The sequence below is a fragment of the Prionailurus viverrinus genome, chromosome E1 (genome assembly GCF_022837055.1).
Source record: "Prionailurus viverrinus isolate Anna chromosome E1, UM_Priviv_1.0, whole genome shotgun sequence".
NCBI classification, from domain to species: Eukaryota; Metazoa; Chordata; class Mammalia; order Carnivora; family Felidae; genus Prionailurus; species Prionailurus viverrinus.
Window position 1 is genome coordinate 27,039,416 of NC_062574.1, and position 1,110,052 is coordinate 28,149,467.

Sequence of the window (1,110,052 nt, forward strand, 5' to 3'; positions counted from 1 at the left end):
TACCTTAAGTTAGAGAAGATACATAACCTAATAAATCAGAAAACAAATGCTAAGTTTGGGAGGAGTTTTTTCTAACTATGACAAAGTCTTTACACGTATACTGTATTAATGTGTTATCATCCTGGCTTTTAGTTTCATAAAATTTTAGTAAGTAGCCATATTAATAAAAATAAATGGTCAAGTTCTTCCAATTTGAAGCTATTTTTATCAGTGTATTCAATAGTAGGTCCTCGCTCTGAGTCACAGCAAGCACCATTAGCAAAAACTGCATTGTTCATATGCTATTTTGAGGAGTGTCCATTTCTCAAAACCTATACAAGAAACCTTTATTGTACCCCTAATTTTATATTTTGTGCCAGGAAATATATTTTGTGTGTGTGTGTGTGTGTGTGTGTGTGTGTGTGTGTGTGTGTGTGTGTAAAACATCTAGTGAGTATGATACCTCAGAAAAAAATTCATTTGATTGCTCTATAGGTGCTTATCTTCAAGCAGCCCCCAAATTAAGGCCACTACCTTTTAACTTGACCTTTTAAAAATAGCATGAGCTAGCTGCATTGCAAAAGCCACAACGTAAAGACATTTCTCAAACATTAAGAGATATTTTTGCTTTTTATTTTTTGCTTTTTACAGAGAGAGCATGAGCAGGGAAGAGAGGCAGAGGGAGAGAAAGCGAGAAAGAGAAGCCCAAGCAGGCTCCATACTCAGCACAGAGCCCAAGGTGAGGCTTAATCCTACAGTGGACCCTGGGATCATGAGCCAAGCCTAAATCAAATCCAGAGTTGGACACTCAACCAAGCTACCCAGGTGCCCCTAAGAGATTAAATTTAAAGCAAAACTTAAAATTTTTTTAATGTTTATTTTTTAACATTTTTTTAAATGTTTATTTATTTTTGAGACAGAGACAGACAGAGCATGAACGGGGGAGGGTCAGAGAGAGAGGGAGACACAGAATCTGAAGCAGGCTCCAGGTTCTGAGTTGTCAGCACAGAGCCTGATGCGGGGCTCAAACTCACGGACCATGAGATCATGACCTGAGCCGAAGTCAGACACTTAACCGACGGAGCCACCCAGGTGCCCCAATGTTTATTTATTTTTGAGAGAGACAGAGCATGAGTGGGGGAGGAGCAGAGAGAGAGGGAGACACAGAATCTGAAGCAGGCTCCAGGCCAGATCTGAACTGTTAGCAGGGCTCAAACCCACAACCCGTGAGATCGTGACCTGAGCCAAAGTCGGACACTTAACCAACTGAGCCACACAGGTGCCCCTTAAAGCAAAACTTTAAACCTAACCCACTGTAGCAATTATTTAAAATTCAGATTTTAATGAAACCAAAGGGATATACTTTACCATTACTCAATAAGTGGTTTTGCCATTTAAACAGCTTTCAAACATCTCAGCCCCATAACTTCCTGGATATGAATCCCACAGGATTAGGTAAAGAGCATCATATCAAATGCACTGACTCAGGTATCAGTCAACCTATAGTGCCCACTTTATTTTGGCCCTGTACAAGGCACTGGTTATAGGTGAAGCTCACCTGAAAGGAAACATTTACAAAACCAGAAAAAAAATGTCATGGCCTTTTTAGTATGAGATGGACCTGAATTTATACTCAGTATCATTCACTACTCAGGCTTGTCCTAAATCTGTGTAGACAAGTTTTATAATGTATCATGGATGGCAAATAAGATCTATACTGAATCTTTATTCTGTGTCAGGATTGAGCATGTCCCAAGTGAATAGCCAAGACTAGCCCTGTGGGACTACAATCTGGAATCTAGTCATATTATTTAGGCCCCTCCCATGTTGTCTAAAGGTTAAATCAGTTTCCAACAGAGGAATGAAGTAGCTCATAACATTACCTTAAAAAGTCCTCTCGGGAAAGTTGGTTCAAATATAGTGATACACACAGAACACTATGGACAGAAAAACCTAGAAAAGTTATAACCATGCTGATCAATAGAGAGTTAGATGCATGTCAGTGTCCCCTTCATATCCAAAATTTGAAGTCATAAGAAGCTTGAGGGGGATTTATACAGGAAGGGATAATGAGGATCAAGGTGTTGGAATGATTGTTATGGGCTTTTTATACCTTTCTAAATATGTAGAACTGTCTCTTCACCTCCTAGAGTTATTACTGTCTCCAAAGCAAGGCATGACCCACAAACATATTCTCTCAGCAATCGTAAAATTCTGTTACACTCCAGGGATAGTTCCACTAGTAGCAATGCACATATGCAGCCTTCTGATAGTAGTAAACTCTTTCTCAGAACAGAATGGTTAAAAATTAAGATCTGAGGGCACCTGGGTGGCTCAGTCAGTTAAGCATCCAACTCTTGATTTCGGCCCAGGTCATGATCTCACAGTTCATGAGATCGAGCCCCACGTCAGGCTCTGTACTGACAGCATGGAGCCTGCTTGAGATTCTCTCTCTCTCTCTCTCTCTCTCTCTCTCTCTCTCTCTCAAAAATAAATAAATAACCATTAAAAAAATCTGGTAAGCAAAGTTTCGCTTAACTCAATAATAAAGTTTCAAGAAAGTATAATTTACTTGATCAACAAACACCTTTCAGTACATACAATGAAAAGTTAAACAATGTTAAAAACTCTTGATTAATTAAGACAATATTTTATATGGAGAAAGCAATTCTGACTTTTAAGGTCCTCAGGTTCATCACTGTGAAGTTTTTGTAAGTACACCTACATATGTAGCCTGATCTGAATATATACCAAATTTAGGACACACTACAAATTACTTTTTTAAAAATGACTTACCTGAATAGGTCATGACTGATAAGGGTAGATTATATAAAATGAACCAAAAACCTGCTTATTTACTTTTCCTGGTTGCTTATATTCCAAATAACTGTGAGTTTAATGTTGTATAGTACACAACCATACAACTAGTCATTCCATAACATCCCAGTAATGAAAAATACATAGCATTCATATAAGCTTACCTCATATTCATTGATTTAAATTTATTTTTCTGAGCCAGCCCTGTTAGCATTAAGAGGCATGAAAGTTTCTTTAGGGTGAAAATAAAAACTAACCTGGTAAAGACAGTCCTTTACCATCTCTATACTTTTGGGTTGTCTAGCTAAGCCATCAAATCAGACATAGATACTATACTCCTCATTACTGAAGAGGGCTTAAAAATTCCAGTTCTTGAAAGAGAACTAAATGGAATAGCAGACTGGCACACAATGGCAGTCTCCAAGTACTACATGCTAAAACAGATAACCTGAGTCCAAGAGGACTTTCAGATTTTTCTGTCTCCCAAGAATGAGTGGCACCCAAATTATTCATTTTATCTACTTAGTGTTAGCCCAAGTAACAGACTGGAAACTGAAAAACCCTTCAAAAAAGCTCCTCTCAAAGCGACATAATCTTTCCATTGTTGTGATGGATCTTTCCGTTGTTTAACTTTGATTCCTCTCCCAACCACAAAAATTCTGTCTTTTTAATTCTAGTCCTAGTCTTACTCCTACTCTGCCTTAAAAACTGAGCTTAAAATCTATTTATCCAACTTGTTAAGCTATTATAACATTTACTGACTGTACCCCCTGTTTAATTCAAAACCTAACTTACGTTGTCAATAATCATACCTGGAGCTAGCACAACAATCATTTATAAATATCTGACATATATACAAGGCACCAAACTGGGTGCTAGGCTATTATTTTGGATTAACCCATCTCATTTCCTATGTATTAGCTGAACACCAAGTAATATTAGATTAAGAAACATGTAGCTTTTATCTGGACAAGTAATGTGATCTTTTCTTCAAAAATCTTTAATAGTTTCACAAGTTTTGTATTATTCATATTTTAAGGTAAAGGAACAGCTAACAAGTAATATGGATTACTTTGAAATTTGGGGGGAGAATAAAGACTATAAATTTATTGATACCTAACATTATGCTCATTCCCGTCAACTCTGCTATAAAGAAAAATAAAAGGGGCACCTGAGTGGCTCAGTCAGCTAAATCCACCTTCAGCTCAGGTCATGATCTCACAGTTGGTGAGTTTGAGCCCCGTGTTAGGCTCTGTGCTGACATCTCAGAACTGGGAGCCTGCTTTGAATTCTGTTGTCTCCCTCTCTCTCTGCCCCTCCCCTGCTCATGCTCTCTCTCTCTCTCAAGAATAAATAAACATTATAAAATACTTTTTAATAATAAAGAAAAATAAAAGCCAGAAAAATCTCAGATACTTCACGAAATTAAGATCTCTTCTTACAAATGAAATAATCTGAATTAGAATTGGCATGTGAAAAGTACTTTCCTGGATTAAAGTGTAAGTGGTAAAAAGTGAAATCAAAAGAACGATATTTCCTGATGTGAAAATTATATGAAATCTAAATTTCATTGTCCATAAATAAAGTTTTATTGGAACACAGCCATATCCATTTGTCTATGTATGGCTGCTTTTATACTACAACAGCAGAGTAGTTTCAAGAGAGACTATGTGGCCGGAAAGCCTAAAATATTTACTATCTGCCCTTAATCATTCAAATCAGTTATTTCCTATAGACAGTTTCAACATAAGGAAAAAGATGAGTATCTAAATATGTAAATTAAGATAATAATGAGGCACCTTTTTTTGTTCTATAATTAGAAGAATATTTTTGAGTGACAACAGGCTGCAGTAAGGCAGGCACTTTACTACATTGTTGTTGGGAACATAAACTGGTTCACCTGTTTTGCAAAGCAAACCATCAGGAGTCTCAAAAAATCACTTTCAATGCTATAAAGAATTTGACCATAAGAACATATCACAATTTATTCAACTATTTTCCTATTGATAGATACATATGTATTTCTCAACTGTTTTGCTATTAGAAACACTGGAGGATATATAACATTTTTATGAATGCTGTACTTAACATTTCCATGTATTTAACATCAATCATCAACTGATGCTAAATCTGTGTGAGTCAAACTTTATGAGGAACAGCATATTTTCTATAATCTCAAAGAGTTCCTAGAATCTATATCTAAAAGTGGGCGTGCTGGGTCATAGGTTATGCACATCTTCAACTTTACTACACATTTGCCAAAATGTTCTCTAAAATAAAATCAATTTATTCTATGCCAATACTTTTCAGGCATATTGACTGTTGCCAATCTAATGGAAAAGAATGGCATTTCACTGTTTTCAACTGGATTTCCCTAATTACTAGTAAGATTTAATATCTTACTGACCATGTTTCTTCTTTTGTGAGGAGATATGTCCCTTGGATATTTTTCTATGGTAACATTTATCTTCATTGTCTCTTTTTGTTTTGTTTCATTTAGTAATCTGAAAAAGTGAATCCTCATTCTTTTAAGAACAAACTTGTCCATTATCACCACTGTTGCTCCAAGGCTCCTTCCACCTTCTTAACTAGATCCAGTATTCCTCTCATACTATTTCTCTCACAGTGGAAATCAAATTCTTTTGTTTTTTTAAGAGAGAGAGTGAGTGTGGGCTGGGGAGAGGGGCAGAGGGAGAGAGAAAGAGAATCTTAAGCAGGTTCCACGCTCAGTGTGCAGCCTTAAGTGGGGCTCAATCCCATGACCCTGGGATCATGACCTGAGCCGAAATCAAGAGTCAGACGCTCAACTGACTAAGCCACCCAGGTGCCCTGGAAATCAATTCTTTTTACAGGAACTCTTGTCACAATTACCTTAAAGCTTTAATAAATTCATATAGTACAAAATGAGTCAAAATGCCATAACTTGGTTTCCAAAGCCTTCCATAATCTGTTCTCAACCAACATTTCAGCCTGTTACTTTCCTACATATAATCCATGCACCAAATAAAGAGACTGTTTGCTACCCTTCTCAAATAGCCCCTGGGCTTTTTAAATTCTCTGTCTTGATCTATATACCAACTCCCATCTGTTTATTGGAAATTCTTCAAAGAAAGCTCTTTCTCATAATATAATGCGAACAAATAAATATAGGAAAGAATTTGGGGGCACTTGCATGGCTCTGTCGGTTAAATGTCCAACTCTTGATTTTTGGCTCAGGTCATGATCCCCACCTCAGGCTCAGGTCATGATCCCCACCTCAGGCTCTGTCCTGAGTGTGGAGCCTCCTTGAGATTCTCTCTCTCTCTCTCTCTCTCTCTCTCGCTCTCGCTCTCTCTCTCCCCCCCTCCTTCTGCCCCTCTCCCCAACTTGTGCACACTCTCTAAAATAAAATAAAATAATTTTAAATATATTTTAAAAAAGAATTAGGAAAAATAAATCACCATTTTGCAACCATAAAAATAAAACTGATTCAGCAAGAATCATCAGTTGATGATAAATCCTGAGGATGATAATTTATAAGAAACAGGGTATTTAACATAATTTCAACATATCCCTCCTGAAATTACTTTTTTTTTTTTTAACGTTTATTTATTTTTGAGACAGAGACAGATCATGAACAGGGGAGGGGCAGAGAGAGAGGGAGACACAGAATCCGAAACAGGCTCCAGGCTCTGAGCGGTCAGCACAGAGCCCGACGCGGGGCTCGAACTCACGGACCGCGAGATCGTGACCTGAGCCGAAGTCGGAAGCTCAACCGACCGAGCCACCCAGGCACCCCGTGAAATTACTTATTAATTATAAGAGTAACTACATTGAAGAAATCAATATACTCTAACCAAGTAATCAAAATTAGTATCCCCAGGGCACCTGGGTGGCTCAGTAGACTGAGTGTCTGACTTTGGCTCAGGTTTGTGAGTTTGAGCCCCGTGTCAGGCTCTGTACTAACAGCTAGGAGCCTGGATCCTGCTTTGGATTCTGTGTCTCCCTCTCTCTCTGCTCCTTCCCTGCTCATTCTGTCCTTCTCTCTCTCAAGATTAAATAAACATTAAAAAAAATTTAAAAACATTCATATCACTAATAAGGGGCATATACCATACCTCCAGATTTGATGCTTGAGGAAAGACATTATGCAGTATTCTAATAAAAAATGCATAACCATGAGGAAACATTAGAGAAATCCAAATTGAGGACATTCTATAAAATAACAGCCTGTGAGTGCCTGGGTGGCTCAGGCAGTTGAGTGTCTGGTTCTTGATTTCGGTTCAAGTCATGATCCTGGGGTCATGGGATCGAGCCCCACATCAGGCTCCACACTGACCATGGAGCCTGCTTAAGATTCTCTCCCTCTTTATTTCTGCCCCTCTCCCCCACTTGTGCTCTCTCTAAAATAAAATTTAAAAAGAATTTTAAAAATATATAACTTAGCCTGTATTACTAAAAAGTGTCACAAATGTTATTCAAAATGTTAAATGTGAAAGAACAAGAAAGACTGAGGACATTTTGCAGACTAAAAGAGATTAACAATTTGTGATGGGATCCTGAACTGGGGGAAAATTTATAAAGGACATTATTGGGACAACTGATGAAATTTGAGTATGGACTATAGATTTAGAATGTGTGCGTAACATTTATTAAAATGAAAGAGCTTTCATGCTAAGAATCCACATATACCCCCACATTTAAGAAAATACACTGAGGGGTGCTAGGGTGGCTCAGTTGACAGAGCATCCGACTTCGGCTCAGGTCATGATCTCATGGCTCATGGGTTTGAGTCCTGCGTCGGGCTCTGTGCTGACAGCTCAGAGCCTGGAGCCTGCTTTGGATTCTTTGTCTCCCTCTCTCTCTGTGCCTCCCTGGCTCACACACACTCTCTCTCTGTCTCTCTGTCTCTTTCTCTAATAAAGAAATAAATATTTTTTTAAATATTAAAAAAAAAGAAAAAAGAAAATACATTGATAAATATACCTGAGAAGAGAAACTGGTAAGACTAATGTACTGACAGTGTCAACAGCACTGGAGATTACAATGAACGAATTAACCACACAGGGAATGTTAGAGGAACCATCATCGCTAACCTTACTTTAAGAACAAATACAGAGAGGGGTGCCTGAGTGGCTCAGTCAGTTAAGCATCCGACTTCAGCTCAGTCATGATCTCACGGTTCATGAGTTTGAGCCCCACATCAGGCTCTGTGCTGACAGCTCACAGCCTGGAGCCTGCTTGGGATTCTTTGTCTCTCCCTCTCTCTGCCCCTCCCTGCTGTGCTCTGTTTCTGTCCCTGTCTCTCTCTCTCAAAAGTAAATAAACATTAAAAAAAAAAAAAAAGAACACAGAGATTTGGGTCCTTATGTGATTTTTCAATAAAGGCTCAAGTTTCTAGAATTGAACAGAAAACTGTTTAGACACCAAAGGAAATAACTGCAAAATAGTTACCTATAAAAAATTTAGATTCTTAATTTTTACAAAAAATATCTAAAAACACACATTATACTGCCTTTTGAATTTTAATGACACTAATAGCTTTATTTAACAAACATTGAGAGACTACTATGTGCAAAGCACTGTGCTAGGTGCCATGAAAGATACAGGTATGAAAAAGACATAGTCCCTGCCCACAAGGAGCGTATAATCTAGTGGGGGAGACAGACAAATACACAAATAACTAGAATACAAGGCAGTAAACAACAGAGGGGCAGTGCTGACTGTGGCCTGAGTGTGACATAACTAGCCTCAAGGTTCCAATTTGAAACACTGGTGATCTGGTGTTGGCTGCTTTGAAAAAAATCCCATCTCAAGATCAGCATAACAGATGTTTAAATGGTCATACCCAAGCAGCTGGAGGCAAAAGACTAGGCCAGGTGGAGGGGCTGTTTGCAACTGTCATGCCTACATATGTGGTGCTGATACAAGTATGTAGGGACAGCTAAAAAACAAAAACAAAAACAAAACAAAAAAAATACATATATCATCTGTCCTTTGGTTAATGGCTATAGCTACTGTTTTAAACAATATATTTTTATATAAAAAGGAGTTTGTATAATCCCAGAAAAATCAATTTAAGGATTAATAATAATTCAACAAAGAATCTTGCCATAGGCAATTTTCTTATTTACTAGTTGATTAAGTCTTTTCTCTAAATATCTATAAAGCTCTGTAGCAATTAAACAGTTAGACATCTAAGTATTGCTGAGTAAAAACCTCTTATGTTTAGCCTTCTGAAGGAAATGGTCACATACCTGATAACCTGATATAATACTATTCTAATAGCAACAAGAAGGCTTTAAAGAGATTTAAGGAAAATAATTTTTAATGCTTCAAATGCAAATGGAATACACGCTGATTAAATACAATTCAATGTTCTTTGAAAATACCTCAGTGACAGCATTTGATACCAGTTAAGGCCAGCAAAATTGAAGTGAGGAAAATATCACATGTATTGTCTTTCATTGGTTTCGTATATCATTGCCTAGGACCATGGCAACTCAATCTTTTCTTTGAAAATTCCATTTATTGGTATTGGTGAACTTTGATTTGCTTTTAGCTCATATGCTAATAACAGCTGCTGACCCCTTCCTCTTGGTAGTGCTATTTAATATAAATGTCAAAGTAGAAGCACATTTCCTGGCTGCTTTTCCTACTTCCTGAATTGGAGGATTCACTGCTTAGCCTGTTTCCTTCCGTGTGTCACTGTGATCCTGGGACCTCTGCTGCTTTCGCTCAAGGAAACGAGCACGTGCATCTGATATGGACTTATCATCATTTCTTCTTTGCATTTTCTTTAGGACTTCTTTTGAGATTCCATCTGAAAACATTATAAATTAATCCAGTTAAACTTTAGTTGTGAAACTCAGTACTAGAAATGTTAAGAGAAGGAGATGCCCTGATTTTTCAACGCTAAGGAGGAAAAAAAGAAAACTAAAATTTGCCCTTTCAAAAGAAACAATGTAGCCTATGGTTAAAAAATAAAGAGCATGCCGGGCACTTGGGTGGCTCAATGGGTTGAATTTCCAAATTCAGCTCAGGTCATGGTCTCACATTTTGTGAGTTAGAGCCCTGGACTGGGCTCTGAGCTGGTGGTGTGGGGCCTGCTTGGGATTCTCTCCCTTTTCTTTCTACCCCTCCCCCGCTCTCGTTCTCTCTTTCAAAATAAATAAAATTAAAAAACAAAAAACAAAAAAAATGAGCATGGAGGAGTGCCTGGGTGGTTCAGTTGGTTAAGCATCCAACTCTTGATCTCGGTTCAGGTCACAAGACCAAGTTTGTGAGATCGAGCCCCACAATGTCAGCATGGAGTCTGCTTGGGATTCTCTCTCCTTCTCTCTCTGTCCCTCCCCTGCTCATATTCTCTCTCTCAAAAATAAATAAACTAAAAAAAAAAAAAAAAGAGCATGGAAAAAATAAATAAGTCAATTAAAATAAATAAATGAATGAATGCATGGAGGTCTAAAGAGCCAGAACAACTGACCCTAATTTAATCATGTACTACAGTTACATACTGCAATAGAACACTACATTTCTAAAGACTCTTCCAGATCTATTTTTCATGACATTAAAAAAGGATCATAAAATTTGCTCCATAAATCAGCCTCAGAAAGCTTTACTGAAAAGCTTTTTGTATATGTGAGCTGAGAATTAAACTTTCTGTCCTACTTCATTCAGTACAACTGTTTACACCTCCCAACTAGGGATCTCACATTTCACAGAAAAATCCCCTGGGTGGGGTGGGGGGGAGGGGAAGATGTTCTGAAGTAATAGTCACAAAATTTTATAAACAAAATAAAAACAGCAGTGGACTACTGGGAAACTGTATGGCATTATGGTTAAGAGTTTAGGTCATCACGTCAGTTTCCTTGGATTCAAAATACAGACTCACAAATTATTAGCTATGGGATTTTTCAGCAAATTATTATACACTGCTAAGTATTTCGTCATCTATAAAGGGGGGATGTGTACTTCCCTCATAGATAGGGTTGTTGTGAAAACTCAATGAGGTAATTAATGCAAGTTGTTAGCACATGGTAAAAGCTCAACAGATATTGTTTTTATTAATAATGTTGGACAGAAGGATTAAGGAAAACATGATTAACTGGAAGAAAAGAAGGAAGTCAAAGTATCAAAGTCTGAGACTCATGACAACTCTTTGCTTTCTGAGGAGATAGAGCCAGAATCTAAGCTCTATACAATATTTCCATAATTATATGAGAATTTGGATATTTATGCTCCCTGGACTTAAGTTACTAGAACAAATGACTGACTCACCCTTTAGATGCTTCACATTTTCCTTATTTGTCCATCTCCTTCTTGCATCTTCTCTCACTTCACGTCGGGCCACACTGCTCAAATCATGTGCATTAAATTCATGCAACTTGGGTAACAAGTCTCTCACCCATTCATAACGGATTGGACACACAATTCTTGCGTAGACTTTGGTGGTAACTAATACCTCATGAAAAATGATCCATTCGAGTTTGGTTTCTTGTTCATGAAGCTATACAAAAGAATTTATTTAAGGATGGTTAACTCAGTAACCTGCCTTATTCCACATTAGACCAGCCAAACACTAATAGCCCCAAATCTTCTGAATTAATTCCTATATTTTTCAATCAAACAGAAGGCATGGGCCAAGCAGTGCCTTTACAGCTTTATGTAATAAAGATATATGCTAGGGGTGCCTGGGTGGCTTTATCAGTTAAGCAGCTGACTCTTGATTTCGGCTCAGGTCGTGGTCTCAATGTTGTGAGGTGGGGCTCCACACCGGGCATGGAGCCTGCCTGGGATTCTCTCTCCACCCCCACCCCCCAAATAAATAAGTGGACTTAAAAAAAAATGGACTAAACATAACCACAAAGTGAAAAGTAGAAAACATTTGTGTATTACTTATTCCCATACCTTTACAAATGTCTTCCCTTTATTAAAAAATAAGACACTTAAGGGGCGCCTGGGTGGCGCAGTAGGTTAAGCGTCCGACTTCAGCCAGGTCACGATCTCGCGGTCTGTGAGTTCGAGCCCTGCGTCAGGCTCTGGGCTGATGGCTCAGAGCCTAGAGCCTGTTTCCGATTCTGTGTCTCCCTCTCTCTCTGCCCCTCCCCCGTTCATGCTCTGTCTCTCTCTGTCCCAAAAATAAATAAACGTTGAAAAAAAAAAAATAAGACACTTAAAAAATAATAATAGGCACTTACCGCTGAGGAAGGATGAATGTGGACTGGGCTTCCGCGCCCATCCATTGTGCAAAATGTTCTCCCAACAGATCTAAAAACCAAAAAACCAAATGATAAAGATAAGAACACTAAAATAATTAAATAAGTAGAGCACTAAGTCTAACAATGTACAATTATAATGTGTTCTACCACAAAGAGTTTTATAAACAGAAGTTTAAACTTACTTGTCACTATAACTTCTCTACCAAGCCATCTTAAATAATGATACATCTTAAACAGTCATTTCAGTTAAGTACAAACATTTCTTGTTAATAAGTATTAATGTTAACAATATTGATAATATTTATGCTTTAACATTTCTAAAATGATTTTGTAATAAATCCTCAAAACAACCTATGAGTTTTGAAAGTAAGTTACTTTTATTAAGAGGTCAAAACAGATTCAAACAAATCAACTAGCCTTCCAAAGGTCACAGAGTTAATGTATGGTGAAATCAAGTTCCAAACATAGGTCTTCTGACTTAAATCTTTATATGATGATCTCTTTTTAAAGGGATAATTTTCACTATTCTAAAATCTGATAATTAGAATTTTGCACCTATCCTTTCTGTAATTCATGTTCTTAACTTCAAATTCGTATCCTCTTCTACAGTTCCTTACATAAATGTTATTCCAAAAACTTGTCAAAATATTAGCCCTAGTTCAACCATCACCACAGATGATTTCCTATAATACTTTATATACATTCCCATTATAACCCAGATCAGATTGCATTATAATTATTTATATACTATGCAATATATATATATATATCCGTATATGTATATGTATATACATACATACACACATATATTTATGTGTGTATGTATGTATATACATATATGGATATATATACATATACGTGTATATATATATATACACATACATATATGTGTATTTATATATATATATATTTGTACAGTACAAAAAAATTTTTTTTTTTGAGAGAGAGAGAGTACCCATAACCAGGGGAGGACCAAGGGAGGGAAGAGGGAGAGGGAGAGGGAGAGGTAGGGAGAAGGAGAGGGAGAGGGAGAGGGAGAGGGAGAGGGAGAGGGAGAGGGAGAGGGAGAGGGAGAGGGAGAGGGGGAGAGAGGGGGAGAGAGAGAGAGAGAGAGAGAGAGAGAGAGAGAGAGAGAGAGAATTCCAAGCAGGCTCCACACCTAGCTCAATCCTATGTACTATGAGATCATGACCTAAGCCAAAATCAACAGTGGGATGCTTAATTGACTGAGCTACCCAGGTGCCCCCAAAAAATCTTTTTTACTTGAACCATTTGAATTAGTTACCAACCTTATGCCCCATCATCCCCAAATATCTGAGTGTGCATTTCCCATAATCAAGGACATTCTCTTACATAACCATAATACAACCATCAAAACCAGGGAATTAACACCAATACCATCACTAACATCTAATCCTCAGACCCCACTGAAGTTTTAACCAGATGTCCTAATAAAATCTTTTATAGAAAAAGAATCCAATTCAGAATCGAGTATTAACTTTACGTTTCATGTCCCCTTAGTCTACCTCATTATGGCAATCTTTCTTTAACCTTCATGATCTTGACAGTTGTTTTGTTATCTATCTATCTATCTATCTATTTATTTATTTATTTATTTATTAAGTTTATTTATTTTGAGAGAGAGAGAGAGAGAGAGAGAGAGAGAAAGCAAGCATGTGCGTGGCCAAGGGGCAAATAGAGAATCCCAAACAGGCTCTGTGCTGTCAGTGCAGAGCCCGACTTGGGGTTTGTTCCCACGACTGTGAGATTATGACCTGAGCCGAAATCAACAATCAGGCACTCAATCAACTGAGCCCCTATTTATTTTTTTTGAAAGAGAGAGAGAGCTCATGAGCGTGGAGAGGGGCAGAAGGAGAGAGAGAAAAAGTCCCAAGCAGGCTCCATGCTCAGCATGAAGCCCAACTCGGTGCTCAATCCAATGACCCTGGGATCATGACCTGAGCTAAAATCAAGAGTTGGATGCTTTACGACCCTAGCCACCCAGGCGCCCTTTGACAGCTTTTTGAATAGTAATTTTTTGTACACCCCTCAATTTGAATTTGTCTGTTTCAGGATGATTAGATTTAGGTAATGCATCTTTGCCAGGAACATCACAGAAGTTAAGCTGTGTTTTTCATTATATTCTATCAGGAAGAACATGGTTTCAATCTGTTTTGTTACTAATGGTGTTCACTTTGATGGCTTGATTTGGTCAGCATCTGCCAGGCTTCTCCATGAAAAGTTACTTTTTTCCTTTTTCCCTTAGTAATTAAGAATTTTGTGGAGGGGCGCCTGGGTGGCTCAGTCTGTTAAGTGTCCAACTTTGGCTCAGGTTGTGATCTCACTGTCCGTGAATGAGCCCCATGTTGGGCTCTGTGCTGACAGCTCAGAGCCTGGAGCCTGCTTCAGATTCTGTGTCTCCCTCTCTCTCTCTGCCTCTCCCCTGCTCTCTCTCTCAAAAATAAACAAACATTAAAAAATTAAAAAAAAAAAAAAAGAATTTTATGGAGAGGTGCTCAACTAATTCCATTTGTCATTAAACTTCTAATTTATTCATTTAGTAATTTACATGACTATAGACCCATGATTTCAGATTTTATTTAGTGGGCTATATAATCCATTACTATCATTATTTATTCTGATGCTTAATATGTCCTATATTTGTTCAATTGGAGCCTATTCAAGCTAGCTCCAGTGTACTTCTAACATGGCCTCAACCTTCATTGATCCCTTCTTGCTTGCTGGCAAAATAAGATGTTCTCAGCTCATCTTGTACTTTCCCACCCCTATTTCTCCAAACAGTTCTGAGTCCTTTATGTGGCAGATGGCTGTTTCCAGTCAAGATCAAGGGCACTGAGTATATTTATTGCTATTATGGTGTTACTGCTCCCAGTGCATCTGAGAGCTAGGGTATTTTTGTATGTATGTATTTACACATATACAAACACATATAACATATATATACCATAACATATATTTTCATTCCCACATGTATATATCCATCCATCTAACTATATTGAAAACCATAAGTTCACAATAAAACCCTGAAATTTCAATCCAACACCACAGGGTTTATTCTCATTTTCTCCCGTTCAGTATTTATAACTCCCTTCACCATTCCTTAATATACTGAATTATGTGATTAATTCCTTTCTATATAATGAATCTCCCATCACCACCATTGTTACCCCTTTCCCTAAGAAGATGCCCTCCTTCTCTAACACTCAGACTCTAACACTCAACACCAAACATATCCCACATGAGTGCCTTCTCCATCCTGCTCAATTACTAACATTCCACACCACCCTATCTTTCCTCAGGGATGCCATGCTCAACATGTTTGTCTTTCATACTCCACACAGAGCCTCACTCCTCTGCAAGAAAACCCTTGTCATTCAACTTAGGTGCCGATATCCCATGCTAGACAGCTGTCCTACAAATTCCCTCCTACCAAACTTGAGTTCCAATATCCCACTCTGTGCCACTGCAGTTCCCCCGGCACAAGTGAAAATCATTAAGAGTCATTGTAATTGATGTCATCATAATCACGGAGCTTAAATAAACCACCAATCTTTAATATTAAATAGTTCAACATTGTAGCCAAATACAGTAGTATTCTTTATCCATTTCTCAAGCTCATTATTGCTTACCTTCGAGCTACATTTTTGAAATAGCCTGCACAAAGACATCTCCGTAGTACTTCATGTTTAGGGCCTTCAAAGGTCTCTCTTGGGAAATCACTTTGCTATAGAAAGAATATATATACAGTGGTAATCTCACAGAATAATATGAAATGATCTTTTATTTTGAAAACTACATGTTTCTAAAGACTTGTTTCTGGCCATATGAAGTAAGAGGGATTAGATTTACACTTCTGCTTGAAACAACCAAAAAATGTTTTATATGAAATAATGATTTCCAAAACACTGTATATCACGTAATAAAGGACAGCGATCTCTGAGAAGTAAATGAAGTATGGGAAATAAGTGAAGTAAGTCCAACAACTGCCCCAGGTTACGGTCAACCTTGAGAGAGATTCTAGATGAAGGGTCAGGGAAGGAAAAACCCAGCGGAACCTGAAGAACACCCTGAGCTACAGAGGCAGAGCTGAGAGTCCAGGAAGACCAGGATGGCTAGAGTTCACAGGCCAAGAGTTCAGGAGAGAAGAGAACTCAGATAGAAACAGAACTCCAGAGATCTGCAGGAGGGCCTCTGCCAGTGTTCAACTGAGCACTAAATTAGCATATAAATGTGAGGAAACTACCCAAGGCCAGGGAAAGAACTTCCCCAAAGGATAACAGTGAACAGTGCTTGGTACTCACGCACACAGTTAGGAATGGGGTCTATTCCTACAAACCGGAGATCAGAATACCTCATAATTTGCATAGTTTGGGGTACAGTACTCAGAGAATCTTGCCAAAATTTGACTTAAGAAAAGATCACTATAGCAATCACCTGTTTAAGCTTCCTGATTAGTTCTCGAAGTTGAGCTTCAACACGAAATGCTGAAAATAAGCATCTCCAATGAATCCAGTGTTTTTGGCACCACGAAGCTGGAGCTCCACTGCAAAACAAAAATACTGGTATCTTTAAAATACCCTCTCGAGGGGCGCCTGGGTGGCGCAGTCGGTTAAGTGTCCGACTTCAGCCAGGTCACGATCTCGTGGTCCGGGAGTTCGAGCCCCGCGTCAGGCTCTGGGCTGATGGCTCAGAGCCTGGAGCCTGTTTCCGATTCTGTGTCTCCCTCTCTCTCTGCCCCTCCCCCGTTCATGCTCTGTCTCTCTCTGTCCCAAAAATAAATAAACGTTGAAAAAAAAAATTTTTAAAAATAAATAAATAAAATACCCTCTCGAAGTGAAAGTCTAACAGGTCAGGTGCACCTGTTAGGTGAACCTGCGGGTTCAGTCAGTAGGGCATGTGACTCTTAATCTCAGGGTCATGAGTTGGAACCCCATACTGGACATAGAGTTCACTTAAAAAAAAAAAAAAGGCAGTCTAACATTCTCATTTCTATTACAAAACTAAAAACAAATAAGCATCAGTTAGCCCTTTTATGAGACCTGTCCCATTACTGAGAAAGCCACTTAAGGAATTTGAGGAAACAAATTAATGTAGATGCCTCTGAGTGAATTAAAAATAATTTGTAAATTAATTTCTTTTTATACATATATGGTTTAACAAATATCCAATCATTTTCTCATCTAAGGTACTTCTAGCGAATCAAAATTCTTTAAGGTCATTTTCAAGAAAGAATTAGGAAGAGAAGAAAGAAGAGAACTAATATTATAAAATAAATGTCTACTTAGTAATAGTCACCCAACATAGATAAATCTCACTAATGTTCACAAAAATGCCTTAAGGTCAACAGTATCCCCACTGAACCTTACTGTCTAAAGTCACATAGTAAATACATATTGGAGCTATATTTTAAACTGACACTTTCTAGGGGCATCAGGGTGGCTCAGTCGGTTAAGCTTCCGACTCTTGGTTTCGACCCAGGTCATGATCTCAGGGTTTATGAGTTCCAGCCCCACACTGGGCTCTACCCTGACACCACAGACAGAGCCTGCTTGCAATTCTCTCTCTTCCTGCCCCTCCCCTGCTTGCTCTCTCTCTCTCAAAAAAAAAATAAACTTAAAAAAAAAGTTTAGGGACACCTTGGTCGGCTCAGTCAGTCGAGCATCCGACTTTGTGTCAGGTCATGATACTGCGGTTACTAGGTTTGAGCCCCAGGTCGGGTTCAGTGCTGACAGCTCAGAGCCCAGAGTCAGCTTCAGACATGGTGTTTCCCTCTCTCTCCCTCTGTCCCTCCCCCGCTCGTGCTCTGTCTCTCTCAAAAATAAACATTTAAAAAAAATTTAACCTGACAATTTCTAGTACAAAAACTATTTCACATACCTTGATTTGCACTGTTCAAAGATGACAGCTAAAGTTGCAAAGTCATTAAATCCTCCAGCTTTAGCTGCCAATTCTCGATGTCTTTGTTCTGCTTCCTTCTGGTACTCTGGATCAACTAAAATGACAAGTTGAGAGGCAATTTAGTTATACTTTACATCAAATGCCTACATTCATTTTGTTTATTCAAGGTCAGTAGAATCTGCCTCACCATCTGCAGTGGAATAAGACAGAACTATATTAACTCTTGGGGAAGGGCTCTATTTACTTCCATAACTTCTTTTCTTATTTTTTTAAAAATTATTTTAAAATGTTTATTTATTTTTGCAAAAGAGAGAGTGTGAGTGGGGGAGGGGCAGAGAGAGATGGAGACCAAACTCCAAAGCAGGTTCCAGTCTGAGCTGTCAGCACAGAGCCCAACGCGAGGCTCAAACCCACAAGCCATGAGATCATGACCTGAGTTGAAGTCAGATGCTTAACTGACTGAGCCACCCACTCTTCTTGTTTATTTTATTTATTTTGAGAAAGAGCACGAACGTGCACACACAAATTTGTGCGCACACGAGTGGGGGAGGGGCAGAGAGAGAGGGAGAGGATCTTAAGCAGGCTCTGCATTGTCAGCATAGAGCCCGACTTGGGGCTGGAACTTAAGAACCATGAGATCATGACTTGAGCCGAAACCAAAGGTCAGACGCTTAACTGACTGAGCCACCCAGGCACCCCACTCCTTTCCTTCTTTTAACCATACTTCAGAGATTTAACCAGAACAGTAACATTAATTCTCCCAATACATTTGCCTTTAAAATAGTATTTAGAATTTATTTTTTAAGTTCAGTTTGATCATAAGAGTAACCCATGTTCATGGTAAAAAAATTATGTAAAAGTTCAACATTCCCCACTTTTGTCACATTACCCATAAACCAATCTTCATGGCTAACCACTGTTATGAATGTGTGTCCTTCAAGATATTTTTCTTTTTTTTTTTTTTTTTTAATATTTATTGATTTTGGGGAGAGTGCAAGTGGGAGATGGGCAGAGAGAAGGGGACAGAGGATCCAAAGCCGGCTCTGCACTGACAGGCTGACAGCAGAGAGCCCAATGTGGGGCTCGAATTCATGAACCCTGAGATCATGACCTGAGCTGAAGTTAGACGCTCAACCGACTGAGCCACCCAGGTGTCCTGTTCAAGTTATTTTCTATATGTATACCAGCCAATGAATACAGTGGTTTATTTTTACATAAATCCATTATATGTTTTGAAACTTCATTTAATAATGGGCTTCATGTCAGTACAAGTAGAATTATTCATTCTCAAAATAGCTTCATTGTACTCCCCAGGGATATAAGGAACATTTGAGGAACACAATTTAACCAGTCCCTATTTATCCAGTTCCTATTTGTGGGCAATTAGACCATCATATAAGAGAACTGAACTACTACTAGCCTTTTGGTTTTTTTAACTTTATATTGAAGTAAAACATGCATGCAGAAAACTACCAGATCACAACTGTACAGCTCAACGTTAATAAACATAATATACCAATGTACCCGATACCCAAATCAATAAACAGAATATTACTAACATCCAGAAGCCCTCTTTTTGCTCTCCTTCCAATAACTACCTATTCTCTTCCACAAACCATGTTCTGACTTCTGACCCCACAGAAGGCTTTTGTATAAATTTTGTATAAATGTACTTCATGTGTCTGATTTCTTTTGCTCAACATTTGTTTTTGAGATTTATCTCTTACTGACATTGACCCTATCCCACTCAGGATTGATATGCTCTCTGATTGCCCAAGTTCCCTACATACCACTTTGCCCAAGCTAAATTTCTTTCAGAGTACCACTTTTTTTTTTTTTTTTTTTCAAAATTTCCTAGGGCTCCTTCATTCATTGTACCACATCGTACTGCGGTTTGTTCTCCTTCAGTAAACCCATCACAACTAGATTTAGCATGGGCACCATGTTCCCTGGTATTAGAGAGAAGTACTTATATAGACTATGAAGTGAATCTGCAAAGCAGCAGACCCTGGTCTTAGGAGGAAAGGAATCTGATTAAAGAAAACACCCATGAAGATAAAAAGTGTTTCATCCCAGGCTTTAAGTAGCTTCGACCTTTGTTACCTAGGTGACAACTAAAGGAAGCAGTTAGAAACAAGAGGAGAGAGAATATGATTACGGGCCATACAAACAGCCCTGTCAAGGTGAAGATACAGTTCCCATCTCCTGAACCACTCAGGGAAATTGACTTTTAAGCCAAAACATTTAATTTCAAGCACTGAATCACCATTGCCCTAAAGATATTATGACAAAAGTCAAATTGCACTAGACTCAAGCATCACCCTGACCTGGCTCCCAACACTAGGAGACAAGCCTATCTATCAGACAGGAGCTCCTGGATCAATGAATTGTGTTTCCTGCTATAGAATTGTAGAGTGCCAGTTGCCTTGGACCCCTGGGGTATGAACCTTCAGAGACACTTCCTACCTGGGCTCAGTTCTTCCTTTCTCTGCCTCCAGCTGACCATTCAATTTGGCTGTAATACCTACTAGCACAATTTACACAGGTGGCTTACTATCTCTTATTAAAATGTCAGAATAACTGCAACAAATTTTAGTGTAGATTAAAATTTTAAGCTCAGCTCATATTCTGTGAAGATTAACTCTGTGTAGTTAATGTTGGATCCCTGCTGTTTAGAGCGGTGGCTTGCTCACTCACGTTTTTAAAAATGTAGAGAGCATATCACTTCCCTGGTTGTCCATCCCACATTGCTACCTTCTCTATGTCTCTGTCTCTTTCCTTCATTATTCTCAAAGTCAAGAGAATAGAAACATTTTTTTGTTCCTTTTCCCTGACTCTCCCCCAAAATAGACTAATTAAAATTAAAACACACAGAAGTCCCATAGTAAATTCCAGATATGTACAGGAAAGTCACAATCCATATCATACACAGTTCCTACAATCTCAGCAAGTTTATCCTCTAACTAAACAAAAGTTTGACTAGCCATCTTTACTTTCCAGTAGGCTTGTCATTGTCTTTAATTTATTATCTTTCCCCAGATGAAATTCTATTATCAGTTTTATCTCATGCAAATAGGCAAATATTACTGAGGCAAGAACTGTAAGAAGGTGAAGCAGCAAAACAAGGTTATATCAGCTGAACCTTTCCATTTGGGAAAATAATTTAATACTTTTCTATATAGCAATCAATCAGAAAGCAGAACTATTTCACAGAAGATATCAATAATAATAACTGTCCTCAGAGCTGAAGCAGAAGAATAAAACAATGAGTGTGCCATACACATAAAATACCCTTTATTTCTAAAAATATCACAGTTAAAATGAAAGATTTAGAACCTACCCAGTGTTGTTATTTTAAATTTGTTCCATTTTAAGGCAATGCCTTTAGGTGGTTTAAAAAAAAAAACCTAGAAAATATTTAACAGCCCTCACTCCATTGTCTGACTTCTAAAGTAGTCCCTATACTAGGAGACATTGTATACAGTTCACTACAGCAAAAGAGAGATTACTAAAAATGTTGACAGTATGATCATTTTGATGTTTATAATCTCTGTTTAATGTTAAATCTGAGAATACTACCCAGTTTTACCAGTAAGGATACAGTAAACCAAATTAGATGATCTATAAAGACCCAAGCCAGAAAGTACTGCTTAACTTATAAAGACTACAAATGCAGCTGGAAAGCCAATACACGTTTTGGGTATAACAAGATCTCACCAAGTCACAATCTCAAAACCTGAAGCTACATTTTGCAGCAGCTAAAGTTCTTCATGATCCAGGTTTAAAAATTAGGTGTATATTTATATATAAGCCATAGTATCTAAGTATGAAGAAAAAACTGGTAGCAATTGTTGCCTCTAGGAATCAGACCTAAGGACATGTTTAAGAGAGAAGACCTTACTTTTCATTTAATACTTTGTGTAGTGTCTGAATTTTTAACTATATACATGTATGGGGAATAGTATGAGGAGTTAGGTGAAACCTCTCTTCCAGATAGACATTTGTTAAACTAGTCAAAATTACCAAAGACAATCATTCAAGGTCTCTGGAGATTGACTGAATCTATGGAATTCAGTAAGAACAGTAGGCAGCATCACATCTGAGTAGGAACTACACTCAACCCCCCATAGTTTTGTGTGTGGAAGAGGGCTTAGCAGCCTGAAAGCGGCACCCTTTTCCTCACCTCCAGCTCCTACTCTGTAAGGAGGATCAGGTGCAAATAGCTAATGAATGGGGGAACAGCTAATGGCAGTGCATCACAGCTTTCCATTCCCTTACAGCTCTGTAACGCAGAAAAGCTGTCCTAGTGAGCACGACAGCTGAGTGGTAGCTCCCACTACTCCCAGTTTTCTAGAGCTATTCCAGGTTTCTGGGTTGTTGGGGTTTTTTGGCAGCTGGTAAATATCTGCAGAGGCCATCTCACCAAGCTTTGTGCTGAAGAAGATGTATACTGGGCAGTGGTGGTAAGTGAAGCAACAGTTCCCACCACCTCTCACTTCAAGCTTCTGCTCTATAGAGAGGATCCTGGTGGGGCAGCCAGTGAATAGTAGATTCCCAATCTACTCCCAGCTCCTGCTCCATAGCACAGAGTTTCTTTCCAGGAGAGGATGGAGATAAGCACTGTTAAAAACCAGCAATAATTTGTCCCTGCCAAGGTGGATGGGTAACTTTATCTGGACTAGACTTTGGAGCAATTTATGCCCCAAGAACACTGTCAAAAACAACAGAGCAATCAGCAAGCAATCAGTGGAGACTAATAGCTTAATCTGTTACCATTTGAGGCAGACTAACAAAAAATTAGGCAGATAGGCCAAATCTTAACAGAAAAATCAGAGAACCTACTAAACCCATAGTTGTCCTGATATTCTAAAAGACTATGTAGATGCCCAAGGTTTTACCTTCTGAGAAGCAAAAGGAAAGGCAACATCTGCGCCTCTGGTCTATGGCTGAACACAGGAGAAACTCATTAACTCTCTGAACTATGAAAACAGTCTCCAGACCACACAACACAGATCCAAAAGTAAAGGGTGAAAACATCACTACCTTAAGTCTTAAGGACAACCTCCAACCAACTAGTAGCTGAGTAGCTGACTCTCAATAGCAGTGAGGGCTGGCAGAAGAATCAGCAAAATATACATCAAGAGAGAGTATGCAATCCAAAGAACAGAGAAAAAAAGAATGATGAAAGATGAGCAGTCTCAGAGAAATGATGTATAATGGACTGTCAGAAGGAAAGAAGAGAAAGAGGCAGAAAAAAAGTTAATGAAATGATGGTAGAAAAATCCAAAATCTGATGAAAAACATTAATCTACACACTGAGGAACAGTAACGAACTCCAAGTAGGATAAAAGAAAAAAGATCCACCAACACATAATAGCCAAAATACTGAGAATAGCTAAAGAAAAATGACTTATTATACACAAGAGAAAGCCAATAAAATTAACAAAGGACTTCTCATTAGAAGTGATAGATGCTGGAAGACTGTGGGTTGATATATTCGTAGTGTTGAAAGAAACTGTCAACTAAGAATCCTACATCCAGTAAAACAATCTTTCAAAATGAAGGCAAAATAAAAACATTCCCAGATAACAAAACCTGAAAGAATACATTGTGGTAATACCTGACTTACTGGAAATAATAAAGGAAGGTAATCAGACTGAAAGGAAGTGACACTAGACAATAATTTGAATGACACTGAAAAAGAGCATTGATTAAGTATGTAGGTATGTAAAAAAGAGAATATAATTATTTCTTCTATCATATCCCCTTATGTGATTTAAAAAGAAATTGCATGAAACATTATCTATAAAATTGTGTTGTTTGGGGGCACTTGGGTAGCTCCATCAGTTAAGCACCAGACTTTTGGTTTCAGTGCAGGTCAGGATCTCACGATTTCATAGGTTTGAGCCCTGTGTAAATAAACTTAAAAAAAATTGTGTTGTTGGGCCTATAACATAGAAATATATTTGACAATAACAACTCATGTATATGTATTATCTATTTGTTAAATTTATCTATTTTGAGAGAGAGAGTGCATGTGCGGGGAGTAGGGGCAGAGATAGAGGGCTCTGTGCTGCCAGCATGGAGCCCAATGTAGGGCTCGAACCCACAAACTGCAAGATCATGCTCAACTGACTGAGCCACCCAGGCACCCCTATTTTTGAAAAAAGAGGCCTAGGTCAGTATTTATGGGGAAAAAACCTCAATCCTGTGTCTGACATAACAATAGAAAAGGTCACTGCTTTATAGCTACATTTTCATTCTGTGGAATTTAGAAACACTGATAAATCTCTGAGATACCTTAGTACTTTCAGGGTCATTCGTGTTTCATATCCATTTACATGACCGACATCAAGCGCTTCACAAAGGCAAGACTTAATCAAAAATATCGTACCAAATCAAAGCACAGACTCTAAGACATATTCTTATTGGTTATAATCTCTGAATAGTCTAAAGAGTTAGATTTATGTCCACAGATATCTAAGACCGAGTATTAGGATCACAAAGGGAAGTCTCTCATTTCCTTGAGCGCCTACAAATATAATTCACTTTCAAATAACGTTTTGCTAAAGTGTAGGTCCCAAATGAAGGCCTTTGAGATACCAAAAACGAACTTAAGGACTTGATTAAAAACAAAACAAAACAAAAAACCACACACAAACATAGTTAAAATTTAAGACCTGAAAAACCTAAAAAGCTAAGAACTTGAGTCAACAATCTTCTGAGACAGATTAGAAATAAAAATTTTAAAACCAATACCTGGACTTCTACATCCAGTTCTGGAATAGACTTAATTTTTCATCCTTTCTTGTTTATGTACATTACAAACCCCAAATACAGTATTACAATATTTCCTTTAAAACTTCCTAGGTTTTAATATATATGACAACAATTGCACACACCATGGAGGAGTAAATGGAACTAAATTGTTGCAAGGTTTCCTATATTCACATGAAGCAATATTCATTGAGTAAACTGTGATTAAAGATGTATATTATAATCCCCACAGGAAGGACATGTTAAGCAGAAGAATAAAGATTTCAACATAATCCATATCAAAATTCTAGCACGCTTTTCTTGAAAGAGCTGATACGTTGATTCTGAAGTTTATACAGAAATACAAGGAATACCTCTCTGACCTCAGCCGTAGCAATCTCTTACTCGACACATCCCCAAAGGCAAGGGAATTAAAAGCAAAAGTGAATTACTGGGACCTTATGAAGATAACAAGCTTCTGCACAGCAAAGGAAACAACCAACAAAACTAAAAGGCAACCAACGGAATGGGAAAAGATATTCGCAAATGACATATCGGACAAAGGGCTAGTATCCAAAATCTATAAAGAGCTCACCAAACTCCACACCCAAAAAACAAATAACCCAGTGAAGAAATGGGCAGAAAACATGAATAGACACTTCTCTAAAGAAGACATCCGGATGGCCAACAGGCACATGAAAAGATGTTCAGCGTCGCTCCTTATCAGGGAAATACAAATCAAAACCACACTCAGGTATCACCTCACGCCAGTCAGAGTGGCCAAAATGAACAAATCAGGAGACTATAGATGCTGGAGAGGATGTGGAGAAACAGGAACCCTCTTGCACTGTTGGTGGGAATGCAAATTGGTGCAGCCGCTCTGGAAAGCAGTGTGGAGGTTCCTCAGAAAATTAAAAATAGACCTACCCTATGACCCAGCAATAGCACTGCTAGGAATTTATCCAAGGGATACAGGAGTACTGATGCATAGGGGCACTTGTACCCCAATGTTCATAGCAGCACTCTCAACAATAGCCAAATTATGGAAAGAGCCTAAATGTCCATCAACTGATGAATGGATAAAGAAATTGTGGTTTATATACACAATGGAATATTACGTGGCAATGAGAAAAAATGAAATATGGCCTTTTGTAGCAACGTGGATGGAACTGGAGAGTGTGATGCTAAGTGAAATAAGCCATACAGAGAAAGACAGATACCATATGGTTTCACTCTTATGTGGATCCTGAGAAACTTAACAGGAACCCATGGGGGAGGGGAAGGAAAAAAAAAAAAAAAAAGAGGTTAGAATGGGAGAGAGCCAAAGCATAAGAGACTGTTAAAAACTGAGAACAAACTGAGGGTTGATGGGGGGTGGGAGGGAGGAGAGGGTGGGTGATGGGTATTGAGGAGGGCACCTTTTGGGATGAGCACTGGGTGTTGTATGGAAACCAATTTGTCAATAAATTTCATTAAAAAAAAAAATACAAGGAATATAGAATAACCACAGTGGTATCAAAAAAGAAACACAGTGTCAAAAGACTTATAATACCTGATTTCAAAATGTATCATAAAGCTATGTAGTCAATACAAGGTGGCACTGACATAAGGACAGACAAATCAATGGAATAAAATAAAGTCCAGAAATAGGCTCACATATATACAGTCCATAGATTTTCCACAAAGGTGCCAACGCAGTTCAATGGGGGAAAGAAATCTTCTCAGTAAACGTGCTAGAATAAGTGGATATTCACAGAGAAAAAAAGTAACCTAGACCTCTACCTCATGCCATATATAAAACTTAATTTCAGATGGATCACTGTACTAAAGTTAAAAGCTAGAAACTGTAAAGCTTTTCCAGTTTTTTTCCAGATCTCTTAGCATTCAGAAAGCAATAACTACAAAAATATAGTAATTGATGTATTAAACTTTAACAAAATTCAAAAGCTCCCTCATCAAAACATACTGTTCAGAAAGCAAACAGAAAACCCAGCGAATGGGAAAAACTATGTGCAATTCATACATACCAAATAACTTGTATCCAGAATAAGTTAAAAACTCTCAGATTCCAAAAATAATTTTTAAATTTATTTATTTATTTTGAGGAGATAGGGAGCACAGAAGAAGCAGCGAGAGAGGGAGAGAGAAAGCATCCCAAGCAGACTCCACACCATCAGCACAGAGCCCAATGGTGAACTCACAAACTGTGATATCATGACCCGAGCTGAAGTCAGATGCTTAACCGACTGAGCCACCCAGGCGATCCCAAAAATCTTTTTATAAATTTAAAACATGGATAAAAGATGTTAACAGATAATTCACAGAGGAAGACAGATAAATGGCCAACAATCATGATTAAGTGCTCAAAAATATTAGTTACCAAGAAAATGCAAATTAAACCATAAGGAAGAATCACCAATACATAATAGAATGTAAAAAAATAAAGTGGCAACATCAAACATTGAGGAAGACATGTGGTGCAAATTGCATTATCATTGCTGATGGAATTTTAAAATGGTATAGCCATTTTGGGAAAAGGGTTGGCAATTTTGTTTGTTTTTGTTTCCATGGAGCAAACCTAGAGCTTGAATTCACAACCCTGAGATCAGGACCTGAACTGAGATTAAGAGTCGGATGCCTAGGGGCACCTGGGTGACTCAGTCCGTTAAACATCGAACATCGACTTAGGTCATGATCTCATGGTTCATGAGTTTGAGCCCCGCATCAGGCTCTGTGCTGACAGCTCAGAGCCCAGAGCCTGCTTCAGATTCTGTGTCTCCCTCTCTCTCTGCTCCTCCCCTACTCACACTATGTCCCTATCTCAAAAATAAATAAACATTAAAAAAAAAAAAAAAAAAAGAGAGAGAGAGAGACACTTAAACCAACTGAGCCACCCAGGTGCCCCAGCAATTTCTTTTTTCTTTTTTTATAATTTTTTAAAATGTTTCATTTATTTTTGAGAGAAAGAGAAAGAGAGAACAAGTGTGCAGGGGAGGAACAGAGAGAGAGGGAAACACAGAACCCGAAGCAGGCTCCAGGCTCCGAGCTGTCAGCACAGAGCCGGATGCAGGGCTCAAACCCACAAACTGTGAGATCATGACCTGAGCCAAAGTCGGATGCTTAACCAACTGAGCCACCCAGGCGCCCCTCCAGTAATTCTTAAAGTTAAACACACACCTACTCAATAATGCAGCAATTTGTTCCTAGGTAGTTACCTAAGAGAAATAAAAATATACATCTACAAAAGACCTGCAGAGGAATGTTCAAAACAGTTCTATTTATAAACAGCACCAAATAAGAAACAATTCAAATGTCTATCAATAGGGTAATAGATAAAAACTAATTTTAATACGTTCATACAGTGGAATTACTACTCAATAAAAAGAACAAAGCACTGACTAAATACATGGATGAATCTCACATACATGATGCTGACCAAAAGAAGCCAAACACAGAAAAGTACATATTGTATAATTCTATTTATACAGTTTTACAAAAGCCAAATCTAAACAAAAAAGAAAAAAAAAGAAAAAAAAAGATAGAGGAATGACTCACTGAGGGAAGGTAGGGTAGCATCTGACTGGGAAGGGGCATTGAGGAAGTTTTCTGGAGTGATACATCTGTTCCATACCTTGACAGGGGTGTGGGTTATATGGTATGTGCACTTTGAAAAATTAATTGAATTATACACGTAAGATTTATGTTTCACTACATATAAACTTTACCTTAAAAAAAACACAAAAACTGTAGGGGCACCTGGGTAGCTTAGTCGGTTAAGCATCTGACTCTTGGTTTCAATTCAGGTCATGATGATCTCACAACTCGAGAGTTCGAGCCTCACTGCAGAGCCTGCTTGGGATTCTCTGTCTCCCTCTCTCTCTGTCCCTGCCCCACTCATGCTGTCTGTCTCTCTCTCTCTCTCTCTCTCTCAAAATAAACAAACATTAAAAAAAAAAAACCACAAAAACTGTAAGCAAAGAATGGTATACCTAAAGAATTTTAAAACTACTTTTGTATATTCTAGGGAAAATGGACAATTTGAATATGGACTCTGGACTAGATAATAGTATTATATCACTGTTAAATTTCCTATTTTTGATAAATGTTCTATGGTTAAATAAGAGATTGCCTCTATTCTTAGTAAATATATACATATATATAAATATTTTGTGGTAAGAGAGAGCAATGTTCCCAAATGATTCAAACAAGAAAGAAAGAAAATGCATATATGTATATCAAGAGAGAAAGAGAAAAAGAATAAAGCAAATGCAGCAAAATGTTAAAAACTGCTAAAACTAGGTAAAAGGTATAAAGGAATTCCTCTACTATTCTTTCAACATCTCTGTAAATTTGAAATTGTATTACAATAAAAAAGGTAATAAAAAAGAGCTAACATGAGACTGGTATTATCTATTTAAATATTCCAATGAGGAAAACCAATTCCTTTTTCTGGCCTTAGACTGGATCACCCTAATCTATTCTAATTCCCCGGTTTCACAAATGAAAAATGAAGTCCAAAAAAACTAGGCCAATAGATAATTAGACTGCAGTGGAGTCAAGTTAGAACTCTGATCTCTTGACTCCTACTTCAATACTCCTGCAATAGTTTTTAGGAGTATTTTTAGCTTTGAAAAATAGCCAAACTTATTTATTTATTTACTTATTTTTTAAGTTTATTATTAAAGGATAGTTGACATACAATGTTATATTAGGTTCAGGTGTACAATATAGCGATTCGACAATTTTATATAATACTCAATGTAAGTGTAGTTACTACAAAACATTATTACAGTATTATTGACTATTTTCCCTATGCTGTACTTTTCATCTCCATGACTTATTTATTTGGTAACTACAAGTTCATTTCTCTTAATTCCCTTTACTTATTTCACCCATCCACCGACCCACAACCCAACCTTATTTATTGGATATGGTATTTACCAGAAAAAAACTACTGTAGCTAGGGGTATTACTAGAACCAAAATTCTGACACTTAAGACTACAATCTATTTGGGAGAGGCAGCACACTGATTAAACCAGAGTATTTTTATAGAAAAATATATCCTCCATTACAATCTTGGCAGTAACAAACCAATCTGGACCAAACGCTCACAGTCTATAAAGGGATAACACCAGGATGATAGTACACACTATTGTTAGTCTAGGCTGTAGGCAAGATATACTGTCTACTCAGAAATTCCTTTGAGGGGCGCCTGGGTGGCTCAGTTGGTTAAGTGTCTGACTTCGGCTCAGGTCATGAACTCATGGCTCATGGGTTCGAGCCCTGCATCTGACTCTGTGCTGACAGCTCAGAGCTGAAGTCTGGTTCAGATTCTGGGTCTCCCTCTCTCTCTCTCTCTCTGCCCCTCCCCAGCTCACGCTCTGTCTCTCAAAAATAAACATTAATAAAAAAATTGGGGGTGCCTGGGTGGCTCAGTCGGTTGAGCGTCCGACTTCAGCTCAGGTCATGATCTCTCGTGGTTTGTGGGTTCGAGCCCTGTGTCGGGCTCAGAGCCTGGAGCCTGCTTCGGATTCTGTGTCTCCCCCTCTCTCTGCCCCTGCCATGCTCATGCTCTGTCTCTGTCTCTTAATAATAAATAAACGTTTAAATTTGAAAATAAATTGTGATTTCCCCCCATTAGAAGAAAGTAAAGCTGACATGGGATGAAGTAAGTTGTGTCTCACACCAAGAAAGGAAATAAGCAGAAGTTTAAAGGCATGGAAACTTCAAAACAATTCTCTCAGAGTACAAGGGCTGAACTTCAATTTCTTTTGTTTCTAGAGGGAAAAAAAGTTAATGTATTACTAATGTACTATAACAGGGCAAAGGTCCACCATACTATCTTTCTTTACCAGTGAAAGGACTCTCAGCCAAGAACATTATAACTCTCTATTTCAAACAACTAAGTTAAAGGATAACAAAATGTAAAATTCGTTTATCCTCAGTTTCATGTCTCATAGGGCTAAATATATGGTAATAAAAACCGCCCAGTGAATAACTGGAGAATATAAATAAATAGGAGAAATACTTCATGTACATGGATAAGCAGGCTCAATACTGTCAAGATGTCGGTTCTTTCCAACCTGATGTATAGATTCAACATAATTCCAAATAAAGTCCCAGCAACTTATGTTATGGATATCAACAAACTGGTTGTAAAGTTTATGTAGGAAGGGAAAAGACCCAGTGTTGAAGGGGAGGAGCAAAGGCCAAGAACTGACCCTATCCAACTTTAAGAGTTACTATAAAGCTCTAATAATCAAGACAGTGTGGTATTGACAGAATAGAAAAAGAGATGAATGGAACAGAATACGGGGCCCAGAAATATACCCACACAAGTACAGTTAAATGATCTTTGACGAGGGGGAAAAGCTTTTCAATGGAAAAAGGATAGCCTTTTGAAAAATGGGGCTGGAACAAATGGATATCCAATTCCTAGAAGATAACATAGGAGAAAATCTAAAGGACATTGAGTATAGTGATGACTTTTCAAATGTAACAGCAAAGGCATGACCCATGAAAGAAGTAACTGAAAACTGGACTTCATTAAAATTAAAAGCTTCTGCTCTGTGAAAGACCATGTCAAAAGAATGAGAGGACAAACCACAGAATGGGAGAAAATAGTTGCAAAAGATATACCTGATAAAGGACTGTTTTCCAAAATATACCAAGAACTCTTAAAACTCAACAATAAGAAAATAAACAACCTGATTTAAAAAGACCTGAGGGGGTTGGTGGCGCCTGGGTGGCTCAGTTGGTTAAGCATCCCACTTTGGCTCAGGTCAAATTACTGAGCCAAAGTGAATTACTTAAAAATAAAATTTAAAAATCTAAATGGATACCTCACCAAAAAGATACAAAATGGCAAATAAGCATATAAAAAGATGGTTAACATCATATGTCATCAGGGATCTCCAAGTTAAAATAACAAGATACAGGGGCGCCTGGGTAGCTCAGTCAGTTGAGCGTCCGGCTTTGGCTCAGGTCATGATCTCAGTTTGTGAGTTCGAGCCCCGCATCGGGCTCTGTGCTGACAGCTCAGAGCCTGGAGCCTGTTTCAGATTCTGTGTCTCCCTCTCTCTCTGCTCCTCCCCTGCTCATGCTCTGTCTCTCTCTCTCTCAAAAATAAATAAACATTAAAAAAAATTTTTTTTAATTAAAAAAAAATTAAAAAAATAACAAGATATCACTACACACCTATTAGAATGGCCAAAATCCAAAACACTGACAACACCATATGCTGGTGAGGATGTGAAGAAAGAGCAATTCTCAGACTCATGGCTGGTCAGAATACAAAACGGTACAGACACTTTGGAAGAGAGTTTAGCAGTTTCTTACAGATACAAACATATTATACTATAACTCAGCAGTGAATTGAAATCCAATGTCAACACAAAAACCTGCAGATGGACATTTACAGCAGCTTTGTTCATAACTGCCAAAACTTAAAAGCCACCAAGATGTCCTTCAACACGTGAAAAGATAAACAAATTCCATAAAATGGAACATTGTTCAGCAACAAAGAAATGAGCTATTATGCCACAAAAAGACAAGGAACCTTAAATGCACATTGCTAAGCTACAGAAGACAGTCTGAAAAGGCTACGTACTGTATGATTCCAACTACCTGGCATTCTGGAAAAGGCAAAACTATGGAGATGTAAAAAGATCAGTGACTGCGAGAGTTTGGGGTAAGGTATGTAGGGATGAGCAGGTGGAACACAAGAGATATTTAGGGCAGTAAAATCAGTTAGTATATTATTGTAACGGTGGAAATGTGTCATTACAGATTTGTCAAAACTCAAAGAATATACAATACAGTGATCCTTTTAGTTAATGATAATGTATCAATACTGGTTCATCAATAACAAATGTACCACACTAATGAAAGATGTTAATGAGGAAAATGCCTCTACTTACCCTTAAATTTTCTGTAAACCTAAAACTGGTCTAAAAAATAAAACCTATTAATTTTTTAAAAACTCACCAATAAACTTACCAGGTCTAATGAAGACATTTTCCACAGACAACATTGCTGCTATTGGAAGTAGTAGATCTTCACAATCTAGAGAAGCAGCCTTGATTACTGCACATGTCAGATGTGGAGGGAGAGGAAATTCCACCATAGACAAACCCAATCTGGTCACATGGCCACTCCTTAATAGAAAGAAAAGGTTCTTAAGTCTTTCTACCTTGGGAGAGTACAAATGAAATGTTCATCATTCAGAATAAATCAGATATAATTTATATTACCTTAAATCAACTCCAGAAATTCAATTCAATACAAGAAATATGATACACTGGTCATTGATAAAAGAAACATAAAGATGATAAATTCCCTGCTTTGGAAGGCCAATACATCCAAAAAACTAAACAATGAGACAGAATAAAGTAGTATGATAAAAGACCATACAAATCGGCATAGAGGCATAGAGGATGATGTCCTTAAAGAAATGAGAGAATGATAATTACCAAAAATTTCCCCATTACACAATCATGAGAACAAGGACTCTGGCTCTGTTATTATTTTGATATACCCAGATTAATGCCTGGCACTGAAATGATATTCAAAAATTACCTGTTAAATAATACTAAATATAAACATAATTTTATCATAAAATTTTTATTCATTTGTTTATTTAAGTAGGCTTCACACCCTGCATACAGCCCAGCACGGGACTTGAACTCACAACCCTGAGATCAAGACCTGAGCTGAGATCAAGAATCAGATGCTCAACCGACTGAACCACCCAGAGACCTTTATCATATAATTTTTAAATTCAGAATTGTGGCAAAGAAAAACTGAGGGCAAATTCTAATTTCAGGTAAAACAATCCATTCAATTCAAACAAATCATTTTCTGCTGATAAAAGAAACTATTAGGAACCCTATTTTAAAAGGAGATTGCAGTGCCTGGCTGGCTCAGTCAATAGAGCATATGACTCTTAATCATGGGGTTGTTTGACCTCCATATGTGGCACAGAGTTTACTTAAAATAAAAATTAAAAATTAAGATAAAATAAAGTTTAAAAAAACAGAAAGAGATTAACATCTGTTGTGGTTTAATTTTTGTTGTTGTTGTTTTACCTGTCAATAGCATCACACTGGTAAAGTTGTTTAAGAGCTTCCAAAATAAGCCTCTCATTAGGTGGATCCAAATAGGGAAACCTGTGTGTTTAAATGAGATATGAAATAACAATCCATTCCCTGACCATGATTAAGATTTCATACAGACTCGAAAATTTCTTTATAAGGTTTACTTCTCCTATTTTTCAAGCTCTTTTTCCTAAGCATTTTATGATCATAACCAGCATTCAGCAGAGGAAATTATTTTTTCTGAATCACCTCTTCCTTTAAATTCAAGAAGCACTTCTTTTTGATTCCCCCTTAGCTGGAACACTCACCATTCTTCTCTGTTTATCTTAACCCTGCCCCATTCTTCATTAGTCAATGTCAAATCTACTCTGTTCTGTAGCCCACAATTTTTATTACAGTTTTATAAACCAGTGGAGAAAATTAATTGAAAGTGGCCAAACATTACAAGTTGTTTAAGAGCACTTAAACATGTTTTTTAGTAAAATGGTAAATATATTTGATTAATTTTACTATATTTGCTGTATGTATATTCTTATTTTCTCCTGAACTATCTGAAAACAAGTTGCAAATACAACGCCAATTCACTCCCAAAATACTTCAGCATGCATCCTCTGAAAATAAAAGACAATCTCTTACATAACCACAATACCATTAATGAACATAAGACAATCACATTCACAAGGGTGGCATATAACCAAACATGAATATATGTATTACATATATGTATTTTTTTGTTTTAATTAGAACAATAATTGCTTAATGCTATCTGCACTAGATTACTTTTTCCACTATAAGTCTTGAGATGGTAAATCATCTACTCCAATTTCTCACCTTGAAAAAGGTCCAACAAAGGACAAAAGGTCCAATACCTTACACAAAAGTCCATTCCAGGATTCACAGCTCTATTTAAAAACAAATAAACAAAAATCTTGTAGACTGTTCTACAGTCAGTTTTCCTACAACTTGTACCAACAAGTCCTGGCATCTTCTAGAGCAAGAGTCGGCAAACACTTTCTGTAAAAGGCCAGATAGTAAATATTTTAGGTTCTGCAGGCCATATGGTCTCTGTCACAATTATTCAATTCTGCTATTGTAGTGAAAGCAGCCATACATGAATGAACAGACATGGCTGTGTTCCAATAAAACTTTCTTTACAAAAACAGTCAGTGAGCCTGGACCATAGTTTTCGACCCCTGTCCTAGAGCAGTACCAAACCAGTCATCTGTTTCTTCTGTAGAAGAGCCCTTTCAGATTTGTAAAAACTACCATTATTTCTCTCCCTTGATTATACCAATTACCAATTCTGTCAAGCACTCCTTGTATTATTTGCTTTCCAAGAGACCCACTATACCTAATTACTATCTTTTAGAAACACTCTAGTTTGTCAAACTCCTCATAAAATGTGGTAATATCCAAAACTGAACTCCAAAGGTAGAGCAACCAACACAGAACAGGAATGCTATAATTCCAGTCATTTGAACTTTGCAGTCTATTAACATAACCAAAGTCTATGCCAGCAGAAATTTTTTCTTGTTTTCTAAACAGAATTAATAATTGCAAGCTCATATTGAGTTGTGGTGATCTGATCATTTTAGATCTTTTCCACATGAATTTCCTTAATGTACAACCAAAACACAGGATATAAGATGTAACCTTTCAGACTTTTGCCTTGTTGATTTGACCTGTGAGATCATTCTAAACCTTCCAGTTTTAATCATTGATTAGATATTAAGACATTTTCCAGAAATCTGATAATCATGACTTCAATATCTTTACTTAATACTGGCATTTAAAATGCTTTTGAAGAAAGAGCAAAATTCAGTTTACTATCAGCACATCCTCCATCTAGGATATACTACACAATTAATCAATACTTTCTGAATTTGGCTCTTTGGCAACTACTCTATTCAGCAGTTCTATCACCTTATTCACAAAGATGTCAAATGTAATCTTATTAAATACTGTGTAGAAAACAAGAGACATTAGGTTATCATTTAATAAATACTTATAGTGCACCCATTATGTGGACAGTCCTGTATTCAAACTGAAAAGGAAATGGTTTATTATGACATATTCTTTGTGAAACATTTTGATTCATACTGATTACTATAAATCACCATTAAATTCTCTAAAAACATTTTCTAATAAAAATATGCTAGAATTTGCTAAGACCAATTTCAAGCACACTGGGCAGTTGTTTACAGATTCTGCCCTTTTCCTAAATGAAAAAATCAAGACATTTGTATTTCTCACAATTTTCTGGCAACCTGTTCTGCATAATTTCTCATAGATAACCCAAAACCTACAAGTTATTTTAGTGCCATGGAAATAATTCCTAAAGCCTCAAGACACTCATTTATAGTCATTAGGTTTTATCTCATTTCTTAATCCATCTTGGTCATCAATTCCTTTTTAATTAGACTTGGCGTTCATGTTTTAAAAACATTCTTGATAATGGAGAAAAAAGAAGCAATAAATGAAAAGCTCCATTTTCTTTCTGTCATCTATGAGTACTATAACATCTATCCCAAACTGGTCCTATTTCTATACACATTAAAAAGAGAGAGGAGAGGGGTGCCCGGCTGGCTCAGTCAGTGTAGCATGTGACTTTTGATCTCAGGGTTGTGAGTTTAAACACCAGGTTAGGTGTAGAGATTACTTAAAAACAAAATCTTTTTTTTAAAAAAAGGGAGAGAGGAAAGAGAATTTTTTTTTTTTTTTGTCTCTTGCATTTTGGGGACTTTTAGTACATTCTAGTCTTAAAATTTAAGATGGAAAAATAACTCAGTGCAGAAGTTATTAGGTAATTATTATTCCTATTTTTCTAACATACATTTATTCTTGATTACATGCCACTCTTGATATTATTCCTATCTTTCTAATACATATTTATTCTTGATTGTATGCTGCTTTGTGATTATGTATTATTCACAAAAATAATACTATGAATATTGTTTTTAAATTGGGCTCATCTGAAAGCTTTTTGTTTAGCCATATGGAACTCTTTAGATGATTCTTCTTTCTCGCTGGTATCATTCATGATTACAGTTAGAATTTCATATATTATATACTTTCCTCTTTTTAATTATCTACATTCTCATTTAGAACATCTCTAGTCTTAACACTATCCAAAAAAATTTTTAATTGGTTTTCCAAGAGTATATAACACATATTTGGATATATCTAGTAATTACTTCCCTTCTTATGAACTTACAGAATGCATGGTCACCTCCCAGGGTTCCTGACACTTTCACATTCATAGACAAATAAAACTAAAATTAAGAGCAAGACAGTACTTTCCTTCATTATTTCCTCTATCACATATAATATGAAATTTCAAGCCCCTACAACAATATTTCATCCTATACCAATTGATTATATAGTTTAACATTTGAGTAATTTAACAGTTGTTCTACTGTTTGCTTCATGTGTCTGAATCTTGCTTCCTTAATATAACTTAAGTTTAGTGAAAGCAAAATACTACTACCGAGTATTATTCTGTCTCTCACAATACTTGGTACAATGCTAATCATACAAAAGATGCTATGAGAAAACCACTTTCTGATTGGAATAAGGGTCATTATATACCTTTCATTACAGATAAACAGTGGTCACTAAATGATCCAAATAAACTTCAGCATGAAGCACCCCATTAAGCCAAGGTTAAAATATGAGCAAGGGATCAAATCACAGGAAAGCAATGCAAAGAAGCTTTTTAAAAATTTTTTTTTAATGTTTATTTATTTTTGAGAGAGACAAAGACAGAATGAAAGTGGGTTGGGGCAGAGAGAGAGGGAGGCACAGAATCTGAAGTAGGCTCCAGGCTCCAAGCTGTCAGCACAAAGCCTAACGCAGGGCTTGAACTCACAAGCTGTGAGATCATGACCTGAGCGAAGTCGGACGCTCAACCGACTGAGCCACCCAGGTGCCCCAAAGAAGCCTTTTATTTGGGCTTAGGTAAACCGTGAAAAGCTGTGATATAGGAATCAAATACTTCAAAAGAATTCTGGCTCCACCCTAACAAATTTTTCTTTTTTCAAATTGTCTACATACCTTATAACATCGTGTATGGCAAGGCACTTTAAGGTCAGAACTACAGATGTCAAACTAGTTCTCTTGATCTCAGGGATCACATGGTCAGGCATACACTGGTTCCAAAAATCTTTACTATAGATCCGAAAGCATTTTCCTGAGGAAGTCCTGCCAGCTCGGCCACTTCGCTGTAACGCCTCACTCCTTTAAAAGGAAAAAACAAAACAAAACACAAAAGTCCCCAAAACATACTGCAGGTTTCCTAAGTAGTTAACATCATACCCCCAAGCCAGCTAGAAATGATCTAATAAACTGTTCTCTGAATAAAAAAGCTTTAGAGACTTACTTTGAAATTGGAACCACCTCCAGGATATCCAACCCTAATCTGGGATTGTGATTTAACTGCTTCACAAAGCCACCATCTACCACATATCTAAGAGGAATGAAAAACAGTTATGTTTTTAGAAAATAAGGAAAGACTTGTTGCATTTTGGTCACTTTGTATTCTCCTTTTCTACCAAACTAACGACTACATAATGACTTTTATGTTAAACGTAAAACTTGAAAGTCAAGAAACTGCAACCCTGTACATCACTAATGGGAATATGGTTAAGCCAATGTGCAAAACAGTTTAAAGTTTCCTCTAAAGGTTTAACAGAATTACCACATTATTGAGAAACTGCATTCTTAAGCATATACCCAAAAGAACTGAAACAAGTACTCAACCAATGTTCGTAGACATATTTTCATAGAAGCACTATTCGTAAGAGCCCAAAGGCAGAAATAACCTAAATGTCCATTAGCCATTAAGGGATAAATGGATGAACAAATTATGGTATATACATGTAATGGAATATTATTCAGCCATAAAAATGAATGAAGTGCTGATACATGCTACAATGTGAATGAACCTCTCAAAAGCATATGAGTGAAAGCAAGACATATTGTATGACTCCTTATAGATAAAATATCCAGAATAGGATTTCATAAAAATAGAAAATACACTGGTGGTTGCCAAAGGCTAGAATGGAGGAGGGCATGGGGAGTAATTTGCTTAAAGGGCACAGGGTTTTATTTGGGGGTAATAAAAATGTTTTAGAAGAGAAAGAGTTAGTATTAGTTGTAGTACAACATCATAGAAGTACTAAATACTAACTATTCACTTTTAACTGTTAATTTTATATTATGTGAATTTCTCCTCTAAAAAACAAACCTGAAAGTCACCTCTAGACCAACAATACCATTTAAGTCAATTAAACAGAGAACAAGTCGAGTAAAAAACTAAGTTAGGAGTAATAGCAGGTTTACCATTCACTAATGGAACATTCCAAAACACACTATTTAATGACTTTTGCCATTGCTGGAAACAGAAAATTGCAGAGGTTAACTTACTTCAGACAACTGCTCTCTTAAGCCCTTAGTGAAATCATTATTTTTAAAGTAAAGAAGAAAAGCAAAGAAAATTAAACTGCCTCTCAGATCTGATCATTTTACCCAAAAGAAACATATACAATCTTTGAGATTCACATCCAGCCTTCCTATGGCAAGCAGGACATAAAATATTAGTCAAGGACATAAAATATACGGGATTAAAGATAAATACCCAAAAGGGCTGTGGGTTAACAGTCTACAAGAACTTCACATTAACCATCAGTCTAGATTTAAATTTTCCAAGTGTTTTTCCACTAAATTTACTCAAAAATTTGATGTATTATTGATTACATAAAAAAATAAGAGACTCGCAGGGCACCTGGGTGGCTCAGTTGGTTAAGCGTCCAACTTCGGCTCAGGTCATGATCTTGCGGTTCAGGGGTTCAAGCCCCACGCTGGGCTCTGTGCTGACAGCTCAGAGCCTGGAGCCTGTTTCAGATTCTGTGTCTCCCTCTCTCTCTGCCCCTCCCCTGTTCATGCTCTCTCTCTCTCTCAAAAATAAAAATAAGAAACATTTTAAAAAAAGATAAGAGACTCGCATTGTAGTTCATTTCACAAAAAGGTGAAAAGTGAGAAACAGTACCTTCAGATAAACACTTGGATATACAACACTTACTCCACCAAGTGAAAGTGTCAGATGAGAAAGGAATATCAGATCATCTTAGGTATAGGCTGATAATGAGCAGAGACAAATAAAAATAGCTTTGGTTTTCTATCTAATGAATAATGAAACCTGTGAAACATTACGTATAATCTTAAATTTTGGAAGAGAAAGCTACAAATCGCCAAATAAAAGTAGTTAAAAAGTATACTAAAAGTATACTGTGTACCTCCTACTCTATTTTCTAACCATGGCAATCAATAATTACAAAAACGTGATAGGTGATTACAAGTATGTGAGAAGGAAATTAGTGTATGACACAGAGGAGGAAACACAGAATTAAGTGGCTTCCTTAGCTTTAAAAGAAAACTTAGGGGCACCTGGGTGGCCCAGTCAGTTGGGCACCCAAATTTGGCTCAGGTCATGATCTCGTGGTTCATGAGTTCGAGCCCCACATTGGGCTCTGTGTTGACAGCTCAGAGCCTGGAGCCTCCTTCAGATTCTGTGTCTCCCTCTCTCTCTGCCCCTCCCCTGCTCGCACTCTCTCAAAGATGAATAAAGATTAAAAAAAAATTTTTTTTAAAGAAACCTTAAAAGTTGTACCTGATTCCATCTATTGTCAAAGATGTTGCAGAAATATTGGTGGATATGACACATTTTCTAATTCCAGGTGGAGGTGGCAAAAATATTCTCCTCTGCTGATCTAAAATACACATAAAGAGAAAATGTTAAATTTACAATATGCATTTGTCAAACTCCACTTTTGAGAAACTTACTTCTTTTCATTAAAAGTTACGTTTCCTTCACCTCTTTAATTATCTTGAATTCAAAATAGCAAAACTTATCTTTGCCTCCTCACCTCTTGCTGCTAAGATTTCTAGATCCATTAAATCACAGATTATTATTGCTAAAATAAACTCTACAGCAGGGTCCTTTTATGTAGGTCATAGTTCCCTTTGAGAATATTTTAAAAACTGTGGCCCTCTTCTCCATTAAAAGACACATATATACACACATACAAAAATTTCAAATAATTTCAGCGTGTTCAGGGATTCTCTGAAGCCCATCCATGGATGACACATTAAGGACCTCTCTCTGCCTTACAGACTGATTAGCTAGGTGGTTTTTACTTTTTAGGGAGTCTTTCTGATTACTCATGGCTACCTCTCTAAGCAAGTAACACCATACTCCTTCCCCTTAGCCATACATTCTAAAGGATGAACCCAAGCAGTAATGCTTGTAGTATTGTACCTTGTTCCTCCAGCCATAGTTTATGGCACCAAAGATAAACATCTCCCCCCAAGCTGGGGCAATCTTAATCTCCTGGAATTTGGAATAAGGTCCAAAAGATGCTAATTTGATTAGGCTACTCTCTGGCAAAGATGAAAAATAAACTTGTGAACTATACAGAACTGGTTAATATACATGGAGGAAAGTCTAAAAGGAGAAAAGAATGAATTAGCCACGAGAGTTGACAAGAGAGTACTTCTGGGCTCCTGGCACTTCCCAGGCCTTAAAACGACTGGGTGTAAAATAAGTAGCAGACAGATTTGGCCAGACTTCCTCTCTTGCAAGGTTAAGCACAAAATAAGACAAGAGAGTTAAGTATGTTTGCAAGGGAATGATTATAGTATGGGTGAAAGAAGGTAAGTGACAGTTGATAAAGGACAGGTGTCAAAGCATTCTGAAACCTGTTGGATTAGAAACAGTGGAGTGTCTGGCAAAAATATAGGAAGTAGTCATCAGAAAGATGTTTAAAACTGAGATCAGAAATGATGATAATGATAAAGTCTAGGATAGAAGCTTCTGAATGGGAGGCTGAGGTGGGGTAAAGAAAAAGATCACTTAAGCTATAGAGATCAAGGAACTCTGAAGCAAGGAATCTGAGTAGATCACTGTATTTCAATAATTTCCAAAAATTAGGAGTGATTATGCCAGTGAGTACACAAGTCAATCCACTGGGGTATGAAAAGAAATTATTAGCATTTCTATCTATAGTTTCTATAACATCTTTTTAAACTGTTATATGTATTTACTATTGTACATTATATATTAGAACAAGTACATATACATACACCTTAAGGAAAAAAAATTAAACACCTGGCTGTATTAGTTTTACATGAGATATGCCCATATGTGTTTAGAAAAGTCACCTTTTCTACCTGAGCAATCTCAAATTGTTTTCCTTTCCGTAGCCAAGAAAATCTTACAAAACCTGCTTTGAAATAATAAAGTACAAAACCTGTTCTCAAATAAAATCTTTCAAAGATCCATGTATTCCCAGTATATGTAACAGACCAAAGCTAAACTACTATTATAAGGGAGAAAAGGAGTGCACACACACAAAAAAAGGAGTGGCACAGATGAACAGTTTTAAAAGCATGGAACTAGGCCAGCCATTTCATTTTACAGATGAGAAAACTAAATCCCAGAGAGGTCAAGTGACTTGCCAAGATTTACATACAGACAAACAAATTTGAAACAAGTAATGTTGCTTTTCCTCCACATTATTCAGAATTTAATTTCACGAGTAAAAAAAGTGCTAGAAAGGCAGCTTATAAATCTGTGGGGAAGTTTTGAGGTGAATACAAAAATAATTCCAAAAAGATCTACTTCTTTTAGATTTATAGTTTTTTGGTAAAAAACTTAAGTGTTAAGAATAATTTTTTAGGTATTAATTTAGGTAGCTCATTTCTTCCAGATGGTTCAAACGAGTTGTATACTACTTTGTAGTTCAAGTTATATGTTTATACATTATTTATGGTCTATTTATTCTGCTACAATGTTAGCTCCATAAAAGCAAGGACTTTCTTTTGTTCAAGACATATATCCCCCACTACACAGAACAATGTCTGGACCATAGAAAGTGCTCAAAAAAGTCCAATAAACTGATAAATTAAAAATGCATTATATAAATAATAAATTAAGATCCTTCTACCTTTATAATTCCTCACTACCCTAAAACTTTACACAAATGTTTACATTTTTTTACATGTTTATTTATTTTTGAGAGAAAGAGAGACAAAGCACGAGTAGGGGAGGGGGAGAGAGAAGGAGACACAGAATCTGAAGCAGGCTCCAGGTTCTGGACTGTCAGCACAGAGCCTGACACAGGGCTTGAAATCATGAACCATGAAATCATGACCTGAGCCGAAGTGGACGCTTAACTGACTGAGCCACCCAGGTGCCCCAAAACTTTACATAAATTAAAAACATCCTTTCTGAACATATTTATCTCTAATCAAATCTGTTTTTCAATCAACCCATTTCTAAAAATATCTAATTTTTAAGTCTTCAGTTCAAGCAAAATTTCAGTTTCATTTACCATTTTGTTCACTATAATCAATTAAAAAATCTTGAAACTGCTGTTTTGACAAGACTCACATTTATTTCATTTACATTTCATCCACTTTATTTTCTTTAATTTTTATTAAGCTTATGTATTTATTTTGAGAGAGCATGTGTGTGTACGTGGAACTGGGGGAGGGACACAGAGAGAGAGGGAAGGAGGGAGAGAGAGAAATCCCAAGCAGGGTCTACACTGTCAGCGCAGAGCCCCATGCAGGGCTCGATCTCACAAACTGTTGAGATCATGACCTGAGCCAAAGTTGGACGCTCAACCGAACCCCCCAGGTACGCCTAACCCACACACTTTAATACCATATTCCACAAGGATAAACACATACTAGGTTTTTTTTAAGTTTATTTTTTTTAGTAATCTCTACACCCAATGTGAGGTTTGAACTCATGACCCCAAGATCAAAAGTCACATCCCCTTCCGACTAAGCCAGCCAGGCACCCCAACACATACCACTTTTATGTTGGTTTATAAAGATTTGGAAAAAAGTTAAATACATATATCTTAAAGCACATTCTCACTCTCCAGGAAGGAAAGGGGAAATGGAATACTTTCATTAGGATGTAATAAAGTACTAGGATGTTATTAAGGGGGGAGGGGGGCACTGGCAAAGAGGCAAAAAAGATACTCCAAAGTCTACCAAGAAATGAAGATACCGAGAGATCACTCAATACTCATTATGGAGTAACACTCCTAGAATATGTGCATATGACATATTATATGTCAAGACCAACTGAAACTTCCTCATAGAATTTCTTGTCCCAACTTCCCCCAAAAAGATTCCAAACCAGAACTATTTCTGAGAGTGAGACAGAGAGAGAAGGAGAGAAAGAGAAGGAAAAGAACATAACCTAAAGTAATAAACATAAACCATCAATCAATGGGGGAAAAGATGATGATTCTGGAGAAGAAAGAGGCATAACACGGCTCAGTTCTAACTCTACCCCTCCCCCAAGAAGTCATTTTTGGGTGAGTCAGAAATATCGAGAATTCTCACTAACAGCTGAAAATCAAACTCTCGACACCAAAAAAAGGCCTGAGATAATCAGTAAATGCAACTGAAAAAGTAACTAGGAGGAAGTTAAAAAATATGGATGACAGGCAATCCAACATAAGAATAATTGATATCCCTGAAATACAGAAACCAATAGATAGATAAAAATTATAGTCACAGATACAACGCTATAGAGTCTCTATGAAATAAAGGTTTGAATTTGCAGATTAAAACAACACATCATAAAAGTTCAACTTGTTTATGGTTGGTCGTCATTACATGGGTACATACGTTTGTCAAAATTCATTGAACTGTCTATTTAAAAACCAGCAGTTTATTCTATGTAAATTATACCTCAATAAAGTTGATTTTTTTAAGAAAGCACATCAAATTCCAGGAAATTTTAATATAAAACACTCAACACCAAAAAATATCCTAATTAAAACCATTGAACTTTAAAAATAAAGAGAAATTTCCAGGCAATCAGACAGAAAAAGCAAATGACTTACAAGGAAGGGAAAAAAAATCAGGCTTGGCCTCAGACTTCTCTGCAGCAACATTCAATGCCAGAAGACAACTGGACAACATCTACCAAGTTCTAAAGAAAAGAAAGTGTGACCCAAGAACATAAAACCCAGCCATGCTGTAGTTCAAGTATAAAGGCAAAAGCCGGACATTCTCAAACATAAAAAAATAACAACAAAAAATAACACGTAAGAGCCCTTTTATCTATTAACAAAAAAAAGTTTAAAAAATCCAGGCAATCTAAAATTAACCAAAAGTAACTTGAGAATAGAAAAACCAGGGGCATCTAGGTGGCTCAGTCGGTTAAGCATCTGACTTTGGCTCAGGTCATGATCTTGTGGTTCGTGAGTGCAAGCCCCATGTTGGGCTCCTCACTGCCACCTCAGAGCCTGGAGTCTGCTTTGGAGTCTGTGTCTCCCACTGTCTCTGCCCCTCCCCCCACCTCTCTCTCTCAAAAGTAGATAAACATTAAAAAAAATGGAAAAACCATAGTGAAAGGATTGATGATAAATATTGATACATCTAAACAGAAGTTAGTTAGAATAACTAACAATCAGAAGGGAAGGATACAGAAGAATAAAAGTACTTAAGTCCTTATCTTTCAAATCAGACAATCAACAGGTAAGATCTAAAACGAAGATATTAACTTTAGCTTCTTAATACTTTTCGTCTTTTTAAACTTTAAAGCAATGTTTTTTTTTGTTTTTTTTTTTAATTTTTTTTTCAACATTTATTTATTTTTGGGACAGAGAGAGACAGAGCATGAACGGGGGAAGGGCAGAGAGACAGGGAGACACAGAATCGGAAACAGGCTCCAGGCTCCGAGCCATCAGCCCAGAGCCTGACGCGGGGCTCGAACTCACGGACCGTGAGATCGTGACCTGGCTGAAGTCGGACGCTTAACCGACTGCGCCACCCAGGCGCCCCTAAAGCAATCTTTTATAAAATATTCTCATGTGGTAAAGATTTACTCAAAGTTTAACAATTCCTTCAAGTAAATTCAAGTAAAATTAAATACTTTTTTAAAAAGCAACTAAGAGTATAATATTTCTATCAACCTGCCTATATATTTACTTATCCTTCTGTATGGACACACACACATACACACACACATCTAAATTTTTTCCTAACGTTAAAGATGTTTATTTTTGTATGGACAAACTTGAGATGATTTCTTTACTTTCACCTTTGTAATTTTGTACACTGCTTGAATTCTTTATAATGAAAATCGTATCATTTTTCCTTAATTGACTAATATTTCTTAAGTGAATATTGGAGCAAAAATGCTGAGACATTAAGAGTGTGTTAATTCTGCATAGTGGGAAATAGATTGTTTTTGCACTTTTCTATATTTTAAGAATTTCTACAAAGGGCTGAAGAGAAAAACAAAAGAAAACACATAATATAATGCCACTTTTTGTTAGAAAAAACTAAACAATAAAAATATATTTAAATATATAAAGAAAAAGTTCATATACCTCAAAATATTAATAGTGATTATTACTTAATCATGTTGGTGAGATCTAATCTTAATTACTTTTCTTACTTTTCTGATTCTATTTTACAACTATGCACTCTTTACAAGACAAAAGACAAATTTTCACACTGAGCATGAAGCCTGCTTAAGATTCTCTCTCTTTCCCTCTGTCCCTCTCCATTTGTGCTCTTTCTCTCTCTAAAAAAAGAAGAGAAAATATTGCACACCAATCCAAAGCAAATCTCCTTTCCTTTTCTTCATGTATTCTGGAAACATGTACTCATTTTTTCAGTCCCTACTGAATAGATAACCAGTTATGAAATGCAGTTTTACCCTGTGACCTCAGGAACATCACTTAGTCTCTATCTGTAAAATAAAGAAGTCTGATTATGCAAAAAATAAATACATGGGTATATTTGCATTTTTCTACAGAAAGAAACCATGGCTTTATCTTTTAAAAAGAATCTGAGACTCCATCCTCAAAAAAGGTTAAGAACACTGAATTAGATAACTGCCAAATTCCATGCAAATATTTGTCACTTATGAAATAACAGGTATATTTCAGTATACCTGAAAAACTGCAAAACTTTGAACAGGTTTTGCAAGAGGGAAGTCAGAAGAGCAAAAAGGTTTGAGGGAAACAAGAATAAGGTTCTAGACATAGCTAGCATTTGATGCAAAACATCAACAGAATGTCTAGCAGAAAGTGAAAACTCTGGAACTCAATTTAACAAACATCTGATCAGGACTTTTTCAACATGTAATACTCAAGTAGTTCATAATCTCATAAAGGAGATGAGGCGACCATAACCCAAGGTAAGATGTGTGAAGTGCCACAAGAGGAACAGGAAAGCACAGTGAGGATTAAACGAAGACGAGATCAAAGCCAGTTGTGAGGTGGGAAATCGGGAGGTTTTTATGGAGGTGGTTGCACTCATGAAACAAAATAGCAGGATTTCAGCCAGTAAGAGGGGAGAATAAAAGGCAAAGGAGGAGTTCAAGTTAAGGAAATAGCAGATGCAACCACAAAAAAGATGTGGAAAGAAAAGGAGTAAAAAATACTGCCTACACTTTGAGCTTGAGAGAACATCACAAAGGGTGGGGGGTTAGTTCAGCCCAGGGAGCAGGATCATATAATCTTGCCAGTAGAAGGGATACCACAGCATCTCTTCACATTTGACATTTGAGAATTTTTTGTCAATTAGAGAGATACCTTAAGATGTCCCTTTAAAACAGTAAGCCACCCTCATAGCTAGCCCAGAAATAAAAGCAAATAACATATCCACCTCAAAATCTTCACTTACTCACTAAACCTAGGTATGAGTCATTTTTGAACCCCCTCACAACAGGCCACAGGCAGGAAACCCTTCTTTGCTCTCCTCACTCCCAAGTCCAAGTTTTCTATTCCTAAAGCATAATGGGAAATAAAAGAAATAACATATAGTGTTTCTCTCCATCACCCAAAGTAGCAATAATAAAGAAAATATTATAAGTATTATAATAACCAGGCTTTTAAAAAAAAGAGCCTATGATCCCAGGAATCTGCCACTCTCTCCCAACTTCACGCTACCCATTACTCAGTACCTCATTAGCTCAATTTGAATGCCTCTCTGCATTGTTATAAATTGCTCCAATAAATAGTACTATGCTCATAATGGATCACCAGTAGCTCAACTTTATCGTGCCCTTAGAACCAGAAGGGAAACTAAAATAAACAAACAAAGCCCTTCAGTAATGGTTCTCCTGACACCCAGTTCTATATCTTTACCATTCACACATACACACCAACACAGAAAACCTCATACACTGGGAATTAAGGCTGAAAGTAGGTTGAAATCACACTGGAAGGATAATAAATGCCAAGTTATTAAGTTAATATTTTAATTCAGTTGGTAATAAGGAATGGCTGAAGATACCCAACAAGAAACTGACACAATCAGAGATGTGCTTCTGAAAGATTAAAACAGATTAGCAGATTATGTTAACAATTTAGGAAAGCAAATTGAAGATTCCAACTCTAATGATGACAATGAAAAATGAAAAAGAATGAATGAATGATCTGGACAAGAGACCAACCCCCCCCCCCCCCACACACACACACACACACAACACCTATAGGTGTGGTCACATTTGGATTGAATGATCTAGGATGATATGATGCAGACCAGTAAGCCCCGTTAGGAAAACCAGGAGGTCCAGAGTTCAGGAGTGAGACTGAATTAGAGACAGTCATCCATAGAGAAGTGACAGGTGAGTCCTAGGATCCAACCTCTCCAAAACAAAGAATTCTAAGAAAACAGAAAACTAAGGATAAAACCTTAAGCAATAGTCACATTTAAAGAGAAACAAAGGCTGGGAAGGGTGGGAGGGCAGCACACCTAGAGAAAGAGTGGTCAGGAGAACTAGGTAATTAAATATTATCCCAGATGACAGCATTTCAGGGAGACTTATTATCACAAAACCAAAATACAAACTAATGGAAAAAAAAATAGTCATGAGATTTGAGAAATAGGTCATTAGCAACCTTTAAAAGTATAAAAACTGGATTTCAGGACATTAAACAAGATGCACTAGCAGACTCAGCATGTTATTTTCAATATGACAAAGAATGAAACTATTTATACAGAAAAATGCATTTATGTTATTAATAGTTAATAACAAAGCAACCGTGGGGCGCCTGGGTAGCTCAGTCAGTTAAGCATCTGACTTCAGCTCAGGTCATGACCTCCTGGTTCATGGTTTGAGCCCCGTGTCCAGCTCTGTGCTGACAGTTCAGATTCTGTGTCACCCTCTTTTTCTGTCCCTCTCCCATTCTCACTCTCTCTTTTTCTCTCTCTCTCTTAAAAATAAACATTAAAAAAATAATTTTAAAAAAATAATTAGTTTTGAATTACCTTAGCAGTTAACAAAGTAAATTATAAAGGAGAGGATCAAATCTCCAGAAAACAATGAAAACCTTAAAATATCAAATAATGACCCTAAGAATTCCCTTAAAGATCTAAAAACCTAAAAGAAGATTTCAATATTGAGGGCAAGGGCCTAATATCATCACAAAAGAGATTTCCAAACCAGCATGTGGTCTACAGTTATTTATAAAAATATATATTCCTAAACTTTTTTTGTTAATATATGAGTAAGAACTGGGCAGCCTGGGTGGCTCAGTCGGTTAAGCAGCCGACTTCGGCTCAGGTCATGATCTTGTGCTCTGTGAATTCGAGCCCTGCATCGGGCTCTGTGCTGACAGCTCAGAGCCTGGAGCCTGCTTCCGATTCTGTGTCTCCTTCTCTCTTTGCCCCTTCCCTGCTTTCTGTCTCTGTCTCTCTCAAAAATAATAAACATTAAAAAAAAAATTAAAAAAAAAAAAAGAGAGTAAGAACCACCTCCTCAACAAAACAAAAATACACACATATTATTTTTACATTAAATGCTAATCACAAATTATAAATAACTTCTCTTTAGTTTTACATATCAAATTCCGTAATAAAGTAGTTTTACTAAACAAATCCTAAACCTAATTCATCACTATTTATTATGAACAAATATCAGGGTAAGAGTTTGCATTTGCTCTTTGAAATTACAAAAGAACATCATCATTCTTGAAAATCAGATTAATATGTGCTATTTCAAAAGAAAACCATCTACTGTGTTTATGTCTCAGATGTACCTAGATGTATGTTTCTAGAAATTCTTTGGCACTGGCAAATTAGGTTTGACTTATGGTACTCTTATCAAGAAATTATAGCCCTGGGGCGCCTTGGTGGCTCAGTCAGTTGAGCATCCAACTCTTGTTTTCATCTCGGGTCATGATCTTGCAGTTTCTGGGATGGAGCCCTGCATCAGGCTCTACACTGTCAGTAGAGAGCATGCTTGGCATCCTCTCTCTTCCCCTCCCCGACTTGCACATGTGCACAGGAAAAAAAAGAAAAAGAAAAAAAGAAATAATAGTCCTCATTTCAAAAAAATTACCAACAATATTTTTGTTCTGTTGGGAGAGACACAGTCCACTCTTTTTTTTTTTTTAATTTTTTTTTTTTCAACGTTTATTTATTTTTGGGACAGAGAGAGACAGAGCATGAACAGGGGAGGGGCAGAGAGAGAGGGAGACAAGAATCGGAAACAGGCTCCAGGCTCTGAGCCATCAGCCCAGAGCCCGACGCGGGGCTCGAACTCACGGACCGCGAGATCGTGACCTGGCTGAAGTCGGACGCTTAACCGACTGTGCCACCCAGGCGCCCCGAGACACAGTCCACTCTTAAACAACACCAAGGGTTGTCCAAGGCTCTTGAAAAAATGAATATGAAAAGACTTCAAGGGAAAGTCCCTTCCCTAAGGAAGGCTGGTTCCCTTAACGTTCTGTTTTATGATCTAGGTGCTGGTTACAAAAATGAGTTGTTTGTAAAATTAATTGACCTAAATACTTGGGATCTGTGCACTATTTTGTACATATGTGATTTTTCAATAAAGTTTTTTAAAAAATTAGTCAAATTATCTATTCTAGTGAGGAATTACCTGTTGTCATAGATCCGTAACATGGCAATATTAACAAACCATCCAGAGTTGTATCTTGAACATCATAATCATAGTCAACAGACTCCGCCATCTGAAAAAGTAACTCACAACTTTTTTCAATTTCAAACTGACCTGAAATGAGGGAGGAAAATAACGTCAGCAAATGAACAGCAAATATTATTTAAGAATGGGGGGGGAAAAAGCCTTCTAGATTAAAATTAGTTTTGCATAATAGTTATTTTAAATCTCATTTGATCTAAAGGAGATGAACACATAAACTGTACCAAATCTCAACAATAAAATTAAAAACTGAACACCAGTTCCCAAGCAATTTAAACCTCTTCAGGAATAAAAATGTTTATAATCTTCAAGACTTTCATCTTGTTAACACAGTATTTGAGAAAGACTCAGTAAAGTTAATCATTAATATAGGAGTATCTAGTCCAAGAGATACTGCATTTAGGTGTATTTCAAAATACTTAAAGTAATCTGAAAAAGGCAGCAATTGTTACAATGTCTCACTTCTGACAGTACAAGGCAGAGTAGGAGGAGAGCGATGAAATGACTCATTTCTGTTAGTAGGATGCTGCTAATTGAAGAATCACACTAGTTTAGGATTTAACTAATCTATTTTTGACTTCCAAAAAAGGCCTGTCTATGAGACATGGATTTAACACCTCATGTACTGCTATCACACAGTACCATCCCACCACTCGAAGAAGAAAGGAGCTGGTAGGATGTCTTTTGAAATAATGGAATTAATCATTCAGATCCAGGACTGTTTAGTGTGGTCACACCTCTATATAAGGCAGACTAAGAAAAATATTGATACTTTACCATTTAATATCTTTTTACTAAAAGGTCAGTGTACTTTATGTATGTTTACTAATGAGACTGGCAGTTTTTATGGCAGTATAGAATTCTGTTATATTTCTTATATAAGGCATGACATCTACAACTATTCAGATAAATCATAAAAAGGCAATATGAGTTAAATATGAGCCCAGATTTCCCAACAAAAGTAACACTCTATTGTGTCACATTTGCTTCTCATAAATAGTTAAATTTTTAAACCTGATACTGAATGCTCACCAGTCAGGAAAACCAGTATGTCTCCAGCCATTTCATTCAAATGGATATCCATGGTCACTTTCACAATCTAAAGCAAGAAACACAAGCATAATATGCTATAATATAATATAGTGGAAATAGAGTACCCCACTCCCAATCATTTCCCCTTGTTCCACAGAAAAATTAAATTTGGTTCTCAAAAGTGCAAGGAACTATGAGGGCTGCCATTAAAATAAAAGGGAACAAATGAATTACTAAACTACTTAATCAACTAGAATCAGAATATAAAAAAAAGACATAAAAAGGATGTCAAGTACTACCGCTTGGATATATGCAGTATTTTCTCTGTCTCGTGGGCCAATCAAATTGCAGAATTTTTCTCTGACTGGATAAAGCCTTCCAGGTATATCAAATATTGGACAATTTCCAAAGAATGCAGAGAGCTTGGCTAATTCCATAGTTGCTGACATCACCACAACCTTCAAATGCTCTTTCCTGTTAGGAGACTTCTCCTGAAATAATTTCTTTAATAAGCCAAATAAGATGTCCTGAAAAAAAGTAAATTTCTAATAAGTCACAAGTATACCTAAAAACCAACTTTTTTTTTTTTTTTCAACGTTCTTTTTTATTTATTTTTTTTGGGACAGAGAGAGACAGAGCATGAATGGGGGAGGGGCGGAGAGAGAGGGAGACACAGAATCGGAAACAGGCCCCAGGCTCTGAGCCATCAGCCCAGAGCCCGACGCGGGGCTCAAACTCACGGACCGCGAGATCATGACCTGGCTGAAGTCGGACACTTAACCGACTGCGCCACCCAGGCGCCCCTAAAACCAACTTATTTTAAATATTTTGCTTTCCTAACCAAAGAACTCCTATTTCAACAGATTAAAATGTAAGTAAGACCAGACAATTCTCTACAAGGTAAAAGTTACCCCAAAGAAATAAACTAATAAATAACCATTATATTAAAATACTCACTGTAGTTAGAGTTCTCTCATGGGCTTCATCTAAAATGATGACGCTGAACTTGGTAAGATTTGGATCTCCCAGAATATGTTTCAGTAAACATCCATCAGTCATATATTTGATTGCAGTTTCCTAATGTTCAAACAGCAGAGTATATCAACTTACATATACAGTGTTACAGAAATTCACCCCTACTTTACAGACTAAAATTTCCCCCAAATGTACAGACATTAGGTATTCTAACTAATCTGACTAAATAAAAAAGTACATAAAATAGCCTAACAACAAGGATGGTAAATTATAAAACATGTGACCTACACAGGGACAGAGATAAGGAACTAAGGTGGATATTCTAGGATAAAGCAACAAAAGTGACCAATACGGAGATATAAAGTAGTCAGGGGAAAGTGGTAAGATAATGCGATGCCTTCACATGAGCAAGCTGTAGGAAGCAGCAATGAAATGCAATCCATCTCCGTCTCAGCCACTGTTTTAGAGGACTCAGGAGAAAAGGTAGACGAAATAGGTGCACAATTTCTTTTCACTCTCTTCTTCCCTCACTACTCTCTTATTTTAAAAACTATGTAAGCCGACTAGCATTAAAAACAAGGTGAGAGGGGCGCCTGGGTGGCGCAGTCGGTTAAGCGTCCGACTTCAGCCAGGTCACGATCTCGTGGTCTGTGAGTTCGAGCCCCGCGTCGGGCTCTGGGCTGATGGCTCAGAGCCTGGAGCCTGTTTCCGATTCTGTGTCTCCCTCTCTCTCTGCCCCTCCCCCGTTCATGCTCTGTCTCTCTCTGTCCCAAAAATAAATAAACGTTGAAAAAAAAAAATTAAAAAAAAAACAAACCAAGGTGAGAATAAGAACTAAAGGCTACGAGTTAACAGCAATATAAACATAAAACAAGGGAAGACAAAAGAAAGAAAATTCCCCACTTCCCACTAGGAAGGCAAAAACAGTATTTTGGGAAGTCACTGTGTGCCATAAATGATGGCCATTCCTATTAAGAACCATATTCGAATAGGGATTGTTTTGTATGTGATACAAGATTTAAAAAATCCTGAGGGAATATAAATTGTGACCATTAACTACTAAAAATAAAACAATTTTAAACTTGTTGGTACCATGAATACAGAAGATACTCGATAAATACTTGCTTACTGACTTTTCTAAGTTGTCCATTTTCCATTGACTTTAGCAATACAAATATACAACATGGATGAACCTTGAAAATATTATGATAAATGAAACAATCCAGACACAAAGGACCAAATATTATATGATTCAACTTATAATTGGTACTTAGTAAAGGCAAATTCATAGAGATAGAAAGTAGAATAGAAGTTACCACAAACTGGAGGGAGGGGGGATGGAGGGGCTAATGTTTACTAGATATAGTGTCTGTTTGAGATGATAAAAAAGTTCTGAAAATAAAGAGCGGTGATGGATACATAAGATTGTGAATGTATTTCATGCCAATGAACTGTACACCTAAAAATTATTAAAATGGTAAATTTTACATTATATATATTTTAATACTATAAAAATTGTTTTAGAGAATGCAAATGTAAATTATATATCAAGGATTCTTACAGCTAAAAAATAAGAGAATCTTTAAAAAAACAAACATGTCACTTACAAACTAACTGAGAAGAGAGAAAATAGGAAAGCTAATTCATTCACAATGGGCAACAAATCATTAACAATGGGCAAAAAAAATTAATTCTTTTTTTTTAAGTTTATTTTTGAGAGAGAGTGAGACTGTGAGCAGGGCAGAGGCAGAGAGAGAGAGAGGGAGAAAGAGAATCCCAAGCAGGCTCTAAGCTATCACTGCGGAGCCCAAAATGGGGCTCAAAACCCCAAACCATGAGATCACGACCTGAGCCAAAATCGAGAGTCGGATGCTTAACTGACTGGGCTCAGGTGCACAAACAAGATTAATTCTAATCTGAGGCTTTGTTTCTTAAAATTATAAATGCAGGGGCTGGCTCAATCAGAAGAGCATGCAATTCTTGGATCTCAGGGTTGTGAGATCCAAGGGGAAAAGTGGTAAGATAATGCAAGCCCCATATTGGGTGTAGAGATTACTTAAAAATAAAAACTTTAAAAAATAAATAAAATAAAATACAAGTGCAAATTTGAAGTTAAAATCTTTCATAACTTTCTCCAATCTGTCTATAAGTTTACAGGACTTATAACAATAAAACCTTTGTACCTTAGAGCTGCAATCATCAAAACGAACTTGGTACCCTACTTTGGATCCCAAAGTGCATTTCATTTCTTCAGCAACCCTCTGAGCAACTGATATAGCAGCTACTTTTCGTGGCTGAGTCACCCCAATCATACCATGTTGTGAAAACCCTATCAAAAACAGAGGTAAAAAACACAAAACTGTTAACAACTGCTTCCAATTAGAGCTAAATTGTTTCTGGCCAATCAACACAAACTGTTCAAATGTTTCCAAAAGAAAACCCTGCAAATCAACAACATACCGCTTTACCCAATGTACCACGGAGATTTTAGTAATAAAAAAATAAAAATACATATTCAAAATATACATATTTTAATTAGCTTTTTCCAATTTCAGTCTAATGATTTACACTAAAGAATAAGTCTAAAATTTTTAATCCCTAGGAATCCCATAAATTCCACAGAATTCCTAGATTTACTTTTGCCACAGAAGTTTAAACATACCACCTTTCATATTTTTACCATTTTAGTATTTCTGAAAGATGCATCTTACAATTGATGCTTTTTTCTTTATTAATAGGATGCAAAACTATACTATTGCAAAAATAGTATGCAAAAACAAGACATTCCATGTCTTAAAAAATGGCACATCAGATTTAATGGATTAGAATAAGTTAATATCAGAGAAGAAATTTTCATCTTTTATATGAATAACATCCAATATAATTTTGCTCTATACCAACCTTATGATAGGAAGTTTTACCATATTGAAGTTAAAGACACTTTAAGGGTAGGAAATTTGTTAGTTGGCTTGGTGTTATGGAATCAGGGAATAAATATTTACCTGACAACCCTCTGGAGAAGGAACCAAGAAATACTAATGTCAGCAACAGATATCACTATATCCCTTCCTCCTGAAAATTATTTCAATACCCAGTGGTTAACTGCAAGACAACCTCATTCTATAGCAGAGAATCATTATCTACCTATAATTTTATTTGAGATTATTATGACAATTAAAAATGGAAAAAATATCATCTGAATTAACTCCTGAATGTGAAATAACACCATAAAAAAGCAGGAAAGATGTAGGGAGGGTGTGTAAATAGAAGAATCGGGACTGTAAAACAAATGGTGGGTATTTGTGCAATACAGAGTCCTATTAGCTTTTAAGAGGATTTTTTTTAAGTTTATTTATTTATTTAGAGAGAGAGCACACACTCGCACATGAGAGGGGAAGGGTCAGAGAGAGGGGGAGAGAGAGAATCCCAAGCAGGCTCCACACTCTCAGCAGACCTGGACTAGGGGCTCGATCCCACAACTGTGAGATCATGACTTCAGCCAAAAGCAAGAGTCAGAGGCTTAACCAACTGAGCCACCCAGGTGTCCCAAGAGGTTATTTTTTAAATACTCCCAATATTATCCCAGAATAAAATTACCTGCTTCATATAGATATTTTGGGAGTTGAGTGGTTTTACCACTTCCTGTATTTCCAGTAACAATAAGGAATGAATTGTCCCTCACAGCTTGAATAAGCTTTTTTCTTTGTTTTTGAATAGGAAAAGTTGGAGTAGTTCCTCCCTCCTGTGATGTGCATCCTTTCTCTTCTGTAATAACAGAAAAACAATTGTGCAATTAAAAGGCCTGTAAAGATATCTCTAACTCAATTTCCCAGAACTGAATAGAGAAAGACAACACAATTTGGGGGCTGGAATGGATCGATCCATGACTTCTCAGGTAAGTCACCTTTGTCAAATTGGTATGTAAGGGTTTACAAGCCCAGAACAACTTTTTAGTAAAATCTAACAACGTGAGCATTGCTAATGCACGACTCAGAGTACTTGACAAAGTAGGCCTAGCACAAGGCAATGTACATGCGAGCATACCCATACAGAAGCACAAAGCCCAATTTTATTAAACAATAGACCAAAAGCTAAAACACTGCAGGAAACTCTCGGCTGAATTTTAAAAAGCCACCTGTGTTTGCTTCTGATTCATGGTTCAAGTTAGGTCCCTGTTCAGAGTGACTGATATCCCAGAAGGCCAAGTGGTGGGTAACCATGGAAACTGGCTCCTGGAAACTGGCTCCCTTCATACCATACCCAAAGGCAGGCTGGCGGCCCGACGAGCGGGGCGGGGGGTGGGGGGGGGGCTGGATGGGTAGAGAACAAAGGCTTTAAGAGCCTGTTTAAGAGCAGAACGCGTCTAGGCGTTGGGGTTCACTTTTTTGTCCCCCAGCAGGGTTTTCACCCAACTTGGATCTGGGACCGCCCCCCTCAAAACCAAAGTGCTCACTGGAGGCAAAGTTCGCCTCCGGCTTGGACGGCGAGAAGAACGCTGCAGCCTCCTCTCCACTTTTCTCTGCTCGCCAAAGGCGTACTTTTATCCCCCCAAAAGCCCCCATGCCGAAACTCCCGCTGGCCTCCGCAGCGTCCCGCGGACCGCACCTCTATCAGCGATGGAAACAGCCGAAGGCCGCTCTTCCTGAAGGTCTATTGACCGCTCACCCTCCTCCTGCCGCCTTGGCGCCCTGCCCGCGACGGCGGGAAACCGGGACATAGACCTGGCCCGGAGCGGAGGTGAGCACGTCCACCGATCTGGGGAGATGGGAGGGGAAAGGCGAAGACGCGCCCTGATGACGTCGAGGTGTTTACTTCCGCGCGTGCGACTTGGAGCGAGGGGAGGGGGAGCTGTTAGGTGACGTGGCGCCCTGCCGCCGGAAAGCTTCCCCACACCCGCGACCTGGCCGGGCCCCCAACCGGGAGCCCACCCCCGAGGGTTTCCCTCCATCTTCGGGTGTGTGCTTCGCCTCGGGCCTTGATGCCGCCCCAAGGTCCAGAAGGGCCTTCTCCCACTTGTGCGCAGAAGAGCCAGGTGATACCCCTTTACTAAGCTACTGTGGTCAGTGTAACCCTGTTCTGCCTGCACACACTATTGTGATGTGACCCTTTGCCAGAACTGGAACCTTTCTAGAGTGCAGCGTTTCCAGGACACATTCTCACCTTGCTCAGTCTGTAATCACCTGTTCATTTCAGAACTACTGCGTTGCAGAGCTGAACTTCGAGTTCTGTAGTGTCCAAAACCTACGGCCCACACGCTATGCATTTCCTTCATAGGACCCTGCATTTCAATGTATTTTCTTCCTCTTTCTCACAACTAGACACAAAAGCAGGAACTTTAGAAAACCACAGTACATTTCGGCCCAGCAAAGTAATTCAAAATAAGCCATCAATATTTGTTTAATTTTCTGGATGGATTAATGAATTATTGATTTTCAGAGGATTTAAGCTCACTTAATGGATATGGATTTCTTGGAAACCACAATAGTTGAAAGGATAAACACACAACAGAGGTGGGGCGACTTTTTCAGAAAAGGTACTTTGTGTGTGTGTGGGGGGGGATCTTATTATAGAACCTTCCAATTTTGTAAGTAGTATCAATTGTAACAAAATCAATGCTGGAAGAAGATTGTTTCCTGGGCTTTTCAACTATTCTTACTGTTAGAATTAACCAACACATCCTGCCAAACAAGACAACTCGAAGTTGTCCCTTCACCATTAATTAAAGGCCACTATGCTCCTATCTGATCAGGCTTCAAAAGATGTCATTGGACCCCAAGATTTTTCTGTGCTCATAAAAATGTACCAACTGCTTTTAGGTGGGACTGATTAACATCTCCTAAAATGCAAGCTTATTGGATTTTGAATGGTACCAAATGAAATCCAGCTAACAGCTCTATAGCTCTAAAACCTGGGTGCTACAGGAATAAACCTAGCAATAGGAGAATATGTCAGATTTCTCTCATCCATTAAAGGAATCTCCCAACCTTCTAGATTCTCTTAGAAATTCAAAATATTTACAAGTCAGAAAACAAAGCAAAAAATACATTTGTAGTACAGTCAAAGTATTGGTGAATAACAGGGCATGGTATTTTAGTATATGGCACTATACTATCAAAGTCACTTCATAAGAAAGTGAACAGAATCATTTCAGACCAATGATAGTTACCACTTATTGGGCACTTAATAGTCAAGGATTTAATATAAATTTTTTCATTTATTCCCCACAAAAACTCAGAGAAGTAGATTATTGTTATACCTAATTTTCACATGAGAGAATCAAGGCTCACACACTTGCTCAAGACAATAAAACAAAGAGGTAATAGGACCAAGATTTGCCACATTAATAACTACTATACAGTGATGGGAGATGGAATTCTCTAAATTATCTAAATCTTGGTGCCTAATATGTTTTCTTTCAATGTTTTCAAGTTAACTATTATAGAATGACTCCATTCTTTTTTTTTTTTTATTTTTTTTTTTCAACGTTTATTTATTTTTGGGACAGAGAGAGACAGAGCATGAATGGGGGAGGGGCAGAGAGAGAGGGAGACACAGAATTGGAAACAGGCTCCAGGCTCTGAGCCATCAGCCCAGAGCCCGACGCGGGGCTCGAACTCACGGACCGTGAGATCGTGACCTGGCTGAAGTCGGACGCCTAACCAACTGCGCCACCCAGGCGCCCCTAGAATGACTCCATTCTTGATTGAGAATCACCTAATGAGAGTATCCAGGAAAAACCCCTGCAAACTGAGAATAAGGAAAAGTAAAAGTGAAAAACTCAAATGTTGTTTAACGTTGTTGATTTTAAAATCAAGGACATTTAAAACATGTTACCATTAATAGCCATATGCAATAGCCATATGCTCCAGGCTACTCCAAATTAAAAGAACAATTATTTCCCGTTGAGTTAGTTTACAAATTTCAATGGCAAACAAGATACAAATAGACAATAAAAATAGAAAATGCATGGGTTGAATCTAAGAAGAAAGGTTAGTATTGCAAACAACACTGAATCTATTTCCTGTTATCTTTGGGTCACAAGAAAAACCTGAAATAAGTTATATTTAAAGAAATGTGAGGAGTATAAATTGCACCCTGCTGCCTATTATCTCATAGGCAGTCTTTCAAAATATTCTTGAATCCAAGAAATTTGTTTCTGACCATCCAAAAGACAGGAAGAAACCTCAATATTAGAGATGTACAACAATGGAAAAGAATTTTAAAATCATCTCCAGGAAAGATAGGAGAATATAGAATCAATGTTACAATGTAAAAGAAATAACTGGAGGGGTGCCTGGGTGGCTCAGTTGGTTGAGCGACAGACCGGCTCAGGTCATGATCTCGCAGTCTGTGAGTTCGGGCTCTGTGCTGACAGCTTGGAGCCTGGAGCCTAATTCATATTCTGTGTCTCCCCACCTCTGCCCCTCCCCTGCTCATGCTCTGTGTCTCTCTGTCTCTCAATAATGAACGTTAAAAAAAAGAAAGAAAGAAAGAAAGAAAGAACGAACTGGAGCAGAAAGAAAAATTATCAAAGAAATTAATGCAAAAAAACCCAAAAATTTACAAACGCCAGATAAGTGGTGAGATGTAGAAAATTAATCAAAACAGGAAGTCAGGGAAAGATAGTGAGCAATGGTGTCAAATAAATGGATTTTTTTTAATTCATAAATTTGACCAAAACAATGGTTGTCTTGGTAAAGAGAGGCAGAGAGAAGCCAGATTGTAAGTGGGTGAAAAGAGAATTAGAGAGTCAATTGAAAACATACATAATGTGTTTGGAGATGTTTGGTTAGAATCAACCAAGGTAAATGAAAGGGAAAGAAAAGGATAGCCAGAAAAAGATGCCACTGCTACAGTGTATATATGATGATTTTAAAAAGATGTGGTCAATGAAATCATCGGGGTACCATTAGAAAGTGTGTTTCGAGAGCTGAAACTGATGAAGAGAGGTACTGATGAAGGAGAAAATGCAAGTTCACATTTTGAGAAAAGATGCAGGATTGGAAGAGAGAGAACAAACTTTTAGTCAGGGTAAGTGTTATAAATCTGCATTTGTAGCAGATTTGTATGCCAAGATATGAATCTGATTGTTTCTCTGTATTTTCCTTCTCTGTTTTTATCTTACTTGTAAACCAAGGGCCTTTCTTCCTTTTCAGCCCTCACCCGAGTAGAAACAAAGATTCAAGGACATTGCTGACCTGAGGGCCAAGACTAGAGCCTCCTGTACATGAAGAACTGGTTATTTTCTCTCTCAGGACTGATAGGACTGGGCCTAGAAATAGGGAAGAAAGAAGGAAGAATGTAATGAAAAATAAGGAGCACTAGAAGGCATAGAGCCCTCAAAGTGGGCAAGAGAAACAGGCTTGAAAGTTCTAATAGAAGGAATTCAAGAAGATGAACCATCCTCACATGTGGACCCCTCCTCCTTTAAAAAACCAAAACCTATGACGTTTGTCATTTAGCAGTCTTGGATATGTAGCCCTGAAAGGGAGGGGAGCTTGTACATTCTGGAGGGAGTGGAAGCATGAAGAAGAACCTCACTCCTAAACCAGGTAGAACTAGATAGAAACAGTTGGGAATTTTTCTATGAGTGATGTGATCGACACCATATCAGTTTCTTTGTGTGTGTGTTGGGGGGGGGGGAGTGGGTTTTTTTTTTTTTTAATGTTTTTAAATTTATTTTTGAGAGAGAGAGAGACAGAGTGCAAGCACGGGAGGGGCAGAGAGAGGGAGACACAGAATCCGAAGCAGGCTCCATCCGGGTTCTGAGCTGTCAGCAGGGTCTGAGCTGTCAGCGCAAAGCCCAATGTGGGTCTTGAACCCACCATGAGATCATGACCTGAGCCAAAATCAGACACTTAACCTAATAAGCCACCCAGGCACCACCATGCCACTGTTATGTATTCTATTAACATGTCTGTAAGATATTAGCAACTTGGAGATTTGGAAGAAAAATAGACAGACATATCCTAGAACTTAGCGAAGTACCCATCTTTCAGTTCAAAGGTAAAAGAAACCATCACACTTTCTTCTCTTTTTAATCTTATGTTTCTATTGTCCAGATATTAAGATGTGAGTTAGTATCATAAAGATCCTCACCATGCAGTCATTAATTCACTCTTGAATGTTATAATTTAATCAAAAGATTAATAAAGATTGAGACACTTCTAATCATTGTCAATGAAAATTGATGCTTTATACATATGCATATAATCTTGAATAAATGTGTAGAATTCCATTATTCTATTAGTAAAATAGACCCTCTTTCAAATGAAGGCTCAGTGATGACTCTGACTTCCTATTCATTCATTCATTCATTCATCCATTCATTCATGTATTCATTCAGTAAATATTAGAATACACAACTCTCATATGTACACTTTTTTTTTGTTTTGTTTGGCAGGATACAGTATACTTTATTGATGGTACATGATAAGGTAGGGCTCCCCAAGCCCCTCCCCTTCTTCAGGGGGTCTGGGATGGAAACTGGAGGTCAGGAGATTCTCAGGTGTGTTGGGGGATAAGTTGGGGCAAGGACTCCCCAGCAGCTGAGAGCCTCTCTCTTCTTCCTCTTGCTGGGGCTGGTGGTCCAGGGGGCTCTTACTCTTGGAGGCCATGTGGACCATAAGGTCCATCAACTGGTTGCTGTAGCCAAATTCATTGTCATTCTAGGAAATGAGCTTGACAAAGTGATCATTGAGAGCAATACCAGCCCCAGCATAGAAGGTGGAAGAGTGGGTGTCACTGTTAAAGTCGCAGGAGACGACTTGGTCCTCGGTGTAGCCCAGGATGTCCTTGAGGGGGCCCTCTGGTGCCCGCTTCACCACCTTCTTGATGTCACCGTATTTGGCAGCTTTCTCCAGGTGGCAAGTCAGATCCACAGCAGACACATTGGGGGTGGGGACACAGAAGGCCATGCCAGTAAGCTTCCCATTCAGCTCAGGGATGACCTTGTCCATGGCCTTGGCAGTGCCAGTAGAAGCAGGGATGATGTTCTGGGCAGCCTGTAAGCCATCATGCCACAGCTTCCCAGAGGGGCCGTCCACGATCTTCTGAGTGGCAGTGATGGCATGGACTGTGGTCATGAGTCCCTCCATGATAATGAAGTTGTCATGGATGACCTTGGCCAGAGGGTCCAGGCAGTTGGTGGTGCAGGAGGCATTGCTGACAACCTTGAGGGAGTTGTCATACTTCTCATTGTTCATGCACATCACTAACAAGGGACAGAAGGGCAGAGAGGATGACCCTCTTCGCCCCACCCTTCAAGTGAGCCTTCTCCATGGTGTTGAATACCCCAATGTACTCCACACAACATACTCAGCACCAGCATCACCCCATTTGATGTTGGCGAGATCTCACTTCTGGAAGATGGTGATGGGCTTTCCATTGATGACAAGTTTCCCGTTCTCAGCCTTGACTGTGCCATGGAATTTGCCTTGGGTGGAATCATACTGGAACATGTAGACCATGTAGTTGAGGTCAATGAAGGGGTCATCGATGGCGACAATGTCCACTTTGCCAGAGTTAAAAGCAGCCGTGGTGACCAGGTGCCCAATATGGCCAAATTCGTTGACTCCGACCTTCACCATGGTGTCTTGGGATTCAGCTGGCACTGCACCAGAAGATGCGGCTGTCTGTTGAACAGGGAGGAGCAGAGAACCTTATATGTACCCTTTTTAATAGCCATACAAAGGCATAAAAATATGTGTAAGACATGGTCACTATCTTCAATGACATTACATGTATTTAAGGAGATAAAATATTTAGAGGAAAAACTAGCTAGAGTGATCAGGGAAGGCTTCTTGGAGTTAGTGGCATTTGAACTGAGCTTTGAAAGTTGGGAATATTCCAGTAAATGTCAGGGAAATGTCCTGGATAGAGAAAATTTCACAAAGGCAGTAATAATAGAGTGATCAAAATATGATTGATTATGGATTATTGAGAAATCTACAAAATTTAATGTTCTATCTCTGGTCATGGTCTCTGTAAATCTTTCACTTGCCTGAAGGTGGCAAGCTGGGTTTATTCGAGAAATTTCATCATCAATATTATTTGAAAGAAAAATGAAACGGTAGTATTTCTTTGAAAAACAATTTTTTTCATTTCATAAAATCAAAAAATTTTGAAAAAGATAAAAAATTACAATCTTTTAAATACTGTATATATTTACTATTACTTTATTATTTTTTTTTAGATTTTATTTTTAAGTACTCTCTACACCCAGTGTGGGGCTCGAACTCATAACCCCGAGATCAAGAGTTGTATGCTCCTCTGACTGAGGTAGCCAGCCACCCCTAGTATACTTATTTTAAAGCATATACATTTTATATTGCAGATATTTTTAATTTTGATATTTTAATTTTATATTCCTTATTGATTCCCTGTTATGATACAATTTTTTCATTGGAAAAAAAGGAGACTATATTTGTTATTTTAAGTTAATTTATTTATTTTAAGTAATCTCTCACCCAAAGTTCAAACTCATGACCCTGAGATCAAGTCACACACTCCTCCAACTGAACCAGTGGGGTACCCCTCAAAGGAGCTTATACTTTTAAGTATTACCATTAAAATCTGTGATAAGCATTGTTTATAAGTCTTTTGAGAGTAGTCATGTTTGTTGAAGGATAATTTCCAAATGACAAAACTCATCTTTTTTTTTTTTTAGCGTATAGTTGTGAGTTTTATGAATTTTGACAAGTGCATATGGTTTGTAACCACTGCTATAATAAAGTTATAAAACACTTCATTATTTTAACAAATTCCCTTGAGCTCTTTTGTGATCAACCCCTTTCTTCACCTCTAGGCCCTGGCAACCACTGATTTGTTTTCTATCTCTGTATTTTGCCTCTTCCAAAATGTCATATGAATGGAATCATATAGGTCTTTCATTCAGCATAATTACCTTGAGTTTCATCTAGAGTTGAGTATAGTTATAATGCATATCAGTAACTAAATTCTTTGGGTTATTGAGTCATATTCCATTGTATAAATATACCACAATTTGTTTTTTAGTTCTTTAGTTGAGGGATATTTATATGGTTTCCACTTTTTGGTGATCATGCATAAAGTCACTATAAATATTGACATACAGGTTTTTTGTTTTTTTTTTTAATGACCATTTTCATTTCTCTTGGGTATATACCCAGAAGTGGAATTTCTGGTCAAATGATAAATGTATGTTTATAAGGACTGCAAAACTGTTTTTCCAAGGAGACTGGAGCATTTTGCACTTCTACCAGCCATCTAGAGAATTCCAGTTGCCTTCATCCTTGCTAGGACTTGGTATTAACAGTATTTTTGTTTTGTTTTGTTTTACCCATTCAAATAACGAGTAGTGGTATGTCCTTTATGGTTTTAATCTACATATCCCTATGGCAATGATGTTGAACATCTTTTTACATATTTAGTTATAGTCCATATATCTTGGATTCAAATCTTTTCTCAACTTGTGTGAGAGAGGGAAGGGTTGTTTATTTTCTCATTATTAAGTTTTGAGAGTTACCTATAGATTCTGGATTCAAGTCCTGTATCAGATATATACTTTGCAAATATTTTGGCCTAATCTATGGCTTGTCTTTTAATTTCTTAATTATGTCATCCAAAGAGAAGTTCTTGATTTTGATTAAGTCCAGTCTATCAATATTTTCTCTTTTGATTGTGCTTTTGGTGGTATCTAAGAAATCTTTGCCTAATCAAAGGTCACAAAGATTTTCTCATGTGTTTCCTTCTAGAGTTTTGATAGTTTTGAGTTTGACATTTAGGGTTTAAGCCATTTTGAGTTGACTTTTGGGTATGGGTCAAGGTTCTATTTTTTCACACAGTTGTGCAATTGTTCAAGCACCATCACTTCATAGAAAAATTTAGCAAAGGGACTTGCATTTTTAAATTATACAGTTAAAATCTGTGATAATCTTGTTTGAGAGTTTTCTCAACTTTTGTTTTTAGGTTTTTTTTTTAGCTTTATTTTCCAAATATTACATCCTATTTTTAAAAGAGCAATTTGTGTCTTGGTTCTTCTACCTCTCATTTTATTTCATTTGGCAGTGTTAGGATTTCAACGTATTTTCAAATGACACTATGTATCTCTACACTCTCTAGAATTGTGGAATTTAAAACTGCCAACCCCCTTTTTTAGAGATGAGAAAACTGAGACTTAAAGATCTTCAATGAGTTGCCACAGCCATACAACTAGACAGAAGCAGAGAAAAGCCCATGGTAGTTTTCCAAATCTCCAGGCCAACTGTGTATGTCACGTAACTTTATTTCTACTTATTAAATATGGATATTTGCTATAAAGTAGGCTTTTATCTACAATTGCATTTTCAGTGCTTTTCCATCTAATACACAAAATTTGACTAAGCAAAATTAAACCCAGTTGTTAAAAAATACCACCAGCCTTTATCCAATGCCACTGTGTTTACAAATATCATGACAAGGTAAATAGACACACACCAAGGAAACATAATCTAGGCAAAGGAAACAAATCTAATTTAGTAATCTAAGGATTACTAAAATGCTGACATTCAGTTGATAATTCCAAGACTTTACACTTAGGCATAATTTTTACATTAAATTAGCTGTGTCTCCTTATCCTTGCCTTATGCAACTAAAGATGAGCTCACAACGACAAAAAAATTACACATCAGATGAAGAAATGAACCATCATGAGAGAGATCAGGAAAACAAGCAAATAGGAAAACTGTACCCCAAGAACTAGAAATAATAGGAAAGTCTTGAAGAGACTACCAAATAAGTGTTTTAAAGTATTAAAAAGACAAAAGAATAGAAACCATAAACAAGAGAACATTATAAAAATAAACACGCAGGTGTCCCTGGGTGGCTCAGTTGGTTAAGCATCTGACTTCGGCTCAGGTCACGATCTTGTAGTCTGTGGGTTCAAGCCACGTGTCAGGCTCTGTGCTGACAGCTCAGAGCCTGGAGCTTGCTTCGGATTCTGTGTCTCCTCTCTCTCTCTGCCCCTCCCCTGCTCACACTCTGCCTCTCTCTCTCTCTCTCTTAAAAATAAATAAACATTTAAATAAATAAATAAATAAATAAATAATAAACAGGCAGATTCAAAAAATAATAAAACAGTCAAAAATAAAAACTCATTGAAATTAAAAATTCAGTGGAGGGGGACCTGGTGTCTCAGTCAGTTGAGCATCCAAATCTTGATTTCAGCTCAGGTCATGATCTCGTGATCAAGATCTCATTCCTGAGATGGAGCCTACATTGGGCTCTTGCTGACAACATGGAGTCTGCTTGGGATCCTCTTTCTCCCTCTCTCTCTGCCCTGACCCCAGCTCACTCATGCATGTGTGTGTGCGTGCTCTCTGTCTCAAAATAAATAAATAAAGTTAAAAAAATAAAAATAAAAACTCAATGGCATTTAAATAAATCAAGAGAAAGTAATCAAGTAGAAGACAAAGCTAAGGAAATAACCTAGAATGTAGCACTTAACCATTAAGAGATGGAAAATACGAAAAGGAAATTAACAAATATGGAGAAGGTAATGAAAAGGCCACCTATATGTTCAAATGTTCCAGAGTGATAGAATAGACAGAGTAGGAAAAAAGCAATATTTGAGCAGAGAATCTCTGAGCCCTATTAAAGGAAAAATGAAAATCATGTACACCTAAACAAAGTGAAACACAGCAACAATAGAAAGAAAATCTTTTTTTTTTTAAATGTTCATTTTTTTTTTTAAATTTTTTTTTCAACGTTTATTTATTTTTGGGACAGAGAGAGACAGAGCATGAACGGGGGAGGGGCAGAGAGAGAGGGAGACACAGAATCGGAAACAGGCTCCAGGCTCTGAGCCATCAGCCCAGAGCCCGACGCGGGGCTCGAACTCACGGACCGCGAGATCGTGACCTGGCTGAAGTCGGACACTTAACCGACTGCGCCACCCAGGCGCCCCTAGAAAGAAAATCTTAAAAGCAACAAGATAAAAAAAAATTCCTGCAAAGGAACAATAATACATTATCAGCAGATTTCTCATCAACAAAAATTGAGGAGAAAAGACAATAGAATAATAGGCATGACCACACTGTTAATGGAAAACAATCAAGAAGTCTATACTCAAACTGTCATGCAAGAGTGTGACTGAAATCATGGGGTGCCTGGGTGGCTCAGTCGGTTAAGTGTCTGACTCTTGGTTTCAGCTCAGGTCACAATCCCGTGGTTCGTGGGTTTGAGCCCCACACTGGGCTCTACACTAATGGTGCAGAGTCTGCTTGGTATTCTCTCTCTCCCTCTCTCTGCCCTTCCCCTGCTCACGCTCTCTCTCACACAAAAATAAATAAATAAACTTAAAACAAAGAAGAAAGTGAGACTGAAATCAAGATTTTTTAGGACAAATGCTAAAATCGTTTACCAATAATCAATTGTTGCTTAAAATATACTCAAGTATTTTCTTTAAGTTGAAAGAAATTGGATACAGGAAGCAGGATTTTCAGCGAGCACTAACCATGAACAGAAAAAATAGTAAAAATATGGTAAATCTAATTTAATGTTGAGTATTAAAAAGCAGTAATGATAAATACTTCAAATATAAAAGGATTTTTTAAAGGGTGAAACCAAAATATTAAGTAACATAAATAATGGGAGGGTGAATCTTCTAATATCGTGTATTGTTCAAAAAAGGCTGACAATATCTTCGACCTAGTTGAGTGTGCATGCTATAAATTTAAGAGTAAACATTGCATAAAAAGAAAGTGTATATTTTCATAAATCTAAAAGAGAAGCAAATTCTTAATTTTACCACTATGAAGAAAATATACTTGACAACCATGAACTTCTCAACAAAGGAAAATTCAGAAAGCAAAAAAAAAAAAAAGTTTAAAGTCTAATTATGTTTATTTATTTATTTTTTTATGTTATATGTGTTTTTTTTTAATCTTTAATTATTTTTGAGAGAGAGACAGAGTGTGAGCCCAGGAGGAGCAGAGAGAGAGGGAGACACAGACTCTGAAGCAGGCTCCACGCACTGGGCTGTAAGCACAGGGCCTGACACGGGGCTCGAACTGATGAACCGTGAGATCACGACGTGAGCCGAAGTTGGAAGGTCAACCAACTGAGCCACCCAGGCACCCCAATGTTATATATATTTTTTAATGTCTACTTATTTTTGAAAGAGAAACAGAGACAGAGTGTGAACATGGGAGGGTCAGAGAGAGAAAGACACAGAATCTGAAGCAGGCTCCAGGCCCTGAGCTGTCAGCACAAAGCCCGATGTGGGTCTCAAACTCATGAGCTGTGAGCTGTGAGATCATGACCTGAGCCGAAGTCAGACACTTAACAAACTGAGCCACCCAGGTGTCCCATAATGTTTAAATGTTTAATGGCTAATTACAATGAAGAAAAGACCAACTTTATTTTATTTATTTTTTAAGCTAATTTATTTATTCTGAAGGTGGGAGAGAGGGCATGCGTGTGCATGAGCAGGGAAGGGGCAGAGAGAGAGAGAGAATCCCAAGCAGGCTCTGTGCTGTCAGCACACAGTCCCACATGGGGCTCTAACTTACTAACGGTGAGATCATGGCCTGAGCAGAAATCAAGAGTTGGATGCTTAACCAACTGAGTCAACCAGGCTCCCTGAAAAGACCAATTTTAAAATTGTATAAGCCTATACGAAAATAGCAAGTTTTGGGGCACCTGGGTGGCTCAGTCTGTTGAGCATCCAACTTTGGCTCAGGTCATGATTTCACGGTTCATTGGCTTAGGTCATGATCTCACGGTTCATGAGGTCAAGTCGCACGTCAGGCTCCATGCTGACAACTCAAAGCATGGAGCCTGCTTCAGATTCTGTGTCTCCCTCTCTCTCTGCCCCTCCCCCACTCTCTCTCTCTCTCTCTCTCTCTCTCTCAAAAATAATGTTATAAGCATTGAAAAAAAGAAAGAAAAAGAAAAAAGAAAATAGCAAGTTTTGTTTTCTGATACTTTTTCTATATCACATAAAGCTTTATGTAAATAAACTTGAAGCTGCAACTGTTTACCAGAGAAACTCTTTTTAATCCCATAATAAATAAAGGTTAATATTTTAAAAATATTAATATATATTAATATAACATCCAATGCAGTAAAGATGATAGAAAAACAATTCAATAACTCAGTAGAAGTCAGGAAAGTATACAAAACTAAGTAAAGAAAAACTATGGTGGGGCACCTGGTGGCTCAGTCGGTTAAGCGTTGGACTTTGACTCAGGTCATGATCTTACGGCATGTGAGTTCAAACCCCACATCAGGGGTTTTGCTGACAGCTCAGAGCCTGGAGCTTGCTTTGGATTCTTTGTCTGCCTCTCTCTCTACCCTCCCCAACTTGCTCTGTCTCTGTCTCTCTCTCAGAAATAAATAAAAACATTAAAACATTAAAAAGAAAAAAGAAAAACATTAAACAAACATTAAAACATTAAAAAGAAAAAAAAGAAAAAACATGGTAAATGGAAAACACAAAATAAAATAATAGAAATAAATTGTACTATATTAGTAAAGTTGGAAAAGTGTACTTACAGCATGATATCGTTTAAATAAAAATTTAAACACAAAAAAATAATAGCATGGACCATACCTACATAGTAAAATTATAGAAACATGGGATACATACTAACTTCTGGGTACCTATAGTAAGTAGGAAGGGAATGAGGGAAGGTTGTTTCAAGTACATTTGTAATTTGTATTTCTTTTGAAAGAGTATGAAACAAATATGGCAACATGTTAAGATTTGTTGTCAGATACATAGACAGTTAGCATCATGTCAGTTTCTATACTTTTCCGTGTATCTGAAATATTGACTCTACATTAGAGAATCCCAAAACAGTGGAAAGCCACTGTATTATACCACAGGTCTTCCTAGTTATCTCTATGACCCTCTAGCGGCTTGCAGAAAAGTTGAAGATAGAAGACCCTTGAGATCCAAGACTGTATTCCTGTCCATATGATGCATCCAAAACACTCTCTTTACCAACGCTTGGTATTTTTTAAAGGAAGGAAAGAAATCAAGCCATATAAAAGGCACATACCTCTTATGGTAGCTTTGTTGCTTCCATGTTTTGTTTTTTCTGACTCTCTGTATGTCCAAGGTAATGTGTGTCTTTTGTCATTGGGAGAATTCTCAATGCTGGAGAAGACAGAGAAGAAAGGACAAGGCCAAATAAAAAAGAAATGGGATAGAAGTCCTCCAAGTTATAATTGGAATGTAATTTTCCTCACTGTAACACATCTCAAGCTTTAGACATGAATTTTTTTTGAAACTCATTTTGAAATTTTGTCTTCATATAAGGCCTTAAATAAGGAGCAGCCTAGAATATGAAATCACAAATTTATTTTTTTCTCTCCCTGATGGTCATAATTTTTTTCCATTTTTATTTTATTTTTTTTCTTCCAAGATTTTATTTAAATTCAAGTTAGTTAGCGGGGTGCCTGGGTGGCTCAGTAGGTTAAGTGTCTGACTTCACCTAAGGTCATGATCTCATGGTTTGTGAGTTTGAGTCCCACATCAGGCTCTGCGCACTGACTGCGTGGAGCCTGCTTGCAATTCTCTCTCTCTCTCTCTCTCTCTCTCTCTCTCTCTCCGTCTCTCTTTGCCTCTCCCCTGCTTGTGCTTTCTGATGTTCTCAAAGTAAATAAACTTTAAAAAGTTATTTAAAAAATAATAATAACTTCAAGTCAGTTAACTTGATGGTCATAATTTTTGAGCACCATGGCAAAAAGAGCATTTATTGCTCCCTCAAAAAGAAGCTAGAACACTATTTTTTAAACCCCTGTTCCCAGTTGTCTTGCAGGGGAAGACAGGATGCCCTGTCTGCCATCAAGATGGAGCCATACAGTGCCCACCTCCTAGAGGATGGAGAAGTAGAGGATATGGAGAAAGCCTTATTCAGAAGGAAAGAAGAAGTAGAGGGTGAAGGGCGACCTTGGAAGGGGAAAGAGGTCCCTGTGACTTAAGGATCCTTCCCCAGGGCAACTTTCTAGAGAAGGGAGGTAAGTTAGCATGAGGAGAAAGCTGAAGTTGGAAAGTGGCTTGCTCTGCTTCCATTTGACTTGGTACAACATCCAATTCAGTGATTGTTCAGCAGTGACAAAGAGGAGCGTGTGGATGGATTGGCCTTAAGCAGTGGTCCTGGCTCCTGTGTGGCCTACAGGGCATCCTGGTAAGAAAGGACAGAAATAGAGAAGAGTCTCATAGAAACTAAGAGGCTGCAGTATTTAGAGAGGTTGGCCTAAATCATAGACCCAGCGATTATACCAGCACACTGCCTGAAGGGCAAGTAAGACCTGTCACATCCCAAAGGGGCCCTCAATGGCTACCAGTCCACAGAGATGCCATTCTGCCACAAGGCCAAATTTGCATCCTGAGACCCCACAGGTCTCCTTGACACTATGAGATCACAAGAGATACTTGTGACCTCCTTGACACTATGAGATCAATAAGAGATACTCCTCTTCTCTCCTTGACACTATGAGATCACAAATCCTTCAATACAGCCAGACACTATTTTGAAGAGAAACAAGGGTAAGGAGGAATCAATGTGGAAGATGTTTGCACCTACCCAGAAGAAAATGTATTATTCAACAGTGACTACTGAAACTGAAAAAGGTTGTTGCCTTGAATTGACAAGCTTAAAGTTTAGGGGTTTTTTTTCCTCCCACTGTGGAAGCTTACAAGGAAAATTATGTTCATCGAAGAAAATAAAGAGGAATATATTCTTTGCATATTGGAATCATAATGTGCATAAAATTTTTGACCCCACTATATGAATGTTTATAGGGGTATTTTTCCAGGTTGTTTTTTTCTCCTGATGTTGTTACCCTTTCTCAATTCGCATGTATTACTCCTTCTGAAATGAACTGCAGTCCGAATTGTATTGACCAAGGAGGCTCCAAATGCAAATACCAGCTTTGTCTATTCTGGAATTGGCAGGAGTAAAGCATGAAGCAAGAGGCGGTAAGGTTAAGAATAGATTCAGTTCTTTGTAACCACAAGAAAATGCCCACCCAGCCATTCTGCCCTTTTTAATTTGTTCCTTTCCTCTAAATGCAGTTACTATGATCAGAACCATAGAAAGCCATGTGCACTGAGACCACCATTATTTCACCACTGTGACCATTCCCCTGGGTAACACAAAACATTTAATAGGCTTGTCCCAGCATCTAATAACAGAGGGAAAACACATCGCAGATCACGATAATGATTTTGTGTCTTTCTGTAATGATGAAAGAAAAACCTGATCCCGCATAATAATCTCTTTGTTATTCATGAAACTTACATGGCATTTCCTCATGAATTTTAAAGTGCCATTCTTTCTCTCACTACTTATCCTGCAATTCTATGTGAGCCTTTTCAGAACATCATTCTCTTATCTCTTTCTTTCCTCCAATGATATAATTATTCTATCTAAACCAAAAGGCTTTAGGATGTTGTTTTTTTACTATATTGGCAACAAAGCTGGTCTAAGTTGACATTAAATAACCTGGAAAGATCAAACTGTGCACTTAAGATTTCTGTACTTTTTTTTCTTGTATGTACGTTACTTAATTTTAAAAGTAGTTCACTTTTTTTTTAGGGGCGCCTGGGTGGCTCAGTCGGTTAAGCGTCCGACTTCAACCCAGGTCGTGATCTCACAGTTTCTGAGTTTGAGCCCCGCATAGGGCTCTGTGCTGACGGCTCAGACCCTGGAGCCTGCTTTGGATTCTGTGTCTCATTCTCTCTCTGCCCCTACCCCACTTGTGCTCTGTCTCTCAAAAATAAATAAATGTAAAAAAAAATTTTTTTTAAGTAGTTCACTTTTTGATATTTATCTGGAACATCATGCAATCATAAATTTGTGCCATTTTAAAGAAATCGTAATTAGTAGCATTCATGATGTTACATCATTTTGTTTGGTGTTCTAAAAGTTAGGGAATAGTTTGCAATGCTTTTTCTTTTTATTCCTTGTTAGTAAGCATAATTCACTTTGAAATTTAGTCCCATATTATTTGTAGACAAATAATCTCAAAATTATATAAAACTAGGTTAGATTTTAAGCTATTTAAGGACACAAACTGTCTTACTTATCTTTGCATTCTATGAAGTATCTAATGCAAGGACTTCCAGATAGAAGACCTTCATAAATATTTGCTTAATAAATAAACAATATCTTGTGCAGAAAACAAATCAGTGTTCACTAGGTCTGGGGTGGAAGGATGGAATTATCTGCAAAGGGAGTGTAAGGGAATTTTTACAGTGATGTTAATATTCTACATATTGATTGTGGTGGTGATTACACAACCATATGCATTCGTCAAAGATTGCACAATGATAGTCGATTAATTTTGTTGCATGTAAATTATCTCAGTAATGCTGATTAAAAAAAGAATCTTGTGATAATATCACAGTTTCTTGATAGGAAATAACTAATGGGGTGCCTGGGTGGCTCAGTTAAGCGTTCAACTCTGGAGTTTGGCTTAGGTCATGATCTCACAGTTCGCGAGTTCAAGCCCTGGGTCAGGCTCCACGCTGAAAGCATGGAGCCTGCTTGGGATTCATTGTCTCCCTCTCTCTCTGCCCCTCCCCTTGTTATACTTGCACATGTGTTCACTCTCTCTCTCCAAATTAATAAATAAACTAAAAAAAAATTTTTTAAGAAATAACTAATGACACATGCTGTTAACAAATAACTAGCACATTCTTTACATGATCAAATAACCTGGTTTTATTATTTTTTTTTCAACGTTTATTTATTTTGGGGACAGAAAGAGACAGAGCATGAACGGGGGAGGGGCAGAGAGAGAGGGAGACACAGAATCGGAAACAGGCTCCAGGCTCTGAGCCATCAGCCCAGAGCCTGACGCGGGGCTCGAACTCACGGACCGTGAGATCGTGACCTGGCTGAAGTCGGACGCTTAACCGACTGCGCCACCCAGGCGCCCCAAATAACCTGGTTTTAGATCAACCTTGAAAATTCCTAATTTCTTGATTGAATGACCAATAATTTACTAAATACTACTATATGTCTGGCCCTATACTATGTCATTTTAATTTTAGTCATTTTTTAAATTATTGCGCAAACAAGTACTGCCAAATAAGAATTGTTATTTCTATACTATACTAAGTATAGTTTATTTTTATACTATACTAAGGCTCAGGAAGTTTAGGTAAACTTATCCAAAACCAGATATTTTAGTTTTTAAAAAAATCAGTGCATGCATAAATATAGTTTCAAAGAAGCTAAGCTAAACACTTATTTGTAATTTAGGAATTCTGAGGAGTTAGATGATTTTGTCCAAAAATTAACTATAGTATGGGATGCCTGGGTGGTTCAGTCAGCTGAGTGTCCAACTTCAGCTCAGGTCATGATCTCACAGTCACGAGTTCAAGCCCTGCATCGGGGTCCACACTGACAATGTGGAGCCTACTTAGACTTCTTTTTCTCCCTCTTTCTGTCTGCTCCTTCCCCACTCATGCTCGCTCGCTCTCTCTCTCTCTCTCCCTTGCTCTCGCTCTCTCGCTCTCTCTCACAAATCAATAAGCATTAAAAAAATTAACTCTAAAAATAAAAATGTTAATTCATCAAATAATACTTTGCTTACTCTGACAGACACTGTGCCAGATATTTCAGGGAATGTAATGCTGAGCATATATAGACTTTGCTTTCAAAGTACATACCATATTACATGGATATGAGATGCATGAATAAATGGCAATAATACCAGGCAAAGTGCGGAGCTAATATAAGATAGAAATAACCTTGCACTGAAGAAGGAAGAAATACCTTCAGTTTCTGCTAAGTTGATTAATTTTAAAATGTTTTAATGTGTATTTTTTGAGAGAGAGAGAGAGCTGGAGAGGGCCAGAGGGAGAGGAAGACACAGAATCTGAGCTGTCAGCACAGAGCCTGACACAGGGCTTGAACCCACAAATAGTAAGATCATGACCTGAGCAGACATCATCACCCAGGTGCCCCTAAGTTGATTAATTTTAAAAATGCAACCAGCCACCAGGGGGAATTTAGGAGAGGTTCAGGCTTAGATGGTTTTGAGATGAAAAAGAAATGCAAAAATTTTTCTTCTTCCCTTGCTCTATTTATTTATTCTCAGTTCAAAGCTAATCTGACAAACAACTTATGTGTGTGCATTGTAGGGTGCTAGTCCTTAGACTTTTACTTGAATACCTCTCTGACTTCACGTCTCTGCTTAGGTTTCCTTTACAGGGACACAGAGAGGCCTTTACTGACCATATTACCTAAAAAAGCATTTTATCAATCTCTATCCCCTCCTTTGTTTTTCTTCATCATTTATTGCCATCTGGCATTATGTTAAATATTTTTCTTTCTTTCTTTCTTTCTTTCTTTCTTTCTTTTTTGAGAGCTAGAGAGAGAGAGAGAGAGAAAGAGAGAATCTTAAGCAGGCTCCACAGAGCCCAACGCAGGGCTCCATCCCACAACCCTGGGATCATGACCCGAGCAGAAATAAAGATATAGACTCTTAACTGACTGAGCCACCCAGGCAGGCCTGTTAAATATTTCTTACTTGTTTATCATTTGTCTCCTCCAGTAGTATTTAAGCTCCTGGGGGAGAGTCCATTTGTCTTGTTCACTGTTGTGTCTCCAGCACCTAGGTTAGTGCTTCACATTCTTTGTTGAATGAATGAATGAATGAATGAATGAATTTTAGACAGGTCTTTCTGACTGCAATATCTCCTCTCCATGTCTTTTAGTCTTCACTTGAAAGTCTACCAATTTTTCACTTTATGGTTACTTGACTTTTGCTAGATAATAATATTTTAACTTGTTTGAAGTAGAAACATACTTTTTTTACAGTAAGGCACACAAGAGAAGAGTTTGAACTCAAAAGTATGTCTATGTTTTATGCAATTTTTCTGAAACTGAATTGTGACAACTCTTCTTCTCTATGTGTTAGCCTGGGTTTTCTAGAAAACAAAACCTAAGACAAAGTTTAGAGAACTAATTTTTATTGCGTACTGGAGGTGTGTGGAGAGGGGAGATGAGTGTAATTTCAGAGAAGGAAGAATAAGGAGGAAAGGGCCACAGCTTCCTGGAGAGACACAACTGGTTGCTCAGTCATATGAGATATCTCTGTATGGATCTTAGAACAATCTGTTGGAAGGTAGGGAATAAGGGCAAAAATGCCTCTCCCGTGCATTTCTGAGTTGTGCTAACTGGTTTCTACAAAAAGCCCCTGGGAAAGCCAGAGACTGCATGGGTCCAGTCAGGTGGACCAGGTTCCTGAAACTGCTGTGGAGTCCCCTACTCCTCACTGCCAGCAATTTGCCCCACCCCATTCCCATGGCTATAAAGCCCTTGACTCTGCTATCATCTCTTAATGTGTGTTTGGCAAGGAAGTAAGCCAAGTAGCCAAGACCTGGGGGCAAGCGGAACCAAGCAGAGCCAGTGAACTCCCAGAAATTATTCAGGGCAATTATTTCTAGCAGCCAAGGCTCCAGCCACATGTGTGATATGTAGCTATATCTAGCCTGTCTCCAAGTGCTCACTCCTTGGTGTTATTTCCAGTCTAAATTCCCTAATTCTGCACCTCATTTGTTCCACATGTCTACCTACATCTTCGTCCAAAGTAGTGGGTTGTTTTTTTTTTTTTAACTTTGAGAATTTTGTTCAGCAATTTGAAATGAAGAATTGCTTTAAGCCCTATGCGTGATATAGTTAATCTTGAATGTCCCTTGTTTTTTAGATTGGGAATCATTAATTCTATCAGCAGATATTTATTAAGCACCTACTATGCGTTAAGCACTGTTCTAAGCACTAGGACAATCAATAGTGAATAAAACAGTCAAAAATGACTGCATCATGCAGCATACATTTTAGTGAGGGGAAGGAAACAGACAACAAATCATAGGAACAAATAAAGTATTACGTTGGATGATGATAAATGTTATGGAAAAATAAAGAAGGGAGGTTTTCTTTTTAATTCAGTGATCTTTTGCATAGACAACTATGAACCTTCAGGGAAAAAGAGAAAGAAGAAGTGAATGAAGCAGTTAGGGAACAAAGAGTTCTCTGGGTTTGGAACTCTGGGTTAGGCCTATAGACAGAGAGTAAGGAAATAGCCTAGGGGTTGTAGAGCATCATGGCTTCTCTGTGCAAGACACAGATCTTTTTTTAACTTTTTGATGCATCATTTTAACTTTTTTAAGTTTATTTATTTTTTTTTTGAGAGAGATAGAGAACAAGTGGGGGGAGGGGCAGAGAAAGAGGGAGACAGAGAATCCCAAGCAGACTTCATGCTCAGTGCAGGGCTTGATCCCACAAACTGTGAGATCATGACCTGAGCCAAAATCAAGAGTCGATACTTAACCGACCGAGCCACTCAGGCACTTCTAATTTAATTTTTTAATGTTTATTTAGTTTTGAGAGAGAGACAGAATGCAAGCAGGGGAGGGGCAGAGAGATAGGGAGACACAGAACCTGAAGCAGGCTCCAGGCTCTGAGCTGTCAGCACAGAGCCCCACATGGGGCTCAAACTCATGAACTGCAAGATCATGACCTGAGCCAAAGTTGGATGTTTAACCAACTGAGCCACCCAGGTGCCCCTAATTTTATAATTGAAGTGTAGTTGATATTATGTTAGTTTCTGGTGTATAACATAGTGATTTGACAAATTCTATATATTACACAATGCTCTACCATGGTAAGTGTAGTTACATCTATCACCATACACAGCTACTACAATATTATTGATTATATTCCATATGCTATAATTTTCATCCCTATGACTTATTTATTTCATACCTGGAAGTTTGTACCTCGTAATCCCCTTCACCTATTACATCCACCACTCTCCCCTCTAGCAACCACAAGACACAACTTCTTAAAATAAATTTCTCCACACAAATTATAGACAGGACCCGTTGCACAGAGCATTGTATCCATGCATGGGAGATACAATTGCTATTAACTCAGTTTTGCTTCACAAACATATTACATGAAGTACACACAACAGAGAGCTGACAGTTCCATCTATAGAACTGAGATACAGTTACCCATAACTCCCAATTATTCTTCACTCCTGTAAGAAGTACATGAGCTACAAAACTGAATAAGATACAGAGAAGCAACACTTTATTCTCCGAGAATATTTCAGTGCATGCTGCACAGTTTTATGTTCCTTCTTTGTGCCAGATACAAATACTGGAAAGTAAGCCCTCATCTCCAAGTAGAGTACCTGAACTGTCCTTAACCAGGGGAGGAACTTGGAAAAACTACAAAAGGACTCGGCCAAGAGAGCTTGGGGAAGAATTCTCATGTGGTAAATATTATGTTGAAATTAAATTAAGTGGAGATGGAAGACTTCAGAGAATCAGACAGCAGATGTCAGACAGCAGATTGATGAGTGGTTTGATAAAAATGAGGATCTCCAGGGCACCTGGGTGGCTCAGTCGGTTAAGCATGCAACTCTTGATTTCAGCTCAGGTCATGATCTTATGGTTGGTGAGTTCAAACCCACATCAGGCTTTGCACTGACAGTGTGGAGCCTGCTTGGGTTTCTCTCTCTCTCTCTCTCTCTCTCTCTCTCTCTCTCTCCTTCTCTCTCTGCCCCTCCCCTCCTCAAAAATAAATAAATAAATAAATAACAAGCTTTTTTAAATGTTAAAAAAAATAAAAATGAGGATCTCCAAGTAAAACTTCAATTAAGTTGGACATGTGTTTGATCTCAGAGCTGTAGAGCTCAATGGTCTTAACCAGGTTAGATGGTCAAGTCTCATGATGTCAGGACTCAAAGTAATGTTTGGGTGCCCAGAAACCGAAAAGTACAAATACTAAAGGTTACCCCATTAGACCATTAGGTAGATAATTCACCCTTGCTGAAAGGACTCCTTCATTTTTTTCAACTAATTACAGGTGCTTAGAAATTACTTAAGCCAGGGACTTTGCTAGCTGTTGGAGATACAAAAGTGAGCAAAAATTGAGCTGGGCCTCATGGAGTTTGTAATTACAATTATAACTTTAACACAGGCCATTAAGAAAAACTCAGCTGAGTGCTGAAAGTATGTACCTGGAGGATAGACATGGGAAGTGAGGCTTAGGCTGAGATGTGTAGGCTGGGGTGGGGGGGAAGAGTAAGCAGAAGAGTGAGCACTCAGGAATTTATTGGTTGTTAAGGATTTTGGTCTTTTTTCTAAGACCAGTTGGAAAATCATTGCAAGTGTGTTTGTTTGTTCGTTTGTTAAGTAAACTCTAATCCCAACTTGGAGCTCAAAGTCACAACTCTGAGATCTAGAGTTGCATGCTCTAATGGCTAAACCAACCAAGTGCCCCCCTATTGTAATTTTTTAAGTAGGAGACTTGAATTTTGGAAAAAAAAAATCACTCGATGTTGATGGAGAGCAGATTGTAGATGGATAAGAGACCGTTCAGAAACACCATTTAGGAAGCTATGGTAGCAATTCCAGGCAAGAGACAATAGCTTTGACTAGGTATGTACTTCACTTCCTCCCCTGAATGGCTTAAAAAAACATTTTTTTTTTTTTTTAGTGTTTATTACTTTTGAGAGAGAGAGAGGCAGAGTGAGCAGGGGAGGGGCAGAGAGAGAGGGAGACACAGAATCCAAAGCAAATTCCAGGCTCCGAGCTGTCAGCACAGAGCCCGATGTGGGGCCCAAACTCATGAACCCTGAGATCATGACCTGAGCCTCAGTCGCATGCTTAACCGATTGAGCCACCCAGGCGCCCCAATGAATGGCTTTTTAAAGTGAACTTTATGGGGGCCCCTGAGTGGCTCAGTCAGTTGAGCAGCCGACTTCAGCTCAGGTCATGATCTCACAGCTCATGAGTTCAAACCCTGTGTCCAGCCCTGTGCTGACAGCTTAGACACTGAAGCCTGCTTCAGATTTTGTCTCCCTTTCTCCCTGCCCCTACCCCACTTGTGCTGTCTCTCTCTCTCTCTCTCTCTCACTCTCACAAATAAACACTAAAAAAAAAAAAATATGAAGTGAATTTTATAAGCCTTTCTCCTTCTGTCTCCATCTCCTTTCTTTCCCCTGATCTCTTTTTAAAAGCCTTGTTTATAAGGACATCCAGCCCTTACAACTGTGAGGTCACAACCCCTAAAATGCACATACCTAAATGTTTTTCAATGTCTTTGCCTCCATTCTTACTGATTCCAACAGATGATCTCCACAAGTCTCCAGGCACTCAGTGAGGTCATTTCAGGCTAATATGTGTCCTTTGAATGTTATTTTGTTCTAAATAAAATAATTGAGAAAATGTACCATAAGAGTTTTTGTCAATTAAATGGAAGGTGATCTCTCCTTTTTGAGAGATGCTTTTTAAAAATCTTGCCTTATATGCCATCACATACACCACCTGCTTATTATGGGTACTGTAAGAACTAGGGATGCAATGGTGAAAAGTACGTAGTCCCTGCTGTCACAGAGCTTATATACTAGAAGGGGAGGCAACTAGAATAAAACATAAGAAGTACAGGGGAGTAAAGAGACATGATTAGATGCAGTGTATTATCCTAGACTGGATCCTGAAACAGAAAAAGGACATTAGTGGAAAAATTAGTGAAATCCAAATAAAGAGTATAGTATAGGTAATAGTAGCATATCTATGTTCAGTTTTAGTTTTGACAAATGTGCCACAGTTATGAACATGTTAATATTAGGGGAAGTTGGGTAAAGGATATATGGGAATTCTGTACTATCTTTGCAACTCTCCTGAAAATATAAAATTATCCCAAAATAAAAATTTTACTAAAAATAAGGAGGAGAAAAAGAAGAAGAGCAGAGTGATTTGGGAGCACCCAACCTAATTTGATGGTCAAGGAAAGCTCTCAAAGAAAGGAATATTTAAGCTGAGAGCTGAAGGACAAGTAGAAGTTAACCAAACAGGGATATAGGCATATATCCACAATAGTATGTATGTAGAATGTTTAAAGGTCCAGAAACAAGAGAAAGCATGACAACTTCTAGAAACTGAATACAATTCAGTATGGCTGGAAATTAGAATAGAATGGGGTGGGTGAGAAGGAAGGGAATAGATAAGATAAAGCTAGACTGGTGGACACAAAGGGCCTTAAAAACCATGTGTAGGGGGCGCCTGGGTGTCTCAATTGGTTAAGCGGCTGGCTTTGGCTCAGGTCATGATCTCAGGGTTCATGAGTTTGAGCCCCACATTGGGCTCTGTGCTGACAACTCGGAGCCTGGAACCTGCTTTGGATTCTGTGTCTCCCTCTCTCTCTGCCCCTCCCCCACTTGTGCTCTCTCTCCAAAATAAATAAACATTAAAAAAAATTTTTTTTAAAACATGTTGAGAAGTTTGCATCTTAGGCAATTCCAAGAAGAAATAAAAACTACTAGTAAATATATATTTTAAAAGCTTCCTTTATTTGTAGTCAAAGAAATGCAAATTAACTGGATAATATTTTAGTGTATTCAATTACCAAATACTTTTTAATTAGAATATTCTCTGCTGCTAAGGGTATGAAGAAGGAGTTTCTTATACTCTGCTGGTAATAGTAATCTTTCTGGAAAGCTTTTTGGCAATTTAAATACAAGGTTCCAGCAGTATTCAAATACCTTTATCCCTTCAGTTTTATTTCTGGGATGTTATGTTAAGGAAATAATTAGAAATAGATCTTTAAAATAATATAAAAAGACATCCTCATCATAACAGTATAAAACTTTATACAATCTAGGTGCCAAAATAGAAACATAGGGGCACCTAGGTGGCTCAGTCGGTTAAGTGTCCGAGTTCAGCTCAGGTCATGATCTCACAGCTTGTGAGTTCAAGCCCCATGACAGCTCAGAGCCTGGAGCCTGCCTCAGATTCTTTGTCTTCATCTATCTCTGCCCGTCCCCTGCTCGTGCTCTGTCTCTCTGGCTCTCAAAAATAAATAAATATTAAAAAAATAGAAACATAATTAAATACATGATTGTTTCCATATGATGAAATATTATGCGAGTATTTAAAATAACATTTAAGAAGAATTTTGGAGCTTTAATGACATAGATTATAAACATATATGCATATAATTCATAGATGTGTATATAAGAATGTCTGTAAACAGAACTGGCTACACAATTTGCAGGGCCCAGTGCAAAATGAAAATGCAGGACCTCTTGTCCAAAAATTGTTAATAATTCCAGGGTGCCTGGGTGGCTCAGTCAGTTGAGTGTCTCACTCTTGATTTTGGCTCGGGACCTTGTTCTGTTTGTGTGGCTTGTCATGCATTTCTGCCAGAGTTGCACATACACACTCGTGGATGGCTTAGATGGCTTCTGCTCCGTATCTGGCCTCAGGATCAGAATTGGCTCTTCTGTTCCTGACACCAAGAGGAATCAATTTGCCTCCTTAAACCAGACCAGGCTGGCCCTCTGGAATGGATCAGGGAGGGAAGAGAAATATGCAGACACCCAGGATCCTAACATTGTGAGATGTGATAAGAGAAACAGAGAAAAACACCCAGATTCTCAGGATGGCACTTAGGCAAACTTAATGACTAACCACAGATCACACACAGGGTAATGTTGCCCTGTCAGGAATAGTTAGAAGCCTCACCTGAGGGGAGGATGCTCTGCCCAGGACCCTCAATCGAAACTCCAACTGGGCTGTTATCTGCAGGGCTTCCCCAGCCAGAAGGTTGGATGTTGTGAGTCCCTGATTTGATGTTTATTTATTTTTGAGAGAGAGACAGAGACAGAGTACGAGCAGGGGAGGGACAGAGAGAGAGGAAGACACAGAATCTGAAGCAGGCTCCAGGCTCTGGACTGTCAACACAGAGCCTGATATGGGGCTCGAACCCATGAACTGTGACATCATGACCTGAGCCGAAGTTGGACACCCAGCCGACTGAGCCACCCAGGTGCCCCTGAGTCCCTGATTTAATGTACTAACCCTTTTTTGTTCTTCTCTGTACTTCTCCTCTTTATGTTTACTATAATTGTTTAGTTCCATATATTCCCTTATAATTAATAAAACTTTCCTCCACGAAACAGAAAGTGCAGCTATAGTGAATTACTATTATTTAGAAAAGACCTGATCTCACATTCCTGAAATCGAGCCCCACGTGGGGTTCTGCACTGACAGCATGGCGTCCTCTTGGGATTCTCTTTGTCCCTCTTTCTCTCTGCCCCTCCCCCTTCTTGAAATAAATAAACACTAAAAAAATTATTAATAATTCCAAGATAGCAGTAGTAAAGCCTTAAACCAAATGTAAGGTGCTTCTGAATGAGTCCTGCACAGGTCCCATGCCCTTGAAACTGGCCATCCTTATAGAAAAAATACTGAAAGAAAATATCCCAAACGTTAGTAGTGATTATCTTCGGGTTTTGGCATTATTGATGATATTTTTTTTACTGATGATTTTTATTTCATTTCTTTTAAAAATTTCCACAGCAAACATATATTGCTTTCTTTAAATCTTCAAATGGATCTATTTCATGAAGAAGAAAAAATATTCTATAAGAAGGAACTAGGATACAGGCTTTTAAAGGTGAGCAAATGAATTAGTATAAATGAAAAAACACTTAAACAACTATTTGCTTATAAAACAATTATATTGCTGATTCAGTTATCTGTTGCTGCATAAGATTACCCCAAAACATAAAGACTTAAGCAAAATAACAAATTTTTGTTCTGACTTATTCCGCAATTAGAGCTGGGCACAGATGGCTGTTCTGTTCCCTGTGGTGTCTGATAGGGCTGCAATGTTCAAAATGGCTTCTTCCTTCATGTGTGGAGCCTCACCTGAGGTGGCTGAGACATCTGGGGGCTAACTGAGCATCCTCGTTTTTCCCCGTGGATGCTGCAGCAGAGTTGCTGGACTTCTATACATAGTGGTTCAGAGCTCCAATCTTCTGTTTGTGCCACGTTGGTCAGTCTAAACCACATGGCCAAGCTGAGCTGATGTGACAGTAGATGACACAAGATGAAACAAGACTATACCAAAATATACAGTTTATGAGGGCTACTAATGTCTGCCACAATTGCCTAGCTGTGGAGTTAAAGTTGGATTTATGGTAACAATAATGTATATTAATGATAGTATACAAAAATAGTCATAAATTGAGTTTTATTTCATATATGTATACTTGCAAGAGTTGAGATATACAATATATTTTGAATGTATTGACTTGTTCCTTATTCATTCATTCATATTTTCTAGGTGAAGGGGATTCAGAGTACACTTATTGTGATGAGCACTGAGTAATGTATAGAATTGTTGAATCACCATATTGTACACCTGAAATTAATATAGCATTGTGTGTTAATTATGCTAGAATTAAAATTGCTTTAAATTATGCAGTTGTCTAATAGTAACTTAAAAAAATGTTTTTTAAACTGAGTATAACTGACATGCAATATTACATTAATTTCAGGTGTACAACATGGTGATTCAACTTCTTTATACATTATGCTATAGTCACCACAAACATATATTGCTTTTATAACCAGTGAGAAAGCAGTATGATTCTTTAACATGCTCGCCCTGCCCCCCTCCAAAAGACCTGAAAGCAGATGGATCTACAGTGAATTGCATTCTATTTTGCTTTTAGGCTCTTTTAAAGATCCATTTGGGGCCACTGAGAATAACAGATACTTTTTTTTTAAGTTTCTACACTACATTTTTAAGTCACTGTAGAGAACAGAGCAGTATATAAAAATGAAATCAGTTGCTAAGTCAAAACCGCAAGCCAAGCTGAATCACAAATAACACATTTCCATCTATTTTTGTCCCATATAGAATGAGCCATTTGGTTGGACATTGAACATTTGCTTATGTGGTGCAATGCTGAAAATGTCTTCAGTGTCCTTAGGCCCACATTCATATAACAGCCCCCAGTGGCAAAGGAAGGGAGACCTGCCGGAAGCCTATTGCATCTTGAGCACTTACTCATTCAAAGCAAGATTAAGCAATACATTTTTTTTTTAATCAAAAGGGGCTGCATATGGAAGAGAATAAAAGACACCTTAAGTGAGAGAGCATGAGTGGGTTAAAAGTCACACAGAGAGCATTCACGATGCAGTCTTTTAGAACTTATACAGAGAAGGCTTAACAAGTTGAGCTGTTAGTGACAAAACTACCATTCTGGCACTAATGAAGTATACAAGCCAAGGCAAATCACTTCATTATTTTAGTGCCCCAACAGACACTCTGTCTACGTACAAAGGATTGTCCTTGCAGCCTTCAAATTTTGGTATATTCTGTGCTGTACCGCACACTCAAATAATTTCCCTCCTTGTGCAATTTCAAACAGAAGGAATATGAAGAAAAGAAAATGATTGTATCCCTTTTCTCTCTCATCTTCTATTAATGGTGTATCATGAGAAAAGCCTTTCTTCAGAGTACCAGCTAAGGAGGTGGGGATCTGAACTGAAGAAGCCGGAAGAAGACCACGTGTTCCACTTTAGGAAGGGAACGAGACCTAAAGAGGAAGATCTTGGGGGAGAAAGAGGAAGAGGAGAAGTGAGAGTATCAAAGACAGGGAAGGAAGTTGAATAGATTTGAGACAGAGAAAAGAGAAACATGTAATGCCAATGTTTGAGTATCTTCAGTGAGAGAAAAATGTTCAAGAAAATATTTACAAGATGCTGCTGGGGCACCTGAGTGGCTCACTTGGTTAAGTGTGCAATTTTGGCTCAGGTCATGATCTCACACTCCGTGAGTTCAAAACCCGTTTTGGGCTCTGTGCTAACAGCTCAGAGCCTGGAACCTACTTTGGATTCTGTGTCTCCCTCTCTCTCTGCCCCTCCCCTGCTGGTGCTCTGTCTCTGTCTCTCTCTTTAAAAAATAAACATTAAAAAAAAATTTTTAAAGATGCTGCTAGTGGTGTATTATGACCACTTCTCTGTTTCCCTTGAAAGGTTCAGTAAAAAATAATTACTCACCAATATTTTTGCAGTAAGATTTCTGTTGATTGGGTGAGATGACATTTGACAATGGCCTCTGTGGGGAGTCAAAGAGGGCCAAGGAATGTCAGGTATGTTCATGTTACAGGCTAAAGAGAGCAAAGGGGAATCCTTTCTTTCATGTTTATTTTATACAAGTGTAGGGGACGAAAAAGTTTTCCCTGACCCTCTTAGGGTCCCCGGCTGCATCTGCAATTTAAACTGGCAAAGAGGGGCGCCTGGGTGGCGCAGTCGGTTAAGCGTCTGACTTCAGCCAGGTCATGATCTCACGGTCCGGGAGTTCGAGCCCCGCGTCAGGCTCTGGGCTGATGGCTCAGAGCCTGGAGCCTGTTTCCGATTCTGTGTCTCCCTCTCTCTCTGCCCCTCCCCCGTTCATGCTCTGTCTCTCTCTGTCCCAAATAAATAAATAAACATTGAAAAAAAAAATAAACTGGCAAAGAGACAGAGTAACAGGAGAAAAGTATACAAAATCATTTAATGTAAGTTTTGCGTGATATGGGAGCCTTCATATAAAAATGAAGACCCAAAGAAATAGACCTGAGTACATTTATGCTAGGCTTGATGAAGAGTGGTTATTCCTTTTTGTTGTGAAAAAAGGGGCTGAGATGGAGATCACAGTGCCAATCCTAATTTTTTATTTTATTTATTTATTTATTTATTTATTATTTTTTTTAATATATGAAATTTATTGTCAAATTGGTTTCCATACAACACCCAGTGCTCATCCCAAAAGGTGCCCTCCTCAATACCCATCACCCACCCTCTCCTCCCTCCCACCCCCCATCAACCCTCAGTTTGTTCTCAGTTTTTAAAAAAATTTTTTTTTCAACGTTTATTTATTTTGGGGACAGAAAGAGACAGAGCATGAACGGGGGAGGGGCAGAGAGAGAGGGAGACACAGAATCGGAAACAGGCCCCAGGCTCTGAGCCATCAGCCCAGTGCCTGACGCGGGGCTCGAACTCCCAGACCGCGAGATCATGACCTGGCTGAAGTCGGACGCTTAACCGACTGTGCCACCCAGGCGCCCCTGTTCTCAGTTTTTAACAGTCTCTTATGCTTTGGCTCTCTCCCACTCTAACCTCTTTTTTTTTTTTTTTTTCCCTTCCCCTCCCCCATGGGTTCCTGTTAAGTTTCTCAGGATCCACATAAGAGTGAAACCATATGGTATCTGTCTTTCTCTGTATGGCTTATTTCACTTAGCATCACACTCTCCAGTTCCATCCACGTTGCTACAAAAGGCCATATTTCATTTTTTTCTCATTGCCACGTAGTATTCCATTGTGTATATAAACCACAATTTCTTTATCCATTCATCAGTTGATGGACATTTAGGCTCTTTCCATAATTTGGCTATTGTTGAGAGTGCTGCTATGAACAGTGGGGTACAAGTGCCCCTATGCATCAGTATTCCTGTATCCCTTGGATAAATTCCTAGCAGTGCTACTGCTGGGTCATAGGGTAGGTCTATTTTTAATTTTCTGAGGAACCTCCACACTGCTTTCCAGAGCGGCTGCACCAATTTGCATTCCCACCAACAGTGCAAGAGGGTTCCCGTTTCTCCACATCCTCTCCAGCATCTATAGTCTCCTGATTTGTTCATTTTGGCCACTCTGACTGGCGTGAGGTGATACCTGAGTGTGGTTTTCATTTGTATTTCCCTGATAAGGAGCGACGCTGAACATCTTTTCATGTGCCTGTTGGCCATCCGGATGTCTTCTTTAGAGAAGTGTCTATTCATGTTTTCTGCCCATTTCTTCACTGGGTTATTTGTTTTTCGGGTGTGGAGTTTGGTGAGCTCTTTATAGATTTTGGATACTAGCCCTTTGTCCGATATGTCATTTGCGAATATCTTTTCCCATTCCGTTGGTTGCCTTTTAGTTTTGTTGGTTGTTTCCTTTGCTGTGCAGAAGCTTTTTATCTTCATAAGGTCCCAGTAATTCACTTTTGCTTTTAATTCCCTTGCCTTTGGGGATGTGTTGAGTAAGAGATTGCTACGGCTGAGGTCAGAGAGGTCTTTTCCTGCTTTCTCCTCTAAGGTTTTGATGGTTTCCTGTCTCACATTCAGGTCCTTTATCCATTTTGAGTTTATTTTTGTGAATGGTGTGAGAAAGTGGTCTAGTTTCAACCTTCTGCATGTTGCTGTCCAGTTCTCCCAGCACCATTTGTTAAAGAGGCTGTCTTTTTTCCATTGGATGTTCTTTCCTGCTTTGTCAAAGATGAGTTGGCCATATGTTTGTGGGTCTAGTTCTGAGGTTTCTATTCTATTCCATTGGTCTATGTGTCTGTTTTTGTGCCATGCCAATCCTAGTTTAAATAGAACTGCCAGGGAAGACTTCTCTGAGGAGTTAATATTTAAGTTGAGGAAGTCACATTTGAGGTCTAAGGAAGACAAAATGCTAGTCAAGTGAGATGACAGGGAAAAGCATTCCATCGAGGGGAAGAGCTTATATGATGGGCTTGAGAAAGGAAAGTAGCTTTTTTGAAGATGGCATTACAATAATACCTACTTGTCTGTGGGGATACATTCCAAGACTCCCAATGGATGCCTGAAACCACAGATAGTACTGAACCCTACATATATTGTATTTTTTCTTGTATATACATACATATGATAAAGTTTAATTTATAAATGAGGCACAGTAAAAGATTAACAACAATAACTAATAATAAAATAGAACAATTATAACAATGTACTGTAATAAAAGTTATGTGAATGTGCTCTCTCCCAAAGTATCTTTTTTTTTTTTTTTTTTTTAGAGTGAGAAAGGTGCGAGCCAGGGAGGACAGAGGGAGAGAGAGCAAGAATATCAAGCAGGCTTGAGCCCAATGCAGGGCTCAATCCCACGACCCTAGGATCATGACCTGAGCCGAAATCAAGAGTCAGCCCCTCAACTGACTGAAGTATCAGGTGCCCCTCAAAATATCTTATTGTATTATACTCACCCTTCTTCTCATGATAATGTGAGATGATAACATGCTTACGTGATGAGATCAAGTGAAGTGAATGATGTAGGCACTGTGATGTAATGTTACACTACTACGGACCTTCTGGTTTTCTGTCAGAAGGAGGATCATCTGTTTCTGAGCCTCAAGTTAACCGTGGGTAACTGGAACTGTGGAAAGCAAAACTGTGGATAAGAGGGGACTATTGCACCTGAGAAGTGGGCCATAAGAGGTTGGAATTCAATTCAGAAAGTTGACAGATGGGCTCTGATTGGTCCATTCCGAGCCATAAACCAACCTCTGTCAGTAAGGTACTGTGAATAATATGGGAGAAACTAGGGTGAGGTGCTAAGAAGACAGGACGGGAGATAAGAACCCAGGAAGCAGGGTGACTCTCCTTCACATTCCGTAGAAGAAGGACTTGTAGAAATTGATTTCCTGAGGGTTCTGTGAGGGTACCATCTTTTTCTATACCATCAAGTAAGAGTGACTTGTGATTAGTGACATCAGGACAAACCATTTGAAACAGGAGCAGTGGACTGAAAAAAGGGGTCTAGAGTCTTATACCATCAACTATGGGTGATATGCTCTGCTGACGACAGGGTTTATGAGACAGGTCATGACCCTATGCACTGCTGACTGAGGAAGTATCCTTCGTGCAGATCCCCACTGTCTCTAGAATGGAGTTGGAAGACCTACGTAAGAGGAGACCTGGGAAAGAGACCTTAGTTTAGCCTCAGGCTAAAGCCACTTTACCTCCACACAGTTTACAAGGAAATCCTCCCTAAATCTGTTTTCAAATGGATTGGAACTTGAAGGGGAAGATAGGGGAGAGATCAGCCCCCAGATCTCCAGCAGGTGGATCTTGGTTAGATATGTAAATATCTTGAAATAGAGTTCTATTAGTTCAGACTATTAATTATAAAGACAAAATTCAACTCAAACCAGCTTGAGCAAAAAAAAAAAAAAAGGTTTATTGGCTCACATACTGGAAAGAACAGAAGTATGTGTGAAATCAAAAGTTCCTGCCTCGTACATCTCATCTCTATTTGGCTTGGCTTCATTCTCTCACTTCATATCCTCACTCTTGGTGCTTTTCACCCTTCTCCATGTGGTAGGGAATAGCCCAGTAGCTCAAGCCTATGTCACAGCATATCTACCCCACTTTTCTCTCCAAACTTGTACACATCAAATTCTAAGGAAGATCTCTGGTTGGCCATCCTTGGTCAGTCCTAAACTCTGAACCAATCACTCTGGAGGGACTCTAATTGGCCAGATCCTAGTCATATGACCACCCATGAGGCCAAGGCTATCAGAGTATTGTGACTCAAAGTCCTATGAACTAGCAAGGGTTACTTCTCCAATACCAAGAAAGACAAAAATGACAAAATTCAGAACAGTAAGGAAAGTTAAGGATGAAGTATTTTTATGTGAGCAGCAACAAAAGAAGTGTAAAAATTACTCCAATCCAGAATGGCCTTCCTCTACCAGCATTCAGTTAAATTGCTCTTCTCAAACAGTAACTTTCTCATGAAATAAAACTCAGGGTATTGAGAAAATGCAGCAGGACAGGAAATAATCTTATTCTCCTCAGAAGTGTAAAGAAGGGAAAGAACTGGATGTAGGTTCCCACCTACAAGGCATTGAAAAGGACAGATAAAGCTCTGGATCTTGGGACTAAGTTTACCTCCAGAAGGTAGAGTAAAAGACCGCAAGCTACAATCCAAGAAAGCGTGGGCCCAACACAAAGAAGTTGGAAGGTCTCAGATGGTAGATGTTGAATGTTTCTCCAGGTAGATTTCCAAATAGTGAGAGTCACCTATCTGCGAGGTATTTAGGCTGAGATTATAATGTCTACCTTCAGTCCTTGGTCTGATAAGAACAGGGACTGATAAGAACAAGGCAGTGCCTTCAGGTCTAGGGAGAGTATGGTTCTCAGCAAATTTCTAAGTCAGGGATTCAGGCACAGGGAACAGATAAAGGTGTAATTACAAGAATTGATTACCAGAAAGTCTGGTCTTGGAGACAATTCAGAAACCCGTTGTTGGAGCATGAGGTTAGAGCTGGTCTAAATAGTGTTTGTAACTTCTTGTGCCAAGTTCCTGGGTGATAAGCAGGAGTGCATTTCAGAAGCTGAGATTTATTTTAGGGGCCAGGTTTATTTAGGGAGAGGGAAGATTAGAAGTGGGAAGTCAGGCAGGTTCTGACAGGTACAAGGAAAGATTATTTACTATGCAAGTTTAATTGAACGTGTTTTGATCAGATCAAGTTCCAGAGCTGTATCAAAATATTACAAGGAAGATATTTTTTAAAAGAGGTACGGTCCACATCTGATTTGAAGCACTCAGAGCTATGAGAATATCATGATCAATAAATATTAGGTACAATGTTGGGGCACATTTGGATAAGAATAATTTGAGATCTTATATTCATCTCTAAGATGTGCCTCTCTGTGTGAAGCTGTATGAATAAAAATGTGTCTTCAGTTTTACCTACAAATTAAAAATACAAACATACCTCCAGTAATGTAGATAATGCTGTGGGTTGAATTTTTTTCCTTATTAAATTCTAGTTAAGCGATCCATCACTTCAAGAGACAATTTTCTCAAGTGTGCTTCTCTTAAAACCATTGAATTTTACTTATTCTCCTAGATCATGAAGAATTTTGACTCCTAGGGGAAAATTTCATGCACGTGCCCATCTGTTCCTTTTTTTGGTGGGGGGAAGAGTTTTCTTCCATCCTTTCTATTTGAAAATTATTGCTTTCCTATTCCATGGGATTCTGGTGGGTCTGTCGGTTACATGGGCTTATGACGTAGGCTGTCCAATTGGAGTACTTAATTCCCCTAGACACGCAATTGGTCCAGGATGGAGCAAGTGACATAATATAAGTTCTTTCCAAAGATTGATGTAAATCTGGAGGCAGCAAGAGTCCCCCTTTTTTCTTTGGAATTGCTCACTGTGAAAATACAGTAAACCTGGGCTATTTGGTGGATTATCTTTGCTCCTATATGAAGAAAGCCTGCCTGAAAATGAAGCCACACAGAGTAAAACAGAGAGACAGAGAGAAAAATGTAGGAGAGATCTAATGACATAATTTGCACTCTAGAACCAGTTATGCTCAAAGCAGGCCCTATTCATTGGTCTTCCCATTTCTGGGAACCTATACAATTCTCTTTGTTGCTTAAATTAGACTGTAGAGTTTCTGTCACTTCCCATTGAAAGACTCCAGACATTTAAAAATCAACGATCCAACCACACAGAGTCTCATGGTACTGTTGCTAGCCTGGTCACCACATGAATACTGACCAGAGGTAAGTTTTACTCATTTTTACTCTATTGGAGGAATAATTGAGAACCAATTTTGTGTTGTGTAATTTTTACTTTTGCCTCCATTGTCTACTTATTGGAATTGCATGCAATGAGGGCATATAAAATAGATTGAAAAATTAATGGGCTTAGTTTTAATTTAGCACAAGGGAATTCATATCAAGCCACAAAACTTTAGACATAAACTTGCTTTTCTGATCATCTTTTAAGTTTATTTATTTATTTTGAGAGAGAGAGAGAGAAAGAGAGAGAGAGAGCACACACAGTAGGGGCAGAGAGAGAAGGAGTGAGACAGAATCCCAAGCAGGTTCCACACTATCATCACAGAGCCTGATGCAGGGCTCAAACTCACGAACTGCAAGATGATGACCTGAGCTGAAACCAAGAGTCGGATGCTTAAATGACTGAGCCACTCAGGCGCCCCATTTTCTGATCATCTTGATGACAATGTTTTGACAGAATTTAGTTCATGTACATGCTTGCAAGTAAGGACTAATCTTGCATGATGTTAGAGTAGATTACTTTGGGAATCAGTGAAGTTTCTTTGTATTATCAGGCATTTGAAAGAATGTATAAAAATCACATGACAAGGGGTGCCTGGGTAGCTCAGTCAGTTAAATGTTTAAGTGTCCCACCTTAGCTCAGATTATGATCTTGCAGTTTGTGAGTTTGAGCCCCACATTGGGCTCTGTGCTGACAGCCCAGAGACTGGAGTCTGCTTCAGATCTGTCTCCATCTCTGCCTGCCCCTCCCCTACTCACGCTTTGTCTGTCTCTGAAAAGTGAATAAACCTTAAAAAAATTTTTTTTTAAAATAAAACTTCATTAATTACACAAAATAAAATGAAGCAGTTTTATCTATACAGATTTCAAGATTATCTTTTCAGCGTGAATGAAGACTTATTACAAGGTTTCCTTCTAGAAACTAACCTATTAATATATTCATAGCATTGTCTCTCAAAAAGTAGTTAAAATAAGAAGAGCTATTTCACTAGATAGAATATATATTAAAATGAGGGGCTGTTGCAGAACCCAAAGTGCATATTTTCATAAATATAGATTTATTCAGGAACTTTCTCTCTGGAGATTTTTAAATTAAATGAATATCTTACTATGTGGAGAATTAAATTTTGATGGTGGAGTAAAATTATTACTGTATATTGCATTTATAGTTGGAATAATTTTAATAGACTAGAAATCTAGATGATGATAATAAAAGAAGGTAAGTTTCACTGGGTGCTTTGTATATGGCAGATACCTTCTAAACACTTTGTTTCTCTCATTTAATCTTCACAGCAACCCTATGAGGTAGGTACTATTATTATCCCCATTGGGGTTTTTTTTTCCTTTTTCATTACCATTTATTTATTTACTTTTGAGAGAAAAAGTGTGTACAACCTGAGGAGGGGCAGAGGGAGAGGATCCTAAGCAAGCTCTGTGCCCAGCATGGAGTCCACCACAGGGCTCTGTCTCACCACCTTGAGATCATGGCCTGAGCTGAAATCCAGAGTTGGATGCTTAACCGACTGAGCCACCCAGGCACCCTGTCCCCATTATTAAGATAGGAAACTAGTAATTGGTGGAGATAGGATCAAATTCAGGCAGCTGAGCTCCAGAGTCAGCTCTCTCAATGACTAAGCACCTCCTCTAGGTACAGCCCTAGCACAACAGAGAGAATTTAAAGAAATAACAGACATTTCCCTAACTTCCAATGGTATCTATTTGCATTCTTTGGTTCAAGAAACAGAAACTAACTCTGGCAACTCAAGCAGAAGAGTGTTTATTGGGAGTTAACGTGATGAACTTACAGAACCCATAGAAAGGCTGGAAAAGCAGTCTTGGGTTCAAACTGGAAACAAGGCAGATCTAGAGGGTCAGAGGCACGAACTGCAGGGAAAGCTTGTGGCACAGGTGATATGGTCAGGATCCCTCTCAACTGGGATACACAGACTCCAAATATTTCCAGTCATTTCCCATGGTTTAGGACAGGAATTACAGGAAGGGACTGTTCAATTGGTTTAGGTTGGAACCGCTTGAATCAGGGAAGAGGGTGAGAGCATACTTACTGAGGAGATTATATTCTGTAGAGGAGAGGTTATTGCTATGAGAGCCAGATTTCTGGAGTTTAATATTAGCTTTACCACTTACTTAGTAACATTGGTAATTTATTAATCTGTCTGTGGCTCAGTTTGCATATTTCCTAAAGATAGGGATAAGAGGGGCACCTGGGTGGCTCAGTCAGTTAAGCATCTGACTTTTAATTTCAGCTCAAGACATGATCTCAGGGTCATGAGATGGAGCCCTGAGTCGAGATTTTCTCCCTCCATCTCCTGCTGTCTTTTCCCAGCTTGCGTGCACATGTGCGTATACTCTCTCAAAAAAAATTTTTTTTAATTAAAATAGGGATAAGGATAGTATTAATCTCTTAGCGTTGTTTACTGAATTAACAAGTTAATACTCATGAAGCTCTTTAAAAAAAAATTTTTTTTAATGTTTATTCATATTTGAGAGAGACAGAGCACGAGTAGGGGAGGAGCAAGAGAGAGACACCGAATCCGAAGCAGCCTCCAGGCTCTGAGCTGTCAGCACAGAGCTCCACACAGTGCTGGAACTCACAAACCACGAGATCATGACCTAAACTGAAGTCAGATAATTAAACGACCGAGCCACCCCAGGCGTCCCACTCATGAAACTCTTAAAAGAGAACATGGCACATAGAAAACCTATGATAAATGTTTACTTTGATTATATACAAAATTAAGTATAAATGGATATATTAATGATCAATTAACTAATAAGAAAAGGCAAAACTGGTTTGTTTCTCTTCCTGTAGCTCTCAGAAACTTTTAGACTTTTTGATCAGAATAAAGATATGCCTCAGAAATGCAACAATACAGAGGACACATTGATCTTATTAATATCTTCCACTTGTGTGCACAGGTTTTTATTTATGATAATTTCACTTTCTTTTAAAAAAATTTTTTTTAATGTTTGTTTGAGAGCGAGAGAGTGTGTGAGCAGGCGAGGGGTAGAGAGAGAGGGAGACACAGAATCCGAAGCAGGCTCCAAGCTGTCAGCACAGAACCCAACGTGGGGCTCAAACTCAAGAACGCTGAGATCATGACATGAGCCGAAGTCGGACACTTAACCGACTGAGCCACCCAGGCTCCCCGATAATTTCACTTTCTTTGAACTTGCAAAGATTTTCATATGGGTCCCAACACTGAGAGAAGTGGTAAGCTTCTTGGTATTAAAAAAATCTAATGTTAGTAGGAACATGAAGATATGAAAAATTGAACTGTCTCTGGGGGTCATATTGTATGGGGTTCTGTGCTAAAAACTAAACTGGTTCCTATGCATTCCTTTGAGCTAGTCTGGGAAATGTATTTTCTAGAACTAAAGCTCTGATAAGTTACAAGAGTTTCAACTTCGATTTATTTAGGGAGACATAAAAAAGGATACGCATGACTCTGAAATATTAAATGTAGCTGTAGGAGCTCTCAAAAATCTCATTGGTTGAAATTAATTGAGTTCTCAATAAGTAAAATTTATTTATTAAAAATTTAGGAATTAATATATTTAGTAAAGGAAAACAGTTTATTATTATATAAAGGTCTCATTATATTGGATAAGATAGGTCTTTTCATAATTAGCATTTCTTACATGCTAATGATAATGAGTAATTTAGAGGTCAAGAAAAATGAACACATTTGTTCCTCTAATCTATTTAAAGTATTTTTAAAATTTATTTTCTTTTATTTATGTTTTTTAAACATAATGTTTAAACATTATGTTTTTTTTAATGTTTATTTATTTTTGAAGGAGAGAAAGAGAGAGAGAGAGAGAGAGAGAGAGACAGAACATGAGTGGGGGAGGGGCAGAGAGAGGGAGATACAGAATCCAAAGCAGGCTCCAGGCTGTGAGCTGTTAGCACAGAGCCCGACATACCTGACAAGGAGCTGGAACCCACAAGCCGCAAGATCATGACCTGAGCCGAAACCAAGAGTCAGATGTTCAGCCGGCTGAGCCAGAGCCAACTCTGTCAGCACAGTGCCTGCTTTTGGTATTCTCTCTCTCCCTGTCTCTCTGCCCCTTCCCTTCTCTCTCTGTCTCTCACAAAATAAATACACATTTAAAAAAATAGGGAAGAATGGAATAAAAGAAGTGAAAATATGTGTGTGAACCAAGAAAAGAAGTATATAAAGAGCAAAAAGTGAAGAGAAATGAAGAGATAGAAAACTGACAGAAAGATAAAGGGTATAGTACTTCATTTTGATGTGTAAGCCAAGGAGAAAATTATAGAGGTTTTGAAAGTTTCCCTACCAGTGGAGAAGGGGGCAAAAGAGTTCTATTACTTTATTATTTTTTTTTAATGTTTTTTTTCAACGTTTATTTATTTTTGGGACAGAGAGAGACAGAGCATGAACGGGGGAGGGGCAGAGAGAGAGGGAGACACAGAATCGGAAACAGGCTCCAGGCTCGGAGCCATCAGCCCAGAGCCTGACGCGCGGCTCGAACTCAGGACCGCGAGATCATGACCTGGCTGAAGTCGGACGCTTAACCGACTGCGCCACCCAGGCGCCCCCTATTACTTTAAAGGTACAGTTCTTTCCTTTATTATAAAAGTATTCCATGTTGGGGCACCTGGGTGGCTCAGTCAGTTAAGCGTCCGACTTCATCTCAGGTCACGATCTCACGGTTCACGAGTTCGAGTCCTGCATCAGGCTCTGTGCTGACAGCTTAGAGCCTGGAACCCACTTCAGATTCTGTGTCTCCCTCTCTCTCTGCCCCTCCCCTGCTCACTCTCTGTCTCTCAAAAATAAATGTTAAAAAAAATTTTGTTTTAAAATATTCTGTGTTCATTGCAAATTTTCAGAAAATACAGAAAACAAAATTTTTTCAGCTAAAACCCAGCCATTTCACAGGCACCAATTTGCATAGGAATGTTTTTAAGATTCAGGAGGATGTAGGCAATGAGAGCAGAGTGATCAAGACGGTCTGCCAGGCAAAAGCCACTGATAATACAACTATTGTCAAATAAACTTGGGTTTGTAAGCTTGCTGCAGCAAGGGAGAATGCACACTTGAACACCTGGGGTGTCTAGGTTAAGAACCAGTGGGGAGGGTCTTGTTAGGATTTGGACTTACACTGATTGATTTGGGGAGAAGTGAGGGTTTGTTTTAGATTGTGTTCTGTCAAGACGCAGGGCCAATTCCATGATTGGATATCTAAATTTTACCTAGAGGGCTGGAGTCACTCACATAGCTAGAACAGGGGAGTATTTGCTTATTTTCCTGGCTGCTTAACGTCCTCATTCTGCCCGTGTTCAGATATGATTATTACTGTATTTTTCCTACCATAGTCACAGAAGTGACCTTGTCTAATTATTGTTACTCTGTTTATCTTCAGTGGGGGAACACCATAGCCAGCTATGTGCTGCCAGCTAAAAACTGTCAGGGACCTTTTTTTCACTTTCTTAATCAGTTATTAAGCTTGGATTCAGACTTGTGCTCAAGTTTCCGCATGGAACTCTATGAAACCCAGGTGACAAAGCGTGACCAAAAGTATGGAAGAGGAATACCCCTGTTTCTGTATAGTTGCCATGCAGCACTTGGAGAGTTTTCCATTTTAGAAATGCTATGGGCCTGATGACTGCATCCTCTCCAGGGCTAGGGTCAAAGGTAAGAGGGAACTGCTGCCCTCCAGTGGCTTCCCAAGTAATTACCCCAGTGACTGTACCCAAACTCATAGGGAGACTTCCTGAGAACTTGTAAGAAGGAATACCTCAAGTGGGCCAGAGGAGAAGGAGGATAGATATGCCTAGAAACAAGAGGCAGGAAAATTTCAGATATTACTGGTTTTCAAAAAGAATTTTTAATTTTTATTTATTTTTGAGAGACAGAGAGACGGAGCATGAGCGGGAGAGGGGCAGAGAGAGGGAGACACAGAAATGGAAGCAGGCTCCAGGCTCTGAGCTGTCAGCATAGAGCCCGACAAGAGGCTCAAACTCACGAGCCAGGAGATCATGACCTGAGCCGAAGTTGGATACTTAACCGACTGAGCCACCCAGGAGTCCCCAGATATTACTGTTAATGTGACCCTGTCAGTACTCTCAGCTTGGCGAGACCTGGAAAAATACGGGCGACATGGATTGTAGGTTTTCAATGAGAACATATTTTAATGTTTATTTATTTTTATTTATTTATTTTGAGGGAGAGAGAGGGAGAGAGAGAGAGAGAGGGAGAGAGAGAGAGAGAGCAGCGGCGGGGCAGAGAGAAAAGGAGACAGAATCCCAAGCAGGCTCCACACTGCCAGTGCAGAGCCCAATGTGGGGCTTAAACTCGTGAACCGTGAGATCACGACCTGAGCCAAGATGAAGAGGCAGACGGTTAACCAACTGAGCCACCCAGGCACCCCAGAACATATTTTATAAACACAGAAGGTATATGTTTAAGATTAAGAATTTAAACATTTATGTTGGACTGAGAAAGGACCATGCAACCTAGAAATGCAGAATAATTAAAGGTGAGGGGTTAAAAAACATTTTAATATCAAGAATTATATAATAAAGTTTATATAAATAAGGTTGAAATTTTACTAAAGGTGGGAAGGATATTGAGAAATTGGAATCCTTGCGCATTGCTGGCAGGAATGTAAGATGGTACAGCTCTATGGGAAATAGTATGGCAATTCCTCAAAACGTTAAACATAGAATTACCATATGATACAGCAACTTCACATAGGTATATACACAAAAGAATCAAAAGTAGGGCCTGGAACAGATATTTGTACATCCACATTCATAGCAGCATTTTTTCATAGTAGCCAAAAGGTAGAAACAACAATCAACAAGTAAGTGGATATGGTATGTCCATACAGTGGAATATTATTCAGCCTTAAAAAGGAAGGAAATTCTGACACATGCTACACAACATGGATGAAACTTGATGGCATTATGCTAATGCAATAAGCCAGACAGAAAGAAAATATTGTATGATTCTATTTATAGGAGGTACCTAGAATAGGCAAATTCATAGACAGAAAGTATAAAATGGGTTACCAGGAACTAAGGAGGAGTGGTGAATGGAGAGTTATAATTTAATGGGTACAGAGTTTTGGTTTGGGATGATGAAAAAGCTCTGTAAATACATAGTGGTAATGGTTACACAACACTGTGATGTATGTACTGCCACTGAATTATACACTTAAAAATGGTTAAAATGGTAAATTTTATGTCACATATATTTTATCAGTATATAAAACTTATGTAAATAAAATGAATTCATTATTTTATCTTTAAAGAAATATGAAATGTTCCATTTGTGTACTTAAAAAAATTGTTGGACTTTATTGACTGATTTTTATTACACAAAGGGTATATTTTAAGAGTATTGGTATTATATACTTTAAGGTTATAATTTCATGGCCTTAAGCATAAATTCTTTGGATATGTCCCATGACCAGATGACATTAAATTGAAAGCTCCAGGTTTCCCACCCATCTTTTAGAGAAATAGCATTTTAAGGATTTTCTGCTATGTTTTTATTTACCAGGTACTTCTTGGTATAGAGGGTAAACTTAAAGATACTGTAAATTAGCTGTTCCCAACTAAATTAATAGTTTGGCTTGATTCATGATTACTATATTTAACTTTGATTACAATTAGAGAAAATAAAAGTGATTCTAAATAGAAGTCTACATAAAAGTATATTAAAAATTGGTTCCCCAAGTAGCCCCAGAGAAAATAATATATCTTGCTGCTATTGGGATTTGCAGTTTTTTAAACATAAGGAAAAGAGTGTATTATAGCAAGAGGAACTGTGAAGCTGCCCAAAGACTTCAGATCAGGAGATCTGAGTTCAAATTTACTTGGCCTTGTGTGAGTCTAACTGTACCCAGCACGGTGCCTGGAAACACAGTAGGTGGGCAGTAAATATGTAATGAATAAGTGGATGATAGATAAATGAATGTCACTTCTTCTCTCTGAATCTCAGTTTTCTCATCTGAAAAAGGAGGGAGTTGGACAAGATGAGTAGGTCTCAGCTCTGGTTGTACATTAGAATCACCTGCAGAGCTTTTAAAACTCCTGATACTGGCAGCCTTAAAGAGGAATGAATTCTAACAGGTGCTACAACACAGATGCACCTTGAAGGCAATTACACTACGTGAGCTAAGCCAGTCACAAAAACAAAACAAAACAAAAATTGTATGATTCCATTTACATGAAGTACCTACCATAGTCAAATTGATCAAGACAGAGAGTAGGATGGTGGTTAAAGAGGAGAAAGAGGGAACAGGAAGTTATTTTTTAATAGGTATAGTTTCTGTTTGGGAAGATGAAAAATTTCGGGAGGTCGATTGTGATGATGGCTGCATGACGTTGTGAGTGTACTTAATACTACTGAACTATACACTTTCAAATGGTTAAGAGGGTGAATTTTATGTTTTGTATATTTTAATATACATACACACAAATACTGATGTTGGGCCCCTTGCCAGATGAATTGTGTCAGACTGGGTGGGGTCTGGGGGCAAAGGAATGGGGCCTGAGTAAGGGCTTTTTATTAAAAAGCTTCTCAGGTAATTCTAATGCAAGTCAAGAACTCCTCACCCAGATGATGTCTGAGATTGTGTTTTACTTCAACCACCCATAATTCTAAGTAAGATGACCCAACAAGAGAAAATGAAGACTTCTAGCTAACATTCTTCTCCAATTTCACAAACATAAATAACTGCTTCCTTGGATAAATTGCCTGAATCCAAATTGCTAATGGAGTTACACTAAATCTTTTCTAAATTATTTTTTCTCTGTTTAATAGTTTTACTTCTTTTCCTTCTTTTCATAAAACTTCACTGGGCAGATGTACAATTCTCCACTCAATGAAAATTCGTATAAATAACAATAGATTCTAATATAAATTGTTCTTATAAAGAACACATATGTCCACATTGAGCAAGATACTGCTTTTTCAAAGCCAATTTTTTTCTTTTTTTTAAATTTTTTTTTTTTAACATTTATTTATTTTTGAGACAGAGAGAGACAAAGCATGAACGGGGGAGGGGCAGAGAGAGAGGGAGACACAGAACCGGAAGCAGGCTCCAGGCTCTGAGCCATCAGCCCAGAGCCTGACGCGGGGCTTGAACTCACGGACCGCGAGATCATGACCTGAGCCGAAGTCGGACGCTCAACCGACTGAGCCACCCAGGCGCCCCCAAAGCCAATTTTTTTCTAAAACCTGACATTTTCTGTTTTAGTTGTCACAAATATCCAAATAAGTTTTTAATCCAAGACTTTATTTTAAAGTAATTATTGTAGAATACCTTTTTAGATAAAATCATTTTAAAATAATAGATTTGTAAACATTAAAAGCAATTAGAAAGTTTTCAACAATGAAAACTTAAAGTGACAGAGGAAAAGGAAAACATGGGTTACTTTTCTAAAAACCTAATTGTTTTGTAAAAGGATTGTTGTACAATATTTCATTGTCTTGATGCAATAATCACAGGATATTGGGCCAGACTACAATATCAGAGCTAAAGCAAATTAAAGATGAAGTGGAAAATATTTTTAAATGCTTCCCATCTAAAATGAGAGAATTGATGCATGTGAAATAAAAAGTAATTGCTTTTGATTCTAGATTTTTATGTATTTTTACATATAAATCTTCTAATGAGTTTCGAGTGAAAATTGTTCTTAACCAAACAACAACCTTAAGTGAGTTAAACTTCTAAATTTTTTGTTTTTGTTTTTGTTTTTTAAATAGACTGCACACCTAGCATGGAGCCCAATGTGGAGCTTAAAGTCACAACCTTGAGATCAAGAACTGAGCTGAGATCAAGAGTTAGATGATCGAGGCGCCCCAAGTGAGTTAAACTTCTAGAATTCAGTTATTTTTTTTTTTACCTTTCTTTCCTTTAGAACTTCTGAAATGTCCTCTTTAAAACATATATGATAACATTATATATCTCACTGAGCCATGTAGCTTAAATGTGCTGTATACCAACTGTAGCTATTTAATTACTGAACTAATTTCACACTAACAGAGCAGGATATTTTTTATGCTTTTAAACCACATCAGATAGTGGCTTCTGAGTTGTTGAGACAAGGCATTTATTCTTTAATTCAATTCAGAGTAGTCAAAAGTCCTGATAATAATATGTATGTTTTTAAAAGAGGGAACACAGTATTCTCTCCCTCTCTCTCTTTCTTCCATTCAAAAAACACTAAGCATGGGGCACCTGGGTGCCTCAGTTGGTTAAGTCTCTGACTATGGCTCAGGTTATGATCTCACAGTTCATGAGCTCAAGCCCTGTCTGGCTCTGTGCTGACAGCTCAGAGCCTAGAGCCTGCTTTGGTTCTGTGTCTCCCTCTCTCTCTGCCCCTCCTCCACTCATACTCTGTGTCTCTCTCTTGCTCTCTAAAATAAATAGACATGGGGCGCCTGGGTGCTCAGTCGGTTAAGCGTCCAACCTCAACTCAGGTTATGATCTCGCGGTCCATGAGTTTGAGCCCCGCGTTGGGCTCTGGGCTGATGGCTCAGAGCCTGGAGCCTGCTTCGGATTCTGTGTCTCCCTCTGTCTCTGCCCTTCCCCCGTTCATGCTCTGTCTCTCTCTGTCTCAAAAATAAATCAACGTTAAAAAATAAATAAATAAATAAATAGACACTAAAAACAAACAAACAAAAAAACCACTAAGGACTTATTATGTGCCTTGCTCATTCCTATGGATACAAAAACAATAAATCACATTCTTTGCCTTCAGAGAATAATTCACAATTAAGTGGAGGAGGCAGACAAATAAGCATATAATATGGAATAATAAACATAAAATATACATATGCCTTATGTTAGACACACACAGTATATTAAGGAAGGCCACAGGAGAGGGGCCATGAACTAAGGAGAGAGGAAGGAAAGAAGGCGGTGGAGCAGGGGACATCTGAGCATGTAATATTCCTTTGAATTAATTTATATGGAGAGAGCTCCTTATATTTTGTAAGTAAATACACATTTTTTAAAGTATTTAAATGTCCTAAATTCTTCACATGGCATTCCAGAATCTTCATAATCTGACCACCAACTTTCTCCCCAGCCTAACATTTGCTATTTCCTTTTGCATCTTTTGTGCTCCAGTGGTGTCTAATTGCTATTCTAAATAGGTCAGTGTTGGCTCACACTTTCACACTTTGGAGCACGAGGGTCCCCTTGCTGGAGAATGAAATGGCTCCTGTCCCTACACTCTTATTTAGCTATCACGTCCTCTGTGAAGCCACCCTTAACTCTCCAGCCTGGGTAGACACCTGACCTTTGACCACTAGAAACATTTGGGCACACACCTAAAGTTTCCTGAATAGAAGACTCATCTACAGTGTTTATTAAAAAGCATATTCCAGGACCTCGGAACTTCCATGGAAAAAGCTTGGTGATCTGTTTATTTAACAAGTCACCCAGGGAATTCTCATTTGCAGAAAAGTTTTGGAAACATTACTCTATATTATAGCGCTTCTCATATTACCATTATTTGAATGATACGTCTTTCAATAGCCTGCAAACTGCATTTGTTCATTATTAGATTCCCAGTCCCAAAACAGTGCACAACTCATGGAAGGGAGCAAATCATGAATAAATGAGAAAATCTAATTAAAAATGTTTAATCTACTCTATTTCTTGTAAGAGTCCTAAAAACATTAAGAAAGCAGTTTTCTGACTTCTGCATTCTCTTATTCCATGATAACTATGCTTTAGTCTTGGTTAAGTTGCTCTAAAAGGTGTTTGTGCTTCTTAGTGCCTCAGCTAGCCACTTATTTCCCATTATCCAGGTCTTACTTACCAAGGTCTTACTATGCTGGGATTAAGCCTCAGTTTTCTGTGAATGAAGTGAGAATGTTAATAGTGCCTATCTCATAGGTATTTTCATGAGAAGTAAATGGAATAATATATGTAACACTTAGCACAATGTCTAATATTAAGAAAGTGCTAAATAAATGAGGTAATAATAACAAAGACCAGTTAGGTTTTTTTTAAAGCTTATTTATTTGGGGTGCCTGGGTGGCTTAGTTGGTTAAGCGTCAGACTTTGGTCCAGGTCATGATCTCATGGTCCATGAGTCCAAGCCCCTCATCGGGCTCTGTGCTGACAGCTCAGAGCCGGGAGCTTGCTTCAGATTCTGTATGTGTGCCCCCTCTCAAAAATAAATAAACACTGGGGCACCTGGGTGTTTCAGTCGGTTGAGCATCTGACTTCAGCTCAGGTCATGATCTCATGGTTCATGGGTTCAAACCCCACATCAGGCTCTGTGTGGACAACTCAGAGCCTGGATCCTACTTCGGATTATTCTGTGTCTCCCTCTCTCTCTGCTCTCCCCTGCTCATGCTCTCTCTCTCTCAAAAATAAATAAACATTAAAATTTTTTTCTTAAATAAATACATAAACATTAAAAAAAATTTTTTTAAGGGGTGCCTGAGTGGCTCTGTGGGTAAGCGTCTGACTCTTGCTTTCAGTTCAGGTCATAATCTCACAGCTTGTGAGTTCGAGCCCATGTAGGGCTCTGTGCTGACAGCACAGAGCCTGCTTGGGATTCTCTGTCTCCTCTCTCCCTGCCTTTCCCCTGCTTGCTCTCTCTCTCTCAAAAAATAAATAAATAAACCTTAAATTTTTTTTTTTTTGAGAGAGAGAGAGAGAGAGAGAGAGAGAGAATCCCAAGCAGACTCTGCTCTGTCAGCACAAAGCCTGATGTGGGGCTCGAACTCACAAACTATGAGATCATGACCCAAGTGGAAATCAAGAGTCCAACGCTCAACAGACTGAGCCACTCGGCACCCCCAAGACCAGTTAGATGTAGTGATTATGCCTCTGTGAAGTCCAAGTACAAGTAAGGAATCTACAATGTGATGCTTTGAGCCATTTCCTTGAGGGGTACACTTTAAGACTTTAAAATCCCTTTTCCAGTTGTCTCATTTCAAAATCCTTTCTGATCCAGCCTCTCTTCCCCTATTGTTGTAATAACCCACATGTCATGGCAAAAGATAATTTTATGAAGACAGCTATAAGAGTGGCATACTAATATGAACTTTGTCCCTTTTTGGAAGTCTGTCCTTGGAGGTTTTCTCTAAATATTTGTCTTTCAAATTCTTAGGATCTTATAATGTCTAGTACCTGGGCATGAGACCTGATTTCCAAAGGATCAGAACTTTAATTACCATCTTGCCATCCCCCTCCCCCAAGATGTCCAGTTTTAATACATCAATACCAACGTGTTATTGATTATGGTTATCTATTAAGGGTATGATGATAGCCAAATATTCTGGGTCCAAGGAGATAGCGGGTTATCACCTGTTTACTGTTTAATAGATAAAGAAATGCAAAATGACAGAAGGCTATGCTGTTGCCTAATCCTGGAAAACAAAAGAAAAGAAATATTAACCCAAGAGATTTGGCTACATGCCCAGGGTGCTTAAGTGATAATCCAGAATAATTCTCAACTCCAAGTAATTATCCCATCCCCTTTTAAACCTCCTCACTCAGCACATTTTTCCCCTGCTAAAGGCCAATCTCCTTTAAAATATAATCTTTACCTACTTTAAACCTACCAGATCCTTGAGGAGCTTCCTAGTTAACCTTTTGAGGTTAACACTTTGATCTCAACAAATTTGTAGTTTTTCCAAGCCTTGATATATGCTCCACTGAACTCTGGTGCTTTCTCTAAGGTTCAGATCAGGGTAATCTACAGGAAGGTGTAGGTGTAGGGAAAGTGGTCTCACCAAAGTCTACTCGTCCTAGAACTAGAGGGTATTATGCTAAGTGAAATAAATCAGACTTGAAAAGACAAATATCATGATTTCATTTATACGTGGAATCTAAAACACAAAACAGGGACACCTGGGTGGTTCAGTCAGTTAAGCCTCCAACTTCAGCTCAGGTCAAGATCTCGCAGTTTGTGAGTTTGAACCTCACGTCAGGCTCTGTGCTGGCAGCTCGGAGCCAGGAACCTGCTTCAGATTCTGTGTCTCCCTCTCTCTCTGACCCTCTCCTGCTCTCTCTTTCTCTCTCTCTCTCAACAATAAATAAATATTTAAAAAATTTTAAACAAAACAAATGAATAAACAACCAAACAAAAAGTAGAACCAGACCTATAAACAAACTGATGGTTTATTTATAACAAACTGATGGTTGCCAGAGGGGAGGGAGGTGGGAGAATGGGTAAAATGGGTGAAAGGGAGTGGAAGATCTAGGCTTCAGTTACGTAATGAATAAGTCACAGGAATAGAAGGTATATCATAGGAAATACAGTCAGTGGTATTGTAAGATGACAGATACCTACACTTGTGGTGAGCATAGCATAATGTATAGAGTTGTGGTTTAAAAAAAATTTTAATTCCAGTAGAGTTAACATACAGTGTTCTATTAGTTTTGGGCATACAATATAGTGATTTAACAATTCCATACATCACCCAGTGCTCATCATAACAAGTGCGCTCCTTAATGCCCATCCCCATCCACCTTCCTCGGGTAACCATCAGTTTGTTCTCCATAGTTATGAGTCTGTTTCTTGGTTTGTCTCTCTCCCATTTGTTTTGTTGATTAAATCCCACATGTGAGTGAAATCATGTAGTATTTGTCTTTCTCTGATTTATTTCTCTTAGCATTATACTCTCTCTAGCTTCATCCATGTCATTACAAATGGTAAGATTTCTTTTTTTTTTTTTGTGGCTGAATGATATTCCATTGTGTCTGTATATACCACATCTTCTTTATGCATTCATCTATGAAAGGGCACTTGGGCAGCTTCCATAATTTGGCTATTGTCAATAATGTATAGTCTTGTTGAATCACTATGTTGCACACCTGAAACTAATGTAACATTGTGTGTCAGCTACACTCAAATTAAAAACAAACTTAAAAAAAAATCTATCCATCCTAGATCTATAACGTAATGAGACTTGAACTACAGAATGAATAATAAGACACGAGGTACTAAAAAAGGAAAAAAAAAAGCCCTTTGCACAGTGAAGGAAAGCATCAACAAAACAAAAAGGCAACCTATTAAATTGGAGAAGATATTCGCAAATGATATATCTAATAATGGGTTAATATCCAAAATACATAAAGAACCTATATAACTAAATACAAAAATAACAAATAATCCAATTAAAAATGGGCAAAGAAACTGAATAGATATTTTTACAAAGAAGACATATAGATAGCCAACAGACACATAAAAAATGCTTAACATCGCTAATCATCAGGGAAATGCAAATCAAAACCACAGTAAGATATCACCTTACATCTGTCAGAATAGCTAAAATAAGAAACACAAGAAATAACAAGTTTTGGCGAGGATGTAGAGAAAAAGGAACTCTTGTGCACTGTTGGTGGGAATGCAACTGGTACAGCCACTGTGGAAAACAGTATGAAGTTTCCTCAAAAAAGTTAATAATAGAACTACCATATAATCCAGTAATTCCACTATTGGGTATTTACCCAAAGAAAATGAAAACACTAATTCGAAAAGATATGTGTACACTTTATGTATTGAAGCACTATTTAGAATAGCCAAGATATGGAAGCAACCCAGTTGTCCATGGATAGATGAATGGATAAAGATGATGTGGTATTAAGAAGGAAAAGGAGAAGAGAAAGGACGAGGAGGAGTGGGGGGGAGATGGAGGGAAAGGAGAAGTAGAAGTATACATATACAATGGAATACTACTTAGCCATAAAAAAGAATGACATCTTGGCATTAGGAACAACATTATTAGACCTAAGTGAGATAAGTCAGTCAGAGAAAGGCAACATGATTTCGGTCATATGTGGAATTTAAGAAACAAAACAAATGAATTAACAAAGAAAAAGACACAAACAGTTCCTAAATACAGAGAACAAAACTGGTTGCCAGAGGGGAAGTGGGAGGGGGGATGGGTGAGAAATAAAGAGGATTAAAAGTACATGTGCGCTTACACACACACACACACACACCCCACACACCTCAAAGCTAATGTATTTTAATGTGAAACAACCATAATAGCAACATGAATCTGAATGTGTTATGGCCCTTATTTCACTTTGAGATGCACTCAAGTACCTTTAGTTGGAAATGCAACTTACTTTTCTTTTTCCGACTCACTTCTCAAATCAATGACACCATGTCAAATGATTTATTTATCTGGAATACATTTGCATGCCACTGTGTGGTCTGGCCATCTTTTCCAGATTTATAAAGCATTTATTGAGTACCTACTACGTTCTGGGTACATTCTCAAACATGCCTTATTTTTGTTCAGCTTATTTTATGGATAAGGAAACAAAACCTTGGTGAGGTTAAATCTCTTGCCAAATTTTCAACATAATTCAAAATCTAGTGCTACACAATCACTTCCTCTACCAAAATATAAAATGCAAGATATTTTTTGTAAAAGAGATTGAGAAATATTTTTTTCTTATTTTTCACAATTTTTTCATTCAGGAAATATTTATTGAACACTTACCATATACCAGACACTTTTCTAGATACTAGGAATGCATTCATGAACAAAACAATGATGCAAAGCTTATATCTAAATGGGAGGAGACTGAAAATGATCATGTCAGTTGTCAGTATATAAGACGGCAGTAAGTGCTAAAATAGCTCCACATTGCCCAGTAATAAAATTCCTGCCCTCGTTTTTCTTGTCCTAGAAATCAACACCTTTTGTAATTTTTACATGGCCAATCACTTCCTCCTTAAAGAATTTTTTTCACTATATACAAAATCAACTACCTCAACGGTTGTTCCTTCTCAGTGTTCTTTACTGGTTCCTCTTCATTTCTCTGACCTCTAAATACGGAAGTGTTGCAGGATTCAGCCCTCCTATCTCTTCTTGGTCTATATTCATGTTTTATTCTGTCTCAGAGCTTTAAATACCATCTATGCACCGATGACTCCCCAACATATATCTCTATTCTAGACCTCTCCCCTAAATGTGTGAGTGTCAGATCTTGGCTATCTGATAGAGATCTCAGGCTTAACAGAAAATGACTGCAATTTTATCACAAACTTCCAATCGCTCAGGCCACAGACCTTGGAGTCATCCTTGACTCCTTTCTTTCTCCTATCCCCACATCCAGTTAGTGAGCAAATCCTGTCTGGTCTACCCCATATCAGTCCATTTCTCTCTGATTTCACTGGACACCCTGCCCTGGCCACCATCAACTCTCATCTATATTATTGCAGTTTCCTAACTGGATTCCTTGCTCCTACCTTTGCCCCTTCCATTCAATGATCCAATTAATTCTTTTAAAATAAAAGTTAGGCTGTGTCATTATTTTCCTTAAAACCCGCCAATGGATTCACATGCCACGTTAAGTAAAACTACAAAGCTCAAATGGCTGTCAAGGGCCTCGATGGTTTCAACCTGCTATTTCTCTGACATCATATTCTATTCTCACCTCCTTCCTTGCCATATTGCCAACACTTCGGCCTCATTGCTCTGCAAACATACGTCCACCTCAGAGCCTTTGAACTTGCTGCTCCTTCTTCCTGGAAACTTCCTACTGATTATCTCATGGCTCTTTCCCCTAACATACCTTAAGTCTCTACTCAAAGTCACCGTAGCAGTGAGTCCTTCCCTGAGTATCCTACAACATATCCTTCCTCTTACCCAGCTTTATTTTTTTCCCCACAAAACTAGTCACCAACTGATATACAATGTTTGCATATTTCCTTTTTTCCTTTCTTCTTTTCTTTACCCTAGAATATAAGTTCTGAATATAAGTTGTAGGCCGACAAGGAGATGCCTATTTTGTTCACTGCTATATTTCTACACTGAAACAATGTCTGACACACAGCCAATACTGATTGGATGAATGACTATCAGGAGGCAGTTATTTTCAAGTGATGAAAATCCAAGCCTAAATTATCTAAAAAGACAAAAAAGAAGGTGAGGCGCCTGGGTGGCTCAGTCAGTTAAGCGTCCAACTCTTGATTTCGGCTCAGGTCATAATCTCATCATTCATGAGTTGGAGCCCCTCATCGGGGCTGGCAGTGCAGAACCTGATTGGGATTCTCTCCCTCTGCCCTTCCCCTCTCTCTCAACATATAAATAAATAAATAAATAAATACCAAAAAAGAAGGTATTGGCTTAAGTAGCTAAAAAGTCTGGGAATATACTGGTTTCAGGCACATCTGGAGTCAGGGGGTTAAACGATGGTATCAGGACCACAGCTCTCTGGATGTCTCTGATCTTCCTATCTCTCTGCTGGCTTTATTTCCAGGCATACATTCCTTTCATGGTAGGAAGATGGTGACCAGTAGTGGCAGGTTAATGTCCTTATAGCTCCAAGGACAAAAAGAAACTTCCCATTCCCAACAATCTAAAGTCCTGACATGCACTGGCCTGGATTGCTCACATGTTCCCCACAAAAGAATCACTGTGGCTGAGAATGCAACACTTCGGTTAACCAGGTGCCAGTCATATGGCCCCTCCCAGAGCTGAGGGTGGAGCCAACAGTACAAACTCCAGATTTAATAATTTGTATTGCAGAGCTTCAAACATGTTTGAGTGCTCAGCTGAGTCCATCCCTGGTGTGTGAAACTTGGGACCATGACACATGGGATGGGCCATCTGGCACATGCCCCTATTTTGATGCACTGGGCTCCTCTGAACCCTGAGAGACTGCAGAGGTGCCCCCTCTCTATTAAAGCTAGCGGTCAGGTGTGAAAAGACACCAGAGAAGGCTCAACCTCACAAGGCAACAGGGATCCCCATCAGCATCTGCCTCAGCTCCTCTCCTGGATTCTAGATCAACAACTACATTAAGTGGCAGCATAATTGAGCTGGGTCTGAAAAAGGAGGAAAGGGACTATTCCCAAATGGAGCTGTAAAAATGAGCCAGCATGTTCCAGTAGGAGCCTGAGAGTACTCGTGGGATGAAATTTTGAGGGTGCTTGATCAAGGGAGCCAGAACCTAACACTGGAAAAAGTACAGTTTATTGGAATCTCATATCTTAGATTTAATATTGAGCAAGAACCCCAGGGGATGGTGCAAATTCACTGCTAGGGCAGCTCTTAGAAACATGGAGAAAGTGATGGTCCACTCTGAATGAAGTCAAAACATCTGAATTGCTCTGACAGATGGTAGAGGAAAGAATCAAGAAAGCGAGAGAAGTAAACACATTGGAATAGATATCTTGTGAGGCCGGATGACCTACCAAAGGATACTACATGTATGTATATTACATATACCCAGACAATGCTACATTTGTCAAAGCTATCAGGAATATGCTAGTGAGAGAGGCACCAGCATCAGTTAAAGTTTCAGTGGTGGCTAGGGCTACCAGTAGGAGAGACTGTCATAGGGCTTGGCCCACTGACAAAAATGGGCCTGATGGGGCCCTGAAGCAGTAGAGACTAGGGGGCAGCACCTAACTACCATAAGCCAAGGTGGGGGTGGGTGGGCGGGGATCCCACAGTTATTGCCATGGCCAGCAAAGTGGAATGGCAGCCAAGGGGGCTTGACTCAAAGAAAGCTGTGGAGATGGTTAATAGAATCCTAAGGGGCAAAATAGGCAGCTAATGTGGGTATTGCTTAACATACATCATCCAAAGAGAGCAGGGATGGAGAGAACAAGGCTGAGAGCAGTTGCCCAATAAAAAGCCATGATTGGGGCATCTGGGTGGCTCAGTTGGTTGAGTGGGCGACTCTTGATTTTGGCTCAGGTCATGATCTTGCCGTTCGTGAGATCATGCCCCACATGGGGCTCTGTACTGACAGAAATGATCCTGCTTGGGATTATCTCTCTTCTCTCTCTCTCTCTCGTCTCTCAAAATGAATAAATAAACTTAAAAAAAAAAGTCATGATTGGGGAACCAGCAAGAACTCCACTTGAACTACAAGTTATGGCTCCTGCCTGGACATTTTTAATCCCTGTGTCCACGGATGAGCAAGCAAGACTCACCATCTTGGCAAAAGTAATTGGCTGTTACAAAATGGTGGGAAGGAGGAATATGTATGGGACTCAGGTGATCCACTGAGTGCTTTATATAGTATCTCCTTGCCCAACTAAGAATGTATAGGGACAAGTACAGCAACCAAAGCCTGAGAAAGGTATGGTCACCAGTGGCTCAGACCCATCAGAAATGAAGGTTGTGTTTCACCACCAGGTAAGTCACTGAGACCAATAGAGATAATAGATAAGGGCAAATAAATTTAGAATAGATAGTGGAGAAGGGAGAGAATTAGTACCACTTGTGGCCCCAAGGCCACTGCAGTGACAAGGACTATAGTTCATCCTACTAACCTCCCTCTTCTAAGTTTCTCTGCAAGAAGAAAGACCCACCACAGTCCTGGAGGAGCTGATCCCCAAATGTGAAGTGGTGGATCTGGATGGTGAAAGGGTGGACTGTGACGGTCAGGAAGATGTACTACTTGGATCCCCCTTCAAGAAAGAACTTCCATCCAGCTGCAAGGGGAGCAATTAGCAGATGATCTCCAGCTGCAGTGTCTCAGACTATACTCAATTTTTGAGCTGAGGCCATGCTTTTCCCTGGAAAATAACTGAACATGATGGAAATATGAGAGCCTGACTAGTTCTGCCCAACAGAGATACCCTCTGATTGTCAATCTTTACTCCAGAGCTTCCAAGTGAGTTGGCCAAAACTTTGTTCTAAGCATCTCCTTATTCAATCTTTTTTCCTCCCTACTTTTCTTTCACAAGTGGCAGATCCACACCAGGGTCCAGAGGCTTTACCTGTCCTATCCTGCCTCCTCCCCCTTTTTTTCTATTACAGACATTTCACCAAAATCAACTCCTTACACTCTAAACTCCATCTCAGTGTCTGCTTCCTGGAAGATGCAACTGATACAGAGGATTACAAAAGATGGCTTCCTGCCTGTATGACTTTGGACAAGCCACTCAATCTCTCTATGCTTCAGTTTTCTCAGTATAAATGAGGATATTAGTACCTCTCTCATAGGGTTGTTGGGGGCTTAAATGTGATATTTAAGAGATTTATGAGAATTAAATGAGAGAATGCATGTAAAATGTCCAGCAGTCTTGCACATGTGATAAATGTTAGCTGTTATGCTGATAGAAGAGATAAGGCAGACTATTGGAATTTTTTAGGTTTCTCCCATCCAGGCAGATATGTTCATTTGCCTAGCACTGGAGATTAGTTATTAGTTTTTTCCCCCAGTATGATTAACATCTTCACCTGTAGTGAGAAGTGTTGGTTATGCCAAATCAAGACAGTAACAATAGACCCGAAAGATAAGTAATTATAATTGTTTCTAGAAATGTGATTTTTTATTAATATAATAATGACAATCAAAATTTGAGATAGAAATTGAATTGTGATTTTGTAACTGAATGTAAATTTACATGTTAAAACAGGAAGAACAATATGCATTTTCCATATCTAAAAACAAGGATGATTTATCCTCCTGCAATGAATTTTGATGTAACATGCATGGGGTCACTGCTGTGATACATTTTGGTTTTCAATAATATGTGGTGTCCTTTTTAAATCAAACTTTTCATTTAATCTCATTCTCGTGTATAAACATGTACACATCTATTTTGGTTACAGTTTTCACAAAGGTAGGAAGAGAAATACCAATAGGAACTTTATCCAAAAGGTTAGAAGAGTCTAATTCAGCAAAAAAAAAAAAAAAAAAAAAGTTTATTAGTCCAGTGGCTAAAAGTGCCTATTATGTTATTTGAGCTGACTTTAAGTCTCATCTGAACTACATTTATGGTGAAAGGCATTCATTAAAGTACTTATTGGGGCCCCTGGGTGGCTCAGTCGGTTAAGCATCCAACTTCGGCTCAGGTCATGATTATGCAGTCCGTCAGTTTGAGCCCCACGTCAGGCTCTGTGCTGACAGCTCAGAGCCTAGAGCCTGTTTCAGATTCTGTGTCTCCCTCTCTCTCTGACCCTCCCCCATTCATGCTGTCTCTCCCTGTCTCAAAAATAAATAAACGTTAAAAAAATTATAAAAAAAATAAAATAAAATAAAATAAAATAAAGTACTTATTACTTCCTCTGGTGAGTCCCTCGGCTAGTGGAATTTTATTTTATTTCATTTTTTGAGCCAATTTTTTAAAAATTTAAATACAATGTAACATTGGTTTCAGGAGTAGAATTCAGTGATTCATCACTTACGTACAACACCCAGTGCTCATCACCAGTTCCTTCCTTAGTACCCACCACACTAGCAGAATTTTTTTTTTAATGTTTATTTATTTACTTTGAGAGAGAAGAGTGCAAGTGGGGGAGGGCAGAGAGACAGGGAGAGAGATGAATTCCAAGCAGGCTCTTCGAGGAGAGCCCAACAGGGGCTCAAACTCATGAACTGTGGGGGCGCCTGGGTGGCGCAGTCGGTTAAGCGTCCGACTTCAGCCAGGTCACGATCTCGCGGTCCGTGAGTTCGAGCCCCGCGTCAGGCTCTGGGCTGATGGCTCGGAGCCTGGAGCCTGTTTCCGAATCTGTGTCTCCCTCTCTCTCTGCCCCTCGCCCGTTCATGCTCTGTATCTCTCTGTCCCAAAAATGAATAAACGTTGTAAAAAAAAAATTTAAAAAAAAAAAAACTCATGAACTGTGAGATGATGACCTGAGCCAAAATCAAGAGTTAGACATTTAACCAACTAAGCCACCCAGGCACCCCATGCTAGTGGAATTTTAAAAGACATGTAAGCTGAAGGATTTACTTAATTATGTTCTGCATTTGATTTTAATGGGGAAACCAATCATTACAATGCACTAAGCCATGAGGTAGAATTACCATCCTTTAGGAGAGAAGTTGACACTCTTTTATGTTTAATTTGGTAATTTTTTTTAATCACCATGCCATTTTCTGCATCTGTTGCTGTTCAAATTAATTTTGAAGCAATTTTCTTACTGTAGATGGACACTGTGAGGATGAAAAATTCTCACCCTGGAAGCATCCTGGTACTTTAGTTAGCCTTTCCACCAAGAATTCACCCTGAAAATCAGATTAATAAATTCACAAATGTACACATCATTTCTGAAAAAAAAAACTTTTTTAACTCTGCGGGTCTAGTCAATTAAAACAAGAATGATTGCCTTTTCTGTTTCTTAAAATATTATCCTAAATTTCTGTTTCAACCACTGTCCTAACAATCTCCTTGAAGATCAGTTGAATATAAAATCATACAGATACACCTGGTCCAAAACAACAATTAAATACATCGTCCCTCCTTCTACTTTAAAGACACCGAAGCATAACAGTATATAGTCTACATATGCCATACCTAGTCATTAGTTGCTGTTTCGCAAAAATAAAGCCACTGGCATATCATGTAATGTTTCTTCCTGATTCACTGCTCCTCCCTGTGACTGTTTAGAAGCTCTTTCTATCCCTATATTTGCTTCCAACATTGCACACATTTTCTTCTCGTGCTTAAAAAGAAATGTCAAGTTCCTGATCTTTTGTTAAAGATTCATTGCCAGAAATGGTTTCACAGCAGGAGCCTTCGTAGGGAGAGAGTTGGCTCACATTCCTGCTAAGAACTTAACCTGGGAATGATGGAAAAATAATTATAATCAATGTCAGAGAGCATATGGGTTTCTACCGAGAAGCCTGCCAAATAAGACCCACACTAATCCTTCCCATCTACTATCAGTCAGTTGACTCTAGCAGACAAATTCCTCATATTTGAATAACGAAAGCCCAAATCTCACATATATTTCTCCCACATCTTAGAGGTTTCTGAAAGAAACCAGTAAGCGCCTTGCATATTTCTTAAGCTTAGTTTCCATAAACCTACAGTTACTGTGTTTTCGTGTCTATAAATGTGGTAGTGCCTTATTTCTACTTCATCCTTTAACCTGGGTGATCCATTATGATCAGTCTATAGATAGTGGAAGAAATGAGGCCATTTAAAAATATACACTGAAAAAAAACCCACATTTGAATAGCATTGCACTTTGTGTTGATGTGTCTTTCAGCTGGATACACCTCAACAGTATGTATCATTTCTGAAAGGGGAATAATGCTGAGCTGATTAAATGGAGGCAGAGACACCTGGTGCATATCATTACGGAATAAGGTCCTAGATGATTTAATTAAGATATTTATTGGTAAAGAGTGGCTTTCCAAACATTTTTCCACTGTGTTTATGTTTCACTTTGCCATCTACCCTGCTTTGCTTTTCTTGGGTTATGTGCCAGGTAGTTTATAAATATATATGTGTATATATATATATATATATATATATATATATATATATATAAATGTATATGTATATATGTGTTTGTGTGCATATATATATATATATATATATATATATATATAATTTTAGGAGAGGATTTTCTGTTTGCAGAATCCCAGAACAGAGGGAAATCAGAGGCAGATTTGAATTTTCCTCACAAGCTTCTGTATTTCAAACATTTAAAGCCCTAGAATAATTTGCCTCTTTTCTACACAGTGGAAAGATAAAATCAAGCCTGTCTTAAACCAGCATTCTATTATTTTTGTAAGTGTAAATAAATCAATAAACACAATAAACATATTGCATTCTTTCTGGCTACACAATGCAGAGAGTAGACAAGGTGGGGGGGGGACACTCTTATTAAATATTGGTGGTTCTTATTTCCAATATTTAGAGAATTTTAAGCAAAGAGAGAAATGAATTGGAAATGAGGTTGCTGTTTGCTATTATGGAGCCCCATTTACAGATCTAGCATTTAATTAACAAAGATACAATATATTTGGCAGCTGCCTCTTTATCCTAATGCCCTTCTACTCCTATTGAGATATTCAATATAGCTGTCTGAGCATTCAAGTCATATTGTAAAACAAAGATTTTTAGAGAGGAATTGTATATTGACATGGTTATTCCCCTAGTCATGCAACTCAGCCCCAACTCCCAGTGCTAAATTTACAAAGATGAAATGGCATTTTCCCCAAAGCTGCATTGTCAGCTGTTAGGAAGACTTGCATTTCACTTCTTATTTCCTCCAGCATAGTTTGTAAAACCTTGTGAAAACTCCAAGATGACCAATATCCCTGAAATAAACAGGGTGCAATTCTGTATTTACAGACTAAAATGAACCAGAAACGGACATTCTCACATAGCAACTATTGAGAGCAGGATGAAAACCGGTACTCAAAGACTTTAAGGTTTTTGACTCAGAAAAAAATTCTAGCTATATTTTCTCTGTAACTGGTTTGACAGGACCTAGAAATCTAATTTGCCAGATACTGGTCCCATGTATTTTGCGAGGATACTATGTATATTACCAAAATGCCTCATAATTCAATTTATGAGGTAGCCAAATAAGATTATGGGAGCTTTCTTTCTTTCTTTCTTTGAGCAGGCTGTGCTATGCTTATTAATAATAAAAACACCTCACCCACTCGTTCACTATAAAGGCACTATAAATGCCCTAGTGAATTATGTTCCCAAGTTTATTAGTAAGTTCGTTGCTTAAAAAATCCAAATGGTTTTTCCTTAGGCACAATGGTATAAATGGTAGTTATATTCCAAGCCTAAACCCCAAATTTGATTGACCTCTAAATCATAGGAGTAAGACCAGTCTGAGTTCCGGTTGCTAGGAGTCACATCTCTGCTGATCATTCTCCATTTATCACCTGCTCTGTGCTTTGAAAGGCTGGGCTACAAATGGATTCATTCACCTGCATTTCCTTGCAGGCTGGTTTTTACTTGGTTTTAGCCAAGAAAGGGCATGGATCATCGATGAGAGAGTAAGAGGAGAGTCAGGATGGGGTATTTCTTTGGCTATTCCTATCCTGCTTAGCTGTTGCCAATCTGGCAGTGGCTATGTTTCTCCAGACTACATCTCTAGCTGGGTGGCCCTTCCTCCAAAGCTCCAGCTCTTACTGGGCCATAGGGACACCATTCGTTTGCTTCCTTTGTCCTCACCTTTTGGGGGGTATAATCGCTCCATGCTCATGCCAGTCTTTGGTGTCTCAACATCCTGTGTTGGTTCTCATAACCCTGCCCATGTCTCAGTTAGCAATTCCTTCATTAGGGGCACCTGGGTGGCATCTGACTCTTGATTTTGGCTTAGGGCATGATCTCACGGTTTGTGAGTTTGAGTCCCACATCAGGTTCTGGGCTGACAGTGCAGAGCCTGCTTGAAATCCTCTCTCTTTCTCTCTCTGCCCCTCCCACACTCATGCTCTCTCTCTCACTCAAAACTAAATAAATAAACATTTTTTTTTAAAAAAGAAATAATTCCTTTGGGTGCCTGGATAGCTCAGTTAGTTAAGTGTCCAACTTCTGCTTAGGCTATGATCTCGCTGTTCATGGGCTCGAGCCCCTCATCGGGCTCTGTACTGACAGCTCAGAGCCTGGAACCTGCTTCAGATTCTGTGTCTCCCTGTCTCTCTCTCTCACAACAATAAATAAACATAAAAAAAAATTTTTAAAGAAATAATTGCTTCATTAAAATATCTTCATTTGTATGATCCATCAAGATCCTGACTAGGACAGTGAAGGATGAATGGGAAAAAGAATTTCTTATTTCTTTCCTGGGTGCAGATGTTGCTGCCAGAATTTCAAGCAGGATCATTCATGTATCTAAGAGATACTAATTATGCTCTTCTTATGTGCCATTCAGTGTGAATAAAACAGATCTAGTCCCTGCCTTCAAGGAATTGACATTCCTACTTGGGAAGACAAACTTAGTAAATACACAAACAAGTAAACAAAATGGTTATATATTCTGGGAAATATAGTTTAGGAAATACACAGGATGCACTGATAGAGGATCATTGAGGAGGGAGGGCCATTTTGGATAGGGTGGTCAGGGAAGGGCTTGTTGAGAAGGTGACATTTCACTGAGACCTCAAGGTTGAAGAGGAGACAGCCACTAGGAAAAGAGTTGGCAAAGGGTGGAGAAGACGTGTTCCAGGCAGAAGTTGTTGAAAGTGTAAAGGCATGGGTGGGAGGAACGAACGTGGTCCATAAACCAGGACCTATGGCAGCTATTTGACTTCGAAGGAAATTGATGACAGATATTTGCAAGCCACATGGGGGTTGAGGAATGAAAAGTATGACTGGAGTAGAGGCCAGGTGGAGAATGGTACAAGATGAGGCTTGAAAGTTTGCTCAGAGAGCTCAGGGCAGAGCCCTGTAGGCCAGCATGAAGAATATGGATTTTATTCCAAGTATAATGGGAAGCCATGAAGAGTTTCAAAGTACAAAGTGATACAATCTTGTTGGGATGAGCACTGGGTGTTGTACCTAAGCCAATGTGACAATAAATTACATTTAAAAAAAAACAAAACAAAGAAAGTGTTACAATCTAGCTGCTCTATGGAGAAGGGCTTCAGGGGAAAACAAGTGGAACTGGGGAGAAGAGTCAGAATTCTACTACAATCCAGGACGAAGATGACTATGTTTTGCTGTAAAGAGGTGGGAGTGGAGATGTAGAGAAGCAGACCTCTTCGAGTTTCATGTTGGAGATAGAGCTGACAGGACTTGATAGGGAAGGGTTAGGAATGGGGTGAGGCCAGGGAAAAGGAAGACTCAAGGTGACTCCCAGGTTTCTGGCTTGGGCCACTGGCTGAATGGTGGAGATGTTAACTGAGAGGAGAAAGACTAGGGGAAGAATAGGGATGGAAAGATTGGTACGGTGAACATGTCTAAGAGTCACCCAAAGGTAAATGTCAAGCAGGCAGATGGCTCTCAGAGCCTGGGGCTCTGAGGACAGATTTGAGTTGTTTCTTAGTCAAGTAGATTCCTCAGGCCAACCTGGCTTAGGCCAAAAGTGATCTCCACCAGGCCTGGATGTAGTCACTAGAAAGCCATATGGGGTTTAGGTGTAAAGCATGCCTAGATCTTGCTTTGTCATTAGTGTACATATTTTCTTTGAAAATCTCAAAGAAGGAAATGGCTGGTTGAAAACAAGATTTGAGAATTCCTAGGTCCCTGATTAAACACCATCATAATCGTGCCTCTAGGGTTCCTATTTTAACATGACTTAATGGTATATTTAAAGAAGAGCCTCCAGAGTCCAGTTTGGCAGACGTACAATAATGTCCTTATGGGGAGGCACCCATAATAAAATATAAGGTTCCAAGGCTTTTCATTCCAGTTGTCATGGCAACAGCAGCAAGAGCTCTGGAGGTAGGAAGAAGGAAGAGGGAGGCGAGTGGAGAAACCAGGAGCTGTGGTGTGGTGGCTGTTAGTCTTGGGAAGATAATTAAAGACAGATATTTGTAAGCTGAATGGAGAACATACCCTATAAATTCAGGCAGTTATAAGTATATAGTTTGTAACTGGACAGTTTGTTCATTCTAAGGACCGGAAATACACTTAAAAGCTTTTTCAGACCCGGGGCCTGGGAGTACATCATGCAACTGTTCTATCCCCTGTGCCCATTGCACTGCCTGGAGCTCCATGTACTTGAATGAATGAGCAGATGAGTTCCCAAAAGAAGAAACACTACTTATTTTATTTGGGTTTTAAATTGCTAGGTGGACAGATCCTTTGGGTAAAGATTCTATTTTACATCAAAACCATATACATCTTAACTACAAGTGTTGGTGAGGATATGGAGAAAAAGGAACCCTCATGTGTTGTTGGTGGGGATGCAAACTGGTGCAGCCACTGTGGAAAACAGTATGGAGGTTCCTTAAAAAAGTAAAAATAGAATGACCATATGATCCAGCAATTCCACTACTGGGTATTTACCCAAAGAGCACAAAAACACTAATTCAAAAAGATATATGCATCCTTATGTTTATTGCAGCATTATTTACAGAAGCCAAATTATGGAAACAAGTGCCCAGCGATAGGTGAATGCATAAAGAAGAATATATATATATGATGGAATATCACTCAAACATAAAAAAGAATGAAATCTTGCCATTTGCAACAACATGGATGGAACTAGAAAGTGTAAAGCTAAGTGAAATAAGTCTGTTAGAGAACAACAAATAAACACAATATGATTTCACTCATATGTGGAATTTAAAAAACAATAAAACAAAAAGGAAACAAAGAGACAAACCAAAAAACAGACTCTTAACTCTAGAGAACAGTTACCAGAGTGGAGGTGGGTGGGGGATGGATGAAATAGGTGAAGGAGATTAAGAATACACTTATCATGAAGAACACCAAGTACTGTATAGAATTGTTGAATCATTATATTTTACACCTGAAACTAATATAACACTGTGTGTTAACTATACTGGAATTAAAATTAAAAAAAAAATTTTTTTTAACGTTTATTTATTTTTGAGACAGAGAGAGACAAAGCATGAATGGGGGAGGGTCAGAGAGAGGGAGACACAGAATCTGAAACAGGCTCCAGGCTCTGAGTTGTCAGCACAGAGCCCGACGCGGGGCTCGAACTCACGGACCGCGAGATCATGACCTGAGCTGAAGTCGGCCGCTTAACCGACTGAGCCACCCAGGCGCCCCTAAAAAAATTTTTTTTAAAGCATATTCATATTATGGTCAGTAATTATAGGTGACAAGCCTAAAAGGAAGACTCACCCCCAAACCAAAAGACCAAGTCTGGAAGTCTCACTCTCTAGGACTGATTCTAACAATCATTCACTAACTGTGGATGGGATATTATATAACTACATACTTCTGATGAAGGTCCATTATATAATAGGCTTTGGATTAGATTCTTGAGGTGATTAAATATTGTTTATAAACTGAGGATCCAGGCACTTGGGTGGCTCAGTTGGTTGAGTATTTGACTCTTGGTCTCAGCTCAGGTCTTGAATCTCAAAGTCATTGAGTTCAAGCCCTGCGTTGGGCTCCATGCTGAGTGTGGAGACTACAAAACAAACAAACAAACAAACAAAAGGTTTTAAAAATAAATAAATAAATTGAGGATCCTCAATGTATTGAAAGTTGTGAAAGTGAAGAAAGGTGACAGTGTGGACAAAAGATTCCTGTCAACCCTAAAAATCAAGGCGACCTGGAGAATGAAAATTCATTCAAGAGTATGTAGTACATCAGGTGCTCACAAATATCCAGACATTCAAAAGGGCAAATCCCCAATGGTATGTACCCATCCATAGCCTATGCAAAATATCTCTCAAAACCTTTTGTTTATTTTTGCTCTAATTCTGTGCTCACCAAGCAGCCAATATTGTAATTACTAATTCTGTTTCCTTCAGATGCTGAAGAGAGTACCCTGGATGAGAAACACATATACCCCAATAACTGGAAAAGTATATCCTCCTTCTTCAAGTTGCACTGAGGATAAAATTCAACCCCCACCAAGATCGCACAGGCCTTGTGATCTGGCCACTACTGATTTCTCCAAGCTCAACTCCCAATACTGCCCCCCTTCACCGTAAGTTGTAGTCACACTGGTTCCTTTCCATTTCTGAAACACTCCAAAATTTTCCCTGCCTACAGCCTTTGCCCTTCTAGTTTATCTGAGAGCAGTGCTTTTCCTCAGATCCCCCTATGGCTGGTTACTTCTTACCAATCCTGTCTCAGCTAAATGTCAGCTCCCCACACAGGCTTTCTGTGATCTCTGTGCCTACCATTGCAACCCTTCCCCTTTTATGCCCCCCTCCACCACCACCACCATCCCTAGCTATCCCTTAGCCTGTCTTATCACTATATAATCTCTTGTTTACTTTTTTATTATCTGATTCCCAAACTGGAATAAAAGTCCAACATAGCTGCAGCCCCAGCAATGACCACAGAGTTAATACTCAATAAATACTTGTGAAATCAAGTGAATGGGATGGGGTGAGAAATGACATATGAGCTGCTCTGCACTAGAGAGAAGAGATACAAATAGGGAGTTCGATCTGAGATAAATGGAACCTTCCCTTGTGCCCACAATGTAACTTCTACAAAGCACCATTAAAGTACCAGTCATTGCATATATTTTTGGTTTTGTGTGTCCCTTTACCCCAACTCCAGTGTAGACCATGAACAACTTGAAAACAAGAACCATCTTGTTCTTGTTGGCATCCCCAATGTCCCAATAAATGTTCACCGGATCCCTCAATTCCCTGCTGAGGGAAATCGGCAGTTCAGAGAAAAAAATAGAGATTTCCTGTTAGATGAGCTTTACTTAATTGGCTGGGTAAGCGCCTGCCAGAATGAGCAGTTTCTATAAGAAAACAAAAAGACGGGGCGCCTGGGTGGCTTGGTCGGTTATGCGTCCGACTTCAGCCCAGGCCATGATCTCACGGTCCGTGAGTTTAAGCCCCGCGTCGGGCTCTGTGCTGACAGCTCAGAGCCTGGAGCCTGTTTCAGATTCTGTGTCTCCCTCTCTCTCTGCCCCTCCCCTGTTCATGCTCTGTCTCTCTCTGTCTCAAAAAATAAATAAACGTTAAAAAAAAAAAAATTAAAAAAAAAAAAAAGAAAACAAAAAGATACACCTTATGGTAGTGGCAGCACCAAAAGATAGCCTTAGGTGAATCCTTTAGCCCTCCATCTGTAGTCTCCATCAGCACCCTCCAAGTAACCTCCGAAAAGATTTCAGGCAACCCCCCAGCCAGATGGCCGGCGTGAGCTCTTCCTGCCTAGAAATGCTACCACCATGTCTGTCCATGGAAATCAGACAGAAACAGCGACTACTTGACAAAAGTCCAGAAACAGACTTATAAAAACAGCCTAGCTGAAAGTAAGGGTGCACAAAGGAAGCACCAGTAAAGACCAGCATTCAACAAGGAGTGACTGGAAAGAACTGTTTAATGTTTTGAACACTGCCAAGCTGAGTAACATGAGACCGAACTTGTTATTTTGCTCGACTATATATAGTTTGCATCCTGGAATTCACTCATACTATATATAGTAGAGTTTTATTCATGCACTCCAACTGATTATGTGTGCTGGGCTGAAGTGTTACAGTGGTGCCAGAAATGAAGAGAAAATGGAAATCTTCCACAGACCTATGGGCATGTTCTTTACGCCCACTGCCATTTTCACTAATGCGTGGCGGCGGCAGAAAGCTAATTGAGACCAGCCATGGAATAACAGGCTAGAACCTCTGCTGCAAAGAATGCCTCTTTTCAGTCTTTTCCTTGTGGAGTATTTATTTATTTAAGAACTGGCTATGGTCATCATTCAGAAATACAAAGAGGGTTTAAATGCCCAAATAATTACCCAGCTTTTATAACAAAAGAATAACACAAAAATAGTTTCTTGTCCTGTCTCACTCAAGAAAGCCAGTTCTATTAAACTGCTCATCATTAGCTGTTTCATAAATCTCAGTCTTTGGGATTTAAGTAATTTTTATTTAACTGCTGCTCTTTCTTGATTAAAATAGCAATTGTTCTGACCTGCTTCCTAAAGTAAAATGTTCTCTAAATAGCCTGTTTTAGGCTGGGAAACTCATTTTAATTTCGGAGTCTCAGGTCTCTTTTAAAAAGCTACTTTTGGTCATCTCCTTAAAACTGGAGATGTCTGGTAAAGTTCCTAAAGGGTCTTTACTGAGAGGGTAGTGTGGTAGACATATTTAGTGTTTTTACTGCCCAGCATCTATCATCCCTTATTGACAATATACCCCAGTTTCCCTTTGGGGTATTATTTCTCTCCTTTCTACCAACACACTTCCCATGAAGCACACTTCACTCCTGTACCCACAGCACAGCCAATGGTAGCATGCTATCTCTTTGATTACAGGGATGGATTGGGAGTTGAGCACATGGTTCAAAATAGGCCAATCAAAACCCATAAGACTCGGGCAGCTGGGTGGCTCAGTCAGTTAAACATCTGACTCTTGATTTCAGCTCAGGTCATGATCTCATGGTTCATGAGTTCAAGCCCCACATCAGGCTCCATGCTGACAGTATGGAGTCTGCTTGGGATTCCCTCTCTCTCTCTCTCTATCTCTCTCTCGGCCCCTCCCCCACTCTCTCACTCCTCAAAATAAATAAATAAACTTAAAACCCATAAGACTCAATTCTGGGACTTTTACTGGAGCTCTTTGAGGAAAAGGTGGTCTTTTTTCTGTAATTGGTTGTGGTGGTCTTGATTGCCCATAGCTGCCAGAGACCACTGGCAACTATAGAACAGAACTAACTCAGGAAGTAGAGCTGAGGATCCCAATCCCGATCTTCCAAGTATTTTTTATTTCAACTTAATTTTGTTTTTCATGATTCCAAACTAAAAGGTATACACAAATAGATTCTACTCTTTCTCTTGCCCCACTCCAGCTCTTTTCCTTAATGGGTAATAATTTTTATTGTTTTTGGTTTATTCTTCCAGTGTTTCTTCATGCAAATAAAATAAAATATGAATATATTTTTTACTTCCCCCTTTTTGTTTTGCATGCATTTTATTTCTTCAATATATGTTCATTCAAGGAATACCCTTCTTTGAAATTCTATGGTGCCTTTGATTATTCCTGGTTGCTTTCCATATAATATTTGAAATGGCTCAGAGCCTTATTTAGCATATCCTACCACTTCTCTGCTTTGTTACCCTGGAGACATCATGATTTAATACTGGAGAATCCTATTTCACCAGAATTAGAGAATTCAAATTGAGGAGCTAAAATGAGGGTCCAATGCCAAACTAAAAAAAAGACTTTCTAGAAAGTCTAATCTGAATACTACCAAACAGAGACTATTTCAGGCAGTGGGGGAAAAGTAGAGGGGGATGCCAAGAAGCCTAATTTTTTAGACCAAAAACAGAGATTGGCAGTGACAGGTACCTGAGCAGATAACCCAGAAAGAAGAGTATACATTGCTACCAAATGATCTATTTTGAATAGATGTCAAATTCAGTTCTTTTGGTTGGTCAGAAATCTCTGATCAAAGTAATACACTGACCCACATGATCTCTTTTTTTTTTAATTTTTAAATGTTTTTATTTTATTTTTGAGAGAGAGAGAGAGAGAGAGAGACAAAGAGACAGAGTATGAGTGGGGGAGGGGCAGAGAGGGAAGGAGACAATCTGAAGCAGGCTCCAGGCTCTGAGCTGTCAGCACAGAACCCGACACGGGCTCAAACCCACGAACCTCGAGATCATGACCTGAGCCAAAGTTGGATGCTTAACTGACTGAGCCACCCAGGCACCCCTGTTTGTTTGTCTTTTTAAAGTTTATTTTGGTCACTTTTTCTTTTCTTATATTGCAGAACTGTATATTGATATACCCAGTGAGGGCTGATATTTTCTCTGGCTTGGATAGATTTTAAACGGGTTACATAAACACATTGCCATTTATGGTTTCATGCAGGTCTTTTTCTTTTTTAATGTTTATTTATTTATTTTTTGATAGAGAAAGAAAGACGGTGAGAGAGAGGGGGGCAGAGAGAGAGGGAAACACAGAATCTGAAGCAGGCTCCAGGCTCTGAGCTGTCAGCATAGAGCCTGAGGTGGGGCTCGAGCCCATGAACAGTGAGATCATAATCTGAGCCGAAGTCGGATGCTTAATCAACTGAAGCCAGGTGCCCCCATGTACATCTTAATAGAAGTAAATGAGCTAGGCATTCTGTTCTTTTATCCTTTAAGCATTAAATAAATAAATAAATAAATAGCATTTATCGCTTACTTTCTTTGTGATCTAAAATTCTAATTGGGGAGTTAGAAGAGTCATGAGAAATTTTTTTTTAGGTAAATATATTTGCCAATTGTGTTTTACCAAGCTACAAACCCCAAGGAATGAATGAAATACAAAGCAGATGTTCACAAAGAAAATAGACCTTATAACAATATACTGCAGTAGTCCCCTCTCCCCCACCACCCCCTTCCCCCCACCTTATCCACAGGGATATATTCCAAGACCTCCAGTGAATGCCTGAAACTGCAGATAGTACTGATCCCTATATATACTGTTTTTACCTATACCTTGGAGATATTGTTGGTTTGGTTCCAGACGACCGCAATAAAGCAAATATCACAATAAAGCAAGTCAAATGAATTTTTTGGTTTCCCAGTGTATATAAAAGTTATGTTTACACTATACTGTAGTCTATTAACTGTGAAATAGCATTAAGTCTAAAAAAAACACCAATGTATATACTTTAATTTTAAAATATTGCTAAAAAAATGCTAGTCATTGTCTGAGATTTCAGTGAGTGGTTAATCACTGATCACAGATCACCATAACAAATATAATAATAATGAAAAAGTGTGAAATATTGGAAGAATTACTAAAATGTGACACAGAGCAGAAAGTGAGCAAATGCTATTGGAAAAATGGAACCAATAGATTTGTTCCCTGCAGGGTTGCCACAAACCTTCAATTTATAAAAACACACTATTTATGGAGCGCAATAAAGTGAAGCACAATAAAATGAGCTATGGCCATACATACATACCTATGACACAGTTTAATTTACAAACGAGGCCCAGGGGCACCTGGAGGGCTCAGTTAGTTAAGCGTCTGACTCCTGGTTTTGGCTCAGATCATGATTTCAAGGTTTGTGAGTTGGAGCCCTGAGCCCTGCATCAGGCTTCGTGCTGACGGTGCCGAGCCTGCTTAGGATTCTCTCTCTCTCCCTCTCTCTCTGCCCCTCCTCTGCTTGTGCTCTCTCTCTCTCTCTCTCAAAAATTAATAAATAAACTTAAAACAGCAACAGATGAGGCACAGTAAGAGATTAACAACAAAAACTAATAATAAAATAGAGTAATGATATATTGTAACAAAACTTACGTGAATGTGGTCCTTCTCTCTCTCTCAAAATATTGTACTATATTCACCCTCTTTCTCCTGATGATGTGAGATAACATGCCTATGTGATGAGATGAAGTGCGGTAAATGACCTAGCCTTAGGCTGCTATGGACCTTCTGAGAGTCAGAAGGAACATTTGCTTCCTGACCACAGATGACTGTGGGGGTGGAGGTGGGGGGGGGGGGACTGAAGTGGTAGGAAACAAAACCCCAGATAAGGGAGGGGGCAGGGGATTAATGAATAGTTTTGGTAAAACGTAGCCTTTGTAACTACGGGATAAAGCTTCATCTTTTCTGTCCTAAAAATGAAATATTTGTTTGCTGGTCAGGTGATGTTGTGAATGCATTTCCAGATGCTGGATCTTAGGAAACAATTATTGAACATACTTTATTCTCAAATATGTGCTACTATTAATTAAGATAAATGTTTTATGCTATTGTCAAATTTCAGTAATTTTGTTTTGGGTGCAAGAAAGCCACCAAAAACATTTATTTTGGAGCTAATGCTATTTTTCTAAGAAAGCACATTTTATAAAAGCTAATTCAGCATAAACTTATTCTAGTCATAAATCCATAGACTCAAAATGTGATTTGGCTTCCAGATTTACACTTGTTTCAATTAAAAAAGGTTTCAATTAAAAATCACTAAGTTATGCCTAAGCATCAATTAATTTTTGCCTCAGGGCATGAACCATTTCTATATTAAGTAGCCTAATAGAAAACACTTTACTTTAAAGGTTTTATTTCTTCACTAACACACCATGTGTGAAAATACATTCTTGGCACAATATATTGTACAATAGAGTTTGATTACTTACGCATGTTTCTGACATTTAAAATACCTGTATTGTCTTCAGGAGGTAATACAGAGTATATGAGGCTATAGACTACAAACAATAGAAAAACAAGTTGGTTCACAATTTGAATAGACTGGAATGTGTAACCAAAGAACAATGGAGACACTCCTTGTTTGTGGCTTTCTTAGAATGTAGTAAACAACCGTCCTTCAAGGACCGGGTCAGCAACCAAAAATTGTAACAAAACAAAATCTTAAGGAAGCCTTCCAGAAGAGAAACTAGTGCATTAGATGAGTAATCCGGTGGGGGGGCTGGGGGGGGGGGGGTTGGGGGGGGGGAGAAGGAGACAATGAAATCCACAAGAAGATTTGGCCATCTAGAAACCTGGATTTATAGGGGCACCTGGGTGGCTCATTCGGTTAAGTATCCAACTTCAGCTCAGGTCATGATTTCATGGTTTGTGAGTTTGAGCCCCACATCTGGCTCTGTGCTGACAGCTCAGAGACTGGAGGCTGCTTCAGATTCTGTGTCTCCCTCTCTCTCTGCCCCTCCTCCACTCACCCTCTGTCTCTGTCTCTCTCTTTCTCTCTTGCAAAAATAAATAAACATTTAAAAAAATTTTAAAAAAAAGAAACCTGGATTTATATACATTTATATAATACTAAGGGTATTTGATTCTGCTATGATGCCGACCTAAAAGATAGTGGAATTAAAAACAAAAAACTGCAATAATTAGTACAATCGCTCCTTTGTTTTTCTTCCCTCCTAACCCATCACAGAGCTTCCACTTCCTTTCTTTGCTCACCAAGGACCTTTGATTCACTTTTACTCTTTACAAAATTTAATTGACAATGATGCTGTTATAAATATCAAATTATTCTTCATGAAATTATCTGCTTTATAATGACTAAATGTCACCATTATATTCTAAATCCACTTCCCTTATAAAAATGCCTTTATGGAATGAGTCATTTTTCTTTCAAGGCTTCTCAAGCTGAGAATGTCTTATCAGTCATAATTTTTTAAAATAGTATCAGGGCACAGATCTTCTAGGTCTCAAACCATTTTATAGGGCATTTAGGTCTAATACATTTGTGCCTCTGCTGCATTTGTGTGAGGGCTATTGTTAGCATTGGACCTGAGGTTTTACAAAGTAGTTAGTGAGGGATTAAATTAATTTAGGTCAGACCTTTAGCCACTGTATCATTAAAATACATTTTCTACTATTTGCATGTTTCCATATATTTCCAGAACATCATGGTTTTGCTATTTACTTTGTAGAATTTGCAACTCCTTCAATTACCTCAGTTATTTTTAATTCTTAAAACAAGATTAAATTGCTTACATTTAAAAAATGTAATACTATTTAAAATATATTTATATATTTTATATATGATTCCATATATAATGTGTATATGTATACACGCACGCGCACGCACACACACACACACACACACACACACACACACACATATAATGGTGCCTTTGGAGAAAGAAGGAAAACTCCAAACTAAATGCAAGCGATATGGAAATTTCTTTGCCCTAGATTAATTTACTTAGAACAGAGGACTCTTTGTCCATGTCTGGTGGCAAAAGAGAAGTTCTAATGATCAATATTCTACAGGATTCTATCAAACAAGCCTGAATTGAGTTGCTTTTTTGAATGTTGTTTGCATAATTTAGTTAAAAAAGGAAATGTCTAGAAAGGACGGATGGGGAAAAAATAAATTTCTGTGATGTTAAATTCCTATATGTGCACTCTGACGATTTAAACATTACTCAACACACGTGCTAGTCAGCTTAAGTTGCTAACTGAATATAGGTCCCAAGAGATTAATAAATGTACCTACCACCTTTGGAGAACTCTAGTTACAGATCAGCCATTTCCTCTTCCTGTCCCTGCTTCTCAATAAGTGACTGCTGTTTCACATTATCCAGAGTGGCATAGTCCAACTTAAGTAAAACATCGTGGTTCTTAATGAGAAGTTTCAAATGCATCTTGCCCTCATAGTTAGCTTTTAGTGAACAGCCAGGGCTAAAGAGCTGCTATTAAAAGAACGGTATTTTCTTTATAGCCGGTTCTTGCCCTGAGACTAAAGTATGTTTGGTTAAGGATACTAAGTTGAGACAGGCTCCTTCATAAAAAAGAAGAAGAAGATGAAGAAGAAGGAGAAGAAAAGAAATATTAAGAACAAGTTCTGCGATGTTTTTATAATAATTCAAACTGAAAGCAAACGAATGCTCCACTTTTTAGCATACAAAAAAGAATGAGTATATATTTCATTCTATTTATTTTTTGAGTTATTGCCAAGAAAAGACAGTTCTTTATACAATCCCATGTGGAATGAGTCTTAGGGGTGAAAAAAAATGGATTACGTGCCTTAAGAAGGACAATGCTACAGATTCAAGAAGAGAGGATCCAGAGGGACTGACAAAACTCTTAATTGCTCAGACTTGAGGGGACTGTCCCTGAGATGAGATAAGTGATTTTTAGGATATGCAGTTTTTAAAAAATGGCTGCTTTGGTGGTGTTTACCTTTCATACTTTTCTTCTCTGCAACCACGCATGACCAAATTCAATTATTATTTTTATTCTCACACTTGAACAGGTATAAGTGCCCCTCTCACCACCTTCCACTTCCCCTAATACATGACTTCTCCCTTTTGTCTCCTTTTTTTACCCTCTCTTTGCTCTCTCTTACCCTTCCTCCTGAGGATTTCCTAAGCAGTGTTTACAGGTTGCCTGCCACGCACCAAAAACATCTCTCACCATAATCTCAGGCCTTTTCCTTCTATATACTTCTTATGGGCAGCCCGTGTAAGAACTGCCCAGTCCTGTTATTCTGGAATCGCTCTCCCCTGTTCATTCTTTCTCTAAAGATAAAGCAAGGAACTCTAATGTTGAGAACATGTCTAACCAGAATGAACATGAAAACCAGCCAAAGAAAATGTCCCCATTTCCCCTTCTCAAGTTTATGCGGAAATATATAATGTGGGTCTACATCTGTGTTATCGCACTTAGTTTATACAGTTCATGAGAGAAAGATTTGATTCCTGGCTCTGCTACTTATTGTCTGGGTGATCTTGGACAAGTTACTTAACCAGATGCCTGAAATCCTTTCTGGAACAAGGCAATGGTATAAACAAATAAATGATCTTGCTCAAACTTAATTTCCTAATTTAGAGGAAAGATAGCTTAGAGGTTAAAAGCACAGCCTCTGAACTTAAATATCCTTGGGTGGGAGTCCGGGACTTTCCATTGACTTGAAATAAGGCCTTAGTTTCCTCATTTGTGAAGTAGAGACAATAATAATATCAACCTCATAAGGTTGTGGTAAACACTGAGTGAGATGATGCATAGAAAGCTTTTAACACATGGGAATGCAAGCTGGTGCAGCCACTCTGGAAAACAGTATGGAGGTTCCTCAAAAAAACTAAAAATAGAACTACCCTACGACCCAGCAATTGCACTACTAGGCATTTATCCAGGGATACAGATGTGCTGTTTTGAAGAAACACATGCACCCCCATCCATGTTTACAGCAGCACTATCAACAATAGCCAAAGTATGGAAAGAGCCCAAATTGTCCATCGATGGATGAATGAATAAAGAACATGTGGTATATATATACATTGGAGTATTACTTGTCAATCAAAACGAATGAAATCTTGCCATTTGCAACTACGTGGATGGAACTGGAGGGTATTATGCTAAGTGAAATTAGTCAGAGGAAGACAAAAATCACATGACTTCACTCATATAAGGACTTTAAGAGACAAAACAGATGAACATAAGTGAAGGGAAACAAAAATAATACAAAAACAAGGAGGGGGACAAAACAGAAGAGACTCATAAATATGGAGAACAAACTGAGGGTTACTGGAGGGGTTGTGGGAGGGGGGATGGGCTAAATGGGTAAGGGGCACTAAGGAATCTACTCCTGAAATCATTGTTGCCACTATATGCTAACTACTTTGGATGTAAATTTTAAAAAATAAAAAATAAAATTAAAAAAAAAAGAAAAGAAAGCTTTTTTAAAAAATGTTTATTCATTTTTGAAAGACAGAGAGAGACAGAGCACAAGCAGGGGTGGGGTGGAGAGAGAGGGGGACACAGAATCTGAAACAGGCTCCAGGTTCTGAGCTGTCAGCACAGAGCCTGACGCGGGGCTTGAACCCATGAACTGCGAGATCATGACCCGAGCTAAAGTCAGATGCTCAACTGACTGAGCCACCCAGGTGCCCCAGAAAAGAAAGCTTTTAACACAGTGCCTGGAACTCCATATGATCACTGATGCTGTTATTTTTTTTTTTAATTTTTTAATGTTTATTTATTTTTGAGAGGGGAGGACAGAGAGAGACACACACACAGAATCTGAAGCAGGCTCCAGGCTCTGAGCTGTCAGCACAGGGCCTGAGGCGGGGCTCAAACCCACGAACCGCAAGATCGTGACCTGGGTGGAAGTTGGACACTTAACTGACTGAGTCACCCAGATGCCCCTATACTGTTATTTTTAATAAGGTATCATCATGACAAAATCTTGGAGGCTATATCACAATGTTAAAAGTGAAATACCATTTTATGGAAATAATCTGTGAAATAATAATAGTCATATATATATATGGCTCTGCCCTTGGTTCTTGGCTCAGAACTCCTAATACTCTTGTAAATAGGGAGTGGTAGAAGAATTTTTTGTTCTAACGTGTAGTCTTTGACTCTGGTTCCTGACATAGAGCTCCAAAGATCTTTGTAATTTCCTCCATGATAGGACTGTCTTTTGTTCTAATGAGGTGACTCTTGGTGGGTTCCTAGATGGGAGCTGGTCACTAGAGAGACCAAGCCATGATTCAAAGCTTGGAATTTTCAGCACGCCCTCCCAATTCTCTACTCCAGAGAAGATGCATCATGCCTATGTGATGAAGTCTCCACAAGAGTCCCAAAAATGCACAGTTCAGAGCTTCTAGGTAATTATTTTCACATGCAAGTCAAAAAGATAAGACTTTTTAAGCAATCTGTTCAACCCAAATTAACAACAATCTCTTAATATAATCAAATATTTAGCATTTAAATTTCCAGTGTCTCAATCTCACAGTTCATAGGCTCAGGCCCCACATCAGGCTCTGTGCTAACAGCCCAGAGCCTGGAACCTGCTTTGGATTCTGCATCTCCCTCTCTCTTTACCCCTCCCCCAGTTGCACTCTATCTTTCTCTCTCTTTCAAAAATAAGTAAATATTAAAAACAATTAAGCTTCCAATGTCTCATGTCATAATTTTATTTAATGTGTGTGAATCAGGATCAAAATAATGACCACCTATTGCAACATGCCATTATGTCTTTTAAGTTTAAAAAACTTTTTTTGAGTGCTTATTTATTTTTGAGAGAGAGAGAGAGAGAATGAGTGGGAATGGGGCAGAGAGAGAGGGGGAGAGTAGAATCTGAAGCAGGATCCAGGCTCTGAGCTGTCAGCACAGAGCCCGACGCGGGGCTCAAACTCATGGACTGCAAGATCATGACCTGAGCCAAAGTCGAACACTCAACCAACTAAGCCACCCAGGTGCCCCTATGTCTTCTAAGTTTAAATTCCCTTGCCATCCCATTTTCCTATTTCTTGCAATTTATTAGTTGAATAAATTGGGTTATTTGTCCTAAAATTTCCTATAATCTGGATTTTACTGCCTGCACCCCTGTGGTGCAATTTTACTTACTTTTTTGGTTTTTTTGTTTGTTTGTTTTTCATCTGCATTTCCTGTATATTGGTAATTGGATATCAGTGCTGAATCAGATTCAAGTTTGATTTTTTTTTATCAACACTACTTGATGGGTGGTATTGAGTTCTTTCATTGGGAGGCACATAATATCTAGTTGTCTTTTTGGGACACTGACAGTCATTGATGCTCAATGACTAGATCCATTAATTTGTTAAGAATTACAAAATGGGGGGGGGGGGGGGGCCTGGGTGGCTCAGTCGGTTAAGCGGCCGACTCAGGTCATGATCTTGCAGTCCATGAGTTTGAGCCCCACGTCAGGCTCTGTGCTGACAGCTCGGAGCCTGGAGCCTGTTTCAGATTCTGTGTCTCCCTCTCTCTGACCCTCCCCTGTTCATGCTCTGTCTCTCACTGTCTCAAAAATAAATAAAACGTTAAAAATTTTTTTTTAAAAAAGAATTACAAAATGGGGGAAAAGAGAATTCTAACATGGGGATATTTTGTTTCAAAGATGCATTTATCATTTGTTACCTGGAAGTTCCATAAAGAGAAATTTTCCTCTACCTACCATGTGGTTACCCAAGGATACAATTAGAATAGAAAAAGCAGAATGGCATAATAAATACTTCAGTCATTTCCTTTACTTTCCAGTTTTCAAAACAGTGAGTTATTAGATTACTATTTAAAATTCAAGTAGGGACTTATTATGAAAAAAAAAAAAGAACTTTAGAATGTATAGTGTATAAGCATCAGAGTTTTTGTTTTATTTCTTAAAATTTTAATGACACATAAAAATAAAAGGCTAAGAATTTCAAGGTTGGCAGCTGTGTACAGACCCAGAGAACATTCTGTCTATACAGGAGCACAAAGGAAGATTCTGGAGAGCTCTGGGAAAACTGTGGAAGTGGCATGTGGTAACATTTGGGATACATTGTTAATAGGTACACGACTGGGTACTGAAATGCTTGGGAAAAATTGGGTGGGTTCATGAACAAATAAGCAAATAAAAACACATGGCAATTTTTAACATAGGAAAAATAAAGATTGTTGAAGATAGGCGGTGTGGTTAAGAATGCAACTTGGCTTGTCTGTTAACAGTATTTGTTTGGCCATAATAATGTAAACACAGCCTTTGGTATAACAAAAGTGTTGATATGCTTATGCAGGGAACACAGGAAAAAGGGAAATGGGAAATGTGGTATGGAGATACAAAACCCTCCTCTCTACAGCATGGTGGGGAGTCAGTAGATTTTATCTAAATCATTCAGTCAAGAAGCTACATAAAAGAATATTATTTAGAAAGAGTAATAAATGTTAGGAAAAAAACAGTTAAAAGAGTTGAAGTGATTGCCTCTGGGGAGTAGAACTGGGTGGTATGTGGGGATGTTGCAGGGGACTGATTTTTTATTAGAAATCTTAGGCAACATTCATGCTATTATATACGTGTATTACATGTATAAAAATAGAAATTAACATAAAAATAAAGGGATAAATTGTCCATGCAAGATGAAAAATATAGAAAAAAGAGCTGAAGAGTGAAGTTTACTCTCAGGTCAGAAAAAACAACACACAAAAACGTTTCAGCTTGCATTTAATCTGTAGATTTAACAAAAATCTCTTTCACATACTCGCAGTAGGCTTCTATTCCTAAAAAACTTCTCTACTTCCAGTACATTCTTTTTCTTTTTTCTTTTTTTAACGTTTATTTACTATTGAGACAGAGAGAGAGACAGAGCATGAGCAAGGGAGGGGCAGAGGGAGGGGGAGACACAGAATCTGAGGCAGGCTCCAGGCTCTGAGTTGTCAGCACAGAGCTCGATGCAGGGCTCAGACTCACAAACTGTGAGATCATGACCTGAGCGGAAGTCAGACGACTAACCAACTCAGCCACCCAGGTGCCCCAACTTCCAGTACATTCTTAATCATAACCACCAGCTTGCACTGCAGTCCTTCACAGATTATCCAGTCACTTTTGTCTTATGATCTCATGCCTAAATCTAAACCTGATTTCCAGCTAAATCCTCTTCTGAATCAGCGTATCAACTACATTGATCTCACAAGCAGTATGTGATCAAGCCCCAGTAAACCCTACAAAGGCTTGGGTAAACTTCCCTTTTTGGCAATACTGTGAGCACACGGTCACACACATCATGGTCAGGACTCCATGATCCCATGGCGAGAAGAGGGCCAGAAGTTCTATGTTAGGACCCCTCCTGGACTCTGCCCTTGTGTCTCTGTCTTGTCTGATTTTAATTTGTATTCTTTTGCCATATTAAAACTGAAATCATAAGGGTAGTACTTCCTGAGTTCTGTGTGTTGCTCTAGCAAATTATCGAATTGAGGGTGGTCATAGGAACCTCTGAATTGATAGCCAGCTAGTCTGAAATGAGGATGGCCCTGGTTTTGAAGTCTGGGGTGGTCCAGAGCCAGCGGCCAAGAAAGAACCCGCGGGCAGGAAGAGCTGCACCGGGGTCGTGAGGGGTAACTCATTATATACCCTCAGATTGAGAGGGGGGTCAGGGATAAAGTCTCAAAGGAATTTTGGAAGCAAGGTTTCCAGGACCTTGAGGGACTAGCTGTTGCTAGGGAAACACCATTTATTACTGTTTACTAAAACCTCAGTCATGAGACCCTTTAGATGTATATCAGGGGCCATAAGCTTGAAGTACGATTGCCAGCATATATCTTGGAGGAGTTGAGATAAAGGCAGTTTCCAAAGGAATTTTTATATGTTAAAGTAGACTTACAAGATCCTTCAGGTTGGGATAATGTTAAGCTAAGATTCCCTTTTGCCCCTAGCAAAGTGTCATCATCCAGGCAGCTGAACTCCTAGAGGGAGGTCACTCTACTGGTTTCAAGGACTCGTCAATGGGCTGTAGCCAGTATGGGAATTTAATTTTTCATTTGCCTCAGTTTCCCACAACACCATGGCAAGCATTTAAACCCCTTTCCTTTGTTCTTGGGTAGCCAGGAGTATCCGAGGAAAATCACATACATTCATATCACATACCTGGGAGTGGGGGTGCTGTTAGCCTCCACTTTACCCCCAGCTTGCCCATGCTCCCTCATCACTGGGAACCCACAAACTTGTGACTGGTGTCTAAGTGAGAGAAGTCATGTGGGGACTGTTCCCCAAAATGTACACTTAGCTAAACTCATTGTAGTAGCTGAACATTAGGGAGGTGCCAGTGTAGGAAAGGCCACGTGGGAACTGCAAGTCCTTCTAAGTGAGTATCAGACTCTGCTCACTTCTCTAGTCTGTGCTGCAGCGCCCTCCCCACACCTCCAGCCACTGGACAACCACCTCAGGCTCAGCATGTCTTCCTGTAGCCCCAGATCTCAGAGACCAATCCTGTCCTTAGACTACAGGCGTTTAAGGAGCTCTGGCCCAACACTCTGGGACTCAACACTAGCGCTCTGTCAGAGCACAGGGAGAAACAATCAACAGACCTGGTGTAGCAGCCGGGGTCTTGTTAGAAAGAAGTTGACTAGGGCCTGGGTGGCTCAGTCGATTAAGTGTCCAACTGTTGATCTCAGCTCAGGTCTTGATCTCAGGGTTGTGAGTTTCAAGCCCCAGGTTGGGCTCTGCACTGGGCATGGAGGAAAGGAAGGAAGGAAGGAAGGCAGAAAGAGATGGAGAAGGAGGGAGGGAGGGAAGGAAGGCAGGAAGGCAGGAAGGCAAGAAGGAAGGAAAGAAGGAAAGAAGAAAGCAAAGAAGGATTTAAAGGAATTTCCTACAAAAGGGGGGTCCCAGGCAACCAAAGGGATAGAGCAGTTGGTAGCCAAGAATAGCAGCCCTAGACTCACAGACAGAAGGAGGGAAAATGGAAGAGGATTCTGTAAAGGCAGCTGTTCTGTGCCACAGCCAGTGGCAAGTAACCTGTTTTTTCTTCCCCCTTGTCTGCAGGGCTCTCCAGCAACAGACGCAGCTGGAGTTAGGGGCAAGGGAGGCTGTTGACATAGCCCATGTAGGTCAGCCTATGGGGTGGAGAGAAACAGAAAGCAGATCTGGAGGTATAGAAGGGAGATATTCAGCACCTGGTTTCAGATCCGTTCTCTGTACCTACCAGCTGTGTGATCTTTAACACGTCACGTAAACTCAGTTCCCTCTTTGATAAAACAGAGGGCTTCAGTAACCAAGGACCAAAAGGAAATAATGTACATGATGTATTTAGCATAGCAAGGTCATAGCAGAGGCTCTGTATCCGGCAGACAGTAGTACGAAGTAGGATTGCTGCTCTGCCTCTGCCTTTAAGCCTAGCTCTCACACCTGGGCTTCTGACTTGCTTCTGAGACCCAGATGCCCCCAGTACCCCATTCTGATAATAGGATCCAGGTTATTTTTATTGTGCCAGAGGCCCTGTTATTCACTTTATCCTACAGCCTCCTAGGAATGACACCTTGCTACAGGCTTGTAGGTAACCATGGAAACCCGCTGCCTTCATCAGGTGACTAAAAGCAAATTGGTAACAGTCTGATGAAGGTGAAGGGGAGAGAAGCTGAAAACAAAGACTTTTAGGAGGCAGTTTAAGCAAAAACCATGCTCCTGACTTGGAGTTGAATATTTTGATCCCTAGAGACATTAGCACCCAGCTCCACTCAGTGGACCCCTCCCTTAAGTCACAGTGCACATAGGATAGAGTGTACTCACAGTGCAAGGCAGGGTTGGAGGCCCCCATGCCACTCTGTCAGCTGACTTCCAGTGAGTTCGTAACTTGCAAACTCTGCAGGAGCCATTTTGATTAAAAAGCTCTCGGTTTCAATCAACCTCCTCTGAGAACTTGGTTCAGGAAACCAGGACTAGATTGGCCAGAAGCAGATGGAACACATCTACAATGTTATTTTTTGAAAAATTTTAAAGTTTATTTATTTATTTTGAGAGAGAGAGAGACAGAGAAAGAGCATGAGCAGGGGAGGGGCAAAGAGAGGGAGAGAGAGAATCCCAAGCTGGCTCCTTGCTGCCAGCACAGAGCCTGACGCAGGGCCCTAGCCCACAGACCGCGAGATCATGACCTGAGCCGAAATCAAGAGTCTTGACGTTTAACCGACCGAGCCACCTAGGCACCCCCAGAGCTACAATTTTAGAGAAAGGGAGCATATTAGATTTTTAGGGCTGCTGTGACAAAATACCACAAATTTCTAGGGGCGCCTGGGTGGCTCAGTCGGTTGGGCGTCCAACTTCAGCTCAGGTCACGATCTCGAGGTGTGTGAGTTCAAGCCCCGCGTTGGGCTCTGTGTTGACAGCTCAGAGCCTGGAGCCTGCTTCAGATTGTGTCTCCCTCTCCCTCTCCCTCTGCCCCTCCCCTGCTCACGCTCTGACTCTCTCTGTCTTTTAATAACGAATAAACGTTAAAAAAAAAAAAAAAAAGTACCACAAATTTCTGGTTTTGACAGCAGAAATTTATTGTCTCACAATTCTGGAAGCTAGAAGTCTGAGACTCAGGTGTCAGCTTTCTGAGGACTGTGAAGAAGATTCTGTTCTGTGCCTCTCTCCTAGTTTCTGGGGCTTATCTGTCCTTACTTTGGCATTCGTTGGCTTCTAGAAGCATCACCCTGACCTCTGCCTTCACTTTAACATGACATACTGTGTGTGTGTGTCAAATTATCCCTTTTTGTAAGGACACCAGTCATACTGGATTAACCCCCACCCCTTAATGACCTCATCTTAACTAATTGCATCTGCAAGGACCCTATTTCCAAATAAGATCATATTTTAAGGTGCTAACGCTTAGGACTTCAATGTATGAATTTTGAAGACACAATTCAACCCATAACATAAAGTGGGGAAATTTAATCACGTGACACCTGTCTTGGTTCTTAAATATTGACCCTTCTGGAATTTCTCACCACTGGGCTACCTTCCCATCCACAAGCCTCCGATATTCTGGGTTGTGCCTTTTGCTCTACACAACTAGTCTTGCCCATCTACATGTTCCCCTTCTGCAATCTAGCTCCCTCTGACCCCTGGGTGTACGCCTCTGTATCTCTAATCTTCCACTATTTTTTCTGTCTGCGTGCAAAAATTGAGTGTTTTCTTAGAACTGGCCTCACTTCAGGGGTGTGATTAATCCAGGTCCCTGTTTCTTTAGCTGTGCCCCAGCATCTGTAGACAGTGGGGCCAAACCTAGCTGCCTTCTAAGGGAAACCAGCAGTGTTTGAAGTTCATGAAAATGAGGACATTTAGATCCAAAGTTCAGAACCAAGTAGGAGAACGCTTAGGTAAGCAGAGTTACAGTGTATCTTGGTAGATCTAAGGATGTTTACTACTGGCTGCTTGAATGGATGCCCCAGGCCCATAGGCTGATTATGGCCACGTGGAGGTCTGCAGATGGGTCCTACCTGAGAGTAAAGCAAGAGTAATCTGGCAGTGGTTAGGAACATGAATTTTGCTCACTAAGCCTTAATTTTTGCATCCATAAAATGAGACCCATAAACAAAAGTTATCTTATGGGATTTTTGAGGTGATTAAATGAATAATGAATGAATGGCCTTAACCCAGTGTCTGATAAAAAACTAAACATTCAATGGGGCGCCTGGGTGGCTCAGTCAGTTCAGTGTCCAACTTTGGCAAAGGTCATGATCTCATGGTTCATGGGTTTGAGCCCTGCGTTGGGCTCAGTGCTGACAGCTCAGAGCCTGAAGCCTGCTTCAGATTCTATGTCTCCCCCTCTCTCTGCCTCTCTCCCATTCATCCTCTGTCTCTCTGTCTCTCAAAAATAATAAATAAACATTAAAAAAAATTTTTTAAAAACCAACTAAGCATTTTTGCTACGGTAATCATGATGGCCATTTATAGACATTTTACTGTTTCTACAAAGTTCCATGAGGTTGACAACTAGTTTCTAGTTTCTGGGTATGACAGATTAGAACTGCTGCTCCTTTCTTCTTGAAATTATTCACCCAAACAAAATTCCACAAACTCTTTGGGGGGAAATGTTAGCTATTCTTTGTGGTATTTCTACACAGTACTATAGCTAGGTTGTGACCATTGATCCAGAAGAGAAGCTACCAATTTGTGATCTACTTAGATACTAAGTAGCTCTCTTGGCATGAGCAGGAAAAGAGTAAAAGGTATCTTTTTCTTCCTCTTGAAATTCTATGGGTTCCTGAGATTCCAACACCGGGCTAGAAGTAGATCCTCTGAGTGATAACTATTATCCTACACACTTCCTAACTTAGCTCAAAAATACCCACACTCTTTCTAACAGGGTCAGGAGCACCTGATCATTTTGAAAAGATAATTTCCTCAGATGAGACGTGAACTGCACAAGTAATCATTATGTGCAACCCCTCCTGCCCCTCCACAGTGTGATTTAATGTATTTTAGGAACCTAAAGTTCAAAATGTGAGTTTCCTGGGTAGAAAAAACAATCTGTCAGAAAGCACTTAGGAACAGGCATAGCAGACAGATTAAATATATGCAAAGATCTGTCCTTGGCCCTCTTTTCTGTTTTCCTTGACAACGTCATTCAAATTCCAGTTTGTGATGGAGGTTCAGGTCTCTGCCTGCAGCTGCAGCTGACAGTCTCTGGAAGGCTGGCTTCTCCATCTCTAGTGCCTACTGGAAGATCTACTGACACCATCGTAAAAGCAATAGATCTCAGAGGGAAGTGATCATGTCTACTCTCCCAGCCCTGTGTGTGTGTGTGTGTGTGTGTTTCTGTATTTTTCTCATGACACTCTCTTAGTCCATTCAGGCTGGTAAAAACACAATAGACTGGGTGACTTAAACAACAAAATTTTATTTCTCATGATTCTGGAGGCTGGGAAGTTCAAGATCAAGATGCCAACAGATTCAGGGTCTGGTGAGGTCACTTCCTGGTTCATAGATGGCCACCTTCTCACTGTGTCCTCAAATGGCAAGAAGGAGTGGGAGAGGTCTTTAGGGTCCCTTTTATTAAGCACTAATACCATTCATAAGAGCTCCACCCTCATGACTGAATCACCTCTCAAAGACCCACCTCCTACCATCATCACAATGGGGGTTAGGATTTCAACAAAAGACTTTTAGGGCAACACAAACATTCAGTACATAACGGACATTTACTGCTTTCTATGTTGTATTAATTTCCTTATATACAAGTCTTATCTCCCTTATAAAATTTTCAACTTCTTTTAGATAAGATCTGTTTTTAATTCATTTATATTGTACAGTGTGCCTCTCAAACAGTGAGTGTTGGCTTTAGAGTTGGTTAGTCCTGGCCATATATAGGACCTCAAGGACATTCCCAAAGAGGGCTATGATCTTCTCAGTTGACATAGTTTATACTTACTGGGGAAATGAAACAGGGATGATCTTTGAAAACAGTTTGGCTGGTGAGTGAGCCAAGTGGTTTAAATCTTCCCATTGTTAACTCAATATTAAGAGATACAACACCCCACAGAATTGGGCTCAGTTATAGAGAAGATTTCTGAGTAAACATATTTATTTATTTATTTTTATTTTAAGAGCAAGAGAGAGTGTGAGTAGGGGAAGGGCAGAGAAAGAGGAAGAGAGAGAATCCCAAGCAGGCTCCTCCCCACTGTCAGTGCAGAGCCGGAGATGAAGCTTGATCACATGAACTATGAGATCATTACCTGAACCAAAATCAAGAGCCAGACACTTAACTGACTCAGCCACCCAGGCACCCCTGAACATATTTTTTAAATGACATTAAGATTTGTTAACAAAGAGGCTCACTTTATTGTCAAATTAGTACCAGAGGTGGGAACATCATAAAATGGATATAGGATTGTTGCATGATTTTTTTTAACTGCAATACCTGAGATTTGTTGTCTCACAGCTTTGAAGAATGAAGAGGTGGACACAGAATAAAATGAGCAGCAGGCAAAAGTTTATTAGAATATAAGATTAGAAAGTAAGAATAGTATGAAAGCTCTCTTTGCAGAAAGGGGGCATTTGAAAGTGAATGCTCCCAACTATAGGCAAGGGTCTTCATTTTATAGGGTTTTGGTTGGCCCCTCCTTCCCCCCATTCTTTCTCAGGTTCTATCCTTATTGGCTTGATAACTCTAGGTGTTGGGTTGTCCACTCCTGATTGGCTCGACTCCATTGTGTGATGAGTTAGAATACGGTCATACTGTCCCTCATAAACATAACTTTTATGGTTTACTTACTTTAGTTAGGTATTTTGATTGTCAGATTCCTAAGGGGAACCTGAGGGGCACAGGTAGTGTCTGTTACGTTCTTAAGAGGAGCCTTACCCTCGAGGAAGTTTGCTGTGGCCAACACTCCCAGCATTGTTGCAAAATGTGTGTTTTCCCCATCCAGGGACCTCAGGTCCTAACCATTCCCTCTCTGCCAATCTTATCTTATCTTTCCCCTATCATAGGATGAGAATTTCATTAAATACTAAGCAAAACAACATCTAAGTGCTGGAAAATAGACTATCCATGTGGATTATTGGAATAGTAGTTGGAGAGTAAGAACCTAGTATTTTTTCCTGTGCCCAGTGAAATGAAGAATAAATAATGAGAATGAGAAAGAGGAGGAAAAGAAGAAGAAATATTTACTAAGAAATTGGACAGGGCACCTGGGTGGTTCAGTCAGTTAGGCATCGGACCCTTGATTTCGGCTCAAGTCATGATCTCATGGTTTGTGGGTTCGAACCTTATGTCAGGCTCTGTGCTGACAGCAGGAATCCTGCTTGGGATTCTTTTTCTCCCTCTCTCCCTGCCTCTCTCTCTCTCTCTCTCTCAAAAATAAGTAAATAAACAAAAGAAAGAAAGAAAGAAAGAAAGAAAGAAAGAAAGAAAGGAAGGAAGAAAGAAGGAAAGAAATTGGAATGTGCTGGGTACCTCAGGTACACTATCTCATTAATCCAGAGTGGTAGGTAATATTATTTTGATTACTCAGACATCACTCAGAGTATAAGCCATGGATCTGGGACCAAACTTGGTCCTGTCAATTTCCAGAATCCAACTCTTTTTTGTTGCTGTTTTTTGCTTATGTGAACATTATGTCTAAACAACAATAAAGATTTTAAAAGAAAACAAACACAATCTTATAAATGGTGGATATCTTATGGTAAAGACTTCTTTGTACTTTTCGTAGATGTGTTTAGAAATTTTTTGCTTGGATCAAATCTAAGTTTAGTTAAATACACATAACTGTAGTATATTCAGTTTTCAGTGAATTTTCCTAGATAATCAAACGAGATTTGGTGGCATATTTCATGATTCTCTATCTTCCCCCCACCAGTCCTCATTCCAGAAGTCCTAGAAATGGCTGGGATTTAGAACAGAAACTCTGTGGCATGCTGCCTACCTAGATTCCCTGCTTCAGGACAGAAGCACTCATTCTCCCACCTGCTAGGAGAGTTGGTTGACAGCTCTCAGATAAACATCTTTCCAAGAATTGCCCTTCCTCAACTGAAGAAGGCTACCTTGCTGAGGTCATGCCCTTCTCCCTGGTGGCAGCCACTGCTGATGACTGGCCAATGATGGGAGAGGTTTTTAGGTGCTTAGTAAGCAAACTGCGCTGGGAGAGGATGGGCTCAAGAAGCTCAAGATGCCAGGACAGGTCAAACTCTGTCCTCTTAGTGCCCCCACCAGCAGCTGCAGACATTCTGGCCCCCTTGATAACCCTTCCCCAAAATAGACACTGTGCTCAGGAGCGTGGGAGCCAGGTATGGGGTCACCACCAAGGCTGAGAGGGAGGAAGAGGACCTCACTGACTTTAAAGAATTAGGTGGATACTGGTTAGAGTTGTTTGCCTTCACCTCTCGCTGGAGGAACAGCAGCTGCAGGCAGAGCTATTTTATGATGTGTGGCTGTTTGCCAGGAACAGTACTATTTAGCCATTAAGATGCAAAACAACAGTTTCACAGGATGTTTGAGGCTTTGTTTTTATTGTAGCTTTCTTACTAAGTGCCAGACACTGTGCCAAAATTTATGTGTGCACTATCTCATTTAATCTTTACAATAGCCCTTTGACACCAGGGTTGTATTAACCGATTAAAAAACCGAAGTTTAGAGAGATTAGGGAATTGCCCCTGGAATTCACCATAATAAAGAACATCTAGCAAGCATCAGCCAAGTCTGTCAGGAATTTCAGAGTTTTGACTGCTGTTTTCCACTGACCCCCCATGATGTTGTAGCTCACCATAATCATCCAAAGACCTCATGTGACAAGCTGAAAAACATCCAGCTACCATCTTCCTATCAGCAGCAGTGCCTAACAATGTGTTTTGTAGATAGAAACTGACTTGAATTAAAAGGTGCTGACAGATCTCTTTAAAAATAGATGTCAATATGATAGACCACAAGCATATCAAAAAAGGCAGAGTTGACTTTTTATTCACACTGTGGAAAAGAATTGAAGTCCCATCCTCATTCATCAGAGTCTTCTATTACCTGTAACAAAGCAGAACTCGCAAAATCAGGTCCCAAGGTGATGCGTTTTTCTACAACTAAAAGTAGAAATGAGTGAAATGCTGTCACTGCCCTTCGAGATAAGTGGTGAGGTGGACACATCTACCTGCATGAACAGCTTCCTTCTGAGCAGTTCCCTGCTGCCTGCTTTGGCTCCCCACCCCCACCCCCTGCCCCCCGGGTCCCCAGGTGCTGACACAGTTCCTGGCACATAGGAGCCTTTGGATAAATCTGTATGAAGGTCAATGTGCTGTTCTGAGTGACGTCCCAGGGTTCTGGGACCAGGAAAAAGAATCAACCTTTATCGAACACTCACTGAGCATCAGTACTACGCTAAGTGTTGGGGGTACAAAGGTGGATTCAGACAGCTACGAAATTTGCAGGGTCCAGTGCCAAATGGAAATGAGGGGTGCTGCACCTTGTTCAGAAATTAAGAATTTCAAGACAGTGACAGCAGAGCATTGAACCAAATGTGGGGCTCTTTTGAGTATGGGGTCTTGTGTGACTGCATAGGTTACATGTCCAGGAAACTGGCCCCCAGCGAATTAGAAAGTTTCTGTTATCAAAGGGTTCTCAGTTCAGTGGTCAAGAAAAAGGCACACACAATGATGATTTGGTGTGATAAAAAAGTGTGAGTTGGGGAGAGGGTATGAGTGTTATGAGAGCAAAGATTCATTTAGACCTCACACAGGTATTATAATCTCCTTTTTTTTTTTTAACCTAAACTATTTTTACTGTATTGCCTGTTTAATGGCTTTATTGTGGTATCGGTCACATACCACACAATTCAATCCACCCATTTAAAGTATACAATTCAATGGTTTTTAGTATATTGATAGAGATGTGTAACCATTACCACAATCAATTTTAGAACATTTTCATCCCTCCAAAAAGAAACTCTACTCGCATTAACAGTCACTCCCCAGTTTCCTTCACTCCTCCCAACCCTAGGTAACCAGTAATTTTGTTTCTGTCACTATAGATCTGCCTATTCCTAGGAATGGAATTGTTGGTTATATGGTAACTCTGTGTTCCTGTTTTGTTTTTTTTAAATAACAGCTTTATTGAGATGTAATTCATATACCATAAAATATACACTCTTAAAATGTGCAACTCAGTGGTTTTTTGTGTATTTACAGAGCTATACAATTGCTACTATCTAAAGCTAGAACATTCTCATCACCCCAAAAAGAAATCTCATACCCCTTAGCAGTCATTCCCTATTTCCCCCTCCCTGCAGGTCCTGGCAGCCACTAATCTGCCTTCTGTCTCTATGGATTTGCCTATCCTGGAAATTTCATATAAAACGGAATCGTTATATAATATATGGTGTCGGTGTCTGGCTTCTTTCACTTAGCATAATATTTTCAAGGTTCACCCATTTTGTAGCACATGTATAATCTCCTATTTACAGACGAGGAAACCAAGACTCTGGGAAGCTAAATGATTTGCTCAAGCTCACACAAGTGAAAAGTAGCAATATCAGGGTGAACAACCACACCAGTTTACCCAGGACCATCTCAATTTCAGCAGCGAATGTCCCATTCTTGGGAAATTCCTTAGTCCTAGTCAAACCAGGTGATCACCCCAGGCAGGACTCAGCCTAGTCTGCCTGCAGTACAATTGAGTGGCTTTGTGTGAGAAAGAACTGCAGGACTCTTCAGGTGAAACCAAGCCAGCGTATCCTAGAATAGTAGGAAATTTGGACATTATCTCAATATCCCTTAAGTCAATTTTTGTGCTCCTTTCATTTATTTATCTAAATTTCCATTTTAATATTCCCCAACTTCCCCCCCCACCCCTCCTCCACTATTTTTTTCCATAGCACTACACAATTTACTGATTACTTATTATTATTACTTACTTATTATTATTGTTTCTGTCTGTCTCCACCACTCCCCTCCTTGAATATAAGTTTCATGGGAACAGGAGATTGCTGTCTTGTTCATTTAAGTATCCCGGTTGCCTAAAATAGTGTCTGGCTTGTATTTTACCGAATAATCCTTATCTGACACCTAGACCTTGCATTAGGATGTCTAGCAAGCCTATTTTAATATCTACCAGAAGGTGACTATGACAATTGGTCATGATAATACTCTTAAAATTCCTAGGTATAGTATGAAAGTCCAAGACTTTTTCTCTCTCTCTCTCTTTTTGATAAGTCTTAAACCCCCAAAGAAGTTGAAAGAATAGCTAAATAAACATCCTAAATCCTTACATAGATTTACTAATTATTAACATTTTGCCACAATTGCATCTACACACACACACACACAAACACACACACACTATACATACTCAGTAGAGCACACAATTCTTGATCTCAGGGTTGTAAGTTCAAACTTGGGTGTAGAGATTACTTAAAAATGAAATCTTAAAAAAAAAAAGTAGGATGAAGTTGTATAAACCCTAAATGCCTAAAATATGGATCTTCTTGAAAAAGGAAATTCTACTAAATAACCACAATACCACTACTATCACACCTCAGAAAATTAACATTAGCTCAATGATACAATTTAATATAAATGTCTATATTCAAATTTCTCCAATGGTTTTAAAAATGTCTTTTATAAGCAGGATTTTTTCTCCTCTGCTGCAGAAGACTTATACACTGCATTTGGTTGTTATCCGCTTACTCCCTGTTAGTCTAAAAAATCTCTTTTTGTGACATTGAACTTTTTTAAGAAACCAAGCTAGTTGTCTTACAAGTCTTTTCCAAACGCTGGATTTTCCTATTTCCTTATGTTTAGATTCAGACAAGAATTCTGCATCCTTATGCAGAATATGCAGGTGTTGTGTACCTCTTACTGCATAAGATCAGAAGCTGCACATTGTCTAACTATTGGTGATGCCAAAGTTTGACTGCTTGGTTAAGATGATGTCTACCAGATTGTGCAATGGTAAAGATACATTTTCCTTTTGGAATTATTAACTGATCTCTGAGATGCTACTTTGAAGCCACATGATTATCTTGTTCCCCAATATCCTTTCACTCAATAGCTTTAGCATCTGTTAATGATGGTACCCTGACACAATTATACTGGCAGCTGCAAACTCTAATATTCATCTACATGTACAAGCTGACATGCTTTTGAATCACTGTGAACACAGGTTTTTTACATTTCATTTAGTGTGTTATAATCCACTACCATCATTAATTTTTTTAACTTTATTTATTTATTTATTTATTTTGAGGGAGAGTGCGAGTGGGGAGGGGCAGAGAGAGAGGGAAAGAGAGAGGATCCCAAGCAGGCTCTGTGCTGTCAGTGCAGAGCCCAACACAGGACTCTAACTCACGAACAATGAGATCATGACCTGAGCCAAGATCAAGAGTTGGAAGCTTGGGGCACCCAGGTGGTTCAGTCATTAAGCATCTAACTTTTGGTTTCGGCCCAGGTCATGATCTCACAGTTCATGGGTTCACGCCCTGCATCAGGCTCTGCACTGACAGCATGGAGCTTGCTTGGGATTCTCTCTCTCTCTCCCTCTCTCTCTGCCTCTTCCCTGCTCTCGCTCTCTCTCTCAAAATAAATAAATAAACATTAAAAAAAAAAAAAGAGTTGGATGCTTAACTGACTGAGTCACCCAGGCACCCCTACCATCATTAATTTTTTTGAAGCCCAAATTGCCCCAAATTTGGTAACTGAGTGCTCCTAAAACCCAAGCTTTATAATATTAGCTAATTTTGTGTCACAAAATATAATGATTTGGGGGCCACGAAATGCAAAAAAAATAGACCATATTCATATATTATTAAATGCTTTCTGGATAGTTTGCTGGCACAAAGTGTTTGCTACCTAAAACAAGTATAGAAAGAATCTGTTGACAATACCTTTGATATTCTTAGAAGCTATGTTGTAGAATGTTTTCTTTAAACTTGATGTATTGTAATAGGACTTCTTCCTAAGAATACCAATGAATTTTTATCTTTATATATATTTTTGAGCTTGTAACAAGATTTTAAATATCTTCAAACCAACTTTTCAAAGTGGCACATGAAGAGCTGGAAAATTAATACAACTGTTTTGGGTGCTGGAAATTTCATTTCCTGAGCAATGTTGATGGAGTATAAAAATAGAAGGAAACTCTAAGTAGCACCCAAATAGGTAGAATTGAGTCAGATTGCAAGTTATAGAAAGATAGACAATGGTTTTACCTCATGGGGACTATATTTCTCCTCATGTGATAAAAAAGCCAAGGTGGTCAGTTCAGGGCTAATGAAGCTGCTCAATGATATCATCAAGCTTTCCTCCTTCTTTCTATTCCACCATCCTTAGTCTGTCACTTTTGTCCCATGTTAAAAGATGACTACTGAACCTCTAGGTTGTTGCATTTGTGTCCTAGGTCAGGAAGAAGAGGGAAGGGATAGGAGGCCAAACTGAATGAAGGAACGTTCTCAGAAGCCCCAACCAGATACTTGCGTTTATATCTTGGCCAGAATTGGAACACACGGTCCCCTTCCCTGCAAGGGAGTCTACAGTAGAAGAAAGCAGAGAAGGAAGCTACAAATAGATTTTGGTACTCAGTACACAGTATCTACAAGCATGTAAATAGCTAGGCATCTTTAGTTTTATTTCATAAAAGTGACATCTAAAGATGTTAACATGGCCAAATTCTGTTGCCTTCCATTCATGAAACAAAACATTTTTTTTTTAATTTTTTTTTTTCAACGTTTATTTATTTTTGGGACAGAGAGAGACAGAGCATGAACGGGGGAGGGGCAGAGAGAGAGGGAGACACAGAATCGGAAACAGGCTCCAGGCTCTGAGCCATCAGCCCAGAGCCTGACGCGGGGCTCAAACTCACGGACCGCGAGATCGTGACCTGGCTGAAGTCGGACGCTTAACCGACTGCGCCACCCAGGCGCCCCGAAACAAAACATTTTTTATTATTATTTTTTAAATTTACATCCAAGTTAGTTAGCATATAGTGCAATAATGAGTTCAGGAGTAGAACCCAGTGATTCATCCCCTTTATATAACACCCAGTGCTCAACCCAACAAGTGTCTTCCTTAATGCCCCTTGCCTGTTTAGCCCATGGCCCCACCCATAACCCCTCCAGCAACTCTCAGTTTGTTCTCTATATTTAAGAGTCCCTTATGTTTTGTTCCCCTCCCTGTTTTTTCTATTATTTTTGCTTCCCTTCCCTTATGTTCATCTGTTTTGTATCTTAAATTTCACATGAGTTAAGTCATGATATTTGTCTTTCCCTGACTAATTTCGCTTAGCATAATGCACTCTAGTTCCATCCACATTGTTGCAAACGGCAAGATTTTGTTCTTTTTGATTGCCAAGTAATACTCCATTGTGTGTGTGTATGTATATGTGATATATGGTATATATATATGGTATATATATGGTATATATGGTGTATATATGATATATATATGGTGTATATATATGGTGTGTATATATATAGGGTATATATATATATGGTATATATATTGGTGTGTGTGTGTATATATATATATATGTGTGTGTGTGTGTGTGTATATATATATACACATATGTATATGTATATACCAAATCTTCTTTATCCATTCATCTGTCCATGGACATTTGGACTCTTTCCATACTTTGGCTATTGTCGATAGCACTGCTATAAACATTGCGCTTTTGAAACAGCACACCTGTATCCTTTGGATAAATACCTAGTAGTGAAATTGCTGGGTCATAGGGTAGGTCTATTTTTAATTTTTTGAGGAACCTCCACACTATTTTCCAGAGTGGCTGCACTACCTTGCATTCCCACCAGGAATGCAGAAGAGATCCTCTTTCTCTGCATCCTCCAACATCTGTTGTCTGAGTTGTTCATTTTAGCCATTCTGACAGGTGTGAGGTAGTATCTCATTGTGATTTTGATTTGTATTTCCCTGATGATGAGTGATGTGGAGCACTTTTTCATGTGTCTGTTAGCCATCTGGATGTCTTCTTTGGAAAAGTGTCCATTCATGTCTTTTGCCCATTTCTTCACTAGACTATTTGTCTTTTTGGGTGTAGAGTTTGATAAGTTCTTTATAGATTTTGGATACTCACCCTGTATCTGATATGTTGTTTGCAAATATCTTCTCCCATTCTGTCGGTTGCCTTTTATTCTTGCTGATTGTTTCCTTTGCCGTGCAGAAGCTTTTTATCGTGATGAGGTCCCAATAGTTCACTTTTGCTTTTGTTTCCTGTGCCTCTGGAGACATGTTGAGTAAGAAGTTGCTGTGGCCGAGGTCAAAGAAGTTTTAAAGCAAAAAAATTTTTGAGCATCTTCTATGTACTATTATTTCTTTGAGAATATAAAGATAAAGGCAATATACGACTTCATTTGTTCTCTTTATAACATCATTTTGAAAGTTTCAAGTAGCAGTCCCAGCACTCAGAGGACAAACAGGTGTGCTCAGCTTTATGTTGCTTCTTCATATCAGTTTCAAACCCAATCAAAACAGGAATTGAATCACTCCATTGAGTTAACCAGCTCAGTCAACTATTCAATGTTCTGTCATGTAAACACTTCCCTTTCTGAAAAATTACCCTAAATTACATTCATATTCAGACAGTCTTGCCAAACTAACTGAGCTTGGTTGAACCAGCATTATTTGCAATGTTTATAGCAACTTGTATATGCTTATAGGATAAATATGATAGCTTGTATTATACTAAATTATAATAGAGATCTATTTGGGGTAACCTACCTACAAATGCAACTTAAAAATCCTAGCACTATCACCCTAATTTCTTGTCTGAATAGGCAAAGCATAAACATGTAGATTTCCTTAAAAAAAACTGTTGCATTAGGCTTCAAATTTGCTTAGATTTTCTAGATCAGAGATAGGCATACTATAGCCCATGGGCCAATTCTGGACTGCCTGTTTTAAATAAAGTTTTATTGGAACACAGACATACCCATGTGTTTATGTATTGTCTAAAGCTGCTTTGTAACTACAACTGGCAGTGCTGACTAGTTGTGATAGAGACTGGCCCTTAAAGCCTAAAATATTTGCTACCTGGCCCTTTACAGAAAAAGTTTTATTTATCATGACTTAGCATATATTAGGTGTTCAATAAATGCTTCTTCCTTTATTGAATGAATATATTCAAGGCTTTTTAGTTGGATATGATAAATCAAGAAACCAACAAGTCTAAACACAAAGCATTTTATACATCCCCAATTTATCTAATATTTGCTTGTTTGATGGTAGCTTGCTTCTGTTGACAGACCATATGCCTCACAAAGAACATATTAATACTTTGAGATTCCAGAATGCAAACTGCTCTAGGTCCAAGTTTTCAAAGAGTTGGTCTTTGGGCTAAATATGTCTCATTGACATGTTTTATTTGGCCCACATGATGTTACTGTTGTTTGTTTTTAAAGTAGCATTAGCTGCCAACATTTAAAAATAAGGAGACTTCACACAATAATCGAAATTTCCAGCTTCTCTGGAAGATTTGAAAGATCAGGCAGACAATGGGGGGTACGCAAATGGATAGGGCCATAACCACCTGGGGCCGAGTAGCTGTTGCCTCCCCAGATGGGGTAAATGTTCTCCAGTTCACAGTTCCAACCACTCACTATAGTCTTACGGCTGACCCCAGCCAGGTACCTTATCTGCCTGGCCCTTCTGTAGACAATTGTACTTAGGATCATTACTCTAGGAGTATCATTAGCTACAAAGGCCCCTCAACTATCACACAAGTTGACAGCTATACATTTGCTTCATTCTCTTGGATTGAAAATAGACTGGTACATCTGAAGACAAAACAGGAAATATTGACAATGCTATTAAGACCGTTACCTTCGGGGCACCTGGGTGGCTCAGTAAGTTAAGCGTCTGACTTTGGTCCAGGTCATGATCTAACGGTTTGTGAGTTTGAACCCCGGGTTGGGCTCTGTGCTCACAGCTCAGAGCCTGGAGCCTGCTTTGGATTCTGTGTCTCCCTCTCTCTCTGCCTCTCCCCTGCTTGTGCTCTGTCTCTGTCTCTCTCTCTCAAAAATAAATAAAATGTAAAAAAATATTAAAAAAAAAAAAAAGACCGTTGCCTTCATTCCAACTAGAACACAACTTGATTCCACCCCCTCTTTCCTTTTTCAAACAAGCCTGAGGACTCAACCTGCTTCCCTTCCAGCTATTCAGGTCCTTCCACCCACTCCATCCCCTGGAGTTGTTTACCTCAACCCCTGGAGTGCTGTCTCCCCAGTTCCCTGCTTCCTTGCTGCCCTTGGACACAAACACCTTGGCCTTTTTTGTTTTTAGAGTTTTACTGTTAATCATTACAGGGAAACAGGCAGGAAATAACAAAGGAGGAAATTACAAAGTTTAAAAAAACCCTTACAGTCCATAGTCTCTGATTCTCTTGATGAGGTGGCACCTGGAAGTATCCTGTTTTTATTCTCTCCTGTTAGGTTCTCATTGCTGGTGGATTATATTTTTTTACAAAGGGCCGAGAGATTCTGTATATCCAAATGGTGCTGAAGAATCGCCTTGATGGAACTGGAACCATTAGGTGGCAGCACAGGGCATATCTTTTCAAGTCTTTCTGTATCAGGCTGGTGGATGTGAGGCACCAAATTGTCTAGGAAAGGATAACTTAGTACCATATCAGGGCAAGCATTTGGGCTGAAACCAGCAAGAGGATAAGAGCCTACTCAGAGGCTCCCAGTCACATTGTGCTGTCAGGTAGCCAAGTGTGGATTTCTTGTCTCCTCTGTGCCTTACCCTGATATGTTAAGAATCTTCAAGTCTGACACCTTGATTTTATAGACAGAGGCTTGACTGTCCTCCTGTTGGCTCCAGGCCATGAGACTAGTCAAACATTCTTGCAGTTTCGCTAGACCCCTCTGGTCTGTTCCTTCTGGTTAAAAGTCTGCTTCGTATAGTTAAAGACTAATTTTTCTAGTTTTAAAGGTGAAACTAAGATGGGGTCCTCTGCCTCTGACAGAGCAGGGCTTTTTATAAGAAACAGAGACTTCACTAGACACAGGTAAACAAAAGTAAGCTTTTGTTGTGTCTCAACTGACTTAACCCATCTGAGAGAAAAGTGAGGGCCCCTTCTCCAGAAGGGGAGTTATGGCTCTCAACACTCTATACAGGCTAGTGTGTGCTCACCTTTATGGGACCAGCTAGTATCAATGTGGCTCTTAACAAGGGTGGCCTAGCATATCAGGGCTAGGCCATGCACATCCAAATAATTCACCAATCCTCTTAAATTACATTAGTAAAACCCACTCATACTCCTAGAATTTAAACACAGATTCAAACAACTGCTTTATAATAAAATCATGTCCTCAGGCTTCGATTAGCTTAGAGGACTGTCTCATGACCAAAGGGGAAGAGGCCTTACTGTGAGATAGCATTTGCTTGAAGGGGTCAGATCTCAGAAGAAGAATTTTGTTGGAAACTACCACCACCAATATAGTCTTACTTGCTTATGTTGCACAATTCTGAGTGTTGTAGGGCCTTGCTACTCAAGTTGTGGTCTTCTGACCAGCAGCAATACCTGGGAGCTGGTTAGAAATACAGAATTTCATGTGGTGCCTGGGTGGCCCAGTTGGTTGAGCATCCAACTTTGGCTCAGGCCATGATCTCACAGTTCGTGAGTTCAAGCCCCACATTGAGTTCTGTGCCGACAGCTCAGAGGCTGGAGCCTACTTCAGATTCTGTGTCTCCCTCTCTTTCTGCCCCTCTGCCACTCGTGCTTTGTCTCCCTCAAAAATAAATAAACATTAAAAAAAGAAAAAGAAAAAAAATACAGAATCTCAGGCCCAACCCATTCCTGCTGAATCAGCATTTCCATTTTATCAAGATCCCCTATCAATGCCCATGCACAGTAAAGCTTGAGAAGCACTGCTTTAGAACACCCTAGAGAAATGCACCCTTAAATGGTCCCAACCTCAAAGAACTTATAGACTAGCTTAAGAGCACAAACCACATATGTGAAAAATGTCTTGAGAATGACCAGTAAGAAATGTGTCATTAACACCACGTAGGGTGCCCTAGAACATATAGAACACACACATTTTGAAAGGGTACAAAAGAACTATTATGGTTAAGAGGTGTCTGTGAGGTGTCAGGTGGTGAGATTCTGATAAGCATGTATTAATGGAGAGGGAAAGGACAGGGGAAGGCATTTCAAGTGGAGAGATCAGGATAAAACCTGGGAGGAGGCAAATGAAATTCTAGGCAGGACAGTGGCCTACATATGTTTTATTATCTTATGCATGTCCCCAGACTTTCATGGGGTCCTTATTACATATTGCTTTCTGCTGTGGCCTCACATGCATATGACCTCAACACATGTTAGGTGTTTTGGTTTAGTCAGTGGTTCTTGTGGGAATTCTTCAAAAGCATTCACCAACATGCAAACTTTTTTCCTTTGGATTCAAACAGGCAGGTCCTTACCCTTTCCTTTCTTGTACAGTTGGCTGTGATTTCTAGCTCTTCTTTTATAATCCAGTAAAAGGAAATTCCTTACATGTGCACTCTCATAAATCGCTTGAGCCTTTCTAATGTGGTGCAAATCTTCCCTGTAAAGCTCTTAATCAGATCTCATAAAAGATTAGCCCAAATGTGTTTTCAGTTTCTAGATAAAGTTAATCATCCTGGAGGGCCAGGAATTAACATGAAAACTGGAAACTTGTGGTGTTCCTGTCTTTATGTCTAGGTTTAGTTTGCAAAGCAAAAGTGATTGCACAGGAAATGAAATCCAGAGTTTCAGTGTTTATTTTCCAAATGAGCCAGTGTGATAGTAACCCTCTCCTCTTCATACACGTATTTGATAACCCAGAGTTGACCCCAGGGTGAAACAGTGGGTTTGAAATGGAGAGTGTAAGAGCGCCCCCACTGGATGCCTGAGGGAAAGCACATTAGGAGAGCCTGTCAGGCCTTTCTGAAGCAGCACAGGTAAACTGGAGACTCCAGAAATGAAATATGATCAATTTGAGGAAATAACACCTTTTATACAATTCTTTAGAATAATTCCACCATAAGCTCAGGGACTCTTCCCCTTCTCTGAGCACCGTTGTGGGTCACTGACATGAGGATGGAGCGCTGAATCTGTCCAAGTGGGTGTCACCTTTGGCGTCAGGGCTGCAAATTCCTTTGACCAGCACCACTCTAGTAGGAAGGGCCTCAATTGCCCAGGAGCAGCTCTGTCACCGCCTACCAGCAAGCAGCTTGTCACCAGCTGCCCAGGACACCCAGAAAAAAAAAAAAAAGTTTCCTGTATTCACAGAGATAATTTGAGTTGATAGGAATAGCATCAGGGGAAGAGAATGGCGTCACCAAATCAATACTTGAGCTTCACAAATTAATGTCTTGGCTCTGGCTCTGAGTTTATATTCAGGAGGCCACTGCTCCCAGACAGAGACACTAAACGGAACAGACATTTCATTCCCAACAAGAGCAAATTCCCTTTCCTTAATGAGGAGTCAACTAGAAACCTGATATGTTAAAGAAAATTCATTGAGAACATCCATTAACTGTGAATTTTATGTTTATTGTGGCACACCTCTAGGAAACAATGTGGAGATGCTGGGAGAGGGGAGCTGCATGCCTGATGTGAATGCTGATTATGGAAATGAATCTTTCTACACCCATGTTCACGGCAGCATTATGTGCAATAGCTAAAACAGAAGTAACCCAAGTGTTCATGGATAGATGAATGGTAAAAAAAAAAACAAAAACAAAAAATGTGGTAGATACATACAATGAGATGTCATTCGGCCTTTTTAAAGGAAGGAAACCTTGGTATGAGCCACAATATGGATGAATGCTGAAGACATTATATTAAGTGAAATAGACCAGTCGCAAAAGGACGAATATTATATGATTGCATTTACATGAAGCACATAGCGTAGTTATGTTCGTGGAAACAGAAAGTAGAATGGTGGTTTCCAGGGTCTCAGGTGAGGGGCAATGGGAGTTATTAGTGGACACGGAGTCTCAGTTTAAGAAGATGAGAAAGCTCTGGAGATGGGTGGTGGTGATGGTTGCACAACAATGTGAACGTACTTATTGCTACTGAACTGTAAACTTAAAAATGGTTAAGATGGTAAATTTACGTTATGCATATTTTGTCACAATAGGGGGGAAAATGAATTTTTCATCCATCAGTTAGAGAGCAAGCCCTTTATTTATTTTTTTTTTCGTTTATAGCCTGCATTTTTTTCAATATGTGAAATTTATTGTCAAATTAGTTTCCATACAACACCCAGTGCTCATCCCAAAAGATGCCCTCTTCAATACCCATCACCCTTCAGGTTGTTCTCAGTTTTTAAGAGTCTCTTATGGCAAGCCCTTTATTTAAAGGAATCTCCACATCATTGGTTCCAAGGAGATTTCTTGGAAATGTTCAATGGAGTACAAATAGTTTAACCCCTGATTGAGTTTACTTTTGGACAGAAATTTATAATCATAGAGGTTGACAAACTGATTACATATCAAACAGCCATTTAAAACAACACAGATCGCAACATGGTGACACAAGATTTACCAGCTAAGCAGTTTTTCAGTTTTTGTAAATCAGGGGTTTTCAAACTTGAATGTGAATGGGAATCACGGAGGCATCTTGTTAAAAATGCAGATTCTGATTTAGTAGGCTTGGGCTGAAGTTTAAAATTCCGTTTGTCTAAACAGCTCCAGGTGCTGCTGATTCTGCTGGTCCAGGGACCCATTTTAAGTAGCAAGAGTGTAGATCTCTCTTCAGTTAAGATTCCTGGCCACACCTTGGAGATAATAGCCCCCTCCTTAAAACTGAACATTGGCATGTCCAAGTTTGAATAAAAGAAGAGTTTCTGGGTGTTATTAATTACTTCTGGGATCCTCTTACTTTTCTTCCTACTGCCATCAAAATTCAGGTCTTAGAGAACTACAACTCCTTTTTCTTCAGCTCAAGCACGGACAAAACATAAATAAATCTTTAAGTATAGGCGAGATCACCTGCAATTTCCAAAATCATGCTTGCAGGAAGGATGAAGGAAGGAAGGAAGGAAGAGAAGCAGTCAAAACAGAGAGAGACAGAGGGAGAGTGGGAAATAAGACAAAAACCAAAAGCAAAAGACTTCTGAAGTCCTTTATAAGAATCCTTCAGTGTCTGTCCATTGTTTTCAGGCTAAAAATTCAGACTCCACAGAAGGGCTTATCAGGGCCTGGTGAGGTCCCTGTCCACCTCTCCCAGATCATCTCCTGCCATTCCCCTCCATGTTCAGCCATTAGGAAGTTTATTTTTCCTTGCCTTTACAGTTATTCTCTTCCTGATCTGGAACCTCATCCCCCTCCTTGTATCACCTGGCTGAGGCATTGTCTCTTCTGGAAAGACTTCTCTAACCATGTTTGCCACCCTCATTTCCTCCCCTCTCTGTCTTCAGCTGCACTCAGTGCTTACCTCTATCACAATACTTCACTATATACATACATACATATATATATATATATATACACACATATATATATATACTTTTAAATTTTTTAAATATATTTTTGAGAGAGACAGACACAGCATGAGCAGGGGAGGAGCAGATGGAAAGCGACACACAGAATCTGAAGCAGGCTCCAGGCTCTGAGCTGTCAGCACAGAGCCCAACACAGGGCTCAAACCCACAAACTGCTAGATCATGACCTCAGCCGAAGTCAGACACTTAAGTGACTGAGCCACTCAGGTGTCCCGTACTTCACAATATATTTTAATTGTATTGGACTGTGAGCTCTTTGAGAGGTGGAAGGATGTCTTTCGTCCATAGAACAATGTCTGGAACAAACTCAATTCAATGTTTGTTGAAAGAATGAGCAAGTGCAAAAGAACTGTAACATTGTGTGACGTTTGAGGAAGACATTGCTTAGTTCCTAAAACACCATGAAGCTGCCCTCAGAATGACTTTTCTAAAGGTCAAACACATTGACACCAATTTCGATGTTCCAGCAACTGCAACTGAACTCCCTTATTCTGATAAGCTGTATTACCCCAGCTTCCTCATTTTATAGCATCTTCTCTGGAAGACCAAATGCAAAGAAATACACAAGATGATAACAGTAATTTTTAAAATGGAATTTAGTGGAAGGCTAGAATCTCTTTGAATATTAGTATGCTAGTTGCATTCTTCTTATTGCCAGTGTGGCCCTAAAATAAGTCTTTAGAATTGCAGAGACTCCAAATTGGAGGTCTCAGGACATCTAGCTGTTACTGGCAACCTCCAAATTGGTATATTTATAATGTATCTGTAGAGTTTTACATAGATCCTGCCTGCTTTGTGCAAGGTACAATGCCAGGGCCTGTGGGGATTATCAAACTCCTAATGCCCCCAAAATCTTTGCCCTTTAGTGGTCTGTGCTATTTTATTTCATGGCCTCAGCACCTACCTATCCCCTGGTCAACCTCTAGCCTCCATCTCTCCTGTCAGCTCTAGACAGATGTTTCTACCAGCCAGCGGGGCTCTCACACCTGAATGTCATGCACACATCTTACATGTACAATGTCATCATCCCTCCTCCCAAACCAGTTCTTTTACTCACTACTCTGGTTAATGGAACCCTCATTTCCTCATCTACCCAGACTATTGATTTCTAAGTCATTCTGAACTGCTTCCTTTCCCACATCATCTGCCAACAATCAATTCTCAAGTCTTCCTGTTCAATCTCTCAAGTCTTCCTTGAACCCATTCTTTTTTTTTTTTTTAGTCTTCCTTGAACCCATTCTGTTCCCTCTTTTTCAACTATCAAGACCTTATCACTTCTCATCTAGGTTATTGAAATAACCTTTCTGCTGATTTCTTTGTCTCCAGTCCCTCCCCAGGATAACCCTTCCTGCAGACTACTGCTAGAGCATCTTTCTAAAACCCAAACCTAATATTGCCCTTCCATTACTTAGTCCTTCAACAAATCCCTTTTATCTGTAAAATAAAGTCCAAAGCCCACATCGAGAGCAACAAAGCTCTATGTGACCTACCTTTTACCCCATTTCTCTTCTGACGCTCTCCCTACATACCTTAAGATCCCTCCAAACTCCTTACAGTTTCCTCAGTACACAATGTTGGCTCCTCCTGTAGGGACTTTCCAGATGCTCTACAGTTTCAGCCCAGGAAACTCCTGTTATCTTTAGATCAACTCAAATATCATCTCCTTTGTGAAGACTTCACCTCAAAGCACTTGGTACATGCTTCTATTATAGCACTTCTCATGTTATATTATAATTATTTTTTATATGCCTCCTCCCCTCTAGTTCCTCTAGGAACTGAGCTCCTAGAATATAGTGGCCATGTCTCACACTGTTTTGTATCTTGGCCTTTGATACAGTACTTAGTGCATTTCAAGCCTACCATGGGGACGCCTGGGTGGCTCAGTAGGTTAAGCGTCCAACTCTTGATTTTGGCTCAGGTCATGATCACATAGTTGGTGGGGTTGAGCCCTGTGTCAGGCTCTGCACTGAGGGCATGGAGCCTGCTTGGGATTCTCTCTCTCTTTCTCTCTCTCTCTGTCCCTCCCCCACTCACACACTCTCTCTCAAAATAAATAAATATTTTTTTAAAAAACCTACCATAAGGGGCGCCTGGGTGGCGCAGTCGGTTAAGCGTCCGACTTCAGCCAGGTCACGATCTCGCGGTCCGTGAGTTCGAGCCCCGCGTCAGGCTCTGGGCTGATGGCTCGGAGCCTGGAGCCTGTTTCCGATTCTGTGTCTCCCTCTCTCTCTGCCCCTCCCCCGTTCATGCTCTGTCTCTCTCTGTCCCAAAAATAAATTAAAAAAAAACGTTTGAAAAAAAAAAAAAAAACCTACCATAAATGTTCAATGAATGACTAACTGAATAAGTGAATGAATAAATGATTGACTGTGATAGGAGTCAGAATAATAGCAGTAAGAAAGGTGAAAATAGGGCCTCCTGGGTGGCTCAGTCAGTTAGGTGTCAGACTTTGGCTCAGGTCATGATCTCATGGTTCTTGACTTCAAACCCTTCGTCAGGCTCTGTGCCAACAGCTCAGAGCCTGAAGCCTACTTTGGATTCTGTGTCTCCCTCTCTCTCTCTGCCCTCCCCTGCTCACACTCTGTTTCTCTCTCTGTCTTTCAAAAAATAAATAAACATTAAAAAAAAAGAGAGAGAGGTGCAAATAAAGGTGCAACACTCTGCCATAGTGTTCAGAGGACTGAGTCATATTTATTTGGGAGACCAAAATAAGACTATATAATTGATTGCAATCTTTCAGTTTAATCCTATATATTTGTTTATGCCTTAATGCAAGATTCACCCATGGCCCACTCCTCCAAATTTCACCCCAAAACGACACTAATTTTTAAGAGAGAGAGAGAGAAAGAGAGAGAGCATAAGTAGGAGAGGAGCAAAGGGAGAGAGAGAGAATCTTAAGCAGGCACCATGCCCAGAGCAGAGCCCGAGTCAGGACTTGAGCCCACAATCAAGACCTGAGCCAAAACTAGGAGTTGGATGCTTGACTGACTGAGCCAACCATGTACCCCACAAAATGACACTAATTTTAGCTTCTGTCTCTGGTGTAATAGACCTTTAGTTCATATAAAATATATGATATTTCACATAAGAATCTGGATTCATAATAATTTTCCTATTTGTAAATAGAGATCCCTTCTTTTTTTCTAAAAAGGATTTAAACGACAACCTCCTAATGGCTTATGTGTTCCTACTGTAGCTTCTTGTATAGAAGGTACCTAAATGTTTGCCGAATGAAGATGTAAAGGATTGCTCAGGCCCCACTGATACTTTTGACTTGCTAGGCAAACTCTCATACCTTTAGAGAACTAGCTGTGGTACTTAGCTGAAGCAGCCGTCCCTATCCTGCGTGTCCGACTGCATTTCTGTCCATTTCAATTCACTGGGGTTATATCTTTTTTCACACAGATTTTTTTAACTTAGAACACTGAAGACCTGTGTATCGTCATGGCTCATAGCTCTGTAGTGCTGATCTGCCCCAGTGTGGTTAATGTTTAGCCCCTAAACCATTGCTTGAATGTCCTTAAGTCTAAAAGAATAACAAACACATGCTAATGGATATCTTGCGTTTATTTACTGACAGGTGCTTTGTGGATAGCACCTCAGTTATCCTTTTAGCATCCCTCTCAGGCACATGTCATCCTCCTTTCCAAAAAGTGAAAAGGACACACAGAGCAGGAGAACCCAACACAAGGGCAATTCCTGAGGCACCTGATCAAGAAGCAAAGTCTAGGGGTGCCTGGGTGGCTCAGTCGGTTAAGCAGCCAACTTTGGCTCAGGTCATGATCTCGTGGTTCATGCATTCAAGCCCCACATCAGGCTCTGTGCTGACAGCTCAGAGCATGGAGCCTGCTTCAGATTCTGTCTCCATCTCTTTCTGCCCCTCCCTTGCTAACGCACACACACTCTCTCTCTCTCTCTCTCTCTCAAATATAAATAAACATTTAAAAAAATAGTATTAACGAAAGAAGCAAAGTCTACTAACCTCCAGAACTTTCCTATGGGTCTGTTGTATATTGGGATCCTACACAGAATTGGAACACAAATTTCTGGATTTCCAGACCTGTGCTTGACTCACCAGGTAGTAATGAATGTTTTCTGCAGCCTGAATTGTTCCTTCAGAGCAGAATTATCTACTATTTATTGTCTTTTCCTTCTATCATGGGCAATTATCAGTTGCTGCCCCTTCTCTTTTCCTAATAGGTCTCCAAATTTCTGTGCCCTGTGGGAAGGGCCCAACTTTCTTTCTTTTAGGGATCAGTTCTACCGGCTATAAGCTCATCTGTGTATCCTATCACACTGAGCCCAGTCACAGCTTTAGGGATGGCCTGTGATTTAAAATGGTATAATCAGAGTGGGCTTCGGGAGTTTGCAGGGAATGTTGGGACTTGGACTCTTTTCAGCCTGGTAAATGGTATGTCTTATTTCTGCTGCAGTCATAGTGAAAAGCTTAATGCTGGCAGGAGAGAGGAGCGGGTGCATCATGTGATGACAAGAGAATGAATCCACCCAGAGGAAGCAGAGCCAAGAAATGGATCCCTGTTGTTGGAGTCCTGGATCAAATCATGTGAGCCAATAAATTCTCTTTATTGCTTAAGCCTGTTTGAAGTTGTCTTATTTCACCTGGAACATTAAACTTTCTCATTGATATACTCTAGTTACATTATAAACTATGTGACAGGAGAGACCCTATCTATCTTGATCATTGTACCCCCTGGCATATAGTAGGTGTTCAATAAGTACAGCTGGGAGGAACACCTTCTATAAACTCCCTTTACTCATATGACTACGAAGGAACCCGGCGTTCAGCAGGAAAGTAGTGACATGGAACTAGAAGCCAGGGTCTCACCTCAACACAAAGCTATTTCTAGCTACCAGGAAATCTCCCAGAAAATATGCTGGGATCTGTGTAGAGCCCCCAACAGGGCAGTCTCCCCACTTCTCCTTGAGTTTTGAACTGAATTAGAGGACTGTTGTAAGCTAGGTGAGGACCAAAAATAACCTTTATTATTAATAGAGCTGATATTAGAGAATGTGGCTTATATTGTCAAACAAATGAGCTTCCCAATACTCATCCTCAGAACTAGACAGACTTGGCCACTCAGTGATAGCTGGGCCAGAACGGTCTCCCCTTTGCACCCTGGGGGAGCAGCGCTGACCCGCAGTAAAAAAGAAAGAGAAGAGAGTATAAGACACAGTTTCTCCTTGCAAACTCACCAGTCATATGAAACCACTCCTCCTTCCCAGGGAAGAATAAGGGGTGGAGAGGAGCCAGGAGTGTTATGCTAATTGGGCTCCTCACACAAGGATGAGAACAGCAAGAGTAGGAAGTCTCCCTAACACATGTCAACTATGATTTGGTCAGGTCAGTGGATTCTGCCTTGTTTTTAATCAAAACGGGTTATTTTTCAAAGTAGCAGAATTAGCTACTCCATGGAATAACTCTCACCACAGTAATACCAAGCTCTAGCAGGGGTTAGACATCTTCATTTTAAATCATGCAAAATTCATAGGAAGAAATAAGAATTCGTGTTAAAATGACACAACCAGGGGCACTAGGTGGCAACAACCCTTGTGTGCACTCCCCATGCCCATCAAAGGCATTTCAAGAGCACTGAAACCTCACACACTTCCCACACCGACTGTCAGTTTCTTTCTCGCTGATCTCAGAGCCACATGGTGCCTATTAGTCACCAGGAGAGCAGAGCCAACATTTAACTCTTTGGTGACACAAGGGAAACAGTCCTTCAAAGTGGATTCCAGGAAATCTAGGGAAATACTAGACAGGAAGTCTGTTACCACCTTCCAAATTTCCCCAATGTCAAGGGTGGGGCTGGGAGCATTTTTCAAAACAAATGGTCAGTCTTGCAAATGTGACTGTGTGCCTCATGCTTTTGGTTTCACTCACCAGGGCATTTTTCCTGCTTTAGTGTTTTGGGTTTTTTTTTTATTTTTTTAAGGTAAACATTTACCATCAAGGCTCCAAGGGGATTTCCCCAAAACCATCGTTTGTAAATCTGAAGTTTGGTGGACAAAAGAATTACCAGATCAACTAGATATTTGGTACATAGGGTGCATTTGGTACATAAATATTTAAAATTCAAGTTTTACTGAAAACTGTGCTGTTGGCTGTTTAATGCCACTCTGAGCAGTGAGAACCAGGATGCCCTGAACCCAGCACGAATCTCTTCTGGCTGCTAAGACAAAGCTTTGATCTCATCCTGCACAGCTCCCGGGTGGACTTTTTGCTGGAGGTCACTAAGTAGGTTTTGCTGGCCAGTTCTGGGACAGAACCCAAGCTAACAGTGGAAACCCACAACACAGCAGATTGAGACAATATGTTCCCATCTTCTCTTCTCAAAGGCAAAGCTATTTTCTCCTCTATTACCTGCCCCTATTTTTACCATCAAAAGCTCTCCAATGCCACTTTAGCTATTGATAATTGGCAGTGAGTTTTGCAATTTAACAGCTGCCCAGAATCAATTCCAAGCAGCTGCACAGAAACCACTTCCAAGAAAGCAGATGTGGGGGTTACTCAGCTGCTTACCTGTCCTCTAATCCCTTTCTTACCCCAGACGTCATCTGCGGGAAGAATCTGAAACTTGAGACATGTATCTAAATGCCCAGTTCCGAGTATGCAGTAGATATTTGAGAAAGTCTCTTATTGATTAATGATTGATTGGTGTGTACCCAGAGGAAGGGAATGAGCATTTCCATGAAGAACTGCTGTGTAATTCATAATGAAGGGCATTCCTGCTGACCCATAACTCCTTTCTAATTTCAGTCCAAAAAGGCCCAGGGAAAGATGTGGGTAAAAAAGTTGGCCTCAGGAAAAAGCCAGCGAAGTCTGTTTGTTTCCCAGAAGAGAATCAGTTGAGAATTGCCAACTGTGATGGGCTCACCTCTGTGTTTGTTGTTTTATCCCACTCATCAACAGTACCAATGAGGGGGCGCCTGGGAAGCTGAGCTTCCTACCTCATCCAGGCCAGCTGGAACCATAACCCAAGGCTCTGGTTAGTTTCTCACAGCTTCTGCTCACATGCAGCATGGAGGTAGCGAGTCCCGTTACCATGACCTCTAAATGACACTTTCTCATACTGAAGACAGCGAGGCCTCCAATCACTTGAGAAATGGGAGGCACATATGTTTAGAGGCAGTCTGTCATCTGGACAGCCTTGTAGGTGTTTTTTTTCTGTCTTTCCTCAGCCCCTGATCTGTTGGGTCTGGGGTAAGACACCCTCCAAGGGCAGCAACCTTTTAAGAAGTGCTTGCTAATGCAAGAGGGAGAGCAAGGGCAAGAGCTGCTGTGGCCTAGAGCTGCTCAAGCGCCTGGAACCCTCAGCGTGCTCAGGCAGAGAGATTTCCAGGCCTGCCATTCCCTCGTGACTCTACATGTGCTTCTTTAAATCAGCCTCCGCCGAGGAGGTATCATGGGGCCTGGTATTTACAGCAGTGACAGAGATCACACAACCATTGAGATGCCACCCCTGTTTGTACGCTGACCTAATGGTCATGGGTCATTCCCTGGGCCCGAGAGCAACCTTTGTTCTGTTTCCTTTGTGCAAAATGCTAGGATGCCTCTGCCTTGAAGAGGTTGACTCTGTTGTCAGCTGTGGGAAAAAACAGCCAGAGTTGCTATTTACACCCTGAATTGCAAGCTGGGTAAAAATAGCGCTAGCAGCTTGGTCCAGCTTCAAACCCCACTGCAGAAAGAGATTATTTTTGGAAGAGAAGATTTTCCTCCCCACCCACAGATCTGAAAATGGTCACCTCCCGGGAGGAGAAGAGGAGAGACAATCCCACGCAAAGGTGAAAAATACCCCTTTCTCCACCTGCCTGCCCAAGACAGCACACCAAGAGACAGATTAGAAATGCCTTCCCCTGTCAGCCAGGTCAGGCCTCAGCACAGACCTGCAGGTGACCTAGTTCGAAGTACAGTGGGAATTAATTAACTTTGACTACAGTAAGTAGTCTGAACCTGGATATACGCCACCATCCTGTTGACTGTTATTACTGTTAGGCTATTTGTTTACCTTTTGAAAAAGGAAGAAAAAGGAATTGACCAAAAGAGTACCTAAGACCCCCAAACAATAGCTTAGAATATCTACTGCAGGAGGGCTTGGAAATTACTCTTCAACCCCCTCGAGATGTGCTATAAAATGATGAACAAATTCCTGTAAGCCTGGTCTGGTCCACTTCTGTGTTTAGGGCTCCCTGATAACTGGAAGTTGAAACTCTTCCCTCATGAACTTGCTAGAGCTTAGGAGCTGGTGTCTGGGATCCTGGAGATCTCTTTCAGTTTCAGGAAGTGACCCATATGACAATCAGTGGAGGGGCGCCTGGGTGGCTCAGTCAGTTAAGCGTCTGACTTCAGCTCAGATCATGATCTCATACTTGATGAGTTCAAGCCCTGCATCGGGCCTGGAGCCTGCTTCAGATTCTGTCTCCCTCCCTCTCTGCCCCTCCTTGGCTCATACTCTGTCTCTTTCTCTCTCTCAAAAATAAATAAACATTAAAAATTTTTTTTAAAAAGTCAATCAGTGGAAGAAAAGTCCACCCTATCAGTAAAAAAAGTATTTTATAGATCTAAGTGTCTAAGGTGTCTATTATTATACACATGCGGATGGTTCCTAGTACATGTGAGAAAAATACCAGATCAACATTAAATTGTTCTGTAGTCTGAAAGTGGCCAAGCCACCCAGAGCTGAGCCTAATAGGTGCTTCATAAATATTTTTAGGAGGGACAGGAAAAATCTTCCATATCCTATCTCCATCTGACCCTCTTTCTTCAGAGATCAGGAACCAAGATGAATCCTCCATCTGGAGGAAACATACCCATAGACATACCTAACCAACCAAAAGAATGGTGAGGAGATCACAGCACCTCCCCGCAACCCACACACAGACTGCCATCACCCTGACTCAGTGAGAGCACTGGAGTAGCAGCAGAGGGAGGGACAACTGGGTCTACGTGCCCAGGCACAAAGGCAGCTTGCTACAGCCTGGCCTTTCCTTAGACCACTGACAGACCTAGATTTCAGTCCTATCTTTGTCACCTTCTAGCTCTGTGACTGTCACTTTTCCTCTTTGAATCTCACTTTTTCCCTCTGAGAAGACGGATAATAATAGCCACCTGATGGGGCTGGTGGGACTCAGTGTAGCAGCACAGAGAGCAGGTGTTCCGTGCCTGGTAGAGACTAAGGGATACTATGAACCCAGCATCTGGGAGCAGTTCTGTTTTTCCTGTGGCATAGCATGCGCCAGATTTTAGAATCTATCCTGTTTCCAGCTGCCAGGTGATGGTGAGTCTACCAAATGGCTGAAGCCCTAACTCCCTGAGAAATGCACTGCATTTACAGGAACTGTTGAAAACTTTCTGCCACATTATCAGGCCTTTCTGGACCATGCCCTTCATTCACTGTGGACCTTCACCTCTCTGCTTCCACCTTTCTGTAACAGCCACTTCCCCAAGCCTTATAGAGAAGCCAGAAATAGAATCTCCCTACTCTGACATCTCTGCCAATGGGGAGCTCTGGCCAGTGCAGGGCTGGGTCAGCACTGCCTTCTCGGTTGAGGGAGGCCTCAGAAGGTAGCCCTCCACGGCCCTGCTCCAAGTCACATTGTGAGGGATGAGTTACAGCTCTGTTGCGGCTTAGCTATTTCAGCTATTTGTGCTCAGGGCCCTGAGACTCCCCAAGGACCTGGGAAAGATGGCTACATAGCCCTTTGATCGGGACCGCTTAAGTTTCTATTGCCAAAGTTGAGAAACCCAGATAGTGCTGACTCCGGCCCAGGAACAAAATGAGCTCAGGTCTCTCTCTCTCTCTCTCTTGCTGACCTCTCACTGAGGATTGTAGGCCAAGGTGGCCAGGCTCTCCCGTCCAGCCTAAGTCAGCCTCCTCCTGAGTCAGCTTTCTTCGCCTCCCTATTAATAGCCACTGCTTTGGCTGGCTTCACTCACAGTATGATTACAGTTTAATAATACATCTCAAATAAGGAAGCAGCAAACTTCCTGGAGTTGTGTTGCCGAGGGCCGGTAAGAGCTCACACTTGGTCCCAGAAGGCAGAGTTGTGGGCTTGATTTCTGCAGAAGGAGCAGCTGGATACAGGTCGGGGTAACTAAGTCATTGGCCTCCAGGACAAGTCACTGCTTTGGGGTTTCTGTCTTGCTGAGCTGCCCCCAATTTAGGGTGGGAGGCAAGCATTCGGAATAACTTTCATTTCATTGGAGCCTTGGACAGGGTGGCAAAACTGCGGCTTTTATGCAATAAGAGTAGTCAGTTACCCTGGATGGAAGTTCTGGTCCAAGCTGGGGTTTGTCCTCACCCAGGTCACCTTTCCTCCAACACTATAATAATAAGGTGGCCTATTTAGAGAGGCTCTGATTGTCTGGATGGGACAAGGTGCTGAGAGCAGATTGAACGCCAGCAAAAAAATTGTTTTCATTCCACTCTCCTCTCCCTCCTCCTCTGTCTCTCCCCGGGAAAAGCAGACACACTGAACAACCTTTAGTGATAGATTCATACTATTAAGCAACGTAGTCAGGTCATCCTGTAATGTGTTCCAGCATTTTTGTTCTTTGAGAACCCTAAATTGGAAGAACACACAAGTTTAGGAGTGAGACACCCTGGGTTCAAATTATGACTCAGCCTCTTGGCTAAGAGGGCTTAGTAAATGTATTCTACTTTTCTGAACCTCCAACTTCTCACAAAGGGAATAATAATAATCTCTCCTGAAATAGTTTCAATGCAAATGAACTGAGACAACTGTGGAAAATATGCCTAGTATAGTACCTAGAATACAGAAGGTGATTAATAAACTCTTAATTTTCTTTCCAGAAGATAAAAGGCAGGAAGCATGAGGGCACACCAAGACTGTCCAAGCCTCTCACACTAGTGGAATAAAAAGACCAGCATCTCTAAATGTGCGGACTCATGACGTAAACATCTCTGATAATGAAGGCTCACAAGAACAACTAGAACTTTGTTTCCCTTCTCTAGATTCATACCACTCAGAAGTCCCAAATTGAGGCCTAGTCTGGCCCACAGTGCATCTTGCTGAGGTCACAGTGAGGAGTCTCCTGGCTCCATTTATCTTCCCTAGTAACATTTGTCACAGTTCACAAACAAAGGATGGCATCAGGAAGAATGGGTAGGCGATGGGTAGGGAAGGGCATCTGTCTGTTCCACTACCATGTGCTTATCTATATTTCAGGGTCTCCCTTAAAAGAACCAGGTCAACCAAACCTCAAGCGTGAACTCTGCTATCAGCAAGGCCGAAGGAGAAACAAAATATCATGCATGCCCTGTTTTCCAACCTGCTGAGAAATAAACTTCACCCCTCCCCGCAAAAAACACTTGCTTACTAGATGCCAAATAATGGTCTCTTTAACCTAGCACCAGCTGGCTTCCTTCAACCAACTACTTCAAGTCTGTGGGAGTGGGGAGGCTGGCGGACTTTGTTCCTGCTACAGCTTGCTTCCTTCTTTCTTGCCAACAACCAGCATATATCTGATGGGAAACAGCCAGAGCTCCTGGCAGTGCAAAGTGGGGCAAGCCCTAGCATGACCTGCCCCCATGATCTGCCCCCAAGTGGGCACTGACAGGGGACAGGTGTAGGGGAGGAGAGAGCTGGGGCTAAATTGACTAAGGCTCATTTCCATAAAAGCAGCCCAGAATTCCCTTCACTTCAGTAGGCAGACGAGCAGGGCTTCCCCTGATATCTCTTGGATAATGATCCTTAATTCCTCTTTGAATCTATCCTTGGTATTAATTCTAACCTGATTTTATCTATAGGTACATGTTGAGGGGATGAGTAAACCATAATTTATTCACATGCCACAGAGACCACTCGATTTAAGGATCAGACGCCCAGACACCATTCACTCTTTCCGTTGCTTAACAAATAGTTCTTGAACATTTACCTCACCGTTCTAGAACAGGAGCACCATTCTAGGTGCTGTTCTATACACGTTGGCAAATAAAACAAAGATGGTCTCTGCCCTACGGGGCGAGACAGACAATGTCCATGAAAATTACTAACTATGTAATTATAAATTGTGAGAAATGCTATTGAGAGAAGTATCAGGTACAGTAATAGAGAATTATGGGGGGGGGGTCTCATTTAGATGAGGGAAGGCATCTCTAGGAGGTGACATTTAAGGACTTGGGATTTCAGTGGCAGTTGCCCACGAAGATCTTCCCTCACTGCTCAGCTAAGTTTCCTTGTCTTTTAATGAAAGGCTCTAAGAAGAATGAAAGTGTACCACAGCCAGGGATGCAGTGAAGAACATTCTGGGAGAAGGTCAGGGGCTACAAAACGGTTCTTCTAAATCTCCTGCTGTGGATGCATTTGCTTCTCTTCCCTTTCTCCCCCACCCCCACGCCCATCTGTCTTCTGTCCAGAACCTTTCTGGTACATTTTTTTCTTCCCTACAACCTCTTCCTTGTTCCTGTCCCCCAGCATGTTCTCATCACTATGAGCATACTGCCCTCCCTGATGCAGCTCACAGAAGCCCTTCTTTGTTTTTGAAAACAGTTTTCTCCTTGGTCCCTATAGTCCTGCCCTTGAATCCCCAGATGCCAAATAGCTCTGACCTACAGGAGCTAAAACTCACCATTCTTGCTGGGCCAGCAGGCTAATTAAGAAGTCTTCTTTCTATAACTCTTTATCTCAGGATTGTTTTTCCTAAATTAGCATTAGCTAGTTCTGTATCAACACCATCTACTCCCCACTTTAAGGAGTTGGCTCTCTAGACTGTTGTGGAACCAGCCTAGATATCAGAGCCAGAAGACCTGGGTTTGAATCCCAGCTCCCCCTTTTACCAGCTTTGTGACCTTAGACAAATAAGGATTCTTCTCTGGGCCTCAGGTTCCACATATGCAAGGTGAGAAGGAGGATAACACCTACTCTGCAGAGTTGTTATAAGAATTAGTCAAGAGGTATGCCAGATGAATGGAATGTTACAGTAGATGCACTACAAATAGGGGTCTTTGTTATTCTATCAGCTATAAAATAACCTGTGTAGAATCTTGGCAGTGCCTCTTTCAGGAAAGGAACTGATTGTCCTGTTAAGAATGGTGTCCAGATCTCCATTTCACCAACCACTTGGCCACCGTGGCTTTTTAATCTGTGTATTGCTAAAAACCAGGTGAAAGGATACTTCAGGACATGGTGAAGGGCATGGATCCCAGAATCTCAGACTGGAAGAAATCCTGAGAAAATTCTAGTCCAAGTTCTTTCTATCAGGCAGGACTGAATTTAACTCTCAGACAGATGGAAATCTTTTCCAATACATAGTTGAGCAACTGTCACCCTGCTGCCCCAGTAGTATTGTTCCTGTGATCAAACACGTTGCTGGAATTACCTCAACCAGTCATTTAATCATTGATTTAAACAATATTTATGGAGCACCTACTATGTGCTGAGTACTATTCAAGGCACATAGATATGGAGGCAAGAAGACAAAGTCCTGCCCCTCATGAGACCAGCTATATGTAGAGATTGAAAAAGAAAGAAAAATAGCAAGAAGAGGGATGGTGGGAGAGAGGGAAGGAGGAAGGAAAGAGAAAAAAAGGGATGGAGGGAGGAAGAGGAAGGAAGGAAGGAAGGAAGGAAGGAAGGAAGGAAAGACAGAGAAATGATATAAAGAAAATAAAACAAGGTAAGAGAATAGAGTGATGAGGGGCAGGGGTAATGAGGTAGTGTTGCCAGAGGAGGCCTCTCTGAGATGACATCTGACTAGAGACCTGATGCACAAGGAGCCAGACATGGTGAGATATAGAGAAGAGCATCCTAAGCAGTGGAGACCTCAGTGTAAAGTCCCTAAGCAGAAACAAGCTGGATGCATTCAAGGTACAGAAAGAATTTCCACATGGTTGTGGGTAGTGAAGCTGCAGGTGCCAGAGTATGTAGGGCCTTGAAGGTTGAATTTTATTCTAATTGCAGCATTTAAGCAGAGGACCAGCAAGATCTGATTTATGCTATGTAAGGATTCCTGTGGCTATTCTTAGAAATGTGCTATAAGGGGCATGAGTGAAAGTAAGGAGACCAGTTATGGAAGTTGTTGCAGGAGTCCAGGAAAGGTAGATGAATGCTTGAACCAGGTTGTAGCGTTGGAGATGGTGCAATCTGGCCAGATTTGAGATATATTTTAGGGGTAGAGCTAAAAAGACTTCCCTATGGGTTAGATATGGGGGTGGGGATTGATAGAGGGGAATCAAAGATGTCTTGATTTTGAACCTAGTAAGCTGGGAAGATAGTAGTGCTATATAATGAGATGGGATTGTCTGGGAAAAATTACTTATTTCATGTCTTTCTTTTCCTCTAGAATGAAAGTTCTAGGCGGGCAGCGTTCCTAACTCTCATGTTCCCTGCTGTATGTTCAGTGTCTGGCACAATGCCTGGCGTGCAAAGTAATAAAAGCAGCTACCAGTTGTAGAGTGTTAGTACATGCACAGTGCTGTGCTCCATACTTCATAGTCATTGTCTCATTGAATCCTCACAGGAGAACTGTGAGGAGATACTTGTTCGAATCCTTATTTTACAAACAAGGAACTGGGTTCAGAGAACTGACATAACAGCCTCAAGGCATCACTGTTACTAAGTAGTAATGCTTAACAGTGATGTGTCTGGCTCCAAATTCTTCTCTCTCTCTCTCTCTCTCTCTCTCTTAAAGTAGATTCCACGCCCAGCGTGGAGCCCAGCACGGGACTCAAATTCACAACCCTGAGATCAAGACCCGAGCTGAGATCAAAAGTCGATGTTTAACCAACTGAGCCACCCAGGTGCCCCCGGGCTCCAAATTCTATGCATACCACATGGTGTGTGGGTGGATATAGATGGATGGGTGGGTGGATGGAGGGTTCGTGGGTGGATAGATGGATCAATGGATGTATGGATTGGAGGCAATATACTTACTGAAAATCATTTATAATAAAGTGACTAGAGGAAAAACATATAGTAAGTTCTAGAAAGCTTTAAGATATACACACACACATACACACACACACATATATATATACATATTTGTATATATATGTATACATATATACATATATACATATATATATACACGTATACATATATACATATATATACATATATACACATATATACAAAAAAATATATATATATATATTTGAAGAAATTACCTTTTCAGGGAGTATTTTCTAGTACTTTTTTCAATGATATGGGATTACTTTCAAAGCATTAGGATCACATGAAATATTTTTGATGTTTGAAAAATATCTTTGGGATAACTTGATCAGAATAAAGGCAGAAAATATTGCTGTGAGTCAGGCAGCCCAGAACCTAGAGCTACTCAGCAGTATCACTTTAATGGCTAAACAAGAACAGCAAATCTTAGTTGGGGCCTACTAGGGTACAATCAGTTCCACAGTGTTTCTAGTAGGTGTTCTATTAGACTACAGCTTTCTCAAGGAGAGTATCCTACACCTAGCTCATGTTGGTACAGTGACTCAGGTCAGGAACCTGGGACCCAGCTTAGGTCCCTCACTTTCTATCACTAAAATAATGAAAATACAAAATTTGTTGAGCAGTTACTGTGCCAGATGCTGTTCTAGGCACATAGATCTCATTTGATCTTTACCACAACCCTATGCTGCAAATCCTATTATTATCTTCATTTTACAGATGAGGAGGCTGAGGCAGATGGCTTAAGTAACTTGGCCAAGTCACACTGCTAGGAAGTGTATGGGATCAATGCAATCTGAAACCACATAGCCTGTGTAGGTAGCCCTTATGCCACCTCACTGAACAATCAAGTCCTGTGGATTCTGCCTTATTAATCATACTCTCATTCAGCTCTTCCTCTCTGTCTCCATGGTTACCACCCTCGGTTAGACATTGCATCTTTTCTCATCTGCAATATTACCACATCCTCCTAAAGTATCTCCCTCTCTGCCTTTCTCTACTCCTTCCTTCCATAACTGACCAAGTTGGAATTTGATGCCCATCCGGTCATGTCATGTGTCTGTTCAAAATCTTTAAATGGCTTCTTGCTGCCCATGAGTTAAAACACAACTCCTTGGGGCACATGGGTGGCTCAGTTGGTTAAGCCTCAGCCTTTGGCTCAGGTCATGATATGGTGGCTCATGAGTTTGAGCCCCGTATCAGGCTCTGTGCTGACAGCTCAGAGCCTGGAGCCTGCTTCAGATTCTGTGTCTCCCTCTCTCTCTGACCCTCCCCCACTCGTGCTGTCTTTCTCTCTCTCTCTCTCTCTCTCTCACACACACACACACACACACACACAAATAAACATTAAAAAATATAAACAAACAAACAGAAACAAAACAAAAAACCCAAACTCTTTAAAAGGCATTTCAAGACGTGGCTCCACCCACCTTATGCAGCCTGTTCCTCCTCTCCTGCTGTTTACCTTGAACCCTGTTACAGGCATCACCAAACGTGTGCTCTCTCAAATGTGAATACTGGGGTTGGGTTGCCCTCTCTGCCCACAATGCTTCCTTCTTATCTCATCGGTGCAACACCACACCTTCCCTTACATATGTGCATGTCTGCGCACATACCTTGTCTATCGGTGATCCCTCTATATTCTTTGAGACTCAGCTCCTAAGATGCCTCCTCTATGAAGCATTTTATCACTCTCATAACCAAATTTAGAAACCTCTTCCTCTTCTTTGGCATTGCCCCTTCATAACTCTGATGAAGCATACCATTTTTTTCATTGCAATTTTCTCTTTACAAACTGTCTCTCTTTATGATTGTAAGGTCCACGAGGGCAGGAACCATAGTTACCTTGTTACTGCTGTATCTCCAGCATCTGTACATGTTAAAAAGTCATTGTTAAGTGAATAAATGAGTGACTTGTTGAAACGAATTGATTTTCGAAGTAGAAGTAGATTTCAAAACCTGGGAAACGTTTTTTCTCACACTTTCCCATTGTTAGATTTATCTACCTGGGGATTTTTACTGCAGCGGGGCTCAGATTGTAGTTATAGAGTGGTTAAGAATGGAGACTTTGGGGGCGCCTGGGTGGCTCAGTCGGCTAAGCGTCCGACTTCAGCTCAGGTCACGATCTCACAGTTCGTGGGTTCAAGCCCCGCGTCGGGCTCTGTGCTGACAGCTCAGAGCCTGGAGCCTGTTTCAGATTCTGTGTCTCCCTCTCTCTCTGACCCTCCCCCATTCATGCTCTCTCTCTGTCTCAAAAATGAATAAACGTTAAAAAAAAAAAAAAAGAATGGAGACTTTGGAGTCACATTACCTAGGTTTAAAACTTGGGTCTACCATCTGCTAGCTGTGGGCATGTAGGAAGTCACCATCTCACTAAGCCTAAGGGTTTTGGGGGGGGGGGTTGTTTTGTTTTTGTTTGTTTTTACTTTAAAACTGAATTAATAATAGGGCCTACATTATAGGGTTAATGTGAAGGCTAATGAAAAAAGAACATATGGAGCATTTGATGACTGGCACAGAGCTAGTGCTCAATACATATGAGCTATTATTAGTAACTATTTTCCTGACAGCTTCACTTGACCCCATTATGTCACCATCACTCATGGAACCAAATGTCTAGAGTCTGGTTCTCAAACATAGACACTCAATTTTAGCAGGTTTTGCATTTACCATAGTACTGGGTCACCTTGGACACAGGACCTTGGGGAATATGGATCCAGATGGTAGCAGAAACTGGGAGTGGCTTTCTGCTTCTAAGTCATGATTTATTGCCTAGAAACCAAAAGTAAGCATTGCCAACCAATCAGCAGATTACCTGAATTCTTCAAAACTCCCACCCTTTTACCCCTTTGCTCTCCCTTGCATTTGGAAAAAGGTGATTGGTGTAGGCAGCCTGGATACAAACAGCAAAAGAAGGAAGGAGGAAAAGAAGTGGGATATAGAGACTTTCAGGGTAGACTACAGGCTGTTTTGTTCCTCCTGTTGGCCACACAGGGGTGTACAAGAAGCAACCTGGATAAACGGATCCCCCCAGTGTGTATCCCACACATGGTTGGAAGAAATGCCTTCCTTTCAATTCTCATGCAGAAAGAAGGGGTTGTAGTCTCTGTTTCAGACCTGAGTTTCCTAGATGCTGATTCTAGCAGCCTCTTTAAAAATTTTTTTTTAACGTTTATTTATTTTTGAGACAGAGAGAGACAGAGCATGAATGGGGGAGGTTCAGAGAGAGGGAGACACAGAATCTGAAACAGGCTCCAGGCTCTGAGCTGTCAGCACAGAGCCCGACGCAGGGCTCAAACTCACAGACCGCGAAATCATGACCTGAGCTGAAGTTGGCCGCTTAACTGACTGAGCCACCCAGGCGCCCCTAGCAGCCTCTTTTAGATGTCATAAGAGTATCACAGGGATCTTGAACTAAATGGCCAAGATTATAAATTGTATTCATTGTGTGCCAATGAAGTGAATGAGGAGTAACAAGGTAAAGAACAAGATAATTCCTCAAAAGGTTTCAAAGGCTTCATGGCAAATCACTTTCTAAAAAAGAAAGAAAGAAAGAAAGAAAGAAAGAAAGAAAGAAAGAAAGAAAGAAAGAAAGAAAGAAAACATAATTTGGGGTTAAGGGTGAAGTTTTCTTTTGAATGTGCAATCTTTTATAATTATTTTACATGTAGCTATTTTAACAATACTGTCATGGCAGCCATCCTTCTGCAAAGCTCACCTTTCTGGTTTAAAGGATACTAGGCTAGAAAACAAGAATTAATAGAAAGGGCTTGGTTTTATAATCTATGCCCAGGGAGAGAGAGAGAGTGGGTTTTTCTAAATGGATTAATCAGAAAGCAATCATTTTGGAGAGTTTATGAGCTCCTATACCTGGTCCCTCTTCCCAGTACCTGCTTTCTCACATCTTCATTTTTTCATTCTTTATGTATGTTTTCTTATGAAGCAAAAGATATGTTTGTTCTTATAATGCAAAGTCACTTTTAAATTCTTCCCCACTCTTTACCTTGTTTGGTCAGAAAAGAATTTTTGTACATTTATCCCATGGGAGGAATGTGGCAGCAGAAATCAGGAAAAAAAAAAAAAAGAGAGAGAGAATCTATGTCTCTCAGAATGACTAAATTGAAATATAAACAAACAAACAGACAATTCCAAATGCTGAGAAGCATGTGGAGAAACTGGAACTGTCATGGACTGCTGGTAGAAATGCAAAATGGCACAAACATTTTGGAAAAAGTTTGTTAGTTCCTTCTAAATACAATCACTTGCCATATAACTCAACAATTTGACTTTGAGGGTTTTCCCCAAGAATGGTAAAAATATATACATAATATGCACAAAAACCTATCCACAAATGTTTATAGCAGCTTCTTCCATAATAGCCAGAAACTGGCAACAACACAAGTGCCCATTATGGATAAATATACTGCAGTATATCCATACAAGGGAATACTATTCAGCAATAAGAAGGAATGACCTACTGGGGTTCCTGGGTGGCTCAGTCAGTTACGTGTCCAACTTCGGCTCAGGGCATGATCTCATGGGTCGTGAGTTCGAGCCCTGCATGGGGCTCTGCGCTGACAAGCTCAGAGCCTGGAGCCTGCTTCAGATTCTTTGTCTCCCTCTCTCTTTGCCCCTCCCCCACTCATACTCTGTCTCTCTCAAAAATAAACAAACATTAAAAAATTTTTTTTAAAAATAAGGAATGACCTACTCATGCATGCAATAACAGATGAATCTCTAAAGCATTATGTTAAAGTATTATGACAGATTCAATAGGCTACATACTATAAGGTGTTCTGAACAGGCAAAACTACAGGAACAGAAAATAGATCAGTGGTTGTCGGGGGCTAGAGATAGGAGGGGGATCACTATAAAAGGGACAGGAAGGAACTTTTGGAGGTGATTTAAATATTCTATATCTTAATTGTGATGGTTAGTTACACGACTGTACCCATTTGTTAAAACTCAGGTACACCTCAAGAAGGTGAATTCTGCAATCTGTAAACTATATCTGACTTGAAAAGCTATTTGTATTTCTTTGGCTTTTGAGTTTCGAAATCCTAGGCCATCAAACGTAAGAAAAAAAGATTCCAGGGAAGAACAAAGCATTTGGGAGAAGATACCATAAATGAAAGCAAGATTTCCCCACCTCTCTCACTTGAAAAGGATTCCCTCACCCAAAGAGATTAGGGGTGAGAGAGGGGGAAAGAAAGTAGTCAGAGAGATTAGTGAGGTCTGGAGGTAAAAAGGTTAAACCTAAAGAGACCCCATGGAAAGAATTAGAGTTCATGTTCATTGACTGCCCAACCTATGACTGAATTAGCTCACATGTGGCCTCACCAGGCCATAGTGCTGAGGACTTTCCTTGGGCAGCAGATAGCACATCACTCTCTGACCAACCAGCTGAAATGATCCATGTTTGTGCCTGAAACGTTGCTCAGCTCTTTGTCCAACATACCCCATGTGGAGAAACCCTTTTCCTTGCTATTACATGAGTGACTGCCAGCCCCCATGTCCCCACCCCTTGTACTTTGGTTTGACTGAATGAAACCATTTAAGAACCTTCACTCCCACCATCAGATGTGAAACACATGCCTGCTTTAGTTACCTTTTCTATCTTCTAACATTGTCTCATTTACCTTATTGTTTCCAATGGAATGAAGGTAAAAGCTAAAACAATCTTTCCTTTCTCCCACAACAGTCCATAAATATCACTAGTCTCCTCTTATGTCGAGGTTGAAAGGAATAATTCTTTTATTAGATGACCATCCTTACATCCACATGAATATTTGTTCATCCAACATCACTGAGCTGCTAGTTTTTCAACCGTAATGAGTCCGGGTACCTGAACTCTGGGAGGAGTCCTGGGGAAGGAGACAGACAATCTGGTAAGGACCATAGCACAGGCCTAGGTCAAGAGCTAGAGGGACCCAGTGTTAGACAGGCAGCAAGAAGTCTCTGGGAAGCCTTTCTATAACTATACTTTCCAGTTCAAACCAGTAATTGCAATGGTAGCTCTGATCTTTTCTTCTTTGGGCAACCACCCACTCCCCTTTGTTAAATAAGTACTCCCTGAAGGGATTGAAGAAACTTCCTGAGGGCAGGGACCCTGTCTATTTATCTCTAGCACAATGTCTGGCTCAGAAATACTTGTTGAAAGAATGTGTAAGTTTTGGGGGATATTTACTATTTGCCAAATATCAAGACACATGTAAAGAAATATAAAATAAAATATGCTTAGAAAATGCATGCAAAGAAAAAGAATCATTATAAAACATCCTATTCTAATTCTTATTTGTCTAGTGATTCACATGCATTTTTCCACTTTGAAAACCACACATCCCTGCCTTGCCTTCACCACTACGATAGCAACAATAACCAACATTTCTTCAGCTCTAGGGTGCCAGGCTCCATCTCAGCTCTTGATGTACATTATCACACTTAGTTCTTACCACAACTTGCTTTTAGAGATCGGTCAGCTGAGCCTCAAAAGGTAACCAACCTATCCAAGGTCACACAGCTAAATCTAGCCTGGAAGACTGCTTTTTAGTCCCACATGCCAGTTAGCCTCCTGCCTACAGAAAGGATCTTTACAGGCATGCTCATGTTGAGTTCTGCCTGCCTCATGGCATAGCTTATTAGGGCAAATCACCCGTAGGCTACACCTGGGTCTACCCAAGGCAAGATGAAATATGTGATGCATTAGACACAACAGATCCAAACCAGTTATCTCTGTGGTAACTTTGGCCTTTCCTTTGCAAGATGGCTACCCACACCTCCTTGTTAAACAGAAACTCCCACAGGTCCTTCCTATAGGTAGGGCCCCAGAAGGTCAGTGGCTCTTCCTTTCCTCAATCCTCCTCCCTCAGATGGCTGGCATTCTCGCTGGTGCTATTTCTTTATAATATCATGGAGATATAAAATGAAATGAAACCTGAGTCTTGGGTATGCCCTGTCACCATGGAAACAACTTCAAACCTGGGTGCCTCCAGGAAAAGTGGGTGCTGTTCTTCCAATAGCAGTGGGAAAAAGGGACGGGGAACTGGACAAAGCCAAAACAAGCTCCTGCTGGGCTGGCAGCAGTTTCGGTAATACATATGGCATGTTCCACATTGGATTATGTCATCAGCAGCAACATTATCAACCTATATTCCTAATCTTTGACACTGTGCTGGCCTGGTACAGAACGTACCAACCAAATGAACGACAGGTCAAATTATCTTACTTTTGTGAAGGGACATTTTAAAGTCTATTAAGGTGGCTCAAAGAATGTGGTAGGAAAAAAACAAGCAGTAATAAATTTTAAGAACATACTGTGACTGAATTTTTGTTTCTCGGAATGGGAAACCAAAATTTTCCCAAGAGACTCCATTATTAAAGCCATAAATAAAATATCCCTGCTTGGTTGCTGTGCCTGCATGGCCTTGCTCTGGAGAATGAGCTCAGAATGAGAAGCAGGCAGTCCAGGGGAGGCTGGGGAGGTGAGCAAGATTTGAGACCATTCTGCTTCTTCTGCATGTTGCCTGCATATCAGACCAGGGTGCAAGAATAAAAAGCAAATTATGCTTTATTGAAGACCAATAAAGATGGTTACCATGAAAATTATCAAATAGGATTCTAAAATTCAAGGATGTTTTTTTCTAGCTGATATCCTTCCTTTTTTCTTTCCATAAATGTACATACTCTGGAAGTAAAAGCAAGTGCATGGTGCAGGGACCAACTACTTGCCTGATCACCTAGGTGCTGTGTTCTAGTTTGTCTGCTCATAAAACTCATGACCAAGTGTCGGTGACTTAACTTCCTCTCTTCCTTTGTAGAGGTGGTGTGGAGAGATGAATATTAGATCCTAACTAGCACTATAGTGCTAGCAATACTCAGCCAAAAAAAAAAAAAAAGGTGACACTTGCTAAGTCCTATTTGATTGAGTCAATGTGCTGGACACATTATGGCTACTATTTGATCCTAACAATAACTTGAGTATGGTTGCTGGTATCCCTAAATTCATGGATGATGGAAAATAGTCCCTAGAACTGCAGTTACTTCCTCAGAGTGATCAATACATAAGCATGCAGTCAGGCTTCAAATCCCCATCTGTCCAACTCCAAAGCCAACCTTCTTTCTATTTTATCCTGCTTATTTCTGAGCTTGGAATAAACCATTAGCATGATTTTAATTCAATATAAATATAACAGTTCTGTCATAGTTTTCAAATAATTTTCTAATGCCTTAAAAAATTCAGCTTTCCCAGCTATCCTGTCTCTCATTAAAATGATCCCATGGGGAACCTGGGTGGCTCGGTCGGTTAAGTGGTTAAGCGTCCAACTTCAGCTCAGGTCATGGTCTGATGGTCTGTGAGTTTGAGCCCCATGTTGGGCTCTCTGCTGTCAGCACAGAGCCTGCTTGGATCCTCTGTCCCCCTGTCTCTGCCCCTCCCCCGCTTGTGCGCTTTCTCAAAAAATAAACATTAGGGGGAAAAAAGATCCTGTATCACCTAGAGGGGAATTAGAAGTCTCTTCATGACACACAAACTTTTAATCTTTGGCTTGTTCCAAGCTGGCCTGGAGAGTTAGCCCTGAATGGCCCCACAGAGATGGTGTGGTATGTTAGGGTACTTTAGTCACTTCTACGTAGGCAAGTTTTTTACTTTCATCATTTCTATCAGTCTGAACAACTGAACGCAACAACTTTTTTCCTTAAAATCACAGCCCTACAATCAACAGGCCTGAAATCATATAAAATAAAGGTATAACAATTCTTCCTGAGGTTTGAACTCTTGACTTCCAATGGAAAAGACAGAATTTCTATTTCATTAAAAAAAGGGGGGAGAATACAAGAGGAGAAAAACAAAACCTCCATGATAGTTTGGGTGTGTGCTTGGTCTGATCTGCCAGTAAGTTTCCTATTTGGTAGTTATTCCTGTTTCCTGAATGGCAGGCTGGGGCCACAGATTGGGAGGGGGTGGGGGGCTTCGAATCAGAACAAGAATTTACAAATCCCAGCTCTTCCATGAGCATGTTATTTATGCTCTGAACCTTAGTTTATTCCTCTGTAAAATGGAGTATTTGCTTCATAGGATTGTTGCAAAATTAAGCAAATAATGTACATAAAAATAAAACACAACAGTCCTCTTCATTTCACTCCCAATTCAAATAGCAATCCGCAATCATAACAGCCATTATATTACTGAGTCCTTACTATGTGCCAGGCACTGGGCACATAGATTATCTTTTTACTAAGTGAAACCAGTATTTGAAACCAGGTTCACTGACTCCAGAGAATGCCCTGTGCCCTGCTCTAGGTTCAGATTAAAGGATTTATGAGCAATTACTTCTGCAGGAAACAGCTGCCCATGAGGGTGGTGGTTGATGTGGCTGGATATTTGGCCAACTAGGGAGAGCCACGCATAACCCTTTGTTCTCCCACTCTGCATAATTAGTACCACTGATTTTCTGCTCCCAAGGATTAGTTCCCTGACTAAACTAGGCACATAATAGATGTCCAAAAAATGCTTGTTGAATAAATAAATGCAAATAGTAAACTGATTGCTCCTGATTTAACCATTTACCTACCTTGTGTAGGAAGCATTTAATGCCAACCTCCTCTCCATTCTCCTCTTAGGGATACTAACATATTAAACAGATTTTGAAAGCTGTTAGTTCTCCACCATCCACATTAATTCAATGTTCACCAACCAGTTATTAAGTACGTACTATTAATCAAGGGGCCAAGGATTACACATGGGATCTATTGCAGGGTATTAGAAAACAACAAAGCCCAGCTTACACTCAGCTATGGGATACACAATACCTTTCAGGCAGCAGTGACCTTTGTGGCTTTGCTTAAATTAATTTTTAACTCACATTCCCTGAACCCCTACTTATTAAGCAGTCATGACAGGCAGGCTAAGAAAGCATCCTGTGAAGAAGCCATACAAGAATTAAGAAGGCTGAAGGAAAAGAGGTGCTAAAATTTGGAACACAGTGTAGGGAAAGACCATAGGGCTGGGAAGCCAGGCTATGATTCCTGACCCTGTCATTCCCATGAAAACTTCCTAACCTCAATTTCATCATCTATAAAATGGGAATGATCAGCATTTGTCATTACTTTCCCATAGGGTGGTGAGGACTCCTGGGATGATGTGAGGAAATGCCTCACTGTGAGGATCTTAAATGAGGTCATGTAGGCAAAGTGCCCGATTCAAGGTGTGGCGCAAGCCAAGCACTCCATGAACATCAGTGATCTCCCCTCACTTTCCCCAGCCTGATCTCCTGGACAGCCCCTGAGGTGTAAGAGCTTGAAGTGTGAGGATTGCTGGTTTGAAACTGGTTGTATCTAGCACACATTATCTTTTCTCTCCTCCTGGTCTGCCAAAGGCAAACAAGAATGAAATGATAACAGACACATCCACTGAAGCAAAACAGGTCACAGGAATAAGATAATATACTCAAGGACAAATAAAAGTCAATTGCAGCTCAGCCCAGAATGCATAAGTAAAAATTCATGGGAAGTAGATAAGGTATTTCTTATTTTATACAGAACAGACTTTTAAAATAATTTCACCAATACGAAAACACACGAATATGTACACACTTGTGTGGTTTTAATATCTTCTTTCTTCCCTATTTAAATTGCCTAACCAAGGTGAGAACTCTCTAAGCCATGGAGAAAAGCTTTTGGAAAAGTTATGGTATAAAATCAAGTGTAGGCAAAAATATTTACTGTGTTAAATGAAGGCACCAGAACACAAAATTACTTACACTGACTGGTTATGCAAAGCTATGCATGTGGATGATCCTGGAGGCAAACAAAAACAGCTGATTTATTAGAATGGTTGAACCGTCACCCAGCGCCTAGAATCTAATATATGTTTCATAGTTGTTCAGTGAGTGAGAAGACTTGATTCTCCGTATACTATAACTGAATACTCATTTCCCTTTGTTAGCCAGTTATTCAGAGATAATGCTGCCTCTTTGTGACATAATTTTGTTTTTTTACAATTCTTTTATCTCTTCACTTAATGCAATCCAATTTCCCCCAAAGAAATTTGTATAAGCAGAAAAGTTTGGAGAGTCTAATATGGGGGTTAGTAGACAGAAATCCTAAAGGTCACTCATGCATTTCTGATACCAAAGATAAGAGAAACATTTGTAGATAAGCAGGAGACATGATTTTTATTCATTAACTGGCCAAATATCCTTGGAGAAAACAATCCCACAGGGTCTCAGTTGACAGCTCTGTGAATGGGGTTAGACAGATGACCTCCTGCAGGCTTTTCAGTTACTTTAAATGTTAAAAGTCAAGATAAAACTTGCTGGGTCAATTAAGACTAGATGAGCCTTCCAAATATTTGAAAACTTTATTTTCTCAAATGAGCACCAACACAGATTGAAATATGACAGAAACAATGCACTTTTCTCTAATACTGAATAACTATGTACAAATACAGGAAAAAGTGAGGACAAATTATTTGAAAATAATTATCTTTGTTATTGAAGCAAAGTGACCTGAAAAATGCCACCAAAAAAAAAAAAAAAAAGATAAAGAAAATAACAAAACCCAAACCCAACAAATACAGTTTGTAAACACAAGCATAAATAGACAGATTCTATTCTATCGAAAGATCGTCTCTGCAGGTTGGAAAAGGGAACCGACTCTCACTTTCACCAAAATGTTATATAAAAACATATAGGCAGATCCAATTTGGTGATGATTATAGCTTGTTTCTTCTTGGCTTTACCTTTCACTGCTGGCAGATTTCATGACTGTATTTTGCTTAAAAAGATTAAACATCTCTTTCCTCCACCTTGACCACTAGGACGTTTTCTGTTAAGAGTCAGACTCTTTCTTAAAATATATAAGTTGATTGGGTTTAAGATTTCCTAGCCTCTTCCTGAACCTGAGGCAATCTGATCTTGAAATAAAATAAGCTGTTTACCTACAAGGTATCGTGTATGATTTTACTGATGTTCCTTTAACCCAAACCAGTTAATGAGGTGGCTTTTACAACAAAGGGAACCCTATGGTACATAAGGAGTACACTCACATCTCAGAAATACAGATTTGACTCTGATCTTCACAAAACAACAGATTTCCTTTACAATCTGTGAAAGTTGAGCACACAACGAAAGAGGAGCAAACTGGCAATAGCTCCATGCTCAGAAAAACAAAATCCTCATGGTTTGCACTGTTGGTCCACTCAGAAACAAAACCACCAGAGAGAAAGAGAAGAAAAGTCTTATGTGCCGAAGGTGTAAACTGTAGATATAGTGTCCCCAATTAAAAAAAAAAAAAAAAGAAAAAGAAAAAAACAGGAGGCACAATCCAAAGTGCTTTTTACACACATGTGTGCGTGAGTGTGCGCGTGTGTGCGCACACACACACACACACTAAAAACAAGATCCCAATTTGTTGGAAATTCTTCTAACAAAAGGAATCACTAAGTTGTTACTAAATTTGATTTTATTTATTTTCTTTTCTAGCCAATATTGGTACAAGAAAATATTTCAATTCTCAACCTGGTAATGTAGCGCAGAGTCTGTTCCTTCGGGAAAGAAATGCAGAGAGGCATTGCTTTACTGCCTCAGTCCAGACTAACGTGATACAGATCTTTTTTTAAAAAGAGTATATTGATGATCACTATTTCCCTTAAAATATACTTCAAGAAATGCAGAGGAAACCATAGAATTTAAAAATGAAAATAAAAAGTGCTCTCAGGGGATCTGAGAAAACAGCACCAAATATATTATTTAAAAAATTAAATATTATTTACAAAAGTTTATTTCACAAGCAACTTTTTAAATATATATATCCACTTGAAAATCTTTTTATAAAGGGGACACCTCTTTTTCACACAATGACCCACCAGTAAAGATTTACTCTATCCTATCTCCATGATCTTGCTGTCATAGGAGTTGGGGCAGCACTCAGTCAGGCCCAGCTGACAATCTGTGGCCATCAAGTTTGGCTGTATTTGATTCATATCAAATCAACCCATCAGCAGCCTGAGACTAACATCCTGGGGGTTTGGGTGTAACCCAGGGCTGCCAATGCCACATGACCTAGGGCAGCATAGGGGAGATGGAACTAGAGGGTCGGCTGGCTAGATTTCAGTTGCAAATGAAGGCAGCTGCTGGCTGAGGTATAGAACTTCATGCCTTTCCTTTCTCACTCCTCCCTCTCCCTGCCCTGCTACTCCCTGCACCCTGCCTAGGCTTTACCATCAAACTCCAATTCCCTGAACCTGCCAGGGGTGAATGGATGAGGTCTTTGGTTATGCTCTGAGTCAATAATTTGGTGAGGAAATTAAAGAATGAACTGACTGAGGCCATGAGTTGATGTGTCCCCATCACTCAGCTGCGGTCTCTCCAATACTGCTAGACATTAGGTAGACAAGCCATGAATGGAGATAAAGTTATAAGAAGCACTTTTGGTTTCATTGACACAAAGGGATAGCCTAATGAGTTGTGTTTTTTTCCCCTGTAGTTACAGAAAAACCAACATTCTACTCAGATCTTTCGCACCAAGTACGGCGCCATGCACCCACTGGATGCTCAATGGGTAATAGCTAAAGAAAGAAAGAAAGAAAGAAAGAAAGAAAGAAAGAAAGAAAGAAAGACCAGAACCTGGGTCTAACTGAAGCCTGCTCTGATCCATGCAACAGTCAGAGGCCTCATCCCCAAGGAGCAACAGTGGCACATGGGTCTCTTCTCCCTGTTGAAAATTCTAGGGCACCCCATGTCTGGTTTCTATATCACCACACTCCATTTTTAGTTTCACAGACAAAACACCTACCCATGTTTAACCCCCATTTTCTTTCTATGAAAAGGAGTATCAATAGTCAGGACTTTCCCCAAGCAAAGGAGCTTATCAAAATCCATAAATGAAGGCCACTACCTTCAAGGGAGACAGAAAGAGGGATCTATAACTTTTGTGCTGGCAAGCCAGCTTAGGAATGTGAAAGTAGAAAATGGTTTTTATTGAGATCTTGGCCCTGGGAGCCAGAAGACCTTTTTCTCTGGGAGTGGAAATGAAATACTCCTTCTGAACCTCATTCCGCTTTTTAGCAATGTGGGGAAACCTTAACCTCCCCAGGATACTAAAATACTGAAAGATGTGGACTAAAAGCCTTTGGGAACAAGATTCAATTTCTAAGAATCTTTTTTTTTTTTTTTTTTTTTTTTAATTGTCTTACAGAGGTGGTCTACAGCTAAACCTGGAGCCACCTGGTTTCCTGTCAGTCCCACAGTTCACTACCTCCAGGGCATGACCACGCCTACCTCAGGTCCCCCTTCTGCAATCAGCACACAGAGACAGAAAAAAGCATTTCCACCATGGATCACTCCCTAGAGGAATTTGTTTGAATTCTGGAAATGTTCTGGGTTGGCTGCTTGAATCTTGATTATTCAATTTTATAGATTCTTGCCTCTATGAACTCATTCTTTTTGTGACTTTTTAGGTGAATTTTTTCTATAGGATCAGCCCCCTTTCAAGAATGAGATACTCTAACATAACCTGCACATATCTTAACAATAATTACATTTTCAGTCTAAGCAATAAAATTAACTCAGTTAAATGAGTTTCGGTCATGCACCATGTACTGGCTGAAGTGCTGTAGAAAACACTTCATAGTGTTGGTTAACTATAACAAACTCCTTTCTCTCATGAGCCTTATAGGGATTTGTTCCCCACTTCCCTAACATAATCAACTTTGGTTTGGGAGATGGGAGGCGGGGGCTAATATCAGAACTTATAACTTGATGTTTGACATCATATCTAAGCCCTCCCCACTGCTGGACCACTCTGACAATTTCTCTCCACACAAAGCATTCAAGTCCAAGGAGAATAGCTAGGGGCATGAGGAATCTACTGGCTGGGTTATCACTAAGCTCAAAGCCTTGGGACTTTGTTTTCCACAATCTACAATGATAGAACTGGAGAAAAACAACCAAAACTCTATGTACAAAGAATTGCTGATCTCACTGAAGCCATTGCATACCAAAGTGGAAATATACACTAACCTGTAATGGCTCAAACCTAAACTATTCCCAGCATTTCCCCACCCCACCCCCTTCCTTGCCACAATGCTCTTCTCTTATTAAGGGTCAGGAAAAAAAAGGTCAGACAGAACTGCTAGCTGGTTCTACTTTTTTTTTTTTCTGGCCCAATATCTGAGCCATTTCTGTAGGAGCTCCCAAACTACAGCCTCCTTTGTTCCCTGTTCTCCTCAATTACTGATTTTACTTGGTTGGTGGTCAAAGCCTTTGGGATGTTTGGATCTTGCACCCATTGCAAAAGGCAGTCTCCCATCCTCTCACCAACAGTGGCTGAAGAGGCAAAGAAGATTACCTGAAGGGGCACTGAGGCATCAGAGTTATCAAAACCATCTGGGCTTTGCACTCTCTGCTGCCAGGACACCCCCAGATGGACCCAGGAGGACCAGGCCCCTGTCCCACTAGTTAGGGTGCATTCTTGTGCTCACATGCTAACTGGACACAGCTGGTTCAGGAACAGAGCTTCTGATCAGAGAGAATGCAGTCATGAGGTATTTTTTTTCTTTGTCCTTTTAGACAAGTCGATTATTTCAAGCCTAAGTTACCAGGACTCCAGGAGCAGCACAACTTTGTTCCTACCTCTAACATCCCGTCCCCTGACCAGCCCTGGGACCCTCACGGCTCCCCATTCCCTTCTTCCTTGCACCCCCGTGCTGTGCCACTGCTCTCCTGACAAGAGGCCATCAAGCAGCTCTTAATGAGCCCCAGGGCCCTTATCAAGGTGGGCTGCCCCATGCGGTCAGGCATCTGTTCCTTTCGTTGTTTTGTTTTCAGCCAACACTAGAACAGAGAGAAGCCAGGATCAACTCACAAACAGATACAAAGCAAAGAGACAGAGAGACAGCGATTTAGAGGCCGGTCACCAGAAAGACGGCTTCAGTGTGGGAGAATGCCCCAGATGGCAAGGCCCCTAAATGGATGGAACCAAGTGTTCAGTCACTCTCTCACGCTTGGGTAGAATGTTTGGTTGGATGGCGTTCACGTGGACACTGGGGTAGGTGGATACCCTCCAATCAGTCCCAGCCATTGTCCTTGATCATGTGTGCTAGCTCAATGATGTATTTGCCTTCTTTATATTTCTGGCTGCTTTCAAAGGCATGTTCCTAGGAGACACAAAGGAAGAGAAAAGACACCAAATGACCAAAGACAAGTAGGTGACTTTTTTTTTTTTTTTTTTTTTTGGTAGCACAGGAGCAAAGGCAGGTCAATGACAGGGATCAGGACGAGCTTCAGCCAGACTCACTGGGAGAATTCCCACCATGCAAACGTGCCAGGTCGCCTTCACTTAATATAGTTCTGAGGCAGCACCAGGACCTTCTCAACATTTACAATGGAGTTTAAATATTTTGCAATTTAAATGTTGTAAGTATTTTCTCAATATTTACCATAGAATTTCTTCAAGATCTATGCTCATTTAAATCTTTGCCCAGGGGCACCTGGGTGGCTCAGTCGGTTACTTGACTCCTGATTTTGGTTCAGGTCATGAGATCAAGCCCCATGTTGGGCTCCACAGTGACAGTGAGGAGGCTGCTTGGGATTCTCTCTCTCTGCCCCTCCCCTGCTCGCACTCTCTCTCTGTCTCTCAAAATAAATAAATAAACTTAAAAAAAAAAAAGTCTTTGCCCAAATGTCACCATCTTAGTAAAATCTTTCCTGAATATTCTACTTTAAAAGCACAACTTCCACCCCAGAACTCTCTCTTCCCCCTCTCTTCCTGTTTCATTTTTCTCTATAGCACTTATCATTCTCAAATATACAATATAACCTCCAGGTCTATTTTACATATTATCTCCCATTACTACAACATAAATTACATGGAAGACAGATACTTTCATTTATTTTGTTCAATGCTGTGTCCCTTGTGTTTAGAAGACTGCTTGCCATATAATAGGTCTTCAGTAAGTAACTATGGAGTGTGTGTGTGTGTGCGTGTGTGTGTGTGTGTAAAATCTGAGGGGAACTTGGTTTCAGATGCTAATCGGAAATCTGCTCTAAGGATGATGTATCTATGAAGTTTATGTGTTATAATTCTCAATTGTACTTTGTTACACTTAGAGAAAAGACACTCAGGGAGAGACCAAAGTATGGTGAAGTCAAATAGGTCTCTTTTTTATTTATCTTTCTGTTTCTGTGTCATGTGTGTTAAGTCTGTTTTTCCTTCACTGCCTTTCTCTAGGGAGAAAGGAGCTATGTGAACTCCAGGTTGAAGAACCCAGCAGCCCTCAAGCCCCCACTCCCACCCCACCCCACCCCCACCCCAGCTGCCAGGCTTCCGGAGGAAAAACTCAATATAAACCACCTGGCCAATTACCATCCTAAATTTACGGCACTGTGGGTGGGCTCCCAGGCTAGTAAGCCCCATAGGAAGAAAAAAAAAGCCCTGCATAGGTATAGGATCAAAGAGATATTTTATTGACAGGCATAGATGAATAAAAATATCTCAATGTATTATCAGAAAAACACTGGTCATCACGGTCATTATGGCTAAGTTTGGTGTACAGAAACAGTGGATATCAGCTGCTGTTCTGAGTATTCCAAATTAGTAAGTAGCTAAACCCTACTGTCCATAGGTTCTGGGCAGCATGTATATGAACTATATCTTCTGTCCTAGAGCTCCAGGGATTTGGGTCCCAGAATGAGAGCTCAGACTTGAGTCTCTTGCTGAGAGAGGAATCATTCTACAAAGTGGAGAGGGGAGAGGCCCTGAGAGAGAAAGTGCAAACACATCACACACATGCAAGAGCTGTGGGCTCAGCAGTAATTTCCCTGACACTTCATTATTCCTTGACTCCGTGTGTGTGTGTGTGTGTGTGTGCGCGCGCGCGCGCGCGCGCTGTGTGATGTGTACACAATAGAGGAATGTGGTTCGAGAATACGACCTATTGTTCCATGGTAGCATGTTCAGGGTAGGCGGGAGGTAGAAAGAAAACTAGGAAAGTAAGACTATATCTCTATTGAACAACAACAAAAAAGCCAAAAGAAAAAAACATTTAATAGCCCCCAAGCCACAGGGCACTTGCAAAATGTCATAACTGGATTCCAGGGGACAGAGTACTAGATCTGAAGTCTACAGAAACCCCCAGACCTAACCCCATTTCTGTTTCCTGGCACCAGAAGCATCACTTAACCACTTTTGTTTATGACTGAGAACTTTCCATTTATAAGACTGGGATAAGTGAAAGTACTTCACAGGATTACTGTGAGGGTGAGAAGAAATAATGGAATGAAAGCTTGGAGCACCAGCCTGGGACATGAGAGGTAATCAATAAATATTTGGGGAGATGAATGCTTCTCTATATCGTCCTGTGATATCACGATACTTGTCAAGCTGTTTTATGTCTACCTGTAGCTTTCCTCTCTCATATGATGACTGTAAACACCCCTGAGGGTAAGGATTAGATCTCATTTACTTTTGTATCCAACACAAAGGCTTTTAATAAACCTTTGTCAAAGGAGTGAATCATTTTATGCGAAGTAAAGAGCAAAACCAACTAACTCAGATTTATCTTCCGTCGATAATCCTGCACATCTTTAATGGAATAAGATGACAAAAAAGGTTGGGAAAACAGAAGGGCAGAAAATTTCTAGATCCTCAAAACCAGAACTGTGGCTCCCAGATCACCCAGAGAGGGCCAGTGGCCATGCAGGGGTAACAGAATAGCCAGGACCAGTTTTTCCCACAAGGAGCAAATCAAGGCAACTGTAGGGATCTGTGACCATCTTGCCATCATGAAACATACCATCTAGGATCTTTCTTTCTAATTCTGAACATTTCAAGGGAGATGTGAAAGATGGAATCTAGGGGTGCCTGGGTGGCTGAGTCAGTTAAGTGTCTGACTCTTCATTTTGGCTCAGGTCATGATCTCACAATTGGTGAGATCAAGCCCTGAGTCAGGCTCTGTACTGACAGTGTGGAGCCTGCTTAGGATTCTCCACCCCCCCTACCCCCCCCCCCCCCGCCTCTCCCCTGCTCATGCTCTCTCTCTCAAAATAAACTTAAAAAAAATTTTTTTTAAAGTAAATAGACTTCATATTTTTAGAGCAGTTTTAGATTCACCGGAGAAGGCAAGGAGGCTTTCCCTGTATTCCCGGCTCCCCCTAATGCACAGCCTTCCCCAAAGTCCTGCAACCTACAACTGCACTCTGTGGGAACTTCTGACCACTCCTCCAGGCTCTTCCAAAGCTAACTATTGTCTAACTAACTGCAGGTCATATGAGCCAGCTTCACACTGACCCTGTGCAATTGACAGTACAGGGAATTTATGGCATTTTACATGGAATAAATTGTCCTCCCAAAGACAGGAAGACTCATTTCTCAATATTCCCACAATGATAGGGCAGAAAAAAGCACATGAACATATTTGCCAATAATAAAAACATCTGCCAAAAATAGCAATAGCACAAGTTTATTTTCATTGAACATCTATACCTCCTCTCACCCCGGTGAAGTGCTCATCCTAAGTACCAACAAGACGTTAAAAATATTTGTTGAGGGGCACCTGGGTGGCTCAGTCAGTTGAGCATCATCTGATTTCAGCTCAGGTCATGATCTCATGGTTCATTAGTTCAAGCCCCACCACTTTGGCTCAGATCATGAGTTCATGGTTCATGGGTTCAAGTCCCATATTGGGTACACTCCTGTCAGCAGGGAGCCTGCTTCAGATCTTCTGTCTGCACCCCCCACTCCAACTCTGTCCCTCCCCGACTTGCACTCTCTCGCTCTCAAAAATACATATTTAAAAAAATACTTGTTGAGTTAAACAGCAAAGGAATGAACGTCTAGTAGGAAAAGTCCATCCATGACTATATTTGACAGTGGACATTAATTAACATGTTTGAGGATACCTAGCATAGAGCCTAGGGCCTGGGTAACATGTTCTGAGAACATTTACTGGAGCAAAGAGCATGGGCTCCACAGTCAGACTCCTGGACACCTATATCCTGGTTTGGCCACGTAACGGCTAGGTAACATTAGATATACCATTAACTTCTCTAAGCCTCAGTTTCCTCATCCATAAAATGGGGATTAAAATATGAACTACTTTCTAAGGATGCTGTGAATATAAATAGAATAATGTATGTCTGGAACACAGTAAACTGTCAGGAAATGGTATATGCTGCTATTATTATTATTATTATTAATTAAATTGAAAAGCAGGTGTGTGTGTGTGCGCGCGCGCACGTGTGTGTGTTTGTCTCAGGGGCAGGTGTGAAGGAATGAGTAGAAGGGGACTATCAGAGAAAAGGGAAGAAGAGTGTGGTAGACAAGAGTGTGCCAGGAGTTGCTCTTTGGGCCCAGTTTCCTGTCCTGGACTAAGATAATCCCACAAGGCCGTAGGAAGACAGTGGAAGAAAGAAATCTTTTAGCATGAGGCTCTCCCTTCCTCCCTCTCACTGCCAACCAGACTCCTCAGTACTTACATATTTCCAGCCCAGAGTGGTTTTGCAGTTTTCACAGTAAATGTCTGCAACTGCATGCAATCCTGTTAGCAACACTCGCTCTTCTGCAGGCCCGCAGCCCACATTAACTCTGTGCCAAGGGACAGAGAGAACGGGTAGTTAGTCACACATTCATCATCAGTCATTCAAGCTGAGCTTGCAGCAAAAAAAGAAAAAAAACAACTGAGCACAGATGCCTCAAGAGAAGCCAACACCAAGAAGGGCATCATTTAAGACTGAGAGTGGTAACAACCCTGAAAAGGTAACCACGTGGAAACATCACCATTGAAATGATTTTGAGATCTGCAAGTTCTGATTCAGTGAGTCTATGAAAAATAGTCTTCATGGTTGAGACTTTGCTTGGAATGTTTCTAACTAATGCTTCTAACCCAAGGGGACAAACAGACGGCCACACTGTGAAGACCATGAGCTGAGTCCTCAGCTCAGAGCTTACTGAGGACTGAATGCAGCCAAACATGGCAACATGACATCAGCACCATGTTGTCCCAATTACAAGGATGAACGAGCCCCATATTATCTCAAGCTGAACATGCTAGATTTCCATTCTCACAGTTTATCAGGCTTGTGTGAGCTTCACCCTCCTTTCCCAAGTAAGAGGCTATGAATGATGTGCCCAGCAATGATGGAAGGCCCTACAGGCTGCAGTCAAGGAGACTCTTCACTAACCGGGCCTTTCCTCTAGCCTGAGCTCCTGCAGCAGACATCGGGGTCTGTTGTTTGACCTCCCCTCTTCTCCAATGACTCATGGTTATGACCCGGTTATGACCATGGTTTAGACCTGGTTATGAAGCCTCCATGATGAGGCTCTCAGAATCACTTCAACTTCTTCTCTGTGAGACTATATAGCCCTCCGATCCTCTTATGTGCTTACTATGGGTAGTAAATGTATACTTTTTAGCCAAAGATGCTGAAAAAAAAAAAAAAAAAAAAAAAAAATATATATATATATATATATATATATATATATATATATATATCTCCACAAAGATAACTGGCTTCTAATTGTAGAGAATAATGTTCCACAGGGCTTTTATTGTGGCAGAGAAGGCAGGGCCCGGTGTTGAATTAACACTGAGGGCTGCATTTCCCCTACCCTGCAAAATTTGCACCAAACAACAGATGTACCATTCAGAGACACTTACACTGAGTTAAAGAGGTATGCTCGTCCTTGACTTCCTTGGAACGACTGAAATGCAAGAAAACAAATCGATAGTTAGATATCCATTTCACCCACCCATTTGGGAAACCAGCCCCAAATCACAACAATCATGACCTTCCAGGATTGACACAGCAAAAAAAGAGCACTGAGCCATTTAATAGTCCAGCTGGCAGACAGCATGGGGGAGGACATGAGGGCAGAATAAACAGAGCTAAGAGTTTGGGCCAGCCCACACTTGGACTGTTTTCACTAGCCCAGGTGAGGAGATACAAAAACCAAGCTCCACAATAGAATTGAAAACTTCTTCCCTCCTGACACCATCTGTTTTATTAATACCCCCGAGATAATCCACATTGGCCTTTCCTGGATCTTGGTTTCAGGCATCTGTGCTGGCCACAGCTTTCCTCTGAGTTGGCTAGGGAAATCAGTGTGTGCACTCTTGCTTGCCCTCTTGGTCTAACCCTGCAGAAGACAGCAAAGAATCCCCAAGGCAAGAAAGAATAAACCACTAAACCTTCACTCCTCACTTCTGGGAGATTCTAACTGCTATGACAGTTACAATCCTCCTAAATTCCTTTTGAGGTGTAAGCAATTTGATCTCTAGATCACAGGAATGCTCATCAAGCAGCAATCCCATTTTAAATTCTAGCTTAAATATGAGCTTCTTTCTTCCAACTGAAGGGGTAGCAGGCAATAGGAGAAACATGAGCCAGAACTTGCCACACAGTTTGGCATCTACTTCCATTAACACAGGCCCTATCTGTGTTTTCCTCCTCTGGTTACATTGAAATGTCTGGCTGACATGAGCCATCCGTGTTCTGCATTGCTGCCTGCATTTTTAATGCGGTCTGACAATCGTACTCTGCATCAAACATCCCAGTCTTCTCTGAAAACCACTCTAAAAACAAACAAATAAGGGACTCTCTCATGACCTCTACTGCTCAGTGGCTGGAGAAATCCGGTGGTGGCTGGTTAATAGATGACCAGAGGGTAGGAGAGAACCAGACAGGACACAGATCACTGCACACCAGACAGCCATTGTCAGAAATGCAGGACTACAGGGATCAGTGCTGCCAGCCAGAAAGAAAGACAAAATTTTTGACTTGTGGAAAAACTGCCTTTGGGGCAGCTAGATTGCTGGTTGCCCAACAGAAAAATGTACCAGAAGCCTTTGCTCTCAGGTGGAGCTCCAAGCAGCATGCAGATGTTCCCCAGCTGCTGCTCAGACCCAAACCAGCTTTCTTTCCTTTGGGTTTTGGGACATTCCTGAGGAACATAAGAGCTCCAGACTGGAACTAAGCATGAATATGAGTGTCCCAGCCTCAAAATCTGGAGGTCTGTGCCATGTGTTTGGAAGAGACATGTCCCTGTGACACAGATTATGGATTTGCACAACCTGTTAGTTCAGCCTTGGAGCACTAGGCACCCAAGCACTGCCAGGGTAGCAAAAGCCTCACAATCTGGCCCCACCAACCTCTGCGGTCTCTTCTCTTGCTGGAGCGTCCTTTGCTCTAGTCAGGCCGAACCACGTGCAATTCCTGGAATTTTGCGTTTCAACAACTTTGCCCACGATATTCCTTCAGATGGGGAGGCTCTTCCACCTGACCTATGCTAGGCCTGGGCTCAGCTTCCTCTCTTTCGTAAGGCTTTCCCCGACCCCTCCCCCGAGAAGAGGCACGTGTTGGCACCCATGTACTGGACACCTCTTGTTCCTTGTCTGTTCCTCTTTCTTAGTCCTTCACATATTGGATCTAATTTATCCGCTTATTTTCTAACTCCTTCACTAGATCGTGAGCTGCCTGAAGGTACAGGCCATGTCTTCACTGTCTCTCTGAACCCCTACCACACAGCACATGATCTGACATACTGTAGGTTTTATTATTTATCCCACAGCTAAATTGCCTCTATTTGCCTTTTTTTCTCTAAACGGTTTTATTGATGTACAACTGACATAATAAAGTGTGCATATTTTTTTAAATATTTATTTTTGAGAGAGAGAGACAGAGCATGAGCAAGGGAAGGACAGAGAGAGAGAGGGAGACACAGAATCTGAAGCAGGCTCCAGGCTCTCTCTCGGCTGACAGCACAGAGCCCAATGTGGAGCTCGAACTCATGAATCATGAGATCATGATCTGAGTCAAAATAGGACTCAACCTACTGAGCCACCCAGGCACCCCTAAACTGTACATATTTAATGTGTACTATCTATATGTACCTGTGAAAACATCACCACAATCAAGATTATGGACCCAATGGGGCACCTGGGTGGCGCAGTCGGTTAAGCGTCCGACTTCAGCCAGGTCACGATCTCGCGGTCCATGAGTTCGAGCCCCGCGTCAGGCTCTGGGCTGATGGCTCGGAGCCTGGAGCCTGTTTCCGATTCTGTGTCTCCCTCTCTCTCTGCCCCTCCCCCGTTCATGCTCTCTCTCTGTCCCAAAAATAAAAATAAAAACGTTGAAAAAAAAATTAAAAAAAAAAAAAAAAAAGATTATGGACCCAAAAGTTTCCTCTTGTCCGTCTTCATCGGACATAGCCTTTTCCTCCCCTCCTTGTCCCTTTCCCCACTCATCCACAGGCAGCTGCTGCTGTCACTACAGTTTGTATTTTCTGTTTTCTTATAAATGAAAATCACACCCTATGTAGGGTTTTTTGGTCTGGCTTCTCTCATGCAGCGTAATTCTTTTAAGATTCATCCATGTTGTTGCATTTTATCAAAAGATGCTTCCTTTTTTATTGCTGAGTTATTCCATTCTATGGATTTATAAAATTCCTTTATATTTGGTTTTTGATAAAGGATTTAGACTAGTCCACCTCCAAGTCCCCTCCCAGCTCCAAAATTATACTTCGTATGATTCCATGGTTCTAAGTTATGGATAATCAGGAGAATCATCCTCTAAGAAACATTTGTTATGAACTTCAAGTTCAGTGCTTAGAAAAATGGGGCTATGGAAAAACAAATGCTAGAAGAAAGCAGACAGGAAAATGACAACACAAAGCAACACAGCTCCACCATCTGTAACCAGACAGATGGATTTGTTTATCAAAGAAATCTGTTTATCAAATTTATCAAATTTGTTTATCAAAGAAATATAGATTATCTACTATGCCTAGGCATAGGCAGGAATGCAGGGAGAGAGGCAGCATTGTAAGACTTTCCAGGGTAGTAGTATTCCCAGAACATATACAAGACAATCAGGGTAAAGAAAAAACACTAAATTTTTAAACTATTTTTATCTCTAAAAACAAACAAACAAACAAACAAAACCAGAGTTTCAACAAACAGCCATAGAGATTGCCACTGGGATCTTCCCTGGGCTAGTATGTGCCATCTGTGTACAGAAATCTACAAGGAGGTGTGGGGCTCTCACTGAATGTGTGTGTGGCACTGACAATGGCACCCTTCAGCCTGTGCTTTTAGCATATTGTGAATACTGTTGTTTCTGTGCAATAGGATGACAATAGTGAGACTTAGCTTGTAAAAACAGGATATTTGAACAGTAGGATCCTTGCAGGTTTTTTTGTAATAGGATAGAGCACCACAAAGAGGTTCACGCTTATATCAAAGTACTTAAAAATGTAAAGATAAGTTATGTGTTTTTCTTTTGCAAAAAGATGAGCATTCCAAGCTGGGCTTTGCAGTAAAAAGTAGCTGCCAGTAGTACGGTACTCTGCAATATTTTCCAAAGAATAAATTCGCTAAATCTGCCCCTTCAAAGTAAAGGTGACATTTTAACAGGGAATGGGAATGTAACTTGTTTTCAAAGGGAATTTGTGCTATGGAGAGAACTGGTATTTGGCAATGTTTTCATTTAATATGCTCTTTGTAGTTGAGAATTGATATGACTATACAAAAATTGATTCAAAACGAATGATATTGAGAAGAAAATGCAGGTGGAAATCTTTGTGTTAGAAAAGATGCTACCCCAGAAACAATTTATAAAAGAAAAAGACTGCTAAACGAACTTCATCAAAATTTTTAAACTTTTACTCTGAAAAATAGTTAAAGAGGAAAAGTTAAGCCATAGACTAGGAGAAAATATCCGGAAATCACATATATGACAAAGTGTTTGTATCTGAAATATATAAAGAACTCTTAAAACTCAACAATAAGAAAGAAAAACCCCAATTTTTAAAATGAGCAAAAGAGACATGGCTGGCTCACTTGGTTTAAGTGTCCAACTTGGGCTCAGGTCATGATCTCACAGTTAGTGAGTTCGAGCTCTTTGTCGGGCTCTGTGCTGACAGCTCAGAGACTAGAGCTTGCTTCAGATCCTGTGTCTCCCTCACTCTCTGCCCCTCCCCCGCTCATGCTCTGTTTCTCTCTCTCTCTCTCTCTCTCTCTCTGTCTCTCAAAAATGAATGTTAATTTTTTTTTTTTAATGAGCAAAAGAAACTCTCTGCTTCTCCCCATTCGACAGACATTGGCATCTTCTGGTACAGTGCCAGCAACATTCGAGACAGGATGGTGAAGGCTGGAATACATAGATTTGGCCATATTGGGTGCCTGGTCACCAGGGCTGCTTTTACCTCTGGCAAAGTGGATACTGTCACCATCAATGCCCCTTTCATTGATCTTGACTACATGGTCTACATGTTCTAGTATGATTCCACCCATGGCAAATTCCCTGGCACAGTCAAAGCTGAGAATAGGAAACTTGTCATGAATGGAAAGCCCATCTCCATCTTCCAGGAGCAAGACCCAGCCAGTATCAAATATGGTGATGCTGATGCTGAGTATGTTGTGGAGTCCACTGGGGTCTTCACCACCATGAAGGAGGCTGGGGCCAAGAGGGTCATCATCTCTGCCCCTTCTGCTAATGCCCCATGTCTGATGGATATGAACCATGAGAAGTATGACAACTCCCTCAACCTTGTCAGCAATGCCCCCTGCACCACCAAAGGCTTGGCCCCTCTGGCCAAGGTCATCCATGACAACTTTGGCATTGTGGAGGGACTCATGACCAGTCCATGCCATCACTTCCAACCAGAAAACTATGGACAGCCCCTCTGGGAAGCAGTGGCATGATGGCCAAAAGGTTGCCCAGAACATCATCTTTGCTTCCAGTGGTACTGCCAAGGCTGTAGGCAAGGTCATCCTTATGCTAAACGAGAAGCTCACTGGCATGGACTTCCTATCCCCACTTACAACATGTCAATAATGGATCTGACCTGCTGCCTGGAGAAAGCTGCCAAATATGATGACATCAAGAAGGTGATAAAGCAGGCATCAGAGGGCTCCCTCAAGGGTATTCTGGGTTACAGTGAGGAACAGGTTGTCTCCTGAAACTTTAACAGTGACACCCACCCTTCCATCTTTGATGCTGGGGCTGGCATTTCCCTTAATGACCACTGTGTCAATCTCATTTCCTGGTATGACAATGAATTTGGCTATAGCCACCAGATGGTGAGCCTTATGGTCCACAAGGCCTCCAAGGAGTAAGAGCCCAATGGACCACCAGCCCCAGCAAGAGGAAGAAGAGAGAGGCTCTCAGCTGCTGAGGAGTCCTTGCCCCAACTCATCCCCCAACACACTTGAGAATCTCCTGACTTCCAGGTTCCATCCCAGACCCTCTGAAAAAGGTGAGGGACTTGGAGAGCCCTACTTTATCGTGTACCATCAATAAAGTATACTGTACCCAGTCAAAAATATTAAACGTTTTAAAATTTTTTAAATAAGGGGCGCATGGGTGGCTCAGTTGGTTGAGCGTCTGACTTCGGCCCAGGTTATGATCCCACGCTTCGTGGGTTCAAGCCCCACGTCAGGCTCTGTGTTGACAGCTCAGAGCTTGGAGGCTGCTTCAGATTCTGTGTCTCCATCTGCTTCTGCCCCTCCCCACTCTGTCTCCCAAAAATAAACATTTAAAAAAATTTTTTTTAATTTTTTAAATAAAATATAAAATGAGCAAAAGATCTGAGCAGAATTCCCCCAAAATAAACAGATGGTAAACAGTCACATGAAAAGATGCTCAGCATCATTAGTCATTGGGGAAAGTGCAAATTAAAAATACAATGAGAAATCACTACACACCTATTAGAATGGTTAAAACTTTTTAAGCTGACAAAAACAAGTGCTGTCAAAAATGTGTAGGGGCGCCTGGGTGGCCCAGTTGGTTAAGAGGCTGACTTCAGCTCAGGTCATGATCTTACTTTTGTGGGTGGGTTCAAGCCCCATGTCTGTGCTGACAGCTCAGAGCCTGGAACCTGCTTCAGATTCTGTGTTTCCCTCTCTTTCTGCTTCTCACCTGCTCACGCTCTGTCTCTCTCTCCTTCAAAAATAAATAAACATAAAAAAAAAAAAAAAAAGAATGTGTAGCAACTGGAATTCTTTTATCCATTGCAAACAGCATAGCCACTATGGACAAGAATTTTGTGGTTTCATTTACCCAGGTTAATTGAAAATCTATGTTCATGTAAAAACCTGGAGGAGAATTTTTCAGAGCAGCTTTATTCATAATTGTCCCAAACTGGAAACAACCTAAATGTCTCTCAGTTGGTGAATGGATAAACTGATACCTCCCATTTAATAGTAGTCTGTAATAAAAGGGGACAACCTGTTGATATACATAACAACATGGATGAATTTGAAATGTATCAGACTAAGATCAGTGGTTGCCAAAGGTTATGGGTAAAGGGAGAGTTTCACTATAAGGAGTAACATGGGAGATGGAATTGTGGTCTTCATTATGGGGGTTACAAGACCATATATTTGTCAAAAGTCATAAGACTGTATACCAAAGAGTGAACTTTACTTTGCAAAATTAAAAAAAAAATTTAAGCCAATAAAAGTAAGTCATCTCTGAAATCTCCCATCTGTACACTGTTTTTTTTTTTTTTTTTTTTAGTGTTTATTTATTTTTGAGACAGAGACAGAGCATGAACAGGGGAGGGGCAGAGAGAGAGAGGGAGACACAGAAACTGAAACAGGCTCCATGCTCTGAGCTGTCAGCACAGAGCCCGACGCGGGGCTCAAACCCACGAACTGTGAGATCATGACCTGAGCCGAAGTCGGACACTTAACCGACTGAGCCACCCAGGCGCCCCTACACTGTGTTTCTATATTTGTACAATTAGGAATTATAAACAATTTCCTAATACTCGACTTAAAAGTATTCCAAACAAAGAGTCTCAGAGGGGTTTGAAGCCTTGTTAAAAAATACTTTTCTGCAAGTTTGCAAGAGCAAGCACGAAGTTCAGCAAAAACCTTTGTGTGATTGGATAAAATGGGTTGGATTGCAGGAATCATGATTTTCATAAGCACAGACATGCTAATGTTGCATTTGAATCTACCTTTCTTTGTAAGGGACTTTTTGACAAGGGAAATTGTTTAACTGAAGCACTGAAATATACTCTCATTAAGACATACCTTAGAATTAACTGTATCAGAAAGTGATTAACGGTAATTTTTTTTAAAAAAGAGCATGTTAAAACATACCTTCAATAAATAAGATTTGAAAACATATTTGTAATTGTTTTTTCTTCCTTTTAAATTATATTATTTAACATGTCTTTGAATATATGTTTCTAATGTATATATTACATAGAAGTACATGATACCACTTATAAGCTAAATATCCATATATTAGGAGTATATACTCAAACATTTTACTAATAGTGGTATGTGATTTTTAAAGTTTTGGGGGTGCCTGGGTGGCTCAGTCGGTTAAGCGTCTGACTTTGGGTCAGGTCATGATCTCACTGTTTGTGGGTTCGAGCCCCCCGCGTCGGGCTCTATGCTGACAGCTCGGAATCTGGAGCCTGCTTTGAATTCTGTCTCCTTGCTTTCTGCCCCTCCCCTGCTTACATTCTGTCTCTGTCTGTCTGTCTGTCTGTCTCTCTCTCTCTCTCTCTCAAAAATAAATAAACACTAAAAAAACTTTTTTTAAAGTTTGGAGACCACTGCTCCGGGGGTTTCTGTCTACTTCAGGGCAGGACCTACGAGTAATTTCCTCTAGCCTGGCATAGCTTAGAATTCCTAGAGAGTAGGGGTGGGAGAGGACACAGGGCATAGAAAAGAATGACAGCCAGGCCCAGAGGTGCCTCTCAGGGCCATTCTGGTTCCTCCAGGCCTGTTCTACGAAAGTCAGCTTGCAGAGGCCCACACTCTGCAATGAGCTGTCTTGGAGGCAATATCTACTCAGGTACCCCCTGAATAACTGTGAACCTGTTTCCTCAGCCTGGTACTCAGAACCAGCTGAATTTCCTGGGGCAAGACTTGGGAAGCTCTTCTACCATGGCTTCCACTCTGGGCCTCTGCCAAGTCAACATTTATGATGGGAAAAACAGCCATTGAGAACAACAGGCATCTTGCAAATAGACAGAGACAAGAATAGCCCCGGCTGGGTCACTGTATCCTGTGGGGCCCAGCCCAGCCTGGCATAACCAGGCACAGCCTGGCACTCCCTTGAGGGAGGGTGGTACCAAAGGTGGGGAGACTGAAAGGAAGTTAAGGAAGCAATTAGAATGAAGCAAACAGAATTTCAGCCCAGGAGATCCCAAACAGACTGTCAGACACATTTGTTTGCTGTCATTACTGCTAGGCAACAAGACAGCTCTTTTCCATGTTGTGTATCAACCAAGGCTGGTATTCAGGACTCCAGGAAAGGTTTTCTGTTGTTGTTGGTGGTGGTGGTGGTGGTGGTGGTGGTGGTGGTGGTGTGTGTGTGTGTTTAAATTACACAACGCTTTTCTTCTGTCCTTTAAAGGAAAGTAATAGTTCTAGGCCCAGCCCTTCCAGCCAGCTCAAAGGAACGGAAAGCACTTTGAGTTTCCTGTTTAGTATCCATAACCACTGATTTCTGGCCCCTTTGAAAGTCTGGAAGGCAGCAATTCCTTCCAAAAGTAGGAGGACCACTGAAAATGAATACTTTTGGAGGGGGAGCAGGAATGGCAAAAGAGCAAACATGTGGGTTCCTTCCCCTTGGTACAGGCGCAAGTCCTCATGCTTGAGCACACTCAAGCACGAAGTCCTCCTAGCATGAAGCAGAGGCTCTCCAACATAGGCCCTCTTCTCTCACTGGGAAGGCCAACCGTTTTCAACTGAGCATGTGTTGTCTCAGGAGATGAAGGACACAGATGTCCACCCAACTGCAATATCTGGGAGTGAGGAGCAAATGGGCATTCGTAAGAGGATCTGGTCCTGGCATCAGAAAATCAGGATCAAATCTTGGTTTTACAACTACAACTTATTAGCTACTTGACCTTGGGAGAATTATTCAGCCTCTCTCAACTTCCACATCTTTTACATCAGTGGATGGAAACAATGCCTATTTCATAAGGGTTCTGAGGATAATAAGTAAAACAAGGTAAATGAAGTCCAGAGTAAAAGGAAGTTCAGTTCTCTATCTTTCCTCTTTGGCCTGTTCAGAAGCCTAGAAAAGAGAGATGAAAAGGCCGATTCTAATCTACTTGGGTTTAGAAAATCCTTTTCTTTGGTAACTATGATCTCCCCCTTTCTCTATTATGACAAAAGGCAAATGTTCCACTCTTTGCAACTCAATGTCTCCATAAAAATGGAGGGATAAGACTGAAGCTCCCTATGATCCTTTCCAGTCATGTTCTGTGAATTCTTTAAAGCACTTAGCGCTTGCTTCTCCATCCTACCATCCACAGGCAGTGTGAATTACATGGGCTTCAAAGAAGTAGAGTGCTAGAGTTTGAACGCTGGCTTTGCCATGTACCAGCTACGGCCACTAACTTGAGCAAGCCAATTAACTACTCTGAGACCGGATTTCCTAATCTGTAAAATGGGCACAATAAAATCGTATTCACACTCACACCAGCTTTCTATGAGAAATAAATGATACTGTGTATTAAAAAAAGTTCTCCATAAACTTCAAGGCTTTATATATATTTTGTTGTTGCTGTTACAATTTCTTTTTATTAGATAGCTATAAAAGAACTTATTAGTACAAACATAAAGTTGAGTTCATTTTAACTGAAATATAATTCACATTACCATAAAAGTCATCCTTTTTATATGATTCAGTGGCTCTTGATATATTCATAAGGTTGTGCAATCATCACCACTATCTAATTCCAGAACATTTCCACACTCCAAAAAGAAATCTCATATTGTACCAGTCAACTTCCATGTCCCCTGCCCCAACCCTGACAACCACAAATCTACCCTCTGTCTCCACGTATTTGCTGAAGGCACTATATGCCACACTATATACTATCTCAGCAAGAAGGTAGCAGAAGTATTAGGTAGAGATACAAAGGAGGGTTAGTAAACCCCCTGTCCTTGGGGTGTTGGTTAAACATCCCACCTCAGCAGGTCTGACACTCTGTTGGGGAAGGCCAGGTCAGTCTTTTCTCCTCTCTCATTCTTTTTCCATCCATCGTCAAGCCCAGTGGAGCTTACCATTTAGGGTCAGGGTAAGCCATAGGCTCCATTCCAAAGAGCTGAAACCCAAGGCGAATAATACTGGGTCCTATTTGGATTTCACTCTTGAGGAAGCACATGGAGAAAGCACATAATAAAGAATAATGAAAATGATGAAAACTTCCAGAATTAGAACCCAAGTGCAACTTAAAGAGATTAGGAGAGTTTAGCTAAGAGGGAAGAAGATTAAAGGGGATTTCTTCCATTTTCTCTGAAAGAAACAGACAAGGAAATGGACGCAGATGGAAGTAAGAGAGACTTGGGTTAATTATAAGGGAAGAATTTCCTGACTCTGTATGATTTCAACACTAGGACACAGGTCACTAGGAAAGATGAGGAAAGAACAAAGCCATTTATATGTGTTTATCGTTTACCAAAAGCTTTCACATATCTGTCTAGAAACGTTGACATGGGGTAGAAAGTCATGTGCGCTGACTAGGGGCAGAAGCATGGCCTCCTACAGGCCTCCTCCCCTGGCTCTGAGTTTTGTAGGTCTCCGTTCACTCTCACATTCCCTAAACAGATGGAGGGAGGGGTTGGGAAAGGACTGGCTCTAAAGGAGGAAATATCTGCTGTGTGGAGTCATAAAATTCCAAGGGCATGGGAGCATACATGATGCAAATGATGCAAGCAACTAACGGCAGACACAAAAGGTGCTGAGCGGTCTGGGTGCCACGTTTTATTGCTTAACGGGGGATATTCTGGGATCTAAGTCATTTAACGATCAGACCATTTACATTCACCTTCCTGTTGGCCTATATGAAACAGACTGCTTTTAGGGATGGACCTAGAATAGAGAAATGGAATGGAAACAGAATGGCATAAAGAGCCTGCAAAGTCAGCTCCCTCATGGTGTCATGTCTGCCTGATGTTCAGTGGAAAGGATGCAGGCTTGGGAGCAAGCTGTGTAACCTTGAGCAAGTCATTCTGAGCCTCAGGGCCCCATCTACAAAAGGGAGAAACACAACGCCCTATTCCAAAAGGATGTTGTATTAAATGAATGCCTGTACGTACAGCACAGTGCCTAGCTCGTGAAACAGCATTTAATAAATGTTTGTTTCCTTTCACACCACCACGGGCCTTCTGGATGTAACACGGGATTTGCTGGACCAGTCTGGAAGAGCTGGGCTGTCTCACCAGTGCTTCCCCAGACTCTCTACCAAACCCCCTACAGCCACAGACCCTCACAGCTCCTCTCCCACACCTCTCCAAGTTGTTCTAAGGGCCTCAGATGTGGTTTGGGGCCGTGGGGCTGTTCTTTGTTGAACCAAGAGCAGATAAGACTCCCTAGTTTGTGGCAAAGGGTTAGGACAGTAGATGCCAATATAAACATGCAGCCAGTGGGAAAACAGATGCCGCCAGCTCTCAACATCCTGCATTGGCTCCTTGCTCTCCATAGAGAAGTCACAGAAAACATGCATTCTTCAGAAAGACAAAGAGCAGGGGATTCCCATAATCAGACAAACTCCATTCTCTACAGAAGAAAGCTGGACATGTCACCCTCACTAGGTCTGTTTGGGGAGACTGGCCTCTGAGTTAAGAGAGTAGAGGTAGTGGAATCAGAATGTAATAGCAGGCAGTCATTAGTACTGGGGACTCTGCAGTTCACTTCAAATATAAAACTAAAACTTTTAAGGGGGCTGAAATAATGGAACTTAAATTTCTCTCAAAACCATCAGGTCTCTGAAAATAATTCACTATGAGCTGCTAAAATTAAGAAGATAATGCAAGTTGGGGGTGCCTGGGTGGCTCAGTCGGTTGAGCATCCGACTTTGGCTCAGGTCATGATCTCGTGGTTTGTCAGTTTGAGCCCCGCGTTGGGCTCTGTGCTGACAGCTCGGAGCCTGAAGCCTGCTTCGGATTCTGTGTGTCTCTCTCTGCCCCTTCCCTGCTCATGCTCTGTCTCCATCTCTCAAAAATAAACAAACATTAAAAAAGAAGAAGATGATGATAATGCAAGTTAATATACCTAGGAAGGACAAATACCAATTTTTGGATTTATGTTTCAATCTACACTTCTGTTTCCAAAGCCAACTAGACACCAGAAAATGAAATGTCCTCACACTACAAAAGATATCTGATGTCAGTGGGTAAAACCTCAGACTCTCAAGGTAAGTCTTCCCCTGCAACCAATCCAGGCAAAAAGACCAGAAAAGGCTTCAGAAACTGAAGCCACACACTATGGTGGGGGTGCTCCAAAAACCCTTTCTAACAAGCAATCACTGTAGTGAAATTGGAGAGTTTATAGAAGAAATTAAGCAGGCTCATGCAATTGGAAATTGTGAAATAGTAACAGTACAGTTGTATACGGTGCTTACTATGTATATAGTGCTTACCATATGCCAGGCAAGATTCAAATTGTTTTACATAAACCAAGTAACTTAATCTGCTACTGATCTGATGAAGTAGGTACAATCGTTGTCCCCATTTTACAGATGAGAAAATTAAGTCCATGGTCAAACAACAAATAGATGACAGAGACCAGGGAGTCTGGTTCCAAAGTCTAAGGGAGAATGAAGATGGGATAACAAGGGTGTTGTCCAGGTGACTCACTAAAAGAAAGGGGCCTAACAGAATTAGACTAATACTGACATCAGAATGCACAAAGCACTTTCACACACATTAACTAATTCAATCTGTAAAATAGCAGAGGAAACTGAAACCCAGGGCTGTTCAAGTGACTTTCCCAGTTTCACATAGCTTGTAAGTCAAGGTCAGAACACAAATCTACAGCTTTTGATTCCAAGTCCCAAGATTTTTCTAGAGTGTGTTCACCTGGAAAATCTGTCTCTTTGATGAAGAAGGATGGATCAAGTTGTCAAAATTGATGAAAATCTCTTAGGCTATTCAACTTCCTCTGCTCTGATTCCATATTTACTTAGCAACTGCCTAAATCTAATTCTCTCGCTCAAGTGGGTTTACCTTCAAGGAAGATAACACATAGTCTGAGCTTTCAGGATTATCTGTTCCACTGTAAATTAACAAATCAGAATTCTGGTCTACCAATTAGCTTCCTGTGAGTTGTGCTAGATGAACTGCTTCACCACAACTTGGCCATTCTTCAGTACATAGGTAAAATTAAATGTGTAAACCTACAATGCTTAAGGCTGACTGAAGACCACCAAAGGAATGTTCTTTGCAACCCAACATGAAAACAGCCTTCCGCACTCACTACTGAGTGAATGATTCTCATTTCATAAGCTGTGAGAACAAATAATTAAAAGCAAAGAGGCCCATTAAAATCCTTTCTTTGGCACCTGGACTTCACAACAAGGAAAGAGCAGAGAACCCAGAAAAATGCTTGGGGAGTTAGCTAAAAAAAAAGAAAGAGAAAGAAAGACTTAACTAATAGCATTCTATAGGAATCTCCTGCAGTGGATTGCAGTTTTGGTATAGCAAAAGATCTCAAAACAAAACAAAATATACACATGACCGTATCCAGTTTTAATGTCATAGACCATTGGGATATGAAGGATCTCCAAAGGTCAGCCACTCATCTGATGCATGGCTGTCACCCACGTTTCTATCAAACCTCGTCCAGGGATAGGGAACTCTTTACCTCCCCAGGAAGCCCATTCTTCTGCCAGTCACTCTGCCTGTCCCTAATTCCTCGTATGAGTTGAACTCTTATCTCCTGAGAGTTCCCAGAATGCTCCATCTTTATATCTTCTGGTGCCAAATAACACTTGGAGTGATATCTTTAAAGCTATAATCTTGCTTGCATCAAGGTTTCTTTGTATGGGCTGAACTTCTCCCAGCTTAGTAGCCTGGTATAATGGAAGAATTATATAGTTGTATGAACTAGATTCAATTCCCAGTTCTGGCACTTTCTTTACCATGTGCTCTTGGATGTGTTCACCTCTCTGGTCTCAAGTTCCTCATCTGCCAAATGGCAGAACAATACCCACCTCACAAACAGTGAAACGCCCGGCACAGAACAGGCTTTCTATAAATGGCAGTACCCTTCCTTCTACCAGTTCCTTCAAATTTCTGTATGTGGTGTGGTTTTAACCCTCACCAAGTTTTCCACTATCTTCTGAACCTCATTTTTCGTTCCATCCTAGTTGTTCTCTAAATACCTTCAACACTTTGCTCTCCTGGAAATGCTAATCATAGCCCAAGGCTTTAAACAATTGGACTTCAGGTTGCATACACTATAAAGTAGACTGACTAACGTGTTCTTCCCACTGTGGCAGGAACTCTGTCCAACGTCAGGCTTTCCTCCAGTGAGCACAGTAGCATGCATCTACATTTAATCCCTATGTACACACACACACACACACATACACACACACATGGACTAGGTTTAGGAGTAGAGTTATAAGAAATAGTTACAAAGGAAGAGACAATCATGGTGGGCTTGAAGAAATCACAGCCAAAGGGCTCTTACGAAAGAGACAAGAGCATATAAATGAGGATAGGGTGCTGGCCAAAGTGTTAATGCCGGGCACTGGTGATTCTAGGTATTCCTTCTAGAAACAGAACACGACACTGGGTCACAACAACCATCCTACACACTCATGCCCCTGTCAGGCAAGGCTAGATCATCTGCCTCCAACTGCATGATGTCCTTGGGCAGATCCATGATCCTCTGAACTGGGAGTTGCATCATCTGTGAAATGAGGGGGTTGAGTAAGGTCTCTTTCAAGGGTGAACATTGTGTGAATCCACTTTCTCAAGAGAGTAAACGCCTCACACATTAAATGAGCATTTCTGACTCAGAGTTAGACCTCTTCTCTCATGTTTTTAAACTTCCTGTTTATCTGCATAAAAAGTCTTTTCTGTTCATCAGCTGGCCTATCTTATCTGACAATTCCTATTTTAGGACTCTCATCCTCAAGACATAGAAACTTAAAACCTTTTCACATACTCTGGTGCTCAACCTTCTTCCCTAGCCAAAACCAAAGCCCCAGACACATTGTGAGATATCAGGCATTGGAAAATCATCTCCTGGGCAAAACAGTTTTGTGTCGCATGAATGTAGTCTATGATTTAAAAACTGGGGGGAAATCTAGGGGCACCTGGCTAGCTCAGTCAGTTAAGCATCTGACTTTGGCTGAGGTCATGATCTCACAGTCTGTGAGTTCGGGCCCTGCGCTGGGCTCTGTGCTGACAGCTTGGAGCTTGGAGCCTGCTTCAAATTCTGCATCTCTCTCTCTCTCTGCCTCTTCCCTGCTCATGCTGTGTGTCTCTCTCTCAAAAATAAATAAAAACATTAAAAAATAAAATAAAATAAAAACTGGGGGGAAATCTAAATGTCCAATAGTAAGGGTATGGCTTAGAATCTTGTGATATGATCCTAATGAGGAATACTGTGCCTCCATAATTATAAATCAACAAATATTTAATGAGCAGCTGTGCCCCAGACCTGGCTGGGCACAAAGAAGAATGTAGCAAGCTAGCTCTGCCCTGAAGGTGCTTATAATCTAGCTAACTAGAAAACAGGACTAAAATACACAAAATATGTATAAAACAATGTGTATCCTTTTGACACATTATGGACATTAAAGGAGTTTTTGAGAACATGAATAGAACTGAAGAAGATGAGATCATTTGGAGGGGGGGAGATTTAGCAGGGGCATTCTTTGGAGAGGAAGTAAGATTTGAAGAAACATGAGCACTTAGCACAGCCTCAGCACAACCCATGTACATATATCCCCATCCCCTTCCTAGGAGAGGGTAATAACTCCTTGAGAAGCCAGCAGAGGTCCCTAGATGTTTGCAATCATATCTTGTGTCTTCCATAGTTTGATACCACCTAAGGGCATTGTCTCAAGTATTATCAGTGTTTTATAAGTGAGGAAAGATAGCTGAGTGGGATAGAACCACTCCTGAAAGCCAGATCTCAAGAAGTCCCTGCCTTTCTTTTGGGCATCTACTTTGTTTTGAAGTGAGTGTAAGCATTGTCTATTGTGTACACATCTAACATAGGACATTCTTACCACTCCCCTTTCCACTAATTTTTTCTTATTGATGGGGGTGGAGAGGGTGTGGGATCCTTAACAGCATTGGGCAGCAAATTTGAAAGCAGAACTTGTTAGTTTTTAAACAAGGACCAGCCAGTTGGACCACAGAGTGGGTGTTTCCATGCGAATTCCAGCACTTTCAAGTTGCTCCATGAACTGAGCCCAGCCAGGACAGCAAACCTTGTTGGGGTTTTTTTGGTTTTGGTTTTTTTTTTTTTTTTTTTTTTTTTTTTTTGCAGCCAGCTCTTTGCTTAGGTCTAGAGAGGGACTCAATTAGCATCATGGAAACACAGAGCAGATTTCAGAAAGGAAAGGTCAGCTAGCTGCAAGCCCTAGCATTTGCTATCAGCCATCTGCCAGGCAGGAAGTGCTACTCAGATCTATTTTTAATCATCTTCCCTAGGCGAGGGCTCCTGGGAGAATGCAGAGGCCAGGCTTATTCCAAGACAAACATTTAATTGCTACCTTTCTGTACACATTCTTAAACAGTCTCTGGATACTCAAGACCAACTTATACATAGATGCCCAGTTCTTGGGTTCTGTCATGCTGGCACCTACCTACAGGGTTGTATTTGGAGGCCCTAGTTGAGGACCTCTTCTTGAGGAAATTTCCTGACTGATAGATCAACTCCACATAACATAACAATCCCTATAACCAGGTTCCAGGGATTTGCTCTGGTTGCAAGTGACAGAGAAGAGAGAAGTTGTGGAAGTCCAGGAGCACATGTTCACTCCCAACAGCGGTGAGACTGGCAATGCTAACTGTGCAAACTTCCTGCTCATTTTTATTTTAAGTGCATCTATCTCTTCAAAAAGGTAAATTAAAACCAGTTCGTCTGGCAGTAACTCATCTGTTACTCAAGATATGGGTTGGCTAAAGAAAGAGGAAAGGTTTCATCTCAATTCCCAGGGACCCAGGCTGTGCTGTGGCTGGTTGTCCAGGCACAGGAACATTTTGTCCGCTGGCTTCATCCCCCTCCTGACTAGGAGCAGTACTCACGTCTCAGTTCCACCCAGCCCAAGGAATGAAACATCTCTGCAAGGTCTGGACAGGGAGTCTGCAGGCCATGGCCATAGCAGATTATGCAGAAACGGAGCCTGGCTCAGAAGCTCCTGCATTCTTCCAGCCCACACACTGAATACAGAGTTTCCTTGTCTCTTGACACTTAAAAACTTTCAGCCTCCAATTTCCACCCTTAGGTAAAGCCTAAGCATATGTACAGTTGTACCAATAAAAGATGAAAGCTAGGCAGCTAGCCACCACCCAGGGCCTGCCCCATCAAACACAATAGCAGGGAGCCGCAGCACCCATGCTTTGTGCAGAATGACAAAAGGACAAAGGGGTCTGCTCCAGGTGTTACCCACCTCTCCTCCCTCCCCCTTGCCTCCTCTTAGGAGCTTATCTGTCAGTGAGCAGCCAATGGGAAAGCTAAGCCGAAAGGGCACCTTGGCTGTGGGATCTTTGCCTGGCGATGTGAAATAAGAGACTGAGTATTTGGGGCAACTTAACACCAGCAGGAGCCCAGCCAGAGGGTCAGGGAGGAAGGGACTGAATAGGCAGACATGTGCTTCACAGGAGATCTAACTCCCAGGGGTGGGGGGCGGGGGGGTGGAATCCCTCCCCTCAGTGCTATGGAACTCTGCCCTGGTGAGCTGGGGCACACATGTCCCTGAAAAGAAAAAAGCCACTGCACAGGGTCACTCTCCCTGACCCAGTTGGACCACAAATTAATTAGGGCTTCTGAGCCGTGCTGACTCTTGAGTTCTTCTTTTTGGTTTCAGGAGCAAAAGGAGCTAATTAGTAAACAGCTTAAGAAATAATAACTTCTTCCCCTGCTGAGAATCACCTGTGCTCTTCCTTCATCCCTTCCCCTGCTTGCCATGGCTCTATGGGTCAAAAAACTCTATTTTAAAAAATCCAGAGGGGCACCTGGGTGGCTCAGTCAGTTAAGCAGCCGACTTTGGCTCAGGTCATGATCTCATGGTTCATGAGTTTGAGTCCTACATCGGGCTCTGTGCTGACAGCTCAGAACCTCGAGCCTGCTTCAGATTCTGTGTCTCCCCCACATCTCTCTCTCTCTCTCTCTCTCTCTCTCTCTCTCTCTCTCTGCCCCTCCCCCACTTGTGTGTGCGCTCGTGCTCTCTCTCTCTCTCAAAAATAAATAAACATTAAAAAAAGGAAAAAAAACAACAGAGACCATAGGGTATTATGTTCCATAGGGTGTCATGTTTGGTTCAAGTTCAAGACCCCAGGAATAGGGGTTTACCTGGAGATTTCTGAGCCAGGCAGACAGCCTGGGAAGCACCAAGAGAGTAGGCTGGGCTGGGTTTCTCTGCTAATTTAGAGCAAGAAACAGTGTGGTGGAGCACTGAAGGGTATGAACTGGGAGTCATGCCTGAATTCCAATTTTGGTTCCACCCTTTCCTAACTGGGTCCCCTTGATCAATTCAATTTGTCTAAGCCTCACTTTCTTCATCCCAAAATGGTAACAATGGTAGTACATCTCTCTCTGGGTCGGTATGAGAGAAAAGATGTGAGACAAAAGATGTAAATACCAGCACTGCACTGGTATTTAGTTAACACTCAGTAAAATGATAACTACTGTCATCATTATTAGAGGAAGATCTCCAAAGAGTTCTCTTCTTTTTCAAACAAATGTTAGTCAAAACCACCAATTGTGCCTTCAGGGAGTGGAAAGTGCTAGAAGGTAGACAGTGAACACTAGGGCCAGCATGCCCTGGCTACCTTCAAAGCAAGGAGAAGGCTGGGACTAGGGTGAGGCAAGCCAGGAAGCCAGCACCTAGCATCTTTAAGGAGGCCCTTGCTCTGAGGTGCTGCCTTTGTACAGCCCCAAGAGTGAATGCTTTTCAAGTCCTGTATCCTAGGTGACTTGTTTCCTTCCCTTAGGCAGGGCCTTCATTCCCAGTCACATTCAGACCTACAGAATAGGAATTTCTGGAAGTAGGTCCTGAAGATCAGTCTTTTTATCCCAGGTTATTCTGATGTGCTGTCAGATTTGGGGATCTCTGCTCAGAATCCCCATTTTCTAAGGCCAGTTTCAACTACATTCAGGCATATGCTAAAACACTGGAAAGTACAGAAGCCATCTATTTCTCCCCTTCACTTTGCCCTGTCCCAAACCCCATGACTACACCAAAAGCCACATGAATTCTGAAACTCAGTTCTCACTTTAACATAATAGAAAAACTCATAAATGTGGGGGTGCAATTGCCACCTTATAATGACTCAGTGAGCTTCAAGAAGCCATACAAGAAAGTCGAGCTAAAGGGAGTACCTGGCCCAGCAAACCAGGGAACTCTGAAAGGCCCTCTTCTCAAAGTTATGAAGGTTTGGTGTTCGCCAATGATTTATCTGACTTCTGATTAACTGAAGGCATCACAAGGAGGAAATGAGCCTGACTGTGAATTACAGCACTGGCTTAATTATCAGGGTTTATTAACTTTATACAATATCAACATTCCTGTTCACACAGAGCTCATGGATATACAGTTTATAGAAGCTGGAGGAGTTGACTTTATGAACTAGGCTATATTATAATATTCTAGTCCAATCTCAATCAAATGCTATCATTTCCTTGCTTTAAAAGCGCTTTCAGTGGCTCCCTACACATACAAAACTGAATCTAAATTCCTTAGCTGGGCCTTCTGAGCCTTATGCAATCCACACCTCCTGACCTTCTGCTTCCCTCTCTCACCCTCTCCATCTCTTCCTGTGATTCCTTAGGCTTGATCTCCTCTAGAGGATTTCTCTGCCTCTGCTCAGAATGGACCTGCCCCCTCCACCGACTTTTCCTGTTCACTTAGGAAAAACTCATCCTGCTCTTTGCCCCTAGAGCATCCTGAATAACCACTCCCCAAAGCCTGTATTTCAGTACATCTTATAATAATTTACCTGTTGGTCTTCCCCACTAGATCACGAGCTACTTAAGGGCAAACATTTTCATGTGTCCATTGCAGTTTTCCCAGTGCCTCATATTCAATATGTGCTGAGTGGTCAGAGAGGTTATGCGACTTACTCAATGCCACGCTGAAGAGTTAGTGGTAGAGCCAGGCCTAGAACAGAGGTGGCTTGACCATTCAGGACTTGAAAGTGACGCCACTGACTCTGTCTGCAGGGCCCCACTTTGTGTTCCCATTACAGTGATGACGTTGTGTGAAAATATGTGCTCTGTCTGGCTTGGTCAGCTTGTAACCTTTGGTGGGAACCTGCAGGTGCTAGATGGCTGGGCTGAAGTTTGGCCTATGCAGTTGACACCACAGTGTCAAACGGAACTACTCAATGAACACAGTGTGTCAGCTCCTACACTATCTATAGCAAATGTAAGCACTGTGTTGGCTTTAGATTCCTCCTGAAATCACATAAACATATTTCTCCAACATGCATTTCACAACTGGTTCCCATCTTGTAGCCTAGGAATCAGCAAATGTGCAAGGGCCAAACTGAGCTTCTTACCTGTTTCAGAAGTATTTAACTGGAACACGGCTATGCTCATTTGTTTATGTATTCTCTATGGCTGCAGAGTTGGATGGTTGAGACCATATGGCCAGCAGCACCTAAAAATTTACTATCTGGCCTTTGCAGAAAATTTTGCCAACCATTTAGCTGCAGGAAGAGGGAATGAAGACTCCAAAGAGGCCCCTCCCTTCTACCAAGAGACTGGTTGCCCCCACCCTGGAAGGTAGTGGACCAAGTGGCTTTTGCATGATGTCATTTCTTTTTTTAGCACTGGTTACAGGCCTGGGATTCAGGAGATTTTGCCTGACAGAGACACAGAGGGGCCTGAAACACCTAGCGCATGGCCTAACATATAATGGTGCTTAGGAAATGTTTTTTAAATAAATAAACAAAGGCATGGGAGGTCAGCCTGTCTGTGTCCATCCTCCCCCCTGTCAGTTTCAAGGTGACCAGTCATACAGGTGCCTGGCAGCAGCCTGGTGACCTAGATTTGTCAGCCCTTATCTTATCGGCTTTCCTTCCCTGTGTGTTTACCCAGTACCTGCCCCCACAGTGCCCAGGGCAGACTGGCCTGTTGTTTTTACACAGAAGGAGACAGACAGGGAGGACCTTTCCTCTCCCACAGATACACTTTGCTTTTTCTCTCTCCTGCTGAAGCCAGGATCAAGAAATATGGGGACTTGGAACTTAAGGAGCTCCAATAAGTCTGGTTTCTCCAACTTCCTCTCTCCTTTGGTTTCCTGGGTGAATTTGTCTGGGCGAGGGGGAGGTGGGAAGAGGGGTCTTTAAAGGGCTCCTCAGAGCCCTACCTGTCATTTAGAACATTCTGCATCAAGAGGGGAGGGACTGAGGGTAAAATTGTGCAGCTTTCAGAAGTAAACAAAGCAACCAGCACCCAATGGTTAGAGGCCTGTTCCTGAGAACAGACATTCCTCCAAAGCCACATCAGAGAACAGTGGGTCTAATTCTCTGGCCACCTCGAGCTGCAAGAGCCTAGCTGGCAGTTTTACCAGTCTGGGAGAGCCTAGGCTGACATTGCAGCAGAGGACAGGGACGGTGAAGAAAAAAGTTCTGCACAGTTGGGAATCTCATGGAAATTAGGCAAATTGGATGGAAAGCAATATGGAAATGTTGGTTTCTTGGCTGCCCCAGACAGCCCTGGGTACCAGGTACAGATGGGGATCCCTTCTACTGCCACCAGCTGCTTCTGCAGATAATGGGCTTTCCAGTGACCAAAGGGTCCTGGGCACAAGGTGGCTGAGGGCAAAGCATACATCTGTTTGCCACTATATTACCAATACCTAATTTGTGAGAGGAGTCGCTAAATGTGGAACAAATGGTAGGGTTCAGTGCAGGAGGTTTCATTCTGGGATCTTTTGTTTGGGCAAGGAAAAACTTTTCTGTCCCCTCCGGTATCTGTTGGAGAGTTAAAGGAAATGCTGTTGTTGGGACCAGCCCTAACAGGGAGGAAAAGGAGTTTCCTGGGCCCCCAAAGTTAGATCATTTTCCTTCTGACAATATAAGTTGTCCCTTCAAAGGCCCAAAGGTGTTGGAGGCAGAAGGGAGGGGAGAGCCAGCGCCACCTGCTCAGCCTCTCTCACCACTGGTCTGGGAGGGGAGGGAGTTCATGGACTGATTAGATGTTGTTGTTTTTAGCAGCAGCTGGTGGAGCCATCTCCTCCTCTCTTCCTCTCCTCCCCCCTCCTTCCCTGAGTCACACTCCAGCCACTAGCAATAAGCAAGGGAAGGGAGGGGAGGGGAGGGAAGCGGAGAGCTAAAGCTCCCCGGGTTAGGCAGCCCTGACCTCAGAGACAATGCTCTGGGTCACCAGGTCAAACCCTCCCTTCAGGAGCTGGCTGAGTGCTTTGCAAACAAAGGTATCAGAGATTCTTTTGGGGTTTGTTTTTTTAAAGATAATGAAAATAGCTTCTTTCAAAAGAACCTCTCCACACACACACACACCCCCCCCCCCCCCATGAAGCATCCCAGGGTGAACCAGACTGACTAGCAATTCTCAGCTATGGCTCCAACACCCAGGTTGCCTGGGTTGCTGTTGTCACAGTAGTCTAAGGTCTCTGTAACTGGTTGAAGTGTGGGTCAGAGGAAAACTCGCCATCTGACAGCTTAGATGGGAAGGGGGCAGGGGCAGATTTTTCCATTTAAATTTTGGAGAGGCTTGACAGCTGTTTGCAGGTAAGCCCAACCCCACCTGTCCAAGAGCAGAGGCTGCCACTGTTATTTAATCACCTCCAGAAACCTGCTAGTCCCTTTGGAATTATAAGGAGCAAGAGATTCAATGTTTATAGAGGTCTCAGAAGACCACTGGTAATTGTATAGCTAAAGGGGTAATAGCTGAGACTCAGACAAAAGGAAGGAACTGTTTACCAGGACTATTAGGGGTGCCAGGATCTGGGCATGTTTGCTACTTTGGTTTTGCTTAATGAGTATTCATAGATAACAAGTATCAGCCTTTATGGAACATTTACTATTATGTCAGGCACTCTGAGAAGTACCTTATATTGATCACCTCACTTCATTTCCACAAAAACCTTACAGGTATCTAATATTAATAGTAATCCCATTTTCCCAATGAGGATATTAAGACACAGAGAGGTTATTCAACTTGCATAACCACTAAGTGAAGAAAGAAGTCAGGGTTTGAACCCAGGTAGTCTGGCTCAGAGATTGCATTGTTAACCACTAAGTTATGTTGCCTTGCATTATCTTCTGATAATGATGTACTAGAATCAGAAAAAGGGAGAGATGGAACACTTCAATGACAGTCTAATCTAATGCCTCATTTGGATGGATGAAGAAAAAGGAAAGCTACAGAGCACAGTCTTGCCCAAGATCATACACCTTGATGCTTCTGTTTTAGCCATCAGCCCTCTCCCCTAGACCTGCCTCCAGCATCTACAAGCACGAGTTATATGTAAGGCAGTAGGTGGTATGGCAGAGAGGAGGTGGCAAAGTACAAAGTCAAGAGGCACTCAGTTTCTCTGGTCTTTGGTTTCCTAACCTGTAAAATGAGGAGCTGAAGGGGAACATCTAGGTTCAAAGGCCCCTCTAGCTCTAATGTTCTGAGAGTCTATGACTCCAGGTCATTTAGAATCTTATTAGGAAGCAAGACAATTATATGTAAAAAGTGCCCATAACCACAATAACACAGACCACATTATTACAAGACAGTCATTATTAACTACCAAATGAACAACGAGACAGTGAACTTCTATAGGCGTTCAGTGGAGGGAGGGACTCCTACAGTCCAGCAAGACAACCTAGAAAATACTTAAACCAGTCTTCAGAAATGGGTAGAGAGTGAATAGAGAGAAAGGAAGAAGGACTTTTCAGACAAGGCAAATGATAGAAGGGAATACAGGGTAGGATTTACCACCAATATTAATGAGACCAGAAGACAGTTGATGCCAAATGGAGCCACTTAGGTCATGACTGTCAAGCTATGGTAAAGAAGGCATAGACCTATCTAGACCTGTATCCCACACAGCTTCTTGGTAACCTACGACCTTAGAAAAGTCGCTTAATTCCCACCTTGAGGGGAGGTGGTAAAGTAAGTGATGGAGTAATAAGGAAAATGTCTAAAGGGCCCCCTAGCACACAGTAGATGTTCAATAAATAGTAGTAAAGCAACAATGTAGATTTTTCATCCTCTTTTTTTTTTAGGTTACCAACACAACCTCATCTGTAACACTCTTTTGCCCCCACAGTGAGGCTTACACTCCCAAGTACCTCAAAGATAACACTCTAAGTACAGGAATCATGTTGGCTTCATCTCTCTATCCCTAGCACCCAGCCCAGAGCCTGGCAAGTTGTTTGAAATACAAAAAATATTATTGAACTGAACAATCAGCATATGACGGTAGATTCTGGTCAGGCCCCAAAAAACAAAACAGCCAAACCAGCATTGGTGCAGCTTTACTATTCCAGAGACAGAGGGAGTTGCCAATGCTCAAAAAAAAAAACACAGGGCAGGGGTCCTGTACCTACTTCTTGTTTCTCAGGAAAGACACCCTGTTGAAAAGAGTTTCTTTGGATCTTAAGTACACAAGCTTGCAATCATCAGCCTCCTTATTGAATGCCAAAACACTAATGTACAAACCAATCTTATGATTGGAACCTTACAGGCATTTGCAAACCACAGAGTTAATTTTCAGGGTACGCCTCATAGCTCAAGTCAACATTTCCTTTTGGTATTTAAAGCAACCACATAGAAAGGATCACATTTGAGCAGATTCATGCTCCAGCTGCCTGCAGTCTGTAGCAAAAAAAAAAAAAAAAAAAAAAAAAATATCCACAGATGATTCACCAGACTTGGTCGCTAGCAGCTCCTCTACAATAAATTGGTGAGCAATTCTACTCGTGCCTAGATCATTAATTTTCACAGGGAGCAGGTATGACTATGGGACAGGTCTGTCTCCCATCCAGAATATGACCTCCTAAACTCAATTCCTCTTGTTCATGACTACAAGTGATAGAATATTTTAAACCTTAGAATGCTTATATTTCTTTCCTAAGCAATGCTCAACAAAACTTCACTGAATAACTTCCATGTGCCCCAAACACCTGTAGATCACTGCAATGCATACACACTGGTTCCTCCATCTCTGGTCTCTTCTTTAGTAGTTCACCTACCACACTGTGACAACATTTGCCATCTCAAAGCAAAGCTCTTTCTGGCTGTGTCATTACTTGCTCAAAAGTTTCAGTGGCACCCAACTGCCAGCAGCATAAAGCCAGGACTTCTATTCTCCCAACAGTCTGGCTTCAACTCCTTCGACCTGTTTTCACACAGCTCCTCAACATCTAACCTATGGGAATGGCTGCTCCCTCATGCTTCCTGCCTGCACTTCTTTGTTCACGCTGCTCTTTTTACTGGTCCCTCCCCATCCATTTCCTCATGTCCAGGTTCTTGCTTCAAGGCACACCTCACTGTCACTTCTTCTACCAAGTCTTCCCAGAACTTCAATTCCTAGACAGATGGATTTTAATGGTGTCTTTTTTGGGTTTTTTTGATCAACAACTTTTGAGAGCCTGCAGAAAGCTATGGAACCCTCTCTTGAAAAACAGATATGCACATAGAATTGAACATACAGTTTCAGAGATTCCCTGAAGCCAGTCCATGAGCTCCAAATTAAGACCCTCTTATGTCTGTCTCTATTTTGGAATAATAATTGTCATTTGTTCATATATTCACTGAAAATCTACCAGTCTTTGGGAGCTGTGCAGAGTGCTGGAGAAACAAAGATGGTATCGCAATTATCTCCTCAAGCATTTCACAAGCTAATGGAGATATGTGCTGTTACACTGTGATAAGTGCCCTAAGATAAACATAAGGTGAAATACAAATTTCAAGAAGGGATAACTTATGAACCTATTATCTCCCAGCTAGAGTCCAAGTTCCTTGAGGATAAAATCCTTGAGGGTGATATTATAATATCTACTAGAGTGCTACACAGAGTACATATTTAGTACATGTGTAATTACAGAACAGTGCCCATGAGACAAAACTGCATGTACAGGCAGAGCCCCCACTGCCCTCCACCCCCACCTCCCAGTGGCCTCTGAGATCCAGTGAAGGTGGTTCTATGTTCGAACAATCATGCTATACAATTTAACCTAGCAATAATTTATGACTTATCCTACGCTGAAGTGATTCATTCTCTGTCCCAATGGAGAAAAGATACCATAATATACTACCCCTTACATGCTTCAAATGGTTTCTTTTCACCAAGGAACACTGTAATCTAACCATATCCCTTTGTTTGGAGGTTTTCTGTATAAGATCTGTCACCCCTTCCCAAGTGATCAACAGACAGCCCTTTTGCACTCCTCCAGAACTATCACTTCATCAGAAAATTAGGGCTTTCAAAGGTCAGATAGTTGGGAAAAAGAAGTCAGTGATTTAAGGTTTTACAAAAGCTAAATTGATTGAATGTGTTTTTAAACGGGGCTTATTGGTTTATGTTGGAACTCTTCCATAATTTATCACTTCTGCCTTTGCTGTACCTCAGAAATGCTGTTTAGGAAACCAACAAACACTGCAAAAGAAGCAAAGGTACCCACTATGGTATGGGTCCTACCAACATGGTTGTTACTGACATCTTTTTTCTTAAAGCCCATCGGCAACTCTGGTACAATCATAGGTCACGTTATTTCAGAAACAAAAATTTCACTTTTTATGCTATAGACATCTATAGGTTTACATATAATCTAGTTTTCCCCTCCTGCTAGAATAGAAATACTAATTTTACTGCATTACAGTTTTTTTAAGAGTCATCGTCACATATCCATTGGACACCAAAAACCTTTCAATTAATAAAATTGGAATTCAACATATATTTTGCTAGTTAGGAAAGCTCAGAATTATCTTCAAGAGCCACATCTTATCGTATATATTCTTTATGAATTATACTGCTTGCTGTGACACAGCTGTCATTAACACTACTAAATACAATCCAAAGCTCACTATAACATTTTCTTTTTTTTTTTTTAATTTTTTTTTAACATTTATTTATTTTTGAGACAGGGAGAGACAGCATGAATGGGGGAGGATCAGAGAGAGAGGGAGACACAGAATCTGAAACAGGCTCCAGGCTCTGAGCTGTCAGCACAGAGCCTGACGCGGGGTTCGAACTCACGGACCGCGAGATCATGACCTGAGCCGAAGTCGGATGCTTAACTGACTGAGCCACCCAGGTGCCCCTCACTATAACATTTTCAAGACACTTAGAGGAAAAGAAATGAGTGGATTTTTAGAAATTCTATTCTTATATTTATTTTTAACATCGAACTTTCCAGGATATTTATTATACATTAAAGACAAGCTGGTGGGTGGTGTAAATGAAGAGAAACGCATCCCAGACGAGTAGAATGGAAAGGATAGAATAGATCTCTGGACTTCCACATCAGCACCCCTCTATGTCCACTACCTATAAGCCACTGTGTTATGGGTACTAGTCTTTTTGAGAATCACTGGTGTTGAACACTAGTGCTCAGAAGCAGAGGTTCAGAAGCCACGGTGGGCAGAGGGGGCCTCTCAGTAGCCACTAGACCAATACATGGCCTCAGAACACCCTCCTCCCCACCACTTTTCTCAAAGCAATGCTGTACCTTACATCTAAGCAGGCAAGGAAAACCAAAATGCTACTGCTGTAAGGCAAATGGAACCCTACAGGGAACAAAAAGAACTGGCCTCCTAAAACCTCCCAGCCTCACAAGGAGGCCCAGTGCTTGAAAAGAGCCAGAGCTCTTCACACAGAGCACAGCTGAAGGAGCACGAAATACAGATGTGTGGTTCTGAGGCTGTGGAACCTCAGGCCAGTCACTAAGTTGCCCACAGCCTGTTTCCTCATGAAGAGAGGCTGGGCTAGATGATCTGCAATTCTAGGAGTTCTGTATTTGCCACCAGAAGATAATCTGACCTGAAGATTGGACATAGCAATAAACAGCTTTCTACCTTCCCCCTGCACTGGACACCTACTCTGCAGCCTCCTACAACAGCTTCCCTCCAAGGACCAGAGCAAACTGGGTCTTGGAATGAAGCCATCATCCCCAAAGTGAGTTTGTGAGAGGTTAATCCAACTCACCATTCCCAAATATCCTGCTCCACGATGCCATCAAACGGTGATAGGTCGGCAGGAGAGAAACAAAGGAAGGATCTCAGAAAATTTTCATGAAAAAAATTTGTGAAGATCCAGGCTTCCATAATAGCTAGTTTCCACTGCAATGAGCATTCGATTGTTCCCGCTTGGGGCAACTAGCTGTTCCAACTGAAACTATTATTATTTGATAACCACAGTATATTTTTATAATGGGGCTTGCACCGTGAAGTGAGAAACAACAATGTGAGCAATTCTTCATGCCAACTTAAAATACCTCTGCATGCAAACACTCCAGCATTTAGACCACAACACCCCCTAAGAAAATGTAGGATGTCTCAGCACATTCCCTAGATAGTTCTGTCATCGATTCAAAGAGCACCCCCACCCCCATCCTACAGAGCAATGCTGTTACCTTTGTGCAGACACACACAAACTTTACTGTCGTCCTCTTCTATGGCCTTTTCCTCTTAAATCAAACTCCTGGGCTCCAGGTTCTAAAGTGAAACTACCTTAGCTAGACTAAATTTGCTTGGCATCAGGCAAGAACAATCCCCTCCGTCACCCCCAATCCCGCTTTGGACCAAGAGAAGCAAAGGGACTACACTATGTATTTGCATAGGAGCTTTGTGATTTGCCAACCACCCCCACACCCATGATCTCATCCAGCCTCGTAACAACCCAATGAGGTAAACCTCCTCACTGAACCTTCAAATATGGTTATATCTACTTTCCAGGACTGTTATGGAGATGGCACATAGTAAGCACACAGGAAGTGCTAGCTACTGGGCATTACACACAGCAAATATTACTTCACTCCTTTTATTAGTGAGAAACTGAGGGGCGCCTGGGTGGCTCAGTCGGTTAAGCATCTGACTTCGGCTCAGGTCGTGATCTCACGGTTCGTGGGTTAGAGCCCCTGCGTCGGGCTCTGTGCTGACAGCTTGGAGCCTGGAGCCTGCTTCGGATTCTGTGTCTCCCTCTTTCTCTGCCCCTCCCCTGTTCATGCTGTCTCTGTCTCTCAAAAATAAACAGATGTAAAAAAAAAATTATTAGTGAGAAACTGAGACTCAGAGGTTGGACAGTTGATTCCAGGCGATGAGGCCTCTGGGGATTTACAGCAAGCCAGGACGGTGGAAAGCCTGGTGCAGGATTCTTTCCACCACCTCAGTATAGACCCTAATTGTTCAAAACTTTGCAACTACACATTTCCACGGGAGCCCAAGGTCCTGACACTGTTCCCAGTTCTCTACCAGCCACATACTCCGAGCTTTAGTTCTCTGGACCTTTGTGTTCACTTCTCCATAAGGAAGTCAGACTCACTTTTTTTTTTTTTTTTTTAAACCAAACAACGGAATGTCAGGCTTCCAGATGAAAGGCTCTATTACAAGTACAAAGTATCATTTAATTACACTGCTGCTCCAGTTATCTGCTTCCCAGCTCCTAACTCCCACTGGGCAGATTCTGAAACCGCATAGGAGATTATGTCAAGAGGGGAGAACAGGAGAAACATTCTCTCCCTGAACTTTCTTAAATGGAAGAGAGAAACAAAATGAAAAGAAAGGCCCATTTTCCAAGGAGGGGGCTGGGGCAGTGATCTTTCCGTTAAGTGGACCTGCATAAGAATCTATAGATTATTTAATGCTGGGGGTGGCTGCGGAATGAAATAAAGGAATCTTTGTGCCGTGCCAGCCACAGTTCCCTCACCCTCTCCCCACAGCCAGGCATTTAACCCAACTTTTTAAATCATCAAGCTCTAATGCACCCCATCTGTGCACCGGTTGTGGCCAGTGAAACTGAAGCCTGTGCTGACTTTGGCCTGGACTTGTGAATGAGCCTTTCTGCCCCAGAAGGGGCAGGAAGGAGGACATGAGGCCAACAAAGACATTTTTTGCTCATCACTGGTCTTCTCCTAAGGCTCAGGCTCCACCCATCTGTTTATCTGTTCATTTACTGAGCTCTTGCCATGGGTCAGGTTCTAACCCAGAGACACCAAACTAGTAGATATGGTCCCAGATGAAGGAGAATGTATAAAAGTTCCTGGGAGAGAGGAAAGAGGTGAGGAAGAAGGGATGCTGTTGGCTGAGGCACAGAGGACTGAAATACCCCCATCTGCATATTCAGGGATGTTGCTTAGTTCCAAGTGGTTGGAAAATAAAGCAACGAACTGGCAAGAAATCAAACTCAAAAGGCCAGATTGTCCAAGGCCCTGAATACCAGGCTCCAAACATCAATGTGGAAGGCCACTACCATCTCCACACGTTCCTTTCTGCACATCTCACAAGATCCAGCTCAAATACCACCCCTTCCAGAAATCCTTCTTGAACACACTCAAAGTAATTGCTCTCTCTCCTTTAAGCCTCCAATTTGCATTCTTGGACAGCCTGTATGAGTCTCAACTTCTCCATCCATAAAATGATTACTATAGCCTACCTTAAAGTCTTCTTATGAGGGTTAAGTGAGGTAACATTTACAAAGTGTCAAGTAGCAGTTTTTAATACATAGAAGGTGCTAAAATACAGTTTATTGTTACCTCAATTTCTTATGATACATAGCACTTTCTCGTGGTATTAAAAGGATGTCTTGACTTCCATTTTTCCCTGGAGATTTCCAGAAATAGGACAGCTCACATTTTCCCTCCAAGCTTGTAGGCCCCCTTCCAAAGCAAAGAGGACTGATCCTCTCTTTCCTCACTGACACAGCCTCCCCATATCCAAAATTCCAGACTTGAGGGGTTCCCAAAAGATTCAAGCTGAATCTGAGACAAGATGAGTCTATTGACAGAGAAGGGAGCTACAGGCTGGCTGGAACATAAATGGCATAAAGGAAAGTAATTAGCAGAAACCTAGAGAAGTAAAAGCGGGCCAGAGGTCAAGACTCTGAGGGCTCCAGGATTCAAACTCTGTAGTAACCCTAGATCTTGGAATAGGCCTAGAAGGAGGACTTCCATTCTTAGTCCTGATTTGAGAAGCCCCACAACAACACATGGTTGTTCTAGAACAACAGTCTAGGGACTGTTCTAGAACTACTGACCCTTCATCTCCCAGCCTTCTCTCTGGCTGGGCTATCGAGCCAGAGCCAGGGAAAAGTGATGCCACCTTTTCTAGAAGTTCTTGTAAACAGATCAAGAGCACTTTTTTTTTTTTTTTAATTTAGTCTGGGTATGATTACAGGTTGGCTTGTTTTTTTATTTAATGGCATGAAGTCCAGGTTCTGAGGAAGGATGGTTTTTAGAGGGAAAAGGTCCCCATGATCTTTATCCTTTTTGTGCAGCCTAGTAAAACCCATTTCTCCTCTCATGGGAATTTAGGGCCAGGAGGGAGGTAGCTACCACCCTGAGAATGCTGCCTGAAGGAGCCAGTTCCTGGATTGAACAACTGGGATGTTTATTGATTTATTAATAATCTCCCTGCCCCAACTTTAGGAAGCAGTTGCTAATGCTTTTCCAGGAAAATAGGGTTCCATTATTTCTTCTAATTTTGATCAGGTGTCACACCATATTATCTCATGTAGAAGCCCTAAAGATCCCCACAGGACAGGGTCAGCTCTTTACCAAGCCACTTTTGGTCCTCCCCAAAGGACACCCATTTTAGTAACTCAGTCATCTTGTAACCTTCCCAGGGGGCTTAGCAGGCAATATCCTTTCTTATGTCAGCTAAGAAGTGCCTCCTCTAAGATATCCTGCCCCTACCACCTTTCTTAGAGCTCACTTTCCAGGCATGCAGCCCTCTACATGGCATTCACCTGCCAACCTGAGTTAAGCCAGCCTAGCGAAAGGCTCCAATCACTCTTCAGCCCCTCTCCCCTCTGGCTTGTGAGCCACCAGCTCCCCCAGCCACCAACAGGGATGACATTTAATTTCCAAAATTACATACTAAACTAGTACACTCTCCCTCCAACTCAGAGTTATTTCTCAGTTGAGTGAGACAGCCAGGAAGGGAACCTGTAAAAACAAAACACAAAACAAAACAAAACAAAAACCCACAAATATCCCGGGCTCTTTGGGAGAGTTTATAAACCTGTGCAACCTTATGAGCCAGAAATGCCCCCCACACCTGGGGTGGGCAAGCAAGGCCTGCAGGGAACATGTACCTTGGAAATGAGTTCATCATGATTGGCCAAGTGGGCTCTGCAGTGAATGCAGCTGTAGGTCCGGTGGCAGGAAGGCAAATATGCCTGGAAAGTCTTGGATCTTGTCATCTTCACCATTGGCGCCGTAGAGCGTGGAGTGAACTCTGGAGTGGCCCACGAGGCACTCCCACAGGATGGGTCGCACGGGAAACACCGGAAGACACAGGTAAAGGCCGTGGTTTGGCAGGGGGTGGGTGTGGGGCACGCTCCACACACTGGTGATGTCTTCAGAGGAAGGACCCTCAAGCAGAGGTCTAGGGCTGGTTCTCAGCAGCCTGCAGTGCCAAGATAAGGGGAATATCATTAACTGATGGAACAGGGCTTCCTGCAAAGCAAGTAGAGTCCAAATGCCACCCAAGAGAGAGGGCAACATTTATAGGAAAAAATGACCCCTTCTCTGTCTCTTGTCATCATTGCCAAGATGCCCAATGAATGAGAAAGAAACTACTGGAGATCCCAGTGTTGCTGCTTTTCTAGAGTTGGAGGTTCAGTATCAACTCAGGGTACTCAACAGCCACCCCACCTACCCTCCACCAACATTCAGAAATGGGCATGATCACCATTCTTAGGGGACCCTATAAGAGGCCAGGTTTAAGGATGCGCCACCTGTAGCCCCAGGGAGAAGACTCCTAAGGGCCTCCTCTTCTGAGCCAACCAAGATATATGGCTAAAGGAAAAGGCAAAGTTCAGCCTCTACAAAGTCACTACATCAACAGTCACAGATACATGTCTCATCCATTTCCAGATACCTGGAGTCTTCCAACACTTGAAACCACTACCAGCAGAAACCACCATGCTCCATCCCACCCTTTGCTTTATGGATCAAGCATGGGATACAAAGGATCAAGTTCCCAACCAGCAGGGTCCCTTATGGTTAGCAAGCTCTTTTGCCATACCTTGCCCAGAAATAGATGCTTAGTACTTTTTTTGTTTGTTTGTTTGAAAAGCAAGCAAGGAAATGAATGAAACAAATGGCACAATCAGACCCCTGCATCTAAAATTCACAATGACAGTGAATTTTACCAGAATCTCTCCTCAACCCTCAAAGTTCCCATTAGTCATCCCACAGTGCCAAACATCTCTTCTGCCACTGCCTCAGCAATTTTATTCTACTAGGAACCAAGGACACTGAGAAAGTGGGTGGCTTCCAGGCTATGTCCAAGTAAAGGTCTGAGGGCAAAACCTCAATACATACCCTGCTTCTCTGGCTCCCCCACCTAAAGTTTCTGAACCTGCCTACTCCTTGGGCTTCACTAACAGGGGTGGTGTTCCCACTTGCCTACCTCCCAGGAGAGCCACAGTGTTAATTAATGCCTGCATCATGCTTTGAAGATAAAATTATTTAGAGAGCCGGGGGAGGAAGACAAATAAAATCAGATCTTCTGGGTTGTGTCTGGGATCCATCTGGATGTTTAGAGAAAGTTGCAAATCATAGTCCTCTTTTTCCTCTAAACCTCACTAACCAAATCTTCCAAAGGGATGCTGCCCTCCTCCCTGATATCTTTCCCACCACAGCAGTCACTGAGAGCCACTATACCCTCACTATACCTCTAGGACTCTGTATATCTTCCTGAATGGCCAACAGCATGGGCCAGCATTAGGCTGAAGGACAACAGTGGCTCCACATTCAGGATGACCAATTACACATGAGGTGTCCAACTATTGAAGGGATTCAGACTTACAGGGGCCCAGGTATAGTGTTTTCCCTGCTTGGTCTCCCCACCACTATTTTTAAAGATGTGAAATCAGGGTAAACTGAACAGTACAGAAATACTTGGAAGAATTTGGAAGTGAGAATTAGTTTCCCTAGCTTTACCTCAGAGTTAGGCCTGGCCATAATAGGAGATGAGGAAGGAAGATCATGACCCCTTGGACCCAGAGCCCCTCCTTCTCACCATGGACATCTTTTGATAGCAGGTAAGGTGAGTCTGGTCAAAACAAAAACCCATGGTAGACCAATGGTGTTGGCTGTTGAGGTGTTACAGGTGGTAGAAAGAGACAAGTACCCTGCCTAGGGTTTCCTGAAATACCCTTGAACTTTCCAATACCTCTGTTTCACTCGCAGGAAGGGCAGTTATCTCCAGGAAAGAAAGGGGTGGTAGGTCAGGGTAGAAAATAGGAAAGGCAAGCAGGGAAATGAGCTCAAGGCTTTCCCCAGGCCAGCTTCTGAAGTCCACAGCCTTAGCTGCCCAGTGGGGAGCACTAGGAGCGTGGGTCCCATCAGTCTTATACAAACACTGAAGGAAGAAAAGGAAACAACGAGCCCTGGCTGCCAGTCTGGGTTTATAGAGCAGCCACAGAGTCTGTTTTCTTATACATGCAGACAGCTTCTAAATTATGCATTTCCCCAGAGTAGAATTATTTCTTCTCTCACTTCTCTTCTGTAGGAAACGAGAGGGGAAGAAAAAAAAAAAAAAGTTTGTACACAGGGGTTTCTGGTTATGCTCAGCTTCAAATCTGAATTCCAAAACTTGTTCAAAGCTCCTTCTGAGGAATAAGCATTTATAGTCTGTACTCAATGTGAACATGTCACATACAAACACATACCCATGCACACACATTCACTGCATACCATAGTTCTGAACTTAAAAAGACAAAAGAAAAATTGACCCCATAAGCAATATCTCAGGCTGCTTGGTACTAGAGAAACCCCGGGGAGCTTAAACAGCAGGCATGAGACTTTGCTGTTCATTCTGCTCCTCTCCCTCTTTTCATAGGAATTCACAGCCATCTAAAGGAAAAGCAAGGAAAGAAAAAGTGGCTTGCTAAAATATGCATCTTGTCCAAGCACTACAGGGCAAGCTGGAAGTAATGAGAGGGGGTAAGTAGAAAGCAAGCTGAAGCAGAATCAAGAGAGGGTCCTTGTGTCCAAAAAGAGAAACAGTAGGCTGTCACAGAAAAAAAAAAAAAAAAAAAAAGGATGACAGCTAGGTCCAAAAAGTAATCATCTATTACTGTCTTCTTCCCTCTTAAGCGAAAATTTTAAAAGCTGCGTCTTTGAATCAATTCTTAGGAAGGAAGGTAAAATAGATGGATTTTTTTTTTCTTTAAGGGAAGAAACTAGGGTATGAGGCTGCAGAACTCACCACATTTTGATTGTTGGACTTTGGTACCTGTAATGGGGCCATAAGCTCCATGGGACTTCACGAGTCCAACTCGTTGAACATACTGGAGTCCAAATTGATTTCCAACAATAATCAAATGAGCTCGATATTTAAAAGCCTCAGGGCACATGTACAAATTAAACACCATTTTAAGTGAAGCAATAATCCATCACAGTGGAAATTAAAGGAAGATTTGCTACCAGCCCCAGCTGGCTCCTGCTGATCAGCATGGAAAGAAAAGATGTGAACTATTATGATTAAAAACAAAGACCCCAGATACTGCACTTTGAGAGCCAAATGCACAGGGAGCACACAGCAAACCTGGCTGTCCCACCTGACAGGCCTTTTCCACCAGGAGCCACAACCGCAGCTGGAACTCAGAAGAAAAATTTCTGAATGTCCCCAGGATGGAGGGGCAGAAGGGACAGACTCTCCAGGTGGGAGACAAGGGACCACACAAACTGAGAAGGTGGAACTCACTAGGGGAAGTAACACCTCCAGCCACAGGACAGCACCAGTCTGTTGTTTTTGTGGGGTACTTTGGTGGAGGGTAGGCAAAGACTGCCCGGAAAAGAAGTGGGCTGTGGAATCACAAACCATTCCTTCTCCTCTCTAGCTCAATGACCTTTAGCAATTTATTCAACCACTGGACCCTCAGCTTCCCCAACTCAAATACCAACATACACAGGGTCATGAGCAGCAAATGACATGTCAGAACATACACAGTGTTGGCATACAATTATACCAAATTATAGCTATTATTTTTAGTGGTCAATTAGAAAAAGATGCTGCTACTTAGAAAGAAAGAAGAAAGAAAGAAAGAAAGAAAGAAAGAAAGAAAGAAAGAAAGAAAGAAAGAAAGAAAAAGAAAGAAAGAAAGAAAGAAAGAAAGAAAGAAAGAAAGAAAAAAGAGGCTTGAGGATTATATCGCCACTTCCATTAGGACCCTCTCACTTGTCCTTGGGCAGCACAGGAGATGGCACTTTTGGGGTGACATTTCTCCAAACCTAGACTTTTCAAGGCAACAAGGAGGTGATGGATGACACTGGAGGAGCCATAGAAGTGCTTCCCTAATTGCTACTGAGGTCCTTCTAAGAGGTGGCTTCTTCAGTGGCCATGCTCCTACATGCCTTAAAGGACTGCCAAGAACACATCTCTGATTTATACAGCCCTAGCAGGCCCCTGAGCCTCTTTTCCCTTTCAAATCCATCCTCTGTATTGCAGCCATTGTTACCTATTTAAAAAGCAGATTTGACCGTTTTGTCACTCCCATGGCCTTCAGAAAGGCAATAGAGGGGGTGCCTGGATGGCTCAGTCGGTTAAGCGTCCAGTGTCCAACTTTGGCTCAGGTCATGATCTCATGGCTCGTGCATTTGTGGGTTCAAGCCCCACATCGGGCACTCTGCTGTCAGTGCAGAACCTGCTTCATACCTTCTGTCCCTCTCTCTCTCTTTCTGCCCCTCCCCTGCTCACACTCTCAAAAATAAACATTTTATAAAAATTTTTAAAAGTTAAAAAAAAAAAGAAAAAGAAAAGCAACACAGAGCAGTAGTTAAGATGGGTTCTAGAACCATACTCAGGGTTTTTAAATCTGTTTTAACCTTTACAGGCTGTGTGACCTTGGGGAAATTTACTTAACCTCTCTGAACCATGCTACCATCCTCATTAGAAAACAGGAATAATAATATCAGCTTCATAAGGCTCTGTGAAGATTAACTAATACTCAGCTTGTGCACCTGTAAGTACACAATAAATTCCTAGTGTGTACTACCACTGATAACCATCTACCATTGACACCCACAAACTGCTTCAGATTCATCTCTACCACACCTCATACTCTATACTCCCATTTTTTAAACTGACATTTAAGGGTCTACCATGTGTCAGGGACTCTCCTAAGTGCTCAGATTTGGCTATCAAACTCTTAGCTCCCTCTAATACACTATACTTGCATTTCACCCTTCCACAATTTTGTTGATGCCACTCCCTCAGCCTGACACATTCTTCCCACCTCTTCTTACTAGGCCCTTTAACTTGTCCATTAAGATTCAGCTAAGGGGCTCCTGGGTGGCTTAGTCAGTTGAGCATCCAACTCTTGATTTTGACTCAGATTGTGATCCCAGGGTCTTGGGATTGAGCCTTGTGTTGGGGTTCCCACTGGGTGTGGAGCCTGCTTGGGATTCTCTCTCTCTCTCTCTCTCTCTCTCTCTCTCTCTCTCTCTCCCTCCCTCCCTCCATCCCCCCTCCCTCCCTCTCTGCACCCTCCCTCTCCTGCTCATGCTCTTAAAAAAAAAAAAAAAAAGACTCCACTCAAGTGCCACCCCCAACATGGGGCTTATTTGTTCTTCCTCTGTGCTCACCTCCATCTTAAGGAACCAAAATTATCCTTTTCTACCTCTGTATCCTCCATGAGAGGTAAGTTCCAAGGACAAGGACCATATTTTTGTGCTCCCTGGACTCAGCAGCAGAGAGCACACAGTAGCAGCCATTATTGAACTGAACTCCCTCTGCTTCCCATTGGGCTGCTGACTAGACCAGTCCACCCCTGTGTGGATAGCAGACATGATTGAGGTCCCTCCCTTCCCCCTCAAAGTAATGAGGTAGTAGGCAAAGATACTCTGGGTTCCCAGGGCCCATGAAATACTACTCTCCTCTGACAGCCCCCACTTAGATCCTGTGCTGAGATGCTCAGAACTATGGTCCTTAGCTACAGAAGATGTTCTAAGTCCTGGGCATTAATCAAAGGCCTGTCATTGGCATCCAACTCTATTCTTTGCCTTTGTGGGGGCTAGGTTAAATTACACACATATTGAGGAAGAGAGAAACCCTTAATAGAGGGGGGAAAAAAAGGTGGCAGTGGAAAAGGACCAGGTGAGCCATTTCTGGAACTGGGAGGGAGGAAAAAGAGATAATGGCTGTGGAAGGCCTCTATCCCAGGAGGAAGGTCCTGAACCCAGACCGGGGAGTAGAGAGACCCAGTTTTCCTGGACCATCAAATAAGAGAAGTGGCTGGTGGTGTTAGTCCACTGGTGAGGGATTACAGGATCTAGAGGCCAACAGACTTGGGTCCAGTCTCGGGTTTTCTCACCACCTGCATCACCACTGGGCAAATTGCCTGAAAGGGAAGAACAACAGTGCCTACCTTGTGGAGGAGACAAAAGAATCAAATGAGATATTGCAAGTGAAGCATTCAAGCATAGCACCTGGATAAGTTAGCATTCGATAACCCTAATTAGCTGTAATCATCCTTACCAGCAAGGGAGAAAAAGTGCGGGAACTGTTTCTATTCACAAGACCCAAATGGGCAGTGTTCCTATCTCCCACATTGACTCAAAGTGGTTACAGGGTTAGGGCCTAAATTAATCCACTTAAAGGTACACTGCTTTAAGTAGATTTTTGTGGCTTAGCTGGGGATCTAACATTAGTGCTATATCATTCCAAACAGACCATTCTATCACTTAGTGCTGTGGAAAAGTTACCTCTGTAGCCCACCCTGATTCAACTAACCCCACAATGGGGCCACTAGTGAAAACTTTACTGAAATACCCCTATTACAACTACCATGGAGCTGATGAGCAAGGCACACAGGAAAATCAATGTCATCATTCCTAGTTACCCACTGTGTAGAACTGGACCCAGGCAGCACTTCAAATTCATTCAGATGATAATAAAAGCCAGCTTGGATCTTCAAGGAACCATTCTTTATTTCTTTTTCTTTTTTCTTTCTTTCTTTCTTTCCTTTTTTTTGGAATTTGAAAGTTTACTTTTTTATTTTGGGAGAGAGAGAGAGCAGGGGAGAGGTGGGGAGAGACACAGAAGAGAGAGGGAGGGAGAGAATCCCAAGCAGGCTCCACACTGCCAGTGCAGAGTCCAAAGTGGGGCTGAATCTCACAAACCAGTAGATCATGACGTGAGCTGAAATCAAGAGTCAGACGCTTAACGGACTGAGTCACCCAGGCACCCAGAACCACTCTCATAAACAAAGTTAACCATTCATCTCTACCCTGGACATAGGGCTGAGGCTTGATTTCACAAGGATTATCTGTCAGATGATAATCCTACATGATCTCTAGGATTTCTTTGTCTCTTGAAGTCCTGATTCCATATTGTAATGATGTCTCTGCCAGATGAATCCTGCGCCAGAGCACAGAATCCATCCACCATCCTTTATTCTGCTAAGACCTTGATTTCAGCGAGGTCACAGAACATACCATACCAGTCGTGCAGAGTCCACTCAGAAATGGCTGTTGGATGGTGTCTTTGCAACATCTGTTAGCGAAGCATTGTATTACTACAAGGCCCTTAGTTTAGCACTCTATCTACCTGGGGAGGTGGCCACATGAGGCTTACATCTGTTAGAACATCTGCATAGGAAAAAGGTAGTTCCCCTTGAACATCCTGAAACCTGCATGTAATTCACTAGACACTAGATAGAGGTAGCTGTTACTAGCTATGAAGAGATCAGATACTACTTGTTTCTACAATTTAGATAATAATACAAAAAGCCCAAACAATCTGTCTGAAGATTCATTACCAAGGACACTTGGCTAATGTTCACCAATGGCTTCCTTCTTTTTCTTACACAACTCACATCTCCAAAAAGGATTAAAGGTAACTTACAAAAGCATATACTTTTAACATAGATTACTGGGGCACCTGGGTGGCTCAGTGGGTTAAGCATCTGACCTCAGCTCAGGTCATGATCTCATGGTTCGCAAGTTCAAGCCCCACATTGGGCTCTGTGCTGATAGCTCAGAGCCTGGAGCCTGCTTCGGATTCTGTGTCTCCCTCTCTCTCTGGTCCTCCCTGGCTCGTGCTCAGTCTCTCTCAAAACTAAATAAACATTAAAAATTTTTTTTAAAAAATAAAAAAAAATTAGGGTAGGAGGAATATAAGAACACAAGGAGAGTTAAGACAGAGAAATGCATGCTGTTACATTGCTAAATATTTACTAAATTTCAATTGCAAATTTGGCTTTGAGCTCCCTAGTAAGCAAGGCAGAAGAAAAATATCAGTACTTATAAGGTTTACATTTCCTACAAAATAAAAGCATTTTGGTTGTTCAGGCTATAGATTTTCTGAGAGCTTTCTCCTGTGGGTGGTTGCAGAGATGATGAGCAGTGAACACAGTGGACAAGATCCTCAGCATACAGCAACAGTTCCCACCATGAAACTCTTGCAAGACTATTTCTTAGAGGTCCCTCCATGAAAATGCACAGCAAAACAAACACCAAAGGGCAATTCAGTAAAAGGGATTCTACATGGGGGTCAAATCAGGGCAGCCCAAGAACATGGCTTTCTGATGGTCTGGCTGGATCCAGTGATGTAGACTCTCCAGAGGAATGGAAGAGTTACAGAGCTTTCTGGCAAAGCTCCATGAATATCATTTATCACAACCAGGCTTTTGAGTAACAAAAACATGGGCAGCCTCCAACGTGCCAAGTCCAAACACTAATACTTTTTAATGCTAACACTATTTGGCCTGGTGTTGCATTCAGTTAGTTCTCTTGTGGGCTACTTTTTCCTTAAACTCTCCCCTTATGGCCTATCATGCCTCTCCTGGCTCTTCTCTCTCACTGAGCCTCAATCTCCCTGGCTGCTCTTCTTCCTTCCTCCTCCTCCTTGGAGGTGCTTCTACCATGTCCCTGACTGCTTGCTCCCCATAGACATTCTCATCCATATCCAAGTCTTCTAAACCTCTGCCTTCTGGTCATGAAGCCTGGGTCCCTTTCTATAGGATGCCTCTAACTGGTTCTAGGAAGGCACTTCAAATTAAATGCATCCAAAGCCAGCACCATCTTTCCCCTTCTCCTGGCTCCTACCACCTTCACCCTAATTCTGCTCCCTTCTCCTGAAGGCCCATATACCGAAGCAGGAAAGACCCTTTATTCTCTCTTGCTTCTATGTCATACTCCATCGGTCCCCTAGACAATTGGCTCTGGCTCTGCAAACCAGCCTCCCATAGCCATCTTCACAGCTACAGCCAGCAGCACTGTGTGAGCCCTACCCTCCCTCACCCTGAACTCACGTGACAGCATCCTAAACTGGTCTCCCTGACTCAGCTCTTACCTCTCCAGCCCATTCTAGAATTCTATTTATACAACACAATCTGATCACATCTCTCTCATGTTTCAAAACCTCTAGTGGTTTCCTAGCAGCCTATAGGATGAGGTCCAACCCCTCAGGTGGCACCAAGAAACTGGGCTGATTCTCCTTATCTTCACCATCACCTTCCCACCTCCTCCAAACCTGTTTCCCCAGAAGACTAAGCTTGTTCACTACCTTTTCCCAAGTTGTTTTAGATTCCTGAAAAGCCTTAACCTGTATTCGATGTCTGGAAGATGCCTACTCATCCCTTAATACCTAGATAAGACCCTAAGCATTGGCGGTGGCCCCCTTTTCCCAGCATGCAAAAGACTTTTCTCCTGAATGGTACTCTATCACACTGTGTGTCTTCCAGACTGGGAACTTCCTACAGTCACAAGCCCAGTCTTTACTGTCCCTTGGTTTCCCTAGGACTCCTACTCTCGGGCACATCAGAGAGTCTTTTATTCTTTTTTCCAGAGGGACTTGATAGATGGTAATTAACTGAGTGAAATGAGTGACCATCAGTGAAGCTGTGCTGCCCTGTAAAGCTGATATTTTTAATCTTATTTAAAATACTATCCAGTGCATTTAAAATATCTAATTCTGGCCATTACATGGGACTCAAATACCATTAATGCTCCACAAAGTTAAAAAGCCAGCAAACTCTTGTGACATCAACCCACATGGACTGGCAGATGGTGCATGATACTCAGTCCCATGGAGCCATATCTCCAATGCAACACACAAGACAGACCCTCTGATGGTTTTATCCAGCTTCTGTCTGATGGCAGAAGTGTTCCCCATTCTGCCTCCCCTGGCCATTCACACCATCTGTGCACCACCCTGGGTAGCTTCCCAAGGGACCCTCCCCACACTGGCATTGACTTCTGACCCCTGGAGAAACCCTCAGACTTCCAACCCAGGAAGTTATTTCTCCCAGAGTGGTCCCCACAAAAGCCCCAGGGCAATCTGAGTCTGAGAAAAATTAAGCATCAGATTTGGTTCAGGCCAGCAAGGAAAGCGGTCCCTCCACCCTGCCTCTAGTCCATGCACAAAAGAGGGCCACATCTGCCCTTTTCCTTCAGCTCCCAGAGATTGCCACCCTCAGCATCAGTCCTTCATTTGGTATTTGGCCATGCTCAGAGAAGATAATCCTGGTTAAAACAAAACCAATAGATTTTTCTCATGATCTGGGATCCAGAGAGGGATCGTGTCCATTGCTTCGCCCCCATGACAGGGCTACACTTGAACTACAATGTAAAACAGTCATTTAGAAGATCTATCAAGAAAACATTTTGGAAAGTAGGATAAGAGATGTGGCCCATCTTTAAAAGTTACTTCGCCAGGGAACCCTCCCCTTGTCTCCACCAACCCCTACTACACAGATTCCTCCTCCCAGCACTCTTCACAGCTACAGTTGTACTTTTACTGAGGTGATTATTTGATTTTCATCTGTAGCTCACACTCTCAAAGATCAAATATTATTTACTGAATAAATGAATGTCTTTGGACCCCAGGCAATGTATAACCTTGATTTCTCTTTAACTGCTACTCCCCCAGGGCACAGCTGGGGCCCCAATTAGTTACAAACCATCCATCTCAAATCTGCCAATACAATTCTGTTGTTCAGCTCTCAGCATGCCTTTGGCTTCCTCACTTTAATCTCCCAATTCAAATAAATCCAAAACTCTAGACTCTGACATCTGTGGCTGGGCTCCCCGCCTTTCCACAATTGGAATTTGGAAATTGAACTTCAAACTCAAGAGAAAAAAAAAGGGCAGAAGCATTTTCAAAAGGATGCCTGTGTGTCTAAAGTCCCAACCACCACTAGCTCGAAGATGGATGTATTTTGTCCAGGAATTATTAAACTGTCATCTCATATTGCCATCTATTGAAGAAGAAAAGAGACAGTAGGGTGGGAGAGAGAAACTGATTCTAGAGCAAATTTCTGGATCTCTCCTGTTATGGGACTGGCAGATAGGTTTTAGTAAGAATTACAGCTTCTTTTCCTTTCAGTTCTAGCCTATCAAGGGGCACCATGCACGTTGCCAGTGCAGTTTTTTCATATAATTTAAGAAACATCCTCCACAAAGCTAGTTGTTTATGGATCAGTCTTCCCACTAGATTGTGAGCCATTCCTGGCCAAAGAGCACATCTGGTTAATCATCCTTCATACCCAGCCCAAAGCCTGGCTTGCTGGAAGAGCTCAGAAAGGTTGGTTGAAAATGTGGGAAGTGAGGGGAGGAGGTAAGAAGGAGTCATCTGAGGCCATGCACAACTATCAGTAAGACTCCAGGACTCTATAGTTTATTAATTTCCTATTATGAGCCTATGATGGGCCAAGTACTTGATATGCATTATCTCAATTAATCCTAACAACCCAGGGAGGCAGGCATTATTATGATTACCCTTGTTTAAAAGATGAGGAAAAAGCTCAAGAAGTTAAACAATTTGCCCAAGGTCATTCTACTAGAAAGTACCAGAACCTTGGCACAAAAACAGATACTCAGATCAATGGAACAGAATAGAGAACCCAGAAATGGACCCACAAATGTATGGCCAACTAATCTTTGACAAAGCAGGAAAGAATTATCAAATGGAATACAGATAGTCTCTTCAGCAAGTGGTGCTGGGAAAACTGGACAGTGACATGCAGGAAAATGAACCTGGACCACTTCCTTACACAATACACAAAAATAAACTCAAAATGGATGAAAGACCTAAATATAAGACAGGAAGCCATCAAAATCCTTGGTAAGAAAGCAGGCAAAAACCTCTCTGCCCTCAGCCTCAGCAACTTCTTACTTAACACGTCTCCGGAGGCAAGGGAAACTAAAGCAAAAATGAACTCTTGGGACCTCATCAAAATAAAAAGCTTCTGCACAGTGAAGGAAACAATCATCAAAACTAAAAGGCAACAGAAGGAATGGAAAAAGATATTTGCAAACAACATATCATTTAAAGGGTTAGTATACAAAATCTATAAAGAACTTATCAAACTCAACACCCAAAAAACAAATATTCAGTGAAGAAATGGGCAAAAGACATGAATAGAAACTTCTCCAAAGAAGACATCCAGATAGCCAACCGACACATGAAAAAATGCTCCACATCACTCATCATCAGGGAAATACAAATCAAAACCACAATGAGATACCACCTCGCACCTATCAGAATGGCTAACATTAACCACTCAGGCAACAACAGATGTTGGAGAGGATGCAGAGAGAGGATTCCTTTTGCACTGCTGGTGGGAATGCAAACTAGTACAGCCACTCTGGAAAACAGTATGGAGGTTCCTCAAAAAATTAAAAATAAAACTACCCTACGACCCAGCAGTTGCACTACTAGGTATTTATCCAAGGGATATAGGTATGCTGTTTCAAAGGGACACATGCACCCCCATGTTTATAGCAGCACTATCAGCAATAGCCAAAGTATGGAAAGAGCCCAAATGTCCATTGATGGATGAATGGATAAAGAAAATGTGGTGTATATATATACAATGGAGTACTACTCAGCAATCAAAAAGAATGAAATATTGCCATTTCTAACTACATGGATGGAACTAGAGGGTACTATGCTAAGCAAAATTAGAGAAAGACAAATATCATATGACTTCACTCATATGAGGACTTGAAGATACAAAAGAGATGAACATAAGGGAAGGGAAGCAAAAATAATATAAAAACAGGGAGGGGGGACAAAACATAAGAGGCTCTTAAATACAGAGAACAAACAGGGTTACTGGAGGGGTTGTGGGAGAAGGGATGGGCTAAATTGGTAAGGGGCAGTAAGGAATCTACTCTTGAAATCATTGTTGCACTATATGCTAACTAACCTGGATGTAAATTTTAAAAATAAATTAAATAAATAAATAAATAAATAGTACCAGAACCAAGATTTGAATCCTGGGACAACCCCCACCAAGGATGTTTTAATCCTGACAAGTTAGAGAAGAGTCCAAAGATGGGTATCCTTGGCCCTTGAGCTCATTAGAGCCACAAGCAGAACATCTTCCAGAGGGAGAGTCTAAATCAATTAGTTATAATGCAAACAAAAATGTCAAGTTCTCTTAAAACATCTTCAGACTCTCAGGGTTGGTTCACTGCTTCAACTTTTAATTACAGAAATACAAGAAAACAAATGAAGGAAGGAAATAACCTCAACCAGAAGATAGGACAACAGATCAGACACAATAGCTAGTTTTCAGTTCCTATCAAATCTTCCTGCTCATGGATTTTTAGCTTTAACGCTGCAGTTATATAGGGATACTTTTTTCCTCAAGTCCTAAGGAAACAAAGAATCTTGTAAGTCAAAATAACCGAAAGCCCCATTTAATTTGCATTTATACATAATACATATGTTTATACCTTTAATACAGCAAATACTGGGGCGCCTGGGTGGCGCAGTCGGTTAAGCGTCCGACTTCAGCCAGGTCACGATCTCGCGGTCCGTGAGTTCGAGCCCCGCGTCAGGCTCTGGGCTGATGGCTCAGAGCCTGGAGCCTGTTTCCGCTTCTGTGTCTCCCTCTCTCTCTGCCCCTCCCCCATTCATGCTCTGTCTCTCTCTGTCCCAAAAATAAATAAACGTTGGAAAAAAAAAAATTTAATACAGCAAATACTGAAAGAGAATTCATTTCTACCTATGGTCCTCTTGGTGGTGGATCAACTTAGGGAGGGACCCCACACACACAAAGGACCAAAGTGGTAAAAGAAGAGATAAACAGGAGGCAAATATAATGGAGGACACACACAGGAGCCATAGGAACAAAAGAAAAGGAAGTGGTAAAAATACAGTAAGGGAAAGGAGGCTAAAGGTCAAAGATGCTTAGTAGTTGTTTTCTACTAGGGATATCTACTACATCTGTGATTTCCAGACCTCAGAAATGTGTGTGGGGCTGGGCTCCATTACAAAAATGGGAAATTGAGGGGAGGGGGAGGGTTATCATTTGCTTGCTTTTATTAGATTCCCTATCCTGAAAATTCTGATTTTGTAGGCCTTTGGTTTGCCTAGAAATCCTTATGGCACCCAGGTTTGACACTCTCTAGGGATAGTCCCATTTTTGGAGAATGCCTATTATCTGTATCAACTAACCACTGTTCACAGAGTTCTTCTGTGAATGGAAGCCACAGTCCATTTCCATGAACTTACTCTAAACTGTAACAATAGTAGCCCAAGCAAAATCCCAATGTTCTCTTTCCAACATCTCATGTGCCTACTGAACATTCCCCATACATTACCTCTTAATGTTCACACCTCTGTGCCTTTGCACACACTGTTCCCCCTGGAGTGTTTCTGCATGTTTAAATCCTCATCATTCTTCACAGCCCCATCTCCAAAATGCCTATACTTTTTGTATCTTCAAACTCTTGGTACCTTATTGACACATACACCTTAATCACCCTATTAGAGTACATGCTTAAGAGTATATGTGGCAGGGGCCATATCTTAACTCATCTTTATCTCCCAAAGGTCCCATATTATCTGTTGACTTATTATTAGCCAGGAAAACAAAGTAAAACCAAGGTTCAGTTTCAGCCCTAGGCCAGAGGTTCCTCTTCTGTAGCTCAAAATAGGAATCAAAATTTTCCTGACTCAGGCAGGATGTGCTCAAAGCCTACCCTCTCTTGCCCCAGGTACTCACAACCAGAACAGCATGGGAAAGCAAAACAAAACAAATCATTAGGAAGGTCAATATTTCCTATGATTAAATTTCCTATCAGATAAAATAATGCCACTTTCTTCAGTCAAACCAAACTCAACTACTGTTCACTCCCAGAAGACCCTGTTTGGGCCTCAGTGGAACACATGTGCCATATGGATATCAAGCCTTCCTTTCCTAACAAAAAATAGGCAAGGGAACTTGAGCCACTAGAGACTAATTTCATTCTGAGCTGGCAATCTAGTTTCAGATCAAAACCACTAAATCTGGATATACCACATTCTCAAGACCACAGGGGAAGGCTGTAGCTCAGGAAACAGGAGAGCACAGTGCTGCTGACCCAACCAGGAATGTGAGTGGCAGTGTTGCACCTCTCTGGCAGAATGCTCCTTTGCCCCATCACAGAGAGGAGGTAGGCTTTGCCTGGGACCAAGACATTATGGGGCAGGGGCACCTGGGTGGCTCAGTCGGTTGAGCGTCTGACTTCGGCTCAGATCATGATCTCACGGTTCGTGGGTTTGAGCCCCGCGTCAGGCTCCGTGCTGACTGCTTGCTCAGAGCCTGGAGGCCGCTTCAGATTCTGTGTCTCCTTCTCTCTCTGTCCCTCCCCTGCTCGTGCTCTGTCTCACTCTGTCTCTCAAAAATAAATAAATGTAAAAAATAAATAAATAAAAAGACACTATGGGGTATTTGGTATTTTATTCAAGAGTTGGTATTTTTCCAGAAATATACAGGAGTAGAAACAACCCTGGGCCTGAGAAACAAAATGTATGGTTTATAGTCTCTGCTTTGCCCTAATTAGCTCTGTGTCTTAAACAAGTCCTTTTTGCCTATTTGAGCCTCAATGTTTACATCTCTAAAATGTAAAATCTAAAATGATTTTAATACCCAAACCAGCATATATCCAATTTAAAAAGAAATATAAATCATTAACTTGAAATTAGAGAAAATAAAAATTACAAGTTTAACACTGGAAAAAATTAGGATGTAGGGCCCTATAGTTACTAAAGTCAGGCCACAAATTTGGCTCTGTGCCTCCTGGCACCCAGAACAAAAAGAGAAACATGATAAGTTATACATTTCCAATTGCCCAAAAAGAAATATCATGCCCGTTCCTCAGGAGAGGAAAGTTTTTTCTGGCACTCATTCCTGAAAGAAATTTCTTCCTATTAACTTTTTAAAGGGGACACTAAGTGAAATTGTAGCTTAAGATTTCAACTACATCAACCCTTATAAGAAATGTAGTAGCAAGTTATATAAAGCTGTTTAGGACAACGTCCTCCAGGAAAGCAAAGGGCAGTGAAAGTTCATTTCAGTGAAAATAACTCAAGGGGCTGAGGTAATATGGCCCAAATATGCACCTTTCAGTAAGCCAGCTTAATCCAAGGATAAAACTAAGAATGGCCAGAGGAACAGGTAGACAACATGTCCTTCCAAAAACTTGCATAAATATGACTTCTTACACATGGGTGTTATTAAAAGTTGGGCAGTAGGGGGCCCCTGGGTGACTCAGTCAGTTAAGTGTCCAACTTTGGCTCAGTTCATGATCTTGTGGTTGGTGAGTTCAAACCCTGCATCTGGCTCTGTGCTGATAGCCTGGAGCCTGCTTCATATTCTTTGTCTCCCTCTCTCTCTGCCCCTCCGTCACTTGCTGTGTGTGTGTGTGTGTGTGTGTGTGTGTGTGTGTGTGTGTGTTGTGTCCGTGCGTGCACTCTCTCTCAAAAACAAACATTTAAAAAAAATTTTTTTTTTTAAGTTGGGCAGCAATTTGCAATGAGATGATTTCGAACTTCTGTTCTGGTTCTGATAGATCTAAGTGACATGTTTGGTCTTCATTTATTGGCACTAATTAAAGATCTGGCGGTTTTCTCCCTCTTATTGCACATTCCCAAATCAATGGATTGGGAATTCCTGCCAAAGACAGGAGGGAAACCTATTGATATGAGTGTTATTAAAAGCTAACAGCAGGTGCCTGGGTGGCTCAGTTGGTTAAGTGTCCTGTTTTCAGTTCAGGTCATGATCTCATAGTTGTGAGATCAAGCCCCCAGTCAGGATCTGAGCTGGCCCTGGAGAGCCATGGGATTCTCTCTCCCCCTCCCCTGTGCACAGGTATGCACACACTCAAGCTCTTTCTCAAAAGTAAATAAATAAATAAAAGCTAACAGCAAGTGTGTATGTGCCCAGTTTCCCATACATTCTCTCATTTAATCTTCCCATCAATTCTGTGATAGTAACTGGTATTAGACCTTTTTTACAAAAGGAACAGAGATTTAGAGTTTAGCAAATTGCCCAAGGTCACAGAGCTAATTATCCCAATCTTCCTGGTTCCTCTAGTCCTACTTACAGTGCCTCCTACTATCAATGAAATGTGATTACTGGTAGAAATGCTTATTTGTCAGGAGAACAGTAAAAACAAAATAAAGCTACTAGGGGAGGCAAGAGCTGTTTATTAACAACAAAATGACAACAGAGCTTTTAGAGACCTATAAAAAGTATAAAAGGGTGAAAAATATTGTGAAAAGCAGAAGTCCTAAGATATATTCCAAGAGAACAGTAGTCCACCCCAGGAAAAGGAAGAAAAAAATTATTTTTCTCTTCTCTTAAAAATAAAAGTATTGGGGCGCCTGGGTGGCTCAGTCAATTGAGCGTCCAACTCTTGACTTCGGTTGTCATGATCACGCAGTTGGTGGGATCAAGCCTGCATTGAGATCCGTGCTGACAGTGCACCTAGCCTGCTAGGGAGGCACCTAGCCTCTCTCTCTGCCTCTCCCCCTGCTTGCACGTGCTCTCTCTCTCTCAAAATAAGTAAACATTTTTTTAAGTATTATTTATATTCTTAAAGACTCAAACCATTGACTCTCTTTAGTCATTCACCCATTCCACCAACCGATATTTATCCAATGCTACCCACACCAGGTACTGTCAATAGTGAGCAAGACAGAGAAACTCCCAAGCTTCCAATCTAGCCATCAAGTAGGCAATGTATTTCCATATGGTATTAAAGTTCTTTGAAAAAAACAAAGTTAAGGAGATTCAATAAAGTTGAGGGGCAGGGAAGGGAGGAGCTGTTCTGAGAGGAGCTCTCTGAGACCCAAGTGAGAGAAGCCAATCATGTAAAAAATTATAGAAAGGCATTCCGGAAAGAGGAACTACCAGTATAAAGGCCCAATGACAAAAACAAACCTTCCAGATTTTAGAAACCTGAGGAAAGCTGGTGCAGTTGGAGCAGAGTGGACCAGCCACATAGGAGAGGAGGAGAGAGAAGTTGGGGGAAGGAGATAGGCTGTGCAATGCCTACAGGGAAAGGAGTTGGATTATGTCTGAAGGGCAATACGAAACCACTGGAAAACTATAAACAGGGGAGTAGCATAATCCAATTTATTTTTAAACTCTCAGGGGCCATATTCACAAATCTCAGGGAAATTCAGGTAGGTGTGGTCCTTCAAAGAAGCAAGTAAGAGGCACCGGCCTGGGTGTCTCAGTTAGGCCCAGGACTCTCGGTTTGGGCTCAGGTTATGATCTGAGTTTGAGGGTTCACGACTCCTGCACTGTCAGTGCAGAGCCTACTTGGGATTCTCTCTCTCTCTCTCTCTCTCTCTCTCTCTCTCTCTCAAAATAAATAAGTAAACTTAAAAAATATATAAAGATGCAAGTAAATATCATTTTTTGTTAAGGATGACATCATTGAAAACTATCAACTCTAATAAAATACCTTTAGCCGGAAGGCCCTGACTTCCCATAACAGGAGGCTACATTTTAAAACGATGCTTCCTTTTCCAGAGCTTTATACCCTTTCATGCTAAATAATGCAATTGTCAGAGCACCCAGTGGTTTGTTGATGGACCCTAGGGAAATGCCAAGATAATTTACAAAGGAAACTGATCCTGAACCTCCATTTGAGTCCCACCTGGACATCTCTTCCCTCTGCTTTTCTATACTAGGATATCCTATCTTTTGCCATGCATTTGTTGTTTTCTTTTTTATTACTGGCTCAAAACTAAATATTCCAAATGTAAGCTGTTTGACCAAACTGAACATTATCAATTTCAACAATCCTACAGTTAGTGTTCCCATATAAACCATATCTTTGGCAGGAAGGACCATAGTTGAATTTGAATTTGGATAGGGTTCTATTTGAAGCTAAATGCAGCTTTGATTAATTCAAGGAAATTTCTTTTACCAACATGTTTGGACACAATAAAGGAAAACATCTAACATGTGGATACATCAGGTTTGTGCTTGACGGTTGAGATAGAGGTAACAGCATCAGAAACTGGGTAACTAACAAGGTTCACCTGCACACAGAAGCCAAGCTATCATCACAGGAAAGAACCAGGGCTGAGGTAGGTAGGCAAGGAGGTCAGGGGAACTTATGTCCCTTCTTATTAACAACTGTTGACAGATAAGGCCCTGACTCTCCCAGACCCCCCTCCAAAAATCACCAACCTGCCCTTCCCCCAGGCCACATAGCCTAGAATACCCAGCTATTAAACAGCATCAACATTTTCTGCTGGCCAATTGTTAACATCCCAGGCATAATAACTATGTCACTGTCTCAAAACTATTAAAATCATTAAAACAGTAAAAATTCACATAATCTATGAATAGTAGAGCAGATTCATCAGAACTACTCACAACCCCAATCCCACGCACCTAGAAACATCCAGGGGTACAGAACACAGCAGCCCTCAAATGGATTGGGCAGGGTGGTGTGGATGCGATGGGGGGGTCTTATGGCCAAGGCTTCATGACAGTTGAAAGCAAACTACACTATGCCCTTAGACTTCTCAAAGCCTAAGCTAGTGCTGTCAGATGAGTGATCTTGGGTTTGCATAGAGTGGGTCACACACTTGACTAAGGCTTTGCACACTTCATATCCAGTTTATGCCATTTCTTATTGACCACCTATATCACAATCTCATGACCCACTGAGAAAAATATCTCCAGAGTGTACTGACAGACTGCAGTTTTTAAATACTTTTTTTAATGTTTATTTATATTTGAAAGAGAGAGACACGGTGCATGAATGGGGGAGGGGCAAAGAGAGACAGAGGCACTATCCAAAGCAGGCTCCAGGCTCTGAGCTATCAGCACAGAGCCTTAAGCGGGGCTCAAATTCACAAGCCAGGAGATCATGACCTAAGCCAAAGTCGGACGCCTAACCAACTGAGCCACCCAGGTGCCCCCAGACTGCATTTTTTAATACTACTCAGCTCATCTTTATATACATTTAAGTTTGAGGACCTCTGTCCTACAGCAATGTTTCTTAAACTGTGGGTCATCACCCATTCACCCATTTGGTCAAGAAATCAAGTTAACAGGCCATGACCAACAGTTGAGTTTTTGTTTTTGTTTTTTAATTAAGAAGAAAAAACTATATATGGAGCACACTGTAGGTAGTGAGGGCAATTATTTCCTAGAACTTAATGCAGGTGTGGACCTCAGTGCAGAGATGCAAAAGGTATTCCTTATTTTGGACCCCAAAGTTTGAAAACCACTCTCCTAGAGGAAAGAAGGAAAATAACACTCTTGTGCATGTTTATTTTCCATTTTCCATCCCTAACTCCAAGCTTTCTTATTTTAGTTCAAACACAAGATATCAAGACAGATCCCAGAAATTCTATTATTAAATTCTAAACCAATATAAGCTAAGGAGGGGGATGAGCCCAAGGCCCCCACCCCTGCCTGAGACCTTTACCACGAAGATGGGGATAAGGGATGGTGCCAAAGGGAAGTTTGCACAACTCTCCTCAGGCTGGACCTTTTCCTTGGTAAAGAACTTATAGCCATTCATGTCACAATTCAGAAGAATTAAAATGTTCCTCATCAGGGGCAAGACTCAGCCTTAGTATTGAGTGCTAAGGAGATGAGGGGAGAATAGACAACTGAGATTTGGCCCATCTTTGCATCCTGTGGCAATGATGAAGTCAAAGGAAAGCCAACCCCACTGATGGCAAGGCCTGAAGTTCTCACAACGAGGAGACTACTGAAGAGCGTCAAGCATGCGAGGTCAAGTCCTACTGCAGAGCCAGTGACAGGAGTTACCTTGGGCAAGGCACTTAACTTCTAAACCCCCTGAGTTCCTTGCTCTGCCAGCGTTCCCTCACCAAATGAGATACAGAGAAGCGGCTTGCCTAATGCTCTGGGTCAGGGAAACCCATCTTGCTGGGCCAGAAGACAGGAACAAGAGAGGAAGGGCAAAGAAAGGAGGATGAGTAGCTAGATTAGCCTTTAGACTCACCAGAAGCAAGTACCCAGTTAAAAGAGCCAAGACTCCAAGACAACAAGTTGACAAGAAGGCCAGAAAGCAAAGCCCCATAAAACCCAGAAACAGTTTGGTGTGCCATTCACGGCGGTGAGACTGTGGGAGGGTCCGCTACTTGCAGAAAAAACAAAACAAAACAAAACCAAAAAAAAAAAAACAAACAAACGGAGGGCACTCACTCACTTGGCTTTTTAAGTGCTTGTATGCTGAGAGTGAAGCCAGAGGTGGCAGTCTCCTGGGCTGGGTCCAAAAGAACAGGTGGTTACCCCAACCCCCAACGGGAGAAAAGCCACCACTTGACTAAAGACACCCAGGAGGTCGGCGGCCAAGGAGGGTGAACTTGAAGCAGTGAGAGGTCAGGGCTGCCCCTCAGCGCCAGTTCCTGGGAGGTATTCGCTGGAGAGGCCCCTGCATTCCGTCGGGCAGGAGAGAACTCAGCGCCCACCCCCTTGGCAAGGGCAGTGGGGAGGCTCCGGGAAGCGGCCAGGCAGGAACTCGGCTGCGGTTACCTCGGCCCAGAGCCGGCCAAGCGCTCCTGGGAGTTTCGAGGGCGGCCAGTCCCCCACAGGCGGGAGCCCCGGGGGCGACGCCCCCGGACCCAGTGTCTCCAGCGGAGACCCAGCGTCACCGGGGACAGAGAGCGTCCGAAGCCCACCCTCCGCCGACCCCCCACGGAGCCCGAACGCACAGAAACTGTGCTAAGAAGCAGCGACCCGGTGTCCAAGTCCCGTCCGCCAAACTGCGCACCCTAGACTTACTTGCCCGGCTTCTCGCACAGCTCCTCCGCCCCGACCCGGGGACCCGCGCCACCAAGGGTCCCGCCGCGGGCAGCTGCCCGGGCCCTGCAGTGTTTGTAAACAAACCGGTCACGTGGCCCCGGCGGCCCGCTTCCCGCCCCTCGCGCCCGCGGCCTCCACGGGCACCCCACGCCGGACCTCGCCTCGGGGGCGCAGCGCACCTCGCGGGAGCCGGGCCGGACGGGCCACCGGACCGGTGCCCACTGCCGGGTGCCCCGCGCCCGCGCTGACAGCGCGCCCCACGCCCACGCGCGCCCGGCCCGCGCCGCGCTCCAGGCGCGCTTACCCGGCAGCAAGCTGCCCCGTCCGGCCAGCGCGGGGCTCGGCTCCGCGGGGGTGCGCAGCAGCAGAGGGCCGCCCGGCTGGCTCCCGGGCTCCGGGCGCGCTCTTAAAGCCACAGTCTCCGCCACTGCCGCCGCCGCCACCCCGCATCCCTCCGGGTCGGGGCCGGGGGCTGCCCTGTGACGGACGCGCCCCCGCGCCTATCCCCTCGCCTTAGCACATAGCAACACGCCGCGGGTTGGCCCGGCTCGGCCGCAGCCCATCCTCCCCGAGCCAATCAGCGAAGGACGGAACTCCGCCCCCCGCTTCCCCAGCCTCCCACCCCCACCCCTCGGCGCTGGCCGGGCTGGGGTGCGGGGAGTGCGGAGTGCCGGGTCTGAGCAGGGTGGGCTTTCAGTGCCTGAGGGGAGACCTTTTATTTGTGTTTGGGGTTTGTCCGCAGGTCAAGGCTGGGATTCCTAGAACCTAGGAATAGGAGTGGGGAAGCTGTAATGGTGCTTGTAGGGTCAAGACAGTAACCCGCTCCTTACACCTTAGCCATCTCTAACTCAGAGCCTAAGTTACCTTAAGAGGTTCTCAGGATCCGGTCCAATTGAATTTAATAAAATAATGCCAACCCAGCCCAGGCCCTACTCAGAAGCAAGCCATTTCTCCACTTCTCCCTGCTCTGCTAGTAATTTCATCGAGTTACAAGTAGGAAAGACGTGGTAGGGGAATTGGAAGGCGCCCAGCCCCCTATTGCTGCCGATTTTCCAAAGCTTTTGAAGGGAAATGCGGATGGCTAGCCCAGAAAAGTGGAATGGCCAGTGAACAGAGGGAGAAGCCCACGTTCTGGGTCAGTGAAATGGTGCTTTTCAAGTAAGAGAAGGTTAAAAAATAAGCCCAGGCAGTCAGGAAATCCAGGAAGGCACCAGGTGGGTGGAGTGGGGCAGTCTCCCTGCAGGAAAACAGGTCAGTTTGAGAAAGAATGCTGGCAGGGGTCAGGGGAAGAGAGCAGCCCAGCCTGTTCACTTCACCACTAAAGTTCTGCAATTCCCCAGAGAGCAGTAGGAAACCCCATGTTTTATTGAGCAGGTCTCAGGATGTGAGATGCCTCTGGAGATACCGCTGACTTCAACTCCCTTTCATATACTGGTTTGGACATAAACTAAGAATGTTACTGAGGTAGATCCCCAGGTGGCTGTAGCTTCACCTGCAACTCCATCCAGCTGTCTTTAAAATATATTTGATTCAGATACTATACATTGCATTCATACTGTGTTCAGTTAATATACCTTGTATGGTTGGATGTGAATCCAGTCCTAATGTCAGTAAAAAGTTTGTAAAAAACAACACAAATACCTCAAATTCATCAGCATCATACATATGTATCAGTCTCAAATTTGCAGTTTGGGTGTGTAATCCGGAGCACCAGGTCACTATCACTGTTCACATTTGACAAACCTGGAAAGCCTAAAGCTGAAAAAAAAAGAAAAGAAAAGAAAAGAAAAGAAACCTTTTCAGATAAGAAAGAATCACAAACAAGAAAGGTTTAACACTTAATCCTTTATCTAAAATGTGATGGATTCTTTAGATTATCAAGAGCTTGATTTCTAGCCCCGATGTGCCCCCTGGGCAAATTTCTTTGTCTCTCTAGGCCTTAGTTTTCACAGTTGAAAACAAAGATCCAGATAACCTGATCTCTAAAGTCCCTTCCCCTCCAAAATTCTAAGTAAAGCCAGGAAGTCAAACTTGTTACAACATTTCAGCAATATTCTAGAGAGTTTTTGTGTTGCCAGATCAACACTCCCCAACAGTAGATGCTGCATTAGTTTAACACCCTAGGATACTGGGATGTTATGTAACAAGATTGGTGGCTACTGTTTCTGTTTAAATAAAAGATAACATTAGCTTAGGAGGACAAGCTTGGTGCAGTGGTTCAGAGGGAGATCTGAGGACCCCTGCAGGCCTGCTGTGTGTATGCAGGGGACTGGAGAAGGGAATCAGACAGTAGGACCAGGAGACAATAGAACCAGCCAGCCAGCCAGCCAATGGCAACAACAAAAAATATTTACTAAGCCTGATCATACCTCTTCCCAGTCAAAAGGGCCAAGCATGGTGAGTTGCTAAGCATGAAGGTAGAAGTGGAACAAGTAGTAGAAGCGACTTCTGTCCCTCACTGAAAGCAAACACTTCTGACTGCCCCTCTGTACACACATACTCAGTGCCTATTACATGCAGAACTTCCTGCTTCACTTGGATGGTAGAATTCTGAAGACTACCCAGGAGAGAAGCTGGGGCCAATGGACAGTGTATGAGAATAGACAGATATTTATCCTGTAGGGCAAAAAAATGAGATGGAGAGAATGTAGGGAAAGTCAAAAAGTTGTTCAGATTTTACCAAAGAGCTCTTTAAAAAAAAAAAAAAAAAAAAAATCCTGGACAGTAAAAGTTTGAGATGTTCCTGGCTTCCCAGACAGGTTATCAGTATGGCTTTGTCAATAGCCCAGCACCCTTGTCTCCTCTGCATAAGGCCAAATTCATTCATTCCCAAAGCCTTAACAGCCATTCTTTTCCAGCAACCTCTCCAGTCCCATGTTCCCACTGTTGCCACATTCACATCGTTGTATTTCATATGTTTACATGTTCCTTTCCCCCATCCCCACACCAATCCATCAGCAGATCTTGTCAGCTCTACTTCAAAAATATATATTTGCTCTGTTCTACCACCCTGGGTGAAACCACCCACATCTCTTGCCTAGAGTAACCAACAGCTGATCTCCCTTCTTCCAATCCATTCTCTGTACAACACCAAATGGTACTTTTTCAAAACAAACTCCTTAAGTTGGTCCATAAGGCCCTACTAACCAGCTCTGCCAAACCTCTCTGGTCTTCCCCTGCCGCTCCTTTGCTCATACTGCTACAGTCAAGATGGCTGCCTTTCTGTTCCTCAAATAACACCAGGCCTAGTCCTGTTAATAGTATTTTTCTTTGCTGTTCCTTCCACCGGAAACACTTTGCCACAGAAGACTGCCTCCTTGCTACTTGGTTCTCAGGTCAAATGCCTCTTCCAACTACCCAATCTTCATTCTGCTCCCCCTCCCAGAGTACTCTCTATCATACTCTCTCCCACCTTATTTTCTTCATGACACATATAACTCTCTGAAATTACCTTGTTTGTTTATTTATTCATCTTCTGTTTCTGTCCCATCCAGCTCTAAAGTGTAAACTCCATGAAAGCATCAGGGACCTTGGTCTGTCTTGCTTCCTGTTGTATTCCTAGTGCCAAGAAGAGTGTCTGATTCTCAACCAATATTTGTTTGTTCAGTAACTAACTGAACAAACGAATGAACATGTCCACAGCCCCACATCTTTGTCTCCACAGTTTCTTTCACTTAGAACATTATTCTCTCCTTAACCCCCCACCTTCCCCCTCTGCTTTTTCTTCTCATCATTCCATCTCAAAGCCTTTTTGCTTAATGACTCAGTCCAAAGATCAGATCAAATGTCACTCCTTTGGAGGAATTTCCCTTAACCTCCCTAGAAGAATTCATTCTTTTTCTCCTCAGTACCTTCACAGCACTTTATTCATAGCTCTATTATATCACTCAACACTCTGCATTCCCTAGTAGGAGTTATCAGTTATCCACCCTTCTGCCAGTGCCTCTTGGGCTGGAACCTTATCAGATGTCTTTGTATTTTCAGCACCTGGCACATGGTAGGCCCTCTCTTGAGGTTTATATCTGAATTGAATCCAGTAGGGATGCAAGCAGGAATGGATAGCATCGGTCCTCAGAGTATGCTGATCAACAGATATCAGTCTTACTTTGTAGTATGACAACATTAAACCTGAAATGTCAGGGTATCCTATAGTAATAGAGGCAACCTACATTTTAAAATCACAGTACAATAGAAAGTTCCTGGAGGTTAAAGGCTACAAGCTTTCACACTACCATATCACCTGGGAAAACACTGCCCTCTGCCTGTGTGGGGAGGGGAAGTTGCTCATCCCAGGCTTCATTATATCCCCTCCTCCCCACCCCCTCACCCCCAAAGTCCCATGACATTACATCACAGAGGAAGGCTTGGTGCCATCTTCCTGTGAACAGATCATGGTAACAGTGCTTTGTTTCTTTATGTACAATAAATGCTTTCTCTGATCCTTGTCCAACTCCTTCATTTTCAGTCATGAAAGTGGCTGATTATATGCTTTGCAGACTGCAAATGGGTTAAGTGTTGTACCTCGGCCCTCCTGAACATACCCTAACAAAAAACTGCCATTATTTATTGAGCACATATTGTGTACAGAGCAGTTTCTATTCTATCTCGCTGTATTTAATCCTCAAAGCAACCTGGAAGATAGGTAATTTTCTCACTCTTTTTTTTTAAAGCTGATCGTGTGGAATTTGAACCCTGACCTATCTGGCTTCAAAGTCCAGTCATTCTCTTTATTCCCTACCATCAAAGAATAAAAATGCTTCTCTCCTCTTCTCTTCAAATATCTCAGTCACCTTTACAAGGAAACGTATCTGAACATCAAGCAAAGCAAAACCCTTTGCCAAGCTAAAGGGCCTGGAAACAAGAGTTATAAGGGCTTAGCACTTCCATCTTAAAAACAACAGTAACAATAATATTTATCTTGCTCTTCCTATGTTCTAGGAGCTGGTATAGACACTTTACATGCATTGTTTAATTTAATCCAATCTTCACAACAACCTTATGGAGGAAGATACCACAGGTCTACATACCCTAAGCACAGTTCGAAATCTAAAAAACTCTGAAAATCAAAAGTGAGTTTGACAGAGCTCATGTGGAACAAAAGCAGAGCAGTAGTATTCAATAATTAAAATCTTTAGGGTAAAAAAAAAATGACAGAATACAAGCAATTATATTTTCCTTACTTTATTTTCACAAACTTCTAATAGCATCCTCATGGAGTATCTTTTCTTACCCAGTCCTTCCCATGTGGGCTAGTCTCAATATTTGTCTGATCAGTAGATATATCTCCCAATCAGTTACAATACCATTGAGGATGTCTCTCTTCTGCACAAAATTTTTTAACTTTCAACAAACCAATATAATAAACCATGGCAGATTTTTCCCATGCTCCACTTTCCAAGAAAAAAACAAAACAAAACAAAACATATGCAGCTCATTTGATGGCAAACTTCAACTAACATGAGGTCATTCACAGGCTTTATTAATCCCATCTAGTATATTCATATGTTTCCTATAGGAATATTAATGCTTGAAGAGCTCCCATTCCCTGGGATTTTACGTTACATACAGTGCATGCACACTGAAACCTCTTAGAATTTAAAACATCTCTATCCCTGGATGCCTGGGGGGCTCAGTCAGTTAAGCATCTGACTTAGGCTCAGGTCATGGTCTCTTGGTTCATGAGTTTGAGCCTGGCATCAGGTTCTGTGCTGACCGTGCAGAGCCTGGAGCCTGCTTCAGATTCTGTGTCTCGATCTCTCTCTGCCCTTCCCCCCACTCTCACTCTCTCAAAACTAAACATTAAAAAAAAAATTATTTTTTTATTATTTAAAAAAACTTTTTAAGTGTTTATTTTTGAGAGAGAGACAGAGTGCAAGTGGGGAGGGACAGAAAGAGAGGGAGACACAGAATCTGAAGCAGGCGCCAGGCTCTGAGGTGTCAGCACAGAGCCTGATACAGGGCTTGAACTCACAGACCAGACCGTGAGACCGTGACCTGAGCTGAAGTCGGATGCTCAACCGACTGAGCTACCCAGGCGCCCCACATTAAAAAAAATTATTAAAATCTGTATCCCAGAACTTCAAATATGGGATTGAGGACTATGTTATTATCCCTATTTTACAAATGAGTAAACTTAAGCTCTGAGATGTTAATTAATTTGCCCAAGGTCACACAGCTAGTAAATAGTAAATAGCTCGAAAATAGGATTAAAAATATGTCTGAAACTGTGAAAAAAAATTTTGGAACACATATGACAGATAAGGGCTCATTTTTCTGAAGGCAAAGATAATAAAGTGACAGTTCATGGTAGAGGAAAAAGAAATAACTTATAAAGATATGAAAAAATATTCAATCATAGTAATAGTAAGAAAAAATTTAAATTAAAATCATAATGAGGAGCTATTTTTATTCTATCAGATTGGCAGCTAGCAAAAGTTTCGATAACATTGTGTAGAAAAGATATGAAGAAACAGCCATTCATATGTTGTTTGAAATAAGGTAAATTGGTATGATTTCTATGAAGGGCAATTTGGTAACCTCTCTCAAAAGTAGAAATGAATATACTCAGAAATTTCACTTCTAGAAACTTTTCCTTAAAATATGCTCACACATGCACACAAAAATGAGTATAAAAGGATATTGTAGCATTGTTAGTATTAGCAAAAACTGTCTCTGGAGAATGTAATTTTACCGTTGATTAAAGCCCAGACATTTTACAACTCTCTGAAACTGACAATGGGGAATGATTATTTCTTCTGTCCAGTAGAAGAAAACCTCAAAAATTATTTTTACCCTATAGGCCATTAGCCAGTTTTGTATCAAAATTAACAATTTTATTTCAGAATTTCTTTTTATCCATTGACTACATTATTCAACTTTCATATTCTCTTTCAAACCAACTTTGTCATCCTGGTGGGTTCTTCATTATAAGTTAAATTAAGACTTGATATGTGCTTTCTATGCATTTATGTTGGAAATATGCTTTTCAACTTTTGAGACTGATGCTTTGAGATAACCTAAATCCATCAGTAAAGGTCTGGTTGAGGGGCACCTGGGTGGCTCAGTTGATGAAGTGTCCTACTCTTGATTTTGGCTCAGGTCATGATCTCATGGTGTGTGACTTCGGGCTCCAGGTCCTGCTCCGTACTAATAGCAAGGAGCCTGCTTGGGATTTTCTTCTCCCTCTCAGACTCTGCCCCGCCCCCACTCTCAAAATAAATAAATAAAATAAAATTTTAAAAAAAAGACTGGTTGAATAAATCACAATGCCTCTATACAAAGGAATACTATGCAGCCATTAAACAGTCAGGTCCATATGTAGGTCCTCCATGAGGGTGAGGATTTTTGTTTGATTCCTAATGAACTTAAGCACCTAGAATACTGTTTGAGCACATAATAGCCTTAATTTGCTCCTGGCTGTGATAACAAGCAACCCCAAAATATCAATGCCTTATACAAAAACATGTTTTTTTTTTTCCCTCATGGATATGTAGGGCAGCTATGGTGGCAGTGCTCTTGGCTGAGGGTCACAGCTTAGGTTTAGATTGGCTTCTAGTATCTGCTCATTTATGGACCACTGTAGTTTCAACAAGTACATGAAAGCATATGATGTCCCTTAAAGCCTCTACTTAGAATGACACACTGTCACTTCTACCCACAATCCATTGGCCAGAAAACATGGCCAAAACCAAAGTCAAGAGAGAAGTATATTATACCTTCTCTAACTGGAAGAGTCTCCAAAGTCAAAGGGCAGAGAGCAGGATGTATAACCCTATCATGAGGAGTAGAGAACAATATTCCAGTCTATCACAGTGCTTAATAAATATGCGTTGAATGAATGAAGAGTGAACCAATTACAAGAATTAAATGGAAAGAAAAAAAAGCACAGTAAAGAGCAATTGTACAAAGTATGCCACCATTTGTTTTTGGGTTTTTTTTTGGGGGGGGTGTTTTGTTTTATTTTTTAAGTTTTATTTATTTATTTTGAGAGAGAGCGCACACATGCACGAGCAGGGGAGGGACAGAGAGAGAGAGGGAAAGAGAGAATCCCAAGCAGGCTCTGCACTGTCAGCACAGTGCCAGATGCGGGGCTCAAATCCATGATCCATGAGTTCGTGACCTAAACCGAAATCAAAAGCCGGATGTCCAACTGAATGACTGAGCCCTGCCACCATTTGTTTTAAAATATATATTTACATGCAGTATATATACAAGTATGCTTGAATATGCCTTTACCACCTCTAGAAAAATGCTCAAGTAGCTTGTATCTGCGGTTGCTGCTGGGGAGAAGAACTAGGGGAGGGAGGGTTAGGAATGGGAGGGAGCCTTACCGTATAGTATCACATGTATGTATTAATCTATTAAAAAATAAAATTGGGGTGCCTGGATGGCTCTGTCAGTCAAGCATCAGACCTCAGCACAGGTCATGATCTCACAGTTCCTGAGTTCAAGCCCCACATCAGGCTCTCTGCTGTCAGTGTGGAGGCTGCTTCAGATTCTCTCTGTCCCTCCCTCGGTCTCACTTATGCTCTCTCTCTCTCTCTTTCTCTCTCTCAAAAATAAATAATTTTAAAAAAATTAAAAAAAAACTAAATAGAATTAAGTTCTCTATGGAGGAAATGAAAAGAATAACACACACTGTCTGACTATAGAGTCCAAATTCTAAAACTCTAGGCTATAATATCTTTAGGATAAAACATGGATCAGAATTTTTTTTATTCTTAATTCATTGCAGACAAACTGTACATGGGATCCCCCTTGTCTCTAGTTCCTGCAGACTTACCTATAACACAGCACTAATTATAGCAAAATTCCATCTCAACCAATTTTTTAATGTTCTAGGGCTGTCATTTTCAAACTCTGCAGAAGGCTTCCCATTCCTGGGAAACCCTGTAGGTGAAGTCTCTGAAGAGAGAGGTTTGAAACTAGTTCATCCTGATCCCTTCAACCAAATTAACTCTGTGTTTAGCTGTTTTGCTTCTGAATTTAAATAAAACCATTCTCCTAATAGTAAAATATGGTAACTATGGCTCCCTCATTCTCATTTTATGGTTCTTATAGAGCAGTATAGTCCTTAGGCACCCCCAAAACTTCAGATAAAGTTCCCCTCAAGACATATCAATAAAGAGAATCAAAATATGATGAAACAGATTGAACATCTACATAAAAGACTCACCTACTCAGCAAACAGCGAGACAGAGACTAAGGACTGCCCATGTCCAATTAAGGATTAAGGGCCTAATTTCTAAGAACTATAGTATTGTATTGTATTGTATTGTATTGTATTGTATTGTATTGTACTGTATTGCATTGTGTTGTATTGTATCCAAAGCTGTAAAATATTCTAGGCTCTGAGTGAATGCATTGTATTATACATTGTCTGAAGAACTGCCTCATTCATTACTGAAGTATCCCAGTGAAGAATGGGAATTCCACAACTGGAGGTTGACCATGGCCTCACTCATGCTTGCCTCTCAGCACAGGGTATGGAATCTTGCAGTTTGCTAAGCCCTTTTCAATGGACTTATAGATTATATTATGGTACAGTATTCAGTTTTCACTTAGTTAACTCTCACAAAGTGGACAAGGGCTTAACAAAATTCCTTCAACGAAACCACAAGTTAAAGATGATACTAATAATTAAAACACAAGCAAATAAAATGGTAGGGCTGACATTTCTCTTACCTTTAATATAAGCTGTCAGATATGTTATTCAGTAAAAGCAATAACATTCTTGTCAGGTCTGACAAGAAGATGATACCAAAAAAAAATTCAAAATTATCTGCAGATGATTTGAAAAATGGATTTACAATTTTTTAAATTTTTATTTGTGTTTTCCTGCTAAGAAAAACACAACCAGAAAAATTTGGAGACCCCTGGTTTTTTGTTTTTTTTTTTTTTAATTTTTTTTTTTTCAACGTTTATTTATTTTTGGGACAGAGAGAGACAGAGCATGAACGGGGGAGGGGCAGAGAGAGAGGGAGACACAGAATCAGAAACAGGCTCCAGGCTCTGAGCCATCAGCCCAGAGCCCGACGCGGGGCTCGAACTCACGGACCGCGAGATCGTGACCTGGCTGAAGTCGGATGCTTAACCGACTGCGCCACCCAGGCGCCCCGGAGACCCCTGGTTTGAAAAAGTGACCCCTGAATAGCAAGAATTTGTCAATGACTCTCCAACGTAATCCAGACAGAAGGTGCCAGCATTTCATTCTACCTAACTGGTCACCTCTACAGAGAGATTGAATGAATCCAGTACAATAGCTTGAAGATACTATCTTTGATGATCACCTAATATCTTAATTGTATCCTTGATTTTAAGGTTTAATTTATGATTCAAATGTGTTGTCTTTCCTACAAGTAGAGAATGTACCATCCAATATTAACGTCTAATCATTGTGTAATTCAGGATTGGACTTCTTATGAGCTTGGTTAATGTGGGTTTATCCCTAAGAGACTGCTCACCTCTGAGCGTTATGACACAATGAGTTCCTGGATTTGTCAAGATGTAGCCCAGACCCTAGACAACAGGGACCCTCAGTTCCCCCAGATGACTTCTCCATCTTGGTACTCTCTCATGGTGGTGCTGTAATCAAAATTCTTTCACTGGAGGTCCCATGGAGCAATACATTTAGGAAACTGGGCCTGTTTCTAAAAGAAGGGCGTTTCTAGCTCTGAATTACATTAACTCCGTAGCACACCTAATGTTATTCTTGCTCAAGAGCTTTTTCTTCTATGGCCTCAGATTTTGAACTGTTGATACACTAATTTGTAAGCTGATTGTTGCTTTGGTTTGATAGGCAGCAAGGCCCAGGATCCCAACAAGGGCTCTTCAGAGAACATGATAGCCAAGATAAACTAACCTGCAGAGCCAAGTTTACAAAGGCTCAGAGCAGACCCTCTGCTATCCTGGCTGGTGATTGTGGCAGAGCCCTAAATAATTGCTTAGCCAGCCTCTGTGGCACTCTCCCCCCCAGACTGGACACTTCCTTCTTTGAATGAAACTGAAATAGATCCATTTCCTTTAGTCAAACGACAATATCATTAGCTGTCCTAGCAGCTTGGCTGACCAGACTTTTATATTAGCCTCACTGCCTGATGGCAATATTCCAACTCTAGCAATTTCCAGGAGTGAGGAACAGCCTGTGCAGAAAGGGTATGGTGGGCCCCATGGAACTGGGCTGACTTTAGATCAATTAGGATGGCAGTTCTCGGCCTTCATGGCATATTAGAATCACTGGGAGAGTTTTTTAAACATAACACTGACAGCGCCCCACCCCTAGCAATTGTAATTTAATTGGTCTGGGGCAGAACAACGTAGGCATGGATGCCTTTGAAAGCTCCCCAGGTGAGAAGTGCAGTCAGTGATGAGGACCACAGACTTAAGATCTTGCATTCAAAAGGAGTATTTGAACCTGACACAATTCTCTTGTAAGCCTTCTGTTCTGAAACTCCACTCAATCATCTGCTCACATTCCATTTTGCAATTAGCTCACAGACATATTTGCAAAAAGCTGCAAAAGTAAAAAACGTGTTAATGATACAAGGCCACACTTCACAGGTTGCAAGACATTTTCTCATAGATTCTTTCATTCGACTCTTAAAATAACCCAATGAGGTAAGCAGGACAGGTATTATTATCCATAATTTTTTGGTAAGGAAATTGATATTCTGAGCTGAGGACCCAGACTTATGTTTTTTGCTCAGCACTCTTTTAAGTATGCAATACTTACTCTACAGTGATGGTTAATAACCTCAGCTGCCAAATATAGGCAGAAAAGAATGCACAGGAGTCAAAGGCAAAAACTTTAACATCAGATGTAAAAATTTGAATTTTAGTTTTGCTACTTACTAGCTCTATGATCTTGAGCAAAGGTATAATCTCTTTGAGACTCAGTCTTCCTCAGTTGAATACAGCACTGGAATATAGTACAAACTTCAAAGGGGTATCAATGAGATACAACATAATGAGAATTGATATTCTCATTATATGATTGTGCCACATTTATCTACTTGTTAGTATAGAAATAATCTCCAAGAATTTTATTAAGTATTTGGGCTCCTTTATTCCATTAAGTTGTCTTTGGTACCAATCTTTGCCTTTCTTACCTGATACTCCTGCATAAAGTGAGGGGCTTGATTGCTTCATGATGGTGGCATTTCTAATTAGATCGGACATCAGAATCCTAGCAAACACACCATTTTCAAAACTTTCTCGTTTCTTTTACCAAAACAGTGCTTGATCAGATGCTTTTTAAAAAATTAAAAGATTTAATTTTGAGCAGTTTTAGATTTACAGAAAAATTAAGCTCAGTACAGAGCTTAATCCTGCTCCTGCACACAATTTCCCTTTATTAACATTTCATATTAGTATGGTACATTCATTACAATTTAATGAGCCAATATTATTAACTTAAGTTCATAGTTATTCAGATTTCCTTACTTTTTACCTAATGTCTTTTTCTATCCCAGAATCTCATCCAGGAGACTATCTTATGTTTAGTTGTCATGTCTCCAAGCTCCTCTTGACTATGAGTTTCTCAGACTTTCCTTGTTTTTAATGACCTTGACAACTTTGAGGAGTTCTGATCAGGTATTTTGTAGGATGCCCTTCTATTTGAATTTGTCTGATATTTTTCTCATGATCAGACTGAGATTATGGGGTTTGGGGAAGAAGGTCATAGAGGTAAAGTGCCATTTTTATCACATCATATCAAAGGACATACTATCAATATAATTTATCAGTGTTGATGTTGACCTCAAACACCTGGTTGAGGTCATGTTTGTCAGGTCTCTCCACTGCTATTACTCCCCACTACCCTTTCAATACTATATTCTTTGGCAGGAAGTCACTGCATATAGCCCACACTTTGGGGATTTATGCTCCCCTCCTTTAGAATGGAATATCTATATTATTTATTTGGAATTCTTCTGCACAGGAGATTGATCAAATGCTTTTGTTTGTAAACCTTTTGCTGTCATCACCCATCTGGTCATGAAATCAACGTATTTGGTGGTAGCCATAGCCCTAGATTTTCCAGATTAGAACCATAATAGGGTCTAGGGAGACCTCTGGTGGTGAAATAAGGGCATAACTGGCCAACTACAGGTTCTCACCTTAAGCCTCTTCAGTCCAGTGGTTCTCATCCAGGATTTTGTCCCCCAGCCTCAGGGATCATTTGGCAATATCTGGAGATGTCTTTGTCACACTTTTGGGGGGAAATGCTACTGACATCTAGTAATAAGAGGCCAGAGATTCTGCTAAACATCCTATAATGCACAAGACACAGCAAAAAGTTATCTGAGCCCACTTGTCAATAATGCTGACATTGAGAAACCCTGTGACCGATGGCAGCATACAGGTGTATAAAGGTTACAGCTATGCTCAAATACTGTTATAGTGGGGTGGAGGGAGACCCTTTTTTGCAAAGAAAAAAAAGGAGGACAAATTATTCAATAAAATGTGCAGCTCAACATTGTCACAGCACAGATAGAAGAAATGGTCAAGTGACTTTTAGGAATGTGCAATTTCTATTTGGGTCAACCTTGTTCACATGAATATGAATGGCAAGAGATCATGCTGTGGAGCTGAACAGAAGCAAACACTAAATGGAAAGCTGTTCTGAGCAGAAGAGGTGCTGGTAAAGAAAGAAACTGGCCTGGGGGCCAGTGTTTTGAGAAGGTGATTATTTGAAAAAACTCTTCTCAGATAATTTTTTTTATTTTTTTAAATTTTTATTTATTTTGAGAGAAAGGGAGGGAGGGACAGGGGCAGAGAGAGAGGGAGAGAGAGAATCCCAAGCAGACTCTTGGGATCCCAATGTGGGGCTCGAACTCACAAACCAGGAGATCATGACCTGAGCTGAAATCGGACACTCAACCAACTGAGCCACTGAGGAACCCCTCAGATAATTTTTAAAAAACTAACCTATTCTGAGGGAAAAAAAATTGTATCCAATCTATTACAACCATTCTATAACTACTTTCAATTGCATTCCTATACATACATATTTTTATGTTTGTGCAATCAATGAATATAACCACTTTGTATTCTGCTTTTCTTATACTGAATATTGTATCTGAAATATTTTTTCATATCCATAGGGTCTCCATTATCTTTTATAAAGTCTAAGGTAATCCATTATGAAGGTGAACCATACTATAGTCATTTCTTCTATTGTTAGAAAATTATATTGTTTCAAATTATTCTCTTTTCTAACATTGCACTATATATTGTTGGCTTTTTTTTTTTTTTTTTTTTTTTTAGTATGTCTTTAGGGTAGGGGCGCCTGGGTGGCTCAATTGGTTGAGCATCTGACTTCAGCCTAGGTCATGATCTCGCCATTATGAGTTTGAGCACCGCATCATGCTCTGTGCTGACAGCTCAGAGCCTGGAGCCTGTTTCAGATTCTGTGTCTCCCTCTTTCTCTGCTGCTCCCCCACTCTCAGTCTGTCTCTCTCTCAAAAATAAATAAACATTAAAAAAAAATTTTTTTTAAGTATGTCTGTAGGGTACCTTTCTAGGAATCCAATTCTAGGGTCAAAAATGTGAATAGTATATGGCAACATAGAATGGATAATAAATAACACAGAATTTGGAATTAGGCAGCCTGGGTACATAACTCAATTCTGTCCATTACTACTGATGTGACTAGAATGATTTGCTTAAGCAAATAAAAATTAAACAAAATTGTGTATGCCGAGTACATTGTACGGATCCTGGTAAATAGGCAAATTACTATTGTTATTCTTTTTCTTTGCCCCTGAGACCATCACATTTATATAGACTGTCTCTTTTTTTTCTGACATTTCTAACATCTATACTTTGCTATAACTGTAGAAATTATAGACAAAAATCTAACCTTTAGAGAATTTACCACCAGCTTTTTTTTTTAAGATTTCATTTTTAAGTAATCTCTACTCCTAATATGGGGCTTGAACTTACTACCCTGAGATCAAGAGTCACATGTTCTACCAACTGAGCCAGCCAGGTGCCCTTACCACCAGCTTTTTTTCCCTATAAACATGTAATTTATGAGTTTTATTTTTATTTTTTAGTTATTTATTATTATTATTTTTAAGTAGGTGCCACGTGCAGCACAGAGCTCAGTGTGGAGCCCAATGTGGGGTTTGAACCCATAATCCAGAAATCAATACCTGAGCTGAGATTAAGAGTCAGACACTTGAGGCACCTGGGTGGCTTGGTCGGTTGGGCGTCCGACTTCGGCTCAGGTCATGATCTCACGGTCCGTGAGTTCGAGCCCTGCGTCGGGCTCTGTGCTGACAGCTCAGAGCCTGGGGCCTGTTTCGGATTCTGTGTCTCCCTCTCTCTCTGCCCCTCCCCTGTTCATGCTCTGTCTCTCTCTGTCCCAAAAATAAATAAACGTTAAAAAACAAATTAAAAAAAAAAAGAGTCAGACACTTAACCAACTGAGCCACCCAGAGACTCCTGTAATTTATGATTTTTTTTTAAATAAAATTTGAGGGGCACCTGGGTGACTCAGTCAGTTAAGCATCAGCCTCTTGATTTCAGCCTAGGTCATGATCTCATGGTTCAGGAGTTCAAGCCCCGTGTCAGGAGCTGACAGTGCAGAGCCTGCTTGGAATCTTCTCTCTTCCTCTCTCTCTCTCTGCCCCTCCCCTGCGTGCATGCTCTCTCTCTCAAAAATAAATAGATGGACTTTTTAAAAAGTTTAAAATGAAATTTGAGTCATATGGAATATACTGTTATTTCTTGCCCTTTCTCACTATTATATCATAAAACATTTACCTAGACTTTCAAAAATATGATTTTTATTGTCACCATAATATTCTACCTTATAAATTATTATTTCATTTAATAATGCCAGTATTGTTTATACATTATGATCACTTCTAAATTTTTGCAATTATGAATAATTCAATAAGTACTCTTGAACATATATTTTTATTCATATTAATTATTCCCCAAGGATAGTGCATTACTTTCCTAGGGCTTCCAAAATAGACTACCACTAACTGGGTAGTTTAAAATAAGAAATTTACTGTCTCACAGTCCAAAATCAGCAGGGCCCTGCTCCTTCTGAAAACTGTAGAGGAAAACTCTTTCTTGCCTTTTTAATTTTATCTTGTGTTGTTTGCTGGCAATCCTTGGCATTCCTTGGCTGATACAGTACTTTTATAAGCCCCTTATCCATAGTTTCACTTTCTGTGGTTTCAGTTACCCCAGGTCAACCACCTGCAGGAAGCAGATGATCCTCCTGATGGATCCTGGGAAAGTCCATAGCGGCCTAGCACTGCGTCACATGCCTGAGTCATTCACCTCACTTTGTCTCATCACATAGGCATTTGATCATCTCACATCATCACAGGAAGAAGGGTGAGTACAGTACAATAAGATATTTTGAGAGAAACCACATTCATGTAACTTTTATTACAGTACATTATTATAATTATTCTATTTTGTTATTAATCTTTGTTGTTAATCTCTTACTGTGCCTAGCCTGTAAATTAAACTTTGTTATAGGTATGCACAGGAAAAAACATCGTTTTTATGGGATTTGATACTATCTGCCATGTCAGGCATGCACAGAGGATCTTGGAACATACCCCCCCACACACAAGGGGGCACTATTGTAGATAAACAACTCCAATCTCTGCCTCCATAGCCACACAGTCGTCTTCTCTCTGTGCATTTGTCTTCACGCGGTATGCTCCTTTCTTATAAGACACTGATCCTATTGAATTAATAATTCTTCCTATTCCAGCATGACTTCATCTTACTAATAACATCTGCAATGACCCTATTTCTAAATAAAGTTACATTCTGAAGTACAAGGGGTTAGGACCTCAACTTATCTCTTGGATGGAAACAATTCAACTCATAACAAATAGATCACAGGATCAACACGTATGAACAGTTTCAAAATCAATGAATTTTTCTAAAATGCTCTTCAAAATATACCAAATTTAGGGGCGCCAGAGCGGCTCAGTCAGTTAAATGTCTGACTTCAGCTCAGGTCATAATCACACTGCTCGTGAGTTCAAGCCCTGCGTTGGGCTCTGTGCTGGCAGAGCCTGCTTCAGATTCTGTCTCCGTCTCTCTGCCCCTTCCCTGCTTGCGCTCTGTCTCTCTCTCTCTCAAATATAAATAAACATTTAAAAATATATATTTTTTAAGATCATACCAAATTTATTCTTTACAGGAGTGCCTTCTTGTGATACATTTGTTGACATTAAGCATTCTATTTATTTATTTTTAATGTTTATTTATTTATTTTGAGCGAGAAAGAGCACGAACAAGGAAGGGGCAGAGGGAGAGGGAGAGAGAGAATCCCAAGCAGGTTCCACACTCAACGCAAGGCCTAACAGGGGGTTTGATCCCATGACCATGAATGAGATCATGACCTGAGCCAAAATCAAGAGTTTAATGCTCAGCAAATTGAGCCACCCAGGTACCCCAAGCATTTCTATGTTTCAATCCTAACCATATTTATTAGTTTAAAATAATACATCATTGGTTTAAATGGCCTTCCTTTGTGAGATTGAACATTTTTCTACATAATTGTAGCCATTAGACTATTTGTATTTTTCTTCTGTAAATTGTTTATGTAATTTTCCTCTTTTCTATAATACTTCCCTGATTTATAAAAGTTGAGATAAAAGTATATTCTACCCGTCATTTATCCCATTTATTCTATTTCTAAGTCTTTTCTTTTTTTAACTTGTTCATTTTAAACTTTTAATTTTTATGATATATTATTTCTTTTTCCCTTTCTACTTAGAAAGTCATCAATTTTTAAAATTAGTTAAATATGCATATGTGTTTTCTTCTAAATATTTTATGCTTCCTTTTTTTTTTTTGACATATTTCTTTAAATCCTGGAATTTATTTTCAGTATCTTATATGAGGCAAAACTCCAACTAGGTACTTTTATCCAGTTTTCTTACACCATTGATGATATTGCTTCTTACCTATTGTGATGCATCCTTTATAAAATATTAACTTAATCTCTTAAAAATTATATGAGATTGGTAAATTATTATCTACATTTTGTACCTAAGGAAACAGAGAAGTTTAGTAACTTTTTCAAGGTCACACAGCTAGTAAATGGCAGGGACAGAATCTGAACACAGGCAGTCTGGCTCCAGAGACCGATTTTTAGTTAAATTAGTTAAAGTATCAATGAGTAGGTATATGTAAGTAAAGAATCTAGAACAGTAAGCTTTGTATAAATGTTTGTTTAACAAATATAATGAAAGTGTCATAGACTTATCTATCCTAAGATCTGTTTCAAGAATATCTATTTGTATTCCATTGATTTGTCTCGCTTCTGTTCTAGTTTTGTTTTTGTTTTTGTTTTTTGTTTTTTTTGTTTCTTTTTTTGTTTTTGTTTTTTTTTGAGAGAGACAGCGCAAGCAGGGGAGAGGCAGAGAGAGAGGGAGACACGGAATCCGAAGCAGGTTCTAGGCACTGAGCTGTCAGCACAGAGCCTGACGCGGGGCTTGAACCGACGAACTATGAGAGCATGAAGTTGGATGCCCAACCGACTGAGCCACCCAGGCGCCCCCTTCTGTTCTAGTTTTGATTACTGAAATAACATTTTAAAATGTGATGGAGCAAGCCCACACCCACATTCACTATCCTTTTGTAATACTTTCCTTGCTGGTGTGCCTACACATTCTTCCAAATTGACTGTTTTTACACATAATAATGAAAATTCTCAGATATTAAAAAAGTTGAAATAATTGCACAATAAACACTCCACATAAACTTTTTTTCTTTATTTTTTTAAGTTTATTTATTTTTTGAGAGAGAGCGTGAGTGGGGAAGGAGCAGAAAGAGGAGAGAAAGGATCTGAAGCAGGCTCTGTGCTGATAGCAGAGAGTCCACTGTGGGGCTCCAACCCCCAAACAATGAGATCATGACCAAGCCGAAGTCAGACACTTAACCGACTGAGCTGCCCAGGCGCCCCAAACTTTTTCTTTTTTTTTTTCTTTTTTAAGTAAACTCTACAGCCAACACAGAGCTCAAACTCAGGGCCCCTGGGATCAACAGATGTATGCTCTATCAACAAAGCCAGCCAGGCACCCCTCCAGATGAGCTTTTCAAACCTTGGTCTTAGAACTCAAATGAAAACAAACAAACAATAACAACAACAAAAAACCCGAAACCTCTTTTGAGAATTGGATGGAAACTAATCCACACTAAGAATTTATTTGATAATATCAGTATATTTATACAAATTAGTATTCTCCTTCAGAAATATGATTTATTTCTCCACTTATTCGGGTATTTCTTTGTGCTTCTTAGTAATATATTCATCACCCAAATTTCTTATTAATATTAACCTGAGATACCAGAGATATTTTTCTTTTGTTTGCCTTGGTGGGAAGAGTACAGAGCAAAGTCTTTTTTCTTTTTATAACATTGTCGGTGGTTATTGTCAGTCATTGAGGAATAAATTAATGTAAAAAGTGTGTAATCTAGTGGAGGGATGTACTAGCCTTGTAGAAGAATTGTTAGGTAATTCACTGTTCACAACATCTATTGAGTATATATTGTATGCCAGGCTCTGAAGACATAGATGAATATGTCTGTTTCCTTGCCCTTGGGGAGCTCATAGACTTTTGGGAAAATAAATAGATGGTCAAAATAATACAAAGCTGGGTAGTAAAACACCCCAGGAAAGGCTCCATCAAGGAGGTAGTATTTGGCATACCATGTAAACAAATATTGATACTATGTAAGCAAAAGTTCACCAGCCAAAGAAAGGAGAAAGTGCATTTCAAGGAGCAGAAAGAACTTGTGTGAAGGTACAGGAAAGTGGGATAGCTGGGGAGGAGTTGAGGAAAGGCAACAAATGGGGATTACTGAGGAGGTGCTGAATAGTGCTGCACAGAGAACAGTGCACTTGTTGGGTGTAACTGAAGTTCTGGTTATTTGGAATGGGTATGGAGTCTGGAATGGTAAGTCGAAACATAATATGTTAAGGAGTTTAAACTTTATCAGAAAAGTAACAAGTTAAGCGAAGGTTTTGAAGCAGCAGTTTTGATCAGAACTAGCTTTGGACAAAACTGATTCTGTCACCAAGGATGGCTTAGAATGGGAAGAGAGAAAGAAGACTGGAAAGATAGTGGGAGTCAGATTGGGAAGGGTGTTGCATGCCCTAGGGAGCTAAACCTGCAGGCAGTGGAGTGATGAGACCAAATAAATAACAAAGGAGTAAAATACTGTGATGATGAATGGCACAGATGGTAATAACTGTAAGCATTCCAGGAGAGGGAGTTATCACCTCATTGGAAGATGATCTTGTCCTTGAAGCCAGAACTGGGTAGGAATTCCATCTGTGAATACATTTTGTGCCCTTTGAAAGTCAATTTCCTGATCTCTAATAAAATAATAAAGCTAATAATACCTATTTAAATACCTATTGTGGGGGTGCTCCTGGGTGGCTCAGTCAGTTAAGTGTCCAACTTCAGCTCAGGTCCTGACCTCATGGTTTGTGGGTTCAAGCCCCGCATCAGGCTTTGTGCTGACAGCTCAGAGCCTGGAGTCTGCTTCGGAGTCAGTGTCTCCCTCTCTCTCTGCCCCTCCCCCCCCCCCAAATGAATAAACATTGAAAAATCAAAAAAAAAAAAATCTGTGTGGGGATTAAATGAGAAAAACCTGTTAAATGCTAAATACATAATAACTATTCAATAAATGTTATTTATTGAATAAATGTTATGCCAGTTCCTACCTTGATTAAGCTTATAGTTGAAAAGTTTGCACTTTTACTTATCACCGTTTTCATGGTCCTGTACTTCTCAAAATCTTCTACCCATTTCGTGTTTCTTGTCTCCATTCTTGTACTTCTACCTTAAGACAAATATCTTTTAGTTATATGTTCCTTATCCTTTCCCTGCATTTTACCTTTCAAATCAACAAGAGCATTCTAGGTCTGGAGGGACCATCTCCTCCATTCTGTCCATTTCACTATATCACATTTCTTAAAATTTGCTTTGCTAGGGGCAAAGCAAAAAAAATTTGCTTTGCTGGGTGGCTCAGTTAAGCGTCCAACTTTGCCTCGGGTCATGATCTCATGGTTTGTAGGTTCGAGCCCCACCTTGGGCTCTGCACTGACATTGCAGAGCTTGCTTCAAATCTTTTGTCTCCCACTCTCTCTGTCCCTCCTCTGCTTGCACTCTCTCTCTCAAAGATAAAATAAGCGTTAAAAAAAAAAAAAAAAAAGATTTGCTTTGCTAATTCTTCCTATCTGACTCCAAGGTCAAAGATTTCAACTATAGCAGAAGCAATTTTGCTTAGGGAGACAATGGCTTATTTATTTTCCTTTTCTGGCTTCTGACAAAATAATATGAACAACTCAACAATCTTGGGAGAGTGAGAAATATGAACTGATATCCCCCAACTGATATCCTTCCTAGCTTTGGGCTCAGAAGTCAACCAACTAATGTTTGTCAATAAAATCTTTGTCAATAAAATCTGTAACTCAACCCAAAGGTTGACATCATTGTCCCCAAGCCCATTTCACAATTTGTAAGCAGTTGGTAAATTAGTCATAGTGCTGATTATAGGGAAAGAGGAGTCTCTCATGTTCCAGACAAAAACTGATTTGTAAGTACATCCAGAGCTGAAGCTACAATATAGCAATTCATTATTTAACAAATCGTCGTGGAGATTTATGTGCTTAAGCATTGTTCTAAGCTCTAATATACAGCAGTAAATGAAACCCAGACATCCCTTTCGTGGAGCTTACGTCCTCGTGGGAAAGAGGCATAATAAATAAAATGATATATAATTATATAAATATATATATAATTATAAAAATAAAATGATATAAAATTAAATAAAATGATATAAAATTATATAAAATACGCCAGCTGGTGATATGTGCTATGGATAAAAATAGAATGAGGGTGATGAGAAAGTAGAAAGGGCTGCTTTAGATAAGTGAATTTGTTTTGTTTTTTTTTTTTAATTATCAAGGTAAAGACACATACTCTATGTAAACTATACAACTGCATAAGAATTTGATGAATTTCTACATAAACTCATATAACCACTGCCCGGGTCAAGAAACAGAACAGAAAAAGAGTATCAAGCATGATTCCAGGTTGTCAGACTTGAACACAATGGGATTGAGCCTAGGTCTTTTGTACTAACTTTTTGGTGTAATTGATCACACCGAATCCAACAGGGGTCACTCCTTCAAACCTCAGCGTAGTAACATCAAGTTTAGGAAACAAGCCATGTGACAGAGCCCTGCTGGAATAGCACACTTTACAAATGCCCCATGGCCAGTAGCTTCACCTCAAGAATGAAGCCATTTCAAAAGCAGAGGATTAAGAGATGTCAAAGAGGCAAGAGAATCTAGCTCAGGAAAACAAATGTCTTTTCATAAGAAAATAGCACAAAGCTATCTGAAGTGCTTAGGTTAACAGGGTTCTAGGTCTTACAAAAGTGCTTAGAAATGACCTAAACAGGAAGCAAAAATACTCCTCTTCTTTCCGGGTACAAGAGCAAACCTAAGGGAATGGCTTAGAGAATTCCTAAGGGAATTGCTTGATTTACAGAATGAAATGATCCTGGTCACTAAAAAGTTCAAAATTAATATTGAATATGCACAGCACAGCTGTTCTGCTTTCTCAGAGAATTATCCAAAATGCTTATGTGACTCGTTTTGTTTCATGACAACAAAATAGATTTCTGCCTTACCTGCCTTAATAAGAGGGTGAGAAGAATACACTACAATTAGTGTCACCTTGGTTTGAAAAAGTGGAATTCAGAAACTTTCAAGTGACAGAGAAAGTGTGACTAATCATCAGTAAGCTCTGCTAGGAACGAAAGCACAGAAAGTGGCATTGTTTACTGGTTTCTCCTCATGACAACCTATAGCCCGTATCTTCAAGCCACTCGCCAGAACTGAGTGGACCTTGAAACTGCAACAGGTTCACCAGTGCAACATTGATTCGGTCATCCACATGAGGATTAAATCCACAGCCTGTGCCACATCACCAAGTCCTTCATATGAGGGATTGCCCAACTATGACTCATGGGCCAAATCTCACCTTTTATATGGCCCAGAAGCGAAGAATGGTTTTTACGTTTTTTTAATTTTTCAATTTGTTTTTGAGAGAGAGAGAGAGAGAGAGAGAGGATTTCAAGTAGGCTCCATGTTCAGTGTGGAGCCCAATGTGAGGCCTGATCCACAACCTGGGGATCATGACCTGAGCCAAATCAAGAGTCAGACGCTCAACCAAGCCACCTAGGCACCCTGGTTTTTACCTTTTTAGATGGTTGGGGGGAAAAGGAGAAATAATATATTATGATATGTGAAAATTATATGAGATGCCAATTTCAGAGTCCCTAGATAAATTATTAGAGCATAGTCCCGCTCAACAATTAAGGTAGATCTATGATTGCTTTTGCATTGTAACTGCAGAATTGAGTAGTTGTGACAGAAACCCTATAGCCTAAAAAGCCGAAAATATTTACTGTCTAGTCTTTCCCAGACAAAATTTTTCAACTCCCTGCTGATGTCACACAGAAGTGTAAAAGATAGAAATAAGAGTTGAAGGAACTTATATTTCCAAAATGCAATTGAGGGCACATCCTGGAAATGGCAAAGCACACAAACAAAACTGATTAACGTTGCATGTATATAGCTTTTGCCTGTAGCACTTGGCATTGCTTCTTTCCAGGCAATAGAAATGAGGGGCACCTTGGCGGCTCAGTCGATTAAGCATCTGACTTCAGCTCAGGTCATGGTCCCACGGTTTATGAGTTTGAGCCCTGTGCTGACAGCTCAGAGCTGGGAGCCTGCTTCAGATTCTGTCTCTCTCTCCTTCTCTCTCTCTGCTCCTCCCCCACTCATGCTCTCTCTCCCTCTCTCTCTCAAAAATAAACATTAAAGGGGCGCCTGGGTGGCTCAGTTGGTTGGGCGTCCGACTTCAGCTCAGGTCACGATCTCGCGGTCTGTGAGTTTGAGCCCCGCGTCAGGCTCTGGGCTGATGGCTCAGAGCCTGGAGCCTGCTTCTGATTCTGTGTCTCCCTCTCTCTCTGCCCCTCCCCCGTTCATGCTCTGTCTCTCTCTGTCTCAAAAATAAATAATAAACGTTAAAAAAAATTTAAAAAAAAAAATAAAAATAAACATTAAAAAAAAAAAAAAAAAGAAATGAGAATGGTCACTTTTCCAAGAAGGGAAAGGGATACTAAACCCTTTAATCAGCTAGAATGAGACACTACTCATGTTTTCTGTGCTTAGATTGTTCTTTTCCACGGAGAGTTAGCAAAAGAGAAAAGGGTGCTTAGAGTCGGATAATACACCATGGCGATTCAGTCAACCCCCACTCGTTTGGATTAAAACTTTCAGAATGGATTTTCAGAACAGAAACCTTGCCTGCCTTTTTTGCTACTATATTCCTAGAGTCTCCGCAATGTGAACATTCAAATATTTGTTGAGTGACCACATCATAATAAACTCTCCAGGCACCTGAACAGCTCAGTTGGTTAAACGTCCAACTCTTATGTTGAATTTCGGCTTAGGTTATGATCTTATGGTTCATGGGATTGAGCCCTGGTACTGGGCTCTGCACTGACAGCACGGAGCTTGTTTGGGATTCTCTCTCCCTCTCTGTCCTTCCCCCACTCATTCTCTCTCCCTCAAAATACATATTTAAAATAATAACAACAAACTCTGCGTACACTTAGGAAGAAACTTGGCTACCACATGTCATATTTTCTTCAAGCTGTGGTATTGAACAAAATCTTGTGGCGCTGTAGCCGGGGCACAAGGGTGAAGAGCACCGGGCTCCAGGGATCCCAGACAGACCAAGTTTGGCTACCTGCCGCTGACAAAATCCAAAGACAAAAACTTGCCGCTGACAAAATCCAAAGAAAGATAAGCGGTGGTAAAACAAGAAAGGGATTTATTTCAGTGAGGCCAACACAGGGATGACAGAGGACTAGCGTCTCAAAGACTGTCTCCAAAGTGCCGGGAACACTTCCAGGTTTATATAAGGGAAATGTGGGACAAAGGTCGGTGTGTACGTGCAGTTGGACAGTAAAAGTCAGGTCATCATTGCCTTGGGATCAATCCTGGGTGAGGTCTTGCTGGCCCCGGGGCAGTCTTTAGTGCTTGAAGGGGTAAGGATGCTTTGCCCACAGGGTCTTTTGTGTGAGATAAGAGATAAGATGGAAAGAAAAACTTAAATCGATTATAGAGTTTGAGGTCAAAATGGAGGGAGATGAAGTCCTCTTTCAGGTTGACCAACATCAGACAAGTAAGGGCAAAGTCAATGTTAATAACCTTGTTCAACCTCCATATCACCTCCTTCTGCAGTCAAAACTCTTTTCCTCCTTGAAGTGTTTTTCAGACTGCTGATTATGTGAGAAGAAAATGCTAACCAAAACAAATCAAAACCCAAACCAGAATGTGCTTATTTACACAAAGAAAGTTATATTATCTTAATTTACTAAATACTGAAAGAAGTTCATAGATCCCTTAACTGGTTTTTGTAATTGCAAATATGGGATTAACTAAATTATCTGAAATATGATATACCCTGAAGAATGTTGCTGTTATCCATCCAAAAAGAATTTTATAACTCAGTTTCTCTTTTCTTGCTCTTTTCAACTTGAAGTTTTAATGAGGATATATTGTGTACCTCATATGCATTTTGCCAAGATGGGAAAGAGGGAAACAGCGGAGGTGAATAAGACGAGCTTCCTGCACAACAGAAGCACAGTGTAATAAAAGGTTTTTTGTATGTGACTGAAACACCCAAGGGAAAGTGACATTTAGATACCTACAATACACATTGCAGACACAAAGAAAAATGTAAGACATCTCTGCTCTACTGGAAATTATTTAGTTTTATAACAACAACAAAAATTCTAATAAAAGCATGTTGGAGTTGTTACACTATCATTTAAGATCCTTTACAGATTATTGCCTAAGTAGGCTCAAGAGATAAATAGTCAGAACATAAATGCTTCTCCAAAATATTAAGTACAGGGGCACCTAAGTGGTTCAGTCAGTTAAACTTCTGATTTCAGCTCAGGTCATGATCTCATGGTATGAGTTCGAGCCCCTCGTGGGGCTTGCTCTGTGCTGACAGCTCAGAGCCTGGAGCCTGCTTCAGATTTTGTGTCTCCTGTGTCTTCTGTGTCTCTGTGTCTCTCTCTGCCCTCCCCCGCTCATTCTCTGTCTCTCTCTCTCTCTCTCAAAATCAATTAAACATAAAAAAAAATAAAAACATGGGGCGCCTGGGTGGCGCAGTCGGTTGAGCGTCCGACTTCAGCCAGGTCACGATCTCGCGGTCCGTGAGTTCGAGCCCCGCGTCAGGCTCTGGGCTGATGGCTCAGAGCCTGGAGCCTGTTTCTGATTCTGTGTCTCCCTCTCTCTCTGCCCCTCCCCCGTTCATGCTCTGTCTCTCTCTGTCCCCAAAATAAATAAACGTTGAAAAAAAAAATTAAAAAAAAAAAAAAAACCAAAATATTAAGTACAAATGCACTATTGGCTAAGAATGAAAATTTTGTTTTGCCTAAAGGCAAAGAAAGGAAAGGAAAAAGAAAGGAAATACAGAGAAATAAGTCAGATCTCCAGGTTCTCTCCAAGGTCAGATACTAACTGTTACTCCTTGTTGTGTATCATGAGCTCTGCCTCAGAAAACCTGTTTGGAGACTCTGTGACTTACTTGATCATCAAGCCTGGGCAATTCTTGGAACTCTCTGAGCTTCTGTCTTCTCATGACTATTTCACAGGACTTCTATAAAAGTCAATTTATGCCTTGTAAATTATAATTTCCTGAAAGAGGACTTCAGCTGCCTCCATTTTGACCTCAGCCTGTACTTTCTAATTGATTAAGTTCTTCTTTCCTGCTTATCTCTAAACTCAGACAAAAGCCCCTGTGGGCAAAGCATCCCAGGAGGGGAACTGAAACTATCCCCTCAAGCAACAAGGACTGCCCTAAATCAGCATGACCCCACGTGACTGACCTCAAGTCAATGATGACCTGACCTTTACCACCCACCTTGCATGTATCCACTGACCTTCATTCCACATTTTCCTTATATAAACCCGGAGCTTTGGAGACAGTCTTTGAGAGACCGGTCCTCTGTCTTCCCTGTACTGGCCTCACTGAAATAAATTCCTTTCTTGTTTCACTACCTTTGGATTTTGTCAGCGGCGAGTGGCCAAACCTGGTCCATTTGGGATCCCAGGAGCCAGGTGCTCTTGCACGCCTGAGCCTGGGTTATATTTCCAGCTATCTCTTGAGAGTAGGGACTGTATCTTATTCCTTATTAAATCCCCAGCATCTAGGACAATGCCTGGTACATAGATGACACTTAATTTTGATTGAAGGAGTATTTCACTATAGAAATATTAGCTGTTTTATAGCAACTTATACAAAATTTATAGATTAATACTAGGGTAGTAACTGAGTATAAGATGCCAAGTTACAGGGGCGCCTGGGTGGTTCAGTCGGTTAAGCGTCTGACTTGGGCTCAGGTCATGATCTTGCGGTTTGTGAGTTCGAGCCCCGTGTCGGGCTCTGTGCTGACAGCCTGGAGCCTGCTTCGGATTTTGTGTCTCCGTCTCTCTCTGCCCCTCCCCCACTTGTGCTCTGTCTATCAAAAATAAATAAAATGTAAAAAAAAAAAAAGATGCCAAGTTAGAAACTGTCCTTGGACCTTTACACTCTTATTGTGTCTTTCTCTAAAATATGATTTTCCTTGATGCTAGGGTCCAACCAAAGAGTCTATCTGGTATACACACTAGATACTCCACATGTGTGTGTTAACTAAAGAAAATCAAATATGCACATTAAGTAAAAACATCACTCCAAGGCTGATAGTGTTGATGCCTTTTATTTTGAAGATAATTTTAGTAACACCTTCAGTTGGATATTGTGCTTCAAGTATTGTCAACAGTTTGCAATGAACCAGCCACACCATTTCTCTCAGCTTTTCTGAGAATAATGGCACACATCTGTGAGGCAGGTTGCCAGCGTTCAGGGGTATGAAACAGTTCCCCTCAGCAAGAAGTGACATATTCTAATGAGGGTCAAAAGTCACACTGATATCTCATTAACTCAGGTTCCAATTAATTAAACTAACCAGACTCTAAAGTACAAAGATATCAGGCAATTCAAAGGCCAAGTAGGATCAGAGGCTCTGGGAAAGAGAAGCAACACATATAAATTCTAAAGATCAGATGCCCTCAAAACTTTTCGTTCAAAGCAACAACAAAAAATTATTTTCAAAATTTTTTGCTTTTCTCTAATTTGCCTACTTATATTTTTTGCCTCTCTTTTTTTTGGATTGTTCATCTTTTCTTTCTTCATTTGTGTGAACTCTACATAAAATAAAGAGCTTAATCTTTCAACTATCCTATGTGCTGTAAATACTTTTCCCAGTTTTTTTCACTTTAGAATATTTTTGGATATATAGGAGATTTAAATTTTCAATAGCTCATCGGGATATAATTTATATATCATACATCCAGAAGATTTCATTTTTATGTAATCAAATGTATATGTATTTTCCTTCTTTGCTTTTGGATTTTATTTTCAGGAAAGGCTTTTACAATGTAACATTAATTTAGCCTATTTTTATAAAAAAGTTTTTATGGTTTCATTTTATGGCATTTAAATCTTTACTTCGTTTGAATTTATTTATGAAATTATCTCATAATAAGATATGAGGCAGGGATTCTTTCTTATTTTTTTATTTCCCAGGTGATTAGCAGATGTCACAATACCATATGTAAACCCCATTCTCTAACTGCTTTGAATTACTATCTTTTGGGGCAGGTTTGTCTGGGTGGTTGAGTTGGTTAAGTGTCTGACTTTGGCTCAGGTCATGATCTCACAGTTGACGAGTTCGAGCCCTGAGTCAGGTTCTGTGCTGACAGCTCAGACCCTGGAACCTGCTTCTGATTCTGTGTCTCCCTCTCTCTCTGCCCCTCCCCCACTCATTCTCTCTCTCTCTCTCTCTCTCAAAAATAAACATAAAAAGTAAGAAAAAAGAAATACTATCTTTATAAGAAGCTTAATTCAAACTTTATTTTTCTAGAAACTATGGTTTTTATGTTTAAGTGTTTACTTATTTATTTTGAGAGAACACGTGTGCACGAGTGGGGCAGAGTAAAAGAGAGAGTATTCAAGTATTCTCAAGACCCTGAGATCAAGTGTCACTTAACCGACTTAGTCACCCATGTGCCCCTGACCCTCTGATATTTCCTGAAGACCAGAAGAAAAAGTAGTTTAAGTTAGAAACAGACACTAAAAGCACACTCATTAACAATGTGTAATCATTTTAATGGTGATATCAGGGTAGGACTGACTCTGGTGCAGTAAGATGACTATTTCATTGGGCTTTCCTTGTAGATTAAAGGTGGCAAAGCAGCAAAGTAGAGAGAATTTGAGTTGCAAACCAAAGTAGACATCAAAGAGCTGAAATGGCCTGCTCTCTGTGGTTATGAGAGCTCCCAATCATTGGAAGAGCACAATTAGAGAGTATGTATTCTTCTATTGGGGATAGAAGTATTTCTTTTTTAAGTTTGTTTATTTATTTTGAGGGGGTGGGAAGGGGCAGAGAGAGAGAGAGAGACGGAGAGAGAGAATCCCAAGCAGGCTCCACACCATCAGTGCAGATGCTCAATGAGGGGCTCAAACTCATGAAACTTGAGATCATGACCTGAGCCAAGGGATAGAAGTTTTTCTATTTGGGTATGTTTATTTTATGTGTTTATTTAACGTTTACTCATCTTTTTGAGAAAGAGAGAGAGAGAGTGAGTCGAGGAGTGGCAGAGAGAGAGGGAGACACAGAATCCAAAGCAGGGTCCAGGCTCTGAGGCATCAGCACAGTGTCCGACTTGGGGCTCAATTCCATGAAACATGAGGTCATGACCTGAGCCAAAATAGGACATTTAACCGGCTGAGCCACGGAGGCGCCCCTATTTGGCTATGTTTAGAATAGACAGTTGTGGTGCCTGGGTGGCTCAGTTGGCTGAGTGTCTGACTCGATTTTAGCCTGGATCATGGTCCCAGGGTTGTGAGATCACATCCCAGGCTTGCCCTGCGTCTGCACTGAGTATGGAGCCTGTTTGGAATTCTCTCTCCCTCTGCCCCTCTCCCCTGCACTCTGTCTCTCTCTAAAAAAAAAAAAAAAAAAAAAAAAAAAAATCGGGGCCCCTGGGTGGTTCATTCAGTTAAGCCTCCAACTTTGACTCAGGTCATGATCTCAGGGTTCGTGAGTCAGAGCCAAGTCGGGCTCTGTGCTGACAGCTCAGAGCCTGGAACCTGCTTCAGATTCTGTCTCCCTCTCTGTCTACCCCTCCCCCTCTCATTCTCTGTCTCTCTCTCTCTCAAAAATACATAAACATTTAATAAATAAATAAATAAACATTAGAAAAAAATCACTACAACAGAGGATCAATAAATGCTAAAATTCTAACAATATAAAAAATCCAAAATACTTCCATTCGCTCAAATTCTATCTAAAAGACAAGTGAAATAAGGGGTTTCTGGGAGGCTCAGTGGGTTAAGCATCTAACTCTTGATCTCAGTCCAGGTCTTGATTTCAGGGTGAGTTCAAGCCCCAGGTTGGGCCTCTGCACTGGGTGCACTTACAGAAAAAACAAAGAAACAAACACATAGTTAAAAGACAAGTGAAATAAACATTTATCTTTACAAATAGTCAGGTCTTATTAGGTCTTCCAAATAATTAAAAAAAGAAATTTTAAAAAATTTAACTGTGGCAAATTACACATAAGGTAAAATTTACCATCTTAATTTTTGTTTTGTTTTGTTTTTTTTATTTGGGTGGAGTTTTAGTAAAATGTCAGCTGACCAGTTTTACACAGATAAACTTTCACGTCTATTCCATAAAAATAAGCTTTCACATTTTTTACATTTTAGATGTGTAAGGTAACATGCTTTGGCAGAAATTAGAGGCCCTCTTGTAACCTCTGGAATGACTCTATAGCTGGAAAACTAATTATCCACCACCCAAAATTTACTAAAAATTTATTTTGAACTTATTTTTAAAACTTATCCTTATTTAACCCACCCTAGACATTAAAGAATTGTTTCTTAATTTTATGTAGGCTCCACATGTAATGTGGCGCTTGAACTCACGACCCCCTGAAATCAAGAGTTGCATACCCCAGAGGTGCCTGGATGGCTCAGTGGGTTGGGCATCTGACTCTTGATTTCGGCTTAGGTCATGATGTCAGGATTCATGGGTTCAAGCCCTGCTTCGGGCTCTGCACTGACAGTACAGAGTCTGTTTGGGATTCTCTCTCTCTCCCTCTGTCTCTCTGCCCTTCCCCCACTAGTGTGCTCTGAGTTTCTCTCTCAAAATAAATAAATAAACTTTAAAAACAAAGTTGCATACTCTACCTACTGAGCCAGTCAGGTATCCCTCCATCCTAACCATTTTTAAATGTACAGTTCAGTGGCATTAAACATATTCACATTGTTGTGCAGCCATCACTATCATTCATTTCCAGAACCCTTTTACTCTTACAAAACTGAAATTCTATCCATTAAACAAACTCCTCATTCCCCTCTGCTCCAGTCCCTGACATCCACCATTTTACTTTCTACCTGTATGAATTTCACTATTCCAGGTATGTCATATAAGTGAAATCATACAATATTTGTATTTTTTGTAACTGCCGTATTTCACCTAATATAATGTCCTCGAAGGTCATCCATGTTGTAGCATATTGCTGAATTTCTTTCCTTTTTAAGGCTGAATGATATTTTGTTATATGTTTACCATGCTTTGTTTATTCATCTGTCAATGGACACTTGGGTTGTCCCTTGACTGTTGTGAATAATGCTCCTATTAACATGGGTGTACAAATATGTCAAAAAGTCTCTGTTTTGGGGGCGCCTGGGTGGCTCAGTCGGTTAAGAATCCAACTTCGGCTCAGGTCATGATCTCGCAGTCAGTGAGTTCAAGGCCCGCGTCCGACTCTGTGCTGACAGCTCGGAGCCTGGACCCTGCTTCGGATTCTGTCACCCCGTCTCTCTGCTCCTCCCCAGCTCACTCTCTGTTTCTCAAAAATGAATAAACGTTAAAAAAAATAAAAAAAATAAAAGTCTCTGTTTTCAATTCTTTTGTATACATACCCAGAAGTGGAATTGCTAGAGCATAGGACAATTCTTTTTTTGTTTGTTTTGTTTTTTGTTTTTTAGGAATTGTCCTACTATTTTTCCATAGCAGCTGTACTGTTTTATATTCCCACCAACAGCGCACAAGGGTTCCAGTTTCTCCACAATCTTGCCAACACTTATTTTCTGAAAAAAATTTTATAGTAGCCATTCCAATGATTGTGAGCTTGGTTCTCATAACTTTTCAAAACAAGTTATTTGGGAAAAGTTATTCCAAAACCCGATGAATTTAGAAAAAAGACAACTTTTTTCCTGAGAAAAATGTTGCTATATTTCTTCTCAGCATTTCCCACCTGAGCTAAGGGGTATTTTTCTTCCAAGATGGTATCATCTATCTAAGTTTTAGATAGGTTAAATTCAGATTGCTCTAAGTTATTAATAAGGCCAGGTGTATCTTGTTTGATTTTGCAAACCGCCTACATCTTTCTTATTTCATAGTCATATGACCTAAAAATGATGACTGTAGTAATATATCCAATGAAAAGGGAAATGAGTCAGCTACAGAGGAGAAGGGTCTGATTGGGAAAGAACGTGTGAAGAGTTACATAGCTCATCTGAATTTTACTTAAGCATATAAAACTATAGCTTCATCATTGATAAGCTTTAATACCTGACCTCAGAGACCAAAGAAGACAGAAAAGGTGAAACTCTTGGATTTTTTAATGTTTTTTTGTTTTTGTTTTTTATTTATTTTTGAGAGTGTGTGAGCAAGGGAGGGGCGCAGAGAGAGAGAAGGTTAGAGGATCCAAAGCAGGCTCCCCACTGACAGCCAGCAAGCCCATGTGGAGCTTGAACTCACGAACCTCGAGATGACCTGACCTGAAGTCAGATGCTCAACCAACTGAGCCACCCAGGCACCCCTACTCTTGGACTTTTTAAAACTCAAATTCCTTAATTTCATAATATGGTGAAGATGGTTAGAATGAGGAATTGGGAAAAAAAATCCTCAGTGTAACATGTACAAGTTGGGAGAGGCTCAGCAATGATGTATATTAAATATTAATTTGTTTACTCAAAAGCCTTGAAGAGAAAAGAAAACAATGACATGAGAGCTAATTTGATTCCTTTCACCACACCCTTCCTAGTTCAGTGATGGGGTGCCTGGGTGGCTCTGTGGGTTAAGAGTCCAACTCTGGATTTCAGCTCAGGTCATGAGCCCTACCCTCAGCTCTGGGCTGACAGCTCAGAACCTGCTTGGGATTCTCTCTCTCTCCCTCTCTGCTCCTCCCTGACCAGTGTGTGCATGCACTCTCTCTCCTAAAATAAATAAATAAACATTTAAAAAAAAATTTTAAAAGTCTGTGACTTATGGTTATGGAGAAAAAGCCAGCCTGTGAACACCTTGTTGTGTGGTGAAAACAGATTTTGAACCTGGTTTCTGAGGAACTAGTTTCGCATATCAGGTTTGTCCCTTTAATAGCTGTGCAATCTTGCATGAGTCACTCAAACCATCGGAGCTTCTGTTTCCTCATCTATAAATCAGAGATGATATCACTTACTTCACAGAACTGTGGTAAAGATTAATAAGAAAGCAGGTGTGATAGCACCTGGCACGCAAAAGATACTGGATAAATGTTAATTTCATTCCTTTTTCCAAAAGAGGGTTAGAGTTGTCTAGTTATGTTGTACAGCTTATAGCATATCATACCTGGGTTCTAGATCGTGTTTCTCACAGTCATTTGAATCAGAATTTCTCATATTCCCTCCAGAAGTATGTTTCTTTCCCATCTTAGTAAATGCATCTGCCATCCAACTATCCAGTTATATAAGCCAAGCTTACCAATCAACCTAGAGTTTTTCCCTTTCCTCTTTACCCACTGAATCTCTTGGTTCTACCTCCAAAACAGATCTCAAATCCAGCCGTATCTCACCATCTCCATTCCCACTGCCGCATCTCTGCTTTTTCCAATTTATTTCTACCCATAAGTAAGAATAATCTTTACAAATATACTACATCACTCCTCTGCTTAAAACCTTTTAATGGCTCCTCAACTGCACTTAGAATAAAATGCAAATTCTTTACCATGGCCTGTGGGAAAATCCTATTCGATCTGATTCCTGACTAGCTCTCTAGCACTTTCTCAAATTTTGCACTTGCAGTTTCTTTTGCCTTAAACACTCTTCCCTGAGGTTTTATCTCATACTTCAGGCTGAAATGTCATCTTCTCAGAGATGCCTTTCCTGGCCACTGAATCTAAAGTTGCCCCCTGACCCCTTAACCTTCTATCACAATTAGCCGCATATAAGTCACTTCCTTGTTTATTGTTAGGCTCCTCCCAAACACAGCAACTGTGTTTTGTTACCATTGTACCCATAGCAGCTTGCCTGGTGCCTGGCACATGGGGCATTCAAGTATTTATTCGTTCCTTTGTTTGTTTGTTTGTTTGTTTGTTTTAGAGAGGGAGGGCACAAGTGATCAAGGGGTGGGGGGGATGGAGAAGTAGGGCTCACCTGGGGCTCGTATTTTTACCCAAAGCAGGGCTCATACTCCATGGGGCTCGAAGTCAACAACTGTGAGATCATGACCTGAGCTGAAATCAGATGCTTAATGACTGAGCCATCCAGGCACCTTCAAATATTTGTTGAATATTCGATTGAATGAATATTAAGTAAATTAACAAAAAGAATGAGGGAAAAAAGGCTTGAAAATATGCATTTTGCCTAGCTTCCCAGGTGGATCGGTCAGGGAAGAAGCAGAAAACAAGTGTACTCTCAAATTAGAATAATTTGAGTGTTGTTTAATAAGAGCTTGTTTACAAAAGATATGAGGAAATAAGGACAGTAAATACCCAAGGCTCTTCATCCCACAGAATGTAGAACGATTGGGAGCTGTTACTGGAACCTAAAAGAAGAGAGTCATAGAGAGAGAACCAACTTGAAATAAGCTTGTCATTAAGTCAAGGGACTCAGTCAGCCCAAAGCAATTTTATACAGAGAGACCTTAGAGAATCAATACAAATCTTTCTCTCCTCTCTCTCTCTCTCATCTCATACTGGGGTTCCCATCAGCCAAACTGGAAGCAGAATGGGACTAGTGGAAAAAACAAAGGCTCATATAATAATAAATGAATATTTGTCAATTCTGGATGTTAGACTCACAAATGTGTAGTATTATTTTTTGTTTTTTATCCGGGAATCCTTAATTTCTCAAAAAAATGGTGGTACAGTTTTCCACCTACTCCCACTGTTGATAGTTCCAGTTACTGACAGGAATACCACCCACTGATTCCCTTCTCCACGGTGCTACCCATATTGTCAAAGCCACATCAAAGGACAGTAAATGCATTTGACATATAGAGATTTTCTCCTTTTACTTAGAAAGTTCACATTTTAACCTTCTCTTCTACCTGTTTTTTTTTTTTTTATATTTCTCTCAGGATTGAATGGTGAATTGAAGACAGATTACAAAAATCAGAGTGGCGCCTGGGTGGCTCAGTCAGGTGGCTGAGCATCTGACTCTTGATTTCAGCCCAGGTCATGATCTCACAGTTCGTGGGTTCAAGCCCCACAACAGACTCTGCCCTGACTGTGCACACCCTGCTTGGGATTCTCTCTCCCTCTCTCTCTGCCTCTCCCCAACTTGTGTATGCCCATGCAAATATGCACACATTCTTTCTCTCGAAATAAATATATAAACTTTAGAAAAACCAGTGGCACCTGGGTGGCTCAGTTGGTTAAGCGACTGATTTCAGCTCAGGTCATGATCTCACGGTTCATGAGTTAAAGCCCCACATCAGGCTCTGAGCTGACAGCAGACTGGAGCCTGCTTTGGATTCTGTGTCTCCCTCCCTCTTTTCCCCTCTCCCACTCATGCTCTGTCGCTCTCCCTTAAAAATAAAACAAACATTAAAAAAATATTTAACTTTAGAAAAATCAGAGTGGGAAGGAGGGTTAAGTCCCAGTGCTAGACAGGTGACCATGTCCTTAATTTCAATTTCATCTAATAAATAGGAATGTGATAATATCATCCAGGTTGATATCAACCTACCCTACCAGATTGTTGTAAAAAAATACTTGAGAATGTATGTAAAAATGAGCAAAATCTAAATACGTATAATATGAATATATTACCATTATTGCAATACTAAAACTTTCTTTTTTTTTTTTAAGTTTATTTATGTATGTTGAGAGAGAGACAGACAGCACAGAAGGGGCAGAGAGAGAGAGAATCCCAAGCAGGCTCTGACAGTGCAGAGCCCAGTAAAGGGCTCGAACTCACAAACTGTGAGATCATGACGTGAGCCAAAATCAAGAGTTGAGGCTCAACTGACTGAGACACCCAGGTGCCCTGCAACACCCAAACTTTCAAACTCACTGTTACTTGAAGCCTATTTTGAATTTAAATGTTTGAAAAAGTGTTTTTTGTTTGTTTGTTTGCTTTGTTTTGTTTTTTTTATTCTCTAGCTATCTATGGGCTTGTTTGGTATCAGCTGTCTGTAACTCTCCACCTAGTTATCCTTGGAAACTAAGAAATAAACATCAGATCCATTCTGACACTTCTGGACCACACTAGATTTTCTGTCTACCCTAGCCCCACCACAGGTGGCTAAAGTGTTTTCTTCTCCAACTCTCTCAGATTTCCTCAATTTACCCTTCCCATCTCCACCTTGTCCCACACATAATCTCCAGCTCTCCCACTTTGCCCCCATCCCCACCCGTTATGGACTCTCCTGAATTTTAGGGGGAATGAATTGTGTCCTCAATATTCATATGTTGAAGCCCTAACTCTCAGTGTGACTGTATTTGGAGATAGAACCCTTAAGGAAGTAATTAAGGTAAGTTAAATGGGGTCCTAATGGTAGGGCCCCAATCTGATATAGGACTAATGTCCCTTTTCTTTTTCTTTTTAAATGTTTATTCATTTGGGGGGGGGGGCAGAGACAGAGCATGTGCACACTCAAGTGGGGAAGGGGCAGAGAGGGAGGGAGAGAAAGAGAATCCCAAGCAGGCTCCACGCTGAGTGTGGCTCAGTCTCATGACCGTGGGATTGTGACCTGAGCCACAATCAAGAGTTGGATGCTTAACCAAGTGAGCCACCCAGGTGCCCTGGGTGCATTCTACTTTTTTATACTCTCATTCTATGCTGGAGTATAACAAAAAGATAACCTCTTCCTCCTTTTCTCTTAGTTCTCAATTACCTACTAACTAGACCATGAGCACCCAGGAGGGCAGGAATTGTTCTGTATGGCTCACAACTTACACCAGGTGTCTAGCATGGCAGGGGATTCATCAAAATTTATTGAAAAAGTTAAAACCCATTCACTCTTGAAAGAGATCTTGGCTCACATGTTCTCTCTCTCCAATATCTCCCATTCTTTCACTATCTCCTTCTTGTTGTCACACATTTATAAACCTCCCCATTCAGAACACAACCCACTTGATGTCACTGACTTTTAAAATGTGCTGGTTCTCCAATTTCTTTGAATAAATGGCTGGTTTTTACTAGCTTCATTTAGTGCCATTCAGTGCTCTTCATTCCTTTACAATCTGCTATCAGTTCCATCACTTCTAGAGATAAGTGAACCATAGTTAAGGAGGCCTCCTTTTAACCAAATGCTCTCATCCTCTCCCAGCCCCTGCCTCCCTCAATCTCAGTGTCCTATTTTGGACACTGCTGATAACCACCTTCTGTATTAAATTCTCTACTTTCATGAGATCGAGGACATTGTACTTTCTTACGTCTATTTCTCAGACCACACCTTCTCTGTCTCCTTTGGGCATATTCTAAGGCTTAACTCTGCTCACTCTTTTTTCCTAATCACTTCCTTCAAGAGTTTTTTCATTCTCTTAATTTAAATTATCAACTCTTTTAATGACTCGAGAATTCACAGCCAACTTGATTGGTTTCATTTCAAATACAGAATCTCAAGCCTCAAGTCAGCACAGAACAGCCCAGGGGCCCCAGTACATTTCTCTAACAGGATACACATTCTCACTCCTTAAGATGACTATGACAGAAAGCTTTCACTTTCCTCAAAACTTTTATAACTCTTTCTCCATTTTCAGTTTTAGTAAAGACCTCAGCTCAGCTGTCATGGAGAAATTGTAAACCATTGAATGAAAACTCACCATTCAAACTACAAAGCCCTGTTTTTATTTGTACTTTTTTTTTTTTTTGTAATTTACAATGGAGGAAAGGTCCTTCCCATCAAAAGCTAATCTCTTCACTTATGTTCTCCCTCTCCTCCTCTTCTTCTAAAAAGTCTATTTGTTTGTTTATTTATTTTGAGAGAGAGGAAAACATGAGCAGGGTAGGGGCAGAGAGAGAGAAAAGAGGTAGAATCACAAGCAGGCTTCACACTGCTCACTTGGAGCCTGATGTGGGCCTCAAACTCACATACTGTGAGATCATGACCTAAGCTGATGTCAGATGCTTAATGGTCTGAGCCACCTGGGTGTCCTCTCTCCTCTTCTTTTTATTCTTGTTACCCTCCAAGCTCTTTACTGCCTCAGGGCCTTTGCATAAACTCTTCTAGCTGTTAGAGCACTCTTCCTCATTTTCTTTGCATGGTTCATTCCTCTTGCTTTAGATCCCAGTGTAAATGCCACCTCCTCAAAGAGGCCTACTTGACCGTTTTACCTGAAATAAGCTTGACTTTATTATTTATCGCAATCCCTTGTTTACGTCCTTCAGAATATTTGCTTCAATTTGAAGCTATCATGTTTGTTCACTCTATGTTTGTATTCCCAAGTGAAATGTAAGATCCATAAGCCTATACTATTTTTCTCTTGCTTACCATTATAGCATACCTCCAGATCTAATAAGTGACTAACTATAGGAGGTGCTCAATAAATACTTACTGCATAAATGAATAACATCAATTTCCTATTTCTTCCAGAGAGGGAATTCAGTTATTGGAGGATAGGAAGGAGAAATGTCACTGTGTACCCTTTTGTACTCTATGAACCAGTGACTATATTACCTATTCAAAACTAAATTATATTAAACTCATAAAAAAGAAAGCAGTTGTATGGTTTCAGTCTAGAGATGATGATGACTTGTACTAGGATGGTGGCACTGCGGTGGGAAAAAAGCAAATAGATTAGATATCTAGGATTTTATGATGGTTTGGGTCTGACAGAATGAGGTATACCTAATAATGTCCATCACAACATTATTCATACTTATAAACAATTAGAAACAACTTAAATTTCCATTGTCAGAGTACTAGTTAAGTAAATCATGGCACATCTACTTGATTAAACAGCATACCGTATTTTTATTTTTTATTTTTTTTTATGTTTATTTATTTTTGAGAGAGACAGAGTGAGAGCAGGAGAGGGGCAAAGAGAGAGGGAGGAATCCAAAGCAGGATCCAGGCTCTGAGCTGTCAGCACAGAGCCCAACATGGGTCTTGAACTCACAGACTGCAAGACCATGACCTGAGCTGAAGTCAGATGCCTAACTGACTCCGTCACCCAGGTGCCCCAGAAAGGCTTTTATTTTTAAGTGATTTTTTATTAATTTTGATTAATTAAAATTGATGTCTATTCATTGTAGAAAAGCTAGAAAATCTAGACAACTAAAAATAAGTCACTTGTAATTCCATCAGCATAAAAAACCACAACTGAAACTTTTATATCATTTCAGCTTTATTTATTTATTTTTAAAGTTGATTTATTTATTTTGAGAGAGAGAGAGTGTGCACAAGCAGCAGAGGGGCAGAGAGAGAGAGAATTCCAAGTAGGCTGTGTGCTGAACCCAACATGGGGCTCAATCTCATGACTGTGAGATCATGACCTAAGCTAAAATCAAGAGTCAGACTTTTAACTGACTGAGCCACCCAAGCACCCAAGTATTTCAGTTTTAAAATGTATATGAAGGGCTGCCTGGGTGGCTCAGTTAAGTGTCTGACCGGCTCGGGTCATGATCTCCCAGTTCGTGGGTTCTAGCCCCACATTTGGCTCTGTGCTGACAGCCCAGCCTGGAGCCTGCTTCAGATTCTGTGTGTTCCTCTGTCTCTGCCCCTCCCATTTGCACTCTGTCTCTCCCTCTCTCAAAAATAAACATTTAAAAATATAAAACGAACATGTGTATTTTTGTTTACACAGTATACAGTTTTATGACCTAATCTTTCCACTTAATAATATCTCATATCAGTAGATATAGAACAGTAATATGATATCATTGTATCTATCTATAATTTATTTAACTAGTTCCTTAATGTTGCATGTTTAGATTGTTTCTAATTTTTCACTCTGCAGATGTACTGTTAGGGCACTTACCCTGTTATTTTCTTAGGATGTTATTCTTAAGAAATGTATTTAAAGATAGTGTCAAGTCGATTCTCAAAGTGTTCTGCCAATTTATATTTCCGCCAACAACTCATGAGTGCCTGTTTCTCCATGCCTTTTCATCAAAGCTTTGACTCTTGCCCATCTAAAGAGTTGGAAATTGGTATTTCACTCAATGTTGTTTTATTTTTTATTATCTTAACATATTTTGGGGGTGCCTGGGTGGCTCAGTCAGTTGAATGTCTGACTTGGCTCAACTCATGATCTCATCGTTTACAGGTTTGAGCCCCACGTCGGGCTCTGTGCTGACAGCTCCGAGCCTGGAGACTGCTTCGGATTCTGTGTCTCCCTCTCTCTCTGCCCCTCCCTGACTCATGTTCTGTCTTTCTCTTTCTCTCTCTCTCAAAAGTAAACATTAAAAAATAAAAAATAAAAATTTTGCTGGTGCCTGGGTGGCTCAGGTCATGATCTCCCGGTTCATGAGTTGGAGCCCCACATAGGGCTCTGTGCTGACACCTCAGAGCCTAGAACCTGATTCAGATTCTGTGTGTTGCTCTTTCTCTGCCCCTCCTCTGCCCATGCTCTTTCTCTCTCAAAAATAAAAACATTTAAAAACTATTTTTTAAAGTTTTATTTATTTAAGTAATCTCTACAGCCCACGTGGGGCTTGAAATCACAACCTTGAGATCAAGAGTCATGTGCTCTTCTCACTGAACCATCCAGATGCCTCTTGCTCAATGTTTTATTTATTTATAATTTTTATTTTTTAATTTTTTCCCGAATTTTAATTTAAATTCTAGTTAATTAACATATAGTGTAATATTGGTTCCTGAGTAGAATTTAGTGATTCATCACTTACCTATAACACCCAGTGTTCATCATAACAACTGCTCTCCTTAATACCCATCACTCATTTAGCCCATCCACTACCCACCTCCCTCCATCAATCCCCAGTTTGTTCTCTACCATTAAGTCTCTTAGGATTTGCTTTCCTTTCTTTTTCCCTTCCCATATGTTCATCTGTTTTGTTTCCTAAATTCAACATATGAGTGAAATTGTATGGTATTTGTCTTTCCCTGACTCACTTATTTTGCTTAGCATAATACACTCTAGCTGTATCCATGTCGTTGCAAATGGCAAGGTTTCTTTCTTTTTGATGGCTGAGTAATATTCCATTGTGTGTATGTATGTATGTATGTATGTATTATGTATGTATATGTATACTTCTTCTTTATGCATTCATCAATTAATGGATATCTGGGCTCTTTCCATAGTTTGGGTATTGTTGATAATGCTGCTATATACATCAGAGTGCACTGTACCCCCTTTGAACCTATTTTTGTATTCTTTGGGTAAATACCTAGTAGTGCAACTGCTAGATCATAGGATGGTTCTATTTTTAACCTTTTGAGGAACCTCCATACTCTTTTCCAGAGTGGCTGTACCAGTTTGCATTCCCACCAGGAATATAAGAAGGTTTCCTTTCTCCACATCCTTGCCAACATCTGTTGTTTTCTGTTGTTAATTTTAGGCATTCGACAGGCATGAGGTGGTATCTCATTGTGGTTTTGATTTGTATTTCCCTGATGATGAGTGATATTGAGCATCTCTTCATGTGTCTGTTAGCCATCTGGATGTCTTCTTTGGAAAAATGTCCATTCATGTCTTCTGCCCATTTCTTAACCAGATTATTTGTTTTTGGGGTATTGAGTTTGATAAGTTCTTTACAGATTTTGGATACTCTATCAGATATGTCATTTGCGAACATCTCCCATTCTGTAGGCTGCCTTTTAGTTTTGTTGATTGTTTCCTTCACTGTGCAAAAGCTTTTATCTTGATGAAGTCCCAATAGTTCATTTTTGCTTTTGTCCCTTGCTTCTGGTGATGTGACCGGTAAGAAGTTGCCAAAGTCAAAGAGGTTGCTGCCTGTGTACTCTAGGATTTTTATGGTTTCAGGTCTCACGTTTAGGTCTTTAATCCATTTTGAATTTATTTTTGTGTATGGTGTAAGAAAGTGGTCATTCTTCATTCTTCTACATGTTGCTGTCCGGTTTTCCCAACACCATTTGTTGAAGAGACTGTCTTTTTTCCATTGGATATTCTTACCTGCTTTGTCGAATCAATGTTTTAATTGATAGGTCATTGACTACTAGGGAGGTTAGACATTTTTGTTGCCTGTTTATATTTGTGGATTACATGTTTATGTCTTATGTTCTTCCCCCACCCACTGATTTTTCTTGAAAAGTTTTTGACCATTAACGCTTAAGGACTTGATTAAATGAAAAAGGCTTAAAGTGGGTTAGGAAGTAAGGGAGGGAAGGAGAAAGGAAAGGAGGAAGGAAAGAGAGGTTCTATTCAAGCCTGACAGGGAAAAAGACCTTAGATCAAAGATTATAAAAGCCAATTTTTTCCCCCAGAAAACTCCTATTTTAAATCAAACCTTATATGGAACTCATATGTGAAACAGAAAGAAAAGTAGAGCAGTTCTAGTCAAATTGGGAATGTGTAACACAAAGCTATACCTGCCTCAGCCTCCTCTTAGCATAACCATCCCCATTCACCCAGCAGAAGCTGTCTAGGTCCGATCTTGTTATCTTACGATGAAGCCCTATTTCTAAATTTTAAAACGACTAGACAAATAAGATCAATACAGAGCTACTCACAACATAAGCATTCGTTTGAATAGCAACCTATTCAAACTGCTAGTAGAATACCGAACAGGAGGGGTCCCTGGGTGGCTAAGTGATGCTTTGGACTCTTGATTTCAGCTCAGGTCACGATCTTGTGGTTCATGGGATCAAGCCCCTCATTGGGCTCTTGTGCTCACAGCACAGACCTGCTTGGGATTCTCACTTTCCTCTCTCTCTGCCCCTCCTCTGCTCACACATCCATGCTCTCTCTCAAAAGAAATATTTTAAAAAATATATTGAGGGACACCTGGGTGGCTCAGTCAGCTAAGTATCTGACTCTTGATTTCAGGTCCTGATCTCATGGTTCATGGGATCGAGCCCCATGTCAGGCTCTGTGCTTGGGATTCTCTCTCTCTCTCCCCTTCATGTGCCCTCTCTCTCTAAATAAATAAGTAAATAAGCATTAAATTATAAAATAAAATAAAATAAAATAAAATAAAATAAAATAAAATAAATACTGAGAAGGAACTAACATCTCTAAAGTACTAGTTTTGCAATTTCATACCTACAAAGTATACAAAACTCCTAATCTATTCCTCCAGGACTAGACTTTCCTCCAAGGACTAATGTACTTAAAGCACTGTCACTCAAATGTCTTTCTGTCATTTCAAACTTTCTGTCATTTAAAGAGCACAACATAGTCATCAATTTTACCACCCAACTGATTCCCCTCTTCAACTTCCCCATTTTTTTGCAGCTTTGGAATTAGTACTGACTTTCCCTTCTCCTTTTAAGCTCTAGTCACTAATGCTCAATAATTCTTCCCTTCAGAGACACATAGATTCATTGTTTCCCTACTTACATTGTCATTACTTTCTTTTGGACGCTTATTGCCTCAGGCCTGGATTGCTGCAAGAAGTCTCCCATTCTGTAGACTATGACCAAATTAATTACTAATTTTTGTGCAATCTAGTATCAACTGGATCTGGTTAGCCTTCTGACCTGGTTTCAGGATTTTCTCTAGTTTAGGCTTATACCTTTCCTTCATATAATAGGATGTTCCCACTTTCCAAATAGTGTGTCTGCTGCATAGGAGTTAGAAAAGCTAAGTATCACCAGTGGCTTTATGAATTGTATGCTCTCACCATTCTGATCTCTTTAGTTCCTAGATCTGACTGCTTTAGTTCTGATGTTGCTTTGGTGCCTGGTCTGACTGCTATTTCCATTTTCCTTTTGGTACAGAAATTATTATGTCATATTACTGCCTAGCAGTTTTGGTTCTTACTTTTAAGGTCTTGAGTTCAGCCATCTACTTAAGAGATAAGACTTTTATTCAGAACAAACTCTTCAAGATGGCATTCATGATTTTCCTTTATTTGGAACTCTTATCTATGGCAGTTCCTTGTGTATTTTTTATTTTTATTTTTGAGAGACAGGGGGAAGGGGCAGAGAAAAAGGGGGACACAGAATCTGAAGCAGGCTCTGCCATTTTTTTAATATTTATTTTTGAGGGGAAAAGAGGAAAAGAGAGAGGGGGACAGAGGATCTGAAGCAGGCTCTGCACTGACAGCAGAGAGCCCAATGCAGGGCTTGAACTCACAAACTGTGAGATCATGACCTGAGCTGAAGTCAACTGCCTAACCAACTGAGCCACTCAAGAGCCCCCTTGTATGTTTTTTAAATGTACCTGTCCATCCCTACTATGTTGCACACCTCTAAGCAGAATTATTCAAGTTATGAATCATTCCATGTTAATGGTTTCCCATATGTACAACTGTTCTTCAGTTCTATTACATGAGCTTCTTTCCAAGAATTGGGTCCTAGTTCTGGTACCTTGTGTTCTGTTTTGCCTTGGTAACATGCCCCATACTTAAGTCCTACAGGGAAGCTCTCACTACTTCAATTTTTTTTTTTTTAATTTTTTTTCAATATTTTTATTTATTTTTTTGGGACAGAGAGAGACAGAGCATAAACGGGGGAGGGGCAGAGAGAGAGGGACACACAGAATCAGAAACAGGCTCCAGGCTCCGAGCCATCAGCCCAGAGCCTGATGCGGGGCTCGAACTCACGGACCGCGAGACCGTGACCTGGCTGAAGTCGGATGCTTAACCGACTGCGCCACCCAGGCGCCCCACTACTTCAATTTTTAAGAAAATTTTTTTTTTAAGTTTATTCATCTATTTTGAAAGAGAGCAGTGGGGGAGAGACAGAGAGAGAGTGGGAGAGAGGGAGAGAATCCCAAGCAGGCTCCACACCGCCAATGCAGAGCACAATTCAGGGTTCAAACTCATGAACCATGAGATCATGACCTGAGCCAAAGCCCGATGTTTAACTGACTAAGCCATCCAGGCACCCCTCACACTACTTCATATTAAAACTCCCTCATGCCAATTACTTACTAAAATGCCTGCCAACTTTTTTTAAATGTTTTATTTATTTTTGAGAGAGAGAGAGAGAGCAGGGGAAGGACAGAGAGAGACACACACACAGAATCCGAAGCAGGCTCCACGCTCCGAGCTGTCAGCACAGAGCCCAATGTGGGGCTTGAACTCATGGACCGTGAGATCATGACCTAAGTCGAAGTCAGATGTCCAACCAACTGAGCCACCCAGGCGCCCCTCATACTACTTCATATTAAAATTCCCTCATGCCAACTACTTACTAAAATGCCTGCCAACTCTTGCCCATTGCCACATACTTGGGCTACTAATGGCATACTGGACTCGACCTATAGGTGAGCCTGTCACATCTAGTGCCAGCCTTATCCCAGTAGAAGGGTCTAATCACATCTTGTGACCACTTCTCTACCTTCCCCACTATGCTGTTCACTATGCCTAGCAATATCTACCTCAAAATGAAAGGGTATTTAAGCTTGTTTAAAATGTGATGCTCCAGGGGTGCCTGGCTGGCTCCAGTTGGTAGAGCATGTGACTCTTGATCTTGGAGTCTTGGAGTTGGAGTCCCACAATGGGCACAGAGATTATTTTAAATAAATAAACAGGTAGGGGTGCCTGGGTGGCTTAGTTGGTTAAGTGCCTGGCTCTTGATTTTGGCATAGGTTTGTGGGTTCAAGCCCGCATCGGGCCCCATACTGACACAGCCAGAGCCTGCTTGGGATACTTTCTCCCTCTCTCTCTGCCCCTCTCCCACTCATGCTCTCTCTCTCTCAAAAATAAATAAACATGAAAAAAAAATAGGGGCACCTGGGAGGCTCAGTTGGTTAAGTGTCCGATTTCAGCTCAGGTCATGATCTCACGGTTTGTGAGTTGGAGCCCCATGTTGGGCTCTGTGCTGTCAGCTTAGAGCCTGGAGCCTATTTCAGATTCTGCGTCTCCCTCTCTCTCTGCCCCTGCCTCACTCACACTCTGTCTCTCTCAAAAATAAAATAAACATGGGGTGCCTGGGTGGCTCAGTCAGTTGAACGTCTGACTTCAGCTCAGGTCATGATCGCGGTCTGTGAGTTCGAGCCCCGTGTCAGGCTCTGTGCTGACAGCTCAGAGCCTGGAGACTGCTTCGGATTCTGTGTCTCCCTCTCTCTCTGCCCCTCCCCGGCTCATGCTCTGTCTCTCTGTCTCTCTCTCTGTCAGAAATAAACAATTAAATAAATAAATAAATAAATATTTAAAAATAAATAAATAATGAATAAAATAAACATTAAAAAAAGAATTAAATAAATAAATATAAATAAATAGGTAGGTAGATAAATAAATAAATAAATAAAATGTGATGCTCCAATCAGAAAAGCAGTATTGAGATGTTATAATGAATACAAAGTCTCTTATTATAGAGACTATATACTTATATTAAGTGACTTAAGGTCACCTTGACTATAAAATTAGCAAACGTTCTTTTTTTAAAGTAAACTCTACCCCCAACATGGGGCTTGAACTCATAACCCTGAGATCAAGAGTCACATGCTTTACCAACTAAGCCAACCAGGTACCCCCAAATTAGCAAACTTTTAAAACATAACTTTCTAAACATCTTTAACATATTGGGTACTTTATCTTCTACTGGTTGACACAAAATATATGCTCGCCCTATAATATGAGCTGCTCGGAATCATAACAAAGCAAAATTCAGAACGAAAAAATAACAAAAAGAATCATATCTAAACAATCAAAATGATCCCTAGCAACCATAACCATAAATTATAGTAAGCACAAGTAAAAATGACTGATTTATTGGATTACCTGCCCAAGTTATTGTTCAAATGCCAAGAAGCAACTTTTTACCATAGAGTGTTTCCATATTTTCTTTTGTTTTCCTTATTCTAGAGAGAAATATCAGGTGTGTTTACTTATATTATCAATTTATCACTTCATTAAATTCTGCCCCCCCAGAACCTATAAAATCTATAAAGCACATTTAGAATTACAACTGCAAAAAAAGCAATGAAGAACCCTTATTTTGTTCTTGTAAACTTTTATTCCAGTTTAAACAAAAAAGCAAAATGTTAATTATGTCATCCAGAGACTGATGGGAGTATAATCATCCTTCATAGCTGCTGACAACTCCAAATGAGAGATGTAACCTAGGTAAAAGGCCCTTATTATTCCAGATTATATTTACCTCCCAAAGAGGTCATGAAAATTAGTCAAAAAGATTAGAAACAGATGTACATGAAGTCATATCAGAAAAGCTGAGAAAGTGATGCCTAATGCTTTGAGAAATTGTTTCCACTTAATATTCAGAAGACTAAATCCTTAAAGGTCAGGAACAGGTGGTTTATACCATAAGTATTAAATCAATGATGTGTACTTTCATCAGTTTTATAGGTTTATTAAGATTCAAGATGTTATTTAAAATCTAGATGTAGGATCAAACAGTTAGTCATTGCCAAAAATGGGAAATTTACACTTCTTTAGAGGAAACATAAATATATGACTATTTGGATCTTGTCTTAATTTACATTTAATAATTCCTATTTTAATGGTTACCAAAAAGAAAGGACATGGTAGCGCTGCTACACTGAAGAAGATTCCGAGATTCCATTAACAACAGCAGCCAAGAAATGTAATTGTCTACAGTTTTTACTTCTGATCAGGTAATAAAATTTCAGTTCTTTGAGCTTGCCTTCTGTTAACAATGGACAGCTTGTCAAATAGCTATATTACTGATTTCTAAGCTCTCCTCCCACTGTATTTTCTTTTCTCTTTATTCAAGATGTACCTGGAAATAATGAGACAACTCAGAATAGCTGTAGTGGCCTTCAGTAATTTTGCTTTACTAATTAGTTGATCTTATTCCAGTGAAGGCTAATGTCAAATTTATCCAAAAGTCTTTGATTTTGGAATTACTTATAATAGTAGAACAATGCATCATATACAGAACTCTTGATTAATAATCTTCTACTTCCAACTCATAACCAGTTATCTTTCTAAACAAACTATTTACAAATGTAAAATATGTAATATTGTTTAAAATAAATATACAATATATAGTTTCTACATTCTCAGACAAGCTTAAAAATGAGGTAATAAAAACTTAACTGATTAAACCTTTACCATTCTGGAAATGGCTTAGGGAAATGATGGCAAACTTGTTTGTTTTTTTTTTTTCCTTAGGTCTCTTCAGGTTTTCTTTGAATGCTTCTGAGTACCTCCTTTTCTATGCTGAAAAATTATGTAAAAAATCCTTAAGTTTTGTTGGATAGTCTGTCATCACCCCAGTTGCTCCCAAATCAAAAGCTCGTTTGTATTCTTGTTCTTCATTTAATACCCAAATATACACCTGAAAATTAGAAGCGTGAGAAGTATGAGAAGAAATGTTAAAATAGAAAATTATTTTTATAATAGCATTTATACACTACAATCTCAGCAGACCTAGAAACAACCTATTAAACCTGTAATTTTAAAAAGTTATTGAACCCTTTAAAAAAGCTTTACTTTACTCATTAAATATATACTGTCCCGCCCTTTAGCTTCAGCTAATCTCACCTATATACATAAGTGGACTCCAGTTATTAAAATGCCAATGCTGGGGCGCCTGGGTGGCGCAGTCGGTTAAGCGTCCGACTTCAGCCAGGTCATGATCTCGCGGTCCGTGAGTTCGAGCCCCGCGTCGGGCTCTGGGCTGATGGCTCAGAGCCTGGAGCCTGTTTCTGGTTCTGTGTCTCCCTCTCTCTCTGCCCCTCCCCTGTTCATGCTCTGTCTCTCTCTGTCCCAAAAATAAATAAAAAAAAAAAAAAAAAAAAAAAAATGCCAATGCTTTCTTGTTAAACATAAGGCAGAGCTTAAGGTTTTCATATGTGAACCAGTAAAGCAGCAGCAGCAGCAGCAGCAGCAGCAGCAGCAGCAGCAGCAGAGCTGGGCCCAAATTAAGTCAGTTAAAAGATCCTGTCCTTTACACTTGTGTTACACTGATGAGACATATTGTTTCCAAAATGCATCATTCCAGAAACTTACCTGAATGCCTCTGGCAGTGAGGTGGTCAAACAAGGCTTTTCTCATTAGTAAGCTAGAAAAGAAAAGCAGAACAAATTTAGTTATTTCTTAGTTCTAATGAAAGACCATAATTAGTCTTTAGAACTAAATTAGCCTAACATTTAGAATTTATAATTCTGATTTAAAGCAATGGCCTCAAGTAATAACTACTGTGGATATATTCATGTCCTAACTGCTGGATCTCCTTTCACTGTTGGCTGCTTGCTGGTGGACAACCAGAACCTCCTTTCTATTCCTTCTGTAACTAGATCCTCAGGAGACCCATTCTTATTGAAGCCGCTTAGGAGAGAAGAGGCTTCTTCACTTTCCCTGTTGACACCATAATGAGAGTCAGAAAGAGCTTGGAAGTCTGTTTATAACTTTCCAAGTTAAAACAAGATAGTGAATTTGGGCCAAGTTCTATAATATCATTATTTATTTACATAATGGATTGGTCTTTCATGTGCAATCTTAGAAACCTACTGTTCCTTATTTACACTATATATACTGTATATATATCATTTTTTAGAGTTTGAAATAATTAACTTAAAAGTGAACTTTTAGAATACAAATCACTTGAGCATGATGGGAATGAACTATATGGGAAAGTTATACATATTATTTCTACTCTGTTCATGTCTATTAGAATGATTAAATAACAGAAACTAAACATAACAGCAACATTGTGGTATTTATCTAAAATTAAACTCAACATGTCTTAGAAATTAAAGTATCTTTTTTGAAGTAGATGCCCACCCTACAGGTGGGGCTTCCTTTCTGCTATTAAACATTGGTGCAGATTTTTCTGGAGAAATGTGCCAGTAGTCAATGTATACTTTTACCTATACTGTATTGCTATACACTTCTTTCACCATATCTTTCTTTGACTGCAGGTTACTGAAAACAGCAAACAGGTGGAAGAGAGTGGTTATATATACCAGCTCTATATACTAACTAGCTAGATCACCCTAAGCTAATCATTTACCTTTGGGTAGGAGGGCACTCAGTTTTCTCTTGAAGCTGGCTGAAACTGTCTCTCAAGATTCCTCTTACAGTTTTGCAGCTGGTAGTTAAAGTAGTTCTAAATGATTCATATACATCCACCTATGGAGTAGGTGCTCAATATGTCCTTGTTACAAATCATATGCAGAAAGCTTGCTCTAAATTATAAACATAGGACGTAATACATATAGCTAAAGCAATAACTTGTATATCAAGAAACTAAAATTCTTACATATCAGAAAGCCAGATGAGAAACTTTTGACTTCTGGACATAGTGTGTGGTTCTTTTAGCCTGAAGCAAAATAAAATTTGAAACATACATTAGAAACACAGGAAGGTATCAGTGTGATAAAATAAAATGAGTCCAAAAACAAACACAGTGCCTTGAACTTAGTATGTGCTCAAAAAAATTTTATAAAAAAACCACAACAAACCAAAAGTAAATTAAAATAAAGCCCATTTGGGTCTCTGTTTCTATTGATTTCAAGCTATTTTTTTGCTACCACTACTGAAAGGTAAAATAATAATAATAATAATAAAAGTTATCTTTCCAGACCCTGCGTGCCTAGAGCTCATGTGTCTTCTCTTTTTTGGTGAAGCGTCTTTCTCTCACTTTGCTATAACTGAGTACATGGTAGATTTAGTATATGTACTGTCAAAGCAAGCACACATAGTATATAGTAGATGTAAACATACAACCAAACTTTACTACAAATTAAAAGACATATGGGGTAAAAATGAGACTAAAAAGACCCTGAAAGCATGTTTTTTTCTTCCCCTTTCAATATTTGAAGACCTGGGCCCTGTTCTTCTTCTTCTTCTTTTTTTTTTTTTTTTTAGTTTTCATTTAGTTTCCAGTTAGTTAACATACAGTGTAATATTAGTTTTCAGGTGTACAATATAGTGATTCAACAACTCCACATATCACCCAGTGCTCATCACAACAAGTGCTCTTTAATCCCCATCACCTATTTAACCCATCCCTCCCTACCATCCTCCCTTCTGGTAACCATCAATTTGTTCTCTATAGTTAATAATCTGTTTCTTGGTTTGTCTCTCTTTTTTTCCCTTTGTTTGTTTTGTTTCTTTTTTCCCCCTCAAATGTTTAAATATTTATTTATTTTTGAAAGAGAGAGAGAGAGAGAGAGAGGGCATGAGTGGGGTAGGGGCAGAGAGTGAGGGAGAGAGAGAAACCCAAGCAGATTCCCCACTGTCAGCACAGAGCTAGATGTAGGGCTCAAACTTACGAACCATGAGATCACAACCTGAGCCGAAATCAAGAGTCAATCGCTTAACCAACTGGGCCACCCAGGTGCCCTGTTTGTTTTATTTCTTAAATTCCACATATGAGTGAAATCATATGGTATTTGTCTTTCTCTGATGGACTTTTTCATTTAGCATAATAGTAATATGTCACCTTCTTTATCCATTCATCAGTGTATGGACATTTGGGCTGTTTTCCATAATTTGGCTATTGTGGATAACGCTGCTATCAATGTCAGGGTGCGTGTATGCCTTTGAATTAGTATTTTTGTATTCGCTGGGTAAATACCTAGTAGTATGATGGCTGGATCACAGGGTAGTTCTATTTTTAATTTTTTGAGGAATCTCCATGTTTACCACAGTGGCTTCACTGTGCATGGCTTCACCAATAGTGCATGAAGGTTAGCTCCTTTCTCCACATCCTCACCAACACCTGTTGTTCCCTGAGATTTTATTTTAGCCATTCTGAAGGGTGTCAGGTGATATCTCATTGTAGTTTTGATTTTCATTTCCTTGATGATAATTGATGACGAGCATCTTTTTTTTTAATTTTTTATTTTTTAAAATTTACCTCCAAATTAGTTAGGCATATAGTGCAACAATGATTTCAGGAATAGATTCCTTAGTGCCCCTTACCCATTTAGCCATCTGCCCTCCCACAATCCCTCCAGTAACCCTTAGTTTGTTCTCCATATTTATGAGTCTCTTCTGTTTTGTCCCCCTCGTTTTTATATTATTTTTGTTTCCCTTCACTTATGTTTATCTGTTTTGTCTCTTAAAGTCCTCATATGAGTGAAGTCATATGATTTTTGTCTTTCTCTGACTAATTTCACTTAGCATAATACCCTCCAGTTCCATCCCCGTAGTTGCAAATGGCAAGATTTCATTCTTTTTGATTGCCAAGTAATACTCCATTGTATATATATATATATATATATATATATATATATATATATATATACACCACATCTTCTTTATTCGTTCATCCATCGATGGACACTTGGGCTGTTTCCATACTTTGGCTACTGTTGATAGAGCTGCTGTAAACATGGATGGGGGTGCATGTGTCCCTTCGAAACAGCATACCTGTATCCCTTGGATAAATGTCTAGTCATGCAATTGCTGGGTCGTAGGATAGTTCTATTTTTAGTTTTTCGAGGAACCTCCATGCTGTTTTCCAGAGTGGCTGCACCAGCTTGCATTCCCATCGAGCATCTTTTTCATGTGTCTGTTGGCTGTCTGTATGTCTCCTATGAAAAATTTCTATTTATGTCTTCTGCCTATTTTTTAATTGGATTATTCATTTTGGGGGTGCTGCATTTTATAAGTTCTTTATAGATTTTGGATACTAACCCTTTATCAGATAGGTCATTTGCAAATATTTCCTCCCATTCTGTAGACTGCCTTTTAGTTTTGCTAATTGCTTCCTTCGCAGTGCAAAAACTTTTATTTTGACGAAGTCTCAATAGTTTATTTTTGTTTTTGTTTCCCTTGCCTCAGGAGACATATCTAGAAAGAAATTGTTATGGCCAATGTCAAAGAAGTTACTGCCTGTGTTCTCTTCTAGAATTTTTATGGTTTCAAGTTTCACATTTAGGTGTAAAAACCCTTTTGAATTTATTTTTTGTGTATGGTGTAAGAAAGTGGTCCAGTTTCATTCTTTTGCATGTTGCTATCCAGTTTTCCCAGCACCATTTGTTGAAGAGACATCTTTTTTCCCTTTGGATATTCTTTCCTGCTTTGTCAACCATTAATTGACCATATACATGTAGGCTCATTTCTGGATTTTTTATTCTGTTCCATTGATTCATGTGTCTATTTCTGTGCCAGTACCATACTGTTTTGATTACTATAGCTTTGTAATATAACTTGAAGTCCAGAATTGTGATGCCTCCAGCTTTGTTTTTCTTTTTCAAGGTTGCTTTGACTATTGAGGGTCTTTTGTGGTTCCACAGAAATTTCAGGTTTGTTTGTTTTAGCTCTATGAAAAATGCTGTTGGTATTTTGATATGGATTACATTAAATGTATTGATCGCTTTGGATAGTATAAGCATTTTAACAATATTTGTTCTTCCAATCCTTGAGCCTAGGATGTCTTTCCATTTGTTTGTGTCCTCTTCAATTTCTTTCACCAGTGTTTATAGTTTTCAGAATACAGGTCTTTCACCTCTTTGGTTAGATTTATTTCTAGGTACCTAACTGGTTTTGGGGCAATTATAAATGGGATTGATTCCTTAACTTCTCTTTCTGTTGCTTCATTATTGGTGTATAGAAATGCAACAGATTTCTGTACATTGATTTTGTATCCTGTGACTTTGCTGAATTCATTTATCAATTCTAGCAATTTTTTGGTGGAGTCTTTCAGGTTTTCTATATAGAGTATCATGTGATCTGCAAATAGTGAAAGTTTTACTTCTTCCTTACCAGTTTTATTTCCTTTTGTTGTCCGATTCCTTCCGGTACTATGTTGAATAAAAGTGGCCAAAGTTCACATGCCTGTGTGTTATTCCTGACCATAAAGGAAAAGCTCTCAGTTTTTCCTCATTTAGGATGATATTAGCTGTGGGTTTTTCATATATGGCCTTTATTATGTTGAGGTATGTTCCCTCTAAACCTACTTTGTTGAGGGTTTTTATTAAGAATGGATGTTGTGGGGCGCCTGGGTGGCGCAGTCGGTTAAGCGTCCGACTTCAGCCAGGTCACGATCTCGCGGTCCGGGAGTTCGAGCCCCGCGTCAGGCTCTGGGCTGATGGCTCAGAGCCTGGAGCCTCTTTCCGATTCTGTGTCTCCCTCTCACTCTGCCCCTTCCCCGTTCATGCTCTGTCTCTCTCTGTCCCAAAAATAAATAAACGTTGAAAAAAAAAAAATTAAAAAAAAAAAAAAAAAAAGAATGGATGTTGTACTTTGTTAAATGCTTTTTCCATCTATTGAAATGATATGATTCTTATCCTTTCTTTTATTAATGTGATGTATCACGTTGTTTGATTTGCGAATATTGAATGTAGGCCCTGTTTTTTTCAATTATCTTTTCTACTGAAAAAGTGTACTTGACCTTTAGACCTACACTGAGTTCCTTCTTCAATTTCCTCAATGCCTAGAGCAGCACAACTACCTGTATCATTAATTTGGCATTGTGCCCATAGCAAATCTCTGGTTAGCCTCTCTCTACTATGAAGACTTCCCAGCTTCTAAGTTTAACAGCACACAGTGATTTTCATTCTCCCCAGATCTTCACTTCTTGTTTCCTTTTTAACTCCTCCTGACTATACTGTTAGAATGTTTGAGTCTCCACGCTTAAATTCACTTTTTTCTTTCTCTCTGAATTCAGTTTTTATTAGAAGCTCTCCAAATAAAATCCTCTTTTCTTTAACTCTAGCCTAGGTGGGAAGAACTTGTTGCAGTTTTAGGAATCTCTGTTTTTTAGTATCTCAAACATTAATCAGCTCATTAAACAAATTATTATGTTGTCTTAGAAAGCACCCACTGTCATCCATCAAAGAAAAATTAAAACACACACACACACACACACACACACACACACACAATATTCTACTTTGTCTTAACCCACAATTAGTTTTTAGAGAAAAGATTAATTCTATGAGTTTGTTCATATGTCTGTATTTCAGTAATACCTACTTCTAAAAGGAGCATGTGCACATAATTTAGAGAGCACAATAGTTCATGCCAGGCCAGAGGAAAACCTAAGTACTTTAGGAATAAATGGTTAGGAATCATTTTAACCCAGCAAATTAAAATGGTTTCTTTGTAGGCAAGAAGTGGTTTCTGTTTTCTCTGATAAATAGCTACAAAGACTGCCCAAAAATATAACTGGGAACAGATAAAATAAACATGCTCATCACAAAGAAACTCAAATTGGAAAACAAGCATGAAACATAGATGCTAAATACAAAGGTACCAACCAAACTGTTTTTCTTACCAGTATTTCCCAATCACTGTTGCACTAATGTTCAGTTTGACTTTTTAAAGTTCTGTTTGGGGATGAAAAAAGTTTCCATGCAGGTGAGATCACATTTAATTTTTTTTTTTTAAGTAATCTCTAGGCCAAATGTGGGGCTCAAACTCACAACCCTGAGATCAAGAGTTGCATGCTCTACTGACTGAGCCAGCCACGTATCCCAGGTGACATCACATTTAAATGATCTCCCCAGGAGTTCCAAATTCCTTTGTCATGACTCTGATTATTAGAAATTTACAGCTAGAAATCACATTCTATTGGTGCAGGATAATGAGATGAAGCTGTCTTTCTCTGATACTGATGATAAAGATAATGGAACAATAAAAGCTATCATTTATTAAGTGCTTATTATCTGTCAGGAGGTGCTAAGTGTTTTACATATTTTTATCTTTACAGTAAATGAGTTCGTGACAAGCAAGGCTTTGTACCCAGGAGAAAGATTATGTAAATATAGCAGTATCTATTATAAACAAACACTATCCTTTTCTTTCTCCTATTTCCCAGAGGTTTTTTTTGGTTGTTGTTATGGTGGTAGTAGTTGTTTTTCTTCCTCAGTGTATTAATACTAATGGTGAATTTGGAGTTTAATGGAATTTCCACTTCCTATTGTGATGAAGTATAAATACATTAGGGAAGTTGGAGGGCAATTGCTATTATAGGTTAACATAAAAGCTTCAACAATTAAGCTCAATTCTTTGTGTCTGACTTCTGGGTACACAGGCCCATAAAGTTATTGATACCTGAAAAGGGTCCAGATTAAATATTTATAATCCTAAATTGTTCATTTTAGAAAAATATGTCTTAATTATTTCAAAAGGCATTATTAATATAGGCCAGTTTATCAAACATGTAAATAACTACAGCAGTCTATTCTTTTTTTTTTTTTTTTTTGAGATTTTATTTTTTAAAGTAATCTCCATACCCAATGTGGAACTCAAACTTACAATACCAATATCAAGAGTCACATGCTTAGGGCACCTGGGTGGCTCAGTTGGTTGAGACTGTGATCTCAGGTCGTGATCTTGCAGTTTGTGAGTTTGAGCCCCGAATTCGGCTCATTACTATCAGCGCAGAACGTGCTTCAGATCCTCTCTCCCCTTCTCTCTCTGCCCCTCCCCCACTCATGCTCACTCTTGCTCTCTCTCTCTCTCTCTCAAAAATAAATAAAACATTAAAAAACAAAAAAGAGTCACCCGCTCTGCCAACTGAGCCAGCCAGGTGCCCCTACAGCAATCTTTTATTTCACTGATATTGATATTAATGAGCCTTGATCTTAGTCCTCCTATAATAATTGATGCAAACAGAGTAACCACTTACTTCAATATGATAGAAGGCATTGGGATTTCAAAAAACTGTTCTCGAATGGGCACAAAGGGCAAGAGACCAGTGAAGAACAGGCCAAGAATGAGCAGAACACGTTGTAGACTGAAGAGTATAGGAATATCTGAATTCTAAAAGACACAAACAATATGTTACTTTACAACTGCTCAATAAAGAAGATTATTTCACATCCTCAAAATTTCCAAGACTGTATCTGGACACTTGTTAAAAGTACTCCCTGAGTTATCAATATCCATCTCTAAACACACCACATTTTGGGCGCCTGGGTGGCGCAGTCGGTTAAGCGGCCGACTTCAGCCAGGTCACGATCTCGCGGTCCGTGAGTTCGAGCCCCGCGTCAGGGCTCTGGGCTGATGGCTCGGAGCCTGGAGCCTGTTTCCGATTCTGTGTCTCCCTCTCTCTCTGCCCCTCCCTTGTTCATGCTCTGTCTCTCTCTGTCCCAAAAATAAATAAACGTTGAAAAAAAAATTTTTTAAAAAAAATAAACACACCACATTTAAAAATAGTTAGTCCTTGACAAATGGGTTAGATCTATCTTGGAGCCCTATACCATCAACTGATGATATTAAAGTTTCTCTATTCCCTAATGTCTGCGTTTGCAACACCACTTCTGTCTGTTGGTGACAGTACTTATTATTAGAGATTAAACACACTGAATCTAACAGAACAAGATAAAGAAATGAAAATATGAAACATTCAGTAACCTTACTGCCAGTTAAAAAATATGTAACTGAAGATCAACATATATTCATATATATCTATATATAGATATATATGTATTCTTATCTATAGATATAGTTATACATTATTTAAGTAAGATATGACATTGATATGAATATCTATAGATAAAATATATTAGCACTGTTGCAAATATGTCATCTTTCAGTTACATTATGGATCAAATATAGATAAGATTTTGTAAGCTAGTCCAAGAATCAAGCCATCATTTTAGGTTTCTACTGGAAAATATGTTCAAGATCTCAAAACTCTTAGAATGTAAGTGCATATAGATATGCACTCTTTTTATCTTGCAAAACTGAAACTCTATGCCTAGTATACAATTCCCCGTATCCTCCTCTCCCTAGCCCCTCCTATATTTCTCTTTAAAACATAGAAATTATAGTAGAGTTGATTTTTTCTATACAAAAATAATATATTGAAAAAGTTATGCAAAAAAGTAATTTATTTTATTATTTTATTTTATTTTTTAGCAGGCTATACACCAGCACAGAGCTCAATGCGGTACTTGAACTCACGACCCTGAGATCAAGACCTGAATGAGATCAAGTTGGATACTTAACCTACTGAGCCACCCAAGTGCCCCACAAGTAATTTATTTTACATATTAGCTTTAAATTACTCACTTCTTTATTTAAAAAAAAAAAGAATAAAAAAGAATAAATAAGTTTGAGCATTTCTTCTCTCTCTGTTCATATGTCTCTCTGTAATATTTTAGGCTTATTTATATACAGGTGTTTCAGCTGTAACACAATGTACAAGTCCCTGAAAAACTTGATTTCTGCAAATTCATGCACTGAAAATAACAGAGCTTATGGGAAAAATAGGGTTAGGAGCTGACCCTCAAAACTTACACAACTTTGGACCCAGAGAACTAAAAAAAAAAACTGGTATTTCTGGGAGCCATGCAAGGCTGCTGGTGGTGGGAGAGGGTGGGGTTTGGTATGCTGGCACACCACTGACATAACAGCTGGTGCCACTCTGTATCTTCTAAATTAGAATATCTGGAGATCTTGCCATTTGCGACAACATGGATGGACTGAGAGGGTATTACACGAAGTGAAATAAGTTAGAGAAAGACAAATACCGTATGATTTCCCTTACATGTGGAATCTAAAAAACAAAATGAATAAACAAACAAAAAGCAGAAACAGACCCATAAATACAGACAACAAACTGGTGGTTGCCAGAGGGGAGGAGAGTGGGAGAAATGTGTGAAGAGAAGTAAGAGATACAGGCTTCCAGCTATGGAATGAACAGCTCATGGGGATAAAAGGTACAGCATAGGGAGTGGAGTTAGTGGTATTGTAATAGTGTTATATGGTTGACAGATGGTGGCTACACTTGTGGTGAGCACAGCATAAAGTACTGATTTGTCCAGTCACTGTGTTGTACGCCTGAAACTAATATAACATTATGTCAACTATATTTGAACAAAATAAATAGAATTTAGGGAATGGGACCTAAGCATTAGTATCTTTATTTAGGATTTAGGATTCCAACATCCAGCCAACTTTAAGAACCACTGCATTAAGTGGGGCACCTGGGTGGCTCAGTTGGGTAAGCATCTGACTTCAGCTCAGGTCATGACCTCACGGTTCGTGAGTTCGAGTACACTTGGGTGAACTGGTGCCCTGCATCGGGTAAACACGAGCCCCGCCTTGGGTAAGTTCCACTTTCTCTCTCTCTCTCTGTCCCTCGTGGGATTCTCTTTCTCCCTCTCTCTCAACACCCTCGTTCACTTGTGCCCTTTCTCTCTCAAAAAAGAAAAAAAAAAATTCTCTCTCTCTACCCCTCTCCCCTCCCCACGCGCTCCCTCTCTCTCTCAAAAAACAAAACAAAACAAACAAACAAACAAAAGAACCACTGCATTAAGTTAGAATGAATTAAAAGCCATTAAGTGGAGGGACGCCTGGGTGGCTCAGTCGGTTAAGCTGCCGACTTCAGCTCAGGTCATGATCTCGCGGTTTGGGAGTTCAAGCCCCGCGTCGGGCTCAGTGCTGACAGCTCAGAGCCTGGAGCCTGTTTCAGAATCTGTGTCTCCCTCTCTCTGACCCTCCCCCGTTCATGCTCTGTCTCTCTCTGTCTCAAAAATAAATAAACGTTAAAAAAAAAAAAAGTTAAAAAAAAAAAAAAAAGCCATTAAGTGGAAATAAGCTCTACATGTTTTCCTCTTACCACGGTGTGCCGCTTTTTTTTTTTATTTTTATATTTTTAGTTGCTAGCATTTGGGAATTAAAGGACTAATGTAAAATTCTTATAAATCGTATTTTAAGAATTGTAAAAGAGGGGTGCCTGGGTAGCTTAGTCGGTCAAGCTTCCGACTTGGGCTCAGGTCATGGTCTCATGGCTTGTGAGTTCGAGCCCCACATTGGGCTCTGTGCTGACAGCTCAGAGCCTGGAGCCTGCTTTGGATTCTGTGTCTCCCTCTCTCTTTGCCCCTCCCCTGCTCACACTCTGTCTCTCTCTCTCTTTCTCAAAAATAAACAAACATTAATTAAAAAAAAAAGAATTGTAAAAGATGTATGACTTAATTATATGGTATGTTCATGATATGAATGACAAATATTTTGAGACATGTTTACTATGATGTCTGAAAATGACTGCTGGAAGTTTGGAGTTTTTAAATTCTAAAATGACAGAAAGCCAGAGGCTTCTAAAAAAAATTGGTGAATCAAAGGAAAAGTTCTATAATTCTGGGTCAAAAGTGGACTTTTTATTTCGAAATAATAGATTCACAGGAAGTTGAGTCTCATGTGCCCTTAGCCCAGCTTCCTCAAATGGTAACATTTGACATAACTGTAGTATAATATCACTATACTGGTATATCATTTAGACCATAGACCTTATGCAGTTTTCACCTTTTTTAAAATCTCCATTCACTTGTGCATGTGTTTGGTTTAGTGCAGTTTTAACAATGCACTGATTCGTGTAACCACCACCACAGTCAAAAGCCAGAGCAGCTCCATCACAAATGAGAACTCCCTCCTGCTACCTCTCTGTATTTGCCCCCAGTCCCTGTCCCCTGACAGCCATTTATCTGCTCTGTGTGTATAGTTTTGAGAATGTTACATAAATTGAATCATACAGTATGCAACCTTTTTGTTTTGGTTTTTGTTTCTTTAGGTTTTTATTTTAATTTTAATTCCAGACAATTAACATACAGTGTTATATATGTGAGTTTCAGGTGTGCAGTGTAGGTGATTCCAGTATGTAACCTTTTGAGGTTCATTTTTTCCAAGTGAAATGACATCAAGGATGAGGGCAGCCCAGGTTGTTGCATGTATCAGTAGTTCCTTTCCCTTTATGGCTGAATAGTATTACATCATGTTTAGCCATCTACCCACTTAAGGTCATTTTGGTTGGTTTCTAGTACTTTGCTATTATAAATAAAGCTGCTATAAACATTCATAGACAGGTTTTTTGTGCGTAAGTTTTCACTTTTCTGAGATAAACGTCCAAGAGTGAGATTGCTGGTTAATATGGTAAGTGTATGTTTAGTTTGGGTACACTATCCAACTAATTAAGAGAGTGGTTGTCGTATTTTACATTCCCACTAACAATGTAGGAGAGATCCAGCTTCTCCAAATCTTCTTCAACATTTGCTGTTATCACTATTTATTATTTTAAGAATTTTTAAAAATTTTTATTTATTTATTTTGAGAGAGAGAGAGAGCACACATGAGCAGGGAAGGCGCAGAGAGACAGGGAAAGAGAGAATCCCAGACAGGTTCTGTGCTGTCAGAGCTTAATCTCATGAACTGTGAAATCATGACCTGAGCCAAAACCAAGAGTCAGAGACTTAACCAACTGAGCCATTCAGGCGCTCCTATTTTTTATTTAAAAAAATTTTGAGTGGCTCAGTCAGTTAAGCCTCTGATTCCTGGTTTCAGTTCATGATCTTGCAGTTCATGGGATCAAGCCCCACATCAGGCTCTGCACTGACAGCACCTCCCCTACTTGCTCTTTGTCTCAAATAAGTAAGTAAGTAAATAAATAAAAATGTAAAACTTCAATAATACATTCACTTTTAATGACATGTGAAAATACCATTAGACAATGATGAATTATGGAAATATATTAGTCCTAAATTCTCAGGAATCTGAAGCCATTTGTCCCAATGACTACTTTGTTTTCTCCTTTTGTACACAAGCTACCTTGGGATCTCAGAGAACCTGTGGCACATAAATAAAACTTACTTGCCTTAATGAGGCCTTCAACTGTACTTTTAATTGTAGTGGTGACAATTCTGGATCTATGTTTTTACCTTTTTTGTGAGGAAGGAGGGCCCTCCCCAAAGAAAACTTTGTATTTTAAATTGCTACTTATGTCACAATATTTCTTCTGCACTATCACTTGTATTTTGAAAGAGAGTCTTCAATGCTTAAGGTTTTTTAACATTTTGAATTTCATATTCTCCTAGTTATACTTGCTATAGTATATAACTATATAAGCTATACTTATAGAAGCTATAGTACAGAGCTAAACTTGCTTATAGAGGCTTAGCAACCATGTCAAGATATATCAAAATAACTTTTTATAGATATATTTTCTTTAAAAAAATTTTTTTTCAACGTTTATTTATTTTTGGGACAGAGAGAGACAGAGCATGAACGGGGGAGGGGCAGAGAGAGAGGGAGACACAGAATCGGAAACAGGCTCCAGCCTCTGAGCCATCAGCCCAGAGCCTGACGCGGGGCTCGAACTCACGGACCACGAGGTCGTGACCTGGCTGAAGTCGGACGCTTAACCGACTGTGCCACCCAGGCGCCCCTAGATATATTTTCTTTAAACAGAAAGATCTCAGTAGGTGGATGGCCCTACTTTTATATACCACCTGATAATTATGATGCTGGATTAATTTGATTAATTCTGTTTGGGAGGCAGGGAACAGAGAAGCTTGAGCTATAGAGTTGAATGACTAAATACTTTCCTCAATTCAAAATTACACAGAAAATTTCAATAACCGAACCAAAAAAACAGACATTAAAAGATAGGAATCATATTTTGTTTCATAATGTACATAATAAAGTGTTGGCAAACAACTAATATTAGCATGTGAAAATAAATTCTGTGAGCCAGCCCAAGTACATAGAACTTAAACTGTAAGGTCCATTATTTCTATTAAATCCATTATCTCTATTAGTAAACTTCTGGTTAGGTGCCTCTACCCAGTACCATCTGTCTTTGTATGAGGCTTTGAAATAAGGTAATTTAAAAAATTATTACTGTAAGACCATGTATAGATATACAACAACAGCAAGAAAGATCTTTCTGTATCATTTTTGAAGCTTACCTCTTTGTAGCACTTGTCTACAATTTCATAACTGGCATTGCCCCACACTGTTATGTGTTCTCGTCTGTACTGCTTCACCAACTCTGAAACCTACATGTGAAAATTCAAAAGTTGATGCATGTGCCTATTTGTAAATCCATTTACATTATTTCACTTTACAAATGGGTTACAACTGACTTTCTGCTAGTGAGTCATATAAACTTTTGGATGAATATATGAATCCAGATTATTTTATAAAATATAAGCAATTACTTACAGTTTACCATTATATATCTAAGAGAGTACCACTATTTAGTCATTTGATATAAACTACCAACAAAGCAAGTTAAATCTGAAGAAGTTAATTGCCAGAACAATTGGTTCTCAGGAGCTCACTTTTATGCATGACTGAGACAAGACAACTCACTCTGAAAATAGGCTTTCCTACAGTAAAGTGATCTCTTCTACCAGGGCATTATTTAAAACAATACTGATCCCTAGAGTATCACATTTCCTTAAATAGTAGCAATCTATGAAGTCACTTACTCTAGCCTCATTTAGTTTGTGAAATACAATACAGTCAGAAGAGGCAATGCCTTAAGTACCTTCTTAATCAGCACATTGTTGTTGACTTTGATATCGATGTTAATGGGAGTATTAGGAAAGGCCTCAAAAACTTCCTTCAGTAATGGGATTCGGTTATCTTTTCCTTCACATTGGCATGCTGAGAAAGCAAGATTTTTAAAAGTATTTTTAAAAGATAACTTTCACTTTTTTTGATGATTAGGAAAAAAAGATAAAGTATTGTTTTCACAATAGTATGTATTCATAATAAGGCATTTACAAAATGATGAAAAGTATGAAGAAAGAAAAATCATCTAAAATCCAACAACTTAGATATAAGCATTGTGACCATTTTTATCCTATGCATAATTTTTAAAGGTTTTATTTTTAAGTAATCTCTACACCCAACATGGGGCTTGAACTCACAACCCCAAGATCAAGAGTCACATGCTCTACTGACTGAACCAGCCAGGTGCCCCTTCTATGAGTAATTTAATAAGAGTTATAATAGCATACCTACAGACCTTAATCTGATCTTTTACATAAGTAAAAAAATAAATGTTGCATGTTCATACACTACATTTAGAATTATGATTTAAAATTTTTTTCATTAAACTTTTTGAAATAACTATAGATTCACTTGAAGTTATAAGAAAAATAGAGATCTGTGCACCTTTTACCCAGATCTCCCAATGATAACCTCTTGTAAAACTATACTACAATATCATAACCATGACATTGATAGTGTTAATCCACCAATCTTATTCTGTTATTTTGAGAGAGACAGAGAGGGTGCGAGCGGAGAAGGGGCAGAGAGAGACAGAGAGAATCCCAAGCAGGCTCTGTGCTGATAGCCCGTGCGGCTCAATCTCAAGAAACTGAGAGATCACGATTCAAGCCAAAATCAAGAGTTGGGCACTTAACTGACTGCGCCACCCAGATGCTCCTTAATTATTTTTTTTAAGTTTTATTTATTTATTTTGAGAGAGAGATAGCATGAGCAAAGGAGGGGCAGAGAGACAGGGAGAGAGAATCCCAAGCAGGCTCCGCATTGTCAGCACACAGCTCAATGTGGGGCTCAAACCTACAAACCGTGAGATCATGACCTGAGCTAAAATCAGGAGTCAGGGGGCGCCTGGGTGGCTCAGTTGGTTAAGCGTCCGACTTCGGCTCAGGTCACGATCTCGCGGTCCGTGAGTTCGAGCCCCGCGTCGGGCTCTGCGCTGACTGCTCAGAGCCTGGAGCCTGTTTCACATTCTGTGTTCCCTCTCTCTCTGACCCTCCCCCATTCATGCTCTGTCTCTCTCTGTCTCAAAAATAAATAAACCTTAAAAAAAAAAATTTTTTTAAATAAATAAATAAATAAAATCAGGAGTCAGAAGCTCAACCGACTGAGCTACCCAGGCGCCCTGTCCCTTAATTATTTTAATTTAACCATTCCCCCAGAAAGGTAACAGAGTTTACCACTTCCAAAATATGGCAGTTTGGCATTAGGATTATTTTGAACGTAAGGCAACTGAGATGAAACAGATATGAGAAAATCTCGGTCCTTTCCCATCTGCCTAGAAACAAGACTTAAATTTTTCCAAAACGTAATCACCAACAACCTTAGACCCTTATCAGCACCACAGGACTCCACAATACAAACTGTTGACTAGCCTTTATCTTCCTTATTCACCTTTATATCCACCTTCCCACAATTTGCCACCCTAGAAACTCAAAATCCCTTTTGTCTTGTCATTTCTCTGAAAATGTATTGGATTTGTTTAAGATGCTATATAAACTCAAGTTCTAGCCACCTTTGAGTTACTCATCTCTGAGGTTCTCCATGACACACACATATTAATAAACTTCTGTCTTTCTCTTGTTAATCTCTCTTTTGTTACAGAGCCTTGCTGAGAACCTAGAGAGCAGAAGGGGAAAAAAATGTTTCCTTCCCTATACCCTGCTAGTGGACACTGAGGTTGTTTGGAAAGTTTTGCTAAGCTATCACCACTGAAATTTTCAGAGATTGAGAATATATATATATATGTTCAGGCAAGGGAAATACATGCTAATTCAGTAATAAAGAACTGTATAAATACAGCTACTCAAAGAAAATTGAGTCACAACAAAAATAAGAAGAGGATTTTTTTAATCATTTTTTACATTTCCTGAGGGTTATTTTCTTAATTTTTTCCTTAATCTCTTTTGCCTTGAATCATTTACATAATATACTATACATGCTATATAAGTAATTTTTAAGTTTATTTATTTTTGAGAGAGACAAAGACAGCACGCAAGAGGGGGAGGGGCAGAGAGAGATGGGGTAGGGGATTAGAGAGAGAGAATCCCAGGCAGGCTCTGCACTGTCAGTGTGGAGCCCAGTGCATGAAATCATGACCTGAGCTGAAGTCAGACGCCCCTTTGCTATGCAAGTCTTATAAAATTTCCCCTTCCCTCTGAAACTGCAATTCCACTACCATGTGAATAACAAAATGGTAAAAGAGCTTTTATTTCATCTTTATTGTTCAAAGAAGTATATCAACAAAGTAAATTAAATCTATGCCAAAAAGTGAAAAAATTATCCATAATAAAGGCTCATATGAAAAGGCAGCATGTAAATGAGGAAAAAAAGGAAAATGTGTTACTGTTTTGTCTGTTCTGTATTCCATTCTTTTTGTCTTTTTACTACTCCTTGTAATTCAGATGGTGGGACTCTGGGTCATACTAACTAGCCTCTCAATCATTTGGCTCTGCCTCCTTGGCCACAAAGAGAGCACATGAGCTTTAAGCATAACAATATGAACACGGGGAGAGGTCTCCTGAAATCCTCAGCTGGATGGATCATGTGCTTTTGATGTTGTCAGAGTCCATCCTCATGTGTAGAAGGTGTGCCTTAAGGGGGGCCTGGGATGAGCACTGGGTGTTATACATAGGGGATGAATCACTGGAATCTACTCCTGATTGCACTATATGCTAACTATCTTGGATGTAAAGTAAAATAAATAAATAAATAAATAGATAGATAGATAGATAGATAGATAAAATAGTCACGTGATTAACTGTCTATTGTAACAGTGCAAATATAGAGCATTTCTATTGCTACATTCCATTTAAACAGTACTGTTTTTTAGTTAAGTAAAATTTTTCATAGCTTGTTAAGGGTGAAAAAATTAATTTAGCAGTCAAAAGAATTGCCATGGGCATTAGCTATTCACATGAAGGTAAAGTTGCAAGGATCAACTTAGAAGTCAAACAGACAAAACTAACTTTGGAACATTATACAATAAGAATAATATTGCATCTAATAGTGGAAGAAACAAGGAAATTAGGGGAGCCTGGGTGGTATAGTCAGTTAAGTGTCTGACTCTTGATTTCGGCTCAAGTCATTATCTCACGGTTTGTGGGTTCCAGCCCCACAATGGGCTCTGTGTTGACAGTGCAGAGTCTGCTTGGGATTCCTTCTCTCTCTCCTCTCTCTTTGCCCCTACCCCACTTGCTCTCTTTCTCTCAAAATAAATAAATAAACTTAAAAAAAAAAAGAAAGAAAGAAACAAGGGGATTTAAGTTACATTAATAACTAAAAAAGGGGGGGCACCTGGGTGGCTCAGTCAGTTAAGCATCTGACTTTGGTTCATTCAGGTCATGATCTCATGGTCCGTGAGTTCAAGCGCCGTGTTGGGCTCTGTGCTGACAGCTCAGAGCCTGGAGCCTGCTTTGGATTCTGTGTCTCCCTCTCTCTCTGACCCTGCCCTATTCATGCTCTGTCTCTCTCTGTCTCAAAAATAAATAAACATTAAAAAAGATTTTTTTTAAACTAAAAAAAAAAACGAAGTATGTTAAAGTGATGTGAAAATATTTAAATTAATGCCTCAGCTAACACAGAATATAGAAAATGAGTTGGGGAAAGAAGTTTGTCCCCAGTATTGTTCTGGGCAGAAGATAACCACCTAGGAAATACTACAAAAAGGGAAAGAGGAAAACTAGAGTGACAGGCAAGGAGTAAGCGATAGGATGTGCTGGGTGATGGGATGAGTGAAGTAGCCTCTTATAAGCATGCAAGAACTTTTAAAGTGATCATTCTGACCAACCTAGACTATCCAGAATGTGTATTTTCCATGAAAAAAAATCCACTTTCAAGTTAGCAGGATAGATAAGAACAAACCCTTTGGTTAACACATTTTTATATTCTTTCTTTACATTTATTTTTTAATGTAGCCTGTGGTAGACCAAAGCACCTTTACCATCTCTGGTAAAATCGTGAATCACAAAGAAAGCAAGAGGCCTAAAATCTGTATTCCTCTGAGAGTTGACAGTCTCTCTCTCTCTCTTTCTCTCTCTCTCTCTCTCTCTCTCATATTTAAAGAAAAGTAAGCCAGAATTCTGAGGAGGGGAATAGGACGCACACGCACACACACAAAGGAACAACTATCTACCTAATCTGAATCAAGTACTGTATATTAGCCTAAATGCAGTAAATTTCACATGTAAGGCATTCTTAATTGTAATATGAACTGAATGTAATATGAATGAAAATTATCCTTTTTAGCTGTCTGAAACTTGAATGTACATGGCATTGCTATTAATAAGGCATTAGAAAAGACTTTTAGGGCACCTGGGTGGCTCAGTCAGTTAAGCATCTGACTCTTGATTTCAGCACAGGTCATGACCTCCCCATTTGTAAGTTTGAGCCCCACATCTGGCTCTGTGCTGACAGCACTGGAGCCTGCTTGGGATTCTCTTTCTCCCTCTCTCTGCCCCTCCCCTGCTCATTCTCTCTCTTAAAATAAATAAATAAACATTAAAAAAGAGAGAGAGAGAGAGATACTCTTTAGGAATGCCTGGGTGGCTCAGTCGGTTGAGTGTCTGACTTTGGCTCAGGTCATTATCTTGTACTTCATGAGTTCAAGCCCTGTGTGGTGCTCTGTGATGACAGCTCAAAGCCTGGAGCCTGTTTCAGTTTCTGTATCTCCCTCTCTCTCTGCCCGCTTGTGCTTTATCAGTCTGTCTCTCTCTCTCAAAAAAATAAAATAAATAAAATAAATAAATATTTTTTAAAATTAAGAAAAAAAAAAAAAAGATTTTTTTAGATGGCGAGGCCAGATAGTACAGCTGAACACTGACCTGGTTAGATGAAGGCCTAGTTTCAAGTCCTAGCTCTGTCATTTATTTGTTGTATGCCTGCCCTTAATCGAGTTAATTTACATCTTTATGCCTCGGTTTCCTTATTTATAACAGGAGGAGATAGAATTATATAGTCTCAAAGGTCACTGCATATTCAAATATTTTATGACTTTATGAGAAAGGTATATAAATAAAAACTTAAAAAAAAGAAAGAAAGGAATAAAACCTAAAAAAAAAGTAAAAACATTTTTCCTCTCAAAGGATCTTTTAATCTTCGTGAGGTTTTGCCTTTGCTCTATAAACATAAAAAAAGAAACAAAAACAAAACAAAACAAAACAAAACACTTCACTTACGAAATGTTTTTAACCTTCACAAATCCACAATGGACACAAATATTATAATAGCTTGGCAAGTATAATCCTGTTAAATTACAAGAATGAAAAAAGTGTTTCCTCAAACCAACCCAGCTTAATGATACTTGGAAAGTAAAATCAAACCATTTTCAGATCGAAACATCCTTTAGAGATAGCTAATTTAAGCAATTTTCTGATTTTTACTTGGCTTTCTTAAATTTTCTAACCAAACGGAAATTACACTGGCCAGTTTTAAATCTAGGTCACAAAGTAGTTACATTTCTTTTTTAATATTATTATCAATAGATCCTTGACATTTAACCAAGGTTTTAACTAAATGCAAGCCATTCCAGGGGCACCTGGGTGGCTCAGTCGGTTAAGCGTCCGACTTCGGCTCAGGTCATGATCTCACGGCTCGTGAGTTCGAGCCCCGCGTCATGCTCTGTGCTGACAGCTCAGAGCCTGGAGCCTGCTTCATGTCTAGGTCTCCCTCTCTCTCTGCCCCTCCCCTGCTGATGCTGTCTCTCAAAAATAAATAAACATTAAAAAAAAATTTTTTTTTTAAATAAATGCAAGCCATTCCATACAAAGGACCATAATATGTACCATCTTGTAGTTTTACTGAGTTACATTTGAATCATTCAAAACATGAGGCTGAATTGTGATAGTGTGGGTCCCTGTACCTGCTCAGCAACCTTTATCTCCAGGTGGTCTATTTTCCACTCTAACAAATCTAACAAACTGGGCCAAGGGACATGTTCCTTTGTGAGAAATATTCCCTCAAAAGAGAGAAAACTGCTATGCTTGTGATTAAAAAGTGACAATGACCAGGAAATGGGTGGTTTATTTGAGTAATAGAATTCTCTTTAATAATTTAATATAGGGAGCAGTGAAATGACATAAAATCAAATGTTACAGAATCAGTAATGATCTGAAAGGGGTCCTTTTCAATGTCTTTTCACTTATTGTTTTTGCTTATGAAGGATTATTACTGCAAGTTATAGTAATCGTCTACAATTTGAAGCTTTAGAAATGCAAAGCATCCCTAATAGTATCTGGGTTCCTTATAATTAGTATTCAGGCTTTTTTTTTTAAGTATACAGGCTTAAATTACCTGTACATAAATTTAAATAGAATGAGCCAGTTAAATCTCTAGCCTTTATCATCTTAGGGTCCAGATTTCAGATCTGTAGGTCTGAAAGAGTAGGTACTGAGGGCAGTACTTTTAGCTGGAATTTATTATGACAAGAGAACAAACATGTATATCTAATGCTCAGTATAAACAAATACCAAATACACTTTAATGTAAATGTTTAAGCTGCAAATGGGAAATATTACCTCTTTGAAATGTGACATCCAGTTTGCCAAGGTAAGGTGGGAGTTCCTTTAAAAGATATGATTTAAAAAAAAAAGTTAGCTCTCAAAATTTAAAAGTATTTAAAAAAATTTTTTAAGTATTTTGGTGTCTTACATTAAGATAAAGATATGCTTCTTCAAAAAATAAAAGAATAAAACATTACCTATGTTTACATAGGGCACTCTTTAGCAGAATATCCCAAACAGCAAATCAATCATAGAACTACTTTCTTTCACAACTTATAAGAAAAGAAATCTGTACTATTTAATATGGACCTTTTCTCAATAATAAATATACAAATATCTCAGTAGATAAGTGTCAAGAATAGACAATTTTAAACAATGACAATCAAACAGAAAAATCTTTAAACTCACAAATAAATAAATGCTAATTAAAATTAAAATTTAGGAAATTTTTGTTATAATATTCAATACTGGTAAGGGTACAGAAAAATGGGAATTCCTCTATTATCACATTTTAGAACTCTCTTTTTTTTTTGTTTTTTCTTTTTTTTAATTCTTACTTTGTTCTTAGATAAACTCTACGACCAACATGGGGCTTGAACTTATGACCCTGAGATCAAGAGTCACATGCTCCACCAACTGAGCCAGACAGGAGTCCCAGATTTTAGAATCCTTAAAACACTTTTTTTAAGTGGCATTTTATTTTATTCTTAATTAATTAAATTAAAAAAAAAAACTTAGAACAAATTCAAATGCCCAACAACAGAAGAGGAATGGTTAAAAATAACTCCATATCCAATCAATGGAGTAACTGCAGTCATTTAAAATGCTTATGAAAAATAAGCATGGAATCTGAAAAGGCTAAATACCAAAAAATTCCAACAATATGACATTCTGGAAAAGGTAAAACTATGAAGACGATAAAAAGATCAATGGTTGCCAGGGGTTGGGGGGCAGGAAGGATGAACAGGCCAAGGATTTTTAGGGCAGTGAAATTATTATGTATGACACTTGTAATAGTTGATACATATTATTATACATTAAAACGTACATGTCATTATATGTTAAAACCTACAGAATGTACAACATTAAGAATAAACCCTACTGGGGTGCCTGTCTGGCTCAGTTCGTTAAGCGTCTGACTTCAGCTCAGGTAATGATCTCGCGGTTTGTGAGTTTGAGCCCCACGTCAGGCTCTGTGCAAACAGCTCTGAGCCTAGAGCCTGCTTCAGATTCTGTGTCTCCCTCTCTCTGTCCCTCTTCCACTCAAAAATAAATAAACTCTCTCTCTTTCTCTCAAAAATAAATAAACATTAAAAAAATAAAAATAAACCTACTGTTACCTATGGATTTGGGGTGACAATGATGTGTTAATGTAGGTTCATAGATTGTACCAAATGTAACACTCTGGTGCAGGATGTTGATGGGGGGTTGGGGGGAAGGGATGGCTGTACATGTACAGGTTCAGAAGTTAGTGGAAACTCTGTACTTTCTGCTCAATTTTGCTGATAACTGCTCTAAAAACTAAAGTCTATTAAATGAGAAAGCATGGAAAAATGTGTATCATGCCATAATGTTAAAGTGTTTAAAAACACAATATACATAATATACAGTAGGATCATAACCATGTAAAAAACATACAAGATATACATACAGATAGTATCCTGTTAACATAAGTTTTCTTTAGGTGGTAAAATAAAGCATTTATTTTCCCCATCCATTTATCAGTCTTTACTATAATGGCACGTAAACCACTAAAATCAGATTTCCTATCCTTGAAGACTAAAATTAATTCATATATTTAATCTGAATCAAATAAATTGTAGAATACTTCAAGCAAGTTGAATTTTAGTAGTTTTACATTTGAAGACTTTGGTAATTTTGTTAAAATATTTATAAAAATAAGTCTCCAAGATGTATCCACAGGTGTCTGTAGTAAGTACAAATCCTCACTGGAAATTAGAATAGTTTTCTTCTTCTTTTTTTTTAATGTTTATTTATTTTTGAGAGAGAAGGAGAGAGAGAGAGAGAGGGAGAGAGAGCATAAGCAGGGGAGGGGCAGACACACACACACACACACACACACACACACACACACACAGAATCCAAAGCAGGCTTCAGGCTCTGAGTTGTCAGCGCAGAGCCCAACACAGGGTTTGAACCCATGAACCGTGAAATCATGACCTGAGCTGAAGTTGGATGCTTAACGAACTGAGCTACACAAGTGCCCCTAGAATAGTTTTTAAAATTTTCTTTGACATTCATTATTTAATCACTATCATTTATTTTTTATTATTTATTGAAACACTATCTGGCATTCATTGTTTTTAATGATCTTACAGGCTCTAGTATCTATTAGATAGTAGTTTATCATGCATTGTTACTTACACAGTACTTGAGATCAGAGATGTTTACATTGACTCCAGTTGATCTCTTTAGATTCTCATCATGTGACACTACAACTTGTTCATCTTTTGTGATATGGCAGTCCAATTCCAGCATATCAGTTCCAATTGTAACTGCACTGAAGAAATGCAAAGAATAATGACATTCTGAAAGTTAAGTAAACTTAACTTTGTCAGATGTAAAAATTTGGAGTTATAAATCAAATAGCAAAAAAATCTCTTAACGCTAAAATTTCTCTACATTGTCATCTACTAGATTTATTGATGTGAAAATATTCTAAAGTAAACACGTAACAAGAGAATCATGTTACCCCTTTCCATAACCCGCTATCCATATTCCTGACAACCCAGTATAATGGAAAGAACACTGGATCAGGGGGCACTTGGCTGGCTCAATCAGAAGAGCATGCAACTCTTTTTTTTTTTTTTTTAAGTTTATTTATTTATTTTGAAAGAGAGAGAGTGGGGGAAGGGCAGAGAGAGAAGGAGAGATAGAAACCAAAGAAGGCTCCATGCTGTCAATGCAGAACCTGATGCAGGGCTCAAACTGACAAACCGTGAGATCATGACCTGAGCCAAAGTCAAGAGTTTGAGCCCCACATTAGGTGTAGAGATTACTTAAATAAAAACTAAAAAACAATAAAAATAATAAAACACTGGATCAGAAGTTAAAAAAAGTCTGGATATCAGTTCCTGCTTTGCTATGAACTTGTTGTATAGGGGTACCTGGGTGGCTCAGTCGGTTAAGTGTCCAACTCTTGATTTCCACTCAGGTCATGATTTCAAGTCCCATGTTGGACTCAGCACTGACAGTGAGGAACCTACTTGGGATTCTCTCTCTCCCTCTGTCTCTGCCCCTCCCCTGCTCATGCACTCTCTCTCTCTAAACAAATAAATAAACTTAAAAAAAATCAACACACAGGGGCGCCTGGGTGGCGCAGTCGGTTAAGCGTCCGACTTCAGCCAGGTCACGATCTTGCGGTCCGTGGGTTCGAGCCCCGCGTCAGGCTCTGGGCTGATGGCTCAGAGCCTGGAGCCTGCTTCCGATTCTGTGTCTCCCTCTCTCTCTGCCCCTCCCCCGTTCATGCTCTGTCTCTCTCTGTCCCAAAAATAAATAAACGTTGAAAAAAAAAAATCAACACACAAAAATCAGTTATGTTTCTGTATACTAACAATGAACAATCTGAAAAGGAAATAACAGAACAATCCATTTACAATAGCATCAAAAAGAACAAAAAAATTCTTAGAAATTAACTTAACCAAGGAAATAAGAGACTTGTACAATGAAAACTACAACACACTGCTGAAAGAAATTAAATAAGATACACATACATGGAAAGACATCCCATATTCATGGATTAGAATGCTTATTATTAAGATACATTGATCTACACATTCAATGAAATTCTTATAAAAATCCCAATGATTTTGCAAAAATAGAAAGATCCATCCTAAAATGCATATGAGAAGCACCTGGGTGACTCAGTCAGAAGAGCATGCAACTCTTGATTTCAGGGTTGTAAGTTTCAACCTCACTATGGGTGCAGTGATTACTAAAAATAAATAAATAAACTATAAAATGCATATGAAATCTCAAGGAAACTCAAAGAGTCAAAACAATCTTGAAAAAGAACAAAGTTGGAAGACTCACACTTCCTGATTTCAATATTTACTACAAAGCTACAGTTATCAAAGCAATATGGTGCTGGCATAAAGACAGACATATAAATCAATGAAATAGAATAGAGTCCAGAAATAAACCCTCTCATATACTGTCAAATGATTTTCAACAAGGGTACAAAAGACAATTCAATGAGGAAAGGATAGTCTTTTCAACAAATGGTGCTGGGAAAACTGGATATCCACACGTAAAAGAATGAAGTTGGATCCTTACCTAACACCACATTGAAAAATAAACTCAAAATTGATCAAAGACCTAACCATAACTCCTAAGAAGAAAAAAACCTTTAGAAGACAACATACAGGAAAAGCTTTACCACACTGGATTTGGCAATAATTTCTTGGCTGTAACAACAAAAGCACAGGAAACAAAAGAACAACAACAACAAAAAAGACAAACTGTACTTCATCAAAATTAAAAATTTTTGTGTACCGAGGATGGTATCAACAAAGTAAAAAGGTAGCCCACAGAATGAGAGAAAATATGTGCAAATCATCTACCTGATAAAGGATTAATATCTACAGTATATAAAGAACTCCTTAAAAAAACCTCAACAACAAGAAAATAACCCAATTCAAAAATGAGGAAAGGAACTGAATAGATATTTCTATAAAGAAGACATGCCAATAAGCACATGGAACGAAGATAAACATCACTAATCATTAGGGAAATCCAGTCAAAACCACAATCAGAGGGGCACCTGTCTGGCTCCACTGGAAGAGTATGTAATTCTTGATCTCGTGGTCATAAGTTCAAGCCCCATGTTGGGTTAGAGATTACTTAAACTTTAAAAAAGAAAAAAAATCCCACTATTTCGCATACTTTTGGAAGGAAGGGAGGAAGGGAGGAAGGGAGGAAGGAAGGGAGGAAGAAGGGAAGGGAAAAAGAAAAAAAAAAGTATTGGCCAGGATGTGGAAAAATTGGAACCCTGTATACTGTTGGTGGAAATATAAAATGGCAGTTCCTCAAGACAGCTAAACATAGATTTACTATATGATCCAGCAATTTCACTTCTGAATACACAAAGAAAAAACTGAAAGCAGGTACCTGAAATATTTATACAACCATGTTCATAGAAGCATTGTTCATAATAGTGAAAATTAGGAACAACTTAATTGTCTATCAGTTGATGAATGGATAAACAAAATGTGATATACCTACAAAGAAATATTATTCAGCCTTTAAAAATGAAGGGAATTCTGGGTAGCCTGGCTGGCTCAGTCGGTAGAGCATGAACTCTTGATCTTGGGGCTTGAGGCCTATGTTGCATGAAGAGATTATTTAAAAATAAAAAAAAAAAAAAACTTAAAAATAGGAAGGAATTCTGATATATGCCACAACATGAGTGAATCTTTAAGGTACTATGCAAGGTGAAAAAAGCCAAAAATAAAAATACAAATATTAAATGATTCCACTTATATAAAGGTACTTAGAATAGTCAAATTAATAGAAATAGAAAGTAGAATGGTGATTACCAGGGCCTGGGGGGAGAAGGTAAGGGAGTTATTAATTGAATGGGTCCAGAGTTTTGATATGGAAAGATGAAAAAGTTCTGGAGATTAACAGTGGTGATGGTTGCATAGTAATGTGAAGATTAAATGATACTGAACTGTACACTTAAAAATAATTAAATGGCAAGTTTTATGTTGTGTATATTTTATCATGATAAAATAAAATTTTAAAAATTGGGGAAAAAAAAGTGAAAGGATCAGATCAGACAATCTCTAAGTTTCCTTTCACATCTAAGATCCTATCACTTTTATAAAGGGTATATCACAGTGGTTAAGAGCACAAACACTGAGCAAAAACAGGGTAACTATGTGAGGTGATGGATGTGTTAATTAACTTGATTGTAAGAATCCCTTCACAATATATATACATATCAAATCATCACATTGTATATTTTTTTGATGTTTATTTTTGAGGGAGAGAGCAGGGGAGGGGCAGAAAGAGAGGGAGACACAGAATCTGAAGCAGGCTCCAGGCTCTGAGCTGTCAGCACAGACCCCGAACGGATCGAACTCACAAACTGGGAGATCATGACCTGAGCTGAAGTCAGATGCTTAACCAACTGAGCCACTCAGGCACAGTGGTTAAATACCTTAAATATATTATAATTTGTCAATTATACCTCAATAAAGTGGGGGGGGGGGGAGTATAGACACTAGAGTCTGTGTTCAAATACTGGGTCTGCCACTTACTTGGGCAAGTTATTTAGCTTCTTTATGCTTCAGTTTCCTTGTTCCCAAAGCCGTGATGACACTATTAGCTCTCTGTACCTCCTTACAACGTACCTTACCTTCCAAGCAGCCCCACACTCTTTCAATACTCCCTTTGCCTGGAATGCCTGGGTGGCTCAGTCGGTTAAGCATCTGACTCTTGGGTTTTGACTCGGTCATGATCTCACGATTCATGGGTTCACATCTGGCTCTGCACTGACAGCGCAGAAACTGCTTGTGATTCTCTCTGTGTCTCTCTCTGTCCATCCCCCATGCTCACTCTCTCTCTCTCAAAAATAAGTAAATAAACAACAAAAAAGAATACTCCCTTTGCCTGAAATGCCTTTTGCAGAAAGACAATATACAATAAAATAATAGACACAAAGTTGAACAGGCACTTCACAGCTGAGGATTTCCAAATGGCCAATAAGTGTATGAATAGATGTCCAAAATCAAGTGTCAAACAGGGAAATGTAAATTAAAACCACAATGAGATAGTATTACATATCCACTAGAATGGCTAAAATTAAACAGCCTGACAATAAATTAGGAAGACAGTGGAGCACTGGAATCCTCATGTATTGCTGGTGTGAATATAAATTGGTACAATCACTTTGGAAGGTATAAATATAGACTACCATGTGATCCTGCAATTCCACTTCTGCTAAGTATATATCTGAGAGGGATGAATGCATTTGGCTATTAAAAAACAGATAACGTTACTTCACACATCATGGGTGAATCTTACAGATATAAACTGAAAAAAGAAAAACCTGACACAGAAGTATAAATACTGTATGATTACATTTATGTTTTCAGGAACTAGCAAAATCAACTTATCATAAAATAATAGACATATAGAATAACAGAAATTGAGTAATGGCTATCTAGGGGCAACAAGTTGGACAAGTGTCCAACAAGTGTGGACTGGGAAAGGTCACAAGGACACCTTTAAGGGTGCTATAAATGTTCTGTATCTTTATCTGGGTGGTGGTTACAAAGGTACATACATACTAAAATTCACTGGGCCAGGGGCTCCTCGGTGGCTCAGTCGGTTAAGCATCCAACTTGGGCTCAGGTCGTGATCTCACGGTTCGTGAGTTCAAGCCCCATGTCAGGCTTCGGATTCTGTCTCCCTCTCTCTCTGACCCTCCTCTGCTTGCTCTCTCTCTCTCAAAAATAAACATTAAAAAAATTCTTCAGACTATATACTTAGATTTTGCATTTTATGGGATGTATATTTTATACAACACAAAACAGTTTTTTAAATGTTTATTTATTCCTTTTTGAAAGAGGGAGAGAAAGAGAGAGAGCAGGGGAGGGCCAAAGAGAGAGGGAGACCAGAGACAGAGAATCCCAAGCAGGCCCTGTCCTTCAGCCCAGAGCCCAATATGGGGCTCCAACTCATGAACCGTGAAATCATAACCTAGATCTAGTTTACTACTGTATTCCTAGTGCCTGAACACAAGACCTTGCACAGCTGGTACTCTGTAAGTTACTTGTTAAAAAACCTCTGAATGTGTAAAATGCCCACATAGCACTTTATGCACTAATCATCGCCGGTGACACTTCAAGATGAAGAAAAAGTAAACATGGGTGAAACAGGGAGAAAATTCTAGAAACACTTTTTTAAAATTCAAGAATGGAAAGAGTAGAGCTGTGGTGAGCAGAGGAGGTGAGAAGACACGAAAGTAGATAAATTATGTTTGTGCAATATATTCCCATGCACTTAAACCACAAATACCAGTGGTTCATAAGAGGTCAGGTCTCTACAACTGTATATTAAATTCCTAGAGGAAAGGCCTATGTCTGTTACATATTTTCTAATGTTCATGATGTGGGGCATATTGTAGGTATCCAACACATTTCTTTCTTTCTTTTTTTTGATAGAGAGAGAGAGATAGTATGAGTGGGGTAAAGGCAGAGAGACAGCGAGACATAGAATCTGAAGCAGGCTCCAGGCTGCCAGATGTCAGCACAGAGTGCACCCGACACAGCGTTCAAACTCACGAACCACGAGATCATGACTTGAGCTGAAAGTGGACACTTAATGGACTGAGCCACCAAGGCATCCCATTTCTTAATTTTTTTTAAATGTGTGTTAATTCACTTGGTTAAAAAAGAAAGAATGAGGGACACCTAGTTGGCTCAGTCAGTTGAGTGTTGGACTCCTAATTTTGGCTCACGTCATGATCTGTAGGTTCAGGAGTTTGAGCCCTGCATTGGGCTCTGTGCTGACATCATGGAGCCTGCTTGGGGTACTCTCCCTCTCTGCCCCTGCCCCACTCATGCTCTCTCAAAAGAAAGAAAGAAAGAAAGAAAGAAAGAAAGAAAGAAAGAAAGAAAGAAAGAAAGAAAGAAAAGAAAAGAAAGAATGAAGTCATGGTAAGTGGAATCCAGTGGACCCTAGATCCTTGACCATCCCAGATCTAATGATTCTAAAATTATATAGCTGCCAAAATTTGCCTTTGGAGTCAACCACTTACCCATTTTCTCTGACTTCACCTACCTCTGATGATCCACTCCAATTAGGATCCCATTCCCAATTCCCATCCTAGGGGCGCCTGGGTGGCTCAGTCTGTTAAGCATCCGACATTTGATTTCAGCTCAGGTCATGATCTCTCGGTTTCTGGGTTTGAGCCCTGCATTGGCCTCTGGGCTGACAGCCTGCAGAGCCTGCTTGAGATTCTCTCTCCCTCCCTCTCTGCTCCTGATTGTATGCACGTGCTCTCTCTCTCTCAAAATAAATAAATAAACTTAAAAAAAAAAAAACAAACACCAATTCCCATCCCAAAGGCCACGTGATGCCTTATGCCAAAATCTCATACTGCTCCCCTACTCCTCCCTAATTAACACTCTTTTTCAGTGTCCTAATTACTACTAGTTGTTAGGAGAAAAACAAACCTGGCTCCTTAATGTAATTCTTACTAAGATGTAAATAATTACCTTTATGTGTCCTCTTCTAAAGGATATCCACCTTTAAAAGAGAATATTTGTTTGTCAATTGTGTTTGCTAGAACCACAAATGGATAAAAATAAAATCCAAAAAGAAATAAGCAAACAAAAACAGATTTTAGGTTCATAGAATTACTTTTCTGTATTTTTAAATTTCCTTAAATGTTGTTGTTATTGTGTTCAGTTTTTTTAAAAAAGAATAAAAAATGTAGAAACTGTAAGCAATATATACAGCCAGCAAACAGTTTTGAAATAAAACCCTAAAATCCTTTATATAACTAAAAAAAAGTGCTACTACTAATTTTTGGGCTTGTGCATATCTTCCTTTCTTTTTCTTTTCTTTTGTTATTTTTTTCTATGAGTATGTGAAGGGAGAGTAAGAGCAGAGACTATATTTTCCTGTATTAAAAAAAAAATTATACCTTCTACCTAAGAAATCTAAGTATTAAGCTTGCCATTAGCTGAAATGTTGGCTATTTTTAGAAATGTTTAGGAATTTGTATAAAAAATATTTTCCACTTATTGTATGCTTATCTCTTATTAATAAGCTAATAAAAATTCAGAGCAATAGTAAGTGCATCCAGGACAATTTGTAAATTATCCTAATAAAATTATCCCAAATTTGATACAGAAATAGCTAGAAAATAGCAAGAAAAAGGAAATTTTTTTTATTACTTTGGCCTTCAAAATTTTCCATAAATAACAATATGCATCTACTTCAATTGAAGCACTAGATATTTTATAGCTGAATTTCTTTCTTTTTATAATATAGCTGAATTTCTAACAAGCTGATTACAAACACAGAAAAAGGGAAGCCAAGGCTTCAATACTACCAGAAAAAGAAATAAAAACTCTAGCTCTAAAAGATATGAAATTACTTGAAATTCCAGAGAAACAATACATAACAACTTAAAACAGACCCTATATTAAGGAATTTATTTGAATCTCTTTAATTCCTCACAACATTGAGGTTTATTATTATTTCCATTTCATAGATGAGAAATTAGTACTGTATTAATTAGATATTCTGAAAAACATAGCATGAGAACCAGGTCACTGATTAATTACTTTGACTGCCTGCCAACTTACACTTCCAGCTATTGCTAAAACAATTTGTTTCTTACTTTTACCATTCATGTTAATACCATGGGGATCAAATTGTCCCATGGGTATTTACAAAGGCGGCCTGGTTTAATAACCTAGTTTTATTACCTCTTAGGAGCCAGATTTTATATACTCAAGGGCTTAGTAACTGTGTGTGTGTGTGTGTGTGTGTGTGTGTGTGCGTGTGTGTGTGTGTGTATTACAGTTCCTTAGTTTTTGGTTCTATGCTTATTATGGATGGGGTTCTGTCTCCTTCATCTGTCTTCTGTTAATATTCTGCTTTGTTCTTAAGTTCCCCATTCCATGTATCATTTGGTAAGCAACTGGTGAGACTGTTAGCACCAGAACTAGGTGTTAGGGACTGAGAGATCAATATGGAAGGATTCTTGCTACCAAAGGAATCACAGAGGAGCTATATTCATAACCTAAGGTGTTTGTGAAAGCATTTTATAAACCACATTACAGGACATTTTGGAAATTGTGAGATGCAAAAAATAAAGAAAGAAAGAAAAAGCAAGCAAGCAAGCAAGGAAGCAATTGTGAGATGCAATTATTTCTTTGTCAGTCCTAATTACTTCTTTAGCCCCACTATTGAATTAATTTTCCATACATTCTTAAAGGTCCTTTCAGTTTCCTAGACATATTTTGTCTGCATAGCCTCACATCTTAATCTGAAATATTGCACATTTTTTCCGCTTTCTTTCTTTCTTTCTTTCTTTTTTTTTTTTTTTTTTTTTTTTTTTGACTAATCTTTGCACCCAGTGTGGGGCTCAAACTCACAGCCAGAGATCAAGAGTTGCATGCTCTACCAACTAAGCCAGCCAGGCACCCAAACACTTCACATTTTAAAAATAGCTTCTTCCTCTGTACCAAATGATAACTCTTCTAGTCCTGGTATCTTTTCAATTTTCTGGTGAATCTTAACCAGGCTTCCCCGACCAACTATTTATATTTTCTTTAATATCTTCTTCTCTTTACTTCTGTGTCATAATATATATGCTCTGTAAAGTGTATATCTACACATGCACATAAATAAGATCTAAATTTTAGCTGTTCATTATATTTTTACTATCTCTCTCTCAACTACTTATCCTATCAAAGATATACCGTACTTAAGCACAGTATCTATCTTTTGCCAGTTATGTATTATAACTCCTTTTAAATATACTGTACCTTGAAAATAGTATGTTTGCATGATTTTTTCTTGCTGCTCATGAAGCAGCTATTTAAAAAAAAAAACTCCTAGAAGTTAAGAATTAATAGAATATTAGTTAAGGAACTTACAGAATATTTCTAAATGAAAACAAAAGTATTCATTGATAGCAAGAGCATTGATATATACATAAGATAAAACAAAACACAAAAACCACTACCAACAACAAATCTTATAAAAGAGGTTAAAATTAAGCTTATTGGGGAAAAGACAGTCTCTTCAACAAATGGTACAGAAAAAAGTGGACAGCTACATGCAAAAGAATGAAACTGGGCCACTTTATTACATCATACACAAAAAATAAAGTCAAAATGGATTGAAGACTAAATGTGAGGCCTGAAGCCATAAAACTAGGAGAAAAACCTAGGCAATAATTTTTTTTGACATTAGCCTTAGAAACATTTTTTCTAGATATGTCTCCTCATACAAGAGAAACAAGAACAAAATTAATCTATTGGGACTACACCAAAATAAAAAGCTTCTGCACAGCTAAGTAAATAATCAACGAATCTAAAAGGCAACCTACTGAATGGGAGAAGATTTGCAAGTGTCATATCCAATAAAGGGCTAGTATCCAAAATATATAAAATATGATACAACTCAACACCCCCAAACCCAAATAATGCAATTTAAAAATGGGCAGAAAAGGGGCGCCTGGATGGCTCAGTCGGTTAAGCATACAACTTTGGCTCAGGTCATGATCTCGTGGTTCATGAGTTCGAGCCCCAGATAAGGCTCTCTGTTGTCAGTGCGGAGTCCACTTCAGATTCTCTATTTCCCTCTCTCTCTGCCCATCGCTCACTCATGCTCTGTCTCTCTCTCCCAAAAATAAATAAAACATTTTTTAAAAAATGAGCAGAAGATATGAAAAGACATTTCTCCAAAGGAGACATACAGATAGCCAAGAGACCCACGAAAAGATGCTCAACATCACTCATCATCAGGAAAATACAAATAAAAACTACAATGAGATATCACCTCACACCTGTCAGAAGACAAGTCACACAAGAAATGGGGTACCTGGGTGGTTCAGTGGATTGAGCATAAGACTCTTGGTTTCAACTCAAGTCATGATCCCAGGGTTGTAGGATTAAGCCCTGCATCAGGCTGCATGCTGAGTGTGGAGCCTGATTAAGATTTTCTCTCTCTCTCTCTCTCTCTCTCTCTCTGTCTCTCTCTCTCTCTTTCTCTCACTGCTTCTGCCCCTCTTCTCCACTTGCTCTCTCTCTCTCTCTAAAATAAAAAAACAAAACAAAACAAAAACCCCACAAGAAACAAGTGTTGGCAAAGATGTAGAGAAAAAGCAACCATTGTGCACTGTGGGTAGGAATGCAAATTGGCACAGCCACTGTGGAAAACAATATGGAGGTTCCTTAAAAAGTTAAAAATTACAAATAAAATTACCATATGATCCAGTAATTCCACTACTGGATATTTACCCAAATAAAATGGGTAATTCAAAAAGATATATGCACTCCTATGTTTATTACAGCATCATTCACAATAGCCAAGATATAGAAGCTACCCAAATGTCCATCAACAGATGACTGAATAAAGATGTGATACACACACACACACACACACACACACACACACACACACACAGTGGAATATTACTCAGCCATAAAAAATAATGAGCTCTTGCCACTTACAACATGGATGGACCTAGAGGGTATAATGCTAAGTGAACTAAGTCAGACTGAGAAAGACAAATACCATATGATTTCACTCATATGTGGAATTTAAGAAATAAGACAAATGAACAAAGAAAATAAAAAGACAAACAACAACTAAACATAGTAAATGTAATGTTGTATCTATCAAGTAAAAACCACCTAAATCAGACATTCTTTGAACATCAAAAAACTTATCAGACAATCACAGTCTTCAAAGATAAAATTATTTACATTCCATCCTTATAAATAACTTATACAAATACAGTATCCTTAGGAATAGTTTATTCTAACCAAGTATTTTAATGTTATAAATAAGGGTGGTTGGTAAAAATTTAACCAAAAATATGGAGAAAAACTTACAAAATAATATACTTTAAACATAAAGAATGCTTAGAATCACTCAAAGTTATAAGCATTTATCCCCCAGATATTATATATATCACTACATCCCAGGCATCAAATATTTGATAAATCATAGTATATTGGGTACATACCCAATATGCGTCTCAGTGTAAACTGTACAAATAAAGTGATTCGTTGATTTTTTTTTTTAACTTAGAGTAATTTAAATGAGTCTGGAAAGGTTTTTCCACAGACAGGAGGAAAGTTTTTGCATTTTTAGAGATGTAAGAGAATTTGGGGATTATAGCCAAATGCACTGTGTTATAGAACAGGAAGAATAAACAATGACAAACACAGGAAGACAGGATTTAGATGAAACTAGAATATGGAAAACCAGTACATTTGGACCTGATAACAGGAAAAACAAACTCTAAGGTGTTTTTTGTTATTTTTATTTTTAAGTTATCTCTATGCCTAAAGTGGGGCTCGAATTTACAGCCCCAAGATAAAAAGTCACATGCTCTATTGAGTCAGCCAGCCACATCTACATTTTAAGGTGTCTTTGAATGATGAGAAACAGAAACAGAAGAAAAACTTAAGCCAAATTCTCCTGCTTTCTTAGCCCCAATTGTATGCATAAACATGGCTGAATAAATATATAAGAAAATATTTTTCTTACTAAATATGGAAAGGTAATGTCTTCCATGGGGTTTAACTTTTCATATTCCCTGCCTTATTTTCCAGAGAAAATAAAACAGTGTTTTCACCATTACCACAGACTGATGATGATCATTTACTCTAAGACAAAGAACAAGGTATCAATCAGCTTTCATTCCTGTCTCTCCTGCTGCTTCTCTGTGAGGTGCCCTAAAAGAGATCTATGTGAAATATGAATAATTGAAACACCGAAAAAAGTTTATCTAATTCAGAAAAATAAGATCAGCACTCATAAAGCTTCAAACAAGAAAGACCAGATTACACGTTCAGGTCTGTAGAAGAATTACAGGGTAGACACATAACCCTATTCATAAGCAGCAATCAGTGTTAACAGTTGTTTCATTTTCTCCTCTTTCTCTCCAAGACTAATTAGCATTACACACAGTATGTTCCTTGTTACAAATGTCTTCTTTCAGCTTTAGAACTATGGTATCTTTTGATTACCCACAACTCTGATCTAGTTTTTCAGTTATGCAGAAGCCAAACACTCTTTGTAACACTTCAGACTAGCTAAATTTAAAAAAAAAAAAAAAAAGCGATTTTAATAAAATAGAAACGACTGTCACAAGTGGATGCTATGTGTATACTATCTTCACTTTGTGAATCTTTATCATAAAGATAAACTGTAAAAGAATACCTTTTTATATACTTACTGCTGAAAGGCTGCCATTGTATTCTCCAAATTTTCTCCAGCACCTGTGAAAACATTCCATTTAAACTTCATTTACTTAGCTAATTTGAACTTTTTATTTTTCTAGAAATTCACTTTAATAAGATACATCTAGTGAATCTTGATGTCTATATACTATGAAGACATCATAAGTGTTTTAAAGAATGTAATGGTATTTTTAATTTTTTTTTTTTTTTGGCTGCACCAGGACGAATGAAAGATTAAAACAAAGCCACAGCAACACAGAAAGGTTAGAAGAACCTAAACATGATTTTTAAGCTACAATATCTTGACAAAAGAGGACTCAGTACATATACACCTCCTCAGAAAGGGTTAAACTATCTCTCCTCTGCACGCGCATACTTTATTATGCATCTCTCTAATAAAGACATTTATTATACTACAGCATAAATTATTAACCTGGCTCCTCCTTTTCCTCAGAATTAACTGAAAAGAAGTGACTGGTTTAATCACCCTGGCTGAAGGCAGTATAGGGTAGTAGTTGAGGGTGGAGTTAGGATCTTTGTTCTCAAATTATTTGATATTTGCATGACCTTGGTAAAAGCTACATAACCTCTCAGTGGCTGAGCTTCTTTATAAAAATGAAGGGCGCCTGGCTGGCTTAGTCAGTGGAGCATTGACTCTTGATCTCAGCGTTGTGTGTTTGAGCCCCACATTGGGGGTAGAGATTACTTTAAAAATATATAATTAAAAGATTTTTTTTTTAATTAAGTAAATTTACCCTCAACGTGGGGCTCAAACTCAAGACCTAGATCAAGACTCACATGCTCTACTGACTGAGCCAGCCAGGTGCAGCCTCCCTCGCCGCACTCCCTCCTGCCAAATAAAATCTTAAAAAAAAAAAAAAAAAGAATGAGGTTAATGATGGCACCTGTCTCATAGGATTGCTGTAATTAAATGAATTAACATTGTCAAATGCCTATGTCAACAATTTTAAAACATGATAGTTTTTCCCTTTTTAATATCTCTGAAGCTAGGGTGATTTTACAATGGATGGTATGTACTCGTTTATTTGACAAGATTTTTTCTTAGCAGCACATTAAAAATGTGCATTTTATAACTAATGGCATTAGGTTCAATGAAATACAGTAAAACCCTGGTTTGCAAGCATAATTCATTCGGGAAACATGCTTATAATCCAAAACACTCATATGTCAAAGTAAATTTCAAAGACCACTAGCTCAATTGTGACATTCAGTGTCATGTACTACTCGTATTGCAAGACATTGCTCATTTATCAAACTAAAATTTATTATAAATGTTTGCTTGTCTTGCAGAACACTTGCAGAACAAGTTGCTCACAATCCAAGATTTTACTATAGTGAAAATTCAGTAAAAGTAAAGGATTACTGCTATTATTATTACTAGTAATTAGTGCTTGGTGAATGTCCATTGACGAATGAATAATATTGCAATAACAAAAAGGACACAGTATATTATATATACTAGGCAGAATCAATTAACATAACATGCTAGCCACAAGTTTTAAAATATTTTAAAACTAAAAGATTTCAGTATTACTAATTAATGGAATGCACAGGTCAAATACTTAGGAAATATTTTTCCAAATACTTCAGAAAACAATTTCTTCTTAACAAAAAGAAACACTTCAAGATTAGGGTACTGTTCAAGTATTACCATTAACATGTTTTACATACAATACCATCTGGACATATTTGTGAGAGTATTAAAATATTCTTCTTCTTTTATACTGCTAGATTGTATTTTTTTGACAACCTAATAATCAATGGAAACACAAGGTATGAAGAAATGAATATATTAACCTAATGTTCTAAAGCTCCATAGTTTAGCAGACAGAAAAGGATATCCATATGAAAAAAGCTACTTTGATTTTAGGTTCTCTTAGTTACTAGAGTTGATGCAGATGAAGTAAATAGGAAGATTAGGTTTTTTTCAAAAGTAAGTGCTCTTTTGGGGTGCCTGAGTGGCTCAGCTGGTTAAGCGACGGACTTGTGGTCATGATCTCATGGTCTGTGGGTTTCAGCCTTCTATCGGGCTCTGTGCTAACAGCAAGATGCCTGCTTGAGATTCTGTCTTTCCCTCTCTCTCTGCCCCTCCTCACTCGTGCACACAAGCTCTCTCTCTTTCTCAAAATAAATAAATAAACTTAAAAAAAAAAAGTAAGTGCTCTATTGAGGTTAAATGACTTTTATTTTCTTTGATAGATTAAATGACTTTTAAAAATCTAGCTGGTGTGGGGCGCCTGGGTGGCTCAGTCGGTTAAGCGTCTGACTTCAGCTCAGGTCATGATCTCACAGTTTGTGAGTTTGAGCCCCCGTCAGGGTCTGTGCCCACAGCTCAGAGCCTGGATCCTGCTTTGGATTCTGTGTCTCCCTCTCTCTGCCTCTCCTAGCTTGTGCTCTATGTCTCTCTCTCTCTCAAAAATAAACATTTAAAAATAAATAAAAATCTAGCTGGTGTTTGTTTTTAAAAACTATAGAAATATGTTATATTTGGATAATCAATATTCAAGAACAAAGCACTCTAGAATATGACCAAAAAAGACAAGAGTGCTCTAAAATGGTTATTAGTAGGTTAAATAAGTTAAACTACTGACTGCTTTTTGTGCCAAAAAGCAAGGAATTTAAAAGGATACAGAAGCCAGTTTGAAAAAGCTCTCATTGGCCAAACCAGGGAAAATGTTATCACCAAAAAATGACAATAATCATCAAATAAAACAGAATATGTTGAACCCACTCCCAAAAAAGAAAGAAAACATTGAGCCCATTTTACTAAGTACACTGAAAGTCTGATGAAGAATGGGATACACACGTAGTTTCAAAGAACCTCCCTACAAAAATACTTATCCATTACAAAGAAAAAAGGAGTAATTTCAAATGGAAAAGTTTGGCAGACACCAGCTTCCCTCTTCATCAAGAGATCGAAGTAAATAAATATCATTAGCCTTCAAGCTGACTTCTTGTGTCTTTCCATTTTCTTTGCTTTTTGGCACAATAAAGCAGTTGGTAGTTTAACTTAACAAATCAAATAGCAGTCATCTCCAGGTGGCTGGAATACAAGTGATTTCTTTTCTAATATGCATTCTTTTAATCTTACAATCCCTCTACAATGAAAATGCATTACTTTTAAAATAGTTGGGAGAATCAAAATCTTAAGCACATGGCATATATGCTGAAACTTGGAAAATTCTCTTCACCACAGCCTCCCAATATTTCTTAACCTTAATACCAGAATGAATTCAATTCTCAACTCCTCCACGAAGTAGTACTTTCTTACCACTTCAGATTACAATGATTCTTTTTACAGTCCAGAGTTATTGCCTTAAACTGTTCCCTACCATTTCAGTCTCAGGATTCTTTTACTGAGTACCTCAAAGAGCTTTTAATTATGTGGATTATATCCATTAATAATTACATATTAGAAATTGAATATTAAAAAATTGTTTAAACTTTTTTGAAAACAGTAATCTCTATGACCAAAATGCGGCTCAAACTCACGACTCCGAGATCAAGTCACATACTCTACCGACTGAGTCAGCAAGGGGCCCATACTATAAAATGTTTAAATTTGTTTACCTGAAATAACAATAATAAACCCACTACATGTTAACAAAACATTTGTTAACATAACATTTTATGAAAATGAACTCTCTTCCAAAAAAAAAATGTAATGATAAGAGTGACATTGTTTTACATTTTTGCAAATCTCTTTAATGCCTGGCTTTATAGACGGCAGATGCTCATATCTGCTTCATACATGTATATCAACCTTCACCCAGATAGGCAGTTGGAAAAGAAATATTCTTTTTTTTTCTTTTTTTTTTTTAATTTTTTTTACATGTATTTATTTTTGAGAAACAGAGTGAGACAAAGCATGAGCGGGGGAGGGGCAGAGAGAGAAGGAGACACAGAATCTGAAGCAGGCTCCAGGCTCTAAGCGGTCAGCACAGAGCCTGACGCGGGGCTCGAACCCAAAAACTGTGAGATCATGACCTGAGCCGAAGTCAGATGCTCAACCAAGTGAGCCACCCAGGCACCCCAAGAAATATTCTTTTTTGATACTGCACCAAACTTTAACAAGTGGTAGTTTCTTAAAAGTTAGCTGCAATATGGAATCTGAACCATATGAATGACGTTTTCATACTCTATTACATGAAAATCCATTGGTCCGTCTTGAACTTTGAATGGATCTTTCACCCATGCATACTTTTATATCATGCATTGGTCTTTTGGAATATACGAATTTACTGAATCATGCTGCTCTTCTAAATGTTCACATGTTTTATTATACAATAGGTTTTAATTTTTTTTAATGTTTGTTTATTTTTGAGAGAGAGAGAGACAGAGCACTAGTGGGAGAGGGGCAGAGAGAGAGGGAAACACAGAATCCGAAGTAGGCTCCAGGCTCTGAGCTGTCAGCACAGAGCCCTATGTGGGGCTCGAACTCACAAACCGTTGAGATCATGACTTGAGCCAAAGTCAGACGCTTAACCCGACTGAGCCACCAGGGCACCCCTATACAACAGATTTTAAAGACACATTTGTTAATACCTCATTTCATCAGGAAAATCTTTAAGAAAGCTATGAAGCTTGCAGTGGAGGATACAAGTTCGCTAAATTTCTAATTTTTGCTTGAAAACTCAAATGTAATCATTGGCACTGCCTTCAGACAAGGCAGCTAGCTTATTTTTTTTCTAATGACAGACTCATTTTATAATTTTCAAGAACACATCTGTCAAATACTCAAGTCTGAATAACCAGTTTTAGTTTTTCAAGGCTAATTCAGCTCAAAATTCAAATGATTGCACAAGTAAGTGCTTTTCCTCAAGACAACCACCATCATACTTTGATATGCAACAAAAGTGTTTTGTGTGTGTACTTCCAATTTGTCACACAAAATATTAAAAGTTATGTGTACTTGAGGTGCCTGGCTGGCTCAGTTGGTACAGCATGTGACTCTTGATCTCAGGGTCATGAGTGCAAGCTCCACACTGGATGTAGAGTTACTTAAAATAAAATTAAATTTAAAAAAAAAAGATATTTGCTTTAAAAAAAGTCATGTGTACTCAAGGGTTGAAATTTAATAACATAATTTTTATTAATGCATGAAAGATATTAAGTGAAGTTGCTTTTAAAAAAATAACTGTGAGTCATTGTATTTGGGTGATGGGTTCGTGGAGTCTTAATATGTTTGTATGTTTGACTTGAAATTATCTTTTGGTTTGGGGTTAGGAAAAGATAGGATAGCGATTCGGTACTCTGAAATACATTTTCCCACAGTTAATTGTTACTAATATTTACATTCAAAGTCTGCATGTTTGTCTTTTATGTCTTCTTTCCATATTAATTTTAATTGTAATTCACTAAAACCTAACAGTCTAAGCATGAAAACATTGTTACTTAAGATCTTTGATTTTGTAAGTTGCTGAAATAGCTAAAACTAAATAAAATATTGAAAAGTCAATCAAGATATTAATAATTAGTAGAAGCTATCTATACACGGTGCTTAGCACTTTACATATTATTTCATTAAAACGCCACAACCAGAAAAAAATTGGATATGGTCACATAGCCAACAAGGGGAACTACAACTCAAGCATAAGCCATGATTTCAGATCCCATCCTTTTTACCACTATGTGGCAGCTTCTATGCTGCCATTCATAGAACACCTTTATTTCAGTTTTACAGATAAGTTGTTCATATTGATCCTTACTCCCATATTCTTCTATTTGGTATTTGTTTGTAAAGCTTGAAGATAAATTCCACAGTGATAATACCCACAAATTACTTGTTAGATTCATATGGTGAAAGCCTGGAAGAGTAACTAAGGGACTAATTAAAAAGCATGACATTCCTCTCCAAGGAATTATTTGGTGGTAGCTCTTCTTTCATGAAATTTTTGAATTCCTTTTGTTTCCAGTTAGCATCTCATTTATGGAAGCACACTTGCCAGTAATTTTTCTTTTCCTTCAACAATCAGTTTAAACAATGCCTGGTTTGTGGGGTGCCTGGGTGGTTCAGTCAGTTAAGTGACCAACTTGGGCTCAGGTCATGATCTCATGGTTCGTGAGTTCGAGTCTCACGTCGGAGATTGGAGCCTGCTTTGGATTCTGTGTCTCTCCCTCTTTCCGCCCTCTGCACTTGCGCTCTCTCTCTCTAAGTAGATAAATGTTAAAAAAAATTACAGGGTGCCTGGGTTGCTCATTTGGTTAAGCGTCAAACTTCAGCTCAGGTCATGATCTTGCAGTTCATGGGTTCCAGCTCCATGTTGGGCTCCGTGCTGACAGCTCAGAGCCTGGAGCCTGTTCCAGATTCTGTCTCCCTCTCTCTCTGCCCCTCTCCCACTCTCTCTCTTTCTCTCTCAAAAATAAGTGAACATTAAAAAAAAGTAAAAAAAAAAATGTGACTTCAGCTCAGGTCATGATCTCACAGTTCGTGAGTTTGAGCCCCACATCAAGCTCTCTGTTATCAGCACGGAGCCCACCTCCAGATCCTCTATCTCCCTCTCTCTCTGCCCCTTTCCCCCCCCCCCCCCTCACTCTCTCTCCCTTTAAAAAAAGAATAAACATTAAAAATAAAGGAAATAGCATACTGCAGTTGTACCCTGAAACATGTTTCACATCAGGATATCAATTCTTTCTCTTCACCTCTTGTTCCCTCATTCCCTTGTTCCTATTTCCAGGGAATCTCCTTCACCTTTCAATGAGGTGTTTTTTTTGTTTTGTTTTTGTTTTTTGAAGTTTATTTTTTTAGTAATCTACACCCAACATGGGGCTTGAACTCACAACCCCGAGATCAAGAGTCGTATGTTTTAACTAAGCCAGCCAGGTGCCCTTTCAACAAGAACTTCTTTCTCACTCATTTACTCAACTGGCTCACTCATTCCTACTGATGCCTTATTAATAATGGAGTCATTTATCATTTACTTAATAGTACTTTCCTGTTTAACAAAGCAAACTAAAATATACTTATTATTGGCAATGGCTGAATGATCTGAATACAATACCAAATTTTCTATAATGATATTTTTTATATTTAATTTTTCTAAATCTGAATACAATTTAAGATATATATATTATATATATCTTAACAATTTAAGATATTTATCTATTATATGTATCTTAAGATATATATCTTACATATATATATCTTAAATTGTATTCAGATTTAGAAAAATTAAATATAAAAAATATCATTATAGAAAAATTATCGGTTACTGGTTGGCTCAGTCGGTTGAGCATCCGACTTCGGCTCAAGTCATGATCTCGAGGTCCGTGAGCTCAAGCCCCGAGAATGACTCTATGCTGACAGCCTTGAGCCTGCTTCAGATTCAGTGTCTCCCTCTCTCTCTGCCCCTCCCCCATTCTCTCTCTCTCTCTCTCTCTCTCTCTCAGAAATAAACATTAAAAATGTTTAAATAAAAAAAGGAAAATTATTGAAATTATGACGAGATACACAACAAAAACCACTTATAATTAAAGAGAGCATACATGTGGTAGTTAGTTGGCAAATGCTGCCTATCAATATACAATTTGAATATCAATATACAGATTTGAATATCTTATGCTTTTGTGCTATTGATGTGTTTAATTTTTCTTATATCTGTAAATACACATTTCACTAGGTTTTTTTGTACACTAGTTTTGTATCCTTGAGATACAGAAACAGTTCTGCAGTGTTCCAGGGAACCCCTATTGAGAAATGCTCTTAGTATATGCCATCTCTAGTCCTTACAAGCTCTTTATGCTCTTATGTAAGTCATATATACTGTTTCCAAGGTGAACTGTAAATGTTGAATGAACAAATGAATTTAGAAATGGAGAAGGAACTTACTTTGTTGTTTGATTTACCGAATAATTTCATTTTTTAAAATGTTTATTTATTTTTGATAGAGAGAGAGATACAGTGTGATTGGGGGGGGGGTGGTACGGGGAGAGAGAGAAGGAGACACGGAATCCAAGCTGTCAGCACAGAGCCCAACGCAGGGCTCAAACTCATGAACCATGATATCATAACCTGAACCGAAGTTGGAGGCTTAACAGACTGAGCCACCTAAGTGCCCCCTGAAGTGAGACTCTTAACCAACTAAGCCACCCAGGCACGACCAGAACGCTATTTCCAACGACACTTTTGAGACTCAAATCCATGCTTCAATTTCTTCCTTGAATAACCAATTAAAGTTTAGGACCCAGCAGCAGCCAGTGCCCAAGGGCAAACTAATCACTTGCCAAATCATTCTGTGGCAGGATACCCAGATAGTGACAGTACTCTGCCTCAAGATCAAGGGTAAAAGATTAGGAAGGTGGAGATTTGATGGGTTGGTCATTTTTTTTTTTTTAATTATCTGGCCATTGAACCATAATAAATAGACTTTTTAAAATGGGCTGTTGCTTAATTCAGTTGACTCACAGAGATAGATTAAGGAGTATTAAAGCAAGTTATCTCCCTACTTTCCTACAATCGTATCTCTATCCAACTCAGTCGGCATCTGAAATAAATGTAAATACATTATGATTCAGAAAACATGTATTTAAAGGATATACTTCAAAATGTTAACAGAGATTGTGTTTTGATAGTAAAGTCTGAGGAATTATTTTTTCTTTTTTCATTTCTAAATTTTCCAAATTTTCTACAATGAACGAGTTACTTATGCAATTGCAAAGAACATGAATAAAATTCATATTTTTATGGAGAAATTAAGAAAATGAACTTTGAGAGTATTTCTTGCTCTCCATTTAATCCGAAGGGTGTATCTTTGATCTTATTGGTTTTTCATCAATACATTGTAGTTATAAAAGGTGTTCTTTGGTCAAAAACTTAGTAAACACATGGGAGGGATCTAGCATGCAGTAGATAATTAGCAAACAATAAGCTATTATTTTGATTGTATTAAAATCTGTACTAGCAGTGAGAGACAGAAGCACTAATAAAATCTGAAACCTGCCCTTGAAGAACTCAGTCTAGAAAAGAAACCAGATGTATTAACATATCCTATTACAATATAATGTAATACAATGTATGCTTTAAAGAGGCAAGAATAAAATAAGCCTATAGCATTTAATTTTTGAAACCTTAATTTCCTCTTTCAAGGACAATCAATCTTAGTAAAAGGCAGTATGTTCATTAAAACTTTGAAAACATAAGTATAGGGTGAGTTTATTCCTTCCCAATCAACTCAGTTACTGCAAAATACATATGTGGATCTCTCGTATCTGTATTGGTATTTCTAAACAATTTCACAGTTTTCAAAGTGCATTTTATTTATTTTTAATTTTTTTTTAAGTTTATTTATTTACTTTTGAGAGAGAGACAGAGACAGAGACAGAAAGAGACAGAATGAGCGCGCAGGGCCAGGGGCAGGTTAGAGAGACAGGGGGAGAGAGGATCCCAAGTAGGCTCTGCATCATCAGCACAGTGTCTGATGCAGAACTCGAACTCACCAACCATGAGATCGTGACCTGAGCCGAAATCAAGAGCTGGCAGCTTAACCAACTGAGCCACCCAGGTGTCCCAAGTACATTTTATATACCTAATCCTCATAACAACCTAAAGACAAGCAAAGCAAACAGTCCCCATTTGTAAATAAGTAAACTAAGTCTTCTTCCCAAAGCTAACTAGTGGTATAAATTCAGAATCTGACCCAGGTGATAATGCTTTTACAGCAAACAACATAGAACACATTAAGGGTTTCAAGGTATGGCAATCACGGTGTATATATTTTGTACACATATTTTGATCAATGTTTTTATTTAACTTTGAGAGAGAGAACGAGTGGGGAGGGACAGGGAGAGAGGGACAGGGAAGGAGGGAGGGAGGGAGGGAGAAAGAGAGAAAGAGAGAAAGAGAGAGAGAGAGAGAGAGAGAGAGAGAGAGAGAATCCCAAGCAGGCTCCAAACCGTAAGTGCAGAGCCCGATGCGGGGCTGGAACTAACTAACCATGAGATTATGACCTGAGCTGAAACCAATAGTTGGATGCTTAACTGACTGAGCCACCCAGGTGCCCCTTGATCAATGTTTCAATCTTGGAATGGTCATACATCTAGTTTACATGAAATATCAGGTATTTGAAGTTAGGGTAAGAGAGAATTAGCCTAAATGTTAGTAATACACACAAGGAGACTAGTGATAGCTATTAGCAGTGTCCAAGACAAAATTTCAGAGTAAGCAAGGAGAGGACTCCTTCCTCGTCTATTATTTTCCAGAAATTTAGTATCTTGAGTTACAAAGTATTTTTTAGTAAATATCTCCTCTATTCACTCTAGATTCAATTGTATTACTTGGTGCACATACTCAACAAAAGCACTAACAACACAGGAACTTACCACATTGCGTTAGGACCGTCATATAAGCAAACAGATTAAAGTCTGCAGATATTTAACAAGATTCTCATGACAGTTTCAGCTATATGTCTTTGAATATACAAATACTGATGCCATATTTACATATAATGAATGGAAAATTCTATATAAAGGGTGAAATTTAAATAACTGAAATGACTTAATATCTAGAGAAAAATATTTTTAAAGTATTTCCAACAGTAAATGAGCATTGGAAATCCAGCTTATCCTGGTTTTGATACTGGTTTTGCTCATCTAGCACATTTTAACCTCAATAGAGTACTGATTTTTTTCACCTGTAGAATGTCACAAAAATTCAAAGATTAACATGTATTCTAAAATAAAATTTAGACCATCCATAATGACAGTTTAGATAGCTTTTTAGAGGATCTAGTTTTGTTTTTGGTTTGGGTTTTTAGTAAGCACAGTTTCCTTTTTTTTTTTTTTTTTAAATCAGTAAACATGGTGTACCTGGCTGGCTCAGTCAGAAGAGGGTGCAACTCTTGATCTTGCTGTCATGAGTTCAGGTCCCACACTGGGTGTAGAAATTACATACATACATACATACATACATACATACATACATACACAAACTTAAAAGAGAACAAGCAACTATTTTAAAAAATTATATCAGTAAACACAACTGTAGTATGTGTACTGCCTATCTCCAAAATAAAAGGACTACTACCATTGAAAATTGCTTCTACGGCAACAATTTAAACACTAAAAGCTGGTTTGGGGTTTTAATGAGTGAAGGTACATTAGTGGTCATGTCATCCTATAGTTTAACTATGTATCTAATTAAAACACAGATAAACCAAATAAGCAATAACATGGCATTTTGCTGGTGAGCGCTTAAAACCTCTGATGCTTTTCATGAGTAAGGAGACTAGCATAACTATTGAAGTCATTCTTTAGAACTGTTTTTAACATAAAATTGTACAGATTATACAGAAGAATGATAATGTATTTCTGTGATATTTAAAACTGTATTCCTGGCCAATTCTTGTTAAAAAAGGTGTTATGATACTACATCAAGTTTTAGACTGTAAACTCCTAGAATTTACCATTTCAAGTTATTAGCCTGTAAATTCCAAGCAGTTTTAACCTAGTTTAACATTCAGCTCTTAACAGTTAAAATTAATTGACTTAATCCAATTTCACAACATTTTACACATCATGCTTGAAATGAAATAAAGACACATTATTCTACAATAACGAAGAAGCAAAGATTTGGCCTGCTGTTTGGTAAACTACAGGGTGGACTATCTAGGCTCCTTTGTAAGATACTTTTCCAAGAAACAACTTCTTTTTCTTTAAACAAATACAGTCCTATCATAAACGACATCATCTTTTCGTCTTTAGGAAATCCAGGTGTCATTGCTGAGGTGCAGGGTGGGGCTAAAAAAAAAACAAAAACAAAAACAAAAACAAAAAACCCAAAACTGGTGGAAGGCTTGCAGCCTTGGGAACCAGGATGCTCCAGTTTCTGTCCCAGTCCAGCCCAAGCTCGAATTGTGACCTTGGGAAGCGTCCCCAGGTCAGTGACTCGGTTTCCCTCTTTTCTTAATTATCAGTGCTCTGAGACGGGGGTAGGGGTGGGACCAGCCCCAAGGACTGCAGACAACTGGCTGCAGCACGGTCCAGGTTCACGCAGTTCCTCAAACCTTGAAGCATGTCGCCCCGGATCTCCCTACAAGCTCAGCCACTGGTTCCGCTCAGAGCAGTCCATTCAGGTGCCCCAGCTGGGTACCCCTGGCTCTGCCCGGCGCTCCCCCCACCCTCCTGGTGCCTCGCTGATAGGAAGGGACCTTGCGATCATCCTTCCATCTGCCGAGAAACGCTCCAACTGCCCTTAATTCTCACCCTAGTCCTTCCTCCTTCACAGAATCCCTGACACCGCTGCACTCGAGAGATCCCCCACCTTGGTCTAAAGACCCCTTATCTTTCCTAAGAAGACCTCCCCGTCACATCGCCTTCACCTCCAGAAAACCCTCTTTCACACACCCCGTTCTTCCTCAAACTCTCACGTATTTCCACCCGCCTGCCTTTTGCGGAGCTCCAAAGGACCCTAAGCTCTAGTGGGGAAAAGAGCCTCCCCCACCTCCGCCATCGGGATCTGGGGACCCCTCTCACCTCCACGGTGAGAGATGTGTTTACTGAGGAATCGCTGCTTCTTTCTCGGGTGCAGCAAGGTCGGGTATTTGAGCAACAAGAATGAGGTCACCAAGTACCCTCCTAGGGTGGAGAGAAGGTAAAAAGCCGCGGTGGACGACATTTCAGCCACCGTGTGGGAAGTCTCCCACCTCCGGGCCCTCTGAACTCCGCTGCGGCGGTCGCAACGGCTGCGGCGGCGGCGGCAGCTTCTCGAGGTCTGCTCGCCCCCAGCCGGTGCCAGCGGTGCAGCGCACTTGGAGGCGCCAGCCCTCCACGCAGGCGCAGCCGGACCCCAGCGCCGGAGCAACAAAGGGGCTGCGGTACGCAGGCGCGCTCCGGCTGCTGGGTAGGAGCCTGCAGAGTCCGGTAGTGAGTATTTGTCACCTAGCTCTGTGGTAGACCCAGAGCACTTCAGAAAAGCTCCAAACTGAGGCGAAAGCTTGGAAACCTGCCAGTGTCTTTGCCATCACTCATGCCGAAAAGGCTAGTCAAAGATAGCCTTCAGGAAGGCCTGACATAATTAGAAAATACGCATCAAAAAAGGAAAGTTTCCAGGACACATCTTAGCCCCTACTCTAGGAAGTACAAAGAACTGTTACCAATGGAGGAGTTAAAGCTTGCTAAAATACATAATAAACTCACCTATTTATCTAGCCGAGATAGAGCTTTCCCTATTGTCACACTTACATAAGTTTATCAGTCAAATATTTGAGGGACAGACTCCTCTCATTTCACTGAATATGCAGTCCCCATGCTTTATACAGGATAGGCAGTCAAGAAATATTTGCTGACTTGCAAGTCTATTCACAATAAGACAATGTTGACAAGGTTATAGGTTATTACTTAAAAGTTTTACAAAGACAGGAAACTCAATTCCAGAAGGCCCAACTAGTTTTCCTCTCACCCATACTTCCAGGTTTATATAAGGAAAATGTGGGACAAAGGTCTGTGGCCTCATGCCAGAGGGCAGTGAAGGTCAAGTTGATCACAGTCTTAGAGTCAATCCTGGGTGGGGTCTAGTTGGCTCAGAACTGTAGCTGAAAAAAAGATTTCTGCATCAGTTTACCACCACACTAGTCTATTCCTTTTTTTTTTTTTTTTTTAACTTTTTAAAATACTTATTTTTGAGAGAAAGAGTGAGACAGGGTGAGCTGGGGAGAGCCAGAGAGGGAGACACAGAATCAGAAGCAGTCTCCAGGCTCTGAGCTGTAAGCACAGAGCCTGTCGAGGGGCTTGAACCATGAGCCTTGAGAACATGACCTGAGCCGAAGTCAGAGGCTTAACCGACTGAGCCACCTAGGCGCCCCTATTTCTTGATGTAATATCAAAATATCCTGAGACGTGATAAAGCCTTTATGGAAAAAAAAGAACTAAGTATAAAAATTTCCAAATATAACCACACTTTTTAAGTTAAAACGTTTTAGGGGTGCCTGGGTTGAGCTCAGTTGGTTGAGCTTCGGACTCCTGGCTTCGGCTCAGGTCATGATCTCGGGGTTTCATGGGTTTGGGCCACGCATAGGGCTCCGCACTGACAGTATGGAGCCTGCTTAGGATTCTCTGTCTCCCTCTCTTTCTGCCCCTCCTTTCCCACTATACATATAATTAAAACACTTTAAGGAAATTCATGAGTTGAAAAGTACTGCCTTGTTAAGAATTAAGGGGAGTACTTAGGGCTGCCAAATTCTATCCTACAGAGCATATACACTGGTTGCATATATATATTTGCATAATCTCACCTGAAAGCAACTTTTCTCTAAATTCGATTATTACTATTTTTGATGAGTATAGATCCATGTATATGATAAATATTTTCTGGAAATAATATGTAACTAAGAATATTTAACCTTCAAGTATAGAGTTATCTATGGCTTAGTAGCTAGAGCTCTGGACTTAAAACCCATATACATAGCTATACCATTTGCAAGCTGAGTGACTTTGGGCATAGCTGACTGACTTTGGGCATATTATTTAGTTTAAGCCTCAGTTTCTACATCTGTAAAATGAGGATAGTAGTATCTAACTTCACAGGGGCATTTTGAGGATCTAATGAAGTAAAATGAAAGCATTGAAAGTATCCTGTATAAGTAAAGCATTATGTCAGAAGTAAAAATAGTTTTCTCTAAAATATTACCAAAAAATTTAGGAAAAGTACATAGAAATATCAAAATAAGTAGCCAAGCAGGACCACATATACTTCATTGGAGGCCCAAGAAAATTAAAATTAATTAAAGAACAGGCAAGCAATAATAATAGAAAAACCTCTTTTTTAAAAAAAATTGCACCAATATGACCAGAGATGTCTTTTAGGATAAAGGAGTCAAATTTACAAGAGACACCAAAGTTAATAAGACATTATTTAAATCAAGAATGTAAGGGGTGCCTGGATGGCTCAGTTGGTTAAATGTCTGACTCTTGATTTCAACTTGGGATTTTCTCTGTCCCTCTCTCTCTGCCCCTCTCCCTTGCTCTCTCTCTCTCTCTCTCTCTCTCTCACTCAAAATAATTAAATAAACTTAAAAAAGAATGGAAATTAGTACAATCAGTTGTCATGGGGAGAAAATGTTAAAAAATAAAGCATATCAGAAATCGCTGACCTGTTTCATCATAAAGAAAAAACTGATGTCTGTAGAGGTTAAGTAGTTTGCCTAAGACTACACACCTAGTGACTGACGTTATAAAGGTCACCAATCTTAATTAACTTCAAGGGGTTGGTTGGAGAAGATAGTATTGATCTTCTGAAAAATAAAAGATTAATGAATGATTCCTTAGGTTGTCATTTCAATCCCAACTCCAATTGCACTGCCCAAATCATTAGTGCACTAGATAGCAGATGCAATTGCCTAGGAATATATATCACTGGGATCAGAGGGCATTTACCCGAGTTCTGAAGGAACCCATAAATTACGTTGTGATACTATTCAAAATAAGAAAACTGGTGATTAGATTGGTAGACTGCCGTCAAGATTCCCAGCTATGACAATGGGAATGTGATACTAGGCTAGAACATGGTTCAACTTTCTGTAGGGCAATTTAGCAATATGTATCAAAATGCAAAATGTGTATATCCCTTGCCCCAACAATCCAAGGTCTAACAGTTTATTCTGCAAAGAAAGCTTCACAAGTATTATTAAACAGGGTATGAATGCATCATGATGTTCCATCATTGTTTGTAGGAGCCCTAAGTCAGAAAGAACCTAAATATCAAATAACAAAAGACAGACTGTAAATCATTTGGGAAAATGATGCAGCCATTAATGACATACTTTCATTTATTGACAGGAAAAATGGCTGCCACATGTTGTTGAGTGAAAAAAAGTACATTACAAAAGAAGATGTACTCTGCAATTATTTAAAATTGAATACATATTTGCATGTGCATAAATGCATAGAGATGCCTAGAAGGATATTCACTAAAATGTTGCAAGTGGTTGACAGAGTACTAGCAGAGCAACAGAATTTCAAGTAATTTATTCTTACCTTTAAACATTTTTAAAATAAGGGATATAGTGACTGCATACTGGTTTTACAAAAACATCTAAGATATATTCAAAAACAAAACAAAAAACAATGTTTTAAATGGGATTATAAATTAGGTAGTCTTACTTTTATATTGAGAAAACAGCTAGGATAAAATCAAAGATAAAAATCACTGGAAATTCAAGTACTGTACATATAACTTAGTAGGAAAAAGGGAGTAATAATGAACTGTTGTAACATAGTCCTCTAAGAGTGGAATAAAAAGGAAGTATAGGATATAATTTACACCTTAGAAATTTGTCTTATACCTATTCAAGTAGAAAATGATTTTTAGGGTGCCTGGGTGGCTCAGTTGGTTAAGCTTCCAGCTCTTGATTTTGGCTCAGGTCATGATCTCAGGGTTCATGGGATTGAGCCCTGGGTCAGGCTGATAGCACAGAGTCTGCTTGGGATTCTCTCTCTCCCTCTCTCTCTGTCTCTCTCTCTGCCCCTCCCTCATGCTTTCTCTCTCTCAAAATAAACACTAAAATAAGTAAATAAATGAATAAATAAACCACAGAAAGATACAAGAGGAAAGGTACAAATCAAGTCTACAAAACTGCTATACATCATGGTGCTTACTGCAGTGTTTTGCAGGCACTAGGCACTGTTTACCTGATTATAAAAGGTAGGACTAAAACTAACCAAAATTTATTCACCATCTCCAAAACTATTAGAATTATGGTATACCTTTAAAAAGTAAATTCAAGATAAATTATAGTTATTATCAACGATATTTATGTGCCAGAGCACCTGGGTGGCTCAGTCAGTTGAGCGTCAGACTTCAGTTCAGGTCATGATCTCACTGCTTATGGGTTTGAGCCCCCTGTTCAGGCTCTGTGCAGACTGCTGGGAGCCTGGAGCCTGCTTTGGATCTGTGTCTCCTTCTTTCTCTGCCCCTCCCCCACTCACACTCTGTCTGTCTCTCTCTCTCTCTCTCTCAAAAATAAATAAACATTTTAAAAAATTTATGTATGTGCCCCTCTATTACTCCTCACAAATATCCATTGTGATAAATAATAATTATCTTTTTCATTTTAGAGAAAACAATACTTAAGAATTAAGTAAATTGTCCAGGTTTCTTAAGTGGTAGATTTTTTCTTTTTCTTTTTTTTTTGCTTCAATTTACTATAGTACTATTTTATACAGGAGAAAATCTGGAACAAAAGATGGTATAATATAAAGACTCAGGGGATGCCTAGGTGGCTCAGTTGGTTAAGTGTCCAACTTCAGCTCAGGTCATGATCTCGTGGTCCATGGGTTCGAGCCCCGCATCGGGCTCTGTGCTGACAGCTCAGAGCCTGGAGCCTGCTTCGGATTCTGTGTGTCTCTCTCTCTGCTCCTCCCCTGCTCACACTCTGTCTCTTTCTCTCAAAAATAAATAAACATTAAAAAATTTTAAAGATTCAGTTCAGTTTTAGACAGAATCAAGATTCATAGTCTTAAAAGAAACTACGAAGCTTTGGTGGTATCATGCCAAATGTTTTTCTGACATTAAAAACTCATCCATTCATATGTCTTAAGACCAGAGTCATATATTCAGTTGGAGGAATTGGCAGTTTTCATTCTTATATTTTTTTGAAAAGGAAGAGCACAGCTTTAAAATTAGAGTTCTCAATTTAAATTCTGACTTTGCTACTCCCTAGGTATGTGACCTTGAACAAATTATTTAACCACTTCAACCTTCAATTTCTTGGTCTATAAAATAGGGGTAATATTTATCTTGCAATATTTTGAGGATTAGAGGCAATGTAGACAAAACATGTAGTAATATCCTAACAAGTGGATATTCATAAATAGCTATTATTGTGTGCCATTCAATAAAGAGTAGCTATTTTATTCTTGTAAATCAGGCTTTCCTAGTCCCACTTTTCTAATTTCTTTGTTTTACTTTTTCTTGGAACTTGTTTGCTTTTCAACTAAGATACAGATTTCCTGTTTAAGTAGTACAGAGGAACCTAACTTTAATCCAACATGTGAAGCCATTTTAAAAAATCAGAATAACATAATACACATGACAGAAAGATTTATCATATTAGTTCTTTAAATAATAAGCACTCCTTGAATAAAATATAATTTACTTCCTAAAATTCTATGCAACTTTTCATAGACACATCACAGGATATCCTGTGAAGTCCCTCCTGACCTAGTGATTCTTTAAAAAAAAAAAAACCAAAAACAAAGACGAAACAATTTAGGGGTACCTGGGTGGTTCAGCTGGTTAAGCGTGGGACTTTGGCTCAGGTCATGATCTCTGGTTTGTGGGTTCCAGCCCCACGGCAGGCTCTGTGCTGACAGCTAGGAGCCTGGAGCCTGCTTCAGATTCGTTGTGTGTGTCTCTCTCTCAAAAATAAACATTAAAACATTTTTTCAAAAATCAATTTCAGGGCAACTGGGTAGCTCAGTTGTTTAAGTATCTGACTCCAGCTCAGGTCATGATCTTGCCATCTGTGAGTTCAAGCCCCCCTGACACTTGTGTCAGGCTCTGTGCTGAGAGCTCAGAGCCTCGAGCCTGCTTCAGATTCTGTCTCCCTTTCTTCTGCCCCTCCCCCACTCGAGCTTTCTTTCTCTCTCTCTCTCAAAAATAAACATTAAAAAAAAACTTTTTAAATCAAAAAATTTGAATCATCTGCTTATATTTCCATAAAAAAAGAAACATCTGCTAAGCAAAGGACAATGCAAGAGCTGCTACAGAATAAACATAATTTCTTTAATAAAATCATCATTTTTGAAGTTTGCTGACTAAGGTTTGTATCAGTAATGAGAAAAGCAGTAAGCGATACAAACTGCATAGTCCACATTTCTCTAATGCAACACTCTATGAGCCAATTTATGGATAAAAACAAACATGCAGAAGTTCTGCAACTGTTTTTTAAGCAGGCTATAAATAGAAATAGCATACAAAGTTTGTTTCAGAAGTTCAAATTAGGGTGGCTTCTGCAATCAAAAAACATTAAGGAAAATCACTAATTTAAGCAGGAATATAAAGTTTTTCCATATAGAATGACATCAAAGAAACAAAGGAAGGAAAAGGCACGAGTTTGCTCTTTTGACACCTAATTTTTCTTACAAACTAATTTGTTACGGTTTCTTTAATCTACCAGTTTATACAACTTGTTATTCAAGTCTTAGATGCTACTAAAAAAACAAAACCATTATTAATACAGGTCCTACAAAGCAATCTAGTTATATTTCCAAATGCAGTAGCCTATTTAATAAAACCAACCAAGAACCATGCTTAATACAAAAGCAATTGTGATTGTTAAAACTGATATACAAGGAATTATAAATTAAAAGGATGAAAAATAAAGATGGGATGCAAGAAAAATGTAGGTTAATTTTCATATTGGCTCACATTCTCCTTTAAAAAAAGTTTTTTTAATGTTATTTTTTTGAGAGAAGAGCGTGAGAGGAGGAGGGGCAGAGAGAGAGACACAGAATCTGAAGCTGACTTCAGTCTCTGAGCTGTCAGCACAGACCACAAAATCATGGCCTGAGTCAAAGTCAGATGCTTAACTGACTGGGCCACCCTCACAGACTCCTTCTCTTAATTGAACTATAATAAAATTGGCATAAAAATATAGTCACAGTTCTAAATTGGCTATTACATTTTCTCCCCTAACATCAAAATCTAAACTGCTTTACGTTGGTAGCAAGATGTATTAAGCAAATGCTGTATTTCATACATATTGAGACTAAAATCTCCAGTTCTTTTTACCCAGTATTTCAAAATCAATGTTTCCAGGAAAATATAATCAATTACACTACAATTTTGGTGTGTTCACTTATTCCGTGTATTTATTTAATTGGTGATAAATTAGCATCATGTTGATGCTGGTGAAAGTTAACCATAGATTGATAGACTCTCTATCATTTAGTGGTTGTTTCACATACAGAAATTCTTACAGGGTAACTTTTTATTTTTTTTTTAACGTTTATTTTTGAGACAGAGACAGAGCATGAACGGCGGAGGGTCAGAGAGAGGGAGACACAGAATCCAAAACAGGCTCCAGGCTCTGAGCTGTCAGCACAGAGCCCGACACGGGGCTCGAACTCACGGGCTGAGAGATCATGACCTGAGCCAAAGTCGGCCGCCCAACCGACTGAGCCACCCAGGCGCTCCCCTGGGTAACTTTTTAAAGGGTAAAGTGTGTATTAATATTTTGGATTAAAAAGTTTTACTTCAGGGGCACCTGGCTCAGTTGGTAGAGTAAGCAATTCTGATCTCGGGGTTGTGAGTTCAAGCCCCAGGCTGTGTGTAGAGATTACTTAAAAAAAAAAGAAAAAAGGCCTTAGTGCACCTGAGTAGCTCAGTTGGTTAAGCAGCCAACTCTTGGTTTCAGCTCACATCATGATCTGATGTTTTGTGGGTTCAAGCCCCATATCAGGCTCCAAGCTGGCAGCATAGAGTCTGTTTGGGATTCTCTCTCTCTCCTCCTCTCTTTCTTTTGCTCTCACTCTTGCTCTCTCAAAATAAATAAATAAACTTAAAAAAATAATAAAGCCTTAAAAAAAAGTATTATTTCAGATAGCATTCCTTTAAAATATGCTATCGCATCAGTCCAGGAATAAAATGGCAAAAACAAAACAATTTGACTCAGGTACTAGAATTGTGAGCCAAACAATAGGGCTTTTTTTGCAATTAATCCTCATACTTTTGCCAGATAACCTACTGGATCATCTTGTTTTGAAAATAATTTCAGAAGCAGCATCTTAAGGAAAATCCCAGCTAAAACATCATTTTTTAACCAAAACAAAATTTTGGTTCAACATGATTAGGCAACATTCAGTTATGATAGAAACATGTTTTATTATGGACAGTGAAACAGAAACAAAAAAAAACCCCAAAGGTATCAACCAGATATTTATGTCCTTTCCTGCAAGAACCAATGTTTATTAAGAAGGTACAGGCCCATTTACAATAAATATCAATAACATCATGAAAGAGTGGAACTATTGTATCAATACTGAACTCCTGTAACCAAAGCACATTCTGTATTTAAGGAAACACAGCATACACGTACCAAAACAAAAACAAAGAAACAAAATGAAAAAAAAACCAAACCCATACACAGCAAAATCAAACATCAGCCTTAAAATGGAACCAGCTATAGGGGCACCTGCGTGGCTTAGTCAGTTGAGCATCGACTTCGGCTCAGGTCATGATCTCACGGGTTGGGTTCAAGGCCCACGTCAGGCTCTGTATTGACTCAGAGCCTGGAGCCTGCTTCAGATTCTGTGTCTCCCTCTCTCTCTGCCCTCCCCTCCCCACACTGTCTGTCTCTCCTTCAAAAATAAATAAACATTAGAAAAAAAATATTTTTTTAATTAAAAAAAAAAGATGGAACTGGCTATAAAACACTTATTGTGTTACTGCTTTAAGAACTCCACGGAGCACCTTGTAACTCATTAACTGCACGTTTTCCTTAGGAGGGAAACAAGGTCCTCTCTCAGTCACATATGCATAAGGAAATCTCAAAACCCAGAGGCCATCTGGTGGAAGAGTGATTTCTTGTTTTTCTGGGTAGAATACTGGACATGGTGGTGGGCCTGGTTGAACCTGAAAAGTAAAGGCAATATACTTATTTTTGCATTTTTCATTAAGAAATACCTGAAAGATAAGTGCCTAAACAAACAGTAAGTTCAAAGAGCATATAAGATTAAGCAGGTAATAGGCAAACTAATCATATCCAAAATTACATTATTGAGTCTCAAATATTATCCTATTTTTCTACAGATTTTTCTTTTTTTTTCCTACAGATTTTTAAGTTCTGCCTTTGATCTAAACAATGTGAATTGATGGTGTGAACTGAGAAATACACCCGCAATTTATTTTTCAAGAACTAGATTAGGTATAAAAGGTAATTAAGATTAAGACCTATTTAATGAAATATTAGATATTATCCTGCACTTTTTAAAAAACAATCAAAACAAGCATCAGCATTTTTTGTCTGAAAACAGAAAAGAGTCATATTTCTTACCTGGGGCATTAGTATTATCTGCAAAGGAGCATCAGGAACTACAACAAAAAGCCTCATAAGTTGAGCATAATGTGGTTTTAGCCCTCTACCCTGAGATGATGACAGAATATATAAGGGCATATCACTATTCAGGGCTTTTAAAGCGGACTCCTTTGGCCCACTTCCCATTACTTTCATTACTTTGTCAGGTCCTGAACACATAAACCTCCGACCTCTAGAGTCTTCATATTCAAAGCCCACAAATGCTCGAGCTATGTCATCTCTCCGTCTTCCTCTTCCCATTACTACTGCACTTCTCTTTCCAGGAATAGCTTTATTTGGAGCAGGCCAAGAATTTGTGTCTAAGTCTCCTTCATCTTCAGCTCTAGTCCTGATGACAATGTCCCAAGGCATAAGATAGTTTGTTCCTGGAATGAAGCCTTGTTGGTCTAAACCTGTATGAAAGTTATAAGACTTAGCAGGGCCTAATTTAACCAATGACCAGCTGGAGAATTTGGGTAGTAGACCTTTAGGGCAATTTGAATGTAACATGCCTGGGAGATACTCAACTGTGGATGCCTGTCTATCAACCAAGTTTGGTCTCTTCTCAGTTTTTACTTCTCCTTGACCATGAACTTCTGGATTATCTCCTCCTGCTTGTGGATCAGCTGGATAGGTACCTAAACTATCTGTGGACTGGCCTAAACTCAAAGCTAAACTCAGGCTTGTGCTCTCTCCTTGGGTTTGAGGTTCTTTTTCTTTAAGTTTATCAGCATCTGCATCTGGAGGGGCAGGAGAAGATTCATTTTTGGCAGGAGCAGGATCTGGAGTACTTGGTTCAAATACTGGGAAATTGATATGATCCAATTTTCCACAACATTTTTCTTCCAGAAGCTATGGAGGAAGAAACAAAACAAAACAACTCTGTGACCTTTTCATTTAAAATAACAGATTCTTCACTCTAAAAAGCAAGATTAACAATTAATGGGTAAGGGGTGCCTAGGTGGCTCAGTCGGTTAAGCGTCTGGCTTCGGCTCAGGTCACAATCTCACCATTTGTGAGCCTGAGCCCTGCGTCAGGATCTGTGCTGATGGCTCAGAGCCTGGAGCCTGCTTCAGATTCTATGTCTTCCTCTCTCTCTGCCCTTCCCCTGCTCATGCTGTCCCTGTCTCTCTCAAAAATAAATAAACATTAAAAAAAAAAGTTAATGGGTAAGCAAATAAGTTCATATAAAGAACTTTCCCTTGTCTATATATCACACTCAAGTCACATTTACTTTTCTAGATTTTTTTCTAACATTAAAATAAAAATGTTTATTTATTTGAGGAGCCTGGGTTGCTCAGTCAGTTAAGCATCTGACTCTTGGTTTTGGCTCAGGTCATGATCCCACAGTTGGTGAGATCGAACAGCCGCATTGGGCTCTGTGCTGAAAGCACGGAACCTGCTTGGGATTCTTTCTCGCCCCTCTCTCTGCTTCTCCCCCCACTCATGCTCTCTCCCTCAAAATAAATAAACTTAAAAAACTTTTTTTAATTAAAATTTTTAAAAATGTTTATTTATTTATTTTGAGAGGGAGAGAGCGAGTGTGAGTGGGGGAGAGGCAGAGAGAGAGGAGAGAGAGGATCCTAAGCAGGCTCAACTCTGTCAGCGTAGACCCTGTTGCGGGGCTTGATCTCATAAACCATGGGATCATGACCTGAGCTGAAATCAAGAGCCAGATGCTTAACTGAGAGAGCCTCCCAGGTGCCCCTACTTTTCTAAATATTTTGCTTCTGAAAATATGTACTTGTACTTAGATGGTAGTTAAAAAGAAAAAAAAAGAAAGGAAGAAAGAAAGAAAGAAAGAAAGAAAGAAAGAAAAGGGAGGAAGATGAAAAAATCAGAGTCTACCTGATAAAAGTCATAGTTAGCTGCCTTGATATCAAAGGGATCATCTCGAGGTGCTTGTTTCCTTCCACAGTTACAGGCACCAGTAGATCGAGCTCGGCTGTTGTGATACAGCACAGGAGGATTTCTATCAGCCTCTGGTTTTTCTCCTGGAAAACGTAACACTTACTGTTAATTTCACACACACAATGCAGAGTCAAAGTTATTTTATATTCTATTGCATCTAACCCCAAAATTTCTCCAAACAGTACTTTGGAAATGAGATTATAAAAACAAACAAACACCAAAAACACAAAACCTTGAGGATATACACATAACAGAAGAAGCACTGAAAATTCTTAAAATGATACACATTTTCAATCTAAAGTTTTAGATGTTTAGGGTTTCTTTTTTTTTTTTAAGATGTTTAGGGGTTCTAAGTACATTTTATCATCATCATGGTGACCTTACATTTTCAATGAATTCATTTTAGTTCAATAAAAACTCCAAAATAAAAATGTTAATATGAAATTTCTGAAACTTTATACTCTTTAATAATTCTAATTTAATAATCCCCTATGGATCATCCTTTAAATACAAGAAAATAATTAGTAGTCATAGTTGTTATTTTCTTTCTACAACAGGAGAGAAAACTTAAATTTGATTCAACTAAATTTCTGTGGGGCTTTTTATAATTATCAATACATAGTGAAAAGCCTCCCTTAAAACAAGAATAAATGGCACCTGGCTGGCTCAGTCAATAGAGTATGCGACTCTTCATCTTGGGGTTGTGTGTTTGAGCCCCACATTAGGCATAGAGATTACTTACAAAAATAAATAAAATAATAATAATAATCTTTAAAAAAAAAGAATAAAAACACAGCTCAGTTTTGATTTCAAAATGCTGAGAAAATTTTAGCTACCTGATTTAGGTAATGAGTGAAACTTATGTACACAGTGTTGATCAGTTAAACTCCTTTCCTCACAGAGCTGATGGCCATTGCTCCAAAACTTGTAGCAGTCCTCATGTAACTGCATGGCATACTTGTGAAAGGCTGGACCCCTAGCATGTTGACTGTATACTCGAAGAGCCTGGGCAAGCTGATTCTTATGGACAGTCATTGTGTAGTTATGAGGCAAGTTTGACTGATAGGCACTATGGGCCATGGGTAAAGCTTTTTGGCACCGGTTTTCTGAGAATTTGGTGTCAATATCCAAAAACCCTTCCAAGACTTTAATACTGCTTAAAATCTTAGATGTTAGCTCCCCAGTAGGAGATCCCAGGTCCTCCTCTTTCCCATCTATAGCTACTTCATACAGTTTTGAAGCTGCTGAGATCCACTTCTGATAAGTGGGAAGTTCAAAATGGGAAGGCTGTGGGTTCCTGCCCACACTGTCATCAAAACCTTTCTTGCTTAGGACTAACTCCACATGCTGCCATAGAAACTCCCGAAGAGTGAAATCCACTAGCTGCCCTGAAGAACTGGAACTGCTGCTGTCAATGTGAAAAGAAAGCTGCTGTCGGCTATGCTGCCTCATCACCTGGTATCGCCTGGGCCCAGAAAGGGGTGCAGGCACCAGCAAAGATTCTGGGTCCTTCACAGTACAATGACTCCTAAGTTGGTCCAGCAACATGCCTACTGGGTCCTCCTCTTGGCTTCCGGGAACTATGTACACAAAAGCCTGGTTGGCAGGCACAGTAAAGAGGCAATTGATACTCTGATTAGTTAAGACTCGACTCTTCCTAAAGATTCTATAGATCTGGTCCTCCAGGGCATGCTGCAGTCTCCTTTTGGGAGAATGTTTCTTGGGCTTGTCTGGATGAGTTGGGTCTTGGCTCCGAGGGGGTTCCACTTTGAGGGCTCCATTGAGTTGAAAGAGGAAAAGGAGTCTAGGAGGGCAAGGTCGGCAGTTTAGTTTCCAGTCTTTGCCAACCGGACAATCCTTAATGGCTGTTTTGAGGAGGGGCAGTACCTTCTGTCTCAGTCCATCAAGGGCTCTGAATACTCGATCATACGTGATGTCAAAAGAGCAAGTGGGATGGACCAGAAGCAGGATGTGACAAACGGAGAAAAGGTAAAGGAGACTGAGACACTGCAGCTTCTCTTGGTGCTTCCAGAACTCGTGCGCTTCTGCATGAGGTAAAGAGAGGCCACCTCCTGCTTCCCCACTCTGAAGGGCACGACAAGCCCGCAGAAGCTGGGAATTGTCACAGATGGAAGTGAGAAGAAGATAAAGAACTTTGCTTTCTTGATTGTAATAGGCCTGCAGAAGACTGTAATCCTGGGAGCCTGGCTCAGTTCGGTTCCCTTCAGCGGTAGCTACACCTCCCCGAACTGAATCCCCCGCCCCAGCCCCAGCCCCAGCCCCAGTGTCTCCGGCTCCACCAGCCTCCCCGACGGCGCCAGCCTCGGTCCTGATTCCAGGCCCTGAGTCCCCAGGATCTTGGTGGCGAAAGAGGGGAAAGACCTGTCGGTCGCAAACCGTATTCACAAGTGAGAACTTCTCGGAATTCAGTCGCAGAGCCGTCTTGCCGAAGATTCCTACCACGCAGATCTCATCCTCTCGCCAAGGAGGCTCGGGTCCACCAGCCACGCTCCCTCCGCCCTCTGTAGGGGACCCCTCGGGACTTTCAGAGCCGGTCCAGGATGAAGCGCCCATTAGAAGCTCTCGCAAGCTGACAGGACCCGCCATGGTGCAGAGACTTCTTTGGACTCTTTCCGGTCCGCCCTGAAAACCTAACCGGCTTTCGTCCAACTTTAAAATCCCTCCTCCGCTTCTTCAGTTCCTGCTTTCCTCTCATTTTTAGGTTCCGCACCTCGCTCATCCTCTCCTGGTTTTTGCGGTTTTCCCTACTCCTCTACCACGGTTTAAGATTTTCCTCAACCGGGGACTGTGGGAATTGAGAGATTAAAAAAAAAAAAAAGTGGAAACAGCTGGTTTGCATTTCAAGGAGTACAAAAACACTGCAAAAGAAGCTTGTCAAGTGACTTGCAAAAATGGAAAAATGGTTCAGTTTAAGCTCTAAAATCTTGATATAGAAGGCGTAGTCTTCAGGACGAAGGGGGAGTTAGAAATGCAGAATCTCAGGCTCCAATCCAGACCTACCGAATCAGAGCATGCATTTCAACTAAATGCTAACGAATAGTTTCACTGCCCTAAAAATCCTCTGTGTGCCAACTATTCATTCTGCCAACCCCTAGCAACCACTGATATTTTTCCTGTCTCCATAGTTTGGCCTTTTCTGCAGTGTCATATAGTTGGAATAATACAGTATATAACCTTTTCAGATTGGCTTCTTTCACTTAGTAATATGCATTTAAGTTTCCTCCATGTCTTTTCATGCTTTGATAGCTCATTTCTCTTTAGTGTTGAATAATATTCTGTTACCTAGATGTACCACGGTTTATTTATCCATTTGCATACTAGAATACATCTTAATTGCTTCCAAGTTTTGGAAAATATTAATAAAGCTGCTACAAACATCTATGTGCAGGTTTTGGGTAGATATCCTTTGTATTTTCTTTTAAAGATTTTTTATTTTTAAGTAATCTCCACACCCAATATGAGGCTTGAACTCACAATTCTGAGATCAAGAGTTGCACACTCTACTAGCTGAGCTAGCCAGGTGCCTCCCTCTTTATTTTTTAAAATTAATTTTTTTTATTGAAGTAGAGTTGACATTACATTACAACAGAGTGATTCAAAATATATTATGAAATGTTCACTGTGATAATTATAGTTACCTTCTGTCACCATAGTTATTACAATATTATTTTTTTAAGTAATCTCTACACCCAACATGGGACTCAAACCCACAACCCCGAGATCAGGTCACATCCTTCACTAACTGAGCCAGCCAGGCACCCCTACAATATTATTCACTATACTTCCTATGCTGTACTTTTCATCTTTTATTTTTATCGATTTTCTAATTTTCTACAATGAACACTTTTGTCAACTTGTAATATTGAACAATGCTTCCTTGAAAAAAAATGTGGAAAGCCTTAACTCAATATTTGATTTAGTTGATTGGAGGTTTGAATGGTTAGATTCATTTTTTTTTAAATACTCTTAGCTTTAAGATATAGAAATGGAATTGGATAATTTGTTTTTAATGAGTTCTTACTTGTGATGTCAAATAATGACAAAATAATAATAAGCACAGATCATTTACTTTGTGTATGGCTCTGTGTTAAATCCTTATCAAGAATTGTCTCATTTAGGTATGATCTTACTTATATATGGAATCTAAAAGAACCTAGGTCATAGAAATGGAGAACAGGGGCACCTGGGTGGCTCAGTAGTTGCTTAAGTGTCCAACTCTTGATTTTGACTCAAGTCATGATCTCACAGCTCATGGGTCTGAGCCCCCCTGTTGGGTTCTGCACTGACAGCATGGAGCCTGATTGGGATTCTCTTTCTCTTCCTCTCTCTCTACCCTCCCCCTGCTCACGTGCTCTCTCTCTCTGTCTCTGTCTCTCAAAATAAATACATAGACTTGGGGTTCCTGGGTGGCTCAGTTGGTTGAACATCCAAATTTGGCTCAGGTCATGATCTCATGGTTCATCAGTTCAAGCTCCACATTGGGCTCATGGCTGTCAGTGCAGAGCCCTCTTCAGATCCTCTGTCCCCCACCCCCCTCCTGCTCGCTCTCTCTCTCTCTCTCTCTCTCTCTCTCTCAAAAATAAATAAACATTAAAAAAAAACAAGATAAATAAATAGACCTAAAAAGGAGGAAGAACATGAATTAAAAAAAAAAATAAATGGAGAACAGACTGGTGGTTGCTGGGCCAGGGTGGGGGGTGCAGATATTGGTGAAGGTGGTCAAAAGGTATATACTTCCAGTATTAAGGTAAGTAAGGTCTGGGGATGCAATGTACAGCATAGTGACTATACTTAACAATACTGTATTGTATATTTGAAAGTTGCTAAGAGAATACATCTTAAAAAGGGCACCTGGCTGGCTCAGACAGTAAAGCTTGAGACTCTTGATTTCAGGATGTTTAGTTTGAGCCCCGTATTTGGGTAGAATTTACTTAAAAAAAAAAAAGTTCTCATCACAAAAAATTGTAACTATATGAGGTGATGGATGTAACTAAATTTACTGTGGAAATAATTTTGCAATATATGCATATATCAAATCATGATGTTGTATGTCTTAAACTAATACAATGCTATATGTTAATTATATCTAAATAAAATTTGGGTGGGGGAAAGAATTATCTCATTTAATTCTCAAAGGAAAGATGGAACCCTAAGTCATGGTGATGGTGTTTTAATAAATTAAGCTATATTAGGCTTCTCAACCAACTTTTATTTACTAACAAGAATTCAGAAAGGAGTAGGAGTGGGTTTTTTAATGTTGTTTTTTTTTTTTTTAATTTTTTAGGGGCACCTGGGTGGCTCAGTCGATTAAGCATTCAGCTTCAGCTCAGGTCATGATCTCATGGTTTGTGAGTTCAAGCCCTGCATTGGGCTATGTGTAGACAGCTCAGAGCCTGGAGCCTACTTCAAATTCTGTGTCTCCCTCTCTCTCTCTCTGCCATCTCCCCTCTTCTCTATCAAAAATAAATAAACATTACAAAATTAAATTTTTAGGGGCACCTGGGTGGCTCAGTCGGTTGAGCGTCCGACTTTGGCTCAGGTCATGATCTCACAGCTCTGTGAGTTCAAGCCCCACACCGGGCTCTGTGCTGACAGCTCAGAGCCTGGAGCCTGCTTTAGATTCTGTGTCTCCCTCTCTCTCTGCCCCTTCCCCACTCTCATTTGTCTCCATCTCTCTCAAAAATCGATAAACATTACAAAAATTTTTTAAATTAAATTTTTGTAATGTTTATCGATTTTTGAGAGAGAGCATGTGAGAGAGCAGGGGAAGGGCAGAGAGAGAGAGAGAGAGAGAGAGAGAGAGAGAGAGAGAGTCTCAAACAGGTTCCGCACTGTCAGTGCAGAGCCCAATGTGCGGCTCAGACTCACAGACTGTGAGATTATGATGTGAGCCAAAACCAAGAGCCCAACGCTTAGCCCACTGAGCCACCCAGGAGCTCCGACAAAAAGAATTTTTAACAATACATTTAGTGACGCCTGAGTGGCTCAGCCAGTTAAGTGTCTGACTCTTGATTTCTGCTCAGGTCATAGTCTCAGGGTTAGTGAGTTTAAGTGCTAAGTTGGGCTCTGTGCAGAGCCTTCTTGGGATTCTGTCTCCCTCTCTCTGCCCTGCTCCTGCTTGCTCTCCCACCCCCTCTCAAAGTAAATAAACTTAAAAATATTTTGCTTGCTTATTTGCCTTTTACTTATTCCCTTCCCTACTTCTACACGTCCAGATCCTACCTCTCTTTGAAAAGCCAAGTAAAATGAGAAAGTCCACGTTTATCAACATAAATTATATTGTGATCCTCACCATGTAGATTATATGCTATGTTTAGTATGTGATTTTGTTGATTTAAAATCATCTCAACAATTCTTTGACTTATAAATCCAGGAAAAATAGTATATATTAACTGTAAACATTGTACAGATTTCCCACGTAAACAAAATTTTGAAAAGTCAATTATTTAAGAGTCCCTTGGGGCACCTGGGTGGCTCAGTAGGTTAAGCGTCTGACTTCAAATCGGGTTCAAACCCCGCATTGGGCTCCACACTCGATGCCCGCTTGGGATTCTTTCTCTCTCCTTCTTGTGCTTGCTCTCTCTCTCTCTCAAAATAAATAAATAAACTTAAAAAAAAAAAAAGAGTCCCTTGAAGAAAACGGGAGCAACAAGAACTCTCCTACTTTGCTGAAGGGACCATGAATTGATTGGTACAACCACCTGGGAACCAATTTGACACGTTCTGGAAAATAGGCATGTTTATTTAATTTTATTTTACTTTATTTTAATGTTTATTAATTTTTGAGAGACAGAGTGCAAGCAGCGGCAAAGAGAGGAGGACACAGGATCCAAAGTGGGCTGTGTGCTGACAGCAGAGAGCCCAACATGGGGCTCTGACTCACTAACCATATCATGCCCTGAGCCAAAGTCAGAAGCTTAACCCACTGAGCCACCCAGATGCCCCTAGGCATGTTTTAAAATCTAGCAGTTCCACTCTTAGGTATACACACTAGAGTAATTCTTGCGCATGTGTACATGTTCAAGAATATTCATAATGGCATGCATGATTTATAGTAGCCAGAAACTACAAACAATCCAAATGTCCACTAACAATAGGATGAATAACTATATTTACACAACAAAAATAAGTGATCTATTGCATTACACAGTAACATGGTTGAATCTTAAAAATAAATGTTGATTAGGGGCACCTGGGTGGCTCAGTCTGTTGAGAGTCTGACTTCGGCTTAGGTCATGATCTCACAGTTTGTGGGTTCGAGCCCTGTGTCGGGTTCTGTGCTGACAGCTCAGAGCCTGGAGCCTGCTTCGCATTGTGTCTCCCTCTCTCTCTGCCCCTCCCCTGCTCGCACTCTGTCTCTCAACAATAAATAAATGTTAAAGAAAAAAATTAAAAAAATATATTGATTGAAAGAAGGCAGAAACAAAATATATAGTGTATGATTCTATTTATATAGTTCAAAAACAAGGAAAATAAACCATAGCATTTAGGGATGTATACTTAGAGGGTAAAAACAAGGAAATATTATTCTTAATTTTATTATTTTTTTAAGTTTATTTATTTTGAGAGAGACAGAGACAGTGTGAGTGGGGCAGGGGTAGAGAGAGAGGGAGACAGAGAATCAAAAGCAGGATCCAACTCACAAAACTGTGAGATAATGACCTGAGCCAAAACCAGGAGTTGGATACTTAACCGACTAAACCACGCAGATGCCCCATGGAAATATTTATAACAAGCATACCAGTAGTTTCTTCTTGAAGAGAGGGATTATGTTAGGGGGAGGGAGACAAGCAGGGTTTCTACAGACATTTATAATGTACCTTTCTTGGTGGTTATATGAGCATTTGCATTATGATTTGTTAATTTATGTATTGATGTTTTATGCATTTTTCTGTGTTATATGTCTAGTAAAAACCATTAAACAGAGAAAAACCAAAGGTTTCTTATTGCTCTTTATTTAAAAACATAATCAGATGTACCTTGGTGTTTATATTGTCTCGTTGTTATTCAGCTGAAAATAAGCATTGAAAGTGTATAATTAGCAACAGTTTAATGAAACCATAGCATTTATAGGATTCTCATATGGATACAAAATAAAACCTGTCATAAAAATTAGTAAAAGATACAAGGTAGAGCACATTTTAATACTGGTACAATGGCAACAGCAGCTTTACAAATGTTTATTATATAGGATTTCTATAGCATTTTTTTATGACCCTTTATTCCACAAGAATAATCAAATCATCAAAAAAATTTTTTTAATTTGAGAGAGGGAGAGAGCATAAGCTGGGGAGAGGGGCAGAGGGACAGAGAGAGAATCTTAAGCAGGCTCCATGCTCAGTGCCAAGCTTGACAGGGGGTGTGATCCCCTGACCCAGGGATCATGACCTGAGCTGAAATCAAGAGTTGGATCCTCACAGACTGAGCCACCCAGGTGCCCCATCAAGTCATTTCAATTAAATTGAGACAGTACATGCTGGTTTATCAATATAGGCATTATAAATGCCCCATAAAATACTTGTTACAAATACTCAAATGTTTTATTCTCAGTGATCATTCCCTTTATTCTTATATAATATAAATGTAGCTAGCAGATTTATTTTCTAACTAGAAGCAGGTATGTGTCTTAACTTTATTACCTGCTTCATTTTCATTTATAAATGTGTTATAAACATAAACATGGGTCTCATAAGAATAAAACATCACCCTCAGATTGGCTTTCTAGTCTGGTGACACAACACTCTATTTGGCATCTGAAAGCAATCTTTATCTGTGGAAATATAGGCATTTCTGAGGAATAACTAACATATCTTTTTTAGCCTATGCTAACCAGGATATATTTCAAGGGTATCATCTATGCAGCTGCTCCCTGTCAGGCTACAAAGTTCAGGGACGATCTAAAACCCCTTGTTTCCTATCCATGAGCAGCTGCTACCATTATTCTTGGAGCTGCAGGGGAGGTTATCATCATCAAAGCTAATCCTCACCTTCAGTCACAAGAACTTACCCTAATGAAAGTTCCCCTTTCTCTGTGATACTTAACACATTAATTATGGGGATCCTGGCTGAAGCTACAGTTGTGTCCAATGCTAAGTAGACATGTCTGACAAGCTAGGGGCTCCCAGAAATACCTGGCAACTTTGCAGGGTTACCAGATAAAATATAGAATGCCCAGTTAAATCTGAATTTCAGATAAACAGTGAATACTTTTTGTAGTAGAAATATCTCCCATGAAATATCTGGGACTTCCTTATGTTAAAATAAACAATTCATTGTTTAACAGGACATATTTATATTTATTTATTTAAAAATTTTTTTAATGTTTGTTTATTTTTGAGAGCAAGAGAGAGAGAGAGGGAGAGAGAGACAGAGGATGAGCTGGGGAGGGGCAGAGAGAGTGGGAGACACAGAATTCGAAGCAGGCTCCAGGTTCCGAGCTGTCAGCACAGAGCCCGATGCAGGGCTCGAACTCATGAACACTGAGATCATGACCTGAGCTGTAGTCAGACACTTAACCGACTGAGCCACTCAGGTGCTCCTGGACATATGTATATTTAAAGGTTGTTACTTGTTTATCTGAAATTCAAATTTGTTATATATTTGTTTTGTTAAATCTGGCAACCCTGGACTGGTGGGAAAGAACAAAAATCCAGTGAGGTGTGCATTATTACTGGTATTGAAACAATAGGCTGATGAGGACAGGAATTAGGTCTCAAAGTGAATCTGCTATGGACTTCAAATAATCCTTGGCAGGCCACTGGGGAAAATACAAGTGTCATGTTGAGGTCCTTGTAAAACTTATATTTAGCTGCATGAATGTGGACAGCAAATATCAACGAAAGGAATATCTCAGACTTCAGTGAGCCAGATAGAACTACCTAGATATCATTTCTAAATGCTAGAAATGATATGTTCTAAATTTTAAGGTTATTTTGGACATTTTGCTTCACATCCTTTTGGAAAATAACTGGGTTGGGAGGGGGAAAGGTCTTACCTCTTAACTGTTTATAGTAAACAGAAAACTGTTTATAGTAAATAGAATACATTTATTTGATCAAATAAATGATTTCTGTTTACAATCAGACTTTTTTACTGATCAAGTCTGTAGCACTTAGAGAATTCATTAGCGTTACAGGATGAAATAACTTTTCTTTTTAATTACCTGAGGATACGCAAGATGAATGGGGATCAGTTTACTTTAATGTCATAACTCTACCTATTGAATACAAATCTGTTATCTAGTTAAATGTGAACAACCTCTCCAACCTAATTGGGTAATTCCAGGATAAACATCACTTTGGGGATTGCATTTTCCTATCTGTTCTCTTATTGATCATGCAAACTAAAAAATATCCAAATACTCACTTTGTATTATAGTATGTATGGGGGCTCCACACATACTTTAATTCTTTAGATGGAATTATATATTAGTATAATTACTTATACCTACTCTACTATATTAAAAAAAAGGATTGGGGTGATTTTATCTGTGTATTTTATGGATCATCACACGGAGTCAGGCTGAGTTGACATCAGTTTTGTTCATCAAAGCTGTTTGTAGAAAGTGGCAGAGTTTGAGTTGGGCTTCTAGGGTGAGCCATCTATGGAAAAAAAAAAAAAAGGTCCCAGTTATAATATGAATTATGTTCCTGTGGCCAACACAGTTCTCCTTCCTCACTAACAGAATCCAATGCAGCCAGACTCTAAAAACCACTTTTCCCACTTTCTTTCATATAGTCAGAAGTTCCTGGATAGCACCTTCTGATGAGGGGTAGCTTAGCTAGCACACCCTTTTGCTCTTTGCCTTTCACCTGTCTTGCCTAGAATGTGGACACCAGGCTTCAGGAGGTATAGGCATTCTTCACCATGAGGATAAAAGCCACACCTTAAGGATGGAAGAGCAGTCGGGGCACCTGGGTGGCTCAGTTACTTAAGCATCCCACTCTTGATTTCAGCTCAGGTCATGATCTCATGGTTCGTGGGTTTGAGCCCTGTGTGAGATTCTGCACTGACAGTGCGGAGCCTGCTTGGGATTCTCTCTCTCCCTCTTTGCCCCTCCCCCACTCATTACACGCACTCTCTTTCTCTCAAAATAAATAAATAAAAATCCTTTAGACGGGCGCCTGGGTGACTCAGTTGGTTAAGCATCTGACTTTGACTCAGGTCATGATCTCATAGCTCGTGGGTTCAAGCCCCATGTCAGGTTTGAGCCCGACGTTGGGTTCTGTGCTGACAGCTTAGAGCCTGAAGCCTGCTTCTGGTTCTATGTCTCCCTCTCTCTCTCTGCCCCTCCCCCTGCTCATGCTCTGTCTGTCTCTCTCTCTCAAAAATAAATAAACATTAAAAAAATTAAAAAAAAAATCCTTTAGAATACGATTCTAAATAAATGATTTTGAAGAAAAGGAAAAATTTTATTTTTTTCCTAAAGGTTTACCTGAAACTTTCTCCTCAAGGCCCGGGTCATTACTGGAGTCAGTCCAGTTCCTGTATCCATATTTTCTTTATTCGTAAGTGGGGTTCCACCTGGGCTCCTGCAAAGATAATGAAAATATTACAAACTGTGTTATATGCCAATTTTTCAAGTGGGTTTAGAAAGCATAAAGATAAGGGAGCGTATTACCTCTCTACGTCAACTTTTCTAAGTAGTTTCCGCAGATCTATCTGGCTTTTACCAGGAGTACTGACGAAATAAAAATATAAAAGTTAGAGCTTACCAGATTTTATCATTTTTCCCAAAGCAAAGCAGTCATTTCTACAGGCAACATCCTAGAAAGTAGTTCTATTTGTTACATTAAAAAATAGCAGTAGAGGGGCGCCTGGCTGGCTCAGTTGGTAGAGTGTGTAACTCTTGTTCTTGGGATCGTGAGTTCAAGGCCCACTTTGGGAATGGAAACTACTCAAAAAAAAAAAAAAAGCAGTAGATGCTGATAGGAACATAAGGCAATATAATCATCCTAATAAGTAATACTTCTTGCCTCAGTAATTATACATTTATGATTCCATCTTAGGGAGGAACTCAGCTATGCACACAGATTATGGACAAGAATGTTCACTGAAGAGGTGGAAATAAATCATAAACAACCTAAATGTCTCAAAACAGGAGTTTATCTATAAAACTTACATATAATGAACTGCATATATTAAAGAAGTAAAAATGATGATTTAAACTGATTTTTAGGGTGCTTGGGTGGCTCAGTTGGTTGATTGTCTGACTCTTGATTTCAGCTCAGGTCATGATCTCGCGGTTCATTAGATCAAGCCCCATGTCAGCCTCTATGCTGACAGCATGGAGCCTGCGTGGGATTCTCCTTCTCTCTCTCTCTGCCTTGCCCTACTAGCCCCAACTCTTTCTTCCTTTTTTTTTTTTATTAAAAAAAATTTTTTTTTTAACGTTTATTTATTTTTGAGACAGAGAGAGACAGAGCATGAATGGGGGAGGGGCAGAGAGAGAGGGAGACACAGAATCGGAAGCAGGCTCCAGGCTCTGAGCCATCAGCCCAGAGCCCGACGCGGGGCTCGAACTCACGGACCATGAGATAGTGACCTGAGCTGAAGTCGGCCGCCCAACCGACTGAGCCACCCGGGCGCCCCGCTCCAACTCTTTCTAAATAAACAAACAAACAAATAAACAAACTAAAAAACAAAAAACCCAAAACAAAAAAAACCCCAAAACTTTAAACTGATTTTTAATGAGATGAGGAAAGTTCTTGACACATTAAATGGGAAAAGCCTTAAATTGTATGTACAATATGATCATATACAGGTACACAAACAAGTACATGCACACACACACTTTTCATTCATTCTAAGATATACTAGTTATCATATCTTATTATTTCTGAAATTGGACTGCTCTTAAAATTCTTGATAATATTTTGGGGCACCTGGGTGGCTCGGTCATTTAAGTGTCCAACTTCAGCTCAGGTCACGATCTCATGGTTCGTGAGTTCGAGCCCCCATCTGGCTCTGTGCTGACAGCTCAGAACCTGGAGCCTACTTCAGATCCTGTGTCCCCCTCTCTCTCTGCCCCTATCCCACTTGTGCTCTGTCTCCATCTATTAAAAATGAATAAACATTAAAAAAAATTAAAATTCTTGATAATATTTCAAGAAAAATATATTCAAGAATAATAAAAAAAATTCTTGATAATATTTCTTTCCCCCATCCACTATTTTTTTTTTAGTAATCTTCTGTGCCCAACGTGGGCCTTGAACTCATGACCCCGAGATCTAGACTTGTAAAACTCTACCAACTGAGCAAGCCAGGTGCTCCCTCACAAACCCACTATTAAATCAATGGTGTATCTTAACAATAAACAGCATCATGAAATGGAAATAATAGAGTAGATACCTATTCAAAGATTACAATGCTAAACAATAATATGTTAACAGTGACTATCTTCAATCATACGGTTATTTGAATGATTGTTTTCTTCTTTAAACTTTTCTGTGGATTTCCATTTTTCTACAATGAGCATATATAACTTTTAAAGTTAGAGATAAGCAAAAAATCATTCTTTTAAGTAACAGTAGAGCACAACACAGTACAGTTCCTTACATTAAGACATTTGTAACTCGAGTTGATAGCACTTTGGAGTTGGGTTTCAGGGTGACATGCTGCAGGTCAGAGACAGTAACTAGTGGATTCCGTGTCTTTGGTGATGATACAAGCTTTAAATAAAAAAATGAGACAGTATCAAAACACACTTAAAAATGTCATTCAAAATATAAATATGCTGAAACAATGAATATTTGGATGCTGAGTATGTGTAAGATATATCTTACTATTCTACTCAACTTGTATTCCAAAACTTCAGAGTATGTCTCTACCTCTTTAGACTAATGGTTGGTAGATAAAATTGAGGTTTCATCTCATGGAAACCTCTGCTCCAAGAGAGCCAAGTGTAGGAAGAAGCAAATGTGCTGGCTGAAGCATAAAAGAAGAAAGATGAGGCAGAGGTCCAAGTAAACCACTAGCTTGTACACCCGTGGAGCCACAGGCGTAGACATAAGGAAAGCCAGAGGCCAGGAATGCTGGTACCAATTGTTGCACTGCATGCCTACTTTCTAGAGCTTGATTCAATGGATCTAGAACATTCATCACCATTTGGTTGCAGTGACCACTTTTGAGAGACTCGCCTTGCTCATACCAAAATAGTGTCTTTTGGTCCTTTGCTCTGAACCTGTGACTTTTGGGACTAATTCTGTTTTCATTTGTGGCTGAATGTAACATATGTACAATAAATCCTCTCTTCTGCTGTCTTAGCTGAACCAAAAAACCCCCAAAACATCAAATACTTACCACAGAATGGCTTCTATACATAAGACTTATAATTATTTTCCAGAAAGAGACAACCAGGTTAAAAGCTGAAAGACCATGTGTATGGTCAGTGACATCTTACCTTCTTCCTTTCATCAAAACACTGTGTCTTCTTTAATTTCACAGTCAGTAGATCTTCAACTGTTATTTGCATGGGTCCATCTTTTTTTAATGGTCCAGCCTTAAAATACATAGAGAGGTTACAATTCAGATTGTAACCAGGATATCTAGTCAAATACAAATCCAAACCTAGTTTTTAAAGGCTCATTTAATGGGGCGCCTGGGTGGCTCAGTTGGTTACGTGTCCGACTTCAGCTCATGGGTCATGAGTTCGAGCCCTGCGTCGGGCTCTGTGCTGACAGCTCAGAGCCTGGAACCTGCTGCGGATTCTGTGTCTCCTCTTTTTCTGCCCTTCCCCACTTGCACTCTGTCTCCTTCTTTCTCTCAAAAATAAATAAACATTAAAAAAAAGTTTTTAAAGACTCATTTAAATATTAATGCTTATTTACACTAGGAGCCTATTAAATTCTTTCCATTCAATAAAAAATGATGCCGTTTTCAGTACCCATGGATGCTAATGCTATTGCAAAGTATTTATCAAAATGTAAGGCTTTGATAGTACATAAGAGATGGGCTAGTTCCCTGCAGCTATACATCTTCCTCAGGAGTCACTATAATAAGACAGGGGTTGAAGGAGTTCCTTAGGGGCACCACGGTGACTCAGTTGGTTAAGCATCCAGCTCTTGATTTCAGCTCAGATCAGGATCTCATGATTTGTGGGATTGAGCCCCACCTCTGGCTCTATGCTGACAGTGCGGAGCCTGCTTGGGATTCTCTCCCTCCCCCCTCTCTGCCCCTCTCCAGCTCACGAGCTCTCTCTCTCTCTCTCTCTCTCTCTCTCTCTCTCTCTCTCTGAAAATAAATAAAAAAATATACATTAAAAAAAAAAAGGAGTTCCTCAAATCAAAGTGAAATTTTGCTTGAATTACCTAAAAAGATGATTCAGTTCCCACAGAACAAGAATGTGTAGCCAGAGAGGTATACATTATGGCAAACATAACAATAGGGTCTGGATTTATTTAACTCAGCCATTTTAAACCAAATGCATCTGTAGTGAAAATCCAGCAGATTTGAAAACAGGGTCATGTTTATCTTAGTGATACACAAATATTCTGATCCCCTTGGCAGATAACTAATTAATGGAGACTGGTCTTCCAGTCTAATGACATTATACTTGAGGATCCATCACTTCTCTTTATTCTGACTTTACTCACTAAGCCATCTTCTTTTCTTACTTTGGTTTCCCAGGGTGGCTTTGCTTTTGGTAAAAAGATATTATGACAATCCATTAGGAATATTCCAGTCTACTGGGTTTCATTCATTTATCCTTAAAAAAAAAAATCACTTTTATTTCTAAATCCAGCTTTTGTGAGTTCCTATGGGTCTGAGTTTTTTTTTTTTTAAATTTTTTTTTTTCAACGTTTATTTATTTTTGGGACAGAAAGAGACAGAGCATGAATGGGGGAGGGGCAGAGAGAGAGGGAGACACAGAATAGGAAACAGGCTCCAGGCTCTGAGCCATCAGCCCAGAGCCCGATGCGGGGCTCGAACTCATGGACCGCGAGATCGTGACCTGGCTGAAGTCGGACGCTTAACCGACTGCGCCACCCAGGCGCCCCGGGTCTGAGTTTTTAAAAACATAATAATTGACATAATTAAGATATGGAATCAGAAAAAAAATGTGGCTTTCCTCTTAAGGGCCTTAGCCTAGTCTTAAAAGTCTGCCTTGCTTAAAAAAAATTTAAAATTTTAAAAATTAAAAAAAAAAAAAAAAGGGCGGAGGTGGCACCTGGGTGGCTAAGTTCGGTTAAGTGCCAGACTTGGGCTCAGATCATGATCTCACGGTTCCTGGGTTCCAGCCCTGCATCAGGCTCTGTGCTGACAGCTCAGAGCCTGGAGCCTGCTTCAGATTCTGTGTCTCCCTCTCTCTCTCTCTCTGCCCTGCCCCAACTTGCACTCTCTCTGTCTCACAAATAAATAAACATTAAAAAAAATTTTTTTTTAAAGGCTGCCTTGTTTTACTCCTACATTATACACTGACCAAAACACATCATTACTGGATTGTTTCCTACCTGAAGTGCTTTAGTGCGACTGGATTTTCTGAGCAGCAAAGGTGCTATAGGTGGTGGAGGTGGAGGTAGAGGAGGAGGTGGAGGGGGTGGAGGCGGAGGTGGAAGAGGAGGAAGATGGGTGGCTGGCTGTGGCAGCGTGGGAGGAAGTACAGCTCTAGATTCTCCAGGGGTGGTTGGAGCACAGGCAGGAACATTTGTAAGTTTACCACTTATGTGACATGTCTGACCACAGTTTGGGCAGGAAGAATTTTCCAAGATAGCCTGTAAGAAAACATTACATTTGGCAAATAAATAACAGATTAATTTGGTTCTTGAGGCTCAGAGTCATCAAGATAATAGCTACCATGTACTGAATGCTTTCTCAGCACACTATGTGTTTTATAATGTTTTCTCATTTATCACAAGCTCATTCACTCATTCATTCATCTATTCATTCATGTATTTGTTTTGTGTGTGCTATATGCCAGGCACTATGGGAATGTGAATTCTGTTTGTCATATCATGGAGCTGACAGTCTGGTAAGGAAGACAGACATTAAACACACACATACTCAGAACAAAACAAAATAATGCTTCAGTGAAAACAGTGAATTGTGCTGTGATCATGAATAGTGAGAAACCTGGGGAGTGATATTTAGCCATAATCTCAAGGATGAATTGTGACTTACCAGGTCTCAAGGGAGATAAGGTCTGGGGAAGGAAAGTTCTTGGCAGAGGCAAAAGTACTTAATGCAGCCAAGACTACAGTATACTCAAGGAACTGATAAAAAGGCCAAGGGGATGGAACATGAATGCTATGAGCTGAATTGTATCCCCTACTCCCCTCCCAACTCATATGTTGAAGCCCTAATCCAAGTACCTCAGAATGACTTTGGAGATAGAGCCTTTAAAATGATTAAGTTAGGGGTGCCTGGTGGCTCACTGGGTTAAGTGTCTGACTTCGGCTCAGGTCATGATCTCACAGTTTGTGAGTTTGAGCCCCATGTCAGGCTCTGTGTTGACACCTTGGAGCCTGGAGCCTGCTTCGGATTCTGTGTGTCTCTCTCTCTGCCCCTCTCCCATTGTTCTTGCTCTGTCTCTCTCTCTCTCTCTCAAAAATAAATAAATCACATTAAAAGAAAAGAAGTGATTGAGTTAAAATGAGGCTATTAGGGTAGGCTCTCATCCAATTTGACAGATGTCCTTATAAAAAGAAGAAATTTGAACACACAGGAGAAACACCAGGCATGTGTGTGCACAGAGAAAAGACCATTTGAGGACACAGTGAGAAGGCAAGCCAAAAGAGAGAGGCCTAAGAAGAAACCAACTCTGCCAACACTTTGGTGTTAACTTCTGGCCTCTAGAACTGTGAGAAAATAAATTTCTGTTATATAGGCCACCTGGACCATGCTACTTTATCATGGCAGCCCTGGCAAATGAAATTAGTTTCCTATGGCTGCTGTATTGAATTATCACAAACTTTTTCTCTTAACACAATTGAAATTTAGTGTTTTAAAGTTTTATTTATTTAAGTAATCACTACACCCCATGTGGGGATTGAACTCACAACCCTGAGAACAAGAGTTGCATGCTCTTCTGACTGAGCCTGCCAGGTGCCCCTGAGATTCATTTTCTTCAGTGCTAGAGGCTAGAATTCCAAAATCAAGGCATCAGCAGGGCTGTGCTACCTCCCAATGCTCTAGGGAAGAATCTGTTCCTTGCCTCTTCCAGTTTTGGGTAGCTGGGGCCATTCCTGGGCTTGGGGCTGTATCATTCCAATCTCTGCCTGTGGTCCCACTGCTCCTCCTTTCCTCTGTGCATGCTCTACTCTGTCTCTTTTATAAGGACATTCATCATTGGATTTAGGGTCCACCCAGATACCAGTTTATGATCTCCTCATCTCCAAATCATTAACTTCAGGGGTGCCTGTCTGGCTTAGTTGGCAAAGTATATAACTCTTGATCTTGTGATCATGAGTTCGAGCCCCATGGTGGGTGTAGAGATTTCTTAAAAATAAAAGTCCTTAATTTAATTACATGAGTAAAGATCTTTTCCTCAAATAAGGTAACATTTACAGGTTCCAGTGATTAAGACTTGGACAGATCTTTTGGAGGCCATCAATTCAGCCCGCTATAGATGATATCATCCTCATTTTTATAGCTGAGGAAACTGAGGCCCAGAGGAATGAGGTGATTTGCCTTTCTTCTTCTATCTAATTCATTTTGAGGTATAAATTCTGGGAGAAGGGTTGGAATCCCAGAAGTTTCACTCCAAAACAGTAAGTGCAATGTTTATTTTTTGAGTTTTAGATGTTGAAAGTAAGGGCCTTGTTTAGGGGAGTTTGGAGAGAGTGGATATTTATAATTTTTTTCTGCCTATATCAGTCAAGGAAATAGAATCATCCCGAGTATTTAAAAGCAGGGTGGGGGGGGGGGGAATAAATAAAAATAAATAAATAAAAGAGGAAGAATATAATGTAGGCAGTTGGTTACATTGATGATAAATGAGCTGAAAAGCACACAGGGGACACTGAGGCAGCCCAGAGATTAGCAACAGTAGAAAGCCATTGAATACCCTGAGGCTGGAGGGACAAAGGGAAGAGCAGTATAACCAGATCTCTGGAGGTGGGTTAATCCAGAGAATCAAGAAACAGGTAGATTTACCTGGAGCAAGCTAGAGTGAGAGAGACAACATCAACCATCACTGGAGAAATTGCCCAGTGCAGAGAATGAAGAGGCAAAACACCCCACCTCCCCTCCAGCTCTAGTCTCTCATCAATGTCTCCCATTAGCCCAGCACAACCAGGAACCAGGTGACATGGAGCTTGGGAAATACAGCCTGTGCGGTTAGCCCCCTGCAGTACAGAACAGAGCCTTGAAGCCTAAGGAATGGATCTGAGGACAAACAGGCCCAAGATTAGCACTTACCTGTACCCATCTCTCCTTCTGGTAAAAGCATAATGGAATTTCTATGGGGGATAACGCCTGCCCTCCTTCCCTAATTCTGGATTGCTTTTTTATTTAACAGTACCAACCTTCAGGGGCCCCTGGGTGGCTCAGTCGATTAAGTGGCTGAGTCTTGATTTCAGCTCAGGTCATGGTATCACGGTTTGTGGGTTCGAGCCCCACATCAGGCTCTGTACCAACAGCATGGAGCCTGCTTGGGATTTTCCCTCTCTCCCTCTCTCTCTGCCCCTCCCCAGCTCTCTCTCTCTCTCTCAAAATAAATAAATAAAACTTAAAAACAAAATAAAACAAAACAAAACCCAATACCAACCTTCAGAGTTTCCTGGAGCTTGCATAATTGATTTTCCAAAATGCAAAACCGTTGTTTCAGACTGTGAAGTTCTCGGTGGCAGAAACGGGATGGAAAGATGGTGTCTTTCAATACTTCTAAACTCTGAAATTAAAAAAATAAACAAGGCTGAATTCTATAAGCAGCATGATAAAGACAGGAAAAAAGAGACAAGAAAGTGGTTTGATGTATGTTTTACAGAAGCAAAGGCATACATGACCTCATAATTTCATCTTACCTGAGCTTGGCCTGAGTGTTGTGCTGACCTGAGCACACACACATGTGAACATACACACCAAATATGTAGAAAAACCATATTGCTGAAAATAGGTATGTCAAACCCATACCTGGGCCATGCAGTTCTGGCACCAGTTGTATATAGACCACACTCTATTTGTCCAAAGTTTTACTGTATCTTTGATATTGGGAAATTTGAAGTTCCAGGATGATCTTAGCCAGCTTCTGCTAAGGGGTATATCTGCTGAAGGAGTAACCACTCTGTAGGAAAAACAAAACCAAACAAATAAAAAACTCCTGAGTTGGAGTAACAGCTTCTGTTTAAATAACAAGCTAGTTTTATAGTATGACTCAGGAGCAGAGCCCACCTACCTAAAGCCAAATTCTGCATTAAATTCTAGAGTTTTGAGATCCACAAATTATTTTGTAAAGCAAATAGATTGTAATAAATAAAATAAATAGCAAATAAAGAGGCATCATTGGGGGGACACCTGGGGGTTCAGTCGGTTAAGTGTCCGACTTCAGCTCAGGTCATGATCTCATGGTTCATCATGGTTCATGAGTTCAAGCCCTGCATCAGGCTCTATGCTGACAGCTCAGAGCCTGGGGCCTGCTTCAAATTCTGTGTCTCCCTCTCTCTCTCTGCCCCTTCCCTGCTCATGGTCTGTCTCTCTCTTTCAAAAATAAATACGCATTAAAAAAAAAAAGAGAGAGGCATCAGGGATTCAGTAATGAACAAAATAGATAGAAACCCTGCCTTCACTGAACTTACATGTCATGAAAGAAAGGTAAAAGTAAGTAAATAATATATATGGGTTGCTATTTAGTGAATACTAAGGAAAAGGATATATTAAGAGAGAAACATTGGGTGGAGGTGAAATTGTAGGTAGGGTGGGCATTGAAGTCTCACTGAGAAGGTGACTTTTGAGAAAAAAAACCTTAAAGTAAAGAAGCTAGCAACACGGGTGTCTGGCTGGATCAGTGGCAGAGCATACAACTCTGTTTTTTTTAACTTTATTTATTTATTTTGAGAGAGAGAGGAGAGGGAGAATCCCCAGCAAGCTAGGAGTTGTCAGCTGTCATTAGGGAGCCTGACACAGGGCTTGATCTCACAAACCATGAGATCATGACCTGAGCTGAAACCAAGAGTCAGCCGCTGAGCCAACTGAGCCACCCAGGTGCCCTGAGCATGCGACTCTTGATCAATGGATCAATGGTTATGAGTTCAAGCCCCACTTTGGGCATGGAGCCTATTTAAAAAAAAAAAAAAAAGAAAAATTAGAGGGGCACCTGGGTGGCTCAGTCGGTTGAGCGTCCGACTTTGGCTCAGGTCATGATCTCGCGGTTTGTGGGTTCGAGCCCCACGTTGGGCTCTGTGCTGACAGCTCAGAGCCTGGATCCTGCTTCGGATTCTGTGTCTCCCTCTCTCTCTGCCCCTAACCCACTCGCGTTCTGTCTCTGTCTCTCTCAAAGATAAATAAACATTTTTTTTAAATTAAAAAAAAAATTGGAGAAGTCAGCAATACAAATATCTGGGAGAAGAGCATTCCAGGCAAGGGTAAGAGTAAGGGCAAAGGCCCTGAGATGGCAGCTTGTCTGAGGTGTCTAGGGAACAGCAAGGAGGCCAGGATGACTAGGGTGGAGAAACTGAAGGTAGGGGATTAGGAAATAATGTCAAAGTCAGATCATAAAGGTCTAGTAGGTCAAACAAAGGATTTTAATTTTTACTCTGAGAGAGGAAGACATTGGAGAGTATGTATATTTGTATGTATGTATATATGATTTACTGAAATGTAATCTCTATGTCTAAGGTGGGGCTTGCACTCAGGACCCCAAGATCAGGAGTCACATGCTCTTCCAACTAAGCCAGGAAAAGCCGCTGGAGAGTTTTAAGCAGAGGGGCAATCTGACATGATTTTTAACAGACTCACTCTGACTACTGTGTTGAAATATGCTGCAGAGGGCAAGGACAGAAGCAGGAAGACCAGTTAGGGGCTGTTTTTAATATTCAAGAGAGATAGAGAAGAGTTAGGATAATATCATGATTAACGCTTTTTGAGGGCCTGTTTATTTAAAAATTTTTTATGTAAAGAGAGTTATAACAACAAAATGTATAAAGTGTTTTATTTTGAAACTCAGTATCCTAGGATTCCTATGACTTAAGAGCCTCTTTCAATAGCACATCTAAACCTAAGGCCCAGAGAATAATTGACAAAACCAAAACTAAGATTTAAATTCTAGTCCTATACCCCTCTTTCATCACTTAGCAGATTTATACAATTAAATTGACTAGGGAAGAAGAAAATAGTCAATCTGTGCATCTCCAATACAATTCTGTGATTTTTACTCTTGAACTATGTTCACCACATAAAATCCAGGATGCTCAGTGAAAATTTTATTTCAGATGAAGGATGAATAATTTTGTAATATAAGTATATTGCAAATGTTGCATGGTACAATATTAAAAAAATTATTGTTTATCTGAAATTCAAATTTAATTGGGCATTTTGTGTTTTTATTTGCTAAATCTGGTAATTCTGATATGGGAAACAAAGGCAAATGAAAAATTAGATTTTCTTCTTGCCTACAGCCCATTGACAAGTTCTTGAAATACAGTGACCTTTCTCTGGGAGCTCAGCTGCTTCGATATTGACACTTTGGGCAAAAAGCAATTTTAGCTTAATATTATCCTGACCTCCCAGGATCCTATAAATCTTCTTTAGCATATGAAAATCCCTTTGGAAACTTCCTTTATCTCTACTCCCCCAAGATATATGTTAGCAATCATTCTCCAAACATATTGCCCACCGATAAACATCTAAAGGTCTCACGACTAAGGTTTTACTAGATAGTTAGTAAATGACTTTATCCTAACAGCAGCTAGCCCCTCAAGGTCCTGGAAACCTTGCCTCCAAATTCCTTAGAGACTTATGCTATCCCTAACTCCCTCCCCACTTGAAAGTATACAATCTGTCACCCAACACAACCTCAGTGCAGCTCTTTCTGCCCATGGGTCCTGTCCTGTGCTTTAATTAAACCATCTTTTTGCACTTAAGAGGTCTCAAGAATTCTTTCTTGGCGATTGGCTCTGAACCCCAACATTTTCAACATCAACCCTATCCTTAATAGATTAGATTTTTAATATTTTTTCTGTTCTTTATTTAAACCTTACCTTTCTGGTGAGGGTAGCTGAGGAGGAGGTATAATTAGCTTGGGCTGAAAGTGAGAGACTTCTCTTTTTTTGAATAATCTTTTGGCTTTGGCTTTTAGCTTTCTTCTTCGTTGCTTGAACTTGGGCATGATTTCTGTAGAGAAAAATTTTTTTTTACATTTTTTATTTTAGAATTATATATACATATAGAAAATGCACAAATCTTAACAGTACAGTTCAATGAATTATCACAAAGTGAACACATCCTTGTAACCAACCACCATGGTTAGGAAATACATTGCTACTAGCATCCTGGAAGTCCCCTGAAGTGAAGAAAAATTTAAACCCAGATTTGAAGTATCTTTAGAGAGACTCAGCTTTGGCATTATATTACTCTCTAATTTTGTTTTGCTTGTCTTGCTTTTCTTCATTAAGTCAAGTGTATTTCCCTTTCTTATAACAGAGAAAACGGCTCGAGTTGGTATTAAAAGAAGTTTCTTTACCAGTAACATTTACTGAGCATCCACTGTGATAGGTAGAGTAGGTAGTGGAAGAAACAAATTTAACCATTGAATGTCTACTTACTTTTATGCACCTTCACATACATTTTTTCAGTGACTCTTCACTGAATAAATCCTGCAAGATTTTATCCCTGGGGAAGAAGATTTTTATTCCTATTTTTACATAAAAGTAAACTGAGACATAGAAAGATTAGATGATTTGCCCAATGTAAAGCAGTATATAAGTAAGTCTACAAAGACCATGTTGTTTCTAACACTCTATCATGCAACAGTAGATTAAATAGGAGATATACAATGTAGTAAGTTACCCCAAATCTAAGACATGGGTGCTTCAAAACATTTATTTTAAAGCATTTTAAAACACCATCTAGTGGTAGATTTTAATCTAGATTCTTTTCTGAGGAAAATTAAGTCAGAGCTAGTTTGATGAGAAGAAGGGCTTTGCTGGTTTCAGTTGTTGCTACCTGAAGAACAAAGATGTCTTTATTCAAGTAGCAGAAATAAAAATGGTCTCAAGGGCTGGGCCTCCTTCCTTTCAAACTTACATTTGAATAGGAACAATTGGCCTTTAAAATACACATTCATTCCACTTTTGTTCACCCAGTAACCTTTCAATAATTGGTATGCAGTTGTAGGCTTGCTCAGCTCTCAGATTGCACTGGTTGAAGAAACCCAGCCTTTTACCCACTGTGGATTGTAAAAACCCAGAAGCGGCTTACTGTAGTTTCAAGAGCTTTGGACTTGCAGAGGGCACCCCTAATGGCAATGGGTGACAGTGCATATTATCAACAGCTCTTCCAGGAGTAAAGTTTCCTTACAGCATCTTAATTGAATTGATGCCAGGTCTCAAACTAACAGTGTTTCCTTAATTGTTCTTAGAGGCTTGGGAGACACACTGAAAAATACTTAGCTGACTTCACCTTTATTATATCACTTCTCCTTCCTGCTGAAATAATAAAAGAAGGCCAAGCAAGGATTGTTAAATACAAAGGATGGCTAAAGGATTGATTGATTTTTTTCTAAACAAACTTAAAATAACACAAAACCGAAATACTCTGAATGAAGAAGTTTAGGGAAGCCTCAGAGGAAGCAGCAATCTTATGGTTGCCTGAAAAGAAGATTAAACCTCATCAAACTCATGCCCACAACTTTCTATGGAGAAATGTCACTGGGAACCTCTCTCTAAGGTGCAGAGTTCACTGGTTGAAATCCCCAGAACCTGAGACTTCCATGGTAAACTCCTCTTCCTTGTCTTCTATCTGCCCTCCTCTACACAGCCCTCCCCCTTCTGTTCCCTCTCTCCCTTTGATGTCTTTTGTTAGACATCAAACTGACACAGAGAACTGGCCTCCTGCCTCTTTTTTCCCTTATTCTCACCAATCCCTTAGTTATAAAAATAGATTTTAAAGAAAGGAGCTGGACATTCTAATTTAAACTTGGCTCTATACCTTTATCTCCACTCCAGTGGTATGCTGGGATTGGCATCAACTGTTACCTTTTCAGGAAATCTGCGAGTTAGTTGTTAAACACATCCACCATTAAGATTAAGTTATATAAGCTTATAATTAGATAATTTATATTTAAAATGGTAATAAATATGATGCAAAACTCATCACTTTCTAATGATTTTACTATTATCTATGCTTTTGAGGTTATTCACCTTATTGTATCTATATAGTGAAAATGCTATAGAATGTTCATTTCTGTCCAACCCCATATTCAATGACTTCATATTGAAAACCTGAAATTGCCTATGATGGGAGTATTTACACAATGAATATTAAAAAAACACTACAGGGACACCTGGGTGGCTCAGTCAGTTAAGCAACCAACTTAGGCTCAGGTCAGGTCAGGTCATGATCTCAAGGTTTGTGAGTTATAGCCCCATATAAGGCTCTCTCTTGTCAGTGCAGAGCTGCTTTGGATCTTCTGTCTCCCCCTCTCTGATTCTTCCCCCCCCCCCCCCACCCCCACCTCAAAAATAAACACTAAAAATTTTTAAAAAACAACAACATTACAAATCAGGGCTTGATTCATTATGTTGTTGACTGTTAAGAAAGTGATAAAGAAAATGTTAATAATGCAGATTAAATTTAAAATCATATCTTGTCTGTAGTTGTTACGTTGTGAATAGCATTAAAAAATTGAGAAATGTTCCAGTATTTGAAAACTAGTATTTGATTCATCAAAGTTGCTTATACAACTGAAGTGAAGTTCCAAAGAAATCTTTGTGATTCACTTTATCTTATTCTATAGAATAATAAATGAAAATATCAACTGACATTCCTATTAGGACTATACTTGTTTATAAATTGCAACCATAGGTTGGCTACTGATACAAGAAATCGGTAAAAATCAACAATAGTATTCTCTGAAAATCAGCTGTATATGAAATTTACAAGAAAGAATATTATAGGGGTACCTGGCTGGCTCAATAAGTTGAGCATATGATGATTGATCTCAGGGTCAGAAGTTCAAGCCTCACGTTGGGTGTAGAGGTTACTTAAAAATAAAATCTTAAAAAAAACAAAAAGTCAGTAAAGAAATAAAAAAAAAATTATAAACCCATGAAGCAAAGAATGGGAGCAGACTATCACAGATGATGAATGTTGACTAAATTATGGAAAATGGAAAGGAGATGGATGAATGGTAAATGACTTGGCAGAGTAGAAGAGAGCTGAGGCTTGAAGGCCGGTGGTAGGGAAGCCAACTGGAAGCAAGATAATTTGTAGAAACTTTAAGAAGATTCTGGACTTAAAGGTACTTAGCACCTTTTAAAGTGTAGGGTGGGGTTAAAATAGGTTTAGTTAAGTCATTATAAGGATTGGATAGGCTTCTGGAGTCTGTCTTCCAGTTCTGGTGGCCAGGCAGCTCCTGGCATTTATGTTCTCTCCTGTAAAGATGGATAGGTTTATTCTCTGGAGAAGTTGAACCATAGGGGTGTTGAATTGTGGGCCATCAGCCATAGCAATAGCAGAGTCATGTGTGTATTATCATACAGGGGACAAACCTGAACTCAAAAGTGAGACTTTTAATTCCCTTCCTCAGCTCAGCTCCCAGAACACAGGCCACTGATTTTAGTTTCGTGACTCAAACCCTCATGCCTTTCATTTCCCTTGCAGGAGGTGAGAAGATTCCTCTCCAGGGAAATTGGCTACCCCCCAAAAAAGGACCTACAGATACTGACATTTAGGGTCTCCCCAAAATGGCTAAGTGGTTGATCATTTACCCACTGTGGTATCACACAAGTTGATAATATCTACCTCCTGTACTTTGAGCTTCCAATTTTTTTTGTGTGTGACTTCCTCTGACATACAACAGCCAAAGATCATGAATCACTTTAGGAAAGTCTCTAACATGAAAGACAAAGACCAAAATAAACAGAGGGGAAATAAAAGTGTTTCCATTTCAGAGGAAATGGAAAGGATATAGGAAGCAGAAGAAAACATAAAAATTTTCAGAAAGTGGGATATTGCAGGGACACCTGGGTGGCTCAGTCAGTTAAGTGTCTGACTCTTGATTTCGGCTCTAGTCATGATCTCATGGTTCATGAGATTGAGACTGGCGTTGGGCTCTGCACTGACAGCATGGAGCCTGCTTGGGATTCTCTCTTCCTCTGCCTCTCTCTCTCCAAATAAATAAATAAACTTAAAAAAAAAAGAAAGAGAGAAACTGTATTCATGAAACAAGAAAGATGAAAAAAACTCTTAAAAATTAAAAGCAGTAGAAATTTTAAAAATGTAATACAACAGTTGGAAGATAAAAGTGTTAGGAGAGAACAGAGGAATGGAGAGGATTTTATCAAATAAACAATACAGAAATATTCCCTAGAACTGAAAGGCTTGAATTTTCTGTTTGAAATGGTCCATTCAGTATAACAAAAGAAGATCCACACTGAGGCATATCATCACAGAAATAAAGAGGAGATTCTAAAGGCTTCATGAGGGGCGCCTGGGTGGCTCAGCTGGTTGAGCGGCTGAGCATCTGACTTCAGTTCAGGTCATGATCTCATAGTTTGTGAGTTCGAGCCGGGTGTCGGACTCTGTGCTGACAGCTCAGAGCCTGGAGCCTGCTTCAGATTCTGTGTGTGTGTGTGTGTGTCTCTCTCTCTGCCCCTCCCCCACTCACGCTCTGTCCCTCTCTCTCTCTCTTTCTGCCCCTCCTCCACTCACGCTCTCTCTCCCCTTCAGAAATAAACATTAAAAAAAAAATTAAAGGCTTTATGAGATAAAAAAAACAGTATAGATACAGAGGTCTGAGAATAGAATGGCATCAGACTTCAACAGCCACACTTCTGAAGGAAATGTTTTCCATCCTGGAATTTTATACCTGGTCACACTTTTAGTCAAGTGTGAGGACAGCATTAAGATAAACAGTGGCAATTTCCAGGGTAATAGTGGCCAGAAGTCATTGGAAGACAGCTTTGAAGCAGGCCTAGGGCAGGAGTCAGCAAACCTTTTCTGTAAAGGGCCAGATAATAAATATTTTGCGCTTTGTAAGCCACCTATTCTCTACCATAACCACTCAACTCTGCCACTGTAGCATCCAAACAGCCATGGACAGTACTTAAAACAAATGAGTATGGCTGTGTACCAATACATTTTTTCAATAAATTTTATTTATTGCCACTGAAATGTGAATTTCATATAATTTTCAGGTGTCACAAAATATTCTTCTTTTGATTTTTCTTCAACTATTACAAATTGTAAAAAAAAACATTCTTAGCTCATGGGATCTACAAAAACTGTAGTTTGCTAATTCCTGTCTTAGAGCACCCACAGCCAGTGAAGTGAGCAAGACCAATAGCAGGCTTCAGTAACATTGTCTCTAAGGAAAAAAAAGGGAAACCAATAAATTACCTAGTGTATTGACCTTTCTGAGCTGAGTTTACTGTTCTTCTGTAAAATTGGGGCCAAATTATCAATAAATGCTTTTAAAAAAGCATTTAAAAATGAGTAGGAAAAAAGTTATAAAAGAAAAAAATGTAATCATAGTAACACTTATATGTTCAGCTGTTACACAGTATTTAGTAGCAAAGCCACTGATTGTTTATTTAGCCAAAAACATGGTATAGGTATATTGTGAAGATAGGAGAGAAAGTGGAAATCAGTAGTTTTCTAATTTATATAAGTGCCTAATACTGAAGAGAAAGAAGGAAAGGAAGGAAGGAAGGAAGGAAGGAAGGAAGGAAGGAAGGAAAATAGGAAAGAAGGAAGGAAGGAAAGAAAAAAGTTAGAAAAGAAATAGTATTATAAGCATGTCTTTTAGAATCATGGAGGTAAACAACAGAAACAATTATAAGAATGGATAGTAATTGCCTTTGGCAAGTGGGAGTCAGGATTATAAAGAGATGATTCAGAGGACTGCTATTTGTTTCTAACTATAATAAGTCTTGGATTCGACAGTTAATCTCTGGTATATATTATATTTGTATTAAAAAATAAAAAAAACTTTAATGTTTATTTATTTTTGAGAGACAAAGAGAGTGCAAGTGGGGAGGGACAAAGAGAGAGGGAAACAGAATCTAAAGCAGACCCAAGTCTCTGAGCTGTCAGCACTGAGCCTGATGTGGGGCTTGAACCCACAAATCATGTGATCATGACGTAAGTGGAAGCTGGACGCTTAACTGACTGAGCCACCCAGGTGCCCCCCTGCCAAAAATGTTTTTAATGTTTATTTATTTTTGAGAGACAGAGAAGAGAGCATGAACAGGGGAGGGACAGAGAGAGGGAGACACAGAATCCAAAGCAGACTCTGGGCTCTGAGCTGTTAGCACAGAGCCCGAAGCAGGCCTCTAACCCACCAACCATGAAATCATGACCTGAGCCAAAGTTGGCTGCTTAACCGACTGAGCCACCCAGGCTCCCCTCTGGTATATATTATTAGCTAGAAAAATAGAGTACCACCATTCTGAAACTGAGCCATCTCTTTCTAGCCCTTTTCTGGTGGTTTTACCAATGCCCATTCATTCAAATTTCTAAAGAGTCCTATATAAGCTGATGTATGTTATTTTGGAGATAATTTTTCAATGAAAAAAAAATCTAGGAACTAAATCATATTTTCTCCTTTCTCTTCTGTGTGTGTGTGTGTGTGTGTGTGTGTGTGTGTGTCCCCTGGGCTCTGAGTCATTGTTACTCTAATAACCTTTTAATTAAACACAGTAATTGGCACATGCAGAGAATTGAGAGAATATGTCAAATCTGTCAAGGTAAAAAGGTTCAGTCTGAGATAATTCCTAGATTAGTGTTCCATTCAAAAGTGATAACTGTTCTTTCAAAAAATGAAAGTTAAAGAATTCCTAAATCAAACAAGACAGAGAACTCACGCTAAAGTTTGTTTTATTATCATTGCTTTAATAAAAGCATTAGTAGATGTTCTGTAGAGGATAATTGCCTGAAATAATCTGCAACAGTCTTCCTAGGTTAAAACACATATACTTGTCCCTTTCCAGAAAAGTAATGAGACATACAAATTCTTTTTGCTGGACTAAGCAGGATTCCAACTACTAACACTAGATAGAAGCTCATTTTTTTTTTTTTAAGATTACTCAAAGCATTTTTCCTACTTTTTTATTGAAAAGTACTATTCCTTCCTTTTTACCTGCCTTGTTTTGAAAAGACTTTAAGGTTGATTAAAAACAATATGTACTACCACCCACAAAAAAAAGGTAGATGAGGAAATGAGATCTATTATAGAATAAAATATTTAATATGTATAATATATACTTATATACATGAATTTGAAATATTTATGTGATTCATTCATCCTGTCCTTCCTTTTTCTGTCTTCTAAGTTCAGTTGCTTTTGCCATCTTTCCCATTTTAGATTTTTGCTGTAGTCTTTTTTCTCTTACTTTTTTTATTTTGAAAAATTTCAAACCCTGACAAATTTATGATAGTATAATTAATACGCATATGTCAGCACCTGAAACAAATGTAACATTGTGTGTCAACTATACTTCAATAAAAAAATAAATTGAAAATATAAAAAGAAAAAATAAAAGATCATATTTATTCTGGAAAAATATACTCGTATACTATTCACCTAAATTTGCTAATTGTTATCTGTTATCTTTTTTTTTAAATTTTTAAACATTTTTGTTTATTTTTGAGAGGCAGAGAGAGACAGAGTGCAAGCGGGAAGGAGCAGAGAGGAGACACAGAATCTGAAGCAGGCTCCAGGCTCTGAGCTCTCAGCACAGAGCCTGATGAGGGGCTCAAACCCATCAACTGTGAGAGCATGACCTGAGCTGAAATCGGATGCTTAACTGACTTGAGCCACCCCGGCGCCCCCATCCCTTTTTTTTAGTAAAAAAAAAAAAAATTTGTTTAAAATTTATTCGTTTTTGAGAGAGAGAGAGACTGTGTGTGAGCTGGGAAGAGACACAGAGAGAGAGGGAGACACAGAATCCAAAGCAGGCTCCAGAGTCTGAGCTGTCAGCAGAGCCCCATGCAGGGCTGGAACTCACTAACCATGAGATCCTGACTTAAGCTGAAGTCGGATGCCTAACCAACTGAGCCACCCAGGGGCCCTGCCCACCCCCTCCTTTTTTAAGTAGGCTTCTTGCCCAGTGTAGAGCCCAAAGCGGGCTTTGAACTCACGACCTTGAGATCAAAACCTGAGCTGAGGGGGCTCTGGGTGGCTCATTCAGGTGAAGGACACACTTCTGGTTTTGTCTCAGGTCGTGATCTTACCGTTCTTGAGTTCAAGCCTTGCATTGGGCTCTGTGCTGACACTGTGAGGTCTGCTTGGGATTCTCTCTCTGCTCCTCACGTGCTCTCTCTCTCTCAAAATAAAGAAATAAACTAAAAAAAGAAAAAGAAAAAAAAAAAAAGACCTGAGCTGAGATGAAGTGCTGGTCGCTTAACTGACTGAACCACCTAAGTGCCCCTCCCAGTGCAGATGGAGATCCCAGGAATGGTGAGATCATGACCTGAGCTGGGATTAAGAGTATCCACACTTAACCAACTGAGCCACCCAGGTTCCTTACCATACTTTTTTTTCCCCTTAACATACTTTTTAAAGATTGTCACAATTTAGGGGCGCCTGGGTGGCTCAGTCAGTTAAGCGTCAGACTTTGGCCGAGGTCATGATCTTGCAGTTTGTGGGTTAGAGCGTTTGCCCCATCCCCTGCGTGGGGCTCTGTGCTGACAGCCTGGAGCCTGGAGCCTGCTTTGGATTCTGTGTCTCCCTCTCTCTGCTCCTCCACCACTCATGCTCTGTCTGTCTCTCTCGAAAGTAAATAAACATTAAAAAAAAAAAAAAAGATTGTCACAATTTAGTCTGATGGCCCTTTGCAGCTTCATCTCTTCTAGTGGTTAGGAAACAGTTTGTACTTCAGGTATGGCAAACACCAAATACTTTCTATAATATACTTTCTATAGCCCTTCCCCCTGCTTGGGGTATCCTCCTTCAAGTCAACTTATATAACCTTCAAGATGCTGTTATTTTTACTCACAGATATTTCTTGAGTGCTAATAATCCACCATGGTAGATAGGTGTGGTAGGTGTTGGGATACAATTCCAAACAAGGCCAACATAGTCTCTATCCGTAAGGAATTTATACTGGCTGAAAATGTCATCTCTTTTCTGCTTCCATAGCATTTTATACACATTCTTATTATAGCATTTATTATATTGCATTGTAATTTGTGTTTGCATGCTTGCCACCCAGCTGGACTGTGAGCTTTTTAAGGTTAGGATAAATTTTACTCAACTTTGTTTCCCCAGGACCAAGAATGCAGCAGGCACTAAATAATTTCAACAAATGAATGAAATAAATCATTCCTGCTAAGTGTTCGCTAACAAGTGGTCTCTTTTTTAGTTAAGGAATATGCTTTAATACAATTAAATTTTGAAAAATCTCTCAGTGAGGGAGGTTTTTAAGTTCTTCAAATCATGCCACTCCTATATATGGTTAAAGGCTGGCTCCAAAACTATTTCCAGTAGGAAGGTGAAATAAATAATAGGCTAAGAATTATAGTATTCTGCGGGATTTGACACTGCTGCTTCTATTAAAACTTCATCCTATGATACGAGAAGTGCTTTTGGTCAGGGGGTACTTCCAAAACTGTGACAGCAACGAAAATAAAAATTGCATTTCTTTACCCTCTTCATAAAAACACATTTTTATGGAGGTTTCTTACACTTTTCCGTAAGCAGCTTTCAGTCAATTTATCAATTTCCTTTACCAGTTCATTACTCTTGAACATTCATAGGGCTATTTCTGGTACTTGGTTATATTAAATTTCGTTTTACACTGTGCAACATTGCTTTTTTAGTTTTTGTCTTGTTTCTCTACCGAGATTGTAGCTCCCTAAAATGTAGCCAGCACAGTATTATTAGGCACAAACAAACAGGGCACACTTTTAAAATTGACACTCTCACAAAACGTTAGACAACATTAAGAGCTTATCAAGGAACACAGTAATACTCGCTATCAAGAAATGTACATTCTCAAACTTTAACGTGCATAAGAATCACTAGGGGTGGGGGATCTTGTTAAAATGCATATTCTGATTCAGTGGGTCTGGGTGGAGCCCGATAATTTGCATTGTTAACAAGAGCCCAAGTTATGCAGATACTGTTGGTCTCCGGACAACAGTGAACAGCAAGATCTAAACGAACGTGCAAAAGGAAGGTTGACGCTTTGCTCCAAAACATATTTTGCAGAGCGTTAATTAAATGCAAGTATGGTTAGGATGGAGCCAAGCCGAGCACTTCTTACCCACCCTCAAACGTCCTCTTCCCAGCTGTATCTCCCCGAGTACAGCCAAAATCCCCACCTCCGTAAATTGTAAGAACACAAGCAGCAACAGGCCCAGCTACCGAAGGAAGATCTCCCTGCACTTACTAGTCTAAGAGCTCGGGATTAGATGGAGTCCGGGTAGTGGCCTCTCCCTCGCCATGTAGAACAATTCAAAATTAAAACCTTATCACGCAGGGACCAATCGTAGCCAAGGTCTCTTCACGATTCGCGCTCTGGGTACTGTAGGAGCACAGTCTGGTTTGTGATTGGTTAAGATGTTACCACGCACTGGCCAATGAAAGCTGAGGCGCTTCTTGTATGAATAAGTGGAAGGCGGGAGCGAAGGGGAGGGGAAGCAGGAGACCTAAGAAGGTGTGACAGATTCCTTCTGCTGTTTGTGGAAGCTTTTCTGTAATTGGTTGGCTCTTCCTCCGATTATACCAATCGCAGTCTCTTCTCTGCGGAGCCCTAGCTATGAAATTGAAAGTAGAGATGAGCGTGCAGCCAATGGAAAAAATATATATATACAGCAGCCAATCCTCCTGCGGCGTTTTGTGTCTTTGTCCAACTGGAGAGGGTGTTTCATGTGGAGGGGCGTTACTTAGTCGCCAATGGGCGGGCGCCAGTGAAGCAGGGGAACCAATGAGTGTGAGACGTTGAGTGACAGCTGTCCAATAGGCACTCTCAGTGCTAGCACGGTTTGCGGCTTAAGCACTGCCGCGGTCTGAGGAATGTCAACTATTCAACATGGAGGCGGAGGTCGATAAGCTGGAACTGATGGTGAGTGTAAAGTAAAGGAGATCTACTGGGTAGCTTATTTCTCTCGGATGGCCTCCAAGGTGGGATGCAATTTCGAGTCGCCTGAAACCCTGGGCGGCAGAAGCTGGACCAGATTCAAGTTCCCTCCTCTTGTATCGAAGGGAGTTGCAGCCGCCTGGTCTCTTTTAACCGCCGCGGGGGAAGGGGTTACATCCGGGAAACTCGTGAGGGAAATGGCGGGAGATGCTGAGGTAGCTGGGCCTTTGGAATTCCTTGTTCCGTGCCCTAACCTTTCCGCCCCTCAAGGAACTGTGGCTTGTGCAGGCAGCGTTTTTTGCATTTCTCCCCAAAAGACCCTAACCGCTCCAAGAAGGGGAGAGGTCGTTCACACTCAAAGAAAGGGGGATGGAAGGTGAGGTGGGGAATAAACCGAGGGGGGCGGAGAGAAATCCCATTAGGGCAGAGCCGTTCACGTTCTTCAAGGCGGGTTGAGAAAGTCTGAGAAAGGTTCTAGACTCGCGTGCACAACTTCTTAGCGGTCGAGGAAGCTCCAAGGCCAACATATGTTTGGATCGAAGGTGGTAGCCCTTGGGTGGGGGGAAGGTGTGAGCGATGGGGACCTGAACCTCGAGCTCCTTTCTTGGAGCGCGGGAGGAATTGGGACAAGGAAGGTACCCTGCTTTCGAGTTGCCGAGTTTCATTCATTTATGAAAGTAGGGGGCGCGGGCGAATAATTGGAAAGGATTCAGGCGGCTGCTTGGCCTCCTCCGGGGCGCCAAGCTGAAGGGCTGTCCTAGTTTTTTTCTATGGATCCTTTACCGACTTGTTCTCTTTATTCCCTCTCTCCCATTCTTAGACTACCAGCTAGATCGCCCGCGCTTTTTTCTTCTTAGTTCCCCTTGTTCTATCTTCAGTCCTTACCCCCTCCCTGCATTACTATGTTTGAATTGGGCTGGCTTTCTTTAAAATGAGGAATTTGGAGGACGCGCCCACCATTGAGCTCCTGTCGGTTTTTTGTTAAAGAAAAATAACAATTAATTCAAAAAGCTCAAATCTTTCCTGTCCGTCTCAAACCGCCCGTCCCCCCTCCCCCGCCCTCCCATACCCTGGCCTTACAATTTAGATATCATTTGTGTCAGCGTTGCTCTCTCCAAGTTGAACCTTAGGTCATTTAGCATCTACACTTGTAGTGATCCTGGAAGAAACTGAGTACCATACCCTGATTCCCACCTCCAGAAAACGTGAGAGCTTGATACATCTTATTATTTTCTCCTGATGTATTAATGAATTGTAGCGGCTCTCCCATACAAATTCGACTTGAAGTTTTCCAGTTGATTCTAACAATTTTGAGTTATAATTTTCTTTGTGGGAGTAGGGGGAAATGGGGTGGGAGGGAATGGCAGTGAAGAAGGAAGTTTTTGCCGCTTTCCAAACCTGTAATAATGAACTTTCAGTTCAGTTTTGGTTTTTTTAAATCATGAAATGCCTTTAAACCAACAGAAGAACCAAAAATATGTCAAGTATCCTAGTTTGATTCTGTCAACCGGCATAAATGTTTAACACCATCTTGCCCTTTTACCCGTTCTGAATTTCTCCCTCCAGATGGAGATTTCTGCCTAATTGTAAGATGCTAAATGATACTAATTCTGCTTTTAACAGTTTTCCTCCCCCCTTAAGTTGACTGTTTATTTTTGAGGTACCAATTAAGGTTTTTTTGACTGCATGAGAGTCAGTATTCTCACAGGACTTTTTTTTTTTAGATTGAACACAATTTTTATTTATTTAATTTTTTTTTTTTTTTTGAGAGCGAGAGAGAGAGAGAGAGAGAGAGAGAAAGAGACAGAGAAAGAGACAGAGAATGATCGGGGGAGGGGCAGAGAGGGAGGGAGACAGAATCCCAAGCAGGCTCCAGGCTCCAGGCTCCGAGCTGTCAGCACTTGGGGCTCTAACTCTCAAACTGTGACATCGTGACTTCAGCTGAAGTCCGACGCTTATCCCACTGAGCCACCCGGGCGCCCCCTCTTTTTCCTTTTTAAATGTTTAGATTGAACACAATTTAAGGGGAAAATGATTAAGTGTACATCTTGAAAAAAGTAGGCTTTAGAAAACTTTGAGGTAGCCAGGCTCTTAAACTTGTAAGTGTTTGAATGATTGGGTAGTTTTTAAAAATTCTTTTTAAGAGGTGAAGAGGAGAAAGCAGGTCTTCTTAAATTACTTGCAAGTAACCTAGTGGTAGCCTTCCCCTCCCCCCACTTCCAGTTATTAGTTTGTTTCCATAATCGTTAGAGTTTAAAAAATGTATTTGAACTATTACAGTTTTGTTATCACTGCTTTTTATTGATTGAATAGTAAAAGATGGTGAATCTCATCTTCAGATTTGCCATGTGCTATATCTATGAACTGGTTTATTTTCTAAGATTAGAAAGAAATGATTTCCTGTACAATCCTCTGAGTTTTGGTTCTACCTTACTTGAATAAAGGATTTGTTGAGGAACTAATTTTGAAAATTTATTAAATCAGGGGCCCCTGGGTGGCTCAGGTTTGAGCCACCTGAGTTTGGCTCAGGTCATGATCTAATGGTTCTGGGTTGGAGCCCCACCTCTGGCTCTGTGCTGACAGCGAAGGAGCCTGGAGCCTGCTTCAGATTCTGTATCTCCCTCTCTCTCTGCCCCTCCCCCACTCACTCTTTCTCTTTCAAAAAATAAATATTAAAAAAAATTATAAAAAGAAAAGAAAATTTAGTAAGTGAAAGAGAATGCGTATTATTGAATTTTGAAAATAAAGTATTCTCACTTTGTAGATAGCCTGATCCTCTTATTTTAAAAATATTTCATATTTTTCTCATTTGGATTAATTTCTAATTCAGAAAATTAAACATTTCACTCTTAAATACTTCTATTTATTTATTTATGAATACTTTCCTTAAAACTTGATCCTTGGCTAGCAGAGTTGAACTGTTCTAATACGTGAGTTGTATGGCCTAGGATTTGAGGTCTAGTCATTCATGTTCCAGTTGTCCTGAATTTGAGTTCATTTCTAAATCAAATTAGGAGGTTCAATCTAACCAAGTAGCTGATTTAAAGAACGATTAGTGAAAATGGAAAGTATTTTTGCATCAATCAACATTATTAATGGGGGAATAAACTCATTGTAGTGTTATCTTTGTTCTCTTTTTCCCTTTCACGTACTGATTGAGTGATATTTGTCCACTGTTCTCTTGTGGTACCACAAGTGATTGTGCACAAAAGTACAATGTTATACTATCATAATATTTCTATTTCTGGGCTTACATCTGACTTTTGAATGGTGTCTTACCAGTTAAAAGGTTAGGATGGTGATAATTGGCTTGAATCCAAGAAGACCGGATCCTTAAAATTTCAGAACCTCCTCCTGTACCATATATTATTTTCTCCTTGATTTTTCTGTTGGAAGGAAATGGAGATGATTTCCTGTATTTAAGATCTTTAGGGTTAACTGAAATTTTATTTATTGATTGATTGATTTATAAAAATACGTTATTTTTAATTTTACGGACAGAGAGTGCAGGGGAGAGGGGCAGAGGGGGTGGGGAGAAAGAGAGAGAAAATCTCAAACATGCTCCATGCTCAGCATAGAACCTGACAGGCTTGATCCCATGACCCCAGGCTCATGACCTGAGCTGAAATCAAGAGTTGGACACTCAACTGACTGAGCCACCCAGATGGCCCTATTTATATATTTTTTAAAGTTTATTTATTGCTTTAGAAAGACAGAGCATGTGTGTACATGTGCACAAGTGGGGAAGGGGCAGAGAGAGAGAGAGAGAGAGAGAGAATTGCCAACAGGCTCTGTGCTTTCAGGGTGCAGCCCAACTCCAGGCTTGATTCCATGAACTGTGAGATCATGACTTAAGCTGAAATTAAGATTCAGATGCTTAACTGGCTGAGCCACCCAGGCGCCCCAGGGGTTAACTGAAATTTTAAAATCCCCTTCCATAGTATTCTATTAAGAAGTCTTGTTTAGGAGACGTTAATTCTCTGGAAATCTGTAAACTCTTGAGATAAAAAGCCATAAGATGGTTATAACTTTTTATTTCTTTTTTTTTTATTAAAAAAAATTTTTTTTTAACGTTTATTTATTTTTCAGACAGAGAGAGACAGAGCATGAACAGGGGAGGGTCAGAGAGAGGGAGACACAGAATCTGAAATAGGCTCCAGGCTCTGAGTTGTCAGCACAGAGCCCGATGCGGGGCTCGAGCTCATGGATCACGAGATCATGACCTGAGCTGAAGTTGGCCGCTTAACTGACTGAGCCACCTAGGCGCTCCAGTTATAGCTTTTTAGTATGTAATGTAGTTTAGATTCAAGAAACATAGATTGGGTATTTAGAGATTGAGAAACTTATTTTACTTTTCATTTGTTTTCTCTGATATTCTTTTTTTTTTAAGTTTGTTTGTTTGTTTATTTAGAGAGAGAGAGAGCACATGAGCAGGACTGGGGCAGAGAGAGGGAGAAAGAGAGACTCCCAAGCAGGCTCCACACTGCCAGCACAAAGCCCAATGTGGCTTTGAACCCACAGTGAGATCATGACCCAAGCCAAAGTTAAAAGCTGGACGCTCAACTGATTGAGCCACCCAGGTGCCCCTGTTTTCTCTGATATTCTTAATCATTTGCTGTGGGGAGCTAACCAACAGGTCTCAAGAACAGTAATCTTTTTCACAACTTTGCTTTGGTAGTAATTATAACTGGTTTTGTTAATACCAGTCCTAACGTTTCAACAATACCCATGTTAATAACTTCTAAAGCTTAGGACGTATTTACACAATTCCTTTCTACAGATTTCTGTTGAATATTAATCATAGGTCAGTCATCAGAAAACTAGTATTTTGATATTTAAATTCAATTCTTTTTAACATTGATATACATATTCTTAGGTTTGGGGTGTCTTCTGTACAAAATGGCAGCCCTTCTTTAAATTCTTTTCACACTGAAGCTTCAACTGATGCAAGATGCTTTTGTGTTCCTTTCCTACCAATTTCTGCTAACGAATGCTCTGACTTTATTGCACTACTGTACTTTACAGCTAGCAGTGCAATAGTATTGTCAAAGCATCTGAAAGCAGAATGCACACCAGAATTTTGATTCTTGCCTTACATCTTTCTTCATTATCTGTGAGTAATTTATTACAACCTTTGTTACTAAAAAGTATATAATTTTATTACCCAAAGTGTATGTTTTAGAAAGTCATAACTTGAAGAAAAAAAAATTTTTTAACTAAAAGCTCACTGTCATAATGCATTATGAAACACACTGACATAATACTTATTATAGCTAGAGTTGTTATGGCTTGTTTAAATGAGTAGTGCTTTGTATTTTGCTTCTTTCTATCACAGATTTGGATAGGTTCTGGCAAATCTTTTTTTTTTTTTTTTTGAGTTTTAAGGTGAATTAGTAAGTGATGAAAACAATCTCTGCTGTATATTTCATATGATAACTTGCCCCGAATCTTATTTGGTATTAATTTTGTGTACTATGTAGTTTGTACTTGAATTTAAAACTTAAGAATGCTTGTTTTAAAGTTCTTTTTTGTAATAATGAAATATAATAAAGTATACATTCATTACTTTTTTTGTAATTGATTTTGAGATATAACTTACATACAATAAAACTTACCAAATTTAGTTGTACAATTTGATGAGTTTTGACAAATGTGAACAGTCATGTAACCACCACCACAGACATAGTATAGAAAGAACATTTCTATCACCTAACGTTTCCTGCCCCTTTGTAGTCAACCTCCTCCCCTCAAACTTTCTGACAATCATTGATCTCTAGTTTTGCCTCTTCTAGAAGTTCACATAAATTGAATCATTTATAACTTGCAGTTTTTTGTGCCTGGCTTCTTGCACTTAACACAATAAGATTCATCCATGTTGTTGTACATATTAGTAGTTGGATCATTTTCATTGCTGCGTAGTATTCCATTGCTGTAGACTTACAAATTGTTTATCCATTTACTAGATTATGGATTTTGGGATGTTTGTAGGTTTTGCCTATTATGAATAAAGTTGTTGTGGTATTTATACATTGTGGTATAAGTCTTTGGACATAATGTTTTTTGTAATGTTTGGATGTAATGTTTTTGTTTCTCTGGGGTAATGTGATAAAATATATGCTTCATCTCATAAGAAATTGCTGAAATCTTTACCAAAGCTGTGATTTAGGGTTCCAGTTTCACCACATCTTTACCAACATTTGGTATCTTTGTATTGTCAGTCTTCTTCATTTTAGCTATTCTAGTAGATGTGTAGTGGTATCTCATTAGTTTAAATTTGCATTTCCAGAATGGCTAATGATATTGGACATCTTTTCATGTGCTTGTTTGCAGTTGATATGTCTTCTCTAGTGAAATATCTGTTGAAATTTTTGAATCAGTTTTCAAATTGAAATGTTTGTCTTTTTAATTATTATGAGAGCCCTTTAATTTTCTCTGTTATTTACCCTCTCACATAAAAAATTTTGATGAAGTCCAATTTACACATTTATTCTTCTATGGATTATGGTTTCTGTGTTCTATCTCACAAATCTTTGCCTAACTCAAGGTCACAAATGTTTCTTTTATATCTGTAGTTTTAGTTTTTACATTTAACTATTTGTATTTATTTATTAATGTTTACCTGTCTTTTTGAGAGAAAGAGAGAGAGACAGAGTGTGAGTGGGGGAGGGGCAGAGAGAGAAGGAGACACAGAATCCAAAGCAGGCTCCAGGCTCTGAGCTGTCAGCACAGGGCCCAACATGGGGCTCGAACACACAAGCCATAAGATCATGACCTGAGCCGAAGTCAGACGCTTAACCGACTGAGCCACCCCGGTGCTCCTATTTACTTTTTTTAAAAGTTTATTTTGAGAGAGAGAGAGACAGAGTTCCTGAGTGGGGGATGGGCAGTAAGGAACTGAGATAGAATCCCAAGCAGCCTCCACACTGTCAGCACAGAGCAGGATATGGGGCTTGAACCCACAAACTGTGAGATCGTGACCTGAGCCAAAGTGAAGAGCGGGACATTTAACCAACTGAGCCATCCAGGTGCCCCTAGGTTTCACATTTAGATCTCTGTCCATTTAGAGTTAATTTTTGTATGTGGTATAAAGTGAGAGTAGAAGTTCTTTTTATTTATTTATTTTTCCATATGGATATTCCCTTGTTCTTTGTTGAAAAGATTATCATTTCTCCATTGAATTACCTTAGCTCCTTTGTAATAAATCAGTTGAACAAGTGTGTATGGGTTGGTTTACTTATTTTTGAACTATTTTGTTCCTTAATGTCATATCATACTGTCATGATTGCTGTAGCTTTATAGTAAGTCTTGAAATCATCTAATATAATGCCTCAGACTTTGCTCTTGTTTTCTAAAAATTTTAAATTATTTTGCATTTCAAATAAGTTTTTTGTTTTGTTTTGTTTTGTTTTTTGTCAATTTCTACCAAAAAAGCCTGCTGGGATTTTGATTATGTTGAATTTAAAGAATAATTTGGGGAGATTTGATATTTTAAGAATAATGAATTTTCTGATTAATTAACATTATCTCTCCATTTATTAGATCTTTTTTTTTTTTTTTCAACGTTTATTTATTTTTGGGACAGAGAGAGACAGAGCATGAACAGGGGAGGGGCAGAAAGAGAGGGAGACACAGAATCGGAAACAGGCTCCAGGCTCTGAGCCATCAGCCCAGAGCCTGACGTGGGGCTCGAACTCACGGACCGCGAGATCGTGACCTGGCTAAAGTTGGACGCTTAACCGACTGCGCCACCCAGGCGCCCCTCCATTTATTAGGTCTTTTAAAATTTCTCTCTGGGGTACCTGGTTGACTTGGTCAGCTGGGCATCTATCTGACTCCTGATTTTGGGTCAGGTCATGAACTCATGGTCATGAGATTGAGCCTGGTTGGGCTCTGCACTGCCAGTGCAGAGCCTGCTTGGGAATCTTGCTCTTCGTCTCCCTCTGCACCTCCCCTGTTTGCACCTGCACGTGCTCTCTCTCTCTCTCTCTCTCTCTCATTCTCTAAAAAATAATTCTCAACAGTGTTTTTTAGTTTTCAGTGTATAGATCTTGTTTATAAGTTTTTCATAACCTGTGGAGTGTGACTTCTATTAGTGCTCTAGATCATAAAAATAGACCAAAACTGTTATAATGTGTATTGCAAATAAATTGAATTTCAGAAAAAAGTAAGCTATTTGTTAAACAAATGTCCTTAAAAGCTGGAAGAATGGATGCAAGAGGGAAGAAAGATAGTTGAGATATTATTAGGCATCATTTGGACATCATTTGGTAGGGGATGAAGAACATGACTGTTTTTGATAAAACCATTTTATTCCCAAATTTTGTATATAAAGTCTTTGAGTTACCTCCCTTGCCTCCAGTGTGGCTGTTTTCTTCTTTGGCATTCATTCATTCATTCATTCATTTATTTAAAATGTTTATTCATTAAAAAATTTTATTTTAATGTTTTTATTTATTTTTGAGAGAGAGAGAGAGAGAGAGCAAGCAGGGTAGGGGCAGACAGAGACAGAGACACAGAATCTGAATCTGAAGCAGGCTCCAGGCTCTGAACTGTCAGCACAGAGCCTGACATGGGGCTGGAACCCATGAGCCATGAGATCATGACCTGAGCCAAAGTCAGACGCTTAACCAACTGAGCCACCAGGCATCCCCATTTTTTTTGTTTGTTTGTTTGTTTGTTTTTGAGAGAGAGAGGGTGAAAGTGAGCAAGGGGCAGAGAGAGAGGGAAAGACAGAATCCCATGAGGGGCAGAGGGAGAGAGAGCGAGAAAGAGAAGTGGGGCTCACCCTAAGTGGGACTCATGTTCACCTGAAGCAGGGCTCAAGCTCACCTGAAGCTGGGCTCAAGCTCAGTTGAGTTCACCCAATGCATGACTTGAACTCATGAATGGCGAGATCATGACCGAGCTGAAATCTAGAGTTGGGCTCTTAACCAACTGAGCCACTCAGACGCCTCTTAAACTGTATTTTTGATGTGAACACATCTTTGATTTAAAGAATAGGGTATGAGAGGCCATACATATGAACCCATTTAAAATCAAGTGGGAAGTTTTCTTCTTCCTTGGAGCAAAGTAAAAGTTTTAAAACAAAAAAATCTTACATTTGTTACCCAAATATAATACAAAGTTTCAATATTAATATCTCTGATAATTAAAATTTATTCTTTAAAAAAACATTTTTTTGTTTATTTATTTTTGAGAGAGAGGGAGACACAGAATCCGAAGCAGGCTCCAGGCTCTGAGCTGTCAGCACAGAGCCTGGCATGGGGCTCGAACCCGTGAACCGCAAGATCATGACCTTGAATGGTGAGATATCATGACCTGAGTAGAAGCTGGACACTTAACTGACTGAGCCACCCAGGAGCCACCAAATTTATTCTTAATTAGGCTTTTTTTTTTTTTTTTAAGTTTATGTATTTTGAGAGAGAGAGAGAGAGAGAGAATCCCAAGCAGGCTCCTTGATGTCAGCTCAGAGCCCAACTTGGCTCTTGAACCCATGAACTGTGAAATCATAACTTGAGCTGTGATCAAGAGTAGGATGCTTAATTGAGCATTAATTGATTAATGATTAAGCATTAATTGATGCTTAACTGAGCCACCCAGGCGCCCCTTCAATTAGATTTTAAAAAGGTTATACTTCTAATTTGTCTCAATATATAACATTTTAGAATTTTTTTCAAGTTTATTCATTTAGAGAGAGAGAAAAAGAGAGAGCAGGAGGAGCAGAGAAAAAGGGAGAGTGAGAGAATTCAATATATAACATTTTATTTATGTATTTATTTGTTTTTTATTTTTTTAAAGATTTCTTTTTTTTTAAAAAAAGTTTATTTTCGAGAGAGACAGTGTAAGTGAGCTTGGGCACGCAAGCAGGGGAGGGGCAGAGAGAGAGAGATAAAGAGAGAGAGAGACAGAGGATCCAAAGCAGGCTCTGTGCTGACAGCAGCGAGCCTGATGTGGGGCTCGAACTCACGAATTAGAGATCATGACGTGAACCGAAGTTGGATGTTCAGCCGACTGAGCCACCCAGGTGCCCCAGTATGTAACACTTTAAAACTTTGAATAAGTCAATCCTTGATTCTTTGACTCAATGTTTTTGTCTCATTTTATCAATGAGGAAATAATCTCAGTTTTTGCTAAGATTTTCATTTAGTAAGGAGTGGCTGGCTGGCTCAGTCCCAGGAATGGGTGAGTCTTGATGATTGAGCCCCATTTTGCGTGCAGAGATTACTTAAATAAAAACTTAAAAAAAAAAAGATTTTCATGTAGTGACTGATTGTAAAATATGCCTACATTATTAGAACAATTTATTTTTGTTAGGAAATGTGAGAGTTTTGTAACTTTTATAAATTCCTCCTTTCTCCACTTAATCTGCCTAATTGTAAATGATAGTACTTCATACTTTCAGTAAGTGTTACTAGGGCAGGCTAGTACTAAAGTATAACATATTAACATGTTATGAAACTTATCTGAGAGACAGAGAAATTAAATACATTGAGACAGATGCCATGATGGGATAAGTAAATACCAGGTTCTATGGGGGGCACATTGGAAGGAGGTACCTAAGGGCACCTGGCTGTCTCAGTCAGAGGAGCCTGCAACACTTAATCTTGGGGGTGTGAGTTTGAGCTCCACGTTGTTGGTTGTAGAGATTACATAAATAAATAAAATTAAAAAAAAAAAAAGGAAAGAAAGCAGAGGAGAAAATTTATTAAAAAAAAAAAAAGAAAAGAAAAGAGGCACTTAATCTGGGGAAGGCTTCTTGTTAGAGGTGAAATTTAATCTGAGACTTCAACGATGAGCTGGTATTAGCCAGTGAAGGAAATGGTAAATGTTCCAGGCAAAGGAAGCAGTGCATGTGAAAGGCTAGAGATGAGAGGTGTTACCCGACTGGGGGAAACTACCAGTGGGTCAGCAGTGTTGAGAAGGGGAGCAGTAAGGTTGAGGTGAAGAACCCATTATATCAATATTGTAGCTAATTTAAGTTGAAAACTTCTACCACACTGTTTTTCTTTATTATGTTCCTAAACATTTTATATATTTATGTTCTGTGGTAATCATGAACATATGTTATTTTATTAAAAAAATCTTTATATACACACATTTCAGGTTTTGGGTAAACTATAGGGAAATTTAACTTTTTTTTTTTGAAATTTAACTTCTGATTCTGTCATTGTGTATTGATTTTTGTGTTCTACATGCTTCATTGCCCTGTTTATTTCATGTAAGATAGCATAAACGAGAAGTCTAAAAAAAATAACCGAAAGGAATGTTTATCTGAATATTCTTGTAATAATACCATGTCTATCATTTACATGTACCACAGTAACCTACTCTGGTTTTTTCTTTCCCCCAAAGAAAATAGTAGTATTCTAGTAAAGTGAATGATTCACCCCAATTCTTTACTCTTCTGTGGATCCATATTCTATTGTGGTTTTTGTTGAGATATAATTGGCATATATCATTATATTAACTTCAGATGTACAAAATAGTGATTCAGTATGTGTATATATTGTGAAATGATCACACTAAGTCTAGTTAAACTCCATTACCACACATAGTTATATATTTTTCTACTTTTTTTACTTATTTAAATTTTTCACAAGGCTTTAAGATCTACTCTCATCAACTTTAGAACATACGATACAATATTAACTATAGTCACCATACTGTACATTACTACCCCTAACTTACTTATTTTGTAACTGGAAGATTGTACCTGTGATGGGCAAAGTACATTTCCCTGCTTCTGGATGTGCTGTGGCCAGTGACATATGGATAGAGTGGACAGTGTGCCAACTCTGAATTTGAAAGGCTTTGTGTATTTCTGCTAACCCTGTTATCTCCATGAGAAGAATTATCTTCTGGTTCAAAGAGTATGAGAGACACCTGGCAATAGAACTGCAATGAGAGCTACCAAACTCAGCCTAACCTAGAGCACCAGATTCCAGCCAAGTTACACTTGAAATCAGGAGTTGGACGCTTGAATGACTGAGCCACCCAGGCACCCCAGAAATCAGTGATTTTAAAAAACAGCGTGGATATTTGGCACGATGAATTCAGTGTGGCTGAGGTTGTAAGATGTGAGGCACTGATGAAGAGCATGTATTGTCATCTTGTGAAAAATTATACTAAAAGTTGGGATCAATTCTACAGGCATTGGAGACCCCAATGATCTTTTCTTTTTTTAAATAAAGATTTTATTTTTAAGTAATCTCTATCCAACATGGAGCTCAAACCTATAACCCCGAGATCAAGAGTCACACCCTACCAACTGATCTAGCCAGGTGCCCCAACCCCGATGATTTTTTTTTTACCATTTAATTTGATTTATTATTATTTTTTAATTTACATCCAAGTTAGCATATAGGGCAACAATGATTTCAGGAGTAGATTCCTTTTTTTTTTTTTAATGTTTGTTTATTTATTTATTTATTTATTTATTTATTTATTTATTTATTTTATTTTTGAGACAGAGGGAGACAGCATGAGTGGTGGAGGGTCAGAGAGAGAGAGGGAGACATAGAATCCAAAACAGGCTCCAAGCTTTGAGCTGTCAGCACAGAGCCCGATGTGGGGTTCGGACCCACGAACCGTGAGATCATAACCTGAGCTGAAGTTGGATGCTCAACTGGCTGAGCCACCCAGGCGCCCCAGGAGTAGATTCCTTAATGTCCCTTATCCATTTAGCCCATCCCCCCCCCCAACCCCTCCAGTACCCTCTGTTTTCCATATTTAAGAGTCTCTTATGTTTTTGTCCCCCTTCCTGTTTTTATATTATTTTTACTTCCCTTCCCTTATGTTCATCTGTTTTGTATCTTCAAGTCCTCATATGAGTGAAGTCATATATTTGTCTTTCTCTGACTGACTAATTTCATTTAGCATAATACCCTCTAGTTCCATCCAGGTAGTTGTGAATGGCAGGATTTCATTCTTTTTCATTGTTGAGTAATACTCCATTTTGTGTGTGTGTGTGTGTGTGTGTGTGTGTGTGTGTGTGTACCTCATTTTCTTTATCCATTCATCCATCAATGGACATTTGGGTTCTTTCCATACTTTGGCTATTATTGATAGAGCTGCTATAAACATTGGAATGTATGTGTCCCTTTGAAACAGCATACCTGTATCCCTTGGATAAATACCTAGTAGTGCAATTGCTGGGTTGTAGGGTAGTTCTATTTTTAATTTTTTGAGGAACCTCCATACTGTTTTCCAGAGTGGCTGCACCAGTTTGCATTCCCACCAGCAGTGCAAAAGAAATCCTCTTTCTCTGCATCCTCACCAGCATCTGTTGTTGCCTGAGTGGTTAATGTTAGCCATTCTGACAGGTGTGAGGTGGTACCTCAGTGTGGTTTTGATTTGTATTCCCCTGACGATGAGTGATGTGGAGCATTTTTTTCATGTGTAAGTTGGCCATCTGGATGTCTTCTTTGGAGAAGTGTCTATTCATGTCTTTTGCCCATTTCTTCACTGGATTATTTGCTTTTTGGGTGTTGAGTTTGATAAGTTTTCTAGATTTTGGATACTAACCCTTTATCTGATATGTCGTTTGTAAATATCCTCTCCCATTCCATCAGTTGCCTTTTAGTTTTGCTTGTTGTTTCCTTTGCTGTGCAGAAGTTTTTATTTTGATGAGGTCCCAAGAGTTCATTTTTGTTTTAGTTGTCCCTTGCCTCTGGAGACCTGTTGAGTAAGAAGTTGCTGAGGCCAGGTCAAAGACGTTTTTGCCTGCTTTCTCCTCTAGGATTTTAATGGCTTCCTGTCTTAGGTTTAAGTTTATTTTTGTGTATGGTGTAAGAAAGTGGTCCAGGTTTATTTTTCTGCATGTCATTGTCCAGTTTTCCCAGCACCACTTGCTGAAGAGACTGTCTTTATTCTATTGGATATTCTTTCCTGCTTTGTCAAAGTTGAGTTGGCCATATGTTTGTGGGTCCATTTTTGGGTTCTCTATTCTGTTCCATTGATCTGAGTGCCTTTTCTTGTGCCAGTACCATACTGTCTTGATGATTACAGCTTTGTAATACAGCTTGAAGTCCGCAACCCAATGATTTTTTTTTTTAAACGTTTATTTATTATTGAGAGATAGAGAGACAGAGCATGAACATGGGAGGGGCAGAGAGAGGGGGAGACATAGAGTCTGAAGCAGGCTCCAGGCTCTGAGCAAGCTGTCAGCACAGAGCCTAACGCAGGACTCAAACTCACAAACTGAGATCATGACCTGAGCTGAAGTTGGATGCTCAACCAACTGTGCCACCCAGGTACCTCACCCCAATGATCTTTAAGTAAAGAGTGACTTAGTACAGAATGCCCTTAAACGCAAAAAAAATTTGCTTTTGGGGCACCTGGGTGGCTCAGTTGGTTGTGTCCAAGTCTTGATTTAGGCTCAGGTCATGATCACAGGGTCATAGGATTGAGCCCTGCATTAGGCTCCCCACTCAGCATGGAGCCTGCTTAAAGATTCTCTCTCTCTCTCTCTCTCTCTCTCTCTCTCTCTCTCTCCCTCTCTCTCTCTCCCTCTCTCTCTCTCTCCCTCTGCCCCCTCCCCTGCTCATGTGCATGCTCTCTCTCTAAAAAAAACTGCTTTAAATAATTTTTATGCATGTAATATATGTTCATTGTAATTTATTAGAAGACAGATATGTGAAATGAAAAACACCCTTCAATTCTATGACTATTAAGACATAGGTAAAATAGGTATTTTTTTGTAGGTATATCTTTTGGACTATTGTTTTTCTAAACCAAGTTTGTTAAATATATTTTGAAAATCTGGCCCTGTAGTCCATTATGTGTCCATAGGACACTTAACACAAATAATCTAGGATTCTGAAAGCTTTAAAAAAGTTAAATAGACTACCTTCAACTGATAAAACCAATCTTTTATAGGCAAGGGCTTGCGTATGTGTACTACCCTAATAATTGTAGGGTAGTACAATAACAGTAGTAGTAATAATAATAATAATAATAATAATAATAATGGTAATCATTATAAGCCTACATATTAGAACCTGATGAACTTGGAGCTTCTGCTCACTTTCTTCTGCTTTGATGTTACTATTTGCTGGAAATAACATGTCTGCAACCTGGCGCTTGTGCATATTAGTGCTTATCAGTTTTAGACATGCATTGGCATGTGTTTGTTCTATTTGGAAGAGACGGGATAATCAAGTCTCTAGCAGAAATATACAAAAAACAATTGTGATTTTGTATACATTAGAGGTGGCCCTCAACTTGTTGAGAACTTCAAATATTTCTTCTTAAAATAGGCTTTAGATGGTGGTTGGGTTCCCACGCTGTTTGTTCTTTCAAAGTAATGAATGTTCTTTCATCTTCCTTTTTGTCATTGAACATTTGGTTGTATATTAAAAACTCAGGGATATAAAAAGGAAGACAGGGCTTTTTCCATGAAGACATTTGAAATCAAGTGGTGATGCTACTGAGCAAATGATTATAATATAATAAATGAAATGGTAAGCTGGAGCCATGAATAAAAGAAAATGAGGGTAGATAAAGGTGTTTCAAAATCTGCATTGGAGAGAGGGGTGCATTCATTAAGTATTAGATTCTTTGGGGGAAAAAAAAAAAACAACCCAAAACAAAATATATTGGATTCTTTGGCTGATAATATAACCTAGATCTGGAAGTATTACAATGCCCAGTTCTCCCATTAAATAATGTTTCTAAGTTAAATGTATTTCTTTTTTAAAAATTTTTAATGTTTGTTTTTGAGAGAGAGACAGAGAGAGTGAGTGGGGGGGAGGGGCAGAGAGAGAGAGGGAGACAGAATCTGAAGCAGGCTCCAGGCTCTGAGCTGTCAGCACAGAGCCTGATGCCGGGCTTGAACTCATGAACCATGAGCTCATGACCCGAGCTGAAGTCAGATGCTCAACTGACTGCACTACCCAGGTGCCCCTGTAAAATGTATTTTTAAATTTTTTTTTTCAACATGTATTTATTTTTGGGACAGAGAGAGACAGAGCATGAACGGGGGAGGGGCAGAGAGAGAGGGAGACACAGAATAGGAAACAGGCTCCAGGCTCTGAGCCATCAGCCCAGAGCCTGACGCAGGGCTCGAACTCACGGACTGCGAGATCGTGACCTGGCTGAAGTCGGACGCTTAACTGCGCCACCCAGGCGCCCCTGTAAAATGTATTTTTAAGCCTAGCTACTGAGTCTAGAATGTACCTCTACCAACTCCTCTCATCTCAGACAAGACTGCCGTATTTCTTCCTTTTCCTGTGATTTGATGCTGTTGAGACAAACTCATAAGCCGATGTGTTTGCTTTTTTACAGCACTGGTCCTTTTAAAAGGGAGCTCTATTGTGGCAGTGAGAATCTATAGGTTGTTTGTAAAAGGAAGTTTTTTTAACTTGGTCTGCAGTTCTTTCCTCCTTGCAGTTGAGTGGTATGTAATACAGTGTGCCATTTAGTTTAAAGCCTTAAGCCAATTATAATAAAACTAGTATAACAATATTATATGTTTATGAAATTTGTAGCATATTGTAAAATTCAAAGTTATTTCCTAAACTATTCCTTTTTCCATTTTTTAAGTATCTTCCTTACAGTCCCAGTCTGTTTCCAAGGATATTCAAATGGCAGAATGTAATTTGGCTGTCTTTGGGGCTTTAATATTGATCTCAATGGACTTTTCCCAGCTAAATTGCATATTTTATTTATCACTCTCAGGATGGGCATAAAAATTTCCATTTATTTTTGTTTCTGATTTAGAAGAAAACTGGCTTCTGAAAATATGAATGTCTTGTGTGTTTTTTCTTTAAAGCACTAGTGTTTTATTTTAAATATTATAATGTTCCTAAGAATAACGTCACTTAAAGGTAAATAAAGAGTAACCTCACATTGCTTCTCAGCCTTTTGGCTAAGGTGGAGTGTAAAGAGTAACCTCACTGTTTACAAGGCTTTAAGAGACTAATTTAAAACTGACAAGGGCTAGTGAATGATGTTTAGCAGTATCAATTTGCTCCATTAATCAGACACTAATGAATTTTGGAGACTATATTAATTGGTCAGGAAATTTCCTACCATGTGACTAAAAAGTTTTCCTTTTATGACCAGATCCTAGAACCCTATCGATATTGTCTCTGCTGTGTAAATAGCTCTGAGTAGTGCAATATTGCTTATAGGGTTTTGGTGTTTGGGAAGAACAATGGGCAGGTTGCAGAAACTATGTAGCTGAAACTGAAGCAACATTCATCTTTGTTTAGGAAGAAAACAAATAGTAGAAGCTAATTCTTAATATAAACCTTAAATCTGAAACTCAAATGTTGATTTTTAATGTCTTAGGAGGAAATTTATCTTCTAAATTTTAACATTTTGATAAATTAAAAGGGTTTATTTGTAGAATTATGAAATAATAGAATGATAGTGTTGAAAGGGACCTTAGATTTCCAACTCTCTCATTTAATAGAAGAGACCCAGAGAGATGGAAGACTTACTTAGGGCCACATAGCTTGTTAGGGATAACAGGGTTAGAACTTTTACCATGTATCTCAATCCTTTTCTTTTTCCTGGACCATACGACTAGATTGTGTTCAGAGGGAATTTTTATAAATTTATTTTATTTATTTATTATTTTTTTTAAGTTTATTTATTTTGAGAGAGCAAGTGAGCATGAGCAGGGCAGGGGCGGAGAGAGGGAGAGAGAGAATCCCAAGCAGGCTCTGTGCTGTCAGGGTGGGGCCCACGAACTGTGAGATCATGACCTGAACCAAAATCAAGAGTACTGACACTTAATTAACTGAGCCACCCAGGTGCCTCCAGAGGGAGTTTTTTAATAGGCTAACCAGTGATAGATTTGAACCTGAAAAAAACCCAAACTTTAAACTTTAACTTTAGGTAAAGTCTTTACATTTGTCCCCCATCTATGTGACTTTTATTGGCTTTAATGTTATGTATATCACATATAGACTTTGGTTCAACTGCTTAAAAAACATACTAATGAAAATACAACTAGAGGCAAATCACTTAGATTTTTTTATTTTTAAATGTTTATTTTTGAGAGAGAGAGAGCACACATATGTGCGCACCTGAGCAGGGGAGGGGCAGAGAGATTGGGGGATAGAGGATCTGAAGCAGGCTCTGTGCTGACAGCTGAGATCCCCATCCTGGGGCTCGGACTCACAAAAAGAACTGTGAGATCATCACCTGAGCCAAAGTTGGGCGATAACCCACTGAGCCACCCAGGCGCCCCTAGACTATTTCTTCATTTATAAAATGAAGAGTTCAAATCAGTGAATCTTGAACAATTGCATTAGTATCCTTTTCTTTTTTGTTCCCTGCTTATTCCCTAGCCCACTGATTCACTAATGAGTAAATACTTGCCCTGTGTATTATCACAAAATATTCTGTTCAGTTCTTCATAGAGGATTACATTCTACTTTCAAGCTGTTTTCCCATTCTACTTTCAAGCTTCTTCTTTTAAAAAGTTTTTAATTGTGATAAAATATATATAACAAAATTTACCATTTTATCAATTTTAAGGTTACAGTTCGGTGGTATTAAGTACATTCTTATTGTTGCATAACCATTACCACCATGCATTTCCAGAACTTCTTCATTTTTCCTAACTGAAACTCTGTACCCATTGAACGATAACTCCCCATTCCCTCCTCCCCCTGTCTTTGAAAGTCTGTTTACAATTCTGTGTAACTTCTGAAATATTTTTCAAATAGAAATGTGGGTACATTACTCAAGGTGGGGGTGGGAATTTTAAAAAATCTTTTTAAAGCAGAAGTAAGTATACATAGCAGCTAGGGGGAAGAAGAGGTGGGAAATCCTGATTTTTAGCATTTGCCAGTTTCCCTGGTGTAAATATTTACACCTTGACCGATTTCAAACTACCAGCATGATGTCATTGAAAGTGGATTTGGGAGGACATGCACAGTAGTAGCACATGATACAGTATTTTCACTATGTACATGATAGATCTCAAGAGCATATATAATAGTAATATATAGTAAAATAACTAGGAAGTTATGGTTTTTTAGTATGTATTTATTTTTAATAATTTATTTAGTGGTACATTTATAGAATTTAAATTTTAGTTATACCTGTGTTTAACAATTGTGGTTTGCAAACAGTTTTGAAAATTTAGCTGAGTTTATCATATCATTGATTGGAAGCACCCTCTTTGGTATCTTATTAAAATGTAAGTTACTTAAAAGCAGGAACCACTTATTGTTGATACAGTTCGATGATTTTATTTTATATTTTTAAAAAGTTTATTTATTTATTTTGAGAGAGGGAAAGTGCAATAGAGAGAGAATCCCTAGCAGCCTCCATGCTGTCAGCACAGAGCCCGACTTGGGACTCCATCTCACAAATGGAGAGATCATGACTTGAGCTGAAATCAAGAGTTGCACACTTAACCAACTAAGCCACCCAGGTGCCCCATTTTGATGATTTTAATAAATAGTGGACCTCAAGGTATAACAGGAAGCCATAGCTAAAACTGCTGTCTTGAAAAGAAAACATTGTTAAATGGTCTTTGAGATTATGCTGGTTAAACTTTAAGCAGAACTAAAATATCAAATTAAAAACCACCACATCTGTTTAAGAATTTCCATTTCATAAACAAGTTAAAAGTCTCCTAGAGTAAAGATTTTTTTTTTTTTTTTTTAGTTCCAGTGTAGTTAACATATAGTTTTATATTACTTTCAGGTGTAAAATACAGTGATTCAACAGTTCCATATATTACTCAGTGCTCATAAAGATAAGGGTACTCTTAATCCCCTTCACGTATTTCACCTATCCCCCCACATCCCCTCTGTTTGCTCTCTGTGGTTAAGTGTTTTTTGGTTTCTCTCTGTCTTCCTTTTTCCTTTGTTCATTTTTTTGTTTCTTAAATAATACATATGAGTGAAATTATATGGTATTTGTCTTTCTCTGACTGGCTTATTTCACTAGATACTCTCTAGCTCTATCTATATTGTTGGAAATGGCTAGATTTCATTCTTTTTAATTGCCCAATAGTAATCCATTATGTATGTGTGTGTATGTGTATATATATCACATATTCTTTATTCATTTATCAATGGACACTTGGGCTGATTCCATAGTTTGGCTATTGTAAATAATGCTACAATAAACATCGGGGTGAATATATCTCCTTGAATTAATGTTTTGTATTCTTTGGGTAAATATTCAGTAGTGCAATTACTGGATCGTAAGGTAGTTCTAGTTTTAACTTGTTGAGGAACCTCTATACTATTTTCCACAGTGGCTGCACCAGTTTGCATTCCCACCAAGACTGCATAAGCGTTCCTTTTTCTCTATGTCCTTACCAAACTTGCTGTTTCTTGAGTTTTTTATTTTAGCTATTCTGACAGGTGTGAACTGATCTCTCACTGTGGTTTTGATTTGCATTTCCCTGATGATGAGTGATGTTGAACATCTTTTCATGTGTCTGTTGGCCATCTATATATCTTTGGAGAAATATCTGTTCATGTCTTCTGCCCATTTTTTGATTGGATTATTTGTTTTTTGGGGGTGTTGAGGTGTGGCAGTTCTTTACATATTTTGGATATTAACCCTTTATCAGATATGTCTTTTGCAATATCTTCTCCCATTCAGTAGGTTGAAAGATTCTGCCTTGAGGTGACCCTGGAGCCACAGATCCCATAATTCTTAGAATTCTGTGATAACTTAAAAGTTTTAGAAACTTTTATTTAAAATTATGCTTTAAGGGTATCTGGCTGGCTCAGTTGGTGGAACATGTGACTCTTGGTCTCAGGGTTGTGAGTTTGAGCCCCACATTGGGTGTAGAGATTACTTTAAAATCTTTAAAAAAATAAAATTATGCTTTAGACTGTTATATAATGCCTTGAACTATATATAAAACCATGGGAGTGTAGTCTTTTTCAATCATTAAACAAATCAGGTCTTGAATGCTTTGAGTCTTTGTTAATTGGATTTGCCCTCTTCCTTGTCCCTTTCCCTTTCCCCATATTTTCCATCCACATGTTATATAGGTTAGTAAGTTTTTTTTTTTTTTTAATGTAAAGGAAAAGTTAATCCCCAAGCATATTTCAGTATGGGAAATTATGCCAACAGGAATTTTCTTTATATACATACACATATGCATATGTAGTAATTAGTAATCTGCTTAATGAAATCTAATCATTGTACAATTTAATCATGACATCTAATCTGGCAAGTGTATAAGCAAATAAAAAGCCTTCATTTTTGGAAAACACTTAAAAATTTTTTTTCAACATTTATTTATTTTTGAGAGACGGAGACAGAGTGTGAGTGGGGGAGGGTCAGAGAGAGAAGGAGACACAGAATCTGAAGCAGGATTCAGACTCTGAGCTGTCAGCACAGAGCCCAATGTGGGGCTTGAACTCATGAACCATGAGATCATGACTTGAGCCGAAGTCTGACACTTAACTGGTGGACACTTAACCACCCAGGTGCCCCTGAAAAACATTTTAAGTATAGGTTTTAATTAACAACTTCTATATTTGTTTTTCTGATTCATAGCAACTCCCTGCTGTTAGAGATGGAAATCAGATACAGATTCTTAGAAAAAAATTAAAAACAAAAACTGACTTTCTCTTTTTCTTCTATTTCTATTCCAAAAGGTTTCGTTATAAAGATAGAATTTTGGTAATTACAAAGTACTCCATTCAAATTTAGGCCAATAATGAGAGAAATTATTAGTGATAGAAGCTTTAGTGTATTTCTGATACTCTGTTCAATTTGACAGTTCTGACCTTAGAAGCATTTTAACTTCTGAGACCCATTTTATTTTACTCCACATTCCAAAGTAGAAGTCTCAGTTTACCTTTTTTTTTTTATAACAAAAATATCTGTACATCATTTCTCATTAGACCTGATGACTACTTTTAACAGTTTTTGTTGGCTTTTGTTCTTTCCACTAAGGCTTCAAAATATGAAGAATCAATCTTTAGTCCAGAGCCTAACCCCTTGGTAAGGTCTGAACCTTCTCCCCAAAGCAGTCTTCTTGGTTGTGGCCTAGGAATGGGAGACTATTCCTGAAAAAAACATGTTTTGCCTTTCATAGTAAACTCAAAGGATCCTGGTTGTTTCCCTGATAAATTCAAGACAGCACATGCTTTAAGATTATGTAAAAGAAGCACAATTTCCAAAAATTAAGAATACTTTATATTTATATCACATTTAGAGATAGACCACTTTTAACACTCTGATCTATATGCTTCCCAACTTTTCTATATGAACACACACATGTATTTTACAGCCTGTGCTAGTTTTCCCCTTTTTTCTCTCCCTTAGAGATTTACTGCAGATCAAGGACCCATGCTTGGACTCAGGTTCAGTAAACTGGGGTTATTCAGACTACTACTCCTGTACTATATGTAGCCTTTTCTTGTATAATTTATGTCTCTTTAAGGTGTCTAATTTTGGTCTGTGTGGCAAACACTCGTAGTTCATTGTTTAATGGGGTTGCAGATGATGGTAACATTGCAGGTATCCCTGAAAATAAATTTGTTGTGTGTTTTAACTTGAACATTTCCTACCAGAGTTAGAAAAACAGTACCTAACTGATGAGAGTGTCACTCATCTTGGGAATTTTGGAAACTGTTGTTAGTTCTTGTGTTAATATGTGACAGTGGTTACTTAGTGTCTTAATTTTAGCTCTAAATCTAAGAGAGATGCATAGAGAAACAACTTTCAAAATGTTAACTAGTTTTTAAATTTTTAATAGAAGCATGGGTATTATAAATGATGGAGGTTTTATATACTTATTTCCATATTTCTAAAATTAGTATATTTCATATTGAAATGCTAAAAAAATGTAAATATAAAAGAATAGTTAACAGTTATCATGTTTATTAGTATGTCTTTTGGTTCACAAAAAATGATTTATGCTGATCTCTAGTTCCAGAAAGCTGACTCTGATCTGGATTACATTCAATACAGGCTGGAATATGAAATCAAGACTAATCATCCTGATACAGCAGGCAAGGTAATCTGCAAAAGAAATATATTTTTAACAGATTATTTTGTTAAAAGATTTTCTGATAGTATTTCTAATAGCAGTATAATTTAAATTATTAAGTAATAAATTTATAGAACCTTAAAATATTTTTGTGTTGGAAACTTGATCACAGCATACCAGAGAGATTATACCCATAGTCAAGGAAATTTGTGGCTCTTATTTATTTATTTATTTATTTATTTATTTATTTATTTATTTATTTTGAGAGAGAGAGAGAGAGAGAGAATCCCACGAGGGCAGAGAGAGTGAAAGAGAGAGAGAGAGAGAGGGAGAGAGAGAAACCCGAAGCGGGGCTCAAGCTTACCTGGTGCAGGACTCGAGCTCACCTGATATGGGGCTCAAACTCAAGAACTGTGAGACCATGACCTGAGCCAAAGTTGGATGCTTAACTGACTGAGCCACGCAGGTGCCCTGGCTACTTTTTTTTAACCCTTAACCAAGAATTATTGAATCCAAAGGTACCAACTACTGTGGAAGCCTCTGAAATTCTGAGAGTATAGTTATCTCTAGAGTAGTGGTTAAATAAGAAAGGAGAAACCATGGCAGTCACGATACTCTCTGAGGAAGATGATGATGTACTATAAATTTGTTATATGAACTGTGATTTTTGCATAAAATTATGTACTTAGTCATTCTAAGTTTAGATTGATTAGAAATATTAACTCTGTTTATATACCATAAAATTATAACTATGTGTCCACATGCCCATGGAGATATAAACAATTATTTTAAAGTAGTTTTTTTTTTTTAAGTTTATATTTGAGAGAGAGAGAGAGAGAGAGAGCACAAGTGGGGAATGGGCAGAGAGGGAGAGAGAGAGAATCCCAACCAGGCTTCGTACTACCAGTCAGAGCCCCATGCAGGGCTGGAACCCATGAACCCCGAGATCATGACCTGAGCTGAAGTTGGACGCTTAACCCACTGAGCCACCCAGGCACCCTAAGGAGATAGTTTTTAAGCATTGTCTGTTAACATTAATTGACCACTTATAATGTTTCTTTCTGACAGCACTTGCCAACAGACAAGAAATATCATATAATTTTGAAAAAAAATTTTATACAATTAGGAATTATTTTGAATTGGGTGGAAGTGCAAATTAAAATAACACTTCTTTTTATTCCCCTCCCCCCCCCCCCAAAAAAAAACCCACTGTTTTATTGAAGTTAGTTGACACAGAATGTTACGTTAGTTTCAGGTGTACAACATAGTGAGTGGACAACTCTATACATTATGCTATCTATGCTCAACACAACTGTAGTTACTACCATCTCTTACCATACAACACTATAACAGTATCATTGATTTATATTCCCTATGCTGTACATTTCATCCTGTGACTTATTCATTCCATAACTAGAAGCTTCTACCACCCACTCCCTTCATCCGTTTTGTCCATCCCATCATCCTTCTCCCCTCTGGCAACTGCCAGTTTGTTCTCTGTATTTATGATGGTTTCTGCTTTGTTTGTTTGTTCATTTGTTTTGTTTTTTGGTTTCTACATATAAGCAAAATCATATGGTATTTGTCTTTCTCTGTCTGACTTATTTTCACTTAGCATAATACCTTTTTGTCCCAACATGTTGTTCCAAATGACAAGCTCTCATTCGTTTTTATGATTGGGTAATATTCCATCATACATAGATACCACATTTTCTTTATATTCATCTAACACATAGGTTGCTTCTATATTTTTGCTATTGTAAAGTAATGCTGTAATAAACATAGGTGTGCATGTATCTTTTCCAATTAGCCTTTTTGTTTTCTTTAGTGTGTGTGTGTGTGTGTCTGTGTCTGTGTGTGTATTCTCTTTGGGTAAATACTAAATACTAGTGGAATTAACTGGATCATATGGTATTTTCATTTTCAATTTTCTGAGGAACCTCCATACTATTTTCCACAGTGGCTGCACCAATTTGCATTCCCACTGACAGTGCATAAAAGTTCCGTTTTCTCTACATTCTCATCAACACTTATTATTTCTTGTCTTTTTTGGTACTAGCCATTTGATAGGTATAAGGTGTTATTTTGTTGCAGTTTTGATTTGCATTTCTCTGATGATTAGTGATATAGAGCATCTTTTCATGTATCTGTTGGCCATCTGTATGTCTTCTTTGGAAAACTATCTATTTAGGTCCTCTGCCCATTTTTTTGTTTTTGTTTTTGTTTTTGTTATCAAGTTTCTTTATTGCCTTTTTATTTATACCTGTCCCCTGTCTTACCTGTTTTTATCATTAATGACATTGACTTTTTAATTAAAGAATCTAGGCCTGTTGTCTTATAAATTAGTCTGTAATTTTGATTTTTCTGATTATTTACTTGTGAATAGCTTCCGTTTGGATATTTTCATCAGAATACAATAGGTAATGTTGTTAACATCACATTGTATCATATCCAGAGAGATGTTAAGTTTGATAATTTGATTAAGATGTCTCCTGTCATGTTTATACATTATTAAAAAATACTTTGAGAGTTTGTTGATATCCTGTTCATCCATTGGCTATAGAACCCAGTGATGATATCTGCCTGAATAAATTACATCAGTGGTTGCAAAAAAGTGATTTTGTAATTCTCTCACTAATTGTGTATTTTTTACCCAGTATTCTTCTGTGAAAATAAATTTTCACTGTCCCCTCCTTTCTTTCCTTTCCTATGGACTTGGAAACTTGTTTTTGTTCAATATATCAATAACTATTGTAAACACCATTGCTTTTAATACTTCATCTCCTCAAAGTTGTCCAGTGGGGAGGACCCCTCAGTGCCTCCTCAATCAGTCTTTGTGCACTTTTTTGCTTTCTGGTGCATTAAGTCACATTGTACCTTCTATCCAAACCATTACCAATACTTCCTTCAAAGAAATTAGTTCCTTTTACAGGGAAATGATGTTTAGAAACCAAGAATTGTCCAATTCTCTTGCATATTGGAAAAATCATTTTCCTTATGTGAATTTTTCATTTGTCATTTACTTCCCGCACTTCTTTTCTGCTGTTTTGTAGTATCTAAAGAAAGGTCATGTGTTAGGCCTTTTTGAATATCATGTTTTTTAATGAGGCTGTTATATTTGGTTATGCAATTTGCTCAAGAATATTGTGTAGGAGGCACTGGTGCTAGTAAATTATAGCTTTAATTCCAGCAATCACTTTGAGAATTTTTTAAGCCTGCTGTGTTCCTGTGCCAGTGGGTTATCTTCTTGCAACTTCTGTTGTTTCCTCTTCAGAGGAAGAAGATGCTTCAGGCAACAGATGGACATGGCTCAAAGAGAAAGCATGTAGCTAATAAGTCTTCATGTATTTATTGATCTCTGTTCTTCCAACTTTGTTTAGCAGCCTGTTTGTCTGGATTAAGAGTCTATATCAGACAAAATAAAGATGACACCTCTAACTTTTCCTTGCTCTTCTGTAGCAAAGAAGAGGCCCCAACATAGGCATTACCAGCTTTCCCTGTGGCTACCCTCACTCCATTTCTCAGTCTTTCTTTTTATTATTATTATTATTATTATTATTATTTTTTAATATGAAATTTATTGTCAAATTGGTTTCCATACAACACCCAGTGCTCCTCCCAACAAGGTGCCCTCCTCAGTACCCCTCACCCACCCTCCCCTCCCTCCCATCCCCCATCAACCATCGGTTTGTTCACAGTTTTTAAGAGTCTCTTATGTTTTGGCTCCCTCCCTCTCTAACCTTTTTTTTTTTTCCTTCCCCTCCACCATGGTGTTCAGTTAAGTTTCTCAGGATCCACATAAGAGTGAAAACATATGGTATCTGTCTTTCTCTGTATGGCTTATTTCACTTAGCATAACACTCTCCAGTTCTGTCCACGTTGCTACAAAAGGCCATATTTCATTCTTTCTCATTGCCAACTAGTATTCCATTGTGTATATAAACCACAATTTCTTTATCCATTCATGAATTGATGGACATTTAGGCTCTTTCCATAATTTGGCTATTGTTGAGAGTGCTGCTATAAACATTGGGGTACAAGTGCCCCTATGCATCAGCACTCCTGTATCCCTTGGGTAAATTCCTAGCAGTGCTATTGCTATCATAGGGTAGATCTGTTTTTAATTTTTTGAGGAACCTCCACACTGTTTTCCAGAGCGGCTGCACCAGTTTGCATTCCCACCAACAGTGCAAGAGGGTTCCCGTTTTTCCACATCCTCTCCAGCATCTATAGTCTCCTGATTTGTTCATTTTAGCCACTCTGACTGGCATGGAGTGGTATCTGAGTGTGGTATTGATTTGCATTTCCCTGATGAGGAGTGATGTTGAGCATCTCTTCATGTGCCTGTTGGCCATCTGGATATCTTCTTGAGAGAAGTGTCTATTCATGTTTTCTGCCTATTTCTTCACTGGATTATTTGTTTTTTGGGTGTGGAGTTTGGTGAGTTCTTTTTGATTTTGGATACTAGCCCTTTGTCCAATATGTCATTTGCAAATATATTTTCCCATTCCGTTGGTTGCCTTTTAGTTTTGTTGATTGTTTCCTTTGCATTGCAGGAGCTTTTTATCTTCATGAGGTCCTAATAGTTCATTTTTCTTTCAATTCTCTTGCCTTTGGGGATGTGTCAAGTAAGAAATTGCTGCGGCTGAGGTCAGAGAGGTTTTTTTTCTGCTTTCTCCTCTAGGGTTTTGATGGTTTCCTGTCTCACATTCAGGTCCTTTATCCATTTTGAGTGTTGTCCAGCTCTCCCAGCACCATTTGTTAAAGAGACTGTCTTTTTTCTATTAGATATTCTTTCCTGCTTTGTCAAAGATTAGTTGGCCATACTTTTGTGGGTCTAGTTCTGGGGTTTCTATTCTATTCCATTGGTGTATGTGTCTGTTTTTGTGCCAATACCATGCTGTCTTGATGATTACAGCTTTGTAGCAGAGGCTAAAGTCTGGGATTGTGATGCCTCCCGCTTTGGTCTTCTTCTTCAAAATTACTTTGGCTATTTGGGGTCTTTTGTGGTTCCATACAAATTTTAAGATTGCTTGTTCTAGCTTTGAGAAGAATGCTGGTGCAATTTTGATTGGGACTACATTGAATGTGTAAATAGCTTTAGGTAGTATTAACATTTTAACAATATTTATTCTTCCAATCCACAAGCATGGAATGTTTTTCCATTTCTTTATATCTTCTTCAGTTTCCTTCATAAGCTTTCTATAGTTTTCAGCATACAGTTCTTTTACATCTTTGGTTAGGTTTATTCCTAGGTATTTTATGATTCTTGGTGCAATTGTGAATGGGATCAGTTTCTTTGTCTTTCTGTTGCTTCATTATTAGTGTATAAGAATGTAACTGATTTCTGTACATTGATTTTGTATCCTGCGACTTTGCTGAATTCTTGTATCAGTTCTAGCAGACTTTTGGTGGAGTCTATTGGATTTTCCATGTATAATGTCATGTCATCTGCAAAAAGTGAAAGCTTGACTTCATCTTTGCCAATTTGGATGCATTTGATTTCCTTTTGTTGTCTGCTTGCTGATGCTAGCACTTCCAACACTATGTGAAACAACAGCAGTGAGAGTGGACATCCCTGTCTTGCTCCTGATCTCAGGGGGAAAGCTCTCAGTTTTTCCCCATTGAGGATGATATTAGCTGTGGGCTTTTCATAAATTGCTTTTATGACGTTTAAGTATGTTCCTTCTATCCCGACTTTCTCGAGGGTTTTTATTAAGAAAGGATGCTGAATTTTGTCAAATGCTTTTTCTGCATCGATTGACAGGATCATATGTTTCTTATCTTTTCTTTCATTAATGTGATGTATCACATTGATTGATTTGCGAATGTTGAACCAGCCCTGCAGTCCAGGAATGAATCCCACTTGATTGGTGAATAATTCTTTTTACATGGTGTTGAATTCGATTTACTGGTATCTTGTTGAGAATTTTTGCATCCATATTCATCAGGGATGTTGGCCTGTAGTTCTATTTTTTTGCTGGGTCTCTGTCTGGTTTGGGAGTCAAAGCAATGCTAGCTTCACAGAATGAGTGGAAGTTTTCCTTCCCTTTCTATTTTTTTGGAACAGCTTGAGAAGGATAGGTATTATCTCTGCTTTAAATGTCTGGTAGAATTCCCCAAGGAAGGCATCTTATTTGTCCTGGACTCTTATTTGTTGGGAGATTTTTGTTAACTGATTCAATTTCTTTGCTGGTTATGGGTCTGTTCAAGTTTTCTATTTCTTCCTGTTTGAGTTTTAGAAGCGTGTGGGTGCTTAGGAATTTGTTCATTTCTTCCAGGTTGTCCAGTTTGTTGGCATATAATTTTTTATAGTATTCCCTGATAATTGCTTGTATTTCTGAGGGATTGGTTGTAATAATTCCATTTTCATTCATGATTTTATCTATTTGGGTCATCTCCCTTTTCTTTTTGAGAAGCCTGGCTAGAGGTTTATCAATTTTGTTTATTTTTTCAGAAAACCAACTCTTGGTTTCATTGATCTGCTCTACAGTTTTTTTGATTCTGTATTGTTTATTTCTGCTCTGATCTTTATTATTTCTCTTCTTCTGCTGGGTTTGTGGTGTCTTTACTGTTCTGCTTCTATTTCCTTTAGGTGTGCTGTTAGATTTTGCATTTGGGATTTTTCTTGTTTCTTGAGATAGGCCTGGATTGCAATGTATTTTCCTCTCAGGACTGCCTTTGCTGCATCCCAAAGCATTTGGATTGTTGTATTTTCATCTTCGTTTGTTTCCATATATTTTTTAATTTCTTCTCTAATTGCCTGGTTGACCCATTCATTGTTTAGTAGGGTGTTCTTTAACCTCCATGCTTTTGGAGGTTTTCCAGACTTTTTCCTGTGGTTGATTTCAACTTTCATAGCATTGTGGTCTGAAAGTGTGCATGGTATGATCTCAGTTCTTTTATACTTATGAAGGGCTGTTTTGTGACCCAGTATGTGATCTATCTTGGAGAATGTTCCATGTACACTTGAGAAGAAAGTGTATTCTGTTGCTTTGGGATTCAGAGTTCTAAATATATCTGTCAAGTCCATCTGATTCAATGTATCATTCAGGGCCCTTGCTTCTTTATTGATCCTGTGTCTAGATGATCTATCTATTGTTGTAAGTGGAGTATTAAAGTCCCCTGCAATTACCATATTCTTATCAATAAAGTTGCTTATGTTTGTGATTAATTGTTTTATATATTTGGGGGCTCCGGTATTTGGCGCATAGACATTTATAATTGTTAGCTCTTCGTGATGGATAGACCCTGTAATTATTATTTAATGCCCTCCTTCATCTCTTGTTACAGCCTTTAATTTAAAGTCTAGTTTGTGTGATATAAGTATGGCTACTCCAGCTTTCTTTTGACTTCCAGTAGCATGATAGATATTTCTCCATCCCCTCACTTTCAATCTGAAGGTGTCCTGAGGTCTAAAATGAGTCTCTTGTAGACAGCAAATAGATGGGTCTTGTTTTTTCATCCATTCTGATACCCTATGTCTTTTGGTTGGTGCATTTGGTCCATTTACGTTCAGTGTTATTATAGAAAGATACGGGTTTAGAGTCATTGTGATGTCTGTAGGTTTCATGCTTGTAGTGATGTCTCTGGTACTTTGTGGTCATTGCAACATTTCACTCACAGAATCCCTCTTAGGATCTCTTGTAGGGCTGACTTAGTGGTGATGAATTCCTTCAGTTTTTGTTTGTTTGGGAAGACCTTTATCTCTTCTATTCTGAATGACAGACTTGCTGGATAAAGGATTCTCGGCTGCGTATTTTCTCTGTTCATCACATTGAAGATTTCCTGCCAGTTGTTTCTGGCCTGCCAAGTTTCAGTAGATAGGTCTGCCACTAGTCTTATGGGTCTCCCTTTATATGTTAGAGCGTGTTTATCCCTCTCTGCTTTCAGAATTTTCTCTTTATCCTTGTATTTTGCCGGTTTCACTATGAAATGTCATGCAGAAGATCGATTCAAGTTGACGTCTGAAGGGAGTTCTGTGTGCCTCTTGGATTTCAATGCCTTTTTCCTTCCCCAGATCAGGGAAGTTCTCAACTGATTTGTTCAAGTACATCTTCAGCCCCTTTCTGTCTCTCTTCCTCTTCTGGAATTCCTATTATATGGTTATTATTCTGTTTGATTGCATCACTTAGTTCTCTAATTCTCCCCTCATACTCCTAGATTTTTTAATCTCTCTTTTTCTCAGCTTCCTCTTTTTCCATAATTTTATCTTCTAATTCACCTATTCTCTCCTCTGCCTCTTCAATCCGAGCTGTGGTCGCCTCCATTTTATTTTGCATCTCATTTTTATAGCATTTTTTAGCTCCTCATGACTATTAATTAGGTCTTGATCTATGTAGCAATAGATTCTCTGCTGTCCTCTATGCTTTTTTCAAGCCCAGTGATTAATTTTATGACTATTATTCCAAATTCTTGTTCCGTTGTATTGCTTAAATTGTTTTTGATCAATTCATTAGCTGTCGCTACTTCCTGGAGTTTCTTTTGAGGAGAGTTCTTCCATTTCATCATTTTGGGTATTCCCTGGGGTGGCGCAGAACTGCAGGGCACTTCCCCTGTGCTGTTTGGAGTAACTTGTGTTGGTGGGCGGGGCTGCGGTCACACCTGATGTCTGTCCCCAGCCCACCGCTGAGGCCACAGTCAGACTGGTGTGTACCTTATATTCCCCTCTCCCAGGGGCAGGACTCACTGTGGAGTGGTGTGGCCCCTGTCAGGCTACTTGCACACTACCAGGCTTGTGGTGCTGCTTTAATGGGATCTGGCGTATTAGCTGGAGTGGATCCACAAGGTGCACAGGGGCGGGAGGGGCAGGCTTAGCTAGCTTTGCTGTCGGTGGTCCCCTGCGGTGGTCCCCTGCGGGAGGGGCCCTGCAGCTCGGGGAGGGAGGAAGACCCATCAGAGGGATGTATCCAAGCACAGCATTGGGTGCTTGTGCGGTGCAGGCAAGATCGGTGATGGGAACTGGTTCCCTTTGGGATTATGACTGAGGGATGGGAGAGGGAGATGGTGCTGGCCAGTGCCTTTGTTCCCCGCTGAGCTGAGCTCTGTCTTCCGGGGTTCAACAGTTCTCCCTCCTGGTGTCCTCGCCTTCCCGCTCTCCGAGCAGAGCTGTTGACTTTTAACATTCCAGATGTTAAGTCCTGCTGGCTGTCAGAACTCACGGTATCCGGCCCCTCCCCTTTTGCAAGCCAGACTTCAGGGGCTCTGCCTTGCCCGGTGGGGCTGCCCCTCTGCTGCCCTGGCTCCCTCCCGCCAGTCCGTGCAGCATGCACCATCTCTCCGCCCTTCCTACCCTCTTCTCTGGGCGTTTTGTCTGTGCTTGGCTTTGGAGAGTCCGTTCTGCTAGTCTTCTGGAGGTTTTCTGGATTATTTAGGCAGGTGTGGGTGGAATCTAAGTGATCAGCAGAACGAGGTGAGCCCAGCACCCTCCTGTGCCGCCATCTTTATCCCTAGTCTTCTTTGCCCATTTTTTAATCTGATTTTCTGTGGGGTTTTTTGGTATTGAGTTGTGGGAGTTCTTGTAATATTTTGGATATTAATCCATTATTTGATATATCATTTGCAAATATCTTCTCCCATTGAGTAGGTTGCTTTTTTGTTTTGTTGGCAGTTTGCTGTGCAATTTGGTATAGTTTTTTTTTTTTTAATTTTTAAAAATGTTTTATTACTTTTGAGAGACAGAGCCAGAACATGAGTGGGGGAGCAGCAGAGAGAGAGGGAGACATAGAATCTGAAGCAGGCTCCAGGCTCTGAGTTGTCAGTGCAGCAACTGATGCAGGGGTTGATCCCACAAACTGTGAGACCCATGACCTGAGCTGATGTCAGATGCTTAACTGATTGAGCCACCCAGGCACCCCATAATGTAGTCTTAATATTTTATTTTTGCTTTTATTTCTCTTGTCTGAGGAAACATATCTAGAAAAATATTTCTATAGCCAATGTCAAAGAAATTACTGCCTAGGTTTTTTTATAGGGGTTTTATGGTGTCAGGGCTCACATTTAGGTCCCAAATCCATTTTGAGTTTATTTTTGTCTGTGGTGTAAGAAAAGTAGTCCAGTTTCATTCTTTTGCATGTAGCTGTCCAGTTTCCCCAGCATCATTTATTGAAGAGACTGTTTTTCCCCATTGTGTATTCTTGCCTCCTTTATTTATTATAGATTAATTGAGCATATAAGTGTGGATTTATTTCTGGGCTGTTTTATTCCTTTTATCTATGTATCTATTTTTGTGCCAGTACTGTACTGTTTTACTACAGCTTTGTAGTATATCTTGAGATCTGGGGTTGTGATACCTTCAGCTTTTTTCTTTCTCAAGATTGCTTTGGCTATTTGGGATCTTTGTGGTTCCATAAAAATTCTAGAATTATTTGTTTTAGTTCAGTGAAAATGCTATTGGTATTTTGATAGGGATTGCATTGAATCTATAGATTGCTTTGGGTAGTATGGACATTTTAACAATATTCATTCTTCCAATTCATAAGCATGGACCATCAACATTTCTTCATGTTGTCTTCAATTTCTTTCATTAGTGTTTTTTAGTTTTCAGAGTATAAGTCTTTCACCTCTTTGGTCAAGTTTATTCCCAGGTATTTTACTCTTTTTGGTGCAAATAAAAATGGAATTGTTTTCTTAATTTCTCTTTCTGCTACTTAATTATTAGTGTATAGAAATGCAGCCAATTTCTCTGTATTAATTTTGGGTCCTTCAACTTTATTGTATTCATTTATTACTTCTTTATTTTGAATTACATTTTTTTAAGTAGGCTTCATGCCTAACATGGAGCCCAACATGAGGTTTGAACTCATTACCCTGAGATTAAGCCCTGAGCTGAGATCAAGAGTTGGAGGCTTAACTGACTGAGCCATCCAGGCACCCAGTAAAAATAAAATCTTAAGGGGTGCCTGGATGGCGTCTGACTTCAGCTCAGGTCATGACCTCATGGTACATGGGTTTGGGCCCCATGTCGGTTTCTGTGCTGACAGCTTGCTGAGTCTGGAGCCTGCTTCAGATTCTATGTCTCCTCTCTCTGCCCTTCCCCCATTCACGTTCTGTCTCTCTCTGTCTCTCAAAAATAAATAAATGTAAAACAAAAAAAAAATCTTAAAAAAAAAAAACCCAAGAAGTTTTTGTGTGGGTATTTCCTTTTATTTCTCTTTGGTTTATACCTAAGAGTGGAATTGATGGCCGTATAGTAACTCTACGTTTAATATTTTCAGGAACCGCCAAATTGTTTTCCAAAGCCGTTGTACCATTTTACATTCTTTTTTCTCCATTGTGGTAAAATATGTATAGCTTAAAATCTATCATTTTAACCATTTTTGAGTGCAAGTTTCAATTGTATTAATTATATTCACATTTTTGTGCAACCATCATCACTACCCATCTCCAGAATTTTTTCATCTTTTTAAACTGAAACTCTGCACCCATTAAACAATAACCTTCCATTCCCCCCTCCCTTCAGTCCCTGGCAACCACCATTCTACTCTTTGTCTTTATGAACTTGACTTTGTCCATTTGTAGCTGGGTCATTTCACTTAGTGTAATGTCTTTGATGTTCATCCATGGTATAGCATATATCATGATTTCCCTCCTTTTTAAGGCTGAATAATATTCCATTGTATGTATATACCATGTTTAAAAAATCCATTTATCTGTCAGTGGACACTTAGGTTGCTTCCATCTTTTGGGTATTGTGAATAATACTCATATGTACATTTATTTATCTTTCTGGGTCTTTGTTTTCTTTTTTTGTTTTTGAGAGAGAGAGAGCATACGCACAGGTGCAAGCAAGGGAGGGACAGGGAGAGGGGCAGGGAGAGGGAGAGAGAGAGTTTTTAGCAGACTCCACATCCGGCATGGAGCCCAACATGGGGCTTCATCTCCCGACCATGAGATCATGACCTGAGTGAAATCAACAGTTGGATGCTTACCTGACTGAACCACCCAGGTGCCCCTGGGTCCTTGTTTTCACTTCTTTTCTATATATACCTAGAGGTAGAATTGCTGGATCATATGGTAATTCTCTGTCATGTTTTGAGGTCCTATAACTTTTTATTTATTTACTTATTTTATTTCATTAAAATTTTTTTTTAATGTTTATTTTTTGAGAGAGAGAGTGACAGAACATGAGCAGGAGGGGGCAGAGAGAGAGGGAGACACAGAATCTGAAGCAGGCTCCAGGCTCTGAACTGTCAGCACAGAGCCTGATGCAGGGCTTGAACTCAAAAACCAGAAGATCATGACATGAGCTGAAGTCAGATGCCTAACCGACTGAGCCACCTAGGTGCCCCATTTGTTTATTTATTTTAAAGATTTTATTTTTAAGTAATCTCCACACACAACGCGGGGCTCAAACTCACAACCCTGAGGTCAAAAATCGAATGCTTTACCAACTGAGCCAGCTAGGTGCCCTGAGCAACTATAACTTTAAATACTCATAATATTTATCTAATAACTCCCCCTTTATTTGTGTTATATTTGGGAAGAAAACCATGATCTTAATGTTTGTTGAGTTCACTGACATTAGTTCAAATGATTATATATATATATATATATATATATATATATATATATATCAAGGAACAAGAAAGTAACCAGTTAGACTTACTTCTAATATCTCTACATGATGATAGTGCAATAAACATTCATTGAACATTACTATGTACCAACCTCTATGATTGTGTGTGTGTGTGTGTTCATATCCACATACATACATATAATTTTGTTTAGCTGCATTATCCTTATTCTAGTCTACTGTGATTTGGAGTCTGTCGGTAATTGTGCATAAATAAAAGTCAACACTTTTCAATAGAATCCACTTAAATATAAAGATATAGTAAACTACAAACTCCTGTTACCATGTTCCTCACCTATATTTGTTTCAGAAAGATAATTTTGTTTTCTTTTGAGCATTTTCTTTGCAGATCTTTCTTTCTTTTTTTGCCCATAATCAAAACTTTATTGAAAAACTGATACCAAAATAGGAGATCACTGCTATATACCTTACAAAATTAAACATAATTACATTATCTTGGTAGATTAACTGGAATTACTGAGTTGATAAGGCTTTCTGCAATATAACACAAATTCAAGACGTTGTGTGGATTATTAGTGTTGCTTTCTTCTCAATGAACACCCTTCTGTGAGTCTGGCCTTTCCTTCTGTTGGGTGGCACAACACTGTTGAACAGCCTACCCAAAGAGCCACTGTCTAAGCATGGCTGCAAACCATGGTAATCTTGTAGCAACTTGGATGTTTTACATCCATAAAATTGGAATTTAGGCTTTTAGCTAGCTGTTTCTCTGTATGTTTTTTGTTTTTCTAAGGACGGGTATAGTAAATCTCTAGCCAATGAGGACAGGTCTCAATATCATTGGGGTATATACTGAGAAGACACCTGGAAAGGCATCATAATATACACATTCCTTTATATACCAGACTATACATTTGGTGTTATCTATTATTTCTTTGCTCCTATCAAACATACCACTAAGTTCTCTTAAGTGTTTCCTTTTTTTTGTTTGTTTTTAAATTTTTTTTTTCAACGTTTATTCATTTTTGGGACAGAGAGAGACAGAGCATGAACGGGCGAGGGGCAGAGAGAGAGGGAGACACAGAATCGGAAACAGGCTCCAGGCTCTGAGCCATCAGCCCAGAGCCCGACGTGGGGCTCGAACTCATGGACCGCGAGATCGTGACCTGGCTGAAGTCGGACGCTTAACCGACTGCGCCACCCAGGCACCCCTGTTTTTAAAAACCCAATGTATTTACTTAATATAGTCATCACAAGGGCTCAACCAGAGACTTAATTTAAAAAACAGAAACAAAACAAAAATAACACCACAGTTTAAGATACAGAATTCTAGGCAGAAATGAAGGAAAGGACAGATGATCTAAGGAGAAAATAAAAAGACAACACAAGGAAAGAGGGTAGACAGCCAGGGATCTTGGCTGGAGACCTGCTTTGAATAGGTTTCTTGCAGATACTTCTTATATGCTATAGGGTTTTTCTAGAGCTCAGCAGCAAGTGTGTTTAAAGGGCTATTGATGTTAGGTTCTAGCAGGCTCTGGATGGACAGTAGGATGGTCCTGACGTCATACAGTGCAGACCACTTATCTTTCAGGATGTCCAGGCAGATGTTACCCTGGGTGTCCACGTTGGGGTGGTAGCAGGGCGTGAGGAACTTTACTGTAGGCATATTGTAAGGGTAGCCCCTGGGCAACTCCAGGGAGAGCTTATACCTCAGGTCCTCATATACTGTGCCAGCTGCTTCATGGATGGTCCCACCCATTTGAAAAGGTTGTCTGATTCAGGGAAGGCAGAAATTCCTTTGTCACCAGACATCATAAGGATCATTAGCTTCTGCTATAGCCTCTTGCCCACGGGGCCATGGGTGGCATCCCCGCTGGGCTCAGCTCCTTTGCTGGCAGTGGCTGGGGTGCAGTTCTGGGAGGCCATCTGGACGGCGAGACAGAGAGACAGAAACTCAGAGAGCACAACTGCAACTGCCTCGTAATGGCTCTTTTGTCCCTTTCCTACTTCTTTTTTTTTTTTTTTAAGTTTTTATTTATTTATTTTTTTAGTCATTTGTACATGAGGCTCAAACTCACAACCCTGAGATCAGGAGTCGCGTGCTCCTCCAACTGAGCCAGCCAGGCGCCCCTGTCCCTTTCCTACTTCCATTGCTCATTCTATAGGTCTTGATCACTACCTGAAGGATTATTTTAACAGTTTTAAGTTAGAGTTTCTCTTCTTTTTCCTTCTTGTGAGAATCATCTTTATTTACTATTAATATCATCAAAAGCTTAGAGAAAAATCTCCAAGGAAACAAGGAGTAGAGGGCCATAAACTGAGTCTCTGTCACAGCCAGGAGATAAAGTCCATGAAGGAGATATCTGAAGAGTAGGAAGATAACCAAGATAGTATATATAGTTTTATAGAAATCAAGAGTTCATTTTAAGAAGATAGGAACAAGAAGAAAACATGAGAAAGGGTATCCAAATTATATGCTATTGGACAAGCTTATCTTTTGCTTGTTTGCAAAAATTTGGCAAAGGATGTTCGTCTATGGGATGTTATTATTATAGGACCTGGACAGTTGGTGGGAATGGAGTGAGAAGAATGAAACTGGTTTTAAAGCGACAACAGAGTCAGGAGAAGGAGTTAATTTCCCCCCAGGAGTTCATTTCTCCCCAATATAGGGAAGTTCTATATATATATTTGAAGTCTGTACAAAGGAAGATATTGAAAAGGTTATAGAAATATAGGAAACTTAAGGCTGTGGAGGATGTGGGGAGGAAACAATAATAGTGGTAGTGCTAGGGGCTGAGTAGGGATGAGAATACCCATTGATGTTTTCCTTCTCAGATGAAAAGGCAGGAAGATGGTGTTTCTACTAGATATTTTCTATTTTCTTCGTATAATAGTTGGTGAGGTCTTGTGCCAAGAAGGAGTAGATGCTAACTGGAGGGAGTGGAGAAAGTTTGGAATAGTTAGTATTGCAGGGTTTGCTAAGGAGCCATCAGGGAATGAAAAGAATTACCAAGTGTCAGAAAGGACCCTTTTGAAATGCATTTATGGAATACTGTTTATATTCTGAAATGAATTTGAGGGGCGCCTGGATATCACATTCAGGTAAGCATCTTGATTAACCGACTCTTGATTTTGGCTTAGGTCATGATCTCACAGTCGTGGGATTGAGCCCCCCCTGTTGGGCTCCTTGCTGGGCATGGGGTCTGCTTGGGATTCTCTCCCCCACCCTCCTTCTTTGCCCCTCCCCAGCTCAGTTGCGCATGTGCTCTCTCTCTCAAAATAAAGAAACATTTAGAATGAATTTGAACGGGCTCCTGGGTAGTTCAGTCGGTTAAGTGTCCATCTTCGGCTCAGGTCATGATCTCCTGGTTCATGGGTTTGAGCCTCGCATCAGGCTCTGCACTGACAGTTCAGAGCCTGGAGCCTGCTTTGGATTCTGTGTCTCCCTCTCTCTCTGTGCCTCCCTCGCTTGCACTCTATCTCTGTTTGTCAAACATAAATAAACGTTAAAATGAATTTGAAAAACCAACGTAACCTATAGTCTCTTGAGTTGGTGTGAATTTGTATAGGAAAGTCAATTAATTGGTACTTATACATACTTTAGCCTCATGACAGTATGTTTAAGAATTTTATGATATGTAGTTTTAAATTTTCTTACTCATTAAGAACAAAATAGTTCCTTTAATCACCTTCTGAATAGTATTTAGAATTGTATTTTAAAAATAATATGTAATTAATTATGGTGAACTATGTATTAAATGTTATTTATCTAATGTCACCTTAATTGCTTATTTTAATATTGCTATTTTGTGTTCATCTGTGGGTTATTTCTGGACCTAAGCTTTAAATTACTTGAGAATAGGATTTAGGTCTTATGCTTCTTTATTCCTCTCCTCCCATCCTCTATTACACAGTTGTGTAATTAAATACAGTGTTCAATTAAATGGATGGTAGAATGTGTTGTACATACTCTAATTCTTAAAAGAAGCTTAACTTTTCCTTTTAACAATTTAATATATTATTTTTTTCCCTGATATAGAGAAATCCAGTTACACTCTTAAAGGAATTGTCAGCAATAAAGTCTCGATATCAAACTTTGTATGCCCGCTTTAAACCGATTGGTATAGAACAGAAAGAGAGTAAGAACCGCATTTGTGCTACTGTCAGTAAGACGATGACCATGATACAAGAACTACAAAAGCAAACAGATGTGGAGGTAATGCTTCCAATTGACAAGTTGGATTTATAGAGTTTTAATTCTGAGTGTCTCTTTGAAAGATGAGCCCCCATTTTCATTTTGAGATTCAGCATTCAGTTTGAACTGTTGATAGAAATGAGATTTTCCTGATTCCTGAAGTATAATAGTTCTTATCTCCTTTTGTTTTAAAATAAGCATGTGGACTTGACGTGGTTGCTAAAGAGGTGTGCTATCTTTGATTATACAGCCATGGCAGAAGAGAAACATTTCTAATGCTTATTAAATCTACCAGCTTGTAGTTTGTTTTAGAACTAGTGAGACTGAGAAATCTGGAAAGCATCTATACCAGTGACTTGTTTTAGTTCTCCTTTTCTACAGTTGGGTTGGTGGGCTTGGGGAATCCTGACCTTCATTCTCTTTCTCCATTCCTCATTGCCCTCTGATTTCTTGTAAAAATCCTTGTAATTGTGAACCTTTATCACTGATTATGTAAAACTCTTCAGATATAATGGAGTAAAAAAAAAACCAATATGAACTGCTGACCTAGGCAGTATCATCTTAAATAGCCAACTGAAGGATTTGGTAGAATTTTCATTTACTATTAAGGCAAAGTTGAAAGCTTTCTTTTTTTCTTTCTTTCTTTCTTTTTTTTTTTTTTTCAGAGAGAGAGAGAGAGTGCGTACAAACACAGGGGAGGAGCATTGGGAGAGAGTGAGAATCCCAAGCAGGCTCCATACTCAGTGTGGATCCTGACATGGGTCTCTATCTCATGACCATGAGATCATGACCTGAGCCAAAATCAACCCTGGTGTCCCCAAAGTTGAGGGCTTTCAAAAGAAAAGATAGTTTGTATGTAGTTGGAATCATAGAGTAGAACTTAATTATATGGACAAAAGACATCTATATAATTTTTTTTATCTCTGGTGTCAACTCCAACCAGTTAACTGGTAATACCTGCTTAGAGTGCTGTATTAAGGAACTGTGTTTGGGTGTTGCACAAAAGCTATCGTTACGGGCATGCGGCTAGGGGCAGAATACATGGGGTTTTATTTGTTTGTTTGTTTATATTTTTTTTACCAACCCTGAACTAAATTTGGTTTAAGATACTTGAATTACAGGCTGGTAGTGAGAATAAATCTCAAAGGTTGATTACCAAGGTTAATTTGGTCAATAATTCTTTATATTACCAATGGCAGAAAAGAGAATAGTACATGATTAAATTTTTCAAATGGTACCTTCAGTGGCACCTGGGTGGCTCAGTTGGTTAAGCGTCCGACTTCAGCTCAGGTCATGATCTCACTGTCTGTGAGTTCGAACCCCGTGTCAGGTTCTGTGCTGACAGCTTAGAGCCTGGAGCCTGCTTCTGATTCTGTGTCTCCTCTCTCTGCCTCTCCCCAGACGCTCACTCTCTATGTCAAAAACAAAATAAAAACATTGTAAAAATTTAAAAAATAATGAAATGATACCTTTGATGTATTTCAGATGGTTGTTTTGTTTTGTTTTATTTTTTTGGTGCAAAAAGGTGATTTTATTAAAGCACGGGACAGGATCCCTGGGCAGGAAGAGCTGCCTTTAATTTTTTTTTTAAATATGTATTTATTTTTAAGAGAGAGAGATTGTACATGTGTGCATGAAAGCAGGGGAGGGGGAGGGACAGTCGTTCTGAAGCAGGCTCTGTGCTGACAGCAGAGAGCCTAATGCTGGGTTCGAACTCACAAACTGAGATCATGATCTAACACCGAAGTTGGATGCTTAACTGACTGAGCCACCCAGGTGCCCCGGATGTACCTCAGGTGTTATATACCTCAGATATTATGTCATGGGGAGAATGAATAGTGGCGGAGGAAAGAGTGATTAGAAAGGACATAGAGAGAGGAGTGCCTGGGTGGCTCAGTAGGTTGATCATCCAACTCTTGATTTCAGCTCAGGTCATGATTCCAGGATCATGGCATCAAGCCCCACATCAGGCTCTGTGCTGAGTGTGTAGCCTGCTTAAGATTCTCTCTCTGTTTGCCCCTTTCCCCAACTCATGCTCTCTCTCTAAAATTTGGGGAAAAAAGAGGGGGTCACAGAGGGAATAGGAAGTAGGAGTTTAAAACAGGAAGGGTGTGGCAGATATCTCCTCTGCTGTCCTGCCCACTGCTCCCTTGTGGTATATTCAATAAACTTCTATCTCCTTAAAACAAACAAACAATAAAAAACAAACAAACAAAAAACAGTAAGGGTCATGACACATACTAATAAGTAAAATGCAAAAACAGTATATTTATGATAGCAGTATATATATATATATATATATATATATATATATACATACACACACACACACACAACTCAAGGCATATTCTTCATTGTTGGTGATCAGAGTGTGAAAATAGAAGCATATAAACTTGTTCTAAGGAAACATCTTGAGGAGAGATTAAATGTAGTTCTAAATGTACATATCAACATATATGTAGAAATCCATAAATTTATTGAAGCACAGGATAAATTTAGGTGGGTGAAATAAAAGTCACTATTTTGGGTTTTTTTGTTTGTTTTAAATGTTTATTTTTGAGAGAGAGAGAGAGCACACACACAAGAAGAGGAGGCGCAGAGAGAGAGTGAGACAGAATGTGAAGCAGGCTTCAGGCTGTCAGCACAGAGCCTGACACAGTGTTCAGACTCTCAAACTGTGAGTTCATGACCTGAGCCGAAGTCGGATGTTTAACCAATACAGATGCCCTGAAAAGTGATATTTTGAATGCTGTGGTAATAAAAATTGTCCCCACTGGGTACAGTCAGTAAAAACTATATTTCTGACTAAGATTAAAAAGTGGCATAGAAAATAGTTATAATAGTGATAGAGGATTTCAGTCATCTAATTATTTGTAAAGTTCTTCATTCACTTAAAAGATGTACCTGCAGGGGCACCTGTGTGGCTCAGTCAGTTGAACATTTGCCTGTTGCTTTTGGGTAAGGTCATGATCCTAGGGATGTGGGATTGAGCCCTGTACTGGGCTCCATGGTGAGTGGGGATCCTACTTGAGATTCTCTCTCTCTCCCTTTGCCCCTCTCCCCCACTGGTGCTCTCTCTGTCTCTGAAAAAAAAAAATAAAAAAGAAGTATCAGCAATGAGAAATAATTATATTTAAGGTAGAAAACTAATGGAGCTTTTACTTTGGATTACATTACAAATAATGAGAGATGACTGAAAGGTTGGTTATAAACCTTGAAGAAGGAGATAATATTTTCGATTCAATGATGGCCATGTTGGGAAATGTCAGATGTGGTGGGACTTGTATCTACTACTTTAAAAATGAGATAGTAGAAAGTTTAGAGAAAATTTTCATGATCAAAATGTGGAAGAAAAGAAAATGGCGTCTGTAGAGAGTTGTATAAACAAAAATAGTTCTATGAGCCCAGAATTTAAAAGACATGTAAGGTAGACCTTATAAAGGAAGTGTAGAAAGAGGTGTGTCAGTCATAGGGACAGAACTGTGAGAATACTTATGAAAGCCAAAGGCTAGATTAAGTTGAGGCTTCGGAAATTTTCTAAAATAACCAACAGGGCCTTTAAGATTATTTTGGGAACATGAAGAAAGATATAGGGATAAACTTACTTAAGGCAAATGTTGCTTTTTTATAGACAACAGAAAGCAAATAGAAAGTAAAACTGTTCAGGTATTATCTTGCTATATCTTTTTTTTTTTTTCATTCTACTTCTTTTAGAGAGAGAGAGAGAGCATGAGTGGGAGAGAGGGGCAGAGAGAGACAGGGAGAGAGAGGGGATCCCAAGCAGGTTCCGCTCTCAGCGAGGAGCCGACAAGGGGCTCAATCCTACCACCCTGGGATCACCACCCGAGCCGAAATCAAGAGTTGGAAGCTCAACCAACTGAGCCACGCAGGCACTCCCCTTGTTATAGTCTTCATAAGAGTGCAAGGATAGAAAATATGTTTGAATTGATGATATTAAAAAATGGGACTTGAATTTATAATATTAAAAAATAAATAGGGAGGTGAGAACAGAAAAGGAGGTGAAAGGAATACTTTTTAGTTAATATAAGGACATTAAGGCTTAAATACACTTAATTATAAAGGTGACCACCAAGACACACACACACACACACACACACACACACACACACACACACACACACAGGACTAGATTGGTTCCAAAATAAAAATGACCAAAACAAACCCCAAAACAAATATAATTAAAAAGGTATTAAAAACAGAATGTGTGGTATTCCACTGAGCTCTGAAACATTTGTATTAAGGAAGAAAATTTTCTACAAGTTTTAGATTGGTTAATTCCTGGAAAAATTCTTTGAAAATTTATGAAACAGGTCGTCTGAAATCTCTTGAACAGTTATCACAACAAGAAACATGGACTCATGGAGAACAAAGTCCTTTCAGAATAATACCATTTCCTGTTTTTGAGATAGAAGAGGGAAATTCTGTAATTATTTGGGTTGCAGAAAGGCATATGATTGTTTTTCATTTTATCTATGTGAATATTTTTGGTAAATGTTGGCTTGATCAGCCAAACCAGCTGGGCAGCCCAATAGCCAAATGTGGCCGTACAAATTAAAATGTATTATTATTTTTAAAATTTTTTAATGTTTTTTATTCATTTTCTGAGAGAGAGAGAGAGAGAGAGAGAGAGAGAGAGAGAGAGCAGGGAAGGGGCAGAGAGAGAGAGGAAGACACAGAATCCGAAGTAGGCTCCATGGCCCGGAGCCTGATGTGGGGCTTGAACTCATGAACCATAAGATCATGACCTGAGCTGTAGTCAGACATTTAACTGACTGAACCATCCAGGTGCCCCTAAATTAAAATTTAAAGTAATTAAATAAAATAAAAAAATCAGTTCTTCATCTACTGATTAGACAGCACAGATATAGAATATTTTCAGCATCACAGAAAGTTCTGGTGGACAGCACTGCTCTAGAGATTCTTATTCTGTAGGTATAGTGTGTTCCAGATTCAGCAGTCTCTCTAGAGATGACCTATATAGTTAGGCGGAGTTGTAACTATTTGATTCTTCACGTTGTACTTTGTATAATTTCCCCATTAACCCTGTTTTAGCTAGCCCATTGGTTAGTGCCCTATGAAAGTCCTTTACATTTCCATTTGGCTTCTATTCTTCCTTTTGCTGTTTGCTCCTACCTGCTTTAGGCAGATACTGTTTGCTGGGTTGTTTTCTCAGCATCTATTTGCCCTTGCTGCCTAATAGAACACTGACTTTCTTGAGATGTGTGCCATCATCCCTAGCTCGTGTCTGGGGCAAAGTTGGTGCTTTCCTCAGCTTCAGGGCGTGCATCTCATTGGCAAGGGAAATGGATTTTCTTTTAACTAAATTCACTCAGGAATGGGTTTGTAACCCATGTGACATGTGAGAAGGGAAAGTCTAGACGTAGGAAATTAGAGTTTCCTCACTGCTGAGAGACCTCTAGGAAGAGAAAACTTCTTTTCTTCTTCTAAACATTATGTATAGATGTGATGCCTAGAACTGCTAGAGCCATTTTTCCTTTCAGATTGAGGATAAACCACCACCAAGGATATTAGATAAGGTGGAAAAACCCAGTCTTTATGTTGAGCTGCGGAATAAACCAGTCCTGAAGTCTGACCTTTTTCTGTAGTTATTGTGCAGTGATAATAAATTTTCTTATTATTTATCCATTTTTAAATGTATTCCTGTTACTTGCAGCTAAAAACATCTCAATTATCCTTCAAAATTTAGTTCAATTTAGTTCTCCACTTCTGAGGAAACTTCCAGACTATTTTATTCACATTTCTTTCTCAAAATGCTTTTAGAATATAGCAGTCAAATGTGACTTATTTAGTTTTGTTAAATTACAGTCCTTAAACTGTTTATTGGTTTTGTTTCTTAAACTTAATTGCAAGTTCTTTGAAAGCTCAAACATTAAAAGTACCTTGTATTTGGATAGCCAAATATCTATTTTATCCTGCCTTCCTAATTTGTGATTATAGACATAGTATGAGCTTATGGAAACATAAAAAAAAAAAAAGCAGAAATTAACTAAATTACATGGTTTTTACAGATTTTGAAATAAAGATTTTCTCATTTGTTTTTTTAGCTGTCACCACTGACTAAAGAAGAGAAAACTGCAGCAGAGCAATTAAAATCTTTTGTTCAGACTTATGAAGAAGTGGACTTGCAAAACGGAATTCTAATGGAGAGGAGATCCATTCCAGAAAGATTTAAGAAGATGTCTTGTTAGCACTCGATGACTAGAGGTGGGGGGATGGAGAAGGAGATTTGGCTTGGGTAACTGGATAGTGATGCCTTTCACAAGAGAAGGTCCTATAAGAAGGGCAGATATTATATGAATAAAGTTCAGCCAAAAACATGGAATGGGAATAAAGGGATTTAAATGTATGTATGTACACACAGTCTTATTATTTCAGACAAGGAAGTCACGTAACACTATTTTGCATTTGTTTTTGTATAATTGGGAGAAAATGGATGTCCTGGCCTATCATAAAAGGATATTTATGTACTATTGGTCAGTAGATATGAATGAGCATGCTTTGGAAATTAACGGATAGAAAAAATATTTGTATTATATTATATATTATATGTATATAATTTTATTTTTGAAAAGTTTTGATTATAGGTAATGGTCACATTATTGGAGACTGCTAATATGTGACCTAAAATCCTCCACAAAAGCTAACATTAGTAATAATAAATCGGCTTTTCTGTGACAGCCTCACTTTTCTTATTCCTTCTTGCTGCTAATGTTTAACAACATGAACTTTGCTTTCAAATGCTGTTTTAGAGTGTCTCTGTTGTATATCAACACTACCTTTGTTCTCCTTCAGCCTATATTATTATAATTGTACATTCTATATGAAAGCTAAGAAACTGAAAACAGGATTACTGGCAACTGTTACTTGCCAATTGTGTGTGTATTTCCTTATTTTACTTATTTATTAATTTATTTTATTAAAATTTTTTTTGAGTTTTTTAAAAAAAATATTTATTTATTATTATTTAAAAAAAAATTTTTTTTTCAACATTTATTTATTTTTGGGACAGAGAGAGACAGAGCATGAACCGGGGAGGGGCAGAGAGAGAGGGAGACACAGAATCGGAAACAGGCTCCAGGCTCCGAGCCATCAGCCCAGAGCCTGACACGGGGCTCGAACTCACGGACCGCGAGATCGTGACCTGGCTGAAGTCGGACGCTTAACCGACTGCGCCACCCAGGCGCCCCAAAAAATATTTATTTTTGAGAGAGAGAGAGTGTGAGCAGGGAAGAGGCAGTCACAGAATCTGAAGCAGGCTCCAGGCTCTGAGCTGTCAGCACAGAGCCTCATGCGGGCCTCATAACTCACAAGCTGTGAGATCATGTTCTGAACTGAAGTGGGACGCTTAACTGACTGAGCCACCCAGGCACCCTAATGTTTATTTAGTTTTAGACAGAGAAAGAGATACATAGAGTGTGAGCAAGTGAGGGGCAGAGAGAGAGAGAGAGAGGGAGACAGAATCCAAAGCAGGCTCCAGGTTCCGAGCTGTCATCATAGAGCCCCACGTGGGGCTTGAACCCATGAACCACAAGATCATGACCTGAGCCAAAATTGGCTGCTCAACAGACTGCTACCCAGGTGCCCCTCGTTATTTATTTGTAAAAAAATTTTTTTAAAGTTTATTTATTTATATTGTTGGGGGGTGGTGCAGAGGATAGGGAGAAAGAATTCCAAGCAGGCTCTACATTGTCAGCATGGAGCTCTGTGCAGGACTCAAACTCAAACCCTGAGATCATGACCTAAGCCAAAATCAGATGCTTAACTGACTGAGGCACTCGGGTGCCTATTTGTTTTTAAATAACTATTGGCAATAAGGTAATCATAGGGACAGATTTTGATGCAAAGATGTTAATCCCAGGGTTATTTATACTAGCAAAACACAAATACATCTGGCTAATGGAAGGTAAATAGGTGTATTCACATAATAAGAGGTCAAGCTGCCAATAAATTACTACTGTTAACCTTCTGGGAAATGCTGAAGCTGTGTTAAATGGGGGATAGGGGAAACAGATTGCAGTTTTGTAGTTAAGATTGGGCTTTGGAGTCTGCAATGTAAATACAGGTTTTTTGTTTTTTTGATTTAGTTAATTTACTTAGAGTGAGCTGGGGAGGGGCAGAGAGCATGGGGCAGGCTCCATGCTGTCAGTGCAGAAGTTGACTTGGGGCTTGCACTCACAAACTGTGAGATCATGATGTGAGCCTTAATCTAGAGCCAGACCCTTAACTGACTGAGCCACCCAGGCCCCTGTAAATAGCAGGTTTTAAATTCTAGTTATGTGATCCTAACCAAATAACTTCTGTGTGTCAGGATGGCTGGAAGCACAATGAGATGGTAAAGTGTTTGGGTTTGATAATTAGAAATTGTTCTGTAAATATTTCCATATATGTAATAAGAGGCATTGAAAAGACTAGGAAAGATGCATCAATATTAGTTCTGCAGGTGATAGAATTATACGTTCATCTAATTTAAAAAATTGGTTATGAGCATTTATTTGTCCATTAACAAACTTGTAATAGGTGACAAACAGGGTTGGGAGAGTAGCTTCAGTTAAAATTGTACTGTGTAGTTGAGTATTTGAAGAACAGAACCACGCCTTAAAATTTTTTTTTAAATGTTTACTTTTGAGAGAGAGAGAGAGTGAGCATACAAGTGGGGGAGGGACAGAGAGGGGGACAGAGGATCTGAAGGGGGCTCTAAGCTAACAGCAGTGAGCCTGATGTGGGGCTCCAACTCATGAACTCATGAATTCAGATCATGCCCTGAGCCAAAGTCGGACACTCAACTAAGCTACCCAGGCACCCCCTCCCCTTTAGATTACAGAGAAATAAGTCACACTTCAGTAACATTTTCTTCAGTATTGTTAATATTTAGGAAGTTTTTGCCATGGAATGGCTCTGGGATGTGATGTTGATTGGTGGGATTGAAAAATGGTAGTATCACAAAGAAGTCATGACAAGTTCCTGTTGTTTTTCCTCTATGATTTCCTTCATAGTCATCCTGTAAATATTGGTTCTTCCCCCACACCCCCTTAAAATAGTTCTCTCTGCACTTCTTTATATATTCATTTATGATTCCCAAATACAACTTCTTCCATTAGATCTAGATGCATAGATCCATATGTCCAATAAAAAAATTCTGAGTATTCAAATTGATCACTTCCAGAGTACTTACTGACTTTATTTTGTCCATGGGCACTATTCTGTTACCTAGAATTAAGAAGTTTGTATCTTTATCTTCTTAGCCAATAAAATCTATAATTCTTTCTCTGAAATGTTCATGGTATCCAACCTCCACTTTATTTTCACTCTTACTACCCTAATTTAGGTTTTTTATTTCTCATTTGGATAATTATTTTTTATGTGACTATAGTGTTTTTATGTCTTAAGTTGTAAGTAATACAAATTAATTTTAATACAAATTTAGGTTTTAGGAAATTAAAACATACGAGTATGTCCATTCTCCAGAAATTATCTTGAATCTCTTCAGATGTTTCATTTATCATTATCTATTTATTTATGTATGTATGTATGGTTTTTTTGTTTTTTGTTTTTTTTTTTAGATAGAGTGCAAGTGAGAGAGAGGGGCTGAGGGAGAAAGAATCATATACAGCTCCATGCTCAGCACAGAGCACCATGTAGGGCTTGATCCCATGACCCTGGAATCATGACCTGAGCTGATATCTACAGTTGGACACTAAACCGACTGAGCCACTCAGATGTTTCTACATATATACACAAATTACAAATATTTTTTTACAAAAATAGGCTGATACCATATATTATACTGCAGCTGCATTTAGGTTTTTTTTTTTTTAATTCATTTATTTTGAGACAGGCGCGAGTGGGAGAGGGGCAGAGAAAGAGAGACAGAGAGAGAGGGAGAGAATACCAAGCAGGCTCTGTGCTGTCACTGCTGAGCCCGATTCAGGGCTTGAACCAATGAACCGAGAGATCATGGCCTGAGCTGAAGTCATACCCTTAACCAAATGAGCCACCGAGATGCCCAGTGTTTTTCATTGTAAATATATTTTGGATATTTTCATCACACACTTCTGCTATTGTTTTGAACAGTTGTAATCCAATATATGGATGTACCATGATTTTTTTCAGTTCTGTACTGATAGGCATTGATAAGCTGTATAATAGACAAGTTAGATTTGTTGGAGTTGGGAAAGGCAGCTAGGTCCTCCTTTAAGGAATTCTGAGGTCCCAGGTTTCCTACCTCCATGTGGTAGCTAGGCATCCTGCCAACTAAATTCTTTTTTACTTAAATTAACCATAATCTGTGGCTACAACCATTGACCCCTAATTAATTGTATAGATTTTCCAATTTTTCACTATTATGAACTATTGCAATAAATCTTTACACATTTTTGGGTTCTTGGACAAATATATTAGCATAAGAACTTATTTTAATATTTATATGTTGTAATTTGTCTTATTTTTTTCACTTTGAATCCCAAGAACAGTACTGTGTTTCACAGATAACTTTTTTGAGGTAAGATTCACTTAGCAAAATTAAACATTAACCATTACTACAATGTACAATTCAGGGCGTTTTATTATAAATGGTGGCGTGCAAACATCAAGACCATAAATAAGTTTTGGTTAAAGAATTTCCAGTAACAGATTAATCTTACTAAATTATCCCTGTCCATGGCTCACGTATTAAAAAATTGTTGTCCACTACTTATAAGAAAGTCCAAATCCCTTGATACTCAAGAGCTTCTTTCTAGGTTATTGTTGATTCTTTACGTGTGCACTGTAGATTGGGTTAAGTGTAATAGTGGTTTGCAATAAATCAGAAAGGAAAAAGTAAATTCAGATTAAGAATTTGATGTAAGACCTTTGTCTCACACCCTCAATTCCTGCCATCTGTAGACTTCATGACAAAATTGTATGAAGACGCCAACATAGGAAAGCTGAACACAGCTGACGCTTGCACTTTCCATAGTCCCATAGCGACGGCTCACCTCAAGTGGCAAGACAGCAGGATGGAGTGGTGTAGATCAAATCTCTACAGTCTGTGGTCCCATTCTTCCTGAAACGACATCGCTGTAGGCTTCACAATATGAGTAGGTGGGGCAGAAGTCTCAAAACCCGAGAATCTGGGGTTCCTTCCAAAGAAAGAATCACTAGCCACCAATTCTACACCATGGTTTCTCAAAAAGTGCGGGCCAAAGGCTACCTGCAGCCAAATCAGCGGAGAGTGGCTGTTGACGATTTTGTGGAGCCTTATCTTAGAATCAAGTCCGAATACCTAGGGGTGTGGCTTCAGAGTCGGTTTCACTCAAGCACTCCAGGTGGTTGTTCCAGTCTTTGGCGCGCCAAAGTTTGAGACTGGTGGAGCGCCGCCCTTCCCTAAGGGCGCAGAGGCGTGGAGACCAGCAAGCGCCAAACTCTCATCCGCTTGCGCGCTAGACTGTGGCCAAAGACACGCAGCCCTGCGGCTGCTAGCAGCCAAATCTCGTGTGCGCCCCCGCACCGCGGGAACTAGTCGCCCGCCTCTCTCCTCCCGGCTCCCTTAACGCCGCGTTCTGCGCGCATGCGCACCGCGCCTTTCCTCTTCGCCGCTCCTTCAGCTGCCCTGGTTACCGTTGGTGTTTGCGAATTCCCTGCAGCACCTTCTTTGCTGGAGACCAGCGCCGCCGGGCTCTAGCAGCAGTTCGATACGCGCGCGCCCGCGTCACGTGGTGCGAGTCTCCCTCGCGGTCGCTGGCGGGCGGCTTAGCGGTGAAGAAGCAGCTGCGGCCACCGCTCGCCCTCCCACTGCGCCCTAGGGCGGGTGCGCGGATAAATATGGCGAAGTGGGGGTAGCTGGCGCCGAACCCGACGCGATGGGGCGAGCAGGTGGGGCGGTCGTCGGAGCCTCCTGAGCCACACGCCGGCGTGGTTTTCGTCGGCGATTTGACCTGGCGACCTCGGGCCGGCGCCCGATAGGTCAGACCACGGACTCCGCGGGTCGCCGAGGGCCCCGCCGAGAGCCGGAGGCAATGGATGAACAGAGCGTAGAGGTGAGGGGGGTTGAGAAGGGTGGTGGTTACTCTCCCTCCGCTACCCCCTGAGCCTTCTTTATTTGGGGCGCCCTGCCCTAGCCCTCCCTGTAGTGGAGCACCCCCACTCCGCCGCTGCGGGTGTAGTGAAGGCTGGCCCAGTGCGAAGGACGCCGTGCTAGGTCCGCAGCTCTTCGGGTGCCTTGTCAGGTGGTGGTATCCTGGCGTTTTCTGGGTATCTTGGCACCGGTACTCATTCTCAGGGTTTTTGCAAACTACAGTCTGGGAAGAGCAAAACTGCAAATTCATTAGATAGACGTGCCGTGCACTCGCTACCTGTTCTTGGGAGTTCAAGTGCAGATCCAAAACTCTCTCCAACTGGAATCATTCCTCCCCGACCCGTACATTTTGCAGACTTCTGCCTTTCCTAAATTGATTGAGGATATACTTTTATTATCCTATTTGTAGTTTTCTGGAACAACCTATTCTTTTATATTTGGCTCTTGTGAGCTGTGATTCCAAATGGTTGAGATATTTACTTAAAGGCCAGTAACATTAAAAAAAAAAGATTGCTTATTGGACCTAATTATTTAACAGTTGTCGAATTTTGAACTTTCCATTACCTTGGTCCTTAGTAAGTTGCAACTGTATTACAGGCACTCCAGTTGAAAGTAGTTCACCCAATGGTCTTATTGTCCACCCAACCCTCCCCCAGCGTCTGCATCTCACAGGTTCTTTCTGGTTCTGCAGAGTCATGATTGGACTAATGAATAATTTTCTCCTTAGTTCCTCCTGCGAAAGTGTTATAAAGGTTTTGTAACGTTTTCTTGGTTTGGGAGCGTTTAATTCTCCTGGGATGGAGTAAATAAATGTGAGTACGGTAAAAATAAAATATACAATAAGTTGCTTTATTTATGTCTGTTTTCTTGTTAGTTACTTCCTAAAATGATTTATCTGAGGCTTGCAAACTATCGTTTCTTCTATTTATTCTTCTTTTTTTCTTTTCAAAGCCTTCATGGGGCGACCACTAAAATTTTCCATAGGAACAAAATCTAAGGCTCCAATAAAAAGCTAGTTGGTTGGAGTATCAGGGCAAATTCAGATTTCTGGATTCTGAATTAGTTTCTTTCTTGATCAAAGTACACTCTGTTAGTATATGTATCTTTTTTAAAGGTTTTTTGTTTTGTTTTGTTTTGTTTTGTTTTAATTTTAAAAGCAGTCCATCCCCTTGGGGAAATTGCAGAAAAAGTTCATATAGTTCATTCAGTCAGTCCATCTTTTTTTTTTTTTTTTTAGCTGTTCTGCATCATAATAAGGATATTTTTTTCTATATCCTCAAATCAAGAAGTTTCTAGTGACTGTCATAATCTGTGTTAACTGTCCTAATTTTTCTTATTAACTGTCATAATTTAATATTTTGAAATTTGGGTTATAGCCACATTCTTGTGATTACAATTTATGCTTCAGTGATAATATTTGTGCACAAGTGTGTTTGCATTTCATGTTCTTTCCTTAGAATAGAGCCACTGTGAAGCTTAGGAAAGAAAAAGCACTTTTTCCAGATGTTCTGAGGTACACTGGGCCTTGACCAACCAAGTACTGATAAGACTTATTAAAACAGGTTATATCAGCCCAAAATTAATGTCAATGTTGAGTGAGTTGTTTTAAGCATGCTTTTTACTTTTGATTCAGTAGTCTAAATCTGGTGTACCTTACATTTTTTATTATTTTCAGAGCATTGCGGAGGTTTTCAGATGTTTCATTTGTATGGAGAAGTTGCGGGATGCACGCCTGTGTCCTCATTGCTCTAAGCTTTGTTGTTTTAGCTGTATCAGGGTAAGTTGCATTTCCTTCTACATGCCCTTAGTGTATATACGATGTGTTGTAAAAATCAACCATATTGTTTTAAAATTCTTTTTTTAAATGTTTATTTATTTTTGAGAAAGAGAGCATGAGCAGGGGAGAGGCAGAGAGAAAGGGAGACACAGAATCTCTAGTAGGCTTCAGGCTGTGAGCTGCCAGCAGAGCCCGATGTGGGGCTTGAACCCATGAACCATGACATCATGACCTGAGCCGGAGTAGGATGCTCAACCGATTGAAGCACCCCAAAATCGACCATATTTTTTATCTTTTTTTTTTTTTAAGTTTATTTATTGTGAGATAGAGAGTGAAAGAGAATCCTAAACAGGCTCCGTGCTATTAGTGTGAAACCTGATGTGGGGCTTGAACCCATGAACCTGTGAGATCATGACCTGAGCTGAAACCAAGAGTCAGACACTTAATCAACTGAGCTATCCAGACACCCCAGTTTTGTTATCTTTTTAATTTTTACATTTTGTCTCCTTTTAAAAAATGTTTTAAATGAATGTTCCTTAATAGGGAGACCATCACCATATATTACTTAGTACTGTGGAGGTGAGATAACTACCATGAAATGTCTAGAAATCAAAACCCATTATAATTTTAATATATTTATTAAATCATTGCACATTTAACAAGTACTGGTAAAGTGGTTGCCTGCATTGTGTTTGGGGTTGAAGACTTCTAAGATAAATGATGGAGTACTTGCCCTGAAGGAGCTTAAATCTAAGTGACTTAATGGGCTCCGTTTATACTGAAGAATGTATGTATAGTGTCATAAAGAGGCACTAACAAAGTGCTGTGAGACTCAGAGCTTATACTGTTGGATGGGTAGGATGGAGAAAAAGCTAATAATGGGTTCAGAGGTTTAGATTAAAATCGTATAATCTTACAGGTACAAGAGACTTTAGAGATTAATATAGTCCATTGGCTTTAAAACGAATGTAGGTGAACCCCTCAAAGAACATTATGAGGAAGCCTAAGATGTGAAGCAGAAGAACTTCTTTTTTGTGTGGAGGGATTCAGTAGCACATCCGCAAATCATAGTTAAAAACTGCCCTGCCCACATTACTTGCAGTAGGTTTTGTCTTTTACTGGGAAAATCAAAGCCATCTAACATGCTCTTCACCTCAGAATTTCTCTGTGGTTCCTTATTTCTGCCTTAGGAAGATAAATAAACCTTTGTCGAGAGTAATGGTTGTAACACTTAAATCACTTGCTTCCGGTCACACAGCTAACAAATAATAGAGCTGGATTTGAATCCAGGAAGTCTCGCTTTAGAGCCTGTGTTCTTTGCTTCTACACCATGTGGAGAAGACCAAGGTTATATATCATGCTAGTTCTTCCATTCATAAGCTGAGAAACTCAATTTTTCCTAGTCTTGTTTCTTCAGCTATAGAATGAGGTAACAAGATTTGCCTCACAGAATGGTTGTGGCATTAAATGAGATAAGCTAAAAAGCAATTTAGAAACTGTAAAGTACTGTCCCATTGTAAGGTGTTAATATTTTATTGTTAAAATAGCAATTAATAAATTTGGCATTATTTTTTATAAATGGTGAAACAGAAGCTGTGGAAATTAGGTAATTGGCCTGTATCACTCTCTCAAAATTAAAAAGAAGTGGGAAAATTTCATCTACCTTGGGAAATTTGATTTATTCTTGCAGGTTTAACTATCATTTCTCAGTGTATGGCTTTTAAATCTATTCCTTTGGCTTTGACTTTCCAGCACCTTGAACTTTGTTCCCGATCAAATTCTGTTTTTTTAAACTGATTCTTTTTGACTTCTTTTTGTTCTGTTCCGCCAGTCACTCAAACTTGAAACCTTTTACACCAATGATATTTTTTTTTTTTTTTTCAACATTTATTTATTTTTGGGACAGAGAGAGACAGAGCATGAACGGGGGAGGGGCAGAGAGAGAGGGAGACACAGAATCGGAAACAGGCTCCAGGCTCTGAGCCATCAGCCCAGAGCCTGACGCGGGGCTCGAACTCGCAGACCGCGAGATCGTGACCTGGCTGAAGTCGGACGCTTAACTGACTGCGCCACCCAGGCGCCCCTACACCAATGATATTTTTTAGGTTTATTTAGAGAGAGCACATGTACATAAATGAGTGGGGAAGGGACAGAGCAAGAGGGAGAGGCTCCCAAGCAGGCTTTGCACTGTCAGTGAGAACCTGATACAGGGCTTGATCTCCTGAATCGTGAGATCATGACCTGAGCTGACATCCAAAGTCTAAGGCTTAACCAACTGATCCCTGGCACCAGTAATTTTTAAGTCCTGTCAGTTATTATCTTTTGCTTTCACTTACATCTGTCCTACTTTTCCATTCCATTATCATCCTAGCAGAGAAATATATACCTTTATTACCTCATACTTAGATAATTATAATTTTTTTATTAAAAGAATTTTTTAATTGTTTATTCTTGAGAGAGAGAGAGAGAGAGAGAGAGAGAGAGAATGAGTGGGGGATGGGCAGAGAGTGGGAGACACAGAATCTGGAGCAGGCTCCAGGTTCTGAGCTGTCAGCACAGAGCTGGAGGCGGGCTCAAACTCGCAGACTGTGAGATCATGACCTGGGCCAAAGTTGGTTGCTTAACTGAGCCACCCAGGTGCTCCAATCGTTTTTTTTTTTTTCTTTCCCCAGAGAGAGAGAGAGAGAGAAAGAGAGAGAGAGAGAGAGAGCGAGCTTGTAAGTGAGCAGGGGAGGGGCAAAGAGGAGAAAGAGAGAATCCCAAGTAGGCTCTCCGCTCAGTGCGGAACCTGACGTGGGAATTGATCCCAGGACCCTGAGATCATGACCTGAGCCGAAATCAAGAGTTGGATGCTCAACTGACTGAGCCACCCAGGCACCCCTAGTTAGCTTTTAACTGATCTATCTTGAGTCTTTTTTAAAGTTTATATATTTATTTTGAGAGCTAGAGTGTGTTTGCTAGCTGGGGAGGGGCATAGGGAGAAGAGAGAGAGAATCCCATGCAAGATCCTCATTGCCAGTGTGGGGCCCTAGGTGGGGCTCGATCTCACGAACCATGAGATCATGACCTGAGCTGAAACCAAGAGTTGGGTGCCTAACCGACGGAGCTACCCAGGCACTCCAAGTCTTTTCTTATCTGTGGTTCATTTTATATCCTGCTGCCATATTGATGTTTTCCAGAAATGTCATTTTTTTTTCCTTATCAGAAGGATAAGGAATTTTTTTTTCCTTATCAGATTCATTGCCTTAATTCCTTAGAATATTATGTTTATATTCAGACCACTTGGATAATCTGGTTCTATTCTTTCTTTCTTTCTTTCTTTTTAATGTTTTATTCATTTGTGAGAGACAGAGAGTGAGTGAGGGAAGTGCAGAGAGAGAGAAGGAGACACAATTCAAAGCAGGCTCCAGGCTCTGAGCTGTTAGCACAGAGCCTGACGTGGGGCTTGAACTCACTAACTGTGAGATCATGACCTGACCTGAAGCCAGACGCTTAACCAACTGAGCCACCCAGGCACCCCTCTATTCTTTCTTTCTAAAGCTGTCTTTGTTCCTGAATGTACCATTCATGTGTTTATTCATTCAACAAATACTAATTACACATCTACTTGGAGTTAAGCATCGACTTCCCAGGGAGTTGACTTATTTACTACTTGGGATATGGACAAAAAGGTAAATAGACATATGTTAGATACCAGAAAGTGCTATGAAGAAAATGAAACTGAATAAGGTATAGATAGAGTGGGGACTTTGAGGAGGGTATGAGCAGGTTGTTAGTTATTTTAGATAGTCTGTGAAGGGCTCTGAGAAGTGATATTTGAGCCAAGACCAGAATGAAATGTGGTAGTGATGTATTTACAGGAAGAAAGTCCCAGGCAGAGAAATCAGAAGGAGCAAAGCCCCTGAGAGAAAGAACAAAGAAGCCAGTGTGGCTGGAGCAAAGAGAGAAAGAGGGAAAGGAGATGAATTTGGAGATGGAGCTTAGGGCCTTGGTAAAGACCTTGGCTTTTATTTTAACTGTAATGGTACCATTGAAAGCTTTTGAATGATACGCAGTAATTTTTAAAAACTCACTTTTGCTGCTATGTAGAAAGTGGATTATAGGCACCATAGGTGAGAGAGGAAGTGAGGAGACCAATTTGGTTTAGACTCGAATGGTAACAGTGGAGGTGGTGAAAAATAGGGCAGTTCTGGATATGTTTTGAAGGTAGAGCCAGTGGATTTACTTACAGATGGGACATGAGAGTTTTATACAACATTTAGATGAATGGTTTTCTATTCTGAGAAAGAAGAAATTTGGGGAGGAAGAGTTGGGTAGGCTATAGATGTACAAGTTTTGTTTTTAAATATGTCAAGTTTAAGATTTTATACATCTAACTGGAGAGGTTGGCAGTTGGAAATATGAATCTGGAGTTGAGGAAGGGGATGTTAGTGATATCGAATTAATAGCATATGGATAGTATTTAAGGCGTTTGATGAGATCACCAGATTACCTGATAGGGAAAAGACTTTTTGCTTTGAACTCTGGGTCAGTCAACATTTAGAGGTCAGGAGGAGGAGGAGGATTAAGCAGGAGATAACAAGAAGGAGCCATGAGTGAGGCATCACAGAATTCAAGTGAAAAACATGTTTCAAAGAGGAGTAGGTTAACTGTGTTTTGTATTTCTGGTTCGGGATTTAACCATTGGATTTGAGAATGTGTAGGACATTGGTAACCTTGATGAGGTTTTAGTGGAATAATGAATATTCCACTATTCCATTATTTAGTGGAATAATGAAGACAAAATCTTGATGTCTGGGAGAGGGAGGCAAATAAGACAGCAAGTATAAAAACTCTAAAAATTTTGATGTAAAGGGGAAAAAAAAGGAGTGGGTTGAAAAGGTTTATATCTCATTGAAAGTGAACCAGTAGAGAAAGATTAATTAATGATGCTGGGGAGAGGGGATAATTACAGGAGCAAAGTCCTTGAGACCTGGGCATTCCACCCAACCAAATTGTATTATTTATTTGAATGCCTCTCCCTTCTCTTCCATCCCATCTCTGTTCCTTTGACCATGGAAATTTAATTATCCATGACAGGCCAGATGCTTGTGTCACTGAATAAAACAGACTAAGGTCCAGACCCATGAATAGACTTGTCCAAAGTTATCTAGTGGTTTGGGACAGACCAAAACTGGACTCACTCCCAGGCCAGCACTCTACCTATGACTCTCTTGTGCTTCTATACGCATATACCAAAAAGTGGGAACATTGGCTGTATTTTCAGGCCAGGTCTCTTTTCATTCTTCCAGTTACTCTCAGTTGATTCTCCATCATTACCTGTTCTTATTTTTGTATTTTCACCCATTTTTTTGCCCCAGTCTTTTTCATCAAGTAGTTTTGGTTTTGTTTTTGACTCCTTGATTTTCAGCATTGGTAGCATTTTATGATTTCCTGTAAATATCGACTTTGTTTTCTTTTTAATATTGGAGTTTTAAAAAATTAGATATAATTGACATACAGTAAGCTGCACATATTTAAAGTGTATAGTGTGGTAAGTTTGATAAATGTATATACTGGAGAAACCATCACTACAAGATAGTGAACATACTTATAATCCTCAAAAGTTTCTTTGTACCTCTTGGTAATCCTTCCCTCCACTTGTCTTATTCCTAGGAAACCACTGATCTGCTTTCTGTCACTGTAGATAAGTTTGCATTTTTTGGACTTTTATAGAAATGGAATCTTATGATATGTTCTCTCATGTGTCCAGCTTTTTTCACTCAACAAAATTATTAAGAGATGTATCTATGTTGTGTGGATCAATAGTATTCCTTTTTATTGCCAAGTGGTAGCATCCCATTGTATGCATATGCCATAATATGTTTATCCATTCACCTGTTGATGGACATATCTGTGTCTACTTTTTGGTATTTACATAGAAAACTGCTATGAACATTTATATACAAGTATTTGAATGGGCTTAAACTTTCTTTTCTCTTAGGTAAGTAAATAGGAATGGAAGAGCTAGATTACATGGTAGATGTATATCTGTTTAACAAATTGTACAACTATTTTCTAAAATAGTATCATTTTAAATTCTTACCAGCAATGTGTGAGAGTTCTAATTCTTCCACATTAATGCCCACACTTGGTATGTTCAGTCTTGAATTTTAGCCATTCTCATAGATATGGAGCAGTACCTTAACATTTTCCTTTAAGATCAGGATAAAGATAGAGATGCCTACTTTCCTTACGTTTATCCATTACCCTTTTCCCCAGTCCCGGTAACCACTATTCTTTCTGTCTCTGAACTAAGTACTTCATATAAATGTAATCATATAACATTCGTCTTCATATATTTTTTATTTAAAAAAAAATTTTTTTTAACGTTTTATTTATTTTTGAGACAGAGAGACAGAGCATGAATGGGGGAGGGGCAGAGAGAGAGGGAGACACAGAATCGGAAACAGGCTCCAGGCTCTGAGCCATCAGCCCAGAGCCCGACGTGGGGCTCGAACTCACGGACCGCGAGATCGTGACCTGAGCTGAAGTCGGCCGCTTAACCGACTGAGCCACCCAGGCGCCCCTTTATATATTTATTTTTAAAGTTTTATTCCTTTTTTTTTTTAATTTCTTTTTTGTGTTTATTTGTTTATTTTGAGAGAGAGAGAGAGAGAGAGACAGAGCACGAGCAGGGGAGGGACAGAGAGAGAGGGAGAGAGAATCCCAAGCAGGCTCTATCCAGTCAGCTCAGAGCCCGACACAGGGCCTAGTATCACAAATGGCGAGATCATGACCTGAGCTGAAATCAGTAGTAGGACAGTTAACTGATGGAGCCACTCAGGTGCCCCTCCGTTTGAATTTTAGAATGGGTTTTTCTACTTCTGTAAAAAGCACCATTGTGGTTTTGATAAGAATTACATTGATACTGTAGATTGCTTTGGGTGGTATTGGGATTTTAACAGTATTAAATCTTCCAATACATGAACATGGGATGTCTGTTTATTTAGGACTTTCTTTCAGTGGTGTTTTGTAGTTTTCCATGTATAAATCTTCCAACTCCTTGGTTAAGTTTATTCCTAGGTATTTTACTTTTTTCTTTGATGTTGTAGATGTATTTTCTTAATTTCCTCTTTGAATTCTTCATTGCTAGCATATAGAAACATGTTTTTTTTGTGTGTGGGTTGATATTGTATTCTTCAACTTTGGTGAATTTGTTCATTTTGTTCATTAATACTAACAGTTTTTTGTGGAACCTTTAGGGTTTCCTACATACAAGATTATGTTATTGCAAACAATTAATTTTACTACTTTTCCAGTTGGGATGCTTTTGTATTTTTTTTCCTTGGTTAAATTGCTCTCGGTGAAATTTTTAGTATTGCGTTGGATAGAAGTGGTGAAAATGAGCATCTTTGTCTTTTTCCTGATCTTAAAGAAAAAGTTTTCAGTGTTTACCATTGAGTATGATGTTCACTCTGGATCTTTTATGTATGGACTTTATCAAATTGAGGAAGTTCTCTTTTGTTCCTTTTTCTTGAGTGTTTTTATCATGAAAGGATATTAGATTTTGTCAGAGACCTTTTATGCATCAGTTGAGATGATCATGTGGGTTTTTTCCTTCATTTTATTAATGTGATGTGTTATATTGAATGATTTTTGTATGTTGAACTATCTCAGCATTCCGGGTAGTAAATCCCACCTGGTCATGCTGTATAGTCTTTTTAATATACTGTTGAATTCGATTTGCTGGGCTCTTGTTGAGAATTTCCCTAGTCCAGTCTTGCAGAGTTAGGTATGTTGATTCTCTTGTTACCTGTGAGGAAACTTGAGCCCAGTCACATGTCTGGTGTCTTGCAGTCAGTAAGTGCCAGAGCTAGGAGTCAGACTCAGGTCTGAATACTGTCTAAAGCTGTGATTCTTCCATTTTACTGGAGAGAAATTCTTAAATTGAATGTGGGGAATTGCTCTACTATAATTTTTATTTTCTTCAATTTTTCTTGTGCATTAATAATGTATTGCTCGTTCTTACCTTTGGTTTTGGTTTGGGAGAAATCTTGTTTTTCCCAAAGTATGAAAATTACCATATTTATTTTGTGATTAAGTTAGATTATGGAATACAAGGTAAAAATGCCATAAATATTCAGAGATGGGAAAGATTACTAGCTTGTTATAGTTAGGAAAGTTTTATGGACCTAATTACTGGACATTCCCATGGGACAGCACATGGTGGGGGGGACATACTAGTAAATACACAAATATACCAAGTGTGGTGTATAGTGTAGCAATAAGCCTGTTTTGACTGGAACGGAGAGACATATTTAAAAATATGGACTGGTCACTCCCTGTCATGGTCCCAACCTTTAGAGAGCTTATAGTCTGGCAGGGCAGAGGAGACCGATAAATAAGTCAGTGTAATAAAGTATTATAAGCACAATAAAGGAAGAAGTACAGGTTGCTGTGGTAGTCTGTAGAGAGTCAGGGCAAGCTTTCTGGAGGAAGTGACATAAACTGAAATCTAAAGAATGAGTAGGAATGATATAGTTGAAGAATATCCTGGGGAGAGAGAGGAAATAAATATACCTAAAGCCTTAACCTTGTTGGGTTCCCTAGAGTGAGGTAGAAGGTGAGGCAAGAGAGGTGTGGGCTGAAACCAGCCCTAGAAGAGTGCTATGGATTTAAGCAGAGCATTGTTTGAGAGGAAGAAACCTGACCCAAATCTTACTTTTGCTGAGGGACCAAAGAAATAATCTTCGAGGTTATTAATAGAGGAATCCTTTTGTGTCTGTTTTCTTTTTCTTCCAGCTTTATATGGTTTGCTGTGAAGTACCTTTGTCCTTATTATCTCTTACCTTTTGTTGTCCTTTAAGGTTTCCTTGGGAATTTCATTTCTGAGTTATTTGACTTTAAAAAGCTTAACCATGATCCTATTGTTTTTGGAAAGGTGTTCAAATAATCTTCACATCTCCTTTGTGTATGGTGTAAAACTACTCCCTATCCAGTAATAATTAAAACAATTAACTCAATAGAATTTGAAGTTTAGTGGAGATATTCTCTTATAAAAGCTTTTTATAGGGGCGCCTGGGTGGCGCAGTCGGTTAAGCGTCCGACTTCAGCCAGGTCACGATCTCGCGGTCCGTGAGTTCGAGCCCCGCGTCAGGCTCTGGGCTGATGGCTCAGAGCCTGGAGCCTGTTTCCGATTCTGTGTCTCCCTCTCTCTCTGCCCCTCCCCCGTTCAGGCTCTGTCTCTCTCTGTCCCAAAAAAATAAATAAGCGTTGAAGACACCACCTAAAAAAAAAAAAAAAGCTTTTTATAATTACATTACTGGACTGTAGAGCTCTTAAGATGTAAAGTTCTGTTGTATTGCTTATTCATATTTTAGGTCTAATGTATATATCCATAATTCATAATCCATATTCAAAATTAGTTAGCTTTTCAGAAAGGAATTTAGTAGTACCTTAGACTTTCTGAGGGATTTTATGAGAGATTAGATGGAAGTAAATCATCACTGTGGTTTATTTTCAGGGGTGGTGTATTATTACTGATTTTGTGAAGATTATCAACATCTTCCTTGGGATAATCACATATTCTTAAGATCACTTTCTTTCCTATGAGAGAAAAGCTTCTTAACCGTTTTGGAATTAGTTCTGTCCCTTTGAAAATTTGTCCCCATCATAATGATAATGAGAGGGAGATAGTAGATTGAATGCTATTTCTGTACGTATCTCTGTAATTAATATAAGCACTAGAGAGTTAAACTCATTAAATTTTGTATTTAAGTATTCAGTATGTACAAATTAAAGTAATAATTTTTCTATAATCAAAATCTAATTTTTTGCCTCCTTAGCGCTGGCTGACAGAGCAGAGAGCTCAATGTCCTCATTGCCGGTAAGTGTTTTGCTATGATTATTTGTGAATTTGGAAAATAGCAAGGTGATGGGATTAAAGTGTGCCTTAATATTCAGAGTTTTTTTTGCATTCTGTCACATTTCTCCTCTTTGTAAATACAGTTGAAAAGAAAATAAGCAATCTGTCTAGATAAATGCGAACTAATTTATCTGACTTAGAATTATGTAGAGTGCAGGGGCACCTGAGTGACTCAGTTGGTTAGGTGTCTGACTTTGGCTCAGGTTACGATCTCATGGTTCGTGGGTTCAAGCCCCACATCAGGCTCTGTGCTGACAACTCGGAACCTAGAGCCTGCTTCGGATTCTGTGTCTCCCTCTCTGACTCTCCCCTGCTCGAACTCTGTCTCTCTCTCTCTCTCTCAAAAATAAATAGACATTAAAAAAATAAAATAAAAGAATTATGTAGAGTGCATTAAGTACATTATTTACCATCTTTTATTTTTATTTTTTTAAAGTTCTTACTCATTTTTGAGAGAGAGAGAGAGCCAGAGAGTGTGAGTGAGCTGGGGAGGGGCAGAGAGAGAGGGAAACACAGAATCTAAAGCAGTCTCCAGGCTCAGAGCTGTTAGCACAGAGCCTGATGCCAGGCTCAAACTCACGAACGGTGAGATCATGACCCAAGCCGAAGCCAGATGCCCAACCGACTGAGCCACCCAGGTGCCCCTGTTTACCATCTTTTAGAGAAGCATTGTTTAACTTCTTGATTTTTATAATTAAAATACAACTGAAAAGTTCTCCAACTTTCTAATTAATACAGATAAATAAAATAAAAAGACTTCTATTTCTGATACTCCCTGCCTAATCTTTTCATTAAATAACACTTTGAAAAGAGATAGTTAGATTTTATTATGTATTCTAGACATTTTTCTAAGAGTATACTGATATGTATACATTTTTCTCAAAATACCCAAATGTGATATAATTCTATTCTGGGTTTTTTTTTTTTTCATGTAAAATATGGTGGGACCTTCCTTGAAGATAGGTACATATATGTCATTTTTTTAAAAAGTGTGAATATTTAATATGCTTATATTCAGACACATTTAGATAATTTCCACTCTTGTTTTTTTCATATAATTGTGCCAGATTACATTGAAAGAAAGGTTTTTACCACTTACCGTTCCTAATAATAGATATAAAAGTGCCTTTTCCTCTGCCAATACTGGTTATCAATCTATCGTTTTTTTTTTTTTTTTGTCATTCCATTCAATGAAAAATAGTATCTCATTTTTAATATGCTTTTTTATTTTTTAAAGTTTATTTATTTATTTTGAGAGCAAGAGTGTGTGTGTGAGCTGGGGAGGGGCAGAGAGGAGAGAGAATCCCAATCAGGCTCTGCACTATCAGTGCAGAATCTGATGGGGGCTTGAACCCATGAACCATGAGATCATGACCTGAGCCAAAACCAAGAGTCAGATGCTTAATTGAATGAGCCACCCAGGGGCCCAATTAATTATGCTTTTCTAAAAAATGATTGAAACTGAACATTTTTTGAGGCATATTTAGTTATATTTGTTTTGCTTAAACTACTTCTTCATCTCATTTGTTGCCCATTTTCATCATGTATTGTTTACTTTTTTTATATTAACTTTTAAGAAAGCCAGCACTATCAAACAGAAACTTTCTGTAATGATGGAAACGTTCTGTAACTTTGCTGTTTAATTCCACTGGGTACAGTTCAACAGTGGCAGTTCAACACTTGAAATATATTTAGTTTGACTATATAATGAAATTTTATTTTTTTTTAATAAATTGTTTTTTAATATTTATTTTATTTTTGAGAGAGAGAGACAGAGCACAAGCAGGGGAGGGACACAGAGAGAGGGAGACATAGAATCTGAAGCAGGCTCCAGGCTGAGCTGTCAGCACAGAGCCCAATGTGGGGCTCAAACCCATGAACTAACTGTAAGACCATGACCTGAGCTGAGGTTGGTTGCTTAACCGACTGAGCACCTGGGAAACAGAAGCCCCATGAAATTTTATTCTTATTTAATTTTAATTAAATTTTAGGGGTGCCTGGGTGGCTTAGTCAGTTGAGCGTTGACTCTTGGTTTCAGCTCAGGTTATGGTTTCATGGTTGTGAGATTGAACCCCATGTTGGGTTCTGTGTGCTGAGCGTGGAGCCTGCTTGGGATTCTCTCTCCCTCCCTTTCTGCCCTTCCCCTGCTTGTGCGTGCTTGCAGTCCCTCAAAAAAATAAAAAAACTTAAAAAAATAATTAAAATTTTAAATAGTCACTTGTGACTAGTGGCTGTCATTTTGGATAGTACAACTTTAAGGTATTGAGAATTCAATCTGTAATTGGAATTTTTTTTTGTAAATGACATTAATGTAAAAATAAGTTGCAAACCATACTTCTCATTCAGTCTGTTATTATTTTAATAGTAATATGGTATGAGTATGTTGTGAACTCTGTTTTGAGTATGTTTTTATTTGATAATTTTTTTTTGTAACTGTCTTCCTTCGCTTTGTATGTCATAGTTCATGCATGTTGTAGCATATGTTAGAGTTTCATTCCTTTTTTAAATTTTTAATGTTTATTTATTTTTTAATGTTTTTACTTATTTTTGAGACAGAGACAGAGCATGAGCAGGGGAGGGGCAGAGAGAAAGGGAGACACAGAATCTGAAGTAGGCTCCAGGCTCTGAGCTGTCAAACACAGAGCCCGACGCGGGGCTTGAACTCATGGACTGTGAGATCATGACCTGAGCTGAAGTCGGATGCTTAACCAACTGAGCCACCCAGGCGCCCCCTTTTAATGTTTATTTTTTAGAGAGATAGATACAGAGTGTGAGCAGGGGAAAGGCAGAGAGAGAGGGAGAGACAGAATCTGAAGCAGGCTCCAGGTTCCGAGCTGTCAGCACAGAGCTTGATGTGGGGCTCAAACTCATGAAATGTGAGATCATGACCTGAGCCAAAGTCGGATGGTTAACCCACTGAGCCACGCAGGAGCCTCAGAGTTTCATTCCTTTTTAAGGCTGATTATTACTCCATCATATATATGTATCACATTCCATTTATTCATTAATCTGGTAATGGACATTTGGATTGCTTCCACTTTGGGGCTAAGATAAATAATGCTGCTGTGGTCATGGGTGTTCATCTTTTCAAGACCTGCCTTCAGTTTTTTTTGATATATACCCAGAAGTGGTATTGCTGGATTATATGGTAATTCTGTTTTTTAATATTTTGAGGTATAGTTGGCCGATAAAATTGTAAGACATTTAAAGTGTACCTTGTGATGATTTGATATGTGTATGTATGTATTGTGAAAGGATTCTCCCCATTGATAGCACTTTCATCATCTCACATATTTACCTTTGGAATGTGTTTATGTTAGAAAATAATCTCAAATTCCTGAATTGGAGTATATGTACATATTTTTTCTCCAGTGCTCCACTCCAGCTACGAGAACTAGTAAACTGTCGTTGGGCAGAAGAAGTAACCCAGCAGCTTGATACTCTTCAACTCTGCAGTCTCACCAAACATGAAGAAAATGAAAAGGACAAGTATGCCCTCAACTTGTGTTTGAGTATTTCATAGATGTTGATAGGTGTTATTTTAACGACACTATTGAAAATTTTTTTCGTTTTATAGGTGAACACTTAAGTATTTTTCTCTTGGCATTGTATCAGTATCACTATTTTGAAAGACCCTTCTAACTCTTGATTGGGCTTCTTTTATTAGAGCCTCTGATAAAAGGAGTGGAACTGCTAGTGTTTGCTAAGTCTCTCTTCTTTGTTCTTGATGTCAGCTGGCCCCTCTTCCCCTTGGTCTGCTGAAGATGCATATAGGCCATTGATAAAGAATTGTTCTGATAAATTTCCTTTATTATAAAAGCTATGTTAAACTTGGTACTATGGAAATATGCTAAATATGCTAAATGAGCTTACAGATAGTATCTAATATGCCGTTTTTTTATACTTTCATTAATTTCTTTTTGGTATTCAGATTACTTACAAATGAGAAAATAAAATGTAGACGCATTTAGGTATTTTCTCTAAGCTCAGTGTACTCCATTAGTGAGAAGCTTTTTCTTTTTTTTTTTAATGTGTATTTATTTTTGAGAGAGCAAGCATGAGCAAAGGAGGGGCAGAGAGAAAGGGGGGACAGAGGTTCAGAAGCAGCCTTTGTGCTGACAGCAGAGAGCCCAGTGCAGGGCTCAAACTCAAAACCTGCTAAGATCATGACCTGAGCCAAAGTCGGATGCTTAACTGACTGAGCTACCCAGGGGCCCCAGTGAGAATCTTTTTAAGAAATGCAACAGTATGTCTCTTTTATAGGCAATAGACACTTAAAAAAATTTTTTTTGTTATTGTAGTAAAATACGCTTATATAAAATATAAAATTTACTGTTGTAATTATTTTTAAGCATATAGTTCCATAGTGTTTAATATATTCACATTGTACAACCAATCTCCAGAACTTTTTCATCTTGGAAATCTGAAACTCTCCACCCATCAACCAATAATTCCCCATTCTCCTACCAGCCCTGGCAACCATCATTTCACTTTGTTTCTTTGAGTTTGACTACTCTGGATTACTCATGTTAGCAAAATTACGCAGTATTTGTCTTTTTGCTACTACCATCCTTGACTTTGCATAATGTAGCATATGTCAGAATTTCATTCCTTTTTAAGTCTGATTAATTTTCCACCATGTATTTGTATCACATTTTGTATATCTGTTTATGTGTTGGATATTTGGATTGCTTTCACTTTTGGGCTGTTGTGAACAATGCTCATAATGTGTTCATCTTTTCTAAACCTTGCCTTCAAGTTTTTTGGTTTGTTTGTTTGTTTGTTTTAAGGATTTTTAAGTAATCTCTACACCCAATGTGAGGCTTGTACTCACAACTCTGAGATCAAGAGTTGCATGCTGGGTGTGCCTGGGTGACTCAGTAGGTTAAGCATCCATCTCGGCTCAGGTCATGATCTCGCAGTTTGTAAGTTCTAGCCCTGCATCAGGCTCTGTGCTGACAGTTCGGAGCCTGGAGCCTGCTTCAGATTCTGTGTCTCCCCCTGTCTCTCTGCCCCTCCCCTGCTAGTGCTCTGTCTCTCTGTCTCTCTGTCTGTCTCTCTCTCTCTAAAAAATAAATAAACCTAAGAGTTGCATGCTGTATTGACTTAGCCAGCCAGGCACCCCTTTTTTGGATATATACTTGGCAGTGGTATTGTTAGATTATATGGAATTTTGTTTTTAATACATTGAGGAACCTCCATAGTGTTTTCCATGGCAGCTGTACCATCTTATATTCCTACCAACAATATACAGGATTCCAATTTTTCCACATCCTTCCCAAAACTTGTTTTGTTTTTTAATAATAGCCATCTTAATGAGTATGAAGAAATATCTTGTGGTTTTGATTTGCACTTATCTGATGATTAGGATGTTGAACATCTTTTTATATGCTTGTTGGTTATTTGTATATCTGTGGAGAAAAGTGTCTGTTAAAGTCCTTTGCCCATATTTTAATCAGGTTTTTTTGTTTTTGTTTTTGCTTTTGTTTTTTACTGTTGAGTTGTAGTAATTCTTTATGTATTTTGGGTATTAACTCCTTTATTAGGTACAGGATTTCCAAATATAGTCTCCTATTCCATGGATTGGCCTTTCTCTTTATTTCTTGTATCCTTTGATGTACAGAAGTTTTAAATTTTTAAAAAAAAATTTTTTTTTTCAACGTTTATTTATTTTTGGGACAGAGAGAGACAGAGCATGAATGGGGGAGGGGCAGAGAGAGAGGGAGACACAGAATCGGAAACAGGCTCCAGGCTCCGAGCCATCAGCCCAGAGCCCGACGCGGGGCTCGAACTCACGGACCGCGAGATCGTGACCTGGCTGAAGTTGGACGCTTAACCGACTGCGCCACCCAGGCGCCCCCAGAAGTTTTAAATTTTGATGTAGTCTAATTTATTTATTTTTTACCTCTGTTGCGTGTGCTTTTGGTGTCATATTTAAGAAGTAATTTCCAAATCCAATATTGTGGATTTTCCTTTATGTTTTCCTTTATGAAGCTTTTCCTTAATGTTTTCTTATAAGAGTTACATAGTTTTAGGTCTTATGTTTAGGTCTTTGATCTACTTTGATTTAAATTTTGCATATGATATAAGCTAAAGGTGTTTGTCTGCTAAGGTTGCCATAACAGAATACCACAGGTTGGCTTACATAACAGAAATTTATTTTCTAATGGTTTTGGAGGCTGAAAGTTTAAGGTCAAGGTATTATCAAGGTTGTTTCTGGTGAAGCCTTTCTCTTTGACTTGGATAAGGCTCCTCCTCACATACTCCTGGTGTCTTTCTCTTCTTGTATAGACAGCAGTTTTGTGGGGTGAGGGTTCTCCCCTTATGACCTCATTTGACCTTCATCACCTCCTTAAAGGCTGTATCTCCAAATACATTTACATTAGGCCTCCAAAAGGAATTTGGGGAGGATGAAGTTCAGTTCGCAAACAGCTCCAAATTCATGTTTTGTATGTGGATATCCAACTTAAGGGGAAACTCATTTTTTAAAATTGAGCTGTTCATTTCTCATGAGAATATGGCATTACATTATACAATTGCATGTGTCTTGATTATTTTTAGCATTGGCCACATGTGGGGGACACGCATACATGTTTGGGTAGGTATAGACTCATAATGTGATCTGCCCAAAATGTGAACCTATCTTCTACAGTGATGCTAGGAAATGATGTTGTATTTATACTTTATTTAGAAATTAGTCTGCGTTTTTCATATGATTTTAAAGTCTTTATCAATTAATGAAAACAGTACTTAAAATTTGCGTCCACATGTGATTCTTTAGCTTAATTTATGAAAGCTATGGAATGTATTTTATATTGTTTGCTGAGATATTGTTTAAAATTGATTGACCTGTTTCCCAAATGTAGGAATTTGTTGAGGTAATTATGTTTTAGTTTTAATTTATTTAATTTAAATGGTATTTTCTTTTCATAACATATAGATGTGAAAATCACCATGAAAAACTTAGTGTATTTTGCTGGACTTGTAAGAAGTGTATCTGCCATCAGTGTGCACTTTGGGGAGGAATGGTGAGTAGAACAAATTTAGCACATTACTTTTAGTTAGAGACTGGAAAGCACTGAAATACTTGTTTGATTTAGATAGAAAATAATATTTTACTCTTGTTTATGAAGTTGAAAATTAAATATGTTTGATTTTAGCAGAAGGTGTCATACCACAGACTTCTTTTGTGGGAGATGTTGATGTGGGATGTTTACCTCTTACATAAATATATATTTTAATGGAAAACCTATAAAATTTGGGGCACCTGGGTGACCCAGTTGAGTGTCCGACTTCGGCACAGGTCATGGTCTCATGGCTTGTGAGTTCGAGCCCCTGCGTTGGGTTCTGTGCTGACAGCTCAGAGCCTGGAGCCTAGTTCAGATTCTGTCTCCTCCTCTCTCTGCCCCTCCCCCGCTTGCCCCATGTCTGTGTCTGTCTGTCTGTCTGTCTGTCTTTCTCTTTCTCAAATATAAAGAAACATTTAAAAAAATGTATAAAATTTATATTCATTAGCAAATCTTTTATTGTAGGATCAAGGTCTTATCTTTGATTAAAGGTCAGTTGATCTGATGTCCTGGGCACAATTTCCAATTTTGGTTTCTTTAAAATGGAACAATAACTTGGGGCGCCTGGGTGGATCAGTCGGTTGAGCGTCTGACTTTGGCTCAGGTCATGATCTCGCGGTTTGTGAGTTTGAGCCCCGTGTCGGGCTCTGTGCTGACAGCTCAGAGCCTGGAGCCTGCTTCTGATTCTGTGTCCCCCTTTCTCTCTGCCCCACCCCTGCTTGTGCTCTGTCCCTGTCTTTCAAAAATGAATAAACATTAAAGAAAATTAAAAAAAAAAATGGAACAATAACTTTAGGTATTTGTGAAACAATACGAATGCAGACATCTGGATCTTATAATTTTTTTTCTTTTCCAATCTAATTCAAAAGTAGTTTTTTAAGGTATTGTACCTTTTATCAAGTCTAAAACATTCAAGTTAGTTTTCCTGGAAATAGCTTTTATTTCATAGTTGTCTTATTGGCTGATTAATATTTAATTAAAAGTGTACTTATGTAATAGGTACAATTAATGTAAATAGGCTTGAAAATTAAAACAATAGGTTATTGGGGCTCTGGGGTGGCTCAGTCAGTTTGGCGACCGACTTCGGCTCAGGTCATGATCTTGCAATTTGTGAGTTCAAGCCCTACGTCAGGCTCTGTGCTGATAGCTCGGAGCCTGGAGCCTGCTTTGGATTCTGTGTCTCCCTCTCTTCCTCGTGCTCGGTGTCTGTCTCTCAAAAATAAATAAACGTTAAAAAAAAAGAAAACGATAGGTTCTTGGTGGGGAGAGTTAGTTATAGTAGGAGTAGAAAGTTGTTAGACAACTAGACATATCTGTCATCAATGAGAATTGATCACTCTTTGGGCATTAGCATATTTTAGGGAGAGAATGACAGGCAACTTGGTTGAGTAGAGCTCAATATAGAATTTTCTGTTAGGATTTGAATAATGTGTTTCTAATTTGATGAATAGAAAAATTGAATTCTTACAATTTAGTTCTTAAATGCATGGGTTTGGTAAGAAGCAATGGAAACATTCTTTTCTATACTTTAAGTGGACATGCAAAAATCTACATCTTTTTTATCTTACAGACTATGTTTAGGTGCTTTGGTTGGATAAGACAATGCTAGTGAGGACTTTTCCATTAATAGGTAGTTTCTTACAATATAAATTCAAGTTCTATATATTAAGAGAGTTATAAGTTATAGTACTAAAATTGGACAGAAAATTGGTTTAAGGGGGCACCTGGGTGGCTCAGTTGGTTAAGTGTCCGACTTTGGCTCAAGTCGTGATCTTGCCGTTCATGAGTTTGAGATCTGTATCTGAGCCGTCGGCACAGAGCTCTGACCTGCTTTGAATTCTGTGTCTCCCCCTCTCTATCTGCCCCTCTCCTGCTCACACTCTGTCTCTCTCTCTAAAAAATAAACATTAAAAAAAAAAGAAAATTGGTTGTTAGCTCTCAAAAATTATTTGAATACAAATGGATTAATGAGTCTTCTGTCTCTACAGTAATTCTTTGTGGAGTAAGGAATGAGTGTATTGCTTTGCTAATAGTGTCCTTTCGGTGTCTTACTAATTAATTCAGTTGTGCTAGAGACTGGTGGTTTAGTGATAAACAATATAGATATCAAACAGTTCTGTATATTTAATCGTCATAATAGGTATTAGGGATGTTTATGCAGTGCTGATAACTGTGAATAACTTTGGGACCTGACCCTGTAAGACTGAGCTAAGCTCCCAAGGATGAGTAGTAATTAAAAGGTGAAGAGTTTGGGGAGGGAAGATGAAGGAAAATTGTTTTTGAGTAAGAAGGAGTTACTTTCGCAAAGGCCTACTGAAAAGAAGTTTGAGAACTTGAAAAGGCTAGTGCTGGGGCGCCTGGGTGGCGCAGTCGGTTGAGCGTCCGACTTCAGCCAGGTCACGATCTCACGGTCTGTGAGTTCGAGCCCCACGTCGGGCTCTGGGCTGATGGCTCAGAGCCTGGAGCCTCTTTCCGATTCTGTGTCTCCCTCTCTCTCTGCCCCTCCCCCGTTCATGCTCTGTCTCTCTCTGTCCCAAAAATAAATAAACGTTAAAAAAAAAAAAAAAATTAAAAAAAAAAAAAAGAAAAGGCTAGTGCTGATGAAGAAGAAAGTGGCAATTAAAGTTGTGTCAGGTGGTTGGAACCATGGTTAAAGATTTTGGTTCTTTTTAATGAGTAAAGATTTCTAGATAAATGTAAACACTTTGCTACAGTTCTTTAAAAAAATTTTTTTTTAATGTTTATTTTTGAGAGAGAGAGTGCGCAAGCAGGGGAGGGGCAGAGAGATGGAGACACAGAATCTGAAGCTCGCTCTAGGTTTTGACTGTCAGCACAGAGCCCGACGTAGGGCTTGAACTCATGGACAGTGAGATCATGACCTGCGCCGAAGTTGGATGCTTGACTGACTGAGCCACCCAAGCCACCCCTATGCTACAATCTTTAAGGATTTCCTATATGGGCCAAGTGATTTTAAGGAAGCTCTGGTTGATTTTAACAAAGTAAAGACAGCCAAAAAAGTAAACTACTAACCAGTTTATTAGCATCCATAGAGTGTTAATAAAGAAATGTAAATGAATAAGGTAAAAGAAAATGTTCTAAAATTATTCTTATTACTTCAAATAGCATGGTGGACATACCTTTAAACCTTTGGCAGAAATTTATGAGCAGCATGTTACTAAAGTGAATGAAGAAGTAGCCAAACTTCGTCGGCGTCTCATGGAACTGATCAGCTTAGTTCAAGAAGTGGTAAGACTACTACTGAAAGATCATTATCCGTTTTATAGTTTATCATATATAATATATATGTTTTTGCAGTACAAATCAATTATATTGAAATTGATACTTGAAAATTTGATAAAGTATATTTATAGTCAGTTTTACCAACTTCAAACAGCTAAGGAATTTGCATCTAAACCCCTGGCCTGTTCCACAGTTGGAGCCAGAGAATTGCCTTATGCAGAATTAAGAGAATCAATGAATGAGTTAAATAAGCCTGTTTGATACAGAGTCAATAATTGACTCTTAAACAATCAATACTGACTTTTAAAAAGTCATTAAGTCATTCATTCTTTGGACTCCCAGGTTTTGGGAGAGTTTCTGCTACCAATAAATGAACTGTTTCCGATGTCTTGAATTAGAACTCTGCAGAATTGAAAGAGTAATATTTAACACTACTCTTTAGATACCTTATGGGTCAAACAGCTTTGGTAAGCTATTTACCATTTGAAATATTATTTGGGGAAATGTGTTAAGTTTCAAACATTTAAGTACTGAATGTACTTTTGAAATATATTTTGTTTAATGTTGCCAGAAGGCCAGTTGTAACTAGTGAGTTTTACAGACCATTCCTAACTTAAGATATCTTTGTTTTACCCTTTCAGGAATGAAGATTCAAACCATTGTTTATAGTAGTGTTTCTGAGTTGTGTGTATGCTACCTACAAAGTAGTTTTGGAATATAAACAAGTTGAAAGACTTCTCTTTGGACTTCATCTAACTACCTTTCTTTTCTTTTCTCTTGGCAACATTATTTGGTTGTTAAGGAGGGTGTTCTAGGTTGATTTTCTTATTGTTTGTATTTATAATAACAATAAGTATAGGAAAGATTGCTTTTTTAATTTTGGTAGCATCCTATTATGAAATCTACAATGTACTCTGGAGTCTTTGAAAATTCTATTTTTTTTTCCTCTGTTCTGAAAAAAATTAAAAACTATGTAAACTAGAATAGATATGTTTTCTTTTTATGTGTATTTTTTAGAGACAGAGTGAGAGAGCACGCGCTCATGTTCACGCAAGTTGGGGAGGGGCAGAGAGAGGGACAGAGGATGAAAAGCAGGCTCTGTGCTGACAGCAGAGAGCTTGATGCAGGGCTCAAACTCATGAACTGTAAGATCACGACCTGAGCCCAAGTGGGACACTTAACCAATGGAGCCACCCAGGCGCCCGAAGAATAGATAATGGTTTTTGAGTTTTTATTTGTTCTAGGGTTTTGCATGATGTGAACCTGGTATTAGTATATATTTTTATTTTTGTATAGTGGTTTTCTATCAGAGATATGATTGGGGCTTTGAGTATGTATGTATTTTGTATATGGTACCTGAAGCATTTATTTTTTAAGATTTTATTTTACTTTTAAGTAATCTCTATACCCAGCTGGGGCTCAAACTCACAACCCAGAGATCAAGAGTTTCACACTCCACTGACTGAGCCAGCCAGACTCCCCAAACAATTTTTTTGTAATTGTCTTACACTGTTAAAATAGCATGTACTTTATTATGTTTTGTTTATTTTTAAGAATATCATTCCTGATTTGGTTCAGTACACAGTTTTTTAAAACAGTGAGTTTCCTATGATATGTAAACAATTAAAAAGTATTATTGGCTTGGGGCACCTGGGTGGCTCAGTTGGTTGAGCCTCTGATTCTTGATTTTAGCTCAGATCATGATCTCACAGTTCATGTGATCGAGCCTTGTGTCAGTCTCTGCACTGACAGCAAGGGGCCTGCTTTGGATTCTCTCTCCCTCTCTCTCTGTCCCTCTTCTGCTCACGTTATCTCCCCCCTGCCCCCCAAATAAGTAAACATTTTTTTTCTTCCAGTATGGCCTTTATTAGGTAATGCTGATATTTTGATACTTTATTAGGTAATGCTGATGTTTTGATCCCTATTTAATATACTCCTTTATTTTTTTATTTTTATGTATTTAATTTTATTTTTTAATTTAAATCCAAGGCAGTTAACATACAGTGTAATAATGATTTTAGGAATAGAATTTAGTGATTCATCACTAAATGTACATGTAATATCCAGTGCTCATCCCAACAAGTGCTCTCAATGCCCATCGCCCATGTAGCCCTTCCCCCCACCCAACTCCTTGCCAGCCACCCTCTGTTCTCTGTATTTAAGAGTCTCTTATTGTTTGTCTCCCTCTTTGTTTTTATCTTATTTTTCTTCACTTTCCCTTTTTTGTTTCTTAAATTGCACATATGAGTGAAATCATATGGTATTTGTCTTTCTCTGACTGACTTATTTTGCTTAGCATAATACCCTCCATTTCCACCCATGTTGTTGCAAATGGCAAGATTTCATTCTTTTTCATCATTGAGCAATATTCCATTGTTATATATATGTGTGTATATACACACATACACACACCACATCTTCTTTATCCATCCATCAGTCTGTGGACATTTAGGCTCTTTCCATACTTTGGCTGTTGTTGAAAGCGCTGCTATAAACATTGGGGTGCATGTGTCCCTTCAAATCAGCATTTTTTATCCTCTGGATAAATACCTAGTAGTGCAACTCCTGGGTTGTAGGGTAGTTCTATTTTTAATTTTTTGAGGAACCTCCATACTGTTTTCCAGAGTGGCTGCACCAGTTTGCATTCCCAACAGTGCAAAAGGGTTCCCCTTTCTCCACATCCTCGCCAACATCTTTGTTGCCTGAATTGTTCATTTTAGCCACTCTGACCAGTGTGAGGTGGTATCTCATTGTGGTTATGATTTGTATTTCCCTGATGGTACGTGATGTTGAGCATCTTTTCATGTGTCTGTTAGCCATCTGGATGTTAGCTACTTATTTGGAAGAGTGTCTATTCATGTCTTTTGCCCATTTCTTCAGTAGATTATTTGTTTTTTGGGTATTGAGTTCTTCATGGGTTTTGGATACTCTTTATCAGATGTGTCATTTGCAAATACCTTCTCCCATTTTGTAGGCTGCCTTTTAGTTTTCTTGGTTGTTTCCTTCGCCATGCAGAAGCTTTTTATCTTGATGAAGTCCCAATAGTTCACTTTTGCTTTTGTTTCCCTTGTAAGAAGTTGCTATGGCCAACGTCAAAGAGGTTGCTGCCTGCCTTCTCTAGGATTTTAATGGCTTCCTGTCTTACGTTTAGGTCTTTCATCCATTTTTAGTTTATTTTTGTGTATGGTGTAAGAAATTGGTCCAGGTTTATTCTTCTGCATGTTGCTATCCAGTTTTCCCAATACCTTTGCTGAAGAGACTTTTTTCCATTGGATATTCTTTACTACTTTGTCAAAGATTAGTTGGCCATATGTTTATGGGTCCATTTCTGGGTTCTCTATTCTGTTCACTGATTTGTGTGTCTGTTTTTGTGCCAGTACTGTACTGTCTTGATGATTACAGCTTTGCAATATAGCTTGAGGTCTGGAATTGGGATGCCTCCAGCTTTGGTTCTTTTTCTTTTTTTTCTTTTTAATTTTTTTGTTTTAATTTTTTCTTTTTAAGTTTATTAATTTTGAGAGAGAGAGAGCATGAGCAGGGGAGGGGCAGAGAGAGAATCCCAAGCAGGATCCATGCCATCCATGCCTGATGTGGATGTGGGGCTTGAACCCACAAACGTGAGATCATGTCCTAAGCTGAAATCAGGGGCCAGATGCTTAACCACCTGAGTCACTCAGGCGCCCCTGGTTTTCTTTTTCTACATTACTTTGGCTATTCAGGGTCTTTTCTGGTTCCATACAGATTTTAGAATTATTTGTTCTAGCTCTGTGAATAATGCTGGTATTAATTTGATAGGGATTGCATTGAATATGTAGATTGCTTTGGGTAGTGTCAACATTTTAACAATATTTGTTCTTCCAATCCATGAGCATGGAATGTTTTTCCATTTCTTTGTGTCTTCAATTTCTTTCATAAACTTTCTGTACTTCTTAGTGCATAGATCTTTCATTTTGGTTAGGTTTATTCCTATGTATTTTATGGTTTTTGGTGCAATTGTAAATGGGATTGATTCCTTGATTTCTCTTTCTGCTGCTTCATTATTGGTGTATAGAAATGCAGCCGATTTGTGTACATTGATTTTATATCCTGCAACTTTGCTGAATTCATGGGTCAGTTTTAGTGGTTTTTTTGGTAGAGTCTTTTGGGTGTTCCAGTCATGTTGTCTGTGAAGTGTGAGAGTTTGACTTCCTCCTTGCAGATTTGGATGCCTTTTATTTCTTTTTGTTGTTTGATTGGTGAGGCTATCTAACACTATGTTGAATAACATTGGTGAGAGTGGATATCCCTGTCGTGTTCCTGAACTTTGGGGGAAAGGTCTGTTTTTCTCAAGGATGGTATTAATTGTGGGTGTTTCATATACGGCCTTTATGATCTTGAGGTATGTTCATTCTGTCTCTACTTCCTTGAGGATTTTTATCAGGAAAGTATGTTGTATTTTGTCAAAATTAAATGAACATTTTTAAAAAAGTATTATTGGCTTACATAAAAGAGGAAATCAACTGACTTTAAGAATAATTGCAGTGATTGCATTAATGTATGTTTGCTTCTATTTTAAAAATTCTTCAATCAAATTTTTTTTACTTGTTCACCTTCTAGGAAAGAAATGTAGAAGCTGTACGAAATGCAAAAGATGAGCGTGTTCGGGAAATTAGGAATGCAGTGGAGATGATGATTGCACGATTAGACACACAGCTGAAGAATAAGCTTATAACACTAATGGGTGAGTGGTTTTCTATGCTGTTCGGATATTTGATGCTTTGAGCCAATCTAGAAAGAATCAAATAGGCTAGGGAGGAAAAGATTGGTTTCAAAACTAAAAGTTCCTTGGGGCGCCTGGGTGGCGCAGTCGGTTAAGCGCCCGACTTCAGCCAGGTCACGATCTCACGGTCCGTGAGTTTGAGCCCCGCGTCAGGCTCTGGGCTGATGGCTCAGAGCCTGGAGCCTGTTTCCGATTCTGTGTCTCCCTCTCTCTCTGCCCCTCCCCCGTTCATGCTCTGTCTCTCTCTGTCCCCCCCAAAAAAAAAGAAAAAAAAAAAAAGAGAAAAAAAAAGTTCCAGTTATTAAATGTCTCTTTATCAAATAATATTATACCTAATTAATATAACTCCTGCTAACCTCTTGGGTATGTATGCTTCTAGAAATGGCCTGATTTGGCAAACATGCCTGCCTTTCATCATCTTTTTTTTCCCCCCCAACATGCAAAGTGGTTTCTTCTTTTTCTTTTTTATTTCTACCTTTTTTAAAAGTTTTTTCTTTTTTTTTTTTCCTACTTTTTTAATAGTAATTCTATAATGATAATTCGTTTATTCTTGTGTGTTTCAGCTTCTTAAGACTGTTCCTGTCTGGGCATTGTTTTTTGTTTTCACATGTTTTTATGTTTAAAGAACATATCTTTTGTTGACATGTAATGTAACATCTGGCCAACTTACTATATTCTTCTTTTTAAGCCACAGTTAAATTTTGCAGGGGGGAATTACTTCAGAAGAGTTGATTGAGTAAAAAATTTACTTTGCTAGATCTTTTATATTCCTTTAGAAGAAACAATAACCTTAATGTCTTTCCAGAGTATAGTATTATGTATTCTTTTATGAATTTAATTGACCTTAATTGCAGTTTGTCTAGAACTATAGTTATGGTTGATTCTGAAATCCCCTTGTCAAAGCTACTACAATATTAGATCGAACCTTTTTCTTTTTTTTTTTTTTTAAATGTTTACTTATTTTAGAGAGTATGTGCACGAGCAGGGGAGGGGCGGAGGGAGAGGGAGAGAGAAGCCCAAGCAGGCTCCGCACTATTAGTTCAGAGCCCAATGCAGGACTTGTTCCCACAACTGTGAGATCATGACGTGAGCCAGAATCAAGAGTGAGATGCTCAACCAACTGAGTCACCCAGGTACCCCTAAATGGAACCTTTTGAAGTTCTGGTGAAATTTTTTAGGGTAGCTATAGTGAAGTTTCAGGTAATTGAAATTGATTCTTTGTTATTGACTATGTTCAGTGAAAGTTAATTTTATTCTTAAACCAGTGTTGGTGTTTTGCTGTTTTTAAATAGGTCAGAAGACCTCTCTAACACAAGAAACAGAGCTGTTGGAATCCCTACTTCAGGAGGTAGAGCACCAGGTGATGAAATAATAAATGAAATTTAATAAAATCTGTCCACAGGCTTTAAAAATTATTTATTATGGCTTTAGTTTGCATTTGTCTTATAACTAATGTTGTTAAGCATCCTTTCGTGAACTTACTTGCCATCCCTTTATCTTCTTTATTGAAGTGTCTTTTGAGGTCATAGCTAAGAAATTTTTACCTAATGCAACATTGCAAAAAGTTTTTCTTAACGTTTTCTTGCAGCGGTTTTGTAGTTTTTGGTTTTATATTTAGTTTTATGGTTGTCTTTGAATTTTATGTTATTATTATTTTTTTTAATGTTTATTTATTTATTTTGAGAGAAAGGCAGGGACTCCCTGAGAGGAAGAGAGGGAATCCCAAGTAGGCTCCACACTGTCAGTGCAGAGCCCGACATGGGTCTCGATCTCATGAACCATGAGATTATCACCTGAACTGAAACCAAGAGTTGGATGCTTAACCAGCTGAGCCATCCAGGCACGCTATTGTGTTTTTTTAATGTGAGGTGTGGATCCAATGTAGTTTTTTGTTTTTGTTACTTGTTTGTGGCTGTTTTTTCTAGCACCATTTGTTGAAGACCAGCCTTTCTGCACTGAATTGTCCTTGTATCTTTTTAAAAAACTAGTTGTCCATATATACATTGGTCTATTTTTAGACTCTGTTTTGTTCCACTGATTTATTTTTATGCCAATACCACACTATTTTCATTACTGTAGCTTTATTTATTTATTTATTTATTTATTTGTCATTCTATGGCCAAATCTGGTCACCAGGGTTGTTTTATTTGACTCATATGCTAACACATATATTTTTAAAACAGACATTTTAAAGCAGATGATTTTACATGAAAACCTAGATTCCTAACTAAATTTGAATGAAATCAACTTAGATCAAATATTTGATTATGAAAAAAAATTAAAGTACTAGAAGAAAACATGAATTGATATTTGTATACTCTTGGGACTATCAAATGGCTTTCTAATAAATACCTGAAGTCCAAAGGTCATAAACCTTTGGCAAAAGAATTATAAACATCTATATGGCAGAGAGAGTGACAGAAAGAGATAAGAGGAGAAGGAGGAGAAAGAAATGGAGGAAGAAAGAGCAGGAGGAGGAGAAGAAAAATTTGTCAAAAGACAAATTAGGAAACCAAATTTGTAATATATATGTAGTAGACAAATGCTAAAATATCCCTAATATCTGTAAACTTCATCAAAATTAATAAGAAAATTATTAAATTACCATTAGAAAAAGAAGATAGAATTGGGAATTCACAGAAAAAATATAAGTGGCCAAATAAACAAATGAAAAGATGCTTAGTAACTTAACAGTTAAATAAAAAATAATAAGATACAATTCATTCTTCACACTGGCAAATGTTAAAAAGATTAATAATACCCAGTATTGGCAAAAATATTAAGGGAATAGGCACTTTTGTACAGTGATGGGTCAGAAATAGAAAACACAGGGTATTTGACATTAGTCCTTAAAAATTTAAATATGCCTTTCCTTTGACTTGCACAGTTGCACTTCTACATTTATTTTATACACATTGAAAAATGTTTACATAAAAATGTTTATTGTAGAATATTTGTTATAATGAAAAATTTAAAACTAATTTAAATGTCCAAATCAATAGAAATATTAGATAAATTATTGTAGATTCAGACAATGTAACACCAAGAACTCCCAGGAAAAAATAAAGACATTAAAAAATTTATGTAACATATTATTAGATGAAAAGTATGTGTGTACCTAATGATCTTATTTAACATTTTGTTTTAATGTTTATTTTTGAGAGAGAGAGAGAGAGAGAGAGAGAGAGAGAGACTGCGCGGGGGAGGGGCAGAGAGAGAGGAAGGCACAGAATCTGAAGCAGGCTCCAGGCTCTGAGCTGTTAGCACAGAGCCCGATGTGGGGCTCAAACTCACGAACTATGAGATCATGGCCTGAGCTGAAGTTGGATGCTTAACGGACTGAGCCACCGAGGTACCCCTATAATGATCTTATTTTAAAAGAATTATATGTGGGAGAAATCCTGGAAAGTATACACAAACTATTAATAGCAATCTTCTCTGGTGGGATTATTTTATACATTTCTCTGTTCAGTTTTTAACTAGAGTATATTTCTTCTGTAAACTTTGCTCACCTGGGGATAAAAAAAGCTATATAGATATTTTATGTTTCCTTTAGTATCTGCTTTCTCCTTATTTCTTTCTAGGAAACTAGTATCTTGGGCTATCTGAAGAAAAGATTTTTTTATTTTCTCTAATTCCCCCTCCATCCAAGGACCCCATGCACTTAACACATTTACAGTCGAGAAAATAAATGGGAAGAGGCTGTCTCCAGTCCTATATGCTCAATCTTTACTTAGGCTTAAGAAGAATACAGTTTAGTAGTGTGTACTTCAGAGACCAGGACAGTGCATGTGTGCAGCCATGGGCACACTGCTTAATTCAGTTTCCCTCTCCATAAACCAGTCACAATAATATCTAATTATTAGAATGGCTATAGGGATTGAATGAGAATATAAATGCCTGGCATATGGTAATTACTTGCCAAGTAGTTATCACTATTTTTTTTTTAATTTTTAATTTTATTTATTTTTTTAAAAATTTACATCCAAATTAGTTCAACCATGATTTCAGGAGTAGATTCCTTAGTGCCCCTTACCCATTTAGCCCATCCCCCTTCCCACAACCCCTCCTGTAACCCTGTTTGTTCTCCATATTTATGAGTCTCTTATGTTTTGTCCCTCTCCCTGTTTTTATATTATTTTTGTTTCCCTTCCCTTATGTTCATCTGTTTTGTCTCTTAAAGTCCTCATATGAGTGAAGTCATATAATACTTGTCTTTCTCTGACTAATTTCACTTAGCATAATACCCTCCAGTTCATCCATGAAGCTGCAGATGGCAAGACTTCATTCTTTTTGATTGTTGAGTAATACTCCATTGTATATGTATATATACACCACATCTTTATCCATCCATCCATCGATGGACATTAGGGCTCTTTCCATACTTTGGCTCTTGTTGATAGTGCTGCTATAAACATTGGGGTGCATGTGTCCCTTGGAAACAGCATACCTGTATCCCTTGGATAAATACCTACTAGTGCAATTGCTGGGTTGTAGGGTAGTTCTATTTTTAGTTTTTTGAGGAATCTCCATACTGTTTTCCACAGTGGCTGCACCAGCTTGCATTCCCATCATTACTGCAGCTTTATAATGAAAGTGTTAACTCTCCAACTTCACTCTTCTCTTTTTTAGAGTTGTTTTAGCTATTCCAGGTCCTTTGCATTTCTATATGAATTTTAGCATCAGCTTATTAATTTCTTTTTTTATTATTATTTATTTATTTTTAGAGAAAAAGAGAGCCCGCATGTGCGAGCCAGGGAGAGGCAGGGAGAGAGGGACAGAGAGAATCCCAATCCCAATCTATGACAACAGTGGGAAGTCTAACTCAGGGCTTGATCCTGAGAACCATGAGATCACATCCTGAGCCGAGATCAACAGTCAGATGTTCAACCAGCTGAGCCACCCAGGTGCCCCATCAGCTTGTTAACTTCTACCACAAAGAGTTTTGGGGTTTTATTTAAATTGCGTTGGATCTATAAATTAGTTTAGGTAGATGTGACATCTTAATATTGAATCTTTGTTCATGAAGACTCTTTATTTAGGTCTTTTATAATTTCTCTCAGCAGTGTTTTGTAGTTTTCAGGATAGAAGTGTTTCACATCTTACGTCTGATTTATTCAGTATTTCAGAATTCTTAATGTTACAGTAAATAGTGTCTTTAAAAATTGTTCATTTCTGATTTTTTGTGCTTATACAGTTGGTTTTTGTATATTAGTCTTTTTTTTTTTTTTTTAACGTTTATTCATTTTTGAGAGACAGAGGGAGACACATTGTGAGTGGGGGAGGAGCAGAGAGAGAGGGAAACACAGAATCGGAAGCAGGTTCCAGGCTCTGAGCTGTCAGCACTGAGCCTGATGAGGGGCTCAAACTCACGAACCCTGAGATCATGACCTGAGCTGAAGTCGGCTGCTCAACTGACTGAGCCACTCAGTCGCCCCTGTATATTGGTCTTGTATGCTTCAATCTTGGCTAGATTTAGTTTAGTTCTAGTAACTATTTTGTAGATTTCTGGGTTTGCCTGCAGATAATCATGTTATCTCTGAATACACACAATTTTCTTTTTGATCTGCTTTTTATGTAGTTCCTGTCAGGATTTTACTGACCAGAACTTCTAGTATAATGTTGATTTAAGTATGATGTTAGCTGGATGTTTAATGTAGATATTCTTTATCAGGTTTTGGAATTCTGTTCCTATTTGATGAGAATTTTCATTAGGAATGAATGTGGGATTTTGTCAAATTCTTTTTCTACATGTATCAAGGTTATATGGTTTTCCTTTTTCTTAATATGGATTATTACTATTTTTAGTATTAAATGAACTTTGTACTTCTGGGTTAAAAACCTTGGTTTGGTCAATGTACTGTCCTTTTAATGAATTATTGGATTTGATTAGAAAAGATTTTGTGTATAATTTTTGCATTTTTATGCCTTAGAGATATTAGATGATAGTTTTCTTTTCTCAGAGTATCTTGTCTGGTATTGTTATTAGAGTAATGATGGTCTCAAAGAATTTTAAAGTATGCCCTCTTCAGTTTTCTGGAATAAGTTCTGTAGAGTCGGTGTTCCTTTAGAAGTTCGATAGAATTCACCAGTGAAGACATTTGGGCCTTGTTTTCTTTTTTTTATTGGGTTCGTCTCCCCACACCCACTTCCCGCCAACCCTCCCCGCTCACTCCTCCCACCACCACCCCGGGGCCTTCTTTGTGGAGTGGTTTTCAACTACAAATTCAATTCCTTTAATAGACATAGAGCAGTTTATATTACTTATTTCTTGAGTAGGCTTTGGTGGTTTCGGTCTTTAAGGAATTATTTCATTTGAATTTGCCAGATTTATTGGCACATAGTTCTTAATATTCACTTATCCTTTTTTTTTTTAATTTGTTTTTATTTTAGAGCTCATGAGCAGGGGAGAGGGCTAGAGGTAGAGAGAGAATCTTATGCAGACCCCATGCTCAGCGTGGATAGAGCGTGACATGGGGCTCTATCCCTCGACCCTGAGATCATGACCTGAGCAGAAATCAAGAGTCGGCTATCCACTTACAGAGCCACCCAGGCACCCCCTCTTGTTATCCTTTTAAATTTGTAGAATGCAGTGATATTACGTCTTCTTTTTCCTGGTATTGGTAGTTTGTGTCTTTTTTGCCTGATCAGTTTGGCTAGAGGATATCTATTTTTCCTGATGTTTTCAAAGAACCTGGGTTTTTGTTTTTCTCTGTTGTTTTTGTTTTCTATTTCCTTGATTTTTGTTTTGATCTAATTGTTTTCTTTCTTTTGATTAGTTTGAGTTTAATTTGCTCTTTTTCTGAAATCTTAAGATGGAACCTGGGGTTAGTAATCTGAGACATTTCTGTTCAAAATATTTTCTTCCTTTGTGAGTTATTCTTTGAGCCATATTAGTTTCCAAATGTTTGGTTTTTTTCTGATTGCAGTGTCTTGAGATCAGGTTTGTTGGTGATGTTGTTCAAGTCTACTATATTGTAGATTTTCTTTCTACCTGTTTGATTATTGAGAGAGGGTTGTTGACATTTTCAGCAATAATTGTGTATTTATTTGTCTTTTCTTCTGGCAGTTCAATCGGTTTTTGCTTCATGTATTTTGAAGCCATACTATTAAGGTCCTAAATGTCTAGGATTGTTACATTCTCTTAATTGTTTCCAACATCACTATGAAATGCCTTTTTTTTTTTTTTTTTTTTTTTTTTTTTAGTTTATTTATTTGAAAGAGAGAGAGAGAGGGAGAGAGAAAGGGAATCCAGGCAGGCTCTGCACTATCAGCCCAGAGCTGGACATGGGCTTGATCTCATGAACCATGAGATCATGACCTGAACCTAAATCAAGGGTCAGATGCTTAACTGACTGAGCCACCCTGAAGGCATCCCTGAAATGACTTTATCATAAATTTTTTGCTTTGAAATCTATTTAAGAAAGCCACATCATCTTCCTTTTAACTCATGTTACCATGACATATCTTATTCTGTCTTTTTATTTTTAATATATTTGTTTTTAAATATTTAAAGTCTGTGTCTTAAAGGCTGCATGCAGTTGGGTCTAATGTTTTAATCTGATTGAACAATCTTCGACTTTTTTTTTTTTTTTTTTTTTTTTTAAGTAGTCTCAGGCTCCATGCTCAGCATGAAGCTCAATGCAGGGCTTGAATTGAGTAATTGTTTCTGGATTTTGAGTATTATTGTCAGTGAATGACACTAATATCAGTAACAAAAAAATAAATGTAAAGGATTAATTTGAATTAAAAAAATCACACAATGATCTACTTAATAAGAGATAGATCTAGAGAATGGTGAGGAATTTAAAATGGGGAAAAAAGCATTACTAGTGTAAAAAGGACTACTGACAAAGAGGGAACTGTCTACCTTAAGAATAAGAAGAGGGGCACCTGAATGGCTCAGTTGGTTAAGCATCCGACTTCGGCTCAGGTCATGATCTCATGGTTTATGGGTTTGAGCCACACATCAGGCTTTGTGCTGACAGCTCAGTTCCTGGAGTCTGCTTTGGATTCTGTGTCTCCCTCTCTCTCTGCCCTTCCCCCACTTATGCTCTGTCTCTCTGTCTCTCTCAAAAATAAATAAAACCTAAAAAATTTTTAAAACAGAGTATGAAGATAGGACAGTTATGATTTTGTATTCTAGGATAAACTCAGAATGTAGAAAGAGAATTAAATGATTTTGATAAAATCACTATAGTGAGTTTTTAAATACTTAATAAACTGATAGCACCAACTAAAAGAAGTTTGTAAGAATACAGGGTATTTGAAAAAAAAATAAATTAAGATGCTTTATCTAAAAGGTATGTGGAAAAAAAAAAAATAAAAGGTATATAGGGAGCCCTGCATCCCCAAATGAAGAATACATGCTCTGTATCAGTTCATATGAAACTGCTCCAGGGTGCCTGGGTGGCTCAGTTGTTTAATTGTCTGACTCTTGATTTCAGCTCAGGTCATGATCTCACAGTTCATGGGATCGAGCCCCTCATTGGGCTCTGCACTGACAGCACAGAGCCTGCTTAGGATTCTCTCTCTTCCTGTCTCTGCTTCCCCCCCCACCCCCCATGTGCACGTGCTCTCTCTCTTTCTCTCTCTGTCTCTCAAAATAAATAAATAAACATTTTTTAAAAATCCATAAAAAGGAGTTTACAAAATTATTTGCAAACCCAGTATTAAAAAAATCATTTTGCAGTGCCTGGGTGGCTTGTCTGTCCAACTCCTGGTTTTGGCCAAGGTCATGATCTCACAATTTTGTGGGTTCAAGCCCCACATCGGGCTCTGCAGTGACAGTATGGAGCCTCCTTGGGATTGTGTCTCTCTCTCTGCCTGTTTCTGTCTCTCTCAAAATAAATAAATAAACTTAAGAAAAAAAAGTTTCAATACCTAGCCAAGTACTAAGTTATATAGAAGTCTGAAGAAATTTCAGAAACTTATGTAAAGAACATGTTCTGTGACCACAGTATAGTTAAGGTAGACATCAAAAACCAATATTATTTTAAAAATCATATGTATTCAAATATACATTGAAATATGTTAAATATCTACATTGTTCTTGAGCTTAAGAGGAATTGCAATTGAAATGATAAATTATTGGGGTGCCTGGGTGGCTCAGTCACTTGAGTCTGACTTTGGCTCAGGTCATGACCTCATGGTTTATGAGTTTGAGCCCCACATCACTCTCTGTGCTGTCAGCACAGAGCCGGCTTCAGATCCTCTGTCCCCTCCTACCCTCTACCCCACCCCTGCATGTGGGCTCGCTTGCTCTCTCTCAAATAAACATTTAAGAAAATTTCTAAGAAAATAAAAAAATGATAAATTATTAAAATACCAGACCTCGCTAATGGATATTTAGAAGAAGACATAGTCTAAAGTGCGATTTAAGAAAATTATGAATGAATGAGTTGTGTTCAACTAAAGAGGCTAATAAAGGAACAATAGTGTAGAAGCATAAAATGGAAAGAAATCATGAAGATAGTGATGTAATTCACAAAAAAGAGAGCCATGAAATAGTTGGGAGTATCAGCATACCCAATATTGGATCTTTGAAAAGCATGCATTAAATAGAAGATAATTCTAGCACGGTTATCAAGAAAATTGAAGGAAGTGTTCAATATTGTATTGGGAAGAAGAATTGGGATATAACTACAGATGCAGTAGAAATTTAAATAATAATCATTTTTAAAAGTAAATATTTATACCAGTGTTCTGTGTGCTTTACAAATATGAGCAACATTATTGAGGTAGAATCTACATGACGAGGATAATTTTTAGGAAATTGTAATTGTCTAGAGTCACTTAAGAAAGTATATAACTTAAACAAGAAACATTAAGTAAATTATATTGTTGATAAGTCTCCTTCTAAAGACATCAAATTCAGACTAATGGAAAATTTTTACATGTCTTTTGCCTATCAAGTAATTTTTTCTTAGAGAATACCAAAGTACTAGATCTCATTCAAGACTGTATAACACTAATATTAATAACCAGTTGTCATAAGAATAATGTAAGAAAATTAAAGCTCAATATTTTATTTTTAAAGTTTATTTACTTGAGAGAGAGAACATGGGGGAGGGATAGAGAGGGAGAGAGAGAGAGAAACCCAAGCTGGCTTGGTGCTGTCAGCGCAGAGCTTGAGGCAGGGCTCGAACTCATGAACTGTGAGATCATGACCTGAGCTGAAGTCAGATGCTTAACTGACTGAGCCACTCAGGCACCCCAAAGCTCAATTTTATTTTAACATAAATGCCAAAATCTTAAATATATACTGGCAGTTAAAAATCAGTAGGATATGTACAAAAACAAATGAGCGCAAGACCAGTGGGATGGCTCAGTGGAGTATGCGACAGTTGATCTCAGGATTTTGAGTTCAAGTCCCAGGTTGGATGTAGAGATTACTAAAAAATAAAATCATAATAAAGAACGAAAAAGCCAGGTCAAGTAGGGTTACTCAAAGGAATGAAAGGAATGTTTCACTATCAGAAAAATCTTCTTGATTATAACTCAAGAGATTACAGAGCAAAACTATATGAACATTTAAATAAAGATGAACAGGATAATACTAATTTTTAAAGTAACATTATTATATTTGATCTTCATTCATGGCTAAATTACTTAGCAAACTAAGACTAAAAAGGAACAAGTTTGAGCCCTGCATCAGGCTCTGTCCTGACAGCTTGGAGTCTGGAGACTGCTTCGAATTCTGTGTCTCCCTCTCTCTCTGCCTGTCCCCACTCGCTCTCTGTGTCTCTCTCAAAAATAAATAAACATTAAAAAAATAAAAGGTAACTACATTAACTTTATTTTATTCTTTTAATCTTTATTTTTGAGAGAGAGAGAGAGCTCAAGCAGGGGAGGAACAGAGTGAGAGAGAGACATGGAATCTAAAACAGGCTCCAGGCTCCGAGCTGTCAGCACAGAGCCTGATGTGGGGCTTGAACCCATGAACCGCGAATTCATGACCTGACCTGAAATCGGACACTTAACCAACTGAGCTACCCAGGCACCTATACATTTAACTTTATTTATTTTTTTTATTAAAAAAAAAATTTTTTTTAACGTTTATTTATTTTTGGGACAGAGAGAGACAGAGCATGAACTGGGGAGGGGCAGAGAGAGAGGGAGACACAGAATCGGAAGCAGGCTCCAGGCTCTGAGCCATCAGCCCAGAGCCTGACGCGGGGCTCGAACTCACGGACCACGAGATTGTGACCTGAGCTGAAGTCGGACGCTTAACCGACTGAGCCACCCAGGTGCCCCCATTTAACTTTATTTTATAGGAAACAGTCTAAATGGTAAAAATTGTGAAGCTCTGATAAAGAATCCAGGGTTGCTTCATATTGTCGTTTCACTTCTGAGTGTGCTACTCCTGTGTATTAAATTAAAACAGTAAATATGGTACAACTATATATATATATAAATTAAAAAATTTTTTTCTAATGTTTACTTTTGAGAGAGAGAGTGTGAGCAGGGTTGGGGCAGAGAGAGAGGGAGACACAGACTCTGAAGCAGGCTTAACTCATTTGTTCATAATGAGCCACCCAGGGGCCTCAAGACAATAAATGTGGTAGAAATATATTAAAAGGAAGATATAAAATTGGTTATTTGTAGAGGATATGGTCATCTACGTAGAAAATATGTAACTTACACCTTTTTAGTGAGCTTATCTTGGTTACTGGATATGTAATCAAGACAGAAATCAAATATCGGAAATAATCGGCTAGAAAACTTAATTGAAAATAATCCTGTTTGGGGCGACTGGGTGACTTAGTCGGTTAAGCAACTGACTGGTTCAGGTCATGATCTCGCAGTTCATGAGTTCAAGCCCCACGTCAGGCTCTGTGCTAACAGTTCAGAAAATAATCCTGTTCATAATATAACAAAAACTAAGGATTTTGAGTAAATCTAATAAAAAGTGTTGGAGACCTTTGTAAACACTAGAGTTGAATGAAGAAACATCCTGTATCTCATTGATTCTCAGATGTACATTATGCTATTTTCATATGGGATATGTCTTGGGCGCCTGGGTGGCCCGGTCAGGTTAAGTGTCCAACTTTGGCTCAAGTCATGATCTTGCAGTTCGTGGGTTCAAGCCTGGCATGGGGCTTTGTGCTGACAGCTCAGAGCCTGGAGCCTGCTTCAGATTCTGTGTGTCTCTCTTTCTCTCTGCCTCTCCCCCACTTGCGCGTTTGCGCTCTCTCTTCATCTCTCTCTCTCAAAAATAAACATTAAAAAAAATTAAATTTGAAATGGGATATGTCTTAACAGTTAATACAGCCATAATTTAGTGAAGATTTTTTTTCATACTAGCACATAAAATAGTTAATGTTTAATAATTTATAGCCTACTACATTTTATGGAATATGGTGTATTTATGTAGGGGAAAATTCAATGTTATAAAGGTGCTATTGATACCGTTCTACAAGTGCAATTCAGCCTTTATTTCAACATAAATTTTCTAAGAATTTGGTAAAATTCCAATATTAATGTGAAAGAGCAAGGGGCCCCATATAGCCAGCATAGTCTTAGATTAAAAAAATAAGTTAAAATTCCTGTCATATATCAAGACATAATGTGAAAACATAGTAATTATGACACAAGTTTCAGCACAAGGACAGTTCGAGAAGATAACAGAATAAAAAGCCCAGAAACAGAACCCCAGGTGTGTGTGGAGACTTGATACATTACATGACAGAAATGGAGAAGGATGGGCCTTTCAACAAATATTGGCATTTGTACATGTGGGAAATAAAATTTGATCTTCATTTTATACACAAGACTTAGTTCCAGGTGGACTAAAGACCTAAACATCAGTAGCAAAATTTGATTATTTTTAGAGGAGAATACCTTTGATGTGGGATAGAGGAAGATTTCTTAAGGTACAGTAGGTACAAAATAGAAAGATTTGAATGCATTAAAATTCAAACTTTAAAAAAGAAATTCAACAGCTTGGATGACAGGCCATAGACTTGGAAAAATACTTGTTACTCCTAACCTGAACAGGAATTGCTATCCAGAATTTATAAAGAAATACAGTTTAAATCTAAATAACTAAAGCAATCTCAAAAAGTAGGCAAGGCAGATGAACAGATAGTTTACAGAAGTGTACAGAGACCAGTAAATGTGAAGTTTCATTGCTAGTCTGGTAAATATAAACTAAAACCACAACAAAATGCCATTTTACACCCATTAGTTGGCAGAAATTAATAGGTAAAAATGTAAATGTTGACAATATACAGCAGAGGGAACTTGTGTAGTACTGATGTAAACTATGTTGGAGAGGAGTTTGCTAATATCTGCTAAAGTTGTCGTATGTTTCAACCAGTAATTCAAATCCTAGAGAAACTTGCATATGTGTACAAGGAACTGCACAAGGGTCTTCTCTCCAGAGTTTTAATAATGAAGAATGGGAATCAACCTGAATGTTCATTGACAGAGAAAAATAACATATTATATTCATGCAATGATATTCTTTAAAACTGCTGAAATGAGTAGATCTGTAGATACCAATAAACAAATCTCAGAAGCAATGTTAAGTGAAAAATGTAGGCTACATGGTGATGTAGCTTGGTCGTATTTATGTAAAGTCTAAAAACATTCAGAACATTGCTGAACACGTAATACATGTGGAAACACATGGTAGTGATATAAACTTGAGTGAGTTACCTTTGGAGGAAATGGGGTCAAGGAAGGACACTCATCATAGGCATTAAATATTTATTTATAATTTTTTTGAGTTTATTTTGAGAGCAAGAACATGTGAGTGAGAATGGGGGAGGTGCAGAGAGCAAAGGAGAGAGAAAATCCGTAGTAGGCTCCTTGCTGCTAGCGCAGAGCCCCGTGTGGGGCTCCATCCCCTGAACCATGAGATTATGACCTGAGCCAAAAGCAAGTGTCAGATGCTCAACTGACTGAGCCATCCAGGCGCCCCACATTCAATAAATATTTTATAAAAGCTGTAGGTTTTGATATTTGTCGTATGATACCAGTCATATCGTATCATATTATTCTTCACGAGTTATAAGCAACTGTCATTTAAAAAATATAAACCTAACTGTAGTGAGTATTATGAATATCATCTGTATGGCATTTGATAGTGTATTACTTTGCTAGGGCATCCCTAACAAAATAACACAGACTAGGAGGCTTAAACAATAGAAATTAATTTTCTTATAGTTCTGGTGACTGGGAGTCTTAAGATCAAAGTGTCAGAAGTTTTGTTTTCCCCTGAGTTGTCTCTTGTAGACACTGCTTTCTCTTTGTATCCTCTGAAGACCTTATTTCCAAATATAGTTAACATTCTGAGTTACTTACTAGGGGTTAGGACCAACAGGAATTTGGTGGAGGCACTGTTTAGCCTGTAACAGTTTATAAAGCTGTCTCACATATGGCTTCATACTTGTTACAACAGTCCTAGTGAAGTAAGCAGTGGTAGATATGATTCCAGTTTTACAGATAAACAGACTCTGAAAGTCATATGATTAGTGTGTGGCAGAATTAGGACTTCAAATTGATTGTCTGGAGTAGAAAGTCTTTTAACTATTATGCTTATTTTACTGGAGTTGAATTTCTCAGTTTTTAACCTTTGGCACTACATAATGTAGTGTTTTCCAAATTGATAGAAGTTGAGACTTCTCTGGGTCTGTTACATCCTAACATTTCTCTCTCTCGGAATGCAGTTTGAGAAATCCTTGTTTGATGGCTATTGACCTATAGAGTTTTGTTCATTAGTATATATAATAACTTCTCTATGCCAGTTGTGTTTGCTTATAGTTGGATTTATGCTAACGTGCAAGGTGAGAAAAATGCATTAAAATCAAATACATTTCTTGGGGCGCCTGGATGGCTCAGTCGGTTAAGTGTCTGACTTCGGCTCAGGTCATGATCTCGTGGTCTGTGAGTTCGAGCCCTGCGCTGGGCTCTGTGCTGACAGCTCAGAGCCTGAAGCCTGCTTCGGATTCTGTGTTGCCCCCTCTCTCTGCCCCTCCCATGCTCATGTTCTGTCTGTCTCTGTCTCTCAATAATAAATAAATGCTAAAAAAAAAAAAAAAAAATCAAATACATTTCCTCAGTGACTTTACTGTTAGAATGGAAATAACTTAGATCCTTTGTAGATTCTTAACTCTCAAAACCACTTTGAAAGAGTCATTCTATTTTTATCTCATTTTTTTTCTAGAATATGACCAAAATAATTCCTATTTTTATTCTTTATTGAGGATTTTGTGATGCCAGTGAATATTACTTTTGTTTATTTGATTGCTTTCCTCACACAGCTGCGGTCTTGTAGTAAGAGTGAGTTGATATCTAAGAGCTCAGAGATCCTCATGATGTTTCAGCAAGTTCATCGGAAGCCCATGGCGTCCTTTGTTACCACTCCTGTTCCACCAGACTTTACCAGGTGCGACATAGTTTTTTAACTTGATTTTCATTTAACGTTTATGTGCATATGCACATGCTTGTTTCAAAAGAATGTTAGTTTTCTTAATTAACTCTATGTTTTTTAAGGTGTTATTTATAATGATGTGGTTTAGTAAACTTTATATACATGTAAATCTGGTTAAAAATTCTGTTGGAGTTACACTTTTGACTGTAAAGAGATGATCTTGAATTAGGAGTTAGTTTCTTCCTGGAGTATCACCTTCTGTAGAAAAAGTAACTGATCCCAATTTAATCACTATCTGTTCATTTTTTTTTTTTTTTGTAAATTTTTTTTTTTTCAACGTTTATTTATTTTTTGGGACAGAGAGAGACAGAGCATGAACGGGGGAGGGGCAGAGAGAGAGGGAGACACAGAATCGGAAACAGGCTCCAGGCTCTGAGCCATCAGCCCAGAGCCTGACGCGGGGCTCGAACTCACGGACCGCAAGATCGTGACCTGGCTGAAGTCGGACGCTTAACCGACTGCGCCACCCAGGCGCCCCTCTGTTCATTTTTTTAAATTGATATATAATTGACATGTAACATATTAGTTCCAAGTGTACAACATAATGATTTGACCTTTTCAAGTGTTGCAGAACGATCACAGTAAGTCTAGTTAACATCTGTCACCGTAAACAGTTAAAAAACTTTTCTTATAATGAGAACTTTTAAGATCTGTTTTCTTAGCAACTTTAAAATTTGCAGTACAGTTTTGACTATAGTCACCATGCTATCTAGTTTATCTCCATGACTTACTTTATAACTAGAAGTGTATACCTTCTGACTCTTTTTTTTTTTTTTTTTTGGTATGTGTCTTTCTCTGACTTATGTAGCATAATGCCCTCAAGGTCCATCCATGATGCAGTATGGTCATTCTTTTATTTACCTTTTGAATTTAATTTATATCTCATTGTTTACATATATGTTGCCAGAAACAAAACTCAGAATATGGATGAAATGCCAGAAGATTCTGAAGGTGACATGATGTTACCTCCAGATCCTAAAAGGTGGTGGGAGGAAACAGCTGGTTGTGTTCTATGCATCTTTTAGTTTTTGTCTTGGGCAGTCTTAGAATCCTTTTGAACCAGCATATTCTTTCAAGCATGTTTGCACTGTGGTATTAGACCAGTGGTTCTTGGCATTAGTTGTATGTTAGACTCAGTTGGGATTCTATTGAAAATTACCAATGCTGGTTCATACCTCAGGTCATTTGAAATAAAATCTCTGCAGATAGATTAGTCTGCTTGAACAGCCATAACAAAATAACACAGATTGGGTGGTTTCTACTACAGAAGTTTATTCCCTTATAGTTCTGGATGCAAGAAGTATGAGATCAAGGTGCTAGGAAATCTGATTTCTGATGAGGCTTCTTGCTTGCTTACAGACAGCCTTCTCCCTGTGTCCTCACAAGACCTTTTCTCTCAAGCACAGAGATCAGTGTCTGGTATCTTTTTCTCTTCTGAGGACACGAGCTTTATTGAGTTAGGGTCCTTCCCACCCTTATGACCTCAGGTAATCTTAATTACCTCCTTTTAATTTTTATCTTGGGTAGTCTTAGAATTCTTTTGAACAGCATATTCTTTCAAGCATTTTTGCCCTGTAGTGTTAGAGTAATGGTTTCTTGCATTAGCTGTATATTAGATTCATTTCAGATTCTTTTGGAAAGGTCCTGTCTCCAAATACATTGGGGATTAGAGCCTCCACATACAAATTTTGGGGGACACAGATGGTCCATAACATTGGGTGCAACTAGGCATTTGTATTTTGTTCATTTAAAATCTCCTTAGTTGGTTCCTAAGAAGAGAGGTTAAACCACTGCCTCAGATTAAAATGTTGGTATAGCAGATTTTAGTCCATCTTAGACTTTAAAGATGGCTTTGAAGTACTGCCACATGTTTAGTATGTTGAAGGCTGTGTTACCTAAAGGAAATAGCCTTTGTTTTAAAAATGTATAATTGTCTTTTTTTTTTTCTCTGATATGTGGTGCCCTCTGATGGCCACAGGGCATTGATGGTACTCAAGTGAATAGTGCAAGCCAGGGTTTTTCAACCTTGACATTGTTGATCAGGATAATTTTCTGTGGGGTTGAGGGAGCTTTGTTGTTTATTGTGGGATGTTTAGCAGTGTCCCAGTAGCACGTTTTCCTTTATAGTTGTGATGAAAATATTTCCAGACATTGCCAAATGCTTCCTAGGAGTAAAACTGCCCCTGGTTTAGAATTTCTGGTGTAAGCCCTTGTTCCTCATCACAGATGCATTCCTAAGGATTATCACCACCCATAGTCCTATAAACAGAAGGGTAAAGTTCTTTTGACAGCCAGAACTCAGGTAGATCTCACTGACTATTAAGTCTTCATTTCTCTCTGAATTAACAAGCCAGATATAATATTCCTATTTTAATCAAGAACTGAATATTACTAAAAGTACTTGGTATTTGCTATCCTTAAGTAGATTAGGTAAACTAAGGATGTTCACCAATATCGAAAGGCTGCCTCTTTGATAACATGGTCAGTCATTTCAGTTTTGAAGAATACCTTTTTGGAACCATCCATCACCGCGGAATGAAACGTAAGTTTTGATGTAAATACCATATATAAAGGTAAATGTTTTTCAATTCAAAGTATAGTGCATGGATCACATATCAACGCCAGCTCTGGAGTGTTTGTCCATAATGCAAATTCCCAAGCCTATTGCCTGGCAATATTTGGAGGTGATGTCTAGATAATGAATCTTGGGCATCCTGAGTAATTCTGTCCTCAATTTTGGGAACCACAAATATAGGTAAACTCCTATGCTGATACTACTTGCAGTGTCTCATTAGGCAGGCACCTCTGCTTTAGATTTCTTGTCAGTCTCTCTTACATCCAGTGATTGTTTTGCTTTCTGTTCCGTAACTGCCTAAGTGGCTCAGAACCCCAACAGTCCCTTTTCATTATCTTGTTTTTTTTGGTGTAGATAGAAGGGACTGAAATTGGGAGGGCAGGGAGCAAGGGAGGCAGGTAGGAGGGACATCAAAGAGGAAATGACCAAAAACAATTTTTTTAAGTATGACAAATTAAGGAGCTTTCCATAGATAAAGTTCACCTTAGGACCCTTTCTCTCCCAAATAATGCTTATTTACTGCCTTACTGGACATTTTGGCTTGTAGCTTTGTTGACGTTAAGTTACAGATCAAATTTAGATGTACAAAGGCAGTGGTGAATGTTTCTAAGCTTTGAGATCTTAGGACTGGATTGCCTTAAGTTCCATCAGTTGATTTGTGATGGAGCCACAATGGAGAATAAAAAGTCATTGAACAAGTGTGGTGTTATTTATTAAAGACTGTATGTTCAGCACTATTGTGCTACACAGGGGAGAAGAAAAACTAGTAATCTTACTGGGTGTATATTCCATATTAAATAGTATAGAATTATATATTAAAATCTAGTATTTCATAATCAATTACAATTGATCTTTGAACAGTGTGGGTCAGCTGTATAATGCATCCTGTTTAATGCTGCCACATAGCACTAATTTGTTAACAATGTTATTTTTCAAAAAGTTTCCCTAAAAATTATACATGTATAGGAGTACATCACAATACCCTGGGATTGATAGAGGTTTTCTGTGCTCTGAATGTGATCATTTTCTCTTGCAAGTGACAGCTTGGGCACATCATACTATACTCTCTTGGTCAGTGAGCTTTAGTGATCTATTTTAGCTCTTTAGCTCCTAAGCTTTCCACTCTACTGTTCTGAGTTAAACGTATCATCTCCTTCTCTTATTTATTTTGTGTTTTGGTATTTATGTATGTATGTATGTATGTACGTATGTATGTATGTATGTATGTATGTATGTATGTTTGGTTATTTATTTATTTAACCTCCAAGTTTGTTAGCATATAGTGCAATAATGATTTCAAGAGTAGAGTCCAATGATTCATCCCCTATGTATAACACCCAGTGCTCATTCCAAAAAGTGTCTTCCTTAATGCCCCTTACCCATTTAGCTCATCCCCGCCCCTACCTACAACCCTCCAGCAACCTTCAGTTTGTTCTCTGTATTTGAGTGTCTTATGTTTTGTCCCCCTTCTTGTTTTTATATGATTTTTGCTTCCCTTCCCTTATGTTCATCTGTTTTGTATCTTAAATTCCACATATGGGTGAAGTCATACAATACTTGTCTTTGACTAATTTCGCTTAGCATAATACCCTCTAGTTCCTCCATGTTGTTGCAAATAGCAAGATTTCATTCTTTTTGATTGCTGAGTAATTAATACTCCATTGTGTATATATACCATATATACCGTATCTTCTTTATCCCTTCCTCTGTTGATGGACATTTGGGCTCTTTCCATACTTTGGCTATTGTTGATAGTGCTGCTATAAACATTGGGGTGCATGTGCCCCACTGAAACAGCACACCTATATCCCTTGGATAAATAGTAGTGCAATTGCTGGGTCATAAGGTAGTTCCATTTTTAACTTTTTGAAGAACCTCCAGACTGTTTTCCAGAGGGCTGCACCAGTTTGCATTCCCACTCACAGTGCAAAAGAGATCCTCTTTCTCCACATCCTCGCCAACCTCTGTTGTTGCCTGAGTTGTTAATTTTAGCCATTCTGACAGATGTGAGGTGGTATCTCTGTGGTTTTAATTTGTGTTTCCCTGATGATGAGTGATGTTGAACATCTTTTCATGTGTCTGTTAGCCATCTGGATGTCTTCTTTGGAAAAGTGTCTGTTCATGTCTTTTGTCTATTTCTGCACTGAATTATTCGTATTTTGGGTGTTGAGTTTGATAAGTTCTTTATTGATTTTGGATACTAACCCGCTATCCGAAATGTCATTTGCAAATATCTTCTGCCATTCTAGCAGTGGCCTTTTAGTTTTGTGGTGAACTCTTTTGACCCTTAATGGCTAACAAAAATATGACAAAATAATAGTTTGGTCTTCCAGCCAAAACAACAAAGGAAATGTATAGCACTGGATGTTAAGGATATGGTGGAAAAAACGTTATGAAAGATGTTATGAATTTGGTGGGAGAACGAACCAACGCTGGTATGATTGGAACTTGCATGAAATTATAAACAAAAGCATGTCATGACTTGACCAAATTTGGAAACTGTCCTGGAGACATTTCCTTGAAGCTCTGATTAGGTTTGTGGTTCCAGGTAGGCTTTCTAGGTACTGCTTACATTCATTCTACTAATTGGGGTTTGGTATACTGAATGTGCGGAAACATAATGGAGAGAAGTTAGAGCAGACGTTCAATGGACCATGACTTCTAATCTGTTACTTGAAAGAATAGTAAAGATTAACGAGGCAAACATCTGGGAGTGAGGAATATGAGTGTTTTAAGAAAAGGTAACAGCTGCCTTGGAATATGGTTAGGGGTGTTTGATGGTAGGATAGTAGCTATATAGTTAACTATTGCAGGGCAAACCCCATACTTACGTGAAAAAGATATGAGCTATTTAGCTATACATACTTACCATAAAATAAAAAATAATATATTTTTAAATCTATGCTGTGTTTTCACTGGCAAACCACTAATTTCTTTAGGCACTATCACAGTGTGAAAGTGCTGTAGATGTTATCATATATTTTATTTTGATAATAATGAATTTTCATGAATTAAACTTTAGAAGATATATCTGAGGATACAGTGAAATGGCTTGCAGTTTATCTTTTCGGTAAATTTATAATTTTATTAATTTTATTTATTAAAAACATTTTTTTAAATGTTTATTTAGTTTTGAGACAGAGAGACAGAGCATGAGTGGGGGAGGGACAGAGAGAGAGGGAGACACAAAATCAGAAGCAGGCTCCAGGCTCTGAGCTGTCAGCACAGAGTCCGACGCGGGGCTCAAACTCACAAACCATGAGATTATGACCTGAGCCAAGGTCGGTTGCTCAACCTGAGCCACCCAGGCGCCTCTATAATTTTATTTATTAAATACAGAATATTTTATGTTATAATACTGTATATGATAGTGTCTTTATCATAAATGTTTTATTGACTGACTTTTGAAGTGTTTGAATGACAGTACTGTAGACTGTTCACATATCTAAGGGTATATCCTGTGGTTGTGTTGTAGTTCAGTTCTCTTTAGAGAAGAATTTATGGAACTAAAGTTAAGTTGCCTGAGGTAATCTTGCCTTGCCAAGAAATTGTTGCTTATCCACTCTATTTGCCCCTAGGTGATTATGTATTCTTATTCCATAAAATGGTATTTCCAAGTTAATATTCTTAAAATATTCCTCATAATTTGTTTTAGAGACTGAAGTTGGGGATTTATTGTGATGTCTTTTGCTCTTTCTTTTGTTTTTTTCTAAACTTCCTTATATCTGTTTCATATTTTAGGTTCCCGACTTAAGCACCCTTCCTTTTCCTATTTCCATGAGTAGTTTTGAGAGTCTCTTATGCTTATTTTAATGCTTACTTTTTGCTTCTCAAAAAGCCCAACTATTTTATAAACTATTTGTTGAGTTCCAATTTAATTGAAAACTTTTGATGTTAGCTTTTGATGGTTTTACAAATTCATTTGGTTTAATATCCGTATTTAGTAAGGATTGAAAAATATTTCTTAGAGACTTAGTTTAAAAACATTTTAAAGATATTACTGAGGGACTTTGTTTTTTAATTAAATGAAATTTTAAACTTAAATAATTATTTTACCTTTTGCTTCTTTTTAGTGAATTAGTACCATCTTATGATTCAGCTACTTTTGTTTTAGAGAATTTCAGGTAAGAGTTTTTGACTACTGAGATTTGTTTTGTATGTCTACCTAAGTAAGAGCCAGGAAGTATCATTCTTGGGTAGAATACAGAACAAGGATCTGTGTCACTCAGTGTGTAATCTTAGAAGAAGCAAGTTTCATATTAGAAACATATAGGTCATTTGTCTGGATTGTATTTTATCTTCAGGACAGATTGCTTCTCTATCTAGTCTGGGAAAAGAAACCATTTTTTTTAAAGAAGAGGGTCCACTTAACTTTTGCTAAGGTGGGGCGAATGGGATTATTAAGGTCAATGACCATCCCCCATCCTTGGAAATAAGAGTGGTGGGAAGAAGTCGATTTGAGTCCATTTATCTTAGCTGGAAGTGAGAAATTGTGAATGAGAGGCCATTGTCATAAGAAATTTTATGCTTTGTAACTTGCATGTTACTTTGTTAGCTTTTACTACTTTTTCTTGAAGATTGGAAACAAAGATCTTAAAACGCTGAGGTCTTAAAGGGACTTGTTTTCAAAGACAGTTTGGAAATGGGGAACCATGAAATAAAAGGCCTTGCCTTGGGAAGAGAAATTCTAGGAGGTGATAACCATCACCAAAGGCCAAAGTTTGAGGATTAATACTTCTTTCTTTCCTTTCTTTCTCTCTCTCTCTCTCTCTTTTTTCTCTTTCTCTCTTTGTCTCTCTTTCTTTTGAGAGATATAGAGAGAGAGCACGTGAGCACCTAAGCAGGGGAGAAGCAGAGAGAGAGAATCTTAAGCAGGCTCCATGCTCAGTGTAGAGCCTGACGCAGGGCTTGATCTCACGTCCTTGAGATCCTGGCCCGAGTCAAATTCAAGAATTGGATGCCTAACCGACTGGGCCACGCAGTGGCACAGTGGGGGCTGGAGCGCCCTCCTCCATCTGCCTTTTCTTATGGGATAATTTTTTGGCTAAAATACAAACTTTCTGAGGATATCCCCACATATGTTAAGATTAAGCATATTTCTTAAGTTTTTCCATAGTAGAAAAGGATAATTGTACTACAGCTATGTGAGGAAGAAGCCCATTGGGTTTTTTCTTTAATGGTAAAAGATTGCTTGTTGAAGTGGTAATTAAATTCAGGACACTTAGTTTTATTTTTCTTTATATTTTCCTTTTCCCTTGAATGTCCTAATTTTGAAACTGAAAAGATACTGCTGAATATTTCAGTATCATTAAACCTTATTTCAGAATGTAAGTATATATAAATTTATGCAGTGGAGTCTTGACTTGTTCAGCACCTTCATTTACTTGTTTAGGACTGCAAATAAGTAACATAAGTAAAGTGCTTAGAGTTTGGTTTTGCTTGTTGATATTTCACAACAGTTTTGATCTTGGGATTTGGTTGGTTTTCTTTTACTTCAGCACTTTGCGCCAGCGAGCAGACCCTGTTTACAGTCCACCTCTTCAAGTTTCAGGACTTTGTTGGAGGTTAAAAGTTTACCCAGTAAGTTTTTCATATTTCTAATGAATTTTGAAACCAGGGTCTTTCTTTCAGTGTTCTGTAGCACAGTGGTTCACTTTTATGTTTAATTTGACAATTTCATTTACTTTATTAAGCAATTCATGAATCAGGCAGTATCCCATCTAACAGATAGAAAGATGCTCCCTGGTTCACTTTTCTTAGTGGAGTAAAGAGTTAAAGTAATGACAATATTACGGTTTTTTTATAGGGTAGATTACTAAGCATACCAAAAAAATGAGTTAAAATGAACAGTATAAACCTTGACATTACATGAATTTTATTTCTTATTTCTAGGAAGATATTTATCTTTAGACGAAATATTTAAAATTCTTATTTTAGATAACATTTTTTAAATAAAAATAAATTATTGATACAGAAAGCCATAAAAAAATACATGTATGCTGATTGCATACTCATGGTGCATTTCAGTGTGTTCCTTTGACCTAGGAATTTTCTGCAAATTGGCAGCTGGATGCAGTGACATGATGAGAGATATATAGTTGCTTCCTATGGCAACAGTATAAGTAGTAGTGTGTTCTTTTATCACACCATGTCTAGTTGCATCTCTTATTGTGATATTGGCAGCTATCGATGTTCATTGCCTACATCTGTTAATTCATTGGAAGTTGTGAAATAGTGATATTTTATTGTTTTTCATTTATTTGTAATAACTTTTATAAAGATACGCTTCTAAGAGATGCTTCCCGTTATCTGTTATTTGGGTACCCATGGTTATAGTTCATAAAGAACAAACAATTTTTTCCTGTTATTTACTAGTTATCCTTAGTATTTTCTGGAAGTGATCAATTAGGTTTTTAAAAATGTCATTATGAATTCATGGATTTATACATATGTAATGTCTTTAAGTTAGCTTCTGTGTCACTTTGCTCTGACTCTAAAAGTCCCTAGTAGTGATTCTTAGGAGTTAGCTTTCTTATTCTCATATTTATGGCAAGATGTTCTAGGCTCATTATGTACATTTCCTACTCCATATCTGGAGTCAGCCATTTTATTCAAAGAGTCCTGATTCCTTTTAGTGGGAAGTGATATTTCAAGACCAAACTGGGTGCTAGGGATGCTTATTTTTATGAGGTTGGTCACAGTTTCTAACCTCCTTGGTGAAGGGAGCTAGGAAATACAGTGATAAATATGTTAGATGTTTGGAGAGGGGGAAATCTGTATTTATTTATTTATTTAAAATTTATTAATAGACTTTATTTTTTAGAGCAGTTTTGAGTTAAACATCAAAATTGAGTAAAAAGTAAAGAGAGTTTCATATGCCCCCTGACCCCATACGTGTACATGCTCCTCCATTATCAACATACCTTGTCCCAGAGTGGTACATTTGTTACAGTTGATGAACTCCTATTGACACATTATTACCCAAAGTTCTAGTTTACATTAGAGTTCATTATTGATACATATTATAGGGGTTTTTTGTTGTTGTTGTTATGTTGTTTTTAGGCCAAAGAATATAATTCGAGAAAACTGGGTAGGAGTATGGATAAAATTGAATTGGATAAGCTCCAGGGATCTCAGTAGACAAAATATATTTATGAACGCTTTAAAATTGCTATATAATTAAATACTGGGTTTTTTTTTGATATGTGTATTTTTTTAAAGATAAAATAACTCATGAGTCAGTGCTTACATTTATAATTCAAGTTCAAGACTGTGGAGTGTTTTTACTTAATCTCTTTATATTACACCTGTGTCTCCTTCCATTTTAGTAATCCCTTTTTTAAAAATTATGTATGTATATTTTTTTAAATTTACATCTAAGTTAGTGTATAGTGCAGTAATGATTTCAGGAGTAGAATCCAGTGATTCATCCCCTACTTATAATACCCAGTGCTTATCCCAGGTGTCTTCCTTAATGGCCCTTGTACATTTAGCCCATCTCCCCACCCACAACCCCACCAAGTGAGCACAGTTTGTTCTCTGTATTTAAGAGTCTCTTATGTTTTGCTCTCCTCCCTGCTTTTATATTATTTTTGCTTTTCTTCCTTTATGTTCATCTGTTTTGTGTCTTAAATTCCATGTATGAGTGAAGTCATATATTTGTCTTTCTCTAATTTTGCTTAGCATAATACACTCTAGTTCCATCCACGTTGTTGCAAATGGCAAGATTTCATTCTTTTTGATTGTTGAGTAATACTCCACTACATACACACACACACACACACACACACACACACACACACACACACACACACGCCCGCATCTTCTTTATCCATTTATCTGTCGATGGACATTTGGGCTCTTTCCATGCTTTGGCTATTGTCGATAGCACTGCTGTAAACATTGGGGGTGCATGTGCTCCTTCAAAACAGCATACCTGAATCCTTTGTATAAATACCTAGAGGAATCCTACCTCTTGAAGCCTTTGGAAATTATATAACCAATCACTCATCTGCTTTATTTCATCTTATAGACAGAAATATTTCAGGATAGGAAGTCTTAATTCTACCATCAATTTGATCACAGAGAACTACTTTTGTTCATATTTTTTTGTTTATACTCCATGTTCCCCACACCCCTTCCCCACTTTCTGCCATATTAAGTAGGAGTTTTGATGTCCGAATCTTATTCTCTAGTAGATTCTACTGGAACAGCTAGTGGAAACAATATTCCCTGACTTTATATTTTGAAAAGTTTGTATTTATATACTTTAAAGCCAGTATTGCTGGGTATAAAATCCATAGCTTATATTTTCTATCATTGGGTATCTTAAATGTTTAATTCCATTTTCCATTAGGTAAAATCTGATTATAAACTAATTCTTAAAAGCATTGAGTGATATGGACTAAATGCCCAAATAATCTTTTTGTTTGTTTAAGTCCAGTAATTTACTATTATGTGTTTGGTTGTTTTGAGTCATTATATGCTGGTGTCTTTCAGTATGTAGATTTAGATCTTTTTTGTTTTTCTTTTTTAATGTTTTTTATTTATTTTTGAGAGGCAGAGAGAGACAGAGCATGAGCAGGGGAGGGGCAGAGAGAGAGGGATTCACAGAATCTGAAGCAGGCTCCAGGCTCAGAGCTGTCAGCACAGAGCCCAGTGTGGGGCTTGAACCCACAAACCGAGAGATGATGACCTGAGTCAAAGTTGACACTTAACCAACTGAACCACCTAGGCGTCCCATCTTTTTTTCCCGCTAAGAAAATATTTCCTGAATTCTAGTTTTAAGTATTTATTATGTTTTTTTCTCTGTTTTTTTTTCTTGGGACTTGGTGTATTATCTGTATTTTGAGATTTCTTTTCCTGTCTTCAGTATTTATCACTTTCTACTCTTATGAGCTTTTCATTTCTTATTCATTCATTCATTCATTCACTCATTTATTTTTTTCTATTTTTATTTATTTATTAAAAATTTTTTTTTTTTTTACATTTATTCATTTTTGAGAGACAGAGACAGAGCATGAACGGGGAAGGGGCAGAGAGAGGGAGACACAGAATCTGAAGCAGGCTCCAGGCTCTGAGCTGTCAGCACAGAGTCCGACATGGGGCTCGAACTCATGAACCGTGAGATCATGACCTGAGCTGAAGTCGGATGCTCAACCAACTGAGCCATCCAAGCGCCCCTCGTTCATTTATTTTAAAGTTTATTTATTTTGAGTGAGTGAGTGCACAATTGGGGGGGAAGGGTAGACAGAGGGAGAGACAGAATCCCAAGTAAGCCCTATGTTGTCAGCACAGAGCCTGACACAGGGCTCAAACTCATGAACCATGAGAACATGACTTGAGCCAAGATCAAGAATCAGACGCTTAACTGACTGAGCCACCCAGATGCTCCTCTTTTTCATTTAAAAAATTTTCCTTAGTTCACTTACAAGATCTGTTTTGTTTATTTGCTCTCATGTTCTTTTTAGTTCAGTGATTATTTCTTAAATAACGTTTTCTTTTATTTCTAATTCTTTCCTTAGTTTTATCACCTGATTTCTGAGTGTTTCTAATTCTGGTATGTTATTCTTTTATGTCCTATTCTTATTTGTTTATTTTTTTTTTCCTTCTGTAGGTTGTCATACTGTTTTCTTAGTGTCATGGATTGTTTTGAAATGGGTTACAATTTTGATCTATTCTTTGAGTATGTTTTTCAAGAATGTTTTCATTATAAGGATGTTATTCTCTTTTTTTACTTTGGCAAATAATGCTTAACACTGAATTTGCCATCTTAATCATTTCTAGGTGTACATGTAGTATTGTTAAGTGTATACACGTGTTGTGCAGCAAATCTCCAGAACTTTTTTTACATCTTTCAGAACTGAAGCTCTCTGCTCATTAAATGATAACTCCCCCTTTCTCCTTCCCCTCAGTTTGGTAACCACCATTAAACCTTTTGTTTCTGTGAATTTGACTGCTCTAGAGATATCATATATGTGGAATCATATAGTATTTGTCTTTTTGTGACTGGCTTCTTACATAATGTCCTCAAAGTTGATCCATTTTGTGGCTTGTGTCTGAATTCTCTTTTTAAGGCTGAACAACATCCAGTGTGTATACCACACATCGTTTATACCACACATCATTTATACCACACATTGTTTATCCATTCATCTGTTGATTGGCACTTGGGTTGCTTCTACCTCTTGGCTCTAGTGAATAGTGCTACTGTGAACATGGGTGTGCAAATATCTTCTCAAGATGTTGCTTTCAGTTCTTTCGGCTATGTACCTAGAAGTGGTATTGCTAAATCAAATGATAATTCTGTTTTTAATTTTTTGAGGAACCTCTACACTGTTTTCTGCAGGAGCTACCCCATTTTATACTCTCAGTGATGCACAAGGGTTCCAATTTCTCCCTATCTTTGTTAGTACTTGTTTTCTGCTTTGATAGTAGCCATCCTGATGAGAATGAGGTAGTAGTTTGGTTTCAGTTTGCATTTCTTTAATGACTAGTAATATTGAGCATCTTATGCCTATTGACCATTTGTACATCCTGTTCAGAGAAATGTGTACTCAAGTCCTTTGCCCATTTGAAAATTTTGTTGTTGGTGTTGAGTTGTAGGAATTTATATATTCTGGATATTAACCCCTTATTAGGGGTTATGATTACACATATTTATTAGATGTATAATTTATACATATTATCTCCTATTCTGTAAGTTTCTTTTTATTCTTTTAACATTTCATGTGCAGAAGTTTTAAATTTTGATGTGGTTAAATTTATGTTTTTGCTTTTGGTTTCACAGCCAGGAAATCTTTACCAAATTTAATGTCATAAAGCTTTTTTCTTATGTTTTATTTTAATAGTTTTATAGTTTTAGAATTTACGTTTACAACTTTAATCTATTTTGAGTTAATTTTTGTACATGAAGTAGGGACCCGATTTCATTTGTATGTGGATATCCAGTGTCATAAGGCAATCAAAAATAAATATGGTGCCTTGCTTTCTGAGAGATGTCCTGGCTCTGCCCTTCTCCTTCCTTTGTTTTTATTATTTCTCCGCTGTTTATTTTTTATTTCACTCCTAGCACTTTCTATGTAATCTCTGGAGTTATCATGAAAGGCCCTATACATTCGTTTATAATAAGAATAAGAACTTATAAGTGTATAAAATTTAGAGTGACTTAACTGCATTTAATTCTCAGACTTGTTAATGTTAGGCATCCTTGTACTCAGTTCATAATCTGTTGAGCAGCTCATTCCATTTTCAGTTGTCTGTATTTGGCTTGTGAGGCTTTTCAGTGGCCAACTCTTTGTCATTTTGTGCTTTTTCCTGTTTTTTGTTTCATTAGATGTCCTACAGCTTCCCTCTCTTTTCTCCCATAAAGATGTATATATCATACAGGTCTTAATGGTTGTAACTGATATATCTTTATTTGCTTATATTTTTGGGGTTGTGGAGATAACCTTTTATCTAGTTTTGTTGTAAATATTGTTTGTGAGCTTTTGGATTTTCTGTCCAATTATGTGTTTTGTTTTCTGTTTGGATTTAGAGAGTTGCATAAACTGTGTTGCCATTGCTGCAATCTTTCCAGAATCCTGTGTTGAAAAATCTTAAAGCTAGTATTTTGTTGGAAGTGCAGCTGGCATGTACTTAAGATACTAAAACATTTTCCTTAAAATTATGATTAAAATTAAAAAGATTTCTAATATTATTAGCTGATAAAGATCAGGAGTAAAAAATATTCCTTTTTATTAAAAATTTTTTTTAACATTTATTTATTATTGAGAGACAAAGAGACACAGAGCATGAGCAGGGGAGGGGTGGAGAGAGGGGAGACACAGAATCCGAAGTAGGCTCCAGGCTCTGAGCTATCAGCACAGAGCCTGACTTGGGCTTGAAGTCACGAACTGTGAGATCATGACCTGAGCCCAAGCCAGTTGCCTAACCATCTGAGCCACCCAGGCGCCCCTATTCCTTTTTATTAATTTATTCCAGGGAAATAGTTCTAGGAGCATAATTTAAAGATTTTTAAAAAAATGTTTATTCATTTTTGAGAGAAAGAGATACAGACCAAGCAGGGGAGAGTGAGAGAGAGAGAGAGAGAGAGAGAACGAGAACCCCAAGCAGGCTCCATACTGTCAGCACAGAGCCCTATGCAGGGCCCAAACTCACAAACTGTGAGATCATGACCTGAACCAAAACCAAGAGTCATGCTTCATTGACTGAGCCACCCAGGTGCCCCTCTTGGGGCATAATTTAAAAAAAGAAAAGAATCTGGCCATTTGAACAAGGATATTGATAGATTTTTTAAAATAAATATAATTTGAGATAAATTTATATTCAATAAAATTTACTAATTTTAGCAAGTTTCCACAAATATATATAGTCAAATAATTATTACCACACCGTGATTTTTATTAACCCCCCAGTTTTCTCATTTGTTTTTTAAGCTGATCCCTTCTTTCTTCCTTCCTGGCCCCTCTGCAACCACTGATGTGTTTTTTTCACTATAGTTTTACTTTGCATAATTTCATATAATGGGATCATACAATACATAATTTTTTGTATCTCATTTTTTTCACTTAACTGATAATTCATTTATTCTTTACTGTGTATTGAGCATTTACCTCCTTTAACCCTGAAAGTTTCCTCAGGATCTTTTGAAGCGTAGTAGCCTAGAAATGAAGGGGTTAGTAAGTACTTGTACTCCTCCATAGTCATATCCCAATAGACACTGGAGATGAATAATAAGAATCCTTCCTGCAATCCTCACAGTCTGGTTGGGAAAACATGTTTATATATGTAATTACAACAGTGATAGTCATTTAGAAAGGTAGACACGTGAGCAAAATACTGGAGAAATAGAGAAGGAAGTTATTATCTTTGTAATCTCTGTAATACAAATTTAAACAACTTCTTAGTCTTCAGACAGACTGTTATATGGAATGCTAACATATAAACATTATATAAAAATTATATTTAATTACTTTCAACATCAAGTGTTATCTTTTTCTGTTTTACTCACTTTTGGTTTTAAATATTTTTTGTCTCCTACCCAGTAAAGTTGAGGTTTTTTTCGTATTTGGTGTGTTCATTTTTCATGGAGGCTGATATTTAAGAGTTTTGTGTATGTTAGAACTCCTTCTTTTTGTATGTTAGAATTCTTAACTCTTTTTTAAAAACTTTTTTTAATGTTTTATTTATTTTTGAGGGAGAGAGACAGAGTGTGAGTTGGGGTTGGGGCAGAGAGAGAGGGAAACACAGAATCCGAAGCAGGCTACAGGCTCTGAGCTGTCAGCACAGAGCCCTACATGGGGCTTGAACTCACGAACGGCAAGATTGTGACCCGAGCTGAAATCGTTCACTTAACCAACTGCGCCACCCAGGTGCCCCTAGAATTCTTAACTTTTATCATAGTTGTTGACATTTTCCTTAGTTTGAATGCCTATATATTTTCCATTTTCTTTTTTAATGTACAAAAGATTTAAATTATTAGAGATTTAAATCTGTTGGTCTTTTTATCTGTGTTACTGCTTTTATCGTAGAAGTATTTCCCAATCCAAATATGAGATATTAATGTTTGCTTCGTTGTTGCTTAAATTTTTACACTTAAGTTATCTAGAGTTTGTATTTGTATAACATCTCTCTCTCTTTCTCTTTAATTATTGATGTATAGTTGACTCTTCTTCCTTTTTTTAAGGATGGAAATGGAGTCGTTCGTGGTTACTACTTATCTGTGTTTCTGGAACTGTCAGCTGGCTTGCCTGAAACTTCCAAGTAAGACATGCAATTAAATAACAAACTTTATTTATTTATTTTTTCAACGTTTTTATTTATTTTTGGGACAGAGAGAGACAGAGCATGAACGGGGGAGGGGCAGAGAGAGAGGGAGACACAGAATCGGAAACAGGCTCCAGGCTCCGAGCCATCAGCCCAGAGCCTGACGCGGGGCTCGAACTCACGGACTGCGAGATCGTGACCTGGCTGAAGTCAGACACTTAACCGACTGCGCCACCCAGGCGCCCCAAATAACAAACTTTAATGTGTGTTTATATGCATTCCTCTTAGGATTTTTTAACTTTTGTTAGTTACTGTATTGTTGTGTCTGTTAAGATGTGTACTAGTATGGAATCCCTGGCATAGTATAGCACACACTGGCAGTTCTTTCTTTTTTTTTTTTAATGTTTATTTATTTTTGAGAGTGAGGGAGAGCACACATGAAGGGGGAGGGGCAGAGAGAGGTGGACAGAGGATCTGAAGTGGGCTCTGCACTGACAGCAGTGGGGCTCATACTCATGAACTGTGGGATCACAAACTGGCAGTTCTAAAACTGCCTCAGGACTATTCCTCTTTTTTTTTTTTAACCCAATTTTTTTTAATTAAAAAAATTTCTAACTTTCTTTTTTGAGGGAGAGAGAGAGAAAAGTGGGGCTCATCCCAAGCAGAGCTCATGTTTGTTTGTTTTTTACGTGAAGTGGGGCTTGAGCTCACCCGGTGTGGGTCTTAAACTCACAAACCTTGAGATCATGACCTGAGCCAAAGTCAGATGCTTAATGACAACCACCCAGGCACCTGGACTCTTTATACTCTTAAATTTTATTGCAAACCCCAAAGAGGTTTTTTAGCTTTTGGTTTTTGTTCTTAATTTTTTTAAATTCAGTGTACGTTGGAAGGCCAGGTGTTCTTTTTTCTGTTTTGTGTTTGAGAGAGAGAGAGGATCCTGAGCAGGCTCTGTGTTGTGCAGGGCCTGACCTGGGGCTTGAACTCATGAACCAGGAGATCATGACACGAGCCAAAATCAACTGGAAGCTTAACTGACTGAGCCACCCACATGGCCCAAGAGTTTTTTGTTTGTTTGTTTGTTTGAATGTGGGTTATATCTGTTATTTTCTGAGTTAGAAATTAAAACTGAGAAAACCTTAAAAAAATGTTATAAGTTCGCTTTAAAATAATAATAAACCTATTGTATACTAACATAAATAATATTCTTGTGAAAGATAACTATTTTTCTAAAGCAAAATAATATTTGGTGAGAAAACTTGTACTATTTTGCATTTTTTGAAATGTCTTAATGTATAGCTTTAAAAAAGACAAATGGAACCTCACATTGGCTTCTATATTCACTTTGTTGCAATAAGTTCTTTGGTTGAAGTATATGTTTAAAATCTGGTCTCAGAGATTTTGAATATCATGGGTAGTTGGGAAAAGTCGTGTTTTTTTGTTTTGTTTTTGATGAGATACAAACAATTCATATACCATAAAATTGACCTTATAAATAAGTGTACAGTTCAGTAGATTTTAGTATATTCAGTGAGTGCTGTAACTATCACTGATAACTAATTTCAGAACTTTTATATCACCCTATGAAAAAACCCATTAGCAGTAACTTCCCTTCCCCCTTTTCCCCATTTCTTGGGAACCACTAATCTACTTTTTTTAAGGAGGAATATTTAGAAAAGCAGTTTTAGATAATTGTGAATTTTGGTATTACACCAAAGTTGAACAAGTTGTAGTTTGTTGAATGTAGTTTGTAATGGGGAATCTAGAACCATATCAGTGAATTTTATTTTACTCTACTGCAGTAAAATTTGTTGATGTGGTATGAGATGTCTGTTTCTAGCTATGATGGGGTAATAAGGAGATAACCCTTTCTCCTACAAAAATCAATAAAAAGAAAGAAAGAAAAACAACACTTTCTGGACATGAGGCAACAAATGAAAGCAATCCTTTAGAAATAAGAAACAGATAAGCTGTATGATTGCCTCACCTTATATAGCCTTGAGAGAATTTTCAGTCTGTAACATAGGGAGGAGGAGCTGAGGTAGAGTCTGGCAGACTCTTTGTGTTTGAGTGTCCAGGAAGACCAGTTTAGCTAGAATGTGTTGGACAGAATTCCAGAGAGGGGAGAGCTCCACAGAGAACTCTGGAGATCTGTAGAGGGTTCCCTTAAATTTAGTGTTCTGCAGAGTACTGATCAGGGCACATGTATGAGGAAACTATCTGAGGTCGGGAAAGAACCATCTGAAAGATTAGAGGGAGTGGTGCCTGGTGCCCATAAGAGGTAGTAATGTGTCTGTTCTTACAACTGTAGTGGAGAAGCTTGTAATTCATGGGCACTAAATACAATAGTCAGGAAATTGTTGCTTCAGTAATGGAGAACTATTAGTACTAGACTGAACACTGCTCCCAACCCACCTAACAAAGAAAAAGCAAGGCCTGAAAGATCTTGTAACTAAATTGTGTCCCAGAACAAAGTTCAAGAAAATTTATAGGATCACAAAATGTCTAGCACCTGAACAGGTCAAATTTACAATATCTGATGTTCAATCAAAGATTAATTGACATGTGAAAGAAACTAGAATATGTATATATGATTGCACTAATGTAAAAACTCTAGAAAAATGCAAACTAATCTGTAGTGACAGAATGCATGTATATAGTTGTTTGGAGATGGAGGGACAGACAGGGCTGGGGTTAGGTGGAGGAAAATGGTAAGGAAGGGAGCACAAAAGGCAGAGGAAACTGGGAAAGGATGTGTTTTGTATCTTGGTTGTAGTAATGGTTTAATGGGTATGTATTTATGTGTATGTGTGTATACATATAAAAATTACCAGATTGTGTAACTTTCTTTGTTATACTTCATTAAAGCTATTTACTCAAAAAACAAACAACAATGAGAACTTAATTGGTCTGTCTTGTACTTTGGGTTTTTTTTGTGGGTGTGTGTTTTAAATTTTAGAGAGCAAGTGTGAGGAGGGGAGAGGGATAGGGAGGGAGGGAGGGAGAGAGAGAGAGAGAGAGAGAGAGAATGAATCTTAAGCAGGCTCCGTGCTGAACCCAACAAAGGGCTCGATCCCACAACCCTGGGAACATGAGCTGAGCCAAAATCAAGGGTTAGATGCTTAACCAACTGAGCCACACAGGGGCCCCTAATCTGTCTTATACTTGGAATGAATGTTTTACTCATGTGTTGATCATTTAGAAAATAATAATTTACAGGGGCACCTGGGTGGCTCAGTCGCTTAAGCGTCTGACTTCGACTCAGGTCATGATCTCACAGTTCTTGAGTTTGAGCCCTGCATTGGGCTTTGTGCTGACAGCTCAGAGCCTAGAGCCTGCTTCGGATTCTGTGTCTCCCTCTCTCTCTGCTTGCACTCTCTCTCAAAAATAATAAACATTGGGGCGCCTGGGTGGCGCAGTCGGTTGAGCGTCCGACTTCAGCCAGGTCACGATCTCGCGGTCCGTGAGTTTGAGCCCCGCGTCAGGCTCTGGGCTGATGGCTCAGAGCCTGGAGCCTGTTTCCGATTCTGTGTCTCCCTCTCTCTCTGCCCCTCCCCCGTTCATGCTCTGTCTCTCTCTGTCCCCCCAAAAAAATAAAATAAACGTTGAAAAAAAATTAAAAAAAAAAAAAAAAAAGGGGGCGCCTGGGTGGCTCAGTCGGTTGAGCGTCCGACTTCAGCCCAGGTCATGATCTCACGATCCGTGAGTTCGAGCCCCGCGTCGGGCTCTGTGCTGACAGCTCAGAGCCTGGAGCCTGTTTCAGATTCTGTGTCTCCCCCTCTCTGACCCTCCCCTGTTCATGCTCTGTCTCTGTCTCAAATATAAATAAACATTAAAAAAAAATTTTTTTTTAAATAATAAACATTAAAAAAAAGAAAATAATAATTTGCTAAATATACAGTTGACACATTTCATCATGTGATATTAAAGAATTACATTCATTTATATTACCATTTTTTATCAGGAGAGTCTTCAAGTATTAGAAAACTTTTTTTTTCTTTTTAACGTTTATTTATTTTGAGAGAGCTGGGGAGGAGCAAAGGGACAGGGAGAGAGAATCCCAAGCAGGCTTTGCACCGTCAGTGCAGAGCCTGACACGGGCTCGAATTCACAACTGTGAGATTATGACCTGAGCTGAAATCTAGAGTCAGACCCTTAACTGACTGAGCCATGCAGGTGCCTCTGTTAGAAAGCTTTTAAGCTCATGTAGCACCTCCAGATTTTCCAGAGTTAGGACTTTTTTATTTCAAAGCTTGTGTTTTGTCTTTGGCAACCAATATTGGAAGTTTTTTTCTTTAGATGTTTTGGTCCAGAAAATGTCTGCAGATATCCACAACTGAATAACCATTGTTTATTGTTGTTCTTTTAATTTGATATTACACAAAAAAAGTGACTAGTGAATTTGCAACTAAGTTACAGTTATTTACCCAAGACAACCATTGTACATGACTATACAGCAAAAGTACTTTATGTATGTGTCCCATTTTGTGACACCAAGAAGTGAGATTTAATAAACTATCAATTTTACTACTTCATCAGAAACATTCCTGAGAGACACTGGCATTTTGTTTCACTGTCTGAAAGTGTGTAGTACTGAATAATTTAATGACTTTAGTGGTACATTAAAAACAAATTTTTTTTAATGTTTATTTTTGAGAGAGAGACCAAGAGACAGAGCATGAGCAGGGAAGGGGCAGAGAGAGGGAGACACAGAATCTGAAGCAGGCTCCAGGCTCTGTGCTGTCAGCACAGAGCCCGACACAGGGCACAAACCCACAAACTGCGAGATCATGACCTGAGCCAAAGTTGGAAGCTTAACTGACTGAGCCACCCAGGTGCCCCTTTACTGGTACATTTTTAACTACTGTTCTTCTGCACCATTATTCCGAATGTCCTCACAATGAAAGAGGCACACAACTTAATATTACAATAATTGTTTGACATTTTGGATCTCTAATAGGACCATTTAGGAGCTGACCCTTGGGCACACAGATTACATTTTAACAACTTCTGACATAGGCTAACCTTAATGCAGAATATTCTTGCCCCTACTGGGGAGTCAAACTATGAATAATGCTAGTGATATGCAAAGGATTCTGCCTTTGAATTATAAGTATGTTTTAGCTGTTGGCTTTGCTTCAAATCTCCTGTGTGATCTTTAGCAGTGGACTCACCTGTATTTTCTTTTTTTAATGTTTATTCATTTAGAGAAAGAAAGAAAGCACCTGCATGTGCCTGAGTGAGTGTGGGAGGGGCAGAGAGAGAATCCCAAGCAGGCTCTGTGCTGTCAGCGCAGAGCCTGACTCGGGGCTTGATCTTACTAGCTGTGAGATTATGACTTGAGCCAGAATCAATAGTTGGCGCTTAAATGACAGAACCACATAGGCGTGTCTCTAACTTGTGTTGTTATTATAACAGCTAACATCTGCTATGTATTTACTTTATGCCAAGCACTGTGCTTTATAGTACCATTTTTTTTTTACTATCCCCTTGTGAGCTGTAGGTTATATTATTAGTCCCATTTCACAGATGGTAATACAGTGATGGCTCAAATTATTCACTCAAGATCGGCATTGTTTAACAGCAATCGGTTTAACACAGACTCTTTGGTTTCTGTATTGTTGTTGTTAACGACCAAGCTGTTTTGATTCTCTGAAATGAGCCATTTTGGTTGGAAAGTGGTTGATCGAGGGCAGAATTATAAGAATCTCAGTGATTACAGGATTTTGTTTGTGTCCCTGTTGCTACCATTAAATCTTGGGCCTCTCCTCATCTCTTGATTAAGCTATTTCTTGATCTATCTCTATTTCTTGCATTGGAAAGTTTCCTTTCTCTGTTACTGATAGGTAGATTTTGTGACATTTCTATTGCCTTTGGTACTGATTTTATTTCTGTGCTTTTATTGTTGATCATATACACTTCAGGAACCTAAAGTTCACATTGTCTTATAAACAGCAATAAATGTTATCAGTGATAATGAAACATTCAGGATACTGAGGTTGAAAAAGATTATGATTCATATATTTGTTAAATATTATCTAAATACTTTAGCGAGACCTTTCTATTCTGATAAAATGACATCTTATTATCTGTTAATTCTCTTAACACTTCAATATACCTAGAGGAGAGTTTTGAATACTTTTTCATTAATATTAAAATGTCATTCAGTTATGGAATTCAGAGTTGAACAGTGAAGTAGTTTAACTGCCAAAATATGAAATAAAAACTTAAATCTTTGTGTCATTATCTAGTATATTTTAGTATCATCTGGGATGCTGCAGAAGTACTATCATAATTTCATTATGCTTAAGTATCTCTCTAAAGGTGTGTTGGCATACACTTGTATAGACTTTCAGAGAATATTTGCATATGAGTGACATCCTGAAATTGACTCTACAGTCCTTGCTGAGTGCCTTGTTTTAGAGAAGGGAATTTCTTTGAGTTGCTTAAGGAAAGAGTTGAATTTTTCCTGGAGGAGTAATTAAATAATTCTAAAATTTTTAAGTGAACAGTTATTGTATTTATTGAGAGCCTTCAGTTTGGTAGAAGGAATATTCAAATTTAAGGTTTTAGTTTTATCTAAGATTGGGGTTTAGATGCTAAGTTAAGTATTTTAATTTGGATTAATTCCCACATTTGTTAGAAATACAAGTATGTATTTGTCATGATTTTAAAGAACTAAAGCTGGTAAAGGAACTTCTTTCATACAGTTTTTCATACAGTGTGAGTTTTTACTTTTTTCTGTTCTTTGTGCTCGCTTTGGCAGCACATATACTATTGATCTTAAACTTTTATCTGTTTTGAACCCAGATGTATTTGACTATCTGCATTAATGTATTCTCCCCCAGATTTTCAATATTCTTGATTGTTTTTCTATGTATTTTGAGTTTTTCACTACTCATTTTAAAAATAGAAGTAACAAGTTAATATTGTAGAGGTGAAATTCATGTAACATATAATTAACCATTTTATTTTATTTTATTTATTTGTAATATGAAATTTATTGTCAAATTGGTTTCCATACAACACCCAGTGTTCATCCCAACAGGTGCCCTCCTTAATGCCCATCACCCACCGGGAGCTCCCCCTCCCTCCCACTCCCTATCAACCCTCAGATTATTCTCTGTTTTTAAGAGTCTCTTATGGTTTGGCTGCCTCCCTCTCTATCTTTTTTTTTTTTCCCTTCATCTCCCCCATGGTCTTCTGTTAAGTTTCTCAGTTTCACACATAAGAGTGAAAACATGGTATCTGTCTTTCTCTGTAGGACTTACTTCACTTAGCATAACACTCTCCAGTTCCATCCACATTGCTACAAAAGGCCATATGTCATTCTTTCTCATTGCCACGTAGTATTCCATTGTATATATAAACCACAACTTCTTTATCCATTCATCAGTTGATGGACACTTAGGCTCTTTCCATGATTTGGCTATTGTTGAAAGTGCTGCTATAAACATTGGGGTACAAGTGCCCCTATGCATCAGCACTCCTGTATCCCTTGGGTAAATTCCAAGCAGTGCTATTGCTGGGTCATAGGGTAGATCTATTTTTAATTTTTTGAGCAACCTCCACACTGTTTCCAGAAGTCAAGCTTTCACTTTTTGCAGATGACATGATATTATACATGGAAGACCCAACAGACTCCACCAAAAGTCTGCTAGAACTGATACATGAATTCAGCTATTCTCAGAATACAAAATCAATGTACAGAAATCAGTTGCATTCTTATACACTAATAATGAAGCAACAGAAAGACAAAGAAACTGATCCCATTCACAGTTGCACCAAGAATCATAAAATACCTAGGAATAAACCTAACCAAAGATGTAAAAGATCTGTATGCTGAAAACTATAAAAAGCTTATGAAGGAAATTGAAGAAGATGTAAAGAAATGGAAAAACATTCCATGCTCATGGATTGGAAGCATAAGTAACCATTTTAAAATATACAATTTAGTGGAATTCAGTGCATGTAGAGTGTTGTAAACCATCACCTCTTTCTAATTTCAGAGTGTTTTCATCACCCCAGAACACCCCATACCTATTAAGTAAACACTCCATATTCCTTTCTTCCCCTATACCTAGATAAATATAATTTTGCTTTGTCTGTCTCCGTGTATTTGCCTATTGTGGCTATTTCATATAGAAGATCCTGTAGTCGGACCTTTTGTGTTTGGCGTCTGTTCACTTAGCATGGTGTTTTCAAGGTTTGCTCATGTTGAAGCATATACCAGAACATCATTCCTTTATATGACTGAATAATATCCAGTTTTAAGTATATACTTCAATTTGTTTATCCATTCATCTGCTGATGGATATTTGGGTTGTATGCAACTTTTGGCTATTATGAGTAATCCTGTACAGTTTCTATATGGACATATGTTTTTGTTTCTTTTGAATATACACCTAGTATAGAATTGCAGGATTATATGGTAATTCAGTGTTTATAACATCTTTGGGGACTTGCCAAGCTTTTCCACAGTGACTGCACAATTCTATGTTTTCTACCAGCAGTGTATGAGAGTTCATATTTTTCTACATCCTCACCAATATTTAATAATTTGTCATTTTTAATTATATTTTATTAGAATCCCTGTAAGTACCTTTGTTAAAGCAAAAGTAACTTTGAAAGTACTATTTTATACAAAATTTATTTATTTTTTGAGGTGCTGTTTTATACCTGCTATATTGGTAAACATGTTTTTTAAATTTTTGTTACGTTTTTAGTTATTTCTTTTAAGAGAGAACACAAGTAGGGGAGGAACAGAGAGAGAGGGAGAGAGAGAATCCCAAGCAGGCTCTGCAATGTCAGCACAGAGTACAATGCAGGGCTCAAACCTACAAGCCATGAGATCATGACCTGAGCTGAGTTGGATGCTCAACCAACTGAGCCACCCAGGCGCCTCTATTGGTAAACATTTTTAAGAGGGAAAAAGGACCTGGTGTCAATCATTTTGTCAGAGCCCATTACAAAACTGGTGTCTTTATAAATGATAGTCATTTCTGAAAGAAATGTAAGTGTCAATAAGTTTTTTCTCAGGTAATTAATAACCTACTTAGTGTTTCAGTATGTTTGTCTTCTATTCTTGTTTATTAACTCTGTATTAATAGTCTGTTTTTCAAATTTAGGTATGAGTATCGTGTAGAGATGGTTCATCAGTCCTGCAATGATCCTACCAAAAATATCATTCGAGAATTTGCATCTGACTTTGAAGTTGGAGAATGCTGGGGTTATAATAGATTTTTCCGTTTGGACTTACTTGCCAATGAAGGATATTTGAATCGGCAAAATGATACAGTGATTTTAAGGTAATAGGAAACATTTGATATTGTTTTTATCATGGGGGAATAATGTCATCAGAACTTTATTTTGAAATTTATTCATTTAACAAACATGAATACTGAAATTCATACTAACTATAATCCTATTATGTTTTTAAGTGTTTCTTTTCAGAAGTCCTGTATAGTGAGTAATATAACTCAGAAATGTGCTTGACATCTAGTTAGTAATTCCATAGAAAGGAAACTACTACTTTTTTTTTTTTTAATATTTATTATTTTTGAAAGAGAGAGACAGAGTGCAAGTGGGACAGGGGCAGAGAGAGAGAGAGAGAGGGACACAGAATCTAAAACAGGCTTTGGGCTCAACACGGGGCTTGAACTCAGGTACAGTGAGATCATGACCTAAGCCGAAGTTGGACACTTAACCAACTGAGCCACCCAGGCACCCCAGGAAACTACTGCTTCTTATAAGTAATGTTCCATTTACTTACCTATTGAACATCTAGCAACCTCCCCATTTGGAAATACAAAAATATTGAGGAATCAAGTGCTTATTTTTTTCAATTGACATTGTATATTATATGTGGGTGACTGGTTTTACAAGCTTAAATTCACAAAATAATTTTCAGTTTCTTCCAGATAACACCAAATTAAAAGTAAGGAAATAGAAATGAAAATTCTTGAAAACAAATTAAGTGATAAGTAGTTGGTGTGTTATTTGTAAGAAAGGACAACATAAACTGACTATAAAACCGCACAGCCCTGTTTAATATTGGGGAACCCTGTATAAGTCAGACATTTTGGAGCATCATTACATGATGTTTTAATTTGATGATGACAGTGAGAGCTTGAGTATTAAAAAAGTAGATTCAATTATGGTTTTTTGTTTTTTTTTAAGTTTATTTATTTTGTGAGAGACAGCAACTGGGGGAGGGGCACAGAGAGCCCAGTGTGGGACTCAAATTCATGAACTGTGAGATCATGACCTGAGCTGAAGTCAGACACTTAAGTGATTAAGCCACCCAAGTGTCCTGATTCAATTATGTTTTGAACAATGTTTAACAGTTTAAGGAGTTTCCATGAAAACCATTTTCAGAGCATTTTCCTTGGGATTGATTTGGTATACTCTTAATTTCCACTTATTCTGAGCTCTTTGATTCAGAGCATGCTGCAGGAGTTGCTGTTGTATGAACCTTTACTCGTATGTGTTCTTCATAACCCTTTTGGGAGAATGAATAAGTGATAAAAGAGTATTGCATTTTCAGTGTAGGAAAAAAGATTCTTGTTTTTGCCTTCATTTGGGGAATTATTTTAGTTCCATTTTATAACCTTTCAGGGTTTTGTTATTACTATTATTATTTGCCAAAACAAATAGTTTGTTGCTATTCCATACTTTACCATAGGGAAGATAGCAAAATTATTCAGCCATCAATTTGACCAGCCTACAAAAGGGCCTTTAAAAAAAAAATGTTTATTTATTTTGAGAGAGAGAGAGAGACAGACAGACAGAGAGAGGACAGGAGAGGGGCAAAGAGAGGGAGAGAGAATCCCATGCTGTCAACGTGGAGCCTAATGTGGGGTTCTGTCCCACAACCCTGGGATCATGACCTGACCTGAAATCAGGCATCAGACACTTAACTAAGTCACCCAAGTGCCCCAAGAGCTTTTTTTTTTTTTTTTTTTAAATCCTTAGTCCTCTCCTTATTGGAGTCATAGTAATGTTGAATCTTTCTGGTGGAAATCTGTGTAATAGTTTCTTTTTTTTTTTAAATGCAGTTTAGCCCAAATTCTAATTCTTTATTTAGGCCATCCCTATTTATAACAAAACTTTTACTTACAGGCTTGAATATTAGTGCAGGAACAGATTCCTATTGTAATATCTTATTATCATTTATACAGCAATGTTTACTGAGTGGCAGTGGGTTAATATTAAGAAAGAATAAGATGGATTTTGTCCTCAGGAAAATCAAGATGAAATGGGTAGATAAAAACAATTTTTTCTAAAAGATAGTGCTATAATAGCAGTATAAATAAATTGCTGTAGGATTCGTGGAGAGGAGGCTTTTAATTATCTTATTGCTCATAATATTTAATGGGAGATCGCTGAAAATTTGAACCTCAATTCAAAATTCTGAAGGAATTTTAAATGTACATATCAGAAAGTTACTTTAAGGCTTTTCTACAACTACATATGAATAAATATGTATTTTATTCTCTTTTTGTTAAATGAGAAAGTTAAGGAATTTTACCTGTTGCTTGCTTTTGTTTTGATGATACATATACTAACTAATGATAATGTGTGGGCTTGGCTGTAGTTCATTAGGTATTCAAAGGTAATAGTCTTTTGAAAGTCTTACCAGTGTATACTGAGTAGGCAGTATCCACTTAAGCTAGTGATTGAGTGAATAATCTCTGACCTCTAATGCCTGAGTATGCTTGACTAGAAATAGTTATCTGCTGCAGATAATTCTAGATGGTCAGTAGATTCCTATACTAGCTTTAAAATGTTACGAAAAATGGAATAGTATTTAACATAAAGGTGACAAGACTGGAAAGAGGATTTGCAGGCTTCCAAGTTAGTCTTTTCTCTTGGGACTCTTCCTTTCTTTAGAAACATCTTTACATGTTACTGAAAATTTTTTCAGTATAGACTCATTTTCATTCATCTGACGTAGGTAGAGATTCTTTGCATTAGTAGGTATTAGTGTTTTAAAAGTACAGATAACTCTGAAAAGATTGAGGTCCTATCACTTACCCATTAAAATCCTTTATTATACTTGTTTTTTTCCCTAACCCTCCTGAAATATGCTGTATTGTGATATATGGAGGGTTGATTTAAGCTGCTATCTGGAGGGGTTTAGAATATAGGTTATTTAGAGGATGCAACTCTTTGGGGGACAGTAAAGCAGTCCTGGATAGTTGATCCTTTAAATTATTTTTTTATTGAGGAGTAAGAAAAATGGGGACATGAGATGGAGGCAGGAAAGAAAAAAAACAGAGTCTAAAACAAACTTTGCCTATTTTTGTAGTGCCTGACCTAAGCAAGAAAGGGGAAGGAAAGCATTAGCTTCTTTCTTCCTGCATAGCATGGTCTTCCCATCTCATGATCAACAATGTATTTGAACTAGTAGTTTGGGAGCTTTAACCATGATATGTAATGTTATTTCTTTACAAAAGTGTAGTTTGAATTTAGACAACTGACTTGAAGATAACTTTTTTCTTCCAAGTTTTTATTTAAATTCAAGTTAGTTAACATATAGTGTATTGGTTTCAGGAGCAGAGCTTAGTGATTCATCACTTACATATAACACCCAGTGCTCATCACAACAAGTGCCCTTCTTAATACCCGTTGCCCATTTAGCGCTCTAACCGCCCCCCCCCCCCCCCCACGCCAGCAACCCTCAGTTTCTTCTCTATTGTTAAGAGTCTGTTATGGTTTGCCTCCCTCTTGAAGAGAACTTCTCAGAACATTATGTCATTCTAATTTGTAAACTGTATGTATAAATGGTTGATACCAGCAGCTCTGAATTCAATTTGAATTTTAGCTTTGTGGTAATGTAATCAAGTAAACTTAAAATTACAGAATTTATAGTTATAGATTCAAGGCTTGGTTGATAATATTTTACTGTTTGTATCACGTTTCATGTGCAGTTCTTCTTTTAAGGTTTCAGGTTCGTTCTCCAACTTTCTTTCAAAAATGCCGGGACCAGCATTGGTATATTACTCAATTAGAAGCTGCACAAACTAGCTATATCCAACAAATAAATAACCTTAAAGAGGTAAGGAAAAAATGTATTTTGGGTTTAGTGTTTCATATTGTGTTTTTGGCCTGATACATTTGTAATTAGATTTTGTAATTTTGTAGAAAAGTCCAATTATCTTATTCTCCCATCTCCTTCCCACCTTTGAGCCTCTAATTTTACACTCTTCACAGTTTGTTAGCCATTAGCCACATATGGCTATGCAAACTTAATTAAAATAAAAAATTCAGTTCTTTAGTTGTACTGGCCGCATTTCAAGTGCTTCTATTGGGCATTGCACATATAGAACATTTCCGTACTGTATTGGACAGTGCTGCTCTCATTGAGGTAAACATTTTGTGTTTTTCTCAATGACTTGAGTATTTCTGTTTTCCATGCTGTCATGAAGTCAAAGGATTCTAAGTTATAGAATAATTGAAAATTGCCACATCTTGAATTTTCACTATTCTTGAATGAGCATTATGGAGGATCAGTTAAGGAATTTTTATCTTACAGTGGTAAATTACATTATGTAAGGGATTCTTCTTTCTGCCAGTGGAAATTGAGATGGGGTAATAGGATTGAAGTGCTGAGAATGGTTAATAGAAAAGGGAGGAAATATGAATGAATACATGCTTTGAGAGATTTTCATGTTAAGTGTACTATTTAAAATTGCTTATATTTATTGACTTTACAGTTTGCTAATTGTATGTGCAGCTTGGGCTGCATATAAGAAGAATGAGGGTAAATTGGGCAGATTTTTTTTTTTTTTTTTGCCATAGATTTTTCCATAAGCAAAACCTGGAGGGAGTGAGAGAAATGGTTCAAAAATGTTTTTAGGAACATCTGGATATATCTTTTTACTGAAAATATTTTTACTGTACCAGGGAACTCTTCTTTTGACTCATGTTTATGTGTGCTGTTATTGTTTTAAAAGAGACTTACTATTGAGTTATCTCGAAGTCAGAAATCAAGAGATTTGTCACCACCAGATAATCATCTGAGCCCCCAAAATGATGACACTCCTGAGACACGTGCTAAGAAGCCTATGCCGTGCACCGATATGCTTCTCCAGGATGGTCCTACTACAGCTTCTATAAGAGATGTCAAAGAGGATGAAGAAGAGGAAAAGATTCAGAATGAAGATTATCATGTAATAATTAGACTTGTTTTAGATTCATTTTGTGCTTTGTAAGAGAAATGATAAGACCATGGTTTCCAGCATATATAGAGGAATCAATATACTGAAAAACTTCTCCATTTATTTTCTTTAGTAAAGTATGCCCTTCTGTAAATATTAAGTCAGAAGTTGAATCAAAGTGTTACAAGGCTCTAAAGTTAATTTATTATAGAAAACGTATGTTCTACCAAACAAACTGACACACATTCCGGAAAATATACAACTATACAAATTGTGGAATTAACAAATCTGATCTATTTCCATTCACTAAAACTAGTACAGTACCTTATTTTTGCATATGTAGGTAGAATCATTTAGGATTTGGGAGATAGCCAGGTTTTATGCTAGATAAACAACAACCAGAATGAGAATTTGAGAAGTGATTGTTACTGTTTAAAGTTATGGGTACCTGGGTGGCTCACTTAAGTTAAACATCCAACTCTTGATTTCGGCTCACTTCATGATCTCGTGGTTCATGGGATTGAGCCCTCGCTGTCAGCGCATAGCCTGCTTAGGATTCTCTCTCTGCCCCTCCCCCGCTCTCCCACTCTTTCTGTCAAAATAAATAAACATAAAAAAGAATAGAGTTGAAAGGTAAGACAGTGATGTGGAGACCAGCTTTTGTTGTTATAGTTGTTATTTGTAAGATAGGACACTTCAAGTATGTACTAAAATGAAGGAGCCAGGGGGGAGAGAGGTAAGTTAAGGTATTGACAAAACAAACTATTTAAGGAGATAATGGAGCACTCAGGTGAAGCAATTAACCTGTGAAAGGGGTGTTAATGGAATTAATGATGGGGTTTGGAGGTAGGGCAGGTAAAATTTGGGGGTATTTACACATAATAACCAGTGTGTTTTTCTATGCAGATAGGTGACAAGAGTTTTATGATGTCCTTGATGTTAGAGATTAGGTCGGACTACAGGATGATGGTTTGAAATGTTACCCTGTGAAGAGCCTCATTGGCATCTGCAGTGGAGTATATGAAGCATCTCTAGTCACATTGAAGGCCTAACTGAAAATGGCAGCAATAAGTTATTAGTGGAACCAGATAATGTGGTTGTGTGCTGTTCTCTAATGGGCTCAACTGCCTATGCACAGGAGAGAGAATTCTGATCATTTCATTATTCTTTGGTGCTTGGTCCATTGGCTGGATCAGATGATCAATGAGTAAAAACATTTGAGATAGAAGTCTTGTTTCTTTGCCTTGATCTAGCATGAACTTTCAGATGGAGATCTGGATCTGGATCTTGTTGGTGAAGATGAAGTGAATCACCTCGATGGCAGCAGTTCCTCTGCCAGCTCCACAGCAACAAGTAACACAGAAGAAAATGACATTGATGAAGAAACTATGTGAGTGTCTCACATTAACTGCCATAAAGCATCTAAGTAGTAATTATTAGAAGCATATTAACTAAATTTGGGCCTAAAAGTGGAGATACTCAGCATGTTTACTTGCTGTAGAGTATCTTATATAAATGAAGGAACTTGAAGGAAAGATAGTTTTCCTTCTTCACACCTCTGGGTTCCAAACTTAGCTTTAGTTTTTCTTTTTAATTTTTCAATTATTCAATTTAAGAAAAATGGAGAAAATGCTAGATAACAATTCCCATATTCCCTTTGTCCAGATTAATTCCCCAAATGTTAATATTTTGCTTAGTTCCTCTTTTCTGTATTTTATAAAAATATTTTTTGGTGAGACTTTCGAGTTAGGTGAATATACTTTTCGTTGTGTACTATGTTTCCTATGTAACTACAGTATAGTTATCAAACTCAGGATTTAACATTGATGTAATACTATAATCTGTTACCTTTTAAAAATTTGCCATTGATGTCCTTTGGTCTAGGATCCAAAGCAGTATTACATTACTTTTAGTTAAGTTTCTTTAGTCTTTAATTTGGATCACCTGATCTTTTTTGTTTGTTTGTTTGCTTGTTTATGACTTTGACACTTCAGAGAAAGAGCATTTCTTTCCTAGCAAGCTTCAATTTGGGAGTTGTCCAAATGTTTCTTCACAATTAAATTAAGATTGTGCACTTTAGGCAGGAGTACTAAAGAAATTATGATACCTTTTCAGGACCTCATATGATGGAGTAGTGGGAAAGCACATGTCTTTTATCTCTGTACCATTAATTTAGATTATTTGGTTTAAAAAATAATTTTTTTAAATATTTGTTTATTTTTGAGAGAGAGAGAGAGGCAGAACGTGAGCAGGGGAGGAGCAGAGAGAGAGGGAGACACAGAATCCGAAGCAGGCTCCAGGCTCTGAGCTGTCAGCACAGAGCCCGAGGCGGGGCTCGAACTCACAAACCGCGAGATCATGACCTGAGCCAAAGTCGGACACTCAACTGACTGAGCCACACAGGCACCCCTAGATCACTTGGTTAACGTGATGTCTGTCAGGTTTCTCCAATACTAATTTTTCCCCTTTGTAGTTAATAAATACCCTATAGGGACATATTCTGAGGCTGTAAATGCCTTCCCACCCTATCACCTGTTCCCCCCATTCCCCCACCCACCTTCCCTATGGTAATCCTTAGTTTGTTCTCTATAGTTAAGAGTCTGTTTCCTGGTTCCCCCCCCTTACCCCCGTCTCTCTGTCTCTCTGTCTCGCGTGCACCCACACACATTTTCTCTCTTTGCTCATTTCTTTTGTTTCTTTAATTCTACGTAGGATTGAAATCATATTTGTCCTTCTCTGACTTCATTTAGTGTTCATTATACCCTCTAGCTCCATCCATGTTGTTGAAAATTGCAAAATTTCATTCTTTTTGATGGATGAATGATATTCCTCTGTGTGTGTGTGTGTGTACACCAAATATTCTTTATCCATTCATCAGTCAATGGACACTCGGGCTTCCATATCTTGGCTGTTGTAAATAGCACTGCTATAAATATAGAGGTGCCTATATCCCTTTGAATTAATGTTTTTATATTCTTTGGGTAACTAGTAGTGCAGTTGCTGGATCATAGAGTAGTTCTATTTTTAACTTTTTAAGGAAACTTCATACGGTTTTCCAGGGTTTACCAATTTGCATTCTCACCAACAGTGTAAGAGGGTACCCCTTTCTCTGTATCCTCCCCGACATCTGTTGTTTTCTGTTGTTAATTTTAGTCATTCTGACAGCTGTGAGATGGTATCTCATCGTGGTTTTGATTTGTATTTCCCTGATGATAAGTGATGTTGAGCATCTCTTCTTGTGTTTGTGTCTTCTTTGGAAAAATGTCTATTCATGTGTTCTTCCCATTTCTTCACTGGATTGTTTTTTGTGTGTTGAGTTTGATAAATTCTTTATAGATTTTGGATTCTAACCTATTATCTGACATGTCATTTGCAAATTATCTCCCATTCTGTCAGTTGCCTTTTAGTAGTTTTTTTTTTTTTTAATGTTTATTTATTTTTGAGAGAGAGAGAGAGCATGAGCAGGGGAAAGGCAGAGAGAGAGAGGGAGTCACAGAATCCAAAGCAGTCTCCAGGTCTGAGCTGTCGGCACAGAGTCCGACATGGGGTTCGAACCCATGAACCATGAGATCATGACCTGAGCTGAAGCCAGCGGTTAACCAACTGAGCCACCCAGGCACCGCTAGTTTTTTTTATTGTTTTCTTTGCTGTGCAGAAGCTTTTTATCTTAGGTCACAGTAGTTCATTTTGCTTTCATTTCCCTTGTGAGTTCCTTAAATATCCCAAACTAGCATTGGTTAGTGTTGTTCCATATAGCACTCTCATTATAATAAGTGGGGCATCTGGATGTCTCAGTTGGTAGAATATGTGACTCTTGATCTTGGGGTTGTGAATTTAAGCCCCATTTTGGACATAGAGCTTACTTAAAATCAATCACTAAGTAAATAAGGAAATTAAAAGAAATTTTTTAATTAAAAAATAAAGCAATAGTAGTTTTTTTGATAGGAAAGATTTTGTGAGGACTTTGGCAGGAGGCAACATCCTTTTTCTGAAATACCATCTTAAGAAAACAGTATTGATGGGGTACCTGGGTGGCTCTGTTGGTTGAGCAGCTGACTGACTCTTGATTTCGGCTTAGGTCATGATTCCAGAGTTGTGGGATTTAGCCCCGCATTGAGCTCCACACTGTATGTCAAGCCTGCTTGGGATTCTCTGTCTCTCCCCCACTCGCATGTACACTCTCTCTCTTTAAAAAAAAAAAAAAAAAAAAAAGTAATCATATATGTTAATTTGATCTTTTTTTAACCTTAAAGGTAGTGTTTTAAGCCTAATTTCTTACCATTAAGTTATAAATTCTTTAAAGCTATATAGTTCCTTCTGCTTACAATGGTTCTCATATTTTCTATTTTAAAAATTAAACATTGGGGTACTTGGGTGGCTTAGTCAGTTAAGCGTCCGACTCCCGATTTCAGCTCAGAAAATGATCTCATGGTTTGTGAGTTCAAGCCCTGCACTGGGCTCTGTTCTGATAGGGAGGAGCCTGCTTGGGATTCTCTCTCTGCCCCTCCCATGCTCACACTCTGTCTCTCAAAATAAATAAGTAAATTTTACAAAAGAAAAATGTTGCCAACCATCTCGGTGTTTTTGAAAGGTAGTTTGAACATTAACACTACCATGATAATATTAAAAGTCCTTTTCCTCATTTCCGTATTGAGAAATAGCATGTCTTACTTTGTAGGAGAAAGCTATGCACTACTGTTTTAAAATTCATCGAGGTGTGACAAATGTTAATTGTCCTTACTGTATAGGAATGATGAATTTTGTATATTCTTAGGTCGGGAGAAAATGATGTGGAATACAACAACATGGAATTGGAAGAGGGAGAACTTATGGAAGATGCAGCTGCTGCAGGACCACCAGGTACAGAGGCTAAGATGCACAAGCTGTTCTGTCTTCTCTTTCCTCTTCTCTATCATATTTTAATATATGGCAGCCACTGCTCTATATAGCTTGTGGTATTGGAAGTGCTATATATGTATATACTATTGTATATTGGAAGTGTCAATATATATTATATATCTTAGAGTGTATACTAATGGTATTTAAAACAGCAATAATAGCTAACATTTGGTAAGTGTTCTTACATACCAAGGATTGTGCACAAGCACTTTTATATGTACCTTTTCTCATTAATTTCTCACATTCTGTGAGATAGATTTTAATATTATCTACTTTTTATAGCTGTACAAACTGGTATGTAGAGAATTTAAGCAACTTGCTCTCATTCACAATTTAGTAAATGAAAGAGGGATTTGAGTTTTGGGTTTGTCTGAATCCATAGTTCTTGGTCTTCTCTACAGTTATGTATTAATTATCCTTTTATGATATTTGTCTTGTTTGTAAATCTAATTTAACTATAGAATAATCTGAATAGATTCATGGACTGTGACTTACAAAGGACTTTTTGAGAGCTCATCTTATACATTGAAAAAACTTGAGATTTAATTGCTTAGGTCACATAGGTAGCTGTTGGTAGAACTAGTCTAGAGCTCCATATCATCTTTTTCTTAGATTCCGATTTTTGCCAGACCACACTGTTCTTGTTGGGATGAAGTGGCTCAAATGCTGAGTTTTTCTCTTGTGTTCTTGGACCTGTTTAATTAAGCATGCAAATCTTGGCTAAAATAATTATAAGCTAGCTTTGTATTGCTATTTATTGATGTTGCCCTTGGTACAAACACGGGCATATTCTGTGGCGTGTTTGGATCTCTGAAGACCTCTTAAACATTGGAAGCCTTGCAACTTCCACCCATGCTTTGTACTCTTCCCACTTCTCACATTTTTCTAGGTGATTTCAGTTCCACTTGTACTTCAATTCTATTTATATGCTGATTACTCTCTAAGTTCTAGCTCTAGCTTTTATTTTTCTCATAACTTCCAGTTCCATGTAGCTGTGTGGTTTTGATGTTAACAGATTCAGTGTCTCCCAAACAAATCATTGTCTTTTTATCTGTCAGCCTGCCTATCAGTAATAGCTCATCATCTTAGTGATTGATGGTGCTATACATTCTTCATCTTTTCCTCTTGCTTAAATTCTGCTTGTAATACATTACCAAAATCTGTTGATTCTACCTAAATAGTGCATGAATTCATTTGTACTTTCCTTTGACATTCCTAGTCTAGGCCACTGTCTTTCAAAATAGTCTCTTGTCTGGGTTCCTTGTATCCATTATTCTTCCTTTCATATGCTCAAAATGAGTTCTTTTTCCCCCTTCAAATTTATATCTGATCAGGTCACTTCTCTACTCTAAAACCCTTTATTGAATTCCATTTACTTACAGGATAAAATCCAAACTTGCTTAATGGTACAGAAGACCTTTCATATGCTGACTCCTACTCACTTCTGTAGCCTTACGTCTCTCACACTTGCCTCTGTCATTTTTTTAGTCTAGAGGAACTTCTTTCATCCCCCCAAATGTGCTTCCCACCATGTTCCTTGTGTCTCTCCTCATGCTGGGCGGAGCTCCTATTCCTTCTTAATTTTAGCTTGTATTCTATTCCTGGAAGCCCTCCTCAATTGTGTGCCCTGGGTCTTTTTCTGCTCCCTCAAATTAACCTATTAGAATAAATATTAAACCTGATTATAATTGCTTATTTAGCTGCCCATTATCCCTTTTGGCTCTGAGCTCCACAAAGCTGTATGCCAAGAAATAATGCACATCTTAATTTTGTATCCCTGAGATTTAAAAATGTAATAAGTGATCATTTAATATTTTTCAGATAAATATTGAGTGAATATATTTATTTTTACTAAGTGTTGAATGTAATTTTTAAAGTTTTAAATAGTATAGAAAAATTCAGAGGCTATCTTGGTATAAAATGGAAGATGGATATATTAAATCAAGGTTACTGAATATTTTTCAGCCTTCTGGGATACTTTTTCTTAGGTAAATCTGTCATTTCCTCTCTTAAACTATATAACAGGGAAATACTTATGTAAAACATTTTTATACATACTGGGTAATGGGTAAATAAGAGGTTATATTTTTCAATTCATTCGTTCACCAAATACTTACTGGACACTTGCCTAGAACTATGTACTGTTTTACTATCTGGAGCTATAGTACTGAATAAAAAGACTTCTCTGTTCCATGCTGCTTATGTTCTATAATTATGAAATTGTAATTCATTTATTTACTTTAAAAAATTTTTTTAATGTTTATTTGTTTTTGAGAGACAGACAGGGCACAAGCAGGGGAGGGGCAGAGAGAGGGAGACACAGAATGAAGCAGGCTCCAGGCTCCACACTGTCAGCACAGAGCCTGATGCAGGGCTCAAACTCACAAACTGCAAGATCATGACCTGAGCTGAAGTCAGACGCTAAACCTACTGAGCCACCCAGGCACCCCCGAAATTGTAATTTATTAATTCAATAAATAGTTTTGGGGACCTGTTATACCTCAGACACTAAATTGTGGGTGCTGAGGATACAATAGTGAATCATACCCAGATAATTTTTATTGTATGCTTTTGGGAATTTTAAATACTTGGCATTTGTCAAATGCCTTTCCTATATCAAGATTTTTGGGAAATACAATGAAAATTACTTACTCTTAACATAATTGATAATCTAAAGGTGAATAGATGTATGAAAAGATAGCTAAGATACGTAAGATAGTACACCTACAAAAGAATCCCAGTTTCTTTAGATATTGCCTCCTCAGGAGGTAGAACATAACTCCCTACCCTTAAATGTGGGCTATGCTTAGTGACTTGCTTAGATGAAAATATAGTGGAAAGGGAGAAATAATTTTATGCCAAAGAAACAGGGCAAACATTATTGTAGCCAAATTATCAAATTTAACATCATCCATGTTGTCATGTTGATAGCATAGGTACCCTTGTTATGATGTGTTGAGAATTGTACTTTACATCTGTGGTGTTGTCCTCCCCAAAACCCATAAACACGATCTAACCACGAGAAAAACACCACATGAACCCTTGTTGGAGGAACATTTTATAAAATATATGACCAGTACTTTTCAAAACTGTCAAAAGCAAGAAAATTCTGAGGAATCACCCCAGACCAGAGGAACCTAAGGAGAAATGACCATCTAGGTGTAATTTGGTATTCTAGATGGAACCCTGAGACACAAGAAGTACATTAGAGAAAGATTAATGAAATCTGAATAAAGTACAGATTTTATTAGTTAATAATAGCATATCAGTATTAGTTCATTAGTTGTGATAAATGTACCATGATGATGAAAGTTGTTGACAGTGGGAAAAATGGATTATGGGATTTATAGGAATACAGTGAATTATCTTTGCACCTTTTATAGAAATCTAAAACTATTTTAAAATAAAGCATTTTAATATATAAAGAGAATAAAAGCTGAATTAAGGGTGAGGTGGGGCTGAGTGTGGAATGTATTATTGTTATAATTTAATTATGGAAAGTCCATTTTAGGCTTGAGTTTCATATTTCAGAACCACACAATCATCTAAAGAATTATATCAGTTAAGATGTTAAGTTATCCACTAACTAGAAGATCTTCGTTACACAGAAGCTAGGTATGAGGTAAAATAACATTTACTTAATTTCAATGTGTAGATAGTATTAAATAAGGTTATAGCTTGAAATAAATATTTAATGACTCAGGTGGCCTCATTCCATCAAGAATGCTTTTAGTTTATTCAGTTATTTTCATTAGTTACAAGAGAACTTCCGCTTATATTAAGTACTGAAAATGTAAATAAAAAGTTTCATTGTGAAAGTATTCTTTTTATGAAAAAAACTTTTAAATGTTCAGTTTTGAGAGAGAGAGAGAGAACGAGCAGGAAAGGGGCAGAGAGAGAGACACACAATCTGAAGCAGGCTCCAGCCTCCAAGCTGTCAGGACAGAGCCTGATTGCGGGGCTGGAACTCACAAAATGCGATATCATGAACTGAGCGGAAGTCGGACACTTAACCAACTGAGCCATCCAGGTGCCCCTTGTAAAAGTATTCTAATCTAGAACATTAGCTAGTTGAATCTTGTTTGAGAACTAAAAGATTCTAGTAATATAACGCACTTGTATAACAAATTGATGTTATGTAGGTTATTACTTAAGACATTTGTTACTTATTTTGGTTAAAGACCTTTAAGGTTACTTGTTCACAGGTATTTAATGATTGCCCACTTGGCATCAGGCATTGTGTTGTTCATTGGGATAATAAGATGAATGAGCATTATCTTTCTAAAATGAGAATCTAGCACTAGTGATTACAGAACTTTGTGATTGTAAATACAGATATAGGGTGATACTAAAAATAGAACAGGTAATTAGGAATGAGTGAAAAAGGCTTTAGAAAGGGAGTGGTGCTTGCTTTTGTTCTTGAAAGATGAGCTAAAAGTTCATTAGAGGAGCAGGGAAATAATGAGATTAAGAGTGGAAAGGCATTCCAAGCAAAAGATGCAGCATTGTTCTTTTTAGAAACTTGAAATATTGAGACTTGATATGGGGGCAGGCCAGTGGAGATTGGTAAGCAGGAACCCAGATCAGGTAATGGAAAGTTTCATTTGCTAGGCTAAGGATTTGGGGCTTTATTCTGTGGAACCATTAAAGGTCTTTAAAAAGAAGTATGATCAGATTTGGTTACATAGTGGAAGATGAGTTAAAGGACAAGATTAATTAGAAACTACTGAAATGTTCCAGAAGGGAAAATTATGAGGGCCTAACATAGGGCAGTAGTAGTAGGGATGGAGACAATTTTTTGAAAGATGTTAAATAGTAGAATCAATAGGACTTGGGAATCTTAACTGGATGAGATGGATTTGGTGGATATGTGGGGATGATTCCTTAAGGTTTCTGGGTTAGGCTGTGCCATTACCTAAGACAGTGAGTCCAGCAGCAGAAGATACTATATTCAGTTTGATCTTTGTTGATTTTGAGAAACCTGTGGGACAATTATGTGTTGATCTCCAGACCCAAATATCTAACTGTTCAGAAGGTCTCAGCTATGTAATCTGGTCTAGAAAGGCACAGTGTTTGTTTGTTTGTTTATTTATTATTACAAACAATATAGATTTTATTAATTGGAATAAATAAATAAATTAAAAATTTCCAAAAGATTTGTCTATAACATATAAAGAACTTCTACAAATCAACAAGAAAAAGGTAAGACTACCTCCCAGTAAAAAAGGACAAAAGATTGGAATACACCCTTCATGAGGGAGGCTATTGAGATGACCAATGCACGTTTTAAAAAGTACTTAGCCTCTTTCATCAGAGAAATGCAAATTGATATTATGTCTTAGTATGGATCTCTTGGGTATTTATCCTACATGGAGTTTGTTGAGCTAAGCTCCTTGAATGTGATAGACTAATATTTTTCATCATGTTGGAAGTTTTCAGCCATATTTCTTTGAACATTCTTTCTCTTTGCTCTTGTGTTACCCCCATTGTATGTATGTTGGTACATTTGATGAGATCCCACAGATCTCTGAGACTCTTCATTTTTCTTTATTTTTTTCAGGAAGTGTGAAGTAAAAATCAATAAGATACTGTTGGCACGCCCACTGTAGCAACTAATATATGATAATATTTTTTAAACTGGCAATACTAAGTATTGAAGGCATGTAGAGAGGTGGAAACTCTGATACCTTGTCAGTAGGAATGAAAATTGGTAGCACTACTTTGGAAACGTGTTAGGCAATATGTTTTAAAGATGAACATACACATTCCTTTGTATGAGCCAGGGCTTGCCAGTAGATTTTTAGAAGAGTATTTAGAGCAGCATCATTCTTTTTTAGGTGTTGTCATTGTGTGTGTGTGTGTGTGTGTGTGTGTGTGTGTGTGTGTGTGTGTATGCATGTATGTGTTTTAATTAAGAAAAATAAGCGTAATTTACGGGGCGCCTAGGTGGCTCATTTGGTTGAGTGTCCAACTTCGGCTCAGGTCATGATCTCATTTGTGGGTTTGAGCCCCGTATTAGGCTATGTGCTGTCAGCTCAGAATCTGGAGCCTGCTTCGAATTCTGTGTCTCCCTCCTTCTCTCTACCCCTCCCCTGCTCGTGCTCTGTCTGTCTCTCTCTCAAAAATAAATAAACATTAAAAAAATTTAAGAAGAAAAATAAACAGAATTTATAACAGTAAAAGATGTGAATAAGCTGGTTTAAGACTAGACTGTATAAGACCTTGAATGTCATGCTGCTGCACACAAGAACTTAGATTAGTGTGACATTTTATTTTGTTTTATTTTATTTATTTATTTTTAGTGTGACATTTTAGTAGGGGGTTGGCTCAGGAGGTGGGGGAACCTGTCACTGATTGATTTGCTTTTTTATGAGGTATTTTATATTTTCTTCATGTGACCTTCAAAAGCAGTTTATGTATTTAGAATTTTAGTAGCTTTATTCTTAGCAGCTAAAAACTAGAAGCAACCCAAATTCTTTCCAAATAGAATAAAGAAAGAAATTGGGGTATATTCATATACTGAGATGCCACACAGCAATAATGAAAATGAATAAACTGCTACATATAACAATGTAGATGAATCTCTTGTATATAATGTTGAACAAAGAAGCAGGATATTAGAGCACATTATCATTTCATTCATATAAAATTTAAAAACAGGCAAAAGTAATCTATGGTTTTAACCATAGGATGGAGGTTACTTTTGGAGAGGAAGGTAGTAAGCAATTTTAGGAGGCATGGGAAGGTCTGGGGGTACTGATACTTTGTGAACATTTATTAAGCTGAATACTTATGTATAAGACAGATATGCATATACAACACACCCAGTACAATGGCAATATTAGCTCTGAGAGAGGGAAACTGAAATAGATGCTACAGTCTTTGATGTCCTGTGGATAGTTAGTAGAAAGATGGGAACAGGGGAGGGAGGGAGTCGCCAAAGAGCATAAACCACGAAGGAAGGGAGTTTTTGTTTATTGGTGAAAGTAAGGCCTGGAAGAGCACTGAGAAACAGGAGAGGGCTACTGTTAAATAAGTCCATTTAACATGGAAAAATGGGCAACTTCTACTTTTAAAGAAGAACTAGATACCAGGGCAGTAGATAAAATATACAGGGCTGCTGAGTTACTTATTATCCAGTCAGTACCACCTGGGCAGCTTTTAAGAAAAAGATCCTGGATCCCACTCCAGTATTCTTTTTCAGACATCTGTAGTGGAGGTAGGGATCTGTAATTCTTTTTTTTTCTTTTTTTAACATTTATTTTTGAGAGACAGAGTGAGACAGAGCACGAGTAGGGGAGGGGCAGAGGGGCAGGGTGGACACAGAATCTGAAGCAGGCTCCAGGCTCTGAGCTGTCAGCACAGAGTCCAACACGGGGCTCGAACTCACAGACTGTGAGATCATGACCTGAGCCGAAGTCGGATGCTTAACAGATTGAATCACCCAGGTGCTCCAAGGAAACTGTAATTCTTTATTTTTTTTTAATTTTTTTTTTTTCAACGTTTATTTATTTTTGGGACAGAGAGAGACAGAGCATGAACGGGGGAGGGGCAGAGAGAGGGAGACACAGAATCGGAAACAGGCTCCAGGCTCTGAGCCATCAGCCCAGAGCCCGACGCGGGGCTCGAACTCACGTACCGCGAGATCGTGACCTGGCTGAAGTTGGACGCTTAACCGACTGCGCCACCCAGGCGCCCCTTAATTTTTTTTTTAATGTTTATTTATTTTTGAGACAGAGAGAGACAGAGCATGAACGGGGGAGGGGCAGAGAGAGAGGGAGACACAGAATCGGAAGCAGGCTCCAGGCTCTGAGCCATCAGCCCAGAGCCTGACGCAGGGCTCAAACTCACGGACCACGAGATCGTGACCTGAGCTGAAGTCGGATGCTTAACCGACTGAGCCACCCAGGCGCCCCAAGAAACTGTAATTCTTAAAACTCCTCAAATGCAGCCTGATTTGGAAACTTCCTAGTAAAGGAAAAGAGTTAAGATGTGTTCTTTTTTTTTTTTATTTGTTTGTTTGTTTGTTTAAAATTCGCATCCAAGTTAGTTAGGATACAGTGCAATAATGATTTCAGGATGAGAATCCAGTGATTCATCACCTATGTATAACATCCAGTGCTCATCCCAACAGTGTCTTCCTAATAATGCCCCTTGCCTATTTAGCCCATCCCCGCACTCAAAACCCCTTCAGCAACCCTCAGTTTGTTCTCTGTATTTAAGAGTTTCTTATGTTTTTGTCCCCCTTACTGTTTTTATATTATTTTTGCTTCCCTTCCCTTATGTTCATCTGTTTTGTATCTTAAATTCCACGTATGAGTGAAGTCATACGATATTTGTCTTTCTCTAATTTCGCTTAGCATAATACCCTCTAGCCGAGCAATATTCCATTGTGTATACACACACACACACCCTACATCTTTATCCATTCATCAGTAAGATGCAGTTTTAAGGTGGAGAGGGGATAGTTTTCTGCTTTTTTCTTTTTCTTTTTCTTAAGAGTTCAGCTTTTTCTTGAGTATGTCACAAAGGTTTAATCAAAAAGACCAAAGCCCGTATCATCATCAGACTCCTCAGATTCTCCTTTCTTTGCTTTCACTTTCTTTTTTTTTTTTTCCCTTCTATCCGCATTTCTATTTTATTCCTGTTGCAGATAGGTGTGTGTGGTTTTTTTAAGTAATTATTTAATTTAATTTTTTTTTAATTGCAGTTCTTTGCTTCCACTTTCTTTTCCTCAGCGGGGGCAGCAGCATTAGAGGAGCCCAGACCTCCTGCTGGTGTAGCACCAGCTTCTGGGACAGGTCCACCAGCCCCTGCATTACAAATGAGGCTCCTAATGTTGGCATTGACCAGGGCCTTTGCAAACAAGCCTGGTCAGAAAGTTTTAACATTTATACTGACCGCCTTGATGAGGAGATTCCTCTTATCCTCCATGGTGTCATTGCAGGATGAGGGCCAAGTAGATCCAAGTGAGCTCCTGAGATAGAGGCCATGGTACAGGTGAATGCTGAGTGGTGCTGCCAGGCATGGTGCTAGTCACCAAATGAAGTGAGAGCCTTCCTACAAAGAACCAAGCAGTTGTAGCAGTTTGAGGAAAAGGGGAGTTTTCTGCTCTTTTTTTTTAATTTTTTTTTTTTCAACGTTTATTTATTTTGGGGACAGAGAGAGACAGAGCATGAACGGGGGAGGGGCAGAGAGAGAGGGAGACACAGAATCTGAAACAGGCTCCAGGCTCTGAGCCATCAGCCCAGAGCCTGACGCGGGGCTCGAACTCGCGGACCGCGAGATCGTGACCTGGCTGAAGTCGGATGCTTAACCGACTGCGCCACCCAGGCGCCCCTCTGCTCTTTTTAATAGGAGTTGCAGGGGGTACCAAGGCTGGGAAGAAAAATTTGCAGTAGGATGATAACCTCATAAAGAGGAAGAGGAAGAAGTTGGAAAAGGTGAGGATGTGAATATAGATGGAATATATATAAGTAGATAATTAGCTTGAAGCTTGTGAATAATTGGAACTTTTCTCCTAAGTTATTTCCTTCCAGATCTCTTTGAAAAACTCATGAATAGTTGGAACCTGGTTATTTTATGTTATTTTTATATTATCTATTTTAAGACTTTGTTGAATGTAACACTTTAAAATTTTAAGTTTCTTTAGAACATATTTAAATAGTTTTATTGAAGGAGGTCAGTTTAAACCACCATTTCTGTACCTGATATTTGCTAGGTATTTTACTAGGCACTAGATACAAGTCCAGTGGTTTCTTTAGCTTAAGGAGCTTAGTCCAATATAGGTGATACAGATATCACATTGCTCATAGGTGTCCATACTGTGCATCAGTCATTAACAAGTTCAGTCTAGGGGTGTGTGGGTGGCTCAGTTGGTTAAGTGTCCTACTCTTGGTTTTGGCTCTAGTCATCATCTCACGGTTCAAGAATTTGAGCCCTGCGTTGGGCTCTGTGCTGTCAGCACAGAATATGCTTTGGATTCTCTCTCTCTCTCTCTCTCTCTCTCTCTCTATTTCTATCTATCTCTTTATCTCTCTCTCTCTGACCCTACCACTCCCCTGCTCACTGTGTCTCTCTGTCTCTCTCTTTCAAAATAAATAAATAAACTTAAAAAGTTCAGTCTGGGGGCGCCTGGGTGGCGCAGTCGGTTAAGCGTCCGACTTCAGCCAGGTCACGATCTCGCGCTCCGTGAGTTCGAGCCCCGCGTCGGCCTCCGGGCTGATGGCTCGGAGCCTGGAGCCTGCTTCCGATTCTGTGTCTCCCTCTCTCTCTGCCCCTCCCCCGTTCATGCTCTGTCTCTCTCTGTCCCCAAAATAAATAAAAACGTTGAAAAAAAAAAAAAAAGTTCAGTCTAAAAACTCCTCAAGAAGAGTACTGTTTTGGTGTCTAGTTTCTTGGGATCTGTGATACTGTGGGGATTTGTCTTTCTTTGAAGACCACTGGGTTATGGGATATATTCTCCTTTTCCTCACCCTTATCTCCCTTATTGTGTATATTATATATGTTATCACCTTTTTATTTCTAGGCCTAAGGATGGGGTTGAGGGTTCCTCCAGAATTCTGGATAGTAATAAGGCCAGTGCTTAGTCACTGTGCTTCTGTATACTTCTCTGGCAATCTGGTTTCTCCTTTCTGCTTCTCACCATGTTCTTACACACCAACTCCTAAAAGACAGGTCCATAGACAAGTATTCAAACCACACTAACCAATTTACTTTTTCTTTTAATGATAATTAAATTCGTGCAAATTTATAGCATGCATTTTCTTCATCTCTGTTTCTTTTGCAGGTAGTAACCATGGCTATCTGGGCGCCAGTAGCAGAATGTCAAGAAGAGCACATTTATGTTCTGCTGCTACCAGTAGTTTATTAGACATTGATCCGTTAATCTTAATACATTTGTTGGACCTTAAGGACCGGAGTAGTATGGAAAATTTGTGGAGCTTACAGCCTCGCCCTCCTGCTTCACTTTTGCAGCCCACAGGTAAAATATTAATAGTAATTTCCCTTTTTTCTGTGATTCTACAAACAAACTCTTCATTTTAATCCAAGTGTCTTATTTAAGTGTTGGAACACAGTATGTTTCTGTAGCAAGTTGATTTTTCTTTTTTTTTTTTTTTTTAATTTTTTTTTTTTTTAACGTTTATTTATTTTTGACACAGAGAGAGACAGAGCATGAACGGGGGAGGGTCAGAGAGAGGGAGACACAGAACCCGAAACAGGCTCCAGGCTCTGAGCTGTCAGCACAGAGCCCGACGTGGGGCTTGAACTCACAGACCGCGAGATCATGACCTGAGCCGAAGTCGGCCACTTAACCGACTGAGCCACCCAGGCGCCCCTGATTTTTCATTATGTATTATAAAACACGACATTTAAAAAGAATAAATGAATTATCAGTTAAGTGAGATACAAAAAATTTTATATTGTATGATCCCATTATATGAAATTCTGAAAAAGTAAAACTGGTGAAAAAAACACATCAGTGGTTGCAGAGGGGCCAGGAAGGGAGAAAGAAGGGATCAGCTTAAATAACAAATGAGAATACCGGGGGGGGGGGGTTAATAAAAATCACGGAGTGGTAATAATTATTTGACTATATATATTTGTGGAAACTTGCCAAAATTAGTAAATTTTATTGAATACAAATTAATCACAAATTACAGTCATTTTAAAAATCAATCATATCCTTGTTCAAGTAGCCGGATGTTTTCTTCTTTTAAAAAATGACATTTAGTGGCGCCTGGGTGGCTCAGTCGGTTAGGTGTCCAACTTCAGCGCAGATCATGATCTCACAGTTTGTTGGTTTGAGCCCCTTGTTGGGCTCTGTGCTGACAGCTCAGAGCCTGGAGTCTGCTTCACATTCTGTGTCCTGCTCTCTGTCTCCCTCTCTCTCTGCCTCTCTCTCAAAAATGAATAAACATTAAAAAATTTTTAAAAAAGGACATTAATATAAATCAGGTTAAGTTTTTGGTTGTTATTGTTCCATGATGTTTTTGCACAATAATGTCAAAATGTCTATTAGAATGTTTGTATATGATCTGGCATTTAGATTGTGTATGATTGACAGTTTGATTTATATGAAGTACTGTTGTCCTCTTTGTGAATGACTTAATAAGAGTTTTGCAGGACTCATTAATACCTTTTTTTTTTTTTTAACGTTTATTTATTATTGAGAGACAGAGAGAGACAGAGCATGAGCATGGGAGGGGCAGAGAGAGGAGTAGACACAGAATCTGAAGCAGGTTCCAGGCTCTAAGCTGTTAGCACAGAGCCCACCTCAGGTCTTGAATCCACAAACTGCGAGATCATGACCTGAGCTGAAGTCAGATGTTTAACCAACTGAGCCACTCAGGTGCCCCATAATACCCTAACTTGTAAGTGGAACTGTGTCTGAATTGAATATAAAAAAGATGGTTTTGTGCTTTGATGTTCAATAGCCTAAAAATGCATACCAACTAGCATCAGTGTTTTATTTGCCTCAAAACGTATACCAACTAGCATCAGTGTTTTATTTGCAGAGGTTATTTGTTAAAGAGAAGTTACATCTGTATTACTGTAATGTGATGTATACCCACACATATTAGATGTGTTGTCAAACCTGGAGGTTTTGAAACTCTCAGGCCTACTTATTTTGAACAGCTAAGGATTTACCTTTCAATGCCATGTTTTAAAAACCATTTTTGTTAGCTTTCTAAAATATACTCAGTATTTTCCTGCCTTTTTAAACAGTAGTAGTATACAAATCAAATATCAGTGATTTAGAACAGTGATTTTGATGCTTCTTTAAAACAACAGAACTCATTTTTCAAAGTGTGAGGCAGAGCTTTGATGTAGAAAACACCTAGAACTGCTCTAGTTGGAGGGTGAACTCAGAGACTGGATTATTTAGGCCTCTTTTTTTTTTTTTTTTTTTTTTTTTTTAAACGTGTATTCATTTTTGAGAGATGGGTGTGGGCAGAGAGAGAGGGAGACACAGAATCTGAAGCTCTGAGGTGTCAATACAGAACCTGACGCAGGGCTTGAACTCAGGACCATGAGATCATGACCTGAGCTGAAGTTGAATGCTTAACTGACTGAACCACCCAGGCACCCCTAGGCCTCTTTCTTTCTAAGGTATACTCTGGGAAGTCTGGATCCTCAATTTGAAAGATTGTCTCTAGTTATGTTATGAAATACTTGTCTTTTATCTGTTATCCAAGTACATTTTGTATTATACTTGCATTTTTATAAAGCTTAATCACACTGTATATAATTTTACATTTTTTTCTGTGATATTTTATTGTAGAAAATTTGGAAAATACAGAAAATTGCAAAGAAAATAAAAATCACATATAGTTCTTGTGATCAAAGAAATAGCTTTAAAAAAAAAAAGAAAAGAAAACACCTTGACAAGGGTTTTGCTTAAATTACAGCCAGTGTTACTTGCAATGACCTAGTGGAACAGACAAGTTATGATTCTGCAGGTAGATGTAACTTTTTTGAAGGTAGGTAACTTTTTTGCAGGAAACTGCAGGTTACTGCAGGTAACTTTTTTGAAGGAAATTTTAGTACTAGGTTTAAAATACCTCTATCCTTTGGGACTCCTGGATGGCTCAGTTGGTTAAGCTTCCGACTCTTGATTATGACTAAGGTCATGATCTCATGGTTTGTGAGTTCAAGCCCGCATCGCGCTCCACACTGACAGTACCAGCCTGCTTGGGATTCTCTCTCTCTGTGTCTCTCTCTCTCTCTTCCTCCCTCCCTCCCTCTATCTGCCCCCCCCCCCAATAAATACATACAATGATACATACATACATAAATAAATAAAATACCTCTATCCTTCAATGCTTATTTTCACTTCTGGGAGTATGTCTGAAATAGAAAACAGTCAGAGTTGTTTGAAAATATCCAACAATGTAGTTATGTCTGAAAAATTATAGCTTAACCGTGTGTATTTTATAGACAGGTAAAATCATGTTTTTGAAAAACATTCAACATCAATGGAAAAATGAATATACACTATTAACAGAATAAGATCTTCGTTATCCAAAAATAAGTTTTCTATGTAAAATTAATACTATAAATGAAATGATCTGAGTTTCCAATCCAGGTGATCAAAATGCTGATGATGAGGAAGGAGGAACAGTAGAGAGGAAGAGCAAATCTTTAAATATCTACATGCCAGTGGGTATCAAAATAGAGATGCCTATTAGATACCTAAAAATTAAGAAGCGGAATATAGGCAGTTATTTGCCTAGAGGTGATACTGGATAATTAAAACTAAATGAGTTAGATTGTAGAAGAGGGAGTTTTAAGAAAATTTTAACAGGAAGAGGGCCTGGGATGATTATGGTGAACATCTGTTTTTACTAAGTGTGTGGAAGATGAACCAGATTAAAGAACCTTTGGAAAGGAAAGAAACCAAGAAAATAGAAGTCATAGAAACTAACTGAAGATAACCTATATGAGAGGATATGAAAAGCTAACATTGCAGATAGATCCAGCCTTCTTTTTAATTAAAATGCTTGTTTCGGTTTCCGTGTTTATTTTGTTTATTCAGTTATTTCTTTGTTTATTTTCTTCTCTTTTTTAAAAATTAATTAATTAATTTTTTAATTTACATCCAAGTTAGCATATAATGCAGCAAGGATTTCAGGAGTAGATTCCAGTGATTTATTCTTTCTTTCTTAATCTGTGTACCTTTCATTTTCTTTCTTTCTTTTTCTTTCTCTCTCTTTCTTTCCCCTTCCTTCCTTCCTTCCTTCCTTCCTTCCTTCCTTCCTTCATCTCACTGCATTAGCTAGGACTTCCAGTAAAGTGGTGAAAAGGAGTGGTGAAGGGGAACATCCTTACCTTGTTCCAGATTTTGGTGGGAAAGCTTTGAGGTTTCACCATTAAGTATGATGTTAGCTATAGGTTTTTCATAGCTATTCTTTATCAAATTGAGAACACTTTCCTCTATTCTGGTTTACTAGGAGTTTTGTTTCTTTAAAAAAATTTTTTTTTAATGTTTATTTTTGAGAGAGAGAGAGCGGGAGCGAGCATGAGTGGGGGAAGGGCAGAAAGAGGGGGAGACATAGAATCTGAAGCAGGCTCCAGGCTCTGAGATGTCAGGACAGAGCCCGATTCAGGGCTCGAACTCATGAACTGCGAGATCATGACCTGAGCTGAAGTCAGATGCTCACCGACTAAGCCACCCAGGCACCCCTGTTTGTTTTTTTATTTTTATTTTTTTATTTAAAAAAAAATTTTTTTTTTCAACTTTATTTATTTTTGGGACAGAGAGAGACAGAGCATGAACGGGGGGAGGGGCAGGGAGACAGGGAGACACAGAATCGGAAACAGGCTCCAGGCTCTGAGCCATCAGCCCAGAGCCTGACGCGGGGCTCGAACTCACGGACCGTGAGATCGTGACCTGGCTGAAGTCGGACGCTTAACCGACTGCGCCACCCAGGCGCCCCCCCTGTTTGTTTTTTTAAAGTTTATTTATTTTTGAGAGAGACAGAGACATCGTGAGTGGGGGAGGGGCAGGGGGGAATCCCAAGCAGGCTCCGTGCTGTCAGCACAGAGCCCAATGTGAAGCTTGAAGTCGAAACTGTGAGATGACCTGAGCCAAAACCAAGAGTTGGTTACTTAACTGACTGAGCCACCCAAGTGCCCAAAGAGTTGTTTTTTGTTTTTGTTTTTGTTTTTAAATTCATCAATGGGTATTGGATTTTGTCAAATGCTTTTTCTGCATCTATTGATACGATGTGATGCTTTACATTATTTGATTTTCGAACGTCAAACCAGCATATCTGGGATAAATCCCACTTAATTGTGGTATATAATCCTTTTTATATACACTGTAAGATTTAATTTGCTAATGTTTTGTTGATGGTTTTTTTTTTTTTTTTGTCTCTATTCATGAAAGATACTGGTCTGTAGTTTTCTTGTAATGTCTTTGATTTTGATATTAGAGTAATGCCTCGTAGATTGGGTTTGGAAGTATTCCCTCTTCCTTGGAAGTATTCCCTACTTATATTCTTGGAGATAATAGAAGGTGGATGTAGGCCTCTTCAGATTATCTATTTCTTCTTCGGTTTTTGGCAGATTGTCTTTCAAGGTATTGGTCCATTACATCTAAGTTATCAAAAATTTGTTGGCATAAAGTTGTCCATAGTATTCCCTTATTTTCCTTTCATTCTTTCAGTACATATTGAGTGAACCTATTATGTATCAGACTCGCTGCAGGTTCATGTTCTTAAAAACATCATACTGTACTGTAAAAGCATTTTAAGAGGTATCAATCAGGGTATGAATTACAGATAATATATTTGAACCAGATTTTATGGTACATGTAGTAGTGAGTAGAAATAGAAAGTCAAACAGGGTTATTCCATGGAAGGTGTTGCATGCCTAGTCTGAGGAATGATGCATAGTGGGCTTTGAGAAGCCAGTTGCAGTTTAGGAGTGGTTTGATTCAAGCTGCTTTTTAGAAGGCTGGCAATGCCCAGAAAACTATCAGAAATGGAAGCTTAATGAGGGTATTATTGTAGAAGTTTATTTCAGTGGTTCCTAGTATGAGAGGGCAAATTCATACATTTCTGGATATTTTCTCAGTCATCGTATACGCAAAAATACGTAGATCTGAGATCTTCAGAATCTTTTGACATTATAAAAGTTCTACTTAACTTCTAAGGAATACATCAATCTACTCTCTATATAATTAAGATTTTATTTGTAGCATGGCAATGGTAGTATGTGGAATCTTGTGAAGTTACAATTACAGGGCTTGGCAATTGAGTGGAATGTGCTAATGATTCTGAAAAAGCTTAGGTGAGCAGAATGGTGGTAGCATTGATTGATGCTGAAATCTGGAGGAGAAGCTTTAAAGAACTATCAATCTTGAAGGCCATAACTGAATGACATGAAAGAATGGTTACAGATGAGATTCTCAATTCTAATTAACCTTGTAACTTGGCACATTCAGGAAAGCTTCTTATTTTCAGCGCAGTAACTTTCTTTAAATTGTCAGGTTCCTGTGGTATAAGATCCCATTACACTTTCCTGTCTTGGCAGTTATCACATGGTACTGAAATAGATTATTTTTCATTTTTCCAGCTGGACTGAGAGCTTTGTGAGAGCAAAGACTGAGGGTTTGTCTTGTTCACTGTTGTATGTCCTGCCCAGCACAGTGCCTAGCATTTCAAACAATCTTGGTAGTTGTTTATCAGCTGATGGAGGTTTGTTTAATTTTTTTTTTATATTTTCCCATTTGGGATTTTTACTTTTTTTTATTTATTTTATTTATTTTTTTTTTTATTTAAAAAAAAATTTTTTTTTTCAACGTTTATTTATTTTTGGGACAGAGAGAGACAGAGCATGAACGGGGGAGGGGCAGAGAGAGAGGGAGACACAGAATCGGAAACAGGCTCCAGGCTCTGAGCCATCAGCCCAGAGCCTGACGCGGGGCTCGAACCCACGGACCGCGAGATCGTGACCTGGCTGAAGTCGGACGCTTAACCGACTGCGCCACCCAGGCGCCCCGGGATTTTTACTTTTTAAAGTTCTTGTCAGTTTCTAGTAATAATAAACTGGGCCATGTGGGTTAATACAGATTTTCATATTTAAGTCCATGTAGATGTGGGGTACTAGATTTTGTTTAGGAAAACATTTTGAAATATCTTGTGGAGCTCTTGGGTGGCTCAGTTGGGTAAGCTGACTTGGTTAATTGTCTGACTTTTGATTTTGACTCAGGTCATGATCTCACGGTTCTTGAGATCAAGCCCTAAGTCATGGGCTCTGTGCTGACAGTGTGGAGCCTTCTTGGGATTCTCTCTCTCTCTCCCCCTCTCTCTGCCCTTCCTCTGTGTGCTCTCTCTCTCTCTCTCTCTCTCTCTCTCTCTCAGGATCCTCTGTCCCCCTCTCTGCCCCTCCTTTGCTTGCTCTCTCAAAAATAAATAAATAAAAATTGTGAATATCTTGTGCCATAAGCTGTTCGGCCTGGAATACAAAGATCACTAAGATGTTATCTCTACCCTTTGGTTTTTCAGTCTGTATGTTTGTCTTTCTTACTATAATGTGTAAAGTGCTGTAGTAGAAGTATACTCTTAAGTATTATACAAAATTGGGTCAGAATTGATTTGGAAGAAGTGAGGCAATTGGTGGTTTAGGTGCCTAAAGAAGTAGACATTTCAGATTTCATCTGATGGGCTTGAGTTAACAGAGGGAGCACCGGAAATAGGACATGTGAAAAGCATAAGGGGATATAGCATTGCCTATGTATTACAGAGTTGCAGGTAATACCAAAACATTGGAATATGTTTGGGGTAGAGGTAGAAGATAAAACCACTGAGAGGTAGGGTAGAATCAGATAATGGGCCTCGTGTTCCACGCTGGTGCTTTCGTGAATGATTGTCAGCAGGAAAGCAATAGAAAATAATAACTGATTTGGGTTTTAGAAAACATTTCTGACATCCTGGTGGAAAGGGGTTGGATGGAGGATTACACCACAGAGTGCTTTCACAAACATTGTGTCTTCTGAGCCTCATGACAGCCCTGTTATGTGTATATTACTGTCTTCATTTTACAAGTAAATAATGGACTCAGAAGTTGGTGGACTTAGAGAAAGTTACAGCAACTAAATGGTAGATTTGAGACTAAATCCTAGATTTCTAAAATCTGTCCTTACTTAGCTCATTTATAAAATGGAGATAATAATAGTATTTAGTTACCTCAGAGGATTGATATGAGAGGATTAAATGACTTAATTTCCTTAAAATATCTGACATTCAGTAAGCTCTTTATGGATGTTTCTTAAATAAACAAAGACAGTAAAATCTCCCTATCAAGATAGAAAATCTTTCTCAGAAGCACTTCCACCCCAGACTTTTGGCTGGCTGAGTGATGTACCCACCCTAAACACTGTCAGAAGAATGAACCAGTTCTAGACTCTCGTATGTCCTGGGGCCAAAGGAGGGATCTAACCTCCCTGAGCACATTGCTGCCTACTGCCTGATACCTGAACACAATCTGAGTCCTTTCTGCGAGGTAGAAGTGGGGGATTGGCTGTCGAACACATTACAGTGTTTACTTTCTACAGCACTTCATCTTCTATACTAGAAGGCAGGCTGTTTCAGCTGTCATTCCTGCTAATAAAGGACTTGTTCTTTTCTATTTAGTGGCTATTGGTCCCCCATTTTTGTTTTTTTAGGTGGGGGGTAAGGCTTGGTTTCTTTTTGCTTTGAGTCTGTCATAACATTCTTTGATTTTCAAAATATTGATATCTTTTTCCTTTCTGCAGTAGAAAGTCTGTAGTTTCCTTACTTATACCTCTATTTTAATATTTGAGGAGTGGGATGGGTGAAAAACAACTACTTTCTCTGGGAAGAGAGAAAACATTGTTACTTTAGAAGCTGCAAAGACTGATGGGGAAGTATTTTATGTTGTTCTATGGCACTTAATAGCTGTAACTACACTGGAAACCTTCTTAGACTTAGATGGAATATATATTTTTTATATACTATGTATAGCAGATTTGACTACTTAATTTGGATTCTAGGTTTTTGGGTTCTTTTTTTTTTTCATTTTTGTCAGTTATGAAGATGATAAAAGCTCAGCATAGGAAATTTGAGAAAAATGGAGAAGTATAAAGAAGAAAGCACAGGCAGGCAATAAGGCAGCTTTTTTAAACTTTTAGAATTAGGTAACTATTCTGATTTGAGTGATTATATTGTGATCCAGACTCTAACTTTGAAGGTATGGATAAAATTAGGATACTTGGATCTATCTTTATTTTCATTAATGGAATTTAATGCATGCTTTTAATTGTTGATTCCACCAAAGCACCTTAGCTTTTTACACCTCAAGTTTGCATATATTGACTGTATGATAGAACGATTTAATAGAAGTCTCTATTAACATGACTTACAACTTTCTGTCTAAAGCATCATATTCTCGAAAAGATAAAGACCAAAGGAAGCAGCAGGCAATGTGGCGAGTTCCCTCTGATTTAAAGATGCTAAAAAGACTCAAAACTCAAATGGCTGAAGTTCGATGTATGAAAACTGATGTAAAGAATACACTTTCAGAAATCAAAGGCAGCAATGCTGCTTCCGGAGACATGCAGGCAAGCCTTTTTTCTGCTGACCAGGCAGCTCTGGCTGCATGTGGAACCGAAAACTCTGGCAGATTACAGGATTTGGGAATGGAGCTCTTGGCAAAGTCATCAATTGCTGGTTGTTACATACGAAACTGTAAGTGGAAAAGATCCTATTAGTGTCATTTCTCTGTGTGTCATTTGGGAAGCTAGAGGATGGGTTATTTTTAGAATAATAATATTTAAACACCTCTCTTATAATGACTTAAGACTACAAATACATATAGCCTTTTTTCCCATTCAGAACTGACTGTAGATTTTCTATATAGAGCTAATATTTCTTTTTTTTTTTTAATGTTCATTTATTTTTGACAGAGAGACAGAGCATGAGCGGGGGAGGGGCAGAGAGAGAGGGAGACACAGAATCAGAAGCAGGCTCCAGGCTCTGAGCTGTCAGCACAGAGCCCGACGCGGGGCTCGAACTCACAGACTGTGAGATCGTGACCTGAGCTGAAGTCAGACGCTCAACCAACTGAGCCACCCAGGTGCCCCAAGAGCTAATATTTCTTGATTGAATATTCTGTGCTGGACAGCAAACAAGACAGAATACTTAACCTCTTGGATCTTACATTCATAAATTCATGTGGTGGAAATTGGACATTAAAACGTGTAGACAAGTAAAGATAATTTCAGTTAGTAAAAAGTGCTGTGAAGGAAACAGGAATGGGATAGGAAGATGAGGAGTGTGCTGCTTAGGTTAGGGAAGTAAGGGAAAGTCTCTGAGGAGGCAGCTTTTGAACTGAGACCTAAAGGTTGAGAAGGTGGCAGCCATGCAAAGATCTGTGGGAAGCATTTTTCAGGGTAAACAGAACAGAAGATGCGGATTCACTGATACAGGATTTGCTCCGCATATTTGAATACTTGAAGGAAGACCAGTATGGTTGAATATGATAAACAAAGCAGAAGGGAGAATACTAGGGGATAAGTCAGAGAGGTAGGCAGGATCTCGATCAGATAGGGCCTTTAAGACCTAGATAGGAGTTTTATTCTGATTTTAGAAGCAAGTCTCTAGAGAATGAAAATCCAGGTGGTGGGGGGATGGCAGTGGCATTTATGATCTGATTTACCTTTTACAAAGATTACTTTGCTTGTTGTATGGAGAAAGGTCTAAAAGGGGTTGAGAGTATATATGAAATATGGTGACCTATTCTGGAGTTACTGCAGTGGAGAAGTGGACTTGCTCATTTTCTAGCAGCCCTTCTTGACTGGGGTTCCTATCTTTCTTAATTCTCCGAAGGGTGGTACATAACTATTACTATTCTAGATACATAGGAGAGAAATTAGTTCATTACATACAATGGATATTTTAGACCAAGAAGACTCTGTTCTCCACTCACAACCCTGGTGTGGAAAGGCTGGATAGTTTGTAGGGAAAGAAAAAAAACTAAGAATGATATTTAAGTTTTTGTCCTAAGCAACTTAGTGACTGATGCTATCATTAATTTAGGAAATAAGGAAAAAGCTGATGTAGGAGTTGGGGGAGGTGGTGGCAGGAAATTTGGAATTCTTGTTTAAACATTCTAGGTTTAATGGGGTACCTGGGTGGCTCAGTTGGTTAAGTGCCTGACTCTTGATTTTGGCTCAGGTCTTGATCTCATAGTGATAATATCAAGCCACACAATGGACTCCACTCTGGACATGGAGTCTGCTTGGGGTTTTCTCTCTCTTTCTCCCTCTCTCTCTACACCTCTCCCCTACTCACTCTCTCCCACCTACCTCCCACACGTACTCTGTCTCTCTCTCAAAAAAACCCAAAAAAACAAAACTAAACTTGTTAGGATTGAGATGTCTATTAGTTACCCTAGTATAATGTCTTGTAGGTAGATGGATGGTAAATAAGTATGAAGCTTATGAGGTCAAAGCTGGATATAAACAGTTAGGCGTCAACAGTGGCAGGTATTGTTTAAAGTCAGGGAGTGAATTAGATCAGTATGGAAGGAGTTTAAATGGCAAAGAGAAATTTTGGCTCTGGGGCACTTTAACATTTAAAGACATGGTAATGAAGGGTGTCCAATAAAGGAAATTGAGAAGCAAAAGAAGTGGGAGTGGTTATACCATTGAGAGGTGTCAAGTTGAAGTGTGGGTGGCCCTTTTAAGAACCATTCCCATTGAGGAGTGTAGCAGGGTAGATCCAGTGAGAAACTGAAGCATTATTGCACAGCTCCTTCAAGAAGTTGCATAATGAATCAGGTTGTATCTGGAAGGGGTGTGAAGTCAAGAAAGAGTTTTCTGTTATCTGTCTGTGTTTTCACTTTCTAAGCCTATATGCTTTTTTTTAATACCTGTTTCTTTTTTACTGTGGTAAAATGTACATAACACAAAATTTACCATTTTAGCTATTTTTAAGTGTATAGTTCAGTAGCATTAAGTCCTTTCATACTGTTGTACAACCATCACCACTGTCCATTCACAGAACTTTTTTCGTCTAGTAAAATTGAAACTTTGTACCAATTAAATAATAACTCCCCATGTCCATCACCCACCCAACCCCTAGCAACCACCATTCCACTTTCTGTTTCTATGAACTTGACTATTTTAGATATCTCATATAAGTGGAACTCATACAGTATTTGTCTTTTTGTGTCTGGCTTATTTCACTTTCACGTAATGTCTTCAGGGTTCATCAATATTATATCATGTGTCAGAATGTCATTCCTTTTTAAGCCTGGAAAAAATATTTGATTGTATATATATATATACCACATTTCATTTATCCATTCATCCTCTGATGGACAGGGGTTGACACCTACTTTTTGGCTGTTTCAAATAATGCAACTCTGAGGATGGGTGTTCATCTCTTCAAGACCCTGCTTTCTATTTTTCTGGACATATATACCCAAAAGTAGAATTGCTGGATCATATGGTAATTTGCTTTTTAATTTTTTGAGGAACTGCCATAGTGTTTTCCATAGAGGTTGCACCATTTTACATTCCTACCTAATAAATAGTGCACAAGCATTCTAGTTTGTTCACATCTTCCCCATCATTTACTGTTTTCTGTTTTTTGTTTTGTTTTTGATAATAGCCATGTTAATGGGTGTGAAATGGTATCTTGTTGTCTTACTGTGCTTTTGATTCACATTTATTAATGATGTTGAACATTTTTAAAAGTGTTTATTAGCCATTTATATATTTTTTCATTTCATTAAAGAAATGTCTGTTCAGATCCTTTGCCCATTTTTGAAATGAGTTTTTGTTTTGGGGGGGGGGTGTTGTTTTTTTAAAGATTTTATTTTTAAGTAATCTCTATACCTAATGTGGGGCTCAAACTTAAAACCTGAGATCAAGAGTTGCATGCTTTACCAGCTGAGCCAGCCAGGCACCCTGGGTTGGCTTTTTAGTTTTGAGTTTCAAGAGTTCTCCGTATTCTGGATATTAATCTCTGATCCCATAATATAATTTGCAAATATTTTTTCCTAAACTGTGGGTTCCTTTTTCACTTTGTTGATGGTATCCTTTGACAGTAAAAGTTTTTAATTTTGCTCAAGTCCAATTTATCTTTTTCTTTCTCTTTTGTTGCCTGTGCTTTTGGTGTCATATTTCAAAAAAGCATTGCAGAAAAGAAAAAAAGCATTGCTGAACCTGATGTTAAGCTTTCCCCTATGTTTTCTTGTAAGAGTTTTATAGTTTTAGATCTTACATTTATAAGTGTCTTTGATCTATTGTTAATTAATTTTGTATATGGTATTAGGTAAGAGTCCAAATGTATCAGCTTTCCTAGCACCATTTGCTGAAAAGATTTTCATCTCATCACTGAATGATGTTGATACCCTTGTTGAAAATCATTAGAGGGGCACTGGCTGGCTCAGTCAATAAAGCATGTGATTCTTTTTTTTTTTTTTTTTAATGTTTATTTATTTTTGAGAGAGAGACAGTGTGAGCGGGAGAAGGGCAAAGAGAGAGAGATAGAGACACAGAATCTGAAGCAGGCTCCAGACTCTGAGCTGTCAACACAGAGCCTAAAGCGGGGCTCGAACCCATGAACCATGAGATCATGACCTAAGCTGAAGTCGGATGCTCAACCGGCTGAGCCACCTAGTCCCCCCCCCCTTTCTGTTTTTTTATTAAAAAAATTTTTTTTTATGTTTATTTTTGAGAGAGAGAGAGAGAGAGAGCGAGCATGAGTGGGGAGGAGCAGAGAGAGAGGGAGACACAGAATCCAAAGCAGGCTCCAGGCTCTGAGCGGTCAGCACAGAGCCCGACATAGGGCTCAAACTCACAAACTGGGAGATTATGACATGAGCCAAAGTTGGATGCTTAGCCAACTGAGCCACCCAGGTGCCCCAGTAGAGCATGTGATTCTTGATCTCAGGTTTTAAGTTTGAGCCCCACATTGGGTGCAGAGATTACATTAAAAAAAAAGAAAGACAAAATCATTTGACCATATATGTGAGCATTTATTTCTGGGCTGTGTGTGTTTATTAAAATGGGGTATATTAATGCTAGATACTGATGGCAGTAATCCAGTAGAGATGAGTAGGAGAGAGGATGATTGCCAAATGCATAGAATTCTCCTAAAATAATCATGACAGTTCAATAGAAAAAGGATTGTAAAAGGGGGCATCTGGGTGGCTCAGTTGGTTAAGCATCTAGCTTCAGTTCAGGTCATGATCTCACAGTTTGTGGGTTTGAGCCCCACATTGGGCTCTGTGCTGACAGCTTGGAGCCTAGAGGCTGTGTCTCCCTCTCTCTCTGCCCCTCCCCTGCTTTCACCGTCTCAGTCTCTGTCAAAAAATAAATAAAACATTAAAAAACTAAAAAAAAATATCTTGAAAAATGAGTAAAAGTTATGATTAGGCTGTTAACATAAGAAAAAATACAAATGGACACTATACATCTCAACGGATACTCAGTCTCATCTAGTTGTCGAGGAAATGACAATCTAAAACCAACAGAAGAAATAATGCTTTTTGGATAGAGTTTTGCAAAAAGTTTTTGTTATATTTTTGCAAATACTTCCCTCCTGTTGTCACTGTTTTGTCTTTTTCTGCTAAACAAAAGTTTTACATTTTTAATTTTAGGTCTGTTAATAGTATTTATGGGTTTGGGGCTTAATGTTTTTATTTGGAAGGCCGTTTCAACTCCAGGTTTATAAAAATGACCCTTGTTTTCTTATGGTGTTTTTTTTTTTTTTAACTTTTCAATGTTTGTATCATTATAACAAATATAATTTGTTTTTCATGATGATGTGTGAGGTAAGTTCATTGATTCCCCCCCAAAAAAACCATGTTTTTTGAAGAATCTAGTTCATCCAATAATATTTAGTGCATCCTTTATTAACAGACCCAAATTCCCATATTTGCATGATTCTGTTTTTAAATTCATTCATAGGGGTTGAGTCATATGAAATTGCCAACATGCAACTGTTTTTGACCTGCAAGAACAGCAGTTTGATATTGTTCAACTGAATATTTGTTGTGTTATTAACTACTGTAGTTTCACAGTTTGTAGTACAGTAATTATTTGCCTTCATTTTGGTTTTGTTTTCAAAATATTCTTGATGGTTCTTGCACATTTACTCTTCCAGAAAAAGATTTTGACTGAAATTGCATTATTTCGTGCATTTAATAACACTTAATTTGGAAAATTGACATCTTTTCAGTTTTAAAACATTAACATCTGGGAATGTGGTATTTCTCCTATTTATTTTGGTCATTTCATAGTTTTAGTTTTCTTCGTGTAAGTTCTGTATCTGTCTTGTTTTATTTATTTCCAGATAGGTTATAACTTAGGTTGCTATTGGGAATGGGATCTCTTTCCCCTCCATAATCTTTTCTAATTATTTGTCATAGTAGGAGGACTATTGTTTTTACATGTTTGTCTTGTATTTAGCCCACTTAGTGAAAATTTTAAAGCCGTAAGGTTTGCAGTCAATTATCTAGAATTTTTAAGTAGATGATTGTATTATCAGCAAATAATCAGTTTATTCCTTTATTGCTTATTTACTTTTCATTTTGTACCATCTAGGTAGGCTAGGACCTCAACTATGTTAACTAATAGCAGTAGTAGAAATTTTTATTATGTTTTGAATTCTGTTTAGAAATTCCTTTCATTTTTTACTCAAGTACAAACTTTGCTATTTGTTTTAATAAGTAGTTTTTACTAAATTAAAAGACATCCTTCAGGGTTGCCTGGATGGCTCAGTTGGTTGAACACCCAGCTCTTGACTGCGGCCCAGGCCATAAGCTCACGGGTTCATGGGATCAGGCCTGCATCAGGCTCTGCACTGACTTGCTTGGGATTCTGTCTCCCCACTTCTCTCTGCTCCTCCCTTGCTTGTGCTCACTCCCTCTCTCTCAAAATAAATAAACTTTTTTTTTTTTTTTTTTTTAAAGATACATCTGGGCACCTAGATGGGTCAGTCAGTTTAGCTTCTGACTTCGGCTCAGGTCATGATCTCATGGTGCATGAGTTTGAGCCCTGTGTTGGGCTTTGTGCTGACAACTCAGAGCCTGGAGCCTGCTTCAGATTCTGTGTCTCTCTTTCTCTGCCCCTCCCCTGCTCACATTCTGTCTCTCTCTCTCTCTCAAAAATAAATAAGCATTAAAAAAATTTTTGTAAATGATACATCCTTCTATTGTTAATAATTACTATGTACAGTAAGTACCACTGTTTATTGTGTGCCGGATATCATTCATAAGTCACATCCCAACAGCAACTCTGAGGCAAGTTGTTTTTATCCTCAATTTACAGATAGATAAACAGAGGCACAGGGCATTAAACAGTATTGTCAGAATTTCAGTGGTAATTGGCAGAGCAAAGAGCTTAAACCTCAGAGACTATGACTTTGACCATTATACCAAACTACCCCTTTTTCTCCTTACTAAGAGGTTGTTTTTTGTTTATGAAGAAGTTGTATAGAATTATGCTTTTTTGGGCATCTGGCAAAATGATCATACTGTTTTTCCCATTACTTTGTTAACTTAGAGAATTACATTCTGTATCTAATGTTGACCATTCTTGAAATAGTAGATGAATCCTACTAGGTTTTGGTTATTTGTAATTGTTCTTAATATACTGAATATCAGTATTCAGTTCACTAATATTTTACTTAGGATTCTTGACTATGGTAGCCATAAGTAAAATCGAGTTGTATTTTTGTTACATTATCCTTAACCAATTTGAATTCCAGTTTTATGCCACTGAAGAAATTCAGAAGCTTTTGTCCTTTTCTGTTCTGTGAAATTGTTAAAATAACAATCTTATCTGCTCCTTAAAAGTTTAATGAAACTCATTCATAAAACCATTTAGTAGTTCTTTCAGGGAAACAACTTTAAGAGCCTTTTTAATTTCTCTGTATTTATTGGTCTCATATTTCTCCTTCTTAAACCAGTTTCCATAATTAATTTTCCTAGAAAATTACTCATTTTATTAAATACTTAAATTTGTTGGTATATTTCACTTATTCTGATCTCTTAAATTGTAAAGAGTTCTCTGAATACAGGGTGTTAACTTTTTCACTTATATGTGTTTCCTTATTTTGTCCTTTGATTTGACTTGCTAGAGATTTGCCCATTTTATTTGTCTCTTCAAAGCCCTAGTTCTGGGGTTCCTGTGTGGCTTAGTCAGTTAAGCATCTGACTCTTGATCTTGGCTCAGGACATGATCTCACGGTTGAGTTTGAGCCCTGAGCCCTGCTTTGGGCTCCACACTGGGAGTGGAGCCTGCTTAAGATTCTCTCTCCCTCTCAGAAAAGACAAAACAAAACAAAAAAGACCAAAAGCAACAAAGACTAGAAAGGACCAGAGAACACACCAAAAACTCCCAACTCTACAGGCAACACAATGGCAATAAATTTGTATCTTTCAGTACTCACTCTATATGTCAATGGACTAAACGTTCCAATCAAAAGACATAGGGTGTCAGAATGGATAAGAAGACAAGATCCACCTGTATGCTGTTTACAAGAGACCCATTTTAGACCTAAAGACATCTTCAGATTGAAAGTAAGGGGACAGAGAACCATCTATCATGCTAATGGTCGTCAAAAGAAAGCTGGAGTAGCCATACTTGTATCAGATGATCTAGATTTTAAAATTAAGACTGTGACAAGAGATAAAGAAGGGTATTATATCATAATTAAGGGGTCTATACACTAAGAAGATCTAACAGTTTTAAACATTTATGCCTCCAAGGTGGGAGCACCCAAATATATAAATCAATTAATCACAAACATAAAGAAACTCATTGATAATAATACCATCATAGTAGGGGACTTCAACACCCCACTTACAGCAGCGGACAGATCATCTAAGCAGAAAATCAACAAGGAAACAATGGTTTTGAATGACATACTGGACTGGATGGACTTAACAGATATGTTCGGAATATTTCATTCTAAAGCAGCAGAATACACATTCTTCTCGAGTGCACATGGAACATTCTCCAGAATAGATCGCATATTGGGACACAAATCAGCCCTCAGTAAGTACAAAAAAATCAAGATCATACTGTTCAGATCACAACACTGTGAAACTCAAAATCAGCTATAAGAAAAAAATTGGAAAGACAATACTTGGAGATTAACGAACCTCCTACTAAAGAGTGAATGGGTTAACCAAGAAGTTAAAGAGGAGATTAAAAAGTACATGGAAGCCAATGAAAATGATAACACCATAGCCCAAAACCTCTGGGATGCAATAAAGGTAGTCATAAGAGGGAAGTATATAGCAATCCAGGCCTTCCTAAAGAAGGGAGAAAGGTCTCAGATACATAACCTAACCTAACACCTTAAAGAGCTGTAAAAAGAATAGCAAGTAAAACCCTAAAACAGCAGAAGACAGGAAATAATACAGATTACAGCAGAAATCAATGCTTTCGAAATTAAAAACAAACAAACAAAAAACCAGATCAATGAAACCAGGAGCTGATTCTTTGAAAGAATTAACAAAATTGATAAACCCTTAGCCAGTTTGATCAAAAAGAAAAGGGAAAGGACCCAAATAAATAAAATCAAGAATGAAAGAGAAGAGATCACAGCTAGCACTGCAGAAATACAAACAATAAGAATATAATGAACAATTACATGCCAATAAATTAGGCAGTCTGGATGAAATGGACAAATTCCTAGAAACATATGAAGTACCAAAACTGAAACAGAAAGAAATAGAAAATTTGAACAGACCCATAACCAGTAAAGAAATTGAATTAGTAATCAAAACTCTTCCAGAAAATAAGAGTCCAGGGCCGGATGGCTTTCCAGGGGAATTCTACCAAATATTTAAAGAAGAGTTATACCTATCCTTTTGAAGCTGTTCCAAAAAATAGAAATGGGAGGAAAACTTGCAAACTCATTCTATAAGGCCAACATTATGTTGATTCCAAAACCAGACCCCACTAAAAAGAACTACAGAAGAACTACAGACCCAATTTCTCTGATGAACATGGATGCAAAATCCTCAACAAGATAGTAGCCAACTGGATCCAACTGTACATTAAAAGAATTATTCACCACAGTCAAGTGGGATTTATACCTGGGGTGTAGGGCTGGTTCAGTATCCGCAAAACAATCAATGTGATACATTACATAAATAAAAGAAAGAATAAGAACCACATGATCCTCTCAATAGATGCAGAGAAGGCATTTGACAAAATACAGTATCCTTTCTTGATAAAAACCTCCAAGAAAGTACAGATAAAAGGGTCATACTTCAAGATCATAAAAGCCATATATGAAACACCCACTGCTAATATCATCCTCAATGGGGAAAAACTGAGACTTTCCCCCTATGGCCAGGAACACGACAAGGATGTCCACTCTCACCACTACTATTCAGCACAGTATTGGAAGTCCTAGCTCCAGCAGTCTGACCACACAAAGAAATAAAAGGCATATAAATCAGCAAGGAGGAAGTCAAACTTTCACTCTTCACAGATATTATATGGAAAATTCAAAAGATTCCACCAAAAAACTGCTAGAACTGATCCATGAATTTAGCAAAGTCGCAGGATATAAAATCAGTGCACAGAAATCAGTTGAATTTATAATCACCAATATGGAGAAGCAGCAGAAAGAGAAATCAAAGAATTGATCCCATTTACAATTGCACCAAAACCCATAAAATACCTAGGAATAAACCTAACCAAAGAGGTGAAAAATCTGTACACTAAAACATAAAAACCTAAGAAAGAAATTGAAGATGACACATAAAAAATTGAAAAATATTCCCTGCTCATGGATTAGAATATAAATATTGTTAAGATGTCAATACTACACAAAGCAATCTACATGTTTAATGCAATCCTTATCAAAATAACAACATGCTTCACAGAGCTAGAACAAACAATCGTAAAATTTGTATGGAACCAGAAAAGACTCCAAATAACCAAAGCAATCCTGAAAAAGAAAACCAAAGCTGGAGGCATCATAATTCCAGACTTCAAGATGTATTAAAAAGCTGTAATCATCAAGACCGTATGGTACTGGCACAAAAACAGACACATAAATCAGTGGAACAGACTAAGGAATCCAGAAATGGACTCCTAAATGTATGGCCAGCTAATCTTTGACAAAGCAGGAAAGAATATCCAATGGAATAAAGACAATCTCTTCAGCAAATGGTGTTGGGAAAACTGGGCAACGACATGCAGAAAAATGACCCTGGACCACTTTCTTACACCACACACAAAAATAAACTCAAAATGGATGAAAGACTTAAACGCTAGACAGAAAGCCATCAAAATCCTGGAGGAGAAGACAGGCAATAACCTCTCTGACCTCAGCCAGAGCAACTTCTTACTCAACATGTCTCTGGAGGCAAGGGAAACAAATACAAAAATGAACTACTGGGACCACCTCATCAAGATAAAAAGCTTCTGCACAGCAAAGGAAACAGTCAGCAAAACTAAAAGGCAGCTGACAGAATAGGAGAAGATGTTTGCATATGACATATCAGATAAAGGATTAGTATCCAAAAATCTATAAAGAACTTACCAAACTCAACACCCAAAAAAAAATCCAATGAAGAAATGGGCAAAAGACATGAATAGAAACTTTTCCAAAGAAAACACCAAGATGGCTAACAGACACATGAAAAGATGCTCACAGCACCACTCACCACTCACCATCAGGGAAATACAAATCAAAACCACAATTAGATACCACTTCACACCTGTCAGAATGGCCAAAATTAACAACTTGGGCAATAACAGATGTTGGTGAGGATGTGGAGAAAGAGGCACCCTTTTGAACTGCTGGTGGGAATGCAAACTGGTGCAGCCACTCTGGAAAACAGTATGGAGGTTCCTCAAAAAAATTAAAACTAGAACTGCCCTACAACCCAGCAATTGCACTACTAGGTATTTATCCAGGGGATACAGGTGTGCTGTTTTGAAGGGGCACATGCACCCCAATGTTTATAGCAGCACTAGCGACAATAGCCAAAGTATGGAAAGAGCCCAAATGTCCACCAGTGGATGAATGGATAAAGAAGATATGGTGTGTGTATACACACACACACACACACACACACACACACACACACACATATACATATATATACATACACACACACACACGATGGAGTATTATTTGGCAGTCAAGAAGAATGAAATCCTGCCATTTGCAACAACGTGGATGGAAATAGAGTGTATTATGTTAAGCAAAATGAAAGAAAGACAAATATATGACTTCTCACGTGTGGAATTTAAGATACAAAACAGATGAACATAAGGGAAGGGAAGCGAAAATAATATAAAAACAGGGAGGGGGACAAAACACAAGAGACTCTTAAATACAGAGAACAAACAGGGTTGCTGGAGGGGTTTTGGGTGGGGAGGGATGGGCTAAATGGGCAAGGGACATTAAGGAAGACACCTGCTGGGATGAGCACTGGGTGTTTTATGTAGAGGATGAATCACTGGGTCCTACTCTTGAAATCATTATTGCATTATATGCTGACTAATTTGGATGTAAATTAAAAAAAAAAAAAATTCCCTCTCTCTGCCCCTCCCGCACTGGCACAGTCTCTTATTAAAAAAAAAAAAAAAAGGCCTAGTTCTTAGATTGATTTCATCTGTTATCTTCTGCCTTTTTATTACATTAAATTCTACCTTTGTTTCTATTAATGCATTAATATAATGCATTATTGGTTAAGGATCATATTATAATTTGTATATACATTGTAGAGGAAAAATTTGTCTTAATATTTTCTCACATCTTCTTCTTCAAGTGTACAATTCAACAGTTTTTAATATAGACACAAGGTTGTGTGATGATCACCATTATCTAGAACACTGTCTAGAACATTTCATCACCTTTCTCCCCAAAAACTCCATTCCCATAAACACTCTATTTTTCCCTCTCACTGAACCCTGGTAACCTCTAGTATATTTTCTCTGCATGGTTTTACTTCTTCTGGAGTTTCACGTAAATAGAATCATATAATATGAGGCCTTTTGTGTCTGGCTTCTTTCACTTAGCATAACATTTTCAAGGGTCATCAGTGTTGTAGCATGTATTATTTCATTCCTTTTTATTGCTGAATCACAACTTCATTGTATGTGTGCTGTTTTGTTTACCTACTTATCAGTTGATAGGCATCATGTAATGTTTTTCCACTTTTTGGCTCTTATGAATAATAGTCCTATGAACCTTCATGAACATGTTTTTGTGTGGGCGTATGTATTTTTATTTATCTTGCATATATGCTTAGGAGTAGAATTGGGTTATATGGGAACTTTTTGAGGCATTACCATAACTGTTTCCAAAGCAGCTGCACCATTTTAAATTCCCATTCAGTTTCTAATTGGAACCCAGTTGAAGGTTCCAATTTCTCCATCCTTGCCAACTGTTGTTATTGTCCATGTTTTTCTTTCTTTCTTTTCTTTTCTTGTCTTGTCTTGTCTTGTCTTGTCTTTTCTCTTTCTTTCTTTCTTTCTTTCTTTCTTTCTTTGCCTTTGTCCAGTGTATTGTCAAAAATTAATTGACTATAAATACAAGGGTTTATTTCTGGACTCTCAATTCTGTTCCAATGATCTATATTTCTGTCTTTACACCAGTATACCATATAGTTTGGGTTAATGTAATTTTACAGCAAGTTTTGAAATCAGAAGTGTGAATACTCCATTCAAGATGTTTTTGGGTATTCTGGATTTTTTCATATGAATTTAGAATCAGCACACCAATTTGTGCAATGAGAAAGAAAGACTGGTGATAGGTATTAAAGAGGGTGCTTTTTGGGATGAGCACTGGATGTTATATGTAAGAGGTGAATCACTGGGTTCTACTCCTGAAGCCAAGACTGCACTCTGTGTTAACTAACTTGAATTTAAATTGAAAAAAACAACTAAATTGAATTTAAATTGTATAACCCCAAAGGAGAAGGAGAAGAAAAAAGACCATTGGAATTTTTATAGGGATTGTGTTAAATTTGTAGATCAATTTTGGAAGTGTTGCTGTGTTAACAATATTAAGTCTTCCCATCAATGAACACAATATTTTTCCCATCTTTCTTTTTTTCTTTTTTTTAAAAAAATTTTTTTTTCTTTTTTAAATTTTACCTCCAAATTAGTTAGCATATAGTGCAACAATGATTTCAGGAGTAGATTCCTTAGTGCCCCTTATCCATTTAGCCCATCCCCCTCCCACAATCCCTCCAGTAACCCTCAGTTTGTTCTCCATATTTATGAGTCTCTTCGGTTCTGTCCCCCTCCCTGTTTTTATATTAGTTTTGTTTCCCTTCCCTTATGTTCATCTGTTTTGTCTCTTAAAGTCCTCATATGAATGACGTCATATGATTTTTGTCTTTCTCTGACTAATTTCACTTAGCATAATACCCTCCAGTTCCATCCACGTAGTTGCAAATAGCAAGATTTCATTCTTTTTGATTGCTGAGTAATACTCCATTATATATATATATATACACCACATTTTCTTTATTCATCCATCGATGGACATTTGGGCTCTTACCATACTTTGGCTATTGTTGATAGTGTTGCTATAAACATGGGGGTGCATGTGTCCCTTCGAAACAGCACACCTGTATCCTGTGGATAAATGCCTAGTAGTGCGATTGCTGGGTCGTAGGGTAGTTCTATTTTTAGTTTTTTGAGGAACCTTCATACTGTTTTCCAGAGTGGCTGCACCAGCTTGCATTCCCACCATCTTTATTTTTTTTTTTTAATTTTCTTCCTTTATTTATTTTGAGAGAGAGAGAGTGCAAGCAGGGGAGGGGCAAAGAGAGAGGGAGAGAGAGAATCTGAAGCAGGCTCTGCACCATCAGCACAGAGCCTGACATAGGGCTCAGTCCCACAAACCGCGAGATATGACCTGAACCCAAATCAAGAGTCAGATGCTTAACCAACTGAACCACCCAGGTGCCCCTGATTAAGTAAGATGCAAATTTTTCCATCTTTTTTGTCTCTTAACAGTGTTTGATAGTTTCCAGTGTACGAGTCTTAATGTTTATTAAATTTTTTTCCTAAGTGTTTTATTCTGTTTGATGGTATTGTAAATAAAGTTGTTTACTTAATTTCATTCTTGGGTTGTTCTTTGCTGATCTATAAAAAGACAATCAGTTTTTGGTCTTACATTCTACTACCTTGCTGATCTCGTTTATTACCTTTAAATGCATGTCTTCTGCTTACTCTTTATTTTTATTCTTCTTCTAGTTTTTTGAGTGCATATTAGGTCACTTAGTTTCATTTTTTCCTAATTCATTATAAGGCTATATACATTTTCCCCAATTATTGTCTTAGCCACAAACATCTTGAAATATTTGTGGTTCATTTTTAATTCATTGATTTTCTTTTTAATCCAATAATTTACAATTTTCAAGTGTTTGGAGAGTTATCTTTTTGTTGTTAATACTTTGGCATTGAGATTGGAGTTCATATCTGGTAGGATTTTTCTTTTGGAGTTTACTGATATTTTTCTGGTCTTGCTTCATGAGTAGCAAAATAGGAATGCTTTTTGTGTATAACCCCAAATAAACCATTTGGGACCACAGTGTCCTGGGTTTTTTGGACACAGTAGATAGAATACCTTCCATAAGATTAGTCTTCCCCTAAGTCCCTGCATAGTGAGTCTTATGCTATTTTACCTTATTCAAAGATATTTTTAAATGTCTTTGCAGCCACAAATAAGAAGAGTAATTCACCCAAGCCAGCTCGGTCCAGTATAGCAGGTAGTCTGTCACTTCGAAGAGCAATAGACTCTGGGGAAAATAGCCGTTCAAAGGGAGACTGTCAAACTCTGTCTGAAGGTAAATTTGGAGAGTTCAGAATGTAATTTCAGTGTGTAGATGTTTGTTATTTGAAATTGATGTTATGGTATAGGTAGATTTAGATGTTTAAAGGCACCAGCAGTGCTGAAACTTGATTTGAAAGTTCTTGATCTCCCAAAAACAGACCCGTCAGTAATAAAATGCAATCATTAGACTCATATTCTGGACTCCTTAATTTTAAATACCTGGCATCAAAAAAAACCTGGGATATGTCTTTAAATTGGCTTTGAGTCTTCCGGCAGTTTAAAAATGTGTATGTAGTGAGACATTCTAAAGTGGAAACTAGAGAACTTTTGTTTGCCTTCTTTCAGAGTATCCCATTTCTTTTCTGTAGGTTCCCCAGGAAGCTCTCAGTCTGGGAGCAGGCATAGTTCTCCCCGAGCCTTAACACATGGCAGTATCGGTGATATTCTGCCCAAATCCGAAGACCGGCAGTGTCAGGCTTTGGATTCAGATGCTGTTGTGCTTGCAGTTTTCAATGGTTTACCTGCTGTTGAGAAAAGGAGGAAAATGGTCACCTTGGGGTAAGTTCTTTTGTTTATGTAGTGGAATAGTTGCCAATAGCTTTATTCAATAGCACTTCTTAAGTCTATATCATAATGAATAAAATAAATTTCTACTTCGTTAATTTTTTGGCAGATATAAAGTTTATTTGTTGTATTAAAATCTAAAGTACCAGAGACCCTACTTTCTTTTCTTAGTGGAATGAAATGAGATGTTATTAGAAGTTCTGTTATGTTAGAAATCACTGAAGTTAAGAGAATAATATTGTGTAACCTTGTGTGAATTCTGCCTTGTGAGTTTTTGTTGTGTGTGTCAGCTCTTTAAAAATTTATTTTACTTTATTTTTTTATTTTTTCTATCTGCTCCACATTTTTTTTAATTAAAAAAAAATTTTTTTTTAACCTTTATTTATTATTGACAGACAGAGAGACACAGAGCATGAGCAGGGGAGGGGCAGAGAGAGGGGGAGACACAGAATCCAAAGCGGGGCTCGAACTCACAAACTGTGAGATCATAACCTGGGCCAAAGTCGGTCGCTTAACCGACTGAGCCATCCAGGCGCCCCTGCTCCACATTTTTTAAGACACTTGTGCTAGGCTACATTATGTCATAGATCTTCTATGCATGTTTTGTACAGAACAAAGCAATTCTAGCGTTTTTATTTTTAACACTGCTTTTGTACTTTCACTTTTTTCCTCTTCTCTTATGAAAATGTCTGCAAAACTCATAGTTGGAATTTCTCAAAAGGATATACTATCTGGTAGTCATCACCTTTATCTCTCACCCGGGAAACAAAAACTCACATCCCAGCCACGTCAATTAAACTTTTACCAATTAAAAAAATTAAGTGATTATGGGATATATTGTCTGTTAACGTGCTAGATGAGCCCTTAATACCCATGTGCTGATCTATTTTATGGATATTAAATATATTTCTAAATTTAAACAATGGAATAGTTCTACCTTGGAGACTTTGAAAATGATTTTGAATTAGAGAGAGAATAACATCCCTTAAGTTTACTTAATTTTATATAGTTTTAAGGTCTGGATAATTACCAAATGTAAAGAACAGTTGGTGTGATTTAGTTTTCTGATTTAGCTCCAGTTTAAGCAGTGGAAAGGTGTTATAATTATTAGATGTTATCTTGTCCTCCCCATTACCTAGCCTGATTTTATACGTATTCCATATTCACGTTGCAGCTACAACCGGCTTTTTTATTTTGTTTGTTATGGAGATATTTATATCTGCCTTGAGTCATAACAATTAAATATTTATGAACGTAGGCTTTTTTCTAGACTGTAAAATCCTTTATAAATATCTGCAGCCCTTAGCTTTAACCCTCACTTTACAGTTAATTGTATCACTAGCCTGGCTTATGTGATGTTTTCTAGTTTGTGTCTTTTTTTTCCCTTCCCTAATTTATAGTAGTTTGTAAGCAAAAACTTTAAATACTAATAATAAGTGGTTAAAAATGGAAGTAAGAAAAGAATATTAAGTGAAAATTTCCCCATCTTTGTTTCCCATATGCTTAGTTTTCCAACCCCCTGCCCACACACTTCCCTGCTGTTTTTAATTTTTTATATATGCTGTGTTTTTTCAGTTCTTATGCATATTTAAGCAACTGTGACTATATAGCTTTTTTAGTACATAAAGCACACCTTATTTTCTCAGTAATATATCTCAAAAGTCTTTCTATATTAGTAAGAACTTATTATTTAGGACTTCTGTTTTTATATTTTAATCAGAATTATTATTGAGATAATTATATGTTCACATGCAGTTCTAAGAAATAAAACAGAGAGATCCTATATACACCTTACGTACTTCCCTCTAATGATAACATTTTGCAAAACTGATACAATATCACAACCAGGATATGACATTGATACAGTCCATCATTTTCTAATCTTTTATTGTGAATCTTCTATTGGATTTTTTAAAAAATAAAGCACTAGTGCCATATACCCTACTTAGTTTCATGCTCAGTTTCAGGACAAGAAGAAAATGTAGATTATTGTATCGCTGACTAGTTACACAAAAATATCAGGTTGTTTTCTCCCTCTTTGAGGGCTACTGCTAAAGGTGGTCGTCTGGAAGGAATGCAGATGACTGATTTGGAAAATAATTCTGAAACTGGGGAATTACAGCCTGTCCTACCTGAAGGAGCTTCAGCTGCACCTGAGGAAGGTATGGAATGATAAAGTCATAATTAGGTGGAAGGTGAGAATAATGATCTTTTTTTGGTGTTGGTGTTGGGGGGTAGTTAAGTTATTGAGACATTGCTATCCAACATGGTTGATCTGAATACAGCATTTATTGTGCCACTGAATTTAATTTACTAGGACATCGAGCACACAGGAAGGCAAAATGGATAATTGGGTACATAAAAGGACACATCTTACTTAGATGGGACATTTGCAGGAGGGTGAGGGGAATCTATAGACAGTTCATCTACTCATTCACATCTCATTCAATTAATGTGTTAAGCCATCTATATGATAGGAATTGAGTTTTCTAGATATGCAAAGAAGAGATTAGATATGTTCACAGGCTTAGGGGAAGGCATGCACAAAATTATAGATTATTATATATAATATAATTATAATGTTAATTGTTAAGTACTTTGTCGGGTTTGTCCTTCCTTCCTTCCTTCCTTCCTTCCTTCCTTCCTTCCTTTTGTTTTTTGAGAGAGAGAGAGAGAAAGCATCTAAGCGAGAGAGGGGGGCAAAGGTAGAGGAAGAGAGAATCTCAGGCAGGCTCCACGCTTAGCACAGAGCCTGGTGTGACACTCAATCCCATGACCCTGGGATCATGACTAGAGCTGAAATCAAGAGTTGGATACTCAACTGATTGAGCCACCCAGGTGCCCCAGTACTTTGTCTTTTAAAGACAGTCTTAAAAAAAGAAGGGGTACCTGGGTGGCTCAGTTGGTTAAGTGCACGACTCTTGATCTTGGCTCAAGTCATGACCTTCACAGTTCATCGGATCAAGCCCTGTGTTGGGCTCTGTGCTGAGTGTGGAGCCTGCTTGAGATCCTTTCTCCCTCTCCCCCACTTGCTCACTCTCTCATAAAAAGTAAAATAAAATAAACTTAAAAAATAATAAAAGGCAGTCTTGATTAAATGTTTGTATTCCAAACTTTAACCATTTAAAAACTCCTTTGGGGCTTTTGAGTGGCTCAGTTGATTGAGCCTTTGACTCTTGGTTTTGGCTTAGGTCATGATCCCAGGGTTGTGGGATCGAGCCCCACATGGCCTCAATCAATCAAATCAATCTCTCTCTCTCTCTCTCTCTCTCTCTCTCTCTCTCTCCCTCTCCCTCCCTCCCTCCTCTCTCAAAATAAGTAAATAAAAATTAAAAATCTTAAAAAAAAATCCATGGGGCGCCTGGGTGGCGCAGTCGGTTAAGTGTCCAACTTCAGCCAGGTCACGATCTCGCGGTCCGTGAGTTCGAGCCCCGCGTCAGGCTCTGGGCTGATGGCTCAGAGCCTGGAGCCTGTTTCCGATTCTGTGTCTCCCTCTCTCTCTGCCCCTCCCCCGTTCATGCTCTGTCTCTCTCTGTCCCAAAAATAAATAAACGTTGAAAAAAAAAAATTAAAAAAAAAAATCCATTATGGTAACTGATTTCAACTCTGCCAGTTCATTCTCAGTTACATTACTAGTATTCTTCTACATGTTCTTCCAGGTTCATTATTCTTTATTTAAAAGCATAGAAGACATTTTGCAATTTTGAGTAACAGAAGGTGTTCTGTGTGTTTTTACCATTGCTGTGTCCTTTATATGTCAGCGAAAAGGATGTCAACTTTGACATTGATTTTTTTCCCCCCATTTCTTACTTAAACTCTGCCGCCTTCCACCTCTGCACTTATTTGAATTTCAATGATTGATGAATTGCTGTAGCGTGCAGGTGCCACCATATACCTCTGGCTGCCCTGTGAGAGGGTGTAGGAGTGGTGGCATTTCAGGTTTTTCCCTTTTAGTTGGTGGAGCACAGCATTATTTGCGTTTTGGCAGCAGCATTATTTCAATAGAAGAGACTAAATGAAAAGGATTTTTATTATTTTTTTCTTTTTATATTAAGTTTATTTTGAGAGCTACAAAGGCAGCATGAGTAGGAGAGGGACAGAGAGAGAGGGCAAGAGAGCAGATCCCAAGCAAGCTTTGCATTGCCTGCGCAGAGCCCGATGTGGGGTTCAAACTCATGAAACTGCGAGATCATGACTTGAGTTGAAGCCGAGTCGGATGCTTAACCGACTGAAACACCCAGGCAGCCAAAAGAAATTTTTTAACGTTTATTTATTCTTTTTTTTTTTAATTTTTTTTTTCAACGTTTTTTTATTTATTTTTGGGACAGAGAGAGACAGAGCATGAACGGGGGAGAGGCAGAGAGAGAGGGAGACACAGAATCGGAAACAGGCTCCAGGCTCTGAGCCATCAGCCCAGAGCCCGATGCGGGGCTCGAACTCAAGGACCGCGAGATCGTGACCTGGCTGAAGTCGGACGCTTAACCGACTGCGCCACCCAGGCGCCCCAACGTTTATTTATTCTTGAGAGACAGAGCATGAGCATGAGAGGGGCAGAGAGAGAGGGAGACACAGAATCTGAAGCAGGCTCCAGGCTCTGAGCTATCAGCACAGAGCCTGACGCGGGGCTCGAACCCACAAATGGTGAGATCATGACCTGAGCTGACGTCGAATGCTTAGCCGGCTAAACCACCCAGGCGCCCCAGCCAGGCACCTGAAAAGGATTTTTAAAGTGAAGTATTGATTGTTAAAATGTTAAGAAATAATAATCATTTCTTGACCTTTTGGCTTGGATCAAGTATAAAAAAAACATTAAATAAATATTTTGATTAAAAATCTTTATAGAAAGGACCTGTAGGTATTAGCTAGGTACTGTGCATGGATGGATGGATGGATAGTTTATAAATTGCAGTGACTTAGGGGCGCCTGGGTGGCGCAGTCGGTTAAGCGTCCGACTTCAGCCAGGTCACGATCTCGCGGTCCGTGAGTTCGAGCCCCGTGTCGGGCTCTGGGCTGATGGCTCAGAGCCTGGAGCCTGTTTCCGATTCTGTGTCTCCCTCTCTCTCTGCCCCTCCCCCATTCATGCTCTGTCTCTCTCTGTCCCAAAAATAAATAAACGTTAAAAAAAAAAAAAAATTGCAGTGACTTAAATTTTTATAGCATGTACTGGAATTATAGGCCCCTTTTATTCATTCAGCATATGAAATTTCTAATTTGCCTATCATACATTTGATGCTGGTGAAAAAGTTATTCTTCCTGAACCTGCTGTTTAGTTCAGGATTTCTTTAACTTGTCACCATCGACATTTCGGGCCAGATGATTCTGTGTTGTAGAGGGTTGCCCTGTGCATTGCAGCATCCTTGGTTTTTAACCATTAGGTGCCAGTAGTACCTCCTCTGACTTACAATAACCAAAAATGTCCCCTGGGAGGCAAAATCATCCCCAGTTGAGAACCAGTGGTTGAGTTGAATGACTCAACTAGGGATGACCACTTTCTAAGAATCATTTGCCAGAGTAGATCATAGTTTCCTATGGGTACAAGGTATAGTTCTCAAGTATGCTGGTGGGTATTGTGTTAGTGGTGGTAGGAGGAGGGCAGGGAGGGCAATTGAAAACTGGTCAGGTGTCAGACCAGTTAATAGCCAAGAAAGAATGACGGGTGCTGTGATAAAAGTATATAGGGAGCTCAAAGAACAGGTGTGTAATAATAAGAACAACATAATATTTACTAAGTCCTCATTATCATTAGAGACTGCTAAAGGCTACCAGATTTACCTTGTTTTTTCAGTACATGCCTACATGATAGTTACTTTATTATCTTGATTTTATAGGTGAGTAAGCTCTAGTCTGGAGATGTAACTAAAGGGAGCCAAGATGGCAGAACAGCATGGAAGTTTTTTTGTGTGTCTCGCATCCATGAAATAGAGATGTAACTTACCTAACCCAAAGTCACAGAGTTAATAAATGGAAGGGCCAGAATTTGAACCCAGAGCCAGTGCTTTTTAGTAACCTAGTTCACCTTCAGAAAGATGATCCTAAGGGATGAGTACAAGTTAGTCAGGTGAAGATTAGTGAAAGACAGGGCCAGGATGGAGACAGATGACAGAACTTGAAGCATTACATTGTATGTCCTAGTTACAATTCGGAATTTGCATTTTGGGGTCTAAGCAAGAAGTAAGATAATAAAATTATGTTTTAAAATTTCTGTTCTAGGCACATTGTGGGGAATGGATTTGGGGTGGGGAAATGGATGTGGAATTAGGGGCAGGAAAACTGGTAAGAAGCAATGTTAAATTAATGTAGGTGCGAAGATGACTTTTACTTAATTTCAGCCTTAAACTCGTAAGTTAACATTACCTTAGCAATTTTTCTATGTAAATAGCTACTTGGCACCAAAAACCCTGAAACTTTTTGACAACAGTTTCATTTCTTATTTAAAGATAATTATTGATAGCTTATCATAAACTAGAGAAAGGCATTTAATTGTCCACCTTTAGGGTCTACCATGCACTTTCAAGTCTTTCAAATTCTGATATTTAGAGTAAAGTAGTCATGTGACCCAGTGATATATAAGGAGCGATATGATATAAAGAGCTCAGCACTGAGTAAGAAAAGCTGCTGTAAACATGCCAATCAACAGTGCCACAGAAGTACATCGTTGCAGTTTGTTGGGACCTAAACAGCTTGTTTACCGCTGGAGTTCCAGGATAGGCAGTGAGAAGAAAACTAATGGATGAGGCTGGAAAAAGGGAATACAGTGGACAAAAGGAGCTCTGAGCCTTTTGGAATCTACTTTGTGAGAGGAGGAGAGTGGGGCCTTGCTGCTGTGGTAATATTCTATCAGCAGAAGCAATTCTCAAGAAACCTTTATTCTTTATACTTATAAGCCTTGGTAGGAAGTCAGCAAATGGGTTTGTCTTGTATCCATGCTTAGGAGACACAAGGCTCTTATTTGAGCAGAATACCTAAGACAATTTTCTGTGTCAGATTACTGTGGGTAAGTCATTCAGTCTGTCTGTCTATCTGTCTGTCTGTCTCTCTCTCAAATCTTCCTAAAGAAACTTTAAGGGGTGCCTGGGTGGTTCAGTCGGTTAAGCATCTGATTTTGGCTCAGGTCATGATATCACGGTCCATGAGTTCAAGCCCCGCGTCAGGCTTTGTGCTGATGGCTCAGAGCCTGGAGCCTGCTTCAGATTCTGTGTCTCCCTCTGTCTCTGACCCTCCCCCATTCATGCTCTATCTCTCTGTGTCTCAAAAATAAATAAACATTAAAAAAAAAATTAAAAAAAAAAAGAAACTTTAAAATAAAGCATTGTTTGTGTTACTGGCTGGGAATTTGGGACTACTAAGGAGGTCTGTTAAATATATTTGCCCATCAATGATATGGTCTTCTTAGACATGACAGGCATTAGAGCTTTTTCTAAGTGGGACCATATGGGACAACCTTACATTAATCTTGTCTTTAATGGCCTGATACTGAAAAGGTTGACACTACCCATATCCCTGTCAATGCTGCTGCCAGTTGATACCCTCCCTGCAGAATTCTTGTAGGTAGACCAGTGTCTTCCTTGTGCAGTTTAAGACTGGAGAGAATATGCTCTGATTGAGCTCCTATTGAAGTAGCACTAATCTCTTTCAGTTAAGTCAAGGCTGTCAATATATCCATCCCAGGGAAAAGCCATGACATGCCTGTTACAAATCTTACTGGCAACCTGTCTAAGAGAGAAATACAGTTTGCTACTCCAGCATAACTGATCCCTTTTGGGATATCGGTTAAGAGATTTTTATGTAAGTTAACAAAAACTCAATTCGCTTAAACAAAAAGGAAGGTATACTCTCATATTAACATGAAGTCTCACATAACTGTGGTAGGGCAGTTTCAGGGTTGGAAAACTTAGATGTTCAGTGTTCTCAAGAACTCATTTTTTCCCCATCTTCCCCATCAGAGCACCTTAACATCCTCTTATATCTCATTAATCACTGGCAGAAAAAGGAAACTTGGCAAAGTCTATAAACATTTGGTTCTCCTCCTTGACCCATTCCATGTGGCCATATGGAAGAGGGAAGATACCAAACAGCAGTGAGGTTCTGTATTAGAAAGGAGTGAGGCAGTGGTGCCCAGTGGCTTAGTCGGTTAAGCATCCGGTTCTTGATATTGGCTCAGGTCATGATCTCATGGTTCATAGGTTCAAGTCTGTTTTGGGCTCTGCACTGACAGCGTTGGAGCCTGCTTGGGATCCTCTGTGCCCCTCTCTTGCTTACTCTCTTTCAAAAAATAAATAAACATTAAGAAAAAAGAAAAGAGTGAGGCAGGTAAAACATTAGTGTCAGTTGCACCAAGTGGTTAATATATTTCCTAAGCATCTGAAATTTGAGCACCCATCAATAAGGGAGTTAGAACTAAAAGTACAGTACTAACAGTACTAAGCATATAGTGGATGCTCAAAAAATGTGGTAGGTGATATAAAAATATCCTACTTCAAATTTCACTGTAAGATGCAGATTTTGTTTTCTGCATTTAACATCTCTGTGGCATCTTACATTTAATGGTATCTTATAATTACTATCAATGAAAGCCAGTTGTCTGAAACCCTATAAACACCTGGTAAGATTAAGAAAGGTCAAGTATTCCGACTTCTTAGAGTTGGTAAAATATCACTAATTTGCTTAGGTAGGCAGTGGGTAGACATTGCAATATACGGGGCAAGGCACAGCATATAGCTTGTGGTCTGTTGACTGACAGCAGCTAATTTCATTTTTAAAAACAATGAAAGTGTTTGACCTTATGTTCACTCCCTCTCACTTATTTAAAAAATTTTTTTCTTAAGTTTACTTACTTATTTTTGAGAGGGGTGGTGGGGGAGAGAATCCCAAGCGGGCTCCACACTGTCAGCAAGGAGCCCAATGCAGGGCTCAAACCCACAAACCATGAGATACCAAGAGTTAGGCGCTTAATTGGCTGAGCCACCCAGGTGCCCCTCCCTCTCACTTATTTAAAAAAAAAAAATTTTTTTTAATGTTTATTTAGTTTTGAGAGAGAGAGAGAGAGAGAGAGACAGAACTTGAGTGGGGAAGGGGCAAAGAGAGAGGGAGACACAGAATCTGAAGCAGGCTCCAGGCTCTGAGCTGTCAGCACAGAGCCTGACGTGGGGCTGAACCCACCAACCATGAGATCATGACCCAAGCCGAAGTCGGATGCTTAACCGACTGAGCCACCCAGGTGCCCCCCTTCCCTCTCACTGATTACAATAATTTATGCAGGACCTGTTGACCCAGTGTTGGGTATGGCCAACTATTAAACTAGAGGTCAGGAGACCAATTTTGCTTTCTCATTACATTCACAAAGCTAGGGAACTTTCTTAAGTATGTGTTCGTGGCCCTGTTTGGTACTATATAAATAAATAATAAGTTTATACTACACTTCATAGGAATCCAGTGAGTGGTATTCTAAGAAATAGGAAGTTTGGGGACCAAAATAATTCCCAACTTTTAAAGATATATAATGAATAAAGAGTTTGAAAGATTTGGGGAATTCCTGAGAATCCAGAGAATGATTTCCTTGTTTGTGAATCTGTCAGGAATTCAGAAACACTAGTTCTAGATCAAATTTATGCCTTTGCCTGGAATTTCAACCCACTTGTATAGTGGGTTTTAGTATTTTCAGCAACAGTTCCGTGAAGGGCCACAAGGTGGAGGTGGTGCTTCATGGAAGTAGCTGGTTTGGTCTCTAAGGAAGAAGTATCGTACTTTGCTTTTTATAGCAGGAAAGTTTTAGTTCTCTTTGCTGAACAAGGAGATTTCAAAAATGTCCATACACCCAGCCTATGTCTTCTAAATATTTAAGGGAGAAATAGTACTACACAAAACTCTTCTTGGAAACAGAAGAGGAAGAATTCACTGGTAAAGCCATTTGGGGCTATAGTTTTCTTTGTTGGAAGTTGTTTTAACTACAAGTTGTATTTCTTTAGTAGATAAAATACTTATTCAGGTGATCTGTTTTTACCTGAGTGACCTTTGGTAGTTTGTGTCTATCAAAGAATTTCTTCATCTATGTTCTTAATTTCATGAGCATAAAGTTATTATTTTAATGTCTGTAGAATCTGTTGTGATGTCCCCTGTTTTATTCCTGATATTAGTAATTTTGTTCTCTTTTTCCTTAGTCTCCTTAGAAGCTTTTCAATTTTATTGATGTTTTTAAAGAACTAACTTCTTGTGTCACTGATTTCTTTTTCTGTTGTTTCCTGCAAATTTTATTTTTGTTCTGTATTTCCTTTCTTTTATTTGCTTTAAGTTTATTTACTCTTTTTTCTGGTTTCTTAAAATAGATGCTTAGATCATTGAGACCTTTTACTTCTCTAATGTAAGCATTTAATGGTATAAATTTCCCTGTAAGCACTGCTATAGCCACATCTCCCAAATTTTGATATGTTGAATTTTTATTTTCATTCAATTTAGAATGTTTCATTAATTTTGGAAAAATTTCTGCTATTTTCTCTTAATGCATTGTCTGTCCTTTGTTATTCTTGCTATCTGTGGCAGTCTGTTTGACACCAGTGGAATTATTACCATTTATCCCCTTATATTTTAACTGCTTTTTAATGATATTCATTTTTCTATTTCTTTAATATTCTGTTTAATTTCCTTAGTTCTGTCTTTAAGTTTGCTAACCTCTTTTCCAACTTTGCTTAAATCTATTAATATTTTAATTTTAATGACTATATCTTTCATTTCTGGAAAGTCTGTTTAGTAATTTTTTAAGTTTCCTTTCTCATATTAAACAGGTCCTTATTTTAATTTATGAAAAAATCATGGTATTGTCCTTCTATTTGTGTATTTCGCTTGACTCATTTCAGGTGGATTGCCCGCCTTTTTTGTTTTGTAAATTTTAATTAGAACACACCTTTCTAAGAATCTTTTTCTGCCTCATCTACCCCTCCCCTGAAAAAAATTCATCCCCCCCTGTGATAATTTATGACCTGGATTGTGGAAGCTTCCCTCCAGAGAAGCTTTTTTTTTTTTTTTTATTTTAAGAGTATTCACAAGCACTTCTATATCTGCTCTAAAGTCTTTGTTAGTTAGATACTTCCAGCATCTCATTCATTTCAGCATTGATGTTTGTTGATTGTCTTTTCCTAGGTCTTCATATGCTGAACTCATTTTGGATTGTATCCTGGATTCTTTTTTTTCTTTTTTAATTTGAAAGAGAGAGAGAGAGAGAGAGAGAGAGGAAACATGAGCAAGTGGGAGAGAGGGGCAGAGGGAGAGGGAAAGAGAGTCTTAAGCAGGCTCCACACTGGGCTCCCAACACAGGGCTCCATCCCATGACTCTGGGATCATGACCTGAGCCAAAATCAAGAGTCAGACACTCAACTGACTGAGTCACCCAGGCACCCCGTATCCTGGATATTTTTAATATGTTATGAGATTCTGGATCTTATTTAAATCTGACAGTTTGGGGCACCTGGGTAGCTCAGTCAGTTAAGCGTCCGACTTAGCTCAGGTCATGATCTCACGGTTTGTTAGTTCGACCCTGTATCGAGCTCTGTGCTGACAGTTCGGAGCCTACAGCCTGCTTCAGATTCTGTGTCTCCCTCTCTCTGCCCCTCCCTCGCTCCCTCTCTCTCTCAAACATAAATAAACATTAAAAAAAATTTTTTTTATGTTAAATCTGACAGTTTGGTGGTACTTCAAATTCTGGTCTACACCAATATACCTGTTCCTATTTACTTTTCAGTACCCTTAAAGAGCTGCTTCATGGATTCTGTCCAGGTTTTATAGCTTCATTTAGTGGGAAAGATGGAATGGAATGTGCTTATTACTCCATCTTACCTAGAACCTTTACTCCAGAAGATTTTCCATTTGCTTTATTCAAATAGCACTAGCTCCTGACCAATTTTTATATTAATTTCCTGAGACTTAAACCTCAACTTTAAATCCCAAACCTAAATTAGGCACATAGGCCTTAGTTTGAATTCTGAGATCAGCTGAGCCCAGCAGAAACAGACAGGAGACTGTATTCCTATACCAGTAGGCAGACTTTTTCTAGTCCATTCTTTCAATAAGAACTTTAGCTTTATGCAGGGAAATAAGTTTTAGTCATTCAACTCCCTTTCTGTGGTGGGTCCAAGGGAATATTAAAGATGTTCACATCTAAATCTTGGGTTTCTGTGGCATCTGACCTGTTAGTTTTCCTTACCTGTTTGTTTTGGTACCTGTGTATTTCTCTTCTTCTTCTTTTTTTTTTTTTTAACATTCATTTATTTTTGAGAGGGAGATACAGTGCAAGTGGGGGAGGGGCAGAGAGAGGGAGACACAGAATCTGAAGCAGGCTCCAGGCTGTGAGCTGTCAGCGCAGAGTCCGATGTGGGGCCCGAACCTACAAGCCGTGAGATAATGACCTGACCTGAAGTTGGAGGCTTAACCAACTGAGCCACTCAGGCACCTCTCTCCTCTTTCTTTTAAATGGGCTGTTCATTAACATATATTTTTTTTATATTTTCTTTAGCATGTATAAGGGTTTATAGCAGGAAGATTTCCAGATTTTCTTGGTCACTATCTTGTTGAAAGAGAAGCACTTTCTATAGAAATCTTCTTTTTCTTTTATCTTGTTTTAAGTTTATTTATTTATTTATTTTGAGACAGAGAAAGGGAGAGCACAAGTAGGGGAGGGGGTAGAGAGAGGAGGAGAGAGAATCCCAAGCAGGCTCCACACTGTCAGCTCAGAGCCCAACAGGGTGCTCAAACTCACAAATTGTGAGATTACGACCTGGACTGAAATCAAGAGTCAGATGCCTAACTGACTAAGCCACCTGGGTGCACTTAGAATATTTCATTTAAGAGTCAGTTGATGTATATAAAAACAAAATTGGAGGCCGAAATGGGATAGTAACTCATTTATTGCTAAGAGTTTTTGGAATTTCTTATATACACGCATATGTGTAAGTATAACCATGTATTTATATAACATTTATATGTTTTAGGCTAGAAACGATTACATCTATATTGAATCAGGATTAAAAGTTTCTATTATCTCTTATGACTCTCGAAAAAACTGTTTGCTTTGGAAAAAATATTCTCAATATAATGAAATTAATGCTGGTTTCAAATTACTACTTGCAGATACTTTCCACTACTTGTGGAAAGGGCAATTTTAATCTTTGAGAACAAAAATAAAACCACTGCTCTAAATAACTAATGAGAACTGAGGTTTGTGTGGTTACTTTTTATTTGTTTTGTTTGGTGTCTTCCACTGTCTTGGGATCTAGGGTAAAATTCAGTAGGAATCTCAGTTTAGTGGGCGAGGAGACTTTGTTTTCCTTTCACTAGCAGTGGTTTCATTTCAGAAACATGTTCTCCCCTTCTTTCATGCCAGGAATGAGCAGTGACAGTGATATTGAATGTGACACTGAGAATGAGGAGCAGGAAGAGCACACCAGCATGGGAGGATTTAACGACTCTTTCATGGCACAGCCCCCAGATGAAGGTGTGGCACATGATCTCATTTCACAGAGATTAATAAAACCGTCTCTTCTGCTGCTATTGCTGCTGCTTCTTTTGCTTCTGCTGCTGCTTCTCTGCTGTTTCTGCTTCTTTTTCTTTTTTAATTATTGTCTTTTGTGAAACAATATTCTATGGGGTAAATTAAATGGTGAGTACTGAAAAAATGTGCTAGGTACTGTTTGGTCAGATACCTGCTGGATACTACTTAATGGAGCGGGCTCAGCAACCTGCTCTGGTATATAGCCTGTAACCTAAGAATAGCATTTATGTTGTACAGAGCTTTTAAAAACAAAAACAAAACTGAGAAGACTTTTCCATAGAGGCAGTCTGTAGCCTACAATACCTAAATATTTTCTATCTGCTCTTTTGTAATAAGAAAATGCTTATCAACCCCTGGGGAGGGTTCAGATGTTATTAGATGTTAGGAGCCTAGCTTAATAAGGAAACTTTTTAAAAGATTTTTTTTCTGACTTCTTAGAAATGCATTTAGTTTATGGAAGCATCATTTTTTAAATTTCCTCTTCCTCCCAAAATAGTTTTAGGAATAAAACCCACTGAGATAAAGTCATTGTTAGTATTTTTGTTTTGTTTTAGGAGTACCACATAATGATTTGATAGTATGTATGTATTGGGAAATGATTAACACAGTAAGTTTAGTTAGCATCCATCACCCATTACTAATATTTTATCCAGAGACTTTAATGATCAGTCTTAGCATTCCTCTGCAAGATTTCCTGGATGGCAACATTGTTAGGCTTATGCCAGTTTTCGGCATTACAATTTTACAGATTTCCCTGAAGTTCTAGGTTTTTTTTTGTTTTTTGTTTTTTGTTTTTTGTTTCCAAAATAGAGCTGAGCAGTTGATGGTTTTTAGGTATTATGACACTGTTAGTAATTTTCTTTTTCTGAAAGAAGCAGCTAGATTTTGGGCACGTTATTTTGAGTGCTGATGGATTTTTTAGTGATATTTGCATGTGCAATTTAATTTGCCTTAAGATACATTTTAATGTTTACAAAGTCAGTCTTCAAAGTATATACATCATCATCATTTCCTGTTCCTTTCTTCAGCTGCTCCCACAGTGTCCCCAGGAGAACAAAGTTAGGCAGTGACTTTCATCTTCTAATTATGGGTATTACACATTTTACTTTTTCCTGTTTTTTTTTTTCCCTTTGTGCTTGCTTATACCTGATTCAGATAACAAATTTTCTATGAAGACAGAGGTTTGTCTACAACCCACTAATCTTTATCACTTAACTAACATGCTTAGGAAGATCACTTAAAGACATGGAAAAGAAAATACTGGTCTTTAAAAACTGTTATCTGCTTTTAATTTTTTATCTTAGATACGCATTCCAGTTTTCCTGATGGTGAACAAATAGGCCCTGAAGACCTCAGCTTTAATACTGATGGAAACAGCGGAAGGTAATTTTCAAATCCAGAGAACTGACTTGCAAGCTACCTTGACCCTGAGATTTGCTGTAGTCGGTGCTCAATTTGTCATCGGTCAGATAATCAGATTTGGTCTTATTTTTTTTCATCATCTCTACCTGAAATAGTATTTCTGAAACTTTAGAAAGTAGCACAAGTGTAGTATATGACATTAGTACACAGGACAAAATTAGCAGTGTGGGAAGAATTTTGTGTAATGTAATGAATTAACAGTGTAGTCCTCAACTAATTTAGTAAATCAGTATATTCCTAAAAGGCAGTTTGTCTCCTGCAATAGAAAGGTGGTTAACTGCCGGACAGTGTACGTAGAGACCGTGCATGCGCTCAGTAACTTGCTCAGTCTCGGTACTCCTCTATCCTTGGCTAGATTCTCAGTTGTGTTTAAATGACCACCTTTATAGTTTGGGTTTTAATCATAGTTTATAGCTTCATTAATGCCTGTAAATTAGGGAAGAGAAAAATTACTTATGTATAGATTCTGCCCTGTAGATACTTTATGTGAATAAATAAAGCAAAAGTAGACTGAATCTCCTCTTTGGAGTATGTTGGCTGACTACAAGTTAATTTATTTATCTTTTCTTGTTTGTTCAGGTGTAGACACACTGATTAATGGCATAATCTTTCTATTATATGACTTTTACATACAGAATTTTAAATGAGTTAAGTTCATGTGAATTGGTCATGTTCCATATGAACACACGGAAGATCATTTACAATTATTTCAGTTTTTCCTGCCTTTTATTAAACAGCTGTAGTGCAACAAGTATTTTACAGCCCTCTTGTCTCTTTTATTTTCATTAGTTGGACATTGTTTTCAGTGTCAATATGTTTAAAGATTCCTACACATTGCACAGTGGTTTACATGAAACTGTGGTATAATGTTTACTTTCATACTTAATTAGCCCAAAATAATTGCCAAACTTTCCATTGTGCTCCTGGATTTGTGTTTGAGCTGCTATAGCATTTGTGAAAAAATACACTGAAAGTTGGCAAGAGACTATTGAAGAAGCATGAATATAATACATGTGAGAGGCATCTCCTCTACTTATATTTTACTTAATGAAGATTGTTTGCTTTTCCATGTCTACTGTCTTGCCAAATTCTGTGATTCATGGTTGGCTTTTGTTCAAAACAGGTCGCACTTTTTGTTAATAAAATGAACTTGAGAAAATATTATGCCTCTGCAATTTATTAAAAGTGGGACAGGAAGCCCCTCACCCTTTTTTTTCCTATTCACATTGCCTGTGTACAGTTGAGGCTGTTAAGCTCTATAGACTGTTAGTAGTAAATGCATGAGGAAATTAACACTTACTTATATTTTATACTCTTACACTCTTGGTAATATATATGGTTGCTTTTTCTCCTTAAAAGCTAGTTGGAGGGGCGCCTGGGTGGCTCAGTTAAGCATCTGACTTCAGCTCAGGTCATGATCTCACGGTTCATGAGTTTGAGCCCCACGTCAGGCCCAGTGCTGACAGCTCGGAGCCTGGAGCCTGCTTCAGATTCTGTGTCTCCTTCTCTCTCTCTGCCCCTTCCCCATTCATGCTCTGTCTCTCTCTCCCTCTCTCAAAAATAAATAAACATTAAAAAAAAATTTTAAAGTTAGTTGGAAATATTTAAGTACTATAATCATATGAGAAGTAAAAATTTAGCATTCACTTACTAACATGATAGTGTTGGTGTAGTGTCATGTAGTTATTAGGTAGTTTATCATGCAGTGCTCTAAAACATAACTAATACATTCTTTAACACATTTCAGTATTTCTTAGATAGAAATGTTTTTCGGTTTATCACGTTTTGTTGACATTTTTTTAATCCTACTTTTTGTTAACCTCTATACTGCATTGTAATAGATGAAGATATAAAGCAACAATTTTGCACCGTTAGTGTTGAGGGCAAACCATTGTACGGATTGATTAGTAGATTTTTTTTTTTAATGAGGTTCATTAGTTGGAACCCGCAAACACAAATATGTTTGACTACGTTGAATCTCTCACTGTTAGCAGCTCTTTCTTCACTTTTATTTGATATAGAACTCAGTGCTTTCCTGTGTATCTTTATAATTTTATTTATTTTTAAAATATGGGAAACTACATGTGGTTAAGAACTAAGAGAAGCCTGAGAGTAGACTGCTCATTTGGGAAAATTTACTTGTAAAGCTTCTAGCACACATGATTTAATCATGAGATTCTCTTAGGTCATTAACCTACAGGGTAGCATTTTGAGGTATCTCTCTTTCATTTATTGGGAGGATGTATACTTTTTTTTTTTTAAGTAGGCTTCATGCCCATTGCAGAGCCTAAAGTGAGGCTTGAACTCACAACCCTGAGATCAAGACCTGAGCTGAGAACAAAAGCCAGATGTCTAATTTACTGAGCCACCCAGGTGTCTGGATATACTTTTTAAAATCATAGATGTTCTTAACCTTTGCTCTTAATTTTCATGACCTTGCAGTTTTTTTAGTGAGTGGATTCCCTAGAATAACATAGTGATATTTGGATCGTGGTACATTTTTGTCTTAAGTATTTTTCTAGCTCTTCTGATGCTTTCAGGCTACGTATAAAAACAATCAGGAGTGCTCTCCTTATTTTGGATGAGTTGAGAGCTGGTTTAGACCATTTTATTTAAAAAAAAATTTTTTTTAATTTATATTTTGAGAGAGTGCAGGTGCTAGTGGGGGAGGGGCAGAGAGAGGGAGAGAGAGAATCTCAAGCAGAGCCTCACATGGGGCTTGATCTCACAAACCCAAAGATCATGATCTGAGCTGAAGTTGAGTTAGATGCTTAGCTCACTGAGCCACCCAGTTTCCCCATAATTTTTTTTTCTTTTTTTTTCATTTTTTTTTTAAATATGGGGCTTCAACTCATGACCCTGTGATCAAGATCTGAACTGAGATCAAGAGTCAGACACTTGAAGTGCCTGGGTGGCTCAGTTGGTTAAGTGTCCAATTCTTGATTTCTGCTTAGGTCATGATCTCACAGTTCACGGGATCAAGCCCTGCATCAGGCTCCACAGCTGGTGGCACAAAGCCTGCACGGGATTTGCTCTCTCCCTATCTCTCTGCCCCTATCCCACTCATGCTGTCTCTTTCTGGGAAAAAAAAAAAAAAATGAGTCAGGGTGTTTGGGTGGCTCAGTCAGTTAAGCATCTGACTTCAACTCAGGTCATGATCTCGTGGTTTGTGAGTTTGAGCCCCAGGTCGGGCTCTGTGCTGACAGCTCAGAGCCTGGAGCCTGCTTCAGATTCTGCGTCTCCCTCTCTCTGCCCCTACCCCACTCGCACTGTGTCACTCTCAAAAGTAAACATTGGAAGAGGAAAAAAAGTCAGATATTTAACCCACTGAGCCACCCGGGCAACTGAAACCCTTTTAAATTAGTAGGATTTAGTTTACTTTGATAGCACGATTATTTTCAGTTGTTACAGCTGTAGGAAAATTGGAAAGTATTTGGTTCTTTACACTTGCACAAAAACTTTGTAGGGAAAATATTTGAGCTTAATTGTATTCTCATGTATTTTAGGAAGCTAACTTATTCGTATATTCTGAGTCCATATTTAAGAATAAAGTCTATCTCTTGAAAAGCAAAAAATGCAAGGTTCTAAAGAAATGATATTGAACCTGCCCTCCTGGTATAAAATTCTCTGTTTTGTAATTAAAGTCGGAAACATGTTGTACCAAAAACCAAGAACAAACTGGTAGGTAACTAAAGGACAGAATGAGTACTCAAAAGCAGTTCCATTATGGTGAAGAAAATGATGCCTATTTTGTTGGGCTCCAGTTCACTTCAAGTAATTTTGTTTGTGAATTATAAAATGGTAAGAAATAGGCAGCATATATAAATTTTCAGTCCATTGAGAAAAATGGGATTCAGTTAACAAGTGTCTGCCATTCTCTCTAGGTAGACAACTACCGTCCTTGAGCCAAATCCCTACGGCTGTTTATTTTTGGAAACAAAGTGGTTTTGGAACATATTAATATCCATTCATTTATAGTTTGTCAGTGACTGCTTTTGCCGTACAAAGGCAGAGCTGAGTAGCCGCTAAGGAAACCTGTTGGCTCCAGAGCCTCAAATATTTACTCTCACACCCTTTACAGATAACAATTGCTGGCTTCTGGTCTGTTGATATTAATGGGAACCTCATGGTTTTTTTAGAATAGAACGTTTCGGTTTGAAAAAGCATGATTTTTAAGTCAAAAAGGTGAACAATTTGATTAGTTTTGTGTTTACTTTTGTATGGGGTACTGTCCTGTTCTAGAATCATAAGAAGGCTGAAAGGGGCACCTGGGTGGCTCAGTTGGTTTAAACATCTAACTTTTGGTCTCGGCTCCAGTTATGATCTAATAATGGTTTATGAATCTGAGTCCCACTTCACGCTTTGCGCCGTCAGTGCAGAGTCTGCTTGGGATGCTCTCTCATTCCATTGCTCTTGAAGACCAAACAATTTCAAAGGTGAAGGACCTGTTAGCATTTAGTAGTGCTGGATCTTTTTTTTTTTTTTTTAAATGTTTGTTTATTTTTGAGAGAATACGAGCGGGGGAGGTGCAGAGATGGTGGGAGACAGAAATGGAAGCAGGCTCCAGCCTCTGAGCTATCAGCATAGAGCCTGACACAGGGCTCGAACTCACCAACCACAAGATCATGACCTGAACCAAAATCAGACGCTTAACCACCTGAGCCTTCCAGGCACCCCAGTAGTGGGATCTTTGAAAAATATAATTACTTTCCCAAATTCTAGTTGTGTTATATATAGTAAGTCTGCACTCAATTCCTCAGTGGTGCCAGGAAATCTTCCCTCTTCCTTGGGGTGATATGCCTGCTTTGGCTATGCTAGACTTTAGGTAGCAGTAAGAGGAGGAGAAGGCATAGGAGAAGGTACCAGTTCCTTTTCCCTCTTCTCATTGGTTGTTCATGATCTGGTCTGCAAGAGCAGACCCCCCCTTTCACTCCCATTCTCCTACATGTAGCTGTCATCACCTACAGTCTGTGCAAATCATGAGTAGTGGACATAAATTTCCAATGAGTTCCTCTACTGTGCTTCTACTTTCTGGCACTTTGTGTATCTTTTAAGTCTTTTCCTTCCACCATTACCTTGTTTCACTATTTTTTTTTTTAAGTAAACTCTACCACCAACTTGGGGCTTGAACTCATGACCCCAGATCAAGAATCCCTTGCTCTACCATATGAGCTAGCAAGTGCCCCCAGTATTTAGTATTTTTATTTCATGTTTCTTTCCTAGAAAATTTCTTCTTAATGAATATTTTCTCTTAAGCCAAAGGATATAGCAGTTAATGCTTGCAGTGTGCACAAACGTGGTTTCTGGACAGCTTTGACCAACTGTGTCATTGAATCCTTAAGTAACCTTTGAGGTAGATGATTTGTGTGTCCTACCCATTTGTCAGAGAAACATGCAGTTTAGGGAGGTTAGGTGATTCTCTGAAGGTTCCACACCAATGGCAAGGATGGAATGAATTGCTGGTCTGGTACTTTTTTTAGTTCTTCACACTTGAACCAAATCCAGCATTTTTATACCTAATAATTTTAAAGCTCCAGATTTTCCTATTTTTTTAACTTTTATTTTGAGGTAATTTTAGATTTACAAAGAGATGCAAAAGTCCTGACAGAGTTCCCATATACCCATCATGCAGCTTACTCAGCTTCTGCTTTTGTTAACATCTTCTATAATGTTTATTTTGGGAGAGAAAATGCACACATGTGAGCAGGGAGGTGAAAGGCAGAGATAAAGGGAGAGAGAGAATCCCAAGCGGCTCTGTGCTATCAGCGCAGAGCCCGAAGCAGGGCTCGATCCCACAAACCACGAGATCATGACCATAGCTGGTATCAAGAGTCGGCTGCTTAACTGATTAAGCCACCCAGACACCCCACCAGTTATTGTATTAATTTCCTTTTTCTGTTCCAGGATCCAGTCTAGCATCCCACATTGCATTTAGTTGTCATGTTTCTTTAGTATCCTCTGGTCAGTGACAGTTCTCAAGTCTTTCCAGTTTTTCATGACCTTGATATTTTCGAAGAGGACCAATTATTTTATAGAATGTTCCCTTATTTGGGTTTGTTTGATATTTTCTCATATTTAACTGAGATTAAGCATTATTGGGAAAACTACCACAGATGTGATATGCCCTTCTCATTGCAGTGTATCAGGGGCTATATATAGTGCAGGTATTTATTATTGATGACACTAATCTTGATTAGGTGGTCAAGTTGGTGTCTGCCAGGATTCACACTATTTATTTACAGTTTTTCCCTTTGTAATTACTAAATATTTGAGGCAAATACTCTTTCTGCTTAAACTCTTACTACCTTTAGCACCTACTGGTGGATCTTGCCTACAACAATTATGACTGCAGTGTTCTAATTGTTTTCTATTTCCCTGTTCCTTATACATTTATTATTAGAATTTTGTAAGGAAAAGTCCCTTCTTTCCCATTTAGCTTTTTACTCGACCACTTATTTATATCAGTGTGCACTCATGGATATTATTTTATTCTTTATGATCCAGTATGTCATTATTTTAAAGTTCAGTTCTAGTTTTGGCTATTGGAAGCTCTTTCAGGTTAGCTTTTGTGTCCTTTTGGTATGTTTCTTCCTCCTCCTTTCCCTCTTCTCCCCCCACAAGATGCTCCAGGTTCATCTTGTCTTTCCTCTGCCTCTTTTTATGGACAGTGGTATTTAAAAAGTAAGATTGGAGTGTTAAGGTGTGCATGTTGTTTCTGGAGTGCTTCTGGAGTGTCACTGCTTCTAGTCCTTATCAATGGAGAGAATAGGAAACCACCTGTATACTTAGTCATGCGAACATCTCTATGTCTTTGTATATGTATGTATATGCAGATATGTTTTAAGAAGATAAATCATGAGTCTGTAATTGATGCCTACAACACCAGTCCCAACTCCATAGTGTTCATTATAGCCTTCCCTTTTATTATAGCTTTCTCTAACAGCCTGTCTCTCATTGGCTATAGTATATTTATTTTTTAAATGTTTATTTATTGGTTTTGAGAGAGGGTGTGTGTGTGAGCAGGAGAGGGGCAGAGAGAGAATCCCAAGCAGACTCTGCACTGTCAGCACAGAGCCCCATGTGGGGCTTGATCCCACCAATCACAAGATCTCGACCTGAGCTCTGAAATCAAGAATTGGACATTCAACCGACTGAGCCACCCAGGCGGCCCAGCTACACTATATATACTTGTTTAACTGTAATATATAAACCAAGTAGTTTCAGAACTGTTGACCTACCTATGCCTTTGTGAGGAACAAGTTTACCAACTACAGGGCAGTGCTGATTTACAGTTTTTTGTTTTTAGCCTTCAGTATCCTGTCACTTTCCCAAAGTTATTTAGGTCCTAAGATTCAGAGTTACATTCATTCTTTTCTGCACCATCCTCTTCAGTGTGATTAAATGATTCATTTGTGATAAAGTAAGATTCATCTGTTATAGTCTGCATTTTGTCCTCCCCACATATCCTGGTTGATTTCTAAATTTACATACATTAAAATTTAGTCTTTGTGGTACAGTGCAGTTCTGTGGGTTTTGACAAATACAGAGTTGTGTATCTGCCACCATAATAACTGCATACAACAGTTCAGTTACCCTCAGAGTTCCCTTGTGTTAAGTAAATCCTTCCCACTGCCCCCCACAACTCCTGGCAACCATGATCTGTTCTCTGTTCTTTTAATTTTCCCTTTACCAGAGTGTCATAGCCTTTCACTTAGCAAAATGCATTGGGTTTCATCCATGTTGTATGAATCAGCACTTCCTTTATTGCTGAGTAGTAGTTCACTGTATGGGTGTACCACTGTTTACCCATTGAAGGACATTTGGGTTATTTCCAGTTTAGGGTGATTATGAATCTTATAAACATTTGTGTGTAGATTTTTGTGTGAACATGAGTTTTCATCCTCTAGAGTAATATATGCCTTGGAATGGGATTGCTGGGTGTGTGATAAAGATCTGGCTGGTCTTTGTCTCTGGTTCCTGGGGTGCATACTCCATGGAATGTCCTGAATGATAGAATTGTCTTTGTTGTTTATGGTGGGTCCTGATAGCTTATGCTAATGAGATAATTCAGGATGGGGGCTGGCATGTTAGAAAGACTGATCATGTGATTAGAGGATTGGGGTTCATAGTCACTTGATATCAGCCTGAATAGTTCAGGCTCATTGCCAGTGAGTCTGTCATGCTTACTTTATGAAATCCCAATAAAATCTCTGCATACTGAAGCTCAGATGAGCTTCCCCAGTAGGCAGTACTCTGTATTGTCATCCATAGTTGTTTCGGGAAGATAAAATGCTCTGGTGGGGCGCCTGGGTGGCTCAGTCGGTTGAGCGTCCGACTTCGGCTCAGGTCATGATCTCACAGTTCATGAGTCTGAGCCTTGCGTCGGGCTCTGTGCTGACAGCTCAGAGCCTGGAGCCTGCTTGGGATTCTGTGTCTCCCTCCCTCTCTCTCTGCCCCTCCCCTGCTCATGCTCTGTCTCTCTCTGTCTCAAAAATAAATAAAAACATTTAAAAAAAGATTTTTTTAAATGCTCTGGTCACAAGGAAGCTTCACATTGGGACTCTCCTAGACCTGACTGTATGCATCTTTTCTTTTGCCTGGTTTTGATCTTTTGTATAATAAAACTGTAAGTATTTCCCTAAGTTCTATGAGTTGTTCTAGCAATTGTCAAACCTGAGGGTCATTCAGGACCTTCCAAAGAGTATGTATCCTTGGATACCTACTTTTCCAGAAGTGGCACTGCCATTTTACATTACTAACATGTGAGAGTTCTAGTTGGATCTTACAGACACTTGGTACTGTCAGCACTTTTTAATTTTAGCCATTCTAATAAGTGATACTGGTTTTGCTAATATTTTGCTGAGGATTTTTTCATCTATATGCAAGAAGGATATTGGTATGTATAGTTTTTCTGTCTTCATCCTATTTGGTATCAGAGTAATGCTGACCTTAAAAAATTAATCTTTTCTGGAAGAGAATTATAGAATTGGTGTTATTTATTCCTTAAATGTTTGGTAGAATTTACCAGTGAGGGCATCTGGAAGAGATTTGTTTTTCCTAGGTGTGTGTTTCGAGTATTTATCCTGCTATGTATTCTGTGAGCTTCCTGGATCTACGGTTTGATGTCTGTGATTTAAATTTTTGGAAGTTTTCTTGCTATTATTCAGATATTTCTTCTGCCCTATCTTTCTCTTCTCCTTTTAGGATTCCAATTATATGCATATGTTAGACTGATACTGTCCCACAGCTCTTATATGTTCTCTTCTGGGATTATTTTGTTTTCATTTTTCCTTCACTCTGTGTGTGTGTGTGTGTGTGTGTGTGTGTGTGTGTGTGTATGTGTGTGTATGTGTTTCAGTTAGGGTAATTTACGTTGATTTATCTTTAAGTTTACTGATCTCTCCTCAGCACTGTTCAATCCACTGATGAGCCAGTCAAAAGCATTCATCATCTCTATTACAGTACTTTTCATTTCTAGCATTTTTATTTATAGTTTCTCTTTGCTAAAACCACCTATAAGATCTTGCATATGTTGTCCACCATTTCCATAACATATTAACCATAGTTTAAAATTTTTTTTAACGTTTATTTATTTTTGAGAGACAGAGAACACAAGTGGGAGAGGGGCAGAGAGAGAGGCAGACACAGAATCCGAAGCAGGCTCCAGGCTCCGAGCTATCAGCACAGAGCCCAACACGGGGCTTGAATTCATGAGCTGTGAGATCATGACCTGAGCCAATGCTTAGCTGACTGAGCCATGCAGTCACCCCTAGCCTTAATTATTTTGAATTCTCTGTCCCAAAATCTTTGTCCTATCAGTCTGCTTCTTCTTTCCTTTCCTTTTTTATTTTTTAATGTTTGTTTATTTTGAGAGAGTGCAAGGGTAGGGAGGTGCAGAGAGAGAGAGGGAGAGAGAAAATCCCAAGCAAGCTCCATGCTGCCACTGCAGAGCCTGATGCAGGGCTTGATCCTACAAACCCATGAGATCATGATGTGAGTCAAAATCAAGAGTTGGATGCTTAACCTGCCCGCAGAAGTCAGTGCTTCTTTTTTGTTTTTGTTTCAGAGTTGTGTATTTTTTAAATTGATATATAGTCGATACACAGTGTACCACATAGTAATTCAACATCTCCATACATTATGCTGTATGTTCACAAGTGACAGAGCTACCATCTGTCCCCCTACAACACTATTACAATACCACCAATTGCATTCCTTACGCTGTACCTTTTATCCCTGTGACCTATTTATTCCATAACTGGAAACCTAGATCTCCCACTCCCCTTCATTGATGGCCATACTACCCTCTTCTCTGGCAACCGTCAGTTCTCTGTATTTATGGGTCTGTTTCTGCTTTCTGATTTTTAGATTGCACATATAAATGAAATCATATGGTATTTGTTCTCTGGCTTACTTCATTTAACATGATATCCGTTGTACATCCATGTTATTGCAGATGGCAAGACTGCAACCCTTTTTATATCTGTGTAGTATTCCTGTGTGTGTGTGTGTCTGTCACATCTTTTTTATCCAATCATCTGTCAATGGACAGACACTTGGGTTGCTTCCCTATCTTGGCTATTGTAAATACTGCTGCAGCAAACAGGAGTGTATGTATCTTCTTGAATTAGTGTTTCATTTCTTTTGGGTAAATACCCAATAGTGGAATTACTGGATCACATGGTAATTCTATTTTACATATTTTATTTTTTTTAAGTAATCTCTACACCCACTATGGGGCTTGAACTCATGACCCCAAGATCAAGAGTCACACACTTCTCCCAACTGAGCCAGCGAGGCACCCCAGTAATTCAATTTTTAGTTTTTTCTTAAAGTTGATTTTTGAGAGAGCGTGCAAGTGTGCGCACACGAACAGGGAAGGGTGAGACAGAGAGGGAGACAGAGAATCCCATGCAGGCTCCACATGACGCAGAGCCCAGTGCAGGGCTCAAACCCACCGTGAAATCATGACCCGAGCCAAAATCAAGTCAGACACTTAACTGATTGATGGAGCCACCAGGCACCAAATTTTTCATTTTGGGGGGAATTTCCATTTTGTTTTCCACAGTGGCTATACCAGTTTACATCCCACCAAGCGTGCATGAGGGATCCTTTTTCTCCACATACTTGCCAATATTTGTTATTTCTTGTCTGTTTGATACTAGCTGTTCTGATGTCATATATCTCATTGTGGTTTTGATTTGCATTTCCCTGATGATGAGTGATAACGGAGTATCTTCTCATGTGTCTTTGCCATCTGTATGTCATCTTTGTAATGTGTTTGGGTACTCTGCCAATTTTTTATTCAGAGTGTTTTCTTGTTTAGTTGTATATGTTCATTATATATTTTGAATATTATCCCTTTATCAGATATGTCATTTGTGAATATCTTCTCCCATTCAGGTTACCTTTTCATTTTGTTGATAGTTTCCTTCAATGTGCAAGTGCTTTTTATTTTAGTGAAGTCCCCGTAGTTCACTTTTGCTTTTGTTCACCTTGCCTGAGGAGACAGATCTAGAAAAATGTTGCTAAGGCTCATGTTAAAGACATTATTATTGCCTATGTTTTCTTCTAGGTTTTTGGTGTGGTTTTGTTTTTGGTTTCAGGTGTCACATTTAGGTATTTAATCCATTTTGAATTTATTTTTACGTACCATGTAAGAGTGACTGTGGTCCAGTTTTCTTACCACCATTTACTGAAGAGACTGATGTTTCCCTCATGTGTAGTTTTACACCTCCTTTGTCACACATCGACTGGGTTTCTGGGCTTGCTCTGTTCTCTTCCACTGATCACTAGGTCTATTTTTATGCCAGTATCAGTACGGTACTGGTTTTGGTTACTGCACCTTTGTAGTATAGCTTGAAATCTGGGATTGTGATACTTCCAGCTTTGTTCTTTCTCAAGACTGCTTTGGCTGTTAAGGGTGGCTGGTTCTGATGATTGCTTCACTCTTCAGAATACATTTTTTTTTCATATGGTTCTGTATAGTTTGTTGAAAGTGGCATATCATATGTAGGGCAGTAGATAGTTTGGAGAATTGTTTTTACACCTAAACACAGCAGGCCTTTCCTCCTGCTTATTAGACTTGTATAGCAGAGTCTGAATTAATCTAGGTTAGGAGTATGTGCTTGGTTTGAGGTTCTTCGTTGCTATGATTAACCTTAGCAATAAATAACTTATCTTTCCTTTGAATAAAAAGACAAATGACTAGTGGTTTTAAATTGTTGGGTTTTATTAAGGTATTGGCAATATTTCCACATATGTCTTAACCTGAATGAATAGTTTTAATAAAATATGAAGGATCACTCATGATTACAACTGAACTCAAAAGTGAGCTGTAGAGCAGGTTTGTAAATTGTTAAATTTACTTGGTAAGAAATGATTCACTTCATTCGCTTCACTCCATAGAGAATTCTTTGCAGAGTAATGTCATGAACAAGGGAACAAAGCCTGTCTCTCATCAAAGAGCACCTAGAGTAAGAGTTAACAATGATGTATCTGTGGATTATCTAATACATCAGAGTTTATTAAAGTATTTCCTTTTCCAGAACAACTGCTGTGTCAATCTGGAGTTCCCTATTTCCTATTTTCTAATTAATACAATAAATAGTCTTCAAAATAGAAGATAAAAAATACTGCTAAGATGAAGTAACAATTACTTTTCAACACAGTACCATTTGGAAAATAGTCATGTGATAATACTGGTGGTATCTTGTTTTGAAGAAAAACATTTAAGCTATTCACAGGTTAGAACAGAAGAGTGGGTAATTTATCCTTTAATATATCACATGGTTTTACAAGGTGAAAAAAGTATGTTCTTTTGCTAATTTAAGACTCAAAGAAAAAGTGTCCAAAATTACGATGTGACCAAAACTATATAGTATCCCCCTTCGTGGCCTTGCGTAGGCGAGAATGGTCATTGAGTGAATAAATTATGTTTAAACACTAAAGTAATAATTTACAAATCACTTTCTCACAAAGCCTTGGCAAGCCTTTGATGGAGAAGTACTTGAACCACAGCAGTTTTATCTGTAAACACTGAACTTCTTTATGCATCATTTTCATCTGCCCATCGGATGTTGCACTTTTTACTGGCACAGTGTTCCAACAATGGAGTATGGTTGTCATGAAGATACAGCGTGACACTATACCACCACGTTGACATTATACCACTATAAATGTGGTCAGAATCAGACTCAGTGTTGACATTGACATTGTTGACACTGTCCTTGGAAAAGGTGTTACTTTCAAGGATCCTCCTACTTAAATGCAATAGTAACTTTAATCTTACTACTTCAAGGACAGTGGATGGCACTTCTAGGTAAAGTAAAGGTATATACATGTGTGTTTCCACCATCCCCTTTAGCACAGATATAAGTGGGATTAATAGCCCCAGTGTTTGGTGCTGTAATGTTGCTAAACCTCAGATATCCCTCAAAAGTACACATCTAGAAAGTGAACAAAGGAAACCCTAAATTTAGGGACTGATTCCCTTTGAAACTCACAGTGAATGTACAAAGAGTTTGTAAGGACTTCATTTGGTAACCTGAAGTCTGTTTCCCTAACAAGTACTACACTTTCTTGTTTATATGTGTTTTACTATTTCCTATTCTAACAAGACTTTAGCAGGCAAACAAATTGATGCATATCATGTTAAATTGAAAAAGGGATACTGTCACTCTGAAGGACTGAGTGTAGAATTTTCACCACCACTAAATTACACAGTTAAAAGTACAAAACACATAATTCACAGACTATTACCTCAGCATTAACAGTTAATATATATTATATATACTTTTATATCTAATATTTTTACAGTCACCAGATACACCATCATTAAATACAAGTTACAGAATGTGTAGATACCATTAGTTAGAGGGGTACTTATTGCTTACATTAGCAAGCAGCAAATAAGGGCACAGGATTTGAACTGAAGGGAACTACTTTCTATCACCAGTGGCATTAAGATATAACACTGCATTTCACAAAGCACTGCTTTTTACCTAGTTTATAGAATCAAGAGCAGCATATATCATACCAATAACCACTACTTTAATGTAGAATTTTAAAGGATTTACCTTACAAATGTCACCTAACTACTCTATAAATATGCATGTTGTGAACAAATGAAGAGTTGCTGTTTTTCACAATATTGGTTTATAACTTGACCACACTAGAACTACTCTGCTTTATTTTCTAGAGGGCTACTGGTATGAAAAATGGAACTGCTTATATAGTCAGATCTACAAAATTCAGACCCTTAAAAGTGTGGTCTATTCATCCGAGTTTCATCCATTTTTCCCCACTGAAAAAAAATCTATCATTTGTATCTTCTTTCCTTTCACCTTCTTTATTCTGATCAAACACAGTAGCAATGGACAACTACAGAAAATCTTTAAAAATTATTTTTAATTTAGGTAAGTGCTTTGGACTATAATGTGTACCAATACTCTGCTGCCTGTTTTCTTGTTTCCTTAATTTGATTTGAAACTGACTCTTCACCTGATGGGTTGTTAACAAGATCTAGGCTTCAGAAAGTGACAGATGTGAGTGAGGTCCGTATATGGGGGTAAACATCAGGTTAGTGAAAATTCTGGTACTATAGTTGGAGCCATGTTTACTTCCTCCTTTTTAGCCACGTGTCAGAAGACTTGAGAAAAGAATAAATGACTTCAAGAGAAATACTGAAAATCTTATAAATTCTTAAAAATAAAATGTATAGATTAACAATCTGATCATTGCTGAAGTTTTTATGTATTTGATATAGCTATACTGGCATCCAAAATACGCTGCAGTCCTTTGTTTTTAAAATCTAGGAATCTGAGTCCTCCATTATGGGTCTGGGGAACATAAAGTAACAGTATTATTCTATAAAAAACACAGGCAGTGGACATTTTTCAGCAAGAACATTTGGTGCCTCCCAGTGTTATATGTGAGTGGGCAGCTCCTGTCCATGGTATGGCTGGTCCACGGTTGACTAGGGGAAGGTAAAAGGTCATGTGGTATTATTCATGATTCTCAAGAGAATCAGAGGCAGCTTCACAGAATGAATCTGCTTATTAGTTTATTTGCTGTCTTTAAAGATATGCTTCTAGCTTGAAACTACAGAAATGGCAAAACAGACAAATTATCAAATATAAGTAACTATACTGAAATGAGAAAGACGTCCTCTCTGCAGTCTGAAGTTGCATGTAGCAGGACTCTGGAGCATTCTCCATTCGTAACTAGATAGACCTCAGTCTCCGTTCTCTGCCTTCTCCTTTGCACTTGGCCTCTCTGGGCTGACTTTGGGCAGTGCTTTCAACCTCTTTCATACCAATTATTTCATTCCCTTGGGGAAAACAATTTTAGAGAAGTTAAAACCAGTATTTTTCATTCACCAAAACCAGTTTTTATTTTTGTAGTAGTGTATGCTTTTGCTGTCTGTGAACTTAAAAAAAGGCAGAAAAAATAGAAATACTGTTTTTCTTTTTTAAATGGTAACTTGATTCTAGTATATTTGTACCTAACATCATCTCCATTAAATCAGTTTTATTCCTGAGATGAAGGTACAGTGAAAAACATATTAGCATCATAGGTTAAAACCAGTTGACAGCAGTCTAAAATGACAAATAATAAAAATTCTGCCAAAAGCACCATAACAGGTTATGAAACTCCCAAATAGCTACACAGCCCTAGGAAATACTTTTTAATTCAGAAAATTTTCATAATCTTTTATGTTACAGGAAAAAAAATCAGTATATCTTTTTGACTGTATACCACCTCACAAGTCTGAAAATATGACACTTTTATACTAGTTTTCTGCTTTCACTGTAACCAATTAAAACCCATATGGCTTTTAGTCTTTTACCAACCAAAAAAAAGAGGGGAGGGGTTCCCTCACAGTCCCCAGTCTTAAGGAACATCCCCCAGTTAAATCTAATTCTGCATTAGGTTTCCCATAGATATATTAGGCACATCAAACCAGATATCACCTGCGTTCAGATTTCAACATTAGATATCCTGACTAAAATAACTCACAAGCTTCCACTAGTGATGTGAAGGGTAGTAAAGTGGGGATTGTATGTAGGTGTGGAGACACATCACAGGGACCAGTTGTATAATTTTGCTAGTGAAACCGCCAATACTTTTTTTTTTTTTAGATTGAAAACACTTTTGGGTTTTCTAGAGATCTATTTACATTTAAGAATTGAGCCATCCATGGTTTCATAATGAAGCACATATATTTCAGAAATGTCTACCTTGTTTCTACTCTGATAGTGGTGTTTTTATTGGGGGAGAGCTAGCTAGCCTACTTTAAAGAGAGAAAGTATTATATTTTATAGCTCCAAGGAAGACCTGGGTCTGGAATATCATTACTCTTTCTGAGCTTCCTCATCATGTTGGCACTGTATCCTTTCCAAATATTTTGCCTCCATGGCAGAAAACTTCTTAACATCCTATTTCTCTTCCCACTTCGAATAAGTGAGGACAGACCAGTGCCTATTTTGTGGGAAGGCTCTTGAGTAGACATAAATGAATACAACTTTGTATTAAACCTGAATCCATACCATCTCTTTGAATAATGATAGCGTAAATGAGACAATCTGGAAACTCTCTTTCCCAGGAATTTGAACTGTTCATTTTCCAACCTAGGACAGACAGGAGATAAGCTCTCCATTCTGTATATCTGCTGCCCTGTTGAACCCAAATTAAAAGAGGGAAACTCTCCAGCACCACTTTGTTCAGGCAGTGATGATTGAACTGATTTTTTCTCCATTATTAGCTCATTAGTAAGATTTGCCTTCTTTGGTGCACCAGAACCAAACATCTCAATTGGTGGCAAAAACTGGGCACTGTGAGGTTTGTTTGCTTCTATTTGTGTGAGATCTAGGTAGCCTGGGTCTTCCAGCACGTTGATTTGGGACCCTGGGCTCAGGCTAGTTCTATCAGTGAATGAATCCACACGCCCATCATAGCCTAGATCGGCTGGTGCTGAGCACTGGTGCTGAGGCCAAGGGCGTTTGCACTCTCCATGATTCTCCTTATCATCCCCACCATCTTCTTGCCCTCCTTGAAAAGAGTTCTCTGTCCAATCTGATTCCTCACTAACATTTACAGCTTTGTTCATGTCCCTCAGGAATACCACAATAACAGTGATGTTATCACTTGACCCAGCATCACGAGCTGATGCAACTAATTTGTGGGCAACCATGCTACTGTCTCCATTATTCTCCTTCAGGTGGTCAGACACAACTTTCACTGCCTCATCAGGGTTCACGGTGTCATAGAAGCCATCACAGGCCAGAATGAGGTAGTCTTCAGTTCCATCCAAAACAGTAGAGGCAGAATCTGCATCCCCACAGATATATGGCTTATGTTCAGCATCTCCTGTGGGAATTAAAAAGTAGGTCAAATTTACCTTGTATGTTTATAGGAATGTTTATGGTCAATGCTGTGACTGATCATAATTTACTGGATTGTGATCTGAATACACTGGAAAGAATTTATAAACTAGTTTCAGATAAAATATAGTACTTGGAATTCTTTGTTAATCAAATGCTGCTCACTCCTTACTCTCTGTTAAATAATTGCCATTCACTGGGCTTACTTACTTAGCTAGCTTATTATACTCTGAATCTTGTGCCTCTAGCTATGATTTAGGCTTAGCTGAGCATGGCAACAAATGTCAAATCTAAATTTTTTGCTGCATTGAAAAATTTCAGTCTTAACACAGGAACATTTTGTTTATTGAGAGATCTGCCTTTTTTTTTTTTATTAGTGGTTAAATTTGACTTAACAGACTTGAGAACAAGTCCACATTAAAAAAAAAAAAAAGTTGTGATCAGTCTTCATTAAACACATTTTCTGTCTTTGTTTTCAAAGTAATAGCTTTATGCTGCTAGCACAGAGAAAGGTTTGAGTTACAAGGGATTTTTAAAAATCAAGTCTACTCCCTTAAGACAGGAAAAGTCATCCCAAGATTCAGATGAGAACTAGAATGTCAGCCTCTTGGTTGCCAATCTGGTTTGCTTTCTGCTATTTATTTATTTACTTAGTTACTTTCTGCTTTTTTTTTTTTTTTAAGTTTTTTAAACATTTATTTTTGAAGAGACAGAGACAGAGTGCGAGCAGGGGAGGGACAGAGAGAGAGGGAGACACAGAATCTGAAACAGGCTCCAGGCTCTGAGCTGTCAGCACAGAGCCCAACGCGGGGCTCGAACCCACGAACCATGAGATCATTGAGCTGAAGATAACTGCCTAACCGACTAAGCCACTCAGATGCCCTACTTTTTGCTTTTTAAAGCTGCTTTACTTGCAACTTCTAGAGAACTGGAAAACATAATCATATTTCTCTCATCTTCAGGGACTACCGTATTTTTGCTTTCTTCATTTGTCTTTGATCGAACCCCCTCCCCCTGCCACCTTTATTGCTATTGTTCATTCTCTACTTATGAACACTGTGAGAACCCCCAAAGCCCTACTGGGCCATTATTTCTCTCTTATTTAATAGTTCATCCACTTACAGAATGACATTTGAACTGGGCCTTGAAGTTAGTTATCACCAGGCATAGAAGAGCCCTTGATTGAAGGAATAGCATTAACAAAGACAGACAACTGTTAAGGAATGATGCATAGCTATATATGGAGTGCTTGGAGTGGAGACCAAAACTTAGCTTAATGTGGGCTCATGGTCTCCAGTCTATCACCAGACTACTGAGAAAATTAATCATCTACAATGCACATTGGATCTTTCAGATCTAGAGCACTTCCAGATCCATTCTCTCTATATTTATTGTTTTCCTCTAGGTACTTGGAGGGAGCCTAGCCAAAGGGTCCTTAGCCTATTAAGTATAACACAGGATCGCTTATTAGTACAACAAGGGATACTCATTTTCTACTGTACATAGGAAACAGTATTTAGCAATAACTGCTATATTAGGAAACAGTTAAAATTTTAAAATTTACAAAACATTTTATCATTTGTAAAGTACAGCTTGGTGGAGTCAGACTGCCTGGGTCCCAACCCTACCTTTGTTACTTACAAACCCTCATTAGGTACTGATGAAGTACTAAAATGACTTTGTAACTAGGGGATGGTAAAATGAAATTATACTTAAGTGATCTGGCTCTGTCATTACCCTTTCTCATAATTTGTTGTAGGTTCTCTCCTATAAGTAAGTAAGGTCCTCTCCAACATTTCACATCCCTGTTTAATCCTCACATAGGCCCAGAAAGCTCAGTAGGAACCCTAGCGATAACCACTAGGACCAGTGTGGGCCACATGCCCTCTCAGCAGGTCTCGTGATGGGATACCTTGAAAAACAGATAAAAGATAAGAAACTAGTCTTTTTCATACAGTAGCCAGAACCATCTTCCCTCAAACATGGTTTTGATTCCATCAACTTCAATTTCACTTCTATACTATGATGCCTCCCAGTAGCCTGAGAAAGCTAATCAAAACTTCCAATCACAGGATTCAGTGTTCTCCACCAATCCACTTTACTAAATTTCCCCATCCCCTATTCCACCTATTATTATCATCATTATTATTTTCTGAATTCCAGCTCTAAAAATAAATGTGATCTGAGTCATACTGTTCCCAAAAATCTTGTTTTAGTGCTTCAATTAAAAGGCTACTGCAACTGTTAGTTTGGAACAGAACATACAAAAGATTTGCACAGAGAAAATGCTGCCAAAATTCTGGCTTTTCACCTGCTCTACTGTTGGATGTCAAATTCATGACATTTCGCCCCCAAATTTGTGATTATCCATTTCATGGTAGAAATGGCAACATCCTTTTATCTTCAACCTCCTCTCTCCATGTGCTAGGAAACATCATGCCTCTGTCAACTTTGGATCATAAATCTGAAGGGCTCAGGAGGAGAAACTGTTGAAAGCTGTTCATTTTTAAAGCTTTAAAAGTGTCCCTTATTTCCTAAGTAGAGTTGAACTCAGCTCAGGAGTCCTTTTTCTTGTCCCCATTTAGCCCCCTGTTTTATTCTGTGAGCTTTCCAAATCTTTCCCACATTCTTCACCTCTCTCTTCCAATTAAGCTACTGGATTTTGGTAGAGGGCCTGATTTCCTACGTCAAAGAAAATGAAGTTTATCAAAAATGAGTTCCCTCAATTCCTTCCCCTACCCCCTCCCTTTTTATTTTAATTTGAAGAGATTCACCTTATGAGTTACCAGTCTCAGGTAAGAGGTCTCCTTTTCCTTCTCAAAGCTAACCTGTGCTCTTGGACCTGACTCTCTAGGACTCATTTCTGTCTCATCTTCAGTTTCTCTTCTACTTGCTCTCATCTTTTATCCTACAAATCTGATCTAAACTCCTTATCCTAAAAACAAAAACAATAAAAACAACCCTTTCCCAAATCAGCTTTTCCCACAAGCCACCACATTATTTCCTTTACCACTAACTTGCCCAAGAAACTAAATCTACACACATTCTTTTGTTGTTGCTCATTCTCCCTCTCCTGATTTTTTTTTCCCACCTACTAATCCAAAACATTTCTCTCCTATATTACCAATTATTTCCTATTTTCAGAATTCCAGGTCTTTTTTTTTTTTTTTTTATCCCACATCTCACTTCACCTCTCTAGCACTTGACCCTGTGACTACTTAACTCCTAGAAACCCTATTCTCTTACTTAGTATCTGTGGTAGCCCACTTGTATATTTCTGATCCCTCCTTGATTTTCTTCACTGGCTCTTTCCCTTAATAACAGCACTAACGATCATTTTGTGCTAAAACTCTGCCAGGCAGGGTTTTAAGTATGGTGCATGTATTATACTATTTAATACAAAAACTCCATGAGCCAGTCACTGTTACTATTCCTGCTTTACAAAGGAACAACAGACACAAGGAAGTTAATTTCCCAAGGCCCATAGCTTGTAAAGTGACAGAGCCAAGATACAAACCTAGAGAGCAGGAACCTTCAGTAATGAGTCTCATCTTTGGGTCTCTCATCACACTACATGTTCTTCCTGGGCAATGCCTATAGTGTCAACTAACATATACAATATCACTTCACAGACTGCTAATATTATTGCCAAAATGGGATGAGTTCCCACATTTCTATCTGCAACTCAGAACTCTGCTAAGCTCAGATTTGTATTTCCAACTACACATAAATTATCTCTTCTAAGATACCACACAGGTAAGGTACCTAGAATATAAAATATGTCCAAAATGAACTCATTACCCGCCCTTTTCCCCACCCCACAAACTGCTGCTGCTTTTTTACAGATGCTTTATCATCTCAGTCACACAAGTCAAAAACCTGGAAGCCAGCTTTCCTCCACCCCCACAAACTGTCACTTCCATCCAATCAATTTCTGCCTCCTCTGTATCCTTTCTGAGCTGCCCTCATAGCTGTAACAAACTGTATCAACAGCCCCTGAAAGATCCCATCTAGTCTTTGTACTCTAGTCCATCTTCTATACCATCATCCCAAACAAATACCTTTATAAGGGATTATAAATGATCATGTGGCCTCTATGCTTATTCACCTGGGAGAGTCTAGACTACTTAGCCTGTCATATAAACCCCTTCACAATCTGGCAGCAACACTTACTTTTACCACGCCCACCCTCTGCCCTAGTCTCTTGTATGTGCTGCTGTTCCTAAAACATGGCATGCCCTTTCAGGCGCCCACGTATTTGTATGCCCCTACCCCTGGAATTTCCTCCCCTACACACTGTCTTCCACATCCAACCTAAAAGTCACTTCGTCTATGAAGTTTGCCTTATTCTCTCTTAGACTGTCTCTTACTCAAGGACAGTCTTCCCTTGCTTTTGGTTTCTCCTTGTGTTATATTTTAGAAGCAAGAAAAGGCAAGTATTCTCTAGTAAAGTTGGTTCTATTACCAGTATGAAAGGTACGTTTCAGTACTGTGACAAAGACAGTAAGATCAAGAGGAACTGTCAGAAATAATTTTACATGAGGGTGTGTTTTAGTAATGAGAAGTTTCTCCTCGGTGGTCTTATTCCAGAGCTCCTAATAACTCTCTCAGTCTAAGATAAAACTAACTCTTATTTTTTCAGAAGCACTTGCAGGATCTTTCAGTTTTCACTTTCTGTCTCAGCCTTCTGCTGCTCACATTTGGGCCACTTCACAGCTTGCCAGCACCTTCCCAAAGAGTGGGAGGAACTCACATCACTGGTGAAACTGAATCAATCCTTTGAGATTTTGTTAATGTTCTAGAATGTTTTGGTAATGATAAGCAAAATTGGGGGGTTGGATGTGAATGCCGTTTATCCATTTTATCCCTATGTCAAATCACTTCATTTTTTCTTTAGGAGCAGGGTCTAAGAACTGCAGTATGCATGCATATCACCTATAAAGATACACACAAATTTATTCTTTTTAAAAAACCAGAGGGGCGCCTGGGTGGCTCAGTCGGTTGAGCGTCCGACTTCAGCTCAGGTCACAATCTCGTGGTCCATGAGTTCGAGCCCCATGTTGGGCTCTGGGCTGACGGCTCAGAGCCTGGAGCCTGCTTCGAATTCTGTGTCTCCCTCTCTCTCTGCCCCTCCCCCGTTCATGCTCTGTCTCTCTCTGTCTCAAAAATAAATAAATGTTAAAAAAAAAAAAATTCTTAAAACCAGAAAATGAAGCTAAGACATGAAGCCTAAAATATAATAAACCCAGGTGCCAAAGTAAAACAATAGAAACAGGACTATCTTTGAACTTACGCCCTTGCATTTTGTCATTCCGTCCAATAAGCTTAGCTGTTTACTCTCTAAGTTTTAGATAGTTTCATTGACTTCCCCTTCTGAAGAACTTATGTACCAGGGAGCCAGATTCTTTAAAACCTAGGGTTACCTGGCAAATCAGTATATTCCACATAAAGAAAATTGTTTTCATCTAAAAAGTACAATGTTGATGTCATTTTATAATTCAATGAAAAACAAGTAAAGACATAAGAAAGGTAAAATATAGAGAGGGAAGCCTTCCTGTTCTCTTGAAAATACCGAGTCAAGCTAAATATGACCCAAAATGGAATGAAATGAGGATCACTATGGTTTTAAGCAAATTTGTGTCCCAAAGATTAAGGGCTTCCGTTCAAAAAAAAAAAAAGAAAAAAAGGATAGAAACTAAGAAGTTCTGCATTTAATATAGTTCCCTTTTAATAATGGTATTTAAGCATATAGATGAAATGGTTGATTAAATCAAATAATTAAGAGGCATTATCCAATCATTATTTTAAATAATAATAACCAGTCTCATAATATAAATTACCATCTCAGGTTTTCTTATTGTAGTTAATATAATATGGAGTTAATATAAGACAATGATCTGGAAGAGGACAGTTTGGAGAAACAAAAATTAATTGGTTTTTCCTACCAATAGCTCTGGAGACCGACAGACTTCCATTCACCCTCCAGGCACCAAACCAGACTACACAACCTCCAAGAGCCTCAATTCGCTGCTTTTCATCCTAAACAGCAATGCAATAGAGAGAAGCAAATAATTGGATTCAGGATTTATTTTTCTACCTTACATAGTAAACAAGAGATATAATATTCGTCAGCTTCCTGGAGAGGTTCTCTTTATTACTCCTTTGTAAGGTGGACATGGTTGCTCAGCGAGTCGTGGTAATTATAATAATCAAATGAATCTTAGTAACTAGAAAACTGCCTCTGTGGCATGTGCTTTAACAGAGCACACTTACCTCCCTGTCCGGTTTGTGTGGCTTCATTAGTTCAACAGCTTGGCCTTTTCTCACAAGCATAACCTGGGAATCCCCAACCCAGGCCACATGGAGCATGTTACCTCTGATAAAAGTCACCACTCCTGTGGTCCCACATCTTAAGCTCTGAAAATAATTTAAATAAAACTAGAGTCAGTAAAAAATAAATAGAAATCAAATTCTCATTGAGAAGCAGTTTATAGTTAATATAAACTTTTAGTTGGGGGCTAGATTATTAATAACTTGATTTCACAATAAATAGTAATTCCTATTTTTCAATGCATTTTTATGTGCATGTCCACACACATAGATGCAAACTGTGATATGCAAGGCAGGGATGATCATTTCATTTCATTTCATTTCATTTCATTTCATGTATAGGTAAGAAAAACTATGGCAGGTTATGTGATTTTCCAAGGCCAGGTAATTCATTAGTACACAAAACAACTGAAATTCTTTTTCCTCCTAGTCCAGTTGTCAGTCCACTATAGTAATCTTTAAAGATTTCCATATTCTGGTCTCTATTTTGTTACTGATGTGTGTTCACAGGGAGGATCCTAGATTACACAAAACATATAAAATATCTGATTAATATACAACAAATGCTCCCATACTCTGAATATTAACTAGGAGCCAAGAGATACATGTTTCCTGGCATGCTAAGTTGCTTATAGTTTAAAAAAAATCTATAATAATTTTAGGGGCCTTTGCTTGTGGAACACTGCATAAAGAACAGCCTGGAATTTCACCTCAATAGCTCAGTACCACTGTACTTAATGCTCCCGATATTACTATACTAAAATGACATCTCCAATTTGACATGAGTCACCACGAAATAAGCATGACTTTCTGTTACCAAGGACTTGGCCTAAATTAGAACCAATGCGTCAGGGATGGTAAAAGGCCCCTTGTATCCAATGAGAAAAACAACTTCTCATTTTCCCTATATAGGGAAAGTTTGTTATAAATCCTCACCCACCAATAAAATGCCTTCCCACACAGAGTGTTCAAAAACTCAGCCCCCTGGAACACATGATAAAGACACTTGAGTGCATATGCCCTGGAGAGAACAGGAGGCAGGGCTGCTTCACAACAGGAATAGCTACTTTCTTCCCAGCAGTTAGCAGCACATGGATGCACAAGAAGGAGAAAAGTAACTGCTGAGACAAACCTAAATTATTCAAGAGAACTGTTGGCAAGACTGAGAGACATCAGGATCACTGGCAAAGCAAATGAGGTGAACATGGTCAGAAAAGTCCTGATTTTGAGGGCACAGAGGAAAAAGGATAAAACAAGATGAAGAAGACAAAGCAAGTCTCTTAGTTTCACGTTGGTGATTACACATCACCTCTCAAGGGCCAGTCTTGTCCTCAGAGTGAGGACAGCCAGCAGCTCCAAGGCAGGCAGAGCCACGCAGCACCAGCCCTCAAAAGCCTCTGAGAAGGTTTGAGGTCAACAAGTATTTTGTTGTCTTGCCCCACCTCTACATGTAGACCCTAGTGGTTCCTGTTGTTGGATTTGCATATTAATCTAAACCTGGGATGCAGGTGGAGAGATAACAGAATATTTTCATTGCTTAATACCAAATAGTTCTGAATTAGTCTCATTAATTCCAAGCACCACTATTGCTATAAACCAATAACAATGAGATCGAAAAAATGGATTAAATGGTGACCCTGCTCTTTCCAAGTCCATTTCAAAAATAGTTAATGTTTAATTCATAGGGCAGGAGTCTAATTTTCTGTATGTATAATTCTGTAATTACTTTTAAAAATTAAAAATTATTATCTTGCTATTGTTCCCCAGTTAGAAATGAATAGAGTACTGTAGTTAATCATATACCAATGCCCCGAATGATAATTAGATTAAAATTTTTACTTTTAGATCTTAATATAGAGCCCCTGTCATTCATGTAGAGTAAAAACCTTAGGTCTGATTAACCTTAAGAAATTAGGACATGAGCTCTGACTTTTCTTCCTATTAAGAGAAAATCAGTTCAAGAATCATCTAAGGATTCACTCTTTCCAAGCAAATTTTCCCTCAAGAGATACACAGTAAAACACTGCCAACCCATTTAGAACCAAGTGTATGGGAGTAATCTAGCTTCTGTTTCCTTTTTAGTCCATTGTTTTAATCACCATACCCAGATCTTGTCAGCAAAAGTCTGCTTATAGAGATGGTCCTAGTGTGAACCTGACAGGCGCTGGTAAATAAGAAAGATAAAACTCACCTGCCAAATCCAGCAATGGACTGGCTTTCTGGAAAACTATAGCTTTGGAGTTTCTGTACAGTACATCATATCACCCCCTAAAGCCCTAAAGAGGGAATTAGAACTACTATAGAATCCAATACTGTGGGTCAAGAATACAGTTTGAAAGAGAACTTTAAATAATGCCTGCCCAAAAAGACAAAATCCAAAGTAGCCCTTGAACCACAGACCAAGCTGAGCTCAGCCAGTGCATTCATGGCTGGAATTTATGAGAAAAAGGCATACCTCCCTGGCTGCTTTCTGCACAAACCGCTCATCAGTAACCCGGAAGGCCCGGCACAGGGCCTCAGCAGGATCATGGGGGAACATTTCCTGGCGCACTAAATTAACATGCAGGTGAATGGAGGCATAAATGGCAGCATCCACTCCTCCATGGCCATCAAACACTGCAAAGTAAGCCTGTTCTTCCTGGTCCTGTCAATAAGAAAAACAGAAACAGTTAAGTGAGTTAGGTACAGTGTGACTCACGTGAACCAATCCCCTGTACTGGTGCCCATTGTCCTCCTCTACTACACTTGTCACCCAGATAATGAGACTAAATGCTTCCCTTTTTTGACATGCATGATCAGCTGCTAAAATACCTGCAATATGAGGGCATCTGTGTTTATACACATAACACTGGAACACATCATGGCCAATTAGCTCAGGCTGAAGCACCCTCTTTGTGAAAGTTGTTGTCTTATACCATGGAAACCACCCACATACAGTTGCTTCAAAACTGCTGTTACAAGTTGTGGGAAGGGGGAGGAAAGAGAAGGTATAAGGACGAATTGAGCAAAAGCTGTTCTGGACTGAGCATTTTTCTCAAAATGAAAGTATTCTTATAAAATTAGAAACCGAGAACAATAGAAAATAATTGGCCTTCAGCACAGGGCCAATTATGTTAGGTTGTTTAAAATACAGAGATAATGAAAGTATACACATACTTCTTAACTATAATATCTTCTTCATAAATCATTCAGTCACACTGAATACCCACCATATATAACACAGTCTCTAAACTGGTTAGCCAAACTTGAACCATATTAGATGTCCAAATGTCCTGTAACCATTATGCCTTGTCCTCTAATCCAAGATTGAGCCTCGCACTTCCTGGCTCACCCACTGCTTGAAGCATAAAGGCAACTGCCAGAGGAGGGTCTTCCAAACCTGTGCTTTGTGTTGACAAAGGAAGCCTAATCACAATATTACATTTAAACATTAAGTAGTTTGCTTCTTTATCTTCAACAGCAGTGTTCACATCTCTGATCTAGCTTACTAAGGAGATTTCTAACTCCCTGAACTCTCACTTGAGTCCTGGGCTCCCTTTAGGCAACAGTATGTAATCATTTTCTTTTGCAAACTTTGACTTCATCCTTGGGATCAGGGAGCTCAGATGAGTCTAGGCCCTGTCATTCAAAGGAAATCAAATATACAAAGTAAACCATCTAATTTTCTTGTGCTTATTTTCTCATCTATTTTAAGTAAGGATGAGTTGCTATCTCATGGGGATTTGGAAGAACTACTAAAACAACAGATATGTCTGTGCTTTGAAAAAATTCTTTTTAGGGAAACCTGGCTGGCTCAGTCACAGGAGCATGCAACTCTTGATGTTGGGGTTGTGAGTTCAAGCCCCATGTTAGATGTAGAGATTACTTAAAATCTTTAAAAAAAAAAAAAAAGAAAGAAAGAAAGAAAAGTTCTTTTTAAAGTGCATACTACATTTACAAAAGCACCAAATATAAATAGAATAAAAACACCCAAATATTATGATATCAATATCTAATACAGACATTACAACCAGTTAATAGTTTAATAAGTACCATCTACAATGCCATTGAAGATTAACTGATTAAACAGAACTATCTTCAGAAAAGTATTGACTGACATGTACTAAATGTACTAAATGACATGTACTAAAGCAGTACTTATAAACAACTCAGTTGGCAGGATAAGGGTAAAACTGAAAAACAGCTTTTACAAGCAGTTTTTAAATGAGTGAGCTGATGTGGGGTCATCACAAAGAGGGAGGAGACAAGAATACTTTTATGAGGACATGAGAATAGAACTTTAGTGTGTGATTGGTGGGAGATTTATTTTTTAAGTTTATTTATTTTGAGAGACTGAAAGAGCACAAGTGGAAGAGGGGCAGAAGGAGAGAGAGACTCCCAAGCAGACTCCACACTATCAGCGTGGAGCCCAACGCAGGGCTTAAACTCATGAAACTGTGAGATCATGACCTGAGCCCAAATCAAGAGTCAGACGCTTAACTGACTGAGCCACCCACGTGCCATAGTGGGGAGATTCAATATAGCATCTGAAGAAACAGAAGAGAGCCAAGTGGATCTCTTTAAAAAATTAGTTTTAAATTTTTTAATTTAAATTTAATTTTTAACTTTTTTAAAAAATTTTAATTTAAAATCTTTAAATTAAAGATTAAATTAAAGATTAAAATCTTAAAATCTTTAAATTAAAAAATTTTTAATTAAAAAAATTTTTAATTAAAAAATAGTGTTTCCCCTGGTATAAAGATGATGTATTGTTTATTGGGACTAATAAAGAAGTATAAAGAAAGAAAGAAATCTATATTATCTCACCATTCACAGATAACCAGTCATATATATGTGCTGCTTTTGAGGCAAATATATCACATATATATGAGCTGCTTTTGAGGCAAAATGAAAACCAACCAGATCAGAAAAAAAACAATAATGCCCTCAAACCTGAGTATAATCTTCAAATGGGTATAGTGATAGAAGGGTTGTTTATCATACAATATAGCTTTTTAGGTTATATTTGCACAGGCATGGTAACATTTGGAAACAGAGATATCCAGATAGTCTAAAGATATTTGGAAACAAAGCTGATCTATCTTTGTAACATAAGCACCAATTATCAACCTACTATCACTGCTTAGCAGACCCTGACAGTCAGCTAAAATTTAAATTTAGCTGCCAAATGAAGGAAATATTGTGCTTTGTATAAATTACTACATTGTAATTTTTAAGTTATGGACTTGAGTGAAGAAAAGAGGCAAGTGACAGGCAAAGGAAACAAACCTACCTCTGTTTGCACTAACCTAACACATTTAATAGAAAAAGAAGAGGAAGGTAACAAGAAAATGGTTATTAAGCTGACAAGGCTCATATGATCCAATTTGTCAGTCACAGAGATTCACGAAATGTAATTCCAGCTACTTTCCTGTATCAGAAACCAAGATTTTAAAAAGAAAATCACATGAAATCAGAAAACGGTCTCAGTCTCACATTCTTTTATGTTTGTGTTTTATGTTGCTTCAACAACACAGTAATGTGGGAACTTAATCAACAGCTTTATTGAGGTATGAGAGTTTTTCTTTTTGCTTATATGTTTATAGAATAACTCTGAAAGTTTACACAAAAATTTGGTACTTCCCTTGTCTTCATGGAAGAGCACTGTCTGTGAGACAAGAGATTTTTTTTTTCCAATTCTGAACCACGTGGATATATTATTTATTCAAAATAACATAAAATAGGGGCATCTAGCTGATTCAGTCAGTGGAGTATGCGACTCTTGATCTGGGGTTTACATTGAGCGTAAAGCATACTTTAAATAAAACAAAACCCCAAAATAACATAAAATAGTTACTTTTCTGTTGTCTAATGCAAGCAAATTTGTGTCACTCTGCCTTTAGTCCTCCAACCCATCAGAGATACTATCAGAAAATAGGACCATGAAGGTGTTTGTTTTGTTTTTTAAATCTCATGGATTCTTGAGAAGTGCCCTTTACCTCTAAATTGAAGAGCATATTAAAGTCAGGAATGCAGACATGTTTGTCTTCCATTTTCCTGCGCATGTTTTTGATGGCATGGATTGATGTTTCATAATAAAGCTGGGGTCTCCTGCGGAGAGGGAAGTCTTTCACCCAGCTGCAGCAAATCTCATGTAGTTTGCTGAAGACAGAACGCGCCAATTTCATTGTCTCAATCTCTGTGAAAGAAACACAGACACCCCCAGTGAAGAGCCATTTAAAGCTGCTTTTCACTAGCCTGCTTGGTAAAGACAGAAGTAGGTCACCTTAGTCAAACTCCTTAATAGAAGAAATTCCTCTTCTCAAGAAAAATGAAATGTTGCTTCTGAAGAGAGAAAATGACAACCAATCTAGTAGAAAATCATCAGCCAGCAGCTGCCACTGATATCCTTATGTCATAAGGAGAAAACCTCTGGCCAGGGTTGGATCTACTCCTAGACTGGATTTCTTCCAACCCTCAAAGTGCTCTGACCACTGCTATCTAGTTCAGCTCCACAGCAGTGGCTCCCTTTTGGTTGGCTGCCATGGTTATTATCTGGAGAGCCAGCACCCCCTGCTTAGAAGAATGACTGAAATATGAACAGTAGTTATTCAGCAATTGAAATATGAAAGGCCTATGAAAAAAACATCATTCATTTGCAAACTACAGGAATGAGCATTTATTTTGATTACCATTTTGCTTTTGTCTTTTTCTTCCTGACCTCTTCCTTTACCTCCCTCCAGTTCCCTAACTTTTCTCTCTTGTAACTGATCATAATTTGGAACTAAATGATACACATTTTTCTTATTTGATGAATTTTTTAATTAAAGTTTTTGGCAATGGCTTCAATAGTTTAGCTAGAAGGTTAACAAATGAAGTAAAGTTTTTAAAGTTTTAAAAGTCTCTAAGGGAAAAAGTACTTAAACTCTGTCTGTATGTGTAACCCTGGATAGAAAAAGACCAACCAGAGGATTCTTTACCCTAGATCATTAAGTCTACTACCTATCAAGTGGAACAGATGAGCTGACTTCTGAGTCGGACTCGAATCCTTCAATGGATGACAGATGTGTAAGCCTTTTAGGCCACAATGAATAGTGTCTCACACCATCTCAGCTCCAGCTGTCCTCTACTCAAGTGCAGCTGTTAAATAACCAGGGGGAGATTAGGTTTTCTCAGGCCAGCATTTTAGATTACTATATCCCAGGTAAACCGGTAAAAAAAAATTCAGAATTCTCCAAAAACCTTTTTTTTTTAACTTTACATAAATCAGATATTACCTGACAGCCTGTGAAAATGTGTACCAGATGGGCAGTGGCTGCACATGACTCCTCTGATCTAGAACACAGATCCCCAGAAGAGAGACTTTGTGTTCTAGAATGGCCTAGGAACTTAGATTCCCATTTTTTTATCCCCTTCCCTGCTGCTGCTTTAATCTGTGACTACCTTTACCTGTTTTCTTACTCAAAATCCTTCCAACAATGATTATATTCAGAAAGCTTATCTCAAGGTTTTTGTTGCCTTTTTTTTTTTTCTAACATAGTACAGGGTGGTAACCTATGTTTTGTGGCTCTGCCCCCCCCTTGACATTTTTATTTAATTGAAAATCAAGGGTACATTTGAAAAAGAAACCAAGTTCAAAGAGCCAATACAACCTGAGGAGGTGTGTATAAGAGAGGAACTGAAGCTAATAGACAAGCCAATATTTTTACTGTTTTGACAAAACTCCAATCTTTATTTTTTTAAAGCACCAGTTGCCTAGAGATTCTTTCAACCAGCAATTACCTATTTGTATCACTCCAACCCATTTGGTCTTTGCAGCAGCATAGATGTGAGTTTGACTCAATCACAACAGAGGACTGCAAAACAATAAGTGAATTTGGAAACACTTAGGGAGAATGGAGTCGGGTGAAACAAATAACTGATGTTAACTATCGGGATAGTTTCCAGATAATGTTCCAAATAGAAACCATTATTTTTTGACTTGTATATTACTCTTCTTATATAGACCCGCACTGTCCAGTAAGGTTGCTTACTAGCTACATGTGGCCATTTAACTTTAAGTAAAATTTAGAATTCAGTTTTTTGGTTACATTGGCTATATTTCAAATGCTCAGTAACTGCATATAGCCAGTTGCTACCACATTAGACAACATAGGCAGAGAACATTTCCATACCTGTGCTGTCTATTGGACAGTAAATTGGTTAGGCGGAGGCAATACCAGCTTCCTCTAGTATTTAGTAAACCAGTAGATCTGTTCCTACCCCCTCCTAGTTGCTTCTTCCATTACATTCCCATTACACCATCTTCTATAGCTCTTGCCATATTTTATACCAATAGATAATATTTATTAAGTACTTGTTATATCCTCTTTCTCTAGAACATTTCACAAATAAGTAAAACCATTTTTAATCACAGGTCTGACTCCAACACCCGTGCTCTACATTTCCCAAATTAGACTATACATACAGACTGTGTCTCAATTATACTTGATTCATCATAGTACAGTAACTGGCAGATAGCAGGGGCTCACTAGATGTTTACTGAATAAATGAATATGCAAACTTAAATTAGCTACTAAAATATTAAAATATTTGTATGCTTTTTGATTGTCCATTCTGCTTCACTCCGATTTTAACTTTTTTTTTTAATGTTTATTTATTTTTGAGACAGAGAGAGCATGAGTGAGGGAGAGGCAGAGAGAGAGGGAGACACAGAATCCGAAGCAGGCTCCAGGCTCTGAGCTGTCAGCACAGAGCCCAACATGGGGCTCGAACCCACGGACCTTGAGATCACTACCTGAGCTGAAGTCAGATGCTCAACCGACTGAGCCACCCAGGTGCCCCTTCACTCCATCAATTTCTACAGTGGTGCCATTATTTTATAATTACTGTAACTTTGGGGCACCTGGGTGGCTCAGTTGGTTGAGCGACCGACTTCGGCTCAGGTCGTGATCTCGCAGTTTGTGAGTTCGAGCCCCACGTTGGGCTCTGTGCTGACAGCTCAGGGCCTGGAGCCTGCTTCGATTCTGTGTCTCCCCCTCTCTCTACATCTCCCCTGCCTGCTCACATTCTGCCTCTCTCTGTCTCTCAATAAATGTTAAAAAAAATTTATAATTACTGTAACTTTGTAACATGTTTTCATATCAGAACTAGTTTTCCTACCTAATACTAACTTTAAAAGGCTATCACTATGGTAGTTTGACATGTTTATTCTTCCAGATGATTTTTCTAATTATTTTGCCAAGTTTGAAGGGGAAAATTTGTTGCCCTTGTGTTTGGGGTTACCTTGAATTTATAGAGTAACCTGCAAAAGAAAAAAAAATTAATGTATTTTTCATATTGAGTCTTATCTAGAAACAAGTTGTTTCATTATTGAAACATTATTGTTTCATTAATTAAATCCTTTTTATGTTGCTCACTAGTTTTAACATAGGATTAAAAAAATTTTTTTTAATGTTTATTTTTATTTTTGAGAGAAAGCATGAGTGAGGGAGGGGCAGAGAAAGAGGGAGACACAGAATCTGAAGCAGGCTCCAGGCTCTGAGCTCTCAGCACACAGCCCAATGCAAGGCTGTAACTCACAGGCCATGAGATCATGACCTGAGCTGAAGTCAACACTTAACCAACTGAGCTACCCAGGCGCCCCTCATAGGATTTTTTTTTTTTTTCTGAAATTTATTGACAAATTGGTTTCCATACAACACCCAGTGCTCATCCCAAAAGGTGCCCTCCTCAATACCCATCACCCACCCTCTCCTCCCTCCCACCCCCCATCAACCCTCAGTTTGTTCTCAGTTTTTAACAGTCTCTTATGCTTTGGCTCTCTCCCATTCTAACCTCTTTTTTTTTTTTTCTTCCCCTCCCCCATGGGTTCCTGTTAAGTTTCTCAGGATCCACATAAGAGTGAAACCATATGGTATCTGTCTTTCTCTGTATGGCTTATTTCACTTAGCATCACACTCTCCAGTTCCATCCACGTTGCTACAAAAGGCCATATTTCTTTTTTTCTCATTGCCACGTAATATTCCATTGTGTATATAAACCACAATTTCTTTATCCATTCATCAGTTGATGGACATTTAGGCTCTTTCCATAATTTGGCTATTGTTGAGAGTGCTGCTATGAACATTGGGGTACAAGTGGCCCTATGCATCAGTGCTCCTGTACTCATAGGATTTTTTTTAAAGTAATTTTCTATCCCCAAAGTAGGGCTCGAACTCATGACCCAGAGTTCACATGCTCTTCCAACTGAGCCCGCCAGGCACCCCAGGAGCTTCATATTTCTTAAAGAATATATTCCTAGTTATTTTACTTTATTTCCTATTTTGAGTCAGAACTTTGCTTTAATGTGATTTGGGTTTTTTTTTTTTTTTTTGGCCACCTAGCAAACATTCCTCTTTCTACCAGAGACATTTCCTTCTCTCAGTTCCTGTGTATCTAGGGGTAAAACATGTGATTCAGGTCTAGCTAATTAGAGAATCACATTCCTCTGGCCACAGTGATGGATTCAGGAATTGGAAATAACCCAAGCTGGGCTGGTTAGAGTGAATCTGTGATTTATGTAAGAGCAACTGAGTAGTTAGTTACTCTTATTTTCCTGCTTGATTTGCACCTGGGCAGTTGAAGACCTGGTGGCCTAGCAGTGATCTTGCCTGAAAATGGAGCCTGAAAATAAAATCAAAATTAAAGAGGGGTGCCTGGCTCATTTGGTAGAGCATGCAACTGCTGATCTCAGGGTTATGAGTTCAAGCCCCATGTTGGGTGTGGAGCCTACTTAAAAAAAAAAAAAAAAAAGAATACAGCTGAGATTTGGAGAAATGCCAGGTTCTGATGAATCATGTGAAGCTTGCATCTAGCCGTGTAGCCCATACATTGAAGGTAGCCAATAAATTCTGTTTTGCTGAAGCCAGTCTGAGTTGTTAGTGGTCACTTGCAACTAAAAAAAAAATTTTTTTTTTTAAGATTTTATTTTTAAATAATCTCTACACCCAACATGGAGCTCAAACTTACAACCCCGAGATAAAGAATCACATGATCATCCAACTGAGACAGCCAGGCACCCTGCAACCAAAAAATTCTTAAGCATACATTATGCACAAATGCTAGATTTTGCTCTGAGTCAAATTTTGTCCTACAGTGTCCAAGAGGTACCCATCTAGTTCTACTTTATTAAGTATATTTTTAAAATTAGGAATGGATAATTGAATTTAATCAAATGCTTCTTTGGGCATCTTTTGAGATTATTCTGCTGTTTTTCTTCTTTTGACCTTTTAATATACAAATTATGCTAACAGGCTTCCTATTATTTTTGTTTTATGGTCTCCTCAGCACATGCTAAGCATATGGTCAGCCCTCAAGAAAATACACATTGAATGAATTAACTATTGTACTCAATATACAAGTATTTTACTTAAGATTTTTTACATTGATTGCTAAGACTGACCCCTCATATTTTTTAGTTTTGTTTCAGGCAAGTTTTGGTATCGGTGTTATGGTTTACAAATTTTCCTTCTTTGTGCAATTGGATAATTCATTCTAAGAAACATTGGAATTATCTGTCTTTGATCATTTGAAAATGTTCACTTGTAGAATCACCTATTCTTTCTCCTTTTTGGAAGACTGCTCCTGGGCAATCTTCTCAATCTCTTTCTTCTTAGGTAAAGTCTGTTAACTTGTATTTTTCTAGAAAATACCCAGCTTTTCAGATTTATTTACACAAAATTTTCATAATTCTTTTAATTTCCTCAGTATTAGTGATCATTTTCCCCTTCTTGTTTTTAATTTTTACACTGGGATATTTTAAATAGATTTTAGGTTGTCTGGATAGGTGTTACATCCGCCAAACTAAATTTGTACCAAGAGACACAAGGTCATTTAGCAAACATTTTGCTATGGGTGACATAAACTTTTAGGTTAAGGATTTTTATTAAGTCTGTTTTTGGAAACAACTAAGAGGAGAGACAATGGCATTTCATTGGGGACTTGAGTGCCTGTAATCCAGTGACAGCAGACCTTACTCAGTAAGCTCATTTCCCACTCTAATGTGTGGATAAACACAATATGCCCTGTAGAGATTCTCCTCAGCAGCAGTTCACACTGAGTGATTTGGGTTAAAAGGATTAAGGACTTGCAAATAGTTAGATTACAACAGATCATTCCGAATCACAGCCATGGCCTGGAGACATTACTGGGTAATCTATTGAAAAAACATAAAATCAGAACTACCAATGATACCACCATTTCACTTTTGCTATCTTATGGGGGTTCCAAATATTCTTCCAAAATAGGCATGCAGGGCAACACTTCAATCTTGCTACGTTAAGTATTTTCCTTCTGCAGGGAGTGTAGAACATCAGTATGTATAATTGCTGCTTGAAATGGAAAAATGAAATAAAAAAGGGTGTGAAAAAGAGAAAATTGTCCAAAGTAGCAATCCACCCCCTCGCAGCTGTAAATTACTCATTAGTCGTTAATGTCACTGTACTGAGCTGGAACTGAGTCAGCCATCACCCAGGCTGCAGTGAAGCAGAATTTAATCTCCCTCATCTTTTCATTACAGGGCTTTTACTTCATGCATCAGTAACAGAGGAAAGACCAATGCTTTGTAACAGGAATTCCATCCAAGTTGTCTCTGGAACAATTTGGTTCCAAGTGAATCAATTACTCTCAGTAAAAACAAGAAGAGGAATTCCTTTCTTGCCAATTTTCTGTCAAAAATGATCTAGAGAGATAAAGGAAGAACAGAAATGTTTACTTTTATATCTGCCTCAAGTTCTCTGGGATTAGTTACTCTGATTCATTAATATATGCTTTGCTCCTTATGCACCATGTTTAAAGGCAAATGCTTAAGTTGGAATAAAATGAAATATTAAAATTCCTTAAAAAAAAAAGTTAAAAGGGGGGTGGCGCCTAGGTGGCTCAGTCAGTTAAGCATCCAACTTCAGCTCAGGTCATGATCTCCTGGTTTGTGAGTTCGCATCAGGCTATGTGGGGACAGCTCAGAGCCTGGAACCTGCTTCAGATTCTGTGTCTCCCTGTCTCTGTTCCTCCCCTGCTTGTGCTCCCTCTCTCTCAAAAATGAATAAACGTTAAAAAAAATAAAATTCCTTAATGAATTTGAGTAGTAATTCCTAATTTATAAGAGAATAGGTATTTCTTTAGAGCCTGGCAAATATGTATAAGCATAATATGTTAATAAAATAGGCCTTCCTTCAAAAATAAAACCTCTTAATTTGCCTGGAAAAAAGATGTCCAGTGATCCATACAATTAAGTCACGTTACATAGTTGTCATAAAGAACTCTGTTTATTTACTGGTAGAAATAAAATTTAATATAATGAATGAGAAGTTACGTTACAACTGATTTCTTGAATTTTTATATGATTTTTCACTTGGATTCTTAAAGGTAAGTGAAAAGTTTTAAATAGGTTTTGCTCAAACTCTCTCTCCCCTCACTCACTCATCTTTTCTGTTGTGTCTTCACACCTCTCACTTTACTCTTTCCATTTACCCAGGCATTATTTATGATAATATTTTGTTAGGGCAGTCTCTTGCTCCAATTATTGTCACATATTTTCAAAATACACCTGTATTTTTTCTTTTTCCCTCCTTTTATTGACTAGTTTGAAATATATATAATTTTGCATTTTTTTTCTCCTTCTTCTGCTAAAATCAGTAAGTGCATAAAGAATTAGATTTCATGTTGTGTAGACATTTTCTGTGTGTCACTACACATGAGAAGATTTTAATATATATATAAAGTTTATTTTGAGAGAGAGAGTACACATGTGAGCACAGGATGGGCAGAGAGGGAGACAGAATCTCTAGCAGGCTCCATGTTCAGCACAAAGCCTGACATGGGGCTTCATCCCATGACCATGAAACCATGAGCTGAGCTGAAATCGAGAGTTGGACACTCAACTGACTGAGCCACCCAGGCGCCCCATATTTTAATATTTTTAAGCGAATAATGTAGAAAGGTACTCACCCACAGTTCCTTCTGTGCCATCTGTTTCCTTTGGGATATAATGTGCAGAAAGATCACTCTGAAGGACTTCGTCTGATGTGGCTCTGGCTAAAGCAGCAGCCAAAAAGGAAGGGCAATTACTGAAAGAGAAAGGGCTATTTCAGTAAGAATTAGGAAATAATCCATTTAACATTAATAATTACTTAGTATTAATATATTTATCTCAAAACAAAATTATATCTTTAAACACTGTTCAACACATATTTATTGGGTGTATATTATGTGCTAGGCATTCTGCCTTGGAATTGGGTATACAATGGTGAATAGCACAGACATGACCTCTGACTCAGTAGGGCTTATAATCTAGTTAGGGAGACATGATAAATAGGTAAACAAATAGTTGAAATTGGGATAAGTTTTATAAAAGAAACAAACAGGTTACGGTGATAGAAAATAAAGAGGGGGATACCTACTTAGAATGGTCAGGAATCTGTACCTTGGATTCCTGGATTCCAATAGATTCAGGAATCTATTCCTAAAGAACAGGAAAGATTCAGTTTTGTGGGTGTGGGAAGTTGGGAGAGAATATTCCAGGCACAGAAAGTACCATGTGTACAGATCCCTTCTGAGAGCTTGGGATGTTTGAGGAACTGAAAAAAGCCCAGAGAAGATGAAGATAGTGGAAAAGGAGGAAAGATGGCAGGGAATAAGGTCAGAGGGACAGGCAATGGCCAGTTATATGAACCTTTTGGACCATGGAAAGGAATTCAGATCTTACTCAAAGTGCAGTGGGAAGTCACTGAAGACTGTGAGCAAGGGCATGCCATAACCAGACATATTAATTAAAATATGACTTTGACTACCAATGGAAATCCGAAAGGAGGAAGAATAAAGAAGGGTGTCCAATAACAAGATTGTTGTAATCCAGGTGAGATTGAAAAAAAGAGTGTAATCTGGAGAAAGAAAATACAGAACCTACTGATTACTGGAATACAGAGGTCAGAGAAAAGAATTGAGACTGAGTCCTGGGTTTTGGACCGAGCAACTAGGTGAATGTGGCATCATTCCCCTAGATGGAGAAACCAGGAAAAGAACAGGTTTGTGGGAGGAAAGGGTGAAGAAGAAAATAAGAGTTAATTTTATCATGTTAAATTGGAAATATCTGTGAGATATCCTAGTTAAAGGTATCAAATAGTTATTAGATATTCTAGCATGGAACTCAGAGATGTCAGGAAATTCAGAAGCCATGAATGTACGGATGGTATGTTGTTTTTTTTAAGTTGCTTTTTATTCTTTTTTTTTTTTTTTTTGAGAGAGAGAGAGAGAGAGAGCGTGAGTGTACATGTGTACAAGCAGGAAATGGACGGGGTAGTGGGGGGGAGAATCCCAAACAGGCTCCACACTGTCAGTGCAGAGCCCAATGCCAGGCTCTAACTCATGAACCATGGCATGAGCTCATGACCTGAGCCAAAATCAAGAGTCAGACACTTAACCAACTGAGCCAGCCAGGCGCCCTTGTATGGATGGTATTTAAAATTGTAGAAGAACATACCACATAGGAAGAGATTATAAAAAGAGTATTGCCTCTCGTGGAATAGGAAGGGTATCTCAAGCCTCACCATTGTATTTGGGTAGTTATGGGAAGGTTGTATAGTTTGCTTCTTTTTTTAATTTTTTTTTTTTAGATTTGCTTGTTTTAAGAGAGAGAGAAACTGGGACAGGCAGAAACAGGGAGAGAGAGAGAATCCCAGGTAGGTTCTGCACCATCAGCACAGAACCCTATGCAGGGTTTGAACTCACAAACCGTGAGATCATGACCTGAGCCAATGTCAGACACTTAACTGACTGAGCAACCAGGCGCCCCTAGTTTGCTTCTTTAGTCACCATGTTTTCATATCAAGTGGAACTATACTCCAGGAGCTGTCATCAAGAAATTGTACCCAAGGAATCTCATCTGCACCTGACCTCACTGAGTTTCTAAACTTCAAGCCTGAGCCTGATGCCATTAAGAAATGGAACTTTGGGAGACTTTCTTGGGAGGGGGCAAGTGTATTTTTCATGTGTGAAGGATGTGAATTGTGTGGCCAGAACAGACTATGGCAGATTGTTTTTCTAAAACAAGCTACAACAGGGGCACCTGGGTGGCGCAGTCGGTTAAAGCATCCGACTTCAGCCAGGTCACGATCTCGCGGTCCGTGAGTTCGAGCCCCGCATCAGGCTCTGGGCTGATGGCTCAGAGCCTGGAGCCTGTTTCCGATTCTGTGTCTCCCTCTCTCTCTGCCCCTCCCCCGTTCATGCTCTGTCTCTCTCTGTCCCAAAAATAAATAAACGTTGAAAAAAAAATAAATTAAAAAAATTAAAAAAAATAAAACAAGCTACAACAATATTTCTGGTATCTAGTACGGCTGCTTTAGCAGTTCCTTAAAATGCTTAATTATTATATAGCCCAGCAATTCCACTTATAGGTATATAGCCAAGAGAAGTAACCACGCAAAAACTTGTATATGTTCATAGCACCATTATTCATAATAGCCAAAGAGCATAAACAACCGTCCATCAACTGATTATGCATAAATAAAATACAGTATATTCATACAATGGATTATTATTCAGCCATAAAAGGAATAAAGTATGCATACATGCTACAATGTGGATAAACCTTGGAAACATTAGGGTGATGGAAGCCAGTCACAAAAGACCACACACTCTATGATTCCATTCAAAGGAAAAGTCCAGAATAGGCAAATCTATAGAAACAGAGTACAGTAGCGGTAGCCTAGGGCAGAGGGGTGAGGTGTGTAGGGAGTAACTGCTGATGGGTGGGAAGTTTCTCTTGGGAGTGATGAAAATATTCTAAATCTTGGATTGTAGTGATGATTAAACACTTCTGAATGTATGAAACCATTGAATTGTACACTTTAAATGGGTAACTTTTATGGTATGTGAATTATATCTCAATAAAGATGTTTAAAAAATTACTGACTTTGTTAAGAACCACTGAATAGTGGAGGTGAAAATAGGATTAGAAATGGAAGGCAAGGAAGTGTGGCAGTGAAGGCAAACAGAAATGGGACAGTAACTGAAAGGGCATATGAGGAGAGGGAGTCTGTTCTTATTTTAGAATGGTGTAGAATCTGATTGTATATTAAAGGAAATGATCTAGTAGAGAAAGGCTGATAGATAATGTAGGACACAGGGGATGACCAAAGGAGCAAAGTTCCTGAGAAGGCAAGAAGAGATGAGATCTAATTCATATCTGATAATGCTGACCTTTGCTAGCATGAGGCACATTTCACCAGTTGGAGAAGGAAGGAAGAAAATGGGTACAGATGCAGGTAGGCTTCTAGACTTCTTAGTAGGAAATAAGAGTATTCCCATCTAAAGGTATGATTCAACAGTAACTTATTGAGGCTTACAGTGTTCCAGGAACCATTCTGGCACTCAGAATATAAATGACCAAAAAAGACAACTCCTGCCTTTGTAACCCTCATACACTGTTGGCGGGAATGTAAGTTGGTGTAGCCACTATGAAAAACAGCATTAAGGTTCCTCAAAAAATTAAAACAGAGATACCATACAACTAAGTAATTCCGCCTCTGGTTATTTACCCAAAGAAAACAAAAACACTAATTCAAAAAGATATATGCCTTCCTATGTTTATTGCAGCACTATTTATAATAGCCAAGGTAAGGGAACAACCTAAATGTCCATCCACAGAGGGATGAAGAATTATGTAGTTTATATACAATTGAATACTAGCTATAAAAAATAATGAAATCTTGCCTTCAAGATAACATGAATGAACCTAAGTGAAATAAGTCAGAAAAAAAGACCATATGATTTCACTTATATGTGGAATCCAAAAATCAAATGAATGAACAAAGAACAGAAATAAACTAATACAGAGAACAAACTAGTGGTTGCCAGACAGGAAGGTGTGGAAAATAAATGAAGGGGATTAAGGGGGACAGACTTCCAGTTATAAAATAAATAAGTCATGGGGAGGAAAAGTACAGCATAGGGAATACAGTCAATAATAGTGTAGTAGCTTTGTATAGTGTTTCATAGTGTATATAATTGTTGGATCACTGTGTGGTTTACCTTAAACTAATATTGTATGTCAATTATATTTTTTTTAAAAAATGGGTACCTGGGTGGCTCAGTCGTTTAAGTGTCTGACTTTTGATTTCAGTTCGGGTCATGATCTCACAGTTTGTGGGATTGAGCCCCATGTCAGGCTCTGTGCCTGTCTGACAGCACAGAACCTGCTTCGGATTCTCTTTCTTCTTCCTACTCTGCCTCTCCCCAACTAATGCATTTTCTCTCTCAAAATAAATAAACATTAAAAACAAAACAAAAATAACCTCTCCTCTGGAGCTTAAATTCTAGAGCATGGCTTCTCAACGAAGTATGGTAGGTTAGATCAGCAGTTCTCAAACTTTTGCAGACATCAGAGTTACCTTGCAAGGCTTGTTAAAACACAGATTGCTGGGTCTCATCCCTAGAGTTTCCGACTCAGTAGATCTGAAGACTTGAAAATTTTCATGTCTAGCAAGTTCCCAGATGAGGTTCATGCTGCTGGTCTAGGGACAACACTTTGAGAATCATTGGGGTAGATTATCAGCTGGGTGGTAAGGGTAGAAAGAAAGTACATGCAGCAGGAGGGATGAGAATGTAGTATGAAAAAGAGAGTAGGACTGTCAGTGCTAAGAGACTGTTGGAAGCTTGAGACAATTTTTAAATGAAACCAGTCTTTTTGGTTGTACGATTTTCTCCATCTATGTTCATGTGTTGGAATATGTGTAGGTAAAAAGAATTGTCTAGTTTGTCAAGATTTGGGATTTTGCAAAGTAAGTATTAAGTGAAGAAGAGACATGGAAATTTATTATCTTTTAAGCATGTGATTACGACGTTATACCTTGGACTTTAAAGTGGCTAAGAAAGAAGAGACACAAGTGGCAAATCAGTGTGATCTATACGTAATGAAACAACTGTAGTTGGGAGCACTTGGGCACATAACCTGGAAGAACGAAATATTGTAGCCTGAAAGCAGGATGCCTGTGGATAGGATTTTGGAGCTAGTGCAATTTTTGTGATAGCAAGGTTTAGGTGAGACCAAGAAAGTATGTAGTTGAGTGGTTTAGAAACAGATAAAATGACAATGTTTACATTCTAAGTCTTGAAGGGAAAAAAATCATAAAATTAGCTATCATTATTCATCAGTATTTTTCAAATTATAGGTTGTGATCCATTAGTGGTGAATGAAATGAATTTATGAATTGTGACCAGAATTTTTTTTTAAAAAAAGGAAATAGGTACAAAATCTATAAAGAACTTACCAAACTCAACACCCAAAAAACAAATAATCCAGTGAAGGAATGGTCAAAAGACATGAATAGACATGTCTTCCAAAGAAGACATCTAGATGGCCAACTAACACATGAAAAAATGCCCAACATCACTCATCATCAGGGGAATACAAATCAAAACCACACTGAGATACCACCTCACACCTGTCAGAATGGCCAAAATTAACAACTCAGGCAACAACAGATATTGGCAAGGATGCAGAGAAAGAGGATCGCTTTTGTACTGCTGGTGGGAATGCAAACTGGTGCAGCCACTCTGGAAAATAGTATGGAGGTTCCTAAAAAAATTAAAAATAGAACTACCTTACAACCCAGCAATTGCACTACTAGGTATATATCCAAGGGATACAGGTATGCTGTTTTGAAGGGACACATGCACCCCAATGTTTACAGCAGTGCTATCCACAACAGCCAAAGTATGGAAAGAGCCCAAATGTCCATCGATGGATGAATGGATAAAGAAGATGTGGTATATATATTCAATGGAATATTACTCAGCAATCAAAAAGAATGAAATCTTACCATTTGCAACTATGTGGATGGAACTAGAGAGTATTATGCTAAGCGAAATTAGAGAAAGACAAATACCATAGGACTTCACTCATATGAGGACTTTAAGAGACAAAACAGATGAACATAAGGGAAGGGAAGCAAAAATAATATAAAAACAGAGGGGGACAAAACATAAGAGACTCTTAAATATGGAGACTAAACAGAGGGTTACTGGAGGGGTTGTGGGAGGGGGGATGGGCCAAATGGGTAAGGGGCATTAAGGAATCTACTGAAATCATTGTTGCACTATATGCTAACTAACTTGGGTGTAAATTTTAAAAAATAAAATAAAAAAATAATCTAAAAATTAAAAAAGGAGATAGGGTACATGAGGTAAGGCTGAGTATATTCTGGAAACATACATAAGTATATACTGAATCCTGATTGTGATAAAAAAAATTTTTTTGGAAGCCACTGCCCTTTAACAATTATGAAATAAACTGATGGCATCCCTTGAAATCCAAATGTTTTATAAACCATATTACCATTTCTTCTTTCATGCCAAGTTAACTGAATTTTTCTTGATAAGTCAAAATTTTTCTCCATAGGCCTAAATAAACTCTTTGTCAGCATTGCTTGACTTTACTTTTCTATCATGCTTTATTTTAACCAGTCACATCCAAATATTTTGCATAAGTGGTATTTTAATATATACTTACAAGATTTACTTGGTCCTTTTGTTTCCAATTTATATTAAAATTACCTTAAAACTTTTATTGTAATCTTATTCCCTATAATTCCTCCCCTGCCAAGAAAAAAGATATCTTTTGTCTAATTATTAAAATATCTAGGATCTAGTAGGCTCACCAAAGGTAAGAATATGAAAACTTTAAAGAATAAGGCAAGAACCATTAGTCTCATTAATGTGTCATCTGCAATACATTTTTAGTCCCAGTTAATGTAATTTTTTACTTTTTGTCAGACAGAATGAAAATATTTTCAGTGAAGTAGGAAGGAGGATTAGCTGACTAATAGCTAGATATAAAACATCAAGCTAGACGCTTCACCCACATCAGCTACTTCTACCTGTCAAAAAGCTATAACACTTAGCATGAATAAGTTCTTATGATTTTGACTCTGAAGTGAAAGTGATTATTTCTGAAAAATCAGAATTGCAAATATATTTTAAAACATAGTCACATCAAAGAATATTTGATACAAGTCAAATAAAAACTTATCATTAGAGCTTGTCATTTTTAAGAGAATTATCCAGAGTGACTAACATGATAATAACATAGCAAAACTGCTTTCTTTTACCATTTCTCATACAACCCTTGAAAGAAACATATACAATGCTCATACAGGTCTCAAAGTTTGGCAAATGTATTGCATAGCAAATATCAGAGGAAGGCCAGTACTCAAGGCAGTTTAGGGAACTGAGATTACAAATGTTATTATCTTGAGAGCATTGCTGAAGTAGAGTATTGCTGAAGTAGAACATTTTTAACTTTTGCAGTGTGTGTCATTTTGGGAGACTGACTCTTTTATTTAAAAAAATTTTTTTAAGTTTATTTTTTTTGAGAGAGAGTGAATGGGAGAGGTGCAGAGCGAGGGAAACAGAGAATCCCAAGCAGGTTTCGCCTGATGCAGGGCTCGAACTCACAAACCGTGAGATCATGACCTGAGCTGAAACCAAAAGTTGGACACTTAACTGACTAAGCCACCCAGGCGCCCCAGGAGACTGGCTCACTTAAAGTCAAATACCAATTTATTACTTTCTTGTTTGCTTTAGGCATCAAAGTACATACTTTTTGTATTCACAGATAAAAATAAAATCTTTGTCTAGTTTTTATCTAAGTCATATATAAACTATACACAAGCCTTTGAACAATGCTGAAACATCATTAATTAGGGGTCCATTTAATTTTAATTTTTAAGTGTAGTCACATAAATAAAACAAGCCACTTCATTAAAGCTCTTTATGTTAGTTATGCTACATGGATGCAGATTTGAATTTCTGTGTATATTGACTTTCTCAATGTTACATATTGTAAGGCAGAAATCCAGACTGTATTAAGCTTCATAAACTGTACTGTATAATCAATTCTTGCAGTGAATCCACTAGTTATGAAAGAATCCATCAGATTTTGTATAGCTTGTTTTCTTAGAGACACATCTATACTGTAAACATAATATAACATAATATTGTCACCAACTGGTTATGAAGCTTAATATTTCAGACAAGAGAATACTATTTCTACCTCTTTAAAAATATTTATTTACGGGGTGCCCTGCATGGCTCAGTTGATTAAGTTGGTTAAGATCCCACTCGCAATCTCAGCTCAGGTAATGATCTCACATTTTGTGAGTTTGAGCCCCTCACTGATGGTGCAGAGCTTGCTTGGGATCTGTCTCTCCTTCTCTCCGCTCCTCCCCTGCTTGTTCTCACGTGCTCTCTCTCAAAATAAATAAACTTAAAAAATTTTTTTTAAATATTTATTTACAAGAGGGGCGCCAGGTGGCTCAGTCTGTTTAGCTCAGGTCATGATCTCATTTAGCTCAGGTCATTTAGCTCAGATCTGACTTCAGCTCAGGTCATGATCTCATGGTTTGTGAGTTCGAGCGCCATGTCTTCCTGTCAGCGCAGAGCCTGCTTCAGATCGTCTGTTCCCCTCTCTCTCTGTCCCTCCTCTGCTCCTGCTCATGCTCTCTCTCTCTCAAAAATAAATTTAAAAAATTTTAAATATATTTATTTACAAGAGCTTTTCATTATACCTCCATTCTATAGGTTGATGAGTCCAATTCACATTTTCCATTAGAGAAAAGAAAAGGAGTCAGATTGGAATTGAATCTGAAAGGTAGCTCCCTTCTAGCACTGTGTATTGCCATCTTGGTATAGAACAGAACCCACAAAAAGTTACTGTGGCATAAAAACATTTAATTTGCATTCATTTTCAAATATTATGGGTAGATAAATCCTGTTAGATGGACAGGGCAGTATTTTAGTCAGATCTTTTTCTAAGTTGATTTGTTAGTACCTTCCACATGCATGTTAAGACAATATACATTTTAAGGCTGCAAACTGAATTCTCATTATAAACCAGGCTAGGAAGCATTTTCATCACAATGCCAAACCTACACAAATCACTAAAGACATTATTAGATAAATTAGAGGTTTAAAAGTACATCCTTCCTGACACTGGCAACGTGGGCGTTGGCATAGCACCCACAGCTGTGTTCCAGCAGTCGTGGCATAGCATTGCTAAGGTAATAAACATTCTGGAAAGTGGGAAGTTTCCATCAATTAACTTTGAGAGACTCGTCTAGAACAGCCTCATCCCAGCCCACATGTTATGATGATTCTATCTACTGAGTATACCCTTGCTAGGGTGACAGCACTTAAATGTTGAATTTCTGATCACCGCCACCACCCCCCACAAGTTAATCATATGTATTCTAAATCTAGAATAACACATTAAACTAAAAATGTTTAAAGGCAAAGTTTCCACCTGACTTGGTATTCTTTTTCTTAGTGGACCAAACAATTAAAATCAGGGCTGAATTTTTCCCTCTTTAAAGCTATTTTCTTTCTTTCTATAGCAACCTCAAGGAATGCCACCTGGAGTCAACGGACTGTAATGCCCACACATCACAGATTCTCTAGTTAGCTTTTCTGAATCTAAATAATGTTACCTTCCAAATGACTAGTTCCTGCAGTTCTGAGTATGGGGTTCTCACAAGAGAAATTTCATTCCCTACTGCTGCTATTAGTGTAATCTTAACAACCACTTATTCACATTGACCAGGTTGACATTCAAGCAAAAACAACAGTATCCTAAGTTTTCTGTGAAAAGCAATCTAGATGCTACATACTTACACAAGGTCAAACTACTACTAGTTCCACAAAACCACAAAAAGAAGAGAGTTTAGCATTAACTATCTTTCTTGTCAATCCTTTCTCCATGACCAAAAGGAATTAAATAGCACAAGTTTACTGAAAAGCTTGAAAATACCACCAATGTGACCTTCCTGTTGCTAAATCCTATACTCTCTTCTCAGGTCCGACCCATTTAGCAGCTGCTAAGTGACTGCTGCCATCTAAATGTTAATCATTCCCTCTTTGATATACTTTCTTCTCTAGTCTTCTAGATCATCATACTCTCTTATGTAACTTTTAGGGTTCTGTCTTCTCAGTCTCCTTTGATGGTTCTTCCTCTCCTCCTTGCACTTGTAATTCCTCACTATTATAAATCTTTTCCTTTTTGCATAGCCTTTTACTTTTCTAGTATTTTACATGCGTTTCTTATTATGTCTATTGTTTATGTCTCCACTCCTCTTCCCACTTAACTGCAGACATTTTTATCTGTTTTTGGTGATTGATGCCCAATGCCCAGATAAGTGCCCAACACACAGTGATCAACTTTTGCTGAATGAATAAACTTCTCTTTTTCTGATTTATATATGTTTAAGCCATTCCCTAACTCCTTACAATGAATGTTCCATAAGACTAGGAAATCAGTATATTTATGAAAGAGTATTCCACATAACAATATTGAAACCTTACATGTAGGCTATGAAACAGTCTAGCATCAGTAAATGGGTGATAACCATTGGCAAACAGGAATTATGGTCATATTTACACTTTTGTTGCCAACTCAAATAAATTGTGCATGCTGAAATAAATGTTTGTATTAGAGACTTTAGCTCTTCTCACTAAAAAATAATGTATTTAAATTTCAAAAGCATGTATGGCTTTTTTTTTTTTTTTTTGGTAGGCTTCATGCCCCATGTGGAGCCCAGTGTGAGCCTTGAACTCACAACCCTGAGATCAAGACCTGAGATGAGATCAAGAGTCTGACACTCAACCACCTGAGCTACCCAGGCGCCCCTGTATGGCTTGTTTTTTTGTTTTTGTTTTTGTTTTTAACTTTTTGAGCCTCACTTTTTAAAAATAAATAATGTATTTACTTTTTAATTTACACTCGAGTTAGTCAGCATATAGAACAACAATATCAGGAGTAGATTCCTTAGTGCCCCTTACCCAGTTGGCCCATCCCCCCTCCCACAACCCCTCCAGTAACCCTCTGTTTGTTCTTTATATTTGAGTCTCTTATGTTTTGTCCCCCTCCCTGTTTTTATATTATTTTTGCTTCCCTTCCCTTATGTTCATCTGTTTTGTCTCTTAAAGTCCTCATATGAGTGAAGTCCTATGGTATTTGTCTTTCTCTAATTTCGCTTAGCATAATACTCTCTAGTTCCATCCACATAGTTGCAAATGGTAAGATTTCATTCTTTTTGATTGCTGAGTAATATTCCATTGAATATATATACCACATCTTCTTTATCCATTCATCCATCGATGGACATTTGGGCTCTTTCCATACTTTGGCTGTTGTGGATAGCACTGCTGTAAACATTGGGGTGCATGTGTCCCTTCAAAACAGCATACCTGTATCCCTTGGATATATACCTAGTAGTGCAATTGCTGGGTTGTAAGGTAGTTCTATTTTTAATCGCAGTACAAAAGTGATCCTCTTTCTCTGCATCCTTGCCAACATCTGTTGTTGCCTGAGTTGTTAATTTTGGCCATTCTGACAGGTGTGAGGTGGTATCTCAGTGTGGTTTTGATTTGTATTCCCCTGACGATGAGTGATGTTGAACATTTTTTTCATGTTGGCCATCTGGATGTCTTCTTTGGAGAAGTGTCTATTCATGTCTTTTGACCATTCCTTCACTGGATTATTTGTTTTTTGGGTGTTGAGCTTGGTAAGTTCTTTGCAGATTTTGGATACTAACCCTTTATCTGATATGTCGTTTGCCAGTATCTTCTCCCATTCCATCGGTTGCTGATTGTTTCCTTTGCTGTGCAGAAGCTTTTTATTTTGATGAGGTCCCAAGAGTTCATTTTTGCTTTTGTGTCCCTTGCCTCCGGAGACGTGTTGAGTAAGAAGTTGCTGGGGCCGAGGTCAAAGAGGTTTTTGCCTGCTTTCTCCTCTAGGATTTTGATGGCTTCCTGTCTTACGTTTAGGTCTTTCATCCACTTTGAGTTTATTTTTTGTGTATGGTGTAAGAAAGTGGTCCAGGATCATTCTTCTGCATGTTACTGTCCAGTTTTCCCAGCACCATTTGCTCAAGAGACTGTATTCTATTGGATATTCTTTGCTGCTTTGTCAAAGATTAATTGGCCGTATGTTTGTGGATCCATTTCTGGGTTCTCTTCTGTCCCACTCATCTGAGGGTCTGTTTTTGTGCCAGTACCATACTGTCTTGATGATTACAGCTTTATAATACGTCTTGGAGTCTGGGAGTGTGATGCCTCCAGCTTTGGTTTTCTTTTTCAGGATTGCTTTGGCTATTCGGGGTCTTTTCTGGTTCCCATACAAATTTTAGGATTGTTGGTTCTAGCTCTGTGAAGAATGCTGGTGTTATTTTGATAGAGACTGCCCTGTATGGCTTCTTAATAGGAATTCTACCTCGATCAATATTTTAGGTTTTTTGTTTTTCTGTTTTATTTTTTTTAATGTTTTTTTTTTTTATTTTTGAGGAGTGAGACATGGCATGAACAGTGGAGGGGCAGAGGGAGAGGGAAACACAGAATCTGAAGCAGGCTCCAGGCTCTGAGCTGTCAGCACAGATCCTGATGTGGGGCTTAAACCCACAAATTGTGAGATCATGACCTGAATCAAGGTCGGAGGCTTAACCGACTGAGCTACCCAGGCACCCCAACAAATATTTTGTAATAATCAACCAGTCTTAAGAAAGCAGGGACTTACTAAAATTACGCACAATTATCCCTTGAAACACAACCAGAGGTAGAACCGTCTTAAATGGTTCTAGTAATCCATATTACTATTTCTGGATATTAATTAGGTCAAAAGCTGTTGCATATACATTCTGAATACAATAATATCAATATAACAAAATTATATCTCCTTTTCAGGAAAAATAATAAGAATACCTATAATTTTTGGAGTTCTTAATATATGCTAGCTAATGTACTAAGTTCTTTACATCTTTAATTCTTACAATAACACTGTGAAATAGGATATATCTACTATGAATATCTTAGAGAGGTTAATAGTGGAGTCACATTTTAAACCCAGGTTTTTAAGTCCTGAAAGCTATATTGTAAACCTCTAGCAGTATAATTGTTTATCCCCAAAACACATATAATAATAATTCTTCAGAATTTACTGATTGAGAAAACAAGACATAACAATAATCTGCTAAAAGTAGTGTAGTTTGTCAACAATGTGGTGGCTACAGGAGCTGGGCCCTGCTTCTCGTGTCTCCATGAACATAGCCTATGTAGTTACTCATTAAAAAAAAATTTTTTTTGTTAATGGTTTTATTTATTTTTGAGAGAGAGAGAGAGCGAGAGAGAGAGAGAGAGAGCATGAGCAGGGGAGGGGCAGAGAGAGAGGGAGACACAGAATCCGAAGCAGGCTCCAGGCTCTGAGCTGTCAACACAGAGCCTGACTCAGGGCTCGAACCCACAAGCTGTGAGATCATGACTGAGCCGAAGTCGGATGTTTAACCGATTGAGCCACCCAGATGCCCCTATAGTTATTCATTTTAATTAAAAAGTAATACATGCCACATATTTCTTGAAAAAAAAAAAAAAGAGTACAAAAGTATTTAAGGTAAAAAGTAAAGGTAAAAGTTATCAGTTTGTTATATCCTTCCAGACTTTTTTCTACACAGAAAAATATAGCTTTGTCTTTACTGTAATATAAATGAAATGCCATATGTGTTATTATAACATAAACTTTTCCCTAATATGTTTTAAAGAGCTTTCCATTTCTTTTTTTTTTTTTAATTTTTTTTTTATTTATTTTTGGGACAGAGAGAGACAGAGCATGAACGGGGAAGGGGCAGAGAGAGAGGGAGACACAGAATCGGAAACAGGCTCCAGGCTCTGAGCCATCAGCCCAGAGCCCGACGCGGGGCTCGAACTCACGGACCGCGAGATCGTGACCTGGCTGAAGTCGGACGCTTAACCGACTGCGCCACCCAGGCGCCCCAAAGAGCTTTCCATTTCAACACACACACACACACATTGTTATTTTAAGCGCTACATAGTTCCTCTATCAATGGACATTTAGATTTATAATTTTTAAATACCATTAACAATGGTTCAGTGAATATCTTTACATGCCTTTCTGTGCACACTGCAGAAGCTATATAATCCATTATGTTATTTTTTTAAAAATTGTTTACGTTTATTTATTTTTGAGGGCAGAGAGAGAGGGAGACAGAGGATCTGATGTGGGGCTCAAACTCACAAACCTTGTGATCATGACCTGAGTTGAAGCTGGATGCTTAACCAACTGAGCCACCCAGGCACCCCAAATATTTTTTTTTTTAATTTTTTTTTCAACGTTTATTTATTTTTGGGACAGAGAGAGACAGAGCATGAATGGGGGAGGGGCAGAGAGAGAGGGAGACACAGAATCGGAAACAGGCTCCAGGCTCTGAGCCATCAGCCCAGAGCCTGACGCGGGGCTCGAACTCCCGGACCGCGAGATCGTGACCTGGCTGAAGTCGGACGCTTAACCGACTGCGCCACCCAGGCGCCCCCCAAATATTTTTATTTTTATCAAAATATCGCAATGTTAAATATACTGGAATTAAAATAAAAATATAACAAAAATATTGCAATTGTATACTTTTTTTTTAATGTTTATTTTTGAGAAAGAGAGCAAGAGAGCACAAGCAGTGAAGGATGGAAAGCGAGAAGGGAGAGAGATTCCCAAGCAGGTTCAGTGTTGTCAGCACAGAGCCTGAGGTGATGCGGGGCTTGATCTCACTAACGGTGAGATCATGACATGAGCCGAAATCAAGAGTTAGGGGCTTAACTGACTGAGCCACCCAGGCACCCCTGCAATTGTATACTTTTAAAAGTCAAATTGAACTAAAATAAGATTCACAGCGAAAGACAGAAAACCCCTATTTTTCTCTATGCCCTAGAGGCTACCATCTTCAATTTTTTTTTTTTACCATTTTCTTCTGTTTCCATCCTACTAAATAAAATGTTTATATGCATATTTTTTTAAGTAAGCTGTACGCTCAACATGGGGCTTGAACTCACAACCCCGAAATCCAGAGTCATATGCTCTAGTGACTGAGCCATCCAGGTGCCCCTATACTGGTGCTTAACATATCAATATTAGATATCAAATATATTATCTTCTCTTTATGGTAGAAGAGGTGTTAGTTCTTCTTGACTTACCAATATTAACCATATTTTTCACCATAATGAAGATTTTAGTGATTCTTCTCACACATACAACTTTCCTCCCCTCCAACATTTGGTTAAATCAATAAGTTCAAAATATTAGAGCCATACAATAAGTATCAATTTCTAAGCAAATAGTAAGATCACAATTCCTTTTGGTTAGCTAAAAAGTCTGTCTTCTAGTAATTTCTCAAGAAGGCATCAGAAAAATTCTATTTTCTAAGTTTCTTGTTCAAAAATGTCTGTTGCCTTTTCACTTGAACAACAGTTTGGCTAGATATACAATTCTTGGGTCATACTTTTTGTCCTTGAGGACTTTACAAATACCGCTCTCCACTGTCTTCTGGTACTTTTCTGAGAAAAAGTCTGAAGCCAATATTTCTCTCCCTCATATGTTGGGTTTTTGTTTTTTCAGTCCAATAACATTAGTAGATTATGTATTCATTCATTCATTCATTCATTCATTTTTTGGATTGTGTCTTCATGTTAATTGTTCCATGCAAATTTTTCCTGGCTCACTGATGTGCCTCTCAATCTGCAGATTCAAGTCTGCATTTGTTTCTGAACAGCTTCCTTGAAAAACATCCTTAAATATTACATTCAACTATGTGAATTTTATTCTTCAACAACAATTACTCCCTTTCATCCATGTGTCACATCTAACATTGGCTCTCCATTCCTTTTAAACACTTGGTTAGTTTCCATTTCCTTTTGTTCATTTTTTCTCAATTTTCCCCTCCTGCACCTTACTATGTTTTTCAGAAATGTATATTCTCCTTTTTGCTGCTTCCAATATGCCCTACTGTGGGTAAAATGCATTATTAAACGGCATCACATGCTATAGAGCAATCATTCATGAAAGGAAGAGTCAATCAATGTGGCAAACTTCACTGTTGTCTTAAGAAATTGCATAGGCACCCCAACTCTCAACCACTACCACCCTGGTCGGTCAGCAGCCATCAATATCAAGGCAAGACCTTCCACCACCAAAAGGATGACAACTCGCTGAAAGTTAGACGATGGTTGGCATTTTTTAGCAATAAAGTATTTTTTATTAAGGTATGTACCTAGGTTTTTTTTTTTTTAGACATAATGCTATTGCACACTTAAGAGATTACAGTATATTGTAAACATAATTTTATATGCACTTGGAAACAAAAAAAAATTTGGCTTACTTTATTGTGATATTGCTTTATTGTGGTGGTCTGGAGCCAAACCCACAATATCTCCAAGGTATACCTGTATTTTATTCTTAATTTCCTCCAAGCCAACAGACGGACAACCAGAAGTTGCTAATAATACAGGGTCTCTTTCCTCACATTGCTTTTTCTTCATATTAAAAAAAATACAGTATATTTCCAATTCCTCATTCAGCTTCTCCTCTCCTCTTTTGTGGTACCAAATTAGGTATTAAGAAGTTTCTGCTGGTAGCCCATGAATGGTTCCAAAATTGTTTATTTTTGCCCCACGGGGCATACCACTTTCTTTGGAACATATATCCTATTGGCTTTTATGGAGATGTGCAAATGTAGGCAACCTGTCTCATCATTTTCTCAAACTCATCTGGCCTTTTTTGCATTTGACAGCCCTTACTCAATTTTGTCATTTGGTGTTGGAGATATTTCCTACTCCTGCTAAAGATGGAGTTTGCATTTTTCCTTTTCATCCTCCTTTATTATTTTTTTCCCTAGTGATTTCTGAGAGAAACAGACAATGCCATTGTTATTCTACTATTTAAAAACCTTTAGTGAGCCCTTACTTTTTTTTTTTTTTAAACTAGGGATCAAACTGCTTTTCAGAGATAGTGATAATTATTCTCATAATACAGACACCTGCATTAACTCTGTTTTTATTCTTTAAAACATTTTTTTTAAGTTTATTTATTTATTTTGAGAGACAGAAAGTGAGAGAAACTCCCAAGCAGACTCTGCACTGTCAGTGTGGACAGGGACCCCGGGCTCAAGCTCATGAACCGCAAGATCATGATCTGAGTGGAAATCAAGCGCCAGATGCTCAAACAACTGAGCCCCCCCCAGGTACCCCAACTTTATCTTGATTCTTGAGTAAATAAGATAAAATGATACTTTCTTGAAGGAGCACATATTCAATGAGTTGAATCAAATACATTCAACTATGAAGCCTACTAATTAGGGAAAGAAGTGATCCTGGAATCAGGAAAACTGATGTATGATAAAGCAGTTTGAAACTTGGATTCTATGCTATTTAATTCATAGTATGACCCTGTATTAGGCATTTTGCCCTCTGTAAACTTAAAGTCTTTGTTTGTAGCATGGATTTTGTGTAGAATTTAGAAATCTTGTTTATATATAAATTCATAACAACTAATTTTGAGAGTTAGTATCAAATCACCAAAAATTTATGAAGTGTTTATAATTACCTTCCATTCGCCTTCCTGCCCTCTAAATTATTCCAGTAAGCCTAAGAAAGATTCAAGCCAGGCAAAATCCATAGCAGGTTTTACAGCCCTTTCTAGTTTACACAGCTAACATAATGTGCAAAACCAACTACGTTCGCCAAATTTAAATAAATCACTAAGGAGGAAAAGCTGTGATTTATTTTCCTACTTTTATTTTATTTTAAAGGTTTTATTTTTTAAGTAATCTCTATACCCAATGTGGAGCTGGAACTCACGTCCCCAAGATCAAGAGTCATATGCTCCACCGACTGAGCCAGCCAGCGACCCTTGCCCTCATTATTGTAACCACACATGAGTACACAGAAGTTCCAACAAATGGTCTGGAAAATACTTGCATCTTATAAAATGTGATAAAACCTCAATTAAATTCTCAGGATAGAGGTAGAAGGAATAATGTCTGATATTGAAAATAATGACAATTTATCCCAGACCTCCCAAACTTAACAGAATTTAAAATGGTGAGTTAAGATTAGATAAACAAGCTAACTTCTCAGTGGTGTATATAAACAAAATACTAAAAACATAAGCAAAATAACATGATAACATAAAGAAATCCAGCAGTGTTCTATGTATAGCTCCCTAGACCTTTCACTTTGTTTAAAAACATATTTTGTGTAGAAAATAAGGAATATGAATCTTTTTATTTTGCATTCCTGGGCCAGCTAGAGACTGGAAGCTGATTGACCTTTTAACTTTTTTCAGTGGCCACATTTTGGTTCTTGATGTACCTATAAGTTTGTAAATTAGATTAAACTTCTCTTCTGGAAACACACACACATACGAAATCTAGCAGGGTTTCATGGGAGTTCTGTGAAAACTTACATCCAGCCAGAAACATCATAGATGTTATCACTTACTTTGCTTTACTCCTTGGAGTAAGTAAGAAAGAAATTGCTTTTGGGTATCAAATGCTTTGTTCCCTTCTTAGTATTCTATTATGAAAATTTTCAAATGTACAAAAAAGTTGAAAGAATTTTACAGTGAACATTCATATACCCATCACTTAGACTCTTCCATTAATACTTTGATACCCACCTATCCACTGATCAAGCCACCTCATTTTTTACATTTTAAAGTAGCATACAGGTTATCAGTATACCTCCCTTTAAATACTTTAATCTGCATACAATTAACTAGAATTCAATATTTATTTACAAGTTTTAGTAAAATTCACATGTAATAAAACACAAAAATCTTATATTTACTTTCACTGAATTTTGACAAGTCCCTGTCAAGATACAGGATATCATCATTATTCAAGAAATTCCTTCATTCCTTTCTAATCAATCTCTATTCCCAGCTTTTCACTGTTCTTACCTTTTACCACCATAGATTAGTTGTACTTCTTTTTTTCTTTTTTTAAAGGCTTAATTATTTATTTTGAGAGAGAGAGAGAAAGTAAAAGAGGCAGAGAGGGAGAGAGAATCCCAAGCAAATTCCTCCTCACTGTCTGCACAGAGCCCATCACAGGGCTTAATCTCACAAACAGTGAGATCATTACCTGAGCCAAAACCAAGAGTCAGATGCCCAACTGACTGAACTACCCAGGTGCCCCTAGCTGTACTTCTTCTTCTTTTTTTAATGTTTATTTATTTTTGAGAGAGAGAGAGAGACATAGCATGAGTGGGAAAGGGGCAGAATGAGAGGGAGACACAGAATCCAAAGCAGGCTTCAGGCTCTGAGCTGTCAGCACAGAACCCAACGTGGGGCTCGAACCCACAACCCGTGAGATCACGACCTGAGCCAAAGTTGGACACTTGACCAACTGAGCCACTCAGGCGCCCTGCAGTTGTATTTCTTCTTGAACTTTATATAAACAGATTCATATAGAATGTGCTCTTTTAAGCCTTCTTTCACTTAGCAAAATGTTTTTGAGAGGCAGTCATACTACTGTACATCAACAATCCATTCCTTTTTTATTACTAAGTGCTTTCCATTGTGTTAATATACTACAGTTTATTTATTCTCCTGTTGGTGGACATATGGGCTATATCCAGTTTGGGGCTATGATGAATAAAGCTGCTATAAACATTCTTGTGTGAGTCATTTTGTAGACATATGTTTTTATTTCTCTCGGTAAACACCTAAGAAGTGGAATTACTGGGTCATAGGGTAAGTGATATTTATTTTTTTTTTTAACATTTATTTATTATTGAGAGACAGAGACAGAGCATGAGCATGGGAGGGGCAGAGAGGGGGGAAGACGCAGAATCCGAAGCAGGCTCCAGGCTCCAAGCTGTCAGAGCCCGACGTAGGGCTCAAATCCACAAACCGCGAGATCATGACCTGAGCGGAAGTCAGACCTTTACCAACTGAGCCACCCAGGCACCCCATGTATATTTAGTTTTATAAGAAACTACAGACCTTCCCCCAAAGTGACTGTATCATTGTTATATGCCCACTGACAATGTAGAGTTCTGGTTGTTCCACACCTTCATCAGCATTTGGTATTGTCAGTCTTTTTAATTTTAGTAATTCTGGCGCATTTTTAGTCATATCTTGTTGAAATTTTACTTTGCAATAAAATCCTTTTTTAAGACTTAATATAACAGGGATGCCTGGGTGGCTCAGTCAGTTGAGTGACTGACTCTTGATTTTGGCTCAGGTCACACTGTCACAGTCATGAGATTGAGCCCCACATCAGGCTCCACGTTGGGCATGGAACCTGTTTAAGATTCATTCTCTCTCTCTCTCTTTCTCTCTTTCTATCTCTCCCTCCCTCCCTCCCTCTGCCCCTCCCCTGCTTGTTTGCTCATATACTCTCTCAAAAAACTAAAAAACAAAACAAAAATAATAAAAAAATAAAAATAAAATAAGAAAAATTTTAAAAGACTTAATATAATAAATAATAATAAACATAATAATTTCTTTCAAATGTCAAATAGTCCTAATAACAGTATCAGAATGCTTCTAATCTGAATAGCAAATTTTTTCATACTAGAATTTTTTGTTTCTGGTTGTTTTTTTTGCCAAACAAAGAAATTCTATTTTAAAAAGCAAACACAGAGTAAACTGACAATTTTTTTATTACATCTACATTAATGGACATGGTCATATAAATTTGATATCTCCAAGTAAGCAGAAAAACAAATGTCACACATTAACTAATTAATATCTGATAACCCTGATAATACCTTGATACTCAATATCCTAATAATCTTAGATTTAAAGCAGAAACAGCCATTTAAGTAATGAATGGATGCTAAGGACAGAGACAGAAATGAAAAGAGAGGCTATCATTTCATGAAAAATGCTTCAGGTAGTCACATGAGGAGAAAATGACATAAACAGGGAAAAGGTTTGATCATGGAACTTAGCAAAAGCAATACAGGCAAGAAATGTTGTAACATTGCCAATCTATAGGGGCTCCTGGGTGGCTCAGTCGGTTAAGCAACTGACTCTTGATATTGGCTCAGGTTGTGATTTCATAGTCGTGAAATTAGGCTCAATGATAAGCAGAGACTGCTTGTGTTCTCTCTCCCTCTCTGTCCCTCCCCTGTTTGTTTTCTCTCTCTTCCCTCCGTCCCTCCCTCCCTCTCTCTCATAAATAAAAAAAAAGTGTGAATACTTAAAACTGTTTACACCAAAAAGATGTTATTATTTTCATCATCATAGCCTTACAAAGATGGCATACTTTATATGACCTTCCATTAAAAGATGACCTTTTGTCTTTTTTTTTTAACACACACAGTCTATTCTTAAAAACACTTTCTACAAAGTTATATTTATAGTAAGACAATGGAACAGCCCCCAAACACCTTTAGAAATTTTTACTTTTAGTTCCTTGAGCACAGCAAGCACTATATAATGGCTTAAAAATAAAGAAAAAATTGGGCCTCCATATTTTACCTAAAGAGCTAGTATCAGTAGTAGTATATGTTATGAGCTGAACTGTGTTGCCCCAATATTCATATGTTGAAGTCCTAACCTCCAGTAGCTTATAATGTGACTGTATTTGGTGACAGAGTCTTTAAAGAGGTAACGACTTAATTTTAACTTTATTAAGGTGGACCTAATTTGACTTGTGTCCTTATAAGAAAGAGGACATTTGGACACATATAGGTACAAAGAGAACACAATATGAACACACAAGGAGATGACAGCCACCTATCCAAGCCAAGGAGAAAAGGTCTCAGTAGAAACCAATTCTGCTGACACCTTGGTCTTGGACTTCTAGCCTACAAAACTGTGAGAAAATAAATTTCTGTTGACTGGCCACCAAATCTGTGACACTTGGCTATCATAGCCCTAGAAAACTAATACAGTATAACACTATGGTGTGGATGTTTTCATATTAAGATCTGGTATTCATCAAACCTTTTTTCTTTCAGTTCCAGACTAATTTCTTTAAAATCCTGGCCTTTGCTAATTTTTAAAAAATGTTTATTTAGGGGCTCAGTCAGTTAAGCATCTGACTTTGGTTCAGGTCAGGATCTCGGATTTCCTGAGTTCCAGACCCTCATTAGGTTCTGTGCTGACAGCTCAGAGCCTGGAGCCTGCTTCAGATTCTGTGTCTCCTTCTCTATCTGTCCCACCCCTGCTCACACTCTCTCTCTCTCTCTCTCCCCAAAATAGATAAACATTAAAATCCTTCTTTCACTTTCACAATTAAATGTTTATTTATTTTGGAGACAGAGAGAGAGAGAGAGAGAGAGAGAGAGAGCGCGCGAGCACGTGTGCTAGTGGGGGAGGGGCAGAGAGGGAGGGAGATACAGGATCTGAAGTGAGTTCTGCACTGACAGCAGAGAGCCTGATATAGGCCTGAACCAACCAACCGTGAAATCATGATCTGAGTCAAAGTCAGAAGCTTAACAGACTGAGCCACCCAGGAGCCCCTGGCTTTTGCTAATTTTAATGACTGCTCTAGTCGGAAAGCAATATGAAAGTAGGAACTATTCAGGTTAGAAAGAATACTGGCCTTAGACTTAAGAGGTCTTTTAATCATACTGTACTTCACTTACACATTCAATGAAGTGTGGAATTATGATACCCTTAACATTCTTTTCTAGTGTCTATATATCTCTGTTCCATACTTTTAACGTTAGTTGTTTACCATCCAACTATAAAATGATCCTTCAAAGTGTAATCTTGATAAATGAGATGTGAGAGACTTCTAAAGACAGAGAAAAAGTCAATGAGAAACCAAGATGTAAATGAATTTACTTGAGGTGACATACTTCACCAAAGACTCCATTACCTATTTTTGTAAAGGTAGTATAGGAGGCCGAAAGACTAAAAATGCTGTATAGCTAATTTAAAAGTCAGTAAGTAATACATCTCTATAGTATAAAAATAAATATATTTGAAAGAAATGCTATTTATTACAAGTCCATATATTCTGACAAATCTAGATCAGGTTAAAAAAACTAAATTGTGACTTAAGACCTCAAAAAGAAAGCACAAAAATCTCTGACTGGATGTTAGTCAAAATTGTAAAATCAAGAGTTTTATTTTTCATGTTATAATTAAACTAACTTGCTTTTAAATATACATTCATCTTATACATTTAAGTTCATAACATTTATATATTATAAAGTCAATTGTATTAGAAAATGAGGTTGTTTGTAAACACTTTAAATCTGAAATTGTAGACAGTGTTGCAATCTTCTATCAGCCTTAACACCTAGATGTTTTTCTCTATTTTGTTTTTGTTATGTTATATGGAAGACAATCCAATTTCCAAATGATATGTAAATGGTAACAGTTGTTCAAAAATCCACTTCTCCTAAAATCTCAAGCTATTCTTCAACTAAATAGCAACAGCAAAGTTTATTAGATGAGCACAAACACACAAAATAATCTAGCAGCACAATTAATTGGTTGTAGTCTCTAAGGGTATTGTATTAATATTTTATTGTATTTCTCTATTATAAATTTTAGATAGTATATATAAAAACCAAAACATATATATATATATAGTATATATAATGTGTATAGACATATGTAAATATATTTTTAAAGTATATAAAAAATAAAAAGACATAAAAGTTTTAAAAATATTTATGTGTTTTTGGGAAAGAGAGAGAGTGAGCAGGGGAGGGGCAGAGAGAGAGGGGGACAGAGGAACTAAAGCAGGCTCTACGCTGATAGAGAGCTCGATGCAGGGCTCAAACTCATGAACCAAAAGTTGAGTTGACCTGGGCCAAAGTTGGATGCTTAACCAACTGCACCATTCAAGTGCCCCAAAAGGACTTATAATATAGAGTAGCAATATTCTTCCTTCCTCTTTTAGTTCTGTTTACTAGAGACAACCAGTAAGTCAGTTACAATACTTTGAATTTAGATTAACGCAAACGTTTAAATAACATTACTATACAATACCTGGTTGGGGGGAGGGAGGAAGAGTATAGAGAAATTGCTACTCCATATATTGTTGATGAGAATATAAAGTGACAAAAATGTTTTGAACAGCAATTTGGGTACATCTATTTTTTAAATATATAATATTTATAAAATACACATAACTTTCAACTTAGCATTAGAAATTTATCATACTGGGGTGCCTGGGTGGCTCAGTAGGTTAAGCGCCCAACTTCGGCTCAAGTCATATCTTGCAGTTTGTGAGTTCTAGCCCTGTGTTGGGCTCTGCACTGCCAGCTTGGAACCTGGAGCCTGCTTCAGATTCTGTGTCTCTCTTTCCCTTTCCCCCACTCACATTCTGTCTCTCTCTCAAAAAAAAACATTAAAAAAATTTTTTAAAGAAATTTATCATACTAATACAGGTATAAAAGTACTCCAAAAATATATTTAATGATATTCACTGTGGTGAACACCTAAAAATAATCCAAATGTTGCACCAATAGGTCACTGGTTAAATACAATAAAACACAATGCAGCCATTAAAAAGATTAAGTTAAATCTATATATTCTGCTACAGAGAAAGAAGAAAATTACATTAGTATTTTAAAAAGGGATTTAGGGGGCGCCTGGGTGGCGCAGTCGGTTAAGCGTCCGACTTCAGCCAGGTCACGATCTCGCGGTCCGGGAGTTCGAGCCCCGCGTTGGGCTCTGGGCTGATGACTCAGAGCCTGGAGCCTGTTTCCAATTCTGTGTCTCCCTCTCTCTCTGCCCCTCCCCCGTTCATGCTCTGTCTCTCTCTGTCCCAAAAATAAAAATAAACATTGAAAAAAAAAATTAAAAAAAAAAAAAGGGATTTAGATGTTGACACACACAGTTCTAAATAAGTGGACAGTTACTTTGGGGTAGTAGGAATGAAAAGTTAGGGGACTTTTCATTTTCTGTATTTGTTTAATCATAACACAGTATTACTCTTATAAATAAAGTAAATAAATCAATGGCACAACCAGGAAGCCTAACAACTTTTATTATATGAACTATTTAGAAATCCTACCTAACCATGTGGCTAGGATTGAGAATCATCTGCTTTAAGAATCTATCCAATCACGCCCTATAGCTCAGTCACCACAAGAAGCCAACATCTCCCAGATAATCCCTTATATCACTGTCTCTCATTTCCATTAAACTCTGTATGTTCCTTAAAATGAACCAGACTCCTAAAACTCCTCTCCAATCTCCCTAACCGTTTACTGTGCTCTCTGGAACTCAAGGTCTGTCATCAGCAAATCTACCTCCAGCCTCTTCTCTGAGCATTCTATTCCTTTCGCCTTCTTACACTAATCCATACTTGACTCCCCTGAATATACTGTTTTCCTTGGAGCCTTCTCAGGCAGTGCCAGTCTTCTCTTTCATCTCTCATATAAAGTAGGTTAAGTGTCTTCCTTGTTCCTCATTGCCACCTACCTTCACCCTAAAAACCTTTAAAATTTATGTTATCAGGCTATTTTATTGATTATACACTACCATTAGAGTTTTCAGACCTCCATATCATATGACCTCATTATTTGAATATTTTAGCACATATCTTTGCTGTCTCTTTCCACAATTCTTACACACTTTTAGTGATTTCAATATCTATACAGATGATCCTTCCAACACTCAGACATCTCAGTTTCTTGACTTCCTCACCTCCAATGATCATGTCCTCAACTTCAACTCAGTCCCATTACCATCCCATAGGCCTTGTCTTTACTAACAACTAAATAACCTCTATAATTACCAGTTCCTATCTTTCCAAATCACTCAGGGGAGTGAATTCACTCAGTGAATTGATTCAGGGGAGGGCAGTGGGGCCTCTGAACAAGAAGGCTGGGTCCCTTCCCTCCACCCACGGTGGGAGAGAGAGAAAGCAAAAGGCGGTTGTTTTGGCCCTCCTGAGTCTCAAGGAAAAGGGGAAAGCCACTGTTTTGATGTCAGGAATTTTGGGAAGGGGGAAGGGGGGAGGGGGTGCTGGGTGGGGTACAGGGCAGTTGGAAAAACTGGCAGATAACCAGATGGTAGCTCTATGTGTCCTTCGAGTTGGGGTCACTCCAGTATGGTGGTGGGGGGCTCCCCACTGTTGATGGGGGCTGAGGTCTCCGGGGCTGTGGGCTGCCTGGGTCCGGGCAGCTGCTGCCGCCACCGCTGGAAGTAGGGGCGGTTTCGTGGGCGCTGGGGCTCGGGCTGGGACACTTCAACAATTTTAACTCCACCAGGGCCTTTAATCCATGTTCCCTGCAATCTCTACTACTCTCTTCCCTTGGTCCCTCATTAAAATCAAACTTTCAAATCTCTTACTCTTCTGCCAAACTCACTTTGTAAAATCCTGTTTAACTCCAACTCTCTCCTTATTGCAGCCACCACCCAAACAGCTGAATGTGACCAAAATAAAATTCAAACATACTACCTTGTCTGCCTTTAATTCATGATCACTAACTTTAAGTTAGTGTTGTCTAATAACTTACTGTATTTTGTCTTAATCATTTCATTCTCCTCCTTCCCTCTCCTCATTTTTGAGAAAACATAAATGATTAGAACTCATATAAGCTCCCACCAACAAATCTACCAAACTATGTGCACCCATAACCATAAACTCTTCCATTACAATGGTAAAACTGTCCATGCTCCTAAGCCCATCTCTTCCATTTACCTAATTAGATTCCATCCCCTATCAACAACCAAGGATATTACTCCTGAAATTATCTTCTCTCTCCAGTATTAACATTTCTACTCTATAAGTCATTTCCAACAGTGCAAAGTATCTCCAATGTTAAAATATAAGCTTCTTTAAAAAAAAATGCTTATTTTGAGAGTGTGCATGCATGAGTAGAGGCAGGGGGCAGGGGCAGGCAGAGAGAGAGAGGGAGAGAGAATCCAAAGCAGGATCCGTCCTCAATGCAGAGCCCAACATGGGCCTCAATCCCATGAACCGTGAGATCATGACCTGAGACAAAATCAAAAGTCAGACACCTAACTGACTGAGCCACCAAGGCACCCCTAAAATATAAGTTTCTTGACCAACATCTCACTCCCCCAGCCAAAATCACATTTCTGTGCTGTTCACTACAACCAAACTTAAAAGAGCAATCTACTTGCTGTCTTAACTTTCTCTACTCCCACTGTCCCTTAAAAAAATCATTTTTTATTACAGTAAAAACACAAACATAAATTTTACCATCTGTATCATTTTAAGTAAACAATTCAGTGGTGTTAAATACATTACCACCATCCATCTCCAGAATTCTTCACACCTGGTAAAACTGAAACTCCATATTCATTAAATAATAATTCCCCATTTCCCTCTCTCCTAGCCCTTGCCAACCACCATTCTACTTTCTGTCTCTATGATTTTAACTGCTCTAAGTTCCTCTAAGTGAAATCATGTAGTATTTGTCTTTTTGAGACTAGCTTATTTCATAATGTCCTCAAGGTTCATCCATGTTATAGAATGGATTAGAATTTCATTCCTTTTTAAGATTGAACAATATACCACATTTGTTTATCCATTCATTTGTCAATGGACACTTGGGTTACTTCCACATGAAAAATGCTGCCATAAGGTGCACAAATATCTCTTTGAGATCTTGCTTTTAATTCTTGTGAGTATATACCCAGAGGTGGAATTGCTGGTTCATATGGTAATTCTATTTTTAATTCTTTGAGGAAATTCTACACTGTTTTCTACAATAGTTGTACCATATTGCATTCCCATGAACAGTGCACAGGGTTCCAATTTCTCTATAGCCTCCACCAATCTTGTTATTTTCTGGTTTTTTTTTGACAGTAGCCATTCTTATGAGTGTGAGGTGATATCTCATTGTAGTCTTGATTTATATTTACCTGATTATTAATGATGTTGAGCATCTTTTCATGTGCTTATTGGCCATTTGTAGATCTTCTCTGAAGAAATGTTTATTCAAATTCTTTGCCCATTTTTGAACTGGATGTTTTTTGTTGAGTTTTAAGTGTTCTCAATATATCCTAGATATTAATATGTTATCAGATATATGATTTACAAATATTTTCTTCCATTCTATGGGTTGCCTTTTTACTCTGTTGATAATGTATCTATATGCAAAGTTTTTTATTATCATTAAGTCAAATTCGTCTACTGTTTTATTTTTTAAGTTTTTATTATTTTAATTTTTGAGAAAGAAAGAGACAGGACATGTTGGGGAGGGGCAGAGAGAGAGGGAGACACAGAATCTGAAGCAAGCTCCAGGCTCTGAGCTGTCAGCACAGAGCCTGATGCTGGGCTTGAACCCATGAACTGCAAGATCATGACCTAAGTTGAAGTCATAGGCTTAACCAATGGAGCCACACACGCACCCCTGTCTACTGTTTTCTTATGTTGCCTGTGTTGTTTGGGCCATACCCAAGAAATCACTGTAAAATCCGACATCATGAAGCTTTTGTCCTAGGGTTTTTTTAGGAGTTTTACTGTTGTAGGTCTTACCTCTAGGTCTTTGATCCATTTTGAGTAAATTTTTATATACGCTATTAGGTGTGGGTCCAATGTTATTCCTTTGTAGGTAGATATCCAGTTTTCCCAGCACCATCTGTTGACAAGATTGTTCATTGCCTATTGAAATCTTGGCACTTTGTCAAAAATAATCTGACCATACAGGCAAGCATCTCACTCTCTATTCTATTCCACTCGCTATTCTTTTTTTTTTTAATATGAAATTTATTGTCAAATTGGTTTCCATACAACACCCTGTGCTAATCCCAACAGGTGGCCTCCTCAATACCCATCACCCACCCCCCCCCTCCCTCCCACCCCCCATCAACCCTCAGTTTGTTCTCAGTTTTTAAGAGTATCTTATGTTTTGGCTCCCTCTCTCTCTCTTTTTTTTTTCCTTCCCTTCCCCCATGGTCTTCTGTTAAGTTTCTCAGGAGCCACATAAGAGTGAAAACATATGGTATTTGTCCAGTTCCATCCACATTGCTACAAAAGGCCGTATTTCATTCTTTCTCATTGCCAACTAGTATTCCATTGTGCATATAAACTACGATTTCTTTATCCATTCATCAGTTGATGGACATGGCTCTTTCCATAATTTGGCTATTGTTGAAAGTGCTGCTATAAACATTGGGGTACAAGTGCCCCTATGCATCAGCACTCCTGTACCCCTTGGGTAAATTCCTAGCAGTGCTATTGCTGGGTCATAGGGTAGATCTATTTTTAATTTTTTGAGGAACCGCCACACTGTTTTCCAGAGCGGCTGCACCAGTTTGCATTCCCACCAACAGTGCAAGAGGGTTCCTGATTCTCCACATCCTCACCAGCATCTATAGTGTCCTCATTTGTTCATTTTAGCCACTCTGAGTGGCGTGAGACCCCGAATAAGCCAAAGTAATATTGAAGAAGAAGACCAAAGTGGGAAGCATTCAATCCCAGACTTTAGCCTCTACTACAAAGCTGTAATCATCAAGACAGCATGGTATTGGCACAAAAACAGACACACAGACCAATGGAATAGAGACTCCAGAATTGGACCCACAAAAGTATGGCCAACTAATCTTTGACAAAGCAGGAAAGAATATCCAATGGAAAAAAGACAGTCTCTTTAACAAATGGTGCTGGGAGAACTGGACAGCAACATGCAGAAGGTTGAAACTAGACCACTTTCTCACACCATTCACAAAAATAAACTCAAAATGGATAAAGGACTTGAATATGAGACAGGAAACCATCAAAACCCTAGAGGAGAAAGCAGGAAAAGACCTCTCTGACCTCAGCTGCAGCAATTTCTTACTTGACACATCTCCAAAGGCAAGGGAATTAAAAGCAAAAATGAACTACTGGGACCTCATGAAGATAAAAAGCTTCTGCACTGCAAAGGAAACAATCAACAAAACTAAAAGGCAATCGACAGAATGGGAAAAGATATTTGCAAATGACATATTGGACAAAGGGCTAGTATCCAAAATCTATAAAGAACTCACCAAACTCCACACCCAAAAAACAAATAATCCAGTGAAGAAATGGGCAGAAAACATGAATAGACACTTCTCTAAAGAAGACATCCAGATGGCCAACAGGCACAAGAAAAGATGTTCAACGTCACTCCTCATCAGGGAAATACAAATTAAAACCACATTCAGATACCACCCACCTCACATTCACTCTCTATTCTATTCCGAGCTCTCTATCCTATTCCACTGGTCTGTCTTCATGCCAGTCATATTGTTTTGATTACTGTGCCATTATAGTAAGGTTTTAAATCAGCAGTGTGAGTCCTCTAATTTTCTTCTTCTTTTTCAAGATTGTTTTTGGCTCTTTGGGGTCCCTTGAGATTCGATATAAATTTTATGATAGATTTTTCTACTTCTGCAAAAACCATCATTGGGGTTTTGATAGGGATTGCACTGAATATGTATTTCGCTTTAGGTAGTATTGACATCTTAACAATATTATATACTCCAATCCACGAACATGGGATGTTTTCTCATTTATAGGTCTTCTTTTTTCCAACAATGTCTTTTTTATTTTTTATTTTTTGACAGCGTGCATACACACACAAGTTGGGGAGAGACAGAGGGAGAGGGAGGTAGAGAGTCTTAAGCAGACTCCATACCCAGAGTGGAGCCCGAGTCAAACCTCAGCCAAAATCAAGAGTTGGACACTTAACAGAATGAGTCACCCAGGCCCCACAACAATGTTTTATAGTTCATTATGCAAGTCTTTAACCTCTTTGATTAAATAATTCCTAAGTATTTTATTCTTTTTGATATTATTGTGAATAGAATTGTTTTTGTAATTTCCCTTTCAGATTGTTCACGTTTTTGTATAGAAATGCAACTGATTTTTGTGTGTTGACTTTGTATCCTGCTACTCTGCAGAATTCATTTATTAGTTCTAACAGTTTTGGGGGGGGGGGACTTTAGGTTTTCTAAATATAAACTCATTTCATCTGCAAACAGAGCATTTTACTTCTTCATTCCAATTTGGATTCCTTTTATTTCCTTTTCTTAGCTAACTGTTCTGATTAGAATGTCCAGTACTATGTTGACCAGAAGTGATGACAACTGTGTTCTCCTTATGGTTCAATTAGAATGTTTGGGTCTTAAAGATAACAACATCCCAGTTTACTCAGATAAAATTTTAGACCTCATAACTGTAACTCATAAAAACAGTGTCTTTTCTGTATTTTATCTAGATTTAGATTTGGGGCTCAAGAAGATCATGGCTGAATCTGAATATTTAAAAGTATCTAAATAAATGTTCCTTCAGTTTTTTAGAAGCCTGCATTTTTTTAAAGTATGTATTATTTAGGGGATAAAAAAGCACTCCATTAAAGATTATAAATAAAACACCATAAATCATAATGAGATAATAGAATATTAATTCTAGCCGCATATAAAAGAGGGTTTTCTTCTACTTGACACAAATCCCAGTCATCTAAGTAGTCTCTATCTGATAAAGGAATGTGCCCTTAGGAATTCTACTGATTAAATAGTTTGATTTCTGAAGAAACTATTTTTAAATAAGCCTTAAAAACGCTCCAAAACCCAATACAGTTGGCAGCTCCAGAAAAGCTTAATTACCCTCTCATTCTTTTAACCATCCAAAGAAACCAATCCACAGTACTTATTACCTGCTGTGAGCATAGTCAAATGGATTCCCCACTGTTAAATTCAGAAAATAAACTAGGGAAGAAGAAAAAAAGAAAGAAAAGAAATAGGAATGCTTGAAAGGGTAAGTAACAAAATACAGCAACCAGGGACAAAATGAGAATCTCAGCCTGGCTTTTGATACTGAGAAAGATCTGAGAAACTATTTCCAGGAATTATATGAAAAATATCTAGGAAAATGTCTTTACTCATAGTGGTAATAATAAAAATCAGACTAAGGATAGAGTAATTAGCTACAATTTTCTTTCAATGCTACTCCATAGGGAACAGAAAATTACAATTTGACTTTGAAATGATCTGGTAGGATCAGTAAGTGAAAACTGAAAAAACGTTAAAAAAAAAAAGATGAGTGGTAAAACGTTTTTTGCAGCAGCAGCAGTAGCAGAACAGTACAAAGAACGTATTATTCTCATAATGAAAAGAAATAATTGGCAGTAGACATTAAAGCAGGGTTCAAAATAATTTTACTTTCTAGCTCTTAGATTCTCATTTGAAGTCACCATAAACTTGGCTCTGTACTGCCGAAGTTAAACCTATAGTAGTGGCATCAAGCTGAGTGAATCTGACGGCAAAGAGCTACTATTTTTGGTTTGTTTGTTTGTTTGTTTGTTTGTTTTGAGATAGAGTGAGAGTTGGGGAGAGGGGTGGAGAGAGAGGAAAAAACCCCAACCAGGTTCCACACTCCACATGGAGCCCCACAGTGGGCTTCATCCCAGGACCCTGGGATCACGACTGAGCTGAAATTAAGAGTCAGATGCTCAACCAACTTAGCCACTTTTAATTTTTTTTTTAACATTTATTATTGAGAGACAGACAGAGACAGAGCATGAGCAGGGGAGGGGCTGAGAGATGGGGAAACACAGAATCCGAAGCAGGCTCCAGGCTCTGAGCTGTCAGCACAGAGCCCGACGCGGGGCTCGAACTCACAAACCGTGAGACATTACCTTACATTACCTCACTGCTTATTCATTACCATCTGCTACAATTCTACTTTTCTTCAGTCCATCCAGTCATACTGGTCTCCTTGTTAGTCTTCAAACATACCAATCATGCTGTCATATCAACCTCTTTGTTCTTTTCATCATTTCCTCTGCCTGGAATAATCTTTCTTCATATATTCAGATGGCTCATACCCTCACTTCCTTCAAAGCTCTATCAAATGTAACATTATTAAAGAGCTCTGTCTAAAAACAGCTTCTCATCGTCTTTCTTATAACTTATTTGTGAATGTATTATGTATCCCCCTCTTGTCCTCCACAGAGATACAGCCAGTTTTGTTCACTGCTTTATCTCCAGCACCTAGAACAGCACCTGGTATACAGTAGGCACTCAGTAAATATTTGTTAAATGAATGGATGACTCATAATAAAAACATATTTTTTAATCCTTCAAGGATCTGTATCCTAACAAGAATAAAATCTTAAACCAAAGGAATAAACCTCTGGTGTTATAATTTTAGATAGCATTATCAACTAGTAGAAGTACTTAAAAATACAACAGAACAGCCTTCAAACCACCCTTGAAATCATGTGTAGATTATTACTTATTTCATTTGGTTCTAAGGCCCACTCCATTCTTAGTAAGGCCTATACTATTCTCCAGTACACAGGAAGGTGGTTAAAGGTTATCCTCTAATTACTGTGTTTCAGTGAAAGCAGAGGGAAGAAATATAAAGAAAATTATTTAAGTTAATGTGATCAGAGCCAAAGCAGGAAACTGAAGGTTCTTTTTTAAAAAAATTTTTTTAATGTCCATTTATTTTTGAGAAAGAGACAGAGTGTGAGTGGGGGAGGGGCAGAGAGAGAAGGAGACACAGAATCTAAAACAGGCTACAGGCTCTGAGCTGTCAGCACAGAGGCCAATGTGGGGCTTGAACTCATGAACCACGAGATCAGAACCTGAGCTGAAGCTGGATGCTTAACTGACTGAGCCACCCAGGCAACCCTACAGCTTCTTTTTCAATATGTACATTATGGAGAGGACACTCTCAAACAAACAACTTTAAAATTGTGATTTTTTAAATATGAAGGGCTCTATATCTAAAACTAATTTCTCAGATTTGGTAGCATATGTTATTCAGTCAATGATGGTGCCAAATCAAATGATATTCTTTAACTTTAGATTTTAACTTGGAAGACTAAAGAGTAAAAGCTAGTTTTAATTCTGATGGTCATATTAAAATCTACCTGTTTCTAACAAATATTGTATAGCATCTGGCATAACATCTCATCTATACCTACAGCTAAGCATCACAAACTCAAAGTATTCTTGTTTCAGCAAGCCACATGCTTCCAACCAGATCATATTCCCACTCTCTGCCAAACTGTTTAAGCATCAGGCAAGATTGCTAAAAATGAAATAAAATGGGTTCTCAGAAACAAAAAATTATTTTATTATGATTGAGATCCAAGATACAGGTGAACTCAAAAGTAGCAGATAACTGGAATTACTAACAAAGCTGTGCCAGTTTACATGTTATTGCCACAGGTTATTACATTAGCTAAAAAGCTTGATGAATCATCATTCATTTATTCAACTAATATTTATTAAGTACCTGCAAACATACACCACAAGGTGATAACCCTTTTTGTGCTGTGGAGCATAGAAAGATATATAACCCAGTGACCACCCTCAAGTGGTCATTAAATAATTAAATAATGAAATTTATTAAATAATAGTTATTTAATAATTAAAACATCATTCCAATTTACAATTCTTTCTTATACAGTATTTTACTTGATCAGGTTTGGCAACCATTATCCTCTCAATTTGCCTGATAAATTTTTGTTGAAAGAAGTTAAGAGTTTTGCCCAATTATATAGAACAAATGGTAGAACAGTATAGTCCTAATTTATAAGAGATTGGGGGAGGGAGAAATTACTCCTAGCAAGGCTGGTAATGTTCTTCCTACTGGCTGGTATTTTTACACTTTGAATCTGCTTTACAGGCTTAATCTTCAACAGACTTAATTCCGTCCCAAATCCAAAAGGTCTTTCTCACAGGCATACCACTAACTTTCTCCCAAATTAGGTGCTTGTCTAGAATTTACCAGCTCTTATATCATAATTAAAAGCACTGGCTTCCAGTTATAAAAAAAAAAAGTCACAAAGATGAAGAGTACAGCATAGGGAATACAGCCAATAACACCATAATAACGCTGTATGGTGACAGACGGTGACCATACAATCTGTGGTGAGCACTGAGTAATGTATAGAACTGTTAAGTCAATATGTTATACACCTGAAGCTAATATAACATTGTATGTTAATTATACTTCAATAAAATAAATGCATTAGCTTTGAATCCGGATTAAAATCTGTGTTCTGATGCTTAACTACCTGTGACCTTGAACAAGTCACATAAACTCCTGGGCCTTTAATTCATCTGTAAAATGGGTCTTTTGGGGCTATTGTGAGAATTAAATGGCATAATTAATATGTAGTACTTAATGTACAGAGATACAGTATTAGTACGATGGATATGCTTAGCTTATAATGGTTACATTATTTCATTTAGAGAATTTCCTATGGTGGTAATTGTGTGGGATTTTACTCTTTATCAACCATTAACTCATTCTTTCTTATTCTCTATACTTCTATATAAGAAGAAATGTTACTGAAGATCTAATTGTACCTGCCATCCCATCAACCTAACCTCCACTCCAGCATAACTTTTTCTTTTTTTAAATGTTTATTCTTGAGAGAGGAAGAGAGTACAAGTTGGGGAGGGGCAGAGAGAGGAGAGAGAAAGTAAGTATCTCAAGCAGGTTCTGCGCTGTCAGCACAGAGCCCAACGTGGGGCTCAGTCCAACGAACCCCAAGATCATGACCTGAGCCAAAATCAAGAGTCAGAGGCTTAACCAACTGAGCCACCCAGGCGCCCCTAGCATAGCTTTATCAAAATATATAATCACCCTATTTGTTTGGGTTTGTTTCCTGACTTCCTCCTTTAGAATGCAAACTCAGTGAAAGCAGGGACTTTATCTTTCTAGTGCCTAAAATGGTACTGAAATATTAGTTGACTGACTGAATGAATGAGTGAGTGAATGAATAGGACAGAATTTCTCCTCTTGAGAATGTTAGTCTTTTGCGGAGGATATACTAGTTAAACAGACAAAGTGTAAGATTTATGCACTGGATACAACAGAAATACCAAAGACAGCTAAGAAAGTCTCCTCTAAGAGATACCTCTTATCTCTTTACTTTTTACTTTTTATATTTTTTAAATTTAAAATTTTTATTTTGTTTAATGTTTGTTTATTTTAGAGAGAGGGAGCAAGCCAGTAGGGGAGGGGCAGAGGGAGAGGGAGGCATAAGAATCTGAAGCAAGCTCCAGGCTCCGAGCTGTCAGCACAGAGCCCGACATGGGGCTTGAACTCACGAACCGCAAGAACGTGACCTGAGCTGAAGTTGGATGCTTAACCAACTGAGCCACCCAGGTGCCCCTACTTTTTAAATTTTTAAATTGAAGTAGGCTTCATGCCCAGTGCAGGGCCCAATGTGGGGCCTGAACTCATGACCCTGAGATTAAGACCCGAGCTGAGATCAAGAGTTGGACCCATTCTAACCAACTGATCCACCCAAGTGCCCCTACCTCTTAGCTCTTTAAAATAAGTTTTGCTTTGTTTCTTAAGTTCAGTTTGCCCTTTCCTTCCATGGGGGTGGGGGGGGGTGGTGGGGGAGCCAACTAGCATTCATTAAACTTATACAATGTTCCACTAAATTTTCAACTAACAGTTGACACTATTTTTAGTGCTTCCCATTTAACGATTCAATAATCTTCAAAACAATTCTATGAGATAAATACTACTATAGCTGAGGAAACTAAAGAACAGAAAGTATAAGCAACTTGCCAAAAGATCACATGATTTAAAATTGGGCATTTGAAAAATCCTGAATGAAGAGTACAGGCGGTAATTTCTCTGCCATCGGCAGCAGCAACATTTTTCTAGATATATCTCCTGAGGCAAAGGAAACGAAAGCAACAAAAATAAACTACTGGGACTACATCAAAATAAAAAGCCTCTGCACAACAAAGGAAACAATCAACAAAACAAAAAGACAACCCACCGAATGAGAAAATGTACTTGCAAATGATATATCCAATAAGAGGTTAGTACTCAAAATATACTGGGGTGCCTGGATGGCTCAGTCGGTTAGGTGTCCGGCTCTAGATTTCAGCTCAGGTCATGATCTCACAGTCTGAGGGATCGAGCCCTGAGTGGCCTATGCTCTGAGACAGTGTGGAACCTGCTTGGGATTCTCTGCCCTTTCTCCACTCACGTGCCCCTCTCTCTCTCAAAATAAATAAATAAACATTAAAAAAATTTTTAGCCTAGGTGTGCCTAGGTGGCTCAGTCAGTTAAGCATCCAACTTTGGCTCAAGTCATGATCTTATAGTTTGTGAGTTCGAGCCTGGCCTCGGGTTCTGTGCTGACAGCTCAGAGCCTGCAGCCTGCTTGGGATTCTGTGTCTCCCTCTCTCTCTGCCCCTCCCCCACTTGTGCTCTGTTCTGTCTCTCCAAAATAAATAAATGTTAAAAATTTTTTTTTTAATTCTTAGCCTAAACCTTTTCAAACTTTACAGATGATATGAATACAGGTTGCAATCCTTTGTATGAGCCACACTGAGATTATGAATCCACAAGTGGATTTTTTTCCTAAATTTAACATGACATGTATTAGAAATATATTTAGGGTGCATATATCTTTTTGAATTAGTGTTTTTATATTCTTTGGGTAAATAGTAGTGGAATTACTGAATCATATGGTAATTCTATTTTTATTTATTTTTTTAAGTTTATTTATTTTTGACAGAGAGAGAGAGAGAGAGAGAGCGAGCGAGCATGAGGGGGACACAGAATCCGAAGCAGGCTCCAGGCTCTGAGCTGTCAGCACAGAGCCCAACATGGGACTTGAACCCATGAGCCATGAAATCATTGAGCTGAAGTTGGCTGCTTAACCGACTAAGCCACACAGATGCCCCACTTTCTGCTTTTAAAATATATATATATGTATATTTTTAATTTTTTTAATATATTTTTGAGAGAGACAGACACAGCATGAGCAGGGGAGGAGCAGATGGAAAGGAAGACACAGAATCCAAAGCAGGCACCAGGCTCTGAGCTGTCAGCACAGAGCCCCATGCAGGGCTCAAGCTCACGGATCGTGAGATCATGACCTGAGCCAAAGTCGGGTGCTTAACCGACTGAGCCACCCAGGTGCACCCGGTAATTCTATTTTTAATTTTTGAGGAACCTTCATACTGTTTTCTACAGTGGCTGACCAATTTTGCCTTCCCACCAACAATGCATGAGGGTTCTTTTTTCTCTACATGCTTGCCAACACTTATTTCTTGTGGTTTTGATTTTAGCCATTTTGACAGGTGTGAGGTGGTATCTCATTGTGGTTTTGATATGCATTTCCTTGATGATGAGTGATGTTGAGCATCTTTTCAGGTGTCTTTTGGCCATCTGGATGTCTTCTTTGGAGAAATGTCTGTTCATGTCTTTTGCCCATTTTGTAACTGCATTATTTGTTTTTTGTGTGTGTTGAGTTGTATAGCTTCTTTATATACATATTTTGTTTTTGTTTTTGTTTAGTTTTTTCCATGTTTATTTATTTATTTTGAGAGAGAGAAAGAGAACATGCATGCACATGCACATGTAAGGGACAGGCAGCCATGTCCCATGTGGGGGTTTGATCTCACTGCAAGATTATAACATAAGCCAAAATCAAGAGTCAGACACTGAACTGACTCAGCCACCCAGGCATCCCTGGGCTAAGAATTTAGTTGAAAGTTGTCCTACACTGGAAATGTCGCTAGAGCACCCAAAAGAAGCAAACTCTAAATCCTGTCTGGATAAATCCAGTTCTTATCCTAGGCCTCAAATGATTTCACACATAAAGTTTCAAGGAAAATTAGACCTCACAGTCAAAATTATAAAGCACACAAAGAAAAAAGTCACCACGAGTGACAATCAGTGGAAACAAAAAAGAGCAGAACTACAAGGTCCAATATATGAATTACTAGGTTCAGGCTATAAAAGAGTTATGTTTATTATGTTTTAAAAAATGAAAGATCTGGGGCGCCTGGGTGGCACAGTCGGTTGGGCGTCCGACTTCAGCCAGGTCACGATCTCGCGGTCCGGGAGTTCGAGCCCCGCGTCAGGCTCTGGGCTGATGGCTCGGAGCCTGGAGCCTGTTTCCGTTTCTGTGTCTCCCTCTCTCTCTGCCCCTCCCCCGTTCATGCTCTGTCTCTCTCTGTCCCAAAAATAAATAAACGTTGAAAAAAAAAATTAAAAAAAATAAATAAAAAATGAAAGATCTAACAAAACAAACAAACAACAACAACAACAAAAATGACACAAACCAAGAAACAGACTCTTAACTATAAAGAACAAAGTGATGGTTACCAGAGGGTGAGTGGGGGGATGGGTGAAGAGGATTAACAGTGTATTTAACATATAACAGTATACTTAACAATAATGAATTGTTGAATCACTCTATTATACACATGAAACTAATACAATACTACCTGTTAACTATATTGGAATTTTAAAAATTTAAATAATAATTAAAAATAAATTAAAAATTAAAGATCTAAAAATTTCAGAACACGCAGATCAGAAAAAGAATCAAACTAAACTCCTAGAAATCAAAAATATAAACTCAATGGATCAATCTAAGAGTAGAATAAATCCAGTTGAAATAAATACTACTATATTGGAATATAAATCTGAAAGAACATGCTCCATAATGTGACACAAAGAAGCAACAGATGAAAAATGTAAGAGAGCTAAAAGACATGGATGATATAAAAAGCAGGTCTAACATTTATATTTTTTAAGACTATATTAATCATTTTATTCTCTTTTTGTGTGGAAAGGTATCTGGATTTTATTCTTTTTTTAAATCTCAAGTTAGTTAACATACAGCATAGTCTTGGCTTCAGGAGTAGAACCCAGTGATTCATCACTTACATGTAACACCCAGTGGAGCAGGTCTAACATTTAATCAGACTTGCAGAAGGAGAGAGGAAACACTGAGCAAGAGGCAATATTTGAAGATATAAAAGCTGAGTATTGGTTAGGGTGTGTGTGTGTGTGTGTGTGTGTGTGTGTGTGTGTGTATGATTAATTTTACAAGAATCTGCCTGATCTTTTTTTTCAAAATGGCTGTTTCTGTCTTTTAGACATGTTTCCATTATTCTTTGAGCACTTTCTTACTTTTAGGCACAAGATATTACTGGATCATCTTATATACCCTCACCTCAGCTTGGAATCAGCAACACTTCCAGAGAACTACAGTTCCTTTCAGTGGATAATAGTATTTAGAAACTCATATTTTGCCAATAGTTATGCTCACTGATATTGGACAGAACTACCACCAGGCCTTCTCAGTAGACAGAGCCAAAGAATACATGAATGATAGGGCACCTGGGTGGCTCAGTCAGTTGAATGTCTGACTTCAGGCTCAGGTCATGATCTCATGGTTCCTGAGTTTGAGCCCCATATCAGGTTCTGTGCTGATAGCTCACAGCCTGGAGCCTGCTTTGGATTCTGTGTTTCCTTCTTTCTCTGCCCCCACCTACAGCTTGCACTCTGCCTCTCAAATATGAATAAACATTTTTTTAAAAAATTTAAAAAAAGAATACATGAATGAAAATATGTTATATAGGTGTGTGCACACAAACACACATGTATATATACACACATTTCCATCTCTCTTTCTGTATATACCTCTTTAGATATAAAAACTATGTGTTTGGGGGCACCTGGGTGGCTCAGTCGGTTGAATGTCCGACTTCAGCTCAGGTCATGATCTCACAGTTTGTGGATTTGAGCCTTGCATCACGCTCTGTGCTGACAGCTTGCTCAGAGCCTGCAGCCTGCTTCAGATTCTGTGTCTCCTTCTCTCTCTCTGCCCCTCCCTCACTCATGCTCTGTCTCTCTCTGTCTCTCAAATAATAAATAAATGTTAAAAAAAAATTAAAAAAAAACAACTATGTGCTTGGGGCAACTGGCTGGCTTAGTCAGTGGAGCATGCAACTCTTGATCTCGGGGTCTTAAGTTCAAGCCCCCTTTTGGGCACAGGGCCTACTTAAAAAATAAAAAAAGAAGAAAGAAAATTATGTTCTCACATTTATATCTCTAATTCCAATTTAAGACTACAAAGCCCATGCTAGGTTTCTTTCTTTCCATATCTTTTACTTCCTATTCCAACAATTAAAAAACTTGGCTCCTGCTATCCTTAATATTATATATACCTATTTGAACAATCCTCCTATATGTAATGAATTCCCCATTACCATCATCCCACCCCACTCTGCATCAGTGTTCTCCTCACCCTGCTCGACCAATGCTGCCTCCACCCTCTATAAATACTCTCCTCATCCTAGTTTAGCTACTAATACCTATGTGATAATACTACCAACTTCCCACATGGACTCCCTCCTCACCACACTCAGGCTCTGATACCCCTCACCAGACCAGCGCCACCATTGGACACTCCTTACCCTACTCAGGCTCTGATGCTCTGATAATCAATGCCAGAATGACCTCTTGTATGAACATCTTCTTCATCTAATTCAAGTTTTCACAATCTGTGCCAAGATGTCCTCTGTGTGGACACCTTCCTCATCCTGTTTGGGCTCTGACATCCCACAACGAAACAGAGATACTGCTTCTATGACCTTAAACAAATACCTTTCCCCCTATGCCAGATGCTTCTACACAGATGCTCTCCTTACTCTACTGGAGTCACCTCTCTACATGGATACCCACCTATGCAGATACCCTGGCATCAAATTGTCTCTCTACATGGATATTCTCCTTACCTCACTAAGGCTCCAGCAGTTGGAAATCACACAGAATATGTTTTCATACCATAGTGAATTTAAGCTAAAAATCAATATTTAGGAGATAACTAGAAAATCATTTGTTTGAAAATTATATAATTTGCTTACAAATGACCCATGATTCAAAATGTAATCATAGTGGAAAATAGAAAATAGTTTGAATTAATGGTAATTAAAACACTATATACTGGGGCACTTGGCTGGCTCAGACGGTATAGCTTGTGACCCTTGATCTCTCAGGTTTGTGAATTTGAACCCCACATTGGGTGTAGATATTATTTAAAAAAATAAAACACTATATACCAAAATTTGTGGTACATAGTTAAAGCCATACCAAAAGAAATTTATAGTTTTAAATATATAGATTTAAAAAAGGCTAAAATATCAATGTTCTAAGCATTTATTTCAAAAAGTAAGACGAAGAACAGAAAATTAAACCTAAAAAGGCAGAAGGAAGGAAATAATAAAGAATAAATGAAAAAGTAAATGTACAACAATGAAGATCAACAGTCTACAAAAAGACTAATAAAAAAAGACTAATAAGTTTTATGAACCCTGGAGTAGAAAAAAAGAGAACACGTAAATTATCAATATCAGGAATGAAAAATGTTATAGCATTACAAATTATATAAATATCCAAAAGGATTAAAAAAAAACTTTTGCCAATAACTTTGAAAACTGATGGCAAATAAACTGTCAGAACTATAAGAAGAAATAGAATAGAAATTCTGACTTTATTTATTAAAGAAATTGAATCCATGGGGCACCTGGCTGGCTCAGTCTGTAGACCATGTGACTCTTAATCTTGGGGTCATAAGTTCGAGCCCCATGTTGGTGGCAGAGTGTACTTAAAAATAAATAAATAAAATCTTATTTTAAAAAAGAAAGAAATTGAATCCATAATTAAAAATCTTTCTACAAAAGAAGTCCAAGTCTGGTGGCTTTAACAATTAAGTCTACCATTTAAGAAAAAAAGAACACCAATCTCCTACAAACTATCCTAGAGAATAGAAAAAGAACAGGTCTCGATTCCCCTCATAAAAGCAACCATAACTAAGAAACCAAAATTCCAACAAAATTAAGACAAAGGAAAACACAAGCTTATCTCAATAAGTAACATAGATGTAAAAATCCAAAGGACAATATTAGCAAACTGAATAATACATCACAACTAAGTTAAAATTATTCCAGAACACAATATTAATTTAAAATTAGAAATCAAGGGCTGCCTGAGTGGCTCAATAGTTGAGCATCCAACTCTTGATTTTGGCTCAGGTCATGAACCCAGGGTCGTGGGATATAGCCCATCGGGCTCTGTGCTGAGTATGGAGCCTGCTTAAGATCTCTCTCTCTCTCCTTCTGCCCCTCTCCCCAGCTTGTACATTCTCTCTCTCTAAAAATCAAATAAAAATAGAAAAAAATTTTTCATAACTTTGGACTAGACAAAGTTTCCTTTTTTTTTTTTTTTAAGATTTTATTTTTTTAAGTAATCTCTACACCCAATGTGGGGCTTGAATTTACAATCCCTAGATTTGGAGTTGCAAGCTCTACCAACTGAGCCAGCCAGGAGTAGTCGCTACACAAAGTTTTCTTTTTCTTTTTTTTTTTTTTTTAATGCTTATTTATTTTTGACAGAGATAGCGTGAGCAGGGTAGAAGCAGAGAGACAGAGAGACAGAAAGACAGAATCTGAAGCAGGCTCCAGGCTCTGAGCTGTTAGCACAGAGCTGGACATGGGGCTCGAACTCACGAACCGTGAGATCATGAACTGAGCCAAAGTTGGACACTTAACCGACTCAGCCACCCAGGTGCCCCTAACAAAATTTTCTTAAATAGGACACAAAAAAACTCTAACCTTAAAGGAAACTAATGACACATCTGACTATATTAAAGTTAAAATTTTCTGTTCATCAAAATAAAACTTATAAAATTATTTATAAATAATTAAAAAGAGACTGAGAAGTAAAGATATGGAGACATATCTTTTAATTTGTCAAATGTTTTAGAAGTTTGCCTCTAAAGGAGAATAAAGTATGATGGATACTAATTGGAAGAGATTATTTTACGATGGGAGAGACTAGAGGAATATTTTTGCATGCTGATAATACAGATCCTGTTTAAGAGGAGGAGGTAGAGGAGGAGGAGGGAAGAAGAAGAAGAAACTAAAAATGCAGAAGAAGCACTAACCAATACAATTAGTTACCTAAGCATAAAATGATGGGAGTTTAGGTCATACATGGAGGGGGTCAGTCTTTGAGAGGAAGACAGAAGAAGATGGACGCAGATACAGGAGAGCCTGTAGAACTGGTACCTGTAAGAAGAGGAAATTTTCATTTGATAGCTCCTTATATTCTCTATGAATTATGAAGCAAGCTGCAATAAGGAAAGAGGAGATGGCATCCAGAGGTCTGAGCAAAGAAAGTCTTAAATAGAAATTATGGGGTGCAAAAGAGTGAACTTACTAGAGAAAATGAGTTAGAGGCTACTCAGTTGAGGTTGTTTATCATGATTTTATAGTGACCCTATAAACCTGTTATGAGATATTTCTTTAGTAATGCTCAATTGTTTGCATGTGGTACCAGAGAAAGCAGGGGGCCTGGGGTTTTGCTAGGCAGAAAGAGAAGGGCAAAGGACCTGATGGTATTTACAAGAGCATGACTAGAAGGAAGAATGGTAAAATCTAAGTTGAATAAATCTGTAAGTAAAAATAAAAGAACCAACAGAATGAAGGTATTAATGAAATCAAAGAACAGTTGCAGTAGTGTACCTGAACACATGTATTTGGAAGAGGAGAATGTGGCTAATGAATGCGATATATGAATTAGTAATTTTGGAGGCAGAGCAATTTCTAGGAATGACAAGATTTGGGGGCAGGCTAAGAGACAGAAAATGGTAAGAATTAGAACTAAGATCATCTTTGCTCATTAACAATTACCTAACTGCTATTTTTCATTTAAGTGCCTGAAGGAAGGTAAATGCATATATTAAGCATAGTTAAGCAATTACATTCCTATAGAAGCAAATTCAGGTTGATCTTAAATATATACCAGACCAGTTAATGCCATGCAACACACAATAGTAGAAGATACAAAAAGGGGAAATGGGGGGACCTGGCTGGTTCAGTCAGTGGAGCATGTGACCTTGGGGTTGTGGGTTCAAGCTCATGTTGGGTATAGAGATTACTTAAAAATAAAATCTTAAGAAAAAAACAAAGGAAAGGGGTGCCTAGGAGGCTCAGTCAGTTAAGCATCTTACTGTTAATTACAGCTCAGGTCATGATCTCATGGTTCATGGGACTGAGCCCTGTACTGGGCTCTGCCCTACCAGCATGGAGCTTGCTTAGGATTCTCTCTCCCTCTCTCTCTGCACCCTCCCAGCTTGTGCATACTTGCACACACTCTCTCTCTCAAAATAAATATTTAAAGTAATAAAGGGAAATAAAATCATCTCATTATATATGAATTCTAATCACATGCATGATTATTTTTCTCACCGTAAAATAATTGAAAGTTGATAATCAACTTCTTCCAGATTGATATATATAAGAATAAAAACAAACCATGTTATATTTGATGTTTCAAACACTGTAAGTTTAAGTGATCATTATTTGCTCCTTACCATGTGGCAAAAAGCGTTTGCTAGCTAACAAGTCATTGCCACCAATGTCATTTTAAAAAAAGATACTAGGATTTTTGGCAATGCAAATTTTATATCTACTTGCTTAACAAGTGAGAAATGTCTCAATCTCAAATTATCTTACTGTACTTCAACAATTTTAATTAAAGTTTTTATGTATATATGGAATTGAAAAGAAAAGTTTTGCCAGCTTAAACTGTCATCTCTTTTGGAGTACTCAGGTGGCTCAGATGGTTGAGTGTCCAACTCCTAATTTTGGCTCAGGTTGTGATCCCAGGGGTCTCGGGATTGAACTCTATGTTGGGCTCTGTGCTAAAGTGGAGCCTGCTTGAGATATTCTCTCTCCCTCTGCCCCTCTCCCCCACTCACATGCATGCTCTCTCTCAAATAACAGAAGTTAAAAATTAAAAATAAACTGTCTTTTTCAAAATGGAAATATCTTGTTTTAGTTCAAAAGCATTAATATGTTCATTATAAAAATAATAGTAATAAAAACTAGCTGTCGGTGTCGTTATACCTAGCATAAAATACACATAGTAAGACATAAAAAATGTAAAATGAAGAACATGAGCATTTTCAAATTTAGCCAAGTTATCAATTTTTATTCTGTTCCCTAGGGATTTTAATAGTTTCTCACTATATCTAATTTGTCTGCCACTTTATCTAGTAAGGAGTAGCTATGGTCTCCCTTATCTTCTTACTAGCTACAATCAGAAAAGTAGGCACACTATTTGTTAATTAATTAAGCCAAAGACATTAACTCTGCTTGTTTTACACAAGAACAAAGGCTAAATATTAGCCATCTTGGTAAACAGAATTATACCAGCTTTTCCTGTGGCTGAAGTTCTAAAATACTTCCTAGTTGTAACTGATTTTTATCATATGACATTTGTCTATACCTGGTTGCTACAGCTATCTTTAAAATAATCAGCCAAGTCTAAGGGAAAATGTATAATATTTAGAAGAAAACAACAGAGGGTAGGAGACTCAAGCAGACAATATAAAAGAATGTCATCCAGAGATCAGTTGGAGGTGGCATAGAAGCATATGCAGTTTCAAAACATTAGAGAGGCATTACCTACACAATTTGGTTTTTTTACATAATCTCCTAACCCACTGAGATACATGGTAAAGAATTCCCCTTGTGTTTCTCTCTTTACGTTTTTTTTTGTGCTACTGCTGTCTTCTGCTGGTGTGGAAAGCAAAAGGTATGTTCTATTATTCTTATAAGTTCCTCTGTTGATTAAAAACTATCTGAAGGCACTTCAAGAAGGTCAAGAGAATATTAGTGATTTCTCTCTGCTTGGTACTCAGTTAACCTGGAAAGCTGAGATAATCTGATATCTTTCTAACAACACCATTAACTATGAAAGAAGTCTATTTTTCAGTTCTCAATGACACTTACTGAAAACTCTAACATAAAATCATTTCTACTAGACTGAGTTTTGTTTAAAAAAATTTATCCTGAGCAAACTGGTGCAGGCACTCTGGAGAACAGTATGGAGGTTGCTCAAAAAGTTAAAAATTGAACTACCTTACAACTGCACTACTAGTACCCAAAGAATCCAAAAATACAGATTTGAAGGGGTATGTGCACCCTGATGTTTATATTTATGGTGGCATTATCAAAAATAGCCCAAATGTCCATCGACTGATGAATGGGTAAAGAAGATGTGGTGTACACACACACACACACACACACACACACACACACACACGCTGGAATATTACTCAGCCATCAAAATGAGTGAAAAATCTTGCCATTTACAATGATGTGGATGAAACTAGAGTATATTATGCTAAGTGAAATAAGTCAGACAGAGAAAGACAAATACCACCTGATTTCACTCATCTGTGGAATTTAAAAAACAAAACAGATGAGGGGCGCCTGGGTGGCGCAGTCGGTTGAGCGTCCGACTTCAGCCAGGTCACGATCTCGCGGTCCGTGAGTTCGAGCCCCGAGCCCCGCGTCGGGCTCTGGGCTGATGGCTCAGAGCCTGGAGCCTGTTTCCGATTCTGTGTCTCCCTCTCTCTCTGCCCCTCCCCCGTTCATGCTCTGTCTCTCTCTGTCCCAAAAATAAATAAAACGTTGAAAAAAAAAATTTTTTTAAAAAAAGAAACAAAACAGATGAACCTATGGAAGGGATGGAAAAAAGAGAGAAAGGGAAACAAACCAGAGGAGACTCTTAAAGATAGAGAACAAACTGAGGGTTGACAGAGGGAAGGGGGTAGAATGGGCTGGATGCATGATGGGTATTAAGGAGGGCACTTGTTATGTTGAGCACTGGGTGTTGTATACAAGTGATGAAACACTGAATTCTACTCTGAAACCAATACTGCACTAGAATTTAAATAAAAATTTGAGGAGAATAAATAAATTTTTAAAAATTGCTCCTGAATATCAAGAAATCATTTCTCTCTATATATCTACATATTGTTTTAAAATACAGGGGCGCCTGGGTGGCGCAGTCGGTTAAGCGTCCGACTTCAGCCAGGTCACAATCTTGCGGTCGGTGAGTTCGAGCCCCGCGTCAGGCTCTGGGCTGATGGCTCAGAGCCTGGAGCCTGTTTCTGATTCTGTGTCTCCCTCTCTCTCTGCCCCTCCCCCGTTCATGCTCTGTCTCTCTCTGTCCCAAAAATAAATAAAAACGTTGGAAAAAAAAAAATAAATAAAATACTCTACAGCACTCAAGATGTTTTGGTATTTGTTTAGCTGTAGAATCCTATATTACCTAACACACAAAGGGTAAACAAATGATTAGGGTAGAATGATTATTCAAAATAATTCTCGTATTCACATAAATTTTGTAGTGTAGGTTTATAATTGATCTTGCTGTTTAATACAAAAAATCATTCTTTTAACTGCTTTTCTTCACTTTTTCCTCTCAATGTATTCCATTCTATTGACTAACAACACCATTACTTCAATTACTTTATAACACATTTGTCAGTAGTCCGATAAAATTATGTACAATAAAAATAATAGATACAGGTGCCTGGGTGGCTCAGTTGGTTAAGCATCAGACTCTTGATTTTTGGCGCAGGTCATGATCTCACGGTTCATGAGTTTGAGCTCCACATCAGGATCTATGCTGATGGCACGGAGCCTGTTTCAGAGTCTCTCTCGCTCTGTCTCAAAATAAATAAACTTTTAAAAAAAAGTGATAGATAAATTAGCAACAAGATGATAATATATCAGGAAAGCTCTTCTTTGAATGCCACTATGGTGCTAACAGTCCCTTCATGTGATACCACTATCGGAACTTAAAATCAGTTACGTAAGAGTCAAGGTAAATTTAATAAAATAGTAAAGGCTGACATTATAATAAATTTCTTCCAGCTTTTATTTCTCTAAGGAGGTCTTAAGTGGTAAGATTATTGAAGCAGAAGGCATGAGGCCCCCAAATACCTTAACTTGGCGTATCTGGATCTGGCCCATGCTGTCTCTCTGCCTTCAACTGATTCCTCCTGTGCACCCTTTGCTCCAGGCATACAGAGCCACTTACACAGTAGAGGTATAGCCACAACAATGTGTTATGTTGTTTATGCTAACACAAACTCAGAAATGCCATTTCCTCATCTTGAACTACTCTTCTTCACTTAGTCAACAACCCTTCCTAGGCTCTAAGATCTCATTTAAAGCATTACCTTCTTCAAGAAGCCTTCTTTGACTCCTTTCCTCCCACTTGTATACTTTCATAGCAGCTTTTGTTTTTAATTTTTTATGTTAATTTATGTTAAAGAGAGAGAGACTGAATGCAGACTGTGAGCAGGAAAGGGGCAGAAAGAGAGGGAGACACAGAATCTGAAGCAGGCTCCAGGCTCCAAGCTGACAGCACACAGCCCAACGCAGGGCTCAAAGTTGTGAACTACAAGACCATGACCTGAGCCAAAGTCAGACACTCAACCAACTGAGCCACGCAGGTGCCCCTAATAACATCTTTTTCATTTATTATAACATAATTATTGATTTACTCATATATTTTACATTATTCTTCAAGATCCTTGAGGGTAAAGACATATCATATTCAACTTTATTCTTTTTCTCCGCTCTCAGTAGTATAGGATTCAGTAATGATTGTTCAGTGTAGTGTTCTTGAAGTGATTTCAAATTCAAGTAAAAGTCATAATAACTGTATGATCTGGTTTTTAGGACTCGTTATAGGTCTGTGGTACTATTACTTAATGCCCACTGAAAATACATAATAATAATATATTTTATTTGGGAGATATTAGATTACCTTTTAAGTAATTGAGAGGGGAAAAAGCCTACATAACAGGATGCTTTATTCTGATTTTTACAACAAATAAGAGATACATTTAATATCCAAGTTGCTCATTTAATCAGTCATATTTCAATTACTCATAAATATAGATTCTTCTATAATAATCTAGGTTCTCTTCCTACCAAGTGCTTAAAAAAAACAACTGAGGGGCATCTGGGTGGCTCAGTCAGTTAAGCATCTGACTTCGACTTAGGTGATGATCTCATGGTTTGTGAGTCTGAGCCTTGCATTGGGCTCTGCACTGTCAGCTTCAGATCCTCTGTCTCCCTCTCTCTGCCCCTACTCCACTTGCCCATGTGTGTTCTCTCTCTCTCTCAAAAATAAACATTTTAAAAAAGTTAAAAAAAACTGAACTCGGTAGTCCTAGGCATAAAGATGGGGTCACATGTGTATGTCTACAGGTGTACATGTTGCAGGGTGATTTATTAAGATTTCCATTTGCATTTTGATCTCCACTAATTTTTTTCTCCCTTCCCCCATTTTAAAGGGGTAACCAGGCCTCTGGGCTCCACCATTTATGGGAGACCTGAGCTACTGGGTAGAATACAGAAGTTATTCATGAATAATCTGCCTTGTTTTATTTTTGGAAGCTTGAGTTAAAGGCAACGTCTTTGAGGGCTGTCAGGAAGTAGGAAAGAGCTTCCTAAACTCAACTTCAAAGGATTGGAAACAGTTCAGCAATATCAGAAACACCAGAGACCTGAATTCTACTCCTGGGCTGTGCTTCAAGGAAATGGCAAGACCATAGAAGAAAATGGCTACATGGAACACCTTGGGAGGTTCCATTCTGGGTCCTGGTAGCTCAAAATCTCAGAGACTCTCATGAACAACCTTAGCCAAAAAGCAGTAATGTCATCTTACTTTAAGAAACACATGGGCTTATTTAATAAAGATATCAGATGTGACCATGAAAAACTTCAGAGAAGTGGGCCCAACCTACTTTGGTTTTCTTTTGATAGATTCTTGAATTGCAGAGGAGAATGAAAGGAAAGGAAGAAAAACCTCATTCTTCTCCATGTGCTCCCATAATGACTGACAGGAATCCCCATCTTACCAGGTTGGGCAATTCAAAGTCATATTTAATTTAGGGGAAAGAAAATAATTTTATGTTTCTCAAATATATGAATCTGCACACAACCAAACACAATATGGATCTGTATGTTTCTAACAGATTTTAATATACGTTTTTCATTATTCATTATTTGTATTATTTGTACTTCACAACCCCTCTACCACAATGATTGAAACAATTGCATTTTGAAATATAAAGTTCTTCTTTGGAAGCAAAACAGTGATGGCTTCATGGGCAGAACTGATTGTGGCCGTCAAAAAGAAGTTCATCATCATAAGAAGTGTAATACTAAAAGATACTTGTATAATTTGGATTCAGGGACTGCAAACAAAACACCCAAAGGAGTGGGAGAGAAAAAGCAATCTCATTAGGTGTTCCCTAGAAAGGCCTAGACAGAGATGGAGACTGATGACTCCTTTCAGAAATGCTTCATATCCCACATGCTAGGCTAAATGAATGGTATTTATTAACAAAACAAAACACTGAAGGTTCCCTAGCATCCTTAAATCCACCCATTTAAGGCATAGCTGGGAAGGACAGATACCAAATTCAGAGAAGTGGCTATAATAAGAGGGAACAGGCAGATGTAAGATTCAAGAAAGGTTATGTAGGGGGCCTTCAGCTTAGGTCAATAATACTGTTTAAAAAAAAATCTTTAAATAAAATCAGTCAAACATTACATATGGCAAATCGGGTCGTGGGTATATGAGTGTCTGCTTTGTTATTTCTTCAATACTAAATATTTGGGGAATATTTCAAAATAAAAATCTAGCATAAACATGTATCCTAATTTTTACCTGAGTACAAACTTTCTCCTCTGTGGTTTAGAATCAGGATAGTTTGATACAGAGCCTAGTGTATTACTGTGCTCAGTAAGTCTTTACAAAGAACAATTAAAAAGGTAATGGAAAAACTGATTATCAGGTTCATTATTCATTCCTTTCCAAATTAAGGAAGCTTCATCCAAATGAAAAAAGAATCAACATAAACAGAGGTAACAAGAGATGTTCACTGGTATAAAATGTATAATATTTCCATTTCATATAGTCTAAAATTTTTAATTAAGACAGATTCATATATATCCATTGGCAGAGAGGCTAAATGATTCATTCATTTAAAATTTATTTAATTTCAGGACACCTGGGTGGCTCAGTTGGGTAAGTGTCCAATTCTTTATCTCAGCTCAGGTCATGATCTCATGGTTCATGGGATCAAGCTCATATCAAGCTTTGTGCTGATGATGCAGAGCCTGCTTGGGATTCTCTCTCTCCTTCTCTCTCTCTGCCCCTCCCCTGTGTGCACATGTGCTTTCTCTCAAAATAAGTAACCTTTTTTTAAAAGTTTAAAAAAATAATTTTTTAAAAAAATTTCAACTATGTGACAGAACCTGTATTAAGGATACAGAAATGGATGAGAAAAGATCCTTGTTCTTAAGGAGCTCACAGTCTAAAAAACCCTGACAAAGAATTGACATAAAATGTGATAAATGCTATAAAAAGGAATATACAAAGCGATATGAGATCAATCAGTGAGTATTGGAGGGAATGCTAATTCTGTCTAAGGTGAGAAAGGTTTCAAAGATAGGGTAACATTTGAGCTAGGACTTGAATAATAAGTAGAAGGTCAACAGATACAAAGAGGAAAATGCATTTAAGGCAGGAATGAAAAAATATATATGTAAACAGTTAGTCTCATTATTCACCCATCTACTCACTAAAATTTATTTATAATCCTAAAGTCATTACTTTTGCATCATTCATGGACATACACAGATTAACAATTTGAATTACCTTGAAGCACACATTCTTAGCTGAGGTCAAACAAGGCAACGTTCACTCTGCCTTCTTGTTTTAGCCTTTCATAATGTACACAAGTGTCCTTTCTATTTAATGCTACGTTTTTCTCCTTTTTTGGTGATTTCCGTTGATGACCTTGTTGTTTAAAATGGCCCCTGAGTATAGTGCTGCCTGTGTTCCTAAGCATATGAAGGTTGTGTGTATTTTATAGAGAAAATACATGTATTTGGTAACCTTTATTCAGGCATAAATTATAGTGCTATGCATCCTATGCTAATGAATCAACCATATATATTAAATAAGGACCTTTAAGCAGAAACAAACATAAAACAAAGTTGTACTGACTGGTTGACAAAAATGCTGTCACCAGAGGCTCACAGGAATCTAACTCTGTATTTCCCCTAGGAAAAAGAGTTCAGTACGAATTCAGCGTTTGATGACTTTATAGAACATAACCACTGTGAATAATGCGAATCAACTGTGTTCGATTCAACTGTGTGCATGTGTGTGTATTCACTAGTTAACAAAATGTTTCTTTGAATAAGATTTATTTATAGGAACCACTGTTTTGATTAGATATGCACAGCAGAGTACCTTGTCTTGAATAAGTAATGAATGATCAACTATAATGAAAATAACTGACAGCTTATTATGAATACTTATAGTCTTTAAAGATTTTAAACAGCATGGTATTATGAGGTATTTCGAGGTTTTATGGTAGGGCAAAGAAGACCTCACAGATAAGCTAATACACTTGTAACCACTTAAAAGATGGAATACAAATTTACAGAAGCAGACGTGGCATAATTTTACTGATTTAGTTATTTCTTCAAGGCATTATTCTGGATCATGGCAAAAGCAGTGTGGTGAAAACTGTGTAGAAGAAAAAATTCTAAGATGATTTAAAAAAATTTTTAATGTTTTATTTATTTTTGAGAGAGTGCAAGTCAGGGAGAGGCAGAGAGAGAGGGACAGAGGATCTGAAGCAGGCTCTGGGCTGACAGCAGCGAGACCGATATGGGGCTCAAACTCACAAACGTGAGATTATGATGCGAGTTGCAGTCGGATGCTCAACCAATCGAGCCACCCAGGTGCCCCTAAGATGACTTTAAAAGGTTTCCTCACTCAATCAGTTAATAGAAATAAGCTGTTACTCACCCAAAGTGATTCCAATGAGCAAAAAACCACAACATCACACACATAGATTAGCTCATTATAATGAAAAAAAAAAAAAAAAAAAGCAGGTAATATCCTTAAATAGTCATTTTGCTATAAGGTTAATCTCTGGAGAAAAGCAGGACAAGCAAAGTGTACTATTTAGTATTTCATAATGACTTTTTAAATGTTTATTTATTTTTGAGAGAGAGAGAGCCCACAAGAGAGAGGGAGACACAGAATCCGAAGCAGGCTCCAGGCTCTGCACAGGGCTTGAACTCACAGACCGTGAGATCATGACCTGAGCCGAAGTCAGATACTTAAATGACTGAACCACCCAGGCACCCCATGACGATTTTTTTAACATTACTATTTCCTTTAATAAAGATTCCCATAACTTTAGGAAGTATGTAATTCAAAAATTGACATGTCCATTCACTAGAGAAAATGAAAAACCTAAAAGAACATATAGACATTACTAAGGTAATGACTGAGAATAATGCCAGAAATTCTCCATATCTGTCTATAATGTTACATTTTAAATTCACAATGCCACCTTTTCCAGTTTCACTGAATGGCCTGCACCACTTAAATTACACTCAATGGTCTAACAATTAAGTTACATATTGCACATTTTAAATATCCATTTGTAGTCTGGGAAGATAGTTTTCAAAAGCTATTGAAACTGACAATGCTAATAGATAAAAGTCTTCTAATAATTAAATAAATTCTATTTAAAAATACAGGAAAGAAATGAGGATGAAAATTATTGCTTAAAACAAGTTTTCACTGTATATATAAGACAGAAAGTACAAAGTCAGTTCCATGGATATCGTTTATTTATAGATAATGCTTAAATCTGCATCTCCAGTCATACCACTCTTCTGAGCTTCAGATTCTTATATCCAACCACACATACTCAATATTTCTACTTCAGTAAATGCCATAATCTTAATTTGTCCAAAACCAATTTCTTGACTTGCCCTTTAAGTCTGCTCTTCCTCAAGCCTTCATCTTAGTAAATGGCAATTTCAGTCTTCCAACTGCTAAAGCCAAAAACCTTGGATTTATCCTTGACTCTATTTTTCTCATACACCACATAAACAAATCCTATTATTCCTTCCTTTGAAGTGTATCTGGAACCTAACCACTTATTACTGCTCCCAAGATTACCTCCCAGGTCTAAGCCACAATTATTTCTCACTTGGACAACTGAATTGGCCTACTAACTGCTCTCCTTTTTTCTACATACTCTAGTTTCCACAAAGCAACCAGAACAATCTGTTAAAAACGTAAATCAGATCATGTACTTCCTCTGCTCATAACCCTCTGTTACGTTCCCATCTCATTCAGGGAAAAAGTCAAAACCCTGACTATGGTTTATAAGGCCCTACTTGAGGGGTGCCTGGGTGGCTCAGGTGGTTAAGCATCCGACTTCGGCTCAGGTCATGATCTCCCAGTTCATGGGTTCAAGCCCCACTTCCGGCTCTGTGTTGACTGCTCAGAACCTGCACCCTGCTTCCGATTCTGAGTCTCCCTCTCTCTCTGCCCCTTCTCTGCTTGCGCTGTCTCTCTCTCTCTCACAAACATTAAAAACATTAAAAAAAAATTTATAAGGCCCTACTTGATTTAATTCCCTGCCACCTTTCTGACTCTGTTGCCTTCTTCTTTGTTTAATGTTTATTTTGAGAGGGGGGCAGAGTGAGAGAATCCCAAGAAGGCTCCATGCTCAGAGCTGAAGGCAGGGCTCAATCTCATGGCCAGAAGATCATGACCTGAGCTGGATCAAGAGCTGGACATTCAATGGACTGATCCACCCAGGCACCCCACTGACCCAGTCTTACATTTTCATTCTTTCACTTCACTCCAAGTCACACAAATCTCTGCTGTTCCTCAAACATGTTAAGCATTCTCTCTCCTAACCATCTCTGCATTTTTTAATTCCTCTGTCTAGGAAGCTTTTCACCCAGATATCATTTACTCCTTCACTCATTTCAGATTTGTATTTAACCTTATCAGAGAGGCCTTCCCTGATCACTTCATAAAAAATAGCAAACTCCCTATGCATCCTTACTTCATCATTTTTTTAAATGTTTTTATTTATTTTTGAGAGAGTGAGAGAGCGAGTGGAGGAAGGGCAGAGAAAGAGAGGGAAACAGAGAATCTGAAATAGGCTCCAGGCTCTGAGCTGTCAGCACCAAGTCCGATGTGGGGCTGGAACCCACAAGCCATGAGATCATGACCTGAGCCAAAGTCAGACGCTCAATGGACTGAACCACCCAGGCACCCTACTTCATCATTTTCTACTCCCTTATCCTGCTTTTTTTCACAACAGTTATCAAAACTATCTGACTTACATATTTAGTGTTTATTTTCTGTCTTCACTCACTAGAATCAACATAATTTCCCTGAAAGAAGAGATTTTCTTCTTTTTACTCACTACTCTATCCTTATAATCTAAAATAGTACTGGGCACAGCAAACGTACTCAATAAACATTTGGTGAATTATGACTGAATGAAACGAACCCAAATAATTATTTTTTTTTAATTTTTTTTTCAACGTTTATTTATTTCTGGGACAGAGAGAGAGCATGAACGGGGGAGGGGCAGAGAGAGAGGGAGACACAGAATCGGAAACAGGCTCTGAGCCATCAGCCCAGAGCCTGACGCGGGGCTCGAACCCACGGACCGCGAGATCATGACCTGGCTGAAGTCGGACGCTTAACCGACTGTGCCACCCAGGCACCTCCCAAATAATTATTTTAAAAGGTCTGAATTATGGGGCGTCTGGATGTTTGAGTCGGTTAAATGTCCAACTCCTGCTTTCAGCTCAGGTCATGATCTCATGGTTCATGGGTTCAAGCCCTGTGTTGGGCTCTCTTTGCTTGCAGTGCAGAGCCTATTTGTGATTCTCTCTCCCTCTCTCTCTGCCCCTCTCCTGCTCTCTCTTTCTCTCTCAAAATAAAATTTAAAAAAAATTTATACATAAATAAATGGTCTGACTTATAAGGTCAATAAAACTGAAACCCTGTAGGTTCATCTAAAAACTGATAATTTAGGGGTGCTTGGGTGGCTCAGTTGGTTAAGCATTCAACTTCAGCTCAGGTCATGATCTCGCAGTTCACGAGTTGGAGCCCCACATCGGCTCTGTGCTAACAGCTCAGAGCCTGGCGCCTGCTTCAGATTCTGTGTCTCCCTCTCTCTCTGTCCCTCACCAGCTGGTTCTCTCTCTCTCTCTCTCTCTCTCTCTCTCTCTCTCTCTCTGTCTCTCAAAAATAAACAAACATTTAAAAAAAAGTAAAGTATTGCAAATGACATATCAAAGGGTTAGTATCCAAAATCTACAAAGAACTTATCAAACTCAACACCCAAAAAACAAATAATCCAGTGAAGAAATGGGAAAAAGACATGAATAAACACTTCTTCAAGGAAGACATCCAGATGGCCAACCGACACATGAAAAAATGCTCCACATCACTCATCATCAGGGAAATACAAATCAAAACCATAATGAGATACTACCTTACACCTGTCAGAATGGCTAACATTAACAACTCAGGCAAAAACAGATTTGGCAAGGGTGTGGAGAAAGAGGATTTCTTTTGCATTGTTGGTGGCAATGCAAGCTGGTGCAGCCACTCTGGAAAATAGTATGGAGGTTTCTCAAAAAACTAAAAATAGAACTACCCTATGACCCAGCAATTGCACTATTAGGCATTTATCCAAGGGATACAGGTGTGCTGTTTCGAAGGGACACATGCACCCACATGTTTATAGCAGCACTATCAACAACAGCCAAAGTATGGAAAGAGCCCAAATGTCCATCGATGGATGAATGGATAAAGAAAATGTGGTGTGTATACACACACACACACACACACACACACACACACACACACATAATGAAGTATTACTCAACAATCAAAAAGAATGAAATCTTGCCATTTGCAACTACATGGATGGAACTGGAGGGTATTTATGCTAAGTGAAATTAGTCAGAGAAAGACAAAGATCATATGACTTCACTCATATGAGGACTTTAAGAGACAAAACAGATGAACATAAGGGAAGGGAAACAAAAATAATATAAAAACAGGGATGGGGACAAAACAGAAGAGACTCATAAATATGGAGAACAAACTGAGGGTTGCTGGAGGGTTTGTGGGTGGGGGGATGGGCTAAATGGGGAAGGGGCATTAAGGAATCTACTGAAATCATTGCTTCACTATATACTAATTTGGATGTAAATTTTAAAAAATAAAAAATAAAGTTAAAAAGAAAGTAAAGTAAAAACTGATAATTTAATGCTATAACAATTGTACCTAAATTTGCCATACCTATACTGATATAAAAATTGTATCTGGGGAGGGGCCAAGATGCCACAACGGTATGAAAGGGGTTTTTTTTGCATCTCTCATCCCTGAAATACAGCCAGATCAATACAGAACCATCCTGCACACCTAGAAAACTGATTTGAGGATTAACACAACAATTCGCACAACCTGAACCACAGAACTCAGCAGGTACGTGGCACAGAGAGGTGAACTGGTGGAGAAAGCCATGGAGGGCAGGGAGCTGTTTTTACTTGTGAACAGAGGATGGAGACAGGGAGAGAGTATGGAAAACATCCCCCCCCACCACCCAAAGGCTGGAGAGAAAGAAAGAGTATGCAGGGGACTGAACAAAAAAGGGAGAAAGGAGAAAGAAGAGGGTTTAAATTCCAGTAAGACTCTATAAACAGGGGGAGTGCAGAGTATGCAACTCCACAGCTCAATACGTGGTGGTGCTCTGGTGGGAAGGGCAAATTCCCAGGAGCAGACAGCGAGGTCCTGGGAGTCCTCGGGCCAAACAGGGAGAGGTGGTTCCCCTGCTGGGAGGGTATTTGGTAGAAACTGTGCAGCCTCCCCACAGGCAAAGGTCACAATGGACCCCAGAGAACGACCACATTCGCTGATGCAGGAACAAGGACGTTAAGGGGGAAAGCCTGGTGTCAGACGTGTTGTAATTTTCCAGAATTCCTGAAACGCTGCTGCTATACGATTGCATGAACTTTTTGGGGGGGGGCTGGCACCCAGCCGTAGTCTCTGGGCATTAGCAGCAGCATGGTCTCCAGAATGTTCCTGGGGGCGGGCCAGAACCTGGACATTGTTCAGTGAGACCTTCTGCCAGAAGGTCTGAGCAGGTCAAAGCTGCAGTCCTCAGAAGTGAGGGGATGGGAAACACAGTCACATTGGAGACAAAACTCAGGAGGGAGGTGCCGCCTGGAAACCTGACAGCTTGGTCACAGGCAGTGTAAAAGCGGGGAGTGAAAAGAAGACAGAGACAAAGGAGGGGTGCGCAACTGCTATTCAGGGAGAGTACAGAGTTCCAATACTAGAGACTGGGTAGCTGGGTAACACCATTTTCACCCCTCCTGAGCATGCGCATACACACCTACAAGCACGACAACAATCCACTCCAGTAAGCTAAGCAGCACCATGTAGTGGAGAACGGAGCTGTTACACTAAGCTCTGCCCAACTGGGCCAGCCTTGCTCTTCAGGAACAACACAAGTCTCTCTGCCTACTTAGTTTACAGACTATAAACTGCCTCATAGTTCGACTTCTAGGGAAAACCAATGTAATTTCAATCCTACCTCAGTCTGTTTGCTGGCCCACCTGTTCAATTTTTTTTTCTTTTCTTATTCTTGAATACAGAAAGAGAAAAAATTTATTTTTATTTTCCATTTTTATTTAAAATGTTTTTAATATTTTCTATTAAATTTTTTAACTTTTGTAAATTTTTCAAATTCTGGTTTTTTTACTTCCATCATTTCATTTTATTCTATTTCATTATATTCATTTTTTCAAATTTTCAAACATTTTCCTTTTTTTCTTTTCTTATCTTTCCCTTTTTTCTTTAATCATCAAGCTCCTTTAAACAACCAGACCTGAACAAACCTAGAAGCTAGCATCCTTTGATTTTTTTGTGTGTTGTTTTAAATTTTTTAATTTTAATTTTTTTACCTTATTAATTCCTTTTCTTCCTTCAAAATGATGACACAAAGGAATTCACTCCAAAAGATAGAACAGGAAGAAATGACAGCCAGGGACTTACTCAACACAGATACAAGCAAGATGTCTGAACAAGAATTTAGAATCATGATAATAAGAATACTAGCTGGGGTTGAAAACAGGTTAGAATCCCTTTCTGCAGAGATAAAAGCTAGTCAGGATGAAATAAAAAATTCTATAACTGAGCTGCAATCTCGAATGGATACTACAGCGGCAAGGATATAAGAGGCAGAGCAGCAAATCAGCAACATAGAGGACAAACTTATGGCAAACAATGAAGCAGAAAAGCAAGGCAAAAAGAGCACGCTTTAAGAGTTAGAGAAATCGGTGACTCATTCAAAAGGAACAACATCAGAATCATAGGCGTCCCAGAAGATGAAGAGAGAGAAAAAGGGGTAGAAGGGTTATGTGAGCAAATCATACCAGAAAACTTTCCTAACCTGGGGAAAGACACAGACATCAAAATCCAGGAAGCACAGAAGACTCCCATCAGATTCAACAAAAACCGACCATCAACAAGGCATATCATAGTCACATTCACAGAATACTCAGGCAAGGAAAGAATCATGAAAGCAGCAAGGGACAAAAAGTCCTTAACCTACAAGATCAGATTTACAGCAGACCTATCCACAGAAACTTAGCAAGCCAGAAAGGAGTGGCAGGATATATTCAATGTGCTGAATGGGAAAAATAGGCGGCCAAGAATTCTTTATCCAGCAAGGCTGCCATTCAAAATAGAAGGAGCGATTAAAAGTTTCCCAGACAAACAAAAATTAAAGGAGTTCCTGACCAACCCTGCAAGAAATTTTAAGGGGGATTCTCTGAGGGGAGAAAAGATGGGGGCGGGCAGAGACCAAAAGCAACAAAGACTAGAAAGGACCAGAGACCACCACCAGAAACTCCAATTCTACAAGAAACATAATGGCAATAAATTCCTATCTTTCAGTACTCACTCTAAACATCAATGGACTAAATACTCTAATCAAAAGACATAGGGTAACAGAATGGATAAGAAAACAAGATCCATCTATATGCTGTTTACAAGAGACCCACTTTAGACATAAAGACACCTGCAGATTGAAAGTAAGGGGATGGAGAACCATCTATCATGCTAATGGTCAACAAAAGAAAGCTGGAGTAGCCATACTTGCATCAGACTATCTAGACTTTAAAATAAAGATTATAAAGAGATGAAGAAGGGCATTATATCATAATTAAGGGGCCTATCCACCAAGAAGGTCTAACAATTGTAAACATTTATGCTACAAATGTGGAGGCACCCAAATATGTAAATCAATTAATCACAAACATAAAGAAACATAACAGTAAGGAACTTCAACACCCTACTTACAGCAATGGACAGATCATCTAAACAGAAAATCAACAAGGAAACAATGGCTTTGAATGATACACTGGGCCAGATGGACTTAACAGATATATTCAGAACATTTCATCCAAAAGCAGTGGAATACACATTCTTCTCAAGTGCACATGGAACATTCTCCAGAATAGATCACATACTAGGACACAAATCAGCCCTCAACAAGTACAAAAAGATAGAGACCATACCATGCATATTTTCAGACCACAACACTGTGAAACTCAAAATCAACCACAAGAAAAAATTTGCAAAGATAACAAATACTTGGAGACTAAAGACCATCCTACTAAAGAATGAATGGGCTAACCAACAAGTAAAAGAAGAAGTTAAAAAGTACATGGAAGCCAGTGTTCTCGGGGCACCTGGGTGGCTCAGGCAGTTGAGCGTCCAACTTCAGCTCAGGTCATGATCTCGCAGCTCATGAGTTTGAGCCCCGTGTCGGGCTCTGTGCTGACAGCTCAGAGCCTGGAGCCTGTTTCAGATTCTGTGTCTCCTTCTCTCTCTGTCCCAACCCACTCACATTCTGTCTCTGTCTCTCTCAAAAATAAATAAACATTAAAAAAAATTTTTTTAAAAGTACATGGAAGCCAAAGAAAATGATAATACCACAGCCCAAAAACTCTGGGACACAGGAATGGTGGTCATAAGAGGGAGGTATATAGCAATCCAGACCTTCCTAAAGAAGGAAGAAAGTTCACAGATACACACCTAATCTTACACCTTAAAGAGCTGGAAAAAGAACAGCAAATAAAACTCAAAATCAGCAGAAGACAGAAAATAATAAAGATGAGAGCAGAAATCAATGCTTCAAAACCAAAAAAAAAAAAAACCAAAAAAAACCCCCAAAACAGTAGAACAGATCAATGAAACCAGAAGCTGTTTCTTTGAAAGAATTAACAAAATTGATAAACCCCTAGCCACTTTGATGAAAAAGAAAAAAGAAAGAACCCAAATAAATAAAATCAAGAATGAAAGAGGACAGATCATAACCAACACAGCAGAAATACAAATAATAAGAGAATATTACGAGAAACTATATGCCAGTAAAATAGGTAATATGGAAGCAATGGACAAATTCCTAGAGACATATAAACTACCAAAACTGAAACAGGAAGATCTAGAAAATTTCAACAGACCCATAACCAGTAAAGATATCCAATTAGTAACCAAAATCTCCCAAAAAAACAAGAGTCCAAGGGGGTGACTGGGTGGCTCAGTTAGTTGAGCATCCGACTTTGGCTCAGGTCTGATCTCACAGTTCGTGAGTTCGAGCCCTGCATCGGGCTCTGTGCTGATAGCTTGGAGCCTGGAGCCTGCTTCAGATTCTGCATCTTCCTCTCTCTCTCTCTCTCTCTCCCTCTCTAGCTCACACTCTCTTTCTCTCTCTCAAAAATAAATAAACAACAAATATTAAAAAAAAAAAAAAAAAGAGTCCAGGGCCAGATGGCTTTACAGGGGAATGTTACCAAACATTTAAGGAAGAGTTAACACCTATTCCCTTGAAGCTGTTCCAAAAAAGACATGGAAGGAAAACTTCCAACTCTTTTTATGAAGCTAGCATTACCTTGATTCCAAAACCAGACAAAGACCCTGCTAAAAAGGAGAACTATATACCAATTTCCCTGATGAACATGGATGCAAAAATTCTCAACAAGATACTAGACAACCGGAATCAACAATACATTTAAAAAATTATTCACCACGACCAAGTGGGATTTATACCTGGGAGGCAGGGCTGGTTCAATATCCACAAAACAATCAATGTGATACATCACATCAATGAAAGAAAGGACAAGAACCACATGATCCTCTCAACAGATACAGAGAAACTACTTGACAAAATACAGCATCCTTTCTTCATAAAATCCCTGAAGAAAGTAGGGATAGAAGGATCATACCTCAATATCATAAAATCCATATATGAAAGACCCACTGCTAATATCATCCTCAATGGGGAAAAACTGAGAGCTTTCCCCCTAAGGTCAGGGACAAGACAGGGATGTCCACCCTTGCCACTGTTATTCAACACACTATTAGAAGCCTTAGCCTCTGCCATCAGACAACACAAAGAAATAAAAGGCATCCAAATTTGCGAGGAAGAGGTCAAACTTTCACTCTTTGCAAATGACATGAATCTCTATATGGAAAACCCAAAAGATTCCACCAAAACACTGCCAGAACTGATCCATGAATTCAGCAAAGTTGCAGGATATAAAATCAATGCACAGAATCAGTTGCATTCCTATACACCAATAATGAAGCAACAGAAAGAGAAATCAAGGAATCAGTCCCATTTACAATGCACCAAAAACCATAAAATACCTACGAATAAATCTAAGCAAAGAAGTGAAACATCTATACACTGAAAACTATAGAAAGCTTATGAAAGAAATGTAAGAAGACACAAAAACTGGAAAAATATTCCATGCTCCGGGATAGGAAGAACAAATATTGTTAAAATGTCAATATTATCCAAAGCAATCTACCTACTCAATGTAATACTGATCAAAATACCAGCGTTCTTCACAGAGCTAGAACCAACAATCCTAAAATGTGTATGGAACCAGAAAAGACTCCGAATAGCCAAAGCTATCTTGAAAAAGAAAACCAAAGCAGGAGGCATCACAATCCTGGACTTCAAGCTATATTACAAAGCTATAACCATTAAGACAGTATGGTACTAGCACAAGAACCGACACTCAGATCAATGGAACAGAATAGAGAACCCAGAAATGGACCCACAAACATATGGCCAACTAATCTTTGACAAAGCAGAAAAGAATATCCAATGGAATAAAGACAGTCTCTTCAACAAGTCTTGCTGGGAAAACTGGACAGCTATAGGCAAAAGAATAAACTGGACCACTTTCTTACACCATACATGAAAATAAACTCAAAATGGATTAACGACCTAAATGTGAGACCTGAAACCATAAAATTCCTAGAAGAAAACATAGGCAGTAATTTCTCTGACACTGCCCTAAAAACATTTTCCTAGATATGCCTCCTCAGACAAGGGAAGCAAAAGCAAAAATAAAATATTTGGTCTGTACCAAAATACAAAGCCTTTGCACAGTGAAGGAAGCCATCAGCAAAATGAAAAGGCAACCTATTGAATGAGAGAAGATATTTGTAAATTATTCATCCAATAAAGTATTAATATCCAAAACATAAAAAGAACAACTCAACACTAAAATAATAATAGTAATAATATGTAATAACCCAATTAACAAATGGGCAGAGGACCTGAAAAGAAAGTTTTCCAAAGAAGACCTAATTTCTAAAGCAATCATAAGATATTTAAAAAATAACATTCATCTGGGGCACTTGGGTGGCTCAGTGAGTTGAGGATCTGACTCTTCATTTAGGCTCAGGTCATGATCCCAGAATTGTGGGTGCAAGCCTGTCAGGCTCCACACTGATCATGGGGCCTGCTTAAGATTCTCTCTTTCCCTCTGCCTATCTCCACTGCTCGCTCTCTCACGTGCGCACGCTCTCTCAAATAAATAAATAAATAACATTCATCTGATGATTTCTGGTTTAAAAAAATGCAGATTAGGCATATGCATTTACCTCTCCCCTTATAAAATAACAGCAAAATAAGCTACAGGGTTTATTTATTTATTTTTTTAATTTTTTTTTCAACGTTTATTTATTTTTGGGACAGAGAGAGACAGAGCATGAACGGGGGAGGGGCAGAGAGAGAGGGAGACACAGAATCAGAAACAGGCTCCAGGCTCTGAGCCATCAGCCCAGAGCCCGACGCAGGGCTCGAACTCACGGACCACGAGATCGTGACCTGGCTGAAGTCGGACGCTTAACCGACTGCGCCACCCAGGCGCCCCAAGCTACAGGGTTTAAATACACAAGGAAAAAGAAAACAGAATAGAAGGCAACAATGGGTAAAATATTTCAATATGTTTTTAGAAAAGGGAGAGCAATTGGAAGAGTGGTACCTGATTTATCAGGGTGAGAGAAGCTATAACCTTGGGGAATACTTGATGAAAACAGTCAATTCACCTTGCAAAGAACCTGGGAAACTCTCATACTTTGGAAGTACCAAGTAGGTGGAGAGGAAGAACAAAGTGAAAAACAGGATGACAGTCCATTGTGGGGAATAAGCTTAGGAATCTCTCGGGTTTACATCAATGAGTTAACAAGACATAAAGATATACAAAGTCACAGAATGCTACCCAAGTTTGGGTAAACCAGATTGCCATCCCAAGAACAGGGGGGTGCAAAGGCACCAAGAATAGGGAGGTACAAAGGCACCCCAAAATACAGAGGGGGTGCAGAGCCCCCCAAATAGAGAGGGAGGGGCAAAGGCCCAAAATAGGAACGGGTGCAAAGGTGCCCAGTACATACGTATATGAAATAAACAAGATTAGATATTCAGGGTGGAAGCACCCCCAATTTGGTACTATAGCAGAAAAGCTGCTTTCACAGGAAGATAGGGCCAAGTTAGGTAAATTGGTGAACTGCTGGACTACGGACTGCTGCACTGCAGGCAAAGCAGCCCAGAGTGGAGAGGTTAACAAAAGAAAAGGTGCCTTGTTAACCCCGAGGTTATTCCCCCTATTTGTCTCATCTGCTAGACTAGCTAAGTTAAACAGACACGGTGCCTCCTGTCTGCCATTAACAACCATCTGCCTGGCACCAGGATTTTGTCTTATATTGATCCTAACCTCAAACACTGTATATCTCCAAAACCCCCATCTTCCCTCACGTCCCCAAGTTAATGTTCCCAGTTTCTTTGTCTCTTTGTACGCCCATCATGTTTGTAAGTCTTCTGATCTGAATAAATACAGGGCAAGGACCCTTATTCGGCTCTTGTCTTTTCCCAGACATTAGCTATCTCTCACTTTAATCCTGCATCCGCTCTTTTGATGGCCAAAAGAGAACTTTAGAGTCTACGACAGTCCATGTGGGTGAAATGTTGATTCCCCTTCACCGTCCTACATACAGAATGGCGGCGGCTAAGTGCACACACTCCAGCCCTGGTGGGAGAATGGAAATTTATCCTCTAGAGATATTGAAAAGGAACATCTAGACTTGGAGACACCAGGCAGCATAGCGAGTAGAGATGATATGGACTGAAAAGAAAAACATTTATTGAAATACTAAATCTTAGGATTAATTCCTCTAACCATTCTTCTACTCTATCCCACCCCTAATCCCAACTCCACCCCAGAACACTTGCATTTAATGCCCCAGGGAAAAAATGGAAAGGTCTTTTCTGGAGGAAATGAACAATCCCAGAGAAAAATCCTCCTCATAGTGACATATGGTCATGTCTCTATCCTAACATCCGAAAGTGAGGCTTACCTAAAATAAGTCTTCTTATTTCTAAAGAGTTTTTAATCGATCAGTTTAAAATATATACAAACCATCAAGGGTCATCAACTTGTGAGGAAATCATGAAAGATTAAAAGCAGGTATCATAAAAGCTATTTGGTATTTAAAATGATTGATGAAATAAGGCATTAAATGGAGATTACAAAAATCTTCAAGAAAGTAGAATTAAACAAGAAATGGAAAATCAAAGAAAAGGTAAGATAGTTCAAGCATCAGTGTAGTGAGATTAACTTTTGACTAATAGGAGAATATCCAATGGAATAAAGACAGTCTCTTCAGCAAGTGGTGCTGGGAAAACTGGACAGCGACATACAGAAGAATGAACCTGGACCACTTTCTTACACCATACACAAAAGGAAACTCAAAATGGAAGAAAGACCTCAATGTAAGACAGGAAGCCATCAAAATCCTCCTGGAGAAAGCAGGCAAAAACCTCTTTGATCTTGCCCGCAGCAACTTCTTACTCAACACGTCTCAGGAGGCAAGGGAAACAAAAGCAAAAATGAACTACTGGAACCTCATCAGAATAAAAAGCTTCTGCACAGCAAAGGAAACAATCAGCAAAACTAAAAGGCAAACGACAGAAAGGAAGAAGATATTTGCAAATGACATATCCGATAAAGGGTTAGTATCCAAAATCTAGAAAGAACTTATCAAACTCAACACCCAAAAAACAAATAACCCAGTGAAGAAATGGGAAAAAGACATGAATAAACACTTCTTCAAGGAAGACATCCAGATGGCCAACCGACACATGAAAAAATGCTCCACATCACTCATCATCAGGGAAATACAAATCAAAACCACAATGAGATACCACCTCACACCTGTCAGAATGGCCAACATTAACCACTCAGGCAACAACAAATGTTGGAGAGGATGCGGAGAAAGAGGATCTCTTTTGCACTGCTGGTGGGAATGCAAACTGGTGCAGCCACTCTGGAAAGAAGTATGGAGGTCCCTCAAAAAACTAAAAATAGAACTACCCTATGACTCAGCAATTGCACTACTGGGCATTTATCTACAGGATACAGGTGTGCTGTTTCAAAGGGACACATGCACCCCCATGTTTATAGCAGCACTATCAACAATAGCCAAAGTATGGAAAGAGCCCAAATGTCCATCGATGGATGAATGGATAAAGAAGATATGGTATATATATATATATATATATATATATATATATATATATATATACATACATGCAACAACATGGATGGAACTGGAGGTTATTATGCTAAGTGAAATTAGTCAGAGAAAGACAAAAATTATATGACTTCACTCATATGAGGACTTTAAGAGACAAAACAGATGAATATAAGGGAAGGGAAACAAAAGTAATATAAAAACAGGGAGGGGGACAAAACAGAAGAGACTCATAAATATGGAGAACAAACTGAGGATTACAGGAGGGTTTATGGGAAGGGGAATGGGCTAAATGGGTAAGGGCACTAAGGAATCCACTCCTGAAATCACTGTTGCACTATATGCTAACCAATTTGGATGTAAATTTTAAAAAATAAAAAACAAGCTAAACAAGAACAACAAAAAATTTTGACTAATAGGAATTCCAGGAAAAGAGGACAGAAAAAAGAGAGGGGGAAAAAATAAGAGCAAATACTTATTAAGGGCATACTATATGTGATAGACATTATTCTAAGTGCTTCAGATAATTTAAAATATTTTTAAGTTTAGTTATTTATTTTGAGAGAGAGAGAGCAGGGGAGGGGCAGAGAGAGAGACAGAGAGAACCCCAAGCAGGCTCTGTGCCGTTATTGCACAGAGCCTGATGTGGGGCTCAATTCCATGAACCAGGAGATCATGACCTGAGCTGAAATCAAGAGTTGGTTGCTTAACCGAATGAGTCATCCAGGCACCCAGTGCTTTAAATAATTTTAATTAACTAATTAATTCTCTGGTTACTCTATGAGGTAGGTATTATTATATCCCCATCTTAAAGATGAAGAAAATTAGGACTGTAGAGGTTAATTGAATAGCTAGTAGGTGGCAGAGCCAGAGTTCAAACCCAAGCAGTCTGGTGCCATAACTCACACTCTCAACAACTATATACTGCTATCAAAGAAATAATATGAGGCAGTGCATCCTGGGTCAGTGTAGCCATGGCAGCTTTTGTCCTTTCTGCCATGTCTGTGACTGCCTGTAGCCTTCATGCCACCACCCTGGGTCCCCACACTGGCAGCAGCCCAGCCATTCAATATCACCCTGTGCCCCCCAGGGGCCTGTATGAGGCCTGGGGCTTCGTGTTTGGCCTCGGTGGTCATGCAGGTTCCAGTTACACAGTTATACCACCAGTACCGTGATGAACCCCGTTGGTCATTAGAGGCAATCAAGGACTGTGTTCTTTACATCTTAAAACTCTATGACAAGATTGATCCTGAAAAGCTCTCAATAAATTCCCACTTTATGAGAGAGTTGGGCCTAGACAGTTTGGACCAAGTGGAGATTATCATGGTCATGGAGGACAAATTTGGGTTTGAAATTCCTGATACAGATGTTGAGAAGTTAGTATGTCCACAAGAAACTGAGATCACATTGCGGATAAGGAGGATGTACAGTAAAACCTTGGATTTTGAGTAACTTGTTTTGCGAGTGTTCTGCAAGACAAAGAAAACATATCTAATAAATGTCTTGCAATACGAGTAGTATGTGATGCCAAATGTCACATGATCACCCCTGAGCCAATTGTTCTTCTCTCTCTCTCTCTCTCTCTCTCTCTCTCTCTCTCTCACTGCAGGATTGGGGGTAATCCCATGTTCTGATGCTTGGTCTGAGGCTGCAGTGTTTGGCAGAAATCAGTGATTTTTCAGAAGTTGCAAAGTGCCCACAACTGACACTAGTGTATTTTTTGTCACTTCAAAGCACCTATGGACAGTCCTTTGCTTTTCCATACCAGAGCAGGTTTAGAAATCCTTTGCTTCATTCTAGGTCAGGCTGCCTGCAGGTAATGATCCTTTCCTCTGCTGCCTTATTGCCAGTTACATTAAATACAGCATATGACAGGAGTTTATTAATACTGTATTGTAGTAAACATCCATGTGAGCATATATAATGGCCCCTATGTAGAAAAAGATTCCACTGAGCCAATAGATAGCAGTGGTTCCATTAGTGATAGTGAAAGTCATCCTACACAATAACCCTCCTCTCTCCTGTCTCCCTCACACCAGCCACGAAGGTTTTCAAAGCTAACTGCAGGTTAATTTATTTTTCTTTATATTTTTTATTTTTTATTATACTACATACAGTATTTTAATCATTTTTATAGGAATATTTTTGAGTTGGCAACGAATCATCTGAGTTTCCATGATTTCTTATGGGGAAATTTGCTTTGATATATAAGTGCTTTGGATTAAAAACATGTTTAAAGAACGAATTATGCTAGCAAACCGAAATTATTTTCGGTTATGAATAAAATATCAGATGTCTTTTTTCTCTTAGAGAAGACTCAAAAGATGCTAGCAAGTGTCTGGAACTGAGAATGTGTTTTGGCATTATTGTTGCCTTTGACAGAGAAATTCTGTTTTGACTTGTATTTTATTTTATTTTACTTCTTAAATTTTACTTAAATTCAAATTAGTTAACATACAGTGTAGTCGTGGCTTCAGGAGTAGAACCCAGTTATTCATCCCTTACATCTGAACTCAGTGCTCTTTCAGAAAAGTATCTTCCTAAATCCCCATCACCCATTTAAGCCATACTCCCACCCCCACCCCTCCAGCAACCCTTAGTTTGTTCTCTGTATTTAAGAGTCTCTTATGGTTTACCTCCCTCTCTGTTTTTATCTTATTTTTCCTTCCCTTCCCCTATGTTCATCTGTTGAGTTTCTCAAGGAAAGCTTCCAAACTCATTCTATGAAGCCAGCATTACCTTGATTCCAAAACCAGAAAAAGACCCCACTACAAAGGAGAATTACAAGCCAATTTCCCTGATGAACATGGATGCAAAAATTCTCAACAAGATACCAGCAAATCAAATTCAACAGTACATTAAAAATAATTCTTCACCATAATCAAGCGGGATTCATTCCTGGGTTTCAGGGTTGGTTCAATATTCTCAAATCAATTAACATGATATATCACATTAATAAAAGAAAGGATAAGAACCATATGATCCTTTCAATAGATGGAGAAAAAGCATTTGACAAAATACAGCATCCTTTCTTGATAAAAACCCTCAAGAAAATAGAGATAGAAGGAACATATCTTAACATCATAAAAGTCTTATATGAAAGGCCCATAGCTAATATCATCCTCAATGGGGAAAAACTGAGGGCTTTCCTCCTACAGTCAGAACACAACAAGGATGTCCACCCTCACCATTGTTGTTCAACATAGTGTTGGAAGTCCTAGCCTCAGCAATCAGACAACAAAAAGGAAGAAGTCAAACTTTCACTCTACATGTATCATGTCATCTGATACTCTACAGGGAAAACCTGAAAGACACCAAAAAACTGCTAGAGCTGATACATGAATTCAGCAAAGTCGCAGGATATAAAATCAATGGACATAAATTAGTTGCATTTCTATACACCAATAATGAAGCAACAGAAAGTGGTATCAAGGAATCGATCCCAATTACAATTATACCAAAACCCATAAAATACTTAGGAATAAACCTAACCAAACAGGTAATAGATCTGTACATTGAAAACTATAGAAAGCCTATGAAAGAAATTGAAGAAGACACAAAAAAATGGAAAAACATTCCATGCTAATGGATTTGAAGAACAAATATGGTTAAAATGTCAATACTACCCAAGCAATCTACACATTCAATGCAATCCCAATCAAAATAACACCATCCTAAACAATCCTAAAATTTGTACGGAACCACAAAAAAACCTGAATAGCCAAAGAAATGTTGAAAAAGATAACCAAAGCTGGAGGCATCACAATCCTGGACTTTAACTTGTATTACAAAGCTGTAACCATCAAGACAGTATGGTATTGGCAGAAAAACAGACACATAGATCAACAAAATAGAATAGAGAACCCAGAAATAGGCCTACACAAATATGGCCAATTGATCTTCAACAAAGCAGAAAAGAGTATCCAATGGGCAAAATAGACTTGTATTTAAATTGTCTGTTTTACCCTTTGAAAATAAATCTATAAAACCAGAAAAGAGAAAGAGAGAGAGAGACAGAGAGAGAGAGAGAGAGAGAGAGAGAGAAAGAAAGGAAGAAAGAAAGAAAGAAAGAAAGAAAGAAAGAAAGAAAGAAAGAAAAAGAAAGAAAGAAAGAAAGAAAGAAAGAAAGAAAGAAAGAAAGAATAAGTGAGACTTCCAGGTTTAGAGGGCAAATTGAACACATTTAACTTGCTCCCTCCAGAAACCCTGCCAGGCAATGGTAAAGGGAATGTTTTAAAATAATAACTGAAAGAGAGGAAGAAAAAAGGCGACACAAAGTAGATGATGGAGTGGCAACTGAAGTAGCAGGACACAGAAAGCCAAGTCTTAAACCAACAGTGAGGAAAGCTGAGAACAAACCCAATATATACAAAAGAATGCTCTAAATAAACAAAAACTGGCCACACTAAGTACCTGTAGAACTGGGGGTAAGTGGCAAATGGAATTCATAAAATAAGAAAAACTGAGTGAAAGCTGTTTAAGAAGCTGGTGCATCCCTAGATGCCCCATTCCACACCTAGATGACTACCTTCCCTAACTTCCCAATTTTGGCAGAAGTCTGCAGCTTTTTCCGTCAAGAGGATAAAACAGGCATCTCTTGATGAAGAGACACCAGAAACTGTTGAGGGCATAAGTACTATAGTAAAAAACAAGGGGATTAAGTGATTTTATACATAGGTTAATGCTGAATTCACAGATTAGCAGTTCTCCTCCCTGATTCTATTGAACCAGACAGATGAAATGGAGTTAGGGTCAGAAGGTCCCATAAATAAATAAATAAATAAATAAATAAATAAATAATAAATAATAAATAAATAAATAAAAAATAAATAAATACAATACAGAAGAAAAAGAAGACGAAGACAATGACAACAGAGTAGAAATAGTAGCAGTAGTAGTAGTTTCCCTAACAAATGGCTCAACCAGATTATCCTATGATAAAAGTCAAATTTGACTTAAGGGGTGCCTGCGTGGCTCAATCAGTTAAGCGTCTGACTTCGGCTCAGGTCACGATCTCACAGTTTGTGAGTTCGAGCTCCACATCGGGCCCTGTGCTGACAGTGTGGAGTCCATTTAAGATCCTGTCTCCCTTTCTCTCTGGCCCTCCTCCACTCATGCTCTGGCTCTCTCAAAAATAAAAATAAACAGGGGCGCCTGGGTGGCTCAGTCGGTTGAGCGTCCGACTTCGGCTCAGGTCATGATCTCACAGTCTGTGAGTTTGAGCCCCGCGTCGGGCTCTGTGCTGACAGCTCAGAGCCTGGAGCCTGCTTCGGATTCTGTGTCTCCCTCTCTCTCTGACCCTCCCCCGTTCATGCTCTGTCTCTGTCTCAAAAATAAATAAACATTAAAAAAATAATAAAAATAAAAAATAAAAATAAAAATAAACATTAAAAAAAATCTTTTAAAAAATCCTCAAGGGGTGCCAGGGTGGCTCAGTGGGTTAAGCATCCAACTTCAGCTCGGGTCATGATCTGCCAGTTCGTGAGTTTGAGACATGTGTCGGGCTCTGTGCTGACAGCTCGGAGCCTGAAGTCTTCTTCGGATTCTGTGTCTCCCTCTTTCTCTGCCCCTAACCCACTCACACTCTGTCTCTGTCTCTCTCAAAAATAAATAAACATTAAAAAACAATTTAAAATAAAAAAAATAAATCCTCAATATCTAAAACAGTATGTAAATATACAAAAATAGATTTGGAATGAAACATACCAAAATGGTGATTTCTTGATAGGGGAGTAAGTTGGGGGGGAGAGGGAAGCTTTTGCTTTTTATTGTATATATTTCCATTTTAAAACATTTTACAATGGGGGTGCTGGGTGGCTCAGTCAGTTAAGCGACTGACTTCAACTCAGGTCATGATCTCACAGTTAGTGGATTTAAGCCAGGAGTCGGGCTCTGTGTTGACAGCGAAGAGCCTGGAGCCTGCTTCAAGTTCTGTGTCTCCCTCTCTCTGCCCTTCCCCTGCTCATGCTCTCTCTCTCTCTCAAAAATAAAATATTAAAAAAATTTTTTAAAAAGCGTAACAATGAACATATTTTCATCTATTACATTCGTGCAATTTTTAAAAATATTTTATTCATCTAGGAGCAGCTGGCATGGTTCAGTTGGTTGAGCACCCGGTCAACTCTTGATTTTGACTCAGGTCATAATCCCAGGGTCATGGGATCCAGCCCCATGTCCTGTTCTGCACTGCGTCCTGAGCATGGAGCCTACTTAAGATTTTTCTCTCTCTCTCAAAATAAAAATTTTTGTAAATGCTTTAAAGATTTTATTTTTCTACACCCAACACAGGGTTCGAATTCACAACCCCAAAATCAAGAGTCACATGCTCCACCAACTGAGACAGTGAGGTGCCTCCATTTGTGTAATTTTTTAAAAATGTTTATTTATTTTGAGAGAGAGAAACTGAGTAGGGAAGGGTTGAGAGAGAGAGACAGAGACAGAGACAGAGACAGAGAGAATCCCAAGCAGGCTCTGCACTGACAGCATGGGGTTCCATGCTGATGAGCTCGAAGCCACAAACCATGAGATCATGACCTGACCTGAAATCAAGAGTCAGTCGCCCAACATACTGAGCCACCTAGGTGCCCCAGTGTTAATTTTTTAAAGAGAGAAAAGAAAGGGAAGAAGTGAAAGGAAAATAAAAAAGGACTGGTATAATACTTAGTAGGTGGGGAATATTTTCTTTAATTAATTAGAATCTCAAAAACAAGACTAAATAATAATGATTTTACTTGCTGTGTAATATTCTACTTGATGAGGACATTAAAGTCACCACCAAAGCACTTAAGACAATAAAATCTACAGAAAGTGAAATATGTATCTTATATATATTACATATATATTTCTTAATAACCAAAAACAATAGACTATTACCAACTTAAAAAAAAAACTCTTGCACAACAGAATCAGGAGAGAAATTTTCTCTTAACAATTATGCTTTTAAGAAGTCTGCAATTCTAGCCAAAAGATTACATATTCAGGAGATATCACCAGATTCTTTCCTAAAAAATTATTACAGACTCTCACTGCTCTATTCTGGCAAAGTACTTATGTTTACACTTCTTTTGTGTAAAACCCTGCAGGAATCTTCATATTCCTGATCCTGTTGATTAAGAAAACACTAACCTCCCATTTAAGTCCAAGACTACTGAAAATGTTGAAACCCAAATCTTTTTAAAAGTTAATTTATTCAGTGCCTAACTTTGTTTTCTTAAATGATAACCTAATTTTAGATTTTAAACATATGGTCAAAAATTAAAGGTAACAGTAAAACATTACAAGTAGTATTTTGTTTCAAAGATATTAAAAATAATAAGTGCATTAAAATATTTTCTGGTGTGCCTAGGTGGCTCAGTCAGTTGAGTGTCTGATTCCTGGTTTTGGCTCAGGTCATGATCTCAGAGTCATGGGATTGAGCCTCGAGTTGAGCTCCATACTGAGTGTGGAGCCTGCTTAAGATTCTCTCTCTGTCTCTCTCTTCCTCTCTCTCTCTCTCTCTCCCTCTGCCCCTTTCTTCTGCTCATGCTCTGCTCTAAAATAAAAACAAAATAATCATAAAATAAATTCTTTCAAAGTGTGTTTCTAATTCTGTAAGTCCTTGGATGCACCTTTTGCAACATAATCAGAATATTCAGTTAAGATCTCCCACTAAAAATTTGTACAAAGAGTAAAACTAAGTAGTTGAAAAGCATTTTAGTTCCTAGCTGCCAAATTCCAGAGTCTAGATTATTGTAGGAACACCCTGCTGTCATCTCTATCTAGCAAGAGTTCTGAAGGAAAAAAGAGAAAAATATGTTGAAAGATGGGGAAAATAAAATCATTATAGTTTGGCACCTTTTTTGGATAACTCATCAGTTTCATGTCACCATTTCTTCATTTAGCAGCGATTGAATTACTAAAATTCGACTGAATTACTAAAAAGAAGAAATAAATATCATCTGTAACTTTGTTCCCCAACTTTGAGCAGCAAAAGTCAGTTTTCATAAATATTTTCAAAACTATACTTGAGGGGCACCTGGGTGGCTCAGCCGGTTAAGCCGCCGACTTCGGCTCAGGTCATGATCTCGCGGTCCGTGAGTTCGAGCCCCGCGTCGGGCTCTGTGCTGACCCTCAGAGCCTGGAGCCTGTTTCAGATTCTGTGTCTCCCTCTCTCTCTGACCCTCCCCGTTCATGCTCTGTCTCTCTCTGTCTCAAAAATAAATAAACGTTAAAAAATTTAAAAAAACAAAAACAAAAACTATACTTGATGACTCTCTAAACGGATCTTAAACTCCTAAAATATTCTTAGTTTCCAAATGATTACTTGATCTGTGTTTTCCATTTCTATTTTCCCCCTAGGTAGCAGATTAAGATCTTTTACTGAATTTATTAAATTGACGACTTGCTTGGCATATTTCTCATAACAAATACAAATAAGTAAGTAATCTAAAGTCACTCTTTCCTTATTTGGAAGTTTGGCCACAAGAAATGATTCCCCCTTTCAAACTTTTATTTCTTATTTTACTTTTGATAATAGCTTCACTGATATATATATAATTCACATATCAAACTCTTTTATTATTTATAGTTCTACTTACTATAATCTTTCAATGACCATCTAACCATTAATAACAAAATCTCTCAATTTTTCTGTTTGTAAACTGTTACCCCTAAGAAAACTAGGAGTTAAAGAAAAATGTTTATTTATTTTTATGGGGGGCAGAGAGAGAGGGAGAGAGAGAATCTTAAGCATCTTAATTAAGTTGAGAATCTTAATCTTAAAAATCCTAAAATATGGATGCCTGGGTGGCTCAGTCATTTAAGTGTCTGATTTCAGCATAGGTCATGGGTCATGATTCATAGCCACGATCTCACAGTTCATGAGTTTGAGCCCCACATCGGGCTCTATGTTGACAGCTCAGAGCCTGGAACCTGCTCTGGATTCTGTGTCTCCCTCTCTCTCTGCCCCTCCCCTACACTCACTGTATCTCTCTCTCCCTCAAAAATAAACATTAAAAAAAATCCTAAAATAAATTTAAAAAGAAACTTTTAAAATACAATTTGTTGAAAAATTGAGGTTTCCTATAATATAGACCAAAGAACTCCCAGCAATCTGTAAAATCATTGTGAAGATGTATTTATCTCTTTGGTAGGGAAGTGATAAGTTTAGAAATATAACATGTGAACCAGCTATTTATTCCTTGAAAAACAGGAATTAGAAAATTTAAAAAGCAGTATCTTGATTTTCCATTTTTCTTTTCCTTTAGAAAAATCTCACCCTTTTCATTAACAATGGAGAATATGCTTCACATTCCCTAATGATGTCCCAAAGCTACTTGTGTTGGTTATGCAAATAGTTTTACTATATGGTCAAATTTTAAAAAGCAAAACATAACTATTTAAAATATCTTAAGTTCAAATACTATAGATTTTACAATAATGTGTAGTAATTTAATTCAACATGCACATATTTCATTTAGGAGATATATTTTAACCAACCACTGTTAAAATCTAATAATTTAGGTTAAAATCTAAAATTTTACAAACTGTCTTCAGCTTTCTCAATCATTATAATGTCCTAATTATCTTCAATCTTTTGATTTAGTATCAGTTTCTGACTTATTCTATAAGTAAAAAATTTAAATTTTAATTCCTTACATTTCAGGAAGAAGACTAGAAATAACAACCTACCCATTAATGAATAAATATTTTAAGTTTGCCAGTATTTCACAATTTTCTGTGAAAAGATCAAGAAATATATCACTATATCATTATAGCAGATTTCAAAATACTAGTCTCAGATTACAGAACTCCCTACCTACTGACATTTTGGTTATCTGCAGAAAAGCCAAAACCTGCAAGCAACATGGCAATTAAATACAGGAAAATGTTTCTGAACGAAAGAAAGGAAGGAAGAAAAAAGTTTCCTAATTTTCTGATAAAATAAAGACCATAGTCTTTGTTTATAAATACAAGGAAAATGTTCTGAAACTCAATTAAAAAGTTAAGGATAATAAAAATAACATTCCTTCAAAAATTAATCAAGATTGTAGAAATTTTACCTTATACAAATTGTCTCTACATACAAATATGAAATTTTATTCTTGGAGATGAAACTTTTTTTATATATATATAAGTAGGATCCATGCCCAACATGGGGCTTGGACTCACAACTTTAAGATTGAGAGTCTCATGCTCTACCAACTGAGCCAACCAGATATCCCCTATTCTTGGAGATGAAATCTTATAGAACATGCTATAAACTACAATACACTTGCTAGTAAATGAATAGCATTTTGAGTGCTTCCCAAAGGCAAAAACAAAACTTCTGAAGCAAAATAAAAACTCATGTTCATAATATATTTTTTCCAACTTTTAAAAGCTGCTTAGTTTTTGCCATCAACCTTATTTCCATTTTGTTTAAGAGTTTGTGGAAGAACAGCTTAAGACCACTCAGTTGTTGTTCTTGCCCATTTAGTGGCCTGAGCAGTGGAAGCTGCAGATCAGTCTTCAGTGGCAGGCTGAACACTCCAGTCTTTAGTAGAGAACTGTTCTATGGGCAGAGAGGGCACCTCTACACCTTCATACCAGTCAACTGCTTCCAAGTCCAGGAGCAGTCCATTCACCTTTAAGTTCCTCCTTGGTCACAGCCTCTTCAGCAGCAGGGTGCTCTTTGTTTTCAGTCTCTTTAGGATCTCTGGAGAAGTAGAGATTAGGCATGACTTCCCACGGGTGTTCATGGGAGACAGTGCCACACATGCACACAATTTCCCAGGCCAGTATCTACCATATCACACCCAATGAGTGAGCTCCCTTGTTGCAAGGGAAGTCAGTATCTACACAGCACAGAAGAAAGTCTGTGTTACACCAAGCAATGGTAGGCATATTAACAAAAGACACCGTGGCAGAGGCTGGTGGTCAGCCTTGGGATCAATAACCTCTGGAAGTCTTGGCTCCCAGAAGGCTATCTGGATCTGATTAATGGAAGTTCTAGGAGTGAAGTGGCCAGCAACAGCAATGGCTCCAATGGCAGCAGCAAACTTCACCACAGCTTGCTGGCCAGTATTCCAGAATGACAGGACACTGACATCGGCCGAGTTTTCAACTGTACCAAAGGCATGAGCTGCCAGTGGAAGCCATCACTTTTCCTTTTGTAGATGTATTGTTCCACTTGGAAGTCGAGGTTCCTACTGCAAGGAATTTGAGGACATTCTTCTTTACTTGCAGAATATCAAGGACTCCAAACATTGTGAAATTTTCCCTTTAAGTTATGAATGGAACCCAGAACATTATATGGGTAGTGCAGAAAGGGCATAATACATTTAAATCACAAGCCATAGCACTCATTATGCAGTTTAACAAAATATAACCTCTCAATAAATGAAAAACATATACTCTTTATTTTTTGTAGAGATGTAAAGTCATCGGTACTCCATGGAGTCACTCTATTCAGGTGAGGTCTTTGTACAACAGTTCTCATTAATGACAGTGCAAATGTGCTGGCATCCTAGGAATTTTTCATTAAGATTCAAACTAGCTGCATCCTATCTCATGGGTCTCTTCTTTGATGAGCTGCATTTTTCTCCTTGCTTGTACTATCGATGGTATTAGTAATAATTAGAACTAAATCAGATTTAATTACAGTAACTTTCAAATAAGGTACTAAATATAGTTCTTTGTTCAGTCAACTGTGTCCATAAAAATCACAGGCATGTTTAAAACAAGATACACAGAATTCTATTAAATTATGTTCTGGGAGAATTGATTATAATTTTAGCAAAATGAACTTTGTTCTGCCACATGGGTCTCAAAATGGAAATACCTGAAACACTGATTTACAAGTATAGTGTATACAGTACCTGTTCATTTTGAAACCAGAAAAAAGTATTGCTTCTATTAGTACCAAGCAAAGAAAGATCAAAGTAAATTTGATCAGGTTCAGCCAAGTGCAAGAAAGAAAAACCCTCTGACTCACGTTTTTACACAGTCCTCAATGTGTCAATTTAAAGCTTACTTTCTTCTTTTTTAAATTTTAATTCCAGTATAGTTAACATATAGTGTTCTATTAGTTTCAGGGTATACAATACAGTGATTCAACAATTCTATGTATCACCTAGTGCTTATCATGATGTGTGCACTCCCTAATCCCCATCACCTATTTCACCCATCCCCCCCCCCCTCCACTCTGGTAAACATCATTTTGTTCTCTATAGTTGTCAGTTTCTCAGTTTGACTCTCTATGTCCTTTGTTTGTTTTCTTAAATTCCACATATGAGTGAAATCATATGGTATTTGTCATTATATTCTCTAGCTCCATCTATGTCATTGCAAATGGAAGATTTCATTCTTTTTATAGCTAAATAATATTCCATTGTGTGTGTGTATATATACAATAAGATGTGGTGTGTGTATATATATCTTATTTATCAATTTATCACACACCTTATTTATCAATTAATGTATCATTGCACACTTGGGCTGCTTCCATAGTTTGGCTATTATAAATAATGTTGATATAGGGGCACCTGGGTGGTCAGTTGGTTATGCATCCCACTCTTAACATCAGCTCAGGTCATGATCTCAAGTTTCATGAATTCAAGCCTTGCATTGGGCTCTGCACTGACAGTGTGGAGCCTGCTTGGGATTCTCTATCTTTCTCCCCCTCTCTCTCTGTTCCTCCCCAACTTGTGTGCTCTCTTTTTCTCAAAATAAATAAATAAACCTTATAAATAAATAAACTTTATAAATAAATAAATAAATAAATAAATAAATAAATAAATAAATAAATACTCTGCTATAAATTGCAGGGTATATGTAACCCTTTGAACTAGTGTTTTTGTATTTTTAGGTAAATATCCAGTAGTGCAATTACTGGATCATATGGTAATTCTATTTTTAACTTTTTGGGAAACTTCCATACTGTTTTCCAGAGTGGCTGCACCAGTTTGCATTCTCATCAGCAGTGCAAGAGGGCTCCTTTTTCTCCACAACCTCATCAACACTTGGTGTTTCTTATGTTTTTGATTTTAGCCATTCTGACAGGTATGAGGTGATATCTCATTGTGTGTATTTTATGTGTATTTCCCTGATGATGAATGATGTTGAGCAGCTTTTCGTGTGTCTGTTGGCTATCTGCATGTCTTCTTTGGAGAAATGTCTGTTCATGCTTCTGTCCCCCCTCCCCCCCCCTTTTTTTTTAGTTATCAGAATATAATGTTATTAGACTTGGGAGATAAAAATGTTACAAACATTTCTGAGTTGGAGATAAAATCTTAGTAAAATGAACAAAAATAATGATACATTCCATGCCTCATTCTTAATTCTATTGCTTCTTTCATTTGGGGCGGGAGAGTGGGGGGGGTGAAGAGGAAGTATTGGCAAAAGCATACACTTCAGTAAAAGAATCAAAAATTCATATAATGAATGCCACCATTGTATCACTACAGTTTCCATGTAAAAATGTCCCTCCACCCCACAAAACATAAAAATGTGGTTTTTTTAAAGGTATTTTTCCTCTTTTGGCACAAGAAAGCTACAAAGAATAAATGACATGTTTCATGTAATTGTTTAGTTAATTGTAATACTATGTAAAAATATGATAATAAACATTACTGCTCAAGAAAAAAAACCCAAACATTTAGTGTTACTTCTTGTTTCTTCTATCTGGGACCTCAGCACTCAGATCACACGACTCCTTTCTCAAGACCCACCCAAAGCTTCTCATCCAACTTTGAATAAAGCACAAACTGTTCAGATCTCCCTAGCCAGCTTCTCCAACATCAACCCTACTCTCCTCCATCCTTTGTTCCTGTCCTCATACTTACTAAATTCTAGAACCTAATTTAGATGAGTCAAGCATGCTGAAAAATGTAACAAATGGATAAACAAAAAGTAAATATGCTGGAGGTAGTCAAAGTATGCACACTGATTATTTTCAATAGACAGGTTTCCTATTAGCTTTTGCCTGGATCCATTCAGGTTTTGTCTCGTGTTATAGCCTCCAGTTCATTCTGTCAAATGACCGAATATAATTGAGGACTTAGTGTGGGAAGCAGATTAACCCAGCCTTCTTTGCCATTACTCTCCAAGGTGAGTGAAAATGGCCTGTTTGGCTTTTGACTAATCTTTTTTTTTTAATTTTATTTTTTATTTTTTAAAATTTACATCCAAAATTAGTTAGTATATAGTGAAACAATGATTTCAGGAGTAGATTCCATAATGCCCCTTACCCATTTAGTCCATCCCCCCTCCCACAAACCCTCCAGTAACCCTCAGTTTGTTCTCCATATTTATGAGTCTCTTCTGTTTTGTCCCCCTCCCTGTTTTTATATTAGTTTTGTTTCCCTTCCCTTATGTTCATCTGTTTTGTCTCTTAAAGTCCTCATATGAGTGAAGTCATATGATTTTTGTCTTTCTCTGACTAATTTCACTTAGCATAATACCGGTACTCCAGTTCCATCCATGTTGTTGCAAATGGCAAGATTTCATTCTTTTCAATTGCCAAGTGATACTCCATTGTGTGTGTGTGTGTGTGTGTGTGTGTGTGTGTGTGTGTGTGTGTGTATATATATATATATATATATATATATATATATATATATATATATATATATACCACATCTTCTTTATCCATTCATCCATCAATGGACATTTGGGCTCTTTCCATACTTTGGCTATGGTTGAATAGTGCTGCTATAAACGTGGGGGTGCATGTGTCCCTTCGAAACAGCACACCTATATCCCGTGGATAAATGCCTAAAAGTGCAATTGCTGGGTCATAGGGTAGTTCTATTTTTAATTTTTTGAGGAACCTCCATACTGTTTACAAGAGTGGCTGTACCAGCTTGCATTCCCGTTCTGCCCACTTTTTAATCAGATTATTTGCTTTTTGGGTACTGAGTTTTGTAAGTTCTTCATAGATTTTGGATACTCTTTATCAGATATGTCATTTGCAAATATCTCCCCCCATTCTGTAGGTTGTCTTTTAGGCTTTTTTAAAATTGTTTCCTTCGCTGTGCAGAATTAAAGCCTACTTTCTTGCATAGGCTCTTTTCCTCAATTTTTTTTTCAAAGCTGCCTGCTGCTACTTAGACAAATTAATATGGATACAAAGAGTGTACATTATTTAACACAATAAGGCTAGTTACTGACCTACTTGGTGAAAAATGTTGTTTCTCAAGTTCATCACGCTATGTTAATTTACTAATCTAAAAGAAATCTACAGAGAAGTCTTTCAGACCTCCTATTTTTATGTTTATAATTAGATAAGTTAAAGGCAGTTCTATTGTTTTTAGAAATAATAATTTTATGAGTTAGAAGGACACACACCAAATTCAAAAGAAGTTGCCTCTTATGAACAGAAGGGACTGTGACAAAGATAGGCAGAGGGAAGATAAAGGGTACTTTAGCCTTATCTATTCATGCTTTATTACTTTTATACAAAATATTTAAAATTTGAAATTTCTCAAAATAAAAATTTAATTAAAAAAAAGTAGGAACTGGGGCACCTGGGTGGCTCAGTTGGTTAAGCATCTGACTTTGGCTCAGGTCATGATCTCACTGCTTGTGAGTTTGAGCCAGCATGGAGCTCTGTGCTGACAGCTCAGAGCCTGGAGCCTGCTTTGGATTCTGTGTCTTCCTCTCTCTCTGCCCATCCCCGGTTCATGCTCTCTCTCTCTCTCTCTCAAAAATAAATAAAACATTAAAAAATTTTTTTAATGTAGAAACTCAAAATAATTCCTTATCATAGCCATCTAATCTCCTCTACATAGGCTATCTAAGAAATTGCAATGTACAGAGCTTCCAATAGTGAAAGGCCAGTTATTTTCTCTTCTACATCTTTAAAAGTCCCAATTATCCAATAAGTCACTAAGAAAATACCCAAAGGCTCTCTCAGGTAGTCCAAATCAGGTGATTGTAACTGTATCTCTGAGGTCCAGAATCCACTTCTACCTAAACTAATGACATGTTCATATAAATGTCTTATGGAATGAACACTTTGGCACAATTCACCTTAAACTCTCAGACATAAATTATTAAGATTTCTGTAACTATTAGAATCTTGACAGAACTCTCAAAGCTACATAATCAGTCATAAAATTATAAAACATAAATCTATTTGTTCTTCAATAATGGGAGACAGTATACAAATGGACAATGACCATACAAAATAACAGAACTCTGTCCTACAATCTCTTCAGCAACCAGTCGGAAAAGCCGATCACAACCTCTGCAGCAATCAGCCTAGAAGAGTCAGGATTTTGCTAATGACTGCCAGCTCTTCCCTACCACCCCCCCCCCCTTTTTTTTTGTCACCAGCCCACACACCAACCCCACATGATTTCAACTTGGAGACCAACCAGAGAAATACAAATATGTTCCCCAAACCACTTACCTAAGATGCCTGGCTTCTACTTATCCCATCGTACTGAGCTTACCCAAGCTAAAAATCTCCAATCCGTCTCCTTTTTTCACCATAAAACTGCCCGCTCCCCTTTCAATCTGCCAAATGCAATGAACGCTAACAACTGACTTTCTTGTTATTGCAAACTCTGAATATATAGCCAGTGTGTTCTCATTTTGGATGATTTTTATTTATACAGCAAGTGTAAAAACTGTGCAAAAACAAAGAAAAAACTGTAACACTATGAGTACTTTATTCTAATCCAACCAAGATCACACCTCAGTTTGGCTGTTTCTACCTTAGTTATTGTTCTGTTTTTCAGTCAGTATACCAGTACCAATTTACTATTTTTGATAATTTTTTCCATCACTTTGAAAACAAATCTTGTATTCTCCTTTAACATTTGGTATTTCTAACATAAGTTGGGAAAGTTTCTTTCTAGGGAACTATGAAAACAATAACCAAAGAAAAGACTGCTATATTCTAGAAAAACAGTAATACTGATGATATAAATTGTAACTAAATAGTGCAGTAAAATATCTGCTATCCATCTATGACTACATCCACAGAAAATGTCAGAAGGTGATTGCTAAATTTTCTTGATATTGAAGAGAAAGTAGACCAACCTACAAAGAATTATGAAAATTTATCCGTAGTAAATTGGAATTGTTTTGCATAAAATGTGAGTTTAGTTCTATGATAGCATAACTAATGTGAAAGGAAAATTTAATGGTTTTATAAGAAAGGTTAAGAAGAGGAATAGGGAGTATTAAATTCTCCATCACATCACATCTTTTGGATTTGGTAATAATAAAGATTCTTAAGGAAGTTTTAAAAAAGACCAATAAGTTCTCAATTCTTTGTGTGACATTATTTATATATCGAAGAAAGGAATGAAAAAAATTTATAAATATTGTTGGAGGCACATGTAACATGTAGAAAGCAGCATCTATACTAAACACATTGGATGAGGTTTTACTATAAGTTATTTGTTATGATAGTGGAACTTCCAGAAATTATTAAAACAATTGAAGTTTATGGCCCACTAATCTTTGACAAAGAAAAGAATATCCAATAGAAAAAAGACAGTCTCTTCTTTAGCAATGGTGTTGGGAAAACTGGACAGTGACATCCACTTTCTTACACCATACACAAAAATAAACTCAAAATGTATGAAACACCTAAACACAGGACAGGAAGCCATCAAAATTCTAGAGGAGAAAACAAGTAACAACTACTTTGACCTTGGCCGCAGCAACTTCTTACGTGACATGTCTCCAGAGGCAAGGGACACAAAAGCAAAAATGAACTATTAGTATCTCATCAAGATAAAAAGCTTCTGCACAGTGAAGGAAACAATCAGCAAAACTAAAAGGCAACCAATGGAATGGGAAAAGATACGTGCAAACGAAATATCACATAAGGGTTAGTATCCAAAATCCAGAAAGAACTTATCAAACTCAACACCCCAAATACAAATAATCCAGTGAAGCAATGGGCAAGAGACATGAAATAGACACTTTTCCAAAGAAAACATCCAGATGGCTAACAGACACATGAATAGATGCTCACATTACTCATCATCAGGGAAATAAAAATCAAAACCACAATGAGATACCACCTCACACCACCTGTCAGAACAGCTAAAATGAACAACAACTCAGGCAACAACAGGTGTTGGCGAGGATGCGGAGAAAGAAGAACCCTTTCACTCCTGGTGGGAATGTAAACTGGTGCAGCCACTCTGGAAAACAATATGGAGAGTCCTCAAAAAAATAAAAATAGAACTGCCCTATGACCCAGCAATTGCACTACTAGGCATTTATCCAAAGGATACAAAAATGCTGATTCGAAAGGGCACGTGCACCCAATGTTTACAGCAGTACTATCAACTATAGCCAAAGTATGGAAAGAGCCCAAATGTCCATCAACTGACAAATGGATAAAGAAGATGTGGTATGTACGTACAATGGAATATTATCTGGTGATCAAAAAGAATGAAATTGTGCCATTTGCAACAGTGTGGATGGAATTAGAATGTATTATGCTAAGCGAAATAAGTCAGTCAGAAAGACAAATATCATATGATTTCACTCATACATGGAATTTAAGAAACAAAACAGATGAACAAAGGGGAAGAAAAGCAAAAATAAGATAAAAACAAAGAGAGAGACAAACTACAAGAGACTCTTAAATACAGAGAACAAACTGAGGGTTGCTGGTGGGGTGTTGGGTGGGGGGATGGGTTAAATGGATGATGGGCATTAAGAAGGGCACTTGTTGGGATGAGCACTGGCTGTTATATGTAAGTGATGAATCACTAAATTCTATTCCTGAAATCATTATTATGCTATATGCTAACTAACTTGGATTTAAATAAAATTAAAAAAAATTAGGGGTGCCTGGGTGGCTCAGTTGGTTAAGAATCTGACTTCAGTTCAGGTCATGATCTCAAGGTTCATGGGTTCAAGCCCAGTGTCGGGCTCTGTACTGACGGCTCAGATCCTAGAGCCTGCTTCAGAGTCTGTGTCTCCTGCTCTCTCTGCCCATCCTCTGCTCGCACTCTGTCTCTCTCTCTCTCTCTCAAAATGAATAAACGTTAAAAAAAATAATTTAAATAAAATTTTAAACAATTTAAAAAGCTGTTGTAACCTCCCCCCCAAAAATAAAAATAAATAATGAAACAACTGAAAGTTTTATAATTGATTTTTTTAAACCACAAGTGGCCAGAGCATTGAATGATTTGCCGACATTTTAAATTTTTTATCTTTTTAAAAAAACATCTATTATGTGCTGTCCCAGGAAATATTACAAAAGAGCTTCAGAACAGAACTCCAGGCATTCACCTGTATAGTTTACAATTTGAATCTTTAGGTCCTAATTTATAAGTATTTCCTAAAACTTGTCACTAGGGATGTCTGGGTGGCTCAGTCAATTAAGAAGCCAGCTTTGGTTCAGGGCATGATCTCATAGTTCATGAGTTCGAGCCCTGCACAGGCTCTGCACTGGCAGTATGGAGCCTGCTTGGGATTCTCTCTCTCTCTCCCTCTCTTTCTGCTCCTCCCTGACTTGTTCGCTCTCAAAATAAGTAAACTAAAAAAAAAAAAAAAAAACACACAAAACTTGTCACTAGGATTATTGTCCTTTCTTCACATAGCAGCCAGAGTTGTCCTCTTAAAATGTAAATCAGATCATATTACTTCCTTGCTTAAAAAAAAAACAACTCCAAACTCTTTATGGAAGTCACAAAGGCCCTATGAGCGTCTGAAATGGCTCCTGCCTAACTTCTCCAGCTTTATATCTGGTTACCCTCTTCCCCATCTTTGAAGCTTCAACCACAATAGCAGTTCTCTATTACCTCAGAGCTTTTATCCTTCTTTTTTTTTAAATTATTTTTTTTTTCAACGTTTATTTATTTTTGGGGCAGAGAGAGACAGAGCATGGACGGGGGAGGGGCAGAGAGAGAGGGAGACACAGAATCGGAAACAGGCTCCAGGCTCTGAGCCATCAGCCCAGAGCCTGATGCGGGGCTCGAACTCACGGACCGCGAGATCGTGACCTGGCTGAAGTCGGACGCTTAACCGACTGCGCCACCCAGGCGCCCCAGAGCTTTTATCCTTCTGTCTGGACCCTTGTCCCCACACTCTTTATGTGGCTGGATCCTTCTCAACTCCTTTAGGTCTAATCTTAAATATTTAATATACATTGGTGTGAGGAGAATCAGCTCTCTGGTAACTGCAGTTATAGACACTGATACTTAGGAAAGAAAAACATATTATTTCCTACTAATATTTCAATTTAAAAAGTGTTAGGGCACCTGGGTAGCTCAGTTGGCTAAGCACCCGACTCTTGATTTCAGCTCAGGTCGTGAGTCCAAGCTCCACATCAGGCTCTGTGCTGACAGCTTGGAGTCTGCTTCAGATTCTGTGTCTTTCTCTCTCTCTTCCCCACCCCAGCTCATGCTCTGTTTTTCTCTCTCAAAAATAATAAATAAACATTAAAAAATTTAATGAATTAAAAAATAAGGTAATTAATTAAAAATTAATTTAAAAACTGTTAAGTGAAAAAAATAAGACCCATCTATATACTACCTAAAGAGACTAATTTCAGACCTAAAGACCTGTAGCTTGAAAGTGAGGGGATAGAGAAACATTTATCACACAAACAGATGTCAAAAGAAAGTCAGAGCAGCAATAATTACATTGGACAATATATATAGAGTTTAAAACAAAGACTATAACAAGAGACAAAGAAAGACACTACATGAAAATAAAAGGGACAATCCAACAAGAAGATATAACAATTGTAAGTATTTATGTACCAAATATGCGAGAATGCAAATACATAAAACAGTTAATAACAAATATAAAGTAACTACTCAATAGTAATACAATAATAGTTGGGGGCTTACCCTACTTGTATCAATGGACAAACCATCCAAATAGAAAATCAAGAAGGAAACAGTGGCTTTGAATGACACACTGGACCAGATGGATTTAACAGATATATTCAGAAGATTCCATCCTAAAATAGCAGAATACGCATTCTTTTCAAGGGCACATGGAACATTCTCAGAATAGATAACATATTAGGCCACAAAACAAGTCTCAACAAATTCAAAAAGATCAAAGTCATACCAAGCATCTTTTCTGACCATAACACTATAAAACTAGAAACTGACCACATGAAAAAATCTGGAAAGAGCACAGATACATGGAGACTGAATAACATGCTACTAAACAATGAATGGGTGGACCAAGAAATCAAAGAAGAAATAAAAAATTACATGGAAACAAATGAAAATGAAAACACAATAGAACAAAATCTTTGGGCTGCAACAAAAGCAGTTCTAACAGGGAAGTTTATAGCAATATAGGCCTACTTCAAGAAGCACAGGAAAAACCTCAAAAAAACAACCTAACCTTACACCTGAAGAATCTAGAAAAAGAAGAAACAACAAAACCTCAAACCAGCAGTAGGAAAAAATAATAAAGATTAGAGCAGAAATAAACAATACAGAAACTAGGGGTGGCTGGGTGGCTCATTAAGCATCTGACTCTTGGTTTCAGCTCAGGTCATGATCTCATGGTTTGTGAGTTCAAGACCCACATCCGGCTTCATGCTGACAGTGAAGAGCCTACTAGGATTCTTTCTCACTTTCTCTCTCTGTCCCTCCTCCACTCACTCTCTAAAAATAAATAAACTTTAAAAATTAATAATAATATAGAAACTAAAAACAAACAAACAAACCAGAACAGATCAATGAAACTAGAAGCTGTGTCTTTGAATAGATCAACAAAATTGATAAACTTCTGGCCAGACTCATCAAAACACACACACACACACACACACACAGACAAGACTCAACCAAAATCACAAATGGAAGATAAGAAATAACAAGAACATATAAGAAAGACAAACAATTATAAAAGAATATTATGAAAAATTGTATGTCAACAAATTGGGCAACCTAGAAGAAATGGATAAATTCCCAGAAACACAGAACTTACCAAAACAAAAACAGGAAGAAATAGAAAATTTGAACAGGTCAATTACCAGCAATGAAATTGAATCAGTAATCAAAAAACTACCACCACCACCACCACCACCAACAACAACAAAAACCCAGGACCAGACAGCTTCATGGGCAAATTCTACCAAACATTTAAAAAAGAGTTAATACCTAGTCTTCTCAAACTATTCAAAAAAAAAAGGGAGGGGGGAAGAAAGAAAACTTCCAAATCCATTGTATAAAGCTAGCATTACCCTGATAATAAGATAAAGACACCACAAAAAGCAAAAAAACAAGAGAGAGAGAGAACGAAAGGACAACATTTCTGATGAATGTAGATACAAAAATCCTCAACAAAATACTAGCAAACCAAATCCAATAATACATTAAAAAAATCATTCACCATGATCAAGTGGGATTTTTTCCTGGAATGCAAGTGTGGTTCAATATTTGCAAATCAAATAATGTTGATACATCTATTAATAAGAGAAAGGATAAAAACCATATGATCATTTCAACAGATGTAGAAAAAGTATTTGACAAAGTACATCTTATTCATAATAAAAATCTTCAGTAAAGCGAATGGAATATACCTCAACATAATAAAGGCCTTATTTGGAAAGCCTACAGTGAATATCATACTCAATATGGGAAAAACTTGAGAGCTTTTCCCTTAAGATCAGGAACAAGACAAGGATATCCACTCTCACCACTTTTACTCAACATAGTACTATGAGACCCAGCTACAGCAATCAGACAACAGAAAGAAATAAAAGACATCCAAATTGGCAAAGAAGAAGTAAAACTTTCACTTATGTGAAGATGAGATGATATTACATATAGAAAACCTAAAAGACTCCACCAAAAAACTACTAGAACTGATAAATGAATTCAGCAAAGTTGTAGGATACAAAATAAATGTACAGAATTTGTTGCATTTCTACACACTAATAATGAAGCCGCAGAAAGAGAAATTAAGAAAACACTCCCATTTATACTTGCACCAAAAAGAATAAAATACCTAGGAATAAACTTAACGAGAGAGGTCAAAGATCTATACTCTGAAAACTATAAAACAGTGATGAAAGAAATTGAAGACAACAAAAAGAAATGTTAAAGACATTCCACGCTCATGGATTTGAAGAACAAATATTGTTAAAATGTCCATACTACCCAAAGTAATCTACACATTTAATGCAATCCCTATCAAAATATCAATGGCATTTATTTCATAGAACTAGAACAAACAATCCTAAAATTTGTATGGAACTACACACACACAAAAAAAAACCCGAATAGCCAAAGCAATCGTGAAAAAGAAAAACATGGGGTGTCTTGGTGGCTCAGTCAGTTGAGTGTCCAACTCTTGATTTCAGCTCAGGTCATGATCTGGACCTCCACAATTCTGGATGTCCTTGTACTCCTTCAAGCAATTTGAAAATTCTTTCATATGAAAGAACTGTCGAATTTCCCTCTTTAATTGATATATTATTTCAGTGCTGATTTCCATTGGTATTGGCAGTTTATCTGGCACTTCTTCCAACACGGACATTGCTATGACTTTGGGGTCATCATTTTCCAAGAACAAGGCTGAACACCCAGGATGGGATGTTCCCTCTCCTTCCTGTTTCAATGACAGCAGCGCCATGCACATCCTTCTCTTAGATGGAGGAGGACTCTTGGGTTCTTCATGATGTTTCCTTTGGCCTTTGACAGCAGACTCCTCTGCTTTATCAGTCATCATTTCCAGGGTCTTGGGTGGGCCTACAAGTAGATCTGCCCTTTTTTTTTTTAGCTTATTTTTGAGAGAGAGAGAGAGAGAGAGAGAGAGAGAAAGCGTGAGTGGGGAAGGGGCAGAGAAAGAAAGGGAGAGGAAGAATCACAAGCAGGCTCTGCAATGCCAGTCCAGAGCCAGATGCAGGGCTTGAACTCACTAACCGTGAGATCAGGACCTGAGCCAAAGGCAGATGCTTAACTGACTGAGCCCTTGCCTTATTTTTTTAATAAGTTTTTATTTAAATTCCAGTTAGTTAGGGGCGCCTGGGTGGCTCAGTCACTTAAGTGGCTGACTTCAGCTCAGGTCATGATCTCGCAGTCTGTGAGTTCGAGCTCTGTGTCGGGCTCTGTGCTGACAGCTCAGAGTCTGGAGCCTGTTTCAGATTCTATGTCTCCCTCTCTCTGACCCTCCGCTGTTCATGCTCTGTCTCTCCCTGTCTCAAAAATAAAGAAAACGTTAAAATAAATAAATAAATAAATAAATAAATAAATAAATTCCAGTTCATTAACATACAGTGTATTATAAGTTTCAGGTGTACAATATAGTGATCCAACACTTCCATACAACACCCAGTACTCATGTGAACAATGTTTTTCAAAAATTAATAGAAATGTCAAAGTTCATCACATGTATTAAGTTTCATAAAACTTTTATTTCAGTTGTATTTATGTATGTATATGCATGCATGTGTGTATACTAAATCACACTATATTACTTACTATGGATTAAAATTAAAAACAAAAAGATTAAAAGACATTGCTATATATAGGTCTATCTGAGGAATAATCAAATCACGTCACTCACATGCCAAAAACTGTTCAGTGACTTCCTAATTTGCTTAAAATAAAACCTAACCTTATCATGGTCATAAAGGTCCTGTATAGGTCTGAACTCTCCCTCTCTCTTCAGTCTTACTGTGTGATACCTTCCTCTTAACCCACTAGTCACATCAGTCTCCTTTCAGGTCCTCAAGATGACAAGCTATTTTGTTCTCAGGACCTTTACATATGTTCTTTTCCTCCTTGTTATATTATAATTTACCTTGAAATATTTCAGTGTACAGTGAGATAGTTTATTTAAATCTTCTCTACTGCTTTTCAGTAAGGTGGGGGGTTATACTGGATGGTAATAGGGTAGGTGGTATGCTCCCACAAGGGGCATTTGGAAATGTCTACATGGAGGGATAGTTTGTGTTACTGAATACAGCTGGGGGGTGAGGGTAGGGGAGTGTCACTGGTATTTACAGGCAGAATTCAGGGATACTAAATATCCTATAACATATAAGACAGTCATGCCTAATGAAGAACTGTCCTACTCAAATACAAATAAAATAGCACACTGTCCTCACTCCCTATTATGAAAAACATGGATCCATGCTCTAAGGGCAATCACTTAATATTTGAAGCACCATAATTCAGGAATACCCATTCCAGGGTATTTGAATGACTTTATTTTTTTTTAAGTCTATTTCTTTATTCTGAGAGAGAACCAGTGGGGGAGGGGCAGAGAGAGTGGGGGACGGAGGATCCAAGCGGGCTCCACACTGACAGCAGACAGTCTGATGCGGGGCTTGAACTCATGAACTGAGAGATCATGACTTGAGCTAAAGATGGGATGCTTAACCAACTGAGCCATCCAGTCACCCCTGAATGCCTTTAATTAAAAAAGCAAAAACAAAAACATAAACACCCATCTACCTTCTAAATTTTAGAGTTTGGTCTATTCACATGTAATGTAATTACTGATATGGGTGGACTTATGTCTGCTATTTTGATATCTGTTTTCTATATGTCTTACAGCTTTTTAGTTCTCTGTTCCTCCATTACTACTTTTTAAAAATTTTTAATATACTATGTTATCTGATTTTTAAACTATAATTTTGAGTTATTTTTCTTCTTTATTTTCCTTAATTTGTTGTTCTAGAGGGGCGCCTGGGTGGGTCAGTTAGTTGGGCATCTGACTTCGGCCTAGGTCATGATCTTGCCATTCCCGAGTTCGAGCCCCAGGTCAGGCTCTGTGCTGACAGCTCAGAGCCTGGAGCCTCTTTCAGATTCTGTGTCTCCCTCTCTCTCTCTGCTCCTCCCCGCCCCACCCCCCACCACACTCACACACACTCTGTCTCTCTCAAAAATAAACATTCAAAAAATTTTTTTAATTTGTTGTTCTAGAGATTTCAATATGTATCTTCTCACAATTTACTTAATGTTAATACTAACTTAATTCTGGCAAAATATAGGAACTTGGCTATAATGCAGCTCCATTTGCTCCACCCTCCTTTGTCCTACTATTGTCATATATACAACATCTATATACATTATAAACACAGCAAACAATGTAATTCTTGTTTTATACAATCTTATATTTTTAAAAGACACTAAGAAAAGAAAAAAAATTACACCATCTTTCACGTTTACCTAAATATTTACCATGTTTGTATTCCTGTGGATTTGAGTTGTGGTCTGATATCATTTCCCTCTAGCCTAAAGTACTTCTTTTTGGTATTTCTTGTAATTCTCACAGTCTTTATCTGGGAATGCCTTTATTTTTTTTTTTTTTAATTTTTTTTTCAAAGTTTATTTTTATTTTTGGGACAGAGAGAGGCAGAGCATGAACGGGGGAGGGGCAGAGAGAGAGGGAGACACAGAATCAGAAACAGGCTCCAGGCTCCGAGCCATCAGCCCAGAGCCTGATGCGGGGCTCGAACTCACAGACTGCGAGATCGTGACCTGGCTGAAGTCGGACGCTCAACCGACTGCGCCACCCAGGCGCCCCCTGGGAATGCCTTTATTCTGTAATTTTGCTGGATATGAAAATCTTGGTTGACAGTGTTTTTCCTCCAGTATTTTGAAGATTTTTTAAAAATGTTTATTTTGAGAAAGAGAGCAAGCAAGCACACAACCAGGGGAGAGGCAGATAGAGAGGGTGAGAGAGAATCCCAAGCAAGCTCTGCACTGTCAGCATGGAGCCTGATGTGGGGCTCGATCCTACAAACTGTGAGATCATGACCTTTTCCCCAGTACTTTGAATATGTCATCCTAATGAGAAGTCGGTTATTATATATTATATATTTTGTTGTTCCTTTCTACATGATTCATTCTTCTCTTGTTGCTGTCAAGATTTTCTGTCTTTGTCTCTCAGTAGTTTGACTATGGAGCATCTAGGTATGGATTTCTCTGTGTTTATCTTATCTGGGATTTGGGGGCTTACTGAGCTCCTTAGATCTACAGATTAATGTTTTTCACCAAATTTAAGAAGTGGTCAGCTAGTGTGTCTTTAAACACTCATTCTGTTCTGCCTCCTCTTCTCTCCTTATGGGACACTCCTTTTACACTTGTATGGGCACACACTTGATGTTGTCTCAAGTCTCTAAGATTCCGTTCAGTGTGCTTTAGTCTTCTGTTCTCTGACAGATTGGAAAATTTCTCTTGATCTTTATTTCAATTCACCAATTCATTCTACAAGCTCAAATCCTCTCTTAGCCCATCTACTGAACTTCATTTCAATTACTATAATCTTCGAATCTAGAATTTCCATTTGGTTCTTTTTAAAAAAATTTTTTTTAACATTTAATTTTTTTTTGAGAGACAGTGAGAGACAGAGTGTGAGCAGAGGAGGGGCAGAGCGAGAGGGAGACAGAGAATCAGAAGCAGGCTCCAGGCTCTAAACTGTCAGCACAGAGCCTCATGTGGGGCTCAAACTCACGAACCGTGAGATCATGACCTGAGCTGAAGTCGGACACAACAAACTGAGCCACCCAGGCACCCCTCCATTTGGTTCATTTAATTATTTTCTATTTGTTTAATGATTTGAACATATCTATAATAAAGGTTTCAAAATCTTTATCTACTAAATACAACATCTGGGATTATTCAGAGTTAATTTCTGTTGATTGCCTTTTCCCTGAGTATGGCTCACACTGTCCTGTTTCTTTGCATAGCTTATGTAACTATGTTCGCTTGCTCTCTCTCTCTCTCTCTCTATATATATATACATGTGTGTGTGTGTGTGTGTGTGTATAACTTTTTTGTTGAAAACTGGAAATTTAAATAATATTTTGTGGCAATTCTGAATTCTGAACTCTTATTTTCTTTCTTGATAGTTGTTGTCATTGCCTGGACTTCTGTAGAAACTGTCTTCCCCATGATGTGCATCTGCTAATTTATCTGTCCCTCGCCTACCACTCCCCTTCATTTGCTAAGCTCCAGTCACACAAATCTTATTTCTGACTCTTAAACACACCTAGTTTATTCCCTTTGCACTTTAGTTCCTTCAGCTTAGAATGTTCTTCTCCCCAACATTTACATAGCTGGCTTCTTCTTAAATGCCATCTCCACAGAAACACTCTCCCTGTTATTCAAGTTAAAGTAACTCTACCCCCAGTAACTCTCTATTACTTTTCATTTTGCTCAAGAAACTTATCATGACCTGTAATTATCTGTCTATTGCCTGCCTCTCCCACTAGAATATACATTCCCTGAGGGTAGGAACTATATCTGTCTTGTTAACTCTTGTATCTTCAGTGCCTCACAGGACATGACATATACTAGGTACGCAATGAATATTTTTTAAAGTAAATTAAAGAAGTAAGGTGGAATTAAAGGAGTGCCAAGCAATAATAAAAATTAAGCCAAATGTGTTTGAGTGTCTAATTCTAGGCATTGGACTTTGTGTCTTCAGTTACATTATCTCACAAAAGCATTTAGAATCTTAACATACACATTCTATATGCTAACCAACAGTACATTTTGCTTGTTTTTCTATTCTTATATTTTTATATCATTTTATCTCACTTCTTTTATTGCTTTGATGTATTTTATGAACTTTGTAAGCCACTTCTAAGACCTTATAAGTGTATAATTTCATCTAATAAAGATGTAATTATGTATCCAAGTAAGTAGAGCATTTCAAAGACTTGAAGTAAAAATAAAAATGCAAGGAAAAATTTATTCATACACTGGAAAAGTGAAAGTTCCAATGATAAGAGTTGGCCAAATATACTTAGGTAATCTGAGAAACCATGGGGGAAAACAATAAACATTTCACTGATTCTTCTCACCTAAGTCTCATCTACACTTTCTTTCCTTTTTTAATGTTTATTTATTTTTGAGAGCATGAGTTGGGGAGGGGCAGAGAGAAAGGGAAACAGAGAATTCAAAGCAGGCTCTGTGCTGTCAGCACAAAGCCCAACATGGGGCTTGAACTCATGAACCCTGATATCATGACCTGAGCTGAAGTCAGACACTCAACTGACTGAGCCACCCAGGTGCCCATCTTTTTTTTTTTTTTTTTTTAAGTTTACTGATTTATTTTGAGAGAGAGTGCATGCATGTGGGGGAGGGGCAGAGAAAGAGGGAGAGAGAGAATCCCAAGCAGGCTCCATGCAGTTAGTGCAGAGCCTGATGTAGGGGTCAATCTCAAAAACCGTGAGATCATGACCTGGGCCAAGATCAAGAGTCAGAAACTTAACAAACTGAGCTACTGAGGCGCCCCTACACTGTTTTTATATTTTAATTACTGAATATGAATATCCTATAATTCATAGAATTCTATGTGTAGGTGTGGTAAATCATCTTCAAGTCACTCTTTTAGTAGGATTCAAGTATTTTAGGGTCATCAGCGGGATATTAAGAGCAATTTAAATTCAACTGGGGCAACTTACCATAAAGATTGTTTTTGGTGAAGTATTTAGAGACATTTTCTAAAATCTATATGGTTATTGTATAACAAGCCAGGAAAAGCATTTTGTATAAAAGTGCTTGTCTGTCAACAGGATATTAAAACAGCCTGTTTAAATAAATATCAAAATATTTAGAAAATGATATGCCATTCCTTTATATTGCCTTTATGTATTTGGGACCTATTTTTTGGATTCTCTGTGTTTAAAGCAGGAAAAAATAGTTCATTTCCCAGAAAGGTGATTGAAGAGGTAGACCTATCCTACATTTGAAGTAATTGCAATATTTATGAAGTGCTAGAGAAAAAAAAATCATTGAAATTTTTTTTAATTTCTTTTGAAGCTAAGTAGGGTCAGAATATACGACCATCTTGGGTAGGAAGTTTGAACTAAAAGCTGGATTGAAAGCAAGTGACTGTGAGGGAATCATGTGAGCACTAAGACAGGATCTCCTTATTGTCTTTATAATGAGGAATGGGGCTTATATGTTTTAGTTCAAATATGAGTTCAGGTAATAAAGTCAAGACTTTCTCACAATTTTGCAATGCTTTGGAAGCTACCTTTAACATTTCTGATTTTTAAATTAAACAGATAAGCATACTATAGATCTAGACATATGATACACCTGACATGTAGAATTAAGTGTTTGTTAAAATATATACTAAAGTGTTACAGATTAAAATATTAAATTATTGGGGAACCTGGGTGGCATAGTCAGTTGAGCGTCCAACTCTTGATTTTGGCTCAGGTCATAATCTCATGGTTAATGGGTTTGAGCCCCACATCAGGCTCTGTGCTGACAGTGTACAGTCTGCTTGGGATTCTCTCTCTCTGCCCCTCCCCTGGCTCACCCCATCCGTCCCTCTCTCTCTCAAAACAAATAAACAAGAGAGCATGCAGGGGAGAGGTGGGGGGGGGGGCGCGTACAGAGGATCCAAGGCAGGCTCTGCACTGCAGCTGCAAGTCTGATGTGGGGCTCAAACTCACAAACTGTGAGATCATGACCTCAGCCAAAGTCAGACACTCAACCTAACTGAGCCACCCAGGTGCCCTCAAAATAAGAATTAAATAAAATTATTACATATTGAATGATTTATTAATACTTGTTTTTATTCAGAACAAAATTTGTCCATGGGACAAATGGGAAAATATTACATTTTTGAAAACAAAATATAAATGCAACAAAACTACAGTAGAGGAAGAAAGTCCATAATTCCATGCTTAAGAGTTTCATTTAGGGGCGCCTGGGTGGCGCAGTCGGTTAAGCATCCGACTTCAGCCAGGTCACGATCTCGCGGTCTGTGAGTTCGAGCCCCGCGTCGGGCTCTGGGCAGATGGCTCAGAGCCTGGAGCCTGTTTCTGATTCTGTGTCTCCCTCTCTCTCTACCCCTCCCCCGTTCATGCTCTGTCTCTCTCTGTCCCAAAAATAAATAAACGTTGAAAAAAAAAAAGAGTTTCATTTATAAATTGTCTAGTGTCTCACTTTGGATGCCAAAGCTACTCATGAAAAACTTTACACAAAGTTTATTTTAAACTAATGTGAATGAATAGCACATTTCTGTAAAACGTTTTCTAAATCTGTTGTTATTGTTACCTTTATGCATTATAAAAGGTCAGAAGAGGCATGGTCAGGGAAGGACATCATAAATTCATATTTTTGTGCCAAAAACCTTAGATGTGCTAAAAAATAATAAATGCTAAAGGCTGAAGTTTGCTACATATCTAACAAAAAACTGAATGAATAGGACAGTAACTAAATCTTAAGTACATGCCCAAATTGTTACTCATTTCCATTTGTCCAGCTTCCTAATCCAAGGCTACACCAAGTTTCTTGTTTATACCATACACTAAATGCAGACACCACTGTAGAAATTGAATGATGGTCACACAACCCCTTATCCAAAGTTCTTGGGGTTACACTGGTAATGAAATTTCTAATCATTTGTCAACTAACCTCCAAGACCAGTTTTTTTCTAAAATGGTAAATGTAAAAAACTAAAACTGCCACAGAATCATTGAGCATTCAGGCAGACTAAGGGATAGGATTTATTTGGTGATATTTGAAGTTAAAAAAATGGATTATTGTTCTATCACTTTCAAATTCATCCAGCTGTCACTAATTTTGTAATACAGACTAGCTAGTATATAGCTATTATACTTCAGTAATGAATTTTTCAATTAGGGAATGACTAAATTTCAAAGATGGCAATAAACAATAAAATAATGTTGAAAATATTTTTAGAAAACATAAAAGATTATAGGCAATGGAGGAATTGTATAAAGTGTCTTTCACTGAAAGCATCTGTCTTTACTGGGGAGTTGGGTTCTAAACCAAATCTATTAGTGTGATTCTTATCATACTTAACTATAATTTCAAATTTTTATATTTCCACATACTTAAAAAATATAAAAACCTAAAGTTAAAATAGCTTTAAATTTTTTTACATCATAAAAATAAAACATGTTAAACAATTTAGATTTCTTTTTTTTAATTTTTTTTTAATGTTTATTTATTTTTGAGACAGAGAGAGACACAGCATGAATGGGGGAGGGGCAGAGAGAGAGGGAGACACAGAATGGGAAGCAGGCTCCAGGCTCTGAGCCATCAGCCCAGACTCCAACGCGGGGCTCGAACTCACGGACCGCGTGACCTGAGCTGAAGTCGGACGCTTAACCGACTGAGCCACTCAGGTGCCCCAACAATTTAGATTTCTAAAAACTTTCAAAATCAAAGTGCCCGGATGGCTCAGTCGGTTAGGCTTACAACTTCAGCTCAGGTCATGATCTCATGGTTCATGAGTTCAACCCCTGCATTGGGCTCTGCAATAACAGCGCAGAGCCTGCCTGGGATTCTCTCTCTCCCTCTCTCTCTGCCCCTCCCTCACTCGTGTGCACTCGCTCACTCTCTCCCTCTCTCTCTCTCAAAATAAATAAATAAACTTTTAAAAAAGCTAAAAGAAAAACTTTTGAAATCAATGAATTCTTAAACCAGACCATCAAAATTGCTCTAATACTCAAATAACTGTATTTCTGAATATAAAAATTCTAAATGCATTAAGCATATCAACAATTAAGCTCAAATATCTCATCTTTAATTGCTACATGGGACTCAGAACATCCAAGAACCCAGATTTATAATAAAAACAGAGCAAAGATTAAAACACATGAAACGATGTGCAAACAATGTACAACAAAACTAAGCATTATGTAGTATAGTTATAGGTGCTCAGAGGACAAAAAAGAATTAAAGATAACTAATCTTAAATACAGGTTGTGAATCCCTCAGTGTTAGGCCTAATGCAAGTGCTCAGCAATTGTTTATCAAGTAAATGAGCCAAGAGATCACAAAAGAAAACCAATTTAAAAAAGACAAATACCATATGATTTCACTCATATGGAATTTAAGAAACAAAACAGATGAGCAAAGAGGAAAACCAAGAAACAGATGGTTGGTTACCCGAGGGGAAGTGAGCAGGGATGGGTTAAATGGCTGATGGGGATTAAGGAGGACACTTATTGTGATCAGCACTCGATGTTGTATTTAAGTGTTGGATTATTAAATTCTACACCTGAAACTAATGTTATGCTATATGTAGGCTAACTGGAACTTAAATTAAAAACCTGGAAAAAAAAAAAGAAAAGAAGAAACTGTAGTAGAAAAACCTGGCTAACACCAAATTAAATAATTGATCAAGATAAACATCACCAGTAGTAAGAAGACATATCAATATTATGAATCCTCTGATATGCTGTATTGAAGACAGAACATCATTGAAAGTCATGAAAGGAAAAGAAAGGCTGAACAACTGTTACAGACAACAAGAGACTAAGGAGAAATAAGAACTAAATGAAATGGGAGGCTGGACAAGACCCTAGGGCAGAAAAAAAATTAGTGGAAAATCTGATCAAATTTGAACAAGTAATAAACCTTCTTTAATAATATTGCACCAGGGCTCATTTTCTGTTCTTGAAAATTATACTAGGGTTATATGAAATGTTCATGGTGGGGAAAGCAAGGTTAAGGAATACAAGGAAATGCTACACTATTTTTGCAACTTTTCTGTAAGTCTAAAATTTGTTGAAAATAAAAATATTAAAAAAATAAAATTAAATTAAAAACCACAATAGGGTTGTACATTAAGGTGCCAACAATACCATAGGTAATAACATTTCCAAGCCCATTTACAATAATGCAAAAAAACTGAAATACTTAGTTATAAATCTAACAAAATACATATATAGGATATGTGTACTGACTACTACAAAATACTGATGAAAGAAATAAAAGATGACCTAAATAACTGGAGAGGCATGGCATGTTCATGAAGTACAAGACAACATAGGAAAGATGTCAATTCTCTCAAAATCGATCGGAAATTGGCTTAATACAATTCATCTCAAAATCCTAAGAAGATATTTTGTAGATATAGGCTACTGATTCTAAAACATATATCAAGAATTTAAATAAAAACTTGAAATAAAAAAAACATTTCTAGATTCAACATAAATCAGAGTGGAAAGACTAACTCTTTCTTTTCAGTTACTCTCCTAGTGAAATAGTGGATCAAGTATTATCGATAAAAAATACATTATGTGGGCACCTGGGTGGCTCAGTTGGTTAAGCCTCTGACCCTTGATCTCAGCTCAGGTCTTGATCTTAGGGTCATGAGTTCAAGCCTCACATTAGGCTCCACGCTAGGCATGGAGCCTACTTTTTTAAAAGTACATTATGTAAAGCTAACACTTACTATAAATTGAAGTGTATTTAAACTAATAGCCCTGTATTTTAAAATATGGAAGTACAACTGTCTCTCCACTGAAAAAAATAATTTAAGAAAAAAAAATATATATATATATGGGGGTGCCTGGGTGGCTCAGTTGGTTGAGTGTCTGACTCTTGATCTTGGCTCAGGTCATGATCTCATGGTTCGTGGGTTCGAGCTGGGCTCTGCACTGACAGCCCAGAGCCTGCTTGGGATTCTGTCTCTCCCTCTCTCTGATCCTCCCATGCATGCATGTGCTCTCTTTCTCTCTCAAGATAAATAAATAAACTTTAAAAATAAAGTAAAATATGTATGGAAAGACAAAGAAACTGGATAGCTAAAAGAATTTTGAAAAAAAGAAAATGAGAAAAATCACACTATCCTTTTTAAGACTTATTATGTAGACAAAAGTAATGGAAGATAGTGGTACTGGAAGAGAGATTGACACAGAGGTGAATAAAATAGAATAAAGAGTCCAGAAACAGACTCACACATATATAGGGAACTAATTTTTGACAAAGGCATAAAAGCAATTGAAGAAAGGAAGTTTTTAAAATTTTTTTAGAAGTTTATTTATTTGAGAGACAGAGAGAGCGAGCAGGGGAGGGGCAGAGAGAGAGGGAGAGAGAAAATCCCAAGCATGCTCTGTGCTGTCAGTGCAGAGCACAACATGGGTTCAGTATCATGAACAGTGAGATCGTGACATGAGCCGAAATCAAGAGATGTACGCTTAACTGACTGAGCCACCCAGGCACTGCAAGGATTTTTTTTTTTTTAATGATGTTGGAATGATTAATCATCTATAGGCAATAAAGTGAACCTTGATCTAAAGCTCACAATTTATACAAAAATTAACTCCAAATAGATCTTTGATCTAAATACTATCCAACTTTTAGAAGAAAATACAGGAGAAATTACTTACGACCTAAGTTTAGGCAAGAAGTTCTTACATATGACACCAAAAGTAGAATCCATAAAAGAAAAAAAGTTGGATTTCATGAAGATTACAAATTTTTACCCTGTGAAAGATACCTCCACAGATGAGGAGAAAATATTTGCAAATCATATGTGTGATAAAGTACTTATATCCACAACACATAAAGAACTCTATAAACTTAACAGTAAATAAACATCCTAATTAGAAAATGGGAAAAAAATAAAATAAAAAAATAAAAAAAAGAAAATGGGCAAAAACTTTACCAATGAAAATATATGCATGGCAAATAGGCACACAAAAATATGTTCAAGAACATTAGCCATCACAAAAATGCAAATTAAAGCCACCATGAGATACAACTATACACCTATTAGGATGTCTAAAATAAAAAATGCTGACAATACTGTACTGGGTTCAATAGTAACGTCTGAAAATTCATGTCTATCTGGAACTTTAAAATGTTGATCTTATTTAGGGGTGCCTGGGTGGCTCAGTTGGTTAAGCGTCTGACTTCAGCTCAGGTCATGATCTCACGGTTTGGGAGTTCAAGCCCTACATCAGGCTCTGTGCTAAAAGCCCAGAGCCTGGGGCCTGCTTTGGATTCCATGTTTTTCTCTCTCTCTCTGTGCCCTTCTCCCACTCATGCTCTCTCAGTCTCTCAAAAATAAATAAATGCTAAAAAAAATGTTTTTAATTGATCTTATTTAGAGAGTCTTTGCAGATATAATTAATATGAGGTTATAGTGGATTATAGTAGGTCCTAAATCCAATGACTGGTGTCCTTATAAGAAAACCATGTGAACACACAGAAACAAAGGGCAGATAGGTACACAAAGGAAGACAGGCATATTAAGACAGAGGCAGAGATTGAAGTTATGCTGCCACAACACAAAGAACACCAAGGATTTCCAGCAACTGTCAGAAGGTAGTACAAACAGGTGGGATGGTTTCTTTCTCAGAGGCTGGTCCTGCCAATATCTTGAATTCTGACTTCTAGCCTACATAACTATAAAAACACCCAGTTTGTAGTAATTTGTTATGGCAGCCCTAGGAAATAAATACAAATACCAAATACCAGTTAAGGACACAGAGCAATAGCAACTGTCATGCATTACTGGTATGAATGTAAAATGGTACAATCACTCTGGAAAATTGTTTGGTAGTTTCTCATAATGTTAAACACACATGACACAACTCGGCAATTACATTATCCTAAAGATTATGAACTAATGTTCACACAGAAACCTGTACATCAATGTTCATAGTAGCTTTATTTGTAATAGTCAGAAGCCGGAAACAACCCAAAAACCTTCAACAGATGAATGGATAAACAAGCTATTGTGTATCTTTACAATGGAATACTATTCAGCAATAAAAAGAAATGAACTACTGATACACATACAACAGTCTAGATGGATCTTAAGGGCTTACGCTGAGTTAAAAAAAAAAAAAATCCCAAAGGTCACATATTACATGATCCCATTTATATAAGTCTTTTTTTTTTAAAGAACAGTATATGATTCCTCTTTTTAAATTTTTTTTAATGTTTATTTATTTTTGAGACAGAGAGAGACAGAACATGAATGAGGGAGGGTCAGAGAGAGGGAGACACAGAATCTGAAGCAGGCTCCAGGCTCCGAGCTGTCAGCACAGAGCTGGACGCGTCGCTCAAACTCACAGACTGTGAGATCATGACCTGAGCCGAAGTCGGATGCTTAACCGACTGAGCCACCCAGGCATCCCTATATAATAGTTTTAAAATGACAAATTACAGTGACAAAAAACAGACCAGTGGTTGCCAGGTTGACTATAAAAGGATAACATGTGGGAGTTTCTTCGGGAATTTCTGTATCCCAGTTGTGGCAATGGTATATGAATTTATACATGTGATTAAATTTCATAGAACTATATAGCAGGAAAAAATTTTAAAGGAGTGTATGTTGAAAAAAAAGAAGTGTGTGTAAAATTTAATGAAATCCAAATAAAGTCTGTAGTTTAGTTAATAAATAGCACTGTACTACTGTCTGTTTTCTGGTTTTTATACGGATATTTATTTGTACTGGTTTTATTCTGGTATTATGGTTATATAGTTTATTCAGTCTACAGTTTTCTCTTTCAGTATCTTAACAAAATGTATTCACACAGATGTAGGCAGTAATAAATTTGCATCCATTTGTACTCATATATGAATTTGGCTTTTTTTTCCCATTATTCCCATTATTACATTTACTTTTTGACAGAAATGTAGGTTTATGGGACACCTGGGTGGCTCCAGTCAGTTAATCGTCAGACCCTTGGTTTCCGCTCAGGTCATGTTCTCGTGGTTGGTGAGATCAAGCCCTACATCATGCTCTGTGCTGACAGAGCAGGACCTGCTTGGGATTTTCCCTCTCCCTCCCTCTCTCTCTGCCCCTCCCCCACTGTGTGTGTGTGTGTGTGTGTGTGTGAGAGACAGTGTGTGCATGTGCACACACGCGCACCTTCTCTCTCAAAAATAAATGTTTAAAACAAAAAAGGAAATGTAGGCTTTAGCAGAGACCTTGTCTTTTTCACACCTGTACTGATGACATCTAATCTGTTGTTGTCATTAGGGGAAGCTCCATAAAGGGTACGTGTGAGATATCTGTAGTATTTTTGCAACTTCTATATGAGTCTAAAATTATTTCCAAATAAAAGTTTTTGAAAATTAAATTTTATTTATTATGCATAGATTTAACTCTCAACCTACAACCCAAAGTTGTGGTATGATTATACTGGGATTGGGGGTAATAGTAGTTGTATGAAATTATTAAATCTTCACTTTCTAGAGTAGAAAACTAAGAGTTAATGCCTAAAACTGAAAAAGCAAGAAACAGCAATAGAAACATTCTTTAAAGACATAGAGGTAAATCCCAAAAGAAATGACTTAAAGAGTTAAAAATAGTTACCTCTAAGGATTTGGGTATAGACAATAGGGTAAAAGACAGCTCTTTTTTATTATAAGTTTTACATATACAATAGTATACCATTTCACTTCACCAAAAATTTTTTTGCCTATATACTATAATGAATAAAAATTAAAATATTTAAAAAATCTACAGATTCTAATGTTCTACTCCCAGACCCACTGTGTAACAATCTCTGAATAGATCTACTTGTTTCAATGGCCTTAAAATATTTGAACGTGTTAGTTCATGGTTGAATAATGCTTTATTAGTATATTAGAATAATATACTAATATACTAATATTAGTATGTGCTTTATTAGTATATTGGAATAATAAAGCACATATATAAATATATATAATAGTGTATTTGTATAATAAAGCATTAGTTCATGACTTGAAGCCCAATGCAAGCTTTGCCATATTCTATGGACTCAAAAATGCACTCTCAATCCTAGTCAGCAGACTTAAACATTTAACTCATCACAAAGAGAACCAAGACAGAGAGTTTATTTTTTTTTTAATTTTTTTTTCAACGTTTATTTATTTTTGGGGGGACAGAGAGAGGCAGAGCATGAACGGGGGAGGGGCAGAGAGAGAGGGAGACACAGAATCGGAAACAGGCTCCAGGCTCTGAGCCATCAGCCCAGAGCCTGACGCGGGGCTCGAACTCCCGGACCGCAAGATCGTGACCTGGCTGAAGTCAGACGCTTAACCGACTGTGCCACCCAGGCGCCCCAAGACAGAGAGTTTAAATGGGTCAGCACAATCCATCACCACTACAAGAAAACCTCATTAAAAGTACACAAAAACAGACAATAAATTAGTAACAGAATCTTTGATACATTAAGGAAAGTTACATTGACAAGTTGAAACTAATTTCTCTTGCAATCTAGAATGATAGATAGTAAGCAATAATTCTTATTGTATAATTGGATTACATGTAGCTTTAATATTTTCTCTCCTTCAAAATAGCTGATCTTTGAGGTTCTGCTGAATTTTAGTTGCCATAACAACCTGAGTAAACCCTTTATTGCTACAGACATCTGTAGCTATTTATAAATGCAACAGCTGGATCTGTCCAACTACATTTCTTTTATAAAACACTAAAGCAGTTTTCTTTTTTCCTTTCCAAGTTTTTGTTTACATTCCACTTATTATTCCACTTATTATACAGTGTAATATTACTTTTAAAGAAGTTTCCATTTGTTCTGGATAATGTCAGGATCATGGAAAGTAAAGCATTTCTATATTTAAATTTTTTTTTAAGTTTATTCATCTATTTTGAGAGAGAGCATGCATGGGTGGGGCAGACAGAGGGCGAGAGAGAGAATCCCAAGCAGGCTCCACATTGTCAACCAGAGCCCAACTCAAGGTTCAAACTCACGAAACGTTGAGATCATGACCTGAGCCGAAATCAAGAGTTGGACGATTAACCAATTCAGCCACCCAGGTGTGCCAAAACATTTCTATATTTTAAATATAGAAATTTACTATAAACTAGGTGGAATAAATCAAGATGGAAAATTCCTGCATTGCCATTGCATTCTTTTCTGAAGAAACATCAATGTCAACACAAAGCTTTCTAAACTGTCAACCTTTTTCTAAATTGAAATTGATTATTTTAAATAAATTTCTTCTCTCCACAGTTGAAAAATACAAAACAATACACAAAGAAATAACACTGGCATTTATATAAAACATTTCATCAGCAGCTAAAACAACCAAAATTCACTGAGAAAAGATGAACAATTATTTTACAACAGAATCCTTTCTGTTTTCAAAATGAATGTATTGCTTCTATTAAAATGACTAATAATAATTAGATTGGAAAAATATATATCTTCACTGGTATGTGTTTTTGAAGATTTAAAAATAAGAGCTTTGGAGGCACTTGGTTGGCTCAGGTGGTAAGTGTCAGCTCAGGTCTTGATCTCAGGATCCTGAGTCCAAACCCATGTTGGGTTCCACACTGGGCATGAAGCCTACTTAAATAATAATAATAATAATAATAATAATAATAATAATAACAACAATAACAAATAATTTAAAAAATAAAAAGTTTATTCTGTAGCATGTAACAGTTGATTAGAAGCTTCTGAGATATGATCTGTGCCTATGCTACAGTCTCATAAAGCATTGGCTCAACAGATCACTCAGATTAAGAGTGCATTTAGGGGCACCTGGGTGGCTCAGTAGGTTAAGCATCTGACTTGGATTTTGCCTCAGGTCATGATGGTTCGTGAGATCAAGCCCCACTGTCAGGCTCTTCACTGACAGTGTGCAGTCTGCTTGGGATTCTCTCTCACTGACCCTCTGCCACTCACCACATGCTCGCTTGCTCTCTCTGTGTCTCTCTTTCAAAAAAAATAACCATTTTTTTAAAGACTGCTATATTTAGAACAACCTATAATTTTTATCTATAAGAAAAAAAGTTTTAAATTATGTATTAATAAATTTATTGGATGATAACTGTTACAAACCTTTTCTGCCCTGGATTGAGATTTTCATTTATGTGTTCTTCTCCTTTTAAACCTCTTTCCCCAACTATAATTCATATGTTTTAAAAGCATATACAGCCTCTTATGCATCAGATATGATTTATGTCTATAAATTTGTATGAAAATTAAATTTCATACCCTGTCTATATTTAATCTAGTCTATGCTTAATTTTACAATAATTTTTACAATAATTAAACAAACACATAAAATATAATTTCCTAAAGAGAAAAAAAAGAACCAAACAAGCAATAGGAAATCCAAATAGTAGTGGCAATATTATTTCCAAATTTCAGAAGATAACTACAAATGCATAAGAAAGAACCATTCTCCTATATTCATTACTGTTGTATTTTGATATAAAGCATATCTAATTCTTAAATGAGGTCTTTTCCCTTTCACCTAAATCATTCAGAGAATAGCATAATCACAATCCTAAGAAACCATTTCTGTGCCTGGAATTTCAAGTAAGTCTGCCTTTCAAACAAGTACCCACATGATTATTTTCCCATTACTTTTATAGTTCCTTTCCTGCTCATTCCATTTCTTGAACAATTTATCAGAAGTGCTTACAGGACAGGAATATGACCATTTCAGCTTATCTTTTAACTAGAAACAATTCTCCTTGGGTTAACAGAAATGAGGATAAGACTTCATTTTTATATATTGCCCTTAGAGTTTAAAAAGTCCTCACATACACTATATTATGTGATATACAAATAATGCTTTGACATAGGTAACAGAAATATTATCCTCATTTTGAAAATCAGAAAAAATTAGGCTAGAACAATTTGCCCTAGGTCAAACAAGAGCAAGAATAATCAGACCTCACTCCTAACATACTTTTCCACAACATTCTGATGCCCCACTATTTTAGAAGCGACAAAGAGAATAGAGTAGGGCAACTGACCTTGACAGCCTGCAGTTGTTACAGACCCTGAACAACAGAATCAATTACAATCTATATTTTCCAACAGCAAGTCCTGGTACTGTGGCAGACCTGTCTGATATAGTTTTGATTATCAACCAGAGGCTTAAACTTATGCTTGTTAGAATTTACCTACAGAAAAAAAAAAGCACACTTATTCCAGAAAATAATCATCTATAAAGATCCAAATTTTCACATTTTCTATTCATGACCAATCGGTATTTAAAATATGAATTATCTTAATCAAAGAGCAATTATACAAATGCCTATGGGCATACCTTTAGGAATGTGAACACACTGTCTTTTTGGGAAACACTTAATCATAGTATAAGGCCAGAACAGAAGGGAATAGAAACAGGCTCCAACTTGATGTTCTTCCTACCAGTTAACAATATGGTTAGTATCTGTAAGTTGTTCTAACCATAATTATCAGGTAAACCCATAACAAAATAAGAAGCAGGTTCATATTCACTCCTGCTTTGAAGAACGAGAGAGAGAGGGAGAGAGAAAGTGATTGTTTTGGAACTCTCTTTCCAAAAAAAAATCAGATTTAGCAGCTATACTTCTAAGTAAACAACCCACATTGCTGCTCGTTTTATAATGCCTGCTCCTAGTCACATACTTGTTTATTTTACTCAGTGCCGTGTTTCAGTGCCTCATTTCTTTGATCTATTTTTCACTTTCACTGCTCTTGTTACTGATCCACCTCCATTATCATATCTTTCTTTCCATCTTTTTCATAATCTCCATCTCTATCTGGGCTGTTTGTTTTCTGCCTGCCAGACTCTTCCTGACACTGCCACTCAACTCCCACTAAAGCCTTGCCGTCATCAACAACTTATGATGCAAATCCTTTATTCCTTACTTTTCCCTTAACCTCCTTTCAAAAGCTCATTACCTTGATGCATTTTAGTTAGTTATTAGAAATGCTAGCTGATTAAACTAGTTCATAGTAAAAGGTACCTAACTTAAATAATTGGTGTCATTTCAAAAGAATGAGGGAGTGGTTTGGAAAAGGACAGTTTAACACAGTTCAACCCACTCCCATCCCTGCCTCTAGTGAACAATAACAGAGTTAGTAAGCCCAGGAAAATACTTTCACCAATTCCACCGACTCTCCAAAAAAGTTCCCTTCAGTGTTAAAGAAAACTTCAGTTATGATTCTAGTTGCATGTCTTCTACTAGTTTCCTGAGGCCCTAATATTTACTCTTTAATCAAGAGAGTCCATTTCTGTTACACTGGGAAAGTACTCGCCTTGTCCTAAACTAAGTTAAATCAAGCACCTAAAGCGTGTATACCTATATCAAAGATGCATGATATTCTGGTCCCTGAGTGGCACCTACTAGAAAGGGAGCTTGAATGTAGGAATCAGATACAGAAAGACAAATACTGTATTATTTCACTTAGATGTGTAATCTGAAACACAAAACAAACAAACAAGATACAAACAGACTCACAAATACAGAGAACAAACTGATGTTTGCCAGAAGGGAGAAGGATGAGGAGATGGATGAAATAGGTCAAGAGGATTAAGAGGTACAACCTTAATCGTCCAGTTTACAAAGTAAATAAGACAGGGGGATATAATATACAGCACAGGAAATATACTCAATAATACAACAACGTTTCATGGTGACAGATGGTAACTAGACTTATTATAACGACCATTTTGTAAAATATATAAATAAAAATCACTATATTGTGCATCCAAAACAAATCCAAAATTGCATGCCAATTATTCTTCAGTTAAAAAAAACTTACTCCTCCCTGACTCTAAAAATACAAAGTTTAGCTAAAGGACCCTAACATAAATTATACATAATGTGATCATTTATATGAATTGCTTAACATTTATACTTTAAAAATCGTATGTTACAATTAGATTTAACCACAATATTAAGTATTTCAGACCAAGCTATACTTTATTTTATTGTCACACAAAATTTGGTATCTATTCAGTCCTCATAGTTTGCTGTTCGTATAGCACAGTAATTTGTTTATTTAAAATTAGTGGAACTACTGCTACTAACCCTTAATTATGACTTACTCAAAGTAATTTCCTTTATTCATGATATACTTTAAATGTATTTTTTAAATATTTGTTTGTATACCTAAATGAGATAACTTAGCCCATAGACAATAATCCTGTTGAGCTTCTAGCACAATTTGGACACTAGGATGAAATAACAGTCATTGATGGGAAATCAAAGACTTAAATGTAAGACTTAGAACCATAAAATTCCTAAAGAAAATACAGAGGAGGGCACCTGGGTGGCTCAGTTGGTTAAGCGTCCGACTTCAGCTTAGGTCATGATCTCATGGTTCATGAGTTCAAACCCCGCATGGGGCTCTGTGCTAACAGCTCAGAGTCTGGAGCCTGCTTCAGATTCTGGTCTCCTTCTCTGTTCTCTCCCTGTCTCTCAAAAATGAATAAATGTCTAAAGAAAAAAAAATTTTAAAAGAAAGGAAAACACAGAGGAAAACTCATTTGACATTGGTCCTAGCAATTATTTTTTTGGACACCAAAAATGCAGACAATGAAAGCAAAAATGAACAGTGGGACTACATCAAACTAAACGATTTCTGCACAGCAAAGGAAACTATCAACAAAATTAACAGCTAACCTACAGACTGTGAGAAAATATTTGCAATTCATATATCTGATAAGAGGTTAATATCCAAAATATATAAGGAATTCATACAACTTAATGGCAAAAAACCCAAACTGATTAAAAATGGGCAAAAGACATGAATAGACATTCTTCTAAAGAAGACATACAGATGACCAACAGGTATACAAGACATCACTAATCATCAGGAAAATGCAAATCAAAACTGCAAAGAAATATCATCTTTTGCACGGTTCGTGAGCTCAAGTCCCACGTTGGGCTCTGTACTGACAATGCAGAGCCTGCTTGGGATTCTCTGTCTCCCTCTCTCTCTGTCCCACTCATGCTCACTTGTGCTCTCTGTCTCTCTCTCTCAAAATAAATAAATACCTTTTTAATTTAAAAAAAGTCAAAAGATAACAAGTATTGGTGAGGATGTGAAGAAAAGGGAATGCTTGTGTACAGTTGGTGGGAATACACATTGGTATAGCCATTATGGATAAAAGTATGAAAGTTCCTCAAAAAATTAGAATCTAAACTTCATGAAAATAAGAATTTGCTCTGCAAATCTATGTTAAAAGGATGAAAAGGTGAGGTGCCTGTTCAGTTCAGTGCGTGGAGCATGCGACTCTTAATCTCAGAGTTGTGAGTACGAGTCCCATGCTGGGTGGAGAGATTTTTTTTTTTTAAGATTTTATTTATTTATTTAAGTCATCTCTCCACCCTACATGGAGCTCAACTTTACAACTCCGAAATAAAGAGTTGTATGCTCTAACAACTAAGACATTCAGGTGTCCCAAGATTACTTTAAAAATTAAAATCTTGGGGCACCTGGGTGGCTCATTTGGTGGAGCATCTGACTCTTGATTTCAGCTCAGCTCATGATCCCAGGGTTGTGGGATCAAGCTCCATGTAGAGCTCTGTGCTGAGCATGGAGTCTGCTCAAGATTCTCTCTCTCTCCTTCTATCCCTCTCCCTCACTCGCTTGCTCGCTCTCTCTCTCTAGAATAAAATAATTTTTAAAAGAAAATCTTTAAAAAAGAGGATGAAAAGATAACCAACAGTCTAGGAGAAAATATTCATAAACCACATAGAGTTAATCTGACTTGGAAGGGTCTGCACTCTATTATAAAGGTTTGGTTACTTTTATTTTTATGTATTATCTCCAGAGGTATTTATTCTAATTTTGTATTAAACTATGCTTTTTACTTAAAAGTATGAAAAAAATCAGGCAGAGGGGATTCCAAGATGGTGGCATAGGAAAATTCTGAACTCACCTCCTCCTATGGGCACACCAAATCTATAGCTACATATGGGACAATTCTCTCTCAAAAATAATTGAAAACTAGCTAAGCTGCCCCACTATAAAAAAGAATAAAAGAACCACATCAAGACAGATAGGAGAAGCAGAGACAAAATGTCTCCAAAAACCCTACCCCTGGCCAGGCAACCTAAAATAGGGAAGCATCTCTGGATGCCAAGAGATTCTCTCAGAGGGATGAGAAATTTGTACCCCACAAGATATTCTAACCCTTGGGAACTACACCAGAGAGACAAGCCCCCAAAATGTCTAGCTTAGAAAATCAATGGGGCTTACATCTAAGGGACCCAAAGAGCTATAGGAAACTGAGATTCTCTTTTTTTAAATGTTTTTTAAAAATAATTTATTTTTGAGAGACAAGAAACAGAGCACGAGTTGGGGGCGGGGGGGCAGAGAGAGAGAGGGAGACACAGAATCCGAAGCAGGCTCTAGACTCTGAGCTGTCCGCACACAGCCAGACATGGGGCTTGAACCCATGAACAGTGAGATCATGACCTGAGCAGAAGGAGAACATTTCCATCTGAGGCACTCAGATGCCCCAGATTCTCTTTTTAAAGAGCTTGTGTGTGGATGCACTCACCATGGCACCCAGCACAAAAGCAACAGTTTGAAAAGCACCTACACTATATGTGAAGGAGATTAATCTTCTAGTCTTTAAGATTTTATTTATTAAAAAAATTTTTTTTGTATTTTAGAGAGAGACAGAGCACGCGAGTGGAGAAGAGGGGCAGAGGGAAAGAGAGAGAGAATCCTAAGCAGGCTTCACATCCAGCATGGATGGAGCCTGATGAGGGCTCAATCCCACAACCCTGGGATCATGACCTGAGCTGAAATCAGAGGAGTCAGACAGATGTTCAACCAACTGAGCTACTTTAAGTAGCCCCTTTAAGATTTTATTTATATAATTTTTTTAATTTTTAAAAATATTTATTTATTTCTGAGAGAGCACGAACAGGGGAGGGGCAGAGAGAGAGGGAGACAGAATCCCAAGCAGGCTCCACGTTCTGAGCTGTCAGCACAGAGCCCAATGTGGGGCTCAAACCCACAAACTGTAAGATCATGACCTGAGCCGAAGTCAGACACTTAACCGATTGAGCCACACAGGCACCCCAGATTTTATTTTTAAGTAATCCCTACACCCAACATGGGGTTCAAACTTACAACCCCAAGATCAAGAGTTTTATACTTTACTGAGCCAGCCAAGCACCCCTCGTGTGCTAATCTTAACACATCTGCTGGAAGGGCAAGGGAAACTGGGCCTCTTTTCAAAAATAGAGGCCTTAGTGGACTCCATTTTTGTACTTGCCCTCTACCCTGCTAGAGCAGGTGGACAGGCACAGATGCAGCACCCTCCCGCTGCCTTTGCAAGGCAGGCAAAAGCAATTAGTCAGGCACTAACCTGCTGCCTAGCTGAAGCTGTCAAGGGCAGGCAGTTGCAGCACTCCGCTGCTTCCTGGCTGGGCCAAGGAGCATGAGTGATGACACCATTTTTCGGCAACATTGGTAAAGCAGGTGCACGCATGTTGACAAGACACTCTCCCACTACATCACTGAAACCAGTGAGCATGCCCCGCACCCGATGTTCTGCAGTGGTCTCACCAAAGCTGGTGGGAACACATGATCCACACAGGGAAATAATTTATTAAAGGAAATACAAAATAAAAAATGTAAAATGTGCCACCAAAAACATAAAATGTTTTGGAGCTAAAGTGCATTATGCTATGCAAAATAAGTCAGAGAGACACAAATACCATATGATTTCACTCATATGTAGAATTTAAGAAAGAAAGCAGATGAACATAGGGGAAGGGGAAAAAAGAGAGACAGTGAGGGAAACAAAACATAAGAGACTCTTAATGATAGAGAAAAAACTAAGGGTTGATGGAGGGATGGGGGTAGATGGGGTGGGCTAAGTGGGTGATGGGTATTAAGGAGAGCACTTGTTATTCAGAGCACTAGGTGTTATATGTAAATAATTAATCACTAAATTCTACTACTGAAACCAATATTACACTATATGTTAACTAACTAAAATCTAAATAAAAATTTGAATAAAAAAACAAAACACTGGAGAAGGTGGTAAAAATATAGAGTTTTAGAATAAGTTCAAGTTGCTATCAACTTAAAATAAACTGTTATATACATAGGATGTTATAGGTGAACTTCATGTTAACCACAAAGCAAAAACCTAAAATAGATACACAAAAGAAAACAAGAAAGGAATCTAAACATAACATTAAAGAGAAAGCTATCAAACCAAAAAGGAAGAGAGCAGAAAAATAAACAAAAAATTACAAAAACAGAAAATAATTAACAAAATGTCATTAAGTGCATACCTAACAATAATTTTAAGTATATATGGATTAAATTCCCCAATCAAAACACATGCTGTGACTAAATGGATTAAAAACCAAGACTCATGTATATCCTGCTACAAGATATTCACTTCAGATGTTAAGGACACCCACAGACTGAAAGTGAAGGCATGGAAAAAAGATGTCTGACACAAATAAAAATGAAAACTACTGTAGCTATACTCTATCAGAAAAAATAAACTTTAAAACAAAGATGGTAATAAAAGGCAAAGAAGGGCATTACATAATGATAAAGGGACCAATCCAACAAGATGTTATAATATTTAAATTGATGCACAGCAAACATAGGAACACTACAATATATGAAGCAAATATTAACAGACCTAACAGGTGAAAAGGACAATACAATAATAGTAGGGAACTCTGATACGGATGTATATCAATGGGTAAATCAACCAGACAGAAAAACAATAAGGAAACATTGGCCTTAAACAATACATTAGAGCAGATGGACTTAATAGATATGTACAAAACATTCCACCCCAAAGCATCAGAATACACGTTATTCTCAACTGCACATGGAACATTCTCCAGGATAGATCACAAAACATGTATGAATACATTTAAGAAGACAAATACTTTCAAACATCTTTCCACCACAATGGTATGAAAATACAAATCAGGAGAGGAGCCAAGATGGTGGAACAGCATGGAAGTTTTTTTTGCATCTCATGTCCATGAAATACAGCCAGATCAACATTAAACCATCCTGCACACCTAGAAAACTGACTTTAGGATTAACACAACAATCTGCACTACCTAAAACCAAGAACTCAGGAGGTATGCGGCATCGAGAGGTGAACTGGGAGAGAGAGAAGCTGCGGAGGGTAGGGATCTGTTTTTGTTTGCGGAGAGAGGACACAGACAGGGGGAGAGTACAGGAAATGCACCCCCCCCCCGCCCAAAGCAGCTGGAGAGAAAGTGGAGTGGTGGAAACAGCCACAGTGACTGAACTATAAAGGGAGAAAGGACAAAGGAGAGGGTTTCAATTCCACTAAGACTCTATAAACAGGGGGAGCGCAGTCTGAAATTCCACAGTTCAATAACTGGCGGTGCTCTGGTGGGAATGGTGAAACCCAAGAGCAGAGTGAGGTCTGGGCGGTCCTCGGGCCGTAAGGGGAAAGGCGGTTCCCCTGCTGGGAGGACATTTGATAGAGGCTGTGCGGGCCCCCAACAAGCAAAGCTACCAGCAGACACTAGAAAACAACCACATTTGCGGGTGATGGAAAATAATTCTAATGGTGAAGCCTGGAACGAGATGTGTGTTCTGATTTTTCCATAATGTGTGAAACACTGCTGCTACACGATCGTGTGAACTTTTTCTGGGGCGGGCTGGCACCCAGTTGTAGTCTCTGGGCATCAGTAGCAGCACAGTCCCGTGAACGCTCCTGGGTGTGGCCAGCACCTGGCCCTTGCTCAGTGAGACCCTCTGCCAGAAGGTCTGAGCAGGTCAACGCCACACTCCCTCAGAAGTGAGGAGTTGGGAAACACAGCCACATCTGAGATAAAACTCAGGAGGGAGGTGCCACCTGGATACCTGATGGCTTGGTCACAGACAGTGTAAAAGTGGGGAGTGGACAGAAGCTGGAGACAAAGGACGGGTGCACAATTGCTGGTCAGGGAGAGCACAGAGTTCTGATATTAGAGACTGGGTAGCTGGGTGACGCCATTTCCACCTCTCCCACGCATGCACATACACGCCTACAAGTGCCACAACAATACACCCCAGTGAGCTAAGCAGCGCCATCTACTGGAGAACAGAGCCGTTACTCTAAGCCCACCAAACTGGACCAAACTCACTCTTAAGGAACACCACAAATCTCTCTGCCTGCTTAGTTTACGGACTATAAGTGCTTCACAATATGACTTCTAGGGGAAACCGACATAATTTCAATTGTATTTCATTCTGTTCGCTGATCCATCTATTCAATTCTTTTTTGTCATTGTTTATTTTCTTTTTCTATAATACAGATAGAAAAAATTCTATTTTCATTTTCCATTACTATTAAAATATTCTTATTTTTTTCAACTATATTCTTAACTTTTTTGAAAAATTTTCAAATTCTATTTTACTTCCATCATTGCATTTTATCCTATTTCATTGTATTCATTTTCTCAAATTTTCAAACATTTTCCTCTTTTTTTTTCCTTTATTCTCTAATCAAGCTCCTTTCAACAACCAGACCAAAACACACCTAGAATCTAGCATCATTTATTTGATTTTGTGTGTGTGTATGTTTGTTTTTTTTTTTAATTTTTAAATTTTAATTTGTTTTTTACCTTATCAATTTGTTTTCTCCCGTCAAAATGACAAAACAAAGGAATTCACCCCCAAAGAAAGAGCAAGAAGAAATGACAGCCAGGGACTTAACACAGATACAAGCAAGATGTCTGAACCAAAATTTAGAGTCACAGTAATAAAACTACTAGCTGGGGTCGAAAAGAGATTAGAATCCTTCTCTGCGGAGATAAAAGAAGTAAAAACTAGTCAGGATGAAATAAAAAAAAAAAATGCTGTAACTGAGCTGCAATCTTGAATGGATGCCACACCGGTTAGGATGGATGAGGCAGAACGGCGAATCAGCAATAGAGAGGACAAACTTATGGCAAACAATGAAGCAGAAAAAAAAGAGGGAGACTAAAGCAAAAGAGCACAATTTAAGAATTAGAAAAATCAGGGGCGCCTGGGTGGCACAGTCGGTTAAGCGTCCAACTTCAGCCAGGTCATGATCTCACGGTCCGTGAGTTCGAGCCCCGCGTCAGGCTCTGGGCTGATGGCTCAAAGCCTGGAGCCTGTTTCCGATTCTGTGTCTCCCTCTCTCTCTGCCCCTCCCCCGTTCATGCTCTGTCACTCTCTGTCCAAAAAATAAATAAATGTTGAAAAAAAAAATTAAAAAAAAAAAAAAATTAGAGAAATCAGTGACTCATTAAAAAGGAACAACATCAGAATCATAGGGGTCCCAGAAGATGGAGAGAGAGAGAAAAAGGAGTAGAAGGGTTATATGAGCAAATCATACCAGAAAACTTTTCTTAACCTGGGGAAAGACACAGACATCAAAATCCAGGAAGCACAGAGGACTCCCATAAGATTCAACAAAAACCGACCATCAACAAGACATATCATAGTCAAATTCACAGAATACTCAGGCAAGGAAAGAATCATGAAAGCAGCAAGGGACAAAAAGTCCTTAACCTACAAGGGAAGACAGATCAGGTTTGCAGCAGACCTATCCACAGAAACTTGGCAGGCCAGAAAGGAGTGGCAGGATATATTCAATGTGCTGAATGGGAAAAATATGCAGCCAAGAATTCTTTACCCAGCAAGGCTGTCATTCAAAATAGAAGGAGAGATTAAAAGTTTCCCAGACAAACAAAAATTAAAGGAGTTTGTGACCACTAAATGAGCCCTGCAAGAAATTTTAAGGGGGACTCTCTGAGGGGAGAAAAGATGGGGGCGGGGGGGAGACCAAAAGCAACAAAGACTAGAAAGGACCAGAGACCGCCACCAGAAACTCCAACTCTACAAGAAACATAATGACAATAAATTCCTATCTTTCAGTACTCACTCTAAACGTCAAGGGACTAAATGCTCCAATCAAAAGGCCTAGGGCAACAGAATGGATAAGAAAACAAGATCCGGGTGCCTGGGTGGCTCAAGTCAGTTAAGCATACGACTTTGGCTCAGGTCATGAACTCACAGCCCGTGGGTTTGAGCCCCACATCGGGCTCTGTGCTGACAGCTCAGAGCCTGGAACCTGCTTCAGATTCTGTGTCTCTCTCTTTTTCTGCCCTTCCCCCACTTGTGCTCTCTTGCTTTCTGTCAATAATAAACATTTTTAAAAATTAAAAAAAAAGAGAGAAAACAAGATCCATCTATATGCTGTTTACAAGAGACCCACTTTAGACCTAAAGACACCTTCACATTGAAGGTAAGGGGATGGATAACCATCTATCATGCTAACGGTCAACAGAAGAAAGCCAGAGTAGTCATACTTATATCAGACAATCCAGTCTTTAAAATAAAGACTGTAACAAGAGATGAAGAATGGCATTGCGTCATAATTAAGGGATCTATCCACCAAGAAGACTTAACTGTTACAAATATTTATGCTCTAAATGTCGAAGCACCCAAATATATAAATCAATTAATCACAAACATAAACTCATTGACAATAATATCATAATAGTAGGGGACTTCAGCACCCCACTTACAGCAATGGACAGAGCATCTAAAACAGAAAATCAACAAGGAAACAATGGCTTTGAATGACACACTGGACCAGATGGACTTAACAGATATATTCAGAACATTTCATCCTAAGCAGCGGAATACACATTCTTCTCGAGTGCACAGGGAACATTCTCTAGAACAGATCACATACTGGGATACAAATCAGCCCTCAACAAGTACAAAAAGATAGAGATCTTACCGTGCATATTTTCAGACCACAATGCTGTGAAACTCAAAATCAACCACAAGAAAAAATTTGCAAAGATAGCAAATACTTGGAGACTAAAGACCATCTTACTAAAGAATGAACGGGCTAACCAAGAAGTTAAAGAGGAAATTAAAAAGTACATGGAAGCCAATGAAAATGATAACACCACAGCCCAAAACCTCTGGAACGCAGCAAAGGCAGTCCTAAGAGGAACCTATACAGCAATCCAAACCCTTCTAAAGAAGGAAGAAAGCTCTCAGATACACAACCTAACCTTACACCTTAAACAGCCGGAAAAAGAACAGCAAATAAAACCCAAAACCAGGAGAAGACAGGAAATAATAAAGATTAGAGCAGAAAATAATGCTATCAAAACCAAAACCAAAACAAACAAACAAACAAAAAACACCAGTAGGACAGATCAACGAAACCAGAAGCTGATTCTTTGAAAGAAGTAACAAAATTGATAAACCAGCAACCAGTTTGGTCAAAAAGAAAAAGGAAAGGACCCAAATAGATAAAATCAAGAAGGAAAGAGGAGAGATCACAACCAACACAGCAGAAATAAAAACAATAATAAGAGAATATTATGAGCAGTTATATGCCAATAAAGTGGACAATCTGGAAGAAATGGACAAATTCCTAAGAACATATACTACCAAAACTGAAACAGGAAGAAATAGAAAATTTGAACAGAACCATAGCCAGTAAAGAAATCCAATTAGCCATCAAAAATCTCCCCAAAAAACAAGAGTCCAGGGCCAGATGGCTTTCCAGAGGAATTCTACCAAACGTTTAAGAAACAGTTAACACCTATTCTCTTGAAGCTGTTCCAAAAAATAGAAATGGAAGGAAAACTTCCAAACCCTTTCTATGAAGCCAGCATTACCTTGATTCCAAAACCACACAAAGACCCCACTAAAAAGGAGAACTATAAACCAATTTCCCTGATGGACATAGATCCAAAAATCATCAACAAGATATTAGCCAACCAGATCCAACAACATATTTAAAAAATCATCCACAGGGCGCCTGGGTGGCTCGGTCGGTTGAGTGTCCGACTTCGGTTCAGGTCATGATCTCGCGGTCTGTGAGTTCGAGCCCCGTGTCGGACTCTGTGCTGACAGCTCACAGCCTGGAGCCTGTTTTGGATTCTGTGTCTCCCCTTCTCTCTGCCCCTCCCCCACTCATGCGCGTGCTCTCTCTCTCTCTCTCTCTCTCTCTCTCTGTCAAAAATAAACAAACATTAAAAAAATATTACTCACCATGACCAAGTGGGATTTATATCTGGGAAGCAGGGCTGGTTCAATATCCACAAAACAATCAATGTGATTTATCACGTCAATAGAAGAAAAGGACAAGAACCACATGATCCTCTCGATAGATGCAGAGAAAGCATTTGACAAAATACAGCATCCTTTCTTGATAAAAACCCTCAAGAAAGTAGGAATAGAAGGATCATACCTCCAGAATAAAAGCCATATATGAAAGACCCAATGCCAATATCATCCTCCATGGGGAAAAACTGACAGCTCTCCCCCTAAGGTCAGGAACTAAAAAGGGATGTCCACTCTTGCCACTGTTATTCAACATAGCATTGTTACCCTCAACCATCAGACGACACAAAGAAAAGGTATCCAAATCAGCCAGGAGGAGGTCAAACTTTCACTCTTCGCAGATGACATGATACTCTATCCATATAGATTCCACCCAAAAGATTCCACCAAAAAACTGCTGGAACTGATTCATGAATTCAGCAATGTGCCAGGATGTAAAATCAATGTACAAAAATCGGTTGCATTCCTATACACCAACAATCAAGAGAAAGAAAGAGAAATCAAGAAATCGATCCCATTTACATATGCATCAAAAACATAAAATACCTAGAATAAATCTAACCAAAGAGGTGAAAAATCTATACACTGAAAACTATAGAAAGCTTATGACAGAAACTGAAGACACACAAAAAAAGGAAAAATATTCCATGCTCCTGGATAGGAAGAACAAATATTGTTAAAATGTCAATACTACCCAAAGCAATCTACATATTCCATGCAATCCCTATCAAAGTAACACCAGCATTCTTCACAGAGCTAGAACCAACAATCCTAAAATGTGTATGGAACCAGAAAAGACCCCGAATAGCCAAAGCAATCTTGAAAAACAAAACCAAGCAGGAGGAATCACAATCCCAGACTTCAAGCTGTATTACAAAGCTATAATCATTAAGACAGTATGGTACTGGCACAAGAACAGACACTCAGATCAATGGAACAGAATAGAGAACCCAGAAATGGACCCACAAACGTATGGCCAACTAATCTCTGACCAAAGCAGGAAAGAATATCCAATGGAATAAAGACAGTCTCTTCAGCAAGCAGTGCTGGGAAAACTGGACAGCGACATGCAGAAGAATGAACCTGGACCACTTTCTTACACTACACACAAAAATAAACTCAAAATGGATGAAAGACCTAAATGTAAGACAGGAAGCCATCAAAATCCTCCTGGAGAAAGCAGGCAAAACCGTCTTTGACCTCACCTCAGCAACTTTACTCAACAGGTCTCTGGAGGCAAGGGACACAAAAGCAAAAATGAACTCTTGGGACCTCATCAAAATAAAAAGCTTCTGCACAGCGAAGGAAACAGTCAACAAAACTAAAAGGCAACTGATGGAATGGGAGAAGACATTTGCAAATGACATATCCGATAAAGGGTTAGTATCCAAAATCTAGAAAGAACTTATCAAACTCAACACCCAAAAATCAAATAATCCAGTGAAGAAATGAGCAAAAGACATGAATAGACACTTCTCCAAAGAAGACATCCAGATGGCCAACCGACACATGTAGAGAACATACTTCAACATAATAAAGGCCATAAATGACAAGCCTACAGCTAACATAATACTCATCGGTAAAAATCTGAAAGCTTCTCCTTTACAATCAGGACAAGACAAGGATGTCATTCTCACTACTTCTATTCAACATTCATCTTGTACATTGAAGTAGTTGTAGTTAGAAGTCCTAGCTATAGCAATCAGACAAGAAAAAGGCATAAAAAGTTTCCAAATTGGTAAGGAAAAAGCAAAACCCTCACTATGTGCATATGACATGATTTTATATATATAGATGATATAGATATATCTTCCTATCTTTTTTTTTAATGTTTATTTTGAGTGAGAGAGAGAGAGAGAGAGCGCACAAGCAGGGGAGGGGCAGAGAGACTAGAGAGACACACAGAATCCCAAGCAAGCTCCAGGCTCTGAGCTGTCATCACAGAGCCCAATGAGGGGCTCAAACCCACACACTGTGAGATCATGACCTGAGCTGAAGTCAGACACTTCACCGACTAGGCCACCCAGGTGTCCTGGCATGATTTTATATATAGAAAACACTAAAGACTCCACCAAAAAACTATTAGAGCTAATAAGTGAATTCAGTAAAGTTGTAGGATACAAAATCAATATACAGAAATCTGTTGCATTTCTATACACTAACAATGAACTAGCAGAAAGAGAAATTAAGAAAACAATACCATTTACAATTGTAACAATAATAAAATACATAGGAACAAATTTTTTAAATTTTTAGAAAAATGTTTAAGAGAGAGAGAGGGAGACATAGAGTGTGAGTGGGGGAGGGGCAGAGAAAGAGGGGGACACAGAATCCAAAGCAGGCTCCAGGCTCTGAGTTGTCAGCACAGAGCCCAATGCAGGGCTCAAACCCACAAACTGTGAGATCATGACCTGAGCTGAAGTTGGACGCTCAACCAACTGAGCCACCCAGGAGCCCCAGGAACAAATTTAATCAAGGAAGTGAAAGAGCTATGCTATGAAAATTAGAGGACACTGATGAAATAACTTGAAGACAAAACAAAGAAATGAAAATATATACCATTCTCATGCATTGATTAAAATGTCCATGTTATCCAAAGCAATCTTCAGCTTCAATGCAAATGCCTATGAAAATACCCATAGAAATTTCACAAAACTAGAACAAATAATACTAAAATACATATGGAACCACAAAAATCCCTGAATAGCCAAAGCAATCTTGAGAAAGAACAAAGCTGGAGGTAACGCAATCCCAGATTTCAAACTGGACTAAAAGCTACAGTAATCAAAACAGTGTGATACGGGAGGAAAAAAAAAAAAAAAGGATACATAGATCAATGGAACAGAAAGAAACCCACACATATATGGTCAATTAATCTACAAAAATGGAGTCTATACAATGGGGAAAGGACAGTCTCTTCAATAAATGGTGCTGGGAAAACTAGGCATCCATATGCAAAAGAATGAAACGGGACCATTTTTTTATACCATACACAAAAATAAACTCAAAATGTATTAAAGACCTAAATGTAAGACCCGAAACCATACAATTCCTTAAAGAAAACACAGTCAGTAATCTCTTGGACAAATATTTTTCTGGATCTGTCTCCTCAGGCAAATGAAACAAAAGCAAAACAAACCTACTAGAACTACATCAAACTAAAAAGGTTTTCACACTGTGAAAGAAACCATCAACAAAATGAAAAGGCAACCTACTGAATGGGAGAAGATATTTGCAAATGACATATCTGATAAGGGGTTAATATCCAAAACATATAAAGAAATAATACAACTCAACACCAAAAACCACCACCATTCGAAAATAATAAAACCCAAATAATCCAATTAAAAATTGGGCAGAGGTCCTGAATAGGATCTGACTCTTACTCAGCTTCCACCTCCAAAAAAGAAATCTTGCCATTCATGATAACATGGGCAGACCTAGAAGTTATAATGCTAGGTGAAATAAGTCAGAGAAAGACTAATACCATATTTCACTAATCTTGAAAACAAAACAAACACCAACAAAAACAAGAACAGACTGACAAATACAGAGAACAAACTGGTACTTGCCAGAGAGGAGCGGAGTGGGGGGAGTAGGTGAAATAGGTGAAGGGGATTTAAAAGGTACAAACTTCCAGTTACAAAATAAGTCACAGGGAATTAAAAATATGGCATGGAGAATATAGTCAATAATATTATAGATAGTATTTACCTGTATCTGCTTACATATATATGAAGAAACAATGGAAGGATACAAAGAAACCATAGGGATGGGGGAGTAGAAGGAGAATAGACACATCACTGAGAGCAAGACTTGTCCATGTATGCCTTTAAATATTTAATTATAAAATGATATATTAAAATGATTTCTTTCCAATGGAAAAATATTATAGTAATTGCATATGATGACAGAGGGTAATTATACCTATCATGGTGAATAGTTCATTATGTATATAATCACTGAATTAACTATATTGTACACCTGAAACTAATATTATATGTCAACTAAAATTAATAATTTTCTTAAAAATATCATATAACATTGGCATAAATACAGACACATAGATCAATGGAACTAAATAGAGAACCCAGAAATAAATCCATGCATATATGATCAATTTATGACAAAGCAAGCAAGAATATACAATGAGGAAAGGATAGTCTCTTCAGTAAATGGTTTTAGGAAAACTGAATGGCTGCATGCAAAAGAATGAAACTAGAGGGGCATCTGACTGGCTCAGTCCATAGAGCATGCAAGTCTTGATCTCAGAACTGTGAGAGTTTATGAGTGCAGAGTTTACCGGGGGGCGGGGAGAACAAAACTACAGCACTATCTCACACCACCCACAAATATTAACTCAAAATGGATTACACACTTGAATGTAAGACCTGAAACCATAAAATGCCTAGAAGAAAACCTAGGCAGTAAGCTCCTTGACCTTTTTCTTGGCAATTAATTTTTCGATCTGACTCCACAAGCAAAAATAAACAAGTGGGACTACATGGAACTAAAAAGCTTCTTCATAGCAAAGGAAACCATCAACAAATGAAGACAACCTAATGAATGGGAGACAATACTTGCAAATCATATACCCAATAAGGCTTTAATATCCAAAAATATATAAAGAACTCATACAACTTAATAGCAAAAAAAACAAACAACACAACTGAAAAATGGGCAGAGGATATGAATAGACATTTTTCCAAAGAAGACATATAGATGGCCTACAGGCACATGAAAAGATGCTCAACATCACTGATCATCAAGGAAATGCATATCAAAACTACAATGAGATATCACCTCACACCAGTTGGAATGACTGGTATCAAAAAGACAAGAAATAACAAGTGTTGGAAAGGATGTGGAGAAAAGCAGACCCTCATGCACTGTTGGTGGGACTGTAAATTGGCATAGCCACTATGGAATACCATAGTGCAGCATTATTCATAGTAGCAAAAATATTCAAACAATCTAAGTGCCCACGGAAAGATGAATGGATAAAGAAAATGTGTACGTATACACACACACACACACACACACACACACACACACACACACAGAATATTATTCAGCCTTAAAAAAGAAAGAATTCCTGCCATTTGTAACAACATATATGAACTTGGAGGGCATTATGCTCAGTGAAATAAGCCAGACACAGAAAGACATATATTGTATTATCTCATTTACATGTGAAATATTTTTTTTTAAGTTGATATTATAGTAACAGAGCGTAGAATGGTGGGTTACCAGAGGCTGTGGGTAGGGGGAAGGGGGAAATACTCATCAAAGGGTCTAAGCTTTCAGCTATAAGAAGAATAAATTTGAGAGACCTACTGTGTAGCATATTGACTATTGTTAATGATAATGTATTATATACTTGAAATTTGATGAAAGTAAGTCTCAGATGTTCTTATATCACACAAAGATAGTAACTATGGGAGGGGATGGATATGTTAGCTTGATTGTGGTAATTATTTTACAATGTATATGTATATCAAAACATGACACATACCTTAAATATATACAATTTTCATTTGTCAGAAATAATTTAAAGTCACTAATGTGTATTCACTCTATTTTATTCATTTTAACTTATTCAGATATTTTAGCAATATTTTAAAGTCATGTATATACGTATTTCCTATCGTAGCCCAATAAGTACTTTCCTTTAGGACACTGATCATGTCTCATACAGTTGAATCCTTAGTATGGTGACACAGAAAAAAAAAAACATTAAGCCACATTAAATCAAGTCTTGTGCTTAGTTTAGCACATCACATGTATTATCCTCTTTAATCTTCCCACCAATCCTGTGAGGTTGGCACTATTATCTAACTCCATTTTCCTGATGAGAAACTTGAGGTGTTAGAGAGTAAGGACTTTACTCAAGGTCACATAAATTAGTAAGTGGAGCCAGAATTAATTCTAAATCTGACACCAAAATCCATGTCCTTTATCATTGTATTATATCGTTTCTCACATATTCAAGAAAAAACATGTAATTAGAAGAATGCCTATGGAAAATTGGGCACAGATCAGTAACTTTAACAATTGTTACAGTATAAGGATTTATAGAGAAAACAGAATTTTACATATTTATTCACCAAAGATTTAATAAACATGTACCCGGCAATGTTCAAAGATTCCTGTCCTTACGGTGCTTACATAAGAGGTCTTACCAGGAAGAAAGTTGCAAGGAAGTAGGAAAAGCCACTACAGAATGACAACATATAAAATGGAGATGGTAGCAGCACCTGGGTGACTCAGACGGTTGAATGTCTGTCTGACTCTTGATTTTGGTTCAAGTCATGATTTCACAATTGTGAGAATGAGCCCCATGTCAGGCTCTGCACTGATGAAGTGGAGCCTGCTTGGGATTGTCTCTCTCCCTCTCTCTCTCTGCTCCCCTTCCCCACTTGTGTGCTCGTTCTCTCTCTCTCTCTCTCTCTCTCTCTCTCTCTCTCTCTCTCAAAATTAACAAAAATAAACTTAAAAAATAAAATAAAATAAAACGAAGATGGTAACCACCAGTATAAATCTTACCTAGGATCTAGGTGGCCTAATTATCATTGGCTCTTATGTGGGTTGCAGTGCATGAAATACCAAGAAAATAGTGAACTTGGGGACTATATTAAAAGCTTACACTAATTAAAGGCTGTATATGAAAATAGGTAGCCTTCAAATCTCTGTAATTAAAATCCAATTATCTTTTTCTCCTGTATCCCTACAATGTTAAGTGGTTTGGGCTCATCTTTTTTTATAAACTCCTTAAGACAGAAATGAAGATATATTTATTATCTTTGTCAGTGCCAACAAGTAGTCATTAAATATGCTTTTGGTTAAAGATGTTCTGAATTAAATATAAATCTACTAGTTACTTGTGTGACTTTAGGCAACTTATTTAACCTCTCTGTACGCCTCAAGTTTCCATCTGTAAAATAAAGATTATAAGAGTCCCTACCCCATATAGGTTGTTGTGGGTGTCAGACAATGTGTTCAAAGTACTTAGCACAAGGTCTCAATAACTTAACTGTTATTACGTTTTGTCTCTTTTTTCCTGATTAATATTATTTATTTTATTTTTTTTATTAACATTTATTTATTTTTTGAGAGTCAGAGGGAGACGGAGCACGAGCAGGGGAGGTGCAGAGAGAGGGAGACACAGAATCAGAAGCAGGCTCCAGGTTTTGAGCTGTCAGCAAAGAGCCCAATGCGGGGCTGGAACCCATGAACCGTGAGATCATGACCCAAGCTGAAGTCAGTCGCCCAACTGATTGAGCCACCCAGGCACCCATTCCTGATTAATATTATTACTTTTTAAAATAAGGTACTGATAACGAACTAGATCTAGTACAGATTTAACCTTGGAAAAAAACTAGAGTCTATTATTCTCAGGAAATTTAAGTATTTTCCAGGAAATTTAAGTATTTTCCAGGAAATAAGCAAAATAGAGTGTTTTATTATCATACAAATTTTTAAATGTTTGTGAATCCTTAGTGTTAATTTGTTTGAGAAGTGGCATGTTTTAGTTGTAGCATCTTTTGCTTGCTTGAATGTAAGAATTTTTCTAGCTTCTCAGTGAATGCAGGACAAAGAAATCAGTATAATACTCCAAATTCTGAGAAATGGAAGAGAAAAATACTAAAAAGGCAAGTGTAGAAATGTAAATTGCCCCCAAATGATAACACATTTGTAAAATTCCAAGACATTTTCATATGTTAAAATGAAAATGGTAAACATTTTCACAATAAGGTAATAATAAACCTTCCAAAACTATCTGTAAAAACATAATGCACGATACAATCACCGAAAAAGGTCTGGTCATTCCTCAAAAAGTTAAACATAGAATTACCATACGATTCAGCGATTCCAATCCTAGGTACATGCCCAAAAGAATTGAAAGCAGGGACTCAAAGAGATAATTTGTACATCAAGCTCCATAGCAGCATTATTCACAATAACCAAAGGATAGAAACAATGCAAGTATCCATTAACAGATGAATGGATAAACGATATGTGGCATATACATAAAATGGAATATTTGGCCATTAAAAAATGAAAGTCTAATACCTAGTACAACATGGATAACCTTCAAAACATGTCAAGTGAAATAAAACACAAAAAACACATTGTAGGATTCCACTTACACGAATGAGGTACCCAAAATAGGCAAATTCATAAAGATGGAAAGTAGAATAGAGATTACCAGGGGCAAGGTGAAAAGGGGGAATGGACAATAATTGTTCAATGGGTATAGAGTTTCAGTTTGGGATGGTGAAAAGGTACTGGAGATAGATGGTGGTGACGGTTACGCAACATTATAAATGTATTTACTGCCACTGAATTTGTACACTTAAAAGTAATTAAAATGGTAAATTTAATGTTATATGTATTTTACCCAAAGGAAAGTGTTAAAAAAAATAAGGCAGGTAGAATATATATAATATTATTGCAAAGAGTAAAGAGGAGGAAATATTTTCAAATGTAGAAATATTAAATCCTTTATTCCATAGTTAAAATGACAACTTCAAAAAATGTCTTTTAACATTGAGAGTGGGAGAACAAAATTACGTATGGCAATTCAACATCATTATCTTCTCACAACAATGATTAATATATATCCTGTAAAGAGCAATTAACTTGTTATTCCTAAACCAAGACCCAAAATCAATGTCAAAATCAGCCCTAGTAGATAATCAACATTTGATTTACATAATCTGATACAAAAACCCTTCAAAAGACTGGGAGAATAAAAAATCAAAAAATATCTTTTGAAGGGTACCTGGGTGGCTCAGTCAGTTAAGCACCCGACTTTTGATCTCAGCTCAGGTCATGGTCTCACAGTTTGTGAGACATAGCTCTGCATCAGGCTCTGCACTGACAGTGTAGTGCCTACTTGGGATTCTGTCCCCTCTCCGTTCATCCCCTTTAAATAAACTTTAATAAATAAACTTTAAAATACATATTATTTGAAAAGAATAGCATTAACAAAACTACAACTAAGTAAAAGCAAAAGAAAATCCGTATTCTCCCTGTCCCTTCTGGGTATCTCTAGAAGAACATATGGTTTCTCTCAATTATTAACTTTATTTCAACAATGGTAGTCTGACAAAAACTATGAGATGGGATCAAAATCAGGGCAGTAACCCTACCATATGCTAATTTCAGGAATCTCCAAAGCAATATATATTTTCCAGGTAAAAATTCTAGTTTACACAAAATAACACAAAGCACATGAGATGCTGAATTCGTACCATCAATTTAGGCTTCAAGACTCTTGGATAGGAGCACCTGGGTGGCTTAGTCGATTAAGAATCTGATTCCGGCTCAGGTCATATCTCATGGTTTGTGAGTTTGAGCCCCACATCAGGCCCTCTGCTGTTGGCCCAGAGTCCACTTCAGATCCTCTGTCCCCTCTCTCTCTGCCCCTCCCCCACTCATTCTCTCTAAATAAATAAACTTATACAAAAAGACTCTTGGGATACAGTAGCACTTATTTACAACAAGTCTTGGCCATAATTTTCAGTTAACACTGATTTTAAGGAATTCAAAACAATACATATTATCACTTTAACTCACAGATATAATTATAGTTAATATGGTGGAAGGGTAGTTTTATTTTCCTACTGAGAATTCTGAAGTTGAGGGCAAAGGTTTAAGTGGTTTATCCAAGAAATCAATGGCAATAACTTTAAAAGGGAAGAGACGAGGGGTGCTTGGCTGGCTCAGTTGGTGGAACATGCAACTCTTGATCTTGAGGTTCTGAGTTTAAGCCCCACGAGGGGTATAGAGATTACTTAAAAAAATAAAATAAAATATTTACGGGCCTGGGTGGCTCAGTCAGTTAAGCGTCCTACTCTTGGTTTTGGCTCAGGTCATGATCTCACAGTTCTTGGGCCTAAGCCCCACATCGTGCACTGTCAGTGCAGAGCCTACTTGGGACTCTCTCTCCCTCTCTCTGTCCCTCACCAGCTCACTTGCACACACTCTCTCCCAAAATAAGTAAACTTAAAAAAATAAATAAAACCTTTAAATAGATAGGAAGAAAGGAAAGGGGATGGATTTTTATCACTGAGCATTCACATGCACTAAGCTAAAAATATTTCTGCACCTATAAATAAATTTTTCTTATAGCTCATGTAATTTTTTCCTGAAAACATCTGTACCACATAATTTCACAAGTCAAGGGTGCACCGTTCACATCCTGGTCTATGTCAGGGGTGAGCAACCTTTGGACTGCGGAGTCAAGTCTAGCCCACTATTTGTTTTGTAAGTGAAATTTTATTAGAATACAGTCACACCCATTTGTTTACATGGGTGTAAACATGTGTACTACACATGTTGCTGTGTACTATAACAGCAGGGTTGACAAGTTATGACAAATACCTTATGGCCCGCAAACCCTAAAATTTTACTTTCTGGCTCTTTATGGAAAAGTATCACTAATCTTTGGCCTGTATGAAGGCTACTCTGGAATAATGCAGTGCACAACCTATGAAGCAGCCCTGAAACAAGTTAATTCTTTATTTGATAGATGTGAAAACGAATACTCAGTAATATCAAGTAATGTGTCTAGGATCATGCAGCTTTTTTTTTAACTTTTTTTTTTTTTAATTTTAGAGAGAGAAAGAGTATGAGCTGGGGAGAGGGGCAGAGGGAGAGAGAGAATCTTAAGCAGGCTCCATGCTCAGGACGGAACCCAACACGGGGCTTGATCCCTGACTCCCTGACTTGATCATGACCTGAGCCAAAATGAAGAGTTGGGACACTCAACTGACTGAGCCACGTAGGCACCCCTAAGGTCATGTAGCTTTTAAGTGACAAAGTCAACTTTCAGATCCAGATCGTCCCACTAAATCAGATAAGACCACGTATACAGGGGGTAGTAATAATACCTCCCACAGTTGTTACTTTCTCAGATAAGTGCGTAAAAATATTGGGGAAATGCTAGTTGTTGTTTTTATTATTATTATTACTACAGAATCAAAAGTAAACACTCATGCCATTTGGCCTTATATTCTCCTTTAACCTTCCATAAAATTGGGCTTCAACTCTGTATGCCTCCATATTTACCAATCCCTCAAAATGTGATCCTCACACTCCTATTCCCAACATATTCCATCTGTCCAAATACTACTCTTTTTCTAGAATCAACTTAAATGTCATATTCTTAGTGACACTTTCTCTGAGACTCTAATCAATCTCCATTGCTCTTTCCTACATCCCCCTATTATTACACCTTAACTGGAAATGCTATCTATCATTTGTTTCATTTTATATTCTATTATTCACTGATCTATTTCTCCTTCTGGATTTTACATTATTAAGAAGTTGTTTCTCACTCATTCTTATATCCACCTCAATCTCCTTCCCCACCTAGAGAGTCTATCAAAGTTCTTTGTACAGAGTGAATACATACATTGGACTCCATGACACTGTTCACCTAGTTCTGCTCTATGTTCCAATCTGCTGCTTATCACACTAAACTAGGTTGCCTCCAGTACATCTGTCCACCGCTCAAAAAAGCAAGAGGGCGGGGGTCGCCTGGGGTGGCTCAGTTGGTTGAGCATCTGACTTCGGCTCAGGTCATGATCTCATGGTTCAAGGGTTCGAGCCCCGCGGCGGACTCTGTGCTGACAGCTCGGAGCCTGGAGCCTGCTTTGGATTCTGGGTCTCCCCCCCTCTCTCTATGCCCCTTCCCAGCTTGCACTCTGTCTCTCCCTCTCTCAAAAATAAATAAACATTAATTTTTTTTTTTTTTAAGCAAGAGCCTAGGTGACTCATTCGGTAAGTCTCCGACTTCAGCTCAGGTCATGATCTCATGGCTCGTGAGTTTGAGCCCTGGGTTGGGCTCTGTGCTGACAGCTCAGAGCCTGGAGCCTGTTTCGGATTCTGTGTCTCTCTCTCTCTGCCCCTCCCCCACTCACACTCGCTCTCTCAAAAATAAACAAACATTAAAAATTAAAAAAAAAAAAAGCAAGAGGAAAGCTGGAAAATTCTTGTAAATGAAATACAGAATTTTCTATTTCTACAATGTTTAGTAGGATATTCAATATTTTAAATGTGAATTCCTCCCTATAATTTAAGATTAATGATTCCATCAGGTTTATCAACAGAATCATTCCCTCATTTAATCTTTAGATCAAATTGTTCATACTCAAATCCTCTCACAAATAAACACAATGTTCCAACTCAGCTGTTGGCAGCAGAATATGTTCACAATGAACAGCCCCTACTATGCTGGTAAGAAAGACAGGATTAGCTAATTATAGTATAATCTTCTATATCTGTTTTCATTCGGATAAGGAACAATCTGGACATATCAAAAAGCAAACAGCCCAGGAAGAATCTTAGGGTTTTTCCACAAACATGGAGGTTTCATTAAGCCAACTTAATGTGGGCTTTTCTCTACCACGTACACAATTTTTCTATGAAAGTAAGAGAAATGCCAAGGTTCAAGGTTTTCATGAGAAATGGGCTAAAAAGATCCCATTGTACAAGCTAGCTAAAACAAAAGTACTTCGAGTAAGTTGGAGATTTATATAGGCCTGAAGTTTGACAAAAAGAAGATAGATAACATGTAAACAAAACAGAAGGCAGTCTCTGCCATAAAAGAGCTAGGTTACCTTTGGGGAAGGATAAAATAAATATATGAAATAACTTGAGGATAATAATGAACATTATATTCCTACAGGCAGTGATTCAAAGTATTTCATCTTACTGTTACATAACAAATTATTATAACTTGTATCCTAAAAAAAAATAAAAATAAAAAAAGTCCTTAAGATTGAGTCACAGAAATTGAAGGGAAGAAAGATTATTTTTCATTTTTCATTAATTGTGTTTCACTAGATTCTGAAAGGACTTGAGGAAACCTTCAGAGTAAAACAATCTGTGCTATTTATCCTTCAAACATGTAGGAAAGTAAATAAATCACCTGAGGTGAGCATATTACATGCAGACGAAAACAATGAAACATCAATTTTCTACCATTGTCTTACAACAAAATGTAAAACTAATATGAAACATATCTTTTGTTATGAATTCAGCATCATAAACATGCTGAACAGACAATATTAGAAATTCTCATTCTGAGGGAATTTAGAGATTAAAAAAGTAAAATGGATTTCTGCAACACCTGTCCTGCCTTTATCTTGAGTTCCTCACCTTTTAATGACAAAGGATGATAATGTTAATGAGTATTAATAAGGCCTTTCTTTTTCTTCTCCAGCTAATGATAATGAACTGGATAATGAACATGGTATGACAGGAACAGCATAAATCCATTCACCTTACTGACTAATCAATAATTAGTAACATCTTACAGAAACATTTCACTTATAGGACACTTCACAGATACCCACAGTTTTTAAAGTCTCCATTTTTTACTATTAATTTTACTGATTGCACAATGTATAAACAGTAATAACAGATTTTGAAGACATAAAGCAATTTGCCAAGAAAATCCACTTCTGATGTGACAGTGCAAAGAATAAATTCTAAAATTTCTATTTCAAAAGACGAAGTCCCATTTTATGTTGCTATAGATACATTATGTTCCCTATTTTTTCCCAATTGATTAGCTAAAATATTTGCAACCTTCCATTTCAGGCAAATAGAACACTACCCTGAAAAAACCCCTCTTAACATGTCACCTAAAATGCTGCTGGCTAAACTATGAAAATCATCTTGAGATAAATGGACATAAATTCGCAATGAAAATCACATATATGAAGCAAGCTACTATGATTAAGGGTTAGCAGAAATAATATATGTGAGACTCTGACCCACAAAGACAGTGGAATTACTGTCTACACAATAACATTTAATGAAACAAGAAAAGCTATAAAAATACGACGAGACCCTATTAAATTACCAGGCAGATCTGAAAAGACACCAAAGAGAATTTCTAGAAACTGGACATATAATAATTAAAATCAGAAACTTAGCTGGGGGCACCTGAGTGGTTCAGTCAGTGAAGCATCCAACTTCAGCTCCGTTTATGATCTCACAGTTTGTGGGTTCGAGCCCCTGTGTCTGGCTCTGTGCTAACAGCTCAGAGGCTGGAGCCTGCTTCAGATTCTGTGTCTCCCTCTCTCTGTCCTTCCCCCACTCATGCTCTGTCTCTCTCTGTCTCTCAAAAATGAATAAACGTTTAAAAAAAACTTTGTTTAATTAGAAACTTGGTGGACAGGTTGAACAGCAGGGTAGATGAATCAAGTGAGAATTTACAGTTTGAACTGGAACAGGGATCTGAAGAATTTACTCAAATACAAAATGGAGACATAAAAGAATGAAGGGACAAGGGGGACAGAGTAATAACTCTTAATACATCTACTTAGAGTAGAAGAATAAAACAGAATAATCAGGAAGCAATATTTGAAGAAATAATGGCTAAGAATTTTTCAAGCTTGATGAAAACCATGCTTTCTCAGATTCAGGGAGCCTAACAAAGCAGAAGCTTGATAAATATAAAGAAGAGCACCCTATATAGATTGTAGTGAAACTAGAAAGACCCATAAAACATGGAAGATATTTTAGAGGGGCACCTGGGTGGCTCGGTCAGTTAAGCGTCTGACTTCAGCTCAGGTCATGATCTCATGACTCATGAGTTTGAGCCCCCAGTCGGGCTCTGTGCTGACAGCTCAGAGCCTGGAGCCTGCTTGGGATTCTGTGTCTCCCTCTCTCTCTGCCTCTCCTCCACTTGCACTCTGTTTCTCTCTCCTTCAAAAATAAATAAACATTAAAATAATTTAAAAAAATATATTTTAGAGGCCATAAAAGACACTGATAAATACACTGACAATTGATTTCTTAATAGCAACAATAAAACTCAGAAGACAGAAGAATAGATTTCTTAAAAAACTAAAAGAGAGGCACTTGAGTGACTCAGATGGTTAAGGGTCCAACACTTGATCTCGGCTCAGGTCATTATCTCACAGTTTGTGAGTTCAAGCCTGGCAGCAAGTTTTACGCTGACAGTGCAGAGCCTGCTTGGGATTCTGTCTCTCCCTCTCTCTGCCCCTTTCTCACTCTCTCTCTCAAAATAAATAAATAAACTTAAAAAAAAAAAAGAATTCATGAATGCTTTCATATCATGGAAATTTCTTGAAAAAAAAACTATAATTAGATATCACCTCATACCTGTCAGAATGTCTAAAATCCAAAACATGAGATACAACAAGTGTTGGTGAGGATGTGAAGAAAAAGGAACTCTTATGTGCTCCTGGCAGGAATGCAAATGTGTGCAGCCACTGCAGAAAACCGTACGAAAGTTCCTCAAAAAGTTAAAAATAGGGGCGCCTGGGTGGCTCAGTCATTACATGTCCAACTTTGGCTCAGATCATGATCTCATGGCTCATGAGTTCAAGCCCCGTGTCAGGCTCTGTGCTGACAGCTCAGAGCCTGGAGTCTGCTTTGGATTCTGAATCTCCCTCTCTCTGTGTCCCTCCCTCACGCGCTCTCTCTCTCTCTCTCTCTCAAAAATAAATATTTAAAAAAATTTTTTTAAGTCAAAAATAGAATTACTATATGTTCCAGTAATTCCACTACTGGGTATTTACCCAAAGAACACAAAAACACTAATTCAAAAAAATATATGCATCCCTAAGTTTATTGCAGCATTATTTACGATACCCAAATTATGGAAACACCCCAAGTGTACATTGATAGATGAACAAAAAAGAAGAGGTGGGCATGTATGTACACACACACACACACACACACACACACACACACACACACAGTGGAATATTACTCAGCTATGAAAAAGAATGAAATCTTGCCATTTGCAACAAAATGGATAGAGTCAGAGGGTATAACACTAAGTGAAATAAGTCAGTCAGAGAAAGACAAATACCATATGATTTCACTCATATGTGGAGTTTAGAAACAAAATAAACAAAGAAAAAAACAGACAAAAAAACCCGGCTTCTTAAATCCAGAGAACTGATGGTTACCAGAGGGGCAGTGTGGGGTGGGGGATGGGTGAAATAGGTGAAGGGGATTAAGAGTACACTTACTGTGATTAGCACTGAGTAATGTATAGAAATGTTCAATCACTACACTGTACATCTGAAACTAATATAACACTAGGTTAGTTACACTGGAATTATAATTTAAAAATTGAAACTAAGAATAAAATGAAAATTTATAACACAGTCTCCATATAAATAAAAAAACCTTTGTGGTAAACAGATCACATTTTCCTATCACTATTCAACTAAGTTAAAAAGAATTACTATAGGAATTCTCTCTCTGGCCCTCCCCTGCTTGCTCATGCACATGTACACACACACATGCATTCTCTCTCAAAATAAATAAATTAATTAAAAAATAATAAGTATAACTATGATGTAAATTTCTTTAATAGAAAGTAAACAACTGTTGAGGGAAAATTATTTTTTACATAACAGTTCAGCTATTAGATGCGTAAGTAATGACAGAGTTAGACAATCACCCTTACCAATCATCAATGAAAAACAAATGTAGGCAATGATCATCAATGGCAGCTAAAGCCATTAGGGTGAAAGGCCTGGTGAGGTGGCTGAACTATCAATACTTGAACCTTTGTATAAACCTTAACATCACAAAAAAGAACAAGATATTATTTGCTCCCCAGTTGTAATACAATATAAAATGCACAGCACCACCTATGAACTATTCTTGACAAAGACTCAAACCTAAGTCAGATCAAGTCTGTAGGTTTGCACTGTCCAGTCTAGTAGCCACCAGTCACATGTGGCTACTGACCATCTGAAATGTACCCACTCTGAACTGAGATATGCTGTAAGTGTAAAATACACAACAGATTTAAATTTTTTTTTTTTTAAAGTAAGCTTCACGCCCAGCATGGAGCCCAACGCAGGGCTCAAACTCACAACCCTGAGATGGAGACCTGAGTTAAGACCAAGAGTCAGACACTTAGCCAACTAAGCCACCCAGGTGCTCCTAAAATTTTTTTAATTAAAATCTTATTAATAATTATTTGTACCGAGTATACGTTAAAACAATATTTTTGAAATCTTGGGTTGAATAAAATGTGTCATTAAAATAAATTTCATCCTTTTACTCTTTTTAATCCAGCTACTAAAAGTTTTAAAGTGTATGTATGTATGATCAAGAGTCACATGCTCCTCTGACTGAGCCAGCCAAGTGCCCCTAGAAAGTTTTAGATTACTTGGGGTACCTGGGTGGCTCAGTAGGTTAAGCGTCCGACTTGGGCTCAGGTCATGATCTCATGGTTCATGGTTGGAGCCCCGCATTGGGATCTGTACTGACAGTTCAGAGCCTGGAGCCTGCTTTGGATTCTGTGTCTCCCTCTCTCTCTCTGCCCCTCCCCCACTCATGCTCTGTCTTTCTGCTTCTCAAGAATGAATAAACTAAACGTTAAAAGAAGTTTTTAATTACTTATATGGCTTGCAGTTGTGGTTCACATTAGATTTCTACCAAACAGTATGCACTGCTCTAGAACTAAATGTAGTAGTTGTCCCCACATCCATGGGAAATACTATTCCAAGGTCCCCACTGCATACCTGAACTACAGATATTACCGAATCCTATATGTACTATGTTTTTTCCTATAAAAACATATCTATGATAGTTTAATCTATAAATTATGCACAGTAAGAGATTAACAATAAAAAATTAGAACCACTGTAACAATATACTATAATAAAAGTTGTGTGATTGTAATACTCTCTTAATGCACTATACTCACCTTTCTTCTTGTGATGATGTGAGATGATAAAATCCCTATGTGATAAAATGAAGCGAGGTAAATGATGCAGGCATTGTGATGTAGCATTAGGGTACTACCGACCTACCGACAAGTCAGAATTAGCATCATCTGCTTCCTCCCAACCATGGTTGACTATCAGTAAATGAAACCATAGAAAGCAAAGCCACAAATAAGAGGGGACTACTGTACCATTTTACAAAAAATATGACAGATACAAAAACATATTAAGTGAGGGAAACCTGGGTGGCTCAGTTGGCTAAGCGTCCCAATCTTGATTTTGGTTTAGGATGTGATCTCAAGGTTGTGAGATCGAGTCCCACACTAAGCTCACTGCTGAGCATGGAATCTGCTTAGGATTCTCTCTCTCCCTGCCCCTCCCCCACTTGTGGTCTGTCTCTCTCTCAAAAAAATAAATAAACATTAAAAAAAAAACATATTAGGGGCGCCTGGGTGGCGCAGTCGGTTAAGCGTCCGACTTCAGCCAGGTCACGATCTCGCGGTCCGTGAGTTCAAGCCCCGCATCAGGCTCTGGGCTGATGGCTCAGAGCCTGGAGCCTGTTCCCGATTCTGTGTCTCCCTCTCTCTCTCTGCCCCTCGCCCGTTCATGCTCTGTCTCTCTCTGTCCCAAAAATAAATAAACGTTGAAAAAAAATTTTTTTTAAAAACATATTAAATGACATCACAGAAATGCAATTAGCCAAATCCAAAATGTGAGAAAATGTACTAACAAATTATCTGGTTTCTTTAACAAATAAGTGGCAAGAAAAAAATGGAACGAAATTGTTATAGATTAAATGAGATTTAAGAGACATCAAACTAATATAATGTATGGATTGCGTTGAATACTGATTGGATATTAGAAGATACCTGAAAAATTGTTAATCTTTTTAGGTATGACAATGGTACTGCAGTTCATTTTTTTTTCTTTTATTTGAGAGAGACAGAATGCACATGTGAGTGAGGGAGAGGGGCAGAGGGAGAGAAAGAAAGACTCAGGCAGGTTCCGTGCTCAGCATGGAGCCCAACATGGGGCTAGATCCCCACAAGCCTGGGATCATGACTTGAGCTGAAATCAAGAGTCAGATGCTCAACCGATTGAGTCACCCAGGCACCCCATAAAAGAGCCTTTACACCTTGGAGACACACACTGACATACTTACAGAAGAAATAAAATTATGTCTAAAATTTGTTTTAAAATAATCCAGGGATGGGGCACCTGGGTGGCTCAGTCAGTTGAGCATCCAAGTTTGGCCTGGGTCATGATCTCACAGTTCCCGAGTTCAAGTTCCGCATCAGGCTCACTGCTGTCAGCACAGAGCCTGCTTCAGATCCTCGGTCTCCTTCTCTCTCTGCCCCTCTGCTGCTCATGCTCTCTCTCTGTCTCTCTCTCAAAAACAAACAAAAAACAAAACAAAAAAAACTTAAAAAAAAAAATAACCCAGGAGCCCCTGGGTGGCTCAGTTGGTGATTTCGGCTCAGGTCATGATCTCATGGTTCGTGGGATTGGGCCCCACTTCAGACTTGTGCTGACAGTGTGGAGCAGGCTTGGGATTCTCTCTCCCTCTCTCTCTCTGCCCTTCCCTCACTCATGCCCTTTCTCTCTGTCAAAAATAAATAAACAACAAAAAAAACCAATCCAGATGAAAGGGTTTGGTTTTTTTTTATTTTTTTTTATGTTTATTTATTTTTGAGAGGGAGAGACAGAGCATGAGCAGGAGAGGTACAGAGAGAGAGGGAGACCCAGAATCCAAAGCAGGCTCCAGGCTCTGAGCTGTCAGCACAGAGCCGGATGCAGATCTCAAATTCAGCGACTGTGAGATCGTGACCTGAGCCGAAGTCAGCTCAACCGACTGAGCCACCCAGGCACCCCAGACAAAAGTTTAGATAAAAGTTGGAAGAAACACAAAACAAGATTAACTTTGTTAGTTGTTCTGGAGATACTGTTCTATTCTCTTGACTTTTTGCGTGATCCCTAAATGTCCATAATAAAAAGGTGTGGGGGGTGTGTGTGTGTGTGTGAATGTTTAATAGATTAGTAGTTGCCTGAGGCCAGGATACTAGTGGGCACAAAGTTTCTTTTTTGGAGTGATAGAAATGTTCTAAAATTAGATTGTGATGATGATGGTTGTGCGACTCTGAAAATTAACTAAAAATCACTCAAATGTCAATATATATTATGGTAAATTGGACTTCAATAGCGCTGTTTTGAAAATAAACATTAATAAACTAAAAATCACTCAAATGTCAATATATATTATGTAAATTGGACTTCAATAGCGCTATTTTGAAAATAAACATTAATAGGGGCACCTGCGTGGCTCAGTCGGTTAAGCATCCTACTTTAGCTCAGGCCATGATCTCACAGTTTGTGAGTTCGAGCCCCGCGTCAGGCTCTGTGCTGACAGCTCAGAGCCTGGAGCCTGCTTCAGATTCTGTGTCTCCCTCTCTCTCTGACTCTCCCTCACTCACACTCTGTTTCTGTCTGTCTCTCTCTCAAGAATAAATAAACATTAAAAAAATTAAAATAAACATTAATTATCCTCCCTCCCTCTCTCTTTACTTCTCTTGCTTACACACACAAACACACCTAGGAATAAATCTAACAAGAGTGTGAGATCTTTTTTTTGAATGTTTATTAATTCATTTTGAGAGAGAACAAGCAGGGGAGGGGTAGAGAGGGAGAGAGGAAATCCCAAACAGGCTCCGCAATGTCAGTGCAGAGCCTGATGCAGGGCTTGAACTCATGAACCATCAGATCATGACCTGAGCTGAAATCAAGAGTCAGATACTCAACCAACTGAGCTACCCAGGTGCCCCAAGAGTATGAGATCTATACAGAGAAAATTACAAAATTTGATTGAAAGATATTTTAAAAGCCCTAAATAAAGAGAGATCCCATCTTCTTGAAATTCTTTTCAAAATTATCTATCAGTTCAAAGTAATTCAATCTAATAAGAATCCAGAATCTCATAAGACTTGACAGGCTGATCCCAAGGTTTACATGGAAGAGCAAAGGATCATGAAAAGCCAAAACACTCCTAAAGAACATTCCTAAAGCAGTTGACCCTACTAGACATTAAGACTTATTTTAAAACTATAGTAATTTAGCCAGAACAAAATTTATATAAACAAATTTAAATTAAGAGCCCAGAAATAGGCCCATGAAAATATGAAAATTTGATAAAGGTGGCATTACAAATCAATGAAGACTGTCAGAATAAACATATGTAAGTAGATGTACACACACATACTTCTAGAGGCAGAATTGCTGGATCATTAAGTACGTACATCTTCAATTTTACCAGATAATACCAAAATATTTTCCAGTTAACATTCTCACTTGTTCCACTACATCCTTGCAATACTTGGGATGATCCAACTCTCTAATTTCTGCAAATCTAGTAAGTGTAAAAACTTTGTTTCACTGAGTTTATAATTTGTATCTCTTTGATCACTAATGAAGCTGAGTGTCTTTTTACTAGTTTCTTGGCTATTCTTGTTTTCTCTTTGTGAAATGCCTATTCCTGCTACTTTTCTATTTTCCTATTGATTTGTCTTTTTATTATTGGATTGTGGGATTTTTTTCTTTCATCAGTTATATATGTTACAAATATTTTCTTCCAATATATGGCTTCTCTTTGCATTTTTCTTACATTCTTTTTAAAATTGAGATATAATTCACATACTATAAAACTTACTCATTTAAAGTATACATTTCAGGGGCGCCTGGGTGGCTCAGTTGGTTAAGGTCATGATCTCACAGTTCATGAGTATGAACCCCACATTGGGCTCTGTGCTAACAGCTCAGAGCTTGCAGCCTGCTTCGGATTCTGGGTCTCTGTCTCTCTCTGCACCTCCTCCCACTAAAGCGCTCTCTCTCTCTCTCTCTCTCTCTCTCTCAAAAATGAATAAACATTAAAAAAAATAATTTAAAAAATAAAGTATACATTTCATGTGTGCTTGGGTGGCTCAGTCAGTTGAGCATCCAACTCTTGATTTCGGCTCAGGTCATGATCCCATGGTCATGGGATAGAGCCCCAAGTAGTGGAGTCGGCTTGGGATTCTCTCTCTCTCTCTCTCTCTCTCTCTCTCTCTCTCTGCCCCTTCCCCTGTTCTCACTCTCTCTCTAAAATAAATCTTTAAAAATATATATATACACAATTCAATGGTTTTTAGTATATTCAGAATTCTGCAACTATCACAGCTACCTAATTCCAGAACATTTTCTCACCTTGACAGAATTAGCCAAAAAGCGTATTTTCACTGCATATACTGCTGCTTAGTGCTTGCTTCAGCAGCATATATATTATATACTGCGCTTAAACATTATTTACATTTAAAATAGTGCAACTAGGGGCCCCTGGGTGGCTCAGTCAGTTGAGCATCCAACTTTGGCTCAGGTAATGATCTCACAGTTCGTGGGTTCCAGCCCTGTGTCAGGCTCTGTGCTGACAGCTCAAAGCCTGGAGTCTGCTTGGGATTCTGCATCTCCCTCTCTCTCTGCCCCTCCCCAACTCACATGCAATCTCTCTCTCTCTCTCAAAAATAAACATTAATAAATGAATAAATAAATAAAATTGTGCAACTAAATATTACTTTCAGTTCAACTAAGATGCTTATTTATTCAGCACCTACTATGTGTAAAACACTCTGAAATATAAAACAAGAATATCCAAGATATAATTCTAACTTCCAGAATTAGAGAGGGAACCTAAAAATCAAGTATGTTCACTAAAACACTTTCCTTAAAAAATTTTTTTAATTATAAAAATATCAAACATATATAAAAGTAGAGAGAATAACATAGTAAATCCCTTTGTATCCAACATTAGCAATTATCAACATAAAACATTTTCTAATGCTACTATAATATCAAGCTACCAACACTCACTGTAAGATCTGAAGACCTCCACTTGAAAACCTTTTTTTCTGTAATACAACCATGACAGGGTACAAACTGGGAAACATGAAATAATATAGACTATCCTGCAATAGCTACTTTCATATTCTTTCTATCTCACCCATCTCTTAATTGTATATCAGAAATCCCCCAAAACTTAGGCTGAGAAATGCTGAGCCTAAAGAAAGGGAAAAAATTGAATTAGTTAATTGAAAAAGGCAGAACTGTCATTAGCATGCAGAGGAAGAATAGAAGGCTAGAAACTCACACACTGAATTTTTTTCTCATTGTATTTTTTACTATTTATTAGTTTAAAAGGGGATCAATTACTCTTTCAACTCAATGCCTATATTGTCAACAACTAACTTTTCCATCTATAGCTCTGTTTCTACGTAGTTTCCATTTTTGATCATATTAATTTTCTCAGCAAAACTACAGAAATATAAACAGATTTTGGAGTCAGTTGGTATGAATCCCAAGTCTGCTGCTATAAGCTGTGTGATTCAGCAAGTTATATTAATTCCTAATGCTTGTGTGCTTATCTGCAACATTGAGATACTTCTTACTTTCAGAGGGCTGTTAAATACAGTACTTGATATGTACTAATTGATACTTGATATATGTTATCGATTCTCTTTTTCCATCATGTCCTGTCAGGTGGCACTTACTTTGACCAATTTACATAAAAGTTCTTCCTGCTTGGTATGAACAATTTACCTTGCTTCAACCATACATACATATATAAATGAAAAAAGCAGGGGCACCTAAGTTAGGCATCCCATGAGGTCATGATCTCACCGGTCAGAGTTTGAGCCCTGCGTTGGGCTCTGTGTTGACAGCCCAGAGCTTGGAGCCTGTTTCAGATTCTGTGTCTCTGTTTCTCTCTTTGCCCCTCCCCCACTTGCATGCGCGTGTTTGTGTGTGTGCGTGTGCGCTCTCTTTAATATAAATATTAAAAAAATTTTTAAGAAAAAAGCATCATCTTTACATTTTCTATGCTTTATTAACATAAAGCACATCAAAGAAATCCAACTAAAGTCATGGACTAATATTGAAAACACAGCAACTTTCTTATTTTTAGTTTTCAACCAATAAAGTATGGTATATTTTAATTCTTTAATGATAATAAGCACTTGCCATATGTCAGGCAATGCACTAAGTATGCTTCACATATAATTTGATACCTGATGTTCACAATTACCCTATCATTATTTCACAGACGAAGATACTGAGGTTTAAAGAAGTTAGGTAACTGGTCCAATGTCATCTTGTACCAGGACCAAGGCTACCTTGATAGAGCTGACATGTCTATCTCATATCAGGCTCTTATTCATGATTATTCATGAGTATTCCATTCTAATTGCTCTTATCACTATCTAATATTTCCTTTTGGAGGCTACAGAGAAACTCTGAACAACTAAAAGTTTTAAAATTAGACACACACAACAATTTCTTTATTTAAAAAAAAATGACAAAAATATGGGTGGCTTTTCTCAAAAATAGAAAACTGCCTAGGAAAACCACTCCTGATTTTCCACCTTTTCTTGTTAAAAATTAAGATAAAACCATATGATTGTCTCAATACAGGCAGAAAAAAATTTTGACAAAGTACAACATGGTTTCATGATAAAAACTGTCAACAAAGCAGGTTTAGAGGAAACAGACTTCAACATAATAAAGCCCATATATGAAAAATCCATAGCTAACATAATACTCAATGATGAAAAACTGAGCTTTTTTTCTAAGATCAAAAACAAGACAAGGAAAAAAAGGAAACACGGATGTCACTCTCACCACTTTTATTCAACATAGTACTGAAATTCCTAGCCACAGCAATCAGACAAGAAAAAGAAGTAAAAGGCATCCAAATTGGTAAGGAAGAAGTAAAACTTTCACTGTATGTAGAAGACATCATACAATACACAGAAATCCATAAAGACTCCACCAAAAAATTAAACTGATAAAACTAAACTGATAAATGAATTCAGTAAAGTCACAGGATACAAATTTAATACATAGAAATCTGTTACATTTCTATACACTAATAATGAAGTAGCAGAAAGAGAAATTACGAAAACAATTCCATTTATAATTGCATCAAAAATAGTAAAATAAATGGGTGATGAACATTAAGGAGGGCACTTGTTGGGATGAGCACTGGGTATTATATGTAAGTGATGAATCACTGGGTTCTACTCCTGAGACCAATACTACACTGTATGTTAACTTGAATGTAAAAATTTTTTTAAAAATTTTAAATAGAATACCTATAAGTAAATTGACCAAGGAGGTTAAATACCTGTACTCTGAAAACTATAAAACACTGATGAAAGAAATTCAAGATGACACAAACAAATGGAAAGATATTCCATGCTCATTGACTGGAAGAACCAATACTGTTAAAATATCCAAGCAGTGCCTAGGTGACTCAGTCAGTTAAGAAGCATCCAACTCCTGGATTTGGCTCAGGTCATTATCTCACAGTTTGTGGGATCAAACCCCACATGGGGCTCTGAGCTGACAGTGCAGAGCCTACTTGGGATTCTCTCTGTCCCTTTCTCTCTCTGCCCCTCCCCCACTCACATGCGCTCTCTCTCAAAATAAATATTCAATAAATAAATAAAAGAGTTAAAAAATGAAATAAAATATCCATACTACCCAAAGCAATCTACAGATTTAATGCAATCCCTAGAAAAATACCCAAAAAATTTTCAAAGAGCTAGAACTAGAACACATAACTACTAAAATCTGTATGAAATTACAAAAGACCTTGAGGAACCAAAGCAATCTTGAGAAAAAAAAACAAAGCTGGAGGTATCATAATCCCAGATGTCAAAATACACTACAAAGCTGTAGTAATCAAAACTGTATAGTACCAGCACAAAAAGAGACACATAGATCAACAGAACAGAATAGAAAGCCCAGAAATAAACCCATGCATATGCGATCAATTTAAAAAAAAAAAACAAAAAAACCCAAAAAAAACCCAGAGAATCCCAAGTAGGCTCCATACTCTCAGCATGGAGCTCTATTCAGGGCTCGAACCCATGAAACATGAGATCATGACCTGAGCTGAAACCAAGAGTCAGAGGCTTAACTGACTGAGCCACCCAGGTTCCCCTCATTTGACAATTTGAATTTGTTTTTATAAGAAGACTATGGTCAAGATCAATATGTTAATTTATTTGAACAGAATTGAGGTGAATCTGAGCCTCATCCTAAAAAGTTAACAGAACTGGTCTAGATCTATATTTAAATAAGTCCTGTTCCTTTAGGTTACCTTTTTTTTTCCTTTTTTTTTCTTTTTTTTTTTTTGAGAGAGACTGAGAGAAGAAGCAGTGGAAAGAGGCAGAAGGAAGGAGGGGGGAGACGGAGGGAGAGAGAGAGAAAGAGAGAGAATGCCAAGCAGACTCCACACTCAGCTTAGAGCCTAACACAGGGCTCTATCCCATGACCCTGGAATCATGACCTAAGCTGAAATGCTTGATGCTCAACCAATCGGGCCACCCAGATGCCCCTAGGTTACCTATTCTTAAATATAAGTGCAATGATTTTACATATACACAAGGATATTTGCTTTCTTTGTATTAAAAGAAAAAAATATTTCCAGATCCCAAATGATTGGAAAATGTGAGTGCACATTGTTTTCTGATACCTGTAACACTACTAGTAAGTCAACTTTCCTTCCCTCCATTCAGGGGTATTTTGATGAAGTCACATATTAGCAGAGAATATCTGGAACAAAATTATACTAATACATACAAGTATATCTGTGTCTTTATGAAGGATGATGGCACCATATGAAAGCAATGGCAAAAAAAAAAATCTGTAACAGTGTATTTTAATATTTTCTCGGGGGGCTTGGGTGGCTCAGTTGGTTAAACATGTGACTTTGCCTCAGGTCATGATATCACAGCTTGTGGGTTTCAGCCCCACATTGGGCACTATGCTGACAGCTCAAAGCCTGAAGCCTGCCTCAGATTCTGTCTCCCTCTCTCTGCCCCTCCCCCACTCACACTCTGTGTGTGTGTGTGTGTGTGTGTCTCAAAAATAAACAAACATTTAAAAAATTTATTTTCTCAAATAATTTTTGAGTATCAAAAAATTATTATACCTGATCATAATATTTGTAATCCGTAAAAGGTAGGTGGCCTATCTTTAAAAGATCAAATTTATTATAATACTAATGAAACTTAAGTAAATGACAACATGCAAAGTCGAAACTACTCTTGGGGTGCCTGGGTGGCTCAGTTGGTTGAGCGTCCGACTTTGGCTCAGGTCATGATCTCGCTGTTCGTGGGTTTGAGCCCCGCGTCTGGCTCTGTGCAGACAGCTCAGAGCCTGCAGCCTGCTTCGGATTCTGTGTCTCCCTCTCTCTATGCTCCTCCCCTCCTCACCCCTCGTCTCTCTCTCTCTCTCAAAAATAAAGAAAGATTTAAAAAAACAAAGTTAAAAAAAAAAAACTATTCTTATGCACTTGAAATGCCTTCCCCCTTCTCTTTTACCTCCATGTCATGCAAAGATCTATGAAAATATTGAGAAACTATATATATAATTCACTAAAAGCTGGCTGACAATTAAATCTAGTTAGAGAAAAATATTTGGTAAGAAGAAAATATAACAGGAAGTCAGAGGGTATCTCCCCTGTGACTAGTGAGCTAATATAATAGCAAAAGGTATAAAACACACCTAATTAGTTACCCAAAAAGAGAGAACAGAAAGATAGGGCAGATAAATATTAAAGGAAATAATGAATAAAAATTTCCCAAATTTGATAAAGGACATAAATTTAAGATTCAAAATGAAAGAGGATATCACCCTAAATCCTACAGACATTAAAAGTATAATAAAGGAATATTATGAACAACTTTATGCCAATAAGTTTGACAATATATATGAAATAGACAAGTTCCTGGACAAATACTACTTATCAGAACTTACGTAACATGAAATAGAAAACCTGAATAGCCCTATATCTATTAAAGAAATTGGATTTCTTATCAAAAATCTCCCCCAAGGGGCACCTGGCTGACTCAGTCAGTAGAGCCAGTAACTCTTAATCTCAGGATTGTGAGTTTAAGCCCCACACTGAGCATAGAACCTACTTTAAAATTTTTTAATTAAAACACAAAAACCTCCCCCAAAAGAAAGCTCCACACTAAGACGGTTTAATTGGTAAATTCTATCAAACACAAAGAACACTGATCTTAATACAAACTCCTTCAGAAAATGGAACAGAACACTTTTCAACATTTCATAGGGTCAATATAACCCACCAATCAAACCAGAGATGTTATCAAAAAAATAAGAGCAGGGAGGGGGGAGGGAGGGAGGGAAACAGGCATAGGGAGCAAGCAGGGTGAGAGAAAGAAAGAAAAAAAGAAAAAATTATAGGCTGACATTCTGAACACAGATGTAGATGTAAATATTTTGTCTAAGACAAAATATTAGCAAAATAAATCTACCAATATATATAAAGGGTAATATATCATCAGTAAGGGAGGTTTACCCCAGGAATACAAGGTTGGTTTAAAAAAAATTTTAGGAGCGCCTGAGTGACTCAGGTGATTAAGCACCTAACTTTGGCTCAGGTCATGGTTGCATGGTTGGTGGGTTCAAGCCCCACGTTGGGCTCTGCACTGACAGCTCAGAGCCTGGAGCTTGCTTCAGATTCTATGTCTCCATCTCTCTGCCCCTCCCCTGCTTGTTCTCTCCCTCCCTCCCTCTCTCTCTCTCTCTCTCTCAAAAATAAATATTAAAAAAAAAATTTAAGAATGTAGTTCACTGTATTAGAATAAAAGACAAAAAAATACAAGCATTTAAGACAAAAAAATACAATCATTTAAATAGATGAATAAAAAACATTTGACAACATTCAATATCCATTAATGATAAAAACTCAGAAAATTAAAAACAGAATGGAACTTTCTCAGTCTGACAAAGGACATGTAAAATATCTACAGCTAGCTGGGCACTTGGGAGGCTCACCTGAGCATCTGACTTTGGCTCAAGTCATGATCTTCACAGTTCATGGGCTCAAGCCCCACATCAGGCTCACTGCTGTCAGCCTGTCAGTAAAGAGCCTGCTTCAGATCCTCTGTCCCCCTCTCTCTGCCCCTTCCACACTTATGCTGTCTCAAAAAATAAAGAAAACATTTTTAAAAAATCTACAGGGGCGCCTTGGTGGCTCAGTCGGTTAAGCGTCCGACTTCAGCTCAGGTCACGATCTCGCGGTCCGTGAGTTCGAGCCCCGCGTCAGGCTCTGGGCTGATGGCTCAGAGCCTGTAGCCTGCTTCCGATTCTGTATCTCCCTCTCTCTCTGCCCCTCCCCTGTTCATGCTCTGTCTCTCTCTGTCTCAAAAATAAATAAAAAACGTTAAAAAAATTTTTTTAAAAATCTACAGCTAGCGTCATACTTAATGGTGACATATTGATATTCTCCCCCTAAAATCAAGTACAAAGCAAGCATGTTCATTTTTACACTTCTATGCAGTACTGCACTGGTAGTTCTAAACAATGCAACAAGGCAAGGAAGGGTGGGGGGGAAGCATAAAGGAAGAAGTAAAGTTGTACCTGGTCACAAATGACATAATTTGTTTACAAAGAAAATCCTGAAGAACATAAAACAATTACAAAAACTTACAGTTGTATGTTGCAGGTTACAAAGTCAACATATAAAAATAAATTGCGGGGCGCCTGGGTGGCTCAGTCAGTTAAGCAGCCGACTTCAGCTCAGGTCATGATCTCACGGTCCATGAGTTCAAGTCCCGCGTCAGGCTCTGTGCTGACAGCTCAGAGCTTGGAGCCTGTTTCAGATTCTGTGTCTCCCTCTCTCTGACCCTCCCCCATTCATGCTCTGTCTCTCTCTGTCTCAAAAGTAAATAAACGTTAAAAAAAAATTTTTTTTTAATAAATTACATTTAAAAAAATTTTTTTAATGTTCATTTATTTTTGAGAGAGAGAGAACACGTGGGTACAAGCAGGGGAGGGGCCGGGAGACAGGGGGCAGAGGATCCCGAGGAGGCTCTGTGCTGACAGCAGAGAGCCCGATGTGGGGCTTGAACTCAGGAACCTTGAGATCATAATCTGAGTCAAAGGCAGACATTTAACCAACTGAGCCACCAAGGCACTCAATTACTTTTTTAGATACTAGTAAACAATTAAGAAAATAGAATCTTTTTAATAAAATGTTTTAATGTTTACTTATTATTGAGAAACAGAGCATGAGCATGGGAGGGGCAGAGAAAAGGGAAGACACAGAATCCAAAGCAGGCTCCAGGTTCTGAGCTGTCAGCACAGAGCCCAACCTGGGGCTCAAACTCACAAACTGCGAGATCATGACCTACAAAAAGTCTTGCACAAGAATGTTCATAGTAGCTTTATTCATAACAGCAAAAACCTGGGAATAGCTCAGATGCCCATCAACAAGAGAATAAATGAAAAAATGGGGTACATTCATTAATGGAGTAATAAAGAGAAATAAACCCAGTAATAAAGAGAAATAAACTACCAATATACAGCAAAATGGATGAATCTCGAAAAACATGCTGACTGAAAGAAGCCTTACCAAAAAGAGTGTATATTTTTTTAAGTAATCACTTCACTCAACATGGAGCTCAAACCCGCAAAACCGAGACCAAGAGTTGCATGCTCCACTGACTGAGCCAACAAGGCACCTCCAAAGAGTATATATTGTATGATTCCTTTTATATGAGATTTTAGAAGAGGCAAAATTGTATCTGTGGAGGAAAAAATTGTGGTTCCTTTGGGAGATGTGGGTGGGGACTGACTGAGAAAGGACATGAGGAAACCTTCTGGAATCAGTAATGTTCTAATCCTGATAAGGGTTTTGAGCTACCAAATACATATACATATTTGTCAAAATTCATCAAATGGTACAATTAAGATTTATGCATTATAATGTATGTAAATTTTACTTTACACAAACTAAATATTGAACAGTGGTAAATTACTTATTTAGATATTTAGGAGGATGGTCTACAACTTACTTTAAAATACAATCAAACTACAAAGGATAGAAGGATCATAAATGGATAAAACATGTGAAAAAGCAAATACTAAAACATTAATAGTAGAATCAAAGCTGTGGGTGTTCACTGTTGAATTCTTTTGGCTTTTCTGTATGTTTGGAAAATTTTATATATGTTGCAGGAAAAAAAGTAAATAACACTGAATCAAAAGATAAAGTCAACATCAAGTTAAAGTACTACAGAAAATCAAAATGTAAGTTACTAAAAGTATTCAATCATTTAACATTTTAAACATTCCAAACTTTAACACAGCTGAAAGACTATATCTGCCCAATTTAAAATTGACTTACACTTGGCCTTAGGTGATGTTTATAAAATGTGTTTATAGCAGGGCACCTGGGTGGTTCAGTGGGTTGAGCATCTGATTCCAGCTCAAGTCATGATCTCACAGTTCATAGATTTAAGCCCCCCATCAGGCTTTGTGCTGACAGTGCACAACCTACCTCAGATTCTCTGTCTCCCTCTCTCTCTGCCCCTCCATGCTCACACACTCTCTCTCTCAAAAATAAACATTAAAAAAAGTATTTATAGCATAAATATAGAATAAGAAACTCAAGAATAACCATGTTGAAAAATAACATTTTGTTATCAACCCAAGTGATAATAGTTCAAATTTCAACTGTGATAATTCAAGGTATTATAATACGACAGAAAATCTTAGATATATTTAAAATGTAATATATAGTCAGGTTAAATGGACAAAATGGATACAGACCTTGTAATTGCAGAACTGTACATATATAAGCAAATAATATTATAATGTATTTAATATAAAATTTAAACTCCATATCTCAGGTGTAGTTTGCTTAACTTTATTATTCTATAAAATTAAACATAGTATTTTACAAAAGCATTTAAAATACATTTTAAAATGTGAGATGTTGCTCCTCATCAGGGAAATACGAATCAAAACCACACTCAGATATCACCTCACGCCAGTCAGAGTGGCCAAAATGAACCAATCAGGAGACTATACATGCTGGAGAGGATGTGGAGAAATGGGAACCCTCTTGCACTGTTGGTGGGAATGCAAACTGGTGCAGCCGCTCTGGAACACAGTGTGGATGTTCCTCAAAAAATTAAAAATAGACCTACCCTATGACCCAGCAATAGCACTGCTAGGAATTTACCCAAGAGATACAGGAGTGCTGATGCATAGGGGCACTTGTACCCCAATGTTTATAGCAGCACTCTCAACAATAGCCAAATTGTGGAAAGAGCCTAAATGTCCATCAACTGATGAATGGATAAAGAAATTGTAGTTTATATACACAATGGAGTACTACGTGGCAATGAGAAAGAATGAAATATGGCCCTTTGTAGCAACATGGATGGAACTGGAGAGTGTGATGCTAAGTGAAATAAGCCATACAGAGAAAGACAGATACCATATATTTTCACTCTTATGTGGATCCTGAGAAACTTAACAGAAACCCATGGGGGAGGGGAAGGAAAAAAAAAAAAGAGGTTAGAGTGGGAAAGAACCAAAGCATAAGAGACTCTTAAAAACTGAGAACAAACTGAGGGTTGATGGGGGGGTGGGAGAGAGGGGAGGGTAGGTGATGGGTATTGAAGAGGGCATCTTTTGGGATGAGCACTGGGTGTTGTATGGAAACCAATTTGACAATAAATTTCATATATTAAAATAAATAAATAAATAAATAAATATAAATAAATAAAATAAAAAATAAATAAAATAAAATGTGAGATGTTAAAAAATAAAATACAAGATGTTAGTGGATTATATGCAATGGTGTACACATGTACATGATTATATTTATATCTATAAAGAGGGATCAATCATAGGAAACAGCAAAGAGAGAGAGAACAGTAAGGACAGGGAGTTAAATCAGTAAAGTTGAGGAGGAAGAAATATGAGAACCAAGTTCAAATGGAATAAGAAAAAAAGAAAACAAAGAGTATCTGCCAAGCCAACATAATTATTAAAAAGCCACTAAAAAGGTAGTAAAATTCATGTACAGTAAAATAATCACTGCTCAAGGCATTTATATAACCCTAAAACATAGGGAAGACCAAAGTTGTAAACAATCATGGTAGAAAACAGGATATAGTGTCATGTCCTCAAAAGAAAAAAGCAAATAAAAGCTCACAGAGAGAGATATACTTAAATTGGAATCTTCCAGGAACGTTTCAGAGAGGAAATGGACTTATAATGGCTCCCTGGGAATATCCACGGGTAGAAAGGAGAGGGAAGGCTAATCAAGGGAAAGGAACAGACATTCAAAGAAAGACGCAAAGGTGGGAATAAAAATGGTATGGGGGAAGAAGTAGGCAAAAAAGAAAACTGTTAAATATAACCTGAGTGGAGAATTACTTCCTAGACCACATTAATATGAAATTAGGCAGAAAGTTCATGTGGGGAGTAATGGAAAATAAAATGGGTAAGGATGACAGGATATTGATAGAATAAGAGACTTCAGCTGAGCCTTAGCTTTCAGTAAGTAGGTCCACCTCTATTGTATGCTCCTTGGCATCAGTCCCTTTCATCACCTGCCTAACCTCTATGTATGTGATGTGGCCCATTATGATTAAGTTCCCAAAGCTTACCCATCATATCCTCTTGAAGGAAAATCCTGCCACACTCACATAGGTCCTGAGAGTACATATTAAGTCAATCCAGAAAACCTGGAATTTTGTGCTTAAATAGAATGAAACATTCCTATACAAAGTGGAATGCTTTCCAGCTAATGAAGTAATTCTTATGTTTTTTTGAGTTATAAACTTCTTTGAGAATCTAATAAAAGTTCTTCATCCTTAATACAGCAGATACTAAGCACATACGCCATGTACTGGGGAAAGAGCTAAGGACAGGACAGTTATAGTCTCTGCATTCGTGAAATGTATAGTTGAGCAGAAAAGACAAAACATTATTAAACAATTACAGACTGCCTTCTCTGGTCATCTAAAATAGGTTTTCTTGGGCACCTGGGTGGCTTAGTTGGTTGAGCATCCCACTCTTGATTTCCGCTCAGGTCTTGATCTCGTGGTTTGTGAGATTGAGCCCCGTGTCTGGCTCTGTGCTGACAGTGAGGAGCCTACTTGGAATTCATTCATTCATTCTCTCTCTCTCTCTCTCTCACTCTCTCTCTCTCCCCATCCCCTGCTTGTGCTTGCTCTCAAAATAAATAAATAACATTTAAAAAAATAAACTAGGTTTTCCCTTCATTCCTGTTTGTGTTCTTTATAGTATTTATCATAATCTGTGATACTTTCTGTTCTGGTTATCTATCTATCTATCTTGTTATCTGTATAACAAGTTACTCCTAAATTTAGTAGCTTAAAATCATTCTCTCCCTCTCTCTCCCTCCCTCCATCTCACATGGGCAATGCCCAGCTGTGTAGCTCTCACTTTACCTTCTCATATGTGGTTGCAGTCAAATGGTACTGGAGGATAAAGTCATCTAAAGGCTCAACTGGAGTGGATATTCAACATGACTCACTCATCAGTTGATGCTATCAAAACTCCACTGAGGCTGTGCAGTGCATACACAAGACCTATTCATGTGGCTTGAGCTTCTCACAATATAGTGGTTGGATGTTGAGAGGGATCATCTCAAGAGAAAATATTCTAAGACTCCCGTGGAAGCTGCAGAGCTTCTTTTAACTTTTTAATGTTTATTTACTTTGAGAGAGAGAGAGAGCAAGCATGCACATGAGCAGGAGGGGCAGAGAGAGGGAGAGAATGCCAAGCAGGCTCCATGCTGTCAGCACAAAGCCTAATGCAGGGCTTAATTTCATGAACCGTGAGACTATGATCTGAGCCAAAATCAAGAGACGGATGCTCAACCAACTGCCACACAGGCACCCCAAAGCTGCAGAGCTTCTTAAGATTTGGCCTCAGAAGTTCCAAAACAAATTTCTGCCATATTCTTTTGGTCAAGGTATTAAAGTCATCCCATATTCAAAAAGAGAATTAGACCCTACTTTTTGACATGAAAAATAGTATGCATGACTACAAGAGAAGGAATTGATGGTATCCATCAGAGACTACCATAATTGAGTATTTGTCTGGTATATGCCTTTCCTACTAGACAATAAACTGTTTTAATTTTTTTAATGCTTATTTTTGAGAGAGAGAGAGAGAGAGAGAGAGAGAATGTACACTCAGCACAGAGCCTGATGTGGAGTGCCAACTCACAAACTGTGAGATCTTGACCTGAGCCGAAGTCAGACACTTAACCAACTGAGCCATCCAGGTGCCCTTTTTTTTTTTTTAATATAATTTGTTTTAATGTTTCGATCACAAACCTTTTAAAGCAGAAACAGTATCTGCCTTTTTCAGTGCCATGTACACCAGAGTATCTGGCACAAAGTAAGCCCTCAACAGGGGCGCCTGGGTGGCTCAGTCCATTAAACGAAGTAAGCCCTCAATAAATGTTTGCTGAATATCTTGTTTACTCAATAAAAATTTCCCAAGTACCCAAGAACCACCACGTACTGTGCTAGAATGAAAATTGTATAGAATTTAAGAAATTTACTTTCTGGTAGCAAAAACAAAATAAACACACAAAACTCTGAAATTGGAGCACTATCTTATCCTACAAACAGACCTGAATCCACAAAACTCCTAGAAAAAAACACAAGTGGTTAGTTAGTTCTCTGACATGAGCCTTGGAAATAAATTTTTGGATTTGACACCAAAAGCAAAAGCAACAAAAGCAAAAATAAACAAGTGGGGCTACATCAAACCAAAAAGCTTCTGCACTGCAAAGGAAACCATCAAGAAAAAGGCAACCTACCAATAAGAGGAAATATTTGCAAATCATATATCTGATAAGGTGTTAATATCCAAAGTACATAAGGAACTCATATAAGAGTTTTAAAAAAAATCCAATTTGAAGACAGGCAGAGGATCTGAACATTTTTTCAAAGAAGACACATGGCCAACAGGTACATCAAAACCACAATATATCACCTCACATTTGCAAGAAAGGCTATTACCAAAAAGACAAGTAGTAACAAGTGTTAATGAGGATGTGGAGAAAAGGGAATTGTGCACTGTCAGTGGGAAGGTAAACTGGTGCAACCACATTGGAAAATAGGCTGGAGGTTCCTCAAAATATTAAAAGTAGAACTACCATATGATCCAGCAGTTGCACTTCCGGGTATTTATCCTAAGTAAATAAAAACACTAACTTAAAAAGGAATCTGCACACTTGTGTTCACTGCAGCCTGAGTTAGGAAGGCCAAGACTTGTTGCAACTTTAAGTATCCACTGATGAAGGAATTTTCTTAAAAATATGGCCCATACACACACTCACACGCCAGAATATTATTCCACCATAAAAAAAGGTATCTTGCCACCTGAAATAATATGAATGGACCTTAAGGGCATTGTTTTAAGTTAAAATAACTCAGATAAACACTGTGTGATCTCTCCTATATATGCAATCTAAAAACAAGAACAAGGAGAAGCCAAGATGGTGGAATAGCATGGAAGTTTTTTTGTGTCTTGTGTCCATGAAATACAGCCAGATCAACACTAAACCATCCTGCACACCTAGAAAACTGATTTGAGGATTAACACAACAATCTGCACAATCTGAACCACAAAACTCAGCAGGTACATGGCATGGAGAGGTGAACTGGGAGAGAGAGAGGCCGTGGAGGGCAGGGAGCTGTTTTTGCCTGCAGAGAGAGGACAGAGATGGGGGGAAAGTTCATGAAAAGCAACCCCCCCCCACAAAAGCAGCTGGAGGGAAGTAGGGAAGTGGAAAAGTGGAAACAGCCACAGAGACTGAACTAAAAAGGGAAAAAGGGGAAGGTTTAAATTCCATTAAGACTCAATAAACACAGGGAGTGCACAGTTTGAAACTCCACAGCTAAATACCAGGTGGTGATCTGATGGGACGGGTGAATCCCAAGGACCAGAGTGGGGCCTGGGAGGTTCTTGTATCACATGGGGAGAAGCTGTTCCACTGCTAGAAGGCTATTTGGTAGAGGCTGTGTGACCACCTGGTCCCAGCAGACCTCAGAGAACAACCAAATTCGCTGGTGATGGAACAAGGTCATTAAGGGTGAGGCCTGGTGCCAAATGTGTGTTATGATTTTCCATAATCCCTGAAACTTTTCGGCTACACAATCACTTGAACTTTTTGTGGGGCTGGCTGGCACCCAGCCACAGTCTCTGAAAATCGACAGCAGCACAGTCCCGTGAATGCTCCTGGGTGTGGCCAGCACCTGGCCCTTGCTCAGTGAGACCCTCTGCCAGAAGGTCTGAGCAGGTCAACGCCACACTCCCTCAGAAGTGAGGAGTTGGGAAACACAGCCACATCTGAGATAAAACTCAGGAGGGAGGTGCCACCTGGAAACCTGATGGCTTGGTCACAGTGTAAAAGTGGGGAGTGGACAGAAGCTGGAGACAAAGGACGGGTGCACAATTGCTGGTCAGGGAGAGCACAGAGTTCCGATACTAGAGACTGGGTAGCTGGGTGACGCCATTTCCACCTCTCCCACGCATGCACATACACACCTACAAGTGCCACAACAATACACCCCAGTGAGCTAAGCAGCGCCATCTACTGGAGAACAGAGCCATTACTCTAAGCCCCACCAAACTGGACCAAACTCACTCTTAAGGAACACCACAAATCTCTCTGCCTGCTTAGTTTACGGACTATAAAGTGCTTCACAGTGTGACTTCTAGGGGAAACCGACATAATTTCAATTGTATTTCATTCTGTTCGCTGATCCATCTATTCAATTCTTTTTTGTCGTTGTTTATTTTCTTTTTCTATAATACAGATAGAAAAAATTCTATTTTCATTTTCCATTACTATTAAAATAATTTATTTTTTAACTATATTCTTAACTTTTTTGAAAATTTTTCAAATTCTATTTTACTTCCATCATTTCATTTTATTCTATTTCATTGTATTCATTTTCTCAAATTTTCAAACATCTTCCTCTTTTTTTTCCCCTTTATTCTCTAATCAAGCTCCTTTCAACAACCAGACCAAAACACACCTAGAATCTAGCATCATTTATTTGATTTTGTGTGTGTGTATGTTTGGTTTTTTTAATTTTTTAATTTTAATTTGTTTTTTACCTTATCAATTTGTTTTCTCCCGTCAAAATGACAAAACAAAGGAATTCACCCCCAAAGAAAGAGCAAGAAGAAATGACAGCCAGGGACTTAACACAGATACAAGCAAGATGTCTGAACCAAAATTTAGAGTCACAGTAATAAAACTACTAGCTGGGGTCGAAAAGAGATTAGAATCCTTCTCTGCGGAGATAAAAGAAGTAAAAACTAGTCAGGATGAAATTAAAAAAAAATGCTGTAACTGAGCTGCAATCTCGAATGGATGCCACACCGGTTAGGATGGATGAGGCAGAACGGCGAATCAGCAATACAGAGGACAAACTTATGGCAAACAATGAAGCAGAAAAAAAAGAGGGAGACTAAAGCAAAAGAGCACAATTTAAGAATTAGAGAAATCAGTGACTCATTAAAAAGGAACAACATCAGGGGGCGCCTGGGTGGCGCAGTCGGTTAAGCGTCCGACTTCAGCCAGGTCACGATCTCGCAGTCCGTGAGTTTGAGCCCCGTGTCAGGCTCTGGGCTGATGGCTCAGAGCCTGGAGCCTGTTTCCGATTCTGTGTCTCCCTCTCTCTCTGCCCCTCCCCCGTTCATGCTCTGTCTCTCTCTGTCCCAAAAATAAACATTGAAAAAAAAATTAAAAAAAAAAAAAGCAACAACATCAGAATCATAGGGGTCCCAGAAGATGGAGAGAGAGAGAAAAAGGAGTAGAAGGGTTATATGAGCAAATCATACCAGAAAACTTTTCTTAACCTGGGGAAAGACACAGACATCAAAATCCAGGAAGCACAGAGGACTCCCATAAGATTCAACAAAACCAACCATCAACAAGACATATCATAGTCAAATTCACAGAATACTCAGGCAAGGAAAGAATCATGAAAGCAGCAAGGGACAAAAAGTCCTTAACCTACAAGGGAAGACAGATCAGGTTTGCAGCAGACCTATCCACAGAAACTTGGCAGGCCAGAAAGGAGTGGCAGGATATATTCAATGCGCTGAATGGGGAAAATATGCAGCCAAGAATTCTTTATCCAGCAAGGCTGTCATTCAAAATAGAAGGAGAGATTAAAAGTTTCCCAGACAAACAAAAATTAAAGGAGTTTGTGACCACTAAATGAGCCCTGCAAGAAATTTTAAGGGGGACTCTCTGAGGGGAGAAAAGATGGGGGCGGGGGGGAGACCAAAAGCAACAAAGACTAGAAAGGACCAGAGACCGCCACCAGAAACTCCAACTCTACAAGAAACATAATGACAATAAATTCCTATCTTTCAGTACTCACTCTAAACGTCAAGGGACTAAATGCTCCAATCAAAAGGCCTAGGGCAACAGAATGGATAAGAAAACAAGATCCGGGTGCCTGGGTGGCTCAAGTCAGTTAAGCATACGACTTTGGCTCAGGTCATGAACTCACAGCCCGTGGGTTTGAGCCCCACATCGGGCTCTGTGCTGACAGCTCAGAGCCTGGAACCTGCTTCAGATTCTGTGTCTCTCTCTTTTTCTGCCCTTCCCCCACTTGTGCTCTCTTGCTTTCTGTCAATAATAAACATTTTTAAAAATTAAAAAAAAAGAGAGAAAACAAGATCCATCTATATGCTGTTTACAAGAGACCCACTTTAGACCTAAAGACACCTTCACATTGAAGGTAAGGGGATGGATAACCATCTATCATGCTAACGGTCAACAGAAGAAAGCCAGAGTAGTCATACTTATATCAGACAATCCAGTCTTTAAAATAAAGACTGTAACAAGAGATGAAGAATGGCATTGCGTCATAATTAAGGGATCTATCCACCAAGAAGACTTAACTGTTACAAACATTTATGCTCTAAATGTCGAAGCACCCAAATATATAAATCAATTAATCACAAACATAAACTCATTGACAATAATATCATAATAGTAGGGGACTTCAGCACCCCACTTACAGCAATGGACAGAGCATCTAAAACAGAAAATCAACAAGGAAACAATGGCTTTGAATGACACACTGGACCAGATGGACTTAACAGATATATTCAGAACATTTCATCCTAAGCAGCGGAATACACATTCTTCTCGAGTGCACAGGGAACATTCTCTAGAACAGATCACATACTGGGATACAAATCAGCCCTCAACAAGTACAAAAAGATAGAGATCTTACCGTGCATATTTTCAGACCACAATGCTGTGAAACTCAAAATCAACCACAAGAAAAAATTTGCAAAGATAGCAAATACTTGGAGACTAAAGACCATCTTACTAAAGAATGAACGGGCTAACCAAGAAGTTAAAGAGGAAATTAAAAAGTACATGGAAGCCAATGAAAATGATAACACCACAGCCCAAAACCTCTGGAACGCAGCAAAGGCAGTCCTAAGAGGAACCTATACAGCAATCCAAACCCTTCTAAAGAAGGAAGAAAGCTCTCAGATATACAACCTAACCTTACACCTTAAACAGCCGGAAAAAGAACAGCAAATAAAACCCAAAACCAGGAGAAGACAGGAAATAATAAAGATTAGAGCAGAAAATAATGCTATCAAAACCAAAACCAAAACAAACAAACAAACAAAAAACACCAGTAGGACAGATCAACGAAACCAGAAGCTGATTCTTTGAAAGAAGTAACAAAATTGATAAACCAGCAACCAGTTTGGTCAAAAAGAAAAAGGAAAGGACCCAAATAGATAAAATCAAGAAGGAAAGAGGAGAGATCACAACCAACACAGCAGAAATAAAAACAATAATAAGAGAATATTATGAGCAGTTATATGCCAATAAAGTGGACAATCTGGAAGAAATGGACAAATTCCTAAGAACATATACTACCAAAACTGAAACAGGAAGAAATAGAAAATTTGAACAGAACCATAGCCAGTAAAGAAATCCAATTAGCCATCAAAAATCTCCCCAAAAAACAAGAGTCCAGGGCCAGATGGCTTTCCAGAGGAATTCTACCAAACGTTTAAGAAACAGTTAACACCTATTCTCTTGAAGCTGTTCCAAAAAATAGAAATGGAAGGAAAACTTCCAAACCCTTTCTATGAAGCCAGCATTACCTTGATTCCAAAACCACACAAAGACCCCACTAAAAAGGAGAACTATAAACCAATTTCCCTGATGGACATAGATCCAAAAATCATCAACAAGATATTAGCCAACCAGATCCAACAACATATTTAAAAAATCATCCACAGGGCGCCTGGGTGGCTCGGTCGGTTGAGTGTCCGACTTCGGTTCAGGTCATGATCTCGCGGTCTGTGAGTTCGAGCCCCGTGTCGGACTCTGTGCTGACAGCTCACAGCCTGGAGCCTGTTTTGGATTCTGTGTCTCCCCTTCTCTCTGCCCCTCCCCCACTCATGCGCGTGCTCTCTCTCTCTCTCTCTCTCTCTCTCTCTCTGTCAAAAATAAACAAACATTAAAAAAATATTACTCACCATGACCAAGTGGGATTTATATCTGGGAAGCAGGGCTGGTTCAATATCCACAAAACAATCAATGTGATTTATCACGTCAATAGAAGAAAAGGACAAGAACCACATGATCCTCTCGATAGATGCAGAGAAAGCATTTGACAAAATACAGCATCCTTTCTTGATAAAAACCCTCAAGAAAGTAGGAATAGAAGGATCATACCTCCAGAATAAAAGCCATATATGAAAGACCCAATGCCAATATCATCCTCCATGGGGAAAAACTGACAGCTCTCCCCCTAAGGTCAGGAACTAAAAAGGGATGTCCACTCTTGCCACTGTTATTCAACATAGCATTGTTACCCTCAACCATCAGACGACACAAAGAAAAGGTATCCAAATCAGCCAGGAGGAGGTCAAACTTTCACTCTTCGCAGATGACATGATACTCTATCCATATAGATTCCACCCAAAAGATTCCACCAAAAAACTGCTGGAACTGATTCATGAATTCAGCAATGTGCCAGGATGTAAAATCAATGTACAAAAATCGGTTGCATTCCTATACACCAACAATCAAGAGAAAGAAAGAGAAATCAAGAAATCGATCCCATTTACATATGCATCAAAAACATAAAATACCTAGAATAAATCTAACCAAAGAGGTGAAAAATCTATACACTGAAAACTATAGAAAGCTTATGACAGAAACTGAAGACACACAAAAAAAGGAAAAATATTCCATGCTCCTGGATAGGAAGAACAAATATTGTTAAAATGTCAATACTACCCAAAGCAATCTACATATTCCATGCAATCCCTATCAAAGTAACACCAGCATTCTTCACAGAGCTAGAACCAACAATCCTAAAATGTGTATGGAACCAGAAAAGACCCCGAATAGCCAAAGCAATCTTGAAAAACAAAACCAAGCAGGAGGAATCACAATCCCAGACTTCAAGCTGTATTACAAAGCTATAATCATTAAGACAGTATGGTACTGGCACAAGAACAGACACTCAGATCAATGGAACAGAATAGAGAACCCAGAAATGGACCCACAAACGTATGGCCAACTAATCTCTGACCAAAGCAGGAAAGAATATCCAATGGAATAAAGACAGTCTCTTCAGCAAGCAGTGCTGGGAAAACTGGACAGCGACATGCAGAAGAATGAACCTGGACCACTTTCTTACACTACACACAAAAATAAACTCAAAATGGATGAAAGACCTAAATGTAAGACAGGAAGCCATCAAAATCCTCCTGGAGAAAGCAGGCAAAACCGTCTTTGACCTCACCTCAGCAACTTTACTCAACAGGTCTCTGGAGGCAAGGGACACAAAAGCAAAAATGAACTCTTGGGACCTCATCAAAATAAAAAGCTTCTGCACAGCGAAGGAAACAGTCAACAAAACTAAAAGGCAACTGATGGAATGGGAGAAGACATTTGCAAATGACATATCCGATAAAGGGTTAGTATCCAAAATCTAGAAAGAACTTATCAAACTCAACACCCAAAAATCAAATAATCCAGTGAAGAAATGAGCAAAAGACATGAATAGACACTTCTCCAAAGATGACATCCAGATGGCCAACCGACACATGAAATAATGCTCCACATCACTCATCATCAGGGAAATACAAATCAACACCACAATGAGACACCACCTCATACCTGTCAGAATGGCTAACATTAACCACTCAGGCAACAATAGATGTTGCTGAGGATGTGGAGAAAGAGGATCTCTTTTGCACTGCTGGTGGGAATGCAAACTGGTGCACCCACTCTGGAAAACAGTATGGAGGTTCCTCAAAAAATTAAAAATAGAACTACCCTACGACCCAGCAATTGCACTACTAGGTATTTATCCAAGGGATACAGGTGTGCTGTTTCGAAGGGACACATGCACTCCAATGTTTATAGCAGCACTATCAACAATAGGCAAAGTATGGAAAGAGTCCAAATGTCCACCGATGGATGAATGGATAAAGAAGATATGGTGTATATATATACAATGGAGTATTACTCAGCAATGTAAGAATGAAATCTTGCTATTTGCAACTAACTATGTGGATGGACAAGAGGGTATTATGCTCAGTGAAATTAGTCAGAGAAAGACAAAAATCATATGACTTCACTCATATGAGGACTTTTTTGTTTGAGAAACAAAACAGATGGACATAGGGGAAGCAAAGCAAAAATAATATAAAAACAGGGAGGGGGACAAAACATGAGACTCTAAAATATGGAGAACAAACAGAGGGTTACTGGAGGGGTTGTGGGAGGGGGGATGGGCTAAATGGGTAAGGGGCATTAAAGAATCTACTCCTGAAATCATTGTTGCAGTATATGCTAACAAACTTGAGTGTAAATTTAAAAAATAAATTAAATAAAAATTAAAAAAATAAAAAACAAAAACAAAAACCATACTTATACAGAGAACTGATTGGTGGTTGCCAGAGTTGGGGTAGGGGGGCACTATAGGATCATAGTTGATTCTTTTTTTGATACAACATTGTACATTGAGACAGAGAAGTCAGCTAGTGAATTTGTGCAGTTCCTGAGATTATCTCAGAGAGACACATAGTGAAAGCAGTGCAAATTTAAACCACTAAGAGAGAAGAATGTAAGTAGAAAAACAACTAGAAGGTAAAGAACCCCTGAACTAAGGTGGTTCCAGTAAGACTAGAAAGAAAATCTGGGACACATTTCATAAAAGTGTCAGAATGGAAGAAGATAACTGAATCGAAATGGGGATGGAAAAGAATGAGATAATTATGAGAAATACTAAAGAGGTGCTATTTGATGAGGAAAGAGGCAGAATCTTGATTTGTATAAACTGAAATGAAATGTATGTCAGGGCACCTGGTCTGACTTTTGGTTTCAGCTCTCGTCATAATTTCATGGTTCATAAGATTGAGCCCCGTGTTGGGCTCCGGGCCAACAGTGCAAAGCCTGCTTGGGATTCTCTCTCTCCCTTGCTCTGCTCTGTCACCATATGCTCTCTGTCTCTGTCTCTCTCTCTTTCTCAAAATAAATAAACTTAAAAAAATTAAAAAAGGAAAAAGAAAAGTGAGTATGTCTACTCTGCTCTCATGGAAATAACAGGCTTGAGCTCCAGTGAGACCGAGGTTAGAAATGTAAAAGTCTACAGTCATAAAAGAGGAAAAGTCATTTAATTGCATTTACCAGGCAATCTTTAAGTACAAAACAGAGGTACATTTTATATGATAGGTTTGAGATAGTCCATTTTGTGGAATGTTATTACAAAAATTCTACATTTTGAAGATACAAAGGCAACATAACAAGCATCTCCCACCTCACTGTCAGGATTAATTCAGCTTGTTGGGTAAGCTCTGGTCATTGGCCATAAGCAAATTTACTAAAATTCATTTTATCTAAAGGCTGAATTCATTTTAACTCTTACTTGCTAGGATTTGCCTTCATAGTAGCATACAAAGGAGTGTTCAATTTGCTTGCCCTAACCCCCTGCTATGTCACCAGAGAGTGAGAGACAGAGAAAGGAAGAACGAGGCTTAAAATCTTCAAAGCCTCCCTGATAATACATTCATTGCAATTGTATCCTTAAATATGAAAAATTCTCAACACTAGCAAGGAATCAGAGTAAAAACAAACTGAACATTCTTTTAAATGTTACTAAGAACATGGAAACTGGTCAACTGACTCTAACTAAAAAGAAGCAATTCAGGGAATTGGCATTTGGTGAAATGGACTGCTTCTGCTAAGTAAATGTACCATTATTTCCTCACAATTACATATGAATCCCTCTTGAAGCTACACCTTGATGAAAGAGTACTATTCTACCAAATTGAAGAGGCTCATTTTTCTGTCTAGGGCACACAAATAACTCCAGTCGCCTTGTTAATCTTGAGGAAATAGTCTCTTTGGATGAAAATCAAGGAAAAGACTTTACCCAGTTAGATGTGCTGAAAGACTACAAAAATAGAAACCTGGAATAAGTTTGTATAAAGAACTGGCATTTACATGCTTTAAAGAAAACTGCTATCTCTGAATGTGACAGAAGCATTTTTTTTCAGACTAGTAGCATTTCTAAATTACTGTTTCCTTTTAAGCATCATTTTATTCTCATAATCGTGATTTTCCTCTATTTCAGGCTATAATAATGAGTTGTAGATAATTATTTCAAATACTAAACACATTCAATAATTCTACAATTGAAATAGCTATGATAGCTGGACACTACTAACTAAATATATACATAAGACCACGATGTCTTGATCAGATATGCTAGTGTGTAGGGGCACCTGGCTGCCTCAGTCGGTTAAGCATCGGACTCTTGATATCACTCAGATCATCATCTCGAGGTCATGAGACGGAGTTCTGCATCAGACTCAGCACTGGGCATGGAGCCTGCTTGGTATTCTCTCCACCGCCGCCGCCCCCCCCAGCCCCCCTCCACGCCCCTCCGCCCCCCCCCCCCCACCTCTTGCACTCTCTCTTTCAAAATAAATCAACATGAAAAAAAGGCTATTGTGGAGGCACCTGGGTGGCTCAGTAGGTTAAGCAGCCAACTTCAGCTGAGGTCATGATCTTGCAGTTCGTGGAGTTGGAGCCCCACGCCCGCCTCTGTGCTGACAGCTCAGAGCCTGGAGCCAGCTTCACATTCTGTGTCTTCCCCTCTCTCTGCCTCTCCCCCAAGTGCCCGTGCGCACACGCGCTCAGTGCTCTCTCAAAAATAAACATAAACAAAAAAAATTTTAATGCTATTGTGTATGTTCTCCCCAAAATACTAAAATGAATATCTTTACATAAAGAAATTTTGTATTAAAAATTTCTAATTCATTTTCCATTTTCTTTCTTTTTTTCAGATTTTTTTAAATTTTTTTTAAGGTTTATTTTTGGAAGAGAGAGAGAAGGGCAGGGGCAGAGATAGAAGCAAAGCAAGAATTCCAAGCAGGCTCCATCCACACTGTCAGCACAGAGCCCAATGCAGGGCTCGATCCCACAAACCATAAGATCACTACCTGAGCAGAAATCAAGAGTCTGATCTTAACCAACTGCCCCTCCATTTTTTTCTTAATACAGAGAGCATTTATTCATTGAGTGAAACAGTTTCTGTATTGGTTATGTATGTTCTCTAGACCCTTAGGAATAGCAATGCCACACAAAGTGAATAATGTAAAATGATTAGTTCAAGGGCTCCAAGAATAATAAATTATTAAATCTACAGGGAAAAGTTAATTTCTGGATTCTCATTTTTTTAAAAACATATCTTGGGGGCGCCTGGGTGGCGCAGTCGGTTAAGCGTCCGACTTCAGCCAGGTCACGATCTCACGGTCCGTGAGTTCGAGCCCCGCGTCGGGCTCTGGGCTGATGGCTCGGAGCCTGGAGCCTGTTTCCGATTCTGTGTCTCCCTCTCTCTCTGGCCCACCCCCGTTCATGCTCTGTCTCTCTCTGTCCCAAAAATAAATAAACGTTGAAAAAAAAAAATTTTTTTTTAAATAAAAAAAAAACATATCTTGGGCCAGTAATGCATTGGTACTTAACAACTCATACGTATTCAGAGAACTTCTGCACAAAACACCTAATCTAATACAGTTCACTACTGAAGGAACCTTGCCATTATAATTGTTTATGCCCAATATGGGAGTCAATGGAGTTTGGAGTCACAGCCCTGTTTGCCCTCTTTGCCATTTATTAATTATACAACTTTCACCAAGTTACCAAACTTCTCTAAGTCTTGAATCTCTCATGTAACAGAATTTGTAGGAAAATTAAATACAACCATGCACACAAACTATTTGGCACATTTTCTGACCCACAGTCAGAGGTATTAGCTGCTATTGTTATATTCAGTGAGCCAACAGCAACACATACACCCCCCAGAACTCCCCAAATCAAAATTATGTAACTAGCCTCTAGACAATTTTCAGTATATGTTCAGAAGAAATTCTCCCAGAAATCTAAGATTATCCAATGTAAGGCTAATAGTTCATGCACAGAGATTATAACTGTGGTTATTCAAATATAAAAAATTAAAGTAAACCCAAATATCAAAATAAGGGACTGATTAAATATAGCCTGCAGATGGAACATTAGGCAACCAAAAAAAAAATTGGAAATCCATATAGCAGTATGGAAAGTGTGTATCATATACTCACATATTAAGTGAAAAAGGCAAAATATATCATTGGTACACTATAACTGCAGTTCTACAAAAGTTGTATGTTTATAGAGGGGGAACTAACAGGGGGCAGTGCCCAGTTGGCTCAGTAGGAGGAGCATGGGACTCTTGATCTCAGGGTTGTGAGTTCGAGTCCCACACTGGGTGTAGAAATTACTTAAAAATAAAGTCTTTGAAAAAATAAAAAAGAGAATACACAAATTAGTGAAATTGTAGAAGAATGGTAGGATCATGCATTACTTTATCTTACATAGATTTCATATTTTTTATTAAAAATAAACATTATGCTATTTCTTTAAAAATCTGAGTGCTAAGGTAACTCAATGGGGAAAGGAAGTCTCTTTCAACAAATGGTGCTGGGACAACTGGATATCTACATGTGAAAGAATGAACTAGGACTCTTACCCTTATCATACATGAAAATTCAAAATGGATCATAGATCTACAGATAAGGGCTAAAACTATAAAACTCTTAGATGAAAACACAGGAGTAAATCCTCATGACCTTAAATTAGACAACACCAAAATCACAAGTGATAAAAGAAAAAATATATAAATTGGACTACAGAAAATTTTAAAACATTTATGCTGCAAATGACACCATCAATAAAATGAAAACAACTCACATAATGGGAGAAAATATTTGCAGATCATATATCTGCTAAGAGACTTCTATCCAGAGGTACTCAGCTGGAAGAACATGCAATTCTTGACCTCAAGATCATGAGTTCATGCCCCATGTTGGGTGTAGAGATTACTAAAAGAGAGATTTATATCCAAAATATATAAAGAACTCTTACAATTCAATAATAAAAGAAACCCAAGTAAAACATGGTAAAGGATATGAATAGCTATTTCTCCAAGGAAGATGTATAGACATGGTCAATAAGTATATAAAAAGTTGCAAAACCAATACATTCAAAACTCATTTGAACTAAAAACTCTCTCTAGCATCCTAAGGTAGTAAGTCAGCCTTGCTCAAATACTACAAACTACTGCCTCTCAAGGCAGCCTGTTATTTTGAAGACACTAGAAATTCATCTTTCCATCTACAGTCTCTGGTCCCAGAGCTGCTTTATGGCTCAGATTAAGTCTAATCACTTTTCTACATGACAAAAAGCTGATACTACTATCATTTGGACATATGCCAATCTCCCCACATGGGGTACCTAAATCTGGATGCATGGCAGGTATTAGCCTAACCAACCTTCATTGTTTAGAAAACTGTAATAATCAAATTTTGGCAGGAAAATCATGCTCCTGATTCATACTAAGTTCACCAATAGTAACATTCCCTTTGTCATAAATGCTCCCATTAGATTATCTTTCATCAATTCTTTCAACTGATATTTTTCAACCCAAATGCAAGATTATGTATTTAATTATACTACATTTTTTATTAAACCAATCTATGAAGTCCCTGTTAATACAGACTTCCAAATTATATTCATTGCTTGCATAAAAATCAAGCTTTGTGTCATTTGGTTAATATATCGTCAATGTCCTTACTTGATGCTCACTTCCATTCTTCCTAATATCAATAATTCCTCAACGTTTGGCTTTCCCACCTACAAATTCTCATGGCATCTTCAGATACAATTAGTTCAGGTTAAGGAATAAAGTCATTATTGAACAGTTAGATGCTTTCTTAATTTCATCTATATTGGACTTGAATTCTCCTTTACCAAATGATTTTTTTTTATTAGAGCATACAGAATGCTCTCCTTGACAGAAAATATGGAAATGAAACAGGAGCTGTTAATATTAAGTAGGCATATATCTTCTTTATTCTTGTTTCTGAATTGAATTATAAAATCTTAAAATTATCTTTCACATATTCCCTAAATCTGTAAATTCTGGATTTGAGCTGTTCCGACACTTAAATGTTTGCGTCACTTTTCTATATTCTAATCTTCTATAAGTATCCTTTTAAAACCTGAACTAAGATTGTTCCAAGTGGAGTCAACGTAGTTTTAGTTGCTTCTGCCTTTTAAAAAATCATAACCATAATCTATACTTGTACAATTTCACAATTATTTTTGAGTGTTTCCCAACTTTCCTAGTCTCAGGTCATAAGGTCACAACTGTATTTTTTATTCACTTCTTTAAAGTTTTCTTCCTACAGGGGTACCTGGGTGGCTCAGTTGGGTTAAACTCATGGCTCATGAGTTCAAGCCCCATGTCAGGATCTGTGCTGACAGCTCAGAGCCTGGAGCCTGCTTCGGATTCTGTGTCTCCGGTTCTCTCTGTCCCTCCCCTGCTCATGCTCTGTCTCTGTCTGTGTCTCTCAAAATAAACTTAAAAAAAAGTTTTCTTCCTACATCTAGATTATGTATGTATGCAACTACTTCTAGAATTCTCCACCTTAGCTATAACAAACTCTATAATGATATGGTCACTCTGTCTCCAAAAGTTTCTTTCATTCCTACCCACCAAGCAACTTCTTCATTGACGACTATAAATAGACCAGAGCAGTAGCATCCTTCATTGTATCCTTTACTTCCTCCTAAATTATTTTTACTGAATAACATTTTTTGATTAAAAAAAATTAACTGTAAATAGAAAAAGTTCTAAAATATATCTGAAATCTCACCACCGAAAGAAAAGCGTTACTAATAATTTGGTGTACAGTTTTCAAGACTTTTTCTCAAACATATACATATTTCCTCCTTGCATTCTAATGAGTTGTTCTTGTTTTTTTTTTTTTTAAACAGGCTTCACGCCCAATGTGGGCCTTGAACTCACAACCCTGAGATCAAGACCTCAGTTGTGCAAGAGTCAGATGCTTAAACGACTGAGCCACCCAGGCCAGGAACCCCTTTCCCCTTTGCATTCTAAAAGAGAAAATGTCAACAAGGCAAGAATTTGTCAAACATCTAATACTATGTTTCAAATTAATCGGGTTGGCCATGAAGTCGGCTGAGAAATCTTCACTTTTGTTCAAATGTTTTCCTACCCAAAAAACATCTACCCTTACTCCAACTTACAAATCTTATGGTCATGCTCTAGCCAACTATATTTATTATCACTGCAAGCATTTTAACAAAATTAGAATCCCATCAGAAACTCACTAATCTTGTTAATTATGAGTTATTATCAGAAGTATGATTAGATGTATCAATTTTAAGTAGCTTAATGGAACAGTATCCAATACAAAAATTAACTCTCAAAGAATAAACATAAAAAGCTATCAATATCCTGATAAAAACGTTAATAGATGGGGAAGGTTAATTATACATTTTAAAACATGGCTCAAATCCCAGAAGTCATAGAGAAAAAAAATAGCTGATTTCATCAAGTAGATTCCATAGTAAAGGTTCAAAAGATATTTTGTACACTGGAAGAAGCCATTTGCAACACATAACACTCAAGAGACTAATATCCATAATACATAAAGATTTCCTACAAATCAGGGATGCCTGGGCGGCTCAGTTAGTTAAACGTCTGACTCTTGATCTCAGTTCAGGTCATGATCTCACAATTTGTGAGATTGAGCCCCACGTTGGACTCTGCACTGACAGTGCAGAGCCTGCTTGGGATTCTCTCTCTTTCTCTCTACCCTTCCCCCACTAATGCTCTCTCTTTCAAAATAAATAAGTAAACATTAAAAAAAATTTCCTACAAATCAATCATACAGAGGCATATAAATAAGTATTCATAGAATACAAATCACAATAAGCATATGAAAAGATTCCAAACCCATACATTCAAATTGAACAGATAAGTTTTCTTCATCAGATTGGCAAAAATTGAGGTTGAAAATATCCGTGTTACCAACAAAACGAAAAGTCAAACTAGTGAATGGGAGAAGAGATTTGTAAATGATGTCAGTAAGGGGCTAATAACCAAAACATATAAAGAACTCAAAAAACTTAACACCAAAAAAACAAGCCAATTAAAAAATGGGCAAAGGAACAGAATAGACATTTTTCCAGAGACATACATATGGCCCAAAGACACATGAAAAAATGTTTAATATCACAAATCATCAGGGAAATTCAAATAAAAAATATAATAAATGGGGCACCTGGGTGGCTAAGTTGGTTAAGTGTATGACTCTTGATTTCAGCTCAGGTTATGATCTCATGGTTCATGAGATTGAACCCCACGTTGGGCCGTTGGGCTCTATGCTGACAGTGTGGAGACTGCTTGGGATTCTCTCTCTCCCCCTCTATCTGCCCCTCTCTCCCAATCGTGCATGTGCACATGCTCTCAAAAAAAACAAAAAACAAAAAACAAACCAGTACAGAACAAACTCTCACATTTGTCAGAGTAGCTAAAAAAAAAAAAAAAAAAAAAAAAAAAAAAAAAAAATATATATATATATATATATATATATATATATCTCACAAGTGTTGACAAAAATACTGGATAAAAGGGAACCTTCATGCACTGTTAGTGAGAATGTAAACTGGTGCAGCAACTATGGAAAACAATATGGATTAAAATTGAAAATAGAACTACCATATGATCTGTCAATTCCACTTCTGAGTATTTATCCCCCTCCAAAAAAATAAAAACACTAACTTGAAAAGATATATGCATCCCTATGTTCACTGCAGAATTAGCACTAAATTTACTGTTGACTGCAGAATTAGCCAAAAAAGGGAAGCAACCTAAGTGTCCACAGATGAATGGACAAAAATGTGTGTGTGTGTGTGTGTGTGTGTGTGTGTACACACACAATGGGATTATTCTTCAGCCATAAAAGTTATGAAATCTTGCCATTTGCAACATGGATGGACCTAGAGAGTATTATGCTAAGTGAAATAAGTCAGAGAAAGAAAATACATGATTTCCCTTACATGTGGAATGGAAAAACAGGAAAGAGACTAATACAGAGAACTGGAGTTATCAGAAGGGAAGGGGTAGGGGGATGGGTAAAAAAGGTGAAAGGGATTAAGAGGCACAAATTTCCAATTATGAAATAAATAAATCACAAGGATATAAAGTATAGCACAGGAGATATAGTCAATGATATCGTAACTATGTATGTGCAAATGGTAACTAGATTTAATGTGGTAATCATTTTGTAATATATATAAATGACAAATCACTATGTTATACATCTGAAACTAATATTGTATGTCAACTATACTACTTTAAAAAAAAAAGAAAAAAGAAAATATCTAGTGTTAACAGCAGGGGAAAATCTTTTCCCTCATAAACTATCAGATATAGTGCAAACTGATATAAATTTTCTGAAGGATAATTTGAAGAATTAAATGACATTTTTAACATGCATACCCTATATTCCAACAGTCTTAATTCCAAGAATTTATTCTACAATAGTATATGTAGATGTGCACAAAGATCTATGTATAAGAATGGCCACTGCATGGACATGTAATGTACAACATGAAGAATACAGTCAATAATATCATACTGACTTTGTGTGGTGGCAGAGGGTAACCAGATTTACTATGGTGATTATGAATGAATGCATAGAAAAATCTGAAAGTCATTTTACAATATATAAATATATCAAATCAACATGTTGTACACCCTAAACTTACACAATATTGTGTCAACTATATCTCAATAAAGCTGGGTAAAAAGTTAACAAAAATATGAAATACCCAGGACCAATGTAAAGAAAGTTATTAAACTCTACTGAGGGGCATAAAAATAACTTTAATAATTTAAGAATGCATCTCATCTTTGCATAGAAAAAAATCTGAAAGGACATATATTAAAATGATAAAGAAGACTTTTTACATTGTATCACTTTAGCAATAATTTGTTACAGCCAGCATGAGTTACTTGGTAAATATGCTCTCATATGCTTTTAAATACTTATACCTACTGGCCCCAAATTGGAAAGAATCAAATCTGTCCAATAAAGAGGGGCACTACTGAATTACAGCGTACTCATACAAGAGAACAGTATTTTTCCAACTTCAGGCTGCAACTCATTACTGAAATGCAAAATCAGTTTTGGAGGGAGGGATGTGACAAGTATATTTCAAAAATTAAATTATAAAAAAAATATCAGAATGCATCACACTTAGTAACTACTGCTCTACAACTTTTTAATACAATTAAATACTTATGTGTAGCCTTAATCACAAAGTAAAATGTATTTACTACTGTGGACTTTGACCAAAACAACACTTAGATCTTTTGCAACCTTATACATTATGTTTTCAAGGAACATTTAATGAAAATGCTCACTTGAAAGTGTTAAATGAAAAAAAGCAGGACATAAAGATTTACATATATGTAAGTATGATCTCCATTTAGTTATAAATATATTTGCATAAAAAAGGAATGGGAGTGCCTGGGTGGTTCAGTTGGTTGAACAGCCAACTTTTGCTCAGGTCATGATCTCATGGTTTGTGAGTTTGAGCCCAGAGCTGGGCTCTCAGCTGTCAGCATGGAGCCCACTTCAGATCCTCTGTCCCCCTCTCTCTCTGCACTGCTCATGCTCTCTCTCCCTCCCTCAAAAATAAACAAACATTTAAAAAAATTGAGAAGGGGCGCCTCGGTGGCGCAGTCGGTTAAGCGTCCGACTTCAGCCAGGTCACGATCTCGCGGTCCGTGAGTTCGAGCCCCGCGTCAGGCTCTGGGCTGATGGCTCGGAGCCTGGAGCCTGTTTCCGATTCTTGTCTCCCTCTCTCTCTGCCCCTCCCCCGTTCATGCTCTATCTCTCTCTGTCCCAAAAATAAATAATAAAAAAAAAAAAAAACGTTGAAAAAAAATTGAGAAAAATATTCCTAAAGAATGGCTATTTGAAGTGGCAAAATACAAGTAATTTTTCTGTTCTTGCATGCAGTTTCAAACATTCCTACAATGAGCATGTGTCTTTAATCAGAAATAAAAATACTATTCAAAACATGTTAATTGTTATGTTTTACCACAATTTAAAAAATGTGTAAGCATATATTCAATTAGTCATCATGTACTTATTAAATGAAAACCTACTACGTACTAAGCATTCAGTATTCTAGGTATTAAAGATAGGACGGTGAGCAAAACAAAGTCCCTGCCTTCATGAAGCTTATATTCTAGTAGAAAACTCTATATAGAATAAAATTCTGTTTGATAAATAGGACATTATCATTCTTTCAACAGTTATTAAATCTCTAAAGGTACTTATTAGGCACTCCACTTAACTATACTTAACGACCCCTAGCCATCAGGTAAATGGTACTTTAGTAGCACAATCAAGTCTTTGATGTACATTTTTAAAACTTGTGTAAAGTAAGTTTCATACTTGTGTCAAATTTAGAAAATAAAAACATCTTGTGCATAAAAAAATGATGTTCATTCTTTTTCCACTATTAACAAAAAAATATATAGAGATCAAAAGATAAAAGTATAAGAAACATCTTTTCCCATGTAAAATGAGGGACCCTTCAAGAGCCTAATATATAGCATTCATAAGTTAGATATTTTTACAAGGTTAAATCATCTTCAGCATTTATTGAAGCAAAGCAATTAATGACACCTAAAATGATCAATTTATATAATTAAAAATAAGGAAATCACACAAATCAGGAATATTTTATTCATGTGTACCACAAAAACATCAATAAAAATGCACTTTTTATAGAGAAAAACCTTATAATAACCTTTATCAGAAAGAATATATATTATTGAAGAATATATATTATGGAATATCTTTTATATATAAATTTCAAATCATCACTATGCAAATTTATCTAGATTTTTTATTTCACAAAAATCTGTTAAGTGTTCCAATAGCTTCCAAAAATTAAAGTTACTGGACTTTCACTTGGATCAGTCAGTGCTTAAGTATTCCCCCAACACATTTTTTTTTAATTTTACTACAAATGATCATCTACTACTATCACAAACACCAAAATGACACGCTAAAAGAATCCTTTGACATCCAACTAATTTTAAGAAACCTCAATATTACTATATACAATAAGTAAAAGCAAGAATAGCATTAACACAATTTTAAAAAGATAATGCTTAGATGTAGGCTGAATTTGTTTAAAATTTTTACTTGGAAACATTTGTCATCTTATTTCTGTAAAATGCTCCTAATAATGACTAACAACGTCGAAGTAATTGCTAGTTTAAAAAAACAACATTATTGTAAAAGTGGTTGAGTGTTGACCATGAAGCTACCCCATATGAATTCATATCTTAGCCACTTACCAGTGTGAATTTGGGACAAATTTCTTACTTAGTACCTCAGATTCCTTACCTGTATTAAATGCCTATTTCTTTTGGTTGTTGTGAGAATTAAGTGAATTAATATATGCAAATTACCAGGATCAGTGCCCTACATTACAAGCATTACTTAAGCATTTTTTATTTTTACTCCCACTATAAAAACAGTTTAAGTTTATAAAACCATTGTATATCACATTAGGAAAAAAAAGAACTACCTGGATGAAAATCTATAGTGAACTTCTTTCCTACAACTTATCCTAGCCTTTATCAATTTTAATAATGCATATTTATTCCAAGATAACTGGCATTCTATCAATAGTTCCATATTTTTCAAAATCACAGATAAAAACACTCTATGACAAGTAAATCTAAAACACAATGTGTTGTTAAGGAAAAATATGTATTGTTAAATGTTATCTAAACCACACTATTTCTTTTTTTTTTAATGTTTTTATTTATTTTTGAGACAGAGATACAGAGCATGAGCAGGGGAGGGGCAGAGAGAGGGGGAGACACAGAATCTGAAGCAGGCTCCAGGCTCTGAGCTGTCAGCACAGAGCCTGAAGCAGGGCTTGAACCCACAAGCTCTGAGATCATGACCTGAGCTGAAGTCAGATGCTTAACTGACTGAGCCACCCAGACACCCCTAAACCACACTATTTCTTACAATAAAACTATTAGTCCCAAACTATAGTATATGAAATCATACCTTAAAAGACTTCTATGCAGATTAGAACATTCAACACATCTTTTCTTAGTCTTTAGTTATAAAACCATGGTGCTTTACTTCAAATGTATCCACAAAACATGGTCATTAATATTCAAATCATTTACATCTATATATGCTTTTTAAAACTTAAAGTTCCAAAACACAACATCAATCTTGACAGAAAAACTACATTGAAAATATCTTCCTATTCATTTTTTCTTCTATTTTATGCTCCGCTTTGTATGAAATGTTAATTTATTATTTTAACATTAGGCACATTTTCAATTTCATGTAACCTCAATTTTATTTATTTTTTAGGCTCCACATCCAATATGAGACTTGAACTCAAGACCCCAAGACCAAGAGTCGCATGCTCTATTGACTGAGTCACCCAGGCACCCCTCCTGTAACCTAAATTTTAATTTGGATTTTTACATTCTCCCTAATGCAGTGGGTTCTCAAACTCTGGTGTGCATCATAATTACCTAGGGCTTTTACTCAAAACAAGATTCTTGGAAACCAAAGAAATTCTCATTCGGAAGGTGTGGACAGAAGCACAAGAACCTGCATTTTTAACAAAACATCCCAGATGATTCTGAAGTAAGTCATGTCCCACACTGTACAAAACACTGCTCTAATGATTTAGTTTATGATATGGATGCTGTCCTTTAATTCATTAAGTATTAGCTCAATGCCTTATACATACAAAGCTTAGTGCTATGGATCAAACATGAATTTTGCTGCAAGGAAGGTACATACAGTTTAACAGAGGAGATACAATACGTATATATGACATATAAAAAGGAAGGAATTATTGAATGTTTTCTAAAAAGATACAGATAAAATACTTGGGAGTTCAGGGAAGGGGATAATTACAACCAGCTGACCTCTGGGAAATTCTAGTTGAAGATAACATTGAATTTGAAATAAGTGTTGAAGTCTATGTCTTTAGATTGTAAAGAAGAAAGTAAATTAAAAATTCTCTCACTGAATAAATGTGTCTAATAATAAACATCACTCCTTCTGACTCAGAAAAACCATTCCTAACTTCCTAAAGTTTATATTTCTAATCTGGGTTTTGGTCTTGTGTTGTCTTGTATATCCATCCGGCAGTTTGATTTGCTTCTATCTCTCCAAATATGTCTTTGCTTTGAAAGCATCGGTTTTAGTACTTTTAGTATATTTATCCTCTGAAAGATAAGTTCACACGGTAGATACTGATACACAGAAACATACTTATCCTTTCATAAAGCTTTAGGAAGAAAATAAGATTTAAGTATAGTTAAAATGAGAACACTTAGGCAGTCTTCAGTTCTAAAATCTCCACACAGGTTGGCATCAGGTAGCATGACGAGAGGAAATGATAAGAAAGAAAAGAAGAGAAAAGAAAAGAAAATTTTACAATTTAGAAGCCATTGTTCTAAAAGCCAAATAAAACACAAATTATAGAGCAGAAGAAAGAACATAAAGCTCTTCTGTTTCCTGATTATGGGGCATTTTGTTTAACATTACTGGCATTAAACAACTTGTGACTTTAAAAATTCCAGTATCAAAAAAAAAAGAAAGAAAAGAAAAGAAAAGAAAATAATAAAAATTCCAGTATCTTCCCAGAGATGTGTGAATACAAAACCTACAATGCCCGATACTGACTGAACAAATGAACGAGTGAATGACTTCTGGGTTATTTCTCTGGTCTTTCTTGAGGTTTACCCTTCTTTATTCAGAGAAGTAAGAATCAGCCAGACAAGTCCCAAATGGAATATGCTTTCTCATCTCCATGATTTTGTACATGGTAGTCTCTCTGTTGGAATGCTTTTCCTGCTCCTCTTGGCTAATTCCTATTTAATCTTCTAAACTCTAAAAATGTAAACATCCCCTTCCACAATCTAATGTCCTACATTAGCACACCTGCCTCAGTGTCCCCATAAAATCCTCTTCATCACTGTGTCCTTAACGCTTTTCAGTCAGTACACAGCAAGAAAACAAACTTTGGAGTCAGACACACCTGAGTTTAAATTCTGATTATACCATTTACCATTTACTAGGTTACCTGGGAGGAGTTACCTAATGTTACTAAACATTAATTTCCTGATTAAAAAATAGAAAACAATAGCCTATAATGTGCTTAATATATCACCTCATATGTAACAGAGTTCATAATTTTTATTATACTCACATTGTACTGTACTTGCTGGTTAACCTGTCTGATTTTTCCTCTAAACCGCACACTTCTTGAGGAAAGGAACATATATTTTATTTCTGTATAAGCAGCATATAGCACAGTGCTTGGCATATGGTAGGTACTTAATGTCTTTTGATGACTAAATAAATATTACTCCCATTATAGGAAAATTAATTTGCCACTTGAAATCCTTTCTGTAATGAGGTGGAAAACAAGTAAAGAAAATAAACTCCATTAATATCAGTTTCACAAAAGGATGCTGCCTTTAATCATACTGTTTTTAGAATTTACTGTTACTTATACATATTGCAAAATACCAAATGATTCAATATCTTGCCTGAATATTGCTGGTGACATATGCCTCAGGAACTAAATACCTATTTTTTGGCATATATTAACCACAAAATTACCAAGCCATACATAAGGCTATCTTTATTTAGATAACCACTTAGAAAAGTTATAGTAAAATAAGCTTTTTAAAACCAAGGAAATTCTTAATATAGCAAAGCTTAATTAAAATCTCCTTTTGTAGTCCTTAGGGAAAAGAGAAGACTTAGTTTCACGGTTTGGTAATTTTAACCTATGGAAGAGTATAAAGATATACTAATTAGTTAATGTAATATTTAATAAACTTTTTCCATTTAATGTTTAATTAGTTGGTTTGAATAAGAGTATAAGGCCTCATTTTGAGAAAATGCTTTTGTATTTGACCTTCGATATATTTTAACTTCAAAACATTTTTAGAGAACTACACTAGATGATATCACTTGTTCTACTTTCTCCTCCTTTCCTTGACAGTCAAGGATAGTTTTGTTTTGGTATTATATGTTGAATATAAACTGGATATTTTAATATATAAAATGACTCTGAAGGACATGTTTTACTTTGAGCCATTTTTTAATGCATTACACAAAAGAATAATGATTTTACGATGATAATGATTCCAAAACCATGTTATAGCATACAGACCCATCCATGACACTTCTAGAATACAAGCAGTCATTGCTTTCTGTAGTCACTGCTTATTAATGACTACTATGTATTTTACTGGCTTCTAAAAGATTATGTACTGAATATCTGACATTAATACAGACTATAAACTGAGCAAAACTATTTCTCTTCTTGGGGCATCTGGGTGGCTCAGTCAGTTGAGCATCCAACTCTTGATTTTGGCTCAGGTCATGATCTCACAGTTCATGAGATGGAGCCCTGCACTGGGCTCCATGCTAACAGTGTGGAGCCTGCTTGGGATTTTCTCTCTCCTTCTTTTTCCATCCCTCCCCCGTTCACACTCTCTCCGTTTTCAAAATAAATTTTTTTTTTTTTCAACGTTTTTTATTTATTTTTGGGACAGAGAGAGACAGAGCATGAATGGGGGAGGGGCAGAGAGAGAGGGAGACACAGAATCGGAAGCAGGCTCCAGGCTCTGAGCCATCAGCCCAGAGCCCGACGCGGGGCTAGAACTCACGGACTGCAAGATCGTGACCTGGCTGAAGTCGGACGCTTAACCGACTGCGCCACCCAGGCGCCCCTCTCCGTTTTCAAAATAAATTAACATTTAAAAATCTATTTCTCTTCTTACTTAATTAAAAAAAAATGTTTTTAAGATTTCTTTCCCAAAATAACTACTACATTGAGTAGATGACTACTACATTAGACATTAAAACTGTATAGAAAATATGTGCCTTTGGCTACTTCAACAATATTGAAATTAAAAGATCTAAAAGGGCAGGTTTAGTCAAGTATAAAATGGAATAGTGACATGTTTGTTTGCCACTGTTATGAACTATACACCAAGCTGTATTTTTAATAAACAGCACTAATTGTTAGTCTTTTCTTTCATTAGAAGCAAGAGTTCAGGAAAATATTAGGTGCAAACATTTTAGACTGCTCCTTATCAGTAAAACCTTAGCAAGATGGACTTTCAAGGTAGAGGATGAAATGAAAATCCAACTGCACTCTCTCCCTCAAAAGAGAGGTTATAGTTAGCCGGGAAAGCAGATGTTCCATGAAGAAGTAACAGCACCTACAAAGGCAAACAGCCAAGAAATAACATGATATCTTTAGAGAAATACAGAGAATTCAATTGTGTTAGAAAATCCAGTAAGGCTAGATTAGAGGGAGGAGACTAATGGCTGGGAGGCTACTAAAGTAATCAAGGCAAGAAAAGGTAAGCAGAGTGAATTAAGCAAAAACATTGGTCAAAATTCAAACAACTGAATTGTATCTTCACTGAGATTCTTCCCTACAAAAGTATGTTTGTAACACACCATGAAAAATCATAAAACAAACTTCAAAGCTCTCAAGTGAGTCTCCCTGATTTCTTAGTGATAACCACTAATAGTGAACACTTGAGAAAGTTCTTTAAACTGTGACTTGGCTTTCACATCTGCAAAATGGGTTAATAATAGAACCTAATATCAAATAAAATAGTCCTTGGACAAGCTCTCAATAAATGTAGTAGCAACAAAAGAAACAGGAGCAACTTATAACTACAACTAGTTCCACACTTATTATTTCAGGTGCAGACAATGCCGATTCTCTGCAGGTTTACACTGTTAACTAGTCTTATAGAAAGATATTTATATTTACCAATCCAAGATTAGAGAATATCCTGGCAAAGAGCATTTAAATGCAAATTCATATTTATGTTTTAAAAGACTGAAAATTGTTTCTAAATGCAGTTAACTTTCCATGACCTTGAAAAGTTGAAGATATTTTTTATTCTTCTAATTGCATATAAGTAGATTGTGAATATGACAAATCCAAGTAACAGATGACACTGTATTTATAAGCTGCCTTAAACGAAGGCTCTAAGAACTAATAAATATTCACAATTGCCAGAAATCAAATCTCAAAACTTCAGAGGTCATTTCTATTGCAAAATCAGTGACAGCCTGATTTAATGATGGTCACCTCTCATATTTATGTGATAACTTATAGGTTCAATAAGAACATGTTCACAACCTGATTCCTGCCCTCTAGAGTTTTGGCCTAAGAAAGAATTTTATGTATCACATACCTCAAACACAATTTTGCAAACACTATACATATCACCTTAAAGGCATTACATTTTATTTTTTGTTGCTTGTTTTTTTAATGCAAAGGTAAATATTAGCTGTAGCACAATATAATTATCAAAAAACAGGCTAATTAAAAAGCAATTTTTTGTTTTAGTTTTTATTTTTAGATTCACAGCGTAGAGAAATGTGAATAAGAAATTCCTATGTAAGATCAAAGATGAGAGGTTCTATCTTGTGGTAAGTAGGTCAAATACTTCAAATTCATACCAAACAATAACTATAACGTTTCTGTCGGAATTGTATACATCATTATGGAATCAAGTCACCAGGAAGAAAACTATGTTTGATATTTCTAACCAGCAGATTGGTTCTTTGATTCTTTTTCCTTGATGACTTAAAACTAAAACAAGAAGTAATGGACTGGTCCTCCTCAGACCTTTACACCAGAAGGTAAAACCTTAAGTGAAAACACACACAAAGAATTAAAAATCTTCTCAATCTTTTAACTAGCTCTTTTTTTTTAATGTTTGTTTATTTTTGAGACAGAGCGCGAGTGGGGGAGGGGCAGAGAGAGAGGGAGACAGAATCTGAAGCAGGCTCCCGGCTCCTGGCTCCTGGCTCCTGGCTCCCGGCTCCCGGCTGTCAACACAGAGCCCGATGCGGGGCTCGAACCCACGAACCATGAGATCATGACCCGAGCCGAAGTTGGAAGCTTAACTGACTGAGCCACCCAGGCGCCCCTTTTAACTAGCTCTTTTAACTAGCTTCCTCTCTCCACAGTAGTATTATCATTATTATTCGAACTTTTCATTGTTCACAATATTCTCAAAGAATTTACATGAAAACTCTTTTAAGCCACTGAAAATGTTCATTTTGCAAAAATGTGGAGTGCTAAAGATGAGAACTGTAAACATTGCTATAGCTAGTTGAAAATGTTAACATACGAAAAATAACATACAATAGGAAACCAAGCTCCTCTACCATTCAGAGAGCCACAGAAGAAAATAATAACAAAGAGAAAGAAGAGAATGAGAATAGGCCTATAAAAATCTGGAAAGGAAACAACATGGTAGATCAAACACAAAATAAGTTGACTATTCATTCATTTATTCAGCAAATAACTGCCTACTATGGGCCAGGACTTGTACTAGATGCTGGATACACAAAGAACAACAAAACATTCTTTATCTCTGGCCTGCATTTGGGAGAAGATACATTAAACAACTAATGCATGCATATATATAAATTGTGATAAATGGATCTAAAGAAAAAAGGATGCTACGAAAACCAAAAACAAAAATTTAGACCACAGCTAAGGAAACACCTCTATGAGAAAGAGATACTTTAAACCTAATGGTTGAGTTGGGTAGTTGGAAAGAAGGGGAAAAGCTGCTTGGGCAAAGAAAACAAAAGCTCGGAGGCCCTCTGACAGAGCAGGGCAGATTCTGGGAACTAAAGGAAGACCACTGTGATTGAAACATAATAACTGAGCACAGAGCCAGATCAAGATGAGGTCAGACAACTGCTAAATGGAAAACCAGTGGACGGGAGGGAAATGTGGAAGAATAGTTTATAGAGTACTGCTGAAAGGGCGGGCCTACGCCGGCCGACTCCATCTTGTTCTGTGTCCTTCACCTTGACCACACCTCCTCCCCTTGAGTCCTAACAGGACTCGGACCCTTCCCCAGGACCCTTCCCCAGCCAATCGGCTGAGGCCATAGCCATTACCTCACCAACTGCCCCTAGGCCCCAATAAAACCTTTGTCCTTTTGAAACTCGCTCTCTTTCCCTCGTATCTCACCACTGTGTCGGTGCAGGTAGGGGACTGAGCTCGAGCTAGCTCGAATAAAGGCTCTTTGCTTTTGCATCGGACTTGGCTCCCTAGTGGTCTTTGGGGATCACGAATTCTGGGCATAACATTTGGGGGCTCATCCGGGATCCCCAAGACCCCCGAGGGACCCCTGACCCAGAGAGCCTGACTGGCCACAGTTAGTGTCTGTTTGTTCTGTCTTTTCTGTGTGAGCTCATTTCTGGAATTCTGGTAGTGCCCGACGCGGTCTAAGTGGACGCACTGGAGGACCACGGGCCGGGAGTTTCGGATGACGTTCCGATTCTCCCTTCTGGAGGGACGTGGAATCCCCTCAAAGGTCTGAGACGAGGCGGGTCGCTCCCGCTGGTCGGCGTGAGGCCGTCGTCTTTGGAGGGACGTGGAATCCCCTCAAAGGTCTAAGCTAGCTTGCAGTTTTGCTTCCATGGAGTTGGAAGACTTTCTAGGGGCCCTCTGTTTGTCTGTTTTTGTGTTTCTCTGTTTTGTTCTGTGGACTTACTGGACGGACGTTATGGGACAGACTCAGACTACTCCTCTAAGTATTATGATTGATCACTTTAAGGATGTGAGGGGAAGAGCTAACAACCTCAGTGTGGAAGTCCGAAAGGGTCAGTTGCAGTTTTTTTGTTCTAGCGAGTGGCCAACTTTCAATGTCGGATGGCCACCAGAGGGGACCTTTGACCTCCCTACCATCCACCGAGTCAGGAGTATCATCTCTCAGCCTAAGACGGGCCATCTTGATCAGCTCCCTTACATTATCACTTGGCAGGACCTTGTAGAAGACCCACCCTCTTGGCTTAAGCCCTTCCTAACCCTGCTCCCTCCGGAGCCAAAACCCATTCTTGCTTTGCAGGAGACAGAGAAGAGGAAAAGTCTTACCCAGCCTTCAGCACCCCTCTACCCTGTCCTACAGGGGGGTACTGAAGAATTAATTTTTCCTCCCCCGTATAACCCCTCTAGGATGCCAGAAGAACACCATCCTCCCCCTCCGGGGGGAGGCAGACGCTGTTCCGAGAGTGGGAGGCAGAAACGCTCCAGGGGGAAGCCCGCCCTTTACCAGACCAAGGGCTCAGAGGGAGCAATCCGCCTCCGCCGCCAACTCCACTATTCTGCCCCTGTGAGCCACCGGACCCCCAGACGCGGAGGGGAATCAGCCCCATCACTATTGGCCTTTCGCCACTAGTGACCTCTACAATTGGAAAGCTCAGAATCCTAAGTTTTCCAAGAAACCGGCAGGGCTTATTGATTTATTAGACTCTGTGCTTTTTACCCATCAGCCCACGTGGGATGATTGCCAGCAGCTTTTGCAGGTCCTGTTCACGACTGAAGAAAGAGAAAGAATCCTCAGTGGGGCCTGAAAACTAGTTCCGGGCGCAGACGGGAATCCCACCACCAACCAGGCTCAGATAGATGCCTCCTTCCCCTTAACTCGGCCCCAGTGGGATTTCAACACGGCAGAAGGTAAGGAGAGGCTCCGGGTCTACCGCCAGACTCTAATGGGGGGTCTCCGAATGGCTGCTAGAAAGCCAACCAATTTGGCCAAGGTAGGAAATGTACAACAGGGAAAAGATGAATCTCCAGCTGCCTTTTTAGAACGGATCATGGAGGCATTCCGTACCTATACCCCCATGGATCCAGAGGCTCCGGAAAGCAAGGCAGCTGTTATCATGGCCTTTGTAAACCAGTCGGCCAAAGACATTAGGAGAAAATTACAGAAAATAGACTAGGAGAAAAAAGTCTGCAGGACTTACTGGTGGTAGCCGAAAAGGTATATAATAACCGGGAGCCTCCTGAGGACAAGCAGGCTCGCGCCATGGCGGCTGCCAGCAGTAAGCAGACTCAAGACCTGGCCAGAATACTACTAGCTACCACTGCTGACTTCCCCGAGGAACGAGACCGCCGTCTCCAGCAGCTGGCAGACGACGCAAGAAAAGGTAAAGGAACCACCAAGGGGGGGAAGCAGAGGCTGCAGAAGGATCAGTGTGCATACTGCAAGGAGATAGGGCATTGGGCCCGAGACTGTCCAAAAAGGGCCGGCGGGAAGGGAAGCAAGACTGATCAAGTAAAAGTCCTAGAGCTAGATAAACTAAGTGATTAGGGGAGTCGGGGTTCGGACCCTCTCCCCGAACCCAGGGTAACTCTTAAAGTGGAGGGGACCCCTATTGACTTCCTTGTCAACACCGGAGCACAACATTCGGTCCTCCGCACCCCACAAGGAAAACTAGCCAACAAGAAGTCCTGGGTACAAGGGGCAACTGGTATGAGCCAGTATTCATGGACTACCCGAAGAACAGTAGATTTGGGAACAGGCCGGGTATCCCACTCCTTTATGGTAATACCAGAATGCCCCTACCCGCTGTTAGGACGGTGCTTACTGGCCAAGATTGGAGCTCAGATAACTTTCAGACAAGGGGGGGCCTCAGGTCACCGATGGCAAGGGCCACCCCATCCAGGTCCTGACCATGAAACTGGAGGATGAATACCTCCTCCACCAGGGGGCGCTCCCGAGAGAGGATAATATAGACAGATGGCTACAAGAATTCCCCTCGGTTCGGGCAGAGACAGGGGGGATGGGACTAGCCGCTCATAGGACCCCAGTCCCGGTAGAGCTCAAGCCAGGAGAGAGTCCGGTAAGGATCAAACAATACCCCATGTCTCAGAGGCCCGGAAGGGGATCCAGCCACACATCCGGAGACTACGAAGCCTAGGGGTACTAGTTCCTTGCCAGTCTGCCTGGAACACCCCCTTACTGCCGGTCAAAAAGCCTCACACAAATGACTACCAACCGGTACAAGACCTCCGGGAAGTAAATAAGAGGGTCGCGGACATACACCCAACTGTTCCCAACCCATATACTCTCTTGAGCTCCTTGGCACCCTCCAGGGTCTGGTATACTGTACTAGATTTAAAGGACGCCTTCTTCAGTCTGCCGTTGGCACCCCAGAGCCAACCCTTGTTCGCCTTTGAGTGGCATGATCCGGAGGAGGGCTACAGTGGGCAACTCACCTGGACACGGCTACCTCAGGGATTCAAAAATTCACCCACTATCTTCGACGAGGCACTACACAAGGACCTGGTATTTACAGACACCTTCTCTGGCTGGGTGGAGGCATACCCAACCAAGCATGAAACGGCTCAGACGGTGGCTAAGAAGCTACTAGAAGACATCTTACCCAGGTATGGTTTTCCTGCCATGGTAGGATCAGACAATGGACCAGCTTTTATCTCGCAGGTAACACAGGCAGTAGCCAAGGCGGTGGGGGCAAACTGGAAATTACATTGTGCTTATAGGCTCCAGAGCTCAGGACAGGTGGAAAGAATGAATAAAACCCTAAAAGAGACCCTTACCAAATTAACCATGGAGACTGGCGGGGACTGGGTGACTCTCCTACTGTACGCCCTTTACCGGGTTAGAAACACTCCTTACACTCTGGGTTCTACTCCCTACGAGATCATGTTTGGCAGGCCACCCCCTGTTATTCCCAGCCTTCGAGCTGAACTTATTGCTGAGTTTAAAGATCAAGAACTTTTTCTTTCCTTGAGAGGGCTCCAGAGGGCGCACGAGGACATTTGGCCGCATCTCCGTGCCATCTACGAGGCTGGCCCGATCCCGACACCTCATCAGTACAGGCTGGGAGACTGGGTCTACGTCAAGAGGCACCACCGAGAGACTCTCGAGCCGCGCTGGAAGGGACCCTACATCGTGGTGTTGACAACCCCCACCGCTCTCAAGGTAGATGGCATCGCGACCTGGGTCCATCACACCCACGCTCAGCCAGCAGACCCCTCCTCTATCTGGAAGGATGTTGTCACGCAATGGGCCATCAGTCGGGACCAACACAACCCGCTCAAGCTCAAGCTACAGCGCATTCGACCTACCTAATATTGGTAACTCTGTTAACTCTGCTTGTCATTGCTCATGCTGCTGGGAGTCCCCATGCCCCCCAAAACATCACCTGGCAGATCATAGACACCAGCTCGGGGACAATACTTAATCAGACGTCCTAGAGCCACCCCAGGGACACTTGGTTCCCAGAACTTTGCGTAAACCTCCAAACTCTGTTCCCCTTGTCACCATAAATGCAGCCGGTCCCATGATTGGGTCCCTAAGCTACATGACAAGGGGGGAATAAAAGGGCGGGCCTACGCCAGCCGACTCCATCTTGTTCTGTGTCCTTCACCTTGACCACACCTCCTCCCCTTGAGTAACTCCCCCCTCACCTGCCTAACAGGACTCGGACCCTTCCCCAGGACCCTTCCCCAGCCAATCGGCTGAGGCCATAGCCATTACCTCACCAACTGCCCCTAGGCCCCAATAAAACCTTTGTCCTTTTGAAACTCAAGCTCTCTTTCCCTGGTATCTCACTGCTGTGTCGGTGCAGGTAGGGGACTGAGCTCGAGCTAGCTCGAATAAAGGCTCTTTGCTTTTGCATCGGACTCGGCTCCCTAGTGGTCTTTGGGGATCACGAATTCTGGGCATAACACTGCTACAGGAAGCTAAGTAAGAGTTGATGAAAACTTGGTCCAAGCTGGTGGAAATGAAGACAAAAAGAAATGGGCAGACTATTTTTCTTTCATTTACAAGTGGAATTAAAAGACTTTGAAACAAAATAATTAAAATGCTCTGCCATCTTGCTTCTCTATTGCGGTATGAAAAATTACTAAAATGGTCCCCCAAAGATGCCTCACTCTTAACCGCTAAAATCTGTGGATACTAATGAAATATCACTCCTATGATTGTGTTATATTGTACAGCAAGTTGATCTGAAAATAGGGAGATTATCTCAGTGGATCTGACCTAATCAAATGAAGTCTTAAAAGCAGACAGCAAGAGAAGCCAAAGAAATTTGAAGAATGAGAAGGATTTTGATGTGCCATTAGTGGTTTGAAAATGAAGAGGGCTCTGTGAGAAGGAATGTGGGTGGCTTCTAGGAATGATAATCAGCTCCCACCTGACAATTACCAAGGAAATAGAGACCTCAGATCTGTCATGAGGATCTAGATTCTGTTAACAACCGGAATAGGCTTGGGAAGTGGAGCCTTCTCCTGAGCCTCCAGATATCCAGTCGGCCAACACTTTGGTCTTAACTTGAGACCTTAAGCAGAGAACCTAGTGGAACATTCCTGGACTTAACTGTAAGAAAACAATAGGCATTGTTTCAAGCCACTAAGTTTGGGTAACACATTACACAACAACAGAAAAGTAACTGAAAACTATCACCCCCTATTCTCCGTGAAAAGTTAATAATTCAGTAATCTAAATCAGATTATTCTCTTGTCAAGAAAGAAATCTAAGAAAAATAAATTCAGCTTGCTATTCCTCCAAAAACTGAATAAAGATGTAGATGGTGACTGGAGGACCCGTTTAAATGTGACTTTGAAATTAAATGTCAGATACGCGTTATAGAATTAAAGTTTTTGTTATTTAACGAAACCCGTGTGATTCAATACAGTCACTAGCCTGATATGGTACCTAAATATTTGAAGTATGATATTCTAAAGTCAGATGTGCTATAAGTGCAAAAGATACACAGGATTTTTGAAAACTCGGTATAAAAAATTGTAATGTCTTTGGACACCTGGGTGGCTCAGTCAGTTAAGTGTCTGACTCTTGATTTCAGTTCAGGTCATGATCCCAGAGTCATGGGATCAAGCTCCACTTCAGGATCCATGTTGAGCATGGAGCCTGCTTAAGATTTACTCTCTCTCTCTCTCTCTCTCTCTCTCTCTCTCTCTCTGCACCCCTCTCCCCTGCTCACATTCTCTCTCTAAAATAATTTTTTAAAATTAAAATTAAAAATAATATTTTAATATTGATTACATGTTTAAATGGTAATATGTTTTGATATATGATATTTGGATATACTGTATTTGGTTAACTAAATTATTAAAACTAAATTCACCTGTCTTTCAATTTTTAAAATGTGGTTACCAGATTTTCAATTATATATGCAGTTCAATTATATTCCTTTTGGATAGCACTGGTCTAGACTTCTAGGTGAGTGTCCTCTTCCAAAATGCCAGCCAACTAGAAGTATTCTCTTTCCATTATAGTTCAGTGACATTACTGGCATACAGCTATGTAAAAATACTAGCTGACTGGTATAGCAGTTCAAATATTAGTGAGAACACTGACAAACCAAACCTCTTATACAATGAAGTTGGACAAAGTAATCTGGCAATGTCTAACAAAGTAAAAGTGTAAGTAACTTCAATCTGACAATCCCACTTTTAGATATATACCCAAGAAATCTATAAAGACATGCACAAGGAGACATGACCAAACTGTAGAATTATCTGAAGGGCAGAGAATGCCAGCTCTCCATCAAAGTTCTGTGTTCTTTTTTCCATGGTGTAGAGTTGTTCTCGGTTCTGTTTGCTGTGAAAGGTGGGCCATGGGTGGTGCCAACATGACTTGCATTCTATTCAATGAAAAGTGAGAAGAATTATATATGTCCTTTGTCCTTTCTAAAGACTGCTCCTAGGGGCGCCTGGGTGGCGCAGTCGGTTAAGCGTCCGACTTCAACCAGGTCACGATCTCACGGTCCGTGAGTTCGAGCCCCGCGTCGGGCTCTGGGCTGATGGCTCAGAGCCTGGAGCCTGCTTCCGATTCTGTGTTTCCCTCTCTCTCTGCCCCTCCCCCGTTCATACTCTGTCTCTCTCTGTCCCAAAAATAAATTAAAAAAAAAAAAAAAACGTTGGAAGAAAAATAAAGACTGCTCCTAAAAACTTCCAACACCATTCTCTACTCTTCTTATGCTTGCTTGCTGCATGGATGTTGATGCCTAAAGCAACCTTGGAAACTACAGGTTGAAGGTGACATACCCTCTATTAGCCTGAATCCCTTAATCACTCTATAGAACACAGCCCTTTCTTCTCCATTGAGGGTTACTCTGTGAGCAAGCAATTAAAACTATGTTAAGCTTTTGAGATTTTAGGATTTACCCATTACAGTAGCTATTATTAAACTAATAGAGTGCATAATATGCAAAAATTAGAAACAACCCAAATGTCTGTCAATAGATTGGATAAATAAGTCATAATACAATCAGACAATGGAATGCTATATAGTAGCTAAAATGAAAAAAAAACACAAAAACCTAGATCTCTATGTATCAACACAAATCTTTTTTAAAGTCTCAAGATAGCTATTTATAAAAACAAAAGCAAATTAAAAGCCCAGCATACATTGAGACCATACAAATTCATATGTAGTAAAAATATAAAAATACAGAAGGATACATTACAAGAATCCTCAGATTACCTTTGAGAAAAAGGAAATGGGTTTAGAGAAGAGAGTGAAAACAAAATCTTCAATTCCATATGAAATGTTTCATTTCTTTAAAATGATCCTAATTATGACAATTTGTTGAAACTGATGGGTATATGGATATTTGCTTTATTATTCTATTTGGTAAATATTTAAAATATTTCATAATACAAAAAAATCTTTTTTTTTTTAAATTTTTTTTTAATGTCTATTTATTATTGAGAGACAGAGAGAGACAGAGTATGAGCATGGGAGGGGCAGAGAGAGGAGGAGACACAGAATCTGAAGCAGGCTCCAGGCTCTGAGCTGTCAGCACAGAGCCCGATGCAGGGCTTGAACTCACAAACCGCAAGATCATGACCTGAGCCCAAGTTGGCCGCTTAACCAACTGAGCCATCCAGGTGCCCCCAAAAATATTCTTTTTAAACATATATCTGCTAGAGGGTAAACTAATAAAACCTTGTTAGAGGACATTTTAAAACTGTGAATGAAAAGTCTTAAATATGTAAATATGTTTTAACACAGTCCCAACAATAGAACTACACACTAAGAAAATTAAAAGTTTGCTCAAAGTATGAGCATCACAGTATTCTTAGAGTAACCAAAAGTTGGTTAACACCTAAAAGTCCAATAGAATTGTGATTACATTACTGAGTGTTCATTTTAAAGTTACAAAGGATATAATGGGAGGTGGGGTGAGATGTCTGGAGGTTAGGATGAAACAAGATTGGCCACAAATTGATCATTGCTAAGGGTGGGTGATGAGTGCATTATTTTATTTTCCATACACTTAAAAGTTCAAAATGTAATAAGTTTTTTATTTTTACTAAGTTTTTAAAAAAGCAGTTTAAAATTGTAAGAACTACATTTTTTAAATCTTTATTTTTAATTTACTTATTTTCATTTTTAATGTTTATTTTTGAGAGAGAGACGGAGAGCCAGGTGGACAGGGCAGAGAGAGAATGAAACAGAATCTGAAGCAGGCTCCGGGCTCTGAGCTGTCAGCGCAGAGTCCAATACAGGGCTCAAACCCACAAACTGTGAGATCATGACCTGAGTCGAAGTCAGACCCTCAACAGACGGAGCCACCCAGGCACCCCAGAACTATCTTTTTTAAAAATCTCAGCTCATTCACTGGATCAGCAAATATTTATTGTGTGTTGTACATGTCCCTCTCAATATTAACCTAGGGATATGATGGCAAACATGTAGCTAATAAATCTAATGCAAATGGCTCCAAACACTTGCTCAGACACCCTACCAAAATATTTGGAGCACCACGAACCTCCTCCCCAATGTGTGTATACTTTTTGCTCTCTCTCTCCCCTACCATGTATGTGTATGTATATGTGTGTAAATATATATATATATATATATATATATATATATATATATATATAATGTATATATATATATCTGTATACATATGGAATATCTGTATATGTATACAGATATTTATAAATTACATACATACATGCACATTTGCACACAACTCTCACAGGTAATTTTTTTTTTAAAGTAGGCTGCATGCCCAATGTGGGGCTTGAACTCACGACCCTCAAGTTAAGAGTCACATACTCTACCAACTGAGCTAGCCAGGCACCCCTCACAAATAATATTTGGGTATTTCTTTGAATAACCTGTATTTCATTATTTCACATAATCTACTTAATAAATCCATTCTTGTTGATTTCTAATCAGATAGGATATTCTCTTTTTTAAAAAAAATCTTATGTAACTAAGTATGGGAGAAGCACAGGCAATCGAGTTTTGTTGTTTCTTACACTTACAAATATTATATTAAACCTATGATTTCTTTGCAGGAATTTTTGTTTTGTTTTGCAGGAATTTTTAAAGCCAAACATCCATTTTGTGAGGGTTAATTTTGTTAAAACCAGGAAATATAATAAATCCATTTCATCAGTGTAGGTAAACAGCAATACTTCATAACATTCTGAAAAATGGGAGGGAGGGTGCCAGTGTTGATTCTTCTAACCTGTGAAACTTGCATTTCATCAGTATACCTCATTTACCATGCTTGACATAAAATCAGTTGTCACACGGAACTGCCCATCTAAATCAACACATCATGCATTAACAGCACTTACACTTGCATTTTGTATACAAGTAAATAGATTTCAGTATTTTCTTCTTTTGCCCTAATGGATTGTTTTGGGTACACCTCACTTTGAAAACCACTGCTCTAGTAAAAAACACATATTTGTTGACAAAAAAAATAATGAATCAAACAAGTGCTACAACAGGAAAAGGCATTGGGTATTCTAGAGGGGCACATGGAAGAGACACTTAACTCATGAGTGTGGGGATGGTGAATAAGCTGTTAAATGGAGACCTAAAGAATGGGTAAGAGATTGGACTGGGAAGGGTGGTAATGGGGGTGCATAGTATTCTAGGTAGAAGGAATACTGTGTTATATGCAAAAGTGCAGAGGTAAGACCAAACATGGCATGTTCAAACTAATATATTAGTAGTCTAAAATAGCCGTAGTTTCTAGAGCTGTAGAGGTGGGATGGAGTCAGCAGACAGTGATTCAGAAATGAGGCTGATGGGATAAGATTATAAGGCCTTCTTTGAATTTTATCTGAAGAGCAATGGAGAGATAAGTAATGAAGGTATACAGTAAAGGACTTGGCTTTGCCCGGAGAGAGGTCTGGCCTTTGTCTGTGGCTCCCAGGAGGTAGCCTCTAAACTTTGGAATTTCTGGAGTAATGGGAATGCCTTCATTAATTATGATGGGCCCCTGGGACCACATGGTATCAGCCTGACCTCCAGTTCAACCAATCAATCTCAATAAAAACTCTGGACACTGGGGCCCCTGGCTGGCTCAGTTGGAAGAAGGTTGTTTTTTGTTTTTGTTTTTGTTTTTTTTAGAATGTGCGACTGTTGAACTTAGGGTCATGAATTGAAGTCCCACACTGGGTATAGAATTTACTTAAATAAAATTTAAAAATGAAACAAAACAAAAAACCTCTGGACGCTGAAGCTCGAGTGAGCTTCTTGGGCTGGAATACTCTAGGTGTTATTATCACACATCAATCCTGGAGAGGGGAGCACATCCCTGAAGACAATAGAAGTTTCACATTTGAAACTCTCCTAGATTGTGTCCATGCATGTCTTCTGTTGGCTGGTCCTAATTTGTTTTCTGGGTTTTATATATATATATATATATATATATATATATATATATATATATATATTTTTTTTTTTTTTTTTTTTTGAGAGAGAGAGAGAGAGAGAGAGACAGGAAAGGAGGGAGGGAGGGAGGGTCAAAGAGAGAGAGAGAGAGAGGGAGAATTCCAAACAGGCTCCACACCATCAGCAGAGTTGGGTGCAGGGCTCCAACTCACGAACCAGGAGATCATGACCTGAGCTGAAATCAAGTGTCAGGTGCTTGGGGTGCCTGGGTGGCTCAGCTGGTTAAGTGTCTGACTTCGACCCAGGTCATGATCTCACAGTTTGTGAATTCGAGCCCTGCCTGGGTTCAGTGCTGATAGCTTGGAACCTGGAGCCTGCTTTGGATTCCGTGTCTCCCTCACTCTCTGCCCCTCTCCTGCTCGGGCTCTGTCTTTCTCTCTCTCTCAAAAATAAACATTTTTTAAAAAGAGCCAGATGCTTAACCACTAAGCCACCTAGGCACCCCCTTGCTTTTTGTTTAAAGATTTTTAAGCAATCTCTACACCCAACCATGGGGCTGAAATTTACAATCCCGAGATCAAAAGTCGAATGCTCCACCGACTAAGCCAGCCAGGTGCCTCTGGCTGGTTGTAATTTGTAACTTTTCTCTATAATGAACAATATCCATTAGTACAATAGCCTTCAGGGAGTTCTGTGAGTCTTTCCAGTAGGTGACCAAATCTAGGGGGCGTTTTGAGAAATCCCTAAACTTACAGTTGATGTCAGAAGTGAGGGTGGTCTTGTGTGGTCTCTTCCATCTAACTCTGTAGTTGAACCCTAACTCCTTGCAGCTGGGGTCAGAAGTCTTGGGCAGACTTAGTGGTTTGGAGTACTGTGCCTTAAACCGCACAGTCTGGCTAGCTGAGAAAAGAATAAAAATGTTTAAGCAGTAGGTGACAATTAGACAATCTACATAATCTAGATTCTAGAGGAATCACTTATACTGGGGAGAATATACTGGAGAAGAGTAAGATTGGCAAAAGATGACAATGACAATGGGAATGGAGTGAGACATATCTATGAGATGTTTACAAGGCAAAATTTATTGAATGTGAAGGGTGAGAAAAAGAGAAATCAGAAATGGACCCACCAGAAAGAGAATCAGATTTTAGTTTTGTTTGTTTTGAGGGAGACAGAGGGAGTTGGAAGATTGAATTAGGTTCTGAACAGTTTGAGAAGCCTTTTGGATATCTAGGTAGGGCTGTTTCCAAGCAGAGATGGAAACAGAGTTGGGAATCAAATAACCAAAGCCATGGGAGAAATTGGTATCAACTACAAACAAGTAAGACATCAGAGTTGAAAAGGCTAAGGACCAAACATCAATATTCAAGGGATAGGCAGAGTACTAAAAGCTCACAGAAAAGCAGCAGCCTGAGAGGCAGGAATAAAACTTGAAAACTATGGTTAACAATGAATGCTTGATATCTTTCTTCTTCTTGCTAATGTGAATTTTCTCTGCTTCTTATAGTGAACATTTATTACTTCTTTTTTTTTTTTTATGTTCATTTACTTATTTTGAGCCAGAGAGAGCACAAATGAGTAACGGAGGGGCAGAGAGCAGAGAAGAGATTCCCAAGCAGGCTCTGCGATGTCAGCACAGAGCCTAACACAGGGCTCAATCCCACAACCATGGGATCACATCAAGAGTCGGACACTTAACCAACTGAGCCACCCAAGCACCCCTACTTATTACTTACTAATAAGAAAAAAGGTGTAGTTTTAAATGAATGATATTATAAAACTTGCATGCAGTTATTTTTTATTTATATATGTAAAAGTGAGACAAAGTTTAGTAATTTCTGAACTATCTGAAACTTATTAAATGTTTCACATAATTCAATATAACTGAATTACTAGTGTCTATAACCGAAGATTTTCTTTTCAAAGCCATTTTAAAATTCCCCTGCACCCCTCATTACTATATGGAACTGCTTAACTTTGCCAGGGTGCTGGAATATGTCTCCCCATCAAGAAGTCCAATGAGTAACTGAGGAAACAACTGCTCTAAAAATGTAATGACATATACCTCTAGTAAAGACTTCAGAGCATGTGCTTCTTCTGGATGAAAACAAATAGATTTATCCCCAGTATAGTGTAGACAAATACACAGTATTGACCCATGTAACCTATACATGTAGCCTCATATTCACATCTGCTCTAAGATCAGTTGTAAACTTTTTATTTATTTATTTGCAAACTATTTCAAAGCTATAATCCTCATTTCCACCTTTTCAAAGCAAGTCCCTCATTAACCTCAGAAACCCTAATATTGTCATTAGAAAAAGGTTCTAAATCACTGGAATTTTTTATGACAATAGATCAACTCAGTAAAAGTTCTAAAATATCGCATGCTTTTATTATTGATTCTTAAAGTTTAATAAACTGGAAAAAAATGTTTAAATGGTCCTTAAAAAGGTATTTAATAGCCCACAACAGAGGTCTTTCCCATCCAAGGAGACTTTTGCTATTTTCAAATTGTTGTTCTTATTCTTTCAAAATGTTACATGTTGTTTTTATCTAGTAGAGGATATCTAAATATATATTTCCCATTTTGAAAGCAAAAACTTCATCCCAAATACTACTCTGAAAAACTTTTAAGTTGCTAATTATAACTATATTTTGTTTATTTAAACATTGATCCTTTACTTACCTAAATAAGTGCTTATCTCAAGGTAGTCCTGACTTTATCAAAATGAAGAATGTTTAACTCTATCTGCTGTTCCTATTCTAAAATTCTTGAGAAGCAAAATATTGAGAAAAACATTCACTATGTTTGTTTTTTTTTTTTTACTTTCAACCAGTCTATACATAAAATAGTAATGAGAAGATAAGCACCTTTACTTCTTTTCTTCAGAGAAGCTTAGTCTGTTTAGCAGCTACATATTGTATAGTTATAAAATCCTGACAGAAAACACACACTACAGACTTATAAAACTGGTATTAAAGGGGCACCTAGGTGGCTCAGTCGGTTGGGCGTCGGACTTCAGCTCAGGTCATGATCTCGCAGTCAGTGAGTTTGAGCCCCGCATCCGGCTCTGTGCTGACAGCTCAGAGCCTGCTTTGGATTGTCTCCTTCTCTCTCCGCCCCTCCCCAGCTCACACTCCGTTCTCTCTGTCTCTCAAAAATGAATAAACATTAAAAAACAAAAACAAAAACAAAACTGGTATTAAATGCAGTGTGATTTTCTTCTTACACTAGTCCCAACTATCAAATTGGTGAATATATAGTTCAGGTAGCTCTATTTAAGAATTTTAGCACCATTTGACCAGTATGACAGAGTTTTTAAAGCATATTAAGAATTCCCAAAATAAGGAGTGGGTGGTTGAGAAAATATTTTGGAAAAAAAAATAACCTTCCCCAAGTAAGCAATTTCAACATCTTTTTATTTCTTTCTTTCTTTTTTAAGTTTATTTATTTATTTTAAAGAGAGAGGGAAAGAGGGAGGGAATCCCAAGTAGGCTCTGCATTGTCAGCCCAGAGCCCAATTCCGGACCCCATCTCACCAACTGGGAGACCATGACCTAAAGGTGGACGCTTAACCAACTGAGCCACCAGGCGCCTCTCAACATATTTCTAATCAGAATCATTTCAAAATATTTCCTAGGAAACTTGAGGACCCATCATTTCAAATATGTAAAGCAGAGTTGTGCAGTTCAGAGTTTATGTTGAGAAAAGTCAAAACTATTTGTACATAATTTGTCATTTGTTAGTTCAGATCCACTTTTCTCATCTGTAAAATAAAGTGCTTAGACAGAAACATGATCTACCTCTACTGTGTCTTCCAGTATTGACTCTGGTGACTGATATGATTTTCTTTTATTAAAAAAAAAAATTAAAAGTGTTAACTTAAAAGTATGTGTTTTAAACAGTGAAGATTTTTTTGTTTTTAATCTGTTAAGGAGTTTGAAGATACTTTACATAAACAAGCCAGCCATTTTATATCCGAGTAAAAACAGGTTAATAGTTTTTGCACAAAACACAGTAAAAACCATGAAATCTTTAACTTAAGGTGAAATAATATTTTCTAACTTTGCTAGTTACTTCAAATCCAAACTTCTGTTCTCAAATGGTCATTTTAGCATTTGAATACTTTTTCTAGTTTTATGTATGTTGAAATTAATCTTGCTTCCTTTCCATATGGAAAAACACGTCTACTTAACCATCTTAGCATCTTTATATAGATTTCAGTTTTTCAAAATCTTCTTGAATGGTAAATGTTCATGGTTGTTTTAAATTAATGACTCTCTTTTTAATGAACCTTCTCTACTGTTTGTGTTTCTTTAATTCTGTCACTGCATTTGTAAAGGTAAGAGCTGTCAAAATAAAATTAGTCTGATGCTGAGATAAATTCCTCCACTTTGGTAAACATTTCCATTTTATTTTAAGCAGGAAGTTTCAAGTGTCTATTTAGTGTTTGAAAATGACATTTCATAAGCCCTTTTCTATGACAGTTTTCAAACACTAGGAAGAAATACTCTAAAATGTTAATACTGTTTATCCTTGGTGGTGGTATTACACGCCATTTTATTTTTTACATTTCCCAGAAAGCATTATTACTTTGGTAACCGGATAGTATTTCAAAATTAAATTTTAAAAAGCTTATAAAGTGTAGGACATCAACACAGTCCACTTCTACAGCACATACGTTAAATGCTTTTTCCCTATTGATAAACTTCTGCTTTAACAGGAAGAATGATTTGGTCAGATGTCTGTTAGATTGGATGAAGACCTGACATTTACTTTCCAGGCCCTTCTTTCAAGTCAGGCTTTTGAGAAAATCCAAGAAGTGAGTTTGAATTTAATTGCAGTGAATCTTGCAGCAGTAAACTTTTAGGGAGACAGAATAACACCTTTCATCACAACTATCAGCAGAATGCCAAGACACTCTCAGGTTTACCAATGTTTTCAGAGATTTGTCAGTATTCTTCTCTGTCATTATTTCAGAACAATTCCATTTAGAAAGAAACGCAATTGTAAACCGTTTCTATTTCAAGCCCATAAAAACCAGAACTGGGATGAAAGGCAAAGCCTCGACCTTTCTATTTTAGACTTTGATCTGTGTAGCTAAGCCATCTGCTTTCTCTCCCCTACCCCATCTACTTACTTAATGGACTGAAAATACTGCACGTAATTGCAATGTTATCAAACCAGCCTGACTTTTCCACTTTAACGAATTATGACTCTGTGTCTTTCACCTGAAGATTCGCTGGTAAAAATGTGCTTACCCTTCCCTCTCAATTCCTTCCCACCTCCCTCAATTACAAGTTATCAAAAATCTTTAAAACACTCGGCTTCCGCGGATTAAGCCCATCTAAACACCGCTTCACTTTCAACGCTGAGCGCCTGAAGGAAAATCAACCCCAGTCTCTCCTGTGGCTCTAAGGCCGGTATTATTATCACTGTTCTTGCGGTTACGCAGAAGGCACCTCGCAGCTCAGCCTAGAAAAGAGTCGCGTCTCTCCGCCGCCAAACAACAAGGGACTCAGACTGGGAAAAGACAGACCCGGGTGGGAGGAAACCTCCCAAGAAGAGGAAGGGAGCCGGGAAGAAGAGGGAGCTCATAAGACGGGAAGAAAGGACCTTCCGAAGCATGAAGGAAAAGGGGGTTCGTGAAGTGGAACAAGAAGTGGGCAGCCGAGGTGCAGCGGGAAGAAGGGGCCGAGGCCGGCGGGAGGGCGCCGGGGGCGGCTCCCCGGTCAGGCAGGAGACGCGGAGGCCGAGGCGGGCGTGGGCAGCTCGCAGAGACCGCCCGAGTCGGAGCAGCTGGGGCGATTCCAACGGCGCGAGGCGCGGGAGTGGGGGTGAAGAGAGGAAAGGAGAGCAGTTGAGGGGCCGAAAGCCGCGTCGAGGCCGATGCGGCGGAGACAGCGGGCCCACCCCCAGCCAAGCCCCGCTACTTAACTATTTGTAGAGCTGCTGCAGGCACAGGTCCAGGCTCTCGCCCTCCACCTCCTCACGGGTGATGCGCTCCGACAGCGGCCGCGGGAGCGGGGGCAGAGGCGGCAGCTGGGGCTGCGGCGGCGGCGGTGGCACGGCCGACTGCCCCCGGGCTGCCGCCGCCTCCTCCTCCTCGCCCTCTGCTGCCGCCGCCGCCTCTTCCTCCACCGCCTCCTCTTCGGGCTCGGGGTCTTGCTGGTGCTCTTGCTCCCCCTCCTCCGTCGCGGCTACGGCGGCCGCCTCCTCCCCGGGGTCCTCGACCGAAGCCTCGGCCGCTTCAGCCACTACCAGTTCGGGCTCGGGCTCCAACTCGGGTTCGGGTTCCGGTTCAGGCTCGCCGCCGCCGCACGGTCCGCGAAACTCGCCCAGGAATAGCTCCAGGAAGCGCCGGTAAGTTTTCTCCTCAGGGCTGCAGCCGGCCATCGCTACTCATGCCCCGGGGCCGACCGGGAAAGTGGGGGGGGGGGGGGAGTCCAGGAAGGGGAGGGGGCTGCTCTCGAGCCTCAGGCTCCCGCAAAGGCTGTTAACGGCCACACCGGCACGAGCGATCAGCACTAGGTTGCCTGGAGAGGGCTCCCGCAGGCGTGCGCGCCGCCGAGCGCGGACGTGCGCGGCCCGGGGGCGGGGGCGGAGCGCGCTGCCCCCTCCCGGGTCTGTAGGGAAAGTTGGTGACGGGCGCGCGCTCAGGGTCCAGCGGCAGCCCACCCTCCAGCCCTCCTGAGAGCTCAGCCCACGCTGCCTAGAGACTGTCGCCATGGCAACCGGCTCTAATTAAGAATTTCAGGGTCCCTCCCGTCGAGCCCGCGGAGTCCAAAGGACACTCGAATCGACCGCTCTCCAACTCTGCCTGTCTTTATTGTGCGGATACCCTAGCCTCAAGAGGATGAGAGTGAACTAAGACATCTCCAAGTCTAGCTGTTGGTTACCACTTGGATTAGATTTACCTCAGTTTTTTTTTTTTTTATCTGTCCCGGCCTTGCCTTGGCGTAGGTATCTGTTGAAAGATACTACAGTGTTAACACCTTTTGTTGTTGATGACATTAATTTAATAAGTAGTTTGGGGGAGGGGGTTATCAAACACCTACCAAGTGATAGGTTGCTTTGCATATATTCTCTCACTTGATTCTATCAAGAAAGTGGTGTTATCCTCATTTCTCAAAGACAGGAACCAAGATAAGGTACTTTACTTGCTTCAAGGTTTCACAACTACCAGCCATGGCATTGTCATTAGAACCCAGTTTGTCAGCTTCCGAAGCCTTCTAGAACCTTTTCCTTTACTCTTCCTTGCTTCTGAAGATTCAACACTGCAATATGTCTATAAAGCCTTATTTTTATAGGACTTTATAGTTTACAAGTTTTCATCCCTTTAATCCTTACAATAGCACCTAAGGTAGAAGATAGCATTATCATTATAGTTCCATTTTACAGATGAGAAAATTGAGCCATAAAGACATGGTGACTTTGGTCAAGGTCACACACAAGTGATACAACAAGGACTAAAATCCTGGTCTTTTTGCTGCAAAGCCATTAGTTTTCCAGCATACCAAGAAACCCCTCTGTAGTCTCTGCATAATACATATTACACTTTATTACATAATATGTACTTTTTGTACATTGTCTTTGCTCTTCTTCCCCATCCCTGGAGCCTCTTTCTTTCTTAGATTGAAACTGAAACGACTTCAAATGATCCTAATTTTCTTACCAAACTACACGCAAACCTATTATTTTCAAGCCTTACTGAGGGGGGTGAGGGAGGGAGAAGCTGTGTTATACAGCTGTATAGATGATAGCATCATTACTGCATACTGCCATGTCCATGGCAACATATAATTCAGCAAAAACACAGTGATTCTTTCTCTACTTTGAAAAACGTGTTCACAAATTATCTACCCCGTAACTGAAACTGGGTCTGAAATACCATTTCTAGTCAGTTATTAATGGCAGAAGAAGGAGTCTCCCTGCCAACTGTTTCATATAATACTGTATTCTAAATCCCTGACCTGATACTGTTATTTTAAGATTAAGTGGGTTGAGCTCACTAATGTACAGGCATCATGTAATAGCATCATGTAATATAGCATCATGTAATATAGCATCATAGTAAAATAGACATCCATTCTTTCTGCTGGTTTGAGATTAAATAATACATGATAGAAAGTGTACAGTGGGTAATGCACATGAGTCCTCTATAACTATTTATTTTTGTCTCAAAAGTAAATAGAAAGACCCAATAAATAAGTCTGTTTCCAGACAAGGTAAATGTATTTATATGTGTTTTGTTTAAAATATCACCAGCATAGACAACTTTCCTATGAAATGCCAAGACAGCTTTTAAACTCCTCATTTGTCTTTGTTTTCAATCCACCTGTTCATTTCCTTTTCAGAATGTCTGGAAAAGATTGACAAAACTTTTAAGGCTGCAAACCTAAATGTCCACAACTTTACATTCCAACTACTGTTTAATATCTCAGAATTTGACATGATGTCATTTAGTTCAAGAGCTGTCAACTGTAACAATTCATATCAAGCTACACCTTCCTACTTTGTAATGTAGTTGCCTCCCTCATCTAGATGACATTTATTTGTGACATTAATTTATGACTCACCTCACATATCAAAGGGAAGTGTTATATGTTGGGGAAACATTACCACTAAGAGTAAAGGAAAAAGCCCACACCTCTATATTACTATAAATGAAGGTGTATTTGCTTATATTAATAAAGATATTCTTTCACAAATATGGTTCCTATTGCATTCATTGGACAAAATAGCTTTGACAGAAGGTTGCTGACAGCAGTGCTGGGATCTCAGAGCAGCTGTGTAGGATGACTTTACCATTGTCAAGAAGTCTTTTTAGTCATTATTTTGCATTGCTTTACTTTCCTTTTCAGTTCCTCTTCTACACTTCCCCAATCCCTTTCTTACTATGTATTTAAAAATATTGAGCTATGGAAGCATATATATCAAGGGTATTTAAATTCTCTGAGGGTTTGTTTTTTTTTTTCTCATAAGAATTGCCCTCCCTCTAACCTTAGCTCTTTGGAGGAAATGCACAATGTCCTTTCATGGACATTCACAGTAATGATCATATCTATAAAATTAAAAAGAATTGTTGAGTTTGGCAATTTTTTATTATATGACCCAGCAATTCCTCTCCCAGATATTTATCCACAAGAAATGAAAACATGCCCACCAAACACATATACACACCACAAAAAACCTTGTACATAAATGTTAACAATAGTTTTATTCATAATAGCTCAAATTTGGAAATAACCCAGATGTCCATCAATAGGTGAATGGATAAACAAATTGTGGTATATTCATGCAATAGGCTACTACTTAGCAGTAAAAAGAAGCTGATAAACACAACATAGATGAATCTCAAAAACATGCTGAGTGAAAAAAAAAATCTAGGCACAAAAGAAGACATACTATATGATTCCATTTCCATGAAATTCTAGAAGAGGCAAAAAATCTATAATGACAGGACAGTCCAAACTAATCTATAGTGGTTGCCAGGAACTAAGGTGGATGGGAGATTCATGGCAAAGGAGTGAAAAGGAACTTGGAGGGAATAGGGGATTAAAATGTTCTATATCTTAACTGGGTGGTCACATATGTATATTCATTTTGTCAAAAATTATTAAAGCCACTTGGGTGGCTTAGTTAGTTAAGCTTCTGACTCTTGATCTTGGCTCAGGTCAGGATCTCTCGGTTCATGAGATGGAGCCCAGTGTCTGCACTAACAGCACAGATCCTGCTTAGGATTCTCTCTCTCCCTCTCTCTCTCTGTTCCTCCCCTGCTTGCTTGCTCTCTATTTCTCTCTCTCAAAATAAGTAAACTTAAAAAATAAAAACAAAAATTTTTTAATGTTTTATTTATTTGTTTTTATTTTATTTATCTCATTATTTTCAAGAGAGAGAGTGTGTGTGAGCAGGGGAGGGGCAGAGAGAGAAAGGGAAACAGAGAATCCCAAGCAGACTCTGCGTTGTCAGCCCAGAACCCAATGCAGGGCTTGAACCTATGAATTGTGAGATCATGACCTGAGCTGAAATCAAGAGCTGGATGCTCAACCAACTGGACCACCCAAACACCCCAAAAATAAAAATAAACTTAAAAATAAACTTAAAAAAATTATTAAAGTGTACATTTTATATAAAGGCATTGCAAGTAAATTATACCTCAATAAAATTTATTTTAAAAGTTAAAAAGAATTGGGGTCACCTGGTTGGCTTGGTTGGTTAAGCGGCATGATCTCATGGTTCATGAGTTCGAGCCCAACATCAGGCTCTCCGTACAGAACACGCTTTGGATTCTCTCTCTCTCTCTCTCTCTCTCTCTCTGCCCCTCCCCCATGCTCTTCTCTCAAAAATAAACATTAAAAAAAATTTAAAAAGAACTGATTAATTTGTTAGTCCCTGTCCTTTTTGCTTTTATATCCATTCCTTCTCCCTTCTTCGGTCTGTATTGTAGGGAGGCTGAACCTTTCAGGCTGTATTCACCAGGTTCCTTGACATTCGACTTCCAGCTGAAATTTGATCAGTGGGAGGTATTGGCAGGAAATTGGAAGGTAGGAAGAAAGGTGAAAAACCAGGATATTTATTCCCTGTTGCCTATTTCAGATCTAATGTCTACTGCATCTCTTTGATAGCTTTGCTCCCCTGGAACATGTCTGTTGATATTCCAACTTTTGCCTATGACACCAGTCTCTGAGCTGCAGAAACAGCATCTTCCATTTGTCCATCAGCCAAATGGCAGTGGCTTCTAGCTTCCTAATCTTGCCTACTATAGACTCAATGTTTGTGTTCTCCCAAAATTCATATGTTGAAATCCTAACCCCCAAGGTGACGGTATTATTAGATGGGGTCTTTGGGAAGTGGTTACATCATGCAGGGTTGGTCTTGGGATTAGTGTTTTTAAAAAAAGAGGCTCGGGAAGGAAAGGACACGTGGGTGGTTTAGTCAGTTAAGCTTCCAACTTCAGCTCAGGTCATGATCTCATGGTTCATGAATTGGAGCCATGCATTGGAATCTGTGCTGACAGCTTGGAGCCTGGAACTTGCTTTGGATTCTGTGTCTCCCTCTCTCTTTCTCTCTCTCTGCCCCTCCTCCTCTTGTGTGAACACACTCTCTCTCTTTCTCTCTCTCTCTCTCAAACATTTAAAAAAAGAGACACTTCTCTCCTACCCTCAGCAATCAGACAACAAAAAGAAATAAAAGGCATCCAAATCAGCAAGGAATAAGTCAAACTTTCATTATTTGCAGACAACATGATACTCTATGTAGAAAACCAAAAAAAAACTCCACCAAAAAAAATTGCAGAACTGATACACAAATTCAGCAAAGTCACAGGATACAAAATCAACAGAAATCTGTTGCATTTCTGTACACCAATAATAAAGCAGCAGAAAGAGAAATCAAGGAGTCAATCTCATTTATAATGACACCAAAAACCATAAGATACCTAGGAATAAACCTAACCAAAGAGGTAGAAGATTTGTACCCCGAAAACTAAAGAACACTTATGAAAGATATTGAAGATGACGCAAAGAAATGGAAAAACATTCCATGCTCCTGGGTTGGAATAAAAAATTTTGTTAAAATGTCTATGCTACCCAAAGCAATCTACATATTTAATACAATCCCTATCAAAATACCACCAGCGTTCTTCACAGAGCTAGAACAAACAATCTTAAAATTTGTGTGGAACCACAAAAGACCCTGAATAGCAATCTTGAAGAAGAAAAGCAAAGCTGGAGGCATCACAATTCAGGACTTCAAGCTATATTACAAAGCTTTAGTTATCAAAACAGTATGATATTGGCAAACACAGACACATAGATCAATGGAACAAAATAGAAAACCCAGAAATGGACCCACAATTATATGGTCAGCTAATCTTTTACAAAGCTGGAAAGAATATCCAATGGAAAAAAGACAGTCTCTTCAACAAGTGGTGTTTGAAAAACTGGACAGCAACATGGAGAAGAATGAACCTGGACCACTTTCTTATACCATTCTCAAAAATAAATTTAAAATGGATGAAAGACCTAAATGTGAGATGGAAACCATCAAAATCCTAGAGGAAAACATAAGCAGCAACCTCTTTGACCTCAGCTATAGCAACTTCTTACTAGACACATTGCTGGAGGAAAGGGAAACAAAAGCAAAAATGAACTATTGAAACTTCATCAGCATAAAAAGCTTCTGCACAATGAAGCAAACAATCAACAAAACTAAGAGGCAACCTAAAGAATGGGAGAAAATATTTACAAATAACATCTGATAAAGGGTTAGTATCCAAAAATCTGTCAATAACTTATCAAACTCAACACTCAAAAAAACAAATAATCCAGTTATGAGATGGGCAGAAGTGGGGCACCTGGGTGGGTTGGTTGGTTGGGCATCTGGCTCTTGATTTCAGCTCAGGTCATGACCTCACAGTTCGTGGGATCGAGCCCCACATTGAGCTCTGCACTGACAGTGTGAAGCCTGCTTAGGATTCTCTCTCTCCCTCGTTCACTGCCCCCCCCCACTCTCTCTCTCTTTCTCTCTCAAAATAAACACTTAAAAAAAAGAAATGAGCAGAAGACATGAACAGACATTTTTTCAAAGAAGACATACAGATGGCTAACAGACATAGGAAAAGATGCTCAACATCACTTATCAGGGAAATACAAATCAAAACCATGATGCGATACCACCTCACATCTGTCAGAATGGCTAAAATTAACAACAAAGGAAACAACAGATGTTGGCGAGGATGGGGGAAAAGCCTCTTAAACTGTTGGTGGGAATCCAAACTGGTGCAGCCCCTCTGGAAAACAGAATGGAGGTTCCTCAAAAAGTTAAAAATAAAACTACTCTATTACCCAGCAATTGCACTACTAAGTATTTACCTAAAGGATATGAAAATACTGATTCATTCTTTTTTTTTTTAATTTTATTTAATGTTTACTTATTTTTGGGAGAGAGACAGCATGAGTGGGGGAGGGACAGGGAAAGGGAGACCCAGAATCCGAAATAGGCTCCAGGCTTTGAGCTGTCAGCACAGAGCCTGACGCGGGGCTTGAACTCCCAAACCACACGATCATGACCTGAGCTGAAGCCGGATGCTTAACCAACTGAGCCACCCAGGCACACCTGAAAATACTGATTCAAAGGGGCACATGCACCCCAATGTTTATGGCGGCATTATTAACAATAGCCAAATCATGGAAAGAGCCTAAACATCTATCAACAGATGAATGAATAGAGAAGTAGTGTGTGTATGTGTGTATATATTTATATATACATATATATACTATGTACTACACACACACACACACACACACACACACACACACACACAGTGGAATATTACTCAGCCATCAAAAAGAATGAAATCTTGCCATTTGCAACGACATAGATGGAGCTAGAGTGTATTTTCCTAAGTGAAATAAGTCAGTCAGAGGAAGACAAATACCATATGATTTCACTCATATGTGGAATTTAAGAAACGAACAGATGAACATAGGGGAAGGAAAAAAAAAAGAGAGGGAGGCAAACCATAAGAGACTCTTAACTACAGAGAACAAATTAAGGGTTGCTGGAGGGGAGGTGGTCAGAGGATGGGCTAAATGGGTGATGGGTATTAAGGAGGGCACTTGTGATGAGCACTGGGTTTATATGTAAGTGATGAATCACATAATATCATGTAATATCACCAACATTACACTACATATTAACTAAATAGAATTTAAATTAAAACTTAAAAAAAAGAGATACCATTCTCCCTTTTCACCATATGAGGACACAGTAAAAAGATAGCTTTCTGGGGGCACGTGGGTGGCTCAGTTGGTTAAGCATCCAACTTTGGCTCAAGTCATGATCTTGCAGTTCATGACTTCAAGCCACACGTCAGGCTCTGTGCTGACAGCTCAGAGCCTGGAACCTGCTTCCAATTCTGTGTCTTCCTCTCTCTCTGCCCCTCCCTTCTTGTGCTCTGTCTCTCTCTGTCTCAAAAATAAATAAACACTAAAAAATTTTTTTTTAATTACAAAGGTGGCTTTCTGTAACCAGACACTGAATTTGCCAGAACTCTGATCTTAGATCTTCCAGCCTCCAGAACTGTGAGGAATACATTTTTGTTGATTATAAGCCACCCAGTTTATGATATTTTTGTTATAGCAGCCCAAACAAGACTGCCTCACCTTCCCTTTTGACTTTTCAATTCTTCTGTTACTTGTACAACCAGTTCCCTGTATTCTATTCCCTCTGATTTCTTAACTGAATCACAACTGATACAATAACAAACACAACTTTAAAGAACTATAAAATGGATTATATACATATATACATATATATAATAACTATAAGTGGATTAAGCAGGCATTAAAGCAAGTTTAGGTCTTCAAAGGTGCTTCTGGAACATTGGGCTTACTTGAAATTAGCAGTAAATTATGACCTAGAATTAAAAGTTGCCAAGGTTTCCAAGGGTTCAAGGGAAGTAGGGAAGGATGAATAGGTAGAACACAGAGGATTTTCAGGACAGCAAAAACTATTCTGTATGATACTATAATGGTGGATACATATCATTAGACATTTTTGAAAATCCACAGGATGGGGCGCCTGGGTGGCGCAGTCGGTTAAGCGTCCGACTTCAGCCAGGTCACGATCTCGTGGTCTGCGAGTTTGAGCCCCGCGTCAGGCTCTGGGCTGATGGCTCAGAGCCTGGAGCCTGTTTCCGATTCTGTGTCTCCCTCTCTCTGCCCCTCCCCCGTTCATGCTCTGTCTCTCTCTGTCCCCAAAATAAATAAACTTTGAAAAAAAAAATTTTTTTTAAAAAGAAAATCCAGGGGCGCCTGGGTGGCGCAGTCGGTTAAGCGTCCGACTTCAGCCAGGTCACGATCTTGCACTCCGTGAGTTCGAGCCCCGCGTCGGGCTCTGGGCTGATGGCTCAGAGCCTGGAGCCTGTTTCTGATTCTGTGTCTCCCTCTCTCTCTGCCCCTCCCCCGTTCATGCTCTGTCTCTCTCTGTCCCAAAAATAAATAAACGTTGAAAAAAAAAAATTAAAAATAAATAAATAAATAAATAAATAAATAAAAAGAAAATCCACAGGATGTACAACAACAACAGTAAAACCCTAATCTAAACTATGTATTTTAGTTAATAATGAATTGACTCCACTAACAACTACCTAACTAATGTAAGATGTTAAATAATTGGGGAAACTGGGGGTCGGGGAGAGGGTATATATGGGAATTCTCCATCCTTTCCACTCCTTTTTTTGGTAAATCTAAAACTTGAAAAAATAAAGTCTATTAATTTTTAAACGTTAATAAAATGTTTGACATATGGTAAATAATTGGTACTTGTAACTAATAAAAATCTATTAATTTCTTGATTTATCTCCAGTTAACATTTTCTTGGTTGTGCAAATCTACACTATTCTGTCTATTCTAAAGTATGCCTGTTTTATCTCTTTATAGGGAAAAAATAGAAATACTATTTCCAGAAAAGCCTCAATTTTATTATGGCTAACTATAAAAATCCAGCAATTTGAAGTTGATGCTATATCCCAAATGATAAAACAAATATTTTTATATTTTTGAAAAAAGTATAATAACAATAAAATGTATAATCTCATATCTACTGCGTAGGAAAATGGTTAAGGCCAGGCCTAATGATGAATGTTAAAATGTAAATATAAGAACGTGTAAATTTTCACTCATATTTTAAAAATTGAATGGAAATATGGCTAATATATAAGTACTTGTTAAGATATTAATTCAGTTGTGTTGTCAAACTGACCAGTAGGGAGCAATAGAATACCTGACAAATGAAAAAACTAAGCACATGGAAATGTTTTCAAATAAGAATTTTTCCTCCTTTCTCCTCAATATACCCTAGCTACATCTTTTCCATTCTAGTTCAATAGCTTTATTTTTTTTATTTTTTTTACATTTATTTATTTTTTGAGAGACATAGAGAGACAGAGCACAAGTTGGGGAGGGGCAGAGAGGAGACACAGTATCTGAAGCAGGCTCCAGGCTCCCAGCTGTCAGCACAGAACTCAACATGGGGCTCGAACTCACAAACCGTGAGATCGTGACCTGAGCTGAAGTCAGATGCTTAACCAACTGAGCCATCCAAGCACCCCTCAATAACTTTAAAATAATCTCCATTTGCTGCCAAAAATATGACTGCTATATTAATTTTTACTACTTATTTGCTAGCTAATATGGTCATATAGCTGCAACAGTCCAAAACTGTCAAAGTCAATATTCACATCAGGTAATAATAGGCCTATATGCACTATTTCATTGGTTTTAACAAGCAAAGAAGTTCCCCACACAGACTCTTTTTTCTTAGTGTTTTAACCACTACTGATAACAATCTTTGTTTTTATCTAGTATAGCTTTTTGAGGAAGCAAAATTATTTGTGAATTTCTTATGACATGCTTATGAAAGAGGAAGAGGGCAGGGGTTCGTGGTAATTTCTGATGAATGTATTAAAAATGGCTAACGTGGTGTATTCCTTCTGTAATTAATGGTTCTTCAAAAATGAATGGACTCTATTACAAAAAAATCCACTTCAATATTTTGCTACAAGTTTTCACTTTACAGAAACTAAAAAGTGCTTTATAGTAGTAAGTCTATCTTTATTATCATCATCTAATTTCTAATTCCCTTTTTATATTTACTTAGAGTAAATACATGCAATAATTGAGAGTGATATTGATCATGTTCTATTTTAGTCAGCAGATGCCCATTACTCACTCTGGAACATTCATCAAAAAAATCCAACTGCTTTTTAAAATAAAAATGAAGCAGGCAACTAAATATGAAAACTTCACAAAGGTGTCTTCTATGCTCAGTGTTCTGAACACTTTATTCTTTGTGGAGTGTGGATCTGATGGAATTGAGCCACAATGACATTTGTGACTAGAAGGGAAGATGGAAATGATTCCATTAACCTAGAGTGCTGTAACATATGGTAATCATAGGTGGTAGAATAGCTGTGTTGGACAAGGGTAGAAGTAAGCCATGTGGCACAGACATTATCAATTACCACACATGGTAACCATGCTGACATAATGTATCTTCTCCAGAAAGGAAACGATTTGGGCATATGAAGCCGTTTGTTGCCTTATGAAAGAGTGATCTATAAATGACATATCTGGCACCAGTATAGCACACGTGGTTTTTAGTAATCCTGCATGTTGAGGACTATTAAGATTTGATGAACCTCCATCTACCTAAATAACAGCACAATACATTGCAGTTATTTGCACAAAGGCAAATCAAAATATGTATGCAAAATAAACTTGGGTCCTTCGTGTATAAAATTATTTTTCAAATACCTTTTTAAATTCTCATATAAAATTTTGGAACTTTGTATCTCTGGAAATATATGCCAATAATTTCATGAGTCTTTAATGTATAAAGCCTATGGACATAGGCAAAAGGTCAAGATTAAATCTAAGCTGTTTTGGGAGAAGGAATTTGTTCCCAGTTTTGGCAAAAATACTGAATTTGAAAGAAACATGATAAAAACCATGTTCTAAGAAAATTTAATATATAAATATTCTTTCAGATAAGTGCAGGGTAGATTGAAAAAGAGAAATTGAAGGCTTAAAGATCAGTGGGGCAATGGGAAAGAATGAGAACACAGAAGAGAATGATGTCAGTGGGAATGAAAAGGAACAGAGGAAGCTAAAAGACACTGTACAGGAAAATATGAAATTCTAAGAAGGCACCTGAAGACACAAATTGGAAAGATCTGACACCCTACCCAGGGAGACTCTCAAGAGGCTATTCTGGATATCTGTTGCTGCATAACAAACTACCTCAAAACTTGGTGGCTAAAACAAAAACCATTTTATAGTATTCCACAGCTCTGTAGGTTGACTGGGCTCGGCTAGGTGGTTCTCACTTGTAGGTCTCATGAGGTTGCAGTCAGATAGCAGTTGGTTGGGGATAAAGTCATCTGAAGGTTCAAATGGGCTAGATGTCCAAGAGGACTCACTCACATATACTTTTTTCCTTTATATGGGAAAAATTGAGTAAAAAATTACTAATATGTACATTGTTTTCAAGATACTAATTTGACTATGTTTCCAAACTGGAAGTTGAAGCTGGCTGTTAACTGGGTGCTCAGCTGGGCCTATGAATGCCTACACAAAATGTGTCTAACTTGATGGCCTTAGAGTAGTTTGACTTTTTACATGGTGGCTCAGGTTTCCAAGAGTGAGTGTTCCAGTGAGTATGACAGAAGGTGCATAGCCTTTTATAATCTCCTGTCATAAGTTAATAGCATCACTTCTGTGGTACACTATTGGTCAAAGCAGTAATAGGCCCATTCAGATTCAAGAGAAAGGGACAAAATACATCCTACCTCCTGATGAGAGGAGTGTCAAAGAATGTTCTAAAACTACCATCCTGACAATTATCTGCCTAAATTTATGACAAAATATAGCAGTTTGAACTTGGAGGCTCAGAAGTGTGAGTGTTTCAACCTTAACAACATGGAGGAATATTAATTAACAAATCTCACAAGAAACTGGTGTATAAAAATCAAAATAACATACAAATTTACAATGAGAATATTACTTATATTGAAACCAGACATTTGCATTGATCTGGCTGTAACTAAAGTGACTGGGACCCAATTTATCAACAGGTTGAGAACTGATAGGCAGAGAATCAGATAAGAGTTCACTATGTTTCAAATATTTAATAGCATCAGACTGGGATAGCCTGATGCAGCCATTTCTAAAATAAGGATAAGGTATCAAGACCAATCTAAGAAGGATCCTCAACCTTTTGAATAGGGCTTGAGTATTTATACAGAAGTTTGCTCCATTTTGACCTTCCCTTTTCTACCATACTGTGTTGTTTATTAAGACTTCTCAATGACACATTTTAAGAATATGGCCCCATGCCATATTTTCTCAGGTTAGAGTTACCAACCTTAGCATTATTGACGTTTGGGGCCAAATAATTCTTTATTGGAAAGCTGTAGTATATATTTTAGGACGTTTAGCAGCACACTTTGACATTTACCTGGTAAATGCCAATGGCACCTGTCCCAACAGTTGTGATGAGTATCTCCACACTGCCAAATGTCCCCTGGGAGGTAAAATCATCCCCAAAAGCATAGGCTCTGGAGTTACACTTTGAATTTCTGATAGGCTGTTTCCTAATGGTATTACCTTGAGCAAGCTTTAATTTACAATGTGCATTCCTTGTTTTTGGTTGCCCAGCAGCTATAACACTTTCCTAGCAGCATCTCAATCTCTTTGAGGGAGTTACTTCTCCATTTTATGTAGTTTGGATAGGATTCCTGGCCTCCTCTTACACAAGCTAAAGATAATTCTAGTGATTTTCTCACAGATTCTATTACATTCTGGGGTCAGACACTGACCTAAATTAAGTCAACAGAATGCTCTCTCCCCAGACTTTGAATCTTGAGCAAGAAACAAGGATAGAAGAAGAGTGATAGTTCATACATCTCAGTGGGACTTCTACCGTGAGACCACTCTCATGGTCTTTGCTATGTGGTGCTCTGGAATTAACTAGATCATGCATTTCCAAGCTGGTTTCCTCTGCCTTCCTATCATTTCTGTAAGTTTTTTATGTCGTTCCAATGAATTCTTTTTGGTTTAAATCGCCAGTGAGTTTCCATTATTTACAACTGAAGGATCCTAATAGATGCAACTTATGTGAGGCTAAAAATACCTACCCCGTAACAAAGTTGCTGAATGGGCTATTTTACAATAATACATGTAAAGAACTTAGCATAGTCCCTGGCATATGGTAATCATACAATAAACGTTAGCTACTATTAGTAAGGGTCTTGAAGATTTTATAGTTTAACTCTGAAGACAAACTTAGTTCTCTAAATTTCAAGTTCTTAGAATACAACTCACTTACACTTGAGTGTACCTCTTATAGAATTAATAATTTGGCAACTGATGTGTAGTGATTATGAGAGTAGATCTTTGAGAAAGATTCTGAAATTAAGAGAAGTGAAATAGAGAACAAACTGGTGGTTATCAGAGGGGAGATGGGTAGGGGGGTGGGTGAAACAGGTGATGGGGATTAAGGAATGCACTTATGATGAGCACTGGGTGATATATGAATCACTATATTGAATCAGTACATTGTACATGTGAAACTAATACAACACTGTACATTAACTATACCAGAATTAAAATAAATGAGATGAAATTACAAGAGAGAGAGAGAGAGAGAAGCAGCGGTGCCTGGATGGCTCAGTTGGCTAAGCATCCAATTATTGATTTCGCATGATCTCAGGGTTTGCAGGATCAAGCCCTGAATCAAGCCCTGTACTGACAGGCGGAGGCTGCTTGGGATTCTCTCTCTTCCTCTCTCTCTGCCCCTCCCCTGCTCCTGTTTTCTCTCTCTCAAAAATAAATAAGTTTTAAATAAATAAAAACAAATTTTAAAAAAGAGAAGTTGGGACAGCTGGGTGGCTCAGTAGATTACGCATCTGACTCTTGATTTAGGCTCAGGTCATGCTCTTACAGTTAGTGAGATCAAGCCCTGTGTTGGACTCCACACTGACAGCTTGGAGTCTGCTTGGGATTCTCTCTCTCCCTCTTGCACAGCCCCTTCCTCCTCTCAAAATAAATAGACTTAAAAAAAAAGATAGAGAAGGGAAGTAGAAAAAAGAGAACCAGTTTTGGGAAAAACAGGGTTGGTGTTTTTTTTAATATTTTATTTTTTTAGTAATCTCTACACTCGATGTGAAGTTCAAACTCACAACCCTTGAGATCAAGAGTCACATGCTCCAGCAACTGAGCCAGCCTTTTATACATTAAATATACATTAATTATATTTGTCTTATATACATTAAATATTTGATAGGGGTGCCTGTGTGGCTCAGTCAGTTAGGTGTCCAACTTTGTCTCAGGTCATGATCTCATGGCTCGTGAGTTCCAGCCCTTTATTGGGATCTGTGCTGACAGCTCAGAGCCTGGAGCCTGCTTCAGATTCTGTGTTTCCTTCTCTCTCTTTCTCTGCCCTTCTCCGATTCATGCCCTGTCTCTCTAAAAAATAAATAAACATTAAAAAAATTTTTTTTAATTTGATAGAATTATGACACAGTAAATTGAAAATTGACTGCAGTGGGTTTGGAGCATGAGTGATTAAACTTAATGTTGATTTGGGATACAAAAAAGGATTAACATGACAATTGCAACAAGCAAATAGGATAATTCTTCCAAGGTTGGAGGGAAAAGTGGCCATCTTAAGGTATTCTTTTATTATAAACAGAAGCCAATTTTGGATGATTTAAACAAAGAAACAATTTATGAGAGGGCTAATAAAGTAGGAGAAATAGGGTCACTTCAGCTATCTAGTTAGTAGAAACTACTCAACTATCTCCTCCAATTATTACTGCTAAAATAAATGCATTTCAATCACTTTTTTCCCAGTCCTGGTATTCCACTCAAGTTTCAAGGTGCAGGGGCAGGAACATGATTGGCTTGGCTTGAGTTCGCTGCCTTCATTTCACTAATGAGGGGGCAAGACACCAGAATTTACAGTCCCACTAAGACTGCATACATTGAAGAATGGGAAACACAACTATACAAAAGGAAAATGGTGAACAACTATACAAAAGGAATTAAGGAGACATGTATGTTGATTATCAAAACACTCCCTGTGAGTGTACATTAAAGGGGTCTCCAAATCAGGGAGAGGAGCAGGATGGTCTTATCAGAGATGCTAAGGGAAGAGAGTTTCAAAGTGTCAAATGTTGCTTAAAGGATGAGGATTGTAAAGTAAAAGGCCTGTAACTCAATCAATTTTATTGAACTTTGGAGAATACAATTTTGGTAGAATAGTGAACAAGTGAATATAAAAGTCAGATTAGAAAAGGAAAGGAATGATGAGAGGTCCAGTTTTTAGTAAGTTCATAAACTGCTTCTTCCTCCATAGTGTACTTTATCTTGATTAAGCAACTCCAGGCACCCTTGAAAGCATAGCCAAGTCTATAAAATTTTTCACTTCCATTTTCATTAAATATTTGAAAGACAGTTTTGTGCCAGGGATAGATATTGTTCTAGTGAGTAAGGTCCCTGCTTTCATGGGGCTTACAGTCCAGTAGGAGAATTAGATAATAGATCAATAAACAATGCCTTTGCATGAAGCCTACTGAGCAAAATAACAACAACAACAACAAAACCCAACAACAATGCCTTCAGATAGTGGTAAATGCAATGAATAAAATTAGACTATTGTGACAGAGATAGGAGAAGAGAGGTCAACATTGTGTAGGATGGTCAGGGAAGGCCTCTACAGGAAGGTAAAATCTGAGCTAATCTGGAAAAACAAGGAGTGAACCACATGAAAACCCAGAAAAACTGGTATAAAGATTCTAAATCAGGAATGAACTTGTGTATACTTGAAGAACAAAGTTCCGTATGACTGAAGTCTCAAAGCAAAGTAGCAGATGATATCATATGAGCATGGGAAGAATAGCAAAAGTCAGGTCATGTAGAGCCTCAGTAAAGAGTTTGGTTTTTTGGGAAGGCTAACTGCTGCAGCCACTCTGGAAAACAGTATGGAAGCTCCTCAAAAAAACTAAAAATAGAACTACCCTACAACCCAGCAATTGCACTACTAGGCATTTATCCACGGGATACAGATGTGCTGTTTCGAAGGGACACATGCACCCCCATATTTATAGCAGCACTATTGACAATAGTCAAAGTATGGAAAGAGCCCAAATGTCCATCAGTGGATGAATAGATAAAGAAGATGTGGTATATATGTACAATGGATTATTGCTCGGCAATCAAAAAGAACTAAGTCTTGCTATTTGCAACTATGTGGATGGAACCGGAGGTCATTACGCTAAGTGAAATTAGTCAGTCAGAGAAAGACAAAAACCATATGACTTCACTCATATGAGAACTTTAAGAGACAAACAGATGAACATAAGGGAAGGGAAACAAAACTAATATAAAAACAGGGAGGGGGACAAAACAGAAGAGACTCATAAATATGGAGAACAAACTGAGGGTTACAGGAGGGGGTGTGGGAGGGAGTGTGGGAGGGAGTGTGAGAGGGGATGTGGGAGGGGGTGTGGGAGGGGGTATGGGCTAAGTGGGTAAGGGGCACTAAGGAATCTACTCCTGAAATCATTGTTGCACTATATGCTAACTAATTTGGATGTAAATTAAAAAAAAAATTTTTGGCTTTTATTCTAAGCGCAACAGGAAGACACTGGACAGTTGTAAGTAGAGAAGTAACGTGAAGTGGTATACCTATCTTTCTAAAAGATCCCTCTGGGGGCACCTGGCTGGCTCAGCCGGTTAGGTGTTTGGCTTCGGCTCAGGTCATGATCTCGTGTTTCATGAGTTCGAGCCTGCATAGGGCTCTGTGTGGACAGCTCAGAGCCTGGAGCCTGCTTCAGACTCTGTCTCCCTCTCTCTCTGCCCCTCCTCTGCTCACTTTCTGTCTCTCAAAAATAAATAAATGATAAAAAAATTAAAAAACAAATAAATAAATAAAAGATCCCTCTAGCTGCTACTGTAGAAAATAGATTATAGGGGAGGTATGTGAAAGTAGGGAGACTAATTGGGAGGCTATTGCTGTTATCCATGTGAGAAAAGACTGGCTTACAGTATGGATAGTAAATGGCAATGGAAGGATTATATTTAAGATATATTTTGTGTATAAGTGAAAGGACTTGCTGTTATGGAATGTGGGATTGAGGATATTAAAGAAATCAAGTATCTTCAATTTTTGGTTTGAACAAAACTGGATGGATGGTGGTACATACTGAAATAAAGGATATACTTCTTTTGGGAGGTGATTTGGGGAGTTAAGCTTGAAATATTTATTACACAAGTAAGTCAAGATGTCAGGTTGATGGTTGGTTATACCAATCTGGAGCTGAGAAGAAAAATCGGGATTGCATATACATATAAGTATCCTTTTCATCAATTTTAAATAATTCCTTATCTGCCGTTTTCTAATCTAACCAACATATTACCCATGGAAAAAAATACTTGTTAAAGATAAATGAATCAAGGGGCACCCGGCTGGCTCAGCCAATGGAGCATGTGACTTGATCTCAGGGTCTTGAGTTGGAGCCCTATGTTGGGTATAGAGTGTTTATAAATAAATAATACATACAAATATTAATAAATATAAACAAATCAAGAAAACCCAAAATTCACAAAGAAAAATGCATTAGCCAAACTACTACTATATTCTACTAACTGTCCTCTATAGAACTTGCCTTTAGAGTTTGGCTGTCATAAGATAGAATACACTGGCATTTTTCATAAAACTGCCTTCTAAGATATCATTTAATGCCCCATAATCAGAAATCCTCTGTCAAATTCAGGACCCAAGGCCACAGCTAACATACAAATAAATTCCAAATGGAAAGTAAAAATTGGAGCATTTAATAATCATGGAGTAAGAGTTTCTAATTAGAACACTCAGAAACAAAATAATGGTAAAAAATGACTATATAAAAATCATATTTCTGGGGTGCTTGGGTGGCTCAGTCGGTTGAGTGTCCGACTTCAGCTCAGGTCATGGTCTTGCAGTTCATGGGTTCAAGCCCCGTGTCGGGCTGTGTGCTGACAGCTCGGAGCCTGGAGCCTGCTTCATATTCTGTGTCTCCCTCTCTCCCTGCCTCTAACCCACTCGCATTCTGTCTCTGTCTCTCTCAAAATTAAATAAACATTAAAAAAAAAAAAAAAGAACTCTTGCTGACTCATAAGACCAACCACGCAATAGAAAAATGGACAAAAAATATGAACAGCCACTTCATAGAAAAAGAAATAGAGTAACTATGGGCACCTGGCTGGCTCATTTGGTAGAGCATGCAACTCTTGATCTCTAGGTCTTGAGTTCAAGCCCCACGTTGGGCATAGAGCTTACTTTAAAAAAAAAAAAAAAGGGGCATCTGGGTGGCTCAGTCAGACAAGTGTCCAACTCTTGACTTCGGCTTAGGTCATGATCTCACAGTTCGTGGGTACTAGCTCTGTGTCGGGCGCTGTGCTGACAATGCGGAGCCTGCTTGGGGATTCTCTCTCTCTCTCTGTCTCTACCCCTCCCCTTCTCTCTCTCTCTCTCAAAAATAAATAAACTTAAAAAAAAAAGGAGTAACATTAAAGTAGATGAAAAGATGGATGTCCAACCTCACCTATAAAAAAAAGAACAAGAAAAATGTAGTATCACACTACAAGATGTCATTTTTTAAAGTTTATTTATTTTGGGAGAGAGAGAGAGCTCATGAAAGTGGGGAAAGGGTGGGGAAGAGGCAGAAAGAGAATCCCAAGCAGGCTCCACTCTGTCAGCACAGAGCCCCAATATGTGGCTCGAACTCACAAATCCATGAGACCATGACCTGAGCCAAAACCAAGAGTTAAAGTTTAACCGACTGAGCCACCCAGGTGACCCTCGTCTTTCTTTTCTGTTTTTCAATTAATTTTTAAAGTAATATTTGCACAAGATTTTATTTTATTTTATTTTATTTTATTTTATTTTATTTTAATTTATTTTATATAGAGAGAGACACATGAACAGGGGAGAGGGGCAGAGTGAAAGGAGAGAATCGTAAGCAGGCTCCATGCTCAGCATGGATTCCGACACAGGACTCTATCTGTGCCAGTGTCAATACAGAGCCTGCTTGGGATTCTGTCTCTCCCCATCTCTGTGCCCCTCCCCCCTCTCAAAAATAAATAAACATTAAAAAAATGATTAAAAATAGAAGCACCCTACAGCACAACAATTGCACTACTAGATAATTATCCGGAGGATACAGGTATGCTGTTTTGAAGGGGCACATGCACCCTAATCTATAGCAGCGCTATTGACAATAGCCAAAGTATGGAAAGAGCCCAAATGTCCATTGACTGATGAATGGATAAAGATGTGGTATACATATACAATGGAGTATTACTTGGCAATCAAAAAGAATGAAATCTTGCCATTTGCAACAGTGTGGATGTAACTAGAGTGTATTAAGCTAAGCAAAATTAGTCAGAGAAAGACAAGTATCATATGACTTCACTCATATGTGTAATTTAAGATGCAACACAGATGAACATAAGGGAAGGAAAACAAAAATAATATAAAAACAGGGAGGGGGACAAAACATAAGAGACTCTTAAATACAGAGAACAAACTGAGGGTTGTTGGAGGGGTTCTGGGTGAGCGAGGTGGGCTAAATGGGCAAGGAGCATTAAGGAGGACACTTGTTGGGATGAGTAGTGGGTGTTATATGTAGGAGATGGATCACTGGATTCTACTCCTAAAGTCATTATATGGTAACTAATTTGGATGTAAATTACAAAAAAAAAAAAACACAAAAACTCCAGAAAAACATTTTTTTCTCTTAAAGAACTGGTATACTTCTTATCATTAGACCAAAAGTTTATGTAATCAATTATGTTTTTCTCTTTGCCTTGGCTTATATGACTTCTTAATACAAATTCTCTTTGCTACTTTTATCTGTATTAATTTTTAAATTTTAAAATTGGTAGGACATGTTTCCATGAGTTCTCAAGCCCTTCTTTTTTTTTTTTTTTTAAGTTTTTATTTATTCTTTGCACAAGTGCTGGAGTGGTAGAGAGACAGAGAGAATCTCAAGCAGGCTCCCCACCATCAGCACAGAGCCCAATACGAGGACTGAACTAACGAACTGCAAGATCATGATCTGAGCAAAATCAAGAGTTGGATGCTTAACAGTTTGAACCATCCAGACACCCCTCAAGCCCTTCTTAGAGAACCCAAGTTTTATATTCTCATAAAACAGGCTACACATAAAATCATTATCAGAGTAACGGTGTTTAAAAACGCACATCTTCAGTGCGCCTGGGTGGCTCAGTTGGTTAAGCCTCCAACTTTGGCTCAGGTCATGATCTTGCAGTTTGTGAGGTTGAAGCATGTGTGGGACTCAGTGCTGACAACTCAGAGTCTAGATAGAGCCTGCCTTAGATTCTGTGTCTCCCTCTGTCTCTCTGCCCCTCCCCCACTCACACTCTGTCTCTGTCTCTCTATCTCTCAAAAATAAGCACTAAAATTTTTTTTAATAATAAAAAAATAAAAATTCACATCTTCTATACATAACGATTGTCAAATGGATAATGGGAGTCACATGCATAGTTGAAGCACAGAAAGGCCAATGTCAATGGTGAACTAAATCTGAAAACAAAGGATTACACCATGGTCAAAAATACACAAACTCTTGTCAACATGTTTTATGCCAAAATCATTTCTGAGGGAGCAAAATGTTCTGTAAATTTTTAACAGTAACAGTAAATTTAGGCACTGACGTTAACTAAAAATACATATTATGAACAGCCAGCCTCTCTTCTGCAACTCCATGTTTTTTTTTAAAGCAATAGAACATTTCAACATTATGTCTCAAAACTGAAATGCAGTGTATTAGAATAAAAATCTTAGTATTATTGATTTTGAAAATTAAAAAAATGTGCAAATGTCAGTATTTTTCATATTTTTAATATTGCTCATTTAAGTGAATTTTAATAATGCCTCTACAAAAGGAGAAACCACAAAATATCCAACAATGAATTTACCATCATTTAGACCTGTCTTGTTTTATAAATAAGAGAAAGGCATAAGAAAATAAAGGTGCCAATATTGATACAGCTTATTAATGTCTCAGATGAAATTAGAATGCAGGTCTTCTGACTCTCGGCCTATGTTTTCTCTACCACACTATAACTTATCACTGGTAACTAGATGTAAACATTTTAGTAGGAACATTAACAACAAAAACAGAAATTAGAAAATAAAAATAGTTGATCTAAGAAATGAAAGTTAAATTTATTAGGGTTAGAATTTAAGCTAGTAGGAATAGTTTGAAAATATTCCAAAGACAAATCAACTGTCCCAAACTTGATAAGCAATAAAAGTCAATAAAACAAAAAGTGTTAACTCGTATAAATTTATAAACCATTCAATCACTATTAGAAATAACCCAAATGTCCATCAAGAGTTGAATGAATAAACAAAATGTGGTATATACATACAATAGAATATTGTTCAGCCATAAAAATGAAGTTATTACACATGCTACAACATGGATGAACCTTGAAAACATTATGCCAAGTGAACTAAACCAGGCATAAAAGGCAAAATGTTGCATGATTCCACTTATATAAAATACAGGGATGCCTGGATAGCTCAGTCAGTTGAGCCACCAACTCTTGATTTCAGCTCAGGTTGTGATCCCAGGGTCATGGGATCAAGCCCTGAGTCAGGGTTCATGCTGAGCATGGAGCCTAATTAATACTCTTTCTGTCTCTTTCCTCTTTCCCTCACCCCACCTCTCTCTCAAATAAAAATACATAAATTAATAAAAAATAAAAATAAAATGCATACAATAGGCAAATTAGAAATGGAGTAGATTAGAGATTACCAGGAGCTTGGGGGGAGGCAGTGTGTGGAATGGAAAATTATTGCTTCAAGGGTACAGAGTTTCTGTTTGGGTGATAAAAAGTTTTAGAAATAGGGATGACTATACAACACTGTGCATGCAGTTAATGTCATTGAATTGCACACTTAAAAATGATTAAAATAGCAAATTTTATATCTATTTTATCACAATTTTTAAAAGTAAAAAAAAATTGAGTGTGCCTGGCTGGCTCAGTCCACCCAGGCGCCCTAGAAAAACAGAATTTATTCTAAATTTTATTTGAAATACTTATTCATTCAACAAGTAGTTGTTAAATGTGTACATGTGTTAAGGCTTTGGATGAATAGAAGAAGGAATTAAAACAGAAAAACCATCCTATCCCATCTACCTTACAGAGTTGCTGTGAGGATCAAATTAAATTATGTAAAGGTGTTTCAAAATCATAAGGCACTATGCAAATTCAAGCTAAAAGTTATAATACTTTGGGAAAAAGATACTTTAAAAAAGGATAAATTGTTATAAAATCAGGAAAGAATTAATTTAGAAAAAACCTACTCCATCTTTGAAATATTGCAGATTTATGAATTAAAGATATTACTGGGATTATCTCTATGGTTTCCTCTAGCAATAAAAGTCTATAATCATTGCATTGAAATGTTAAGCTTCTATCCTGAAAACAAAACAACAAAAGTCATGAGTTAGGGTGTCTGAGCTTTTAATTCTATACCTTATTATATTTTATACCTTTAATAACTTTTTTGAAATAAAATTTATTTTCCAAGTCCATTAGCATGGAAAAAGTTTCTCAAAAAAGAACAAATTCTGAGTTGCTACTATTTTTTTACTTTCCCCAGAATGAGTACTTTTTAAAGTAGACTATTAATGGCCTGTGTTGTACTAACTGTGGCCAGGGCATTGCAAAACATGGAATTGCCTTAACAAATATTTTGGAAATAAATGTTTTGTATGTGTGTGTGCAAATATATCAATGTGTATATATGAATTACCAGAAAGAGTGATCAAAGCAATGGCATTTAAATGGAGTAAAAGCCGGAGCACCTGGGTGGCTCAGTCCATTGAGTGTCTGACTCTGGATTCCAGCTCAGGACATGATCTCTTGCACCATGAGTGCAAAGCCTGCTTGGGATTCTCTCTCTCTCTCTCTCTGCCCCTCCCCTGCTCACCTGCTCTCTCTCTCTCTCAAAATAAAGAGACTTAAAAAAAAAAATCAAAATAAAAAGAGTAAAAGGCAATATACAATCTTTTGGATTTACCACACTGCCTAACCTCAAAATGAAAGATGGATGGTGAGACTTTTAACTAATTTACTGGTAGCATTGGGTGGCAAATACACATATAAATTGTGGAATGATAGATATTCTATCACATCATGAGTTAAAACAGAAAAGACCGGGGGAAAATTTTATACTTCTGTATATTTTATAATTAAGAAAGAATAATAGTCTTTAAAAAAAAGCTTTCAAAAAGCTAAGGAACTGTTAGGGTCAGGTGTAAGGCAGGGTAAAGATAAGAGTCAGAAGCTAAAAAATTTTAGCAGTCAAAGGCTTTATTGGGAACTAAGGTCTCGGGCGAGGTTCTGGGACTCAGGGAGAGAGAGAGAGAGGAGTCAGGGAAGTGGAGCCTGGGTGTGGTGGGGTGGGGTGGAGTTTTTAAGCTGCAGAGGTTCCAGGTTTAGGTCCAGGTGGGCCTTTTTCGTGGCAGGTCATGCCGTCGCTTAGTGATTGGTTGACCTTCAATTCTTTCTGGTGCCCCGCTAGGGGCTTTTCGTTGGGTTGCGCTGGCAAGATGGCCATCCCCTCTACTGTGGTTCCAAGGACATCCTAACAGGAACTATCTTTTTATATCCTTTTATATATTGATTATATATTTATATATAAATTATATATTTATATATGAATATAGTATAAATATATATTAATATATAATATATTGAATATATTAATATATATTATATATAATATATAAATATATTATAAATATAATTATATATAAATATATGTAAATATATAATTTATATATAATATATATGTACATATATTATATATCCTTCATTCCCATGGGAATGACTATGAAAACAGTTAAAAAATGGCAATGTCTGTCTCCGTGCTTTTCAAACTTCAGTGTGTTTATCACCCAAGGACCATTATTTCTTGAATGTTACCAGATGAAGTGAGAGGCTGAATAATGGCTCCCCCAAAACATTTACAACCTAATTCTAAAATTTGTGAATGCTAATTTACATGCCAAAAGGGACTTTGCAGATGTGATTAAGGGTCTTGAGATAGGGAAATTATCCTGGATTATCTGACTGGGCTCTAAATGTAATCACAAGTGTCCTTATAAAAGGAAGGCAGGACACAGAGTTGGAAAAAGGCAATTGAGACAGACTGGAAACAGAGAGATTGGAAGATGCTACACTGCTGTCTTTGAAGATGGGCTATGAGCCAAAGAATGCAGGCAGCCTCTAGAAGCTAGAAAAGGCAAGAAAATCGATTTTCCTTAGACCCTCCAGAAGGAACGCAGGCTTGCTGACACCTTGGTTTTAGCCCTGTGAAACTGATTACAGCTTCCAGAACTGTAAAATAATAAATCTGTGTTCTTTTAAGGACTTAACCTGTGGTAATTTTTTACAGCAGCAATGAAAAATTAATTCAAATCCTAATTTCAATTTCTTTTTTTAAAATGTTTATTCATTTATTTTTGAGTCAGAGAGAGAGAGAGAGCGAGCAGGGGGAGAGGGCAGAGAGAGAATCCCAAACAGGCGTGACACTGTCAGTGTCCCATGGGGGGCTCTTTAAACGCACGAACTGAGAGATCATGACCTGAGCTGAAACCATGAGTCAGACACTTAACCGACTGAACCACTCAGGCACCCCCATAATTTCAATTTCTTTAAAAAAGGAACTTGTATGCTTATTAGAAGCATTGTTTATAACTCTAAAACTACAGTAGTAAAACTCCAAAAAGAACTTTAAAATTATGCACAACCATTAAAAACTATCATAGAAAAATTATGTGGAACACATGAGTGTATATTAGGCTCTTTAAATTTTTTTTTAAATACTTATTTATTTTTGACAGAGAGAGACAAAGAATGAGCGGGGGAGGGACAGAGAGAGAGAGAGACAGACAGACAGACAGACGGAATCCAAAGCAGGCTCCAGGCTCTGAGCTGTCAGCAAAGCCCAGCACAGGGCACGAACTCACAGACTGTGAGATCATGACCTGAGCTAAAGTTGGATGCTCAGCCAACTGAGCCACCCAGCTGCCCCCATATTAGGCTCTTTAAAAAGCAGGTAAAAATTTTTTAAAAAATTTTACGTGTACATATTTTAAATTTCCTAGATTTCTACAGACCGAGTCGTCATCCCAAAATTAATGTGTCAAAGCCCAGACCTCTGTGTGACTATATTTGGAGCTTTGGGAAGGCAACTAATGTTAAATGAGGCCATACAGGTGAAGTCCTAATCTGATAGGACTGGTGGGCTTATAAGAAGATGAAGAGAGTTGGGAATGCAAGCTGGCGCAGCCACTCTGGAAAACAGTATGGAGGTTCCTCAAAAAACTAAAAATAGAACTACCCTACGACCCAGCAATTATACTACTAGGCATTTATCCAAGGGATACAGATGTGCTGTTTCAAAGGGACACATGCACCCCCATGTTTATAGCAGCACTATTGACAATAGCCAAAGTATGGAAAGAGCCCAAATGTCCGATCGATGGATGAATGGATAAAGATGACGTGGTGTATATATATACAATGAAGTATTACTTGGCAATCAATAAGAATGAAATCTTGCCATTTGCAACTACATGGATGGAACTGGAGGGTATTATGCTAAGTGAAATTAGTCAGAGAAAGACAAAAATCATGACTTCACTCATGAGGACTTTAAGAGACAAAACAGATGAACATAAGGGAAGGGAAACAAAAATAATATAAAAACCGGGGGGCGGGACAAAACAGAAGAGACTCATAAATATGGAGAACAAACTGAGGGTTACTGGAGGGGTTGTGGGAGGGGGGATGGGCTAAATGGGTAAGGGGCACTAAGGAATCTACTCCTGAAATCATTGTTTCACTATATGCTAACTAATTTGGGTGTAAATTTTAAAAAATAAAAAATAAAACAAGTTAAAAAAAAATATAGATATTAATTAAAAATAAAAAAAAAGAAGATGAAGAGAAAAAGATCTCTCTCTCCATGCACATTCACCAAGGAAAGGTCCTGTGAGCACTCAGTAAGTAGATGGTTGTCTACAACCAAGGAAGAGAAGCTTCACCAGAACCAGATATCCGGGCACACTGATCTTGGACTACCAGCCTCTAAATCTGTGAGAGAATTCTGTTGCTTAAGTTTATGGCATTTTGTTATTGTGGCCCAAACAGACTAAGATTTAAGTATATTATAACTAGAAGAACAGTGATCTTTTTAGCAAAAACAACTTTGAAAGGATATTTACATAAAGTTTATTTATAAAGAGTTGCACACACACAAAAAAGTTACAACCAAAAAGAAATACACGTGGCTTTGTCTATATCCTGGGTTCTATAGTTCTTTACAGTGTTATGATGCTTTACAAAATGAGATTCCTATAGTTCTGCTCCCTAGTAACACTGATATTTATCACTAATAACCCCCTGTCTTGATTTTGTGATTGGAGCATAGAGAATATAAAATGATGGGTAATTTTTTATAATGACTGCATTAATAAAAATATATGCCTTAAAGACCTCAAAAATAATTATAATCAGTCATCCTACACTCAAATAGTCATTTGAAATTAGTCTTCTATAATTAGGACGACCATATGCCCGATTTGCCTGGGATGGTCCTGGTTTATGTCCAGTGTCCTGATGTGATTGTTAGCAGTGTCTAATTTCATTCTCAAAAAAGTCCTGGCAAACCCTAGTTATTCTATGAATAATCAATTACAGAATAACTGTGTTTTTTAAAACTTTATAAATTTAGTATTCACTCTGGGAGAGGAGGAAATACCAATTGCCTCTAAAATGTGGAGACCATGGTTGTCACAGTATATAATATTCAATTATTTAAATAATTTTCTTCCATTGGGAACCAGAGTAAATTTTGTGAATGAATTGAGAAGTACTAAAAAGAATCAGGTGCCAAAACACTTTTAGATGATTTTAAAACCATTCAAGAATCCAAATTTTTAACTCATTCAAACAGTGTTAAGATTATTCAAAGGAAAATGTCAATACATCTAGAATTCTAGAATGGATCACACCGTGTTTCAAAAATATAGAGATAAATAACTGTAAATTTATCAACTTGACTATTCTGGAAGATGTATGTTATAGACAATTTCTAGATAGGGTAACAGCTCCAAAGTCCTTCCCTTAACATTATAAAATAACATTAAAAAAATACACAAATGGGTTAAATTTTAGGATTGGGGTGACTAAAATCACACTGGTCATGTAAAGTTTATATCCTACCATTAAAACTGAATACAATAATATGCTGACTCATGGTGCTGGCTTTTAATTACAATAATAAAAACAAGTCATTTTTAAGAATTATGAAAACTACACTTAAAGAGGAGAACAAAATAGGAATGTGAAAAAAATATCTTCTTCCAAGGGTTTTCTACGCAATTAGCAAAAGAGGAAAAAACAGTCTGAATGGTAAATTCACACTGGCCACATGAGATCAGCTTTCCACATCTGCAAAAATACAATACCTGTATCATTTCTGCTGAATGTTACTAAAAAAGAAAATGGGGCAAAATATAATTGTAAAACTGCTTTTGAAAAATTCAGAGAATCATACTAATTAAATGTTTTTCACATTCGGTTCCTATGCTCTTGATTCAAACATCCCATAGTGTGTGTTTACATTTTATAATGAGTCTACTACTTTGTATACATTACATCTTACAGCATCAATACATATGTATACTTTAAGATTAGTCTTTGGATTCCTGTTCTTCTTCTCATTCTCGTGACCGTTTCCGGGTATTCAATGAACCTTCTGTTTGCCAAGAACATGCAGGAGCAACAACAGCATCTCTAAATCCCTGAGGCTGGAAGATGAAAAAATATACAAGTATGCTTTAAGAACATCTAAAATAACAACTGGTCTTCCAAATATTTTTAATTGATAAGAGAGCTACTTTACTGAGACAGAAGTTACCAACCACTGTGAATGAAGAAGTTAAACCTCATGAGTACGTGTCCAAACCAGAGCTGTACTAAAGTATTTTATATCTAGAGTATTTTTTATATGTATGCGTGTATTTATTTATACATATATACATATATACACACATACATACAAATTTCAGTGCATTATAAACATATACTCTAAAAGACAATCCTTTTATTTATTTATGTTTATTTTTTAGAGAGAGAGAGACAGAGCGTGAGCAGGGGAGGGGCAGAGAGAGAGGGAGACACAGAATCTGAAGCAAGCTCCAGGCTCTGAACTATCAGCACAGAGTCTGATGCAGGGCTCGAACTCATGAACCACGAGATTATAACCTGAGCGGGTGGGATGCTTAACCAACTGAGCCACCCAAGTGTCCCTAAAAGACAATCCTAACAAACTTTATGGTGGCTCTATTGGAAGAGGTAAAAGGAAGTAACAGGTATTAATTACTTAGGTGCTTTACAAATTATTTTCACAACTAAATAAAATTTTCCAGTTAGGATACTTTACTTTAAATTTTAGTGTTTTATTTATTTTTGAGAGAGAGAGAGAGAGAGACAAAGAGAAAGAGCACACATGAGTAGGGGAGAGGCAGAGACAGAGGGAGACAGAATCAGAAGCAGGCTCCAGACTCTGAGCTGTAAGCACAGAGCCTTATGCAGGGCTTGAACCCACGAACTGCGAGATCATGACCTGAACTAAAGTTAGATGCTTAACCAATTGAACCACCCAGGTGCCCCTCCAGTTAGGATATTTTAAATGCACCTAGGCAGTACAAAGACTAAATCGATGATTCAATTTCAGAATCTCTATTTCTGTTTTTGTCCTTAAAAATGAGACGCCAAGAATATATTTGGCTCAACACTACTGATAAATATGCATATTTCAGCCAAAAAGAGTGTGTTCTATGATTTTAAATTATAGGAAAATTAACATTTTAAAGTAGGATATATTTGGTGGCTATGATAGATCTATAATATCTACAGACTAAAATGAGTAGTGTTAGTATTTTTTCTTGGAAAATCTTTTAACAACTTTCACTTAAAAATTTTTTAATATCCTGACATTACATATGGCATGGAACACACTAGCCTACAAATAAGTATTTCCTCTGTTCTTAAGAATAAATTTCAGTCCAATTGTGACTAGAATATTCTGCATATATACTACTATTTTGGGGATAATGTTCTAAGCATCAAAAGCTGTCCTCAAATATGCTTGCTGCCTACAGGAGTTAACAGAAACAATTTGTAAATGCTCTCTTCAGATAATTACTGCCCACCAACACCAAAATCCCACTCTAATCAAATGATACTGACTGTGATTTGAAACAGTACTGTAGATTCCTTCTGGCTTGGTGATTTGCACAATGTTGCCAACCTGCTTAGAGAAAAAGAATAAATATACACAAATACATGATCTTAATTAATTAGTTCAGATGACTGATTTAATAATTTAAATTTAGTTTTTTCCTACAATTCTATTGCTTTGTTCTCTAAGGACACAGAAAGTAGAAAGCAAAGAAATATCAAAAGTACTCCCTTTAATCAATAGCTATATGTATGCACATAATAATTATTTTATATAATAATAGACTTGTTTACCTAAGTGGAATTTTAAGTAATCTAAAAGTCCAATGACTAATTCAAATAATTTTCGATGTGACAAAATACCATTGATGTTTAAGAAAATAATCTGGAAGAAAATATTTAATTAGATGGGAAAACATTAATAATATATTAAGTAAAAGTTATGCTGTATGATCCCACCTTTATGAGTAAGTATGTAAATACACATAGACAGGAAAATTAGTAGAAGACCACAGTCAAAAAGTTAAGCTGTTATTACAGGATAAAAGGAGTTTTTTTGTTTATACTTTTCCAACTTTTTGCAGTCATCATGTATTTTTTGTTACGATAGAAGTATTAAGACAATTTCTTGGGATATAAATGAGGAATACATACTCATACTAATACAAATAAGCAAGGAAGACACATTCTTTCAAAATGATTACGTCCAGAAGAATCACTGTCATGACAAGAACAAGGTCTGTTTAGGCAGAATTCAAAAAATTTTTTAGTGTTTATTTTTGAGAGAGAGAGAGAAAGCAGGGGAGGGGCAGAGAGAGAGGGAGACACAGAATCTGAAGCACCTGAAACAGCCTCCAGGCTCTGAGCTTCAGCACAGAGCCTGACGCGGAATTCAAACCCACAGACCATGAGATCATGACCTGAGCTGAGGTCGGACACTTAACTGACTGAGCCACCCAGACACCCCTGTTTAGGTAGAATTTTATCATGTACTATGCAAAGTAATATAAAACTAAAAGCTGAAAGTAGTTAGAAATAAAATTCTAAGTTCTTATTAACTTTGCTCAAATATTGTAACAGCAAACAAATACAAGAAAAGCTTTTATTTTATTATTTAAAAAATTTTTTTTAAACTTTTTTTTTTTTTAATTTTTTTTTTCAACATTTATTTATTTTTGGGACAGAGAGAGACAGAGCATGAACGGCGGAGGGGCAGAGAGAGAGGGAGACACAGAATCGGAAACAGGCTCCAGGCTCTGAGCCATCAGCCCAGAGCCCGACGCGGGGCTCGAACCCACGGACCGTGAGATCGTGACCTGGCTGAAGTCGGACGCTCAACCGACTGCGCCACCCAGGCGCCCCTTATTTAAAAAATTTTTTAATTAAGTAAGCTCTCTATGCCCAACTTGGGACTCAAACTCATGACCCCAAGATCAAGAAGCACGGCTCTACAGACTGAGCCAGCCAGGTGCCCTAAGCAAAAACTTTTAAAGTTCCTTTTAAAATCACTTTAAAACTGATATAACTTATTCACAATAGACAAAAGATAGAAGCAACCCAAGTGTCTGACAGATGAATGGAAACATAAAAAGTGGTTTCCATGCATAATGGAGTATTATTTAGTCTTAAAAAGGAAAGTAATTCTTGTCACGTGTTATGATGAACATTGAAAACTATGCTATGTGAAAAAAGGCCAGTCATAATAGGACAAATATTGTATCATTTTACTTATATGAGGTGCCTAGAGTAGTCAAATTCATAGACAGAATGTAGAATAGTGGTTGCCACAAGCTGATGGGAGGGAAGAATAGGGAGTCAGTGTTTAATGGGAAGAGTTTCAGTTGGGGAAGAAGGAAAAGCTATGGAGATGGATGGTGGTGATGACTGCACAATAATGTGAGTGTACTTCATGTCACTAAACCGTACACTTAAATGAAAAAAATGATGAATTTTATCATATGTACAATTTACCACAATTTTATTAAAAAAATTTTTTTAAGTAAGCTCTGCGTCCAACATGGGGCTTGAACTCACAACCCCAAAATCAAGACTGGCATGCTCTACTGACTGAGCCAGGTAGATTTACCACAATTTTTAAAAATGGATAAAACTGCACAAATAGCAGTTTCTAACAGAGAAAGATCACAAACTCTCAGAGTTAAAAGGTTCATTAATTTCCATACAATATAATGTTGATTTTTCTTTCTTTTTTTTTTTATTGGCTGCTTGGAGTTTATTTTCCACTTGGTGCAAGGCACAAGGTTACAAGGTATGTCAAGATGCCTTGCGTGTGGCTTAGAAAGTAAAGAGTGGGGTTCTCTCAACTTCCTTTTTGGTGTTTTGCCGTTTTGATATAAAAGAACCCAACTGCTTCTGCTTGCTGCAGCCTACCTAGTCTATGAGGAGGGGAAAGATGGGTAGGGGTTGTGATATGAGCTTAGGGTCTCCTAAAGCCTAGTGGCTGGTAGTGGCCACTCAGGGCTGTGTTGGCTTTGCCAGGCTGGCCACCAGGCTGCTTCCTCATGGTTTCCAGAGCCAAGTCACAGGTGATCGTGCCATTGGAGGCCTGGAGATTCCAACACTGTAGCCATGAACAGGAGAGTAGACTTCCTGAAAAAAGAAGCTTGCTTACCACTGACCCAAGTCAGCCTTGGGGAGACCAGGGTGGTAAGGGATGGCTTCCCCAGGATACTCTGCACTTATGCAGGACCTGTTACTGGAAGTGGAACCCTGGAGGCACCAGTATTAGTCATGGGTGGCCACGAGCGAGCCACTGGAGAGGATGATTGCCATGCTGTTGCTTGTAGGCTGATGGAAACTTTGGCACCAATCCCTTACGGGCCTTGGTGTGTGATCACAGGTGGTAGAGACAGGGACGCTAGGCCACACAGCCCACGGCAGAGGAAGCCACAGAAGGCCACTCCCTGACCAAGATGCAAGCAAAGTCCAATTTGTTTTCAAAGAAAATTCAAAAAGGACATCTTGGTTTATGATCTGTTACTCTTCAAATTTTGAAATTGCCCCTCCACACAGGCACAATTCAAAAGAGAAGCAATCAGAGATCACAGTCCATTAGCTTAATGTCTTAGGTTTGTACTTTTAGGACAAAAATGGCAGAATCCAAAATGTCATATACTCTGTAACTGCAACTGTATACAAAAATGAAATAATTGATGGGGCGCCTGGGTGGCGCAGTCGGTTAAGCGTCCGACTTCAGCCAGGTCACGATCTCGCGGTCTGTGAGTTCGAGCCCCGCGTCGGGCTCTGGGCTGATGGCTCAGAGCCTGGAACCTGCTTCTGATTCTGTGTCTCCCTCTCTCTCTGCCCCTCCCCCGTTCATGCTCTGTCTCTCTCTGTCCCAAAAAATAAATAAATGTTGAAAAAAAAATTAAAAAAAAAAAAAAAGAAATAATTGCTGAGTAATATGTAATATAAGAATGGCATCAGGGACTGAGATTATAAGGTTTTACAATGCTTTAGAGTTGATAATTCTAACTTTAATACAAAATATAACAGAAAAATTGGGGCATCTGGCTGGCTCAGTTGGTACAGCATGGGATTCTTTTTTCAATTTTTTAAAACATTTATTTATTTTCGAAAGACCAAAAGATGGCATAAGAACAGACACTCAGATCAATGGAACAGAATAGAGAACCCAGAAATTGACCCACAAACGTATGGCCAACTAATCTTTGACAAAGCAGGAAAGAATCCAATGGAATAAAGATGGTCTCTTCAGCAAGTGGTGCTGGGAAAACTGAACAGCAACATGCAGAAGAATGAACCTGGACCACTTTCTTACACCATACACAAAAAGAAACTCAAAATGGATGAAAGACCTAAACGTAAGACAAGAAGCCATCAAAATCCTCGAGGAGAAAGCAGGCAAAAACCTCTTTGATCTTGCCCACAGCAACTTCTTACTCAATACGTCTCAGGAGGCAAGGGACACAAAAGCAAAAATGAACTCTTGGGACCTCATCAAAATAAAAAGCTTCTGCACAGTGAAGGAAACAATCAGCAAAACTAAAAGGCAACCGACAGAAAGGGAGAAGATATTTGCAAATGATATATCAGATAAAGGGTTAGTATCCAAAATCTAGAAAGAACTTATCAAACTCAACACCCAAAAAACAAACAATCCGGTGAAGAAATGGGCAAAAGACATGAATACACACTTCTTCAAGGAAGACATCCAGATGGCCAACTGACACATGAAAAAATGCTCCACATCACTCATCATCGGGAAAATACAAATCAAAACCACAATGAGATACCACCTCACACCTGTCATGAACAACTCAGGCAACAACAGATGTTGGCAAGGATGTGGAGAAAGAGGATCTCTTTTGCATTGCTGGTGGCAATGCAGGCTGGTGCAGCCACTCTGGAAAACAGTATGGAAGTTCCTCAAAAAACTAAAAATAGAACTACCCTATGACCCAGCAATTGCACTACTAGGCATTTATCCAAGGGATACAGGTGTGCTGTTTCAAAGGGACACATGCACCCCCACGTTTATAGCAGCACTATTGACAATAGCCAAAGTATGGAAAGAGCCCAAATGTCCATCGACGGATGAATGGATAAAGAAGATGTGGTATATATATACAATGAAGTATTACTCGGCAATCAAAAAGAATGAAATCTTGCCATTTGCAACTACATGGATGGAACTGGAGGGTATTATGCTAATTGAAATTAGTCAGTCAGAGAAAGACAAAAATCATATGGCTTCACTCATATAAGGACTTTAAGAGACAAAACAGATGAACATAAGGGAAGGGAAACAAAACTAATATAAAAACAGGGAGGGGGACAAAACAGAAGAGACTCATAAATATGGAGAACAAACTGAGGGTTACTGGAGGGGTTGTGGGAGGGGGGATGGGCTAAATGGGTTAAGGGGCACTAAGGAATCTACCCCTGAAATCATTGTTTCACTATATGCTAACTAATTTGGATGTAAATTTTAAAAAATAAAATTAAAAAAAAAAAAAAAAAAAAGACCGAGAGAAACAGAGCATGAGTGGGGGAGGGGCAGAGAGAGAGAGAGACACCGAATCCGAAGCAGGCTCCAGGCTCTGAGTTGTCAACACAGAGCCCAATGCAGGGCTCAAACCCATAAACCGTGAGATCGTGACCTGAGCTAAGTCAGACACTTAACCAACTGAGCCACCCAGCCCCCTGAGCATGGGATTCTTGACCTCTGAGTCATGAGTTAGAGGCCCACTTTGGGTACTGAGATTACTTAAAAAAATAAAAATAAAAGTAAAAAAAAAAAATACATATATATATAGACACATATATGTACACACACATATGTATATATATGTATACATATGTGTGTGTACATATATGTGTCTATATATTTTTTTACTTTTATTTTTATTTTTTAAGTATATGTATATATACTTTTTACTTTATAAGTATAAAAGTATATATAAGTATACTTTTTACTTTTATTTTTATATGTACATATAAATACATATACACATAAATACATAAAATACATACACATAAATACATGTACACATACATATATGTGTGTGTACATATATGTATATATACATGTACATATACATATATATGTATATATACATACGTGTGTGTGTGTATATATATATATATATATATATATAAAAATATATATATATATATATATATATAAAGAGAGGTATGGTGTATTTTAACCTGTCTTGTTAAAAAATCATTCTTTTTGGGGCGCCTGGGTGGCGCAGTCGGTTAAGCGTCCGACTTCAGCCAGGTCACGATCTCGCGGTCCGTGAGTTCGAGCCCCGCGTCAGGCTCTGGGCTGATGGCTCAGAGCCTGGAGCCTGTTTCCGATTCTGTGTCTCCCTCTCTCTCTGCCCCTCCCCCGTTCATGCTCTGTCTCTCTCTGTCCCAAAAATAAATAAACGTTGAAAAAAAAAAAAAAAAAACTTTTAAAAAAAAAATCATTCTTTTTGATTCAATAAAAATTAGCTAACCTTCTGAAAAATTATCTAAATCACGTCATATCACAATATGTCCAAAAAGATACCCAATACATCTGAATTTTCTGAGAAAATTATTAAAAAGTAAATGAGCTTTTCAGAAGCATTTACATGTTTATTAAAAATCCTAAAATCAAGTAGGCATTAAATATTCAGGGTGAAAATTTTCCTCTAATTTCTAGGTAAAAATAAAATTTTATATTTCATATCTGCATCTCAAGAGATCTTTTTAAACAACAAACTAAACCAAAGAATCACTTGGCTCATGGCCCCAGCTAAGATGAAGCTTAACATATGGCTGAACTACACAGTTTGGGTCAGGAAGAAATAAGACAGAAGCACAATTTGTGCTCTAAAGCTGAGCACACATATGAAACACTATGTGGGGGTGTTGATGTATTACTCCACTCTACCACCAGATCTTTCTGGCAAAAAGTGATATAATTCTGAAAAATCTCAGCCTCATATTATCATGAATATGAAATTTGGAGGAAATCCCACACAATATACAGGACAGAGATAAAAGTATTTATTTGAATAACTGTTGGAATGTTATTTCATTGTTAGAGGGTAAAAGGGGTTTCTGGTTAAAAGATGGGGACTGAAGCATAAGATAGGACACTTAAGTTCAATTCTCAATATAAATTTGGCTAGTCAAGGTTTTTAGTTTTCTACTTTAACTGGAAGTGTTCATTTTTATAACTATTTTTCCCCAGTGTGAATTTCTATTTTCATCCTTTCAAGATAAACTAAATGTTAAAACACATACAAGACTTCATGCAACTTTAATGACTTAAAGATAACTGGTTTTAAACAATGAAGAACAAAACTATTTTAATTCTACTAAATGAGGTCAACTTATTCTGATCATAATAAAGTATGCAAATTACTTATATATCTCTAGCTGGGGAGAAAAAAACAGTTTGGAGAAAAAGGATTTTATCTAAAAAGGAGGATAAGAGCTATACTTTCAGATTTGTTGGCAATCAACACAATACTATAATTACATTCTAGAAACAGCAATTATAGGAAAAGAGACTATTATAGAGTCAGCTATAAACTTTGGATACTACTACTTATTTCATAGAGTTATTTGGAAAATAAAATGAAGTATTATATATACATACACATAATGCTTAGTAAAGGATAGTTAATAAATATTCAATAAGTGGTAGCTATTATTTACTACTTAATTAATCTTTCTGGGCAGCCTTGGTATTCTCACTTCTATGTAAGTATAGATCCCTCAAAAAATTATCGAAGGGATTATTGAAGGAAATGTTGTATACAAAAACTGCCCAGTTAAATACCTAGTATCAGCAAGTAGTCACTAAAATAATAGTCTGGGATATAGAAAAAACTTATGGAACAGATTTCCCCTAAATCCATCTAATTAATTGTCAAGTGTTCTACACCATTCTCCAATTTCTTGGAAAGGATCAGTAAGAAGCTGGAAGTCATAAAATGGCTAACTCCTAAAAAGTAAGCATAATCTTCTGATCTCATGGGTACCTAACCAATGCTAACTTCTACAATTTGACAAAGAAGGCAAACATCTCCTTCCAATGAGTGCATTAAAAGAGGAAACATCTTTGGGGCACCTGGGTGTCTCAGCCAGTTAAGCATCCGACTTCAGCTCAGGTCATTATCTCACAGTGAGTTTGAGCCCCGCGTTGGGCTCTGTGCTACAGAGCCCGGAGCCTGCTTTGGATCCTGTGTCTCTCTCTCTTTTTGCCCCTCCTCTGCTCTCTCTCTCAAAAATAAATAAACATTAAAGAAAAAAAAAAAAGATGGAGCATCTTAAAAAACAAAAAGACCCCAAACAAAAAGACTGAAACATCTTGCTTTGCTTGTATTATTTTTATTTTTTAGATGTATTCTATTAGTGAATATTTAATAGTAGAATAAAAGTGGCCATTTAAAATGGGAATTCCTAAAAACATTTAACAGTGGGATGTACTTTACAGAAAACCTAAATCTGAGAAAATACAAGTAATATGTTCATAAGATTCTCATCTGCAGAACTGTTGCCAAATGTTTACAATAGAGTTTGTTGCCAAGGAAAGAATTCCTTTTGTGATCCAGAATACAATGACTTATTTACAGAACTGGGGGATGGAAGTTAATTGTAAAGCACTATGTATTATGGGGGATGGGGGGGGAGAGTTACCTGAGCTCTTTGGAAATGCCATTTTTTTTTTATTTAAAAAAAAAATTTTTTTTTCAACGTTTATTTATTTTTGGGACAGAGAGAGACAGAGCATGAACGGGGGAGGGGCAGAGAGAGAGGGAGACACAGAATCGGAAACAGGCTCCAGGCTCTGAGCCATCAGCCCAGAGCCTGATGCGGGGCTCGAACTCACGGACCGCGAGATCGTGACCTGGCTGAAGTCGGACGCTTAACCGACTGCGCCACCCAGGCGCCCCTGGAAATGCCATTTTTAAAAGGGACACAAACCATGTGAATTAGTTTCAAAAGATGTATATAAAAGTAATAAATTCTGCTATGAGTTCAGAGTTAAGTAAAACCTAATTTGGTCAGGCATGATTTTTTTCAGTTTGGAGAACAGAGAAATGTAGATAAAGAACTAGACAATATCATTGACCAGACCTGATTTATATTTAAGCAACTCTTTTTTTTCATCTTTGCCCACCTGCTGTCTCACTCTCCCCCCATTCATTAGAGCACTTCCAAACGAAGTTCTCTCAGTTATACCAATTAATCTCAAAGCAGAGAAGCTGCATAAATCTGACATTTCTAGAAGTGTATAATAAAAGACTCCACAGCTTTCATTTGCCTATTTTAAAGAAAATGAAAGCTGGTTTGTTCACTTGCTCAGCAGCTTTAAAAACAAATACAAAGGTTTCACGCTGCCATAGTTTTATTTTAAACAATACTTGTGAAAGGCAGGTAAGTAACTGGATAACAAAAGTAGGATAGCAAAATACAAAAGAAAACAAAAATAAACACAATTTCATACCCAAAATATATTAAGCAACTAAGAAAAACCATCCTATTTTCCACATAAATTGGCCTAAAGCTAACCTCAAAGTTTTCCTTTTGTCCTGGTTTTATTCTTCTTTCAATCCCTTCTAGGAACAGAGAGTACCCACCTCCTTCTGCAAGACTAATAAATGGTACTTGGTTTCAAAGAGCTTTAGAAGGTAGCATTCCTTGGCCACCTACTCATTTCAGGTGCACCCCATCATTTAAATATTCCAAAGCATTTCCTATGTTAGCTAAATGTGTAGTTTAACAATATGTTTCTATGATTTCTCAAGGTGATAGAGAACAAGGCAACAAAAGCTTTAGTTCATGGGGGCACTGTAGATTTCATCCACTGGAGTAGATCTAAGAAAACATAACTGTTCGTGTAATTAACCCAATATTCAAAATTATTAACTTGTTTCTATACTGACCTTTGATTTTGGTCCCAATGAAAGATTAGCCGTATTGTAGCAGCATGTCCCCAGCTTTCCCCTAGTGGGAACAAGAACAGAACAACTGTATATTACCTTACTGACAAGGTTATAAGTCTTTCAGAATGCCTCTGACCAAAACAGTTTTATTTTACCTAATTTAACACAAGAATATACTTACACTTTCAAAATCCCTTGTATATGGGTGGCAACTTGAGAGTAATAGATTTTTACCTATCTATGGAAATACTGCAGATCATTATCCTTTATTTGCTTTCAGAAAACTTTATAGTTTGAGTCAACATATTTGTCAATCTTCCTTATCACACTTACTAACATATTTCCGGCTACCAGAAGAAAAGCAAAAACTCGGACAGAATATTCTTAAAGAATTTAGTACAAAACAATCTCGAAACACTGTGTCCTAACAAAACCATGACTGAGGTTAGGAAAAATCATAAGTCTATTCACTGTAGTGTGATCAGTATTTAAATGGATTTACCCTTCTTACTGCCTAAGACTTTCTGAGGGCAAGAGTCATCTTATGAATACTGATATGCTCAGTACCTGACACAATGGTTGCCGAATAGTAGATGCTCAATAAATGTCTGTTAAATAACTGAAAGGATGAGTCAGTGTCTAAGGACACTGTGCTCCATGCTCACTTGTCAGTGAGGAAGACAGATACAATCTCTGCTTTCATGGAACCTACAGTACTCAACAAGCATCAAATGAAAGAGGGAGAAAAAACTGTGTTAAATTAAAAATGCGGGGTGCCTGGGTGGTTTAGTTGGTTAAGTATCTGACTCTTGATTTTGGCTCAGGTCACGATCTCACAGCTCTTAAGACTGAGCCCCATGTCAGACTCTGCACTGAGTGGAGCCTGCTTGGGATTCTCTCTCTGGCCCTCCCCTACTCACACACACTCTTTCTCTCTCAAAATAAATAAATAAACTTTAAAAAATTAAAAATTCTTATCTGATTAATTACCCACCCAATGCAGGAACCAGCAAGGCCTGATTTCTATCAATTTTTGTTGTCATCTGATTAGTTAAAAGTACCTAAAAAAGGTGAGAAAATTAGGTGAGTCTCTCCCCCAAATTATCAAATAGTCCTGTGACTTTACTATTCTGAATACAATTTAAAGAAAAACATATTTAGGTAATGAAAACTTTTCTGATAAATTCTTAAAAATTTACCCATTAAAATGACTAATTATCTGAAAACAGGTTCTATTGAGCATAAACATTTTTAACAGACAAGAACAAAGTTCTAATTGTGAAAATGGAAGAATAAAAATAGATAATACATAATACATAAAGGTCTAAAGAGACCATGTATAAAAACTTCCTAAATGGGAGTACTGGAAAAACCTCACTTTTAAAAATTAAGTTTTGGATAAGCCAATAGAATCCACCAGACCAACAGTAGCAATATCAGTAGTGGTAATAAACATTTATTGAGTACTTAATAAATATCAGAAGCTATGCTAAGTGCTTTACCTTCATTACCTTATTTAGCCTTCACAACTACTACATGAATGAAGTATTATTATTATTCCAGTTTAACACATGAGAAATCAGAAGCTTACAAAGATTGAGTCTTTTTTTTTTTTTAACCACTGTTGCCTCTCTAGAATATATTTAATCAAAAGAGTGTGACATACTTAATAAATACTCACTGTTTCCTCTTCAGGAAAGAGACAAATACAGTTATTACCATTTCTGGTTTTATAGGAAAAAAAAAACTGAAGCAAAAATTATGAGAAAAGACCTAAAATCATAAAGAAAATACAGAAGAAGTGGGAAAAAAATGAAACCCAGTAATCAGGTCAAATGACTCCAAATTATGACTATACTCGTCTGCTGATAATAGATATAGGTGTTACTTTATTCAAAGATGGCCCTCAAGGCTAAAAATATTACTAATTCTTTTGGATTAAATAGTGACTTACAGAAAAGATTCCATGGTTTGAAGGAGAGCAATTTTATTCTTTTTGGTATTTTAAATTAAATTTATTTATTTAATTAAAAATTTTTGTTAATGTTTATTTTTGAGAAAGAGAGAATATGAGCTGGGGAGGGGCAGAGAGAGAGGGAAAGATGGGGGTTCAAAGTGGTCTCTGCACTGGGGCACCTAGGTGGCTCAGTCGGTTGAGCATTCAACTTCAGTTCAGGTCATGATCTTACGGTTTATGAATCTGAGCTCTGCATTGGGCTCTGTGCTGACGGGTCAGAGCCTAGAGCCTGCTTCAGATTCTGTGTCTCCCTCTCTCTGCCCCTCCTCTGCTCATGCTCTCTCTGTCAAATGTAAATAAACATTAAAACATTTTAAGAGAAACAAAACAAAACAAAGCGGGCTCTGTACTAATAGTGGAGAGCCTGATGCCAGGCTCAAACTCATGAACTGTGAGATCATGACCTGAGCTGAAGTCACTTAACCGACTGAGCCACCCAGGCACCCCTCTATTTTTTAATTCCAGTATAGTTAACATAGTATTATATTAGCTTCAGGTGTACAATATAGTCATTCAACAATTATATACATACACACACACACACACACACACACATCTTCCTTATCAATTCATCTGTTGATAGATACTTGGGTTGCTTCCGTATCTTGGCTATTGTAAATAATACTGCAATAAACATGGGGGTGCATATATCCTTTTGAATTAGTGTTTTCTTATTCTTTGGGTAAATACCCAGTAGTGTGATTACTGGATCACATTACTTCTATTTTTAATTTTTCAGGAACCTCCATACTGTTTTTCATAGCGGCCACACCAATTTGCATTCCCACCAATAGTGCTTGAGGACTCCTTTCTCTTTACAACCTCACCAACACTTGCTGTTTCTTGTGTTTTTGATTTTAGTCATTCTGACAGGTATGAGGTGATATCTCACTGTGGTTTTGATTTGCATTTCCGTGATGACTGGTGATGCTGAGCATCTTTTCATGTGTCTGTTGGCAATTTGTATGTCTTCTTTGGAGAAATATGTGTTCAGGTCTTCTGCCTATTTTTTAATTGGATTATTCAGTGTTTTTTGGTATTGAGTTGTATAAATTTTTTAATTTTCTTTATACTGCCCTAACCCAAAAGACATTTATTCTGCCCTGTAAGCAGTGAGTTGTATAAATTCTTTATATATTTTGGATAACTCCTTATTGGTTATATCATTCACAAGTATCTTTTCCCACTCAGTAGGCTGTCTTTTAGTTTCATTGGTTTCCTTTGCTGGGCAGAAGTTTTTTACTTTGATGTAGTTTCAATAATTTATTTTTGTTTTTGTTTCCCTTACCTCAAAATGAAGGACAGTAATTTTAAAGTAGAGAAAATGAGTGTTTAAAGCTGACTTAATGCAGTAAAAGATTATCTGGCACTTCCCAGCCCCAAATTCTCCAGAAAGAGTTCTTTTAAATTTTTTTTTTTTAATGTTTTTATTTTATTTTTTGAGACAGAGAGACAGAGCATGAATGGGGGAGGGGCAGAGAGAGAGGGAGACACAGAATCGGAAGCAGGCTCCAGGCTCTGAACCATCAGCCCAGAGCCTGACCCGGGGCTCGAACTCCCGGACCACGAGATCGTGACCTGGCTGAAGTCGGACGCTCAACCGACTGAGCCACCCAGGCGCCCCAGAAAGAGTTCTTTTAAATATCCTTCCAATACAGACCTTCCCACCAGAAATATGACAGATACAATTGCAAGCTGAAACTGATAAAGAACTTCTATGAAAAGCAATGAAAAAAGGTACCTGTTCTGAAAAAGTCATCAGTTCCATAAGAAAATGGAGAAAGAAAAGGCTGTTTGGCTATTCCCACTGCAGTGGTATTTTTATTTGTCTACAAAGGAGAAATCTGTGCTCCATCTAGATTTCAATTAGCCACCAACTGGACGACACATTTTCTTCTAGCTCCTCTTCCCTTTAGTGCCACAATGGCTTCCCCATGTACTACCTCATGCCATGCATCTTAGAACAAGCTAAGCGGAATGTAAACTGATAATTACCTGAAATATAGGATTAACTGGCATCCCCAACATGCTGAATAATACCCTTTACAGACTACCAAGTGTTTAAACTCTAGTAACTGGGATATTTATTTATACCACCACTTTTTGGTTAGAGGTGCACCATTCAATTCTGCAGCCATTAGCTACCCATAGAGCTTTTAAAAATTAAATTAAAATCTGGGACCCCTGGATGGCTCAGTCAGTTAAGCATCTGACTCTTGATTTCGGCTCATATCATGATCTCACAGTTTCTGGGTTCAAGCCCCACACCAGGCTCTATGGTTGATAGCTCAGAGCCTGTTGGGATTCTCTGTCTCCCTCTCTGTCTCTCCCCTTCCCCTGCTCGTGCTCTCTCTGAAAAATAATAAACATTTTTTTTAAAAACACTCTTTAAAAAATTAAATTAAAATTAGACATTCAGTTCCTTAGTAGCACTAACCATTTTTCAAGTGCTCAATAGCTATGCAACTGCTATATTACACCGAGCATTTTCATCTTCGCAGAAAAGTACTATCAGACAGCACTGGTTTACAGAGTACAGGTATCTCCTGATTTTCAAAAGTTCCTGTTATGCCATTTCACTTTTATGAAAGACCTATATTAGTACCTGTTTTTGCTGACCAAAATAAATCCAAAGAGGATTCGCACTTTTATGGAAAAAAAAAAAAGCAAAAAGCAAATACAGCATTCAGCATTTGTTTTGCAGTGAACCATTATAGAGGCAGAGAGCACCCAGACAGGGAGAGCAGCATCACCAAGCTCCTTCCCCTAGGAACAATACTCAGCGTCTTAGCATCAAGCTGCCATAGCTTTGAACTGTGTCTGTAAGCATCTGTGCTTTATCTTGATTTACTTCGTGCACCAAATTAATCTGTCCTAAGGTATCAGAAAAGCCTAAGAAAAGTTACTTTTTTGGGGCACCTGGGTGGCTCAGTCCCTTCAGTGTCTGACTCTTGATTTCAGTTCAACGCATGATCTCATGGTCATTGAGACTGAGCCCCACATTGGGCTCTGTGCTGGGCCTGGAGCCTGCTTGGGATTTTCTCTCTCCCTTTTATTTGTCCCTCTCCTGTTTGCACACATGGGCGCTCTCTTTCTCTCTCTCTCAAAATAAATAAATAAACTTAAAAAAAATAGTGAAAGTTAAAAAAAAACACCAAACGTCTATATAAAGGTGTTTGGTTGGCTCAGTTGGTAGAGCATGCAACTCTTTTTTTTTCAATATATGAAATTTATTGTCAAAATGGTTTCCATACAACACCCAGTGCTCATCCCAAAAGGTGCCCTCCTCAATACCCATCACTCACCCTCCCCACCCTCCCACCCCCCATCAACCCTCAGTTTGCTCTCAGTTTTTAAGAGTCTCTTATGCTTTGGCTTTCTCCCACTCTAACCTCTTTTTTTTTTTTCCCTTCCCCTCCCCCATGGGTTTCTGTTAAGTTTCTCAGGATCCACATAAGAGTGAAAACATATGGTATCTGTCTTTCTCTGTATGGCTTATTTCACTTAGCATCACACTCTCCAGTTCCATCCACATTGCTACAAAGGGCCATATTTCGTTCTTTCTCATTGCCCTGTAGTACTCCATTGTGTATATAAATCACAATTTCTTTATCCATTCATCAGTTGATGGACATTTAGGCTCTTTCCATAGAGCATGCAACTCTTGATACAGGGGTTGTGAGTCTGAGCCCCACTTTTAAAAAAAATCTTAGGGGCACATGGGTGGCTCAATCGGTTAAGTGGCCAATTATAGCTCAGGTCATGATCTCACTGTTCGTGAGTTCAAGCCCCATGTAGGGATCTGTGCTGACAGCTCAGAGCCTGGAGCCTGTTTCAAATTCTGTGTCTCCCTCTCTCTCTGCTCCTCCCTCACTCATGCTCTGTCTCTCTCTCAAAAATAAACATTAAAAACTAAATTTTAAAAAACCTTAAAATAAAAAAAATATGTCCATATACATATATAGAGAAAGGGTAAGTTTGGAAAAATATGTATACCAAACTCAACAATAATCATCTCTGGGTAATAGATAATTTACTTACTTTCTACTTAGAAAGTTTAAAACTTTTTATAGAAAACATATATAACTTAAAACTGTGAAATGTAGGGGTGCCTGGGGGGCTCAATCAGTTATGCATTCGACTCTTGATCTTGGCTTAGGTCATGATCTTGTGGTTTGTCAGTTTGAGGCCCGCGTCAGGCTCCATGCTGACAGTGCACAGCCTGCTTGGTATTCCCTCTCTCCCTCTCTGTCTGCCCTTCCCCTGCTCATGCTCTTGCTCTCTCGCTCTCAAAAATAAAAATAAACTTAAAAAAAATTGTGAAATAGGGGCGCCTGGGTGGCGCAGTCGGTTAAGCATCCGACTTCAACCAGGTCACGATCTCGCGGTCTGTGAGTTCGAGCCCCGCGTCGGGCTCTGGGCTGATGGCTCGGAGCCTAGAGCCTGTTTCCGATTCTGTGTCTCCCTCTCTCTCTGCCCCTCCCCCGTTCATGCTCTGTCTCTCTCTGTCCCAAAAATAAATAAACGTTGAAAAAAAAATTAAAAAAAAAAAAATTGTGAAATATATTAAAAAAATTTTTTTTAATGTTTTTGAGAGAGAGAGAGAGAGAGAGAGAGCAAGCACACACAAGGAAAGAGAGGGGCAGAAAGAGAGACAGAGGATCCGAGGTGGGCTCTGTGCTAATGTGGGGCTCAAACTCACCAACTGCAAGATCATGATTTTCAAACACATGAACTGCAAGATCATGACCTGGGCTGAAGTCGGACGCTCAACCAACTAAGCCACCCAGGTGCCCCTTAAATTTTTTTGTGATGTTTATTTTTGAGAGAGAGAAAGAGAGCGTACTCCTGCGAGAGTGAGGAAGGGGCAGAGAGAAAGGGACAAGGAGAATCTGAAGCAGGCTCTGTACCATCAGCACAAAGCCCGACTGGGGCTCAAACCCATGAACCTTGAGATCATGACCTGAGCCGAAGTCACTCAACCACCTGAGCCACCCAGGCGCACAGTGAAATGTATTTATTGTCAAGGGTCACACATGATTCTATACATAGAAACTTGGAAATTAAAAATCAAGCAAAGAAGAATTTATAAAGTAAGAGGGGAAAGTATGTCCTCAGCCCTACAAAATTCTACTTCTAGAAGTAGTCATTATGACCATTTTGATCCTTTCAGATCTTTTTGTCCATGTAAATATAAATGCACATATATAATTTTTATTTTTCTCAAAAGTGGGATCATTATAACGTGACTTGAATGTTTTCACTTAATCATATATCTGGATATATCTTGTTCTGTGCTAGTATGTCTACATTTACATTACTACATTACATTATATATTTTCATTACTCTTCTTAAGCACTGCATAGTATTCCACTGTTTAGATTATTTAATCAGAAAATCAAAAATATTTCTGTTAAAAAAACAAAAATAGGGGCGCCTGGGTGGCACAGTCGGTTAAGCATCCGACTTCAGCCAGGTCACGATCTCGCGGTCCATGAGTTCGAGCCCCGCATCAGGCTCTGGGCTGACGGCTCAGAGCCTGGAGCCTGCTTCCGATTCTGTGTCTCCCTCTCTCTCTGCCCCTCCCCCGTTCATGCTCTGTCTCTCTCTGTCCCAAAAAAATAAATAAACGTTGAAAAAAAAAAAAATTAAAAAACAAAAAAAAACAAAAATAAAAAACCCTAAGGAACTATGCAACCCAATAGTCTTGAGTGCCCCCTACTGCACGCTCTTCACTGATATTAACAGAATGCTAAATTACAAATTAATGACAATAATTCAAACACAGGACACTATGCTTTTTGGTATATGGCAAAAAAAAATAAATAAAAACTCCAAAAAAAAAAAAAAAAGATGTTTTGAAATGATGTCATCAAGGAGTTCTTTATCTACTTGCATCATGGATATGTGCTAAAGACTCTCTAATTAGGGTAAGTACAAAAAAATTAAGCAGTTTACTCTTTTCCCATCTCCCTCCTGGACAAGTGTGTGTATTTGTGTGAGAAAGTGGCATGGGGTTGCAGAAGTGGAAAGTGATGGCAAATAGTCAAAAAAAAAAAAAAAAAAAAAAAAGATTGTTACCTCACTCCTTTTTATGTCTTCACTTCTGAACTTATGTTTGTCTAACCTCATATTTGAAATCTAGAAGAGTTAGCTCCATCTCCAATCATCCAGGTTATTCACACTACGTAAATTTTCTATTGGTCTGGGTCTGTGATTATACAACACGTACTAATAAAAAGGCCCAGAGTAAAAGAAAACTGGGGATGTTGAAAGAACTTACCTGAAAAACATCAAGCATATTTATTTAAAAATATTTTTTTTAGGGGTGCCTGGGTGGCTTGGTCAGTTAAATGTCCAACGGGCTCAGGTCATGATCTCACAGTTTGTGAGCTCAAGCCCCACGTCAGGCTCTGTGCTGACAGCCCGGAGCCTGGAGCCTGCTTCAGATTCTGTGTCTCCCTCTCTTAGCCCCTCCCCCACTCATGCTCTGTCTCTCAAAAAAACATTTTTTTATATGTTTATTTTTTTGAGAGAGAGAGAGAGAAGACGGGGGTGGGGGTGGGGACAGAGGATTCGAAGAGGGCTCTGCACTGACAGCAGCAAGCCTGATGCAGGGCTCGAACTCATGAACCATGAGATTCTGACCTGAACTGAAGTTGGACATTCAACTGACTCAGCCACTCAGCTGCCTCCCAAAAAATCAAGTATATTTAGACAAGAAAAACCCAACATTGCAATTACCAAAGGTAGTATTTCTTTATCAAACAAGTCCATTTTAAAACATGGCATCTTCAAGACAGTATGGTACTGGCACAAAAACAGGCACTCAGATCAATGGAACAGAATAGAGAACCCAGAAATTGACCCACAAACATATGGCCAACTAATCTTTGACAAAGCAGGAAAGAATATCCAATGGAATAAAGATAGTCTCTTCAGCAAGCGGTGCTGGGAAAACTGGACAGCAACATGCAGAAAAATGAACCTGGAACACTTTCTTACACCATACACAAAAATAAACTGAAAATGGGTGAAAGATCTAAATGTAAGATAGGAATCCATCAAAATCCTAGAGGAGAAGGCAGGCAAAAACCTTTTGACCTCACCTCAGCAACTTTACTCAACATGTCTCTGGAGGCAAGGGACACAAAAGCAAAAATGAACTCTTGGGACCTCATCAAAATAAAAAGCTTCTGGGGCGCCTGGGTGGCGCAGTCGGTTAAGCGTCCGACTTCAGCCAGGTCACGATCTCACGGTCCGTGGGTTTGAGCCCCGCGTCAGGCTCTGGGCTGATGGCTCAGAGCCTGGAGCCTGTTTCTGATTCTGTCTCCCTTTCTCTCTGCCCCTCCCTCGTTCATGCTCTGTCTCTCTCTGTCCCAAAAGTAAAAAAAAAAATAAACGTGGAAAAAAAAAATTAAAAAAATAAATAAATAAATAAAAACCTTCTGCACAGTGAAGGAAACAATCAGCAAAACTAAAAGGCAATCGATGGAATGGGAGAAGATATTTGCAAATGATATATCAGATAAAGGGTTAGTATCCAAAATCTAGAAAGAACTTATCAAACTCAACACCCAAAAAACAAATAATCCAGTGAAGAAATGGGCAAAAGACATGAATACACACTTCTCCAAAGATGACATCCAGATGGCCAACCGACACATGAAAAAATGCTCCACATCACTCATCATCAGGGGAATACAAATCAAAACCACAATGAGATACCACCTCACACCTGTCAGAATGGCTAACATTAACCACTCAGGCAACAACAGATGTTGGCAAGGATGTGGAGAAAAAGGATCTCTTTTGCATTGTTGGTAGCAATGCAAGCTGGTGCAGCCACTCTGGAAAACAGTATGGAGGTTCCTCAAAAAACTAAAAATAGAACTACCCTATGGACCCAGCAATTGCACTACTAGGCATTTATCCATGGGATACAGGTGTGGTGTTTTGAAGGGACACATGCACCCCCATGTTTATAGCAGCACCATCGACAATAGCCAAAGTATGGAAAGAGCCCAAATGTCCATCGATGGATGAATGGATAAAGAAGATGTGGTATATATATACAATGGATTATTACTCGGCAAACAGAAAGAATGAAAGCTTGCCATTTGCAACTACGGGGATGGAACTGGAGGGTATTATGTTAAGTGAAATTAGTTAGAGAAAGACAAATATATGACTTCACTCATATAAGGACTTTAAGAGACAAAACAGATGAACACAAGGGAAGGGAAGCAAAAATAATATAAAAACAGGGAGGGGGACAAAACCATAAGAGACTCTTAAATATGGAGAACAAACAGAGGGTTACTGGAGGGATTGTGGGGGGGTGGGTGGGCTAAATGGGTAAGGGGCATTAAGGGATCTATTCCTGAAATCATCATAGCACTATATGCTAACTAACTTGGATGTAAATTTAAAAAATAAAACAAAAATAAATAAATAAATAATAAATAAATAAAAATAAAATACAGCATCTTGATTATGCTTATTATTCTCTAGGAAAACTGATAGAAACATTTATGTCTAGAATTAATTTTTTCCAGAAATCAAACCAAAACTACATTCAAAACTGTGTCTGCATTATTTGCTTTTAGTCAAATTCTATTTTGCTATTTCTAGACATTGCTATGTTATACAATCTTGACTTCATTATAAAGTTCTCTTGACTAATAATACTTACAGCTAATCTGTGGTTATTTGCAAGGCTGATCATTTGCTGGGCTAGACCATTTAGTAATCGACTACGAAGGGAGAGGTCATCTAGGTCATGACGAAAAGGAAAAGCAATACCATCCACTATCACTAATCGAACCTAAATGTGGAAGAGATAAGGATATTAGGTTTGGTGTTAAAATTTTAAAAATGACATCCAAAAAGCATAGTTCATTGCAGGAAAAAAATTCTTCTATTTCTATTTTTAACTCTCCAAAAGCTTTATTTTGGAGAGTTATAAATCTATTCACCCAATGCTTTCTGCATTAATCATTGAAAGTTAAAATGTACTCTGGTATGATAATTTATCAACTTGGGGCACCTGGGCAGCTCAGTCAGTTAAGTATCCAACTGGATTTTAGCTCAGGTCATAATCTCATGGTTTGCAAGTCTGAGCCCCACACTGAGCGTGGAGCCTGCTTAAGATTGAGTTCAGAGTCCTGGGTCTCACTGCCCCTACCCCATGCTCATGCTCTCATATGCATGCTCTCTCTCTTTCAAAAATAAATAAACTTTAAAAACAAAAGATAATTTATCAATTTAAAAAGGTAATTCAACAAAAGAAAAAGAAACAATTTTCTTATACTTTGCCACTATAACACAATCGTTACAGAGGCATTTTACACTGATAAAAAGCACTTCTAAAGTCTTAGTAAAACAAATTCTTCGATTCAATGTCATTTTACCTTCAAGATTTTTTGGTTAAAAAAATCATCAAATATTAAATTATCATACCTTCTTCAAAACCTAATTCTTAGCATACTTTCTCCCCTTAATTTTAAATATACTATAAGGCAATTAATCATTACAGAATCTGTTATAATATAGAATTCAGCATGAGACAGGTTTGTGTTCAAGTTCTAATCAAGAAGGTTCACTTATAGATGATAAATATTTTCATCATGACAGTTACAATATAGTCCAAGATCTAAAATCCAAGAACAAACAGAATTTGCGAACTAATCCAAATATAAACAAGTTTTAAAAACCTGTAAGATTATATATTTTTCTATCTAATAAGGATTACACTAAAGAAGACAATTTGATAAAGCCATGTGTAAGGAAGCCATTTTTATCTTTTATTTAGAGTATTCATTCTTTCATTCAGCAAATATTTATTGATACCTACTATATGTTAGTCACTGTTCCAGGCAGTGGGGAACAAGAGACAAGGTCCCTGTTCTCTTGGAGTTTATGGTCTAGTGGAGTAAAGGACAATTAACATGCAAGCAAATACATGAATAATTTCTGATAATACTAGGAGTTATGAAGAAACTACACTGGATGAAATGATGATGAATAAGTAGGTGATAAAGTAGAGGGAAGTTAACTCAGACCAGATGTGAGAGAAGGCATCAATGAAACAGGAGGCAACAGAACTGAGTTCTGGATAAGAACCTCCAGGAGGGAAAGACAGCCCACATATAAAGACATACACACATACCTTTGTGTATGGTGACAGATGGTAACTAGACATATTGTGGGGATTATTTCATAATGTGTAAAAATACCAAAATACTATAATGTACACCTGTAACTAACAGGATATTTTACATTAATTATACTTCAATTTAAAAAATATGCCTTTGTTGTTTCATTTTCATCACACTTGTTAACATAAGCAAAAATATCAATCAGCATTCATGTTAAAATAGTACTTGTTCACCACGAGGTTAGCAACTTCTTTTGAACTGGATAGCAATCAAATAAATGCTAATTGGTAGTGTGATTTTGCCAAACAATTCCATAGGTTAGATAAGGATACATAAGTTTAGCAAAATTAAAATAACGAAAAACCTCATATGTTGGTGGTAAGAATGTAAAATGGTTCTGCAACTATGAAGAAACAGTTCGGTGGTTCCTCAAAAAATTAAACACAGGGGGCGCCTGGGTGGCTCAGTCGGTTGGGCGGCCGACTTCGGCTCAGGTCATGATCTCGCGGTCTGTGAGTTCGAGCCCCGCGTGGGGCTCTGTGCTGACCGCTCAGAGCCTGGAGCCTGTTTCGGATTCTGTGTCTCCCTCTCTCTGCCCCTTCCCCGTTCATGCTCTGTCTCTCTCTGTCTCAAAAATAAATAAACGTTAAAAAAATAAAAATTAAAAAAAAAAAAACTTAAACACAGTATTACCACATGACCCAGCAATTTCATTTCTAGATATATGCCCCAAAAAACTGAAAACTGGTACAAAAAAAAAAAAAAAGTACGGATATACATGTTCATAGCAGCACAATTTACAATAATCAAAAGGTAGAAACTGCCCAAATGTCCACCAACAGATAAAAGGATAAACAGATTGTGGTGTATACATACAACAGAATATTACTCCACCATGAAAAGGAATGAAGTACAGATACATGCTACAAAGCAGATGAACTTTGAACCTATTATGCTAAGTGAAAAAGCCAGACCAAAAAGATCATGTATCATATGATTCCATTTTATATGCAATATCCAAAATAGGTAAATCGATAGAGACAGAACACAGATTGGTGGTTGCCAGGGTCTTTGCAGGGGGAGAGGAAAGGGAGCAACTCTTTAATGAGTTTCCTTTTAGGGTAGTAAAAATGTTTTGGAACTAAATACAAGTAGTGGTTGACAACATTGTGAATGTCCTAACTGCACTGAATTGTTCACTTTTATTATTTTTATTTATTTATTTATTTTTAGAAAGAGAGAAAGAGCAGGGGAGAGAGACAGAAGGAGAGAGAAAAAGAATCCCAAGCAGGCTCCATGCTCAGCATGGAGCCCAATGCGAGGTTCGATCACACAACTCTGGGATCATGACCTGAAGCCAAAATCAAGAGTTGGATGCTCAACCAACTGAGCCACCCAGGTGCCCCTGAATTGTTCACTTTTAAATGGTGAATTTTATTATGTGAAATTAATCTCCATAAAAAAATCAAATCAATGAAAGCTTTCTGTAAGACTTAGTTGGCTACAGATTTACTATAAAGAGTACCATTTGGGGGAACCTGCCTGGCTGAGTTGGAAAAGCATGCAACACCTGATCTCCAGATTATGAGTTTGAGCCCTCCACTGGGTGTAGAGATTAGTTAAATAAATAAAACTGAAAAAAAAAAAAGACTATTCTACATTTTATTATTATTTATAAATGGTGTACTATACATCCTTTATATCAGCAACTTTATAATAAATATGTATGCATATATGTGCATACATTTTCTTTCCTGGAAAGCCAGTCACTAAACATTTACCAGCATACCAATGGAGAGGTAAAAATGAGATTTTACACACACACACACACACACACACACACACACACACACACGCATGTTTGTGTGTATTTATTCATTTACTCATTCATTCATTGGTTCTCAAGGGCCAGAAAGTGATAGGATAACATATACAAATTGCTGAAAGAAAAAATACTGCAAACCAAGAACTGTGAATTTGGCGAAAGTATTCTTCAAAAATGAAGCAGAAATTAAGATATTCCCAGATAAACAGAATTCATTGCTAGATCTATTCTACAAGAAATACTATACAGAGTCCTTCTGGCTGAAAATGAAAGAACACCAGACAGAAACTCAAATCCATATAGAAATAATATAAAAAAAAAATTATAACTCTATGTTGACGGGCACGCAATGTATAAAGAAGCAATTTGTGACAATGACAACATAAAGGGGGGGTAAATGGAGCTATACAGCAGCAAGATTTTTATATACTGTTGCAACTAATCTGGCATTAATTTAAACTAGACTGCTATGAATTAGGATGTTAATTATAATCCCCAGAGCAACTAAGAAAATAACTAAAAAATACATGATAAAAAAAATGAGAAGGGAATCAACACGGTACACTGGAAAATATCTAACAAAAAAGAAGACAGTAATGCAGAATTTGAGAAATAAAATAGAAATGTTCCTCAACTCACAATGGGGTTACATCCCAATAAACCTATACCAAGTTGAAAATACTGTTAAGCCAAAAATGCATTTAATACACTTAACTTGCTGAACATCATAGCTTAGTCTAGCCTACCTTAAATGTGCTCAGAACACTTATATTAGCCTACAGTTGGCCAAAATTATCTAACACAAAGCTTATTTTACAGTAAAGCACTGAATATCTCATAATTTACTGAATACTACATTGAAATTGAAAAACAGAATGGTAATATGGGTATAGAATGGTTGTAAGCGTATTGGTTGTTTACCCTTGTGATTGTATGCTGACTGAAAACTGTGGCTCACTGCCACTATCCAGCAACACAAGAGGGTATTGGACCAAGTATCACCAGCCCAGAAAAGATCAAAATTTGAGGTAGTTTTTACTGAATGTGTACCACTTCTGTACCATTGTAAAAGAAAAAAAATTTTAAGTTGAACCACCCTAAGTCAGAGACTTAGGCACAGATTGGCAGATGGATTTTTAAAAAAATGATCTAACTACAGACTTTCTACAAAAGACTCACTTTAGATTCAAAAATACATATAAGTTAAAAGTGGAAGGATAGAAAAAGATATTGCCTGAAAACAGTAACCAAAAGAGAGCCGTAGCAGCTATACTAATATCAGACAAAAGAGACTTTAAGAGAAAACTTGTTACAAGAGACAAAGAAGAATAATGATAAATAATAATTTACATAAAATAATTGTATAATAATAAAAGAGTCAATTCATCAAGAAGATATAGCAATTATATACTGTGATGGCAACTGCAGAACCCTCTCCTCAGCTGCTCCCCAGCATCCTGACTTGCCTACCACCTGCCTGCTTACCAATAAAGAAAAACTGACCTACTTTTTTAAAGAAAGAAACAATCATGGGGCGCCTGGGTGGCGCAGTCGGTTAAGTGTCCGACTTCAGCCAGGTCACGATCTCACGGTCCGTGAGTTCGAGCCCCGCATCAGGCTCTGGGCTGATGGCCCAGAGCCTGGAGCCTGTTTCCGATTCTGTGTCTCCCTCTCTCTCTGCCCCTCCCCCGTTCATACTCTGTCTCTCTCTGTCCCAAAAATAAATAAACGTTGAAAAAAAAAAATTAAAAAAAAAAAAAAAGAAACAATCATCAATACATATACACAATAGGGCTAACAACAGAACCTTAAAATATCTAAAGCAAAAACTGACAAAACTAAAGAAAGAAATGAGACAATTCTACAATAACAATTGGAGATTTCAACACCCTACATTCAGTGATGGAGAGAACTGGACAAAAGATAAACAAGGAAAGAAAAAACCTAACACTAGAAGCCAACTAAAATGAACATATAAATATATATAAAACGTTCCATTCAAACAGCAGAATGAATACACATTCTTCTAAAATGCACATGGAACATTCTCCTGGATAGACCTGGATGCTGGGTCACAAAATAAGTCTCAATAAATATAGAAAGATGGAATCACATAAAGTTACCTTCTCTAACCAGAATGGAATGGAATTAGAAACCAGCATCAGGGGTGCCTGGGTGGCTCAGTCAACTAGTGCCTGACTTCGGCTCAAGTCATGATCTCACAGCTCATTGGGTTCAAGCCCCACATCGGGCTCTGTGCTGACAGCTCAGAGCCTGGAGCCTGCTTCTGAGTCTGTGTGTGTGTGTGTGTGTGTGTGTGTGTGTGTGTGTGTCTGCCTCTCCCCCGCTCATGCTCTGTCTCCCTCTCTCTCAAAAATAAATAAACATTAAAAAACAATTAAAAAAAAAAAGAAACCAACATCAGAAAGAAATTTGGAAAATTCACAGATATGTGGAAATTAAACAACACACTTTTTTTTTTTTTTTAAGTAATCTCTACGGGCACCTGGGTGGCTCAGTCAGTTAAGCATCCAACTCTTTTTTTTTTTTTTTTTTAATTTTTTTTTTCAACGTTTATTTATTTTTGGGACAGAGAGAGACAGAGCATGAACGGGGGAGGGGCAGAGAGAGAGGGAGACACAGAATCAGAAACAGGCTCCAGGCTCTGAGCCATCAGCCCAGAGCCTGACGCGGGGCTCGAACTCCCGGACCGCGAGATCGTGACCTGGCTGAAGTCGGATGCTTAACCGACTGCGCCACCCAGGCGCCCCTAAGCATCCAACTCTTGATTTCAGCTCAGGTCATGATCTCACATTTGCCAGGTGGAGCCCTGCATTGGACTCTGTGCTGACAGTGCAGAGCCTGCTTGAGATTCTTGCTCTCCCTCTCTCTCTGCTTCTCTACCGCTTGCGTGTGTGCTTGCTCTCTCAAAATAAATAAAAATGAAAAATAAATAAGTAATCTCTACATCCAACATGGGGCTCAAACTCATGACCCCAAGGTTAAAAGTCACATGCTCCACCAACTGAGCCAGCCAGGGGCCCCTATTTCCCCTTTTTGTATCTTCTATTACGTGTTGCATGGCATTAACTGGTCTAATGTATATTTATAGATCAACCTGTATTTCAGGCATGCTACCCCCAAATTTGGCACCTTGGCATACTGAATATCTTAAATTGAAGTTTGAGAAAACAGAAGCAGGAAGCAGAAGCAGGAAGGTCAAACAGAAGCAGGAAGGTCACTTTGACCTCCTACTCTCTCCCTTCTTCCCTGAAAGGAGATAAATCTCCTGTATGAAAGGTATCAGAAGAAAAGGAGATGCCCTTATCACCAGACACAGGGTATTTAGGGCTGAGAAGGCATATAAACAAACCTTGTTAAACTAATTTTTTTAATGTTTATTTCATTTCTGAGGGAGGGAGGGAGGGAGGGAGAGAGAGAGAACGAACGTGAGTGGGGGAAGGGTGTGTGGGGGGAACAGAGGATCTGAAGGGGGCTCTGCACTGACAACAGTGAGCCTGATGTGGGACTCAAACTCATGAACCTTGAGATCATGACCTGAGCTAAAGTCAGATGCTCAACAGACTGAACCACCCAGGTGCCCCTGTTAAACTAATTCTTATTTTCAAAATTATTTCTTCACAAATTACCACCTCTAGCCCAAATCCCTTCATCAATTCTTCACATATTTACATGTTTTTGCCTAAAAGGTATAAAAGTTTCTTGTTCTGGTCATTTCTTTGGGTTGTCTTGTAGAAGGCTGCCATGTACACATAAAAATTCAGTAAAATTTGTGTGCTTTTCTCCTGTTATGCTGCCTTTGTCGTTTTTTTCAGATCCATCCATGGACTTTCAGAGGGTTGAAGAAAACTTCTTCCTCCCCTACTTAGAGAAGTAAATTTTCATGATCATCGATTTGGCAATAGATTCTTATACATGACACCAAAAACCTAACAACAACTAATAAATAATTGGACTTCACCAAAATTTAACACTTTTGTGTATCAAAGAGCACTATCAAGGGACACCCGGGTGGCTCAGTCAGTTGAGTGTCCGACTCTTGATTTCTCTCTGGTCACAATCTCAAGGTACGCAGGACTGAGCCCTGTGTCAGGCTCCGTGCTGACAGTGTGGAGTCTGCTTGGGATTGTCTCTCTCCCTCTCTCTCTCTGCCACCCCCCGCCCCTGCTGTCTCTTTCCCTCAAAAAAATAAAAATAAACTTAAAAAAAAAAAAAGGCACTATCAAGAAAGTGAAAAGAAAATTCACAGAATGGAGAAAGGATATTTACAGGAAAGATAAACGGGCCCTTAGAAGAATAGGCAGGAAATGTAATAGATTATGAAAATGTCTATTTTGGTGAAAGTTCCACATGAACTGAGAAGAACATGTATTCTGCTGTTGTTGAAGTAGTCTACGGATATCCACTATATTCAATTGACTGATGGTGTTATTGAGTTCATCTATGTCTTTACTGGTTTTCCATCCATTTCTAGGAGGTGCTGAAGTCTCCAAATATAATAGTGAAGTCATCTATTTCTCCTTGCACTTCTATCAGTTTTTGCCTCATGTAGTTTGATGTTCTGTTGTCAGACACATACATGTTAGAAACTGTTATGTCTTTCTGGGGAACTGACCGTTTTATCATTATGTAATGTCCCTCTGTATCCCTGATAACTTTCCTTAGTTTGACGTCTGTTCTCTAAAATAAATACAGCTACTCTTGCTTTCTTTTGATTAGTGTTGGCATGATAGAACTTTCTCTGATCATTTACTTTTAATCTACGAGTATCTTTATATCTAAAATGTTTTTTTTAAGATTTTATTTTTTTTTTTAAATTTTTTTTTTTTCAACGTTTTTATTTATTTTTGGGACAGAGAGAGACAGAGCATGAACGGGGGAGGGGCAGAGAGAGAGGGAGACACAGAATCAGAAACAGGCTCCAGGCTCTGAGCCATCAGCCCAGAGCCCGACTCGGGGCTCGAACTCACGGACCGCGAGATCGTGACCTGGCTGAAGTCGGACGCTCAACCGACTGCGCCACCCAGGCGCCCCAAAGATTTTATTTTTTTTAAGTAATCTCTACACCCAACATGGGGCTCAAACGCACAACCCCAAGATCAAAAGTCACAAGCTCCAGTGACCAAGCCAGCAAGGCAATCCTAAAGTGGGCTTCTTGTAGTCAACATATAGTTCAGTCTTGTTTTTTTGATCCACTGGTACAACCTTTTTAAAGGGCAATTTGTGTAAAAAAAAAAAAAAAAAAAAAAAAAAAAAATTCTGGGGCACCAGAAAATAAAATGTCGGACTTGATCTCAGCTCAGGTCTTGATTCAAGCCCCACGTTAGGCTCCATGCTGGGAGTGGAGTCTTCTTAAGAATAAAAAAAAAATTTTTTTTAACTAAAAAAGTTATTCTGACGCTTGTTAAAACAGTAATGAAGAATTTATTCAAGAAGATATCAACAGGGTGGCGCCTGGGTGGCTCGATCAGTTAAGTATCTCACTCTTGGTTTCAGCTCAGGTCATGATCTCATGGTCTTGAGATCGAGCCCTGCTCTGAGTTGGCAGTGTGGAGCCTACTTAGGACTCTTTCTCTCCCCCTGTCTGTCCCTCCCCCACTTGTGCTCTCTCTCAAAATAAACATTTAAAATTTTTGAAAAATTTTGCAATAGGGGTTTTGCAATAGGAGAGAGAGACTGGGTTTAAACCCAAATACAACAAGGACAAGTGGGGATTTATAGCCAAGAACAGGGTGAGTGTCAGAAAATGGAAAATTACTAAGAGGAGACATCAGGGGTAGTAGGATTCTTGTTAGGCCTATTGAAAAAGAAGGCTCAGAGGAGGCTGACTAAAGTTTGGTCAAAGAGAATCTTTCTCATGCGTAATATTTATCAAAATTAAATATGCGTATACTCTTTAATGTAATTCTAATACTTAGAATTTATCCTATAAACATACTTACAAATGTATCCCAAGATGGTATGTATAAGGATTATCTTCAAACAATTATTAATAATAGCATCTAAAAGATCACCAATAATAGGATTGGTTAAATAAATTAAGGTACTTAATTTTTCCCCAATTTTTTTTATATAGTAAAATACAAATATTCGTCTTGTAAAACTGAAACTCTATACCCATTAAACAATAACTGCCCATTCTCCTCCTCCCCCTAGGCCCTAATAACTACCATTCTACTTTATGTCTCCATGAGTTTGACTACTCTTGACACCACATATAAGTAGAATACAGCATATCTTTTTTTTTTTGTGACTGGCTTATTTCACCAACAAAATCAACATTTCAACATAACGTCCACAAGATTCATCCAAGTTGTAGCATATGTCAAAATTAGATTGTATGTATATACCACATTTTGCTGATCTATTCATCCATCAATGGACACTTGGGTTGCTACCATGTTTTAGGTAATATTAATATTGTTGCTATGGACACAGGTGTATAAATATCTCTTCAAGACCCTGCTTTCAATCCTTTTGGTTATATACACAGAAGTGGAATTGCTGGGTCATATGGTAATTCTATTTTCAATTTTTGAGGAATTGCCATACTGTTTTCTGAGGCAATTGTATCATTTTATGTTCCCACCAAGAGCAAAAAGCACCTTCTTAAAATGAAATAATATGTAGCTACAAAAAGAATGAGGTCTATCCACATGTGGTGATATAGAAAGATAGGCAAAACTCTCAACCAAAATGGAAGGTGCAGAACCATATTACAGTCTTATCCCATTAACAAATATTAAAATACTGCAAAATATATAAATTTTTTGGGAAGACACAAAAAACAATAGTGGTCAACTTTAGGGAGAGGTATTAGGAAACAATAGAAGGGTAGCTTTATTTTCCATTTTATACCTTTCTACAGAGTTTGTTAGAAACTATTCCACCATTACTGGAGGCAGAACCTCTTTCTATATTATTTCAATTTCTTACTTTGGGCATAAAATATATATATGCTAAATATATGAAAATACAAATAAACTGTAGAACAAGGAAGAGATTTTTGAATGGGCTTATGCCACTATACTATTTACTTATTTTTCATGTTACTCAAACACCTCCAAAGATACTCCAAAGGTTAACTATATTTCAATAGTTTGAGCCATACCTTTGAGTGTTCTGAAAGGAAGTCTGGGAGGAGATAAACTTGTGCCAATAGCTCTGTGTAGTCACGACAACGAAAATAGTAAATATGGGAAAGAATATTTTCAAGAGTGAAATCCTCCAAAGCTTTTGGGTGCTCTAAAATAAACAAAACAATCTTAAAATAATTAGTTTTATTTGTTTTGATATATTGGTGATAGTAGGAAAACAATACCTTTGAAAAACAAAATGCTTCACCGCGAATAACCAACTCTCCACTTGAATTGAAAGATAACAAAATTGTAACAAAATTACTATAAACTATCATTGCATAATTCCTGGCCTCTTATTTTCACCTTCTCCACTGTTTCCTTACATACTAGGCTATTGAGAAACTGTTTATACACATATACAACTACAGTCTTAATGCCTGCCTTTTCGTATTTCTAGTTATTACTTTCATTGAATAGAAGTAACATAACGGAATTTCTCTTTGTTTTTTTCATATGACTGCAAATTAAGGGGTGCCTGGGTGGCTCAGCTGGTTAAGCGACCAACTCTTGATTTCAGCTCAGGTCATGATCTCACAGTTGGTGAGATGGAGCCTGCTTGGGATTCTGTCTCTGTCTCTGCCTCTCCCCTGCTCACGCTTTCTCTCTCTCAATCTCTCTCTCTCTCTCCCTCTAAATAAATAAATAAATAAATAAATAAATAAATAAATAAATATTTTTAAAAAGTCAGATGCTTAACGGACTGAACCACCCAGGTATCCCATCTTTAAATGTTTTTTAAAAAATCAAACACTCTTTCTACATCACAAGCTTAAAAAAAACTTCCCAAACACTTTAATGATACAATTAAACAGCCATGAAGTCAATTACATTCTACTCAGAGCCCCCTAAAGTCAATCAGCTTAATATTCCAAACATTTCCAACATGGTTTTTCAAAGCTACCTTTGGTTTATTAAAAAAGCCAGTATGGCAGTCAATATAAACTGAATGCATTGAATATACTGAATGCACTGGGACAACATTTACTTACGTTAAGTGTCCAACAACATTAATTTACACCTGGCAGGTCAGAGCATGATGATTTGAAATCATACACTGAAACACACACAAGTTATGTGGCCCAGAAGCAAGGGTCATAAAAGGAAAAGAAAAAGCCAGTCTAGGTTGTGGCATTTCTAATTCTGTAAAAGAGATCTGAAGGTTGAACACTAGGACACTGTCAAGTCATTAAGCTTCATTCTAAATGGTTTCTTGCTGAGGCCTGAAAGGTACAATTGAAAATTACTTTTATTATACAGAAGAAAGAGGATCACTTGCTAACTTACCCTCTCCCATATGTGCTTCTGCTATAAGGTGAAGGTGCTGAATGCAGGCAGTAGCAAGGTCTACCACTCTATCAACCATAAAACTTCCTTCAGTATCAATAAAAACTGCTTCACCTTCCACTCCTCCAAAACATTCTGGTATCTGCACATCTACTGCCAACTGCATACTGTCAAGAGAAAGCTGAATGACCAAATCATAATCATCATCATAATCATAATCCTCTAAGGCAATGGTTTTCAATGCCACATCACCATCCATTAGGTACCACCATTAGGCTACAGATGTGGCCAGCTCTCTGCTCCAAATATATGTATATCAATTGATATCTGGATTAGTGGGGCAGGGGGTGTACTCATAAAACCATGACTAAGGATTTTTTCGTGGTTTTTAGGCCTCTGGGAAGGAAACCCTTTCTTATACATAAATGTACTTTCAAATATTTGACTTTCAAATATACTCCCAGGAATTAATTATATAATAAAATAGAAGACTGCCTATTTACCCTAATGAACACATTACAATGCTGCAAAAGAAACGTTTTTGGATGTCAAAATAATCCATATCAATTTATCAAAATGGGGTGCTGATGTAACACAAATGGCAAATTGATTTTTGTCTGATGCATGTACACACACACACACACACACACAAAATTAAGAGCACATTTTTGGTCTAAAATTTTGGTCAAAATTAAGAGTCATTTTTGGTCTCCTGAATATAGAACCACAGCACCATATTCTATTACTTACATAAAATGTTATTAAGCCTACCCTTAAGAGGGGAACATTTAACTTTACCATAATTGTGTTTTTCCAACACCTGGTACTCCACAAATTTCTGTTGTTTTGGTTAAGGGTATTCCACCCCCAAGAATATTATCTAGTGCTGAACAGAAGGTAATTATGAAGCTCTGGGTATGCTCCTGCTCAAGAAGTTCCAGTGCTGTACACTTCTTGCCTGACTCAGCTACAGCAGCATATCTTGGTTTATTCGTGAGACATTCTCTTCTTATAATTTGCAGAGTTTCTAATGCTTCCTCTTTAGATATCCCAACTTCTGAAAGTAAAATAAGGAAAAAAAAAACCAAAACACCCTGATTTTAGAAATTTAAAAGTCTAACGTGTTATTGGATTGTCTTCATTAATTCTAATTTTACATAATAAGAGGGATGCCAAGAGTAAAGAAACATAAAAACATAACATTCCACTAACTATTGAATTTTTCAAGTTAATAAAGGCAAGTATCTGTATTTTTTACTCTTTACATACTTTATGATTTACTTATTACCTCAAAAATAGAATTCAGAAACCTAAACCTTTAAAGCATCTGAATACTTACAAGAGTATCTAGAGGTAGAAATAAAAATGTACCCACAGTCCCTTTTGGTCCCATGAAGTCATAGTTATCTTGCTCTAATAAGGTATCTAAATTATTTTCAGAAGAGAACAAAATGGCCTCCAACTGCCTAAAACAAGATTTAACTTTAAGAAGTATATGTGCATTGGGTGCCTGGGTGGCTCAGTCGGTTGGGCGTCGGACTTTGGCTCAGGTCATGATCTCACAGTTCATGGGTTCGAGCCCCACGTCAGGCTCTGTGCTGACAGCTCAGAGCCTGGAGCCTGTTTCAGATTCTGTCTCCCTCTCTCTCTGACCCTCCCCTGTTCAGGCTCTGTCTCTGTCTCAAGAATAAATAAACATTAAAGAAAAAAAATTGAAAAAAAAAGAAATATATGTGCATGTATTATTCATAATAAAAATTTTTATGGAAACACTGTCATGAAAAATTCATATATCACTTCAAAATTATTTACTGAGAATAATTTTAATGCACAAATATTTTAAACAATACACTCATGCTTCCTTATCTACACAATTTCATTCCTATCAGACAATATGGCTTAAGGAAATGGCAATTACAAAAGAAGCTGCTGGGGCATCTGGGTGGCTCAGTCAGTTAAGCACCAGATTTCAGCTGACGTCATGATCTCATGCCTTGTGAGTTCAAGCCCGACATCGGGCTCACTGCTGTCACTGTGGAGCCCGCTTTGGATCCTCTGTCCTTCTCTTTTTCTCTCTCTCTCTTCCTCTCTGCTCCTTTGCTCATGGTCTCTCTCTCAAAAAGGAATAAACAGGGGCACCTGTGTGGCTCAGGCAGTTAAGCTTCCGACTTTGGCACAGGTCATGGTCTCACGGTTCATGAGTTCAAGCCCCGCATCGGGCTCTGCACTGACAGCTCTCTCTGCCCCTCCCCTGCTCACACTCTTGTCTCTTTCTCTCTGCCCCTCCCCTGCTTGCACTCTCTCTCTCTATCAAAAATAAACATTAAAAAAATTTTTTTTAAAGGAATAAACATTAAAAAAGCAAAAACAAGCTGCTAATGAAAGAAATAATGGTGAAGGTGACATCACTTATGAATTTGATATGTCAGTGCTTGATTTAGTTAGGATATGAATGTAAATTTGGTGCTAACAAAAGACAACAATGGTGATAAGGAAATGAAAATCATGCTCAACTAAAGAGTCTAAACTCTGGAGTCAGCTTTCTTGGGTTTGTAAACCCTGACTGAACCACTTACTATGTAGTTACTTAGTATGGGCAAGTTACTTTTTTTGCCTCAGATTTTTTCTTTTGTAAAAGGCTCTTAAATTTTTTTTTTTTATGTTTATTCATTTTTGAAAGACAGAGACAGAGCACAAGCAGGGGTGGGGCGGAGAGAGAGGGAGACACAGAATCTGAAGCAGGCTCCAGGCTCTGAGCTGTCAGCACAGAGCCCGACGCGGGGCTCGAACTCACCAACTGCAAGATCATGACCTGAGCCAAAGTTGGACGCTCAACTGACTGAGCCACCCAGGCGCCCCATCAGATTTTTTCTTTTGTGAAACGGGAATAACACAATACATGTTGAAAAGTTTGATAGAATACAGAAGCCATCCAAAATGCTCAATAACTGTTAGCTATTATCATGCAGATTCTCTCATTTCTTTTTTGTAAAATCAATATATTGAAAGAGCCCATTAAAATTTGGGAGGCAATGTGCAGCTTAAATTTAAAAGTTAACTTGGGTCTACATTTATTCTTGAATGACAAGTTGAAACTTCCTTATTTTCCATTGTTGAGGGCCAGGATTTAAAATTTTGTTCTATCTTCAGAGGACAGTTCTGAGCACACCACAATATAGCATGTGGAGTGGGACTGACAGCATACAGCTTCATTTTTGTATACCTCATGACAGTGGTTCCCACCAATGTATCATTTACAGTGTTCTGGAATAAGAGGTTTGGGGGGGGGGCGTTTTGTTTTGTTTTCCAGTGAATGACATAAAAGAGGCAATGTCTTCTTTGTATTGCTTTCTCCAGGTTCTGGGGATTCTGCTCCCTTTCTCGCTCAGTGTCTCAAATCCTCTCACGAATCCTCCATTTCTCAAATGTAATCCCTTGCCCCTTGGATTTTGGAACAGCGAAAACTAGATAAGCTGTCTGGGTACCAATCCTGGCTCCACGATATCCTAGCCCAGTTATCATAAAAAGTTACTTAACCTCTCAAGCATCTGTTCCTTCATCAACATATTGTACATAATAATCCACGTTAAAAGGGCTCTTCTTGAGTAATAAATGAGATTATGAGTAAATGTTTTCAAGGCCACAGTTCTAACCGTTCAAACCATGTTTAACTGGAGTCAAGGAGCGGTTTCACCTTACAAACGCAGCGTTGGGCGGAGGAAACTGACGGACACTGGGCTGAAGCCTGAAGGCGGAAGAACCGAGATGGAGGCGGCACAGACGGGGGTCCGTGTACCTCAACTTGCCATCAGGAGTCATTACCTTTGCTGAGCTCGGATGGTTTCATCTCTAGGAGTTCCTCAGCAGTCTGGAAACCTGCAGACACCAGCTTCACCCGCACCGCTGGGGACAGCGGGAAACTCACTAAATCCCGCTGCATTTCAAAGCCCGACACCCACGCGCGCAGCGGCGCCAACCCAAAGTTGCTAAACCCCTGCCACAGCGCCGCACGCTCGCGCCGGCCCGCGCCGTGTGACGTCACGCGTAAGCGGAAGGGGCGGGATCTGCGGCCTGACTGCTCGAGGCCTAGGACTTGGCCTTACTGAGGAGGAATGCCAGGTTTTCAAGCACCCGCACCATTTTAGTCATGGTTCTTCCAAATCCCATCATGTAAGGTTTTCCCATAAAATGCACATCCTGACAGTAAAAAGATGGATGAAGACCGCAAGACAGAGACCAGGCCCTACACACGACATCTCACCTCAGCCCTGCCGCTTGAGTGGAAACCTCAGAGTTATTAATAGGAATGAGCTCCCTGAATGGGGGTAACGCACACCCTGGCTAGTTACCGGTTTGGGATATAGAATGGCCATATAAGGATTAATCGGTGTTTCCATTATAGGGTTCCACTTTCTTGGCTTTTCTTGTCGGGTGTCCCCCTTGCCTTCCCCCTTCTCCTTTCCGGCCCTCGCCTGCGCGAGGGATTGTGGGCCAGCCCCCCAACGCCGCGGGGAGCACTGGGCGCCCAATCCCCGCACACACCCACGCTTTCTCCGCGAGTCCAGTGTGAAGCATGGTGGTTTTCGAGACCGTTGGTTCAGCGCCTACCTGGCTTAAGAAGTAGCTGGAAAAGTAAGCAAGTAATGTCCCTGTGGTGGGCTGGGCTCCCCGTTCTTAAGAGGAAATAGTTGGGCTACGCAAGATCTCCTACTCTGGTACAGAGTTGAGAAGGGCCCGATTCTGAAAGAGAACTTTGAGGGAATTGAGGCGGTTTGGAAGGTGGTTTACGCAGTCTTTCCTTGGCTAGGTGAGTATGATTTCTTTAGGGGAGTAACTCGTTCACTACCTTTTGGTAAGATTCTTAGCCTTGATTTTTTTTTCCCCTAGCTTAAAGGAACTGCCTAAATATTTCAAATCAGAGCTCCCTAACTACTTAAGATCTAAGGAAGGAAACACGTTGAGCACTTTAGCAAATCCCACACATTTTAAGTGCTCACAATCATACCACGAGGTGTAAAACAAGGACATAGAAGCTTAGACAGTTTTCTTGAAACAAAAATTAAAACCTAGTACCCTTTCTTCTACCCTGAACTACCTCCAAATTGTGAGCCCATCTTGGGGTGGGGGTTGGGAAGTAGAAAGGAAGAAGTGTTTGTCCCCCATTTGGTAAGGCGGGGAAAGTCTGGTAGGACAAATCAAAATAAGGCTTGTTTGCCACTCAGTGCTACTAGTATGAGTCACATCTGGGCACACAGTGGGCATTGCATAAACGTAAGGAGAATTCATGATTATAAAGCAACCAGTCTTGGGTGAAGAAGAGGTGGTGTTAACATATTCAGGGTTAGTCCTTCAGTTAGTTTGCTCAAACTCAGTGGAATCGGTCGTGTTTAGAACTTAGTTTCATTGACAGTGGAGAGTTAAAAGTAGACTCTATTTGTAGTCCTACAATTAAGCGTTATTAATATCTTATTTTGACCCTTGAGTTGCCTATAATTATTGTCAGAAAATGTTTAAGATTTCTTTAATGCATTTTGCTCTATAGTTAGGCTTTCAAAGTAGGATCCAGGTTTATGAGGCCAGGCACTAGGAACTAAACAAAGCTATGAGATTTTTATGTACCTTCCTATGCTGTCAGAGTCTCAAAAAAAAAAAAATTTTTTTTTTTTTGAGAGGGAAGAATTGAATGATTTAACTGGTAAGCTACTTAAAACACATTAAATAAACCAATATATTGTAAAGTAATATGCAAACATAAATTTTCGGATAAATATAAGAAGAAAGATCCAGTTCAAACTGGATACCTCTGTAATCATCCAAAGCCTCCTGGGAATATGGGTGTTTTTTCCTTTGCAATTTGTGGTCACTTGATGAAAAAGTTTGAGAGGCATTGCTATGGACAAATGAGCATGAGCTTTGGAGTCGTACAAATTTGAGTTTCTATCACATCTCAGGAAATTACCATCTGTGAGACTTGCAGCAAGTTACTCAGTTTCATCTCCTTCAGGTGGAAAGTAATATTTCCTGGGGTTATTGGAAAGATCAAATTAACAAATATAAAGTCTTTAGCACAGAAAAAGTACATAATAAATTTTAGCTTCTTCATTTTAAAATACTCTAATATGTGTATTCAGCTGAATAAAGCTTTGTTACACACTAGCTCAACAGAGTGCTAATGCTGTGAAACATGTTTTTTAAATGCCTACAATTGTAAAGTGCCAGAGAAAGGTGCTTTTATATATATTTAATTGAACTTGATGCTTACAATAATTCTGTGATGCTTACAATAATTCAGTTTACTGGGCCATTTTCTAGAGATACTAGAGAGGAGTAATCTGAATATTTCTGTTATGGTTGAGGAGAAATTTATTTTCTTTTAACCTAAAAATATAGAACTTCTAAAAATGGTGACCTTGCATGTTCAAGTGGATTTGGGAATGGTGAGAGAAATGAGTGCTGTTTGGACTGAGAAAAAACTTTGAATCCAGGCTTAGCTTTAGAGGTGGTTATGATAAGGGTACTTGGGTGGCTCAGTCGGTAAAGCGTCTGACTTCAGCCTAGGTCATGATCTCGTGGTTTTCGACTTTAAGTCCCAAGTCAGGCTCTGAGCTGAAAGCTCAGAGCCTGGATCCCGTTTCAGATTCTGGGTCTCCCTCTCTTTCTCTGCCCTTCTCCCACTCATGCTCTGTCTCTCTGTCTCTCTCAAAAATAAACATTAAAAAAAAGGTGTTTATAATAAAGCCTGTAGCCTCAGACACATATTTGGAACATCACTGTCAATTGCACAAAGCCTTATACATGGTAGGAGCTCCATATATATTTGTCCTCCATAAACTCTTGAAACATTCTTCTCATTTCTGTGATGCTACACTCCTCCTTCCTACCCAGCTAGCTGGCTTTTCTGTCACCCTTGGAAACTCCTCTTCCATAACCTGGCCCTGAAATGTTACAGTTCTTTTAAAGCCTCATAGCAGACCTGTTGCTAACTATTCTGTCTCTCTCCTCTCTTGTTCCCTCTCATTCTCTCTTTCTCTGTCTCTCTCTGTCTCTCTCCTCTCTTGTTCCCTCTCATTCTCTCTCTCTCTCTGTCTCTCTGTCTCCCTCTCCCTCCCCCTTTCTTTGCTATCTTACTCACATTCACAGTTTAGTGACTATATATGCCAGTGATTCTTAAATTTATATTTCTAGCCCTGCCCTGTTCTCTGACCTACAGAAGCAAATATCTGATAGCGTTCTGAGCAGTGCAAAGTCTCTCAACTCAGCCTGTCTTAAACCTAACTTATCTTTGGGGTGCCTGGGTGGCGCAGTCGGTTAAGCATCCGACTTCAGCCAGGTCACGATCTCGTGGTCCGTGAGTTCGGGCCCCGCGTCAGGCTCTGTGCTGACAGCCTGGAGCCTGCTTCAGATTCTGTGTCTCCCTCTCTCTCTGCCCCTCCCCCGTTCATGCTCTGTCTCTCTCTGTCCCAAAAATAAATAAACGTTGAAAAAAAAAAAAACCAAAAACCTAACTTATCTTCTTCAGCCCACTCCCAAAACCTTGTCCTTTTCCTGCATTTCCTGCCTCCAGAATTGAATCTCCATCCTTCCATGTGCACAGACCACTTCCCTTCCATTCCCCATGTTTGATGCACATGCAAGTACTATCAATTTTCTCTTTGACATATCTTGATGATATTCATGTCTCTACCTCTAGGCCAAGCTGCCACCATTTTGCTTGCAGGTACATAAGATCATTTTAGTTGGTCTCTCTGCATCTTCTCTTCCTCTCTAGTTTGTTCACCCATGCTGCAGCCAAAATGTTCTTTCTACAGTACATTTCAGTTCAGGTCACTTCCTATTTTGCTCTTAGGATACAGACCAAATTTCTTAGACTCCCTTTTAAGGCTATCATAGCACCAAATGCCTCTGTGTGATCGTTTACTTAACATATGTCTCCCCAACTAGATTGAAAACTTCAGTAGAGCAGGACCATATGGATTTTACTCACTGTTGTTTTCCTAGAGCCCCTAGCCCAGTGTATGACTTTAGTAGGTACTCAGTAGATACCTGTTAAAAGAAAGGATGATTAGATGATTGACCTGCACCTCTCTCCCTATACTTTTGTATTTTGTACCTTGGTGGAAAATATATGGTAGAAAATACATACTTACAGGAAATATATACTTGTAGAAAACAAAATGTAGGAAATATAAAGAAGAAAATAAAATTGATTCACATTCTGTTTACCTCAGATAAATTTTGGTTTATTTTATTTTTTTGGTTTATTTTAATCTTTCTACAAGTTCACATAAAAGTGTTTATTTTACATATTTGTGGTTAAATTATGAAGAAATTTGTATATCTTTTATTTTACACTTAATATTTTGTCAGAAGCTTTCTCCCGTGTAATTACAAATTATTTGAAAATTAAGTTTAGTGGTTGCATACTGTTCTGTCCTGAGGGCCATCTTTCTAATCAGTGGCCTATATATATTTCAATGTACAGTTGAATTATTTCCAGTTGTTTTGCTGTGATGAAATAGCATTCTGTCTCTCTCTTTCTCTCTCTGGATACATTTCTGGAAGAATTCCTGGGTCCTCTAGAGAGTATGTACATTTTCATTTTGGATCATACTGCCAAATATTTGTACCACTGATACTCCTATTGACAGCATATGAGGGCAAGTTTTCCCACCTCCACCCCAGCACTGGCCCTTAGCAGTCTTTAAGTGCTTTTTCCCCCCTTCTTTGTTATTGAGGTATAATTAATTTTATTTTTTTATTTTTTTTAATTTTTAAAATATTTTTGAGAGAGAGACAGAGTGTGAGTAGGGGAGGGGAAGAGAGAGAGGGAGACACAGAATGCTTGATTTTAAATTGTTACCTTTTATTACTAAGAGAGGTTAAAAATTTTTTTCATATAGTTTTCATGGATAAATATACCTTATCATTGTAACTATCTCATTTATATCCTTTGCCCACTTTTAATTTGTAAAAATGGTAAAACACACATAACATAAAATTTACCATATTAACCATTTTTAAGTGTACAGTTCAATAATGTTAATTATATTCACAATATTGTGCAACCAATCTCCAGAACATTTTTATCTTTCAAACCTGAAACTCTGTACCTATTAAACAATAACTCCTCAGTCCCCCTTCTCTCAGCCTGTTCTACTTTCTGTTTCTGTGACTACTCTTGATACCTTACAGAGGTGGAATCATGTAGTATTTGTCTTTTGTGACTGATTTATTTCACTTAGCATAATGTCCTGAAGGTTTATCCACGTTGTAGGATGTGTCAGAGTTTATTTTCTTTTTAAGTCTGAATAATATTCAATTGTATATCCATACCACACTTTGTGCATTCATCTGTGAATGGACACCTTTTGGCTATTGTGAATAATGGTGCAATGAACATCTGTGTACATTCTTTCCTACTTTATAACTGAAGTACTTTAATTTAAAAAACATATTTGTGGGCACCTAGGTGGCTCAATTGGTTAAGCATCTGACTTTGGCTCAGGTCATAATCTCAGGGTTTGTGAGTTCCAGCCCCACATTGGGTAAGCTTGAGCCCCGTATCAGGTGAGCTCAAGCCCCACTTCAGGTGAGTTCAAGCCATGCTTCAGGTGAGCCCTGCTTGTCTCTCTCTCTCTCTCTCTCTCTCTCTCTCTCAAAAATAAATAAATTAATTACATTAAATATATATTTGTAACAGGCCTGTTTTTTTTAATTATCAGAAACAGTAACTAATATTTATTGTGCTTAGTGTAGGCCAAGCATTCTGCTCATCTTTGACATTAAAACCCATATTCGTAATGCGTATGCTGCCTACCCTGTCTGATACGCATATTGCGTTATATGGGCTATTTGCCTAATCTGTACATCACAAATATCTTCCTACTTTGTCATGTGTATTTAAACTTTGAGGTTTTTGGGATGCCTGAGTGGCTCATTCGGTTAAGCATCTGACTCTTGGTTTTGGCTCAGGTCACAATCTCATGGTTTGTGGTTTCAAGCCCCTCATCGGGCTCTGCACTGCGTGGGATTCACTCTCTCCTGCTGTCTCTCTCTGCCCCTCCCCTGTTTGCACGTGCTTGCTCTCTCTCAAAATAAATAAACTTTAAAAAAAAAGATTTTAGGGGCACCTGGGTGGGTCAGTCGGTTAAGTGTCTGACTTCAGCTCAGGTCGTGATCTCATGGTTTGTGGGTTCAAGCCCTGCATCGCGCTGTGCATTGATAGCTCAGAGCCTGGAGCCTGCTTCAGATTCTGTGTCTCCCTCTCTCTCTCTGCCCCTCCCCTGCTCACACTCAGTCTCTCTCTCTCTCTAAATAAATAAACATAATAATTTTTAAAAATTAAAAAAAAAGATTTTAAACTTTCAGATTTTCTACTTTGTTCATGTTTTTTGTATGCGAATATAGTCAAAGTTTGTATTTAATTCTGACTTTGATAACATGCTTAGGAAGTCTTTTCTTTGGGGCCTCTGGCTGGCTCAGTTGAAAGAGCATGTGACTCTTGATCTTGGGATTGTGAATTTGAGCACCACATTGGGTGTAGAGATTACTTTAAGTAAGAAAATATTTTAAAAAGTCTCAGGATGCCTGTCTGGCTAAGTTGGAAGAGTGTGAGTGTCTTGATCTTGGGGTTGTGAGTTCGAGCCCCACGTTGGGGGTAGAGATTACTTAAATAAACTTTAGGGGTGTTTGGGTGGCTCAGTCAGTTAAGCATCTGACTCTTGATCTCAGGGTTGTGAGATCAAGCCCTGCGTTGGGCTCTGTGTTGGGCTCTGTGCTGGGCATGGAGCCTACTTAGAAAAAAAAAAAAGACTATTCTGAAATAAATAAACTTTAAAAAATAAATCATAGGGGCGCCTGGGTGGCTCAGTCAGTTGGGTGGCCGACTACAGCTCAGGTCATGATCTCATGGTCTGTGAGTTCAAGCCTTGCATCTCTGTGCTGACAGCTCAGAGCCTGGAGCCTGCTTCCAATTCTGTGTCTTCCTCTCTTTCTGCCCCTTCCCTGCTTGTTCTCTCTCTCTCTCTCTCTCCCTCTCTCTCAAAAATAATAAACATTTAGGGCGCCTGGGTGGCACAGTCGGTTAAGCATCCGACTTCAGCCAGGTCACGATCTTGCGGTCCGTGAGTTCGAGCCCCGCGTCGGGCTCTGGGCTGATGGCTCAGAGCCTGGAGCCTGTTTCCGATTCTGTGTCTCCCTCTCTCTCTGCCCTTCCCCCGTTCATGCTCTGTCTCTCTCTGTCCCAAAAATAAATAAACGTTGAAAAAAAAAATTTAAAAATAATAAACATTTAAATAAATAAATAAATAATCATAAATAAATAAAAATTAATTTTAAATTTTGCCTTCAAAATTATAAACATAATTACCTGTATTTTTTCTACATATGATTTATAATTTAATTTGGATATTTTAGCCTATCTATTTTTAAATGTAAAGTAGGAGGAAGAAAGTAATTTTTTCCTTATTTCCAGTGGTGAGCTAAATTTCTAAGCACTCTTTTTTTTTTTTAAGTTTATTTATTTATTTTGAGAGACAGAGAGAGTGAGTGCATACACACTAGCAGGGAAGGGGCAGAGAAAGAATCCCAAGCAAGTTCTGTGCTGTCAGCGCAGAGCCCAACATGGGGTTCAATATCACCAACCATGAGATCATGACCTGCAAGTCAGAGGCATAACAGCCTGAGCCACACTAGCACCCCTCTAAGCACTCTTTATGAGGTAATCTTTCCCCCCATATGACACGCTACTTTTATACTTTATAAATATAAATACATACATATATACACACACACACTCACACACACACACACTTTTATACATATACTTTTATGTACTTAGGTCCTATATTCCTGGTATAAAACCTATTTAATTTACTGTGTATGTTATGTTAATACTCTACAAGATGTTAATACTCATAAAGATGTTATCAATTTGGTTAAGAGTTTTGCATTTTTATTTGTGAGATTAATTTGTGAAGTTATTATGTCTACTTTGTCTGGTTTTGGCAATAAAGTTTTGCAACCTTTGAAAAATGAACTAAGAAGATTCTTTAGTTTTTCTATGTTAACATGTTATTATTTAACAAACACCTGTATTTCCTTATATTTTTCCAGTCAAAGAAATATGGCTCTCCTCCGGGGATACTGAGTTCTATAGGGCTTCTGTGAGGATTATAGCACTAATGTCTTTTTTTCTTCTTTTTTTTTAAATGTTTATTGTTTAGAGAGAGAGAGACAGAGCATGAGTAGGGAAGGGGCAGAGAGAGAGGAAGACACAGAATCCAGAGCAGGCTCCAGGCTCTGAGCTGTCAGCACAGAGCTCAATGTGGGGCTTGAACTCACGAACCGTGGGATCATGACCCAAGCCAAAGTCGGATGCTTAATTGTCTGAGCCACCCAGGTGCTCCAGCACTAATGTCTTCCTTAACCTACTTGAGCTACAAGAAAGTGAGAGAAAGTTACCTTTTTTGCCATAAGGCACACTGTGTCAGATGAATGTTTTGATAACTAGGCCGATAGCAATAAGTTCTTGTGAAATATTGGAATTAGTCTCGTGAAGGGTATGGGTGGTTTAAGAGCTGTGTGTTATTTGATTAAGAAATCTTCTGAAAATGGCATTTTGAATTTAAGAGTTGTTTGGTGGTAACAGTAGTTTAGTTCTTAGACATCATCTTTCTCCCTTACATGAGTGGTTCCTGCCAGATTTCAAGGTATCTTAACTTTTATTTCACAAAACAAAACGTAGATATTTTGTTTATAGATTAGACTGTGTATACATATATATGTTTATGTGTATATATGGATATATATTACATAGTTGTTCTTTGGGGGAGAAAATCTATAAAAATCAAACTGGTTATTGTCAAAAGGCCAGATTTGAGGAATAGTTGCAGCTCACATCACAGAGTCTCCTCCCTACTCTGCCCCAGAATGTTTTTCTCTCTCCATGTCAGACACCTGTATGTTCTCAGTTATTACTTGTTAATCTTTAATAAGATTTTTAAACAGCATTTTTTCTTCCTGTTTTAACGATACGAAACTCTGGCTAATTTGTTTTGGCAGAGGACAGAACACCAGAAGAGTTTTGTATAATAAAATGACTTGGGAAATAAGGTGATTCTGGTGTGGTCTTGGAGAAACAATTGAAGAACAGTAGGAACTTGTAAACTCCAATTTTAATTTACAGTGAAGAAGGCAGGAGAGGATTAAGACTATTTATATGTCGATGTGAAATATTTGAATCATTAACCATTGCCTGAGACAGGATTTACTCCTTTTGAAGAGTCTAATATGAATCAATGAAGGCTGGGTGGCTTCTTGTAGGATGGAATCGCCAGTAGTATTGTTTTGGGTTTCAGAGATATCCGTTCAGGGAAGAGTGGAGGGTTAAGGATATTTGGAAGCACAACTTATTTTTGCTTGGGAAGACACCCTGGTCAGTCAGGCTTCCAGTCCTATAGACCATCATCAGTGCTACCTGAGCTGTTCTCTAATTAACTCAGCTCAGAATTAGAACTAGTGTTTATACAACTGCTCTTTTTTTTTTTAAGAGTTTCTTTTAAAAAGTCACCTCTACCCCAAACGTGGGGCTCAAACTCACCCTGAGGTCAAGAGTTAGCATGACCTACTGAGCCAGCCAGCTGCCCTCCTATACACCTGCTCTTTTAAGTAAGGGTGATCATTTGCTGCATATTTGAAAGAGCATAGTTTGTACTTGTGCTGGAAGCCTTGGACAACCTATTTAGCAGTCTTAGGACTGGATTTTCTTTTCTTTTTTTTTTTCATGTTTATTTATTTTTGAGAGAGAAAGAGAGAGGAGTGCATGCAAGCGGGGGAGGAGAGAGTGAGGGAGACAGGATCCAAAGAGGGCTCTGTGCTGACAGGAGAGAGCCCGAAGTGGGGCTTGATCTCATGAACTTTGATATCATGACCTGAGCTGAAGTCAGACACTTTACTGACTGAGCAACCCAGGCGCCCCACTAAGACTGGATTTTCATACGCAGTTTTGCCAAATTTAATCTTTTTAGTCTTGGTATTTCAGTCATGTGGATAGTGGCTTACTGAACTGTGCCAGACATCAGTGATGTCATCAGCTCCAAAACCTTAAAAGAAGGAACTCATTTATGTCGTTTATCTTTAAATCTGTAGAGCATCTTTACCTTTAAATGTTATTTTAACAGCACCACTAACTATATAGTAGAAATAGGATGTGCTAAATGAGATCAACAAAAGGGATGTGGAATATGTAGATGAGCGCAGTGACTGCTGGTCATGGTTACATTTAGGCATATATTTTCCAAGATTTTGGCAATATTCAGATGTACAAAATATTTCTGCATAGTAACTGTAGTTTGGAAACTCTTTATTTCAGAAGCAGTGGGGTGGATAGAATGCATGAGGAAAGTGATCCTACCTGTAGAATGACTTGAATCTGAGGGTGAGGTGCTGGGCAAGGCATGAAGACCCTTACTGGTAGGAGACATCCATGATCATGAGGGTGGCTTTCCCAAGGTGAGGCTTACCCATTGAATCCAGGATGTGCTGACCACAAAGATTTCCCCAAATGTGTGAAGCTCAGCTGTATAACTTGTGATAGTAGGGGATTGCATTTGTGCTTTACCCTGGTCTTCCCTTAAAAAGAAGAAAAAAAAAAAAGAGTATGTCTTGCACATTCCAGGCCACATTAAGATGGAGAGCTTTTCTTAGGGTCTAGTAGTGAGCTGTTTCATTTACCTATAAGGGTATGGCTTGTTCTGTATAATTTTGTGTAAGTGTTTTCTATTACAATTTTTATATACTTTCTTCATACAATAGCCTTATGGTTACATTAGGTATGTGTGGATGATTAGGGATGTCCTACCCTTTGCAGATCTTTTGGCCACACCGTCAACATCATGCCTCACAAAGTAAGAGAATACTCTCACAGGTTTTTCGGATTAGGAGAGCAGTATTTTTTTGTAGGCAATTATTTAGCGTACCACATCATCGAAACCAAGCATACAGCAGTGTCACCCAGAGGGACTTAGAATATGTAAATGAGCAGTGTCTGTTGGTTTATGTTGTACATACATTTGTCTGTTTTGCAAGTATTATGGTACCCAAAATGTTACTGTCTGGCTTTTACAGTTTGGAGAAGTCTTCATTTCCTAAGTGACAATCTAGAGTTTGCATGAAGAGTGAAGAGAATGACCACATGTCTAGTGCTTGGAATGAGGATGAGATACCAACAATGCCATTTGCTTATACTTACCTGGTAGAGGAGAGATACCAGGATTGCAAAGGTGATATTTTTCTCTGGGCACATCTTACCCGTTGCACTCCAGGTGCACTGGCCTCTGTGATTTTTCTCAACTATGGGAAACTAGACTGCATGATTTGTGGTAGAGAGGGATTATGTCTGTGCTCTCCACTTGTATCTTGCATTTTGAAAAGACAGTTGATGATTGACTTATTATTGCTTGGCTTTTAAGCCATCAATATTTTTGGTAATCATTCTTTTTTTAAAAAAATGTTTATTTTTGAGAGAGAGAGAGAGAGAGACCGAGTGCGAGTGGGGGAGGGGCAGAGACAGAGGGAGACACAGAATCCAAAGCAGACTCCAGGCTCTGAGCTGTCAGCACACAGCCTGATGCGGGCTCGAACCCCGGAACCGCTAGATTGTGAGCTGAGCCGTGGTGGGTCGCTTAACCGACTGAGCCACCCCAGACGCCCCTTTGTAGTCATTTTTCACAGGTTTTTTTTTAAATGTATATTTATTTTTGAAAGAGAGTGTGAGCGGGGGAGGGGCAGAGAGAGGGGGACAAAGGATTCTAGGACTGAGCCATCCAGGCGTCCCTGTAATCATTTTGTATAACTTGATGTGTGCGGCCGTTATTGCTTGCGTGGGTGTTCACTTTCGTACCAAGTTGTCTAGCCAAATGGAGTGTGCTCTTCTGTCGACCACTAGAGGGCTCACTTTGCACCACCTCAAGCTACCTGCATCTGTTTCTGCTCTTGATTGTTCCCTAGGTGTTTACAATAAAATAGGAAGAAGAGGTTTCTAGGAAAGTTTGAGCACCTAGAAATGCACCTAGGACAGGGGATAAAGGGTGTAAATAATTTAAAGGACTGTCTTCACTTTGTTGATTAACAGTGTGATGTGATGGCTGGCAGTCTCAGTCAGTGGAACATGCAACTCTTGATCTTGGGGTTGTGAGTTTGAGCCCCACACTGGGCGTAAAGATTACTTAAAAATAAAATCTTTTAAAAAAGTGCAATAGGACAGATTACTTTGAAGAAAGCTGGGAGTTTATAATTTACCACTTATATTCTTAACTGAGTAGTTATAATTTCAGAGGGGTTTTTCACTCCTTTTCAGGTATGTCTCATGAGCAGTATCCTTAGATTTTCCCCAAAATGAGAAACTGGACTACAGTATAATCTCTGCTAGTGACAGTGTTTTATGTTTTCTCCTAGACCTTGATTTTTGCCCCCAAATAATTTTACTAAAGTAATGTTATGCAAGTGAAAAGCATTATACAGAAAGACTCCATCTGAATAGTAACACTCCCTTGATCCACCCTTTCACACTCTGCCCCCACTCCTCTCCCCAGAGCATTACTTTTTTTTTATTTTTAAAGTAAGCTAGAGGTCCAACATGGGGTTTGAACTCAGGATCCCAAGATCAAGAGTCACATGCTCTACCTACTGAGCTAGGCGACTCCCAGAATACTACTTTTAAAACTTGTTTAGCTGTTTTTTATAGTCAACTACAATAAATGATTGTGCTAGTGTTTATATGAAGGATTTGGCTGATCTTCCCCACCCTAGTACATTCCTTCCTCTATCCTGTCATTTATATTCCTGGAATAATCTTTTAACTTCTTTAGTCGGTTCCCTTGGTAGCTTTAAGTCATGTATCTTTATTATTTGTTAGGTCTTCACTAAGAAAGACAAGGATATTAGCAAGACTTTGGGGTTTTAAAACAAAGTGTTATGATTTTTCCCCTTCCAATCATAAAAAGAAATTTATTAATAATATTTTTGTAAAAAAATAACATTTTTGTAGACTATGTACAGTCTACAGGAAGAAATGTGAGTGGTAGGAAAATGTGAAGTTTTTACCACTTGTAAATAGTATTGATTTTGAAATTTCATTTCCTTTTTATTTTATTTATTGAGATATAATTGACATACAATATTATGTTAGTTTCAGGTGCACAGCATAATGATTGGACATTTGTATACATTGTGAAAAAGTTACCATAGTAAGTCTAGTTACCATCTGTCACCTTACAAAGTTAATACAATACTACTGACCAAATTCCCCATACTGTATATTATATCCCCATGACTTCTTTATTATATAGCTGGAAGTTTGTACTTCTTAATCCCCTTCAGCCATTAAACACCACCACCACCCCCGCCCCCGACAATCAACCATCAATCTGTTCTCTCTATTGATGAGTCTAACAAACATTTTGTTTTTATAGATTCTACATATAAATGAAATCATGTGGGATTTGTCTTTCTTTAACTTAAAACCTTCATTTTTTAAGTATTCATTGCTGGAGGGTGCCTGGGTGACTCAGGCAGTTAAGTATCCGACTTTAGCTCAGGTCATGATCTCACAGTTCGTGAGTTTGAGCCCCGCATCAGGCTCTGTGCCAACAGCTCAGAGCCTAGAGCCTGCTTCAGATTCTGTGTCTCCCTCTCTCTCTGCCCCTCCCCTGCTTGCACTCTGTCTCTCTCTCAAAAATAAACATTAAAAATATTTTTTAAGTGTTCATTGCTGGTATGTAGAAATACAGTTGATTTTTGTGTATTAATCTTGTATCCTGTGACTTTGCTAAATTCAATTATGAATTTTAGTAGGTTTTTTTGATGTAAATGCTTTAGGATTTTCAACATAAACTGTCATGTCATATGTGAATAGAAACTGTTTTCCTTCTTTCTTTCCAAACTAAGGCTTTTAATTTATTTTCCTTGCATTAACCTCTAGCTGGAATAAAAGTGGCTAAAGTAATCATGCTTGTTTTGTTCCTTATCATCTGGAAGAAAAATACTTTCACCATAAAGTGTATTAGCTGTAGGATTTTCGTAGATACCATTTATCAGTCTAGTGGTGCTTTGCTAAGTTTTTTGAAATCATAAATGGATATTGAATTTTGTTAACTACTTTTTCTGCAACTACTTCTTAATCTGTTGATATGATGAATTATATGGCTTGATTTTCTAATGTTAAACCAACTTTGCATTCCTGGGATAAACCCTACTTGATCATGATGTACTATTACTCTTTTTGTTTATTGCTGGATTTGGTTTGCAGTTTTAAAGGAATTAAAGTAATTTTGTATCTATGTCCATGAGGGATAATATTCTGTACTTTTCTTACATGGTCTTCATCTGGTTTAGGTATCAGAGTAATGCTGCTTCATAAAATAAGTTGGCTCCATCCCTTGGGTGCGCCATTGAAGGTCCTTGGTGTCACATGGGGCAGAAAAAGGCAAAAATGGTTGGGTTCCCACTCTGGCCAAATGGTGTTGGATGAATGTGAGCAGCTCTCCTCCCAAGTCCGGGTATTTGTGCCAACGAGTATATGGTGAAAAGCTGCGGCAAAGATGGCTTTCATATTTGTGTGTGGCTCCACTCCTTCCTATCATCCACATCAACAAGATGTTGTCCTGCACTGAGGCTGAGGGGTGTCTTCAGAAAGCTGCAGGGCACATTGGTCCACGTTGGCCAAATTAGCATGTCCATCCACACCAAACTGCAGAACAAGAATCATGTGATAGAGGTCCTATGCAGGGTTGAGTTCAAGTTCCTTGGCTGACAGAACATCTACATCTCCAAGAAGTAGTACTTTACCAAGGTTAATGTGGGTGAATTTGAAGACATTATGGCTGAAAGGCAGCTCATCTCTGGTGGCTGTGGGATCAGATATATCCCTAATTGTGTCCCCCTGGATAAATGTCAGGCCCTGCACTCATGAGGGTTTCAGTGCTGCCCCTCCTTACTCATACCCACCAATAAAACCTACTTGTTGTCCAAAAAAATTGGGGGGGGGGTAGGTAAGGAGGTAGGAAATGTTTCCTTCTCTTCTGTTTTCTCAGATTAGTTTTGTGCAGAAGAGTGACATGATTGAATTTAGGCTTTAGCAGGATACTTGGCTACTGTGTTAATAGACTGGGAGTGGTGAAAGGATGGAAGAAGGGAGATTACTTAGAATGTTACTGCACTCTTCTAGGCAGGAGATGAGAATGGCTTGTACCAAAGTGGTAGCACTGGAGGTGGTGAGAAGGGGTCAGATTCTGAACATATTTTTAAAGGAAAAATGATAAAGACTTGCTGTGGATTGAATGTGTTATATAAGAGGAAAGAAAGGAGAAAAATATGACCCCTAAGTTTTATCTGTACCTTTAATTTTTTTTCACCTATTAAATGTAGAATCCACGAGGCTGTACCTCCTGCTCCTCCTCTCCATCATTCTTATTCACAGATGGGGAGGCCAGGGTATCAACATCTCAAGGTACTTAAAATCATGTGGGAAAGGATGGTCTCCTTCTTTACATTGTAAAAAAACTTTTTTGCGTGAAAAACTTCTAATGTAAACTAAAATAGATTAATAATAATAGTATTCTCCTATTTAGCAACACTAAGTTAAGTTTCAGCAATGAACAACTCAGGGCCAATCTTGTTTCATCTATACCTCTACACTTTAAACCTCCAAACCTATCTTGAAATAAACCCATACATCATGGTGTTTTAGGCATGATTATTTCAGTATGTATCTCTAAATATAATGGCTGTACTTTTTCTTGACATTTTTCGCTACTTTATTGAAGTATGATATAAAATAACATTCACCCATTATTTGGTTTAATGATTAGTATTTTATACAGTTGTCAAACCATTACCACAATCCAGTTTTAGCACATTTTTATGACCCTCCCCACCCAAATTCTCCTGTGCCCATTTGCAGTTGCCCTGGTTCCCATGCCCCAACCCTAGCCATGGGCAACAATGGATCTATCTCTTATAGATTTGCCTTATCTAGAAATTTCATATAAAATGGAATCACATAGTGTATAGTGTGTCTGACTTCTTTCATGTAGCATAATGTTTTTGAGTTCATTCATACTGATAAATTTATCATTATTTGATTCCTTTTTATTGCTAAATAGTATTCTGTTGTTCTGCTTATTTTTCTATTCTGTATTTTTATCAAGCAGGTAAGCCTGTACCACCTAATTTGTGGCACTGGAATGCTAACTTTATTTGTTGTTTTTCCTGATTTTATCTCTTGTGAAAAAGGAGGTTTAAGATTTATTTCTGGCTGGTTTGTTTTTCTCTAGGTCAGTTTGAATTCTGGACTCTTGAGGCTGTTAAAATAACCAGGTATATTACCCTTTTTTTTTTTAAATGTTTATTTGTTTTTGAAAGAGAGACAGAGCATGAGCAGAGGAGGGGCAGAGAGAGAGGGAGACACAGAATCCGAAGCAGGCTCCAGACTCTGAGCTGTCAGCACAGAGCCCAACATGGGGCTCAAACCCCCAAACTGTGAGATCATGACCTGAGCTGAAGTCAGACGCTTAACTGACTGAGCCACCCAGGCACCCTATTGGCTTTTTTGTTTATTTATTTACTTCTGAGAGAGAGGGAGAGCATGACCAGGGGAGAGGTGCAGAGAGAGAGAGAGAGAGAGAGAGAGAGAGAGAGAGAGAATCCCAAGCAGGCTCCCTGCTGTCAGCATAGAGCCAATCCCATGAACCATGAGATCTTGACCTAAGCCAAAAGCGGAGTCAGACCTCAACCAACCCAGCCACACAGTTACCCCGAGCATCCAACTCTTGATTTTGGCTCAGGTCATGATCCCAAGGTCGTGGGATCGAACCCTGCGATGGGCTCGCGTCAGGCTTATATCAGGCTCTGTGCTGAGCATGGAGCCTGCTTGGGATTCTCTTTCTCTCTCTCTCTCTCCCTCTGCCCCTGTCCCCCACTTGAACTCTCTCTCTCTCTCTCTCTCTAAAAAGAAAAAATAAAAAAACATTTTTTCCACCTACATGTTTTTTCCCAACCTGTATATTCAATTTTTTATTTCTACAATCATATATTTAAGATCTTTATTTGTTTTTCTTTCCTATCCATATACTTTCTTATACTTGTTTTTCAGGTGCAAGGTGTTTTAGCTGAGGATTTTTTTAAAATTTTTGTTAATGTTTATTTATTTTGAGGGAGAGAGAGACAGAGTGCAAACTGGGGAGGGGCAGAGAGAGAGGGAGATACAGAATCTGAAGAAGGCTCCAGACTCCGTGCTGTCAGCACAGAGCCCCATGTGGGTTCAAAAATCACAAGCTGCGAGATCATGACCTGAGCAGAAGTCGGACGCTTAACCGACTGAGCCACCCAGGTGTCCCAGCTCTCTAATGATAGTTTTTATTTTCATTTTTAGTTTTCTTCCCTTTGCATAATCTGCCTTCTCCAAACTGTCTTCTTGTGGTTGGTTTGTTTAACTTCTTTCATGTTAGAGGCTTTTGTCTGACCAGATGTCTGGTCATCCTTGGTGGTTCAGTGTTCCTTGATTATTTATAAATGTTCAATATACCATCTCTACCCATTACCCAGAATTACTTACAGTGGTGAAAAATTGAACCAACCTAAGTGTCCAGCATTAGGGGAATGATTATATAAATTATGGGCCATCCATAAGATGGACTGTCATGCCGAAATTAAAAAAAAATTTTTAAGTTCATTCATTTTTGGGAAAAGTTTTCAATTAGCAATAATCGCGCCTCAGATAAACCTCATTGGCTACGATACTGCCACTGTGCAAAGCTTAAGTTTATTCATTTTTGAGAGAGAGACAGTGTGAGTGGGAGAGGGGCAGAGAGAGAGAGGGAGACACAGAGTCCGAAGCAGGCTCCAGGCTCTGTTGAGCTGTCAGCACAGAGCCCGACACGGGGCTTGAACTTGGGAATGGTGAGATCATGACCTAGGCTGAAGTCGGGTGCTTAACCAGCTGAGCCACCCAGGTGCCCCAGAAATTTAAAATTATATTAACAAGTAGGGAGTTAATTGGAAGCACTTAGGGCCAAGGCAAGGGCTTCCCTGTAGAGTAATCTGCATAGGCCCTTGTAGCAGAGAAAGCCCATGGCTGACATCTTTGGGACTTTGTTTTAGGGTGTTCACATTTTTCAGAGGAAACTTCCAATATCCTAGAAGGTAAAGGTTTGTTGCCAGTGTCCTGGAAATCAAATGGAAGTTGAGAGGGAGGTCTCAGCATTCAGCCTTTGGAATGTATATGTACATTTTCTTTTCAGTAAAAGTTTGAGTTTTCATCTGAGCTTCTCCAGAGAGCTCCAGAGATGCAGAAATTTAAAGTCATGCTTCCTGTATATTTTTAATGAGAGAGAATGAAGTTAGTTGGTAAAATAATGTATGCATTAATTATATGTTATAATTATATGTTGTATTGTCTTCACTATTTTGTTTTTTTAATTTTTTAAAGTTTGTTTCTTTTGAGAGAGAGAACACATGCAGCCCAATTCAGGGCTTGAACTCAGGTACCATGATATCAGTACCTGAGCCGACATCCAGAGTCAGCCTAATCGATGCTTAACTGACTGAGCCACCCAGGTGCCCCTGTCTTGACTATTTGAAAAAAAACAAACAAAAACCCTGCTCTAGAGACCCACAGTCTAGTGAGTAAGGGAATTGAATGCCAGGCAGAGAGAAAGTAAAGAAGCAATATAGGCACAGGCTAAACTGCTCTCAAGGAAAGCAGTCCATCCTTAGGGGGCTAGGTGTTAACAGACCATGGGCAGGAGTAGGAGACAAAGCTTGGAGCCTGAGCTGGATGGGAGAGCTGGCTCAATAGTTCTTCCCCCTTCTGTACAAACTGAGGAACAGATTCAGAGGCTAAAAGCTTATCTAGAATTGTGCAGTGTGTACGCTGAATTGCATTCAAGATCTTGGATTCCAAAACCCTCACTCTGCAATACACCCTGCCAGCATGTAGCCCCAACATTCTCCATTCCTTGCTCTTCCACCTCCTGGAATAGGAGAAAATGGTATGGAGCATTGATATCCCTAGAAACCCTGAAGCTAAACTGGCTTGTGGCTAAAGGCTCATTTGTGTTGGTTTGCTGAAGGGTACTTCACACAGGGAGATCTGAAGACCAGCTACACCAAAATTCGGGAGAGGGATGGATGGATTTTTGTCGAGAAAATAGCCTGTAGACATCAGTTAGGTTGGGGCAAATAGGAGGAGGAGCTGGTCTGAAGAGGCAGCCTCAAGGGGACTCACTCAGGTGTAGGCTTAACCCGCCCAGTGTGTATGACGTTATAGTTGGAAGTGGAGTATGTAGACTCAAGACTCAGGGCATTTTGGAACTGTGTTTTCTGGAGAGATGTGCATGATTATTTGCCATTACCAACTAAGGTACGTAGTAAGAAAATCAGGCTTTGAGTGTCGCTATATAGATAAAAGCCAATTAGAGTTGTTTCAGGAGTGACCCCAACCTCAAAGTGGTGTGCGCAGCAGTGGGTATCACTGTGATCACTTCCATCTCATACTTACCTAACAGGGGAAATACCATGATTACAAAGGTAGCTGCTCAGGGTGAGGTTTATCCATTGTACTCTAGGTGTGCTGCTGGTCCCTGTGATTTCTCCAAATGTGGGAAGCTAAGCTGCATGACTTCTGGTAGTGGGGAACTGTGTTCTGGTTTCCCCTATGTACTGTGTTCTGGTTTCCCCTATGTGGTTGTGTCCCAAGAACAGTTACTATAGTTGTTTTTTGGTGCGTTACTAAGGCATTTTGGAGGAGATTGGCCTGAAATTCTTGCTACTAAGATTGCTCTGTTTTAGCCTATTCAGTTGGTAATGCTTTTTGGTGGTAGTGAATTGCTTATGTTTGGGTAAGTTAATTCTATAATTACTAAGCTTGTTTCTTTATACCGTGTTAAACTTGTTTTATATCCTATTGGACAGCACTGCTACCCTTACCTAAAAAGTTCCCACATTCAGCTTTCTTTTGTGAAAGCTGCGGGATGCGGGGTGGGCCTAGAGTTCTAGAGAGTGAGCCAGTGTGGAGCCTCTCCCCTGCTTGCTCAAGGACCCGTGCATGCGCGTGTGCTCTCTCTCTCTCTCTCTCAAGATAAATGAAGTTTAAAAATATATGTTAAAAAGAAAAAGAGCTACCTGGGATCCACAGAAGCCACTATTGAATTCAGGGTTGGTTTAAACATTTAGGTACTGTAGGCAGGGTGCCTAAAACAGTTTTAAAATCAAAGAAAAAAGGTGAATTTTTAGGTGGAAGAAAATGTCATATATGGGAATGCTTGGCTGGCTCAGTCGGTAGAGCATGCAACTTTTGCTCTCAGGTTCATTATGAGTTCGAGCCCATGTTGGGGGTAGAGGTTACTTTCAAAAAAAAGAAAAGAAATGTCATGTATAATAATATATTTATCTTCTTATAAATGCAGTCACATAATTTTAATGTGTATGGTTTTTTTAATGGAGGAAGGGTCCATGAAGGCAAAAGTGTGTAGGGCCCTTTAAAATCATAACATGGTCCTGACTGAAGCTGATTCTTACTTTCATTAGTTCTCACCACTTTTCATATAGTTCTGGCAGGCAGGTCTATTTTCCTTACAGGTTGTGATCTTATTATTGAAGGCAGAATCTATCTCTGCATTGTTTCTTTTAGTATCTCTAGTGCTTAGGCTGGTAGCTGGCACCTTAAAAGTTTAGGTGGCTTGGGGTGCCTGGGTGGCTCGGTGGGTTGAATGTCCGACTTCAGCTCAGGTCATGATCTTATGGTTCGTGGGTTCGAGCCCCATATTGGGCTTTGTGCTGGCAGCATGGAGCGTGCTTGGGATTCTGTGTCTCCTTCTCTGTCACTGCCCCTCCCCCACTCGTGCGCAGGTGCTCACTCTCTGTCTCTCTCTCTCAAAAATAAATATTTTTTAAAAAGCTTAGGTAGCTGTGAGAAGTGTGTACTACATACATTTAAGTAATGACTTGAGAACAGTTTTTCATTTTGCTTAATCATTAGCAGTACTGATAGAAATTCAAGAATACTTTGTGAATACTGAAGATACTAGAGTAGACGGTGTGGCCCTCGGAATAGCAAAAAGTCTCTGAGTACTTACGAAGTCAAATCTGTGGGGGACACAAATAGTCCTAGAGGTCTCAGGGCTATAGCTAGCCTGGCATTCATGGATACCATGGAAACAGCCGAAGTTTTACCTTCCTTCTGTGAAATCAAATCTCCCGGAATGAAATTAGGAAGGTAGTTCAATAATGAAATGATACTTTATATAACTGAAGTGGGCTGGGTCACACTTTGTAGATGAAGTTATCTAGCAAATGTCTAACTAGCGTGACTGAAGCCAGGGCCGATGTGTGAATGGGATCAGCTACCTGCAACCCAGGGTAGAGTGGCTGTAGAGTGTTACTCATGCTTTCCTGGTAGTGGATTAGATTCCGTTTGTTTGTGCTGTGGGCAACTTCTTGACAGTTACACCTGCTTTATAAGCTTACATAACAAAACTCAGCTTTTAAAAATTGAATATACATGCCACCCTCATTATATTTCTACATATCACTCCTTCTCTGGTCCCATGAGTCTAAGGAATGGATGGAGATTGAGAGATGGAGATGAGACTCACAGACTGAGGGGCTTGTCAATTGGAACAGAACATCTGAATTGGCAGGGAAGCCATGATCTAGGAACTCTCCAAATACTCACTGTACTGAGGGAGGGGCTGTGTTTCTCCATCTTGGCTTATTTGGGGCCTTTGATTTAGTTGGTCATTGTAGTTGGTTGTTTTATTCTCTATGTATATACAAATTATTACTGATAATTATCATTGTTTCTGGAAGGTATATTCAAGCACTGATACCTAAAATATGGTTAAATCACAATTTCAACCTAAGACTATTTGATGTTAAACCCAGTATTCAAAACTCTTTATTTTTAAAACAAATTTTTAATGTTTATTTATTTTTGAGAGAGAGAGAGAGAGCATGAGTGGGAGAGGGGCAGAGAGAGAGAGAGTCAGACACAGAATCTGAAGCAGGCTCCAGGCTCTGAGCTGTCAGCACAGAGCCAGATGTGGGGCCCGAACCCATGAACTGTGAGATCATGACCGATGCTTAACAGACTGAGCCACCCAGGCACTCTGCGTTCAAAACTCTTTAAATACTATGCAATACTCCTGCAGTGATTCAACTAGGATTTGGTGGTCCCCATATTTTTTTAAGTTAATTTATTTGTTTATTTTGAGAGAGAGTGAGAGTGCATGGGAGGGACAGAGAGAGAGGTGGGGGGAGAGAGAGAGAGAACCCCAAGCAGGCTCCACACAGCTCGGAGCCCAATGCCGGGCTCAAACCCACAAACCACAAGATCATGACCTGAGCCAAAATCATGACCTGATGCTTAATGGACTGAGCCACCCAGGCACCCCTGGTATTTCCTTATTATTCATAATCTCCTTATTATAAAGAAAAAACAGTCTAACAATATTATTGAAATTCTGTAACCTGTATTTCACAACTAATGAAATTTATGTCTTTTGCATTTCCTTTTCAGTAATTTTCATTAAGGATACACATTTTTACAAAATTGTAGTCATGGTATACATACCATTTCATATTCTGTTTCCTCCTAACCTTTTATATAATTTTTTCATGTTGTTAATTGTTATTATTTACCATTACTTTTTTTAATATTTCCCCTATTGTTTTGACGTCAAAGGTTTTTGGGCTACTTTGGTTTTTGCAATGGTAAATAAATCTATGATGAAGACCTTTGTACATTGTCTTTCTCTAGAATTACTTCCTTCAGGTAAATTAAAAGAAATTTCTGGGTCAAAAAGTATGAGCATTTTTTGGCATGAGATGTATATAATTAGGGTTATTTCTTTCTTTCTTTCTTTATTTTGCTATAAGTAATATTACAGTCATGTTACAGAATATTTAGGGGAAAAAATATTAGTCCATAGTTCTTTGATGACACTAACATAATTATATTAGTTTGCATTTTGGTGTATTTCCCTTAAGTCTCTTAAACTTAGAAATAGCTTTAGAAATAGCTTTTTTTTTTTTTTTGAGAGAGAGAGAGAGACAGAGGAGAGAGAATCCCAAGCAGACTCTGCACTGTTAGCACGAAGCCCAACAAGGGGGCTTGAACTCACAAACAGTGAGATTATGACCTGAGCCAAAATCAAGACTCAGATGCTTAACTGACTGAGCCACCCAGGTTCCCAGAAATAGTTTTAATCATATTATATATTCAATTTTGTATGCTGCTTTTATGGCATGCAACATTATATAATTTAGACTTTCTTCTCATTCTTAACAAACTTGAAGTTAGTTTTATAATTAGCTATGAACCCTGAAATTAGAGATCTAGACTTTGAAAGATAAAAGTTGTTTCTAAAGAACTTGAAAATATTTATCACATGTCACCTCTTCTCCCCACACCCACCCCCAATAATTTAAGGCACTTCTTAAGATGACTGTAAAATAACAGGGAAAAAAACTATTAAAAATTACCCCAAGAGGTATGCCTGGCTGGCTCAGTTGGTAGCATATGTGACTCTTGATCTCAGGGTCGTGTTTTTGAGCTCCACTTTGGGTATGCAGTATACGTAAAAATTTATTTAATTAAATAAGTAAACAAATAAAATTAAAATTACCTCAAAAATCATCATTAATTACTTACAAAGATGTATCTACAATGCTGTTCATATATATATGAACAGTGGCAATAAACTAGAAGCAACAGAATACTGATTATACAGTTATCTGTGACCCAGTATATATAGCAAAAGGAATGGAAAACATAAAGCAGCACATGAAGTATAATTCTATTAAAATATATATTTATATTGAAATTAACCATGTTTAGTATCAAAGTGTTAACAGTAATAATTTTGTAGTGTAATTGTGGGTTTTTAAAATTTAATGTTTATTTTTGAGAGAGAGAGAGACAGAGTGCGAGTGGGGGAGGGTCGGAGAGAGAGGGAGACAGAATCTGAAGCAGCTTCCAGGCTCTCAGCTGTCAGCACAGAGCCCCAAACGGGGCTCAAACTCATAAACCACCAGATCATGACCTGATCTGATCATGACCTGATCTGACCTGACCCGATCTGATCTGACCTGATCAGTTTGGACGCCTAACCGACTGAGCCAGCCTTTTTTTTTTTTTTTTTTTTTCTCCTCCAGCATCTAAATAGACTTTTATTTTTTCTTTTACTTATTTGGACAGAAAAGAAAATCCATCAGCTTTCATTATAGTCTCCCTAAGTGTTGGAAACACATTAAACTCACCAATAGTGGACATTGTAGAAAAGCATCACAAATTAAAAATATATTTCTCCATGTGGTAAAAGTACTTTCAATCCAATTAAAGGACACGGCGAAGGTGTTTTGAAACACAGTTTTAAAATTTGGCCTACAATCCGTGGCATCGAATTCAAACCATAGGGCAAGGGGGGTCATCACGAACGCAGGCTACAGGAATGGCATGGAGTTCAGGAGCATGCTGCCAGCAACACGTTTAATTAACTGAGTGTGAACAAGGAAAAAAGTCCCAAAGCCTGAGTAGAATAGATTTTGCATTTCTAAAAAAAAAAAAAAAATGAGGGGGCTATGTAAACCAGGCTGGAGGGGGATCATGTAACTCCAGGAATCACTCATTTCTTGTCTGTGGGAGATGGTCAGACCAGTGGACCACCCTGGTAGAGGTCTCCCCTGGAGACACGCAGACCTGGGCTAAGAAGGAGCCCCAGATGTCATGGGAAATAATGGAGCCCTTGCTCCCTGTGGTTTAATTTTTTAAAAACACTTTTCTGCCTTTGGGGCGCCTGGGTGGCTCAGTCAGTTAAGTGTCTGACTCTTGATTTTGGCTCAGGTCATGATCTCATGGTTCCTGAGATCACAACCCTCATCCGGCTCTATTGCAGACAGCGCAAGGCCTACTTGGGATTCTCTCCGTCTCTTTGCCCTTTGCCTGCTCAAGCAGTCTGTCTGTCTCTCTCTCTGCCTCTAAATAAGTAAATAAATAAATAAAATTTAATAACACTTTTCTGCCTTTTCCAAATTATCTACAAGGGACATTTATCACAATTGTAATAGTTTAAAATACACTCAGGGTGCCTGGGTGGCTCAGTTGGTTAAGCATCTGACTTCGGCTCAGGTCATGATCTTGCGGTTTGTAAGGTCAAGCCCTGTATCGGGCTCTGTGCTGACAGCTCAGAGAATTGGATTCTGTGTCTGCCTCTCCCCTACTCACGCTCTGTCTCTCTCTCAAAAATAAATAAACATTAAAAGAAATTTTGTTTAATGCCCTCAAAAATTTTAAACAAAGGAAAGCTTTTTACTTATTTTTTTTAATGTTTATTTTTGAGCAAGTGCTTGTGCCTGTGCACAAGAGGGGGAGGGGGAGAGAGAAAGGGAGACAGAGAATTCCAAGCAGGCTCCCACAGTCAGAGCAGAGCCCCATGCAGGGCTCAGACTGTGAGATCATGACCTGAGCCGAAATCAAGAGTTGGCTGCTTAATGAACTGAGCCACCCAGGTGCCCCAAAGCAAAGCTGTTTTAAAAAAATCACATGTACTGGGGTTCCTGGCTAGCTCAGTTGGTAGAGCATGCAACTGTTGCTTTCGGAGTTGTGAATTCAAGTTGCACGTTGGGTATAGAGACTGCTTTTAAAAAAAATGAAGGGTAGCAGAATATGCCACCCCCAAATATGCCCACCTTGGCATAAGGATTCTTTTGAGCTAAAAGCACTTGAAAAACAGCATATAAGAAGAGGGTCTTGACCTACCCTTTTCTTCCTGAGATCAGGAAATAAAACTCCCATGTAAATGATGTCTTCCCTATACCAGGGGATAAGAAATGTTCTCAGAAAAGGGGAGTCAGACCTGAGAGAATTTTGTACAAACCTTGTTAAAAAGAATTCGTGTCTATCTATAACCTCCTCATTTATGTTACTTTTGCACAATTGCCTCTCCTTGTTCAATCTAATATGAAAGCATTTAGTTTTGCCATTTCTTTATTTCCTTATAAGAACTTCTGTGTCAGGTAAATTTCTGTTAAATTTCTAATGCCTTAATCCTGCTGACCTGTCTATGCCAATCTAATTCTCAGGCCCAGCCAGAGACGCTAACAGGGCAGAGGTAAAGTTTTGCCTCTCTACACCATGAAAGCCTTCAATACTATAGTTGTTGCAAACATGATGGTTTTGCCCAGAGCACCTGGTCAGCAGGGGCAGAAAGGATAACCTAATGTGCTATTTATTTTTGTTCTCTAAAAAGAAGGAGGCGCACTTGGTTTGTTATCAAATCCAGGCTGGTTGCTTTTTCCCTTTGTGTGGAAAATTGCAGGCTCAAATCATGGCGAAGCCATCTTTGGGTCCCCAACTACACAGGGCACCTAACCCTGGAATGTGGCCAGGGTGGAGGTGGAGAGGCTTGAGGCTGCATTTCACATGTATTCTCTTACTCCGTCCTCACAGAAACCTTGTGAGGTAAAGGTAGGCAGGCAGTATTATTTCTTTACAATTTTGGGAAATGGAGGCTGAGGGAGACTGGGAGTATGACCTAGGCCCTCAGTGGAACAGCAATTCAGACCAACGTAACGGACCGTGCGATTTTCCCTCCCGGTGGCAAGTCACTGCCTCCCAAACTGCTCTGTCCTGCAGTACAGAATTTAGACTCGTGACAGATGCAAGGCCGGAACCTTTGCGTACGTGCTTGGGAAGGCAAGGATTTTAAAATCTAACCAGCTACACCCGTGGGTGACAGTCTTTTGAATCGCTTCGAGGAATAGCTAAAATGAATTTTTCCGTTTCTCTAACAAGTGGAGTGACGTCAATAGTGACGACAAGTGACAAGAGGCGGGCATATGGAGATGAAGGGTGAGGTGACTGCGTGTTGGAGCTCATTTTTCACGAGGCAGAATTTCCACTAAATATCCACTGGTGTGTTCTGGTCAGTGTCATGTGAATCATGCCATAGTTTCGAACCAAGGGCCTAAAGAACTTGGAATATAATTGACCATGACTGTATAGTGTGTTGAGGACGAGGGTGAAGTACCAGGCAACTGCCAGAATTCATACTTACCTGGCAGGGGAGATACCATGATCATGAAGGTGGTTTTCCCAGGGCGAGGCTCACCCATTGCACTCCGGATGTGCTGACCCCTGCGATTTCCCCAAATGTGGGAAACTCGACTGCATAATTTGTGGTAGTGGGGGACTGCGTTCGCGCTTTCCCCTGGCAAAAGTCCTAAAAGCAGAATTGTCATCTGGGCTATAGTTTCTCTTTCTTGCCTGCTGTGTATGGCTTGGTGGTGTGTTACATGTCAGTTTTAGGAGTATCTGGGTGAAGTCAGTAGTTTAGGTTTCCATTTCAAGTCATGATATTATGGAAATGACACGGTACAAAAAGATGCCTGAAATAAGTTTTATCCTGTTCATTCACGCATGCGAATTTCAGTGATTAGTGTTGGGATGTTGATTGTTCTGCAGAGGAACGTGGACAGCAAGGTTAAAGAGCTGGATAAAAGCTGCCTTACCTTGCTCCTGGAGTGCTGATTCCACACCTTGTTATAGGCTTTAAGGTCCACAACTTCCTAGAGACTATTTTTTGACAGTAAGCTCTGGTGGTTACTGGAAAAAAAGGAAGACTAGAAATACTAAGGGAATGAATGTCAATCCATGCTTCAGTTCTCAAGGGATGTATGTGTTCTGGAGTTTTAAGAAAAAATAATCCTGTGACACTGAAGTGGGTCTCAGGGTTTTTACTTATGTTTTATTTGAACTTATTATGTTAAGAATGTAGTCATGTATTTGTGTAAGTGCAATTATATAAAAAATAACTTTAGAGAGATCAAAAACCATTAAGATGACTATTATTAAGCGGCACCTGGTTGGCTCAGTGGGTTAAGCATTCAATTCTTGATCTCACCTCAGGTCTTTGTTATTGTTGTTGTTTGTTTTGTTTTTAATGTTTTTTATTTATTTTAGAGAGAGAGCACGAACAGGGGAGAGGCAGAGAGAGGGAGACACAATCTAAAGCAGGCTTGGGGCTCTGAGCTGTCAGCACAGAGCCTGATGCAGGGCTCAAACCCATGAACCGTGAGATCATAACCTGAGCCGGTCAGACGCTTAACCGACTGAGCCACCCAGGTGCCCCGAGCTCGGGTCTTGATCAGGGTCATGAGTTCAAGCCCCATGTTGGGCTCCCCAGTGTGGAGCCTACTTAAAAAAAAAAAAAAAAAAAAAAGGCTACTAAAGAAAAGGAAAAAAAACAAAACAAAACAGGAAATAACACCTATTGATGAGGATCTGGAAAAACCAGACCCCTTGTATAACTGTGGTGAGAATGTAAAATGGTATAGCCAGTATAGAAAACAGTTCCTCAGAAAATTAAACATAGAGTTACCACGTGATCTAGCCATCCCACTTCTTTGGTATATACCCAAAAGAATTGAAAACAGGGGTGCCTGGCTGGCTCAGAAGAGCATGCGACTTTTGATTTTGGGGTCATGAGTTTGAGCCCCACAGTGAGTGTAGAGATTACTAGAAAAATAAGTTTAGAGTTAAAAGAAAAAGAATTGAAAATGGGATTTGAAGAGAGATTTGTACACCCATGTTCATAGCAGCGTTATTTACAATAGCCAACAGTAGAATCGACCCAAATGTCCATTGATGGATAAATAAGCAAAACATTGTATATACACACAGTGGAATATTATTCACCCTTGAAAAGGAAAGAAATTCTTAGATAAGCTTCCTGGATGGTGAAAACCTACTGAATGTGTTAGCCTTCTTGGCTTTTTCTTTTGCTTTACCTCTTTTACACCCTCTATGTCTCTCCATACAAGAAACAGTTATGCCCCTGATGTGCATGTTGTCAATTCACATAGTTGCGGATTCCCTCTCTAATCCACTGTCCATGGAGCATCAACATGATACCTCTTGTCTGGCCCCTGCTAGACCAAGCATTTGTGATGGCAGAGATCCAATTTTAGGTGTCTTACACAGTACCTGTCACGTTTGAGACACATGGTAGGTATACCACAAACTTGATTGTATATGATGGTCAGGTGTGGTTGCAACACATGGAAACTTATAATTTCTCTGCACGGATCTTATTGTGCGTACTAACAGCTAACAACTACACAGAGCTAGCTTGGTGCCAGGCACATTTCTAAGCACTTTACACATATTAGCTCATTTAAACCTCTCAGCAACCCTCTGGTTATTATTATCTCCATTTACAGCTGAAGAAATTGAGGCCTATCAGGGTTAAATAATTTCTTCAAGGTTACAGTTAAGGAGGTGACAGGGCCAGGACCAGAGCTTCGGAGTCTGAACTGTGAACTTAACCCACTACAGTATACTCTCTACATCCCCACACAGTAACTGCATTTGTGTACTAACCTTTCAAAGTTAATAGGCTCTTAGTTAATGATACAACAAACATATATATTTCTAATTTTACTTCCTAGGAGTCATCACTTTTTAGTTCTGGGAATTAGTGCTAAATATATTGTTTTTCAATTTCACCAGTAATACTGAGAATAAAATTAATCTTGTAGGGTTTCAGTAATTGTTTCCCTAATCCTGTTAATTATAAATGAAAGTGGACAAAAAGTGAAAGAAATGTGAAAGAATCTAAGTTGCGTGCTTGCATTTCTGATTCAGTTAAAATAGCATGTTGCTTTCTTTTGAAACAGGATGTCTAGGGCTGTTCATCTTCCAGTCCCCTGTCCTGTTCAACTTGGTTCCTTAAGAAATGACTCCTTGGAAGCTCAGCTTCATGAGTATGTCAAACAAGGGAACTATGTGAAAGTGAAGAAGATTCTTAAGAAAGGTAAGCACTGTACTGAAATTGCAGCACATTTCTCTCTCTCTCTCTCTCTCTCTTTTTTTTTTTTTTTTTTTTTTTGTTTATTTTTGAGAGAGACAGCAGGAGCTGGGGGAAAGGTAGAGAAAGAGAGGGACAGAGGATCTGAAGGGGTCTCTGCGCTGATAGCAGAGTCTGATCGGAGCTCAAATTCACAAACAGTGAGATCATGATCTGAGCCAAAGTTGGACGCTTAACCGACTGAGCCACCCAGGTGCCTTGGTCCACATTTCTGAATAGTGTTGGAAGGAAAATCATAAAACTTGGAGTTCTTGGAGAAATAGAAAGTTAAATTTAGAGATGAGATGTTCTCTACCAGTGCAATCATATTGCTCAGTAGAGGTTTTAAATTGTGTTTGGAGACTGTTTTGTTTTGTACTAGGGAACCATAAGTCTTCCAACTATTAGACTCCTAAGATTTCTCCTCAGGCCCCAGCCACCCGCTTTTTTTTTTCAATAAAGTTTGTTTATTTATTTATTTTGTATTTTTTAAGCTATTGCCACACACAACACACCCACTTTTAATTCTACCTGATTAACTTTTCTTCTTCTTAAAAAAATTTTTTTTAACGTTTATTTATTTTCTTGAGGGACAGATAGAGTACGAGTGGGGGAGAGGCAGAGAGAAAGGGAGACACAGAATCAGAAGTGGGCTTCAGGTTCTGAGCTGTCAGCACAGAGCCCAATGCAGGGCTCGAACTCATGGACAGAGAGATCATGACCTGAGCCAAAGTTGGACACCAAACCGACTGAGCCACCTAGGTGCCCCAACTTTTCTTTAATCTACACCATCTGATGGAGTCTTCTGAAGCCTGTGGTGGAGTGAGGAGACCGGCTTTCACAGTTCTCTTCCCCCTTTGCTCCTCCAAGGCTCTTGGTGCTTTTGGTTTCCAGGGTTTTTTGTTTGTTTGTTTGTTTTGCTGGATGATATAGGCAGCTCTGCCTACAAGGGAGATGGAAATAGCAGATGTAGCTCAGGCAATCTTCAAAAGAACAAACACACACTAAACCATACATGGACAAAACCACTGCTGGTATTTGTCCTCTATCTACAGATCCAGACCTGCTTTTTTTAGAGTAACTAGAAGTCCTGCTGAATTCCCCCCTCTCCCTACTTAGTATAAAGGGAGAGGTTTATGAAGGTTCTCTCAGCTGGTTTGTGAGACAGTCAGGATGACCTAATTTCCCTGCAGTGTTTCTCCTATTTGCTTTAACGGCATTCCTGAGGACTTCCAGAAAGGTAACTCCCAATTTTTGCAGGATCCAACTATCCCACAAAATAATTCACCCAGAAGGTTCTCAAATATTTCCATGTATCAGCCCTGGAGTCTACAGATGACATAGCTGACAGTGAATTCAATAATTTATTTGAAAGGTCCTGTTGGTTTTCCCCGTCAAAATTTTGCATTTTATTCCATAACACATTCATGTGTTTGTTAACATAAAAATGGATGTTTAGGATAGGTATGCTATGACTCCTAGTGTCTGTCTATCCACACTCTCCAGTGTGGGAAGCAGAATATTAGAACATTTATTATATCTTAGACATCGGAACGTCCTGCATCTTCAAATTCATGACACTACAGCAGGAGATGGGGTTGACAGGTATAACTGGATATGAAACAGGACTTCATCTGTGTCTGGGAATTTCATCTAAAGCCTCAGAGTAGAGAACAAGGGGTGACAAGTTCCTCCACAGTCTCAAGCAGGGCTTCTTAGGAGATAGCCAAAATAGTCCTTGGACCTTAAACTCCATCACCCACCTCGGGCCTATCTAGGAGAAGGCAGTGGGGTAGTGGTGGGGTATCAGTGGAAAAGATTCCCTAAAAGGCATTCATAGGAATAGAAAACTGTGGTTTTTTCCCCTCCTTCCCAGCTTCAAGCCAGTAAGAGGCCCTTCAGGTGAATCTCATGCAGAGAACTGTAGCACTTGCAAGCAGGATAGCTGGGAGCCTTTGTCTCAGCCTCCTGAACAGTTTAGACGTCAGCCCACACCAGCTGTCACCAAGGTGGTGTGAAGAGAACCTGGCATGTGACCTGGAATTTAGGGGTCAGGAGGATTGTCATCTGCCTCCTTCCTGGAGCTGCTCTTGATGGTTGGGTAAGCATGAGAAGCCAGCAGTTGGATTAGCTACACTACAGAGCATTCTGTTAGAAGTGGTTAGATGAGGGGCGCCTGGGTGGCACAGTCGGTTAAGTGTCCGACTTCAGCCAGGTCACAATCTCACGGTCCGTGAGTTCGAGCCCCGCATCAGGCTCTGGGCTGATGGCTCAGAGCCTGGAGCCTGTTTCCGATTCTATGTCTCCCTCTCTCTCTGCCCCTCCCCCATTCATGCTCTGTCTCTCTCTGTCCCAAAAATAAAAATAAAACGTTGAAAAAAAAGAAGTGGTTAGATGAGATAAACCTGATGGTCATATTAGTCATATTAGTATGAAGCAACTGAAAAATGTGGTTCATTAAGAAAGCCATGGGCATGGCCACATGGCACTGTGCTTCCTAGCATCCTGGAAGATACGGGGCAGAAGCATTTTTACAACAGAGTTAAGTAATAAAAACAGTTAACACACATTCGTATATAAGGTGTGTTCTTTGAGGAGAAACTGGGAGTAACTTTTGCCACAGTAAATGGGTAGGCTGTTTCTGAGATTTACATACAAATCAGGAATACAAATCATTCACTACTGAACTACTTTGAGGGACGATGTACTCAGTGCTTTATTAGAGAAATTGATTTGATTGGAGACTAGACTTCCTGAGGAAGACCACTATGGCTTACCAGGAAGAATCCAGACTTAATTTAGTACCAGACATACCTAGGTTCCAACAACAGTGGTTCGTTCCCCCAGCTGTGTAACTGATGTTATAGCCTGCATCTGTAAGAACGAGAAAATAATGACACCTTTCTTCAGTTGTTTAGAGGATGAAATGAAACAACGGATTAAAGTGCCTGTCATCAAGTAGGCATTCAATAAATCATCATGGTTATGATTACTATTATGTGGTAGTAGAAGTGTACACTGGTTCTTAATTCTGCTTCTATCTCCTCGCTGCCTCTTCCCCCCTCTTCTCTCTTTCGAGTCAAAGGAAACCTGGCCTCCTCAAGTCAGCGGGACTGTAGCAAGCAAGAGGCAGTGCAACGCTAACCAGTGGCCGAAACACCGTTTTCTTAGCCTGTAGTGGGGCGGCGCGACCTGACTGGGACCCATTTGGTGCCTAGTGCGGTGGGCGGGGTAATACAGTTCCCTCTGGGCTGGAGTCGGCAGCATGCAGCGTGTGATTGGCTGCTAGGAAGCCGCATGTTAATAAGGCTTGTTACTGTTTTAAGTGTTTCTGGAAGATTTCCAGGAAAAAACTGGTATTTTGAACTTTGTCATTTGCCTGAATTGTTATGAAATAGAAAATAAAACGTATTTAAATAGGCAAATGAATTGACAAAAATGTCGCCATGACTAGAAAGTATGTGACTGTCGTAGACCTGCAAGAGGCAGCAGAGTAGAGGGTAAGACTATACTTTCAGGGATCATTTCTATAGTTTGCTACTAGAGAAGTTTCTCTGAATGTGTAGAGTACTCGGAACCACGAGGAGGAGGTGTAGTATCCTTTCCTGAGCGTGAAGTTGACTCTGGGTATTGCTCTTACAGCTGCCTTTTGTCGTTGATGATCGTTCTTCTCTCCTTTTTTAGAGAGAGAAAGAGGGAAGGGATACTGTCTGAGTGGTTCTCTATTAGTTAGGTATTTTCAGAGGTGAGTTTTGCTGTGTTTCTAGCTGTGGTTGTTGGTAACTGGCCTAGTGGTTGTGCAGAGCTTTTTGAGATTGGGCCTTTTTTTTGTGGTTGTTTTTTTTTTTAACGCATGTATGGCTGTGTGTATTTGTTTTTTTTTTTTTTAATATTTTTTTTTCAACGTGTATTTATTTTTTTTAAACAGAGAGAGACAGAGCATGAACGGGGGAGAGGCAGAGAGAGAGGGAGACACAGAATCAGAAACAGGCTCCAGGCTCTGAGCCATCAGCCCAGAACCTGACGCGGGGCTCGAACTCACGGACCGCGAGATTGAGACCTGGCTGAAGTCGGACGCTTAACCGACTGCGCCACCCAGGCGCCCCTGGCTGTGTGTTTTTAGAGAGCGTTTATTTTTTTCTTAGGTATGGTTGTACTTTGTATTTGTTTTTCTACACCTTTGCCGCACAGGTCTTAAAACTTTCTTGAGGTAGGTATTAAGCCTTACAAACTAGTTTCTGGAGTACCCAACTTTTAATTTTCTTAGTTTGTGTTACTTTCTGGGTCTTTTGGTTTTCATTACTAAATTTTGTATTAAATCCTTTGTGTGTTTTAGTTTTCAAGAGTATTTTTTAAAGATTTGTTATAATTGACATGAACGTTTGTTTCTATACAACATGATTGTGCATTTGCCTATATTGCAAAATGATAACCACAGTGTTTAACATCTGTCACTATACATACAGAAATTTTTCTTGTGGTGAGCATTTTTTTTTTTAAAGATTTTAAGTAATCTCTATGCCCAAGGTGGGGCTCAGACTCAGGACACTGAAGGATCAAGAGGCACATACTGTACCCGCTCTACCCAGGGCCAGCCAGGTACCACATGATGAGCACTTTTAAGATATACTCTGTTAAGGGCGCTTTGATGGCTTGATTTTGGCTCGGGTCATGATCTTGCGGTTTGTGAGTTCCAGCCCCACCCCCCACCCCCCCCCACCAGGTTCCACGCTGAATGAGGAGCCCTGATTGGGATTCTGTTTCTCCCTTTCTCTGCCTGTTCTGCTTGTTCTCTCTCTCCCCAAATAAGTAAACTTTTTTTTTTTTTTTTTAAGTAAAGTAAGAAAAAAACAACCCTTCCTGGGGCACCTGGCTGGCTCAGTTGGAGGAGCAGGTGACTCTTGATCTCAGAGTCTCAAGTTCGAGCCCCATGTGGAATGTAGAAAATAAATAAATAAAACTTTAAAATGATCTGGCAGTTTGTGAGTTCGAGCCCTGCACAGAGCCTGCTTGGGATTCTTTCCCTCTCCTCTCTCTCTGCCCTTCCCTCACTCCTGCTCTCTCTCTCAAAATAAACTTTACTTTTTTTTTTTTTTTTAAGTTATTTATTTTGAGAGAGAGGGAGAAAGAGCTCGGAAGGGGCAGAAAGAAAGGGAGAGAGAATCCCAAGCAGGCTCTGCACCATCAGCATGGAGCCTGATGGTGGGGCTCAAACTCATGAACCCTGAGGTCATGAGCTGAGCCGAAGTCCGACGCTTGAACAACTGAGCCACCTAGGCACCTCAACTTAAAAAAATGTAAAAAAAAAAAAAAAAAAGTTTGAAAGGGAACTTGGTCTCTGCTTGGGGAATGGATTAGATAGAGAAGGGCAATGGTGAGTATAGGCTAAGCTCTGTCCATCTGAAAGATGATCACTTGACCAGCCAGGGAGGTGGTAGTGGTGAAGAAAAGTGGAGGAAGCTGAGAGGTATTTGGGGGATAAATCATCAGCCTTATGACAGATTGGTGTGAAGGAAGCTGTCAGAGATGACCCTTGTTTTCTGGTTTGTGCTTCTGGTGGGGTAGACAGTGATACCATCACCAAGGCAGGGAACTGGAAGAGGCCTGGTTTTAGGAAGCAGACGAGTAGTTTAGTCATGTTGAGTTCAAGGTGCTTTTGAGACATTCAATTCAAGATGTCAGTCAACTAGATGTCAGGTAAGCAGATCTACAGCTGGGGTCTGGTGTCTGCTATGTGCTGCATGTGAGTCAGACCTCTTGGATTGAAACCTGGTCTGGCATTGTCTCTCAGCAAACAGAAGTTTCTTAAGTTCAGTGTGCCTCCATTTCTTTGTAGAACAGAAGTAATAACAATAACACCCCTCATACAGGTATTGTAGATAATAAATAAAGTACTTTGAAATTATCAGTTAGAAGGGACTATCAAAGCAGGTCATTTAGTCCAATTCCTTATTTCAACATTTTATAAAGGTTATGTTCCTTTTTCTCCTCCCACTACCTTTATCTCACTCTTGTACTCAGAAGTGGGGTGTTTCTGTGTGTGTGTGTGTGTGTGTGTGTGTGTGTGTGTGTGTGTATCACATGGGTGTGAGATATGCAGGGCGAAGTCTCAGCTTCCTCCAGGGAGGCCTACCTTGTCTGAGTACCCAGTTGATGACTCGCTAAGTCTACTGAAGACAAACTGCCGTTAGTTAGTAATCTCCTTGAGAAGGACAGGAGTTTGGGGTGTCATTTTCTTTTTGATCTGTCACAGAGTTGCCCAGTACTGTTCACTGGGCAAACAATACATGGCTGTTGTCTGTCAGGAAATGACCAGAGGGCCTTCAGGTCAGGATATCCTGTATCCTTAGCCTTTTTCTTTTTGTAGCACTTCTGACCAGTAAGCCAACTCCCATCAGTGGTTCATTCCCAGCCACCCTTTCTCAGGAATGACAGCCCTATGATTTGCTTCCTTAGCATCTGTAAGAAATGCCTAAAAATGATGTGTCACTGCTCCTCAGTGCACCTGGATTCCCCCTTTTTTTCCCTTTGCAACTTCTGCACCCCCTACGCCACCCCCCAGTAGTTCTGCCTATTTCTCTCCTTATGGGTTTACTTTAGCTAGGTCAGTTTATTGAGTTTACCTAGTTCTTAGGCAAAACACAAAGAGCCTCTCATGTGAATTACTGGAAGGAGATAAGGATTTACAAGATACAGAAAGGTACAATGTCAGTGCTGAAGGCAGCAGGAGACAGCCTTCTGGCCTTGGTGAGCCACTTAACATTTTAAGTTTGTTTCCTTAAACTCTTAGGGTTATTTCCAAGATTAAATCGGATGATCTATGTAAAAGGGTTTAGTAGAAGGTCTGGAACATCGTAAAGTAGTGGAGAAATGATAGGGTTTTTTTGTTTTGTTTTGTTTTTGTGTTTTTGTTTCTTTTTTTAACAAATAAGAAATCACATTTAAGTCTGGGTTTTTTGGAGGGGAAGGGTAGAGGTTTGTAACCTGTCAAGACTCACCTGGCAACTTATTTAAAAAAAAAAAAAATCTAAGGGGCGCCTGGGTGGCTCAGTCGGTTAATCGTCTGACTTCAGCTCAGGTCATGATCTCATGGTTTGTGAGTTCAAGCCCGCATTGAGCTCTGTGCTGACAGCTCGGAGCCTGGAGCCTACTTTGGATTCTGTGTCTCCCTCTCTCTCTCTGCCCCTCCCCCACTCATGCTCTGTCTCTCTCTCTCAAAAATAAATAAACATTAAAAAAAAAAATCTAAGACTTACTTAGGTTGAGAGGTGTAACGCCCCCAATTTCAAATCCGAGAGACCACCAAAGAGCCGATACCGATGCAAACGCACGAGGGTTTATTTGCAAGCTCGAGCTTGGGCCCAAGTATACCCCACACAGCGGAGCAGGGACTTGGCCTCCTAGGTTAAGAGGCGTAGCAGTTTTATGGGGGCCAGTGGCCAATGAGATTGTAACACACACAGAAGGTTGCACATTCATGTCAGTCCACACGCAGGTGGCCAGTTGAATTACAATTTACCCTATAGTAACTGTTTGAACTAGCCTATCACTCTGGTCAGAATTGGCGCACAAGTTTGGCGAGTAAAAGGCGGGATTTACGTTCTTTGGCGGTTAGGGGTTCCACATTCCTAAATGAGCCGGTTTCCAGTAAGGGTGTGCTCAGCGGCTTGACTAGGGTGGGGGAGTGTCTTAAGCAATAAGTAGGTCATATGGGGGTTATACATGAGATGGTGGGTGTAGCACAAAATGGAGTTAGTCTTGCTCTGCTTGTCCAGGGGTAGGGGATTTTTGTTAAATTTCTTGGGTCCCACAAGGGGCAGTTGGGTAGCTCAGTTGGTTAGGTTAGCTCAGTTGGTTAAGCGTCCCACTCTTGATCTGAGCTCAGGTCTTGATCTCAGTGTGGTGAGTTCAAGTCCTGCATTTGTGCTCCCCACTAGACCTGGAGCCTGCTTAAAAAAAAAAAATTATTTAGGTGGATTTATTTATTAATACTGAGCTGCACCGGGAAGAAAGCTAAAAATAGGCTGTGATCTGTCTAGACAGACCTGATGATATAAAGGTGATACAATTTAAGATTTAAAAAAATTCAAACAATACAAAAATATACAAAATTACTAATTAAAGCAGACCTCTCCTTCCCTAAAGTCCCCAAAGTAACCACACTACAGTCGTTACTTTTTTCCTAATTAAAAAAAAAATGGGAGGAAAAAACGTTTTTCAAAATAAACTAATACGTTCCCCGTTTAAGACTGGCCTGGATACATTGTTTTGAAAAGCTACCCAGGTGAATCTGATAAGTGCCCCTCAGGTACACACTCAAGTGAGTAACCAGTAGCCCGTCTCAAAGTAAAAATGTCAAATTAACCTACCTATTAGCTCTCGAAATTTCGGATCTTAGAGGCTTAAAAAATAAAAAAAAGTAATAAAAAAAATCCCACCCACAGACGCTGCGTGTCGTACTTGAGATGCAAATATTAATTGGCGCCGCCAAGCGCACCTAGTCTCCAACTAGTCCGGAAGTGCTTGTGTTTAATTTAGAGTCAGAAAGACAAGAGCTTCTGATTGGCTGTCAATCCGTAATAGGTTAATTACAAACTAAAAGGCTTAACATCTTAAAGAAAAAGCCTCATAAGAGTATTCAGAATTTTTTTTAAAGGTGGCATATGAAACAATACTTTGGAAATATGTTTATGTGGTATTTCTCGAGCAGGAGGAATGTGGAAAAATGTCGCCATCAGCGTAAAGTGGACGGCTGCTATAGACCCAGCAAAGGTTGGCGGCCGGAAGCTAAGACTATACTTTCAGGGATCATTTCTATAGTTTGTTACTAGAGAAGTTTCTCTGAACGTGTAGAGTACCCGAAACCACGAGGAGGAAATGCAGTGTCCTTTTCTGAGCGTGAAGTTGATACTGGGCGTTGTTCTTTGCAGCTGCCCTTTGTCGTTGATGATCGTTCTTCCTCTCTTTGGAGAAGGAAGAGGGAAAGGATGCAGTCTGAGTGGTTTCTACTAGTGTAGTTAATTGAGTACATGCAACATTTATTAACTTACGTGCTTGAGTTTTTTTTTTTTTTTTGAGTCGGTAGTCGTAAGTTTCCAGCCAGGTTGTTTAATTTTTAAGTGAAGTCGCTTCTTCCTGTTACAGATTTTCAAGTTGGTTTTTTTTCCTTTTTTTTTTAACAGCTCACTTTATATTTTTAAGGCAGGTGGGCGGATGTAGAACCCGAAGCAGGCTTGAGCTGCCAGCACAGGTCCCGTGGTGGGGTTTAAATTCAGGAAGGGTGATCTGAGCTCGCGACCTGAGCCAAAGTTGAATGTCTAGGCGACTGAGCCATCCAGGCACCACTCTTTGTTTGTGTGTGATTGTGTTAGATTAAATGGAAAGATTTGGCCTTAAGCCTTTGTGAGAACTCAGTTTTCCTTGTCATCCTAAAGTTAGTAGTATGCTATTAAAAGAATGACTTAGTGCCCTGTGTAGCTTAAAGTCACTAACACCGCGTTGGCAATTAGCGGCAGGAGTTGAGGTGCAAATGTAAGGCCAGGTTAGGCACCTACCTTCTGCATTCATCAACATGGAAGGAGGATGGTGGTGGTGATGGAGAAAGAGAAATTGTTCAGATCTGAAAGATATTTGAATAATATTGGCAGAATTGGGGGGATTGGTTCTATGTAGGTATGAGTGAGAGGGGCTATTAAGGATAATTATCAGGGGCGCCTGGGTGACTCAGTCAATAAAGCATCCGACTTCGGCTCAGGTTATGGTCTCGCAGTTTGTGAGTTCAAGCCCTGCGTTGTTGGCCTTGGTGCTGGTAGCTCAGAGCCTGGAGCCTGCTTTGGATTCTGTTTCCCTCTTTCTCTCCCCCTACCCCCTCTCTCAAAAATAAACATTTAAAAAATAAAAAATAAAAAAAAAAAAGGATAATTGTCAGGATTTATGACTTGTGCAAATGGGTTCCTTGTGTTAAGATGGGGAGAGTGGAAGAAGAACTGAATTAGGTAGGGCAGTGGGGTGGGAAGTGATGATAGAATTCAGTTTAGGGCGCATTTAGGAGAGATTTCTGACCTTTAACACATGAATGGCATAAGGGACAGCCAGACAGGTAGAAGGGAAACCACATGAGCCGTGCTTGACCAAAGCCAAGGAAGGGGAGTGGAGACAGAGAAATGTGTAGAAAGCAGATGAGAGATTAAGAGGCAGTTAGAAAGGTATCCATGGCATTTAATGGTGACTTTCTTGGTCTTGTGATAGAGAAATTGTTTTGGGATGAGCTGATCAGTGAAGGGGTGGGAGGGCTTGCCACTAAATGGGTGTAAAGAGCTCCCAGAAGAAAATCAAGCTGTGATGGAGAGTATAGAGGTAGATGTGCATTTAGCTGGGGGGTGAAGGGGTGGTGAGGGGGGCGGTAGGTAGGGGTGAGGGGGTTGGGGAGTGAGGGAGGTGGGGGTGGGGGTGGGGGTATATGGGATATAGATGGGTTTTAATTAAAGATGGGAGAACACGTCTGAGTGCAGATGGAAGGATTGGGTAGAGCAGCAGAAATTGAGATTTAGGAGAGAGCCACTCCCAGTGGGCAGCCAGAGTTGATGGGGAGTGCAGGTGTAGGTGGTTTGTCCCTGTAGTGAGACCACACTGAGGGTTTTCAACTGCTAGCTTCAAGTTCTGGGCCAAGTGTGAGGCAAAATCATTGCTGAGGTAGGCTGATGAGGAGGGTTGAGAATAGAGTTGAGAAAAAAGAAGGAATGAAGGGTATTTGGCTGGCTCAGTCGGTAGAACATGAGACTCTTGATCTCAGGATTGTGAGTTCAAGCCCCACTTTGGGTGTAGAGATTACTCAAAAATAAAATCTTAAATTTTTGTTTTAATGTTTATTTATTTTTGAGAGAGAGAGAGAGAGAGCGCACGCAGCAAAGGGGCAGAAAGAGGAAACACAGAATCTGAAGCAGGCTCCAGGCTCTGAACTGTCAGCACAGAGCCCGACTCAGGGCTCAGACTCACGAACTGTGAGTCTACCTCTTTCTCTTTTTAGAGTAGAATCAGAAATGGGGCAAATATCTTGCCATCAGTCCAAAGTGCATGGCAGCCATAGACCCAGCAAAGGTGGGGAGCTGAAAATTAAAACTAGTTTGTTACTAGAGAAGTTTCTCTGAACGTGTAGAGTACTTGAAGCCACGAGGAGGAGATGCAGTGTCCCTTCCTGAGCGTGAAGTGATGATCGTTCTTCTCCTCTTGGAAGAGGAAGAGGGAAGGGACACCGTCTGAGTGGTTTTTCTCTTCCTCTTTTGTGTATGTTAATCTTGCTGGGTAGCTAGTGACTTATTTGTTTGGAGCTTTGTGGCATTTTACTTTCAGTCTGTGTTTTTTTTGTTTTTTTGCATGTGGAGGCTTTTTTCCTAAAAAAAAAAAAAAAAAGAAAGAAACATGTTAGGTGTTTGGGGCACCTGGGTGGCTCAGTTAATCATCTGTTGGTTTTGGCTCAGGTCATGATCTCACACATGGTGAGTTATAGCCCTACGTCGGGCCCTACTTCCCTCTCTCTGTGCCTCTCTCCTGCTTGTGCTGTTTCTGTCTCTCTCAAAATAAGTAAATAAATTTAAAAAAATGTTAAGTGTTTATTTTTGAGTGTGGGGGAGAGACAGGGAGACAGAATATCCAAACCGGCTCTGCACTGATAGCAGAGCTAATGGGGGCTCCAGATTGGAGCTGAAGTCAGCTGCTTAACTGACTGAGCCACCCAGGAGCCCCTGTTTTTTGTTTTTTGTTTTTTTTCCTTATTCAAATAGTTCATTGAGTGTAGTTTGAGCTTTTTATGCTGTTTGAGTTTGGGCCTTGTTTGTGTTTTGAGCAATGGCATATCATCTTAAGCTGTTCCTTTTTTTATTGTTTTTGTTGAATGAATGAATGAGTTCATGCATGAATGCATGAATGAATGAAGAAAGGGAGGGAGAAGAATTAAAGATGCTTTCTCACTGACTGTATTCCCATTCCTTTTCCATCTTTATTTTTACATGCTCCACAAAATGCCCAGGTGAATGTGAGTATAATCACATCCCCGCCTAAATAATTTGGTCATTTCCAGGTAAAACTATTTACACCCACTCTCAGTATCATTGCACTGGACTTTGTTCAGAGCTCCAGGGTTCTCATGCTTGCAGATTTTGAGAGAGAGAGAGATGAATGCTTTGGTGCAGCACCTCTACTGTTAACAACTGGGAAAGAGGACCCAGGAGTTTCTACTGCCTTGAGAGATGAAAAAGGTAGTCAGAGTCCCTGGGAGCTGAAGTCTTAGGCTCAAAGTCTGAAAAATCTCTCCTTTAACAAGCAGACAACTCACAGGAACTGCAAAGTCAGCAAACCTAATTTCAGACTACCTAGAGTTAAAATTGACTCCTTTTTATTGCTCGGTTTTATGAATCAATGAACTCTTACCATACATTCCTGACTCTTCAGAACACTTTCAATACATGTTTTTTTGTCAAATTTATAATCTGTTGGTTTCAATATTTTCTTGATAATTCTCCACTGTTCTGCTCCAAGCTGGACCACTGTCTCTCTAGCACAACTTGAACCCCTGGTTTTCTTAGCCACCATTTTGGGAATTCCCATAGCTGGATTACAGCTCATCTTTTCTGGATTCCATTTCTCTATCTTAGTCCATTCTTACATTTAACTAAACACAGAAAAAGAGTGCACTGAACATACTTACTTTGAAATATGAAAAAAAAAGAAATATGAAAATCTGAAAAGTGTTTTTTCCTCCCATCCTCATACATTTAAAAATTTTTTTTCAATGTTTATTTATTTTTGAGAGAGAGAGAGAGAGAGAGAGCACAAGCTGGGGAGGAGCAGAGATAGAGGGAGACACAGAATCCAAAGCAGGCTCCAAACAGCTCTGAGCTGTCAGCACAGAGACCAAGGCGGGGCCCGAACTCACGAACCCTGAGATCATGACCTGAACCGAAGTCAGATGCTCAACCAACTGAGCCACCCAGGTGCCCCTCTCTCATCCTCATATTTGATTGATAGTTTGGAAGGCACAAAATTCTAGGTTGAAATAATTTTCTCCTAGAATTTGAAGCTATTTTTTCATTGTCTCTTAGCTTTCAGTCTTGTTATTGAGAACCCTGATGCCATTCAGATTACTGATTTTTTTTTTTTTATATGAAGTGGTCTCCTACTCACTCTGAAGAATTTTAGTTCTCTTTGTTCCTGAAATGTTATGATGATGTTTCAGCATAGATCTGTTTATCTTCATTGTGATGTGTACTTAGGGAGGTCTTTGAACCTGGACACTCATGTTTTTAAGTCCTTAAAAATGTCATAAAATTCTTGGGGTGCCTGGGTGGCTTAGTCAGTTAAGCATCTGACTCTTGACTTCAGCTTAAGTCATGATCTCACGGTTTGTGAATTTGAGCCCTGCTTCCGGGTCTGTGCTTACAGCACGGGGCCTGCCTGGAATTCTGTCTCCCTCTTTCTCTGCCCCTACCCCTATTGCTCTTTGTCTCTCTCTCAAAATAAGTTTAAAAAATAAACTTAAGAAAATATATATAGAAAATTTTCATAAAATTCTTTTTTTTTATTGCCAAAACTTTAGACAGTGGATTCTATACTTTTTTTAAAGTTTTATTTATTTTGAGAGAGAGAGAAAGAGAGAGCATGTTCATGCTCATGCATGAGCAGGGGAGAGGCAGAGAGAGAGAGAGAGAGAGAGAGAGAGAGAGAGAGGAGCCCAACTGAGGGGCCAGACTCACAAACCATGAGATCATGACCTGAGCCAAAATCAAGAGTCAAAAGCTTAACCGACTGAGCCACCCAAGCGCCCTTTGGATTCTATACTTTAATTGATCATTATATTGCTTATTGCTTTGTACCACACTTTAATTGTTGTGTATGTGTCACCACACTATAAGCTTCCTCACTGTAAGCACTGTATTAGAATATCTTTTATTTTTATTTTTAAGTTTTTAATCCCAGTTAACATACAGTGTTACATTAGTTTCAGGTGTATAATGTAGTCTTTCCACAATGCCATACATCACCCTGTTTTCATCACAAGAAGTGCACCTCTTGATCCCCATCACCTATTTTGCCCCACCCTTCTTCCCTCTGGTAACCATCAGGTTGTTCTTTATAGTTAAGAGTCTGTTTCTTGGTTTGTTTCTCTCATTTTTTCTCCTTTGCTCATTTTTTTTTAAGTTTATTTATTTTGAGAGAGAGAGAGAGAGAGCACAAGAGTATGCATGTGAGCGGAGAAGGGGCGGGGGGGGGGGGAGAGAGAGAGAGAGAGAGAGAGAGAGAGAGAGAGAATCCCAAACAGGTTCCATGCTTTCAGCGAAGTGCAGTGTGGGGCTAGAACTCACAAACCCTGAGATCATGACCTGAGCCGAACCTAGAGTTGGATGTTCAACTGAGTGAGGCACGCAGGCACCCTCATTTGTTTTGCTTCTTAAATTCCACTTATGAGTGAAAACATACGGTATTTGTCTTTCTCTGACTGACTTATTTTGCTTAGCATTATACTCTTTAGCTCCATCCATGCTGTTGCAAATGGCAAAGTTTCATTCTTTTTTATGACTGAATAATATTCCATTGTGTATATACTACATCTTTGGTTGTTTTTTGAGAGAGTGTGAAAGTGGGAGAGAGGGGCAGAGGGAAAGAGAGTCTTTTTTTTTTTTTAACATTTATTTATTTTTTGAGAGGCAGAATGTGAGCAGGGGAGGGGCAGAGAGAGGGAATCACAGAATCCAAAGCAGGTTCCAGGCTCTGAGCTGTCAGCACAGAGCCCAACACAGGGCTCGAGCTCACGAATTGTGAGATCATGACCTGAGCCGAAGTCAGACGCTTAACTGACTGAGCCACCCAGGCGCCCCAGGAGAGAGTCTTAAGCAGGCTCCATGCTCAGTGTGGAGCTTGATGTGGGGCTCAGTCCTACAGCCCAGGGATCATGACCTGAGCTGAAATCAAGAGTTGGACACTCAATGGACTGAGCCACCCAGGCAACCCAGGAGCTTGTTCTTTGAAAAGAAAAAAATCAATAAAGTTGATAAACCTCTAGCCAGATTTTTCAAGAAAAAAAAGGGCGAAAGGATTCAAATAAATAAAATCACAAATGAGAGAGGAGAAATAACAACCAACATCACAGAGATACAAACAATTATAAGAGAATATTATGAAAAACTATATGCCAACAAATTGGACAACCTAGAAGAAATAGATAAATTCCTAGAAATATATAAACTACCAAACTAAAACAAGAAGTAATAGAAAATTTGAACAGACTGATAACCAGCAAAGAAACTGAATCAGTAATCACAAAACTCCTAACAGGGGTGCCTGGCTGGCTCAGTCAGTAGAGCATGCAACTCTTGATCTTGAGGTTGTGAGTTTGAATCCCATGTTGGGTGTAGAGATTACTTAAAAATAAAATTTAAAAAATGTTTATTTATTTATTTTGAGAGAGAGTGTGCCATATGAGTGAACGAGGGGAGAGAGAGAGAGAGAGAGAGAGAGAGAGAGAGAGAGAATCCCAACCAGTCTCCTCACTGTCAGCGCAGAGCCCAACGTGGGGCTCTTTGAGGGAGAGAACGAGAGCACACACGTGAGCTTGGAAGGGACAGAGAGAGAGGGAGAGAGAGAATCCCAAGCAGGCTCAGCACTGTCTGTGCAGAGCCCGAGGTGGGGCTGTATCTCACCAAGTGTGAGACCATGACCTGAGCCCAAATCAAGAGTCTGACACTTAACTGACTGAGCCATGTGGACACCCCCTTAAAAATAAAATTTTTAAAAAACAAACAAACAAACAAACAAACAAACAAAAACTCCCAACAAACAAAAGTCCAGGACCAGATCGCTTCACAGGCAAATTCTACCAAACATTTAAAGAGTTAGTACCTTTTCTCTTCAAACTATTCCAAAAAATAGAAAAGGAAGGAAAAGTTCCAAATTCTTTCTGAGGCCAGCATTATCCTGATACCAAAACCAGATAAAGACACCAGTATCCTGATGAACATATATGCAAAAATCCTCAATAAGATACTAGCAACCGAAATCAACAATACATTAAAAAAATCATGCACCATGATCAAGTGGGATTTATTCCTGGCTTGCAAGGGTGGTTCAATATTCGCAAGTCAATCAAGTTGGTACATCACATCAATAGGAGAAAGGACAAGAACCATATGATCATGTCAGTAGATGCAGAAAAAGCATTTAACAAAGTACAACATCTATTCATGATAAAAACCTTCAATGGGACACCTGGCTGACTCAGTCAGTGGAGCATGTGACTCAATTTCAAGACCGATGTTGGGGCATAGAGCCTACTGAATTAAAAAAAAAAAACACCCTTAAGAAAATAGGTTTAGAGGGAACATATGAAAAACCCACAGCCAACATCATACTCAGTGGGGAAAAACTGAGCTTTTCCCCTAAGGTTAGGAACAAGACGAGGATGTCCAATCTCACCACTTCTATTCAACATAGTATTGGAAATCCTAGCCACAGCAATCAGACAACAAAAATAAATAAGTAAAGCATGCACTATTTGCAGATGATGATACTATATACAGAAAACCTGAAATACTCCACCTAAAAACCACTGGAACTCATAAACAAATTCAGTAAAGTTGCAGGATACAAAATCAGTGTACAGAAATATGTTGCATTTCTACATGCCAATAATGAAGCAGCAGAGAGAAATTAATAAAACAATCTCATTTCTAATTGCACCAAAAGTAATAAAATACCTAGGAATAAACTTAACCAATGAGTGATAGCTCTTTACAAGTTAAAAAGAACAGCCATTTAAAGTAGTTTTAAATGTGCTTCTGATATTTTCTTAAGATGATTTTTTCTTTTTTTTGCCTTTCAGTGTTATGATTTATTTCTTTTAACTATTTTCTCAGCCAAATACAATTTTATCTATCTATCTATCTATTTATTTATTTATTTATTTATTTAATTTTATTAAATTTTTTTTTAAAACTCTTTTTTTTGTTGTTGTTTATTTATTTTTGACAGAGACAGAGTGTGGGCATGAGCTGGGGAGGGGCACAGAGAGAGGGAGACACAGAATCCGAAGCAGGCTTCAGGCTCCAAGCTGTCAGCACAGAGCCTGACGCGAGGCTCGAACTCACGAACTGTGAGATCATGACCTGGGCTGAAGTCGGACGCTCAACTGACTGAGCCACCCAGGTGCCCCTATTTATTTATTTTAATGTTCATTTATTTTTGAGATAGAGACACAGAGTGTAGTGGGGGAGGGGCAGAGAGAGAGGGGAAGACACAGAATCCAAAGCAGGCTCCAGGCTCTGAGCTGTCAGCACAGAGCCCAACACAGGGCTCGAACCCATGAACCATGAGATCATGACCTGAGCCGAAGTTGGACGCTTAACCGACTGAGCCACCCAGGCGCCCCAGGACCACCTGATTTTAGCTTTGATGCTAAAGCTTTTATATTTTCATTTTAGAACTCTTCTTTTATTTTTGAATCTCACTTTTAAATTACTCCAGATTAATCAGATCTTTTTCCTAACTTCTGCTTTAGGGAACTATTCCTGGTCTACACTGGGGCTGTTAATGCACCATGCTTGTTGCACACTGGAGTAGAAAAATCAACAGTCTCCTAATTCTACTGACTGTTACGTGATATAGTTGTACAAGCAGTCTTCATTTTATTTTATTTTATTTTATTTTATTATTTATTTATTTGAGAGAGAGAGAGAGAGAAGGGGAGGTGCAAAGAGAGAATCCTAAGCAGACTTTGTGCTGTCAGTGCGGAGCCTGACACAGGACTTGAACTCACCAACCAGGAGATCATGACCTGAGCCAAAATCAAGAGTTGGATGCTTAACCGACTAAGCCACCTAGGCACCCCAGCAGTCTTCATTTCTTGTTGGAGGTAGCATTGCCTTTCATAGTGCCCTGTTACACCAAGACGGCAACATATATTCAGCTGATTCAATTCTTAGGCCAGTGAGTAAAGCCACTGCAGTTTCACTTGTTTCTCTGCAGTTTCACTTGTTTGTCACTAGCCCTATTTCTGTTCTTAAATCTGGATTATCACTCTTCTGTTCTCACTGTTCCACCTGAGTTCATGGCTGTAAGAAGCCACTGCAAACTCCGTTCTTCTCAGGAAATGTGTAGAACATGCTTCCTTTGGTGATCCTTATAAGAATTTTTTTTTTAATTAAGTAGGCTTCATTACCAACACAGGGGGCTTGAATTCAAGACCCTGGGATCAAGAGTTGCACACTGTACGAACTAAGCCAGCCAGTTCCCCACCACCCTTGAAAATGTTTTTATTGGGGCACCTGGGTGGTTCAGTAGACTTTTGGTTTCAGCTCAGGTCATGATCTCACAGTTCATGAATTCAAGCCCTGCGTCAGGCTCCGTGCCGACAGCACAGAGCCTGCTTGGGATTCACTTTCTTCTCCCTCTCTCTGTGTCTCTCCCCGGCTGTCTCTCTGTCAAAATAAATAAATGAACTTTAAAAAATGTTTTTATTACAAAAGTAATGTGAAGTTATTTTAACCAGTGGAATCAAAAGTAGATGGATGGATGGATAGGTAGATGGAAGATAGATGGATAGACATAACTAATCTGCCTTTACAAAAGTGGTATACTATATGCATTCTGAAACTTGCATTTAACATTACATCTTATCCATCTCTAGTCCAATTGATACAGAACTAACTCATCCATTTTAATAATTGCTTAATATTTAACTGTATGTACCATAATTTATTCAGCTATACCCTTTTTGATGGTTATTAAGATTCTTTTTTTACAGTTTGTATCATTGGAGGCAAGCTTTGATAAAATACTTTGTAATATATCTTTACATAATGGGTTTTTAATATTCAAAGTGGGATTTCTGGATCCAGCTTTTAATAGATATTTAATAGATATTGCCATATTGCTTTCCACAAGCATTATAACACTTCATACTCCTAACTGCATTTAGGAAAGTGTCAACTTTCCCACCTCTTCTCCAACTGTGAATGTTTTCTCATTTTTAAATTTTTTTCAGGCTTCACAGGAAGTTTTATGTTTTTTTCCTCTATTTCAGCCCAGGCACCATTTTATATTGGTTCATGGACTATTGCAGAGTAGAGTGAAATATCTATCCTTCCTATACACCCATTATTTGTTTTATCCTCTCATTCCCTTTACCCTCCATCATCCTACTTCCACCCAAAGCTGTCGAGGTTTCCTGCTCTCAGAAATTAACACTTTCTCTCCCCTTTGTGTTTAACGCCATGGACAGCATTGTTTAGTTACTAAAGGCTTCTGTAATACTGAGCAGCAAGGCTGAGAAATTAGGATGAGAGGAAGACAATATGTTGCAGTGCAGGGACTTTGGAGCCAGATTGTTTTGTGATCCCTGGAAAATTGCTGAACCTCTCTAAACCTTGTTTTTTCAATCCATAAAACAGTGATAATAGTATCTTCCTCCCATTGTACTGTTGTGAGGATCGAGTTAGAATGGTGCCTGGCACACATGGTTATTAATATCAGGTCTTGGGGCGCCTGGGTGGCTCAGTTGGTTAAGCGTCTGCCTTCAGCTCAGATCATGATCTCAGGGTTCGTGAGTTCAGGTCCTGCATTAGGCTGTATGCTGACAGCTCGGAGCCTGAGGTCTGCTTTGGATTCTGTATCTCCCTCTCTCTCTCTCTGCCCTTTCCCTGCCCATGCTCTCTCTCTCATTCTCTGTTTCTCTCAAAAATACATAAACATTAAATTAAAAAAGTTAAAAAAATAATATCAGGTCTTGCTTCCTAGGAGGCCCAGAAATTAGGTCACTGACCCATCTGGAGGCCCCAGGCTAAAAAAGTTGTCATTAGGACTTCAACACTTGAACCCAGTTCTTTTGACCTTTTTAGTCAGTCTTTGTGAAAGCTGCCTTTGGCCACTTGTTGGGGGGGTTACTTTGGTCACCTTTATATCAGTCCCAACATGGCTATAGTGGGACTGGCCTGAAATAAATATTTGTTGAATGAATGAATTAATGAGTAAATGAATAAATGTTTTCTACTAGGAAATCACCGAAAAGCCGTTGTTTGTGTAAGTTGTGGGGACGCTGGTTTTCAACCTATTTTTCTCTGCAGCTATCTGTATATTCTCAAGACTTTGTTGCTCATTGCCTCCCTAAGTGTTTCTCTAAGCCTTCAGAGGCCCTGGTTGGTTTAATTTGTTACTTCATAAGCCCCAGGGATTAACCAGTCTGCTTCCCTAAACTGTAGTTCCTTCCTGTCAAGAATTATGAATAGTCTGCAGTTTTACAAATTAGCCTGCTACAGGTTTATCAATTCAGGCAGCAAACATGAGATTCCTGGGTAGAGAATTGAATGATAATTTATTACTCATAGCAGCAGCAATAGCTACACTTTTAGTTTTTTTGGTCCTGGTTCCTCAGGCCCTAATACCCTCAGAGCCATGCAAAGAGCTATATAATATTGCACACGTAGTGGGTTGCTTTACAGCAGAAGTATCCTGAGCTTGGGGAATCCAAATCTTCTATAATAGACAGTATGCCCTTTGCTCCACAAAGAGCCATTATCTTTATTACACTGGGCAGTAAGCATGAATGCACTTTGCTCTAAAGGAGATACTGTGTCTTCCGAAGTTTGGTATACAGACATCTTCAAAAAGATAGTCTGGGGAGCCTTGGCTCACTCATGGGTAGAGCATGTGACTCTCAATCTCAGGGTCATGAGTTCAAGCCCCACGTTGGGCATGGAGCCTACTTTAAAAAAAGTCTAGAACACAGGGTAGTTAGTGCCTCACTCTCATGACATGTAGACACAGGAGCCATCCACGGAGAATGTGGGAGAATTGTCTTCCCACATTGTTCTTTGCTGCTCTTCTCTACCCTTAGGCTTGCTTTTGTTGGTCAGATAAGTTTACTTGGAACCAAAGGACTAATTTGGCAGTTTCTGCCCTCAAGGTTAGGGGAGAAGGTTTGGTAAAGAAGACAGACATGGCACAAATACTTGTAACACGGTGAGACCTGAGCAATAAGAAATATGAACCCCACTAGTACTGCTCTCACCAAGAACATTGATCCTTCTTACTAGATTTCTCCAGCTCTGATGCTGTTGACTGATCCTCCTTATCTCCCTGGAGCATCTGGGTGGCTCAGTCATTTGAGGGCTCAGATCATGATCTCATAATTCCTGAGTTCCAGCCCCATATTGGGCTTTGCATTGCCTGTGTGGAGTCTGCTTGGGATTCTCTCTCTCACCCCCTCTTTCTCTCTCTCAAAATAAATAAATAAGCTTTTTAAAAAAGTTAAATGAAACTCTTATTTCCCTTGTCACTGTGACCCACTTGTTGTAGGTTTTCTCTTACTTCTTTTGGTTTCCTTCTCCCTACTTTTTGGCTTTGTCCTCTCGGCTTGCCCCTTAGATGTTAGTGGGCCTCAGGGCTCCATACTCAACTCTTTGTTATTTAGGTAGGATATTTTGTGACTCGTTTTCACCCATGGCTTAAAATGGCCAATTACAATGTTTACAACCCCTATCTTGCCCAGTTCTCTGCACTGACACCTTTGCTTGGATTCATTATTCGATACTAGGTGTTTGGGATATTGTTGGTATACAAGGGCAGTTCATAGTCTCTGCTCTTCTGAGACACAGTCTTGTGCAAAGAGCAGGCATTAATCAAAGAAACACACAGAGAAGATGTTTGATGTAGTTAAGGGGACACTTGGACAGATGTCTTAATGATGAATTGAAGTTAAGTTGAGAAGGGGTTTGGAGAGAATTCCTGTAAGAGAACAGCTTGTGCAAAGGCTCTGTGGCAGAAGGTAAAATGGTGAGCCTAAGAGCTGTTAAGTTCAGTACGGCTTAAGTGAGAGGGAATTTGGTGCAAAATAAGGCTGGAGAGCTGATTGTGGGCCAGACCGTGAACGGCCTAGTAAGCTATGTGTATTGTCCTTAGCCCAAGAGCTGAGAGCTCCTGAAACTTTAAGCAGGAGAATTATGTATTGTGTTTATTTAAACACAACTTTTATGTAAATAAAAATTCCTTCATTTGTTAAAAAAAATCTCCAAAAGAACATTTATGTCTGGTATTTTGATCACAGGATTAAGTTTAAAAACAGGGAGTGGTAGGGCGCCTGGGTGGGTCAGCCTGATAAGCCTCCAATTTAGGTCATGATCTCACGGTTATGAGTTCCAGCTGCATGGGGTCTCTGCTGTCAGCACGGAGCCCACTTAAGATTTTCCGTCCCCTCTGCCCCTCCTCAGTTTACACTGCCTCTCAAAAATAAATAAACATCAAAAAATAAAAATAAAAACGGAGTGCTTTGCAAATGCAAGTCTTTGGCTTTGGGCTTAAGTTTCATCATCTACTTCTTAACATATTTCTCGCAAAAGGATTCCTCACTTACACGGTTGGTCTAAACTGAGGCGCATCCTGGACTTCCGGCGCGCTTTGTAGTCGTCATCATTCACCTAAACCTGACGCTGCGGCAACGGGGGTGGAGGTTGCAAAAAAATGGCGTGTGATTGGCTGCTTGTCAACTGTATGGTAATCAAAGTGATGACTTGAATTGTCTTCTGAAATGCAGTTTATTTAAAAACGCTTTGTCGAACTTTGGTAATGAATAATTCTTTGGTAAACACATACCAGTGTACACCTGAAAAATTATTGACGTTTAAATAAAGAAAAAAAACCTTCACCATCAGTGTAATGTAGGTGGGTTTCTTTCACTCTGGAAAGTTGGGGTGTTTGTTGTTAAGACTATACTTTCAGGGATCATTTCTATAGTTCGTTACTAGAGAAGATTCTCTGAATGTGTAGAGTACCCGAAACCACGAGGAGGAGGCGAAGTGTTCTCTCTTGAGCGTGAAACTGGCTTTTAGTGCTGTCGTTACAGTTGCTGATTGCCGTTGATGATCGTTCTTTCTCTTCTTTATGGAAGAGTAAGAGGGAGAGAGCACAGTCTGAGTGGTTTTGTTTCTTTTCAGTCGTTATAGATTAGGGTGCTTTTTACGGTAAGTTAAGGCTTTTGGCCGCTTGGGCTCTTGTGTTTTTAAGGCCGTAGTTGGTTTGGGGATATTTTGTAGGGTTGTTTTTTGGTATGTACTTTTTAATGGTTGCGTTCGTGTATTAGCTGGTGTTTTTTTGTTTGGGGATTTTTTTTCTTTTTTTCTTTATGACATTTCTTGAGTGTTAAGCTAGTTTTGTAGTTTAGCGCTGGTTTGTGTGTTTTTGAATTAACTAGGTCGTTGATCATGTGAACCTCATAGTGGTTTACACCCATTTCATAGTAAGAAAGGGAAAGCACAGGTGCGAGAGACTGGGAGGCTGCGGAGGGAATCTGAAGTAGGCTCCTCAAGAGTCAGATGCTCAAATTATTTAGCCACCCAGGTGCCCCATAACCTGGAAATAATTTTAATTGGGCTTTTAGAGTGCTGGGGTGGGATGCTTTCATACAACCTTCTGTAAGTAGTATTTTCGATGAATGGAATGCTGGTTGCCTTTAGCTAATTTTTGAGGTTTTTTTTTTTATGTTTAAAAAAAAGCTTACAGTAGTAAAACAAAAATACTGTATAAGGGCATTAAAATTTTCTCCTGGTAGGAACTTCTCTAGTTTTAGGGGATTTCGTGATGTTTGTATTGACCTTTGCATTTGTTTTGCAGGAATTTATGTTGATGCAGTTAACTCCCTGGGCCAGACTGCACTTTTTGTTGCGGCATTACTAGGCCTTACGAAGGTAGTTGATGTTCTGGTGGATTATGGATCAGATCCAAATCAGTAAGTACAATAACATCGCTGTCTAGAAAATGAGTAGTATGCTTTTATTTAAAATTTTTTTTAATGATTATTTTTTGAGAGAGAGAGAGAGAGAGAGAGAGAGAGAGAGAGCGCGCGCAGGGGAGGAGTAGAGAGAGGGAGACACAGAAACCAAAGCAGGCTCCAGGCTCTGAGCCATCAGCAGAACAGAGCCTGATGTGGGGCTCGAACTCACGAACCATGAGATCATGACCTGAGCCGAAGTTCAGCGTTTAACCGACTGGGCCATCCAGGCGACCCCCCTCCAAAATTTTTTTTAATGTTTATTTTATTTTTGAGAGAGAGGGTGTGAGTGAGTGAGTGAGGGAGGGGCAGAGAGTGTAGGAAACACGGAATCTGAAGCAGGCTCCAGGCTCTGAGCTGTCAGCACAGAGCCCAATGTGAGGGCTTGAACGTGAGATGTACTCAGGTGGCCCAGTAGTATGTTTTTAAAATGAGTTGGGGCATTTAGGAAATTATTTGGGAAGATATTAAAAGAGCCTTACTAATTTATATCAGTGAAAAATAGTTGTATTAGCTATGTTGAGACATACTTTTAACTGCTAATAAAAAGCTTTCTAAGCAGTTTTACTAGGCCCAGTGAAATAATTCGATCTTAATTAATTAGTTATTAACAGCACAATTGCCATATTTCCACCCCAGGTTACAATTTGTATGATTCACTTAAGCAGTTTAATATACCCACCAACCAAGTTCTTCTTTAATATACTTGGCATCAGTTTCTCAGGATGACTTGTAATTGTGGTCTAAAAGAATCTGAGTTTAATCGTTGGCCCAACTTATAATATGGTACAGCAGTGTAATGTAATCAATAAGCTACGCTTGAACATCTCTTCTCTGTGTAGCACTTTTGCTTTTCCCAGGGCTTTCCCAGGCACCAGCTCACTTGATCTTTACAACCACCTTCTCAAGAGGGAGGGGACAGTAGGTATTTTTACAGTTCCTATTGGACAGAACCAGAAACAGATTTTGAATACTTACTTGATTCTGGCTGATTTTCTCAGGAATTCCAGAATACAATAATAAAAGTCATAAAATAGCCATCTCACATGAGGAGGCCCTGTTTAATGTACTTTAAAAAGTATTGATGTCAGAGGCGCCTGGGTGGCTCAGTCGGTTGAGTGTCCGACTTCAGCTCAGGTCATGATCTCATGTTTCATGGGTTCGAGCCCCGCATAGGGCTCTGTGCTGACAGCTCAGAGCCAGGAGCCTGCTTCAGATTCTGTCTCCCTTGTTCTCTCCTCCACTCATGATCTCTTTCTTTCTCAAAAATAAATAAACATTAAAAAAAATTATTGATGTCAGAAGATTTGGGGGGGGGAGGTTTTGTTTGTTTTTTGTTATAAGATTGCTTGCTTAGTGGGAGAAAACTTGGAAGCTTGCAAAAGTATAATGAAAAAATGCCAATTGACAAGTATTAGGTTTGTATAACCCAGATATAACTTAATACAGTGAACATTTTGCTGTTTCCTTCTAGACTCACATACACTCTCCTGTCCTGTATTAATGTTTAATTTCAAAGCTCAGGGGCTCAGGGTTTAATTTCAAAGCCTGAATGGCTCAGTCTGTTAAGTGTCTGATTTAGGCTCAGTTCGTGATCTCGCAGTCCATGAGTTCAAGCCCTGTGTGGGGCTTTGTGCTGACAGCTCAGAGCCTGGAGCCTGCTTCAGATTCTGATTCTTCCTCTCTCTTTCTCTCTCTCTGCCTCTCCCCTGCTCATGCTCATGCGCTCTCTCTCTCTCTCTCTCTCTCTCTCTCTCTCAAAAATGAATAAATGTTAAAAAGATAATAATAATTTCAAAGCTCAGAAAGGAAAGGCTGTCTCACCTGTTTGTAGGTAAGAGCATTGTAGGAAGCCACACTGGGGAATCCCTGGAGTTCTCAGCAAAAATGCAGTATTTTCCAGTCATCTTCAATTACATCTGTTTTGTGCAGGCTTAGAGTTGGGCTCTTTAAAGATCAAATCATTCAAACATTTAATATTCCAGTTTAGGGAACTGAGGCCCAGAAAATTTAAGTGACTGGCCCATAATGGTGCATTAATGATAGAGATGAGACCAGGAGCCCAGGCCTTAAGAACTCAGTTTGACTTTCCTTTTTTAGAAGTCCCCATGGTACCAGGGGGAGGTAGGAAAGGATGTTGTCAAAGGGAGGAAGGCAAACCACATGGGTTTGTATTTTGTGATAGGACCATTTTCACATTTATCTTCTTCTGATCTTCTGATCAAGGTGAAGTAAAATTTCTGGGGGGAAGCTGTATTCTTAAGTACTCAAAGGAAATGCTGTGGTGGCTGGAGCCTACTGAATGCCCAGGGTCAGATGCCTGTGGGACCAAGTGGAGTCAATGAGTACAGACTCTAAGAAGGGTTAGGAATTTGTTGCTGGGCAGGAAAGGGAGCCAGGGAGACCAGATCTTCCAAATTTCCAAGTGGCTGAAAATTCCAGTTTTTAATGTGAAGTCTCCCAGTATTAAATATTGTCTGTTGTTAGGGCACCTGGGTGGCTCAATCCAACCTTGGCTCAGGTCATGATCTCACAGTGTGAGTTCGAGCCCTACATCGGGCTCTGTGCTGACAGCTCAGAACCTGGAGCCTGCTTGGGATTCTGTGTCTCCCTCTCTCTCTGCCCCTCCCCTACTTGTGCTCTGTCTCTCAAAAATAAATAAAATGTAAATATTGTCTGTTGTTTTAAATTCCTTTTTATTATTTATTAATTTTTTTTAAGTTTATTTATTTACATTGAGAGAGTGAACACAAGCTGGGGAGGAGCAGAGAGAAGGAGAGACAGAATCCCAGAGAGGCTCTGTGCCATCAGTGCACAGCCTGATGCAGGGCTTGAACTCATGAACCATGAGAACATGACCTGAGCCGAAATCAAGAGTTGGAGGCTTAACCAACTGAGCCACCCAGACACTCCTAAAGATTTTGTTTTATTTTTTATTTTTCTAAATACTTTGTCTTTCTTTCTTTTTCTTTTCTTTTTTTTTTTTTTTTTTTTTTTAGTTCATATAATTTTGAGAGAGAAAGAGACTGTGAGCAGGTGAGAGAGAGAGAGAGAGAGAGAGTCCCAAGCAGTCTCAGTGCTGTCAGCGCAAGCCCAATGTGGGACTTGAACCCATGAACTGTGAGATCATGACCTGAGCTGAAATCAAGAGTCAGACACTTAACTGACTGAGCCACCTATGTGCCCCAAGATTTTATTTTTAAGTAATCTGTCTACCTAACATGGAACTCAAACTTACAACCCTGAGATCAAGAATCATATGCTTTACAGACTAAGCCATCCAGGGAGACTTTTTCTTTTTCCTTTTTTTTTTTTTTTTTTTTTTAATTTTTAAAGTAGGCTCCACACCCAGTGTGGGGCTTGAACTCATGACCTCAAGATTCACATCACCTCAAGAGTCACATGCTCTACTAACTGAGCCAGTCATGCACTACCACCTTCAGACTCCTTTCTTTCTTCTCAACTTCCTCCTCCGTTTTCATTTTGTTTCTTCTTCTCCTTCTCTTTTCCCTCTGCCTTCTCCTGTTTGTGTTTCTTTTTCACAAGAACCACAGTAAGCTTCCTGTGTGGTCCTAATGTGCAGCCAGGTTAAGAAACCACAGCTATATATCACATATCACTGTATTCTGAACACAATAAATGCCACCCTCTTATGCTTCAGATTGTTAATTGGCTTTGGTGACGTTTTCCTGAGTTGCAGATTTTTTTTGTTAAGTTTATTTATTTATTTTGAGAGAGAGAGAACACAAGCAAGGAAGGGTCAGAGATGGAGAGAATCTCAAGCAGGCTCAGTACCCTCAGCACAGAGCCCCATGTGGGGCTCGAACTCACAAACCATGAGATCATGAATTGAGCCAAAACCAAGAGTCAATACTTAACCAACTGAGCCACCCAGCTGCCCTGTAGATTCTTTTTTTTTTTTTAATTTTCTTTCTTTTTTTTAATGTTTATTTTTGAGAGAGAGAGTATGAGCGGAGTACGGGCAGAGAGAGGGAGACACAGAATCAGAAGCAGGCTCCAGGCTCTGAGCTGTCAAGCACAGAGTCCGACACGATGTTCGAACTCACGAATCATGAGATCATGACCTGAGCCAAAGTCGGACGCTCAACCCTACTGAGCCACCCAGGCGTCCCTGGGCCCTGTAGATTCTTGATCAGATTGCTGGTGCCAAGGTTTTGCGGGCCTCTACTGGGGGATTTGGGAGATAGAGACATTCTCACAAGAGAGGGATGGTGTCTGGTTAGGTTGTGCTTCACCAGCCTGACCTCGAGACCCTACACACATGAAGAAATTGTTCCAGAGCAGCCAGTATCAAAGGGCAATGGGAAAAGGGGTACCAGATTTGGAACCAGACCCATACTTGGGTATGAATTTCAGCTTTGCCCTTTTGTTTCCTTATCTGTATATTGGAAAATGATACCACCTTGAAGGGTAGAGGTAAGGGTGGAAAAAGAGGATGTGTATAAAGCTCCTGTTGGCAAAGCCTCACAAATGATATTATTATAATCCTCCCAAAGGTTTCCTTTGTAAAAAGAGAGCTTTTTGTGTCACCCATTGAATCCCCCCCACCTTATACTGCTACTTTCCCCTCCAGCCGCTGCTTTGATGGGAGCACCCCTGTTCACGCAGCAGCATTTTCAGGGAATCAGTGGATCCTCAGTAAACTGCTGGATGCAGGGGGTGATCTTCGACTCCACGACGAGAAGGGTCAAAATCCGCAGACCTGGGCCCTGACAGCAGGGAAGGAGCGCAGCACCGTGGTAAGGTTGGGCCCACTCTGTAGCCACAGCCAAGGCAGAGCACTGGGCTGGGAGCCAGGAGCCCAGGGATCAGGGGCTGATCCTGGGGACAGCACAGGGCTTGTAGTGGTCTTGCTTTCGGCACTGGACACACAGGCCTGAGTTGAAGCAAGTTACCCAGCTATAAAACCTCAGGCAAGATTAGTGAACTTTTCTTTCCTGGCCATCCATTCAGTGAGAAGGAAGAAGAGTTTTTTTTGAGAGACCATGTGCGACAGGGGAGGGACAGAGGGAGAAGGAGACACAATCCAAATCATCCTCCAGGCTCTGAGCTGTCAGCACAGAGCCTGATGCGGGGCTTGAACCCACAAACTGTGAGTGAGATCATGACCTGAGCTGAAGTTGGCCGCTTAACTGACTGAGCCTCCCAGGCACCTGAGGAGGGAGAACAGTTGTAATTTTGACCCTTGACTAGCACTTAACTACACATCAGAGGTTCTGAATTAAATTAGCTCAGTATTAAGTCATTTAATCTTCACAATAAATCGATCTTGTAGATGCCGTTATTGTCCCCATTTAACAGATGAGGAAACTGAGGCCCACTGACATTATATAACGTGTTGAGGCCGCACACTGGCAGGTGTGATGCGTTTGAATGAGGTCTAAATAACATAACAGATGTAAAGCATAAAGTGCATGCACAATACTTGGCATGTGGAGGGAGGAGGGAGGTGGGCAGAGGCCTCCCTTCCCTCCCCCTGGTTCTCCAACTCATTAACTTTTCGCCTTAGACAAGTAATTTTGCTCCTTCTGCTTCAGTTTCCTCATCTGTTAATGGAGGGAGTTGGAGGAAATGATTGCCAAATCACCTCTCTGGAAACATTCTGTAAAAAAAAAAAAATCACTTGAGCCCTTCCCTTTCCAGAGATTTCCCTGTCAGGGGCTCCTGGCTCCTCAGCTCCATTTATGTCAGACTCTTCCAGTTGCACTGAAAGCCAGGGTAGCCACTAGTTGCCTCAGCACTGAGCATCTTCACGCTGTGTTGCAGATGGTGGAGTTCATGCAGCGCTGTGCCTCGCATATGCAGGCCATCATACAGGGCTTCTCCTGTGACCTCCTAAAGAAGATTGACTCCCCTCAGCGGCTCATCAGTGGCCCACCCCGGCTTGGTGGCCTCATACAGGGGTGAGTGCTGCCTTGAGCTGAGCCAAGTGGAATATTCGGCGGGCATCATCCCAGCCTTTCTTGTAGGAGTCCTGCACCGTGAGCCACCATGGTCCCCTCCATATTGGTCCCCTCCAGGATCTGGCCCACCCTAAGTGGTGAGCTCTGAAGGAGAGGATGTGGCTGCTTAAAAATGTACCCAGAGGAGCACCTTCAGCTGTTGTGCCCCTATCCAGGAATGTCCAGGGGAAATGAGTTCTGGGCTCTAGTGGGCACCACCCTGTGGTTAGCAAAGAAAGAACTTTTCAGGTCTGAGGAGCCCTGCAGAAAACTCCTTCCCAGCAGAGCAGCCAACTGGATTTTTTGTCCTCTCCCAAACCATGGAAAGAGTGTTCCTTTATCTCTAAGACTACAAAAGAATACAAATGCTTAACCTAGCATCCTCAGGCTGTGTTAAGCTGGCGTGATTTGCTGCCAGCTAGTGGGCAGCCCACCTAACCCCATCACAGCTGCAGGAGGTGGGCCTCAGGTTTATCTCCATGCTCAACTGCCTAGCTATTTGAAATTCTTAGGGCTTAAAATAAAACAAAATAAAATAAAGTTCTTAGGGCTTTATTAATTCAGGGTTTGTATCCAGAGAATCCTTTCCATCTTGATTTTCTCTGATGGCATCACTTTCTGTAGTCAGAGTTGCAAGACTTGTCACACCCTCGCAGGCTTCCTTGTCCTGTCCTTCCCTGCACAAGTCCTGGTTTTCTTTCTGGGTGCTGTTGGCTTCTTAGGAAAAATGAGTTAATTCCCTTGAGGTCTAGTTACTTCTAACTGCTCCCCCCATGCCCCCCTGCCACTCTTGCCAGTCTCTTCCAAAAACCCTTTAGGTCATTCCCCATAGCTATCAGAATAAACTCCTACTTCCTCATCTGACCTTGGAGGCCCTGCTGAGCTCGGCTCCTTGCCTGTCCTTGCCCTCCCCCTTGTGTGGAGTTCCCTCCTTCAGAGTTTGGAGAGACTTGTCCCAGTTTGTAATGATTTTATTTATATATGTTCTTGCCTGTTTCTAATAAGACTGAACACTGCTAACTGAGAAAAGGAGGCAAAACTGAACAAGACACAAAGACCTTTTATTTGGGGTCTCAGAATTGCAATTCAGGGAGCACAGATTCTGGTACCAAGCAGAAAAGTGGGGGAAAGTGAGTCTTTTTTGTGAGAAAGAAGGGGGCTAATTATAGAACTTAGATAAAGAAGAGAAGAGGAAAAAGCCTATTAACTGGTACTAAGTAACTGCTTGAGCTGGTTTTTTTTTTTTTTTAACCTTTCTTTATTTTTGAGAGAGAGAGAAAGTAGGGGAGCAACAGAGAGAGAAGGAGACACAGGGTTCAAAGCAGGCTCCAGGCTCTGAGCTGTCAGCACAGAGCCCAACGCCGGGCTCGAACTCATGATCAGTGGGTTCATGACCTGAGCTGAAGTCAGCTCAACCAGCTGAGCCACCCAGGCACCCCTTGAGCTATTTTTGATTACTACTCTCTGTTTTTTTTGGTGCCGTCAAATAAAACTATTCTTGGTGTGCATTAGTAAACTATTCTGTCTTAAAGTTCATACCAACAGTTTTATGGCGTGAATGCCATTTGTTCTGTTGAATTTTATGGGCAACTGCTTTGTGAAACCATTGCTGCTTCTGGCCCAGTTCAGGAGTTCATTAGTTGGAAAGGAAGATGGAACTTCAAAATGGAGTCTGTCACATTCAGAAATTTTATACAGTTCCACAACCCCAAGAGGGCAAGGCCTGTGTGTGTCTTGCTCACCATCACCAGCCCTTCACTGCTTGTTGTATGGTAGGGCTGAGTACAAGGTGAGGGGGTACAAGGGCCAGCCTAAAGGAAAATCCAAGTTAAGTGTTAAAAAACCTAACAAATTTCAGATACTAATCTAGATGTAGCATTTATTTTATAGTTAGATGAAACATTATTTTTTTAATGGGGTTGGACCATGCAGTACTTAATGGAAAGTAGAGTGGAAGTACATACATCCCCCTTTTTAATGTGAAGAAAACACATGAATCCTTGAGATAAGAACTGGCTTCTCAGATCTATGAGTGAGGCCCATGTCGGTAAGATTCCTCTCAGGTACGCGTTTACGTAGAGCCTGGTTGGGGGGAAAGAAAAAGCACTGAATTGAGAAGAACAGATGGTTGTATTGTTATAGATAACGGAAGTCAGGTTTCCCCCTTCCACCCAGCTGAATTTACTTAAATAGACATGGCCCGAGAAATTCAGGTAAAAGAGCAAGGAATGTCGGTCTGATTGTAGTTATAGTCCAGGTCCCTGCTGGAGAACAGCCAGTTCCTCTGCTTAAACGGAGCTCATACCCTTTAAAAAGCCACTCACATACCTGAGAAGCCCCAGATGGGAAGGGGGAGTAGTGTCAATGGTATCCTCCTGTTCTGGTGCTGCTGGGGAGGCATGCCGTTGCTGCCACCTCAAAATCTGTTCCCCTGGGCAGGAAACAGTTGTTGTCCCCTGGATATTTGAGGCCTGAGCATGTAGCCTCTGTTTCTAGAGGAGATTAAGAATTTGGTGTAAGAAGGGGGCATGTCCACTCAGATTACGTTGACCAGATAGCTTATCCTCCATGCTGGGCTGCTTTTCGAGTGAAGGGGATGCTACCACGAATGATACTGGAACATTATGTATAAATTGGGATGTCCAGTTTATCTCAGTCCAAACTGTGGAGTCTTCATTTAAACCTCACAGCAGCTAAAAGTGAGGAAGGGACAGCCTGGCCTAAGTTGCTAATGAGATAGAGCCTAAAAGTATCTCTGAAAGCAGAGTAAAGAATTTGCTTCTGTGCATGAAGAGTGGGCACATGGAGCCTCACAGAGCTGATGTGGGGTGAGGATGAGTACACACTGTTACCTGCAGCTCCTTTGCCATTTGCTGAGGGAGGGAAAATGGCTCCAGCACTAGCAGAATGTTTTGTCCTTCAATCTGAGCCTAAACTACTCATTTGGAAAGCATTAAGTAAGCACCTACTACATGCATGCCACCATGCCAGCCTTGGGGAGCCAAAGAAATATAAGCCATTCCTTGCCAGACTCTCAGTTCATGGGGGGTCCCAGTGTGCAGTGTCCCACGGTGGTGGTTTGGGTGTGGTATGTGGAAAGAGCAGTGGCTGGAATGAGTATCAGGGTCTGTCTGGCCATTCCTGCTGCTCTGTGACCTCAGACCAGCAGGTTCCCCCTCTCTGGGCTCCATTTGTCCCATCTATAAAAATAAAAGCTGGATAAGATGTTTTGTTCTTAAAAGAAAAAAAGACATGTTTTGATTCTTTCCAACTTTGACCATTTGAACTCATCATCTATTGCTGCATATTGAATCCACCCCCAAGCCACCCAAATTTAGCAGTTTCAAACAGCATTTGAAACATTTGTATCTCACACAATCTCTGTGGGTCAGAATTCAGGGAATGGCTTAGCTATGTGGATCTGGCTTAGGGTTTCTTACGAAGTTGTAGTCAAGATGTCAGGTAGGGCTTTATCTTCTGAAGGCTTCACTGGGACTGGAGGATCCAGTTCCAAGACAGCATACTCACATGGCTGGCAAATTGGTAGTGGGTGTTGGGCCTCTCCATAGGGCTGCTAGAGTGTCCTCACAACATGATAGCTGGCCTCCTTCAGAGCAAGGGATCCGAGAGTGATCAGAACAGAAGCTCTGGTGGATCTAGCCTTGGAAATCAACCACTCCATCATTTATTCAGTGCCCAGTTGGCCTAACAGGTCTGCCCTATCTGAAACCCACAAAGGCAAGATTACCAGGAGGTGGAAATCACAGGGCCCTCTCATAGGCTGGCTCTTACGTAGTTTCATGATAAAAAGTCAAGTAGTAAAGACAAAATGAACTACACTTTCTCATAGCTCTGGATATGGTTAATTCATAGCTCAGTTCCTCTGGATATGGTTAATTCTTACTTTTCTTCCTTTTAAAAATACTTCTAGAAACCCTAATGGCTCTCCTAACCGACTGCTTAAAGCTGGAGTCATTTCTGCACAAAATATCTACAGCTTTGGCTTTGGGAAGGTAAGAGGTTGCCACTGACACCCAGCATTTGCAGGGCCAACTGGAGAGCCAACTGGCCCTGACTCTGGCCCCACTTCCCCCAACCCTGTCCAACTCTTTCTTCCTTACCCTCTCCAGAGTGTTGTTTTTTCTTTACTACTTTTGCAGGACAGATAACTCTTAGTCTTCTTGTCCTTACTGAAAAATGGAGAAAGCCCTGGAAAGTTCCCTTGAATGACATTGGGCTAGATTTGGGGAGTTTAGAAAATGATCCTTTCATTAATTCCCAGTGAGGGCCCCAGACATGTCTCCCTGAAGAGAAGCATAGAGCTACACTGACCCTGTAGGTCTTATTGGTGGTTGACTTGCCCTCCGTAACTTTTTGTTGGAATGTCTTTAAGGCATTGAGATTTTGAACTGAGAAATGTGTTGAGGGAAAATATCTTTTGGGTTCTTGGTTCTGCCCATCAAAGAAAGACATTTGGGAATGTAACTGGGTGTCTGGGTGATGTTTGCTCACAGTTTTCCCTAGCCCCACATCTGTTGGTTGTGCCTAGGCAGCCTTGGGTGGGAAGGAGGGAGCAGGAATGTTGGCCTTGGCTGCACATAGGTCTGGGTTCTGTGGGGGCACAAGAGGCCTGTGAGCCCCAGCCTTGTACTTCAAGCAGGCGTCTGACCTCTCTTCATGAGCCTTGGTTTCCTCACTAGTAAAAGGGAAAGAATATTACAACCTTGCAGGGTTTCTAGGCAGATTAAAGATAGTACAAATTGAAGAATAGTGTCCAGTGCATAGGGGAATTCAGCAACTTTTGGTAAATAGCAGTTATTATTTTTAGCTGGCACAGGATTCTGAGGGCATTTTGCTTTTCCTCTTTTCTCCCCTCAATTTGAAGCTGTGCTCTGCTCTCAGTTTTATCTCACAGGGGGAGCACAGCTGGCCTACCTGGGATCTCTTCCAGTAATTGGAGAAAAGGAAGTGATTCAAGCTGATGATGAGCCTACCTTCTCTTTCTTCAGTGGCCCCTACATGGTCATGACCAAGTAAGCAGAAGCTGGCCAGTGGGAGGTCTGATTCAGTCCCACAGGAAGGGTGGGCTTCATGTGATTCCCTTATGTGTGGAGGGTTTCCCCCAAAACACAAACAATGAAGAATATACGTCAAAATCAGGGTTTTTCAACCTGGACACCATTGATGTTTTTGGCTGGTATCCTTTGTTGTTGGGGGCTGTCCTGTGCAGTGTAGGATGTTTAAGAGCATCTCTGGTTTCTATTCACTGGATGCCGGTACCAGCCTCTGCTGACCCCTTTCCACCGTTGTGACTGTGATAACTCAGAGCGTCTACAGACATTGCCAGATGCCCCCCATCCCCCCACCCCAGAACAACTTATCTAAAAGATTACTCATGATGATGTTCTAATCTCTCTGTTTTCTAGAGTTAGAGGCAGCTTAGTGGTTACCGTCTGGCCTCTGATATAGGCCAGAGGGTATTGATTGAGGCCTCTGTGGAAGCCAGAACAGGCATCAGCTACAGCTCTCACCAGCCAGCTGCGGGGGCGGGGGAAGCAGTAATGGGATTTGTCTATGACAAAAGTGCCTGGGGTATTCTCAGTCCCCAGAGACCTGGCACCTGCAGGGTTCCAAGAGTTGTCTTGGCCAAGGTTTCTTGGCCTGCTTGAACCTGGATGCTTCTTCCCTGCCTAGAAGAAACAGCTTTCCAGAAAGGCCTCTGCCAGACTCCTGAGGCCCTCTATCCCCTAGTTTCCTGCCTGTGCCACAGATTTGTTACCAGGTCCCCCCTCCTTTCTGTCCTACTGCTGTGGTCTTTGTTCAAGTCATCAGTGCCCCTCACACAGACTAGCTTCCTAGCCAGTTCCCCATTTTCTGACCACCCCTCCCTACCATTCCCCACACTGCTGGTGCTGTTATCTTTTTTTTTTTTTTTGAATGTTTATTTATTTTTGAGAGAGAGAGAGAGAGACAGAGAATGAGCAGGAGAGGGGCAGAGAGAGAGAGGAAGACACAGAGTCCAAAGCAGGCTCCAGGCTCTGTGTTGTCAGCACAGAGCTCAATGCGGGGCTCAAACCCACGAACTATGAGATCATGACCTGAGCTGAAGTCAGACACTTAACTGACTGAGCCACCCAGGTGCCCCTAATGCTGTTGCATTTCTAAAATGCAAACCCAGGGGCACCTGGCTAGCATTCTACTCTTGATTTCGGCTCAGGTCATAATCTCATGGTTCGATTCATGAGATAGAGGCCTCACATTGGGCTCTGTGCTAACAGCATGGATGCTGCTTAGGATTTTCTCTCTCCCTTTCTTTCTGCCCACCCTACCCCCCCCCCCAATAAATAAATAGGGGCTCCTGGGTGGCTCAGTTGGTTGGACGTCCAACTTTTGATTTCAGCTCAGGTCTCTCAGTTTTCTGAGTTTGAGCCCAGCATGGGCTGATAGTGCAGCTAAAGCTTGAGATTCTCCCTCTTTCTCTGCCCCTTTCCCACTCACACTCTCTGTGTCCCTCTCAAAATAAATAAAATAAACTTTAAATAAGTAAATAAATAGACAAACATTAAAAAATGAAAAAGAAATGCAAACCTGGTGGAGTCACTCCCTCCCTCAAATCCTTCAGTGACTTCCTGCCACTCATACTAAGTTCCAGAGGGTGCTTTAGGACTAGGGGGGTAGGGGAAGGGAGGACCCAATGGTGCAGAGTGGAGTTGCTTTATAGATTCTGTGTAAATGCCACTTCTCCTGTTTTTGCCTGGGAGAGCTGCTCATTCCTTGCTCTCACACTTTCTCCTGCCCTTGTAGTCTGGTGTGGAATGGGAGCAGGGTCACAGTGAAGGAGCTGAATCTCCCCACCCATCCTCACTGCAGCAGGGTTCGGCTGGCTGACTTGTTAATTGCAGAGCAGGAACACAGCAGGTGAGAAAGAAGCCCAAGAGCCTGGTGCATTACAATCCACGTCTCTTTACAGACCCAAGTTCAGGGCTGTACGGTTCTGGTGCTGTTGCTGTTGCAGAGGTGTGGAGACCAGCCCCCCTCAGCCTCAGCATTTCCTGACTGTTGGAATGGGCTCATTTGACTTCTAGAGAAAGAGAGAGAGAGAGAAAGGGAAATTAATGGATAGCCTGAGGGGTGGGAATGGTGGTGCTGAGGGGCTTAATTCTGTTAGCTGATTGACTTCCCATAACACTTGTCTCCAAGCCAGTAGCCCCTGAGGCTTTTTGGCCCTGTGCCCAAGAGGACAGCATGCACAGTCCTGTCTTCATAGATGATGGCTGTGCATGAGATCCACACAACTGAGGAACTGAGTCTTTGCCATTGAGGACATGCCCATGGGTGTACCTTAGTACCTTAAGTTTCCTACGGCTCCAGGGTTAATCCTTTAGCTCTTGCTAAAGCAGGATCTTGGTTCATGGTTTCACACCAGGACTGCTGAGTGAATGGACCCAGTTCCTTGAGTAGGACACTCAACCCCTGCAAGAGATGTATCAGAGGCCAAACTCTTCCTTTTGGGGGAAATCAGCCTAAAGGGACCCCAGGAGGCTGGAAGGATACATATACACAATGTGGGCTTTGATGTGAGACTGAGGGGTGTGTGACTTTGGGCAAGTTTCTGACATCTCCCTGACCTTGTTTTCCTTATCTCAAAAATGAGTATAAAGTATTTCATACAGGTGGTTGTTGAGATGATGCATGTAAAGTACCTTGATCAGTAGCTCTTGGTGATGTTGTGTCTTGTCATCATCATTGTCGATGACTAAGCCCTCAGGTTTTGATCAGTGAGAGACCATAGATTCCCCTATCCCTATCTCACCCCACCCATCCTGTTTTCTTAGAAAGACATTAGGTACAAATGGTATTTGTTTAGAATGTGTTCAAGGGGCCTAGGAGGAAGGAAAGCACTCATTTTTTCATCATATCTTTCTGCCCTCTACCTCATGTGAAGCTGCTTTTGTTTTGTAGTAAGCTGCGGCACCCGCACCTGCTACAGCTGATGGCTGTGTGCCTGTCCCAAGACCTAGAGAAGACCCGCCTTGTTTACGAGCGCATCACTGTCGGCACACTGTTTGGTGTCCTCCACGAACGGGTAAATGGCTGTTTTTGGTGAATTTTCTCTTGCTGCCCTCTCTGCTTCTCACCGCTGCCCTCTTCCCCCTACCCCAGAAGTGGAGTTCCCATTTGTGTATGTGAGGACGATAAACCTCCTGATTCTTTACTTTCTAAGGGTATATAATGCACCACTTAAGGACCTGATTGGAACTAGTGTGATTTTATTGTCTGTCCTGTTTCTTCATCAAACCTCTAAGAGTTCAGCAGACCCAGAAAACACACAGATGCATTTCTAGCTAACTGTAATCACACAGCCCCTGGCTTTGTTTTCCTGTAGTTTCACTTATTTCTTTCAGGGCCTTTGCTGTAGAGAGAGGTTTGTTTATATACAGACCTGTATCACTCCCTTTCACTTTTCAGATTTCTTTGTAGGAACATCTTTCAGGGCCCATTGACTCCCTAGGAAGTGTGCTTTGGGCTGAGATGTGCCTTCAGAGAGGTCCTGAAGCATTTGTTTTTCTTTCTCTATGACTTTATTCTAAAGATCCTAGGCTGGAATGAGAAGAGACCCTCCAGAAAGAGTCCTTTCCCAAAATGGCTAGCCATTCCTCCTGCCTAAGAACTTACTAGTGTTATTTCTCTTCCCCTCCCTTTCCCTCTCCTCCCCTTTCTTCTCCTGTCATTTGATGAAGGCATACCTTAAAATGCCATTTCTCTGGGGAATAGGATAGAGAGGTCAGAAATAAACCCAGGCTTATATGGTCAGTTAATGTGCAACCAAGGAGGCAAGAACATACAATAGGGAAAAGACAGTTTCTTTATCAAATGGTGTTGGGAAAACTGGACAGCTATGTGCAAAAGAATGAAATTGGACCACTTCGTTAGACCATACACAAAAATAAGCTCAAAATGGATTGAAGATCTAAACGTGAGACCTGAAACCATCACAGTATTAAAAGAAATCATAGGTAGTAATCTCTTGGATATGGGCTTTAGCAACAAATTTATGGATATGTCTCCTCAGGCAAGGGAAACACAAACAAAAATAAACTATTGGGACCACACTGAAATAAAAAGCTTTTGCACAGCCAGGGAAACCATCAGTAGAACAAAAAGCCAATTGACTATAAATGGAAGAAGATATTTGCAAATGATATATTGCAACTAAATACAAAAAAAAAAAAAAAAAAAGAGGGGGGCCAAACGATCAGATTAAAATGGGTAGAGGACTCGAATAGACATTTGTCTAGAGGAGACATACAGTTAGCAAACACACATGAAAAGATGTTCAGTATCACCAAACATCAGGAAAATGCAAATCAAAACCACAATAAGATATCACCTCATACCTGTCAGAATGGCTAGTATCAGAAAGACAAGATATAATAAGTGTTGGTGAGGATGTAGAGAAAAAGGAACCCTTTGGGGTGCCTGAGTGGTTCAGTTGGTTAAGCATCCGGCTTCGGCTCAGGTCATAATCTTGCAGGTCATGAATTCGAGCCCCACATTAAGCTCTGTACTGATAGCTCAGAGCCTGGAGCCTGCTTCAGATTCTGTGTCTTTCTCTCTTTGCCCCTCCCCCGCACATACTCTGTCTCTCTCAAAAATAAATAAAGAAATTTTTTTGAAAAAAGAAAAAGGAACCATTTTGCACTGTTGATAGGCATGTAAATTGGTGCAACCACTGTTGAAAATAGCATGGAGGTTTCTCAAATAATTAAAAATAAAACTACTATATGATATAGCAATTCCACTACTAGGTGTTTATGAAAAGAAAATGAAAATACCAATTCAAAAAGATATATGCACCCCTAAGCATTATTTATAATAGCCAAGATATGGAAACAACTTAAGTGTCCAGAAATAGATGAATGGATAAAGAAGAGGTGAGATACATGTATATATCTATATGATATGTGTATAATGATATGTGTATATATGTATATATAATATATATGGTAAATATACATATATATAATGTGAAATTATGATAATATGAAATATGTTTCACAGATGGAATATTACTCAGCCATAAAAAAAGATTGAGATCTTGCCATTTTCAACAATGTGGATGGACCTAGAGAGGATATTATGCTAAGTGAAATAAGTCAGACTAAGACAAATGTCATATCATTTCACTTGTGTATGGAAACTAAACAACCAACCAACCAAACAGAAATAGACTCATAAATACAAACTAGTGGTTGCCAGAGGGGTAGAGGGTAGGGGGTGGGAAAAATAGGTGAAGAGGATTAAGAGGTATAGACTTAACAGTTACAAAACAAATCAAGGAGAGGCACCTGGGTGGCTCAGTCAGTTAAACATTGGACTTTGGCTCAGATCATGATCTCACGGTTTTGTGAGCTCAAGCCCCGCTTCAGGTGAGCCCCGCTTATCTCCCCCCACCTCTCTCCCTCTCCCCCCCTCTCCTTCCCTCTTCACCCCTTGTGGGATTCTCTCTCTTACCCTCCCTATCTGCTCCTCGCTCACTTGCACCCTCTCTCAAAAAAGCAAAAACAAAAGCCAAAATACGTCATGGAGATGAAAGGTATAGCATAGAGAATATAGTCATGTCGTAGTAATGTATGGTGACTAAACTTACCATGGTGAGCATTATGTAACGTATAGAACTGTTGAAGTATTGTGTTGTACACCTGAAATTAATATAATATTATATATCAATCATATTTCAATAATTTTTTTTTAAAAAAGAATGCCATTTCTCTGAGGAGAGACCAGTATGACTTTGATCAGTCAGCTACATTGGTGTGAGTGAATTTCTTTCCCCTTAGGATCAGTCATCTGCCCGGGGCAGGGGCTGGACTGGTCCTTTAAGCTTCCAAGTTCTCAGCAGCACAGGCTTAGATGGGTGCAGGGCAGGCCCATTGGTGGTGGTGGTGAGCCCACCCTGGATGTACATACCAGGCTTTCAGAACTGTCTCTTCAGTTTTTGTGGTGTGAAACAGCTCAGTTCAGAGAAAGGAGTCTAGGCTTGGAGCCAGAGGGCCAGGGTCAGTGGGACCTTAAGCCAGTCATTTAACCTTCAGCTTTTGGGTCCCCATTTATAAAATGAGGACCCTAGGTAGCTGTGAGGATCAGTTGAAAAGATTTTGGAAACTGCAAAGCATTCTGTAGTGTCCAGAGCCCAGCGTTGTTCCTTGCTGTTTTATCCCTTGCTTCTAGCGGTCCCAGTTCCCCGTGCTCCACATGGAGGTGATTGTGCATCTGCTGCTCCAGATCTCTGATGCCCTGAGATACTTGCATTCCCGGGGGTTTATCCACCGCTCCCTCAGCTCCTACGCCATCCACATTGTCTCCGCTGGGGAAGCAAGGCTGACCAACCTGGAGTACATGATGGAAAGGTGGGTGCTCTAGAGAAAGAATCTGATCTGGACAGGACTCTTCCTCATTGGTGGGCTGAACTCTTCATTTTTGGAGAAAGAGGTTTCCCAAATGCCTTGACCTGTCTGTCAACGTTAGAGGGACTTTAGGGAAGTTACTTCTGCTCAGGACATTATCATTTTAATGCACATTTAACAAGCAAGGAGCCCATATTAGCCAATATGTGTAAATGCCCTAACTATTCAACTCAAAATTTTAAGTGGCTTAATAAACCAAGGTGTGTTTCTCACTCACATTGCAGTCTAGTGTGTGTATTGGGGCACCCATTGGGTTCTAGGTTCCTCCCATCCATGGTTCACTTATCCCCAAGTCTCAGTCCCCCACTGTGTCCTCTGCATTGCTGGTCAGTGAAGAGAGAACATGGAGGGGCACATGGTGTTTAAGGTCCAGTCTGAATTGGCTAAGTCATGGCTTCCCACTTTGCAGTCACCTCTGCACTGCAGAGAGGCTGGGAAATGTGCCATAGCTGTGCATCTTGGAAGGAGAGAGAAGGTGATGGGTGCTGATGAGCCTCACAATTGGTCACACCTCCTACTCCTGGGCCAGGTGCTTGGCTAGGTGGGCACTAAGGCCATTCCCTGCCCTCGAGGGCCTAAGCACAGTGAGGTAGGTGGAGACAAAACAACACCCTCATTCAGGGTTGGTGGATGGGATTCATTTCCTTGTTGGCAAGAGTCAAAGTCCTCCAGAGAGTTGGGGGCATGTGCCATTTCCTGCCCCTAGGTTCTGGAAGGCAGAGGATCTCCCCTGTGCTTCTGTGCTGCCTTTTGCCTTCTGAGCCTCAGCCCGTTGTTGGTTCTGCTCTGCTGTGAAGCTTGAGCCACTGGGCAGAGCTCATGATCAGACCTGCCTATGTTGGCTTATCCTTGCCCCCACCTACCCACCAATCACTGAGGCTTTGTTTCGGAGGCTCTCTGCTGGTCATTCCTTCTTGCATACCCTCTAATGTTTTTCTCACTATGTGAAAAGCTCTATGAGGGCAGGGATTTACGTTTTTTTCTTTAAATGTTTTATTTATTTTTGAGAGAGGCAGCGAGAGCATGAGCAGGGGAGGGGCAGAGAGAGAAAGGGAGACACAGAACCTGAAGCAGGCTCCAGGCTTCAAACTGTCAGTACAGAAACCAATGCAGGGCTCAAACCCATGAACTAGGAGATCATGACCTGAATGGAAGTCAGAAGTTTAACCTGCTGAGCCACCCAGGTGCTCCAGGGATTTCCATTTTATCCATTGCTGTATCTCAAATGCCTAGAGCAGGCCTTCATGTGGTGGGCACTCCGCATATGTTTTTTGAATGAATGAAACAGAAAGTCTTGCTTCCCAAACCACGCATGCCCTTAGTCCTTTAAGGGGGGAATTGGTTGTGTTTGGCTCTGTGGACCTTGGTGAAGAGTTTTTATTTTATCCTAAGAACATTGGGATGCTTGAAGGGCTTTATTTATTTATTTATTTATTTATTTATTTATTTATTTAGCGGATGGTGTCATGGATGATTGACAGGCTAAGATCCTTCTCGTTCCTACATGTGAAGAAGGGGCTGAGAGGAGACAGGAGAGAGGCAGGGAAGCAGTTAGGGTGTAACTGTAGTACTTGTCCACATGAGAACTGGTAGAGGCCAGACAGCTGTCCCCAGTTGAGCTGCACAGCCTTGGATCAAATCCATTCTCAGTTCCAGTGAAAACCTTTCAGTGTCTCCCCATTGCCTACATGATTTAAGTCCAGGCACTTTGCAGGGTGTGGAAGCCTTCCAACGTGAGGCTCTACCCACAGTGCCAACCTTCTCACTTCCCATTCCCTGCTTGGCCCTCCAAAGCCTCTTTCAGTATAGGCCACCTCTCAGTGAATAACTTGCCTGTTTATTCTTTAAATTTTCCTCAGGCACAGTCTCTCACCACACCTGTGAAGCCTGTACTGAAGTTCTGGTCCCCGAGTACTTAGCATATTCCTTTCCTCCACAGCTATGTGTCTGTCCCACCAGATGGTGACCTTTGAGAGGGCAGGAACGGTGCATGTTCATTTTCAGCTCAGGGCCTGTCATGTAGTAAGTCCTCGGTATTTGTTGGTTAAGTGAACAGATGAGTGTAGATGATGGGAAAACTCAAAATTGTTCAGAATGGGATTGGTCACTTTGGCTATGTGCTCAGCAGCAGTGAAAGCTAAGGTGTTTGGACATTTTTGTCTTCCATAACAAAGGCTTTTCAGGAAGCCTGTGAAAGAATACAATCTATTTGCTGGTGATGGAGCACCATCTGTTGTTTACATGGAGGTATAACAGTTTCTTCTGCCTGAGCTCTCTGTAGAAATGTGAATCCTAGAGTGAACGAGAACTTTGGAGATGCCCCAGCCCAATCTTGTCTTTTACAGATGAGGAAACCAAGGCCCAGAGAGGTGAAGAGCTGGTCTGAAGTTACCCAGCTATGTCTACAACCAAGTGGTAGAGGACGTTTCCTGGCTATCAGGAGAGAATGGATCAGAGGTTGAGGATAGGAAGCCCAACTAGGAGGCCACTGTGTAGGGTGTGGTGGTGACTACAGAATCAGAATAGAAGTGAAAAATGTGAGATGCATTGAGAAGCTGGTGTTCACAGATTAGTCAAATGAGGGGCTGGGAGATAACTGAGTAGGAAGGTGTGTGTTTCCTTTTGGGTTTGCTGACCTCAGAATGGAATCTCAGGCAGAAATGTCAGTCAGCAAGCAGTTACAGCCACAACGGCACATCCTTCTTTGACAGCTGATAACATGAGCTGGGATCCAAGAATCCAAAATAGCTTTCAATTCCACATTTATTTTTGGAAACATTTTATTTGTTGAATGTCATTGTCAAGGGTAACACTCCATCTCATGGTATGAAAATGACAGAGCAGTTTTTCTTATTCTTCAACTCCTTCTTAATGGAATCTTTAGAGCTGGGATTGACCTTGCAAGTGGTATCACATAGCTGTAGCCAAATGTAATTTTAATGATGTCAGAGCTGAAGCTTAGAAAAATAACTGCCCCAGAATGACAGCCAGAAAAGAAGCGCCACCCCCCACCCCCTTACGACTATCTTTAACAGAGAGGAAAGGAGGATTGTAAGAGAAGAAGGTGAGTGGAAGTAAAAGAGAAAGGATATAAATACTGGTTGTAAGTGACTTACCCTTATCTGAACCTTAGACAAGCCTAAGAGGTCTGAGAATGTAGTGAGTGTTTCCCTTGGAGAATCAGCCTGTGAAGTGAAGAGCCAAACATACTAGGTCTTCAGAGTAGGACTAGGACTTCATACTAGGACTTCAGAGTTCTCTGGTGGGAAAACACTCCATTGCTTTTCCTGTGATATTGGCATGCTTGTATGCTGTTCACATTATACTAGGCCACATCTAACTATTTAGCAATACAACCAAAAAGTCAATACCAGCTTTCATTTCATGATTTCCTGAACTCACTGCCATCTACCAAAAGCTCTGCTGGAAGAAATATTATTTAGGGAGGTTTGCTCAAAGTCCAAGAAGCCCATCCCATCCTCAAATCTGGCCTTCACTAGACCAGCAAAGAACTTCTGGTCACTTGCTTTAAAAAAAATTTTTTTAATGTTTATTTTTGAGGCGGGGGGAGGGACAGAGCATGAGTGGGGGAAGGGTCAGGGAAAGACGGAGACACAGAATCCGAAGCAGGCTCCAGGCTCTGAGCTGTCAGCACAGAGCCCAATGCAGGACTTGAACTCATAAGCTGTGAGATCATGACCTGAGCCGAAGTCAGATGTTTAACCAACTGAGCCACACAGGTGCCTCAAAAACTTGATTCTTAACTTAGCAGTCCTCAGTCTTTACCAAATGCCTACCATAACATTCATATTAATAACTTACTTGCATAGTGCTTTATGGCTCAGAGAGTTCTCCACATGCAAGGTCTCATTAGATTTTCATGACACCTGTAGATGGAAGTGGGCGCTAACTTCACCCTGAGGACTCTTGTTGGCTCAGCAGATATTGAGGATGCTATGACTTAGTTCTCAAGGAGTCTAGTTGGGACCCAGTTGAGTTTTTCAAACACATCAGTGAACCTTTGAGTGATGAACTGAAAGGACTTGTTCCCAAGAGGGCAGAGTTCAGAAGAAAAGCAATCACAGGAATTGGAGGAGTCCCACAAGGGACTTTGATAAAGCAGATGGAGCTTGAGGGGGGTCTTGACAGAGTCTTAAGTAGGCATTGAGGCCCTCATGTAAGTTTAGAGATACATGATATAAAAGACAGATAAGGTGCCTCTTCTCATGGAGCTGACTCTAGCAGAGGGGAGACAGATAATAAACAGTAAGTAAATGAACAAAACCTCAGATAATATGTGCTCTGAAGCCAATAAAACAGGACTACAGGTGGTCAGGGAAGGCCTTTCTGAAGAGGTAATTTTCAAGCTAATACCTTTCTTATAAGAAGCAGCCAGTCAAGCTAGGATCTCTGGGCAGAGCATGGCATGCAGAAGAAGCCAGTTTCCAGTGCAAAGACCTGAAATGGTGATGTACTTGGCATGCTGGAGAAACTCAAAGAGGGCCCCCGTGACTTGAGTGAGAGAGAGCCAGATGAGGTTGGAGGGTGGGCAGGGCCCACTCAGGTAGGTTGAAACAGCAGGCAGCAAGGGTTAGCTCAGGGTCTAGCTGGGTTTCTAGAAGCTCAAGGAGGTTGCCAGTCTTCAGAGGTAGATGTTTCACAGAGGTACTGTGTGATGGTCATGATGATCCTTTAAGACATGAGTCTGACCTTGTGTTTCCTTCTGTAGCCAGGATGGACGTGTACACAGGGACCTGACTCGAGTGCCCCTCCCAACCCAGCTGTACAACTGGGCTGCCCCGGAGGTGATCTTAGAGAAGGCAGCCACAGTGAAGTCGGACATCTACAGCTTTTCGATGATCATACAGGAGATTTTAACAGGTAGATCCAAGAGCACATTCACTATGACCAGAGTCTCTACTCTTGGGTTGGGTTTTTTTTTTTTTTTTCCACAGGAGTTACTTTTATGAAAATTCAGAACATAGGAAAGAGCGATTTCTTCACGGAAACTTCTTTGTACTTAATAGAAGATATGAGGTGATTGTCCAGAAATCTCTTTTGACTTGTTCTTTGAGACTCAGCAAAGTCAACCTATCCTCCTATTAGTGGTGATGCATTTAATCCAAGCAAAGTTGTTTTTTTTTTAATGTTTATTTATTTTTGAGAAAGAGAGCGCATGAGAAGGGGAGGAGCAGAGAGAAAGGGGGACAGAGGATCCGAAGTAGGTTCCACGCTGACAGCAGCAAGCCTGATGGGCCTGGACTCACGAGCTGTGAGATCATGACCTGAGCCAAAGTCAGGCGCTCAATCGACTAAGCCACCCAGGTGCCCCAATCCAAACATAGTTTTTAAACTGAATATTGCTGTCAGTGCTTAAGGGTCTCTGTGAGGTGCCCTTTAAGAACTTGTAAACGAGGGGAAAAGACTGGCCTCTGAGAAATAAACTATGAAACCAAATACACCTAGAGTTCAATGTGTATATAAGCAGTGTCACCTGACAGATATGGAAGCCATTCAATCCTTCAAGACCCTAATGCTAAGGAAGTGATCACATATCTGAAGATAGAAGGAATCTTTCAGGAGAGGGCACACACACACACACACACACAGTAAAACCACATTCACTGAGGAGGTAAGTGAGTGTTCCCTCTCATTTAGCAGTGTTTACAATCTGAGAGGCAAAACCACACCTTCCATGAGAGGAGTGCACTGAGCTGCCCATCCTGATGCCATGAAACATTTCCTGTGGTCTCCAGGTCTGCCAGCAGGGAGCCCACATGTACATAATTCTGACAGTACTTGTTCCTGTCTCCGTAGCAGGGATTTCCCTGGTAAATGGGTAAAGTGGTTTCTTGTCTATGACTGGTCATCCAGATAGTTTTTTCTATAAAGAGAAATTAATGTTTAAAGGGGTTGAGTGACTTAACTAAGGTTACCCCAATTACCCAATTTTACATGATTTCTTCTTTTTTAAAACATGATTTCTTTATGTTACTTTTTCCTGTGACTTTTTCTTTACCAGATAACATACCCTGGAATGGCTTAGATGGCTCAGTTATTAAAGAAGCCATAGTCTTGGGAAATTATTTAGAAGCTGATGTAAGGCTTCCAAAACCTTATTATGATATTGTTAAGTCAGGCATCCAGGTCAAGCAGAAAGACCGAACTATGAACCTTCAAGATATCCGGTACATTTTGAAGAACGACTTAAAGGTAAGCTCTGAAGCTGTTAGGACTTTATTTCTGCTTACTCGTCACAGAGGCATAGGGGGTTAGAGATGAGGAAGAAGCTAGTTGAAAGAAGTTTTGGAAATCCTCATTTCATCATATCCTTTCTGTGCTCCCAAGAAAAGGAGCTGCTAGCTGCTTCACTTGGTTAGGGCAGCAGGAAATTGATGAGGGGGGCTGGAGAAGGTTGGCACATAGTAGAGGTATCCTGTAGGCACATAATGCTATTCAGTGACTGGAAGCTATTGCTACTGTTTAAAAAATATTAGGGGTGCCTGGGTGGCTCAGTTGGTTGAACGTCTGACTCTTGATTTGGCTCAGGTCATGATCCCAGGGTCATGGGATAGAGCCCCATGTCGGGCTCCTTGCTGAACGGAGATTAAGATTCCCCCCTGTCTCACCCTCTGCCCCTCACTCCTGCTCACGCTCTCTCTCTAAAATTAAAAAAATATATATTGGTAATAACAATGAATTAGCTAATTTGAATTACAGTCAGTCTACCCAACAGGAAGAAGAAGTTTATTTGATACCTAGACCTGCTTAAAAAATACTAGTGACATTCAGATAATTGCAAATATGTCCTTGATGATATTTCCCTTATTATAGGATTTTCTCGGAGCCCAGAGAACTCAGCCAACTGAGAGCCCCAAGATGCAGAGATATGAACTCCATCCTGATGTCAATGTTTGTCTAGGACTGATGTCAGAACATTTGAAAGAGACCCCTAACTTGGAAATAAAAGAGCTAAAGGAAACAGGTATGGCCTTAACCCACAGGTTAAGCATTAATTGACATGAATGGGTTCCAAGAGTTGCAGGCTACAACTAATCAACTCCTCCAGACTGTACACATCACTTATACTGGGAAAAGATTGATGCCTTCAAGAAAAATCAAGATCCTTGAAATTACTAAGTTAAATATTTTTGGCTCCAGAACTAAGCAGTAACAGCCAGTTTATTTCTAGTATGATTATTCTTAGGAATTTATTTAATTGCTTCACAAATAAAAACGGTGATTTTTTTTAAAAAGTTAATTTCATTTTGAGAGAGAGGAAGAGAGAGAATCTCAAGCAGGCAGAGCCCGACATAGGGCTCAATATTATGAACTGTGAGATTATGACCAGAGCCAAAATCAAGAGTCAGATGCTTAACTGACTGAGCCAGCCAGGCATCCCCCAAAATGGTGATTTTTATATTTAAAACTATTATCTGCTCATTATAGAAAACTTGAAATCATACAAAGAAGAAAATTACTTATTTTAATCCTGCCACTTAGAAATAATTTGTTAATATTTTGATGTTTCCCTCCAAGCTTTTCATATAGTTTTATAGCTTTGTTCGTACATTTAGAAATCTTAGGGGCACTTAGGTGGCTCAGTCGGTTGAGTGTCTGACTTCAGCTCAGGTCATGATCTTGCAGTCAGTGAGTTTGAGCCCCACATTGGGCTCTATGCTGACAGCTCAGAGCTTGGAACCTGCTTTTGGATTCTGTCCCCTTCTCTTTCTGCTGCTTCCCTGCTCGTGCTCTGTTCTGTCTCTCAAAAATGAATAAACGTTAAAAAAAAAAAAAAAAGAAATCTTAGAATGCAGAGCTGAAAAGGACCTTGCAGTCATCTGGCTTAATATCCTCATATTCCAGATGAGAACACTAAAGTTGAGAGAGGTTATGGCTTGCTCAGGATTCCAGAACTTACTAGAGAGCTGGAATCCAGGCCAAGTGACCATTCTTTCTGCCTCTCTTTGGACAGGGCTGGAGGCCTCCAGAATGACCTCCAACAAGCTTTCATTACTTTGGCTCCTCTATCCCATTCTCTGTAAGCTGTATACCATCAACCAGAGGTGATGGGTGATCAGTTCTAGTGGTATTTTTTGAATTAATTATTCTTCCCATTATATAGTGGCTTCTCGGGCAGTGTCTTGGCTACTTTTATCAGATGCTCACCAAGAGCATAACTTTGACATGAATATTCAAACTCCTGTGTGTGTAAAGAAAGCTATGAATTTAGTTTTTAAGATTCAGGGGCCTGTAATTTGCATGTCCTGATAGTTTGGCATGTTTTGAACACATTGTAAGTTAAGCTTAGAACATTTTCCCCAGGGTTTGACCCCTCCCCAATTTTCTACCTCAACTCATGTCAAAATGGGAATTTTCATCTCTTAGAAATACTCCCTCACCTCCTGGGAGTGTATCTTGTAGTCTTCCACACCTGGGAAAGGAATGGGAAACTAAAAAGTTTCTTTCTCCATTCTCATATCGCTGGAGCAACATGCTAAGGCTGCTAAGTTGCTGCATGTGATCACTTTAATCAGTTGCATGTTGCCACTCTTTCCAGCAGGCAGTCGGCTTCATTCACCCACGGAGAAAGCAACACCAGATCCTCAGGTCCTAGATCCAGGTCTGATGGCCAAGGAGACTCAGAACCGAGATGCTGCTTCTCCTGCCTGCTCTGTGATGGAAGAGGACGCCAGGGGGCCCAGCCCAGGTCAGGCTAGCCTCTGCAGCTTTGAAATCAATGAAATCTACTCAGGCTGCCTGGACAGGGGAGATAACACGAAGGAGGAGCCCCCAGGAGCTGATTCATCTGTTGTGGGAGCTGGACCAAGCCAAGCAGATGAACTAAAGTCCATGGAGGAAGAGTTGGAAAAGATGGAGAGAGAAGCATGCTGTTTTTATGATGAGGACGAGAGCTCTTCAGAAGCTGACACAGAGCTCTCCTTTGAGGACTGGGATTGGCAAAATGGTTCTCTTAGTTCACCCAGCCTACCTGAGCTAGCCAGAGAAGCCAAGGGCAATGGGAGCAATAGGTGCATGACCGAGGAGTACATCAGTAAGTGTGTGCTGAATCTGAAGATTTCACAGACATTAATGTACCAGAATGCCGATTTGCTGAGGAATACTGAACAGAGAATTGATAAACTTGAGATGATACAAAAGGGGCAGGAGGAGTACAGGTCTTTGTGGGCTTCTTCAAGAGAGTTTACAAACATTTATGACTCACCTTCAGCCTTGGGCCCCCCAGCTTCCACCTATGTTCCACCTGTCATGCATCTGCCGAGAGGCCAGCAGCTGGACACCAGTGGCAATTGCCAAACCCTGACAAGATCTTCCATGGTGAGAGACTTTCAAGGAGGACATTTTGGCAAAAGGTCCAGGAAAAGAAGTGACTGTGGCTGGAAACCTGTCATCCAAGTCTCTGAAGAAAGCACTGGGGATCAGTCAGAGAAGAGCCATCAGGTACAGCTAAGTGGGAGGCAGGGCAGTGTGAGCAGGATCTGGAACATGATTCAGCATAGCCCCTAATCCATGTGCAAGACTAACCTAAATACAACCAACTCATAGTGGGGTCCTCTTGGCTTTGGGAAATAAGGCCTCTAGGATGGAATTCCAAGGTAGATACTCTTCATCTCTCATTCCAAACCCAACATACAGCCCATGTTCTTTGTAATCCATGCATCAGATTGAACTATTTGAAATTGCTGTCTTATAGGTCAAAATATTCGAGTATTGACAATTATACGTGGTTCAACTTACTAAATATGGTATCTTGGGCAGGTATTAATCCCCATTCTAAATTGTTTAGTCATTCATTTACTCACTCATTCAATAAACATTTATAGAGCCAGAGGCTATGCATTAGACTCTGGGATATGATGATGCATGAGCCACAGACTCTACCTATGAGTAGCCCCAGTATGGGACAGATGGACCTGGTCATCAAAGAAGACACCTCAAAGGAGGTGAGAAGATACCATGGGAGCTGGCTTGGCAGGTGTAGCTTGAGGCTTAGTGAGGTTGTAGCTCTTCCATGAGCTCCTTAAGGACAGGGTCTGTGTCTTACTCATTCTGTGTCCTAGCAAGGGTGCCTGGCACATAGTAGGTACTTGGCAAATGGTCACTGAGGGAATGAATAAATGAATGAGTCTGAACAAGTTCACACATGGAATGCTGGCTGCCTCTTGAACCAGGATTTTTGAGATGGATCAACCCCATCATTTTACAGAGTATGAAGCTCAAGTTCAGTGCCTTAAACTTCCTAATGTCCAGGTGTTACAAAGGTGGGGTTGAGGTAGGAGAGGTCAGCCTCATTTAGAAGGAGGACTTTTTACTGAAATTATTTAGAATTGCTGGGCTGCAGTGATAAAAAGCTGGCCAGCTTTTAGTGGGTTTTATTATAGTTTAAAAATTCTCTGCCTGTAGTACATCCTTTAATTGCCTGCACAGGGCAGACAGCTCCCCTCGCCACCACCCCCCCCCCCCCTTACTACACTACTGCCAAGGCCCACAACTGATTAGGGGCAGAGTTCTTCACTCCTAGTTTAGTGTTCTTTCACTGTGCCCTGCTGAATGTCAGACTTCAGTCCTCACTTAAAACATTTGCAAAAGTGTTGGCATTTTTTTTTTTTTTGTATAAAAAGAAGGCACAAAGAACTTACTTAGACTCTAATTTCTGTTTATATTGAAATTTCAAATTTATTAGAAAACTATTAGAAATAAGTTTTCTTGGGGCGCCTGGGTAGCTCAGTTTGTTGAGCATCCTACTGTTGGTTTTGTCTCAGGTAATGATCCCAGGGCCATGGGATTGAGCCCTCTGTCAGCCTCCATGCTGAGCGTGGAGCCTACGTAAGATTCTCTTCTTGCTCTCTCTCTCTCTCTTTCTCTCACTCTCTCACTCCCTCTCTCCTCTCCTCCCCTCCTTCTCTCTCCTACCCCCCCTCCCTCATCCACCTCCCCTGCCAGCCATCTCTCTCTCTCTCTGTCTCTCTGTCTCTCTCTCAAATAATAATAATAAAAAGGTTCCTTGTATGTTATGTTTTGGTTATTTATCACTATGTAATAACAGCAACAAAAACCCAAACTTCGTGGCTTAAAACAATAATTTATTTCTCACAATTCTGTGGGTCAGGAATATGACAGGGCTTACCTGGTGATTCTCTCTGTGTGGCATGGGCTGGGATCACTCTCTTGACTGTATTCAGCTGAAGGCTGGGATAGGCAAGAAGGTTCAAGGCCTCATTGACATGCCTGGTGCCTTGGCCTCCTCCAAGCAGCCCCTCTCTGCACTTGGCTTCTCATCATCCAATAAATAATCTCATCCAAGCTTCTCTACAGCATGGCAGCTGCCTTCCCAAGTGAAAGTTGAAACTGCTAAGCCTCTTTAAAAACTAGTCCCAGCCCTAGGACAGTATTACTGCTGCTAGTTTCTGTTGGTCAAAGCCGCAAGGCCAGCCCAGATTCAAGAGGAGGGAAATAGGTTCCAGCTATCTTGTGGCAGTGTGGACAACAAGGGAAGGAATTCATAGCAAGCCTCATTGAAAACCATCTACTAATACATATGACTATGGATAAAACAATTGTACCATATTGAATTTTTCTTTAAAAAATCTACCCTGCTTTTCTAGCATAATCATGGAATAAGGCATTTCCATCTAAATGGATTTTTCAGTTAATTGAAATCCATTAATTTATCAGTTCTTAAATTTTTAATCATACTAAATGAAAACATTACAAACTTCCCATTATCCTAAATACCTATTTTGAATATATTCTAATCTTTCCTTGGTGACCATGACATTTTTCAGAACATGTTACTTGATGCTCCATGATAAAGTTGTTGCCCTTAGCCCCTGCTAAGGAATCTTCTCCCCCACACAGAGTCCTCTGGAGCTCATACTTTAGGGAGCTTATGATCATTTTTGTGCATCCTCTCACTTTTAGGCATCTTGATGTCATCCCAAAATACCACATTTGTTGTCTCAATTTGCCTAAGGTTAGGAAGTACAATGAACTAAGTTTGTTAAACTTGGAATGAGCGGATCCAAAATTCTCTCTTTGGGATAAAATATACAGTGTTTAATTTACCTTTTTTTTTTTTTTTTAGAGAACATGAGTGGGGGAGAAGGGCAGAGGGAGAGACAGACACAGAGAATCTTAAGCAGGCTCCGTGTGGAGCCTGAGGCAGGGCTGGATCTCACGACCCTGGCATCATGACCTGAGCTGAAATCAAGAGTCGGACACTCAACTGACTGAGCCATACAGGCGCCTGTGATTTAATTTACTTCTATTTCCAAAGTATTGTAGCTTTTATTTTAGTGTGCTTTATTTTCATAGCATCCTCACTGGTGGACTCAGATAGATACTACATCCCAGTTTTATGGATGAGGAAACTGAAGCACAAGACTTTCTTAGGTTATTCTGAGTAAGGGTTTGACTAGAACCTAGGGCCCCGGTTTCCTGCCACAAAGCTTGCTGCCTCAATAATAATACAGGGGAAAGTTTGGGGATTTTTTATGTCTGTTTTGTCTGCTTATTCTTCACTTGCTCCCAGTCTGTATTGGGTTCTTGGGGGCCAGCTTCTCTATGTAAAGACCTCCACGCAATATATGAGTTATTAGGTATGAAACATGAAAAGGGAAATCATCTTAGTAGGTTCAATTATTTCTGCACATTTAGCAAGAATGGCTTGAAAAATAGAATGTGAGAGTGAAGAGAAGAGGAATTCCTTCATCAAAGCACTGAAACAGGTCTACTCTTTTTAAGCTGCCAACTTTTAGTGGACCTGGAAAACAGGGCACAAGTGAACAATCGCAGCCCTCTCAAGGAGCCAAGCACAGTTTGGAAAGAAACAGGAGCCCAAATACCAGCAGGTGGGTTAACATTTTGTTCTTAGACTCTCATGTGACCCCAAAACCACTTAATGATCTTCATGTGTCTTGTCACAAAGGGACTGTGAGTGATGAAAAACAGTAACACAGAAACAGATCTTGGCAGGTTTTCTCCTTTGAATGAGTGGAAGGAGCTATGTAATGGGAACTTGTAGGAGAAAACATCAAAGGTAAAGGACCTGGCAGGTTAATCAGACAGAATTCATCATTTATCAAAAGCAAAGCACCTTGCCTTTCCAAAGCTGCCAAAATTGTTTTTCTTATAAAAAGAGATGCCAGGTACCCCATTTGCCAGTGCTCCAGAAACCAAACTGTTTGGAAACCAGGGTTGTTCAAAATAAACATCCCTGACGTCGGAGCAGGGTTGAACAATACAACTGTTAACCATGCAGCTTCTGATTTCCAGCCAAATCAATGAAATGAATTGGCTTCAGCACAAATCACAGGAAGGAGAGCATATGTGTACAGTGAGTTTTTAAGAACTTATGTAAAACATTTTATTTTGCATAGGGGCAAAATTATTAAAGGGCCGATTATTAAAGGGCCAGTAAGTGTGTTTCAAGATAGACTAGTCCATCAATTTCAGTTTTTCTTTTCTGTGGTTAAATGATTTTAATCCATGGTTTTGAAGTCAGTTCTCCTGGAAAGAAGTAACTTTTTGTTTCTCTCCCAGTGTTGACTTGAGACTAGCAACAAGAGTTTGCTGTTCTTTCATGTTGGTAAATGTGTTCACTAAGGGAGTATCAAGGAGAATACCCAGACATCTTAGTTCAGTGTATGTTACCTTTACAAAGAGAATTACTGGAGAACCAACTAACTGGCACCAAAGGGGTTAGAGCTCACATCATTGAGAGAAGCAGATGCGGTGACAGTATAGGCATTAGGTGGTAAATCAAAGCCCCTATTCACCGTGTTCCCCCCAAAACACAAAAAAACAGGCCAAAGAAAAGTTTGACATTTTGCTGCCAATCCACCTAGTCTTTTTATATCTTTTTTAGATATAAAATTATAATTACGTGTAAACATATATAGGTGCTTTTATATCCTGATTTTTCCCTTACATTAGAACAAGAGCATTATCTCACATTATTGGAAAACCTTCTGTGAACTCATAATTGTTGGATTTCCCCCATTGTTGAATTTTAGGTTGTGTTATTTTTTTGTCCATTTTGAATAGGGCCACAGCGACTTGTCAGTGCAACTGTTTCTGCACTTTGGAATTATGTCCTTGATGGATTGCCAGAAGCAGAGTTACTAGGTGAAGCGTTTAAACATTTTAAAGATAACTTGATAGCTGCTGTCAGATTGCTCTTTAAAGAAGCCAATCAGATTTGACCTTTCTAATTCAGTCTCTCTGCTTTCTGGTCCAGCAGGGAAGTAGGGCATTCAGGATAACAAGGAATTCATATATATGCCACAAGTCACACATTTTCAAAGGGTTAGTTTAATAGATGATAAGATACATATATAATCGTGGATGTGTAGAGGAAAAGAGATTCCCTTGTTTTTCAGACGAGGAAACCTTTGTACAGAGAGATTAAAGTGTGCCAAAGGCAGGCAGCTAATTAGTGGTGGGTAGGGTCTGGAACTCCGTGAAACTAAGCTGAAGATCTCTGAATGTTCTTCAGGTTCCCTGGTGCCTTAAGACCATGCTTACAAATGTTAGTTATTGTGCTATCACTGATATGCAGGTGGGCCTGTTATAAAAGAATTCTGAACAAAGGGTAGGAACAGTTACTGAACCATCACCTGTGTTCTGTGGCATTGTTGGGGTCGGGGGCTCTGCAATAGCTCAGGGACTAGAAGTCTGTCTACTGAAACTGTGTTTCAATTGTGGGGTTTCTTCTACCTCTGAAAAATTTTCAAGAGTACTTTTAGAATCATGTAATCTGAATTTGGAAACTGAAAAAAACCTCAGAGGTCTTCTAGCCCAGTCCTTTCATTTCCTAGCCAGGGAAGGTCTAAAGAGTCTAGTGCCCGAACCAAGTTGACTCAGCTTAATAGTGTACTTTTCCCTGTGCCAAGCCACCTGAAGGGACCTCTGGTGTCATCCAGCCCTGTCCAGGCCTCTGCTAGGTAAGGAGTCTTGCTGTCAGAACGCTGGGGAGTCTGACACTCTCTGGTGGCAGGCAGGAGTCAGTGCAACCCCAGGAATGGCTCTGAGAGGAGAGGATGGTCCGGGTGGGCTGGAGCTGCAGGGCTCAGGGTTGTGTCAGGAACTTGAGCAAACTACTATATTTGTGTCTACCCTGTCCCCCCCCACCCACCCCTTTATATAATTTAGGATCAGTGTGGAATCTGTGTCTTCTGAAATCTGTCATACAAAGTTAAGAAATAACGAAGATGATGGAGAGGTACACTTAAAATGGAAATGTGAGTAAAACATCCTAAGTTCTGTTGGGCAAAATGAAATTTAAAGTATATTTCTAACCTGCTTGTTATCTCTAAGTACACAGCCTGTATTGCACCAGCCTCCCACATTCTTTTCTACTGTTGGATCGTTCCAGTTTAAAAGCAAGGCTTTCTGGGGTGCCTGGGTGGCTCTGTTGGTTAAGTGTCTGACTCTTGATTTGGGCTCAGGTCATGATCTCACGGCTTGTGAGTTCAAGCCCTGTCAGGCTCCATGCTGACTTCTTAGGACTCTCTCTTTCTCTTTCTCTCTGCTTCTCTCCCTCTCTCTCTCTTTCTCTCTCTCTCAAAATAAATAAACTTAAAAAAATACATTAAAAAAATAAAAGCAAGGCCTTTCTGACTACAAATTACAGAAGGGAAATGCTTTTTTCTTTCTTCTTTCTTTTTTTACCATCTAGTCGGGAAAGATAACCTATGTCTTTTAACATTGTTTAAATGAACATATTTTGTGTTATTAGTCCAAAGAAAAGAGATTATCAAGTCTACCACTGTGTATACTGTTTTGTTCAGTGATTTTTTTTTCTGGAAAAAACTTTTTTCATTTCTAGACTTTATAGGAATATTTCCATTATATATATATATACTATATATATATCACTATATATATAGTATATATATATATATCAGTATATAATACTGATGATTATAATACTAATATATATACATATGTATATATACTGATGCATATTACATAACAACTATAGCAAAAACAGTACACGATATAGAAATTTAATATATAACATTCATTATTAAAGAACATTCAGTGTCACTTGGATATACCTTGTGGGCATTTTCCTTTCGTATCAGTTTTATCTTTAAAAGGGTACGATGTCTATGTATTTTAATCCTAATGTTAAATGACATTAGCAAAAGTATAGAACATTTGGAATGAAGACACATGCACATAAGCACACACATATATACACACTCCCAAAATATGAACTCAGCATAGTCCAGAGAGGCTAGACAAACTCAAATAGAATCCTTTCCACTAGTTTCTACAGGCTGCAGATGTTATTTTCTTGTAAAATCTTCATAGCAGGAAGGTCTGTCTACAAGTTTTCTGCTACCTTCTACTCCAAAATTCAGAAATTAACTGAAGATTCTGTCCTTCCCTGTTATCACTTCTTTTCCCTCCTCCCCTTCGAACCAAAAAGCGCAAGCTAAGGATGATGCAGTTCTAAAAAGGCAATTACTGTGATAATATGAACTTTACAAGTATTTTGTAGCTCTTCAAGAAGCAAAAGCTTTTGTCTCCAATGTTCACAGTTCTGTTTTAAATGCTACTTTCTCTCTGTCCAGTGGAGGTGAAAGAAATGGCAGAGAGAGCAGCCACCGGGCAGCTGGCAGTACCACCATGGCATCCTCAGAGTAGTGCGACTTTAGAGGATGAAGCTGACGATGAGCCTGATTCCCTGCTGCAGCCCCCGCTTGGGGACCCTGAGAAAGTGGGTTGGCAGTGCACTGTAGAGTATCCCAGGGAAAATGATGAGTCAAGAGAAAATGGCAAATGTAACAAAATGGGTAACAGTGACTGTGACAGTGACCAGTATGGCAAACAGCCTGGACCTCAAAGCTTCAACAGTAAGTGCAGTTGGAGGAATTGGGATGGTTGAGCTCTATCAAGTTATTAGCTCTCAAATAGAAGTAAGCATCCTGGAATATTTCCTTTGCTTGGTCTTCTCCCCTTTCCCATATATCTGGGATCCCTGAATTCCAGGGGAAAACAGCATACCCTTTTGATTCCATTGTCCTTCCTGTAGGTAAAGAAAATCCAGAAATTCGTGAGTTTTTCTGTTACTGGAGCAGACCATTTGCTCAAAGGGAGAAAAATAATCTGTATACCATGACCCCGTTGTTGGCTCTAACCTGGCAAGGAATTGAACCTTTTTTTTTTTTTTTTTTTTTTTTTTACCTGAGTACAGTAGTAGATGGCCATTCCCTACTGCCCACTTCTTTGCATTTTCAGCCAGAAAAACTTCACTGGCTCCTAGAGATTCTGTGCTAGAGGAATCTAGAGACAAATGGCATTGACTGTCATCACTTTGTAGATTTGCAGGTTAAAACTGAAGGCTGTGCATTTCTACCTGGTAATTTGCATGCAATCAGGGCATGGAATATTATTTCACAGTTGTTTACAAATCAAAGAAAGGTACATCTAAAATTTTCATTTATGTTAGGTAGAAAACCTACTGGCTTGAGGTCTTTTGGTATTTAGAATCTGTTCCTTATCAAGCATCCCCCTTGAATGGGTGGGCCAAAGGATTGATGATACAGGACCACGTGTTGGGGCTAGGCCAAACTTACAGTCTCCACTTTCTGGACTGAACCTGACATATGGGACATGGCCATCCTTGGCAGAATATTCACAGATCTCTTCTCTCCTGCCACTCCTCTTCCCTTCCATGCCATCTGAATATCATGGAATGACTATGGCCCTGGTTGTGTTATAATCATTAGGTATCAGGCACCTGTCTCCCAGCAAAAATGTGTATCCAGAGCATAGTGAAGTCTTTCAAGCAAGTTCTGACGCATCTGTGGTCATTGAGAAATCTTACAGTGTAAGTAATATGGCCTGCAGAGCCAGGTTGAACCCAAGGACCTAATAAAGTAGAACTGAGTTGTTGTTATATATTATGACATTGAAATAATATCTATAGTAGTTCTTTTTTGTTGGAGTATGTGCTTCACATGAATGGAAAAGTATTTTCTCCCTGCCTAAATACTGTTTGAGTCAGTTCAACTCAAAGCATTGTGTATCTTGGGGCTTGGGTGGAACACAGACAAGTGTCAGATTCTGGAAACTCTTGAGCTTTCTTTCTAGCTGCGTAGATGATGAGACCAACTCTGGAATCACAGTGTGAGGTCAGGTATCAAAGCTCATGGCCCAGCAGGTGACTGAGGTCCAATTGGAGTAGGAAGAGCAAGGCCAGGGTTGTGATGAGAGGGCCTTCTTCACCTAGAGTGTCCTCTGGGACCCAAATTCAGCTCTCAGTAGAAGGAATGTGTTTCTGCCTGGCCACTGCACCTCAGCAGGATCTGTGCATTGAGGCTGCAGCCCTGCGTCAGGGGTTTAACACATCCTTGAGGTATGTAATTGGGCCACAGTCCAGCCAGGCTAAGGAACCAGAGTGTGTTATCATTGTGATAGGAGGACACAGTCACTTAAAGAATATAAACAGCAACTGAAAATGAAATAATATAAAAATACAATTGTGGTAACATTTGAGATCTTTCAAAGAACATACTATTATATTTAATCACGGCACACAAACCACCCACAGGACAATTTAGGACAATTTATTCTTTTTCTCACATGGGGGCTGGAAGGATAGGCCATGTTAAGCATACTGGCTTGGCTGGAGAAGCAGGTCTGTCAGGGAAGCGGGGAAGGTATGTGAGGCCAGGCTTGTCTGAGAAGTTTCAATTTGATACAAGAGGTGAAGGGGAGCAGCTGCCAAGTGTGCAGGAAGAGGAAGCATGTGGAAAAAGCAGCATCCAAGGAAATAAATCATAAAACCTCTGCAAAGGGATCATTGAAGGTGTGGAAAGAAGCTAGTTAGTTGCCTGTGCATGTGGTGATCAGGGCCTGAACATGGAGAAATAAGCAGAAAAGGAAGGGGTGGAATGGAGATGGTGAAGAAATAGCTGTTACTTTTGAATCTTCAAGTTTTATTTTTATTATTGAGACTGCATTGCTATTTTTAACATTATACTCCTTCACTTTTAAACTGTAGTGCCCACGGGACTCCTTATTTTTGAGTGGCCTCAGCTTCCTCATCTGGAAGACGATGCCAACACACGGACTGCGTCTGTGGGTGTTCAAACTCAGTGCCAGCTTGAGTTGTCTAGGGCCTTTCTTCTTAGAATTTCAGAGCAGAAAGGTCACCTAACTCCCTCCCTCTCCATTGTACAGATGAGGATGATGAGTCCCAGGATTTTCATTTGCCTCACTTGCTGCAAGGGTTCACAGCTTGCTGTGGGGAAGGAAGGCAGAGGCAGGTGGTGCAAGCAGGTGGGGGGGGGGGGTGGCCCAAGTGATTTTAGATAACCCCGTTATTAACACTGCATCCGACTATAAAGGGATTTGTTTACAATGAACACCGACCTAAAAGTGATTTCCTACATTATTAATAGGATCAGTCCATGCAATCAACTTGTTCACCAGAGTCTTCTGAGGATGTAACAGATGAATTTTTAACTCCAGACTATGAATATTTTCATTCTTCAACTGCTCAAGAAAACTTAGCTCTAGAGGTAAAAACCACAGTTTAGGGTAAAGTACTTTTCAGCTTTCTCTGTTGCCTTATTTCTTTTAAATTATTTTTATTGAGAAAAATAGCTTACACATAAAAGCGTCTAATTTCGACTTAGTGTTTTCATGTGTTTTGAAAAGACATCTGAAAAATAAGATTTGTGAGAATGGAAAGTCATATGCAGTTTCTCCCAAAACTGTGGTTCCTGTATTTGTACAGCACTTTGTACTTTTTTTAAAAACACTTTTCTTCACGTTACCTAATTCACATATCCTTCCTGTGGGGAAAAGAAGAAGGCCTGCTGTTATTCCTCTGTGTGAAGAAGTGGTGATCCACAGATGTAGGGAATTAGCCCTGGCCTGCCAAGCTTTAGTGGCAAGAGAGCCAGGATTAGAGGCCAGGGCTCAGCATGAATGTGGGTCTGTGCAGTGCATGGGGCTTTCTTGGGAACCTGCCCAACTTTTGCAAACATCTATTTGTACAGAGTATTTTCATTTATAAAACGAAGCTCCTTACATTTTCTTACGTATTTGTTTGTTTATTTGTTTATTTATTTATTTATATAATTTCTACCTCACCTTCTACTGACCTACCATTTTTTGGACCTTTTACCACTATGGAAGGTGGGGTAGAGGAAAGGGAGGATTGTAGATCTCAAACACAATATTTGACTGGCAGGAATTCAGTGATGCAACAAAAGCATCACTTCCACTCTTCTGCACTTCTGATAACAGTTTTCTATTGTTAATCCTTCAGCTATTCTGGCTTTTAATGTGAGCAGACTGGCATGTTAAGAAAATCTTTAATAAAAAGATATACAGTACATATACACATATTATGTATACATATACGTATAAAGTGTAACATAGAGGAAAGTACACAGCTCTTAAGTGTACAGCCTATTGACTTTCCCAGACTTGAACACATTCATGTAACCAACCAAATCAAGAAGCAGAACATTATGGGTCCTCCAGAAGACCCCTGTGGGCTTCTTCCCAGTCACTGTCACCTCTCAAAAGAACCAGTGTTCTGACTTCTCACCCCCCAGAAAGTAGCTTTGCAGTCTGGGCCATTTTTCCAACTTTCTAGCTTTTCTGATAAAAGTCCTAGGAATCAAAACATCTTTGTGGGAAGGTTGGGGGAGTGGAGGGGATAATATAAAGAAGGGAAAAGTCACACAGTTCTTCCTCACAGTGGGGGCTGGGGAGGGCTTGTTGAGGAGGAACATAAAGTACAAATGAGCACTTAATGTCTTCGAAGCAGGTTTATTCTTTTTCTATAAAAGATGCAGGAACCTTAGGAAGATTTTCAAGGTTTAAGAACATCAAGAAGTTCTCCCTCTACTTTTGATGATATGACGGCCTCCAGTGACCCTTCTTTCTTTGCTCTTTTATTCTTTTGTAGACTTCAAGTCCTATAGAAGAAGACTTTGGAGGAATACGAGATGCATTTGCCCAACCTCGAGGTTCTGGTAATAAGCTCTTAAGGCAGATTCCTTTTCACTTGCCTTTACTTTCTGTTGGATGACAGATCTTTAAAGCTGGAACAGTCCTTAGAGATAACCTCCTCCAGGCCTTTGATTTTACAGATGAGGAAACCTAGGCTTTGTGATTTCTCCTCATTAGAATGAATCTCCTGCTCCTCACCAGCCTCATAACATCCGCATATCATGTTTTCTGTACTTCCCCTTGCATCCTTATAGCATATGTTTAGTGGTTGCTGCTGCTTCCCCCGCCTTCCCAGCCTTTCATTAGATTTCTGGCCCCTTTGTGGCACATAGCAGGTGCTTGGTTATATTCACTGAGCTGACCTGAGGGATTGACCCAGGCTGTACAACTGGTTATTGATGTAACAAAAACTAGAACTAGCTTTTCATGTCCTTCACCCTAAGAGGCAGAGTTTGTCATTTTCCTTTGCTTGCTTAGAATCTTGGCAAAGAGTTAATAACAGCCAATAGTGCATAGTCAACATAACATCCTTCCCTCGGGAGGCCTTGGGTTCTGTATAACTCAGCAACTGCTTTCCATTACATGGGAAGTTAACCTTGAATCAGCAACCCGGGTGTGGCACAAGATAAGATAGAAGTCAACCACTGATTCTGATACAGACATTTAAAAAATTGTGTACTTTTACTCTTTTAAGGTATACAACTGTCTATTTTAAAGTTTATTTATTTGGAGAAAGGGAGAGAGAGAGCACAAGTGGGGGAGGGCAGAGAACAAGGGAGAGAGAGAGAATTCCAAGCAGGCTCCATACTGTCAGCACAGAGCCCAGCGTGGGGCCTGAACCCATGAACTGTGAGATCATGACCTGAGTCGAAATGAAGAGTCGGATGCTTAACCCACTGAGCCACCCAGGTGCCCCTACGACTGTCTATTTAAAAAAATTGTTTTTAATGTTTATTTATTCCTGAGACAGAGACAGAGCATGAGTGGGGGAGGGGCGGAGAGAGAGGGAGACACAGAATCAGAAGCAGGCTCCAGGCTCTGGGCTGTTAACACAGAGCCTGACGTGGGGCTCGAACTCACAAGCCGTGAGATCATGACCTGAGCCGAAGTCGGTCATTCAACCGACTGAGCCACCCAGACATCCCTACAACTGTCTATTTTAAAGTCAGAATTACCTATCTACTGAGCCAGGTAGCTATTTTCAGTCATGTCTCAACATTCTGAACCCAGACAAGGTGGGCTTGGATTCTGAACTTACTGCCTTCCTCCTGCTATATACTCTGTTTTCTATCTCTAACCTGATTCATGCCCCTGTCACAGTTGACATCATCTTAAGCAGTAGGCTTTTAGATGAACAGTTAAATTCTCAGGACAACGTGTATTAAAAGTCTCCAGACCTGGATCTTGGGTCACCCACTTCTTTCATGTGGCCTCTGCCTGCAGTTACTTTCTGTGTGAGCCTGACCTGCACATAGCCATTTCACTTCTGTGTAGAAGAAGGTTGAGTGGGATAGAGAAGTTGTGGGGCAGGTAGGTCAGAAATCCAGGGCTACTTTGATACAGACATCTGAAGTACATGAAGAAACCTTCGATTTCCACTCATGTCCCGCTTTCACCCTTCTCTTCCTCCTTTTCCACTAGGGCTCTGACATATACCCCTTCCACACCAGGCGATGCCACAGGTAAAAATCGGACACATGCCAGGTTCCAAGCCCAGTTTTGCCACTGATTTTTTTTTTTTCATGCATGATCATTTCACCCCAGGGCTCCATTCTCTCTTTGTATAAAGTAAAGGAGAGGGTCAGACTGCAAAATCTCTTAAGTTTTTTTCCAGCTGTAATGGTGCTTATTAGGAATTCCTTAATGCTTTCTAGGGCTTTATGCCTCCTAGGTATTTGAAAGAGGGTCACAGGAAGAAGAGCCCTCATGCTTCTCTACTGACGTTTCAGACCTCCTTGGTACCTGCTAAAGGTGACACTGTTTTGGTGAGCCTCCCCATCGTCCACCATACTACTTGCTCTAAGAAATGGCCTTGGGATCATGAGCATTTGCCGAGAGGGCAGTCTGCTCTGCCTGTCCCCTTCTCTATAAACAAAGCAGTACACTGGTGGGAAGAATAATGAATAGTGGCCCTGTCTGCCCAGAGGTCTGCATAGTATCTAACCTGAGAACTGGTGGGGAGTAACTTTGGATACTTGATATCAAGAAGAACAGAAGAGGTGCACCTGGGTGGCTCAGACAGTTATGCATCTGACTCTTGGTTTCGGCTCAGGGCATGATCTCACAGTTTCATGAGTTCAAGCCCCATGTTGGGCTGCTCCGTGCTGTCAGTGCCGTGCCTGCTTGGGATTTTCTGTCTGTTTCTCTCTCTGCCCCTCCCTCACTCACACTGTCTCTCTGTCTCTCTCTCTCTCTCAAAATAAACAAACTTAAAAAAAGAACAGAAGATAGTTGAATTAGCTCCTTAGTACTCAAGCCCCCCACCCCCATTCTTTAAGTGGAGTATGATGGCCAAGAGGCTCAGCACTCTGGGATGCCCAGCTAATGGTCTTTTCTATTTGGAATCTTTAGTGAACAAACAGTTCTTGGTTTCAACGCCCCCTGGTGTCTGTTGACAGGAACCAGGTCAGTTTGCCTTCCTGAAAAGACAAAACAACATTTGTCTCCAGAAATAACTGTGCTGTTATAACTGAAAGGCCAGTAAATGGCTTGATTGTATTTTGAGTGTCAGAATATAGTTACTCCCTCTGAGCAAGGAAAATAAACTTTCAGAGCAAAAACCTCTCCTATAGCACTCAATCCAAACCCAATTAGGAAGTACTTTGTTTACCCAGATTATTTCTCATTCTGAACCAGACCAAGGGAAATTCTAGAGAATGAAAACAATAATTTGAGTTGGTAAAAATTCAGTAAAAAAGATGCATTTACTTTATTCTTTCAGGCGAAGAAAAGTTCCAAATGAGAAAAAGCCTTGGAAGGAATGCTGAGATTTTGACCAGGTCTCAATTCCAACCTATACGAACGTATGTGCTAGTATTTTAGTCACAGTTTCAGACTCACAGAAGTAACGTTAAATGTTGATAATGTCCCATATTTATATATTGCTTGTCTTCAAATATATTTGTCACCACATTATAAAAATTTGCTTTGGGGAATTTAACTTTCTTAGGACTTTTTCAGCAGGATTGTGAGGGATCGTGAAAAGGAGTCATTATCTGTATTCAGATCCTGACTCTGCCTTTCCTATCCCTATGACCTTGGTTTCTCAACTCCTCTCTTCTATTTCCCCATTTATAAAATTAGGAATAAGAATCCTTATAACTCCTGGCATTCTTTGCAGAGGAATGAAGACTTATGTTCACATAAAAACATATACATGAGGGGCACCTGGGTGGTTTAGTCCGTTGAGCTTCCAACTTCAGCCTAGGTCATGATCTCACCATTCCGGAATTCGAGCCCCACGTGGGGCTCTGTGCTGACAGCTCAGAGCCTGGAGCCTGTTTCAAATACTGTGTCTCCCTCTCTCTCTCTGCCCCTTCCCAACTTGAGCTCTGTCTTGGTCCCTCAAAAATAAATAAACATTTGAAAATTAAAAAAAAAAAACACATACATGAATGTTTATAGCAACTTTATTTGTAATAGCCAAAAACTGGAAACCCAAACATTGTCTAACAAGTGAATGATTTAACAGACTGGTACATCCCTACTATGGAATACTTCTCAGCAGTAAAAAAGAATGAACTATTGATACCTTCAACAACCTGGATAAATCTCCAGAGAATTGTGCTGGATGGAAAGCACAATCCCTCAAAGTTATTTACTATATGATTCCACTTATATGGCGTTCTTGAAATGATAAGATTATAGAAATAAAGAACAAATGAGTGGTTTCCAGGGGATAGGGAAGAGGTAAGGAGTAGGAGGGAAGTAGACATGCCTATAAAAGGGGCAGCCTAAGGGGATCCCTGTGGTGGTAGAAATGTTCTGTATCTTGACTGTATCAGTGTTGATATCTTGGTTGTTCTGTAGATTTGCAAGATACTACCATTCAGGGAAACTTGGATCAAGTGTGTTTCTTTAAACGTCATGTGAATATTCAGTTACTTCAAAATAAAAAGTTTAATTAAAAACACTAATAATAGAGGTAAAGTACCTGACACAACAACATTCATTTTACTTTCCCTCTCTCTAGGTCTCAATTTCCTTACCTATAATAATTACAGCTGGTGTTTCCTAAGTAACTACCATATTCAGCCCTGTGAGGCACATACTGGCATCTCCATTTTGCAAATAAGGAAAGCAAAGTTCTGAGAGTTTTAAGTATTTTTTCTAAGGTCGCAGTTAGTAAGCGGCTAACTGTAAGTTAGCAAATGGTTAGTAAGTGGTCAGGATAGGCTAGATTATGCTATATAACAAACAACCTCCAGATTTTCATGGCTTAAAACAGCAAACATTTATTTTTTACTCATGCCCCATGTCCACCATGGGTTGGCCAGGAGTGTGCAGTGCTCTATTACCTTCAATCCAAGATCCAGGCTTAGGGAGACTCCATCCTTGTGGTTCCTTGATTGCTGAGGCAGGAAAGGGAACATGAGTTGTGCACTATCCTTAAGGTTTCTGCCCAAAGTGACTCACATCACTTTTGCTTATACTTCACTGGTTAAAACAAGTGAGGTAGCCATTTATATAAATTAGGACGGCCAAAAAGTGCTGTTGTACTTGTATACTTGAAAGGAGAAACAAATACTCTAGTGAACAGAATTAATAAAGTCATAACTCAATCCAAAACCCATGTTCTTTCCTTTGTACCTTTGGTCTCCGGATTGAACCCATGTTCTTTCCTTTGTACCTTTGGTCTCAGGATTGTTGCAAAGATTAAAAATATGAAAACATATGGAAGGATTTCGCATGGGAGCTGACTTATAGTTTATATTTAGTGGATATTGAAATTGAATCCTACCTATTAGTTAAAGTAGAAAAAGGTCAAGTTTGTCTTCAGTATTCTTTTCTGGCCGTTTTTTGGTGTAAGTCTTTCTTGGCCCCACCTGATGTTCCATGTAGGATGCTGTCTCACAGCTGGTAAGGCCCCACCACTGTGCCCTTTGCTCCAGCCTCCGTCCCCAGCAAATTTCCTGTGATCCATTGATTTCCTCAGGAACTTGCTCACTGTCATGTAGTATCATCAGCTGATTTCAGATGGGCTGAAAGGAGACTGAGGCCCAGAGTAAGGCCCAGACATGCCTGAAAACATATGGCTAATCAGTAGCAGAGCCAGGACCAGAACCAACTTCCTACTTTTTTTTTTTAATTTTATTTTTTATTTTTTAAAATTTACATCCAAATTAGTTAGCATATAGTGCAACAATGATTTCAGGAGTAGATTCCTTAGTGCCTCTTACCCATTTAGCCCATCTGCCCTCCCACAACCCTTCCAGTAACCCTGTTTGTTCTCCATATTTATGAGTCTCTTCTGTTTTGTCCCCCTCCCTGTTTTTATATTATTTTTGTTTCCCTTCCCTTATGTTTATCTGTTTTGTCTCTTAAAGTCCTCATACAAGTGAAATCATATGATTTTTGTCTTTTTCTGACTAATTTCACTTAGCATAATACCCTCCAGTTCTATCCACGTAGCTGCAAATGGCAAGATTTCATTCTTTTTGATTGTCGAGTAATACTTCATTGTATATATATACCACACCTTCTTTATCCATTCATCCATCAATGGACATTTGGCCTCTTTCCATACTTTGGCTATTGTTGATAGTGCTGCTATAAACATGGGGGTGCATATGTCCCTTCGAAACAGCACACCTGTATCCCCCTAGTATTTACTACTAGGATAAATACCTAGTAGTGCAATTGCTGGGTCGTAGGGTAGTTGTTTTTAGTTTTTTGAGGAACCTACATACTGTTTTCCAGAGTGGCTGTACCAGCTTGCATTCCCACCAACTTTCTATTTTTGATTTAGCGCCCTTTCTGCTGCTTCTTACACTGGGCTGACAAACTGGTCCATTGTACCAGGTTAGTGCACTGTGCTGACTGGGGATTCATATGATTTTCTCATTTTCTCTCCTACAGTACTGAAGGTGAACAAGAGGAGACATTAAAGGAATCACCAAAGGAGCTGAAAGAGAAGGACATGTAGGGCCACCAAAGGGTTGCCTAAGGATGCTGTGTAAAGTCTTGGTTTTAGGGAAAAATGAGGAATTTCCTTATTTGTGGGAAAATATATTCCTCCCGTTTTTATTCATACATTTAATGTGAGCGTGTTTCTTCTTTCACCAAAAAGCTGTTAACGATATGATCTAAATTAATAGCATCTTACAATCAAGGAAATATAATGATGATGATGATGATATTAATAAGTTTATACTGGAGGTAAATGAAATCTGTTTTCCATGTAAATATACCTTCATCTATGGAAATAGTTTTATTTTTAGCTGCTGAGATATGTTTAAAGTTAGTACTCTTTTTAGGATATTCTCTGAGATTCTCTTTAAGATACATAAGATATTCTAAGATAGTCTCTAATTCTGGTCTGCTGCCAAGTAAAGGTTATTGTCAAGAGCATCCTTAAAAAGCACCCCTCAGGGGCGCCTGGGTGGCGCAGTCGGTTAAGCGTCCGACTTCAGCCAGGTCACGATCTCGCGGTCCGTGAGTTCGAGCCCCGCGTCAGGCTCTGGGCTGATGGCTCAGAGCCTGGAGCCTGTTTCCGATTCTGTGTCTCCCTCTCTCTCTCTGTCCCTCCCCTGTTCATGCTTTGTCTCTCTCTGTCCCAAAAATAAAATAAACGTTGAAAAAAAAATTAAAAAAAAAAAAAATAAATAAAAAAAATTAAAAAAAAAAAAAGCACCCCTCAGGAAAATATTGTTTGATTTTTCTAAACATTTTCTCCTAATTACTTTGTACTTTAAATTTCTTAGATCACTGACAGACATTCAAGACCTGTCTAGTATTTCCTATGAACAAGATGGTTCCTTTAAGGAAGTCTCATGCAAAACACCCAAAATAAACCATGCACCTACAAGTGTCAGCACTCCACTCAGCCCAGGTAATCACTGCGGGAGAAGTGTTTGGGGAGAAGAACTAACAGCCCCTGCCCCATTGGCTTTGGGAAGCCAGGCTGTGAGAAAAGACTGCCAGGTGTTTCCTCAGTGTAGAGGTGTCTCCTTAGCACCAGAGTTGAAGGGGATAATCCCATGGGGGGCCAGGTAGGGGTTGGTGGTACTGGTTATAAGCAGCTCTAAGGAGTTTTTTTACTTTAGTGGTAGAGACAGGCAAATGCAAACTGTACTTTGTACTCTAGCACTACTTAAAACCTATCTTGTGCTTAAACACACAGTTTTTTTTTTTTTATGAAACACTTCTTATTTTTAAATTTTTTAAATATATAATTTACTGTCAAGTTAGCTAACATACAGTGTATATACAGTGTGCTCTTGGTTTTTCAGGTAGATTCCTATGATTCATCACTTACATACAACACCCAGTGCTCATCCCACAAGTGTCCTCCTAAATGCTCATCACCCATTTCCCCCCTTCCCAACCCCCCATCAACCCTCAGTTTGTTGTATTTAAGAGTCTCTTATGGTTTGCCTCCCTCTCTGTTTGAAACTAGTTTTTCTCCTTCCCTTCCCTCATGGTCTTCTGCTGAGTTTCTCAAGTTCCACATATGAGTAAACACACATAGTTTTGAGTCTTGCAACCTCAATGGCCAGCATCGCATAGCCTCTCTCTGGTGTCCTTAGTTCCAGTATATTTGTGGTTCAAATAATCTCTCTTTCTTTGGATGGCCAAATTTAGAGACTGTCATTGTTTTTATACTTTGAGAAGCTATATCTCATATCTGTGATTATTTTAGTTATTAACAACTTGGAGAATCCCTGGTATTAGATACATAGTTTTGTGGTTTTGTTTTTAAATAATGTAAAGGATTCAGAAACTAATTGCCCTCTTTTCTACAACAGGGTCAAGTTCTTCAGCTGCCAGTCGGTATAAAGACTGCCTTGAAAGTATCACATTTCAGATTAAAACAGGTTCTACCTCATGCTGGAACAGTCAGGAATCCATTCAAACTTCATCCGATAGATTTACAACTGTTCGAGAGAAAGCAAAGAGCCTAGATTCCTTTCTTACTTCCTCTGAAACTGCCCCTTCAAGACTGACCGATCTCGTAAGTATACTGATTCTGCTTTCCACACTCATGGAGTCAGCCCAAAGGCCTCAGGGATCCAAAGTGCCAAGATTTCTCCAAATCCATTATACAAAGAAAGCAAGAAATAAATTGGATCTTCTCTGGGCTTCCCTGAGGTATCTTTCTGAGTCTGTATTCTAGGATAGATCCTAGGTTTTTGTGCCTTTTTTTGCCCCAGAGATAACATTTGGCAATTTCTCCAAAGAGCCAAATTGTCATAGCTTAGGATGCTGCCTTCACCTGCATTGTACTCTCTGTCTACCCACATCCTACTTACTTGAGGAGGCTTGGGTTCTGCTTCCTCTTTGATGCCTCCTCTGCTTAGTTCCCTGAGAGGTTTGATTGCTCTCTACCTTCTCTGAACTCCTGAACTAACAGTCTGCAATAAAAACACATAATTGTGTGCTACCTTTTCCTCCCCTCCTCCTTCTCCCCCTGCCGTCCTTCTTTCTTTTTCTCTTCTCTCCCCCTTATATTCCATATGTGTAGACTCTTCAAGAAAACTACAAATTCCTTACTTGGCACTGTTCATTAAAAATGTTGACCATTCTATAGGCAGACTGATTACTTGCTTTGGCCCTCAATTAAAAATCAATTGTTATCTTCTTTGGGCATTTGACTCACAAAAGGTTCACTCTAAAGTAGGGAGATAAAGAGTTTTATGCTTTCATTCAATAAATTGTTAACTGGGCAGGTTTTAAGTGCCAGGTACCCTGCCAAGCCCTCTTCTAGGCACCAAATGTGAATAAGATAAACCTAGTCCCTGCCCCAGAGGAGCTCCCCACCTAGTGAGAAAGGCTGGCTAACACAATACAGAGGTAAGTACTGGGTGCTCTGGAGGCAAAGACTGGGTGAGAAGGGATCCCAGAGGAGGGGACATTTGAAAGAGTTTGACTCAATCAACAAAACAAGTGGCTTATTCCATCAAAGAAACACAGGCTTAATCTTGGAAATGATTGAACTGCATTTGCCTTTTGAGCTCAGTACATGTGTCAGTTACCATGTTTACATCTTACTTATAGAAAAGATTGCCTGCATTTACTGGGGCCGGTTCCTCCAGCATTGCTAAGTCACCTGACACATCATCCCATGCCACCCAGAGAAGGAGCCTGCAGAAAGGTACCCTGTGTTTAATACGAAAATACAACCAAAATACAAAATAATAGTAAGCCAATTTAAGGGAACTTTAGTCTCATCGTTGATGCTACATTAAATTCAAACAAAAATGCTATTTTCCATCTGATTATAAAAGTAATATACTCATTAAACTTGGAGAATAAAAAGAGCTTTAAAAGAAAACTATCATTTAATTCTACCACCATTTTTTAACCTCTTGTACTATTCAGTACATAGTTTTTCTTTTTAAAATTAAAAAAAAATTTTTTATTTTTAGAGAGAGAGAGCATGCAAGTGGGGGAGAGGAGGAGAGGGGGAGAGAAAGAGAATCTTAATCAGTGTGGAGCCTGATGACGGGCTTGATCCCACGACCCTGGGATCATGACCTGAGCTGAAATCAAGAATCTGATGCTCAACCAGCTGAGCCACCCAGGTGCCCCCATTTTTTTAAAGTAAACTGTGCCCAATGTAGGGCTCGAACTCACAACCCTGAGATCAAGAGTTTCAGGCTCTGCCTACTGAGCCAGCCAGGCACTTTCTCTTTCATATTTCTAGAAATGTACAAAAATGTATGTATTTTTAGCATAGTTGATATCATATTGTGTATTATCTCCGGCCTATTTTTTTTCTTTTGATGCTATGTTTTGAGGATCTCCCCTTAGTGAAAATTATTTGTTAAATATATCTAATGGCTTCATAATAGTCCGTTCTACATATGTTGCTTAACTATGCCATTATGTTGAAGACTTATATTGTTTTCTAATTTTTGTTCTTTGTATAAAAATCTTTGTACCTCTGATCCCTTTTTTAGGATAGATTCTTAGGAGATGGTTTTCAGATCAAAGGATATGAGAATGTTAACAACTCTTGAGGCATATTGCCTTTGCTATATTAATTTTAATGTCTTAGGTTTTGGTACAATTCTTGGATTTTGTGAATTAAGCTGAGGGGTTTTATTTAAGGTTATAAGGAGGGGAAGGCCCAAAGAGTGGTTGTTCTTATATCCCCTGGCCTGATAACCTATAAAAGACCTTCCATTTTATTTTTTATTCATTTTGACTGGCCCAGACTGTATCCCTCCAGGAGCCTTATGCCAGATTAGGCCCCCAGCCTCTTAGTAAGAATTTATACTTCCCCTACCCTAAATATCTTTGGGAGGGAGGGACACAGACCAAGAAATACTGGGATAAGGGGTAAAGCAGGAAAGGATTTGGAGTAAAAAGGGGAGTAAATCCATTCACATGTTAGGAGGTCTCAACTAGAACTGCTAATGTAAGAGGCTGTCTTCCTGCCTCAGTTTGTTTCATTGCTGAGAAGTCCTATGTCAAATTCATGTGGAAGCCTGGAAAATCCAGTTCAGGGTCAGAAAGGTGTTAAGCCATTTTTCTCTTTATGTTTTGTAAGCATTAGTAGAAGCCATTTCACAGCATCATGTTGATGAGCTACCACCACCATCTCAGGAGCTGCTTGACGAAATTGGTAAGGGATGTTCAATACAGAATGTACTCCATGGCCCTGTTATGGTCACTGACCACAATATAGTTCTTTGTCTCAGGTGTAGGTACTAGTACAAATGACCCTAATAAGAAGGTCTAACTGAATGAACAATTCAGGAAGGAGCAGTTTTCCAATAAAGTGGGCCTCACATTACTACTGAAACCTGGCCAGGATATTAGCCTGTGTCTGTTGTCATTTTGTTACTTTAAAGGGCCTATGGTAATGATTCTAAGAAGAATAACAATATTTAAGTGGTTTATTATGATGAAATTGTTTTATTAAAGGAATATTTCACCTCCTTTTGGAACCAAACCAGCTATACCTTGGAGGCCTGAAGTCTGGCTACTAAGGTTGAGACATCCTGTACTTTCAGTTTTGCCATTAGCAGGAGGTATTAGAGGTATTGGCATCATGGATGAATCACCTTCTCAGGGGCAGAGATGTCAGTGGCACAAGATGTAATGAGACCAGAATTTTCCATCTCAGACAGAGACCCAGCTATACCAGCCCAATTTTACTTGTAGCTGGATTGGCTGGCCCGGCCCAGCTGAGCCAATGCTGAAAGTACATGGAGGCATTGGGCCAGGTGGTTTCTCACTTGAAGAGTGAGAAGAGACGTGATTGTTCTCTCCTTGACAGGCTGGTTGACCAGCTTCTTACTCTGAAAGGACGCATCTTGGCAGACCTCTCACAGTCCAGTTCTTGGTATGGGGCCTCTAGAGAATTTCCCGATATGCACCAGCTATTTTTCAGGGTCTCTGAGGTTTTGTGTCTCATCAGGAAGAAGGAGGTAAATGAGGACTTATGTGGTCTGACTCAATGGACAGCTACCATCTAGGCTATCACAACCCCCAGCCCCTGATTATTGGTCTGATGAACTAGGGTGGAGCCAGTCAGAGCTGCCAGACCTTCCTTTTTTCTTTTTCTGTACTCATAGGCCCCTTCACCTCATTACACCTCTTCCCCAAAGCCACAGGGTCATAGGGTTGTTGGGTCAGGCTCTTAGGGTGCCTACCCCTTAGGGCTACCCCTAGGGCTTTCCTTCTCTAGAATGCCCCAAGGAGTCCTTGCAAATTCTTTCTCTCCAGTTGTTTTTCTTAGTACAGTAATAGAACTGCTGCTTATGAGAGTAGAGGTCACCCACACATGTCCAGCTCAGATAGATTCTCAGTGTCATTTTTCTTTTGTCATGACTTAAGGCAGTATTTGTAGGCTCCTTTGCAGTTTGACCTTAGTGATACTTTTCTTCTGGATCCTGCTGTCTTCTCTCTTAGTCACCATATAGACTCCCCCATTTCAGCAGCTGTTAGCAGCCTTCCTCCTAGGTTCCAGCCTCATGGCACAGCTGTACCCCAACACACTCTGCAGAAACCTTTTCTCATTTTACTCATGGGAATTATCTGGACCAGGTTTCTAGGTGATGTCTGTACTTTGACACAGGTCAGTAATTTCCCAGAAAGACAAAATTGAGAGGTCGCTTGGGTAGTTTCTTCTAATAATGGGCACTCCCACCTGATTATTATAAATCATCATTCCATTGTTTCGCCTCAAGAGAACTTTGGAGAGTGACCTGGTGCTGACACCTGTGCTCCTTTGGAGGGCCCACATCCACAGCTCTAGGCTTCTGACAAGGGCCTAACAGGGAGGATCCTCTCGAACTCTAGGATATAGGTGATCTTTTAAGATTAATAAAGGACTATCTTTAACAAGGATAAAAATGAATTTTGTATTTCAAGTTATTTCAAGTGATCAAATGGGGGCCCCTTGATGCCCAGGAGCTGCCAGGAAAGGCCTGCTTCCTGACCTGCAGGAAGAGAGACCCCTGTGCCTGCACACAACAGGGCTGCACCAGGGAGTCCAGGGTCCCTGTGTGTGCCGCCTCGCAGCTGTCTCACTGCTCTGCTGTGGGGAGCACTTGAAGGATACTGTGCAGCCACAAATGCAAAGCAGTATGCAGTTTGGCAGATGCTTGTCTTGGTGTAATGGTCAGTTCTTTAGGAAATGGAAATTATTTTCTTTGCCTTCTATCTTTTCATAAACTAAGTAAAAAAATAGGAAATATAGGCCATAGAGATGGGGGAAATTGGAACCTGCTTTGATGTGTTACAAACTTGACAGAGTATAAAATAAAAATTAACAGCATAAATCTTGGAGCTGGACATCCTGGGTTCAGATCCCATCTCTGCTTCTTACACTGTGTGTGATTCCAGGCTAGGTCCTCAACCTTTCTTTACCTTCATTTCCTCATCTGCTCAACAGGAATGACAGTCACACGATGAGTCTTGTAAGGTTGTTATGAAGATTGTGAACATGAATCTTGAATGAATGTGTGTAAGTTAAAAACAGTAACTGCCACCTAGGGCTTTGCAAGTGTTACCTATCATTGTTATCATTATTATTTTTATTTTTAGTGTTGGATAGAATTGGATGCTCTAGACCAGTGGTTCTCAAAGGTTATCAGCTGTCAGAATCACCAGGAGGGCTTATAAAATATGATTGATGGGCCCCACCCCCAGGGTTTCTGCCTCAGTAGGTCAGGGATGAGGTCTAAGACTTTGCATATCTAAGTACTGAGTATACTGAGGCTGCTGATCCAAGGACCACCCTTTGAGAACCACTGCCCTAGAGAATGGTATGACATCTGAAGGAAGAAATAAGTTGTGTTTTGCTTTTGTATTATTGTGACAGAGCACTTGAAGCGACAGCAGGCCTCATCCACAGTGTTGCGGGAGAACACAGCAAGTTATCTCAGTGTCACTGTAAATGGTAAGCCAGCTGCCCAGACCCTTTTCATCAGGTCCTTGCTATAACACTGCCCTTGGCAGCACAATGGTACATGTGGGACACTGTGGGCATTGAGGTCAGGCACAATTCCACCTCATTAAGCTGTTTAATGTCTCCGAGCCTCTGTCATCCTCATCTGTAAAATGGGGATGATAATTCTTACCTCCTGGTTTACACAATAGCTCTATGAACAGTGTCTGGTACATTGTAAGATACTGAACAAACTTTCCCTTCATAGGACCATTGGCAGGATGAAATGAGACAGTATTGTAAAATGCCTGGCATACATTAAAGGGTACTAACTACCTTTCCCCACCCAAATTCTTTCCTTGGGGCTCCAACCTAGAAACATTTACAGGTGAGAATAGGGTGGTCACCCAAAGTGAATCAGTGCAATTTGTTTTCAGGGTGTCTTGGCTCCTCTTTTATGTGCCCTCTCTTTCCTCTGCTTTTTCTGTCTGTCTTGAGTCTTGGCACAGGTAAGGTTTCCTATTGCTTCATCTGGCACCAGAGAGCTCCCAAGACCCCAGAAGCAGCTTCTGTGAATGCAGGCACCCTGCAGACTGCCACCTGGCCTCTGCTCTCCTGGGAAGAAGTAGTGCAATATATACTTCAGGGACCACTGATTAGCTTTAATTTTTTGCACTCCATTTCAAGGCAGGCTTTCTCAATTTGTTGTTGTTCTAATAAAGTTGAGTCTTTCAACCATTTTTAGATCAAAGGCACTTAGAAGAACAAGAAACTAACAGTAACAAAGAAGATAGCAGTATTCTCTGGACCAAAGAAACTCAGGATCTAGAAGAGGACACAGAGAGGTAACAGAAAAAGCTGGGCTTCTAAAAGGATTTAATAAACTGTATTAGTGTGTTCATTTTTCTTCCGATATTGACAAATAAGAATGGGGAAAAAAGGTCTTTCTTCCTACTAGCCTGATAGCCCCTATTCCTAAAGGTTTTTTGTTTTTAATTGTAATTGTGATAAAATACACATAAACATAAAATTTTCAAGTGTACAGTTCACTAGTGTTAAGTATATTAACATTGTTGTGCAACCGATCTCCTGAACTTTTTCATCTTACAATACTGAAATTCTATGCCCATTAAAAACCAACTGCTCCCTTTCCTCAGTTCTAGCAACCACTATTCTGCTTTCTGACTACTCTTGATACCTCACATAAGTGAAATCATACAGTATTTGACTTTTCGTAGCTGGTTTACTTCACTTAACATACTGTCCTCAGGGTTCATCCATGCAACATGATCAGAATTTCCTTCTTTTTAAATTTAATTTTTTAAATTTACATCCAAGTTAGTTAGCATATAGTGCAACAGTGATTTCAGGACTAGATTCCTTAATGCCCATTTAGCCCATCCCCCCTCCCACAACCCCTCCATTAGTCCTCTGTTTGTTCTCCACATTTAAGAGTCTCTTATGTTTTGTTCCCCTCCCTGTTTTATATTATTGTTGCTTCCTTATGTTCATCTGTTCTGTGTCTTAAAGTCCTCATATGAGTGAAGTCATATGATATTTGTCTTTGACTGACTAATTTCACTTAGCATAATACCCTCTAGTTCCATCCACGTAGTTGCAAATGGCAAGATTTCATTCTTTTTGATTGCCAAGTAATACTCCATTGTACAGATATACCACATCTTCTTTTTCCATTCATCAGTTGATGGACATTTGGGCTCTTTCCATACTTTGCCTATTGTTGATAGTGCTTCTATAAACATTGGGGTGCATGTGCCCCTTTGAGACAGCATACCTGTATCCCTTGGATAAATACCTAGTAGTGCAATTGCTGGGTTGTAGGATAGTTCTATTTTTAATTTTTTGAGGAAACTCCATACTGTTTTCCAGAGTGGCTGCACCAGTTTGCATTTCCACCAGCAGTGCAAAAGAGATCCTCTTTCTCCACATCCTCACCTGAGTTGTTAATGTTAACCATTCTGACAGGTGTGAGGTGGTATCTCATTGTGGTTTTGATTTGTATTTCCCTGATGAGTGATGTGGAGCACTTTTTCATGTGTTGGTTTGCCATCTGGATGTCTTCTTTGGAGAAGTGTCTATTCATGTCTTTTGCCCATTTCTTCACTGGATTATTTGTTTTTTGGGTGTTGAGTTAGAGAAATTCTTTATAGATTTTGGATACTAGCCCTTTATCTGATATTTCGTTTGCAAATATCTTCTCCCATTCCATCAGTTGCCTTTTAGTTTTGCTGATTGTTTCCTTCGCTGTGCAGAAGCTTTTTATTTTGATGAGGTCCCAATAGTTTATCTTGCTTTTGTTTCCCTTGCCTCTGGAGATGTGTTGAGTAAGAAGTTGCTGCAGCCAACAGAATTTCCTTCTTTATTTATATTTGAGAGAGAGAGAGAGAGAGAGAGAGAGAGTGTGTGTGTGTGTGCGTGTGTGTGTGTGTGTGTGTGTGTGTGTGTGTGTGTGTGAGCAGGGAGGGGCAGAGAGATAGCCGGAGACACAGAATCCGAAGCAGGCTCCAGGCTCTGAGCTGTCAGCACAGAGCCTAATGTGGGGCTTGAACTCACAAACTGAGATCATGACCTGAGCTGAAGTCAGACACTCAATCAACTGAGCCACCCAGGCACCCCGAGAATTTCCTTCTTTTTTAAGGCTGAATTACAGTGTGTGTGTGCGTGTGTGTGTGTGTGTGTGTGTGTCTGTGTGTGTGTGTGTGTATCAAATTTTGTTTATCTGTTCATTTATTGGTAGACACTGGGTTGCTTTTACCTTTTTGCCTACTGTGAATAATACTGCTAGAATATGGGTATACAATATTTCTCCTGGACATCCTGCTTTCATTTATTTTGGATATGTAACCTGATGTGGTAATGCTGGATCATATGGTAAATCTATTTTTAATTTTTTGAGGAAATACCATACTGTTTTCCACAGCAGCTGCACCATTTTACATTCCTACCAACAGTGCACAAGGGCTCCAATTTCTTTACATCCTTGCCAGTACTTGTTATTTTCTGTTTTTTTCATAGTACCCTTTCTAATGGAACAAGTATGAGGTGATATCTCATTGTGGTTTTGATTTGCATTTCCCTAATTAAGAGTGATGTTGAGCATCTTTTCATATGCCTCCATGGCCATTTGGCAGGCAAGAATTCTACCACTGAACCACCAGTTCTCCAGGTATCCATGGCCATTTGTATATTTTCTCTGGAGAAGTAACTATTCAAGTCCTTTACCCATTTTTTAATATATTTTTCTTGTCAAGTTGTTTTTTGTTTTTGTTTTTCATTTTGTAAGGCAGACACAGGCTTCAGCTTCTTTCAAGACGTTTTATTATTTTTTTAATTTTTTAAAAATATTTTAAAATTATTTATTTTTGAGAGCTACAGAGTGAGTGGGGGAGGGGCAGAGAGAGAATCCCAAGCAGGCTCTGCACTGTCAGCACAGAGCCTGATGTGGGGCTGGAACTCACAAACCATGAAATCACGACCTGAGCTAAAGTTGGAGGCTTAACCAACTGAACCACCCAGGCACCCCTAAAAGTATTTTTATATTTATTTTGAGAGAGAAAGAGAGAGAGAGAGTGTATGTGTGTGTGAGAGAGTGAGTGAGCATGAGTGGGGGAGGGGCAGAGAGAGACTACCAAGCAGGCTCTGTGCTCACAGTGCAGATGAGGCTGACATTGGGCTTGATCCCATCAACCATGAGATCATGACCTGGACCAAAATCAAGAGTCCAACGCTTAACTGACTGAGCTACCCAGGTGCCCCCAAACATTTTAATTAAAGGCCTTGGAAGAGAAGTTTTAGACCTTTGTGGCCAGATAAGAGAAAATGGGGGCAGCCATCCAGACAATTCAGTCTAAAAACACAAGGTTGCCTCAAGAAACCCGATTCTGTTCCCAATTCACTTCAGCTCACCTCCTGTGCCTCCTGACTTCTTTTACCTTGCCCTAACCATCATTCAGGGCCAGGACTGGCATGAAGCGAGTGAGACACTCCTTGGGCACAAAATTAAAGGAGACACCAAAAAATTCAGAGTCAAGATAAATTGTTTGAATACATTATTTTAAAAAATAAAAACTGATGCCAAGAAATCAATGATGAGCAAAGTATCTAAATTTTGTTGAAGAAAAAGAGGATCTGAACTTGTCCTTGCAACACTTGCCTTATCCTAATCCTGGTCCTATGGATCCTTAAGGTAGCCCTGCAGAATTCTTTCAACTGCAAATGATGGATAACTCTACCTTCATGCTTAAATGAGTTTGTCTCACACAGGAGGCAGTCCCACAGGTTGGCAGGTCATGCCTTGTGTAGCAGCTCAGTGATGCCACCAGGGACTTAGACTCTTTGGATATTCCTGCTCTGCTACCTTACTATGTTGGCTTTTATTTTCAGACTTGTCACCTCCTGGTTTCAGGATTGCTGCTATCTACACACCAGGCAGGTGGGGAAAAGGAATATTCTGACTCTGCCCCTTTTTTTATCTGGAAAGCAGAAACTTTCCCAGAAGCCCTCCCCAGCAGATGCCCACTTATATTACACTGGCCAAATGTGATGCATGACCACCCTCATTTGCAAGGGAGACTAGAAATTGAGGTTTTAGCTTTTCAGCTGCTATAGAAGAGGAAGGGAAGGAAGAAGAGTGCTACGAATAACTTTTAGGTAGTGAATCTAGTTCCTGCCCCACTCTTTAAAGGCTAAATTATTCTCTATGAGGAAGAAAAAGAAAGAGACCTGGAAGGGAAAGTTTGGGAGGTGGAAGAGGAGATGAGCCCTGGGACCTGCAAGGAAGGTCCTGGGGAGACAGAAAAGACAAGGGCAAAGGGAGAGGAAGAGAAATACATTTTAAAAGTTTTAGAAATCTTTTTATCTATAATGTATGATGTAACTCCGTCCTCCCATCTCCTCAAAACACCTTCAGTAAAAATCTACATCATTATTCAAGCCAAGGAAGATTAGCTCAAGAAGGCCGAGTTAAACTTAGTTGTATAAAGTGCTTTACATGTGATCAAAAGTTAGCTACTATTATTATTTTCCAAAAGGGCTGGCTGTGCTGGACATAGATAGATGCCCAGAGTGGGACTTTTCAGGCCTTCTGAAAACACTGTGCATCCTTTAGCTTCAGAGGCAGTTCTTCATTCAAAAAACTTATAGGAATGAGTGTACTGTTCTAGCCCAGGGTGGAAATTAACTTAATGGCCTAGAATTGAGACTGAGTCTGGCATTGGACTTTGGGAGGTGGCTATTCTCATGGGTGCTGAGGCTTTTTATTAAGAAGCTAAAGAAGAGTTTTTGGTGTGCATCTAAATTGTATGTAAGTGACCTCTGCAACTGTAAATACAATCTCACCTAGCTATCATTTTCTTATCTGTACAGTGAAAACACACGTTTTAAGGTCCTTTCCCACTCTAAAACACTGTACCTCCTTGTCATGGAATAAGAATTGTCTCAGTTCTCTTCACTTGTCCTTGGACAGAGCTCACTCTACTCTTGATGAGGACCTAGAAAGATGGCTACAGCCACCTGAGGACAGCACAGAGCTACAGGATCTCCCCGGAGGCTCTACAAGGTTATTGTTTTCCATCAGGGGGTCATTTTCTTTTTTGTCAAGAAGGAGGACTAGATTTTAGTCTTTAAAAAAAAAAATACCTTGACTCTTTGGAGAATGAGTGTTTGTAGATAAGCCAGCCTTGACTCCTGTCTGCCCCTCTTCCTCCACACACAGTGCTCAAGATACTGATTAGCAGATATCAGTATACAGAGAGGCCTCTAAGATTGCTATACCTTGGCCTTGTCACCTTCAACATTTTCATCAGCCATTTGAATTAAATCAGAAAAGGCACGCTTATCAAATTTTTAGGTAACAAAAATCTAAGAATGAATACTAATGTGATAGGTGATAGACTGGATTCAAAATGGCCTTGACAAGTGGAAATGTTAAATGCTTCTAAAAGATGAAAGTGAGCATTCAGATGTGTAGAATGCAAGGGATCTGACCTAATGGAGAATTTTTGACTGGAATCTCCTCCTCACTGGTTTTATTGAAGGTAGGAAGTATGTCGTTTTATTTTTATATGCTCAGCACTTAGCATGCATTTTGAGACATGGTAAGAATTCAAAAAATTTTTCTTGAAGAAGGCATAAATAGCGACTCCATGAGGCCTCATTGATGCAGTTGCTAAAATGGTCAATGCAGCATTAATGCTGAACAAACAACAGCGTCTTGCCCAGGCCAAGGTGATGTCTCATGCTAAAGAGAGGACTCGTAGGACACAGTGTGGGGTTACTTTCTGGGCAAAATATTTTATTACTTTTTAAAATTATTTATTTATTTATTTTGAGAGAGAGTGAGGGAGAGGGGAAGAGAGAGAGAGAGAGAGAGAGAGAGAGAGAATATCCCAAGCAGACTTCGCACTGTCAGTGCAGAGTCTGGGTGCAATATTTTATTTTATTTTATTATTTTATTTTATTTTATTTTATTTTGTTTTATTTTGTTTTGTTTTATTTTATTTATTTTGCTTTGTTTTATTTTAAAGATATAGGCTTGTTTTTTTAAAGTGTATCTATTTTGAGAAAGACAGAGCAGGGGAAGGGCAGAAAGAGAATCTCAAGCAGGCTCCACACTGTCAGCACAGAGCCAGATGTGCTCAAGCTCATGAACTGTGAGATCATGACCTGAGCCGAAATCAAGAGTCAGATGCTTAACTGACTGAGCCACTCAGGTGCCCCTGGGTGCCGTATTTTAAAAGCGATGTTGACAAACAGAAGAGGGTGGCCATCGAATAGTCAGAGGTCTGAAAACCATATCATGTGAGAATAGCTGAAGGAGTTGGGGAGGCTCAGCTGGAGAAGTGCAGGTGGAGTGGAGAATATTTGATAGTTACCCTCAAATACCTGAAATGTAAAGTTAAGAGAGTCAGCTTACTCTCTTCTGCCCCAAAGGGCAGAGCTAGTGACTAGAAACTGCAGTTAGAGATTTTATCCAGTAAAGCACATGCTTTTTAATAGCTATTGCTATCTGATAGAAAAAGCAGGTGCCTTTACAGTTTATCAACAGCTCCTCCCACTCAAGCACAGGCTAGACAACTCTGGTTCTGGGCATTTGGACAGAGGTGGAAGAGAACCTGAAGGCTTCCTCCAATTGTAGAACCTATGATTCTATTAGAGGTTAGGAGGGAAAAAAATCGTTTTTGCTTTAGGTGGCTTTATTTTCTCTCTTGTTTTACATATTTTGTTTTGAATATTTAGTAAATAAAAAAAGAATAAAAATCCCTGTACAGTGTCAAATTGGTTCAGCCAGCATCTGTTGAGTGCTGACAACCAAGTGCTGTGCTGCAGGAGCAGAGGAGTGGGATGTCTCTGCCCTTCAGGAGCTTACACTTGAGCAGGGGAGATGATTTCTGCTTACTAGTTTGGCAAATATGGTCTTAAATTGTTAGATACTTCAATCAGAGATACTTGAGAGTTTCAGGAAATGAAGTAAGGTAATAAAATAAATGGTGGTTACAAAAAAGGGCACCAATTACAACATAAGTGAAATGCTTTTGTTGGGAAGGGAGGTAGATAATATAGCCTAGAGGTTGATAGAGTCTGAATCAGACTGCCTGGGTCAGATCCCAGATCCAGGATTCCTGAGGCACATAACTTCTGTGTACCTCAGTTTCCTTATTACTTACTGGGAATGGTAATGGTAACTATATAGTTGTGATAAGAATTAAATGGCTTACTGTACATTATAGCACATGTGCCAATGCCTGGCCAGTAGTGCTAGCTATTATGTTTCCTTTGGAGTAGTCCTGTTACCCTGGCCATTGTGCATATGGTTTGATGCCCCAAATCATTGTCTTTGAAGGGAGGCAAATACCAAGGATCAAGAAGTTGGTGAAAAGAAGAGAAAAGGGGAAGAAAGCTTCAAGTCAGAGAGAAGGAAATCAGACAGCTTTTTAGGCAATTCTGAAGAAGGTATGAATGAATGGTTGTTTATAATGTAACCTGGAGGGGCGCCTGGGTGGCGCAGTCGGTTAAGCGTCCGACTTCAGCCAGGTCACGATCTCGCGGTCCGTGAGTTCGAGCCCCGCGTCAGGCTCTGAGCTGATGGCTCAGAGCCTGGAGCCTGTTTCCAATTCTGTGTCTCCCTCTCTCTCTGCCCCTCCCCCGTTCATGCTCTGTCTCTCTCTGTTCCCAAAATAAATAAACGTTGGAAAAAAAAATTAAAAAAAAAAATGTAACCTGGAGTCCTTGGGCTATGATGAGCATCAGAGTTATTTAGAAATATTTCCCAGATGCTATACATAATCCTTCTATGCTTTCCTCCTGTAGTTCAGCCCAGGTTTTCTGTTAATTGCCAGTTACACCTTAATCACAAAACAGTAACATCCTATTTTATTTCTAAAGCAAGCCTTTGGCCAATCTCATCATCTTGTCTTGCACATTGTCTAGAAAGATGTTTTGCTTCTAATTGTCTAATGTCTTCAAAAGAGTTCTAAATTTAGCTCACACAGAGGCCGCAGAATCTGAGAAGGAATTATAAACTGTGGAATTTAAGTGGAATCTACAAGTAATGTGAAAGGTATAAATTGATCTTAATTTCAAAACTATTTTGATAGAGCTTTAGGCACCATTCACAAATGACACCCTCCTATATTTAAGTTCCTCCTACTTAAGAAGTTAGAGATACTGATTTTTTTCAGAACACCTGGAATCCCTTTCATTCCTTCGCCAATTCATTCTCATTCTCCTTTCTCTGCCCTATTTTGTGCTTTGTGAACTATCTCCTGGGCTTTCTGCCCAACAGGCTTCCTGTTGGCCAGTGGGAAGAGGGCAGAGGAGTGGTTGGGTATTACTTCCCCTACCTGCCTACTTCAGCACCTTATCTCTGGATAGAAGTGGTGTCCCTTCACCAGCACAGCTTCTGTAAGGCAGCCTGTCCTCAGTTCCAGCTCTCACTGGGTTCCAGTAACTGTTCTGCCCTAGCTCCACCCTAGTCCCTTTTGACTTAGCATTGATAATGGCTTCCCACTGCTGCTAGTCACTGGGTGCCTTGCCATCCTTTGTTTGCTCCCTTAACTCTGACTATACCTATGTAAGTAGTCACTTCATTAAAGGGCCTGAGAGTGTATTCTTTTTCCTCTGGGACCCTGGACTGGCACAGGACCCAGAGTGTGTAAGCATTTAGCTAGTGTTGAATTCACTGAGAACATAATGCAGAGACTTTGTGAATTAACATCATTAGTATCCATTGCTGTGACAGGGAGCTGCAGAATGTTAGGTGGGGAAGCCCATTAACTATTTTTGGAAAGATTCTGTCTCTAGCAGAAAACAACTATTACCGGTAAAACAGTCCACCCTAAACTAGAGAGAGAGCACTAAAGCAATTTCTGGATACTGGCACCTTTAGACCCAGAAAGTAACCTGGTTGTGTTTTCTTCTTTCTATATTTCATCAAGAGGAACTAAAACCCTGTTTTTGGAAGCGACTGGGTTGGTCTGAACCATCCAGGTAATGAGTTGGCATATGTTTGTAGGTCCAAGTTCACTGTCTCTAGACCACATGAACAGGCTTTAAACATTTATCAGCATGTAAATAAACATTAATGTTAAAGTTATTGATAAAGTTGTTTGAATGATAATTAATTCAAAGTTGCTCAATTTTTTATGTGTTAATGTTTACAGCTAATTAAAATACAAGGTGAAATTAATGCCAGATTTGATTAAGTCATCAGTAGAGTCAGCACAAGAACAGTTTTGGACAGAGGGAGGACAGGATGATGCTATCAATTGCTTTGTAGTCATTGTACATTCCCATGACATACTAATTGATTATCCCACTTGACTATAAAGATCAAAATCCCTTCCCTTGAACTCAGTTGAATAGAAGGAAACTGTTGTTTGTGTCTTTAAAAGACATAGATACTCACTTGAAACTCTTTTTTTGTGTGTGTTTAAAAAATACACAGAATAATCGTGCTGGATCAGAGTGACTTGTCAGACTGATGGGAGTTGGATCGTACATGAACTCCTGGCCTGAGTTTGAGCATCCTGCTTGTGAGCTCCCGTCTCTCCTCATCTGCTTCAGTCACCATCAGGGCAGTGATTCTGTAGCTCACACTTTGTTCAGCTGCCACAATAGACAGAACGGCTGGCCCTGTCTGCACCGCAGTTAACCATCTGTTTTCAGTTCAGATTTCTGAAAAGTGAAAGGTAGCTTTTATTGTAAAATTTTCTCATTGTTCCCAGAATGGCTTTGGTTTTGGTTTTGTTGGTACAGATTTTTGAACACTTTAATTCCTGTTATATAATAAAATGTTTACTTTTAATACCATTTAGGTTTTAGCTGTGTAAGATATTTCTGTGTTTTAGTTATTGGGAGAGGAACTGCCACCCAAAGAGGCTTCAATATCTGTTATAAAGTTTGACAGATAAGCAATGACTGCTACCACCTCTCATATAAGCCAGCACCAGTCATCCATATTTTAGAACAGAAATACTGCCCTCCTCTTGGCCAGGATTGTCATATTCCCATTCCAGCTAGAATTTACTTACATGATGAAAGTACAGGTCGGAGTAAAAGTCCAAGATATTTTGAACCCTTTAAAGTGAATAAACATCATTTCTGAGTATTTTGGATTATATACCTCACATCATTTGTGTTTTAGAGGAGTGAAATTGTGGGAAGATGAAGATCACAGCGTTTTCTCTAATTTAGCCTCTAGTGACTCCTGGGCAGATGCATACATGTGTCTGGCATGGTATTTAGAGGATTGATATACCTTCATCTGCCTCAAGTTTGGAGCTTTTACATGTGAATAAAAACCTTTTCTTAGAAGTTATGTGCTGCTGTGCAGTACTAGCCAGCTACCAGCTAACATTTTATTCTTAGCAAGTGAATGATAGGTCTTTTGTTTGTGAAAACTGGATAGTTCCTGTTGAGGATGGTCATATCATCCAGTTTTTATTAGCACCCCAGAATTCTACCCTGCACAAATAAAATAGGAAGGTACAAATCTATTTGACTACTTTGAAACAAGGAAACAGTTGCTTGCCACTGTAACCAGAGCAAAACCAAAGCAAATTACTTTACAAATAATACTGTGTATAAGAAACTTGGGGGGATACGGAGACTTGTAATACATAGTCCTTCCTCTTAAAAACTTTTAATTGGTGCAACAAAACCAACATACATAGAAATGTAAGGACTTTGTGTCCAGGACCCACAGGAAAAAAAATGTATGGAGTGATAGACATATCATGTTAAATAGTGAGTTGTGATATTACAGCATTATCTATTAGTATTCATAAAGGCTACAAGTCCTACATAAACTCTCACTGATGTGGTTTATAATCACTAATATTGGCCAACATTAACAATAATAATTATTGGTAGATAATGTTTATTGGTTATGGAGTAACTGTTAGGTGCCAGGGTTCCATGATCTGCCCAAGACCATACCGGAGCAAACATGTTTGTATACTTCACAGTAAAACAGAGTAGCTTTCCCTGAGGCTGTAGTTTGAGAGTGCCCTGCACACTCTTAGAAGTGAACCAAGAGCAAATTTAAGTTAAAACTGATGGTGATATATCCTTTATGAACTTAGTCCCCATCCTCACATCTGTCCGGTGGGTTTGGTGCTGAGTTTTTAGAGTATACGGAGTCCTTCACTTTTCCTCAATATGTGGAAACATAATGAATACATAAACGGTTCTAGACACATAGTAGATGGCTAATAAATTATTGTTGGCTCACTATTGAATGGAATTTTCCCCTTGGAAAATTTGATTATTAGAAATTTCCAGATTAGATTTTAGTTGCTGTTGTTGTTGTTATTGTTTTCAAATACATAGCTTTCGGCCCTTTTCTGGATGCTAATAGTACTGTTTTATAGGTTGCTATTAGAAGGGTGTTTTAGTTGTGCCTGGCTGCCTCACTCAGAGGAGCATGTAACTTGATCTCATGCCCTATGTTCAAGCCCTATGTTTGGTTTAGAGATTACTTACATAAATAAACTTAAAAAAAAAAAAAGTGGGTTTTAGAGATGTGCCTCCCAAGAACTTAGAAATAAGTTGGTCCTCTGGGAGTTATATAAGTAAAAATTCAGTGTCCCACTGAATATGATTAATTGTATAGTGGAGTAAAATTAAAGGGCCTTCTATAAATGTGTGACTTAACAGATATTTGGAAATAATATTGAAAAAATAGAGTAAGGAGGAGGGATGTGTCCTACCAGATGTGAAAGCATAGCATAAGGCTGCAATAATTAACAGACTATGGTATTGACATCAGAATGGAAACCTGATCCTTTAGTTCCATCTCCACCCCTTTCAGTTGTTGTCATGAAATTACATCTTTATGTAAAGTGTGGCCAAAAATAAAAGCTAATAATATTTTTAATGCATTACTCTCTTAAATTATGTAAAAAATAAACCAGGATTTGGAGTTATAAATCAAAGTTACAGTAACACTAACTTTTATACTCATTACTGCTGTTTTCTTGCTTTAAATGTATTGATCTCCTAAATCATGGAGAAAACAAAAAGTGCAGTTACAAACCATTGTAATGGTTGTAACCAAAATTAGTATAAAAACTAATACTGGTTTTTATAATTGCCCATGTACTTACCTTTATTGAGACCTTTTATTTCTCCATATGGCTTTGAGTTACTATGCAGTGTCCTTTTATTTCAACTTGAAGCATTTCTTGAACATTTCTTATAGGGTAGATCTAGTGCTTACAAACTCCCTCAGCTTTAGTTTTTCTGGGAATGTCTTAATTTACCCCTCACATTTGAAGGACAGCTTTTCTGGATATAGGATTCTTGGTTGACAAGGGTTTTTATTTTTTATTTTTAGCACTTTGAATATATTGGCCTACTGTCTTCTGTCTTTCAGAGTTTCTGTATATAAAAGAATCATTAGTTTATATTTAGGGGCACACTATACACAAGAATGTAACTCTGTCACATCAACAATTAATAGGGGTAGGATGAAGCTGTAAAGGAAGAGAGTTTTTTTATTGTTATTGAAGTTAAGCTGGTATAAATTCAAATTAGAGTGTTACACATTTAGGATGCAAAATGTAATCTTCATGGTCACCACAAAGAAAATAGCTATGGAATATACACAAAAGGAAAAGAGAAAATAATTTAAACATTTCACTACAGAAAATCAACTAAATACAAAAGGAGACAGTAATGCAAGAAATGTGGGACAAAAAACAAATAGCGTAATGACAGACGATCTCATCAGTAATTAGTTTAAACATAAATGAATCAGGGGCGCCTGGGTAGTTCAGTCGGTTAAGCGTCCAACTTTGGCTCAAGTCATGATCTTGCGGTTCATGAGTTCCAGCCCCACATCGGGCTCTGTGCTGACAGCTCCAAGCCTGGAACCTGTTTCAGATTCTGTGTCTCCCTCTCTCTCTGCCCCTCCCCCACTCACTCTCTCTCTCAAAAATAACACTAAAAATTTTTTTAAACATAAATGAATCAAACTCTCCAATCAAAAGACAGAGATTGGAAATGGATAAAAACACATTAACTATATGCTATCTATAAGAGACATTCAAAGCCATAAATAGATTGAAAGTGAAAAGATCAAAAAGATATTCCATGCAAGTAGTAAACAGAAGAGCAGGGGTGGCTATACTAATATCAAAGTAAACTTTAAATCAAAAAAGGTTACAAGAGACCAGGACATTATATACAAAAGGTTCAATAGGGAAAGAATATATTACAGTTATATTTATATACCTAATGACAGACCACCAAAATATATGAAGCAAAACTGATGGAATTGAAGGGAGAGAATAGACGATTCTGTAACAATAATTGGAGACTTCAAAAACTCACAATAATGGATAGAACAACCAGACAGAAGGTAAGTAAGGAAACAGAGGAGTTAACAAACCAACTAGATCATACAGATATATATAGAACACGCTAGCCAACAACAAAAAAATACACATTCTTCTCAAGCACACATGGGACATGTTTTAGGATAGGCCATATTGTAGGCCACTTAAGTCTCAACAGATGTTAAAAGATAGATATGATAAAGTATCTTCTCTGACCACAACAGGATGAAATTATAAATTAATAACAAAAGGAAGGAAACGTGGAAAATTCATAAAATTGTGGAAGTTAACACTTTTAAAATGACCAATGGATAAAAGAAATTACAAGGAAATTAGAAAATACTTTGAGATGCAGGAAAACAAAAGTAACATCAAAACTTATGGGATGCAGCAAAAACTGTGCTAAGAGGGAAACTTATAAGTTATAAATACATTAAAAAAAAATCTGAAATCAACAACGTAACTTTACAACTTAAGGAACCAGAAAAAGAACAAACTAAATCCAAACTAGCAGAAGGAAGGTATAATAGAGATTAGAGCAGAGATAGAAAAAACAATAGAGAAATGAAACCAAAGGCTAATTCTTCAAAAAGATCGACAAAATTGACAAACTTTAGCTAGATAGACTAAGAAAAGGGAAGACTCAAATTACCAAAATCAGAAATTAAAGTGGGGACATTACTACTTATTCTACAGAAATAAAAAGGATTATACGGGAGTACTATGAACAATTGTATGCCAACAAATTGGATAACAGATGAAATGGACAATTTCCTAGAAACACAAAACCTGCAAGACTAAATCATGAAGAGAAAATCTGAATAGACCTATAACTAGTAAGGAGATTGAATCAGTAATCAAAATCCTCCCAATAAAGAAAAGCCCTGCACTTGATGGCTTCACTGATGAATTCTACCAAACATCTTAGGGACTAATACCAATCCTTCTCAAACTTTTCCAAAAAATTGAAGAGAAGACACTTTCTAAGTCATTCTGAGGCCAGCATTACCCTCATACCAAAGCTAGACAAAGACACTCGCAAGAAAACTACAGATCAGATCCCTTAGGAACATTGATGCAAAAATCCTCAACACGAGCAAACAAAATTAAGCATATTGAAAAGATTATACACTATGATCAAATGAGATTTATTCCTGGAATGCAAGTATAGCTCTACATGAAAATCATAATATGTACTGTTATGCAACAATGTAATATGTGATATGCCACATCAATAGAATAAAGAGGGGGAAAAGCCTCATCATTTCAACTTGATGCAGAAAAAGCATTTGACAAAATCAACACCTTTTCATGACACTCAACAAACTGGGAGTAGAAGGAAACTCTCTCAATATGATTAAAGCCACATGTAAAAAGCCTCTGGCAAACATCATACTCAATGGTATGGAAAGACTGAAAGGTTTTCCTCTAAGATCAGACACTAGAGAAGAATGCCTGCTTTCACCACTTCTATTTAACATAGTAGTAGAAGTTCTGGCCAGAGCATTTAGGCAAGAAAAATAAATAAAAGGTATCCTAATTGGAAAGGAAATAGTAATCTCAAATAGTAATAGTAATCTCAAATAGTAATCTCTGTTTGCAGATGATATGAATTTATATGTAGAAAACTCTAAAGACATAACCAAGAAAACTGTTGGAACTAACAAATGAATTCAGCAAAGTGGCAGGATACAAAGGCAACACACAAGATTCCATTGCATTTCCATACATGAACAAGGAAGAATGTGAAAGGGAAATTACAAAAACAATTCCATTTACAGTAGCATCAAAAAGAATAAAATACTTAAGAATTAACCAGGGAGGTGAAACACTTGTACTATGAAAACTACAAAACAGTGCTGAAAGAAATTAAAGAAGACATAGATAAATGGGAGCACATCCTATGTTCATGTAATGGAAGACACTATATTGTTAAAATGTCAATACTACCCAGAGCCATTTATAGATTCCATGCAATACCTATCAAAACCCCAATGATGTTCTTTGCAGAAATAGAAAAACCCATCCTAAAATTCATATGAAATCTCCAAATAACCAAAGCAATTTTTCAAAAGAACAACAGAATTGAAGGGCTCACACTTCCTGATTTCAAAACTTACAAAGCTACACTAACCAAAATAATGTAGTATTGGCATACAGACATATAGATCCATGGAATAGAATAGAGAGCCTAGACGTAAAACTTTGCAAATATGTTCAAATGATTTCTGACAAGGATGCCAAGACCATGGGGAAAGGACAGTCTCTTCAACAAATGGTGCTGGGAAAACTGGATATCCACATGCAAAAGAGTGAAATTCTTACCTCACATTTATCTAACACCATATACAAAAATTAATTCAAAATTGATCAAATACCTAAATCTAAGGCCAAAAACAATAAAACTCTTAGAAGAAAACATAGGACAAAAGCTTTAAGTATTGGATTTGGCAATGATTTCTTGGACATGACAACAAAGGTACAGGCAACAAAATTAAAAAAATAGATATATTGAACTTCATGAAAATTTAAAACTTCACTATCCACAGAGTAAAAAAGCAAACCCCTAGAATGAGAGAAATAACTTGCAAATCATATATCTGATAAAGGATTAATAGCCAGAATATACAGAGAACTCCTAAATTCAACAACAAAAAACAATTCAAGATTGGGCACAGGACTTGGAATAGACATTTTTCCAAAGAAGTTATATGAATGGTCAAAATGAGCACATGAAAAGATGTTCAACATGACTAATTATTAGGGAAATGCAAATCAAAACTATCATGCAATACCACCTCACATTCTTTAAGATGGTTACTATGAAAAATACAAAACAAGTGTTGGCAAGAATGTTTTTAAATTAGAACCTCTGTGCACTGTTGGTGTGAATGTAAGATGGCACAGTCATTATGGAAAGCAGTATGGTGGTTCCTCAACAAATTAAAAATAGAATTATATGACCCAGCAATATATTCCACTTGTGAATAGAGTCTCCAACAGATAGTTCTGCACCAATGTTCATAGCAGCATTATAGCTCAAATGTGGAAACATCAGTGTCCATAAATGGATGAAGGGATAAACAAACTGTGGTAAATATGATGGAATATTATTGAACTTTAAAAGGGAAAGAAATTCTGCAATATGCTACAACATAGATGAACCTTGAGGACATTATGCTAAGTGAAAGAAGCCAATCACAAAAAGAAAATAATGTATGATTCCACTTACATGAGTTACTTACAGTAGTCCAAATCATAAGGACAGAAAGTATAGTGGTTGTCAAGGCTGGGGTAAGGGGGCATTGGGAGTTACTGTTTAATAGGTATGGAGTTTTTATTTGGGATGCTGAGAAAGTTCTTGAAATGGATAGTGAGTGGTGATGACTGCACAACATTGTTAATGTACTTAATGCCAATGCATTGTGCATTTAAAAATGGCTAGAGCAGTAAATTTACAAGATAAGAAGAGTTATAAGGATGGATGGTGATGATGGTTGCATAACAATGTAAATGTATTTAATACCACTGAACTGTACACTTCAGAATAGTTAAGATGGTAAATGTTATGTGTGTTTTACCACAATAATTTTTTTAATTATGGAAAAGCATAAGTGGACTAAGTAGAAAGGTGTCCAGGACATATTATGGACTCATGCTAGTAGGTATAATATGACCCCATGAAAATTTATACATAAATGTCTACATTTGATAAATGCATAGATATCTGGAAAGATGCTTATTAAAGTAGTAAAATAGTCCTTTCAGGAAAGATGCTTATTAAAGTAGTAAAATAGTCCTTTCAACTTTTCATAATTCTTTTAGCTGTTTTCTGTTTGGAGAATAGAAGGTTTAGGAATACTTAAATCAGTGGGAGGCAGAACTATAATGTCATAGTTAAGTAACTATAAACTTAGTCAATTTTATTAGAACTCATTTGAAGGAAAACTGCTTAATAGAAAGGAATGGTTAGTGTCAAGCATAAGAAAAGGAAGTTTTAGGTGCCAGACATGGGGATGGATGCTCAGCTAAAGCTGTATGGATGAGTGGATGGGGAGTGCACTAGGTATGCCTAGTGCTTTGTGACAGGTGTTGCCCTCTTGTGGAATATCATACTGACTTCTTGATCCAGTTTCATGTTCACCAAGCAACTTTTCTTCCTCTTGAAGTTGGTGTGTCTATAGGGAAAGAATGACCTGGCTTCCAATCAGTTCAATAGTGTGTTTCTCAAAGTATATTAGTGGGTTGTTATTCTGGTTTATATATTGGTCTCTGTGCTTGGTTAATGACAGTTGACACTAGAGAAATTGATTTACATAATCTATTACTTCATAAGAAATTACCTCCAAAACTTAGTGACTTAAGATAGCAATAACCATTTATCTTTAACAGTTTTTATATATCAGGAATTTGGAAGTGACTCAGGTGGGCAGTTGTGGCGCAGGGTTTCTCCTGACGTTGCAGTTTAATGCATTTACTAGTTGACTCACTCATATGACTGGCAATTTTGTCTTGGCTATTGACTAGGAACCTCAGTTTCTTTCCACCTGGGTCTCCCATTGAGTTTCCTCACCACATGGCAACTGGTTTTCCCCAGAGTGAGCAATCCAAGAGATTTTGCCTACACCAAGGCAAAAGGTGCAGTGCCATTATGATCAGCTTCAGAAGTCCTAGACCATCATTTCTGCTATAAACTGTTGGTCACAGAGGGCAAGCCCTGATTCAGAATGAGAGAGGCCTACACAAAGGCATGAATACTAGCAGATGAGAATCACTGGGGGCCATCTTGGAGACTGGCTACCACAAATCCCATCAACCAAGTGGCAATTCCTGGCAATCCTGTCCTTTGCTGTATGCTTTCCATTCAAAATAAAACAGTTTAATATAGCTTTTACATCTCATCACATTTTATCTTCATCATACCCCTGCCAGTAGGAAGAGCAGGAGAAGTGAGAGTGATTACCCTGAAAGAACCTACTTGTGACTCAAGCATGCGTTAATACAAGTTAGATTATTCATGATGAGGAAAATATCAAGATTCTGTATTTTGCTTTGCCCATTTTTGCAAGAATCACCCTTTTGTGTTTACTTGTACTGAAATTGAACACTGAAAAAAATATTTTCCCCAATATTAAGAGAATATAAACAATTATTCAAACAAGTACTGAGATGATTTTAATAAGAGCAAAAAAGTGATAGCAGACTTAACGTTACATGTTGATGGAGAAATTAAAACTCACTCAATAAATTTATAAAGAGAAATATAATCTTCCCAGACAAACAGATAAGCATTATAGCATCGTGGTTAAAGGTTATAAATCAACAAGTCACCGTATTGAAAGGAGAATCTCCTAGGAAAGCTTTTTTAAGTCAGCCAGTCTCAATTTTATAACAAGATATCAAATAAGTATAAACAGGAACCATCTTCATTTCAACCTGGCTTACCCTTAGTGTATTCAAGATATCTGACTTGTATTCTACTTTTATCCTTTTCTGTAAAACAAGATATAATGGTTAGCCAAATGTTTTATATTCTAAAGACGTGTCAGTAGCTCAAGGTTTCTTGGCCTATTGAGATTCCTGTTACCTAAGAACGTGTTGGTTTTTGTTTCAACTTTGTCTTTAATCAAAGCTGATTTTAAAGATCCAGAAACAATGAATCTGACTGTCCTGTAACCATGGAGACCCTTCAGAGTCAATAGTGGAATGTGGATATGGTAGAGAGCAGCATGTGAAAGGGAAAGAAAGATGACAGTGTCTCTCATCCAAAATGGTATCCAAGATGCAAAGGCACTTTTCAAATCAAGAAAGAACCAAAGTCCAGCTAATTAGGAGAATTGAGAGGAGAGGATTGTGAGAAAAGACACTCACATTTTTTGAGTGACACTTACCTACCAGATGTTGGTTTCCAGATGAAGAAACCAAGGCTCAGACAAGTCAAATAACTTGTCTAAGGTGCACAGTCATTTACGATTGAAACCAATGACTAATTCCAAATCTTTCCTACAATCCTATACTCACTCCTAGGCCAAGAATGTGAGACTTTATGATTTGAGAAATCTGGATTTTTACCCCAGGGTCAACCAAACCACTTCTGATACCCAGAAAAGTATGGAGCTCTATTTTTTTTACTTCTATACAACTAAATTGGGGACAACTTTGTACTTGCATCTTATTAAAACTGGTACTAACACAGAGTGATTGAGTTGAGTAGCCTTGCCTTAGCAGGATATTCAGACTGATTCCTTCTCTAGATGAGTCTGGGAATTCCTAGAATCTGTGGAGAGTAACGGAGAGTCTGGAGCCTTCCCTGTGTACTAGGGAAAACTGGTTTTACTAAGAACTTGACCAAAGATCTGGTGGTGTCAACTCCAAAGACAAGTCGCAGTTTCCTTGCAGTTACTGCTTGAGATTCTCTGAAGAACTGTGGCAGTATGCCAGGATGTTTAGTAGGAAGCTCCTTCCTTTATGACATCACCAGGCAGGTAGCTAAGGGGACTATTTGAGACACTCTTAGAATAACAGCCACTTTTGTGGGAGTACAAGAGCAGCAGCTTTTAAAGCCAAGGGTAAACATTCAGACTTCATTAGGATCCTCAATACAAGCCAGCTAGTAAAATATGGGATCTACCCAGAGGAGCTCAGTCTATCGGATGGTCAAGACAAATAAAACTGGGTCCAAGGTAGCAGTTTCAGCACAGAAAGGGTCTGAGGTTACTAACACAACCCCTCAGCGGGGACAAGGATATATGATTGCCTCGAGCTCCCGAACCGCTGCAGCCCCCCGAAGTCCTTCACCCCATCGAAGATCAGAAGCTGGGCATCTCCCCTCTTTCCATTCAGCATCAGACTATCCACGTTCTATCTCCCCCCAGTCAGGGCCCAGTGAAACACCCATCCCTCGAGGAAGCGAGGCCCGATCAAAATCAGAATCATACCGCCATCCCTCTATTCATCGAAAGATCCAGCAAACTCAAACATCAGCTTCCCATGCTGTCCAGACGCAACGGAATGTTAGCCCATCCAGAGAGGAATCAGCACGAAGAGGGGGTGAGAGCAAGCCGGGGCGTGACATCAGTAATCGCTACTCATTAACCCCTGATGCCAAATCCTCTCGCCGGTTGAGTTTTGTAGACCAGAAGGATAACTTACAAATCTTGCAAGAAGACCCACCCTCCAAGGTCCAGTACCCACAAGGGGTCAGAGTTCCCCGTAGGACTTTGGTTTACCCAAAGGATGAAGCAGTCCAAACTGAACCCATCCAAAAGGGTTTGACTGCTACTGAGATCAGATCTCCAAGAAGACCCTCTAGCCCAGAACATAGCAGTGGCCGAGTCAGTGCAGACTCTCGGACAGCCCAAAGAAAGATCCCTGGCCAAGAGTGTGAAATGAGTCATCCCAGCCCAATTTACACAGAACCCAAGACTTTGCATAGGAATATGAACTTGGAATCATCCCTCAGACTCTCTATCCTAAAGGATTTGAGTGGTGGACACCGAGTTTCTAGGCGTTCAGATCCTGAGACTATCCCTAAGCAGTCTGTCTACACTGACACCAAGACCTCCCCAAAGAACTTAATATCATCAGAAGTAGAGTCCAACCTGAGGTCCTCAACTAGAGGAGATGGCGAGGTCAGCCGCAGGGTCACCATCTCTTCAGCGGAACAGTTATACTCAGCTCCCCGTGTGACATCTCGAGCAGTGTCTGAGAACCCCCACAAATCTATGTTTGTCACTCCAGAACCCAGCTATAAGCAGCACACCCAAAGACCCTCAGAAAGTGTCTGCATGTCCCCAGGACCTGCACTCAGGTATCCAGAACCCTCCCCAAAGCCCTCGGTCCATGCAGAACTGGAACTGACCCCTCGGCCCTTACCCCCTCGGGCCTTACCTAGGTATGGACCTGACTGTTCATGGTGGGCCTTACTCAATCCTGAAGTTGAAACATCCCAAAGCCGGCCGACAACACCTGATTTTGAGTCTAAGTCTCCTCTTCCCCCAGACCCTTTATTGTCCTTTTTTGAAATGGACTCAAGTCCTTTCTGTGAGGAAATGATGTTCCAGAGAGAGAAGGCAAGTCCATCACCACCACCATCAGCAACACCACCACCACTATCACCACCAAAGGAGTCTCCAAACCAGGCACCATTGAGGGAAATGCCACAAGCCCTCAAGCAGACCTCCAAACAACCCATTCAAAGGTTTAGTGCTTTCTTCTTGGGTATGTGAAGAAGCAGACTGCCCAGGTGCAGCCCCAATTTAGTGAGGTGGGACATTGGGGTGGGTAGGAAAGTCAGTCCCCTTCTTCATTCTGGGCCTCAGAGCTGCTCTCCTGCCAGTGCTCAAGGTAAACCTTGAGCCTGTTGCCCCATTCCTTCCCTGCCAGCTTTTTTGAGCTCCAAGCTAATGACATCAATAACGATGCTTGGGCAGGCATCAGGCATTGATTCTTCCATGCAACGCTGCTTAACCTTTCAATGGAAAGTAATAGAGAGTGGTTTTCAGGGTAGGAAGCGCTTCCCAAGAATGGAGATAAAGAACTGAGTTGGGACTAGGGCTGGTTAGGGCTAGTAAAGAAAATAAGGTTCTCAGGTAAATATTCTGACAACAAAGTGGAGAAGGTGAAGCACAGATACGCTAGGACGTAGACTTCCAAGAGGGGAAAGGCATTAACAGTGGCACAGAGGGTGGAGAAAAGGGTGGGGCAGGATTTAGTCCTAGACTGCAGGGGCTTCTTGGAGAGGATCAAGGGCTGAGGGCACCTTTGGATGGAGAAATGTAGAGCCTAAAAGGGAAATGTTAAGTAGCGGGGAGAGAGGTATACATCCCACAGTGAAAAAGAGCAACAATTTCTGTTACTTTCAGATGTGTCTGAGGAAATGTATAATCGTGTCATCTGGTGGCTAAAAGGTCTGTGATTTTCCCTCCTGTGGGTCCGTTGTTGGGGTTTGGGAGGCAGGAGGACAGGTGGAAGGATGACCGCTATGTATCTACAGAGCTAGGTCTATTAGCACCACACATACTAAAGGGTTGACTATAATTCCACTATTAGAGTCATTCCTTTGGGACTTGGAACCTTTTTCATTTTCGAGAGCCTCCTTTCAATGGGAAGTAGTCATTTCTGAAATGGAGAACAATTTAAGCCTATGCCTTTCAGTTTAGCTAGTCTTACCTCTCGTGATTTTTAACCCTCTCCTCCCCCCCCCCCCAAAAAAAAAAGTCACCAAGACAAACTACCTGTTTCACAGTCTTACTCAGGGTTTACCCCGCCCTATGTAGGTTGATGGGTCTCCTCTTGGGTCTTGTGTCAGAACTCTCCTCAAGCCCCCTTGCCCAGACTTGGGAGGTATTTATTGGCTGCTTCCCAGGCACAATCTCCAGGGATGTCCAGGCCTCTGTCTTGAGGCCATCAGTGGGTCCTGTAGCCAACTCTAGAATCCTTAAGTATCCCCAGGGCCTCGTGACACCCTCCCCCCCTTTGTACTCTTGACCTCTCTGGTGGAGAGAGAGGGGACCAACCCTCATATAGTGAATATTAGTAACAAAGAGTTCCTGCCTTGAATGTTGTGGCCCAAGATATGCTTTATTCCTGTGAGCATGAGGGAGGCCAGGGCTCTGGATGAGGAAGTCCCTAGGGAGGAGAGAGTCCTGTGAATGCAATCCAGTCCCAACCGCATGAGCTATCAAATTGGCAGCAAAGAGCAGAGAAAGTTGTCCCTGCCCCTCAGAGAGAGCAAAGCTCTATAAAGCTGAGGTTTAGTAGTGTGGACTCTGGAGTTATAGTATTAGGTTTGAGTCCTGTGTCTAGTATTTTTTCACTGTGACCTTGGGTAAGTTATTTTATTTTTCCAATTGTTAGTTGCCCCAACTGTCAGTGGGAACAATGGCTACCTCTAGGGTTTATAAGAGGACTAACCAAGCTACTACATGTACAGCACTTAGCATGGTGCCTGGTAACAGTGAGTCCTCAGTATTTACTGCTGTAAATTTACTAGCTGTTGCTATTTGGGCCACTTTCACTAGAAAGGATGTTGGGCCAGGTTATGCCAAAGTCCACTGGAGATCTTTAGTAAAATTCTCTTTTTCCCTTCCCGTTGGTACTCTCTGAATTCCATTTGCCGTCCCTTGGGAATGCCTGACTTCTACTTCTCCATTATGACAGATGAGGAGGTAAGAACACCCCTGGGAAGTTACTTCCAGTCTTCCCATGCTCCCCCTTATCCAAGTCCCTCTCTTAACCTCTCATGGAAGCAGGAATGGAGGGAGACAGACAGAACTCTCCCTATAGTTGGGCAAGTTGTTCATTGCACAAGGGTACCTAGCAGAGAGGGCAAGTGGGAGCTGAAATCTAGCCTGTGTTCTACTTGCCATGCTGTGCACTTGGCGGGGTGGGGGGAGCTGCATCTCCCCAGAAGGAGATTTGCACAAAGGTGATCTAAAAGCTATCTGGGAAACCATACATTGGATCAGCCCCCACTTGGCTCTCCCCTCTTCAGCCTAGGGCAATCCAGAAAGGGAACACTTTTCTGGGTTACACACTATTTGAGTCCTCAACTTGGAAAGGCACAAGGTAAACTCTGCTCTCAGCAGCCCTGTGTCCTGAATTTGGCAAAGAGTGTCCTGATTTCAGAGTGCATTATTCCTATAACTACTTTAGTTTTTCTTGGCCCATGTTTGATAAGATAGTCTGAGCTCTTCCTGCCTCCATTCTTTCTCTTACCCTATCTCTCCCTTACCTAGAGCCTAGCATGGCTTTTAATGGGTCCCATCCATAGGTTAGCCCAGGATGGACAGTTAATTACAGATAGAAAACAAATAAAGGAGGTGGAGCAGGACAGCCTGAGCTCAGATGATGGAACAGCTGAAGGGGAGGTGCCAAAAATGTGGCTGCCACTCCCTCTGCCATGGCTTCTTATTCAGCCCCATGCCCTGAGCTCAACTGTGGGTGGGAACAACTACATTTAGAGATTACCTCCACGAGAGACAGTAAATCCTTCTCTCCCTCTTTCCTTTTGCTCTTCCTTCCTTCCTCCCTCTCTCCCTTCCTTTCATAAACAACTTCATTCAGATGCCTAGCACTCTGCTAGGCACCACTGGAGAGAGCATTGAAGCCTCAGAGCACACACATTCTTTGGCCATGAGAAACTTACCATCTGGTTGGGGAGATAAGACATGGACAGGAAACATTTAAACAACAATATGAAATAGTTTGTGCTCAAATGTCCAAATAAATGCAACAGACTGAATATGTGCTCTTGGAGGAACTTAGGAGAGAAGGAGTCATTAGGGGATGTGTGTGTGTTGGGGGGGGGGTCAGGTTACACTCGCCTTCTCAAAGCTAGAGATATCTTAATAGCTAGTCTCTTACCTTTGGGAAGGGGTTAGTGTTTTCCCTCATTCTGGATATGATGGTTTTGACTGAGAAAGTTCTTCCCTTTTCTCCCCCATCCTCACCCCCTTTCTTTGTGCATCTTGTTTTAGTTTAGAGAGTCAAAAAAGCCTTGGCAGCAGAACGGCTCCTTCCCAAAATAGCTCTTATCCTGTCTGGATAATTGCAGCTCTCCAGCCCTGTTTGGCGGCAGAGCTGCTCCCCAGAAGCTGGGGAAAGAAGCTGGGGAGAGACCAGCTGGGCCTGCTGGTCTTCTCTGGCTCTTTGGAAGTGCGGTGTCATGGAGGTGGGCCAGGGACTCCTCACAAACCATGAGAGTGCTAGGCTTTCCCCAGCCTGTCCTCCAGGCTGAATGGCCAACAGACCTTCCCACATTAGAGACGATGGTGCTAGTGTCCAAGGCCTCTAGTTCCTCCGATCTGGGAATGGTTGACTGTAGAGTCTGTTCCAGATTCCATTCCTGGCAGGAATTCTCTGGTGGCCAGCCACAGCTCCTGGCTTGTGAACAGCAGCATGTTTGTTGTTGAACTTCACAGGCCCTTCTGGGTCCATAGTTGAGGATGGAGCCTGATTCAACCATCTCTCTCTCTCTCTCTCTCTTAAGTGTCAGTCTCCTCCCAAGTGGCTCCTCAAGGCCCTTTTGTCTAAGGAGCAGGGATTACAGATGCTTCTCATCCTTGGATTGGTAATTTAGGGGCTGGAATCTCCCCAGAGAAGGTTATGCTGGAATGAGGGAATCATTCCTAATGATTTTGTTTTTTTGTATCAAGACTAGCAGAAGCTCAACAGGAAGGTCTTGAGGGTGCCCTATGGTGTCAGCTGGGGCTGTCTTCCCACACAGTCCTGGGGAATTCCTTGGAATAAAGCAGCTCTTGATGGGAGGGGCTTCAATGCTCCGATGGATGGAGCTGCCTTGGCCCCAAGAACCTTGTCCTCAAAGCACCTAACCTACTTGCCCTTGCAAATGACTTCTCAGGCTGTCAGCAGACAAGGTGGTTTACTCCCTTCTATCTCTATCAATTATGCAAGAAACCAACTCTGGAAAACAGGCCAGGAAACAGGGGAGGCCATCTCAGTGATACCTAAGGCAAACTTCAGTGTCTTTAGAGTGACCTGTCATTTGGCCCCTGGGGGATGGTATGGCCAGCCTCCTGTTGGCTTTTGAGTCTCAGGGAAGTTTTGATCAGACTTCCTCGACAGAGAAAAATCCAGAGTCCAGGAGGAACACAGGGAGTCTCTGCATTCATGGGAATGTTAACAGAATCCCAGGATATGCGCTGTCTGAAAGGAACCTTAGTTAGAACCATCTTTCCCACTCCCCTTATTTTCTCTTGCTTTGTACCAAGGCTTATAGTTGAGAGGAGAGAGAACTGAAAGAATGGAGCAGAGCTGCTAAAAATGGGGCAGGGCACCTCGGGAGGCTTTTCATAGCAGCCTGACCCTTGATACCCAGCTTCTTTTCGTGTCAGATGGCACCTTGTTCATTTTCAGCTACCATGGGCAGCAAAGTCCAGAGCTGGATGGGAGGCTGGTAACCTCTGACCCACATTGCTATTCTGGGGACAGGCTAGGTTGACCCAACTCAGGGTTTGCCTGGGATGTTCCTGGTTTTAGCATCCTGTGTCCTGGGACCCCCACCAGTCCTGGGCAAACTAGGACAAATGGTGACCGTAGGACAGGCTAAAGTGCATTATGCCTCAGCAAGAGCCACTGGAAGCACAGGGCAGGGGGGTGATGTCCTGCCTTCACTGTGAGATCTGAGCAGATTGCTCCCTCTGACTATAAAATGGGGGCAGGAAAATCCTATGCCCCTCTCTTGTGGTCGATGGTAGAACTGAGGCCAGAATCCTTTAGTTTTTTACTCTTCTCAGAATGATCCCACATAGGGAAGAACCTGCCACATTTATTTTGGACTTTCTGGTGTATTTCCAGAAGTTACTTGGTTCCCTGCTTGGAACCCATCTCCAACATTCTATCTTTCTATCAGAGAAGTTTGGTGGTGTTTGAAATGGTGGGGTTTTCAAGTAAGAGGAGAAATAGCAGGCCTGGATAGATTAGGGAGCTTGGCCTCAGAGAGCAAGGAAGCATACTTGGGCGAGGAAGAAAATCTGTAACACAGAAGCCACCCTGACAGCTGCTCAGCCAGAGGAAGGCTATCCTGAGTGACGAAATGACCATGTCCCTTTACCCTCTTCTGCTCAGCTGCCTTTGGCCCAGCTGCCATGAGGGGAGAGGCCAGAGACAGCTGCACCTTGGGGGCCAAGTGCGCGCTTGAAGGAAGGGGACAGAATGTGAGGCAGCTCCTGAGAGAAGCTCAGGCTCTGACGCTGAAGGTGGGAGGGCAGGGCCAAAGTCATTTCCTTGGCACACCCACCACAGGCAAAGTCATTTAGCTCCAAGAGTCTCTATGATGGCTGTTTTTGGGAATTCAGCTCAGTAAGTCTGAAACCAAGACTAGTTTTCTAGAGATGGCGTGGGGTTCAGCTGGAGAAGCTGACTCTACAGTTGGTGGCAGCATGGTCATTCCAATGTCACTTTAGTCAAGGGCTCTTTTCCCATCCCTCTACACTATTACACATGCACATTCCTAATTGTTTATAGAGAAAGCATTTGAAATGGTCACAGTGATAGTTGCTGATTTGGTGTTGATAATTTTCTCATTAGCTGAGATAGTAGCTACCACTCATTTTAGTACCTGCACCATTCTAAGTGTGTTACCTTAGTGAATCTTCACAGAAACCTTATGAAGTGAACTTTTGCTCCCCATTTTGCAGAGCTGGCTCCTCAAGACTGAGAGTATTTTAGGGAGCACCCTGCCCCAGGGATTCATGTGTGGTGTAGAAACCCTTCTTCCATAGCCACATATTCCTGGAAAGTAACTTATCAATATTTCAGCAGCACCTTCAGATATCACAAAATATGAAGGGAAAGGTTTTAGTGAGGGTAACATTTGTGTCTTTGCATGGAAATTACAAGGCTGGGAGATGAAGTATGAGCTGGCAAGCAGCCAGAATGAAGGGCAAGTTATGGATGGGTCAGTGAGGCCCAGAGCCTCAAGGCTTGTCTGTGCTCCAAAATCAGAGTGGAAAACTAATCAATGAATCCTTTCAGTCAATTCATATTGATCAGACACCTCCTGGGGGCAGAGTCCTGGGCATCCAGGAGGACATTATATCACATGTTCACTGAATTGAAGTGAGTAGAGGTCATACTCGCTGTCCTTGAGGGGCTTATGGTTAGTTTGGAAGAGAAAAGTCTATAGATGGGTCACCTGAAAGAGTGTGGACATCAAAGAACAAAACAAAGTCCAGTGAAATGAGTTAGCAAAGCTTCTAGCATGGAGGCACTTGGAGGGTAAAGTCCAGGTACACACAGGTTTCAACTCCAGGTAATGAAGACCTTTGATAACACACTGCCCAAAGATTGAAGGGCAGTAGAGTCAGTTTTTAGTCGTGGGAAACTTTTAAGAAGATGGGATGTAGGGTGGGGGCTCTTGAAGGGGGTCACACACCAATGCATATGTAAGTCTCTTCCATCTCTCAGCTCCTGTGCCCTGCCCTACTGCAGAGAAGGTGTTGGAAAGGCCCTCTGGCAGGCCTCTGGCAGGCCTCTGGCACTCTACTGGCTCCAGAACTGCCTCTTACCACAGCTAGACAACAGGTGCCAGGAAACAGTGCCCCCTGACATTACCACCCACATTTCATGCCTGATCCAGGATCATGAGACACTGGGGAACATTAGGGGTGGGAGTGAGGTTGAGGGTATTTTGGTTTCTTGCCTTTGCACAGAACTTTCTGGACAGGCTGGCTAAGGTTTCCTTGAAAGACACAACCCGGTAATAGTTCTTTGCCCCTACCAGAGCTCTCTGACTATATCATCAGTGACTCATCACCTCTGGGGGAAGGGAGATACAATTAGTTCTTGTGCCACTTAAGAAAACTCTGCTACTGAGAGGCAAAAGTGGCCTTTGCTAGTCATGCAGATCCGAAATCCTGATTTCCTGTGATAATCACTCTTTATTCTTGGCTTTTGAACCTGGACCTTGACTTTGCCCAAGTACAGCATCCTTATTTAGTTTGGTGCCACACAACCTTCACCCATGGGTAGGCAGGAAAGATCCAATGGAGGGGGCCAGGAGTTTTTCCACATAGACCATGCTAGCCTGACCTAAGCAGAGGGACCTCCTGATAGCAGACTGGAGGTGCGTGCTGATCTGAGTTCCCAGAAGAGTCATCCCTTGTGCCAAACAAAGTGTTCATTCCCCAGACCCTTGGCTTGAAATCCCCACTCCAGCAGTGCATGGGAAATTGTACTCTAGTCAAGGATATCATTTCCTGGTGGGATGTTGAATTTCAAGGAAGAGTCAGACTCTAAGGACTGAGGGGTACCTGAGGCAAGGTTGGCCAGTCCACATGCTAACTGGAGATGGGGAGGAGCACTCAATGGTCAGTGACTCATACAAGGGCAGCTATATTTTGGCCCTGCTTCTGACCAGGTGTCAGACGCTACCTGCACCATCACAGAACACAAGAGCTGGAGTTGGGGGGAGTCCAGTTCTCTCTCAGTGGCGGAAAAAGAGGCCCATGAAGGAGAAGGGATATTCAGGCGGTGAGCTAATTGCCAAAGCTGGTATGGGGTCCTAAGCCAAGGCCAAGTTCTCTCAGAAACTCACAGTGCTTCAGAGTTAGTATGCGAGATTTATGTAGATGGAATGGCTCAAAGTCTGTCTTTAGCTTTTACTTCACCCAACATGCCTCATGTTGGGCAGCTGATGTAGTGATTACAAAGACACTGGTGAGCATCAAGACCCTAAGAGTCTTGGTGTAGAGATGAGTTCCACAGTCCCAGGCCTCTCTTTGGGGCTCACTTCCCTCAAAACAAGCTGGCACCAACATGCCTCAGGACACACAGGGCTTGCTGGGGGCCAGGGCAGCTGGTGCCAGAGCAGAGTTGGGATTCCAGCCACAGCTGAGGATGAGCTAGCTGGGCTGCCTTCTGAGACATGTCTGTGTCCACACTTGGACTACAACCAGGACTGGGGGGAGGAGGGAAGTACACTTGCGGAAAACAAGGGTTTGTTTGTGATGGGGCCTGTCTTCCTTGACATAGGTTTTCTCCCCTCGGCCCAGCACTCCCAGCCCAGGCCATGCAGAATGCCAGTGGAAGCACTCAAGAAGCAGTCTTATGAGTGCATACGTGAGTGTTAGTGGCCTATAGCTAGTTCCCAACAGTGGGGCTTTGTGTAGTGAGTTTGATGTTCAGGTCTGACTGCAGCAGCTGCTGCTACTTCTGTAGCCTTCCAATAGCCATTGGTTTCTCTCTAAAGAAACTCTTTCATGTCTTTGTTTTCCTGAGTACAGCTTCAGATCTCTTCATCTACCCCAGGCCTTTTCCAGGAAACTCTCTATACATTGAGAGGCTCCCTCTTATCTGAGCCAAGCTGCTGGCGATATCCTAGTTTAATCCCCTCATTTTCTGGTGTGGGAACTGAAGTCCAGAGAGGTAAAGTGAGTCGCCCAAGGTCACCCAGCTAGGAAGGTTCCTCCTCAACTTGCTAGCCCGTGAATGCCCCTGATTTCTTTAAGCAATGGCACTCCTTCCGTCCTTCAGTCCACCAGTGCCAAATATCTAATAATGTCTCCAATAGCCATCCCATGTTTTCTGAACGTGTTCTCATCTGTATACCTAGGCCCCCCTCCGTCCCTCTGCTAAGTTCTAACTTGATCCCAACCATGACCACTGGTCACAGATCAGACTGAAATAGAGTAGGCAGGCTTCTGGGTGTTCTACCAATAGAGAGGGCCATGTCTGTGGACCTGTTTTATTCAAAGTGTATTCAGGCAAATCAGCATGCCCTGGAGGAGAGTTTGTGGGAGTCAGGAAGAGGCATACTTCTGGAAACTTTCACAGAAGCCTGACCAGCTCAGCCCTGTATTAGCTCGGAAAATCCTCACCAACCCCCACCCTCTAAGCATCTACTTCTTCCTTGCTGCTGCTGACCCTTCTGAGCCTCTAATGCTTCTAAAGCTGCTGAGGCATCTGTCCCCACAGCATCTCACCTGCTTGCCCAGCATAGACTGGCTCACACCTGGGCTGCCACTTCCCACTTCCCTCAGCCCCAGACAAGACTCTACTGCCCCATAAAGGCCACTCAGCCTCTTCCCTTCCACCTTTCCAGCAGATGATCCCTGGATAATTTATGCAGCAAATCCTCTTTAATCTTTAATCTAGGGTCCTGCAGGAAGGGAACATTTTGTCTCTTCTTCATAGCTTGGGTAAAGGTAGAGAAAGTCTTGACATTCTACCTTAGGAGGTGTAGAGGGGGTAGGGGCAATCAGTTAACTTGGACATCAGTTGGGTTCATTTCCTGAAAACCTTCGGTAACTAATGGAGTCTCTCCCGACTCGTGGGGCAAACCCCTCTCCTTCGAAAAACCTCTCCTGGGGATGCTAGGTTGGCCTTTCCCTTTTCTTGGGGGATTTGCTCAAGCCCCCACGGTGATGCGCTGCCTGAAGAGGCTACTCTTAGGGGCTGAGTAAGGAAGAGCCAGGTGAGCAGTGCTGCGCTGTCCTGAGCGCCTCTGCTCATCCGGGGGGGTCACGGGCTGCAAGGCCCGCCTCTCCCCTCAGCCAGCCGACCGCGGCCGCCTTCAGCTTTGCAGGCGTCCGCGCCTCAGAGGGCAGGCCCCGCCCCAGGGCCGACTCGCCCCGCCCCCGGCCGGTCCGCACTCTGGGCGGCGGGCGGGGGCCGGCGGTCCCTCGAGGTCGGCTCGCAGCTCCGGCCGCGGGTCGCTCGGACGCTGTCCCTGCGGAGCTGGCCCGGCCCGGGCTGCAGCCATGGTAAGGCGCGCGGGCGCGGGGCAGGGCCGGGGCGCGCAGGGCCCGCTGCTCCCAGCGGCTCCGCGGGGACCAGCGGCGCAGCAGCCCCGGCTGTGCCGGGCGGGAGGCGCTGTCTCTGGCTGGTGGTGGTGGACGGCGTTGCGTCGCCGCTTCCAAGTTTCTCGCTCTGATCCGAGCAACGGCGGAGCGGCCCCCGAGGGCTGGGGTGCTGTCCGCGTTTTGGGACCGGGGAGTGGGTCGGTGCTGACGGGAGGTGGGGGGGCCCGCCGGCAGAGACGCGCGTGTTAGGCTGGGGAAGGCGCGTCAGCCGACACGCGGAGGTGAGGGTCCCCCGCCCTTTCCTGAGTCAACTGTTACCTGGATGACCCCTCCTCACCCACCTACCCTGGGCTCAGGGGCAGCACCAACTTCCTTGGGAAGACACACAGAGGAGGCCTACAAACACTGCCTGCCTCCCGGAGAGGGATGGTGAGACGCTTGGGCCCTCCTTCCCGCAGCCTGGCAAAGGGCATCTCCTGGCTCTTCCCACAGCGCCCTCTGCCCAGGGACCCCTGAGAGAGGGAAGCCTAGCCTACCATCCTACCCTTGGGATCATCTATACATCACTGCCTCTGAGACAGGACCCATGGGGAAGCTTCCTCCTGCTGCATCCTACACTACCCCAAACCAGGTCCCTCTGCAGTGGTGGGGGTGGGGGAACTCATTCCTGCCACCCGCCTGTACTGGAAGGAGAGATACTAACCCCAGTCAGCCTCCTGGATACCCCCAGGTAGGAAGTTTTGATGTCTGACTGTAAGGGTGCCAGCTCTTCTGCCATCCTTGCCAGAGCCTGCCACAAACACATTATGCTGGGTGTCAATGCCTCCAGGCCCCATGCCAGCCTCTCCTCCCAGGTTGGAGGCCCCCCAACATTTGCCCACTGCATTAGGAGGCACAGGCTGTTTACAATAGGAGGAGATCCATGACCAGCCTGTGGGGCAGGATGTTGGCTGTGGGCAGCCTCCAGAAGGGAACTCCCTGGGCCCCATGGAATCAGAAGCTTCCAGGTCTGGAAAGGCCAACCTTTTGGGCTTTTGTCTTTCAAGCTGTGTCCAGGCTGAGGCCCAAGCTTTGGCTAGGAAGTCTTGGTGACTCTGTGACCTTCCCCAGAGGGGGTTCCTGGGAGAGGCCAAGTGGTACTGGTCTTTATCCCTGCCCCACTTCCCTCCACATGGGTACCGTCACACTGATTGTTCCAGTGATAGAAGCCTGGGGAGAACTGACTGTCCCCATTGCCAAGCCCAGCAGGGACCAAAAGGGGCTTTTCTGCCACACACTAAGTTCAGTTCAGCTGAGGTCTTGGTGCTTTCAACTTGGCTGAAACCACCCTCTAATTAAAAGACATCCCCACCATCACCACAGTCCTCAGCTTTAGGCCTCTTAGGCCGAGTTCTTAGGCTGACTGATTTATGTCAAGCCAGACTTCTCTATAAGAGGTCTCTCTGTGAAAGGAGATCAGTGTCCCAGCCACTATGGAGGTCAGTGGGTACAGTGGGGAGAGCTCCCCAGCCTCCCCTGGAAACCTCCCCAGGGGGTTTTAGTTTGCATGGGAAAAGAATGATAGGCCAACATTAATAACAGTCCTGTGACTTGAGATGTACTCTCTCTCTCCTCAGCTTCAAAACAGCTTGAGTTATCTCTCCCCAGCCTTCCTGGGAGGCAAGGAAGGGCCATTCACAACTGGACATTAGAGGCCTGAAATTAAGACAATATTCAAAATCACAAAGGTTTCTGGACAAACCAGAAACACTGGCCTCCTGATTCCCAGTCAGGTGCTCCATCTGCACCCTTCCAGCCAAGCCCTTCAGTTTGTCTCCCACCTAATTGGCAACTCTGAAGCCTCTGGGATGCCAGCCTCCCTTTGGTCTCTCAGAGAACGAGTGCTAGCAGCTCTTCCATTGACTCTCTAGAAGCAGTGGGGTGATGGAAGTGATATGGGTCCCCATGAGTCAGAGGTCAGGTATCCTAGGGTGGGAGGAGTCCTTTTGTGGCTGGGACTCTGCAGGGAAATCTAGGGGCAGATGTCTGAAGAGACTGGGGTTCTCTGCTGGAAAACACAAAGGGATGCTTAGGAAGAAAAGCAGGGCTGTTCTCATGAGAACATATTTCTAGGGGATTATAGGACATCCCACCCTACTTCAGCACTGCTTAAAGTTAAGGTGAAAGAGATTGGAGTCCTTTGACAGTGGAGTCTCCTGGGTGGCTGTCCCCATGTACTGATGGGCCAGGTCACCTTGGGGACAGCTCATGACCCTCTGGCAGGCCTCGGTGCCCTTGGGGGTTAACAGGCCAGGTGGATCAAGAGCCTGTGCTGCAGACAGACTCCGGAGGCTGGTGCTGTGCCCACCGGGGTAGGCAGCGGGCAGGCGTCATGAGACAGCCAATCAGAGTTGGAGGGGACTGCAGAGAGACAGAGTGATCCTGCTGCAGCCGAGCTGTCCTTGGAGGGTGGGAGCCAAGGGAAAGGGAGGAGGATGGGGTGGGGAACGACATTCCACAAGCTGTTTTGGCCCCTGACAGAGACAGGGAGGGGGGAGGGGGGGCCAAAGAGAAAGGGAAAGGAGCAAGCCAGGAAGCTGGATTACAAGAACATTGAGACCAGGTTGTTTCCGTGTGTGAGCAACTTTTCCTGGGGAATAAAATTAGACCTAGAGCTTGCCGACAGGGTATCTGAAGTGTGGGAGGGACATGGACCATTCGCTGGGATGGCAAGGTAGTTCTGTCCCTGAGGACAGGACTGAAGCTGGGGTAAGGTGCTACCCTGGGAGCTGGGGGTGGGGAAGGACAGGCAGCAGGTGAGGAGGAGCCTAGTGCCTGATGCCTTGTCTAGGGCCTCTGTGGGCCGCTTCCTGCTGACAAGTAGCCAGGACTGGCAGGGAGAATGATGCTGGGTTCCTGGTGACTTTTGGAAGACTGGATGGTAGGGGTCCCAATCAGGGCCTTCCTTTCTCTTTTAACTGCTGCCCCTCTGCTCAGTGCTCCTGGGGAAACCAGGTGGAACACAGTCTTCTTTCTTCCACCCTGACCAACTGCTGGGTCACTGTGGGGTCATGCAGAGAGGCGGGATTTCCTGGAATTCCCCAGACTCTAGCTGCCAGAAAACAGGACCTGTGGGACCCCACCCTCCTCAGTCCCATCTCTTCTCTGTTGCATATAATTAATTGTCCAAGCCGGGACACTTTTGAGAGTGAAAAGGGGCACAATTAATCATTATGCTGCAACAACAAACAAACTGAGATGTACAGTTGCTCCATGGGATCCCATAAATACTTTTGCTGAGAAGAGCCTGTTAGGTCAGGCTTGCTTCAGGACACCCTCTTTTGGTCACTAAGCCCCCACATGCTGGTTCCAGTTTCAGTCTAAAGGGCCTCTTTCCACCCCTCTGTCCAGGCAAGCCTTGGAGATGATGGCTATAAGCAGGTGTGGGGACTTGAGAGGTGACAGCCTAGAAGTAGTTCTTAGGGGACTTTTCCCTGTAGCCTCTAAATCACTTCCCTCTAGCATAAACCTGGCAATGTGTATGTCTGCCTCCTTCAATTCTTCCCTTTGTAAAAAGGGGACCTGCAGAAGACTGTGGCCATCTTCTCTCCCTCCACCCTGGCCGGGTCTCCACAGTGGTCCGGGATAGCCCCCACTGGCTTGGCCAATCCCCAGGGAGTGAGTCAGCCTCTGAAGCCAGCCCTTGTCCATTGTCTGGAGGTGGCATGTGGGTATTGTGAGGCAGAGCTGAGCCCAGCACTGCCAGGCACTCCACAAAGGGGACTGGCCCCCAAAGGAGAGAGGAAGTTTTAGGGTCTAGAGTTGGTGGCAGGAGTGGGGGGAAGTGGCCTCTCTTCCAGGTTGGGAGATGGGGTGGAACAGGTCTCTACACAGAGCCAGTCATTGTTTGTCCACCCCACTGTGGTTCACCATTGGGGCAAGATCCCTTCCTGCGTGGCTGGCTGAATCTTACTCCAGGCAGAGGGGGCAAAAGACAACTGATGGGTGCTGTCTCCTATGTGTCCCTCACAGGTAGGGGCTGTCAGCAGCCTAGTGTCCTCCCATCCTCCCTCACTGGGTCCCTTCCAGCTCCCTTCTACCCTGCACTCAGCATCCACTGGCGGGTTTGCCCTAGTCTCCTGGGGCCTACCCTCAGGCTCTGGTGTGGCACAGTGTCTGGAATAAGGGACAGAGGTGTCAGATCAACTGTACTGAGCTCCGGGCAGTGAGCCCTGGAGAGTGAGCACCCCCAGTAGAGTCTACATCTCCCTCCCAGAGCTCACTGACCTGCAGTGACAGGAGGCACAGGGCCCTCTGCTGGCTCTTGATTTACCTGGGGCTGGCAGGTCCCTTCTCCCCTCCCTACTTCCCTCCTGCCCCTGTCCCATTCTGACTGACTCTCTGCACTGTCCTTGGATCCTGAGCCCGCATCCTCATCTCAGTTCTAATGCCTCTGTTGCTCCCCCTTATTCAGTCTGACTTCCTGGCCTTTAGGGCATTCACTGGTCTCTGGCTTGGTCAGACCCCCCAGGAAGGGCAGGGCAGCAGGCACCCTGTCAAGAGGGAACATCAGGACTGGAGCTTCTCTGATCCCAAGAACAGTTGCTGCCTGCAACAACTGGGGGCTGCCTAGGGCTGCTCCAGGACTCCAGGGTCTTTCCTGGCATCTCGGCTGGGGAGGCACATGAGCAGGTGAGGGAGGAATGGTGAGCACTTCCTCTGGCTTGGCTGCTAGTGCAGTTTCTTTTCCCTTCTAACCACAATCACTTTCCTCTCTCTCCCTCTCACCTTCTCTGGACTTCCTCCTCCATTCTTCCCTTCATGCCACCTACCCACTCCCCCCCATCCTCCCACCACCTCCCCTCCAACCCCCAGATCAAGCGCTTCCTGGAGGCCACGGATGACACAGAACTGAACAAGTTCGTGAAGGATTTCCCAGGAAGCGAGAGCTGCCACCAACCAGAGGCCAAGACCTGGGTGTCCAGGCCCCAAGTTCTGGAGCCAAAGCCCCAGGCCCCGGACCTCTACCAGGATGACCTGGAGTTCAAAGGCCCCTCGTGGCCCCAGCCCTCTGACAGCCAGCAGTACTTCTCTGCCTCAGCCCCTCTCAGCCCCTCAGCCCGACCCCGCAGCCCATGGGGCAAGCTTGATCCCTATGACTCCTCTGAGGTAGAGCCTCCAGCCCTGTCTTTGCCTTTCAGTGGGCTGGTGCTGGAAGACCCAGGGAGGGAGCAGAGAGATCCCGAGTGTCTGTGCATGTATGTGCATGTGTGTGTATAGGTGTGCACATATGCATGCATGCATGTTGAGCTGGGGCCTCTCCTGTCTAGTGTCAGCACCAGTTCTGCGGTGTTGGCCCCCAGGTGCATTGGAAACTGACTATCAGCAGGGGCAGGAGCCCTGCTGGTGGCCCCAGATGGGGCCTCAAGGGAGTTTGACACCATTCCTCTAGGGCTGGGGCAAAGACCTAGGAGGGAGGGAGAAGGTGTTGGGTCCTGGGACCCCTCCTGCCTCTCACTCTGACACACTCTGCCTTCCTGTCCATTAGGATGACAAGGAGTATGTGGGCTTTGCGACCCTCCCCAATCAAGTTCACCGAAAGTCTGTGAAGAAAGGCTTTGACTTTACCCTCATGGTGGCAGGTAGAGCTGGGGAAGGGCTGGGCTAGGCAGGGGGTGTTTCAGGTGGGGCTGGTATGTATTTGGGGAGGAGGTATAGGTAAGGAAGGAAGAAGCAGCCAGCAGCCATGCAGTTTTGCAAAGTAGCCAGGAGCCATGGGTGGCCAAAAGTGTGTATGTGTGTGTTGGGGGGAGGGGGGTTGCAATGGTACAAAGAACACCTGACCAACAGTTTTCTAGTATTTGCCTTGTTCTGTGTGACCTTGGGCAACCTCTTATCCTCACTGAGCCTCATTCAAATAAGAAGGCTAGACAAGCTGTTTTCTCTGCTTCCTTCTGGCTCTAAAACGCTATGGTTCAGTTGGTCTCTTCCCAATTTGATGAAAAAGCAGCTCTCTACACACCTTGTTCTGGTGGGGTTGCCTTTTGGCTATAGATCTTATCTTCTGTCCTCTCTCGCCTGTCAGGAGAGTCTGGACTGGGGAAATCCACTCTTGTCAATAGCCTCTTCCTCACTGATCTGTACCGGGACCGGAAACTCCTTGGTGCTGAAGGTAAGGCAAGGAGAGGGGCATGGAGACTGGCATGCAGACTTGACTTGGGAAATCAAACTCATGCCACAGCCTGGGGGCTGGGGCCTTCCCCAGCATGCAGGAAACCATGGCTTCCTAGAGGGCCTTGATGGCATCTCTCCATAGGCCTATCTAGCCTGGCAGCCCACCAGCCAGCTCCCTAAAGATTTGGGTGCTGAAGCCAGGCAGGGACCAGAATCCTGCTCTCTGAGTGAGTCTCTGACCCCCAAAGGATTCCAGGAATCCAAGAAAAGAGCCGGGAGCAGAGAAGAGGCTGGGCCAGAGCCAACAGCCACCGGCATTTCCTGTGTTGGGAAATGTGCTCCTTGCTGGTTCCCAGAGAACAGGCCCCCAGGCGGCCTGGGGTGGGAAGGGGGGCAGTGTGGATGAGGCATTCTGGGCAGCAAAGCTGATTGGGGTGGGCAGTTTGTCCTGACTGGGCAGGTCCTTGCCCTTGCCCTGGTCTCAGTTTCCCTTTCCTGCAGAGCGGATCATGCAAACCGTGGAGATCACTAAACATGCAGTGGACATAGAAGAGAAGGGTGTGAGGCTACGGCTCACCATTGTGGACACACCGGGTTTTGGGGATGCAGTCAACAACACAGAGTGGTATGTCTGACCACGCACAGCCCCAGCTGCCCCCTTCCCATTACACACACACATACATCCACGGATGCACACATAAGCACAGACATAGCCACAATTGTCAGGAGTTTATGGCCTTTGAGCATGCCACCACCCTTTAAGGGCAGCTGAAGTGAGAGGAAAAGAGTGGGAATAGAAGATCTTTTTTTGTTTATTTTTTCCTATTTATTTATTTATTTATTTATTTATTTTTAATTTACATCCAACTTAGTTAGCATATAGTGCAATAATGATTTCTGGAGTAGATTCCAGTGATTCATCCCCTATGTATAACACCCAGTGCTCATCCCAACAAGTGTCTTCCTTAATGCCCCTTGCCCATTTAACCCATCCCCCCACCCACAACCCCTCTAGCAATCCTCAGTTTGTTCTCTGTATTTAAGAGTCTCTTATGTTTTGACCCCCTCCTTGTTTTTATATTATTTTTGCTTCCCTTCCTTTATGTTCGTCTGTTTTGTATCTTAAATTCCACATACGAGTGAAGTCATATGATATTTGTCTTTCTCTGACTAATTTCACTTAGCATAATACTTAGCATCTTGCAAATGGCAAGATTTCATTCTTTTTGATTGCTGAATAATACTCCATTGTGTGTGTGTGTGTGTGTGTGTGTGTGTGTGTGTGTGTGTGTGTGTGTCACATCTTCTTTATCTGGGAATAGATGATCTTTAATGAACTTTCTGACTCTGACCTAATGTACTTTCTGTAATGGGGGTGAAGACACAAGATAAGAAAGAAGAGCCTCAAAAAAAGCAAACACATGTGGAAACATGTAGCACAGGGCCAGACATCTAGTAGGGGCTCAATAAACACCACCTCCCCTCCTTCCTTTTCTTTCACCAGCAACATTTTAGGTGCCACAAACAAGTTTATTAAAGGGATGAGAGTGCACTGAGGGAGTGGTGAGGAGGAGAAAGAGGAGGCAAAGGGTAAAAAAATAGGTTGAACTTTGTTTAAATTCCAGGCGTCCTCTAGGCTACCTTCCAGAAGAAGAGGTGGCTTTGCCACATACCCCATCATCCTTGGCTTTATTTTTTCAGAAACTGGAGGGATGCTTAGATAATGGTCAGACCTAAGTGAGTAGATGAGAAGGAGGATGAATGATAAAGACAGGAGAAAAGGTGGTGCCCTTGATGAAGAAGTTAGGCAGGCAGTGTTAAGATGGCTAGCCCAAGAGTTCAGATTTTGGGTCAGCATATAGTAACTGCGTGGTCTTCAGCAAATGACTGAATTCCTGTTTCTTCAGTTGAAACATACTGGCCCTTACCATCTTATCCAGTTGATCTGAAAATCACCCAGAATGATGCATGTGAATGTGTATTAGCAACTAAAGTAGGGTGTCCAGGTGGCTCAGTCGGTTAAGTGTCCAACTCTTGGTTTCAGCTCAGGTCATGATCTCACGGTTCATGAGATGGAGCCCTGTGTTGGTCTCTGGGCTGACAGTGTTGAGCCTGCTCAGGATTCTCTCTCTCCCTTTCTCTCTCTCTGCTCCTTCCCTGCTCACGTGCATGCTCTCTCTCTCTCTCAAAACAAATAAACATAAAAAAACCCCTAAAGTAAAGGTTTGTTTACATTATACCTATTATAATTGCAGCACCAGTACAAAATGTAAATGCAGGGCCCCTTGGTTAGAATGATTAAGAATTTCAAGACAGCCACAGCAGAGAAGTAAACCAAGCATAGGCCCTTCTGAGATCAGGACCTGGTGTTGATTGCACAGTTTGCATTCCCAGAAAGCTGACCCTAGGTAATTGCTTCACAGACTCATCAGACTCTTACAGACCTTTCTGTGCTCTGAGTCCTCAGCACATGCTTTATCATTAAAACATGTGATTTTCAGCTCAGCACACTGGTTCATCTTCATCTTCAGTGTCTTAGTCTTGAGGGGAGGGCCATTTTTTCTTATATTCTTGCCACAGCACTGTGCTGGCACATGGTACATGGTCTCCTGATGTAAATATTCCTGATGGATCAAGGTGTCATCATCACCCTTTTTACTCTCGGCATATGCCTCAGTACACTGGGCTTGCCATGACACTGTACCCAAACCAGCACCTGGTTCGTACTGTAGCAAGTATCACCCTCTCCTTCAATCAACCTACGTACCTTTCCTTTCCTTCCACAAGAATAATCATTTCATTTGCTTGGCACTTCACAGTATACAGTGCACCTCCACATATACTTTAGTCAACAAGTAGGAGTTTATTGAGCATATACTAGGTGTCCAACCAGTGCTGGGCATTTTAAGGGATACAGAACAAGTATGAATCATCCTTGTCACTGAGAGGCTTATGGTCTAGTGGCAGCGGGGATGGGAAGGGTTGGCAGCAGTTCTCTAACATATGTGTCAATCAACTTCAGTTAGTAAATAGGTCAGACAGTGTAGTGGCAGACACAGAGACAAGTCAGAAGGCCAAGTGTGTATATGTATACATATATATTTACAGTGTGGTGGAGAGAAGGGGAGAATAGTGTACATAGATGTACACTGGAAGGAGCCTTCATGGAAGGGTGGGTTTAGAAACACATAAATAAAGATTCTGAGGCTGGACTGTGAACCTGACTGAGGGCTGTCCTGGCTTCCAATTGGTGTTCACCTGCAGGCACCTTATTCTTATTGGTTTGTTTGGTCACCTAGGCTTTTTCCCTCTCATCAAACTAGCATTTATTGAACTTTGCCTGTGTGCTTAGTCTGATTTTCTATTGGGACATGTCAGATGCACCCCTGTCCCACCCAGGGACCTCCCTGAAGATGTAGTAAAGCAAGCCAGGGGATAACAGAGTCTTGAAAACACTGCTCAGGATGTGGGCTACTCTGTAGTCCCAAAGCTCACGAGGCAGCCCCCACTCCCACAGTTTCTCTGCTTGTCTGTCCCTGCTCCAGCTGGAAGCCTGTGGCAGAATACATCGATCAGCAGTTTGAGCAGTATTTCCGAGATGAGAGTGGCCTGAACCGCAAGAACATTCAAGACAACAGGGTGCACTGCTGCCTGTACTTCATCTCACCCTTCGGCCACGGGTATGGTCTGAGCCTGAGGCTCCCAACACTACCAGGTGCTGCCAAGGGAACAGGCTGGGAGCACCAGGGCAGGGCTGCCACTAGCAGGTGGTCACAGATTCCTATCTCCCAGGCTCCGGCCATTGGATGTTGAATTCATGAAGGCCCTGCATCAGCGGGTCAACATCGTGCCTATCTTGGCTAAGGCGGACACACTGACCCCTGCTGAAGTGGAGCGCAAGAAACGCAAAGTGAGGGAAGCCGGTGGGGGGAGGGTAGCAACTGGGCTTCTGGAAAGGATGGGGTCCCCAGAACTGTGGGTCCTCATGTGTTTGCCAGATCCGAGAGGAGATTGAGCACTTTGGAATCAAGGTCTATCAGTTCCCAGACTGTGACTCTGATGAGGATGAAGACTTCAAATTACAGGACCAAGCCCTAAAGGTGGGGCTACGCGAGGGCATCCCTTTCCATCTTGTTTCTTCTGGGCAGAAGAGGGAAGTGGAATTCTATATAAAGGGTGGGAGAGCACGCTGCTTTTCTAGAGTGAAGCAGAAAAGATAAAGATATAGGTGAAAAAGAATAGGTGAGAACAGGGAGTATTGACCAGGCACCCTTAACTTCTTCCAGGAAAGTATCCCATTTGCTGTAATTGGCAGCAACACTGTGGTAGAGGCCAGAGGGCGGCGAGTTCGGGGCCGTCTCTACCCCTGGGGCATTGTGGAAGGTAAAGCATTGAGCTGGTGACCTGGGTATCTCCTTGCCCTCAGTGGCTCTCCCAATGCTCCTGGTTGACCCCTAGCCTTGCTGTGCAGTGGAAAATCCAGGACACTGCGACTTTGTGAAGCTGAGGACAATGCTGGTGCGTACTCACATGCAGGACCTGAAGGATGTGACACGGGAGACACATTATGAGAACTACCGGGCACAGTGCATCCAGAGCATGACCCGCCTGGTGGTGAAAGAGAGGAATCGCAAGTATGACCAGAAGCCAGGACAGAGCTGGCAAGGGTGGGGATCCCAAGCACAGCCTTGAGTGAGACCAAGCCCTTCCTTTGTTCTTCTACAGACCCTGGGCTCAGTCCAAGCAGGTGCTGGGGTCCCCCTAGCCTTACCAACCCTCCTTTCCCCTTCCCCTCAGCAAACTGACTCGAGAGAGTGGTACCGACTTCCCCATCCCTGCTGTCCCACCAGGGACAGATCCAGAAACTGAGAGGCTGATCCGAGAGAAAGATGAGGAGGTGAGAGCAGTGTGGGGTGGTAGGGGTTGACAGCCTGGGGGCAGTCCCTGCTTAACTATAAACCTCAGTATTTCTATCTGGGTTTAATGGTCCATTAAACCACCTGGACTTGTGGTTTAATGGTTCTACCCAGGGTCTCCATCACACCTCTGGGCTTCCATGGCCCTGGCTCAAGGGATTAGAGCTTGGGGGCACTTTGTTAACACTATAGGACTCTCTAAAAGGCCCCATTTTGATGGGTGTGCCTGTTCCAGCTGCGGCGGATGCAGGAGATGCTGCACAAAATCCAAAGACAGATGAAGGAGACCCATTAGCTGGCTTTCAATCCTGGATATTTAAATCTCCTCTTCATCCTGCCCAGGCCGGCCCGTCCCAGCACCAGCTCTGCTCAGGCCCCTGCAGCTACTGCCACTTCGCCTTACATCCCTGCTGCCTCCCCAGAGACTCAGAGGAAATAAAGTTTAACAAATCTATGGCTGCCATATGGTGTCACTGTCTGTATTTTTACCAGCCCCTGGAGACCAAGAAGATCCTAGGACCCACTTTTGAAAGGGTGCTGAAGGAGGGTGCTGGTTTCTGGCTTTTAGTAGGGAAAACTTTCCTTTCCTATGACAGGTTTCAGTCCCTGCCTAGAATCGAATCTGGCCTCTCCATCACACTGACCACAGCTCTATTATCTAGGGCCTGATCCCCTCTTCATCTTTCCCACATACAGTAGTTTCAGTTCTATAGAAGATTTGGATCTGAAATCTGCTCTTGGGAAAACATGGTATTACCTTCATGCAGCCTCCTGACTTCCTTTTTTCCCTGATTTGGGGAAAGGGATATACAGAATTAAACTCTGCACTCTAGGAAGCCTGTGATAGAACACTGAACAAATATGGAAACCCTTGTGATCTTCAAAAACTGTAGTAAGTGCTAGGAGTAAAGTACAATCGTTGTCCTGGAAGAGTTCAGTAGTCATTTAACAAATATTAAGCATCTGCTAGGTTGCAGACACTGTTCTAGATCCTGGAGTTAAAGCGAACACGGGTAAGGTTCCTGTTTTGCTGGAATTTACCAGCTGCGGTAAAAGTTCCAATGTTCTATAAACAAAGACACGTGAAGACAGTTTTGTCCCCAGGGGCTAGTATTAAAGCATTCAGGCCAACTCCCAAAGTGAAGCTACCGGTCGAGAGTCTGAATCAACGGTTCTCCATTTAGGCTGGGTTGGTGGTGTCGCACGGCCACGGCGACCTCCAGCGGCCACCTTCAGCCATGCTGCCTGCTCTGGTTCCCCGGGGCCGGGGAGGGAGAAAGGGAGGAGCGAAGAGCTGGGTGAGTCCTGTTCCTACTCCTTACAGACCAGGAGGTCGCAGCTAGCTAGTGGCAACCTGAGATCCAGATTTCATCTCTCACAAGTGAGAGATCTTTACTCAGGACTGACGGCACCATGCAGGTCCCGAAGGACGGCAGGGTCGATTCACCGATGCAAAGTGAGGGTTGGAGGAACCCGTCAAGATGCAGAAGAGAGGAAACCCTTTCGCCTCCAGTCGAAGAAGACCGAGGCAGAGCCTCGAGCCTAGGCCTGCCTCCTCCCTTAGCCCGCGGGGTCTTTTCTCCCTTTCTGGGTTTGGGACGCGATGACCGCAGCGAAACCAAAACTGAAATGGATAAACTGAGGTGCCACCGGGGATCTATTTGAGAACTACACCCAAAGGACGGTCGTTGCCGGAAGTGGCTGTAGGGCCACTACCAGGCCCCGCCTCCAATTGCGCTACCAGTAGGCGACAGCCACCCCCCACTTCCGGCCCCTGGAGCCTAAGCCAGCAGCCCCCCTTTTACTGCTCTCCCATTGGCTGCCGCAGGGACGCGCTGTGATTTCTCATTGGTCGAGCCTCCTCTCCGGGGCCGCACCTCCTCCTCCCAGGTACTGTCTTGTCTTCCGACACCCGATAGGCTAAAGGCTGGGAGGGCGTCTGCCCCATTTGACCAATGAGCGGAGTGAAGAGTGAGGGCGGCGGCTGCGTGGTGGGGGCAGGGCGGGACTTGGTGTGGCTATTGGCCAGGGCGCGCACAGACCGGAGATACGATTGGTTGGGGTAGGAGGCACCGTGGTGGGGTCGAAGCTGCGCGGCCTCAGCAGCTGGGGGAGACGGAAGTGGTGAGAGCGCGGCCTCGGAGGGTCGGGCGGACGCCGCCTGGGTGAGTCACCGTGCCCCGTGCACTGCCAGTCTGGGAACCGCAACGACTGCGTCTTGCCCCGCCCCGCCCCAGCCCCTCCGCTTTTCATGAGCCCCGCCCTCTGTCATTCGGGGCCCCGCCTCCGAATCTTTAGGCTCCGCCCCTAGAACCTGGACACCTGGGCTCTTCTGCCAGCCTGGCCCGCCCCCCCTCTCCCCCCTCGCCCCGGGGCCAGATCCCCTTGGTCTGGGAGCCCTGGGCATCGCAGGTCTGGTCCTTGTCCTTCCCTTCCTCCCTCCCTCCGTTTCCCTGAGGCTGCGTGCCAGTGGGCGGTGAGGCAGCACCTCTGGCTTGCCGCTTGCTGGCTCCCCCGTGAGGAAGGGTGGGCTGTGATCAGGGAGGCGGGCAACACCACAGATGGAGGCTTTTATCCCCACAGACTTGCGCAGGGCACTGCTGGACTGCTTTTGAGCTCGGATAGCAGGCATGAAGGAAAGTGTCAGTAAAACCGGGGCCTGGCTCCCTAAGTGGGCCAAGGAGGCCCATCCTGAATTTCTGTTGCTTAGGCCCATTTGACAGGTACTGACTCGGAGGCCTTGAACTGGCCTGATTCTGTCCCTGTTGTGTGTGGCCTCCCACAATCCTGCATCCCACTTGGTGTCAAGTACACTCAGCAGGACCTATCCAACGCCGCTGCTTTCTGCTCACAGGTTGTGGTCCCCTCCCTCTTGTCCTCTGCTCTGGACTCTGCCCCCAGTAAACAGGTCAGGTGGGTGCTACTCCCAGACTTAGAGGCTGGCAGAGCATTCCTGTGGATTCATATCCCTACCAAGGCCTGAAGTAAGTCTTGGTTGTGCAGCCTCTCGTTTCAGAGTTGGAAGTTCCTTTGCTCTCCCAAAAAGAATAGGGTTTGGAGTGTTCTCCTTCGGGTCTCAGAATCAGGACTCTTGAATTTTGCTGAATAATCTTGGATGACACTCATTCCTGCTCCAGAACTTTGTAACTGACTTCATGCCCTGCAGAATCACTTGTTGCTTTTCTCCCCATGTAGCTCGCATTGCCTCTGTCTGGCATGGGGACTTGTGGAGAGGCTGGATTCTCTGTGAGATTCTCTGTTAGAGGTCCGGAGTAGGTGTGTGGCATTTGCTGATTCTAAGGTAATATTAATGGTGCTCTTGAATCCTATGTTTCTCTGTCTTCTTACAGTAAGAAGCAGGCAGCCAGGACCCTCACCACAGTAGAATGGTGAGTACTCTCCCTTTCCTCAGATCGTTGTGTTTTCTGTAATCCTGTCTTTCTCCATGAAGCTGCCCTGCCCCTCCTGGACCTTGAGCTCCAGGCTACTCTGTTCAGCTCCTAAACGGGTTCATCTGCGCTGGAAATAAATTAGGGTTTCTGTAGATTGCAAAACATCAGCCAGTATATGGCCTTGGGACAGGGAGCCTGTAGAAGTCTTTTTTTGCACATGCTATGCCATGCGTTCCCTATACTACCTACCACTGGCACTCTTAGCCTTTTATAATGGCCCTTCTCTTGCTTTTCTTGGGTCCCTGGTGGAAGCTCTCTGTTCTCTTTGTTCTGGCCTGAAAAACCAGGCCTCCTTTATCTCAAGATTCTTGTACTTCCTAGTGGGCCCCTTGGATATTGTGGGTCCTGTATCAGGAGTGACTCCACCAAAACACTGGGGCTTCTCCAGCTCTAAGGTGCTGCTGTCTGTTAAGCTACTGCAGCCAATAGCTGACTGGATATACAGCAGGACAGCAGCCTCAAGATGCCCAGAATATCACTGGGCTGTGCTGGGGATGGGTTAGGGAGGGGGTTGTAATGATCCTGTATACTCTTCCACTGACTGTAAGTGCCCTTGTCTCACCTCAAGTTCAGGGAACCCCTTACTTTATCCCTGAGAACTAGGAGAGGAAGCAGTGAGATGAGAAGAGAGTGGAGAATTGTAGGCCCTGGCCCATACCAGGCCCTTGCTCTTTTCAGTTCCTTTAGGTATCTTCTGTACTTAGGAACATGTTAGGGAATTCAGCTGGTGAGAGGACTCTCTCCTTCCCTCCCTAGGCATGTGGGTATGTGGTGTGTGCGGTACTGTTCTGGTATCTTCTTAGAAAGCTTGCTGGTCTTGGTCCCCACCAACTGATAGCCCCTTTCCTTTTTCTTTTCTGTAATATCCTGAATAGACTGTTGGCTTCAGGGTTAGCCTAGTTTAATTTTGAATCCTAGCACCACCACTTAAATAGCTTAGGTAAATGGCATACTTTCTTTTTAAGCCTGATGTCTCACCAGTAAAACAGGATAAGGCTTAATTCTTGGGGAGCTGAAAGGTTTTAGTGAGATAATATTTGGAACATGTATGGCTCATAGTAGATGCTTAATGCAATGTCAGGTTTTCTCCTATTCCTCCCTTGCCCTCAAATCCAAACCAAAGCCTTGGTTTCTGAAAGTAACCAGGCACAGGAAAGTGTGGGATTCTCACCAGCTCCTTCTGTGACTCCTGGTGGCGCTTTGAGCCTTTCACTGCTCCCTATTCCTCGGCCCTCTACCCAACTCCCTCCATACTCTCGGGTTTCAAGTTTTATTCTGCATGCTTCTGTGGTCTGTAGTTCCAGTCTTCTCTTTCCCAGCCTAAAAAATTCTTTTCCAAGAAAGACTTTCTTACCCAGATGTCAGAGGATGTGAAACAAGGGAGATGTGGAGCTTAAAGAGTAGGGTTGGGCAGGGGTCTTAGAATAAAACACTTAGAGAATTTCCCTTTCAGGAGTGTGGAGTGACTAACTGGCAGAGATCAGTGTACGTTCTAAGGGGCAAAAAAAGGGAACGGGATTTAGTGACGTTAGGGGATGGGAGGACACTGATGGACAGGGGTATGGTGGGTGGTGGTTTGGGAGGGAAAGGAAGAAGCCTTGGAACTGGAAAGGTCACTGGGTGGAGGTAGGCGAGCTCCATTTTGAGAATTCAGAACAGGCTTTGAAGGAACTCAAGGTGGGGAGAGCATGGGGATGGAGTGGGAAAAGGGGGGTGTGGGGTGGCTCACCTGGGAATATGGGAAATGAAAAGATGTAGGAGGTCTTGCCTTACCTTTTCACGCTATCTGGGGGCAGTCCCGCACCCCAGACTTCAAAAGCCCCTAGACTTCCCCAGAGGACGCCCTCGCACGCTGCGGAGGGGCTCCGAGGAGGGAGGAGCCTTGGAACTGTGGGCGGGGCCGCAAGGTTCCGCCCCATCCCTCCTCTCGCGGCCTGGGTCTCTCCCCTCTCTTTTGCGCTCGTGCGGGAGGGCGGAGCCGGGCTCGCTCCATTGTGGAGAGTAGGGGAGAGGCGCGCGGGAGTCCGCGGAGGCCCTGCTACCAGCGCGCTCGCCTCCTGGCCGCCGCGGCTGCCCCTGGCAGGCACCGCAGCCGGGATGCGGCGGGCGCCCGGCACTGGCGGGCAGCGCAGCGGCTCCGGGGACATGTGCGCTGGCCCAGACCGCCCGCGACCATGAGCCTGACCGCCCGCGTCTCCTGCTCTATGCTCAGCTGCTTCGTAAGTGTTGGCCTCGCCTGCGGGGGCCCAGGGGTCCTAATGCATGCTGCACCCCCAGCCCCGCCCAGGGCCAACCCTTGAGATTCCGGATTTTCGCCCATCCCCCTTCCCTAGGCCCTTGGCAAGGGAGCGGGCCGGGGGGGGTGGGGTGCGGGGGGCGGCGGGTGGTTCCCTTTTCTTTCTTGGACTTGCTTTCATCTTCGGGTGCCGGGGGATGTGGAAGGACGGGATGGCAATTCTTTGACCCATCTTGGCCCCGGAGCCACTGCCCTTGACTGCAGATCTCCAGGCCCCGCCCTGCAGGGGTACATCCCTTTACCTCTACCTCTCCATCTTGGTCCCACCCGCTGCATCCTTGCATGGGGATGTGGGATGTGGCTGGGATGTTAGGGGGGCAGGTCGGGGAGCACAGAATGTGTGAGCTGTTCCCCTGGCTCCAGTCCCCTCCCCCTTCTACCACTCCAACCCTCACCTGACACGCCAGTCTTTTCTCCTTGACTGTCCCCCAGACAGCCTCTCTTCTCCATCTTCCCTGCCTCTGCAGGGCTCTGTACCTCTGCATCATTCCCAGTCCTCCCCCACCCCCTTTGGCTTAATGCTCCTTCCCAGCTTCCCCCATCTGTCCTCTCAGATGTTCCCACCCTTCCCCTCTCACCGCCCCCCTCCCCCATCCCTCGTGGGTGGCTGCCAGGCCTCCTCTCTCTCTCCCCTGGCCTTCCTTGGGTCTCCCGGTTTCTCCCAGGTGCGTGGATCCCCTCTTCACCCCTCCCTGGTGGTTGGGAGAGGAGTTACTTCTGCTTGCTGTGGTTATTCCTTAGGAATTCCCCTCTGATCAGGGGGCAGGGCAGGTTGCTTGGCAGGTGGTGGGGGCTCTTTAGCAGTGTGGGCCTAACTGGAAGATAAGCTCAGCTCCAAAAGACATCCTCCTTTTGAAAGCAACCATGAAGGCCCTCTAGAGGCTTGGGACTGAATCCCCCAACCCACTCCTCTTTGTCTCCTTCACCCACCAGATTGACAGGTCGTGGTCTTAGGTGCCTGTTTTCCCTCTCATCTCTAAAACCAGCAACTACACCTGGTTCCTTTTTCTCAGGGCAGCACTTCCCATTCTCACTTCTGTCTTACCCTCACATTTGTCTTTTTCTTAGTTTTCTCTCTTCTTCCGTTTGGGAAATTTTGGTTCTTTTTGGTTCTGCTTCTTTTTGAGGAGTGCAGATTCCCAGGTCCTCTTTGGACCTTACTCTTCCCTTAGGCTTAATAGGCTTGAGTACCCCCCTGTCCCAACCAAGCCAGGCCTCTTTTCTCTCCTCTGGTGACCAGAACCTTTATAAGTGTGTATGGGGTGTATCCCGGTTTGTTGAGGGGAGGGGAGCAGAATGAGACCTAATGGGCCAAATGGAGCCTGGTGACTTAGGGCTGAGGCCTTCCCCACAGGGTGAGGAAGGGCCCCCCAGCCTGGAGTACATCCAAGCCAAGGATCTGTTTCCCCCCAAGGAACTAGTGAAAGAGGAGGAGAATCTGCAGGTAAGGAGGAGTTGGGGGCCCAGGGTGGGTTGAACTTTCTGCCCAATTAAAAACACCTTTTTTTCCCTCCCTTCAAAAAATATCTCCAAGGGAATCTAGTTCTGGGCTTTGGCTTCCTGTTTCCAGGTCTCTGGAGGGAGGGGAATCTGTCTACATGTGCATTGTAGAGCCTTTGGCCCCAGGGAGGGAAAGGCAGCTTTCCTGTACAGCTGTTGCCTGGTGCTGTTACCGTGGAGAGGACTCTTCTGTTCTGCCTTGGCCCAGCTTTTCCAGAGGGAATCCCACAGATCAGGGTTTGGGGAGGGGAATGGAGGGGTGACTCACTTCTGGACTGAGGGTTCCTCTGCCCTTCAACAGGTGCCCTTTACAGTGCTGCAGGGTGAGGGAGTGGAGTTCCTGGGCCGGGCAGCTGATGCCCTCATTGCCATCTCCAACTACCGACTGCATATCAAGTTTAAAGATTCTGTCATCAACGTGAGTTCCTGTCTTGTTCTCCCACAACCACGGTAGAATCCCTGTCTGGTTCAAGGTGGGATTGTTCCAATGCTCTACTTGATCGTGTCTCCAAACAGTTGGGGTTCCCTTCTTTTTCTCACCAACCTTTTATTTTCCTGCCTCGTTCTCCTAGCTATAGGTCTGTCTTTCTGCCTGTCTCTTATTCTTCCATCCCCTCTTCTCTCTTTCCTTTTACTCTGTTCCTGGCCCTTCTAAGGGGTGCAGTGGCATTGTTGGAAGAGTGCCACTTACCAACCGTGTGGCCTTGGTCAAGTCACCCTACTCAGGTCAATTTCTTCCCTAATAGTTTGTTGTGAAAACACTTGGCTTGCAGGGTTCTTGTGATTATTAATTAAGGCCCTGTATGTAGAGGACCCAGCACAGTTCCTAAGCACTTAACTGGCCCTCAGTAAATGTGGGTTTCCTTCCTAGTATTGATATATCAGCATCTGGGCTGGGGTGGGCATGAGGAGGGGTGAGAGTGGGGATCTGAGCTTTCGTTTGCCCTTCCTCTGAAGGTCCCCCTCCGGATGATTGACAGTGTAGAGAGCCGTGATATGTTCCAGTTGCACATTGCCTGCAAGGACTCCAAAGTGGTGAGGTGAGAACAATGGGGCTGCACGCAGGTCCTCTGGCCCTAGTCTTGCCCAGGCCTCTCTGATGCAGGGTTTCTCTGCAGCAAGAAAGGAAAAATCCTGCCTCACTTTCCCCATTTGGAAGAAAAGGTAGAAGCCCTGTCTAGGTTGGGAGGTCAGTTTACTGACCCACAGTATCTTGACCTGGAAAAATGGGGATAATGCATAGCTCATGGGGTTGTCATAAGGATTAAATAGGATAATGTATGAGAAAGCACCTAGGGTTAGCATACAGCACTTACTTTATTGTTGGTTCGTTTATTAATTCACTTAACATACATTTATTGAGTACTCTCCTCTATGGCAGACTGTTCTTTTTTTTTTTTTTAACGTTTATTTATTTTTGAGACAGAGACAGAACATGAATGGGGGAGGGCCAGAGAGAGAGAGAGAGAGACAGAATCTGAAACAGGTTCCAGGCTCCGAGCTGTCAGCACAGAGCCCAATGCTGGGCCTGAACTCATGGACCACGAGATCATGACCTGATCCGAAGTTGGATGCTTAACCCACTGAGCCACCCAGGTGCCCCTATGGCAGACTGTTCTAAGCACTGGAGATACAGCAGGAACAAAGAGACAAAATTTCCTACCCTCATGGAGCTTATATTCCATCGGGGAGATAGCCAGCAGTAAATAATGAGTAAAATATGTTAAATGGTGGTAAATGAAAGGTGAAAAATAAAGCAGGTAAAAGGGATATGGAGTGCTATGGAGGTGAAGGTTGTAGCTTTAAACAATGTGATCACAGAAGGTTGCATTGCAAAGGTGACATTTGAGTCAAGACCTAAAGAGAGTGACCATGTGGATATTTGAGTGAAGAGGGTGCCAGAGAGAGAGAGAGAGCAGCGAATGCAAAGGCCCTGAGGTGGGTATGTACCTAGCATATTGGAAGAAGAGCAAGGAAGCTAGTGTATAGCTGGAGTGGAGTGCATGTGGGTGAGGGTGGTGGAATGTAAGATCTGAGAGGTAAGGGGGGGTGTCAGGTTGTCATAATGACTGGCTTTTACTTTGAGGTAAATGAGAAACCACTGCAGGGTTTTGAGCAAAGGAGAGATGTGATCTGATTAAATGTTTTATAGAATTGCTTTGGCCGCTATATTGTGAATAGATAGAAGTGAGTTGGGGGCAAAAGCAAGGGCAGAAGCCGAGGGATTAGTTAAGCTATTGCAGTTAGCCAAGTGACAGAGCATGATGGCCTTGCTAGCGTGGTGGTGGTCAAACTGGTGAGGAATGGTCAGATTTTTGAAGGTAGAGATGACAGAATTTGCTCTCAGATTGGATATGAGAGAAAGAGGAATCTGGAATGATTCCACGGATTATTAAAAGAATGCTCAGTTTAGAGGCTGTCATGTGCTCAGGTCTGTAGGGATTCAGAAAGAGAATCCACAGTGGCCTTGCCTTCAGGGAGGTTGAGGTCTAGTTGCTGAAGGAAGATTTAACAGTGGCAGTATGCTGTGGAAAAACATACTGTTTAATACTCTAAGCATATTAAGAATAAAAGAGGAAGGGGTCTTAAAATGAGCTGGGAAGGCTTCAAAAAAGAGTTGTGACCAGAACTATCTTCAAAGTGTCAGTAGGATGTGGCTTGGCCAAGACGAGGTATAATCAAGCAGAAGTGAAGAAACAAGGAGACAGGAATGATGTGAACAGGACTTCCTGCCTGAAGCAGGAGTCATGGGAGATAACGTGGAATAGCAGACATTCAGGGACATGCGGTAGCATTTAGATTTGATATGAGAAATGAAATGGTAGGGCCCCCCACTAGAAGGTACAAGTATGTCTCAAGGACTAGAGTTCTTGGGAAGAGAATTGTCAAAAAGATAAATTCTCTTGGGTATTCACCAGTATCCCTGGTTCTCCTCAGGATCCCCATGCCTTACCTCCTGCTTTAAAGCCTCCTCTCCCCATGTTTTCGACCCTTATGGCCCCAGTGCACACCTGCCTCTTATCTCACTCTGTGGCTTCTTGCCTGGCAGGTGCCACTTCTCCACTTTCAAGCAGTGCCAAGAGTGGCTGTCACGGCTAAGCCGGGCCACGGCGAGACCTGCCAAGCCTGAAGACCTCTTTGCCTTTGCCTACCATGCCTGGTGCCTGGGGCTGACTGAGGAGGACCAGCATACTCACCTATGTCAGCCAGGTAAGGCCAGGCTGTTTTCTTTGGAAGATTTCCTGTCTCTTGGTTCTTACCCTCCTCCACCCCTGGCCATGGTTCTGTTGGATGCTGACAGGCGTGGGGGCTGTGTTGCAGGAGAGCACATAAGATGTCGCCAGGAGGCTGAGCTCGCGAGGATGGGCTTTGATTTGCAGAATGTCTGGAGAGTCTCCCACATCAACAGCAACTACAAGTGAGAGGGAAGGGGTGGGGTAACCAAAATACCAATCTAGACTTAGACCTTGCCGGGCACAGCCCCTGGTTCTGTGAGGGGAGGACTCCTGACTCACAAAGCCATCTCTGGGGATCTTGTCATCACATGTCTTAGATCAAGCTTGGTGATCCCATCTGTTCTCTTCGCAGATTGTGCCCCAGTTACCCCCAGAAGCTGCTGGTTCCTGTGTGGATCACAGACAAAGAGCTGGAGAACGTGGCTTCCTTCCGCTCCTGGAAGCGGATCCCGGTGGTTGTGTATAGGTGAGGCGGTAGGGGACAGGAAGTAGAGAGGATACTTTTTATGCAATAAGGAAAGAGTCAAAACTGGAGATTTGTCCTAGTTGACTGGGAATTGACACCCTGCAGGGAATGAAATAATTTCAAATCAAAAACTGCCTCAGTTTTTTTCTCCTAAAGATGAGGCTTTTGGAGAGTACATTCACTTTACTCTTTTTTGGAGGGTGTGTGTGTGTGTGTGTGTGTGTGTGTGTGTGTGTGTAAAATGTTGCATTAGAACAAGAGTTGGCAAACTGTTGCCTGTGAACCAAATCTAGCCTGCAGCCTGTTTTATGTACAGCCCAGAACTACGAATGATTTTTATATTTTTAAAAAGTTATTTAAAAAAAAACAAAAACCAAGAAAACCAGAAAGGAGAATGTATGACAGAGACTGGCTATGACGTGTGAAGCTGCACATTTATTGTTTGTTTCTGTCTGAAAAAGCTTGCGGGTTCCCTGCAGTAGAACATTATAGCTAACATAGAGCGAGGCATATAGTAGCGAGGAGGTTTGGAGTTGTTCTGCTCTGGGCTCAGGCTTGCTCTCCTGTTGGTGTCTGTACCTGGAGCAGGTGCTGTGCAGATTCAAGAAGTCAAGGTCACCCTGGCAACACAGCCTATTTGAGAAATGTGTATGACAGCACTTTCTAAACTATAAAGCCCTCTAGATATGTCAAGGGCTCTTGGTGTTTATTATCATGGCCTGGGTGAACTGGTAGCCCCTGTTGGCTCTGGAGATCTTAGTTCTTGGGGCCTTGGTAGTAGGCCTGGGGGGTGGGAGCTGCAACTGGCAAGGGCATGATGGCTTCTTCCATTTTGTCAGACACCTACGCAATGGGGCTGCAATTGCCCGCTGCAGCCAGCCTGAGATCAGCTGGTGGGGCTGGCGCAATGCTGATGATGAGTATCTGGTCACGTCCATCGCTAAAGCTTGTGCTCTGGACCCAGGGACAAGGGCCACTGGGGGCTCCCTCAGCACTGGGAATAGTGATGCCAGCGAGGCATGTGACACTGACTTCGGTAAGGTGTGGGTGGTGCTTACGCCCTGGGGAGCAGGTCCCCTCCTTGGTCTCATTGGCTTTCAGGGAGTCCCCAGTGAGAGGATGGGAAGAAGATGACAACACACAGGGTGCCAGGGTCCCTGCCCTTTGGGAAGCTGTGGGGTGGCAGGGGACTATAGTTGTATGTTCTCCTCTGAAAGGGAGTGTCCCAGGGTAGGGTGAGGCTGGGCTGCCTGACCCAGGGTCTGCTCCCTGCCACATGTTTAGATTCTTCCTTGACTGCATGCTCTGGAGTGGAGAGCACAGCGGCCCCCCAGAAACTGCTGATCCTGGATGCTAGATCCTACACGGCGGCTGTGGCCAACCGGGCCAAGGGTGGAGGCTGTGAGTGTGAAGGTACTGCTGTTACCCCAGTGTCTGCAGTCAGTCTGTGCTCTGGGTGGCTTTGGTGAGGAGGGACCTGGGGGCAGCTCGTGCAGTGGAAAGAGCCAAACACTTGGCTTGGAATCGGGACTCTGCCACTTAACTAGCTATGACTAAATTGCTTAATCTAAGTTTTATTTTCTTATCTGTCAAATGGGGATGATAATAACAATTATTGGCTAGAGAAGCTACTATATATTGAGAGTTTACTATGTATTGCCATTGCTAGTAGTAATAGGACTATCATTTGTCATTAACATCATTATTACTACCGTTAGTATATGGCTCCTGAGCATCCAGACATAAGTGGTCTGCACTGCCAAGGAAGCCTGGCCCACTTGTCCTGGACGCCTGTTTTCAGGACATGCTCTTATGCTCCACTCTCCTCTGTATGTCTACAGAATACTATCCCAACTGTGAGGTCGTGTTCATGGGAATGGCCAATATCCATGCCATCCGGAACAGCTTCCAGTACCTTCGGGCTGTGTGTAGCCAGATGCCTGATCCCAGCAAGTAGGTGGTCCCTGCCCCAGTTCCATCCTCTCTTGTCTTGTCCTTCACCCAGTTCTAGTTCTTAGGAGGTGAGAGAGGGAACTGGGGAGTATAGAGGTATGGGAGACCTGAGAGCCTGGGTGCAGTGGGCCAGTTCCAAGATCACTTCTTCTGCTTTTTAGCCAACACTTTGGAAGCCACAGGACACTGGGCTCCCTTTGTTTGGATCCTCTCCTACTTAAAGAACACAGAGAACTGGGGAAAGAATGGCTAAATGTGCGTGTGATGCTTCCCGTTCTCCCTCGGTCCCTAGTCTCTTGTCTACCTCAGGTCTTGTCTTCCTTCCTTTCCTGCCAGATACCTCCTGGCAGAAAGGCCACAGACTGGACCACTTGGCTTCAGCCCTCCCTAGGGACTTCATTAGTTGTGGCTGGCCATGGGCGGTGGAAGAGACCGTTGGATCCTCAGCGCCCTTGGTGACAGACTTGATTTCTGCTCTTGCGTAGCTGGTTGTCGGCACTGGAGAGCACCAAATGGCTACAGCACTTGTCGGTGATGCTAAAGGCAGCTGTGCTTGTGGCTAATACTGTAGACCGGGAAGGCCGGCCTGTGTTGGTGCACTGCTCAGATGGCTGGGACCGGACACCGCAGATTGTAGCCCTGGCCAAAATACTACTGGACCCATATTATAGGACGTTGGAGGTATTGAGTGGGGTTGGGTGGGAAAGAACAGAGGGAAAGGGGGGCGGAGAAGGCGTTGGGTCCTCTGGATCTGTCTTGGGGATCTTTCAGTGGAGGCCATGGGTGGCTTTGAGTCATAGGATTGGTTCTGCTCTTCTCTGAAGCTGCCAGCTCCTTGCTTCGGGCATCCCCTGGGGAGTAGCATACCAGCCTTTCCAGAAAGGCCCTGTACTTGGACTCTCTTTTTTGCAGGGCTTCCAAGTTTTAGTAGAGTCTGACTGGCTGGATTTTGGGCACAAGTTTGGAGATCGCTGTGGCCACCAGGAGAATGCAGAGGACCAAAATGAGCAATGCCCTGTGTTCCTCCAGTGGCTTGATTCCGTTCATCAGCTGCTCAAGCAGTTCCCCTGCCTGTTTGAGTTTAATGAAGCATTCCTGGTAAGTTAAAGCCTGTGGCCAGGGTCAGGGAGAAGGTGGCCGAGGCTCCCAGTTGCAAGCTGTCTTGGCCCTCTAGGTAAAGCTGGTGCAGCACACATACTCCTGCCTCTACGGCACGTTCCTGGCCAACAATCCTTGGGAGCGAGAGAAGCGCAACATCTATAAGCGGACCTGCTCTGTGTGGGCTCTCCTGCGAGCTGGCAATAAGAACTTCCATAACTTCCTCTACACACCTGGCTCAGACATGGTAAGTCCAAACCCTTATCCTGTCAGTGCTTCTTCGAGACCTATAAGGAGAACAGGCTGAGTCAGTGGGGAGAACGTAGAGCCAAAAGCTTGGGGAAGGAAGAGGGACCCGGAACAGCTCACAAAACACTAGTATGGTGCTGCTTCCCTAGGTCCTGCATCCTGTGTGTCACGTACGGGCTCTACACCTCTGGACAGCTGTTTATTTGCCAGCGTCGTCTCCATGTACACTTGGGGAAGAGACCATGGATCTTTACCTTTCCCCGGTGGCTCAGAGCCAGGAGTTTTCTGGCCGTTCTCTGGACAGGTAAGAAGATCCTTTCTTGCTCTCTTCTCTCCCCACCAGGAAGGCAATACTGCTTTGTGTCTAGCCTAACGTTTTCCTTCTTTTATGAGATATTTAAAAGCAACTTCTTGATATAGTTGAAGGAGAAACTTGGCCCAGGACTTGCAGCTAGCATGGAGTGTACTCTGTGTGTCTTCAAGGTCCTCTCCTAAGATAAGATTGGTCACCTTCTTTCCTGGATCTGCTCTCACCCTTTGTGACATAGCCAAGCAGAGGACAGGAGAACAGAACAGAAAGGACTGTTTCAGGAAGGTTTGTGGGAATGGGCTTGATTTATGTTCACTGATAGAAGGCATTGATTGGGGCACTTCTAGAAGCATCTGATTCTCAGGGAAGTGGGTTTCCAGAAGAGGGATGGCCTTCATGTTCTCCCACAGGAAAAGGCCAGAATTTAAAGTTTTTATCTTTTTGATTTATTTTGAGAGAGAGAAAGAGGAGAAAAAAAAAAAAAAAAGCATGAGCTGGGGAGGGGCAGAGAGAAGAGAGAGAGAGAGGAGAGAGAGCATCCCAAGCAGGCTCCTTGCCATCAGTGTAGAGCCTAATGCAGGGCTCGATCCCTTCAATTGTGAGATCATGACCTGAGCCAAAAATCAAGAGTTGGATGCTCACCAGGTGAGCCACCTGGCCAAAAAGGCCAGAAGTTAAAGGGCGACATAAAAATTAAAGTTTATCTTCTGGCTGAATATTTGGGGGAAGTACAGTCAATGTTGTTTACGTTATAAGAGTAACACAAGTTCCTATTTTAGAAAAAGTTGAACGATGTAAAAGTAGAAAATGAAAGTCCTCCCTCCCTGATCCTTGTCCCCACAGGCTGGTAACACTGCGTGTCTTTCCTGATGTTTATGTTTACATACATGTATCCACGCTTTCATATAGAAACGTTTTTAAAATACAAAAACAGGGGCACCTGGGTGGCTTATTTGGTTGAGCGGCCAACTTCAGCTCAGGTCAGCTCAGGTCATGATCTTGAGGTTTGTGAGTTCGAGTGGGCTTCCTGCTGTCAGCACAGAGCCTGCTTTGGATCCTACTTTGGATCCTCTGTTCCTCCCTCCCTCTCTCTCTCTCTCTTTCTCTCTCTCTCTCTCTCTGTCCCTGCCCCTCTGCCGCTCGTGCTCTGTTCCAAAAGTAAATAAACCTTAACAAAATAAAATACAAAAACGGAACCATATTTTGCATACTGATCTGCAAAATGTTTTGCCCGCTTTGTATTAGGCTGTCACCCCTGTAAAGCACATGTAAAGCTGCTGTTTTTTTGCTTTAGCGGCTGCATATGTTAGTCTAAAATTAGAGTGTAGCATTATTTATATAACCAGTTTCCAACTGGTGATCATTCAGGTGATTTTTTTTTTTTTAACTATTACTGGGAGTGCTTTAAATAACATCCTTAACTATGTGTAAGTTTTTTAAAACAGTTGTCAAATACACATAATAATTATCATCTGAACCATTTTTTTAAATAATTTTTTTAAGTTTATTTATTTTGAGAGAGAGACAGCATGAGCCGGGGAGAGACAGAGAGAGTGGGAGAGAGAGAGAAAGAATCCAAGTAGGCTCCATGCTGTCAGCACAGAGTCCGATGTGGGGCTCAAACTCACAAAACTGTGAGATCACGACCTGAGCTGAAACGAAGATTTGGTTGCTTAACCAACCAACTGAGCCACCCAGGTGCCCCATCAACTGAACCATTTTTAGGTGTACAATTAAGTAGTATCACCTTATATGTGTATCTTGGCATTTGTGCTAGTGTTTTTGCCAGATAAATTTCTAAGCAATGAAAATGCTGGGTTCAAAGGATATGTATGATCTTTGTTTCTTGGTGGAAGATTTTTATTTTTTATTTATTTGTTTATTTATTAAAGTTTATTTATTTATTTAGAGAGAGCACATATGTGAGCAGGGGAGGGGCAGACAGACAGAGGGAGAGAGAGAATCTCAAGCAGGCTCTGTGCTGTCACCATGGAGCCCAATGTGGGACTTGATCTTATAAACTGTGAGATCATGACCTGAGCCAAAATCAAGAGTCTGACACTTAACTGATTGAGCCACCCAGGCACCCCTTGTGGAAGACTTTTAAAGCTAAAATATAGCTTAAATTACTGGTTGAATATTATAAAGGAAAACAAAAAAAAACATGCCCCTATAAATTACTGGTTTTAGGGTCTTGAGTCCATGGTCAGCTGCCCAGGGATAGGCTTCAAGAATTCTGTGATTTTCCTCTTTCCCCAAACTATGCAGAATTTGAGTATACTCAAATTTGTAAGTTTACTTTGCCAGGGAGAGGGCTCAGAACTTTTTATCAAATTCTCAGTAAGTTCTGTGACTTGTGTAAAAATCACTGTCTTAAATTAATATCTAATTTTTCAATTCAATCAGTGTTTTTTTTTTTAAACCTACTAGTTGTCTAATTCTAGGTTTATGGGCCAAAGAAATACAAGATATTGATTCTATTTAAGATATTCTTTAAAAGCTGTAATAAGATAGACATAGGAGAACTACTACTAGAGAACATTTCTAAGTCAGCATCCAAGCAAGTAAGAATGTGTATAGTTCAAAGCTATTAGAGAAATGAGAAGTCAGAAAGGGGTCATTTGGTGACTGTTTACTCAGAGAAGTTTTAATGGAAGACCAAGCAGGAAACCTTGGCTTTTTTGTCTAGCATCTGGTGCAGGGCCTGGCACATAATAGGTGCTTTAGTAAATGCTTAAATGAACAAACAAATGAATGGAATACCTGGTAATAAGTAGTAGAGAGGGGTCCAAAGGAATTGGATACATGAGAGTTAGTTGTTTTGTTTAAAAAAAAATTTTTTAATGTTTGTTTATTTTTGAGAGAAAGAGAGACAACGTGAGCAGGGGAGGGGCAGAGAGAGACACACACAGAATCTGAAGCAGGCGCCAGTCTCTGAGCTGTCAACACAGATCCTGACATGGGGCTCAAACCCATGAACTATGAGATCATGGTCTGGGTCAAAGTTGATGCTTAACCAACTGAGCCACCCATGCACCTCTACATGAGAGATAGTTCAAAGAAAAAAAGAGGAACCTCTTTGGAACTGGCAGGGGTTAGGAAGGGGCCATTCTGAGGAATAGAAAGAAAGAAATATGGGATAGTTCATTGAGGGCTTTAGACATTTCCCTGAGGAGTTTGAGTCAGTTGTCAATAGGAAGTCATTGTAGGAAGTCATTGTGACCTGGTGACCATGGGATTTTTGGAGAATGAACCACTGAGCTGGGTAGTTGGGGACACAGAGAACAGCCAACACTATTGTAATTCAGATATGAGGGGAAGAGTCCTTGGAAAAGGAAAGGATTAAAATCCTTGAAGAGGAGTCATTAGCAGATTATGGAGTGACTGAGTGTGGGAGTGTGGAAGTGAAGAGGACTCGTCAAAGGTCATGACTCTCCAAGCCTAGAAACTAGATGGATATTAGTACTAACCTAAAGACATTGGGAAGTTGAGAAGACGAGTCAGTTCGGGGAAGAGGAGATACAGGCAGGTTGGGATTGAAATATTAGCAAAGAGAAGGTGTGCTATAGGCAGTTCAAGATGGAGAGTTGGATTTGGAGGACTAAGTAGCATGCAAATTAAAAAAAAAAAATGCTTTCTTTAACAGCTGGCCTGACTTGGTTCTACCTTTCTCTAGATCAAAAATATCCTGCCCTCTTTTCTCTTTTTCCATTAAAGTACAAGACATTCTGCTATACCCAGCTCAAATCCTACCTTCTCTACGTAGCTTTCTTTGACCACCCTCGTTGGATGAGTTGTCTCTGTTCAAAACTCCTCAGGCATTATTGTCTCTACCAGCATTATTGATTAAACCTTCTGTGTAGGTAGTAATTGGCTGTTGAGGATTTCAGACTGTTGATACTGTTGAATTTGGGTCAAGAATACATGGGAGGTCTTCATACTCTTCTACTTCTTTTGTATGTTTGAAAGTTTCCATGATAAAAAAGTAAAATAAAGGGGGGGGGGGAACCAAAGTTAGCTGTGGTACTTTTTAAAAATACAGATGCCTGGGTCTCACTCTTGGCCATTCTCATTCATAGGTCTTTGATGGGTCTGGTTGTCTATATATCTAGAAGATCTATAGGAGCTCCTAATGTGCACCAAATATTGAATTTCACTTGTCTTTTTCATTCAGTTGGTACCTAGCTGTGAACACTTGATGTTAGATTTTCAGCTCACTACTCATTTCTCAAATTGTTTGATTGGCCAGTGTTGGGAATTCAAATAAGAAACAGTGCTACCTTCAAGGCACTTTTATAGCAGGAGAGAAACAAGTAAATAGTAAGTGCAGTAATGTAGGAAGTACTGAGCGATGTGCTTTGAAGTGGATTGTTTTGTTTAATCTTCACCACGGTTTTAAGAGATAGATACTGTTACCTTTCTCTGATAGATGAGGGAATGGAGGCTTAGAGAAAGAAGTTAAGGTCACATAGTTAAAAAATTGCCAAGCTAGGATTTGAGCCGAGGCTATGGGACTCCAGAGACTGTGTAATCATAACCATTGCCATTGCCTTCCTGGAATTTCATACCATACACATACACAAAATCAAAATTGATCACAAAAGTAAAATCACACATAAAAATACTTAAAAAACATAATAAGGTGTTTTTTAAACCTGAGTGGCACAGTCGGTTGAGTGTCTGACTTTTTTTAATTTTTTAAATGTTTTTTATTATTTTTGAGAGAGAGAGAGACAGAGCATGAGCGGGGGAGGGGCAGAGAGAGAGGGAGACACAGGATCTGAAACAGGCTCCAGCACAGAGCCTGAGGTGGGGCTCAAACTCAGGAACCATGAGATCATGACCCGAGCCAAAGTCGGCGCTTAACTGACTGAGCCACCCAGGTGCCGCCCCCCTCCCCCACATAAAAAAAAAAAGAAAAAAAAATTTTAATGTGAGCGTCTGACTCTTGGTTTTGGTCCAGGTCATATCTCATAGTACACAGGATTGAGCCCTGGGTCAGGCTCTGTGCTGACAGCTTGGAGCCTGGTTGGGGTTTCTCTCTTCTCCCTCTGCCCCTCCCCCCACTTGTACATGTGCACGTGCTCTCTGTCTCTCTCTCTCTCTCTCAAAATAAGCACTTAAAAAAAAACTAAAAAACCCCCATAAGTTTCAAAAACCAAACACTTAAAAAATCAGCTATATTTTAACTCCATCTTTGAGGGATTTTTCTGTGTGGGCTGGACTGACTGAGGCATCTGAAAATAGGAGTCCAATTAAGTCTCCACTGTTTCCTGGCAAATTTCCCTGAAGTTTTTGTTGCTCAAAGGACTTTTGAAATGTTTTAAGAATCAGACATTCTTGAAAATGTCTGTTACCCGTTTGGTGTGCACGAATGCTTCTAGAACTCTTTTGAGTGCTTTATGCTAGGGGAATTTTCCATGGTGACTTAGGACTCTGAGGCATGCACTGCTGCTAAGGGGTTGTAAAAGGCTGTGCTGGTTACTACTGTGATGGAAAGATCATTTCTAACAAGGAAGGCAGTAAAAATGAGAAGTTGTGAGTGTAGTCTTAGTAAGTTTGCTCTTGGCTGCCTATAGTTTGAATCCTCATAGCATCTCTATAAGGTATAATTTATGATGATCATTTTACAGAGGATGATAGTACATGTCTAAAAGGTTAAATAACTTTCTTGTAGTCATATGGCTAATCATTGTCAGAACCAGTATTGTCTAGCTCCAAAACTGGCTTGCTTCCATCTTACCGAGTGTGATAGAGGTAGTTGGACATTAGATTTAAGGCTCAGGTATAGTCCTGGCTAGCATAGTTGATTTAGATGGCATCAACATAGAAAGCATTGCAACCGTGGGAGTGGTCAAGATCGCCCAGGGAGATTGTGTAGAGTGAGGACTGATAAAAGTTGGGGGCAGATGCTCAGTTCTGGAGGACAGAGTTCATGTCCTTCACTTTTTGCAGAGTAGACTTGTTGCAGTGAACATTGGTTGTTTGTAATCTTAAATGTTGTATCTTGGGAACTCTGGCTTTGATGTTGCTTTGATGGCCTGATTCTGCATATTAGAGGTAGCTCCCATTTACTGACCTGGAGGTGTGTTTGTCTTTCCAGATTACCTAAAACCAGATCTATGGACGATCTGCTTTCTGCCTGTGACACAAGCAGCCCCCTGACTCGCACATCCAGTGACCCTAACCTGAATAACCACTGTCAGGAGGCCAGAGTAGGCCTGGAGCCCCGGCACAGCAGTCCTGAGGGCTCAGAGACCTTTGTGGAATCTGTGGTAGGAGGTCCTCAGCAGACCGTAGGAGAAATGGGTCTTCCTTCCCCTCTGCCCAGCAGCCAGAAAGACTACTTGAGCAAGAAACCTTTCAAGAGTCAGAGAAGCTGTTCTCCAAGTTACAAACTGTTTAGTACTGCAGTGCCCCAGGAAATGAAGAGCAACATCTCTGATCCTGAGATCAAAGTCCTGGAAGAGACTGAAGCAGCAGCTCCAGACCCTCCTGCCCACAATGAGATGAATAGGACTTTAGATGGCACAGAGGAGCCACCTGAACATTGTCCTGAGAAAGAAGCTGTCAGCACACTCTCCGAAGTTGTTTCCAACAAATGGAATGGAGTTTGTGATTTTCCTGAGTCTTCCCAGGACTCCCTTTCGGGTGCCCCCCAACAGGCCCTGCTAGATTCCATGCTAGGTGTGCCCTCTGGATGTGCTGCAGATCACAGTCTGGGTACCCTTTGCGACCCACTGAGTGCTACCAGCCAAACTCCTTCGGAGCCAAGCACTGACTTCCTCAGCCAAGATCCCCCAGGGTCTGTGGCAAGGAGTTCCCACCAGGAACAGCCCAGCTCTGTGTCAGATCTGATTCATAGGGAGGAATACACTGGCAAAAGAGGGAATAATAGGAATGGGCAGTTATTGGAAAATCCTCGCTTTGGGAAAGTGCCATTGGAATGGGCCCGAAAGCCAATTTCTCAGAGCCAGATCAGTGAGTTTTCCTTTTTAGGATCCAACTGGGATAGCTTCCAAGGGATGGTGACTTCATTCCCAAGTGGGGAGACCACCCCTCGGCGGCTGCTTTCCTATGGCTGTTGCAGCAAAAGGTCAAGCAACAAGCAGGTGCGGGCAATAGGGCCCTGCTTTGGGGGCCAGTGGGCTCAGAGAGAAGGGGTGAAATCACCGGTCTGTTCTAGTCATTCCAGTGGACACTGTACTGGTCCAGGGGGAAAAAACAACCGGATGTGGTTGTCCGGTCACCCAAAGCAGGTCTCCAGCACAAAGCCTGTTCCACTGAGCTGCCCTTCTCCAGTGCCTCCTCTCTACCTGGATGATGATGGACTGCCCTTTCCCACGGATGTGATTCAGCATAGATTACGGCAAATCGAAGCAGGGTACAAGCAAGAGGTAGAGCAGCTACGCCGACAGGTGCGTGAGCTTCAGATGAGGTTGGATATCCGTCACTGCTGTGCCCCTCCAGCAGAGCCCCCCATGGACTATGAGGATGATTTTGTAAGTATTCACCACTGCTATCCATCCATTCATTCATTCTTTCCATCCAGCCTTCCATGCATTCAACATTTATTCATTGGGTACTTGCTATGTGCCACTGTGTTAGGTGGCTGGTCTGTAGGATGAAGGACATAGTCCCTGCTCTCAAGGAGCTCACAGTCTATAGGAGAGAGAAGCAGACAACTAGAATGATTTTTTTAAATGTTATCCTGGAAGGAAGCATCAGGTGTTGGGGGCTCAGGCTTTCCTGAGAAGATAATACTTGAGGTGAGTGCTGAAGAACTTGTCATATTTGGCTAGGTGGACCATGAAAAGGAAATACCATTCTCAAAAGCATGGAGGCAGTAAGTATTCTGATGGGATGACTCGAACAAAGGGATGGGGGTATGTGTGTGTGTGTGCACGTGTGCATGTGTGAGACATGCATGTACAGGTGTGCTGGGGCCATGGAGGAGGGAGTTGGGTAGTGAGGTGGGAGCTGATATTGGAGAAGTAGACAGGGATTGGAAAGGTCAGCTCGAGATCCCTTCTTGTGTGGATTCTACCCTCAAGGCAGCATGATTTTGGCCACTGAGAATCATGATCAGATCTGTATTTTTTTTTTTTCAATGTTTATTTTTGAGAGAGAGAGAGTGTGTGTGTGAGCAGGGGAGGGGCAGAGAGAGAGGGAGACAGAGGATCCGAAGTGGGCTCTGTGCTGACAGGAGACAGCCTGACATGGGACTCAAACTCACAAACCGTGAGATCATGACCTGAACTGAAGACGGACACTTAACTAACTGAGCCACCCAAGTACCCCAGATTTGTATTTTTTAAAATATTTTTTAAAGCTTATTTATTTATTTTGAGAGAGTACCCACGTGGGGGAGGGACAGAGAGAGACGGAGAGAGAGAGAATCTGAAGCAGGGTCTCCATGCTGTCAGTGCAGACCCTGATGCAGGACTCAAACTCATGAACTGTGAAATCCTGACCTGAGCCAAAAACCAAGACTTGGATGCTCAACTGACTGAGCTACCCAGGCACCCCATCAGATTTGTATTTTAAGAATACTACTCTAGCAATGGTGTGTCAAGTGGATGAGGCACTTGAAATGCAGGTTGGGAGGCTGGTTAAGATGTTTTGGAATAATCCAGGGGTGCCTGGGTGGCTCAGCTTGTTAAGCTTCCCACTTCAGCTTCAGGTCATGATCTCACGGTTCGTGGCTTCAAGCCCAATGTCGGGTTCCGTGCTGACAACTCAAACCTGAGCCTGCTTTAGATCCTATGTCTCTTGTCTGTCTCTGCCCCTCCCCCATTCACACTCTGTCTCTGTCTCTCTCAAAAATAAACATTTAAAAAAAAAAAAAAGATGTTTTGGAATAATCAAAGTGAGAGATGATGAAGACTATCTAAGCTTTGCTGTGTTGGGAGCCTTCAGATTTGGGTCCACAATTCTTAAGAAGCTTCTAGGAGTCAGTTTCTTGGTCACAGTATCATGTCATCAACACGGACACTTCCCTTCCTTCTGTTAACACATTCCCACTTGCCTGCTGCCCACTTACTGGGATGGGATGGTCAGGGCTAACAACTTCCTAATATTCGGAGTGTTGGTTTAGAACAGGAGTCAGCAAACTTTCTGGTAAAGGGCCATATTAAATACTTTAGACTTTGTGGGACATATAGTCTCTGTCCCAGCTGCTTGTCTCTGCTGTCACAGCACACAAACAGCCATAGACAATACGTATAAAAATGAGTGTAGCTGTCTTCCAGTAAAACTTGATTTACAAAAACAGGCAGTGGGCTAGATTTGGCCTGTGGGCTAGATTTGGCCTGTGGGCCATAGTTTGTGAATCTCTGGTTTAGAATGTAATGAGAAATATGTCCGTGCTGTGATAAAGCATATTGGTTAAGAGCATAGGTCTGAATCCAAAATACATTTGACCCTTGAACAATGCAGGGGTTAGGGTGCTGAACCCTCATGTAGTCAAAAATCCACATAGAACTTTTGAGTTCCCCAAAACTTAACTAGTAATAGCCTAAGAAGCCTGATAATACAGTAATTAACATATATTTTGTATGTTAGATGTATTGTATGCTGTGTTCTTACAATAAAGTAAGCTGGAGAAAAGAAAACGTTACTAAGAAAATCACAAGGAAGAGAAAATAATACATTCATAGGACTATACTATATTTATTGAAAAATCTCTGCATACAAGTGGACCTGTGCAATTCAAACCTGTGTTGTTCAAGGGTCAACTGTACAACGTTGAAAATTCAGGTTTACTACTTACTACCTTTTAATTTTCTCAGTGCTTAATTTCCTTATTTGTAAAATAAGGATGATGATAATATACATCATATGATTCTTGGGAGGAATTAAAGAAGTTCATGCATGTAATATTCTTAGAATAGTACCTAATGCATAGGAAACAGTACATGTTAGTGATGGTGAAGATGGTGTTGATGTCTTTGCCTTTCTTCAGACATGTTTGAAGGAGTCCGATGGCAGTGATATAGAAGATTTTGGCTCTGATCACAGTGAAGACTGCCTTTCAGAAGCAAGCTGGGAACCTGTTGATAAGAAAGAGACTGAGGTATGTCCAGGCAAATACATGCTTTTGTGAAGCACTGAATTCTCATATTTCTCAGAGATGAGTGACATGCTATAAACTGAACCTTCTCTTGGGTGAGTGTCTTCTTTTTAGGCAAGTAGAGGCCGACTATAAAGACAGACCTCATCATTTTCTCCTGGAATGCTTTCCTTGTTGCAATGTTGCTCTTCTACTTTGTTGACAAGGACCTGGAATTTTTCCTTGTGCCTTCTGTTAGGTGACTCGCTGGGTTCCAGACCATATGGCATCACATTGCTATAACTGTGACTGTGAGTTCTGGTTGGCCAAACGAAGACACCATTGCCGGTAAGATGTTTTATATGATTCTGTAAGGCTCAAAAAGGAGTGATTGATGTATGTGTATCTGAGCTAAATAGAGTTAATCTGAAAATAGAGATATCTTTATAGGGACTACTTTTGTTTTCTGCCAACTTTTCTCTTTATTTACTCATGTAAGGCCTTTTAGAGTATCCTTCATGGTTTTTTTTTTGTTTGTTTTTTTTTTTAGTGTTTATTTTGAAAGAGCAAGAGAGAGCATATGCAAGCAGGGGAGGGACAGAGGGAGAGGAGAGAGAATCCCAAACAGGCTCTGCACTGTCAGCACAGAACCTGATGTGGGGCTTGAACTCATGAACCATGAGATCATGACCCGAGCTGAAACCAAGAGTTGGATGTTTAACTGACTGGGCCACTCAGGGGCCGTGAGGATCATTCATTTCTGATGAGCTCTTCCCTCTTTGTTCTTTGGCAGAAATTGTGGGAATGTATTTTGTGCTGGCTGCTGCCACCTGAAGCTGCCCATTCCTGATCAACAGCTCTATGACCCAGTTCTCGTCTGTAACTCCTGTTATGAACACATCCAAGTATCTCGTGCCAGGGAACTCATGAGCCAACATCTGAAGAAACCCATTGCTACAGCTTCCAGCTGAATGCCAGAGGAGATGACCTGTCCAATTTTAGCAGGTTTGAAGGGAGGATCTGCTTCAGGTGTAGTTTTGAAGGTTCCTTGGTGTGGCTCATGAAATAACAGAGCTCAAAGATACCGTCTTGAGAAATCCTCCATGGTACCATGAGACTGGAGCAGAGGAATTCCAATTTGGCAGGAGGTCTTCTATTGGTGAGACCCTCACCTTGGGGTAATGGTCCTGATCCAGACCCAGAGTCTGGAAGCTTAATGTTGAGCTGGTGACTCCAGCTTTTGTCCTAGGGGCCACAAGATGATGATTTCATAGATACCGCCTGGTGATACATGCCCCAAACAGCAATAGAAAGGCATAAGTATAACCAAACTCCAAGTGATAAACAGATCCATCTCTCCTCCACCTTGAAAAAAGCAGATTTTAGTATACAAGATAGGAATTCCTATCCTATTTGAAATGAACTATATCCTGTTCCTCTGTGCTCTGTGTCTGTGCATGAAGGCTCAGTCTTTAGAGGCACTCCCTCTAGTTGCAGTAGTTCTGTCTCTCTGTGGAGTTTGGTTTAAAGACTGGTTCAGCAAGTGGAGGTTTTGCTGTATTTTTCACTTGGCTTATCGGCCAACATCAGTGAATATTCAGTTTAGAGGGACAGTTCTAAGGAGTCAGACATTCTTGGGAGCAGAGGAAAGCTCTGCTGATGTTCAGTCCTGGCAAAAATCAGTTATTTTGAGCTGCGAAGGCAGTCGTCTCTGTTACTCAGTGGCAGCTCTTGAGGTATGCACTGTGAAGAATGAGAAGGGAAAAGCAGAAATGATCCTTGTCAAATATTTGCTGATCGTGCCCTGCCCTTTGCGCCTGACTTTTCCTAGTTGTCCTGGTGCTAACACAGGAGTTACACCTTGATCCTCTCCTGGCATGAAAACGAAACAATGGATTTTTGTTGTTGTTCCATTGCCCACTTCCCTCGTGTTGTCTTTCCCTTGGCTGCTGCCTCCTCTGGGTCACACTGCTTCTTATCCTGAACACTTGACACCTTGAGGGTAGAATTTAGCATTTGGTTTTTACCTCCTAGAATATGCTGTTTGGTATGTGAGGGTTTCAGTACAAATGCTGCTGTCTATTTCTGTGCACTTAACAATGGAACCCAAACAGAAGAGAATAAAGCCTTGATACCAAAATTGGGAGAGAAAATGTGTCCATTTGGACCAAACATTGTTTTTTTTTGTTGTTGTTGTTGTTTTGTTTCATCTTAATATGTACCAGTGGCACTTAACCAAAAGATACAGTGATATAGCCATGTACTGTGGTTGGGACAGATATAGTCTCCTTGATCTATAATGAAACCACTAGTATTTCCTTTATACATTTTCCTTAATCCATTGGTGTATAAAAGGTGAATTACACTTAGGCTTATCCTGTTTTAAAACTATGGTAGCTGTCTGTCTAACTGCTACTTTCATGTTACTTCCTAGAAAAAAATTTTTCATTTGAAAATAACTAGGATCTGCATTTAGAACAAGAATTGTTATTTGTCCTGACCTTTTCTTTAGTCCTACAGAGAAGCATCTGTGCTTTTATACTTGTCATGGATGTAACCTAAAAAGTTTTGGCGTATTTAGGTCAGCCTAGCAGAACTTTTTTTTTTTTTTTTTTTTCATTTAAATGGAGTTGAATAATGGAGATTTGTGTCTGGGAAATTCCTGAGATCATTGAAAAAGTAACAAACTATTCCTTGTCTCTGATACGTAAAATTCTAAGCATTTTCTCAATCATTAAAATTTACTGCCAGTTGCGAGTGGCTTTTTAATTAACTTTCATTGCACTTCACTCTGCCCATTTTCAGGGGGAGTAAGATTGGTGGTAACATTTGAGGAGACTGTATCTGTCTACTTCGTGTGGCTGTTTTGAGGGACTGTCCCATCAGTGAACATACTGCATGGCCTTGGAGAGAGACTCTGGGCTCTCAGCTCAGATGTATTCATCAAATACTCCTTTCAGAGCTCTCGTGGGTGTAAGTGACATGATGTGGCCAAAAATCCAAACTGTGCAGTTGCGTTGTGACAAACATGCAATGTGCTGTAAAAACTCAATACAATTTAAATAAAATCTCTATATTAGTGCTGCTTTGTTGGGTCTTTTTATTCATTTTAATTTCTAAGTAAACTTAATACTCATTTTTTCTTTGACCATGAGAAAGAACTAAAACATTATACTCCTTCCTCCCAACCATTTCCATTTTTAAAGTTTTTAAAATTTATTTATTTATTTTGAAAGTGAGGAGGGGGAAGGGCAGAGAGAGAGAGAGGGAGGGAGAGAATTCCCAGCAGGCTCCACGCTGTTGGTGCAGAGCTGGAAGGTGGGGGTGAGGGGGGAGGGAGATGAGTGCTGGATTTCATGAAACATGAGATCATGACCTGAGCAGAAATCAACAGATAGAGGCTTAACCCACTGAGCCACACAGGTGTCCCAATTTCCATTTTTAAATGGACCTTTCTTTTCTTTTTTTATAATTTTTCTTCAATGTTTATTGACTTTTGAGAGAAAGAGATTGCAAGCTGGGGAGGGGCAGAGAGAGAGAGAAAGAGAGGGAGAGAGAGAGAGGCAGAGGATCCCGAGAAGCAGGCTCCACATTGTCAGCGCAGAGCCGCTGCTGGGCTCCAGCTCACAAAGTGTTGAGTGAGATCATGACCTGAACCAAAATCAGAAGCTTAACTTACTGAGTCACCCAGGTGCTCCAAATGGACCTTTCTATCAGCATAGCTCTCACCATATTCTTATCTATTGATAGAAAGGGATTTATCATTATGGCTACCGTAGAATTCTACCCCATCTCATGTCAGGTTTCTCTTCAATGTCTAAAATAGCATCAGCTGGTTGAGCAGGTACAGAGGATTGTAATTATATTCTGATTCCCTCCTCATTGCCACCTCAGTTCTCATCCCACCTTGAATAAACCTGTCCTGAGCAAAATATTGAGGTAAAAGAGTATATCTAAAAACATAAAATGCTATTCTTTAAAAGATCACTTTGTTTACTCAGGATACCATACCCCCATCACCATTCTTATTTTGGGAAGACAAGCAATTAAACTGTTCGTTTATACTTAGTTTATGGCTATTCAGATTATAGAGTTAGACCCTTTGTTCTCAGGAATGGCTGACTTTGAATTGGCAAGTGCACAGTTTCCGAATTCTAAAACCTCACACGCTGGTTGCGGTGATCAGCATGAATCTTGGTATTCCACCATGGATAATCAGGTTTATTTATTTTCAGGACTTAATAGTACCTGGTGGGCTGCAACACCACGGAGTCTGGCGGTTTGGGGACGTCGCCGAGGAAACGTGCCTTGCTGCCGCCGCGCCCCACGCTGCTGCAAGGGTCGGCCGACGCGGAGTCCAGGGGGAGGGTTGGCTCGCGCCACGTCCGGCCGCGCGGTGGGAACTCGAGGCCCCATTGGCCGCGTTGGAAGGCGCGGCAGAGGCTCGTGCGCCAACGGTCCCGGGGTACGCGGCAGGCCTGGCGCAGGCAGGAGGGGGCAGGGCGCAGCGAAGGCCGGGCAAGGGGGAGGGGATCGAGAACGGGGTGGAAGAGCCAGGCTCTGCGGGGCGAGGCCCAGTGCCCGGGCGGGGGCGATGGAGGAGGCGCTGCTCTCCACCCCCATCAACCCCAACAACTTCCCCGCCAAGCTGTGGCGGTTGGTGAATAGTCCCCGGTACCGCTCGATCCGCTGGGACGGCCGTGGCGAGGGGCTGCTCATCGACCAGCCGCTCTTCGAGGCCGAGCTGCTCAGCCCGCCCGGGGCGGGGGCCGGGGGCGGTGGCGGCGGCGGCGGCGGCGGTGGTGGCGGCGGCGGCGGCAGCGGCGGTGTGGGGGGCAACGGGGCCGAGCCCGAGCTCTTCAAAACCACCAACTTCACCAGCTTCATCCGCCAGCTCAACCTCTACGGCTTCCGCAAGGTGGTGCTGGGCGGGCCGGGCGCGGCGGGGCCCGGGCCGGGGCCGGGGGGCGGCGGACCGGCGGGCGACGGGCCGCTCCACCACTTCCACAGCCCACACTTCCGCCGCGACCAGCCGCAGCTGCTGGTGCACCTCAAGAGGCTCACCAGCGCCAACAAGGCCAAGCTGGCCGCCGGCCTGGAGGTGCCCTGCCGGCCGCCCAACCGCTTCCAGAGGCTCCTCATTACGTCGGCCTCCGCCTCCGCCTCGGCCTCGGCCTCGGCCTCCACTTCCCCGCTGCAGCACCAAGAGCCGCCGCCACCCGCGGGGCCCCGGCCGGAGCCGCATGGTGAGTCCATGACCACTACCAGGCACATGGGGCCACGGGGAGCAACCGCCGCTTCCGAGGGCATTTCACACATCCTCAGGTGCGAAGGTGATCCACTGTCTGCTGGGCTTCCCGAGAAATAGGTCACGTCGCCCCCACCGTTTCCCACGACCGCCAGCACCCCCTTTCCGCCGGTGTGTCCCCTGGAAGGACTTGGCGTTTTTAGTCCGTTCTGGTTAATTGTCCACTGGCAGCCAAAGGGACCTCTGCTGTAGTCTTTCTGCTGTACCTGGCCTCTCTTGAACTCCAACCCCCCATAGCCATCTACCTTCTCCAACATCTAGAATAAGTAGCCCTTTGTTGAAGCACTAGGTCGGGAAGAAACACCGGAGGGTCTCCTTTGCTCTAATGGGAAGCAAAACAGTTACTGTAGAGGGTGAGGATATGATGGCCAAGGTGGGAAGGAACAAAGTCAGCCAGGAAAACGTAGAACATTTATACCGACCGAAGGGAACCACGGTACCTTGAGTGGAAGTTTGCCCTTGAAGAGACATGCCATCTTCTACCCATTGACACATCTAAGAAGTCTGAAGAGATGTTCTGACAATAATCATATTTTAGGTTCCAAGTAATATATAGAAAGGTAAACATTGTGTATGTTAAGGGCAAATATATAATAATATATTAATTCTTCATAAGATACTGTTCCTGCATGGAACGAATTGGCCAAAAGTTTCTTTCATGACAGCTAATTAGAGCTGATCTTTACTTGAGGTGTTATGGTTAGACAAACAGAAGGCAAAATGGTTTTCTTTACTGTCAAGTTGTAGTTAAAAGGAATTTTAGGAAGTTCACATTTATGTCTTTGAATCTTTCACTATTGGCTACAACCTTTCAGTCATGAAAAAACTTTGTATAAATATGTTTACTAAAAACTCAAAAATTCTTTCTGATAGAAAATTATTTTGTAAACTTGGCTTCCGATGCTCTTCCCCCTCTTCCAGGAAGGTGAGGGTGGCAAATATTCCTTTTCTCTGTTTAAAGAGTCCATGATATGAGGCAGTATTTCAAAACAGCAACTGGATATAATAGTGAGAATTCATTCTTGTCTTCAACAGAAACATTTTCACCATGTTAATTTGGATCTAACATAAATATGTAAGGATTATTTTTTAGTTATGGGAAGCTAAAAATATACAAATAAAAGTAACACTTTGTTTGATTTAACCTAGGCCCAGGGTTATGAATGAGGCAGCATTTTGTTCATTTGGAATTTAGAAGATAAGAGATTAGCTTGTGTGTGGAGTTTAGAAGATAAGGAATTAGGTTAGAGTTCTAGTAACAAGTTGGAAAAATAGCAGTGGCAAAGGAATGTTCTAAAGGAATTCTAAAGGAATATTAAGCCACTTCCATGTGATGGCCATTGATTTTGGTGGGGAATTGCATGGGGAAAGGCACTGGAGACAATACCCTGGCATGCATTTGACAGAATCTCTGACGTGGGTATTTGTTTTTTAGGTTGTGTATCTGGTGGGTGTAAGGAGAAAAGACTGGAAAGTGTGTTTTTGGGAGTAATAGGGTAACTACTTCAGGCAAAGAAACATACAAATGTGCACACATAAAAACCAAGTCTTGCTCACTTTTTTCACTTCTCTTTTTCTCCTGACATACCCTAAACCCAGTTGTATTCTAAGAATAGAGTCCATTTTAATGAAAGAAGTACAGGGGCTGCCGATGGTCAGATTTTCTTATAGTTGAACTCATATATATATATATATATATATATGTGTATATATATATGTATATATATATGTATATATATATAGTTATAGAAATTCAATGTGTGTGTGTGTATATATATTATATATATATACAGAGTTTATATATATTATATATATATATACAGAGTTTATATATATAATATATATATACAGAGTTTATATATATAATATATATAAAGAGTTTATATATATAATGTATATATATAAAGAGTTTATATATATATGTATACACACACACACACATTGAACTTCTATAACTATATAGATGAACTTTAGTTCAGTTGGTCAGCATTTTGAAGATTTGTTGAATAACATGAATTTAATTCATATTTTTGCAGTGTAGATATTACATCAATTCACATATACCTAGATTATTGTAGTTTTCACACATTTCCTATTTTTTACCATTCTGCCTGTTGGTATGTGCAGAAGGTATGTCAGTTGTGTATTGTCTACACGATAGGCTTGGTTCACTAGGGAATTGTGTTTCTGATGTGGGTGGAATGTAATTCTAAGTTCAAGAATACTGGGCCAACTTCTTTCGCTTTAATTCTGTGTTCTAAGCCCTTGGCTCTTCTGTTTCTCTTCACCTAGTTTTTATTCTGCTTGACCATTTCTTTAGTTATATGTCTGACTGTACTGCTACTTCTTAGTCTCCACTTTGTTTTCTGTGTTCTACTTCAGCTTATGGTTTGAATACTTATGTCATTTTTTTTTTTTTTTTTTTTTTTTTTTTTTTTTTTTTTTTACAATAGCATCCTCTGTTCTAGTACCTTTTTATCTAGATCCATTGAAATAGTTGTCTTGTTCACCTTTCAGGAATGTCCTTGATAAGAAATGTGAAAATCACATGTTTTTCCCTTTTTTTTTCTTTTGCTCCACTTTGTTATTTTGTTTTTAGTGGCAATTTATTTTACAATATTTGTTAAAACTTTCTAAACTAAGTAACAAGTCTGAGTAATAGTAGATAATCTGTTTTGGCCTGGGGATATCAAGCTCTCAAGAGGCAGACTTTTTTCCTGGGAATTGATTAGTTCAGAGCCATTTATATAAAAGGAATAAGACCTTTATGAACAGAAATGCATCCTGCCTTACATTTCTAAAATTCTGGATTTAAACTTTGTCAAATATATCTTGCAGATGTTCTGAAAACATACAGACGATATTCTGTGAAGTTAGTCAGAATAGAGCCCTATGAGGTAACCCTTAACAATAAATAAGAGCTGAATGTGTTTTAGTTCTTTATTTTTAAAAAACAAATGTAAAAGAATGCCCTTCTAATCCTATCAGTCTTCATATGCATCTAAAAACATCTAAAAGTATATGAATGTTTGGCCATCACTTTATCATGATAGAAGTAGATTTTATATTTTGATAAATCAAGGTAAAGAATTCTTTAATTAGCTGTTTAAGTTACTGATAATCTGAAAATTCATCAATATCTTAACCCTAAAGAAGGTGGAAGAAGGGTTAGCTATTTCACACTGTAGCGATATATAGTTTTAGCATGTGAAGCATCCAAGGAAGAATCAAGTGGTGGGTAGTTTTAGATCTCAGAAACACCTGTTGTGAAGAGCAAAAAATGTTTCTTTAGGTCTTAAAGGATTGTTTCTGGTAGTTCAAAGTGTGTATACATATGGAATTGCTAGTCCAGTACCATAAAAACTGTTTTTTTGTACTTTAAAGGAAAAAAAAAGAAAAGCAGTTTTTAAGAGGTGTGTATCATTTGAATACATTCAGTCTTCTGAATTAGACTTTTTTTCCCCCGTTAGATCTAGACTTCTTGATTTCCAGGTTACTTTAGAATTTGTGTGTGTGTATGTATATATATATATATATATATATATATATATATATATACACACACATGTATTTGTTTTTGTCATTAATGCTTTATTTTTTTAATTTTTATTATTTTTTAAGAGTTTATATTAAGAAAATTGGCTTGAATCAGGCAGTGCCAAACCAGAAGTGGTTAGGAGTGCTCCTAGTGCTCTATTCTTTAGAGGAAACTAAACACCACAGAAATAGAATGAAAGATGTATAACATGTTGAATGGGTTTACAATTAAAATATTTGGAAAAGTAGGTATTTGAGTGCCATCTTTTACCATATAGTTTAGTAGAGGAGTAGCACATGAATTAGACGTCCCCTCTGTTTTATAGATTAGTTTAATAGAACAAATTGAAAGGAATTTGTGAACCACATAATTTAACATCCTCCCTGGGAAAATAAAGCTAGCTTTTTTTTTTTTTTTTAATTTTTATTTATTTACTTTAAGAGAGAGAGAGAGAGAACCACTGGGGGAGGGGCAGAGAAAGAGAGAAAGAGGGAGAGAGAATCCCATATGGGCTCTGCAGGTTCCATGCTCAGCTCAGAGCCCAATATGGGGCTTGATCCCATGACTGTGAGATCATGACCTGAGCTGAAATCAAGAGTCAGATGCTCAACCAACTGAGCCACCTAGGCACCCCAGGCTAGTTTGGTTTATTGTGTTCAAGAATCACAGTCTGAAAAATAATTTCAGCCTGCAACATGTATATTTTCTTTTTTCCTCATTATATAGTAATGCCCTTTCTCTCTCTTCATCATCTCCACTTTTGAATTCCTTTCTACCTTACTAGATAGGAGAAAGCAAATATCAGAATCCCTGGGCTTGAGTATATGGATTTTTAACAAACTCTACAGGTGATTTCAGATGTAAATCAGTGTTTGAGAGCTGCCGATACCTAGGATATCTAGGAAGGGACTCTACTGGGGATACTCTGAGGAAAAAAAGACTATGGAAAATAAATTTTTTTTTGATCATAGAAAATTTTTGATTAAGAAAGGAAGAAAAGAACTGAGTCAAAGTTTTCAAGCCTGACTTTTCTGCAAAGATGAGCTTTAAAAAAAATTGAAAAGGAGTAAAGAGCATTTTCTTTTTGGTTTGTGTTATAGTTCTTATTTGATCCCCACTTATTTCTTTTATGTATATGGTTAAGTGTTTACTTCTGTGCATATTATTAAGGTTTCTCAATGATCTGAAAGACTGAGTGGAATTTCTAAAACTTCTACGAAGTAGCTTATAGATTGGAAAAATCTGGGTTAGTCAACTGAGGTTAAAAAGGTAAGATGACTGAATCATCTATAAAAGTCTTTGAACATTGAATTTGATTTAACATTTGATTTAATATTGGAGTTTGGCTACTTTGTCTCTTACTAAGATTGAGAACCAAGCAAAAGTTTATTTGATTATTTTTTTAGCATTGTATGTGTAATCTTGTATTCTGGATTCTGAACTTGTTTTTACCAGAACTAAATTTCTGTTGTGTTAAACATGGCTGAGAATTGAACATATTCATGTTTTGTAACTTTTAGTTTACTACATCCAGTGGTACAATATAAAATTAGTAAACGCGCTCTTCCTCTTTTATGCAGGACCAGTGGCTGTAGGACAATTCCACCGGTCATTCCGGCGAGATAGTTTGTCTCCTTACTCCTACGTATCAACTTCATCCCACAACCATAGTACTTTCCCTCTGAAAGGTTTAGATCGGACCCCGATTCCTCCTAGAACATGGCAGAACTCCCTTGGAATGCATCCAGGACAAGTGGAAACGTCTCCCACTTTTTCAGATAAAGGGGTTCCATTTCCTGTACTGCAGAGGTTTCCGACTGAGGTTACCTATACCCTGCAGCCAAGCGCCACATCTGTACACGTTCAGCAAGGTCCTCAAACAATGGTCAGCTCCTCCCAAAAATACAGTAACTACACACCCTCAGCGCAGTACTCCCAAGCCTACTATCCAACAGGTATGAGAAATTCAAGTTCAGTGGCTTCTCTTAAAGTATTTTATAATGGGCATTTGTATTTCTAAATGCATTGCTGCATTCTTAAAAATAGTATGAATATGCACATAAGAAATGTCAAAGATTTCTCATCAGAACATATTTTTGAGCAATATATAAAATTTCATTGTGTTCTTAAAGATTGTGAACATTTTGTTGGTACAGAAAGATGTATGTTTTTAGTGAAACTTTTATATCTTCAAAATGGGTCCTAGTAATGAAATTAGGACATAACTACACTGGGACCTTGTTCTGACTCTGCTCTTGTTGCAGTATTTTGTTTCTTTAAAAAACATTTATATACATGTTATAGTTGACCCTTGAACAATGCAGGGTTGGGATGCTGACCCCTTGCAGTTGAAAATCTGTGTGTAACTTTTCATCCTCCCAAAACTTAACTAGTAACCTATTTTCACTGGAAGCCTTACCTAAGATAACATAAACTGTTGGTTAGCACATTTTTTGTATGTTATGTGTATTATGTACTATATTCTTATAACATAGTAAGTTAGAGAAAAGAAAATGTTAAGAAAATCATAAGAGAAAATACATTTACAATACTGTACTGTATCAAAAATATCCAAAAATACCCACATAGTTCAAACTCATGTTATTCAAGGGTCAACTGTATATATTACATTTTTTAATGTTATAGGTGAGATTACCTCATAATGAAATCATTTTAGCATCTCAGTAATGAAGTTTAATAAAAGAGCATACTTTCTATCTCTTAAAACTAAATTATATTCTTCTAGTAAAAACGTGATGGTGTGGTTTGACAGGGCAGTCCCTGCAGTGTTAATCTCAGCCAACTAAGAACTGCAGAGTAGCAGAGAAGAGAACCTGACAGTGACAGCTGACCTAGAGCTCAACCAAGGGTATTGAAGACATACTGTAGATCTCAAGCCACTAATCAGGAATCCTTATGATAGTGACCATGTGTTTAGCTTCTTGGGGTGGGTGGGGAGAGTGTTTTTTTTTGGGGGGGGGTACATTTTTGCAAGATAATAGCCTTACCTTTCCATTCAAATGTATTTTCTGTTTTGCAGGAACACCATATAATCGTGGTGTATTTCATCATGTAAAGTGCTTTAATACTGAGTGACAAAAGGGGCAATAGACATATGACAAGGGTCAAGGCTTTCAGAAAAGACCAGAGAGAGAAGAAAGAGGGTATTCCTTTGCCCAATGAATTAAGGGTCTAGGAATATTAATTTTCTCAAATATGTAGATCTGGAAGCACCATTTCTGCCAGGCAGGAGGAAATCCAAAGCTAGAATAGGTGAAAAGAATGTACATTAGGGGAATTAAATAATTTGTTGACTTTTAAAAGTTATAAATCTGTTAACTTCTGTTTGTAACAGTACTCACTATTTTCTAGCTGTATCACCCAACTGTATTCTTTTACTATCGGCTTATTGCATTCTACCTAAATATAGCAGTAAAAGAGATTGCTTGATTTTCTCAAAATATATAATATTTTGATATTAAAATAATAAAACAAGAATTTAAATTAGATTGGGTTTTGTATATTTTTAGAGCTGCTACTGTTTTGGTGGATGGAATTGAGAAGGAAAAGGCAAAGGAAGTATATGGATTAAGGATGACTTAGCACTTTTATTCATTTTGCCTATTAGAAATTTTTTTTAAATGTTTATTTTTGAGAGAGACAGAGCGCCCATGCGTGCACAAGCACGGGAGGGGCAGAGAGAGGGGGACAGAGGGTCTGAAGTGGGCTCTGCGCTGACAGCAGTGAGCCTGATGTGGGGCTCAAACTCACCAACCAAGAGATTATGACCTGAACTGAGAGATCATGACCTGATGTTCAACCGACTTAGCCACCCCAGTGCCCCTTGCCTATTAGAAATTTTTAAAAAGGTTGAAGCCTAGTATTTTTTCATATTTTCAGCTACTTCTTTGAAAAACAAAAAGATGACTAAATTCATGTTAGAAGTTTTATATCTTCTAGTGAATAGTATAGTTCAACATTTTAATGAACAGATTAGGCATTACTATCTAAATTATAATTTCAGCTGTGTTCCATGCATGCATACAATACATATGCATATAGAGAGAGACAGTCTGTGTCTTCCTTACGCTTGTTTTACATTCTGTAGCCCATCAACTGGATAATACCCTTACCTCCCTTCCCTTTACCAGTAAGTGTTTCCTTTCCTAAACTCCCTCCAAACCTCCTTCCTCAAACTACTAAAGACTCAGAAGCTGTTGGGGAGTTTAAATTTGGAAGGCCTGCAGCAAGAGAAATGTAGAAATGTACTTGGATTTCCAATTTGGAATTTTGGAGGCATTTTCCTATGGACATATTAGATATGGTGGTTAGGTTCTATACTATTAGTCCTACACTTATGGTACAGGTGGTTATAATCTGGTCTAGGAGCCAAATTAACTTATATGATGTTGTTTCTATGGGAACATGTATTTCAAGTTCCAGACAATCTTCTCAGAAACACCTAGTTCTAAATTTTTTGAGAACCACTTAAGTATCATTTACCAGAAAACACTACAAATAGTTACTATTATTCATTCATTATAGAAATACTGTTTGTTAAATTATTATGATTTAGGATATGTTATTTAAAAAATATTTTATGTTAGCTTGGATGTAAAATTATAAGTTGAAAATTGTCAAATAAAGAAATAAATAGGTGAATAGATTAATTAATTGAAAATTATGTCCAAGAGTTCAAGGTAAGGGCTAGGAAACAGACATTAAAAGAACAGGTAAGTGCTGCTGATGTTTTGATAGTGTACAGTACATGTGAAATAGAATCTTGTGTTATCTGAATTTTTGTTTTGGGAACGTTGAAGTGACTATAAAGTTTCTGAGGTTCTGAAAATAAGTTTCATGATCTCATGATGATACCTACTACATAGACTAGGTCTATGCTATAATGTAATAAGCAAGACTGCTTTGAACATTCTAAAGTACTATATAAATAAAAAGTTGTATTGTTGGGGTGCCTGGGTGGCTCAGTTGGTTGAGGATCAACTCTTGGTTTCAGTTCGGGTCATGATCTCAGAGTTCGTGAGATTGAGCCCCGCATCAGGCTCTGTGCTGGCAGGGTGGGGACTGCCTGGGATTCTCTCTCCTTCAGCGCCCCCCACCTCAAAAATACATAAATAAACTTAAAAAAAAAAAAGGTTGTATTCGTAAGTAAAAGAGACCTACTATGGAAAAGAAAGTGCCATAAAAATACTGTAGAAGTATTTGACTCCTCCAAATTTTAGGTGAAGGAGGCAAAAAGTAGTGAGCAACTTAACCAGTAGTTAATGAGTACCTGTTTATGAAGAGCATTACAAATGACTTAACCAAAGTTAAATAGAATATCATTCTCAGAGGCAGGATAATGATCATTTTCAAACTCAGCTCTTTTTTTTTTTTTTTTTTAATTTTTTTTTTTCAACGTTTATTTATTTATTTATTTATTTATTTTTTTAATTTTTTTTTCAACGTTTATTTATTTTTGGGACAGAGAGAGACAGAGCGTGAACAGGGGAGGGGCAGAGAGAGAGGGAGACACAGAATCGGAAACAGGCTCCAGGCTCTGAGCCATCAGCCCAGAGCCTGACGCGGGGCTCGAACTCACGGACCGCGAGATCGTGACCTGGCTGAAGTCGGACGCTTAACCGACTGCGCCACCCAGGCGCCCCTATTTATTTTTTTGGGACAGAGAGAGACAGAGCATGAATGGGGGAGGGGCACAGAGAGAGGGAGACACAGAATCGGAAACAGGCTCCAGGCTCTGAGCCATCAGCCCAGAGCCCGACCAAACTCAGCTCTTGAAATAATAATGAAGTAACTAATTTTGGAATAATGGTCACACTTGAATCTTTTTGAAGTGAACTATATGATTTGAAGTTTGGATCAAATTTTAGTAAACAGCAACAGCTGACTTCATTTAAAAATTCTATTGATAATAGAGGGTCCTGGGTTGGCTCAGTTGGTTGAGCATCCAACTTGGGCTCAGGTCATGATTTCCGGGTTTGTGGGTTTGAGCCCCACACCAGGCTCTGTGCTGACAGCTCAGAGCCTGGAGCCTGCTTCAGATTCTGTGTCTTCCTCTCTCTCTGCCTTCCCCCTCTCACACTCTGTCTGTGTCTCTGTCTCTCAAGAAAATAAATAAACATTAAAATTTTTTTTTAAATTATATTGTTAATAAACTTGAATCTGGTCTTCAAATATTATAGTCAGTAAAGTTTGAGTTTTGTATTACTTTATAAATTAATTTCTTTAGTAAAGCCAAACATTGAGACTAGAACATTGCTGTCCAACTGACTCAGAATGACTCATCTGAATTGTTTCTTACATTTGTCATTCCTCTCTTGAAGTGCTTATTTTCTTTGCCTAGTTGATGACATTTTTTCCACTCTTATCATAGCTTCAAAGACAAAATGTTGTAGATACAGTCTTGATTGACTCTTTTTAGTCTTGTCCTATCTTAGATTCATTTCTTTCTTTTGATATTGTTTTCATAGCATGCTACTGTAATTTAATTTCCTTTTTTAAAAAGTTTTTATTTACTTATTTTGAGAGACAGAGAGAAAAAAAATGTGAGTGGGAAAGGGGCAGAGAGAGAGGAGAGAGAGAGAGAATGCCAAGCAGGTTCCACACTGAACTGTCAGCAGGGAGCCCAACTTGGGGCTTGAACTCATGAAGTGCAAGATCATAATCTGAGCAGAAGTCACATGCTTAACCTGCTGAGCCACCCAGGTGCCCCAGTTTCCCTTTTGTATACAAAACTTTTAGACCTTTTTATTTTTTATTTTATATTTTTAATTAAAAATTTTTTTTAATGTTTATTTTTGAGAGAGACAGAAACAGAGCAGAGTTGGGGGAGGGGCAGAAAGGTGTGGGAGAGACACAGAATCCAAAGCTGGCTCCAGGCCCAGATCTGTCAGCACAAAGAGCCTGACATGGGGCTCGAACTCATGAGCTGTGATATCATGACCTGAGCCAAAGTTGGACACTTAACTGACAGAGCCACCCAGGTGCCCCATATACTTTTAATTTTTTTTAAGCAAACTCTACACCCAGTGTGGGGCTTGAACTCATGATCCTGAGATCAAGGGTCATGTATGTGCTTCACCAGAAGCACCAACCAAGCCAGTCAGGTGCCCCTAGATCTTTTTATTGTATTAATTCTCTACATATCTGAACATACATAATAATATTGATTGATTGATTGATTCATCCATTCATTCATTCATTCATTCATTCATTTTTAAGTAGGCTCCACGCTCATCTCAATGTGGGCTTGAACTCATGACAGAGATCAAGAGTCACATGCTCCACTGACTGAATCAGCCAGGTGCCCCCAAAATATTCATATTTATATAGAGGCCTATATTGAGGAATGTTTTCCTTTAACTAATGTTATAATGCTGAATTGACCCAAAGTCAGTTTTGCATTGTTTTTAAAGTTCAGTTTTAAGCTTAAAGCAGTGATGAGTAATTTGTAGCTGCCCTTCATCTCATTTCTTTTCTTTATTTTTGAGGGAGAGAGGACACAGAATCTGAAACAGGCTCCAGGCTCTGAGCTGTCAGCACAGAGCCCTATGTGGGGCTCAAACTCACAAACTGGGAGATCATGACCTCATAACCGACTGAGCCACCTAGGCGCCCCAAAAGAATAAAATATTTTAAAAGCTATCTTTCAAAAGACCCTACATATTAACATCTTAAAGGTTAAATACAGTCATGTGTAAGAATATACAACTTCCTCTCCAAGGTGCCTATGATATTTTATTTTTTATTGAAAAAATAAATATTGTATCATTTTTTTTTGAATTGAATCTTGGGCAAAAAGAATTGATTATTATTGTTTTAAAGTATATTTAAATTCTCAAGAATTTATTTTTTTTATTCTATATAATGTACATAGACAAATATAGAACTGAAGTTATAAGAGCTTTCCAATGCTCTTATTCTTGTGCTCAGGCAGCCTTTATTGTCTGTTTCTTTGAAAAGGTCTGATTTTCTTCTTATGGAAAGAGGAAGTTCTCTTTAGCTGCCAGAAGAAACTAAGCAAAAGCACAATTATATTTGTCTTTCTTTTTATTGAGGTAAAATATAAATAATGTAGAATTTACCATTTTAAACATTTTTAAGTCTACAGTTTTGTGGCATTAAATACAATCACATTGTTGTACTAGCATTATCACCTTCCATCTCCAAGACTTTTTCATCTTCTCCAGCTGAGACTCCATACTGTTAAACACTAATATCATATTCCCTTCTTCCCCTAGCTCCTGGCAACCACCATTCTACTTTCTGTCTATGAACTTGACAACTCTCTGACACTCATATAAGAAGAATCATACAGTGGTGCCTGGGTGGTTCAGTCAGTTGAGCATCTGACTCTTGATTTCAGCTCATGTCACGATCCCAGGGTAATGGGATCAATCCCCACGTCTGGCTCCACACTCAGCGTGGAGAGACTTTTAAGATTCTCTCTCTTCCTCTGCCCCTCTCCCCCAATTTTGCGCTCTCCCCTCTCTAAAAAAGAAAAATAATTAAAAAAAAAGAATCATACAATATTTGCCCTTTTGAGATTGGCTTACTTCACTAAGCATACTGTTTTCAAGATTCATCGATATTTTTACATGGGCCAAAATTTCCTTATTTAAAAAAATTTTTTTAATGTTTACTTATTTTTGAGAGAGAGAGAGAGAGAGAGAGAGACAGAGTATGAGCAGGGGCAGGGGAGGGGCAGAGAGAGAGGGAGAGATACAGAACTCGAAGTGGGCTCCAGGCTCCTTGCTGGACTGAGCCACCCAGGCATCCCTAAAATTTCCTGATTTTTGAATGCTGAATAATTTTCCATTGTATGTATATACCACATTTTGTTTATCCATTCATCTGTTGGTAGACATTGGGTTGCTTCCACTTTTTGGCTATTGTGAACAATACTGCTGTGAATATGGGTGCACAAATATTAGTTTGAGTGCCTGCTTTCACTTTTTTGGGGTATATTCCCAGAAGACTTTTACCTTACTACAAATGAGGAAGTGTTGGGGTTCTAGATATATAGTAACTTATCTTGAAACTAAATTTACTATTAGGATGTTTTTCCTGCTGAGCATTTATATTGAGAATTTTCTCACTGCTAACACTACTATTCTGGAGTAGATTCAAGTCCAAAACATTTTAATTATATATTTGAATAACTTCCATAGGATAAACAAGTATGAACTTGTTTTCCTTACCTGTAGTAGGAGTGAAAATTTTTACTTTTGGATAATTTTTAGTAATCCTGAATTTTTCTAATTACCAGAATTCTTTTAAAAATGTCATTAACTATTATATTTATATCTGAAATAGAATTCTTTTTTTTTAAGTTTTATTATTTATTTTGGGGGGGGGAGAGAGAGAGAGAGAGAGAGAGAATCCCAAGTAGGCTCTGCATTGGAAGTAAGGAACCCGACGTGGGGCTCAATCTCATGAACCATGAGATCGTGAGTGGGAAGCTTAACCAACTGAGCCACCCAGGCGCCCCTGAAATAGAATTCTGTCCATTATTTCCAGTTTTATATTCTACATGCAATTTAATACCTTAAGTGAACAATGCCTTCAGGAAGATAGTGGAAGTTCTTTATGCAGATGAATGTACCTTAGGACATAGTGATAAATTCAGTTTTATAAATGTCAGTGCTTTCACAATGCTTTCATAATACACACTAGGTTAATTTTTCATGTACTAAGCAACAGTTGCTGTTCTATAGCTAAGTTTTTCATATTCTGTAAGCTAACTAGTATCTTACTTTGTTCTATTGTGTTGATTATACAAAATGGGGTTGCACTGGTAAGGAAATAGCCATTGAGGAATCTTTTTGGATTATCTATTCATGTTCCCCTTTTCTTCATGCAGGTAACTTTCTACTTTCCATTTGTTACTGGACACTTAAAAGGATAGTATCCATTTTGCTGTTTCCTTAGATAATAAATCAGCTATCAACTATATACTAATATGTTCTCTATTGTTTATTTTACTTTGTTTATCCAATAAATTTTACTATTATTATTTTTAATGTTTATTCATTTTTGAGAGAGAGACACAGAGTGTGAGTGGGGAGGGGCAGAGAGAGAGGGAGACACAGAACTCGAAGCAGGCTCCAGGCTTTGAGCTGTCTGCTCAGATGTGGGGCTTGAACTCATGAACTATGAGATCATTACTTGAGCTGAAGTTGGACACTCAACCAACTGAGCCACCCAGGTGCTCCTTATTATTTTATTTTTAATGTTTTTAATTTTGAGAGGGAGAACATGTGTGCATTCGGGGGAAGGACAGAGAGACAGGGAGACAGAGGATCTGAAGCAAGCTCTGTGCTGACAGCAGACAGCCTGAGGAGGGGCTTGAACTCACAAACCAGAGATCAGGACCTGAGCTGAAGTCGGACACTTAACTGACTCAGCCACCCAGGAGCCCCCAAGAGATTTATTTTAATGTACACTTTAACAACTATTCAAAATATGTAAGCAATGGAATCAGAGCAGTATTAGCAAAGTAAACCTAATACCTTTTGTTGTTTTATTTGTAATGAAAACACTATTTTATGGTACCCTGAAGGGCAAATACTGCAGCTCCTGACTGAGGGTTTTCCTGCCACTAGGGGGCTAGGTTTTCCTTAGCTGTTAAAACTCTAGAAAAAAGTCCCAGTTTTTTTTTCAGAGTTTTGGCAAACCCTACAGATGCTTCCTTGGTGTTTTCCTTTTGGATTTAAGTTATTTCCCAGGATGTTTGAAAGCATAAATATCCTGGGAAATCAAATTCAAATCCATAACGTTGAAATTATATGCTTGAATAATCTTCAAAGGTTAAAGTGTAAGAACCTGTTTGCCTAACCTATATTGGAAGTGATAAGAATATGAATTTTATATGGCCATCTTAGTCATGTCTGGCTTTTTAAATCACTGGAACTGTTAAAATGATGTAATTCAGAAAACATCAACCCTTACATGTGTACTGGAACTAGAATTCTGTCCATTATTTCAGGTTTTTCCTTCCATGTGCAAGATTTAATGGCTTAAGCTGCATATGATATTAGAAAATATTTATTTTTAGCATACCTTTATGAACTTCTGACATTTAAAATTTTTTTTCATGTTTATTATTTTGAGGGGGAGGAAGGGCAGAGAGAGAGGGAGACACAGAAACCAAAACAGGCTCCAGGCTCTGAGCTGTCAGCACAGAGCCCTACATGGAGCTTGAACTCATGGACTGTGAGATCATGTCCTGAGCCGAGGTCAAACACTTAACCAACTGAGCCACCCAGGTACCCCCGAACTTCTGACATTTTAAAAATCAGTAGTCAATAACAGATAAGTTGGGAAACATTGCAGTGAATTTTTATAACACTTAGGCTGATTTACTTTCAAAGACTATAGAATAAGTTTTTTTTAAGTAATTTTATTAGCATATACAAAATATGAAAAATGTGGACATAAAAGTAGAAAGCTGCCATCTTATAACAAAGACAAAAATATTCATCAAATGGAGTTCTAGTAAAATTAAAGTGTTACATTTTAGGAAGAAGAAAAGATTTGGGAAGTATTGTGGTACACTAAAGAGCATGTGGGGGCACCTGGGTGGCTCAGTTGGTTGAGTCCAACTCTTCATTTTGGCTCAGGTCTTGATCTTATGGTTGTGGGACTGGTGCTGGGTGTGGAACCTGCTTGGGATTCTCTCTCTCTACCTCTCCCTCTGCCCCTCCCCTGCTCTCACACTCTCTCTCTCAAAAAAAAAAAAAAAAAAAAGCTTGGGCTTTGGAGTTTGATGCTGACCCTGTCAATATCAGCTTTGTGACTTTCAGCAAATTATTTAACATCTCTGAGCTTTAGTTTCCTTATTTTTGTAATGTTAATACCTCATTTAATTGTTGTTTGGATTAAATGAAGCAATATATGTAAAGCACCTACTACTGTGCCTGGAACATGGTAGGTGCTCAATAAATGTCATCCTCTGTTTAATCCAAAGGTGTGATGTGTTATAACTGATTCTCATTCATTCTGGAGAGTCTCTCTCTGGAAAAGAGGAAACTCAACCGATTATTAAGACTGCATCTGCCTGGGTGGCTCAGTCGGTTGAGCGTCCAGCTTCAGCTCAGGTCACGATCTCGTGGTCCGTGAGTTCGAGGCCCGCGTCGGGCTCTGGGCTGATGGCTCAGAGCCTGGAACCTGGTTCCAATTCTGTGTCTCCCTCTCTCTCTGCCCCTCCCCCGTTCATGCTCTGTCTCTCTCTGTCTCAAAAATAAATAAACGTTAAAAAAAAAAATTAAAAAAAAAAAAGACTGCATCTGTGGGGCACCTGAGTGGCTCAGTTGGTTAAGCGTCCAACTTCGGCTCAGGTCATGATCTCACGGTTCATGGGTTTGAACCCCATATCGGGATCTGTGCTGACATCTCAGAGCCTGGAGCCTGCTTCAGGTTCTGTGTCCCCCTCTCTCTCTGCCCCTCCCTCACTCACACTCTGTCTCTCTCTCAAAAATAAACAAATATTAAAAAAAAAAAAAAGACTGCATCTGTAAGTGTAACTATCCCAATACAAAGAGTTCAATCTTTTTATGGTATCCTAACTGTAAAGAGAAAACTAGGAAAACCTACTTTTTTAGTTAAAATAATGGCATTAGCTATTTATTTTTTGATTGCTTACTGTATTCCAGTACTATTCTAAGTGCTTTATGCCTATTAGCTCATTCATTCCTCACAAGAAACATACTAGGGTATGTACTATTGTTACCCCCATTTTAATAAGATGCAGAAACTGAGGCCCAAAGAGACTAACCTTGCTCAAGTTTATGTAGCAATTAAGATTTTGGTCTTGGATCCAAATTCTTAGTAATTTCTTTAAGTGGTTAAAACATTTTTGCCTGGATTTTACTGGATGCGTTATATAATGGTAAGAACATTTGGACAGTATTTCACTTATTTTATCCTTAAAATTACACCCTCCTCCAAATGTTTGTTACTATTAAAATATTTGAAACAATTATTTTGGAATTCCAAACATGTTCTGATATTTTCAGTAAAATGAAAATTTTTTTAATGTTTATTTTTGAGAGAGACAGAAACAGAGCTTGAATGGGGGAGGGGCAGAGAGAGAGGGAGACAGAATCCGAAGCATGTTCCAGGCTCCGAGCTGTCAGCACAGAGCCCGATGCAGGGCTCGAATCCACGGACGGTGAGATCATGACCTGAGCCAAAGTCGGATGCCCAACCAACTGAGCCACCCAGGCACCCCTTCAGTAAAATGAAATTACATTCAATAAAATAAATATTTGGTTAGAAAGGTGACAAAATGTTTAGGTGCCAGAGAAATCATTTAGAAAAGTAGACATGACCCTTTAAAATGACTTAAAAAAATTTTTTTTTAAGTTTGTTTATTTTAAGAGAGCGAGTACAAGCAGGGGAGGGTCATAGAGAAGGAGAGACAGAATCCCAAGCAGGCCCTGCATCATCAGCACCAAGCCTGATGCTGGGCTTGAACTCATGAACCATGAGATCATGACCTGAGCCAAGATTAAGAGTCAGACGTTTAACTGCACCACCCAGGCGCCCCTAAAATGACTTTTTAAATTGGTTAATTACCATGTTGTTGTCAACAAATAATAGCACCTGATTGTACTAAATCTAATTTTATTGCATCCCCAAAGGAAAACCTTTGGAATTTTTCTTTCCAAGTTGAAAGGGGAGTGCTTTAAATGCTACACAGGTTAACTTGGTTGATGCCTCTTCTCTGTTTGAATTTGTCCCAGCTGTACTACAGTGCTGCTCTCCTTCTACCCACATGGACGCTCTAAGTAGTTGTGTGACTCCCACTGCCTCTTCCTATGCACACTGCAACTACTTCCAGGTAATATTCTTGGAACAATGGACACACTCTGTACTTCACGTGTAATACGATTGACCTTGCACAGTTTTAAAGTGTAATTTTATCTGAACGAGTAGCCAGAGGTAAGCTGTGGATTATGGCTTCAGTTTTCTCAATTCTAAAAAAAGGGAGTTGATATGAATGGTGTCTGAGGATTCTTCTAGGTCTGCACTGTCCAAAACAGTAGGCACTAGCTACATCTGGCTGTTTAAATTAATTAAAACTAGATAAAATCTAAAATTCATTTCTGGTGCTCAAAGTCTCATGGCCAGTGGCTACCAAATTGTACAGCAGAGATAGCATTTTCATCATTGCTGAAAATTAGTTTGAACATTGCTGTTCTAGGCTCTTCTATGGTAAAATGAATACCAGGTAAATTTTAAAAGTGTATGTCACTATTAACAGATTCTTCCAAGATAGTACAGTATGGCCATACCAAGATAGTACAGATAATTACTTTTTTTTTTAATGAGAAAGGAAAAATGAAATAAAAAATGAGAAATTTAAGTGGTGATCCCCTTTTGCCCCCATATTGTACACACTATATTTTAATTATTTTCTGATTATTTATTGTTAAGCAGTTGCATTGATTTAAGTGTTTTAGACTGCTATTTCTAGGATAAGGCTAAGTTCCATGCTTTGTCTTTTAATGCTATAATTGCTTAAAGATTGGAATTATGTGTTTGCCTTTGATATCATCCAGTTGAGATAGCTTCTGTGTTAACTGACTGAGCCACCCAGGCACCCCTATAGCTTCTGTTTTAAATGCTTATTTATTTTTGAGACAGAGAGAGAGAGAGAGAGCGCATGTATGTGTGCACAAGCAGGAGAGGGGCAGAGAGAGAGGGAGACACAGAAACTGAAGCAGGCTCCAGGGACCAAGCTGTCAGTGCAGAGCCTGACATGAGGCTCGATGCGGGGCTTGAACCCACGAACTGTGAGATCATGCTCTGAGCTGAAGTCAGATGCTTAACTGACTGAGCCACCCAGGCGTCCCTGAGATAGCTTCTGTTTTTAAGAGAATATCTTACTAGTGGCATTCCAGTATGTAAAGGAACATTACTTTTTTGCGGGGTTTTTTTTTTTTTTGACAAAGCTACGTAGGAAGTCAGATTGTTGTTCAAAGAGTATAGAATCAGATCAAATGGACTTAGTTGGATATTTTTAAAGGCAGGTACCATCGGGCATGATAGTCCAGTCTGTTCATCTTCACTAGAGGAACATATCTGTCCCACAAATTAGATGTTTTTGTTTGTGGATCCAGATGCTCTCTCCCTTGGATCATGCTGGAGATTCTCTGACAGTATTTATGTCTTGATTATGTTTATGTTTTAAATAAATTTTTAAAAATATCTTTAAAAGACCTTTTCTTACTACAAAGACAATACATGTTACAGGAAAATAAAGATAGGTAGACATGAAATTTTTTAAATGGAAAAAAGAACGTGTTTTAGGTGTCATTCTGGAATTAAAGGATTTGGTTGGATTGCAGATATTGGTGAGGGTGTGCATGCATGGTCAGGATAGCATAATGGTTAGGAGCAAGAGCTCTTGAGCTAGGCAACCTATGTTTGAAACTTGGATATGTCAGTTATTTCATTGTGAGTTTGGGTAAATTACAGAGTTTCTCTGAACTTCAATTTCATCATTTGGAAATGGAGATGACCACATTTTATAGACCTCTTAAGAGGAATACTGTATATGAAGTACTTTGCATGTGCTTGGCACATAGTAAGAACTCAATAAATGGTGCTATTGGCTACAGTAAAGTGGCTTGATGCTTACACCATTTAAATTTACATTATTTGGCATTAATGTCCTTTGAATAATTGACACAGTCTTTGTAGTGTGTTTGGCAATATCAACCCATTACGTGTTTTATTTAGTTGTTACTCTTTAGTATTTATGTTCATAGCTTGAGATTATTTATCACTAAACATGTAATTGTATGTCTACTCTGTGCAAAGTACTAGGTATAAGAGAATGCATCTTAAAGGTATAAAGGATACATCTAAAAGTGACAGCTATTTTTAATCTATTGTTTTATTATTAAAAATAAACAATCTCAGGAACCAAAGGACATTCGATATTCCATCCATTTTTTCCCAGATCATTTGGAACAGAATATCAGTACCTCCCCCTGAATGTATAGAAGCATTGGTGGACTTGTGAGCATGCTGTGTTTGAAATTTCACTACTACATTCCTAAAACAGTATATGATAGATATAAGTGATGTTTTTGTCAACTTTTATGGAAGAATTTGGTATATAGACATTTTATCAGCAAATAGGTATTTGAGTACTATAGCTTTTTGATTTTGTATACTTTAACCCTGAAAATTATTGGTCCTTTCCAGTATTGAACTTGGCATAGTGGTTGACATCTATTAGTTGCTAAGTAAATGTTAACAATAGAATTGAAGCTACCATTGCTGAAAAGTTGATTGGTGTTCATGTTGTTTCAGTGAGCTTTAGTTAAATTTAATCTATTTGTTTAACATTTATGAGCCTAAACATTGTTGCTTTCTTCCTTAATCTCATATTCAATTTTCTATCCAAACAATCCTGTTTTCTCTTTTCCCAGAATCCTCCAATGCAATCCTCCTATCCAGTTGAATTTCTGCCTTCTAATTGGCCTTGCAGTACTACTGATGAAAATAAAAAGACAGAAGTTAACCTAGAGGCTGTTTTTCAGATAGTAGATGAGTTGCATTCCTCCCCTAAATTGGAGATGGTGAAGGTGGAGCCTGTTGAGAATCAGTGCCCAACATCTCAGTCTAACAGAGGCCAGCATATCGTAGCTAATTCAAACAACAGCAATCCATCTTCCACAAGTCAGGCTAGCCAGCTGGAGCCACTTACTCCTGTAGGCTCAGACATTACATCTTTTGTAGTCGGAACAGAACAAGCAATTACCTGCTCTCTACCACAGTCACCTGAGTACATCTATACCATCCACACAGCTCAGCCTGTTGAAAATACTACAATGCAGGAATCTGCAGCCATCCAACAAGCTCATGTCAAACTGAAGGAGCAGCTAAGTCATAATCCATCTCCATCTTCAGTAGTATTTGTGCAAGAAGGGCTACCATTCAGCACACACCAGGTAAGGGGGCAAAGAAAAAATCCTAATAAAGCTCAAAGTACCTAGTGCTTCTTGCTATAAACTGGTCTAGTGGAGAGTTTGTCCACCGTTAATTTGGGTTTAATACTGGTTCATTATGCTTTCCAGAAGGATCATGTCCCAGTGATTCTGCACAAAAAATTCAGAAGTAACCTTAAGCCCCAGACGTGTTCTTACTATGTTATGGTCTGAAGTCAGCCTCTAGAGAGGCAGTCTGAGCATTGTGGTATAAAACTTACTTTCATGTTAAAAGCATCCCTTGAGTTTTGCTTCCTATCTTAATTTGAATGGACAAGGTGTGCCTGGCTGATTCAAATCCACTACTCAGAAAGGATGGTTTAAAAAACAGATAATATCAGGACTTTCCAAGCTATTTGTAGCCTGGGGGTAAAGAGATGGTTAGAAGTCTGTTCATAGTTTCTTACAGCATTATTGAATTCTTATTTCACTTGTGAGCATACTGTGTTTGAATTTCCTTACTAATATCTACATTCTTTTTTTTTTTTTAATTTTTTTTTTCAACATTTATTTATTTTTGGGACAGAGAGAGACAGAGCATGAACGGGGGAGGGGCAGAGAGAGAGGGGGACACAGAATCGGAAACAGGCTCCAGGCTCTGAGCCATCAGCCCAGAGCCCGACGCGGGGCTCGAACTCACGGACCGCGAGATGGTGACCTGGCTGAAGTCGGACGCTTAACTGACTGCGCCACCCAGGCGCCCCTAATATCTACATTCTTAAAGCAGAATTCTGACTAGTTTGAGAGACATATTCTGAAGGTAGAAGCTAATTCCTTTATTGTTTATGACCAGAAAATGAATAAAGTTGATTCTAAATAAAAGCACATCTAAATTACAGTCACTTTTTGTGAATTAAGTATTTTTCCTACTTTAAATTTTTTTTCTTGATCTTAGCCTGATATATATTTTTAAATTTTTGGTTTTTTTTTCTTTAATGGGACTGAAAATATTGTCACTGTTAGATTCCCAAGATAACTTTTAGATAGTTGTGTTTTGTTTTTGTTTTTTAATTTAAAAAAATGTTTTTTATTTTGTTTATTTGTTTATTTTGTTTTGTTTATTTTGTGTATTTTTGTTTTGTTTATTTATGTTTGTTTATTTTTGAGAGAAAGAGAGAGTGCAAGCAGGCGAGGGGCAGAGAGAGGGAGACACAGAATCTGAAGCAGGCTCCAGGCTCTGAGCTGTCAGTGCAGAGCCCAACATGGGGTTCAAACTCAAGGACAGTGAGATCGTGACTTGAGCAGAAGTCGGATGCGACTGAGCCACCCAGGCACCTGATAGTTGTTTTTTAATGCATTCTTTTTTAGCTCAAATTTTGGATCCAAAATCTTAACGTATCTATCAACTCATTGTCCTTTTTGAGTCCAGCTGTGGAAATCCAGTATATCATGTGTTAAAATAATATTATAAATTCAGTAGATCAAAGATAGGCCCATTGTGTTTCAAATGTGTTGTGGAAAGAACATAAAATTTGTCTTTGTTCCTTCATAGTTCACATCCAAAATATTATATTTCATACCTTAAAATTGCATTTATAAAGTTACTTTCTCTTTAAAAAATATATTTGAACAACAGCTGTTAAAAGTTGTGTTTTTAACTTTTAGCTTTATTTCATTATATAGTTTCATTAAAAAAAATTTTTTTTAATGTTTATTTTTGAGAGAGACAGAGTGTGAGCGGGGGAGGGGCAGAGAGAGAGAAAAAGACACAGAATCTGAAGAGGCTCCAGGCTTTGAGCCATCAGCACAGAGCCCGATGCGGGGCTCGAACTCACAAGCTGTGAGATCATGACCTGAGCCGAAGTCGGATGCTCAACTGACTGAGCCACCCAGGTGCCCCATATAGTTTTATTTAAAATAAATTCATAAAGAAATAAGAATATTTCAGAAGTTGGTCACCTTTATGAAAGGATTTGACATTCCAAAGAAAACTTAGGAACTCTAAAAAAGAAACTCATATCTCATAAGCAGAACAGATCTAGATTTTGTAGGGGTTGAAGCTTATACAATTTTGAGGGCTTCTCTAAGACAAAGAATACAAAATTAGTAGAATAAAGTGTCCTCAGCTCCACTGACATTATCCAACAGGATTATGCCTATGACCATCTCAATGTTACCAATGGGGGTGGAAATCTGATGGAAGAGATACTAGAATGGAAAAGATAGTGGTCTTAACCAGTTGTAAATTTGTGTGTGTGTGAATTGTACCAAAAAAAAAAAAAAATCAACAAGCTTCATGGTTAATCTTCCTCTGATCATAAGTAAATGTTTTAACTCCATATACATTTCAGTGGTTTGTGTATAGGGAAATATATATCTTACTAATGAATATTCAGATTAGCTCAACAAAATTAAACATGGTATCATTCATAAGAATGAAAAGCCTTTACAAACATGTTTGTTGTATCATGGGTCAATAATAGAACTCCTCTGATAACCTATCTTAACTTTTAGTAGATATTTGAGGGAAATTCATAATAATTAGTGGGTTTAATATTTTAGGTGGATGCCAGTATAAAATGCCAGGCCAATCCACCTGAGAATATCTTGCCTTCAGAACAGATGGGATTCCTCATTTCGGAAATGGGCCCTGCTAGCAAGCCTAGTAAAGACACAGGTTTATCCACTCCAGCCAGATACAGAGAGCGAAGAAGCAACTCGCAGCAAGGAAAGTCCCCTGGTAAGGATTACTGTGCTCAGAATACTAGAATTAGAACCATGGTGTAAAATAAATGTATGAATGACAGTTTTTTTTTCTGAGCCTTCATTTTTTTTATTCATAATTGTATGATACTTATCACATTGCTTTTTTACATAACTGTAATTTTAACTCTATATGTGTTAATTGTCCTTATAAAGTATGTAAAAGTTATTTTCCTAATATTGCATGTAAAAATTTGAGCTTTTGAAGAGCTAGAACATATTAAGTAAAAACACAGGAATTTGGGTTATTTAACTTGGAGAAGGCAAAGATGAAGGGTGATTTAATCACTGCTTCAGATGCCAAAGACTTTGTAATTATTGATGTACTTGTTCTCTTATTAGCAGACTGTAGGATAAGAGGGAATATACTTAAAATTGTAGCAGTAAAGAATTAGATAGTCATTAATAACATTATCCTGAACACATTATGATAATAGTATCAAGAGTGGCTTTTGCAGTGGCATTGTTTTTCCTGTAATTTATAGGAACCCAAAATTAATGATTGTTTTAGGCACATAGAGTTGGTTCTATTGTTTGTAAGGCAATTGGACAAAACCATTTTTTAAGAAAATAGTAACATCTAATAAGACATGTTTCTTTATGTGATTCAAAAACAAGTCATCAGAGTCTTCAATGGCCAGCTTTAATATTCTCAAATTGTATGCATGTCAGAGGCATGCAATCCAGGTAGAATTAATCAGGTCAGACAATCATTTTAGCCATAAAAATTTAAAAAATATTGAGAAATTATTTGAGAATTTCTCCAAAAAGTAAACTAATAGTGATATGATCAAGATCTTGCTCAGACTCATAGGGTTCTTTCTGCAAAACACCTTTTAGGCAAAGAACTATCCTGATCACTACTCTTATTCATTGGACTTAGCTTGTACTGTCACTTTTAGTTGAATATATATGGTCCAATCCATGATAAAAGATTAAGAGATTAAGATTCCTTACCACTGGAGATGTTTAAAACAATGGCATAGACTTTGAAGGTGATTTAGAAAAGGACAGGAACTAATATTTGTGCATACCCATTTTTAATGCCATAACCAAACTTAATGAAAGTGGTATTGTCATCATTTTGAAGATTGCGAAGTTTAGGCTTGGAGAAGATTAATAACTTGTTCAAGGTCACACATTAACTAATGTAGCTAATATTCTACTCACAATCACTCTGTTGACTGTGTCCTTACATAAAGGACTGTGTCAAAACATAAAAGTTTTTAAATTTGATGTAGTCCAATTTGTTTTTTGTTTTTGTTTTGTTTTGGATTTTGTTTTGTTTTGTTTGCTTTTGTTGCTTATGCTTTTGGTGTCATTTCCAAGAGATCATTGCTAAGTCCAATGTCATGAAGTTTTTCCTCTGTGTTTTCTTCTAGGAGTTTTACAGTTTAGGTCTTACATTTAGGTCTTTAATCCATTTTGAGTTACTTTTTGTATATGATGTAAGATAAGGGTCCAACTTCATGCTTTTGCATGTGGATATACAGTTTTCCCAACACCGTTTGTTGAAGAGATGGTCCTTTCCTCATTGAGTGATCTTGGTATCTTAGTGAAAGATCATCTGATCATATAAGTAAGCATTTGTTTCTGGTTTCTCTATTCTAGCCCATTGGTCTATTTGTCTCTCTTTATGCTAGTACCATATGATCTGTTTAACCTCTCAGTTCTGCCCTTGTAGCACAAAACCAGCCATAGAGAATATGTAGATGAACAGTTATGGTGATGTTCCAGTGAAGCTATATTTACAAAAACAGGCGCAGGGCCCAGTTTAACCCAGTGGTCATAATTTGCCAACATCTGAATTAAACTAACAGCTTCTTTCTGAACAATATGGAATATTGGAAGCTTCTTTCTGAACAATATGGACAGCTTCTTTCTGAACAATATGGAATATTGGCAATAATGGAAGCCAGAAAAGGGTAGAATCACATTTTAATATACTGAAAGAAAACCGCAACCTCAGAAGTCTCTACCCACGAAAATGATCATTCAAGAATGAAGGCAAGCCAATGAAGACATTTTCAGATAAACACAAAATTGAGCGCATGTGCCACACCAGATCAACACTAAAGGAAATTCAACTGGGTGTTCTTTTTTTTTAAAGTTTTTTTTTTCTTCTGAGAAAGAGAGAGAGAGCAAGTAGGGGAGGGGCAGAGAGAGGGAGAGAGAGGACCCAAAGCGGGCTCTGTGCTGACAGTGTGGGTCCCGACACAGGGCTCAAAGTGGGACTCAAACCCATGAACCATGAGATGGTGACCCGAGTCAAAACCAAGAGTTGGACACTTAACTGACTGAGTCACCCAGACACCTCTACAGGGTGTTCTTCAGGCAGAAGGAAACTGAGGTAGAGGTATTGATTAATATGGGCTTTGATGAATCAAGAGTAGGTACTGTAGTTTCTAGGATAATCACCAACACAATAGAAATAATCCAAAAGAAGGCAGGAAAGGGGGAAGGAAGGAAAAATAAAGAAGACAATGAGAAAACAAATAATACAATGGTTGACCCAAATTCAACCAATACAGTGATTATATGTAAATGGTTTTAAAAACTTTAATTCAAAGGCAGAAATTGCTAAAGTGGATAAAAGAGCAAACTCCTACAATAGACTGACTATAGGAGACACATAGGTTAAACGTAAGTGTATGGGGAAAGATATAATATGCAAACAGGAAGTATGAGAAGCCTGGTATGGTTATTTTTAAATATCAGATAAAACAGCCTTTAAGACAGAGTATTATAAAGAGAGTCTGCTTCATAATGGTGGACAGTTAATCAGTGAAGCATATCAATTATAAATGTGTTTTTGTGTAGTAATAGGGCCTCAAAATGTATGAAACAAAAATTGACAAAAGGAAAAACAGGCAATGCCCCGATATAGTAGGATATTTTAATACACCATCTAAGTAATTGATAGAATAACTAGGCAAAATATTAGTAAAGACATAGGAGATCTGAACAACATAATCAGCCACCTTGATTTAATTGGCATTTATAGAACACTGCATCCAACAACTACAGAATATGCATTATTTTCAAGTGCACATAGTACATTCACCAAGAGATGTCGTATACTGGGCCATAAAACAAGTCTCAATAAATTTACAAGAATTACAGTAATACAAAGTGTATTCTCTTAATATAACAGAAGTAAATTAGAAATCAATGACAGTAAAGTAACCAGGGAAACCTCCAATATCCGGAAATACAGTGACATACTTCTAAACCATAACTCAAAAACAAAATCTCAAGAAAAATTAGAAAATATTTGGAACTGAGTGACAATGAAAATATATCAGTTTGTGAGATGCATCTAAAACAATGTTAGCCAGGTGCCTGGGTGGCTCAGTTGGTTGAGCATCGGACTCTTGATTTTGGCTCAAATCATGATCTCGTGGTTCATGAGTTCAAGCCCCATGTGGGGCTCTGAGCTGATGGTGCAAAGCCTGCTTGGGATTCTCTCTCATTCTCTCTCTGCCCCACACCTGCGCGTACTCTCTCTTTCTCTCTCAAAATAAATAAATCAACATTTTTTAAAAACTTAAAAAAATAAAACAATGTTAGCATGAAGTGTGTAGCTTTAAAATTAAATTAAATTAGAAATTTTAATATTAGAAAATATTAGCTAATATTAGAAAAGAAGTAAGATCTAAAATCAATGACCTGAAGTTTCAATATAAGAAACTAGGAAAAAAAAAAAAAAAGAGGAAAGTAAACCCAAAGTAAACATGAGGAAGGAAATGATAAAATAAGAATAGAAATCAATGAAATAGAAAACAATTGAGAAAATTAACAAATATAAAACTGGCTCTTTGGAAAGATCAACAAAGTTGACAAGCCTCTAGCTAGACTGATCAAGAAAAAAGAGAACCCAAATCATAACTATCAAGAATGAAAAAGAGGGGCACCTGGGTGGCTTTGGTGTCTAAACATCCAATTTTGGGTCAGGTCATGATCTCACAGTTCGTGAGATCAAACCCCACATCGGGCTCTGCACTGACAGCTCAGAGCCTAGTGCCTGCTTCTAATTGTGTCTTTCTCTCTCTGTCTGCCCCTCCCCTACTTGTGTGGGCCCTCTCTGTCTCTCTCAAAAGAAACAAACATTAAAAAAAAAAAAAAAAAAAGAATGAGAAAGAGATTACCGGGGTGCCTGGCTGGCTCAGTTGGTGGAGCATGTGACTCTTGATCTCGTGGTCATAAGTTCAGGCCCCACATTGAGTTGTAGAGGCTACTTAAATAAATAAAACTTAAAAAAAAAGAAAGAGATTGCCACCTCAGAATTTATGGATATTAAAGGAATAAGAGAATACTGTGGACAGTCTTACATCAATGAATACAAATGGAATAGACACATTTTTTGAAAAATATAACTTACCAAAATTCACACACTTCTATTAAAGAAGTTGAATTGGTTATTAAAAACTTTCCTCAAAATAAGAACAAAAATTATAGACCAATTAATCCTCTTGAATATAGATGCAAAAATCATTAACAAAATAGTAAATTGAGTCCAACAATATTTAAAAAGGATAATACTCTACAACCAAATAGAATTTATCTGAGGAATGCAAGGCTTGATTGATTTTCAAATGTTAAACAATGTTATTTGCTATATTAACAGAATAAAGGAGAAAAACTCTACGATGATTTTAAAAGATGCAGGGAAAACACTTGACAAAAGTCAGTACTTATTCATAATAAAAACTCTCAACAAAATAGGAATAGTAGAAAATTCCTCAAACTGATAAATAGCACCTATAAAATATGTATGGCAAAGATCATAATTAATGGTGAAAACCAAACTTTATACTTTAGAGACTGGGAACAAGGCAAGGATGCCTACAGTCACCACTTATATATTCAGTATTATACTGGTGGGCCTAGCCATTGCAATAGGAAAGAAAAAGAAATAAAAGGCATAAAAATTGAAAAGAAAGAAGTAAAAGTATCTGTTGATGATATGATTACTTATATAAAAAAAATCTAGGGAATCTACAACAGAACAAATAAATGAATTTAGCAAGGTTTTAGGACATAAGATTGATATATAAAAAGCAATTGTATTTTAATAAACTAGCAGCACACAATTGGAAAATGAAATTAAAATACCAAACATTTACAGTAAAACCAAAATCCTAAGATACCTAGGAATAGGTTGAACCAAAGATGTCCAAGACCTCTACATTGAAAACTATAAATTTTGCTGAAAGAAATAAAAGAAGACATAAATAAAGTGGAAAGATATGCCATATTCATGGATAAGAAGATCCAACATTGTTAAAGTGACAGCTCTCTCTAAACTGATCTATAAATTCAGTGCAATCTCAATCAAAATTCCAGTAGACTTTTTTTTTTTTAGTTTTTTTTTTTTTAATTATTTATTTTTTGAGAGAGAGACAGAGAGACAGTGCGATCAGGGGAAGAACAGAGAGAGAGGGAGACACAGAATCCGAAGCAGGCTCCAGGCTCCGAGCTGTCAGCACAGAGCCCGACGCGGGGCTCGATCTCACGGACTGCGAGATCATGACCTGAGCCAAAGTCTGCCGCTTAACCGACTGAGCCACCCAGGCGCCCCTCCAGTAGACTTTTTTAAATATAATCTGATTCTGAGATTTAAAAGGAAATACAGGGGCGCCTGGGTGGCTCAGTGGGTTAAGCGGCCGACTTCGGCTCAGGTCATGATCTCGCAGTCCGTGAGATCGAGCCCTGCGTCGGGCTCTGTGCTGACAGCTCGGAGCCTGGAGCCTGCTTCGGATTCTGTGTCTCCCTCTCTCTCTGTTCTTCCCCTGATCGCACTGTCTCTCTGTCTCTCTCTCAAAAAATAAATAAAACATTAAAAAAAAAAAAAAAGGAAATACAAAGGTTATAGAGTTAACAAAGCAATTTTCAAAGGAGATTTTATCTGATTTTAAGACTTACCACAAAGTCACAGTAATGAAAATTGTTTGATATTGGTGAAAAGATAGACATATCTTTTCTATTTGTGAATGAAACAAAATAGTCCAGAAATAGATCCACACATATGTGGTCAGTTGATTTTCTAAATTTTTTTTTTTAACGTTTATTTATTTTTGAGACAGAGAGAGACAGAGCATGAACGGGGGAGGGTCAGAGAGACAGGGAGACACAGAATCTGAAACAGGCTCCAGGCCCCGAGCTGTCAGCCCAGAGCCCGATGCGGGGCTCAAACTCACCAACTGTGAGATCGTGACCTGAGCCGAAGTCGGACACTTAACCCACTGAGCCACCCAGGCGCCCCTGTGGTCAATTGGTTTTCAACAATGGTGCCAGGGCAATGCAGTAGAGAAAGGTAAGTCTTTTCAACAAAAATTAGCGTTGATCCATACCTCACACCATAATTAAAAATTAACTCAAAATGAATTACAGATCTAAATATAAAACCCAAATGTATAACACTCCTTGAAAAAAAAGGAGAAAACCTTTGCTACTTTGGAGTGAACAAACCTAAATATAAAACTCAAACATACAAAGCTTGGTGAAAAATAACAGAAAGGCTTTGCTACTTTGGAGCGGACAAAGATGTCTTAGAACACAAAAACGTGATCAATAAAGAAAAAATTGATAAATTGGATTTCATCAAAATTTAAAACTTTTGCTCTTGGAAAGGCATCATTCAGAAAATGGAAAGACAAGCCAAAGTTTAGGAGAAAATATCAACAACACATATGTGAAAACAAAGGACACATTTAGAATATAAAAAGAACTCTTACAGTGCAATTCAAAAGTGGGGGGAATATATGAACAGACATACCACTAAGTGGTACAAGTGGTCAATAAACACATGAAGAAATGCTTAACATGTTAAATAATCAGGGAAGTGATTGGGAGTCACAGGGAGACATCACTACCTGCCCATTAGAATGGCTAAAATTTTTTTTTTTTTTTAAATTTTTTTTTTTTTTCAACGTTTATTCATTTTTGGGACAGAGAGAGACAGAGCATGAACGGGGGAGGGGCAGAGAGAGAGGGAGACACAGAATCGGAAACTGGCTCCAGGCTCTGAGCCATCAGCCCAGAGCCTGACGTGGGGCTCGAACTCCCGGACCGTGAGATCGTGACCTGGCTGAAGTCGGACGCTTAACCGACTGCGCCACCCAGGCGCCCCAGAATGGCTAAAATTTTTAAAGAAAAAAACAAGACCGTACCAAGCGTTGATGAGGCAGCTAGAACTCTTCATACACTGCTAGTGGGGAATAAAAATAGTGTAACCATTTTTGGAAACCATTTGGCAGTTTCTTAAAAATTAAATTAAGCATACACTCATCACAAGTTATGAATTACATATAAATTACAGTGTATCCATACAACAACAGAATAATATTCAGCAATAAAAAGGAACACATTATCAATACATACAAATCATTACGTTCATGTGGTCCTTGGGGAATATACATTTCTTTTCTTTCTTTTTTTTTTTTTAACATTTTATTATTTTTTAAATAATCTCTACACCCAATGTGGGGCTTGAACTCACAATCCCAAGATCAAGAGTCACATTCTTTATGGAGCCAGCTAGGCACCCCTGGAATATACATGGTTTCGGAGCAGTCCAGTTTTTGTTGCCTATATTTTGTTAGAGAGTGTGTAAAGGGTGTGAGGATTACTAAAGAAGCTGAACAGTCCTATATCTTAGCAGGGCATGTTTGTTATTTCTCTGGCATTTCAATTCTTAAAAAAAAAAAAAAAAAGGTAGACTACTGATTTGTTTGCCTTTGTTCATTCCAAATGTGAGTTATAGCAGAGATCTTATTTAGGTAGTTTTTAAGCCTGAAAAGTCTGGTATTTGATTTACTGTCTGTACTTTGCTCATCCCTTTCATTCAACCTAATGGAACCTATATTGAGGTCATCTAAAAGAATGGGTTCCATTGGAAAGATAAATATTCTTAATCTGATCTTTGCCACAGAGCTCTCTCCCATTGTCTATCAGAAGTACTTAAGAAAAGCTTCAGGCCCTCTTACTATTATTTCATGTTGGGATAATGAAGTGGTTGGGTGCACAGTCCAAATTGCTGATCTCTAGACAATAGGTTATCAACTACAGTCAGAGAAGTATTCCCTTCTATCTTTGCATGTGCTTTGGCTACCTCTAGCCTGAGTTCATCTCTTATTTTAGGACTTTGCTGAATGTGTCAAGAAACAACTAACACTGTGAATTTTGTCAGCCTTTTCCCTTATGGTTACTTGCTCACTTTGCATGTGGCCTGTCTTCCAGGGTATCACAGTAACAATTTTATCAAATGTTTTGACATGGGCTACAAAGATCACCAGTGTTCTAGCTAGTGTCTAGTGTCATAATTACCTGCTGTCTGACCACCAAGCTCATAACGTGTATTTTAATTTGAATAATAGCAGTACCTCACTTCTAGATTCCAAATTCCATATTAGTCCATGTATAAGTTAGGCTGCTGTAACAAAACAAAAAACTAGTAGCTTAAACAGTTTAGAAGTTTGTTCTTCCCTTATGATATATTCTGAGGATAAGCTGTCTAGAGCTGATGTGGCAGCTTTACCTCTCTCTGGTAGCCCTCAGGTGTTGCAGGGTTAAAAATGGCTCACCACTATATCAGTACGTTGGCCAGCAGGCTGCTATAAATATCCTTTCCTTTTATGAGCATAATCATCACCTATGCTCTCATCAGTTTGACTAGAACTTGGTCACATGGTCAAACTAGCTGAAGGGGAGCTTGGAAATGTAGTCTTTACCTGGGGACCATTTGCCTAGTTAAACAACACCATGATTTAAAGGAGGAATAAATATCAGGAGACAAGTAGAAGTTTCTGTTACATGGACTAAGAGAAAATATTTACAACAAAATACAAAGTATTCTATTCATCATACATAAAAACTCCTACAAATCAATAAGAAAAAGTCAACCCAATAAAAGTAAAGAAAATGATATTAATGTGCAGGTCGGAAGAAATAAAGTGGCCAATATGCTTGTAGAATGATGTTGAACCCCTCAGAGAAATCAAGTAGAGAAATGCAAATTAAATCAACCCAAAAGATTTTTTTTTGATTGGCAAAACTTAAGCTGTTGATAATACCCAGGTTTGATAAAAGCTTAGGGAAAAAGGAACGTCTTAATACACTGTAACTGGAATGTAAATTTGTATAGCCTTTTGGAGGGCATTTGGCATTATTTGTAAATAACTAAAATGCTCATGTGCTTTGACTCAGGAATTCCAGTCCTGGCAGAGTTCACTGTTGTGTCATGTATGATAGCACAAATTTGGAAAAAGTATAATTGCCTAATAGGGAGCTAGATAAATTATAAAAAATTAATGTAATGAAATACTATGCAACCATTTAAGAAAATTAGCTTGATATGTTGTTACCTAGAAAGGTAGTAAGTGTTCATAACATGTGTTAAGTGGATGAGGCAAGTTGCAGCACAATATGTCTAGGACAGCCTCCTTTCTAAGAGGAAAAAAAGGAAGTATATACTATATAATTATAGAAAAAAGTATAGCAGTATATGATAAAATGGATTCATGTAATAGTGGTTACCTCTAGGAAAGTAGAATTGGAGGTGAAGAGAGGTACTTTTTTACTTTTCAGTTTGTGTATGAATATACACAATAGTAGGATTATGGGAAATGTTTACTCCCTTTTTGTATTTTTATAGATTTTTAAAATTGAAAAAAAATCCAAAAATACTAAAAATTGTTTAAATATTTTAAAGTATTCTTTCAGTGTAAATTTAAAACCATCAAAATAATAGGAATGGGAAATTAAAAAGAATATTTTGAAAAAATATTTATATCCCGGTTATTAACCTGACTTCAAGGTTTAGATATGATTGACTCAAGCTAACTGTATCCCCCACCTAAAATGCTTTTCCAAGATTTTTTAGAATTTCTAGGGCTTACAATGACTTTTAGTTTTAAATTTCCTGTTTCTGTTTAATTCCAAAGTCATCCATTTCTCACCTCCTACAGCTCTTCTCTCTTATCTGCTCCATGCTGTTCCAGATGTAGAACTTGGCCCTCTTCCTTTGTTTCCAACCTTTCCCCATGCATTTACATTAGGCATTTGTATGTGTTCAACTCCTTTCTGAAGTTTTGGGGAGGTAAAAAGGGTTTGCATTTAAAATACTGCATATAATTTTAGATGGAATGTTACCCACCTTTCTTTTTAAAAGGCTGTCAGTCACTTTGCCATTTTCTCACCTTTCTTTGTCACTAATCACTATGGCCTCTGCCATGTTGTCATCTTTACTTGTACCAGCACTGTATCTTCTCTTCTCTGGTCTTTTTTTCTGTGCCTTAGGGAGAGACGTTAGATATTTCCTCTATTTCCTAATGTCTTTGAGACCTTACTTTCTCCAACCAAAACAGCTTGTCAAGTATAGTCTCTACAGAGATAGTTACATGCCCAAGAGGAACTCTGGTGCCTACTGTTAAAATAATCACTTCATCTCTTTCACTATTAAGGTTATAAGTGTAACTGATAAAATAATTAGGACATTATCTTTATTATCTCTTCATTTTCTTTTTTTCCTTAAGTAAAGACTTATCCTTTGGTCAGTGTTGTTGATAGCCGAGTCTTAATTGGCCTTGAATTCTTGCTGTGAAATAGAAGAGTTGTGACATATTAGCATTATAATGACAACTGGTCACATTTCCATTTATTAGGGGCAAGGAGTAAATTACTTAAGCTAGAACCTCTTTACTAAAAAGTTAGCTTTTGTAATGAGAGTGTAAGCAGAAATACAGTTCATGAAGTGCAAAATTATTCTACCTTGATAGAACTTAACCTAATGGTTGGCTTATGAAAACATGGCTATAAATCAGGTTCGATGGGATTAAAGACCTTAACCAAAGTCAGTTTAAGTTTTATGTACTATCTGTTAGAGTCTGTATAGCATAGCTGATACGAAGAAGGCTTTTGGTATTAGAAAAACCTTCTATTTATTATTTTTCTCCCTTCTTTACAGGTAGTTCCATGAGGGAAAGGCCTTTCTTTTGTTAAATGATGTATCCTCAGCACCTACAGTATTAGCATTAGCTGTGGCACTCAGTGTTTGTTGAATGAATGACATGCTTTTCCACCCCACTTTAATCTTACTGATGTACTTCAAAAAAAATCCTTGGAAAAAAAGCAATCTTTTAAAAAAATGTGGTAAAATATATATAACATACAGTTTACCATCTTAGCCATATTTAAGTATATAGTTCAGTAGCATTAAGTACATTCACATTGTTTTGCTCCCATTACCACTATCCATCTCCAGAACTCTTTTCATTTTGCAAAATGAAACTGTGTACTCATTAAATAATAACTCCCTATTCTTGCTCACCCCCAAGCCACTGGAAGCCACTATTCTACTTTCTATCTGAGCAATCTTTTAATTAGTCACCAAAAGTTAAGTTTTGAACATATGAGGAGTCAAAGCACTCCTCAGGTTTCTTTTAAAAAGTACTTATTGAACAATTGCCTAGGGCTTGGTACCATACTAGGTACAATAGAGACAAGTCGTGTCCTCTATAGTTCTATTCTTCTGGAACCAAGAATTGTGGATGTCTTACTAAGATGTCATTCCATATCTCGTTATTATGCTGACATTTATTTTATATTTTTTTAATGTTTATTTATTTTTGAGAGAGGAGACAGCACAAGTGGGAGAGGGGCAGAGAGAGAGAGAGGGAGACAGAGAATCCGAAATATGCTCCAGGCTCTGAGCTGTCAGCACAGAACCCAACAGCGCAGAGCTCAAACTCGGAAACCATGACCTGAGCGGAAGTCGGACACTCAACCAGGCGCCCCCTGTGTTCTGACATTTAAAACCAAGATATGTTTGGTTATGAATTTTACTTTTTGTAGCCATTTATTTTCTGTTTTCCCCTTCTTTTTGTCTGGTCATTTCAAATTAATAGGAAAATATACATTAAAATTTTTTTTTAACATTTATTTATTTTTGAGACAGAGAGAGACAGAGCATGAACGGGGGAGGGGCAGAGAGAGAGGGAGACACAGAATCGGAAGCAGGCTCCAGGCTCTGAGCCATCAGCCCAGAGCCCGACGCGGGGCTCGAACTCACGGACCACGAGATCGTGACCTGAGCTGAAGTCGGAAGCTTAACCAACTGAGCCACCCAGGCGCCCCGGAAAATATACATTTTTAGATAAAATTCACAAAACATAAAATTAACCATTTTAAAGTGCAAAATTCAGTGGCATTTAGTATATTCACAATGTTGTGCAACCTCTACCTCTATCTAGTTACAAAACATTTTCATCACTCCTAAAGAAAACCCCGTATTCATTAAGCGATTACTTCCAATTCCTACTCCCCCAAGCTCTTGGTAGCCTCCAATCTGTGTTCTGTCTCTATGGATTTACCCCTTCTGGATATTTCATATACATGAAATCATGTAATATGTGACCTTTTGTGTCTGGCTTATTTTACTTAGCATAATGTTTTCAAGGCTCACCCGTGTCATAACATTTGTATCAGAACTTTCTTTGTATGGCAAAATAATATTACATTGTATATATATACCACAATTCATTTATCCATTCATCTGCTGACAGACATTTGGGCTGTTCTTACCTTTTGGTTATTGTGAATAGTGCTGCTGTGAACACGTGTGCATGTAGTGGAGTATCTGTTTACAAGTCTTTTGGGTATATACCTAGGAGTAGAATTGCTGGGTCATATGGTAATTCTATGTTTAACTATCGGCCAAACTATTTTCCATAAAAGCTCTAGCATTTACGTTTCCTACAGCAGTGTAGAAGGGTTCCCATTTTTTTCATATCCTCGCTAGCACTTGTTATTTTCCCCCTTTTATTATTGTTATGGCCATCCTCATAGGTGTGAAGTGTTATCTCATTGTGGTTTTGATCGCATTTCCCTAATGATTAGTGATGTTGAGCATCTTTTCATACGCTTGTTGGCCATCTGTATATCTTCTTTGGAGAAAAGATAATTTTTTTTACAACTATTATAACAATATTCTGTTTGATGAAATCTTCTGTTTTGGTTAAAAATCTCTTGATTATAGCCCTAGTGAGTGTTACAAGTTGGTAAACTATGGCCTGTGAACCAAATCTAACATATTGCCTGTTTTTAAATGGCCTGCAACATAAGCATGGTTTTCATATTTCAAAATTTTTTTAGTGCTTATTTATTGTTTTGAGACAGAGAGCATGAGCAGGGGAGGGGCAGAGAGCGAGGGAGACACAGAACCCAAAGCAGGCTCCAGGCTCTGAGCTGTCAGCACAGATACCGACGCAGGGCTCAAACCCACAAACTGTGACCTGAGCTGAAGTTGGATGCTTTTTAAAAAACTTTTTTTTCTTTAATGTTTTATTTATTTTTGAGAGAGAGACAGAGCACGGGTGGGGAAGGGGCAGAGAGAGGTAGACACAGAATCCAAAGCAGGCTCCAGGCTCTGAGCTATCAGTACAGAGCCTGACACAGGGCTTGAACTCACGAGCTGTGAAATCATGACCTGAGCCGAAGTTGGATGCTTAACTGACCGACCCACCCAGGCGTCCCATAGTTTTCATATTTTAAATGGCTGGAGGAAAATCAAAAGAAGAATATTTCATGTCACATAAAGATGATATGAAATTCACATTTCAGTGTCTATAATAAATGAAGTTTAGTTGAGCTGCCTCACATGGCAGGAGGGATGAGGGAGCTCTCTGGGATCTCTTTTATAGGGGCACTAATATCATTCATAAAGCTCCGCTGTCATGACCTAATCACCTCCCAGAGGTCCAGCTTCTAACACCCATCACAGTGGGGTTAGGTTTCAACATATGAATTTCAGGGAGTTAAACATTCAGTCTGTTGCATCCTGTGTTAGAAAGTTCTTGTTCTTAGCTTCTGATCTTTTCACAGCCCTGATCCTTGATGACCAGAGAAGCCCGTAAGAGAGTAAGGAGGTACTTGTGAGGAGGGCTCAAATTGACTAGTATTCAGTTTAGTTCTTACAGATGACCACATGTGTTTTTATTTTGATACTAAAAGGTTAAAGAAGTAATGATAGAAACCAAAGGTAAAATTCCTAAAGTATCACTTAAATTTCAACTGTCGTTATCATTAGGACTATCTCCCCTCAGTATGGTTTCAACTCTCACAGTACATTATTTATGATAAAAATAAGGAAATTTCATGAAATCACCTCTAAGGACTCCTTTGCTTCCAAATTCTGAAATACTATGATTCTAACATTAACTGTTGGATGTCATTTTGTTGCTCGATATCTCATTGAACAGGGGCATCCTATATTCCAGAATTTATCAGTGCCCTTCTGTAACTGACTTATTTTGAAGATGTCTGCCATGTTTAAGTAGGAACATGTCACACTTCAAACTTTCTTTGAGGTTTTGTTTTTTTTTTCAAATAGACTACAAGTTGATTAAATAATCCAGATTGTATTGATTTCAATAGATGTGTGTTTTGTTAGAAGGAGATGGTCAGTCACAATCTTTGCCATGCTGTGCATAGGCTTTTTTTTTTTTAATATATGAAATTTATTGTAAATTGGTTTCCATACAACACCCAGTGCTCATCCCAAAAGGTGCCCTCCTCAATACCCATCACCCACCCTCCCCTCCCTCCCACCCCCCATCAACCCTCAGTTTGTTCTCAGTTGTTTTTTTTTTAATTTTTTTTTCTTTCAACGTTTTTTTAAATTTATTTTGGGGACAGAGAGAGACAGAGCATGAACGTGGGAGGGGAAGAGAGAGAGGGAGACACAGAATCGGAAACAGGCTCCAGGCTCCGAGCCATCAGCCCAGAGCCCGACGCGGGGCTCGAACTCACAGACAGCGCGAGATGGTGACCTGGCTGAAGTCGGACACTCAACCGACTGCGCCACCCAGGCGCCCCTGTTCTCAGTTTTTAACAGTCTCTTATGCTTTGGCTCTCTCCCACTCTAACCTCTTTTTTTTTTTTTTCCTTCCCCTCCCCCATGGGTTCCTGTTAAGTTTCTCAGGATCCACATAAGAGTGAAACCATATGGTATCTGTCTTTCTCTGTATGGCTTATTTCACTTAGCATCACACTCTCCAGTTCCATCCACGTTGCTACAAAAGGCCATATTTCATTTTTTCTCATTGCCACGTAGTATTCCATTGTGTATATAAACCACAATTTCTTTATCCATTCATCAGTTGATGGACATTTAGGCTCTTTCCATAATTTGGCTATTGTTGAGAGTGCTGCTATAAACATTGGGGTACAAGTGCCCCTATGCATCAGTACTCCTGTATCCCTTGGATAAATTCCTAGCAGTGCTATTGCTGGGTCATAGGGTAGGTCTATTTTTAATTTTCTGAGGAACCTCCACACTGCTTTCCAGAGCGCTGCACCAATTTGCATTCCCACCAACAGTGCAAGAGGGTTCCCGTTTCTCCACATCCTCTCCAGCATCTATAGTCTCCTGATTTGTTCATTTTGGCCACTCTGACTGGCGTGAGGTGATATCTGAGTGTGGTTTTGATTTGTATTTCCCTGCTAAGGAGTGACGTTGAACATCTTTTCATGTGCCTGTTGGCCATCCGGATGTCTTCTTTAGAGAAGTGTCTATTCATGTTTTCTGCCCATTTCTTCACTGGGTTATTTGTTTTTCGGGTGTGGAGTTTGGTGAGCTCTTTATAGATTTTGGATACTAGCCCTTTGTCCGATATGTCATTTGCAAATATCTTTTCCCATTCCGTTGGTTGCCTTTTAGTTTTGTTGGTTGTTTCCTTTGCTGTGCAGAAGCTTTTTATCTTCATAAGGTCCCAGTAATTCACTTTTGCTTTTAATTCCCTTGCCTTTGGGGATGTGTCGAGTAAGAGATTGCTATGGCTGAGGTCAGAGAGCTCTTTTCCTGCTTTCTCCTCTAAGGTTTTGATGGTTTCCTGTCTCACATTCAGGTCCTTTATCCATTTTGAGTTTATTTTTGTGAATGGTGTGAGAAAGTGGTCTAGTTTCAACCTTCTGCATGTTGCTCTCCAGTTCTCCCAGCACCATTTGTTAAAGAGACTGTCTTTTTTCCATTTGGATGTTCTTTCCTGCTTTGTCAAAGATGAGTTGGCCATACGTTTGTGGGTCTAGTTCTGGGGTTTCTCTTCTATTCCATTGGTCTATGTGTCTGTTTTTGTGCCAATACCATGCTGTCTTGATGATTACAGCTTTGTAGTAGAGGCTAAAGTCTGGGATTGTGATGCCTCCTGCTTTGGATTTCTTCTTCTTAATTACTGTGGCTGTTCGGGGCCTTTTGTGGTTCCATATGAATTTTAGGATTGCTTGTTCTAGTTTCGAGAAGAATGCTGGTGCAATTTTGATTGGGATTGCATTGAATGTGTAGATAGCTTTGGGTAGTATTGACATTTTGACAATATTTATTCTTCCAATCCATGAGCAGGGAATGTCTTTCCATTTCTTTAAATCTTCTTCAATTACCTTCATAAGCTTTCTATAGTTTTCAGCATACAGTTCTTTTACATCTTTGGTTAGATTTATTCCTAGGTATTTTATGCTTCTTGGTGCAATTGTGAATGGGATCAGTTTCTTTATTTGTCTTTCTGTTGCTTCATTGTTAGTGTATAAGAATGCAACTGATTTCTGTACATTGATTTTGTATCCTGCAACTTTGCTGAATTCATGTATCAGTTCTAGCAGACTTTTGGTGGAGTCTATCGGATTTTCCATGTATAATATCATGTCATCTGCAAAAAGCGAAAGCTTGACTTCATCTTTGCCAATTTTGATGCCTTTGATTTCCTTTTGTTGTCTGATTGCTGATGCTAGAACTTCCAGCACTATGTTAAACAACAGCGGTGAGAGTGGGCATCCCTGTCGTGTTCCTGATCTCAGGGGAAAAGCTCTCAGTTTTTCCCCGTTGAGGATGATGTTAGCTGTGGGCTTTTCATAAATGGCTTTTATGATCTTTAAGTATGTTCCTTCTATCCCGACTTTCTCAAGGGTTTTTATTAAGAAAGGGTGCTGGATTTTGTCAAAGGCCTTTTCTGCATCGATTGACAGGATCATATGGTTCTTCTCTTTTTTTTTGTTAATGTGATGTATCACGTTGATTGATTTGCGAATGTTGAACCAGCCCTGCATCCCAGGAATGAATCCCACTTGATCATGGTGAATAATTCTTTTTATATGCCGTTGAATTCGATTTGCTAGTACCTTATTGAGCATTTTTGCATCCATATTCATCAGGGATATTGGCCTGTAGTTCTCTTTTTTTACTGGGTCTCTGTCTGGTTTAGGAATCAAAGTAATACTGGCTTCATAGAATGAGTCTGGAAGTTTTCCTTCCCTTTCTATTTCTTGGAATAGCTTGAGAAGGATAGGTATTATCTCTGCTTTAAATGTCTGGTAGAACTCCCCTGGGAAGCCATCTGGTCCTGGACTCTTATTTGTTGGGAGATTTTTGATAACCGATTCAATTTCTTCGCTGGTTATGGGTCTGTTCAAGCTTTCTATTTCCTCCTGATTGAGTTTTGGAAGAGTGTGGGTGTTTAGGAATTTGTCCATTTCTTCCAGGTTGTCCAATTTGTTGGCATATAATTTTTCATAGTATTCCCTGATAATTGTTTGTATCTCTGAGGGATTGGTTGTAATAATTCCATTTTCATTCATGATTTTATCTATTTGGGTCATCTCCCTTTTCTTTTTGAGAAGCCTGGCTAGAGGTTTACCAATTTTGTTTATTTTTTCAAAAAACCAACTCTTGGTTTCGTTGATCTGCTCTACAGTTTTTTTAGATTCTATATTGTTTATTTCTGCTCTGATCTTTATTATTTCTCTTCTTCTGCTGGGTTTAGGCTGCCTTTGCTGTTCTGCTTCTAGTTCCTTTAGGTGTGCTGTTAGATTTTGTATTTGGGATTTTTCTTGTTTCTTGAGATAGGCCTGAATTGCAATGTATTTTCCTCTCAGGACTGCCTTCGCTGCGTCCCAAAGCATTTGGATTGTTGTATTTTCATTTTCGTTTGTTTCCATATATTTTTAAATTTCTTCTCTAATTGCCTGGTTGACCCACTCATTCGTTAGTAGGGTGTTCTGTAACCTCCATGCTTTTGGAGGTTTTCCAGACTTTTTCCTGTGGTTGATTTCAAGCTTCATAGCATTGTGGTCTGAAAGTATGCATGGTATAATTTCAATTCTTGTAAACTTATGAAGGGCTGTTTTGTGACCCAGTATATGATCTATCTTGGAGAATGTTCCATGTGCACTCGAGAAGAAAGTATATTCTGTTGCTTTGGGATGCAGAGTTCTAAATATATCTGTCAAGTCCATCTGATCCAATGTATCATTCAGGGCCCTTGTTTCTTTATTGACCGTGTGTCTAGATGATCTATCCATTTCTGTAAGTGGGGTGTTAAAGTCCCCTGCAATTACCACATTCTTATCAATAAGGTTGCTTATGTTTATGAGTAATTGTTTTATATATTTGGGGGCTCCAGTATTTGGCACATAGACATTTATAATTGTTAGCTCTTCCTGATGGATGGACCCTGTAATTATTATATAATGCCCTTCTTCATCTCTTGTTACAGCCTTTAATTTAAAGTCTAGGGGCGCCTGGGTGGCGCAGTCGGTTAAGTGTCCGACTTCAGCCAGGTCACGATCTCGCGGTCCGTGAGTTCGAGCCCCGCGTCAGGCTCTGGGCTGATGGCTCGGAGCCTGGAGCCTGTTTCCGATTCTGTGTCTCCCTCTCTCTCTGCCCCTCCCCCATTCGTGCTCTGTCTCTCTCTGTCCCAAAAATAAACATTGAAAAAAAAATTAAAAAAAAAAATTAAAGTCTAGTTTGTCTGACATAAGTATGGCTACTCCAGCTTTCTTTTGGCTTCCAGTAGCATGATAAATAGTTCTCCATCCCCTCACTCTCAATCTAAAGGTGTCCTCAGGTCTAAAATGAGTCTCTTGTAGACAGCAAATAGATGGGTCTTGTTTTTTTATCCATTCTGATACCCTATGTCTTTTGGTTGGCGCATTTAATCCATTTACATTCAGTGTTATTATAGAAAGATACGGGTTTAGAGTCATTGTGATGTCTGTATGTTTTATGCTTGTAGTGATGTCTCTGGTACTTTGTCTCACAGGATCCCCCTTAGGATCTCTTGTAAGGCTGGTTTAGTGGTGACAAATTCCTTCAGTTTTTGTTTGTTTGGGAAGACCTTTATCTCTCCTTCTATTCTAAATGACACACTTGCTGGATAAAGGATTCTCGGCTGCATATTTTTTCTGTTTAGCACGCTGAAGATATCGTGCCAATTCTTTCTGGCCTGCCAAGTTTCAAAAGAGAGATCAGTCACGAGTCTTATAGGTCTCCCTTTATATGTGAGGGCACGTTTATCCCTTGCTGCTTTCAGAATTTTCTCTTTATCCTTGTATTTTGCCAGTTTCACTATGATATGTCGTGCAGAAGATTGATTCAAGTTACGTCTGAAGGGAGTTCTCTGTGCCTCTTGGATTTCAATGCCTTTTTCCTTCCCCAGTTCAGGGAAGTTCTCAGCTATAATTTCTTCAAGTACCCCTTCAGCATCTTTCCCTCTCTCTTCCTCCTCTGGGATACCAATTATGCGTATATTATTTCTTTTTAGTGTATCACTTAGTTCTCTAATTTTCCCCTCATACTCCTGGATTTTTTTTATCTCTCTTTCTCTCAGCTTCCTCTTTTTCCATAACTTTATCTTCTAGTTCACCTATTCTCTCCTCTGCCTCTTCCATCTGAGCCGTGGTGGTTTCCATTTTGTTTTGCATTTCATTTAAAGCACTTTTCAGCTCCTCGTGACTGTTCCTTAGTCCCTTGATCTCTGTAGTAAGAGTTTCTCTGCTGTCCTCTATACTGTTTTCAAGCCCAGTGATTAATTTTATGACTATTATTCTAAATTCACTTTCTGTTATATTATTTATATCCTTTTTGATCAGTTCATTAGCTGTTGTTATTTCCTGGAGATTCTTCTGAGGGGAATTCTTCTGTTTGGTCATTTTGGATAGTCCCTGGAGTGGTGAGGACCTGCAGGGCACTTCCCCTGTGCTGTGGTGTATAACTGGAGTTGGTGGGCGGGGCCGCAGTCCGACCTGATGTCTGCCCCCAGCCCACCGCTGGGGCCACAGTCAGACTGGTGTGTGCCTTCTCTTCCCCTCTCCTAGGGGCGGGATTCACTGTGGGGTGGCGTGGTCCGTCTGGGCTACTTGCACCCTGCCAGGCTTGTGATGCTGGGGATCTGGCGTATTAGCTGGGGTGGGTAGGCAAGGTGCACGGGGGCAGGAGGGGCAGGCTTAGCTCGCTTCTCCTTAGGTGATCCACTTCAGGAGGGGCCCTGTGGCAGCGGGAGGGAGTCAGATCCGCTGCTGGAGGTTTGGCTCCGCAGAAGCACAGAGTTGGGTGTTTGCCCGGAGCGAGCAAGTTCCGTGGCAGGAACTGGTTCCCTTTGGGATTTTGGCTGGGGGATGGGCGGGGGAGATGGCGCTGGCGAGCGCCTTTGTTCCCCACCAAACTGAGCTCTGTCGTCCGGGGGCTCAGCAGCTCTCCCTCCCTTTGTCCTCCAGCCTTCCCGCTTTCTGAGCAGAGCTGTTAACTTATGACCTCCCAGACGCCAAGTCGCGCTTGCTGTCAGAACACACTCCGTCAGGCCCCTCCGCTTTTGCAAGCCAGACTCGGGGGCTCTGCTTGGCCCGCGAGCTGCCCCTCTGCCCCGGCTCCCTCCCGCCAGTCCGTGGAGCGCGCACCGCCTCGCCGCCCTTCCTACCCTCTTCCGTGGGCCTCTTGTCTGCGCTTGGCTCCGGAGACTCCGTTCTGCTAATCCTCTGGCAGTTTTCTGGGTTAGTTAGGCAGGTGTAGGTGGAATCTAAGTGATCAGCAGGACGCGCGGTGAGCCCTGCGTCCTCCTACACCGCCATCTTCCCTCAGCCCCTCTCTGCATAGGCTTTTTTGAGCACAAGTTAACTTAAGGAAATACGTTTTGGATCAAAAATACCAAAAGGTAAAGGAAATTAGATTCAGTCATGCGCCTCCAATTTCTTTGATGATATCACTCTAAACTGAATATACCCAAATATTAATTTTATAGTAGAAGCTACACTCATTCATGTTCTCATGGGATGTTAACTTTCTGGTTAAGGGAAATTGAAGGTTTACAAGCAAAATTCTATTCATTCCTAAAGGAAGGACTTCTCATTTTGTAGCTATTGGATTATGGATGAGATTTCATTTAGATAATAACCCCCAAGCCCTAGAGGGTGCTCTTGGAAGGAATTAACATTCCCAAACAAGTAGATGCAATGCTCTTGGCCCTCAAGGCCTTTCAACTTTCAAACCAACTGAGCTACTGTGATCCCCAAATACTTACCTTCTCTGGTGAGTATGCAAGCTTCTCTTCTAAATGAAGTCATATAAACCTCTAGTAGCACCAGGCTAGTCTGTCTTTTCATATTTTTATTGGTCTCTATCCTCTTTTAACTCCTTGATTGGCAGCCGTGCTAATGAAGGAAGTTCACTTTAATAAAATTACTATGTTTAGATGCTCATTATTAGAAACTGTGTGCCAAGTGCTATTTTAAAGCCCAATCATTAAGGTTAAGAGGGTTTGTTGTTCACACTACTTTACATAACTAATTCTGAGGCTATTAAAGAGCCACACAGGCTATTTCTATTTTAAACATGCCTATCTATGATGTGTTCTTGTCCATTATTTGAACCTATCAATATGGTAAAGTCTTAATAAGCAATGAAATGAATGACATTTGTTCACTGATTTAAAAAAAAAAAAGGGTTTGAGGCACCTCAGTGGCTTCATAGGTTAAGCCTCTGACTCTTGGTTTCAGCTCAGGTCATGATCTCACAAATTATGAGATGGAGCTTCGTGTCGGCCTCTGCACAGTGCAGAACCTGCTTGGGATTCTCTCTCTCTGCCCCTCCCTTGTGCTGTCTCTCTCTTTCTCAAAATAAACTTAAAAAAAGAGGGAGTTTGTTGCTGCTGTTTTTCAGTTTACCTCCCCATGTGAAATCTGTAGTTGCTTTAATAGCCTTTACCTTTGTCATTATCAAGAACTCCTACTCTGCTTTCAAAGCTGGGTTATAACTGGGTCTATTCATATTCCCAAGTCTTATTTTAATATGTTCTATTACCATTTGGCCTGTCCTTCCCCCTTCCCCCCTTCTCCCCCCCCCCCCCCCAATATGGAGCTGAGATGTTTAGAGAATAATCATTAGGTGTTACTCCTACATCTTCTAGTCGACTTTTAGAGATCCTGATGCCTAAGTAGCACTCCACACCAATTAAATCAGAATGTATGGGGGTAGGAGTCCTATGCATCAGTATTTTTTTTATTTTAAATCTTTTAGTGTTTATTCATTTTTGGGAGAGAGAGAGAGAGAGAGAGAGAGAGAGAGAGAGAGAGAGAGAGCACGAGCATGGTAGGGACAGAGAAAGAAGAAGACAAAGAATCTGAAGCAGGCGCCAGGCTCTGAGCTGTCAGCACAGAGCCTGACACGGGGCTGGAACTCACAACCCGTGAGATCATGACCTGAGCCGAAGTCAGATGCTTAACTAACCGAGCCACCGAGGTGCCCCTGCATCAGTATTTTTTAAAAGATCCTCCAGGGGCGCCTGGGTGGTGCAGTCGGTTGGGCGTCCGACTTCAGCCAGGTCACGATCTCGCGGTCCGTGAGTTCGAGCCCCGCGTCGGGCTCTGGGCTGATGGCTCGGAGCCTGGAGCCTGTTTCGGATTCTGTGTCTCCCTCTCTCTCTCTGCCCCTCCCCCCTTCATGCTCTGTCTCTCCCTGTCTCAAAAATAAATAAAACGTTAAAAAAAAAAAAATTTAAAAAAAAATAAAAGATCCTCCAGGTGATTCCAATGTGCAACAAAGTTTAGAAACCACTGGCTTTACTTAATAACCATGTAGACTTAGCGTAGAGGTTCTTGCTCCCAGTATCAATTTACGCCTCAGAATTAATTAGATGACCTTATAATAATGCACTTTAAACTATTTGGAAAAAAAGATGTTATATAAATATAACCTATCACTATTTTTGTTATTATATAGACTTTAAAGAAAGACTTTTGTGGTAAAATATATATATCATAAAATTTATCATTTTAACCATTTTTAAGTGTACAGTTCAGTGGTACTAAGTCCATTCACATTTGTTGCACAACCATCACCACCAACCACCTCCAGAACTTCTTCATCTACCCAAACTGAAACTGTCCGTTGCACAGTAACTCCCATAACAGCCCCTGGCAACCACCATGCCACTTTCTGTCTCTATACATGTGACTGCTCTCGGTAACTTATGTAAGTGGAATTATGCAGTATTTGTCCTTTTGTGACTGACTGATTTCAGTTAGCACAATATTTTCAAGGTTTATCCATGTTGTAGCATGTATCAGAATTTCCTAATTTTAAAAGCTAAATAATATTTCAATGTATGCATATACCACATTTTATGTGTCCGTTCATCGGTCCTTGGACACTTGGATTGCTTCTGCCTTTTGCCTACTATGAATAATGCTGCTATGATCGTGGATATACAAGAAGCCAATTTTAAGTGATAAAATTATGGCCTTTCTCCCACTATAAGATGCTCATCTGGATAAATTGCTTGTTCTTTATGGTTAGGTTGTAGTGTAATTCACCAGATGAGATGACCTGCCCCTAGTGACTGATCTACCTTTTACAAAATATGGCAAAAATTAGCTATTGTTCCATATGCTTTCTGGATTTTCACAAATATGGTGGTAGAATTATTTTGTTGAATCAGCTCTCTTGCCCAGTCTGTGGATCAGTCCCACAGAGGCTGTGTTCTAGAAATACAGTGACAAAAGTCTGTGTCTAGAATGAAATAAAGGACTTATGCTATATAGTTTAGTTTAATATCATTCCCAAATGCTACTATGGCAAAATCGTAAGCTTCAAAACAAACCTAGAAAGGTTGGTTACCCTAGAAATTATAAACTAGAAGTCTGTATGTTGCTCTGGAAGTTGTAAACTAATTAGCTTGAGTCTAGAAGCCACAGTAAGATCCTCTGACTTCTGCCTGTGTTACTCAGGCCATTTAGCTCTACTCCCATACATGGCCTCTTTGTATTACAAAACCTAGTACTTGAGCTGAGAGTTCAGTTTTTTAGTTCTTTCCATTCTTAGTGGACCCTTTTTGTCTCTTGACCTCCATGAAGGGTATGCTTTCTTTTTAACAGACAGTTCAGGTAGGTGTTTCTTCTGCAAGAGATCAGCTGTGTTGTCAGTAAGGGGAAATTGTATGGAGTCAATCAACTTTGGAAAAGTAGTGATTATTTATTTTAACATTGTGTTTCTGAAGGCATTATTTTCTCATATTCCCACAACCCACCCACCCACTCATCTTTATAGGATCAAAGAAATGAATTTTCATTTGTGTGTGTATATTTCACTTTGATCCCTTTGACACTTTTCCTTAATTTTTCACTTATAATAAAAAGCAGTTGAAGTGAAAAGAGGCTTAGCTGCATCATTGAAAAGATAGCAACTGTACACTTTTTGGTCTCACTGGGTTAACAACTGGGCTGCATCTGTGTTCCTTAGAGATACAGGAATGTCCCAAAACTGAGATCATAGAATTTTAGAACCAATTCTACACTTAACCACGAGCAACTTGTTCTTCTTGTCTGAAGACTGGTCTATCAAACTCTCCAATCTGAGAGGCCAAGAGTGAGTAAACAAATCTTCTTTCTTTCTAGATCTTCATCTGCTGGTGGACGTGGCCTGCAAACAGGAGCACTTTCCAAAGGAGGAGGAATTAAAAGAGTGAGGAATGGAGGACATACGTGACATTGTGCACTAGCTGTAGCTGAGGGCAGACTAGCCTTGCACATGACACACTGTTCGGAGTTTTTCAGTTCTGTTAAGGAAAAAAAAAGTATTTTTGTTTTGTTAATTGAGAATTTTGTTAATTGAGAATTGGGATTTTGGTATTTACTACAGCTTTTCAGTTCAGATTATTTACCTTGACAAACTATTAAACATCTAGCAGCCTTTTTTTTTTTTTTTTTTTTTTGCGCCCAGATCCCTTTCAAATGGAAAGTCCTGGCCTTCTGTTACAGTCAAGAAGCATCTAAAAACTGCTGCATCTATGGTACTGGAGAATAATCTGTGTGTGTGTGTGTTGATTTGCTGTCTTGCCACTCTCAAACTTTAGTCAGCACAATTCCAGAGGGGGAGTTCAGTCTATCTGTTTCAAGTCACACTGTGATCCTTCTAGAGAAGACTGTGCGAAACAAAGGCATGTGAGGTCACCAAGATCGCAGGTCTAAATGGGTCAGGGATTCCAGGGAAGAAACTCTGAGAAAGAGCTAATTTTCTAACTGATTAACCAGGAAATGCTCTTACTTCCTAACCCAACATTCTGTTTCAAAAGCGAGGCACCTGGACTTGGACCATCCATCACACTTAACAGCTCCTGATTGTTTTATATTAATGGGAGCATTCTTCTATTTTCATATCTTTCTTTAATTTTAACGATACATTATCATAAATGGTAAGAAGGTTTTGTTATATATCACTTATTTAAATGTCTTCTAAAATTTTTTTAATTTGTTTAATATATTTATAAATGCTGGTAGAGTTAAAAGTTTTAAAGCTTTATATTTTTATTAAGATTGCACAATAGAAGGATAAAGGATGCATGTGTAAGATATTTATTTTGAAGGGGAAATGTGTGAACAAAAACATTAAGAGATTTAACACTGTTTTCTTACTTTAGATTTTTTACATTTGGTACATGTAAATTCTCATCTATATATACTGTGTGCAAAATTTTGGGAAAACCTGATCAGTCATTTAACAGAAGCTATACCTCTGACATTTGTAATAGTTTATGTCTGGTTTAAGCTTCTGAGAGAATTTTGGATAGTGGGATATACCATAACATTTTTATTTTATCCCCTCTGCAGGATTCTAAATTCAAGTAGTAGGATTGTGGGACCGGTTTTTAGGAGAGGTATCTTGGGTGTCCACTTTCTGTGGTTGATCCCTCACTTGCTCATCTAGTGATAGCAAGAAACTTTATGATTTTAAAGTCTTTTACACTGACTAGAACTTTCTTATTGGATTCTGCTTTGGTTGTCCTAATAAGAATTGCAGAAACAAAAGGAAAGTGTAGGAATATGAAACTAATGAAAAAGAAAAGGCACTTAGTGATATGACATAAATACTATGCTAGTCATTGTGGGTGTAACAATTCATCTCTTAAATTGCATTGTGCCTTCCCAATGATGTCAAACCATAGACATGTTAACAGAGATAGTAGTTTTTTGGAAAAGGATGAGTTCTGTATTGGTCTGCAGTGACTCAGTTTACATATGAAAGTAGGTTCTGAAAAGTGACCTGTTTGGTCCATCTGATTAGATTAGTTGATGTCCACGTGATGGGCATTTATTAATCTTTATTAGCAAGGTTTAAAAAAGGTGAACAGATTATCAAGACTCCTCCATCTTTTGGCCAGACTATGTATTTTGGCAGAGTATGTGAAGAGGAGACCCAATTTCCAAATGAAGGAACTTTGCCTTTTCTCTGTCATGTTGAGAAGCTGACAAACTGTGTAGGTGACATTCCTTCCCTTAATATGCCTTTTTAGCTTTGTATCTGTTGAAAGAGATAATATCCTTTGAGGAACATATGTCAAGCAGAAACCTTGGCATGGCTTAATTAATGAAATGCCTTTATCAGCTTTTCAAACTTTTTTATATGTGAATACAACAGACCAAGGAGCTGGATCTCCTGTTATACTCACATGCCTGCTATCTATCAACTAAAGCTATCATCGCTGACTTGGGAAAAATGTCAGAAGATAAAATAAAATCTTTGTGTGAATTGGCCAGTAGGGTCTGACGCATACTAACAAGGTTTCTGACTAGCTCCTCAGTATTTCAGCACCTTAAGCACAATAAATTTCAATCAGTCAACAATAAAGTGAGTGTTTCAACTGGAGTTGTCTTGCTTGTTTTTACTGTTTAACTGGTGATCAATACAAAACTAAGTCATTATGACTAGTATTAATAATAGCAAAATTTGAAAGATAATGTATTACAGAGAAAGACAGATACCACATGGTTTCACTCTTATGTGGATCCTGAGAAACTTAACTGAAACCCATGGGGGAGGGGAAGGAAAAAAAAAAAAAAAAGAGGTTAGAGTGGAAGAGAGCCAAAGCATAAGAGACTCTTAAAAACTGAGAACAAACTGAGGGTTGATGGGGGGTGGGAGGGAGGGGAGGGTGGGTGATGGGTATTGAGGAGGGCACCTTTTGGGATGAGCACTGGGTGTTGTATGGAAACCAATTTGACAATAAACTTCATATATTGAAAAAAACAAAAACAAAAACAAACAAACAAAAAAGAAAGAGAATGTATTCTGTTTTTCAAAGAATCTACTTTAAAAAATGTCCTGGCTTTTTTTGTTTTTCTTCATTTGTGATTGAATGGAGATTGAATCTTTAAAATGCCATTAAGGATAAGGACAATTCTTGGACATGTTTATAGAAATCTGTTTTTTTAGGAAAAGGACTCATGTCTTCAGTAACTTTAGTCAATCCAGATGTGAAAATAGCTCCTGAAGGATGATATTTCTCACGGGTAAGATTAGGTAGTAAATATTAGTGACATGGCATTTCATTACCATGGTAATGACATCTTTATGATATCTCTGTGGACGTTGTAGTAGATAACCTGAGGGATAAGCCAGAGAATAATTTCTCTTGTTTGTCAGCTCTGGTGACCCAATAAATACAGTGTTTCAGTGAAGTAAAGTGCATTGGGCTGTTTAGTTTTATCCTGAGTATCTAAGTGGATATCCAGGTTCATGATACATATTTTCATCATTCCTAGATCTTGGAGTTTTCTCAAGAGAGGGCAACCACATCTATATTTTCTTCCTTCTTTCAACTAAGTGTGTTTATTAACTCTTAGGTTTAGGTCTCTTATTAACTCCTTTCTAAGTTTCAAGCAGGAATAGGTGAGGTAAAGTCCATTAGTAGGTCACTTTTTGTTTAAGATAATTTTGCATATATCAAATATATAGTAATGTGTATTTTGCATTTTTTATGCTATACTATTACACAACATACATAAAATAAAAATATAAAATCAAAGATGTAAAAAATTCTCTCTAGAAGAATTAGATATATTCTTTTTTTAAAATTTAATTTATTTTTTAAATTTACATCCAAATTAGTTAGCATATGGTGCAACAATGATTTCAAGAGTAGATTCCTTAATGCCCCTTACCCATTTAGCCCATCCCCCCTCCCACAACCCCTCCAGCAGCCCTCTGTTTGTTCTCCATATTTCAGAGACTTATGTTTTGTCCCCTTCCCTGTTTTTATATTATTTTTGCTTCCCTTCCCTTATGTTCATCTGTTTTGTATCTTAAAGTCCTCATATGAGTGAAGTCATATGATATTTGTCTTTCTTTGACTAATTTTGCTTAGCATAAGACCCTCTAGTTCCATCCATGTAGTTGCGAAAGGCAAGATTGCATTCTTTTTGATTGAGAATTAGATATATTCTTTTGGAAAGAGCTGTAAAGGTCTATACTTGCATTGTATTCCTAAGGTCCAAGCAACAAAGAAACATGCTAAATTAAGAATTTATTTTATTCTGCTCTATGTCAGTCATTAGGCCTAAAATGTCAAAAGTGTTCCCATAAACCTTCTCTAGGGAAAAAATGCTCAAGGTGAAGAGAGCTCCTATACTTTTTGCTTTCAGAGGTATTATGTCATTTAAGTTTTACGACCAACCTACAATGCAATTATTGTTATCCACATTTTACAGCTGATCAATTTGTATGCTTTCATTTGTAAAATCAAAACATTTTTAAATCTTATATGCTTCTTACCACAATTTAAAACATTAAAGTGTACATTCAGTAGTGTTAACCACATTCATACTGTTGTACATTTGTACCATTTGGAAAGATTATTGTCAAAAGGTCAAAAATAAAATGGCCACAGTCAAATACAATCTGGTAAATATGAAAATTCAAATTTTAGAAACACATATGAGAAATTTTTGCATTCTAATGACAAGGTAACTAAAAAGGTTATATATAATTCATGAATGTGGTTATTAGCCAAAATGAGTTTTCTTTTTGCCTACAGGCTTCTCATTAATCATATATATTTTGCCCCTTTGGTTGCATTTCTGACATAGACTTACTTGCAATCTTACATTGAGGGCATAGGTCTGACCTCCCAAAGATGTGGGAAGAAAATAACAGGCTCAAGACCTCTGACATCAACCTGACTAAAAGCTCCATACAGGAACAGTTTTAGAAAGGAGACACTGAATTTAAAGTAAGTAAAAGCAGAAGAAAAAGTATTCATAAAATGGACAGAGTTCCTGCCAGGGTAGCAGACATAAGACAGCAGTAAACACTACAGCACTGGATGACTTTATTCTGGCTTTGTGCCACTTATAGACACGAAAGCCCCAAAAGAGCAGAAACCCCTTTGAACTTACATTTGCAAAGCCCTGTGTCCCCTCTTTCATGTTCCGCGTTTTCATTACTTTGTTGTCTTTATTTCTTTATACCACCATTTATGTTCTCTTGGGTGCAATCTGCTTAGATACCTGTTTTGAGTGAACCTGACTTACCTGTGGTAGCTTGCTTACC

The 1,110,052-nt window shown here is 39.3% G+C and overlaps 14 protein-coding genes, 1 long non-coding RNA gene, 8 other non-coding genes and 6 pseudogenes across 51 annotated transcripts; 16 read left to right on the top strand and 13 right to left on the bottom strand.

Annotated features, from left to right (window-relative positions):
- Window positions 1-8,291: 8,291 nt before the first annotated feature.
- On the bottom strand, window positions 8,292-57,547 carry DHX40 (DEAH-box helicase 40). The gene is made up of 18 exons (XM_047834028.1): window positions 57,367-57,547; window positions 56,359-56,526; window positions 54,945-55,090; window positions 52,744-52,863; window positions 52,086-52,313; window positions 51,787-51,853; window positions 50,695-50,826; window positions 40,435-40,534; window positions 38,146-38,232; window positions 37,821-38,003; window positions 33,759-33,839; window positions 32,671-32,828; window positions 17,895-18,009; window positions 16,452-16,560; window positions 15,647-15,741; window positions 11,976-12,045; window positions 11,056-11,284; window positions 8,292-9,598 (listed from the first exon to the last, which is right to left on the bottom strand). Exons 1-18 carry the CDS (start codon window positions 57,476-57,478, stop codon window positions 9,459-9,461), a joined length of 2,340 nt encoding a protein of 779 aa, XP_047689984.1. The 5' UTR covers window positions 57,479-57,547; the 3' UTR covers window positions 8,292-9,458.
- Window positions 57,548-62,163: 4,616 nt separating this feature from the next.
- On the bottom strand, window positions 62,164-128,575 carry LOC125152185 (glyceraldehyde-3-phosphate dehydrogenase-like; annotated as a pseudogene). Its single transcript, XR_007147073.1, has 4 exons — window positions 128,461-128,575; window positions 80,839-80,961; window positions 70,785-70,882; window positions 62,164-63,395 (listed from the first exon to the last, which is right to left on the bottom strand). The product of XR_007147073.1 is annotated as a glyceraldehyde-3-phosphate dehydrogenase-like (transcript).
- A 17,688-nt stretch (window positions 128,576-146,263) lies between these two features.
- On the bottom strand, window positions 146,264-251,375 carry YPEL2 (yippee like 2). Of its 3 annotated transcripts, none has more exons than XM_047832514.1 (5): window positions 251,168-251,375; window positions 228,925-229,238; window positions 196,373-196,416; window positions 195,192-195,300; window positions 146,264-146,336 (listed from the first exon to the last, which is right to left on the bottom strand). In XM_047832514.1, exons 2-5 carry the CDS (start codon window positions 229,039-229,041, stop codon window positions 146,313-146,315), a joined length of 294 nt encoding a protein of 97 aa, XP_047688470.1. In that variant the 5' UTR covers window positions 229,042-229,238; window positions 251,168-251,375; the 3' UTR covers window positions 146,264-146,312. The 3 variants fall into 3 exon arrangements, with proteins under 3 accessions (XP_047688470.1, XP_047688468.1, XP_047688469.1); XM_047832512.1 differs by lacking the exon at window positions 146,264-146,336 and adding an exon at window positions 186,063-190,873 and having other exon boundaries at window positions 251,168-251,372; XM_047832513.1 differs by lacking the exons at window positions 146,264-146,336; window positions 251,168-251,375 and adding exons at window positions 186,063-190,873; window positions 250,843-250,962.
- LOC125151467 (glyceraldehyde-3-phosphate dehydrogenase-like) lies at window positions 200,852-201,925 on the top strand (annotated as a pseudogene).
- A 46,943-nt stretch (window positions 251,376-298,318) lies between the features above and the next one.
- GDPD1 (glycerophosphodiester phosphodiesterase domain containing 1) lies at window positions 298,319-348,980 on the bottom strand. Of its 2 annotated transcripts, none has more exons than XM_047833192.1 (10): window positions 348,718-348,980; window positions 336,225-336,267; window positions 323,648-323,783; window positions 321,278-321,323; window positions 314,521-314,639; window positions 313,937-314,026; window positions 307,879-308,012; window positions 301,555-301,614; window positions 300,303-300,354; window positions 298,319-299,510 (listed from the first exon to the last, which is right to left on the bottom strand). In XM_047833192.1, the coding sequence occupies exons 1-10, from the start codon at window positions 348,857-348,859 to the stop codon at window positions 299,469-299,471; spliced, it is 864 nt and encodes a 287-aa protein (XP_047689148.1). In that variant the 5' UTR covers window positions 348,860-348,980; the 3' UTR covers window positions 298,319-299,468. The 2 variants fall into 2 exon arrangements, with proteins under 2 accessions (XP_047689148.1, XP_047689146.1); XM_047833190.1 differs by having other exon boundaries at window positions 298,319-299,628; window positions 348,718-348,978.
- Window positions 348,981-357,483: 8,503 nt separating this feature from the next.
- Window positions 357,484-362,797, bottom strand: SMG8 (SMG8 nonsense mediated mRNA decay factor). The gene is made up of 4 exons (XM_047833186.1): window positions 361,004-362,797; window positions 360,105-360,250; window positions 358,236-359,108; window positions 357,484-357,814 (listed from the first exon to the last, which is right to left on the bottom strand). Exons 1-4 carry the CDS (start codon window positions 362,772-362,774, stop codon window positions 357,617-357,619), a joined length of 2,988 nt encoding a protein of 995 aa, XP_047689142.1. The 5' UTR covers window positions 362,775-362,797; the 3' UTR covers window positions 357,484-357,616.
- Window positions 362,798-369,706: 6,909 nt separating this feature from the next.
- On the bottom strand, window positions 369,707-393,793 carry PRR11 (proline rich 11). Of its 3 annotated transcripts, none has more exons than XM_047833188.1 (10): window positions 393,674-393,793; window positions 383,321-383,453; window positions 380,259-380,409; window positions 379,894-380,016; window positions 376,640-376,900; window positions 374,590-374,688; window positions 373,746-373,858; window positions 371,809-371,868; window positions 371,623-371,719; window positions 369,707-370,789 (listed from the first exon to the last, which is right to left on the bottom strand). In XM_047833188.1, the coding sequence occupies exons 2-10, from the start codon at window positions 383,446-383,448 to the stop codon at window positions 370,721-370,723; spliced, it is 1,101 nt and encodes a 366-aa protein (XP_047689144.1). In that variant the 5' UTR covers window positions 383,449-383,453; window positions 393,674-393,793; the 3' UTR covers window positions 369,707-370,720. The 3 variants fall into 3 exon arrangements, with proteins under 3 accessions (XP_047689144.1, XP_047689145.1, XP_047689143.1); XM_047833189.1 differs by lacking the exon at window positions 393,674-393,793 and adding an exon at window positions 391,515-391,553; XM_047833187.1 differs by lacking the exon at window positions 393,674-393,793 and adding an exon at window positions 386,243-386,302.
- Window positions 393,794-394,259: 466 nt separating this feature from the next.
- Window positions 394,260-440,408, top strand: SKA2 (spindle and kinetochore associated complex subunit 2). Of its 2 annotated transcripts, XM_047833780.1 has the most exons (4): window positions 394,260-394,348; window positions 417,234-417,320; window positions 433,865-434,041; window positions 440,107-440,408. In XM_047833780.1, the coding sequence occupies exons 1-4, from the start codon at window positions 394,316-394,318 to the stop codon at window positions 440,248-440,250; spliced, it is 441 nt and encodes a 146-aa protein (XP_047689736.1). In that variant the 5' UTR covers window positions 394,260-394,315; the 3' UTR covers window positions 440,251-440,408. The 2 variants fall into 2 exon arrangements, with proteins under 2 accessions (XP_047689736.1, XP_047689737.1); XM_047833781.1 differs by lacking the exon at window positions 433,865-434,041.
- LOC125151808 (40S ribosomal protein S27-like) lies at window positions 430,283-430,777 on the bottom strand (annotated as a pseudogene).
- On the bottom strand, window positions 431,303-431,676 carry LOC125152068 (ubiquitin-conjugating enzyme E2 C-like). Its single transcript, XM_047833783.1, has one exon. The coding sequence runs from the start codon at window positions 431,582-431,584 to the stop codon at window positions 431,303-431,305; it is 282 nt and encodes a 93-aa protein (XP_047689739.1). The 5' UTR covers window positions 431,585-431,676.
- A 5,195-nt stretch (window positions 440,409-445,603) lies between the features above and the next one.
- TRIM37 (tripartite motif containing 37) lies at window positions 445,604-575,699 on the top strand. Of its 5 annotated transcripts, none has more exons than XM_047832396.1 (24): window positions 445,608-446,076; window positions 447,790-447,891; window positions 457,719-457,759; window positions 461,171-461,287; window positions 464,739-464,826; window positions 467,989-468,111; window positions 472,702-472,825; window positions 474,157-474,224; window positions 488,134-488,258; window positions 494,952-495,002; window positions 496,377-496,458; window positions 504,566-504,642; window positions 513,774-513,953; window positions 517,591-517,705; window positions 518,604-518,819; window positions 520,061-520,197; window positions 523,582-523,667; window positions 534,496-534,690; window positions 543,614-543,922; window positions 558,900-559,028; window positions 559,384-559,573; window positions 561,602-561,741; window positions 572,949-573,059; window positions 574,421-575,699. In XM_047832396.1, exons 1-24 carry the CDS (start codon window positions 446,056-446,058, stop codon window positions 574,501-574,503), a joined length of 2,910 nt encoding a protein of 969 aa, XP_047688352.1. In that variant the 5' UTR covers window positions 445,608-446,055; the 3' UTR covers window positions 574,504-575,699. The 5 variants fall into 5 exon arrangements, with proteins under 5 accessions (XP_047688354.1, XP_047688356.1, XP_047688352.1 ...); XM_047832397.1 differs by having other exon boundaries at window positions 445,609-446,076; window positions 561,623-561,741; XM_047832398.1 differs by lacking the exon at window positions 558,900-559,028 and having other exon boundaries at window positions 445,604-446,076.
- Window positions 575,700-589,222: 13,523 nt separating this feature from the next.
- Window positions 589,223-812,972, bottom strand: PPM1E (protein phosphatase, Mg2+/Mn2+ dependent 1E). The gene is made up of 7 exons (XM_047832401.1): window positions 812,503-812,972; window positions 612,218-612,336; window positions 604,231-604,430; window positions 600,708-600,896; window positions 598,196-598,339; window positions 597,868-597,961; window positions 589,223-591,908 (listed from the first exon to the last, which is right to left on the bottom strand). The coding sequence occupies exons 1-7, from the start codon at window positions 812,958-812,960 to the stop codon at window positions 590,851-590,853; spliced, it is 2,262 nt and encodes a 753-aa protein (XP_047688357.1). The 5' UTR covers window positions 812,961-812,972; the 3' UTR covers window positions 589,223-590,850.
- LOC125151427 (40S ribosomal protein SA-like) lies at window positions 689,864-690,668 on the bottom strand (annotated as a pseudogene).
- Window positions 812,973-839,436: 26,464 nt separating the features above from the next.
- RAD51C (RAD51 paralog C) lies at window positions 839,437-878,348 on the bottom strand. Its single transcript, XM_047833119.1, has 9 exons — window positions 878,153-878,348; window positions 875,129-875,387; window positions 874,331-874,497; window positions 873,019-873,152; window positions 862,597-862,728; window positions 852,878-852,944; window positions 851,884-851,944; window positions 842,477-842,537; window positions 839,437-841,032 (listed from the first exon to the last, which is right to left on the bottom strand). Exons 1-9 carry the CDS (start codon window positions 878,268-878,270, stop codon window positions 840,943-840,945), a joined length of 1,089 nt encoding a protein of 362 aa, XP_047689075.1. The 5' UTR covers window positions 878,271-878,348; the 3' UTR covers window positions 839,437-840,942.
- A 135-nt stretch (window positions 878,349-878,483) lies between these two features.
- TEX14 (testis expressed 14, intercellular bridge forming factor) lies at window positions 878,484-996,437 on the top strand. 14 transcript variants are annotated; one of them, XR_007146803.1, is made up of 34 exons: window positions 878,487-878,962; window positions 908,063-908,199; window positions 931,882-931,996; window positions 936,633-936,798; window positions 937,826-937,962; window positions 941,933-942,014; window positions 942,904-943,034; window positions 944,806-944,919; window positions 945,964-946,087; window positions 949,234-949,412; window positions 954,199-954,350; window positions 955,492-955,682; window positions 956,304-956,454; window positions 958,030-958,931; window positions 962,235-962,341; window positions 964,310-964,435; window positions 964,644-964,732; window positions 966,074-966,355; window positions 967,232-967,332; window positions 968,909-969,028; window positions 970,432-970,498; window positions 973,417-973,498; window positions 976,554-976,616; window positions 977,399-977,526; window positions 978,443-978,648; window positions 979,692-979,788; window positions 981,190-981,264; window positions 983,971-984,048; window positions 984,782-984,881; window positions 989,522-989,614; window positions 991,898-992,007; window positions 992,538-992,614; window positions 993,492-993,543; window positions 994,001-996,437. XR_007146803.1 is itself a non-coding variant. In XM_047832517.1 (34 exons), exons 3-34 carry the CDS (start codon window positions 908,064-908,066, stop codon window positions 994,035-994,037), a joined length of 4,593 nt encoding a protein of 1,530 aa, XP_047688473.1. In that variant the 5' UTR covers window positions 878,753-878,962; window positions 894,664-894,706; window position 908,063; the 3' UTR covers window positions 994,038-996,437. The 14 variants fall into 14 exon arrangements, 12 of the variants coding, with proteins under 12 accessions (XP_047688481.1, XP_047688484.1, XP_047688478.1 ...); XM_047832517.1 differs by lacking the exon at window positions 992,538-992,614 and adding an exon at window positions 894,664-894,706 and having other exon boundaries at window positions 878,753-878,962; XM_047832528.1 differs by lacking the exon at window positions 992,538-992,614 and having other exon boundaries at window positions 878,486-878,962; window positions 958,033-958,931; window positions 981,196-981,264.
- LOC125152273 (U1 spliceosomal RNA) lies at window positions 888,793-888,954 on the top strand. Its single transcript, XR_007147128.1, has one exon. It is a non-coding gene; the product is annotated as a U1 spliceosomal RNA (small nuclear RNA).
- Window positions 889,573-889,738, top strand: LOC125152274 (U1 spliceosomal RNA). The gene has a single exon (XR_007147129.1). It is a non-coding gene; the product is annotated as a U1 spliceosomal RNA (small nuclear RNA).
- Window positions 892,800-893,300, top strand: LOC125151470 (60S ribosomal protein L10-like; annotated as a pseudogene).
- On the bottom strand, window positions 896,011-896,145 carry LOC125152284 (U4 spliceosomal RNA). Its single transcript, XR_007147134.1, has one exon. It is a non-coding gene; the product is annotated as a U4 spliceosomal RNA (small nuclear RNA).
- On the top strand, window positions 897,880-898,045 carry LOC125152271 (U1 spliceosomal RNA). The gene has a single exon (XR_007147127.1). It is a non-coding gene; the product is annotated as a U1 spliceosomal RNA (small nuclear RNA).
- On the top strand, window positions 905,435-905,598 carry LOC125152255 (U1 spliceosomal RNA). Its single transcript, XR_007147111.1, has one exon. It is a non-coding gene; the product is annotated as a U1 spliceosomal RNA (small nuclear RNA).
- Window positions 908,983-915,607, bottom strand: LOC125151471 (uncharacterized). The gene is made up of 3 exons (XR_007146805.1): window positions 915,489-915,607; window positions 911,047-911,106; window positions 908,983-909,175 (listed from the first exon to the last, which is right to left on the bottom strand). It is a non-coding gene; the product is annotated as an uncharacterized LOC125151471 (long non-coding RNA).
- Window positions 911,735-911,951, top strand: LOC125152282 (small nucleolar RNA U3). Its single transcript, XR_007147133.1, has one exon. It is a non-coding gene; the product is annotated as a small nucleolar RNA U3 (small nucleolar RNA).
- Window positions 917,022-917,235, top strand: LOC125152280 (small nucleolar RNA U3). Its single transcript, XR_007147131.1, has one exon. It is a non-coding gene; the product is annotated as a small nucleolar RNA U3 (small nucleolar RNA).
- Window positions 919,342-919,496, top strand: LOC125152283 (uncharacterized; annotated as a pseudogene).
- On the top strand, window positions 930,975-931,190 carry LOC125152281 (small nucleolar RNA U3). The gene has a single exon (XR_007147132.1). It is a non-coding gene; the product is annotated as a small nucleolar RNA U3 (small nucleolar RNA).
- Window positions 996,438-1,004,414: 7,977 nt separating the features above from the next.
- Window positions 1,004,415-1,027,693, top strand: SEPTIN4 (septin 4). Of its 3 annotated transcripts, XM_047832289.1 has the most exons (14): window positions 1,004,420-1,006,115; window positions 1,006,760-1,006,804; window positions 1,008,057-1,008,064; window positions 1,021,016-1,021,309; window positions 1,021,689-1,021,782; window positions 1,022,226-1,022,312; window positions 1,022,816-1,022,939; window positions 1,025,860-1,025,994; window positions 1,026,107-1,026,224; window positions 1,026,313-1,026,414; window positions 1,026,601-1,026,697; window positions 1,026,786-1,026,948; window positions 1,027,112-1,027,211; window positions 1,027,466-1,027,693. In XM_047832289.1, exons 1-14 carry the CDS (start codon window positions 1,004,516-1,004,518, stop codon window positions 1,027,523-1,027,525), a joined length of 3,027 nt encoding a protein of 1,008 aa, XP_047688245.1. In that variant the 5' UTR covers window positions 1,004,420-1,004,515; the 3' UTR covers window positions 1,027,526-1,027,693. The 3 variants fall into 3 exon arrangements, 2 of the variants coding, with proteins under 2 accessions (XP_047688245.1, XP_047688246.1); XM_047832290.1 differs by lacking the exons at window positions 1,004,420-1,006,115; window positions 1,006,760-1,006,804; window positions 1,008,057-1,008,064 and adding an exon at window positions 1,018,704-1,018,909 and having other exon boundaries at window positions 1,027,466-1,027,659; XR_007146775.1 differs by lacking the exons at window positions 1,021,689-1,021,782; window positions 1,022,226-1,022,312; window positions 1,022,816-1,022,939; ... (5 more) ...; window positions 1,027,112-1,027,211; window positions 1,027,466-1,027,693 and adding an exon at window positions 1,020,615-1,020,832 and having other exon boundaries at window positions 1,004,415-1,006,115; window positions 1,021,016-1,021,143.
- Window positions 1,027,694-1,029,277: 1,584 nt separating this feature from the next.
- On the top strand, window positions 1,029,278-1,054,923 carry MTMR4 (myotubularin related protein 4). Of its 3 annotated transcripts, none has more exons than XM_047832287.1 (19): window positions 1,029,278-1,029,395; window positions 1,030,581-1,030,619; window positions 1,034,333-1,034,422; window positions 1,034,780-1,034,896; window positions 1,035,436-1,035,518; window positions 1,037,528-1,037,688; window positions 1,037,800-1,037,896; window positions 1,038,067-1,038,180; window positions 1,039,020-1,039,216; window positions 1,039,465-1,039,593; window positions 1,040,022-1,040,133; window positions 1,040,619-1,040,814; window positions 1,041,046-1,041,231; window positions 1,041,308-1,041,478; window positions 1,041,630-1,041,784; window positions 1,047,894-1,049,292; window positions 1,051,755-1,051,865; window positions 1,052,101-1,052,189; window positions 1,052,635-1,054,923. In XM_047832287.1, exons 2-19 carry the CDS (start codon window positions 1,030,617-1,030,619, stop codon window positions 1,052,810-1,052,812), a joined length of 3,588 nt encoding a protein of 1,195 aa, XP_047688243.1. In that variant the 5' UTR covers window positions 1,029,278-1,029,395; window positions 1,030,581-1,030,616; the 3' UTR covers window positions 1,052,813-1,054,923. The 3 variants fall into 3 exon arrangements, with proteins under 3 accessions (XP_047688243.1, XP_047688244.1, XP_047688242.1); XM_047832288.1 differs by lacking the exon at window positions 1,029,278-1,029,395 and adding an exon at window positions 1,029,565-1,029,642; XM_047832286.1 differs by lacking the exons at window positions 1,029,278-1,029,395; window positions 1,030,581-1,030,619 and adding an exon at window positions 1,032,428-1,032,901.
- Window positions 1,054,924-1,056,028: 1,105 nt separating this feature from the next.
- HSF5 (heat shock transcription factor 5) lies at window positions 1,056,029-1,107,370 on the top strand. Its single transcript, XM_047832292.1, is given in 7 exon segments — window positions 1,056,029-1,056,236; window positions 1,056,239-1,057,087; window positions 1,062,268-1,062,642; window positions 1,074,451-1,074,548; window positions 1,077,151-1,077,672; window positions 1,080,211-1,080,388; window positions 1,105,123-1,107,370. Coding segments are annotated over 7 exon segments (2,301 nt in total). The 3' UTR covers window positions 1,105,194-1,107,370.
- The last annotated feature ends 2,682 nt before the right edge of the window (window positions 1,107,371-1,110,052 follow it).

Excerpts from the sequence above, each read along its gene's own strand:
- RAD51C (XM_047833119.1), bottom strand. The coding sequence starts at position 878,270 with ATGCAGCGGGATTTAGTGAGTTTCCCGCTGTCCCCAGCGGTGCGGGTG. Across the intron at positions 862,729-873,018 it reads TCCTTTCAGAACACTCAAAG|GTTCGATTAGTGATAGTGGA; the intron begins GTATGGCTCAAA and ends TTCCACATTTAG. Across the intron at positions 851,945-852,877 it reads CTTGCTGGTTCCTGCATTGG|GGGAAAGCTGGGGACATGCT; the intron begins GTGGGTAATTAA and ends TGTTCCCACTAG.
- TRIM37 (XM_047832396.1), top strand. The coding sequence starts at position 446,056 with ATGGATGAACAGAGCGTAGAG. Across the intron at positions 472,826-474,156 it reads TAAGCTTATAACACTAATGG|GTCAGAAGACCTCTCTAACA; the intron begins GTGAGTGGTTTT and ends GTTTTTAAATAG. Across the intron at positions 559,574-561,601 it reads AGGAAAATGGTCACCTTGGG|GTTGTTTTCTCCCTCTTTGA; the intron begins GTAAGTTCTTTT and ends CAAAAATATCAG.
- PPM1E (XM_047832401.1), bottom strand. The coding sequence starts at position 812,960 with ATGGCCGGCTGCAGCCCTGAGGAGAAAACTTACCGGCGCTTCCTGGAG. Across the intron at positions 612,337-812,502 it reads CTGCAGCAGCTCTACAAATA|TAATTGCCCTTCCTTTTTGG; the intron begins GTTAAGTAGCGG and ends TTTCTCTTTCAG. Across the intron at positions 600,897-604,230 it reads ATATGCTCTTCAATTTAGAG|GACCAGGAAGAACAGGCTTA; the intron begins GTAAAGGGCACT and ends TCTTATTGACAG.
- TEX14 (XM_047832517.1), top strand. The coding sequence starts at position 908,064 with ATGTCTAGGGCTGTTCATCTTCCAGTCCCCTGTCCTGTTCAACTTGGT. Across the intron at positions 943,035-944,805 it reads CCCTACATGGTCATGACCAA|TCTGGTGTGGAATGGGAGCA; the intron begins GTAAGCAGAAGC and ends CTGCCCTTGTAG. Across the intron at positions 979,789-981,189 it reads GAGAAGGAGCCTGCAGAAAG|CATTAGTAGAAGCCATTTCA; the intron begins GTACCCTGTGTT and ends ATGTTTTGTAAG.
- YPEL2 (XM_047832512.1), bottom strand. The coding sequence starts at position 229,041 with ATGGTGAAGATGACAAGATCCAAGACTTTCCAGGCATATTTGCCTTCC. Across the intron at positions 195,301-196,372 it reads GCATACCTCTTTAACTCAGT|AGTTAATGTGGGCTGCGGGC; the intron begins GTAAGTGTCTCT and ends CCCTTGGCACAG. Across the intron at positions 190,874-195,191 it reads CCACTCTGGGCTGGAAATAT|GAACATGCCTTTGAAAGCAG; the intron begins GTAAGTACTGAG and ends TGTGTCTCCTAG.
- SKA2 (XM_047833780.1), top strand. The coding sequence starts at position 394,316 with ATGGAGGCGGAGGTCGATAAGCTGGAACTGATG. Across the intron at positions 394,349-417,233 it reads TCGATAAGCTGGAACTGATG|TTCCAGAAAGCTGACTCTGA; the intron begins GTGAGTGTAAAG and ends GCTGATCTCTAG. Across the intron at positions 417,321-433,864 it reads ATCCTGATACAGCAGGCAAG|AGAAATCCAGTTACACTCTT; the intron begins GTAATCTGCAAA and ends TCCCTGATATAG.
- LOC125152068 (XM_047833783.1), bottom strand. The coding sequence starts at position 431,584 with ATGGGTGGGACCATCCATGAAGCAGCTGGCACAGTATATGAGGACCTG.
- PRR11 (XM_047833187.1), bottom strand. The coding sequence starts at position 386,267 with ATGCTCAACTTATTGAGCCAGCCAG. Across the intron at positions 383,454-386,242 it reads CAACTTATTGAGCCAGCCAG|AAATCATGCCCAAGTTCAAG; the intron begins GTACCCCTATAA and ends TTTTCTCTACAG. Across the intron at positions 371,869-373,745 it reads CGAGTTACAAATGTCTTAAT|TACTCCTGGTAAAAGCCAGA; the intron begins GTAAGGAACTGT and ends TTATTTCGTCAG.
- DHX40 (XM_047834028.1), bottom strand. The coding sequence starts at position 57,478 with ATGTCCCGGTTTCCCGCCGTCGCGGGCAGGGCGCCAAGGCGGCAGGAG. Across the intron at positions 52,314-52,743 it reads ATGAGAGAACTCTAACTACA|GACATCTTATTTGGCTTATT; the intron begins GTGAGTATTTTA and ends ACTTTTTTTCAG. Across the intron at positions 12,046-15,646 it reads TTCAAAAATGTAGCTCGAAG|ATCTGTTGGGAGAACATTTT; the intron begins GTAAGCAATAAT and ends TTTGGTTTTTAG.
- GDPD1 (XM_047833190.1), bottom strand. The coding sequence starts at position 348,859 with ATGTCGTCCACCGCGGCTTTTTACCTTCTCTCCACCCTAGGAGGGTAC. Across the intron at positions 323,784-336,224 it reads ACAATGGCAGCCTTTCAGCA|TGCAGTTACAATTGGAACTG; the intron begins GTAAGTATATAA and ends GCATTTCTTCAG. Across the intron at positions 314,027-314,520 it reads ACAATGTGCTGATTAAGAAG|GTTTCAGAGTTGGTGAAGCA; the intron begins GTACTTAAGGCA and ends TTTCACATGTAG.
- SEPTIN4 (XM_047832289.1), top strand. The coding sequence starts at position 1,004,516 with ATGGGATCTACCCAGAGGAGCTCAGTCTATCGGATGGTCAAGACAAAT. Across the intron at positions 1,022,940-1,025,859 it reads GCAGTCAACAACACAGAGTG|CTGGAAGCCTGTGGCAGAAT; the intron begins GTATGTCTGACC and ends TCCCTGCTCCAG. Across the intron at positions 1,026,415-1,026,600 it reads TACAGGACCAAGCCCTAAAG|GAAAGTATCCCATTTGCTGT; the intron begins GTGGGGCTACGC and ends AACTTCTTCCAG.
- MTMR4 (XM_047832286.1), top strand. The coding sequence starts at position 1,032,857 with ATGAGCCTGACCGCCCGCGTCTCCTGCTCTATGCTCAGCTGCTTC. Across the intron at positions 1,032,902-1,034,332 it reads GCTCTATGCTCAGCTGCTTC|GGTGAGGAAGGGCCCCCCAG; the intron begins GTAAGTGTTGGC and ends CCTTCCCCACAG. Across the intron at positions 1,034,897-1,035,435 it reads TTAAAGATTCTGTCATCAAC|GTCCCCCTCCGGATGATTGA; the intron begins GTGAGTTCCTGT and ends CTTCCTCTGAAG.
- SMG8 (XM_047833186.1), bottom strand. The coding sequence starts at position 362,774 with ATGGCGGGTCCTGTCAGCTTGCGAGAGCTTCTAATGGGCGCTTCATCC. Across the intron at positions 360,251-361,003 it reads TCACTCATTACCTAAATCAG|GAGAAAAACCAGAGGCTGAT; the intron begins GTAGCTAAAATT and ends TACGTTTTCCAG. Across the intron at positions 359,109-360,104 it reads CTAACTATGACTTTTATCAG|CTTCTGGAAGAAAAATGTTG; the intron begins GTAGACTCTGAT and ends CTTCCTCCATAG.